Here is a 1074132-nt window from a genome sequence, read left to right as displayed (position 1 = left end):
CGTATACGCGGCGGCGAGAACCTGCGCGCGCGCGCGACTTTTTTCTTTTTCTCTCAACTATCGTGGCTTTGTATAGGGGAAGGGGGATATACAATTTGTAATCTCTTCGGACGAGGCATTCTCATATAATTAGGATCGAACATCACTTACAGGTAAGTTCGTTTGATCCATAAATTATCGTGTTGTGTTAGTAGGTGGGTCGATATTTTATACTTGTGTTTTTGTATGTAAAGGTAATTTAAGCTCGTACGAGCTCGTTTCTATAGCTTTAGTTTTGACACATGATGGCAAACTGCACATTTTTATATTTGATTAAACAAAATTTATTAGTCAGTATCTGAGCTCGGTAATTGGGGATTGTTTCAACAAATATTATTCTATTTTCTAAATACACAATTATAAAAATGGAACAGTAAGGAGGATACATATGCGGTATACATATGGATAATCTACATAGAAAATCCACATGGGTAATCCATACAGAAAATCCATTAAAAAAATCTATGTGGTTAATCCATATAGAAAATCCATCAAAAAATTTATATGGATAATACATGTGTGCATCAACTTAAGAAGTCGTAAGAAGTCGTAATAAATTTTTTTATAAGGACGAGCATGCATCCTAATATTGTGGCAGTTGACACTATAGAACGGGAGAGTAAAAAGAAAATATGAGATGGAGAAAGGAAGAAATGGTGTATTATCTGAGTCCTGACTAGATATCTACACAGAAACACTCAGTGTTGGGTGTGGAGAGGAATCCTGCAGTGAAAATTACGGTCGGTAAGATGAAAGTTGCTGTCACGAACATAACAATCTATAGAGTGTTAAAGAAGCAAAGAGGCAGGAGAAGGAGGTGGCATTCCAGAAGTTCTCATCAGTGCTCCCAAATGTGACTGGCAAACATGTGGAAAATAACACAAGCACCATATCACCACATTGTGCACAACCCAGGGCGCTTACTGGTCGATTACTTAATTTATAACAAATAAAATAATAAGGCAAACGCCAATCTCCAGGCAACTCGAGGTGCTTACTGGTCGCTTTAATTTTTTAAAATAAATGAAATAAAAATATGAGTGCCAATCCCCACACAACTCAGGGCGCTTACTGGTTACTTACTTAAATTACAATAAAAAAAATAATAACGTAAGCGCCAATCTCCAGGCAACTCAGGGATTTACTAGTCGCTTACTTAATTTACAATAGTCAAATAATCAGGCAAGCGACAATCTCCATACAACTCGGGGGACGCTTATACTGGTCGCTGTGATAGTTAAAAAATTTATTAAGTAAAAACGCGAGTGCTCATCTCCTGACTATCCAGGGCACTTACTGCTCACTACTAGTTGCGATTAATTTGCGCTTGAATTTTTATGGAATGCTTTTTAATAATAAAAAATGCTACCAGTAGGTTTCACGAGTTTCCTGGTGATTTTCGCTTGCCTTATTATTGTATTTATTGTATAATAAGTAAGCAACCAGTTAGCGCCCCAAGTTGTGGGGGGATTGGCGCTTGACTTATTATTTTATTTATTGTAAAATAAGTAAGCAACTAGTAAGCGCTCCGGGTTGTGTGTAGATTAGTGCGTGTCTTGGTATTTCATTTATTTTAAATTAAGTAAGCGACCAGTAAGGGCCTTAAGTTGCCTGGGGATTGTTGCTTTCCTTATTATTTTTTTTTGTTATAAATAATTAAAATGACCAGTAAGCGCCCTGAGTTGCCTGTTGACTGTCGCTTGCCTTATAATTTCATCTATTGTAAATCAAGTAAGCGACCAGTAAGCGTTCCGAGTGGCCTGGTGATTGTCGCTTGCCTTATTATTTTATGTACTGTTAAATAAGTTATCGACCAGTAAGCGCCCCGGGTTGTGTGGGGTTTGGCGCTTTTTTATTATTAAGTGCCCTGGGTTGCCTGGTGATTGGCACTTGCCTCATCATTTTAAATGTTGTAAATTAAGTAAGCGACCAGTAAGCACCCCAAGTTGTAAGGAGATCGGCGCTTGATTTATTATTTTATTTATTGTCAAATAAGTAAGCGATCAGTTGGCACCCTATGTTGTTTAAGGATTGGCGCTTGACTTATCATTTTATCTATTGTAAAACAAGTAATCCACTAGTAAGCGCCCAAAAGTGTGTGGGGATCGGCGCTTGATCTATTATTTTATCTATTGTAAAATAAGTAAGTGGCTAGAAAGTGGCCTGGATTTTGTGATGATTGGCGCTTGTGTTGTTTCCTACATGTGTGCAGTCACACTTGGGAGAAATGATGAGAACCTCTGGAATGCCCTCTTCTTTTTTGCCTTTTTGCTTCTCTAACACTTTATAGATTGGTGAGTTAGTGATAGTAACTTTCATGTTTGCTGACAGTAGTATTTACTGCGGGAATCCTCCTTCATCCCTAACACTGCAAACACCGAATCTTTTTCCTGCACACCTCCCATTCACATTGCCAAAAAAAAAAACTGCTGTGCAATCAAAAAGTTTCTAAAGATGGCAATCAATGCACCTTCAAACAGTAACTTATTGAAGTACTAACCACACTTGATGTTGCCTAACTTTGCTGATCGATAAAAGTATAACACTGCCGCAAAACATTGCTGTGACGGTAGTAAAAGATACGTTATAGTTAAATACTAGATTAATACATTTAAGATACACATTGAAAATTAGTATATTAATGTTCAAAACATTTATTTGCTACACAATAAGTAATGAAAACGGAAAATCCATATGAACAATCTATATAGGTGTCCACATGGATTTTGTTTTAAAACGCCATATGGAAATTCACATGGATTTTTCGTACGGATTTCCATGTGAATTTTTTAAGAGGGTTATTGTACAATATAAATATATATTATACAATATAAAGTAATGAGTAACCAAAAATCAATTTGCAAAATTATGTCGAGACAGTAAAAAAAAATTTGTTTTATGATTATTGTCCTTCAATAATAGCAATGAAAAAAAGCATTTCTTCGACCACGGCCACGTCCTCGTGCGCGACCTCATTTCCCTGCATTCCCTACTAAACCCCTAGCACTTGCTTATTATCTTCTTCATTGTTTTCTGATGTAATAATAAAAAAATTAAAAATAAGAAATAAATTTTACGGTTTTTAAATCATATCATGGTAATAATAAAAAATATGGCACTGACCGGCGCACCTGCGTCTGATTGCACGTACTCGTTCTCTCCCGCAAACTCGTCCATGACCTCAGCACCTGCCCCTGAATTGCTGATCTCCTACAATGTCTGTGAGTACGATATCACTATCCCCATCGCCTTCTTTGGCCGGTATCTACAAAGCGGCCCTTAAGTTGTCCAGAGCGTTTAGACGTTGCGTTCCTCTATTTTTAAACTCTCCACCTAAGCATTTATTTATAACATGTAGCTTTTAATGGCATAAAAGTCATGACGTGTAGTCAATCTAGTTTAAAAATATAAATTACATTTGCAAATTCTGAAAAGTCTAGTGTTTGCCCCTACTATTGATGGTAAATAAGAGAACAAAAATAAAATAAAATTCTCTGCTTTTGCGACAACTTTTTTTATGGTTTTCCAACATATGTTAGTATAATTAACGAAAACCAAAAAATTTTAGTTCCAAAATCCAATGGAAAAAAACTGCTTTTTTTAACGATGACATTTTTAAACTCATATTTAACTAGCCCCGGGATCTCGTACGTAGACGCGCTGCATTTCCTGCACCAGTTGGCGAGCTTCCGCACCTTCCACTTGATTGTTAAGGCACTGAAAAGCGAATCGCTGCACTTGAAAAGACACTGCGAAAAAATAGAAAGTTAGACTTTAATTCTTTTTTCTTTATTAAACGTAATCACACGTCAAATCAGAAATTAGTAGGGAGATTGCTGAATCCGATGTTACGGAGTGTGTCCACTTTTTTTCACTGGTTTGAGGGCCCCGTCGCGGCCTAGCCCCGAACCAGGTGCACATTTTTTATTTTATTTAAGAAGCACGAAAGGAGTATGTGCCTACGGGGAGAAGAGTAGATTCGCGTGGAAATGTCCGTATAGGCGCACATTTTTGAGACGCGGGGAAGGGATCTACCGAATGTGCGCCTACGAGGTGAGAAGTGGAAATGTCGGTTATACAACTGTATAGCTGAGAGCACAGCCAAAGCAAGCGATGACATTGGTTTTTCTCTTTTGACTGCAACCGTGTATATGCTATATATATTTAAGGGACTTGTTCTCGCTCTTGTTTCCATGTTATCTATCAATCTTATTTAATTAAATCGTGAAACTAAATGCTCGTAACTATGTGCACAGACTTATGCACTGTCTACTGGTTTTTTAATTTAATTTATTATTTTGTTTTCATTTCGTTTATTTATGTGTTGCGTAGGATTTTATGGTCTTGGGGTGCGCACGAAGTGAATAGTCTGGGAACTAGTGTCAACGTCTTTTTTTATGCAGAAACGAGAGAAGAGCGCGTCGCGTGAGTACGACCTTCGTCCTTTGCCGGTTTCAGCCAGCGCGCTCTCTCCAGCATTCTGTCTGCTTAAGCCTCCACTCTCTTCCACTACAATCGTCTTTAGTAGGCTCCAAAAAGAGGGGGTGCATGTACGTGTAGCTATGATATCGTACGTGACACGTCCGAGGCCGTGCCGCTATTTCTTCTTTAATTTGTATGTTTGTATTAGAGTAATGTTCGTGTAATACTGTTTGTGTTGTAAGTGAGATTTCTAACGTAGGAGTAAAAAGGTGGAAAAAAAAATCCTGTCCTTGTTCCTCCTTTACATAAATTCGCTAAATTGTTTTTTGTTTGTGTAACCATTTATTGTTTTTGTTCACGCTCTTTTCCTTTCATAACATAGTGCATTATTGCAAAATTCTTATTTATAATTTCATAGAGTGTAATAATCATGAAGTTATTTTTACTAGTAATTAACTAATTGTTTAATCCTACTGTAAGTTATTGATGTTCAATTGGTAAAATATGCCATTACAGTATGTTATAATAAATTGTATAATATTACTTATTCTCCTACTGTTAGTTCGATCATCATTTTAATGTTTTTATTAGTGTTATTGCTACAATTTGCTGCGCTGAGAGCCTATTATTTTTACATAATGCGTTTTTTGTTTGTTAATATGGTAACTAAATTTTAATAAGCGAACGTAACTTAGATTTATGTATGTATACACAATCTAATTTCATGTAAGCATTCTTCTGTAAGCATTCTGTACAAATTTAGTATTAAGGGGCCCTCCATCTTTAACAATTCGAACTATCCTGCAGCTGCTCCTAAAAATAATTCTACCGCGTCCACGCGTAATCATTCCAGTCTGACAGTTCTTCCTTTTATTAGCACTACCTCGTATTCGTATACTTGGTGATTCACGCCACCGTAATGTTTTCTTATTTCGTATACCTTTTTTTGTTCCCCCGGGTATATTTTTGTTTTTGGAATCTTTTAAGAACCGCAGTGGAGAGAGTGAGAGGTGAGAAAAAAGAGCGGTTGGCCGTATGGCTATGCATCGTCTTCCTTAACGTTCTATCTATGTTTTTCTTTTTCTATATTTATGATTATGTACATATGTGTATCTGCTAGGTGGTTTACTCGAATATGACGCGACCCAATGCAATATACTATTCAAAAACCGTGTGCTTATTTTCAGCTGCGAGTATGCCCCTCTCATTACAGATATCTATTTCCTCATATGCTATACAGTATACATATATCTATTTCTCATTCTCCTTAGTAATTCAATAAGTACACTTCATCAATATATTTAATTATTATTATACTCCAACATAGGTGAGTCCAGAAAGATTGTCAATCTTATGCCAGAGGCTCAATTGGCTTATATTAGTCCGTCCGATTATCGGTTCGTAAAATTTTCCCTTCCTTCCGTTTTTGTGTGTCATAAATGGAAAGAGAATTATGATGGAGCCTTATTGATTTTATGCCCATTCACTGCAATTATTGTTTTCCACTTTCTTCTTTCCCTTTTCGCTCGTAATATCTCTGGGTCTTTGGTGTGTTCCACGCCCTGAGGTGCTGGGCGGATTTATTTCAGCAGATTTTGTTGGTGTTGTTTTCAGCAGCATTGCTGATTATTTCTTTAACGTCACCCTAGCGTTCGAGTAATCCGTTACGTTGATTTTTTTTGTGGATTTCAATGCGTTGCTTGTTTTGTATTTTCCCGGATACTAGCGTCAGCTAAGGGAGTTCACTGCGCAGTATGTGACAGAGATGGTTAAATACATTGATTTTCGGATTCATACGGTATAAAACATTTCCAACATTTCCGACAACCGATTCATAGTGAGCTATATATATGTACACATTAAGTTTCGATGAGTCCTATCACCCGATGACCCGGGGTGCTAACTGGTGACTATATTAAATACATAATTATGAATCACACAAGCGCTTATCACCCGATGACCCGGGGTGCTTACTGGCCTCTCTATTAAATAATAAAGTATTAATTATTAACTCAAGCGCCTATCACCCAATGACCCGGGGCGCTAACTGGCCTCCCTATTAAATAATAAAGTATTAATTAATAACACAGCACCTATCACCCGATGTCCTGGGGCGCTTACTGGCCTCTCTATTAAATAATAAAATATTAATTAACAGCACAAGCACCTATCACCTGATGACCGTTGTGCTATTAATTAATAATATATATCGTTTAATAAAGCTACCAGTAAGCGCCCCAGGTCATCGGGTGATAGGCGGTCATGTTAATAATTAATACTTTATTATTTAATAGAGAGGCCAGTAAGCGCCCTGGGTCACTAGGTGATAGGTGCTTGTGTTAATAATTAATACTTTATTATTTAATAGATTGGCCAGTAAGCGCCCTGGGTCACTAGGTGATAGGCGCTTGTGGTTATAATTAGTACTTTATTATTTAACAGAGAGGCCAGTAAGCGCCCTGGGTCATCGGGTGATAGACGCTTGTGTTAATAATTAATACTTTATCATTCAATAGATAGGCCAGTTAGCACCCTGGGTCATCGGGTGATAGGAGTCCTTAGAGAATATATACATTGAGGAAGCATTGTATGCTCCGGCCGCGAGACGAGATGAGAGAGACAAAAGACAAATAGCAGTACAACCTTTCTCTCTCTTACACGCCTCTGATTGGTTGGCCCCCTTCCGTATATATAGGTGTAGTCGTATCCACGAGTGGCGGTCGTGGGGGAACAGAGCAGATATACGTAACCTAAGCTCTGATGAAAAAGAACTTATACATTACCAGAGAATATAGAATATATCCTCTTTAAGTATAGAAGGCCAAAGCGGAATTCCAAGCAATACACACTAAAACAATAATCTTCCATTACAACATAATTAAAACAACAAAATTTAAATAAAAATTTCAAATTTTAATTAAAGCCCTCATACCTGGTTAAACAGTTCATGTATGGCTAATGACTCAGTTGGAATGTTTGTCTTCGATAGCTGAGCGGTCAAGAATGCTCGATTGGCTTATACGCTCAGGGCTTCGAATCTGACCTACGGTTTTTTTTTTTTTTTTTTTTCAGGTAAACATTTTCATAATGCTTGTTTTATTACGTTTCGTTTGTTTATAATTTTTATGTATTTTTATAAACAAATTTATTTTATAAGATTTCACACTTTAATAGTAAGATTTAAAAAACTACTCTTGGCTAATGCCAGTAAAATACTAATGCAAAAATGTGTAAATACTTTTTGTATATTATTATTATTACAAGTGTAAATATTATTTGTTTAATTATTTACTGCATTGATCGATACGGATTTATTGGGGTTCTAATATCTATTATGCCCTTTATCCTGCATGTATCCTATCCTAATGAAAAATACTGCCACCTTCCCGTCGGTTTCCATTGAGTAATGCCAATAAAAAATAAATTATACGACGTATTGTAATAGTATAATATTGAATTTATGCTCGCATTAGTATTTTGTTGGCATTAGCCAAGAGTAGTTTTTTAAATCTTATTATTTAAGTGTGAAATCTAATAGAATAAATTTATTTATAAAAATATATAAAAATTATAAACAAACGAAACGTAATAAAACAAGCATTATGAAAATGTTTACCTGAAAAAAAACAAAAAAAAAACCGTAGGTCAGATTCGAAGCCCAGAGCGTAAAAGCCAATCGAGCATTCTTGACCGCTCAGCTATCGAAGACAAACATTCCAACTGAGTCATTAGCCATACATGAACTGTTTAACCAGGTATGAGGGCTTTAATCAAAATTGGAAATTTTTATTTAAATTTTGTTGTTTTAATTATGTTGTAATGGAAGATTATTGTTTTAGTGTGTATTGCTTGGAATTCCGCTTTGGCCTTCTATACTTAAAGAGGATATAAGGAGACCGGGGGAATCGTGGCCACCTGGGTAAACAGGCCACTGGATATATTCAACCATTTAATTGAGATAAAAATGTTAAATATTTTTTTTTTTATTGAAATATATCTCTACTTACATGCCGTCAATAAAATAAAACCATAGAATTACTTTTTGTTAAATTTTTAAATAATTAAATTTGATAGTTAAAAAATTTGGAGGAACAGCTACATTATTAAACTTGCCTGAAGCGGAAAATACATCAAATCGATTCAAAATTGATACAAATTGAAAGTTTGAACCTCAATCTACAATCTGCTTTTTTTTATTTTACCAAATATTATTTAGAAATATAATTATAAGTAATTTAAAATAGTCCTATTTTGGGGTGTGGCCATCTCTCCGGGGTACAGTGGCCATCGAGTTTGTTGTTTACGCCAATACTGAGAGTCAGTCTGCTAATCTGCGGATCCTAACCTAAACTTTTTAATCGTACTTATAGCCAAAATAAAACAAACAGTGTCAGGTGAAAGTTATGTAGTACTTAAGTAATTAGTCATATTTTAAGTCAATTCGGTATTAAAGGTGCAATAAAAATAAGTCATGGTGCGTAAGTATAAGAGAAAAACTGTGGATAAAGGCTGGAATGAATTCCAATTGCAGTTACGACATACCGAAAAATATATATTTCTCTTTATTCTATGTGTATACTGACAGAAAAATATTTATGTCGATATACATATTTATTTATCAATCTGTTATGTAAGTAATTATTAATTTAGATAAATTTTCAATTTTTAGACGTAAGTTTAGTAGCAACATTTAAAATAACAACCTTTTAAATCGATGGCCACTGTACCCCGGGGTATGGCCACCTCTACCCCGGCCCTGGGTAAAATGGCCAGTTTGAGACGCATTCACTTTTTCATATTTAAACTACATCTATTATAAATAAATAACTCAACAAATTGGATACTATTTCTACACATCCGGCCCCTTTTATTTGCGTTTTTTAAATTATTCTACAATCAAGTAGTCGTTCATAACAACGTGATAAAGTTAGGGTGGCCAGACTACCCCGGTCTCCCTTATTCTATATTCTCTGGTAATGTATAAGACGTATAAGTTCTTTTTCATCAGAGCTTAGGTTACATATATCTGCTCTGTTCCCCCACGACCGCCACTTGTGGATACGACTATACCTATATATACGGAAGGGGGCCAACCAATCAGAGGCGTGTAAGAGAGAGAAAGGTTGTACTGCTATTTGTCTTTTGTCTCTCTCATCTCGTCTCGCGGCCGGAGCATACAATGCTTCCTCCATGTATATATTCTCTAAGTAGGAGTCATTGGACCTTAATATGTACGTATATATAGCTCACTGTGAATCGGTTGTCGGCATAGAGGTATAAGAATAGAGGGGAAAAGCGCTATACTAGCCCATTAGCGGCAGCGACAGCATAACTAAGTGTAACGGGGCATCTGTCCTTGTTGCCAAAGCCACGTTATTGGCTACTTCTTCGTCCTGAATCCTACAGTTGATTCAATCTTATGTATGACTCGACCAATAACATAACTGCCAGACAAAGACAGATGCCTCGTTACGTAGCGAATTCTGCTGTCGCATATCACGCCCCCTTTTCTCCTCTATTCTTATACCTCTATGGTTGTCGGAAACGTTGGAAATGTTGAACCGGTATGAATGCGAAAATCAATGTATTTAACCAACTCTGGTCTGTGAGCCTCCATTGAGTCAGAGAATTGCTTTCGATTGCTCCAGGTCTGTGCCGGAAGGATCTTTAAGGAATTTCTGGGGATAGTGGGGTGTTTTTAGGTTGTTTTCAAGAAAGGAAGGGGTGGTCCTGGAATGCCGCGAATGTGATTGCTTTAGGGAACCACAGTGTCCAGCAATAAGAATAATTTTGCGTTACCTTAAATCTGACCGATATCCTTTTCGAATTTCTCCCTGTCTTTCGATTAATTTTTTTTTTCTTGTCTATTCAACCTTGCATGTTAAATATGTCAGCTCAATGGTTCTCGGAATACCTCGTCTCTTATTTTGAGTAGCTTCGTTATAGCAATTTATAAGAGAATTAGAATAACAATACATACATTGTTTTATATTTATAGAAAATGTTTTGTATACATAACCTCATTGTAATACGTTATGTGATAATTAAAGTAATGCCTTGTAGTCAACTTTATAAGCCCAGCCTGAGCTTTAACCATTGAATAAAGAATGGAAGGTTGTACCAGTAAGTGATATTTGTGGCAAGATTAAAATTCATCTCATAAATGGAAAGAGACCATAGATCCACTTTTTTTAAAGATTAAATTTCGAGTTTTTATTTATTTAATAAGCAAACAAAATCCCAAGCCACTAATCCTTAATCATAATCAAAAACTTCAATGCTGAATCAATGCTGAATCAACGTTGATTCCATGAATGACGGAACACTGAAATCAGTCGTAATTTACATTGTTGATTCAACAATGATTAAACGTTGATTGAACACTGATTCAACGTTGAATCAGCGTTGATATAAACATTAATACAATAAAAAAAAATATAATGTGTACTCAATACAGTTTAACATCAAATAACTGAACCCCCCTGTTTTGGTGTTACCATACGGATAGTACCTCCACAACCGTCAATATATCTACTCCAAATGTTATTATACTACTTTGTAATTTTTTAAAATTTAATTTTAACGTTTCTATCAACGCTGAATCAACGCTGATTCAACGTTAAATCAGTGTAGAATCTACAATGTAAATTATGACTGATTTTAGTGTTCCGTCATTCATGGAATCAACGTTGGTTCAGCGTTGATTCAACGCTAAAATCAACGTTGATTCTGCATTGATTCTGCATTGATTCAGCATTGAAGTTTTTGATAGCTAACGCGCTCGCTTGTCCGTGCTGTTGTTTACTACCTAAGTAAACGAAATTCCAAGCAGCTGATACTTAGTTACCCAATTAGATCACATACCCAAATTCGTTATTAGTTTCAACATAAACAAAACCTAAACAAGCTAATTTCTATAGAGTCCTGCCGCACTTGCTGGTCTATGCATAAAAGCTTTTCTTCAAAAATTAAGGAAAAGTAAAATATCCAAGTAAGTACAACTTATGTAAAATGAGAATTCAAATTTAATTAACGGAAGCACATACAAGTAAAGGTTAAGCTTTAGTACATACCATGAACATACGTAAATTCCTAGGACATTTTACGTCATACCGTATGTTAGCTCAGTTGGTTACGCACTCTGTTTTTGACCAAAAGATTTTTAATTCACGAGCCACGTTCTCAGTTTTTTTAAAAATTTTTTTTATTCAACGTTTAAGAATATTTAAATATTTATAGATAGATTTTTAACTACAGAAATGCGTGCATTAATAAAAACCTTACTTTAGTAGTCCAATTTGCTCGGTCTGCACATTTTTAAATATACTTATTGTTGTTATTATAAATTTATATATATATATTTGCTGATTGATGTATTCTGGGACTTTTTTTCTGGGATCCTAGGAATATATATTGCATTATCAATGGATCCTAGAAATGTATTTCTGGGATCCTAGATATTTTCTTTAACATTTTCCGGGATCCAAGATAGTTTGTGGTGCGTTTTCTGGGATCCTAGATATTTTATTTACTATTTTCTCGGATCTCAAATAGTTTGAAACGCATTTTGTGGGATTGTAAGTTGTAACTTACCTATAATCCTCAGATATATATAGAATGAAATTGTTGGGTGGGAAAAATAAACGAAACAATGTGTTTACTTTCAACATATGAATGTTAAGAGTAGCGAGTCAACAAATTATTTAGAATACACCACTAGGGACACTCAGGGTTACGTAAAATGAATCAAAGTTAATATCATAGCAGATTTTAACGTTTATCTGAAAATATGCTAAAGATTAAGATTTTCTCAGCAATAAAAAAATGATTGTATGTCAAAAATCTTTTTTTCATGCAATAGATAGCCATGGACAATACCGTTTGCTGTCAAATATTTTTCCCTTATACAACTGAGGTTGTTAATTATGTTATGCTTAAGATATACTATTAAGTATACAGTGATCTATAATGATTGAGATAAATAATGTTTTATCCCTTTTTCCTGTATAATTTACTTCTTTATTGAATAGTGTGGATTGAATCTGTTATCGCATACGGATTCAAAAAAAAAATTAACCTCGTAAGTACGTATATAATATAAGAACTTTTATAATAGTGCAATTATACATAATTAGACAATTTTTATAACCATATACGAATTTATTTCTGATCCTTTATACAGTTTTATAAATTTTAATTTTGAAATGTAAATTGTTCTGATCGCTTCAGAAATAACTTTTTCTATGGAACTAAATAACTTATAATAATGTAATGTGTTTTTAATTTTTAGTAGCAAAATTAATGTCTTACAAACGAACAATAGCAAAACATTATTTACTAATGAGCTGCTTAACATTCTGCTTACTTATAAATAAAAAAAAGTGCGTTTAAGTAAGCCCACTGGGTCACTGGGGATAAGCTGTTTGGAATTTGGCATACTAATGAATAAAAAAAAATGCAGCTATGTAAGCACACTGGGTCGTTGGGATTCAGCCGCTTGAGGATTTGTTTACCAATAAATAAAGGAAAAGTGCAGCCAAGTAAGCGCACAGGGTCGTTGGCGATCAGCCGCTTAAGATTTTGCTTAGCAATAAATAGAAAAAGGGCGCAGCCAAGTAAAGCAACCGTGTCATTAGGGATTAGCCGCTTGAGATTTTGCTGACCAATAAATAAAAATAAGTGCGGCTAAGTAAATGCACTTAATCGTTGGGGATAAGCTGCTTGAGATACAGCTTCCCAATGAATAAAGAAAAATGCGGCCAAGTAAGCTTACAGGGTCGTTGGGGATTAGCCGCTCGAGATTTCGCTTACCAATAAATAAAAAAAATGTGCGGCCAAGTAAGGGCACTTGGTTGCTGGAGATTAGCTGCTTGAGATTTTGCTTACTAATAAATAAAGAAAAATGCGGCCAAGTAAGCGCACAGGGTCGTTGAGGATGAGTTGCTTAAAATGTTTCTAACCAATAAATAAAATTAAGTTTGGCCAAGAAAGCGCACTGGGTTCCTGGGGATTAGCTACTTAGAATTTTGCTCTTTAGAAAAAAAACAAAGTGCGGCCAAGAAAGCGCACGGGGTCGGTGGGGATCAGCCGCTGGAGATTTTGCTTACTAATAAGTAGAAAAAAAGTGCCGCCTAGTGAGCGCACTCGGTTGCTGGGGATTAGCTGCTTGAGATTTTGCTTACTAATAAATAAAGAAAAATACGGCCAAGTAAGCGCACAGGTTTGTTAAGGATGAGCTGCTTGAAATTTCGCTCACCAATTAATGAAAATAAGTTCGGCCAAGAAAGCGCACTAGGTTCCTGGGGATTAGCTACTTAGAATTTTGCTTTTTAGAAAAAAAACAAAGTGCGGCTAAGAAAGCGCACTCGGTCGTTGGGGATTAGCTGCTTGAGATTCTGCTTACTAATCAATAGAAAAAAAGTGCAGCCGAGTAAAGGCACTGTGTCATTAGAAATAAGCCGCTTCAGATTTTAATTACCAATAAATAAAGAGAAATGCGGCCAGTTAAGCGCACAGGGTCGTTGAGGAGGAGCTGCTTAAAATTCTGCTTACTAATAAATGAAAAAAAGTGCGTTTAAGTAAGCGCACTGGGTTGTTTGGGATTACCTGCTTGAGGATTTGCTTACTAATAAATAGAGAAGAAGCGCAGCCAAGTAATCGCACAGGGTCGTTGGAGATTAGCCGCTTGAGATTCTGCTAACCAATCAATAGAAAAAAAGTGCAGCTAAGTAAAGGCACTGTGTCATTACAGATAAGCCGCTTAGGATTTTGCTTACTAATAAATAAAGAAAAATGTGGCCAGTTAAGCGTACAGGGTCATTGGGGATGAGCTGCTTAAAATTCTGCTTACTTATAATTAAAGAAAAGTGCGTTTAAGTAAGCGCACTGGGTCGCTGGGGATAAGTTGCTTGAGATTTTGCTTACCAATAAACAAACAAAAATGCGGCCAAGTAAATGCACAGGACCGTTGAGGATGAGCTGCTTTAAATTTTGCTTACTAATAAATGAAAATAAGTGCGGCCAAGTAAGCGCTTTGGGTTGTTGGGGATTAGCTGCTTGAGATTTTGCTTACCAAGAAAGAAAAGTGTTGCCAAAAAAAACGCACTAGGACAAGAAGGATGAGTTGCTTGAGATTTTGCTTACCAATAAATAAAAATAAGTGCAGCCAAGTAAGCGCACTGGGTTGTTAAAAATTAGCTGCTTGAGATATTGCTTACCAATAAGTAACATAAAATGCTGCTAAACAGCGCTATGGGTCGTTAGGAATTAGCCACTCGAGATTTTTCTTCTCAATAAATAAAAAACTAACGCGGCCAAGTAAAGGCACTGTGTCATTGGGAATTAGCCTTTTAAAATTTTGCTGACTTATGAATATAAAAAAGTGCAGCCAAGTAAGCGCGTTGGGTCGTTGGGGATCAGCCGCTTGAGATTCTGCTTACTGATAAATAAAATAAATTTTGCCCAAGTAAGCGCACTATGTCGTTGGAAATAAGCCACTTCAAAATTTAGTTTACCAAAAAAAAAAAGTATGGCTAAATAAGCGCACTAGGACAATGAAGATTAGTTGCTTGAGATTTTGCTTACCAATAAACAAACAAAAATGCGGCCAAGTAAGCGCACTTGGTCATTGGGAATAAGCTGCTTGAGATTTGGTATACAAATGAATAAAGGAAAATGCGGCTATGTAAGCGCACTGGGTCGTTGGAGATCAGCCGCTTGAGAATTTGCTTACCAATAAATAGAGAAAAAGTGCAGCCAAGTAAGCGCACAGGGTCGTTGGGGATTTGTCTCTTGAAATTTTGCTCTTAAAAAAAAAAGTGCGTTTAAGTAAGCGCACTGGGTTGCTAAAGATTAGTTGCTCAAAATTCTGCTTACTAATAAATAAAAAAAAGTGCGTTTGAGTAAGCGCACTGGGTCGCTAGAGATGAGCAACTTAAAATTTTGCTTATAAAAAAATGAATATAAGTGCGGCCAAGTAAGCGCACTTGGTTGTTGGGGATTATTTGCTTGAGGATTCGCTTACTAATGAATAGAGAAAAGGTGCAGCCAAGTAATCGCACAGGGTCGTTGAAGATTAGCCGCTTAAGATTCTGCTTACAAATCAATAGAAAAAAAGTGCAGCTAAGTAAAGGCACTGTGTCATTAGGGATGAGCTATTTAAGATTTTGCTTACTAATGAATAGAGAAAAATGCGGCCAGTTAAGTGCACAGCGTCGTTGGGGATGAGCTGCTTAAAATTCTGCATACTTATAATTTAAAAAAAAAGCATTTGAGTGAGCGCACTGGGTCGCTGGGGAAAAGTTGCTTGAGATTTCGCTTACCAATAAATAGAAAACTATTGCGGCCAAGTAAAAGCACTGTGTCATTGGGAATTAGCCTCTTGAAATTTTGCTGACCAATAAATAAAAATGAGTGCAGCCAAGTAAGCGCGTTGGGTCGTTAGGGATTAGCCACTGGCAATTTTGCTTACCAATAAATATAAAAAAAGTGCGGCCAAGTAAGCGCACTCGGTCATTGGGGATAAGCTGCTTGAAATTTGGCATACTAATGAATTAGGAAAATCGCGGCTATGTAAGCGCACTGGGTCGTTGGAAATGAGCTGCTTAAAATTCTGCATACTTATAATTAAAAAAAAGTGCGTTCAAGTGAGCGCACTGGGTTGCTGAGGATAAGTTGCTTGAGATTTTGCTTACCAATAAATAACATAGAATGCTGCTAGAAAAGCGCTATGGGTCGTTGGGAATTAGCCACTCGAGATTTTTTTTACCAATAAATAAAAAACTAGTGCGGCCAAGTAAGACACTGTGTCATTGAGAATTAGCCTCTTAAATTTTTGGTGAACAATAGATAAAAATAAGTGCAGCCAAGTAATCGCGTTGGGTCGTTAGGGATTAGCTACTAGCAATTTTGCTTACCAATAAATAGAAAAAAAGCGCAGCCAAGTAAAGGCACTGTGTCATTAGGGATTAGCCTCTGGAGATACAGCTTTCTAATAAATAAAGAAAAATGCGGCTATGTAAGCGCACTGGGTCGTTGGGGATCAGCCGCTTAAGGATTTGCTCACCAATAAATAGAAAAAAAGTGCCGCCGAGTAAGCGCACTTGGTTGCTGGGGATAAGCTGCTTAAAATTTGGCATACCAATGAATAACGAAAAATGCGGCTATGTAAGCGCACTGGGTCGTTGGAGATCAGCCGCTTAAAGATTTGCTTACCAATATATAGAGAAAAAGTGCAGCCAAGTAAGCGCACAGGATCCTTGGGGATTTGCCTCTTGAAATTTTGCTCTTTAGAAAAAAAAAGGTGCGTATAAGGGAGCGCACTGGGTCGCTAGAGATTAGTTGCTTAAAATTCTGCTTACCAATAAATGAAGAAAAATGCCGCCAGTTAAGCGCACAGGGTCGTTAAGGATGAGCTGCTCAAAATTCTGCTTACTAATAAATAAAAAAAAGTGCGTTTAAGTAACAGCACTGGGTCGCTGGAGATGAGCTGCTTAAAATTTTGCTTACCAAAAAATGAATAAAAGTGCGTTTAAGTAAGCGCACTGGGTCGTTGGAGATCAGCCGCTTAAGGATTTGCTAACCATTCTGCATACTCATAATTAAAAAAAAGTGTGTTTAAGTAATCGCACTGGGTCGCTGGGGAAAAGTTGCTTAAGATTTTGCTTACCAATAAACAAACAAAAATGCGGCCAACTAAGCGCACAGGACCGTTAGAGATAAGCTGCTGAAAATTATGCTCACCAATGAATGAAGATAAGTACAGCCAAGTAAGCGCACTGGGTTGTTAAGAATTAGCTGCTTAAGATTTTGCATACCAATAAATAACATTAAATGCTGCTAAAAAAGCGCTATAAGTCGTTGGGAATTAGCCACTCGAGATTTTTCTTACCAATAAATAGAAAACTAGTGCGGCCAAGTAATGGCACTGTGTCATTGGGAATTAGCCTCTTGAAATTTCGCCGACCAATAAATAAAAATAAGTGAAGCCAAGTAAGCGCGTTGGGTCGTTAGGGATTAGCCACTTGCAATTTTGCTTACCAATAACTAGAAAAAAAGTGCGGCCAAGTAAGCGCACTCGGTCATTCGGGATAAGCTGCTTGAAATTTGGCATACCAATGAATAAAGAAAAGTGCAGCCAAGTAATCGCACAGGGTCGTTGGAGATTAGCCGCTTGAGATTCTGGATACTGATAAATAAAATAAATTTCGCCTAAGTAAGCGCACTATGTCGTTAGAAATAAGCCACTTAAAATTTAGTTTATCAAAAAAAAAAGTGTGGCCAAATAAGCGCCCTAGGACAATGGAGATTAGTTGCTTAAAATTCTGCTTACCAATAAATAAAGAAAAATGCGGCCAGTTAAGCGCACAGGGTCGTTAAGGATGAGCTGCTTGAAATTCTGCTTACTAATAAATAAAAAAAAGTGCGTTTAAGTAACAGCACTGGGTCGCTGGAGATGAGCTGCTTAAAATTTTGCTTACCAAAAAATGAATAAAAGTGCGTTTAAGTAAGCGCACTGTGTCGTTGGAGATTAGCCGCTAAAGATTTTGCTTACTAATAAATAGAAAAAAAGCGCAGCCAAGTATGCGCACTGGGTCGTTGGGGATCAGCCGCTTGAGATTTTGCTTACCAATAAAAAGAAAAAAAGTGCGGCCGAGTAAAAGCACTTGGTCGTTGGGAATTAGCTGCTTGAGATTTTGCTTATCAATAGTTACATAAAAATGCGGCCAAGTAAGCGCACTGGGTTATTGGGGATCAGCCGCTTGAGATTTTGCTTACTGATAAATAAAATAAATTTTGCTTGAGTAAGCGCACTATGTCGTTAAGAATGAGCCACTTAAAATTTAGTTTACCAAAAAAAAAAGTGTGGCCGAGTAAGCGCACTCGGTTGCTAGGGATTAGCTGCTTGAGATTTTGCTTACTAATAAATAAAGAAAAATACGGCCGAGTAAGCGCTGAGTGTTGTGAGGGATGAGATGCTTTAAATTTTGCTCTCCAATAAAAGAAAAGAAGTTTAGCCAAGAAAGCGGACTGGGTTGTTGGGGATTAGCCACTTGAAATTTTGCTTTTCAGAAAAAAAAAAAAATGCGGCCAAGTAAGCGCACTCGGTCGTTGGAAATTAGATGCTTAAGATTCTGCTCACCAAAAAAAAAAGTGTGGCCAAGTAAGCGCACTAGGACAATTGGGATAAGTTGCTTTAGATTTTGCTTACCAATCAACAAACAAAAATGCGGCCAAGTCAGCGCACAGGATTGTTGGAGATAAGCTGCTTAAAATTTTGATCACCAATAATTGAAAATAAGTGCGGCCAAGTAAGCGCACTGGGTTGTTGGGGATTAGCTGCTTGAGATTTTGCTTACCAATAAATACAAAAAAATGCGGCCAAGTAAGCGCACAGAATCAATGGGGATAAGCTGCTTGAAATTTTGATCACCAATAAATGAAAATAAGTTCGGCCAAGAAAGCGCACAGGATCGTTGGAGATAAGCTGCTTAAAATTTTGATCACCAATAATTGAAAATAAGTGCGGCCAAGTAAGCGCACTGGGTCGTTGGAAATTAGCTGCTTGAGATTTTGCTTACCAATAAATAAAGAAAAATGCGGCCAGTTGAGCGCACAGGGTCGTTGGGGATAAGCTGCTTAAAATTGTGCTTACTAATGAATAAAAAAAGTGCGTTTAAGTAAGCGCACTGGGTCGCTGAGGATTAGCTGCTTGAGATTTAGTTTACCAATGAATAAAGAAAAATGCAGCAAAGTAAGCGCACAGGGTCGGTTGGGATAGGCTGCTTAAAAGTTTGCTCACCAATAAATAAGAATAAGCGCGGCAAAGAGAGCACACTAAGTCGTTGGGGATAAGCTAATTAAAATTTTGCTTACCAAAAAAAAAAAGTGCTGCCAAGTAAGCGCACGGGGTCGTTGGGGATCAGCTGCTCGAGATTTTGCTTACCGATAAATAGAAATAAAGTGCGGACAAGAAAGCGCACTCTGGCGTTGGGGACTAGCTGCTTAAGATTTTGCTTTCCAAAGAATAAAGAAAAATGCGGCCAAGTAAGCGCACGGGGTCGTTGGGGATCAGCCGCTCGAGATTTTGCTTACCAATAAATAAGAAAAAAGTTTGGCTAAGTAAGCGAACACGGTCGTTGGGGATTAGCTGCTTAAGATTTTGCTTACCAATAAATAAAGAAAAATGCGGCCGAGTTAGCACATAGGGTCGTTGGGGATAAGCTAATTGAAATTTTTTTCACCAATGAATAAAAATAAGTGCGCCCAAGAAAGCGCACTAGGTCGTTGGGGATTAGCTGCTTCAGATTTTGCTTACCAATAAATAGAAAAAAAGTGCGGCCAAGTAAGTGCACTGCGTCAATGGGGATCAGCTGCTTGAGATTTTGCTTACCAATAAATAAATAAAAGTGCGGCTAAGTAAGCGCACACGGTCGTTGGGGATTAGCTGCTTTAGATTTTGCTTACCAATGAAAAAAGAAAAATGCGGCCAAGTAAGCGCACAGGGTCGTTGGGGATAAGCTAATTGAAATTTTGCTTACCAACAAATGAAATTAAGTGCAGCGAAGATAGCTTACTGCGTCAATGGGGATCAGCTGCTTGAGATTCTGCTTACCAATGAATAGAGAAAAATGCGGCCAAGTAATTCACAGGGTCATCAGGGAAGAGCTGCTCGAAATTTTGCTCACCAATATATAAAAATAAGTGCGGCCAAGTAAGCGGTTTGGGTCGTTGGGGATAAGCTGCTTGAGATTTTGCTTACCAAAAAAAAACATAAAATGCTGATGAAAAAGCGTTATTGGTCGTTGAAAATAAGCCGCTTGAGATTTTGCTTACCAATAAATAGAAAAAAATTGCGACCAAGTAAGCGCACTCGGTCATTGGAAATTAGCTGCTTGAGATTTTGCATACCAATAAATAAAGAAAAAGTGCCGCAAAGTAAGCGCACACGGTCGTTGGGAATTAGCTGCTTGAGATTTTGCTTACAAATAAATAAAGAAAAATGCGGCCAAGTAAGCGCAGAGGGTCGTTAGGAATTAGCTGCTTGAGATTTTGCTTACAAATAAATAAAGAAAAATGCGGCCAAGTAAGCGCACAGGGTCGCACGAGAATAGCTCCTTGAGATTTTGCTTACCAATAAAAGAAAAGGAATGCGGCCAAGTAAGCGCACAGGGTTGTTTAGGATGAGCTGCTTAAAATTTTGCTCACCAATAAACAAAAATAAGTGTGGCCAAGAAAGCGCACTAAGTTGTTAGAAATTAACTGCTTAAGATCTTGCTCACCAAAAAAAAAAAGTGCGGCCAATTAGGCACACTTTGTCGTTGGAGATTAGCTGCTTAAGATTTTGCTTACCAATAAACATAAGAAAAGTGCGGCCAAGTAAGTGCACTAAGTCGTTAGGGATTAGCTGCTTTAAATTTTATTCACCAATAAATAATGAAAAATGTGGCCAAGTAAGGGCACAGGGTTGTTGGGAATAAGCTGCTTGAAATTTTGTTCATCAATAATTAAAAATTAGTGTGGCCAAGAAAGCGCGCTGGGTCGTTCGGGATTAGACGCTTGAATTTTGCTTACCAAAAAAAAAAAAAAATGAGGCCAAGTTAGCGCACTGGGTTGCTGGGGATCAGCTGCTAAGATTTAGTTTACCAATGAATAAGAAAAAAGTGCGGCTAAGTAAGCGAACACGGTCGTTAGATATTAGCTGCTTGAGATTTCGCTTACCAATAAATAAAGAAAAATGCAGCCGAGTAAGCACGCAGGGTCGTTGGGGATAAGCTGCTTAAAATTTTTCTTACTAATAAATAAAAATAAGTGCGCCCAAGAAAGCACACTAGGTCGTTGAGAATTAGCTGCTTCAGATTTTGCTTACCAATAAATAGAAAAAAAGTGCGGCCAAGTAAGTGCACTGCGTCAATGGGGATCAGCTGCTTGAGATTTTGCTTACCAATAAATAAATAAAAGTGCGGCTAAGTAAGCGCACATGGTCGTTATGGATTAGCTGCTTTAGATTTTGCTTACAAATGAAAAAAGAAAAATGCGGCCAAGTAAGCGCACAAGGTCGTTGGGGATAAGCTTATTGAAATTTTGCTCACCAATAAATAAAAATAAGTGCGACCAAAAAAGCGCACTAGGTCGTTGGGGATTAGCTGCTTGAGATTTTGCTTACTAATAAATAGAAAAAAAGCGCAGCCAAGTATGCGCACTGGGTCGTTGGGGATCAGCTGCTTGAAATTTGGCATACCAATAAATGAGGAAATACATGGCTATGTCAGCGCACTGGGTGGTTGGGGATCAGCCGTTTGAAATTTTGCTTACCAATAAAAAAAAAAAAAGGGCGGCCGAGTAAAAGCACTTGGTCGTTAGGGATTAGCTGCTTGAGATTTTGCTTACTATCGAATAAAGAAAAATGTGGCTCAGTAAGCGCACAGGGTCGTTAGGGATAAGCCGCTTGAGATTTCGCTGACAAATAAATAGAAATAAGTGCGGCTAAGTAAGCGCACTGGGGCGTTGGGGATTAGCTGCTTGAGATTTTGCTTACCAATAAATAAATGAAAATGCGGCCAAGTAAGCACACTCGGTCGTTGTGGATTAGCCGCTTGAAATTTTGCTTACCAATACATAGATAAGAAGTGCAGCCAAGTAAAGGCACTGTGTCATTAAGGATAAGCCGCTTGAGATTTCGCTAATCAATAAATAGAAATAAGTGCGGCTATGTAAGCGCACTGGGGCGTTGGGAATTAGCTGCTTGAGATTTAGCTTATCAATGAATAAAAAAAAATGCGGCTAAGTAAGCGCACTTGGTCGTTGGAGATCAGGTGCTTGAGATTTTGCTAACTAATAAACATAAAAAAGTGCGCCCAAGTATGCTTACTGGGTCGTTAGGGATAAGCCGCTCAAAATTTGCTCACCAAAAAGAAAAAAAAGCGGCCAAGTAATTGCACTCGGTCATTGGAGATAAGCTGCTTGAGATTTTGCTTACCAATAAATAAATGAAAATGCGGCCAAGTAAGCGCACTTGGTCGTTGGGATTTAGCCGCTTAAGATTTTGCTTATCAATAGTTACATAAAAATGCGGCCAAGTAAGCGCACTGGGTCATTAGGGATCAGCCGCTTGAGATTTTGCTTACTGATAAATAAAATAAATTTCGCCTAAGTAAGCGCATCATCTCGTTGGAAATGAGCCACTTAAAATTTAGTTTACCAAAAAAAAAAAGTGTGGCCAAGTAAGCGCACTCGGTTATTGGGGATAAGCTGCTTGAGATTTGGCATACCAATAAATAAGGAAATACATGGCTATGTCAGCGCACTGGGTGGTTGGGGATCAGCCGTTTGAGGATTTGCTTACCAATAAAAAGAAAAAAAGTGCGGCCGAGTAAAAGCACTTGGTCGTTGGGGATTAGCTGCTTGAGATTTTGCTTACTATCAAATAAAGAAAAATGCGGCTCAGTTAGCGCACAGGGTCGTTAGAGATAAGCCGCTTGAGATTTTGCTTACCAATAAATAAAAATAAGTGTGGCCAAGTAAGTGCACTAGGGCGTTGGGGATGAGCTGCTTGAAATTTGGCATACTAATGAATAAAGAACAATGCGGCTATGTAAGCGCACTGGGTCGTTGAAGATCAGTTGCTTAAGGATTTGCTTACCAATAAATAGAGAAAAAGTGCGGCCAAATAAGCGTTCAGGGTCGTTGGAGATTAGCCGCTTGGAATTTTGCTTAAACAAAAAAAAAAAAAGGTGCTGCCAAGTATGCGCACTGGGTCGTTGGGGATCAGCCGCTTGAGATTTTGCTTACCAATAAAAAGAAAAAAAGTGCGGCCGAGTAAAAGCACTTGGTCGTTGGGGATTAGCTGCTTGAGATTTTGCTTACTATCGGATAAAGAAAAATGCGGCTCAGTAAGCGCACAGGGTCGTTAGGGATAAGCCGCTTGAGATTTTGCTTACCAATAAATAAAAATAAGTGTGGCCAAGTAAGCGCACTGGGTCGTTGTGGATAAGCCGCTTGAGATTTTGCTTACCAATACATAGATGAAACGTGCAGCCAAGTAAAGGCACTGTGTCATTAAGGATAAGCCGCTTGAGATTTCGCTGACAAATAAATAAAAATAAGTGCGGCTAAGTAAGCGCACTGGAGCGTTGGGAATGAGCTGCTTGAGATTTAGCTTATCAATAAATAAAAAAAAATGCGGCTAAGTAAGCGCACTTGGCCGTTGGGGATCAGGTGCTTGAGATTTTGCTAACCAATAAACATAAAAAAGTGCGCCCAAGTAAGCTTACTGGGTCGTTAGGGATAAGCCGTTCAAAATTTGCTCACCAAAGAGAAAAAAAAGCGGCCAAGTGATTGCACTCGGTCATTGGAGATAAGCTGCTTGAGATTTTGCTTACCAATAAATAAATAAAAATGCGGCCAAGTAAGCGCACTGGGTCGTTGGGATTTAGCCGCTTAAGATTTTGCTTATCACTAGTTACATAAAAATGCGGCCAAGTAAGCGCACTGGGTCATTGGGGATCAGCCGCTTGAGATTTTGCTTACTGATAAATAAAATAAATTTTGCTTGAATAAGCGCACTATGTCGTTGGAAATGAGCCACTTAAAATTTAGTTTACCAAAAAAAAAAAGTGTGGCCGAGTAAGCGCACTCGGTTGCTAGGGATTAGCTGCTTGAAATTTTGCTTACTAATAAATAAAGAAAAATACGGCCGAGTAAGCGCTGAGTGTTGTGAGGGATGAGATGCTTTAAATTTTGCTCTCCAATAAAAGAAAAGAAGTTTAGCCAAGAAAGCGGACTGGGTTGTTGGGAATTAGCCACTTGAAATTTTGCTTTTTAGAAAAAAAAAAAAATGCGGCCAAGTAAGCGCACTCGGTCGTTGGAAATTAGATGCTTGAGATTCTGCTTACCAAAAAAAAAAGTGTGGCCAAGTAAGCGCACTAGGACAATTGGGATGAGTTGCTTTAGATTTTGCTTACCAATCAACAAACAAAAATGCGGCCAAGTCAGCGCACAGGATCGTTGGAGATGAGCTGCTTAAAATTTTGATCACCAATAAATGAGAATAAGTGCGGCCAAGTAAGCGCACTGGGTTATTGGGGATTAGCTGCTTGAGATTTTGCTTACCAATAAATACAAAAAAATGCGGCCAAGTAAGCGCACAGAATCAATGGGGATAAGCTGCTTGAAATTTTAATCACCAATAAATGAAAATAAGTTCGGCCAAGAAAGCGCACAGCGTCATTGGGGATAAGCTGCTTAAAATTTTGATCACCAATAAATGTAATTAAGTTCGGCCAAGAAAGCGCACATCGTCATTGGGGATAAGCCACTCAAAATTTTGCTTTTTAGAAAAAAAAAAAAAAAGTGCGGCCAAGTAAGCGCACTCGGTCGTTGGAAATTAGCTGCTTGAGATTTTGCTTACCAATAAATAAAGAAAAATGCGGCCAGTTGAGCGCACAGGGTCGTTGGGGATGAGCTGCTTAAAATTGTGCTTACTAATGAATAAAAAAAGTACGTTTAAGTAAGCGCACTGGGTCGCTGAGGATTAGCTGCTTGAGATTTAGTTTACCAATGAATAAATAAAAATGCAGCAAAGTAAGCGCACAGGGTCGGTAGAGATAGGCTGCTTAAAAGTTTGCTCACCAATAAATAAGAATAAGCGCGGCAAAGAGAGCACACTAAGTCGTTGGGGATAAGCTAATTAAAATTTTGCTTACCAAAAAAAAAAAAGTGCTGCCAAGTAAGCGCACGGGGTCGTTGGGGATCAGCCGCTCGAGATTTTGCTTACCGATAAATAGAAATAAAGTGCGGACAAGAAAGCGCACTTTGGCGTCGGGGACTAGCTGCTTAAGATTTTGCTTTTCAAAGAATAAAGAAAAATGCGGCCAAGTAAGCGCACGGGGTCGTTGGGGATCAGCCACTCGAGATTTTGCTTACCAATAAATAAGAAAAAAGTTCGGCTAAGTAAGCGAACACGGTCATTGGGGATTAGCTGCTTAAGATTTTGCTTACCAATAAATAAAGAAAAATGCGGCCGAGTAAGCACATAGGGTCGTTGGGGATAAGCTAATTGAAATTTTTCTCATCAATGAATAAAAATAAGTGCGCCTAAGAAAGCGCACTAGGTCGTTGGGGATTAGCTGCTTTAGATTTTGCTTACCAATAAATAGAAAAAAAGTGCGGCTAAGTAAGTGCACTGCGTCAATGGGGATCAGCTGCTTGAGATTTTGCTTACCAATAAATAAATAAAAGTGCGGCGAAGTAAGCGCACACGGTCGTTGGGGATTAGCTGCTTTAGATTTTGCTTACCAATGAAAAAAAAAAAATGCGGCCAAGTAAGCGCACAGGGTCGTTGGGGATAAGCTAATTGAAATTTTGCTTACCAATAAATAAAATTGAGTGCAGCCAAGATAGCTCACTGCGTCAATGGGGATCAGCTGCTTGAGATTCTGCTTACCAATGAATAGAGAAAAATGCGGCCAAGTAACCCACAGGGTCATTAGGGAAGAGCTGCTCGAAATTTTGCTCACTAATATATGAAAATAAGTGCGGCCAAGTAAGCGGTTTGGGTCGTTGGGGATAAGCTGCTTGAGATTTTGCTTACCAAAAAAAAACATAAAATGCTGATGAAAAAGCGTTATTGGTCGTTGGAAATAAGCCGCTTGAGATTTTGCTTACCAATAAATAGAAAAAAATTGCGACCAAGTAAGCGCACTCGGTCATTGAAAATTAGCTGCTTGAGATTTTGCATACCAATAAATAAAGAAAAAGTGCGGCCAAGTAAGCGCACACGGTCGTTGGGAATTAGCTGCTTGAAATTTTGCTTACAAATAAATAAAGAAAAATGCGGCCAAGTAAGCGCAGAGGGTCGTTGGGGATAAGCTGCTTAAAATTTTGCTTACTATTAAAAAAAAAAGGTCGTTTAAGTAAGCGCACAGGGTCGCACGAGAATAGCTGCTTGAGATTTTGCTTACCAATAAAAGAAAAGGAATGCGGCCAAGTAAGCGCACAGGGTTGTTTAAGATGAGCTGCTTAAAATTTTGCTCACCAATAAACAAAAATAAGTGTGGCCACGAAAGCGCACTAAGTTGTTAGAAATTAACTGCTTAAGATCTTGCTCACCAAAAAAAAAAAGTGCGGCCAATTGGGTACACTTTGTCGTTGGAGATTACCTGCTTAAAATTTTGCTTACCATAAGCAAAGAAAAATGCGGCCAAGTAAGCGCACAGTGTCGTTAGGAAAAAGCTGCTCGAAATTTTGCTCACTAATAAATGAAAATAAGTGCGGCCGAATAAGCGCACTGGGTCGTTGGGGATTAGCTGCTTGAGATTTTTCTTACCAATGAATGAAAATAAGTGCAATCAAGAAAGTGCACTAGGTCGTTGGGGATTAGCTGCTTGAGATTTTGCTTACCAATAAACATAAGAAAAGTGCGGCCAAGTAAGTGCACTAGGTCGTTAGGGATTAGCTGCTTTAAATTTTATTCACCAATAAATAATGAAAAATGTGGCCAAGTAAGGGCACAGGGTTGTTGGGAATAAGCTACTTGAAATTTCGTTCATCAATAAACAAAAATTAGTGTGGCCAAGAAAGCGCGCTGGGTCGTTCGGGATTAGACGCTTGAATTTTGCTTACCAAAAAAAAAAAAAAAATGAGGCCAAGTTAGCGCACTGGGTCGTTGGGGATTAGCGACTTGAAATTTTGCTTACCAAAAAAAAAAAAAAAGTACGGCCAAATTATGCTAACCAATGAATAAAGAAAAATTCGGCCAAGTAAGCGAACAGGGTCATTAGGAAAGAGCTGCTCGAAATTCTGCTCACCAATATATGAAAATAAGAACGGCAAAGTAAGTGCACTGCGTCAATGGGGATCAGCTGCCTAAGATTTTGCTTCTTAATAAATAAAAAATAAATGCGGCCAAGTAAGCGCACACGGACGTTGGGAATCAGCTGCTTGAGATTTTGCTTACCAATAAATAAAGAAAATGCGGCCAAGTAAGCGCACAGGGTCCTTGGGGATAAGCTGCTTGAAATTTTGCTTACCACTAAATAAAAATAAGTGCGACCAAGAAAGTGCACTAGGTCGTTGGGGATGAGCTTCTTAAAATTCTGCTTACTAATGAATAAAAAAAGGTCGCTTAAGTAAGCGCACTGGGTTGCTGGGGATCAGCTGCTAAGATTTAGTTTACCAATGAATAAGAAAAAAGTGCGGCTAAGTAAGCGAACACGGTCGTTAGATATTAGCTGCTTGAGATTTCGCTTACCAATAAATAAAGAAAAATGCAGCCGAGTAAGCACGCAGGGTCGTTGGGGATAAGCTGCTTAAAATTTTTCTTACTAATAAATAAAAATAAGTGCGCCCAAGAAAGCACACTAGGTCGTTGAGAATTAGCTGCTTCAGATTTTGCTTACCAATAAATAGAAAAAAAGTGCGGCCAAGTAAGTGCACTGCGTCAATGGGGATCAGCTGCTTGAGATTTTGCTTACCAATAAATAAATAAAAGTGCGGCTAAGTAAGCGCACATGGTCGTTATGGATTAGCTGCTTTAGATTTTGCTTACAAATGAAAAAAGAAAAATGCGGCCAAGTAAGCGCACAAGGTCGTTGGGGATAAGCTTATTGAAATTTTGCTCACCAATAAATAAAAATAAGTGCGACCAAAAAAGCGCACTAGGTCGTTGGGGATTAGCTGCTTGAGATTTTGCTTACTAATAAATAGAAAAAAAGCGCAGCCAAGTATGCGCACTGGGTCGTTGGGGATCAGCTGCTTGAAATTTGGCATACCAATAAATGAGGAAATACATGGCTATGTCAGCGCACTGGGTGGTTGGGGATCAGCCGTTTGAAATTTTGCTTACCAATAAAAAAAAAAAAGGGCGGCCGAGTAAAAGCACTTGGTCGTTAGGGATTAGCTGCTTGAGATTTTGCTTACTATCGAATAAAGAAAAATGTGGCTCAGTAAGCGCACAGGGTCGTTAGGGATAAGCCGCTTGAGATTTCGCTGACAAATAAATAGAAATAAGTGCGGCTAAGTAAGCGCACTGGGGCGTTGGGGATTAGCTGCTTGAGATTTTGCTTACCAATAAATAAATGAAAATGCGGCCAAGTAAGCACACTCGGTCGTTGTGGATTAGCCGCTTGAAATTTTGCTTACCAATACATAGATAAGAAGTGCAGCCAAGTAAAGGCACTGTGTCATTAAGGATAAGCCGCTTGAGATTTCGCTAATCAATAAATAGAAATAAGTGCGGCTATGTAAGCGCACTGGGGCGTTGGGAATTAGCTGCTTGAGATTAAGCTTATCAATGAATAGAAAAAAATGCGGCTAAGTAAGCGCACTTGGTCGTTGGGGATCAGGTGCTTGAGATTTTGCTAACTAATAAACATAAAAAAGTGCGCCCAAGTATGCTTACTGGGTCGTTAGGGATAAGCCGCTCAAAATTTGCTCACCAAAAAGAAAAAAAAGCGGCCAAGTAATTGCACTCGGTCATTGGAGATAAGCTGCTTGAGATTTTGCTTACCAATAAATAAATGAAAATGCGGCCAAGTAAGCGCACTTGGTCGTTGGGATTTAGCCGCTTAAGATTTTGCTTATCAATAGTTACATAAAAATGCGGCCAAGTAAGCGCACTGGGTCATTGGGGATCAGCCGCTTAAGATTTTGCTTACTGATAAATAAAATAAATTTCGCCTAAGTAAGCGCATCATCTCGTTGGAAATGAGCCACTTAAAATTTAGTTTACCAAAAAAAAAAAGTGTGGCCAAGTAAGCGCACTCGGTTATTGGGGATAAGCTGCTTGAGATTTGGCATACCAATAAATGAGGAAATACATGGCTATGTCAGCGCACTGGGTGGTTGGGGATCAGCCGTTTGAGGATTTGCTTACCAATAAAAAAAAAAAAAGTGCGGCCGAGTAAAAGCACTTGGTCGTTGGGGATTAGCTGCTTGAGATTTTGCTTACTATCAAATAAAGAAAAATGCGGCTCAGTTAGCGCACAGGGTCGTTAGAGATAAGCCGCTTGAGATTTTGCTTACCAATAAATAAAAATAAGTGTGGCCAAGTAAGCGCACTAGGGCGTTGGGGATGAGCTGCTTGAAATTTGGCATACTAATGAATAAAGAACAATGCGGCTATGTAAGCGCACTGGGTCGTTGAAGATCAGTTGCTTAAGGATTTGCTTACCAATAAATAGAGAAAAAGTGCGGCCAAGTAAGCGTTCAGGGTCGTTGGAGATTAGCCGCTTGGAATTTTGCTTAAACAAAAAAAAAAAAAGGTGCTGCCAAGTATGCGCACTGGGTCGTTGGGGATCAGCCGCTTGAGATTTTGCTTACCAATAAAAAGAAAAAAAGTGCGGCCGAGTAAAAGCACTTGGTCGTTGGGGATTAGCTGCTTTAGATTTTGCTTACTATCGGATAAAAAAAAATGCGGCTCAGTAAGCGCACAGGGTCGTTAGGGATAAGCCGCTTGAGATTTTGCTTACCAATAAATAAAAATAAGTGTGGCCAAGTAAGCGCACTGGGTCGTTGTGGATAAGCCGCTTGAGATTTTGCCTACCAATACATAGATAAAACGTGCAGCCAAGTAAAGGCACTGTGTCATTAAGGATAAGCCGCTTGAGATTTCGCTGACAAATAAATAAAAATAAGTGCGGCTAAGTAAGCGCACTGGAGCGTTGGGAATGAGCTGCTTGAGATTTAGCTTATCAATAAATAAAAAAAAATGCGGCTAAGTAAGCGCACTTGGCCGTTGGGGATCAGGTGCTTGAGATTTTGCTAACCAATAAACATAAAAAAGTGCGCCCAAGTAAGCTTACTGGGTCGTTAGGGATAAGCCGTTCAAAATTTGCTCACCAAAGAGAAAAAAAAGCGGCCAAGTGATTGCACTCGGTCATTGGAGATAAGCTGCTTGAGATTTTGCTTACCAATAAATAAATAAAAATGCGGCCAAGTAAGCGCACTGGGTCGTTGGGATTTAGCCGCTTAAGATTTTGCTTATCAATAGTTACATAAAAATGCGGCCAAGTAAGCGCACTGGGTCATTGGGGATCAGCCGCTTAAGATTTTGCTTACTGATAAATAAAATAAATTTTGCTTGAGTAAGCGCACTATGTCGTTGGAAATGAGCCACTTAAAATTTAGTTTACCAAAAAAAAAAAGTGTGGCCGAGTAAGCGCACTCGGTTGCTAGGGATTAGCTGCTTGAAATTTTGCTTACTAATAAATAAAGAAAAATACGGCCGAGTAAGCGCTGAGTGTTGTGAGGGATGAGATGCTTTAAATTTTGCTCTTCAATAAAAGAAAAGAAGTTTAGCCAAGAAAGCGGACTGGGTTGTTGGGAATTAGCCACTTGAAATTTTGCTTTTTAGAAAAAAAAAAAAATGCGGCGAAGTAAGCGCACTCGGTCGTTGGAAATTAGATGCTTAAGATTCTGCTAACCAAAAAAAAAAGTGTGGCCAAGTAAGCGCACTAGGACAATTGGGATGAGTTGCTTTAGATTTTGCTTACCAATCAACAAACAAAAATGCGGCCAAGTCAGCGCACAGGATCGTTGGAGATGAGCTGCTTAAAATTTTGATCACCAATAAATGAGAATAAGTGCGGCCAAGTAAGCGCACTGGGTTATTGGGGATTAGCTGCTTGAGATTTTGCTTACCAATAAATACAAAAAAATGCGGCCAAGTAAGCGCACAGAATCAATGGGGATAAGCTGCTTGAAATTTTAATCACCAATAAATGAAAATAAGTTCGGCCAAGAAAGCGCACAGCGTCATTGGGGATAAGCTGCTTAAAATTTTGATCACCAATAAATGTAATTAAGTTCGGCCAAGAAAGCGCACATCGTCATTGGGGATAAGCCACTCAAAATTTTGCTTTTTAGAAAAAAAAAAAAAAAGTGCGGCCAAGTAAGCGCACTCGGTCGTTGGAAATTAGCTGCTTGAGATTTTGCTTACCAATAAATAAAGAAAAATGCGGCCAGTTGAGCGCACAGGGTCGTTGGGGATAAGCTGCTTAAAATTGTGCTTACTAATGAATAAAAAAAGTACGTTTAAGTAAGCGCACTGGGTCGCTGAGGATTAGCTGCTTGAGATTTAGTTTACCAATGAATAAATAAAAATGCAGCAAAGTAAGCGCACAGGGTCGGTAGAGATAGGCTGCTTAAAAGTTTGCTCACCAATAAATAAGAATAAGCGCGGCAAAGAGAGCACACTAAGTCGTTGGGGATAAGCTAATTAAAATTTTGCTTACCAAAAAAAAAAAAGTGCTGCCAAGTAAGCGCACGGGGTCGTTGGGGATCAGCCGCTCGAGATTTTGCTTACCGATAAATAGAAATAAAGTGCGGACAAGAAAGCGCACTTTGGCGTCGGGGACTAGCTGCTTAAGATTTTGCTTTTCAAAGAATAAAGAAAAATGCGGCCAAGTAAGCGCACGGGGTCGTTGGGGATCAGCCGCTCGAGATTTTGCTTACCAATAAATAAGAAAAAAGTTCGGCTAAGTAAGCGAACACGGTCATTGGGGATTAGCTGCTTAAGATTTTGCTTACCAATAAATAAAGAAAAATGCGGCCGAGTAAGCACATAGGGTCGTTGGGGATAAGCTAATTGAAATTTTTCTCATCAATGAATGAAAATAAGTGCGCCTAAGAAAGCGCACTAGGTCGTTGGGGATTAGCTGCTTTAGATTTTGCTTACCAATAAATAGAAAAAAAGTGCGGCTAAGTAAGTGCACTGCGTCAATGGGGATCAGCTGCTTGAGATTTTGCTTACCTATAAATAAATAAAAGTGCGGCGAAGTAAGCGCACACGGTCGTTGGGGATTAGCTGCTTTAGATTTTGCTTACCAATGAAAAAAAAAAAATGCGGCCAAGTAAGCGCACAGGGTCGTTGGGGATAAGCTAATTGAAATTTTGCTTACCAATAAATAAAATTAAGTGCAGCCAAGATAGCTCACTGCGTCAATGGGGATCAGCTGCTTGAGATTCTGCTTACCAATGAATAGAGAAAAATGCGGCCAAGTAACCCACAGGGTCATTAGGGAAGAGCTGCTCGAAATTTTGCTCACTAATATATGAAAATAAGTGCGGCCAAGTAAGCGGTTTGGGTCGTTGGGGATAAGCTGCTTGAGATTTTGCTTACCAAAAAAAAACATAAAATGCTGATGAAAAAGCGTTATTGGTCGTTGGAAATAAGCCGCTTGAGAATTTGCTTACCAATAAATAGAAAAAAATTGCGACCAAGTAAGCGCACTCGGTCATTGAAAATTAGCTGCTTGAGATTTTGCATACCAATAAATAAAGAAAAAGTGCGGCCAAGTAAGCGCACACGGTCGTTGGGAATTAGCTGCTTGAAATTTTGCTTACAAATAAATAAAGAAAAATGCGGCCAAGTAAGCGCAGAGGGTCGTTGGGGATAAGCTGCTTAAAATTTTGCTTACTATTAAAAAAAAAAGGTCGTTTAAGTAAGCGCACAGGGTCGCACGAGAATAGCTGCTTGAGATTTTGCTTACCAATAAAAGAAAAGGAATGCGGCCAAGTAAGCGCACAGGGTTGTTTAAGATGAGCTGCTTAAAATTTTGCTCACCAATAAACAAAAATAAGTGTGGCCACGAAAGCGCACTAAGTTGTTAGAAATTAACTGCTTAAGATCTTGCTCACCAAAAAAAAAAAGTGCGGCCAATTGGGTACACTTTGTCGTTGGAGATTACCTGCTTAAAATTTTGCTTACCATAAGCAAAGAAAAATGCGGCCAAGTAAGCGCACAGTGTCGTTAGGAAAAAGCTGCTCGAAATTTTGCTCACTAATAAATGAAAATAAGTGCGGCCGAATAAGCGCACTGGGTCGTTGGGGATTAGCTGCTTGAGATTTTTCTTACCAATGAATGAAAATAAGTGCAATCAAGAAAGTGCACTAGGTCGTTGGGGATTAGCTGCTTGAGATTTTGCTTACCAATAAACATAAGAAAAGTGCGGCCAAGTAAGTGCACTAGGTCGTTAGGGATTAGCTGCTTTAAATTTTATTCACCAATAAATAATGAAAAATGTGGCCAAGTAAGGGCACAGGGTTGTTGGGAATAAGCTACTTGAAATTTCGTTCATCAATAAACAAAAATTAGTGTGGCCAAGAAAGCGCGCTGGGTCGTTCGGGATTAGACGCTTGAATTTTGCTTACCAAAAAAAAAAAAAAAATGAGGCCAAGTTAGCGCACTGGGTCGTTGGGGATTAGCGACTTGAAATTTTGCTTACCAAAAAAAAAAAAAAAGTACGGCCAAATTATGCTAACCAATGAATAAAGAAAAATTCGGCCAAGTAAGCGAACAGGGTCATTAGGAATGAGCTGCTCGAAATTCTAATCACCAATATATGAAAATAAGAACGGCAAAGTAAGTGCACTGCGTCAAAGGGGATCAGCTGCCTAAGATTTTGCTTCTTAATAAATAAAAAATAAATGCGGCCAAGTAAGCGCACACGGACGTTGGGAATCAGCTGCTTGAGATTTTGCTTACCAATAAATAAAGAAAATGCGGCCAAGTAAGCGCACAGGGTCCTTGGGGATAAGCTGCTTGAAATTTTGCTCACCACTAAATAAAAATAAGTGCGACCAAGAAAGAGCACTAGGTCGTTGGGGATGAGCTTCTTAAAATTCTGCTTACTAATGAATAAAAAAAGTGCGCTTAAGTAAGCGCACTGGGTTGCTGGAGATTAGCTGCTGAGATTTAGTTTACCAATGAATAAGAAAAAAGTGCGGCTAAGTAAGCGAACACGGTCGTTGGGGATTAGCTGCTTGAGATTTCGCTAACCAATAAATAAAGAAAAATGCAGCCGAGTAAGCACACAGGGTCGTTGGGGATAAGCTGCTTAAAATTTTTCTCACTAATGAATAAAATAAGTGCGCCTAAGAAAGCACACTAGGTCGTTGGGAATTAGCTGCTTCAGATTTTGCTTACCAATAAATAGAAAAAAAGTGCGGCCAAGTAAGTGCACTGCGTCAATGGGGATCAGCTGCTTGAGATTTTGCTTACCAATAAATAAATAAAAGTGCGGCTAAGTAAGCGCACATGGTCGTTGGGGATTAGCTGCTTTAGATTTTGCTTACCAATGAAAAAAGAAAAATGCGGCCAAGTAAGCGCACAGGGTCGTTGGGGATAAGCTAATTGAAATTTTGCTCACCAATAAATAAAAATAAGTGCGACCAAGAAAGCGCACTAGGTCGTTGGGGCTTAGCTGCTTAAGATTTTGCTTAATAATAAATAGAAAAATAGCGCAGCCAAGTATGCGCACTGGGTCGTTGGGGATCAGCTGCTTGAAATTTTGCATACTGATGAATAAAGAACAATGCGGCTATGTAAGCGCACTGGGTCGTTGGGGATCAGCCGCTTAAGGATTTGCTTACCAATAAATAGAGAAAAAGTGCGGCCAAGTAAGCGTTCAAGGTCGTTGGGGATTAGCCGCTTAAAATTTTGCTTGCCCAAAAAAAAAAAAAAAAGTGCGGCCAAGTATGCGCACTGGGTCGTTGGGGATCAGCCGCTTGAAATTTTGCTTACCAATGAAAAAAAAAAAAGGGCGGCCGAGTAAAAGCACTTGGTCGTGAGGGATTAGCTGCTTGAGATTTTGCTTACTATCGAATAAAAAAAAATGTGGCTCAGTAAGCGCACAGGGTCGTTAGGGATAAGCCGCTTGAGATTTCGCTGACAAATAAATAGAAATAAGTGCGGCTAAGTAAGCGCACTGGGGCGTTGGGGATTAGCTGCTTGAGATTGAGCTTATCAATGAATAACGAAAAATGCGGCTAAGTAAGCGCACTTGGTCGTTGGGGATCAGGTGCTTGAGATTTTGCTAACCAATAAACATAAAAAAGTGCGCTTAAGTACGCTTACTGGGTCGTTAGGGATAAGCCGCTCAAAATTTGCTCACCAAAAAGAAAAAAAAGCGGCCAAGTAATTGCACTCGGTCATTGGAGATAAGCTGCTTGAGATTTTGCTTACCAATAAATAAATGAAAATGCGGCCAAGTAAGCGCACTGGGTCGTTGGGATTTAGCCGCTTAAGATTTTGCTTATCAATAGTTACATAAAAATGCGGCCAAGTAAGCGCACTGGGTCATTGGGGATCAGCCGCTTAAGATTTTGCTTACTGATAAATAAAATAAATTTCGCCTAAGTAAGCACACTATCTCGTTGGAAATGAGCCACTTAAAATTTAGTTTACCAAAAAAAAAAGTGTGGCCAAGTAAGCGCACTCGGTTATTAGGGATAAGCTGCTTGAGATTTGGCATACCAATAAATGAGTAAATACATGGCTATGTAAGCGCACTGGGTGGTTGGGGATCAGCCGTTTGAGGATTTGCTTACCAATAAATAGAGAAAAAGTGCAGCCAACTAAGCGCAAAGGGTCGTTGGGGATTAGCCGCTTAAGATTTTGCTTACCAATAAATAGAAAAAAGTGCCGCCAAGTAAGCGTACTCGGTTGCTAGGGATTAGCTGCTTAAGATTTTGCTTACTAATAAATAAAGAAAAATACGGCCGAGTAAGTGCAGAGTGTTGTGAGGGATGAGCTGCTTGAAATTTTGCTCTCCAATAAAAGAAAAAAAGTTTAGCCAAGAAAGCGAACTGAGTTGTTGAAGATTAGCCACTTGAAATTTTGCTTTTTAGAAAAAAAAAAAATGCGGCCAAGTAAGCGCACTCGGTCGTTGAGGATTAGATGCTTAAGATTCTGCTTACCTATAAACAAACAAAAACGCGGCCAAGTAGGCGCACAGGATCGTTGGGAATGAGCTGCTTAAAATTCTGCTTACTAATAAATAAAGAAAAGTGCGTTTAAGTAAGCGCACTGGGTCGCTGGGGATAAGTTGCTTGAGATTTTGCTTACCAAAAAAAAAAGTGTAGCCAAGTAAGCGCACTAGGACAATTGAAATAAGTTGCTTGAGATTTTGCTTACCAATCAACAAACAAAAATGCGGCCAAGTCAGCGCACAGAATCGTTGGGTATAAGCTGCTTAAAATTTTGATCACCAATAAATGAAAAAAAGTGCGGCCAAGTAAGCGCACTGGGTTGTTGAGGATTAGCTGCTTGAGATTTAGTTTACCAATGAATAAAGAAAAATGCAGCCAAGTAAGCGCACAGGGTCGGCAGGGATAAGCTGCTTAAAAGTTTGCTCACCAATAAATAAGAATAAGCGCGGCAAAGAGAGCACACTAAGTTGTTGGAAATAAGCTAATTAAAATTTTGCTCACCAAAAAAAAAAAAGTGCTGCCAAGTAAGCGTACGGGGTCGTTGGGGATCAGCCGCTCATGATTTTGCTTACCAATAAATAGACAAAAAGTGCCGCCAAGTAAGCGTACTCGGTTGCTAGGGATTAGCTGCTTGAGATTTTGCTTACTAATATATAAAGAAAAGTGCGTTTAAGTAAGCGCACTGGGTTGCTAAGGATTAGTTGCTTGAGATTTTGCTTACCAAAAAAAAAAGTGTGGCCAAGTAAGCGCACTAGGACAATTGGAATGAGTTGCTTGAGATTTTGCTTACCAATCAACAAACAAAAATGCGGCCAAGTCAGCGCACAGGATCGTTAGGGATAAGCTGCTTAAAATTTTGATCACCAATAAATAAAAATAAGTGCGGCAAAGAAAGCACACTAAGTCTTTGGGGATAAGCTAATTAAAATCTTGCTTACCAAAAAAAAAAAAGTGCTGCCAAGTAAGCGGACGGGGTCGCTGGGGATTAGCTGCTTGAGATTTCGTTTACCAATGAATAAAGAAAAATGCAGCCAAGTAAGCGCACAGGGTCGTTAGGGACAAATTGCTTAAAAATTTGCTCACCAATGAATAAAATAAGCGCGGCAAAGAAAGCACACTAAGTCGTTGGGGATTAGCCACTTAAAATTTTGCTTACCAAAAAAAAAAAGTGCTGCCAAGTAAGCGCACGGGGTCGTTGGGGATCAGCCGCTCGAGATTTCGCTTACCGATAAATAGAAAAAAGGTGCGGACAAGAAAGCGCACTCTGGCGTTGGGGACTAGCTGCTTAAGATTTTACTTTCCAAAGCATAAAGAAAAATGCGGCCAAGTAAGCGCACGGGGTCGTTGGGGATCAGCCGCTCGAGATTTTGCTTACCAATAAATAAGAAAAAAGTGCGGCTAAGTAAGCGATTACGGTCGTTGGGGATTAGCTGCTTAGGATTTTGCTTACCAATAAATAAAAAAAAAGTGCGGCCAAGTTAGTGCACTGCGTCAATGGAGATCAGCTGCTTGAGATTTTGCTTACCAATGAATAAATAAAAGTGCGGCTAAGTAAGCGCACACGGTCGTCGGGGATTAGCTGCTTTAGATTTTGCTTACTAATGTTAAAAGAAAAATGCGGCCAAGTAATTGCACTCGGTCATTGGAGATAAGCTGCTTGAGATTTTGCTTACCAATAAATAAATGAAAATGCGGCCAAGTGAGCGCACTTGGTCGTTGGGGATCAGCCGCTTGAGATTTTGCTTACTATCGAATAAAGAAAAATGCGGCTCAGTAAGCGCACAGGGTCGTTAGAGATAAGCCGCTTGAGATTTTGCTTACCAATAAATAAAAATAAGTGTGGCCAAGTAAGCGCACTGGGTCGTTGTGGATAAGCCGCTTGAGATTTTGCTTACCAATACATAGATAAAACGTGCAGCCAAGTAAAGGCACTGTGTCATTAAGGATAAGCCGCTTGAGATTTCGCTGACAAATAAATAAAAATAAGTGCGGCTAAGTAAGCGCACTAGGGCGTTGGGAATGAGCTGCTTGAAATTTGGCATACTAATGAATAAAGAACAATGCGGCTATGTAAGCGCACTGGGTCGTTGAAGATAAGTTGCTTAAGGATTTGCTTACCAATAAATAGAGAAAAAGTGCGGCCAAGTAAGCGTTCAGGGTCGTTGGAGATTAGCCGCTTGAAATTTTGCTTAAACAAAAAAAAAAAAAGGTGCTGCCAAGTATGCGAACTGGGTCGTTGGGGTTTAGCCGCTTGAGATTTTGCTTACCAATAAAAAGAAAAAAAGTGCGGCCGAGTAAAAGCACTTGGTCGTTGGGGATTAGCTGCTTGAGATTTTGCTTACTATCGGATAAAGAAAAATGCGGCTCAGTAAGCGCACAGGGTCGTTAGGGATAAGCCGCTTGAGATTTTGCTTACCAATAAATAAAAATAAGTGTGGCCAAGTAAGCGCACTGGGTCGTTGTGGATAAGCCGCTTGAGATTTTGCTTACCAATACATAGATAAAACGTGCAGCCAAGTAAAGGCACTGTGTCATTAAGGATAAGCCGCTTGAGATTTCGCTGACAAATAAATAAAAATAAGTGCGGCTAAGTAAGCGCACTAAGGCGTTGGGGATGAGCTGCTTGAGATTTAGCTTATCAATGAATAAAAAAAAATGCGGCTAAGTAAGCGCACTTGGCCGTTGGGGATCAGGTGCTTGAGATTTTGCTAACCAATAAACATAAAAAAGTGCGCCCAAGTAAGCTTACTGGGTCGTTAGGGATAAGCCGTTCAAAATTTGCTCACCAAAGAGAAAAAAAAGCGGCCAAGTGATTGCACTCGGTCATTGGAGATAAGCTGCTTGAGATTTTGCTTACCAATAAATAAATAAAAATGCGGCCAAGTAAGCGCACTGGGTCGTTGGGATTTAGCCGCTTAAGATTTTGCTTATCAATAGTTACATAAAAATGCGGCCAAGTAAGCGCACTGGGTCATTGGGGATCAGCCGCTTGAGATTTTGCTTACTGATAAATAAAATAAATTTTGTTTGAGTAAGCGCACTATGTCGTTGGAAATGAGCCACTTAAAATTTAGTTTACCAAAAAAAAAAGTGTGGCCGAGTAAGCGCACTCGGTTGCTAGGGATTAGCTGCTTGAGATTTTGCTTACTAATAAATAAAGAAAAATACGGCCGAGTAAGCGCTGAGTGTTGTGAGGGATGAGATGCTTTAAATTTTGCTCTCCAATAAAAGAAAAGAAGTTTAGCCAAGAAAGCGGACTGGGTTGTTGGGGATTAGCCACTTGAAATTTTGCTTTTTAGAAAAAAAAAAAAAATGCGGCCAAGTAAGCGCACTCGGTCGTTGGAAATTAGATGCTTAAGATTCTGCTTACCAAAAAAAAAAAAAAGTGTGGCCAAGTAAGCGCACTAGGACAATTGGGATGAGTTGCTTTAGATTTTGCTTACCAATCAACAAACAAAAATGCGGCCAAGTCAGCGCACAGGATCGTTGGAGATAAGCTGCTTAAAATTTTGATCACCAATAAATGAGAATAAGTGCGGCCAAGTAAGCGCACTGGGTTATTGGGGATTAGCTGCTTGAGATCTTGCTTACCAATAAATACAAAAAAATGCGGCCAAGTAAGCGCACAGAATCAATGGGGATAAGCTGCTTGAAATTTTAATCACCAATAAATGAAAATAAGTTCGGCCAAGAAAGCGCACAGCGTCATTGGGGATAAGCTGCTTAAAATTTTGATCACCCATAAATGTAATTAAGTTCGGGCAAGAAAGCGCACATCGTCATTGGGGATAAGCCACTCAAAATTTTGCTTTTTAGAAAAAAAAAAAAAAAGTGCGGCCAAGTAAGCGCACTCGGTCGTTGGAAATTAGCTGCTTGAGATTTTGCTTACCAATAAATAAAGAAAAATGCGGCCAGTTGAGCGCACAGGGTCGTTGGTGATAAGCTGCTTAAAATTGTGCTTACTAATGAATAAAAAAAGTACGTTTAAGTAAGCGCACTGGGTCGCTAAGGATTAGCTGCTTGAGATTTAGTTTACCAATGAATAAAGAAAAATGCAGCAAAGTAAGCGCTTAGGGTCGGTAGAGATAGGCTGCTTAAAAGTTTGCTCACCAATAAATAAGAATAAGCGCGGCAAAGAGAGCACACTAAGTCGTTGGGGATAAGCTAATTAAAATTTTGCTTACCAAAAAAAAAAAATTGCTGCCAAGTAAGCGTACGGGGTCGTTGGGGATCAGCCGCTCGAGATTTTGCTTACCGATAAATAGAAATAAAGTGCGGACAAGAAAGCGCACTTTGGCGTCGGGGACTAGCTGCTTAAGATTTTGCTTTCCAAAGAATAAAGAAAAATGCGGCCAAGTAAGCGCACGGGGTCGTTGGGGATCAGCCGCTCGAGATTTTGGTTACCAATAAATAAGAAAAAAGTTCGGCTAAGTAAGCGAACACGGTCATTGGGGATTAGCTGCTTAAGATTTTGCTTACCAATAAATAAAGAAAAATGCGGCCAAGTAAGCACATAGGGTCGTTGGGGATAAGCTAATTGAAATTTTTCTCACCAATGAATAAAAATAAGTGCGCCCAAGAAAGCGCACTAGGTCGTTGGGGATTAGCTGCTTTAGATTTTGCTTACCAATAAATAGAAAAAAAGTGCGGCCAAGTAAGTGCACTGCGTCAATGGGGATCAGCTGCTTGAGATTTTGCTTACCAATAAATAAATAAAAGTGCGGCTAAGTAAGCGCACACGGTCGTTGGGGATTAGCTGCTTTAGATTTTGCTTACCAATGAAAAAAGAAAAATGCGGCCAAGTAAGCGCACAGGGTCGTTGGGGATAAGCTAATTGAAATTTTGCTTACCAATAAATAAAATTAAGTGCAGCCAAGATAGCTCACTGCGTCAATGGGGATCAGCTGCTTGAGATTCTGCTTACCAATGAATAGAGAAAAATGCGGCCAAGTAACCCACAGGGTCATTAGGGAAGAGCTGCTCGAAATTTTGCTCACCAATATATGAAAATAAGTGCGGCCAAGTAAGCGGTTTGGGTCGTTGGGGATAAGCTGCTTGAGATTTAGCTTACCAAAAAAAAACATAAAATGCTGATGAAAAAGCGTTATTGGTCGTTGGAAATAAGCTGCTTAAGATTCTGCTTACCAATAAAGAGAAAAAAATTGCGACCAAGTAAGCGCACTCGGTCATTGAAAATAAGCTGCTTGAGATTTTGCATACCAATAAATAAAGAAAAAGTGCGGCCAAGTAAGCGCACACGGTCGTTGGGAATTAGCTGCTTGAAATTTTGCTTACAAATAAATAAAGAAAAATGCGGCCAAGTAAGCGCACTCGGTCGTTGGAAATAAGCTGCTTGAGATTTTGCTTACAAATAAATAAAGAAAAATGCGGCCAAGTAAGCGCAGAGGGTCGTTAGGGATTAGCTGCTTGAGATTTTGCTTAAGAATAATTAAAGAAAAATGCGGCCAAGTAAGCGCAGAGGGTCGTTGGGGATAAGCTGCTTAAAATTTTGCTTACTATTAAAAAAAAAAGGTCGTTTAAGTAAGCGCACAGGGTCGCACGAGAATAGCTGCTTGAGATTTTGCTTACCAATAAAAGAAAAGGAATGCGGCCAAGTAAGCGCACAGGGTTGTTTAAGATGAGCTGCTTAAAATTTTGCTCACCAATAAACAAAAATAAGTGTGGCCAAAAAAGCGCACTAAGTTGTTAGAAATTAACTGCTTAGGATCTTGCTCACCAAAAAAAAAAAAGTGCGGCCAATTAGGTACACTTTGTCGTTAGAGATTACCTGCTTAAAATTTTGCTTACCATAAGCAAAGAAAAATGCGGCCAAGTAAGCGCACAGTGTCGTTAGGAAAAAGCTGCTCGAAATTTTGCTCACTAATAAATGAAAATAAGTGCGGCCGAATAAGCGCACTGGGTCGTTGGGGATTAGCTGCTTGAGATTTAGCTTACCAAAAAAAAACATAAAATGCTGATGAAAAAGCGTTATTGGTCGTTGGAAATAAGCCGCTTAAGATTCTGCTTACCAATAAAGAGAAAAAAATTGCGACCAAGTAAGCGCACTCGGTCATTGAAAATAAGCTGCTTGAGATTTTGCATACCAATAAATAAAGAAAAAGTGCGGCCAAGTAAGCGCACACGGTCGTTGGGAATTAGCTGCTTGAAATTTTGCTTACAAATAAATAAAGAAAAATGCGGCCAAGTAAGCGCACTCGGTCGTTGGGAATAAGCTGCTTGAGATTTTGCTTACAAATAAATAAAGAAAAATGCGGCCAAGTAAGCGCAGAGGGTCGTTAGGGATTAGCTGCTTGAGATTTTGCTTAAGAATAATTAAAGAAAAATGCGGCCAAGTAAGCGCAGAGGGTCGTTGGGGATAAGCTGCTTAAAATTTTGCTTACTATTAAAAAAAAAAGGTCGTTTAAGTAAGCGCACAGGGTCGCACGAGAATAGCTGCTTGAGATTTTGCTTACCAATAAAAGAAAAGGAATGCGGCTATGTAAGCGCACAGGGTTGTTTAAGATGAGCTGCTTAAAATTTTGCTCACCAATAAACAAAAATAAGTGTGGCCAAGAAAGCGCACTAAGTTGTTAGAAATTAACTGCTTAAGATCTTGCTCACCAAAAAAAAAAAGTGCGGCCAATTAGGTACACTTTGTCGTTGGAGATTACCTGCTTTAAATTTTGCTTACCATAAGCAAAGAAAAATGCGGCCAAGTAAGCGCACAGTGTCGTTAGGAAAAAGCTGCTCGAAATTTTGCTCACTAATAAATGAAAATAAGTGCGGCCGAATAAGCGCACTGGGTCGTTGGGGATTAGCTGCTTGAGATTTTTCTTACCAATAAATGAAAATAAGTGCAATCAAGAAAGTGCACTAGGTCGTTGGGGATTAGCTTCTTAAGATTTTGCTTACCAATAAACATAAGAAAAGTGCGGCCAAGTAAGTGCACTAGGTCGTTAGGGATTAGCTGCTTTAAATTTTATTCACCAATAAATAATGAAAAATGTGGCCAAGTAAGGGCACAGGGTTGTTGGGAATAAGCTGCTTGAAATTTCGTTCATCAATAAACAAAAATTAGTGTGGCCAAGAAAGCGCGCTGGGTCGTTCAGGATTAGACGCTTGAATTTTGCTTACCAAAAAAAAAAAAAAATGAGGCCAAGTTAGCGCACTGGGTCGTTGGGGATTAGCGACTTGAAATTTTGCTTACCAAAAAAAAAAAAAAAGTACGGCCAAATTATGCTAACCAATGAATAAAGAAAAATTCGGCCAAGTAAGCGAACAGGGTCATTAGGAAAGAGCTGCTCGAAATTCTAATCACCAATATATGAAAATAAGAACGGCAAAGTAAGTGCACTGCGTCAATGGGGATCAGCTGCCTAAGATTTTGCTTCTTAATAAATAAAAAATAAATGCGGCCAAGTAAGCGCACACGGACGTTGGGAATCAGCTGCTTGAGATTTTGCTTACCAATAAATAAAGAAAATGCGGCCAAGTAAGCGCACAGGGTCCTTGGGGATAAGCTGCTTGAAATTTTGCTCACCACTAAATAAAAATAAGTGCGACCAAGAAAGTGCACTAGGTCGTTGGGGATGAGCTTCTTAGAATTCTGCTTACTAATGAATAAAAAAAGTGCGCTTAAGTAAGCGCACTGGGTTGCTGGAGATTATTTGCTGAGATTTAGTTTACCAATAAATAAGAAAAAAGTGCGGCTAAGTAAGTGAACACGGTCGTTGGGGATTAGCTGCTTGAGATTTCGCTTACCAATAAATAAAGAAAAATGCAGCCGAGTAAGCACACAGGGTCGTTGGGGATAAGCTGCTTAAAATTTTTCTCACTAATGAATAAAAATAAGTGCGCCCAAGAAAGCACACTAGGTCGTTGGGAATAAGCTGCTTCAGATTTTGCTTACCAATAAATAGAAAAAAAGTGCGGCCAAGTAAGTGCACTGCGTCAATGGGGATCAGCTGCTTGAGATTTTGCTTACCAATAAATAAATAAAAGTGCGGCTAAGTAAGCGCACATGGTCGTTGGGGATTAGCTGCTTTAGATTTTGCTTACCAATGAAAAAAGAAAATTTTGGCCAAGTAAGCGCACAGGGTCGTTGGGGATAAGCTAATTGAAATTTTGCTCACCAATAAATAAAAATAAGTGCGACCAAGAAAGCGCCTTAGGTCGTTGGGGCTAAGCTGCTTGAGATTTTGCTTACTAATAAATAGAAAAATAGCGCAGCCAAGTATGCGCACTGGGTCGTTGGGGATTAGCCGCTTAAAATTTTGCTTGCCCAAAAAAAAAAAAAAAAGTGCGGCCAAGTATGCGCACTGGGTCGTTGGGGATCAGCCGCTTGAAATTTTGCTTACCAATAAAAAAAAAAAGGGCGGCCGAGTAAAAGCACTTGGTCGTGAGGGATTAGCTGCTTGAGATTTTGCTTACTATCGAATAAAGAAAAATGTGGCTCAGTAAGCGCACAGGGTCGTTAGGGATAAGCCGCTTGAGATTTCGCTGACAAATAAATAGAAATAAGTGCGGCTATGTAAGCGCACTGTGGCGTTAGGGATTAGCTGCTTGAGATTTAGCTTATCAATTAATAAAGAAAAATGCGGCTAAGTAAGCGCACTTGGTCGTTGGGGATCAGGTGCTTGAGATTTTGCTAACCAATAAACATAAAAAAGTGCGCCTAAGTATGCTTACTGGGTCGTTAGGGATAAGCCGCTCAAAATTTGCTCACCAAAAAGAAAAAAAAGCGGCCAAGTAATTGCACTCGGTCATTGGAGATAAGCTGCTTGAGATTTTGCTTACCAATAAATAAATGAAAATGCGGCCAAGTAAGCGCACTGGGTCGTTGGGATTTAGCCGCTTAAGATTTTGCTTATCAATAGTTACATAAAAATGCGGCCAAGTAAGCGCACTGGGTCATTGGGGATCAGCCGCTTGAGATTTTGCTTACTGATAAATAAAATAAATTTCGCCTAAGTAAGCGCACTATCTCGTTGGAAATGAGCCACTTAAAATTTAGTTTACCAAAAAAAAAAAGTGTGGCTAAGTAAGCGCACTCGGTTATTGGGCATAAGCTGCTTGAGATTTGGCATACCAATAAATGAGGAAATACATGGCTATGTAAGCGCACTGGGTGGTTGGGGATCAGCCGTTTGAGGATTTGCTTACCAATAAATAGAGAAAAAGTGCAGCCAACTAAGCGCAAAGGGTCGTTGGGGATTAGCCGCTTAAGATTTTGCTTACCAATAAATGGAAAAAAGTGCCGCCAAGTAAGCGTACTCGGTTGCTAGGGATTAGCTGCTTAAGATTTTGCTTACTAATAAATAAAGAAAAATACGGCCGAGTAAGTGCAGAGTGTTGTGAGGGATGAGCTGCTTGAAATTTTGCTCTCCAATAAAAGAAAAAAAGTTTAGCCAAGAAAGCGAACTGAGTTGTTGGGGATTAGCCACTTGAAATTTTGCTTTTCAGAAAAAAAAAAAATGCGGCCAAGTAAGCGCACTCGGTCGTTGAGGATTAGATGCTTAAGATTCTGCTTACCTATAAACAAACAAAAACGCGGCCAAGTAGGCGCACAGGATCGTTGGGAATGAGCTGCTTAAAATTCTGCTTACTAATAAATAAAGAAAAGTGCATTTAAGTAAGCGCACTGGGTCGCTGGGGATTAGTTGCTTGAGATTTTGCTTACCAAAAAAAAAGTGTAGCCAAGTAAGCGCACTAGGACAATTGAGATGAGTTGCTTGAGATTTTGCTTACCAATCAACAAACAAAAATGCAGCCAAGTAAGCGCACAGGGTCGGCAGGGATAAGCTGCTTAAAAGTTTGCTCACCAATAAATAAGAATAAGCGCGGCAAAGAGAGCACACTAAGTCGTTGAAGATAAGCTAATTAAAATTTTGCTCACCAAAAAAAAAAAAGTGCTGCCAAGTAAGCGCACGGGGTCGTTAGGGATCAGCCGCTCAAGATTTTGCTTACCAATAAATAGAAAAAAAGTGCGGACAAGTAAAAGCACTTTGGCGTTGGGGACAAGATGCTTAAGATTTTGCTTACTAATGAATAGAAAAAAGTGCCGCCAAGTAAGCGTACTCGGTTGCTAGGGATTAGCTGCTTGAGATTTTGCTTACTAATATATAAAGAAAAGTGCGTTTAAGTAAGCGCACTGGGTCGCTAAGGATTAGTTGCTTGAGATTTTGCTTACCAAAAAAAAAAGTGTGGCCAAGTAAGCGCACTAGGACAATTGGAATGAGTTGCTTGAGATTTTGCTTACCAATCAACAAACAAAAATGCGGCCAAGTCAGCGCACAGGATCGTTAGGGATAAGCTGCTTAAAATTTTGATCACCAATAAATAAAAATAAGTGCGGCAAAGAAAGCACACTAAGTCGTTGGGGATAAGCTAATTAAAATCTTGCTTACCAAAAAAAAAAAAGTGCTGCCAAGTAAGCGGACGGGGTCGCTGGGGATCAGCCGCTCGAGATTTCGCTTACCGATAAATAGAAAAAAGGTGCGGACAAGAAAGCGCACTCTGGCGTTGGGGACTAGCTGCTTAAGATTTTGCTTTCCAAAGCATAAAGAAAAATGCGGCCAAGTAAGCGCACGGGGTCGTTGGGGATCAGCCGCTCGAGATTTTGCTTACCAATAAATAAGAAAAAAGTGCGGCTAAGTAAGCGAACACGGTCGTTGGGGATTAGCTGCTTAGGATTTTGCTTACCAATAAATAAAAAAAAAGTGCGGCCAAGTTAGTGCACTGCGTCAATGGAGATCAGCTGCTTGAGATTTTGCTTACCAATGAATAAATAAAAGTGCGGCTAAGTAAGCGCACACGGTCGTCGGGGATTAGCTGCTTTAGATTTTGCTTACCAATGAAAAAAGAAAAATGCGGCCAAGTAAGCGCACAGGGTCGTTGGAGATAAGCTAATTGAAATTTTGCTTACCAATAAATGAAATTAAGTTCAGCCAAGATAGCTCACTGCGTCAATGGGGATCAGCTGCTTGAGATTCTGCTTACCAATAAATAGAGAAAAATGCGGCTAAGTAAGCCACAGGGTCATTAGGAAAGAGCTGCTCGAAATTCTGCTCACCAATATATGAAAATAAGTGCGGCCAAGTAAGCGGTTTGGGTCATTGGGGATAAGCTGCTTAAGATTTTGCTTACTAAAAAAAAACATAAAATGCTGCCGAAAAAGCGCTATAGGTCGTTGGAAATAAGCCGCTTAAGATTTTGCTTACCAATAAATAGAAAAAAATTGCGACCAAGTAAGCTTACTCGGTCATCGAAAATTAGCTGCTTGAGATTTTGCATACCAATAAATAAAGAGAAAGTGCGGCCAAGTAAGCGCAATCGGTCGTTGGGGATTAGCTGCTTGAGATTTTGCTTACGAATAAATAAAAAAAAATGCGGCTAAGTAAGCGCAGAGGGTCGTTGGGGATAAGCTGCTTAAAATTTTGCTCACTATTAAAAAAAAAAGGTCGTTTAAATAAGCGCACAGGGTCGCACGAAAATAGCTGCTTAAGATTTTGCTTACCAATAAAAGAAAAGCAATGCGGCCAAGTAAGCGCACAGGGTTGTTGAAGATGAGCTGCTTAAAATTTTGCTTACCAATGAACAAAAATAAGTGTGGCCAAGAAAGCGCACTAAGTCGTTGGGGATTAGATGCTTAAGATTCTGCTTTCCAATAAACAAACAAAAACGCGGCCAAGTAGTTGCACAGGATCGTTGGGAATGAGCTGCTTCAAATTCTGCTTACTAACAAATAAAGAAAAGTGCGTTTAAGTAAGCGCACTGGGTCGTTGTGGATTAGCCGCTTGAGATTTTGCTTACCAATACATAGATAAAAAGTGCAGCCAAGTAAAGGCACTGTGTCATTAAGGATAAGCCGCTTGAGATTTCGCTGACAAATAAATAAAAATAAGTGCGGCTAAGTAAGCGCACTAAGGCGTTCGGGATTAGCTGCTTGAGATTTAGCTTATCAATGAATAAAGAAAAATGCGGCTAAGTAAGCGCACTTGGTCGTTAGGGATCAGGTGCTTGAGATTTTGCTAACCAATAAACATAAAAAAGTGCGCCTAAGTACGCCTACTGCGTCGTTAGGAATAAGCCGCTCAAAATTTGCTCATCAAAAAGAAAAAAAAGCGGCCAAGTAATTGCACTTGGTCATTGGAGATAAGCTGCTTGAGATTTTGCTTACCAATAAATAAATGAAAATGCGGCCAAGTAAGCGTACTGGGTCGTTGGGATTTAGCCACTTAAGATTTTGCTTATCAATAGTTACATAAAAATGCGGCAAGTAAGCGCACTGGGTCATTGGGGATCAGCCTCTTGAGATTTTGCTTACTGATAAATAAAATAAATTTCGTCTAAGTAAGCGCACTATCTCGTTGGAAATGAGCCACTTAAAATTTAGTTTACCAAAAAAAAAAAGTGTGGCGAAGTAAGCGCACTCAGTTATTGAGGATAAGCTGCTTGAGATTTGGCATACCAATAAATGAGGAAATATATGGCTATGTAAGCGCACTGGGTGGTTGGGGATCAGCCGTTTGAGGATTTGCTTACTATTAAATAGAGAAAAAGTGCAGCCAACTAAGCGCAAAGGGTCGTTGGGGATTAGGCGCTTAAGATTTTGCTTCCAATAAATAGAAAAAAGTGCCGCCAAGTAAGCGTACTCGGTTGCTAGGGATTAGCTGCTTGAGATTTTGCTTACTAATAAATAAAGAAAAATACGGCCGAGTAAGCGCAGAGTGTTGTGAGGGATGAGCTGCTTGAAATTTTGCCCTCCAATAAAAGAAAAAAAGTTTAGCCAAGAAAGCGCACTGGGTTGTTGGGGATTAGCCACTTGAAATTTTGCTTTATAGAAAAAAAAAAAAATGCGGCCAAGTAAGCGCACTCGGTCGTTGGGGATTAGATGCTTAAGATTCTGCTTACCAATAAACAAACAAAAACGCGGCCAAGAAGGCGCACAGGATCGTTGGGAATGAGCTGCTTAAAATTCTGCTTACTAATAAATAAAGAAAAGTGCGTTTAAGTAAGCGCACTGGGGCGCTGGGGATTAGTTGCTTGAGATTTTGCTTACCAAAAAAAAAAGTGTGGCCAAGTAAGCGCACTAGGACAATTGGGATGAGTTGATTGAGATTTTGCTTACCAATCAACAAACAAAAATGCGGCCAAGTCAGCGCACAGGATCGTTGGGGATAAGCTGCTTTAGATTTTGCTCACCAATGAATAAAGAAAAATGCGACCAGTTAAGCGCACACGGTCGTTGGGGATTAGCTGCTTTAGATTTTGCTTACCAATGAAAAAAGAAAAATGAGGCCAAGTAAGCGCACAGGGTCGTTGAGGATAAGCTAATTTAAATTTTGTTTACCAATAAATGAAATAAAGTGCAGCCAAGATAGCCCACTGCGTCAATGAGGATCAGTTGCTTGAGATTCTGCTCACCAATATATGAAAATAAGTGCGGCCAAGTAAGCGGTTTGGGTCGTTGGGGATGAGCTGCTTGAGATTTTGCTAACCAAAAAAAAACATAAAATGCTGTCGAAAAAGTGCTATAGGTCGTTGGAAATAGGCCGCTTGAGATTTTGCTTACCAATAAATAGAAAAAAATTGCGACCAAGTAAGCGCACTCGGTCATCGAAAATTAGCTGCTTGAGATTTTGCATACCAATAAATAAAGAAAAAGTGCGGCCAAGTAAGCGCACACGGTCGTTGGAGATTAGCTGCTTGAGATTTTGCTTACGAATAAATAAAAAAAAATGCGGCCAAGTAAGCGCAGAGGGTCGTTAAGGATAAGCTGCTTAAAATTTTGCTCACTATTAAAAAAAAAAAGTCGTTTAAGTAAGCGCACAGGATCGCACGAGAATAGCTGCTTGAGATTTTGCTTACCAATAAAAAAAAAGCAATGCGGCCAAGTAAGCGCACGGAGTTGTTGAAGAAGAGCTGCTTAAAATTTTGCTCACCAATAAACAAAAATAAGTGTGGCCAAGAAAGCGCACTAAGTCGTTAGAAATTAACTGCTTAAGATTTTGCTCACCAAAAAAAAAGTGCGGCCAATTAGGCACACTTTGTCGTTAAAGATAAGCTGCTTAAAATTTTGCTTACCAATAAACAAAGAAAAATGCGGCCAAGTAACTGCACAGGGTCGTTAGGAAAAAGCTGCTCGAAATTTTGCTCACTAATAAATGAAAATAAGTGCGGCCGAATAAGCGCACTGGGTCGTTGGGGATTAGCTGCTTGAGATTTTGCTTACCAATAAATGAAAATAAGTGCGATCAAGAAAGTGCACTAGGTCGTTAGGGATTAGCTGCTTAAGATTTTGCTTACCAATAAATAGAAGAAAAGTGCGGCCAAGTAAGTGCACTAGGTCGTTAGGGATTAGCTGCTTTAAATTTTATTCACCAATAAATAATGGAAAATGTGGCCAAGTAAGGGCACAGGGTTGTTGGGAATAAGCTGCTTGAAATTTTGTTCATCAATAAACAAAAATGAGTGTGGCCAAAAAAGCGCGCTGGGTCGTTTGGGATTAGACGCTTGAATTTTGCTTACCAAAAAAAAAAAAATGAGGCCAAGTTAGCGCACTGGGTCGTTAGGGATAAGCTGCTTAAGATTTTGCTTACCAATAAATAGAGAAAATGCGGCCAAGGAAGCGCACAGGGTCCTTGGGGATAAGCTGCTTGAAATTTTGCTCACCAATGAATAAAAATAAGTGCGACCAAGAAAGCGTACTAGGTCGTTGGGGAATAGCTGCTTGAGATTTTGCTTACTAATGAATAAAGAAAAATGCGACCAAGTAAGCGCACAGGGTCGTTGGGGATAAGCTGCTTGGAATTTTGCTTACCAATAAATAATAATAAGTGCGGCCAATAAAGCGTACTAGGTCGTTGGGGATTAGTTTCTTGAGATTTTGCTTACCAATAAATAAAAAAAAATGCGGCCAAGTAAGTCTTCAGGGTCATTAGGAAAGAGCTGCTCGAAATTCTGCTCACCAATATATGAAAATAAGTGCGGCCAAGTAAGCGCTTTTGATCGTTAAGGATAAGCTGCTTGAGATTTTGCTTACCAAAAAAAAACATAAAATGCTGCCGAAAAAGCGCTATAGGTCGTTGGGGATTAGCCACTCGAGATTTTTTTAATAATAAATAGAAAACAAGTGCGGCCAAGTAAAAGCACTGTGTCATTGGGAATTAGCCGCTTGAGATTTTGCTTACTAATAAATAGGAAAAAGATGCGACCAAGTAAGCGGACTCGGTCATTAAGGATTAGCTGCTTGAGATTTTGCATACCAATAAATACAGAAAAATGCGGCTAAGTGAGCGCACAGGGTCATAGGGGATAAGCTGCTTGAAATTTTGCTTACGAATAAATTAAAATAAGTGCGGCCAAGAAAGCTCACTGCGTCAATGAATATCAGCTGCTTGAGATTCTGCTCACTAATAAATAAAAAGAAGTGCGGCCAAGTAAGTACACTGCGTCAATGGGGATCAGCTGCTTGAGATTTTGCTTACCAGTAAATAAAAAAAAAGTGCGGCCAAGTAAGCGCACACGGTCGTTGGGGATTAGCTGCTTGAGATTTTGCTTATCAATAAATAAAGAAAAATGCGGCCAAGTAAGCGCACAGGGTCGTTGGGGATAAGCTGCTTAACATTTTGCTAACCAATTAATAAAAATAAGTGCGACCAAGAAAGTGCACTAGGGTGTTAAGAATTAGCTTCTTGAGATTTTGCTCACCAATAAATAGATAAATAATGCGGCCAAGTAAGTGCATTGCGTCAATGGGGATCAGCTGCTTGAGATTCTGCTTAACAAGAAAAAAAAGTGTTGCCAAGAAAACGCACTAAGACGAGAAGAATGAGTTGCTTAAGATTTTGCTTACTAATAAACAAACAAATATGCGGCCGAGTAAGCGCACAGGATCGTTAGAGATAAGCTGCTTAAAATTTTGCTCACCAATAAATAAAAATAAGTGCAGCCAAGTAAGCGCACTAGGGTGTTAAGAATTAGCTTCTTGAGATTTTGCTTACCAATAAATAACATAAAATGCTGCTAATAATGACGCTATGGGTAGTTGAGAATTAGCTACTCGAGATTCTTCTTACCAATAAATAGAAAACTAGTGCGGCCACGTAAAGGCACTGTGTTATTGGAAATTAGCCTTTTGAAATTTCGCTGACCAATAAATAAAAATAAGTTCAGCCAAGTTAGCGCGTTGGGTCGTTAGGGATTAGCCACTGGCAATTTTGCTTACCAATGAATATAAAAAAAGTGCGGCCAAGTAAGCGCACTCGGTCATTGAGGATAAGCTGCTTGAAATTTGGCATACTAATGAATTAAGAAAAATGCGGCCAAGTAAGCTTACAGGGTTGTTAAGGATTAGCCGCTCAAAATTCCGCTTACCAATAAATAAAAAAAATGTGCGGCCAAGTAAGGGCACTTGGTTGCTGGGAAGTAGCTGCTTGAGATTTTGCTTACTAATAAATAAAGAAAAATGCGACCAAATAAGCGCACAGGGTCGTTAAACATGAGCTGCTTAAAATTTTGCTTACCAATAAATAAAAATAAGTTTGGCCAAGAAAGCGCACTGGGTCATTGGGGATTAGCCGCTTTAAATTTTGCTTTTTAGAAAAAATACAAAGTGCGACTGAGGAAGCGCACTCGGTCGTTAGGGATTAGCTGCTTGAGATTCTGCTTACCAATCCATAGAAAAAAAGTGCAGCCAAGTAAAAGCACAGTGTCATTAGGGATTAGCCACTTGAGATACAGCTTCCTAATGAATAAAAAAAAATGCGGCCAAGTAAGCTTACAGGGTCGTTGGGGATGAGCTGCTTAAAATCTTGCTTACCAATGAATAAAAATAAGTTCGACCAAGATAGCGCACTGGGTCATTGGGGATAAGCCACTTTAAATTTTGCTTTTTAGAAAAAAAAAAAAAAGTGCGGCCAAGTAAGCGCACTCGGTCGTTGGAGATTAGCTGCTTGAGATTTTGCTTACCAATAAATAAAGAAAAATGCGGCCAGTTGAGCGCACAGGGTCGTTGGGGATAAGCTGCTTAAGATTGTGCTTACTAATAAATAAAAAAAGTGCGTTTAAGTAAGCGCACTGGGTTGCTGGGGATTAGCTGCTTGAGATTTAGTTTACCAATGAATGAAGAAAAACGCAGCCAAGTAAGTGCACAGGGTCGTTAGGAATAAGCTGCTTAAAAGTTTGCTCATCAATAAATAAGAACAAGCGCGGCAAAGAAAGCACACTAAGTCGTTGGGGATAAGCTAATTAAAATTTTGCTTACCAAAAAAAAAAAAAGTGCTGCCAAGTAAGCGCACGGGGTCGTTGGAGACAAGCTGCTTAAAATTTTAATCACTAATAAATGAAAATAAGTGCGGCAAAGTAAGCGCACTGGGTTGTTAGGGATTAGCTGTTGAGATTTTGCTTACAAATAAATAAAGAAAAATGCGGCCAAGTAAGCGCAGAGGGTCGTTGGAGATAAGCTGCTTAAAATTTTGCTCAATATTAAAAAAAAAAAGGTCGTTTAAGTTAGCGCACAGGGTCGCACGAGAATAGCTGCTTGAGATTTTGCTTACCAATAAAAGAAAAGAAATGCGGCCAAGTAAGCGCACAGGGTCGTTAGGAAAAAGGTGCTCGAAATTTTGCTCACTAATAAATGAAAATAAGTGCGGCCAAAAAAGTGCACTAGGTCGTTAGGGATCAGCTGCTTGAGATTTTGCTCACCAATAAATAAAAAAATAATGCGGCCAAGTAAGTGCACTGCGTCAATGGAGATCAGCTGCTTGAGATTTTGCTTACCAATAAATAAATGATAATGCGGCCAAGTAAGCGCACAGGGTCGTTTGGAATAAGCTGCTTGAAATTTTGCTCACCAATTAATAAAAATAAGTGCGACCAAGAAAGTGCACTAGGTCGTTAGGGATCAGCTGCTTGAGATTTTGCTCACCAATAAATAAAAAAATAATGCGGCCAAGTAAGTGCACTGCGTCAATGGAGATCAGCTGCTTGAGATTTTGCTTACCAATAAATAAAAAAAAAGTGCGGCCAATTAAGTGCACAGGGTCGTTAAGGATAAGTTGCTTGAGATTTTGCTTACCAAAAAAAAACATAAAATGCTGCCTAAAAAGCGCTATAGGTCGTTGAGGATTAGTTACTCGAGATTTTTCTACCGATAAATAGAAAACAAGTTCGTCCAAGTAAAAGCACTGTGTCATTGGGAATTAGCCGCTTGAGATTTTGCTTACCAATAAATAGAAAAAAATTGCGACCAAGTAAGCCCTTGGTCATTAAGGATTAGCTGCTTGAGATTTTGCATACCAATAAATAAAGATAAATTCGGCTAAGTCAGCGCACAGGGTCATAGGGGATAAGCTGCTTGAAATTTTGCTTACCAATGAATAAAAATAAGTGCGGCCAAGAAAGAACACTGCGTCAATGGAGATTAGCTGCTTAAGAATTTGCTCACTAATAAATGAAAAGAAGTGCGGCCAAGTAAGAACACTGCGTCAATATGGATCAGCTGCTTGAGATTTTGCTTACTAATAAATAGAAAAACAATGAGTCCAAATAAGCGCACTGAATCGTTGGGGATCAGCCGCTTGAGGATTTACTTACCAATAAATAAGGAAAAAGTGCGGCCAAGTAATAGCACTCAGTCGTTGGGAATTAGCTGCTTGAGATTTTGCTCACCAAAAAAAAAAGTGCGGCCAAGTAAGCGCACTCGGTCGTTAGAGATCAGTTGCTTGAGATTAAGCTTACTAATGAATATAAAAAAATGCGCCCAAGGAAGCTAACTGGGTTGTTGGGAATAAGCCGCTCAAAATTATGCTCACCAGAAAAAAAAAAAAAACGGCCAAGTAATTTCACTCGGTCGTCGAAGCTTAGCTGCTTGAGAGTTTGCTTACCAATAAAGAAAAATAAGTGCGACCGAGGAAGCGCACTAGGTCGTTGGGGATTAGCTGCTCAAGATTTTGCTTACGAATAAATAGAAAAAAAGTGCGTTCAAGTAAGTGCACTACGTCAATAGAAATCAGCTGCTTGAGATTTTGCTTACCAATAAATAAAAAAAAAAGTGCGGCCAAGTAAGCGCACACGGTCGTTGGGGATTAGCTGCTTGAGATTTTGCTCACCAATGAATAAAGAAAAATGCGGCCAAGTAAGTGCACAGGGTGGTTGGGGATAAGCTAATTTGACTTTTGCTTACCAATGAATGAAAATAAGTGCGGCCAAGTAAGGGCACAGGGTCGTTGGGGATAAGCTTATTTAAATTTTGCTGACCAATTCATAAAAATAAGTGTGGCCAAGTAAGAGCACAGGGTTGTTGGGGATGAGCTGCTTGAGATTTTGCTCATCAATAAACAAAAATAAGTGCGGCCAAAAAAGAGCACTATGTCGTTAAGGATTAGCCGCTTAAAATTTTACTTACTAAAAGAATAAACCTGCGGCCAAGTAAGCGCACTGGGTCGTTCAAGATTAGCTGCGTAAGATTTTGCTTACTCATAAATACAGAGAAGGTCATTAAATTAAGCGTACAGTGTCGCTGGAGAATAGCTGCTTAAGATTTTGCTTACCAATGAATAAAGAAAAATGCGGCCAAGTAAGCCCACAGGATCATCAGGAAAGAGCTGCTCGAAATTCTGCTCACCAATATATGAAAATGAGTGCGGCCAAGTAGGCGCTTTGGGTCGTTGGGGATCAGTTGCTTGAGATTTTGCTTACTAATAAATATAAAAAAATGCGCCCAAGAAAGCTTACTGGGTCGTGAGGAATAAGCCGCTCAAAATTATGCTCACCAGAAAAAAAAAAAAACGGCCAAGTAATTGCACTCGGTCGTTGGGGCTTAGCTGCTCGAGATTTTGCTTACCAATAAATAAATAAAAATGCGGCCAAGTAAGCGCACTGGGTCGTTAGGATTAAGACGCTTGAGATTTTGCTGACCAATAAATAAAAATAAGTGCGGTCAAGTAAGCGCACTCGGTCACTGGGGATTAGCTGCTCGAGATTTGGCACACCAATGAATAAAGAAAAATAAAGCCCAGTAAGCGCACAGGGTCGTTGGGAATAAGCTGCTTGAAATTTTGCTTACCAATAAATAAAAATAAGTGAGGCCAAGAAAGCTCACTGCGTCAACGGGGATCAGCTGCTTGAGATTTTGCTTATCAATGAATAAATAAAAATGCGGCCAAGTAAGCGCACTGGGTCGTTAGGATTTAGACGCTTGAGATTTTGCTGACCAATAAATAAAAATAAGTGCGGTCAAGTAAGCGCACTCGGTCACTGGGGATTAGCTGCTCGAGATTTGGCACACCAATGAATAAAGAAAAATAAAGCCCAGTAAGCGCACAGGGTCGTTGGGGATAAGCTGTTTGAGATTTTGCTTACCAAAAAAGAACAAAAAATGCTGCCGAAAAAGCGCTATAGGTCGTTGTGGATTAGCCACTCAAGATTTTTTTTACCAATAAATAGAAAACAAGTGCGGCCAAGTGAAAGCACTGTGTCATTGAAAATGAGCCGCTTGAGATTTTGCTTACAAATAAATAGGAAAAAATTGCGACCAAGTAAGCGCACTCGGTCATTATGGATTAGCTGCTTAAGATTTTGCATACCAATAAATGAAGAAAAATGAGGCTAAGTGAGCGCACAGGGTTATAGGGGATAAGCTGCTTAAAATTTTGCTTACCAATGAATAAAAATAAGTGCGGCCGAAAAAGCTCACTGCGTCAATGGGGATCAAATGCTTGAAATTCTGCTTACCAATGAATAAAGATAAATGCGGCCAAGTAAGCGCACAGGGTCGTTAGGGATAAGCTGCTTGAAATTTTGCTCACTATGAAAAAAAAAGGTAGTTCAAGTATGCGCACAGGGTCGCACGAAAATAGCTGCTTGAGTTTTTGCTTACCAATGAATGAAGAGAAATGCGGCCAAGTAAGGGCACAGGGTTGTTGGGGATGAGCTTCTTGAGATTTTGCTCATCAATTAACAAAAATAAGTGTGGACAACAAGGGCACTAGGTCGTTTGGGATTAGACGCTTGAATTATGCTTACCAAAAAAAAAAAAAAAAAAATGAGGCCAAGTAAGCGCATTGGGTCGTTGGGGATGAATTGCTTAAAATTTTGCTTACCAACAAAAAAACATTAGTGCGGCAAAGAAAAAACACTATGTCGTTGGCGATTAGCCGCTAGAAGTTTTACTTACCAAAAAAATAAACGTTCGGCCAAGTAAGCGCACTCGGTCACTAAAAATTAGCTGCTTGAGATTTGGCATACCAAGTATAAAGAAAATCGCGGCTATGTAAGCGCACAGGGTCATTGGAGATAAGCTGCTTAAAATTTTTTTTACCATTAAATAATTATAAGTGTGGCCAAGAAAGCGCTCTGGGTCGTTGGTGATAAGCCACTTAAAATTTAGTTTACCAAAAAAAAAAGTGTGGCCAAGTAAGCGCACTAGGACAATGGGGATTAGTTGCTTGAGATTTTGCTTACGAATAAACAAAAAAAAGTGCGGCCTAGTAAAAGCACTGGGTCGTATGGGATTAGCTGCTTGAAATTTTGCTTACTCAAAAAAAAAAAAAAGTGCGGCCAAGTAGAAGCACTGGGTCGTTGGGGATTTGCTGCTTGAGATTTAGCTTAACAATGAATAAAGAAAAATGCGGCTAAGTAAGCGCCATTGGTCGTTAGGGATTAGTTGCTCGAGATTTTGCTAACTAATAAATATAAAAAAATGCGCCCAAAGAAGCTTACTGGGTCGTTGGGGATGAACCGCTCAAAATTTTGCTCACCAGAAAAAAAAAGCGGCCAAGTAATTGCACTCGGTCGTTGGGGAGTAGCTGCTTGAGATTTTGCTCACCAATAAATAAAGAAAAATGCAGCCCAGTAAGCACACAGGGTCGTTGGTGATGTGCTGCTTGAAATTCTGCTTACTTATTAAATAAAAAAGGTCGTTTAAGTAAGCGCACGAAAATAGCAGCTTGAGATTTTGCTTACCAATGAATAAAAAAAAATGCGGCCGATTGAGCGAATAGGGTCATTAAAAAAGAACAGCTCGAAATTCTGCTCACCAATATATGAAAATAAGTACGGCTAAGTAAGTGCACTGCGTCAATGGGGATCAGCTGCTTAAGATTTTGCTTCCCAATAAATATAAAAAAAGTGCGGCCAAATAAGTGCACTGGGTCGTTGGGGATCAGCCGGTTTAGGATTTGCTTACTAATAAATAGAGAAAAAGTGCGGCCAAGTAAAAGCACTCAGTCATTGGGGATTAGCTGCTTGAGATTTTGCTTACCAATAAATAAAGAAAGATGCGGCCAAGTGAGCCCACAGGGTCATTTGGATTGAGACGCTTGAGATTTTGCTGACCAATAAATGAAAATAAGTGCGGTCAAGTAAGCGCACTTGGTCACTGGGGATTAGCTGCTTGAGATATGGCATACCAATGAATAAAGAAAATTGCGGCCAAGTAAGCGCACAGGGTTGTTGGGGATAAGCTGCTTGGAATTTTGCTTACCAATAAATAAAAATAAGTGCGGCCAAGAAAGCTCACTGCGTCAATGGTAATCAGCTGCTTGAGTTTTTGCTTACCAATGAATAAAGAAAAATGCGGCCAAGTAAGCCCACAGGGTCATTAGAAAAGAGCTGCTCGAAATTCTGCTCACCAATATATGAAAATAAGTGCGGCCAAGTAAGCGCTTTGGGTCGTTATAAATAAGCTGCTTAAGATTTTGCTTACCAAAAAAAAACATAAAATACTGCCGAAGAAGCGCTATAGGTCGTTAGGGATAAGCCACTCGAGATTTTTTTTACCAATAAATAGAAAACAAGTGCGGCCAAGTAAAAGCACTGTGTCATTGAAAATTAGCCGCTTGAGATTTTGCTTACCAATGAATAGGAAAAAATTGCGACCAAGTAAGCGCACTCGGTCATTATGGATTAGATGCTTAAGATTTTGCATACCAATAAATGAAAAAAAAAGCGGCTAAGTGAGCGCACAGGGTCATAGGGGATAAGCTGCTTGATATTTTGCTTACCAATGAATAAAAATAAGTGCGGCCAAGAAAGCTCACTGCGTCAATGGAGATCAGCTGCTTGAGATTTCGCTCACTAATAAATAAAAAGAAGTACGGCCAAGTAAGAACACTGCGTCAATGGGGATCAGCTGCTTGAGATTTTGCTTACTAATGAATAAAGATAAATGCGGCCAAGTAAGCGCACAGGGTCGTTGGGGATAAGCTGCTTGAGATTTTGCTTATCAATAAACAAAAATAAGTGTGGACAAGAAGGGCACTGGGTCGTTTGGGATTAGACGCTTGAATTTTGCTTACACAAAATAAAAAAAAAATGAGGCCAAGTAAGTGCACTGGGTCGTTAAGGATGAATTGCTAAAAATTTTGCTTACTAATAAATAAACATTAGTGCGGCGAAGGAAGAACACTATGTCGTTGGCGATTAGATGCTAAAAATTTTACTTACCAAAAAAATAAACGTGCGGCCAAGTAAGCGCACTAGGTCGTTCGAGATTAGCTGCTTAAGATTTTGCTTACTCATAAATACAGAGAAGGTCGTTAAAGTAAGCGCACAGGGTCGCACGAAAATAGCTGCTTGAGTTTTTGCTTACCAATGAATAAAGAGAAATGCGGCCAAGTAAGGGCACAGGGTTGTTGGAGATAAGCTGCTTAAAATTATGCTTACCAATAAATAAAAATAAGTGCGACCAACAAAGCGCACTAGGTCGTTGGGGATAAGCTGCTTGAGATTTTGCTTACCAATAAATAGAAAAAAAGTGCGGCCTAGTAAGCACACTCGGTCGTTGGAGATCAGTTGCTTGAGATTTTGCTCACCAATAAATAAAGAAAAATGTGGCCGAGTAAGCGCACAGGGTAGTTAAGGATGAGCTGCTTTAAATTTTGCTCACCAATAAATAAAAATAAGTGCGACCAACAAAGCCCACTAGGTCGTTGAGGAGTAGCTGCTTAAGATTTTGCTTACCAATAAATAAAGAAAAATGGGGCCAAGTAAGTGCACAGAGTCGTTAGGAATGAGCTGCTTTAAATTTTTCTTACTAATAAATAAAATAAAGTGCGCTTAAGAAAGCGCACTGGGTCGTTGGAAATTAGCCGCTTGAAATTTTGCTTACAAAAAAAAAAAGTGCGGCCAAGTAAGCACACTTTGTCGTTGGAGATTAGCTGCTTAAAAATTTGCTTACCAATTAACAAAGAAAAATGCGGCTAAGTAGGCGCACAGGGTCGTTAGGAAAAAGCTGCTCGAAATTTTGCTTACCAATAAATGAAAATAAGTGCGGCCAAGTAAGTGCACTGGGTCGTTTGGGATCAGCCGCTTAAGATTCTGCTTACCAATAAATAAAATAAAGTGGGGCCAAGGAAGCGCACTAAGTCGTTGGGGATTAGCGACTTGAAATTTTGCTCACCAAAAAAAAAAAAAGGTTTGGCCAAGTAAGCGCACTAAGTCGTTACGGATAAGCCACTTGAGATTTTGCTTACTAATAAATAAAGAAAAATGCGGCCAAGTAAGCGAACAGGGTCATTAGGAAAGAGCTGCTCGGAATTCTGCTTACCAATATATGAAAAAAGTGCGGCCAAGTAAGTGCACTGCGTCAATGGGGATCAGCTGTTTAAGATTTTGCTTGCCAATAAATATAAAAAAAGTGCGGCCAAGTAAGCGCACATGGTCATTGGGGAATAGCTGCTTGAGATTTGCTTACTAATAAATGAAGAAAAATGCGGCCCAGTAAGCACACAGAATTGTTAGGGATGAGCTGCTTGAAATTTTGCTCACTTATAAAAAAAAAAAGGTCGTTCAAGTAAGCGCACAGGGTCGCACGAAAATAGCTGCTTGAGATTTTGCTTACCAATAAATAAAAAAAAATGCGCCTAAGGAAGTTTACGGGGTCGTTAGAATAAGCCGCTCAAATTTATGCTCACCAGAAAAAAAAAAAAACGGCCAAGTAATTGCACTCGGTCGTTGGGGCTTAGCTGCTCGAGATTTTGCTTACCAATAAATAAATAAAAATGCGGCCAAGTAAGCGCACTGGGTCGTTAGGATTTAGACGCTTGAGATTTTGCTGACCAATAAATAAAAATAAGTGCGGTCAAGTAAGCGCACTCGGTCACTGGGGATTAGCTGCTCGAGATTTGGCACACCAATGAATAAAGAAAAATAAAGCCCAGTAAGCGCACAGGGTCGTTGGGAATAAGCTGCTTAAAATTTTGCTTACCAATAAATAAAAATAAGTGAGGCCAAGAAAGCTCACTGCGTCAACGGGGATCAGCTGCTTGAGATTTTGCTTATCAATGAATAAATAAAAATGCGGCCAAGTAAGCGCACTGGGTCGTTAGGATTTAGACGCTTGAGATTTTGCTGACCAATAAATAAAAATAAGTGCTGTCAAGTAAGCGCACTCGGTCACTGGGGATTAGCTGCTCGAGATTTGGCACACCAATGAATAAAGAAAAATAAAGCCCAGTAAGCGCACAGGGTCGTTGGGGATAAGCTGTTTGAGATTTTGCTTACCAAAAAAGAACAAAAAATGCTGCCGAAAAAGCGCTATAGGTCGTTGTGGATTAGCCACTCAAGATTTTTTTTACCAATAAATAGAAAACAAGTGCGGCCAAGTGAAAGCACTGTGTCATTGAAAATGAGCCGCTTGAGATTTTGCTTACAAATAAATAGGAAAAAATTGCGACCAAGTAAGCGCACTCGGTCATTATGGATTAGCTGCTTAAGATTTTGCATACCAATAAATGAAGAAAAATGAGGCTAAGTGAGCGCACAGGGTTATAGGGGATAAGCTGCTTAAAATTTTGCTTACCAATGAATAAAAATAAGTGCGGCCGAAAAAGCTCACTGCGTCAATGGGGATCAAATGCTTGAAATTCTGCTTACCAATAAATAAAGATAAATGCGGCCAAGTAAGCGCACAGGGTCGTTAGGGATAAGCTGCTTGAAATTTTGCTCACTATGAAAAAAAAAGGTAGTTCAAGTATGCGCACAGGGTCGCACGAAAATAGCTGCTTGAGTTTTTGCTTACCAATGAATGAAGAGAAATGCGGCCAAGTAAGGGCACAGGGTTGTTGGGGATGAGCTTCTTGAGATTTTGCTCATCAATTAACAAAAATAAGTGTGGACAACAAGGGCACTAGGTCGTTTGGGATTAGACGCTTGAATTATGCTTACCAAAAAAAAAAAAAAAAAAATGAGGCCAAGTAAGCGCATTGGGTCGTTGGGGATGAATTGCTTAAAATTTTGCTTACCAACAAAAAAACATTAGTGCGGCAAAGAAAAAACACTATGTCGTTAGCGATTAGCCGCTAGAAGTTTTACTTACCAAAAAAATAAACGTTCGGCCAAGTAAGCGCACTCGGTCACTAAAAATTAGCTGCTTGAGATTTGGCATACCAAGTATAAAGAAAATCGCGGCTATGTAAGCGCACAGGGTCATTGGAGATAAGCTGCTTAAAATTTTTTTTACCAATAAATAATTATAAGTGTGGCCAAGAAAGCGCTCTGGGTCGTTGGTGATAAGCCACTTAAAATTTAGTTTACCAAAAAAAAAAGTGTGGCCAAGTAAGCGCACTAGGACAATGGGGATTAGTTGCTTGAGATTTTGCTTACGAATAAACAAAAAAAAGTGCGGCCTAGTAAAAGCACTGGGTCGTATGGGATTAGCTGCTTGAAATTTTGCTTACTCAAAAAAAAAAAAAAGTGCGGCCAAGTAGAAGCACTGGGTCGTTGGGGATTTGCTGCTTGAGATTTAGCTTAACAATGAATAAAGAAAAATGCGGCTAAGTAAGCGCCATTGGTCGTTAGGGATTAGTTGCTCGAGATTTTGCTAACTAATAAATATAAAAAAATGCGCCTAAAGAAGCTTACTGGGTCGTTGGGGATGAACCGCTCAAAATTTTGCTCACCAGAAAAAAAAAGCGGCCAAGTAATTGCACTCGGTCGTTGGGGAGTAGCTGCTTGAGATTTTGCTCACCAATAAATAAAGAAAAATGCAGCCCAGTAAGCACACAGGGTCGTTGGTGATGTGCTGCTTGAAATTCTGCTTACTTATTAAATAAAAAAGGTCGTTTAAGTAAGCGCACGAAAATAGCAGCTTGAGATTTTGCTTACCAATGAATAAAAAAAAATGCGGCCGAATGAGCGAATAGGGTCATTAAAAAAGAACAGCTCGAAATTCTGCTCACCAATATATGAAAATAAGTACGGCTAAGTAAGTGCACTGCGTCAATGGGGATCAGCTGCTTAAGATTTTGCTTCCCAATAAATCTAAAAAAAGTGCGGCCAAATAAGTGCACTGGGTCGTTGGGGATCAGCCGGTTTAGGATTTGCTTACTAATAAATAGAGAAAAAGTGCGGCCAAGTAAAAGCACTCAGTCATTGGGGATTAGCTGCTTGAGATTTTGCTTACCAATAAATAAAGAAAGATGCGGCCAAGTGAGCCCACAGGGTCATTTGGATTGAGACGCTTGAGATTTTGCTGACCAATAAATGAAAATAAGTGCGGTCAAGTAAGCGCACTTGGTCACTGGGGATTAGCTGCTTGAGATATGGCATACCAATGAATAAAGAAAATTGCGGCCAAGTAAGCGCACAGGGTTGTTGGGGATAAGCTGCTTGGAATTTTGCTTACCAATAAATAAAAATAAGTGCGGCCAAGAAAGCTCACTGCGTCAATGGTAATCAGCTGCTTGAGTTTTTGCTTACCAATGAATAAAGAAAAATGCGGCCAAGTAAGCCCACAGGGTCATTAGAAAAGAGCTGCTCGAAATTCTGCTCACCAATATATGAAAATAAGTGCGGCCAAGTAAGCGCTTTGGGTCGTTATAAATAAGCTGCTTAAGATTTTGCTTACCAAAAAAAAACATAAAATACTGCCGAAGAAGCGCTATAGGTCGTTAGGGATAAGCCACTCGAGATTTTTTTTACCAATAAATAGAAAACAAGTGCGGCCAAGTAAAAGCACTGTGTCATTGAAAATTAGCCGCTTGAGATTTTGCTTACCAATGAATAGGAAAAAATTGGGACCAAGTAAGCGCACTCGGTCATTATGGATTAGATGCTTAAGATTTTGCATACCAATAAATGAAAAAAAAAGCGGCTAAGTGAGCGCACAGGGTCATAGGGGATAAGCTGCTTGATATTTTGCTTACCAATGAATAAAAATAAGTGCGGCCAAGAAAGCTCACTGCGTCAATGGAGATCAGCTGCTTGAGATTTCGCTCACTAATAAATAAAAAGAAGTACGGCCAAGTAAGAACACTGCGTCAATGGGGATCAGCTGCTTGAGATTTTGCTTACTAATGAATAAAGATAAATGCGGCCAAGTAAGCGCACAGGGTCGTTGGGGATAAGCTGCTTGAGATTTTGCTTATCAATAAACAAAAATAAGTGTGGACAAGAAGGGCACTGGGTCGTTTGGGATTAGACGCTTGAATTTTGCTTACACAAAATGAAAAAAAAATGAGGCCAAGTAAGTGCACTGGGTCGTTAAGGATGAATTGCTAAAAATTTTGCTTACTAATAAATAAACATTAGTGCGGCGAAGGAAGAACACTATGTCGTTGGCGATTAGATGCTAAAAATTTTACTTACCAAAAAAATAAACGTGCGGCCAAGTAAGCGCACTAGGTCGTTCAAGATTAGCTGCTTAAGATTTTGCTTACTCATAAATACAGAGAAGGTCGTTAAAGTAAGCGCACAGGGTCGCACGAAAATAGCTGCTTAAGTTTTTGCTTACCAATAAATAAAGAGAAATGCGGCCAAGTAAGGGCACAGGGTTGTTGGAGATAAGCTGCTTAAAATTATGCTTACCAATAAATAAAAATAAGTGCGACCAACAAAGCGCACTAGGTCGTTGGGGATAAGCTGCTTGAGATTTTGCTTATCAATAAATAGAAAAAAAGTGCGGCCTAGTAAGCACACTCGGTCGTTGGAGATCAGTTGCTTGAGATTTTGCTCACCAATAAATAAAGAAAAATGTGGCCGAGTAAGCGCACAGGGTAGTTAAGGATGAGCTGCTTAAAATTTTGCTCACCAATAAATAAAAATAAGTGCGACCAACAAAGCCCACAAGGTCGTTGAGGAGTAGCTGCTTAAGATTTTGCTTACCAATAAATAAAGAAAAATGGGGCCAAGTAAGTGCACAGAGTCGTTAGGAATGAGCTGCTTTAAATTTTTCTTACTAATAAATAAAATAAAGTGCGCTTAAGAAAGCGCACTGGGTCGTTGGAAATTAGCCGCTTGAAATTTTGCTTACAAAAAAAAAAAGTGCGGCCAAGTAAGCACACTTTGTCGTTGGAGATTAGCTGCTTAAAAATTTGCTTACCAATTAACAAAGAAAAATGCGGCTAAGTAGGCGCACAGGGTCGTTAGGAAAAAGCTGCTCGAAATTTTGCTTACCAATAAATGAAAATAAGTGCGGCCAAGTAAGTGCACTGGGTCGTTTAGGATCAGCCGCTTAAGATTCTGCTTACCAATAAATAAAATAAAGTGGGGCCAAGGAAGCGCACTAAGTCGTTGGGGATTAGCGACTTGAAATTTTGCTCACCAAAAAAAAAAAAAGGTTTGGCCAAGTAAGCGCACTAAGTCGTTACGGATAAGCCACTTGAGATTTTGCTTACTAATAAATAAAGAAAAATGCGGCCAAGTAAGCGAACAGGGTCATTAGGAAAGAGCTGCTCGGAATTCTGCTTACCAATATATGAAAAAAGTGCGGCCAAGTAAGTGCACTGCGTCAATGGGGATCAGCTGTTTAAGATTTTGCTTGCCAATAAATATAAAAAAAGTGCGGCCAAGTAAGCGCACATGGTCATTGGGGAATAGCTGCTTGAGATTTGCTTACTAATAAATGAAGAAAAATGCGGCCCAGTAAGCACACAGAATTGTTAGGGATGAGCTGCTTGAAATTTTGCTCACTTATAAAAAAAAAAGGTCGTTCAAGTAAGCGCACAGGGTCGCACGAAAATAGCTGCTTGAGATTTTGCTTACCAATAAATAAAAAAAAATGCGCCTAAGGAAGTTTACGGGGTCGTTAGAATAAGCCGCTCAAATTTATGCTCACCAGAAAAAAAAAAAAACATCCAAGTAATTGCACTCGGTCGTTGGAGATTAGCTGCTTAAGATTTTGTTTACCAATGAATAAATGAAAATGCGGCCAAGAAAGCGCACTGGGTCGTTGGGATTTAGCCGCTTGAGATTTTGCTGACCAATAAATAAAAATAAGTGCGGCCAAGTAAGCGCTTTCGGTCACTGGGGACTAGCTGCTTGAGATTTGGCATACCAATAAATAAAGAAAAATGCGGCTATGTAAGTGCACAAGGTCATTGGAGATAAGCTGCTTGAAATTTTTCTTACTATTAAATAAAAATAATTGCGGCCAAGAAAGCGCAATAGGTTGTTGGGGATTAGCCGCTTTGTATTTTGCTAACAAAAAAAAAAAAAAAGTGAGTTAAGTAAGCGCACTGGATCGTTAAGAAACAGCCACTTAAAAATTTGCTTACCAATAAATAGAAAAAAAGGGCGGCCAAGTGATTGCACTCGGTCGTTAAGGATTCGCTGCTTGAAATTTAGCATACCAATGAATAAAGAAAAATGCGGCCAAGTAAGCCCACAGGGTCATTAGGAAAGAGCTGCTCGAAATTCTGCTCACCAATATATGAAAATAAGTGCGGCCAAGTAAGCGCTTTAATTCGTTGGGAATAAGCTGCTTGAGATTTTGCTTACCAAAAAAAAACATAAAATACTGCCGAAAAAGCGCTAAAGGTTGTTAGGGATAAGCCACTCGAGATTTTTCTTACCAATAAATAAAAAACAAGTGCGGCCAAGTAAAAGCACTGTGTCATTGAAAATTAGCCGCTTGAGATTTTGCTTACCAATGAATAGGAAAAAATTGCGACCAAGTAAGCGCACGCGGTCATTATGGATTAGCTGCTTAAGATTTTGCATACCAATAAATGAAAAAAAAAGCGGCTAAGTGAGCGCACAGGGTCATAGGGAATAAGCTGCTTAAAATTTTGCTGACCAATTAATAAAAATAAGTCCGGCCAAGAAAGCTCACTGCGTCAATGGAGATCAGCTGCTTGAGATTTTGCTCACTAATAAATAAAAAGAAGTGCGGCCAAGTAAGTACACTGCGTCAATAGGGATCAGCTGCTTGAGATTTTGCTTACCAATAAATAAAGATAAATGCGGCCAAGTAAGCGCACAGGGTCGTTGGGGATAAGCTGTTTGAAATTTTGCTCACTATTAAAAAATAAGGTCGTTCAAGTAAGCGCAAAGGGTCGCACGAAAACAGCTGCTTGAGTTTTTGCTTACCAATAAAAAAAGAAAAATGCGGCCAAGTAAGGGCACAGGGTTGTTGGGGATAAGCTGCTTGAGATTTTGCTTATCAATAAACAAAAATAAGTGTGGACAAAAAGGGCACTAGGTCGTTTGGGATTAGACGCTTGAATTTTACTTACCAAAAAAAAAAAAAAATGAGGCCAAGTAAGCGCACTGGGTCGTTGAGGATGAATTGCTCAAAATTTTGCTTACCAATAAATAAACATTAGTGCGGCAAAGAAAGAACACTATGTCGTTAGCGATTAGCCGCTAAAAATTTTACTTACCAAAAAAATAATCGTGCGGCTAAGTAAGCGCACTGGGTCGTTCGAGATTAGCTGCTTAAGATTTTGCTTACTCATAAATACAGAGAAGGTCGTTAAAGTAAGCGCGCAGGGTCGCTGCAAAATAGCTGCTTGAGATTTTACTCGATAATAAATAAAGAAAAATGCGGCCAAGTGAGCGCACTCGGTCACTGGGGATTAGCTGCTTGAGATTTGGCATACCAATAAATAAAGAAAGATGCGGCTATGTAAGCGCACACGGTTATTGGAGATAAGCTGCTTGAGATTTTGCTTACGAATGAATAAAAAAAAGTGCGGCCTAGTAAGCACACTCGGTCGTTGAAGATCAGTTGCTTGAGATTTTGCTTACCAATAAAAAGAAGAAAGTGCGGCCAAGTAAAAGCACTGGGTCGTTCGGGATTAGCTGCTTGAAATTTTGCTTGATTAAGAAAAAAAAAAAAAAAGTGCGGCCAAGTATGCGCACCAGGTCGTTGGGAATCAGCCTCTTGAGATTTTGCTTACCAATAGAAAGAAAAAAAGTGCGGCCAAGTAGAAGCACTGGGTCGTTGGGGATTTGCTGCTTGAGATTTAGCTTAACAATGAATAAAGAAAAATGCGGCCAAGTAAGCGCCATCGGTCGTTGGGGATCAGTTGCTTAAAATTTTGCTTACTTATAAAATAAAAAAGGTCGTTTGAATAAGCGCACAGGGTCGCACGAAAATAGCTGCTTGAGATTTTGCTTACCAATGAATAAAAAAAAATGCGGCCAAATAAGCGCACTGGGTCGTTGGAAATCAGCCGCTTGAGATTCTGCTTACCAATAAATAAAATGAAGAGGGGCCAAGGAAGCGCACTAAGTCGTTGGGGATTAGCGACTTGAAATTTTGCTCACCAAAAAAAAAAAAAAGGTTTGGCCAAGTAAGCGCACTAAGTCGTTACGGATAAGCCACTTGAGATTTTGCTTACTAATGAATAAAGAAAAATGCGGCCAAGTAAGCGAACAGGGTCATTAGGAAAGAGCTGCTCGGAATTCTGCTCACCAATATATGAAAATAAGTGCGGCCAAGTAAGCGCTTTAATTCGTTGGGAATAAGCTGCTTGAGATTTTGCTTACCAAAAAAAACATAAAATACTGCCGAAAGAGCGCTAAAGGTTGTTAGGGATAAGCCACTCGAGATTTTTTTTACCAATAAATAAAAAACAAGTGCGGCCAAGTAAAAGCACTGTGTCATTGAAAATTAGCCGCTTGAGATTTTGCTTACCAATAAATAGGAAAAAATTGCGACCAAGTAAGCGCACGCGGTCATTATGGATTAGCTGCTTAAGATTTTGCATACCAATAAATGAAAGAAAAAGCGGCTAAGTGAGCGCACAGGGTCATAGGGGATAAGCTGCTTAAAATTTTGCTGACCAATTAATAAAAATAAGTTCGGCCAAGAAAGCTCACTGCGTCAATGGAGATCAGCTGCTTGAGATTTTGCTTACTAATAAATAAAAAGAAGTGCGGCCAAGTAAGTACACTGCGTCAATAGGGATCAGCTGCTTGAGATTTTGCTTACCAATGAATAAAGATAAATGCGGCCAAGTAAGCGCACAGGGTTGTTGGGGATAAGCTGCTTGAAATTTTGCTTACTATTAAAAAATAAGGTCGTTCAAGTAAGCGCAAAGGGTCGCACGAAAATAGCTGCTTGAGTTTTTGCTTACTAATGAATAAAAAGAAACTCGGCCAAGTAAGGGCACAGGGTTGTTGGGGATAAGCTGCTTGAGATTTTGCTTATCAATAAACAAAAATAAGTGTGGACAAAAAGGGCACTGGGTCGTTTGGGATTAGACGCTTGAATTTTACTTACCAAAAAAAAAAAAAAAAAAAAGGCCAAGTAAGCGCACTGGGTCGTTGAGGATGAATTGCTTAAAATTTTGCTTACCAATAAATAAACATTAGTGCGGCAAAGAAAGAACACTATGTCGTTAGCGATTAGCCGCTAAAAATTTTACTTACCAAAAAAATAAACGTGCGGCTAAGTAAGCGCACTGGGTCGTTCGAGATTAGCAGCTTAAGATTTTGCTTACTCATAAATACAGAGAAGGTGGTTAAAGTAAGCGCACAGGGTCGCTGGAAAATAGCTGCTTAAGATTTTACTCGATAATAAATAAAGAAAAATGCGGCCAAGTAAGCGCACCTGGTTGTTGGGATTTAGCCGCTTGAGATTTTGCTGACCAATAAATAAAAATAAGTGCGGCCAAGTGAGCGCACTCGGTCACTGGGGATTAGCTGCTTTAGATTTGGCATACCAATAAATAAAGAAAGATGCGGCTATGTAAGCGCACAGGGTCATTGGAGATAAGCTGCTTGAGATTTTGCTTACGAATGAATAAAAAAAAGTGCGGCCTAGTAAGCACACTCGGTCGATGAAGATCAGTTGCTTAAGATTTTGCTTACCAATAAAAAGAAAAAAGTGCGGCCAAGTAAAAGCACTGGGTCGTTTGGGATTAGCTGCTTGAAATTTTGCTTAGTTAAAAAAAAAAAAAAAAAAGTGCGGCCAAGTATTCGCACCAGGTCGTTGGGGATCAGCCGCTTGAGATTTTGCTTACCAATAGAAAGAAAAAAAACGCGGCCAAGTAAAAGCACTGGGTCGTTGGGGATTTGCTGCTTGAGATTTAGCTTAACAATGAATAAAGAAAAATGCGGCCAAGTAAGCGCCATCGGTCGTTGGGGATCAGTTGCTTGAGATTTTGCTAACTAATAAATATAAAAAAATGCGCCCAAGGAAGCTTACTGAATCGTTGGGGATAAACCGCTCAAAATTTTGCTCACCAAAAAAAAAAAGCGGCCAAGTAATTGCATTTAGTCGTTGGGGATTAGCTGCTTGAAATTTTGCTCACCAATAAATAAAGAAAAATGCAGCCTAGTAAGCACACAGGGTCGTTTGTGATGAGCTGCTTAAAATTTTGCTTACTTATAAAATAAAAAAGGTCGTTTGAATAAGCGCACAGGGTCGCACGAAAATAGCTGCTTGAGATTTTGCTTACCAATGAATAAAGAAAAATGCGGCCAAATAAGCGCACTGGGTCGTTGGAAATCAGCCGCTTGAGATTCTGCTTACCAATAAATAAAATGAAGAGGGGCCAAGGAAGCGCACTAAGTCGTTGGGGATTAGCGACTTGAAATTTTGCTCACCAAAAAAAAAAAAAAGGTTTGGCCAAGTAAGCGCACTAAGTCGTTACGGATAAGCCACTTGAGATTTTGCTTACTAAGGAATAAAGAAAAATGCGGCCAAGTAAGCGAACAGGGTCATTAGAAAAGAGCTGCTCGGAATTCTGCTCACCAATATATGAAAATAAGTGCGGCCAAGTAAGCGCTTTAATTCGTTGGGAATAAGCTGCTTGAGATTTTGCTTACCAAAAAAAAACATAAAATACTGCCGAAAAAGTGCTAAAGGTTGTTAGGGATAAGCCACTCGAGATTTTTTTTACCAATAAATAAAAAACAAGTGCGGCCAAGTAAAAGCACTGTGTCATTGAAAATTAGCCGCTTGAGATTTTGCTTACCAATGAATAGGAAAAAATTGCGACCAAGTAAGCGCACGCGGTCATTATGGATTAGCTGCTTAAGATTTTGCATACCAATAAATGAAAGAAAAAGCGGCTAAGTGAGCGCACAGGGTCATAGGGGATAAGCTGCTTAAAATTTTGCTGACCAATTAATAAAAATAAGTTCGGCCAAGAAAGCTCACTGCGTCAATGGAGATCAGCTGCTTGAGATTTTGCTTACTAATAAATAAAAAGAAGTGCGGCCAAGTAAGTACACTGCGTCAATAGGGATCAGCTGCTTGAGATTTTGCTTACCAATGAATAAAGATAAATGCGGCCAAGTAAGCGCACAGGGTTGTTGGGGATAAGCTGCTTGAAATTTTGCTTACTATTAAAAAATAAGGTCGTTCAAGTAAGCGCAAAGGGTCGCACGAAAATAGCTGCTTGAGTTTTTGCTTACTAATGAATAAAAAGAAATGCGGCCAAGTAAGGGCACAGGGTTGTTGGGGATAAGCTGCTTGAGATTTTGCTTATCAATAAACAAAAATAAGTGTGGACAAAAAGGGCACTGGGTCGTTTGGGATTAGACGCTTGAATTTTACTTACCAAAAAAATAAACGTGCGGCTAAGTAAGCGCACTGGGTCGTTCGAGATTAGCAGCTTAAGATTTTGCTTACTCATAAATACAGAGAAGGTGGTTAAAGTAAGCGCACAGGGTCACTGGAAAATAGCTGCTTGAGATTTTACTCGATAATAAATAAAGAAAAATGCGGCCAAGTAAGCGCACCTGGTTGTTGGGATTTAGCCGCTTGAGATTTTGCTGACCAATAAATAAAAATAAGTGCGGCCTAGTAAGCACACTCGGTCGTTGAAGATCAGTTGCTTAAGATTTTGCTTACCAATAAAAAGAAAAAAGTGCGGCCAAGTTAAAGCACTGGGTCGTTTGGGATTAGCTGCTTGAAATTTTGCTTAGTTAAAAAAAAAAAAAAAAAAGTGCGGCCAAGTATTCGCACCAGGTCGTTGGGGATCAGCCGCTTGAGATTTTGCTTACCAATAGAAAGAAAAAAAACGCGGCCAAGTAGAAGCACTGGGTCGTTGGGGATTTGCTGCTTGAGATTTAGCTTAACAATGAATAAAGAAAAATGCGGCCAAGTAAGCGCCATCGGTCGTTGGGGATCAGTTGCTTGAGATTTTGCTAACTAATAAATATAAAAAAATGCGCCCAAGGAAGCTTACTGGGTCGTTGGGGATAAACCGCTCAAAATTTTGCTCACAAAAATAAAAAAGCGGCCAAGTAATTGCATTTGGTCGTTGGGGATTAGCTGCTTGAGATTTTGCTCACCAATAAATAAAGAAAAATGCAGCCTAGTAAGCACACAGGGTCGTTGGTGATGAGCTGCTTAAAATTTTGCTTACTTATAAAATAAAAAAGGTCGTTTGAATAAGCGCACAGGGTCGCACGAAAATAGCTGCTTGAGATTTTGCTTACCAATGAATAAAAAAAAATGCGGCCAAATAAGCGCACTGGGTCGTTGGAAATCAGCCACTTGAGATTCTGCTTACCAATAAATAAAATGAAGAGGGGCCAAGAAAACGCACTAAGTCGTTGGGGATTAGCGACTTGAAATTTTGCTCACCAAAAAAAAAAAAAGGTTTGGCCAAGTAAGCGCACTAAGTCGTTACGGATAAGCCACTTGAGATTTTGCTGACCAATGAATAAAAATAAGTGCGGCCAAGTGAGCGCACTCGGTCACTGGGGATAAGCTGCTTGAGATTTGGCATACCAATAAATAAAGAAAGATGCGGCTATGTAAGCGCACAGGGTCATTGGAGATAAGCTGCTTGAGATTTTGCTTACGAATGAATAAAAAAAAGTGCGGCCTAGTAAGCACACTCGGTCGTTAAAGATCAGTTGCTTGAGATTTTGCTTACCAATAAAAAGAAAAAAGGGCGGCCAAGTAAAAGCACTGGGTCGTATGGGATTCGCTGCTTGAAATTTTGCTTATTTAAAAAAAAAAAAAAAAAAAGTGCGGCCAAGTATCCGCAAAAGATCGTTGGGGATCAGCCGCTTGAGATTTTGCTTACCAATAGAAAGAAAAAAAGTGCGGCCAAGTAGAAGCACTGTGTCATTAAAAATTAGCCGCTTGAGATTTTGCTTACCAATGAATAGGAAAAAATTGCGACCAAGTAAGCGCACTCGGTCATTATGGATTAGATGCTTAAGATTTTGCATACTAATAAATGATAAAAAAAGCGGCTAAGTGAGCGCACAGGGTCATAGGGGATAAGCTGCTTGAAATTTTGCTTACCAATGAATAAAAATAAGTGCGGCCAAGAAAGCTCACTGCGTCAATGGAGATCAGCTGCTTTAGATTTCGCTCACTAATAAATAAAAAGAAGTACGGCCAAGTAAGAACACTTCGTCAATGGGGATCAGCTGCTTGAGATTTTGCTTACCAATGAATAAAGATAAATGCGGCCAAGTAAGCGCACAGGGTCGTTGGGGATAAGCTGCTTGAGATTTTGCTTATCAATAAACAAAAATAAGTGTGGACAAAAAGGGCACTGGGTCGTTTGGGATTAGACGCTTGAATTTTGCTTACACAAAATTAAAAAAAAATGAGGCCAAGTAAGTGCACTGGGTCGTTAAGGATGAATTGCTGAAAATTTTGCTTACTAATAAATAAACATTAGTGCGGCAAAGGAAGAACACTATGTCGTTGGCGATAAGATGCTAAAAATTTTACTTACCAAAAAAATGAACGTGCGGCCAAGTAAGCGCACTAGGTCGTTCGAGATTAGCTGCTTAAGATTTTGCTTACTTATAAATACAGAGAAGGTCGTTAAAGTAAGCGCACAGGGTCGCACGAAAATAGCTGCTTGAGTTTTTGCTTACCAATGAATAAAGAGAAATGCGGCCAAGCAAGGGCAAAGGGTTGTTGGAGATAAGCTGCTTAAAATTATGCTTACCAATAAATAAAAATTAGTGCGACCAACAAAGCGCACTAGGTCATTGGGGATAAGCTGCTTGAAATTATGCTTACCAATAAATAGAAAAAAAGTGCGGCCTAGTGAGCACACTCGGTCGTTGGAGATCAGTTGCTTGAGATTTTGCTCACCAATAAATAAAGAAAAATGTGGCCGAGTAAGCGCACAGGGTAGTTAAGGATGAGCTGCTTAAAATTTTGCTCACCAATAAATAAAAATAAGTGCGACCAACAAAGCCCACTAGGTCGTTGAGGAGTAGCTGCTTAAGATTTTGCTTACCAATAAATAGAAAAAAAGTGTGGCCAAGTAAGTGAACTAGGTCGTTGGGGATTAGCTGTTCGAGATTTCGCTCACCAATAAATAAAGAAAAATGGGGCCAAGTAAGCACACTTTGTCGTTGGAGATTAGCTGCTTAAAAATTTGCTTATCAATTAACAAAAAAAAATGCGGCTAAGTAGGCGCACAGGGTCATTAGGAAAGAGCTGCTCGGAATTCTGCTTACCAATATATGAAAAAAGTGCGGCCAAGTAAGTGCTTTGCGTCAATGGAAATCAGCTTTTTAAGATTTTGCTTGCCAATAAATATAAAAAAAGTGCGGCCAAGTAAGCGCACTGGGTCGTTTGGGATCAGCCGCTTGAGATTCTGCTTACCAATAAATAAAATGAAGTGGGGCCAAGAAAGCGCACTAAGTCGTTGGGGATTAGCGACTTGAAATTTTGCTCACCAAAAAAAAAAAAAGGTTTGGCCAAGTAAGCGCACTAAGTCGTTACGGACAAGCCACTTAAGATTTTGCTTACTAATGAATAAAGAAAAATGCGGCCAAGTAAGCGAACAGGGTCATTAGGAAAGAGCTGCTCGGAATTCTGCTTACCAATATATGAAAAAAAGGCGGCCAAGTAAGTGCACTGCGTCAATGGAAATCAGCTGTTAAAGATTTTGCTTGCCAATAAATATAAAAAAAGTGCGGCCAAGTAAGCGCACATGGTCATTGGGGAATAGCTGCTTGAGATTTGCTTACTAATAAATAAAGAAAAATGCGGCCCAGTAAGCACACAGAATCGTTAGGGATGAGCTGCTTGAAATTTTGCTCACTTATAAAAAAAAAAGGTCGTTCAAGTAAGCGCACAGGGTCGCACGAAAATAGCTGCTTGAGATTTTGCTTACCAATAAATAAAAAAAAATGCGCCTAAGGAAGCTTATTGGGTCGTTAGAATAAGCCGCTCGAATTTATGCTCACCAGAAAAAAAAAAAAACGGCCAAGTAATTGCACTCGGTCGTTGGAGATTAGCTGCTTAAAATTTTGTTTATCAATGAATAAATAAAAATGCGGCCAAGAAAGCGCACTGGGTCGTTGGGATATAGCCGCTTTGTATTTTGCTGACAAAAAAAAAAAAGAAAAGTGCGTTAAGTAAGCGCACTGGATCATTAAGAAACAGCTACTTGAGATTTTGCTGACCAATAAATAAAAATAAGTGCGGCCACGTGAGCGCACTCGGTCACTGGGGATTAGCTGCTTGAGATTTGGCATACCAATAAATAAAGAAAGATGCGGCTATGTAAGCGCACAGGGTCATTGGAGATAAGCTGCTTGAGATTTTGCTGACGAATGAATAAAAAAAAGTGCGGCCTAGTAAGCACACTCGGTCGTTGAAGATCAGTTGCTTGAGATTTTGCTTACCAATAAAAAGAAAAAAGTGCGGCCAAGTAAAAGCACTGGGTCGTTTGGGATAAGCTGCTTGAGATTTAGCTTAACAATGAATAAAGAAAAATGCGGCCAAGTAAGCGCCATCGGTCGTTGGGGATCAGTTGCTTGAGATTTTGCTAACTAATAAATATAAAAAAATGCGCCCAAGGAAGCTTACTGGGTCGTTGGGGATAAACCAATAAAAATTTTGCTCACCAAAAAAAAAAGCGGCCAAGTAATTGCATTTGGTCGTTGGGGATTAGCTGCTTGAGATTTTGCTTACCAATGAATAAAAAAAAATGCTGCCAAATAAGCGCACTGGGTCGTTGGAAATCAGCCGCTTGAGGATTTGCTTACCAATAAATGTCATAAAATGCTGCCAAAAAAGCGCTATGGGTCGTTGGGGATTTCTTACTCGAGATTTTCCTCACCAATAAATATATAACAAGTGCGGCCAAGTAAAGGCACTGTGTCATTGGGAATTAGCCGCTAAAAATTTTGCTGACCAATAAATAAAAATAAGTGCAGCAAAGTAAGCGCGCTAGAGCATTGGGGATTAGCTGCTTAAGATTTGACATACCAATAAATGAAGAAAAATGCAGCTATGTAAGTGCTTAGGGTCGTTGGGGGTAAGCTGCTTAAAATTTTGCTCACCAATTAATAAAGATGAGTGCGGTCAAGTAAGCGCTCTCGGTCGTTGGGGATTAGCTGATTGAGATTTTGCTTACCAATGAATGAAGAAAAATACGGCCTAGTAAGCGCACTTGGTCGTTAAGGATCAGTTGCTTGAGATTTTGGTCACGAATAAATAAAAAAAGTGCGGCCTAGTGAGCATACTCGGTCGTTAAAGATTAGCTGCTAGAAATTTTTTTTACCAATAAACAAAGAAAAATGCGATTAAGTAAGCGCACAGGGTCGTTAGGAATGAGCTGCTCTAAATTTTGCTTACAAATGAATAAAAATAAGTGCGGCCAAGTAAGCGCACTGAGTCGTTGGGGATTAGCCGCTTAAGATTTTGCTTACCAATAAATGAAAAAAAAATTGCAGCCAAGTCAAGTCACTGTGTCATTAAGAATAAGCTGCTTAAGATTTTGCTGACCAATAAATAAAAATGAGTGTGGCTAAGTAAGCGCACTGAGTCGTTGGGGATGAGCTGATCAGGATTTAGCTTACCAATGAATAAAGAAAAATTGCGGCCAAGTAAGCGCACTCGGTCGTTGGGGATCAGTTGCTTAAGATTTTGCTTACTAATAAATATAAAAAAATGCGCCCAAGAAAGCTTACTTGGTCGTTGGGAATAAGCCGCTCAAAATTATGCTCACCAGAAAAAAAAAAACGGCAAAGTAATTGCACTCGGTCGTTGGAGATTAGCTGCTTAAGATTTTGCGTACCAATAAATAAATAAAAATGCGGCCAAGTAAGCACACTGGGTCGTTAAGGATCAGCCGCTTGAGAATTTGCTTCTTGATAAATAAAAAGCAAGTGCGGCCAAGTAAGCGCACTCGGTCGTTAGGGATTAGCTGCTTGAGATTTTGCTTACCAATAAATAAAGAAAAATGCGGCCAAGTAAGCTCACTGGGTTGTTGGGGATCAGCCGCTTGAGAATTTGCTTACCGATAAATAAAGAGAAAGTGCGGCCAAGTAAGTGCACAGGGTCGTTGGGAATTAGCCGCTTGAAATTTTGCTTACAAATAATTAAAAAAAAGTGTGCCCAAGGAAGCTTACTGTGTCGTTTGGGATGAGCCGCTTAAAATTTTGTTTACCAAAAAAAAAATGCGGCCAAGTAATTGCACAAGGTAATTCAAAATTAGCTGCTTGGGATTTTGCTTACCAATGAATAAATAAAAATGCAGCCAAGTAAGCGTACTGGGTCACTGGGGATCAGCCGCTTAAGATTTTGCTTACCAATGAATAAAATAAATTTTGCCTAAGTAAGCCCACTATGTCGTTGGGAATAAGCCACTTAGAATTTAGTTTACTAAAAAAAAAAAGTGTGGCCAAGTAAGCGCACTAGGACAATGGGGATTAGTTGCTTCAGATTTTGCTCACGAATGAAAAAAAAAAATGCGGCCTAGTAAGCACACTCGGTCGTTGGAGATTAGCTGCTGGAAATTTTGCTTACCAATGAATGAAGAAAAATGCGGCCCAGTAAGCGCACAGGGTTGTTGGGGATGAGCTGCTTGAAATTTTGCTCACCAATAAATTAAAATGAAAGCAGCCAAGATAGCGCACATGGTCGTTAGGAATGAGCTGCTCTAAATTTTGCTTACGAATGAATAAAAATAAGTGCGGCTAAGTAAGCGAACAGGGTCGTTAGGTGTTAGCCACTTGAAATTTTGCTTACTCAAAAAAAAAAAAAAATTGCGGCCAAGTAGGCGCACCAGGTCGTTGGGGATCAGCCGCTTAAGATTTTGCTTACCAATAAAAAGGAAAAAAGTGCGGCCGAGTAAAAGCACTCGGTCGTTTGGAATTAGCTGCTTTAGATTTTGCTTACGATTAAATAAAGAAAGATGCGGCCTAGTAAGCGCACAGGGTCGATGGGGATGAGCTGCTTGGAATTTTGCTAACCAATAAATAAATGAAAACGCGGCCAAGTAAGCGCACTGGGTCGTTGAGATTTAGCCGCTTGAGATTTTGCTAACCAATAAATAAAAATAAGTGCGGTAAAGTAAAAGCACTCAGTTGTTGATAATAAGCCGCTAAAAATTTTGCTGACCAATAATTTAGTATAAGTGCAGCCAAGTACGCGCACTAAGTCGTTGGAGATTAGCTGCTCGAAATTTGGCATACCAATAAATGAAGAAAAATGCGGCCTTGTAAGCGCACAGGGTCGTTAGGGGTAAGCTGCTTAAAATTTTGCTAACCAATTAATAAAGATAAGTGCGGCCAAGTAAGCGCACTCGCTCGTTGGGGATTTACTGCTTGAGATTTTGCTTACCAATGAATAAAGAAAAATGCGGCCTAGTAAGCGCAATGGGTCGTTAAGGATCAGTTGCTTGAGATTTTGCTTACGAATAAACAAATAAAAGTGCGGCCTAGTAAGCACACTCGGTCGTTGGAGATTAGCTGCTGGAAGTTTTGCTTACCAATGAATGAAGAAAAATTCGGCCCATTAAGCGCACAGGGTTGTTGGGGAAGAGCTGCTTGAAATTTCGCTCACCAATAAATAAAAATGAAAGCAGCTAAGATAGCGCACTTGGTCGTTGGAAATTAGCCGCTTGAGATTTTGCATACCAATGAATAAATAAAAATGCGGCCCAGTAAGCGCACAGGGTCGTTGGGGATAAGCTGCTTGAAATTTTGCTACCCAATCAATAAAAATAAGTGCGGCTAAGTAAGCGCACTGGGTTGTTGGGATTAAGCTGCTTGAGATTTTGCTCACAAATAAATAACAATAAGTGCGGATAAGTAAGCGCACTCGGTTACTGGGGATTAGCTGCTTGAGATTTGGCATACCAATGAATAAAGAAAAATGCGGCTATGTAAGCGCACAGGGTCATTGGAGATGAGCTGCTTAAAATTTTTTTTACTATTAGATAAAAATAAGTGCGGCTAAGAAAGCGCACTGGGTCGTTTGGGATGAGCCGCTTAAAATTTTGTTTACCAAAAAAGAAAAAGTGCGGCCAAGTAAGCGCACAGGGTTGTTAAGGATTAGCCGCTTTAAATTTTGCTTACTTAAAAAGAAAAAAAGTGCGGCAAAGTAAAAGCACTCGGTCGTTTAGGATTAGCTGCTTTAGATTTTGCTTACCATTAAATAAAGAAAAATGCGGCCCAGTAAGCGCACAGGGTCGTTGGGGAAGAGCTTCTTGGAATTTTGCTAACCAATAAATAAATGAAAATGCGGCCAAGTAAGCGCACTGGGTCTTTGGGATTTAGCCGCTTGGGATTTTGCTAACCAATAAATAAAAATAAGTGCGGTAAAGTAGAAGCACTCAGTCGTTGATAATTAGCCGCTAAAAATTTTGCTGACCAATAAATAAAAATAAGTGCAGCCAAGTACGCGCACTAAGTCGTTGGAGATTAGCTGCTTGAAATTTGGCATACCAATAAATGAAGAAAAATACGATCAAGTAAGCGCACAGGGTCGTTAGGAATAAGCTGCTCTAAATTTTGCTTTTGAATGAATGAAAATAAGTGCGGCCAAGTAAGCGAACAGGGTCGTTAGGAATAAGCCGCTTGAAATTGTGCTTACTCAAAAAAAAAAAAAAAGTGCGGCCAAGTATGCGCACCAGGTCGTTGAAGATCAGCCGCTTGAGATTTTGCTTACCAATGAAAAGAAAAAAAATGCGGTCAAGTTAAAGCACTCTGTCGTTGGGGATAAGCTGCTTGAGATTTAGCTTACCAATTAATAAAGAAAAATGCGGCCAAGTAAGCGCACTTGGTCGTTGAGGATTAGTTGCTTGAGATTTTTCTTACCAACAAACGAAATAAATTTTGCCTAAGTAAGCACACTATGTTGTAGGGAATAAGCCACTTAAAATTTAGTTTACAAAAAAAAAAATGCGGCCTAGTAAGCACACTCGGTCGTTGGAGATTAGCTGCTGGAAATTTTGCTCACCAAAAAAAAAAAAAAGTGGCCAAGTAATTGCACTTGGTCGTTGGTGATTAGCTGTTAAAAATTTTGCATACCAATGACTAAATGAAAATGCGGCCAAGTAAGCGCACTGGGTCGTTGGGATTTAGCCGCTTGAGATTTTGCTCACAAATAAATAAAAATAAGTGCGGATAAGTAAGCGCACTCGGTCATTGGAGATGAGCTGCTTAAAATTTTTCTTACTATTAGATAAAAATAAGTGTGGCTAAGAAAGCGCACTGGGTCGTTGGGGATTAGCCGCTTGAGATTTTGCTTACTAATAAATAGAAGAAAAGGGCAGCCAAGTAAGCGCACTCGGTTGTTGGGGATTAGCCGCTATAAATTTTGCCTACCAAAAAAAAAGAGGGGGGCCAAGTAGGCGCACTGGGTCGTTGGGGATCAGTTGCTTAGAATTTTGCTTACTAATAATTCAAAAAATGTCTGCCCAAGAAAGCTTACTGTGTCGTTGGGGATGAGCCGCTTGAAAATTTGCTCACCAAGAAAAAAAGTGCGGCCAAGTAATTGCACTAAGTCGTTGGAGATTAGCTGCTTGAGATTTTGCTTACCAATAAATAAATGAAAATGCGGCCAAGTAAGCGCACTGGGTCATTGGATTTCAGCTGCTTGAGATTTTGCTTACCAATAAATAAAAAAAAAGGGCGGCCAAGTAAGCGTACTGGGTCATTGATGATTAGCCGCTTGAGATTTTGCTAACCAATAAATAAAATAAATTTTGCCTAAGTAAGCACATTATGTCGTTGGAGATAAGCCACTTAAAATTCAGTTTACCAAAAAAAAAGTGTAGCCAAGTAAGCGCACTAGGACAATGGGGATTAGTTACTTCAGATTTTGCTTACGAATGAATAAAAAAAAGTTAGGCCTAGTAAGCAAACTCGGTCGTTAGAGATTAGCTGCTGGAAATTTTGCTTACCAATAAATGAAGAAAAATGCGGCTATGTAAGCGCAAAAAGTCATTGGAGACGAGCTGCTTAAAATTTTTTTTACCATTAAATAAAAATAAGTGCGGCTAAGAAAGCGCACTCGGTCGTTGGGGATCAGTTGCTCGAGATTTTGCTTACTAATGAATATAAAAAATGTGCCCAAGGAAGCTTACTGGGTCGTTGGGGATAAGCCGCTCAAAATTTTGCTCACCAAAAAAAAAAAAAGTGGCCAAGTAATTGCACTTGGTCGTTGGTGATTAGCTGCTTGAAATTTTGCATACCAATGAATAAATGGAAATGCGGCCAAGTAAGCGCACTGGGTCGTTGGGATTTAGCCGCTTGAGATTTTGCTCACAAATAAATAAAAATAAGTGCGGATAAGTAAGCGCACTCTGTCACTGGGGATTAGCTGCTTGAGATTTAGCATACCAATAAATACAGAAAAATGCAGCTATGTAAGCGCACAGGGTCATTGGAGATGAGCTGCTTGAAATTTTTCTTATCATTAGATAAAAATAAGTGCGGCTAAGAAAGCGCACTAAGTTGTTGGGGATTAGCCGCTTAAGATTTTGCTTACCAATAAATAGAAAAAAAGGGCAGCCAAGTAAGCGCACTCGGTTGTTGGGGATTAGCCACTATAAATTTTGCTTACCAAAAAAAAAAGAAGGGGGGCCAAGTAAGCGCACTCGGTCGTTGGATTTCAGCCGCTTGAGATTTTTCTTACCAATAAATAAAAAAAAAGGGCGGCCAATTAAGCGCACTGGGTTGTTGGGGATTAGCTGCTTGAGATTTTGCTTACCAATAAATAAAAAAAAAGGGCAGCTAAGTAAGCGCTCTCGGTTGTTGGGGATGAGCCGTTTAAAATTTTGCTCACCAAAAAAAAAAGAGTGCGGCCAAGTAATTGCACTAGGTAATTGAAGTTTAGCTGCTTGAAATTTTGCTTACCAATAAATAAGTAAAAATGCAGCTAAGTAAGCGTACTGAGTCATTGGGGATCAGCCGCTTGAGATTTTGCTTACCAATAACAAAAATAAATTTTGCCTAAGTAAGCACATTATGTCGTTGGAGATAAGCCACTTAAAATTCAGTTTATAAAAAAAAAAGTGTAGCCAAGTGAACGCACTAGGACAATGGGGATTAGTTGCTTCAGATTTTGCTTACGAAAGAATAAAAAAAAGTTAGGCCTAGTAAGCACACTCGGTCGTTGGAGATTAGCTGCTGGAAATTTTGCTTACCAATGAATGAAGAAAAATGCGGCCCAGTAAGCGCACAGAGTCGTTGGGGATGAGCTTTTTAAAATTTTGCCCACCAATCAATAAAATTCAAAGCAGCCAAGATAGCGCACTAGGTCGTTTGGGGATTAGCTGCTTGAGATTTTGCTTTTTAATAAATAGAAAAAAAGTGCAGCTAAGTAAAGGCACTGTGTCATTAGGAATTAGCCGCTTCAGATTTTGCTGACCAATAAATAAAAATAAGTGCAGCCAAGTAAGCGCACTTGGTCACTGGGGATTAGCTGCTTAAGATTTGGCAAACCAATAAATAAAGTGAAATGTGGCTATGTAAGCGCAAAGGGTCATTGGAGACGAGCTGCTTGAAATTTTTCTTACCATTAAATAAAAATAAGTGTGGCTAAGAAAGCGCACTTGGTCGTTGGGAATTAGCTGCTTGAGATTTTGCTTACCAATAAATAAAATAAATTTCGCCTACGTAGGCGTACTATGTCTTTGGAAATAAGTCACTCAAAATTTAGTTTAAAAAAAAAAAAAGTGTGGCCAAGTAAGCGCACTAGTACAATGGGAATTAGTTGCTTGAGATTTTGCTGACAAAAAAAAAAAAAAGGGCGGCCAAGTAAGCGCACTCGGTCGTTGGGAATTAGCTGCTTGAGATTTTGCTTGCCAATAAACAAAATAAATTTCGCCTACGTAGGCGTACTATGTCTTTGGGAATAAGCCACTTAAAATTTAGTTTACCAAAAAAAAAAGTGTGGCCAAGTAAGCGCACTTGGTCGTTGGAGATAAGCTGCTGGAAATTTTTTTTACCAATAAAAAAAAAAAAGTACTAGCAAGTAAGCGCACAGGGTCGTTATAAATGAGCTGCTCGAAATTTTTCTCACGAAAAAATAAAAATAAGTGCGGCCAAGTAAGCATTCAGGGTCGTTGGGAATTAGCCGCTTGGAATTCTGCTTACCCAAAAAAAACAAAAAAAGTGCGGCCAAGCATGCGCATTGGGTCGTTGGGAAACAGCTGCTTTAGATTTTGCTTACCAATGAAAAGAAAAAAAGTGCAGCTGAGCAAAAGCACTCGGTCGTTGGGGATTAACTGCTTGAGATTTTGCTTACCAATGAATAAAGAAAAATGCGGCTATGTAAGCGCACAGGGTCGTTAGGGGTAAGCTGCTTAAAATTTTGCTTACCAATTAATAAAGATAAGTGCGGCCAAGTAAGCGCACTCGGTCGTTAAGGATTTACTGCTTGAGATTTTTCTTACTAATAAACAGAAAAAAATGCGATCAAGTAAGTGCACAGGGTCGTTTGGAATAAGCTGCTCTAAATTTTGCTTTCGAATGAATGAAAATAAGTGCGGCCAAGTAAGCGAACAGGGTCGTTGGGGATAAGCCGCTTGAAATTGTGCTCACTCAAAAAAAAAAAAAAGTGCTGCCAAATACGCGCACCAGGTCGTTGGGGATCAGCCGTTTGAGATTTTGCTTACCAATAAAAAAAAAAAAAGTGCGGTCAAGTTAAAGCACTCGGTCGTTTGGGATAAGCTGCTTGAGATTTTGCTTACTCAATGAATATAAAAAAATGCGCCCAAGGAAGCTTACTGAGTCGTTGGGGATAAGCCGCTCAAAGTTTTGCTAACCAAAAAAAAAAAAATGCGGCCAAGTAATTGCACTTGGTCGTTGGTGATTAGCTGCTTGAAATTTTGCATACCAATGGAGAAATAAAAATGCGGCCAAGTAAGCGCACTGGGTCGTTGGGATTTAGCCGCTTGGAATTTTGCTTGCCAATAAACAAAATAAATTTCGCCTACGTAGGCGTACTATGTCTTTGGGAATAAGTCACTCAAAATTTAGTTTACCAAAAAAAAAAGTGTGGCCAAGTAAGCGCACTTGGTCGTTGGGAATTAGTTGCTTGAGATTTTGCTTACCAAGAAAAAAAAAAAGGGGCGGCTAAGAAAGCGCGCTCGGTCGTTGGGAATTGGCTGCTTGAGATTTTGCTTGCCAATAAACAAAATAAATTTCGCCTACGTAAAAGTACTATGTCTTTGGGAATAAGCCACTTAAAATTTAGTTTACAAAAAAAAAAAGTGTTGCTAAGTAAGCGCACTAGGTCACTGGGGATTAGCTGCTTAAGATTTGGCATACCAATAAATAAAGTAAAATGCGGCTATGTAAGCGCAAAGGGTCATTGGAGACGAGCTGCTTGAAATTTTTCTTACCATTAAATAAAAATAAGTGCGGCTAAGAAAGCGCACTTGGTCGTTGGGAATTAGCTGCTTGAGATTTTGCTTACCAATAAATAAAATAAATTTCGCTTACGTAGGCGTACTATGTCTTTGGGAATAAGTCACTCAAAATTTAGTTTAAAAAAAAAAAAGTGTGGCCAAGTAAGCGCACTAGTACAATGGGAATTAGTTGCTTGAGATTTTGCTTACCAAGAAAAAAAAAAAAAAAAGGGCGGCCAAGTAAGCGCACTCGGTCGTTGGGAATTAGCTGCTTGAGATTTTGCTTGCCAATAAATAAAATAAATTTCGCCTACGTAGGCGTACTATGTCTTTAGGAATAAGTCACTCAAAATTTAGTTTAAAAAAAAAAAAGTGTGGCCAAGTGAGCGCACTAGGACAATGGGGATTAGTTGCTTGAGATTTTGCTTACTAATAAATATAAAAAAGTGCGGCCTAGTAAGCACACTTGGTCGTTGGAGATAAGCTGCTGGAAATTTTTCTTACCAATAAACAAAGAAAAATACTAGCAAGTAAGCGCACAGGGTCGTTATAAATAAGCTGCTCGAAATTTTTCTTACGAAAAAATAAAAATAAGTGCGGCCAAGTGAGCGTTCAGGGTCGTTGGGAATTAGCCGCTTGGAATTCTGCTAAAAAAAAAAAACAATGAAAGTGCGGCCAAGCATGCGCACTGGGTCGTTGGGAATCAGCTGCTTTAGATTTTGCTTACCAATGAAAAGAAAAAAAGTGCAGCTGAGTAAAAGCACTCGGTCGTTGGGGATTAACTGCTTGAGATTTTGCTTAGCAATGAATAAAGAAAAATGCGGCTATGTAAGCGCACAGGGTCGTTAGGGGTAAGCTGCTTAAAATTTTGCTTACCAATTAATAAAGATTAGTGCGGCCAAGTAAGCGCACTCGGTCGTTAAGGATTTACTGCTTGAGATTTTTCTTACTAATAAACAGAAAAAAATGCGATCAAGTAAGCGCACAGGGTCGTTAGGAATAAGCTGCTTTAAATTTTGCTTTCGAATGAATGAAAATAAGTGCGGCCAAGTAAGCGAACAGGGTCGTTGGGGATAAGCCGCTTGAAATTGTGCTCACTCAAAAAAAAAAAAAAGTGCTGCCAAATATGCGCACCAGGTCGTTGGGGATCAGCCGCTTGAGATTTTGCTTACCAATAAAAAGAAAAAAAGTGCGGTCAAGTTAAAGCACTCGGTCGTTGGGGATAAGCTGCTTGAGATTTTGCTTGCTCAATGAATATAAAAAAATGCGCTAAAGGAAGCTTACTGAGTCGTTGGAAATAAGCCGCTCAAAGTTTTGCTTACCAAAAAAAAAAAAAGTGGCCAAGTAATTGCACTTGGTCGTTGGAGATTAGCTGCTTGAAATTTTGCATACCAATGGAGAAATAAAAATGCGGCCAAGTAAGCGCACTGGGTCGTTGGGATTTAGCCGCTTGGAATTTTGCTTGCCAATTAACAAAATAAATTTTGCCTACGTAGGCGTACTATGTCTTTAGGAATAAGTCACTCAAAATTTAGTTTACCAAAAAAAAAAGTGTGGCCAAGTAAGCGCACTAGTACAATGGGAATTAGTTGCTTAAGATTTTGCTTACCAAGAAAAAAAAAAAGGGGCGGCTAAGAAAGCGCACTTGGTCGGTGGGAATTAGCTGCTTGAGATTTTGCTTGCCAATAAACAAAATAAATTTCGCCTACGTAGGCGTACTATGTCTTTGGGAATAAGCCACTTAAAATTTAGTTTACCAATAAAAAAAGTGTGGCCAAGTAAGCGCACTAGGACAATGGGGATTAGTTGCTTGAGATTTTGCTTACGAATAAATATAAAAAAGTGCGGCCTAGTAAGCACACTTGGTCGTTGGAGATAAGCTGCTGGAAATTTTTCTTACCAATAAACAAAGAAAAATACTAGCAAGTAAGCGCACAGGGTTGTTAAGGATTAGCCGCTTTAAATTTTGCTTACTTAAAAAGAAAAAAAGTGCGGCCAAGTAAAAGCACTCGGTCGTTTAGGATTAGCTGCTTTAGATTTTGCTTACCATTAAATAAAGAAAAATGCGGCCCAGTAAGCGCACAGGGTCGTTGGGGATAAGCTGCTTGAAATTTTGCTACCCAATAAATAAAAATGAGTGCGGCCAAGTGAGCGCACTGAGTCGTTGGGGATAAGCCGCTTAAGATTTTGCTCACCAATAAATAGAAAAAAAGTGCAGCCAAGTAAAAGCACTGTGTCATGAAAAATAAGCCGCTAGAAATTTTGCTGACTAATAAATAAAAATAAGTGCGGCTAAGTAAGCGCACTGGGTTGTTAGGGATTAGCTGCTTGAGATTGGGCTTAACAATAAATAAAGAAAAATGCGGCCAAGTAAGCGCACTCGGTTGTTAGGGATCGGTTGCTCGAGATTTTGCTTACTAATTAATATAAAAAAATGTGCCCAAGGAAGCTTACTGGGTCGTTGGGGATGAGCCGCTCAAAGTTTTGCTCACCAAAAAAAAAAAAGTGGCCAAGTAATTGCACTTGGTCGTTGGTGATTAGCTGCTTGAAATTTTGCATACCAATGAATAAATAAAAATGCGGCCCAGTAAGCGCACAGGGTCGTTGGGGATAAGCTGCTTGAAATTTTGCTACCCAATAAATAAAAATAAGTGCGGCTAAGTAAGCGCACTGGGTTGTTGGGATTTAGCTGCTTGAGATTTTGCTCACAAATAAATAACAATAAGTGCGGATAAGTAAGCGCAATCGGTCACTGGGGATTAACTGCTTGAGATTTGGCATACCAATGAATAAAGAAAAATGCGGCTATGTAAGCGCACAGGGTCATTGGAGATGAGCTGTTTAAAATTTTTCTCACTATTAGATAAAAATAAGTGCGGCTAAGAAAGCGCACTGGGTCGTTGGGGATTAGCCGCTTAAGATTTTGCTTCCAAATAAATAGAAAAAAAAGGCAGCCAAGTAAGCGCACTCGGTTGTTGGGGATTAGCCGCTATAAATATTGCTTACCAAAAAAAAAGAAGGGGGGCCAAGTAGGCGCACTGGGTCGTTGGGGATCAGTTGCTTGGAATTTTGCTTACAAAAAATTCAAAAAAAGAGTGCCCAAGGAAGCTTACTGTGTCGTTTTGGATGAGCCGCTTGAAATTTTGTTTACCAAAAAAAAAAAAGTGCGGCCAAGTAAGCGCACAGGGTTGTTAAGGATTAGCCGCTTTAAATTTTGCTTACTTAAAAAGAAAAAAAGTGCGGCCAAGTAAAAGCACTCGGTCGTTCAGGATTAGCTGCTTTAGATTTTGCTTACCATTAAATAAAGAAAAATGCGGCCCAGTAAGCGCACAGGGTCGTTGGGGATGAGCTTCTTGGAATTTTGCTAACCAATAAATAAATGAAAATGCGGCCAAAGAAGCGCACTGGGTCGTTGGGATTGAGCCGCTTGGGATTTTGCTAACCAATAAATAAAAATAAGTGCGGTAAAGTAAAAGCACTCAGTCGTTGATAATTAGCCGCTAAAAATTTTGCTGACCAATAAATAAAAATAAGTGCAGCCAAGTACGCGCACTAAGTCGTTGGAGATTAGCTGCTTGAAATTTGGCATACCAATAAATGAAGAAAAATACGATCAAGTAAGCGCACAGGGTCGTTAGGAATAAGCTGCTCTAAATTTTGCTTTCGAATAAATGAAAATAAGTGCGGCCAAGTAAGCGAACAGGGTCGTTAGGGATAAGCCGCTTGAAATTGTGCTCACTCAAAAAAAAAAAAAAAGCGGCCAAATATGCGCACCAGGTCGTTGAAGATCAGCCGCTTGAGATTTTGCTTACCAATGAAAAGAAAAAAAATGCGGTCAAGTTGAAGCACTGGGTCGTTGGGGATAAGCTGCTTGAGATTTAGCTTACCAATTAATAAAGAAAAATGCGGCCAAGTAAGCGCACTTGGTCGTTGAGGATTAGTTGCTTGAGATTTTTCTTACTAACAAACAAAATAAATTTTGCCTAAGTAAGCACACTATGTTGTTGGGGATAAGCCACTTAAAATTTAGTTTCCAAAAAAAAAAAAAAGTGTGGCCAAGTAAGCGCACTAGGACAATGGGGATTTGTTGCTTCAAATTTTGCTCACGAATGAACAAAAAAAATGCGGCCTAGTAAGCACACTCGGTCGTTGGAGATTAGCTGCTGGAAATTTTGCTCACCAAAAAAAAAAAAAAGTGGCCAAGTAATTGCACTTGGTCGTTGGTGATTAGCTGCTTGAAATTTTGCATACCAATGAATAAATGAAAATGCGGCCAAGTAAGCGCACTGGGTCGTTGGGATTTAGCCGCTTGAGATTTTGCTTACAAATAAATAAAAATAAGTGCGGATAAGTGAGCGCACTGGGTCGTTGGGGATTAGCTGCTTAAGATTTTGCTTACTAATAAATAGAAGCAAAGGGCAGCCAAGTAAGCGCACTCGATTGTTGGGGATTAGCCGCTATAAATTTTGCTTACCAAAAAAAAAGAGGGGGGCCAAGTAGGCGCACTGGGTCGTTGAAGATTAGTTGCTTGGAATTTTGCTTACTAATAATTCAAAAAATGTCTGCCCAAGAAAGCTTACTGTGTCGTTAAGGATGAGCCGCTTGAAAATTTGCTCACCAAGAAAAAAAGTAAGGCCAAGTAATTGCACTAAGTCGTTAGAGATTAGCTGCTTGAGATTTTGCTTACCAATAAATAAATGAAAATGCGGCCAAGTAAGCGCACTGGGTCATTGGATTTCAGCCGCTTGAGATTTTGCTTACCAATAAATAAAAAAAAAGGGCGGCCAAGTAAGCGTACTGGGTCATTGATGATCAGCCGCTTGAGATTTTGCTTACCAATAAATAAAATAAATTTTGCCTAAGTAAGCACATTATGTCGTTGGAGATAAGCCACTTAAAATTCAGTTGACTAAAAAAAAAGTGTAGCCAAGTAAGCACACTAGGACAATGGGGATTAGTTGCTTCAGATTTTGCTTACCAATGAATGAAAAAAAGTTAGGCCTAGTAAGCACACTCGGTCGTTGGAGATTAGCTGCTGGAAATTTTGCTTACCAATAAAAAGAAAAAAAATGCGGTCAAGTTAAAGCACTCGGTTGTTGGTGATAAGCTGCTTGAGATTTAGCTTACCAATTAATAAAGAAAAATGCGGCCAAGTAAGCGCACTTGGTCGTTGAGGATTAGTTGCTTGAGATTTTTCTTACCAACAAACGAAATAAATTTTGCCTAGGTAAGCACACTATGTTGTTGGGGATAAGCCACTTAAAATTTAGTTAAAAAAAAAAAAAAAAAGTGTGGCCAAGTAAGCGCACTAGGACAATGGGGATTTGTTGCTTCAAATTTTGCTCACGAATGAAAAAAAAAAATGCGGCTCAGTAAGCACACTCGGTCGTTGGAGATTAGCTGCTGGAAATTTTGCTCACCAAGAAAAAAAGTGCGGCCAAGTAATTGCACTAAGTCGTTGGAGATTAGCTGCTTGAGATTTTGCTTACCAATAAATAAATGAAAATGCGGCCAAGTAAGCGCACTGAGTCATTGGATTTCAGCCGCTTGAGATTTTGCTTACCAATAAATAAAAAAAAAAGGGTGGCCAAGTAAGCGTACTGGGTCATTGATGATCAGCCGCTTGAGATTTTGCTTACCAATAAATAAAATAAATTTTGCCTAAGTAAGCACATTATGTCGTTGGAGATAAGCCACTTAAAATTCAGTTTACCAAAAAAAAAGTGTAGCCAAGTAAGCGCACTAGGACAATGGGGATTAGTTGCTTCAGATTTTGCTTACGAATAAATAAAAAAAAGTTAGGCCTAGTAAGCACACTCGGTCGTTGGAGATTAGCTGCTGGAAATTTTGCTTACCAATGAATGAAGAAAAATGCGGCCAAGTAAGCGCACTTGGCCACTGGGGATTAGCTGCTTAAGATTTGGCATACCAATAAATAAAGGAAAATGCGGCTATGTAAGCGCAAAAAGTCATTGGAGACGAGCTGCTTGGAATTTTTTTTACCATTAAATAAAAATAAGTGCGGCTAAGAAAGCGCACTCGGTCGTTGGGGATCAGTTGCTCGAGATTTTGCTTACTAATAAATATAAAAAAATGTGCCCGAAGAAGCTTACTGGGTCGTTGGGGATAAGCCGCTCAATATTTTGCTCACCAAAAAAAAAAAAAGTGGCCAAGTAATTGCAATTGGTCGTTGGTGATTAGCTGCTTGAAATTTTGCATACTAATGAATAAATGGAAATGCGGCCAAGTGAGCGCACTGGGTCGTTGGGATTTAGCCGCTTAAGATTTTGCTCACAAATAAATGAAAATAAGTGCGGATAAGTAAGCGCACTTGGTCACTGGGGATTAGCTGCTTGAGATTTGGCATACCAATAAATAAAGAAAAATGCGGCTATGTAAGCGCACAGGGTCATTGGAGATGAGCTGCTTGAAATTTTTCTTATCATTAGATGAAAATAAGTGCGGCTAAAAAAGCGCACTTAGTTGTTGGGGATTAGCCGCTTAAGATTTTGCTTACCAATAAATAGAATAAAAGGGCAGCCAAGTGAGCGCACTCGGTTGTTAGGGATTAGCCGCTATAAATTTTGCTTACCAAAAAAAAAAAGAAGGGGGGCCAAGTAAGCGCACTCGGTCGTTGGATTTCAGCCGCTTGAGATTTTGCTTACCAATAAATAAAAAAAAAGGGCGGCCAAGTAAGCGCACTGGGTTGTTGGGGATTAGCTGCTTGAGATTTTGCTTACCAATAAATAAAATAAATTTTGCCTAAGTAAGCACATTATGTCGTTGGAGATAAGCCACTTAAAATTCAGTTTACCAAAAAAAAAGTGTAGCCAAGTAAACGCACTAGGACAATGGGGATTAGTTGCTTCAGATTTTGCTTACGAATGAATAAAAAAAAGTTAGGCCTAGTAAGCACACTCGGTCGTTGGAGATTAGCTGCTGGAAATTTTGCTTACCAATGAATGAAGAAAAATGCGGCCCAGTAAGCGCACAGGGTCGTTAGGGATGAGCTTCTTAAAATTTTGCTCACCAATCAATAAAATTCAAAGCAGCCAAGATAGCGCACTGGGTCGTTTAGGGATTAGCTGCTTGAGATTTTGCTTCTTAATAAATAGAAAAAAAGTGCAGCTAAGTAAAGGCACTGTGTCATTGAGAATTAGCCGCTTCAGATTTTGCTGACCAATAAATAAAAATAAGTGCGGCCAAGTAAGCGCACTTGGTCACTGGGAATTAGATGCTTAAGATTTGGCATACCAATAAATAAAGTAAAATGCGGCTATGTGAGCGCAAAGGGTCATTGGAGACGAGCTGCTTGAAATTTTTCTTACCATTAAATAAAAATTAGTGCGGCTAAGAAAGTGCACTTGGTCGTTGGGAATTAGCTGCTTGAGATTTCGCTTACCAATAAATAAAATAAATTTCGCCTACGTAGGCGTACTATGTCTTTGGGAATAAGTCACTTAAAATTTAGTTTAAAAGCATAAAAGTGTGGCCAAGTAAGCGCATTAGTACAATAAGAATTAGTTGCTTGAGATTTTGCTTACCAAGAAAAAAAAAAAAAGGGCGGCCAAGTAAGCGCACTCGGTCGTTGGGAATCAGCTGCTTGAGATTTTGCTTGCCAATAAACAAAATAAATTTCGCCTACGTAGGCGTACTATGTCTTTGGGAATAAGCCACTTAAAATTTAGTTTACAAAAAAAAAAGTGTAGCCAAGTAAGCGCACTAGGACAATGGGGATTAGTTGCTTGAGATTTTGCTTACTAATAAATATAAAAAAGTGCGGCCTAGTAAGCACACTTGGTCGTTGGAGATAAGCTGCTGGAAATTTTTCTTACCAATAAACAAAGAAAAATACTAGCAAGTAAGCGGACAGGGTCGTTATAAATGAGCTGCTTAAAATTTTTCTCACGAAAAAATAAAAATAAGTGCGGCCAAGTAAGCGTTCAGGGTCGTTGGAAATTAGCCGCTTGGAATTCTGCTTACCCAAAAAAAACAAAAAAAATGCGGCCAAGCATGCGCACTGGGTCGTTGGGAATCAGCGGCTTTAGATTTTGCTTACCAATAAAAAGAAAAAAAGTGCAGCTAAGTGAAAGCACTCGGTCGTTGGGGATTAACTGCTTAAGATTTTGCTTACCAATGAATAAAGAAAAATGCGGCTATGTAAGCGCACAGGGTCGTTAGGGGTAAGCTGCTTAAAATTTTGCTTACCAATTAATAAAGATAAGTGCGGCCAAGTAAGTGCACTCGGTCGTTAAGTATTTACTGCTTGAGATTTTTCTTACTAATAAACAGAAAAAAATGCAATCAAGTAAGCGTACAGGGTCGTTAGGAATAAGCTGCTTTAAATTTTGCTTTTGAATGAATGAAAATAAGTGCGGCCAAGTAAGCGAACAGGGTCGTTGGGGATAAGCCGCTTGAAATTGTGCTCACTCAAAAAAAAAAAAAAGTGCTGCCAAATATGCGCACCAGGTCGTTGGGGATCAGCCGCTTGAGATTTTGCTTACCAATAAAAAGAAAAAAAGTGCGGTCAAGTTAAAGCACTCGGTCGTTGGGGATAAGCTGCTTGAGATTTTGCTTCTTAATAAATAGAAAAAAAGTGCAGCTAAGTAAAGGCACTGTGTCATTGAGAATTAGCCGCTTCAGATTTTGCTGACCAATAAATAAAAATAAGTGCGGCCAAGTAAGCGCACTTGGTCACTGGGGATTAGATGCTTAAGATTTGGCATACCAATAAATAAAGTAAAATGCGGCTATGTAAGCGCAAAGGGTCATTGGAGACGAGCTGCTTGAAATTTTTCTTACCATTGAATAAAAATAAGTGCGGCTAAGAAAGTGCACTTGGTCGTTGGGAATTAGCTGCTTGAGATTTCGCTTACCAATAAATAAAATAAATTTCGCCTACGTAGGCGTACTATGTCTTTGGGAATAAGTCACTCAAAATTTAGTTTAAAAGCATAAAAGTGTGGCCAAGTAAGCGCACTAGTACAATAAGAATTAGTTGCTTGAGATTTTGCTTACCAAGAAAAAAAAAAAAGGGCGGCCAAGTAAGCGCACTCGGTCGTTGGGAATTAGCTGCTCGAGATTTTGCTTGCCAATAAACAAAATAAATTTCGCCTACGTAAGCGTACTATGTCTTTGGGAATAAGCCACTTAAAATTTAGTTTACAAAAAAAAAAGTGTGGCCAAGTAAGCGCACTAGGACAATGGGGATTAGTTGCTTGAGATTTTGCTTACTAATAAATATAAAAAAGTGCGGCCTAGTAAGCACACTTGGTCGTTGGAGATAAGCTGCTGGAAATTTTTCTTACCAATAAACAAAGAAAAATACTAGCAAGTAAGCGCACAGGGTCGTTATGAATGAGCTGCTTGAAATTTTTCTCACGAAAAAATAAAAATAAGTGCGGCCAAGTAAGCGTTCAGGGTCGTTGGAAATTAGCCGCTTGGAATTCTGCTTACCCAAAAAAAACAAAAAAAGTGCGGCCAAGCATGCGCACTGGGTCGTTGGGAATCAGCGGCTTTAGATTTTGCTTACCAATGAAAAGAAAAAAAGTGCAGCTAAGTAAAAGCACTCGGTCGTTGGGGATTAACTGCTTGAGATTTTGCTTACCAATGAATAAAGAAAAATGCGGCTATGTAAGCGCACAGGGTCGTTAGGGGTAAGCTGCTTAAAATTTTGCTTACCAATTAATAAAGATAAGTGCGGCCAAGTAAGCGCACTCGGTCGTTAAGTATTTACTGCTTGAGATTTTTCTTACTAATAAACAGAAAAAAATGCGATCAAGTAAGCGTACGGGGTCGTTAGGAATAAGCTGCTTTAAATTTTGCTTTTGAATGAATGAAAATAAGTGCGGCCAAGTAAGCGAACAGGGTCGTTGGGGATAAGCCGCTTGAAATTGTGCTCACTCAAAAAAAAAAAAAGTGCTGCCAAATATGCGCACCAGGTCGTTGGGGATCAGCCGCTTAAGATTTTGCTTACCAATAAAAAGAAAAAAAGTGCGGTCAAGTTAAAGCACTCGGTCGTTGGGGATAAGCTGCTTAAGATTTTGCTTACTCAATGACTATAAAAAAATGCGCCCAAGGAAGCTTACTGAGTCGTTGGGGATAAGCCGCTCAAAGTTTTGCTAACCAAAAAAAAAAAATGCGGCCAAGTAAGCGCACTGGGTCGTTAGGAATAAGCTGCTTTAAATTTTGCTTTCGAATGAATGAAAATAAGTGCGGCCAAGTAAGCGAACAGGGTCGTTGGGGATAAGCCGCTTGAAATTGTGCTCACTCAAAAAAAAAAAAAAGTGCTGCCAAATATGCGCACCAGGTCGTTGGAGAACAGCCACTTGAGATTTTGCTTACCAATGAAAAGAAAAAAAGTGCGGTCAAGTTAATGCACTCGGTCGTTGGGGCTCAGTTGCTTGTGATTTTGCTTACTTAATGAATATAAAAAAATGCGCTAAAGGAAGCTTACTGAGTCGTTAGGGATAAGCCGCTCAAAGTTTTGCTTACCAAAAAAAAAAAAGTGGCCAAGTAATTGCACTTGGTCGTTGGAGATTAGCTGCTTGAAATTTTGCATACCAATGGATAAATGAAAATGCGGCCAAGTAAGCGCACTGGGTCGTTGGGATTTAGCCGCTTGAAATTTCGCTTGCCAATAAACAAAATAAATTTCGCCTACGTAGGCGTACTATGTCTTTGGAAATAAGTCAATCATAATTTAGTTTACCAAAAAAAAAAGTGTGGCCAAGTAAGCGTACTAGTACAATGGGAATTAGTTGCTTGAGATTTTGCTTACCAAGAAAAAAAAAAAGGGGCGGCTAAGAAAGCGCACTCGGTCGTTGGGAATCGGCTGCTTGAGATTTTGCTTGCCAATAAACAAAATAAATTTCGCCTACGTAGGCGTACTATGTCTTTGGGAATAAGCCACTTAAAATTTAGTTTACCAAAAAAAAAAGTGTTGCCAAGTAAGCGCACTAGGACAATGGGGATTAGTTGCTTCAGATTTTGCTTACGAATGAATAAAAAAAAGTTAGGCCTAGTAAGCACACTCGGTCGTTGGAGATTAGCTGCTGGAAATTTTGCTTACCAATGAAAAGAAAAAAAATGCGGTCAAGTTAAAGCACTCGGTCGTTGGTGATAAGCTGCTTGAGATTTAGCTTACCAATTAATAAAGAAAAATGCGGCCAAGTAAGCGCACTTGGTCGTTGAGGATTAGTTGCTTGAGATTTTTCTTACCAACAAACGAAATAAATTTTGCCTAGGTAAGCACACTATGTTGTTGGGGATAAGCCACTTAAAATTTAGTTAAAAAAAAAAAAAAAAAGTGTGGCCAAGTAAGCGCACTAGGACAATGGGGATTTGTTGCTTCAAATTTTGCTCACGAATGGAAAAAAAAAATGCGGCTCAGTAAGCACACTCGGTCGTTAGAGATTAGCTGCTGGAAATTTTGCTCACCAAAAAAAAAAAAAAGTGGCCAAGTAATTGCACTTGGTCGTTGGTGATTAGCTGCTTGAAATTTTGCATACCAATGAATAAATGAAAATGCGGCCAAGTAAGCGCACTGGGTCGTTGGAGATAAGCTGCTGAAAATTTTTCTTACCAATAAACAAAAAAAAATACTAGCAAGTAAGCGGACAGGGTCGTTATAAATGAGCTGCTTGAAATTTTTCTCACGAAAAAATAAAAATAAGTGCGGCCAAGTGAGCGTTCAGGGTCGTTGGAAATTAGCCGCTTGGAATTCTGCTTACCCAAAAAAAACAAAAAAAGTGCGGCCAAGCATGCGCACTCGGTCGTTGGGAATTAGCTGCTTGAGATTTTGCTTGCCAATAAACAAAATAAATTTCGCCTACGTAGGCGTACTATGTCTTTGGGAATAAGTCACTCAAAATTTAGTTTAAAAGCATAAAAGTGTGGCCAAGTAAGCGCATTAGTACAATAAGAATTAGTTGCTTGAAATTTTGCTTACCAAGAAAAAAAAAAAAAGGGCGGCCAAGTAAGCGCACTCGGTCGTTGGGAATTAGCTGCTTGAGATTTTGCTTGCCAATAAACAAAATAAATTTCGCCTACGTAGGCGTACTATGTCTTTGGGAATAAGCCACTTAAAATTTAGTTTACAAAAAAAAAAGTGTGGCCAAGTAAGCGCACTAGGACAATAGGGATTAGTTGCTTGAGATTTTGCTTACTAATAAATATAAAAATGTGCGGCCTAGTAAGCACACTTGGTCGTTGGAGATAAGCTGCTGAAAATTTTTCTTACCAATAAACAAAAAAAAATACTAGCAAGTAAGCGGACAGGGTCGTTATAAATGAGCTGCTTGAAATTTTTCTCACGAAAAAATAAAAATAAGTGCGGCCAAGTAAGCGTTCAGGGTCGTTGGAAATTAGCCGCTTGGAATTCTGCTTACCCAAAAAAAACAAAAAAAGTGCGGCCAAGCATGCGCACTGGGTCGTTGGGAATCAGCGGCTTTAGATTCTGCTTACCAATGAAAAGAAAAAAAGTTCAGCTAAGTGAAAGCACTCGGTCGTTGGGGATTAACTGCTTAAGATTTTGCTTACCAATGAATAAAGAAAAATGCGGCTATGTAAGCGCACAGGGTCGTTAGGGGTAAGCTGCTTAAAATTTTGCTTACCAATTAATAAAGATAAGTGCGGCCAAGTAAGTGCACTCGGTCGTTAAGTATTTACTGCTTGAGATTTTTCTTACTAATAAACAGAAAAAAATGCAATCAAGTAAGCGTACAGGGTCGTTAGGAATAAGCTGCTTTAAATTTTGCTTTTGAATGAATGAAAATAAGTGCGGCCAAGTAAGCGAACAGGGTCGTTGGGGATAAGCCGCTTGAAATTGTGCTCACTCAAAAAAAAAAAAAAGTGCTGCCAAATATGCGCACCAGGTCGTTGGGGATCAGCCGCTTGAGATTTTGCTTACCAATAAAAAGAAAAAAAGTGCGGTCAAGTTAAAGCACTCGGTCGTTGGGGATAAGCTGCTTGAGATTTTGCTTCTTAATAAATAGAAAAAAAGTGCAGCTAAGTAAAGGCACTGTGTCATTGAGAATTAGCCGCTTCAGATTTTGCTGACCAATAAATAAAAATAAGTGCGGCCAAGTAAGCGCACTTGGTCACTGGGGATTAGATGCTTAAGATTTGGCATACCAATAAATAAAGTAAAATGCGGCTATGTAAGCGCAAAGGGTCATTGGAGACGAGCTGCTTGAAATTTTTCTTACCATTAAATAAAAATAAGTGCGGCTAAGAAAGTGCACTTGGTCGTTGGGAATTAGCTGCTTGAGATTTCGCTTACCAATAAATAAAATAAATTTCGCCTACGTAGGCGTACTATGTCTTTGGGAATAAGTCACTCAAAATTTAGTTTAAAAGCATAAAAGTGTGGCAAAGTAAGCGCACTAGTACAATAAGAATTAGTTGCTTGAGATTTTGCTTACCAAGAAAAAAAAAAAAAGGGCGGCCAAGTAAGCGCACTCGGTCGTTGGGAATTAGCTGCTTGAGATTTTGCTTGCCAATAAACAAAATAAATTTCGCCTACGTAGGCGTACTATGTCTTTGGGAATAAGCCACTTAAAATTTAGTTTACAAAAAAAAAAGTGTGGCCAAGTAAGCGCACTAGGACAATGGGGATTAGTTGCTTGAGATTTTGCTTACTAATAAATATAAAAAAGTGCGGCCTAGTAAGCACACTTGGTCGTTGGAGATAAGCTGCTGGAAATTTTTCTTACCAATAAACAAAGAAAAATACTAGCAAGTAAGCGGACAGGGTCGTTATAAATGAGCTGCTTAAAATTTTTCTCACGAAAAAATAAAAATAAGTGCGGCCAAGTAAGCGTTTAGGGTCGTTGGAAATTAGCCGCTTGGAATTCTGCTTACCCAAAAAAAACAAAAAAAGTGCGGCCAAGCATGCGCACTGGGTCGTTGGGAATCAGCGGCTTTAGATTTTGCTTACCAATGAAAAGAAAAAAAGTGCAGCTAAGTGAAAGCACTCGGTCGTTGGGGATTAACTGCTTAAGATTTTGCTTACCAATGAATAAAGAAAAATGCGGCTATGTAAGCGCACAGGGTCGTTAGGGGTAAGCTGCTTAAAATTTTGCTTACCAATTAATAAAGATAAATGCGGCCAAGTAAGTGCACTCGGTCGTTAAGTATTTACTGCTTGAGATTTTTCTTACTAATAAACAGAAAAAAATGCAATCAAGTAAGCGTACAGGGTCGTTAGGAATAAGCTGCTTTAAATTTTGCTTTTGAATGAATGAAAATAAGTGCGGCCAAGTAAGCGAACAGGGTCGTTGGGGATAAGCCGCTTGAAATTGTGCTCACTCAAAAAAAAAAAAAAGTGCTGCCAAATATGCGCACCAGGTCGTTGGGGATCAGCCGCTTGAGATTTTGCTTACCAATAAAAAGAAAAAAAGTGCGGTCAAGTTAAAGCACTCGGTCGTTGGGGATAAGCTGCTTGAGATTTTGCTTCTTAATAAATAGAAAAAAAGTGCAGCTAAGTAAAGGCACTGTGTCATTGAGAATTAGCCGCTTCAGATTTTGCTGACCAATAAATAAAAATAAGTGCGGCCAAGTAAGCGCACTTGGTCACTGGGGATTAGATGCTTAAGATTTGGCATACCAATAAATAAAGTAAAATGCGGCTATGTAAGCGCAAAGGGTCATTGGAGACGAGCTGCTTGAAATTTTTCTTACCATTGAATAAAAATAAGTGCGGCTAAGAAAGTGCACTTGGTCGTTGGGAATTAGCTGCTTGAGATTTCGCTTACCAATAAATAAAATAAATTTCGCCTACGTAGGCGTACTATGTCTTTGGGAATAAGTCACTCAAAATTTAGTTTAAAAGCATAAAAGTGTGGCCAAGTAAGCGCACTAGTACAATAAGAATTAGTTGCTTGAGATTTTGCTTACCAAGAAAAAAAAAAAAGGGCGGCCAAGTAAGCGCACTGGGTTGTTGGGAATCAGCGGCTTTAGATTTTGCTTACCAATGAAAAGAAAAAAAGTGCAGCTAAGTAAAAGCACTCGGTCGTTGGGGATTAACTGCTTGAGATTTTGCTTACCAATGAATAAAGAAAAATGCGGCTATGTAAGCGCACAGGGTCGTTAGGGGTAAGCTGCTTAAAATTTTGCTTACCAATTAATAAAGATAAGTGCGGCCAAGTAAGCGCACTCGGTCGTTAAGTATTTACTGCTTGAGATTTTTCTTACTAATAAACAGAAAAAAATGCGATCAAGTAAGCGTACAGGGTCGTTAGGAATAAGCTGCTTTAAATTTTGCTTTTGAATGAATGAAAATAAGTGCGGCCAAGTAAGCGAACAGGGTCGTTGGGGATAAGCCGCTTGAAATTGTGCTCACTCAAAAAAAAAAAAAGTGCTGCCAAATATGCGCACCAGGTCGTTGGGGATCAGCCGCTTAAGATTTTGCTTACCAATAAAAAGAAAAAAAGTGCGGTCAAGTTAAAGCACTCGGTCGTTGGGGATAAGCTGCTTAAGATTTTGCTTACTCAATGACTATAAAAAAATGCGCCCAAGGAAGCTTACTGAGTCGTTGGGGATAAGCCGCTCAAAGTTTTGCTAACCAAAAAAAAAAAATGCGGCCAAGTAAGCGCACTGGGTCGTTAGGAATAAGCTGCTTTAAATTTTGCTTCCGAATGAATGAAAATAAGTGCGGCCAAGTAAGCGAACAGGGTCGTTGGGGATAAGCCGCTTGAAATTGTGCTCACTCAAAAAAAAAAAAAAGTGCTGCCAAATATGCGCACCAGGTCGTTGGAGAACAGCCACTTGAGATTTTGCTTACCAATAAAAAGAAAAAAAGTGCGGTCAAGTTAATGCACTCGGTCGTTGGGGCTCAGTTGCTTGTGATTTTGCTTACTTAATGAATATAAAAAAATGCGCTAAAGGAAGCTTACTGAGTCGTTAGGGATAAGCCGCTCAAAGTTTTGCTTACCAAAAAAAAAAAAGTGGCCAAGTAATTGCACTTGGTCGTTGGAGATTAGCTGCTTGAAATTTTGCATACCAATGGATAAATGAAAATGCGGCCAAGTAAGCGCACTGGGTCGTTGGGATTTAGCCGCTTGAAATTTCGCTTGCCAATAAACAAAATAAATTTCGCCTACGTAGGCGTACTATGTCTTTGGAAATAAGTCAATCATAATTTAGTTTACCAAAAAAAAAAGTGTGGCCAAGTAAGCGTACTAGTACAATGGGAATTAGTTGCTTGAGATTTTGCTTACCAAGAAAAAAAAAAAGGGGCGGCTAAGAAAGCGCACTCGGTCGTTGGGAATCGGCTGCTTGAGATTTTGCTTGCCAATAAACAAAATAAATTTCGCCTACGTAGGCGTACTATGTCTTTGGGAATAAGCCACTTAAAATTTAGTTTACCAAAAAAAAAAGTGTTGCCAAGTAAGCGCACTAGGACAATGGGGATTAGTTGCTTCAGATTTTGCTTACGAATGAATAAAAAAAAGTTAGGCCTAGTAAGCACACTCGGTCGTTGGAGATTAGCTGCTGGAAATTTTGCTTACCAATGAAAAGAAAAAAAATGCGGTCAAGTTAAAGCACTCGGTCGTTGGTGATAAGCTGCTTGAGATTTAGCTTACCAATTAATAAAGAAAAATGCGGCCAAGTAAGCGCGCTTGGTCGTTGAGGATTAGTTGCTTGAGATTTTTCTTACCAACAAACGAAATAAATTTTGCCTAGGTAAGCACACTATGTTGTTGGGGATAAGCCACTTAAAATTTAGTTAAAAAAAAAAAAAAAAAGTGTGGCCAAGTAAGCGCACTAGGACAATGGGGATTTGTTGCTTCAAATTTTGCTCACGAATGAAAAAAAAAAATGCGGCTCAGTAAGCACACTCGGTCGTTAGAGATTAGCTGCTGGAAATTTTGCTCACCAAAAAAAAAAAAAAGTGGCCAAGTAATTGCACTTGGTCGTTGGTGATTAGCTGCTTGAAATTTTGCATACCAATGAATAAATGAAAATGCGGCCAAGTAAGCGCACTGGGTCGTTGGAGATAAGCTGCTGAAAATTTTTCTTACCAATAAACAAAAAAAAATACTAGCAAGTAAGCGGACAGGGTCGTTATAAATGAGCTGCTTGAAATTTTTCTCACGAAAAAATAAAAATAAGTGCGGCCAAGTAAGCGTTCAGGGTCGTTGGAAATTAGCAGCTTGGAATTCTGCTTACCCAAAAAAAACAAAAAAAGTGCGGCCAAGCATGCGCACTCGGTCGTTGGGAATTAGCTGCTTGAGATTTTGCTTGCCAATAAACAAAATAAATTTCGCCTACGTAGGCGTACTATGTCTTTGGGAATAAGTCACTCAAAATTTAGTTTAAAAGCATAAAAGTGTGGCCAAGTAAGCGCATTAGTACAATAAGAATTAGTTGCTTGAGATTTTGCTTACCAAGAAAAAAAAAAAAAGGGCGGCCAAGTAAGCGCACTCGGTCGTTGGGAATTAGCTGCTTGAGATTTTGCTTGCCAATAAACAAAATAAATTTCGCCTACGTAGGCGTACTATGTCTTTGGGAATAAGCCACTTAAAATTTAGTTTACAAAAAAAAAAGTGTGGCCAAGTAAGCGCACTAGGACAATAGGGATTAGTTGCTTGAGATTTTGCTTACTAATAAATATAAAAATGTGCGGCCTAGTAAGCACACTTGGTCGTTGGAGATAAATTGCTGAAAATTTTTCTTACCAATAAACAAAAAAAAATACTAGCAAGTAAGCGGACAGGGTCGTTATAAATGAGCTGCTTGAAATTTTTCTCACGAAAAAATAAAAATAAGTGCGGCCAAGTAAGCGTTCAGGGTCGTTTGAAATTAGCCGCTTGGAATTCTGCTTACCCAAAAAAAACAAAAAAAGTGCGGCCAAGCATGCGCACTGGGTCGTTGGGAATCAGCGGCTTTAGATTTTGCTTACCAATGAAAAGAAAAAAAGTGCAGCTAAGTGAAAGCACTCGGTCGTTGGGGATTAACTGCTTAAGATTTTGCTTACCAATGAATAAAGAAAAATGCGGCTATGTAAGCGCACAGGGTCGTTAGGGGTAAGCTGCTTAAAATTTTGCTTACCAATTAATAAAGATAAGTGCGGCCAAGTAAGTGCACTCGGTCGTTAAGTATTTACTGCTTGAGATTTTTCTTACTAATAAACAGAAAAAAATGCAATCAAGTAAGCGTACAGGGTCGTTAGGAATAAGCTGCTTTAAATTTTGCTTTTGAATGAATGAAAATAAGTGCGGCCAAGTAAGCGAACAGGGTCGTTGAGGATAAGCCGCTTGAAATTGTGCTCACTCAAAAAAAAAAAAAAGTGCTGCCAAATATGCGCACCAGGTCGTTGGGGATCAGCCGCTTGAGATTTTGCTTACCAATAAAAAAAAAAAAAGTGCGGTCAAGTTAAAGCACTCGGTCGTTGGGGATAAGCTGCTTGAGATTTTGCTTCTTAATAAATAGAAAAAAAGTGCAGCTAAGTAAAGGCACTGTGTCATTGAGAATTAGCCGCTTCAGATTTTGCTGACCAATAAATAAAAATAAGTGCGGCCAAGTAAGCGCACTTGGTCACTGGGAATTAGATGCTTAAGATTTGGCATACCAATAAATAAAGTAAAATGCGGCTATGTAAGCGCAAAGGGTCATTGGAGACGAGCTGCTTGAAATTTTTCTTACCATTAAATAAAAATAAGTGCGGCTAAGAAAGTGCACTTGGTCGTTGGGAATTAGCTGCTTGAGATTTCGCTTACCAATAAATAAAATAAATTTCGCCTACGTAGGCGTACTATGTCTTTGGGAATAAGTCACTCAAAATTTAGTTTAAAAGCATAAAAGTGTGGCAAAGTAAGCGCACTAGTACAATAAGAATTAGTTGCTTGAGATTTTGCTTACCAAGAAAAAAAAAAAAAGGGCGGCCAAGTAAGCGCACTCGGTCGTTGGGAATTAGCTGCTTGAGATTTTGCTTGCCAATAAACAAAATAAATTTCGCCTACGTAGGCGTACTATGTCTTTGTGAATAAGCCACTTAAAATTTAGTTTACAAAAAAAAAAGTGTGGCCAAGTAAGCGCACTAGGACAATGGGGATTAGTTGCTTGAGATTTTGCTTACTAATAAATATAAAAAAGTGCGGCCTAGTAAGCACACTTGGTCGTTGGAGATAAGCTGCTGGAAATTTTTCTTACCAATAAACAAAGAAAAATACTAGCAAGTAAGCGCACAGGGTCGTTATAAATGAGCTGCTTGAAATTTTTCTCACGAAAAAATAAAAATAAGTGCGGCCAAGTAAGCGTTCAGGGTCGTTGGAAATTAGCCGCTTGGAATTCTGCTTACCCAAAAAAAACAAAAAAAGTGCGGCCAAGCATGCGCACTGGGTCGTTGGGAATCAACGGCTTTAGATTTTGCTTACCAATAAAAAGAAAAAAAGTGCGGTCAAGTTAAAGCACTCGGTCGTTGGGGATAAGCTGCTTAAGATTTTGCTTACTCAATGACTATAAAAAAATGCGCCCAAGGAAGCTTACTGAGTCGTTGGGGATAAGCCGCTCAAAGTTTTGCTAACCAAAAAAAAAAAATGCGGCCAAGTAAGCGCACTGGGTCGTTGGGATTTAGCCTTTTGAAATTTTGCTTGCCAATAAACAAAATAAATTTCGCCTACGTAGGCGTACTATGTCTTTGAAAATAAGTCACTCAAAATTTAGTTTACCAAAAAAAAAAGTGTGGCCAAGTAAGCGTACTAGTACAATGGGAATTAGTTGCTTGAGATTTTGCTTACCAAGAAAAAAAAAAAGGGGCGGCTAAGAAAGCGCACTCGGTCGTTGGGAATTAGCTGCTTGAGATTTTGCTTGCCAATAAACAAAATAAATTTCGCCTACGTAGGCGTACTATGTCTTTGGGAATAAGCCACTTAAAATTTAGTTTACCAAAAAAAAAAGTGTTGCCAAGTAAGCGCACTAGGACAATGGGGATTAGTTGCTTGAGATTTTGCTTACGAATAAATATAAAGAAGTGCGGCCTAGTGAGCACACTTGGTCGTTGGAGATAAGCTGCTGGAAATTTTTCTTACCAATAAACAAAGAAAAATACTAGCAAGTAAGCGCACAGGGTCGTTATAAATGAGCTGCTCGAAATTTTTCTCACGAAAAAATAATAATAAGTGCGGCCTAGTAAGCGTTTAGGGTCGTTGGGGATTTACTGCTTGAGATTTTTCTTACTAATAAACAAAAAAAAATGCGATCAAGTAAGCGCACAGGGTCGTTAGGAATAAGCTGCTTTAAATTTTGCTTTCGAATGAATGAAAATAAGTGCGGCCAAGTAAGCGAACAGGGTCGTTGGGGATAAGCCGCTTGAAATTGTGCTCACTCAAAAAAAAAAAAAAGTGCTGCCAAATATGCGCACCAGGTCGTTGGAGAACAGCCACTTGAGATTTTGCTTACCAATAAAAAGAAAAAAAGTGCGGTCAAGTTAATGCACTCGGTCGTTGGGGCTCAGTTGCTTGTGATTTTGCTTACTTAATGAATATAAAAAAATGCGCTAAAGGAAGCTTACTGAGTCGTTAGGGATAAGCCACTCAAAGTTTTGCTTACCAAAAAAAAAAAAGTGGCCAAGTAATTGCACTTGGTCGTTGGAGATTAGCTGCTTGAAATTTTGCATACCAATGGATAAATGAAAATGCGGCCAAGTAAGCGCACTGGGTCGTTGGGATTTAGCCGCTTGAAATTTCGCTTGCCAATAAACAAAATAAATTTCGCCTACGTAGGCGTACTATGTCTTTGGAAATAAGTCACTCATAATTTAGTTTACCAAAAAAAAAAGTGTGGCCAAGTAAGCGTACTAGTACAATGGGAATTAGTTGCTTGAGATTTTGCTTACCAAGAAAAAAAAAAAGGGGCGGCTAAGAAAGCGCACTCGGTCGTTGGAGATTAGCTGCTGGAAATTTTGCTTACCAATGAAAAGAAAAAAAATGCGGTCAAGTTAAAGCACTCGGTCGTTGGTGATAAGCTGCTTGAGATTTAGCTTACCAATTAATAAAGAAAAATGCGGCCAAGTAAGCGCACTTGGTCGTTGAGGATTAGTTGCTTGAGATTTTTCTTATCAACAAACGAAATAAATTTTGCCTAGGTAAGCACACTATGTTGTTGGGGATAAGCCACTTAAAATTTAGTTAAAAAAAAAAAAAAAAAGTGTGGCCAAGTAAGCGCACTAGGACAATGGGGATTTGTTGCTTCAAATTTTGCTCACGAATGAAAAAAAAAAATGCGGCTCAGTAAGCACACTCGGTCGTTAGAGATTAGCTGCTGGAAATTTTGCTCACCAAAAAAAAAAAAAAGTGGCCAAGTAATTGCACTTGGTCGTTGGTGATTAGCTGCTTGAAATTTTGCATACCAATGAATAAATGAAAATGCGGCCAAGTAAGCGCACTGGGTCGTTGGGATTTAGCCGCTTGAGATTTTGCTCACAAATAAATAAAAATAAGTGCGGATAAGTGAGCGCACTCGGTCACTGGGAATTAGCTGCTTGAGATTTGGCATACCAATGAATAAAGATAAATGCGGCTATGTAAGCGCACAGGGTCATTGGAGATGAGCTGCTTAAAATTTTTCTTACTATTAGATAAAAATAAGTGCGGCTAAGAAAGCGCACTGGGTCGTTGGGGATCAGCCGCTTGAGATTTTGCTTACTAATAAATAGAAGCAAAGGGCAGCCAAGTAAGCGCACTGGATTGTTGGGGATTAGCCGCTATAAATTTTGCTTACCAAAAAAAAAGAGGGGGCCAAGTAGGCGCACTGGGTCGTTGGGGATCAGTTGCTTGGAATTTTGCTTACTAATGATTTAAAAAATGTCTGCCCAAGAAAGCTTACTGTGTCGTTGGGAATGAGCCGCTTGAAAATTTGCTCACCAAGAAAAAAAGTGCGGCCAAGTAATTGCACTAAGTCGTTGGAGATTAGCTGCTTGAGATTTTGCTTACCAATAAATAAATGAAAATGCGGCCAAGTAAGCGCACTGGGTCATTGGATTTCAGCCGCTTGAGATTTTGCTTACCAATAAATGAAAAAAAAAGGGTGGCCAAGTAAGCGTACTGGGTCATTGATGATCAGCCGCTTGAGATTTTGCCTACCAATAAATAAAATAAATTTTGCCTTAGTAAGCACATTATGTCGTTGGAGATAAGCCACTTAAAATTCAGTTTACCAAAAAAAAAGTGTAGCCAAGTAAGCGCACTAGGACAATGGGGATTAGTTGCTTTAGATTTTGCTTACGAATGAATAAAAAAAAGTTAGGCCTAGTAAGCACACTCGGTCGTTGGAGATTAGCTGCTGGAAATTTTGCTTACCAATGAATGAAGAAAAATGCGGCCAAGTAAGCGCACTTGGTCACTGGGGATTAGCTGCTTAAGATTTGGCATACCAATAAATAGAAGAAAATGCGGCTATGTAAGCGCAAAAAGTCATTGGAGACGAGCTGCTTGGAATTTTTTTTACCATTAAATAAAAATAAGTGCGGCTAAGAAAGCGCACTCGGTCGTTGGGGATCAGTTGCTCGAGATTTTGCTTACTAATAAATATAAAAAAATGTGCCCGAAGAAGCTTACTGGGTCGTTGGGGATAAGCCGCTCAAAATTTTGCTCACCAAAAAAAAAAAAAAGTGGCCAAGTAATTGCAATTAGTCGTTGGTGATTAGCTTCTTGAAATTTTGCATACCAATGAATAAATGGAAATGCGGCCAAGTAAGCGCACTGGGTCGTTGGGATTTAGCCGCTTGAGATTTTGCTCACAAATAAATGAAAATAAGTGCGGATAAGTAAGCGCACTCGGTCACTGGGGATTAGCTGCTTGAGATTTGGCATACCAATAAATAAAGAAAAATGCGGCTATGTAAGCGCACAGGGTCATTGAAGATGAGCTGCTTGAAATTTTTCTTATCATTAGATAAAAATAAGTGCGGCTAAAAAAGCGCACTTAGTTGTTGGGGATTAGCCGCTTAAGATTTTGCTTACCAATAAATAGAAAAAAAGGGCAGCCAAGTGAGCGCACTCGGTTGTTAGGGATTAGCCGCTATAAATTTTGCTTACCAAAAAAAAAAGAAGGGGGGCCAAGTAAGCGCACTCGGTCGTTGGATTTCAGCCGCTTGAGATTTTGCTTACCAATAAATAAAAAAAAAGGGCGGCCAAGTAAGCGCACTCGGTCGTTGGATTTCAGCCGCTTGAGATTTTGCTTACCAATAAATAAAAAAAAAGGGCAGCCAAGTAAGCGCTCTCGGTTGTTGGGGATGAGCCGTTTAAAATTTTGCTCACAAAAAAAAAAAGAGTGCGGCCAAGTAATTGCACTAGGTAATTGAAGTTTAGCTGCTTAAAATTTTGCTTACCAATAAATAAGTAAAAATGCAGCTAAGTAAGCGTACTGGGTCATTGGGGATCAGGCGCTTGAGATTTTGCTCACCAATAAATAAAATAAATTTTGCCTAAGTAAGCACATTATGTCGTTGGAGATAAGCCACTTAAAATTCAGTTTACCAAAAAAAAAGTGTAGCCAAGTAAACGCACTAGGACAATGGGGATTAGTTGCTTCAGATTTTGCTTACGAATGAATAAAAAAAAGTTAGGCCTAGTAAGCACACTCGGTCGTTGGAGATTAGCTGCTGGAAATTTTGCTTACCAATGAATGAAGAAAAATGCGGCCCAGTAAGCGCACAGGGTCGTTGGGGATGAGCTTCTTAAAATTTTGCTCACCAATCAATAAAATTCAAAGCAGCCAAGATAGCGCACTGGGTCGTTCAGGGATTAGCTGCTTGAGATTTTGCTTCTTAATAAATAGAAAAAAAGTGCAGCTAAGTAAAGGCACTGTGTCATTGAGAATTAGCAGCTTCAGATTTTGCTGACCAATAAATAAAAATAAGTGCGGCCAAGTAAGCGCACTTGGTCACTGGGGATTAGATGCTTAAGATTAGGCATACCAATAAATAAAGTAAAATGCGGCTATGTAAGCGCAAAGGGTCATTGGAGACGAGCTGCTTGAAATTTTTCTTACCATTAAATAAAAATAAGTGCGGCTAAGAAAGTGCACTTGGTCGTTGGGAATTAGCTGCTTGAGATTTCGCTTACCAATAAATAAAATAAATTTCGCCTACGTAGGCGTACTATGTCTTTGGGAATAAGTCACTCAAAATTTAGTTTAAAAGCATAAAAGTGTGGCCAAGTAAGCGCACTAGTACAATAAGAATTAGTTGCTTGAGATTTTGCTTACCAAGAAAAAAAAAAAAAGGGCGGCCAAGTAAGCGCACTCGGTCGTTGGGAATTAGCTGCTTGAGATTTTGCTTGCCAATAAACAAAATAAATTTCGCCTACGTAGGCGTACTATGTCTTTGGGAATAAGGCACTTAAAATTTAGTTTACCAAAAAAAAAAGTGTGGCCAAGTAAGCGCACTAGGACAATGGGGATTAGTTGCTTGAGATTTTGCTTACTAATAAATATAAAAAAGTGCGGCCTAGTAAGCACACTTGGTCGTTGGAGATAAGCTGCTGGAAATTTTTCTTACCAATAAACAAAGAAAAATACTAGCAAGTAAGCGCACAGGGTCGTTATAAATGAGCTGCTTGAAATTTTTCTCACGAAAAAATAAAAATAAGTGCGGCCAAGTAAGCGTTCAGGGTCGTTGGAAATTAGCCGCTTGGAATTCTGCTTACCCAAAAAAAACAAAAAAAGTGCGGCCAAGCATGCGCACTGGGTCGTTGGGAATCAGCGGCTTTAGATTTTGCTTACCAATGAAAAGAAAAAAAGTGCAGCTAAGTAAAAGCACTCGGTCGTTAGGGATTAACTGCTTGAGATTTTGCTTACCAATGAATAAAGAAAAATGCGGCTATGTAAGCGCACAGGGTCGTTAGGGGTAAGCTGCTTAAAATTTTGCTTACCAATTAATAAAGATAAGTGCGGCCAAGTAAGCGCACTCGGTCGTTAAGTATTTACTGCTTGAGATTTTTCTTACTAATAAACAGAAAAAAATGCGATCAAGTAAGCGTACAGGGTCGTTAGGAATAAGCTGCTTTAAATTTTGCTTTTGAATGAATGAAAATAAGTGCGGCCAAGTAAGCGAACAGGGTCGTTGGGGATAAGCCGCTTGAAATTGTGCTCACTCAAAAAAAAAAAAAGTGCTGCCAAATATGCGCACCAGGTCGTTGGGGATCAGCCGCTTGAGATTTTGCTTACCAATAAAAAGAAAAAAAGTGCGGTCAAGTTAAAGCACTCGGTCGTTTGGGATAAGCTGCTAGAGATTTTGCTTACTCAATGACTATAAAAAAATGCGCCCAAGGAAGCTTACTGAGTCGTTGGGGATAAGCCGCTCAAAGTTTTGCTAACCAAAAAAAAAAAAATGCGGCCAAGTAAGCGCACTTGGTCGTTGGGGATCAGTTGCTTGTGATTTTGCTTACTTAATAAAAAAAAATGCGCTAAAGGAAGCTTACTGAGTCGTTGGGAATAAGCCGCTCAAAGTTTTGCTTACCAAAAAAAAAAAAAGTGGCCAAGTAATTGCACTTGGTCGTTGGAGATTAGCTGCTTGAAATTTTGCATACCAATGGATAAATGAAAATGCGGCCAAGTAAGCGCACTGGGTCGTTAGGATTTAGCCGCTTGAAATTTTGCTTGCCAATAAACAAAATAAATTTCGCCTACGTAGGCGTACTATGTCTTTGGAAATAAGTCACTCAAAATTTAGTTTACCAAAAAAAAAAGTGTGGCCAAGTAAGCGTACTAGTACAATGGGAATTAGTTGCTTGAGATTTTGCTTACCAAGAAAAAAAAAAAGGGGCGGCTAAGAAAGCGCACTCGGTCGTTGGGAATTAGCTGCTTGAGATTTTGCTTGCCAATAAACAAAATAAATTTCGCCTACGTAGGCGTACTATGTCTTTGGGAATAAGCCACTTAAAATTTAGTTTACCAAAAAAAAAAGTGTTGCCAAGTAAGCGCACTAGGACAATGGGGATTAGTTGCTTGAGATTTTGCTTACGAATAAATATAAAAAAGTGCGGCCTAGTAAGCACACTTGGTCGTTGGAGATAAGCTGCTGGAAATTTTTTTTACCAATAAACAAAGAAAAATACTAGCAAGTAAGCGCACAGGGTCGTTATAAATGAGCTGCTCGAAATTTTTCTCACGAAAAAATAATAATAAGTGCGGCCAAGTAAGCGTTTAGGGTCGTTGGGGATTTACTGCTTGAGATTTTTCTTACTAATAAACAAAAAAAAATGCGATCAAGTAAGCGCACAGGGTCGTTAGGAATAAGCTGCTTTAAATTTTGCTTTCGAATAAATGAAAATAAGTGCGGCCAAGTAAGCGAACAGGGTCGTTAGGGATAAGCCGCTTGAAATTGTGCTCACTCAAAAAAAAAAAAAAGTGCTGCCAAATATGCGCACCAGGTCGTTGGGGATCAGCCACTTGAGATTTTGCTTACCAATAAAAAGAAAAAAAGTGCGGTCAAGTTAATGCACTCGGTCGTTGGGGCTCAGTTGCTTGTGATTTTGCTTACTTAATGAATATAAAAAAATGCGCTAAAGGAAGCTTACTGAGTCGTTGGGGATAAGCCGCTCAAAGTTTTGCTTACCAAAAAAAAAAAAAGTGGCCAAGTAATTGCACTTGGTCGTTGGAGATTAGCTGCTTGAAATTTTGCATACCAATGGATAAATGAAAATGCGGCCAAGTAAGCGCACTGGGTCGTTGGGATTTAGCCACTTGAAATTTCGCTTGCCAATAAACAAAATAAATTTCGCCTACGTAGGCGTACTATGTCTTTGGAGATAAGTCACTTATAATTTAGTTTACCAAAAAAAAAAGTGTGGCCAAGTAAGCGTACTAGTACAATGGGAATTAGTTGCTTGAGATTTTGCTTACCAAGAAAAAAAAAAAAGGGCGGCTAAGAAAGCGCACTCGGTCGTTGGGAATCGGCTGCTTGAGATTTTGCTTGCCAATAAACAAAATGAATTTCGCCTACGTAGGCGTACTATGTCTTTGGGAATAAGCCACTTAAAATTTAGTTTACCAAAAAAAAAAGTGTTGCCAAGTAAGCGCACTAGGACAATGGGGATTAGTTGCTTGAGATTTTGCTTACGAATAAATATAAAAAAGTGCGGCCTAGTAAGCACACTTGTTTGATGGAGATAAGCTGCTGGAAATTTTTCTTACCAATAAACAAAGAAAAATACTAGCAAGTAAGCGCACAGGGTCGTTATGAATGAGCTGCTCGAAATTTTTCTCACGAAAAAATAAAAATAAGTGCGGCCAAGTAAGCGTTTAGGGTCGTTGGGGATTTACTGCTTGAGATTTTTCTTACTAATAAACAAAAAAAAATGCGATCAAGTAAGCGCACAGGGTCGTTAGGAATAAGCTGCTTTAAATTTTGCTTTCTAATTAATGAAAATAAGTGCGGTCAAGTAAGCGAACAGGGTCGTTGGGGATAAGCCGCTTGAAATTGTGCTCACTCAAAAAAAAAAAAAAGTGCTGCAAAATATGCGCACCAGGTCGTTGGGGATCAGCCACTTGAGATTTTGCTTACCAATAAAAAGAAAAAAAGTGCGGTCAAGTTAAAGCACTCGGTCGTTGGGGATAAGCTGCTTGAGATTTAGCTTACCAATTAATAAAGAAAAATGCGGCCAAGTAAGCGCACTTGGTCGTTGGGGATAAGCTACTTAAAATTTAGTTTACCAAAAAAAAAAAAGTGTGGCCAAGTAAGCGCACTAGGACAATGGGGATAAGTTGCTTCAGATTTTGCTTACAAATGAATGAAGAAAAGTGCGGCCAAGTAAAAGCACTTGGTCGTTGGGGATTAGCTGCTTTAGATTTTGCTTACTATTGAATAAAGAAAAATGCGGCCCAGTAAGCGCACAGGGTCGTTGGGGACAAGCTGCTTATAATTTTGCTTACCAATAAATAAAAATAAGTGCGGCCAAGTAAGCGCACTGAGTCGTTGAGGATTAGCCGCTTAAGATTTTGTTCACCAATAAATCGAAAAAAAGTGCAGCCAAGTAAAGGCACTGTGTCATTAAGGATAAGCCGCTAGAGATTTTGCTGACTAATAAATAAAATTAAGTGCTGCTAAGTAAGCGCTCTGGGTCGTTGGGGATTAGCTGCTTGAGATTAAGCTCAACAATAAATAAAGACAAATGCGGCCAAGTAAGCGCACTCGGTCGTTGGGGATTAGTTGCTTGAGATTTTGCTTACTTAATGAATATAAAAAAATGCGCCCAAGGAAGCTTACTGGGTCGTTGGGGATAAGCCGCTTAAAAATTTGCTCACCAAAAAAAAGTGCAGCCAAGTAATTGCACTACGTCGTTGGAGATAAGCTGCTTGAAATTTCGCATACCAATGAATAAATAAAAATGCGGCCAAGTAAGCGCACTCGGTCACTGGGAATTAGCCGCTAAAAATTTCGCTTAAAAAAATAAAAAGAAGAGGGGCCAAGTATGCGCACTGGGTCGTTGGGAATCAGTTGCTTGAGATTTTGCTTACTTAATGAATATAAAAAAATGCGCCCAAGGAAGCTTACTGTGTCGTTGGTGATGAGCCGCTTAAAAATTTGCTCACCAAAAAAAAGTGCAGCCAAGTAATTGCACTAAGTCGTTGGAGATTAGCTGCTCGAGATTTTGCTTACCAATAAATAAATGAAAATGCGGCCAAGTAAGCGCTTTGGGTCATTATATTTTAGCCGCTTAAGATTTTGCTTACCAATAAATAAGAAAAAAAAGCGGCCAAGTAAGCGCACTCGGTCGTCGGGGATCAGTTGCTTGAGATTTTGGTCACTAATAAATAAAAAAAATCGCGCCTAAGAAAGCTTACTGTGTCGTTGGGGATGAGCCGTTTAAAATTTTGTTAACCAAAAAAAAAAAGAGTGCGGCCAAGTAATTGCACTAGGTAATTGGAGTTTAGCTGCTTGAGATTTTGCTTACCAATAAATAAGTAAAAATGCATTCAAGTAAGCGTACTGGGTCATTGGGAATCAGCCGCTTGAGATTTTGCTTACCAATAAATACAATAAATTTTGCTTAAGTAAGCACATTATGTCATTAGAGATAAGCCACTTAAAATTCAGTTTACAAAAAGAAAAAAGTGTAGCCATGTAAGCGCACTAGGACAATGGGGATTAGTTGCTTCAGATTTTGCTTACAAATGAATAAAAATAAGTGCGTCTAAGTAAGCGCACTGAGTCGTTGGGGATTATCTAATTAAGATTTAGCTTACCAATGAATAAAGAAAAATTGCGGCCAAGTAAGCACACTCGGTCGTTGGGGATCAGTTGCTTGAGATTTTGCTTACTAATAAATATAAAAAAATGCGCCCAAATAAGCTTACTTGGTCGTTGGGAGTGAGCCGCTCAAAATTATGCTCACCAGAAAAAAAAAAACGGCAAAGTAATTGCAATCGGTCGTTGGAGATTAGCTGTTTAAGATTTTGCAAACCAATGAATAAATGAAAATGCGGCTAAGTAAGCACACTGGGTCGTTGAGATTTAGCCGCTTGAGATTTTGCTGACTAATAAATAAAAAAAAGTGCTGCTAAGTAAGCGCACTGGGTCGTTGGGGATTAGCTGCTTGAGATTAAGCTTAACAATAAATAAAGAAAAATGCGGCTAAGTAAGCGCACAGGGTCGTTAGAAATGAGCTGCTCGAAATTTTTTTTACGAAAAAATAAAAATAAGTGCGGCCAAGTAAGCGTTCAGGTTCGTTGGGGATAAGCCGCTAGAAATTCTGCTTACCCAAAAAAAAAAAAAAAAGTGCGGCCAAGCATGCGCACTGGGTCGTTGGGGATCAGCTGCTTTAGATTTTGCTTACCAATGAAAAGAAAAAAAATGCAGCCTAGTAAGCGCAATAGGTCGTTGGAGATTAGCTGCTGAAAATTTTTTTTACTAATAAACAAAGAAAAATGCGATCAAGTAAGCGCACAGGGTCGTTAGGAATGAGCTGCTCTAAATTTTGCTTACAAATAAATGAAAATAAGTGCGGCCAAGTAAGCGCACAGGGTCGTTGTGGATTAGCCGCTTGAAATTGTGCTCACTCAAAAAAAAAAAAAAAAGTGCAGCCAAATATGCCCACCAGGTCGTTGGGGATCAGCCGCTTGAGATTTTGCTTGACAATAAAAAGAAAAAAAGTGCGGTCAAGTTAAAGCACTCGATCGTTGGGAATAAGCTGCTTGAGATTTCGCTTACCATTTAATAAATAAAAATGCGGCCCAGTAAGCGCACAGGGTCGTTGGGGATGAGCTGCTTTAAATTTTGCTTATTTATAAATAAAAATAAGTGCGGCCAAGTAAGCACACTGAGTCGTTGGGGATAAGCCGCTTAAGATTTTGCTCACCAATAAATCGAAAAAAAGTGCAGCCAAGTAAAGGCACTGTGTCATTAAGGATAAGCCGCTAGAAATTTTGCTGACTAATAAATAAAAATAAGTGCTGCTAAGTAAGCGCACTGGGTCGTTGGGGATTAGCTGCTTGAGATTAAGCTTAACAATAAATAAAGAAAAATGCGGCCAAGTAAGCGCACTCGGTCGTTGGGGATTAGCTGCTTTAGATTTTGCTTACTATTGAATAAAGAAAAATGCGGCCCAGTAAGCGCACAGGGTCGTTGGGGACAAGCTGCTTAAAATTTTGCTAACCAATAAATAAAAATAAGTGCGGCCAAGTAAGCGCACTGAGTCGTTGGGGATAAGCCGCTTAAGATTTTGCTCACCAATAAATCGAAAAAAAGTGCAGCCAAGTAAAGGCACTGTGTCATTAAGGATAAGCCGCTTGAAATTTTGCTGACTAATAAATAAAAATAAGTGCTGCTAAGTAAGCGCACTGGGTCGTTGGGGATTAGCTGCTTGAGATAAAGCTTAACAATAAATAAAGAAAAATGCGGCCAAGTAAGCGCACTCGGTCGTTGGGGATCAGTTGCTTGAGGTTTTGCTTACTTAATGAATATAAAAGAATGCGCCCAAGGAAACTTACTGGGTCGTTGGGGATAAGCCGCTCAAAGTTTTGCTTACCAAAAAAAAAAAAAGTGGCTAAGTAATTGCACTTGGTCGTTGGAGATTAGCTGCTTGAAATTTTGCATACCAATGAATAAATGAAAATGCGGCCAAGTAAGCGCACTGGGTCGTTGGGATTTAGCCGCTTGAGATTTTTGCTCACAAATAAATAAAAATAAGTGCGGCTAAGTAAGCGCACTCGGTCACTGAGGATTAGCCGCTAAAAATTTCGCTTAAAAAAAAAAAAAGAAGAGGGGCCAAGTATGCGCACTGGGTCGTTGGGAATCAGTTGCTTGGAATTTTGCTTACTAATGATTTAAAAAATGTCTTCCTAAGGAAGCTTACTGTGTCGTTGGTGATGAGCCGCTTAAAAATTTGCTCACCAAAAAAACGTGCAGCCAAGTAATTGCACTAAGTCGTTGGAGATTAGCTGCTCGAGATTTTGCTTACCAATAAATAAATGAAAATGCGGATAAGTAAGCGCACTGGGTCATTGGATTTTAGCCGCTTAAGATTTTGCTTACCTATAAATAAGAAAAAAGGGCGGCCAAGTAAGCGCACTTGGTCGTTGGGGATCAGTTGCTTGAGATTTTGCTTACTAATAAATAAAAAAAATCGCGCCTAAGAAAGCTTACTGTGTCGTTGGGGATGAGCCGTTTAAAATTTCGCTAACCAAAAAAAAAAGAGTGCGGCCAAGTAATTGCACTAGGTAATTGGAGTTTAGCTGCTTGAGATTTTGCTTACCAATAAATAAGTAAAAATGCATTAAAGTAAGCGTACTGGGTCATTGGGAATTAGCCGCTTGAGATTTTGCTTACCAATAAATACAATAAATTTTGCTTAAGTAAGCACATTATGTCATTAGAGATAAGCCACTTAAAATTCAGTTTGCAAAAAAAAAAAAGTGTAGCCATGTAAGCGCACTAGGACAATGGGGATTAGTTGCTTCAGATTTTGCTTACGAATAAATAAAAAAAAGTGCGGCCTAGTAAGCACACTCGGTCGTTGGAGATTAGCTGCTGGAAATTTTGCTTACCAATGAATGAAGAAAAATGCGGCCAAGAAAGCACACAGGGTCGTTGGGAATGAGCTTCTTGAAATTTTGCTTACCAATCAATAAAATTCAAAGCAGCCAAGATAGCGCACTGGGTTGTTTGGGGATTAGCTGCTTGAGATTTTGCTTTTTATTGAATAGAAAAAAAGTGCAGCTTTGTAAAGGCACTGTGTCATTAGGAATTAGCCGCTTTAGATTTTGCTGACCAATAAATAAAAATAAGTGCGGCCAAGGAAGCGCACTTGGTCACTGGGGATTAGCTGCTTAAGATTTGGCATACCAATAATTAAAAAAAAATGCGGCTATGAAAGCGCAAAGGGTCATTGGAGACGAGCTGCTTGAAATTTTTTTTACCATTAAATAAAAATAAGTGCGGCTAAGAAAGCGCACTCGGTCGTTGGGGATCAGTTACTCGAGATTTTGCTTACTAATGAATATAAAAAAATGTGCCCAAGAAAGCTTACTGGGTCGTTGGGGATGAGCCGCTCAAAATTTTGCTCACCAAAAAAAAAAAAAGTGGCCAGGTAATTGCACTTGGTCGTTGGTGATTAGCTGCTTGAAATTTTGCATACCAATTAATAAATGGAAATGCGGCCAAGTAAGCGCACTGGGTTGTTCGGATTTAGCCGCTTGAGATTTTGCTCACAAATAAATAAAAATTAGTGCGGATAAGTAAGCGCACTCGGTCACTGGGGATCAGCTGCTTGAGATTTGGCATACCAATAAATAAAGAAAAATGCGGCTATGTAAGCGCACAGGGTCATTGGAGATGAGCTGCTTGAAATTTTTCTTATCATTAGATAAAAATAAGTGCGGCTAAGAAAGCGCACTGGGTCGTTGGGGACTAGCCGCTTGAGATTTTGCTTACCAATAAATGAAATTCAAAGCAGCCAAGATAGCGCACTAGGTCGTTTGGGGATTAACCGCTTGAAATTTTGCTTTTTAATATATAGAAAAAAAGTGCAGCTGAGTAAAGGCACTGTGTCATTAGAAATTAGCCGCTTCAGATTTTGCTGACCAATAAATAAAAATAAGTGCGGATAAGTAAGCGCACTCGGTCACTGGGGATTAGCTGCTTAAGATTTAGCATACCAATGAATAAAGAAAAATGCGGCTATGTAAGCGCACAGGGTCATTGGAGATGAGCTGCTTAAAATTTTTTTTACTATTAGATAAAAATAAGTGCGGCTAAGAAAGCGCACTGGGTTGTTGAGGATTAGCCGCTTGAGATTTTGCTTACCAATAAATAGTAAAAAAGGGCAGCCAAGTAAGCGCTTTCGGTTGTTGGGGATTAGCCGCTATAAATTTTGCTAACCAAAAAAAAAGAAGGGGGGCCAAGTAGGTGCACTGGGTCGTTGGGGATCAGTTGCTTGGAATTTTGCTTACTAATAATTCAAAAAATGTCTGCCCATAAAAGCTTACTGTGTCGTTGGGGATGAGCCGCTTGAAAATTTGCTCACCAAAAAAAAAGTGCGGCCAAGTAATTGCACTAAGTCGTTGGAGATTAGCTGCTTGAGATTTTGCTTACCAATTAATAAATCAAAATGCGGCCAAGTAAGCGCACTGGTTCATTGAATTTCAGCCGCTTAAGATTTTGCTTACCAATAAATAAAAAAAAAGGGCGGCCAAGTAAGCGCACTCGGTCGTTGGAGATTAGCTGCTGGAAATTTTGCTTACCAATGAATGAAGAAAAATGCGGCCAAGAAAGCACACAGGGTCGTTGGGAATGAGCGTCTTAAACTTTTGCTCACCAATCAATAAAATTCAAAGCAGCCAAGATAGCGCACTGGGTTGTTTGGGGATTAGCTGCTTGAGATTTTGCTTTTTATTGAATAGAAAAAAAGTGCAGCTTAGTAAAGGCACTGTGTCATTAGGAATTAGCCGCTTTAGATTTTGCTGACCAATAAATAAAAATAAGTGCGGCCAAGGAAGCGCACTTGGTCACTGGGGATTAGCTGCTTAAGATTTGGCATACCAATAATTAAAAAAAAATGCGGCTATGAAAGCGCAATGGGTCATTGGAAACGAGCTGCTTGAAATTTTTTTTACCATTAAATAAAAATAAGTGCGGCTAAGAAAGCGCACTGGGTCGTTGGGGACTAGCCGCTTGAGATTTTGCTTACCAATCAATGAAATTCAAAGCAGCCAAGATAGCGCACTAGGTCGTTTGGGGATTAGCCGCTTGAGATTTTGCTTTTTAATAAATAGAAAAAAAGTGCAGCTGAGTAAAGGCACTGTGTCATTAGAAATTAGCCGCTTCAGATTTTGCTGACCAATAAATAAAAATAAGCGCGGATAAGTAAGCGCACTCGGTCACTGGGGATTAGCTGCTTAAGATTTAGCATACCAATGAATAAAGAAAAATGCGGCTATGTAAGCGCACAATGTCATTGGAGATGAGCTGCTCTAAATTTTTTTTACTATTAGATAAAAATAAGTGCGGCTAAGAAAGCGCACTGGGTTGTTGAGGATTAGCCGCTTGAGATTTTGCTTACCAATAAATAAAAAAAAAGGGCGGCCAAGTAAGCGCACTCGGTCGTTGGGGATCAGTTGCTTGAGATTTTGCTTACTAATAATTAAAAAAATGTCTGCCCAAAAAAGCTTACTGTGTCGTTGGGGATGAGCCGCTTGAAAATTTGCTTACCAAGAAAAAAAGTGCAGCCAAGTAATTGCACTTAGTCGTTGGAGATTAGCTGCGTTAAATTTTGCTTACCAATTAATAAATGAAAATGCGGCCAAGTAAGCGCTTCGGGTCATTGAATTTCAGCCGCTCGAGATTTTGCTTACCAATAAATAAAAAAAAAAGGCGGCCAAGTAAGCGCACTCGGTCGTTGGGGATCAGTTGCTTGAGATTTTGCTTACTAATAAATAAAAAAAATCGCGCCTAAGAAAGCTTACTGTGTCATTGGGGATGAGCCGTTTAAAATTTTGCTTACCAAAAAAAAAAGAGTGCGGCCAAGTAATTGCACTAGGTAATTGGAGTTCAGCTGCTTGAAATTTTGCTTACCAATAAATAAGTAAAAATGCAGCTAAGTAAGCGTACTGGGTCATTGGGGATCAGCCGCTTGAGATTTTGCTTACCAATAAATAAAATAAATTTTGCCTAAGTAAGCACATTATGTCGTTGGAGATAAGCCACTTAAAATTCAGTTAACCAAAAAAAAAGTGTAGCTAAGTGAGCGCACTAGGACAATGGGGATTAGTTGCGTCAGATTTTGCTTACGAATGAATAAAAAAAAGTTAGGCCTAGTAAGCACACTCGGTCGTTGTAGATTAGCTGCTGGAAATTTTGCTTACCAATCAATAAAATTCAAAGCAGCCAAGATAGCGCACTGGGTCGTTTGGGGATTAGCCTCTTGAAATTTTGCTTTTTAATAAATAGAAAAAAAGTGCAGCTAAGTAAAGGCACTGTGTCATTAGGAATTAGCCGCTTCAGATTTTGCTAACCAATAAATAAAAATAAGTGCGGCCAAGTAAGCGCACTTGGTCACTGGGGATTAGCTGCTTAAGATTTGGCATACCAATAAATAAAGAAAAATGCGGCTTTGAGAGCGCAAAGGGTCATTGGAGACGAGCTGCTTGAAATTTTTTTTACCATTAAATAAAAATAAGTGCGGCTAAGAAAGCGCACTCGGTCGTTGGGGATCAGTTACTCGAGATTTTGCTTACTAATGAATATAAAAAAATGTGTTCAAGGAAGCTTACTGGGTCGTTGGGGATAAGCCGCTTAAAATTTTGCTCACCAAAAAAAAAAAAGTGGCCAAGTAATTGCACTTGGTCGTTGGTGATTAGCTGCTTGAAATTTTGCATACCAATGAATAAATGAAAATGCGGCCAAGTAAGCGCACTGGGTCGTTGGGATTTAGCCGCTTGAGATTTTGCTCACAAATAAATAAAAATAAGTGCGGCTAAGTAAGCGCACTCGGTCACTGAGGATTAGCCGCTAAAAATTTCGCTTAAAAAAAAAAAAAGAAGAGGGGCCAAGTATGCGTACTGGGTCGTTGGGAATCAGTTGCTTGGAATTTTGATTACTAATGATTCAAAAAATGTCTCCCTAAGGAAGCTTACTGTGTCGTTGGTGATGAGCCGCATAAAAATTTGCTCACCAAAAAAACGTGCAGCCAAGTAATTGCACTAAGTCGTTGGAGATTAGCTGCTCGAGATTTTGCTTACCAATAAATAAATGAAAATGCGGATAAGTAAGCGCACTGGGTCATTGGATTTTAGCCGCTTAAGATTTTGCTTACCTATAAATAAGAAAAAAGGGCGGCCAAGTAAGCGTACTTGGTCGTTGGGGATCAGTTGCTTGAGATTTTGCTTACTAATGAATAAAAAAAATCGCGCCTAAGAAAGCTTACTGTGTCGTTGGGGATGAGCCGTTTAAAATTTTGCTAACCAAAAAAAAAAGAGTGCGGCCAAGTAATTGCACTAAGTCGTTGGAGATTAGCTGCTCAAGATTTTGCTTACCAATAAATAAATGAAAATGCGGATAAGTAAGCGCACTGGGTCATTGGATTTTAGCCGCTTAAGATTTTGCTTACCTATAAATAAGAAAAAAGGGCGGCCAATTAAGCGCACTTGGTCGTTGGGGATCAGTTGCTCGAGATTTTGCTTACCAATAAATAAATGAAAATGCGGATAAGTAAGCGCACTGGGTCATTGGATTTTAGCCGCTTAAGATTTTGCTTACCTATAAATAAGAAAAAAGGGCGGCCAAGTAAGCGCACTCGGTCGTTGGAGATTAGCTGCTGGAAATTTTGCTTACCAATGAATGAAGAAAAATGCGGCCAAGAAAGCACACAGGGTCGTTGGGAATGAGCTTCTTGAAATTTTGCTCACCAATCAATAAAATTCAAAGCAGCCAAGATAGCGCACTGGGTTGTTTGGGGATTAGCTGCTTGAGATTTTGCTTTTTATTGAATAGAAAAAAAGTGCAGCTTAGTAAAGGCACTGTGTCATTAGGAATTAGCCGCTTTAGATTTTGCTGACCAATAAATAAAAATAAGTGCGGCCAAGGAAGCGCACTTGGTCACTGGGGATTAGCTGCTTAAGATTTGGCATACCAATAATTAAAAAAAAATGCGGCTATGAAAGCGCAAAGGGTCATTGGAGACGAGCTGCTTGAAATTTTTTTTACCATTAAATAAAAATAAGTGCGGCTAAGAAAGCGCACTCGGTCGTTGGGGATCAGTTACTCGAGATTTTGCTTACTAATGAATATAAAAAAATGTGTCCAAGGAAGCTTACTGGGTCGTTGGGGATAAGCCGCTTAAAATTTTGCTCACCAAAAAAAAAAAAGTGGCCAAGTAATTGCACTTGGTCGTTGGTGATTAGCTGCTTGAAATTTTGCATACCAATGAATAAATGAAAATGCGGCCAAGTAAGCGCACTGGGTCGTTGGGATTTAGCCGCTTGAGATTTTGCTCACAAATAAATAAAAATAAGTGCGGCTAAGTAAGCGCACTCGGTCACTGAGGATTAGCCGCTAAAAATTTCGCTTAAAAAAAAAAAAAGAAGAGGGGCCAAGTATGCGTACTGGGTCGTTGGGAATCAGTTGCTTGGAATTTTGATTACTAATGATTCAAAAAATGTCTCCCTAAGGAAGCTTACTGTGTCGTTGGTGATGAGCCGCATAAAAATTTGCTCACCAAAAAAACGTGCAGCCAAGTAATTGCACTAAGTCGTTGGAGATTAGCTGCTCGAGATTTTGCTTACCAATAAATAAATGAAAATGCGGATAAGTAAGCGCACTGGGTCATTGGATTTTAGCCGCTTAAGAATTTGCTTACCTATAAATAAGAAAAAAGGGCGGCCAAGTAAGCGTACTTGGTCGTTGGGGATCAGTTGCTTGAGATTTTGCTTACTAATGAATAAAAAAAATCGCGCCTAAGAAAGCTTACTGTGTCGTTGGGGATGAGCCGTTTAAAATTTTGCTAACCAAAAAAAAAAGAGTGCGGCCAAGTAATTGCACTAAGTCGTTGGAGATTAGCTGCTCAAGATTTTGCTTACCAATAAATAAATGAAAATGCGGATAAGTAAGCGCACTGGGTCATTGGATTTTAGCCGCTTAAGATTTTGCTTACCTATAAATAAGAAAAAAGGGCGGCCAATTAAGCGCACTTGGTCGTTGGGGATCAGTTGCTCGAGATTTTGCTTACCAATAAATAAATGAAAATGCGGATAAGTAAGCGCACTGGGTCATTGGATTTTAGCCGCTTAAGATTTTGCTTACCTATAAATAAGAAAAAAGGGCGGCCAAGTAAGCGCACTCGGTCGTTGGAGATTAGCTGCTGGAAATTTTGCTTACCAATGAATGAAGAAAAATGCGGCCAAGAAAGCACACAGGGTCGTTGGGAATGAGCTTCTTGAAATTTTGCTCACCAATCAATAAAATTCAAAGCAGCCAAGATAGCGCACTGGGTTGTTTGGGGATTAGCTGCTTGAGATTTTGCTTTTTATTGAATAGAAAAAAAGTGCAGCTTAGTAAAGGCACTGTGTCATTAGGAATTAGCCGCTTTAGATTTTGCTGACCAATAAATAAAAATAAGTGCGGCCAAGGAAGCGCACTTGGTCACTGGGGATTAGCTGCTTAAGATTTGGCATACCAATAATTAAAAAAAAATGCGGCTATGAAAGCGCAAAGGGTCATTGGAGACGAGCTGCTTGAAATTTTTTTTACCATTAAATAAAAATAAGTGCGGCTAAGAAAGCGCACTCAGTCGTTGGGGATCAGTTACTCGAGATTTTGCTTACTAATGAATATAAAAAAATGTGTCCAAGGAAGCTTACTGGGTCGTTGGGGATAAGCCGCTTAAAATTTTGCTCACCAAAAAAAAAAAAGTGGCCAAGTAATTGCACTTGGTCGTTGGTGATTAGCTGCTTGAAATTTTGCATACCAATGAATAAATGAAAATGCGGCCAAGTAAGCGCACTGGGTCGTTGGGATTTAGCCGCTTGAGATTTTGCTCACAAATAAATAAAAATAAGTGCGGCTAAGTAAGCGCACTCGGTCACTGAGGATTAGCCGCTAAAAATTTCGCTTAAAAAAAAAAAAAGAAGAGGGGCCAAGTATGCGTACTGGGTCGTTGGGAATCAGTTGCTTGGAATTTTGATTACTAATGATTCAAAAAATGTCTCCCTAAGGAAGCTTACTGTGTCGTTGGTGATGAGCCGCATAAAAATTTGCTCACCAAAAAAAACGTGCAGCCAAGTAATTGCACTAAGTCGTTGGAGATTAGCTGCTCGAGATTTTGCTTACCAATAAATAAATGAAAATGCGGATAAGTAAGCGCACTGGGTCATTGGATTTTAGCCGCTTAAGATTTTGCTTACCTATAAATAAGAAAAAAGGGCGGCCAAGTAAGCGTACTTGGTCGTTGGGGATCAGTTGCTTGAGATTTTGCTTACTAATGAATAAAAAAAATCGCGCCTAAGAAAGCTTACTGTGTCGTTGGGGATGATTCGTTTAAAATTTTGCTAACCAAAAAAAAAAGAGTGCGGCCAAGTAATTGCACTAAGTCGTTGGAGATTAGCTGCTCAAGATTTTGCTTACCAATAAATAAATGAAAATGCGGATAAGTAAGCGAACTGGGTCATTGGATTTTAGCCGCTTAAGATTTTGCTTACCTATAAATAAGAAAAAAGGGCGGCCAATTAAGCGCACTTGGTCGTTGGGGATCAGTTGCTCGAGATTTTGCTTACCAATAAATAAATGAAAATGCGGATAAGTAAGCGCACTGGGTCATTGGATTTTAGCCGCTTAAGATTTTGCTTACCTATAAATAAGAAAAAAGGGCGGCCAAGTAAGCGCACTCGGTCGTTGGAGATTAGCTGCTGGAAATTTTGCTTACCAATGAATGAAGAAAAATGCGGCCAAGAAAGCACACAGGGTCGTTGGGAATGAGCTTCTTGAAATTTTGCTCACCAATCAATAAAATTCAAAGCAGCCAAGATAGCGCACTGGGTTGTTTGGGGATTAGCTGCTTGAGATTTTGCTTTTTATTGAAAAGAAAAAAATTGCAGCTTAGTAAAGGCACTGTGTCATTAGGAATTAGCCGCTTTAGATTTTGCTGACCAATAAATAAAAATAAGTGCGGCCAAGGAAGCGCACTTGGTCACTGGGGATTAGCTGCTTAAGATTTGGCATACCAATAATTAAAAAAAAATGCGGCTATGAAAGCGCAAAGGGTCATTGGAGACGAGCTGCTTGAAATTTTTTTTACCATTAAATAAAAATAAGTGCGGCTAAGAAAGCGCACTCGGTCGTTGGGGATCAGTTGCTTGAAATTTTGCTTACCAATAAATAAGTAAAAATGCAGCTAAGTAAGCGTACTGGGTTATTGGGGATCAGCCGCTTGAGATTTTGCTTACCAATAAATAAAATAAATTTTGCCTAAGTAAGCACATTATGTCGTTGGAGATAAGCCACTTAAAATTCAGTTTACCAAAAAAAAGTGTAGCCAAGTGATTGCACTAGAACAATGGGGATTAGTTGCTTCAGATTTTGCTTACGAATGAATAAAAAAAAGTTAGGCCTAGTAAGCACACTCGGTCGTTGTAGATTAGCTGCTGGAAATTTTGCTTACCAATTAATGAAGAAAAATGCGGCCCGGTAAGCGCACAAGGTCGTTGGGGATGAGCTTCTTAAAATTTTGCTCACCAATCAATAAAATTCAAAGCAGCCAAGATAGTGCACTGGGTCGTTTGGGGATTAGCCGCTTGAGATTTTGCTTTTTAATAAATAGAAAAAAAGTGCAGCTAAGTAAAGGCACTGTGTCATAAGGGATTAGCCGCTTTAGATTTTGCTAACCATTAAATAAAACTAAGTGCGGCGAAGTAAGCGCACTTGGTCGCTGGGGATTAGCTGCTTAAGATTTAGCATACCAATAAATAAAGAAAAATGCGGCTATGTAAGTGCACAGGGTCATTGGAGACGAGCTGCTTGAAATTTTTTTTACCATTAAATAAAAATAAGTGCGGCTAAGAAAGCGCACTCGGTCGTTGGGGATCAGTTACTCGAGATTTTGCTTACTAATGAATATAAAAAAATGTGCCCAAGGAAGCTTACTGGGTCGTTGGGGATGAGCCGCTCAAAATTTTGCTCACCAAAAAAAAAAAAAGTGGCCAGGTAATTGCACTTGGTCGTTGGTGATTAGCTGCTTGAAATTTTGCATACCAATTAATAAATGGAAATGTGGCCAAGTAAGCGCACTGGGTTGTTGGGATTTAGCCGCTTGAGATTTTGCTCACAAATAAATAAAAATTAGTGCGGATAAGTAAGCGCACTCGGTCACTGGGGATCAGCTGCTTGAGATTTGGCATACCAATGAATAAAGAAAAATGCGGCTATGTAAGCGCACAGGGTCATTGGAGATGAGCTGCTTGAAATTTTTCTTATCATTAGATAAAAATAAGTGCGGCTTAGAAAGCGCACTGGGTCGTTGGGGACTAGCCGCTTGAGATTTTGCTTACCAATCAATGAAATTCAAAGCAGCCAAGATAGCGCACTAGGTCGTTTGGGGATTAGCCGCTTGAGATTTTGCTTTTTAATAAATAGAAAAAAAGTGCAGCTGAGTAAAGGCACTGTGTCATTAGAAATTAGCCGCTTCAGATTTTGCTGACCAATAAATAAAAATAAGTGCGGATAAGTAAGCGCACTCGATCACTGGGGATTAGCTGCTTAAGATTTAGCATACCAATGAATAAAGAAAAATGCGGCTATGTAAGCGCACAGGGTCATTGGAGATGAGCTGCTTAAAATTTTTTTTACTATTAGATAAAAATAAGTGCGGCTAAGAAAGCGCACTCGGTTGTTGAGGATTAGCCGCTTGAGATTTTGCTTACCAATAAATAGTAAAAAAGGGCAGCCAAGTAAGCGCACTCGGTTGTTGGGGATTAGCCGCTATAAATTTTGCTAACCAAAAAAAAAGAAGGGGGGCCAAGTAGGTGCACTGGGTCGTTGGGGATCAGTTGCTTGAAATTTTGCTTACCAATAAATAAGTAAAAATGCAGCTAAGTAAGCGTACTGGGTCATTGGGGATCAGCCGCTTGAGATTTTGCTTACCAATAAATAAAATAAATTTTGCCTAAGTAAGCACATTATGTCGTTGGAGATAAGCCACTTAAAATTCAGTTTACCAAAAAAAAGTGTAGCCAAGTGATTGCACTAGAACAATGGGGATTAGTTGCTTCAGATTTTGCTTACGAATGAATAAAAAAAAGTTAGGCCTAGTAAGCACACTCGGTCGTTGTAGATTAGCTGCTGGAAATTTTGCTTACCAATTAATAAAGAAAAATGCGGCCTGGTAAGCGCACAAGGTCGTTGGGGATGAGCTTCTTAAAATTTTGCTCACCAATCAATAAAATTCAAAGCAGCCAAGATAGTGCACTGGGTCGTTTGGGGATTAGCCGCTTGAGATTTTGCTTTTTAATAAATAGAAAAAAAGTGCAGCTAAGTAAAGGCACTGTGTCATAAGGGATTAGCCGCTTTAGATTTTGCTAACCATTAAATAAAACTAAGTGCGGCGAAGTAAGCGCACTTGGTCGCTGGGGATTAGCTGCTTAAGATTTAGCATACCAATAAATAAAGAAAAATGCGGCTATGTAAGTGCACAGGGTCATTGGAGATGAGCTGCTTAAAATTTTTCTTACTATTAGATAAAAATAAGTGCGGCTAAGAAAGCGCACTGGGTCGTTGGGGATTAGTCGCTTGAGATTTTGCTTACCAATAAATAGAAAAAAAGGGCAGCCAAGTTAGCGCACTCGGTTGTTGAGAATTATTCGCTATAAATTTTGCTTACTAAAAAAAAAAGAAGGGGGGCCAAGTAGGCGCACTGGGTCGTTGGAAATCAGTTGCTTGGAATTTTGCTTACTAATAATTCAAAAAATGTCTGCCCAAGAAAGCTTACTGTGTCGTTGGGGATGAGCCGCTTAAAAATTTGCTCACCAAGAAAAAAAGTGCGGCCAAGTAATTGCACTAAGTCGTCGGAGATTAGCTGCTTGAAATTTTGCTTACCAATAAATAAACTAAAATGCTGCCAAGTAAGCGCACTGGGTCATTGGATTTCAGCCGCTTGAGATTTTGCTTACCAAAAAATAAAAAAAAAGGGCGGCCAAGTAAGCGCACTCGGTCGTTGGGGATCAGTTGCTTGAGATTTTGCTTACTAATAAATAAAAAAAATCGCGCCTAAGAAAGCTTACTGTGTCATTGGGGATGAGCCGTTTAAAATTTTGCTTACCAAAAAAAAAAGAGTGCGGCCAAGTAATTGCACTAGGTAATTGGAGTTTAGCTGCTTGAAATTTTGCTTACCAATAAATAATTAAAAATGCAGCTAAGTAAGCGTACTGGGTCATTGGGGATCAGCCGCTTGAGATTTTGCTTACCAATAAATAAAATAAATTTTGCCTAAGTAAGCACATTATGTCGTTGGAGATAAGCCACTTAAAATTCAGTTTACCAAAAAAAAAGTGTAGCCAAGTGAGCGCACTAGGACAATGGGGATTAGTTGCTTCAGATTTTGCTTACGAATGAATAAAAAAAAGTTAGGTCTAGTAAGCACACTCGGTCGTTGTAGATTAGCTGCTGGAAATTTTGCTTACCAATGAATGAAGAATAATGCGGCCCAGTAAGCGCACAAGGTCGTTGGGGATCAGTTACTCGAGATTTTGCTAACTAATGAATATAAAAAAATGTGCCCAAGAAATCTTACTGGGTCGTTGGGGATAAGCCGCTTAAAATTTTGCTCACCAAAAAAAAAAAAGCGGCCAAGTAATTGCACTTGGTCGTTGGTGATTAGCTGCTTGAAATTTTGCATACCAATTAATAAATGGAAATGCGGCCAAGTAAGCGCACTGGGTCGTTGGGATTTAGCCGCTTGAGATTTTGCTCACAATAAATAAAAATTAGTGCAGATAAGTAAGCGCACTCGGTCACTGGGGATCAGCTGCTTGAGATTTGGCATACCAATGAATAAAGAAAAATGCGGCTATGTAAGCGCACAGGGTCATTGGAGATGAGCTGCTTGAAATTTTTCTTATCATTAGATAAAAATAAGTGCGGCTAAGAAAGCGCACTGGGTCGTTGGGGATTAGCCGCTTGAGATTTTGCTTACCAATTAATGAAATTCAAAGGAGCCAAGATAGCGCACTGGGTCGTTTGGGGATTAGCCGCTTGAGATTTTGCTTCTTAATAAATAGAAAAAAAGTGCAGCTAAGTAAAGGCACTGTGTCATTAGAAATTAGCCGCTTCAGATTTTGCTGACCAATAAATAAAAATAAGTGCGGATAAGTAAGCGCACTCGGTCACTGGGGATTAGCTGCTTGAGATTTGGCATACCAATGAATAAAGGAAAATGCGGCTATGTAAGCGCACAGGGTCATTGGAGATGAGCTGCTTAAAATTTTTGTTACTATTAGATAAAAATAAGTGCGGCTAAGAAAGCGCACTGGGTTGTTGAGGATTAGCCGCTAGAGATTTTGCTTACTAATAAATAGTAAAAAAGGGCAGCTAAGTAAGCGCACTCGGTTGTTGGGGATTAGCCGCTATAAATTTTGCTTACCAAAAAAAAAGAAGGGGGGCCAAGTAGGTGCACTGGGTCGTTGGGGATCAGGTGCTTGAGATTTTGCATACTAATAAATAAAAAAAATCGCGCCTAAGAAAGCTTACTGTGTCATTGGGGATGAGCCGTTTAAAATTTTGCTTACCAAAAAAAAAAGAGTGCGGCCAAGTAATTGCACTAGGTAATTGGAGTTTAGCTGCTTGAATTTTTGCTTACCAATAAATAAGTAAAAATGCAGCTAAGTAAGCGTACTGGGTCATTGGGGATCAGCCGCTTGAGATTTTGCTTACCAATAAATAAAATAAATTTTGCCTAAGTAAGCACATTATGTCGTTGGAGATAAGCCACTTAAAATTCAGTTAACCAAAAAAAAAGCGTAGCTAAGTGAGCGCACTAGGACAATAGGGATTAGTCGCTTCAGATTTTGCTTACGAATGAATAAAAAAAAGTTAGGCCTAGTAAGCACACTTGGTCGTTGTAGATTAGCTGCTGGAAATTTTGCTTACCAATCAATAAAATTCAAAGCAGCCAAGATAGCGCCCTGGGTCGTTCGGGGATTAGCCACTTGAGATTTTGCTTTTTAATAAATAGAAAAAAAGTGCAGCTAAGTAAAGGCACTGTGTCATTAGGAATTAGCCGCTTCAGATTTTGCTAACCAATAAATAAAAATAAGTGCGGCCAAGTAAGCGCACTTGGTCACTGGGGATTAGCTGCTTAAGATTTGGCATACCAATAAATAAAGAAAAATGCGGCTATGAGAGCGCAAAGGGTCATTGGAGACGAGCTGCTTGAAATTTTTTTTACCATTAAATAAAAATAAGTGCTGCTAAGAAAGCGTACTCGGTCGTTGAGAATCAGTTACTCGAGATTTTGCTTACTAATGAATATAAAATAATGTGCCCAAGGAAGCTTACTGGGTCGTTGGGGATAAGCCGCTTAAAATTTTGCTCACCAAAAAAAAAAAGTGGCCAAGTAATTGCACTAAGTCGTTGGAGATTAGCTGCTTGAGATTTTGCTTACCAATTAATAAATGAAAATGCGGCCAAGTAAGCGCACTGGGTCATTGAATTTCAGCCGCTTGAGATTTTGCTTACCAATAAATAAAAAAAAAGGGCGGCCAAGTAAGCGCACTCGGTCGTTGGGGATCAGGTGCTTGAGATTTTGCTTAATAATAATTAAAAAAAATCGCGCCTAAGAAAGCTTACTGTGTCATTGGGGATGAGCCGTTTAAAATTTTGCTTACCAAAAAAAAAAGAGTGCGGCTAAGTAATTGCACTAGGTAATTGGAGTTTAGCTGCTTGAAATTTTGCTTACCAATAAATAAGTAAAAATGCAGCTAAGTAAGCGTACTGGGTCATTGGGGATCAGCCGCTTGAGATTTTGCTCACCAATAAATAAAATAAATTTTGCTTAAGTAAGCACATTATGTCATTAGAGATAAGCCACTTAAAATTAAGTTTACAAAAAAAAAAAGTGTAGCCAAGTGAGCGCACTAGGACAATGGGAATTAGTTGCTTCAGATTTTGCTGACCAATAAATAAAAATAAGTTCGGATAAGTAAGCGCACTCGGTCACTGGGGATTAGCTGCTTGAGATTTGGCATACCAATAAATAAAGAAAAATGCGGCTATGTAAGCGCACAGGGTCATTGGAGATGAGCTGCTTAAAATTTTTTTTACTATGAGATAAAAATAAGTGCGGCTAAGAAAGCGCACTGGGTTGTTGGGGATTAGCCGCTTGAGATTTTGCTTACCAATAAATAGTAAAAAAGGGCAGCCAAGTAAGCGCACTCGGTTGTTGGGGATTAGCCGCTATAAATTTTGCTTACCAAAAAAAATAGAAAAAGGGCCAAGTAGGTCCACTGGGTCGTTAAGGATCAGTTGCTTAGAATTTTGCTTACTAATAATTCAGAAAATGTCTTCCCAAGAAAGCTTACTGTGTTGTTGGGGATGAGCCGCATGAAAATTTGCTCACCAAGAAAAAAAGTGCGGCCAAGTAATTGCACTAAGTCGTTGGAGATTAGCTGCTTGAGATTTTGCTTACCAATTAATAAATAAAAATGCGGCCAAGTAAGCGCACTGGGTCATTGGATTTCAGCCGCTTGAGATTTTGCTTACCAATAAAAAAAATAAATTTTGCCTAAGTAAGCACATTATGTCGTTGGAGATAAGCCACTTAAAATTCAGTTTACCAGAAAAAAAGTGTAGCCAAGTGAGCGCACTAGGACAATGGGGATCAGTTGCTTCAGATTTTGCTTACGAATGAATAAAAAAAAGTTAGGCCTAGTAAGCACACTCGGTCGTTGTCGATTAGCTGCTGGAAATTTTGCTTACCAATGAATGAAGAAAAATGCGGCCCAGTAAGCGCACAAGGTCGTTGGGGATGAGCTTCTTAAAATTTTGCTCATCAATCAATAAAATTCAAAGCAGCCAAGATAGCGCACTGGGTCGTTTGGGGATTAGCCGCTTGAGATTTTGCTTATTCATAAATAAAAAAAAAGTGCAGCTAAGTAAAGGCACTGTGTCATTAGAAATTAGCCGCTTTAGATTTTGCTGACCAATAAATAAAAATAAGTGCGGATAAGTAAGCGCACTCGGTCACTGGGGATTAGCTGCTTGAGATTTGGCATACCAATGAATAAAGAAAAATGCGGCTATGTAAGCGCACAGGGTCATTAGAGATGAGCTGCTTAAAATTTTTTTACTATTAGATAAAAATAAGTGCGGCTAAGAAAGCGCACTGGGTCGTTGGGGATTAGTCGCTTGAGATTTTGCTTACCAATAAATAGAAAAAAAGGGCAGCCAAGTTAGCGCACTCGGTTGTTGAGAATTATTCGCTATAAATTTTGCTTACTAAAAAAAAAAGAAGGGGGGCCAAGTAGGCGCACTGGGTCGTTGGGGATCAGTTGCTTGGAATTTTGCTTACTAATAATTCAAAAAATGTCTGCCCAAGAAAGCTTACTGTGTCGTTGGGGATGAGCCGCTTAAAAATTTGCTCACCAAGAAAAAAAGTGCGGCCAAGTAATTGCACTAAGTCGTCGGAGATTAGCTGCTTGAAATTTTGCTTACCAATAAATAAACTAAAATGCTGCTAAGTAAGCGCACTGGGTCATTGGATTTCAGCCGCTTGAGATTTTGCTTACCAAAAAATAAAAAAAAAGGGCGGCCAAGTAAGCGCACTCGGTCGTTGGGGATCAGTTGCTTGAGATTTTGCTTACTAATAAATAAAAAAAATCGCGCCTAAGAAAGCTTACTGTGTCATTGGGGATGAGCCGTTTAAAATTTTGCTTACCAAAAAAAAAAGAGTGCGGCCAAGTAATTGCACTAGGTAATTGGAGTTTAGCTGCTTGAAATTTTGCTTACCAATAAATAATTAAAAATGCAGCTAAGTAAGCGTACTGGGTCATTGGGGATCAGCCGCTTGAGATTTTGCTTACCAATAAATAAAATAAATTTTGCCTAAGTAAGCACATTATGTCGTTGGAGATAAGCCACTTAAAATTCAGTTTACCAAAAAAAAAGTGTAGCCAAGTGAGCGCACTAGGACAATGGGGATTAGTTGCTTCAGATTTTGCTTACGAATGAATAAAAAAAAGTTAGGTCTAGTAAGCACACTCGGTCGTTGTAGATTAGCTGCTGGAAATTTTGCTTACCAATGAATGAAGAATAATGCGGCCCAGTAAGCGCACAAGGTCGTTGGGGATCAGTTACTCGAGATTTTGCTAACTAATGAATATAAAAAAATGTGCCCAAGAAATCTTACTGGGTCGTTGGGGATAAGCCGCTTAAAATTTTGCTCACCAAAAAAAAAAAAGCGGCCAAGTAATTGCACTTGGTCGTTGGTGATTAGCTGCTTGAAATTTTGCATACCAATTAATAAATGGAAATGCGGCCAAGTAAGCGCACTGGGTCGTTGGGATTTAGCCGCTTGAGATTTTGCTCACAATAAATAAAAATTAGTGCAGATAAGTAAGCGCACTCGGTCACTGGGGATCAGCTGCTTGAGATTTGGCATACCAATGAATAAAGAAAAATGCGGCTATGTAAGCGCACAGGGTCATTGGAGATGAGCTGCTTGAAATTTTTCTTATCATTAGATAAAAATAAGTGCGGCTAAGAAAGCGCACTGGGTCGTTGGGGATTAGCCGCTTGAGATTTTGCTTACCAATTAATGAAATTCAAAGGAGCCAAGATAGCGCACTGGGTCGTTTGGGGATTAGCCGCTTGAGATTTTGCTTCTTAATAAATAGAAAAAAAGTGCAGCTAAGTAAAGGCACTGTGTCATTAGAAATTAGCCGCTTCAGATTTTGCTGACCAATAAATAAAAATAAGTGCGGATAAGTAAGCGCACTCGGTCACTGGGGATTAGCTGCTTGAGATTTGGCATACCAATGAATAAAGGAAAATGCGGCTATGTAAGCGCACAGGGTCATTGGAGATGAGCTGCTTAAAATTTTTGTTACTATTAGATAAAAATAAGTGCGGCTAAGAAAGCGCACTGGGTTGTTGAGGATTAGCCGCTAGAGATTTTGCTTACTAATAAATAGTAAAAAAGGGCAGCTAAGTAAGCGCACTCGGTTGTTGGGGATTAGCCGCTATAAATTTTGCTTACCAAAAAAAAAGAAGGGGGGCCAAGTAGGTGCACTGGGTCGTTGGGGATCAGGTGCTTGAGATTTTGCATACTAATAAATAAAAAAAATCGCGCCTAAGAAAGCTTACTGTGTCATTGGGGATGAGCCGTTTAAAATTTTGCTTACCAAAAAAAAAAGAGTGCGGCCAAGTAATTGCACTAGGTAATTGGAGTTTAGCTGCTTGAATTTTTGCTTACCAATAAATAAGTAAAAATGCAGCTAAGTAAGCGTACTGGGTCATTGGGGATCAGCCGCTTGAGATTTTGCTTACCAATAAATAAAATAAATTTTGCCTAAGTAAGCACATTATGTCGTTGGAGATAAGCCACTTAAAATTCAGTTAACCAAAAAAAAAGCGTAGCTAAGTGAGCGCACTAGGACAATAGGGATTAGTCGCTTCAGATTTTGCTTACGAATGAATAAAAAAAAGTTAGGCCTAGTAAGCACACTTGGTCGTTGTAGATTAGCTGCTGGAAATTTTGCTTACCAATCAATAAAATTCAAAGCAGCCAAGATAGCGCCCTGGGTCGTTCGGGGATTAGCCACTTGAGATTTTGCTTTTTAATAAATAGAAAAAAAGTGCAGCTAAGTAAAGGCACTGTGTCATTAGGAATTAGCCGCTTCAGATTTTGCTAACCAATAAATAAAAATAAGTGCGGCCAAGTAAGCGCACTTGGTCACTGGGGATTAGCTGCTTAAGATTTGGCATACCAATAAATAAAGAAAAATGCGGCTATGAGAGCGCAAAGGGTCATTGGAGACGAGCTGCTTGAAATTTTTTTTACCATTAAATAAAAATAAGTGCTGCTAAGAAAGCGTACTCGGTCGTTGAGAATCAGTTACTCGAGATTTTGCTTACTAATGAATATAAAATAATGTGCCCAAGGAAGCTTACTGGGTCGTTGGGGATAAGCCGCTTAAAATTTTGCTCACCAAAAAAAAAAAGTGGCCAAGTAATTGCACTAAGTCGTTGGAGATTAGCTGCTTGAGATTTTGCTTACCAATTAATAAATGAAAATGCGGCCAAGTAAGCGCACTGGGTCATTGAATTTCAGCCGCTTGAGATTTTGCTTACCAATAAATAAAAAAAAAGGGCGGCCAAGTAAGCGCACTCGGTCGTTGGGGATCAGGTGCTTGAGATTTTGCTTAATAATAATTAAAAAAAATCGCGCCTAAGAAAGCTTACTGTGTCATTGGGGATGAGCCGTTTAAAATTTTGCTTACCAAAAAAAAAAGAGTGCGGCTAAGTAATTGCACTAGGTAATTGGAGTTTAGCTGCTTGAAATTTTGCTTACCAATAAATAAGTAAAAATGCAGCTAAGTAAGCGTACTGGGTCATTGGGGATCAGCCGCTTGAGATTTTGCTCACCAATAAATAAAATAAATTTTGCTTAAGTAAGCACATTATGTCATTAGAGATAAGCCACTTAAAATTAAGTTTACAAAAAAAAAAAGTGTAGCCAAGTGAGCGCACTAGGACAATGGGAATTAGTTGCTTCAGATTTTGCTGACCAATAAATAAAAATAAGTTCGGATAAGTAAGCGCACTCGGTCACTGGGGATTAGCTGCTTGAGATTTGGCATACCAATAAATAAAGAAAAATGCGGCTATGTAAGCGCACAGGGTCATTGGAGATGAGCTGCTTAAAATTTTTTTTACTATGAGATAAAAATAAGTGCGGCTAAGAAAGCGCACTGGGTTGTTGGGGATTAGCCGCTTGAGATTTTGCTTACCAATAAATAGTAAAAAAGGGCAGCCAAGTAAGCGCACTCGGTTGTTGGGGATTAGCCGCTATAAATTTTGCTTACCAAAAAAAATAGAAAAAGGGCCAAGTAGGTCCACTGGGTCGTTAAGGATCAGTTGCTTAGAATTTTGCTTACTAATAATTCAGAAAATGTCTTCCCAAGAAAGCTTACTGTGTTGTTGGGGATGAGCCGCATGAAAATTTGCTCACCAAGAAAAAAAGTGCGGCCAAGTAATTGCACTAAGTCGTTGGAGATTAGCTGCTTGAGATTTTGCTTACCAATTAATAAATAAAAATGCGGCCAAGTAAGCGCACTGGGTCATTGGATTTCAGCCGCTTGAGATTTTGCTTACCAATAAAAAAAATAAATTTTGCCTAAGTAAGCACATTATGTCGTTGGAGATAAGCCACTTAAAATTCAGTTTACCAGAAAAAAAGTGTAGCCAAGTGAGCGCACTAGGACAATGGGGATCAGTTGCTTCAGATTTTGCTTACGAATGAATAAAAAAAAGTTAGGCCTAGTAAGCACACTCGGTCGTTGTCGATTAGCTGCTGGAAATTTTGCTTACCAATGAATGAAGAAAAATGCGGCCCAGTAAGCGCACAAGGTCGTTGGGGATGAGCTTCTTAAAATTTTGCTCATCAATCAATAAAATTCAAAGCAGCCAAGATAGCGCACTGGGTCGTTTGGGGATTAGCCGCTTGAGATTTTGCTTATTCATAAATAAAAAAAAAGTGCAGCTAAGTAAAGGCACTGTGTCATTAGAAATTAGCCGCTTTAGATTTTGCTGACCAATAAATAAAAATAAGTGCGGATAAGTAAGCGCACTCGGTCACTGGGGATTAGCTGCTTGAGATTTGGCATACCAATGAATAAAGAAAAATGCGGCTATGTAAGCGCACAGGGTCATTAGAGATGAGCTGCTTAAAATTTTTTTACTATTAGATAAAAATAAGTGCGGCTAAGAAAGCGCACTGGGTTGTTGAGGATTAGCCGCTTAAAATTTTGCTTACCAATAAATAGTAAAAAAGGGCAGCCAAGTAAGCGCACTCTGTTGTTGGGGATTAGCCGCTATAAATTTTGCTTACCAAAAAAAAAGAAGGGGGGCCAAGTAGGTGCACTGGGTCGTTGGGGATCAGTTGCTTGGAATTTTGCTTACTAATAATTCAAAAAATGTCTGCCCAAGAAAGCTTACTGTGTCGTTGGGGATGAGCCGCTTGGAAATTTGCTTACCAAGAAAAAAAGTGCGGCCAAGTAATTGCACTAAGTCGTTGGAGATTAGCTGCGTGAGATTTTGCTTACCAATTATTAAATGAAAATGCGGCCAAGTAAGCGCACTGGGTCATTAAATTTCAGCCGCTTGAGATTTTGCTTACCAATAAATAAAAAAAAAAGGCGGCTAAGTAAGCGCACTCGGTCGTTGGGGATCAGTTGCTTGAGATTTTGCTTACTAATAAATAAAAAAAATTGCGCCTAGAAAAGCTTACTGTGTCATTGGGGATGAGCCGTTTAAAATTTTGCTTACCAAAAAAAAAAGAGTGCGGCCAAGTAATTGCACTAGGTAATTGGAGTTTAGCTGCTTGAAATTTTGCTTACTAATAAATAAGTAAAAATGCAGCTAAGTAAGCGTTCTGGGTCATTGGGGATCAGCCGCTTGAGATTTTGCTTACCAATAAATAAAATAAATTTCGCCTAAGTAAGCACATTATGTCGTTGGAGATAAGCCACTTAAAATTCAGTTTACCAAAAAAAAAGTGTAGCCAAGTGAGCGCACTAGGACAATGGGGATTAGTTGCTTCAGATTTTGCTGACCAATAAATAAAAATAAGTTCGGATAAGTAAGCGCAATCGGTCACTGGGGATTAGCTGCTTGAGATTTGGCATACCAATAAATAAAGGAAAATGCGGCTATGTAAGCGCACAGGGTCATTGGAGATGAGCTGCTTAAAATTTTTTTTACTATGAGATAAAAATAAGTGCGGCTAAGAAAGCGCACTGGGTTGTTGGGGATTAGCCGCTTGAGATTTTGCTTACCAATAAATAGTAAAAAAGGGCAGCCCAGTAAGCGCACTCGGTTGTTGGGGATTAGCCGCTATAAATTTTGCTTACCAAAAAAAAAGAAAAGGGGCCAAGTAGGTCCACTGGGTCGTTGAGGATCAGTTGCTTAGAATTTTGCTTACTAATAATTCAGAAAATGTCTTTCCAAGAAAGCTTACTGTGTCGTTGGGGATGAGCCGCATAAAAATTTGCTCACCAAGAAAAAAAGTGCGGCCAAGTAATTGCAGTAAGTCGTTGGAGATTAGCTGCTTGAGATTTTGCTTACCAATTAATAAATGAAAATGCGGCCAAGTAAGCGCACTGGGTCATTGGATTTCAGCCGCTTGAGATTTTGCTTACCAATAAATAAAATAAATTTTGCCTAAGTAAGCACACTATGTCGTTGGAGATAAGCCACTTAAAATTCAGTTTACCAAAAAAAAAGTGTAGCCAAGTGAGCGCACTAGGACAATGGGGATTAGTTGCTTCAGATTTTGCTCACGAATGAATAAAAAAAAGTTAGGCCTAGTAAGCACACTCGGTCGTTGTCGATTAGCTGCTGGAAATTTTGCTTACCAATAAATGAAGAAAAATGCGGCCCAGTAAGCGCACAAGGTCGTTGGTGATGAGCTTCTTAAAATTTTGCTCACCAATCAATAAAATTCAAAGCAGCCAAGATAGCGCACTGGGTCGTTTGGGGATTAGCCGCTTGAGATATTGCTTATTAATAAATAAAAAAAAAGTGTAGCTAAGTAAAGGCACTGTGTCATTAGAAATTAGCCGCTTCAGATTTTGCTGACCAATAAGTAAAAAAAAGTGCGGATAAGTAAGCGCACTCGGTCACTGGGGATTAGCTGCTTGAGATTTGGCATACCAATGAATAAAGAAAAATGCGGCTATGTAAGCGTACAGGGTCATTGGAGATGAGCTGCTTAAAATTTTTTTTACTATTAGATAAAAATAAGTGCGGCTAAGAAAGCGCACTGGGTTGTTGAGGATTAGCTGCTTGAGATTTTGCTTACCAATAAATAGTAAAAAAGGGCAGCCAAGTAAGCACACTCGGTTGTTGGGGATTAGCCGCTATAAATTTTGCTTACCAAAAAAAAAGAAGGGGGGCCAAGTAGGTGCACTGGGTCGTTGGGGATCAGTTGCTTGGAATTTTGCTTACTAATAATTCAAAAAATGTCTGCCCAAGAAAGCTTACTGTGTCGTTGGGGATGAGCCGCTTGAAAATTTGCTTACCAAGAAAAAAAGTGCGGCCAAGTAATTGCACTAAGTCGTTGGAGATTAGCTGCGTGAGATTTTGCTTACCAATTAATAAATGAAAATGCGGCCAAGTAAGCGCACTGGGTCATTGAATTTCAGCCGCTTGAGATTTTGCTTACTAATAAATAAAAAAAAAAGGCGGCTAAGTAAGCGCACTCGGTCGTTGGGGATCAGTTGCTTGAGATTTTGCTTACTAATAAATAAAAAAAATTGCGCCTAAGAAAGCTTACTGTGTCATTGGGGATGAGCCGTTTAAAATTTTGCTTACCAAAAAAAAAAGAGTGCGGCCAAGTAATTGCACTAGGTAATTGGAGTTTAGCTGCTTGAAATTTTGCTTACCAATAAATAAGTAAAAATGCAGCTAAGTAAGCGTACTGGGTCATTGGGGATCAGCCGCTTGAAATTTTGCTTACCAATAAATAAAATAAATTTCGCCTAAGTAAGCACATTATGTCGTTGGAGATAAGCCACTTAAAATTCAGTTTACCAAAAAAAAAGTGTAGCCAAGTGAGCGCACTAGGACAATGGGGATTAGTTGCTTCAGATTTTGCTGACCAATAAATAAAAATAAGTTCGGATAAGTAAGCGCACTCGGTCACTGGGGATTAGCTGCTTGAGATTTGGCATACCAATAAATAAAGGAAAATGCGGCTATGTAAGCGCACAGGGTCATTGGAGATGAGCTGCTTAAAATTTTTTTTACTATGAGATAAAAATAAGTGCGGCTAAGAAAGCGCACTGGGTTGTTGGGGATTAGCCGCTTGAGATTTTGCTTACCAATAAATAGTAAAAAAGGGCAGCCAAGTAAGCGCACTCGGTTGTTGGGGATTAGCCGCTATAAATTTTGCTTACCAAAAAAAAAGAAAAGGGGCCAAGTAGGTCCACTGGGTCGTTGAGGATCAGTTGCTTAGAATTTTGCTTACTAATAATTCAGAAAATGTCTTCCCAAGAAAGCTTACTGTGTCGTTGGGGATGAGCCGCATGAAAATTTGCTCACCAAGAAAAAAAGTGCGGCCAAGTAATTGCAGTAAGTCGTTGGAGATTAGCTGCTTGAGATTTTGCTTACCAATTAATAAATGAAAATGCGGCCAAGTAAGCGCACTGGGTCATTGGATTTCAGCCGCTTGAGATTTTGCTTACCAATAAATAAAATAAATTTTGCCTAAGTAAGCACACTATGTCGTTGGAGATAAGCCACTTAAAATTCAGTTTACCAAAAAAAAAGTGTAGCCAAGTGAGCGCACTAGGACAATGGGGATTAGTTGCTTCAGATTTTGCTTACGAATGAATAAAAAAAAGTTAGGCCTAGTAAGCACACTCGGTCGTTGTCGATTAGCTGCTGGAAATTTTGCTTACCAATAAATGAAGAAAAATGCGGCCCAGTAAGCGCACAAGGTCGTTGGTGATGAGCTTCTTAAAATTTTGCTCACCAATCAATAAAATTTAAAGCAGCCAAGATAGCGCACTGGGTCGTTTGGGGATTAGCCGCTTGAGATTTTGCTTATTAATAAATAAAAAAAAAGTGTAGCTAAGTAAAGGCACTGTGTCATTAGAAATTAGCCGCTTCAGATTTTGCTGACCAATAAGTAAAAATAAGTGCGGATAAGTAAGCGCACTCGGTCACTGGGGATTAGCTGCTTGAGATTTGGCATACCAATGAATAAAGAAAAATGCGGCTATGTAAGCGCACAGGGTCATTGGAGATGAGCTGCTTAAAATTTTTTTCACTATTAGATAAAAATAAGTGCGGCTAAGGAAGCGCACTGGGTTGTTGAGGATTAGCTGCTTGAGATTTTGCTTACCAATAAATAGTAAAAAAGGGCAGCCAAGTAAGCACACTCGGTTGTTGGGGATTAGCCGCTATAAATTTTGCTTACCAAAAAAAAAGAAGGGGGGCCAAGTAGGTGCACTGGGTCGTTGGGGATCAGTTGCTTGAAATTTTGCTTACTAATAATTCAAAAAATGTCTGCCCAAGAAAGCTCACTGTGTCGTTGGGGATGAGCCGCTTGAAAATTTGCTTACCAAGAAAAAAAGTGCGGCCAAGTAATTGCACTAAGTCGTTGGAGATTAGCTGCGTGAGATTTTGCTTACCAATTAATAAATGAAAATGCGGCCAAGTAAGCGCACTGGGTGATTGAATTTCAGCCGCTTGAGATTTTGCTTACCAATAAATAAAAAAAAAAGGCGGCCAAGTAAGCGCACTCGGTCGTTGGGGATCAGTTGCTTGAGATTTTGCTTACTAATAAATAAAAAAAATCGCGCCTAAGAAAGCTTACTGTGTTATTGGGGATGAGCCGTTTAAAATTTTGCTTACCAAAAAAAAAAGAGTGCGGCCAAGTAATTGCACTAGGTAATTGGAGTTTAGCTGCTTGAAATTTTGCTTACCAATAAATAAGTAAAAATGCAGCTAAGTAAGCGTACTGGGTCATTGGGGATCAGCCGCTTGAGATTTTGCTTACCAATAAGTAAAATAAATTTTGCCTGAGTAAGCACAATATGTCGTTGAAGATAAGCCACTTAAAATTCAGTTAACCAAAAAAAAAGTGTAGCCAAGTAAGCGCACTAGGACAATGGGGATTAGTTGCTTCAGATTTTGCTTACGAATGAATAAAAAAAAGTTAGGCCTAGTAAGCACACTCGGTCGTTGTAGATTAGCTGCTGGAAATTTTGCTTACCAATCAATAAAATTCAAAGCAGCCAAAATAGCGCACTGGGTCGTTTGGGGTTAGCCGCTTGAGATTTTGCTTTTTAATAAATAGAAAAAAAGTGCAGCTAAGTAAAGGCACTGTGTCATTAGGAATTAGCCGCTTCAGATTTTGCTAACCAATAAATAAAAATAAGTGCGGCCAAGTAAGCGCACTTGGTCACTGGGGATTAGCTGCTTAAGATTTGGCATACCAATAAATAAAGAAAAATGCGGCTAAGAGAGCGCAAAGGGTCATTGGAGACGAGCTGCTTGAAATTTTTTTTACCATTAAATAAAAATAAGGGCGGCTTAGAAAGCGTACTCGGTCGTTGGGGATCAGTTACTCGAGATTTTGCTTACTAATAAATATAAAAAAATGTGCCCAAGGAGGCTTACTGGGTCGTTGGGGATAAGCCGCTCAAAATTTTGCTCACCAAAAAAAAAAAAAGTGGCCAAGTAATTGCACTTGGTCGTTGGTGATTAGCTGCTTGAAATTTTGCTCTTTAATAAATAGAAAAAAAGTGCAGCTAAGTAAAGGCACTGTGTCATTAGGAATTAGCCGCTTCAGATTTTGCTAACCAATAAATAAAAGTAAGTGCGGATAAGTAAGCTCACTCGGTCACTGGGGATCAGCTGCTTGAGATTTGGCATACCAATGAATAAAGAAAAATGCGGCTATGTAAGCGCACAGGGTCATTGGAGATGAGCTGCTTGAAATTTTTCTTATCATTAGATAAAAATAAGTGCGGCTAAGAAAGCGCACTGGGTCGTTGGGGATTAGCCGCTTGAGATTTTGCTTACCAATCAATGAAATTCAAAGCAGCCAAGATAGCGCACTGGGTCGTTTGGGGATTAGCTGCTTGAGATTTTGCTCTTTAATAAATTGAAAAAAAGTGCAGCTAAGTAAAGGCACTGTGTCATTAGGAATTAGCCGCTTGAGATTTTGCTAACCAATAAATAAAAATAAGTGCGGATAAGTAAGCGCACTCGGTCACTGGGGATTAGCTGCTTGAGATTTGGCGTACCAATAAATAAAGAAAAATGCGGCTATGTAAGCGCACAGGGTCATTGGAGATGAGCTGCTTAAAATTTTTTTTACTATTAGATAAAAATAAGTGCGGCTAAGAAAGCGCACTGGGTTGTTGGGGATTAGCCGCTTGAGATTTTGCTTACCAATAAATAGTAAAAAAGGGCAGCCAAGTAAGCGCACTCGGTTGTTGGGGATTAGCCGCTATAAATTTTGATTACCAAAAAAAAAGAAAAGGGGCCAAGTAGGTGCACTGGGTCGTTAAGGATCAGTTGCTTAGAATTTTGCTTACTAATAATTCAAAAAATGTCTGCCCAAGAAAGCTTACTGTGTCGTTGGGGATGAGCCGCATGAAAATTTGCTCACCAAGAAAAAAAGTGCGGCCAAGTAATTGCACTAAGTCGTTGGAGATTAGCCGCTTGAGATTTTGCTTACCAATAAATAAAAAAAAAGGGCGGCCAAGTAAGCGCACTCGGTCGTTGGGGATCAGTTGCTTAGAATTTTGCTTACTAATAAATAAAAAAAATCGCGCCTAAGAAAGCTTACTGTGTCATTGAAGATGAGCCGTTTAAAATTTTGCTTACCAAAAAAAAAAGAGTGCGGCCAAGTAATTGCACTAGGTAATTGGAGTTAAGCTGCTTGAAAATTTGCTTACAAATAAATAAGTAAAAATGCAGCTAAATAAGCGTACTGGGTCATTGGAAATCAGCCGCTTGAGATTTTGCTTACCAATAAATAAAATAAATTTTGCCTAAGTAAGCACATTATGTCGTTGGAAATAAGCCACTTAAAATTCAGTTTACCAAAAAAAAAGTGTAGCCAAGTGAGCGCACTAGGACAATGGGGATTAGTTGCTTCAGATTTTGCTTACGAATGAATAAAAAAAAGTTAGGCCTAGTAAGCACACTCGGTCGTTGTAGATTAGCTGCTGGAAATTTTGCTTACCAATAAATAAAGAAAACTGCGGCCCAGTAAGCGCACAAGGTTGTTAGGGATGAGCTGCTTAAAATTTTGCTCACCAATCAATAAAATTCAAAGCAGCCAAGATAGCCCACTGGGTCGTTTGGGGATTAGCCGCTTCAGATTTTGCTTTTTAATAAATAGAAAAAAAGTGCAGCTAAGTAAAGGCACTGTGTCATTAGGAATTAGCCGCTTGAGATTTTGCTAACCAATAAATAAAAATAAGTGCGGCCAAGTAAGCGCACTTGGTCACTGGGGATTAGCTGCTTAAGATTTGGCATACCAATACTTAAAAAAAAAAAAATGCGGCTATGAAAGCGCAAAGGGTCATTGGAGACGAGCTGCTTGAAATTTTTTTAACCATTAAATAAAAATAAGTGCGGCTAAGAAAGCGTACTCGGTCGTTGGGGATCAGTTACTCGAGATTTTGCTTACTAATGAATATAAAAAAATGTGCCCAAGGAGGCTTACTGGGTCGTTGGGGATAAGCTGCTCAAAATTTTGCTCACCAAAAAAAAAAAAGTGGCCAAGTAATTGCACTTGGTCGTTGGTGATTAGCTGCTTGAAATTTTGCATACCAATTAATAAATGGAAATGTAGCCAAGTAAGCGCACTGGGTCGTTGGAGATGAGCTGCTTAAAATTTTTTTTACTATTAGATAAAAATAAGTGCGTCTAAGAAAGCGCACTGGGTTGTTGAGGATTAGCTGCTTGAGATTTTGCTTACCAATAAATAGTAAAAAAGGGCAGCCAAGTAAGCACACTCGGTTGTTGGGGATTAGCCGCTATAAATTTTGCTTACCAAAAAAAAAGAAGGGGGGCCAAGTAGGTGCACTGGGTCGTTGGGGATCAGTTGCTTGAGATTTTGCTTACTAATAAATAAAAAAAATTGCGCCTAGGAAAGCTTACTGTGTCATTGGGGATGAGCCGTTTAAAATTTTGCTTACCAAAAAAAAAAGAGTGCGGCCAAGTAATTGCACTAGGTAATTGGAGTTTAGCTGCTTGAAATTTTGCTTACCAATAAATAAGTAAAAATGCAGCTAAGTAAGCGTACTGGGTCATTGGGGATCAGCCGCTTGAGATTTTGCTTACCAATAAATAAAATAAATTTCGCCTAAGTAAGCACATTATGTCGTTGGAGATAAGCCACTTAAAATTCAGTTTACCAAAAAAAAAGTGTAGCCAAGTGAGCGCACTAGGACAATGGGGATTAGTTGCTTCAGATTTTGCTGACCAATAAATAAAAATAAGTTCGGATAAGTAAGCGCAATCGGTCACTGGGGATTAGCTGCTTGAGATTTGGCATACCAATAAATAAAGGAAAATGCGGCTATGTAAGCGCACAGGGTCATTGGAGATAAGCTGCTTAAAATTTTTTTTACTATGAGATAAAAATAAGTGCGGCTAAGAAAGCGCACTGGGTTGTTGGGGATTAGCCGCTTGAGATTTTGCTTACCAATAAATAGTAAAAAAGGGCAGCCCAGTAAGCGCACTCGGTTGTTGGGGATTAGCCGCTATAAATTTTGCTTACCAAAAAAAAAGAAAAGGGGCCAAGTAGGTCCACTGGGTCGTTGAGGATCAGTTGCTTAGAATTTTGCTTACTAATAATTCAGAAAATGTCTTTCCAAGAAAGCTTACTGTGTCGTTGGGGATGAGCCGCATGAAAATTTGCTCACCAAGAAAAAAAGTGCGGCCAAGTAATTGCAGTAAGTCGTTGGAGATTAGCTGCTTGAGATTTTGCTTACCAATTAATAAATGAAAATGCGGCCAAGTAAGCGCACTGGGTCATTGGATTTCAGCCGCTTGAGATTTTGCTTACCAATAAATAAAATAAATTTTGCCTAAGTAAGCACACTATGTCGTTGGAGATAAGCCACTTAAAATTCAGTTTACCAAAAAAAAAGTGTAGCCAAGTGAGCGCACCAGGACAATGGGGATTAGTTGCTTCAGATTTTGCTTACGAATGAATAAAAAAAAGTTAGGCCTAGTAAGCACACTCGGTCGTTGTCGATTAGCTGCTGGAAATTTTGCTTACCAATAAATGAAGAAAAATGCGGCCCAGTAAGCGCACAAGGTCGTTGGTGATGAGCTTCTTAAAATTTTGCTCACCAATCAATAAAATTCAAAGCAGCCAAGATAGCGCACTGGGTCGTTTGGGGATTAGCCGCTTGAGATTTTGCTTATTAATAAATAAAAAAAAAGTGTAGCTAAGTAAAGGCACTGTGTCATTAGAAATTAGCCGCTTCAGATTTTGCTGACCAATAAGTAAAAATAAGTGCGGATAAGTAAGCGCACTCGGTCACTGGGGATTAGCTGCTTGAGATTTGGCATACCAATGAATAAAGAAAAATGCGGCTATGTAAGCGCACAGGGTCATTGGAGATGAGCTGCTTAAAATTTTTTTTACTATTAGATAAAAATAAGTGCGGCTAAGAAAGCGCACTGGGTTGTTGAGGATTAGCTGCTTGAGATTTTGCTTACCAATAAATAGTAAAAAAGGGCAGCCAAGTAAGCACACTCGGTTGTTGGGGATTAGCCACTATAAATTTTGCTTACCAAAAAAAAAGAAGGGGGGCCAAGTAGGTGCACTGGGTCGTTGGGGATCAGTTGCTTGGAATTTTGCTTACTAATAATTCAAAAAATGTCTGCCCAAGAAAGCTTACTGTGTCGTTGGGGATGAGCCGCTTGAAAATTTGCTTACCAAGAAAAAAAGTGCGGCCAAGTAATTGCACTAAGTCGTTGGAGATTAGCTGCGTGAGATTTTGCTTACCAATTAATAAATGAAAATGCGGCCAAGTAAGCGCACTGGGTCATTGAATTTCAGCCGCTTGAGATTTTGCTTACTAATAAATAAAAAAAAAGGCGGCTAAGTAAGCGCACTCGGTCGTTGGGGATCAGTTGCTTGAGATTTTGCTTACTAATAAATAAAAAAAATTGCGCCTAAGAAAGCTTACTGTGTCATTGGGGATGAGCCGTTTAAAATTTTGCTTACCAAAAAAAAAGAGTGCGGCCAAGTAATTGCACTAGGTAATTGGAGTTTAGCTGCTTGAAATTTTGCTTACCAATAAATAAGTAAAAATGCAGCTAAGTTAGCGTACTGGGTCATTGGGGATCAGCCGCTTGAGATTTTGCTTACCAATAAATAAAATAAATTTCGCCTAAGTAAGCACATTATGTCGTTGGAGATAAGCCACTTAAAATTCAGTTTACCAAAAAAAAAGTGTAGCCAAGTGAGCGCACTAGGACAATGGGGATTAGTTGCTTCAGATTTTGCTGTCCAATAAATAAAAATAAGTTCGGATAAGTAAGCGCACTCGGTCACTGGGGATTAGCTGCTTGAGATTTGGCATACCAATAAATAAAGGAAAATGCGGCTATGTAAGCGCACAGGGTCATTGGAGATGAGCTGCTTAAAATTTTTTTTACTATGAGATAAAAATAAGTGCGGCTAAGAAAGCGCACTGGGTTGTTGGGGATTAGCCGCTTGAGATTTTGCTTACCAATAAATAAGTAAAAATGCAGCTTAGTAAGCGTACTGGGTCATTGGGGATCAGCCGCTTGAGATTTTGCTTACCAATAAGTAAAATAAATTTTGCCTGAGTAAGCACATTATGTCGTTGAAGATAAGCCACTTAAAATTCAGTTAACCAAAAAAAAAGTGTAGCCAAGTGAGCGCACTAGGACAATGGGGATTAGTTGCTTCAGATTTTGCTTACGAATGAATAAAAAAAAGTTAGGCCTAGTAAGCACACTCGGTCGTTGTAGATTAGCTGCTGGAAATTTTGCTTACCAATCAATAAAATTCAAAGCAGCCAAGATAGCGCACTGGGTCGTTTGGGGATTAGCCGCTTGAGATTTTGCTTTTTAATAAATAGAAAAAAAGTGCAGCTAAGTAAAGGCACTGTGTCATTAGGAATTAGCCGCTTCAGATTTTGCTAACCAATAAATAAAAATAAGTGCGGCCAAGTAAGCGCACTTGGTCACTGGGGATTAGCTGCTTAAGATTTGGCATACCAATAAATAAAGAAAAATGCGGCTAAGAGAGCGCAAAGGGTCATTGGAGACGAGCTGCTTGAAATTTTTTTTACCATTAAATAAAAATAAGTGCGGCTTAGAAAGCGTACTCGGTCGTTGGGGATCAGTTACTCGAGATTTTGCTTACTAATAAATATAAAAAAATGTGCCCAAGGAGGCTTACTGGGTCGTTGGGGATAAGCCGCTCAAAATTTTGCTCACCAAAAAAAAAAAAAGTGGCCAAGTAATTGCACTTGGTCGTTGGTGATTAGCTGCTTGAAATTTTGCATACCAATTAATAAATGGAAATGTGGCCAAGTAAGCGCACTGGGTCGTTGGGATTTAGCCGCTTGAGATTTTGCTCACAAATAAATAAAAGTAAGTGCGGATAAGTAAGCTCACTCGGTCACTGGGGATCAGCTGCTTGAGATTTGGCATACCAATGAATAAAGAAAAATGCGGCTATGTAAGCGCACAGGGTCATTGGAGATGAGCTGCTTGAAATTTTTCTTATCATTAGATAAAAATAAGTGCGGCTAAGAAAGCGCACTGGGTCGTTGGGGATTAGCCGCTTGAGATTTTGCTTACCAATCAATGAAATTCAAAGCAGCCAAGATAGCGCACTGGGTCGTTTGGGGATTAGCCGCTTGAGATTTTGCTCTTTAATAAATAGAAAAAAAGTGCAGCTAAGTAAAGGCACTGTGTCATTAGGAATTAGCCGCTTGAGATTTTGCTAACCAATAAATAAAAATAAGTAGGGATAAGTAAGCGCACTCGGTCACTGGGGATTAGCTGCTTGAGATTTGGCGTACCAATAAATAAAGAAAAATGCGGCTATGTAAGCGCACAGGGTCATTGGAGATGAGCTGCTTAAAATTTTTTTTACCATTAGATAAAAATAAGTGCGGCTAAGAAAGCGCACTGGGTTGTTGGGGATTAGCCGCTTGAGATTTTGCTTACCAATAAATAGTAAAAAAGGGCAGCCAAGTAAGCGCACTCGGTTGTTGGGGATTAGCCGCTATAAATTTTGATTACCAAAAAAAAAGAAAAGGGGCCAAGTAGGTGCACTGGGTCGTTAAGGATCAGTTGCTTAGAATTTTGCTTACTAATAATTCAAAAAATGTCTGCCCTAGAAAGCTTACTGTGTCGTTGGGGATGAGCCGCATGAAAATTTGCTCACCAAGAAAAAAAGTGCGGCCAAGTAATTGCGCTAAGTCGTTGGAGATTAGCCGCTTGAGATTTTGCTTACCAATAAATAAAAAAAAAGGGCGGCCAAGTAAGCGCACTCGGTCGTTGGGGATCAGTTGCTTGAGATTTTGCTTACTAATAAATAAAAAAAATCGCGCCTAAGAAAGCTTACTGTGTCATTGAAGATGAGCCGTTTAAAATTTTGCTTACCAAAAAAAAAAGAGTGCGGCCAAGTAATTGCACTAGGTAATTGGAGTTAAGCTGCTTGAAAATTTGCTTACAAATAAATAAGTAAAAATGCAGCTAAATAAGCGTACTGGGTCATTGGAAATCAGCCGCTTGAGATTTTGCTTACCAATAAATAAAATAAATTTTGCCTAAGTAAGCACATTATGTCGTTGGAAATAAGCCACTTTAAATTCAGTTTACCAAAAAAAAAGTGTAGCCAAGTGAGCGCACTAGGACAATGGGGATTAGTTGCTTCAGATTTTGCTTACGAATGAATAAAAAAAAGTTAGGCCTAGTAAGCACACTCGGTCGTTGTAGATTAGCTGCTGGAAATTTTGCTTACCAATAAATAAAGAAAACTGCGGCCCAGTAAGCGCACAAGGTCGTTAGGGATGAGCTTCTTAAAATTTTGCTCACCAATCAATAAAATTCAAAGCAGCCAAGATAGCCCACTGGGTCGTTTGGGGATTAGCCGCTTGAGATTTTGCTTTTTAATAAATAGAAAAAAAGTGCAGCTAAGTAAAGGCACTGTGTCATTAGGAATTAGCCGCTTGAGATTTTGCTAACCAATAAATAAAAATAAGTGCGGCCAAGTAAGCGCACTTGGTCACTGGGGATTAGCTGCTTAAGATTTGGCATACCAATACTTAAAAAAAAAAAAATGCGGCTATGAAAGCGCAAAGGGTCATTGGAGACGAGCTGCTTGAAATTTTTTTAACCATTAAATAAAAATAAGTGCGGCTAAGAAAGCGTACTCGGTCGTTGGGGATCAGTTACTCGAGATTTTGCTTACTAATGAATATAAAAAAATGTGCCCAAGGAGGCTTACTGGGTCGTTGGGGATAAGCTGCTCAAAATTTTGCTCACCAAAAAAAAAAAAGTGGCCAAGTAATTGCACTTGGTCGTTGGTGATTAGCTGCTTGAAATTTTGCATACCAATTAATAAATGGAAATGTAGCCAAGTAAGCGCACTGGGTCGTTGGAGATGAGCTGCTTAAAATTTTTTTTACTATTAGATAAAAATAAGTGCGGCTAAGAAAGCGCACTGGGTTGTTGAGGATTAGCTGCTTGAGATTTTGCTTACCAATAAATAGTAAAAAAGGGCAGCCAAGTAAGCACACTCGGTTGTTGGGGATTAGCCGCTATAAATTTTGCTTACCAAAAAAAAAGAAGGGGGGCCAAGTAGGTGCACTGGGTCGTTGGGGATCAGTTGCTTGGAATTTTGCTTACTAATAATTCAAAAAATGTCTGCCCAAGAAAGCTTACTGTGTCGTTGGGGATGAGCCGCTTGAAAATTTGCTTACCAAGAAAAAAAGTGCGGCCAAGTAATTGCACTAAGTCGTTGGAGATTAGCTGCGTGAGATTTTGCTTACCAATTAATAAATGAAAATGCGGCCAAGTAAGCGCACTGGGTCATTGAATTTCAGCCGCTTGAGATTTTGCTTACCAATAAATAAAAAAAAAAGGCGGCTAAGTAAGCGCACTCGGTCGTTGGGGATCAGTTGCTTGAGATTTTGCTTACTAATAAATAAAAAAAATTGCGCCTAGGAAAGCTTACTGTGTCATTGCGGATGAGCCGTTTAAAATTTTGCTTACCAAAAAAAAAAGAGTGCGGCCAAGTAATTGCACTAGGTAATTGGAGTTTAGCTGCTTGAAATTTTGCTTACCAATAAATAAGTAAAAATGCAGCTAAGTAAGCGTACTGGGTCATTGGGGATCAGCCGCTTGAGATTTTGCTTACCAATAAATAAAATAAATTTCGCCTAAGTAAGCACATTATGTCGTTGGAGATAAGCCACTTAAAATTCAGTTTACCAAAAAAAAAGTGTAGCCAAGTGAGCGCACTAGGACAATGGGGATAAGTTGCTTCAGATTTTGCTGACCAATTAATAAAAATAAGTTCGGATAAGTAAGCGCAATTGGTCACTGGGGATTAGCTGCTTGAGATTTGGCATACCAATAAATAAAGGAAAATGCGGCTATGTAAGCGCACAGGGTCATTGGAGATAAGCTGCTTAAAATTTTTTTTACTTTGAGATAAAAATAAGTGCGGCTAAGAAAGCGCACTGGGTTGTTGGGGATTAGCCGCTTGAGATTTTGCTTACCAATAAATAGTAAAAAAGGGCAGCCCAGTAAGCGCACTCGGTTGTTGGGGATTAGCCGCTATAAATTTTGCTTACCAAAAAAAAAGAAAAGGGGCCAAGTAGGTCCACTGGGTCGTTGAGGATCAGTTGCTTAGAATTTTGCTTACTAATAATTCAGAAAATGTCTTCCCAAGAAAGCTTACTGTGTCGTTGGGGATGAGCCGCATGAAAATTTGCTCACCAAGAAAAAAAGTGCGGCCAAGTAATTGCAGTAAGTCGTTGGAGATTAGCTGCTTGAGATTTTGCTTACCAATTAATAAATGAAAATGCGGCCAAGTAAGCGCACTGGGTCATTGGATTTCAGCCGCTTGAGATTTTGCTTACCAATAAATAAAATAAATTTTGCCTAAGTAAGCACACTATGTCGTTGGAGATAAGCCACTTAAAATTCAGTTTACCAAAAAAAAAGTGTAGCCAAGTGAGCGCACTAGGACAATGGGGATTAGTTGCTTCAGATTTTGCTTACGAATGAATAAAAAAAAGTTAGGCCTAGTAAGCACACTCGGTCGTTGTCGATTAGCTGCTGGAAATTTTGCTTACCAATAAATGAAGAAAAATGCGGCCCAGTAAGCGCACAAGGTCGTTGGTGATGAGCTTCTTAAAATTTTGCTCACCAATCAATAAAATTCAAAGCAGCCAAGATAGCGCACTGGGTCGTTTGGGGATTAGCCGCTTGAGATTTTGCTTATTATTAAATAAAAAAAAAGTGTAGCTAAGTAAAGGCACTGTGTCATTAGAAATTAGCCGCTTCAGATTTTGCTGACCAATAAGTAAAAATAAGTGCGGATAAGTAAGCGCACTCGGTCACTGGGGATTAGCTGCTTGAGATTTGGCATACCAATGAATAAAGAAAAATGCGGCTATGTAAGCGCAAAGGGTCATTGGAGATGAGCTGCTTAAAATTTTTTTTACTATTAGATAAAAATAAGAGCGGCTAAGAAAGCGCACTGGGTTGTTGAGGATTAGCTGCTTGAGATTTTGCTTACCAATAAATAGTAAAAAAGGGCAGATAAGTAAGCACACTCGGTTGTTGGGGATTAGCCGCTATAAATTTTGCTTACCAAAAAAAAAGAAGGGGGGCCAAGTAGGGGCACTGGGTCGTTGGGGATCAGTTGCTTGGAATTTTGCTTACTAATAATTCAAAAAATGTCTGCCCAAGAAAGCTTACTGTGTCGTTGGGGATGAGCCGCTTGAAAATTTGCTTACCAAGAAAAAAAGTGCGGCCAAGTAATTGCACTAAGTCGTTGGAGATTAGCTGCGTGAGATTTTGCTTACCAATTAATAAATGAAAATGCGGCAAAGTAAGCGCACTGGGTCATTGAATTTCAGCCGCTTGAGATTTTGCTTACCAATAAATAAAAAAAAAAGGCGGCTAAGTAAGCGCACTCGGTCGTTGGGGATCAGTTGCTTGAGATTTTGCTTACTAATAAATAAAAAAAATTGCGCCTAAGAAAGCTTACTGTGTCATTGGGGATGAGCCGTTTAAAATTTTGCTTACCAAAAAAAAAAGAGTGCGGCCAAGTAATTGCACTAGGTAATTGGAGTTTAGCTGCTTGAAATTTTGCTTACCAATAAATAAGTAAAAATGCAGCTAAGTAAGCGTACTGGGTCATTGGGGATCAGCCGCTTGAGATTTTGCTTACCAATAAATAAAATAAATTTCGCCTAAGTAAGCACATTATGTCGTTGGAGATAAGCCACTTAAAATTCAGTTTACCAAAAAAAAAGTGTAGCCAAGTGAGCGCACTAGGACAATGGGGATTAGTTGCTTCAGATTTTGCTGACCAATAAATAAAAATAAGTTCGGATAAGTAAGCGCACTCGGTCACTGGGGATTAGCTGCTTGAGATTTGGCATACCAATAAATAAAGGAAAATGCGGCTATGTAAGCGCACAGGGTCATTGGAGATGAGCTGCTTAAAATTTTTTTTACTATGAGATAAAAATAAGTGCGGCTAAGAAAGCGCACTGGGTTGTTGGGGATTAGCCGCTTGAGATTTTGCTTACCAATAAATAGTAAAAAAGGGCAGCCAAGTAAGCGCACTCGGTTGTTGGGGATTAGCCGCTATAAATTTTGCTTACCAAAAAAAAAGAAAAGGGGCCAAGTAGGTCCACTGGGTCGTTGAGGATCAGTTGCTTAGAATTTTGCTTACTAATAATTCAGAAAATGTCTTCCCAAGAAAGCTTACTGTGTCGTTGGGGATGAGCCGCATGAAAATTTGCTCACCAAGAAAAAAAGTGCGGCCAAGTAATTGCAGTAAGTCGTTGGAGATTAGCTGCTTGAGATTTTGCTTACCAATTAATAAATGAAAATGCGGCCAAGTAAGCGCACTGGGTCATTGGATTTCAGCCGCTTGAGATTTTGCTTACCAATAAATAAAATAAATTTTGCCTAAGTAAGCACACTATGTCGTTGGAGATAAGCCACTTAAAATTCAGTTTACCAAAAAAAAAGTGTAGCCAAGTGAGCGCACTAGGACAATGGGGATTAGTTGCTTCAGATTTTGCTTACGAATGAATAAAAAAAAGTTAGGCCTAGTAAGCACACTCGGTCGTTGTTGATTAGCTGCTGGAAATTTTGCTTACCAATAAATGAAGAAAAATGCGGCCCAGTAAGCGCACAAGGTCGTTGGTGATGAGCTTCTTAAAATTTTGCTCACCAATCAATAAAATTTAAAGCAGCCAAGATAGCGGACTGGGTCGTTTGGGGATTAGCCGCTTGAGATTTTGCTTATTAATAAATAAAAAAAAAGTGTAGCTAAGTAAAGGCACTGTGTCATTAGAAATTAGCCGCTTCAGATTTTGCTGACCAATAAGTAAAAATAAGTACGGATAAGTAAGCGCACTCGGTCACTGGGGATTAGCTGCTTGAGATTTGGCATACCAATGAATAAAGAAAAATGCGGCTATGTAAGCGCACAGGGTCATTGGAGATGAGCTGCTTAAAATTTTTTTCACTATTAGATAAAAATAAGTGCGGCTAAGGAAGCGCACTGGGTTGTTGAGGATTAGCTGCTTGAGATTTTGCTTACCAATAAATAGTAAAAAAGGGCAGCCAAGTAAGCACACTCGGTTGTTGGGGATAAGCCGCTATAAATTTTGCTTACCAAAAAAAAAGAAGGGGGGCCAAGTAGGTGCACTGGGTCGTTGGGGATCAGTTGCTTGAAATTTTGCTTACTAATAATTCAAAAAATGTCTGCCCAAGAAAGCTCACTGTGTCGTTGGGGATGAGCCGCTTGAAAATTTGCTTACCAAGAAAAAAAGTGCGGCCAAGTAATTGCACTAAGTCGTTGGAGATTAGCTGCGTGAGATTTTGCTTACCAATTAATAAATGAAAATGCGGCCAAGTAAGCGCACTGGGTGATTGAATTTCAGCCGCTTGAGATTTTGCTTACCAATAAATAAAAAAAAAAAGCGGCCAAGTAAGCGCACTCGGTCCTTGGGGATCAGTTGCTTGAGATTTTGCTTACTAATAAATAAAAAAAATCGCGCCTAAGAAAGCTTACTGTGTTATTGGGGATGAGCCGTTTAAAATTTTGCTTACCAAAAAAAAAAGAGTGCGGCCAAGTAATTGCACTAGGTAATTGGAGTTTAGCTGCTTGAAATTTTGCTTACCAATAAATAAGTAAAAATGCAGCTAAGTAAGCGTACTGGGTCATTGGGGATCAGCCGCTTGAGATTTTGCTTACCAATAAGTAAAATAAATTTTGCCTGAGTAAGCACATTATGTCGTTGAAGATAAGCCACTTAAAATTCAGTTTACCAAAAAAAAAGTGTAGCCAAGTGAGCGCACTTGGACAATGGGGATTAGTTGCTTCAGATTTTGCTTACGAATGAATAAAAAAAAGTTAGGCCTAGTAAGCACACTCGGTCGTTGTAGATTAGCTGCTGGAAATTTTGCTTACCAATAAATAAAGAAAACTGCGGCCCAGTAAGCGCACAAGGTCGTTAGGGATGAGCTTCTTAAAATTTTGCTCACCAATCAATAAAATTCAAAGCAGCCAAGATAGCCCACTGGGTCGTTTGGGGATTAGCCGCTTGAGATTTTGCTTTTTAATAAATAGAAAAAAAGTGCAGCTAAGTAAAGGCACTGTGTCATTAGGAATTAGCCGCTTGAGATTTTGCTAACCAATAAATAAAAATAAGTGCGGCCAAGTAAGCGCACTTTGTCACTGGGGCTTAGCTGCTTAAGATTTGGCATACCAATACTTAAAAAAAAAAAAATGCGGCTATGAAAGCGCAAAGGGTCATTGGAGACGAGCTGCTTGAAATTTTTTTAACCATTAAATAAAAATAAGTTCGGCTAAGAAAGCGTACTCGGTCGTTGGGGATCAGTTACTCGAGATTTTGCTTACTAATGAATATAAAAAAATGTGCCCAAGGAGGCTTACTGGGTCGTTGGGGATAAGCTGCTCAAAATTTTGCTCACCAAAAAAAAAAAAGTGGCCAAGTAATTGCACTTGGTCGTTGGTGATTAGCTGCTTGAAATTTTGCATACCAATTAATAAATGGAAATGTAGCCAAGTAAGCGCACTGGGTCGTTGGAGATGAGCTGCTTAAAATTTTTTTTACTATTAGATAAAAATAAGTGCGGCTAAGAAAGCGCACTGGGTTGTTGAGGATTAGCTGCTTGAGATTTTGCTTACCAATAAATAGTAAAAAAGGGCAGCCAAGTAAGCACACTCGGTTGTTGGGGATTAGCCGCTATAAATTTTGCTTACCAAAAAAAAAAGAGTGCGGCCAAGTAATTGCACTAGGTAATTGGAGTTTAGCTGCTTGAAATTTTGCTTACCAATAAATAAGTAAAAATGCAGCTAAGTAAGCGTACTGGGTCATTGGGGATCAGCCGCTTGAGATTTTGCTTACCAATAAATAAAATAAATTTCGCCTAAGTAAGCACATTATGTCGTTGGAGATAAGCCACTTAAAATTCAGTTTACCAAAAAAAAAGTGTAGCCAAGTGAGCGCACTAGGACAATGGGGATTAGTTGCTTCAGATTTTGCTGACCAATAAATAAAAATAAGTTCGGATAAGTAAGCGCACTCGGTCACTGGGGATTAGCTGCTTGAGATTTGGCATACCAATGAATAAAGAAAAATGCGGCTATGTAAGCGCACATGGTCATTGGAGATGAGCTGCTTAAAATTTTTTTCACTATTAGATAAAAATAAGTGCGGCTAAGGAAGCGCACTGGGTTGTTGAGGATTAGCTGCTTGAGATTTTGCTTACCAATAAATAGTAAAAAAGGGCAGCCAAGTAAGCACACTCGGTTGTTGGGAATTAGCCGCTATAAATTTTGCTTACCAAAAAAAAAGAAGGGGGGCCAAGTAGGTGCACTGGGTCGTTGGGGATCAGTTGCTTGAAATTTTGCTTACTAATAATTCAAAAAATGTCTGCCCAAGAAAGCTCACTGTGTCGTTGGGGATGAGCCGCTTGAAAATTTGCTTACCAAGAAAAAAAGTGCGGCCAAGTAATTGCACTAAGTCGTTGGAGATTAGCTGCGTGAGATTTTGCTTACCAATTAATAAATGAAAATGCGGCCAAGTAAGCGCACTGGGTGATTGAATTTCAGCCGCTTGAGATTTTGCCTACCAATAAATAAAAAAAAAAGGCGGCCAAGTAAGCGCACTCGGTCGTTGGGGATCAGTTGCTTGAGATTTTGCTTACTAATAAATAAAAAAAATCGCGCCTAAGAAAGCTTACTGTGTTATTGGGGATGAGCCGTTTAAAATTTTGCTTACCAAAAAAAAAAGAGTGCGGCCAAGTAATTGCACTAGGTAATTGGAGTTTAGCTGCTTGAAATTTTGCTTACCAATAAATAAGTAGAAATGCAGCTAAGTAAGCGTACTGGGTCATTGGGGATCAGCCGCTTGAGATTTTGCTTACCAATAAATAAAATAAATTTTGCCTGAGTAAGCACATTATGTCGTTGAAGATAAGCCACTTAAAATTCAGTTAACCAAAAAAAAAGTGTAGCCAAGTGAGCGCACTAGGACAATGGGGATTAGTTGCTTCAGATTTTGCTAACCAATAAATAAAAATAAGTGCGGCCAAGTAAGCGCACTTGGTCACTGGGGATTAGCTGCTTAAGATTTGGCATACCAATAAATAAAGAAAAATGCGGCTATGAGAGCGCAAAGGGTCATTGGAGACGAGCTGCTTGAAATTTTTTTTACCATTAAATAAAAATAAGTGCGGCTTAGAAAGCGTACTCGGTCGTTGGGGATCAGTTACTCGAGATTTTGCTTACTAATAAATATAAAAAAATGTGCCCAAGGAGGCTTACTGGGTCGTTGGGGATAAGCCGCTCAAAATTTTGCTCACCAAAAAAAAAAAAAGTGGCCAAGTAATTGCACTTGGTCGTTGGTGATTAGCTGCTTGAAATTTTGCATACCAATTAATAAATGGAAATGTGGCCAAGTAAGCCCACTGGGTCGTTGGGATTTAGCCGCTTGAGATTTTGCTCACAAATAAATAAAAGTAAGTGCGGATAAGTAAGCTCACTCGGTCACTGAGGATCAGCTGCTTGAGATTTGGCATACCAATGAATAAAGAAAAATGCGGCTATGTAAGCGCACAGGGTCATTGGAGATGAGCTGCTTGAAATTTTTCTTATCATTAGATAAAAATAAGTGCGGCTAAGAAAGCGCACTGGGTCGTTGGGGATTAGCCGCTTGAGATTTTGCTTACCAATCAATGAAATTCAAAGCAGCCAAGATAGCGCACTGGGTCGTTTGGGGATTAGCCGCTTGAGATTTTGCTCTTTAATAAATAGAAAAAAAGTGCAGCTAAGTAAAGGCACTGTGTCATTAGAAATTAGCCGCTTGAGATTTTGCTAACCAATAAATAAAAATAAGTGCGGATAAGTAAGCGCACTCGGTCACTGGGGATTAGCTGCTTGAGATTTGGCGTACCAATAAATAAAGAAAGATGCGGCTATGTAAGTGCACAGGGTCATTGGAGATGAGCTGCTTAAAATTTTTTTTACTATTAGATAAAAATAAGTGCGGCTAAGAAAGCGCACTGGGTTGTTGGGGATTAGCCGCTTGAGATTTTGCTTACCAATAAATAGTAAAAAAGGGCAGCCAAGTAAGCGCACTCGGTTGTTGGGGATTAGCCGCTATAAATTTTGATTACCAAAAAAAAAGAAAAGGGGCCAAGTAGGTGCACTGGGTCGTTAAGGATCAGTTGCTTAGAATTTTGCTTACAAATAATTCAAAAAATGTCTGCCCAAGAAAGCTTACTGTGTCGTTGGGGATGAGCCGCATGAAAATTTGCTCACCAAGAAAAAAAGTGCGGCCAAGTAATTGCACTAAGTCGTTGGAGATTAGCCGCTTGAGATTTTGCTTACCAATAAATAAAAAAAAAGGGCGGCCAAGTAAGCGCACTCGGTCGTTGGGGATCAGTTGCTTGAGATTTTGCTTACTAATAAATAAAAAAAATCGCGCCTAAGAAAGCTTACTGTGTCATTGAAGATGAGCCGTTTAAAATTTTGCTTACCAAAAAAAAAAGAGTGCGGCCAAGTAATTGCACTAGGTAATTAGAGTTAAGCTGCTTGAAAATTTGCTTACAAATAAATAAGTAAAAATGCAGCTAAGTAAGCGTACTGGGTCATTGGAAATCAGCCGCTTGAGATTTTGCTTACCAATAAATAAAATAAATTTTGCCTAAGTAAGCACATTATGTCGTTGGAAATAAGCCACTTAAAATTGAGTTTACCAAAAAAAAAGTGTAGCCAAGTGAGCGCACTAGGACAATGGGGATTAGTTGCTTCAGATTTTGCTTACGAATGAATAAAAAAAAGTTAGGCCTAGTAAGCACACTCGGTCGTTGTAGATTAGCTGCTGGAAATTTTGCTTACCAATAAATAAAGAAAACTGCGGCCCAGTAAGCGCACAAGGTCGTTAGGGATGAGCTTCTTAAAATTTTGCTCACCAATCAATAAAATTCAAAGCAGCCAAGATAGCCCACTGGGTCGTTTGGGGATTAGCCGCTTGAGATTTTGCTTTTTAATAAATAGAAAAAAAGTGCAGCTAAGTAAAGGCACTGTGTCATTAGGAATTAGCCGCTTGAGATTTTGCTAACCAATAAATAAAAATAAGTGCGGCCAAGTAAGCGCACTTGGTCACTGGGGATTAGCTGCTTAAGATTTGGCATACCAATAATTAAAAAAAAAAAAATGCGGCTATGAAAGCGCAAAGGGTCATTGGAGACGAGCTGCTTGAAATTTTTTTAACCATTAAATAAAAATAAGTGCGGCTAAGAAAGCGTACTCGGTCGTTGGGGATCAGTTACTCGAGATTTTGCTTACTAATGAATATAAAAAAATGTGCCCAAGGAGGCTTACTGGGTCGTTGGGAATAAGATGCTCAAAATTTTGCTCACCAAAAAAAAAAAAGTGGCCAAGTAATTGCACTTGGTCGTTGGTGATTAGCTGCTTGAAATTTTGCATACCAATTAATAAATGAAAATGTAGCCAAGTAAGCGCACTGGGTCGTTGGGATTTAGCCGCTTGAGATTTTGCTCACAAATAAATAAAAATAAGTGCGGATAAGTAAGCGCACTCGGTCACTGGGGATCAGCTGCTTGAGATTTGGCATACCAATAAATAAAGAAAAATGCGGCTATGTAAGCGCACAGGGTCATTAGAGATGAGCTGCTTGAAATTTTTCTTATTATTAGATAAAAATAAGTGCGGCTAAGAAAGCGCACTGGGTCGCTGGGGATTAGCCGCTTGAGATTTTGCTTACCAATCAATGAAATTCAAAGCAGCCAAGATAGCGCACTGGGTCGTTTGGGGATTAGCCGCTTGAGATTTTGCTTTTTAATAAATAGAAAAAAAGTGCAGCTAAGTAAAGGCACTGTGTCATTAGAAATTAGCCGCTTCAGATTTTGCTGACCAATAAATAAAAATAAGTGCGGATAAGTAAGCGCACTCGGTCACTGGGGATTAGCTGCTTGAGATTTGGCATACCAATGAATAAAGAAAAATGCGGCTATGTAAGCGCACAGGGTCATTGGAAATGAGCTGCTTAAGATTTTTTTTACTATTAGATAAAAATAAGTGCGGCTAAGAAAGCGCACTGGGTTGTTGAGGATCAGCCGCTTGAGATTTTGCTTACCAATAAATAGTAAAAAAGGGTAGCCAAGTAAGCGCACTCAGTTGTTGGGGATTAACCGCTATAAATTTTGCTTACCAAAAAAAAAAAAGGGGGGCCAAGTAGGTGCACTGGGTCGTTGGGGATCAGTTGCTTAGAATTTTGCTTACTAATGATTCAAAAATGTCTGCCCAAGAAAGCTTACTGTGTCGTTGGGGATGAGCCGCATGAAAATTTGCTCACCAAGAAAAAAAGTGCGGCCAAGTAATTGCACTAAGTCGTTGGAGATTAGCTGCTTGAGATTTTGCTTACCAATTGATAAATAAAAATGCGGCCAAGTAAGCGCACTGGGTCATTGGATTTCAGCCGCTTGAGATTTTGCTTACCAATAAATAAAAAAAAAGGGCGGCCAAGTAAGCGCACTCGGTCGTTGGGGATCAGTTGCTTGAGATTTTGCTTACTAATAAATAAAAAAAATCGCGCCTCAGAAAGCTTACTGTGTCATTGGGGATGAGCCGTTTAAAATTTTGCTTACCAAAAAAAAAAGAGTGCGGCCAAGTAATCGCACTAGGAAATTGGAGTTAAGCTGCTTGAAATTTTGCTTACAAATTAATGAGTAAAAATGCAGCTAAGTAAGCGTACTGGGTCATTGGGAATTAGCCGCTTGAGATTTTGCTTACCAATAAATAAAATAAATTTTGCCTAAGTAAGCACATTATGTCGTTGGAAATAAGCCACTTAAAATTCAGTTTACCAAAAAAAAAGTGTAGCCAAGTGAGCGCACTAGGACAATGGGAATTAGTTGCTTCAGATTTTGCTTACGAATGAATATAAAAAAGGTAGGCCTAGTAAGCACACTCAGTCGTTGTAGATTAGCTGCTGGAAATTTTGCTTACCAATAAATGAAGAAAAATGCGGCCCAGTAAGCGCACAGGGTCGTTGGGGATGAGCTTCTTAAAATTTTGCTCACCAATCAATAAAATTCAAAGCAGCCAAGATAGCGCACTAGGTCGTTTGGAGATTAGCCACTTGAGATTTTGCATACCAATGAATAAATGGAAATGCGGCCAAGTAAGCGCACTGGGTCGTTGGGATTTAGCCGCTTGAGATTTTGCTCACAAATAAATAAAAATAAGTGCGGATAAGTAAGCGCACTCGGTCACTGGGGATTAGCTGCTTAAGATTCGGCATACCAATAAAAAAAAAAAAATGCGGCTATGAGAGCGCAAAGGGTCATTGGAGACGAGCTGCTTGAAATTTTCCTTACCATTAAATAAAAATAAGTGCGGCTGAGAAAGCGCACTTGGTCGTTGGGGATCAGTTGCTCGAGATTTTGCTTACTAATGAATATAAAAAAATGTGCCCAAAGAAGCTCACTGGGTCGTTGGGGATAAGCCGCTCAAAATTTTGCTCACCAAAAAAAAAAAGTGGCCAAGCAATTGCACTTGGTCGTTGGTGATTAGCTGCTTGAAATTTTGCATACCAATGAATAAATGGAAATGCGGCCAAGTAAGCGCACTGGGTCGTTGGGATTTAGCCGCTTGAGATTTTGCTCACAAATAAATAAAAATAAGTGCGGATAAGTAAGCGCACTCGGTCACTGGGGATTAGCTGCTTGAGATTTGGCATACTAATAAATAAAAAAAAAATGCGGCTATGTAAGCGCACAGGGTCATTGGAGATGAGCTGCTTGAAATTTTTCTTATCATTAGATAAAAATAAGTGCGGCTAAGAAAGCGCACTGGGTCGTTGGGGATAAGCCGCTTGAGATTTTGCTTACCAATAAATAGAAAAAAAGGGCAGCCAAGTAAGCGCACTCGGTTGTTGGGGATTAGCCGCTATAAATTTTGCTTACCAAAGAAAAAAGAGGGGGGGCCAAGTAGGCGCACTGGGTCGTTGGGGATTAGTTGCTTAAGATTTGGCATACCAATAAATAAAAGAAAATGTGGCTATGTAAGCGCAAAGGGTCATTGGAGACGAGCTGCTCGAATTTTTTCTTACCATTAAATAAAAATAAGTGCGGCTAAGAAAGCGCACTTGATCGTTGGGAATAAGCTGCTTGAGATTTTGCTTACCAATAAATAAAATAAATTTCGCCTACGTAGGCGTACTATGTCTTTGGGGATAAGTCACTCAAAATTTAGTTTACCAAAAAAAAATGTGTTGCCAAGTAAGCGCACTAGTACAATGGGGATTAGTTGCTTGAGATTTTGCTTACCAAGAAAAAAAAAAAAGGGGCGGCCAAGTAAGCACACTCAGTCGTTGGGAATTAGCTGCTTGAAATTCTGCTTACCCAAAAAAAAAAAAAAAAGTGCGGCCAAGCATGCGCACTAAATCGTTGGGGATCAGCTGCTTTAGATTTTCCTTACCAATGAAAAGAAAAAAAGTGCAGCCGAGTAAAAGCACTCGGTCGTTTGGGATTAACTGCTTGAGATTTTGCTTACCAATGAATTACGAAAAATGCAGCCTAGTAAGCGCAATGGGTCGTTAAGGATCAGTTGCTAAAGATTTTGCTTACGCATAAACAAAAAAAAGTGCGGCCTAGTAAGCACACTCGGTCGTTGGAGATTAGCTGCTGGAAATTTTTTTTACTAATAAACAAAGAAAAATGCGATCAAGTAAGCGCACAGGGTCGTTAGGAATGAGCCGCTCTAAATTTTGCTTACGAATGAATGAAAATAAGTGCGGCCAAGTAAGCGCACAGGGTCGTTGTGGATTAGCCGCTTAAAATTGTGCTCACTCAAAAAAAAAAAAAAGTGCAGCCAAATATGCGCACCAGGTCGTTGGGGATCAGCCGCTTGAGATTTTGCTTTACAATAAAAAGAAAAAAAGTGCGGTGAAGTTAAAGCACTCGGTCGTTGGGGATAAGCTGCTTGAGATTTCGCTTACCATTTAATAAAGAAAAATGCGGCCCAGTAAGCGCACAGGGTCGTTGGGGATGAGCTGCTTGGAATTTTGCTTATTTATTAATAAAAATAAGTGCGGCCAAGTAAGCACACTAAGTCGTTGAGGATCAGCCGCTTAAGATTTCGCTTACTAATAAATAGAAGAAAAGTGCAGCCAAGTAAAGGCACTGTGTCATTAAGGATAAGCCGCTTGAGATTTTGCTGAGCAATAAATAAAAATAAGTGCGGCTAAGTAAGCGCACTAGTTCGTTGAGGATTAGCTGCTTGAGATTTTGCTTACTATTGAATAAAGAAAAATGCGGCCCAGTAAGCGCACAGGGTCGTTGGGGACAAGCTGCTTAAAATTTTGCTAACCAATAAATAAAAATAAGTGCGGCCAAGTAAGCGTACTGAGTCGTTGGGGATTAGCCGCTTAAGATTTTGCTCACCAATAAATCGAAAAAAAGTGCAGCCAAGTAAAGGCACTGTGTCATTAAGGATAAGCCGCTAGAGATTTTGCTGACTAATAAATAAAAATAAGTGCTGCTAAGTAAGCGCACTGGGTCGTTGGGGACTAGCTGCTTGAGATTAAGCTTAACAATAAATAAAGAAAAATGCGGCCAAGTAAGCGCACTCAGTCGTTGGGGATCAGTTTTTTGAGATTTTGCTTACTTAATGAATATAAAAAAATGCGCCCAAGGAAGCTTACTGGGTCGTTGGGGATAAGCCGCTCAAAGTTTTGCTTACCAAAAAAAAAAAAAGTGGCCAAGTAATTGCACTTGGTCGTTGGAGATTAGTTGCTTTAAATTTTGCATACCAATGAATAATTAAAAATGCGGCCAAGTAAGCGCACTGGGTCGTTGGTATTTAGCCGCTTGAGATTTTGCTCACAAATAAATAAAAATAAGTGCGGCTAAGTAACCGCACTCGGTCACTGGAGATTAGCCGCTAAAAATTTCGTTAAAAAAAAAAAAAAGAAGAGGGGCCAAGTAATTGCACTTGGTCGTTGGAGATTAGCTGCTTGAAATTTTGCATACCAATGAATAAATGAAAATGCGGCCAAGTAAGTGCACTGGGTCATTAAATTTTAGCCGCTTGAGATTTTGCTTACCAATAAATAAGGAAAAAGGGCGGCCAAGTAAGCGCACTCGGTCGTTGGGGATCAGTTGCTTGAGATTTTGCTTACTAATAAATAAAAAAAATCGCGCCTAAGAAAGCTTACTGTGTCGTTGGGGATGAGCCGTTTAAAATTTTGCTAACCAAAAAAAAAAAGAGTGCGGCCAAGTAATTGCCTTAGGTAATTAGAGTTTAGCTGCTTGAGATTTTGCTTACCAATAAATAAGTAAAAATGCATTCAAGTAAGCGTACTGGGTCATTGGGAATCAGCCGCTTGAGATTTTGCTTACCAATAAATACAATAAATTTTGCTTAAGTAAGCACATTATGTCATTAGAGATAAGCCACTTAAAATTCAGTTTACAAAAAAAAAAAAGTGTAGCCATGTAAGCGCACTAGGACAATGGGGATTAGTTGCTTTAGATTTTGCTTACGAATGAATAAAAAAAAGTGCGGCCTAGTAAGCACACTCGGTCGTTGGAGATTAGCTGCTTGAAATTTTGCTTACCAATGAATGAAGAAAAATGCGGCCCAGTAAGCACACAGGGTCGTTGGGGATGAGCTTCTTAAAATTTTGTTCACCAATCAATAAAATTCAAAGCAGCCAAGATAGCGCACTGGGTCGTTTGGGGATTAGCCGCTTGAGATTTTGCTTTTTAATAAATAGAAAAAGAGTGTAGCTTAGTAAAGGAACTGTGTCATTAGGGATTAGCCGCTTTAGATTTTGCTGACCAATAAATAAAACTAAGTGCGACCAAGTAAGCGCACTTAATCACTGGGGATTAGCTGCTTAAGATTTGGCATACTAATAAATAAAGAAAAATGCGGCTATGTAAGCGCAAAGGGTCATTGGAGACGAGCTGCTTGAAATTTTTCTTACCAATGAATAAAAATAAGTGCGTCTAAGTAAGCGCACTGAGTCGTTGGGGATTAGCTAATTAAGATTTAGCTTACCAATGAATAAAGAAAAATTGCGGCCAAGTAAGCACACTCGGTCGTTGGGGATCAGTTGCTTGAGATTTTGCTTACTAATAAATATAAAAAAATGCGCCTAAGAAGGCTCACTGGGTCGTTGGGAGTAAGCCGCTCAAAATTATGCTCACCAGAAAAAAAAAAAAAACGGCAAAGTAATTGCACTCGGTCGTTGGAGATTAGCTGTTTAAAATTTTGCGTACCAATGAATAAATGAAAATGCGGCCAAGTAAGCGCTTTGGGTCGTTAAAGAACAGCCGCTTGAGATTTCGCTTACCAATAAATAGAAAAAAAGGGCGGCCAAGTAAGCGCACTCGGTCGTTGGGGATTAGCTGCTTGAGATTTTGCTTACCAATAAATAGAAAAAAAAGGCGGCCAAGTAAGCGCACTGGGTCGTTAGGGATCAGCCGCTTGAGAATTTGCTTACCAATAAATAAAGAAAAATGCGGCCAAGTAAGCGCACTGGGTCGTTAGGGATCAGCCGCTTGAGAATTTGCTTACCAATAAATAAAGAAAAATGCGGCCAAGTAAGCGCACTGGGTCGTTAGGGATCAGCCGCTTGAGAATTTGCTTACCAATAAATAAAGAAAAATGCGGCCAAGTAAGCGCACTGGGTCGTTAGGGATCAGCCGCTTGAGAATTTGCTTACCAATAAATAAATGAAAATTCAGCCAAGTAAGCGTACTGGGTTACTGGGGATCAGCCGCTTGAGATTTTGCTTACCAATAAATAAAATAAATTTTGCCTAATTAAGCACACTATGTCGTTGGGGATAAGCCAATTAAAATTTAGTTTACTAAAAAAAAAAAGTGTGGCCAAGTAAGCGCACTAAGACAATGGGGATTAGTTGCTTCAGATTTTGCTTACAAATAAATAAAAAAAAGTTAGGCCTAGTAAGCACACTCGGTCGTTGGAGATTAGCTGCTGGAAATTTTGCTTACCAATGAATAAAGAAAAATGCGGCTCAGTAAGCGCACAGGGTCGTTGGGGATGAGCTTCTTAAAATTTTGCTCACCAATCAATAGAATTCAAAGCAGCCAAGATAGCACACTGGGTCGTTTGGGGATTAGCCGCTTAAAATTTTGCTTTTTAATAAATAGAAAAAAAGTGCAGCTAAGTAAAGACACTGTGTCATTAGGAATTAGGGGCTTCAGATTTTGCTGACCAATAAATAAAAATAAGTGCAGCCAAGTAAGCGCACTTAGTCACTGGGGATTAGCTGCTTAAGATTTGGCATACCAATAAATAAAGGAAAATGCGGCTATGTAAGCGCAAAGGATCATTGGAGACGAGCTGCTTGAAATTTTTCTTACCATTAAATAAAAATAAGTGCGGCTAAGAAAGCGCACTTGGTCGTTGGGAATTAGCTGCTTGAGATTTTACTTACCAATAAATAAAATAAATTTCGCCTACGTAGGCGTACTATGTCTTTGGTGATAAGTCACTTAAAATTTAGTTTACCAAAAAAAAAAGTGTGGCCAAGTAAGCGCACGAGTACAATGGGGATTAGTTGCTTGAGATTTTGCTTACCAAGAAAAAAAAAAAGGGGCGGCTAAGTAAGCGCACTCGGTCGTTGGGAATTAGCTGCTTGAGATTTTGCTTACCAATAAACAAAATAAATTTCGCCTACGTAGGCGTACTATGTCTTTGGGTATAAGCCACTTAAAATTTAGTTTACAAAAAAAAAAGTGCGGCCTAGTAAGCACACTTGGTCGTTGGAGATAAGCTGCTGGAAATTTTTCTTACCAATAAACAAAGAAAAATACTAGCAAGTAAGCGCACAGGGTCGTTAGAAATGAGCTGCTCGAAATTTTTTTTACAAAAAAATAAAAATAAGTGCGGCCAAGTAAGTGTTCAGGGTCGTTGAAGATTAGCCGCTTGAAATTCTGCTTACCCAAAAAAAAAAAAAGTGCTGCCAAGCATGCGCACTGGGTCGTTGGGGATCAGCTGCTTTAGATTTTGCTTACCAATGAAAAGAAAAAAAGTGCAGCCGAGTAAAAGCACTCGGTCGTTGGGGATTAACTGCTTGAGATTTTGCTTACCAATAAATTACGAAATATGCAGCCTAGTAAGCGCAATGGGTCGTTAAGGATCAGTTGCTTGAGATTTTGCTTACGAATAAACAAAAAAAAGTGCGGCCTAGTAAGCACACTCGGTCGTTGGAGATTAGCTGCTGGAAATTTTTTTTACTAATAAACAAAGAAAAATGCGATCAAGTAAGCGCACAGGGTCGTTGGGAATGAGCTGCTTGAAATTTTGCTTATTTATAAATAAAAATAAGTGCGGCTAAGTAAGCACACTAAGTCGTTGGGGATCAGCCGCTTAAGATTTCGCTTACTAATAAATAGAAAAAAAGTGCAGCCAAGTAAAGGCACTGTGTCATTAAGGATAAGCCGCTTGAGATTTTGCTGAGCAATAAATAAAAATAAGTGCGGCTAAGTAAGCGCACTGGTTCGTTAAGGATTAGCTGCTTGAGATTAAGCTTACCAATTAATAAAGAAAAATGCGGCCAAGTAAGCGCACTTGGTCGTTGGGGATAAGCTACTTAAAATTTAGTTTACCGAAAAAAAAAAAGTGTGGCCAAGTAAGCGCACTAGGACAATGGGGATTAGTTGCTTCAGATTTTGCTTACGAATGAATAAAAAAAAGTGCGGCCAAGTAAAAGCACTTGGTCGTTGGGGATTAGCTGCTTTAGATTTTGCTTACTATTGAATAAAGAAAAATGCGGCCCAGTAAGCGCACAGGGTCGTTGGGGACAAGCTGCTTAAAATTTTGCTAACCAATAAATAAAAATAAGTGCGGCCAAGTAAGCGCACTGAGTCGTTAGGGATTAGCCGCTTAAGATTTTGCTCACCAATCAATCGAAAAAAAGTGCAGCCAAGTAAAGGCACTGTGTCATTAAGAATAAGCCGCTAGAGATTTTGCTGACTAATAAATAAAAATAAGTGCTGCTAAGTAAGCGCACTGGGTCGTTGGGGATTAGCTGCTTGAGATTAAGCTTAACAATAAATAAAGAAAAATGCGGCCAAGTAAGCGCACTCGGTCGTTGGGGATCATTTGCTTGAGATTTTGCTTACTTAATGAATATAAAAAAATGCGCCCAAGGAAGCTTACTGGGTCGTTGGGGATAAGCCGCTTAAAGTTTTGCTTACCAAAAAAAAAAAAAATGGCCAAGTAATTGCACTTGGTCGTTGGAGATAAGCTGCTTGAAATTTTGCATACCAATGAATAAATGAAAATGCGGCCAAGTAAGCGCACTCGGTCGTTGGGATTTAGCCGCTTGAGATTTTGCTCACAAATAAATAAAAATAAGTGCGGCTAAGTAAGCACACTCGGTCACTGGGGATTAGCCGCTAAAAATTTCGCTTAAAAAAAAAAAAAGAAGAGGGGTCAAGTATGCGCACTGGGTCGTTGGGAATCAGTTGCTTGGAATTTTGCTTACTAATGATTCAAAAAATGTCTGCCCAAGGAAGCTCACTGTGTCGTTGGTGATGAGCCGCTTGAAAATTTGCTCACCAAAAAAAAGTGCAGCCAAGTAATTGCACTAAGTCGTTCGAGATTAGCTGCTCGAGATTTTGCTTACCAATAAATAAATGAAAATGCGGCCAAGTTAGCGCACTGGGTCATTGGATTCTAGCTGCTTGAGATTTTGCTTACCAATAAACAAGAAAAAAGGGCGGCCAAGTAAGCGCACTCGGTCGTTGGGGATCAGTTGCTTGAGATTTTGCTTACTAATAAATAAAAAAAATCGCGCCTAAGAGAGCTTACTGTGTCGTTGGGGATAAGCCGTTTAAAATTTTGCTAACCAAAAAAAAAAAGAGTGCGGCCAAGTAATTGCACTAGGTAATTGGAGTTTAGCTGCTTAAGATTTTGCTTACCAATAAATAAGTAAAAATGCATTCGAGTAAGCGTACTGGGTCATTGGGAATCAGCTGCTTGAGATTTTGCTTACCAATAAATACAATAAATTTTGCTTAAGTAAGCACATTATGTCATTAGAGATAAGCCACTTAAAATTAAGTTTACAAAAAAAAAAAGTGTAGCCATGTAAGCACACTAGGACAATGGGAATTAGTTGCTTCAGATTTTGCTTACGAATGAATAAAAAAAAGTGCGGCCTAGTAAGCACACTCGGTCAATGGAGATTAGCTGCTGGAAATTTTGCTTACCAATGAATGAAGATAAATGCGGCCCAGTAAGCACACAGGGTCGTTGGGATTTCGCCGCTTAAGATTTTGCTGATCAATAAATAAAAATAAGTGCAGCCAAGTAAGTGCACTCGGTCGTTGGGGATTAGCTGCTTGAGATTAAGCTTAACAATAAATAAAGAAAAATGCGGCCAAGTAAGCGCACTCGGTCGTTGGGGATCATTTGCTTGAGATTTTGCTTACTTAATGAATATAAAAAAATGCGCCCAAGAAAGCTTACTGGGTCGTTGGGGATAAGCCGCTTAAAGTTTTGCTTACCAAAAAAAAAAAAAATAGCCAAGTAATTGCACTTGGTCGTTGGAGATAAGCTGCTTGAAATTTTGCATACCAATGAATAAATGAAAATGCGGCCAAGTAAGCGCACTCGGTCGTTGGGATTTAGCCGCTTGAGATTTTGCTCACAAATAAATAAAAATAAGTGCGGCTAAGTAAGCACACTCGGTCACTGGGGATTAGCCGCTAAAAATTTTGCTTAAAAAAAAAAAAAGAAGAGGGGTCAAGTATGCGCACTGGGTCGTTGGGAATCAGTTGCTTGGAATTTTGCTTACTAATGATTCAAAAAATGTCTGCCCAAGGAAGCTTACTGTGTCGTTGGTGATGAGCCGCTTGAAAATTTGCTCACCAAAAAAAAGTGCAGCCAAGTAATTGCACTAAGTCGTTGGAGATTAGCTGCTCGAGATTTTGCTTACCAATAAATAAATGAAAATGCGGCCAAGTTAGCGCACTGGGTCATTGGATTCTAGCTGCTTGAGATTTTGCTTACCAATAAACAAGAAAAAAGGGCGGCCAAGTAAGCGCACTCGGTCGTTGGGGATCAGTTGCTTGAGATTTTGCTTACTAATAAATAAAAAAAATCGCGCCTAAGAGAGCTTACTGTGTCGTTGGGGATAAGCCGTTTAAAATTTTGCTAACCAAAAAAAAAAAGAGTGCGGCCAAGTAATTGCACTAGGTAATTGGAGTTTAGCTGCTTAAGATTTTGCTTACCAATAAATAAGTAAAAATGCATTCGAGTAAGCGTACTGGGTCATTTGGAATCAGCTGCTTGAGATTTTGCTTACCAATAAATACAATAAATTTTGCTTAAGTAAGCACATTATGTCATTAGAGATAAGCCACTTAAAATTAAGTTTACAAAAAAAAAAAGTGTAGCCATGTAAGCACACTAGGACAATGGGAATTAGTTGCTTCAGATTTTGCTTACGAATGAATAAAAAAAAGTGCGGCCTAGTAAGCACACTCAGTCAATGGAGATTAGCTGCTGGAAATTTTGCTTACCAATGAATGAAGATAAATGCGGCCCAGTAAGCACACAGGGTCGTTGGGATTCAGCCGCTTAAGATTTTGCTGATCAATAAATAAAAATAAGTGCAGCCAAGTAAGCGCACTCGGTCGTTGGGGATTAGCTGCTTGAGATTTTGCTTACCAATAAATAAAGAGAAATGCGGCAAAGTAAGCGCACTGGGTCGTTGAAGAACAGCCAATTGAGATTTCGCTTACCAATAAATAAAAAAAAAGGGCGGCCAAGTAAGCGCACTCGGTCGTTGGGGATTAGCTGCTTGAGATTTCGCTTACCAATAAATAGAAAAAAAGGGCGGCCAAGTAAGCGCACTCGGTCGTTGGGGATTAGCTGCTTGAGATTTTGCTTACCAATAAATGAAGAAAAATGCGGCCAAGTAAGCGCAGAGGGTCGTTGGGGATAAGCTGCTTAAAATTTTGCTCACCAATGAACAAAAATAAGTGTGGCCAAGAAAGCGCACTAAGTCGTTGGGGATTAGATGCTTAAGATTCTGCTTTCCAATAAACAAACAAAAACGCGGCCAAGTAGGGGCACAGGATCGTTGGAAATGAGCTGCTTAAAATTCTGCTTACTAATAAATAAAGAAAAGTGCGTTTAAGTAAGCGCACTGGGTCGTTGGGGATTAGCTGCTTGAGATTTTGCTTACTAATAAATAAAGAAAAATGCGGCTAAGTAAGCGCACTGGGTCGTTGAAGAACAGCCACTTGAGATTTCGCTTACCAATAAATAGAAAAAAAGGGCGCCCAAGTAGGCGCACAGGATCGTTAGGAATGAGCTGCTTAAAATTCTGCTTACTAATGAATAAAGAAAAGTGCGTTTGAGTAAGCGCACTGGGTCGCTGGGGATTAGTTGCTTGAGATTTTGCTTAAAAAAAAAAAAAGTGTGGCCAAGTAAGCGCACTGGGACAATTGAGATGAGTTGCTTGAGATTTTGCTTACCAATCAACAAACAAAAATGCGGCCAAGTCAGCGCACAGGATCGTTGGGGATAAGCTGCTTAAAATTTTGATCACCAATAAATGAAAATAAGTGCGGCCAAGTAAGCGCACTGGGTTGTTGGGGATTAGCTGCTTGCGATTTAGTTTACCAATGAATAAAGAAAAATGCAGCCAAGTAAGCGCACAGGGTCGGTAGGGATAAGCTGCTTAAAAGTTTGCTCACCAATAAATAAGAATAAGTGCGGCAAAGAAAGCACACTAAGTCGTTGGGAATTAGATGTTTAAGATTCTGCTTTCCAATAAACAAACAAAAACGCGGCCAAGTAGGCGCACAGGATCGTTGAAAATGAGCTGCTTAAAATTCTGCTTACTAATAAATGAAGAAAAGTGCGTTTAAGTAAGCGCACTGGGTCGTTGGGGATTAGCTGCTTGAGATTTTGCTTACTAATAAATAAAGAAAAATGCGGCTAAGTAAGCGCACTGGGTCGTTGAAGAACAGCCACTTGAGATTTCGCTTACCAATAAATAGAAAAAAAGGGCGGCCAAGTAGGCGCACAGGATCGTTGGGAATGAGCTGCTTAAAATTCTGCTTACTAATGAATAAAGAAAAGTGCGTTTGAGTAAGCGCACTGGGTCGCTGGGGATTAGTTGCTTGAGATTTTGCTTAAAAAAAAAAAAAATGTGGCCAAGTAAGCGCACTAGGACAATTGAGATGAGTTGCTTGAGATTTTGCTTACCAATCAACAAACAAAAATGCGGCCAAGTCAGCGCACAGGATCGTTGGGGATAAGCTGCTTAAAATTTTGATCACCAATAAATGAAAATAAGTGCGGCCAAGTAAGCGCACTAAGTCGTTGGGGATTAGCCACTTGAAATTTTGCTTACCAAAAAAAAAAAGTGCTGCTAAGTAAGCGCACGGGGTCGTTGGGGATCAGCTGCTCGAGATTTTGCTTACCAATAAATAAGAAAAAAGTGCGGCTAAGTAAGCGAACACGGTCGTTGGGGATTAGCTGCTTAGGATTTTGCTCACCAATAAATAGAAAAAAAGTGCAGCCAAGTAAACGCACTGCGTCAATGGGGATCAGCTGCTTGAGATTTTGCTTACCAATAAATAAATAAAAGTGCGGCTAAGTAAGCGCACACGGTCGTCGGGGATTAGCTGCTTGAGATTTTGCTTACGAATAAATAAATAAAAATGCGGCCAAGTAAGCGCACAGGGTCGTTGGGATTAAGCTGCTTAAGATTTTGCTTACCAAAAAAAAACATAAAATGCTGCCGAAAAAGCGCTATAGGTCGTTGGAAATAAGCCGCTTGAGATTTTGCTTACCAATAAATAGAAGAAAATTGCGACCAAGTAAGCGCACTCGGTCATCGAAAATTAGCTGCTTGGGATTTTGCATACCAATAAATAAAGAAAAAGTGCGGCCAAGTAAGCGCAACCGGTCGTTGGGGATTAGCTGCTTGAGATTTTGCTTACGAATAAATAAATGAAAATGCGGCCAAGTAAGCGCACAGGGTCGGTAGGGATAAGCTGCTTAAAAGTTTGCTCACCAATAAATAAGAATAAGTGCGGCAAAGAAAGCACACTAAGTTGTTGGGGATTAGCTGCTTGAGATTAAGCTTATCAATAAATAAAGAAAAATGCGGCTAAGTAAGCGCATTCGGTCGTTATGGATCAGGTGCTTGAAATTTTGCTAACCAATAAACATAAAAAAGTGCGCCCAAGTACGCTTACTGGGTCGTTAGGGATAAGCCGCTCAAAATTTGCTTACCAAAAAGAAAAAAAAGTGGCCAAGTAATTGCTCTTGGTCATTGGAGATAAGCTGCTTGAGATTTTGCTTACCAATAAATAAATGAAAATGCGGCCAAGTAAGCGCACTGGGTCGTTGGGATTTAGCCACTTAAGATTTTGCTTATCAATAGTTACATAAAAATGCGGTTAAATAAGCGCACTGGGTCATTGGGGATCAGCCGCTTGAGATTTTGCTTACTGATGAATAAAATAAAAATCGCCTAAGTGAGCGCACTATCTCGTTGGAAATGAGCCACTTAAAATTTAGTTTACCAAAAAAAAAAAGTGTGGCCTAGTAAGCGCACTCGGTTATTGGGGATAAGCTGCTTGAGATTTGGCATACAAATAAATGAGAAAATATATGGCTATGTAAGCGCACTGGGTGGTTGGGGATCAGCCGTTTGAGGATTTGCTTAAAAAAAAATAGAGAAAAAGTGCAGCCAACTAAGCGCAAGGGGTCGTTGGGGATTAGCCGCTTAAGATTTTGCTTACCAATAAATAGAAAAAAGTGCCGCCAAGTAAGCGTACTCGGTTGCTAGGGATTAGCTGCTTGAGATTTTGCTCACTAATAAATAAAGAAAAATACGGCCGAGTAAGCGCAGAGTGTTGTAAGGGATAAGGTGCTTAAAATTTTGCTCTCCAATGAAAGAAAAGAAGTTTAGCCAAGAAAGCGCACTGGGTTGTTGGGGATTAGCCACTTGAAATTTTGCTTTTCAGAAAAAAAAAAAATGCGGCCAAGTAAGCGCACTCGGTCGTTGGGGATTAGATGCTTAAGATTCTGCTTACCAATAAACAAACAAAAACGCGGCCAAGAAGGCGCACAGGATCGTTGGGAATGAGCTGCTTAAAATTCTGCTTACTAATAAATAAAGAAAAGTGCGTTTAAGTAAGCGATCTGGGTCGCTGGGGATTAGTTGCTTGAGATTTTTCTTACCAAAAAAAAAAGTGTGGCCAAGTAAGCGCACTAGGACAATTGGGATGAGTTGCTTGAGATTTTGCTTACCAATCAACAAACAAAAATGCGGCTAAGTCAGCGCTTAGGATCGTTAGGGATGAGCTGCTTAAAATTTTGATCACCAATAAATGAAAATAAGAGCGGCCAAGTAAGCGCAGTGGGTTGTTGGGGATTAGCTGCTTGAGATTTAGTTTACCAATGAATAAAGAAAAATGTAGCCAAGTAAGCGCACAGGGTCGGTAGAAATAAGCTGCTTAAAAGTTTGCTCACCAATGAATAAGAATAAGCGCGGCAAAGAAAGCACACTAAGTCGTTGGAAATAAGCTAATTAAAATTTTGCTTACCAAAAAAAAAAAAATGCTGCCAAGTAAGCGCACGGGGTCGTTGGGGATCAGCCGCTCAAGATTTTGCTTACTAATAAATAGAAAAAAAGTGCGGACAAGTAAGCGCACTTTGGCGTTGGGGACAAGATGCTTAAGATTTTGCTGACCAATGAATGAAGAAAAATGCGACCAGTTAAGCGCATAGGGTCGTTGGGGATCAGCCGCTCGAGATTTTGCTTACCAATAAATAAGAAAAAAGTGCGGCTAAGTAAGCAAACACGGTCGTTGGGGACTAGCTGCTTGAGATTTGGCTTACTAATAAATAGAAAAAAAGTGCGGCCAAGTAAGTGCACTGCATCAATGGGGATCAGCTGCTTGAGATTTTGCTTACCAATAAAAGAAAAGCAATGCAGCCAAGTAAGCGCACAGGGTTGTTGAAGATGAGCTGCTTAAAATTTTGCTCACCAATAAACAAAAATAAGTGTGGCCAATAAAGCGCACTAAGTCGTTAGAAATTAACTGCTTCAGATTTTGCTCACCAAAAAAAAAAGTGCGGCCAATTAGGCACACTTTGTCGATGAAGATTAGCTGCTTAAAATTTTGCTTACCAATAAACAAAGAAAAATGCGGCCAAGTAAGCGCACAGGGTCGTTAGGAAAAAGCTGCTCGAAATTTTGCTCACTAATAAATGAAAATAAGTGCGGCCGAATAAGCGCACTGGGTCGTTGGGGATTAGCTGCTTGAGATTTTGCTTACCAATTAATGAAAATAAGTGCGATCAAGAAAGTGCACTAGGTCGTTAGGGATTAGCTGCTTAAGATTTTGCTTACCAATAAATGGAAGAAAAGTGCGGCCAAGTAAGTGCACTAGGTCGTTAGGGATTAGCTGCTTTAAATTTTATTTACCAATGAATAAAGGAAAATGTGGCCAAGTAAGGGCACAGGGTTGTTGGGAATAAGCTGCTTGAAATTTTGTTCATCAATAAACAAAAATTAGTGTGGCCAAGAAAGCGCGCTGGGTCGTTTGGGATGAGACGCTTGAGATTTTGCTTACCAATAAATAAAGAAAATGCGGCCAAGTAAGCGCACAGGGTCCTTGAGGATAAGCTGCTTGAAATTTTGCTCACCAATGAATAAAAATAAGTGCGGCCAAGAAAGCTCACTGCGTGCATGGGAATCAGCTTCTTGAGATTCTGCTTACCAATGAATAAAAAAAAATGCGGCCAAGTAAGCCTACAGGGTCATTAGGAAAGAGCTGCTCGAAATTCTGCTCACCAATATATGAAAATGAGTGTGGCCAAGTAAGCGCTTTTGATCGTTGGGGATAAGCTGCTTGGGATTTTGCTTACCAAAAAAAAACATAAAATGCTGCCGAAAAAGCGCTATAGGTCGTTGGGGATTAGCCACTCGAGTTTTTTTTATTAATAAATAAAAAACAAGTGCGGCCAAGTAAAAGCACTGTGTCATTGGGAATTAGCCGCTTGAGATTTTGCTTACTAATAAATAGGAAAAAGATGCGACCAAGTAAGCGGACTCGGTCATTAAGGATTAGCTGCTTGAGATTTTGCATACCAATAAATGAAGAAAAATGCGGCTAAGTGAGCGCACAGGGTCATAGGGGATAAGCTGCTTGAAATTTTGCTTACGAATAAATTAAAATAAGTGCGGCCAAGAAAGCTCACTGCGTCAATGAATATCAGCTGCTTGAGATTTTGCTCACTAATAAATAAAAAGAAGTGCGGCCAAGTAAGTACACTGCGTCAATGGAGATCAGCTGCTTGAGATTTTGCTTACCAATAAATAAAAAAAAAGTGTGGCCAAGTAAGCGCACACGGTCGTTGGGGATGAGCTGCTTGAGATTTTGCTTACGAATGAATAAAGAAAAATGCAGCCAAGTAAGCGCACAGTGTTGTTGAAAATAAGCTGCTTGAAATTTCGCTCATCAATAAACAAAAATTAGTTAGGCCAAGAAAGCGCACTGGGTCGTTTGAAATTAGACGCTTAAATTTTGCTTACCAAAAAAAAAAAAAAACAGACCAAGTAAGCGCTCTAGGTCGTTAGGGATTAGCGACTTCAAATTTTGCTTTTCAAAAAGTAAAAAGGTGCGGCCAAGTAAGCGCACTGAGTCGTTACGGATTAGATACTTGATATTTTGCTTACCAATGAATAAAGCAAAATGCGGCCAAGTAAGCAAACAGGGTCATTAAAAAAAAGCTGCTCGAAATTCTGCTCACCAATGTATAAAAATAAGTGCGGCCAAGTAAGTGCACTGCGTCAATGGGGATCAGCTGCTCAAAATTTTGCTTCCTAATTAATAAATAAAAAGTGCGGCCAAGTAAGCGCACACGGTCGTTGGGGATTAGCTGCTTGAGATTTTGCTTACCAATAAATAAAGAAAAATGCGGCCAAGTAAGCGCACAGGGTCGTTGGGGATAAGCTGCTTAAAATTTTGCTCACCAATTAATAAAAATAAGTGCGACCAAGAAAGTGCACTAGGTTGTTAGGGATTAGCTGCTTGAGATTTTGCTTACCAATAAATAGAAAAATAATGCGGCCAAGTAAGTGCACTGCGTTAATGGGGATCAGCTGCTTGAGATTCTGGTTACCAATAAATAAAAAAAAAGTGCGGCGAAGTATGCGCACACGGTTGTTGAGAATTAGCTGCTTGATATTTTGCTTACCAATAAACAAACAAAAATGCCGCCAAGTAAGCGCACAGGACCGTTGTGGATGAGCTGCTTTAAATTTTGTTCACTAATAAATGAAAATAAGTGCGGCCAAGTAAGCGCTTTGGGTTGTTGGGGATTAGCTGCTTGAGAATTTGCTTACCAAGAAAGAAAAGTGTTGCCAAGAAAACGCACTAGGACGAGAAGAATGGGTTGCTTAAGATTTTGCTTACTAATAAACAAACAAATATGCGGCCGAGTAAGCGCACAGGATTGTTAGAGATAAGCTGCTTAAAATTTTGATCACCAATAAATGAAAATAAGTGCGGCCAAGTAAGCGCACTGGGTTGTTGGGGATTAGCTGCTTGAGATTTAGTTTACCAATGAATAAAGAAAAATGCAGCCAAGTAAGCGCGCAGGGTCAGTAGAGATAAGCTGCTTAAAAGTTTGCTCACCAATAAACAAGAATAAGCGCGGCAAAGAAAGCACACTAAGTCGTTGGGAATAAGCTAGATAAAATTTTGCTTACCAAAAAAAAAAAATGCTGCCAAGTAAGCGCACGGGAACGTTGGGGATCAGCCGCTCAAGATTTTGCTTACTAATGAATAGAAAAAAAGTGCGGACAAGTAAGCGCACTTTGGCGTTGGGGACAAGATGCTTAAGATTTTGCTCACCAATGAATGAAGAAAAATGCGACCAGTTAAGCGCACAGGGTCGTTGGGATGAGCTTCTTAATATTCTGCTTACTAATGGATAAATAAAGTGCTTTTAAGTAAGCGCACTGGGTCGCTGGGGATTTGCTGCTTGAGATTTAGTTTACCAACGAATAAAGAAAAATGCAGCCAAGTAAGCGCACAGGGTCGTTAGGGACGAGCTGCTTAAAAATTTGCTTACCAATGAATAAAATAAGCGCGGCAAAGAAAGCACACTAAGTCGTTGGGGATTAGCCACTTGAAATTTTGCTTACCAAAAAAAATAAAGTGCTGCCAAGTAAGCGCACGGGGTCGTTGGGGATCAGCCGCTCGAGATTTTGCTTACCGATAAATAGAAAAAAAGTGCGGACAAGAAAGCGCACTCTGGCGTTAGGGACTAGCTGCTTAAGATTTTGCTTTCCAAAGAATAAAGAAAAATGCGGCCAAGTAAGCGCACGGGGTTGTTAAGGATCAGCCGCTCGAGATTTTGCTTACCAATAAATAAGAAAAAAGGGCGGCTAAGTAAGCAAACACGGTCGTTGGGGATTAGCTGCTTGAGATTTTGCTTACTAATAAATAGAAAAAAAGTGCGGCCAAGTAAGTGCACTGCGTCAATAAGGATCAGCTGCTTGAGATTTTGCTTACCAATAAATAAATAAAAGTGCGGCTAAGTAAGCGCACACGGTCGTTTAGGATTAGCTGCTTTAGATTTTGCTTACCAATAAAAAAAGAAAAATGCGGCCAAGTAAGCGCACAGGGTCATAGGGGATAAGCTAATTGAAATTTTGCTTACCAATAAATGAAATTAAGTGCAGCCAAGATAGCTCACTGCGTCAATGGGGATCAGCTGCTTGAGATTCTGCTTACCAATAAATAGAGAAAAATGCGGCCAAGTAACCCACAGGGTCATTAGGGAAGAGCTGCTCGAAATTCTGCTCACCAATATATGAAAATAAGTGCGGCCAAGTAAGCGCTTTTGATCGTTGGGGATAAGCTGCTTAAAATTTTGCTTACCAAAAAAAAAACATAAAATGCTGCCGAAAAAGCGCTATAGTTCGTCTGGGTTTAGCCACTCGAGATTTTTTTATTAATAAAGAGAAAACAAATGCGGTCAAGTAAAAGCACTGTGTCATTGGGAATTAGCCGCTTGAGATTTTGCTTACTAATAAATAGGAAAAAGATGCGACCAAGTAAGCGGACTCGGTCATCAAAAATTAGCTGCTTGAGATTTTGCATACTAATAAATGAAGAAAAAGTGCGGCCAAGTAAGCGCACACGGTCGTTGGAGATTAGCTGCTTGAGATTTTGCTTACAAATAAATAAAGAAAAATGCGGCCAAGTAAGCGCAGAGGGTCGTTAGGGATAAGCTGCTTAAAGATTTGCTTACTATTAAAAAAAAAAAGTCGTTTAAGTAAGCGCACAGGGTCGCACGAGAATAGCTGCTTGAGATTTTGCTTACCAATAAAAGAAAAGCAATGCGGCCAAGTAAGCGCACAGGGTTGTTGAAGATGAGCTGCTTAAAATTTTGCTTACTAATAAACAAAAATAAGTGTGGCCAAAAAAGCGCACTAAGTCGTTAGAAATTAACTGCTTAAGATTTTGCTCACCAAAAAAAAAAGTGCGGCCAATTAGGCACACTTTGTCGATGAAGATTAGCTGCTTAAAATTTTGCTTACCAATAAACATAGAAAAATGCGGCTAAGTAAGCGCACTAGGTCGTTAGGGAATAGCTGCTTTAAATTTTATTCACCAATAAATAATGAAAAATGTGGCCAAGTAAGGGCACAGGGTTGTTGGGAATGAGCTGCTTGAAATTTTGTTCATCAATACACAAACATTAGTGTGGCCAAGAAAGCACGCTGGGTCGTTTGGGATGAGACGCTTGAATTTTGCTTACCAAAAAAAAAAAATGAGGCCAAGTAAGCGCACTGGGTCGTTAGGGATAAGCTTCTTGAGTCTTTGCTTACCAATAAATAAAGAAAAAGCTGCCAAGTAAGCGCACAGGGTCCTTGGGGATGAGCTGCTTGAAATTTTGCTCACCAATAAATAAAAATAAGTGCGACCAAGAAAGCGTACTAGGTCGTTGGGGATTAGCTGCTTAAGATTTTGCTTACTAATGAATAAAGAAAAATGCGACCAAAAAAGCGCACAGGTTCGTTGGGGATAAGCTGCTTGGAATTTTGCTTACCAATGAATAATAATAAGTGCGGCCAAGAAAGCTCACTGCGTGCATGGGAATCAGCTTCTTGAGATTTTGCTTACCAATGAATAAAAAAAAATGCGGCCAAGTAAGCCTACAGGGTCATTAGGAAAGAGCTGCTCAAAATTCTGCTCACCAATATATGAAAATATGTGCGGCCAAGTAAGCGCTTTTGATCGTTGGGAATAAGCTGCTTGAGATTTTGCTTACCAAAAAAAAACATAAAATGCTGCCGAAAAAGCGCTATAGGTCGTTGGGGATAAGCCACTCGAGATTTTTTTATTAATATATAGAAAACAAGTGCGGCCAAGTAAAAGCACTGTGTCATTGGGAATTAGCTGCTTGAGATTTTATTTACTAATAAATAGGAAAAAGATGCGACCAAGTAAGCGGACTCGCTCATTAAGGATTAGCTGCTTGAGATTTTGCATACCAATAAATGAAGAAAAATGCGGCTAAGTGAGCGCACAGGGTTATAGGGGATAAGCTGCTTGAAATTTTGCTTACGAATGAATTAAAATACGTGCGGCCAAGAAAGCTTACTGCGTCAATGAATATCAGCTGCTTGAGATTTTGCTTACTAATAAATAAAAAGAAGTGCGGCCAAGTAAGTACACTGCGTCAATGGGGATCAGCTGCTTGAGATTCTGCTTACCAATAAATAAAAAAAAAGAGCGGCGAAGTAAGCGCACACGGTTGTTGAGAATTAGCTGCTTGATATTTTGCTAACCAATAAACAAACAAAAATGCGGCCAAGTAAGCGCACAGGGCCGTTGAGGATGAGCTGCTTTAAATTTTGTTGACTAATAAATAAAAATAAGTGCGGCCAAGTAAGCGCTTTGGGTTGTTGGGGATTAGCTGCTTGAGATTTTGCTTACCAAGAAAGAACAGTGTTGCCAAGAAAACGCACTAGGACGAGAAGAATGAGTTGCTTAAGATTTTGCTTACTAATAAACAAACAAATATGCGGCCAAGTAAGCGCACAGGACCGTTAGAGATAAGCTGCTTAAAATTTTGCTCACCAATAAATAAAAATAAGTGCAGCCAAGTAAGCGCACTAGGTTGTTATGAATTAGCTTCTTGAGATTTTGCTTACCAATAAATAACATAAAATGCTGCTAAAAAAGACGCTATGGGTAGTTGAGAATTAGCTACTTGAGATTTTTCTTACCAATAAATAGAAAACTAGTGCGGCCAAGTAAAGGCACTGTGTTATTAAAAATTAGCCTTTTGAAATTCCGCTGACCAATAAATAAAAATAAGTTCAGCCAAGTTAGCGCGTTGGGTCGTTAGGGATTAGCCACTGGCAATTTTGCTGACCAATAAATATAAAAAAAGTGCGGCCAAGTAAGCGCACTCGGTCATTGAGGATAAGCTGCTTGAAATTTGGCATACTAATGAATTAAGAAAAATGCGGCTAAGTAAGCTTACAGGATCGTTAAGGATTAGCCGCTCGGAATTCCGCTTACCAATAAATAAAAAAAATGTGTGGCCAAGTAAGGGCACTTGGTTGCTGGAAATGAGCTGCTTGAGATTTTGCTTACTAATAAATGAAGAAAAATGCGACCAAATAAGCGCACAGGGTCGTTAAACATAAGCTGCTTGAAATTTTGCTTACCAATAAATAAAAATAAGTTTGGCCAAGAAAGCACACTGGGTCATTGGGGATTAGCCGCTTTAAATTTTGCTTTTTAGAAAAAATACAAAGTGCGACTGAGGAAGCGCACTCGGTCGTTGGGGATTAGCTGCTTGAGATTCTGCTTACCAATCCATAGGAAAAGAGTGCAGCCAAGTAAAGGCACTGTGTCATTAGGGATTAGCCACTTGAGATACAGCTTCCTAATGAATAAAAAAAAATGCGGCCAAGTAAGCTTACAGGGTCATTGGGGATAAGCTGCTTAAAATTTTGCATACCAATAAATAAAAATAAGTTCGGCCAAGAAAGCGCACTGGGTCATTGGGGATTAGCCACTTCAAATTTTGCTTTTTAGAAAAAAAAAAAAAGTGCGGCCAAGTAAGCGCACTCAGTCGTTGGAGATTAGCTGCTTGAGATTTTGCTTACCAATAAATAAAAAAAAATGCGGCCAGTTGAGCGCACAGGGTCGTTAGGGATAAGCTGCTTAAGATTGAGCTCACTAATAAATAAAAAAAGTGCTGCCAAGTAAGCGCACGGGGTCGTTGGAGACAAGCTGCTTAAAATTTTGATCACTAATAAATGAAAATAAGTGCGGCCAAGTAAGCGCACTGGGTTGTTGGGGATTAGCTGCTTGAGATTTTGCTTACAAATAAATAAAGAAAAATGCGGCCAAGTAAGCACAGAGGGTCGTTGGAGATAAGCTGCTTAAAATTTTGCTCACTATTAAAAAAAAAAAAGGTCGTTTAAGTAAACGCACAGGGTCGCACGAGAATAGCTGCTCGAGATTTTGCTTACCAATAAAAGAAAAGAAATGCGGCCAAGTAAGCGCACAGGGTCGTTAGAAAAAAGGTGCTCAAAATTTTGCTCACTAATAAATGAAAATAAGTGCGGCCAAATAAGCGCACTGGGTCGTTGAAGATTAGCTGCTCTAAATTTTATTTACCAATAAATAATGAAAAATGTGGCCGAGTAAGCGCACAGAGTCGTTGGGAATGAACTGCTTGTAATTTTGCTCACTAATGAATAAAATAAAGTGCGGCCAAGGAAGCGCACTGGGTCGTTAGGGATCAGCCACTTGAAATTTTGCTTACCAAAAAAAAAAAGGTGCGGCCAAGTAAGCACACTGGGTCGTTACGGATCAGCCACTTAAGATTTTGCGTACCAACAAATAAAAAAAAAATGCGGCCAAGTAAGCCCACAGGGTCACTAGGGAAGAGCTGCTCGAAATTTTGCTCACTAATATATGAAAATAAGTGCGGCCAAGTAAGCACACAGGGTCGTTAAGAATAAGCTAATTAAAATTTTGCTTACCAATGAATAAATATAAGTGCGGCCAAGAAAGCTTACTGCGTCGATGGTGATCAGCTGATTGAGATTTTGCTTACCAATGAATAAATGATAATGCGGCCAAGTAAGCAAACAGGGTCGTTGGGGATAAGCTGCTTGAAATTTTGCTCACCAATTGATAAAAAAAAGTGCGACCAAGAAAGTGCACTAGGTCGTTAGGGATCAGCTGCTTGAGATTTTGCTCAACAATAAATAAAAAAATAATGCGGCCAAGTAAGTGCACTGCGTCAATGGAGATCAGCTGCTTGAGATTTTGCTTACCAATAAATAAAAAAAAAGTGCGGCCAATTAAGTGCACAGGGTCGTTAAGGATAAGTTGCTTGAGATTTTGCTTACCAAAAAAAAACATAAAATGCTGCCTTAAAAGCGCTATAAGTTGTTGAGGATTAGTTACTCGAGATTTTTTTACCAATAAATAGAAAACAAGTGCGGCCAAGTAAAAGCACTGTGTCATTGGGAATTAGCCGCTTAAGATTTTGCTTACCAATAAATAGAAAAAAATTGCGACCAAGTAAGCGCACTTGGTCATTAAGGATTAGCTGCTTAAGATTTTGCATACCAATGAATAAAAATAAGTGCGGCCAAGAAAGAACACTGCGTCAATGGAGATTAGCTGCTTGAGAATTTGCTCACTAATAAATGAAGAGAAGTGCGGCCAAGTAAAAACACTGCGTCAATATGGATCAGCTGCTTGAGATTTTGCTTACTAATAAATAGAAAAACAATGCGTCCAAATAAGCGCACTGAATTGTTGGGGATCAGCCGCTTGAGGATTTGCTTACCAATAAATAAGGAAAAAGTGCGGCCAAGTAATAGCACTCAGTCGTTGGGGATTAGCTGCTTGAGATTTTGCTCACCAAAAAAAAAAGTGCGGCCAAGTAAGCGCACTCGGTCGTTAGAGATCAGTTGCTTGAGATTAAGCTTACTAATGAATATAAAAAAATGCGCCCAAGGAAGCTTACTGGGTCGTTGGGAATAAGCCGCTCAAAATTATGCTCACCAGAAAAAAAAAAACGGCCAAGTAATTGCACTTGGTCGTCGAAGCTTAGCTGCTTGAGATTTTGCTTACCAATAAATAAAAATAAGTGCGACCAAGGAAGCGCACTAGGTCGTTGGGGATTAGCTGCTTAAGATTTTGCTTACGAATATATAGAAAAAAAGTGCGTCCTAGTAAGTGAACTACGTCAATGGGAATCAGCTGCTTGAGATTTTGCTTACCAATAAATAAAAAAAAAAGTGCGGCCAAGTAAGCGCACACGGTCGTTGGGGATTAGCTGCTTGAGATTTTGCTCACCAATAAATAAAGAAAAATGCGGCCAAGTAAGTGCACAGGGTCGTTAGGGATAAGCTAATTGAAATTTTGCTCACCAATGAATAAAAATAAGTGCGGCCAAGTAAGGGCACAGGGTTGTTGGGGATGAGCTGCTTGAGATTTTGCTCATCAATAAACAGAAATAAGTGCGGCCAAAAAAGAGCACTAAGTCGTTGGGGATTAGCCGCTTAAAATTTTACTTAATAAAAGAATAAACCTGCGACCAAGTAAGCGCACTGGGTCGTTCGAGATTATCTGCTTAAGATTTTGCTTACTCATAAATACAGAGAAGGTCATTAAAGTAAGCGTACAGTGTCGCTGGAGAATAGCTGCTTAAGATTTTGCTTACCAATAAATAAAGAAGAATGTGGCCAAGTAAGCCCACAGGATCATCAGAAAAGAGCTGCTCAAAATTCTGCTCACCAATATATGAAAATGAGTGCGGCCAAGTAGGCGCTTTGGGTCGTTGGGGATCAGTTGCTTGAGATTTTGCTTACTAATAAATATAAAAAAATGCGCCCAAGAAAGCATACTTAGTCGTGAGGGATAAGCCGCTCAAAATTATGCTCACCAGAAAAAAAAAAAACGGCCAAGTCATTGCACTCGGTCGTTGGGGCTTAGCTGCTCGAGATTTTGCTTACCAATAAATAAATAAAAATGCGGCCAAGTAAGCGCACTGGGTCGTTAGGATTTAGACGCTTGAGATTTTGCTAACCAATAAATAAAAATAAGTGCGGTCAAGTAAGCGCACTTGGTCACTGGGGATTAGCTGCTTGAGATTTGGCATACCAATGAATAAAGAAAAATGCAGCCAAGTAAGCGCACAGGGTCGTTGGGGATCAGCTGCTTGAAATTTTGCTTACCAATGAATAAAAATAAGTGCGGCCAAGAAAGCTCACTGCGTCAATGGCGATCAGCTGCTTAAGATTTTGCTTACCAATGAATAATGAAAAATGCGGCCAAGTAAGCCCACAGGATCATTAGGAAAGAGCTGCTCGAAATTCTGCTCACCAATATATGAAAATGAGTGTGGCCAAGAAATCGCTTTGGATCGTTGGGGATAAGCTGTTTGAGATTTTGTTTACCAAAAAAAAACAAAAAATGCTGCCGAAAAAGCACTATAGGTCGTTGTGGATTAGCCACTCAAGATTTTTTTTACCAATAAATAGAAAACAAGTGCGGCCAAGTAAAAGCACTGTGTCTTAAAAAATAAGCCGCTTGAGATTTTGCTTACAAATAAATAGGAAAAAATTGCGACCAAGTAAGCGCACTCGGTCATTATGGATAAGCTGCTTAAGATTTTGCATACCAATGAATGAAGAAAAATGAGGCTTAGTGAGCGCACAGGGTTATAGGGGATAAGCTGCTTAAAATTTTGCTTACCAATGAATAAAAATAAGTGCGGCCGAAAAAGCTCACTGCGTCAATAGGGATCAAATGCTTGAGATTTTGCTTACCAATGAATAAAGATAAATGCGGCCAAGTAAGCGCACAGGGTCGTTAGGGATAAGCTGCTTGAAATTTTGCTCACTATGAAAAAAAAAAGGTAGTTTAAGTATGCGCACAGGGGCGCACGAAAATAGCTGCTTGAGTTTTGGCTTACCAATGAATAAAGAGAAATGCGGCCAAGTAAGGGCACAGAATTGTTGGGGATGAGGTTCTTGAGATTTTGCTCATCAATTAACGAAAATAAGTGTGGACAAAAAGGGCACTAGGTCGTTTGGGATTAGACGCTTGAATTATGCTTACCAAAAAACAAAAAAAAAAATGAGGCCAAGTAAGCGCACTAGGACAATGGGGATTAGTTGCTTGAGATTTTGCTTACGAATAATTAAAAAAAGTGCGGCCTAGTAAGCACACTCGGTCGTTGGAGATTAGTTGCTTGAGATTTTGCTTATCAATAAAAAGAAAAAAAGTGCGGCCAAGTAAAAGCACTGGGTCGTTTGTGATTAGCTGCTTGAAATTTTGCTCATTAAAAAAAAAAAAAAAAAAGTGCGGCCAAGTATGCGCACCAGGTCGTTAAGGATCAGCCGCCTAAGATTTTGCTTACCAATAAAAGAAAAGCAATGCGGCCAAGTAAGCGCACAGGGTTGTTGAAGATGAGCTGCTTAAAATTTTGCTTACTTATAAACAAAAATAAGTGTGGCCAAGAAAGCGCACTAAGTCGTTAGAAATTAACTGCTTAAGATTTTGCTCACCAAAAAAAAAAAGTGCGGCCAATTAGGCACACTTTGTCGATGAAGATTAGCTGCTTAAAATTTTGCTTACCAATAAACATAGAAAAATGCGGCCAAGTAAGCGCACTAGGTCGTTAGGGAATAGCTGCTTTAAATTTTATTCACCAATAAATAATGAAAAATGTGGCCAAGTAAGGGCACAGGGTTGTTGGGAATAAGCTGCTTGAAATTTTGTTCATCAATACACAAACATTAGTGTGGCCAAGAAAGCGCGCTGGGTCGTTTGGGATGAGACGCTTGAATTTTGCTTACCAAAAAAAAAAAATGAGGCCAAGTAAGCGCACTGGGTCGTTAGGGATAAGCTTCTTGAGTCTTTGCTTACCAATAAATAAAGAAAATGCTGCCAAGTAAGCGCACAGGGTCCTTGGGGATGAGCTGCTTGAAATTTTGCTCACCAATAAATAAAAATAAGTGCGACCAAGAAAGCGTACTAGGTCGTTGGGGATTAGCTGCTTGAGATTTTGCTTACTAATGAATAAAGAAAAATGCGACCAAAAAAGCGCACAGGTTCGTTGGGGATAAGCTGCTTGGAATTTTGCTTACCAATGAATAATAATAAGTGCGGCCAAGAAAGCTCACTGCGTGCATGGGAATCAGCTTCTTGAGATTTTGCTTACCAATGAATAAAAAAAATGCGGCCAAGTAAGCCTACAGGGTCATTAGGAAAGAGCTGCTCAAAATTCTGCTCACCAATATATGAAAATAAGTGCGGCCAAGTAAGCGCTTTTGATCGTTGGGGATAAGCTGCTTGAGATTTTGCTTACCAAAAAAAACATAAAATGCTGCCGAAAAAGCGCTATAGGTCGTTGGGGATAAGCCACTCGAGATTTTTTTATTAATAAATAGAAAACAAGTGCGGCCAAGTAAAAGCACTGTGTCATTGGGAATTAGCTGCTTGAGATTTTATTTACTAATAAATAGAAAAAAGATGCGACCAAGTAAGCGGACTCGCTCATTAAGGATTAGCTGCTTGAGATTTTGCATACCAATAAATGAAGAAAAATGCGGCTAAGTGAGCGCACAGGGTCATAGGGGATAAGCTGCTTGAAATTTTGCTTACGAATGAATTAAAATAAGTGCGGCCAAGAAAGCTTACTGCGTCAATGAATATCAGCTGCTTGAGATTTTGCTTACTAATAAATAAAAAGAAGTGCGGCCAAGTAAGTACACTGCGTCAATGGGGATCAGCTGCTTGAGATTCTGCTTACCAATAAATAAAAAAAAAGAGCGGCGAAGTAAGCGCACACGGTTGTTGAGAATTAGCTGCTTGATATTTTGCTAACCAATAAACAAACAAAAATGCGGCCAAGTAAGCGCACAGGGCCGTTGAGGATGAGCCGCTTTAAATTTTGTTCACTAATAAATAAAAATAAGTGCGGCCAAGTAAGCGCTTTGGGTTGTTGGGGATTAGCTGCTTGAGATTTTGCTTACCAAGAAAGAACAGTGTTGCCAAGAAAACGCACTAGGACGAGAAGAATGAGTTGCTTAAGATTTTGCTTACTAATAAACAAACAAATATGCGGCCGAGTAAGCGCACAGGACCGTTAGAGATAAGCTGCTTAAAATTTTGCTCACCAATAAATAAAAATAAGTGCAGCTAAGTAAGCGCACTAGGTTGTTATGAATTAGCTTCTTGAGATTTTGCTTACCAATAAATAACATAAAATGCTGCTAAAAAAGACGCTATGGGTAGTTGAGAATTAGCTACTTGAGATTTTTCTTACCAATAAATAGAAAACTAGTGCGGCCAAGTAAAGGCACTGTGTTATTGAAAATTAGCCTTTTGAAATTCCGCTGACCAATAAATAAAAATAAGTTCAGCCAAGTTAGCGCGTTGGGTCGTTAGGGATTAGCCACTGGCAATTTTGCTTACCAATAAATATAAAAAAAGTGCGGCCAAGTAAGCGCACTCGGTCATTGAGGATAAGCTGCTTGAAATTTGGCATACTAATGAATTAAGAAAAATGCGGCCAAGTAAGCTTACAGGATCGTTAAGGATTAGCCGCTCGAAATTCCGCTTACCAATAAATAAAAAAAATGTGCGGCCAAGTGAGGGCACTTGGTTGCTGGGAATGAGCTGCTTGAGATTTTGCTTACTAATAAATGAAAAAAAATGCGACCAAATAAGCGCACAAGGTCGTTAAACATGAGCTGCTTGAAATTTTGCTTACCAATAAATAAAAATAAGTTTGGCCAAGAAAGCGCACTGGGTCATTGGGGATTAGCCGCTTTAAATTTTGCTTTTTAGAAAAAATACAAAGTGCGACTGAGGAAGCGCACTCGGTCGTTGGGGATTAGCTGCTTGAGATTCTGCTTACCAATCCATAGGAAAAGAGTGCAGCCAAGTAAAGGCACTGTGTCATTAGGGATTAGCCACTTGAGATACAGCTTCCTAATGAATAAAAAAAAATGCGGCCAAGTAAGCTTACAGGGTCATTGGGGATAAGCTGCTTAAAATTTTGCTTACCAATAAATAAAAATAAGTTCGGCCAAGAAAGCGCACTAGGTCATTGGGAATTAGCCGCTTTAAATTTAGCTTTTTAGAAAAAATACAAAGTGCGACTGAGGAAGCGCACTCGGTCGTTGGGGATTAGCTGCTTGAGATTCTGCTTACCAATCCATAGGAAAAGAGTGCAGCCAAGTAAAGGCACTGTGTCATTAGGGATTAGCCACTTGAGATACAGCTTCCTAATGAATAAAAAAAAATGCGGCCAAGTAAGCTTACAGGGTCATTGGGGATAAGCTGCTTAAAATTTTGCTTACCAATAAATAAAAATAAGTGCGGCCAAGTAAGCGCACTCAGTCGTTGGAGATTAGCTGCTTGAGATTTTGCTTACCAATAAATAAAAAAAAATGCGGCCAGTTGAGCGCACAGGGTCGTTAGGGATAAGCTGCTTAAGATTGAGCTCACTAATAAATAAAAAAAGTGCTGCCAAGTAAGCGCACGGGGTCGTTGGAGACAAGCTGCTTAAAATTTTGATCACTAATGAATGAAAATAAGTGCGGCCAAGTAAGCGCACTGGGTTGTTGGGGATTAGCTGCTTGAGATTTTGCTTACAAATAAATAAAGAAAAATGCGGCCAAGTAAGCGCAGAGGGTCGTTGGAGATAAGCTGCTTAAAATTTTGCTCACTATTAAAAAAAAAAAAGGTCGTTTAAGTAAGCGCACAGGGTCGCACGAGAATAGCTGCTCGAGATTTTGCTTACCAATAAAAGAAAAGAAATGCGGCCAAGTAAGCGCACAGGGTCGTTAGGAAAAAGGTGCTCAAAATTTTGCTCACTAATAAATGAAAATAAGTGCGGCCAAATAAGCGCACTGGGTCGTTAAAGATTAGCTGCTTTAAATTTTATTTACCAATAAATAATGAAAAATGTGGCCGAGTAAGCGCACAGAGTCGTTGGGAATGAACTGCTTGTAATTTTGCTCACTAATGAATAAAATAAAGCGCGGCCAAGGAAGCGCACTGGGTCGTTAGGGATCAGCCACTTGAAATTTTGCTTACCAAAAAAAAAAAGGTGCGGCCAAGTAAGCACACTGGGTCGTTACGGATCAGCCACTTAAGATTTTGCGTACCAACAAATAAAAAAAAATGCGGCCAAGTAAGCCTACAGGGTCACTAGGGAAGAGCTGCTCGAAATTTTGCTCACTAATATATGAAAATAAGTGCGGCCAAGTAAGCACACAGGGTCGTTGGGAATAAGCTAATTAAAATTTTGCTTACCAATGAATAAATATAAGTGCGGCCAAGAAAGCTTACTGCGTCGATGGTGATCAGCTGATTGAGATTTTGCTTACCAATGAATAAATGATAATGCGGCCAAGTAAGCGCACAGGGTCGTTGGGGATAAGCTGCTTGAAATTTTGCTCACCAATTGATAAAAATAAGTGCGACCAAGAAAGTGCACTAGGTCGTTAGGGATCAGCTGCTTGAGATTTTGCTCAACAATAAATAAAAAAATAATGCGGCCAAGTAAGTGCACTGCGTCAATGGAGATCAGCTGCTTGAGATTTTGCTTACCAATAAATAAAAAAAAAGTGCGGCCAATTAAGTGCACAGGGTCGTTAAGGATAAGTTGCTTGAGATTTTGCTTACCAAAAAAAAACATAAAATGCTGCCTAAAAAGCGCTATAAGTTGTTGAGGATTAGTTACTCGAGATTTTTCTACCAATAAATAGAAAACAAGTGCGGCCAAGTAAAAGCACTGTGTCATTGGGAATTAGCCGCTTGAGATTTTGCTCAACAATAAATAGAAAAAAATTGCGACCAAGTAAGCGCACTTGGTCATTAAGGATTAGCCGCTTAAGGATTTGCTTACCAATAAATAAGGAAAAAGTGCGGCCAAGTAATAGCACTCAGTCGTTGGGATTAGCTGCTTGAGATTTTGCTCACCAAAAAAAAAAGTGCGGCCAAGTAAGCGCACTCGGTCGTTAGAGATCAGTTGCTTGAGATTAAGCTTACTAATAAATATGAAAAAATGCGCCCAAGGAAGCTTACTGGGTCGTTGGGAATAAGCCGCTCAAAATTATGCTCACCAGAAAAAAAAAAAAACGGCCAAGTAATTGCACTCGGTCGTCGAAGCTTAGCTGCTTGAGATTTTGCTTACCAATAAATAAAAATAAGTGCGACCAAGGAAGCGCACTAGGTCGTTGGGGATTAGCTGCTTAAGATTTTGCTTACCAATAAATAGAAAAAAAGTGCGTCCTAGTAAGTGCACTACGTCAATAGGAATCAGCTGCTTGAGATTTTGCTTACCAATAAATAAAAAAAAAAGTGCGGCCAAGTAAGCGCACACGGTCGTTGAGGATTAGCTGCTTGAGATTTTGCTCACCAATGAATAAAGAAAAATGCGGCCAAGTAAGTGCACAGGGTCGTTAGGGATAAGCTAATTGAAATTTTGCTTACCAATGAATAAAAATAAGTGCGGCCAAGTAAGGGCACAGGGTCGTTGGGGATAAGCTTATTTAAATTTTGCTTACCAATTAATAAAAATAAGTGCGGCCAAGTAAGGGCACAGGGTTGTTGGGGATGAGCTGCTTGAGATTTTGCTCATCAATAAACAGAAATAAGTGCGGCCAAAAAAGAGCACTATGTCGTTGGGGATTAGCCGCTTAAAATTTTACTTAATAAAAGAATAAACCTGCGACCAAGTAAGCGCACTGGGTCGTTCGAGATTATCTGCTTAAGATTTTGCTTACTCATAAATACAGAGAAGGTCATTAAAGTAAGCGTACAGTGTCGCTGGAGAATAGCTGCTTAAGATTTTGCTTACCAATAAATAAAGAAGAATGTGGCCAAGTAAGCCCACAGGATCATCAGGAAAGAGCTGCTCAAAATTCTGCTCACCAATATATGAAAATGAGTGCGGCCAAGTAGGCGCTTTGGGTCGTTGGGGATCAGTTGCTTGAGATTTTGCTTACTAATAAATATAAAAAAATGGGCCCAAGAAAGCATTATTAGTCGTGAGGGATAAGCCGCTCAAAATTATGCTCACCAGAAAAAAAAAAAACGGCCAAGTCATTGCATTCGGTCGTTGGGGCTTAGCTGCTCGAGATTTTGCTTACCAATAAATAAATAAAAATGCGGCCAAGTAAGCGCACTGGGTCGTTAGGATTTAGACGCTTGAGATTTTGCTGACCAATAAATAAAAATAAGTGCGGTCAAGTAAGCGCACTTGGTCACTGGAGATTAGCTGCTTGAGATTTGGCATACCAATGAATAAAGAAAAATGCAGCCAAGTAAGCGCACAGGGTCGTTGGGGATAAGCTGCTTGAAATTTTGCTTACCAATGAATAAAAATAAGTGCGGCCAAGAAAGCTCACTGCGTCAATGGGGATCAGCTGCTTGAGATTTTGCTTACCAATGAATAATGAAAAATGCGGCCAAGTAAGCCCACAGGGTCATTAGGAAAGAGCTGCTCAAAATTCTGCTCACCAATATATGAAAATAAGTGCGGCCAAGTAAGCGCTTTTGATCGTTGGGGATAAGCTGCTTGAGATTTTGCTTACCAAAAAAAACATAAAATGCTGCCGAAAAAGCGCTATAGGTCGTTGGGGATAAGCCACTCGAGATTTTTTTATTAATAAATAGAAAACAAGTGCGGCCAAGTAAAAGCACTGTGTCATTGGGAATTAGCTGCTTGAGATTTTATTTACTAATAAATAGAAAAAAGATGCGACCAAGTAAGCGGACTCGCTCATTAAGGATTAGCTGCTTGAGATTTTGCATACCAATAAATGAAGAAAAATGCGGCTAAGTGAGCGCACAGGGTCATAGGGGATAAGCTGCTTGAAATTTTGCTTACGAATGAATTAAAATAAGTGCGGCCAAGAAAGCTTACTGCGTCAATGAATATCAGCTGCTTGAGATTTTGCTTACTAATAAATAAAAAGAAGTGCGGCCAAGTAAGTACACTGCGTCAATGGGGATCAGCTGCTTGAGATTCTGCTTACCAATAAATAAAAAAAAAGAGCGGCGAAGTAAGCGCACACGGTTGTTGAGAATTAGCTGCTTGATATTTTGCTAACCAATAAACAAACAAAAATGCGGCCAAGTAAGCGCACAGGGCCGTTGAGGATGAGCCGCTTTAAATTTTGTTCACTAATAAATAAAAATAAGTGCGGCCAAGTAAGCGCTTTGGGTTGTTGGGGATTAGCTGCTTGAGATTTTGCTTACCAAGAAAGAACAGTGTTGCCAAGAAAACGCACTAGGACGAGAAGAATGAGTTGCTTAAGATTTTGCTTACTAATAAACAAACAAATATGCGGCCGAGTAAGCGCACAGGACCGTTAGAGATAAGCTGCTTAAAATTTTGCTCACCAATAAATAAAAATAAGTGCAGCTAAGTAAGCGCACTAGGTTGTTATGAATTAGCTTCTTGAGATTTTGCTTACCAATAAATAACATAAAATGCTGCTAAAAAAGACGCTATGGGTAGTTGAGAATTAGCTACTTGAGATTTTTCTTACCAATAAATAGAAAACTAGTGCGGCCAAGTAAAGGCACTGTGTTATTGAAAATTAGCCTTTTGAAATTCCGCTGACCAATAAATAAAAATAAGTTCAGCCAAGTTAGCGCGTTGGGTCGTTAGGGATTAGCCACTGGCAATTTTGCTTACCAATAAATATAAAAAAAGTGCGGCCAAGTAAGCGCACTCGGTCATTGAGGATAAGCTGCTTGAAATTTGGCATACTAATGAATTAAGAAAAATGCGGCCAAGTAAGCTTACAGGATCGTTAAGGATTAGCCGCTCGAAATTCCGCTTACCAATAAATAAAAAAAATGTGCGACCAAGTGAGGGCACTTGGTTGCTGGGAATGAGCTGCTTGAGATTTTGCTTACTAATAAATGAAAAAAAATGCGACCAAATAAGCGCACAAGGTCGTTAAACATGAGCTGCTTGAAATTTTGCTTACCAATAAATAAAAATAAGTTTGGCCAAGAAAGCGCACTGGGTCATTGGGGATTAGCCGCTTTAAATTTTGCTTTTTAGAAAAAATACAAAGTGCGACTGAGGAAGCGCACTCGGTCGTTGGGGATTAGCTGCTTGAGATTCTGCTTACCAATCCATAGGAAAAGAGTGCAGCCAAGTAAAGGCACTGTGTCATTAGGGATTAGCCACTTGAGATACAGCTTCCTAATGAATAAAAAAAAATGCGGCCAAGTAAGCTTACAGGGTCATTGGGGATAAGCTGCTTAAAATTTTGCTTACCAATAAATAAAAATAAGTTCGGCCAAGAAAGCGCACTAGGTCATTGGGAATTAGCCGCTTTAAATTTAGCTTTTTAGAAAAAATACAAAGTGCGACTGAGGAAGCGCACTCGGTCGTTGGGGATTAGCTGCTTGAGATTCTGCTTACCAATCCATAGGAAAAGAGTGCAGCCAAGTAAAGGCACTGTGTCATTAGGGATTAGCCACTTGAGATACAGCTTCCTAATGAATAAAAAAAAATGCGGCCAAGTAAGCTTACAGGGTCATTGGGGATAAGCTGCTTAAAATTTTGCTTACCAATAAATAAAAATAAGTGCGGCCAAGTAAGCGCACTCAGTCGTTGGAGATTAGCTGCTTGAGATTTTGCTTACCAATAAATAAAAAAAAATGCGGCCAGTTGAGCGCACAGGGTCGTTAGGGATAAGCTGCTTAAGATTGAGCTCACTAATAAATAAAAAAAGTGCTGCCAAGTAAGCGCACGGGGTCGTTGGAGACAAGCTGCTTAAAATTTTGATCACTAATGAATGAAAATAAGTGCGGCCAAGTAAGCGCACTGGGTTGTTGGGGATTAGCTGCTTGAGATTTTGCTTACAAATAAATAAAGAAAAATGCGGCCAAGTAAGCGCAGAGGGTCGTTGGAGATAAGCTGCTTAAAATTTTGCTCACTATTAAAAAAAAAAAAGGTCGTTTAAGTAAGCGCACAGGGTCGCACGAGAATAGCTGCTCGAGATTTTGCTTACCAATAAAAGAAAAGAAATGCGGCCAAGTAAGCGCACAGGGTCGTTAGGAAAAAGGTGCTCAAAATTTTGCTCACTAATAAATGAAAATAAGTGCGGCCAAATAAGCGCACTGGGTCGTTAAAGATTAGCTGCTTTAAATTTTATTTACCAATAAATAATGAAAAATGTGGCCGAGTAAGCGCACAGAGTCGTTGGGAATGAACTGCTTGTAATTTTGCTCACTAATGAATAAAATAAAGCGCGGCCAAGGAAGCGCACTGGGTCGTTAGGGATCAGCCACTTGAAATTTTGCTTACCAAAAAAAAAAAGGTGCGGCCAAGTAAGCACACTGGGTCGTTACGGATCAGCCACTTAAGATTTTGCGTACCAACAAATAAAAAAAAATGCGGCCAAGTAAGCCTACAGGGTCACTAGGGAAGAGCTGCTCGAAATTTTGCTCACTAATATATGAAAATAAGTGCGGCCAAGTAAGCACACAGGGTCGTTGGGAATAAGCTAATTAAAATTTTGCTTACCAATGAATAAATATAAGTGCGGCCAAGAAAGCTTACTGCGTCGATGGTGATCAGCTGATTGAGATTTTGCTTACCAATGAATAAATGATAATGCGGCCAAGTAAGCGCACAGGGTCGTTGGGGATAAGCTGCTTGAAATTTTGCTCACCAATTGATAAAAATAAGTGCGACCAAGAAAGTGCACTAGGTCGTTAGGGATCAGCTGCTTGAGATTTTGCTCAACAATAAATAAAAAAATAATGCGGCCAAGTAAGTGCACTGCGTCAATGGAGATCAGCTGCTTGAGATTTTGCTTACCAATAAATAAAAAAAAAGTGCGGCCAATTAAGTGCACAGGGTCGTTAAGGATAAGTTGCTTGAGATTTTGCTTACCAAAAAAAAACATAAAATGCTGCCTAAAAAGCGCTATAAGTTGTTGAGGATTAGTTACTCGAGATTTTTCTACCAATAAATAGAAAACAAGTGCGGCCAAGTAAAAGCACTGTGTCATTGGGAATTAGCCGCTTGAGATTTTGCTCAACAATAAATAGAAAAAAATTGCGACCAAGTAAGCGCACTTGGTCATTAAGGATTAGCCGCTTAAGGATTTGCTTACCAATAAATAAGGAAAAAGTGCGGCCAAGTAATAGCACTCAGTCGTTGGGATTAGCTGCTTGAGATTTTGCTCACCAAAAAAAAAAGTGCGGCCAAGTAAGCGCACTCGGTCGTTAGAGATCAGTTGCTTGAGATTAAGCTTACTAATAAATATGAAAAAATGCGCCCAAGGAAGCTTACTGGGTCGTTGGGAATAAGCCGCTCAAAATTATGCTCACCAGAAAAAAAAAAAAACGGCCAAGTAATTGCACTCGGTCGTCGAAGCTTAGCTGCTTGAGATTTTGCTTACCAATAAATAAAAATAAGTGCGACCAAGGAAGCGCACTAGGTCGTTGGGGATTAGCTGCTTAAGATTTTGCTTACCAATAAATAGAAAAAAAGTGCGTCCTAGTAAGTGCACTACGTCAATAGGAATCAGCTGCTTGAGATTTTGCTTACCAATAAATAAAAAAAAAAGTGCGGCCAAGTAAGCGCACACGGTCGTTGAGGATTAGCTGCTTGAGATTTTGCTCACCAATGAATAAAGAAAAATGCGGCCAAGTAAGTGCACAGGGTCGTTAGGGATAAGCTAATTGAAATTTTGCTTACCAATGAATAAAAATAAGTGCGGCCAAGTAAGGGCACAGGGTCGTTGGGGATAAGCTTATTTAAATTTTGCTTACCAATTAATAAAAATAAGTGCGGCCAAGTAAGGGCACAGGGTTGTTGGGGATGAGCTGCTTGAGATTTTGCTCATCAATAAACAGAAATAAGTGCGGCCAAAAAAGAGCACTATGTCGTTGGGGATTAGCCGCTTAAAATTTTACTTAATAAAAGAATAAACCTGCGACCAAGTAAGCGCACTGGGTCGTTCGAGATTATCTGCTTAAGATTTTGCTTACTCATAAATACAGAGAAGGTCATTAAAGTAAGCGTACAGTGTCGCTGGAGAATAGCTGCTTAAGATTTTGCTTACCAATAAATAAAGAAGAATGTGGCCAAGTAAGCCCACAGGATCATCAGGAAAGAGCTGCTCAAAATTCTGCTCACCAATATATGAAAATGAGTGCGGCCAAGTAGGCGCTTTGGGTCGTTGGGGATCAGTTGCTTGAGATTTTGCTTACTAATAAATATAAAAAAATGGGCCCAAGAAAGCATTATTAGTCGTGAGGGATAAGCCGCTCAAAATTATGCTCACCAGAAAAAAAAAAAACGGCCAAGTCATTGCATTCGGTCGTTGGGGCTTAGCTGCTCGAGATTTTGCTTACCAATAAATAAATAAAAATGCGGCCAAGTAAGCGCACTGGGTCGTTAGGATTTAGACGCTTGAGATTTTGCTGACCAATAAATAAAAATAAGTGCGGTCAAGTAAGCGCACTTGGTCACTGGAGATTAGCTGCTTGAGATTTGGCATACCAATGAATAAAGAAAAATGCAGCCAAGTAAGCGCACAGGGTCGTTGGGGATAAGCTGCTTGAAATTTTGCTTACCAATGAATAAAAATAAGTGCGGCCAAGAAAGCTCACTGCGTCAATGGGGATCAGCTGCTTGAGATTTTGCTTACCAATGAATAATGAAAAATGCGGCCAAGTAAGCCCACAGGATCATTAGGAAAGAGCTGCTCGAAATTCTGCTCACCAATATATGAAAATGAGTGTGGCCAAGAAATCGCTTTGGGTCGTTGTGGATTAGCCACTCAAGATTTTTTTTACCAATAAATAGAAAACAAGTGCGGCCAAGTAAAAGCACTGTGTCATTAAAAATAAGCCGCTTGAGATTTTGCTTACAAATAAATAGGAAAAAATTGCGACCAAGTAAGCGCACTCGGTCATTATGGATTAGCTGCTTAAGATTTTGCATACCAATGAATGAAGAAAAATGAGGCTTAGTGAGCGCACAGGGTTATAGGGGATAAGCTGCTTAAAATTTTGCTTACCAATGAATAAAAATAAGTGCGGCCGAAAAAGCTCACTGCGTCAATGGGGATCAAATGCTTGAGATTTTGCTTACCAATGAATAAAGATAAATGCGGCCAAGTAAGCGCACAGGGTCGTTAGGGATAAGCTGCTTAAAATTTTGCTCACTATGAAAAAAAAAAGGTAGTTCAAGTATGCGCACAGGGGCGCACGAAAATAGCTGCTTGAGTTTTGGCTTACCAATGAATAAAGAGAAATGCGGCCAAGTAAGGGCACAGGGTTGTTGGGGATGAGCTTCTTGAGATTTTGCTCATCAATTAACGAAAATAAGTGTGGACAAAAAGGGCACTAGGTCGTTTGGGATTAGACGCTTGAATTATGCTTACCAAAAAACAAAAAAAAAATGAGGCCAAGTAAGCGCACTGGGTCGTTGGGGATGAATTGCTTAAAATTTTGCTTACCAACAAAAAAACATTAGTGCGGCAAAGAAAAAACACTATGTCGTTGGCGATTAGCCGCTAGAAGTTTTACTTACCAAAAAAATAAACGTGCGGCCAAGTAAGCGCACTCGGTCACTAAAAATTGGCTGCTTGAGATTTGGCATACCAAGTATAAAGAAAATCGCGGCTATGTAAGCGCACAGGGTCATTGGAGATAAGCTGCTTAAAATTTTTTCTACCATTAAATAAAAATAAGTGCGGCCAAGAAAGCGCTCTGGGTCGTTGGGAATAAGCCACTTAAAATTTAGTTTACCAAAAAAAAAAAGTGTGGCCAAGTAAGCGCACTAGGACAATGGGGATTAGTTGCTTCAGATTTTGCTTACGAATAAATAAAAAAAGTGCGGCCTAGTAAGCACACTCGGTCGTTGGAGATTAGTTGCTTGAGATTTTGCTTACCAATAAAAAGGAAAAAAAGTGCGGCCAAGTAAAAGCACTGGGTCGTTTGTGATTAGCTGCTTGAAATTTTGCTTATTAAAAAAAAAAAAAAAAAAGTGCGGCCAAGTATGCGCACCAGGTCGTTAAGGATCAGCCGCCTAAGATTTTGCTTACCAATAGAAGAAAAAAAGCGCGGCCAAGTAGAAGCACTGGGTCGTTGGGGATTTGCTGCTTGAGATTTAGCTTAACAATGAATAAAGAAAAATGCGGCTAAGTAAGCGCCATTGGTCGTTAGGGAGCAGTTGCTCGAGATTTTGCTAACTAATAAATATAAAAAAATGCGCCCAAAGAAGCTTACTGGGTCGTTGGGGATGAACCGCTCAAAATTTTGCTCACCAGAAAAAAAAAAGCGGCCAAGTAATTGCACTCGGTCGTTAGGGAGTAGCTGCTTGAGATTTTGCTCACCAATAAATGAAGAAAAATGCAGCCCAGTAAGCACACAGGGTCGTTGGTGATGAGCTGCTTGAAATTCTGCTTACTTATAAAATAAAAAAGTTCGTTTAAGTAAGCGCACGAAAATAGCTGCTTGAGATATGGCATACCAATGAATAAAGAAAAATGCGGCCAAGTAAGCGTACAGGGTCGTTGGGGATAAGCTGCTTGGAATTTTGCTTACCAATAAATAAAAATAAGGGCGGCCAAGAAAGATCACTGCGTCAATGGGTATCAGCTGCTTGAGTTTTTGCTTACCAATGAATAAAGAAAAATGCGGCCAAGTAAGCCCACAAAGTCATTAGGAAAAAGCTGCTCGAAATCCTGCTCACCAATATATGAAAATAAGTGCGGCCAAGTAAGCGCTTTGGGTCGTTATGAATAAGCTGCTTATGATTTTGCTTACCAGAAAAAAACATAAAATACTGCCGAAGAAGCGCTATAGGTCGTTAGGGATTAGCCACTCGAGATTTTTATTACCAATAAATAGAAAACAAGTGCGGCCAAGTAAAAGCACTGTGTCATTGAAAATTAGACGCTTAAGATTTTGCTTACCAATGAATAGAAAAAAATTGCGACCAAGTAAGCGCACTCGGTCATTATGGATTAGATGCTCAAGATTTTGCATCCCAATAAATGAAAAAAAAAGCGGCTAAGTGAGCGCACAGGGTCATAGGGGATAAGCTGCTTGAAATTTTGCTTACCAATAAATAAAAATAAGTGCGGCCAAGAAAGCTCACTGCGTCAATGGAGATCAGCTGCTTGAGATTTCGCTCACTAATAAATAAAAAGAAGTACGGCCAAGTAAGAACACTGCGTCAATGGGGATCAGCTGCTTGAGATTATGCTTACCAATGAATAAAGATAAATGCGGCTAAGTAAGCGCACAGGGTCGTTGGGGATAAGCTGCTTAAAATTTTGCTGACCAATAAATGAAAATAAGTGCGACCAACAAAGCCCACTAGGTCGTTGAGGAGTAGCTGCTTAAGATTTTGCTTACCAATAAATAGAAAAAAAGTGCGGCCAAGTAAGTAAACTAGGTCGTTGGGAATTAGCTGTTCGAGATTTTGCTCACCAATAAATAAAGAAAAATAGGGCCAAGTAAGTGCACAGAGTCGTTAGGAATGAGCTGCTTTAAATTTTTCTCACTGATAAATAAAATAAAGTGCGCTTAAGAAAGCGCACTGGGTCGTTGGAAATTAGCCGCTTGAAATTTTGCTTACAAAAAAAAAAAGTGCGGCCAAGTAAGCACACTTTGTCGTTGGAGATTAGCTGCTTAAAAATTTGCTTACCAATTAACAAAGAAAAATGCGGCTAAGTAGGCGCAGAGGGTCGTTAGAAAAAAGCTGCTCGAAATTTTGCTTACCAATAAATGAAAATAAGTGCGGCCAAGTAAGTGCACTGGGTCGTTTGGGATCAGCCGCTTGAGATTCTGCTTACCAACAAATAAAATAAAGTGGGGCCAAGGAAGTGCACTTAGTCGTTGGGGATTAGCGACTTAAAATTTTGCTCACCAAAAAAAAAAAAAGGTGTGGCCAAGTAAGCGCACTAAGTCGTTACGGATAAGCCACTTGAGATTTTGTTTACTAATAAATAAAGAAAAATGCGGTCAAGTAAGCGAACAGGGTCATTAGGAAAGAGCTGCTCGGAATTCTGCTTACCAATATATGAAAAAAGTGCGGCCAAGTAAGTGCACTGCGTCAATGGGGATCAGCTTTTTAAGATTTTGCTTGCCAATAAATATAAAAAAAGTGCGGCCAAGTAAGCGCACATGGTCATTGGGGAATAGCTGCTTGTGATTTGCTTACTAATAAATAAAGAAAAATGCGGCCCAGTAAGCACACAGAATCGTTAGGGATGAGCTGCTTGAAATTTTGCTCACTTATAAAAAAAAAAAGGTCGTTCAAGTAAGCGCACAGGGTCGCACGGAAATAGCTGCTTAAGATTTTGCTTACCAATAAATGAATAAAAATGCGCCCAAGGAAGCTTACGGGGTCGTTAGAATAAGCCGCTCAAAATTATGCTCACCAGAAAAAAAAAAAAAACGGCCAAGTAATTGCACTCGGTCGTTGGAGATTACCTGCTTAAGATTTTGTTTACCAATGAATAAATAGAAATGCGGCCAAGAAAGCGCACTAGGTCACGGGGATTTAGCCGCTTGAGATTTTGCTGACCAATAAATAAAAATAAGTGCGGCCAAGTAAGCGCTTTCGGTCACAGGGGATTAGCTGCTTGAGATTTTGCTTACCAAAAAAAAACATAAAATACTGCCGAAAAAGCGCTAAAGGTTGTTAGGGATTAGCCACTCGAGATTTTTTTTACCAATAAATAGAAAACAAGTGCGGCCAAGTAAACGCACTGTGTCATTAAAAATTAGCCGCTTGAGATTTTGCTTACCAATGAATAAAAAAAAATTGCGACCAAGTAAGCGCACTCGGTCATTATGGATTAGCTGCTTAAGATTTTCCATACCAATAAATGAAAAAAAAAGCGGCTAAGTGAGCGCACAGGGTCATAGGGGATAAGCTGCTTGAGATTTTGCTCACTAATAAATAAAAAGAAGTGCGGCCAAGTAAGTACACTGCGTCAATAGGGATCAGCTGCTTGAGATTTTGCTTACCAATGAATAAAGATAAATGCGGCCAAGTAAGCGCACAGGGTCGTTGGGGATAAGCTGCTTGAAATTTTGCTCACTATTAAAAAAATAAGGTCGTTCAAGTAAGCGCAAAGGGTTGCACAAAAATAGCTGCTTGAGTTTTTGCTTACCAATAAATAAAGAGAAATGCGGCCAAGTAAGGGCACAGGGTTGTTGGGGATAAGCTGCTTGAGATTTTGCTTATCAATAAACAAAAATAAGTGTGGACAAAATGGGCACTGGGTCGTTTGAGATTAGACGCTTGAATTTTACTTACCAAAAAAAAAAAAAATGAGGCCAAGTAAGCGCACTGGGTCGTTGAGGATGAATTGCTCAAAATTTTGCTTCCCAATAAATAAACATTAGTGCGGCAAAGAAAGAACACTATGTCGTTAGCGATTAGCCGCTAAAAATTTTACTTACCAAAAAAATAAACGTGCGGCTAAGTAAGTGCACTGGGTCGTTCGAGATTAGCTGCTTAAGATTTTGCTTACTCATAAATACAGAGAAGGTCGTTAAAGTAAGCGCACAGGGTCGCTGAAAAATAGCTGCTAAAGATTTTACTCGATAATAAATAAAGAGAAATGCGGCCAAGTAAGCGCACTGGGTTGTTGGGATTTAGCCGCTTGAGATTTTGCTGACCAATAAATAAAAATAAGTGCGGCAAAGTGAGCGCACTCGGTCACTGGGGATTAGCTGCTTGAGATTTGGCATACCAATAAATAAAAAAAGATGCAGCTATGTAAGCGCACAGGGTCATTGGAGATAAGCTGCTTGAGATTTTGCTTACGAATAAATAAAAAAAAGTGCGGCCTAGTAAGCACACTCGGTCGTTGAGGATGAGTTGCTCGAGATTTTGCTTACCAATAAAAAGAAAAAAGTGCGGCCAAGTAAAAGCACTGCGTCGTTTGGGATTAGCTGCTTGAAATTTTGCTTAGTTAAAAAAAAAAAAAAAAAAGGGCGGCCAAGTATGCGCACCAGGTCGTTGGGGATCAGCCGCTTGAGGATTTGCTTACCAATAGAAAGAAAAAAAGTGCGGCCAAGTAGAAGCACTGGGTCGTTGGGGATTTGCTGCTTGAGATTTATTTTAACAATGAATAAAGAAAAATTCGGCCAAGTAAGCGCCATCGGTCGTTGAAGATCAGTTGCTTGAGATTTTGCTAACTAATAAATATAAAAAAATGCGCCCAAGGATGCTTACTGGGTCGTTGGGGATAAACCGCGCAAAATTTTGCTCAACAAAAAAAAAAAGCGGCCAAGTAATTGCATTTGGTCGTTGGGGATAAGCTGCTTGAGATTTTGCTCACCAATAAATAAAAAAAAATGCAGCCTAGTAAGCACACAGGGTCGTTGGTGATGAGCTGCTTTAAATTTTGCTTACTTATAAAATAAAAAAGGTCGTTTGAATAAGCGCACAGGGTCGCACGAAAATAGCTGCTTGAGATTTTGCTTACCAATGAATAAAAAAAAATGCGGCCAAATAAGCGCACTGGGTCGTTGGAAATCAGCCGCTTGAGAATTTGCTTACCAATAAATGTCATAAAATGCTGCCAAAAAAGCGCTATGGGTCGTTGGGGATTCCTTACTCGAGATTTTTCTCACCAATAAATATATAACAAGTGCGGCCAAGTTAAGGCACTGTGTCATTGGGAATTAGCCGCTAAAAATTTTGCTGACCAATAAATGAAAATAAGTGCAGCAAAGTAAGCGCACTAGAGCATTGGGGATTAGCTGCTTAAGATTTGACATACCAATAAATGAAGAAAAATGCGGCTATGTAAGTGCTTAGGGTCGTTGGGGGTAAGCTGCTTAAAATTTTGCTCACCAATTAATAAAGATGAGTGCGGTCAAGTAAGCGCTCTCGGTCGTTGGGGATTAGCTGCTTGAGATTTTGCTTACCAATGAATAAAGAAAAATGCGGCCTAGTAAGCGCACTTGGTCGTTAAGGATCAGTTGCTTGAGATTTTGCTTACGAATAAATGAAAAAAGTGCGGCCTAGTGAGCACACTTGGTCGTTAAAGATTAGCTGCTAGAAATTTTTTTTACCAATAAACAAAGAAAAATGCGATTAAGTAAGCGCACAGGGTCGTTAGGAATGAGCTGCTCTAAATTTTGCTTACAAATGAATAAAAATAAGTGCGGCAAAGTAAGCGCACTTTGTCGTTAGGGATTAGTTGCTTAAGATTTTGCTTACCAATAAATAGAAAAAAAAATGCAGCCAATTTAAGTCACTGTGTCATTAAGGATAAGCTGCTTAAGATTTTGCGTACCAATAAATAAATAAAAATGCGGCCAAGTAAGCACACTGGGTCGTTAAAGATCAGCCGCTTGAGAATTTGCTTACCGATAAATAAAGAGAAAGTGCGGCCAAGTGAGTGCACAGGGTCGTTGGAAATTAGCCGCTTAAAATTTTGCTTACAAATAATTAAAAAAAAGTGTGCCCAAGGAAGCTTACTGTGTCGTTTAAGATGAGCCGCTTAAAATTTTGTTTACCAAAAAAAAAATGCGGCCAAGTAATTGCACTAGGTAATTCAAAATTAGCTGCTTGGGATTTTGCTTACCAATGAATAAATGAAAATGCAGCCAAGTAAGCGTACTGGGTCACTGGGGATCAGCCGCTTAAGATTTTGCTTACCAATGAATAAAATAAATTTTGCCTAAGTAAGCACACTATGTCGTTGAGGATAAGCCACTTAACATTTAGTTTACTAAAAAAAAAAAGTGTGGCCAAGTAAGCGCACCAGGTCGTTGGGGATCAGCCGCTTTAGATTATGCTCACCAATAAAAAGAAAAAAAGTGCCGCCAAGTAAAAGCACTCGGTCGTTTGGAATTAGCTGCTTTAGATTTTGCTTACGATTGAATAAAGAAAGATGCGGCCTAGTAAGCGCACGGGGTCGATGGGGATGAGCTGCTTGGAATTTTGCTAACCAATAAATAAATGAAAATGCGGCCAAGTAAGCGCACTGGGTCGTTGGGATTTAGCCGCTTGGGATTTTGCTAACCAATAAATAAAAATAAGTTCGGTAAAGTTAAAGCACTCAGTTGTTGATAATTAGCCGCTGAAAATTTTGCTGACCAATAATTAAAAATAAGTGCAGCCAAGTACGCGCACTAAGTCGTTGGAGATTAGCTGCTTGAAATTTGGCATACCAATAAATGAAGAAAAATGCGGCTATGTAAGCGCACAGGGTCGTTAGGGGTAAGCTGCTTAAAATTTTGCTTACCAATTAATAAAGATAAGTGCGGCCAAGTAAGCGCACTCAGTCGTTGGGGATTTACTGCTTGAGATTTTCCTTACCAATGAATAAAGAAAAATGCGGCCTAGTAAGCGCAATGGGTCGTTAAGGATCAGTTGCTTGAGATTTTGCTTACGAATAAACAAATAAAAGTGCGGCCTAGTAAGCACACTCGGTCGTTAGAGATTAGCCGCTTAAAATTGTGCTCACTCAAAAAAAAAAAAAAAGTGCGGCCAAATATGCGCACCAGGTCGTTGGGGATCAGCCGCTTAAGATTTTGCTCACCAATAAAAAGAAAAAAAGTGCGATCAAGTTGAAGCACTCGGTCGTTGGGGATAAGCTGCTTGAGATTTAGCTTACCAATAAATAAAGAAAAATGCGGCCAAGTAAGCGCACTTGGTCATTGGGGATTAGTTGCTTGAGATTTTTCTTACCAACAAACGAAATAAATTTTGCCTAAGAAAGCACACTATGTTGTTGGGGATAAGCCACTTAAAATTTAGTTAACCAAAAGAAAAAAAAAGTGTGGCCAAGTAAGCGCACTAGGACAATGGGGATTAGTTGCTTCAGATTTTGCTCACGAATAAAAAAAAAAAATGCGGCCTAGTAAGCACACTCGGTCGTTGGAGATTAGCTGCTGGAAATTTTGCTTACCAATGAATGAAGAAAAATTCGGCCCAGTAAGCGCACAGGGTTGTTGGGGAAGAGCTGCTTGAAATTTCGCTCACCAATAAATAAAAATGAAAGCAGCTAAGATAGCGCACTTGGTCGTTGGAAATTAGCCGCTTGAGATTTTGCTTTTTAAAAAATAGAAAAAAGTGCAGCTAAGTAGAGGCACTGTGTCATTAGGGATAAGCCGCTTGAGATTTGGCATACCAATAAATAAAGGAAAATGCGGCTATGTAAGTGCACAGGGTCATTGAAGATGAGCTGCTTGAAATTTTTCTTACCATTAAATAAAAATAAGTGCGGCAAAGAAAGCGCACTGGGTCGTTGGGGATAAGCCACTTGAAATTTAGTTTACCAAAAAAAAAAAAGTGTGGCCAAGTAAGCGCACAGGGTTGTTAAGAATTAGCCGCTTTAAATTTTGCTTACTTAAAAAGAAAAAAAGTGCGGCTAAGTAAAAGCACTCGGTCGTTTAGGATTAGCTGCTTAAGATTTTGCTTACCATTGAATAAAGAAAAATGCGGCCCAGTAAGCGCACAGAGTCGTTGGGGATAAGATGCTTGAAATTTAGCTACCCAATAAATAAAAATAAGTGCGGCCAAGTAAGCGCACTGATTCGTTGGGAATAAGCCGCTTAAGATTTTGCTTACCAATAAATAGAAAAATGTGCAGCCAAGTAAAAGCACTGTGTCATTAAGGATAAGCCGCTAGAGATTTTGCTGACTAATAAATAAAAATAAGTGCGGCTAAGTAAGCGCACTGGGTTGTTGGGGATTAGCTGCTTGAGATTGGGCTTAACAATAAATAAAGAAAAATGCGGCCAAGTAAGCGCACTCGGTTGTTGGGGATCGGTTGCTCGAGATTTTGCTTACTAATGAATATAAAAAAATGTGCCCAAGGAAGCTTACTGGGTCGTTGGGGATAAGCCGATCAAAATTTTGCTCACCAAAAAAAAAAAAGTAGCCAAGTAATTGCACTTGATCGTTGGTGATTAGCTGCTTGAAATTTTGCATATTAATGAATAAATAAAAATGCAGCCAAGTAAGCGCACTGGGTCGTTGGGATTTATCTGCTTTAGATTTTGCTCACAAATAAATAACAATAAGTGCGGATAAGTAAGCGCACTCGGTCACTGGGGATTAGCTGCTTGAGATTTGGCATACCAATGAATAAAGAAAAATGCGGCTATGTAATCGCACAGGGTCATTGGAGATGAGCTGCTTGAAATTTTTCTTACTATTAGATAAAAATAAGTGCGGCTAAAAAAGCGCACTGGGTCGTTGGGGATTAGTCGCTTGAGTATTTGCTTCCAAATAAATAGAAAAAAAGGGCAGCCAAGTAAGCGCACTCGGTTGTTGGGGATTAGCCGCTATAAATTTTGCTTACCAAAATAAAAGAAGGGGGGCCAAGTAGGCGCACTGGGTCGTTGGGGATCAGTTGCTTGGAATTTTGCTTACTAATAATTCAGAATATGTCTGCCCAAGAAAGCTTACTGTGTCGTTGGGGATGAGCCGCTTAAAAATTTGCTCACCAAGAAAAAAAGTGCGGCCAAGTAATTGCACTAAGTCGTTGGAGATTAGCCGCTTGAGATTTTGCTTATCAATAAATAAAATAAATTTTGCCTTAGTAAGCACATTATGTCGTTGGAGATAAGCCGCTTAAAATTCAGTTTACCAAAAAAAAAGTGTAGCCAAGTAAGCGCACTAGGACAATGGGGATTAGTTGCTTCAGATTTTGCTTACGAATGAATAAAAAAATGTTAGGACTAGTGAGCACACTCGGTCGTTGGAGATTAGCTGCTGGAAATTTCGCTTACCAATGATTGAAGAAAAATGCAGCCCAGTAAGCGCACAGGGTTGTTGGGGATGAGCTTCTTAAAATTTTGCTTACCAATCAATAAAATTCAAAGCAGCCAAGATAGCGCACTGGGTCGTTTGGGGATTAGCCGCTTAAGATTTTGCTTTTTAATAAATAGAAAAAAAGTGCAGCTAAGTAAAGGCACCGTGTCATTAGGAATTAGCCGCTTCAGATTTTGCTGACCAATAAATAAAAATAAGTGCGGCCAAGTAAGCGCACTTGGTCACTGGGAATTAGCTGCTTAAGATTTGGCATACCAATAAATAAAGAAAAATGCGGCTATGTAAGCGCAAAGGATTATTGGAGACGAGCTGCTTGAAATTTTTCTTACCATTAAATAAAAATAAGTGCGGCTAAGGAAGCGCACTCGGTCGTTGGGGATCAGTTGCTCGAGATTTTGCTTACTAATGAATATAAAAAAATGTGCCCAAGGAAGCTTACTGGGTCGTTGGAGATAAGCCGCTTAAAATTTTGCTCACCAAAAAAATAAAAAGTGGCCAAGTAATTGCACTTGGTCGTTGGTAATTAGCTGTTGAAATTTTGCATACTTATGAATAAATGAAAATGCGGCCAAGTAAGCGCACTGGGTCGTTGGGATTTAGCCGCTTGAGATTTTGCTCACAAATAAATAAAAATAAGTGCGGATAAGTAAGCGCACTCGGTCACTGGGGATTAGCTGCTTGAGATTTGGCATACCAATGAATAAAAGAAAATGCGGCTATGTAAGCGCACAGGGTCATTGGAGATGAGCTGCTTGAAATTTTTCTTATCATTAGATAAAAATAAGTGCGGCTAAGAAAGCGCACAGGGTTGTTAAGGATTAGCCGCTTTAAATTTTGCTTACTTAAAAAGAAAAAAAGTGCGGCCAAGTAAAAGCACTCGGTCGTTTAGGATTAGCTGCTTTAGATTTTGCTTACCATTAAATAAGAAAAATGCGGCCCAGTAAGCGCACAGGGTCGTTGGGGATGAGCTTCTTGGAATTTTGCTAACCAATAAATAAATGAAAATGCGGCCAAGTAAGAGCACTGGGTCGTTGGGATTTAGCCGCTTGAGATTTTGCTCACAAATAAATAAAAATAAGTGCGGATAAGTAAGCGCACTCGGTCACTAGGGATTAGCTGCTTGAGATTAAGCATACCAATAAATAAAGAAAAATGCGGCTATGTAAGCGCACAGGGTCATTGGAGATGAGCTGCTTGAAATTTTTCTTATCTTTAGATAAAAATAAGTGCGGCTAAGAAAGCGCACTGGGTTGTTGGGGATTAGCCGCTTGAGATTTTGCTTTTTATTAAATAGAAAAAAAGTGCAGCTTAGTAAAGGCACTTTGTCATAAGGGATTAGCAGCTTCAGATTTTGCTAACCAATAAATAAAACTAAGTGCGGCAAAGTAAGCGCACTTGGTCACTGGGGATTAGCTGCTTAAGATTTGGCATACCAATAAATAAAGAAAAATGCGGCTATGTAAGCGCACAGGGTCATTGGAGATGAGCTGCTTGAAATTTTTCTTATCTTTAGATAAAAATAAGTGCGGCTAAGAAAGCGCACTGGGTTGTTGGGGATTAGCCGCTTGAGATTTTGCTTACCAATAAATAGAAAAAAAGGGCAGCCAAGTAAGCGCATTCGTTTGTTGGGGATTAGCCGCTATAAATTTTTCTTACCAAAAAAAAAAGAAGGGGGGCCAAGTAAGCGCACTCGGTCGTTGGATTTCAGCCGCTTGAAATTTTGCTTACCTTACCAATAAATAAAAAAAAAGGGCGGCCAAGTAAGCGCACTGGGTTGTTGGGGATTAGCCGCCTGAGATTTTGCTTACCAATAAATAGAAAAAAAGGGCAGCCAAGTAAGCGCACTCGGTTGTTTGGGATGAGCCGTTTAAAATTTTGCTCACCAAAAAAAAAAAAATGCGGCCAAGTAATTGCACTAGGTAATTGAAGTTTAGCTGCTTGAAATTTTGCTTACCAATAAATAAGTAAAAATGCAGCTAAGTAAGCGTACTGGGTCATTGGGGATCAGCCGCTTGAGATTTTGCTTACCAATAAATAAAATAAATTTTGCCTAAGTAAGCACATTATGTCGTTGGAAATAAGCCACTTAAAATTTAGTTTACCAAAAAAAAAGTATAGCCAAGTGAACGCACTAGGACAATGGGGATTAGTTGCTTCAGATTTTGCTTACGAATGAATAAAAAAAAGTTAGGCCTAGAAAGCACACTCGGTCGTTGGAGATTAGCTGCTGGAAATTTTGCTTACCAATGAATGAAGAAAAATGCGGCCCAGTAAGCGCACAGGGTCGTTGGGGATGAGCTTCTTAAAATTTTGCTCACCAATCAATCAAATTCAAAGCAGCCAATATAGCGCACTGGGTCGTTTAGGGATTAGCTGCTTGAGATTTTGCTTTTTAATAAATAGAAAAATAGTGCAGCTAAGTAAAGGCACTGTGTCTATAGGAGTTAGCCGCTTCAGATTTTGCTGACCAATAAATAAAAATAAGTGCGGCCAAGTAAGCGCACTTGGTCACTGGGAATTAGCTGCTTAAGATTTGGCATACCAATAAATAAAGTAAAATGCTGCTATGTAAGCGCAAAAAGTCATTGGAGACGAGCCGCTTGAAATTTTTCTTACCATTAAATAAAAATAAGTGCGGCTAAGTAAGCGCACTTGGTCGTTGGAAATTAGCTGCTTGAGATTTTGCTTACCAATAAATAAAATAAATTTCGCCTACGTAGGCGTACTATGTCTTTGGGGATAAAACACTCAAAATTTAGTTTACCAAAAAAAAAAGTGTGGCCAAGTAAGCGCACTAGTACAATGGGAATTAGTTGCTTGAGATTTTGCTTACCAAGAAAAAAAAAAAAAGGGCGGCCAAGTAAGCGCACTCGGTCGTTGGGGATAAGCTGCTTGAGATTTAGCTTACCAATTAATAAAGAAAAATGCGGCCAAGTAAGCGCACTTGGTCGTTGGGGATAAGCTACTTAAAATTTAGTTTACCAAAAAAAAAAAAGTGTGGCCAAGTAAGCGCACTAGGACAATGGGGATAAGTTGCTTCAGATTTTGCTTACGAATGAATGAAAAAAAGTGCGGCCAAGTAAAAGCACTTGGTCGTTGAGGATTAGCTGCTTTAGATTTTGCTTACTATTGAATAAAGAAAAATGCGGCCCAGTAAGCGCAAAGGGTCGTTGGGGACAAGCTGCTTATAATTTTGCTAACCAATAAATAAAAATAAGTGCGGCCAAGTAAGCGCACTGGGTCGTTGGGATTTAGCCGCTTGAGATTTTGCTCACAAATAAATAAAAATAAGTGCGGCTAAGTAAGCGCACTCGGTCACTGGGAATTAGCCGCTAAAAATTTCGCTTCAAAAAAAAAAAAGAAGAGGGGCCAAGTATGCGCACTGGGTCGTTAGATTTTAGCCGCTTAAGATTTTGCTTATTAATAAATAAGAAAAAAGGGCGGCCAAGTAAGCGCACTCCGTCGTCGGGGATCAGTTGCTTGAGATTTTGCTTACTAATAAATAGAAAAAATCGCGCCTAAGAAAGCTTACTGTGTCGTTGGGGATGAGCCGTTTAAAATTTTGCTAACCAAAAAAAAAAAGAGTGCGGCCAAGTTATTGCACTAGGTAATTGGAGTTTAGCTGCTTGAGATTTTGCTTACCAATAAATAAGTAAAAATGTATTTAAGTAAACGTACTGGGTCATTGGGAATCAGCCGCTTGAGATTTTGCTTACCAATAAATACAATAAATTTTGCTTAAGTAAGCACATTATGTCTTTAGAGATAAGCCACTTAAAATTCAGTTTACAAAAAAAAAAAAGTGTAGCCATGTTAGCGCACTAGGACAATGGGGATTAGTTGCTTCAGATTTTGCTTACGAATAAATAAAAAAAAGTGTGGCCTAGTTAGCACACTCGGTCGTTGGAGATTAGCTGCTGGAAATTTTGTTTACCAATAAATAATGAAAAATGCGGCTATGTAAGCGCAAAGGGTCATTGGAGACGAGCTGCTTGAAATTTTTCTTACCAATGAATAAAAATAAGTGCGTCTAAGTAAGCGCACTGAGTCGTTGGGGATTATCTAATTCAGATTTAGCTTACCAATGAATAAAGAAAAATTGCGGCCAAGTAAGCACACTCGGTCGTTGGGGATCAAATGCTTGAGATTTTGCTTACTAATAAATATAAAAAAATGCGCCCAAAAAAGCTTACTTGGTCGTTGGGAGTGAGCCGCTCAAAATTATGCTCACCAGATAAAAAAAAAAACGGCAAAGTAATTGCACTCGGTCGTTGGAGATTAGCTGTTTAAGATTTTGCGTACCAATGAATAAATGAAAATGCGGCCAAGTAAGCACACTGGGTTGTTGGGATTTAGCCGCTTAAGATTTTGCTGATCAATAAGTAAAAATAAGTGCGGCCAAGTAAGCGCACTCGGTCGTTGGGGATTAGCTGCTTGAGATTTTGCTTACCAATAAATAAAGAAAAATGCGGCTAAGTTAGTGCACTGGGATGTTAAAGAACAGCCACTTGAGATTTCGCTTACCAATAAATAGAAAAAAAAGGCGGCCAAGTAAGCGCACTCGGTCGTTGGGGATTAGCTGCTTAAGATTTCGCTTATCAATAAATAGAAAAAAAGGGCGGCCAAGTAAGCGCACTCGGTCGTTGGGGATTAGCTGCTTGAGATTTTTCTTACCAATGAATAAAAAAAAATGCGGCCAAGTAAGCGCACTGGGTCGTTAGGGATCGGCCGCTTGAGAATTTGCTTACCAATAAATAAAGAAAAATTCGGCTAAGTAATCGCACAGGGTCATTTGGGATGAGCTGCTTAAAATTTTGCTGACCAAAAAAAAATGCAGCCAAGTAATTGCACTAGGTAATTCAAGATTAGCTGCTTAAGATTTTGCTTACCAATAAATAAAATAAATTTTGCCCAAGTGAGCACACTATGTCGTTGGGAATAAGCCAATTAAAATTTAGTTTACTAAAAAAAAAAGGTGTGGCCAAGTAAGCGCACTAGGACAATGGGGATTAGTTGCTTCAGATTTTGCTTACGAATGAATAAAAAAAAGTTAGGCCTAGTAAGCACACTCGGTCGTTGGAGATTAGCTGCTGGAAATTTTGCTTACCAATGAATGAAGAAAAATGCGGCCCAGTAAGCGCACAGGGTCGTTGGGGATGAGCTTCTTAAAATTTTGCTCACCAATCAATAAAATTTAAAGCAGCCAAGATAGCGCACTGGGTCGTTTGGGGATTAGCCGCTTGAAATTTTGCTTTTTAATAAATAGAAAAAAAGTGCAGCTAAGTAAAGGAACTGTGTCATTAGGAATTAGCCGCTTCAGATTTTGCTGACCAATAAATAAAAATAAGTGCAGCCAAGTAAGCGCACTGGGTCGTTGGAGATAAGCTGCTGGAAATTTTTCTTACCAATAAACAAAGAAAAATACTAGCAAGTAAGCGCACAGGGTCGTTAGAAATGAGCTGCTCGAAATTTTTTTTACGAAAAAATAAAAATAAGTGCGGCCAAGTAAGCGTTCAGGTTCGTTGGGGATTAGCCGCTTGAAATTCTGCTTACCCAAAAAAAAAAAAAAAAAGTGCGGCCAAGCATGCGCACTGGGTCGTTGGGGATCAGCTGCTTTAGATTTTGCTTACCAATGAAAAGAAAAAAAGTGCAGCCGAGTAAAAGCACTCGGTCGATGGGGATTAACTGCTTGAGATTTTGCTTACCAATAAAAGAAAATAAGTTCAGGCAAGAAAGCGCACTAGGACAAGAAGGATGAGTTGCTTGATATTTTGCTCACCAATAAACAAACAAAAATGCGGCCGAGTAAGCGCACAGGATCGTTAGGGATAAGCTGCTTGAAATTTTGCTTACCAATGAATAAAAATAAGTGCGTTCAAGTAAGCGCACTCGGTCGTTGGGGATTAGCTGCTTTAGATTCTGCTTACCAATCAATAGAAAAAAAGTGCAGCTAAGTAAGCGCAAGGGGTCTTTAGGGATCAGCCGCTCGAGATTTTGCTTACCAATAAATGGAAATAAAGTGCGGACAAGAAAGCGCACTCTGGCGTTAGGGATAAGCTGCTTAAAAATTTGCTCACCAATGAATAAGAATAAGCGCGGCAAAGAAAGCACACTAAGTCGTTGGGGATTAGCCAATTAAAATTTTGCTTACAAAAAGAAAAGTGCTGCCAAGTAAGCGCAAGAGGTCGTTGGGGATCAGACGCTCGAGATTTTGCTTACCAATCAATAGAAATAAAGTGCGGACAAGAAAGCGCACTCTGGCGTTGGGGACTAGCTGCTTAAGATTTTGCTTATCAATGAATAAGAAAAAATGCGGCCAGTTAAGCGCACAGGGTCGTTGGGGATGAGCTGCTTCAAATTCTGCTTACTAATAAATAGAAAAAGTGCGTTTAAGTAAGCGCACGGGGTCGTTGGGAATTAGCTGCTTGAGACTTTGCTTACTAATAAATATTATAAAATGCTGCTAAAAAAGCGCTATGGGTCATTGGTAATCAGCCACTTGAGGTTTTCTTACCAATAAATAGAAAACTAGTGCGGCCAAGTAAAGGCACTGTGTCATTGGAAATTAGCCTCTTGAATTTTTGCTGACCAATAAATAAAAATTAGTGCGGCTAAGTTAGCGCACTGAGTTGTTAAGGATTAGCCGCTGGCAATTTCACTTACCAATAAATAGAAAAAAAGTGCGGCCAAGTAAGCGCACTTGGTCATTGGGGATAAGCTGCTTGAAATTTTGCTGACCAATAAATGAAAATAAGTGCGGCTAAGTAAATGCACTTGGTCGTTAGGGATTAGCTGCTTAAGATACAGCTTTCCAATAAATTAAGGAAAATTCGACCAAGTAAGCTTACAGGGTCGTTGGAGATGAGCTGCTTAAAGTTTTGCTCACCAATAAAAGACAATAAGTTCAGCCAAGAAAGCGCATTGAATTTTTGGGGATTAGCCACTTGGAATTTTGCTTTTTAAAAAAAAAAAAAGTGCGTGTAATTAAGCGCACTAGGTCACTGGAGAAAAGCTGTTTAGAATTTGGCATACTAATAAATAAAAAAAAATGCGGCTATGTAAGCGCACTGGGTCGTTTGGGTTCAGCCGCTTAAGGATTTGCTCACCAATAAATAACAAAAAATGCAGCCAGTTAAGCGCACAGGGTCGTTGGGAATGAGCATATTAACATTTTGCTTACTAATAAATAAAAAAAAGTGCGTTTAAGTAAGCGCACTGGGTCACTAGGGATAAGCTGTTTGGAATTTGGCATACTCATGAATAAAAAAGCATGCGGCTATGTAAGCGCACTGGGTCGTTGCGGTTCAGCCGCTTGAGGATTTGCTTAACAATAAATAAAAAAAAAGTGCAGCCAAGTAAGCGCACAGGGTCGTTGGCGATCAGCCGATTCAGATTTTGCTTAGCAATAAATAAAAAAAGAGCGCAGCCAAGTAAAGGCACTGTGTCATTAGATATTAGCTACTTGAGATACAGCTTCCCAATGAATAAAGAAAAATGCGGCCAAATAAGCTTACAGGGTCGTTGAGGATGAGCTGCTTAAAATTCTGCTTACTAATGAATAAAAAAAGTGCGTTTAAGTTAGCGCACTGGGTCGCTCGGGATTAGCTGCTTGAGATTTAGTTTACCAATAAATAAAGAAAAATGCAGCCAAGTATGCGTACAGGATCGTTGGGGATAAGCTGCTCTTAATTTTGCTCACTAATAAGTAAAAAAAGTGCGTTTAAGTAAGCGCACTCGGTCGTTGGGGATAAGCTGCTTGAGATTCTGCATACCAATTAATAGGACAAAAGAGCAGCCGAGTAAAGGCAATGTGTCATTAGGGATAAGCCGCTTGAGATTTAATTTACTAAAAAATGAAGAAAATTGCGGCCAGTTAAGCGCACAGGGTCGTTAATGATGAACTGCTTGAAATTCTGCTTACTAATAAATAAAAATAAGTGCGTTCAAGTAAGCGCACTCGGTCGTTGGGGATTAGCTGCTTTAGATTCTGCTTACCAATTAATAGAAAAAAAAGTGCAGCTAAGTAAGCGCAAGGGGTCTTTAGGGATCAGCCGCTCGAGATTTTGCTTACCAATAAATGGAAATAAAGTGCGGACAAGAAAGCGCACTCTGGCGTTAGGGATAAGCTGCTTAAAAATTTGCTCACCAATGAATAAGAATAAGCGCGGCAAAGAAAGCACACTAAGTCGTTGGGGATTAGCCAATTAAAATTTTGCTTACAAAAAGAAAAGTGCTGCCAAGTAAGCGCAAGAGGTCGTTGGGGATCAGACGCTCGAGATTTTGCTTACCAATCAATAGAAATAAAGTGCGGACAAGAAAGCGCACTCTGGCGTTGGGGACTAGCTGCTTAAGATTTTGCTTATCAATGAATAAGAAAAAATGCGGCCAGTTAAGCGCACAGGGTCGTTGGGGATGAGCTGCTTCAAATTCTGCTTACTAATAAATAGAAAAAGTGCGTTTAAGTAAGCGCACGGGGTCGTTGGGAATTAGCTGCTTGAGACTTTGCTTACTAATAAATATTATAAAATGCTGCTAAAAAAGCGCTATGGGTCATTGGTAATCAGCCACTTGAGGTTTTCTTACCAATAAATAGAAAACTAGTGCGGCCAAGTAAAGGCACTGTGTCATTGGAAATTAGCCTCTTGAATTTTTGCTGACCAATAAATAAAAATTAGTGCGGCTAAGTTAGCGCACTGAGTTGTTAAGGATTAGCCGCTGGCAATTTCACTTACCAATAAATAGAAAAAAAGTGCGGCCAAGTAAGCGCACTTGGTCATTGGGGATAAGCTGCTTGAAATTTTGCTGACCAATACATGAAAATAAGTGCGGCTAAGTAAATGCACTTGGTCGTTAGGGATTAGCTGCTTAAGATACAGCTTTCCAATAAATTAAGGAAAATTCGACCAAGTAAGCTTACAGGGTCGTTGGAGATGAGCTGCTTAAAGTTTTGCTCACCAATAAAAGACAATAAGTTCAGCCAAGAAAGCGCATTGAATTTTTGGGGATTAGCCACTTGGAATTTTGCTTTTTAAAAAAAAAAAAAGTGCGTGTAATTAAGCGCACTAGGTCACTGGAGAAAAGCTGTTTAGAATTTGGCATACTAATAAATAAAAAAAAATGCGGCTATGTAAGCGCACTGGGTCGTTTGGGTTCAGCCGCTTAAGGATTTGCTCACCAATAAATAACAAAAAATGCAGCCAGTTAAGCGCACAGGGTCGTTGGGAATGAGCATATTAACATTTTGCTTACTAATAAATAAAAAAAAGTGCGTTTAAGTAAGCGCACTGGGTCACTAGGGATAAGCTGTTTGGAATTTGGCATACTCATGAATAAAAAAGCATGCGGCTATGTAAGCGCACTGGGTCGTTGCGGTTCAGCCGCTTGAGGATTTGCTTAACAATAAATAAAAAAAAAGTGCAGCCAAGTAAGCGCACAGGGTCGTTGGCGATCAGCCGATTCAGATTTTGCTTAGCAATAAATAAAAAAAGAGCGCAGCCAAGTAAAGGCACTGTGTCATTAGATATTAGCTACTTGAGATACAGCTTCCCAATGAATAAAGAAAAATGCGGCCAAATAAGCTTACAGGGTCGTTGAGGATGAGCTGCTTAAAATTCTGCTTACTAATGAATAAAAAAAGTGCGTTTAAGTTAGCGCACTGGGTCGCTCGGGATTAGCTGCTTGAGATTTAGTTTACCAATAAATAAAGAAAAATGCAGCCAAGTATGCGTACAGGATCGTTGGGGATAAGCTGCTCTTAATTTTGCTCACTAATAAGTAAAAAAAGTGCGTTTAAGTAAGCGCACTCGGTCGTTGGGGATAAGCTGCTTGAGATTCTGCATACCAATTAATAGGACAAAAGAGCAGCCGAGTAAAGGCAATGTGTCATTAGGGATAAGCCGCTTGAGATTTAATTTACTAAAAAATGAAGAAAATTGCGGCCAGTTAAGCGCACAGGGTCGTTAATGATGAACTGCTTGAAATTCTGCTTACTAATAAATAAAAATAAGTGCGTTCAAGTAAGCGCACTCGGTCGTTGGGGATTAGCTGCTTTAGATTCTGCTTACCAATTAATAGAAAAAAAAGTGCAGCTAAGTAAGCGCAAGGGGTCTTTAGGGATCAGCCGCTCGAGATTTTGCTTACCAATAAATGGAAATAAAGTGCGGACAAGAAAGCGCACTCTGGCGTTAGGGATAAGCTGCTTAAAAATTTGCTCACCAATGAATAAGAATAAGCGCGGCAAAGAAAGCACACTAAGTCGTTGGGGATTAGCCAATTAAAATTTTGCTTACAAAAAGAAAAGTGCTGCCAAGTAAGCGCAAGAGGTCGTTGGGGATCAGACGCTCGAGATTTTGCTTACCAATCAATAGAAATAAAGTGCGGACAAGAAAGCGCACTCTGGCGTTGGGGACTAGCTGCTTAAGATTTTGCTTATCAATGAATAAGAAAAAATGCGGCCAGTTAAGCGCACAGGGTCGTTGGGGATGAGCTGCTTCAAATTCTGCTTACTAATAAATAGAAAAAGTGCGTTTAAGTAAGCGCACGGGGTCGTTGGGAATTAGCTGCTTGAGACTTTGCTTACTAATAAATATTATAAAATGCTGCTAAAAAAGCGCTATGGGTCATTGGTAATCAGCCACTTGAGGTTTTCTTACCAATAAATAGAAAACTAGTGCGGCCAAGTAAAGGCACTGTGTCATTGGAAATTAGCCTCTTGAATTTTTGCTGACCAATAAATAAAAATTAGTGCGGCTAAGTTAGCGCACTGAGTTGTTAAGGATTAGCCGCTGGCAATTTCACTTACCAATAAATAGAAAAAAAGTGCGGCCAAGTAAGCGCACTTGGTCATTGGGGATAAGCTGCTTGAAATTTTGCTGACCAATACATGAAAATAAGTGCGGCTAAGTAAATGCACTTGGTCGTTAGGGATTAGCTGCTTAAGATACAGCTTTCCAATAAATTAAGGAAAATTCGACCAAGTAAGCTTACAGGGTCGTTGGAGATGAGCTGCTTAAAGTTTTGCTCACCAATAAAAGACAATAAGTTCAGCCAAGAAAGCGCATTGAATTTTTGGGGATTAGCCACTTGGAATTTTGCTTTTTAAAAAAAAAAAAAGTGCGTGTAATTAAGCGCACTAGGTCACTGGAGATAAGCTGTTTAGAATTTGGCATACTAATAAATAAAAAAAAATGCGGCTATGTAAGCGCACTGGGTCGTTTGGGTTCAGCCGCTTAAGGATTTGCTCACCAATAAATAACAAAAAATGCAGCCAGTTAAGCGCACAGGGTCGTTAGGAATGAGCATATTAACATTTTGCTTACTAATAAATAAAAAAAAGTGCGTTTAAGTAAGCGCACTGGGTCACTAGGGATAAGCTGTTTGGAATTTGGCATACTCATGAATAAAAAAGCATGCGGCTATGTAAGCGCACTGGGTCGTTGCGGTTCAGCCGCTTGAGGATTTGCTTAACAATAAATAAAAAAAAAGTGCAGCCAAGTAAGCGCACAGGGTCGTTGGCGATCAGCCGATTCAGATTTTGCTTAGCAATAAATAAAAAAAGAGCGCAGCCAAGTAAAGGCACTGTGTCATTAGATATTAGCTACTTGAGATACAGCTTCCCAATGAATAAAGAAAAATGCGGCCAAATAAGCTTACAGGGTCGTTGAGGATGAGCTGCTTAAAATTCTGCTTACTAATGAATAAAAAAAGTGCGTTTAAGTTAGCGCACTGGGTCGCTCGGGATTAGCTGCTTGAGATTTAGTTTACCAATAAATAAAGAAAAATGCAGCCAAGTATGCGTACAGGATCGTTGGGGATAAGCTGCTCTTAATTTTGCTCACTAATAAGTAAAAAAAGTGCGTTTAAGTAAGCGCACTCGGTCGTTGGGGATAAGCTGCTTGAGATTCTGCATACCAATTAATAGGACAAAAGAGCAGCCGAGTAAAGGCAATGTGTCATTAGGGATAAGCCGCTTGAGATTTATGTTACTAAAAAATGAAGAAAATTGCGGCCAGTTAAGCGCACAGGGTCGTTAATGATGAACTGCTTGAAATTCTGCTTACTAATAAATAAAAAAAAGTGCGTTTAAGTAAGCGCACTCGGTCGTTGGGGATTAGCTGCTTGAGATTCTGCTTACCAATCAATAGAAAAAAAGTGCAGCTAAGTAAGCGCAAGGGGTCTTTAGGGATCAGCCGCTCGAGATTTTGCTTACCAATAAATAGAAATAAAGTGCGGACAAGAAAGCGCACTCTTGCGTTAGGGATAAGCTGCTTAAAAATTTGCTTACCAATGAATAAGAATAAGTGCGGCAAAAAAGCACACTAAGTCGTTGGGGATTAGCCAATTAAAATTTTGCTTACCAAAAAAAAAAGTGCTGTCAAGTAAGCGCAAGGGGTCGTTGGGGATCAGACGCTCGAGATTTTGCTTACCAATTAATAGTAATAAAGTGCGGACAAGAAAGCGCACTCTGGCGTTGGGGACTAGCTGCTTGAGATTTTGCTTATCAATGAATAAAGAAAAATGCGGCCAGTTAAGCGCACAGGGTCGTTGGGGATGAGCTGCTTAAAATTCTGCTTATTAATGAATAAAAAAAGTGCGTTTTAGTAAGCGCACGGGGTCGTTGGGAATTAGCTGCTTGAGACTTTGCTTACTAATAAATAACATAAAATGCTGCTAAAAAAGCGCTATGGGTCGTTGGTAATTAGCCACTTGAGGTTTTCTTACCAATAAATAGAAAACTAGTGCGGCCAAGTAAAGGCACTGTGTCATTGGGAATTAGCCTCTTGAAATTTTGCTGACCAATAAATAAAAATAAGTGCGGCTAAGTTAGCGCACTGAGTTGTTAAGGATTAGCCGCTGGCAATTTGACTTACCAATAAATAAAAATAAGTTCGGCCAAGAAAGCGCACTGCGTCATTGGGGATTAGACACTTAAAATTTTGCTTTATAGAAAAAAAAAAAAAGTGCGGCCAAGTAAGCGCACTCGGTCGATGGAGATTAGCTGCTTGAGATTTTGCTTACCAATGAATGAAGAAAAATGCGGCCCAGTAAGCGCACAGGGTCGTTGGGGATGAGCTTCTTAAAATTTTGCTCACCAATCAATAAAATTCAAAGCAGCCACGATAGCGCACTGGGTCGTTTGTGGATTAGCCGCTTGAAATTTTGCTTTTTGATAAATAGAAAAAAAGTGCAGCTAAGTAAAGGCACTGTGTCATTAGGGATTAGCCGCTTCAGATTTTGCTGACCAATAAATAAAAATAAGTGCGGCCAAGTAAGCGCACTTGGTCACTTGGGATTAGCTGCTTAAGATTTGGCATATCAATGAATAAAGAAATATGCGGCTATGTAAGCGCAAAGGGTCATTGAAGACAAGCTGCTTAAAATTTTTCTTACCATTAAATAAAAATAAGTGCGGCTAAGAAAGCGCACCTGGTCGTTGGGGATGAGCCGCTTAACATTTTGCTTACCAAAAAAAAAAAGTGCGGTCAAGTAAGCGCACTGGATCGTTAAGGAACAGCCACTTAAGATTTTGCTTACCAAGAAAAAAAAAAAAAACGGCCAAGTAAGCGCACTCGGTCGTTGGGGATTATCTAATTCAGATTTTGCTTACCAATAAATAAAATAAATTTCGCCTACGTAGGCTTACTATGTCTTTGGGGATAAGCCACTTAAAATTTAGTTTACCAAAAAAAAGGGTGGCCAAGTAAGCGCACTAGAAAAATGAGGATCAGTTGCTTGAGATTTTGCTGACGAATAAATAAAAAAAAGTGCGGCCTAGTAAGCGCACTCGGTCGTTGGGGATCAGATGCTTGAGATTTTGCTTACTAATAAATATAAAGAAGTGCGCCCCAGGAAGCTTACAGGGTCGTTGGAAATAAGCCGCTCATAATTTTGCCCACCAAAAAAAAGAATAAGCGGCCAAGTAATTGCACTCGGTCGTTGGAATTTAGCCGCTTGAGATTTAACTTATCAATAAATAAAATAATGTGCGCCCAAGAAAGCGCTCTTGGTCGTTGAGGATAAGACGCTTGGAATTTTGTTTACCAAAAAAAAAAAGCGTGGCAAAGTAAGCGCACTGGAACGCTGGGGATTAGTTGCTTGAGATTTTGCTTACCAATAAACAAACGAAAATGTGGCTAAGGAAGCGCACAGGATCGTTAGGGATAAGCTGCTTGAAATTTAGCTCATGAATAAATTATAATAAGTGCGGCCAAGAAAGAGCACTGGGTCGTTGAGGATTAGCTGCTTGAGATTTTGCTTACTAATAATTAGAATAAAAGGGCGGCCAAGTAGGCGCACCCGGTCGTTGGTAATTAGCTGCTTGAGATTTTGCTTACCAATAAAAAAAAAAGTGTGGTCAAGTAAAAGCACTGGGTCATTGGGGATTAGCTGCTTGAGATTTTGCTTACAAATAAATAGATGAAAAAGGGCGGCCAAGTAAGCGCATCCGGTCGTTGGTAATTAGCTGCTTGAGATTTTGCTTACCAATAAATAAAGAAAAATGCGGCCAAATAAGCGCTCTGGGTCGTTGGGGATCAGCCGCTTGGGGATTTGCTTACCAATAAATAAGAAAATTGTGCGGCCAAGTAAGTGCACAGGGTTGTTGAGAATTAGCCGCTAAAAATTTTGCTAACCAAAAAAAAAAAAGGGCGGCCAAGTATGCGCACTGGGTTGTTGGGGATCAGTTGCTTGGAATTTTGCTTACTAATAATTAAAAAAAAGTGTGCCCAAGGAAGCTTACTGTGTCGTTGGGGATGAGCCGCTTAAAATTTTGCTCACCAGAAAAAAAAGTGCGGCCAAGTAAGCGCACTTAGTCATTGGGGATAAGCTGCTTAAGATTTGGTATACAAATAAATAAAGAAAAATGCGGCTATGTAAGCACACTGGCTTGTTGGAGATCAGTCGCTTGAGGATTTGCTTACCAATAAATAGAGAAAAAGTGCAGCCAAGTAAGCGCACAGGGTCATTTAGGATTTGCCTCTTGAAATTTTGCCCTTTAGAAAAAAAAAAGTGCGTTTAAGTAAGCGCTATGGGTCGCTAGAGATTAGTTGCTTAAAAGTTTGCTCACCAATAAAGAAACAAAAATGCGGTCATGTAAGCGCACAGGATCGTTAGGGATAAGCTGCTTAAAATTTTTCTCACCAACAAATAAAAATAAGTGTGGCCAAGTAAGCGCACTGGGTTGTTGGAAATTAGCTGCTTAAAACTTTGCTTACCAATACCTAACATAAAATGCTGCTTAAAAAGCGCTATGGGTCGTTGGGAATAAGCCACTCGAGATTTTTTTTACCAATAAATAGACAACACGTGCGGCCAAGTAAGGGCACTGTTTTATTGGGAATTAGCCGCTTGAGATTTTGCTGACCAATAAATAAAAACAAGTGCGGCCGAATAGGCGCACTGGGTCGTTGGCGATTAGCCGCTTGAAATTTTGCTCACCAATGAATAGAAAAAAAGTGCGGCCAAGAAAGCGCACTCGGTCATTGGAAATAAGCTGCTTGAGATTGGGCATACCAATAAATGAGGGAAAATGCGGCTATGTAAGCGCACTGGGTGGTTGGGGATCAGCCGCTTGAGAATTTGTTTACCAATAAATAGAGAGAAAGTGCAGCCAACTGAGCGCAAAGGGTCGTTGGGGATTAGCCGCTTAAGATTTTGCTTAATAATTAATAGAAAAAAAGTGCCGCCAAGTAAGCGCACTCGGTTGCCAGGGATTAGCTGCTTAAGATTTTGCTTACTAATAGATAAAGAAAAATACGGCCGAGTAAGCGCACAGTGTTGTGAGGGATTAGCCGCTGAAGATGTCGCTTACTAATAAATAGAAAAAAAGCGCTGCCAAGTAAAGGCTTTGTGTCATTAGATATTAGCTACTTGAGATACAGCTTCCCAATGAATAACGAAAAATGCGGCCAATTAAGCTTACAGGTTCGTTGAGGATGAGCTGCTTAAAATTTTGCTTACCAATAAATAAAAATGAGTTCGGCCAAGAAAGCGCACTGGGTTATTGGAGATTAGCTGCTTGAAATTTTGCTTTTTAGAAAAAAAAAAAAAGTTCGGCCAAGTAAGCGACCTCGGTCGTTGGGGATTAGCTGCTTGAGATTCTGTTTACCAATAAACAAACAAAAACGCGGCCAAGTAGGCGCACAGGATCGTTGGGGATGAGCTACTTGAAATTCTGCTTACTAATAAATAATAAAAAGTGCGTTTAAGTAAGCGCACTGGGTCGCTGGGGATCAGTTGCTTGAGATTTTGCTACCAAAAAAAAAAAGTGTTGCCAAGTAAGCGCACTAGGACGATGGGGATAAGTTGCTTGAGATTTTGCTTACCAATCAACAAACAAATATGCGGCCTAGTAAGCGCACAGGATCGTTGGGGATAAGCTGCTTAAAATTTTAATCACCAATAAATAAAAATAAGTGCGGCCAAGTAAGTGCACTGGGTTGTTGGGGATTAGCTGCTTAAGATTTTGCTTACCAATAAATAAAAATAAGTGCGGCTAAGTTAGCGCACTGGGTTGTTGTGGATTAGCAGCTGGCAATCTCACTTACCAATGAATAGAAAAAAAGTGCGGCCAAGTAAGCGCACTTCGTCATTGGGGATAAGCTGCTTGAAATTTGGCATACTAATGAATAAAGAAAAATGCGGCTATGTAAGCACACTGAGTCGTTGGGGATCAGCCGCTTGAGGACTTGCTTAGCAATAAATAGGAAAAAAGTGCAGCCAAGTAAGCGCACAGTGTTGTAAGGGATGAGCTGCTTGAAATTTTGCTCACCAATAAAAGAAAATAAGTTCAGCCAAGAAAGCGCACAAGGACAAGAAGGATGAGTTGCTTGATATTTTGCTCACCAATAAACAAACAAAAATGCAGCCGAGTAAGCGCACAGGATCGTTAGGGATAAGCTGCTTGAAATTTCGCTCACCAATAAATAAAAATAAGTTTGGTTAAGAAAGCGCACTAGGTTCCTGGGGATTAGCTACTTAGAATTTTGCTTTTTAGAAAAAAAACAAAGTGTGGCTAAGAAAGCGCACTCGGTCGTTGGGGACTAGCTGTTTGAGATTCTGCCTACCAATTAATAGGACAAAAGAGCAGCCGAGTAAAGGCAATGTGTCATTAGGGATAAGCCGCTTGAGATTTAAATTACTAATAAATAAAGAAAAATGCGGCCAGTTAAGCGCACAGGGTCGTTAATGATGAACTGCTTAAAATCCTGCTTACTAATAAATAAAAAAAAGTGCGTTCAAGTAAGCGCACTCGGTCGTTGGGGATTAGCTGCTTGAGATTCTACTTACCAATCAATAGAAAAAAAGTGCAGCTAAGTAAGCGCATGGGGTCTTTAGGGATCAGCCGCTCGAGATTTTGCTTACCAATAAATAGAAATAAAAAGCGGACAAGAAAGTGCACTCTGGCGTTAGGGATAAGCTGCTTAAAAATTTGCTCACCAATGAATAAGAATAAGCGCGGCAAAGAAAGCACACTAAGTCGTTGGGGATTAGCCAATTAAAATTTTGCTTACCAAAAAAAAAAGTGCTGCCAAGTAAGCGCAAGGGATCGTTGGGGATCAGACGCTCGAGATTTTGCTTACCAATCAATAGAAATAAAGTGCGGACAAGAAAGCGCACTCTGGCGTTGGGGACTAGCTGCTTAAGATTTTGCTTATCAATGAATAAAGAAAAATGCGGCCAGTTAAGCGCACAGGGTCGTTGGGAATGAGCTGCTTAAAATTCTGCTTACTAATGAATAAAAAAAGTGCGTTTAAGTAAGCGCACGGGGTCGTTGGGAATTAGCTGCTTGAGACTTTGCTTACTAATAAATAACATAAAATGCTGCTAAAAAAGCGCTATGGGTCGTTGGTAATTAGCCACTTAAGGTTATCTTACCAATAAATAGAAAACTAGTGCGGCCAAGTAAAGGCACTGTGTCATTGTGAATTAGCCTCTTGAAATTTTGCTGACCAATAAATAAAAATAAGTGCAGCCAAGTTAGTGCACTGAGTTGTTAAGGATTAGCCGATGGCAATTTCACTTACCAATAAATAGAAAAAAAGTGCGGCCAAGTAAGCGCACTTGGTCATTGGGGATAAGCTGCTTGAAATTTGGCATACTAATAAATAAAGAAAAATGCGGCTATGTAAGCACACTGGGTCGTTGGGGATTAGATGCTTGAGGATTTGCTTACCAATAAATAGAGAAAAAGTGCAGCCAAGTAAGCGCACAGGGTCGTTGGGGATAAGCCGCTTAAGATTTTGCTTTCTAATAAATAGAAAAAAGCGCAGTTAAGTGAAGCCATTGTGTCATTAGGGATATGCCGCTTGAGATTTTGCTGACCAATAAATAAAAATAAGTGCGGCCAAGTAAGCGCACTTGGTCACTTGGGATTAGCTGCTTAAGATTTGGCATACCAATGAATAAAGAAATATGCGGCTATGTAAGCGCAAAGGGTCATTGGAGACAAGCTGCTTAAAATTTTTCTTACCATTAAATAAAAATAAGTGTGGCTAAGAAAGCGCACCTGGTCGTTGGGGATGAGCCGCTTAACATTTTGCTTACCAAAAAAAAAAAGTGCGGTCAAGTAAGCGCACTGGATCGTTAAGGAACAGCCACTTGAGATTTTGCTTACCAAGAAAAAAAAAAAAGAGCGGCCAAGTAAGCGCACTCGGTCGTTGGGGATTATCTGCTTCAGATTTTGCTTACCAATAAATTAAATAAATTTCGCCTACGTAGGCGTACTATGTCTTTGGGGATAAGCCACTTGAAATTTAGTTTACCAAAAAAAAAGGGTGGCCAAGTAAGCGCACTAGGAAAATGAGGATCAGTTGCTTGAGATTTTGCTGACGAATAAATAAAAAAAAGTGCGGCCTAGTAAGCACACTTGGTCGTTGGAGATTAGCTGCTTGAGATTCAGCTTATCAATAAATAAAGAAAAATGCGGCTAAGTAAGCGCACACGGTCGTTGGGGATCAGATGCTTGAGATTTTGCTGACGAATAATTAAAAAAAAATAAGCGGCCAAGTAATTGCACTCGGTCGTTGGAATTTAGCCGCTTGAGATTTAACTTATCAATAAATAAAATAATGTGCCCCCAAGAAAGCGCACTTGGTCGTTGAGGATAAGACGCTTGGAATTTTGTTTACCAAAAAAAAAAGCGTGGCAAAGTAAGCGCACTGGAACGCTGGGGATTAGTTGCTTGAGATTTTGCTTACCAATAAACAAACGAAAATGTGGCTAAGGAAGCGCAGAGGATCGTTAGGGATAAGCTGCTTGAAATTTAGCTCATGAATAAATTATAATAAGTGCGGTCAAGAAAGAGCACTGGGTCGTTGAGGATTAGCTGCTTGAGATTTTGCTTACCAATAAATAGAAGAAAAAGGGCGGCCAAGTAAGCGCATTCGGTCGTTGGTGATTAGCTGCTTGAGATTTTGCTTATCAATAAAAAAAAAAGTGTGGCCAAGTAAAAGCACTGGGTCATTGGGGATTAGCTGCTTGAGATTTTGCTTACCAATAAATAGAAGAAAAAGGGCGGCCAAGTAAGCGCACCCGGTCGTTGGTGATTAGCTGCTTGAGATTTTGCTTATCAATAAATAAAGAAAAATGCGGCCAAATAAGCGCACTGGGTCGTTGGGGATCAGCCGCTTGGGGATTTGCTTACCAATAAATAGAAAAATTGTGCGGCCAAGTAAGTGCACAGGGTTGTTGAGGATTAGCCGCTAAAAATTTTGCAAACCAAAAAAAAAAAAGGGCGGCCAAGTATGCGCACTGGGTTGTTGGGAATCAGTTGCTTGGAATTTTGCTTACTAATAATTAAAAAAAAGTGTGCCCAAGGAAGCTTACTGTGTCGTTGGGGATGAGCCGCTTGAAATTTTGCTCACCAGAAAAAAAAGTGCGGCCAAGTAAGCGCACTTAGTCATTGGGAATAAGCTGCTTAAGATTTGGTATACAAATAAATAAAGAAAAATGCGGCTATGTAAGCACACTGGGTCGTTGGAGATCAGCCGCTTGAGGATTTGCTTACCAATAAATAGAGAAAAAGTGCAGCCAAGTAAGCGCACAGGGTCGTTGAGGATTTGCCTCTTGAAATTTTGCTCTTTAGAAAAAAAAAAGTGCGTTTAAGTAAGCGCACTGGGGCGCTAGAGATTAGTTGCTTCAAAGTTTGCTCACCAATAAAGAAACAAAAATGCGGTCATGTAAGCGCACAGGATCGTTAGGGATAAGCTGCTTAAAATTTTGCTCACCAATAAATAAAAATAAGTGTGGCCAAGTAAGCGCACTGGGTTGTTGGGAATTAGCTGCTTAAAACTTTGCTTACCAATACCTAACATAAAATGCTGCTAAAAAAGCGCTATGGGTCGTTGGGGATAAGCCACTCGAGATTTTTTTTACCAATAAATAGACAACACGTGCGGCCAAGTAAGGGCACTTTTTCATTGGGAATTAGCCGCTTGAGATTTTGCTGACCAATAAATAAAAACAAGTGCGGCCGAATAGGCGCACTGGGTCGTTGGCGATTAGCCGCTTGAAATTTTGCTCACCAATAAATAGAAAAAAAGTGCCGCCAAGTAAGCGCACTCGGTTGCCAGGGATTAGCTGCTTGAGATTTTGCTTACTAATAAATAAAGAAAAATACGGCCGAGTGAGCGCACAGTGTTGTGAGGGATTAGCCGCTGAAGATGTCGCTTACTAATAAATAGAAAAAAAGCGCTGCCAAGTAAAGGTACTGTGTCATTAGATATTAGCTACTTGAGATACAGCTTCCCAATGAATAGAGAAAAATGCGGCCAAATAAGCTTACAGGGTCGTTGAGGATGAGCTGCTTTAAATTTTGCTTACCAATAAATAAAAATGAGTTCGGCCAAGAAAGCGCACTGGGTTATTGGAGATTAGCTGCTAGAAATTTTGCTTTTTAGAAAAAAAAAAAAAATTCGGCCAAGTAAGCGACCTCGGTCGTTGGGGATTAGCTGCTTGAGATTCTGTTTACCAATAAACAAACAGAAACGCGGCCAAGTAGGCGCACAGGATCGTTAGGGATGAGCTACTTAAAATTCTGCTTACTAATAAATAATAAAAAGTGCGTTTAAGTAAGCGCACTGGGTCGCTGGGGATCAGTTGCTTGAGATTTTGCTAACCAAAAAAAAAAGTGTGGCCAAGTAAGCGCACAAGGACGATGGGGATGAATTGCTTAAGATTTTGCTTACCAATCAACAAACAAATATGCGGCCTAGTGAGCGCACAGGATCGTTGGGGATAAGCTGCTTAAAATTTTAATCACCAATTAATAAAAATAAGTGCGGCCAAGTAGGTGCACTGGGTTGTTGGGGATTAGCTGCTTAAGATTTTGCTTACTAATAAATAAAACTAAGTGCGGCTAAGTTAGCGCACTGGGTTGTTGGGGATTAGCCGCTGGCAATTTCACTTACCAATGAATATAAAAAAAGTGCGGCCAAGTAAGCGCACTTCGTCATTGGGGATAAGCTGCTTAAAATTTGGCATACTAATGAATAAGGAAAAATGCGGCTATGTAAGCACACTGAGTCGTTGGGGATCAGCCGCTTGAGGACTTGCTTACCAATAAATAGAAAAAAAGTGCAGCCAAGTAAGCGCACAGTGTTGTGAGGGATGAGCTGCTTGAAATTTTGCTCACCAATAAAAGTAAATAAGTTCAGCCAAGAAAGCGCACTAGGACAAGAAGGATGAGTTGCTTGATATTTTGCTCACCAATAAATAAAAATAAGTTTGGTTAAGAAAGCGCACTAGATTCCTGGGGATTAGCTACTTAGAATTTTGCTTTTTAGAAAAAAAGCAAAGTGTGGCTAAGAAAGCGCACTCGGTCGTTGGGGACTAGCTGCTTGACATTCTGCCTACTAATTAATAGGACAAAAGAGCAGCCGGGTAAAGGCAATGTGTCATTAGGGATAAGCCGCTTGAGATTTAAATTACTAATAAATAAAGAAAAATGCGGCCAGTTAAGCGCACAGGGTCGTTAATGATGAACTGCTTAAAATTCTGCTTACTCATAAATAAAAAAAAGTGCTTTCAAGTAAGCGCACTCGGTCGTTGGGGATTAGCTGCTTGAGATTCTGCTTACCAATCAAAAGAAAAAAAGTGCAGCTAAGTAAGCGCAAGGGGTCTTTAGGGATCAGCCGCTCGAGATTTTGCTTACCAATAAATAAAAATTAAGTGCGGACAAGAAAGCGCACTCTGGCGTTAGGGATAAGCTGCTCAAAAATTTGCTCACCAATGAATAAGAATAAGCGCGGCAAAGAAAGCACACTAAGTCGTTGGGGATTAGCCAATTAAAATTTTGCTTACCAAAAAAAAAGTGCTGCCAAGTAAGCGCAAGGGGTCGTTGGGGATCAGACGCTCGAGATTTTGCTTACAAATCAATAGAAATAAAGTGCGGACAAGAAAGCGCACTCTGGCGTTGGGGACTTGCTGCTTAAGATTTTGCTTATCAATGAATGAAGAAAAATGCGGCCAGTTAAGCGCACAGGGTCGTTGGGGATGAGCTGCTCAAAATTCTGCTTACTAATGAATAAAAAAAGTGCGTTTAAGTAAGCGCACGGGGTCGTTGGGAATTAGCTGCTTGAGACTTTGCTTACTAATAAATAACATGAAATGCTGCTAAAAAAGCGCTATGGGTCGTTGGTAATTAGCCACTTGAGGTTTTCTTACCAATAAATAGAAAAAACTAGTGCGGCCAAGTAAAGGCACTGTGTCATTAGGAATTAGCCTCTTGAAATTTTGCTGACCAATAAATAAAAATAAGTGCGGCTAAGTTAGCGCACTGAGTTGTTAAGGATTAGCCGCTGGCAATTTCACTTACCAATAAATAGAAAAAAAGTGCGGCCAAGTAAGCGCACTTGGTCATTGGGGATAAGCTGCTTCAAATTTTGCTGACCAATAAATGAAAATAAGTGCGGCTAAGTAAATGCACTTGGTCGTTAGGGATTAGCTGCTTAAGATACAGCTTTCCAATAAATTAAGGAAAATTCGACCAAGTAAGCTTACAGGGTCGTTGGAGATGAGCTGCTTAAAGTTTTGCTCACCAATAAAAGAAAATAAGTTCAGCCAAGAAAGCGCACTGAATTTTTGGGGATTAGCCACTTGGAATTTTGCTTTTTTAAAAAAAAAAGTGCGTGTAATTAAGCGCACTAGGTCACTGGAGATAAGCTGTTTAGAATTTGGCATACTAATAAATAAAAAAAAATGCGGCTATGTAAGCGCACTGGGTCGTTGAGGATGAGCTGCTTCAAATGTTTTTCACAAATAAATAAAAACAAGTTCGGCCAAGTAAGCGCACAGGGTCGTTGGCGATCAGCCGCTTAAGATTTTGCTTAGCAATAAAAAGAAAAAGAGCGCAGCCAAGTAAAGGCACTGTGTCATTAGGGATTAGCTGCTTAAGATTATGCTGACCAATAAATAAAAATAAGTGCGGCTAAGTAAATGCACTTGGTTGTTGGGGATAAGCTGCTTGAGATACAGCTTTTCAATGAATAAAGAAAAATGCGGCCAACTAAGCTCACAGGGTCGTTGGGGATGAGCTGCTTGAAATTTTGCTTACCAATTAATGAAAATAAGTTTGGCCAAGAAAGCGCACGGGGTCGGTGGAGATCAGCCGCTGGAATATTTTGCTTAATAATGAGTAGAAAAAAAATGCCGCCGAGTAAGCGCACAGGTTTGTTAGAGATTAGCCGCTGAAGATTTCGCTTACTAATAAATAGAAAAAAAGCGCTGCCAAGTAAAGGCACTGTGTCATTAGGGATTAGCTACTTGAGATACAGCTTCCAAATGAATAAAGAAAAATTCGGCCAAATAAGCTTACAGGGTCGTTGAGGATGAGCTGCTTAAAATTCTACTTACTAATGAATAAAAAAAGTGCGTTTAAGTTAGCGCACTGGGTCGCTCGGGATTAGCTGCTTGAGATTTAGTTTACCAATGAATAAAAAAAAATGCAGCCAAGTATGCGTACAGGATCGTTGGGGATAAGCTGCTCGTAATTTTGCTCACTAATAAGTAAAAAAAGTGCGTTTAAGTAAGCGCACTCGGTCGTTGGGGATTAGCTGCTTGAGATTTTGCTTTTCAATAAATATATAAAAATAGAGCCAAGTAGGCGCACAGGATCGTCGAGAATGAGCTGCTTTGAATTTTGCTCACTAATAAATGAAAATAAGTACGGCCAAGTAAGCGCTTTGGGATGTAAGGGATTAGCTGCTTGAGATTTTGCTTACCAAGAAAGAAAAGTGTTGCCAAGAAAATGCACTAGGACAAGAAGGATGAGTTGCTTGAGATTTTGCTCACCAATAAACAAACAAAAATGCGGCTGAGTAAGCGCACAGGATCGTTAGGGATAAGCTGCTTGAAATTTCGCTCACCAATAAATAAAAATAAGTTTGGTTAAGAAAGCGCACTAGGTTCCTGGGGATTAGCTACTTAGAATTTTGCTTTTTAGAAAAAAAACAAAGTGTGGCTAAGAAAGCGCACTCGGTCGTTGGGGACTAGCTGCTTGACATTCTGCCTACTAATTAATAGGACAAAAGAGCAGCCGGGTAAAGGCAATGTGTCATTAGGGATAAGCCGCTTGAGATTTAAATTACTAATAAATAAAGAAAAATGCGGCCAGTTAAGCGCACAGGGTCGTTAATGATGAACTGCTTGAAATTCTGCTTACTAATAAATAAAAAAAAGTGCGATTAAGTAAGCGCACTCGGTCGTTGGGGATTAGCTGCTTGAGATTCTGCTTTTCAATCAATAGAAAAAAAGTGCAGCTAAGTAAGCGCAAGGGGTCTTTAGGGATCAGCCGCTCGAGATTCTGCTTACCAATAAATAGAAATAAAGTGCGGACAAAAAAGCGCACTCTTGCGTTAGGGATAAGCTGCTTAAAAATTTGCTCACTAATGAATAAGAATAAGCGCGGCAAAGAAAGCACACTAAGTCGTTGGGGATTAGCCAATTAAAATTTTGCTTACCAAAAAAAAAAGTGCTGCCAAGTAAGCGCAAGGGGTCGTTAGGGATCAGACGCTCGAGATTTTGCTTACCAATCAATAGAAATAAAGTGCGGACAAGAAAGCGCACTCTGGCGTTGGGGACTAGCTGCTTAAGATTTTGCTTATCAATGAATAAAGAAAAATGCGGCCAGTTAAGCGCACAGGGTCGTTGGGGATGAGCTGCTTAAAATTCTGCTTACTAATGAATAAAAAAAGTGCGTTTAAGTAAGCGCACGGGGTCGTTGGGAATTAGCTGCTTGAGACTTTGCTTACTAATAAATAACATAAAATGCTGCTAAAAAAGCGCTATGGGTCGTTGGTAATTAGCCACTTGAGGTTTTCTTACCAATAAATAGAAAACTAGTGCGGCCAAGTAAAGGCACTGTGTCATTGGGAATAAGCCTCTTGAAATTTTGCTGACCAATAAATAAAAATTAGTGCGGCTAAGTAAGCGCACTGAGTTGTTAAGGATTAGCCGCTGGCAATTTCACTTACCAATAAATAGAAAAAAGTGCGGCCAAGTGAGCGCACTCGGTCGATGGAGATTAGCTGCTTGAGATTTTGCTTACGAATGAATAAAGAAAAATGCGGCCCAGTAAGCGCACGGGGTCGTTGGAGATGAGCTTCTTGAAATTTTGCTCACCAATCAATAAAATTCAAAGCAGCCACGATAGCGCACTGGGTCGTTTGTGGATTAGCTGCTTGAAATTTTGCTTTTTGATAAATAGAAAAAAAGTGCAGCTAAGTAAAGGCACTGTGTCATTAGGGATTAGCCGCTTTAGATTTTGCTGACCAATAAATAAAAATAAGTGCGGCCAAGTAAGCGCACTTGGTCACTTGGGATTAGCTGCTTAAGATTTAGCATATCAATGAATAAAGAATTATGCGGCTATGTAAGCGCAAAGGGTCATTAAAGACAAGCTGCTTAGAATTTTTCTTACCATTAAATAAAAATAAGTGCGGCTAAGAAAGCGCACCTGGTCGTTGGGGATGAACCGCTTAACATTTTGCTTACCAAAAAAAAAGGGTGGCCAAGTAAGCGCACTAGGAAAATGAGGATCAGTTGCTTGAAATTTTGCTGACGAATAAATAAAAAAAAGTGCGGCCTAGTAAGCACACTTGGTCGTTGGAGATTAGCTGCTTGAGATTCAGCTTATCAATGAATGAAGAAAAATGCGGCTAAGTAAGCGCACTCGGTCGTTGGGGATCAGATGCTTAAGATTTTGCTTACTAATAAATATAAAGAAGTGCGCCCCAGGAAGCTTACAGGGTCGTTGGGGATAAGCCGCTCATAATTTTGCCCACCAAAAAAAAAAATAAGCGGCCAAGTAATTGCACTCGGTCGTTGGAATTTAGCCGCTTGAGATTGAACTTATCAATAAATAAAATAATGTGCGCCCAAAAAAGCGCACTTGGTCGTTGAGGATAAGACGCTTTGAATTTTGTTTACCAAAAAAAAAAAGCGTGGCAAAGTAAGCGCACTGGAACGCTGGGGATTAGTTGCTTGAGATTTTGCTTACCAATAAACAAACGAAAATGTGGCTAAGGAAGCGCACAGGATCGTTAGGGATAAGCTGCTTGAAATTTAGCTCATGAATAAATTATAATAAGTGAGGCCAAGAAAGAGCACTGGGTCGTTGAGGATTAGCTGCTTGAGATTTTGCTCACTAATAATTAGAATAAAAGGGCGGCCAAGTAGGCGCACCCGGTCGTTGGTAATTAGCTGCTTGAGATTTTGCTTACCAATAAAAAAAAAAGTGTGGCCAAGTAAAAGCACTGGGTCATTGGGGATTAGCTGCTTGAGATTTTGCTTACCAATAAATAGAAGAAAAAGGGCGGCCAAGTAAGCGCACCCGGTCGTTGGTGATTAGCTGCTTGAGATTTTGCTTACCAATAAATAAAGAAAAATGCGGCCAAATAAGCGCACTGGGTCGTTGGGGATCAGCCGCTTGGGGATTTGCTTACCAATAAATAAAAAAATTGTGCGGCCAAGTAAGTGCACAGGGTTGTTGAGGATTAGCCGCTGAAAATTTTGCTAACCAAAAAAAAAAAAGGGCGGCCAAGTATGCGCACTGGGTTGTTGGGGATCAGTTGCTTGGAATTTTGCTTACTAATAATTAAAAAAAAGTGTGCCCAAGGAAGCTTACTGTGTCGTTGGGGATGAGCCGCTTAAAATTTTGCTCACCAGAAAAAAAAGTGCGGCCAAGTAAGCGCACTTAGTCATTGGGGATAAGCTGCTTAAGATTTGGTATACAAATAAAAAAAGGAAAATGCGGCTATGTAGGCACACTGGGTCGTTGGAGATCAGCCGCTTGAGGATTTGCTTACCAATAAATAGAGAAAAAGTGCAGCCAAGTAAGCGCACAGGGTCGTTAAGGATTTGCCTCTTGAAATTTTGCTCTTTAGAAAAAAAAAAGTGCGTTTAAATGAGCGCACTGGGTCGCTAAAGATTAGTTGCTTAAAAGTTTGCTCACCAATAAAGAAACAAAAATGCAGTCATGTAAGCGCACAGGATCGTTAGGGATAAGCTGCTTAAAATTTTGCTCACCAATAGATAAAAATAAGTGTGGCCAAGTAAGCGCACTGGGTTGTTGGGAATTAGCTGCTTAAAACTTTGCTTACTAATACCTAACATAAAATGCTGCTAAAAAAGCGCTATGGGTCGTTGGGGATAAGCCACTCGAGATTTTTTTCACCAATAAATAGACAACACGTGCGGCCAAGTAAGGGCACTATTTTATTTGGAATTAGCCGCTTGAGATTTTGCTGACCAATAAATAAAAACAAGTGCGGCCGAATAGGCGCACTGGGTCGTTGGCGATTAGCCGCTTGAAATTTTGCTCACCAATAAATAGGAAAAAAGTGCGGCCAAGTAAGCGCACTCGGTCATTGGAAATAAGCTGCTTGAGATTTGGCATACCAATAAATGAGGAAAAATGCGGCTATGTAAGCGCACTGGATGGTTGGGGATCAGCCGCTTGAGAATTTGCTTACCAATAAATAGAAAAAAAGTGCAGCCAACTAAGCGCAAAGGGTCGTTGGCAATTAGCCGCTTAAGATTTTGCTTAATAATTAATAGAAAAAAAGTGCCGCCAAGTAAGCGCACTCGGTTGCCAGGGATTAGCTGCTTGAGATTTTGCTTACTAATAAATAAAGAAAAATACGGCCGAGTAAGCGCACAGTGTTGTGAGGGATTAGCCGCTGAAGATGTCGCTTACTAATAAATAGAAAAAAAGCGCTGCCAAGTAAAGGCTTTGTGTCATTAGGGATTAGCCGCTTAAGATTTTGCTGACCAATAAATAAAAATAAGTGCGGCTAAGTAAATGAACTTAGTCGTTTGGGATAAGCTGCTTGAGATACAGCTTTCCAATGAATAAAGTAAAATGCGGACAAGTAAGCTTACAGGGTCGTTGATGATGAGCCGCTTTAGATTTCGCTTACCAATAAATAGAAAAAATGTGCGGCCAAGTAAGGGCACTTGGTTGCTGGGGATTAGCTGCTTAAGATTTTGCTTACTAATAAATAAAAAAAAATGCGGCCAAGTAAGCGCACAGGGTCGTTGAGGATGAGCTGCTTGAAATGTTTTTCACAAATAAATAAAAACAAGTTCGGCCAAGTAAGCGCACAGGGTCGTTGGCGATCAGTCGCTTAAGATTTTGCTCAGCAATATATAGAAAAAGAGCGCAGCCAAGTAAAGGCACTGTGTCATTAGGGATTAGCTGCTTGAGATTATGCTGACCAATAAATAAAAATAAGTGCGGCTAAGTAAATGCACTTGGTCGTTGGGGATAAGCTGCTTGAGATACAGCTTTTCAATGAATAAAGAAAAATGCGGCCAACTAAGCTTACAGGGTCGTTGGGAATTAGCCGCTTAAGATTTCGCTTACCAATAAATAGAAAAAATGTGCTACCAAGTAAGGGCACTTGGTTGCTGGGGAATAGCTGCTTGAAATTTTGCTTACCAATATATAAAAAAAAATGCGGCCAGGTAAGCGCACATGGACGTTGGGTATGAGCTGCTTGAAATTTTGCTTAATAATGAATAAAAAAAACTGTGTTTACGTAAGCGCACTGGGTCGCTGGGTATAAGTTGCTTGAAATTTCGCTCACCAAAAAATGAATATAAGTGCGGCCAAGTAAGCGCACTTAGTCGTAAGGAATTAGCTGCTTGAGATACAGCTCACCAATAAATAAAAAAAAAAGCGGCCAAGTAAGCTTACAGGGTCGTTGGGGATGAGCTGCTCGTAATTTTGCTCACTAATAAGTAAAAAAAGTGCGTTTAAGTAAGCGCACTCGGTCGTTGGGGATTAGCTGCTTGAGATTTTGCTTTTCAATAAATATATTAAAATAGGGCCAAGTAGGCGCACAGGATCGTCGAGAATGAGCTGCTTTGAATTTTGCTCACTAATAAATGAAAATAAGTACGGCCAAGTAAGCGCTTTGGGATGTAAGGGATTAGCTGCTTGAGATTTTGCTTACCAAGAAAGAAAAGTGTTGCCAAGAAAATGCACTAGGACAAGAAGGATGAGTTGCTTGAGATTTTGCTCACCAATAAACAAACAAAAATGCGGCTGAGTAAGCGCACAGGATCGTTAGGGATTAGCCGCTGAAGATTTCGCTTACTTATAAATAGAAAAAAAGCACTGCCAAGTAAAGGCACTGTGTCATTGGGGATTAGCTACTTGAGATACAGCTTCCAAATGAATAAAGAAAAATGCGGCCAAATAAGCTTACAGGGTCGTTGAGGATGAGCTGCTTAAAATTCTACTTACTAATGAATAAAAAAAGTGCGTTTAAGTTAGCGCACTGGGTCGCTCGGGATTAGCTGCTTGAGATTTAGTTTACCAATGAATAAAGAAAAATGCAGCCAAGTATGCGTACAGGATCGTTGGGGATAAGCTGCTCGTAATTTTGCTCACTAATAAGTAAAAAAAGTGCGTTCAAGTAAGCGCACTCGGTCGTTGGGGATTAGCTGCTTGAGATTTTGCTTTTCAATAAATATATAAAAATAGGGCCAAGTAGGCGCACAGGATCGTCGAGAATGAGCTGCTTTGAATTTTGCTCACTAATAAATGAAAATAAGTACGGCCAAGTAAGCGCTTTGGGATGTAAGGGATTAGCTGCTTGAGATTTTGCTTACCAAGAAAGAAAAGTGTTGCCAAGAAAATGCACTAGGACAAGAAGGATGAGTTGCTTGAGATTTTGCTCACCAATAAACAAACAAAAATGCGGCTGAGTAAGCGCACAGGATCGTTAGGGATAAGCTGCTTAAAATTTCGCTCACCAATAAATAAAAATAAGTTTGGTTAAGAAAGCGCACTAGGTTCCTGGGGATTAGCTACTTAGAATTTTGCTTTTTAGAAAAAAAACAAAGTGTGGCTAAGAAAGCGCACTTGGTCGTTGGGGACTAGCTGCTTGAGATTCTGCCTACCAATTAATAGGACAAAAGAGCAGCCGAGTAAAGGCAATGTGTCATTAGGGATAAGCCGCTTGAGATTTAAATTACTAATAAATAAAGAAAAATGCGGCCAGTTAAGCGCACAGGGTCGGTAATGATGAACTGCTTGAAATTCTGCTTACTAATAAATAAAAAAAAGTGCGTTTAAGTAAGCGCACTCGGTTGTTGGGGATTAGCTGCTTGAGATTCTGCTTACCAATCAATAGAAAAAAAGTGCAGCTAAGTAAGCGCAAGGGGTCTTTAGGGATCAGCCGCTCGAGATTTTGCTTACCAATCAATAGAAATAAAGTGCGGACAAGAAAGCGCACTCTTGCGTTAGGGATAAGCTGCTTAAAAATTTGCTCACAAATGAATAAGAATAAGCGCGGCAAAGAAAGCACACTAAGTTGTTGGGGATTAGCCAATTAAAATTTTGCTTACCAAAAAAAAAAGTGTTGCCAAGTGAGCGCAAGGGGTCGTTGGGGATCAGACGCTCAAGATTTTGCTTACCAATCAATAGAAATAAAGTGCGAACAAGAAAGCGCACTCTGGCGTTGGGGACTAGCTGCTTAAGATTTTGCTTATCAATAAATAAAGAAAAATGCGGCCAGTTAAGCGCACAGGGTCGTTGGGGATGAGCTGCTTAAAATTCTGCTTACTAATGAATAAAAAAAGTGCGTTTAAGTTAGCGCACTAAGTCGCTCGAGATTAGCTGCTTGAGATTTAGTTTACCAATAAATAAAGAAAAATGCAGCCAAGTATGCGTACAGGATCGTTGGGGATAAGCTGCTCGTAATTTTGCTTACTCATAAGTAAAAAAAGTGCGTTTAAGTAAGCGCACTCGGTCGTTGGGGATTAGCTGCTTGAGATTCTGCTTACCAATCAATAGAAAAAAAGTGCAGCTAAGTAAGCGCAAGGAGTCTTTAGGGATCAGCCGCTTGAGATTTTGCTTACCAATAAATAGAAATAAAGTGCGGACAAGAAAGCGCACTCTTGCGTTAGGGATAAGCTGCTTAAAAATTTGCTCACCAATGAATAAGAATCAGCGCGGCAAAGAAAGCACACTAAGTCGTTGGGGATTAGCCAATTAAAATTTTGCTTACCAAAAAAAAAAGTGCTGTCAAGTAAGCGCAAGGGGTCGTTGGAGATCAGACGCTCGAGATTTTGCTTACCAATCAATAGAAATAAAGTGCGGACAAGAAAGCGCACTCTGGCGTTGGGGACTAGCTGCTTAAGATTTTGCTTATCAATAAATAAAGAAAAATGCGGCCAGTTAAGCGCACAGGGTCGTTGGGGATGAGCTGCTTAAAATTCTGCTTACTAATGAATAAAAAAAGTGCTTTTAAGTAAGCGCACGGGGTCGTTGGTAATTAGCCACTTGAGGTTTTCTTACCAATAAATAGAAAACTAGTGCAGCCAAGTAAAGGCACTGTGTCATTGGTAATTAGCCTCTTAAAATTTTGCTGACCAATGAATAAAAATAAGTGCGGCTAAGTTAGTGCACTAAGTTGTTAAGGATTAGCCGCTGGCAATTTCACTTACCAATAAATAGAAAAAAAGTGCGGCCAAGTAAGCGCACTTGGTCATTGGGGATAAGCTGCTTGAAATTTGGCATACTAATAAATAATGAAAAATGCGGCTATGTAAGCACACTGGGTCGTTGGGGATCAGATGCTTGAGGATTTGCTTACCAATAAATAGAGAAAAAGTGCAGCCAAGTGAGCTTACAGGGTCGTTGGGGATGAGCTGCTTAAATTTTCGCTCACCAATAAATAAAAATAAGTTCGGCCAAGAAAGCGCACTGCGTCATTGGGGATTAGACACTTAAAATTTTGCTTTTTAGAAAAAAAAAAAGTGCGGCCGAGTAAGCGCACTCGGTCGATGGAGATTAGCTGCTTGAGATTTTGCTTACCAATAAATAAAGTGTTCACCTTAGAAGTAGCAGGTGCTAGTATTCTGACGAGGCGAGCGTTATCATATTCCTTTTATATGCTTTGAAGGAAACTTACACACTTACATTAATTTCTTTGTGTCTCAAAGCAACGGCTAATAAATGTGTAGCCCTTTAAGTGTCAGTTTCCCCACTGCCTACTTTTCCACCAGCTTAAGCCTACGAGCCGAGTGCTCTGCTCGAGCTCGGCCTACTCCTTGCTCGGCCGCGAACTAGTACGTAGCTCTTCGCAGCACCAATTCCACGACGCGTCGACGTCGACAAGTAGCACATCTCAAGGCCCTTTCGCCATTTTCTTCTCGCCTCGTCAAAGTCCACCTGCGACTTCTGTTTCTCCAACAGTCAGGTTTTACTTTTGTATAAGTTTCATTTAATTTAAATTCTTTCTTTTGTTTATTTTCGACAGTCATTATTCAGTTTTAGTAGTCAGATTCAAAGTTTATAATAATTATATCCTTTCAAAGCAATTCTTCAATAGTCTTATTCGCACATTACATATTGTTCACGTGGTTTTACTTTCCTCGTTTAAATATTAAACTCTGCATTACTGTTATTTTACCGTTTTATTTAATAAAATACTCAAGTCTGTTTAAGCACTATTATTACTCGTTTTGTTTTAATTAATTAACTCCTAGAAATCGTTTATCAAATATTATTGTTTATGTATGCACAACAATTTAATATTTGTTATATGACTAATTTGGCATTCTAAACATCATACAAATTTATATCCACGTAATAATATAAGTTTTATTTTTTTTTAAACTCTACGTAAACTCGAGGCTCGAAATTGAAAATAATTACAATTTTTTGAGCGAGTTAAGTAGAAATAAACATTGGTAGCAGAGCGTGGTTTAGAAAGCCAAGAGGTCGTTGAAAGGGCAACGTGTCATTGGTGACGTCACAGTCAGCGATTGCCGATCAGCATTGAGGAAGGGAGAGAGATAATCGCCGAGCAAGGAAGCTATCGGTCTCTTCTTGGTGCGGTGCTTCGCAACAAGGAGCCGAGCCGTAGGCTGGGCCCTTCTTCTCTTTCTTAGCCCCGCGGAACTCGTAACACAAGCCATTGTCTTCGGCTAAAATTACATCGATAGCGGGAGGAGAGACAGGTATTCTCAGATCTACTGGTAAGCTAACATACATCACTCTCTCTCCTTTTTCTTTTTCTCACATTTGCTTACGAGCTCGCTGGGTGACACGCACGTTGATAGCCGTTTCGTTAATTTTGCTGCGCATCAATATAGTAATTGATTTCATACTTGGATTTTCTTTTCTTCTCTTTTTTTTTCTTTTCTTCTTTGAATTTATTGCTATTTGTATCCATTTCGCATCTATATAATTTAAATATTTCAATATGGATAAATTACTGAAATCTCAGATTAAATTATCGCAAATGGTGACAAATTTTTATATTAATTCCACCGATAAGGTTAATGTAGAAAGTCAAACATTATTACATTTTAAGACGAGATTAGAGTTACTCGAACAATATTGGAAATCTTTTAACCAACGTCATGATGAGTTGCTTGAATTTGAGGACGATTTAAAGGAATATGACTACTTTAAAAACGATGCTTATACGAGAATTGAGGCTGAGTATGTTAAAACAAAGGTGCTTATCATAACAAGAATTCAAACTTTACAAGGCCCGGCCCCCCCTCCCCGCGATGATCCGCGTCCCATACCTATTATTCAAGATAGCCAAGCTTCTCTTCCCCCTCTGTCATTGCCAACATTTTCGGGCAAACAGGACGAGTGGGAGAGCTTTAAACAGCGTTTCACTTCGCTTATAATAAATAAGCCTTTTATTCCCTGTATCACAAAAATGCAGCATTTATTGAGTGCAGTTCAAGGTGTTGCAGCACAACGGCTACAAGGTTTGGAATTAAGGGAGGATAATTTTGATGTCGCGTGGGATAAATTGGTAAGACGTTATGATAATAAAAGGATAAGATTAAACAACGCTTTAGATAACCTTTTAAATCTTCCGGTAGTTCGCGCTCGCAACGTACAAGACTTTAATGATATTCTTGATCGCGCTGAAGCTTCAGTCCGCACACTTGAAGATCTTGAATGCCCCATTGATCAAACTAATTATCTTATAGTTTTTCACGTTGTACGTAAGCTCGATGCAGCTACTCGGGAAGCTTGGGAGATTGCAGAAGAAAATACGGAGGGATTTTCCACGTATAAAAACTTAGTTAGATTCCTTGAGCGTCGCATACACTCTTTACAGCAAGCGCGAACGTCGGGAGATTCGAGTGACCATCGCTCAAAACCTCAATCTACCCAAAATTCACGCTTGAATACTAAAGTAGTTTCAGTTAATACTACTCAAGCCAGGGGCGACCCAATATCTCCAACTATTTGCATACTTTGCAACGGTAAGCATCCACTTAACCGTTGCTATAAATTTAAAAGGATGAGCCAAGCTCAATGCTGGGAGTTATGTAAGCGTGAAAAGATCTGCGTGAATTGCCTAAAAAATACACATTTTGCAGATAAATGCCCTTCGACTAATCGATGTTTTACGTGTCAAGGTAAGCACCATACACGTTTACACTATGATAGTGCTCGACCTAAAACTCCTCAAAATAATTCAACTAAGCCACAATTGATCCTAGACGCTAACGTTGGTTCAGCTGTCAGTAGTCATTCGCAAACCCATCCTCAGGAGATAATACATTCACACTGTGCTTCGGTAGGCTCTTCGATCTTATTAGCGACAGCTTTGATTAAAATATATAACGATCATGGTGATTCTCTGATTATAAGAGCCTTAATCGATCCAGCTTCAGAGAGATCGTTTATATCTCAACGCGTCGTATCACAGTTGAGTCTTGTTACAAGGAGGGTTGATTTATTGGTCACGGGAGTAGGAGGTGCAGTAGGATCGAAGGCTCGTAGCGAGGCTAGTTTCATTATTGGGTCGAATAAACTAGATAACTTTCAACATGCAATTTCCGCTTTGGTTTTATCGGAGCTTAGCCAATTTTTGCCGAAAAATAAAGTTACCAATACTAATTGGCCCCATATAAAAGATATTGATTTGGCTGATCCTCGCTTCTCTGAGCCAACACGAGTAGATTGCATATTGGGGGCTGATGTGTATCCTTTGATCATACTCAGTGGATTAATTAATGGCCCAGCCGGCACTCCGTTAGCACAACACTCAGTTTTCGGTTGGTTGTTGACAGGCCCTATTGCAGTTACTCAATGTTCCAATAGTAATTTTATTCAAACTTTCCATACTTATACTGAACATTCGGTCGAGGATCCTTTATTGAAATTTTGGGAAATTGAGGAAGTTCCCCGCAAGTCTCTTTTTAATCAGGATGAACAATTTTGCGAGGATCACTTCCGTCAAACACACTCTCGAAACTCAGAAGGCAGATTCGTTGTTCGTTTACCTATGAAAGATAACCCAAATTTTAAAAACACTCGTGAAATATCTGCTGCTTGCTTATTGCGCTCCGAGAGAAGGCTAAAACGCAACCCGGACCTTGCAGCAGCTTATGATAATTTTATGCGAGAATATGTTGATTTAGGTCATATGCAACTTGTACCTTCTGATCAGTTACATCGATCTGCATATTATATGCCGCATCATGCTGTCACGAGACCCGATAATCCTAGAAAGGTGCGCGTAGTCTTCAACGCGTCGCAAAGGGACTCTAATGATATTTCTTTGAATGATTCGCTGTTGCCAGGACCCAAACTGCATTCTGATATTCTGATGGTCTTGACTAGGTGGCGATTTAATAAATATGTATTTACCACAGATGTGAAAAAAATGTTTAGACAGATACTTGTAAGCCTTGAAGACTGTGACTGGCAGAGGATCCTATGGCGCTACAGTGACGATCAACTAATCATGGATTACAAGTGCCTTACCGTGACCTACGGTACAGCAGCTGCTCCTTTCCTGGCGCTTCGTGTTATGCAGCAGCTGGCAACAGACGGCGCGGCTTCATATCCACTCGCTGCAGAGATAGTAAATAATCAGCTTTACGTTGATGATTTTTTCTCTGGAGGGGATACCATCGAGCTCGCTTTGGAGCGCCGAAATCAGCTGATCAGCCTGCTAGCTACAGCTGGAATGTCATTGGGAAAGTGGGCAGCTAACGCGACCGAGCTTTTGGAAGGTATAGGGCTGTCGGGCTCCGACGAGTTTGAATTAAGATTAAACGAGGTAGTATCAACTCTAGGCATCAAGTGGCTCCCTGCTGACGATATATTTATTTTTAAGTTTTTAAATAAAGAGTCAGAAATTGACTATACGAAAAGATCAGTCCTTTCAGAAATTGCTCGGTTGTTTGACCCGCTCGGCTGGATTGTCCCTGTCATTATTACTGCAAAAATTATATTACAGGACATCTGGCTTCTCGACTTGGGTTGGGACTCAACGTTACCAACTGAGCTGTCACAACGCTGGTCGCAGTTTCGACATGACATGAAAGATATCTCGATACTTCGAATTCCAAGGTGGATTGGCCCTAAAGAGCATGATGATTGGTACCTGCACGGGTTCTCTGACGCCTCAAAAAGGGCATACGCTGCGGCTGTCTACGTGGTAAAACCAGGTACCTCAGTGTCTCTCATATTGTCCAAATCGAAACTCTCTCCGACGAAAGTGCAAACGCTACCCAGGCTGGAGCTTTGTGGCGCAACATTATTGGTTCGATTAATTAAGCACGTCGTCGAGAGCATAGGACACCAACCTGCCACGATCAACTGCTGGACTGACTCCAACGTGGTGCTTGAGTGGCTGAAAAGTCATCCATCGCGATGGCAAACTTTCATCGCCAATCGGACGAGTGAGATCATGTCTACAGTTCCTACGGCAAAGTGGCGACATGTTCGATCCGCTGATAATTCAGCCGACTGCGCTACGAGGGGATTGTCACCGTCGGAGCTGTCTAAACATGACCTGTGGTGGCATGGACCTCCCTGGTTGATGTTAGAAGAGCAAAATTGGCCTTCAAATTCTTTGCTCAAATCCACAGAGGAGCAACAAGTACAAGCCTTTGCCTGTCAGGAGGAGCGAGCATCAATTGGCAAGGATAAGGCATCTCGATCTAGTTGCCTTCCAGCTCTAGAAAAACATTCAAGTTACGCTAAGATTCTCCGAATATTGGGTTACTGTTATCGGTGGCGTTTATTAGTTTCAAATAAGACCATGGAAAGAAAAGGTAACTCTTTAAATATTCTAGAATGGAGAATGTCGCGAATTGTATGTTTCAGAGCAATTCAGAGTTATCATTTTGTAATGGAGATGAGGAACTTGCTTGATGGCAGTGCTATACAAGCTTGCAGTCCACTCAAGCGTCTCAACCCGTTCATTGACGATCAGGGACTTTTACGTGTGGGTGGTAGACTCGAGCATTCATACCTGCCATATAACGAACGTCATCCAATAATCCTCCCCGGTCGCTGCATATTCGTTAAACGTTTATTGGAAGAAACGCACAAGCTTACAATGCACGGGGGAGTGCAGCTCATGCTTTCGCACCTACGTCGATATGCTTGGATTATACGGGAACAAAGAGTAGCTTCAAGTGTCTTTCATCGCTGCGTAACTTGTCAGAGATTCAATTCAAAGGGTTCAACTCAGTTGATGGGACAGCTGCCAGCTATCAGGTTAAATCCAACTCGTCCTTTTACGCATACAGGTCTGGACTACGCTGGCCCTGTACCTATTTTATTTTCAAAGGGCCGTGGTGCAAAAACCACAAAAGGATATATAGTTATATTTATTTGTATGGTCGTTAAAGCCGTACATATTGAAATTGCGTCAGATTTAAGTACTGAGGTTTTTTTGGCTGCTTTTGCTCGATTTTCAGCTCGACGGGGACTACCTGCCGTGATGTATTCTGATAACGCGACTAACTTCAAAGGCGCCGCCACTGAGCTGAAAGGGCTGTTCAATCAAACATCAAAATCCGCAAAAACCATCGCTGACACTATTGCTATGCAGGGAGTAGAATGGTCATTTATTCCCCCGCGAGCCCCTCACTTTGGAGGGCTCTGGGAGTCAGCTGTTCGTTGCTTTAAATATCATTTTTACAGAGTCATCGGACAGGCTAAGCTCACCTACGAGGAAATGTCAACTCTCGCAGCAAAGATTGAGGCCTGTCTAAACTCTAGACCTCTTTGCCCTATCACCAATGAGGCGAGTGGAGACTTGGTGTTGACACCAGCGCACTTTCTGGTGGGATCGTCGCTATTAACGCATCCTGAACCGTACGACGAAACCAAGCAGACGGTTAACTTGAGCAACCGCTGGAGGCTACTCACAGGTCTACGCAACTCTTTCTGGTCCAGGTGGAGAAAAGAAGTCCTACACCATCATTTACAACTCAATAAATGGTTAAAGCCTCAATCAAATTTACAAAAGGGTGACGTAGTTTTGCTGAAGGACGAAGCAACTCCGCCAGCTACCTGGCCTCTCGGATTAATCGTTGACACGCATCCGGGTTCCGATGGGCTGGTAAGAGTTGTGTCCGTCAAGACTGCCACCTCCACATTTAAGAGACCCATTGTAAAGGTTATTAAGTTGCTCACTGAACCCGAGCTCGAACAGTGTTATAAGAATCAGTGTAAAAAGGACTCGAATTAATCCGATGTAATAGTGGAAGGCAATTAGTGGTTTATTGACATTTATTTTATTGCAAATTTTATCTTTTGTTAATTCAATTTTATTGTTCTAAGTTTATTAATTATTATGTTACTAATTAAAGACATTATACTTATGTTCAGATTTCGGTTTAGATACCGCGAGTAAAAAAAAAAAAAAAAAAGTTATGGAATTAGTTTGTTTGTAAAAGGATAAGCGATCCTTCTAGACTATAAGTGTAATACAGTCTCAAGTTAAAGAACTGTAAGGATAGACTCTAATCGAAGTTAGGCTTTTCTATCTTTTGATTTTGATGCCGTTGCATCAAAGTGGGCGGTATGTTCACCTTAGAAGTAGCAGGTGCTAGTATTCTGACGAGGCGAGCGTTATCATATTCCTTTTATATGCTTTGAAGGAAACTTACACACTTACATTAATTTCTTTGTGTCTCAAAGCAACGGCTAATAAATGTGTAGCCCTTTAAGTGTCAGTTTCCCCACTGCCTACTTTTCCACCAGCTTAAGCCTACGAGCCGAGTGCTCTGCTCGAGCTCGGCCTACTCCTTGCTCGGCCGCGAACTAGTACGTAGCTCTTCGCAGCACCAATTCCACGACGCGTCGACGTCGACAAGTAGCACATCTCAAGGCCCTTTCGCCATTTTCTTCTCGCCTCGTCAAAGTCCACCTGCGACTTCTGTTTCTCCAACAGTCAGGTTTTACTTTTGTATAAGTTTCATTTAATTTAAATTCTTTCTTTTGTTTATTTTCGACAGTCATTATTCAGTTTTAGTAGTCAGATTCAAAGTTTATAATAATTATATCCTTTCAAAGCAATTCTTCAATAGTCTTATTCGCACATTACATATTGTTCACGTGGTTTTACTTTCCTCGTTTAAATATTAAACTCTGCATTACTGTTATTTTACCGTTTTATTTAATAAAATACTCAAGTCTGTTTAAGCACTATTATTACTCGTTTTGTTTTAATTAATTAACTCCTAGTAATCGTTTATCAAATATTATTGTTTATGTATGCACAACAATTTAATATTTGTTATATGACTAATTTGGCATTCTAAACATCATACAAATTTATATCCACGTAACAATATAAGTTTTATTTTTTTTTAAACTCTACGTAAACTCGAGGCTTGAAATTGAAAATAATTACAATTTTTTGAGCGAGTTAAGTAGAAATAAAAAAAAGAAAAATGCCGCCAGTTAAGAGCACAGGCTCGTTGGGGATGAGCTGCTTAAAATACTGCTTACTAATGAATAAAAAAAGTGCGTTTTAATAAGCGCACAGGGTCGTTAGGGATAAGTTGCTTGAAAATTTGCTCACCAATAAATAAGAATAAGCGCGGCAAAGAAAGCACACTAAGTCGTTAAGGATTAGCCAATTGAAATTTTGCTTACCAAAAGAAAAAGTGCTGCCAAGTAAGCGCAAGGGGTCGTTGGGGATCAGACGCTCGAGATTTTGCATACAATCAATAGAAATAAAGTGCGGACAAGAAAGCGCACTCTGGCGTTGGGGACTAGCTGCTTAAGATTTTGCTTATAAATGAATAAAGAAAAATGAGCTCAGTTAAGCGCACAGGGTCGTTGGAGATGAGCTGCTTAAAATTCTGCTTACTAATGAATAAAAAAAGTGCGTTTAAGTAAGCGCACGGGGTCGTTGGGGATCAGCCGCTTAGGGATTTGCTTACCAATATATAAAGAAAAAGTGCTGCCAAGTTAGTACACAGGGTCGTTGGGGATTAGCCGCTTGAGATTTTGCTTACCAATAAAAAAAAAAAAAGTGCGGCCGGGTAAAAGCACTTGGTCGTTAGGGATTCGCTGCTTAAGATTTTGCTTACTATTAAATAAAGAAAAATGCGGCTCAGTAAGCGCACAGGGTCGTAAGGGATAAGCCGCTTGAGATTTTGCTTACCAATAAATAAAAATAAGTGTGGCCAAGTAAGCGCACTGGTCGTTGTGGATTAGCCGCTTAAAAATTTGCTTACCAATACATAGGAAAAAAGTGCAGCCGAGTAAAGGCACTGTGTCATTAAGTATAAGATGCTTGAGATTTTGCTGACCAATAAATAAAAATAATTGCGGCTAAGTAAGCGCTCTGGGTCGTTAGCGATTTGCTGCTTGAGATTTAGCTTATCAATGAATAAAGAAAAATGCAGCTAAGTAAGCGCATTCGGTCGTTAGGGATCAGTTGCTTGAGATTCTGCTAACTTATAAACATAAAAAAATGCGCCCAAGAAAGCGCACCGGGTCGTTAAGAAGAAGCCGCTTAAAATTTTCTTTACCAAAAAAAAAAGCGTGGCCAAGTAAGCGCACTAGGACGCTGGGGATTAGTTGCTTGAGATTCTGCTTACCAATAAACAAACGAAAATGCGGCTAAGTAAGCGCACAGGATCGTTGGGGATAAGCTGCTTGGAATTTAGCTCATGAATAAATTATCATAAGTGCGGCCAAAAAAGCGCACTGGGTCGTTGTAGATAAGACGCTTAAAACTTTGCTCACCAGAAGAAAAAAAAAAGTGCAGCTAAGTATGCGTTTGGGTCGTTGGGGATCTGCCGCTTGAGATTTTGCTTACCAATGAATAAATGAAAACGCGGGGAATTAAGTGCACTGGGTAATTAAGGATCAGTTGCTTGAGATTTTGCTTAATAATAAATAAAAAAAAAGGGCAGCCAAGTGAGCGCACTCGGTCGTTTAAGATTAGTTGCTTGAGATTTTGCTTACTAATAAATAAAAAAAATTGCGCTTAAGGAAGCTCACTGGGTCGTTGGGGATAAGCTGCTTAAAATTTTGCTCTCAAAAAAAAAAAAATGCGGCCAAGTAATTGCACTAGGTAATTGGAGATCAGATGCTTGAGATTTTGCTTACCAATGAATAAATAAAAATGCGGCCCAGTAAGCGCACAGGGTCGTTGGGGATGAGCTGCTTGAAATTTTGCTGATTAATAAATAAAAATAAAAGCGGCCAAGTAAGCGCACTGAGTCGTTGGGGATTAGCCGTTAAGATTTTGCTTACTAATTAATAGAAAAAAAGTGCAGCCAAAAAAAGGCATTGTGTCATTAAGGATAAGCCGCTAGAGATTTTGCTGACTAATAAATAAAAATAAGTGCGGCTAAGTAAGCGCACTGGGTCGTTAGGGATTAGCTGCTTGAGATTAAGCTTAACAATAAATAAAGAAAAATGTGGCCAAGTAAGCGAACTCGGTCGTTGGGGATCAGTTGCTTGAGATTTTGCTTACTAATGAATATAAAAAAATGCGCCCAAGGAAGCTTACTAAGTCGTTGGGGATAAGCCGCTTAAAATTTTGCTCACCAAAAAAAAAAAGTGGCCAAGTAATTGCACTTGGTGTTGGAGATTAGCTGCTTGAAATTTTGCATACCAATAAATAAATGAAATTGCGTCTAAGTAAGCGCACTGGAACGTTGGGATTTAGCCGCTTGAGATTTTGCTAACAAATAAATAAAAATAAGTGCGGCTAAGAAAGCGCACTCGGTTACTGGGGATTAGCTGCTTGAGATTTAGCATACCAATAAATAAAGAAAAATGCGGCTATGTAAGCGCACAGGGTCATTGAAGATGAGCTGATGAAATTTTTCTTACTATTAAATAAAAATAAGTGCGGCCAAGAAAGCACACTGGGTCGTTGGGGATAAGCCGCTTGAGATTTTGCTCACCAATAAATAGGAAAAAAGGGCGGCCAAGTTAGCGCACTCGGTTGTTCGGGATTAGCCGCTAAAAATTTTGCTTACCAAAAAAAAAGAAGAAAGGCCAAGTATGCGCACTGGGTCGTTGGGTATCAGTTGCTTAGAATTTTGCTTACTAATAAATAAAATAAATTTTGCCTAAGTAAGCACATTATGTCGTTGGAGATAAGCCACTTAAAATTAAGTTTACCAAAAAAAAAAAGTGTAGCCAAGTAAGCGCACTAGGACAATAAGGATTAGTTGCATCAGATTTTCCTTACCAATAAATGAAGAAAAATGCGGCCCAGTAAGCGCACAGGGTCGTTGGGGATGAGCTTCTTGAAATTTTGCTCACCAATCAATAAAATTCAAAGCAGCCACGATAGCGCACTGGGTCGTTTGTGGATTAGCCGCTTGAAATTTTGCTTTTTGATAAATAGAAAAAAAGTGCAGCTAAGTAAAGGCACTGTTTCATTAGGGATTAGCCGCTTTAGATTTTGCTGACCAATAAATATAAATAAGTGCGGCCAAGTAAGCGCACTTGCTCACTTGGGATTAGCTGCTTAAGATTTGGCATATCAATGAATAAAGAAATATGCGGCTATGTAAGCGCAAAGGGTCATTGAAGACAAGCTGCTTAAAATTTTTCTTACCATTAAATAAAAAAAAGTGCAGCTAAGAAAGCGAACTTGGTCGTTAAGGATGAGCCGCTTAACATTTTGCTTACCAAAAAAAAAAAGTGCGGTCAAGTAAGCGCACTGGATCGTTAAGGAACAGCCACTTAAGATTTTGCTTACCAAGAAAAAAAAAAAAGGGCGGCCAAGTAAGCGCACTCGGTCGTTGGGGATTATCTGCTTTAGATTTTGCTTACCAATAAATAAAATAAATTTCGCCTACGTAGGCGTACTATGTCTTTGGGGATAAGCCACTTAAAATTTAGTTTACCAAAAAAAAAGGGTGGCCAAGTAAGCGCACTAGGAAAATGAGGATCAGCTGCTTGAGATTTTGCTTACGAATAAATAAAAAAAAGTGCGGCCTAGTAAGCACACTTGGTCGTTGGGGATCAGATGCTTGAGATTTTGCTCACCAAAAAAAAAAAATGCGGCCAAGTAATTGCACTAGGTAATTAGAGATTAGCTGCTTGAGATTTTGCTTATTAATGAATAAATAAAAATGCGGCCAAGTAAGCGCACTGGGTCGTTGGAGTTTAGCCGCTTGAGATTTTGCTTATCAATAAATGAAGAAAAAGTGCGGCCAAGTAAAAGCACTGGGTCATTGGGGATTCGCCGCTTGAGATTTTGCTTTTTAATAAATAGAAAAAAAGTGCAGCTTAGTAAAGGCTCTGTGTCATTAGGGATTTGCCGCTTGAGATTTTGCTGACCAGTGAATAAAAATAAGTGCAGCCAAGTGAGCGTTCAGGGTCGTTGGGGATTAGCTGCTTGAAATTTTGCTTACCAAAAAAAAAAAAAAAAGTGCGGTCGAGTAAGCGCACTGGATCGTTGGGGAACAGCCACTTAAGATTTTGCTTACCAATAAACAAAATATAAGGGCGGCCAAGTAAGCGCACTCGGTCGTTGGGAATTAGCTGCTTGAGATTTTGCTTACCAATAAATAAAGAAAAATGCGCCCAAGTAAGCGCACTGGGTCGTTGGGGATCAGCCGCTTGGGGATTTGCTTTCTAATATATGAAGAAAAAGGGCGGCCAAGTAAGCGCACTCGGTCGTTGGGAATTTTCTGCTTCAGATTTTGCTTACCAATAAATGAAGAAAAATGCGGCCCAGTAAGCGCACAGGGTCGTCGGGGATGAGCTTCTTGAAATTTTGCTCACCAATCAATAAAATTCAAAGCAGCCACGATAGCGCACTGGGTCGTTTGTGGATTAGCCGCTTGAAATTTTGCTTTTTGATAAATAGAAAAAAAGTGCAGCTAAGTAAAGGCACTGTTTCATTAGGGATTAGCCGCTTTAGATTTTGCTGACCAATAAATAAAAATAAGTGCGGCCAAGTAAGCGCACTTGGTCACTTGGGATTAGCTGCTTAAGATTTGGCATATCAATGAATAAAGAAATATGCGGCTATGTAAGCGCAAAGGGTCATTGAAGACAAGCTGCTTAAAATTTTTCTTACCATTAAATAAAAATAAGTGCGGCTAAGAAAGCGCACTTGGTCGTTGGGGATGAGCCGCTTAACATTTTGCTTACCAAAAAAAAAAAGTGCGGTCAAGTAAGCGCACTGGATCGTTAAGGAACAGCCACTTAAGATTTTGCTTACCAAGAAAAAAAAAAAAGGGCGGCCAAGTAAGCGCACTCGGTCGTTGGGGATTATCTGCTTCAGATTTTGCTTACCAATAAATAAAATAAATTTCGCCTACGTAGGCGTACTATGTCTTTGGGGATAAGCCACTTAAAATTTAGTTTACCAAAAAAAAAGGGTGGCCAAGTAAGCGCACTAGGAAAATGAGGATCAGTTGCCTGAGATTTTGCTTACGAATAAATAAAAAAAAGTGCGGCCTAGTAAGCACACTTGGTCGTTGGGGATCAGATGCTTGAGATTTTGCTTACTAATAAATATAAAGAAGTGCGCCCCAGAAAGCTTACAGGGTCGTTGGGGATAAGCCGCTCATAATTTTGCCCACCAAAAAAAAAAATAAGCGGCCAAGTAATTGCACTCGGTCGTTGGAATTTAGCCGCTTTAGATTTAACTCATCAATAAATAAAATAATGTGCACCCAAGAAAGCGCACTTGGTCGTTGAGGATAAGACGCTTGGATTTTTGTTTACCAGAAAAAGAAAGCGTGGCAAAGTAAGCGCACTGGAACGCTGGGGATTAGTTGCTTGAGATTTTGCTTACCAATAAACAAACGAAAATGTGGCTAAGGAAGCGCACAGGATAGTTAGGGATAAGCTGCTTGAAATTTAGCTCATGAATAAATTATAATAAGTGCGGCCAAGAAAGAGCACTGGGTCGTTGAGGATTAGCTGCTTGAGATTTTGCTCACTAATAATTAGAATAATAGGGCGGCCAAGTAGGCGCACCCGGTCGTTGGTAATTAGCTGCTTGAGATTTTGCTTACCAATAAAAAAAAAAGTGTGGCCAAGTAAAAGCACTGGGTCATTGGGGATTAGCTGCTTGAGATTTTGCTTACCAATAAATAGAAGTATGAGGGCGGCCAAGTAAGCGCACCCGGTCGTTGGTAATTAGCTGCTTGAGATTTTGCTTACCAATAAATAAAGAAAAATGCGGCCAAATAAGCGCACTGGGTCGTTGGGGATCAGCCGCTTGGGGATTTGCTTACCAATAAATAAAAAAATTGTGCGGCCAAGTAAGTGCACAGGGTTGTTGAGGATTAGCCGCTAAAAATTTTGCTAACCAAAAAAAAAAAAGGGCGGCCAAGTATGCGCACTGGGTTGTTGGGGATCAGTTGCTTGAAATTTTGCTTACTAATAATTAAAAAAAAGTGTGCCCAAGAAAGCTTACTGTGTCGTTGGAGATGAGCCGCTTAAAATTTTGCTCACCTGAAAAAAAAGTGCGGCCAAGTAATTGCACTAAATCGTTGGAGATTAGCTGTTCGAGATTTTGCTTACCAATAAATAAATGAAAATGCGCCCAAGGAAGCTTACTGGGTCGTTGGGGATAAGCGGCTTAAAATATTGCTCACCAAAAAAAAAAAATGCGGCCAAGTAATTGCACTAGGTAATTGGAGATTAGCTGCTTGAGATTTTGCTTATTAATGAATAAATAAAAATGCGGCCAAGTAAGCGCACTGGGTCGTTAGAGTTTAGCCGCTTGAGATTTTGCTTATCAATAAATGAAGAAAAAGTGCGGCCAAGTAAAAGCACTGGGTCATTGGGGATTCGCCGCTTGAGATTTTGCTTTTCAATAAATAGAAAAAAAGTGCAGCTTAGTAAAGGCTCTGTGTCATTAGGGATTTGCCGCTTGAGATTTTGCCGACCAGTGAATAAAAATAAGTGCAGCCAAGTGAGCGTTCAGGGTCGTTGGGGATTAGCTGCTTGAAATTTTGCTTACCAAAAAAAAAAAAAAAAGTGCGGTCAAGTAAGCGCACTGGATCGTTGGGGAACAGCCACTTAAGATTTTGCTTACCAATAAACAAAATATAAGAGCGGCCAAGTAAGCGCACTCGGTCGTTGGGAATTAGCTGCTTGAGATTTTGCTTACCAATAAATAAAGAAAAATGCGCCCAAGTAAGCGCACTGGGTCGTTGGGGATCAGCCGCTTGGGGATTTGCTTACTAATATATGAAGAAAAAGGGCGGCCAAGTAAGCGCACTCGGTCGTTGGGAATTTTCTGCTTCAGATTTTGCTTACCAATAAATAAAAAAAATTTTGCCTACGTAGGCGTACTTTGTCTTTGGGGATAAGCCACTTAAAATTTAGTTTACCAAAAAAAAAAGGTGGCCAAGTAAGCGCACTAGGAAAATGAGGATCAGTTGCTTGAGATTTTGCTTACGAATAAATAAAAAAAAGTGCGGCCTAGTAAGCACACTTGGTCGTTGGGGATCAGATGCTTGAGATTTTGCTTACTAATAAATATAAAAAAGTGCGTCCCAGGAAGCTTACAGGGTCGTTGGGGATAAGCCGCTCATTATTTTGCTCACCAAAAAAAAAAATAAGCGGCCAAGTAATTGCACTCGGTCGTTGGAATTTAGCCGCTTGAGATTTAACTTATCAATAAATAAAATAATGTGCACCCAAGAAAGAGCACTGGGTCGTTGAGGATTAGCTGCTTGAGATTTTGCTCACTAATAATTAGAATAAAAGGGCGGCCAAGTAGGCGCACCCGGTCGTTGGTAATTAGCTGCTTGAGATTTTGCTTACCAATAAATAAAGAAAAATGCGGCCAAATAAGCGCACTGGGTCGTTGGGGATCAGCCGCTTGGGGATTTGCTTACCAATAAATAAAAAAATTGTGCGGCCAAGTAAGTGCACAGGGTTGTTGAGGATTAGCCGCTAAAAATTTTGCTAACCAAAAAAAAAAAAGGGCGGCCAAGCATGCGCACTGGGTTGTTGGGGATCAGTTGCTTGGAATTTTGCTTACTAATAATTAAAAAAAAGTGTGCCCAAGGAAGCTTACTGTGTCGTTGGGGATGAGCCGCTTAAAATTTTGCTCACCAGAAAAAAAAGTGCGGCCAAGTAATTGCACTAAATCGTTGGAGATAAGCTGTTCGAGATTTTGCTTACCAATAAATAAATTAAAATGCGCCCAAGGAAGCTTACTGGGTCGTTGGGGATAAGCTGCTTAAAATTTTGCTCACCAAAAAAAAAAAATGCGGCCAAGTAATTGCACTAGGTAATTGGAGATTAGCTGCTTGAGATTTTGCTTATTAATGAATAAATAAAAATGCGGCCAAGTAAGCGCACTGGGTCGTTGGAGTTTAGCCGCTTGAGATTTTGCTTATCAATGAATGAAGAAAAAGTGCGGCCAAGTAAAAGCACTGGGTCATTGGGGATTCGCCGCTTGAGATTTTGCTTTTCAATAAATAGAAAAAAAGTGCAGCTTAGTAAAGGCTCTGTGTCATTAAGAATTTGCCGCTTGAGATTTTGCCGACCAGTGAATAAAAATAAGTGTAGCCAAGTGAGCGTTCAGGGTCGTTGGGGATTAGCTGCTTGAAATTTTGCTTACCAAAAAAAAAAAAAAAGTGCGGTCAAGTAAGCGCACTGGATCGTTGGGGAACAGCCACTTAAGATTTTGCTTACCAATAAACAAAATAAAAGAGCGGCCAAGTAAGCGCACTCGGTCGTTGGGAATTAGCTGCTTGAGATTTTGCTTACCAATAAATAAAGGAAAATGCGGCCAAGTAAGCGCCCTGGGTCGTTGGGGATTAGCCGCTTGGGGATTTGCTTACTAATATAGGAAGAAAAAGTGCTGCCAAGTAAGTTCACAGGGTCGTTGGGGATTAGCCACTTAAAATTTTGCTCACCAAAAAAAAAAAAGGGCGGCCAAGTATGCGTACTGAGTCGTTAAAGATCAGTTGCTTGGAATTTTGCTTACTAATAATTAAAAAAAATTGCGCCCAGAAAAGCTTACTGTGTCGTTAGGGATAAGCCGCTTGAAATTTTGCTCACCAAAAAAATAAGTGCGGCCAAGTAATTGCTTTATGTCGTTGGAGATTAGCTGCTCGAGAGTTTGCTTCTCAATAGTTGAATAAAAATGCGGCTAAGTAAGCGCACTGGGTCATTGAGGATCAGCCGCTTGAGATTCTGCTTACTAATAAATAAAATAAATTTCGCCTTAGTAAGCGCACTATGTTGTTGGGGATAAGCCACTTAAAATTTAGTTTACCAAAAAAAAAAAGTGTGGCCAAGTAAGCGCACTAGGACAATGGGGATTAGTTGCTTGAGATTCTGCTCACTAATAAACAAACAAAAACGCGGACAAGTAAGCGCAAAAGATCGTTGGAGATGAGCTGCTTAAAATTTTGCTCACCCAAAAAATAATTGCGGCCAAGTAATTGCTTAATGTCGTTGGAGATTAGCTGCTCGAGAGTTTGCTTCTCAATAGTTAAATAAAAATGCGGCTAAGTAAGCGCACTGGGTCATTGGGGATCAGCCGCTTGAGATTCTGCTTACTAATAAATAAAATAAATTTCGCCTAAGTAAGCGCACTATGTCGTTGGGGATAAGCCACTTGAGGATTTGCTTACCAATAAATAGAGAAAAAAAGCAGCCAAGTAAGCGCACTAGGACAATGGGGATTAGTTGCTTGAGATTTTGCTTACCAATAAACAAACAAAAATGCGGCCAAGTAAGCGCACTTGGTCATTGGGAATAAGCTGCTTAAGATGTGGTATACAAATAAATAAAGAAAAATTCGGCTATGTAAGCACACTGGGTCGTTGGAGATCAGCCGCTTGAGGATTTGCTTACCAATAAATAGAGAAAAAAAGCAGCCAAGTAAGCGCACAGGGTCGTTGAGGATTTGCCTCTTGAAATTTTGCTCTTTAGAAAAAAAAAGTGCGTTTAAGTAAGCGCACTGGGTCGCTGGAGATTAGTTGCTTAAAATTTTGCTCACCAATAAACAAACAAAAATGCGGCCATGTGAGCGCACAGGATCGTTAGGGATAAGCTGCTTAAAATTTTGCTCACCAATAAATAAAAATAAGTGTGGCCAAGTAAGCGCACTGGGTTGTTGGGGATTAGCTGCTTAAAATTTTGCTTACCAATACCTACCATAAAATGCTGCTAAAAAAGCGCTATGGGTCGTTGGGGATAAGCCACTCGAGATTTTTCTTACCAATAAATAGACAACACGTGCGGCCAAGTAAGGGCACTGTTTCATTGGGAATTAGCCGCTTGAGATTTTGCTGACCAATAAATAAAAACAAGTGCGGCCGAATAAGCGCACTGGGTCGTTGGCGATTAGCCGCTTGAAATTTTGCTTACCAATAAATAGAAAAAAAGTGCGGCCAAGTAAGCGCACTCGGTCATTGGAAATAAGCTGCTTGAGATTTGGCATACCAATAAATAAGGAAAAATGCGGCTATGTAAGCGCACTGGGTGGTTGAGGATCAGCCGCTTGAGAATTTGCTTACCAATAAGTAGAGAAAAAGTGCAGCCAACTAATCGCAAAGGGTCGTTATGGATTAGCCGCTTAAGATTTTGCTTAATAATTAATAGAAAAAAAGTGCCGCCAAGTAAGCGCACTCGGTTGCCAGGGATTAGCTGCTTGAGATTTTGCTTATTAATAAATAAAGAAAAATACGGCCAAGTAAGCGCACAGTGTTGTGAGGGATGAGCTGCTTGAAATTTTGCTCACCAATAAAAGAGAATAAGTTCAGCCAAGAAAGCGCACTGGGTTTTTGGGGATTAGCTACTTGGAATTTTGCTTTATTAAAAAAAAAAAGTGCGTGTAATTAAGCGCACTAGGTCACTGGAGATAAGCTGTTTGGAATTTGGCATACTAATAAATAAAAAAAAATGCGGCTATGTAAGCGCACTGGGTCGTTGGGGTTCAGCCGCTTAAGGATTTGCTCACCAGTAAATAGAGAAAAATGCAGCCAGTTAAGCGCACAGGGTCGTTGGGAATGAGCATCTTAACATTCTGCTTACTAATAAATAAAAAAAAGTGCGTTCAAGTAAGCGCACTGGGTCACTAGGGATAAGCTGTTTGGAATTTGGCATACTCATTAATAAAAAAAAAATGCGGCTATGTAAGCGCACTGGGTCATTGCGGTTCAGCCGCTTGAGGATTTGCTTAACAATAAATGAAAAAAAAGTGCAGTCAAGTAAGCGCACAGGGTCGTTGGCGATCAGTTGATTCAGATTTTGCTAAGCAATAAATAGAAAAAGAGCGCAGCCAAGAAAAGGCACTGTGTCATTAGGGATTAGCCGCTTCAGATTTTGCTGACCAATAAATAAAAAAAAGTGCGTTTAAGTAAGCGCACTCGGTCGTTGGGGATTAGCTGCTTGAGATTCTGCTTACCAATCAATAGAAACAAAGTGCAGCTAAGTAAGCGCAAGGGGTCGTTGGGTATTAGCCGCTCGAGATTTTGCTTACCAATAAATAGAAATAAAGTGCGGACAAGAAAGCGCACTCTGGCGTTAGGGATAAGCTGCTTAAAAATTTGCTCACCAATAAATAAGAATAAGCGCGGCAAAGAAAGCACACTAAGTCGTTGGGGATTAGCCAATTGAAATTTTGCTTACCAAAAAAAAAAAGTGCTGCCAAGTCAGCGCAAGGGGTCGTTGGGGATCAGCCGCTCGGGATTTTGCTTACCAATAAATAGAAATAAAGTGCGGACAAGAAAGCGCACTTTGGCGTTGGGGACTAGCTGCTCAAGATTTTGCTTATCAATGAATAAAGAATAATGCGGCCAGTTAAGCGCGCAGGGTCGTTTGAGATGAGCTGCTTAAAATTCTGCTTACTAATAAATAAGAAAAGTGCGTTTAAGTAAGCGCACGGGGTCGTTGGGAATGAGCTGCTTGAGACTTTGCTTATTAATAAATAACATAAAATGCTGCTAAAAAAGCGCTATGGGTCGTTGGTAATTAGCCACTTGAGGTTTACTTACCAATAAATAGAAACCCAGTGCGGCCAAGTAAAGGCACTGTGTCATTGGGAATTAGCCTCTTAAAATTTTGCTGACCAATAAATAAAAATAAGTGCGGCTAAGTTAGCGCACTGAGTTGTTAAGGATAAGCTGCTGGCAATTTCACTTACCAATAAATAGAAAAAAAGTGCGGCCAAGTAAGCGCCCTTATTCATTGGGGATAAGCTGCTTGAAATTTGGCATACTAATAAATAAAGAAAAATGCGGCTATGTAAGCACACTGGGTTGTTGGGGATTAGATGCTTGAGGATTTGCTTACCAATAAATACAGAAAAAGTGCAGCTAAGTAAGCGCACAGGGTCGTTGGGGATAAGCCGCTTAAGATTTTGCTTTCTAATAAATAGAAAAAAGCGCAGTTAAGTGAAGGCATTGTGTCATTAGGGATATGCCGCTTGAGATTTTGCTGACCAATAAATGAAAATAAGTGTGGCTAAGTAAATGCACTTGGTCGTTAGGGATTAGCTGCTTGAGATACAGCTTTCCAATAAATTAAGAAAAATGCGGCCAAGTAAGCTTACAGGGTCGTTGGGGATGAGCTACTTGAATTCTTGCTCACCAATCAATAGAAATAAAGTGCGGACAAGAAAGCGCACTCTGGCGTTGGGGACTAGCTGCTTAAGATTTTGCTTATCAATGAATAAAGAAAAATGAGGCCAGTTAAGCGCACAGGGTCGTTGGGGATGAGCTGCTTAAAATTCTGCTTACTAATAAATAAAAAAAGTGCGTTTGAGTAAGCGCACGGGGTCGTTGGGAATTATTTGCTTGAGATTTCGCTTACCAATGAATAAAGAAAAATGCGGCCAAGTAAGCGCACTGGGTCGTTGGGAATTAGCCGCTTAGGGATTTGCTTACCAATATATAAAGAAAAAGTGCTGCCAAGTTAGTACACAGGGTCGTTGAGGATTAGCCGCTTGAGATTTTGCTTACCAATAAAAAGAAAAAAAGTGCGGCCGGGTAAAAGCACTTGGTCGTTAGGGATTAGCTGCTTGAGATTTTGCTTACTATCGAATAAAGAAAAATGCGGCTCAGTAAGCGCACAGGGTCGTCAGGGATAAGCCGCTTGAGATTTTGCTTACCAATAAATAAAAATAAGTGTGGCCAAGTAAGCGCACTGGTCGTTGTGGATTAGCCGCTTGAGATTTTGCTTACCAATACATAGAAAAAAAGTGCAGCCATGTAAAGGCACTGTGTCATTAAGGATAAGCCGCTTTAGATTTTGCTGACCAATAAATAGAAATAATTGCGGCTAAGTAAGCGCACTGGGTCGTTGGGGATTCGCTGCTTGAGATTCAGCTTATTAATGAATAAAGAAAAATGCAGCTAAGTAAGCGCACTCGGTCGTTAGGGATCAGTTGCTTGAGATTTTGCTAACTTATGAACATAAAAAAATGCGCCCAAGAAAGCGCACCGGGTCAATGAGGAGAAGCCGCTTGAAATTTTGTTTACCAAAAAAAAAAGCGTGGCCAAGTAAGCGCACTAGGACGCTGGGGATTAGTTGCTTGAGATTTTGCTCATGAATGAATTATAATAAGTGCGGCCAAAAAAGCGCACTGGGTCGTTGGAGATAAGACGCTTAAAACTTTGCTCACCAGAAGAAAAAAAAAAGTGCGGCTAAGTATGCGCTTTGGGTCGTTGGGGATCTGCCGCTTTAGATTTTGCTTACCAATAAAAAAAAGAAAAGTGCGGCCAAGTCAAAGCACTGGGTCATTGGGGATTAGCTGCTTGAGATTTTGCTTACCAATAAATGGAGAAAAATGGTTCCCAGTAAGCGCACAAGGTCGTTGATGATGAGCTGCTTAAAATTTTGCTCACCAATACATAAAAATAAAAGCAGCCAAGATAGCGCACTGGGTCGTTGGGAATTAGCCGCTTGAGATTTTGCTTATCAATAAACAAACGAAAATGCGGCTAAGTAAGCGTTCAGGGTCGTTGGGGATTATTCGCTTGAAATTTTGCTTACCCAAAAAAAAAAAAAAGTGCGGTCAAGTAAGCGCACTGGATCGTTGAGAAACAGCCAGTTGAGATTTTGCTTACCAATAAATAAAATAAAAAAGAGGCCAAGTAAGCGCACTTCGTCGTTGGAAATTAGCTGCTTGAGATTTTGCTTATTAATATATAAAGAAAAAGTGCTGCCAAGTAAGTACACAGGGTCGTTGGGGATTAGCCGCTTAAAATTTTGCTTACCAGAAAAAAAAAGGGCGGCCAAGTATGTGCACTGGGTCGTCTGAGATAATTTGCTTAGAATTTTGCTTACTAATAATTTAAAAAAAGTGCGCCCAAGAAAGCTTACTGTGTCGTTGGGGATGAGCCGCTTAAAATTTTGCTCACCAAAAAAAAAAGTGCGGCCAAGTAATTGCTTTATGTCGTTGGAGATTAGCTGCTTGAGATTTTGCTTACCAATAGTTAAATAAAAATGCGGCCAAGTAAGTGCACTGGGTCATTGGGGATCAGCCGCTTGAGGATTTGCTTACCAATAAATAGAGAAAAAGTGCAGCCAAGTAAGCGCTCGTGGTCGTTTTGGATTTGCCTCTTAAAATTTTGCTCTTTAGAAAAAAAAAAATGCGTTTAAGTAAGCGCACTAGGTCGCTGGAGAATAGTTGCTTAAAATTTTGCTTACCAATAAACAAACAAAAATGCGGCCATGTAAGCGCACAGGATCGTTGGGGATAAGCTGCTTAAAATTTTGCTCACCAATAAATAAAAATAAGTGTAGCCAAGTAAGCGCACTTGGTTGCTAGGGATTAGCTGCTTGAGATTTTGCTTACTAATAAATAAAGAAAATCACGGCCGAGTAAGCGCACAGTGTTGTGAGGGATGAGCTGCTTAAAATTTTGCTCACTAATAAAAGAAAATAAGTTCAGCCAAGAAAGTGCACTGGGTTTTTGGGGATTAGCCACTTGAAATTTTGCTTTTTAAAAAAAAAAAACGTGAGGCCAATTAATCGCACTCGGTCGTTGGGGAGTTGGGGATTAGCTGCTTAAGATTTCGCTAACTAATAAATAAAAAAAAAAGCGTTTAATTAAGCGCACTGGGTCACTGGGGATAAGCTGTTTGGAATTTGGCATACTAATGAATAAAATAAAATGCGGCTATGTAAGCGCACTGGGTCGTTGGGGTTCAGCCGCCTGAGGATTTGCTTACTAATAAATAAAGAAAAAGTGCAGCCAAGTAAGTGCACAGGGTCGTTGGCGGTCAGCCGCTTAAGATTTTGCTTAGCAATAAATAGAAAAAGAGCGCAGCTAAGTAAAGGCACTGTGTCATTAGGGATTAGCCGCTTGAGATTTTGCTTACCAATGAATAGTAAAAATGTGCGGCCAAGTAAGGGCTTTTGGTTGCTAAGAATTAGCTGCGTGAGATTTTGCTTACTAATAAATAAAAAAAAATGCGGCTCAGTAAGCGCACAGGGTCGTTAGGGATAAGCCGCTTGAGATTTTGCTTACCAATAAATAAAAATAAGTGTGGCCAAGTAAGCGCACTAGTCGTTGTGGATCAGCTGCTTGAGATTTTGCTTACCAATACGTAGAAAAAAAGTGCAGCCATGTAAAGGCACTGTGTCATTAAGGATAAGCCGCTTGAGATTTTGCTGACCAATAAATAAAAATAATTGCGGCTAAGTAAGCGCACTGGGTCGTTGGGAATTTGCTGCTTGAGATTCAGCTTATCAATGAATAAAGAAAAATGCAGCTAAGTAAGCGCACTCGGTCGTTAGGGATCAGTTGCTTGAGATTTTGCTAACTTATGAACATAAAAAAATGCGCCTAAAAAAGCGCACCGGGTCGTTGAGGAGAAGCCGCTTGAAATTTTGTTTACCAAAAAAAAAAAGCGTGGCCAAGTAAGCGCACTAGGACGCTGGGGATTAGTTGCTTGAGATTTTGCTTATCAATAAACAAACGAAAATGCGGCTAAGTAAGCGCACAGGATCGTTGGTGATAAGCTGCTTGGAATTCAGCTCATGAATAAATTATTATAAGTGCGGCCAAAAAAGCGCACTGGGTCGTTGGAGATAAGACGCTTAAAACTTTGCTCACCAGAAGAAAAAAAAAGTGCGGCTAAGTATGCGCTTTGGGTCGTTGGGGATCTGCCGCTTTAGATTTTGCTTACCAATAAAAAAAAGAAAAGTGCGGCCAAGTCAAAGCACTGGGTCATTGGGGATTAGCTGCTTGAGATTTTGCTTACCAATAAATAGAGAAAAATGCGGCTATGGGTGCGCACTGGGTCATTGGGGATAAGCGGCTTAAAATTTTTCTCACCATTAAATAAAAATAAGTGCGGCCAAGTAAGCGTTCAGGGTCGTTGGGGATTATTCGCTTGAAATTTTGCTTACCCAAAAAAAAAAAAAAAGTGCGGTCAAATAAGCGCACTGGATCGTTGAGGAACAGCCAGTTGAGATTTTGCTTACCAATAAATAAAATAAAAGAGCGGCCAAGTAAGCGCACTTGGTCGTTGGGGAGTTGGGGATTAGCTGCTTGAGATTTTGCTAACTAATAAATAAAAAAAAGTGCTTTTAATTAAGCGCACTGGGTCACTGGGGATAAGCTGTTTGGAATTTGGCATACTAATGAATAAAAAAAAATGCGGCTATGTAAGCGCACTGGGTCGTTGGGGTTCAGCCGCTTAAGGATTTGCTTACCAATAAATAAAGAAAAATGCGGCCAGTTAAGCGCACAGGGTCGTTAAGGATGAGCTGCTTAACATTCTGCTTTTTAATAAATAAAAAAAAGTGCGTTTAAGTGAGCGCACTGGGTCACTGGGGATAAGCTGTTTAGAATTTGGCATACTAATGAATAAAAAAAAATGCGGCTATGTGAGCGCACAGGGTCGTTGGGGTTCAGCCGCTTGAGGATTTGCTTACTAATAAATAAAGAAAAAGTGCAGCTAAGTAAGTGCACAGGGTTGTTGGCGATCAGCCGCTTAAGATTTTGCTTAGCAATAAATAGAAAAAGAGCGCAGCCAAGTAAAGGCACTGTGTCATTAGAAATTAGCCGCTTGAGATTTCGCTGACCAATAAATAAAAATAAATGCGGCTAAGTAAATGCACTTGGTCGTTGAAGACAAGCTGCTTGAGATACAGCTTCCCATTGAATATAGAAAAATGCGGCCAAGTAAGCTTACAGGGTCTTTGGGGATTAGCCGCTTAAGATTTCGCTTACCAATAAATAGTAAAAATGTGCGGCCAAGTAAGGGCTTTTAATTGCCAAGAATTAGCTGCGTGAGATTTTGCTTACTAATAAATAAAAAAAAATGCGGCCAAGTAAGCGCACAGGGTCGTTTAGGATAAGCTGCTTGAAATGTTTCTCACCAATTAATAAAAACAAGTTTGGCCAAGTAAGCGCACAGGGTCGTTGGCGATCAGCCGCTTAAGATTTTGCTTAGCAATATTTAGAAAAAGAGCGCAGCCAAGTAAAGGCACTGTGTCATTAGGGATTAGCCGCTTGAAATTTTGCTGACCAATAAATAAAAATAAGTGCAGCTAAGTAAATGCACTTGGTCGTTGGGGATAAGCTGCTTGAGATACAGCTTTTCAATGAATAAAGAAAAATGCGGCCAAGTAAGCTTACAGGGTCGTTAAGGATTAGCCGCTCGAAATTTCGCTTACCAATAAATAGACAAAATGTGCGGCCAAGTAAGGGCACTTAATTGCTGGGGATTAGCTGCTTTAGATTTCGCTTACCAATAAATAAAGAAAAATGCGGCCAGTTAAGCGCACATAGACGTTGGGGATGAGCTGCTTAAAATTCTGCTCAATAATAAATAAAAAAAAGTGTGTTTAAGTGAGCGCACTGAGGCGCTGGGTATAAGTTGCTTGAGATTCTGCTCACCAATAAACAAACAAAAACGCGGACAAGTAAGTGCACAAAATCGTTGGAGATGAGCTGCTTAAAATTTTGCTCACCAAAAAATAAATATAAGTGCGGCTAAGTAAGCGCATTGGGTTGTTGGGGATTAGCTGCTTGAGGATTTGCTTACTAATAAAAAGATAAAAAGTGCAGCCAAGTAAGCTCACAGGGTTGTTGGGGATGAGCTGCTTGAAGTTTTGTTCACCAATTAATGAAAATAAGTTCGGCCAAGAAAGCGCACGGGGTCGGTAGGGATCAGCCGCTGGAGATTTTGCTTAATAATAAGTAGAAAAGAAGTGCCGCCGAGTAAGCGCACTCGGTTGCTGGGGATTAGCTGCTTGAGATTTTGCTTACTAATAAATAAAGTAAAATACGGCCAAATAAGCGCACAGGTTTGTTAAGAATGAGCTGCTTGAAATTTCGCTTACCAATAAATGAAAATAAGTTCGGCCAAAAAAGCGAACTGGGTTCCTGGGGATTAGCTTTATAGAATTTTGAATTATAAAAAAAAAAAAAAGAGTGGCTATGAAAGCGCACTCGGTCGTTGGGGATTAGCTGCTTCGAATTCTTCTTACCAATCAATAGAAAAAAAGTGCAACTAAGTAAAGGCACTGTGTCATTAGGGATAAGCCACTTGAGATACAGCTTCCCGATAAATAAAGAGAAATGCGACCAAGTAAGCTTACGGGGTCGTTGGGGATGAGCTGCTTAAAATTTTGCTCACCAATAAATAAAAATAAGTTCGGCCAAGAAAGCGCACTGGGTCATTGGAGATTAGCTGCTTAAAATTTTGCTTTTTAGAAAAAAAAAAAAAAAGTTCGGCAAACTAAGCGGACTTGGTCGTTGGGAATTAGCTGCTTGAGATTCTGCTTACCAATAAACAAACAAAAACGCGGCCAAGTAGGCGCACAGGATCGTTGGGGATGAGCTGCTTAAAATTTTGCTCAATAATAAATAAAAAAAAAGTGTGTTTAAGTGAGCGCACTGGGGCGCTAGGTATAAGTTGCTTGAGATTTTGCTTACTAAACAACAAACAAAAATGCTGACAAGTAATCGCACAGGGTCGTTGAAGATAAGCCGCTTAAGATTCTGCTTACTAATCATTAAAAAAAAAGTGCAGCTAAGAAAAGGCACTGTGTCATTAGGGATAAGCCGCTTGAGATTTTGCTTACCAATAAATAGAAAAAAATGCGGCCAGTTAAGCGCACAGGGTCGTTTGGGATAAGCTGCTCAAAATTCTGCTTACTTATGATTAAAAAAAAGTGCGTTTAAGTAAGCGCACTGAGTCGCTGGGGATAAGTTGCTTGAGATTTTGCTTACCAATAAACAAACAAAAATGCGGCCATGTAAGCGCACAGGGTTGTTGATAATGAGCTGCTTTAAATTTTGCTCACTAATAAATGAAAATAAGTGCGGCCAAGTAAGCGCTTTGGGTTGTTGGGGATTAGCTGCTTGAGATTTTGCTTACCAAGAAAGAAAAGTGTTGATATGAAAACGCACTAGGACAAAAAGGATGAGTTGCTTGAAATTTTGCTTACCAATAAACAAACAAAAATGCGGCCGAGTGAGCGCACAGGATCGTTAGGGATAAGCTGCTTAATATTTTGCTCACTTAAAATAACAATAAGTGCAGCCAAGTAAGCGCTCTAGGTTGTTAAGAATAACCTGCTTGAGATTTTGCTTACCAATAAATAACATAAAATGCTGCTGAAAAAGCGCTATGGGTCGTTAAGAATTAGTCACTCGAGATTTTTCTTACCAATAAATAGAAAACTAGTGCGGCCGAGTAAAGGCACTGTGTCATTGAGAATTAGCCTCTTGAAATTTTGCTGACCAATAAATAAAAATAAGCGCAGCCAAGTAAGCGCGTTGGGTCGTTAGGGATAAGCCATTGGCAATTTTGCTTACCAATAAATAGAAAAAAAATGCGGCCAAGTAAACGCACTCGGTCATTGGGGATAAGCTGCTTGAAGTTTGGCATACTAATAAATAAAGAAAAATACGGCCATGTAAGCGCGCTAAGCCGTTGGGGATCAGCCGCTTAAGAATTTGCTTACCAATAAATAGAGAAAAAGTGCAGCCAAGTAAGCGCACAGGGTGGTTGGGGATTAGCTGCTGAAGATTTTGCTTACTAATAAATAGAAAAAAAGCGCAGCCAAGTAAAGGCACTGTGTCTTTAGGAATTAGCCACTTGAGATACAGCTTCCCGATTAATAAAGAAAAATGCGGCCAAGTAAGCTTACAGGGTCGTTGACGATGAGCTGCTTGAAATTTTGCTCACCAATAAATAAAAATAAGTTCAGCTAAGAAAGCGCACTGGGTCATTGGAGATTAGCTGCTTGAAATTTTGCTTTTTAGAAAAAAAAAAAAAGTTCGGCTAAGTTAGCGACCTCGGTCGTTGGAGATAAGCTGCTTGAGATTCTGCTTACCAATAAACGAACAAAAACGCGGCCAAGTAGGCGCAAAGGATCGTTGGGGATGAGCTGCTTAAAATTTTACTTACTAATAAATAAAAAAAAGTGCGTTTAAGTAAGCGCACTGGGTCGCTGAGGATTAGTTGCTTGAGATTTTGCTTTCCAATAAAAAAAAGTGTGGCCAAGTAAGCGCACTAGGACAATGGGGATGAGTTGCTTGAGATTTTGCTTACCAATCAACAAACAAAAATGTGGCTGAGTAAGCGCACAGGATCGTTATGGATAAGCTGCTCAAAATTTTGATTACCAACAAATGAAAATAAGTGCGGCCAAGTAAGCGCACTGGATTGTTGGGGATTAGCTGCTTCAAATTTTGTTCACCAATAAATAGAAAAAAAGTGCGGAAAAAAAAGCGCACTTTGGCGTTGGAGACTAGCTGCTTAAGATTTTGCTTTTCAAAGAATAAAGAAAAATCTGGCCAAGTATGCGCACAGGATCGTTGGGAATAAGCTGCTTAAAATTTCGCTCACCAATGAATAAAAATTAGTTTGGCCAAGAAAGCGCACTAGGTTCCTGGGGATTAGCTACTTAGAATTTTGCTTTTCAGAAAAAAAAGTGTGGCTAAGAAAGCGCTCTAAGTCGTTGGGAATAAGTCATTCAAGATTTTTTTACCAACAAATAGAAAACTAGTGCGGCCAAGTAAAGGCAGTGTGTCATTGGGAATTAGCCTCTTGAGATTTTGCTGACCAATTAATAGGACAAAAGTGTAGCCAAGTAAAGGCACTGTGTCATTAGAAATAAGCCGCTTGAGATTTTAATTACCAATGAATAAAGAATAATGCGGCCAGTTAAGCGCACGGGGTCGTTAAGGATGAACTGCTTAAAATTCTGCTTACTAATAAATAAAAAAAAGTGCGTTTAAGTAAGCACACTGGGTTGTTGGGAATAAGCTGCTTAAGATTTTGCTCACCAATAAATAAAAATAAGTGCGGCCAAGTAAGTGCACTGGGTTGTTGGGGATTAGCTGCTTAAGATTTTGCTTACCAATAAATAACATAAAATGCTGCTCAAAAAGCGCTCTAAGTCGTTGGGAATAAGTCATTCGAGATTTTTTCACCAACAAATAGAAAACTAGTGCGGCCAAGTAAAGGCAGTGTGTCATTGGGAATTAGCTACTTGAGATTCTGCTTACCAATTAATAGGACAAAAGTGCAGCCAAGTAAAGGCACTGTGTCATTAGAAATAAGCCGCTTGAGATTTTAATTACAAATGAATAAAGAAAAATGCAGCCAGTTAAGCGCACAGGGTCGTTAAGGATTAACTGCTTAAAATTCTGCTTACTAATAAATAAAAAAAAGTGCGTTTAAGTAAGCGCACTGGGTTGTTGGAAATAAGCTGCTTAAGATTTTGCTCACCAATAAATAAAAATAAGTGCGGCCAAGTAAGTGCACTGGGTTGTTGGGGATTAGCTGTTTAAGATTTTGCTTACCAATAAATAACATAAAACGCTGCTAAAAAAGCAGAGATTTTGCTTATTAATAAAAAAAAAAAAATGTGGCCAAGTAAGCGCAAAGGGTCGTAATGAATGAGCTGCTTGAAATTTTGCTCATCAATAAATGAAAATAAGTGCGGCCAAGTAAGCGCACTGGGTCGTTGAGGATCAGCCGCTTAAGATTTTGCTTACTAATAAATAAAATAAAGTGCGGCCAAGGAAGCACACTGAGTCGTTCGGGATTAGCCACTTGAAATTTTGCTTACCAAAAAAAAACAAAAAATGCGGCCAAGTAGGCGCACAGGATCGTTGAGGATGAGCTGCTTTAAATTTTGCTCACTAATACATGAAAATAAGTATGGCCAAGTAAGCGCTTTGGGTTGTTGGGGATTAGCTGCTTGAGATTTTGCTAATCAAAAAAGAAAAGTGTTGCCAAGAAAACGCACTAGGACAAGAAGGATGAGTTGCTTGAAATTTTGCTCACCAATGAACAAACACAAATGCGGCCGAGTAAGCGCACAGAATCGTGAGGGATAAGCTGCTTGAAATTTCGCTCACCAATAAAAAAAAATAAGTTCGGCCAAGAAAGCGCACTAGGTTCCTAGGGATTAGCTACTTAGAATTTTGCTTTTTAAAAAAAAAACAAAGTGTGGCTAAGAAAGCGCACTCGGTTGTAGGGGATTAGCTGCTTAAGATTCTGCTTACCAATCAATAGGACAAAAGTGCAGCCAAGTAGAGGCACTGTGTCATTAGGGATAAGCCGCTTGAGATTTTAATTACCAATAAATAAAGAAAAATGCGGCCAGTTAAGCGCACAGGGTCGTTAAGGATGAACTGCTTAAAATTCTGCTTACTAATAAATAAAAAAAAGTGCGTTTAAGTAAGCGCACTGATTCGCTGAGGATAAGTTGCTTTAGATTTAGCTTACCAATAAACAAACAAAAACGCGGACTAGTAAGCGCACAGGATCGTTGGAGATGAGCTGCTTAAAATTTTGCTCACCAAAAAATGAATATAAGTGCGGTCAAGTTAGCGCACTGGGTTGTTGGGGATTATCTGCTTGAGGATTTGCTTACTAATAAATAGAGATAAAGTGCAGCCAAGTAATCTCACAGGGTCGTTGGAGATTAGCCATTGAGATTCTGCTTACCAATCAATAGAAAAAAAGTGCAGCTAAGTAAAGGCACTGTGTCATTAGGGATAAGCTACTTGAGATTATGCTTACTAATGAATAGAGAAAAATGCGGCCAGTTAAGCGCACAGGGTCGTTGGAGATGAGCTGCTTAAAATTCTGCTTACTTATAATTAAAAAAAAGTGCGTTTAAGTAAGCGCACTGGGTCGCTAGGGATAAGTTGCTTGAGATTTTGCTTACCAATAAACAAACGAAAATGCGGCCAAGTAAGCGCACAGGACCGTTGAGGATGAGCTGCTTTAGATTTTGCTCACTAATAAATGAAAATAAGTGCGGCCAAGTAAGCACTTTGGGTTGTTGGGGATTAGCTGCTTGAGATTTTGCTTACCAAAAAAAAAAAGTGTTGCCAAAAAAACGCACTAGGACAAAAAGGATTAGTTGCTTGAGATTTTGCTTACCAATAAACAAACAAAAATGCGGCCGAGTAAGCGGACAGGATCGTTAGGGATAAGCTGCTTGAAATTTTGCTCACCAATAAATAAAAATAAGTCCAGCCAAGTAAGCGCACTGGGTTGTTAAAAATTAGCTGCTTGAGATTTCGCTTACCAACAAATAACATAAAATGCTGCTAAAAAAACGCTGTAGGTCTTTGGGAATTAGCCACTTGAGATTTTTCTTACCAATAAATAGAAAACTAGTGCGGCCTTGTAAAGGCACTGTGTCATTGGGAATTAGCCTTTTGAAATTTTGCTGACCAATAAATAAAAATAAGTGCAGCCAAGTAAGCGCGTTAGGTCGTTAGGGATTAGCCGATGGCAATTTTGCTTACCAATAAATAGAAAAAAAGTGCGGCCAAGTAAGCGCACTGGGTCATTGGGTATAAGCTGCTTGAAATTTGGCATACTAATGAATAAAGAAAAATGCGGCTATGTAAGCGCACTGGGTCGTTGGGGATTAGCCGCTTAAAATTTTGCTTACTATTAAATGAAAAAAGAGCGCAGCCAAGTAAAGGCACTGTGTCATTAGAGATTAGCCACTTGAGATACAGCTTCCTAGTGAATAAAGAAAAATGCGGCCAAGTAAGCCTACAGGGTCGTTGAAGATGAGCTGTTTGAAATTTTGCTTACTATTAAATAAAAATAAAAGCGGCTAAGAAAGCGCACTAGGTCGTTGGAGATTCGCCGCTTGAAATTTTGCTCACCAAAAAAAAAAAAAAGTGCGGCCGAATAAGCGCACTGGGTCGTTGGGGAACAGCCGCTTGAGATTTTGCTTACCAATGAATAGAAAAAAAGTTCGGCAAACTAAGCGGACTTGGTCGTTGGGAATTAGCTGCTTGAAATTTTGCTTATTAATAAAAAAAAAAAAATGTGGCCAAGTAAGCGCAAAGGGTCGTAATGAATGAGCTGCTTGAAATTTTGCTCATCAATAAATGAAAATAAGTGCGGCCAAGTAAGCGCACTGGGTCGTTGAGGATCAGCCGCTTGAGATTTTGCTTACTAATAAATAAAATAAAGTGCGGCCAAGGAAGCACACTGAGTCGTTCAAGATTAGCCACTTGAAATTTTGCTTACCAAAAAAAAACAAAAAATGCGGCCAAGTAGGCGCACAGGATCGTTGAGGATGAGCTGCTTTAAATTTTGCTCACTAATAAATGAATATAAGTATGGCCAAGTAAGCGCTTTGGGTTGTTGGGGATTAGCTGCTTGAGATTTTGCTAATCAAAAAAGAAAAGTGTTGCCAAGAAAACGCACTAGGACAAGAAGGATGAGTTGCTTGAAATTTTGCTCACCAATGAACAAACACAAATGCGGCCGAGTAAGCGCACAGAATCGTAAGGGATAAGCTGCTTGAAATTTCGCTCACCAATAAAAAAAAATAAGTTCGGCCAAGAAAGCGCACTAGGTTCCTCGGGATTAGCTACTTAGAATTTTGCTTTTTAAAAAAAAAACCAGGTGTGGCTAAGAAAGCGCACTCGGTTGTAGGGGATTAGCTGCTTAAGATTCTGCTCACCAATCAATAGGACAAAAGTGCAGCCAAGTAGAGGCACTGTGTCATTAGGGATAAGCCGCTTGAGATTTTAATTACCAATAAAAAAAGAAAAATGCGGCCAGTTAAGCGCACAGGGTCGTTAAGGATGAACTGCTTAAAATTCTGCTTACTAATAAATAAAAAAAAGTGCGTTTAAGTAAGCGCACTGATTCGCTAAGGATAAGTTGCTTTAGATTTTGCTTACCAATAAACAAACAAAAACGCGGACTAGTAAGCGCACAGGATCGTTGGAGATGAGCTGCTTAAAATTTTGCTCACCAAAAAATGAATATAAGTGCGGTCAAGTTAGCGCACTGGGTTGTTGGGAATTAGCTGCTTGAGGATTTGCTTACTAATAAATAGAGATAAATTGCAGCCAAGTAATCTCACAGGGTCGTTGGAGATTAGCCATTGAGATTCTGCTTACCAATCAATAGAAAAAAAGTGCAGCTAAGTAAAGGCACTGTGTCATTTGGGATAAGCCACTTGAGATAATGCTTACTAATGAATAGAGAAAAATGCGGCCAGTTAAGCGCACAGGGTCGTTGGAGATGAGCTGCTTAAAATTCTGCTTACTTATAATTAAAAAAAAGTGCGTTTAAGTAAGCGCACTGGGTCGCTAGGGATAAGTTGCTTGAGATTTTGCTTACCAATAAACAAACGAAAATGCGGCCAAGTAAGCGCACAGGACCGTTGAGGATGAGCTGCTTTAGATTTTGCTCACTAATAAATGAAAATAAGTGCGGCCAAGTAAGCACTTTGGGTTGTTGGGGATTAGCTGCTTGAGATTTTGCTTACCAAAAAAAAAAAGTGTTGCCAAAAAAACGCACTAGGACAAAAAGGATTAGTTGCTTGAGATTTTGCTTACCAATAAACAAACAAAAATGCGGCCGAGTAAGCGGACAGGATCGTTAGGGATAAGCTGCTTGAAATTTTGCTCACCAATAAATAAAAATAATTCCAGCCAAGTAAGCGCACTGGGTTGTTAAAAATTAGCTGCTTGAGATTTTGCTTACCAACAAATAACATAAAATGCTGCTAAAAAAACGCTGTAGGTCTTTGGGAATTAGCCACTTGAGATTTTTCTTACCAATAAATGTAAAACTAGTGCGGCCTAGTAAAGGCACTGTGTCATTGGGAATTAGCCTCTTGAAATTTTGCTGACCAATAAATAAAAATAAGTGCAGCCAAGTAAGCGCGTTAGGTCGTTAGGGATTAGCCGATGGCAATTTTGCTTACCAATAAATAGAAAAAAAGTGCGGCCAAGTAAGCGCACTGGGTCATTGGGTATAAGCTGCTTGAAATTTGGCATACTAATGAATAAAGAAAAATGCGGCTATGTAAGCGCACTGGGTCGTTGGGGATTAGCCGCTTAAGATTTTGCTTACTATTAAATAAAAAAAGAGCGCAGCAAAGTAGAGGCACTGTGTCATTAGGGATTAGCCACTTGAGATACAGCTTCCTAGTGAATAAAGAAAAATGCGGCCAAGTAAGCTTACAGGGTCGTTGGGGATGAGCTGCTTGAAATTTCGCTCACCAATAAATAAAAATAAGTTCGGCCAAGAAAGCGCACTGGGTCATTGGAGATTAGCCGCTTGAAATTTTGCTTTTAAGAAAAAAGAAAAAAGGCGGCCAAGTAAGCGACCTCGGTCGTTGGAGATTAGCTGCTTTAGATTCTGCTTACCGATAAACAAACAAAAACGCGGCCAAGAAGGCGCACAGGATCTTTGGGGATGAGCTGCTTAAAATTCTGCTTACTAATAAATAAAAAAAAGTCCGTTTAAGTAAGCGCACTGGGTCGCTGGGGATTAGTTGCTTGAGATTTTGCTTACCAAAAAAAAAAAGTGTGGCCAAGTAAGCGCACTAGGACAATGGGGATACGTTGCTTAATATTTTGCTTACCAATCAACAAACAAAAATGCGGCCAAATAAGCACACAGGATCGTTTGGGATAAGCTGCTTAAAATTTTAATCACCAATAAATGAAAGTAAGTGCTGCCAAGTAGGCGCACCGGGTTGTTGGGGATAAGCTGCTTGAGATTTTGCTTACCAATATATAAAGAAAAATGCGGCCAGTTAAGCGCACAGGGTCGTTGGGAATAAGCTGCTTAAAATTCTGCTTACGTATGAATAAAAAAAAGTGCGTTTAAGTAAGCGCACTGGATCAATGGAAATGAGCTGCTTCAAATTTTGTTCACCAATAAATAGAAAAAAAGTGCAGAAAAAAAAGCAAACTCAGTCGTTGGGGACTAGCTGGTGGAGATTTTGCCTACAATAAAAAAAGAAAAATGCGGCCAAGTAAGCGCACAGAATCGTTGGGGATAAGCTGCTTGAAATTTTGCTCACTAATAAATAAAAATAAGTGCTGCTAAGTAAGTGCACTGGGTTGTTGGGGATTAGCTGCTTAAGATTTTGCTTACCAATAAATAACTTAAAATGCTGCTTAAAAAGCGCTATGGGTCGTTGGGAATTAGTCACTCGAGATTTGTCTAACCAACAAATAGAAAACTAGTGCGGCCAAGTAAAGGCACTGCTTAATTGGGAATTAGCCTCTTGAGATTTTGCTGACCAATAAATAAAAATAAGCGCGGCTAAGTAAATACAGTTGGTCGTTAGGGATTAGCTGCTTGAGATACAGCTTCCCAATAAATTAAAAAAAATGCGGCCAAGTAAGCTTACAGGGTCGTTGGGGATGAGCTGCTTGAATTTTTGCTCACCAATAAATAAAAATAAGTTTGGACAAGAAAGCGCACTGCGTCATTGGGGATTAGCTACTTAAAATTTGGCTTTTTAGAAAAAAAAAAAAAGTGCGGCCAAGTGAGCGCACTCGGTTGTTGTAGATTAGCTGCTTGAGATTTTGCTCACCAATAAATGAAGAAAAATGCAGTCAGTTAAGCGCACAGGGTTGTTGGGGATGAGCTTTTTAAAATTCTGCTTACTAATGAATAAAAAAAGTGCGTTTTAGTAAGCGCACTGGGTCGCTGGGAATTAGCTGCTTGAGATTTTGTTTACTAATGATTAAAGAAAAATGCAGCCAAGTAAGCGCAAGGGGTCGTTGGGGATCAGCCGCTCGAAATTTTGCTTACCAATAAATAATAAAGTGCGGACAAGAAAGCGCACTCTGGCGTTGGGGACTAGCTGCTTAAGATTTTGCTTATCAATGAATAAAGAAAAATGCGGCCAGTTAAGCGCACAGGGTCGTTGGAGATGAGCTGCTTAAAATTCTGCTTACTAATGAAAAAAAACAGTGCGTTTAAGTAAGCGCACTGGGTCGCTGGGGATTAGCTGCTTGAGATTTAGTTTACCAATGAATAAAGAAAAATGCAGCCAATTAAGCGCACAGGGTCGTTAGGGATAAGCTGCTTAAAAATTTGCTCACCAATAAATAAGAATAAGCGCGGCAAAGAAAGCACACTAAGTCGTTGGGGATTAGCCACTCGAAATTTTGCTTACCAAAAAAAAAAAAGTGCTGCCAAGGAAGCGCACGGGGTCGTTGGAAAACAGCCGCTCGAGATTTTGCTTACCAATAAATAGAAAAAAAGTGCGGACAAGAAAGCGCACTGGGTCGTTGGGGAACAGCCGCTTGAGATTTTGCTTACCAATAAATAGAAAAAAAGTTCGGCAAACTAAGCGCACTTGGTCATTGGGAATTAGCTGCTTGAGATTTTGCTTATTAATAAAAAAAAAAAATGTGGCCAATTAAGCGCGAAGGGTCATTGAAGATGAGATTTTTGATATTTTGCTCACTAATAAATAAAAAAAAGTGCGTTTAAGTAAACGCACTGTGTTGCTGGGGATTTGCTGCTTGAGATTTTGGTTACCAATAAATAAAGAAAAATAAGGCCAAGTTACTGCACAGGTTCGTTGGGGATAAGCTGCCTAAAATTTTGTTTACCAAAAAAAAAAAAAGTTTGGCTAAGTAAGCGCACTGGGTCGTTGGGGATCAGCCGCTTAAGTATTTGCTTACTAATAAATAAAATAAAGCGTGCCCAAGGAACCGCACTGTGTCGTTGGGGATTAGCCGCTTGAAATTTTGCTTTCCAAAAAAAAAAAAGTGCGGCCAAGTAATTGCACTGGGTCGTTGGGTATCAGCCGCTCGAGATTTTACTCATCAATAAATAGAAAAAAATGCGGCCAAGTTAGCGCACCGGGTTTTTGGGGATGAGCTGCTTAAAATTTTGCTTACTAATTAATAAAAATAAGTGCGGCCAAGTAAGCGCACTGAGTCGTTGGGGATTAGCCGCTTAAGATTTTGCTCACCAATAAATCGAAAAAAAGTGCAGCCAAGTAAAGGCACTGTGTCATTAAGGATAAGCCGCTAGAAATTTTGCTGACTAATAAATAAAAATAAGTGCTGCTAAGTAAGTGCACTCGGTCGTTGGGGATTAGCTGCTTGAGATTTTGCTTTCCAATGAATATAGAAAAATGTGGCCAAGTAGGCGCACAGGATCGTTGGGAATGATGTGCTTGAAATTTTGCTTACCAATAAATAAAAATGAGTGTCGTTAAGTAAGCGCACTGGGTTGTTGGGAACAACTGCTTGAGATTTTGCTTGCCAATAAATAAAATAAAGTGCTGCTAAAAAAGTGCACCGGGTCGTTGGGGATTAGCCGCTTGAGATTTTGCTTACCAATTAATAGAAAAAAAGTTCGGCTAAGTAATTAAGTCGTGTTGTGATCGTGTAAATTCAACATTTACAAATTGTCAAATTTTCGATGCTATTCTACTCTTTAACCGTTGTTGTCATCTCTGAAGCACATTGAGGTACTCGATATGGGATTTTCTCCAGAAATCTTGCCAAGCTTTCGTGACCAAATTCCATACTGATAGCCCATTCTCTAAATCAGAAGTGTAATCGTGTTCAGGAACCATCGGAATTGGTCGTTAAATTATGAAATGGACTGGCATCAAAGAAAAATGATTATTTCGATTATAATAAATCGTGTAAATTGGTCAAGAATTTAAAATAGCTAATATTTCTTCTGCAAGTAGATGTAACTACCCATAAGTAAAAAGTTTTCTGCCCACTAAACGTTCAAAACGGTGCCTAAATGATTTTACAGTTGCTGTCCATAACTCGCTGAAATGAGAATCAGGGGTCGATTAAAATGCCACTCAATGCTCTTAAATAACGGGTAATCGAAGACTTGCTCTTGGTATTGCTCTGTCTTGTGCAATTCGAATAATTTGCGTTGTTTTTCATTCGCATTTTTGTGCCGTGTTATTTATTCGAAATTTGTGCCGTTGTCAAAACACACATGAGAGGTCACCTTGTGCGACTTATACATCTTCGAAAGCAAGCTTATAAAGTATTAGTAGATAGATCGGTAGCAATTTTAATATGCACGGCTTTTGTTACCATACAAATAAAAATACAACCATAAGCTTCAAGCACAACCCGATTTCTTACAACCATAAGCTTCAAGCACAACCTAGATATTCATGTTATTACTTGATGGGTAAGTATTATGTGTAATCAGTCAAATTTTTATATATTGATCTCCTCCATCTAAATTGCACTATCTATATCTCTTTTTTTGTTAAATTTATAGAAACGTCGCTCTTTTTTTATAGTGAAAATCGCTGCTTTTTAATTTTCTTTTAATTGACAAAGTTTTTTGCACTCCAGTGATTTTTACTATAAAAAAAAGGCAACGTTTTTATGAATTAAAAAAAAAAGAAATATAGATAGCACAATTAAGATGGAGGAGGTCAATATATAAAAACTTGACTAATTAGACATAATACTTACCCATCGAATAATAACATCAATATCTATAATATCGGCGTTTGACCCAAGACACGCCTAAGCGAAACAGTGGAGAGGGGTGTCTGCCAAGGCTTTGGTGGCGAAGTTAGTTAACGAGCCTTCCCGGCAAGAAGAAAGCCCAGGTTAGACTCCTGGCCGAAGCGGGTACCTTTTTTCACTGTCTTGTAATTTTGATTGACAAAGTTTTTTGCCCTCCAGCGATTTTCACTATAAAAATAAAAATATACATATACAGATAGCGCAATTTAGATAGAGGAGATCAATATATAAAAATTTGAGTGATCACACATGATACTTATCCATCAAGTAATAGCATTAATATTTACAAAAAAACTTATTTTATTAATTAACAATACTAAAATCTATTGAATTTTTAATCATCGATGCTTACTCGTCTTATATACCTTATAGTATAAGTCATTTATAAGTTAAACGAAAATATGTTAGGGCTGTAATCACCGATGCTAGCTACCCTAATACAATACTGAACTCATTAATGGTACATTACGTCACTACAGAACAATGTACACACATGAGCGCTCATAGGATACGATTATTAAATATTGGCGCCCGAATCACAAATAATGTTTGTCTTACTTCGGGCACGAAGTGCAACTTTGCCCCTAGGCACACTTTGTGCACAGAAAATCACTTAATGTCCCAGAGCAGACAAAAACTTTGAGCCTTGAGAGCGCAAACAAGTTTTCTGCCCCTGTGAGCAGAGAAATAACATGGGCGCAACGTGTGGGCCAAGGGTGCGAAGCGGATGTTGCACTTTGAGCCCATGGTAAGAAATAGTACTAATATACATTGGGTTTCTAATAACTGACTCGTACTTGCCTGGGATCGTAGTTAATATGTTAATAATACTTAAAAAACATTATAGTTTCTAATCACTGATGCTTACTTACTTGGCACATTTTGTAATTTGTTTACGCTAAAATGTAATAATAATACTTAAATCTGTTGGGTCTTAAATCGCTGACGCTTATTCGACTAAAATCATATTTTATTTATCAATAGTACTAAAAAACGTTAGGTGTCTAATCACTGATGTGTACTTACTTAAAGCACATTTTATTTATTACTTACTGTTGGTATGCGAGGAGGATAGGTATGAGAGACTTGAGGCAGACCAAATAAATATATGTTAAGTATATTTATTATATAAAATGTATTAGTGTACAAAAGAAAAAGGCGGGCGAGACGCTCACAGGTTGAGCGCTGCAACGGATCTGTAGGTATTAGTATAGGTACCGCAATAGCGCAGCATGACACGCGCGGGCTTGTAGGTGCCCCACTCCTATATGTATGATACTACTATTGATCGGAGTGTAACGTTGGTAATACAAAAAAACGCAAAAATATACCTATACCATAATCCCCACTATTTGAGTGTTTTTGATGCGCCTACAAGGAAGATACATTCAATTTCGATCGAAATAGATTAAATTTTTCTTAACTTAACGCTTTCGTAAATATATCAGCACACTGATCATTCGTTCCAATACAAACAGGATCAATCTTATCTTCGCTTATTTTTTCGCATATAAATTTGTATCGAACATCGATGTGCTTAGTCTTTTGACGAATGAAATTCGGGATTTCTTAATTGCACTTTGATTATCAATAAATAATGTAGTAGGTTCAGCACACCCATGCTCGATATCGCTTAACAATTTACGAAGCGAGATCACATTTAACATAAACGTATATCCGCTGGTTGATCTGCGTGTCTCGAGATCGCCGGCATAGTCTGCATCGGAAAAACCAATCATTGAGCTTTTGCCTTGTACTTTACGATATAATAATCCGAACGACCACGTTCCTTTTAAGTACCTCAAGACACGTTAAGCTGCTCGCCAATGCGGTTCGTCGTAATTATCAAGATATCTACTTAAAACTCCAACTGCATATGCAATGTCCGGGCGCGAAATAGTTGTGATATATAACAGTGATCCCATAAACTCGCGATATGGAACTTTCAAATTACTCGGAACGATCGGACTTACTAATTTTTCATTTGTATCAGCTGGGGTTTTTACGGTGTTTGCATCAAGCATATGAAATTTAGTTAAAACTTTGTTTATATAATTTTCTTGATTAATGAAAATTAAATTAGGTTTGCGAGTGATTTGCATGCCGATAAAGAAATTTAAATGACAAATTGTGATTTCGAAACTTTGTTTAGAAATCTTAACAAGCTTATTCAAAACATTTTGCTCGCGACATAGTAACAAACCGTCGTCTACGTAGAGCGCTAGATAAACTTTCGATCCATCGCAATACCCGGTATATACGCATTTATCAGCGTTGCTTTGAATGAAATTATATTTCTTTCGGCAATTGTTGAACTTATCGTTCTAACAGCGACCAGCTTGTTTCAAACCGTATATAGCTTTATTTAACTTTAATACGCAATTTTTCGATGAAACATTAAGACCTTCCGGAATACGCATAGACATAGTTTCGCTCAGTTCGCTGTTAAGGTATGCTGTGCTTACGTCAAATTGTAAAGAAGACAAATCTTCTTGAACTGCGATTGACAGTAGTGTTCGCACCGATTCGTAACGCACAACAGGTGAAAAAACTTCACTATAATCGAAGCCTGATTCTTGAGAGAAGCCTTGAGCGCAAAGACGCGCTTTGTATAGTTTATCGTTGGGCTTCGCATCTTTGATTTTAAATACCCATTTGTAACCTATTGGTTTTCTTCCTTGCGGTAATTTCACGATATCCCACGAACGATTTTTTGCGTGTGCATCTAACTCTTTATCGATCGCCTGTTTCCACAATTCAGAATCTTTACCGTTTACAGCTTGTTTGTATGTACTGGGCGTATCGAGGTGCTCACCGCGCGCTATGACGCAATCGTATCGTTTGGGATGGCGCAAGTTTCCTCGGGGTCGCAGACTGTATCCAGTCGGATCGTCGTTTTCAGGCTCAGAGAGCTCATCGCTTACATCGTTTATGTGCTTGTCGACCGCGGGATCGTCATTCGCGTTCGCGTTCGCGTTCTCATCGTCACTCTCCCCCGGGTCGTTTTCGGGTGGGACGTCAACATCTTTGTTATCTATATGTTGTTCTGGAGGAGCATCAACATTGGCGTTCCCTCCGACAACGAGCTGTTCTGATTCAGTGTCAAAAAAATTTTCGACCAAGAACGAATTTTTAGCGCCTTCAGAAAAATTTTCATTAAAAATAACATTGTACGAAACAGTTATTTTACTGGTACTCGAATCAAATAATCTATAATTGGCAGACTCGTTTTCATGACCAACCAAAATTAATTTTTCTGATTTCGCGTCCCATTTCTTGCGAGAAGCAGCGGGAACAAGAACGTGCGCGTCACAACCAAAAACTCGTAAATGCGATAAATTAGGCTTTTTATTTGTCCACATTTCAAAAAGTGTTTGTGTTCGCGATCTAGCACCAAGCGTTCTGTTCAAAATATACACGGCTGTGTTTACAGCTTCTCCCCAGAGTCGATTAGGTAGATCGCGCGCCAATAACATCGTGCGAGCGCATTCAACAACGGTTCTCATCTCTCGCTCTGCTCGTCCGTTTTGCTCTGGGGTGTACGGAGACAAAGTGTAATGCTTAATACCTCTTTTGACCAAAAAATTCTTAACGTCGTCATTTACATATTCTGTACTGTTATCCGACCGAATAATTTTTATGTCTTTATCAAAATGATTTTTAACATGCATTACTTCGTTTTTAAGAGCTTCGGACGTATCGCTTTTATGCTTTAAAAGATCAACGCTGCGAAAGCCAGTAGCTTCGTCTTAAAATAATACAAAGAATTTAGCACCGCCGACGGACGCACAGTGGACCTTTTTCGAATTTTTTTTTTCAAAATCTAATATCTCATGAACGAAATAAGATATTGACACGATTCAAAATGGAAATTGAAGCTTTTGGGCATAGAAATAAAGGAAAAATATTAAGAAGTTATGAGAATTACATGTTACAGTGTACCGTCTATTTAAAGTTGGTGCTCTGATGGAAAAGTCCTAATATTATGATACTAATTAGCTTGTAAGAATAGCAGACGATACATACAAACATACGAAGCATATATTTTTTTGTATTTTTTGCTGCCCTATCTTAATTTCACCCTTACAGCGTTATATAAATCAAACATAACCTCAAAATTTTTATTTTACTTCAAAAAATCGATTTCTTAGTATTAAAACTTGTGTTTATTGTGTTCACACTAATAGTATGATAAAAAAAGTACTGTTCAAGACTTTCAATATAATAATCTAGTGCATACATTAGAAATGACTTCAAATTACGCTGTCTTGGAAAAATTGGACATCGACATAACCTCAAAATTCTAATTTTACTTCGAAATATCGATTTTTTAGTATTAAAATTTATGTTTATCATTAGTTTCATAGAAAAAGTACTGGTCAAGACTCTTACTGTAGTAATCTAGTGCATACATTAGAAATGACTTCAAATTACGCTGTCTTAGAAAAATAAGACATCGACATAACCTAAAAAAAAAAAAAAAAAAAAAGAGAAAATCGACTTTTAGTTTTGATTCTTACCTATGGTGTCAGTTTGATGTAACAAAATTGCTATTTACTAATACAATGCATAGAATACTGTACAATGATTGTTACAAACTTTAAATGAGGATGTTCAAAAAACGTAATACCCAAATATAATCTTGAAAAGATAAGTTTAATTGAAAATAATTTGTTTTGTAGTTTTAAAACCATCACTAAGGAATAAACTGTGCCGTTTTGTGCGGATTCTGTGAAATCCTTAGCAATCCAAATTTTTACAAACAATTTTGATCGTAACGTACTCACGTAGAATATTATTTTTTAGATCTCAAGGGTTGTCAGTCATTTTGAGAGTGACATTAAAAATGTGCGTAAAACACTAAGAACTTTATGTATTTTATTTTTGATGACTACTTTTTTCTACTAACCTACGTTATACTTATATACATATAGTTTGAATTAAAAACAAGCTTGATGTAATTAAAATCATATTTTCGATGTTATTTTAGCGTTCTTAATCATTTACCAAAATTAATAATCTCACATCAGTCATAAATTGTGCGTGAGATTATATAAATTTAATAAGAAAACAGCAAAGGTTTCCTCTGAGGTGATAGTAATAATATGCAGCAACACTGTACAATAGATTGTTTCAACTTGAGTTGTATTCTTATAATTAAATCGGGTTTTTTTTATTGTCACGATCAAAATTGTTTGTCAAAATTTGTATTGCATATGATTTCACAGATAGCGTAGTTTGAAGTCACAATAAACACAAGTTTTAATACTAAGAAATCGATTTTTTGAAGTAAAATAAAAATTTTGAGGTTATGTTTGATTTATATAACGCTGTAAGGGTGAAATTAAGATAGGGCAGCAAAAAATACAAAAAAATATATGCTTCGTATGTTTGTATGTATCGTCTGCTATTCTTACAAGCTAATTAGTATCATAATATTAGGACTTTTCCATCAGAGCACCAACTTTAAATAGACGGTACACTGTAACATGTAATTCTCATAACTTCTTAATATTTTCCCTTTATTTCTATGCCCAAAAGCTTTAATTTACATTTTGAATCGTGTCAATACCTTATTTCGTTCATGAGATATTAGATTTTGAAAAAAAAAATTCGAAAAAGGTCCACTGTGGGACGGTGGTGTCAGCGGACCACAAACGTCGGTAAAAATGATATCTCCCGGCGCAATATTGACATTTTTATCGTCTTTTTTAAAAGGTAATTTCGATTGTTTGCTGCGTGGGCAGTCCTCACAAAGAAAATTTGCTCTTACCTTTTATTGCGACACCGGAAACCGCGTTGTTTTTAATCATAGGGCCAATTGAATTTACGTTTACGTGTCCCAAGCGTTCATGCCATAACTTTATTGATGCCGTACAAGCGTAATTTATTTCAACTGTTTTCGACTTAATCCACATTTTAATAAGATTATTGCGTTGAACCGAACCTTTCGCGACAACTTCTTTTTCTTTAGAAAAAATTTTAGCTTGTTGGCCACTGAGTACAATGGAATGGCCATTTGCCGTGCATACTCCCGTCGAGAGCAAATTTTTCTTTAAGGATGGAGTATACAGAACATTACTTATCTCGCCGTCGAGCCATTCACCGCTAACTAGACGCGATATAAAAATTTTACCATGACCTTCCACTGGAAGCTTAGTATCGTCGCCGAGGTAAACAAACTCATTTTGTAAAGGCGTAAATTCGGAGAACCACTCGCGCTGGCAAGAATAGTGTCAAGAAGCTCCACTATCAAGAAGCCAAAGGTAATCGTCGTCGGTTTCATGGAACCAACTCGCGTCACGACTTGTATAACAAACTGTAACTTCGGACTTTTTCGACGAAACAACAAACGCGCTATAGCTTTTCGAATTCTTGCCTTCCGTGGAATCTTTTCTCTCCTTTTTGTTTTCACAGTTATTATCGCTAGGCTCTTTCGAATTCTCTTCTTTTTTGTTTAATTTATTACAATTTCTCGCGATATGGCTACGCTTTTTATAATAATTACAAATTATATTACTCTTACGTTTTTTAGCTTCTTCGCCGTTGCTTGGCTGGCTCTTCTTACCGCTGTCCTTGGAAATGCTGGTTGTAGCCAGTGCACTACTCACATCGTCCATGTTGCTTAAACGGGCTTACTCTCGAAGAACCCTTCCTCGTAGCTTAGCCAAAATCTTCTCAGCTTCAGATACGCTATCCAACGCCGAAATGAACGGGCTGTACTTAGATGGTAGGGTTCCGAGAATCTTGGCCATGATCATAGCGTCGGATACATTTTCTCCGATTTCCTTGAGTTGACAGGCTAATTTATTTACATTCGCCATATGTAGGGCAGCAGAATCACTTGGCGTCGTCCTGTACTCGTGAAATTTCGTTAACAAAATCAACTTATTTGCAGCACTTTTCTGCTCGTGAATTGCAGAAAATTTCACCCACATCTCGTTTGACGAAGTACACGTGATGAGGTAACCGAGCTGCGTATGATTGATGGCGGTTGAAATAAAATACATTGCCTTCGCATCCTTCTTTGTCCATTCTGCTATCTTCTCAGCATTGAATGTTGTATTATCCTGTGCTGGCTTGGTTTCCTTGCCAGTCACTATCTCGAGAAGACCTTGAGCTACGAAGATTGTCTTCATTTGAAATTTCCAAAGTTGGAAATTTTGACCGTTAAATTTGGTCACTTGAAATAAGTTAGAAAAACTAGATACGTTGTCAGTCATGTTTAACCTTTCCTTGCACTTGGCAAGAGACGCGATAGGAAAAAAAATACTAGAAGAACAAAACTTATGGTATGCGGCTTGCTCGAATAAATGAGACAGAGCAATCGAGACAAGAAAAAAAAACGCTTGCTCACGACACGAAAACACGATGCACTCACTATCTCACACCATGGAGAAAAAACAAAACCTTCCTCGGGCTAAAACGTAATCTGGGCCCATAACCTGTTGGTATGCGAGGAGGATAGGTATGAGAGACTTGAGGCAGACCAAATAAATATATGTTAAGTATATTTATTATATAAAATGTATTAGTGTACAAAAGAAAAAGGTGGGCGAGATGCTCACAGGTCAAGCGCCGCAACGGATCTGTAGGTATTAGTATAGGTACCGCAATAGCGCAGCATGACACGCGCGGGCTTGTAGGTGCCCCACTCCTATATGTATGATACTACTATAGATCGGAGTGTAACGTTGGTAATACAAAAAAACGCAAAAATATACCTATACCAACACTTACTATTAAATAACTATTAGATTTTAGTAGGTAAGCTATGGGGATGCTAATCCACTAACATGGATTAAAATCCTCACTGGATTAAACTCCTCATAGGGGTTTTCAACCTGGTAGACGTACTGCTACTGCGTTTATAGTGCTACTGTGTTCAGTCCCATTACCCTACTACCCCTCTCGTAACTGCGCACGTTACTGCGCAGTGGGAGACCTTACCATCTCTTACCAGGGCACTTTAATACCTTCACTTTTTTCTGTGCACATTACTGCGCAGTAGTAGTAAACAGCACGTATGTGCTGTTGTTGCACACTACTTCTACTGCTGATCTCGAGTACTCGACTGTTTGCTCTTGCCCCTTATTTTGGTGCTGCCATTAAGTGAGTGCGTTTTTGTACTACAGCTAGTGTCTCGATGCCGTTCGTCGACGTCACTCTCGCGTGTTGATTTCATGCTGCCATTAAGTGTTCGTGGTTGTTGCGCATTCTTATTATAATGTAGCTGGTCTGTCGAAACCGTTAAGGTTCGTTGGCGTTGCTCTCGCGTGTTGTTTCCTTGCTACCATTAAATATGTTTTGTTGTCGTACTGCAGCTGGTGCCATCCATATTTCTCTTACGTATAGACCTTGTGCTGCCATTAAGTGGATGCATTGTTATACTGCAGCTAGTGCAGTCGATACCGCTCTCAGATATAATCGACGTCGCTCTTACGTATTGTTTTCGTCCTGCCCTTAAGTGTTCATTTTTGCTGCGCATTGTTGATGTACTGCAGCTGGTACTGTCGATGCCCCATTGACTTCGCTCTTACGAAATTGTTTTCGTGCTATCGTTTAGTGTGCGTATTGTTGTTGTACTGCAACTGGTGCCATCGATGCAACTTTAGGATGTTCTCGGTACTACTCTTGATTGCTGTTACTCGTAATACGTACGTTTATTATTCTCTCTCTCTCTCCTTCTATATTCTCATGATGATTTGGTAATAAAGTTGTGCTCTTTCCGCTGCAGCGAGTGACGTTGCTCTCTACTCTTGGTGATGACGTGGTTCTGTCTTTGTGGGGTTTGCGATGATGATGTGGTGCTCTCTGCTCTCGATGATGACGCTGCTATCTGCTCTCGATGATAACTTGGCGCTCTTTCTCTGTTCCTAGCGATAATGAGGTATTTTACAGCAGCGTTCCGTTAACGGGTGGTTTATACTTTCACTATTTTGCTGCATATATTTCAGAAAATTTTGGTTAGGAAATATTCATTAGCAGCTTATAACATCACTATTTTGCTACTTTTATTATGAACAGAATCAGAATGCTAACCATACAAAACTTTTTAGATGAGTTATGCCGGTCTATACAAGATGAAGAAGGAGCTAATCAAGATATGATGGAGTATAATGATACAGACGTGACACCATTAAAGAATTATAAAAATTTTCAGAAAATTGGATTTCTTGAATGAGTGGTGTGAATCAGATCCAACAGGATTGGTAAAATATTTTTTTTTTATTCAAAATTTTTGCTCAAGTTCTTCTTCAAGTTTCTCTTTAAGTTCGTATACAAGTTCCACATCTTAAACTTTTTCTCTATTACAGGTCTTTTCTAATTTATCAACAGAAAAGAATATTAGAGGTTGGTGTTTTATACATTTTTGTTAATTGTAAACTAAACAACGTTAAGTATATCATGCTTATCTTTGTATAAGACATTTGCTCTATTATAGCTCATCATTTATCATAGTAACTACACATCTCTGAAATGTGTCCAACTTCTTCTTTTTTACAAGAGATTTTAAGTTATACGTTTTTACAAGCAGGTAATAAATATAAACATTTTAGATTGCAAAATAAATCATCTTCCTGTACTAAAATAGCTTTCTTCAGTGGAAGAACGGTGCTGTGGGATAGAAAAATGGCAGGTGTGAAATGGATCTGGAAACGACAGCCCACTCGACGACACTCTACCTTACCCAATTCCTAAACCAGTGAAACATAAAAAGAAAAAAATATAAAATAAATAAATTGTATGTTTCATACGATGTATGACATTTTTTACAATTTTGTAATTTTAATAAAAAAGGATAAAGAAAAAGAAGTTAAGTGGAAAAGAAATGAGTGGTTGTTCTTCATAAGTAAGGGCATTGGTCAGAGCCTTTACTACGTCTTTTTCTTTTTATCGTAACCTTAAAAAATTTTTTTACCAACTATTAACCACAAATAATAAGAAAAAAAAGATAACATCAAAGAAGACGTAATAGATAGTTTAATGAAATGGTATTCTAGAGAGCTAAGTATGTATAAATGTATTATAAAGTTATATAAAAGTATTGAAAAGGAAGAGAAGTAGTAAGGGCTCCATCCAACACCCTTACTTATGAAAAACAACGTCGTATCATTTTTCCCCCATAACTTCTCTTTCTTTTATAAAGTTATCAACTTATTAAAAATAAATTAGAAAATCTTTCATAAAAATCAGTTATTAATATTTCCTCCTTCCATTTAAGAAAATGGTAGTGATTGGTAGTACACAAGCAAGTTTATCAGTGCCTATACATTTCTTTCCGCACAAACTGTATTTTTTTTAAATAAATGATTTGAACAAAAATTTTTTTTCATCGTCGTTCTAGCTCTTTAATAAGGGACATTTCATCTTATTTCTATTGTAGATTGCTCTGAAATATAAAATATAATGTAAAAAAGGTTAAAAGTATCATAAATGTTTTGTACTTACTTATCATACAAAATTTCTTTAATCTACTTTTTCTTCTTCAATCCCTTTACAAATATTTTCCTAGCGTTTTTCACAGAGTTTTGTGGGGTTAAGATTACTTTATTATAAGATTTAGAACCGGATGCCCATGGAATTACATAATAACGGGATTCTAACCCTTGTTTAGTTCGGCGCTCACCAAGTGACAGCTTTGACCAATTGCAAGGCGCTTGAAATTGATAAATTACAGGTGTAGCACCTTCTCGAAGTGTCATGATTGCTGCTTCCTTTAAAATAAAGATATTTAAATACCTTTTGAAGCCCTGCAAGTTAACAACTTAGTCCATCTAGCTTGGAATGTTCCTCGTCATGGTAAATAGTTGTTGTTTAGCGCTTAAGCTGTTCTTCATCCAGGAGACCTTTTTGATTCAACGACTTACCAATAAATGACCTCTCTGCAGCTTGCAACATCCTTTTTTAGAGATTCTGAGTAATTTCCACCTCTCTTACTCACATGTGCATGCACACTTTACTTCAACTCCAGTCCAGTCATACGAGGACATGAGGTAGTGCTGAGCATTGAAGCAGTCATTCTTTGTTTTGGGTCAGTCGAAGGCACATCGGCAGCAGCAGAGACTTCAAACTTCAATACGCCTGTACAGAGAATCTTCGTGGTTTCCCACTCCAACTGAATAGGGATGTAAGATAGCGTCATGCTCATAGCATTCATTCTTCGCTTGGTGTTCATTGGGAGAACATCAAGAGCAGCAGAGAGAACGAGATTCAATACGCCTACACAGTGGGTCTTTCCAGTTTTCCGCGTCAGCGAGAGCAGATATCTACGGCTTCTCCACTTTAGCGAGACCGATATTACACGCAGACATACACACCATCAAACACGTACATTTTGATTGAAGTTCAACTCAAACGGAAGTGTCTGAGTTTATTTGAGAAATTCAATACCTTTCAAAAAACAACAAGAAAATTAATGCGCGCGCGCGTACACACGCACACATACAAAACTACATTTTACAGAGATTTTTTTAATGTTAATCAAGTGCTTGCTTAAACTTGTTATGATAATATTACTCCTCGTATCACTCAAACTTACTCACTTCCAATGTACGAAAATTATTGCGTGTATGTGGGCATATAATGCACTGCGCTATTGAGTACGCAGGAGTATGAAAAAAGCGTAGAGTAAGACAAACTGACGTCACCAAAAGCTGTAGCAGTCTTAATTTAAAGGAGACGCTCTCCTTTCACCACAAAGAAGATTATGTACACTGGAAAAAAGTTGGGCGCCCTGCGCCACCGAATACAGTCACGCCGTGCACTCACTTTCTTGGTCGCGCCGCATGCCTGTTTTGGGCGCGCGGCGCACCCAAAGTACCTGGCGCGCGGGACAACTAAAATTTAGATGCGCGGCAGCACCAGCTACACGTTCGGCAGTACGCCCAATGTTTAGGACTGCTGTCTGCCTGTTTTATGAATATATAATGCTATTAGCTTGTGTAGCTTAGCATTGTGAAAAATCACTTGCGTGATTAGTAATAATGTTAATAAAATTAATTTCTAGCATTAAGCACTTTTTCAATTCGTACAGTAAATTATTAAACAATTTTTTTTTTATTAGTAAGACGTATATTTAATTATGTAATACGGTTTTGTATTACAATAATCATATAATGATTGCAGTTTGCTCGCCATTTGAAATGTGTTTTTAATGTTTTATTAATTACAAATGACGTAACGTATAGTTAAGTAAAATGTTTTCTCGGGAGTAGGTATGCTTCGATGAAATGAGAAATTTACTTTGAATAATAAGTGTAAAGTAAGTAGAGTATTAGTAATATTCTTTAATTATGTAAATTACAATCATATAAATTTAATTATAATCTAACGTAATTACAAATAATATGGAGCGACAACTAACAAGTCTCCGTTAGATCTAGTATTTAAAGTACAAGGCGATATGTAAGGTATCTCTGACTGTTTAATTAATCTATATTTATTTTTTTTGTAAATTAAAAAAGCATGAAAATGTTCACAAAATGTAATTTCTTCATAAGTTTCCACAAAAAAGTAAACATTGTCGGAGTATACAAAAATATTCAAGATCTTACTAAATTCTTTTTCACTACACGACATGTCTAATACAATAATGTCTCCTGTTATATATTTGATACCATTTACATCAATATACTTGTATGCTACTGATTGACTTTCAAAATCTTTTAACTGAGTTCTAATTGCTATTTTTGGCACAGAATTATCAACAGGACCAACATTTTCAACATTGTTACATTGAACGTTATTAAAAATTTGACACATTTTAAGTACTTGTTTTGTGGCGACAGTAACTAATAAATTTTTACTTCCACTTGTAGAACAAGCATTAGCTTTAATTCTTCGATTGTACGATTCAAGTCTCATTGTCCAGTAATGTATACAAGGGCCAAGTTTTTCTAAAATGCGTGGATAATGGGTAAGTATATGAAACTTTGGCTTAAGAGGCCCAATAAGAGCAATGTATTTACTGTTTAATTCTGTTATCAGTTCCTTTAAGGCTGAGCAGTCGAATAAAACGATTCGTGGAGACAGAAGAATATCAGTAATTTTACGAAGAACTTTGTACATCTCCCAATACTCATTATCTTCGGGAACTATTTCACCTAAAATTAATCCGAGAAAACGCACAAGATTAAGCATCTCGGCCGATGACATTTTTAAGTTTAATTTTCCTTTTAGCCTATTGACGGTTATAGGTGGGGGCTTGTTAGTACTACTGCCAAAATTAAACGTTTGAATTTTTGTATTTAATGTGTCTAATGAGTAAATTTTTTGTTCAAATACATGTTTAAAAAAAATGCTCTAAGTACATACTTACAAACCCCCTCCAAAAAATCATGCATCATATCAATGCTCAAATTCTCGAAAATGTTATAGTCAATAACGTGATGAAATACACATCTTTCTTTAACTCCAGTTTCAGATGAATTATTAATTTTTAAGTCTTTCCGATAATTAGTGTTATTTCGTAATTTTGTCTCATCCTCAACCGTTAGCTTGGCAGCTTCCTCAGAGGTAGCTTTACAAATGCGACAAAATGATTTTGATTTAAAAGACTCTGAAAAACCCAGTATGCTATTCAATGCCAAAGTATCGCCAAGTATTAAAATTAATTGGAATTTTATGCATTTTTTCAGCCCATCAACAATAATTTCTATACCTGTTGATCGTAAATAATTCAGTTCTTCAATTACTTTCTTAAATATATTCGGATTTGTACACTTTTTTTTATCTTCAACTAAAAATAAACCCGCAAATAAGATGCTGTTCAAGCAAGATGCAATGTGAGGTGGAAGACATGCTATTAAAGCATAAATAACACCGAATTTGTTAGTGCCAGCATGCGATCCTAACGGGTTACCCACTTCCAAGTCATCATGATAAATGTATAAAGGCAAAACCGTCTCATTTTGGAATTTATTTGCGTACTGTGTAGTCCATAATTTACTTTGTATTACGTTTGATATTACGAAAGGCTCATTCTTTAATTTGTTCATGTAATTTTCAATTTTACTCATAATGTTTGGCATTTGTAAGAAACATTTGAGAGAATCTCGGAGCGGAACGTGAACTGCTTGTAAATTTTGTTGTAAACATTTTGTGCAATTATCAATGCACGTTTCTTTAAATGTTTTTCCGATGGTGAATAATTCGAAGTTCAACAAGCCATAACTTTTTAAAATTTTAAATCGTTTTTGTTCAGTACATACGTCATCGAAAACATTTTCGTGACGTGCTATACACGTCGTTATTTCTTCTAATACATTCATTTGCACATTGTGCTTTTTTAAAATATTGATAACCTCTAAACTAATGGAGGGCAAAAAAACCTTTCTGATAAAACCGTCAATTTGTTCAATAACCTGTTGCACGAGTTTTCTGGGGTAATTAGAATCACCATATAATTCAAGAATAAATGTGATTATATATCGCAAAATAAGTTCCTTATTTCTCATGTTGTACAACATTTATTATAAAATGACTCACACTAATGACAACTTAATTACTAAGAAATTTTTTGTACTTGTTTGGTATTAAAATAATAGTTTTGATTTTACAGCTACTTGATGTTTGACTTTAAAGTTATTACAGCTGAAAAACTTTTAAAAGGCTTTTCGATCTTATATATGACTGTTTGGATAAAAGAATACACATAGTCGCACAAAGTTGGCCAAGTTCGTAGTGCTGTTCAACACTTGTATGTAAATTCTACGGCCTCCACTATATTTTTTTTTGTAAATTTTTCCCCGTTGACCACAACGTAAATCTCACTAATATTGTCAAGGGTACCGCAAATCACAGTATATGGAAGTACTGGAAGCTGAAGATTTTTCAAAAATTCATGAAAACGTGCTTGTTCTCTATCTTTGTCTGCTATGTTCTAAAATAATAAGAAAATTTTCATCAACCACTTATTATTTCGGCTTATTCTCATTAAAATTCTTTTTAAACATTAGTCTTTACATTGTATCTTACCTCAATATGTAGAATAAAGCTTTTACTCAGCTCGCTTTTCCAAATCCCTTCTCCATTTACTTTTTTTGAAACTGTCATACACAGTGGTAACAATAATAGCGCTAAAATTTCATTGTAAGTACCTAGGTGAATAAACAATAATGCATAAAAAATAGGTGGATACTTAACTATACTGCACCGGTTCTATGTAACAGGGTATGAAATTACATTAAAATATAATACCTGCTGTGAGAAGAATCTTATATTTTTCCATAAAAGATTGTACCTCTGGTATACGAGATTTTTTTAAAAAATTTAAAATTTTTGGTGTGATAAGCGTCCACGTCGTACTGAATAATGACGGGTATAGCTTAGCAAGATCAGCATCGATGATGCTATTTTGTTGCAATAAAGCTGTGTGAGCGTCGAAATCTAGTTGAAACTGAGAAAATTTTGTTTGTCATTGAATTACTTTTACATGATAATTCATTTAAAAAGTAGAAGTATACCAGCGTAGTTCCAAGCGATGTAGTTAAACACGGAAAACTTAGAAAGTACGTTTCTAATGAATTAATTAGATTCTTTTTATTTACTAGAAGACTGGAGCGCTCAACAAAACTATTTTTCCACTGCAAAATTACATTACATGGATTTACCAGGCACTTGTTTACATCCGATAAACAGTCATCCAACTGCACTGGACAGTCTGTAATTTTTTAAAATAAATTTAAAATCATTTATAACAAGGTAACGAGTGATAAGCACAAAAATCAATAAAATAGCATTTGATAAAACAATCTAACAATAAAGGCTACTCCATCCGATGGCAACTGAGTTCGAGCCGATTAAATTTTTACTGTTAATAAATTTTCACGGGCTTTTTATTAACAATGGCTAATGTAATATTGTTGATCGGTCATAAGACCCAATATATTTGTTAATGTTTTTTTATATATTTTTACCGTTTTTTTGAAGTCCAGAATCTTCATCATCGTATTGCAGTAAGCTACCCTCAAGTAAATATTTTCGCCAATATTTGTAGCCAGAATAAAGTAGACCTCGCGCACAAATCGTTTGTTGTTGATCATTAGTATAATAAGGCTCGTAAAAATATTCCTTGCTCTTGCCCTCCGGAAACAAATCAATAACTTGATCTCTCCAACTAATGAAGTCAGATGCCTTTAATCTAAAAGACAAAATGAAAACAAGGATTGTTATACCTAACACAGTGTTTGAGCTTCTTTTTTCTCAAAAATCCATAGACTGAATTTTGTATTCTTCTTTAATAATTAAATTAATATTAACAAAATTATAAATAAAAGTATCTTGATAAAGTAACACGCATAAAATAATTAATTCATTGCAGATACAATAATTTTGACGTACGTAGTACTAAGAGTATTTAATGCCATTGAAACTGTAAATTTGTAAATGTTATACCATAATCAATAAATTTTTCTTACTTAAAACATTTTTTTTCTTCAAATTTAAAAATAATGCACTGATCCTTCAGACGAGCCTCATCAATTTTTTAAGTATGTTTATACCTTTGTAATAGGGCATTGCCTATAAAATTACCTGGTGCACTTAGATATTTATATAAATCATTTGATACAAATGAATTGTTACCTAAAGAAAATAATTAAATAATTTATCTACGTGTGGTTTCAAAACCAAATGTATTTGCTCATCTAAATTCATTTTAAATCTAAAATAAACTAGTAAGAACTACGTACTATTTGTCATCATTACTGCAGTCTCTCAAATAAAAGAATAACTATAAAAAATTTGCTTACTCGTCTGTTCATGTGAAAGAGTATAATTAAACCTATTAGGAGAGGCAGTAGAGCAAGGGTCTGGAGCTACTGTATGCAGAGATGAGTGATCATGATTGCTGGATGATTGAGTGGACATTGCTGTGGTAGTGTCAATAGGGAGTATATCTGATTTTTCGTGTAAAACGTCAAGTGCAAAGTTATCTACAAATTCCATGGGAATATCTGTATCCATCTGATAATTTTTTTCAAAACTTGCAACAACCTCATTTTTGCCACGCATATTTTCATGAGTATTCCCTTCGCTTTCATAATCAGAGAGATTTACTACCATACTATCACTCAACTTTTTACCCTTCTTAAAATTATAATGACTTATGAATTCTAATACATCTCCAATCTCAAACTCCGTAGTTAAAACATTAATTAATTGAGTATTATCAATAGCATAAAAATTATTGTCTGATATACCACCTATTCAAATCAATCAACATAATACCAACTGTAACAGTGTATACATATACTTAAAAATGAAAATTTATTTTTGGTTAGGTATACTCACGCTGTATAAACGACTTCCGTACATCGTCATGCTGATAATTTTGGAAAAACTCTTCCATTGCGCTCTGGTGAATACCAGTTTCAATACTCGAAGTTAAAAAATGATAGATGTAAACACAAGTGCCGTCCCCAGCTTTTCAAGATGTACACATGCACTCCTGCAAGAGAGTTGATAAGGCTAACTGGGAAATTTTCGTTACGACGCATGCATGTAAGCGCGTATACGTAAGGTACACTGGTATATTACCTGGGAGATATACACATACACTTACAACAAAAACACTGCCACTAATTTTTACAACTATACATTAAATTATAAACAAAAGTTAACTGCACAGCGTTTAAGCCACATCACCTCTTTTAAAACAAAACAGGCAGACAGCAGTCCTAAACATTGGGCGTACTGCCGAACGTGTAGCTGGTGCTGCCGCGCATCTAAATTTTAGTTATCCTGCGCGCCAGGTACTTTGGGTGCGCCGCGCGCCCAAAACAGGCATGCGGCGCGACCAAGAAAGTGAGTGCACGGCGTGACTGTATTCGGTGGCGCAGGGCGCCCAACTTTTTTCCAGTGTAGCAAGCCTCTTAGATTCTATCTAATATTACGAGCCTCACCTTATCACCACGACTACAATAATGACTCGAAACTCTTAGTTCTCTCCAATACTCCGTGGTTCACTTTGGTAATAAGAGTGTAAGTATACATTTATTGTTTCTTTCTCTTGCAACTTGCTTTTGTTAATTCACATGCAGTCCAGCTCTTGAAAAATTAGTATGGATATGATATCGAATGCATAAATTACCATTTTAATTTAGCTCATGGTGCTGTAAAGAATGCGCCAGCTTTAAAAAAACGGATTTAAAAAAAGAGTAGCAACGACAAAACGATATTTTTTACTCAATGTACCCCTAATATACAATACCTTTGTAGTAAATTAGTTTTTTTTTTAATCTATGTCAATTTTTTGACTTCTCGTTTCCTTATTACTCCACCGATTAAAATTACTTTACTGCATTAGATGACTCTATTCGTTGGCGAGTTACTATGGCAAAGGCGAGTTAGCCAAGGAATGTTGGGATACACTTTCGGTAATGAAATGGTATATATGTTCTCTTTGGCAACTCTCGTATCACTTGATACGCCCGCTCTTGCTAAGAAAAAAAATATTCTGCTGGTACATTATTTGCCTTCCCTATTGTTGCGGTCCAATAAAAACCAATAAAAAATTAATTGATTTTACCATAGGATTTTTCTATTGGTTTGTTATCGGTATTTGCACCCGTAAATCCAAATAAAATCCGAAATGGTCAAAAATAGATTTTCTATATCATTTATTATAACTAGGACATGATTGAACAAAAATAAATTGACAAATTTATGTCATACCATCCGGATGGTAACACCAAAACGGGGGGACTAAAGTATTTTTTACAAAATTCTAATAAAAATTAATAACTAACTTTTCTTTCAATTTACATATAAAATACTCTAATCCCCCCGTTTTGATGTTACCATCCGGATGGTATGACATAAATTTGTCAATTTATTTTTGTTCAATCATATCCTAGTTATAATAAATGATATAGAAAATCTATTTTTAACCATTTCGGATTTTATTTGGATTTACGGGTGCAAATACCGATAAGAAACTAATAGAAAAATCCCATTGTGAAATTTTATTGGTTTTTATTGGACCGCAACAACAGGGTTAGTAAGAAGCGGTGAATAATCAGTCACGGCTAATGCATGCATGCATGCATATAGATAAGAAATGATAGATGTATTCTTTGGCAAAGTACTGTGCCAAAAATGAGTGGACCAGTTTTGGGGCAGTTCAAAGAAATGCGTGATCTGCTTTTGGTATTAAAACAGTATATATTCTTTCTTTAACAACTCGATAAGTACACAAGCTCTTGAGAAGAAAAAATTTGATGCTGGTGTATTATACCCCCAAATTATGAGAGAAAAAGTCATCAGCTACGACTGATGGCGCACGCGCGCCCGTGTATGAGTGTGTGTGTGTGTGGATAAGAAACTCTCACTGTACTCGTTGGTGAGTTATTGTGTTAAAGATAAGTAAGCCCACGTGTTGGGATACGCTTTCGGTAATGAAATAGTGTACACGTTTTTTCCAGCAACTCGCATCACTTGATGTGTCCACTCTCAATAATAAACAAATATTACGCTGGTATACTATATGCCTAAGTGAAAAGCGGCGAATCATCAGTTACGCCTAATGCATGAATGTAGACTAGAAATGAAAGCTTTATTTATTGGCAAGATACTGCGTGAAAAATGAGTGTGCAAGCATTGAGCAATTAAAAGGGGTACGCGATCTACTTTTGGTCATAAAATACTTAGTATACATATTTTCTCTGACATCGCGCGTTACTCGATACGCCTGCTATGAAAAAAAAAAAGATGACGCTGGTACGTTATATGCCTAAATAAAAAGCGAAAAGTCATCGGTCATGGCTAACACGTCCGTGTGGATAAGAAATAATAGCTTTACTACTTGGCAAGGTCCTGCGTTGAGTAAGCCAACGCTGGTTGCAGTTAAAAAGGGAAACGCTGTCTGATTTTCGTAGTGAAATAGCATATATTTTCTCTCCAACAACTCGATACGTCTGTTCTTGAAAAAAAAGATTGCGCTGAGATGCCTAAAATAATGAGCGGAAGAGAAATAGCATCCTCTGATAAGAAATCCTCGTTCATTCTTGATCATATGCCTCTCGCTGTACGTTGGGCTTGTCGTTATAGCCTACACCTTCCGAACTATTCTGATGATGTTAGAGCTCGATTCGTAGCTGGAAAGGAAGAGAGTCATCAGTACCATCCGACGTCGCAGCTACCAGCATCCGGAGCACTAGGCCCCCTGATGTTACCGCCTGAGTGGTCCTCGCGGCCCAATATCGCATGATCGTGCAATAGCTTGAATCTCTCCCCCACCACTCAACAGCTCACGTAAATAAAATTCAAGAAACAAAACAAGCTAAAGTCCTTTGAAGTGGTTTTGTATAGAGAAGTATTGCTTACATTTGTGGGGTCCAATTTGTGATAACAGAGTGCTTTACTATAACATCCATAGGGCTTCGCGGTAACGTGCATGATTCAACTAAACGCTTACTCATTCTATATGATTACTCAAAAAATATTAGCACGCGCGCACATGTGCATGTGTACATTTTCATGCATGCGTGTAGTGGTCGATAAGCTCGTGCAATAGCTCGACTGACCCAACACATGTACACATACGTTACACAGGGGCCTCCTTACAAGTGTCCGTCTGCCCCCCTCCACTTGAAGCCGCAACAGCTCAGAGCCACCCACTTAGAGGGGGGGAACCCTATACACTCGCCCTACAGCTCCCCCCTGCCACCCTAGGGGGGAGGTGAGCCAGAACCCTCACAATATACCTACTCATGGTTTATCTGTTAATCATACTAAAAATTGTGTGGTTTAGAATCGCTGATGCTCACTCGTCTAAGATTGTATTTGATTTATTAATAAAACCAAGAACATTTTAGCTATTAATGACTAATGCTTATCTTCTAAAAAACAAGTTTTATTCATTTTTAGAACTAAAAAACTTTTAGACTTCTCATCACTGACGCTTGCTTGCCTCAAAGTTTATTATATTTATAAATAATACCTAAACTCGAAATGTAATAAAATCAATATGTATACAAGTCAAGTTGATACATCTTTATTATTGTATCAAGAGGCGCGTATGTATAGAGAGCGCCTCTTTTTATACAAGCACTCTGTATCGCCCATAGATGCCGTCTTCTCAATATCCAATATGCTGAAGATTCATAATACTAAACCATATAATTTCTTTTTTAAGAAATTTTCTGAAGAAGTAAATAAAAATAAGAAAAATATTCTCCCCGAGTGTGAATCGAACACACAACTTTCTGATTACTAGATAGTTGCTCTACCACTTGAGCTTCCGAAGGGCCGTATATTCACTCGCACCGTAAGTTTAAATAAGTTTTCATTCTTAATTTTTAAAGCTGTGTTTCCCCTAAGCTCGATGTAGCAGGTATACGACTCTAATGCTTGTAGTTAAACTACAAATTTAATACGACAAATATGTATACAAGCGAATGTTGATACACCGTAATCGTTGTATTAAGAGGCGCATATGTATAGACTAGCAGCCCCCCGTCTCGGCTTCGCCCAAGACTTACTAAATAGAACACTGTAGTGTGTTGACACGTAATGTGAAACGTTTTCAGTTGAAATTTTACATTTATTCCTGACACTTCTCAGAACAAAAATCTTCTTACTAAAAATATATTTGTTCGCAATCCATACAGTTTATTTGGTCAAATAATAAGCTGTAAAAATTAAAAAAAATATAATTATGCTGGAAAGTATCGTGCGTTCCTTATGCCATAAAATAATCGTTGGACATAAGGAGCGGTTGATTATCAGTTTCTCTTGTGTAATTTTCGAAAAGGGCTATTTTTTAAAGATGTTAATATTTTAAACTCCCAAAAATATATATTAGAAAAAAAAAATTTTTTCTCTTATCTCACAACTTTATTACCAGAGCAACAAAGTCCTGGAGCTTAATCTCTACATTTTTTACTGTCACAAAAATACAAATATATTTTCTTCCTATTTAAAAACCTGAATTAAGATCTTTAAAGATTTAAGAGATTACTGTGAGGGTAAAATGAAAAGCTGATCTCTCACGTAATGGATTCTTTATTTGTAGATTTTGAGGCTGCTGTTCCAATCTCGATAAATTTTCTGCGTCAGTTTCTTGACACCTAAAATTGTATTCATTAGATCCAATTCACCCTCTTGCGACTTTTGTGACCCCTAAAAGCTATTTTCTGTAAATTTTATTAAGTTCTAATATATTTGTTGGCAAGGTAGTTCGACGTCCGATTGCCCTAAAAAAGACCGGTGAGTTTTTTAAGTAAACTCTTTCTTGACTAAAGTTTACAGCAAATGTGACTGCCTGGATACCTCAGGGTGATTTTCTCTGGCCTGCTGTTGAAGACCCAGACTGATCGGGAGAAAAATTACAAAGTCCGAAGCATTAGGGCTAGTTGCAGTGCTCTTTCCCAACGTCTCCTGGCAAAACGTCGAAGACGTTGGTGTCTGAAGCACCTTTTTTGCAGACTCAGTTGTTTTGATGATCGAAGGTGGAGATATTAGTAGAGATTAGTTCGTGATGCTTGCCCCGGATGATGGAGCCGGCTTGTCGCTGGGGGGGACAAAAGAAAAAAAACAATTTATATAAAATCGGGGGGTTCCCGTTGGAGACTCTTGTTGACTCAAGGTTTTTTTTCCTTCATAGCTGTTAGGTACGCCCAGCGCAGACCTTGGAGAGGATTGGTGATTCCTGGTTGATGCTTAGAGTCGAGAGGGTAATATAGGGTCGTTGGTCACCGGGGTTCCCAGCCTTGCGACGAATAACTCCGCTTGTGACAACTGCCAGTGAATGACTTACTTGGTTTAATAGTGGCCGGCTTTACGTGGTCTTTTAGTCGACGAATAATGTTTCCGGAAATGGTAGTAAGAATGTATTTGTTGGCACGGTAGTTTAAACTTAGGGGGCCCTTAAAACAATCGATGAGATTAAAGGTTTAGTAATGAACGTAAATACTAATACCGGCCCTGAAAAAGGCCAGTGATAAAATTTCTGGTTATTCAGTATTATTATGCTTGATGATGGAGAGCCAGCTGTGGGTAGCTTGACTCTTACCCTCGAAGTCTCTGTGTACGGAGACTGTATATGAGGGAGATACGCCGCTGATCAAAATATATCTCGTCTTCAGGTCGTTGCCCCAATGACCACCGCTCATCATTAGTCGGGAAAGTGGGCCTGGAGAATACCTTCTCTGTAGGTATGCCGTTGGAACAACCACTAAGAAGTTGGCAGTTGTGGCTGCCCGTACTTATTAGAGCTGTCTTTTCTGGCTTATATTTGTAGTAAATAATTCTCTGAACGGCACCAGGCCAGATTGTGATACGGCCACATAACTCTAAAGTGTCGGAGCAGGATGTGACCTGGCTAGACATGTCGCTTGGTATTCCGCCGCAGACGTTATCGGTTAGAATTACTTTTTTATTAGTGGCACTCATCAATTCTGAAGGTTCCAGGTGGAAGTGAAGACCCAGATCACTTCCCCTTCGGAGAAAAGCGTCATCAGTAACCGGGATATGAAGCTGCATGACTCCAGCTATGTTCTCAATGCAGCTCGATGAACTGCCAGACGACGATTGCAGAAAAATTTGCGACGCTCCGGCCTATTATAACCACACTTATTTCATTCTGTTGCAGGTAGCTTTGATTTTATGTCGACGCCACCGAGCGGATCCTACTGAACTAAAGTGAAAAGCTGGCGTATTTTTTCAAAACTTTGAGCTTCTTTATTGCTATTGTTATCAAATTTTTCAAGATAAAAATCATACTAAAACCATCTAGCAAGTGTCAAGAATCGGTATGCAAAATTTCAGCAAAATCGGTTCAGTAGTTTTCGCAGTTCGTGATTACAACGGTTTTAGCGACTTTGCTTTATATATTCGTAAGATAGTGGCACTTTCTAGACAAGCAATTTGTATCCTTGATACATGCCCTTTTCTTAATATCCAATATACTAAAGATTTATAATACTAAGCAAAATAACTTCTTCTTCAAGAAAATTTTCTTAAGAAATAAATACGAATGAAAAATTAAATTTCTAGTTTACCTACAAGCATTAGAGTTATATTTCTACTATATAGAGCTTGGGTAAAAAACAGCTCTAAAAATCAAGAATGAGAACCTATATATACGTACAGTGCGAGTGAACGTACGGCTTCTCGGTAGCTCAAGTGGTAGAGCAACTATCTAGTAAACAAGAGGTTGTGTGTTCAGTCTGCACCCGGGGAGAATATTTTTCTCGTTCTTATTTATTCCATAAGAAAATTTCTTGAAAAATAAATTATGTGGCTTAGTGTTATAAATCTTCAGTATATTGAATATTGAAAAAAGGGCACCTATCGAGGATACAGAGTGCTGGTATAAAAAGTGCCGCCATTTATACATATGTGCCTCTTGATACAATGATTAAGATGTAATAACATTTGCTTGTATACCTATTGGTCGTATTGAATTTCTAGTTTACCTATAAGTATTAAAGTCATATACCTAATACTTAAATTTTTTGGGTTTTTTAATTGTCAACGCTTACTTGCCTAAGATCGTTCTTTACGGATCAATAATACTAAAAAACTGTTAGATTTCTAAACATCTGTTCTTTTTTACGTAGGCGTATATTTTATATATTACTTTTTGTTAAAATCTTTTAGGTTTACTATTGTTGCTGCTTACTTGCGTTGTAGTATATTATATGTATAAATAATACTTACATTTGTTGAATTTATAATCGTCGATACTTACTCGCATAAGATCGTTTCTTACGTATAAATAATACTTACAAACTGTTGGGTTTTTAAACACCTGTGCTTTTTTATTCAGGAGCAAATATTTTGATGTAAGACATCTATTGGCACGTTTGGGGGTTCGACTGACGTGAGGAAGCGACCTTGGCGATGATACGATCTCTCGTTAAACTCGACTTGGCTTGGCTCAGCTCAGCTCTCTGTTTCTTTCTTCGGGCACTTACTACCGCCTCTCTCATTTGTAAAGTGTGCTATCCATAAATATAACTACATAAAAGTGAGCGCACGGTGGCTTGGTCGGCTAGGTCGTGGATTGGCACGCGAGAGACCGTGGTTCGATTCTTGGCCAGTGCGACTTTTCGGGCAAGTACCTCTGTGATCTTTTACATGTGCTTTTTCACCACGTAATGCTCCTCGATGAGGGTTTAGGCGACCTTATTGCAGCAAAAGTTGTCTAATTTCCCCCTACCCCCTCCTTTAATGGGAGGCCTCCCATCCCTTTCCTTGTCCCTTTCCCAAGTGCTAAGTGCCTTTAGTGCCCATATTAAAGGAGCCAGACGAAGAGCACTATAACATAAAAAAAAGCTATATAGAAGAGCATATAATAATTATATATCATGGTCGCGGTGGCGCAACGGTAGAGTTGCAGTACCGTCAATCTCCGAGGTTAAGCTGCGTTCGGTGCGGTTAGTACTTGGATGGGTGACCATCTGGTGACCATTTAAGTCTCACCGTTTCACCTGTGCTCTTGATCCTCGAGAGTCGATTAACTGTTTCTCTTTTGTTTCGACATCGTGATCATAGGTGTGACTATAAGTTGGTGCAGATGTTTATATGCGTATAAACATCTGGTCATGACTCAGGTGTACCGATGGCTGAAAAACACTATTCTTGTGTAAAAAAAGCCATATGTGAGACTACGGGCGATGATAAACAATAAAAAAATACATACATATATATATATCATTTATGCATTGTATATATAGCATATACATACGTACCCATATATGTTATGTATTGAATGTACATGTGTAAATAAAACTTTCAAATGTTACTGACTCCAAGAATCGAGCTACATCTTTAGGATTGTTAGTTGGGGACCTTATTGATTGTGCCCTGCAGCACGTAAATGCAATCTTTGTTCTTATTATTTATGGACACCAACCGAGAAACTTCTGTACTGAAAAATTAATCTATAATTGGGCAGTTTTTATATTATATATAATTGAGCCCACCGACTTCAAAAGAAATAGTTATCATTATTTCTAAGTGGTCTATTAAAGTCAAAATTGTGTAAAATTGTATTTCAAAGTTCGCTTTGCTTATATCTTTTAACGGTTTGATATACAGAAAAAAATAAAAATACCAACGGTTGGCTTGGCTATCGGAAGTTCGCACCAACCTTACATATACACTCATACACCCAGACACACCATGTAACAATCACCATTCTCGAGCACGTCACTAATCTGAAAAATCTCACTTACATTCACGCGTTTCTAACATCCACTTTTTCTCTGCATGTATTCCCACACTCGTTCGCTGGGATCACCCGGATACTTCTATTATCGTACCTGACTCTAGTATACTATCCCCAGTACCTTTATAATATCCTCACGATCACGCTGCGCTACCTGGGGCTCGTCCTCGTCTCGCGGTGGCTCAGTTACTCCACTTGCTTTAAGTGATTCCTTTCATGGCAGTTATCCTCTCTTTCAGTTGGATTTTCTCCTCCTCTGGTTCTCTCTCTCTCTCTCTATCTCTTTCTCTCTCTCTCTCTCTCTCTATTCCCTTGTATGTATCACCTGTCACCTTTCCTGTAATTCTCAACTCTAATTTCTACGCTCTGCTCTCTCTAATGCCTCGTACCATACTGACTGCGCTATGCAGTAAGTCTGCATAGGTGCGCACACCCCTCCCTTTGAATCTCACAACCTTCAACTTTCCTAAAAACTGGTAAATCATTGGAGGTTTCCAAAACTTAGTCCTCGAAGCGACAAACTGGCCATTAGTTTGTTCCCAACGCATCACGAGCTTATCCAACTACTTACTTATAATCCTATGATTCTTATTTATTTTTTTCATTTTGTTTACTACTCTCCCTCTCTAATTCATTACATAATTCATCATCACTACCAATATAAATCTCATCACTTTTTTCTTTTAAATTCTTTTCGACCCGCCATGCCCAGGGAACAAGGTTTAGAGCCATCTAATGTGGCTTTAAAGACTTCGACTTACACACGCAACTTGCAGCTCGTGCGACACATTCGTGTGAGTGCATGTGTAAGTCGAGGTCTTTGTAGAGCCACATAAGATGGCTCTAAATCCTGCTCCCTCCGCACGTTGTGTCGAAAAGTTGTATACACCATACATGCGAGAGATTATGTGACTGACTTGCTGGTGCTCGTGTGCGATCTGACACGCGTGTGTCAATCGCGTTCTCCGCACAGTTGTGTCGTAATATACTATTTCAATATATTTAAACTCTTTTTCCTTCATATTCTTTATTTTACTAATTCTTATTACATAAATAATAATAACAATATCCTCTTTGTCTTTAGTTAGCAATAACCTACCGACTGAGCCAGCCTTAAACACCATCAAATTATTTGGAATTATCTTACCTTTTAAATTCAATTTCAACAAATTATAGTCAATTACTTAAGTACTGTTTCAATTCCAGTCGTTTCCTATATAATTTCATTTGAGAAAAAAGGAACAATCAAGAAAATATATGCATTTGTGTATTTTCTAATGTTATTTCAAGCATTATTTGTTTTTTGACCGTAGTATTTCTTTTCTCAATCACAGTTGATAGTGTGACGTTTTGTACTAAAAATTCAAGAAGCTCATTTTTTATTTTTACTTTATCGTACCACTCCTCTGAAATCGCAGTTATTTGGCTACCCGTATCTACCAGTAACCAATATTCCATACCCTATATTTTAAGTAGAATGTGAGGAGGTCACGCTATTACAGTGCCTTTTAAATTGTTGGTCTGGTCCATCTTTGTTTTTATATTTTTCTCATGATCTGTAATTAAACTATGGATTTGTAGACGCACTAACAGACCAGTACTTAACGCACCTCTTAAAATTCTAAATTTCTATTTTGATTTTCAGGTAGAGTTTGTGCTACCAGAGGGGCAGCCATAGATAAAGAAAAAATCGTCTCAGGTATCCTCGCATGACCACTCTGAACATTATACTCATGATTATTACAAAAATTGTGAGAATTTAAGGATTGGTGAAAATTACGTAGGTTTGGCTTGTAATATAATCTATTTTTCTTGAAATTCAGTTGACTATTATCACATTAATAGTTTTTATTAAAGTCGTTTTGATCCAAGAAAACGTTATCTCTATTACTTTGTTGATTGTACTAAGAACCTCGAGGATCGCGAGTCACGAGTATCAACTTTTACTTGATTAACCTCTAGAGCTTTATTATTTTGATTATTAAATTTATATTAACTTTTAGCAATACGCCTTTACTTTTATTTTACAGCATCAAGCTGGGCCAATATTTGTTCGATAGCGTTTGTATTTTGCAGGTTAACCAAGGCCAACATTTCTTTCACAACCGATGGAAACTGCTATAGTTTCTTTTGTAATTTATTAGTTTGAGTGAAATGTAATTTGAGGCCTTAAACTGTTTACAAAAATATGTCTGCAAGTTTCCATCCTGTTCTCGATATTGGCAGCTAGCATAATTTTTTTTAACGTAACAGTAAAGCTTTCCCCTTTTATGCAATTTCAAACATCGTCAATCTCTTATCATCACGAGCATTTTTGATTTTAACAAATTTTTCTACTTCTTCCAGAAATTTCAATAGATTTAATGCGTTTTTGTCACTAAATTTCGGTAAATTTAAATCAATTTGCGCCACAGTTAAGTTATTAAACAGATTGCCTACATTATCGTTACTTACACTATTTAAGTTTGCAATCTGCCCTGGAAATGGCAGCAAATTTTCGGCAGCAAGACGCGCAGTAGCAAGCTCCTGCTGTAATCTGTTAATTATCATCTGCTGTTGATTTCCTCTTTCAATATTTCGTCTGGCTTCCTCAAACTGTGGTTTTTGTTCTCCAACTTTGTGCAAAACTTCTCGATTTCTGCTGGGTACTGTCTCAACTGCTCCTTGCGATGTTATAATAAATTTTCCATGGTTGCAGGTCTTGAATCAAACTTATACAAAGATGACTCTTTTTTAATAGTTAGGTATTTTTGTTCACTATCCTACTGACTACATCCACTAAAATTGTCATCTTGTGCGTTACAAGTATAACTTGGATTCTGTATCTCATGACACAGGTTGGAACAATCATTATTCAATTTGCTTGGATTAAAATCTTTATTATTTTTATCTTCTGAGGGAGCATTAACAGCTATGGTATCTTTTCTGCCTGTAAAACTATTGTTTGAGATTAAACTAGAGTAAAATATATGATTTAAAAAAGGCTTCGATTTTATTTTGCCGGATGCTGGCAGAGTGAGTAGGAGTTTGAGGTCAAGGCAAAACATGACACAACACTTTTACTTAAGTTAAACAAAAGATGTGTATATTAAACAGTAAATGAAAGGGAGTGGATTTACTCTAATACTTGACAAAATGGATGGTGTCCTTATACAAAACTATGAATAACGCTAGTGACACCAAGTCTAATAACAAATAAAGCTGGATATTAATTATTGTATAAACAATTGTAGAAAACTGTGGACAACTTTGATTAAACTAAAATAAATAAAGTCAAGTAGGCAAGAGCGTTAGGTGCGTAGTGGTTGGTGGTCACACAGAGTCGTAGTTTGCGCACTATTGGATACAATAAACAATAATCACTTGTGCATGTGCACACAAATAAAAAAGGTATTGAGTAGCTTATATTTAAATGTATTCATCACATAGCTTTGCTGTTATTAAATTATAGAGTATGCCTGTATTAAAATTTTAACGTGATATAGCTACATTGGATCTCAACATCTTGTAATTTTTTATTCGATGTTTTTTTGATGTGAAAACATTTTATACGAGGTTTGGACTCTCCACTTGGGCAGTAAAAATTTTCAAAGCATAACACTTTTTCTGTCAGAGAGGTGTTAATGTATCGTGCGCTTAGTTAGCAATGACCTACTGTTTAAATTTATATCTAATATAATGCAGCAAAAGCGTATTTTATTAATCTCTATATCTTACGTCCTTGTAAAAGTATTTATCATACGTTATCTATTTAATTTCTCCTTGGTATTTAATAAACTCGTCAAAGTTAAAATTATATTTCTATAAATAAAGATTTTGAGTCCTAAAATGTTTGAATCAAGAAAATAGATTTAATAAATAACTAAGTTACAACTTATCTAATGATTTAACAAATGTGGTAAGGTCGGAAATAATTGGTTTTTACAAATAATATAAATTATAGAGTTTCAAGTTCGTATTTACAGAATTTAAACAATTTTTAGTTTTTCTTAACTTATCTCACTTCTATGATTGTTGGTTAGCCACTGCTTGCACGCACGTAGTTGCAAGATCTTACAAGGTTGACCACAACGATTATTCTAATCCTACAGGAGAGTACTCGTGGAAATAATGTTAATTAGGCTGCAGCTTTTAATGTCGAAACCCAAGTCAATGGTTCTTTGTTTTCTCTTTCTCTTTGATTCATTTTTTAGGCAAGTCGATAGTAGTATGGTAAGCTCAAGCTTTTGTCATACAACTCAGTCACCGAACTAAGTCTTACATTTGCTCGAAATGCACGATTCTAACAGGTAGCATTGTCACCGAATTAAGTCTTACATTCACTTAAAAGACGAAACAGAATTTATTTTCCAACATTCATAGTTATTTTAGATCATTTGATGAAACACAGAAGGCTAATATTGGTACGTGCAAGAAGTTTTTATACTGTTGCCTTTGAGGAGGATGTCAGGTCGGGGGTCCAAACAACCAATCACAGCTTAGCCTAATTACTCCCGATTGGCTCGAGCACAGTCGTGGCGGAGTAACTATAATCATACAGTAATTTACGGTCAAAAAAGCTGGTCTCTCTCTTTATACATTAAGTACAAGGTTACAGGGAAAATATACATCGATAAAGGAACTATCGTTACTCACGAACTGGCTTATTTTGCTACACTGCTATAGTTATAATCTGTTAAAAATTTTGTAAGAAATCACTTGTGACTAAAGATGTAAAGTAAGATCGTATTGATTGCAAACCATTTTATTTATACTGGTCACAAACAATTAATCAAGCTTTTCAATGTATGTGTCTTATCTTCAACGTAACGTTAAATTAATTTCTCTTTGCAAGAACACATGTTTGAACTAAGATTTTTCTGAATTAAGATTGCAAAAAGTTAAAATTCAGGTAGGATTTATTATTGCATCAAGAACATTACAATCAAGAAAATTAAAAAATTTAAAAGCAAACTCATTCTTAAAAAATTATTTCACAAACTTTTAACTTTCAACAGCACACTGTGACTAAAAAATTACTACTCCTACGTAATGAAGAAAAATAACTGATTTTCAAATCTTTTACCACAAGTTAAAGGCATCATTTATTGAAGATTGTTATTTTAAACACATGTTATGGAAGTCATATATTTTTATTACTATAACAATAAATACTAAGTTTGAAAATACATGTCATAGTTTACAGCATTCCTACGTTATTAAAACGTTTCAATTTATCTGGAAAGTAATCTTTGAATAGCACAGGATCTGCACGAAATTCTACTGATTTCAAAGGCATTTCATCAAATATTTCTGTAAAATAATTTATGCATTGAGTTCTTTCAATCATATGTGTTAAATCAGCTGACAACATTTCTGTATTAACACACTCTGGACACCGAAATTTCTTTTTTGCTGTAACCTAAAAGAGCAAATATATAACTTAAATTAGAAAAACTTTTATCATTGAACAATTAAAATTGTGAGAAAGTTTTAACAATATGTATTTATAAAAAAAGTGTGCATCATTAACTGATGTCTCAACGCATGCCTATTGAAACAAGTTTACTAATAAACAGTTAGCTTCCACTGTAACAGTGTCGCAGCAGTTCTATGCTAAAAATATATAGCGTTCATCTGTTTTACAATTTACTGATCATGCATTAAATTTGCAATTTTCGTTTTTTATAAGTAACTTTATTTTTTTATGATAATTCAATGCATCAATTTTAAATAGCCGTATCACACTATTTAATAAGGCACATAATGGGAGTTTAAATAAATTATTTCCTACTTGTGGAAGAAAAGATTTTTTTTGTAAAAATAATATTTGGTGACGTGAGAATATAGTTGTAACACCAAGCCAATGGCGAGCCCAAGCCACAGCACTATTCCATTTTTCCGTTCGTGGAGCGGCGGTGGGGAACTCTCGTGGGTGTTACGAATGTAGTGGTTTCCTTACTACAGTAATACAGTTTCTTCGCTTTCTATACTCTCTAAGCTCCACAGCATACACACACATGCACTCACGAGGGTATCCCCACCCCGGCTCCTCGAGTGCTCAGGCTCCTCAACGTGATGATGTCCCGCGCTCGCTCTCTCCTACAGACCGGTGTGCGAGTAACAGCTGCGAAAGAAAGCCTGTCGGTGGCTGCTTCGATGCGATAGCTTCCATGCACATCGTGCTATTCAATATGTGCTATCCATCTACTTTTTTCTGCTTAGGATGTATCTCTTCTCGTCCTCGGCTCGGTGAGCCTAGTTTTTCTATTCAAAAAAATTATTATTCTCATTATAGTAAAACTTCAGAGTTGTACTAGTTGCTCTTATAAATAGAAAATGATTTGTTGATCTAAAGATAAAGATGCAACTATAGTATATTTGTTTGTGTCACTATAGTAATACAATCGTAATCCTGCTCCCGCTCTCTACTCGAGATTTGATTCAATAAGTCTCGAGCGATCTACGCAGTGCATTGAACATTTTGGTAGTAGAGCTGCAAATACACGGCCTTCTGGAATATCGTGGCTCCGCATCCATTTTCGACGATACGGAACGACACGTCGGCCATCTTTTCTTCGGCATTCGGGTCGGTGGAGCGGAGGGAGGAAAGGAGAGAGGCGGGTCTCATCTATAGTAAGCAGCTCTTCATCGTGCTGTCCTTCTCTACTACAACAAGTCTGCACCTTCTCTTTCATCGCCCCATCGTCGGCTTCGCAGTGGTAAGCGCCTATACTTCGGCATTCGAGCGAGATCGAGCGAGCGGGGGAAGAAGCTCGCTGCAGAAAGGTACAGTAAGTAGACACACGTTCTCTCTCTCTTTCGCTCTCATATTCCAGTCGTACTTTTTCTTTTATTTTTATTCGAAATCCTATATGCCTTCAGTCTTGTTATTACGTCTTTGCATGTTGCCTCGTTAAACAGTTGTTTTGTTTTCCTTTTCATGGTTATCGTGTTTTCAGAGTAAATACTGTTCAGTTGTTTTAGTTAACTTGGTTGTTTTTAAGTTGTTCGTTATGGCCAAAGTAATAAAGAAGCAGATAAAGCTTTTTAATAACATAAATAACTGTCTAGAAAACTCCATTACTAAAGTAGGTGTTGAGAGACAAACTTTAGAACATTTTGAAACCTGTTTAGATATGCTTGAAAAATACTGGTCTGAGTTTTATGACTCTCACGACAATTTAGACGAGGTTAGCCTAGCAGGACACGACTATTTCTAAATAGATTGCTATGCAATGGTGGAGGATAGGTATACCGAGGCAAAATCCGCCATTCGCAAACGAATTAAAGAGCTCACACCTGTCCCCCAGCCTACTGTTGACCCTACGCCTATTCCTGCGGTAGTTGATCAAGTCCCTCTTCCTGCACTCTCTTTATCTACTTTCTCCGGTAATCACGAGGAGTAGGAATCCTTTAAACAACGCTTTACATCGTTCGTTCATAACAAAACTAACCTTTCAAATGTCTCGAAACTATCACATCTGTTAGCTTCAGTTCAGGTAAAAGCCGCGCACAGATTGAGGGATTTAGAAATCACTGATACGAATTATACTGTTGCTTGGGAAAAGCTTACTCGTCGATACGACAGTATAAGACTCAGGCATTATAACAATATGGAAAAACTTATCCAGCTTTCTAACGTTCGTGCACGAAACGCACAAGATCTGAACGATCTCTTAGATCAGGTCGAGGAAATAGTACGAGCTTTTTTAGATTTAAAGTGTGAGCTGACTCAGGCTTATTCTTTCGTCGCTCATTGTATTATTCGAAAGTTGGATTCTATCTCACGAGAGAACTAGGAGATTTCACAAGAGGAAAAACAGGGATTCTCTCCATATAAAGATCTAACTAAATTCCTCAAACGTAGAATTCAAAGCTTCGAGCAGTCGCGTACAACTTCGGAAAAATCCGATGCTCGTTCAGGGCCTCAGTCAGTTGGTAAAGAAAAGTGGCTGTTCATACAGTCCAAACTGTTGATTCTACACCAAACAAGACAAACCCATCTTGCGTGTTGTGCACTGGTACGCACTGGCTTTTTGGGTGTAAAAAGTTTAAAGACATGACGATTCAACAAAGGGTTCAGTTTTGCAAAAGGGAGAAGCTCTGTCTAAATTGTCTTCAGGTTTCTCATTTTACCGAAAAATGTCCTTCAGCCAAACGGTGTTTTATATGTCAAGGAAAACATCATACTAGGCTTCACCCAGAAAACTCAGGTGCTAACATCACAAAACCAGGTTGCACGTATTCTACAAATCCCGTGATAGGTAGCACGTCTTCTTCAGAACATTGCGAATCGACACAGCAAGTTACGACGTCGTGTTCTGTCATGGCCTCATCCGTCGTAGCTAACTCAACTTCTGTAGGGAGCATGGTTTTACTAGCCACTGCTTAAGTGACGCTAGTTGATTCCAAGGGGAATTCAGTTTCCGTTCGTGCCTTGATTGATCCTGGCTCACAGCGATCGTTCGTTTCAAAACGAGTTGTTGAGCAACTTTCATTAAAACCTACCAGGGTGGCTATTTCAGTTATGGGGCTTGGTGGCGCTGTCACGTCAAAGTTACAAGCTGAAGTGCACCCAACGGTCAACTCCAAAGTCAATTTACAGTTTAGCCTAAAGGTCACGGCTCTAGTCTTGGATGAGTTGACCAAACTCATCCCTTCAAGAAGACTTGCGGTTCAACCCTGACCTCACATCTGTGGACTTTCTTTGACTGACCCTTGATTTTCTAAACCAGACAGGGTTGATTGTGTCTTAAGCGCGGACATTTACGCATCAATCATTAGGGACGGTCTAAAAGTAGGTCCGATTGGTACTCCCGTTGCGCAACAATCAGTCTTTGGGTGGCTGCTTACTGGGCAGGCCCATTCGGAGGTCTTATCTGAAAGACATAGTTCGATTCAGGTTTTCCATACCTTCACGGAGTAGTCGATCTCAAACCTTCTTTCAAAATTCTGGGAGATAGAAGACATTCGGTGCCAAAAGTTTCTGTCTCCAGAGGAAGAATCCTGTGAGCGACATTTCGTTGATACGCACTATCGTGATGAGCAGGGTAGGTTTGTAGTGCGTCTTCCGTTCTCGCAAATACCCAGATTTACCGGCTCTCGAGAAATCGCTCACGCTTGTCTTCTGCGTTTCGAGAAACGGTTAGCTCACAATGAGACCCTTAGGGACGCCTACAAGGCCTTCATGTTCGATTATTTGGATTCTAACCAAATTCCAGATTCCATGAGGGTTATTTCATGCCTAACAATGCTATCTTCAAGCAAAACGATTAAAAAAAAGATCGTATGGTGTTTAACGCGTTCCAGAAGGATTCAACTGGGCTCTTGTTGAATGATGTCTTATTGCCAGGTCCCAAGTTACAAACTGAAATCTCGGCTGTCTTAATTCAATGGCGTTTTTTTAGATATGCCTTTACTACGGACGTAGTCCAAATGTTTTAACAGATCAAGGTCCATCCAGATGACACCAAGTGGCAGTCTATGCTCTGGCGAGCTGAAGATTCACAGCCAGTCCAGGAGTTCAGGACTACGACAGTGACGTATGGGACTGCATCTGCTCCTTTTCTAGCTCTGTGGGTCATGAGGCAGCTTGCACTTGAAGGAGATGAGACGCACCCAGAGGCAGCATCCATTCTTCAGCATCAAATTCTATGTGGATGATATAGCGTGACTTTTTAGTCTTTGTCACTTTGTCGATCACCTTCACTTTAGGGATGAGAAGGGAGACGTCTTGCGAGAAGTGGTGCATGGATACGGTAAAGTAGGTAGCAGTCCTCTAGTAGACAAGATGTGCTGTAGAGAAGCAGGGGACGCAAAGAAAGAACCACGAAAGATTTCTAATAAATCACGAAGCTCATCGAAGTTATCGTTATTTTAACTATAACTTTTCTTAGCTGTATGCGCCTCACAAAACGTAATTAATCTTGTGAGCAGGCTCAAAAGGCAGAATAGGAAGTCATAAAAGTAGAGACCAACTTAAATAGTATGTTATGAATGTTTGTTTAGAAGCCGTTGAATGTCAATAAAACATGAATCTCTCAGTCATTTCAGGGATATTGAGCCATGTATTTTTTTATTGTGGTCAGCGAAGGTGGGAACTAGGATCTTCTCGTCAAGAAGATTTCTAGTGTACGTGGCGAAAAATGAGATAAGACGCGTGTTCAGAGCTTATGATATTTCAGCTTAATTGAATTCAAATTATCTCGCGTATTGTTAGTTTCGAGTGGTTATGAGTCAATCCCAAAGCGACACATTGTATTCCGACGTCCAATCAGGCTTTTTTAATGTAAAGTGAGCAGCGAGGCTCACTGTGAGAGAGAGAGAGAGATAGAGAGAGAGAGTTAGTCAGAGCCTGATCGTCGAGCTCTTAGCACTTGTATTTGGCGTAGTAATAGATTTGCTTACAAGTTTTGTAAGTATCTAGCTCCACTTGTAATGATTAGTTATTGACTAGGATTAAAGTGCTGATTTCTATTAAAGTGTCTTTTTTTCAATTCAAGACTACTCTGACAATTTTATTCCTCACGAATCCTTCAGATTCGTACCTTTATCAAATGATTTGGCACTCGAACAGGGACACGCGAAACAAGTAGTGAGAACAAGACCGCATGGTTCTCCATTAAGCAAGTGATTTTTACCAGAGCGGCCATATTGACAGGCCCTGCTAAGCTCGAGAATCAGACGGACGCCAACACGAGCTTAGAGCTGGTCTTATAATGGTGTAGTGGTGAGTCAAGATTAAATATCTTGTTTATTTAAGGAATCACATTATTTGTACCTGCACGACTCACACATCTACGTTCATCGTTGGCATGGTTGCTGAGCTGTTGCGAGTCGAGAGCAAACTCGACACGCGCACTTACCCACGCATAAAGGAAGAACGCCATTATGCTGCTGCTGCAAGCTGGAAGGGTCTTGGTGAGCATAATCTTCGTTGACACTACTGCTGTGTTGTTGCGAGCTGAGAGCAAGCTTGAAGGGTCTTGGTGAGCATAATCTTTGTCGACGCTACTGCTGTTTTGTTGCGAGCTGAGAGCGAGCTCGACACACGCGCTCACACACACATCAAAGGAGAGCGCTACTTTGCTGCTGTTGCTGGAGGCCGGAAGGGTCTCGGTGAGCATAATCTTCGTCAGCTCTGCTGCTGTGCTGTTGTGAGTCGAGACTGAGCTCGACGCGTGTGCTCACACACAGATTAAGGGAAAGTGCCACTTTGCTGCTGTTGCTGGAGGCTGGAAAGGTCTTGATACGCGCACTTTTCATCTGCGCTGCTGCTGTGCCGCTGCGGGTCAGGAGAAATAGCTCGACACACGCACCACACACACACACACAAAAACACACACGCACACACCAAAAGAGAGCGTCTTTTTGCCGTTGCTGTTACAGACCGCGAGACTCGCGACGTACATGCACAACGAAAGTATTGCTGTTACTACTGCTAATAGCCAAATATGCCTCAACGCACTCCACTACTTATGAAGACACCTACTACTGTTGTCCTAGAAGAAGCTCGAAGCACAAGTATCCTACGTGTAGCTTCTCTAAAGCCTACATTTCAGCACGTGGCTCTCTGAAATCCTACAACTACTCTCAATACAGAAGACCGTTTAATTTTTTTTTGTTAAGAGTGTCAAAAAAACTGAGGTTCACCGCAAGCTTCGACAGATATGTCTGCTTTTTGCGCAGGCCACCAACTCGTTTCACCCTCAGACAACGGCATTGACACCTCTACATATGTTCACAGCTGCCTGTGCAACCCACCTTCTGCTTCTCTGTGGGTCCCAGCAACGGGTCGTCGACAATTTGTGGACCATATTCGACGAAGCCGCAACTCCTGAAGGTTAAAATTTCATTACACTTTGCTGTCAAGTACATTTTAGCAAAAATAAAAACATTAAGTGTCTTAGAAAATAGTTAAGTTTAGCTTAATTGTAGGTTTAATTGCGTAATCGTGTATAGATCTCTATTGGCCTTTCTGCTATTTTTTAATTTTTTGCTGTTACTTTTAAAAGCACAATGAAGGTCTGAAACCAAAATCAAAGTAAGTTTCATTCTAAAGTTAGTAATTGTTACGAGGATTTCAGAAAATTAGAAATTGTTTATACAGTTGGTAGAGTTACATAGCTTCGCTTAAAATCTGCTTATGCTGCAGTAATATATACTCGAGTAGTTCATGGATGTGAAGTTTATGTAACTCTTTAGTTATCAAAAACAAAGGTATCCCCTATTATAACCTTAAGTATGCCTAAATTTAAGCTCTGCGCAGCCCATCTATTGTCCAAACTATCTCACCACTTTACTAAAGATATTGGTCAACGTGTTGATGCCTTACATTTGTGGTCTGATTTTAACGATGTGTTATACTGGCTCAGATCCCATCCCTCTAGATGGCCCACTTTTGTCACGAATCACTATAGCAATATTTATCAGCTAGTTTAAAATCAGATACTTATTTATCATTTATTATTTCTTTTATTGTATTACAAATAAACTTGCATTTACAATGATTAAATTGTAAACATGCGATCCCTTTTGGAATTAGGGAAACAATTTTCTATAATCACAGGTGTTGTATCAAAATCTGAATGGTTAAACTTAATTAGAATAGTAATTTTTTTCTTGTTATATAGTAACCTTTATTATTTAACTTATTTCTTTAACAAAATTAAACGCTTATAATTAGATAAAAACTGGTAAATATAGGTTTACTTGCGATAAACAAATAATAAATTTTGACTTATTATCTAATTATACCCTATTTGAAGTAAAAACATATAAAATGACGTCAAAAATGTCTCAGAGACGTCTTGAGGTATGTCTTACATGACGTCACCAAAAAAATTTGAGAATTACTACTTTTCTAATGAAAATATTTTACTTAAAATATTGACAAATTATGTGCCTATTTTGTTTCACAATATTATAACAAACAGCCAATTTGGATGTAAAAAGGGGAGCAGTACAGATGCCGCAATACGAAAATTTTTTTATAAATAATTAAGAGGCAAAGCATTTGAGTTGATAGACAATTATGCTAAGAAAAAGTTGTAATAACATTATTTAAATGAGACCATGAGCAGTGACTGTGTTGTTACACTGGGTGTCTCTTACGGTACAATATTGGGACCAATCATTTGTTCTTACTTATGTAAATGATCCATACTTTTTCCTTCTCATATTTATGTATGTATATATATATATATATATATATATATACATATTACAGCAATTTCTGAGAACTGTGCCCAGTATGCTCTTCAACGTTGTGTAACTGTGCATATGTATGCTATCATTATTGGCATAGTGAAAAACCGCCTCAGATTTAATTGTGATATCAATTACTTACACAGCAAAGAGTACCTTATTTTGCATGGCTTCCGAACCATCACACCACAGTTGGAATACGCACATGAGAAAGAAGATTCTTACAGGTACGACTCAAGTTAGTAAAAGCTGGATCTCGAACTTGTGAGCATGAGTTACCAAGCCCCCTAAGTTATGAGAAACGTATCCTAAACCACTGTGCCATTGTGACTGTTTTAGAAAATGATAAATACGGTGCACTCCCAAGTAAAATCATTGTATTTTATGATAACTACATTGTGATAACGACCTCATGCAGTGGGTACAGTGATATATAACACAACAAGAGTAATTTACTAAAAATAGTTTTGAATAATTTACTAAAAATACTTAATATTGAGAAATCTACTAATAACTGCTTCAAATTATGTTGACAAAATACAGAATAAGATCAAATTGTACATCTTAAATAAATTTCTAAAATCAGTCAAAACCACAACTTTCCTAGGTGTTAATATCGATTAATACCTTAGGTAAGACATTTTTGCAGAAAAATGGGTAAATATTCGTTCATGTCCCATTATTATTTTTTGAAAAATAAAGAAATTTTATGTAGTAGGTCGATCCTATGCATCATTTGTGGGCTATTTTTAACTAGAATAACTAACATAATTACTACCTAAGTTATGAAGAAGTATTTAGATTTATCAAATCTCTGCAGAAGAGAATTCTAACATCTAATCATGCCACAACGGACGTATGAATGTCAAACACTTAGAAGTTCATGCAATGCATCAGTGCTTGGATTGTCATTTTCCCAATTAGTCTCCAAAAATGGTGGAGCCAATCAGTGAATTTCAGACACTTCACCCACACTTTCCTTATAATCACTTCATTAATTAACGGAACCAGAGCGCTCATGGCTGAGACACAGTTTTTCGCTGCAGTGGCTAATCAACTTTATTTTTCGAACCGATTATCTTAGCACTGACTCTCTAAAAGCAATCACGAATTTTTATTAATGCACGGAGTACTAAAGTATACTAATTAGTCGTATGACTTGCCACCACGCCGTTAAGCTAGCTTTTTTCCAAAAGGTTCACAGTCACCCGAGTTGCGTGTGGATCGCCGAAACAAATCGATCAAGTGTACGAGCTGCTTCTCTGTATACTACTTAGCTTGCCCAAAACAATCGTGATCTCACGAACAGTGTGCGGAAAGTCAACTACAGACGTTCAGTTCAATAATTGGACTACCTCAAGTCAGCACATTCTTGAAAGTGTTACGATCGACTTGTAGCTGTGATGATGAAAAAGCTAGATATGAAAATAATCATATATAGCAATATAGTGCACTATAGATATGAGATCAGAGGTAGATCGCGTGACCAATATAGCACATCAGCACTCTATGAGCATAAGTCAGCACATTCCTGAAAGTAAGACGTCAAATACCCACTATGTAATATAAGGTAACGATTGTCTTATAATTGCTTTTCTCAAATTCTTTAAAAATCAAGGTGATGCATACTCTATACAAAATAATCAGCGAATTCCTAACAAAATAAAGAGACAACTGATTATTATGTAATATAGGACAGCGGTTGTCTTATAATTTTGAAAACGAAGTGTTTGATTTATTATATACAAAAGTCAGCACATTCCTTAAAGTAAAGCAACGATTTTTTTGATGATTAATAAAATGAGATGTCTTCCGACTCACGGGGGAGAAAATGGACCAGTAATAATTTCTTGCAAAAATATTATATAAATAGCACAAGGAAGGCGTTCAGCCCTCAGTATCGTTTCAAAATAAATAATGGAACCTATTATAAAAGCTCATTTGATAAGCGTGTTTGCTACGCGTTGCACTCGTTCATGAACCACAAATTCGTACTATGTGTGGTAGCGCCTGGAGTAGTAATTTTCAATCATTATCAATCAATAAATTACTCAAAAAATTATATTTCATTGTTTTGCATTGTCGAATAAAAGCCAACAGTGACATGTTTAAACGTGTTTTTTAAATAATACAGTCATTCATAAAACTGTTGTAAGAAGTGTTCAACAATTTGTCAATCGTAATCACCCATTGGCAAAAAATATCGTGTGCTGTTACCGTAAGTATACCTTAAAATTATTGCTTTTGTTTACTTTCAGTCATTAAAAATTTAGTTATTCCAAGTGATAAGGTAAATGCATGATGATACACTTGGGAACGAATTACTTAGTACAACCACGAAATGTACACAGATGTATTGTTATATTAATTAATAAGGTATAATTTTTACATTTTTACTAGCAGAGGAAAATCCACAACCATAGACTAGCGATTTATATTGATCGATATACGAAGATATTAGTGGTGATGATGAAAAACATTCAGATGCAGAAGAAGCAAGCGAAAAAGAAGATTGTGATGACATTAAATACAGTAGTAGTTTTTTTTTTTTTTTTTTTTTTTTGTGGAGGGAGGGAAAATGCATTGAGGCACACCGCAGCGACAGCGGTAGTGTGGGACTTGGTGGATTTTTTTTATTAGACCACCCATACCCACTAAAACCTCCCCCTTGCCGCGTGGCTTTTAATCCACCCTGGAACCGCGTTAGCATTACTTCAGGGTGGAGCCACCAGGAAGACCATCGCGTCTCACAGTATTAACGAGCTAGCTTGCCACCATTTGCTAGAGGTGCTAATGCTCTCGAGTCCTGAAAAGGACTCGGGGTCCCTGAGTACCAGTACCTTGTCTAGCTCTTCATAGTAGGCCGCCTACTTAGCCAGCACCACTATAAGCTTAATGTTTTCCCTTGCTGATAGGTAAGAAGTTTCCAGTGCAGCGTGGGTCCACATAAGCCTGTCTTTCAACTTAAGGCCTTTCTGCCTTATTATGATCCTGCTTGGGCTTTATCCCTGGCCTCTTTTAGGGCTCTTCTAAATAAAGGGCAGCTTCCACTGCCTGCTTCGTGCTTGTTGTCCGTTGTTAGGCAAAGGAAGTACCGTGCTAGACCTAGACACTCTTTCTTCCGGTGGTTTCTGCTTCCACACCGGAAGCAAAGCTTAGATCTGTTTTCTTCCTTACAGTTGCCCGAGATGTGTCCATATCCCAGGCATTTAAAACATCTTGTTACTTCGATTCTTTTTCGAATTCGGCAGCTTACAAAGCCAACTCGTAACCTGCCTTCCTTTTCTATTTGTCTGGCAGTTGTTTCGTCCACCTTGATTAAAGCCAGCTTCTGTCCTCTGGCATTTGGCTTTAAGAGATCAACTTCTGGCTCCTGGCTATAATGTCCAAAAGTCCTAGCGAAAGCCTCTTTGACCTCATGTTCCTCTACAATGGCATCCAGGTCTCGGACCTCTAATGTCACTTTTCTGTCGCTCATTTTCACGGTACCCTGTCCGGCTACCGACTTTTGAATTTGCTGTGAGAATGCAGTAGCATTCTCTACACCTTTGGCTTTAATAAGTATGTCTCCTTTTTTTGTAGTGACAACACTTTGGACTGCCACTTTAGCCTTATCGGGGTCAAAGTTCGCCTTCATAGTCTTCAGCACCGTTGCAAAGGTCTGTCCTTCAGCCATCTTCACTACTACTGTTGTTGTGGCGTCCACTTTTTTCTTCTGGCTTGTTTTGTCATTCAGGGGAATTTCTTCTTGTTTGCCACTACCTGTCTTCTTTTCCTTTAAAGAATAGTATGCTGGCGTTCTTCAGGGCTGTCCAATGGGCTCCTGTTTCTCTTGCTTCGTTCTATTTTCTTTAAGGCAGTGTTCAGGGTTCGTTTCTGTACATGCCGTCGGAAATTATCTCGCCATTTTTCTCTCCACTGCAGGGATTCAAATGATGACTTCCGAGCGTTGGTGTACAAATCTTCTTCAGTAAGACAGCGTTTTCTTAGAACTTCTGCCTCTTAAAGATGCTTAAGCGCCGCTTTGAGCCCATTTTTAACAGCGTTCACTGTGTTGCCGTACTTATCGTTAATCAGTTGTAGCGTCTCTGTAATGTCATTCGTTGCTGATTGGACTTTATCAGCAACTTGCTGTCGCTTTACTCCGAGCCTAGTGGCACTTTCTTCTAAAGAGGCAAGCTCTTCCTGGGTCTGGTTGCTAAATACCGACACCTTGCTAACCTCGGTGTCGTTAGTGCCTATACTCGACAGGCTTCCTCGTCGTCCTTTGTCTGAAAAGAAAGGCCACGGAACATTTAGCAGTCCCTGTTGGCCATGAGACACGTCTTTGTGGCCCCCCCCCCCCCCAGAATATGTGGGGCCTGCGTCAGTCACCTGGGCTTTCACCGGATCAGAACTGACGGCGGATTTCCTCAGAGAGGTTACCCAGACATACCCGGGCCTCATCATCCGGCTTCACCCGCGGCCGGGCCCCCAACGCAAGCCCGGAAAAGGACCCGCTACACGCAACCAAGAACAATCCGTAAGTGTCCCTGTGTTTGTTTAGTAAGAGTGTGTGATGCATGTATCTGAGAAGAATGTTTTAACCGCCGCTTACTTCTATACACGACGGGTGCTAGTTTTTGTTGGCCCGCATCAAGCAATGGAGTGCCACCCACGGAAGCAGCAAAAAGCAAAGAACAAGGAGCACAAGCAGAGCCGGCCCATACATCCACACCGATGGAGGCATGGGGCACTAGTCCCCCGCCCACACCGCCGCAGATACACACGCCAGCGCCACACACGCCCCCCGACCACCACCATAGAGAGCCACCCCAGCTGCCCATCGTCACCTCTTATTTCAAGAGGATGCCCCTATCCGCCACCCGGGGAAGCGCCCGGTATGGAGAAACTAGCGAAAACCCCACCCGGTAGTAGTAGTAGTAGTAGTAGTAGTAGTAGTAGTAGCAGTAGCAGTAGCAGTAGCAGTAGCAGTAGCAGTAGCAGTAGCAGTAGCAGTAGCAGTAGCAGTAGCAGTAGCAGTAGCAGTAGCAGTAGCAGTAGCAGTAGCAGTAGCAGTAGCAGTAGCAGTAGCAGTAGCAGTAGCAGTAGCAGTAGCAGTAGCAGTAGCAGTAGCAGTAGCAGTAGCAGTAGCAGTAGCAGTAGCAGTAGCAGTAGCAGTAGCAGTAGCAGTAGCAGTAGCAGTAGCAGTAGCAGTAGCAGTAGCAGTAGCAGTAGCAGTAGCAGTAGCAGTAGCAGTAGCAGTAGCAGTAGCAGTAGCAGTAGCAGTAGCAGTAGCAGTAGCAGTAGCAGTAGCAGTAGCAGTAGCAGTAGCAGTAGCAGTAGCAGTAGCAGTAGCAGTAGCAGTAGCAGTAGCAGTAGCAGTAGCAGTAGCAGTAGCAGTAGTAGTAGTAGTAGTAGTAGTAGTAGTAGTAGTAGTAATAGTAATAGTAGTTTTTTTTATGGAGGGAGGGAAAATGCATAGAGGCACACCACAGGGACAGCGGTAGTGTGGGACTCGGTGGATTTTTTTTATTAGACCACCTATACCCTCTAAACCCCCCCATCCCATGCCGCGTAGCTTTTATTCCACCCCGGAACCGCGTTGGCATTACTTCAGGGTGGAGCCACCAGGGAGACCATCGCGTCTCACAGCATTAACGAGCTAACTCGCCACCATTTGCTAGAGGTACTGATATAAAGGACTCGGGGTCCCTGAGGACCAGCACCCTGTCTAGCGCTTCACAGTAGGCCGCTGACCTAGCAGGCACCAATATAACATTGTCGCTTTCCCTTGCTGATGGGTAAAAGTACCCAGCGCAGCGTGGGTCCACATTAGCTTGCCTTTCAAGCTCCTTGGCCAATAGATGATACCTCTACCTGCTACGTAAACTACAACATCAAGAGCATTCGCAGTGACAGGATTGAACTACGCAGGGCCAATATCTGTGCTGTTTTCCAGAGGATGGGGCGCGAGGTCAACAAAAGGTTACATTGCTATTTTTATTTGTTTGGTCATGAGAGCTTTGCACGTAGAAACTGTCTCTGACCTTTCGACTAATGTCTTCCTTTCAGCTCACGCTCGGTTTTGTGCATTCCGAGGAGTATGCGAGAAAATATACTCTGACAATGCTACCACCTTCAAGAGCACCGCTAAAGAGTTGTAGGCTCTATTCGGAAAGGCGTCACCCTTCATGGACAGCGTAGTTTTAAGGTTAGCGGCTCAAGGAACAGACTGGTCATTTAATCCACCACGTGCACCTCACTTTGGTGGCCTCTGGGAGGCTTCCGTGCGCAGCTGCTTTAAGCATCACTTCCGCAGAGTGGTTGGAAACCACACACTCTCCTTCGAGGAGCTGTCAACGTTAGCGGCAAAAATTGAGTCCTGCCTCAATTCCAGGCCACTCTGTCCACTCAGTCCCAGAGCCACTGATGCTGTGGTACTAACTCCAGCTCATTTTTTGGTTAGCTCGTTGCTACTGGCGTATCCAGAACCGTTCGACCAAGCAAACCAGCCGAATTTGCTCAACAATCTTTGGAGACTACTCAGCAACCTTCGAGACTTCTTTTGGTCCCGTTGGAGAAAAGAAGTACTACATCACATGCAGATTCGTAATAAATGGCTAAGCCCACAGCAAAACTCGAAGGAAGGTGATGTCGTTTTACTGGCGGTCGAACTCTCGCCTCCAAGTCAGTGGCGTCTTGGTTTAGTTATTACGATTCATCCAGGCACCAACGGTCTAGTACGTGTTGTTACCGTTAAAACGTCAACTTTGTCTTTCACTCATCCTGTGGTGAAACTAGTTAAGTTACCAACGGAACCAGAACTAGCTGATTGGTATAATCGTGTGAACATCGCATCCATGCCACCCACGGTGTTAAAAGTACGTAACAAGAAATCCAAAGAAGTAGGAGAGCTTTCGCGATTAGTTTAGATAATTGTGAATCAAATTGTTTACAGCATGAAATTTTGAATCCTTCAATAAATTTATTTTGTCAAATATTTGTTAACTTGACAATTAACGTAAATCATCGGGTTCTTTTTTTAATGTGAACTTATGTTAAGATTCGAATAGCTAAGGGAGAGAGAGGATTCTTTGTTCAGTTGCTGCGCGCAGTTTGCTCGAGAGCTAAGAAGGGACTGTACTTGAGGTAGGGGCTTACACACCTTAAGGTGGGCATAATTGACTCTCTTGCATGTGAGTGCGGCCCCCACCTATTGTCTAATTCTTAATTGCGAGATATCAGCACCAGTTCGTCTACCATGAACGGCGCTCTCGCTCTTTAGTCTTCCAGACTACGAACAGTCAAGACGCGTTGAAAAGCAGCTCCTTCTTCACTTCGAGTCCTAGTTGGCAATTTTTAATTCAAGCTACAGTCGTGCAGTTAGCAGCAGTAGCAGCAACCTTTTGAAGAGAATCAGCTCTTCACTTGGTGTTGTGAAATCGCTCGTTTTTTCATTGTTTCGATTCTTTTTTTCAAAAGACTGTTTATTTTGTAGATTTTGAGTAATAAAAGAAAAGCTTATTTGTTGATGCGCTCTGAACACGAACGACTCGAACTCGTCGTTTCGTTGCGGTCCATTTTTTAACAGAATAAAACGGTTAACACCAGCCTTTTGAACGGCAAGTCATCTTTTATAGATTATTATTTTGTAGTTATTTTTCTTTGGTAAATATGCTCTTTATAAAATTTAAAACTCTTTGATGTTATCTTGTTGAATCAACCCGTTCCTGGTAATTTATAATCAAAGTCACACCATCCAGGCAAATTATGCCGTTTAATTAAAAACTAGAAGTTTAATACCTGGGAGTTTTTCAACTCGTTGCTTTCGAAATTGGAGTCACGAGAAAAAACGCTCGCATCAAAAGAATATTCGATTGGATTTTTCTTAGAAGCTCTAAGCCATCCACTGGCTACGAAGTAAACTCTACTCAGTTTTTATCTCTAACCGTTGATCAACAATTATCTGCCACATTACGAAAATTCTGGGAGGTTGAAGAACCTTTTGACGCTGATTATAAAATCCCAGATGATAAAAAATCATATACGCATTTCCGTAAAAACGTGCAACGAGATAGTTGAGGCCGTTTTCTTATTCCATTTTTTAATACGCCGTCTCGTTCAGGTACTTGAGAAGCAGCCCTGTGTTCCTTCAGGTGCATGAAGCATCGGTTGGCGGGTAACCCTGCCTTTTGACAGACCTTTAATGTATTTATTAAGGGTCAAGGAGCCTTGGTCAAATGTTATCCGTCCCCATTGGCCGACTGAAATTAGAGCAGGTAACCTACATTTCGCAGCAAACATTGGTTCATGACAATTCCTAACAAAATTAAGTATAGCCTTCAATGCGTCAAGCAAGGATTGTTACGATTTTTTAATCAAAAGCTTAATGCTCTCAGGCACTTACCTCTTCGAGGCCATTTGCGCCATTCTTATTAGATGGAGATTCAAGCGTTTCGCAGTTTCATGTGCCATAGTAAGGATGTTTCGTCAATTTATGGTAGATTGCCACGACTACGAATGGCCACGAGTTCTGTGGCGTGAGTCCCCAGACCTTTTAATAACCGCCTATCAGCTAAACACTGTCACTTATGGCTCTGTTTCAGCTCTATTTCTTGCAAACGCTTGCATGCTTGAACTAGCTGTGCAGAAATCCTTACGTTTTCCTTTTAGAGCTTCGATAGTTCATTCAAACGAAACGATATGCAAACGATTTTTTTATTAGAGCTGTGACGAAACAAGATCCTTGCAAAAAGGCTGAAGAGCTGAAGAGCGTATTGTTGTCAGCTAGCATGAAATTAGATAAATGTGCATTTAACTCGCACATACTGCTAAGCTAATCCAGCCACAAAATCCTCCAGTCTTATAAGCTTGCTTTGCCTGCGGATACACTTGCATTAACTTTAGATATACTCTGAACCCCCGAGGTGGACATTTTGCAGTTTGAAGTCACAGTTTGTGATGGCAAGAAGCCTATCACTGAGCGTCAGGTGCTATTAAATGTGGCTAGGCTCTAGGATCCTCTCAGATTTCTAGCTCCATTTGTCATCAGGGCAAAAATTCTGTTGCAGAGTCCATGTCTCAAAAGCCTAAACTGGAAATAGCCACTACCGCCGTCTATCACGCTGCTCTGTCAAGAGTTCAAGTCAGACTTTTCGAGACGCATCTCATGATGGTCCGTATCTGACTTTTCATCTCAGTGAGATTTAAATGGATTTAGCAATGCTTCTGAAAAGATATACGCAGCGGCAGTTTATGCGATTGGGCACAAGTCCTCCTTCCACTCAACTAATAATCACAAAGTCATACCCCTCAAAACTCTGAGTATGCTACCTCAAGGGGCTGGGATCACCGTGTATATAGTCCTGTCACTGTACCAACCTTAACCTAATAACGTGCGGAACGGCTTATTTGTAAAAAGCAAGTCCACATCTTTGGTACAGGAGAACTGGTCCAGCAAATCATGTGCAAGCACGGTTCTATCAAGGTTTGCCTGCAGGATTAGCACCATCTCCACCAAGCTGCCCCTGCAGATGCCTGAAGTGCTCGATACCTGTCAGTCCCAGCAATGTGGTTGGTGTCCAGCCTCCGGACTCCGCTCTTCTATAACAGCTTCTTCAGATAACAGCTTACGTCTTTTTTAGAGAAACCTTGTGCTACCTGGCTCTTTGAGCTACACTACCAGCACGCCTTAGAGATATTGGGCTCGCAATACTGCTTCGCAATGTAACTGAAGCCTATGTACTTGAAGCAGTGCTTTAGATTTGTGCTGCATTCCGCAGCTCACCCAGCCCAGCCTTACGTGGTCCCTCTTGTGTAGGATCGTAAGCGCCGTAGCAGGTGTCTCAATGTAGGTTATGCAGTTTCCCATGAAGTACTAGAAGACGGCCATACTTCTATGCTCTGCTTTGTCCCAGTAAAATCAACGTTCCTATTCCTCTAAGTCGGGCACCGGGTGGAAGTCCTGACGTAACCAGTAACTCACATGTTTTAGTATGTAATTAAAAAAAAAATTTTAAATCATACATTTTGTGTCAGTTTTACATCTTTTCAGTTTTAACGAACAGCCCTTTTCATTTGTTATGACGTGAGATCAATCGTGTGCAAATCAATGGCTCTTATGGCCAACAAATATTTTATGGCATAAGCAATGCACGATATTTTTTGGTTTCAGTACATTTTTTAAACTTTCTTACAGCTAATTGTTTGACCAAAACTGCAGGGATTTCGAACCAAATTTTTTTGTAATAAGAATTACATGTGAACACACTATGGTACTCTACTCAAATCTCAGGTGAAGCCAATATGGGGGGCTACTAGTGATGAATTGAGCAAAAAAAGTCAAAATAGTAATGATAGAGTATCAGTGTGATTGGCTATGAAGTCTTGGACTAACCAGGAAAGCTTGGAGCTATAGAAACAATGAAAATAAACAAGAAAAAAAAGAACTTAAACAGATAATTGTGGTACAAAAAACATAGACAAAGAAGAAATAAAACAAAATTTAATTAAGGTAAAAAAGTTAAGAAGTTCTCAAAACCAAAAGATTTAGAAAATACAAAAAAAAAAAAAAAATGAGAAAGATCTATGTAAAAACACAAAATGTAATAAAAAAAAGAAGATAGCAGTTTTAAGTAACATACTATTAAATTAAAATTATATTTAACAATCCCTACAAGCAAGTCATTTCTTGTACTTGTGATAAACTGTTGAGCAAAGTTGAGGTGTTAACTTGTTAAAAACTTAAAATTTTTATCGAAAAATTAATCTGAACAATTTGTAATCTATTGCATAATTATTTGAATAGTTGCATTGAGTATAATGAATCGTTAGTAAACTCATTTTATACGTCAATTTTACAATGTTATTTAGTAACGAACATGATAAATCAATCACTGTTAAAATTAGTCAGCCATTGTACCGATTAGGGCAATCAGTACAAGATTAGCTGGGATTATTGTTTGTTATTTATTTTTTTATCAAGAGAATATACTTTACGCATACAATTTTTCTTTTCATAAAAAATTTCTTGAACCATTTAAAAAAAAAGTATAACACCAATGAAAAAAATACTTTGTTAGTTTGCTTATTCTTTGAACATACATGTATAATTTCTACAAAGGCCCATCATTATATTTCTAACAAATTAGCTACAGCTAAATAGGAAACGTCATGCACCATAATATTACATAATAGATAAAAAAAAATACTTGAGTTTAAATTTTTAAATTTATGTACCCACTGTAAAGCTTATTCTCCTCTACTAGAGGGTAAATTATTGTTTAGATATTTAATTAATTTACTTTTATTCTTCTAGATTCGTATGAGCTAGAGAACACTTTTTAATTATTGAAATATACAACTGCAGATGACAAAATTTTGTAGTAGAATGTTATTTTGTCACCTTAGTGGAATAGTGATTCCAATTAAATATTAATCGATAAGCAATAATAATCTATAAGTAGGGAGGAGTACATAATGATTGGGTGCTAGAGAAACAAATAAGTGTAGAATCGCAACTCCAATGTCTATTTTACATGTCCAATTTGATGAGAAGGTAAGCGTCTTGAAGCGTGAATAAATAGAACCATCCAGACGGCTACAAATTCGCTCTTTTAATGTAAGAAATTGTCTGAAATTTTTCCATTGCAACTAAGCTGGTCCAAGATTTTCATGGATTTATTGTTTGGCTTGCTCGATCCTTTTACCAGTGTAGTGGTGCATATAAGAGGGATATAATGTTGTCTTAAGTAGATGTATATGCATACTTCTTTTACTACTTTCTGCCTAATAATAAGAGTCGAGTTTGTTAGATAAGTAAAAGTGTGTGCATATATTATATGCAAACTGTTGTGCAAAAGGAAATGTGTTGTCCCCTATCCTAAATTTGTTATCAAACTTCAAAATGTCCTTGATTTCATGGGAAACTGACACTAATCCAAGTACGGTGAGCTTAGCAGCTCCGTTCTTAATTATCTAGCCATTAATTTTAATTTGAACTTGATTGTTAGGGAGAAGAATAATAATTAATGTCTGCGCCGCAATTGTACTAATCGGGACGTAGTTGAAACTTTATAAAGGTTGACTATAGTTATTTGCTTCTATGCTTATGATTTTGGTCAGTTTCAATAATATTGTCCCTCTTGTGCGTCGAATTTGTGTAAACTGTTGTCCTCAGATAGAATTGGTGCCTACCGTGACTTTGTTTATCTTTTTAAGATCTAATACTATGTACCATTTCTCGGCTTAGGCCGTTTCTCGAAAGTAGGCCTAGTTTTTTTTTTAAGTATGCACGTATTACAGTTGTCTAAAGGATTTGAAAGCTAAATAATGTTTTGATCAAGTATTTTCTTTTTACATCTGCTGTTATTTGGTCTTTTCATCTTGAAAGATACCTGTAACTTTTTGCGTGAATTAGTGTTTCACAAAATTTGCAAAGCCTTGCATACACTTTCCGTTGAGTCATGCACTTCAAATATTTCGCTTGTATCTATTTTCACCTCCACGCTCAAACAATATTCTTTAGTTATTTATTAAATATCTACCCTTGCGTTAATGGAAAATGATGTTGTTTCATTTGATGTTTCACTTTTTATGCTTTTAGTCTGAATTCGACCACTGGCAGTAATCTTTGTCATTGCGTAAAGTTAATTTTTACGATGCTAAGCTTTTTGGTCACTGGCTTCGTTTTCACTGGTTGCTCAGTGCCTGAGAATTGGGCTGAGCACCCAGCATGTTTAAATTATTTTTCTGATACTCTCAGCCTTGCTCGTTCTGTGCTTCCTCCTTTTCCCCTATCTACCCTTTTTTTCTTTTCGGCCTATAATTTTTTAGTTTTCTTGAGTCATCCAAACTTTATACTATACATCAGATTTTTACATACTAATACCATGTGGTTTTTTATTTCACAGTAAGGTCAGCCTCTTTATATGTTTGGTTTGGGGGTATTACTGTTTTCCATTCATTATCAGGCATTATTGCTGAGTTTTGTTACAAAGTTCGAATATAAATGGCTTCCCTACAATTGCAAAATTTATCTGAAACAATGGCAAAGATATTGACTGAAATAACGCCTTAGTATGGAATCGGATACGAGTGGATGGTCTGGAGTAAGGTTCGCAGCTGTAGGGTGGTTTAGCCCAACGGTTGAAAATGTGCTTATTTTGTGTCTACTACAGGCAGTCATCAGGTTGCCATTGGTTTATTCATCGTGAGTAAGATTAGGAATGTTGGTTTCTTGCATTTTTATTTGCTTCTAATACTCTCTGTGTCTATAATAATTATAAATCTGAGACTGAGGTACACTTTACACTGATTAGATATTAGCAATAAGGAAAATTTTCTTTCAAAGCAAATCAATAATGTTTACAATTAGTTTACTTCATGAAAACTAAAAAAACGGTACGATTAACACTTTTAGATTATATAAGAGCTTTCAAAAGGCGATAAATGTACTTCAAGACATGATTCAAAAATTTTTTTGTTTTAAGTTAAGTTGTCATCAGATAGAAGTAGACAATCAGTATTTGATACAGTTAGAAGTCGGTATTTAATAGAGTTGAAATAATCTGAGATACTCTATTTTTAATTTTTCCTAATCAATGCACTTGCTTACATTACTTAAAATACATTATCTAAGGTATTATATCTTCCATATGAAAAATTAAATACCATTATATTTTAAATCCTTTGGTGTTTTGATACAAACAGCATTTATAATAATGTATAAAAATAAGTATTCAAAATATTTTATTTCAAACATTATTATATATTATTTTAAATACAATTGTGTTTCAATAAAATAATTTCAATACGTTGTTGAAATAAATTTATATTTCACTAAACTGTTATAAATATTTTTATCATGCATAATAGTATTCAAAATCATATTTGAAATAACGTTTTTCGTCGATAAATGTGTCAGATTAAGGCATCACAGTACAGCATTTCATGTTTTAAATCGTATGTACAACATCTATCTTGTGACGTACTCTGAAAAAGTATCAAGACTTTCATTCACATGTCGCTAAATAGAGTTCCTACTACATACTCAAGTGATAACAAAAACTGGTAATTCTTACTTTATCAAAACAATGGTAACTAAAACCAGATGGCTTTTGGATAGTAACAACAGTTTTATGCTACGATGAACAAACATTCTTAACAAAATCTTGCCATTTTGTTAAAAAGAAAAATAATAATAATACAAAATATATCAATACTAAAACAATTTGTAACTTTTAGTACAATTTCCAGTTATTCCCATAAGTTAAGTAGGGGGAACCTTTTTTTGATACAATCTGCAAAATCCGCAGCTCTATTCTACATATAATAGAATCATGGTCTTAAGACAATACAGAATTATTGCGCCCACCAAGAGGGCGTTAGAGAGAAGGTTGAAGGTTGAAGGTTTTTATTTATGACCTTAGGGTAAAACCCCATCTGGCCTATCAGGATTGTACAAATGTTAACGAAAAGCATGATGCAGTAAAAAATCGCTCTCTTAACATATGATGCAGTCACTATAGGTGAAAATTAACAAATATATAAATACAAGTTCAGCAAATCAAACAAAGGTAAGGTCAAAAAAGCGGGTAATATAGACTAAACTGTAAAAATAAACAAGAAATAAAGTAATACTAAGTTCACAAGATATCGTATAAGCAGCTTACAGGTACCCACACGGTAACAGCGGTGCTAAGGCTAAGTCAGGTTTGAGAGGCGGGTAAATATTATCATAATCATATCGAGTTTGCCACGGGAAAGGGTATATGGTGAGGGAAGAGAAAAACATGATAACTCTGAAACAGTAGGCAGACCCTCCTCCACGACTCGGACCTCCCAGTCGTGTATATCGAACTCCAACAGCCTATCAAAAAGCAAAGTCCTGAAAGCAGTGAGCGACAAATCAAAGGAAAAGGGCGCAAGCGAATTCAGCAGGTATGATGCCTGTACATGAAATGAATCTCTGAGTGCCTGTGTGCGCTAGTTCGGTATTTGCAAGGGGGGCAAAGCTCGATGGGTAGGCACTCGGGCTAACGGACGATACTCAGTTAGCGAAAAAAGTGAGAACAGGTAGTCAGGGCATTGATGTTTGATGGTTTTGAACGCAAGTAGGCCCATAAAAAGTTGTCGCCTTCTAGCCACCGATAGCCATTGAAGTTTGAGCCTATGCGGGGTAATGTGCGCTCTTCTAGGGAGACCACCAACAACAAAGCGCACACAGGCATTAAGCGCTCTCTGGAGCTTTAAGTTCTTCGTTGCGTCTAGAACTGTATACACCACGCAGGTATAATCAAGGTGAGGAAACACCAGGCTTTTAACCAACAGCTTACGAACGGGAGGGGTCAATGCATGCCTATAGAATTTGAGGGACCTAAGGGCAAAGTGAACGCGCTGTACAACTCCATTAACATGTGCTGTCTAGTTCAAAGTGGGAGAGATAAGTATCCCAAGGTTTTTGACACTTTCAGAAAACGGGACAAGTGCAGGGCCAATTCTAACCCGTGGAAGGTCAGCCAGATCAAACCGCGACGTATATATCTGGCTACCCAGCAGCATAACTTTGGTCTTCCTAGTATTAAGGACAAGGCCATTCTCCTCCGACCAGTTGACAACCGCAGACCCATCCTCCGACGACAGTGCAACACCCCCCTCCAGGTCAGCCGGAAAACAGTGTAGATAGATTTGGATGTCGTCCGCGTAAATCATGTGGGAGCAGTGTTTGAGCACACGTGGCAGATCATTAATAAAAAGCGCAAACAACAGAGGTCCCAACACACTCCTTTGCGGAACACCAGCCTCAACCGGTCTAAATTCAGATAAAGCACGACCCTCGGCACCGACCGCCTGAACCCGGCCTGACAGATAGGACCTAATAAGCGCAATTGCAAGATCATCAAAGCCCAATCTGTAAAGTTTTTGCAGCAATTTGTCATGAGGCACAAGTTCGAAGGCCATCGAGAAGTCAAACAGGACTAACAGGGTCACTTTACGTTGACCAATGGCTATCCTTATATCGTCCGTGACCCTAAGCAAAGCAGTCTGTGTACTGTGTCTGCTTCTAAACCCAGCTTGTCGTGGGTCCAAAAGACCATGTCTGTGCAAGTGCCGGACAATCTGCTGGTGGAGGATCCGTTCGAAAACCTTTGACAGCGCTGGAAGAAGGGCAATCGGTCTGGTGTCCGCCGGCGAAATAGGAGCTCTAATCTTGGCCAACGGAGAAAGTAGAGCACGTCTCCAAGGCAACGGAAAATGGCAAGCATCGATACATGCATTGAAGAACCTAGCAAGGGTAACAGAAAGCACGGGAGCAGCAAGTTTAACCATCCTGGGCGACAAACCATAGAGATCAAGAGCAGAAGAAGAAGAGCGCAACAGTGCAGTACGCACCTCAAAAGCCGTCGTGTGACTAAATGAGAATCTACTCCCTGGAGGTTGGGGCAGCGGAAGAAAAGGTACCGGTGTGATGGGCCTATCAGACGCGGGGGTGATGATCGCTCTGGTGCGGGCAGCGTAGGCATCATTGAGCTCATCGGGGTTGAACAGGTCGAGCGGGGACGGCAACTGCTGAGATGAAAGACCAAGTCCTCTAAATGCACGCCACTTTACTCTCGCGTCCGGTGCACGATCAATCACCAGCGCAATGTGCCTATTCTTGGCTGTGCAGATTGCATTGGAAGCACGTGCCCGCAACCTCCTCAATTCTGCCACATCCTCAGGGCGTCTTATCCGGCGGGCCCTTCTATAAGCCCGGTCACGATCACGGAACAAGCGTCTTATTTCACTCGTCATCCAAGGTTTCCTTTTAGTGGAGAGATGTAACTCAGTGAGCGGTGAGATCTCATCGAAGGCACAGAGTATTTGCGAGGAGAGCCGCGACGCAAAAGTGTCAATATCGTCTGCCTGACAAGCGCTGCCATCCACGGGACAAAGGACGCTAAGCGAACGTTCAAGAGCGCTACACAGCACGGTTGGATTGATACGCCCCAGGTCCCTAATTCTAATGGTCTTTGTAGCCCGCCTACCGCCAACCTTGAGCACCAATTTTATCCAGTCGTGTCCCGTAATAAATGGTGAAACTGACTTGTTATAGGAGACTATGTGCGAAGAATCAGCAACCACGAATACGTCAAGCCATGTGTGGGACGGTGGGTCTCTCCATAGTACATGATGAGTAGGCTCCGAAGGTACCAGGCACAATGCAAGCTCGGATAATCTGTCACGAAAGAATTTGGACGCGTCGGTAACAGTACAGAAATCAATATTGAAGTCCCTGGTTATGATCACTTGGTCAAAAGAAGGGGCATGCTCAGCGAGGGTGTCAAAAAAAAGCAGCAGAAAGGAGGCCGCGGGTCTCCGGTAGACCACAGCAAGAAGTATTGAGTAATTCTGTATCTGAAGCGAGAGCAAAATGAATTCCGGAGTATTATCAAAGAGAGGATCGGACTGTGCAACCAATGTGAACATGTATTGTTTTTTAATATAAGCACTGACCCCACCCCCACCGCCACCCTCTTTGATGCGGTCCAACCTGATGAAGTTATAGCCTTGTACTGCGATAATGGAGTCAGCATCGGTAGGTAGAAGGAATGTCTCAGTCACCGCAAGCACATCAACATTTTCATCTATTGCGAGGGCTTCTACCAGATGAAAGTGAGTTTTGAGGCGTTCGACGTTGGAATGAAGAATAACAAGGTTGGAAGTGCCAGCGGAGACAGGGGGGGCAATAGAGGAGGAGGGGCAAGCCCGATAGCACGCCAAATGGGGTGAGATTTCCTATAGAGGCGCAGTGTCCCGGTTCAAAGCTGCCAGCTCTTGAAGAGAGCGGACAGGTACCGGCGCAGCACCCTGAGTTGGTCTAAGATAAACTGTGCAGTTCTTAACATATGGTGGCCGCAGTTTGAGGGCGTGTTGCTCAGCTCTTGCACGTGAAAGCAGTTGATGAATTTCCTTAGGCCAGAGAGCACGGCAGTACAATTTGGTGAGCCCACCCACACCGAAGATACTCTGAGCAGAAAGGTCTTTCAACTTCATTGAATGCTGCACGGCCACATCACGAGCTGAAGCTGAACTCAGCTCAACAACCATGCCTTTTGATGCGACAGCAGCCGCAGGCCGAGAGGACCCGGTACGATCAGATGTGGTCCATGGGCGTGTACGATGAACAAATCTACTGTAGTTTACGAGACCCATGGCTGTAAAAACTTTATCGGTAGCCTCAAGGTCTGTTAGCTCGACTTGAGTGGGTATGCCCAACAGTAAGACCTCATGCGAATCACTCGAAGCGATGTTGAGCCTATGTTCGAATGTATTCAAGGAGGCGTTAAACTTGGACATTAATATCTAGATGTGTTACCAGGTGGGCAGCTGCACAGCCTAAAAAAAAAGAAAAAGAAAGCAAGCAATAGCAGTGAACCATAAGACAATTAACTAAGTTGATGCAAAAATACTAAAAGACCTCACCAGTGTGTACAGTGTAGTAATATGTAAGCAAATAAATAAAGAAAGCCAACAAGAAATTAGTGTAAAGCAGTAACAGCAAAGCAAGCATGTGTTTTCTCCCGTGGAACCCACAGTTGGCGGTTTGTAAACACTCCAGCAGACGGATACTGTAGGCTGCGTAAATAGGAGTGTGTCGTGGCCGAAAGCAAGTACAGCTGTAGCAGAAGATTTTGTGCTCATGCGCTCATGCCATCATGCGCAGCGAGGAGGCATGGTAATTCAGGAAGAAGCTGTTGAAATTTAACAAGATGGCCGCTACGATGGAAGTTAGCCAACCATCCAGGACAGCAGGAGGAAATGGAATTCCCTGGCTTGAATAATACGTCAAGCCCGCTGCTAACACTCTTACGCCTGAGCCAGCAGGAACCCCACTCTCCTGCAGCAAAAAAAAGTGCACAACGAGTAGTATTACCGTCACTAAATGTTAATAACTCAAGAGCAAGAAAAGTACACGACTGCACAGTAACTCACCAAGAGAGAGAGAGAGAGAGAGAGAGAGAGAGAGAGAGAAAGAGAGAGAGAGAGAGAGAAAGAGAGAGAGAGAGACATACCTTTTCTTCACTCTCATGGTTCTGCATTGTGCAGTCCGTTTCCATGCCCCTATTCATCGTGCAATTAAGGGAGTTGGATCGCTTCCACGGGAAGGTGAAGGGGATCACGTGTATGTGCATAAGGCACCGTAATAAAGTCTAATCTACTAACCTAGCCCTAAAAACGTCCGCTCTCTCGATTACGGAAAATGCATTAATATTAAACTCGCCAGGACTCGATAATGTATTAATAATGTGCTTCAAAAAAATTTCAGAATTTTTTTCAAGGTACCTTGTTTCTTATAGTGTAAATCAAACAGCATAAATACTTTTTTCATGAAAGATAACAAATAAGGAGAAAATGGTATAGTCAATCTGATCTTCTTTTGATAAAAGTGTGCTATAAATTTTTGAAATTAGAGAGTTTAATGGTATATAAGGTCTCATTAAGGCCTGTACCAAGTTTGAGATCATAATTTTAAGTAAAACGGCTTGTAGAAGTGATTTTGTGAAAAGCCATCGTGTCACGTAAAAAGTCGAGCTAACAGCAGATAGTGTACTCAGTGCGCTCTTGTCTGCTGCATGAATGTAACATACAAGCTGGAAATCAATTTGTTTACGTTTGTGCAAATATCTTCATAACTGCAGACGCAATTTTGTTGAAACTTTGCACGTATACGAATGAAGTTGTCATTAATAACATATCAGTTTTTCAAAACATTCTCATCGCTGTGTCAAGAGTAATAGGTATTTTTTTACAATTTTTTCGATAACTTACATTTGAGCCCATGTTAAAGACGACGAAAAATGGAAACTTAATGAATTTTTTTCTCGAAATCTGTAGACGCGATTGTGTTCTGATTTGGTGACTACATCCATGCAATGCTTCTTTGCAACATAAATATTTTTTTCTAATTTTCATCGTTAAATGAATTGCAACTCAACTCCCTTAAGTTCTTAGTTCAGAGACGTTGATAAATCGTGTTCGTATTTGATTATAGAACTTAAAAAACTTTGATGAGATACAAATACAATTATATTTGATTTAATATTTAAATACAAAGTTAAAAATACAATTGTATTTGCATAAACTAACTAAAATACATTTTTTTTTGAGCGAACCACATAAAGTATTTTCTTTAACTGCATTTGTATTTCAAATACATTATTTAAATGCATCGGTAAAATGTACTCGTAGCTAAAGTTTTTTGTACTTAAAATACTATGTTTTGAATATTGTCTTTAAAAAAAAGTATTTGGATTGACAAACTTTATTTCTTTATATTCAAAATATCTTAATAAACGATAATCTTATACTAAAATAATCATAAATACTCGTAAAGACGATTTAACATAGTTGTTATAATATATAAAATATAATTAAAGTATAATTGTATTAAGCTATTAAAACTTTTGTGTTTTTTGTGTGTGTGTGTTTTTTTTATTCATAAAATCGTATCTGAATTAAAGAAAAAAAAATACGACTTTGCCCAAATTTGTCTATAGTGAAATAGACTAGGTAATCAATAGTATATTTGTCCCTTGAGCACATAGCTGTGCGTCCTTAAATAACTTTGAGCTCATGGGCAGAAATAAGCAATTTATCCTTCTGCACAAGTTCATATTAACTCTAGGACTACAAATGTGCCGTTGTAAAATACCTTGCCCTTTTATTATATATTTCAATGGGAATAGTTCACGTACCTGTTAATGCGTGTCACCAGGGACAGCAGCTGGCTCAAGCAAACCTTTGTACTTGCCTAGCTGGAAAAACATCTGATGCTATTATAAATTTTTCTACTGAGTAAATGTCTACTTATGAAACAAAAGACCAAAATAAGAAAAAAACTATCTCTAAAGGTGTCTGCTTCCAGGAAAGTCTGAATATTGTTAAATTTTCCTGCCTTATCGATAATGTTACTTTGGTTGTATCCGCTTATAACACTATTTGTTGAATAGCTGACTATTTTATCGTAAAAAAAAGACGAGGCGTACATTCTTGACACTTCAAAGAATAAGCCTAGCGCAAACTTTAAAAAATTGGTAGTCAAAGAAAAGAGTGAAAAATAAGATGACTCATAAAATGTTATCTACTTTCTCATTTTTCTTCCCAATATATAAATGTATTTCACTAAAATCAAGTGATATTAATTCCTTGTAAATGCAAAGTAACCTTATGGATAAGATAGGAAACTTAAATTTTCTCTGGACTCCCCTTAACTATTTTGTTTTCTTAAATTTAATCAGGTTAAGGAGTATTTTTCCAAGGAGAGAGGGGCAAGAAAGAATCCGAACTGTAGCATACAAGTAAATAGGTAATGCCAATGTTCAGAGCTAGAAACAATAATAATATTCATAAACAAAATAAAATGATAAATTTGTGTCATGTATTAATTTTGTAATAAGTTTTAGATGTGACTACTGACAACGTTGACGCATACTGTTGCCACTATAATCTTTTAATAGCTTCAAAAGATTAAGAAATGAAAGAACTTTAAACTTTGACTTTTAATAACTTTTTAGAATGATCTTTTAGCTGTAGCTATTTAAATACCATATTATTCTGATACCTGCAACAATACTCTGCATATTTGTTGTGCGTATGATAGGAGAGAAATTGAGTTTTTGCATCCCCCATAAAAACCTGCATTAACTTAACAATTTCTTACATGCATAATTTTTTGAATTTGATAACACATACAATAAGACTCATGCAAGTTACAGGTATACTATAGAAGCGAGAAATGTTTATACTATTGTGTTCTTTACATTTTGTTATTTCTTATAAACCTCCTTTATACAGGATATCGATGACAGTAAGTGTAACACCCATAGATATGTAGACCTAATAATGTTTTGAATTAAACAGGATTTTTATCAAAGAGAAAGTACTATTACTGAGCTTTTAACAAATAAGTCATACGCTATTATTACTGTTATATAAACTAAGCAAAACGTTGATAACGATATGTATTATTTAAATTAGCTAATATTTTTGTACTTTATTTGACCTTTCAATCATCCGAAGTTAGACCTGTTTTGATTCTTTCAAGGATCTTTCCAAGAAGTATAATAAATTTTTTTGACTTCCTTACAATACAATACTACTTAATTTTTAAACTTTTAACTAATAAATATTTAGAATAAAATCGTGGAAAACTTGGCTGGGAGCTATACAATACTCACCGGAGTCCCTTACGTGTCTATGACTACGTCCAACCAATCATTTTTTAAGGAAAAAAATCTTTGATTATTCTGTTAGAATGAGATATAACAAAGCTACTCTATTCATCAAACTTCAATCAAACTATCTTCAATTTTTATTTGAAAGTAGACGGTTACATAAGCTCATGTTGACTTTTTCAAGGAAAGTTTTGTAAACCACTGATTAAAGTAACATTAATAAAAAAAATGCAATTGTATTATGAAGATATAATGTGTAAGCATCTTCTAACGTACACTAAGTATACTGTCTTTCCAAAAAATGCAAACTCAAATATTAGTATATTGAATGGTATTTAAAAACTCAATTATTTTTTCTAAACAGTGCACTAATACTTTTATATTTTCCAACTTTTTTTTTTTTTTCATGAAAATTCCTGATTTGTATCTCAATCGTTTACATACTGTATAAGTTATAAAATGTTAATGTTATTTTATTTTTTTTACGTTGAAAATATTTTTTTTACGTTGGGCGTTGTTTTATCATCGAACGTCAACTGCATTCTTAGTTGGAATAATGAGGCTTCCACCTGGTGCTCACACAATTATGATAAGCACAATAAAATAATAATAGATGGAATACTTTTTGTCATCATATATATCATGTCCAAAAGACGTAAAGAAAATAATCAATGGCCAATATACTCTTATTGTAACTATCATAATCGTAGTTTCATAAGATGGTGTTCATGGGTGTATAACGTTATTTATTAATTTTTTTTCCTTTTCATGAACATGCAAAGAAAAATAAGCTGTAAATACATAATAAACTACTTCCTTTTTTTAACTGTATTAATAAAATGCTTTGTATATAGGCAAGAGTTTTCAGATATTAGTATTGTTCTGATAAGCTTAAACAGCGTACTCAAGTTTTCACTATGAAATTCGTTGACCTCTGCAGCTATTAACATAGTATGTTATTGACTTAGTTGATACTATTTTTATTTAATGCTTAATACATTTTTACTCTTATTTTATAATTAATGCAAGACTGTAAACCACACACATTGAATACAGAAATAATGAATTTGGTCATCTGAAAAACAACAGTCGAACTTAAATTAGGAATAATTTTTTTTCTAAGCAAGTGGTAGTGATCAAAATACAGTAAATTTGTTAAAAAATAGGACACAACCACACAAAAAAGTTTTTTAAAACCTAGGAAAGTAAGGATTAAATTTCATTTCTTCAGTAATCATAATGTTTCAAACTTTTTATTTTAAACCTAAAAACAGTAATATTTGTAGAAATACTTCAAGTTAAATTTTTTAAATCTAATCAATAAATTTGTTTGACTCAAATACAATACAGAGTTGTATAATCTTCTGAAACCACTTGCTCATTTATCTATGGAAATAAAATTAATCTAGGCACTATACTCGATGTTTTCAGCAGAATTATTTATTTGCATGTGTGTGTATGCAAATTATATTGCACCTCTACATGCATACACATTTTTCTCTATACCAACCAACTTTAACCTACTCTTAAAATTCATACTTGGGGCGTCTATTACACAGCACGAAATGCATTAAAAAGACAAACAAGGAATAGTAGGAAAAAAGGAGGGAATCGTTTCATCCTCGATCGCTAGCTGAAACTCGTCAGTGTGGTGTGCTAGCGATCTAGCCACTGATAAACACAACTAACACTAAAACTTATACGTATTATTATAACGAAGGCCAGATTTACATAGTAAGTTGGAAAACAGGCATATATGTGTAATTGTATGCCTATAAAAAATCAATTAATATTCATTAATTAATTTATCATCGACAAACGATTGCAAATACATGCCAGTTTCCCAACCTACAATGTCAATCTTGCCTTTGTTATAATATTTTCTTGACAGGAAGAAAAATATGTGTTCATGTTTGAGTGTAATGTAATTTGCACACATACACATGTAAATAAATAATTCTGCTCAGAACATCGAGTATCGTGTCTTGATTAATGTTATAATACGAAGTACTTTATACAACTATTTAAAAATCAGGTTGGGTATACTTCCTTTTTTCCATATACATATCAATGGGTTTTCCAATCAGCCAATAAATAAATAATACTTTATAGTATTGTTACGTCCGAACTTCTATAAGTGAAGGGTGGAACTTGTAGATGCGTTCTACGAACAACTAAATTTTATTTTCGTTCGTCAGAAACCAGCCGTCACACAGTGGTCTCAAAAGCTGAGAAATGCTCAAAATTCGTGCTTTCCCTGGATTTTGACTCAAAAAATTGATGTTGGGCTTATTTTGTTCGTAAGAGGAATCTCTATGAGGATGCATTTCTCTCGGATGTGTAACGACTTCGTATATATATGATTTTTAGCTATATATAGAGCAATTTTTGATTGTCAAAATACTCTAGACACATAATACGTTATTAAAGTTTACTGATTCGTACAAAATTTCGTATGCAGGGGTTTTTGGGGTCACTGATCACGAATCTGAGGTAGGATTGGTCAATTTCAAGATAGCGGATCCAAGATGGTAGACGAAATTTTCAAAAATTAACCGAATCGTACCAAACTTGGTATACGGGGGTTTTCGGGGTTGCTGATCACGAATCTAAAGTTAAATTTGCTAAACTCAAAATGGCGGATCCAAGATGGTGGACGCAATTTTCAAAAATCAACCGATTCGAGCCAAACTTGATATACGTTAGATTTCGGGGACGCTTATCACGAATCTAAAGTTAAATTTTCCAAAGTAAAAATAGCGGATCCAAGACGGCTTAGTAAAATTTTGAAATTAACGAATATACGTTTTAAAAAATACCATCGCATACTCCACAAAATTATGAATAAGAAATTTTTCTTGCTATGTTTGGAATGATATTGCCATTTTCGAAAAAAAAATTTGTGAATTTTTAAGTTTCTTAAAGCTTGATACCACCACATATTTTGGTCTGAAAAGCATAAGAAATGCTCAAAATCGTGGTTCTCCTGGATTTTGACTCATAAAAATTGATTTTGGGCTTACATTGTTTGTCAGATAATGTCCTACGAGAATCCGTTTCCGTTGACCCGATCGCAGTTATATATGTTGCTTCAGGTTTCTGCGAAATACCGAATTTTGTTGTTTTTTTTAATCATCAGAGATTAAACACTATAACTTAGTAGCATATTGACTGTTGATGCATTTCATTATTTGTAAAATGTACCTATGTCAATTTTATAATTAATATGTATATACACATATATGTATACATACATATAAGCTGGTGTGTCTTATAATAAATGCAAAAATTCAAAAACACTGAATTGTGAATAACAAATTCCATCATTGGCCTCGAGCACAACTCTGGATCAGTGCCACTAAACAGGAGAGCCAAGAAAGTTTGGGCTGGACGACCATACTGTAATTATACCTATTTATTCAGAACGACATATATATGCAACAATGTATATATATCGTTCTGAATATATAGGTATAATAATAGTATGGTCGTCCAGCCCAAACGTTCTTGGCTCTTCCGTTTGGTGGCACTGATCCGGAGTTGCGCTCGAGGCCAATGATGGAATTTGTTATTCACAATTCGGTGTTTTTAAATTTTCGCATTTATTATAAGACACACGACCTTGTATGTATATATATATATATATAGACGTATGAATTATAAAATTGACATAGGTACATTTTACAAATAACAAATAGCATCAACAGTCAATATCCTACTAAGTTATAGTGTTTAATCTCTGATAATTAAAAAAAACAACAAAATTAGGTATTTCGCAGAAACCTGAAGCAACATATATAACTGCGATCGGGTGAACGGAAACAGATTCTTGTAGGACATTATCTGACAAACAATGTAAGCCCAAAATCAATTTTTATGAGTCAAATCCAGAGGAACCACGATTTTGAGCATTTTTCATGCTTTTTAGACCAAAATATGCGGTAGTATCAAGCTTTAAGAAACTTAAAAATTCATAAATTTTTTTTTTCGAAAATGGCAATTTCATTCCAAAAATAGCATGAAAAATTTCTTATTCATAATTTTGTGTAGTATACGATGGTATTTTTTAAAATGTATATTCGTTAATTTCAAAATTTTACTAAGCCATCTTGGATCCACTATTTTCACTTTGGAAAATTTAACTTTAGATTCGTGATTAGCGTCCCCGAAATTTAACGTATATTAAGTTTGGTTCGAATCGGTTGATTTTTGAAAATTTCGTCCACCATCTTGGATTCGCCATTTTAAGTTTGGCAAATTTAACTTTAGATTCGTGATCAGCAACCCCGAAAACCCCCGTATACCAAGTTTGGTACGATTCGGTTGATTTTTGAAAATTTCGTCTACCATCTTGGATCCGCCATCTTGAAATTGACCAATCCGACCTCAGATTCGTGATCAGCAACCCCAAAAACCCCTTTGCCTAAAATTTTGTACGAATCAGTAAACTTGAACAACGTATTATGTGTCCAGAGTATTTTGATAATCAAAAATTGCTCTATATGTAGCTAAAAAACATATGCATACGAAGTCGTTACACATCTGAGGAAAACGGATCCTTATACAGAATTCTCCTTCGAACAAAATAAGCCCAAAATCAATTTTTTTGAGTCAAAATTCAGGGGAAGCACGAATTTTGAGAGTTTTTTCAGCTTTTGAGACCACTCTGCGTCGGCCGAAAGGCCTTATTTGCTTTTACTTACGGTATACTTTTCTTTGGAATCGTTGACTCGGCGTTGTGGTGTTAGGTTTCATCAAGCGATATGTATGGAGTGGTGTACGCTGTGCTGGCGTTGACCTACTGTTAGAGTTCATGTCTAATGTCATACAGTAGTAGCGTATCTTATTCGTCTTAATGTCTTACGTCCTTGTAAAAATCTTTGTCATACAGTGTCTATTTTATTTTTCCTTGATATTCAATTTATTCATTAGGGTAAGAATTATGTGTCGATTAATTATAATTATTAGATCTTGAAATGTTTTATATAACTTAGTAATTGTAATATTTCCAATTAAGAAAATTAATTTATTCAACTACCAAGTTACGTCTTATCTGATGATTTAATAAATTTAGAAAAGCCAGAAATAGTTAATTTTACAAATAGTATAAATAAAAAAGTTTTAGATTTGCATTTACAATGCTATACAATTTATAGTTTCCTTCATTTAACTTACTTCTATGATCGTTGGTTAGCCACTGCTTGCGCGCACGCAGTGGCAAGATCTTACAAGGTTGAAGACAAGAACCCTAGTCAACGGTCCTTTCTTTCTTGATCCTCCTTGATTTACTTTTTAGGTGAGTTTATAGTGGCCTGATTTGCTGGAGCTTTTCTCTGACAGCTTAGTCACCGAACTAAGTCTTACATTTGCTTGAAATGCACGCTTTTAACACGTAGCTTAATCACCGAACTAAGTCTTACATCCGCTTAAAAGACGCAACAGAACTCACTTTCCAACCTTTATACTTACTTTGAAGCACTTGATAAAAGAGAAAAGGCAAATATTGTTATGTGCAAGGAGTTCTTATACTCTTACATTTAAGGAGGACACGTCAGGTTGGGGATCCGAACGACGAATCAGAGCTTAACCTAATTACCTTTGACTGACGCGAGTACAGTTGTGGTGCAATAATTTCACAGTAATCGACAGTTAAAACTGCTGATCTCTTGAAGTTTACATAAAGTACAAGTTGCCGTCAAAATTGTATATGATGTTTCTTGCGGACCTACGCAGTAAAGAATATTGAAATTATTGAGTATTCACATTTTTGGATATACCACTGCGAATTGATGTTGTAAAATAAGCGTTTTACAACATTGTTTGAGATTGCACGCGTAGTTGGAGTTTTGCGACGGTAGCTTGTTTCAAAAGAAGTAAGGTATATGTCACGCGATTGCAGAAGCAGGTAGGCTCGATGGCTCGAGATCGCTGAGTTTTTGCATTTTATAATTTCAAAACGAAACTCTGTGTTTTGAAGTAATAAGTATTAAGTACATGACATGGGATGTCACAGGATCCAAAGGTTTCCATTTTGACTGTAACCATTAAATAATAAGATAATAACAGATAAATTATCTAACAAATAGTACTCGTAAGTAAAATATATATCAGTGAAATTATTGACGATAATGTGCACAAAAAAGTTATTTATGTAGTAGTAGCACTGTGCACATTCTATTTCCTTTAAAACGAATGCCATTATTAAGGAAAGTTATTTTTATCAAACCAGTTCCAGTAAAGTAAAAACGAGACTGTTCTTTATACAGCCGGTCAAGTGATGATAGATTAATCAAAAGGAAATTCAAATAAAAAATTTTGCGTGGAAATGAGGCGAGCGTGGTGCCACAATCTCCTATGTTTTTATTGAGATTTTAATCCACTGCGTGAGGCCTTCAGGATTCGGGAAATAAGCCAGGAAGGATAACAAGAAGGGAAAAGCACTAAACACTTTGTAGAGAAATCAGAATTATTATTATTTAGAATAAACCGTCGTAATACCGTCTTTACAAACTGTTCTTACGATTAAGTCTTAACTGGCTAGAGACTAGTGATCAACTGAACTGGCCTGATGCGCAGCATCGAGGCTCGCGTATGCACAGTACATATATAATAGCAGAGATGGCGCTTTATACAAACTCTTATTCTAACACTCCCTTCAGTTTAATGGAGCGCCTATCTCTGAACAGTTATAAAAAATAAGTAATGTAAAAGTAATAAATAAAATGTATCAATGGGTCAGCCTTAATCTCGCTGTTTTTCGGGTCTTTGAAGTCTGCTCACTGATTGTTGTTACCTAAAACAGAATTCAAACCATAAGGATTAGATTCTTTTGATTAAACGAGATTCACTGTCATGTAGTTCTAACAGTCATTTAGTAATTTTGCAGCCATTTTCTCATGCAATTCAATCGGTAAAGCTTTAGTAAAAATGTCGGCAATCTGTTCTTTAGAGGCAATCCACTCGATTTCTATGAACCCATATTTAGCACATTCTTTTACATAATGTTCTCACACTGATGACATGTGTCTGAGTTTAGTTCCTCCATAAGACTTGGCGCTGGCTTCGGCTGCTTTATTGTCACACCACACAGTCATAGGATAGAGTGCGATATTTAGCACTGCTGTCAAGGTGCTTCTTAGAGCCATGAGTTCTTGACATGCCTCACTCATAGCTATATATTCAGCTTGGCAGGTTGACAACGAGACGTAAGTTTGTTTATGCGTTCTCCAAGATACAGAGTCGCCAAATAGTTTTATGACGTATCCACTCGTCGTATGCGAATCTTTGCAGTCTGCGAAACTTGCGTCCGAATAAGCCGTCATGATTTCTGTGCTTCCTTTAAAAGTCAGTCCTTTCTTTCTAGTTCCATTGAGGTAACGGAAAACTCTCTTGACCATTTGTCTATCTTCTTCTGTGGGATTGATCTGATGTCTACTTAATACGTTCACTGCATAAGATATATCAGGTCGAACAGTGTTTGCTAAGTACAGCAAACTGCCGACTGCTTCTCGATATGGGAAATCTTCTGGCCTATTCACACTTTGCTCTTCTTCGTTTCCAGATTCTTCTCTGTCTCTTCGTTGCTGATTTATGACTTGTCTCGTCACCATAGGTGTCCTGCACTGTCGTGCATTGTCGAAACCAAACCTCTGCAGTATTTTGTTCGTATATTTGTCCTGTGTTAAACGAATGATTTGATTTCTTCTGTCTCTGTCGATTTGTATTCCCAGGAAATTATTTGCTTCCCCTAGATCTGTCATTTCGAATTCGGCTTTAAGCTTATCACTCACTTCTGTAAGTTTATCGACATCGTTGCTTGCCATCAGCATATCATCCACATACAAAATCAAAAATAGAAATTTGCTTTCACATCTCCATATGAAAAGACAGGGCTCACTTGGGTGTTCCTGGAGTCCTATTTTTGTAGCAGTCTCTGAAAACCTCTCATACCAGCGTTTGGGACTAATTTTAAGACCGTACAGGGATCTTTCTAACTTGCACACTTTGGTTTTCTGCCTTTGCTATCACTCATTGGTTTATTTACAATTTTCCAAACAAAGTTGTCATTCATCGACTTCAGTTCCTCTTCTATTGCTTTCCGCCATTCTGTGCTGTTTTTGCTCTTCAGAGCATCTTGGTAGTTGGTTGGATCTTTGTAAATTTCTGCTAACAATGCATGATATACTTCATCCTGATTTAGATCCACAGAGCAGTCTTCTTCGTTAAAATTTTCCTGTCCAAATCTGATTTGATTATTTGAGTCATGGGGCACCTGCAGTCCTGTGAAACTAGTGTCATATATTAGCTTCTGTCGTTTCGCTGGTAAGAGCTCTTCCGTATTTCCTGAACCAGATGTTTTCGGCGGTCGTCCTCTCTTTCGTTTGACGATTTCTCCCTTCGTTTTTGTGCTTTCTTCCGTCTCTTCGTCGAACTTCAGGAGCCAGCAGTCGTTATCAACTGTCGTTGTAACTAATTCCCAATTCACTATATCGTTTTTCAGGTATCTGTCTTTGTATACCAGTCGTTCATGGAATCTCACGTCTTTGCTTTCATAAAATTTTCCGTCTTTAGGTTTCATCAGGATAAATCCTGTGATTGTGTATCCCACTAGAACAATTCGTTGAGCTAACGGACTGAACTTCGGGCCGGAATTTCTTTGAATCTTCATGTATCCCAAGCACCCAAACTGTTTCAGTTGTTCGATATTGAGATTCTTATGCGGCGCAAATTTTACCAACGGAGTTTCCATTTCATTCGACCTGTGAGGTGTTCAGTTGTAAGCATAAACTGCTGCACTCAGAGCCAAGTCCCACATGTTCTCTGGGAGACCGGAGTCGAACATGTAGACTCTTGTCTTCTTTGCGATTGTTTGGTTGAATCGTTCTGCCGTCCCGTTGTGCTCCGGTGTATCCGGGCTAGCTAGCTGCAGTTCGGCCCCCAGTTCCTTTAAGACCTCTCGGGTATGGCCACCAGTGAATTCCGTACCTTGGTCAGACCTAAGATAACAGAACTTGGCGTCATACCCCAAGATGTTTCTGGCGCTCCGGACAAAATTTTCCAGGCAAATCCCTGTATCACTTTTAGCTTTCATTGGATATGCCATGGCCATTCTTGAGTAATCATCCACAAACACTGACACAAACTTATAGCGTTTGGGGTATGAAGTTGGACTTATGGGACCCATGGTATCCGAATGAATAATTTGGAGGGGAGCGGTGGATCTCACTCTAACTGTCTTAGCCGGAAGTTTGTTGAATTTTGCCTTGGAGCATACATCACAATTAGCTATACTGTCATCAAATATAACTTTCTTCAGATCTTTGCAATTTGGAAATTTCTTCTGAAATGCCTTTAGATAAGCGAGGGAAGCATGCCCTAATCTCACGTGCCATAGGATGGCCTCGTTAATGGGGCTTGTTTTTTCAAGAGTTCTATAGCTGTCATTAATGGGTGTGTTGTACACGCTTATTTTATTAGAATTCAGAAGCTTACGGTCATTGACTGAGTTATCAAAGCAAGATCCTATGGGATGTAGTGCCAACGGATTTCCAATAGCTTCCTCTTGCTCGACATTTTTACTTAAGTCTCTGTCTTGTTCACTGTCTTTTGTTATAGCTTTGCTTCGTGTATTATACCGAGGTTCACCCGAGCCATTCGTCACTAGATATGCATATTTCCTGTCAAATTTGTTTTTATCTTTATTGTGAACATTTAATTCAACAAGCCAGTATGGCTGTCGATAGACTCCTGTGACGAATGACTCGTTCGAAGTCGGGTCAAATATATCAATTTTGTTACTATCGAGATATATGGCCAGGCCTGAATCCACAAATTTTCTCAAAGAAAGTAAGTTTTCCGACAAGGATTCAGAGCAGATCACATTATTTAATGTCAGATCATGGTTATTATTTTTACCGACGATGGTGCCTTCTCCCTCCGTTTTCAAGTCTGCCAGAGGATTACTATTCGCGCACTTAATTTTGCTTGTTTTATTACAATTTAAGCTCTTAAATACTAGCCGAGAGTTGACCAAGTGGTCGGTCGCTCCTGAGTCAGCGATGAATTTAACTAGATTGTAGTTGTCGGTCTTTAATTTATTTGCAGAACTTGAAAACAGCGAAGAGGCAATGTCGCTTTGCTTCGAAACAGTCTTACCTTTCTTGTCATTTGTGTTTCCACTCTGTCTTTTTGTTTTACTTTCATTTTTACTAGTTTTATGACTGTCCCTTTTCTGTCTTTTGTTTTGGTTGTTATTTTCACTGTCATGCTCCCTTTTTCCCCTTTTATTTGTCGAATTTTTAGATCCTTGTCCGTCTTTGTTTTCCCGTCTTTTGAAGTCCCAATTTAAATTTTTCTTCTCACTTGATTTGGCAGCCCTGCAATTTTTCTTATGCTCCATGAGGTTCCGTTGAAGCCTTCCGCAGGAGTAGCACTTTCTCATTCCTGCGTCGACCGGGCAGTTATAGGAGTGGTGCCCGTAGTCATCGCACCGATAACACCGTTTGTTATCGTGGGTTGAGTTGGGCTGGTGCACCCGTAGCGCTGTTGCAGGCGCAGTTCCCCCAGCAGCTCCGGTCCTCTGTCGTCTCGACTCTGTCTTTAAAAAGAAAGATTTCAAACGGTCATAAGTCATCCTTTTTCCTTGCGCATCTTCAATCACAGCGTCGAGGGTTTCAATCTGCGCTACGTTATTAACGACGGCATTATAGAATGCGTCACGTATTTCTTCTTCTGACAAGGGTTGTTTTCCCTGTAAATTTTCGTAGCTTCTGAGAAGCTCTTCAAATTTATCAACGAAATCAGACCCTGTCATTTTATTTGGGAAATACCGAAAAGTATACAGTTTTCGTCTGATTTCATTTGACGATAAGTTTGACTCGTTTCTTTTGATTTCTTTCAATTTATTTAGCAGTTCTTTGGGATTGGAATAATGAGCAGTCTTTAGATGGTAAAAGTCATCAATGTGATTGATTATAACATGTCGTACCCTTTCTTTGTGATCATCTAATTCTTTGGCAGACAGAAATGTGGGAAGCTCAACGGTATCATCCAAGACGTACAGTAGTTTTTTAATTTTTAATTCTGAAAATAATTTATCGAGAAACAATTCTATCTTTGTTTTAGGGGTTAATTTATAATCATAACGGGACGGTGAGTCCGTTTAACAGTTCGAGTTGGAACCTTTCACTCCGATCAAGATCAGTCGTTCTGTCATGCAGTACTCGATTTAGGGTTCTTTCCGAGAGTGGATCAATTTTGTGTTTACGATTTTGATTTGGTTAAGGTATTGCAGTAGAGTTTAACGCGTCTACTCCAAAATTTGATTGACCTACCTCTTGAGCTGTCATAAAGTGTTCCAGTCGTTCGGACAACCTGGACATTGTCGCCACTGCCTCTTCTAAGGCCCTTATACGGGCAACGGCCTCAGTCGTGGTCTGTACAGCACTCTGGTGCTTCGCCCTCTGCCGTTCTTCAAGCCAGCCAATCCGACGTCTCAGGCTGTCCCTTTCTTCCGCGGCCCCACTCCTTCTAACTAAAAGTTCATTTTTATCAATTGCCTGTCGTGAGTAGTTATTGATAACTTGTCTTTGAGTGACCAGTTTATCTTTTTCTCTGTCGTATTTAAAATTAACGTTTTCATTCTTTATTATTTTCGGCTTTCCCGAGATAGTTGAACTCGTTGATTTCTCTTTTGGAACTCTGTCACGATAATTTCCGAAATGCATTTCGTCAAAACTCTCATCGTCCGTCCTTTTATCAGTCAGAAGTTCAGTCTTTTGCAGTTCCGTCGTTTTAAACAGTGCTTTCTTTGAATACCCGGGCGAGAAATCAAGCGCGTCCAAAAATTTTGGGACTTGCAAATTTTCAGTCCTTTTTGCAGACAGGGATACAACGCCGCCAGAGTTTCTAATTGTTCGCGATATTTTGTCAAACTCTGAGGGCTTAAAGTTACCCTTTGAGATGGCTGCGATCGATTCTTTCTTATTTGCAAATAGAATTAATCCGTCTTCTAATCTCACAGATAAATCTCTTACGAGATCTTCTCCGCAAATATCCACACCGAGTTGGAAAAGTCGCATATACGCGTCGATCACATCTTCATCTAAAATAAAGTCGTCATTACGTAAGTTTACCTGTTTATTTCTAAGAAGGGATACAACTGGAAATGTACAAGCGTGCGTAAACAACGAGACACAGTTGTTCATGCACACTGCACACGTTACCACTTTGCGCGCGAAGAACAGGCAGGTTGGGCCGCCCCTTCCCCACGCACACGTAAACCGTAGAACACATACAGTCCGGCACGCCGGGATGTAATTAAAGGAAGAAAAGATGGCGCATGAGCTGCTCGTACATGCACACCCATATGTGAACACAACATATGCGCGCGCACTACGGGGCTACAAAGAGGAAAGAAACGAGCCGACCGCCATGATTGCGCCGCGGTGACGGCGTTCTGGCACACAGGTGTGACCAGGCGTCCCCAGCCCCAAATCGGCGCCTCGGCCGCCCGCGACAGCAACCACGGACAGCGCCGCCAATCCGTCCGTGCGCTCGCTCACCTCCTCTTCCAGGGCTAGGCCCAGCCAAAAGGCAACGAATTTTAAGCACGAAAAATGACTGCCCCCTTAACACAATTACAACACAGGACTCACTAATACCTTGGCATGCTGCGTCCTTCATGATCCTTCCTCTTCCCTCCTGTCCTTGTATCCTCGTCTCCGGTGACACAGCTCGTGCCTCCTCCACGCCTTCCGCCGCACCTTCTAACCCAGTTGGGGCCACCTCGCTGTCGTTGGCCGACGTCTCGCCGTCATTCACTCGCACCTCTACCTCGATCCCGATCTCATTTACTGGCACTTCTGCTTCGAGCCCAATCTCATTTACTGGCACTTCTGCCTCGAACCCAATCTCATTTACTGGCACGCCGCTTTCTTCACTTTCACTCATTTTAGTAGTTGCTAGATGGAAAAGAGAAAAACGCGTCAATCCCGGCGCAAGTCCCTTATCACAAAGAAAAGCCCCGCGCAGTGGAAGCGTGCCTGGGCCCATAACCTATTGAGATTTTAATCCACTGCGTGAGGCCTTCAGGATTCGGGAAATAAGCCAGGAAGGATAACAAGAAGGGAAAAGCACTAAACACTTTGTAGAGAAATCAGAATTATTATTATTTAGAATAAACCGTCGTAATACCGTCTTTACAAACTGTTCTTACGATTAAGTCTTAACTGGCTAGAGACTAGCGATCAACTGAACTGGCCTGATGCGCAGCATCGGGGCTCGCGTATGCACAGTACATATGTAATAGCAGAGATGGCGCTTTATACAAACTCTTATTCTAACAGTTTTCAACTCCACTTGTTATGAGATAAATACTGTTAAGTTACGACTTGCGTAAATAAATGAATTTTATATTTTTATTCCGTTTTATATTATATTTATTCCCATGATAAAATTTTGAGACTCTTAAAAGAGTCATACTTTACGAAAGTCGTCACCTAACAAAGCTGACCGTGTATTTCGAGGCTCTCAGGAGTGTCAAGTGACAACCGAAGCGAGGAGCCACTAAGCCTAAACACATGAAGTCAGCAAGTACCGGCCCCATAGCAAGTAAGACAAAGGTCACTAAACTAAAACTTCGTGCAAAGTACATTTCTTAGCACGGCGTTTTAGTTAGTAGCCCGCTGCCGCTTATCAAGTGTAGTACTTCATTAAATAGGTAGATTGCTAAACATTTTTGTTAAAAAGTGACTGACTGTTTTTTTTCCCTCATCACTTTGTATGATCAATTTGTATCTAAATTAAATAGAGATAAATTAATTAACAACAAACCGAATAAAGTAAAAGCGATTTTAATTATAAAACTGATTTACCTGAAGTGGCTATTAATAAATAGAGAAAAGAGTCAGACGACGGATTGACAGCTACGAAGTATAAAACAACCAAGGAGAATAAAACTAGGTATTTGATCTTCGATTATTCTAATACACATACATTAATATAAATAAATTAAAAATCACATTATACTAAGGAAAGTTAACAACCGAATAGTTGAACATACTGCTGGTTCCACGGCCCGTCAAGAAGCGTGAGACTCAAGTCCACAAACATCCAGCTTTCATTAGATGATAAAGTTAAAGAATTACGATTCATGATTTAACAAATACCTTGAAAATGTGCTGAAATCTGACTATGCCTGAATAGTGTGTAGACTCTTAAAATGACACTATTTTGGAAGTAGATAAATGTAGAGAAAAATGCTTTGCATGAACAAAACAAAAGAGCGCAATAAAATTTATAAGAAAAAATCGTCTGCTCAATTTTAATAAGGTTAAATTTTGAGAAAAACAGATAATGGCACATCAAACTACAGTTTACAGTTGTACGTAGCACTATCTGTGAGACATTTTACTTCTGTCAGTGGTATAGAAATATGTATACACAGTATTTGATTGAGTGTTGAAGAAGTTTTAAAAAATGTAAAAAAATATAAACGACATCTCTTTTGTCCTTTGAAAAAAATTTTAAAACGTATACTAGTTAATACCAATTCAACAGGTAAAATAAATAGTATTGTGTTTGTTTCTCTGAGTACATAATTTTTTAAATAATCACTATGACAATCACCTTATCGTATTTAGTATTTCTAGGCAAATTACTTAAACATTAATAAAATTTACTTTTTTTTCAAATCTAAAGATCATAGCAAGAGATTTAACTTACAGCACATCGCATGTTATGTGTTTACGTTCTATGAAGAAATCTCTGAAAAAAGTAAGGAAATTAAATTTTACTTCAATGTATAGGATTTTAGAAATTAAAGAAACTAATCAAAATAGCTGTATTTTAAGTAAATACTTCAATCAACTCTTACATCTCAAATTATTTCTTTACTTACAAGTTCAGAAGACGAAGAATTTAGTATGACTGTGGTTTAATTAGTAGCTTTAAATCTCTTAATACCTTCTATCTTAGCACCATTGGTTACGTAACATGAGGCAGTATAATGATGGTATGCAGATGTATGGTCTACTGCTTAGGCTATCTCCCTAGAATATACGTCCTCCTCCATAGTGTGCGTTACCTTGTTGAAGATCGTACTACTTCTAGCCTAGATCGAGTAAGGGAGTTTTAGACTGACGGCATACCATCCTTTCTTACATTGCTCTTAAATTCTCTATCCTTCCACATAATCCTGGAAACTCTCATGTGTATAAATACTGTCACACTTCTGTGCTTTGGACGACCTTTGTTATTGGCAGAGGTCTGGCGATACCTCCAGACTTTTGGCAAAAACGAAATTAGGATGTCAGACTAAATGCATGATTTGAGAGACCTGGGTATCTCTATCGCTAAAAAAATTTTACAGCTAAGAATAAAAAAGATGTGATAAACTTATTTATTTGAGATCCTAGACATTAATATATTATATAGGGGGCATCTTTCTTACGCACCAGCAGGTACTCTTTTGCCCAGCTAGAGTTTGAGGAATGGTGGTTGTCCACTCCTGGCCTGTATCTGGGGGTGATACGATACGGGAGATCTCTACTCATACTCACTAACATTTGTTCCCAGAAGAATTAATTGTTCCCAGAAGAAAGTAGATGGCTTGCCATGTTTACCGTGCAGTGCGACCCGTGAGTGCTCAAAGAAAGGTCCTGAGCAGTTAGACGATACCTAGGCAACGTGCCAAAGTATCCCGAGTAGTCTTCAGCTCCTGCTGACTGCAAGGTGGCAGCGAATGTACAAGGAGTCCATGAGGAAAACAAAAACAGGAAGTACTCTCGTCGAGCTAAAAAACACCTCGTCCAAGCACCACGATGTGTTCACTAAGGCACTAAAAATGACATGGCGGACGCTGATGGCATCAGGACTCTCACCTTGCACCTGACCTAGAAGATTGGGGCTGTTCCCTCCTGACAAATCTCACCTGAGATTTTATCTGATTTCTCATGTGATTTCTCACCTGAGATCTCATGCCAAATTCCCATCTGAGATCTCAGGTGAGATTTTGGAAAGAAAAATAAATAAAAAAATTTTGTGCAACAAACATAATTTATACATCAATAGAATGATTACCTAAAATATCAAGAGTTACAGGAAAAAAAAAAAAAATTCGGCTTATATGGGACACGAACTCGAGCCCCCAGTTTATCGGGCAAGCATCTTACCGCTTGGCCAGAGAGGATGAGATACCAGACCGACAATTTACGTCTATATAAAGTGTAAGTGCCATGTGTTATTGTTTTTCTTATTCACAACTGAATCATACAATAATTAATAGATATAATTTTTTCCAATCTTAATTCCGATAGTTAACCAATTAAATAATATTCAGGAACATTATTTTCTTCACAAAAAATATTTTCTCTCTTAAAATTACTCTTAAAAAAGCTTTACATTCAAGTAGGGCATAAGTTTTTAATAATAATTATAAAAGTTTATTTAAATGTAATAATAAAGAAAAACTACAATAAAAAACAGGGGGACTTAATATGTCGTGAATAAATTATTTAAAAAAAAATCCAAATTGCTTGCGTGTGTTATGTGGGATTCCAAAGGTTCGGGGTGCTTAATAACAACGCGGCAGTTAAACTCAATCAATCACTTTATTGCTATATTCCTTGAGGGAAGGCGCTTTGCTGTCCCGAGTGACTTATTGTGACTATCCTCCTTCTAGTTCCGACGTTCAAGAGCCCTGTGGCCACTGCTGCGGGCTTTTTTATGCTCTTTCTTCCCCCACTTGTGCTCCTTCCTAATACTTATAGCTGAGGCCCATCCCACGTAGTATGTTCCATACTGTACGTGACACGTCCGAGGCCGCTTCGTTTTCGCCCTCGACAACGTTCTTTTCTGTACCACCTCGGAAATGATTGTTTAAGGGAGTTCTATCCTTGAAGAGCGAGACGGAGATAGAGGGCATTATCTGTCTCTTTTCTTTTTTTTCTTTCTCGCTTTTCCGATGTTGGTAGCTCTGTCAATCAACGTTACATATATATATATATCGACTCGGCCGCTACTGTGCAGTGTGCAGACGACGAAGCAGAATCAAATGTAAATATAACCTTTTTAGTCATACACAAAGTATAATGTCGCCGAAAAAAGAACAAAGATATTTTTGGAAAGGAAAACGTGTGACGAAGCAAGTGCATGACAATCGATCGAAACAAAGTTTAATAGGTAAAAATATTAGAAATATCTATGGATGCAGGACTGGTGTTTCTTCCACGACGATTCCCAAAAAATCAAACTCTGTTGCCATAGAGGGTCGACGAATATTTCATCTGCAAACGTTTACAGACAGTATGATTTGCAAAAATTGCAGATCAAACTTATCTTTATCCAATACACTGTCTGAAAAACGTCATGGTTTGGTTTCAACATTTTCAGTAAGATGTGAAAAGTGTAAAAAAGTACAACTGGTCCCAACAGACAAAAAACATATCACATCAGAGAAAAGAAAACATTTTGACACCAACACAAAGGCTGTAGTAGGTACTTATATCATCAATTTTTATTCTGTAAATATTGATTAAGTAACATAAGTATGGTGCATAACAAAATTACTTTTTCACAGGAACTATCAATTCAGGCATGGGTAACACTCATTTAAATAAGTTGCTCTCTTCGATGAATATTCCTGTATTCAATTGGAATACTTTTAAAAAGCATGAAAAAGAAATTGGAAAACCCATTGAGGAACTGGCTTGTGATAGTTACATTGAAGCTTCGAGCAAAGAAAGAGAATATACTATACAAAACAGTCTTGAAATTGAAAATTTTTTGTAGGCTATATAAATATTTTATCCTTAAAAAAACTTGCATGATGAATATGAAAATTTTTTATTTTTACACTTTTCTAATGGTGAATATTTTTATTTTTTTTTTTTATAAATCTAGTGCAATTGTTTTTATCAATGGATTATATTTTGTAATATTTTTCATTTATACATGATTTATTTATTTTGAGAAATTTTTTCACATTTCTTACATTTTAAAATTACTGTGTTTTTATTGTAAGATCTTGATTTACTTGTGATGATCTGAATATTTTTAATATTTTTAAATTGTAAAAAGTACAGCTAGTATAATTGAGCCATCATAACATTTTATTGTCATCTTTGATATCGTTGAACCACTATCATCGTATAATAGTACAATGTGTATAAATTACCCACAAATAAAGCTTAGGTTTTTTTTTATTTTATAATTTATTTTCATTTTTTTCAGACCCTCACACTTAGATAGATCCTTCATTTTTCCCAATACCGATAGTAAAAACCAAGTTTCTTCAACAGATACAGTTAGAGTCGCTGCTTCATTCGACATGGGCTGGACGACTAGAGGGACAGGACGGACTTATGATAGTCTATCCGGGACAGGAACGTTGATAGGACACTTTTCAAAAAAAGTTTTGTCATACGTTTCCCTTCACCGGCAGTGCAAAAAATGCAGTATTGGCCATAGCGCAATCGATCACAATTGTCGCTTGAATTTTGAAGGCTCGGCTAAATCAATGGAGCCGAAAGCAGCAGTCTTACTTACGGATGCAAATGAAATATTTAAAAAATGCAATCTTCAAGTAGGCATCTTCGTGGCGGATAGTGATAGCTGTGCCATTTCCGCTGTTAGTAATGCTTGCTCACATGAAGTTGTAAAATTATCCGATAAAAACCACACTAGTAAAGGTGTAGTCAATAAATTATACAAGATAAAAAAAGATCACAAAGAATTGACACCTGATTCTATTCGATACATAAAAAAATGTTTCAATTACTACGTTTCACAGAATATAGGTAATTCTAAAAGTATGGCTGCAGCTATAATAAATATTCCGAATCATTTTTTCGATAAGCATGATTAATGTGGGGATTGGTGTAACTATCAGATTGAAAAAGAAAGTTATAAACATAAAGTAATTGGAAATGGGTTCAGAGATGAAAGTTTATTTAAAAATTTGACGAGAATTTTTACTACATTGGCTAATAAGGTGAAATCGTTTGCGTCTGGTGCAAGCAGTAACGGTAATGAAAGTACAAACGCGATGATAGTTAGTAAAGCGCCAAAAAAAAAAATGTATGGTTTATCTTCTGCTGCCGATATTCGTGTTGCCAGTGCAATAAATAAAAAAAATTATGGAGAGCAATATATTGATAAACTGTATAAGAAATTGAATTTATCACCAGGAACGTACACGAAAAAATTTAATGAAATATATGATGTAAAAGCGGACGAAAGATATAAAAGATCATTAACTCGTAATTTTAAAAAACAACGATTATTTTTAAAAAAAAGAAAAACTGAATAAAGAACTAAAAAAGAACTGTCAGAAGGCGTTTCTTATCAGGCAGATGTAGGACTTCTTGAACAAAGTATTTCACTTGATACTGCTCAAGTCGACGAAAGTTTAAATAAGATTATTGTTATATTCGATCTAGAGACAGGGGGTTTGAGTGCAAATTCTGACATTTTGCAGATAGCATGTAAATATGATAATTTTGTGTTTTCTGTATACATAAAACCCACCCAAAAGCTTGAAGAAAAATCTAGTCAAATCACTGGTCTCACAAGTATCGACGGATATTTATGTTTGCATGGACAACGTGTTGAAACTATTTCACTCTTAGAGGCGATGATAAGTTTGTATCAATTTTTATGTTTGTTGCGAAGAAAATGCGTTATGACTGCGCACAACTGCCGATTCGATTACCCGAGATTAGTGAGAACTATTGAAAAAACTTATATGAATAAACATTTTAAGTCGGTTATACACGGATTTTCCGACACGCTTCCTGTGATAAAAAAGTACACTGGGAAAACTGGAAAAGGTGAAAATAAATTAGAAAATGTTGCTAAAAGTTTGAATATTGACACTAGTGGTGCACACAATGCCCTTGATGATGTGATCATCTTAGACAAAGTTTTAAAAAAAATTGGAGATAATTGTCAAACATTCATAGAATCTGCATGGACGTGGGAGTTTTTAGATGAAAAAAGCAATTTTGATAAGTTATTATCAAATGAATTACCTAAACTTAGTGCCTTCCATGAGTGTACCTCCCTTAGTACCAGAAAAAAAATCATAGCAGCAAGAATAAGTTTTGAAAATATTATTGAAGCGTTAAAAAAAAATAAATTACAAGGTTTACAAGAGCTTTTAGGAAGAGATAAAAATGACGTAATTAAAGTAACGTGCAATGTGGCTGTTATCACAAAAATTTGTGATTTCTTAGAAATATGTAGTATTTAATAACAGACAAAACTAAAATTTAAATATTTTTAAGCATCTTGTACAATAATAATTGAAAATAACTTTTCTGTGATTATGATAAAAAAGTGCGTTGAAGTTTACATTTACGTCACGAATTGTATTTAAATAAAGTTTGCAGTCCACGTGGACAAATCAATCTGAGTAATTATTTTATTTAACTTTCTTTTCATACAAACATATTACTTAATATGACGGTATTCATTTATTTATGTATCAAAGATCAATACTATTTACGCCCATGCATTCAAATTTTTATTTAACGCGCTTTATAACCTCATCCACCTAGTGTATTACTACCAACCTTGCAGCCGACTTGCCGTGAGCCAAACGTATGATGTCTATCTGCATTAATTTATTTCTTATTTAATAAGCACCCTTGCTAAATTTTCAAAATCGATAAACAATTTTTAGATATTCTTTTATCACTCACAATTTTTTCGTTCCAATCGCAATGTTAATCAGTACGTTATAAGTTATGCAAGTCAGAAAAACAGATATTTCCCGTAAGGTTACGTGTTAAAGTGCGTCAATACACAAATATTTATTTCTCGCTTCTCAAGCACCCTCATGTCTTGTAAATGGAACTGGGTCATTTGTAGGCTATTTTTTATCCGTACTTAAAATTTCAGCTCGATTGCAATGTTAATGTCATTTGGTGTAGAACTCCCTTAATTAGTGCCTGTATCATGTTGTTCGTGTTGTAATGTATATTAATCATATAAGAAAAATTAATGAGGTGTTCTTATAAACACCCTCGTTTCTTTTTCTTTTACAGGCTTTGATTAGTTTTCCGCAAGTTTATAACTGTGTTATTACACATATTGTTCGTATTTGAGCTCTTCCCTCTTACATAATAAATTGATAAATATGCCCTTGTGGGACTTATTTTCATTGATGATTATTCAATTACCATTTATTGCTTATTATTTAATTTAATATTTACTTATTTACTTACATATTTTTTTTTTTTGAGTTGTTTCATACATAATCATTCTCATCATCATGATTATTATTTTCCTTCTTTCGGTTTTATTTTACTTACAACTTTTGTTTTGTATGTTCATTTTCTTTTTTTTCCTTATTTCTTTTTTTGTTTTATACTATATACATGACATTTCACGCAGCGTCTTCCACGCAACGTGACAAAAATCTTTTTTTATTTTTTTAATTTTATTATTATCATCATTACATACGTATTCTTTTTTTTGTATTCATCCACTTAACGCATCATTGAAATAAAGGTATATCAACCGTTCTTATTTACTTATCTTATTACTATTTTCTTTGTCTATTTATTTACTTATATTTTTTCTTACTTGAAGATTTTTTTTTTCTTTTTTTTTTTCTTAACTAGACATCGTCAAGGCTTAGGTATTAAGGCTCTACCTTTAACTTAGCTAAAGTTTGTTTGTTTCTTATGGTAACTGTTTGTTACTGCCCGTCGGTTGATCTTCTTGTCGCCACTCACCCCATACTTGAATAAGTATTGGCTGTAGTGCCATAGAATTCCTCGGATTTTCATTTCTTGCGACATTGTTTCTGGTTTTTCTTCCTGCAAACATTCTATATAAATTTAGTATAAGTGGGGCCCCCTATTTTAAAATTCCGACCGATCCTGCAGCCGCCCCCAACGCTATTTCACCCCTAAAACATGAAATAGTTATCCTTTTTTCCCGTTCTCACTCCCATTTATCGAAAGCTCCTAGGTCCCTAGGTTACCCTTGATTAAGGAAAGAGAGAACAACTACGAGAGAGAGAGAAAAAATTCTACCTTCCTTCTTATTTTATTTTTATTTCTTTATTTTTATTTTGTTTTGACGTTCTGTGTTAATACAAATGCCCATGCCATACAATTCATTACACATATTTTCTTAATAATCATTAAATGCAATCTAGTATAAGGGCTTGACTGGTTATTACGGTAAATAGTAAGTGTAGCTCCGTCTTTACATTCAGGGTATATCGTTGCATATAATAATAATGTTATACTTATGTACATCTATATTTGTTACACCATGTATGTGTATGCTATAAACATAAGGTACATAATAGTCTTATTCCTTAGGAGTTTCTTTTTTCGCTCAAAATTTTGTTTTCTTTCCCACGTCGCGTGTTAGATACATGCGTGCCTGTATGTTTACAGCGTTGTTTTCGCCGATTCTCGCGACATCTGTGTATGTATTCGTTTATTGTACCTTTGGAAGGTACCGCATTGTATTACAGTTTGTCCCTATTTGGGTTGGGATGAGCTTGGAGGAGTAGATGATTTTATGATCGCACCTTTCCGTAGTGAGCAGTATGTCACGTCGGGACCAATACTTCACTCATTTCCCCTTACTTATACATTATCTCCTTTCATCGTCTCCTTCAATCGTGTTCCGACGTATTGTAAGCAAGCATACACAACGGCAATAGTTCGTCCCACTTTTCGGTCTCGCTATTGTAGGCTTTTAAGTATTCTGTAAGAACGTGGTGCATGCGTTCAATTGCCCCGTTGCTCTGAGGATGAAATGCCGTGCTCCCAAGTTTTTCAATTTTGAATAATCGCGTAAGCTTGTCCATCGTTTTTTTCATAAAATGCGTTCCTCAGTCTGATAATAATTTTTCTGGCGCTCCAAAGTATGCTAAAAATTTATTCGTTAAGGCTCTTACCGTTTCTTCAGCTGTTGCTCTATGTACCAGTATTAATACAATAAACTTGGTTAGCCAATCCTGTATTGACAGGACATGTGTATAGCCGTTTGTTGAAGGCTTATTAATTGGTTCGTAATAGTCAATCGAGATTTTTTTCAAACGGTCTGCTGGGCGTATCTGTAACGAGCATAGCTTGCTTTGTTTTTACGCGCACAACTTCTTAGTCTGGCATGACCTGCATCCAAGTATAAATTACCTTACATCGGCCCTCATGTTCCTCCAATAATAGTCCCTTGCTATCTTATTGTAGGTTTTATTCATTCCTTTATGACCCCCGATTGTTGATTCGTGAAACTCCTTAATAACCTTATATCTTTGATCCACTGGTGGTATAACTAAGGTGCTTATGTAAAAGGTCGCTGTGACCTTGAGGTTCTTGAAAGATTCCTCAAATTGTTCTACGAAGTAGATCGATTGGCTCATGTTAAGTATTGCTAAGTCACGTATCACGCCTATAGACTTTATTTTATTTATCATTACTAGTGCCTTGAGTGACGTAATGCATTTCTTGATGTCCGATTTTAGCGCCGTATCTTCAAAATGCGATTTAATATACATTCGCATCACCGAGACCTCTCTCACATTTGCTCTCATGAAGTCACCAACCATCTTTTTTTAATTATTTAGGGCTATTGGATCAATGTATCTGCGCTCATATAGGGCGTCTATTGTTTCCGTATCAGGCACGCTTTCTGTTACTGTCGCGAATACTAGGTTATCTAGATAATGAAATGGGTGATCCTTTGCCCAATGCATTCTTTGGAATGGCTGTACGTCTGTTTCTTTCCCGGTAGCCACGGTAGTTTTTCATGTGGTAACCGTGTCCTGCATACTTTGTACTTTTTTAGCTGTGGGAGGTTTGATAATACTTTTTTTTGAAGGTCTGCTTCCTCTGGTTCCCTTTCCAACTCCAGTCTGGCCTTGTTTAAACCAGCCCCTTCTTCACTCTCATTGTTTAGTAAGTCTGAATTACTTGAAGAGTCGGGGGGTGGTGGTGGATCAGGTGGGGGTGTGTCCTCATATTCATAAACGTCCTTATTCATGGAGTCACTTTTATTACGCTCTATTTCTTTGACTCCTTCCTCTTTTTCTTTCCATGATTCGTTTACTTCACTTTTCCAATTTATATTGGCGCCCGATTTGTCACTAACCCGCGATTCCCTTTCCACCGGGCTTTGTTCCTCCTCGCTATGCCAGGTTGCGGCAACGAGTGGCCTAAAGTGGTTGTTGAGGAGATGCAAGTGTACATATTCCTCATTGGCATTAATCGTGAAACTTTCGAAAATTTCACACTATGTTCCCCTCTTAGTTCCCTGTAGATGTATACAAATATTCTTCCTGAACTCTTGTGCGAACAAAAATATGCAATCATCATTACATATTCTGTATTGGACTGCAGGATTCTTTTTACCTCCTCTGGGTCAACACATATATTTTTCTACTTCAAACATTGCAGTACATCGTGGAGTTCTCGCGCCGTCAATTGCAAGTCACAGGAAAAAATAAGAGAGTCGAATAAGCAATTACCTGGTATTTCTACTGGAAGTTCTTCGATAAGTTTTAAATTTTTATTCGACTCCATGCAGTTTTGTTCTAAATTCCGTTTGGCTACATTTCCGCCTCCTGTTTTACTTTCAAGCTTATTACCTTCATCGGTATAATCGTCCGTTACCCCTCTTATTCTTTCGTTCCCCGATGGGTTTTCATTTATCTGTGGTGATCCACGCGGGGTATCTTATTCGCTAAAGAATTTCTCTCTATCCCCTGAGCCCGTTCTCTCCTTCGAAGGCTGTTGAGATATGTTTGTATCATTATCTGTACTTTCCGTCGGATCGCTCAGAAGTCGATCGGTGATGGTATCGGATTCCCAAGCATCTATTCTGATTTCCGGCTTGCCTTTAAAGTCTCGGCGCTTAACATCTAGTCTAACTTTCGCTTGGAAGTTATCTATTGAGTCATTAAGTAACGCTCTGATCTTTTTGTTTACTTTTGTCCCTTTTTCTGGATTTTAATTTGTCTGTGTACCCCGTCGTGATTCTTTCATTTGCTTTTCGCTTACACTCTCACTAGACGGTCTGCTTTGTGCCCCTTCCTTCGGTGTCGGTCGGTCCCCTTCGACCCTACTCGGTATTTTCTGTTGCTGCTTGTTACTCTCTTGGAGCACACTTTGTGCGTGAGCTTGGGCCCATTGGTCATTCTCCTTTTCTCCTTTATTCGCATTTCTGCTTGACATACCTGCGTCCGAACTCATTACCTCTATGGTATCTAGAGGGTCAAGCATTTTTTCTCTCTTTCCGATCAACTCTGTAACCAGGCCTTCCTGTGCCTGCTGGTATCCCTCGTGCTTATCATTATTCGCATTTATGACTATGATCTCTGTACCTACAGTTTTTTCTTCCTCTTTACCTACCTCATTCGCTAGGCTAGCTGCGGCTAATTGGAGTCCCCAATGTTTTACCGGCTCGGATTTTCCTTTTAAAGTCACCGGTGAGTCACAGTTCGCTATGAAAATCTCCTTCGACACAGTTTCTATTTGCGGTGTTACTGAAAAATTTGGCGGGTGCCTATGCAGCGTATCCAGTTGTCTTTTGCGATTTTTTCGTTGCATCTTCGGTTGTATTTCTAGTTCTAAATACGGTGTGCTTGTTATTCCCACCCCTTTTTTCAAATTTTTTTCTTTGCACATGTAAGCTAATTTATCCTCAGGACCCCGTGATAGGATTTGTTCTTTACCATTGTTTAAGGATCCCATTTGAATATTTTTCCCCTTATTCTCTTCTGCGATCTGTACTATTTGTTTACGCGGCCTGCCTCTTTTCCCTTGTTTCTTACGTGGTTCTGCTCCTTTATTCTCTATATTTTCACTCGCCACCGGCCACTTTGATTCTGAATCTGCGTCGCTGTGTTCATTGACCGTTAACTTATCTGAGTTGTTCGTCTTGCGAGGCTTTTTCCTTTCTACCTTTTTGTTTGACTCGTCTGAATCGGATATTTCTATCTGCCATTTCTTATCCTTTCTTATTATATTTCTCTCTCTTCTTGTCCGCATTTTGAATATTCGTGCGGGTGGCGCATTTATGTCACCATGACCATCTCTCTCCTGCTCTTCAGCAAGTTCATATAACTCTCGTCGCGGTAGTTCAGGATTTTTCTCTCCATTCTCTATAATCGGATTTCGGGACAGTTCATCCGGTGCCTTATTGGCTATTCCTGATCTATAATCAACGTCAAATTCATAGCCCCTTAATTCAGCTTTAAGCCTATTAAATCTTATATCTGGCTTCTTTGATGAGTGAAAATGTTTAAGAGGCTCATGGTCCGTAACCACTGTTAACTTTCTGCCAAATAGATAGGGTCGAAACTGCTCTTTTGCATATACTATAGCGAGCAATTCTTTATCATACGTAGGGTATCGAATTTCGCTGCCTTTCAGGCATCTAGAGGCATACTTGCACGGATTGTCTTTTCCTATTTCTCCCTGACTCAATATTGCCCCAATGGCATAGTCAGATGCATCCGATGTCACCACAATTGGTTTTTTTAGATCGGGTGCTTTAAGTACAGGCTCGCTGCAAAGTGCATCTACGAGCGTTTTGAATGCTTGTTCATGCTGCTCTTCCCATTTAAACTCTGTACCTTTCTTCAGAAGCTTCGACAGCAGTTGAGCAATTTCAGCGTATCCTTTAATAAATCTTCTATAATATCCAACAAATTAAAGAAATTGTTTGATTTTTTTTGCATTTGTAGGCCTTGGATATTTTCTTGCAGCCTCGATTTTCTCTAAATCCGTTTTTATTTCACCATTTCCTACAATATGGTCTAACACTTTTGCTTCACGTTTTAGGAATTGGCACTTCTTTGGCTCAATTGTAAGATTTGCCTTCGACAATCGCTCTAACATACTTATAAAGCGTTTACGATGTTCTTTAAGATGCGACGCGAACACCATTATATCGTCTAAATATACCTCTACCTCATGGCCCTGCAGCCCTACCAGTGCAAGCGTTATTGCTCTTAGAAACGTGTTCGGAGAATCCGTGCAACCCATTGGCATTCTTTTGTACTGGTAATGCCCATCCGGTCCCGAAAACGCTGTTTAATGAGCATCGTCTTCATGTATTTCGACATGAAAAAATCCCTGCTTTAAGTCTACCACTGTAATATCGCGTGCTGTCGCCAGATGTTCCAGCATATCACTCTGGAAGAGAAGTGGATGACAACTGCCCATTGTTATCTCGTTGAGTTGCCTGAAATCCATTTCTACCCGCCAGCGTTTTTCGCCATCTGGTCCTGCGTTTTTAGGTACGATCCACATGATTGAGCTGTACGGTGACTCTAAAGGCTCTATTATGCCTTGTTCGAGTGATTTCTTAATTTCAACTTTTATTTGCTCTCTCACAGCTGGCAAATATCTATACCAATTCGTTACTATCGGTTTATCCGTAGTCGTGTTTATTTTATAGCAGTTTCGACCCTATCTATTTGGCAGAAAGTTAACAGTGGTTACGGACCATGAGCCTCTTTAACATTTTCACTCATCAAAGAAGCCAGATATAAGATTTAATAGGCTTAAAGCTGAATTAAGGGGCTATGAATTTGACGTTGATTATAGATCAGGAATAGCCAATAAGGCACCGGATGAACTGTCCCGAAATCCGATTATAGAGAATGGAGAGAAAAATCCTGAACTACCGCGACGAGAGTTATATGAACTTGCTGAAGAGCAGGAGAGAGATGGTCATGGTGACATAAATGCGCCACCCGCACGAATATTCAAAATGCGGACAAGAAGAGAGAGAAATATAATAAGAAAGGATAAGAAATGGCAGATAGAAATATCCGATTCAGACGAGTCAAACAAAAAGGTAGAAAGGAAAAAGCCTCGCAAGACGAACAACTCAGATAAGTTAACGGTCAATGAACACAGCGACGCAGATTCAGAATCAAAGTGGCCGGTGGCGAGTGAAAATATAGAGAATAAAGGAGCAGAACCACGTAAGAAACAAGGGAAAAGAGGCAGGCCGCGTAAACAAATAGTACAGATCGCAGAAGAGAATAAGGGGAAAAATATTCAAATGGGATCCTTAAACAATGGTAAAGAACAAATCCTATCACGGGGTCCTGAGGATAAATTAGCTTACATGTGCAAAGAAAAAAATTTGAAAAAAGGGGTGGGAATAACAAGCACACCGTATTTAGAACTAGAAATACAACCGAAGATGCAACGAAAAAATCGCAAAAGACAACTGGATACGCTGCATAGGCACCCGCCAAATTTTTCAGTAACACCGCAAATAGAAACTGTGTCGAAGGAGATTTTCATAGCGAACTGTGACTCACCGGTGACTTTAAAAGGAAAATCCGAGCCGGTAAAACATTGGGGACTCCAATTAGCCGCAGCTAGCCTAGCGAATGAGGTAGGTAAAGAGGAAGAAAAAACTGTAGGTACAGAGATCATAGTCATAAATGCGAATAATGATAAGCACGAGGGATACCAGCAGGCACAGGAAGGCCTGGTTACAGAGTTGATCGGAAAGAGAGAAAAAATGCTTGACCCTCTAGATACCATAGAGGTAATGAGTTCGGACGCAGGTATGTCAAGCAGAAATGCGAATAAAGGAGAAAAGGAGAATGACCAATGGGCCCAAGCTCACGCACAAAGTGTGCTCCAAGAGAGTAACAAGCAGCAACAGAAAATACCGAGTAGGGTCGAAGGGGACCGACCGACACCGAAGGAAGGGGCACAAAGCAGACCGTCTAGTGAGAGTGTAAGCGAAAAGCAAATGAAAGAATCACGACGGGGTACACAGACAAATTAAAATCCAGAAAAAGGGACAAAAGTAAACAAAAAGATCAGAGCGTTACTTAATGACTCAATAGATAACTTCCAAGCGAAAGTTAGACTAGATGTTAAGCGCCGAGACTTTAAAGGCAAGCCGGAAATCAGAATAGATGCTTGGGAATCCGATACCATCACCGATCGACTTCTGAGCGATCCGACGGAAAGTACAGATAATGATACAAACATATCTCAACAGCCTTCGAAGGAGAGAACGGGCTCAGGGGATAGAGAGAAATTCTTTAGCGAATAAGATACCCCGCGTGGATCACCACAGATAAATGAAAACCCATCGGGGAACGAAAGAATAAGAGGGGTAACGGACGATTATACCGATGAAGGTAATAAGCTTGAAAGTAAAACAGGAGGCGGAAATGTAGCCAAACGGAATTTAGAACAAAACTGCATGGAGTCGAATAAAAATTTAAAACTTATCGAAGAACTTCCAGTAGAAATACCAGGTAATTGCTTATTCGACTCTCTTATTTTTTCCTGTGACTTGCAATTGACGGCGCGAGAACTCCACGATGTACTGCAATGTTTGAAGTAGAAAAATATATGTGTTGACCCAGAGGAGGTAAAAAGAATCCTGCAGTCCAATACAGAATATGTAATGATGATTGCATATTTTTGTTCGCACAAGAGTTCAGGAAGAATATTTGTATACATCTACAGGGAACTAAGAGGGGAACATAGTGTGAAATTTTCGAAAGTTTCACGATTAATGCCAATGAGGAATATGTACACTTGCATCTCCTCAACAACCACTTTAGGCCACTCGTTGCCGCAACCTGGCATAGCGAGGAGGAACAAAGCCCGGTGGAAAGGGAATCGCGGGTTAGTGACAAATCGGGCGCCAATATAAATTGGAAAAGTGAAGTAAACGAATCATGGAAAGAAAAAGAGGAAGGAGTCAAAGAAATAGAGCGTAATAAAAGTGACTCCATGAATAAGGACGTTTATGAATATGAGGACACACCCCCACCTGATCCACCACCACCCCCCGACTCTTAAAGTAATTCAGACTTACTAAACAATGAGAGTGAAGAAGGGGCTGGTTTAAACAAGGCCAGACTGGAGTTGGAAAGGGAACCAGAGGAAGCAGACCTTCAAAAAAAAGTATTATCAAACCTCCCACAGCTAAAAAAGTACAAAGTATGCAGGACACGGTTACCACATGAAAAACTACCGTGGCTACCGGGAAAGAAACAGACGTACAGCCATTCCAAAGAATGCATTGGGCAAAGGATCACCCATTTCATTATCTAGATAACCTAGTATTCGCGACAGTAACAGAAAGCGTGCCTGATACGGAAACAATAGACGCCCTATATGAGCGCAGATACATTGATCCAATAGCCCTAAATAATTAAAAAAAGATGGTTGGTGACTTCATGAGAGCAAATGTGAGAGAGGTCTCGGTGATGCGAATGTATATTAAATCGCATTTTGAAGATACGGCGCTAAAATCGGACATCAAGAAATGCATTACGTCACTCAAGGCACTAGTAATGATAAATAAAATAAAGTCTATAGGCGTGATACGTGACTTAGCAATACTTAACATGAGCCAATCGATCTACTCCGATATTGTAACCCTGAAACTGCGTTAGCATAACTTAAGGATAAAGCCATCATAGAGATCATCGTATCCTACAGCATAAGTTAAACTGGCAATCTTGCCAATAAGGATCGAAGCGATGGTAGGACTAGGGAGAAAGTGGTTTGTCCATGTCCAAAAGGATGACTTTTTGAATCTTCTAGCGATCACTGAAAAATCCAATGCGTAGGCTCGTATTTAAAATAGCTAGAAAATTGTATAGCTTCTTCATAGCTATGAACTTGAGGATTTCGTCCGGATCAAGGGCCTTACAACCTGACGTCTTCAAGACAACCTACCTTAGTTTATCAAGGGTCACAAAAGGCACCTGACTTAAACTAATTTCCTCTCATCTCCTTTGGGATACTCTAGAAAGAGGCAAGGGACTACTCTCTTTAAAATAAAAGAGCTTTATCGGCCACCAGGTCTGATCCATGGAATTTTTTTAGCGTGATCCGGTACCCCAAGTCCCACGTGTCCCTATCTACCTGAGCGATGAGTTTGTGCTAGCATCGGTTCTTGCTTATCTTGCTCATCCTCACTAAAGTTTTCTTCGTTTCCCTGTACGCGTGACTTTTATTTCCAATACTTAAATTTTACCAACTGTGATAGTCTGATTTTAATTTTTCAGAGGCTGTAAGTTAAATCTTACGAAGAGAGCGGACAAAGGAAGTTTTTTGGTGTTTCTTTAACTACGTAGGTAAGAAATTCTGAAGACTGTTCATAAAAAATTTTTTTTCTAACCTTGAAAATTTACCATGCTGAAATTGAAATGACTTCCATAAACTGGAAAAAAAAATTTTCTGTTTGATAAAAAAGATTTTTGAGATGGCTGACTAAGAAATAACCTCCACATCTCATGATCAATGGCTTAAATATCTTAAGTGAGCACTTTTAATTATTTACTGTTTAGATGTAAATTTATATAATTTTATAAGAATTCAGTTCTTACAAGAAGGGGGGGGGGGGCAAAATAACGACAGTCTACTTAAATTTTACTCCAGTGACGTGTATTTTGATGACAGCGATAGCTCAGTGCAACGACTGTTCATTATTTTGAAAGCCAATCTCAGAGTAGCATAAATAGAAAGTCAAAGTGAACTACCTTGAGATTGGCTGTCAAACATGATATGTATGACATTAACATATTACCGTTTTGATACTTTATCGAGCAGAATTTAATGCTGATTCTTGTGAGAAATATTATCTTGTTTTAATATACTACCCTACTCAAATTTATAGTTAATTACAAATCGTCTTTGGAACTTAGGTTAATTTTGTAGAATATTTTTCTATGTGTAACAACCCTACTATTTAGTTACAAGTAACCTTTTTTATTTAGGTTAGGAAGATTTACGAGGTCTTAGCTTACAGTTATAATATTGAAAATATTGTTATTTTTAATTTAAGATTATTACAATTTTTGAATTCAAACTTCACTTGCTCATAAGATTTAATGAAATAAATCGATCATAAAATTGTAATAATTTTGCCTACCATTAAACTTTATAAGCATCGTACTATTTAGGTATGTCAACTGGTACTTATGGCTAAAGTACATGTAAGTAGTACCTCAGTAGTATCTAATTTTTTTTGCATACGTATCTACAAGTAAAGTTTTTCTTTTATAAATATAAGATTTTTTCACAACAAAAGTTAAGTTTATTGAAACTGAACATAACAGTCTATTTTTCTAGACTAGGTGGTTTAATGCTTTGCTATATAAACGTCTGCAAATTTTATCCTGACTTTTTTCATATTATATAAGTCATATCCTGAATTGGTTAGTTTTATACTCCAACAGTACGATGTTTATACAGTTTAGTGGTGAGTCGTATAATTACAATAATTACAATAGTGAGTAAGCTTATTACAATTTTATCATCGATTGATTTTATTAATATTCATCAACAAGTACAGTTTTAATGCACTGAATGTCAAAAAACCAAATCTTAAGTAAAAATACATTTTTAATAAAAGTGCTCACTTAAGATATTTAAGCCATTGATCATGAGATGTGGAGGTTATTTCTTAGTCAGCCATCTCAAAAATCTTTTTTATCAAACAGAAAATTTTTTTTTCCAGTTTATGGAAGTCATTTCAATTTCAGCATGGTAAATTTTCAAGGTTAGAAAAAAAATTTTTTATGAACAGTCTTCAGAATTTCTTACCTACGTAGTTAAAGAAACACCAAAAAACTTCCTTTGTCCGCTCTCTTCGTAAGATTTAACTTACAGCCTCTGAAAAATTAAAATCAGACTATCACAGTTGGTAAAATTTAAGTATTGGAAATAAAAGTCACGCGTACAGGGAAACGAAGAAAACTTTAGTGAGGATGAGCAAGATAAGCAAGAACCGATGCTAGCACAAACTCATCGCTCAGGTAGATAGGGACACGTGGGACTTGGGGTACCGGATCACGCTAAAAAAATTCCATGGATCAGACCTGGTGGCCGATAAAGCTCTTTTATTTTAAAGAGAGTAGTCCCTTGCCTCTTTCTAGAGTATCCCAAAGGAGATGAGAGGAAATTAGTTTAAGTCAGGTGCCTTTTGTGACCCTTGATAAACTAAGGTAGGTTGTCTTGAAGACGTCAGGTTGTAAGGCCCTTGATCCGGACGAAATCCTCAAGTTCATAGCTATGAAGAAGCTATACAATTTTCTAGCTATTTTAAATACGAGCCTACGCATTGGATTTTTCAGTGATCGCTAGAAGATTCAAAAAGTCATCCTTTTGGACATGGACAAACCACTTTCTCCCTAGTCCTACCATCGCTTCGATCCTTATTGGCAAGATTGCTAGTTTAACTTATGCTGTAAGATACGATGATCTCTATGATGGCTTTATCCTGAAGTTATGCTAACGCAGTTTCAGGGTTGATCAAAAGCTACGTGGCAAACAGGGGCTCAGTAGATGTAGGTCATCTAATAAAAAAAAATTTATAGAGTACCACTTTACCGTAGTATCTGCGGTGTGTGTCAATGCATTTCCCCTTCATCTACAAAAAAACTGTTTGGGGTGCGTAATCTTTAATAAAAAAAGAGCGATATTGCATTCTCTACAGCTGTTTATACTCCTATTTCATATTTTATAGCACAAAATATCATAATTTCTTAACGTGGTAGACCCACTGATTCTTTATAAAACTTAACAGTAAATTTATTTAAAAATGTCAGTCAAGCTTTTTATTATTTAGTAACTTAGTATCGATGTTCTTATGCTTGACCTAATAATATTTTACTTGTTTAAAAAACAGAGCTAATGGAGTAGCATCAGCTGAACTGAAAAATTATAAATTCAGTACTTTGATCGAGTAACAAGTGAGGGCAAAAGATAAGGAACTAGCAGTTGTACTAGTAAAACAACCGCCAAATGATTTTTACTATTCTAAGTTACAGGCACTTCTGCGTACAAATTTATTTACAGGATATGGCGTACCTTGAAGCTTTAGTGAGCCCCAGTAAATTAGACAAATTTACAAAAAATGGCTTTTTTACTCTTCATCGGTCTAAGGAATTATTATCTGCTATAGTGTCAGATACGACGATTGACCCCACACTTACTAGATACTTGGCAGTTGTCTTCAGCGTTGATTTTACATACCTCCTACGGTTGTAGCTCACGGCTGCTCATATACAGCGACATATTGCAGTTTCATGGGGAAGCTACAAGGCGGTTATTTCAATTGAATTAGTATTATTAATACTTATATATAACAGCTAGTATAATAGATATAACGTAGTTAAATAACACACAAGTAAAAATAAAGCAATAAAATAAATATTCATAAGCAAATATAATAAGTTATGTATCAATTTTGTTAAAACTAATCGAATATTTCGATAAATAAATTTTTTACAACAAAAAAAGTTTTTACAACAAAAACATAAAAATCAATTGCCACGTATCACTTTTTTAGCTTATTTTTATTACATGCAGAATTCATATCATTTTGTACGTATAACCTGTAAATTAAGCTTTGAGCAGAAATTACTCAATACCACTCATAAAAACGTTGATACTATTAAACATTAAATCGAACAACTCAAAATTTTTTGAAATCAAATAATTGCAAGCTTACAGATAAAGAGGCAAAAAAAGTAAGTTATACAAAGATGATTATTGTAATTAAACAGAAGTTGTAAGATGAGACAAATCGTGACGATTTACCGTGATAATTGAAGCATTTGGCTGTACAGGCACCTGGGAAAAGAGGTAGTTGGAGGTTATTTTGACGCAATGGTTTCAAAAATTTATATAAGTATAAAAAATAACATGTAAATGCATATTGGTGAACAGGCGTTCATACGAATTTCAAGAGGCCCTATGTTACTTAAAAAGCTCATAATAGGTTGAAAAATAGTTGGTGTAAGAAACACTTTCACGTACAACATCAGTAATACAAAAAAATCCATTGCTTCCGCATGAATCTGCAACACGTCACTGCATGCGAACACTCATGAGCTATAGTCATAGGAGATTTGTAAAACAAACGCTGGTAATCTTACGTACGTAGTAAGGGTAACACCGAGTGTTGTCACCAGATACCGAATGTATTTAATATCATGCAATGTTCACAGAAGTATTGTGGAATAAAATCTATTTTGTATGAAAAACACGTTAATGTACCAAACATCTGACTGCAAAAACACAATTTATACTTACAGAAATTTTATGGATTGTCTCTCTTAGCATCATTTGTTTGAAATAAAAGATATTCTAATGTCACCCTCAATAGATATTTTCAGGCAAGATTTGATTAATTTTTATTTGGCAATCGGAAAAGAGAAGTTAAAAACCATAATGTTTTTAACTCATTTTTAAGGAAATAAGTGACGATGCAAGCTCGTATCAGAAAAAAAAAAAAAAAACTAAATATGAGGTTAAGTGTGACTTTTAAGTTTAAAAATTTCGCAATTAATTCTTTTAGAAATTCTGCAATCAATTTTAAATATAATGAAACAAATTGGTTATTACACTTTTTTTTTATTATTAGAAATTTACAATCAACGCACAAAGAGTCTATGTAGTAATACACACAAAACAATACATATATATACACTATTTCAACACACACATGTATTCTTACAACAAGGCTAGCCGCATCATATGTCAGCATGTAACGTGACGTATAGGCTCTACTTGCCATATGAGCTTGTCTATTTTTATATAACATCTTGTATAAATTTGGCAAATGAATTGCGTTTGTACTCAGAGTATAATTCTTTCGTATCAACCCGTGATGTAACAATGTTAAAGAAACATAACGCACTGTTTTTTTTTAAATTACAGAGTAGTTTTCTATATGGCATTTGTAACTTTGAGAGATCAGTCTGTAAAATTAGTTTTTTATATAGAAAATGTATCCAACTATCATGGAACTCTAATAATGCGGGATTGACCTTACTTAATCAAAAGTAATAAAAAATACTATTATTCCACGTTTTTCACTATAATCTTACTATTTTAACACAAAAACTTTTTAATAATCAAGTTCACTATATTAATATCATAAATCTAATTACTACTACCTGATATTTTTTTCATGAAAGTAGCATGGACTTGGATTATTTTTTAAAGTGAGGACATTGCTGAAAATATTTTAAATTAAAGATTTTAAAAAGATATTTTTCTTTTTTTGTTCAAAATTTATTGGAAAACTCTATGAAACAATGTGATGCACAAAGGGCCAGCCCAAGGTAGGAATTTCCCGCAGGTAAATAAGCCAAAGCTCTTTTCCTTCTTTATTTCTCTCTCATCATCTTGATCTTTCACTTGGTGGTAATGTCTCCCACTCGGTGGCCATGCGGAGAGGTAGAGATTAGTGATGTCTTATCGTCTCCCTGGTAGCACATCACACACTGATCCCAAGCATCAAAAAATTTTTCATAATTCTTGCTGATCTTGAATTTTTACGTAAAGTTCTTAATTTAGGCTTATTTTATTTCTTATGTCATGTCCTATAGCCCTATGAATATTAGGTTCTCTCATACGTATGAGGAATCGTTGTCCTTTGTAACACGTTAGCCTGGGATTATAACTAACGTATGTGTTTTACTTTTTTTTGCAAAAACCTCACTGTAACAGTATTCGGAAGGGGATTAGGTTATTTACAGATGTGTGTAATGCCAACTGCAGCAACCTGCAGTCGAGTGTAGATAATAAAATGGAATAGCTTTTAAATACTTATATACACAATCCAGGTCCCGTCCACTGGTAGCTTCACTTGGCGTCACCCGCACCAAGCGAATATTCTAACACCACCTTCTTAGTTCGATTAAGTATTTTTATTTCTAATTATAAATTCCAATAATCCAATAAATAATACATAAATTCCATAAACAGCCATTTAAATTACAACGATGACGCAGCACACCACAAAGGCGACGGCCCAGCGTCGTGCTTGCTGTAACATGTAAACTTCGTTATAATTGGAATTTTATGTGTATTTACACTCATGATAGAGAACTCGGGTAGACTCGAATAATTATTAGGGCTGGGGAATACGGGACGACTGCTTTCACACTCCACAACACATACCACCAACACTACGCACAGTCATCTACCAGAAAATCACCGGTGACAATCTTCTCGATCCTCTCGATGATGCTATCTGTATCAGTGGGCACCAGGGAACCTGGGTGGCCGTGAAAGAGTTCGCTGGTGTGTGTGTGTGGCATTGGGTCTCGGCACTATTTTTGCACTATAAATCGGCAGGCGAGAGTTTGCTGATGCCGCACTGCACTACTCTGATGCTAGTCTTGCAGCGAGATCAAGTATCTCCCTTGTCTCACCGCGTAGACGCACCATATGCTATGCGGCCCACAACACACTATTAGCCAATGCAGCACTACACAGTGGCCACAAATACTGTGATTGCTCCCAGGACACCGACACACTGACAGCTGTCGTTCACAGATCAACTCTCTCAATATCGCGCGCGCACACACACACAAACACACACACACACACACACATCTCCCCAGAATACAGGTAGGAAGCACAGGAGGGAAGTCAGACTGAAGCTGTGGCCTCCAGGCTTTACACTGGGATTTTATACATTACAGCAAGCCATATGTAGGAGAGAGAGATAGAGCGCTACCTACGAGACTCTCTCCATTTGTTGTCAGTGACAAAGGCTCTGTGACGTGTTTGGATTTATATCCGATTCGCCACGTCACACTTTATGTATATGAGGTATGTATACAATGTGTAGGTGTGTTCCAATAGAAGTCTTTAAATAATTCGTTTTTATATAAAATTATGTAAACTTACTTTGATTGGAGCTTTCCTTGTTGTGTTACTAATGAGAAAATTCATTGCAATATCTTCACAATTCATGTGCTCATCAACCCATTTCCTTATGTGTTTTGGTAGTTTTGTTGTGAACACGTAATTCCAGTACTGAAATCAAATGCAAGAACTTTTCAATAAAATTAAATACCAGACCAAATTTTAATGCCTGTTAAATAAGTTTTATAAAGCTTAACTAATAGGGCTTAAATATTAGGACACTCAAGCCTACAAATATAAAAAAGAATAAAATTAAGTTGACATTAAAAATGAAATACTTAATTTTTTTAAGTTTGATCAAGATTTAAACACCAAATTCGTAATTATACTTATTCGAAGAATATTTTAATAACACTGTGAATAACACTATTACTTTCTGCAAGTTAGCTTTTTCACTTTCAAACACATGAGTCACATTTTTAAATTCCAGTTAAAATATGAAAAAAATTATTGAGCACCACATAATATTCTTTTCATTTAAAATTTATGTAGAGTCGTAAATATGTCGAAGTTATTTAGTGCAGGGCTTACCTAGTACTTAATTTGTTCAACGAAGAAATCAACCTAGTTTTTTCATTTATAAAGAGTTTTAAGATAAATTTTTGGCTCTTACTCATAAGTTTTATTTTTTAAATGATATTAGTAAAGTATTAATGCTAATACATTTGCATATCTTGTTTATTACAAAGCCAATTTTTGTCAGCCAAAAGCAGTACCCCCCCCCCGCTTTCAGATAGCACTAACTCTTCATAAAATAAAAAATGCTTACTTTTTCAGCTTTTTAGGTATTACCTTCATACGCTGCCCAACCCACCATATTTTTCATTTGATTCTAACAGATCCCTTACCACCCCCATATCACGCTACTGCCACCCCCTTAGCATAATCTTGTGGTTTCTTCGTTCTTTTGAATTCCCTGCCCAATGGCCTACCAAAAATCCATTAACCTCATTAGCACGATCACTATTTATTTACAACACCCAAGCCCTGCCTCAGTTTCACTTAGACTACCAGAGCCCCTATATTTTTTTGACTTCCTGATAATCCCTGTCCTTGATTCTATATACAGATAAATTTTATTTTTATTATTTATTATTACCAACCAATTACATTTTGTGAGTGTTGTGTGAAAGGCAGATGTTTGTTATTTTTTTAAATTAAAATTTTTGTTATTATTTAAAGGTGGGGTATTTTCTAAAAGATATCTTTTACAATATGCCATGATAGTTTTGCAGCTCGCACATCGTATAAAAGCTCTTCACTGCCTGAATGCTAATAAGCATCGTAGATAAATTTCCTTTTTACTATTTTTTATGTAGTTCTGCTTAAATCAATTAAAAGTGCAATTCTATGTGTTAAAATTATCAAGAAGTATAACTTTACCATCAATTTTCTACTTTTAAGTTGAAAGTTTTAATGATACGTGGAATTCTTATAGTTTTAATAGGTTTGCAAAAATCTGTATGATTGGAAAGAGAATTAATGTTGAACAAGAAATTAAGTGTTTGAATCATTAAATATTAAAATAATTAACAAAATGCATATCATGTTGTATTATTTTGAATATTAAAACGTTTTTTTATCTTTATAAATTGCTTGATGCTGCCATTATTCGAAAAAAAAGCCAAATTACGTTATGTTAGTCAATACTACTTAAAAGTCCACTATTTTCGATACTTCTACTTGTAAAAAATTGCTTGAAGTATGCTTTGAATTTAATCATGTTGCTAAGGCAGTATATATCTCACTATGAATAGCATAAATTAATGTAGAGATGTTATTTATAAAAATTTAAATGTTATAACTTATAAATAGTTACAGGAAATGCTAATTGGAAAAATGTTGTTTTTTATAGAATATGGAAGACGATGCAATAACAGTATTTCCAGTTTTTTGGGAATAAACGCCCGGTTTTTTATTTTTTTCTAAGAGTAATAATTTCAGCTTAAATGTAGTACTTTAAGTACTTAATTTATCATTCGAAGTCTTATTCCGTTACACAATCCATTACAAGTATGTAACTTTCCAATCAACATAACAATATCATTTATTTTCAAGCTTAGTTTCTTGTGTGAAATTTAAATATTCTGTCTAAGAATGTATGTATTCATCGACATCAATCTTACAAGTTTTATAAACATTTCAATAAGTTGCATTCTTAACACTGCAATGGAATATGACTGTTTTTAGCAGTTTAGCAAAAAAAAACAATCTTTGTTGAATATGTAAATTTATCGTTGAAAATCGAAAGGTGTTGGTTATTGATGAATTATTAATACTATTCAAAAGATCTGTACACATATTATGGAATTTTAATTATTTAGGAATTGAAAAAAAATTGACTTTACTTACTAAAGTTTTCAACAGAAATAATAGAAATTTGGCATTTTTAAATAATAGTTTTTAACTTTTAAATTTTCAACAAAATCTGTAGATAACATACTCGAATGATTTCTTGAACCATTCTGATTTTTTACGTATTTCTTGCTATAGGAGAAAATTTATAAAAGTTTTTGCCCAGATCTATTAGTGTCCCATAAAATTTATTAAATTAAAAAATATTTTATTTGCATTTTCTAAGGCTTTTTTAAGTAATACTAATGTGTCTTATGTGTCATTCCAAATCATAACAATATCAGCCCCAGATTATTTATTTTGTCCAATTGTGGTTTAAATAATATCTTTAACTACACTCAAGCTTAAGGAAATCTAGAAGTCCTGTGTAATATTCTTCTAGGAACTGAGATAGTAGAAATGATAGTCCAGGCAATCCGTGAAACATTTTGGTTCTACGGTATAAAATAATTAATAAAGATCTTGTACCAAAATATCTCACCACAAAATCCTCCTGAATCCTAAACTAATGCAGTTGAAAGAATTGCTTTTTATTAATCATTATTAAATCATACTGAAAAAAAATTTTTGTAAGAAAACGTTTTAGGCCTAGGTAATCAAAAATCATTACTAAAAAAATAATCGCTAATGAGAAATTTTTTTGAGGTATCATAAAGCTTTATAATAATTCCGTAATAAATGTACATCTTTTTCGTTCCCTATTAGTTTTTATATTTTTACGTCCCTTTTACTGGGTTGAGTATTTGTTTCCCTCCTCAGCCATCTCAACCCCCCTTAAAATTTATAAGAACCCCCTCACCCTTTCATAAATAACGAAAAATTCTGTTGTTTCTTACGCCATTTATATAAAGTTAAATTTTAAGTTGTTAAAACAAAAAATTATGTATTATACTAAATTTAAAATTTAAGGAACCTTATATGTATATATATATATATCTTCCTACATAATATAGTTAACTCAGTGGGAAATTCCACACAACCCCCCCACCGACCCCATTTGCCCCCCACAACCCCCCATCAACCCCCCACAAAATAGGGTAAAAATCCGTTATTTTCTTGCTTATTTTGACATATCGTAGTTTTTCTCAAAACCCCCCACAGTCCCCCACCAACCCCCCACAGCCCACCCACCAACCCCCCACATATTTTTCATGGCCCCCCACCGACCCCCCACAAAATATTATATGAATAGTATAGAAGTATGGTATGAGTCTTTATTCAAGCCAGAGGGCTCAACCACGTATGGCTTGATGGAATAATAACAATGTATGTTTCAATATTTAAACAAATATTTACAGATTACTGCACAATACTATAATCAGCTAAACTAAAATACAATCAATTGTATTTCGATTAACTGGATCCCTTGGTTTCTTTGTAAGCATAAAGTTTTTGGTGGGCTGACTTTTTTTGTTAGCATTTTGTAATGTTGCATTTTGCCAGCCCTGTAAATGTGTTGAAGTCTATCACCACATTCCTACCAAATCACATAGAAATATTGTATAGTATTTTTTTTTAAAACATCCCACGTTCCCCCACCTACCCCCTATGGCCCTCCCACTGACCCCCACGAATTTTTTCATGGCCCCTACCGCCTCCCCACACCACTTTTTTGGAACCTGACCGTGATCATACCGTCTTTACCTATCTTTGGACAAAACTGTCTTATTGCCATGATTTATTTCATCGTCAAGAAAAAATTAAAAGTCATAAATTGATTCATAGGAGGTTGTTGCGCAAAACATCATTATTTATACAACTGAGTACGTTTAAAAACCAATTTATATGGAGTTAACAATATTTTAAAACCAAATCATGTATACACATATATTGGTGCGCGTAATTATTATATCATCATCACTTATATAGTCCTTTATTACACAATTCTTCTTTTTACGTACATAAACTTAAGTTATATTTAGACTATCATTAATATAAACAATGAAAGTTTCGCATCACTTTATAAGTCATCTTATAAAGTCTGATTAAACCACGAAGACTTACGTCCATTTCTATTTGGTTTCAAATTAATGCTGAAATTGGTACAATACATGAACACGATATACATTAATAATATGTATTATTAAGTAATAAATTTCATCTATACATGAAAAAAATAATAATTAAATCATGTTATAAATATTAGATACATTATTATGTTCAAAAATTTCTTTCCAAACTATATTTTTAATCTCTTAACTGTTTTCTCTATCGACATGAACAAAAATTTCATTTTTATTTTTGCATCTTGATAAAGCCACGTATAATTGACCATGAGAAAATAAAGGTTTTTTTAAGTATAATCCCACATTATCGAAACTTTGACCTTGAGACTTATATATAGTCATAGCAAATGCTATAACTAATGGGAATTGTTTTCTATATTAAATACAAGGTAATAATAAAGTATTTCCAGTATTTAATGTAATTCTTGGAATGAAAACTTTATTACCAATTTTTTCTCCCATTACTATTTCGCATTTTACGTTACACTTCAGTAATTTAGTAATTCGCAATCGTGTACCGTTACATAATCTGTCTAATATACTCAAATTTCGAATTAACATTACTGTTGTACCTATTTTTAATTTAGGTTCATGAGGTAGCAAGCCTTCACGAATGTTGTTTAACATTTCTACGGGAAAATTTATATAAATATTATCATCTGATTTATCAACACCTTTATATATTGCAGTATCAATGCTGTAATAAGTTTTAGTTTCCCCATGTAATGTACTTAAAATCTTATTGTTTAAAAAAAAAGTATATTCATTATGTGAAGTTAGTATCACGTTATTGTCAAAACAGTTGCTGTAATTACCAAATATTTTGGTACAGACATCATCTGTTATCCAGGATTTAGAAATGGTAAATGTTTTTATGTCCCCTTCTCCAATTCTTAACAATAATTTTGAAAATTCGTTATGACTAGAACGGATATTATTTTGTAATCTTAAAATTTTAAAGAAGTTCCATAAAAATAATGATTTAATAGTTTCTTCTATTATTATAGTTTTATTACTGTTTCTTATAACTGGACGGATTTGTCGAAAATCTCCTCCTAATACTATTAATTTATCACAAAAGCAAAGTTTTGTATAACACAAGTCTCTCAACGTTCTATCAACGATTTCTAGAGCTTTTCTCGAAATCACAGAAGCCTCGTCCCATATTATTAAATCAACTTACCTTATTTTTTTTTTTTTAATTTCAAATTCTAAAAATACTCTTTCAATATTATCTAATTCTAGAGGTAAACGAAAAGTTCTATGACTGGTCATATCTTTTGGTAGTAATACAGATGCAATTCCTGTCCAAGCCATTGGCAAAATATTTTAACCTCTAGAAATAAAGTAATAAATGAGTGTCTTTTATAAGTAGGTTTCTCCAGATCCACCAGGACCATCTATGAAGTATACTCTTTCATCTTGTTCACAAATAGTTTTAAAAATTTTTATTTGATCTTGATTGTAATTCGTGTACATTACATCGAACATTTTTCCACTGAAAGATATTTCCTTAATATTGCAATCATTTATATAGTTGCTAATGGTTGGTGTCGGTAAACTAAAAGACTCACATGATTTACCTCTCGATTCCAAAATTTGATTAATATGTAGAAGAGCACAATTATTTTTATTATTATCGAAGTCTTCCGTAAAATATTATTTATATTTATTCCTTATTTTATCTCCTTGAATATTTTCTGAAATCAAAAACTAAGCAAAAAATTGTCTTAACTGGTATGGAAACATAATTGTAATGGCTTCTTTAAAACTATTGTTGATTTCAGAATCATGTTCTATTAAACCCATTGCAATTGCAGTATCCCTAAAAGTTTTATATGTTATTTTATTATGTTTTTTAACGTCTTCAAACGATGTAGCCCCATGTAATTTATTTAAAATAAGTTTTAAGAAAAAGCCTCCATGATCTTTTGGAGATACTATGTTTAATCTACCTATAGCAATATTTTTCAGGGTAACTTTCCTTTTTTCCAAATTTTAAGTTAATTGTTAAAAATGTAATGTTCTGGAATTTTAACATATTTTAGTGATTTTGCAAAATCATCTACTTTATTTTATTTAATTTAAGCTGTAAGGGGTGTTTAATAATTTTTTGTTACATTTTTGATATTATTTTCTTCAAATATGAGTTTTTGTTTATTTTCAAGATGAACAGCTAGATTTAAAACTGTATGACTTCTACCACAAATTAAATATTCTTGAAGTCTCCAAGCTGCTTCCATTGGACTTAAATATCTAGCATCTACATAACTACTAATTTCATCTACTATTTCTTCATTTAATTCGTTTGATTTGCCTATTTTAATGTATGTTTAATATCAGTAATTAACATAAATAAAATATTGGATTTCATTAAAAATTTACGTGTTTTTTTATTTTAGACAATAACTTAAATGTTTCAAAATAACTTGAGGTATCAGGAATCACAAATTCCGACTAAAAATTTGACGTGGTGACTTCAAATTTATCGTATTCCAACAGATTTCATTTTCCAACAATTACTTTACTGTGTAACTGAAAAAGTTAAGAATAAATAAGAATACATACACACGAATTGTAAAAATGTATTTCTTATAAAATATTCGGAAGTTGGGGGGTCGGCGCGCAGTGCGCGCAGGGGCACGTGAGCCCCACTAGTATATATATATATATATATATATGTGTGTGTGTGTGTGTGTGTGTGTGTGTATATACTAGTGGGGCTCTGCCCCCTGCGCGCTCCACGCGCCAACCCATCCTTTTATTATGTTATAAGTGTAATTTTTTTAAAATAAGGTTTGTATTAATATTTTTTAAGGCCTTAAAAAATGATAAAATTAATTGTTAGTATAAAAATAATATGTTGAAGTATATTTTACAGAATTCGGAAGACTATGGCATTTTTCGAAAATACTCGGAAATAAATTTGCTACCCTGGGGTATGATTACTGGTCTGTTTTTAAAGAAATATGAAGAACAAGTTGCTAATTTTAAATAAAAGTGGTAAAGTTTATATAGACAGAGAGATGTGCCCTTAAATTTTTGTTGGTGAGCTTTACTATTTCTTCTTGTGGCTCCCTTTTTTAAATGAACTGTCTATCCTGTACGTGTATGTAGATATTTCTAAGCTCTTATAACTTTATATGCCCACTGCGTGCTCTGCGCACCAACCCCCGTAATTACAAATTAGATTTACGAAGTATGGAAAAATACCCGAATTATATTAATTGTTACTTAAAATTTATATATGTAATAATTGTATATTGATCATAGTTAATTACATGAATTTTTAACAATCACTTTTTATTTTCCCTCACTAATAACAGCTATTTCTATGGGATTAGTAGAACACGATTTTCAAAACAATATAATTTTTGAAGAAGCATGTAACGTTATGCTGCCTTTTCAACTATGAAAATTTTTCGCATAGTTTATTATGTCTAAAAATTTTTTTGGTAATATTATTTGGAACAAATACAAGAAATTTTTCATTGAAAATTGTAAAGATAATCAAAATAAAGCTCTTTTACATTTAAACAAAATTTTTAATTCTGAAAATATGTCTTGTAAAGATTTCAGTTTACCAGAACCGACAGAAACGATGAAAAAAAGTATTGATACTGACAATAATGAAAGAATATTTTGTAAACATACATTCCATGAAATGTTTTTACAACTCAATCATGATCAATGTCGAATTTTACAAGAAATAATAAAGTAAAAAAAAATAAAAAAAAAAAATTTTTTTCATCGATAGTCCTGGTGGATCTGGAAAAACTTTTCTATTCAAAAGATTAATTTATTATTACATATCAATTGAAAAAAACTTCTTACCATGGCTTGGGCAGGTATTGCTTCTATTCTGCTTCCAAAGGGAATGACCACTTACAGAACTTCCAGACTTCCTTTGGAATTAAGCACTATAGAAAGTGCATTCTTCCAGTATGAGCCAGATAAACAAAAATTACGTAATGTAAAAGTAATTATTTGGAATGAAGCTTCTATGGTACCGAAAAAAGCGTTAGAAATCGTTCATAGGACCTTAAAAGATTTATCTAGTGGTAATAAGCCTTTTGGAAATAAAATAATAATTTTAGGTGGAGCCTTTCGTCAAATTCTCCCAGTAGTAAAAAACAGAAGCAAAATTACTATTGTTCAAGAAACTATAAAATTTTCCAATTTTTGGCCTTTATTTGATATTTTGTATTTAAAAAATAATATACGTTCAATTGATAAAAAATTGTCTTTATTGCTACTGGATATAGGAGAAGGCAAAATTAAAACTTTTATAATTCCTCAGACATGGAAAACAAATGATGTATATTCTAAAATTTTTAATAATGATGATGATTCTTTTATAAGTAAAGCCATATTAACATCTCACAACAAATACACTCACTTTTTGAACAAAAAAATTTAAAATAATATGGTAGGAATATTAGTAACGTACTATAGTATTGATAAAGCTACTCACAAAGGAGTAGATAAATTAGACGATAATATTTATACTTATTTCTCTACAGAATATTTAAATAGTAGTAAAGAAAGTCTTTTTTCACACGAATTAGATTTAAAAATCAACGATATTGTTATGTTGATACGAATTTTAAAATATCTGAAGTACTTTGCAATGGTACAAGATTATGAATTACTAAATTATTTAAATACAACATCGAAGCTAGAATAATCTCAGGTAAAAAAAAAAAAAAAAAGGAAATAAAGTTTTTAGTCTAAGTGTAACACTTAATACAAACAATTCTTCTTCACTACCATTTATATTGTACAGAAAACGATTTCCATTTATCTTAACTCTTCCTATGGCTATCAATAAATCTTAAGGTCAAAGTTTTGATACCTTAGGGTTGTACTTTAGAAAACCATTATTTTCTAATAGGCAATTATATGTTGCACTGTCTAGATGTTGAAACCAAAAAAAATTTTTATCCAAATTGAATCAGAAAACAAATTTGAAATTTAAAATATAGTTTGGAATGAAATTTTAGAGTAACAAAAAAACTATTCTATAGTTCATTACTATTTTTATACTCTCTTGCAAATTTTATCTTTCATTAAAAAAGAAAATTTCAGTACCGTCTAGTACCCAGATTTATGTAATCATAAACAATCCGTTTTTTGTTACATGTTTTCAGATACGCCATCATGGATGCAAAATTTTATCAGTGTGATAAATGTAACTCAAAATTTTCAAATCAAGAGTGTCTATCATCGCACGAAAAAATTCACAAAAAAAAATTTTTTGTATGTGATCTGTGTAGCATTATAATATTAAACAAGAAAAACTATTTGCGTCACACAAAGGAATGCCAAAACATTAAGAAAATTTTGAAGAGTATTAAATGCGAAAAAAGTTTAAAAAGAAATCATCACTTACAGAGACATTTGAAAAGTCATGAAAAAAACGTTCAAAAAAATATTTGTCAAAATTGTGGAAAAGGTTACGTAGGGTTAACTTAATTTTTTATTTTTATTATAAAATCATTTTAACACACTCTAACACCTTAAAAAAAATTTCGGTTTTCTCTTGACATACTAAATAACAATTTAAAATTTACTGAGTCAATATTTAGTATCAAACTGTCTTACAATCATGGTAACAAAATAAAGTGAATTTACGGGTGTACGGTAAATGGTGCGTTTACCTCTAAAAGCAGAGCACCCAAAAAGACATTTCAGAGTATGTAATCAAAATAAACATCGTAAGTAAGATAATTGTAACAAAATTTGTTGTTATGGTCAAATAAAATTATATGTGAAAATTAGACCACTTGTAACAGTTAATATGCAAGGCTTTACTAATATATTTACATTATATATGGGGAGAATGGGGGGGAGCTGAGGGGGAGCGGGGAAGAGGTGGGGGGAGTGGGGGGAGTTTTAAAAAAAGTAGGATTATTCGAAAAATGCAAGAAAATGAAAGAATAATTACCTTATTTGGGGGGGAGCTGGGGGGGATCGGGGGGGGGAGATGGGAGGAGCAAAACCTCGCTCTAACTCTTAGGACTATATAATATAGGAAGATATAAATATATGTGTGTGTGTGTGTCTTTCTGTACCGTATCTTAACTTTAGAAGGTCATTCCACCCAGCCCCCCAACCCCCTTCAGAACGCCTCTGAACAAGTTGAAATTCTTTTAGTGTTTACATGATTTTTATTGGGTTAAATTTTTTTTGCCCTAAGCAAACTTATGATTTTTAAGTAACTCTTTAGCTTTCTACACCTTCTTAGCTTTTTCTCACACCCAATTTTTATCAGTATTTTTTCTAATTATTGCATTATTAAAAATGTATTAAAACGTTACATAATATTATTATACTTAGTCAAAGGACAACAAAGTAGCTCGTAGAATATTCAAGATATTGACCTGCTTGTAGCCCAATTTACCACAGAAAGACATAAATTCCCTTGTCGAATATTTTAATAAAATTTTCTCTTCTGTCTAGAGCCTAGACCATGTGCAACCTTAATTGAAAAAAAAATTTTATTTAATAAAAACTTCACATTATTGAAAAACTTTAACGTAGATATCATTTTAATCTATCTTTCTTTATGTTGTGATGACATGCTGCCATATTTAAAATGAAACGTTTAAAAGTGAATTGATAAATTAGAAAAAAAATTTAATTAAGGATATTTAATAAAACTAAAAAAAAGACGTAAAAAAGTTTCTTACGTTTAAAATCTCGTATAATTGTTGTTTCAGTGATTGTAAAAATAATTGTATTAACTTTAAAATATTTACAAAAAATTATTTTATTATTTTAAAAAATAATATTTGAAAACTAATTTAATGAATCGTATACATTGACGTTTTATCCAAATCATCTGCGCAATGAAGTATTAAATCACGTACAATTCTTTGTCTTTGCAAATGAAAAATGTATGAAAATTGAATTATTTTATTTATTTTTACGTTAGCATTGCCGTTAGCAAGGTACCTCGGTACTGGCAGCATAAACGGAATACAACCTTTTAGTAGCAAACAAAGTCCACTCATAGTCTACTGCTACAAATCCTATAAACCTAGCCATAGGCATTTATTAGTTTCTGTCTTTAACGTTTGCGGCGCGTATTTACAATTTTACTGATATTCGCCGTAAAGATGAGCTAGAATCATGACTCACTTTGCATAAATCTTGATTAATTTTTATTGTCAATACTTGAGAAAAACTCACACAGATTTATCTCCTACTGTAAATTTCGATTTGAGTAATTCAGTAGAAGTAAAGAGAAACAATTTTTTTACAATTTGAAAATTTGATTTAATGGCACTTTGTTTATTTGGCATTTCGTTAAATTAACCAAAATTTTATACAAGAACTTCTAATTATTTAGTAATATTTCTGGTAAGTAAAAATTTTAAGGTCAAATAAATGTTATGATGTTTTTTTTCGATAAAAAAATTGTTCACTTTATGACTTCTAAACCTAATTTTATAGATTATGATGAAAAATTGTGGTTACACGATAAAAATACAGGTTTCATACATTATTACTTGAATAATTTAGTATTTTAAACTAAAAATTATAATGGGTAAACAATGACTGATTTAAATAAGGCATGTGTACAAATTCTGAATTGTAAATAGCTGTTCTCTGTCCTTTTTTAATTCACAAGAAAATAGAGGAAAATTGAGTGAAGAAAAGTTTAAAATATTGACAGTGGAGAGGAAATACGTCAATACATAATCAAAATGTATTACATGTATGACACATAGTAAAATGTAGTTAATTTTTATTTTCTAAGAGTAAGACGTATCTGTGCACGTATGTTATTTATATTTCAATCAGAGTAATACTTTTTCAGATTTACTGATCTGCAACTATTTCTGTACATAATATACTAATTTAAATAGAAGTAGTGTACAGTAAAAAAAAGTGAAAATTTTTAAACAACAAAATTAAAATGGAGGTTGGCATCCAAAGCACGAAAGGGGTAGAGCTCCATTAATGTATATTTATACTAGTAGAGCTACGCTTCCTACGAGCTCCGCGCACAAACCTACCATTTCTAGTTTAAAATTTAGTAAAAATAATATCGCATTAAATTTTAAGATACAATTTTAAAGCATAGTTATTTTCGTTATTTTAGCCATACTTTAGATAAGATAATTATTTATTATAAACTGGTTTTTGCACGCTCTGCATGCCATCACCATTACAAAAGAGTTATGTGAAGTAGATTAAAAATACCATATGTACTATATCAAAGGATTTAAACGTTTTTTAATTCGATATACTATTAAGACTTTTCACCTCATTAGCTACCTTTGTTTGAAAAGTTTTTACTCACAATCAAATTTATTGTTATTTTGACAGAAACTGATAAGATAGAAGAAACACAAATAAAAGTGATTGTACAGTGGCAGTAAGGTGTCTGTAAGTATAAAAAATAACAGTATCTAAGAAAAAATCTCACTTGTTCCTATCGTAAAGTCATCTTGCAAAAAATTAGTTAAATTCAGAGGCGGCTGTTGGGATAAGTTTACCATAACCATCCTATGATAAATAATGTTTATCATTTTTACCTTTCTTTAACATATTTTCATTAAAATAGAATAACCATAACTGTTGGCATGTACGACTTTTCAATAGGCAGTATATATAGTGTGAAAGACAGCGCCGCAGGCAAGGTGATACTTGCGGGCCCTGTAGTCAGTACAGTGTAAGCCACCGTGCCTTCTACACCTCTCGTCGGTTCTAGCTTTATTGTCTTTGTCGGATAAGTCGGTTGTAAGTCTGTAAAGTCTGTAAATTGTATCTGTTGTGTTCTACGTTGGTCGGCAGTTTTATTAAATAAACTTTTTGTCTAACTTATAATACTTGTTTTATTATTTCGCGCACCCCCTTTACTCACACCTCTTTAGGTTACGGGCCCCAGACACGCTTTCACCGCGCGTGATATTTGTTTGTGTGGGTGAGAGTGATAAAAGGGAGGATGGCGGAAAGGGCTGAAACAGCAAAGGATGGACAAGAGAGTCCGATCGAGGAAGCGGCCGAGAGCGTGACCCCTGGTGACCAGGCCGAGTCCGTTGTCGACTAGGCGTTGTCGACGCCGGTCGAGGAAAGGGGAGCAAATCTGGACGCCGAAACCGAGATCAGTGGTAGGTCAACACTTTGTTTTTTTTTTTTTGAGTGATGCCTAGGTTGGACGCTACGACGTCAGGTAAAAAGGGGTTTTCTTGTGCATTCTAAGAAATGCGCGGGATTCCAAGAAATACGTGGCGTCGGTAGCGCGATACGCACATGCAGGAGCGGGGCGGATCGAGAGGGGGACAACATATTGCGGCTGAAGAGAGAGTTCGGTCTCTCCCTCTCCCTCTCGTGATGACGCGAGGCTTTTTGACTGAAAACATATTACGAGGCCGTTTGTGTTTTGTTTTCGTGCTTTCTCGCGTCTCTTGTTCTTGTCGCCTCGACTGTTGTGTGCGCGTTACAATATAAATGTCTGAACTGGGAAAGTTTGAACGTGTGTCGGCAGAAAATTATATATGTCCTTTCCCGGTGCTTTTAATTGATTGAGCTCTAGGCAATTAATATTCAAGGCGGTTTTCAGATTTATTCAGAAATGGCTGATATTTTAAAAGCTTACATTTTCTTTTAGACGAGCAAACTATCGATTCTCTGTCGAGAATATGTCGGGGAATTTCATCTTAAGTCAAGTCAGAGGGGCGACAACAAGCTGCTATATTGTTGGTGGATAAAAGGGGAATAATGGCATGTGTCGGGCAAAGGGATATTCCCGCCAAAGGTGTGTAAACGAAATTATTTTCCATGTGACTCGCACAGTCACGTTAGACTTGTGTTCGGTCGCGCACGGCTGTGTGAGTGCCCAGCGTGCAATCGTGCTTTGCGTTCGAGCACGAGAACTCGCTTCGGGCCACGTTGACTAGATTCGGCTTGCGTTCGGTCGATTTCTAGTTGACTCCCTGAAAACAATGTCCGTCTTTTGTTTTAGATTACCTGATCGGTGACGATTACAAATACATCGTTGAATTTCTTTGTAAAAAGGGAGGCAAAGTGACGTTGTCAGAAAATCTATTCAGGGAAGACGGGGAAAGCGAGGAACCTGCTCGTGATAAACTCGGGTTATTTGAAAAGTCGGTCGATGTGTTTAAAATGTCAGATGAGAAAAAGTCCGAAATGTCAGAAGTCCGAAACCTTGATGAGATAAATGTAGACAGTGAAAATCTTTGGCAAAAATTAGGCGGAAATGAGTCTGTACTCGAAGCAGCCCCCTCTTCCCCGTCGCGCACACTGGAAAATACCCAACTTAAAATAAAGAAAGTGCAAACCATTGAAAACAAATATAAATGGATAAACGTCAGCAAAACGAAGTTGCATATGGCAGATAAACAGAAAAATGAAAATTTTTCAGAAAACATCATGCTGGCCAGGTTTGACTCAATGATGGCCGCGATTAGTCAGATGATCGAAAGGCAGGAGAAAGCAAACGAGGAGGCAAGGAAGGCAGAGGAAGAACGGGCAAGAAAAGCAGAGGAGGAAAGGCAGGAAGCTGAGAGAACAAGGGAGGAGATAACACACTGACAAGTGTCCGAAGGCAGGTACCGGACTCAAGAAGTGTTACACGTGTGGCACGTTCGTGTATGACATCCCAGCTCACAAGAGATGCAGCCCGAGATGTGGTGAGCAAAATAAGTCTGATTCATGGGATTTTAAAAGGCAGGGCCGTGGAAGTCGAGGGAATCAAGGTGGCCGCGCCGGTGGCCGTGGCAGTGGCCGAGGCCGCTCCAATTCCCGAAACTTTGGGCAGAAAAGGGACTCTAGCAACGTCAGGGACGAAAAAGATCCCAAAAGGCAAAAAGTTTCTGACCAGGGTCGGGAGACAAAGGGAAAACAAGATGCTTCAGGGTCAAATAAAGGTGAGTCTCTGACGTTGATCGAGCCCCCCAATACTCTGTTTTCAAACTCTGCAGGTTGGGTAAATAATTCAGAATCGGATGGAGAAAATAAAATTAAATTTGTCGCTGATTCGGGAGCAACTGATCACTTTGCAAAGTCAGAAAAATTATTTACAAATATTGACAGAAACAAAATTGGTAAAATAAAATGTGCAAACTCAGACTCATCTGCAGACTTGAAAATGGAGGGAGTGGGAAATTTACTGCTTAAAAATTGCAATAACGACGTTGAGTTGCAGGGAGTGGTGTGTGCTCGCGACTTGATCGGGAATTTACTGTCGCTGCGGAAATTTGCTGATATGGGCTTGTAAATCTATTTAGATGACAAGGAGATTAGTATTTTTGATCCTAATACTGAAAATGTATGGATATTGGGAATATATGAAAAACCCTATTGGATGGTTGAATTTGTTAAGTCGGACAACAAAAAAATGAAAGTCTTGACGGCTGAGTCAAAAGCACACACTATTCCTGAAAATTCAACTACAGATATAAAATTAAATTATAAGTCGGAAAATTCAGAGAGCTCGGTCGGTTAGTTAAATAATGACAGTTTTGAAAATGTATTTTTAATAAATGACAGAAAATTTCATGAAGTCGGAAAAGTCCTGACCGAAGAAATACAAGACATTCAAAGTCCGTTTAGCGAAAATTATAAAAAATTCAAAGATAACAACGGGGCCATGTTGTGGCATGTCAGACTGGGCCATGCTTCGTTGGGGTATCTAAGGGAACTGCAGAAAAACTATCCGTAAGTAAAAAGTCTGAAAGAAGCCGTATTCGATGATGTGATTAAGACTTGTGATGTGTGTTTAAGAACAAAATTCCAAAAACTGCCTTTCCCTTCGGTACGCGAACGAGCATCCCAACCTCTGCAAATAATTCATTCAGATACAATGGGAATTATTAATCCACCCTCTTACCCAAAAAGATACAGATTTATTTCGGTATTTATTGATGATTATTCCAAATTTGCAATTGCTTACCCGATGAAAAACAAAAGTGATACGGGTGAATGTTTAGATAATTTTGTTAAAGGGTGTAGAAATATTCTCGGGTTTGAAGCTAAAGTGTGTTATCTGAGGTCTGATCAGGGTACCAAGTACACGGGAGGCTCCGTGCGAAAAATATTAAATGACCTTGGAGCTAAACTCCAACTGAGTTGTCCGGATACCCCTGAACATAATGGCACGTCAGAAAGGCTGAACAAAACAATTCAAATGAAAGTTCAAGCTCTGATATGTGATTCGGGACTCCCGGAAAACATGTGGGACTTGGCACTAAACGCAGCTGTACTTGCGTACAATCGTACTCCGCATCGCTCAAATAACATGGAAATCCCTTTAATGAAGCTGGCTCCAAATAAAAGGACAGACCTAAGTCAGATGAAAAGATTCGGCTGCATCGCGTATTTGAGAGTTCAGAGAAACACTGAAACTAAATTCCATGCAAAAGGGAAATGAGCAGTTATGGTAGGATACACGCTGACAGGGTATCGTCTGCTTTGTCCGGACAAAGGAAAGTTTTATGAAAGTCGGGACGTCAGATTCAACGAGCGTTTTGTGTATGGAGACGTTTTTGGTAAAAATTTAATTAAAAACTGGGAAAATGTGACTGTAGATAATAAATTAGACGAGTAATTTTTAAAATTCGAAAAGGAAAGAGAAGAGACAGTGTCATCGGAGGAAGCGCCCCCGGTGGTACAACGGAAAAGAGGAAGGCCGAAAAGACTGATAGAAACAATGGAGGCCAACTTGGTCCAAGAAAGTCGTGTAAAGGACGTCAGCTTTGCGGGCTTAGCTCTCGGGGAAGAATAAACAAAAGACCTAATTTTTAAGAACGGTGATACTGAAACGTCAGAAAATAATGCCATTTATGCGGAAGATCTAGTTTACCACTCTTTGCTGGCAGAAATAAATAAAGATCCAGCTTCATATAAAGAAGCAATGAAGACTGTGGATAAAGAAGGCTGGAATCAAGCCATCCAAGAAGAACTTGACTCAATGGCAAAGAATCAAGTCTGGAAGTTGGTAAACAGACCTGCAGGACTGGTAAATGGTAAACGTCCGAATATCATCGATTCCCGATGGGTTCTTAAGAAAAAGGTTGATGCTCAAGGATGTGAGAAACACAAAGCACGGCTGGTAATACGAGGCTTTAAAGATAAAAATGAGTATGATCTTACGGAGACTTACACCCCGGTGTCAAGACTGACTTTAATAAGGACTGATTTGGCTGTGATCAATAAATTAAATTTAGATACATGTCAGCTTGACGTTAAAACGGCATTTTTAAATGGTACCCTTGACGACGAGATATATATGGAGTTACCAGAAATTTTGGTCTGTTCCGATCTGGAAAAACAAAGCAAGGTATGCAAGCTTCAGAGAGCCCTCTACGGCCTTAAAGTCAGTCCGAAAAAATGACATGAAAGATTCTCTGAGGCAGCAACAAAAATAGGTCTAAGATCTCACATCTTGGAACCTTGCCTATTTACTTGGCATGAGGCAGATAAAATCCTGATATTGGTTCTCTATGTTAATGACATGCTTATAGCAAGTAATAATACTGGCAAATTAAAGTCTGTGAAGGAAAGACTGCAAAGTGAGTTTAAAATGACTAACCTAGGAGAAGTTAAATCGTTTTTAGGCATTAAAGTCAGAAGAGACAGAGAAAACCAAGTTCTAACTTTAACTCAGACCAATTACATAAATAAAATACTTAAAAAGTTTGGTTTTGATGATTCTGAGCCAGTGAAAACTCCTATGGTCACAGGTCACGTGTTAAATCAACAAAGAAAACAAAGATAGCAATCAGAAAGGCAGATTGACTTAAATGAGTCCAGATCGACTGAAAGTGTTCCCTACCAGGAGGCTGTTGGGAGCTTATTATATGCTGCCAATACTGTACGTCCGGATATAAGTTATGCAGTGAATGTGCTGAGCAGGCATCAAATAAGTCCGACTAACGAAGACTGGAATATGGTTAAAAGAGTGTTTCGGTATCTGGCAGGGACCAAATCTTATGGTCTAAGATATTGTGAAAGGCAGCAAGGGCTGGAAGCATTCTCCGATGCCAGTTTTGGCGACTGCAAAGGGTCTCTAACCACAAGCGGTTACGTAATTAAAATCTTTGGAGACTCAGTGGCATGGAGAACTCACAAACAAACGTATGTGTCTTTGTCAACATGTCAGGCAGAGTATGTGTCACTGAGTGAAGCATGTAGAGAACTGATGGCAGTTGATAATTCGATTAAAATCATACTGAATAATACTTTGTGTCCAGCAGATCTATGGTGTGACAATGAGGCAGCTGAGCAAAATGCTATAATTATAGGTAGTGGTAAATTAAGACATATGACAGAAATTCATGAGCATTATGTTAGAAAATGTGTAAATTATGGTAGAGTAAACGTCAGATGGCTGAACACAAAAGATCAGATGGCCGATATATTCACAAAACCTCTACCGATCGAGCTCCATGGAAAATTTGCTAGCAGAATCGCGAACAGCTTTTGCGACTCTGACTGGTAACTAATAAGTTGTCTCTGTTTCAGATAGGCGATAAAAAAGCCATGGACCAACTCATGGACTACTTGGGTGCATTCCCAGAGCCGTGGAGCCGATTCAAGAACACACATTTATTTATCTATTTATCTATTTTAAATTATAATTTTTGTCTAATATACTTAGCTATCTTAAGTCGGGAGGAAGTGTTGGCATGTGAGACTTTTCAATAGGCAGTATATATAATGTGAAAGACAGCGCCACAGGCAAGGTGATACTTGTGGGCCCTGTAGTCAGTACAGTGTAAGCCACCGTGCCTTCTACACCTCTCGTCAGTTCTAGCTTTATTGTCTTTGTCTAATAAGTCGGTTGTAAGTCTGCAAAGTCTGTAAATTGTATCTGTTGTGTTCTACGTTGGCCGGCAGTTTTATTTAATAAACTTTTTGTCTTACTTGTAATACTCGTTTTATTATTTCGCGCACCCCCTTTACTCACACCTCTTCAATAACATTATCTTAAAATATTCAAAGTTTTGAAACTCGGGTAGGGGCTGTAAATTGGAAGTAGGGGCGTGGGGGGGGGGATTTACACAAATTATATTGGGTTACAGAGAAATAAAAATAAATTTCCCTTGTATTGTGGGGGAGTTGAAGGAAGGTTGTGCAGGGGCTGTGAACCCTTACTCAATATATGTCTATATGTCTCTGAAGTACCATTATTTGTTTAACTCAATTAAACTTTTACATTTCAAATCTCTTTCTGGTCAATGTGTACTTTACCCAAATATAAAATTCTTGATTACATGAGGACTTTATAAAGCAAAAGACAGAATTTAGAAGGGGGTATAGTTTAATAGACAAATACAATTAAGCTTTTAAAACAATAATTCATTCTGTTAATTCAATATTGTGTTATTTCATGTGTCGTTTTAACCCATATGTTCGTTTATAACCCTTTCCACATTTTTCACATTTTTTTTTTCATGGTATATACGAATTAACATATGCCTGTTGAAATGTGACGATCTTTAAAGTAACATATTTTTGAATTACTGAAAAATTTCTTGCTAAGCAATATTTTCCATTTCTGATTTATTCTCAGATTCAATTTGAATGAAAATTCTTTTTGTATTCTTACATCTTGATAAAGCAACGTATAATTGTCCGTAAGAGAATAGAGGTTTTTTAATGTACAATCCTAAAAAATTAAAACTCTGTTTTTCTGATTTGTTGATAAACATAGAACATGCTAATAAAAAGGAAAACTGTTTCCCATAAAAGACAAAAGGTAATGATGATGAGGTGCTAGTATTCAATGTTATTCTAGAAATATAAACTTTGTTTTTTTTTTCTCCCGTTATAACTTCTGCTTCTGTATTATATTAAAATAGTTTTGTTATTTTTAATCTTGTCCCATTTCAAAAACCGTCTGATTTATTTAAATTTCTTATCAAAAGTACTATAGCATATATTTTTAATTTTAATTCGTGTGGTAGAAGACCTTGTCTGAAATAATTTAAAAATTCTATTAAAAAATTATTAGTTATGTTATCATCTGTTTTATCAACTCCTTTGTGAGTCACGTATTCTGCTGTTGTGAACTCATTTTCAGTCTGCACTGATAATTACACGAGTAATGTTGTTATTTTGTCTACTCAATCTGTTAGTGGGGGGTTGGCGCTCGGAGCACGCAGGGGGGCGCTAGTATATATATATATATATATATATATATATATATATATATATATATATATATATATATATATCTATATATATGTATAGTTAACTCAGTGGGGCATTCCACACAAACCTCCCACAGCCCCCCATTTGCCCCCTACCAACCCCCCACAAAAAAAGGTAAAAATCCGTTATTTTCTTGCTTATTTTGACATAACGTCGTTTTTCTCAAAACCCCCCACAGTCCCCCACCGACCCCCCACAGCCCACCCACCAACCCCCCACATATTTTTTAATGGCCATCCACCGACCCCCCACAAAATATTATATGAATAGTATGGACGTATGGTATAAGTCTTTATTCAAGCCAGGGGGTTCAACAACGTATGGCTTCATGGGATAATAACAATGTATGTTTTAATATTTAATCAAATAGTTACAGATTACTGCACAATACTATAATCAGCTAAACTTAAATACAATTAATTGTATTTTGATTTACTGGATCCCTTGGTATCTTTGTAAGCATAAAGTTTTTGGTGGGCCGATTTTTTTTGTTAACATTTTGTAACGTTGCATTTTGCCAGCCCTGTCAATGTGTTAAAGTCTATTATCACATTCCTACCAAATCACATAGAAATATTGTATAGTATTTTTTCTCAAAACATCCCACATTTCCCCACCTACCCCCTATGGCCCTCTCACTGACCCCCACGAATTTTTTCATGGCCCCCACTGCCTCCCCACACCACTTTTTTGGAACGTGACCGTGATCATACCGTCTTTACCTATCTTTGGACAAAACTGTCTTATTGCCATGATTTATTTCATCGTCAGGAAGAAATTAAAAGTCATAAATTAATGTATAGGGGGTTATTGCACAAAAAATCATTATTTATACAACTACGTACGTTAAAAAACCAATTTATATGGAGTTAACAATATTTTGAAACCAAATAATATATACACATATATTGGTGCGCATTATTATAATATCATCATCATTTATATAGTCCTTTATTACACAATTTTTTTTTTACGTACATAATTTAAGTTAAATTTAGAGTATGATTAATATAAACAATAAAAGTTTCGTATCACTCTATGAATCATCTTACAAAGCTTGATGAAACCAAGAAGGCTTACGTCCATTTCTATTTTGTTTTAAATTAATGCTACAATGCTGAAATTGGTACAATAGATGAACACGATATACATTCATGGTATGTATTATTAATTAATAAATTTTACCTATACATAAAAAAAAAATAATAATATCATGTTATGAATATTAGATACATTGTTATATTTAAAAATTTTTTTCCAAACTATATTTTCAATCTCTAAACTGTTTTCTCTATCGACATGAACTAAAATTTCTTTTTTATTTTTGCATCTTGATAAAGCCTCGTATAATTGACCATGAGAAAATAAAGGTTTTTTTTAATATAATCCCACATTATCAAAACTTTGACCTTGAGACTTATATATAGTCATAGCAAATGCTACAACTAATGTGAATTGTTTTCTATATAAAATAAAAGGCAATAATAAAGTATTTCCAGTATTTATTGTAATTCTTGATATGAAAACTTTATTACCAATTTTTTCTCCCGTTACTATTTCGCATTCTACGTTACACTTCAGTAATTTAGTAATTTGCAATCGTGTACCGTTACATAATCCGTCTTATATACTCAAATTTCAAATTAACATTACGATTGTACCTATTTTTAATTTAAGTTCATGCGGTGGCAAGCCCTCACGAATGTTGATTAACATTTCTACGGGAAAATTTATATGAATATTATCATCTGATTTATCAACACCTTTATATGTTGCAGTATCGATACTGTAATAAGTTTAAGTTTCCCCATGTAATTTACTTAAAATCTTATTGTTTTAAAAAAAGTTTATTCATTATGTGAAGTGAGTATCACGTTATTGTCAAAACAGTTGCTGTAGTTACCAAAAATTTTGGTACAGACATCATTTGTTATCCAGAATTTAGGAATGTTAAATGTTGCTATGTCCGCTTCTCCAATTATTAACAACAATTTTGAAAATTTGTTATTACTAGAACGGATATTATTTTGTAATCTTAAAATTTTGAAGAAGTTCCATAAAAATGATGATTAAATAGTTTCTTCTATTATTATAGTTTTATTACCGTTTTTTAAAACTGGAAGGATGTGTCAAAAATCTCCTCCTAATACTCTTTATTTATCACCAAAGCAAAGTTTTGTATTACACAAGTCTCTTAACGTTCAATCAACGATTTTTAGATCTTTTTTCGGAATAATAGAAGCCTCGTCCCATATTATTAAATCAACTTTCCGTAATTTTTTTTTTTTTTCAGTTTCAAATTCTAAAAATACACTTTCAATATTATCTAAGTCTAGAGGTAAACGAAAAGTTCTATGACTGGTCATACCTTCTGGTAGTAATACAGATGCAATTCCTGTCCAAGCCATTGACAAAATATTTTTACCTCTAGAAATAAAGTAATAAATGAGTGTCTTTTATAAGTAGGTTTCTCCAGATCCACCAGGACCATTTATGAAATATACTCTTTTATCTTGTTCACAAATAGTTTTAAAAATTTTTCTTTGATCTTTATTTTAATTTGTGTACATCATATCAAACATTTTTTTACTGAAAGATATTTCCTCAATATTGCAATTATTTAAATAGTTGCTAATGGTTGGTGTTCGTAAACTAAATGACTCACATGATTTACCTTCCGATACCAAAATTTGATTAATATGTAGAAGAGCACAATTATTATTATCATTATCGAAGTCTTCCGTAAAATATTTTTTATATTCATTCCATATTTTATGTCCTTGAATGTTTTCTGAAATCAAAAACCAAGCAAAAAATTGTCCTAACTGGTATGGAAACATAATTGTTATGGCTTCTTTGAAAATATTGTCGATTTCAGAATTGTGTTCTATTAAACCCATTGCAATTGCAGTATCCCTAAAATTTTTATATGTTATTCCATTATGTTTTTTAACGTCTTTAAACGATGTAGCCCCATGTAATTTATTTAAAATAAGTTTAAAAAAAAAAGAGTTTATGACCTTTTGGAAATACTATGTTTCATCTACCTATAGCAATATTTTTCAGTGTAACTTTTTTTTTTTCAAATTTTAAGTTTATTGTCAAAAATGTAATGTTCTGCAATGTTAACATATTTTAGCGATTTTGCAAAATCATCTACTTTATTTAATTCAAACCAAGCTGTAAGGGGTGTTTGATAATTTTTTATTACATTTTTGATATTATTTTCTTTAAATATGAGTTTTTGTTTATTTTTAAGATGAACAGCTAGACTTACAACTGTATGACTTGTACCACAAATTGTATATTCTTGAAGTCTCCAAGCTGCTTCCATTGGACTTACATATCTAGCATCTACGTAACTACCAATTGTACTTTGTCTTGATACTGCTTTGTATTGATGCACAATATTCGGAAGTTTGGGGGTTGGCGCGCAGTGCGCGCAGGGGGGCGTGAGCCCTACTAGTACTAAATATGTATATCCTTTATAGTTAGACACAAAGAAATGTCCTTATCCCCTTCTACATCCTAGCTACCTCCTTTGGCTACCCAGCTACTTCTCAAAATCGGTCAAAATTTGTTTCATTTCTTCTTAAAATTAACCTAGCACTAAATGAATTAAAGATAGCCCTCTAAAACTCTTCTCATTCCCCAACTACTCCTCTTATATCATATTCATGCCCCTCGTACTTCTTAAAAAAAATTATCTATCTACTATCTTTACATTAAAAAAAAAAAATTGTAACAACGTTCACAAAAAAAATGAATGATTTGAAAATGCTAATGATTGATGACTGTTATTAAATGATTTTTAAGAATTAACCAGTTTAATCTAATTTTTGAGTTATTAAAATAACTGATAGACTCCTCAGACAAAATAATAGCGAGGATCCTTCATGTATTAACAATACTGAAATCATGCTAATATTTTATTAAAATTTATTTCTAGAGAGCGTTTTATAAGTATTTTATAAGTACTGTCAACAGTAATGTTTTAGAGTTTTAATATCACCAAATCCCAGCTACAATTCGTGAGTATCATTACCAGCACTCTTGATAAAGAAACTTCCTGCTGGGCCCACTTTCAATTATCAAAATCGAAACTAGAATTAGCACTTAAAAAAATAAATAAATAAAACACCAGACAGTCAAAACATTATGTATACTTTTTCATCCTGAAATATAAAAGACAAAACGCAGTGTTAAAATAAGTATTAAAACATCGATGTATACACTTTACTAAATTTTACTTTTTTGTACTACATGTAGTAAGGTAGCATTTACTTAAATATATTGTAACTTAATTTGATCCGTTCGCAGAATATCTTTTCCCCACAATACTTATTTTGTTTTGTTTGACGGACTCAGTACCTTTTTTTTATTTGAAATATCAAATTGAAATGTTACTCATACTTGCACTTCTTTAATAACTGTACATTTTTTTTGTTAATTTCTTATAATTTTAGTGTGAAACGTTATAACTTTATTTTGTGTACAATTTATTTGCAAATTTTTGAACCATTATTGATGTATTTCTATAAAACGTTGATTTCTTTTTTGTTCTTATTAATTGATTGATTGCTTTAGTCAACATAGATAAGGATATTATATGGCCAAGTCGAACTCATTTAAAAAGCAATAAATAAACTTACAAAATCATTTTTGGTGGACCTTACCAGTATCCCTATTTACTACTTGAAGACAAAAATTCTCTTTCTCTTTTTATTGAAAAATATAGGTTACTTTAATTAAGTTTAATCCGATGTCTTTAACTTCAGATTTTTTAGGTATCATAGAAGACGCTAAGACTAAGGAAAATTGTTTTCTGTATAAAATTATTACAATTAAATGGTTATGAAAATGCATCTTCTGTAATTATAGTACTTATGATTTAAAAACTTTTGTTCTTATTTTTTCTCTGCTTATAAAATTTAATAAATTGAAAATTTTGTATAACAAGGGAAAAATATTTCATTAAAAAAAAGTTGTTGGAACTGAAAATTACAGGACAAGAAAAAAACAAGTTCTTTTTTAAGTTAATTTTTATAAAAATAGATTACCTAACGTTTTGTCTTATATTTTTAAAGCTTTTTTTGTAAAATCGTACAAGCCTCATCAACATAATTAAATCCACTTATTCCTACTTTTTTCTATTATAATCCTATAAACCAGTAGTATTAAATGTGAAACCTATAACCAAACCAAAGTTCGCTTGTTGTAAGATTTTTCTAAAGTTAAAAGAATGTAATGCTGGTCCAAGCGATTGATACATTATTTTCTTAAAAAATAAAAAAATAACTTTAGATTTTTGTAAAATTTTTTTTTTTATCATCCAGGACCGTCTATGATAAAAGTTTCGACATTCTGTTCATATATCATTTTGAAAACATTTTTTATCTAATGATTTATTAAATAATTAATACATAAAATATTCACGTGTAAAAACTCATTTTTAAAGTGTTCTTATATTGCTATAATAAGTGTATTTTGGGTAATATTATTTAGAATTTCGTTTACACAAAAAAAGTTGAAAGCTTTTTTTATGTATAGCTAAATCCTCTGGCCAGCAGTTTATATAATCTTATCAACTTTAAACAGACAAAAAATTATACTAACTATAAAGTAAGCGATACGGCACCAGCCTCCTGAAAAATATTTTGAAACTAAGGAATCATTTTACTGAAATCCGCAGGAATCTTACTTTTTTGAAGTCTCGCAAATGATATTGCTGTGCGTTCTTAAACTTCTAAATGATGTTGTTCTTCGTTCTAAGTTTAATATACATTTAAAAAAAACAGTTGTCATTGTTGAAAAAAAAAACTATTTTTCTTGTTTTTTTCACTTATATTAAAACCAATTTATAATTTTTTATTTATAAAGAATTTACTTATTATTTATAATAATGAACAATGAAAACTTTTCTTTATTTAGAATTTTTAAATTTTAAAGTTTATTTACCTTTTTTCATGAAATTATAAAAACTGTATGATTTAATGAAGCTACTGTAATTTGAATGTAATATTATTTAACATATTTAATTATCATCTTATAGTTAAACATTATATTTCATCTTTATTTGATAGTAGGAGTTAACGCACTAAGCGAGTAGGGGGCTAAGTCCGACTAGTATAAATGTGTTTTGATAAAATGATTTCTTAGTTTAATAATATTTCTCAAAGAGCTAGTGACAAAGTTCTTCATGTTCAGTTAAAGTAATTTTATGTCCCTTTTTATTTCATAAAGTTGTACTGTGTAACTGTTTTACACAAGATTTGATGTAAATAATAAAAGTCATATACTTTTTGTATAGAAAAAATACTTTAGTTAGAAGATCAACTTTCTTAATTATTAAACATATTAAAAATCCAAAATACATGCCTCATAGCCAATATAAAAATAATTTGTACTTACATTTTTTATATATTGTTTATTTTAATGAGACATTAGCTAATAAATATTTTTGAAATCATTTGTAGACAAAATGAAATTGTCGTAGACGATCCTGGATGATCAGACAAACATACAATCATAAATGATTATTATGATAATTATAAAAATGTATTCATGAAAACCGAAAATTATTTTCTTATTTTTCAAGAAAAAAACTGCATTCATGGCTTGGACTACCATTACATTCTTTTAAGTTTCAAAAACTGTAACGAGAATGAAACTTTTTGTCAAGCTTTAAATTTAACGAATACTTTAACCGTTTTTAAAGGATAAGAATAGAAAACAAAAAGTAAGATTAAGTGCATTTAATTATATAAAGGAGATTTGTATGATTATTTTAAAAACAGAATGTATTTATAAATTTTTCATTGTACTTTGATTATTTTTCTTAATTCTTAATTGAAGTTCAAATCTTAGTATTTTAAAATGTGCCTAACAGTGAGATTATTTTTCAAGAGTGTTAGTAATGCCACTCACGAATTGTAGCTAAATTTTACTTCTGTTAGAAAGCAGACAAAAGTAACAGAAATGCTTGTCTTATAATTAATACAGTGTAAGAATACATTTACATTAGTAACGTTAAGTAACAATTAATAGGTGGTTATATCAGCGATCCCAACTCTGAAATTTAATGATGGTAGTATTTTTTAGATACCAACAAAACTCTTCAAGGAATTAAATTATACAGGAATTTAGTATAATTTCAGTATTATTAATAGATTAGGAGTCCTTACCATTTAGTAATATATTAAGGATCTCCACTTGAATATGAATTGGCTCTCCTGCAGACTCTGCGCATCAACACCTCTCCCTGTTACTTGACCATATCCTTAGGTTAAAAAAAAAGTTGAAGAAGTATTTTAGTAAGCTGATAATAACATAAAATTAGTTAATGCTCAAAAAGAATTAAATAACACTTATCGATGAACAGCATTTTTGATATGAGTAATTTTTTTTGTACGTTATTGCAATGTCTTTTTTTCTTAATCTAAGGATGGCAGATACAAAATTTTTTTAAGGCAGGGAAAGAGAAAAGCACATAAAATTTAAGAACGTTCAAGGGGTGGCCAGGGGGTGAAGGGGCTATCGAAAATTTTATTAGGTTAATTTTATAGCGACTTAAAACAAATTTTTCCCTTTTTCAAAAACGGCTAAGAGGGGGGGGGGGCAATTAAAAATGTGAGAGGGTACTAAGGGTAATAAAGGGAGGCTAAAGTAACATACATTCAGCTACTCTTCAAAGAAATATAAGTAACTTTGCCTCATTTTGTAAGAGGACTAAGGGGGTGACAAGGGTAGGCGTATATGATGAAGGGGTGGGCTGCTTTATATAAAAAATTATATAGTATAGAAAAAAAAGTTATATATATATACTTCTTCTTCGATTGCATTGTAATTTTGAAGGGTCATTCAACACCTCCCCTTTCATCAACCTCAGCCCCCCTCGGCCTTCTTCAAATGAAGTGAGCATTTATCAAATTTTACGTTATGTCTATCGGGTTCAATTTTTGTTGTCCCACCCTCAACCACCCCCCCCCCTCCAACCCTTAGCCCACCACTTGATTTTAAACAGTACTCCCTCATATTTTCTAGAGTCTGAGCTATAATTACAGAAATATTAATAAGAAGTAAATGTATACGCATACACTGCTTTCTCTTCTATAAATTTATCAAATAATATATAGCCTACGAACCTCTCAAAGTTCATATTACTGACGGTTTAATGTAAGTAAAACGTAAAAAGTAAGGTTGCATCATAAGACTACAGTATTCGTATGATATCTTTTCAAAAATCATAAGGAAATGCATACATCACTATCTTTTAAGAAATCACTGCCTTCATTACGTACATTATATGAATGTAACGGCAATATGATGATATTTTTCACTATCTAATGACAAATTTTTTTTAAATTGTTCTTTTCTTTATTTTTTATTGACAAAAAAGTCAATAATATAGGGCTTGGGGCTTGGTAATAGAGCAAAATAGAAAGTTTATTATTTGATCGATGAAAAATACTCATCGTTAATTCCTCAATTTGAAAAACTGTACACATAAAATAACTTAGTATAATTACTTGAGGGTCAGTGCATAAGCACGTGATCAGTTAAGAGCAAATCCAGAATCAGTTCAACGAATAATAATGCATTTTTCATAGAACCTTTTTGCTATCGTGAAATTAATTACAAATGTAAGAAATGTTCAGCAATGTTCCGGAAATGAAGAACGTAAGAAATATAATATTTGTTGTCACAACGAAAAAATTCGTTTAAGTTCTCCGAGTAAATATTACAAAAAATTAAAAAAAATTCTTTAGCTTAAAAAAAACCCTATAGCTAAAAATTATAATATGCTAACGTACAAAAAATTTCCAATTATAAAATGGTTTTTTTAAGACAAAGTAAAAAAGAAAGACATGCGTATGATAAAATATCAGCTGCAGAATGTGGAACAATCATTGTTTTCAACACAGGAATACCAGAAAATTTTGATGTGTGTGTATGTTAAGGATTTGCTCAAAAATCATACGAAAGAAACATATGTACATAAACTCTCTCATTTCGTTGATCCAATGGTATTTCCATTGATGTTTCATCAGGTGATTTAGAATAGAGTACTAATTATTTTAAAAATTGTTTCAATAATTGTAATGATAATAATAATAATCCAACTGTATTGCGATTCTATTCATATAGATTATCGTACAGACCAAATGTAAAAAATCTTAGTCTTCTATTATATGACGATTAGCCCAGCAATTTTTTATACATGCATTCATTGTAATTGAAGATAATAGAATAAACTGTTTAAGAGATGATAAAAAAATTAAGAATTAAATGTTATAATGGTTCATTGGATGCGGTAAGAACTAGCGCGTCAAATATATTAGAAAATTTTGAGAATAAAGATAAAATCGGAAACCTATATCTATTACCATCGACTATGTTGAACGACGACGTTACATACAACGTTATATTAGTTGAAGTATGATCTTCTTACTTCAATTTATTATTCCAAATAAAAAAGTCTAAAATAATTTGCAGCCCTTAAAAAATGCGCTAATGTAATGCTGTCGACATCATGTGTGTAAATAAAATATAATACATGTAATAAATATTTACTTGATTGAACGATTTCTTGCTTTTATGTTGCTTTTTTGCTCAGTCAAGAGTACCTAAGACACTAAGTAGTAACGCAATGTGGCACTTGTGTGGTTTACAATTGAGCTCTAGAATGTACCTAAGTATATACTTAATAATGATATCTATCATAGATGTATGCACTTACAGAGAAGCTGATAAGCAGAAACTCCCAGCTCCGAATGCAAATATCTACGAGATCCATTGAAATAAGTATTTTTTTCGGCAATTTAAATATTTGATTGAGGCTGCGTTTAGATGGAGACTCTCCCAGACAGATTCTGTGGTATCGACTGGGCGGGACCCTTGAAATGTTTTCGTACCTACTAAAACAGTGAAAAATGTTTCAATTTTTTGCTTTCCAGTGGTCAAGATGAAACCAAGCAAAACAATGCACATGTAGCCCCGACGCACAATATAAGGCGTATAAGGCGCACTAAATAAGCCCAAGTCGCTCGTATGTTGGCGCGATGTGCTCGTGCTTTCTCAGACTCGTAAAAAACCTAATAGCAGCATTCATGCTTCGCCGCATCTTAACACACAACTCAGATGACAGGCTAACAAATCGGCCAGCACAATAATCATAGTATGAAAATACAAGCCACTTGATAAGCATGAGACGGACTTCTGGCACCAGGGAGTTGCCACATCTGCGAAGCCGAGAGAGAGCAGGGTAGCTTTTTCTTGAGGTCTCGATTGTTTGCTGCGACCAACTAAGAGTGCAGTCCAAGGTTACACCAAGAATCTTGACAGTGTCAGCGCAGACCAAGCTATCACCATCGATATCCATTAATCCTGGTCACTACATCAGTAACGCCATTGAGTGTCAACAGTAGCTCCGGTAGTGGGGGAGAGGGATTCGTCTCTTCGCCATCCTTTCCATCGTCTTCCTTGCATAACCGCTTTGATGCGCGTGACATCTCGCACGACCCCCGGCAACCGCGGCACCAATGAAGTTGCCGATTAGTTCACTTGATAATAAGAGTTACCGATTTCAAGTTATGATTCCACGAAAAATGCTGCGCATACGCTGGGGACACACAGTTGCCGTCAACGAAGTAAGCGAAAAAATCACAACACAACACAAGATGGCGAGGGACAACGGGCACTCTAACAACTGGAACAGAGTCGATCAATGCATGCAAAGCAGCAATCACTCAAAAATACGAACACGATTCTCAACGGCCACAAGCAAATTACTCGCGGAAACAACCTATACAGGGCACAAGACATGAAGTAAGAACAGTAACTAGTCACAAAACATAGAGCAGCACCAAACACATCTTCGTGTCTTTTCGCACCCTTAAAAAGGTAGACACGTAAGTCTAATGGAAACTGCCTGGAAACTACAAAAATTCCCAATTTATAGTAGAAGTCACAAAGTAATTAATTTGGCAATTCATTCAAAATACAAACAAAACTTATTTTTGAAGAAAATAAAATTGAAAATACAATAGAAAAATGTCAAACCGCACTAACAGCATGGTTTAAATAAAATAAAATAGATAACTTCGCGAAATTGATTAAATACTCTAATATTCCAAAGTATTATATTTTCAATAACCAACTCAAAATTTGGTGAAAATAAAAAAATACTAAATTAAGTACACCAATAGGAAGATTAAACATAGTATCTTATAAGGATCATACGAGTTTTTTAAAAAATTGGTACTAAATAAAGTAAACAAACCAAAATAATTTCAGGACTTAAAAATATTTCATAACATAATATGTCCACCAACATTTAAAGATACTATAATAGCAATGGATTTAATAGAACACGATAGCAAAATAAATGATAATTATAAAGAAGCCAGAATTGTTATGTCACCATATCAGTTATGACAATTTTTTACCTGGTTTCGAATTGCAGAAAACATCCACATCATATCTGTGATCGTTGTTTAGTATTCTGAAACTTGATATCAATATTCGTTCAATTTACAAAACATTTTCAAAATTATTATTTGATATTTGAGAAAAAAAATTGAATCGTTTAAAGTGACAAGTAAATGGAAAACAACTCATGTTCGTTTCAATACTTTTGGTAAAGATATTAACTTTTCAATAAATAGCGTTATACTCACTTCTCATAACAAATATACTTAATTTTTGAATAATAAAATTCTAAATTATGTAAAAGAAGAAATGTAAACACATTACAGCATAAATCATGCCACTAACAAGGGTGTTGATTAGCTTGATAATGATGTTAATATAAATTCTTCAATTAAATTCTTAAACAATATTTGTAAAGGCGTACCATCGTATGAGCTGAATTTAAAAATCGAAGCAATTGTTTAGTTGATACGAAATTTAAGCAGAGTTGATGGCTCATGTATCGGTACAAGATAACAAATTACAAAATGACTTATATACTATATAGAAGCAAAAATTATAACTGGAGAAAGAATGGAAAAGAAATTTTTTATCCCAAAATTAACTCTTAATACAGAAAAATTAGACATCATTACCTTTTACTTTATACAGCAAAAATTTCCTTTAAGCTTTGCGTTTTCAATGACTTTTAATAAATCTCGAGGTCAAAGCATTGATAATATTGGATTATATTTAAAAAAAACGACTGTTTTTGCGTAGTCAATTGTACGTCACGTTATCAAGATGCAAAAATGAAAATGGAATTTATATTTAAGTAGAATGTTAATATAATTTACAATTAAAAAATATCGGTTGGAAGAAAATTTTTGACTTTCACTAATCTTAAGCAGATAAAAAAAATTTATTTCTTCACATTTGCAAAAGTATGAAATCGTCTAAAATAATCTTGCACAGTTTATTTAAATAATTAATAAATGTATTAAATTAATGAAATTATTATTTAAATTTTGTTTTATGACGATGCGCATTATTTAACATATTTCAATGAATATGATTTCTATCTTTTTGTGGTTAATAGGGCTACAAGCAATGTCGATGGTTAAAATTTTCTTTAAGTGTATTTGTTGTTATTGATTAAGTATAAGAATATAATGTCATGTTCTTATAAATATTTAATAATGCAATTAATATGCTTTTAGAAAATTTAAGAAGAAAAAAAACTAGTGCACTATAGCACTACCTCAACGGCGCGAGCAGTAGTGTAAAATCAAGCTAATGTGCTAAAAATCAGGGGCTTTTTTAAAACTGTAAGGAGGGCTAAGACAGAAGGTGCAAATAGTCATATCACTTGAAATGACATGAAAACCGATATAATTTTACCTCACTTAGAGATGTGGCTGAAGTGTGACGGAAATGAGTTATTTTAAATTGCGCTGGATAATCCGGTTATTGGATTATACAGTTATGAGAAGGGGGGGGGAACTGAACTTAACAGAAATTCCACCAAATAGAAACAACGTAAAAACTGACAGTATACGTAGAGCTAAAGAGTGGTAAGAAGTGGCTGACCAGAAATTGTAACAGGTATGATAGGTTTGCTTGGTAAGTGTGAGGAGAGCTGAGAGTGGGGGTGTAAAAAGTAATTAAACTAAAAATGACATGATTATTGATATAATTTAACTTTATTTATAGATGCCACTGATGAAAGGCTAAAGGTAGTTCTTTTAAATTTTAGAGGAGGCTTATTGGGTTATCTGATTATTGGGTTATAAAGTCATGAGGAGAGGCTGAAGAGAGCTAAACAAAAACTAAACCCAACAAAAATATAGTTAAGACTTAGAGAAATTTACCTCATTTGAATCAGGGCTAAGAAGGGGTGGAGGAGTTGCTGAGAGAAGTCCTATTAAAACCGAACGAAGGGGCTGAAGAAGGCTAACTAAAAATGTTACGTAATAAGAAAACTAATAAGAATACTGTAAGAATTTCCCTTATTGAGAGGGGGGGCTAATGGATGGAGGGGAAAGTCTTGTGTGGAACGACTAACCAAAATCACTATATAATATATATCTCTCTATATTATAGAGTTGTATTGACGAAAGTAAGTCTCAGCCCCCTCGCTTCCCCCCGCTCCCCCTTAGCTCTCCTTCGATTCACGTAGTTATTTTCTTGTTTTTACGTCATTTTTGATCAAATTACATTTGAGAAAGCTCCCCCCTGCTCCCCCTCAGCTCCCCTTTCACGTCCCCCTCAAAAAATACTTACTTATAGAATATTTAACCATCTGAAATGTTAAAAAGTATATGTAATTTAGTACCCCAGTTATAACTCGTTTTCAGGATTTTTTAAGTCACTGATCATAGGTCCCCCTCTGTCTTTTTTTGCCCCTTACTTACTATATGTCTTTAAAGTATCATAACTTGTTTAACTTGATTGAACTTATACATTTGCGATCTCTTTTTGGTCCATGTGTACTTTATCCAAATATAAAATTTTTTTTGTCCACTCAATCTGTAAGTGGGGGGTTGGCACACAGAGCGCGCAGGGGGGTAGTATATATGTATGTATATATTTTTCTTTACTATAAAGTAATCTTTAAGGGTCATTCCACACAATCCCTATTCCACTTCTCTTTACACCTTTATAGCCCCTTCTCAGCCTCTCTGCCAAATATGGTAAAGTTCTAATAGTTTTAACGTTATTTTGATTGGGTTAAATTATCAAAATATTCTTATATATTCGACGCGCTATTTTTCCTGCATCTAAGAAACCATCTTAATATTTAATTTTTTTTTTTTTTTAATATTTTTAAAACAGTTTTGTCAGTTTTTTTTATTCGTAAGGTATACATGTAAAAAACTTTTGAGTTAATCTTTTGACTTAGAATAAAGAGGTGAGATTTTTTATATCTATGCTGTACGATAATCTAGATGAGTAAAAACATACCACAGTGAGATTATAGTCATTATTATTATAACTGATATTATTATTTTTATTATTACTGTTATCATTATTATTATTATTATTGTTTTAATTACTATTATTATAATAATTACTACCAAAACATTGTTTAGAGTAATCAGTACTCCATCCTACATCAGCCGACGGAAATATTAATGGAAATACCATTGGATCAGCAAAATAGGAAAGTTTGGTTGGATTATTTCTTTAAGATATTTTCTTGTTAAATCCTTAGGATAAACATACAGTTCAAAATTTTCTGGTAATCCTGAGTCTGAAACAATGATTGCTCTTCATTCAACAGTTAATATTTTATTTTAGGTATGTTTTTTCTACTTTGTCTTAAAACCACCATTTTATATTTATAATTTGGAATTTTTTTCACATTAGCAATTTACTTTAAATATATATGCTTTATATATTTGTGTACGTGAAAGGTATAGAAGCAACTAAACTTGAAACTCTGACTACATTACGACTTTACATCCCTTTCGTAAGAGTCAGAGGTATGTTCTACACTTCATTTAATTTGCATTTATTGTATTTACCAAAATTTGTATTGTAAAAAATTTCTTTTTACTCATAAATTTTTGTTCCTGATGAGGGCCGGGACATTGTCCAAACGGAAACGTTGTGTTGTTTTTTGATTAATACAAAATTTGACTGTACCACAATTAGACGTTGTTTTAAATTATTTACAAACTGTCATTGGACATCTTATTTTATTAAATATATATAGTTTTTACCATTCTGACCCATGTCCACAACTCAATTTCACTCATAAAAACTTTCACCGGTGCAAAACAAGGCTAATCTGCCACTTGGATGTGTGAACATTAGATACTTTAACTATTGTAGATAGAATTTGTACCTTAGCCCCACCAAAAATTGACAAAGATGAGTGAGTTTTCACTGCATAAATTTTGTCTGCATATTTACACCATAACAAGGATTTTAACAAAAATCAGTTCAAACTAGTAACTTTTTGGATAAGAAATGCTAACCAATGATTACTTTTCAAAGTATAGGACTAAAATTAACAAATTCTCACGACAGTAGTACCAGAAGTTGTTACGTCTCGAATAGCCAAGCTGTTCTATTTGCGTGTTTCGTGCGTAAAAACGTTTATTCCATTCTAACCCCACATGGAACAACCACTCGGTGTAAGTATTTAAATACACAAACTACATTTTTTTTATTGCATTTGAGGCTAGTAAATTGAGTGTGGGTGGTTAAGTCATTGTAATACGTCTATGAGTCATACGAGCACCATAAACTTTAAAAATTCCATTCTGAACTTTTCCATTCCAACCGTACCTCACCTCAAAGTGCCGTTTTTTTTTTCTTTTTTAGAGCAGTTAATCCTAGACAAACTTTTTTTTCATCACTGTTGGGCTAACAAAAGAGACATGTGTCTCAGGGTTTCTACCAATTGACCTCTTTTAGCCACATAAATGCAAAAACGGTGGTGCTACTTCCAACGGTGGTAGCTAAGTGGTACACTCCATTAGGTGGCCTCATCTGGGCTTAAATAAAAGTAAAAACATAGTCGTAATAATTAAAAAACAAATCTTTGAATTTTATGCCCCGAAGAAAAAGTTATAGTTATTTTATAAAAAATACTGAATTTTAGCAAAAATCACATTATAAGCGAAATTCACGCTCTAATTGAAACAACTGCAACTTTCGAATGGAGGCCCAAAACCGAACAAATTTTTTTTTTTAATCGATAGGTCTTGATCCCAGCTTTTATTGAAGCCCAGTAAGAAAACACGAACTGTTGAAGGAGCTTAGCTACATGTGTTAGAAAGAGATACAATTATTCAAAAATCGATAAAAACTGACTTTTATGAAATTTCGTATAACTTTTGACTAGTTAATCTTGTAGTTGGATACCTTTAGATATTTGTTACTGATATTGTGTACAATACAAATACCATGAAAAAATTTTTTTGTAATCAACTTCTTTTTGAACAATTTTTTAAGTTGATCTGAGCAAGTTACGACAGAATTACCTATATATATATATACATATATATATACTAGTGGGGCTCCGCCCTCCTGCGCGCTCCGCGCGCCAACCCCCCCTTTTATTTTGTGATAAGTGTAATTTTTTTATTTAATATTTATCATAATAAATAACATGAATTTTTACAATCACTTTTTATTTTCCCTGACTTATGCCTAATTTTTATATATTTAAAACGACAACGTATTGAAAGATTTCAAAAATCGTTAAAAATTACAAAATTTAAAACAAAATCAATTTGTAATTCTAACAATATCATAAGTTGATTGTTTTTTTTTTTTTTAATTTTTTACAACCAAAATTTTGGCCCATTGGTAAATTTTTACAACCAAAATTTTGGCACATTGGTATTTTTTTCTTCGTTTACTTCTACTTCGTAAATTTGTTTTAAAAAGTTACAAAATGTCTAAGCGAAAATTTGACAGCGAATTAGACTCTCAAAGTGCAACGAAAAAAAGAATTCTTCCTTTTACATCTACAGAGAACTTGAAGTCTAAATTTAAAGTTGGAGATAGATCTGTGTAAGAAAATTATAAATTACTACTACTACTACTTTCTACTATTATAACTATTAATACTACTATTAATACTATTACTACTACAACTATCCTGCTTTTATTATTAATATTTTTTTTAAATGTTATTTTTTTTACTACTTTTGTTATTAGTTCATGAAATATATTTATATTTTTATCCAAACTCAAAAAAATCGAAAAAACAATTTATAAAGTAAAAAATATTTATTTTGTAATAATATAACATTTTATCACAGTTTTTTATTCACATTGCATTTATGTATATGACGATTATAATTGCTCTTGTTTGAAAAACTCTTATTACATGTAAAACATACGTACACTTTCGAATTATCATGAGAGTAGGAATGATTTTTAAATAATCTTTCCTTTTAAATGATTTTTGACATATACTACATACAAATTTGAATTTATCAAAATGACTTAATTTATGATTGTCTAAATGACTTTTTCTAGTAAAGACTTTGTCACATATTTTACGTATATTGTGCCTCTCCTCTGTATGCACCTTCAAATGAGATTTAAGTTGAGAGTTTGTAATGAATTCTTGCTAACAAACAGTGCAAATATATTCTTTCTCATTTTTATGGATCTTCATGTGAACATTCAAGTTACTTCTTTGATTAAATCTTTGGGCACAAAGTTCACACTTAAAATTTTTCACTTTGTTGTGAACAAAATAATGTTTGATTAAAAGACTTCTTTTGGAAAAAGTCTTGTCACATGATGCACATTCGTAAACTTTAACTAATTTATCACGGTTTTGATCCATCTTCAGATTGAACTGTAAAAAATACACAATACGTATTAGCATCAACCTTATATATTAATCACTTATTTAATGGAACAAAAAATTTTACTTACAACAGTCTCGTATATTCAAAGCTTTTAGTAACTCCGCCAAATTACGGTGATTTAAACTTGTTTCCACTCGCGCTGTTACTATATTAATTCTAATATTATTTAAGGATATCAGTTTAACACATTCACTTATAATAACAAACTATTTTAAAGACTTTAATTAACACATGGGAGGTTTACGTTTTGTGAGCTTGTATATAACCAAAGAAACTTGTACGCTATAGCTAATCAAAACAGTGAGCGATGACCAGAAGAGTCAATCACCTGCGCAAATAACATGCGCTGTGACAATAAAAAAATTTTTTTTGGCTAGTTTCAAGTTTGTGTGTACATATGATGTTTATTAAACATTTTATATCATGTTAACATTTTCAAATTATTGATAAACGTTTTTTCTTGCAAGATTCTTAAATACTATTGTTACAAATTTGATAGAACCTCTTTCTTAATAGTTTTTATTTCACGTAATTTAGCAACAATCAACAGTTTTATAATGAATACTTCTTTAACAGACATTGAGTAACAACAAATAGAGGGTAAAACAATACATATTTAATATAGTACAGCAATGATAGTATAATTTTAGGAGTTAAAAAAATGGAGATAAAAAAAATTCTATTTATCATATTATTTACAGTATGAGGAGAAATTTTTAGAGTGTTTGATAAGTCTCGAGACAAAAGATGACGAAGTAGATTAAATCACAAAAAATTTACGGACACTTGATTTAAAATCTAAAACTATTTGGAAAAAAAAAACTACATCAAAAACAAAAGATTACGTTAAAAAAGTAATTAAAATTTCTGTAAATCAGAATCCAAATTTTAAGTGCAAGGCAAGTTTATTTAATTTGTTTATCCAAATATTTAGTTACTACTACTACTACTACTTCTACTACTACTACTACTACTACTACTACTACTACTACTACTACTACTACTACTACTCCCGGGTGGGGTTTTCGCTAGTTTCTCCATACCGGGCGCTTCCCCGGGTGGCGGATAGGGGCATCCTCTTGAAATAAGAGGTGACGATGGGCAGCTGGGGTGGCTCTCTATAGTGGTGGTCGGGGGCGTGGATCGGGGGGCGTGTGTGGCGCTGGCGTGTGTATCTGCAGCGGTGTGGACGGGGGACTAGTGCCCCATGCCTCCATCGGTGTGGATGTATGGGCCGGCTCTGCTTGTGCTCCTTGTTCTTCGCTTTTTGCTGCTTCCGTGAGTGGCACTCCATTGCTTGATGCGGGCCAACAAAAACTAGCACCCGTCGTGTATAGAAGTAAGCGGCGGTTAAAACATTCTTCTCAGATACATGCATCACACACTCTTACTAAACAAACACAGGGACACTTACGGATTGTTCTGGGTTGCGTGTGGCGGGTCCTTTTCCGGGCTTGCGTTGGGGGCCCGGCCATGGGTGAAGCCGGATGATGAGGCCCAGGTAAGTCTGGGTAAACACATCTGATATGGCTGAACGCCTCATGAACAAAAAAGACGTGGTGGGCCGACTAATCTAGGCTTACTACCACTGAGGAGGCTATATGGCGGCACCTTAGTGCCTTACGCCAGCCCATTTTGTCGGGTTGTCTGCGTGGTCTCGGGACTGTACGCCTGCCGCTCGTCTCGCTGGGATGACCGTTGTGTACCAACAAATACATACATTACACACGAACACCCTTCTTACACTTGTTACTCAACGCCAGGGCAGTCTCCGCGGGTGGGACTGAGGGAGAGTGGCGACTCCCGGCCGGCCCGAGCAAGTAGCATCTCTCTCTGGTAACAGAGAGGGTTGCTGCCCTGGTTTTAACCCTTTCCAAATGCTTATTTCTAGGAAAAAAAGGGTAGTGCTGGCCTTCTCGGGTCAGTACGAAACTAAAAAGATGCCAAAATGAAAAACGTCGATGTAAAACAGGTACCCCAGGCGGTAACCTCTCTGAGGGAATCCGCCGTCAGTTCCGATCCGGTGAAAGCCCGGGTGACTGACGCAGGCCCCACGGATTCTGGGGGGGGCCACAAAGACGTGTCTCATGGCCAACAGGGACTGCTAAATGTTCCATGGCCTTTCTTTTCAGACAAAGGACGACGAGGAAGCCTGTCGAGTATAGGCACTAACGACACCGAGGTTAGCAAGGTGTCGGTATTTAGCAACCAGACCCAGGAAGAGCTTGCCTCTTTAGAAGAAAGTGCCACTAGGCTCGGAGTTAAGCGACAGCAAGTTGCTGATAAAGTCCAATCAGCAACGAATGACATTACAGAGACGCTAAAACTGATTAATGATAAGTACGGCAACACAGCGAACGCTGTTAAAAATGGGCTCAAAGCGGCGCTTAAGCATCTTCAAGAGGCAGAGGTGCTAAGAGAACGCTGTCTTACTGAAGAAGATTTGTACATGAACGCTTGGAAGTCGTCATTTGAATCCCTGCAGTGGAGGGAAAAAAGGCGAGATAATTTCCGTCGGCATGTACAGAAACGAACCCTGAACACTGCCTTAAAGGAATTAGAACGAAGTAAGAGAAACAGGAGCCCATCGGACAGCCCTGAAAAACGCTAGCATACTATGTCTTTAAAGAAAAAGAAGACAGGTAGTGGCAAACAAGAGGAAATTCCCCTGAATGACAAAACGAGCCAGAAGAAAAAAGTGGACCCCACAACAACAGTAGTAGTAAAGATGGCTGAAGGGCAGACCTTTGCAACGGTGCTGAAGACTATGAAGGCGAACTTTGACCCCGATAAGGCTAAAGTGGCAGTCCAAAGTGTTGTCACTACAAAAAAAGGAAACATACTTATTAAAGCCAAAGGTGTAGAGAATGCTACTGCATTCTCACAGCAAATTGAAAAGTCGGTAGCCGGACAGGGTACCGTGAAAATGAGCGACAGAAAAGTGACATTAGAGGTCCGAGACCTGGATGCCATTGTAGAGGAAGATGAGGTCAAAGAGGCTTTCGCTAGGACTTTTGGACATCAGAGCCAGGAGCTAGAAGTTGCTCTCTTAAAGCCAAATGCCAGAGGACAGAGGCTGGCTTTAATCAAGGTGGACGAAACAACTGCCAGACAAGTAGAAAAGGAAGGCAGGTTACGAGTTGGCTTTGTAAGCTGCCGAATTCGAAGAAAAATCGAAGTAACGAGATGTTTTAAATGCCTGGGATATGGACACGTCTCGGGCAACTGTAAGGAAGAAAACAGATCCAAGCTTTGCTTCCGGTGTGGAAGCTCAAACCACCGGAAGAAAGAGTGCCTAGGTCCAGCACGGTGCTTCCTTTGCCCAACAACGGACAACAAGCACGAAGCAGGCAGCGGAAGCTGCCCTTTATTCAGAAGAGCCCTGAAAGAGGCCAGGGATAAGGCCCAAGCAGGGTCAAAATAAGGCAGAAAGGCCTTCAGTGGAAAGACAGGCTTATGTGGACCCACGCTGCGCTGGGTACTTTTTACCTATCAGCAAGGGAAAGCATTAAGCTTATAGTGGTGCTGGCTGAGTAGGCGGCCTACTATGAAGCGCTAGACAAGGTGCTGGTCCTCAGGGACCCCGAGTCCTTTTCAGGACTCGAGAGCATCAGCACCTCTAGCAAATGGTGGCGAGTTAGCTCGTTAATGCTGTGAGACGCGATGGTCTCCCTGGTGGCTTCACCCTGAAGTAATGCTAACGCGGTTCCGGGGTGGATCAAAAGCCACGCGGCATGGGTGGGGTTTTAGTGGGTATGGGTGGTCTAATAAAAAAAATCCACCGAGTCCCACACTACCGCTGTCCCTGCGGTGTGCCTTAATGCATTTCCCCTCCCTCCACAAAAAAAAAAAAAAAAAAACTACTACTACTACTACTACTACTACTACTACTTTTACTACTACTACTACTACTGATTTATTTACAGCTTTTTATGTATTTACAGCATTTTAGTTCTTTTTATAGAAGAAATCTTTAAGGCTCAAACATTTGTCAATAGAGAAAAGAATAATGATTTAAGAATTAAATAATAATTTTAAATAATAACAAAGGATGCAGAATTCAGTGCAACATGTATGATGAAAACATTGAAGTATTTACAAAAACAATAATATTAAATGAAGTAAGTATGATTATCTCTAGTTGTAAAACGATTTTCATTTTAATTTAAAATAAATATAAAATATATCATTACTTTTCCACAGAAAGTTCTTATTCGCGATGCAACAGTTGTTCTGGCCAAAAAATACACAAAGGGTAATATGCCTTTCGAAATTAATTTACAGGCATATTCAAAAATTACGAGCCTCAGAGAACTTGATTTGAAAAAAACAAAAATTTCTAAAATTAATAAAAAAAAATTTCTAAACTCACTCTTCGACCTTTATAGTTACTTTGGAGCACTTGATGAAAGAGAAAAGGCGAATATTGTTATGTGCGAGCAGTTTTTATACTCTTGCGTTTAAGGAGTACACGTCAAGTTGGGTATCCGAAGGAACAATTAGAGCTTAATCTAATTACCTACGACTGACACGAGCACAATAATGGTGCAACAATTTCACAGTAATTGATGGTTAAAACTGCTGATCTCTCGGATTTTACATTAGGTACAAGTTGCTGTTGAAATTGTGTATGATATTTCTTGTGTACATCCGCAGTAAAGAATGTTGAAATTATTGATGAATCACATTATTTGGTGTACTTGTGCAAATTGATTTTGTAAGATAAGCTTTCTATAAGATTGTTTGAGGTTGCACGCTAGTTCGAGTTTTGCGACGGTAGCTTATTTCAATAGAAGTAAGTTATTCGTCACACCATTGCAGAAGCAAACGTCTCACTCGATGTTTGAATATCGCTGAGCTTTTGATTTTAATAATTTTAAAACGAAACTCTGATTTTTCAACTAACAAATATTAAGTACATGACATGGGATGTGACATAGGTAAATTAAAACCTTACATGGTTTATCTTCTTATTTTAAAATTTATTGAACATGTAAAAGAGCTAAGTTTTTGTTTTATCCGGTAAATCGTCCGTAAAAAATTCCTTATAATTATTCCATGATTTACCACCTTGATTGTTTCTGAAATTAAAAACCAAGTAAAAAGTTTTCTTAATTGATATAGAAGAATAACAGCATTGGCTTTTCCAAAAATGTCATCTATTTTTTCATTATTGTCCATTAAACCCATTTCAACTGCAGGATCTTTGCAAATTTTGTATGTTATTCCTTTATCTGTTCTTATATCTTTTAGCGATGTTAAACCAGTTACTTTATTTGATACAAGTTTCAAAAAAAATGATCTTTCATGATCTTTCGGAAAAACAATGTTTAATTACCTCATAGTGATATTTTTTATTACATTTTTTTTTCGCCAAATTTTTAATTTATTAATAAGAACGTAGTACTCTGGTATGTTTACATACTTTATGGATTTTACAAAGTCATCATGTTTATTTGATTTGAACCAATCTGTTAACTGTGTTTCGTAGTTTTTTATAACAGTTCTAATATTATTTTCTTCGAACACAAGTTGTTGTTTGTTTTCAAGGTGAACAGCTAAATTTACAACTGTGTGACTTCTACCACAAATTGGAAATTTTTGCAATCTCCAATCTGCTTTTATTGGACCTACATATCTAGCATCAACGCAACTATTCATTTTAAAAAATTTTTCTTCGTCTCGGTCTTTTAATTTTTGAATTTTGACGTATGGTCTGTCACTACCCTTATTTATGTAGTAGTAAATATTTTTCTTTTTTTAAATGCATGCACATAATTGGATGTTTATATGACATTTATATTTCATCAACAAAAATTTATTATATGGTACAACCATTGAATTATCTACTAAGATTTCATCTTTTCTCTAAAGTTCATGAATATTTTGTTCAAATGTATTAATTTTTCTTCTATATTCAGGGTGATCATTCGTTTGAAATGAAGTTACCTTTGTAAAAGATTTTGGAAAATTTTTTGTACGTTTTTATCAATTATACAAAGACTTTGTTCTGTATGAGACTCGTAAAACATGTGTTTAATCACTAATTTTTTAAGTTTTGTACAATCAGAAGTAATGTTAGCTGAAGTAATTGCATCCATTTGTTTAAATGTCATAACTTTTTTATCAGTATACGAAGTTGTAAAAATATGTGTATAAGGTAGATCACTTTTTTTGGATTTGATGGTATAGACTTATGCTAATACTTTACTAAACATGTTGTTTTTAATGATATCATCGAAAACTGACATTAATTTCAAGTAAAATAGTTTAACAGATATGTTTCAAATATCATTTGATGTCGTATTCTTAGAAAATTTTGATAAAATTAACTTTTATTTTTACATTTAGGACTTCATGTAACTGTTACAAATAAATCTTGTCCACCACATTTTCTTCCTATAGACATTGCATCCCGATAATGTTTCTGCATAAATCTTAGACTTCTAATGTATGTATTTGTAAGTATAAAAAGACTTCTAATTTTTTCTTTTGTCTTAAAATTTTGAGAAACGTTGGATGCACTATTAACAATTGCGTCTAATAAACCTAAATAACATTCAGTTCTTGAATTTTTTTGATCATATCGCAAATAATTTAATCTGTTACATTAAATCACAATGTAAGAATGAATAAAAAATTGTTGTGTCAGCCGTGACCCATAAAATAATGAATTAAAATGTATTTTAATCGGTCTGTAAGACAGTCTGTAGGAATAATGTAATAGTTAGTTTATTAGTTATATTTGAGTAGTTTTTAAAATGACCAGTACTTCATCCTAATCCTCTTAAAGAAAAAAATAACAAGAATACTATGGGATCGATAAAATAAGACAGTTTAATTAAAAATGCTTCCTTAGAATAATTATCAGGTAATTATTTTGGGTATACACAAAGATCGAGGCTTTCTGGAAGTCCAGAGTTTGACACTGTAATAGCACCGAATTCTGTGGTCAATGGTTTGTAGTATGTCTTTTTTTGCTAAATGGTTTTTCTTAAAAAAATCATTGTACAATTTGGTAGTTTTTCTACATTTGCGATTTGATATGAATGTTTGTACTTTATTGCTATTGGATTTCTTTTCATAATTTTTGTCAAAGTTTCAATATGTTTTTAGAGAATCTTACTATTATTTATAGATTTCAACCTTAGATCAATAGCAATTTCATTATCATCATCATCATCATCATCATCATCATCATCATCATCATCATCATCATCATCATCATCATCATCATTATCATCATCATTATCATCATCATCATCATCATCATCATCATCATCATCATCATCATCATCATCATCATCATCATCATCATCATCATCATCATCATTATCATCATCATCATCATCATTATCATAATCATCGTATATTTATGACTATTTCTTTGATTTTTCATTAGGATCAGAATTAAATATTTTTCGCGCAACATAAAAAACTCGTTCTTAAGTTTTAATATTTTTTATACCTTTTCATTTTTTGTTCTATTTCTCTACTAATGAAAGATGCAAAACTGAACTTATTATTGAGTATGTGATAAGTATTCTGAAATTTTCATCGTGGAGTAGAAGTTCTTTCAATTCTAAATTATATTCAGTTAACAGACTAAAACAAACTTTTCCCTTATGACAACACGTTGAATTTTTTCTTTCTTCTGGCCAAACTACTGCTGAACAATACATACACTTATAACTCATTCCACCACAAAACGCAGGATTTACTAAAAACTCACTATTTTCATTTAGAGTACTATTCAAAATTTGATTTAAATTTTTTATTATTGAATAAATTATCCATTTTTTATTCTTAGATTTTTTTCTCATTTTAGACTTAATATATATAAGATTTCGTAGTTTTCTTTCAGTACCACTATTTTGATAGTACAATAACTTAAATATACCTGAATCCACAGTTTTTGAGAATTGAATACTTAATGTAAAACCATTTGAACAGTCACCAAAATATAACACGTTCGTAGAATTTTGAACAACAATTGTAATGTGTAGATTTTTTGATTTACGAAACTTTGTATTTTAATCGAGGTACCATATGTTTCTCAGTTAATCTTCATTTCAAAATAATTTTTAGAATTATTACATTTTTGAAATACTCCTTTCCAACAATGTAACTGACATGAAAGTTTCATTTTTCACGATGTTTTAAACTATTACCAATCTTGTTTTAGAATGAAAATAGTCTTTCAGGTACAAAAAAAAGAAAAAATTTTTAATAATCCATTCCCATCTCTTTAACATTAATTATTGTCTAATAAGTTTTAGACTTGTTTAGGTTTAGTATGATTTACTATTGAGTTATCGTAAGATAAATTTTAAAAATTCAACATTTTAAATATCCATGAAAATATAATAATATAGTAGTTTGATAATATTAATTTTATTACTGTTTTTATGAATAAAAGAGTTTGAAAAAAATTTCCTTCTAAAAACATTAATTTGATTCCAAAATATATTTTCGTATTACATATATCCTGTAAATTTCTGCCAACTATTTTTAAGGTTTTTTTCAGAATCATTTAATCTTTATCCTAATTTAAGAAATCAAATCATCTTTCTCGTAAATTTTTGTTATATAAGTAAAACATTTTTTTACTAAGAGATATTTCTCTGTCCATAAGATTTTGTTCATCTTGAATTCATTATAGGTAGATTTAAACATTTCCATGATTTATCTACTAATTCTTAAATTTAGTTGATATATAGATACATTTATAGAAGAGAGCGACTATTTCTATTATTAACAAAATATGTTGAATTTTTTCAATACTTATTATGTATTTTACCACTTTGAATATTTTAAATATTAAAAACCACGCAAAAAATTGTCTTAATTGATTAGAAAACCTGAAAGTAGTACCGATTTAAAAATCATGATGAAGTAAGCCCATTGCAGTTGCAGTATTTTGAAACTTCTGGTCTTTAATTTTATTGTATGTTTTAATGTCTTTAAAGGATGCTGCCCTATTCATTCTATTTTCAATAAGTTAAGGGAAACCCTTTATTACACTTTGAAGATATACTGTTTAATATACCTATTGAAATGATTTTTATTACCTTTACTATTTTTTCCGAAATTGTTAGTTTGTTACTAAAAATGTTTAATGATAAAATGCTCTCATACTTGATTGATTTTACAAATTAATTATGTTTATCGGATTACGTTTAAGCTGCTGCTTGCGTTTAATGGTTTTATACTGTTTTTTAAATTATTTTTATTGAATATCAGATTTTGTTTGTTTTAAAAGTGGACAACTAAATTCACAACTGTATGACTGCAGAAATTAGAAATTCTTCCAGCCCACTAGCTGCTTTCATTAGACCCACGTGTTACGCATTTGTATCCGCATTTGTACTCCGTTTGTTCATTTTCGAATTTGAATCCATGTTCTGTCACTACCTCTATGAGTGTGGTCATAAATACATATATATAAATATATAATACTTTAAATTGATGCATAAGATTTAACGTTAGTAAAACATTAACATTTTATAGATTAAAATATATTATATGGTAAAAGTAATTAAATATCTACTGAGGTTTTCTCTTTTGTCCAGGTTTTGTACATATGTTCATCAGATACGTGGTTTTTTTTGTGGATAACCGTTTGCTTGAAATGTATTTTGAAATGTAGCTTCTTTGTAAGAAATTTTAGGAAATTTATTCATACTTTTAATTAGAATAAGCAATACGAGGTCTGTTTTTTGTATGAGGACCGTGAAGCACTTGTTTCATGACTAATTTTGTAAGTTCCACATTACCCGAAGAAATTTCAGCATAAATAAGTGTATTAATTTGTTAATGTAAAATGTTTTTTTCATCAGGATAAAATTATTGAAATGTGTGCACAAGGTAGACCATGTTCCTGAAATTTAGTTGTATAGACGTATGACAACACTATACAAAAATTACAATTTTTAATATTATCTCAAATCAATAGTAATTAGAAATGGAGTAATCTAACTGTAATATTTAAAATACTATTTGCTATCATGTTCTTGGAAATTAGTATGAAACTTATTTTTATTTCTTTCCATTTGTGATAACATGTTACTATTACAAATAATTGTGGTTTACCACATTTTTTAAATATAGTTACTATATCCGAATAGTGCTTCTGCATGTATTTTGGAGTCTGATAGATTTAGATAGCAGTATCAAGAGATTTTCAAGTTTTACCATTTGTTTTAAAATTTTTAGAAATAGTAGTATTAGTGAGTGCATCTAAAGCTCAGTTTTAAAACTTGTTTTAATATATTTCAAATGACAAAAATTGATGTATTTAATTACAATATAAGAAATTATGAAAAACTGTTAACTCAATATTCTTCACATCATAATCACTACAATTCTCGTAATCTGATCTGCAAGACAGTTTTTATTGATTATATTAAAACATAGTAAGCTTTTCATTTTTCGTTAAGCGATTTTTATTGTAAGCAGTACTCCAGTTCAAACTTCATAGAGAAAAAGAAAATGGACTTAGTATGTCATCAATAAAATAAGAGACTTTACTTAAAATTTTTTTTTCGCAATAGTGTGCGGAAAAACTTGTACGCAACATGTGCGGAACGATTCCCCGCACTCGTGTAATAGACTCGCACTCGTGGCCGGTGACGATAACTCGTGCCGTGCGATCACACTCGTGCTACGCTCTCGTGTGCTCAACTGGCACTCGTTACCATCAACTCCGGCCACTCGTGCGAGTCAATCATGACTCGTGCGGGAAATCGTCTTTTCCGCACTTGTTACGTAAATAACTATTTTTAGATAGTTATCTGGTCATTTCTTAGGGTATACACATAAATTAAAATTTTTCGAAAGCCCCGAATTGAAACTGGAATAGTAACACATGCTGTGAACAGTATTTTGTGACGATTTTTTCTTAAACAAATCATTTTATAATTTGGTAGTTTTGTCAACGTAAGGAATTTAATGTCAATGTTTACACTTTTTGGCTATTTGATTCTTCTTTTTAATTTCTGTCAAATTTCTGATATGCTGTTCAATAAGATTATAGTTCTTTTAAAAATCAATCTACTTCATGTATCTCATAATGGGGTTGTGTTAGGTTTTGGGAGCTCGTGTAGAATGCCTTACACAAATAACTACATAATATAGGTAGATTCTATTGAGAGACGTATAGAGTACATCTACGAATTGAAAATAAAAAAAATTTTACACATGCAAATAAAATTTATACATATACATGTATACATATATATATATATATATATTTACGATACACAGACGTGGCCACGGGGTCCATGAAAATTGGTAGAGTCTCCGTCAGTTTCTTTAAAAATGGTGTTGAGGGCTGTAGAAAAAGAGGGGGGAGGGATTTGACAAAAACCAGTACTGATCGATTATAAGATTATATTCATTTAGCTTATTTATTTTCAAAATTTGTTAATAAATTTGATGTAATAAATCAAATACGATTTAGAAATAAGAAAGTTTTTTGTTATGTAGAAGTTAGATACTGTATAAGATTAAAAAGATATAAAATGTACCCATATGTCAATACAATAGTATACACAAATATGTATACATTCATGTACAAAATGCCCACCTATGTATAAATATTATGGTCCGTGAAAAACGGTAGGGTTTTCGTCAGATTGTCTAAAAGTGTTGCAGGAGGGGGAAGGGTTAGGGAGTCAAGAAAAATGTGTGGGTTACAGTGGAGGATCTGCGGGGGGTCTGTGGAAGACGGGGGGGGGGATTGAGACGAAAATCGTAATGGGTAAAAATACGGCAGATAATGACCAAATTTTTCCTTATTGTATGGGGGGTCCTTAGGGGTCGGCGGGGGTGATTAGGAATATGTGAGGGTATGTAGAGGGGCTGTGGGAAGTTGTATAAAATGTCCTACCACGTTAAATATATACTATGGGTTGATACACATGTACATAGTATAATTTCATAACGTATCAATAATGTATTATACAAATACATTATATATACTATAAATATTTTTGTTCCTTTGTCTTTCAATGTATAAATTTTACTGTATTCTCTGTTACTACCATTGTAGATGTAATTATAAATATATTTTACGCTTTGCTATTTATATGCGAAAGTCTAAAAAATAATATGGTGTTCTGATGTTAGTCTACCTTGTAGTACTATTTCATCTTCAATAGAAAAGTGTCGCTTCAGAACGTTCATCACACATAGGTTTTTAATAAATATTATTAAAATATCTAACTTATTTTCATTGTGGCATAAAAAATACCTACAAAAAATCGTAGATTGTTTAACTGTATCTTTTGTTAGTCATTTAGTTTAAAAAATCTTAATTTTACATGTAACCTTATGAAAAAATTTCATAAAGTGGCATATGTAAGGAAATGATCTGTAAAAATTTTTCAATTTTTTTCTATTACATAGATTACGAAATTACTATGAGAAAGTAACTGCCAGCGTTGCCACATGTTTGCCCTCCTCTCATCCTTCTGGACGATCATCCTGTTAACTGTAATGAACATCTTTAAGTAAACAAATCACGTTAGTCCTGACTGAAAGGTTATGAAAGAGTAGAATGAAATAAAAGTTGATTAATGTATTCTTAGAACATTGTATTAATAAACTATTACTAGAAAAAAGATGAAAAGAATTATACACTACTTCCATACTTCAGTTTATTACACAGCTTAACAAAAAAAAAAGATACCACAAAGGGCAACAAAAAAGGCATGCACAAATTACCGGGATTCGCAGAACAAATCAAGCAATAAATGTAACTGTATAGTTTTATTTTCACGATCAAAAATTTTACAGTTTTATCGAATAACAAAGAAAAAAAACAACAAGCAAAATTAAATAATGGGTATCTCTTAGATGTACGACGAAAAAACGCTTAATATGCCTCAAAGGAGCTACATGGTGAAGTGAAGGTACCAAAAGAAAAAGAGTGAACGTTTATCACCCTCACTAAGCAGGAGATTAAAGAGGTTCAGAAAAAATACGGAAACAACTCTGTACTTTCGATCTTCTTCTTTTTACATACATTTCGTCGAACGATAAAAAGCTCTGTTCACTGAAAACTCAAGGACGACTCCACTAATACCTAAATTTTGCGAAGAAACAAAAAAAGCATACAGAAATCACCAGAATTCACAGAATAAATTAAGCAACAAATATAACAGTATAGTTTTATGTCCATGATTAAAAGTATTACAGGAGTTTATACGAACAACAAAGAAAAAAAAAACTAAATCAAACAATGCGCATCTTTTAGATGTGTGACAATAATTAACATATAAGTAAAATTAAAATTAAAATATTAACAAATGAGCACTTAAGAAAAGTGAACTCAGAAAAAGCACTTAAGCAAACATGATCGTGCAATAAAGCAATAATTAACAGTGCAGTTAAGCAAATACAATTGTGCGTTTAAGCAATAAGAGTAGTGCATTTAAGCAAATGCAAGTCGTGCGTTTAAGCAATTATCGAAGTTATGCCAAAATGGCTCGCGATGACGTACCCACCCCAGCGGATCTTAAGCCAAAGAATCAGAAAAACTGAGAAACCTAGTTTAGCCAGAGCTGAACCTAGAATCTCCAAGCCAGTGTTTCTCCAGACCTCAAAGATGATGTAGAGATCTTAGCAGTAGGCGCTGCTTTCTTTGTTAGGCCAGAGGCGAAGGTTCAGGGAGCCATATACCTATCTAAACTGCGTAGTAATGTTGGTGTCGTGTGACGGAGCATGTGTCTGGTTATGTCACCATCATCATTAATTATTCTTCTTCATGCGTTCGCCTATTAAAAAGGCAAAATTGAGGTGATTCGTTTTTTAAAATAAACGAGAAATAAAATATAGTGGGTCACATCAGTCCCCTTATTGAAAATGAAACTTTTTCCACTAAAAGAGAATTTTCAAATTTTAAAAAACAAAGCAAAATTATCGTCACGGCAATTGCAAAAATTTTGATTTACACTTAAGCCCCCTTAATATTCCGATAAACGATACATCTTGCATATGCTCGATTTCAATGCACCGAAACAACAAGAACCGAATCACGTAACAGAAAGATAGCATCATACCAAGAGTCTGAATAGCATTTAGCCAGAATTGAAAGTTCTGAATGTTTAAACTAAAGATGTCGTCTCGATCTGCGCTCATGCCTGGCATGAAATGATTAGTTTAAATGAGTTCTCGACCTTTCCATTATTTTCCCGCTTGATACCTATCGCTTGTTGTAATGACAATGTGTCGCTTTCGAATGTTGTCAAAATCGACATCACAGCTGCTTACGTCTTCATTTGCATACCTAAGGAAATATTTGGACAACGCTCTTCAGCAAAATGTGCTTCTTGTACAATGAGCTGCAGGATCTCTAGTTGCTCAATTTTCTGGCCTTCGATATTGTGTGACACTTCACTTTGTATCGACTCTACAAGATCTTATACGTTAAACCCAACACGTGGTTTATTAATTACTGCATTTTTTTGCTTAACAGCTTTCAATCTCTGCTTGCCGTTGGGTTCAACTGCCGATACATAATTATATCGCCTTCCAAACGTACATGGTGTCTCAAAAGAACTGCCAAAATAGAAAGCCGAGGCCTCCATCAAGATCATCCGTGGATTAACCTTCACCTGCGTGTCACAATACTTAACGTTATACACTATTGCGGTTTATTCTTCCATCACAGCTGATGTCCCACTCATCAGTTCTCAATTAACAACCTAATGGACTGTGTCGCTTAAGTAAACATTCAGCCGAGTCATACGCGTATGTAGCACATCCACCAACCCTATATTAACCATGATATGGCTTAAGCTGTGTTAAATGACATTTTCTACGAATTTTATTTTCCCGTCCATCGTACAATTGGTAGGTATCATTGAAAACATTAACCACCTTGCACGAACCTTCATATGCGAACAAATAATTCGCAACTTGTAACACAGGTAGACTACCGTCTATTTTTCTAATTTTTGTAATTCGATCTTTGGCCCGTTGGCCATAATAATTGAAAAAATAATTGGATAATTAATAATTAACTAACGCAAACAGTAGAAAATTTATCGAAATTAAGTAAATATTCATTATAATATGGAAAAGCAGCTTCTAAAAAGTATTTACTTCTGGCTTTTGGAGAAAATCATTCATTTCTATGAAATTCATTATTTTATCAAATAAATAATTTATTAATTATTATAATGTGTAACCAAACAATGATCTGTTACAATCGTTTATTTAAACAGTAATTTATATTTAACAACTTATATAATTTTTTTGGTTGTTCAGTATACTTTTGAACCGAAAAATACCTATTTTATAGGACTTCAATAAGCAAAAAAGTTTTTTCTCCTTTTATGGTTGCATTTCCTTAGATTGTATTGTGATTTTTCTTGAATATTAATTTATTTCGTAGAGTAGTTTTGAGTCTGCACATTAAAAAACAACATTTGTTATGCTCACTCGTACATTACATCCATTTCATACGATAAATTTACTTTTTTTTCATGAAATTAAAAAAAAAAGTATTATTTGTTATTAACATGCTACTTGTGACGGAAAAAACTTATATTAGTAATTGAATATTTATTATTGTAGAAAAAAACACTTTTAATCCATCATTGTCTATCAGATGCTGTGTATTCTTGTTAGTTAGCATCGACATTTTATCCCCTGCAGGTGGCGTTGTTTTAAATTAATGCACGAAACGAATACGTTTAGGTAGTTTAATGTAGTGCAGTAGAATCAGCAAGATAAAATGAATAATTCACTTCCGTTACAAATTTTCTTTAACTCATTAATCTAAAATGGTAAATTTAAAAAATCTAAAATTACAATTTAACATATGTTTCTATTTCATATATTAAATAAAAAAGACATTTCTTTTGAGTGACAGTAGTAGAGGGTTGGTGCGCAGGGGGGACCAGGAAGCAGAGCCCAACTAGTATACACAAATACACACATATCTTCGTATTTTAGAGGGTCATTTCATATATTTCCCTCCACCCCCTTCAGCCCACTCCTCTAAAGAAAATGAAATTCTATCAGTTTTTACGTTATTTTTATTAGGTTCAACTTGTGTTTAGTTCTCTTACACCTATTTTAACCATTCTATTTAATATTAGAAAGGCTCCCTTAAGCTTCCCTCTAAACAGTGTTTTATTCGAGTAAATGATAAAGAAATTGTAATTACTTTGAAATTATTATAAAAATTTTGGTTGTTGTGTAATAAGATTTAAAAAATAATTTTATCAATTACATTGATGTATTTCCATGGAAATATACTGGGTAATCATAACACAAATATTTTGGAACTTTTGCAATAGAAAATGCATAAAAATTAAATCTTTTTTTTTCTTCGCATAAATTAGTGTTGAAAATTGTTTTACAAACAATGTTTTTTATTTTCAAATTATTATCACGTCCTATGGGAATATATATTGTCCAATTTTAATAAAAGTTTGACCTTAAAATTTATTAACAGTTATTGAAAACGCTGAGACCAAACAAAATTGTTTTCTGTACGCAATGAAAGGTAGTGAAAATAGATTTTTTGTATTCAAAGTTATTTTTAGTATGAAAACCTTATTTACAGTTTTTTTCGGTTACATTTTTCGCTTTTCTATTGTATTTAAGTATTTTTGTTATTTGTAATCTTACATAGTTACATAAGCGATCAGCTATCTTTATATTTTGTATCAACAGAACGATTGATCCAATGTTCAAATTAGGGTCATGTAGAGGTAAATCTTTCGAATACTGTTTAGCATTTTAATGAAAACATTCATATGTATTTTTTTATCAGATTTTTCAACAATCTTGTAAAAAAGTATGGTACACGAATCATGCTGAGTTATGCTATTACATATCTTTATTTCTCCTTTGTAAATGATTTAAAATTTAGGTATACAAAAAGCAAGTATATTCGTTACAAAAAGTAAGTATAACGTTACTTACTAAAAGTTTCAAAGCAAATATCCGTAGTTTTCTATTTATTTGGTGTTTAAATAGTTTGATTATCCCTTTTTCAGTTTTAAATCATCGTTTTTGAAATTTTTTAACAGATTAAAAAAAATTAATATTTATTTCTAGAATACGAAAAAATGGCCAAAAATGAGATTCAATACTTTCTAGTATAATCAAACTTTTATTACTAACTCTCAAAACTAGAGAAATCTGTCTAAAATCTCTTTCTCCAACCATGAATTTATTACCAAAATGGATATTGACATCTCATAAATCATGCAATATTGTTTTAGATATTACGAAGGCTTTTTTCGGAATCCTAAACGCCTTATTCAATATCGTTAAATCTATTCCTCTCAATTTTTTTTTTTCAGATTTAAATGCCAAGAAAAAATTTTCAGCAATGTTCATGTCTAATGGTGAACAAAATGTTCTGTGACTTGTTCTTCTATTCAGTAATAATATTGATGCTATGCCAGTCTATAACATCGTTAATGGTATTTTTTTTTTTTTAATTTTGTTAATTGTGATTCAATCGTTACTCAATTTTAAATAAATCGAACTAACCGTTTAAGTATAAAAGCAGTTTCTAATGGTTATAGTTTTCTGTTACAGTAGTCGTTGCAGTATTAAGATAAGATTCCATGTATATTGAAAGGTTTTTACGTATCTTACGTCTTTAATTTCTACCTTTCTTATTTTTTTCTGTAATCACCCTCCGTTTCCCAAAGTATACGAGTTTTTCAAGCGGCTTCTTTGCTAAGTTCCCCTCAGACGACTTGGTCATCTATCCTACTGAGATCTATTCATAGAGGATACAGCAATTTTCTTAAACAGCTATTATTAAGTCTAAAGTAAAGATAATGTTCCTGACACCTCCACCAAAAGTTTGTTACATCTGACTATATTTTGAGCTAGAAAAAGCCTTATATCAGTCGTGCCATATGTGCGCAAAACGAAGTGCGCATATATATATATATACATATATATATATATATATATATATATATATATATATATATATATATATATATATAGTTATATACTTAGCGAATAGGTGTAGCAGCAGCAGCAGCAGCAGCAGCAGTTATACTTTCAACATAATATACATGTGGCTAACGGACGTATAACCTTTATAGTTTATATAACTCAGAAAATAATTAGATACATTTATTTATATGAATTATTGGCTATATACAAGAAATAGTTTTTTGTTATGCAGTGTATAAATAAAGTGAGGTTAAGTACACATTCCCACGTGTGCACACACACACACACACACTCACACACGCAATAACTAATGTATGTCAGAAACATTAAACTATTTTTTATATTTTATCAATGGTACGACTGATAAAAAACCACCAAGCTTTTGCGTACACTCTTGCTTTTAATTGTGCCATCTAAGCCCAAACATGCTACACACTGACATTGCTCCTTTAATTTTCGTGAATATGCATCGGCGTATTCACAAAACTTTTATGATCTTCACATCTCTTTTGATGTGTTTAAATTCCCACGTTTACTTACATTATTAATTGATGTGTAAAAAAACATACGCAGATACATTAAAAAAAACGGGATATGGATCAGCAACGAAAATTCTTCAATGTCAACAAAAGAAACTGATTTCTCGGGTTTCTGTTCCTCTTGCTTTGACAGCACGTCCAACCTACACGCCGATTCAAGTGTAAAATATGCTCGCGCAATTCACTACTCAGGTATGTTACTCTATGTACAAGTGCTATAGATAGGTGTTCCTATAGACATGTTTACTTGTCTACGTGTAATTAAGTAGCATTGTTAGAGCAACTGATCGATTAACAATAATACTTTATAAACTGACTCATTGAATGATTATTTTTAATAAAACAGAACCATGGTGAGAAACTTTTGGCGAAGATGTAAGGAAAAAAAAGTATCCGTAACACAGCCAGAAACTAGAGCTACTATTGACTGCGCATTACTATTACACATTACTCATTATGACAATACAGCACGGTCAGTAATGACCCCATTTTTTGCCTAGGTACGTAATATACTATTAATTTAAGCTATCTAACTCGCTGTACTGATCGTTGTGAAATCTATTTTAACTTTACCCAATGAGTGCTGCCTTACATCACCAGAAAAAATTAACTATTTGTTTCTTAAATTTGGATAAGTGATTTTCAGTACTCTGGGTACTTATCTCATCGAAAAAGCTCAAAAAAATGTCTCGATAATTTTCAATGGGACTTGTACCCATGACCCCTTAAGTTTCTTCGGCTAGAAGGTTAGTACATTAACTACTAAGCTATTAAAGCTTTTATAATTTTCTCCCACACACATTTTTGTTGGTGTGTATAAATAAAAATTCCCGCATTATTTGTCTCCAAATTTCAGACGTTTTAAAATATTTAAAATAGTAAAGATAGTATCTAAATATAGCAAATTACTTTCAGAGATCAAATTAAAAAATTTATAGTTCATAAGCATCGAAAAATTGCCTTGTACATTTTTAATAGCTATTAAATTTTTATTACTGTTATTCTAACTTTAATCTACCTTACAAATACTTTTGTATTTCTTTAACTTTCAAACGCATACTAAAAAAATCAAATATTCAACTAAATTAAAAAAGTGGAGGGTTAAGAAAGATATATACGAGCGATTTTGCCAGAACTTGCTCAGATTGTGTCTGGTACTCGTACTCGCGTGCTGTAATGAAATCCAAAACTTTAAAAACTTTAAATTGTGTTAAATGTTGCCGACTTCACTTGATATATTGTCTTATACTGCTATATTTACCCCTTGATTAAGATAATCGATCATTTAGAGTCAAATTTTCCATTCCGACCCATGTCTGCAACTAAATTTCACTTATGAAAGCTTTTACTGGTAAAAAATAAGGCTTGTCTGCCACTTAAGCGTGTAAGCATTATATACTCTGGCTGATGGGAATTAGATTTGTACCTTAGTCACACAGAAACTTGACAAAGACGAATGAGTTTTCACTGCATACATTTTGTCCACATATTTGCACCTTAATCACGGTTTTAACAAAAATCAGTTTAATCGAGTAACTTTGGGATTGGAAATGCTAACCAATGATCACTTTTCAAAGTATAGGACTAAAATGAACAAATATTTACGACAATAGTGCCAGAATTTGTTACCTCTCAAATAGCCAAGCTTTTCTTTTTGCGTATTTCGCGTGTACAAACATTTTATTCCTCTCCGACCCTCATGAAACAGCCACTCAGCGTGTGTGTGCAGACATGCACAATACAGTTCCTTATTGAATTTCAAGCTAGTTAATAAAATATACAAGTCAGTGTCATACGTCTATAAGTCGTACAAGCACTACAAACTTTCAAAATTCCATTCCAACCCTACCTCACCTTAAAGTGCCGTTTTTCTCGTTTTAAAGCAATCAATTTGAGCCAAACTTTTTTTGTATTACTGTTGAGCTAAAAGACAAGAAACATGTCCCGCGGTTCCTTCCAAATGGCCCTTTTTCGCTACACAAATGCAAAAACGGTGGTGCTGCTTCCAACGTTGGTAGTCAAGTGGTGCACTCTATTAGGTGGCTTCATCTGAGCTTTAATAAAAGGAAAAAACATAGTCTGAATAGTTAAATAAAAAATCTTTTGAATTTTATGCCCCTAATGAAAAGATATAGCGATTTTATAAAAAATAATAAACTTTGGCCAAAATCACATTATTAGCTATATTTACGCTCCATTAGAAACAGCTGTAACTTTTGAATGGAGGCACCAAATTGAGCAAAATTTTTTTTTTAATCGATAGACCTTGATCCCAGCTTTCATTTTAAGTCAGTAAGAACGCTCAAACTGTTGAAGGGACTTAGCTATACGTATTAGAAAGAGATACAACTTTTCGAAAATCGATGATAACTGACTTTTATAAAATTTCGTATAATTTTTGACCAGCAAATTTTGTAGTTTGTATCACATAAGATATTTGTTACTGATGTTATATACAGTAGAAATACCATGAAAAAAAGTTGTTTTAACCATCTTATCGTTAAGCAATTTTTTAAGTCAATCTGAGCAAGTTACGCCATAATTACCGTGATTTAATTGGGGTTCACCACAATTTTTTCCCCCAGCCCCTCCACGAACCCCACAGCCCTCTAAAGATCCCCCCCCACAGCTTTCAAAGACCCCTCACAATTAAAGGAAAAACTCGCTTGTTTTTTGCTTTATTTCAGTGAATTTAGTTTTTTGTAAAGACCCCTCAGAGACTTCCCCCTATGCTTATTCCACTAAATTTTCACTGTCCTATCACATCATTTCCATTGAGTTTATTGACTTTGTAAGCTGTTTTGGATATTAGTTTTAAGCCATTTTTCATCATAAGCTTTTGAGTGCTTTGACTTTTTGAAACTTATTACATACATACTAGTGGAGCTTCGCACCCTGTACGCTTCGTTTACCAATGCCTTAATATTCTGTCTCAAAATAAAATATGCATATTTTAATATAGCTATTTTCTTTTTAGTCCTAAATTATGAATTGCGCGATTGTATACTTTAAAAAATAACGTTTACTAAACATAAATATTTCGTACCACAATATACTATGTAAAGCAACATATTTATTGTAAAAAATAAGATAATATTGCTTAAATATCTGTGTGTTTATCCGTATACTTGATCCATCTCGGATCTGATACACTGAGCAAAGACCCGATGCTATACTGATGATTCTTTTTATTTAGGGTAGCATAAAGAACTAACACCGCTGCCTTACGTAATAATTAAATTAAATTACTTTATTGTTCATCAAATGCAATACAAAAAAATAATCAAAAATTTCAATTTACAGTAATTAACAGTATCTTTACTATAATTAACTAAAAAAATGAGTTTCAGCTCTTTGGAAAACTAAGACACTTTTCTCTCCCACTTTACAAATTAGAAATTATTTATCATTACATTTACAAAAGAAAAGATAGAGCATTTTCTAAAATAGCAAAAACAGACATTAACACTAATAAGAATGTTGAAATATTTGACGAAATATCAAAGTATGTAGGTGGTCGTTATTCAAGCCTTATGGGGCAGCATGGCGGTTGCAAGAATTTTCTCTTTGTGCACGAAATCATTCGGTACTTAACGTACCAGTACCAGTTGCAAATAAACGAAGAATAATATTCGAAGAAAATAATATTTTTAAAACCGCATAAAACTAAGAGACAGGTTTTGTGGCTTGGTTCGAATTGATAAATAATAATTTTAAAAAATATGTTAATTTTCCAGAATACTTCTGTTTTAATTTAGTATCAAAAACTTGAGTGAAACTCAAGAGAGTTTAAAATAATTGAACAATTGATCGACTTCACATAGTTTCCTCTAAGAACACAAAGCATTTTTTAAAAACTAATATTAAATAACACGCATGGAGCAGAATCTTCCAAAATGTGTTAAAAAGTTGACGAAATACTTTCTGGTTATTTGAAGATGCTGCTATTGCTTTAGGTTTAGTCAAACACGATTCCCAAATTCAGAATGTTTTTAAAGAAGCATGAAAAGTTATGCTGCCTTGATAATTAAGGAAATTTTTTTGCGTTATTTTCAATGTCCGAAGATATTTGTGGCAAAAATTTTTAAGAAAAATTTAACAATTTGTTGTTAAAGGCTAAATAAAACTTTTAAATTTAAATAAAAATCATGCTACGATTATGGACTAAGATAACTCTCTTTATCAGTAATGTCTACAGATGATAAAGAAAAAGATACAACTATAAATTCAAAAACATATTTAAGAAATCATTTCCTTCAGAATTTCCAACGAAATTATATTTTATTGATTGTTCAGAAGGTTCTGAAAAAACCATTTTCGTACATAACAATAATTTATTATTTTTTGTTAATAAAAAAATAGTTTTCGTACCTGGTGGCGCATGTCTCGAGAAACCTTTTTTTCCTACTGAGGGCACACCATACCCTCAAAAACGTCTGGAGTAGGAAAAAGCTCTTTTTATAGCATGTACTGAAATAGCTTCGATTTTACTGTCAGAAGGAATGACAAGTCATAGAACGTATTGATTACAATGAGATATGATGAACACTGAAAGTTTGAATCTGATAAAAAAAATTACGTAAAGTAAACGTAGTTATTTGGTATAAAGCTTTAATAGACGTTAAAAATCGTTGACAAACCATTACAAAAACTAAGTGATCATGACTAGCCGTTTGGTGATAAATTATTTATCTTAAAAGGCAATTTCAGCCGAATACTTCTAGTAGCCTAGCATGAGTGTGAAGCATCAATAACTAACGATTCTATAAAATACTCATTTTTATGGAAATATTTTAGAATTATTTAATTGAAAAATAACATGCGATGCATAAATAAAACATTTACTCTCTTGTTAATAAATATTAAACATTAAGCAATAAAATCATTTTATATTTCTGAAAATAAAAAAATTGATAAAATTTGTAAATAAATTTATAAAGAACAGTATAGTATAAATCATGACCTGAACAAGGTTATTTAAACAACTCACTATAAATTATTTCACATCTTAAACAAGAAAATTCTAAGGTTTATTATAGGAATCAGAAAAAAAGTATAACATTATCAATTATGCTAAACATAGAGTAGTGATCGTGCAGTAGATAATTTACACATAAGTTTTCCAATTAAAACTCTCAATAGTATACGTGAAGGCTTACTACCACATGTTTTAAATTTAAAAGTGGGTGCAGTTACTTTGCCAATAAGAAACTAATGTATATTTCATAATTTGTGCAATGGAACAGAAATTTTTATAACTAAATTATTTAGTATAGTTGGAGAAATCAAGTAATAACGTTTTCATACCATTGAATACGAATAAGAATTTCTCTTTACCGTCTATATTATACAGAAAAAAATTTTCTTTAGATCTAGATTTTTTATGACAATTAATAAATCACAGGGTCCCATGTATTATATCCCAGATGTTAAAATCCTAATAGTAAATTTATATACAATTTTACGAAAATAAATTGACCATCAAAAATATAGGATAGAAAAGAGCTTTTTATCCTTATTGGTTAAAAAATTATTTTTTTCTAATAAACAGTCACAGACAACTCTTATACAAATCAAACTGCTCTCAACGCTCGATCTAATAAAATTTTTTTTTCTCTTTCATTTTAATCTCTTCAAGGTATTCTTTACACCAAGTGTATCTATTACAAATCTCACTTTTGTCTGAAATATGTCATTATTCACAAAAATAGTAAAAATAGTATTAACACTAATGTTAGTTTCTAGAATTAACATTAATGTATCATGTTTATAAAGTGATCACTTAAGTAATATTTTTCCGTGTATTGTTTTGGTGTTTTCATCATGCAGTTATAAATAATGATTTATAACTTAATTTGTACGAACAGGTGAAAGAGCGATTAATAACAACTTTTGGTAGCTCTTCAGAGGAGCGCCTTCGCCAGCTAATAAAAGGACAAGTCTGTCTTTTAGGCAAACCCTCTCTAATTTTAAACAGGCTACGCGGCCTTGATACTCAATGTGGACATGAGGTCCTTCGTACTGTTTTCTTTGATCAGGTTCCCCAAACTTATTGCGCGATGTTGAGCGTGTCCCAGGCCACCATCCTGAATGAACTTACTACAATGGCAGAATCTGACGTCGAATCAATGGCTTCGAGCCCCATTCCTGTCACTGCGATCTGTTCTCCACAAATTTTACTTCAAAGTTTGCAGTACGACATCGCTCGCCTGACAGCTGAAATTTGTAAGATCAGTGTTGCAAGTTCTCGCGTAAGTCACAGTTGTTCCCGAGGTCATGGTAAATCTTTGGGCAAGCTTACGGAGAAAGGCGATGATCTTTACCACACTCATAGTAAATTCGGCATCCAAACTAGGTATTGCTACAAGCCGTGCTCTTGGGAAAATCTGGAAAAATAAATGGCGAGAAGCGCAAATCAAAACGCCTCCACATTCATGATTTCTCATAGATCCGGGATCCAAGATTTTGCTTATCCCGGGAAATCCCAACTCCGTTTATGCCCCCACGCACCTGTAGCTCATCATAATGAACGGCTCGTCGATTAAGACTTTTGGTCAACTTGAATTAAGCCTTGACCTGCGTCCCAAAAATCTAATTAAATGGAGTTTCTGTGCTGCAGAGGTACCTTATTCTATAATAGGAGCCGATCTTTGGAATTCAGAAGTCATAGAGTTTCTAACCCTTTGACTGGCACGTATACCCATGGTTTTGTAAAGGACGCAGTAGTCTTTTCCGTCCATGTTGCTACGTCTTCTGAAATTAGCCATATCCTTGCTGAGTTTTCGGAGGTTATAGGCGAGAAACCTGCAAAACATATTAGTGCTCGTGATGTATTCCATGACACATCCACCAAGGGTCGTTCTCGTGCGGAGCGCCTTCATCGACTCAACCCAGAGAAATATGAAGCAGTCAAAGAGAAGTTCGAAAAATAAGTTTGAGAAGGCTACTGTCATCATTTCAGCAGCACCTGTGCTAGTCCTCTCTATGTTAGTAAAAAAAAGACGGTTTGTGACGCATCAGCGGAGATTACCGTTTGCTCAAAAGTGTCACAATCCTCGATGTATACCCACTACCGTACATTCACGATTTTTCCATCGCGCTTCATGGGAAAACCATTTTTTCAAAACTGGATATATATAAAGCTTACCACCAGATTCCAGTGGAGCCTGCAGACGTCCACAAGACTGCTGTGGTTACCTCTTTCGGACTATTTGAGTATTAAGTCATGCCATTTGACTTAAGGAATGCATGTCGGTCATTCCAAAGGTGCGTTAATCGCGCATTGACGGGACTTGATTTTGTTTTTGTTTATGTTAATGAAATCCTGATCTTCTTCTCTAGTCCAGAGGAACATCTTCATCATCTGCGTGCAGTTCTCGACCGGTTGCGCCAATTTGGCCTTCACCTGCATTCACGTAAATGCAAATTCTTAAAAACAGAGCTCAATTTTCTTAGTTATCTTATCAGCAAAGAAAGTTCTTGCACCACACAAGAAAAAGTCCAGGCTATATCAAGTTTTCTCAAGCCCAAGACTGTAGCGATCTTCACCGTTTTTAGGGCTTATAAATACTTACTGTTGAAGCGTACCTCACGCAGCAATCACACAAGCTCTGCTTAATGTTTTCACGTGCAACTTCCGCAAAAATGATAAGCGTGAGATTGTCTGGATGCCCGAGTCAGAGGTGGCTTTCGAAAAGACCAAAGCTAATTTGGCTAAAGCCACTCTCTTTTCTCACCCTTCTCCAGAGGTTGTGATTCGTTTGTTCGCTGACGCATCAGACTCTGCGATAGGCGCCACTTTTGAGCAATTTTGGAAGAATCAGAGGAAACCATTAGGATTTTTCCCGTAAATTTTCACCCACACAGACGAGGTATAGCGCTTATGATCGCGAACTTACCGCTGTCTTCGAGGCCGTTAAGTATTTTAGGTTCCCCCTCGAGGGTAGGGATTTTGTTAATCTTACCGATCACACACCTTTAATTTATGCTTTTAATCAAAAAGCTAAAAAAGTCTCACTTCATCAGTGTTGCCAACTTTCGTTCATATCGAAATTTTCCACTCGTATCGAACATGTAGCTGGTTCTTCTAATTTAGTCGCTGACGCTTTATCGCGAGTCAACCTTATTCACCTTCCCATAGATTTCAATATCATGTAACTGATCAATCTGCAGAAAGCAGATGCTGAGCTTCAAGAACTTCTGAAGAAACCAGAGAATCATTCTCTTGATTTTCGAAGCATCGAGTGGGGCCAAGAACATCACCACGTATTCTGCGATGTCACTGGCAACGTTATTTGTCCATATATTCCTGCTTCTCTCCGTAGAGCTGTATTCGATGTCTTTCACAACCCAGCTTACCCGAGCGCCAAAGAAACCGATGCCACCATCAAGCAGAGGTGTTTTTGGCCTCGAATGCACAAAGATATCAGCATCTGGTGCAAATGTTGCTTGGACTGCCAAGCGTCCAAGGTCACTCGTCACGTTAAGAACAATCCTAGCCATTTTGATACACCAGATGCTCGGTTTAAGCATGTCCACATAGATATCGTCAGCCCACTGTCTAATAGCCTGGGCCATGCCGATGTGCTGACCATTATGGATAGATTTTCGCATTCGCCTGAAGCTATTCTGCTGAAGGATATTACGGCCACAACAGTTTCTCGAGCTTTCTTTGATCACTAGATCTCCAAATATGGTGTTTCCAAGTACCCGACAACCGATCAGGGATCGCAGTTTGAGTCACAAGTTTTTGAGGCTCTTGTGAAACTCATCGGAATTAAACGCAATCGAACCTCAGCTTACCATCCAGCCGCCAATGGTTTTGTCGAGCGTTGGCATAGCGTATTTGAGGCCACAATCATGTGTCATAGCAACAGCTCGAATTAGTCTCACCATTTATCAACTGTTCTTCTTGGTTTGAGAACCCATATACGTTTAGATACAGGGACCTCTCTAGCCGAATTTTTGTACGGTTCGGTCCTACGCGTTTCAGGTAAATTTTGTCTTGAGGATGAGTTCACCCTGGATTCTAATTTTTTCTTAGAAACATACCGTGAGCACATGCAGAACGTCAAACCCACCCCTGTGACCCATCGCCATAAGCAATGTATAGAAAAGTCAGTGTAATGTCACGTAAACTTAACAATTTCTCATTTACATAATAAAAATGACGACTCAACACCAGCCGACTTTGCGAGATACTGCATATCATGATAAGCTTCCAGGATCAAACACGTAATAAATAATGATAATCTATTAAAAAGTTGGTGAGTTATTATTTCGATTGTTCATAACCTGGATAATTCAAGACGAATTGAGATCTAATTTGCTGGAATTGGTGGGTGTTAACTTTGCATAAAAATATTTAAAAATTTGTTTTCATAAACGTGTAGCTTAAGATCGTAGTTTTTTGATTCACAACTTAAAAGTTTGCAGAAAATGACAGTTGATAATGCTTTTTTTTATGAATGTATAAAAAAAAACTCATTATAATCTTTGCACTTATCAACTTATATGATTAGGCATTTGGTGAAGCCGTACGGTAAACTCTTATATCCACACAGTTATTTGCGTTGACGCAGCTCATACTCTGATTTGTATGCAAGTGTGAATTTTTTTTTTCCTCGAAAAATCATGTTCTGCTTCACATGCAAGTCGGAATGCTAACCACTCCTATTTGACGAGCTGTGCAGCGAATAGTCCCTCAGTGCCATAAATCGCATACGATAAATCGCTGTACTGTGAAATAAAGTGTAGTATACAGTAAGTAACGGACTGGTTTTCAAAATAGATTTAAGCCTATGAACTTATTGTTTAAGGTCAGTCCTAGATACGTGGCGTCATTTTTTATATTAATTTTGTGATCATTTACAATTATGTCAAAATTACGTGGTATTGAATCATTAAATTTGTCGAAAGTCATTATAGATGTTTTATCAATATTATGAGCTAGTTTATTAATGTAAAACCCATAACATATATTATCTAATTCATCTGTTAAAACTTCTCTTACATAAACCTAAGAGTCTAAACTAGAAAACACCGCAGTGTCATCAGCAAAGAAAGGGACTTCCTCAATCTCTATGAGTAATGAGTTAATGTATACAAGAAATAACACTGGATGAAGTATAGTACCCTGTGGGAAATAAATATTAATGATTTCATAATGACTAGTAGTATTATTGACAATTGTTCTGATAAGTCTATTATATAGATAGCGCCGAAATACAAAAACAGACCATTCTTAACTGAACAATAGTACTATATGACCTTTTTCGATGATATTGTTTTGAACGAATGAGCTCAGATCATGTAAGAATTCTGAGTCTTCGTAATCAAAACATCTATACACTTCAGTCACCTTTATTCTGTGTTGGCTGTTCCAGACTGTTACTGACAAGGCTATCACCTTATTTCTACTTTCCATTTTAATATTATGCTTGATCTAATTATTTACGTAGATAATCATACTGTCAGCCTTTTTCACACAACTGTCACTTGTATACCCCTTGTAATTGTCTATATTTATGAAGTTACTGTTTTTGATAGACAGCCATGCTTCTCTATAAATAATAATATCCGGTTTCACTGTAAAATCATCTTCACAATCAACTTAAGTTCAAGTTTGTTGGAACTGATATTTCTAATATTAACTAGAACTATTTGGAGGCCATAAAAAGTTATTGTTTTAGAGTATTTTGTCGCAGTTTTATCTATGTTTTTTTTTAAAGTAATTTTTTAGTAGTCAGCAACAACTAATTTTCTACATTTTGTGATAAAATTTGTATTTGGTTCTATTTGATAACCTGTCTAAGTAACCTCTTCACTGTAGCACATTTTTTTACTCTACTAGCTTTATGATTTTCACCCTCCAAATTTAATATTTGCTTCACTACATAGAATACATTTAATTTTATTATAGTCCTTTATTTTACTTGCAACTGTTTCATTATCAGCAGCACATACTGCACATTAAGCTTGATTTTGGCATTTTATTTTACTGTGAAAGTATCACTTTTTACATCTTGATAAATTGTATTCGTCATAAATTTTACGATTTTGTCAACCAGTATACACAGAACCTTTAGATATTATTGACATACATGCAGCACTTTTCACTTTAATGATTACATTCGCCAATCCATCTTTAATTGGTTTAAACATTTGCAAAATTTTTACATCTTCATTTGTTAAATAATTCTTTACATATAGTTCACTACATAGTTCTTCATTGATCATACCACCATTTATATTAATTTCTATGTTATTTATTAACGAATTTCTAAGTTTTTTAAATTCTGCTTTTGCATTCTTAATAATGGATAACTCTTTACTTAAAAGATTAATATTTTTGTTTGTTTCACATTGTAAGGCAATCCTTTCCTTATTTACTTTTTTCAGCATGTTATCACTCTTTGTTATTATTTCAGTCATTTTACCTTTCAGTATAAAGTTTGCCCTGTAATTATGGTTCAATATACGTACTATTAACACTTGTTCAGGCAGTGGCATAAGAGTTTCTGTGTTTCATAAGGTCAATGCGCTGATCCCAATGAGTCATTTTTGCTCTTTAGTTCTTTATTCAATTTTTTAACAAAAAATTTTTCCTCTGATAAATTACCTATTTCGATTTGGTAATTCACACTGGTTTCACTAAGAACATTTTGTGTTGAGTTACTAGATGTAAGTCTGTTTCTATCAGTTCTCATTCGTTACTTATCTTTCGTGTAATATTCTTTTCTTTCCTATGATATCATTAGCTCCTTTTGACAATTTTTCAGTTCATTCATTAGTTTACCTACACTATTCTTTTCTCCCTGATTCCACTTAATATGATTTTCCAGTTTGGAGGTTGACTCATTATCACAATTGCATATCAAAAATATTCCACCAATTCCTTTTATTTTTTTTTCTGCACAACTAATATGGTGAATATCACTACACAAGATTTTTCTCTACAGCACATAAAAGAGGCGGTAGCAGGCAGAGGGCCCAGTTCTATATCTACCGCCAATAAACATAAAAATGTTTTTAATGTTAGTACTTATATTTTTTTCAATATCAGAATTTAAAAATACAGTGTCGTGATACATGAGATATTTTTTTAAATATTTTTACGTATGCAAGTCTAATCCTTAAAATGACTTTCATACATTGAAAAACTCATTTTTTAGACAAAAAAAATTTAGAAGGAATATACTTTGACAATAAAATTATAAATTTCATCATTAATCAAAAATTTCCTAAAATACAAATTTTTAATGTTTGATTGATTTTCGAATTATTCTGTATGAACGACTTTTACATGTTGACACCAATGCGTACAGTTTATAATAAAAAAACAAGGATTTTTGGAGTAAAAATCTCATTTATTCAAATATTGACCTTGCGATTTATTGATTGTCATGTAAAAAGCTTAAACTACTAGAAACTGTTTTCTGTATATAGTAAGCGCGAAGATAAACTATTACCAGTATTAAAAATAATTCTTTGTATGAAAACTTTGTTTCCAGATTTATCACCAGTTATTATTTTTGCTTCTGAATTATACTTAAATAATTTCTATTGTACGTATTCTAGTGTCATTTTATAAGCCATCGAATATACTAAAATTTCTTATCAACATAAAAATATCATTTACTTTTTAATTCAAAACATTTGGCGGCCATCCATTATGTACATCATTTAGAGTTTCTATTCGAAAATGAATGTTTATATTATGATCAGTACGATCACTTCTTGTGTGTTTTGCATAATCTATACTTTATAAGGTATGTTCTGTCCCTTTAATGCAATTCAAAATTTTATTATTTAAAATATACGAAAAATCGTTATAAAATTTTAGAATTACATTGTGTAGAACGCCATTTATACCATTCCCATAAATTTGGTTACGAATGTTATCAGATTTCCATCCCTGAGAAATTTTAAAGACTTAATGGTTTTATTTCTTAATGTCTATTAACAATAATAAAAATTGTAAATCCGTACACTGCATATTATTTTTAGTTTTAAAATTTTAAAGCATTTTCATAGAAATGAATACTTTATATATAAGTAATTAAATTTATCGACATTTCCCATCCAACACATGATTGTCAAGGCAACTCGAATTTTTTAGTTGAAACTACAGTTTATAGAAGCATTGTCATACGTAGCAATTGAAAAAAAGTGCTACCTTAACGCGGACTTGAACCTGGAACTTTCTTTCTTTCTTGCCAGAAAAGTGCGTTACCAATTCCGCCATCAAGAGCTCGGTGACTCCTCTTCTCAATTGCTACACTTTATACCTTTTTGGCGACTTTTTCAGTCTTATGCCTTACTCATATGGTATGTAAGAATATTAGAATTTACTCTAATTTATCGATGGGTAAGTATTAACTGCAAGTAATTTAATTTATCGACATTCCCAATCCAACACGCGATTGCCAAGGCAACTCGAATTTTTTACTTAAAACTACAGTTTGTAGAAAAATTGTCATACGTAGCAATTGAAAAAAAGTGCCACCTCAACCAGGATTTAAACCTAGAACTCTTCTCTTGCCTTGGCATTCGAGTTGCCTTGGCCATCGTGTGTTGGATGAGAAATGTCGATAAAATCAATTACTCGCATTTAATACTAACCTATTTATAAATTAGAGTAAATTCTAATATTCTTACATACCATATAAGCAAGGCGTCGGACTGAAAAAATCGTCAAAAAAGTATAAAGTGTAGGAATTGAGAAGAGGAGTCGCCAAGAGCTCGATGGCGTAATTGGTAACGCACTTTCCTGGCAACAAAAGAGTTCCAGATTCAAGTCCTGGTCAAGGTGGCCCTTTTTTTCAATTGCTACGTATTACAATGTTTCTACAAACTGTAGTTTTGAGTAAAAAATTTGAGTTGCCTTGGCAATCGCATGTTGGATGGGAAATGTTGATAAATTCAATTACTCGCATTTAATTCTCACATATCGATAAGTTAGAGTAAATTTTAATATTCTTAACATACCACATTAATACTTTATTGTTTCGCTAATTACAAAGTTTTTATACTCATACTTTATTTTAAGATTTCGATGTTACTGTCCCCGAAGGCATTGTAATCTACGGGGAACGAGCATAGTGTAAGCGTTTAGAGTAGGCAGCGAGGGTTGAAAAACTCCCGCAAGTATTGTCGACATCCGTCTATTATTCCTTTGCAAGAGTAACCACCTTGTGTGGGGTGGGAGATTGGCCTAAGGCGCATCAATATTGTGTACTCCACTAGGGTCTGGGGTAAAGATAAGCGTTGATGAACACGGTACGCTTGGGCGGCACATTCAAGGGTTGCTCGGCTTGTTTGGAAAAGGGAACCAGTGCTGGCGAACGTGGCTCGCTTATCCTTAATGTGCTAAAGTGGTGGGGGCTGTCATCGAAACAGCTCTTTTACTGGCTTCAGTCTTCACTTCCGCCTTAGGTACCTAGGCAACAAAAACACATTCGTAAAATTGGCACATATATCATCATCAGCAGCGTCTAACCTAATTTACTTACTCCTTCTAATGCGATTTAACGCTGGATTTTTGACACATGTATGGCAAGTTTTGTATCTCCTTCATTTAATGATTTTTAAGCTATTATCTTGTAGGTTTCTTTGAATTTTGAGACTAACTTAGCCAAAAAATTCTTTACAGCATCTACTTGGTAATGAATTCGCCGCAAAACTTGAGTCCCTTCTTAATGCATTTAACTTATTAACTCGATTCCTTCTCAGTTATGGTCTCATTTTATTTATTGACTTTCTAGCTGTCATCTTTCGGTGCAAACTCTTCACGAACATCGAGTGCCAGCCGTAGTTAAGGAATGCAGGCGAGACTTCAAGTGTCGAGTAGATTGCCATACTTATAGCATGGTGAAATTCATGCACGTGTAAATTCAAATAACGGTGATCGGCACCGGCGTCTATAGCAACCATGTTCTTAAGCGTACGATTCGTCCTTTTCACCAGACCGGCTTGTGCGTGAGCAGACGACGTAAAAACGCGTTCAATCCCATACTCGTGCAGTACTTTAGTAATCAGCTTATCATCGAACTCCTTGCCATTGTTAGTCAGAAAATAGTCCGGTGTTTTCCTTCTTAATAAAATTAAGTATTTACGTCAGCTTTTAATTGGTAGGAATTCCTTTAAGGATGTTCATTACAGTTAGAAGGGAAATGCAGAGAGTGCAGTAAGGATGGAGCGAGCATGCGGCAGCGCCGACAACTGTTTTGCATGCATTTGTACACTTGTATACAGGAGTCTGACACTGTTTTTTACTCAATTACAAAAATAATTTGTTGATCTCTCTGAAAATAGATCATAATACCAGTTTTATAGTATTGCGTCATGCAAAAAAAAACTGGAAAAATTCTGCATACTATTTTCTATTAAATTCCATTTGTATGTGACTCCCCATAAGGTTACATGTTAAATTGAACTTTTTTTAACGTTCCATATCTAAAAAACAGTGTTGTGAAAAGGTCTCAAATTTTATGTGTGACTTTCGAACATCATTACGAGCATCCTGTTAAATTTAAGGAAGATTGTCCCGAAAACGCTATGTGTGATGAACGTCCTAAAATTGACAGAAACTACGGCCCACGGTCTCTAAACGATCCTTTCTTTCATAAGCTTCTTGAGCTGTATGTGGCACCTTATACCTTTTGCATGGTTCGCATACTTTAACAAAAAGTTTTACGTCACAGTTTTTACCAATAATATTTGTACGCTACTTAATCGTACGTCTTTTTGATACCTAGGTATCCACACAACGGTAGACAGTGAGAATCTGTCATGTCGCACTCCTTATATTTCTCTGGTATAACTAACCTTAAGTTTTCTTCCTGGTGTACTATAGGGTCTAAAAAAGATCCATATAAAACTGATATAATTTACCGTCCTTTACATACCAGTCTTACAACTTGACTAAATTTTCCGTTACTTCTTTGAGCAATTTTTATCATACTGCTCATCTACGATTCTGTAAAAAGCTGCATTTTTATTCTCTTTTCCCTGTAATCAAGACAGCGCATCTGGTACGTAGTTTGGCATCCTAATGTGAGTATGGCAGTAGTATGGCATCCTAACGATGTCCGATCTAAAAATATCACTGTGACATCTTTAACCTCTATCTCGCTGTTTTATTGGTCAGCTCAAGTAAATCTTTTATTTATTTTAATAAGGTGTAATCGGTAATCGCAGTAAAACAGTGACCCTCTAAATATGGTCACAGCTTCTTGACCACCCAGATTATTGCGAGACATTCCTTTTCAGTGACGCTCTAACTTTTCTCAACAAGAGTGAAAACACGACTAACATAAATAATCGAGTGCTCACCATATCTCTCTTCTGGGCTAATACAGCTCCACATGCATAGTTTCTCGCATTAGTCCATATGGTAAAGAGCTTGTCAAAATCAGGACTCGCCAATACCAGCGCTTCTGTCAACGCTCGCTTTAGTTCCTCGAATGACTCCTGCTGTTCTTTGCCCCATTCTCCTGCCTGTTTTTTCCTTAGTAATTTAATCAAGAGGATTTTGAGTTCCAAATCGTGATTTATGAATCGACTACACTAGCCTACCATCCCAAGAAAATGGCATAATTGCTTAACATTTCGTGGTAACGGATAACTTAACATAAGCCTAACTTTGTCTGGATTTAGCCTCAGCCCCTCTTTGTCTAAGACAAATCCCAGGTTCGTTAGCTGGGGCATACAAAATTCATATTCCATCCTCTAAATTGCTAACGCAGCATTTGTAACCCATCGTAGGACTAACTCTAGATACTGCAAGTGTTCTTTAAAATCGTTGGTCACTATTATAATGTCATCCAAGTATCCTACGTATCCTAACATCTTATGCTGTAAGTCTAGCCCAAAGAGGGCATCAACTAAATGCTGAAAAGTCATCAGTGCCTTCAAGATTTCAAAAGGCATGCGTAGGAAGTGCCACAGTCTGGATACTGGCATTAAAATCGCGGTGTAGCTCCTACTCGTGTCCTCTATTGAGACTTTTAAATACTCCTTCTTCAAGATTTCTTTTAACATATACCACCCGTTTTTGAGTAGATCTAGAATCGCATTTATGCTTGGAAGAAGGTACGCATTACGATGGACTACTTTATTGAGATCTCAAAAATCGATACAAAACCGTTGCATCTCATCCTATTTCCAAATCATCACTCGTGCACTTCTGTTATAACTCGCAGATTTTTCTATGATAACCTAATTTTTTTCCTAGTTTCTAATCTCAGAAAATATCTAAGGATAAATTAAATAGTGTTTTATGATCTAATAATGTTAATTTTAATAATTATTGTATACTGTTTACTTTTATGAAAAAATAAAATGATACTGTACTATTTTACGTAAACATCGTTTTTATGTATACTGTTTGGTTTTATTTATTACCTTTAATTTGAGTAAAAGTTTTTCCAAATCACTGATTCATTTAAAAAAATTGTATTAGTAATATTAGATCTCAAAATAATAACGTGAATACATACGTATTAAATTATTGTGTACATCATGTTGTTAAATAGTATGTAGTGCTCATAGGATATAATTTTTTTTTCTTGTACGTTGCGTATTTTCTACGTTGAAGACAAAAAGGTGAATTTTATTGAAATATTTGACTTACTTCACAAAACGAAAAGATGATTTGTATTTTTTTGTGACACATAGGGCTACGAGCAAGGTTCATGGTTCAAATATTCTACTTTATTAGGTTTTTTTTGATGCAATATGAAAATCTTGTGCCATGTTCTTATACATATTTAATAATGCAATTAAAAAATTTATAGAGAATTTAAGAAAAAAAAGTAAGCACACCATAGGACTATCTCAAAGATGGTGTAGAAATGTGCTAACAAATCATATGGAGAAACTAATTATAATGGGAGTGGTGAAAAGCGACTAAAGAAGACTAGAACATATAGTGGAGCAATTCTAAGACAATGTGTTTAAAAATTGAGGGAGACTGAGGAGGTTTTTTTAAACGTTCTAGAAGAGCTGAGGAGGGGGGGTGCAAAAAGCAATTTAACTTAAAATAACCGATATAATTTTACTTTATTTATAAATGCGGCTGAAGGGTGGCTGAAGGGAGTTTCTTTATATTTTGAGAGTTACGTGTTAGGTCATCTGGTTATTAAATTATAAAATTTTTGGGGGAGGTTCCGAGGGGTGGAGGGGAAATGTGTGAAATGACCTTCTTAAATCACTATATAATATTGGAAAATTTATGAATGTACATGCACACATTTATTTTCTAGCCAAAGGTGACTTACATTATCATCATAACATGTATTCTCTCTGTACTATCTAAAAGCCAATAGAATAACTTCATAGTTATACATTAAAATGCAGAAGTATTTTTTAAATAAATGTACGAAGTGTATCAACTATGAAAAACGTTTAAAAAATTCGTTTCAACACTGTTGGTAAGCAAAAGATTTTAGTGCGTAGATTTTTTTGAAATTTACATTGTTACATAATACGCTTATTTGGTACATACGTATTTTAATTATATGTAATGTTAAAATTTTTATATTTTTATAAAATAATAATAAGCGTTGTAATCAACACCAGAATTCCTTCAAAAATACAAAGAAATTTAGCTTTTCTGTACTTAACTTTCAACTAAATAATAAAAATGGATACTTTAATGATTGGTTTTTTGATCAATTTGTTTTGTAGTTTCTATATTAAACTTTAACTAACTAGAAATTTTTTTTACTTACATTTTTATTAAAGATTTCTAGCCTTAAAGAAATTCTGCATTGATACAATGGTACAAGTGTTCATTAGCAAATAAAGGCTTTTCTACATAAGTGCTGTCAAAATTTAATTATTGTGATCGATGTATTCATTCATTTATTTATCAACATGGCAATGGCCATGACTGGAACTGAAAAGAATTGCTTTTTGTAGGATGTAGTTAAGGTTTTTTTGGATTTCTAAATAGTATCCAAAAAATTAACATACATATAAATTTTTTCACGTATATATATTCCATGTATGTACATATGGTGTGCTTCACGCGAAACGTCCCAGGCCCTCCGCGCGAACGCTAAAAAACACTGTTTTCAGCTCGTTTTCTCGGCCTTATTCCTATCCTAAAAAAATGTTGCAAATAACATCTATGAGCTCTGAGCATCAACTTTTTCCAAAACAAAATAATAAAACCAAAAAGTCTACACCTCGAACTTCATCTAAAACTAAAAAATAATAGAAAATATTTGTTAAGAAAGTATTTCTAAATTAATAATATTTATAGTTAACTTGAGCACGGCACTTCGGCACGCATTCAGACGGCCGAACATCTACTCTTTGATATTATTTTACTAAAATTTTTCAGTGAGAGCACACTGTGCAGAAAGACATTCTTAATGTAAAAAACCTCAGCTTTCCATCTAGCCTATCAAAAAAAAATATTAAAAATGCCTTTTTCGAGATATAGCATATTTTATATTTTTTTCTGTGAAAATCAAATTTTTTCAGAAAACTAACTACACCATCGGAAAGCTGACTGAAAAATATATCGATAATGCTATTTAAAACATATTTTTAGGATAGGAATAAGGCCGAGAAAATGAGCTGAAAACAGTGACTTTAAGCACTCGCGTGGCGAACGTGGGACGTTTTGCATGACACGCCTCATATATAGAGTTAGTTACATACATGGATATCAAAGTAACTATTAGTAATACCATCACCTTTGTCAGTTGCACGATCTATCTCGTAGTCAGTTAATATATTCCTGTTCAATTAATTTAAGACTTAGATATCTAAGAAATACGAGTGTTTATCATGAGAAATCATATTTATTCTTGTCTAAATATTTTTAATAATTTTCTCGTGTCTGATTATAAATATTTAAATTTTTCCTTTGATATTTAACGACCATTTACAAAAATTTATATCTATCAATCAAATGATCATACTTAATTTAAAAATGTCCAAAAATGTCCATAAAAATTATAACTCAATAGTCCCAGCTGTCACTATACTCCTAATGCTGTTCTACATGACAGGGAAAGTCTGACGAAAATCTTTACCTCAAACAATTAATTTGTTTCCAAGATGTATGTTTGTACATATTACATAGATCATAAAGTCTTATCTACTATTGCTAAGGTTTTTGTTGTAATAGCAAACGAATTATTAGATTAACTTCTTTAGTATTATTTATCATTTAAGTTTGAGTTAGATTTATTCAATATGAGTATATATTAAATGATGAGCATGATCTACCTTCAGATTCCAAAACTTAATTTAAGTTTAGAAAAGGGCACCTTTTTTATTATAAGCAATATTATGTGTAGAATAACTTTTGTATTTTTCCTATACCTTACCACCATGTATATTTTCTGACATTACATATCACGTACAAAATTTTTCTCATTTGAAAGGTAAGGTCATGCAAAATTTTATCGATTTCAGTACTATTATCAATTAAACTTACAGCAATCTCAGTATCCCTAAATGTTTCATATTTCCTACAGCTGCATGTTTTTGAAATCTTCAATTTACATTTTTTTTATTAATTAACGCTATTTGTTTTATAAAACCTTAAAAAAGTTGTTTTTGATCCTTAGGAGATGTTATGTACACTTCGCAACTTAAAAAATTACATATTCTCTTATAGTTACTATTTAAAATGTAGTTTTCTGAAACATGCTCGTACTTAAATCATTTTGAAAATGATCAGTCTTATGTGAATTAAATCAAGCTGTTTAGCATATTTACCATTTAATAATTTTTGCATATTTTCAACATATACAGCTAGATCTACTAATTTCAGATTGTTTAGTTTTCGTTGTTTTTGATAGATCTCGTAATTAATTTTAACAAACAGAACAATTTATTCGTTTTTTAACAACAATTTTACCAATGTATTAGGCAAAGTTCTAAAAAATGTTGTAATCACTAACCGCAAAAACTACTCATCCAGTTTTTCTAAGATATTGCATACTGATTTTTGACACTTTCTAGATGCTTTCTCTTGGTTTTTTTTTCAAAGACATCTATATTAATAGTAATAAATAAGCTTAGAATCTTGCATACAACGCTTCCTTGATGATTTAGTTCAGTAGGATCCACTTCGTGACCCCGAAGTAAAATCGAAAAAATCGAAGCCACCTGCAGTTGAAATCAGTGAGTCTGGTAATAATATTCTCAAGCAGGATGTCAGTTACCATAGTCACTTACTGCCAATACGTAAAGAACAGGGCTGTACGCCGTACTGCTTAGTATTCCAGCTACCGATGACACTCTGACAACATAACCAAGTGTCACGAAAAAAGGTGTCTGAACGCTAGCGTTCCTGGCGTTATACCTGGAAACGTCTGGCCAGAGCACAACCAGCTCTAACGCTGGTGTCCAAAGGGTGTCGTGGCCATTTTTTCAACCAATTAGATGCTGTCAAAGCATCTCTTGCTACAGCAGTGGGCCAGGGAGAACAACCCTGAGGATTTTGGACAGCCATGTCTGCTGGAAATATCATTAGCCTCTGACCAAAAGTATCATTACTGGCCCCTCTTTCAAAAATCTATAAGCTCACTAAGCCACCAGTACTTTTAGGGCCGTTGAAAATCGAACTACCATGCCAATAATACATTACAATTTTACAAAGTTGCCAAAAATCAGCCTTTTTGGGTTTACAAAAAACTTTACCAATGCCCAGAGTAGCAAGAGGGTAAATGGGAAGGAAAACTTCAAAAGATTAAATGTACACAATTTTAGGCGTCAAAAAATTAACGCAGAAAATTTATTGAGATTGAAACAGCAGCGATAAAATTGACAAATAAGTAATTCATTACGTAACAGATTAGCCTTCCTATCGATTACTAAAATCTTCCAGCTGTGCCAATTAGTAAAATGATGCGTAATTGTATTCATTGTAGTGCTAAGAAAAATATGAGGCTCTAGGAGTTTGCTGCTATGGTTGTTAAGTTTTGTAATTGAAAAAAAAAATTTTAAATTACATTTTTTACGAGTTTTATATTATTTCAGTTTAAATTTATAGCCCTGTTTATATAATATAATATGAGAAACTGCAAATCATCGACTTTTTTTAGAACCAACAACTATTTTATAGCGTAAGGAGCGCACGGTACTTCTCAGAATCATTACATTTTTTAACACTTTTTTACAGCTTATTATTTGACGAAAACGGCATAGATTCCACACAAAATTTCTTCAGTTAGAATTATCCTATTCCGATAAGTATCAAGAATAGACGAAAAATTTTAAAGTATTAATAAACTTCAAATATTTTATATAACGTGTCAAAATACTGCCTTAGCAAGCTGTTAACAATGCTCAGTCCTAAACAAATCACACCTTGAAGTGAGCATTTCAAAATCCACCTGTACATAGCCCTACTGAAGCAATGCACACATATTATACAATTGTTGCAGTTTAAAAAAAAATTTATAAAAATATTAACATGTAAAAAAGAAATAATAATAACCTAGTTAGATACAATGAAACGTTTAAACACTTTCAACAATTGATATCAATCCTGATATTCTAAAAACTTACGTTCTAAATACGTTAAGTATAAAAAAATCTTCTTAAAATACAATTATACTGATATTTGCAATATTTGCAATTAGCATCATTAAAATAATATTTATTTGCACGCTCAATTAATATACTCTATAGGAACGGTCTTATCTTAAAGAGCGATTGGTAAAACACAAGTTCAGATATAGGATGCATACGTATAGGGATGCCGCAGCTTTAACATTTAATACTTTGACCTAACTATTTAAACCCAGATAGTACTCTACAATGCGTGCCAAACTACACCATGTAAGAGGCATATAAGGCTGCCTCAAAATCACCTTCTAATAGACGCAAACATTGACAACGGGAAGTTGCCATTTCATGCGATGTTGAAACGATTAAAAATGATCTCGTGTTAAGGGCCACCAAAATGCTTTAAGAGTATGCTGAATTTAAGCCCAGTGATTCAATTTATTCGGATTAGTTTCTACTATCAAGCATTGTGGCAAAACTTTCATAGGTCCCCTTATGAGAAAATGCCCGGGGTCAGAGGGTTAACGTCATCGATATGGTCAGTCAAAGTTCGTGCCCACACGGCCAGTTCCAACGGCCGTACGACTAGACTGTTGTGCTGAGCCATGTATAAATGCACACTCCGCAGGAACATACTCACGTAATGTACGGAGAAACGGCCAGCTTGTAACAGACACACTGAAAAAAAAGAACTGCTAGTGCGACCGCGGACAAATGCTAAAACAGCAGTGGCGCCACATGCAGGTAGGTGCACAGCTATTAACACTGTAGTCCACAGCTAGCACAACTGCAGACGACCCATGCTGTTTCTGCATTGCTCGCCAACAGTCATTTGTACTGTCGTGCCCAGTAGAGCTAGTATATAAATTGTGTAACAATGACTAGTCTAAAATAAACGAAGCAAAATCATTAAAATTTTCATTTTCATTATTTCTATTATATAAACCAAAAGACTGTAAAAGTAGAAAGACAATACATTAAAATAGACGTAATAGTACAATTTTTTCCATACATTTTTTTTTTATATGTAAGGTTCTTACCTCATAAGAGGTAAATAAGCATACATTTGAAAAAATTTCAAATTACATTACAATATGTATCTTGGAACAACAAAAAATGATCCTTTTTTTTTTTATTAATATACATTTGTGAATAAGCGGAATATTACTGCTGTTTTTTAATTCAATTGAATCTATTTTTTTTACTTTATAAGCAAAGTAGTGCTCGTAAAAAGACTTATTCAGTAACGGTTTGAGTGCTAAAAATACATTGTTGTCGTAAACATAGATCTTATCAACATTTCCAAAAAAAAATTTTTTCGTCACCATTATTTTCAACTTAAAGTACCATACCTACCTTATAATTCAATCCATAATATTGAAATTCATTAACATAAAACACTTTTTCCGCCTTCTAAAAAGGCTTCTTTACGTAATATACTATTTTGTCGTGTATGTTGGAAAACAATTTTTTTTTTCTTTTCATAAATGTCGATTTCAACTGCTTTCTCAAAACATACACCGTCAGAAGAAATGGTTTTTGTAAGTCGCAGATAGGCTAATTGTAATAAGCTCCTAATACTTATTTTCGATTAAATAAAATAAACCCCAGAGTGACAGCAAATCAGAAACAAATTTGTCCATGGCACAATTCTATACAAAGACATGAAAATCTTTCAGGGCACAACGGTGCAAATGACTATTGGCGAGCAATGCAGAAACAGCATGGGTCGTCTGCAGTTGTGCTAGCTGTGGACTACAGTGATAATAGCTGTGTATCTATCTGCATGTGGCACCATTGCTGTTTTAGCATTTATCCGCGGTCGTACTAGCAGTTCTTTTTTTTTCAGTGCACGGAAAGAATATCAGAGGTACATAATAGCGCAAGAAATCAGCACCTCAGACTAAATAATACAACTGCTAATACTCACGGACTGTCCCTAAGCAATCAACTTAATGCCATACCGATATTTGACGGCAGCGCGGGAACGCTTTCGCTTTTCAGCGCTTTGGTCAGGTGCATAGTGCGACGGTTTCCAGACAATCAGGATGATATATTATTTGCACTCGCTACAAAAATTGAAAGGGGGGGGGCGCCGCGGTAACTGGGCCACGCATAGCATATTACGAGTCAGTTGAGGAGCTTTTATCGGATCTTGATACGCAATATAACAATGCTAGGGCCACCAAAAACTTCCAACCTCAAATAAAAAAGGTCCATCAAAACCCAAGTTAATTAGTCAGAGATTAACGACACAGGGTACAAAAGATTTGTAATAGGCTGATGTCCATTTACGACGAGGCTTTAGACCTTAACCTAGCGACAAAAATGTACTTGAAGGACACAGCAGCGAAAGACGCTTTACAACACTTCATGTTGGGGCTGACAGCACCATTGGACATGCAAGTTCGATTTGAGAGACCGGAGAACCTCAGAAAAGCTGTCAGGCTAGCTAAAGAGTGTGGAGCGAGACTGCATACGCGCCGACAAATGGGACCGAATGCTTCAATGCATAATACAGTTATCTCAAATATTAAACCAGTTTGGGTGGCGGGCCCAAAATACTCACAGATTGAGCCCCCACCCCTTACAGTCCACAAAATCCAAGTCAGCAAAGTATCAATTCGGCCAGCATTTTCACTATAGACACGGCTAGACGCTTCAACTGCGGGGAGCCAGGCCATCTACGGTGGAATTGCAGGAAATCCCAAGCCAACACTATGAGCAGAGTAGAGACCGGCTATACCTCTAAATGAGACTCACAAAAAGATTGCGGTTGCTGCAGGATAAGATACCTTGCGGTATCCAGGTGCAGAAAATTAGCCTACGATATTAAGTTCAAAGGACTTATAAGACCAAGAGAATTTTGGGACGAGGAGAAGGAAAGAATAGAAAAAAGGAGCAGCGAGGAATCCTGCAAAAATCAAGATCCGGAACAGAAGGACTAACACTTAAGCGCGAAGGGTGCTCGGGTCAGTCTCTAAACGCCGGGCAGCCAGTAAAAACAAAGCAAGAAGCCAAAAAATCTTGGGTAGTGAAAATTAATTTTACAGTCACGCAGATTACCATTAGTAGTTAAATTTTGGAGTAATGAAATAAAAAATGGAGCAGCATTATTCCTTGGAGACACAGAAGCGGATATCTCAATAATAAAGAAAGACTGTTTGAGCACGGGATCAGAAATAAACACAAATGAAATACTAGAATTAAATGGCATAATAGAAGGCGCATGCAAAACTTTGGGAAGCACTTGTATGATACTTGATAACCTTCTTTGCAAACTGCATATTGTCCCACGGAATTTTCCATAAGTAGAGATGGACTTATGGATTGGGACATGTTAGATAAAACCAGTAATACACGAAATAATTAGCACACGAAAAAGTAAGGATAACGTAGGATAGATTTCGAGACAGAATTCAGGGAAAGGCACTTCTTTTGCATATTTCATAGCAAAGCGTGACAGTGACAGGACGTGTGGCATATGCTTCAATACTACTGATTGTATGGTCATAATAAAAATACCTGAGGTGGAGTTCTTAAATTACGGAACCACCTAAAGTTACACGCGAGCAACAGCCCATGGGGACAACGAAGCCGAACAAAATGAGTAGGCAAGAAGGCGAGTGACAACGGTACCCACGTGAAGTTAAAGGAAATGAACACTGATTCAAAAGAAGAACGAGTAAATAGTATCATTGAACCTTTAAAATCACCGTACAACTTCAATATGTGGATAGTACCAAAGAAATAGGGACCTGATGGCGAGAAGCACTGGCGACTAATATCAGATTTTAGGCAATTGAACGAAGCCACGGTGGTACCAACCACCCACTACCATTACAGGTCGATGAACTCGACCATCTAGCTTCCGCCACATACGTCATGGTAATAGACTTAAGACAAGGATTTTTCCAATCTAAGATTGACAAGAGGGACGCAAATAAAACAGCGTTCTTAGGGCTGGACGGCCATTATGAATACAAACGCATGCCAATGGGCTGCTGCAGAGTTCTTCACATGTTCATGGCAGCCGTGGAACTAGCTCTTGCTGGATTAATAGGCCACGAGCTGGATGTATATCTTGATGATATAATGGTGCATGCCCCGACCTTAGAAGAGTACGGTACACGATTTGAAAGATTGTTAAAAAGTTTGTCTGACGCTAACCTATAAATCGAACCAAAAAAATGCCAGTTTTTAAAGAAACAGGTTAAAGTACTGGGACACAATGTAGGTAATGGTACATTAAAAATGGACTTAAACAAGGTTAAAGCAGTCAAGGACTACTCAGCACAAGTGAATGCAAATAAAGTGAAACAATCCTGCAGATTTATAAAACATTATCATGCAAAAATTGCTCAGCCTCTATCTAAGCTGCTCAAGAAAAATACAGAGTTTAAATGGACACTAGATGAACAGAAAACCTTAGACAAACTAAAAGAAAAATTATGCAAAGTGTCAGTGCTAGCAGCTTCAGACCTTGAAAAACCGTTTATCGTAACAACAAATGCATCACAATATGTGTTAGGCGCTGTACTCAGTCAAGGTAAAATCGGTAACGATCGCCCCTGCGAGTACGCTTCATGCACCTTATAAGTTGCCGAGTTGAGATATCCCATTTACAACAAGAAGCTCCTGGCGAGTCTTTGCAAAAGAACAATTTTGCTCTTATTTATACGGGCGTTGATTTACGGTGATAACAGATCACGAACCGCTGAAACACTTCCACACCACCAATAAGGTTGATTTAAGATTCAATATGCTAAGGGCTTAGCTATTAGGATATGAATTTGACGTAATATATAGACGGCAATAAGATTATTACGTAGACGCCCTCTCCAGGAACCTAGTAATCGCAGAAGGTGAAATTAATCCGGAATCGTTTGTAGTTAGGGAAAAAAGTGTACGGAATGGTAAATGAGACGATGGAAAAATAAAAAGAAACGAAGTCAGTTCACAGAAATACGGTAGTGATTTTTTCTCAGAAAACTATAACAGCACGGAGGCCAACGATAAACCTAAAATTGCACATTAGCACAGAAAATTATTCCAAAAACGAGTGAGACGTTTAACCTATGAGTGAAAATAGAAGAAACAAAAATACCAGAAGGCAAGCAAGGTGCGAGGATAGACATATGGTAGGAACAAGTAGTTATGCACAGGGACAGCCTTAAGAAGTTTCCCTTTCATAACGAACTATCAGTACACGGAAACAAACCGAATCAAAGCCATACACGAATTGAAACAAAGAAAGTACCATGTTATACAAATTACAAGTGGGAATATTTGGACGATAGACAGCCAACGGTAGGAATCCAAAGGGAGCTGTCTTAGAGCAAATGCATTAACAGGCGCTCTTCAACATTTTCACACGGTACAAACCCAAAACAAACGCAGGGCGCAACTAAGACAAAATTAACAGCATTACCTAAGATCATAAATTCAGAAGCAAACACCTGCGGTTCAATCGGGGTCTTCGATGTATCGAGAGTGAGATAAAATCTGATGTTATCATAACTTATTTTCAATGCACTTTAAGGTGATTGACGTCTTGAGACCACTACACTTTTCCGATACATTGCGATGCATTGCACACCCCGATTGAACCTCTGTAGTGAACCCTATTTAGAACTCAGATTACGACCCAACCTTACTACAACAGACGGCAACTGCTTGTTCCACTCCTTAGTCAACCCATGTCAACTCAAGCTAACAGCCAGTGAATCGAGGGCAGAGTTGCTTAAATCATCATGCTTAAGCAAATGTCAATTCGCCAACGAAGTCAAGGAAATTTTGAGTTCGAATAGAAAATTTGGAAACGGGGATAGTATTTTTCCCTTCTCACAACATTTTGAATGGAATGTATGTGTGCACGTGCGCCTGTCTAACAAAACAGGATGGTTGCATGAATATCTACACTCTCACTTCAAAAGGGAAAGTAACAGGAAGTGTGTACACATTTACCTGCAGGGGCAGCATTATTTTCCTCTGATGAGCATCGCCTCCTTCCCTTATAAAGACCAAGGCAAACCACTCAGTTCCTTGGCTAGAGGCTCAACACGACATAACGACTGTGAGAACATTACCGACAAAAGGATATATTGGAAAAATGAATTCGTGGTCGTAAGAAATGATAAAGAAAAATACTGATTGTGCCAACTTAAGCAAGACGTAGTTGATAACGAAGAAAACATAAAAACAACATGGCTTACACAATTTGAAGTAAATGACTTTGTTTACAAAAAGGATTATGAGGGCACACTTGACATTAGAACGATACTGGTAGATGTCCAGCTCAAAAGAAAAGGAAATAAATATATTTTACCTTGAGAAAAGGCTGCAACAATTACGAAAGTACTAACTGAAGCATGTACTGGGTAACGAAGGGGAGAAGGAGAGCACGATAATAGTGACACACATTCAGGAAGAACAAATGCTGAAGTTTTAAACAGAGGGAACGATATCGATTTGCCAGGAGTTGAAGGATCGGAAAGTTTCAACCAAAAAATAGCTTCAGAGGATAATACTGCACAATCTAGGGCCAAAGAGTTAGGATTAGGTCGCTTCATTATGGCTAGAGCCCGCCCACCCCAAGAAAAACCACTATGGCCTTAGGGCAACAAAACATTTCATAAGGTCCAAAAAATCACGGAACACCCGTTGCGATACACAGAAAACCTTGAAGTATTGTGCACCTCATCAGGCATTCCCGAGACAGAGATAACGTAAGCCCTGCTCTTAAGAGGTCTAATTAAACCACCAAGGACTTCTATTGGACAAACATGAAATCCGACATCATCTTAAGATGTTACGTATGCCAAAAAAAAAAAATTTATAATTTTATACCAGTGAGGTAAGCGAATGCTATAAAAACAGCCGAAAACTTCCTAGACAAAGTTTTTTGCGTTTTTGGACCGTCTGATGAACTACTGTCGGATAATGGGACACACTTTAGGAATAAGCTGCTAGAAGAATTTGCGCGTTTTTTCAGAATTAATTAATACTACACAACCACATACAGATCACAATCCAATGGTAGCATTGAACGAATGCACCATACAGTAACCAAGTACCTGAAGGCATATTGCAAAGATCAAAAGAACTGGGACAACTAGTTAGGCCTTTGCATGCATATACACTACATGAACTAATATTTGGCAGAGAAGCACAAACTCCTACGAGACTGGTATCACGATCATAAGTTACAAAAACAAATTAATACATGAGAAACTCAGAAAGACACCGCAAGAATTACAGACAGTTGCAGCTACGAATCTGGCATACTCAAAATTGAGCACCAAATATTCCTACGACAGAAAAATAAATTCTGAACATCTTAGAGTACGGAAAGCAACATTTTTGTTAAAAGAGCCACACAAAAACAAATTCGACGAATGATATGTAGGCCCATATTAAATCATAGGTTTTGATTATGGCTCACACAGTGTCCAACTGCGAAAAAAAAACGAATTAAAAGTGTCGCACATCGACAAAATCAGACGTACGGCTACCCTTTTGTCACCAATAATCGACTGATAGACACAAACACACATATTCTTCGCCACACAGACACACTGACATCACCACCATTTTCGGTTCGGTACCGTATTACCAATACGTATGGTAAGATCATAAATCCAGCCAAGCACGAGGCACAATTTGCAAACAATATTCTATACAAAGCAACTTTTTTGCGGCCCTCGGACGCAAAAAAAAGAGATTAGCTCAATCAATTAGTCAATTACAATTTTTTTTTTTATATATAAAAAAAGAAGGAGGGAAGAGATCAGCTAAAACAACAGACCATGTTGTAGTTACATGGCATAGATGATCATGAGGGAAAAATCATGGAAGATCAATAAAATACAGGGAAACACAGGACTTGTAATTGAATGTACATCACATCTGGCGACGTCTAGCACGTCGTGGAAGGTTATCGAAAGAATTGTCATAGCAAACTTCATGACTAAAGGTGAGAACCTACTTCAGGCATGGAGGAATCTAGCAGAAAGATCAGAGTTATCAGAGATCCAGTCATATATATATATATATACGAGCATTAGCTATTAGACATAGAGAATACAATAAAATTAGGCATACAACAAGCTAACAGAGTGTCAGAGATGCTCTCTGGACAGAATAGGAACAGCAACAAACGTAAGTGCCGATCAATCCTACCCACCGTGGGGACTGGATTAAAATGGTTTGTCGGTACCATGAACGAGGAAGACAGAATACAATTAGAGTATACATATGAGGAAAATTTCAACATATCAAGTAAAATAGTCAACCTGATTCAGAAACAAACGTTGACAATCGATAAATCTGTTGAGGATCTGGATAGTTAGTTCAACCTAATAAAATTAGAAAATGACTTGGCTATAGTTAACACTAGATATTTACTCAATGTTTTTTAAATCAACACATAATGCTAATATTAACCATCCAATATCATTTTTCCTCTTAAATACACGAAATCCATTATAGAACTTTTAGAAATATCCAAAATCACCATTTTCTTTAGGTATCCTCACTTGATCTATCACATTTCGATACCCCTATTAGCCCTCCTTATGTTCGACCTTTATAAGGCAACACTCCTACCCATTAATCAAGACCTAGGGAATGCCATCAACAACTTCGCATACGTATGGCCAGAAAATCGCTACCTGGCATTCAACAACGCGTCCCACATTTACATACCCGCAGAGGTGCGGTATTAATCATAAACAAAACTATCGACAAGGCCGGGTTACAACAAGCAGTTCGGGAACTACTACTAAGGGAGAGAGTAACGACGATAAAAAGCCAAGGTTAGATCTTGGAAGAGGAGTTGAGTAAGGGCCTAACTCTACATGAAATTATTTTACAAGCCCAAGTTCTTCAAGAATGTAAAAGATTGAAGGTAGATATAATAAGGGTAGAAAACAGCATAGGAAAATATGTCATGGGGCTAGCCGGCGTTCTGTTAGGTGGATTTCCAGTTTAAAAAATACTCATTCTAGGGGGAACATCCCTACTACTAACTGTGTTAAGAATCACAGGTAATCAGGAGCAGCAACATAAAGAGAAACCTAGATCACAACACGTTTCAGACGACAACCATCGTCCTGGGTAGACACAAGTCGGCTCACATGAACAGTAACCCAGGAGGCAAAAGCGGACAGTCTGAGAAGCAATTGTGCAACGAGGTCAACGATATTAGCCGAAAGTGCCTACTGAAAGAAGACTACTTACACAACGAACAAAGAGGATACTATTAATTAAATAATACTTAATATAATACAAAATCGCAGTAGCACCTCCTAAACACATTCCAAGATGAAAAGGGACCTCCCGTACAGGTTCCACATACTTTAAGCCCAAAGGAGAATCCCTGGCTAAGCAAAAACAAATGACTAAAAAAACAAAAACAAAAAATATAATAGCAAAAAAAAAATACATTAGTAGCAAGTAGTTTGTGGAAGCTATAATAAGCAATGAATGTTGTAAATGCGGATTATTTTAATATGTAATGTAAAAATTGCAAAGACGGTCTAATGAAGGCAGCGAATTCATTATTGAAATAAAATTAAGACTGCTGGGAACAATTCTAGGCAAATAACTGCAACTCTCGTGATATGCAGTAAAACCAATAGCTGTATATAGTAGTAATTTTTATAATAATATCTACACTACATTTGTCTTTAATTATACGTAGTATCTATTTGCACCGTATATTCACGTAATTAGACTCAGCAATAATTATACGGCAGCAGCATAATCTCAGCACTCCTCAGTAAAGAGAGAGAGAACGGAATTAACACATCTATACAGGCGTGAAAAAGCGTTACGCTTCGAAAATTTACACTACCCAAAGCGGAAAGTCTAAACCTCGTAAAAATTGTTTTCACATCAAAAGAAAAGAGGATATAGAATGAACCACAATGTTGGTGGATTATAGGGCGCTTTTCAAGCGGGAGGAGGCTTAGTAGGGAGAAGCAATGTGGAAAAAAATATACATATATATCTGTATAAAGATAAAATATTAATACTTACAACTATGAACACTACACTACTTCACTTACACACTAACCTTAACACACCGGGCACAGGTGTAAACTTGTTTTTAAACGTCTTCGTTACTTAGAGAAAACGGCAGGGCAGAATCACCGCCTATAAAGGAGAAGGGTTCACACCTCCGAGCCCCTACGGTTTGACTAAAGTGCAGAAACGCCCGTCTTCGTTGATAATCCTGCGGGCTATATCTTGACATTTTCGCTTGGCAACCTCAATGTAACTGTCGTCTGCAATTTCTTAACGGGGCCCAAGAGCAGGACGAAGTAAAGAAAAAAAAAATAATAAGAAATAAATAAATAAATAGATAAATAAAAAAAGCAAGTGGACAGTGGGTGCTTAGGTATCCAAGTAAGAAGTTATACTTCTATAAAATTATATGGCAGATGATATAGTGATTAATATAAATTTACATTCTATGAAACGATACTGTGTACGGAGATGGTGCAATTATCGTTGGAATGAGTATATATACCTACGTTAGTTGGGTGTGGTTTCAATAAATATTTTAATATTTAATAAATAAACATTTATAAACAATATCTTACGGCACAATACAATATGAGCAATACATAGGCTGGCCGGTATAAAACTATGCAGTTTCATCGAATCTTCCGATGATTTCAGAACAACTTCCTACTGCCTACACTGATTACATCAATCACCATAGTATTCCACACTTATTCCTCGTCAATATTCAATACCCAAAATATAATTTTATATAGAAAATTAAGAAAAATCATCCTGTAGTATGGCTTTCTTCGATAGGGTAGTACTACGTGCCAGTGAATGTCCCTTCAGGACGTTCATCACACATAGGTTTTTTTGACAGATATTATTCAAACGGCAAACGTATATTGGAATAGCATAAAAAATACTCACAAAAATTGCAGCTCGTTTGACTGTGCCATTATTTTTATACGTTACATTTAAAAAAATCGATACTTAACATGTAACCTTATGAAAAAATAGCGCATATGGCATTGATACGATTTGTTGGAATCCCTCAATTTTTTTTGTGTACAAAAGATTACTTTTGGATAAACCTATCGAATTTTTAAATAGACCCTGGGAAGAGCAGTTGGGCCACGACGGTGGACGACAGTCGGATTTTGCATGAGCTTTAGAGTGATTGTAGTGCTTTCTCGTGATCGGTTAAAATAAAGGAGTTTCAACCCAACTAGTGCCTTTGCCAGCCTTGGTCTGAATCCGTCCATAACATTAGGTAATGCAAAAAAATGTACTTTCAATAAAAGTGCATTTTTTAAGCGACATTTTTAACGGTCATACAAAAAAAATGACTATGCCCTTTTAATCATCATAAAAGAAAGGTCTCAAGAAAAGTTCATCAAGGTAAAATAAAAGTAAACTGAGATCGTGGTCGATCATTTTTATCTATTTGTATTGACTCAAACCCAACAAACATTTATTGCTTCTTTCATAAACAATTGCGATTTCTCGTAAAAAAATCAATATTATTTCATAAAAACTTACTGGTATGTTGAAGACCATAAAGAGATGTTTCCGAAAACTCTTAAGTACGTAGAAACTTTATTATTTTAATTAAAAATAAATTAAAAATTCGCAATTTATAACACTAATTTGTTAATATGTTTATAAATCACTAACCAAATCTTACTAATCAAGTCTGAATTTTTTTGGTTTTTACCACTAAAAAAATAACGAAAGTATGAATGTTGTATTCATAATGCGTTTACAGTAAATTATAAACAAATCTATTTATTGCTATTGATGCACATTCCATCATTAATTCAACAATACACTGAACCTTCGATTCAGGATGAAGAAAAATTAGCTATTTCCCATCCCGTGCGTAAAAAAGTACAAAAATAGCCCTCTTTTCTCTAATTCTTCTGACCTAACAATGCGATCGAGTTAACGAAGAATGCTAAAGCCTGTGCTTACGGGCCTATATGTATCGTATTTGTATATGTATCTCACGACGGCTATTCTACAGTTTGGTACTCTTTGGGATTTGGTTATATTTTACAGAGCATGCAAGAGAGCTGTTGTATACCTTACAACAAGCGTGGTACATATAAAAGGGGTCAGTCATTCTTCTCTATACTTAGAAGGATTTGGTTATTTATCAGATACGATTAAGCGAGCGAAGCTAATTATAAAAGCTACTTTTTCAAGTAGAGACTAGGACATATATGTTTATGCAAAGGTGACTTAAGCGGGCCATTACATCTATTTTAATGTACTTTGACCTACTCACCTTGCTATGAGAAGCAGAGCTCAACACTTCATTCACAACTAGTAGGAAACTGCAGGGATAAGGATAATAATTGACACGGCAAAATGCATGACTGGAAAACACCAATATCTTAACATGTAAATGCCAATAGTGGGAATAAATATGTATACACAGGCATAGGGCAGCGTAAAGCTAGATAGCACCCTGCCGCCTCTCTTCTCATATGTTATGAAAGTATCATAACCGTGACATTGATTTGTCACGCCACAAACCCTCCTTTGCAAACTAAAATTCAAATATCACTCTTTTAAAAAGAGAAAGTTTTAAAAACTGCTATTTATAAAGAATAATTCTGCGGTTTTACTACTTTGAAAAGAGTAATATCCAGGAATTACTCTTTCTACCGTCTTTTTGTACTGTTTTGGGCTTATAGAGTAGTTTTTTTTCTACTGGGTTACCACGACAGCCTATTGGCCTAGTCGCCAGGGCCACCCACTCACCACCTATGTGTGGGGGTGTATTGCCACACCCATTTTCAAGCCTTTTACTGATATCATACCTGAATCCATGAGCACAGTGTGAGTATCTCCGGTGAAACACCTTGCCAGTTAAGCTGATACTCTCTGCATCTATGGTGCATCGGGTCTACTCGCCACTGTGTAGCTTTTCCCCAGAGAGGATTCCATACTCCAGGCCGTCCACTTCTCACCGGTTAAGCCAGCGCTCTCTGCCGAAGCATCGGATCCAGGCTAATTAGCATCCCCGGAGAAGCCCCATGATTTAGGGACCACTCCTCATCGGTAAGGCCGGCGATCCCTGCCCGACGCCTGGCATCGGATCCGCTAATTTCTACCTATAGCCCTAACACTGTTTCGAATTTACCCAGGCCCGAAGACCTATGGGGCAAGGAAAAAACCCTGGAATTACTCTGAAGGAAAATTCCGCGGAAAAACCCGCCCCAAAATAGCCGGGGTTACATAGGAACTTTTCTCGATGAAAACAGTTTTTGAAAAAATCTGTATTCACCGGGAATCGAACCCAATTTAAAAAAATTGTCTAAGAATTAGTTGTATAAATTTGGCCAGACAGCATTCGAAAGTAGAGGTTCCAAGCTTTCATTTGCACTGCTGGACAATATTTTGAAGACTAACAAATTCTGGAGAGGATGGGCTGTCCGGTTGATAAAGAATGCCCTATGTACAGGTTGATACGTAACTGGGATATTTTTGGAATGTAGCGTTAAGAGTGATTTTTTTTTTTTTAACTCTGTTGAATATAATTTTTTAGGGCAAACAGTTTTTTAAATGGGTAGCAACTAAAAACACGTTCGCTATTCTAGTTTGCAGGCATAGCAAAACTGTGGAACTCACGGTGATGCCATATTGTTATTAAAATGAGTCAATAAGTTACAATACCTTGTGAGCAGCTATAGCTATTCCATGCGCACAGGCAAGTGCGTCTGTTATGACTGCTGTGAGTATGATGACGAAAAAATTGGGCGTATAACATTGTCTGCTCACAAAGCTGTCATCTATTCAAGGGCCATTTTGCATTATCAGTTGTAAATTATATACATAAGTCACGATTTTTTAAGTCTACATAGTGAAAATTTTTTTCCACTACTGTTGGTTTAAGATATCAGACAAATGTCTTAGCATTGGTACAAAGAAGCCTTCTTCCGCAAGATACATAAATTTACGGGTGTGCTCCCTCTGATCTTGGAAACACTACTTTGGCAAAGTCTATACTATTTTAAAAAGTTCTGACTTGGCTCAAATAAAAGCCGGGATCAATTCCTATCAAGAAAAAAAAATTCTGTACTATCATGTACCGCGAATTGAATGTTAAAGCTGTTTAACTAGAAGTAACGTATTTTCAGTAAATATATACACTATCCTATTAGAAGCAAATTTTAATGCTCTTTTTTAACCTTTGATTAGTAGCTCCAAATAAAACTAAATTTTTTTTTAAAGGCTTGGCCCAAACTTTTATTTAGGCCATGTAGAAACAAACACTCTAATTGTTTTAGTAGTTAAGCTATACATACTGGAAATAAACGTAGTTCTTTCGAAAAATTGGCTACAATTCACTTTTACAAAATGTTTGGTATCATTTGATCAAATGACTTTGTCAGAAAGTCACTTTGAAGACTTATCGATAGTATTGAAAATATGAATATTAGAAGATCATTTTATCAACAACTTTTCTTTTAGTCCATCCATTTTAAAAATTTTTTTAGTTCAGTTACGGCAGGATTATCAATTTGTCACAAAAAAAATCCCCTTCAAGTGCTTCTCCTAAAAATGTATTTTCTGCAAACTAAAGATAGATGAGAAAAAGTTTACTTCTGCAAACTAAAGATAGATGAGAAAAAGTTTAGACAGTTTTTTCTGATTTTTTTCTTTTTTTTCCCCATTTAAATTACTTTTGTTCACGGTTGTTATATTCTGAGTTGATACAGACGAATAATAGTATAAGTAAAAACGTAATTTATCCGTAAAATTCATACATAAAGTATTGTGTATATACAGTAAGCTCGTATGACAAGTGGAGCTTATACGTCACTTATATGCGTGTGTTTGTGTATGTTAGTTTTAAGATAAATGCTTCATAATATGCTGACATATAATACCGCCAACTTTGTTGTAAGAAAGCATGTATGTATTGAAATAGTATGTAACATGTATGAATGCATAAATCATATTGTATGTATGAATGAATAGTTCACTTGCGCATTGATTGTTTATTTCTAATAATGTATACAAATTTAAAAATTGTAATAGACACGTTGTTTCGTTGTACTTAAAATTAATTGTAAGACCCCTTAAAGAATTAATTGCCAAATTTGTAAACTTATTTGTCACACTCCAACTTGTATTTGGTGTTCCTTTATTGCTGATGCGAGCTTTCATCATCACTAATACAAAAAAAAACTCAATTGCACTTGTCAGAAAAATGCGATTGGTACTGTTGTATTGTTATTTCTTCATACATGAAATCGTAACATGTAACATCATCGGGAAAGCCTACTGTTTTGCTGTCAACGCAATCTGAAAGAACATCGCTCATTGGTTGACCTAGTTGAATCAAAGGCTTTTTTCACTCGCTCTGACGCTATAAAAACACACCATCAAGCAAAAATTGTTCTTTTTACTTCTGTCGCCCATCCTTTTTAGTTTTAGTCTACTCTTGACCCCCGCAATTCGTAAGTACCTTTTACACGTAAGGCATAACGTGTTGGCTGAGGCAATTTGGGCCCATTTTGAGAACATCAATAGTATCGAACTACGCTAAGGAGCGAGGTACAACGAAGGAAGCCCGCCAAAAGTGGTTCCGGCGTAAGCAGAGAAAGCAAAAACCGCAACATCTTGTCAGCCACGAACTAATTCGTGTAGTTTAATGAACCACTGAAAATTACTGCACGAAGCATTAGGGAGCTTCGAAGCAATAGTAACAACAATCAGTGATAGATGTAAGTTATTTATTAGTAATATAATTAACACCTAACCTTGTTGAAGGGACTTAAGTAAATTGTGTTTGAAAGAAGGAATTATTTTTAATCGTTTTAATAAAGGAATACAGTAACTAAAATCATGCATATTATTTAAATAAATATCCAGAGACTTGCAAGCTGGAGACGGGCGCAACTAAAGTACAGCTTGAACAAGTCTTTACCCGAGTTCCCCTACTTCTACTTTTTCTCTCCATGTGATGTATGTAAAGTTAACCCAAGCCTGCTTCACAGATTATACATGACAATCATACTTTAGGAGGGGTAATACTCCATAGCCAGACAGACTACATCATTTACTTTTTTGCTGGTCATATCTCCGACTTGCATCTACGTTTTTATTAATTTTTTTTTTTTATAAATACCGTCTTATAATATTTATTCAAATAAATAAATGCTAACAAAAATTGAACTAATAATAAATTTTAAATGTTTAATTGTTATTTACGTTTCATAAATCGAAAGTGTGATCCGTGATTGTGGGAGGGGTTCATCAACTACATTGCCAGTTATGCTTGAAGGCATGCACTGAAAAGGCACTTGCGAAGGCAAGCCTTGGTCTTGCGTTGGCTCTCAATGATTCAGGCACGCTGAGCTACTTACGCAGTAGTGACTCAAAAATCACCTCTTCAACTTCTCATTAAAAGTCTGCTTTTGGCTTAAACGGACACAGGTAATGAATAAATCGTCCCGCTTGGTCGCAGTCAGTGGAGGAAGAACGTGGCGAACAGGGCCTTTACAGCGACACTGCCCAACACCAAAAGCGAACAAAACATCGCAAGAGAAACTGGAAGTCTAAAAATTGCTTAAGCAAGTTGAAGTTAAGCTGTTAAAAGGCACAAAATTTCTTAGAAGCTAGTTAAAACGGCTCTGGCACTGTCTAAGGCCAAGTGTCTACGATGGCCGATTACTTATATGACCCGTGCCACTAAGACTGCTGGAGAGAGAGAGAGAGAGAGAGAGAGAGAGAGAGATCTTTTACGTCAAGTGCGTTGGCACATACCGTAAGATGCTAGATGGCAGCAGCTTCTGGATGTGGGTGACGTAATTGTCTACCAAAGCGTTGTTCGTGGGAATCTTGGAACAGAACGACCACAAGACAGTTTAAAAATTGCTTCAAGCATTATATCTCGGCACAAGAACGCCTTGTTTGCCCAAAGTCAGTTTTAAGAGCTTAACAGTGATCAAAGCGGCTTTAAGCTCTAGGCAAGGTATTGTCATACGCGCCTGCAGAGCGGTTGTCGAATTAAGGCTGCGAATCGGCACAAGCTTTGTTTTGGCCAACAAAATATGGCAGTAAGTTTTGCCAAGTGAATCTATGAGCCAAGAGTAAACGATGGTGGCTATGAAATGGCTGTTATCAGAGAAGTCGTGGAGGTGTAAATCCAATCCTGAAGACAAACCAATCTAGTATGTTATCGACACTCTACTGACCAACTAGAGCTCGGTGACAAAACTCGTCTGTCGGCAAACCATAGATGGAGGTGCGATTCATCTTGTTTTAGACCAGCGTGTCAGAGATCTTGTAGCAAAAGCTTGGTATTCAATATAATTGGTGCGATACAACAACAAGGATCACAGAGGCGAGAAATGGCTGAAAGTAAGGTATATCTGGTGTCCTGGACCTGTGTTAGGGGAGGGGGGGGTAGTAAAGCGAAAACTCGAGAGCTCGCTCATATATCCACTCACACTAAGTACGTGCCAAGTTGGGTAAAGACGAGCCTCTTTAAGACGATCAGCCAGAAGCTCAGCAGAGTTAGCAACCCACTTTCTCAGCAGAAACCCACCAGCCTGCATGAGTGAGACGAACTGATCGAGAAACCGACACGATCGGTCGAGGTTGTTAGTGTCAGAGAAAATGTCATCCACGTGCCAATCGTTCATGATAGTAGGCACAGCTTTAGCCCATTTAGATCCTTCATCCTCGTGTAGCTAGTAAATGGCACGCAGTGACAGATATGGCAATCAATAGGCGTCGTATCTTACGGTAAAGAGTTGGTAGTTAGTGAGCGGCATACTTGGATCAGAGCTCCAAGCGATGCGCTGCAGGTCTGCGTCTCACTGATCAACCCAAATCTGATGAAATATCATCTTGACATCATTACAAAGTACGGTGCAGTACCGTCCCCAACGTAACAAAACGATTGGAATGTGACTTAGAGACTTGGCTCAGAATGCACGACGTTGTTGAGATTGTAGCCACTTAAGGTTTGGCAAGAGAGATTGAATACAATGCACAGCTTTTGCCTTAAGCAACCATTCTGTCAGCTATCATGTTGTGGGATACAGTACACAGGTCCATTCATCACAGTCATTTGATAGTCGATCAGTGGTCTTATATGGCAGAGAGTGAGGTACTCGTCCATGAATTTCTTATACTCGGACGCCGCTTCTCATTTTTAAAGAAGGCGGAGAATATAACATCTGCTTCTGTGTCTTTGATGGTCTAAAAATATCCGCTCACACTCGAAATCGTCAGAGGCATAGTGGAGAACTTCCAGGATATCTTCAAGCACCCACAACTACTGCATCAGTGAGATCAGCTCGTGATGCTTGACATGCTCCGTGCTGGAATCAAGTCTTCCCACTGGGTGGAACAAGTTAGGGCCTTACTAGGAAATCGTTTAGATACACGTTAAGGAGGCTTGGGCGTTTGGTGTCGTATCTATTGAAGGGCCCCTGTGGGGTACTTGTCATACAAATGATTCTTTGTAATATTTTTTTTATAATCATTTTGATTATACACATGTGTGTACAAAATAGCAATAATACGCGGAAAAGTCATTGGGAAAATCGATAATAAAAAATTTATTAGTTTTCCCGAGGTACCTTGTGTAAAGACGACGGCCCTGCCACGATAAAGCTGACAACACTGTACTCTCTTGCTCTCATCTGCTATTATATACCTATACTTGTGTTAGACTTAAATTTTCATGCTTGTATGTTTATGAATGTACAGCGCATGCGCACTTACAGTATCTGAACAAAACAATTCTCATGTTCGATGTTTTCCTCGCTATTTTCTCAAAATTTAACGTGTTGATCCTATTCTTTTTTTTAAATAATAGATTCTTTATACTTTCAAGTACATGTACCAATTTAATGTGTGGGCCCACAGCTTTTTATTGCGGTACGGTAGTCTATTGAATTTCGGGTTCCGTAAGGTTGCGTGTTAAAATGACGAATTTTCACAAGCGATTTTCTCGAAAATAAATGTGTTGACCTACCTATTTTATTTTCCTAAAAAAATCTAGCAAACTTTATCTATATAATCTCTGAATTTCAGACCTAGCCAACATTTAATTCAAAATCGCCCAAGCCTCCTTAAATGAGGATCCAGCCAACGATAGTATGCTGCCCGATGATCTCGGGATGCTGAGCCTATCCCAGGCAAAGAGGACATCTACTACAAGAAAACCAGGTGTAGGTCTGGAGATCACCGACAGAAGTAAAACTTCTATCTAAAATGTTATTAAACTCAGTATAATAGAAACTGAGAAAACTAGAGTACACCTTATTTCAATAGGTCTTCAAGAATCTAATTTTTAAATAGAAGAAATTGTATTTTTATTACTTATTTAAGCACGGGCATAAATAAAATACATAAACTGTTTATATACTACTTATCTTACATTTGATTCGCGCATTTTAAGTTCTTACTTGCATGTTTGCCATAATATAAGTATAAATACATGTACGAAAAGTTGGTCGTGTAATGATTATAAAATTTTCACCGTAAGGACTGCACCGAAAGAAGGCTCTTTTGTCCTGTCATGCATTTGATATAAATGTACAATTAATTCTGTTGGAATCTTTGTACCCGATGAATAAATATTTTTTTGAATTTTGACCACAATAAAAGTTAAACAATCCACTCTATCTGATTAAAATTAATAATTACAATAGACATATAGCTATTTTCCATTGTAAAGTTGTGATTTTTCATTCAATCCATTCTTTACATAACTATTTATAATTTCATGTTAAAACTAAACCGTGCTTAACGCATTTCTACTAATTTTAAAATTAATAATAAGAACATAAGGTTTATTTACGTGACAACTAGTCTTCTAACACATAATAGAGAATAAGAAATAAATCAATTTATAGGTAGAATATGTAGGATGTAACTTTGCTTTTGAGATATACTTTGATTATTTTTAGAATCATTACGATTGTTAGTATTAATTTGTGTAACATATATTTTTGCACTTTGTTAATTACTTTCTAAACGTGAAATTATTTTTGGCCTATCTGGCTCAAATACAACTATTTTTCTAATTTTAAGAGGTTATGTTGTTAAAAAAAAATTTTTCGAAGATTTAATCAACATCCGTATTAATTTTTCAAGCATGTCATACTAAATAATAAATTTTTTTTATTTGTTCTGTTGAAGATAATGTCAAAAACAAGAAAATTGAGGTTATGTTTGTGCATAGTCCAACCCCCCTTTATTTGTGCGCATCGATCATGTAGTTTGTCTTTAGGAAGCTCGTAAAAATGGTTATTCTAGGTCTATCTAGCTTTCTTTTCGAGATATGACTGTTTTTTAAATTTTCAGAGGTTAAGTAGTGACAAAAATTGTTTAAGATCTTACAAATGTCAATATTAATTTTTTAAACATGGCGTATGAGAGTGAAAATTTTTTTACACGTTTTTTTCAAGAACAAAGTCAAAAAAAAAAAAAGTTGAGGTTACATTTGTACATAGTCCAACTCCTCTCTGTTTGTGCGCCACGATCATATAGTTTATCATCAGGACACCCGTCAAAATTGTTATTTTTAGCCAATTTTGCTTCCTTTTCGAGATACACCGTTTTTTCTTGTTTTCAAAGGTTAGGTTGTTATATTATACGTATTAATAGTTTATACACATTTTTTTACATATATATATGTACGTATGAAAGAAGAAGTAAGATAAAAGAATGATTTTTACTATGTTATTTTGAGGACTTTGAAGAGAGGTCGAGCGACTTTCTGAGTCAGGCATTATTTACCTGATAGTACCTCAGCTGCAACAGAAGCCCAGCTTATTCCATATTAAAGCCACGTTACGATTTCAGCCATACAGTAGGTATAAAGTACTATATAGAGAGGCTATATTATATATATAGATAGAGTAACTGTGGCGCACCATTGTGCGCATGCAAGAGGGAGGGAGAGAAAAGAAGAGAGATAGACAAACAGATATTGTATGCTGCAGTTACCGCTGGCTAGTACGTAGAGATTATATCTATAGATATGTACACGGCAGTGTTAGCTCGCTCACTCATTTCACGGGTTAACTTCCCATATAAGGCGCGCTTAAAGAAGTTTCATTTTGAAAAGGTCAACCTCGTGAGTCTGGTTAAGCTCAGGATGAGCGAGATCCTTCTGCTGAGCCCAGTTTTGTCTAGTCGTCGGGTCCAACGGGCCCACCGAAGTGTAGAGACGTTGCAGGTGCAGCGCTGATAGAGGAGTCATGGAAATATCATCTCTCGGCATAAGGTACACTAGAGTTGCCTGGCGGTGCTGACAGACTGACGTAGAGGGGCAGACCTTGGCCATGTGCCTTGGCTTCAAGCAGTTGAGGTACTTTTTCAAGAATCTTGACATGTTTTTTTTGCCACTGTACTTAAATCCTGAAACTTGCTGCAGCATCCTAAGTAGTGAGCACCATGGCAAGCAGCGCAGACTATTCAGGCATCCCCCTTAACATCAAAAAGCTGAGTTCACTATACACGAGAGCCTAGAAAAGGTCGCGAAAGGCTTCCCAGTCCTCCCACCGACTTAAAAATAAGGGTATGCTGATTTTTGACAATCTTGACTCTCTGTGCTAAGCAGGGTCAGCCTGTAGGTCCAAATTACTGCCTGTTGGCCACAGAGCAAGCCAGCTCCACGCATCATAGATGCGTAATCTTGTTAAAATGCAGTTCGCTTCTGTCATCACGTACACGTAAGATAGTAGCGGTTGTAATTTCAGCTGGAGCCGCGAGTAAGTTATGACGGTTCAGTTGAAAATCCTGCCAATAGCCATTGAGCATCTCAAGCCATGCTTCTACAAATCCCATGCTCCATTGCTCCTCCCTAATGTCCAATACTGCGCGCGTGTATCAAGCGATGACGTTGCTAAGAGCTCGTCGTGTCATGAGCACGGTTCTCAAGCCGTTGTCTTTCCTGTAAATAACAGTAAATAAGTCGTCTTTTTAGTGAATTCAATAAAACAAGTGTCAATTAGAGCGAAATCACATTGACTGACTCGCATGGTTGGACTCACAACCAATTCTAACCTAAGCATGCGCGGAAAACGGAAAAAAGAGCGCACGGCCCTATTTTGTACAAACTAGATGCCTCCCTAGACATCCTTGTTTATCCAGCGACATCGGTGCATATCAGATGACACAATCAATATGGCCAACAAGTTCGAGTGCAGCACACAGCGTGTGCAAATTGTAGTCACGTCAGCGTGACGATCAACAGCATATGCACAGTATGCAAGGCTCCCAGCTCAGTGACAATGACATTTCCTCAAATTTATTGTGGCAGACTACAAGGCTGTCGTTTTTAATAACAGTACAAGCAAAGTATGCATGACAGCTAGCTTAGTGACAACATCAGTCTCCTTGAGCTTGCCAATGGGTGACACAGTGACATGGCGGTCACGACGCTCGCCCACGCCCTCTCATGCAACGTATCGCACAGACTATACGACTCATGGTGGCCACAATCTCTTGCTTATTACAAATATAGTACGTAAAAGGCTACTTGACCTCACAATAGAATGATACTTGTATCTGTCGACAGTGGAGGTGACCACCTGGGCGCATAGGTTTTACTTACATAATTATTCCGGATGATAAGGTCTTCAAGAACTGACACTAGATACATAATTCGCTGAATACATAAGAAATACATAAGATCTAGCTCGAAGAAACAAATGTGGAAATTTGCTTAATTTAACTGAATTACAACAGTTTGGGGACTAATTTACTGTCAATATATGTGTTTAAATAAAAGACAAAGGGACGACTGGACGTGGCGGAAGGTTGGTACCAAAGCGTTGCTGCAGCTGTAGGCTGCTGCTGTCGGACTGCTTACAAGCACTAGCACATGTATGTATTAGACGTAGGCTCTTAGCTTGATGCAGGCTCGTAAAAAGCAGAAAAGGTGAGGGCGCTTGTGGCGGTTACCGACAAAGCGTCACGAGGGGATGACTAAAGAATTGCTAATGAATTTTAGAATATGTTGTATAAAGATAAATTTTTAAAATATATTTCATTTGACTGTGCAGAATATAAAAATAAGTATAAGCGTATACTTACCTTGGTAACAATAGAAGATTAAAAAAAAATTTTCGAGTAGCACTTGATTTAATGAGTATACCTTCAGCTGTGCTACTTCCAGTATTTTTTTAATAATTTCCAATTTTTGCTACTGTGACCGAACAATCTTTTTTAGGATGAATACAAACTATTGGATTACCTTTTGTTAACTCAGTTTTTAAAACGAAGCTAGAGGTTGCCTACAGAGAAGTTTTTAAAATCGTTATTTAAGTAGCGCAGGAACTATCCTTAGACATCATAAGCCTAGGGTGGTCATAAGAAATTCAAGATAGAAATAATTAACTCTGCAAACGTTTTGTTACAGCTAAAAAGGTTTACGGTTGCTACTTTCACCTCAGTCAGTATAGGTAGTGACAAATACAAAACCACCAACAACTTTAAAATGGGTACCACAGATCATATTCTATGAAATGGCTCACATAGGATGATAGTTTTGGCTTTAACTTTTCTTTATAAGGTCAAAGATTACATTTTTTAAATAAATACAGAGATTCTAGTCAAATTTTTACTAGTTTAAAAATACTTCGAGATTCATATTGTGCTAGAAAAACCATCCCAAAAACGAAAACAATGACATTCTTACCACTTCAGTACTATTTAATGAAACCGACATAATTCAGTTTCAAAGCACACAGCTACAGTGAACAATATCTTCAGAGGTAGGACCCGATTGTCAGCTGATCTTTATTCAAAAATCGCATCTGTTACGTCTAAAATTTTAAATGAAGGGTGGAACTCAGAGGTTCATTCTACAAACAAATAAATTTAATTTCTATACATCAGGAACCAGCCACCGACCCCAAGGCATTATTTATTCTTACTTACAGTATACTTCCATTGTACATTTTTTTTTAATTTCTGACTCAGCGTTGTGGTGCTAGGTTTCACCAAGAGGTGTGTATGAAGTGGTGGTAATGAATCGTACGCCAAGCTGACGTTGATCTACTGTATAATTTATATCTTATGTAATGCACTTGTATTGCTTGCGTATATTATTCGTTTCTTTATCTCACGTCCTTCTATAAGTCTTTATTAAACGTTAGCTGTTTATTTTTGCTTGGTATTCCATTAATTTTTTAAAGCTTACATTTTGTTTCTATTAGTTGAGATTTTGTATCTATAAGTATTTAAATTAAAAGAATAAATTAATTTAGCAACCATGTTATGCCTTATCTTATGATACAATAAATTTGCAAAAGCCGGAAGTAATCGATGGCCTAAAGTTAAAGGTTAGGCAAGATTAGAGTGTTGTATACTTATCCAACAAAAAGTCATAACTACGAAAATAATATTGTGATATAGAGTTATACCTATTTAAAAAGATTTATGACTCAAAATCTAATAACGTAACATAGTGGTATGTAATACACTAACATTTATAGCGGTAGCTCCATAACTTCTTATGCCTTATGAAGCATGTTTAATGTGTTAAATGCTTAATGTTTTCACATAAAAGAATTATAATTGACAAAAACAGATCAAATAATAATAGTTGCACTAATTAAAATATTTAAGGCAATAATAAGTAAAAAAAGTTATCAGATAAACAAAAAATAGTCAAGTTTTTTACTACCACCCTGAATCTAAAATTATTGCAATACTTGCCCAGCACAACCCGCATGACAGCAAAATCGACATAACATTGCACGTTCCTGAAATGTTTCATCTACGAAGCCAGAAACGTTTCTAAAACGCTTTCAAAACCTTGGAATATCCACTTTTAAGTCACAGTCAAGCTTCATTTAAAATGTTTCACAATCGTTAGATTTATTTACCTAAAAAGTGTATCTGCTGTGTTTGTTACGTTTCGGAAACGATTCTTAAAAGCATTATAGGTTACATACATCATATCAAAAGGAGTTAGTGGTGGGTTATTTAGAATATACTATAATAATTAAGCTAATTAAAAAGTGTGTACTTAATACAAATGGATCTTCTTATTAAATAGTTAGTTCTATTTTAATTACGATTACAACTTACTCATTCTACAATATTATACATTTTAACAATGTCACAAATTTACAAGTAATTATCTTCAAAAATAATGGTACGAATAATGCAATACAATAATAAGAAATAATTTTTACATTGACTACAAGAAGTTAAATTATTTCATAAAAACAGCTATAATGTAAGACATAGGATGCTCATAACTTGGAAACTAATTTTGTACCTTTTGACGTTTTTATAAGATAAGTTTTTATAATTTATTTACAACAATTAAAAACATCGTAGCTGATTTGCTGATCTAAACGTAGGGACACGTACATATGAAATGTAAAAAAAAAAAAAAATGTAAGGTGAAAGCGTCTGTAAACACAAAATGTCAATATTTGAAGTCTTATTCAAAACGAAAAACCAAGATCATGAACAAGCTCTAAAAGTATTCCTAATAAACTTTAATTGAAAAACAAAGGAAGGAATTGAAGTGTTACTGAATATAATTTTCTTTCTGTGGTTTTATGAAAGTAAATCTTCCTTGTTACTTGCTTGAATCACGTACAAATAAAATTATTAACTTGTTTTTTTATATAGCCAAAGTGCAATTTACATGAAATATTAACAGCAATTTTTCAAAGTTCATATAGAAAATTCATAATTTTAAAAGCATTATGTTTATTCAACTGTCAATCAGAGATCTTATTTTTGCGCTATTTTGTCACCTTAAATTGTACAGGGCATTGTAGCAGACGTTACTGACATTAATAATTATTATTGTTATTATTATTGTTATCATTTTTTTAAAGTGAAACTTTTTATATTAGGCCGTGAAAAGCCGCGTGAGGGGAAGGCGAAACAAAAAAACGTAGCCATCCCTCCTGCGGTCCAAGCCCTTTCTTACATGCTCCCCCTCGCTATGCCCCTCTCTCTCGCAGGGCGCCTCATCTACTGTCTATCACTTCGTCTTTCTCTCTCTCTCTTGCATGTATGCGCCACACGCTTCCTTTTCCTCACGCTGCAACCATACCTTTTAACATTACATTATTATTTATGACTACGAAACACCCAGCTCAGTTCTACAATTGTAAAAAGCTTATGCCCACTGATTCTTATGTCTACTTTTGAAATCATGGGAAGTGTAACCTATTCCATTTAAAAAGAACTATTGTCGTAAAGTTAAGACTAAACATATAACTTTTAAACAATCGTATCAAGTTATTATTTTATATCATTTGTTAACACTATTACGTTCAAGAATGTGAACAATCCAAAATTTCATCATTTATTACTGCGTATGATCTACAATTTATATCGCACACAATTCCGACAACAACTTGTACCTTATATAAAATCTGATAGATCAGCAGTTTTAACCATCAATTGCTGTATAATTATTGCACCGTGATTGTGCTTGTGCCAATCGAGAATAATTAGGTTAAGGTGAGATTGGTCATTTAAATCTTCAACCTGACGTATTCTCCTTAAACACAAGAGAATAAAAACTCCTTGCTTATACTAATATTTCCTTTTTTTTTATCGAATGCTCTAAAGTAACTATAAAGGTTGGAGACTGAGTTCATTTGCGTCTTGTGAGCGAGTGTAACACTTAATTCGGTGACTTAGCTGCGTGAGAAAAGACAAACAAAATACACTACAACTGTATCACATTAGAGAGGTCAACGTCAGTGCGGCGTATGACACACTAACACGACTCCATATAAGAAAATCGGAAAAAAGGCATTTTTTGTAATTTTGGGAGTTTTTTACTCGAAGACTCCGGGGTTTAGGTCTATACATCCTATTGATTTTTGGTTCCAAACGTGCCAAAACATCTGAAAATATTTTTCTTAAACATAAGAAAAAAACTATGATAAAATTGTTCATAAAAAGATAGTTTAAACAATTATTTTCCTGGTTACAAACTAGCAATCTCCACTTTTACATTGAAGAACCTGTTCCAAAAGTACTCCTGCAAAATAATTTAGGGTAAAAATTTTTTCCCCACAATGACGGATTTTGACAGGTCTATAAGCTGGGCGTCTGTTACAGCTCAGGGCATCAGTCTGGTACTATCAGGTGAATAATGTCTGACACGTCGGTTAATCTTTTCGAAGTCTTAAAAAAAATACAGTAAAAATCGTTCTGCTTTTCTGTTTATCCTATCATTTAAATACCTATATGGAAAAAAACGTGCGTAAAGTATTACATATGTATAATAAGACAACCTAACGCTTGAAAACAAAAAAAAACACTGTATCTCAAAAGGGAAGCAAAATAGGCTGATTTTGATGGGTTTGCTAATAGAGAAATATATGATCAAGGTGCACAAATAAAAACATGTTAGACTATGCACAAACATAACCATGATTCTCTCGTTTTTCGACTGTATCTTAAAAAGAACAAGTCAAAAATTCGTTTTATTCAGAATGGCATGTTTGGAACATTAATACGGATGTTGAAAAAAACTTAAAAGAATTTTTTTTTACAACATAACCTTTAAAAATGAGAGAAACAGTCATTTAAAGAGCTTCGTTTAAATGTCGATTTTTATTGGAAAAAAAAACATGAAAATTTGGATTTTTTTGAAATAACTTCAAGGCAACGAGTGAAAGATTTTTGTATTGATGCTTATTCATACGTATTTTAGAGCCAGTTTTTTGGAGTTGTTACATCCCGAGTTTATACAAATTATATTATAACTAAAAGATATCCGTCCGTCAAATTCAGATGAGACGTATTGTGAATATAAAGCAAGCTCATACAAAAAGAGGAGCTCATACGTCATTTATATGCGTGTGTGTAATAGCTTTAAGGTGAATGTTCAATAATATGCTGACATTTGATACAGCCAGCCACTATGTAAAAATGAACGTATGTATTGAAATCGTATTGTATGTATGAATGAACAATTTACTTGCGCATTTATTGTCCACTTCTAATAACACCGATTTTAAAATTTTTAATTAGCACACTCTTTCATTATATTCAAAATTGATAGTCAAATCCCCAGAAGAATTAATTTCAAAATTTGTAAGCTTACTGTCACAATTAAACTTGTATTTGGCGTTCTTATATTGCTGATGCGAGCTTTCATCATCACTGACCCAAAAAAAATCTCAATCGCACTTGTCAGAAAAATGCGATTAGTACTGTTGTATTATTTCCTAATACATGGAATCATAACATGTAACATCATCGTGCCAGCTTACTGTTCTGCTGTCAACGCAATCTGCAATAAACATCGCTCATTGGTTGACCTAATTCAACCAAAGGTCTCTTTTACTCGCTCTGACGCTATAAAAACTCACCGTCAAGAGGAAAAATTGCTCTTTTCACGTCTATCACCTGTCCTCTAAAGTTTTAGTCTACTTTTAACTCCCACGACTCGCAAGTACCTTATACCCGTAAGACATAACATGCAAATTGGGTGCAGTTCGAGAGTATCAATAATATCAGACTACGCTAAGGAGCGAGGTACAACGAGAGAGGCCTGCCGAAAGAGGTTCCGGCGATAGCAGAGAAGGCAGAAATCGCAACATCTTATAGACCACGAACTCATTCGTGTAGTTTAAATAATCACTGGGAATTACTGCACGAAGCATTGGGGAACTCTGAAGCAGCAGCAACAGCAGTCAGTGATAGATGTAAGTTTTTTATCAGTAATATAATTAATATCAAAATCTGTTAAGTGATCTGAATGGACTATATCTAAGAGAATACCTGTTTTAAATTATTTTAATGAAAGAATTAAAAATTAAACATTGATTAAATCATCCATATTACTTAAATAATTATTTTTACTCGACTAAAAAGAACAAATAAAGCTCACGAGCTGAATCCTGAGAGACCCACGAATAACATTAAAATAAAACGGTTAATACCATACTGTAAACAAGTCGTGTTATAACAGAGAGTCCCAGTGAATTAAATTTTATTAATTGTTTATTTAAATAATCGGAAAAAATCTGTCAAAATTTTCAAAAATTCCAGTAATTTTTTACTTTGAAAGTAAAAATGTAAGAGTCTTCAAAATTTTGAGTAACATATATTTTATCATCCCAAATTACAAAAAAAAGTTTTATCAAGAAATATTCATAGCATTTCGAGATATTCTATTATTTTTAAAAGAAAGTCTATGATATAACATTAAAAATCAGCTTATTGCCATATTTAAAGAATTGTGCATCTGAAGCTCTAAACAAGTGTAAGCATATACCCATATACTTTTACTTACACATACTGTGTTGATACGGTTGCACTCCATTATTTTATATATTGCAGTCTTGTAGTATTGTTTCACATAAAATTTATTTCTGCACGCCAGCATTATACACCCATCTGAAAAATTCATAATTGAACACCTTATGGAAAAGGAAGACTAAATTTTACAAGAATTTTGTTAAATTCTTCTTTACACCTCAGAAAATCAACGAAACTTGTAAATGTTATACAATAAATCACCTTTACTCGAAGCAAAGGCATTTTATTCTTTTATTGAATAAACTATGCAACTTACAAGAAAACCTTTGGAATCAGGATAATGAATAATAATGGCTTTACATGAGTCCCTTATGATATATTTGTTTACACTGGATGCGCCGAAGGATGTCATGATTATTTTTTTTGGCATTAAGTCACTATTTTGCAATACTTGTAGTAAAAAGTTAATAATTATGACAGCATAAGTATGGCCAAGAGAAAATGTTTGCAGCTGGCAGCACAATATTTTATTTAAATTATTTGACCACTATTTTATGATAATATGGAGCTCTTTTACCCCTTTTCCATTGGTTGTTTCGTCAACATAAAGACTATAATAATACTGTCCTTATTTCTCTTCTATTTTTTTTACAAAAGTATGCACAAAAACAGAAAGTATGCAGAAAACTCATGCACATTTTTTATACTCAATCTAACTGTAAAAGTATCTCGTAGATCTCCACACAACAGTGCTGATTGGCTATTTATGACAGCCTTCATTATACTCAGTAGTTAATTTTTCAAAGCTTTAATTTTTACTGGACAAGGACTTGACCAACATATTATTGAGAAAAGATTATGGTTGTTTATTGTCAGTGATCCATCATGTTATAAGTGCAAGATAGTGTTGAGCTTGATCCAACTGCTGTTTTACATTTTTCTTGTACTTCGCACAGCTTGTATGCTGCTCAAGAGGTTAAAATTCTTTGAATCCACATTTATATATACTACAGAAACAATTACAAAATATTAAAGGGTGTGTCTTGATTCTTGCATATTTTTTGTGCACATGTCCGTTAGGATCAGTTTTCAAAAGCCAGTCCACGTGTATGAACATTTTGCTTTTTTTCCCGACCTCCAGCATTTTAGGGATTAGTTGAGATTCAACTGCAAACACACACCCACTCATATACACTGTTAACACCTACACAAAGTTTTATGGAAACCTTATGTAACCTTAAAAATGTTGATTCAAATAAAATAACAATGGCAACTAGTTTCACTAAGTTAAAGATGAGCAAATTGAACGATATTCAACACCTTGCAGTAAAACGCCTTGAATGAGAGAAAATAAAAATGTTATAGTAGAGGAGTTTTTCTGCTTAACGAGCTATTGCTATATCACTCTAAGGTCTTCTTTATTTGTTCCGAGAAATAAATTGATGGAGATGCAGTAACATGTAGCAAAAGTATGCCAGCCCCAAGTAGAAAAAGCCTCCTATTTTTTATGTTAAGACAGTTCTTTAGGCTCTACAAAGCCAGCTGCTCTTTTGGACAGAGCAGTTAGCATGCACCTGCCAGCTGCATGTGTAAAGAAGTGTATACTCAGCTCAAAGTATCTTTTTCCCTCTTACTCGGTAAATAATCCATTGATCTCAGAAGTTGAACGTTATCGTCTCATTTAAAATCATTTATACTGGCATTGACCAAGCAGAAAAAAAATAATTATTTTGGTCTGGGATACATGTTTGGCAGATAATGCTTAAGCGCATTGATACGGCTACAGGTCAGACTAATTTACTCTTAACTATTTGCGATGAAAATTTAAACCATACTTACATTAACCATAGAAAGAAAAGTCCGTAAGGGCTTTAGTTAGGTGTTTTTTTGTTTCACAATAAAGATACATAAAATATTAATTTTTCTACAAAAAAAAAATGATTTTTTCCCAAAAATTAAAAAAAAGTTTTCGAATTTTAGGATCCAAGTTGGTCTACGGTGGAATCTGTATGGTGAAAAAGATAAAAATATCCAAAAAAACGAATAAAATGCTTTTTCTAAACAAAACAAAGTTAATTTTATATCATAAACTATAAGACGTAAGTATTTTATGTTTTAAAAAAATCAACTTAAATAAACCTCATTAGCGAAAAATTGTGTTTTAAATAGTACTTGATCGTACTGGTGTACTTTGAATGTATGAACAAGCGAAGTTATTTAGAAAGTTGCTATCGGATTAACCTTAAATTTGATTTGTGTTTTCGTTTTTATATCACAATTAAATAATCCAATAATTCATCCAGTTATAAAAATTTATGTACCTGTGAGTGTTTGAAGACATTTTAACCGATCATCATCAAAAGTTTTCAACTGATTAAACAAGTTTGTTTTTATAACTAAAACAATACCTTAGATATCCCTTATGTATTGTTAAGTAGTAACAACAGACAGGCAGAGGAGCAGACGGCTGAGCCAGAAAAAACCCGTAGCTGTAGCTCAGTCGATAATGTATAATGTTTTGTGATTTACTAATTAACTTATGCCTTGCTTTTTACTGATCAGCTTCCTATTTAGCAAATCGCAATATAAGTATTTACAATATCTAGAGTAATAACGAAAATTCGTTAATACCTTACATCAGAACATACTCAAATTATGATATGATAATTCACCTGACTAAGCTATTAAGCATGAAAAAAACCCTTCGTAGTTTTTTTATTTCAAACTCTTTTTTTAATTATAAAGTATTTCTATGAACTCTAATAAAAGAAAAAATTATCAGAATTTAGGCACTTCTTAGGATCCAGATTAACTATATTAATTGCTGAAAGCAATTGCTATTAATTAAAAATAAATAAATCGTCAGCTATAACATAGAATAATAGCATGGCTGTTATACTCTTGCTGTTCGAGAAAAGTAAAAAAAAAGGTTAACATTAGAGGAGGGTGAATAGCAGACAAAAGTAGAAGCAGAAGAAGGTAGGCTCACTTGATTGAGTCTGTGAACGCATATGAAATATTTATTTATGAAAGGTATGCGCTTCTTTCGTTGTTTTGGTTATTGAAGGGAACATCGTGGTAAGTCAGGAGAAAAACCGAAGCTAGGGTGCATACGTCGAAATTAGGGACAGGAGCGTTCTTAACTCCTTGACTCGATAACGTAAGAAAACTAGGCTAGAAAACTATAAGACTACAGAGCAAAGGTTTTGACTAGTAGTAACGCCTACCAGTTATCGGGCCTCTGTAAGTCGTAAGCGCATCAGGCTGTATCGTGAAAACTTCAATACGTTGTACTCAAAAAACCAAATACTGTCAGTACATCACTAAGTTTACGTTCGTTTAATTTGATTTGTAGTTCACATAGTCTGCCTGTCATGTCAGTATGTAGATTATCTTTGGCTAGTATTTTTTCACATACATAAACTTGACCTCGTAAGTTTTAGTACTGAATATGAGTTTATATTTCAATAATGTATTGCTAAGTAAGTCACCTGTGTATGAATATTCCAAATATTGTTGTCGCATGTGCCCTCTTCACATTTCTATAGTTACAAGCAGCTGCAGCAGGTATCAAAAGAGTACATGACTCCAAGCTAAGAGTTTGCAGAGCATGAGTGTCCACTAGGGTGTCCGTTGTTTCCTAAATGAAAAACTTTTTTACTTGCACACCTCAAATAACTTTGTTATGTCCTTAAACTAAGATATTAACCATCAATAGTTACAATATTAAAAATTTATCTGAAGTTTTTAGATTCTTAAACTTTTCGATTTGAGTTCTCATGCACCTACTGTGTCACATGTTTGATGCCCTATAATTATTGTCTGATCAACCAATCCTTAATTAATAAATCAATTAATGTGGTAGATAACTTTACGTTATTTAAAAAAAAAAATATTATTTGAGAGTTTTGATTCGAGCAGCAATCATGCACTTGCAGTATCATAAGATTGTTGGAATTGTTAAATAAGGGCAAAAATGTCAATTTTAGTCAATTTATTCACATGCATTAGCTGTCAAAATTTTTTTTCTAAGTTTTTCGAGCTACATGATTTTTTTAAACACAGTTCTGATGATACATAAAACAACTTTGTGACTTACAAATGCTAACAAAACATTTAAGACGCTAAAAAAATTGATACTAATTAACATTAAAAAACTTGCATGCTAGTTAGATAAAAAATCGATTTGCGTTTGAGCACGATTCAATTTTTAATGTTTTTACTATTTATTGTTGATATTTTAGTTTCAAGATATAACAAAGTGATTTGAGGTGTGACTGTGAAAAAATGTTTAGTTCACTAAATGACGGACACCTTAGTGTCCACACATGGCTAGAGTCTGTATAAGTAGGATCAGCAGATCATATTTATTTTCTAAGTAGCCTTAACCTTAGAAATAATAGTTATGATTGAATAATATTTACTCTTACCTTATGATAAAATGCTGCTCCAGTCAAAACCAAGGATATATGATTCGTCCACTCACTTTCATATTTCCAGCAAAGTGTTTTATTATCCCATGCATGAGTTCTAGAAGGAAACCCAACTATTCTATCTGGAAACTCTCGCCATACCTAAGGAAAGAATCAGAGATTTAAAAAAAAAATTTGCAAATACTTATTTTAAAAAAGTTATTTATTATGGCTTAATCACTTGAATCTATTGGGTAGAAGTAACTGCCAAGCACTCAACATATCGAGGAAGTTTTCTTATTAAAACTACTACGTGATAAAATTAAGAAAGCTCAAGTGAAGTCAATTTTATTCAAGTGAACTCAGCAACTATGGACTAATAACTAAAAGGAAATTATATCAACATTGATTTTAATAAAACTTTCTTAATTTAAAGTTCATGTAGTGTCTAGGTGGATTAAAATTTTCTGAGGCATTAAGATAAGTAAAACTTTTAAAATTTATATAAGAAAGCTTAAGCTTTTCAAACAGTCACTTAATAAGTTTATACAGCTATAAGAATTAAATCATCAATTTAGTGTACTTGATACTTTGTTCCTATATTTTTTATTTGATCCAGCATAGCCACACTCCAAAAAAATGGAAGTGTCAGACTTCTAACTTGTGGTACTCTCATCTTACGATAACTATTGAACACTCTCACTACCACATTTGACTGTACCTCGTTCAATATTAGAAACGTAGTCGCTCAATAATGTTGGTGGTGCTTCGCTTTCAAGTTAGAAGTTAGGTATGACCAACTTGGAGTGCCCAGCGCTCAAACAATATTGAACGCTATGAGTACCACGCAGTGTGCCGAGATCGTGCTGAGAACTCGCGCACACTTGTGCGCAGCCGGCTTCCAATTGGCCCGAGCGACTGCGCGTCGTTTAAACATCCAAAACTCAAAGACACAGCGCTCAAAGCCCGACCATATGAAACCCAAATGCCTAAACCCCAACGACCCAGTGCGCTTACTTGGCCGCACTTTTTTTTATTTATTGGTAAGAAAAATCTCAAGCGGCTAATCCCCAACGACTCAGTACGATTACTTGGCCCCACTTTTTTTATTTATTGGTAAGAAAAATCTCAAGCGGCTAATCCCCAACAACCCAGTGCGCTTACTTGGCCGCACTTTTATTTTATTCATTGGTAAGCAAAATCTCAAGCGGCTAATCCCCAACGACCCAGTGCGCTTACTTGACCGCACTTTTTTTTATTTTTTGGTAAGAAAAATTTCAAGCGGCTAATCCCCAACGACCCAGTGCGCTTACTTGGCCGCACTTTTTTTCATTCATTAATAAGGAAAATCTCAAGCGGCTAATCCTCAACGACCCAGTGAGACTAGGAGAGTGTTCAGGTTACTTAGGAATAGGCGTTCATATTATTAAATTTTGTGTTAATAGCTTACAAAGTGGCTAGTAAAAGCTCTGGGTCACTTTGAAATAGGCACTAACGCTATTATACAGTTTTATTAATTAACTACTAGCTAGCAAGCGTTCCAGGTGACCGGGTGATAGGTGCTTATGTCATTAGACAATGTTTTATTCATTAACAAAAGGGCCAGTTAACGCGCTGGGTTACCTAGGGATAGGCGTTCATGTTAATTATTTTTGTTTTATTAATTGATAAAGTAGCCAATATAGGCCCTAAGTGACCTGAAATGAAGCATTATTGATTTAAAGAAGTGGGTAGTAAGCAATCCAGAATAAGTGGTGATTGACACTTATATTATTAAGGAAAACTTTGTTCTAGAAAAGATGCCAGTAAGGACCGTAAAATACATCATGATTGGGGCTTCTGATGAAAATTGAAGTTTTTTTAATTAAAAGAGCATTCCGTAAGCTCTCTAGGTTACTTAGTAATTGGTGTTTATGGAAAAGAATCAAGCTTTATCAAGTAATGAAGCTATAAGAAATCACAGAGGTACCTGGTAATAACGGCTTGGGTTTTTTAGTTTGTTTCTTTTTCATTTCAAAAGTAGCTGGCAAGCACTCTTAGTCACCTATCAATAAACGCTAGCCATATTCGTTGACATTTTATTGATTCATCAAGTAGACAGTACGTGATCCAGGTCACCTAGTGATAGTGACTTGTGTTATTAATTTGTGTTTTATAAATTTTAAAGAGTAGCCAGTAAACGCTCTAGGTCACTTTGTTATATACCCTTGTGTTTTAAGAAAGTGGTATTACAGAATGTTTCAGCAACCAATGATTTATCTGCACCCCCAATGTTAATTGTTCTTTACAAGAATATGCTAGAGCGACACTGACAACAGGTGATGCTGATGAGATCGTGAACAGATTGACTCAAGCGATATGAATAAAGTTTCAGGCTTTGAGAAAAGAGGCCCAACAGCAAAGTTATGACCGCAGTACTTTAAATGTGTCATGACTGTCGATAGTTTATAAAAGCAGAGCGTCTAGGTCACTTTAAACTGTATTTCCAAAGCCTTCGAGAAATTTTGCCACTAATTCACGCCACAGGCCATTTTACATACGCAAAATGTGGTCAAATATAACTACAGGATTCAAAGGAGCTAGAGAAAAAAATGCTCGATGTCGAGTTTCAAACATACACCAGCCGCGGTTATTTCACTATTCGTAGATCAGGCAAATAATGATCAGGAGTTTGGTCTGACATTAGCATCGAAACAACACTAAACTGATTTTTCGGGACCAACTTGACGGTTACTGTCTGCAAGTTATTGTCATGTAGTCGTATGAAAGGTTGTGCTAATTTGTTTTCTGATATGTATGATTTAATCGTTATGTAATAACATATTTTATTGTTTTTTAGATATCAGTGCAAAAAAAAACAGCAGCTGTAGTTGAGATCAAGGAGACAAGTTTAGCAGTCATGAGTCAGCAGAAGTTTTTATTAAACATCACGAATAAATATAAATTTGTAGCTCATTTATCTCAACTTTTGGAGAAGAACCATGTGAAAACAAAGATTGCAGTCGAGGATGCCAATATTCTGATAGTATAGACAGCACGTGATTTGGTAATTTTCGGAAAAAAATGTGTGGCAGTTATTGGAAATGACATTGATTTTCTGGTTCTCATGATTGCCTTAATCTCATAGAAAGCAAATGCACATTTCCACAAAGTTATCCTGGGGACAAAGGATAACGTATTGTATTTTACCTGAGATAATGCTTATCTACGACAGTACGTGCTTTTTGCTCATGCGTTTAGCGATTCAGATACCACAATTTTTAGCAAGGGTAAAAAGAAAGTGTTTGCACTGTTTCAAAGAAATACAATAGTAATAGAAACCAGCGCAGTTTTCTGTAAATCATTTAAAGATTTTGTCAAGGAAGAAATGAGTACAGGTTTTTCAATAAGTAAAGATGAATTGAGGGGAAAGTTTATACAATTTCTGTTGAAGGAGTCAGAAAAAATAATTTTTTATCTATACGAATCTCAGTATGAACTTGGTAGCAATGTCAATAAATTAAGGTACAGACTGTTTTGTAAATCGACTGACACTTTAAAAAAACACATTTCATTAGCAATACTTCCGCCAACGAGGGAGGCTCTCAAACAGCACGTAGAAATAGTTAATTTGCAAGTTCAAGCATGACTAGGAAAGTCGATGGAGAACCAATCGGGTCAAAAAAATACGAAAAACATTTCATTCCCTGTAATGACAACACAAACGGCTGCTCCTGATGAACTCTTGCGTCTGGTGAGCATTGCAATGGTATGTTCATTCTTTATTCATTATACGTGACTAAATAAATAAAATGCTACTTTACTTCACAGATTTCCTGCGCTTGTCGTTAAAATTGTAGGTTGAAACTATGCACGTATAAAAAAGCAGATTTGCTATGTACACGAATGTGCAAAATTTATAACGGAGATAGTTGCGAGAATACTTTCACCATTATTCAACAAATCTATGAAGACGACTTATTTAATGATATGATTAATAAAGTTGTTACCAATCAAGAGCAAAGTACCGACAAAATGTAGAGTGTTATACACATTCCTTTTATTCTAGCAACATGATTATAAGGAAAGTACACATTAACATTTTATGGAAAGGAAAAAATAAATTAAAATCATACGTATAAAAAATCATGCGTACAAAAATCCGAAACTGAAAAATTATTTAAAAGAATTATTTCTTGCAGAATAACCTCTTTGCATATAGCAAGGTGGCCATTACTTATAGTGTTTTTTAATTGTTCTTCCAAGTTCATGCTTGCTTAGGGGTTATTTTATTAAAACAAGTTTTTTTTTAAATCACGCAGGCAGGGTTCACTATCTGTTTTATAACCCAAGTCTAGTTGATTTTCAGACCTTCTGAAACAATTTTACTGAGGTGTACGTAGAAATTTACCACGGAAAATACGTAAGGGCTAATGCTATAAATAAATGGCTCCTAGCTACAGATGACATGAAAGGTGTCAGTAGACCATAGCCTCTGTTGAGATTTCACTGCTGATGTGTAAAAAAAAGGGAAGAAAGTGCGTGTGATAGCTAAAGTCAGCTTTTATGTCAATACGTATTTACTTGACTTAATGCGTGCTACTACTCCCGATAACGAAAGAAAAAAAAAGTGACCATCATATAGTGCTGCCGTCAAAGCTGACGCTCTGTGGCTAGAGTTGGCTTGCACAATTTGATATACTATATCTAAGTCTCTAGCTATTTACTCTAATGACATTGTACACCAGTGATGCCAGACGGTACTGCGAAGTCGCACATGCGCAGAAGAGCTTAATGCTCATTCGCGAGTACAGCAGCGCGCTGCTTAAAGTAGGCCCCGCCTGAGCTCTCTCTCTAGCTTCCCCACTCCAGCCTCCCCCCAGATGGTTAACCCAAGCCTTCCCTAACAACTTATATACTGCTTCAGTATCACGTAGGAGAAAGTTATCGGTAGCTGAGTGGGCTAGCGCACATGATGATTTTGCTTACTTAATCTTCGAATCTCAGCAGCGCAATTTTTTTTTTTTTTTTTTTTTTTTAAACTACGCATTAAATTTAAACACGTACATCATATATAATAATTTAAATAAATATAACTCTACTGATTAATATGATAAAGTGATTATTAATCAGGTGAAATTTATATTTTCAGTTTATTCTACTGATTGAAAGTATTAATTTTTTTTTTCATTAAGTACGAAATTTAGAAATAGTTATTTTTCATGTTTAATACGCAAGATGTACTTTTATATACTTATTTTAGAAAATAAATAAATAAATGCAACGAAGTACCTGGATAAAAAAATTTAATAAGTAATCATGCGTCAAATTGGGCAGTTTCCACACTACCCTTGAGGTACTGCCTGTAGTACGTTAGGTTGTTTCGATTACACGTACATCACTGTTTTACTTAAATACTGATATATTATGCTTAAGCGTGAAAAATTTCGCAATCATTACAAGACTACAGTTTCCTTTATTTATTCTTGATTACCGTGTAATGTTGGTACCTTCGCCAATAGCCATATTATAACCATATTTGTTAGTTTAATTAGTACGAATTAAAGCCATGCATTATGCGCGTGAAATAAAACTAATGAGATCAATGGATAAATACATTTTGACTAGTCCTAATACAAATTTGCCGAATTAAAAAGATTAAAGTGTTGTTCCTTTGGTTCAAAATCTAGGTTTGTGATATGTCGCGCTTTACAAATTGATCGCAAAAAACACCGTGCATTAAGTAATTTTATACCAGTCTTATTAGCTTTCTCATCTTAAAGCTCAGTAACGTCAGAAAAAACTCTTTCTGCTTCCGCATTGGAATGTGGAAGAAAAAAAACTGCTGTCACTAGTGATTTTAATGATAGGAAGCTTAAGACATCGCCGTTTTTAATTGTAAATATTTTTTTCCCGAAATCTTCAACGTCACATTTTAATAAGCTTTCGTGCTCTGAAGGTTCATAAGAAGAGGGTAATGTTCTCCATTCATAAGCTATCGATAAGGTACCAACATTACACGTATATCAAGAATTAATAAAGGAAACTGTAGTCTTGTAATCATGGCGAAATTTTTTTACGCTTAAGCGTAATATGTCAGTATTAAAGTAAAACAGTGATGTACGTGTAATCGAAACAACCTAACGCACTACAGGCAGTACCTCAAGGGCAGTGTGGAAACTGCCCAATTTGACGCATGATTACTTATTAAATTTTTTTATGGAGGTACTTCGTTGCATTTATTTATTTATTTTCTAAAATAAGTATATAAAAGTACATCTTGCGTATAAAACATGAAAAATAACTATTTCTAAATTTCGTACTTAATGAAAAAAAAAAATTAATACTTTCAGTCAGTAGAATAAACTGAAAATATAAATTTCACCTGATTAATAATCACTTTATCATATTAATCAGTAGAGTTATATTTATTTAAATTATTATATATGATGTACGTGTTTAAATTTAATGCGTAGTTTAAAAAAAAAAAAAAAAAAAAAAAATTGCGCTGCTGAGATTCGAAGATTAAGTAAGCAAAATCATCATGTGCGCTAGCCCACTCAGCTACCGATAACTTTCTCCTACGTGATACTGAAGCAGTATATAAGTTGTTAGGGAAGGCTTGGGTTAACCATCTGGGGGGAGGCTGGAGTGGGGAAGCTAGAGAGAGAGCTCAGGCGGGGCCTACTTTAAGCAGCGCGCTGCTGTACTCGCGAATGAGCATTAAGCTCTTCTGCGCATGTGCGACTTCGCAGTACCGTCTGGCATCACTGGTGTACAATGTCATTAGAGTAAATAGCTAGAGACTTAGATATAGTATATCAAATTGTGCAAGCCAACTCTAGCCACAGAGCGTCAGCTTTGACGGCAGCACTATATGATGGTCACTTTTTTTTTCTTTCGTTATCGGGAGTAGTAGCACGCATTAAGTCAAGTAAATACGTATTGACATAAAAGCTGACTTTAGCTATCACACGCACTTTCTTCCCTTTTTTTTACACATCAGCAGTGAAATCTCAACAGAGGCTATGGTCTACTGACACCTTTCATGTCATCTGTAGCTAGGAGCCATTTATTTATAGCATTAGCCCTTACGTATTTTCCGTGGTAAATTTCTACGTACACCTCAGTAAAATTGTTTCAGAAGGTCTGAAAATCAACTAGACTTGGGTTATAAAACAGATAGTGAACCCTGCCTGCGTGATTTAAAAAAAAACTTGTTTTAATAAAATAACCCCTAAGCAAGCATGAACTTGGAAGAACAATTAAAAAACACTATAAGTAATGGCCACCTTGCTATATGCAAAGAGGTTATTCTGCAAGAAATAATTCTTTTAAATAATTTTTCAGTTTCGGATTTTTGTACGCATGATTTTTTATACGTATGATTTTAATTTATTTTTTCCTTTCCATAAAATGTTAATGTGTACTTTCCTTATAATCATGTTGCTAGAATAAAAGGAATGTGTATAACACTCTACATTTTGTCGGTACTTTGCTCTTGATTGGTAACAACTTTATTAATCATATCATTAAATAAGTCGTCTTCATAGATTTGTTGAATAATGGTGAAAGTATTCTCGCAACTATCTCCGTTATAAATTTTGCACATTCGTGTACATAGCAAATCTGCTTTTTTATACGTGCATAGTTTCAACCTACAATTTTAACGACAAGCGCAGGAAATCTGTGAAGTAAAGTAGCATTTTATTTATTTAGTCACGTATAATGAATAAAGAATGAACATACCATTGCAATGCTCACCAGACGCAAGAGTTCATCAGGAGCAGCCGTTTGTGTTGTCATTACAGGGAATGAAATGTTTTTCGTATTTTTTTGACCCGATTGGTTCTCCATCGACTTTCCTAGTCATGCTTGAACTTGCAAATTAACTATTTCTACGTGCTGTTTGAGAGCCTCCCTCGTTGGCGGAAGTATTGCTAATGAAATGTGTTTTTTTAAAGTGTCAGTCGATTTACAAAACAGTCTGTACCTTAATTTATTGACATTGCTACCAAGTTCATACTGAGATTCGTATAGATAAAAAATTATTTTTTCTGACTCCTTCAACAGAAATTGTATAAACTTTCCCCTCAATTCATCTTTACTTATTGAAAAACCTGTACTCATTTCTTCCTTGACAAAATCTTTAAATGATTTACAGAAAACTGCGCTGGTTTCTATTACTATTGTATTTCTTTGAAACAGTGCAAACACTTTCTTTTTACCCTTGCTAAAAATTGTGGTATCTGAATCGCTAAACGCATGAGCAAAAAGCACGTACTGTCGTAGATAAGCATTATCTCAGGTAAAATACAATACGTTATCCTTTGTCCCCAGGATAACTTTGTGGAAATGTGCATTTGCTTTCTATGAGATTAAGGCAATCATGAGAACCAGAAAATCAATGTCATTTCCAATAACTGCCACACATTTTTTTCCGAAAATTACCAAATCACGTGCTGTCTATACTATCAGAATATTGGCATCCTCGACTGCAATCTTTGTTTTCACATGGTTCTTCTCCAAAAGTTGAGATAAATGAGCTACAAATTTATATTTATTCGTGATGTTTAATAAAAACTTCTGCTGACTCATGACTGCTAAACTTGTCTCCTTGATCTCAACTACAGCTGCTGTTTTTTTTTGCACTGATATCTAAAAAACAATAAAATATGTTATTACATAACGATTAAATCATACATATCAGAAAACAAATTAGCACAACCTTTCATACGACTACATGACAATAACTTGCAGACAGTAACCGTCAAGTTGGTCCCGAAAAATCAGTTTAGTGTTGTTTCGATGCTAATGTCAGACCAAACTCCTGATCATTATTTGCCTGATCTACGAATAGTGAAATAACCGCGGCTGGTGTATGTTTGAAACTCGACATCGAGCATTTTTTTCTCTAGCTCCTTTGAATCCTGTAGTTATATTTGACCACATTTTGCGTATGTAAAATGGCCTGTGGCGTGAATTAGTGGCAAAATTTCTCGAAGGCTTTGGAAATACAGTTTAAAGTGACCTAGACGCTCTGCTTTTATAAACTATCGACAGTCATGACACATTTAAAGTACTGCGGTCATAACTTTGCTGTTGGGCCTCTTTTCTCAAAGCCTGAAACTTTATTCATATCGCTTGAGTCAATCTGTTCACGATCTCATCAGCATCACCTGTTGTCAGTGTCGCTCTAGCATATTCTTGTAAAGAACAATTAACATTGGGGGTGCAGATAAATCATTGGTTGCTGAAACATTCTGTAATACCACTTTCTTAAAACACAAGGGTATATAACAAAGTGACCTAGAGCGTTTACTGGCTACTCTTTAAAATTTATAAAACACAAATTAATAACACAAGTCACTATCACTAGGTGACCTGGATCACGTACTGTCTACTTGATGAATCAATAAAATGTCAACGAATATGGCTAGCGTTTATTGATAGGTGACTAAGAGTGCTTGCCAGCTACTTTTGAAATGAAAAAGAAACAAACTAAAAAACCCAAGCCGTTATTACCAGGTACCTCTGTGATTTCTTATAGCTTCATTACTTGATAAAGCTTGATTCTTTTCCATAAACACCAATTACTAAGTAACCTAGAGAGCTTACGGAATGCTCTTTTAATTAAAAAAACTTCAATTTTCATCAGAAGCCCCAATCATGATGTATTTTACGGTCCTTACTGGCATCTTTTCTAGAACAAAGTTTTCCTTAATAATATAAGTGTCAATCACCACTTATTCTGGATTGCTTACTACCCACTTCTTTAAATCAATAATGCTTCATTTCAGGTCACTTAGGGCCTATATTGGCTACTTTATCAATTAATAAAACAAAAATAATTAACATGAACGCCTATCCCTAGGTAACCCAGCGCGTTAACTGGCCCTTTTGTTAATGAATAAAACATTGTCTAATGACATAAGCACCTATCACCCGGTCACCTGGAACGCTTGCTAGCTAGTAGTTAATTAATAAAACTGTATAATAGCGTTAGTGCCTATTTCAAAGTGACCCAGAGCTTTTACTAGCCACTTTGTAAGCTATTAACACAAAATTTAATATTATGAACGCCTATTCCTAAGTAACCTGAAACGTTAACTAGTTACTTTGTTAATTAATAAAACGTTAAGTTATAACATAAGCACCTATCTTTAGACATCCAACTACCCTTACTGGCGAATTTGTTAATTAATAAATGATTGATTTACAATACAATCACCTATGCTGAGATGACCTGGGGCGTTTACCAGCCACTTTGTTAATTAATAAAACGTTTCATTACATAAATGCTTATTACCAGTTAATCAAGCGCACTAAGTAGCAACTATAAAAATTAATGAAAAAAAAATTAATAATATAAGCTTGAATAATTTATATATATATTGTGACGTGACGAGTCACCGTCACAGTCAGAATACCGGTTTTGTGATAGCAGACAGGAGGAGAGGTGGTAAAGTGCGCACTACCCCTACCTTATCCCAAACCCATACATAGGTATCCATCCCTACTATGGGCAACACAACCGATTCCCGACTGTGGGTAACACCTGGTGTGTGTGTGTGTGTGTAACAACGCAACACACACCTGTGTAAGTGGCTGAGGTGCCAAGGCAGCACGGATCAACGGGCCGGGAGGAGAGACACTCTCACTCTTGTCTGCTTGCCGTAGAGTCGTACTTTCATATACGTCGGTTGCGTTTTGCGTAAACGAGTGAGGCGAGCTCCGTATCAGGCGATAACAGGAGACGCAGCCACGGCTACCTATTGCTGACCCGACCGGTTGCAGGCGTTTACACGCGGCTTCTGCTGGGACTCGTGCCATCCGAGTGCTGACGCCTGCCAGACGGATCTCCCAGTGCCCGTGGTCAAGTTGCGGTGTACCTCGCCATAGGAGTGCTAACGGTAGGCCTGTTTCCCGTAATCCTGTCTCTACCACGAAAGCACTGTGCCGAACAGCAACTGCCGGACCCACAGGGCCGAGTTGTTAGTTGATAGGTCTTGTCGGATGGCTGGACGTTGACATTCTCCTGTACGTCATGCATAGTCATTGTCAGAATAAACACATTATCTTTATATATAAATAGATGTGTTTTTCTTAATTGTAGGTGTTTGAATGCAAGCTATCCGCTTCTCCTAATGGCCCTTAAGAATAATTGTTACTAAATATTAGATGTACCGTGTCTTGCTGCTGACGGCTAGGCCAGCAAGGCACGACACATCACATGGCGCTCGACTAGTTGTTTAGGCAATTGTCCGGCACGGTGCTTTTATACGGCCGTTTTGTGTGCACGCTGTATTGAATATAATTTTCATGCTAAATTTGTTTTTTTTTGCACATTTTAATGGTCATGTTGTAAATTAGTTGCTGGCGCATTATTTGTGCTGTTGGTGCGTGCTAGTCCTTTAATGAAGTTTAAATTTTAACAGTACTCATTACTTGATAATAATTTGTGTATATATCAAATTAAAATTTGATCGTTTATTTTTTCCTACCGTTTACCTTTGCTAGCGTGTAGTGAAATAAAAACAAGGTGTTTTCTTTTATTTTTCAAGTGCGACCTAGTACAGGATTAACTACTGTGTAGTGTAGATTGTATATGATATACGAATCGAAAATTTAATAACAAGGGAAAGTTGAAGACGGTAGTGTTTACATTTAGTTAGCAGCGTACCAACACCAATATATTATGTTGTAAAGAATTTGTTCGGGATAATCCCTACAGTAGCTTAATAATTTCAAGCTACTTGTAAATACACAGCATAACATCAACCCATACAAGCGATATAATACGACCTTATCGTGTATACTCGACTATTCGGCTTTGTTTATTTCGTGACCCCTAGCGTTCTACACACAAAGTATGACAGTCTCACTAGAGGATTTGGAGTTCTCCTTCAGCGCGAGCGTAACAGGGGGGAACGAACTTCAAGCGCTGAGCCATGAGACAATAAATAAAGTAATCGAGGACACAATTAAACGATACACGGACGGGGAAATATTCCAGTATTTAATATTGCTAGGGTTAAAAAGTAATGGAACCACGCCGGAAGCTAGAGATAGATTACAACGTTTCTTGAACAGAAAATATATAGGACCAACAGCTGCAACATGGACTAAGGAAATAGATGAAGTCACACGGGTAGAGAAAAATAGTTTGACTATAGACTTTTCAGACATGGAGTATAGGCCGGAACGCCGCGAAACACAATTCAGATACGACGAATCGTCGGAGGCAGACGCAAGTGTCACACGAGAGGATCGAGCCACCACATCGTCACCTGCAACTCAACAATTCCGTGAAGTTGTAAGCGGGCAAGTACGTCGCGATCTTAATAATATGAGGGAGCAAAGTGATCAATTAAATATGGAATCGGTAGTACGAGATAAATAAAACGTACCATCACATACACACAGAGCATCACAACCCTACAGAGGGTCGTATGAGTGGCCCCCACAAGAGATACTTCGGGAACCTACGAGTAGACCGTCACGAGTATTAGCAGCAGGTCCTGTACATAACTTGGGGTCAAATGGAGCTGCCGGAGAAAACATAGGGACTGTGCACAAGGAACAAAGGACAGGTCTAAGGATGGACAAAAATACACTTAGGGCACTCAGTGGTAATTATCATCAAGCAGCTTTGGTATCTGAGGATAGAGAGTGTAGTGCTGCAAACGAACGTCGGGTAAAGAGGTCAGACGGACACCCTACCGACCATAACTATGAAGGCTTGGCATCTCGAGATCACAACACAAGCGCACAAAGGGGGAACGCGGAAGCAATGCGTAAAACGAATAGCCACACACAACAACACGTACCCCACGATATGTCAAACGTGCCCCAAGCGCACTCAACGGTACACTCGCTGCCACCGCAGACTCGAATACCCACAGCCCAAACGCAAAATGTACCTTTACACTCGTTCCTTAATTACGCGAGTATGCAGTTATCGACAACTGACAGCATCAGTCATCCACGCGTAGAGATACAAAGTCATAGCCCAAATAATTTTCCTCACGAACATCGATTTACCACGGGGCCTCAAGATCACTGCAATTCGACCTCAGCCAACCAAGGTGGACAAAGCAGAGGCATTTATGGAGATATTCCCAGCACGAACGCAGGGTATAGTCAACATAATTTAACTTTAGCAGGCGTGGGAATATCAGCACAACAGCGCGAATCACAAATTAGGTGCGAAAGGTACACGCTAGATTTGTTGACCCGCTGGAATGTTGAATTTCGTGGACGTGCTAAAGATGATCCTGAGGATTTTTTGACCCGACTATGGGAATGCGTGACGACGTACAACTTGTCACTAGAGGAATTATTAAGGGTGTTACCGGCAGTGTTTGACGCAGAAACAAACAACTGGTTCCGACGGGAAAAATACAACTGGCGTTCTATAGGTGAATTCATAACCGCTTTCTAACTACAATATGGGATATATGATTTACAGGGTAGGGTGAATAAAGTAGCTGAAAGACGCACACAGGCGCCGCATGAGGATATAGCAAGTTACCTATCCAATCTGCGAACCCTATTAGATAAAATTTACCCACCCCTACGGCTCTACAAACAAATTAATCGGGCATACAGGAATCTTCATCCTTATTATCGCGGTAGAATTTCAAGGGCACGGATAAACAACTTTAACGATTTTTTGCTTTCGGGCAAAAATGTTGAATTAACCCAGCAACAGGATAAAGAATACCGCCCACCCCCGAGGATAGTTTGTTCTCGGCAACATCTTTCATTCCCCGAAAATAGACTACACCAAAGAAGATAGCGGCAGTACCAAGTACCCTCACCCCTAACGTCGAGGATATATAAACGTCGACGGCAACAACCAATACCCCACTGAGCGGGGAGGATAAGACAGAGAAGCAGCATAAAACTGTGCAACAGCAGTTTGAAGAAATGCTAGCTCCGTTGAAGGGTATGATGCTAGAAAGACAAGAGGTAGCTGAACGGCGCCAGAATGCGCAGGCTTCAGCTTTTAAAGAGAAGAAGTCAACTGGAAATAACGCGAAAACCCCTGGTGAAGATACCACTACAGATAACAGGGACCGATCGTGCTTTATTTGCCGAAATGTGGGACACTGGCGTAATGATTGCCCCTACCAAGAATATTGTACCAAATGCAGCAAGATAGGGGACAAGTGCTACAAGTGCCCCAAATGTAACACGGAAAGGACGGGAAACGCCAGAGGAGGGGGGCAGTAGGAGTCGGTGCCGCCCCACCGGAACAATACGCGACTCCAAATGAACCAGAAATAGTAGTAATTAAGGCAGCTAACCATACAGACCAACAGGAGACTTCAAAAATTTCTTCAGCAATAGGACTTGCGGTACTGACATTTATGACATGGCTAGTAGGGAAACTAGGCGATGTACAGAGGTGTAGTAATCGGTAGATATATCGACTGGGAGAATTTTTCCAAATGGCTCTGTTGGGTTTCATGAGTTACGGGGCCAAAGTTATAACAACGATAATATACTGGACAAACGAAGCGATGAATAGAATTAGTTTCATAGCTAACAGTATGTACAAATGGGGCCTAGGAAGTTGGAAGTTTAAAAAGAACACCCATCTCCGAAGCAAAGGACGTAAGGAGCGGCAATGGCCGAGCTTCCTATCGTCGACCGTAGAAGTTTTGGCACTTGCTGAGGACCCTCGTTACTATTTACCGCTTGATGTCGCAGGTATTAAAATGCAAGCCCTCGTGGATGGTGGCGCAGTGCACTGTTCCCTGGGAAAAGGAATCACTAGGCGAGTGAGGAATTTTCAACCCTGTCGTGCAACAATTTCTGTTGCAAACGGCAAAGTACTGGCTGTTCAAGGCACTGTAAGCGTTCCGTTAACCATCGGGCGAACTACCGAGACGTTAACGTTGGGGTTAGTGGAAGAATTAGAGTACGAAGCCATTTTTGGGATAAATTTCCTACGAACTTTCGAAGTTACCATCGATTATGGTAAGGATGTATGGCGTATCCCCACAAGTCCCTGGCAAGAATTTAAGGGTAAGGATGGTGATCAAATACGTTCAGCAGCGATTGCTGCTGTGGGGGGATTAGTAACGATGACCTCTACTGAGGAGCACGAGCTAGAGAAAATCCTAGATGAATTGATAATCCCTCGACCAGACAAGCTCGGCATAACTACCGTAGCTAAACATAGCATTGACATACAAGGTCACCCCCCAATTAAACAACGTCCCCGACGGTATGCGCCTAAAGTCCTGCAGATTGCGTACGATGAGATAGACCGTTTGTTGCATGAAAACATCATCGAGGAATCGGAAAGCGCGTGGTACAGCTGTCCGCTTTTGGCGCCAAAAGCCAACGGAAAGTTTCGGTTTTGTATAGATTACCGGAAACTTAATGAAATTACGCGAAAAAACGCGTACCCCATTCGACTTATGGATGATATTCTGGACAAATTGCACCGGGCAAGGTATATATCAAAAATCGACCTCAGTGAGGCCTATCATCAAATCCTCTTGGATGAGAACAGCAAGGAATACACAGCCTTTGCTGTACCCGGTAGAGGGTTATATCAATACGTGCGCATGCCCTACGGACTGACCAATGCCCCAGCTACATTCCAGACCATCATGGACCAAATTATTAAACCGGAGTGGGAACCATACGTGTACACATACATGGACGACATTATCATCGTCACAGAAACGTTCAAAGAGCATGTCAAGTGGCTGAGAATTGTATTAAAGGCATTAAAGGAGGCGAATCTCGTGATAAACCGAGAAAAATCAGAATTCGGGTGTGGAGAGGTTAAGTACCTTGGATACGTGGTGGACGGGAAGGGACTTAGGACAGATGTTGACAAAGTCCGGCCAATCTTAGAATATCCCGCACCTACCAACCTCAAACAACTTAAGAGATTTATAGGAACGATTGGATGGTATTCCAGGTTTATCCCCGATCTCGCCAAAAAGAAATTGCCCCTAACGAAGCTAATGTCCAAAGACATGAAATGGCAATGGGCTGAGGAGTAGCAGTCAGCATTTGAGAGCCTCAAACCAGCCCTAACCGAAGACCCTGTCCTATCGAGGCCCGACTTTACGCAACCGTTCGTCCTACAAACTGACGCCAGTGACTATGCTGTGGCCGCAGTGTTAACCCAAACCTTTGAAGGTGAAGAACACCCGATATGTTATGTCAGCCGCACACTAAGCAAACCAGAACGTAATTACACCGTAACTGAGAAGGAATGTTTGGCTGTGCTGTGGGCTGTAGATCGATTAAGGGGATATTTGCAGGGGGAACGGGTGACAGTAATTACTGACCACAGCAGCCTGTTATGGCTCAAAAGATTGAAGGACCCAGTAGGGAGATTAACTCGATGGAACACTGCATTGCAGGCATACGACTTGGAGTTTGTCCATAGGAAAGGTAAACTACATCAAGTTCCAGATGCCCTATCCCGTGCCCAAGAAAATTCAGTCGCAGTAATTACGCCCGATGCTGAGCAAGTACGCGATGAATGGTTCTTGAAGCAAGTCAAGGGGGTGCAGGCTGCTCCACAGAAATTTAAAAACTGGAAATATGAGAACAGAGCCCTATTCTTCCACAAACCAAACCCTATCGTTAGTTCAACGATGGAGGACCTCGACGAATGGAAAATCGTCCTACCAAAGGAACACCATGTCCAGACCCTATACGATGCCCATGATGCTCCCCAGGCAGGTCACCTAGTAGTGGAGAAGACCTATGCTCGTCTCGCCAACTATTATTATTGGCCGGGTTATTTCCAAGATGTGGTTCAGTATGTCTGGGAATGTCAAGAGTGTCAACAGCAAAAAGTCCTACAGAAAGCTCCTGTCAGATTCATGGGGGAAAGAATCACTGAGCAACCATGGATGGTTATAGCTATGGATATTTCAGGACCAAAACCTCCATCGAAGAATGGGCACCGATATATCTTGATCATCCAGGACCTATTAACGAAATATGTAGAGTTAAAAGCACTCCGGAAGGCAGACGGAAAAAGCATCAGGAAAGCGGTAGAGGAGCTAGTATTGAACAGGTGGGGAGAACCGAAATACATCTTAATAGATAACGGCACCGAATTTGTCAACCGGGAACTGAAAGAAATGTGTAAAAATTATGGCATTGAACACTCAACCATCCCACCACACCACGCACAGGTCAACCCGGCAGAGCGTGTAATTCGCACCTTGAACCCGATGATAAACTCGTTTTTGGATAAGGATCACCGACTGTGGGATATACACCTGCAAGAGTTTGCATTTGCAATGAATACGATGAAGCAAGCGTCCACGAAACTCACCCCGGCGTTCCTGAACTTTGGCCGAAATCCTCCTCCTGTAGCCCTTCCGAAACGCGACACACCAACTGCACCATTAAACCTAACAAATACCTCCTTATGGGCCGATAGGGTAAGCCACTTAGAAATGATTAGGGATTTGGTAGGGAAGCACCTTGAGTTAGCGCGAGAGAAGCAGGCGAAATATTATAATCGGGGGCGAAGGGCAGAATCATTTGCATTGGAAGACAGTGTGATGCGGAGAAATCACGTACTATCCTCAGGAACCCAGGGATTTTCCGCGAAACTCGCACCCAAATTTGTGGGTCCCTGTATAATAACTCAATTGCTCTCGGACGTAGTAGTGGAAGTGAGGGACATCAAGACAGGAAAATTAGTAAAAACTCATATTAATGACCTCAAACGGTACACACCCCCACGCCATTCATTGGACAATGAATCTAAAGTGAGCTATATCCCTACAGACCCCAATCATGAGAGGACAACGAATCCGGCGCGACCCAACTGGGCGCAAGGCATGGGCAGACGCATCGAGGCGAGGACGGGATCCCCGACTCGACGACCTGTACCGCGAGCCAAGCGGAGAGGAGTTGAGACAACCAGGCAGAGTCATCCACCAAACATGATTGGTCATCCAATCAAGGCCACCTACGGGAAGGAGACCACAGCCCAGGGCACCGATCCAGACCGACGGCCAGTTACCAGGTCCCAGAGCCGAGGGGCCACCCACACCAAGGGAGGCAGATGTGGTTCTTCCCCCCCCCCCCCAGGGTATGACTTGCCACCACCGATCCTGACTCCGGCGCCCACAAGAATCACTGCACGCCAGATCCGCCCCAACCCGGAGCCGGTAGGCAGACTGAGCCCCAAGATACTGGAGCAGCTCTTGGAGATCGCCAACACCCCGGCGGAGGGACCTCGGCCAGTAGAGGACATGGAGATGATCCAGTCGGTGCTCAGACAGATCCACCTAGCACAGCTAGGATACGTGCCCCTGACAGCATCGGCGCCAGCCTGCCCACCCCAACGAGCAGTACCGCCATCCTTGCAGGTGATTCCGGAAACGGCAGGGATTCCACGACTCATGGACATGCGGGTAACTTGGCCTAGGGGAATGCCTGGACCCCCACCGTTCATGTCAGAAGCGGACCTCCTGGGAGAGGAGACGGTGCAGACTCCGGAGGCCACATCGGTTCCGAATCTGGGATGTTGGAATTGCGGGGATCTGGGGCTTCGTTACGTACAGTGTACGACGCACGACCCAGCGAAAAAGTTTTGCCACAAATGTGGAAAAAAAGATGTGAGCATCACAAACTGTCCACATTGTCGTGACCTCTAGGCAGCAGAAAGGCGAGCCTATTTAGCAAGGCAGGTGGGCACCAACATGCCACGCTGAGGAGCGTACAATGACTACCCCTACAGAGAATTTTTTTTTTCTTTTTGTATCTTCTTCTTATTCTTTTTGCTTTCCGATTCCAATCTCAAATGGAGGATTCATTTTATATTACTTCTACGAATTGCTATCATTTTTTTTATTATTATTCTGTATTTTTCTTTAAATATAGTCCTTTAACTTAAAGATAAAGGCTTCAAAATTTATTTATCCACACGAAAGTAAATGAACGAACAATAAGACCTTATTTTATGTAGATTTTAATATTATTTTTTAAGCGCACTGAGTAGCACGGTACTACGCAACGAATTTATGTCTAATTATTTTAATTGGAACAGACAGCGGCATACAACATTGGCTTCCTTACCTAGTATAGCAAGAAATCTTTCTGTTCCCTTACGTTTGCCTACCTGTTTTTTTACTTTCCTGCCACTGCCAGTTGAAAATTTTTTTTTTCTCCTCTCTTTCCCCGTTTTTTATGTTACCAGCCAAGGTATTGGCTGAGTTTGGGCACGGGGAGATACCGAAGGGCAGGTAAGTGAAATTGTAAAGTGCGAATAGCACTAGAGCACTGACGGTGGGAGCAGGAAAGAGCCCTTACGGCTCTGTCCAATCAGAAAGGACGAGGTCATTTTTTTTTTAAGTTATGGATTCGTAAAAATAAAAAAAAAGAGTAAAGTTCTTACTAATTTAATTTTTGTAACACATCTACATGATGAGATGAACAGACAATCCTGACATACCGGATAGGCACTTAGTTTTTTTGTTGATTATAATATCGCGCAATTTTCACTGCATTCTTAATTTCCTGTTTCAAAAAAAGTTTTTTTTTGTTGTTTGATTTATAATTTGGTTGAGGTTAGGCACTGTTATCTATTGCTGCAGTCAGTTTCTTTTATTTGTTTTTATATCCAACAGCCAGGAATATATCGATACTGGTTGTCGTAAACTACTTTTAAGTTCAATTGTAAGCACAGGCGAGTGCACCTGCACCTTGCTATCCGACAGTAGGGAATGCTAATAACTAGTATTTACACTGAAACCACACACAATACCGTGACAGTGCACCGCTCGTAACACCAACAAGGCCGCTAATTTAGGCCGACCAGTATTTTCTGCTGAATCCTGAAGAAGTAGACGATCTGCTACACTACACGCAAACAAATACTCTACATCATCCTACACATCCGTATGGATAGGGCATTTAGCTAGATTCGAACGCACACCCTATAGGACATAAAAATCAGGGTGAAACCAGGGTTTGCGAAGGGGGATTTGTGACGTGACAAGTCACCGTCACAGTCAGAATACCGGTTTTGTGATAGCAGACAGGAGGAGAGGCGGTACAGTGCGCACTACCTCTACCTTATCCCAAACCCATACATAGGTATCCATCCCTACTATGGGCAACACAACCGATTCCTGACTGTGGGTAACACCTGGTGTGTGTGTGTGTGTAACAACGCAACACACACCTGTGTAAGTGGCTGAGGTGCCAAGGCAGCACGAATCAGTGGGCCGGGAGGAGAGACACTCTCACTCTTGTCTGCTTGCCGTAGAGTCGTACTTTCATATGCGTCGGTTGCGTTTTGCGTAAGCGAGAGAGGCGAGCTCCGTATCAGGTGACAACAGGAACCGCAGCCACGGCTACCTGTTGCTGACCCCACCGGTTGCAGGCGTATACACGCGGCTTCTGCTGGGACTCGTGCCATCCGAGTGCTAACGCCTGCTAGGCAAATCTCTCAGTGCCCGTGGTCAAGTTGCGGTGTACCTTGCCATAGAAGTGTTGACAGCAGGCCTGTTTCCCGTAATCCTGTCCCTACCTCGAAAGCACTGTGCCAAACAGCAACTGCCGGACCCACACGGCCCAGGACCCCCACTTATAAAGCCTGATAAAACCACGAAGACTTACGTCCATTTCTATTTTGTTTTAAATTAATGCTGAAATTGGTACAATAGATGAACACGATATACATTCATGACATGTATTATTAATTAATAAATTTTACCTATACATAAAAAAATAATAATTAAATCATGTTATGGATATTAGATACATTATTATATTCAAAAATTTCTTTCCAAACTCTATTTTCAATCTCTTAACTGTTTTCTCTATCGACTTGAACAAAAACTCCATTTTTATATTTGCATCTTGATAAAGCCACGTATAATTGACCATGAGGAAATAAAGGTTTTTTTAAGTACAATCCCACATTATCAAAACTTTGACCTTGTGACTTATTTATAGTCATAGCAAATGCTACAACTGATAGGAATTGTTTTCTATATAAATAAAAGGTAATGATAAAGTATTTCCCGTATTTAAAGTAATTCTTGAAAGGAAAACTTTATTACCAATTTTTTCTCCTGTTACTATTTCGCCTTTTACGTTATACTTCAGTAATTTAGTAATTTGCAATCGTGTACCATTACATAATCTGTCTGATATACTCAAATTTCGAATCAACATTACTATTATACCTATTTTTTATTTAAGTTCATGAGGTGGCCAGCCTTCACGAATGTTGTTTAACATTTCTACGGGAAAATTTATATAAATATTATCATCTGATTTATCAACACCTTTATATGTTGCAGTATCGATGCTGTAATAAGTTTAAGTTTTCCCATGTAATTTACATAAAATCTTATTGTTAAAAAAAAAAGTATATTCATTATGTGAAGTTAGTATCACGTTATTGTCAAAACAGTTGCTGTAATTACCAAAAATTTTGGTGCAGACATCATCTGTTATCCAGGATTTAAGAATGTTAAATGTTTCTATGTCCCCTTCTCTAATTCTTAACAATGTATTTAAAAATTCGTTATTACTAGAACGGATATTATTTTGTAATCTTAAAATTTTGAAGAAGTTCCATAAAAATGATGATTTAATAGTTTCTTCTATTATTATAGTTTTATTACCGTTTCTTATAACTGAAAGGATGTGTGGAAAATCTCCTCCTAATACTATTAATTTATCACCAAAGCAAAGTTTTGTATTACACAAGTCTCTCAATGTTCTATCAACGATTTCTAGAGCTTTTTTTGGAATCATAGAAGCCTCGTCCCATATTATTAAATCAACTTCCCTTAATTTTTTTTTTTCATTTTTAAATTCTCAAAATACACTTTCAATATTATCTAAGTCTAGAGGTAAACGAAAAGTTCTATGACTGGTCATACCTTTTGGTAGTAATACAGATGCAATTCCTGTCCAAGCCATTGACAAAATATTTTTACCTCTAAAAATAAAGTAATAAATGAGTGTCTTATATAAGTAGGTTTTTCCGGATCTACCAGGACCATCTATGAAATATACTTTTTCATCTTGTTCACAAATAGTTTTGAAAAATTTTTCCTTGATCTTCATTTAAATTTGTGTAAATTATATCAAACATTTTTTACTGAAAGATATTTCCTCAATATTGCAATTATTTATATAGTTGCTATTGGTTGGTGTCGGTAAACTAAAAGACTCACATGATTTACCTTTCGATACCAAAATTTGATTAATATGTAGAAGAGCACAATTATTATTTTTATTATGGAAGTCTTCCGTAAAATATTTTTTATATTCATTTCATATTTTATCTCCTTGAATGTTTTCTAAAATCAAAAACCAAGCAAAAAATTGTCTTAACTGGTATGGAAACATCATTGTTATGGCTTCTTTAAAAATATTATCGATTTCAGAATCATGTTCTATTAAACCCATTGTAATTGCAGTATCCCTGAAATTTTCATATGTTATTTCATCATGTTTTTTAACGTCTTTAAACGATATAGCCTCATGTAATTTATTTAAAATAAGTTTTAAAAAAAAGCGTTCATGATCTTTTGGAGATACTATGTTTAATCTACCTATGGCAATATTTTTCAGTGTCACTTTCCTTTTTTTCCAAATTTTAAGTTTACTGTCGAAAATGTAATGTTCTGGAATGTTAACAGATTTTAGCGATTTTGCAAAATCATGTACTTTATTTAATTTAAACCAAGCTGTAAGGGGTGTTTGATAATTTTTTATTACATTTTTGATATTATCTTCTTCAAATATGAGTTTTTGTTTATTTTCAAGATGAAGAGCTGGATTTACAACTGTATGACTTCTACCACTAATTGGATATTCTTGAAGTCTCCAAGTTGCTTCCATTGGACTTACATATCTAGCATCTACGTAACTACTAATTGTACTTTGTATTTATACTGCTTCGTATTGATGCACAATATTTGAAAGTTGGGGGTTGGCGCGCAGTGCGTGCAGGGGGGCGTGAGCCCCACTTGTGTGTATATATATATATATATATATATATATATATATATATATATATATATATATATATATATATATATATATATATATAACTAGAGAGTTAGCTTGTCACTTTATGCATTAATAAACCTAAAATTAATATTGAAAGCCACTATCTCCAGATAATCTGGGATGTTTACTGGACAATGCGTTAGATAACAAGTCAATGATTGATAACATAAGCACATATTCCTACAAGCCTACAGTGCTTGCTGGCAACTCATTCAATCAATAAAACAAGAATTGATAACAAAAGTGCCTATCCCTAGGCGATGTGAGGCCACTGTGATAATCAAATAAAACATAGAATATTTGCACAAGCACTTATTACCAGATAACGCAGGACCCTTACTGGCAGCTTTATTACTCAATGAAACGTTAACTTACAACATAAGAGCTTATTTATTTGGTTTCCCAAGGCATTTAGTGGCCATCTTATAAATTGATAAAACAAACATTATTCTGTTCAGCCACTATTACCCAGTGACACGACCACTTTTCGACAGCTAACTTAATAAATAAAGCTTGAATTTAAATATTAGCGCCAATTACTACAAAACCTTGGGCACTTGCAGCTAACTTATTTAATTGCTGAAGCTTGCATTTGTAACAGAAGTGATAATTATTTTCCGCAACAGTGTGCGGTAAATAGGTGTTTTCCACACTGATATTAGTGTGAAAAATCGATTTTCCCATATAGTGTGCGTAAAAGGTGTGCGGATAACATTTTCTGCACAGTGTGCGAAAAAGGTGAGTGGCAAAGGTTTTTCCAAACAGTATGCGGAAAATGTGTGCGACAAAAACCTTTTCCACACAGTATGTGGAAAAATCGATTTTCCACACTAATATCAGTGCGGAAATTACCTATTTTTCGCACACTTATTACGAAATAGTAGTTTTTCTACGAGTTTGAAAAGTCTTTGTTGGCGAACCGAGAGGTTTGCGGCCCGAGCCGAAGGCGAGGTCTGTAACGAGGTTCGTAAAGGACACTTTTCGAACGAGTATCAGAAAACTGCTTTTTTGCCCGAGGAAGTACCAGCCTCCCAAAACCACCCGAAGGCGGAAAAAACTTGTACGCAACTCGTGTGGGACGATTTCCCGCACTCGTGTGATAGACTCGCACTTGTGGCCGGTGACGGTAACTCGTGCCGTGCGATCACACTCGTGCTACGCACTCATGTGCTCAACTGGCACTCGTTCCCGTTGCTCAGGCCACTCGTGCGAGTCAATTACGACTCGTGCGAGAAATCATCTTTTCCGCACTTGTTACGTAAATAACTATTGTATTCTAGGGCACTTATTGGCATTTTTCTAGCATTTATTCTGATTTGCTTACTGACTCTTTCGTCCATTAATAAAGTTTCCATCCAGCTGACTCAGGGTACTTACGAGCCCTTTCGTAAAGTAATGGAATTAAAATGAAACTGACTATTTTTAGGTGACCCAGGGAGTTTACTGGCTGCTATGTAATTTAATAAGTTATGGACTGATAACGTAAGCCTTTATTACCAGGTGACTCAAAGCACTTAATGACTACTTTGTGGAATAAGAAAATATTCATTAATGACATAAATGTATATAGCTATATTACCAGGGGAGCTTACTGGTCACTTTATAAATTAATAAAACAATAAAGCGCCGATTAACGTAACCTGAGGTGTGTACTCGCCACTTTGTCAATTAGTAGAGCTTTAATTAATATTCAATTAAGATTAAACACCAGGTTACCCAAGGCACTTACTGACCACGTAGTAAAGAATAAAAAAGAAACAAGAAATAACACAAGCAGTGATATTACTGGGTAACTTAGATGATTTCCTAGCCAATGTTCTAATTAATAATTCATCATTTAATAACACGAACGCTAACCACCAGCAAACCTGGGACTTCTCTGACTGTATCCTAGACGAATAAGGCTTTAATTAATAACATACAAGCATATCTGTATGCAATGCAGAGCACGTTTAAACTTTTTTATTTATTAATAAAGCATCAGTCAATAACACAGGTATCAATTATCAGGTAACTTGAGACGCGTACATACTATTTTCTCAAATAATTAAATTTTAAGACGTTACGTATTTGCCAATAAGCAGGTAACTCGGAGCGTCTTGTAGTTATGTGAATAATTAATAAGAAATCTTCAATTTAAAAATCACTATCTTACCCGTCGTGCATTGCTGCGATTTTGAGAACAATATAATTTTGAGTAAACTCGATATGAAAAACCATAATTAAATTAGTTTCATTGACAATATACTTCTTTCAATTATGTTTTCAATTTTTTTTATTCATAAGTGCTTGTGGTTAAACAATATTTCTTATTTTTACTTTTGGTACTTTCACGAACAAATCAGACGATTTTCCAACGCGTGAGCAGGCTACGTATAGTTGTATACCCATGTGAGAAGCAAGAATTTTCTAGCTCCACTCTACACAATTGCAGGGATTGTCCTTTCGCTTTCTTGATGGTCATTGCAAATGTGAGTCGTACTGGAAACTGTAACTACTTGAATTTGAATAGCATATTTGTTGGAATCAATGGAATCCATGGTAACAGCACATCTTTATCTTTGAGTTTTCTATTCAAAATTATGGCTTCGATAATATTATTCACTAACTTCTTGACTGAAAATTGAGTATCGATTGCAAAGTCACGGAGGATTTCTGTAACGAAGAATTATTAGTCGGCCAATTTTCAGTTTTTACATGTGCGGTGGCATGCCTGGCAAATCAAGTGAGTTTAAGAATTCCGTTGGATAATTGACAACTTTGTCAGGATTTATGATAGTATCAGGAAACATGTAAGTTATCACTTTACCTGGTATTTCATTTTGAATAGTAAAATTGTGATCATTTACATCGATGTTCTAAGCTGCTAGAATAGCACATTTACTGAACCAACGATGATTTTTATAATTCCACGCGATAGTTAGAAAGACTTTCTTAATCAATTCATCATTGTTTGATGACAACTTGTAGAAGTCGGTTGGCATTTTACAATTCAACACGCATGTCTGTTTGGAATGTGAACTTCTTAATATATTGCCATAGAACTGAAGATTTAATACATGCATTGAGTTCATCAGCAGGTGTTAAGCTGGTAAAGTTTGTTAAAAATCGCCCAACAGTAAAATTAGTGCGCCACCAAAGAGCTGAGTGTTTTTTCTGAAGTTCGTCATTGTTCGATCTAGCGCTTCCAATAACTTTTTGTATGCCATAGTAACTTGACCTCATGTGATGATTTGTGATGCTTGTAGAACTTTACGTATTCTAGAATTATGTTTGAAATTTCATGTTAAAGTATCCGTGGTTTGCATGTTCAATGGCAGTTTAAGTGACGAATGGCCTGTTCGAACACCATCCAGAAAAGTTGCCGCAATTCCATATGATGCAATTGCCAATGCGATTTTATTTTGTAATCTAATAGTTACTAGAACGAGTGAAATTAAAAATGTTTTTCTGGTGCCACCAATCTCATCTAGAAAGTATAATCCACCGTGTTGACTTGCAATTATTTGAAATATTGTGTCATACACGATGCGCTGTTCAGCAGACAATTTTGGAAGATTTGTTTCAATGATATTATATTGCATTCAAATCATAAATATCAAATTCAATTTAACGTTGCAAATCCCAATCGAAATTGTCATTTGCAGGACGATTTGGTACCCACATACCCAATTGAATCAATCTCTTGTTAACAATTGCCAAACATATGTCTTCAACCAATACCAATGCTCTATAATATACGTTTCGTGTAAATTCCGTCTCTAGATAATGATGAGTTACTTGCAAAAATCCTAAAATATCTTCGCTCATATAGTCGTTGTAATTTTCTGAAAGATCTTCTAGGAAACATGTTAACAAAATGATTGCATATAATGTGCGTATTTGCTGTGAATAAGCAGTATTTAATGCATCAGCAAGGGATCTGTCCCCATAAGCATCAATCTCAACATGATTTAATTCTTGAAAAACTTGTCAGAAAGTGGCGTATATTTCAAAATTAACAGTTTTGAATTGTTGAAACAAAGTCGGTTCATGCACGTTGACTTACAACAATCATAGGTACAAACGTTTTTGATTATTTGCATGAACAGTTTACAAACGTCCCCAAGCATTAATTAAAAATAAGTTCCGTTGTGTTTCCACTAGCTTACTTTGCTTGCAACGTTTGAGCTTTTCAGCAGATACAGTCCATCGTATAATATCGTGGCACTTCTAAATAAAGTAATGTTCTTGCGAACAGATCTTCTGCGCACAAGGAACAGAACGCAGTTAAAGTTGTTGCTGGAGGTAATGTGGCTCTTTCACGTACATTTGCCGCTGTGAAATACACGCACTGTCCATTTTCAAAATGTATTGATACAGCGTCAAAAAAAAACAAAAAACAGTACATATATGTTAGAAACCTTCGCTGATGTTTACACAACATATTTCCTAAGGTTCATTTCGATCAGTTAAGTAGTTTAAAAATGCGTAAACAACACACACACGCATTAGTTTATACTTCGCTCCCAGCCCGCTCCACGCGCCAACACTCTGATTTCTTAATCAGTTAAATACTTGATTTTTTTAGCTTACTTTTTAGAGTTAGAAAAATCAAAAAATCTGTGTAAAGTAGTTTGAAACTCAAAACAGAAATAATGTAAATTTAATAAATACTTTTTTATAAATTTATAAGACAATTTTTTGTCGTTTCTAATCGCAGAAAATATCCAAGGAGATAAAATTTAAAAACCATTTTAAATCATTCTATTGATTATTTAGCGTTTCTAGAAAAAAGGTCTAATAGGTTCTTTTTACTTTACTCTAACATCCTAATATAGGATTCTAATTAGGCCTTATATTAAATACAAACAAGAATATTCAAAGAAGTAATAAAAATGAACAATGGTGGTTATACTCCCTGGCCGTAATTAATCTCTCTAATCGTAAATCACGAATTTCAAAATTATATGTGAACAAACAGATAAAACTTTTTTATGTTGATGGCCTCGGTGGTTCGGGAAAAATATATATATATCAAACGTTAATTTATTACTTTATTTCTCGTAGGAAAAAATTTTTATCTATGGCATAAACTGGTATAGCATCAACATTATTTCTGAAAGGAATGACCAATCATAGACAGATTCTTCCAGTTTTAAAAAATAGTCATAGAAGCACGATTATGCAAAAAAATATTAAATCATTATATCTTTCGTCGTTGCTTCGGGTTCTTAGACTTAATATCAATCTTCGTTAGACCAACAAAACATTTTCAAAATAATTATTAGATATTGGAAAACAAAATTTGAATCATTTCAAGTATCAACTAAATGAAAAACAGCTGAAAGTTGTTTCGACAGTTTTGGTAAAGATATTAACTTTTTTTAAAAATAGCGCTACACTTACTTCTTAAGACAAATGTACTTACTTCTTAAATAATAAAATTCTCAATTATGTAAGAGGAGAAATGAAAACATATTACAGCATAGATTATGCTTGTTATAATGGTGTTGATGAATCTGATAATGATATTTGTATAAATTTTCCATTACATTTCTAAACAATATTCGTGAAGGCTTACAACCACATTACCTTAAATTAAAAATTGGAGCAATTGTTTTGTCGATACGAAGTTTAAGTATAGTTGATGGCTTATATGTAACGGTACAAGATTACAAATTACAAAATTACTAACCTACAATATTGAAGCAAAAATTTTAACTGGAGAAGAAATTCAAAAAAAAGTTTTTATACCAAAAAAACTAATACAGGAAATTCATCATCATTGCCTTTTATTTTATACAGAAAACAATTTCCTTTAATCGTAGCGTTTTCAAAGACTATCAATAAATTTCAAGGTCCAAGTAATAATAATATTGGATTATATTTTAAAAAACCACTGTTTTCACATAGTCAATGATACGTCACGTTATCAAGATGCAAAAATAAAAATAAAATTTCCATTCAAAAAGAATGTGATAATAATTAAGAAATAGGAAATATTGTTTAGAAAGAAATTTTTGACGTTAACTAATCGAAAGTAGATAAAAAAAATTAAACTCCTTTAAGTAAAGAGTAAGTGGCCAGTAAGTACCCAGGGTCACTTAGTTCTTAGGGTAGTTAAGAATAGGTTCTTAAAATAATAATAATCAATGTTTAATAAAATAAGAAAGTGGTCAGTTAGTAGCCAGAGTCACCTGATGAAAGGCGTTTATGTTATTAATTGATGTTTCATCAATGAACAAAGTGGCCAGTAAATGCATTGGGTCACCTTGTGATACGTGTTTGTGTTGTATTTTTATTTTATCTTACTAATCTATAAAGCAAAGTCCTAAGAACCATTGTAACCGCTAGTCACGAAAACTGCTGAACCGATTTTGCTGAAATTATGCATCCCAATGCTTTACACTTCCTAGCTGATTTACGTATAGTTTTATCTTGAGAAAGTTAATGACAATAGCAATAAACATCTCAAAGTTTTGATAAAACATGCTAGCTTTTCACTTTAGTTCAGTAGGATCTGGTAGGTGGCGTAGAAGTAAAATCGAAGTTACCTGCAATAGAGGTAAGTGGATCTGGTGCTAAAATCTCCAAGCAAATTGCCTATTACACGTTCACCAGCAGTGCATTAAAAATAAAGTTATGAGTCATGTTGCTGAATATCTCGGATACCGGCTACACTCTCCTTCTATGGACGAGCAACTTACGTCGAATTCCATCATGAACCACCAAGATTAACAAATTTCACGAAAAAATAGGTGTTCTGATCGCCAACGTCTTCAACGTAGTACCAAAGACGTCTAGTCAGAGCTCATTCTTCCAACTAACCTAATGTTACCAGAGCAGACTTTGCTACAATACCAAGCTAGGAAAAATAACCCTAAAGAGTTCAAGCAGCCACATCGGCGGGTAAGTTTATCAGCCACCTCCTCAGTGGTTCGTCCCAAAGGCATACCCACAGAGGAGGTACTCTCCAGGCCTACTCCCTTGACCAACTGTTCACGGTTAGTTATCCGGGAAACGACCCAAAGATTAAATATTCCTTAGTTAGCGGCGTACCTCCCTCCAGCACGGTCACCGTACGCAGAGACTCCGAGAGTCAAGCTACCTGCAACCAGCTTTCGATCATCAAGAATAATCATAAGAAATGTCTGGAAGTACTACCACTGGTCCTTTTCAGGGCAATCATCAATATTAACGTTCCTTTATTAACCATTAATCTCATCGGTTTTCTTGAGGACTATGTAACGTTAAATTACCTTGCCAACAAATATATTTTTTAAAACATTTCTGGCCACTATTACATCAAGTCGGTCATTTACTGGCAGACGTCACAAGCCAAGTTTTTCGCCACTAGGATGAATACCTCGACTCTCAACATTCCTTAATTACCCTCTACAGTCTAAGCATTTAAATAGAATATCCGATCCTCTCCGAGATCTACCCTGAACGAACCTAACAGTAAAGCTACAAAAGAAAAATAAACTTAAGAAAAGAGGACAATCTCTAGTAGAATTCACTGTTTCAGATTGCTACATGGAGCAAATGTATACTGTATTCATGCAGCAAGAACAGAGTGGTGCTGTAGCATAGTGGACTAGGCATCTGATTGACACGCGGAAGTCCTGGATTGAAATCTCAGACGATATGCTAAAATATTTTTCTTAGGATAACCAATATTATCGTTTCTTAATTATTAGTAGATAATAGTACGTGATCCATATAAGACATAAAACAAAATTATAAATCGAGTGACGTCACTTAACGGGCGCAAAAATTTGAAAGTGAAATTAGACTCAAGAAACTTTAAAATCAAACAAGTTAAGTAGAAACCTTCAAGATCCAAGACCAAAAAAATTTGTCACCATGTCAACATAATGTTACGGAGCGAAAAAACAGCCCCTTAAGCAATGAGGTCACTGAAGACTATTTTTGTTAATTCACTAAGATCCCATCTAACTATCACTAGTCCGAACGAAGTTTAGCTTCACGAATAGGTCAGATAATTTCTACTAACCTTGCAATGCTAATTTTTTTACGAATGATTAAATTTTTTATTTTTTTATTTTTTTCTTTTTTTTTGTCTCGTTGCAAGCTTGTAATACTACTTGTATACCAAAATAGTATAGGCCAGTTTTATCCCAAATTTGGCTGTGTTATCTCATTTTTTTCTTGCTTTTACCTCTAACGTAGTGCCTGGAAGGGGCTCACGCTGACACACATATCGAATCTACTTGGTTTCAGATTCAGTTCTTGTCCGTTGTGCATGTACGCACTAGTATTGTCGTGTACGTGGCCCCCTTTTTTCGGCACTTTAACGTTTACGAAAGCTCAAGTTTACGTCAAGCGCTGATCTCTGCCCACTCCTTGGGCAGCAGTAGGCCACGCCGGCTCGTATCTTTTGAAGCATGGCAAGCTTCGCCAGAGTAAGAGACTTTCTTGTAGCAACGAGTATCAACATCGCTCCAAGGGTCAAGCCATTTTATCCCACCTCGTCCAAATTCACCTGTGTCTATCTAGCCCCACAGAAAGTTTCTAAGTATCATTTCCATTACAATTTTTTTAATTTGAGAAGTCCACTCGTCAAGCAAATCGAGTTGTATATTCTGCAGTGCAAAAGATTACCACATCGTGTTTAGTTAAAGTTTTTTTAAATTTGTTTTGGTCTCGCCAATTGAATATCGTGTCACGATTCTTCCTTGCGGTAGCGACTTAATTCATTGTACGATTCTTCAACTGAATAAATCATTTGTTTTTCTGATCAGAGTAGTAATTCAAATGTTGTTTTATTTCGTAATTATTACCTGAAAATCATTCAAATAAATTTTGTTAAATTTTCATGATGTCGATGGATGACGAAAAAAGGGTATACACATTTGCAAACGTGATTCAAGGCTCGGTTAGCTCCAGAGTCTCAGCTGACCGAGCGAATCATAGCAATATCAACAATAGTAGTAAGCGGGAATTTTAATGTTAACTTTACTTCCAAAAATGCTGTACCATTCATTGAATTTTTGTAAAAAAAATTTCACTGAAATATAATTAATAAACCATTGAAATCGACGATCAGATATGAAATAATCATCGATGCTGTCTTTGATCGTTATTAGGATGAAGTCAAATCATTAATTTAGATTTTGTATATTTTTGATCACAAGCCTATAGTTACTACTGTTAAAGGCTAAAATGAGTTTTTACTGTCAATGACAAATCGTAATAATAAATAAGAAGTATTAAATTTTGTATTTTTTTAAGAAAATAAGGTTTACAAGTTATTACCAAAAAATTATACAATCTAAAGAACGAGTTTTCTTTATAAAAATCTCAATGAAACTTTGCTTCGTTCATGGGTCTCACGACCCAAAGTTTTTTTTAATTAGTAGTTTTTTATTGCAAGAAGTCGCATTAGTAGACAAAAAATTTTAAGCAAAAGCATTTTTCATTACATGTAAACACACTAAGGTGCTGTATTTAGATAGTCTCGGGTAAAGTCGAGAGGCAAGGCCACTAGTTAATTTATAAAGCTGCTGGTAAGCGCCCCAGGTTACCTGTTAATAGATGCTTCGGATATTTATTATATTGTCATTAATCAATAAATTGGGCATTACAGAGGTTTAGGAGTATTATTCAGAGCGGCGAGGAATAGAGAGTTCTCCGGCCCATGCAGATGAATCCCGTTCACCGCGTATATTCTCTCGCACTCGACAAACTTGACACTGTACGACTGTAATTAATTACATTTTTTAGAAATGTCTAGCAAGGCTTAGGTGTTGTATGTCGAGCATTTTGTACTAGGATATCTATAGAAATATTTTTTTTAATTCTAAAACATTAATAATATACCCTCATTTCAATTGAAAGGCAACCTAACCTTGTTTTTTTATAAGAAAGCATGTTTAACTTATTTTTTTTTAATTTTATTGACAACCACAGTATACACAACATACAGAGCAATAAAAACATACAAATTATCTTGCAGGTACATTCAAATACCTGTTCCCAGGCTGATTTACCTTAACTTTAGTAACACTGTATTAAAAAACCAGGGGGGATAAATGAGTCATGGGACCCACAGTAAGAACGTACTGTATTTATGCACGACGTTCTCACGAAGTTCAACCATCGTGAGTACTAAACTATTTTTTTTTTTTTTTTAATTTTATTTGTTTTTCAAGTTTTTGTTTAGTGAACTACATGAATGCAGTACTAACATTTGTAGAACTTCGTTCTTCCTATGGATCTGGTAACCCCCTTGTTACCTGAGAATTTGTGTTTTTATACTCATGTCATGTTTAAAGAACTTTGTTTTTACCGCGGGTCCCATGACCCATTTATCCCCCCTGCTTTGTTGTTTTAATTCCCTTTATATTTTATTCATTTATTTAATTTTTTGTTTTCACTTCTTTTTTAATAATATTTCGTTTATTTCCTTTTTTTTCATTTTTTTTTTTCATAATTAATTTTATTACTTTTTTTTTTTCATTCCTTTGTATTTCCTTTATTTCATTTTTTTTTATTTTCTATTTATTTTTATTTTTTTTTATTTCCTTTACTTAATTCTTTTGTTTATTTTTCTATTTAATCTTATATTTTTCATTACCTTTTTTTGTTTTTGTCATTTCTCGTTTTTTTTTCATATTTCATCTCATTATTTTTTAATATTACATTTTATTTGTTCATATTTCATTTCATTTCATTATTATTTTTTTTCATATTTCGTTTTTTCATATTTCATTTCTTTTTTTTCATATTTAATTTTATTACTCATTTTTTAATTTTTTTTAATTTTTTTTTTTAGATGTATTATTTAGAAAACAAATACATAATTTATCATGAATTGAATGTATTATAAGTGAATGTATACAAAAATGGAATATTATAGTTACGAACTATACGATAAGTACAAGAAACCGAGTTGCTATAGTCGGCAGCGCTCGTAGCAGAGTGGGTAAGGTACTGGACTCATATGCAGGAAGTGGAAGGTTCAAATCTCTGAAGTGGAAAGTGTTTTTTTTTTTTTTTTTTTTTTTTAAAGAATTGTAAAAAAAAAAATTTCTAAGTTAACGAAAACTTATTGTGAGAAAATAAAATTAAAATTTGTTTCAAAATTAATTGCTTGGGAGTGTGAGGGGGAATAGTGGGCAAAGGTGTGCAGAAGAGTAACACGGCACGGTTGGCAGATATACATATATAGTGGGGGGAGGGGAAGTGTGTAGAGAGCAGTAGGTGAAGGGGACGGGGTAAGGGGTGAAACTTGAGAGGAAAAGACTTCGGGTAAACCACTTCCGTTTCAAAAAACCTGTCGGTTTTAAAATTCCAGCCCCCCGAGTACGCGACATAAAGAACTTCGTTCTAAAAATAATAAAATAAAAATCTTATAACCTATTAACTTTAAAATAAGGAGCCAATTAGGCTAACATTAATAAATCAAAATAATATGATGTTCTTCAGAAGAGTTTGATATAGTATAATTAGTGATCTCATTACTGTTAAGATAAAATTTTTATATTCATAAGAGCTTATTAGTGCAAATCTCTTTTTTATTTTATCTAGACAATGTTTTTTGTAGTATTTAATAGTTTGAGATCATTTTTCACCTTATTAAATAAGCTTACTGCAAGTATGTAACGGTATTCATAACTTACAGTTTTTGTTATCTTTAGTAATTGTATTAGTTTATTTCTAGTTATACTATCCGAAGTCTTATATTGTTTCTGTAATACACTGTGATGAAATTGAATGAATTCAAAATCAAAAAGTTGTTTCACAGATAAAAGTTTATCTATTATATGTATATTCTTACTTACAATTTTGACAAGTCTGTTTTGTATTTTCTGTACAACACTATTATGGGTAATATACGCACCACCCCAACACTTACACAATAGCTTATTATGCTGTGAAAGAGAGAAAAATATATTCTTTTTATTGTATCGCAATTCATGCATTTAGAGATTTTCTGGAATACAAATACTAAATACTTAATTTTTTTAAAAATATTTTTAATGTGTTTGTCTTAATTAAAATCAAAGATTAACCCCAAATACTTTCAATATTCAATCCTTTTGTCCATTTTGCAAGTATTATGTCGTATATAGATAAAGTATATAATGAAGTATTATATCATATATAAATTGTCAATACTTATTAATTGTTATCTCAAAAAATTCCCTGTTAAAAAATCTTGAAAATTCATGCACTTTTAATACACTCTAATACAACATACATTTTTTGTTGCTCGATAATATATTTTTGACTTTTCTCCTAAACTTCTTTTACCGTTTCTTGTTACTTTGTTATTGTTGCTTATGTTATAAAAAGCTGTACAAATAATTTCTTTTTCCCATAAATGGTTTCCCAGGTAAATGCTTTACTATGAATTATTTATTAAAAATTAAACATATATTTAAAGTATCATTTGTAAAACTTATTTCAAGTTTAAGGTTATGTGATTTAAGTTGTTACGTATACCGGGATGAGATTTACAGCTTGAGATTTTGTTATTCAGTTTTACTACTCTTAAAGTAGCCACTAAGCACACGCTTACTTTGGCCACTAAGCGTTAGTTCTGACAGTGATCTGTATGTTGAAATGGTCAAATTTTTTCAAAATTAAGCCTCTCCCAAACAGCATATCCAATTGACGTTTTTTTTTTTTTTTTTTTTATTTTATAGCACAATCCATTAAATATACTAAAGTTTCTTATTAATATAACAATAGCATATACTTTTAAATTTAAAACATGTGGCAGTAATCCTCCATGTACATTATTTAGAGTTCTTATAGGAAAAATTGAGTTTATATATTCATCAGTGCGATCATTACCTTTATTTTTTGTATAATCTATGCTGTAGTAAGTTTGTTCTTTTCCTTTAATAAAATTCAAAACTATAAAAATCAAATTATTTGTAATAAGTTGTTAGAATTACTTTGTTTAGGCAGCTATTTATTTAAAAACGTTATCAGTTTTGCCCCTGTAAAATTTAAAAAGATTTTATGGTTCCATTTGCAATGTTCATTAACGATAATGAAAATTAAAAATCTGTACGCATATTATTTCTCATCATAATCTTTACATGATTATTCAACAAATTTGAAGATTTTATTTAAATGTAATAAAGTATTATTTGGTTTATCGTCTTTTGAATCTTCAATAAAAAATTTTTGCAATGGTTCCCAAATAGTCTTAACGCAAACGTTTTTAGATATTAAAAACCATGCAAGAAATTTTTTCAGTTGATATGGCAGCATAACGTTTTATATATTTGAGAGTTGTGTTCAAGTAAACCTAAAAAAAACGCAATATCTTTAAACTTACTGTAATGAATGTTGTCAACTGTTTTCAAACTTTCAAAAGATTCAGCTCCACTCACGCGATTTAAAATTAATTTTTTGAAAACGCTCAGAGTCCTTAGGTGACTCAAAAGTTAGTTGCTCTATTGTTTAATTACGTCTAACCCTTTTTCTTTTAACTTAAGTTCTTACCGTTGAATTGAAACAGTTATATTCTGGAATATTTACGTGTGTAATTTTTTTTGCGAAACTATCTACATTATTTAATTCAAATGAAGCCATTAATGCTGTTTTAGAGTTTTATATAGCTTTAAACATATTGTTTTCTTGTTTTTGAACGTTTTTTCGTTTATTTTCAATGTGTACTGGTAAGTTTAATACAGAATTACTACGTCCACATAGAGGAAACTCTTGCAGTCACCGTGCTGCTTTCATAGGGCTTAAATAGCGGCCATCTACATACTCTGATATTTCATAAAAAATTTCTGTATCGTTTTTTTTATCACTCGTATCTGTTTTCGTTGTTTTACACAATGCTCTATTTTCTCCCTTATGAATATAATTAAAAATATACTTTATAGTTTGAATAGCTCCACAATACTTAAAACTAATGTAACAATTATATTTGATCAACAAAATGTATTGTATGGTACTACCATTGAATTATCAACCAAAAACTTTTTATTACTATTTTTTTATTCTGTACATGTGATTATTACATCTATTGTCACTTCTTTTAAGGTTTGGGTATCCATTTTTTTTTAAAACAGTATATTTAGTAAACTGTTTTGGAAACTTGTTTGAACTAAAGACTGTACGTTACTGTCATTGATTTTCAAACAAAAATTTTTTATTACTATTTTAACTATTTTCTTGTTATTATCACGTCTTTTGTAACTTATTAAATATGTAAATTATATATGTATCAAAGTAAATTAATACAATTTAATGTAAACATAAGGTTTTTTAGCTATAATTAAATCATAGTGGGTAGCCTGAGACAGGAACCGGAGAGGGGCCAAAAAATTATGAAGGGGCAAAGGAGAATCTGGAGAGAATAGAATTTTTTTTATTGGCTTGAAATAAGAGAAAAAAATTACGATTTTTACATTACTTTAAGAGGGGCTCGAAAGATATTCCTCAATTTTGAGGGGTGGCAAAGAGGGGTGAGGGGGGCGAGGGAAAGTGGAGACTGAATTTATTCTGACAACTGTATAATACTAGCAGCCCCCCATCTCGGCTTCGCCCGAAACTTACTAAATAAAACACCGTAGTGTGTTGACACGTAATGTGAAACGTTTTCAGTTAGAAATTTAATAAATATTCCTGACACTTCTTAGAACGAAAATCTTATTACTAAAAACATATTTGTTCGCAATCCATACAGTTTATTTGATCAAATAATAAGCAGTAAAAATTAAAAAAAATATAATCATGCAGAAAAGTATCGTGCGTTCCTTATGCCATAAAATAATCGTTGGACATAAGGAGCGGTTGATTATCAGTTTGTCCCGTGTAATTTTCGAAAAGGGCTATTTTTTAAGGCTGTTAAGATTTTGAACTCCTAAAAAATAAATATTGAAAAAAAATTTTTTTTTCTTATCTCAAAACCTTATAACCACAGCAACAAAGTCCTGGAGTTTAATCTCTACATTTTTTGTTGCCACAAAAATACAAATATATTTTCTACTTACTTAAAAATCTGAATTGAGATCTTTGAAGATTTAAGAGACTACTGTGAGGGTAAAATGAAAAGCTGATCTCTCACGTAATGGATTCTTTATTTGTCGATTTTAACGCTGCTGTTCCAATCTCGATAAATTTTCTGCGTCAGTTGCTTGACGCCTAAAATTGTATTAATAAGATACATTTAAAGTTTTCCTTTCAATTCACCCTCTTGCGACTTTTGGCATGCTTAAGATTTTTATGACCCCAAAAGGCTGTTTTCTGTCAACTTTGTTAAGTTCTAATATATGAGTTGGCAAGGTAGTTAAACATCCGATGGCCCTAAAAAAACGGTGAGCCTCTTAAGTAAACTCTTTCTTGACAGAAGTTGACAGCAATTAGGACTGCCTGGATACCTTTGGGTGATCTTCTCTGGCCTGCTGTTAAAGCCTCAGACTGATCGGGAGAAAAATTACAAAGTCCGAAGCTTTGGAGCTAGTTGTAAAGGTCTTTCCCAATGTCTCCTGGTATAACGTCAAAAACGTTGGTGTCTAAAGCACCTTTTTTTCCAGACTCAGTTGTGTTGGTGATCTGAGATGAGGAGATTGGTTCGTGATACTTACCCGTTGGAGACTGTCCCGTTGGCTCAACTTTTTTTTCCCTTCATAGCTGTTAGGTTCGCCCAGCGCAGACCTTGGAGAGGATCAGTGATTCTTGGTTAAATGCTTAGAGTCGAAAGGGTAATATAGGGTCGACGGTCACCAGGGTTTCCAGCCTTGCGACGAACAACTCTGCTCGTGACGTCTGCCAGTGAATGACTGACTTGGTTTAATAGTGGCCAGCTTTACATAGTCTTTTAGTCGACGAATAATGTTTCCGGAAATGGTAGTAAAAATGTATTTGTTGGCAAGGTAGTTGAAACTTTGGTGGCCTTTGAAAGAAACGATGAGATTGAAGGTTAAGTAGTGAACTTAAATGCCTATATTGGCCCTGAAAAAGGCCAGTGATGAAATTTCTAGTTATTCCTTATTATTATGCTTGATGATGGAGAGCCAGCTGTGGGTAGCTTGACTCTTACCCTCGGAGTCTCTCTGTACGGAGACCGTTTATGAGAGAGATATACGCCGCTGATCAAAATATATCTCGTCTTCAGGTCATTGCCCGGATAATCACCGCTCGTCGTTAGTCAGGAAAGTAGGCCTGGAGAATACCTTCTCTGTAGGTATACCGTTGGAACGATCACTAAGAAGTTGGGCGTTGTGGCTGCCCATACTCTTCAGGGCTGTCTTCCCTGGCTTACATTTGTAGTAAGAAATTTTCTGACACCACCAGTCCAGATAGTGGTATGGCCACATAACTCTGAAGTGTTGGAGCAGGATGTGCTCTGGCTAAACACGTCTCCTGGTAGTCCGTCGGAGACTTCATTGGTTAGAATAAATTTTTTATTGGTGGTACTTGTCAATCCTGCAGGTTCAGGGTGAAAGTAGACCTAGATCACTTGCCTATTAGAGAAGAGCGTCATTGGTAACCGGGATACCCAGCTGCACGACTATCATTTACATTTTAGATGCAGCTCGATGAACTGCCAGTAGACTGTAGCAGAAATTTTTGCGACGCGCTGGCTTACTATAACCACACTTATTTAATTCTGTTGCAGGTAGCTTCGATTTTGTGTCAACGCCACCTAGTGGATCCTACTGAACTAAAGTAAAAAGCTGGCGTATTTTTTTTAAACTTTGAGCTCATTTATTGCTATTGTTATTAAATTTTTTAAGATAAAAACCATACTAAAACTATCTAGGAAGTGTCAAGAATCAGTACGTAAAATTTCAGCCAAATCGGTTTCGTAGTTTTTGCGGTTAGCAATTACAACGGTTTTAGCGACTTTGCTTGACATGTTAGTAAGACAAGACATATCTTACAATGTTTAAATCTATTAATAATGCAAAAAGTCAAGGTCAAGTTTGTCATATGACACCTAAATCTGTTGTAAGCAATTCTGATGATAAAATCATTCTTTTAGTCATTTAGATATGAGATGATGACTTCATTTCTGTAGAAAAGCGTTTAAAATCGAACCCAATTTTATCCAAGCCACATATTGAAATAGTAACACAAATAATGAAACAAAATTCATGTGCAGAAAAATACAAATATCAAAATTAAATTGCAAGTATAGAACCTCTTCAAAACTATAAAATTAACTTTTTAAAAAAAACATTACAATATAAATTATCAGTACAATAAACTTGTAACAGGAGAATGTGGAGCTGTAATCGTTTTAAAATCAGAAAATATTGAATTTTATGCCTCAAAAATACATCCAATCATTGACTAAATAGTGTACTAATCCACACATATTTATATAAATTATCACAGCATGTCCATCCCATGATTTTTCCTTTACTTTACTCACAAGTAAATGTAGAACAGAGCGCTTGCTATACGCAAAGAAAATTGTATAAAAGCGCAACATCTCACGTTGTCTTAATAATATTTAAATAGAACTTTTTATCGACTAAGCAATTCGATTTTCAGTCCTATACTTTATGCTGAAAGATTAACGCAACTATTTTTTTACATGCATATATTATGGTAGAAAGCAAAAGAATGAATTTTTATTTTTATATTTAAAATGGCTCTAATAGGTATGAAACAATATTGATACATTTGTCATCGTATCAATAGGCACATATATATATATATATATATACATAGATGGTGGCACTTTTATATAAGCAATCTCAAAATCATCCTTACATGCCCTCTCACGATATCAAATATACTGATGATTCATAATACAAATTCACATAATTTCTTTTTCAAGAAATTTTCGTAGAAAATAAATTAGAGTAAGAAAAACATTATTCCCGTAGTATGAATTTTCAGTACATTTGATATCGAGAAAGTGCATGTATGAATGATTTTAAAAGTGCTGGTATGAAAGTTCCGCCATCTACATAAATGCGTCTATTTATACGATGATAAATAGATCAATGCTGCTTGTCTACCTATAAGAGCCATATTAAATTTTTAACTTATCCACAAGCATTAAAGTCGTATACCTATTCATAATAATCGAAAAATATTAAGGCTTAAATGATGCCAAGGTGTAATAGATCATATGATGCGTAGTGCATCAAATCCCTAAAAAAAAATTTTAAAGAATAAAGTAAGAAATATTTTGATTTTACATCCAACATTCATTAAGGGTGCAAGGTATATACAAAGATGTTACCAAGATGCCATAACAATAATGCGAAAAATCAGAAAACCCGATTTATTTTTTCTTGTTACATACAATCAAAAATGGAAAGACATAAGGAATGTTTTGAAAAATTTTCTTAAAGATACCACTCCTAATAATAAATCAAAAATTACTCTCGGATTATGTCATACAAAATTAAAATTCATGTAAGATTATATAAGCAAGCAAAATAGTTTTGGTAAAGTGATTTCGTACCTAAACACACTTGAATTTCGAAAAAGAGGCCTGCCAGACTTCCGTTATTGGTAAATTGCACCCTAACAATAAATAATTTACTACTACAGATATTGAGAACAATATTTCAGCAGAAATTTCACTTGATACAAAAGTATCAACTGTTAATCATACTTTCGTATAAAATACGCCATTATTTACGAAAACAGTAAAAAATTATTATTACCAATGTAAACTTCTAGAATTAGCACAGATGTATTATGTTAGTAAAATTGTCACCTGAATGATAATTTCATTATATACTGTTGAGTAGGATTCTATGGTCTTGGGGTGCGCACGAAGTAAATAGTCGAGGAACTAGTATCAACGTCTTTATTTATGCAAAAACGAGAGAAAAGCGCCTCACGTGTGTACGACCTTCGTCTTCGCCGGTTCCAGCCAGAGATACCTCCTTTCAGCATCCTATCTGCTTATCGCTTTACTCTCTCCGACTACGATCATCTGTAGTAGGCCCCAAAAGAGGGGGCGCACGTAAGTGTAGCTATGATATCCGCACCGCTATCGTCCCCGATGGCGATTTTCTTTTTAATTTGTATCTTTGTGTTAGAGTCATGTTCGTGTAATGTTGTTTATATTGTATGTGAGATTTCTAACATAGGAGTAAAAAGGTGGAGAGAAAAAAAATTGTCCTTGTTTCTCCTTTACACAAATTCGCTAAATTGTTTTTTTTTTGTGTTAACATTTATTGTTTTTGTTTACGCTCTTCTCTCTTTATAATATAGTGCATTATTGCAAAATTCTTATTTATAAATTCATAGAGTGTAATAATCTTGAAGTTACTTCTACTAGTTATTAACTAATTATTTAATCCCACTGTAAGTTTTTCATGTTAAACTTTTAAAATATGGCATTACAGTATGTTATAATGTATTGTATAATATTACTTATTCTCTTACTGTTGATTCGATCATTCTTTTAATGTTTTTATTTGTGTTATTGTTACAGTTGGCTGCGCTACGAGCCTGTTAGATATTTTACATCATGCATTTTTTTGTTTGTAAATATGGTAACTAAATTAAAATACACAAATATAACCTAGATTTATGTATGTATGCAAAATTTAATTAAAAAATTTTTTTTTTTATTTTTACATGTATGTCCTCTTATGCGCGAGGACGTTTCATATTGTCAGCTGCCAGAGGTGCACTTCTGACCGCTACGCGTACTTGGTTTTGCGACGCAACTGGTCTTTGTATGGTCTGTACTATTATTGGTTGCGCTGTCACTGCACCCGCCGCTTCATCTTCGCTTCCGGAACGGTTTCTTCTACCTGTAAGCATTCTAGCCAAATTTAGTATTAAAGGGCCCCACATTTTAGAAACCCGAACGACCCCGCTGCCATGCCTAAAGCTATTTCTGAAGCCATCCACCCGTACTCTTCCCAGTTGAAAAATTTTTCTTCCGTTTGACCTACTTCACATACCCTTTGAACTATGTCCTCTAGTTTAGTACCGATCGTTAATTTATCTTCGGGACCGTGATCTTGGCTACCAAGCTCCTGCAGTGCGTCTCTTTCTATTACTATTTTTATTAGGTTCAGCAACTCGTCTCCTTTTGTTCCTTTCATCTCTTGTATAATCTTTTTCAAGTTCAGAGTCGGGCCCTTCAGATTAACGACGTGACTCTCACCTTCCTCCTGACCCGGTTCAAGTCTGGTTTCTGACGCTTGGGCAGTACAGTCTTTTGCCAAGTCTATTACTCCAGCGTGGGACACCTTTATCGTCCCATGTTTGGTGTGCTCGCATTGAACATGTACCTTTTCTTCCCTTCTAGTACTAAACGCATGCTGATTTTTTGCGTGGAGTCGAGTCCAGTACGCCCTGTTTAATTTTGCTAAGACGATCAGACACTCCTCCGGGTTGTTTATTGTTTTTCCTAAGATAAGTCGTATCTCGCATGGGTGATCTTTCTCCACCTCTTGCGTCGGTTCTATTTGTGCGCATACGTTTATCTGGCCTGATTTTTTTCATTGGTCGACCGCTTGTCGGGATATCGGAGCGAACCTTTTTCCGCTCTTGCTACTTACTATATATTCGTACGTCGGTTGTAGGTATGCTACCATGTTTGTTATGTTAAGCCCTTCTTGCTCTACTGGTATCGGCGTTATTCTAAGCAGGTCTAATTCTTCCTGCGTTACCATCGGTATTTCAACGTGATATATTACTTTCCTATTAAGTGCTACTGTCGCTATTTCTGCTATTTTCTATACTCTTTCCTCTGTCGGTGTGCCCTCATCTCCCGGAATCCTGAGATCCAGCCTGAACTAACTTACTAGTATTTCTGCCCCCGATATCGTTTTTAAGGCTGCTTCCGGTAGATGTGATACTCCTTAACTTGCCAAATAAATTATATCCGTTGCTGTTTCAAATTTCGCTGCTAGTTTATCGGCCAGCTGCTTGAATTCTTAAATTATCTCTGGCATTCTATCATATCCGCTTACCCAATCTGCAAACATTTTAAGCCCTTCTTCTTTAACATCTCCTGCTTTATCCTCAAATTTTTTTATTATTTGCAGTCTTTGTTCAGGATCACCGAACGCTGTGACTTTTATTTGTTCTTTGAGATATTTCGTTATATCGGTTGTACTTGTCAAATTTGATTCCCTTAACTCCCGTATCTTATTCTTGTTAGATTCCGATATCTGCCCCTGGAGTACCTGTACTGTCTCTACTTGGCTGCGAACTTCCTGCCCTACTACAGCTCTGTACGCTGTTTCGACACCTTGCAGCGCTTTTATGGTCTTGTGAGTAGCCATTCTTATGCAATTTCTGCAGGCGTCTTCTTTGCTTATTGTTACTCTGCATTTCCATTCCACCTGCTTGCTTGCTCTCACAAATGCATCCGTTTCTCTGATTCTTTGATCCCAATCTACATACCCTATGATTTTCCAAGTAGACGCAACTGATTGGGCCTGCCCCAGATTTTCCACTAATATCCCCGGATTCTTCTCGAATAGCTCTACTTCTCCCGGTTGCTTTCCTATCGGAGTGGCTTCCCCCCTAAAACATAGAATATATACTTTCTTTTATGATACCTACATTTCCCTTTTTGTAAATTAACTCCTAGATTATTTGAGAAAAAAGGAGAAATAAAGTAGAAAAAAAAAAACAAATTCCTCGGAATGTCGCTATTGTACGGCTCCGGATTACCCCCTCTGAATCCTAATATTTCGTACCCGCAATGTCAATCTCTGAAACAATGATTCTTAAGGACGGGTAAGATCGAACTTTTGCAAGTCAAGTTGGGAATGTGGCTCTACTTGTACATGTTTTTTTTTCCTTTATTTTTGGATTCTTTTATTCTCTACATTTAACTTATATTTAAGGTGTGCTTGACCGAGGTGTATGTATGCGTATATGTGTGTATGTATATATACAACAACCTATCCTATGCGACAAAATTATCGTATTCTGTCTGTCTATCGGCACGTTCGGCGCTGTGAGTCATTTACAATAGGAAGACGCATGTGGTACTGCGGATCGGCAATTGTCACACATGCTTTCCCTGTAAGTTTTCCTCGTTTTATTATTCCCATGCTAATTTTCCCCTTTTCTATTTTCTCGAGAGGAGCGGGTAGTAAGGATTGTTGGATAGTTTGGCTTTTATTTCGTCAGTGCTTACTTTGACTTTGTCGTGTCAACTTCTCTACTTGGTTTCCAGTGACTCTTGCCTTTTCCCTTGTGTTCTCAGTACGTGTTGGATTTGGCGTTATTTTCTCTACTTTCCTCATTACGTTGTTATTTTTGTACTACCCCGCGAAAATGGCGTTTTCTTCTGTGAATCCGGTTGATTTTGTGTGCTGGCTGCGTGATTTCGCAAACCTACCGTACGATAACACTCGTATTACCGGGTTTGCGGCGGTCGACGATAGTGTATGCTCCATCCTCGAAGGTTCTGTGATGGAAGATCTTCTGAGGTGCAGCAACTGCTCACATGTGAGTATTATCCTTTTTTTTTTTTTTTTTTTTTTTAGTAAGTTTTCCTGCACCTAGATATATATGTATATATCCATTTAATTTGCTTTCTCTTACAGTACATCTTATTGTTTATTTGCCGGCGAGTGCCCTCCATCAGACGTACCCATGGGGCTCAAGTCGCGATGCTTGAGGGGCCTACAGTTCTGGCCCCTATTACTTGTCCGACCCACGCCAGTGGGCCAAAAAGCGAAAGAAATGCTCAAAATTCGTGCGTTCAATGAATTTTCAACCGAAAAAATTGATTTAGGGCTTATTTTGTTCGTAAGATGATTACCTTCAAGAACCCGAGTCCCTCCAACAGTTGTCGATAACACATATATATGTATATACACGATCAATTCCACAATAATTTCAACTTTTTTAATGAAAAACTAATAACTGAAATGAAATTGATGTTACTTCAATAAAAATCACGCCGTATACTTCCTTATATATTAAATTAATAGAAAAAAACTCGTATCACTTATATCTTTTATTTACTATTTTTTTAAACAAGTTGAAAAAAAAAATTTTTTTTATTTTGTTATTAAAAAAATCCTATTGTATTCCTGCACTTATTTACGGCTAAGAATAATTAAATAAGTTTTATTGTAAGGTTCTTCGTTTTTGTGTAAAAAATTAAATAAGTTAAAAAACACACAATCACAGATAAAACTGTACTCGGCTCATTTCATGCACTATGTTTGATTGATTGCAACTTTCAAACAAACTCAGAAAAAATATATATGTATGCACACACGCATACACACAGTAATATATGTATAAATTTTTTTTTTTTTTTTATTCATCATCGCCCGTAGACTCAGACATGGCATTTTATTACACAAGCATAGTGTTAATTAGCCACTGGTGCACCTGAGTTATGACCATATGTTTATATACATATACATACATAAACAACTGGACCAACTCAGTCACACCTATGATCACGTAGACGAAGCGTCAGAGAAACAGTTAATCGACCTTCGAGAATCAAGAGCACAGGCAAAATGGCGAGACTCGAATGGTGACCAAGCGGTCACCCATCCAAGTACTAACCGCGCCGAATGCAGCTTAACCTCGGAGATCGACGGAACTGCAACTTTACCGTTGCGCCACCGCGACCACACAATATGTATAAATATATATATATATATATATATATATATATATATATATATATATATATATATATATATATATATATATATGTATATATATATATATATATATATATATATAAGCTCTCATATACACACACAAAAATTTATATACATATTCTGAGTACATGCCTTTAATAGCTAAGAAAAATAAATCGATAATGAGTGTTTACATAGATATCTTGTACCTGGTATCCTATAAGGTATCACAGCACAATAGAGTTTGCTTCAGGTATGTTCACAACCCTGCATTTTGCATCGTGTCGTGTATGGTTAGTTGATTTACAAATCCTGTGTATAAGCCTTAAAGTTGTTTTCGTTTCGCATGAGTTAGTTATGTAACGTAACCAAAGCAATCACTTGTTATTGTCGTTACAATAACACAATGATTATTGTTAGGTGACGACTTGCATAAATTAATAAATTTTTATTTTTATTCTATTTTAGCCTGTTATATTTCATTCCCAATGATAAAATTTTAAGACTCTTTACAGAGTCATACTTAACGAGAGTCGTCGCCTAACAAAGCTGACTGTGTACTTCGTGGCTCTTGGAAGTGTCAAGTGACAACCGAAGCGAGCCATGAAGCCTAAACACATGAAGCCAGCAAGTACCGGCCCCATAGCAAGTAAGACGAAGAAGTTTTAACTAAAACTTCGTGCAAGATACATTTCTTTGCGCGGCGTTTTAGTTATGTAGCCCGCTGCCGCTCATCAAGTGCAGACGTAATAACTAATTTTATAAGATTAACCAGACGTTCCGTCTATTTTTTTCTTTTCTGTTTTCTTTTATATGTATACTAGTTACATAAAATAAAGTGACATAAAACTAATTCGAAAAGGAATTTAAATTATTATAAAATAATAAATATCAAATAAATAAATATTAAAATAAATAATTATAAATCGACGGAAAGAGGAAGTGCAGGTCATCCGAATTAATAATTAGCGGAAAGAAAGGTAAGTTAATCTGGATATTATATTCAACACTCTACTTCTTCCTTCCTTTTGATTTTTCTTAAACAAACAAATAGTTGGACTATCTGCTGTCCCACAGCCTGTGAAAGAGCGTGAGACTGTAGTCCACAGTTTTTAGTTTTTGATTTGAAGCTGAAAACAAACTTAAATGACATTAAACGTTATTTAACAATTATTTTAAGTGCTTTAAATTAAAATATACTGTTAGTATTGCATCGTAACTGCAGTTCGTCATGGGAAGAAAGAAAACGCTTGGTCATAAATTACTGACTAAGCGAATGGGAACTTGTCGACAGCGAAATTTTGAGAAAATCGATTGACAATGAACTTCGCCGAAAATTTTACAATAACATAAAGAGGAGATGGGACAAGATTCCCAAAAACAAAAAAAACTATTTGGATGTTATCAAAGTCTTATTAATTGATTTCTCGCTTGGGCGTTGGTGAAACATTTCGAATCAAAATGTATATTAATAAGTAAAAACTCAAAAGTTGGCTTTGTTTCACAATGTTTTATTATTCGCAGACAGCTGTTTCAGCAGTTACGCCATTGTCAGATGCTCGACATACACTGAATATCAAAGTCCATAAGACTTGGGCTAGCAAATGTTTTAGTTTTGATGTTGACAATAGCGGACAAGAAAGGGTAATTCTACAATCAGGTAAGAAAGTGTCAAAATGAGCTCCAGTTTATCATTACATATAGAGTATGTCTATTCGCACTAAAGCTAGGTAATTACGTGTATATATGGTGAAGAACTATCCACTTGTCAGTTTGAGTAGCAGACGACATAGCTGCCGTGACATTTTATACAGCTAAATTGGCCTTTAAAATTTTCAAAATAAAAATATTATATGTCAATATGTCCGACAATAGTGATTTCTATTTTTTTTTGTAATAAATTTTTAACAAAAATTTTTAATATTAAATAAGAAAATTTAAACTTTTTCCTTCCGAAAAATCTCATTAGATTCTCTAGCATATCTCATACGAAACAGTTCTTTCGCTAAATAATACATAATTTTTTTGTAATGTACGTATTTCAGAGCCATTAAAAATTTCCTCTCAAACAGTTGATACATCAGGTATAATTTTTTACTAGTATATTGCAATCTCTACTTATTACTGTAAACAATGGCAACTGTGAAAAAATCCTATTACGCTTAGATCATGGTGAGCTATTAAATCCAATTCTATGTAACTGAGTACATGTACAGTATGAAGTAATCCTGTACTATATATATGTGTGTGTTTGTATTTACTGCTATTTTTATCCCCTGAGGATGTTGGAAGTAATGTTACTATACTGTAATACAGAAAAAGTGAGCTCAAACTATTTTTTTGCACATTTCATGCAATGAACTTTACCTATTAAAAAAAATAAAATTTACTTGTGAATTGTTAAAATGGTGAGCTGTCCTTACTTGATTGGTTAAAAATTATGTTTGATGACATGTTTATACGTAAAAACCAAAATTTATCAAAAATGAAAGTGTAAAACTGTATTATTAAAGTTTTGAACGCATTCTGTTGATATTATTGTATAAAAATATTTTTTCCGACCAAAAACGTTCACATAGATAGCGGGTTTAACTCTTGATATTCAACTAAATAAAGACTAATGAGCTGGTACACATTGCTGTTTTAGTTGTAGTGGACATATATTTAATTGATGTATACATATATTTCAGTGTGTCTGTGTGTTAAATCAATATAGAGGTGTTTCAACTTATCACACTTTAAGGTCGTTGGAAAATAATAATTTTGTTATCGTAGTTCGTATGTACATAGGCAGAGGTTGAAAAGTTTTTATAATTAGCTATGGTACAGCTGTGTAAAAGTATATATAGCAGCTGTGTATATAAGTTAGGGGACTAATGCACGAATTTTATAACTTAAATCTATTTAATCAAAAAGTTATCACTTTTGAAATTGTTGACAGTATCTCGATTTTGTCAACTCGTTAATTAAACAATTAAAATTATTTATTTACATGTTTTCTTCTTAAAAAACGGAACAAAATATACATAAAACGATGATTTAACAACACAGAGATAACATTCAATTACAAAGATTATAAATTGTAGGTTAAATGAAGAATACGGATCTTAACGCATTTGATCTTCTAATAAAAATTAATATCATTCTAATCAAGCAATTCCTTATTTATTATTAGAAAAACATCCATCGTGTAAATAAGAAAATATAAATTATAAAATAGTATATGAATAAATTTCTTTGAATCAAATATAATTTGCTTTTTTCCAAAGCCATTTCGTAATGTAGACACAACTCTTAGTCATAGTAGTAGTAAAGAAAAACTCCAATCTTTGTAAAAAATTTACAAATAATGTTCATGAGAACAATTATATTATACAGATTCCAAGATCGGTCGCCCAAGCACATCCTTTGATGGTTTATCAACGAAAAGTCGCGATAGAAAGGTATTGGCTCTAAATGAAGTTGTCGTTGATGAAGAGTGCTATGCACTGGCAAAAAAGAAGTTAAAAATTGACAATAACCTTAGTGGTGCCAAAATATTTGATAGAATTCGTAACGTAGAAACTGCCAATGAAATTTATGAAATAATTGAGAAACCTAAAAGCAGAGACATGTCACCGGAAAAAGCTGTTTTATTAATACTCGAAGCAAATTTAACCAAAAATGCATATAAAAAGATGATATCATCTGCGAAAAAAATTGGTTACGATATATACCCGTTTTACCACAAGGTACTCATTGAAAAACCTCCCCTTTTATCGTGTAAATTGTTAATTACATTTGAAGTACAAACAATGGTTTTCAGTTTTTAACGCGGATAAATTCAATTATTGTAAAAAATTATTTATTTTTGTAAGATTACACTAACAAAGAAAGAAGCTTACCCTGAGAATATGTTCATTAGTGATAATAAATGTGAGATACCACTGCAGAGTTTATTACAGCACACAATTCAGAGACTGTTCAAATTTTTGAATATTGAGTCATGTGACAATGAAGAGGTAGTTTTACAGCTGAAATATGGGTTTGATGGCAGTAACGTCAATGGATACAGACAAAAAGGTGAGACGGGGACTGAGGTCACAAATCACGTTTTTAGCGTGTCCCTTGTTCCATTGCAGCTTCTAAATAGAACAAACAATACAGTGTATTGGAAAAACCCAAAACCGTCATCGTCCAGATTTTGTAGGCCAATCATAATATCGTACGAAAAAGAAACGACAGAACTATGTAAAGAAACGGAAAAACACATCACACGACAAATAAACGAATTCACAACTGTTTCCATCTGTGGGTTTTCAGTTGGTATAGAAATGATCCTGACCATGGTGGATGGCAAGATTAGTAACATAAATTAAAAATAAATACATGTAAAGGTGTAGTTTGATGTAGGTGATTTTTCGATTTATTTGTTAAAATTCTCTTCGTTACATTATCTACGATTCGTACGCATTGACCTTCGTTGAATAATTGAATCTATCAATTATTACTTTACACTTTAAATTGAACTTATGTAATTCTTGTTCATGCAGTCTTGAAGGCTTTAAAATACATAAATATATTTGTATATGTTTAGATATAAATGTGTATGTCAAAATTTTCACTTTAAATTTACATGTAAGTAATACTTGAGTTTTCTGCAGAAATATTAAATATTATTCATATTTGTCGGTAATTTTGAGTAAACGTAAGCTCAAGTCTGAAAATAAATTTTATAAATATAACAGAAAGAACATTCAATCATCAATAAACATCGAATAACACTTTCTTGTGTTAAACAATTAAGTGTTCAAGTAATATGTTAAACAAAGAAATATTTTTTGGATATAAAAAATTAGTGGTAAACCGATTTCTAAGTTGTTAGGACTGCAACTGTTTGGGTGTAGAGTATCAATATAGCTGTAAAGTGCATATTATATTTGTAATGTAATGATACTAATCGATGTATCTGTGTGATGCAAATTGTTAAATAAAAACGACGCATGCTGATAAGACATATTATCTTACATTTTTTGTTAACAAGGTGTGCAATGCATTAAAGGATTCATCGAGTCAAAGATGTTTTATCTGCAGAGAGACTATATCCAAATTCAACAATGTACAAAAAATTACAAGGTAGATGTTGATGAAAATGCTCTGAATTATGGATTTTTTATTCTTCATTTAATTATTCGACTAATGGAATATGTTTTTCATATCTCTCACAAACTAGAAGAACAAGTTTGGGTGGTAAGTACATAAATACATCATCAAGTTATTGTCGGTTTACTAAGCTTTGAAAAAAGTGAATGATGCATACGTATTAGAAGCAAAATTCTTACATTAACAAATTAACGTATTTAAGAGATTTCATTAAAAATGATTGAATATGCTTTAAATTCCACGTACCAGCAAGCACAATGAAAAACAGTTATATTATAAATGAATTTTATGTTAAAATGATACTTATGACAAATTTGAGTTTACATTAAACAAGTAACCTTTGTAATTATAAAAAGTACTCTGGATCAATTGCAATCGTTTGTCAAAATAAGTTTTGTAAATACTACGAAATCGTTCAATTAATACCTATGAAATTACTTTTAAGGAAACTTCTTGAAATTGTACAAAAATATGTTATTAAATTACTAATTAGAATTTAGTCCAATAATTATTCATTGCGATTTTAAGTCATATATTTTACACATGACAATCATAAAAAGTCGTGTAAAAGTCAATTATGATATTTAAACAATTCTAAGGATGACTCTAATTGCAGTTTTGTAATAAAACCAATTTTTTCAATTATTAATGTTAGACCATGATAAAATGAATGAACGCGTTGATTGTAACAGTAAAAATTTTATCTTTCAGTGGTATTCATTAGTTAAATGGCATGTTCAAGTTAGCTGCTACTTATAGCAATTTGAATACAATGTTGTCAAGTGTCATAATTATAAATTTTTAAAGAATTCATATTTTTCGAAAAATTTTTTTCCAATACACGGATGATAAGTAAAACACGTTATCAACGTAAGTATTAATTTCATAAAGTGAGAAAAACCGATAATACAGATGTGCTGAAAAGAAAGAAAATAATACAAGACGCTCTGAGAAAAGACTTAGGAATATTAGTTGATGCTTCCACTCAAGGTGCAGGAAATAGAAACAGTGGGAATAAGGCCCGAAAATTTTTTAACAACGTTGATACCGTAGCAAAAGTAACAGGTACGTAAATGTGATTAAAGCCATTGTATTATTTTAAAATGTAATAGTTAATTGTGATTATACGTTTTTACAAATCTCTACGTAAACAACAAGTATATATAATATATAAATTGAAGAAAAATTCTGTTCTTAAGCATGATTGCTCTGAATCGAGGAGACAAAATTATTACTTATGAAGTAACAATTTGAACTCCAGTACAGTTGTCCAAGTAAAGGTTTTGAATTTTAATAACGTGCAGTGCTTATCTTTTTAATTTATATATGTAACCTTTCTACACATTGTTGAATTTGAACAAGACCTTGAAAAATTGAAAATCCTTATTTTTGCCATAACTTTCGCAGCTTACATTTAAACTCTAATATAGTGAAGAATAGCTGTAGCATATCGTAAATAAAATCTTTTGTTATACGTTTGTATTTTAAATCTAATCCGTATGGTCTGTAAATCACAACTATAGCGAATTACGAGACCCCATTTTATGTATTGTAGATATAGTTTATTGTTCAATTGTAGCACTAGTACCTTTTATGCAAATATATCATTTTTATAAAGGAATAAAGACCGATACCAACGATTTTCAGCCAAATTTTTTTTTAGTAATGGAAATTGAAAAATTTTTCTAAAATCTTTTGCAACAATAATAAGTTGACTCAAATCAAAACAGATCATTTTTACCCCTTCCTAGTTCCTATAAGAAAAATTAAAAAGAGTAATTTCATTATTTAGTCGTTGGTGGTGCATATAAAAGCTGATGAAATTATTTACAAAATATAAAAAAATCAAGTTCTTCCGTTTATGGTGGAAATGACGTACTAATTGTGATTCAAAGTAAAAAAAATCTAAAATTTGAATTATCTATTACTTACAAATAATTTTGGCCTGAAACCAATAATCGACCCTTCTACTTTACAAAAAATCATCTATATTATATTTGTACCATTCTTAATTTCCTAATGATATTTAGTACGGAATAAAAAAAAATTTTAGGTTTTAGCTTGGAACTATTGAAACGTTTTAAAACTATTCTTGCTGTTGCATCCTCTGGACATGCTGTAAATACCAAGTTATTTGGAAAGTACTGTTTAGAAACTGCTAAATTATACGTCACACTGTACTCATGGTATAAAATGCCGACATCTCTACATGTAGTATTAATTCATGGTCGCAAGGTTATGGACCACTTATTGCTACCAATCGGAACATTATCTCAGGAGGCCTAGGAGTCCAACCACAAAAATTTAAAAACTTTTCGTGAAAAATTTTCAAGGAAGTGTTCCAAGTAGGATATTTTTTTAAATTAAAATTGTTAAGTAACTATCTCAAATCTGTAGTTGACTCAGATATAATAGTTTGATTACATAATTATTAGACAAGAACTACAAATGCAATATAAACTGTGTAACTTTTAATGAGATGATATTCAATAGAATAAATTAATTTTGTATGTGTGGCCAGTTATACCAGGAGTAGTATAAATTATAATTATTGTACCACAAGAATCATCTTTTCAAGAAAAGCAAAATAGTGCCATGCCAAACGTTTATCTAATTCAGATATTAGTAGAAATTGTGTCAATAATCACTTAATTTTTATAGTACGAAGTGCTCCATGTGCCTTCTATTTATGTTTTTTTAAAAAATAATTTACTTTTTAATAATAGAAATATCAAACTGTTTTCCTACATCATCTCGATTACGAATAATTGTGGTATTAAAACGTTGTTGGAAAACTGTGAATCATTTATTAGTTTATTCTTTGCATACATAATTTAAAATATCGTAAAACAAATTTATTTAGTAAATGTATATATACGCAACAAAGTTACAGGCTGTATTTGTGATAAAAAAGTCCTAAGAACATGTTTTTTTAGAAAATTTATTTATATGAATCTTTTTAAATATCAGTTACTCAAAGTAATTAATTTATTGAATATTTTTTTAAGGTCTAAAACAAACACTGATATAGTGAACAGACTGCTGCTTAACTCTGATCCGTTTCTTTCTTTATCACGGGGCATCCCGAAAAAAAACATACCACGCTAACGAAAGAGATGAAATCACTGCTATCACTAGATCATGAAAATAGTGACGTATGTATACAGGAAATCGACGATGATGAACATACAAAACAAAGCGATACCGGTACTTCAGATGAAGAAGATGTGGGTGATGGTTGATCGATAGAATAAAAGTTGTGACGCAATAGAATCACATGTTTAAGTGGTTTTTACGTTTGTTTCATTTATTATTTTAAATATGTCGATTATTATTTTTCTAAAAATACATATAGTACATAAGTAGTAATAATTTTTATGCAATAAAGATACTTCAATGTATCCATCCCAAACAGACTGTCCATGGAGATAATTTTAAAGCTCGCTAATAAGTCCATATTATCTAACATTAAAAATAAATGAGTTAGTATGTGTAAGTTGTATAATGAATCACTTATATGAGTGTTTTTAAAAATTTTTTGTACGTACTGTAGCATGTATCTATGTTTATGTTAGATTATTTCAAAAGTAATATTTGTATACATAAATTTTTATAAATAACAAATACCGCTCTTATAATGAAAGATGATTTAAGAAATCATATGCATTCTTTCTGTTAAGTTTATGTATGAGGTAGTAAATACCAAAAACGGAAGCAGGGAGGATTGGTAACAAAAACTTATTAAATTATATGAATTCTAAATTAACAGTTAAGTTTGTCGTAAGTAAATTATGCAGATACTTAATTTTACTGTTATTTAACAAGTTTGATCGAGGTACTTTTTTCCTAAGATATAAGTATACATAAAACCACTTGTATTCTTCAGTCAAACATCATTAAATCAGTGTTATAGTTATGTGTTACACTATTTGATACATCAAACATATTGTAGATTTTTTAACAGTTCTTCAAAATTAATTTATCCATTTATCAAGCACGTAAAAAATAACTTTGTATCACAATTCTTAATGATAATCTGATTAAAATAAGCAAAATCTAGTTTTCTACTCCGACTAAATTCCTATAAATTCACCATCTAAGATTTGCTGGAAAACATGGCATTTACAGTTAAAATGCATTTGCTTATAACATTTTACCACAGTTATCTGTACACATGCATTTTTAGCAATTGATGCAACTTTTACAAAATTTTATGATAAATTTTATGATTAAAAGCACAAATTGAAATGGCTATATCTGTTAAAAATGTTATTATAGATAGACTTTGTTTAGCTGTAATAAAATCGGGAATTGTTATCTGTAAATCAGATTTTTATTATTATCACAAAGTTTATTGAAATGTTCCAATCTATCAAACATAGTGCTTGAAATGAGCCGAGTACAGTTTTATCTGTGATTGTGTGTTTTTTAACTTATTTAATTTTGTACACAAAAACGAAGAACCTTAAAATAAAACTTATATAATTATTTTATGCCTTAAATAAGTGCAGGAATGCAATAGGATCTTTTTTATAACAAAATAAAAATTTTTTTTTTTCAACTTGTTTAAAAAAATAATAAATAAAAAATAAAAGTAATACGAGTTTTTTTTCTATTAATTTAAGATATAAGGAAGTATATAACGTGATTTTTATTAAAGTCACATCAATTTTATTTCAGTACTAGTTTTTCATTAAAAAAGTTGAAATTTTTGTGGAATTGATCGTGTATTTACATATATATATATATATTATCGACAACTGTCGGAGGGACTCGGATTCTTGAAGGTAATCATCTTACGAACAAAATAAGCCCTAAATCAATTTTTTCGGTTGAAAATTCTTCGAACGCACTAATTTTTAGCATTTATTTCGCTCTTTGGCCCACTGTCCACGGTGCAGTACGTATTACGTTAATTTCTAACTTTTGACATTGCTTTTGAGTTTCTTAGTTAAAAATTCTCCTCTTTTTTTTCTAGCTGGGAACAAAATTGGTCGTGAACCCTCACGGGTTCTTCTCTCTTCCTCTTCCTCTTTGCGAGCCGGACTGGCCCCCAGGCGCTGTGCCTCTACCTGTGCAAAGGTATAAGTACCGGGGTGGCGTTGCATGCTGCGATGTCTACTGCCCTTCTGGACGGTCGTTCACTGTCCTGTTCCAGGACTGCCGCTGAACTGCTCCTTTTCCGTCATCAGGTTCCGTACTGCGAACCCACTGCAACGTTTCGGAGCCCGGGGCCTCGTACGTCGCGCGTCGTAGCCGTCGGTCGTACGTGCCACAGTACGTTCGTCGTGGTGGTGGTTGAGATATCAGTCTCCGACCAAGACGGTTTTTCGCTGGAAGGGCGGCCTGTTATACGTATAAGGCCTCTCTTATTCGTTAGACTTGTAAGAAAACTTTGATGATCCGTATTAATTTTTCTTTTTTCTTTTGCAGGTCAAACGGGGGAGCAACGGACTGTTTACCATCGCAACGCATAATCCGCCCGCGGTTTGCACAAGCTGTAATTGTACTTCCAGCTATCGGCCCGCACCGCCTAGTCCGAATGTGTCCTCGCTGGTGGATGGGTTCCAGGACTTGGCTGTTGATCGTCTCCCTCGGGGACGAGGACGGGGACGCAGGAGGGAGCGTACTTAAGGCGTGATTCACGAAAGACAGAGAACGAGAAAAAAAATTGTAAAAAAAATTACCCCAATAATAAAAATAATGCTTGTTTTCACACATGTAAAAATAAAATAAAATTGTAGTAAAGTAAACGACTCGCAAATATTGTTTTACCTTTCTGAAGGCCCCGCGTCTTCCTGTATATATATATATATATATATATATATATATATATACATATATGAGTTTTTTTTTTACAAATTTAAGACTTAAGACAATGTACTGAACGTTGGCCATCTTAGTAGACCAATTTTGAAAGTACTCTATAAATATAGAAAAAGTAACATTTCAAGTCCTAATAGGTACTATTTTGTAGTTATAACACAATTTTAAGCTGTACAAAAATAGTAGTTTTGCTACGAGTTTGAAAAGTCTTTGTATGCGAACCGAGAGGTTTGCGGCCCGAGCCGAAGGCAAGGTCCGTAACAAGGTTCGTAAATGAGACTTTTCGAACAAGTATCGGAAAACTGCTTTTTTGCCCGAGGAAGTACCAGCCTCCCAAAACCACCCGAGGGCGGAAAATAATTTTTTTTGCATGCACAGAAAAAAAGCTTTTATTTATTATTGAACATGATGAAATGTCCCAATTTTTGGCCACTGTCGAAAAACTTGTCCCTGTGGCCGAAACTTCAAGTCCCAATAACTGGCCAGTCGATCAAAATCACTTTCCGGGAACACACTTTTTTTCTAATTTCGTGATTAAAGTATCATTGATATAACTATTAACAATAAAATTTATATAATTTTTAAGCGTGAATATAAATAAAAAAGTTTTTTTTTATACAGCTACAAAAATTCGTGCAAATCGTAAAATTGTGATTGTGGCCAGTCTTTGGGACCAATTTTTTGGTGACCAAGTATTGGTACATTTACCTTAATATCTAAAAAAAAATTTTTTTTTTTTTCTTTTTTTATTTATAACTATATGAAATAGCGCCACATTCAACTCTTGTGTTTGCTTAGGCAATGAAAAAAATAGTGGTCAACATTCTCTTGTTCTCCATTTCTCATTGTATTTTCGCGGTGCGTCTGGGGGCCGCAAAAATTTAAGCGAATCTAGTAGTTTAATTTTGTACTCCCGTATTTCTTTTTATATTCGCATTTTCTATTGGGGCTTTTACTACGCAAGCTTTTTTTATTTCATTCATATGGGATATTCTCACCTCGCCCTTCCTCTGAAGTTTGACATTCTTTTTCGCATAATCGATGCCAGTTATTTCGTAAGGGCCCTCATATTGGGCGTTGAATTTTCAATTCGACGGCTCTTTTAACACATAAACCATTTCTCCCTCAAGGTAGTATCTCGTATTCAATTTGCGGTCGTAGTAATACTTTGAGCGGTATTTCGCTTGCACTTGATTCATTGCGGCGATGGTTCTCATCTCTGTCAGTGTCGTTGCCAGCTTATTAAAATATTCGTTCGACGTCTGGAAATTGGATGATGTCTTAAAGCTAGTAGGTGTTCTCGCTCTTTGCCCGAAAACAAGCTCATTCGGTGAGTACCCTGTACTCTCACGGTCCGTAGTATTATATAAGTGCTTGCACAATGGTAAGTGCGCGTCCCACTGATCTTCTTTCTCTACGTAGGCTTTTATATATTCGGTGAGCGTATGATGCATTCGTTCGATGGCCCCATTTGTTTGAGGGTAAAATGCCGTACTACCCATTTTGTCTATTTTAAATAATTTTGCTAGTTCATCCATGCTTTTATTCATGAAATGGATCCCTCGGTCAGATAGTAGATGTTCCGGGGGTCTGAAATATGCTATAAATTTATCGGTTATTGCCCTCACCGTCTTCTCAGCTGTTGCTCTCTTTACTGGTACAATAACAATAAACTTTATTAGCCAGTCTTGCATGGACAAAATATGTGTGTAGTTATTCGTCGATGGCTTACTGATTGGCCCGTAGTAGTCTATTGAAATTTTTTCAAAAGGTCTGCTCGGTGTGTCCGTAATGAGCAAGGCTTGTTTTGTTTTTACCCTAAGTTTTTTCATCTGACATGAAAGGCATCCCAAAACGACTTGCCTTATGTCTGGGCGCATGTTTCTCGAATAGTAGTCCATCGTGATCCTACTATATGTCTTGTTCATGCCTCTGTGCCCGCCTATTGCTGCTTCGTAGTACTCTTTAATTATTTTCAATCTTTGACTCGTTGGTGGAATTATTAATGTATTGGTGTAGAGCACCGCCGCGTCGCTAATCTAATATCTTTGAATATTTCCTCAAAAATATCGGCAAAGTACCCCCATTGGGTAAGATTAAGAATCGCTAGATCCCTGACAATTCCAATTGTTTCAATATTGTTTGCAATTATTACGTCTCTAAGAGCTTTAACACACTTCTTAATATTCAATTTGAGCGCCGCTTCCTTAAAATGCTCCTTTACGTACATGTATATAACTGTTACCTTTCCCTCTTTAGTACTTTTAGCTTCACCTACGACTTTCTCCTCGTTGTTCATGCGCGTCAGATTTATGTACCATCTTTCATGTAAAGCATCTATCATTTCCGTATTGCGTACCACTTCCGTTACCGTCATAAACGCCAAGTTTTCGAAATACCTAAAGGAATGGTTTTTAATTTTGCTTGGTTTTTGGCACAGGGGTGGGTCTTCCCCCTCTTTTGGTGCCCATGGCGGTCTCTCATTTGGCAGGCGTATTCTGCACACCGTGTATATTTCCATCAATGGAGAATGTGTGACTGTGTGAGTTTCGTTCTCACTCTCTGTTTCACATAATGCGTTATTCAATTCATTAAGCTGCCCTACCTCTCCTTCCATCGTACTTTCAGAGCTTTCGTCATCGCTGTTAGTGGGATGGTTGTCTCCTTACCCTTTTTCTACACACATATTCGTGTTCATCTCTCCGTCAGTGGAGTTTTGCTCTATTCCTGATTGACTTTCGTTATCCCTTCCCCACTCACGTTGGTTTGTTTCTCCATCTCTTTCTGGCTCACTCGCGTGTTTTTCCCGCCTTTCACAACTAATACCGTCATCGTTATGTGAATCATTTTTCGACTCGGTAATAGAATTTTGTACTAAGAGCACGTAATGGGCATTCTCGCCGTTACCTTCCAGATGCAAGTGGTCGACCCCTTCCTTCTCTGTCGCAATATAGTGCGCATAAATATAATTTTCCCGATTTAACTTAAGGTTTACACACACGTTCTTTTTGAATTCTTGCGAAAATATGTATATACATTCCCCATTTCCATATTCTGTACGTGACATTAGTATATTTTCTGTTTCTTCTGGCTCTCTACACTTTTGTAGGTATTCTGAATTTTTTAATATCATTCTCAGCTCGTCAGTCGAGAGATTAAGATTAAATAAGAATATTAGACTACAAACTAGGCAATTTTCCGGCAGGTCGTGCGGTAGTCCTGGCACTTTGAAAAGTATTTTATGAGGTTGAATGCATTCATTCGTTTCCCTTCATGTATTATCGTTCAGATTTGCCAGCCACTTATCTGTCAGCGCCGTTATGTCTGACGGTAAGTTGGGTTCCTTTACTGTTTGATTCCCCGATTCTTCAAACTGGACTCGCCTATCAATTTTTCGCAACGTTAGATCTGTTTTTTCCCTTTCCTCTGGTGGCGCTTCTTCCCCAGGTATTTTTTCATTGGGCTCCCACACGTCAATCCTCATTCCCGGCCTTCCCTCTACATCTCGCCTTCTTACGTCGATCATAACTTGCGCCCACAGTTCTTCCGTGTTTTGTGCCGTTGTACTATGTGACGTTTGTAGCGTATCACAATTAGCTATTATTATTTCCTTCGAAGGGCTCATTATTGTCGGCGTAATTGAAAAATTCGGCTTTTGTCTGTTTAATGTATCCAGTTGTCTCTTGCACAATTTTCGTTTTCTCTCCTCGATTAGTACTGCTGCTGGTGCACTCGTCGTTTTTACTCCCCTTCGAAACCCCAGTTCTTTCATACTATAACCTTATTTTCCGTCCGTCATTCCTTGGGAAAAAGGATCATCCCCTGCCGTAGCAATTAGTCTCATCACGTTTTCCACTTCATCATCTGATGTATCTGAACCTGTGTCTTCTATTTCCATATCGAGCTTATTTTCATTCTGTCCCTCATATAATTGTTTTTTTTTCCTCCCTTTTATTACATTCATAAGTACCGTCAGTGAGCGGCTCATTTGCTGTATGCTTGTACTGTGGAGTCTCTCCTTCACTTTCTTCTTCCTTCAATCTTTCTCGTGCTTGATCGGCTCTCTCCGACACTTTAATACCTCTGCCTTCGAAAACACCTTTCCTAAATGTTTCGATGCTTCCAGCTACCTCGTTTGCTTCCGTTAACTTTAGGGTGCCTTTCACTCTTCTCAACGCAATCTCGTTGCGTTGCGTTGCGTTTCGTATCTGTTTCTGTTTTTAAATTGCTAACTATAATATTCTTTCTTGGGCGACCTCTTTTTCTCACTGTTTTCTTTATTTTCCTGCTTAATTTTTCGTTTATTCCTACTTCTTCCTCAGATTCGGAATCTCCCTCACCATCAGCTTGACCATCTATTTTCGTTTCATATTTATTTCCTTTCTGTCCATCAAAATTTTGTTTTTTTCTCTGTATTTCCCTGAATACACTGTTTACGGGTCGCTCGTGTTTTAAAAATGCGCGCTGGAGGCCCATCACTATCGGCTAGTCCTTCCTTCTCCTGTTCGTCCGCCAGCTGATACAGTTCCTGGCGTGGCCACTCAGTGTTTATTTCTCCCTCTCCTATTACTGGATTTCGAGAGAGTGCGTCAGGTGCTTTGTTTGAAATGCCTGGCCGATATACTACGTCAAACTTGTAGCCTTGTAGTTCCGCTTCTAGCCTATTAAATCTTATGTCAGGCTTCTTTGACGTATGATGATATTTAAGTGGCTCATGATCTGTGACCACTGTAAATTTGCGCCCAAATAAGTACGGCTGAAACTGTTCTTTTGCAAACACGATCGCCAACAGTTCTTGATCATACGTCGGGTAGCGTAATTTGCTCCCTCTAAGGCATCGTGAAGCATATTTACACGGCCTGTCTTTCCCCAATTCGCCTGGGCTTAATATTGCTCCTATTGCGTAGTCTGACGCATCCGTTGTAACTATAAAAGGCTTATCTAGATCAGGTGCAATAAGTACCGGCTCACTACATAATGCATCAACTAGTGTTTTGAAAGCTGGCTCCTGCTGCTCTTCCCATTTGAACTCTGTTCCTTTTCTCAAGAGTTTGGACAGCTGCGCAATTTTTTCATGATTCTGGATAAATCGTCTATAATATCCGACAAATCCAAGAAATTAACTGATTTTTTTTGCATTCGTACGTCATGGGTATTTTTTGCTGCTTCGATTTTTTTGGATCTGTTTTTATTTGTCCATTTCCTAATTAATACAACGTGTCCCAGTACTTTCGCCTCACGTTTTAAAAATTGGCATTTTTTCGACTCAATTGTTAAGTTTGTTTCCGAAAGCCACTTTAAAAGTCTAATAAAACGCCTTCCGTGCTCTTCGAGATTCGAAGCAAAAACCATGATGTCATCCAAATACACTTCGATTTCATGCCTTTGGAGACCCGCCAAAGCGAGTGACATCGCTCTTAAAAATGTATTCGGAGAGTCCGTACATCCCATTGGCACTCTTTTCTACTGATAATGACCGTCTGGCCCAGAAAATGCTGTTTTGTGGGCGTCATCCTCATGAATTTCTATTTAGAAAAATTGTTGTTTTAAATCGACTACTGTAATGTATCGAGCTGACGCTAAATGTTCAAGTATATCGCTTTAGAATGGTAAGGGATGGCAACTTCCTGCAGTAATAACCTTGAGCTGCCTAAAATCAGTGACCACGTGCCAACGCTTCTCCCCGTTCGGCCCCGCATGCTTGAGTACAATCCACATGTTAGAATTGTACAGCAATTTTGAAGGCTCGACGATTCCTTACTCGAGCGATTTCTCCATCTCTTTTTTTATCTTTTCCCTTAGCGCTGGTGGATACTTACAGCGCTTTGCCGTCACGGGCTTGTCCGTCGTAGTTATGTTTCAATATATGAGTTGCTTTCAATGGTTCTCCTTCTAGGCCAAATACAAATGGATTATACTCTATGAGTTTCCAGACGTGTGATTTTTCTTCCTCGTTGCTGCTTGAAACATCAATAAGCTGAATCATTTTATCGATTCTCGCTATTTTTTCCTAATCCGACAAACGACCTAAATTGTCAGTGTTCTTGAAATCACTATTGTTTCCACCACTTGTATGATTATTTGTAACGCTTTTTCTTCTTTCTCGGCCGTTTGCCTCAAAAATTCTTATCATTACCTCATTAATGCCCTGAGCATCGTCCCCTTCGACGCTAAGTGGATCGGCCTCTCGCATCACTTCGCATTCTAATAACTCTATTTCCGGTACAGGTATGCTTATTGTTTCTTTTAGTGTGTTTACACACTCAGCATAAACTTTTCCACCATTATTTGTGGCTATAAAATTTTCGAATATAACTCCTTCTCTCATTCTTTGCAAAGGCACCCAACCTACTTTTATTTTTTCACTATTTACCCCGACGCAGGTGTATATAACTTGCCTTGACCTAGCAAGAATCTCGAGCATCTCTGGCTCGATTAAATTAATTTTCATTCCTCCTAATTCAGAAATATTTTCTGCCACGCTTATGCGACCTTGATATAACTTAAAAATATCCCATCCAATAATACCTTCCCCATCTATCGGGAAGTCGCGTGGGACCACATGCAACCTACACATAAGGCCATTCAGTGGTATTTCAACCACACCTAAAGTGCTACGCTCTCCGTGCGTAACACCCACAATTCTTACTCGGTTCCTCATGTCAAAGAATGCATTTGGAAGAATGCTATCTTCCTTTATAATCGAAATTTCAATTCCTGTGTCCGCGTAGAACTTTGCTTTCCCACCTCTTAGTTGAGTGCTTGTCATAAATACCAAAGGGGGTCTCCTACCTGCTAGAAATATATTTATTTTTGCTTCACACTGATGCCCGCTTCCGTTATTGTTTCGTCCTACTTTCATTTGAGGGCTGTTTCGAGGCAAATTATCTCTTCTTGTCATCATATCAACTCTCACACTCGCAGCTAGCGACTCTCTTACCTCTACGCTTGCCGTCTTTCTGCTGTCGAGTGTTTTTGTTATCTTCCTATCTACTGGGGGATGCCCAACGCTTGGGTAGCGCATCGAGCATCCTGGGAGTTTAAATTTTCCACGCGTGACCCGTCTGTTCTCGTATCTTCCTCATTGTTGTATTGACTATTTTGATTTCCTCTCTGATTGTAGAGATTGTAATTGTTGTCCCTGGCTCCATAATTATTATAATTATTTTCCCGTCGCTGATTATAATTGTAATAGTTGTTATTGTCAGGCGCGTAATTGTTATAATTGTTTTCTCGTTGCTGATTATAACTGTTATAGTTGTTATTACCAGGCGTGTAATTATTATAATTATTTTCTCGTCGCTGATTATTATTATTATAATTATTATTGGGTGCATAATTATTATAATTATTTTCCTATCTCTGATTATTATTATTATAGTTATTATTGTGTGCATAATTATTTCCCCTATTTTGACCATTTAAATTCCTATTCTCTTCGAATGGCCTACTATTGTTCCTGTTATTGTTTGCCGGAGGGCGACTATTGTTGCTATTGAAGTTTCTATTATTATTATTATTATAACTATTATAATTGGATGTGTAGCTATTAGGTTTGTCATGGTAACTTCCAGGGTCAGGGTTACTGTACTGCACATTAGGTGCCTGATCATCGTACGCAGGACTTCCTTCATTTTTGTCTCTCATCTCCGTTAGTCTCTTGGGTGGTTCTGTTTCAGGCCTATGGGGGTCTTTTATTCTTCCATGTTTTGCGTCTCCCCATAGCTTTTCGCACCCGCTCGTAGAGTGCAGACAGTGCTCCTGACAATATGAGCACCACTTAACATCTTTGATGCCATCCTATTCGTCCGTATCGCTCTTTCCCTCCAGCGCATCGCTGATTACCATGCCTATCCTTGGATTTCTCTTACCAAAACAACTCTCCCGTGTTGCATATGTGCTAAAATTAGTAGGTGCAATTTGACGTGAAGTGACTCACTATCTACGTCTATAGCCGCTTCAATGGCCTCCTCCAGTGTAACAGGTTTTATCCTGGCCACGTTCCAATTGTATGGCGCTTTCAACCCATATATAAACTGCCTCACTGACTCTCTATCCACGGATGTCTTAGGTCAGTTTTCTGAATCTGGGACAGCTGTGGGTTGGCGTCATGAGTCATCATTTTTCTATTATGCAACCGTTGCACCCGGCTGCAGTACTGAATAACTGACTCGCTGTTCAGTTGAGTCAGTGACTTAAGTTCGGCTAGCTGTGTATCTATGCCTCCCATGCTCCCGTATCGCCGTGACAGCGCGAGTAAAAATGCGTCTACGGTATGAAACAGTGATAACCTTGTGCAAAATTGATCTGCCGCCATCCCCCTAAGTTTACCGCCTAATGTACCTCTAAGGTATTTTTCATATTGCGGCGGAACTGCTAGATTTGCTGTCCTCACTATCTATTCAAAAAGCGGAAAGTTTATTGGATCTCCATTGAATATAGGGATGCTACTCGCCGCGCTGTTGACATGGGACAGTGCACTATAGTGCATGCTAACAGGGTACGTGTTTTCCGCTCGCTGTTGACTCATGATAGGGTTTATGTAAGTCGGATTTGGCTGCGCTTGATGTTGCTGCTCTCGCGTAATGTATTCCTTGTGCATGTTATTATCCCGAAACGGCCAGTCAGATGACGGTGCTATCGGTTGGCCCCTCAACCTTTCATTTATTGGGCCTGTGGGTTCGTAGCTGGGTCCAGCGTCATGCATCTTTGCGCCCGAAAAATTTAGGATTCCTGTTTGCTGCCCCCCATACATTCTTATCTTTTTCAACGTCCTTGACGGTAAGTTCCAATTGTTTTTATGACCAAATACTAATTCCCTAAAATTTTGTGTAAGTGCTCCCTCCGAAAACTGTGTCGCACATTGCTGTGCTGTTTGCTACGCCGCTTGTTTTTCTCCTCGTTTAAACGCATGTTGAAGCGTATCCTGTGTATCCTTACTGTTGAACCTATCTTTCGAGTGCGAGTTTACGTCCCTCGAAACTTCGCTCATCCCGTTTCCGGCTGTATAATCTGCATTCTTCAAGGGTGACGTATTCGCGGCGTCATTTCTTACAGTGTTTGAGTATTCTGCACCCGCCCCCATTATGCATGACGTTGTTTGTGAAACTTTCTCCCTAATCACCCCTGATTCCATTTTTTTTAAAACTTCAACATAAGCATAAGCTGTTTCTTACCCATTTTTTCCCATTTCATTTGAGTTTCGGGGCTGTGCTCTTAAAATACGGTCAGTATTTCTGACTCCGACTCGTTTTCCGGACACGAGGGAATTTCGTCCTCCCTAACACTTACTACATCACTGTGCGCTTCATCGAAGTTTTCCATCGTAGATTCTTTATCATTCTTTTTTTTTGGATTTCTTTATTTCCTGTCTGTATAAGAGCCCTTAAACACTTATAAGTAAATTTCTGTACGATCCTTTGCGTTCCTATCTCACGATGACAAAACCGCTTTACTTTAACTCTTACCGTGTGTCTAATTTATTATTTATTTATTCATTATTTCCTCGCTTTCAATCTGACCAAATTATTTTCACGGTCCGAAATCTTTCTGACTCACGATAAATTACCCTAATGACGCACCACCGATACTATGAGGACGATACCGAACGCAAAACCGATATAGCAAGAAAATTAATTTATAACGCACTAAGAAATTTTAACAGAACCCCTGGGACAGTTTAGTATATTTGTTTATTTATAAATCTCAAGTACTTACCATATTCTTCTGGCTAGAATAATGGCGACCAAGATCTTTATCATCCTTGTTTGCTTGATTTCTATCATAGTCCCGGGTATCCTCCACCTTGGTCCTTGATTAAAGCTGCTTTTTTTCGTACTTCAGCAACTCCTTGCTCTCCTAATTCCTTTCGTAGCAGTTCCTAGTTCACTTCGTGGCACGGCACTATGTGTATTTCCCAAGAATCGCGAAAGTCGATACTTTACCGTCGACAAAAACCGAGAAAAAAAAATTTATTTTTATTTAATCGCGATGATTATCCTACTTCTGACACCAAAACTGTTGCGTAGGATTCTATGGTCTTGGGGTGCACACGAAGTGAATAGTCGAGGAACTAGTATCAACGTCTTTATTCATGCAAAAACGAGAGAAGAGCGCGTCGCGTGTGTACGACCTTCGTCCTTGCCGGTTCCAGCCAGAGAGAGCTCCTTTCAGCATCCTATCTGCTTATCGCTTTACTCTCTCCCACTACAATTATCTGTAGTAGGCCCCAAAAGAGGGAGCGCACGTACGTGTAGCTATGACATCGTACGTGACAATACTGTTTTGTATTTTTATCATGTGGTCATAAGTTATGATTAATAATTTGATTTGAACAAGTACCATGAAGGGTATTAAAGGGCAGGTTGGAGAGGCGCTGGAGGAGGGTCATTTCAAATGTGAGGGGGGTGGGGAGAGGGAAAGAGGTTCTTATTTTCGTAGAATATTTGTTATTAAATTACTTTGAGGAAGAAATTTTGGGTTTTCTCCCTTACTTTGAGAGGGGCACACAGAAACATTTAAAAGTATGAGGAGGAACGAAGAGGAGATTGGTGATTAAATTTATTCTTACAACTATGTGATATAAAATGTATATTCCTATGTCATTTAAACATTATTAGTGATTTTAGAGAGTCCTTTCACATGACCCCCCACCACCTCCCTCCACGATTTTAGAGAGTCCTTTCACATGACCCCCCACCACCTCCCTCCACTCCATCCTCTTAACCACCCTCGACCACCAGTAAATAAAGAAAAATTCTAATGTTTTTTGTCTTACTATTATTGGGTTGAGCTTTTGTTTAAGCCTCTTCAACTCTCCACCTCTTCAGCCCCACAGATCAATTTTGAAAAGCTCCCTCTTAATCCCCTTGCCACCCCATCAGCCCCCTCTTAATAAAGTAAGATTCTATCAGGTTTAACCTTATATTTATTGGATCATTTATTTTGTTTAGACACTGTTCACCCCATTCTGCCCCTCTTAGCATCCATACGCTGTTATATATCCCTTTTACTGGATAACCCAATAAGCTTTCTTCATTGTTTTAAAAAACTCCCTGCAGCCACCATTCAGTAGCACTTCTAAATGAGGTGAAATTATGTGGATTATTATGTCATTTTTAATCGAACTACATTCCCTTCCACCTTAGCTTTCCTTACATTTGTTAAGAAATTCACTTTAGCCTCCTCACAATTTATAAGCACATTGTTGGAGCAACGCTTCAATATTTGTTCTAGCTCTTTTCAGACCATTTTAACCAGTTCCTCAATTCCGGAGCCGTCAATTTTTTGTAGTTAATTACACATGGGAGCCAATGATTCTTGGGAGCCAACTTAACATGGGAGACGTAGATTTTGGGAGCTAGTTACACATGGGAGCCAATGGATTTACTAAATATTTAATTAATTAAAAAATAAGCATATTTCTTACGAGAAGTAAGTTAAACGTTATTCATCGAAAAGTTAATTTTTTGACTAAAAATATCAGAAGAAACATCAGTTGTTCTCTATTTATTGGGGACTTACAATGCAAATAATTTTAAAAATGTTTTGTCAATCATACAGCTACATACAGTTTGAGAATAACTTATATTTTTTTTCTCTTTTTTGAAAACTTCAACAAAAATTATTTCTATTTTTTCCATAAACTTTTGCTTCAAACATCTTCGGAAGTTAGGAATCACGTCGAAAAATTTTTTAATTGGCATGGCAGCATAACGTTACATGCTTTTTCAAAAATATTATTTAAAGGTCGCTTTCACTAAACCTCAATAAATAACAGCATCTTTGAATGCACTTTAAAGTATCCCGTCAACTGTTCTCAACATTTCAAAAAAATTTTCTCCATTAATGCGATTCAAAATTAGTTTAAATAAAAGACGCTAAGAGTTCTTAGAAAGCGCTATAATAAGTAGACCTATTGTTAAATCATTTCGAACTTTTGTCTGATTTACCCAAGTTTTTGTGACTGAATTGAAATAGTGGTATTCTAAAATATTAACATAACGAATCTTGTTGTGCAAAATTTTGGCAAAAGTTTCTGAATGACACAAATTTAATTGTTGTCAACGGAAAAGAATATTTTTACCTGCTTTACGTCCGTATGATAAAAGATTAAAGCAACTATTAAAACGATGATATTAGATATTTTATTTGATACTACAATAATTTTTTCTCTTCTGCATCATTTAGTACCAATGTCGTGAGTGAAGAAAAAAAGCTATTTATTATTAAAAAATTTAGGGTCAAGTTTGTCACATGACACCTAAATTTCTTATTAACAATTCTGATAATAGTTTTCCCAGTAAATTATACATGCATATAATTCTGCAGAAGAACGTTAACCGTAATTGCTGATTTTTGTAATTTCTTGTTTTTGGTATATAACGTTTTTATTTGTTGACTAATTTTTTCCCCAAAATATTATTTTTTGATTCTACTTAACTATTTGTAACGCTAAAAAACTTTCTGTTTTTTGCCAGTTATTTTAATTTTTATATAATCTTGCAGCTTTCTTTTTTTTTTAATCATAATATTTTTTGTTTATTATTCCCTTTAGTTTTTCCATATTCCTGGCATTATTATTGTGTAATAAGTCATAATGCCTGCTATCATTATAACCAAAAAAAGGGTTCAATTTAAATTTCTTAGATAAGGTTATTTACATTGAGTAGACGATAAGTGAAATTTTAATTTTTATATTTAACCGTAACAAAATGTTATAAATTTCAACAAAACCTTTTAATTAAACTTTTGTACCGAAAGTTCCATTTCTTTTCATGAAAATGTAATAAATAAGACTTGTATATTAAATTAAAAAAACAACGAATAATATTATAGAATATTTAAACCGTAGACCTTGCTAGCAGCCCTATTACCCACAAAAAAATAAAAATCCTCTGTTTCTCTTTGTAAAAATATGTTTAATACTTCAAAAAACTTTACCATTTTGTCTCCAACCTAGATCATGCGCACCTCTCAATAGGAACAAATTTATGTGCAATAAAAACTTCATATTATATAAAAACTTTACGTACATACTACTTTATTATATTTGTATTCATGTTATAATTTAATCTTTTAATGTTACGAATTTAATTTTTGAAAATAAATCAGTTATTTAAGAGATTTTTTTTTAAATTGAAGATATTTAAGGAAAGTAAACAGCGTATGTAAAAATGGTATTTATGTATAACGACATGGTAAAACTTTTTTTTCATTAAAGTCAATCGTATGAAATAATTATTACAATTCACCTTATTATGTTATAAAAAATATTAAAATAATAATTTCATTGATGCTATGTATTCATTTATTATATAAATGAACTGTGCCGTAGTATAACGTACAATTTTTTACTTTTTTTCATCTACTTAAAATTAATTAACATAAAAAATTTCTTTTGAAACAATTTTATTTATCTCTAAATTATTATCTCGTTCTATTTAAATATAAACTGTATTTTCATTTTTGCATCTTAAAAACGCGACGTATAATTAACTATGCAAAAACAGTGGTTTTCTCAAACATTATATAATATTATTAAAACTTTCACCTTGAGATTTATTTAAAGTCAGGAAAAACGCTAAGACTAAAGAAAAATTGTTTTTTATACAAAATAAGAGGTTATGATGATGAACAAAAAAATGTTTTGACAATGAAACGAATATTGACATTACATTTAAGAATACAAAGCAATGTTTAAAAAGATGATGATTCGATATTTTCTTGTACAATCAAGTGCTTATGACTATTTTTCAAAACAAGAAGAATCCTTATAAAATCTCCTGCTACAGCCATTTATTTATCACCAAAATCGATGTTTACATTATGTAAATTGCGTAATGTTCTTTCAACCATTTCAAAGGCTTTTTTGGGATCATCGAAGCCTCGCCTCATATAATCAAATCTACTTCTCTCAATTTTTATTTTCAGATACCTATTTCAAGAACGAACTTTTTATATAAATCTAATCGTAAACAAAATTTTTCATGACTGGTCATTCTTTTTGGAAGTAATGTTGATGCTGTACCAGTCCATGCCAGAGATAAAATATTTTTTCAACGAGAAATAAAATAATAAGTTAACGTTATCAATAAAAATGTTTTTCCTGAACCTCCTTAGCCATTAATAAAAAACAATTGTATCCTTTCTATTATATGTGATTGTAAAAATCGTGACTAATGTTTTTTTAATTTATCATACATCGAATCAAACATTTGAGTACAAAAAAATATTCTTTTACGGTACTCTTTACTTTGTATGTAAATTTTTGTTGGTGTGGGTAAATTTAAATTCTTACATGTTTTGTCTTTCAATTGTAAAATATCATTTTTATGTGAAAGAGCACGATTTTTGTACTTATTAAGTTTTAAAATGAAAACTGACAAAAATTAAGTATTTAACTGACATTTAAAAATTGGGGGGGGGGGCACGTAGAGCTCGCAGGGGGCAAAGCCCTGTACATACACTTATGCACCTGTCTCACGCTTTTAAAACGTGTTCATCATTTGGATCAGATACATCCCACTTATGGCTCACATTACATGTGCTCCAGTAGCGAGACTATCCTGAGAGCTGGGAAGTCTAAAGTCAGGTTTTAGCCAGCTCTAGCTCAGTCCTCAATTTCCAAGTAGGATGAATAGTATCTATATTTAGAAGTTACTTGTGGTCTATTTTATTTATAAAATAACGTACAAAAGTATTCTTCAATGCATTGAGATCTTATACTTCTTACGATGTAAATTATCAGCTGACAAATCTAATCAGACCACTTTTTTATTACTACAGACTTAGATTATTTAAAACAAATGAGACTCATAAAATAAGGAATTTAAAATTTTGGACAATGTCCTTTATTCAAAGGTTAAGAATCTTATGTTATTTTTATTCCCTGTATTACAGAAGAAACGTACATAAATCTAAAAAAGATTATATAACTTCTATGTGCTGATGGTTTAAAATAAGCTTGAAATTACTACAAATGCAAGTGACGTAGCAATAACAATCTCACTTAAAACATTTCAGCAGCCAATATTAATTGTGCACTGATGACGTTAAAGTTTACAATTAAGCACTTATATTTTATATCTGATGCTGTGCTAAAGACAATAATCTTATTATTAGTAATGTAAAAGACAAGGAAATTCGAGATTAGATTCCTATATTCAGATTTTAACAGTAATTTTATTAGTCTTATACAGTTTATTTTTGAATTGACAAGAAATAAAATTAACAATATAAGTAGATATATGAATATCAGTCAGAAAAAATGTTAAGGAGATATTTTAATTCGTAAGGATTTTATTGTTTGGAAACACAATGCAGCGACATTATCACGGTCACGTCTTTGGTTTCCTGCCGCATTTAAAAGCATCAGCACGCATTAAGTACGGTATACACATATTTATATATAAGCCAACTCTTGCTATGACACTCATTTGTTTCCTCTTCTTTTTACACAGCAGCAGTCAAATTCTATTAGAGGTGTTGAATATTGAAAGTCTTCTTTCTTGAAAGGATTTCAGTTCTCATCAACGACATAAAGTTGTGTTGGAAGCAGTTAACGCTGTGCTGGTATATTGTGGATGAAGAGGGGAGGGTCGGATAACACGGAATTGACTTGAAGTAACTCCAAGTAATAACTGAAGAATGTTGTGTTATATGTAAAAAGTAGTTGTACATAAACTCTTTACTAAGTTTAGGATATATGAACGCTTTGTTTATACAGTTATGATGTAACGGGTGATTGAGAAGCAATGCAACTTGATTTTTTAAGCTGATATTTACTCAGTACACGGCAAGTAAGACTAGCGAGCCTCTTGACAGAACAACGTCAGTGAACTGCACTCAAAGCTTGAACAGAGAGGGCCAGTCAATTTTAGTGTTTCCAGGCTGAAGTTTGCTAGGCTAAGACGTGCAGTTTTCACATATACTTAAGGCAAAATCAATGTCACTTAGCTTCTATCAATGCCAAACAAGAGGCTATTGTCCCAAATACACTACCGCATTGCGTTTTATCCGTAGCTAGGTGCCATGCATTTATAAAATTAGCAATTATATATTTCAAGCATATTGCTGGGATTTTTGTATATCTTACCATACGTTTACTCCGTGGCAATTTGCCTTATACTAGACGCGCACTTTTTATGTATTTAAGGCATACGACTAATACTAGAAAATAAAGGCAGAGACTACGTATTTTTTGTGTAGCCATGCATTAAGGGCATAGTTTTTCTCTTCGTGTAGACATTAACCCTTTCGTTCTTAGTGAGGTTTTGCATACCGCGTTTCCGATCTCCAAATCTTTGCATCCTCAATTTTGTCCCTCATACCTAGTGCATTGTCACTTTCTCGTACATCGATCCTAATGCACTTTTTCCTCCTTGTGTGTTTTTTCCAACTTTTATCTAAACTTTATCTATAAAATAAGTCTTGATTTCATGTAAGTAATTGGGTATTTGTTAGTAATACTGCTATTATTTTCATTGCCAAATTTTTGTATGCTTGGTGGTCGTTTAGTAATGTGCCTATTCAGTGCTGTTCGTTTAGCCTCGCAGTTCCCGTCCTCCAATTCGAGTTGAACGTTTTATTGGACATAGGTTTCGTATTTAAAATGTAACCCTTTTCTCATCATTTTTTCCTGATGCTACTGCATTCATAGTCATTGCGAGACTGCTGATGACGATCTGTCTATTCTGTACTTCTCTCATCTTAAGAAAAAGACCTTCTTTTTTGGTTGACCTTCATTTTTTTACTATGATTTCAGCTTCTTCCAGCTTGAAATCTGATCTCATTTTCTTATAGATCTTAGTGAAGCTTGCTTTGCCTTTCCTTGATGTCAACAACGATTTTCTTTTTTTTTTGTCTGGCATGTTTCCTTTTTTTGCTATTACTACTGTCAACAATAATCTAAGTAATAAGCTCTTGGTTCTTTCTGATCTTTTTTTTAGAAAATGAGTCAAGTGTATCTTTCGAAGCTTTCAAACTCCTATTTTGCTTACGTACCAGCATATTTTTCACAAACTAGGATTAAATTGAACATGTTATTTTCTTACCTTTATCCAATGTATACGTCTTTCTCTCAAATTATCGTTGGCTTGTTCCGGGAGATTCTTAATTTACTTTTCTGTCACTTCATAGCTGTCCTTGAGATTATCAAGTATGTCATTGCTGCTTACACCATGTCTCTCATCTATTTTTTAGACCTAATAAAATCACAATTATCTTTGTTCTGCTTAAAAATTGGCTGTCTCCATCCTGTTTGTTGATTTGACATCGATCTCAGGGTTGTTGCTAAAGAAGCTGCTAGCACTGCCATCGATTGCTTGACTTCCAGTGCTTGACAGTTTATCATGTCCATGTTTGGGAATGAATGTGAAGCCATTTTGCGAATTTTTCTTATCCGAGGTTGTCACTTCTAATCATCTGGTAGCAGTACCACAATCAAGTAGCGTAGTCTACCACTACCTCTATATAATCGTGTAATACCGACACCTGAACTTCTGCTGACACTCTTACCGGAACTAAGGGTTCTGATGCACCTCAGAATCTTGTATTTTATCTTGTGTGTGACCATATTCATTTCTGCCTGACAAAAGCCAGCGGTACCTATTTTGTATCAAAAACTAGAAAGGGTATAAACGAGCGCAACAGTCTTCCTCTTACCAAAAAAGTTATTTCTGGCCTGGGCCAGCCAGGAATCGCCTCGCCCCCTAAGTCCCGCTATGGAAAACTGACTTAAAGTTGTGTAGAACACTATTTAGTATTACATACTGCAGAGGTGCATGATTGTTTTTGTTATTGTTTTTAATGTAATTATCATGATTAGAATAATTTCTAGTATTAATATTATGATGAAAAAAATGCAGTAAATAATTCAGCAATTACTTAATAAATCTGAGGAAAAACTTAGAGCATGGTCAGCAGCAGTTATTTCTATGTGCTAATGAGACTAGACAACAAGGGCAACTCAGACCCTGTACAACTAATGGAAACCCATTACAAAGTAAAAGATAAGCCATCATCTATGAACTAAACTTTATAGTCCCAGAGAAAAAAATTGATACGAAAACTATAGAGATAAGCACACATCAAATAACTTTTTTCGACAACACATTAGACTCCCACTTTTTAAAGTAAATTTCAAATTTTTTTTTAAATGCTTAAGGAGGTTCGGCCGGTTTTTTCGGGGGGTGACCAGGTGTGCGGGGGCTTCCATAAGACACCCTGTTAAAGTAAATTGTACTAACCATGCATGAAAACGTCCGCCTACTGCATCACGGTTAATTTAACTATGTTTAACTCGTCAGTGCTCAAAAGTTAAACCATAAAATGTTATGAACAAGTTACGGTAAATACTTTAAAGCAGCTTGTTTCCGATAGTTTGAGTAAAAAAACTTTAAAACATGTTAGTTGCATTATACAAAATAACGTAAAAAAAGTAAGAGGAGACTCAACTTTCGTCAACTAAAGTGTGTTATGAATTTTCGAAAAACAAACTTTTTTCGCACAGTATTATAGTTTGAAGCCTTAAGAAAGGCTGGACTAAGTTTCAGAGCATGATTTCCAGTTTAAGAAATTCTAGAAGCAATTTCGTAAAGACGTCTCACTCCGTGTGAAAAGACCAGCTGACAGCAGATGATGCTTGGTTCTCTCCCATACACTTAGCATAAGACCTGCTTGCGAATTTGTTTATGTTTGCATAGATTTTTCTTTTAATTGCCTGATAAGGTGCACATTTTTTGATACGAGAGTCTTTCTTAGAAGTTAAGCTATCCATTTAAACCTTTTTTCTCATCATAAATAAATCTCTAAATTCGTGCCTCGAAATTCGTACAAAAAAGGATGAATAATCGCTCTCGCCCATAAAAGCAATGTTAAATCATGAAATTTCGGAAATTGTTTTCTTGAAAATTCGGCTGATAAAAAATATTGACAAAGTTCATATGTACTTTCAGCATGTTAAGGTATTACATTTTTTTTTTTTCAGTGAGTGAATAAGTCTCCTCAAAAACGACCGAACCTCCTTAACCGAATACGTTCATATTTATTTATACAGATGTACACACAAGTAGATTTGCACTTGCCCGCTCTTCGCCCCTCCACCCTCTCTAACCAATAATTTTTTAAGGCTTAGTAAAGTAGCTTAGTTATGCATTATCATATTCAGACGTACTGAAGTTTTTAGTGAGTGTTGGTCTTTAAGTTTTAATAGTATATGCAGGTAACGCGTAATGTCTTTCTTTGTTGTTTCTCTTTTTTTATTTCAAGCAAAAGTTTTGTACATATTTTTACGTAGGTTTACAATTTATTCATTTTTGACCAATCACGTATAGGAAAAGTAATTGTTTCGGATGTCAAAAATTGATGAAAGAATGGACATATTTATTAAAATAAGCGAAGCCATCTTGATTATCCATGTAAAATTTTTAGTACATGTGGTAAACATTTTCTGAGATTCCACCACTTACTTATGTAAACATGGTAAATGCTTTAATACATACAAAAAATTAAAATGCGTTCGTTTTCTTATGTGTCACAAACAAGTGTGTCACAAATCATCGTCCTTGTAAAAAAAAGGGTGTTAATTAGTGCAAAGTCACAAAAGACTAAGGAAAAGACTGAAGATGGATGGCAGGCGGGGAAAGTCTGGACAAAATTTTTCTAGGTTAAATATAGAAAAATCAAAGAATAAAATCTACGTTTGCAGAAGCTTCAAGAGGACAAGCTAAAAAAAAACCAGGTGAGGGGGGCATTGAAGGGAGGTTGAGCAAATGGCTAAAGTGTACTTGAAAGATGCAAAAATTTTTTGTTCATGTATTTTCGAGGATTAAATAAATAGTAATACAGTGACGTACAACAGGTAGAACAAGTTTGATGTTAAGTATTAAATTTTGAGGTAGAAGAATTATCCCAAAGATAACGTTTGATATCACAGATAATAGCAATGAAATACAAATTTTTGACCAATATTGCATAAGTGCGATGGATAGTAAAGTTTACCATAGTTAAAAGAAAAAACTTATGTAAGGTTAAGAATACATTTGAATGTAAAAATAAATAACTTTTTTGCAGACTTATCAGAAGATTATTTCCCTTTTCAGTAAGTAGCGATTTTTCTTCTTCAAGCATTTTTAACCAGTTTCACATCTAGTTCATTAAACCGTAAATGCTATGTTTTGTATAATATAAGAAATGAAATCGAGTACATGGAAGGAACTAACAATAAAGCTGTTAGTTACATAAGTAAAAGCCTCATAAAAGGACTTTAATGACTTTTTTTTAACAATGATATGTCTACAAACAAAATAATACAACTGTATAATCACTTACACTATACAAAAAAATCTATTTTATACCAAGTTACAACTTTACAAGACCTTGTATTCAGCGTTGATCAACCTGACAACAGGCAGTAAGTCTGTTTTCTAACATCAATAGCGTTTGCAGTTCAAAGTTATACCAAAAAAGGTTGCATCTTAATGACACCAACGAGAAATAACATGAGTCTATGGTTACTTATCAGTCATAAACAACTTTAACGTGTTAACTTTCATAAAGAACCTTGACTATTTTTTTTAATTTAAGGTTAAATCTATTCGTAAAGCTACTAAGGAATGTTAAAAATACTATCAGTTTTTTTAATCGTTAGATCTATAGTTAATAATGCTTGAACTAAATGCAAATAAGAAACTACTTATTCTAGTCTGATGTTTGTGAACTGGAAGGAAGCAAGCAGCACCACTAGAGCGCGGGTAAAACAATAGTAGTACTACTTATCCGAAGCGAAAAATATACTTTTTTTTCCTTAAACAACTTTTTATAATTAATTTAATGAAAGCAATTATTTTAATATTTAGCTGTCAATATCCATTATTAAAAAATATAAAAAACGTTGGCTATTTACTTTTTTGGTCACACTGGATCATCAAAAATCAGATATAATGTGCCCCGTATGTTCGCCTTGATTATAATTTTTACTACACCCTAATAAAATCTTCAACGTTTCCTGCTTGACAAGGGAAGTTCATTACACTTTCAAAACTTTGCAATTTCGTAGATAAATTACCAGCTCGAAAAAGTCCAGTATGATCACTGATTTTGTTCACTTACCAACCTTACATCCTTCAATCTGCATACATCGAGTCGCTTGTGATAGCAATATTCTTATATATTTAGTTTCACATTTGTGTAGTACTTCTGTGCCTAAAATATTTTTTGACTACAAATTTTAAGTTAAGTGAAACTGGTTGGTTTGTCTACAGAATTTTTGTAAGAATACATAAAAAACTAGCAACCATAAAAAAATGAATAATAGGTTGTACAAACATATTTTACTTTAAAAATGAAAGCCGACCTGCTATAGACCTCATGGAGATTATCATCCATATAACAAAGTCCTTACCAAGTACCAAAATACCAAAAAAAACAGCGCCAAACGGAAATTAATAATTGAATTATAATAGACTTTCAAAAACTTTCATCAATCAAGCATAACACATAACAATCTTGAAAATATTCTAGCACTCTTGACTTAAAAAAAATAACGGTATTAATTTATTTCATGACATACAGAAATAAAGAAGCATTATCATGTTTGCTTCTATTTTTCCTTTGCTTTTATTAAGATAACTATAATCTTTAGAATCATTAAATTTCTTAACACAATTTTCCCATGGATGCACACTACAAATCATTTACGGGTGGTCAATTCAAATTTTAAGAGCTATCTGAAACTTACATGCGAACCTGCAAAAACTAAGGCAACGAACAGAATGTGACTGTAACAGTACATCATTACATACATACAACATCACATTAGCAGCAAATACCAGTAAAACAACTCACTTAACAATAAACATAAACACTCTTTAAGCAGGAGCACCTCCAAAAATCGATACATTTTATCCTTTTCTATCCGTACTAAGAACACAGAAGTACAAGTTTCAAAACTTCTTTTTAGGAATATGAAAAGTAAAATGTTGAAATCCTCTACAATAGCACAAAAATTACATTTTCTCAATTACTTTATTAATATTCACGACGCAATAATTTGATTAAAACAAGACAAAAATGATTTTATAACGACTTACTTTAAAAAAAAATAGTCACATGCTACAGTTTTACATTAAAGCTAATAAAATAACACAATACAGCAATAAAACCAACCCCCCAGGACCTCAAAAAATCAACAATAGTCTGCATCATAAAAGGGCTAAAAATCTCAGTAGGTAAATATATGTGCCTACTCGTACACAATCTAACTCTTTAACAGTGCTGTCAACATGCTGAAAAAAGCGGTAATCACTTACAAGATCTTAAAAATCCCCAGTTGCAATAATATTTAGACATAACAATGTATCACAGACCCAAACAAACCAAAAGTAAAAATCACCTCTTTTTTGGCTCTCTCTCTCTCTCTCTATTTTCTAATTTTAAATATTTTTATTTCAGATATCAAATATGTTTTTTAGAAATATTATATTTACAATCGTTATAATTAGGACTGGCTGCATAAGTAAAGCAAAAATACTCAAAATTAATCTGATGTAACCCAGGAATCGCTCTGGTAAAGATACATACAAAATACAAAAATAATAAGCGAATGTTTGTCTGCAACATTAAACATCAATACAAAGCAACTTAAAATATCTTACTACAACCTGACAGGTATATAATTTAATGTTAAACTACAAACACAACCGTACGTGAGGGGAACATCCATTATAGCACCTTGTTTTAGATAATGAAAGGATTAGTAATGAAAATTAAAAAACAAGGTTATTGAACTTTGTATTCAACACACCACTAATACCATACAAAATTTAAAATGAAACAACAAATTCTGAAACAATCAAAATTTTCCAACATGTGTATGGGACTAGACAACAAACCATCACTAAACCCAAAGAATACACTTGTTACATGAACAAGAAAATAAATCGAAGTGAGAAAGTAGCAAAGGAACGGTTAAAAAACTTACAACCCAATCTTGCAGTGTTAAGAAATGTAGCATATTAATATAAAATTACAAAAGCTAAGTTGGAAGTGCGATCTGATGCCTTACTAACAGAAACTTAATACATCTTTTATTCGTGGTGTCGTGGTGTCAAGCGACAAGTAGCACCAACCTCATGATTAAAAGCTGAACTAAGTATACTACTAAGAATATAGTTCAAACTATAGACGCGCAAATATAGTCAAAACATGGGTTAGGTATTTCAAAAATAAGTTTATTGAATTTACTTAATCATTTAGACGAAGGTTGCCATAAATAGGTTGAAGGAAAAAATGTAGCAAATGCAAAAGATATCTCCGAGCGTGCCACAAAATCAAAAACGTCATACCAAACAGATGTGGTCTGTTAATGTTTGAAATCGAATAATTTGTTTGGAAGACCACATATGAGCTGGAGATAAAAATAAGCCATATAAGCTCTGGGAAAAAATAATTATATTATTGTATCTGTTCTTGCCCAACTGGCTCTAGAGGAAAGTGTAAGTATAGTGTAGGTATTTTAATGTATTTGTCAAGGTACACAGGTTATAAAATATGATTGATATCAGATACGGGAAAACATTAATTTTCACATACAATTTATCATGTATTATAATCAAATAAGTTTAAAAGTAATTGTCCTTCATAAAATGTTTATTGCAAACAAAAGTAGTGACTTTTTTGGTTATGTTACACGCCTTAACCTATTGTCTTTTATACTGTTATTATTCAGAACACTATGAAACATAAAATTGTTTACTCTTAAATTATTACTACAACAAGGAAAGCGCTGGAAATTTTGCTTATTCATTTTTTAACCAAAAAAATTTGTGTTTTTGTTTACTACGTTTTGCCACCAATACCGTTTAAACTACATACTAAGTAAAAAATCGGTTTAGTTTCCAACCGTCAGGGCCTTGCTATTTGTCGCTTAACACCGCAAATACCCTCAAAAATCTAATGGCAAAAATCATCATGTCAATGCAACAAAATCAATTTTGTTTTCAGTAGTACTGATTCAGCATGTTAGTAGTTAGTAGATGTGATAAATACCATGTATAAATATAGTAAAGTAAAATTCCACTAAATTAAAAATTAAAACAACGAGCAATTAATATTTCTACTCGAACAAATAAGAACTTGTAACTGTTCAAGCGTATACCATAGACAGTACAAAAAAAACAAGTAACCGTAATAGCACCATCACGGCTCGCATAATACCCACAGTGGATTACTTAGCGCTATCAGATAATATCCTCGAACACTGTTTTACAAATCAATCAGAACTATATAAATATCTTTTTATCGACGTGTATTTGTGCCAATCACTACCACGTGATATAAAACCAAATTCTTGCAAAATAGAAATATTCCGAAATCCTTAAAATATTGATCTTGACAATTGTAAGAAACAGTGACTGAATGCTAAGTCATCATGTATCACTTAAACCATCAGCTCCTCTTATTGGCTTTTATCATTAAAAAGTAAGTCCAGTATCGTAGCCATCTGCAGAAAAGATGAATACCAACCGCTGCGCCATCCGTTGGATATGGTATCATATAGGCAGATATTAAATACACCATAAAAGACGCCAAAAATACTTAGATTCAGGGACTAATCGATATGTAAATAAGAATAGTCACACCCACAAATATATCACCCCACTTTTTGCCCCTACGATGTTAAAACCAGAAAAATTTTTAAACTATGCTTGCACGTATTCACTCTAACAATAATCATCCGTTTCAGTTGATTCAAAAATTTAGAGAAAAAATATCACTACAATAGTAATTACTTAATAGGTATAAAACTATCCCTCTTAGCCCACATCATATGCTCTGTTATATTTATCAAAAGAGCTTTTAAGCAGTTTACAATAAGACTAAATAAAACTGGTATTAGCTATACACCTACCAGTAACGTCAACCTAAATTTTTACCGTAAACTCAGAAGCCTAACACACACCCCAGTGAACAATGCAAGACCTGCAGCAAAACTTATGGATCAAATTTATGATATTCCCAATATTCTCTTCGTGAGAGTAGCTCGTGACATAGGATATATGTATAGCGGTAAAACACAAGTTACCATTACAGAAGCAGATACAACAAAGGTCACGTATTATTCAAACATTTGCAAATACAATCTACTAACTCTGTAACGATAACATTAATGTTTCTCACAATAATATTCAACTCAGCTCTCAAAATCCACCAAGAACATCACAATAAAAAAGGAGTGGTTCAAAATGCGCACCAAAGCTTATCAAAAGTTCTAACTATTCAACGTGTGGGTCCCAAGTTTACTAAGCTAGAGACTGTTTTCGTCATAACTTCAATTAAAAAAGAGAGCGTAACTAGGTTGTAATTTTAGACAAAAATAAATATCATAATCGTATTCAGCACCCTTAAAAATTTCTCAGATTAAGTATTTTTAGCAGCTAGAACCAGGTTGGTTGGTTTTCATTTTCTCAGCCACTTGTAGATGGTAGGGGTGATCTACTACTCTACAGCTCGGAACACAGCAACATGGTTATTGTACCTCTGAAAGTGGAAGACTTAAAACAAAAATATTCATTTTTTCAAAATCAAAATTCAATAACATATGATTGAAACTTAATAATAAAATATAAATAAATACATAAAACAATCTAACAAAAGCACAAATAAAAAAATATAAAAAACAAGCAGCTGAATTTATGCAAAAACCAAAGGTAGGACTCATATAAGGGTGTAAATTACTATTATTTGTACGGTGCAACGACCTTATTATTATTAACTAGTACATTTAGTTTTTTAAGCAGAATTGTATCTAGTTTTTTGACTCTACTAGTTCTATGATAGCTGGATTTGTTTTGTTTTCCGGAGATTTTCCGAATGAAATTCATTCATGTATCCAACTTTTCCATAAATATTACATGGTGCGGGCTTTTGTTTCTGTTCATTTATTTTTGACTCTGATTTTCTCGCATTAGAGCTTGTGTTTACTGCTAGTTCAAGTTTTTTGAATGTGATCTGATGAACCTTGGGAGAGTAAGTACAATAAATTTGATTTAAGAATTTACGCTTAGTTTTGGATCGATATTAAATAAAAAATTTCTCTTTCGTAAAGAAAATTCCAAGAAAGAAATACCGAACTAACAAAAAAAGTGAGCTTTTGCGGTTCCATCCCAGGATATTTTACCAAATGTATCCAGAAAAGATTTCTCCCAATAACTCCAAGGATTTATCAAAGCACTAGTTTTAAATAAACCTGAAAATTAATCCAAAAGAGATCTCTTCAAAAATACTCTAAACACTTCTGGGAACTATTTTTCTTTTGCATTTAATCTTTGGCATTCAAAAATAAACAAATCTACCCACAGTTTCGATTTTGGTTTTTACTTTCACATTTTACTAATATACTTTTCACGATAAATTTGATTAGATTATCATACATAGGAAAAGGTTTTGGGCTGCCACTAGTAGAGCTTATAGAATAACCACTTCTAAATAATGACCATCAAACACCATATTACCTTCTTCATCCAAGTAAGACTTCTTCAACTCTTTTATCGACGTAATCAGAATTGTTATTACTGTGATCTCGGTAAATTAAAAATTACCAATAATTTTTTCCCCGCTCATTCGTAAGGAAATCTCCATGTAGATTTGAAAGCGATTCGAGCAAGGACCCACGTGCATCCGAAAAGAGGCATGAATCACCTGCAAGTTACTCGTAGCTGCAACACGATGACCAACTATGATTCATACACATGCACGAGGGCCTATGCTGACCGGAGACAACGAGCAAAGTAAAATCGAAATGATTATGAAAATCAATTGATGCAATAGTTCAACTGGGAACAGCTGCGCTGAAGTTTAATATTAGATATTAGTATATATAGATTGAGTTTAAGAGATACGGTGTTAAAAACTAGGATAACTTAGAGTTAAGACCCATAGACTGAGTGAGAATATTAGCAAATGCTAGAATTATTACATATGGCTAATACAACTTGTACACCATTAGCCAGCAACAATATTACTTAAACCTATGAAAGCAATCTTATTGACTTTCAAAGAATTATCCGATTTTTACCATTCATGTTCGCAGACTCATGGTTTACTGTGCAACCCTTTTGAATCGCGTTAACAATTTCATAAACATACTGCAATAGCCTAAATTGTAATCTTGTTAAAAACTGTCACTGTTTCAAATGTAAAGGAAATCGGAAAAGTCATGGCACGTCCCTCTTTTCCTGATACAGAGATGTCGAGAGAGAGTCCGCACTCTTGCCCCCAACACGGGTAACGGAATTTTTTGATTCCCCAGGGCACCCTGAGCTGACTTCCTCTCCTACGACAAGCAGAGAAAACCATAGTTGACCAAATGCTACTAACATTTTCAAATACATTTACAACTAACAATGAATGGAAACTATCGGTAAATCTAAGTAAGTTAACAATATAATAGTTTACGACGAGCACCCCACTACTGTTTCTAAATATGTACGTGTTTTAACTACAGAAACCGCTGTTGTTAATTAATCATTCATGATTATTTATTAGTCCGATCAATGCTTACGTGTACAGGTGTAACTAGCAGAAAATCTAGCAATTATTATAGTTATTAATATCTAAAATTAACTACTACTAAGACTATTATTAATACCACGAGGTACTGAACATCTATTCAATCAAACCTAAATATTAAGCGATGTTCACCGCTCTTTTTGCGTTGGGCTCGATTGAATGGGTGAACAATGTTTATTATTTGTTAAGAATGATAATACCACATCTTAACATTGATATTAAGGTATGATAAAATCTTGTAACTTTTTGATGTCAAAGAGGAAGGAAGGGCATGAGTAAGTAAATCACCTTCCCTTCTCTTGACGCACAGAGGAGAACAAGCCGGATGTGGGATGTGCCAATTTCTGAGTGGCTAAACTAGAGCAGCTCTAGCCAATTAGATTTTCGGCTATTGTCTTTTCTCCAAAATTTTCCCCCTGCAAGTTTTCCTGCGTTTTTCGAGCCAGCGCGTGACTGAGGTCTGCTTCTCGCAATAAAAAGGCCTGGAGGCCCAGAGGAGGTTCAGTTCAGTTCAGCACACGACATTCGACGATACCCTTCCAAGTAGACTAAGTAGTGAGAGTCTGACTCTGCTACAACCTAGTCTACTACAAAGCGAGGACACAGTCGAATTTTGTTTGTCACCCACGAACGATCAACTGGTAACCAGAGTCCGCCTCTACTGCCACTCGATCTTCTTCGAGCGCGGTTTCCGTTCTACGCTGGTTCAACGCCTGTACCGAGTTTTCCTTTTTAAATAAAAGTAAGTGGCAAGTTATCAAATTTCTAAAGTTTCTTTCTTCCTATCAAGTGTTTTTGTGCGAACGCCATTACTTGCCATAATATTAGTACCCGCGGATCTAGGGAAAATATCAAGTGTTTTTGCGGGAACGCCATTACTCGCCATAGTATTGGTATCCGCGGATCACCGGGAAATATCAAGTGTTTTTGCGCGAACGCCATTACTCGCCATAGTATTGGTACCCGCCGATCACCGGGAATATTAATTTAGCCACGCGCATACCATTGCTCTTCGTGGTAGCAATACCATCCGAATAACAAGGACCGATTGAATTAAAGCAAATACTCATAATGATATTAATGCATCAAAGTCAGATCATGAGTTAATCCATCTCTTTCCCACGTAAAGCCGATAAACGGTACCCTTACTCGTGATGGTGCTGACAGTTTTTAGATCGCAAACGGAATACCCTTCGATACGCCGCTCCGGGTAAAATCGACCAACCTTAAACGAGCCACGAGCAAGTGCATCAGAATATTGCACAGCAGTCTTTCTTGGTCACGTAAAAGCAGTCGTAGCCCCTTTGCGAGTACCGCGTCGTTAAGTTGAACTATCCCTTTAGCCCCGCGTCCCACCTACGCGCCCAGTGCAAGTCCCGAGTTATTAAGCGAAAGCTTAGACTTAAATCATACGTCACTCCGACGTAACATTATCTTCCCGCTGGTAGTTAGGCTCTTTACTGCTTTTATAAGCATGGACAGCTTCACCAGTTCCAAATGCTAAAAGGTGTGCAGACTTTCTGCTGAAAGAAAAAACTTTTTTCTTGTCCCAAGATATGAGTAGTCTTTGATTTTACCTCAGTGATTTTACTGTCAGCTTCTGACGATAAAAAAAATTTTGCCTTGACTTTACCCACCATAATTGTTTATTTTTAAGTTTCAAGTTTTCTTCTAACTTGAAACTTCTGATGTTTAGGAGTTGTCTTAAATAACTTAAAAATCAGACACAAATGGATGCAGAACAAATAACTGTAGTTTTAATAACAATGATAATTGTAAATAACAAAACAAAATCTTTAAACTAAAAAATATTTAAGTGTGGAGTACCTAAATCAATAATTATGTAACTCTAGGTATTCAAAGCTTACAACAACAGTTTAATATTATAACTTATGTAGTAAGAACATCTTGAATACTTGTAGCAAATTGACTAGAATACGTGAACAAAACGAGACAAGAGTGGCAAGAGTAATGATGGTCTAGCTGTGTTCTATCGTAATGACTTGTGGAGGTTATGAGTCACACCATCAGTTAAGTTTGTGTGTTAAATTTAACAAATTCACATATCAGTGAGACAAACAAGTTGAATGTTAAATAAAATTATATTTTATAATTCAAAGTATAAAACAAATAAGGTAGATATGAAAAAACTGTATTTTTATAATTTTTGTACACTTTTTGGCTCATAGAACATTTAGGTTACATCCTCGACAAAAATGTAAAATGCAAAAAAAGTTGTATTTTAATGCTATCTCTAACTTTCTTACATACAGCAAACTTCAAAAATATCATATAACAAAGTTATAGCCAAAAAAATTTTTTTTTTATTGAAACTTTTATGTTAAAATGAATGCCATTTTTTTCTCAAACGGGAAACCTTGCAAATTTTGAAGCATCACCTTAGACGTTCAATATAAAGCTCTGTGTTAAATTTCATCCCAATCCAACAAAAAGAGCATGAGTTAGTTGAACCAGTGGACAGTGGGTGCTTCAGAACCCAAGTATAAAATTGTACTTCTATCAAGTTATATGGCAGATAATATAATTGTCACTATAAACATACCTTCTACAAATATATTTAGTCCATGTTTAATACCCAAAATATATTTTTATCTAAAAAATTTGAAAAAACCATTCTGTAGTACCACATTATTTAGTATGGTAGTATTATATGCCAGTGAATTTCCCTTAATAACGATTATCTCACAGGTTTTTTTGACAAATATTAAATTGTCAAACGTATATTTATAATAGCATACAAAATACCCACAAAACATTGTAAATCACTTAACTGTAGCCTTTTAAAAAATGTTCCTATCCTATGCTTCGTTTAAAAAATTGTGATTTAACATGGAACCTTATGAAACAATCCCGTAAAATTGCATTTTTATGATCTTCAGAAATCTTCCCATGTCTGTTTGTACGGAAGATTGCTTCTAGATAAATTTATAAAATTTTCAACTAGATCCGCAATTTTTTTTTTTTAATAATAATAATAATAATAATAATAAAATAATAATAGTTATAATAATAATAATAATAATAATAATAATAATAATAATGATAATACAAGACAAAAAGGTCAAGTATGCGTAAAAGCATGTATGTAAGTACATCCATATGAGAACAATAATTTCCGCCGTTGCTGCATCTATTTGCACCCTCTTACCTCTTTGAACTTTTCCCCCAATAACTATATGATGAACATCCCTAAATTAAAAAAAACACTTTACTTACAAATAAAGTAATTGTAAAAGAACACAACGCAACATAAAATAATTATTGTTTTTAAACAGTTCAAAAAAAATTTTTTTTAATGTTGGAAAATTAAAAAAAAAAATGAAAAAATTGCATAAAAAATTGTTTATTCATTGTAAGAGTAATTAATCAATAATTGGTAAATAAATATTTTTTAATCCACAGAAAAGCTGCTCTGCTAAAATATACTAATTTCTGAGTTAAAAAAAAAAAAATATTTAAGGTGGTTCTTTCATGACTCCTGAGTCAAAGGTGCGACTGTCAAGTTGATATTCATGAATGCTGCTTAAATTTTAAACGATTATTTGTTAATATTGTTTATTGAGGCAAATTAAGTACCAATTTAAAATTTGAGATCATAATATACGATATAAGAGTCGGCAGGAATGATTATCTAAAACTTGAGCTTAACCTCTAAATACTAGCAGTGGATGCTTACCTATGCTTTCAAAATAGGAAACGAATATGTATGCTATCATTTTTTTGCGTTACTATTTGTCAGCCTACTCTGAAATTGTGAAGGGTAGTATATTGTAACTCAATAAATGATTCCTAAAGATTTCATGCCATTCTGTTCATAATCATTTCATGAAAGAGCCATCTTCACTGAAAAAATTAGTTCATGGAATAATTTGTTTAATAATGTTATTTATAATCGAACCAAATGAATCAATAAGAAGTAAAAAAAGTTTCCATTAAAAATTAATTGAAGAAAAAGTAACAAAATACTTAAGAATTGAATAAAAGTAAAAATCTGTGCTGTGCTGTGGTGGTGTGGCAACGTGTGTTGTGGTGTGAAAGGGAAAAAGCAGAGCTCAGTACGGTGAGGGGGTGGGTGATGGGAAAGTTACATCCAAAATCCGCTTCTGTTACACTTTTTCTGAAGGTTACGAATCTAAAATCGTTGATTTATTCTCAAGCATAACGCCCCTTTAGAAGTATAACTTTGAGAACTTTATTACGCCTATATATACATACATACATACATTCATACATATACATATACATACATGCATACATACATACATGTATACATACACACATACATACATACATACATATATACATACATACATACATACATATATACATACACACATACATACATACATACATATATACATCTATACATACATACATACATACATACACTCCTCATGCTAAGGACTGCCATAGCAATTTTTTACCATAATTTTTGTTCTACAAAAACAATAAGTTCCAAAGATACTAACACTTTTTTCACTATCGAAACTATAAGGCACTTCTGAGTATTATCCATGCCTGTTAATACAACCACAACACAGCAAATCCTAAAGCACACTATAACGAAAAAATTTCTATTAAAAAAAGTAAGAACTAAGAAAAACAGAAAAAATACTACAAAAAAAAAAAAAAGAAAAAAAAAAGAACAAAAACAAAAGATCACAAAATACTAAAAAAAAAAAAAAAAAAAAACTAAGTAAAACGAAAGTAACTAAAAACGAAACAAAAAATTAGCTGAACCACTAAAACCAAACCCCCCCCCTCCAAAAAAAAAACAACGACAGAAAGGTGGGAAGAGGGATCTGTATAACACTTACTAGTCAACACTTTTGACATACATCTCGCTACACAATACAATTATCAAATATGCCCTTACATTTATACTTCTCATAAAAAGGCTGTATTAAAATGCCCTTAGAAAACATAAAAAAGCAAGCCTTGAATATTAGCACAAATGCACACCAGCTAAACAGTACCTACGAGGCCGCTTTAGCATAGATTTAACGTTAATCATTGACGGTATACGATGTCTACGTGAAACCTTAGGGAACGCTGCAGTATACAAAAAATTTTGGTCTATAAAATAAAAGCTCAACATGGAGGATTCCAAAAATATAGCACTTATAAATATTTTCTATGAAAACTGGAAACTAATTCCTTATACAGCTGTACGTATGGCATACTTTTATAATCAATAACTACAGAGGTACTAACTTTAAAAGACAGACTATGTTAAATCATTGTACATCCTGTTATTAACTAATACCTATAAGAAGAAGCTGCACGAATTACTTTATTGAAAATTGAGAATTATATACTTTTTCTAGATGCCTAGTAAAATATAACAATGCCAAGCACAACTAAACTATAACTAAAAAAGCATGGTACTTTTGTTATGGATAAAATCACCCAAATCAAACCAAATCACCCTTAAAAACAATCAGACTTTGTAAAAAAATTGTTATAACTTTTAGACGATGAGCATGCTGATATATACTACAAAGTTGGAGAATGCTAAAATACATACCACTAATAATTTACGTGATCTATTTTCCTACCACAAAAAGCTCCCTTATACTACAAAAATGTAACCACCACTTCATAAACCTTACCATTCGCCTATCAACTGCCAAAGTTAATGTTTTTTTTTTGATCCACCTAGTATCGTATCAATAGAACCTTAAACCATAATAGATATTTACTAGGATAATACCCCTTAACAATCGTTAAAACGATGTGAAAAGTCAGGACGACTCTCTCAATTACAGAAGGTGGTTTATTATTACTCTTCGCACATAATCTCGTACGCAACCAACTTTACACGTTCGCGATCAGCAAACCAACAATAGCACAAAAACTAAAAACAGCGAGGATCTCATTTGAATTAGCTATTTTAAAAATATTGTAAATGATCAAAGTTAAAAATAAATATTAACTTTTTACAAGAGTTCGTAAATAATAAAGAATCTAATTCAGTCATTTGAGCGTGTTCTCGTCGAGTCTAAATTCAATGCATAAAAATTTTATTTGCTTACACCTTTAAATAATAGTGAAGAATCAAATAATCATACAGATAATATTTCTAATAGAAGATAGATCAAAATTTCTCCTCATAAGGATTTACAAGTAATACGAAAATTATATATTAGAAGCTTTGTGTGGCTTTATAACTGGTGTAACAAGCAATGTTTGTGACGCACATGATTCCTTAAATTTGTAGGGACAGGCATGGATGGAGGTAAACACTTTTAACATCTTATTTATTTACGAGCAAAAAATTATCTTCCAAAATTATACCGTATTGAGAAACTGAATCTGAACCATGATTGAGAAACAGCTAAAAACTAAAAATAAAATCTGTTAGAACCTATAGTGTGTGCGAGTATCTTTGGTAGCTTAAGTGGCAGAGCAGTTGTATTAAAAACAGAAGGTTGTACATCTGATCTATACCTGGGAAAGATTTTTTAAATAGTGTAAAATTTCTTTAAACCTAGTTTGAATTAGAAAGTTATTTGTGATCGTAAAGGAGCGTGGATGAACTGAGGGGGCTCTGAATAGTACCTCCATCTACATGTGTTCCTATAAATTAAATGATATATATGTATCACAAATATTGCTTGCCATCCACTAATACAATCACACAAATCTTCCAATGCGTAGTTCATTCATAAGCGAAAAATTATACTTTAAAATCGTACCTTACAAAAATAATAAAAAAAACTATTGCACTGATTTAGGCATGGTCTTTAAGGAAAAAAAATAGTTATAAAAATTTTATTGTTATAATAAAAAAAAAGATATGTTATAAATATAAGTGTGGTGAACATTGGACGGCAAGTCCGATCACGAAATCTAAATACTCCTCGACCTATTACAAAAGTGTTACTTGAAAATTTTGTTTCCTCATACAATAAGGACACCGCAAGAATAGAGATTTGCTTTGTTGGAATGGGTCGGTACCAATAATATCTTTGATCTCTCAAAAATTTGTATTTTTAAATAAACAAACAAAAAGTTATTCGGTAAAAATTTGTAACAGAGGACCATCTTTTCTGCAATAATTTTGTTTTTATCTGTAACTCATGGCATTTGATTGCAACTATTGTATAATAAATTACACAAAAATGTTTTTAGTAGGGTCACTGGAAGCTGAGATACGATGATTTTACTTTCTCCCTCGTAGAAACCGCCTAAAACAATTTTTCGACTTCGGACCTAGAATGATCAGGTCGTCAATGTTTAATCTCACTGTTGCCTATTTCAACATAACTTTTCATTAGCTTTTCAGTAGTTCTGTCTATTTTTTCTCATCATTAACGCAATTAACCGTTAAATGCATTTTTAAGTGTATGATACATTGACGCCTTCGACGAAGAAATGTACAGGACGGTCAGTCACCATTTACATTAACATTGTAACATAACATCCTGTAAATTTTTTTGTCGGAGGCGTCGACATATAGGCAGCATCAGGAGTTTTTTGATATCCAAACATTACGTTTGTGTTACAATTTATTGTTTTTGTAATAAATCTTGACTGCTAACAGCGAAACTGACTATTCGTATTATGAGATTGTACAAAAGACATTGTAGTTGACAAAATTAGCTTCGAGCAAAAAAAAATATTTTTATAAAATTATCAAATAAGGAAAAAATTAATTTGGAACAAACAAAATGTGACTCTTAATTAGTTATCGTAGTTCATCGCAAACTGAACTTTTTTTTGAAAACAAATCAACATCTTTTTAACATGACAACGCTCGTCATTTACATTCGAATGCATTTTTCTTATTTTACTACACACAAAAAACAGAAAACATTCTTATATTTTACTTTAAATAATATACTTGATTGATCTAGAACATCCCCCCCCCCCTGGATTAATTTAAGATTTGTACTATACAATACAGATAAATAAGGAGGCAAGCGTATGAGTATCTCCATGGAGCCGAACAATTCAAACTTATAAAGGAGTATTTATTTAATTTAAACTTACAATTATGATGAATTAAATAGTCGTTATTTAATGAGTGAGCTCATTAAATTAAAAGAAAACAAGTTGACTTTAAAAAATAAAAGTCTCTGATTTAAAAATTTAAAATACGTAAAGACAACTGCTTCACAGCTAACCGTCTGCAATAAGCCTCTATGTTTGTTACCACGTGCCCCTAGGATTCACAGAGGATATGCTCCCAATAACTCTCAAAGAGTCTTCGTAACACTAAAACTTATGCAAACGACGCAACGCCTTTCAATCGCGAGTATTGAAGTGACTGTCTTCAGAAACTCTTTTAAATTCTTTAAATAAAATTGAAGTTTCTAATTTCAAGTTAGGATGTCAACAGCCATCAATTCTTTTCAATAATATTTACCTTAAATTATAATCTATTTAAAATCAGAGATTTCTTGATAAGTATCACTGATAAACAATCCAAAGATTAATCTTGCTTTTAATCTCTCTGTCTCAAGTGGCAACTCAAAAACTTTAAAGAAACTCTTCGACAACTTTAGCTTTCATGAGCAACTTTTAAATGATTCTGACAATGATTCGTCAAAGCCACAAAAATTAAAAATAAATGTTCTTTGGTTACTACTAAATGTACTACAATTATATCATATTCATACTACAAAAACACGCATTCAAACCTTATGTTCATTCAAATACTTATCTAATGTCCTAATCAATCTCCACCTTATGACGAATTTTTTATTTAAACTATACTTAATTGAAAACAAGAAATAGTAAATTAAAACACAGGTAATTATAAAGTTCTCGATAATATCAATAATTGCTACGCTAAACCTCCAAGAGAAGACTTTGCGCACATGAGGTCTATTAATACGGCTTTTCACCAAGGAAATCTCAACCTCCCTTATAAGAGGCTCCATCCTATCAGTACTCTCAGACCTTCACTGTTTGAGAAGCGCATATCTGCTATCAGGATCTGGATTGGTCCCAGAATAGATTTCCGGGTCCCTTACTGCTCAGGGTGCGCACCCCTTTCATCGTAAGCTCAATATCCAGTTTGACGTAATCACTAACTGACTTGGCCTTTCTTGCCATGTGTTTTTCAACAATACTCTCGGTGGGTCACCTGTAAGTGACACGGCTGACGAGACTATCATAATTATCCAATTCAAGCTCTATACTCATGGACAAATCAATTTCAATTTACACTTCCATTTGTATCTTGTCTCGTAGATACCTGTTTAAAATAAATTCTCCCATTTAAGAAAACAATATGTGGGGTTAGTTTTATTCTATCATTATCATTATTATTATTATTATTATTATTATTATTATTATTATTATTATTATTATTATTATTTAAAACGCCAATGGTAACAACAAAATTTTACAAAAAATTGCATGAATAAACAGTTATTCTGTTACTGGTATTCAACTTAAAGATGTAGGAGATGTAATACAATACATTATTACTTTACATATCCGGGTAAGAATGTAATTTGCGAGCTTGTCCAACTATTATACTTTTATGGAATAAAGAGAAATAACGTAGTGTGTTCGACCTTAATGCAGCCACAGGTATATGGCTCGTGGAAAGAGGAAAACGCAGCATATACAAATGCACAGTTGCTCTGAAAAATCATAAAAATGACAAGATAGACGACGAGGATATGGCGTGTGCGAACGCACTGTCCCTTAGCAAAATCAGAAAGTTTAGGATAAGGCATACACGTACACATTGCCGGTTAGCAGGACCAGGAAGTCAAGATTGTGGCGTGCACAACTGCCCTGCTACTTAATAGGGCCAGGGAGTTAAGGAGACGACATGAACGAATGCACTGTCGCTTAGCAGGACCAGGAAGATTAAGAAGTGGCGTGCACTAAAGCACTGCCCCTCAGCAGGACCAGAATTCAATAAAACGACGTGTACGTATGCACTGCTGCTTAGCAAGATCAGGAAGTCAAGGAGACAGCCATCCAGCTTGTAGCACGAGGTCACGTTGGAGTTAGAGTTGGTGGTTGCGATGGTGGCAACAAGTCAACATCGTCAACTGCGAGTAATAGTTATCACAGCTGTCCATGAGGTTAGAATCATCGGCGATGTCTGAGTCGTTTGTCCTGGCCACAACAGATCAGTTCATCTGGATGCAGATGTCGCTACTGCTACTGCCACTGCTATCGCTGTGGCTGGGACTCTTGCTGTCCTTTCGTTGGAATATTCTGTAGTGCCATTTGCTTTTTTTAAGGTTTCCTTTAACGCAAATTTCTAATGTAATAACAATTCCTAGCCAATGCACTAAAATGTAGCTGACGAAATCAGCTTCGCGCAAAGGAAAAGACATCATTAGAAAATCATCAAATAAAGAGAAAATTCATTGTTAATAAACAAAATGTAACTTTTAGTCATCGTAGTTCATCGCAAAGTTAACCTCTTTTTTTTAAACAAATTAATAAAATCTTCTCAATATGACAGCTATCATCATTTAGATTCGAACACATTTTTCTTACTTTACTAGACATACAAGACAAAAAACTTTCAGATAGTTCACTTCAAATATATTTTCAATTGATCCAGAACAGGCATTTTGCGATAAGTCGTACCAACAATACGGCAAAATAGACAGTACTATTGGAGAGTTGATGAGAAATAACGTTTGGTTTTTCTACATAGAAAAACTACAAGGTTTTTTTTAATAGAGTTGTTTCAAAGAACTTTAAGCACCTCAGATTTTGTTTGTATTGTATAAGAAATAAAAGATGTATAAAATACCAAAAATATGTCTATGTATTTATATCTGAGTGTTAAAATGTACTCACTACTTGTGCTGAATTCTTACTACATGGTGCATCATAAATTTTGGATCCTGTCAAAGTTCAATTATCAATGATTCATTGAAGATTTCCATTGATTAAACGTGGTTGCATTGTTGTTGTAAATGTTAGTTTACTAAAAATATTAAATTTTATACATCCAACTTATAAATTGTTTTCGATGGTAATATTAATGAAATCATCTATAAATTTCATTGGTATTCATGGAATTAGGACCGGATGCCTAGGTGTATGAATAAAGAGACTAATTTTTAAGACAGCAAACTCTTCGATTACGTTGCTAAGGCGTAAGTCAAATCGTTGATTTAGTTTTTAAATGTATACAAAATAAAAAATAACACTTTTTGCCGTACAAGTTGTGACTAAGAGATAAGCTAGCGCCACAAGTCACTTTAATCCGTATAGACTAAAATCTGACGGGTAGAGGTAGTTACAAAAAAATTTTATTATGACCATTGGATTAGGTAACGGCAAGTATACAATACGGACCCTATGGTGATTTTAAATACTATTACTCCTTATCATAACAAGCTGATAAACTGATATCACAAAAAAAAATTGGATCTCTCTGAATCGTAAGATTGTTTTAATATTCGTAATGGGTTCATAGTAGATATCCATAAATTGAACGTAAATTCATGGTTTTTATGAATGTTAATTTATTAGGATCTATAAGTGGCTTAGTTGTGACACTCAACTTATATTTTATATTAATTAGATATTGCTAAAATGATGTAGGAAAGTTGTAGGTATTGTTGGAGTTCTGTCATGCTGTCTATATTTTTTGACATTATGTTCATGTATTTATCACTACTTTTTATATTTTTAAAATGATTGTTTACTACTATAAATTCAAAATAATTTTGCCATTTGTTCACAACATTACTTATTACCAGATAACGAGCTCTCATGTGGAAATCTTCGTCGCTATACAGAAAATAAGAAGAAGTTCTGAATAAACAATTTACGTCCCCTTTTACGCTAACTTTTATATTGTTCATTTTCAAAAATTTTAGAAATATTAAGTTTGATTTTAAATTAAATTTTAATAGTACAAAGTACTAACGATTTTTCCAATTTACAGTGTGGAACACTGTGAAGAAATTATTTCCGTATTCGTCATTGAATCTGAAAATGAAAAATTCTTTCTAACCACTTATATCAATTGATAAAATATAGAAAGCATATTAGTTACAAAAATAATATTAGGTATACGTTAAATATTTAAAAAATAATGTATACCTTCTTTCTCTAAACATAACGGAGAGTTCTATGAAAAACTCTCAACGTACCTTAATAGTAACTTTTGGGTGGTGTGGAAATTTACTGACAAATATATAACTAATGCTTAACGATGTAGATTAAAAACTCTTTTTCCTTACAAAATTCTGGGCACCAACTTCTTCTGACTAACAGATGAAATTTAAAGACTCTCCTTTTAAGTTAGAACAGTAGGGCGTTGGCGCGCGGAGCGCGCATGGGGGCGAAACCCTACTATTATATATATATATATATATATATATATACATACCCGAACAGAAATGAAAGTCGATTGCCTCTCTAGTTCATGAGGCCCTACTTAGGCAGCCTACTGAGGGCACAAGTAGGCGCGTCAGTGGGCGTGCGTGAGGTATCATTAGGCAACCCACATAACCTACCTTTATCTTACTTCTCGAATAGTATATACAGTTATATCAGCTACAGTGGCAGTGTAAAGTGTAGCGTAAAATTACACACAGGTACACAAGTTACAAGAGTCCTTCATTAAGTCCTATACAAATGATTAATGAGTATTCTTATACATATATGAGACTGACAAAATTAATCGACATTAACTTTGTTGTCAACTAAACAAAATTTCTTAAAGTACTGAATTAGAAATAATAATTGGTGTTTCAAAAAATTTCATAAAAACCATTTAAGAACCGTACTAAGATTATGAAATTTAACACTTAACAGCTTGTACACTGTCATTCAGATGTCCACCGTCAAATCAAGTTGATCTATCATTCAATTAAATCAATATGCTTTTGTATGAAAAAAAAGTAAACTGTAGTGTAAGCATGTAATTTGTATTAATTTCTTAGTGATTATTTAAAAGTTCCTTAGAATTAACTCACGAATCACATGTTCATATTGTAAGCTTGATATCAATTGTGAATGAGAGATATTTTAAAGGTGACATTTATATCTTTATTTATGTAAAATTTCTATTTATCTTGGAATTATATTTTTGTTACTACACGTGATTAACAATGCCGTGATAAAAAATTCTCATTGAAAAATTAAATATAATTTGTTAGAAATGAAGCATGACTTTTATTCAATTATAATACAATGTAAATTCTCATATGTACATATCTATATTTATCGAAGGAAAGGTGGTTATATTATGTCAATGGAGGCAGCCTACTTAGGGCCTACTAAATGCCAGCTGACGCTGCCAACGTAGGACCTCAGTTGGCAAGTAAAGCAGCCTAAGTAGGCCCTACTGATGGCCTACTCACAATTTCCGTCCGGATATATATATATATATATATATCTTCCTATATTATATAGTTAACTTAGTGGGAAATTCCACGAAAACCCCCCACCGCTCTTCACCAACCCCCCATAAAATAAGGTAAGAATACATTATTTTCTTGCTTATTTTGACATATTGTAGTTTTTCTGAAAACCCCCACAGCCCCTCATAGACCCCCACACATTTTTACATTTCTTCCGTAAAATATTTTTTATATTCATTCCATATTTTATCTACTTGAATGTTTTCTGAAATCAAAAACCAAGCAAAAAATTGTCCTAACTAGTATGAAAACATCATTGTTATGGCTTTTTTTTTAATTTTGTCGATTTCAGAATCATGTTATATTAAACCCATTGCAATTGCAGTATTCCTAAAATTTTTATATTTTATTTCATTATGTTTTTTAACGTCTTCAAACGATGTAGCCCCATGTAATTTATTTAAAATAAGTTTTAAAAAAAAGCGTTGATGATCTTTTGAAAATATTCTGTTAATCCACCTATAGCAATATTTTTCAGTGTAACTTTCCTTTTTTTCCAAATTTTAAGTTTATTGTCAAAAATGTAATGTTCTGGAATGTTAACATATTTAAGCGATTTTGCAAAATCATCTACTTTATTTAATTTAAACCAAGCTGTAAGGGGTACTTGATAATTTTTTATTACAATTTTGATTTTATTTTCTTTAAATATGAGTTTTTGTTTATTTTCAAGATGAACAGCTAGATTTACAACTGTATGACTCTGACCACAAATTGGATATTCTTGAAGTCTCCAAGCTGCTTCCACTGGACTTACATATCTAGCATCTACGTAACTACTAATTGTACTTTGTATTGATACTGCTTTGTATTGATGCACAATAGTCGGGAGTTGGGGGGTTGGCGCGCAGTGCGCGCAGGGGGGCGTGAGCCCCACTACTATATATATATATATATATATATATATATATATATATATATATATATATATATACTAATAGGGCTCAAGCCACCTTGCGCACCAACACCCCAATTTTTTAATATTCTATGAGAAATACATTTTTACAATTTTTGTGTATTTATTCTTATTTATTCTTAACTTTTTTATTTTTCAAATTTGAAAAACTTATTTTTAATAAATTACATGAGGCTACATCGTTCGAAGACGTTAAAAAAAATAATGGAATAACATATAAAAATTTCAGGAATACTGCAATTGCAATAGGTTTAATGGAACATGATTCTAAAATTGATAATATTTTTGAAGAAGCCATAACAATTAAGATTCCATACCAGTTAAGACAATTTTTTGCTTGGTTTTTAATTTCAGAAAAAATTCAAGGAAATAAAATGTGGAATGAATATAAAAAATATTTTACGGAAGACTTTCATAATGAAAATAATAATTGTGTTCTTTTACACATTAATTAAATTTTGGTATCGAAAGGTAAATTATGTGAGTCTTTTAGTTTACCGACACCAACTAATAGCAACTATATAAATAATTGCAATATTGAGGAAATAGCTTTCAGTAAAAAAATGTTCGATATAATTTACACAAATTTAAATGAAGATCAAAGAAAAATTTTTAAAACTATTTGTGAACAAGATGAAAAAGTATATTTCATAGATGATCCTGGTAGATCCGGAAAAACCTACTTATATAAGACACTCATTTATTACTTTATTTCTAGAGGTAATAAAATTTTGTCAATGGCTTAGACAGGAATTGCATCTGTATTACTACTAAAAGGTATGGCCAGTCATAGAAGTTTTCATTTAAGTCTAGACTTAGATAATATTGAAAGTGTAATTTTAGAATTTGAAACTGAAAAAATAAAAATAAGGGAAGTTAATTTAATAATATAAGACGAGGCTTCTATGATTTTGAAAAAAGCCCTAGAAATCGTTGATAGAACGTTGAGAGACTTGTGTAATACAAAACTCTGCTTTGGTGATAAATTAATAGTACTTGGAGGAGATTTTCGACAAATCCTTCTAGTTATAAAAAACGGTTATAAAACTATAATAATAAAAGAAAGTATTAAATTATCATTATTATGGATCTTCTTAAAAATTTTAAAATTACAAAATAATATCCGTTCTAGTAATAACGAATTTTCAAAATTATTGTTAAGAATTGGAAAAGGGGACATAAAAACATGTAACATTCCTAAATCCTGGATAACAGAGAATGTCTGTACCAAAATATTTAGTAATTACAGCAACTGTTTTGACAATAACGTGATACTCACTTCACATACTGAATATACTTTTTTTTTAAACAAATAGATTTTAAGTAAATTACATGGGGAAACCTAAACTTATAACAGTATCGATACTGCAACATATAAAGGTGTTGATGAATCAGATGATAATATTTATATAAATTTTTCTGTAGAAATGTTAAACAACATTCGTGAGGGCTTGCTACCTCATGAACTTAAATTAAAAATAGGTATAATAGTAATGTGAATTCGAAATTTTAGTATATCAGACGGATTATGTAATGGTACACGATTGCGAATTACTAAATTACTGAAGTGTAACGTAGAATGCGAAATAGTAACGGGAGAAAAAATTGGTAATAAAGTTTACATTCCAAGAATTACATTCAATACTGGAAATACTTTATCATTACCTTTCATTTATATAAAAAACAATTCCTATCAGTTGTAGCATTTGCTATAACTATAAATAAGTCTCAAGGTCAAAGTTCTGATAATGTGGGATTATACTTAAAAAAACCTTTATTTACACATGGTTAATTATACGTGGCGTTATTAAGATGCAAAAATAAAAATGGAATTTTTGTTCAAGTCGATAGAGAAAACAGCTTAGAGATTGAAAATATAGTTTGGAAAAATTTTTTTGAGTATAATAATGTATCTTATAATTATAACATGGTTTAATTATTATTTTTTTATGTATAGGTGAAATTTATTAATTAATAATACATATCATAAATGTATATCGTGTTTATCTATTGTACTAATTTAAGCATTAATTTAAAACAGAATAGAAATGGACGTAAGTCTTCGTGGTTTAATCAGGCTTTATAAGATGACTCATAAAGTGATGCGAAACTTTCATTGTTTGTATTAATGATACTCTTAATTTAACTTAAGTTTATGTAAGTAAAAAGAAGAATTGTGTATTAAAGGACTATATAAGTGATGATGATATAATAATTATGCCGTGAAAAAATTCTTGGGGGTCGGTGAGGGGGCCGTAGGGGGTAGGCGGGGGATGTGGGATGTTCTGGGAAAAATACTGTCTAATATTTCCATGTGATTTGGTAGGAATGTGGTAATAGACTTTAACACATTGACAGGGCTGGCAAAATGCAACGTTACAAAATGCTAACAGAAAAAGTCAGCCCACTAAAAACTTCATGCTTACAAGGAAACTAAGAAATCCAATGAATTGAAATACAATTAATTGTATTTAAGCTTAGCTGATTATAGTATTGTGCACTAATCTGTAATTATTTGATTAAATATTAAAACATACATTGTTATTATTCCATGAAGCCATACGTGGTTGAACCCCCTGGCTTGAATACAGACTTATACTATACTTCTATACTATACATGGAATATTTTGTGGAGGGTCAGTGGTGGGGTGTTGGGGGGCCATGGGAAAATTTGTGGGGGGGCTGTGGGGGGTCGATGAGGGGCTGTGGGGAGTTTTGAGAAAAACTACGATTTGTCAAAATAAGAAAGAAAATAACGGATTTTTACCTTATTTTGTGGGGGGTTGGTGGGGGGGAAAATGGGGGTGGTGGGAGGTTTGTGTGGAATGCCCCACTGAGTTAACTACATAATATAGGAAGATGTACATACATATATATTTATATAAGGACTGATTCTTAGGATAGTATATCTCTAGATTAAGTTGCTAAAACTAAAATGAAACTGTTAATATGATTGTAAAAAAAATATCAATATCCTATAATGTACAGACTGAAATCTACATCTCAAGGGTGGTGAAAAAATTCTATTCGCTCTATAATGTATCTGGTTAACAATATTTTACATATCAAGCTAACTCGTCATTAAGAAACGATATCTTAAAACAACTTTAAGTCCATAAAAATCATCAGTTCTCTTAGGTTCATGCTTCATTTTTTTTATGATTAGTTTTGGTTGAAGTTTCATTAAAAACTGTCGTAGAGAGCAAGGGGGAATAAAGGATCAAGAAAAGCATATATTTTTAAAACTAAAAGAGTCTCAGGTCTGTGCAAGAGTTGGAGGTGGCAAATTGAAGTAGTTCACAGGAAATAATGATACTTTACCTCTTATTTTGTGGAGGAAAAGTCGGGAGATTTGAATGAATCGAGGAGGGCAGTCACGGAGTTTGATTAGAAAGTGTGAATAGCAGGGAGAAGCTTGGGGGTATGAGAGATGAGGTTGGTCACTTAAACTAAAGATCAACACAAAACAATCAACACAATTTTAACTAATTTTTAGATAAAACAACACTTATAATACAAATTATGTGACGGGCAAGGGAGGCCATCACTCTCATTTAACACTAGTAAACTCTTTCATACAGGAATATAATATACTCATTAGATTCTGCCACCCTGTAAGTTTTGCATGCCAACCCAAACAATAACTTGTTATTTCATGATTTTTCAGGTGATAACAAACATATTTCTCAGTTCACTTGAGTTTCACTCTTTTTTGCGGGGGGGTCAAGGGGGGTCTGAAAGATGTATGTGGGGTGCTGTAAAGGATTAGTGTGAAATGTCCCAAACAAACAACTATATAATAAGGCAAGAGAGAGAGCTATGTTTCTTTATACTAGGATGGCTTTGATCCCTTGCACGATTTGAGCGCTAACCCCCATAATTGTTTGTTATTCATTATTTTAAATTAATTGTTTATTACTCTTTTTAATAAAAATATATATTTACATAGAAAATGTGTTTGTGCAACTTAAGATAGTTCTTACTCTTATAAGGAGCTAGAGGAAGATACTATAAGGAGCATCCTTTTATCCCATTTTTCTCTTACATTTAATGATAAACATACAAAGGAGAATCATGCAGGGGGTATGTGGAGGCACCAAAGAGCTGTGGGGGTGCAGGGGCCTGTGGGGGTGGTGAGAGGTTTGAACATAAAGGAAGGTAAGCTAAAATAAGGAAGTAAAAATTGATTTTTGTTTTTTTTTGTGGAGGTAGTAGGGGATCTATGGTCCTTCTATTATTGTTATTATCAAGAGACTTAGAATGCAGTTCAACTTATCTGTAAAATAAATAAAATACTAATAATAAACAAATGACTCTTTTACAATAATATTCATGCAAACTATCACACAGACTTGACGAACGAAATTTCAGTCCTTAAATATCAGTTGAATTCTAGAATTAGTAGATAAATGCTGTGATTAATTTAATTTACCAACACCGAAAAATAATTTGCAGCAGAAAGATAATAATGAGGAAATTGCATCCTATAAACACATGTTTCAATCTATTTAATTTTCATTGAATGACGACCTAACAGATATTTTCAGAACTATTTGTAAAAACAAGGATAAAATTTACTTCTTATAATATATACTATTTAATTACTTACCGTTTCTTACATCTTATTTTCGTATTCTAAAATTAAGCGTTAATATTTGATCACAAAATAAGTAATATTCAAAATAACTATTGAAAACTGGAAAAGGAAGAATCAAGACATTTAATGGCCCTGTAAAAACAAGAACAAAAAATGTTTGTGAAAAATTTTCATTGAAAATTATGGTTGTTTAATAAACAGTGTTATACTAACGCATGATTATCGATATACTCAATTACTAAACAATAAAATTCTGAATTAAGTAAAGGGATCTGCAGAAACGTATTTTAGCATAGATTACGCAACGTATAAGGGTGTTGATGAATCAAATTGTAATATCTACATTAACTTTCCAACAGAAATATTCAATAGTATTTAGAAAAGCCTTACACCCTATAAACTTGATTTAAAAATTGGAGCAATAGTTCCGTTAAACAGAAATTTGAGTATAGCTGACGGCTTATGTAATGGTAAGCAGTTAAAAATTACCTAACTATTAGAGTATAATATTGAAGCAGAAGCAGTAACTAGAAATAAAATTGGTAAGACAGTTTTTATACCAAAAATAATATTAAATAATGGGAATACATCTTTAGTGCCATGGATTTTGTAAAAAAGCAATTTCCTTCAGTCTTAGAATTTGCTATTACAATCAATAAGTCTCAAGGTTAAAGTTTTAGCAGTCTATGTTTTTACTTTAAAAAACCTGTATTTTCACACGAACAGTTATATGTTGTAATGACAAGATGCAAAAATAAAAATAGAATTTGTATAAAAATTGAACGTGAATACAATTCGGACATAGAATATATTGTTTAGGAAAAAATTTTCGATGACAAATTAATTAAAATTCAACAAACAGATGGAGAACTAAAAGATTAAATTTTAATGTTAATTTTAAGTAGAAATGATTCATTATGAAAAATATTCTTTGTGAACAAAATTTTAAATTTGAAAAAATTATAAATACGGCTCAATTTTTTAGTGCACTAAAATCATTCAAATCAAAATCACAATTCACTGCATAAAAGTCTTGAAATAATTATGTATGCTATGTATAAATATAACTTTATAACACGATACAATTATACATTGTGATGTTCCAGATTTATTAGGAAATTTTTTTTGAAAAACGTTACATTATTATATATATATATATATATATATTTACATTGCATGATGTATTTCTGTTTCTGTACTATTAAGTTTATTCAGACAAGTTTTTTTTTAATTATACGTATGTTAAAATTGATGTTCAATCAATATGTTACAAAAATTTTTCACGTAAATTTTCATAATAATACTGATTTTTATTTATTTTTTTATACGTATGGAAAAACCGTTACATAAATTTATGTATTAAATTTAAGCTTGTTATCCATATACTTGTACTCCTAATAATTTGGGGATTATAACTTAAATATTTATTTATTAAACAGTTTTATTTTTATACGAATAGGATAACAGATGAACGTTCACTCTTTAAAATAATATAATAGTGTTTATATAATAATACTAAAACTTTTTTTTAAATTAAGAATAAGGATACTCGTCACTTCATAGATTTGTAGGGCTTCTGGCGATGACTGTAGAAGTTGTCATTTTTTTGTTTTACTGTTAAATTGAGATTTTCAAGTGTACCCTTATATGCCATGCTATTTCATTTATTCATCTAATAAAATTGTCATTTAAATAAACATAATACTAACAAAAAAAATATGCCAACACGAACTTCATACTTATAAAATATAAATGAAAATAATAAGAATAGTGTATCAATTTAATCCTACGTCATGACTATGAAGTAGATCTATTTGCCTCCACGGCGGCGTGGAATAATTGTTAAAAATTATATTGCTATACAACTAAAAAAATGTATTTTAGATTTGAAAGTAAACTTAGACCTAAATTGAAGTCATCTAAGCAAAAATTTTAAAATACTGTATGTAAGGTGTAGATTGCAGAGAAGTAGAAAGAATTTTTAATGAATACGAATTCATCACGACAGAGGGAGCGTAGAGCAGCGAAAAAAGTTCAAAAGGTCCATAAATCTTAGCAGGGAGGAATCGATGGAGCTTAAGAACAAATAAAGTCTTTAAAAATGTGGAAGAAAACAAAAAAATTTACCCATATTTTGCGGGGGGCTAGAAAGAGGTAAAAAACATGGTAGAACAGCCCCACCACAAGATTTATAAAATTAAAAATGACATATATCTACCTATATTAAATAAATGTTTATGTGAGGCATGCCACATAAACGCCCCACGACTTCCACAGCTCCTAAAATCCCCTCACAGACATCAGTTGACCCCCCACCACCACCCTTACAGCCCCCCTACAAAATTTATGTGAAATTTTACGTTTTCTCCGTTATTTTAGCAGAAATGTAACCTTGTCCAGACCCCCCACTGCCCTCACAACTACGTCATAGCGCCCCGAGTGACCACTTCACATACGCTTTCACTCCACGCAGAACTTCTTTAAACCCCCACGCCCCTCACATCCCACACACCATTTTTGTAAAATATATCTGAAACTGTATTAACCATCATGGACCCGGACACTAACCCACTTACTCATCGTAGTTTACTAGTAAAAAAATTTTAAATAAAATAATATACATACACATATGTGTGTACGTACTAAGTTGATTAATGCATGCTAACGTCACTTCTTTTTTCTCTCAATTCTTCCCACGGAACTTGACCGGCATCATTAGCATGAATAAAATATTGGCTTTATAGTACTTATTTTTATCCCATTTTCCACACTGCCGCGCCGTGGAGGCAAATAGATGTACTTCATAGAGACGAGTAATGACTTATAATGTAATTAAGAGAAATATTATGAATTAATTTATATTAATATGTGTAGGTTGTCTACATTTATAAACAATCATTTTAACATATATATATATATATATATATTAAATTTTTGACACAAACTCACTGTTGGACAGCAAAGATACTACTACATAATTCTCACTCAGCCAGACTGCGTAAAGTCTGGTTTTGGTGTATTATGCCAAAGCTACAAGCAGTTTTATTACCTATAGGTCATGGCATGGTCTAATAGAACTATAGTCAACCGAGATGTACTGCCGATAGGTTCCGTATCTGATCAATGTAAGGCCGTTATCACACGTCTGCAGAGAAGAGCTGCGGATTTCAAATAAAAAGTTCCTCCACCCTTATCCAAACTATCTTAGGCTATACACTAAGATTTCCGTAACACACAATGCACAGCGCTGCAGCATCATATGTGGAACACACCAATGACTAAGTAGTACATCGTCTAAAACGTCTATTGCAGAGCACTACTCGTCAAGCTTATACTTCTAGAGAAAGTATAGAAATATATACACTTACAGACTGACAAGGCAGCCTAAGTTTTAGTAGTACAGTAGGTCGAGGAACAGTATGGAAAAGGTCTAAGTTTTCTCTGGTTGGTTCCTCTATATTTAGGAGCCACACTTCTGAACAGAACTAGTGTGTCAATGGCCACCTCACAAATCCCTACCAACCTCCGCAGAATTTTTTTGGGTTTGAACTAAATATAAAAATCCCTCCATTACTTTCCAACGCCACCCCCCCCCCCACATGTAAAGTAGAATTCGAATGTTTTTAACATTGATTAAACATTTCTATTGTTTCTAAGAAGCTCCCACAGCCCCGCATAACCTCTTAACAGCTCATTATTTCTCTTGTCTCCGTTATTTCTCTTGTTCCTAGACAACGGTCCATCCCCCATCATACTTAATATTAATAACTTATGCTTCATTTAAAAGATTATTTTTTTCATCAATTTTTCTACACAGCTAAAAAAAAAGCAAATAGGTGGACCTTACTTTTTAATTAAATATGTAAAATATTTGTACATGTAGTTGTATCATGTCATATAAATACATGTGATGAATAATTAGTAATAGTAGTAGAAAAAAAAAAAGAATTCAATACACCGAGAACTTTAAGCTTATAAATAAATTATTTATCCTAATTTAAAGAACACACCTGCCTCTAACCTATTTTTCCGACTTGTACGTGTTTTAAAACAGTTATTAATCTACATTTATTAAAAAAAAAAAAAAAAAAATTTAAATGTATTCGTATAACTGAAATTCAAAATATAAAGAAAATTAATAACATCAAACAAATGTTTAAAAAAAAATGATATATTAAGTCTTTTATCACACGTATACCAAAGTAATATATTATATTACAAGGATTTTGATGAAAAAATTATAGTTTTTATTCTAAAAAACTGAAAATCAGATTTTTTTAACCAAAAATTAGTATCATACAAGAAACAAATTATGTTATATGTTGTTTTTTAAATATGAAATAATAATGAATATTATAACTTTCATATTACAACCTTCAACGTTGTTAATTTATTTTTAACAATTAACAAGTAAAAACAATTTATTATGTGAAAATTTCTATTCAAATAACATTTTCTACGACCATGATACTTTTGTTTCTACTTAAATAAATAAATAACCGTTATTTTTCATCTAAATAAAGCTACACATAATTTACAGTAAGAAAATTTGGATTTTTATAAATATTAACCTACATTACCGAAATTTTGACATAGAAATTTGTTTATTGTTATAGCACATGCCATGATGATTAGAAATTACTAACAATACGAAATACAAGAAAAAGTTAAAATGCTCCATGTGTTTCCACTTATTTCTGGAATAAAGACTATATTTTAAGTTTTTTCTTTAGTAATTGCTTCTCTTTCTGTACAATACTGTTTATAATCGTGTTCCATTATACAGTTCATATTAGGGTGATTGAAAAAAAATAACAAATCAAACTCGTTGGAGCTATTTAAAAAATTTGATTTACCCGCTAATTTCGTAAAAGAAGACATTTCTACATGGCCCAATGATGACAGCTTCAAAATTTGTGTAGAATTATTAAAAACTTTGAAAGTAACGTACGACGCTGCTAAATAGGGAATATCACTGATTAAAGAATGTAACTGTTGCCCAACTAATAATGAAGAACAGTTGTAGTATTTATTACAGGCTGTTCGTGGCCATCGACAACGTTTTTCTAGTTGTAATAAAAAATCTCCTCAATGCTCAAATTGCTTATACTTTGGTTTGTTGCGAAGAAATTTCTTAAAACCATTATATTTGTCTGATTGAATGAAAAAATATCATTGGTCAACATTTATCTAAAGTCCAATTTATGTTTGACAAAAAATTCGATCCTCACTTTGACACTAAAACCAATAGTTTCAGCGTGATTTACCAACTTTAATCAAATGTTAAAAAAATTGCACTTTGATCTTGGATAAATTTTAAGCACGTGGACTAATAAAAAAATGTTATCAGACCTTTTTTGTAGAGCGTTCAATTTTCTATCAAGATTTAAACAGCGATTTATGAGTTAATCAGTTTTTTGAACGGTATAAAAATTAGAAGAAGCAAAAATAGTTTTTTCCATGTTATTCTTATGAGAATTGAAGAAATGTGGCTCATATTTGCACAGTAATTGTTTTACATTTAAAAAAAAACTTTTTAGCCGGTTTGGAAGAAAAAATTTTTTTTTTTTTTAATCACTCTAGTCCATATAATACTTAAATAATTATGTTTACAGATAAATCAATACAATTTATAGTGCTATTGAGTCTTATTCCTGGAGGTTTTTCAGTTGGAAAGTATTCGTATTAAATTTATTGTAGACGATGTTGTGCTACAGTAGTAAGTGTAAAATAGTTTACAAGTTAGAAGTAACGACTGAACAGTCACGATGTATGTTATAGCGTAGTCACGCCATATTCACACAATATATACATTTATACATACATAAATACATGCACACATTCATACATGTATACATACACACACACCCACGCACACATCTCTATTTACTTTCCTACATTATATAGTTGTTTGTGTGGGGCATACCGTACAGGTCAAGAAAAATTCTAGGATGGGGAGTATATAAGGGGTAACCGAGTGGACGGAGGGTCGTGGAGGTCTGTACAAAAACGGAATTAAGCCGAAAGGAAGGAGAAAACGACAGTACTTCAACATATTTTGTTAGAAGATTGCTGTGGGAGTGGTGGTAGATCAACAAGGGCCTGTGGGGGTTCGTGTAGATTTCCCTATGCAAACAACTGTGTAATATAGGTAGACATTGTTTTCGTATATAAAGAAGTTATAAAAAGGCAGCATAATTTGCAGACTTCATTAAAAACTTGAAAAGTTTGGAAGTTGTGCTTAATTAATCATATGTTAATTGCTATATCTTTACTGTTGTGATACAAAATTTTTGTAAGGTCCAAAAAATTTTCGAATGATGTTAAATTTTTAACACAATTTTAAATTGATGATCTTCTAGAGATACAATATTCAGTTTTTTTAAAACAAATTTTTTTATACTATTTTTACGTGTTTTCCATGATTTACCTCTGGTTCAATTGCCCCTTGCTGATAGGCTGAAGTTACAGGTACAACAGAGCCAATAAAAGATGCATAAGCTTAAGGGACACTCCAAAATGAACAAAATGAGACAGAGATTTAAGAAATCATTCCAAATAACTTAAAAAAACCGAAGACTTGCAGTGGAAGGGTTATACAACCCTTATAACTATAGAATAATTTATTAGTATAACTTAGTTTTAAGTGATTTTTCTCTGCTTATATGATGGATGGAAAAATGTAGCAGAATACCTTTGAATATTTCCTATTTAATGTTTTTTTTTTTTTTTTTTTTTTTTTTTTATAACTTTAAGTTTTATTGTATTTCTTAATGATCGATAGTACTACACCGTAGAAAAGCAAAATATCGAAAGGAAATCGATTGGTGCGCCCTTGTGCGTCATGCGGTTCAATTATCTTTTCATGTTGATTGGTATCCAACCCTTATAGCGAGGGCATTTTTTGATGTAAATAAAGTTCCGTCAGTTATAAAATGACTTCTTTTTATTCATCCCAACATCCTGTATTACGGTCCCGATCCTTACTACAACATCGTTTTTTTCAATGGTTTTTTTTTGTTAATTATCAGTGTGAACCACCACACGTAATACAGTATGCTTCTCGCTAGTAAGTAGAGACTCTTGAGTTCACCATATTACTTCCGTTAGACCTAAATATCTACCATCTAGAAATTGTTAAATTTCATCAAAAATTATGATGTATGTACCGTTCTTTCACAAACCGTCCAACTTTTTATAAAAATTGACCTTTGACTGAAATTTTTTCTACATTTTCTGTATCGAAAAAAAAATACGTATTATTTTTTTTTCATCCAATTTTATAAAAAATAGAAACGATCTATTAATTGACACTATTAAGTACAAACTGTGGGTGATGACAGAAAGAATTTAATTGCAAACCTTAATATCTAGCGTTGATAAATTTTTAGAACTTTTAATCAACGGTTTAAATAAACTACTGATACATTATTTTTTAGTCAATGAACAAAGAGAGTTCTAAATAAAGAAAACTCAGTTAATATAAAATTAATGCATTGTGATTTATGATTTTTCTTAAAATTATGCCTTTATAATTTAAAATTCTGTGTAAAGTATCTATTGGAATAATGATCAGGTATTAATACTTCCTTTTTCAATTTTTCATCATGATGACAAAGAGGAGTTAAAAATCAAAAGTTCTGCTCCCATTTCTAAATATTTACGTCACGATACAACTGCTGTTTGTCTTTTTCAAAGACAACTCGTGGAATTTATCAAAACAAATGTAAAAGTTATGAATAAAATAAAATACTTTTCTGATGGTGCAAGTGGACAATATTGAAACAAAAAGTTTTTTATAAATCTTACTCATTACATGGATGATTTTAAAATAGCAGCTGAGTAGCATTTTTTTCTAATTTTATATGGTAAAGGAGTGAAATGACTTGCTGCTAAAGCTAGCTTTCAAAGAATAATAATCTTATCAACACACCAGAAGAGTTCTTTAACTGGGCGTCTGAAGCTCTAGCAAATATAACATATCGCTGTTCGACTAACAATGGTTATGAAAAAGAAGGAAAAAGTTTTTAACGTATTGTCAGAAAGCTATAACAATAAATGGCACTTTAATGTATCATTCCATTGTTCCAGTTTTTCCTGAAGAATTGGAGGTAGCATGATTCTCATTGCATAAAAAGAAAATTCATGTAAAAATTTTTTAATAAACAAAAACCATACACGTATAGTATAGTATATAGTATGAGAGTGACTGTAAGTATTTAACAATGTAATTTAGAACAAAGTACTTATTCACTAATACTATTGTACTGAAATCCTAATAAAGAAGAGTATTTATTTCCTACAATAGCGTTTTTTATTTTTTAATTATTTCCGTTTATTCATGCATTAATTTTATTTGCTAACCAATATTATTTAATTGGAAATGTGGAATGATAATTTATATAACATAAAAAAACGATACGGAGCAAAAAATAAGGCATGCTATAGAATCCGCACTCCTATAAAACGTACCGCAGTAAATAAGTTTATTTATTTCTAACAGTGATAATGATTTTCCAAGTTAACAAAAATACGTGTTTTATAGAAAATTTGACATCAAATACGATAGTGACATTAAAAACAAGCTACAAGAGTAGAGCAGTTGTTAAAAATTAATTTAAACATTTCAATTTATTGTAACAATATAAATTTGCTTATAATTTTTTGTGAAACAATTTTTTAAATTAAAATTTGCTTTCTTACCTTTACAAAAAAAAGATTCTAGCTTAGATAGAACCAAAGTCAATTTTTGGAAGTTAGTCTGTAAGCCAAAAATCTTCGAATTCTAAAATATTCTAAAATATTATAAAAATTATCTAATTAATTATAAAAAAAAAAACTTATCCCTTTTTTTATACAGAGCATATAAAATAAATTTTAACCGAATTAACATTCTGAAGGTCAGAAAGGTGTTCGGTTTGTAAAAGAAGGTCCCATATTGTTAATAGATATGTTACCAGCAAATCATGCTCACTAAAATTTATAAAAGTTTGTACTAGCTCAAATTTTAAGTTTATCCCTCATCGTAATTTGTTCATAAAATAATATATATATAGACACACACATATATATATATACATAAATATATACATACGTATGTGTGTAGGGAAATATTTTAATTCGTAAAAATTAGATAAGTATTAGTAAGATTCCGCAAAAATAGTATAGGGGATGGATGAATTGGAATGTAGGAGAGGGTTGTGGAGGGTCAAGAAACATTCTGCGAAAGGTTCTGACTCAGATGGAATATGAAACAACTAGCGGCTTTGCCCAAGACTCACTAAATGGAACTCTGTAGTATGTTGACACGTAATATAAAATGTTTTTAATAGAAAATTTTACATCTGTTCTTGACATTTCTGAAAATGAAAAAATTAGAACAAAAAAAATTTTGTTTGAAATCCATGTAGTTTTGTTCGAATCAAAAGCTGCAGGGATATAAAAAAAATATGATGATGCTAAAAAGTATCGTGCGTTCCTTACATCATAAAATAGATATCAGCCCTAAAAGGGCCATTGATTCGTACTTTTTCACGTTATAAGACAAAAAGGATTATTTGTTCTGTAAAAATTCAATACTGATGAAAAATATAAATTAAAATTATCCATTCCATCATAAAATTTCAATATATTATAACATTTTAAGTTTTATTCCCAAAAGAAATTAAAATAATCTGATGATGTAAATCACGAGTTCTTGAAAGCTCAACATGCAATTGTAGATAAATAAATCAGTTTGATCTCAAATCTACACCTACAAAATTGTAAGTCTGTCCTTGTGACTTGTTAATCATCATGGCAAAAGAAACTTCGACCAAAAACTGTAAACGCTTGAACTGAAACGGTAAATCAATGAAAATCATCCTAATTCTAGAAATAAAAGCTATTTTTCCTCATGCTGGACCTGTTAAAATAGAAGCTTCTATAACATTATTTCACAAAGTTTTGATTTTAAGTTAAGTCCTGTTACACAAGTTTAGAAGTTGAATATTACGTAGTAGCGTAATAAGAAATCTAACTTTCCAACTTAACTTATGGAGTGGAAATTCTGAAGGAGTTAGAGAGTTTTAAAATTTTTGAGAATAATTAATAACATCTTCAGTTGCGATGACTAAATCAATAGAGAGGTACTCTCGATAATCAGCTACAAACTTTTGAAGAATATTGTTGTTAATTTCTTCTGCTGTTGAATTTCTCAGTAAAATTATCGCTCTCTCACACAATTAATGGTACCATTTATTAGCAAACTTTTCAATATCCCGGTAAACTTAAGAAATTAAATCATCGAAAGTTCTAACCAATTTCCCAATTGGTTGTCCTGCAGTGATTAAATCATTTTCATTTCTATCGTACCATTGCCAATTTTTAACAATTGTGTTGGAAATTCTGTGTTTTCTCCACTGAGATGTGCTCTCATATTAGTACGCAAACGAAGAGACTCCACATAATGCCAGAGAAATGATGATTTTAAATAGGCATGAATGACATCAGCTCTAGTTCCTCTTGGAATTACTGGTAATGTATGCCTAAAATCACCAGCAAAAACAAATGTAATGCCACCCATTTATTTCTGGTTTGATCTTATATCTTGTAATGCCCTAATAATTGCTTTAGTATGAGCTTTCTGGTTTATTGTACACTCATCCCTTTCGATAAATATTGTATCATGAAGAATTTTTCCAAGAGGTTCATTTTTGCGTATTAGGCACTTATAATTTTCTCTAGAAAAAATACATAATGGAAGTTTAGAAGTGAAGTGAGCTGTTCTACTTTCACTCAAGAGAGTAGCAGCAATGCTAGAAGATGCGACAGCAAGGAACCGTTTTCCAGCTGATGTTGCTTGGGCCAACATAAGATTGATTAGGGATGTTTTTCCAGTGCCTCCAAGAGTATCCAAGAAGAAGACTTTTCCATTATTATGCAAAACACTATCAATTATACAATCAAAAGCTTGTCGTTGAACTGGAACCAACTTCGAAAGATTTTGCTCAATGAAATAATTTAAATAGTTATAATGGTAACTACATCTAACGGAATGCTCAAAAGGATTATAAATACTATGTTCACCTCGAAATGGTAAATTTAGCCCAAATTCAGCCAAATTTTTTTTGAAACAGAGATGATCTTGTTTTCAATTTCAATTAAACCTCTGTTGAATATTTCTTCAGAGAACTCAAGTTCAAAATCGTCAGATTGAATTCGTCGAGAGTGAAGAATATCTTCGCATAATTGTTGTATGAACATATTTTACAAAACTTGAGGTTGCGATGGCTCACAAAAAACTCAATTAATTGCCAACAAGTCACGTAATTTAGATTAATTTTCAGACAAAGCCTCATCTGCGAGTGTTTTTTTTTCCATTGATCGTCATTTTCCAATAAACCAAGTGCGTAGCAGGCAGCTTTGAAAGTTGCGTAAGTAACACCATCAGCGGTTTTCAAGTACTCAAATAAAGTTAGGCCTCAAACATATTGTATCAACATTTGAAGATGGAAGCACTCCGATTTATTCTTTTCGCAATTTATTATCGTACCATCAGTAATAGGTGGCAACTTCGGAACACAAAAGAGTTATTTAGGAAAATCATTCATTACGCAAAGTTCAAAAAACGCAATCAACGTTGTTTTTCTCGAGTTAGGAGAATTTGTTGAATGTTTTGCCAATTGATGTAAACTTTTAAATGATTGCCAAGGTGGACATCTAAATACAAGACTGTAGGATACCGTGCGTGAATCTTTATCACAAATTGTAACTATGAAACTATGATCTCTATCTGCAGGAGATCTTCTACGGTAGGTAGGATAACAATCATCTGCAGTTTAAGTTTCTTGTAAAAAATTTCGAGAATACTGTTTAGTACATCTTCCGTTATCCATGGTGAAGTCATGTTGAATTCGCCGCCAGGCCCATGAATCATACTTTTTGAAGTAATGTTAAACAGCAAGAGATCTTGTTGAGGATTTGGTAATTCAGCTAAAATTATATTGTCTTTTTTATCTGGCTGAATTTTTGTTTTTAGCCATAAAAGTATGTGCAAGTGAGGTAGGCCTCATTTTTGCCATTCGACACTGTAGATCCAAGCATTAACTTTTCCGTTTATTGCTTTCTTAGTGAGAACATCTATAAGCTTTCTTAGTTTCAAGTAAAAAACTTTTGAAACAATATCATGTCTGCCTGAAAGTTTTTGATTATTGTGTAATTCGTTTTTTCTTTCCGACCACTCAGGGTTGCATGTGAAGGTAATGAATAAACATGGACGTCCAAACGCACGTACGGACGTCATTGCATCTTGAGTTTTTTCATGCATGTATCATGGCGAGCCAGTAAATGAAGAAGGAAAATAACTGGCTGCCCAATACTGGTGAGTTCAATGTTACTATCAATATTGACTGGATCTCGTAAATAAATGTAATTTTCGGCACACAATTGTTTTTGATGTGTTCGCAAGTAGAGCAAACGCTCTGTGATAATTTCTGCCATCATATCAACCACAAATTGATTTAGTTAGTTCTTATAATATAGCAGATAGTTCATACTGTCAATTCACAACATAAATCTGTAAGAGTAGAATTACATGCATGCATGGTGGAGTTCAGAAACTTGCTCAAACCGCCCGTATCGACCATGTAGAACAATATCTCTGGTACCTTTTTCTTCGTAAACTATGAGTGAAGCAACGTCATTAACCCTCGGTGCGTTGTATTGTACCCGATTTTCACCAACAGGAGTACAGTCAGCATGAATAAGCAATCTTAAGTTTTCAAGTTCATCGACTGTTCAAGATTTATAATTAAATTTAAAAGTTCTTGTAAGGAAATTGAAATCATGCATAATTTTTTGCAATGGTTCTATCAAAGTTTTTTTAAGAGTACTGTCAGACCAAATGTAAATTTTTTCTGCTTGAGACATGAAATAAATTTGCAAGCGGTGCGGAATTTTGTCCTTTTCAGGAACTAAGCTGCCAATCGAGTGGTACACTTGACCTTGAATCTTGAAAGTTGGCATTAAGATTATTTTGCCACTAAAAAAAGTCATTTGAAATTGGGTATTATAACGTCTTATATTGTCAACAAAATGCTTTGACACAGGATGTTTATACATCAACAAACACTTTACCAATTTAGAAGGGCTTTCCAACGCATCAGGAGTAACTTTACCACCAGAGCAACTAAGTCCTGGGACCTCATCTATCCATTTTTAGTATCACAATGAGTACAAATATATACCATTCCAGCTATTTGAATTTCTGAAATTTCTGATTTAAGTAACCAATATCAGGGTTATAATGAAAAGCTGATCTGTCACTTATATAAACATTAATTCATCGATTTTGATGCCACTGTTTCAATCTCAATAATGTTATGCGTCAGTTTCTCGACGCCTGAAATTGTAAACGTTTGAAGCATTTGGAGTTCTCCTTCCTACTCGCCCTCTTGCAATTCTAGACATCGTTAAAAAATGTTAACATTAGATGGCCCTTAAAGGGAGCGGTCAGCAAGACTCAGTTAGCTGAGCGCAGACTAGAGGACCAATAAATCCTGGTTAAATGCTTACAGTCGAGAGAATGATGCAAGGTTATCGGTGGCCGGGATTCCTAGCCTCACAACGAACAGCTCCACTCTCGATGTCTGTCAGTGAGTAACTGACTTGGTTAAACGTTGGCTGGCTTTATATAGCCCTACCATTAGTGTACAAACCATTGTAAGTAGTTTAAAGGTTTTTCTCTCAATTAATAAAAAAAAAAAAGATTTATTGGCGAAGTAGTTTAACGTTAGATGGTCCTAAAAAGGACCGGTCAGTGAGACTCAGTAAGCTGAGCGTAGACTGGAGGACCAGTACTTCCTGGTTGAATACTAGTAGTCAAGAGAACAATGCAAGGTTGTCGTTGGCCTAGATTTCCATCCTCACAACGAACAGCTCCACTCTCGACGTTTGTCAGAGAATGATTGACTTGATTCAATGTCAGCTGGACTTTATATAGTGGACAAATTATTGACTTACATCGCTTCAAGGTTTTAATCTGAAATAGTTCTTAAAAATATTGTTGGCAAAGTAGTTCAACGTTGGGATTAATGATTACGTAGTAAACGTTAATATAACTGATAGCCCTGACAAGGGCCGGTAGTTATGTTTTCGGTTATTCTCAGTCGTTGATAGGTGGCTGGAGGTCGATGATATGACACACTAGATCTGGCGTTCTGTTAGCGGCACATATCTGCCATTTGACTTGGCTCAACCAACGGGGATCGCATATCTCGGGTATCCGGACCCGCGATAGCTTGACTCTTGACCTCGGAGTCTCTGCATATGGAGAGCGTACTGGAGGAAGGTACGCCACTGGCTGAAGAATACCTCGTCTTTGAGTTGTTCTCTGTATTACCAATAGCTCACTGTTGGTAGGAGAAATGAGCCTGGAAAATACCTCTTCTGTGCGTATGCTGTTAGGACGAACCACTGAAGAAGAGGCCGATATTTTCAGCCAATGTAGCTGCCCACATCCCTCAGAGCTGTCTTCCCTAGCTCGCTGTTATAGTAAAAAATTCTCTGATGACACCAGGCTGGATAGTTAAACGGCCTCTAAACCCTGAAGTGTTGGAGCGGGTTGTACTCTGGCCGGACGTGTCCTGGTATTACGCCGGAGACGTTGCCGTTCAGAACGCTTATTTTTTCGAGGCATTCGATGACCTTGCTGGTTCAGGGTGGAATTAGACGAAGATCACTGACCCATTGGAGAAGAGTGTCGTTGGTAGCTGGAATACCCAGATGCACGACTAACAACCGTATTCTTGACGTACTACCGGTGAACGACTATGGTAATCGCGGAGAAGCTCCGGCCTATGATAACCACACTTATTTAATTCTATTGCAGGTAGTTTCAATTTAATATCAATGCCACCTAGCAAAATCTACTGAACTAATGTGAAAAGCTAGCGTATTTTTTCAAAACTTTAAGCTTACTTATTGCTGTTATTATTATTTTTTCGAGATAAAAACTATACTAAAACCATCTAAGAAGTGTAAAGAATTAGTATGCAAAATTTCAGCAAGATCAGTTGTGTAATTTTCACGCTTAGTGATTACATCGGTTTTAGCGACTTTGTTTTATAAAAAAGTAAGATAAATAGTGTTTCACTCATATTTTTAAGCTCATTTATCGTTACGCACATAAAAAGTGATGATCATTTATCATCGCAAAAGGCTATAGAGCTATAAACACACTTATCAACAAACTGCCTGTAGAACTGCACGTACCAGGATGGCAATTTTACGGACTGGATACTAAATTAGGCAAGAGATTAGCTCGCGGAGATCCAAGTATTAACCCATGAAATTAAACTTGTAAACAACACGACATAGCCTACTCTCAGAATTAAGAGAAAATTGCGGTAAAAACACAGATAGCAAGAGTCTCGCTTTAAAAACGTGGCAAAGATTTAAAGCCAATGACGCTAATTTAGGGGGAAAAGTTGCTGCTTCAACCATCATCAACGCCATAAAATTTAAATTTAAACTTAGTATGGGATTGTTTCGTAGTACGAGTTCCAGTAAATAGAATTAGAATGAAATGGAAAAGAACAAGAAATCTCTTCAAAAAGCTTGCTTTGGAGTGAATCGAAGTCTATCGTTTTAAGTAGTTGTGCTCGGAAATTTATAAGTTTGGTATATGAGTGAGCGTAGGAGGCTATAAAAAAAGCTAGTTGCAAGAAAAACATTGTAATTTTTCGAGTATTCCTTATACCACTAAAAATTGGTAAATTTTTACCGTATTTTATTTTTGCAATTGCTGGCTTAATTGCTTCAGGTGCTTTTACTAATGATGTAATTAGAGTTGTCGAGGCTATTAACGATGCTAAAGTCGCTCAAAAATAGCTAGAGGAGAGTAATAGGCATTTTAAAGAAATAAAAGCACTTTAACAAAGAAAGGGCTCTTTTCAAAACCGTTTAAGAACGTTTAAGGTCCATATATAAGGCGCGGGAGAAGCTGAAACAATTTTAAAAAAAAATTTTCTGTGCAAAACTGTCTACCAAGCTCTCACAGATCATAACCTGATCAAATTTGCTCAAGTTTTGAAAATTTAGCCATCTGTTGGAAAAAATACGACATAACTTAAATGATATGGAAGTCGACAAATATTAAATAGTTGGATTAACAAGTTTCATAAAAAAAAAAAAAAAAAAATTGTCTCTCCTAGTCACAGTTTAATGCTTGAAAATGCTAGTTAGATTAACATTGAAGACAAAATATCTATTATCAATGATCATTTTAGTTTGTAAGTGTTAATACCTTTCAGTATGATTTTGCTAAAGATTATTGCAAAATTGTGGTGAATGCAAAACATAAATTAATTCATACCAGATCAAGCAATTACGTTGATGCAATGATATAAGTACCTAACAATCAAAATTTTGAAAAGTACAAGCTGATATTGACTTAGATTGAGTGGTTTGTGACTCATATAACTAAATTAGACAGGCGAGAAATTCGTTTGCTCGATATTACTGTAGAAAACAAGCCTCTTTCTATGAGTTCTTGCAACTGGAAGTTGTATAAAAATCCTCTATTACTAAAAACTTCTAGGTTTGTTTGGACAGTCAAAACATCTAATCAGTTGGCAAAATCTCGTTATATTATTTTGGACTTTCAGAAAAAAACAAAAAAATAAGCCTACTTCTAATATCAGTCTCTTCGATTATAACAATATTAGCAATGTAAAATTTCTTTTAACCCACACTAATATTTTCATGAAAATGTTAGTCTTGATATTCATAAATGTTAGTTTTCAACAATATGTATAAGAATTTTTAAGCAAAAGAATCGAAACCAATGCTGAATAAATCAGATTTTTACATGATCGTATCACAGAGTACAATCCTATCAGTAGTGACGTAAGAAAAGTTGTTTAATCACGTCCATGGAATTGCAAAATATTCGAGTCTTCAACATAATGGAGTACGTGGTGAATATCCAGGGCTTTAAAGACATGGCAATAATTATGTGCTTGAAGAGTTGACGATGCTTTTACTTCATGGAGATGATGAGCCACTAGTATTCTTCTTTTAGCCACCAAATTCTTGCGTAGACCAAATGATAAATATAAACGCGTAAATGTGTTTTCAGCTGACCTATCATGAATAATGTATACACTAAGGTGATATTAACTATACAGAAATTGATAATGTGCTTCATGAAAATCTTAAAGATGCTTAAAAAATTTTTGTAATTCGAGAACTGAAAAAAGTGGCTTTAAAGCTTTAATTTTCAAGTTATTAGTATGACTGATTATACACCATTTGAGCTCCCAACATTGGCTACTGCATGCCCCCACTATTATGCTACATATAGAACTTGACAGTCGCATCTTTGACTCAGGGGTAATGAAAAAACCACCTTAAAGAAATGAATTGAATTTTACGTTACAATCATTATTCGAGTAAGCTTTTCTCATACTATCCTAACGATTGAGACCTAATAATTAATTGTTATTATCCACAGAAGATTTCTTAAATTAATTAATTAATACATGGCACATAATTCATAGTGAACAGCTATTTATCATATCAACAGTTTTAACTCATTCCAAATCGTAGGACATTTGGAGATCATAATATCACTGTATCTTCTTTACTGCAAATAGAGACGTAAAGGGGAGAGAGTGCAGCACGACAGCCAGAGTATTGAGACCGATCTGGAGCCGCTTTGATAGAGAGCATAACACATCCAGCACAAGAGCCACACTACAGCACTATTAGGTATGCCTGTGATTCCACAGCCCCCTACGACTACGAGATCAATATATAAGTTAGATAGCTCCGTATCTCTATAGAGCCAAGTGACCCCGTATCCTCTTAGCTATAGTACATCAATCTTTGATTACAATATAATCCCCATCACAGCTTTTGCTTCCACACCTTAATTCTAATTTTAGTGAAATGGTCAAAATAATTAAATACATTTCTGACACTCTCTTTTCTGTAGTTACTCGTCCTAAAACTATGTTTTGATTTTGTGGATGTATGCATCTAACTGTAATAAAAATTTCTCGTATTTTGCGACGGTGAAAAAATAGTTTTCTGTTTTATTGTTTCTGTTAAAATTGTTATTAAAAGTACTCATTAACTTTTATTCTTTGTGATAAGATTTATTCAATATAAACCGTTTTAAAACTATTTTAAAAGGTGTAAAAAATAGTTTTGTTGTCTACTCCTGCAATAACTTGGAAAAAAGTAACTTTTTGAAATACTTTGTATGAGCATTAATTAAATGAAACATTATTTGCACAGCAATGTGCTCCAATTTTTTGGTTGCCACCATCGGTATAGTTATATTCATGAAAAAAAGTACTTTGCAGAAGAAGCTTAAAGGTTATTCCTCCAAGCATAAGAATGAAAACTTGAAGCTGTTTAAAAGTTACAGAAAATAATCCTTAATAAGAAAATAACATTCTTATAATACTCTGAAAAACAATGTATATTTCAAAATATCAATTATATGTTGTACTTACCTCGAACGCAAATTCGATTTCATCTTCAGTTAACATGATAATATCATCATCTATTGCAAAAATTGCTTCAGTTTCTATGTCATCAAAAGGATAAAAACGATTGGATAACAAATTTTCATCTGTTAAAATAACTTTCACTGTCTTATGAGTTTTAGGCCACCTTGAAACTAAAAAATTTGATGAAGTATTGAATAATATCTTATATTTTATATTTCTTTGGCTACTTACTTCTTGGAGGACTTTTGTATTTATTGTTCCAAATAACAACAATTTTCGTAAGACTTTTTACTCTTGACAGTTTGTTAATAAGTAAAAATAGTAAATCTAATCTATCATAAGTAAGAATAACAGCTGTAAATCCTTCAGTTCTTGAAATAGTTAACGGAATGAGTACTGGAGACACGATTTCCTAAGAATATTAATTTTTTTAGAGCATTTATAAGTTAAAAGCAAACGTGATGAAAAAAATCAGGTTCTGTAAGAAAAAAGCTGGACTAAATATATTGTAATGCATTATTGTAACCTAAAATTCTTAGAAACAACATCATATGAACATCCTCTTTAATAAAAGAACAATTCGAAATAGAAGACCATTAATTATATAATTATTAATTTATCTTGATAATCAATTTTTTTCCTACAAGTAAACTTTTTTCAGCCATATGTTAACCTGTTTTGTTGACTTATCTTTCACAATAATGTATAGTGTAATCAAGCTTACGTAATATTATTGCCTTAAGCTTAACAGGAATTCTCCTTTTGCATTAACTAAGAAGTTATATACAAGAATTAGATTGTATCATTGATATGTAAGTTTTTCCAGACCTAAATATTTATTAATTAACCACTACTTGCATTTATACAAGATAAATAACTGTGACGAGGATTTTTCTAGCCGATCAACAGCCATCCCGGATCCCCTCACAAAACTCTCACTCATTTTCTTACCCTATCCCTACACTCTGGATATCTCTCCTCCGGGAGGTCTGCCACAGGTGTCTGGCTCGAGAACACCAAACACTCCTGAAAAGAAAATAGAAGGGGGTAAATGGGGGCACTACTTCTTAATAAACACTCGCGGATATAAATTCTCACAGCGCTCTCGCGCTATTTATTCACCTTAAGGCACACTCTCCACAACTTCGCGTCTCTCTCTCTCTCTCCCTTTTCATATATTTATATACTGGCACACTAATCTCGCGGTAAATATCTTCGTGCTGTCACCTCAGGTCGTCCTCTTTGCCAAACTCCTCCCTGGCTCGACTGTTGGTGGCCAGCACCTAGGCTACACACACACACATATACACAACCTCAAGCATACTTTCCGCTCAATTATATCTTTCCTATCCCTATATAACTCCTACACCCATTTATCCTGACTCACTCGGATCGTCCCTAAACCTTTACCTCGAAATAACACCTAGTGCACCATCCTCCGTGAAGTGACCTTCTTTCTGTCCTCGCCGTCACCCAGTGCTACCTGGAGTTCGTCTCAATCGTCGTGTAGACTCGGCGGCACGATTGACTCTCGGGCAGTATTGTTCGGTGCTCTCCTATGCTCTCTTTTTAGATCCCTTTCCTCACTCTCTGCACTACCAGTCACTTCTTCCTTTATCCAATCACTTTCTCTTTCCTATCTGCTTTCTATGTCGCTCCACGCAATACTGACTGCATTATGGCAGTACACTTCAACAGATGCGCGCGCCTCTCCCGTGTATCCGAAAAATCTCCAACACGCCTAAAAACGGGTATATTATTGAAGGTTTCAAAAACTAGGGAATCGACGTGGCCCCTCGGTGCTCACACCTCTCCAACGTGTCGCGAGCCCTCGCCTATCTCCTTCTCTATCTTACACACATGCTCACCCAATCATACCTCACACACTTTCAATCCCTTTTATGGTCTTCGGTCCTTCTCTCTCCTTTGGCTTGTAGTCCGCGGCACCGAGAACACACATTAAGTAATGTGTTATAGATGTACATATAGAAAATATATATGTTATTGTAGGACTCGGTAGCCACCGATGACTTGCCCCGAAATATAGGTATACAGTGACGTGATAGCTTTAGCTACCACATCACATAACGTTTTACACAAATTTCCGTGTTAATCATAAAAACAATAGTGAAAGACTTTCTAATGGTAGAATTTTTATTCAACTTATTTTAAAAAATTAACGAAAATATTCCTTCTCGAAATATTTGTGGATTAACGTCTTAAAATCGTATTCTAGTACTCATTTTATAAAGAAAGGATAATATGAGATTGGCATGTGCGTACACGAAGAGGATTGAGCGCAAACGTCTAGTTTCATTAATTGAGATACACGCTTGTCGTGCAAATTGAGTTATATATTCAGCTGTAGAAAAAAAACACTAGCCTTAGTTCTTAGTTAAAGTTTGGTTTTTTCTCTTTGTTATCGCCAATTCAATTATTATCGTGTCGCGATTCTTCCTCGCAGTTGCAACTAAATTCATTGTACGAATGTTTGTTTAAACAAATAAGTTGCTTTTTTTTCAAGAATAATAACTCAAATGCTGTTTCATTTCGTTATTATTACCTGCAGAATATTATATGAAGTTATATGAGTCTCTGCTGATCGAGCGAATTATAGCAATATTAACATTTGGTAGCAGAGCAAAGGTTTGGGGAATTTCAGAAAATAAAATTCTCATTTTTATTATATTTTCGTCTCTTTCAAAACAACGCACTCATACACTTGCATTTGTCCACTGGACGTTGCATAAAAGGAAGAGAAGAGAGCACAAGTTATCAGTTTCCTCTTTCTGTGGATTTTTGCATTTTGCGCCCACACAGCCGAGCTCATTGTCTTCTTCAGGTTGCGTGTCCTTGGCTGTAAGTTATAGAGTCTGCAGGGAGGGAAGGTATCTTCGGTGAGGTATACACAATGCTTTATTTATGATTTTCTCTCTTTTTCTTACTCTTCACTGCTGTTCTTTTTAAGCTTGTATACATCTCGATACGTTCGACTTCTGACTTGTCAATACTGCAAATAGATTACATGAATTATTAACTTTGTAACCTTATTTGAAGCTAGTTTTGGTATTTCTTATCACTTTCGTGATGGATAAGATATTCAAGGCTCAGTTTAAATTATGTTTCAGAATTACAAATTTTTACGTGAATTCTACTAGCAAGGTCAAGATTAAAAGTGAGACACAACATCATTTGGAAATGCGATTAAATATCCTAATTAATTATTGGAAAATGCTTACTAGCTGTCATGATGATCTCCCGAAGTATGAGGATAAGCTCAAGAACGAGGATTATTTCAAAAATGATGTTTGTACTTTTATCGTGACTGTTAATTTAGAAGCTAGATCACTGATAGTCGGTAAAATCGAGGCTCTTAAAGCAAATTTACTACTATCGTCAAATCCCCTACCTATTAGTAATTCAACCGCAGAAGTTCAAATAACCCTACCTTCTTTACATCTTCCAACCTTTTCTCATAAGCAGTTTTCCTCGATTGTTAAGAATAAGGCAACTATTTCTAACGTTGCAAAGTTGTAACACCTTATGAGCACTTTATCAGGTTCAGCCACGCAGCGCCTAAAGGAATTAGAACTGACCGACGCGAACGTTCAAATCTTATGGGATAAGTTGATAAGGCGGTATGATCATGTTCGAATTCACCTATTTAACAGTATTGAAAATCTCATTCAAGTACGGCTGCTAAAAAAACGTAAACGTTCCTAAATGTAGTGTTCTACATTGATTTAGTCCTTTCTTGGACGAACAGGGGCTACTACAAGTCGGAGGACGACTTGACCGTTCGTCATTATTGATATATGATAAAGTAATTGTATCAACAGAGGCAGGTGACTCTCGCAACGAAGCAAACTTATACCTCTAACATAGCGCCTAGAAAGGGCTCACGCTAACACATACATTAAGTCTATCTAGTTTCAGGTATAGTTCTAGCCCGTTGTGCCTGTACGCACTAGTATGGTCGTGTGCGTGGCCCCCTTCTTTCAACGATTTTTACTGAGACAAGAGCTTGTGTTCACGTCGAGCTCTCGCCTCTACTCACTCCTCGGTTAACAGAAGGCCAGCGCGAATCCTCTGAAGCACAGCCAGCTGCGCCAAAGTCAGCAACTTTCTCGTAGCAACAAGTATTTATCGTTTCAAGAGCCTTTTGCAGCCATCTATCTCGCCTCGTCTGAGATCACTTATATCTTTCCTGCCTTGCAGAAAGTTTTCAAATATCGTTTCAATTATATTTTTTGTTGATTGAGCAATACGCTCGTCAAAGAAATCGACTTGTATATTCAGCTATACAAGAAAACTCTAGCCTTAATTCTTAGTTGAAGTTTGATTTTTTCTCTTTGCTATTGCCAATTGAATTTGTATCCTGTCACGATTCTTTCACGCGTTTGCGACTCAATTTATTTTACAAATTTTTATTTAGATAAATAAGTTGTTCTGTATCTCAGAGTTATAGTTCGAATGGTGTTTAATTTCATAATTATTACCTGCAGAATATTATATGAAGTTTTGTTGAATTTCCAAGACGTCGATGTACGACAAGAAAAGGGAGTATACATGTATTTGAAAAGGTGATTCATGGCTTGATTAGCTTTAGAGTCTCTAATAATTGAGCGAATCATAGCAAACATTGACAAATAGTTAACGTCGATTCGGTCTGGTCAATCTGATTATCTGATTAGAACCTTTCTTCATCTATTATCGCTTCCGGCTTGGTCACGCCCTCGTACACGGATTTTGTCAAAAAACACACATACATCGAAAATAATCAATAAAAGTGCTTACATCTCCTGTAAAAAGAGCCAGGCATCGTTTCGATACCATAAGCCGAAAAAGTATAACAAAATTAACCTTTGTGTGTGGTTATGGTAGTTAACACTTGTGATGCGGCATCAAACTCTATTTGTTGATACGCTTTGTTTGAATCTAATTATGACGGTAGTGCATGACCTTGTACGGTCGCTAGAACATCTAATTGTGCCAAGCTGTCCTGGTACAACATCACACTCTGTGTAAATCGAAAAATTTAATCGTATCATTCTCAACATTTAAGTTCACAGTAAATAAATTAATATGACTATTAATGCTCTTTCTAAATTTGATGTTGTTACCATCTATTTTACACATGCAAGCCAAGTGTTTCGTTTGGTTACATATACGACGCACATACCCACAGAATCTTCAATTCAACCCTATACGGTTTGTGTATCATCAAGAAAAATACTCGATGCCTGATTCTGGTTAGTTTTTCTCACTGGAACTTGACTTCTCTTCTGACCCTTGTCATTTTGAATCTCTTTGGTCTTTGTTAGATTACTTCTGCGTCTTCCTTAACTTTACCTTTACAAAGTTCACAAAATTTTTCACCAGCAGAATGTGGGCTGCGTCATGAGTCACTGTTTTTATAGTCAAAACCTTTTTAAATTGCCAAATTCAAGGTCAAATTTTTCTAATATAAAAGCATTTTCTTAGTGTTATCATCAATATAACCATAAAAATTGATTACGCCGATGACTATTTAACTTTTTTGCAGAATTAAAGTACTGTGATAAAAACTCCAAATTTGAACCAAATTTACCAATTCCACCTCTTTCTATTAGCGAATTTTTCTTAAGCTTGAAGCGCTTAGTGCTTTTATTAGGTACTGGCTGTACATGTTTTTCTGTAATATCAATTAAGGCCTTATAATCCTTTAAAGCCTTGCTGTCTAGCATGCACAGATTTCTTTTCAAGGCGTAATTTTACTTACTAAGTAAGGTTAAGAACAAGGCTACCTTCTAAGCTTTGTTTATTAAATTAGCTTCAAAATAGAGCTCCAATCACCGAAACCACAGCTCTTATCTGTTTTCTTTATTGTAAAACGGTTTCATGGTTCTAACTATGCCTTGTCTAACCATTGCACTAAGTTTTTCTGTTAACTCGTTAATTTTACCGTTCGATTTTGAATTGATTGCTATTACACCCTATAATTCTTGTAAATGCTCAAGAAAGAAACTTTTGCTCAATGTACACTTAGTATACTCGTTACCTCTGACCGTTATGATACAAACACCTAACATGGCAAGCACTTGCCCTTTAAAGGTGTATACTTTACTTGTAGACTTGCAATATGCTCTACGTAGTCTCAGCGCGAACTACGTAGCAACATTAAAGAAACAAAAAAAAACCTCACCATTAATCCTCATTGGCAATGTTACATATTGAGGTAAAGAAATAAGCACAGTAGTTTGAGGCACACATTTATTGTTACTTATAAAGGAAAATATATGTAGGTTTAGAGAGACAGTAAGACGACTACGCTTTGCATATAGTCGTACTTGTAATGTAATGCACTTGCTTGCTCGTTACAGTGTAGATGCTTGCTATAGATGCTGCATGGCGCTACTTACATATACTACAATATAGTTATTCTTTGTAATCTATGAGCTTTCAGATTTTATGAAATTTAGCTGGTTGTTGAACTCAATTGTTAGTAATTATTATAATCATTTTATTTATTTCTATGATTTAAATAATTAACAAGGGAATTCACATGAAGAGACCCAATATTATACCCAATATCACACATTACATATTTTATTGAAGTCTTCCGTTTTACAGTGTCATATGCTACAACTTTTTCGTACATACTCTGCACATCGTTGTCATTCTAATTACTTACAATATTTTTTACAATGTTTGGTATGTAGTGATCAATTTATGCTTAATACATGTCATCATATAATCGGATACTTTTCTGAATGCACGCAAATTACACTCGACGCAATGTATAATAAATTTGTATAAATGATCAAACGTTACTTTTTTAACACTAAATTTTGATGATACTTATTTGCAGCTCATTTTGTTTCTTTGATCTCGGCATTTTTTCATCATAGCTCATCATAAGCTTCAAGGATCAGTTGGACCCAAAAATCTTGATGTTTTGCACGTTACTATTGTCCGTCAGCAAATAATTTTCTATGTTGGAAAAAATCGATTTAACCTCGCTCTAACTAGAAACTTTTAAAGGAATTTCTTCGAAATCTACGCACTTCTTTGTATTCAAGTCTACTATATATTTTTTCACCAAACTATTGGTTCAATTCGTAAAGTTTGCAAATAATCTAAGGAAGCAATTATTGTTGATGCTGCTTTGAGATTATCAGTTCCCAAGTAGGTCAGTTTTACTATTTCAAGCCCCATTTTAATTATCAGTTTCCAAGATTCAGAAATCAAAAATATACAAAAAATCGGAAATTTTCCGTAGAGTTAGATGCACTGTAACTTAAACAACTAACATAATGGGGGCTGATAGAAAATTGAGGCTGCAGTTGGAAAAAAATGTTTCTTTTGTATAAAAAAAAGGAAAGGTTCGTATTAAAAAAAGTTTCATACAAAAGTTTTGGTAATAAAAATTTAGTTGGGACTGAAGGTGTTAAAAAACAAATTTATTTTTAAAAAACCGTTCACATCCCTTTTTTTTAATGCTTGTATCTCGGTGAAACACTTGTATTTTTTAACTTAATTTGGTGAAAGTGTAGCTATTGGCTTAAGGAAGAAGAAAGTTTTTTTTAAACTTAAACATGTTGAAAAGTTTTTGCAAAATCGATTTTTTGTAAACTAAGACTATTTTTTGAAACCTGTATAGCTCATAGACCCTTCGATTTTCCCCAGCTATTTGGGGCTTAAGAATTTCTCTTAAGTTTGCTCTAACGTTTGTCAGTATTGCGCGCTTTTTAAATTGACCAATAATATGCAGAAAGTCAGTCCAAAATTTTTTTTTTTTGTTTCATAATCAAAAACACCATTTTTTTATTAAAAAATTGTTTTCTGTTTATCGTTGCTCATACTATTGGATAGCTGGTATTTTTTAATGAATTAACAAAAAAAATTTTTTATGTATGACCTTCTAGAGCCAAGATATTTTTTTTTTTTTTTTTTTTTTTATTCGGGAGGACGCTTTATACGCCGTACCGCAATCAGATTTGGACATATTTAAGTTACTTTTAAAAAAAATATGTTGCATCTACATCGCATAATGTTCAAAATAAAAGCTGTCAAAGTTAACCGTGCGAAAGCTACTCACTATCCCTAAACGCTTACATCTATATGTGTGGTGTACAACATTAACTTTGCGTAGAGCAGCCATAACGTATACATTTTATTTTTATGTGAATGTACAAACTTTAAGGTAATCGATAAGGTAGGCTTGAAATTCATGCCACAGCTGTCAAGAAATATGAATATGGTTTGAAACTGTAAAAAATGCAGTTATTCAAATTAGAAGAATTTTTTACTCCAAGTCTATGAGTTTCACGTATGTACAGTAAAATGGTGCAGGTAAATAATAAGTAATGATTATGTATTATAAAAAAATAATACTTTTATCATAGAATATTATCTCACGCATACAGTATGTAATAAGGTTTTTAACAGAAAATTTTTACAATCTTCTTTTTTTAATACATCGCTTATCCTTATTGTCACTACCACTATCGTCACTATTTTCAGCGATTATTGACAAGTCAGCTTAACTGATGACATCATCATTACAAATGTTATCCACAGCCGATTCTTCGACATCGGTCTCATTTAGAATCACTTAAATATCATAATCAAGATCATCTGTGACAATGGCAATTCGTTCCATGTTAGCGCAACTTTCAGTATTACAGGTTAATGACATGTTGGAACACTTTAATCTATTTTTTTTGCAACTACAAATCTTGCATTAACAGCCGGTTTCGCATCTGCATGCTATCGTCTAGAACCATTGGATATGAGCTATAATTCGGAAGCAGATTATGACTGTCAGTAGTCCAACCCCATTGTCCAGGGTCTAGTAAGTTGCCGAGCCATGATTGTAGTTACAAACAAGTTCGGTAGGCATTTTGAACGGCTAAGCCCTCGGTCGGTAAAAGACTTGCTAAATTGAATGACGACCTTGATGTTGATTTTTTTTTTAACAGAAATCTTAAATCATGAAGTGTACCTTCGTATTTTGTGGTAGAGTACAAATATGTTATGTTTTTGCATCCAGCTCGAGCAATGTCGGTGTCTAAAGAATTTTTGTCATAAAAAACCTCGAAATTTGGTAGCTGCAACTTTCGTTTATCAAATGCTTTGCAGATTTAATTTTTGCCTTGTTTAAATAAACAAGAGGTTGTGTCATAACCTTATATAATATATGGATACAAACACTGCACTAATGTTAAATGAAATATGCATTACGATACATGTGAACGTCACTAAATACCATTCAAAAGTAAGCAGACGAAAAAAAATAGAACAAAGTGGAGTGGCCAAGGACTTCAAAATATCTCCCCCTCTCCCCCCCTACATACTCAGTGCAAACGTTTGCACGATGCAAACGTTGAGCCCAAATTATAGTGGTTTTAAAAAATGTCAGTAATGTTTTGTCAAGTCAAAACTTTTTTAATTAAAATTATAAGTATTAAACTCACGTATGTCTATATCTAATTACTGTACGACGAATGATGCGTCCTCACGAATTCAAACAAAAAAATAACTATCTTGGCTCCAGAAGGTCGTACATGAAAAAAATTTTTTTTAAATTTATTTTAAAATACCAGCTATCGAATGGTATAAGCGAAGATAATCAGAAAAAAATCTTTTTAGAAAAAATGCTGTTTTTGATTACAAAAAAAAAAAAAATAATAATTTTTGGACCAACATTTTATGTGTTAGCGGTCAATTTAAAAAGCGCGCAATACTAGCAAATGTTAGAGCAAATTTTAGAGAAAGTTTTAAATCCCAAATCACTCAGAAAAATCAAAGGGTCTATCAAAAACTTTTCAATACTTTCAAAATTTCCAAAAAAATTTTTCCTTACGACAAGAGCTACACTTTCACTAAATTTATTTAAAAATATAAATTTTTTACCGAGATACAAGCATTTTAAAAAAATGGGATTTTAAAAGTTTTTTTTAAAATAAACAATTTGTTTTCTTATACTTTAAGGTCCAACTAGCCCAGATTGATCCGTAATTTATATTTCTACAACTTTTGTGTAAAACTTTTCTTACTACGAACCTTTCCTTTTTTTTAAACAAAAGAAACAGCTTTTTACCAACTTGGGCCTTAATATTCTATGGGCCCCCATAATGTCAGTTGTTTACATTTTAGTGCATCGAATTCTACGGAAAAATTTCGATTTTTTTGCTTATTTTTGATTGCTAGATCGCGACTTAGGACCACTAATCACACACCAACTAGCCTAATCTTCTGTTTCCAGAACTCCATTTTTGACAGGCCTAACTTTTTCCTACAGTTATCTGTTAACTGTCAGATGAATGTCTTAAGTCTGACAGTTGCTTTTTGATTAAGCACAAATGTATGATACTCATTGTACGAAAAAACGGGGTATAAAAGACGTTAAAAGGTGGTACATCACATTTGAACTTGTCAAAACTACGCAACCAAGCATTATGTATGGTATTACTTGGAAAGCAAGTATAAAGGCGAGACTACAAAAACGTTAAATGTAACGTCTTTTACAAAATACTTAAAAGTATGGTCAAAAACGCCAATATTTTTTTTATTTCTTGGAAGTTATAACAGTCAGTTACTTTACTATAAGGAATACGCAGACTACAAACTTTAAGCACATACAGTTATAAATAATAAAAGCTCAGAATGAAATTTCATATCAATGATATTTTACTACAACTATTTTCTATGCAGTATATTGGACATCCACCGCTATCTTATACATGGTTTATATATTTTTTTGTTGCATCTTAATGAAAGAGAACGTTTGACGATTTCGTCATTATTTTTCAAGTCATCAGAAGAATGATAATGAAATTTTCTGAATTCAAATCCGTGACTTATGCAAAACGAAAACATTAAACAAAATTAACTGCGTAAATTTGAGGGTAGGCTTCGTAGCTGTTTAACATAACAGTGCAGTTTTTACAATTTTTTCGGACACGATTAATGTTATCCAGTTTATGCGGTTGTGAATCACAGCTACCGTTTATCAGCATTTATAGCAACCCAATGCACACCTATTTTTGTACCATTGTTAGTGTTTATGACAAGTGCTATCGGTTTTGTCGACACCCATGGAATCTTATCGGACGAAAATACACTCACAGTTCGCCAAGGAACTCACGAAAGTAGCTGTAGTATCAGCAGACTGCACAAAGCTAATTTTGTGTTATTTTTAATAATCTCTTGTCGATATTGCGTTTGCAGAGCGAAGATTTAAGTTTGTGAGCATTATCCCAGGCACATTAATGTGTTCGTTAATCTGGCTTTAATGCTTGATGCATTCAATGATTCACTACTAATAAGGCTTTTGAAGGTGGGCCGTCAATTTTATATTTCAAATACATCACTTAACAATTTGTGATTTTGTGCAATTTATACCACTTTTTACAACCTCTGACGTGAGCTTGAAGTGTGTTCTTTGCAATATTATTCAAAGTTTTAAAAACTGCTTTCAAGGGCACTTTACCCTCAAAGAAATCAAGTCCATGATAATATAATGTCGGGACACAAAAAATTTTGTCGTTGCGCCTTCTTACTCAATTTTCATACGCAAAAAGGAGGTGTTGCTACCCAATTTTTGAAAGAACCATTGTTCAAATTAACGACGGCAACTCCTTTCGGCACTGTCATTTTTTTAAAACTTGAAATACGAAATGTTTACAATGAGGCCCATTGATTTTTATAAATAGTTGAGCGTATTAACAAAAGCTGAGATGAGAGACAGTTGACGTGCCCTAGCAGTGAGTGTAAGTACACGTATTTAGTGGCGTTATCTACCATTTAACTTTAACTATGATTTGATGTGGTGGATCTAGTTCGAGAATATTCTCGTACTCAGCATGCACTTCAAAGTAAACATTCAGAGTTGGGACGTCAGAAAATCAAACGTCCAATCTAGCGGTGCCGTGTTTAATAAAGTTCTAATGAGAATATTCGTTGGCTGACAAATCTGGTGTTAAATCAAAAGCACAGAGGCAGTAACTATTGTCTGACACTTATGATTTCAAACTATCTTTCTAAGTTTTTTATTAATCTCAATTATATTCTGAAAATTTAACACACGTGTTCTAATACGTCATGGCTCTATCTATCTCTCTTTATCGTCATTACTAGATTGTAACTCGATGTTAAAACTAAAACTTTACTATGAGTGATGCGCTGCAGCTTAGAATGAAGAAAATATATTTTCCTTACGTCTTCCCACCAGGGTGAAAATCTAGACCGGCTTCGGTCTAATATAAGTTTGTCTAATCAACATCTTCATCATCCACTGTGTTCTCTACTTTTGTTACAGAAATTAATTTTGTCACATGAAATAAAGTTAATCCAGCTTTCTTTTTTCGTATTTATTTTGAACATTGAATTTGCAATCTTATTTATTATCTCGAATGGGCCAATGTATAATTCATCTTATTTCTTTCTGTTTAATTTGTAGCCATTTTCTATGTATACGGTATCTTCAACAATGAATTCATAATATTTTATGTTTTTATCAAATAATTGTTCACTGTAATTGTGTGACTTAACAATCTTTTTATAGGCCAATTTTCTATCTTTTATCCAATCATCTGTATCATTTTTTCAACTTTTGGGGTAAAGTAGTTGCATTAGTGCCATCTATGAGGTACTTTGGTGAAAAACACGTAACTGTGTGTTCTGTTTCATTACATCTATCTACACATTCTCTGGCGACTGTCATCCAGGCTTCTGTTTCGTCTAGATTTTTCATTGCACGCCTAATTTTGTTCACTAATTTCTGATTCAGTCTTTCGTTGAAACCGTTTCAAAAATATGTATTCAGCGATGTAAAAATCAGTCTTGTTTTATGTTTTTCTAGGAACTCTCTAAATTATTTAGAATTTATACCCAGGTACTAATTCGTGAGGGTTATTCTGATTTGGTCCGTTTTCAGTACTTCTTTGACTAACTTAACAAAACCACATGCAGTTTGTGTTTTTGAAGTATCAGTAAACGCATACCTTGTAGAATGGCCCACTAATAGATGGAGATATTTTTTTGTAGATCTAGATCCACCAAACCCTTCAATGGTATCGATAGACATAATTCCAAAAGGTTTTTATGCAGGTTGTAAGTGTGATAGTAATCCATATTTCTTTTGATCTCTTGACTCACATTTTTTACAAATTTTACAATTACTACAAATTTCTTTTTTATTTTTTGTCAACTTTTTTGATGTGTACAAAAGGCTAATTTTTTTTGCATCTGTGTTACACCTAAGTGACAGCATTTTTCATGTACATCTTTCAGTAAACGTCTACTTAACTTTTGTGACAGAAGTATTTTCTCTTGGTTATTTGCTTTCTTATAAAATATATTCCTTTTTTTCATTAGTGTTTCGTTGTTGTTTTTTATTGCTTTATCATTTCTTTGATCTGTCTTGATGTCTTCTATCTTTAATAAGTTTATTCTTCTTAAAGCTTCTCCTTTAATTTCTTCTGGCTGTAATATTAAATTTCTACTCAAGCAGTCTACTTCTATATTTTGATTTCCTAGCATATATTTTATTTTAAAGTCGTATTATCACAGGTAATAAGTTAAGTCTCCTAATTCTTTATGTGTTCTATTTTTTTTATTAATTTGCTCCAAAGGCTTGTGATTCAAATATACTGTAAATTTTTTTTTGATGAGCCAATGTTGCCGATAGCTGACAGTTTTTTTTAACCCTAAGCATTCCAGATGTACTGCCTTCTTTTTTTTTAGTTCGTTTAATTTTTTGAGAAGTACCCCACTGTTTTTTCTTTTTCATTAGGCTGTCTTTGTTTTAATACTGTACCAATACCTTCTTATGATGCATCACTAGAAATTATTGGCAAATTTTTATTAAATATCTCTAATACTGGTTGGAAGAATAAAAGATTCTTTATTCTATTAGATAAATCTTGACATTTCTTAGACCAACCAAGTTCCTCGTTTTTTTTAAGCACTTAATGTAATGGATCTAAAATTAATAAAATTTCTGCTAAGTATTCATGATAAGAACTTATTTTTCCTAAGAACTATCTTATACTCTTTGAGTTTCTGGAGTAGGAAAATCTCTGATAGAAACTAAATTATCTTTAACTAGACTGACTGAATTTTTTTGTATTATATGACACAGATATTTAACTGAATCAGAAGCGAACGTGCATTTTTGAATTTGAACCTTAATTCTTCTTCTATTATTGCTTTTAACACTTTTTCTATATGTTTTATATAATTTTCATAAGTTGAAGAGTGTATGAGTATATCATCTCTATAGTTTACCGAAAACCCTGTAAGTTTATTTTTCCTTAAAATACTACTTAAAATTGGTTGGAAAATTGCTGGTGGCGTCTTTAAACTAAGTGATGGACATGCTAATAAAAAATTTCCATCTTGTGTGATAAATCCAGTCTTGTTTATGTCTTTAATACGTAGGAAAATCGACCAAAAAGCTGAATTTGTGTCCAATGTTGTAAAATATTTACAATTTCTGGTTTTTATAATTAAATCATTTATTAATGAAAATGGTTGAGTTTGGTTACTCTGTAAAAAAAGATAGAAAGTTTTATTTACCATATTACAATTCGACTGTACAATATTAACAATCTTACTTATTGCAAAAGAAATGACAATTAGTGTTTATTTATTCCTTCTGCTACACTTATACTTTTACGCTATCTTTATAAGCTTTTCATTAATCTCAGTTACATTGTGAAAATTAAACACACGTGTGTTTATACAAAATGTCTTTATCTATCTTTCCTTATCAGTATTACTAGATTGTAACGCGATGTTACAATAAGACTTTTATCATACGTGATGCGTGGCAGATTTAACTAAAGAAAAAAAAATTTTGTTACATATATCATGCAGTTATCTTCCTCTTTCTCTTCTTCGAAAATGCAACACTCTTATTTTTTTGTTTCCTTGTTCTCGTCTTTTTTTTGGTTTGTTTGCGCATTTTTAAATCTTTTTCTTTTTGCCTTTACTTTTATGACATCAACGCCTCAACTACACAGTTTTATAAAACTATTGAAACTGAAATGGCTCATCGTCAAATTAACTAATTTTGTATCCTAAGCCTTGCGTAAGTTTGGCCAATTTCTTCTAGGCATTTTTCTTAAGCGTACTACTTAATTCTATTACGCAAAATTAAATGCCTCTTTGAATAACGTCTACACCAGCTTAAACAGCTTTTATCAACACGTCTGGTAATACGTTTAATGAGTGGTAAAATTCGTCAAAATACGACGGCAAGAAGAAATCTGAGACCTCTATGTGTCCATGTCCTTCACTCCGTGTCCTCGTTGGTAAAACGTTGTCAAAATTTGCTAAATAAACAGATCGAATTTCATTTCAAAATTAAGCGATGCGTTTATTCACTGCGCACTATTTGGAACAAACTAACTTAGCAACTACGTATTCTTGTATCATTTCTTCCATATTCGTGTATAGATAGGGGTGTATATATTATTTTACTTGAATTACAGGACATTACATGTGCTCATCATTGTATAGCTATAATGTGCTTTTTACGGTAATACTTCTCTCACAACCACTTACTACGTGTTGGAATGTCAGTGGTAATTGAATCTTTGTTATACTAACACTCTATTGGCGTTGCAAACGAATTTGCTGAGGTAATTCAATGACGTAATGCGTAGCAGTATTATCAGCGTAATATTGCATACTACTGTGGCTAGGTAACAAAACGTTCAACTCGTTCTCCATTTCATATCTTTTAAATGATGAAACCTCACCCAGGAATTCAATTTTTCAGGATACCCCTCTCAACTGACAAAATATTTTTTGGAACGTTCTTTACCTCGACCTTTCAATATTCTCTCAACCTCGACGAAATTCTCGTTCAGTTTTTTCCTTACTTTGCTCAATCTGTTAATGTCTTCGTTAGCCATTTCTGAGAAAACACATAGGGGGGCTACCACGTGTAAAAGATATGTACAATTCTGAGTAACTTTAAACTCTAACCACTTTTTTAGACACAGCCTTAAGCAAACACAGTTCTCCTCTTACTGATGCAAACTAAATCTCCAACATTGTGCTTTAAGGTTTCATTACTATGTTTGCCGTAAAGTTGTTTTATGACTTCGTAAATTTGTGCAACATTATGACAAATCATGCAGATTGTTTGTACGTGTTAAGCATTGCCGTATTATTCCTTTTATACTTATTATGAAACGTTTAGCTGTTGCAGCTTTCGTCTATGAATTACGTGCTATTCTGTACTTAATCTCATTTCTTGTAAAGTGATTTGCATTTTGTGTTCTACGAATTCTTCACCTTTGTCTGTTTTGAGTGACATTGGTCTAAAATTGCCACTTTTTGATGAAATATAATGAAATGATTTTGGTAATGTAATTCAATATTTTGTCCTCTATCAGTTCTATCCAAATATTTGCAGACGATATAATGTACGTTTTAAAAGCTCTCAAGTCCGTTAAATCGGCTTCCCACATCTCATTGTGCACGTTGCAGCTTCGTCTAAGACAACGATTTTATGTTAGTCTATGTAAGTTTTAGGCATTATGACTGTTTAACCACCTAATTACGTTGGATCAAAAAAATTTGTTTTGCACAATACTTGCAAGTGTGTTACTACCAGCGTATGCAGGTCGTTGCGCCACTTTAAAGCATTATTCGACCCATCCAGCCAAGGCCATCGAGGTAATTGGGTATGCGGTGGCCTTTTGCTCTCTTCTCAACAAATTTGACATATTTGCACTATCTCAGTCATTATTCGGCCACCATACATGTAACCGTGCCGTCATTTTTATTTTTACCATGCCGGAGTGCAACTTGTGTAATACTTTTAAAATAACTGAGTAAAATAAAGCTGGGATTAAGAGCGGCGTTGGCTCAGTGGTAAGCGTGCTTGCTACTGATACAACGCTGTTCTAGGGGTCGTGGGTTCAATTCCCGGTGAGTACAGATTTTTTCAAAAACTGTTTTCACCGGAAAAAGTTTCTATGTAACCTCGGCTGCTGCGGGGCGGGTTTTTCCGTGGAATTTTCCTTCAGAGTAATTCCAGGGTTTTTTCCTTGCTCCACAGATCTTCGGGCCTGGGTGAATGTGAAACAGTGTTAGGGCCTAATAGGTAGGGATTAGCGGGCCCAATGCCAGGCAGGGATCGCCGGCCTTACCGGCGAGGAGTGGCCCCTGAAACATGGGGCTTCTCCGGGGATGCTAATTAGCCTGGATCCGATGCTTTGGACCCAGGCTACACAGTGGCGAGTTGACCCAATGCACTTTCCCCCGGTGCAGAGAGTGTCAGCTATCGGCGACTGGGCCAATAGGCTGTCGCGGTAACCCGACATAAAAAAAAAAAAAAATAATAAAGCTGGGATTACTACTTGGTAACCCCGTAACAAACAATCTTCCTCAAAAGTGAAGTTTAATCTCTTTTCAAAATGTTTAGTTTCTTTATGACTCTGAAGTTTGCAACGTTGCGTGCAACGAAAATTAAAAAAATTTTTTTTTTTTTTTTTAAATGCTTTAAACGCTTTAAAAAAAAGTAAAAGAGGCTCCCATCAATTTTTAGATCATAAAAATGTACCCTTCTTGAGATATAAAAGTTTAAAGATTGATTCAAAAGTGTAGGCGTAAAAAATGCATTTAGGCCTTTCAAACTATTCAAGTGAGATTCATATAGTGTATATAAATCAAGGTTAGTCTCTGTCTACATAATAACTCATAAAAACTATCAAAAAAAGAGCTCCTTGCTATGATACCATCAGGATAAAGCAATGACCCATATATCCCAATAACCCAAAAAAGTTATAATAGAATGTATACGCAAATACAAATGACTTGAAAAATAAAAAATCATCCATACCGACACTACATTTTTAGTGCTAGTAAAATAAAATAACTGAAAATGTATATTTCCCATCCTCGGAACCTTAGTATATTAAATATTTAATTGTAAAAATATCCGTAATGAACCAAAATTTCGAGACATTTTAATTATAAAGGGTATACGACACTGGAGATAGCAGGAAAAACAGTAAATTTAATGAAAACGTTCAACAGTTAAAGCACTTTTCGTCTTTCAAAACTTGTTACTTCTTCCATAGTTACAGTTTCTAAATTTGTAAGCCACCCTTGAAGTATATTTTTCTTTACGTTAAACAAAGTAGTATCTTTTTTTTGTTTTAAATGCTATTGCATTAAAATCCAAAACGACTGACTTCAGAAATATGATTTATTGGTGTAAAATCAGTATCAATAATGTTTGTGATATTGTTTAGGAGCAATCAAGATAACGCATCAGTTTTTATTTTGTTCTCATTTTATATATTCTATATGAAACTTAAAATATGATAAGAAATGTGCCCAGCGTTGCAAACAACTGGCGGCTATTAATAGAATTCCAGTTTCTGGGTAAAAAAAATAAACTGCAGGGGCTTGTGGTTTGTCTGCAACGTGATTTTTTTTCTAAAAAAATAATCAAAAAAACGCTTCAGCCCAAAAACAATTTTTCCTAACTTTTCATTAATGATAGCACGTTGCGATTCTTTTGGAGATATATTTTCTGACGCTTATGCAATCAGTCACTTTGTATCATCCTTGTAAATATGCGAAAGCACTGCTAACAGACCATAAGCCGATGCATCACAGGATAGTACTAATAGTAGATTAGTATCATAGTGGGCTTCAAAACGTGGTAAAATTAGTTCGCCCTTTACCCATATAAAAGCCTATTTACGATCATTGGTCCATTTCAAAGTTTTCTTATTTGCACAATTGTACGAAACATTTAATTTATCAGCTAAACGCTGCAAAAGACGAGTATAAAAATTTATTAGACCTAAGAAAGACTGTAGTTGTTTCTTATTTGTGGGAAGAGATACTTCCACCATCGCTGTGACCTTTGTTCTTGACTTATGCAGGCCTATTTTATCAATAACGAATCAACGTCAGTCTAGTTTCTTCTGCATGATTTTACACTTTTTTTTTACATGAAAATTACAGTCCTGGAATCCTTCAAAAACTGCTCTAAGGATTCTTAAATGTTTCTCATCATCGTGCCCCGTTACATATGTAATATCTAGATAAATAAAGGTTCCTTTTATCATACTTTTCATTATTGATTCAAACTCGCCCGGACAACTCTGTATCCCCTCTGGAATTTTCGTACATCTAAATAGACCTTTATATGTATTAATTGTTGAATGTTTTCTACAGCATTCCTCGACAGCAATTTGCGTACATGCATGAGGTATCTAACTCCGTTAGTTTTTTACCATTTTGCAAATTTGCGAAAACTTCTTCTATATATAAGGTAGTGCATTTCTGTTGGTCACTATATTTTGATTCAAAGTAAGCTTAAGATCCCCATAAATCCGAAAATTTCCGTCGCTCTTAATTATAGATACGATTGAAGTTGCCCATTCACTTACACTATCAAAATCAAATGCCTACAGTCAATTAACCGCTCCAGTTCATGCCTACTAGCGACGACCCTGAGCCAGGCAAAACAAAAAATTGAACAAGATAACATTCGTGACTCATTGCCCAGTTACCCACTGAGATTTTCTAGCATTCCTATAGGCATTCCTATATATGAATGTCATACATTTATACTATACCTATATAATTTACAATGTGTTTCACTTAATCAAAAATTTCTGAATACTAAATTTTTTGTTTCCTCTAAAATTACCGTAGCACATGTATCAGTATCCCCTTCTAATTTTACTTTTAATGAAGTAATTTAAAATTCTAAATACATGTGATCCGCTCTCAATTTAATTGCGCCACTTACTTTTAAGACTTTGGTTTCATTAAAGTTACGTAAAACATTTACTTCTCTTTTAGTTTTTATAGAAAATAAATTATTGATCGAATACAAATTGCTTTGTAGTTCGTATTGTTGATTCTCTTTTTTTTCGCTATCCTCCTCGATAAAATTCATAGCTGGAGCTAATTTCTTCTTCTGCAAACACGCTGATTCAAAATTACTTTTTCTCTTAAAAAATTATCCGCTTTAAAACGATGCTTACAAGACGACGCTCGGTGATTGGATGAATGCCACGGTGATGATCGGAGTGCCACAACACTAACAACAACTTAACTCTTCGTTATCTCATAAGTCCAACGATTTACCCCCTCTTCTTACAATAAAATGGGTCTCTTGGAATTCATTAGTGCTTTGCCTTGGTGTATTAAATTTGCTTGGATTCTTGTAGTTTTTACCTTTTAATTTGATAATTTCTTAATATCTGTGATATCCAATCAGCAAATTTCAAGCTCCCCTGGCGTTTATTTCAGCACATTCTGTAACGGTTGCTTCTTTTAAAGTCCTTTTGAACGTAGTTTTTTTTAAATTATTCTCTTTTATTATCATGACTTTTTATACCACGTACAAGTTGATCTCTTAACACTGTATCGAGATCCGCAAAATTATAATGTAGAGGCAGTTTTATCAATTTTACCACAAAATCTGCTATTGTCTCGGTGTGCCTTGCTTAGCTAGATAAAATTTACAGCGTTCTATTCCTATGGGACTTCAGGACGTTTACGAGCTATATCAAAATATTTAAGATTTAGCTGAATTTTGGAAATGTTCTAGTTTACTAAAAAAAATAGAAATATAAATTTTCTAGATTGTTTTACAACGTTGTTTAGTACAAATAAAATGCGCTAGTTAAAGCTGTAATATAGGCTCTTAAGATAATTTTTAAAAAGTTTATATCTTTCGACCCAGATATACGATTTTTAGTTTTTTGGGCTTAAATTGTTAGTATTTTAATACAAAATAAACGTTACTTAAATATAAGCAACCACTCTCTTCTATCTCTCTTGTGTATGTATTATGAATAATAATACATACCCCGCAACGAAGGTTGGGAACATCCTTAAATAATCACCCAATAATTTTCTTAGTATAGCAAACGACTTTTGCAGTAATTTTGTAGGTGCACACAAGTTTCTTACGAACTTATAAGTCTCTTTCTCTATAGTAGTGAGTATGACTGCTGTTTCTTTTTCTTTCTTGAAATTCTTCGCTTCAAAATGTATTTCCAATCTCTCAATAAAAGTTTTTCAATCACTTTTATTGAGACAAAATTCTAGTTTTATCTTTGACGTCAAATTCATTTTGTTTGTAGATTCTATGTAGTCACTATTTTTACTTTCTTCTGAATTCTTATCACTCTGTTTTTCTTTTTCTGCGATACCTTCGAGCACTGTCTCGTCTATCAATTCTATATTATCTTTACTTTCAATTACTGCCCACAACGCACTTTTTAGTAATTTTCTCAAATCGTCTAAAGTTTGATTTTTATTAAAACCTATATTGCGATTACTTAGTTCCTCTATTACTTGCTCTTTTCTTAACTCATATATTCAAGTTATTTGCTGATTTCCGCTCATTAGCCGTGAGAAAAAAAAAATTCCATTCTTGTCACCAGTGTGAAGTAATTGTCATATAAGGTTTAATTATTAATAAGGTTTAAGTAAATAACGTAGATATCTTCATTCCAATTATATATTTTAATATGAGTGAGTATATATTAAACGTAGTACATAGAGAGCCTAGTATAACACACAGTGCAGGTAAAAGCTCATTACTCTCTGAGTGCTATTACGATATATTGATAGTTAAATTGGCCTCCAATCACGTGACCGAGTAAAATGCCCCCTCTATTGCGTGTTGCATTACAGACAGCACTTTTTTCCTTCTCCTTCGGTTTAACATCTGTTTCTTCACCTTTAGGCCAATTAATCTACGAAGGCTCAATGTTAAATTTGACGTTAGTGTTAGCAGAAAACAAAAAATACGTTGACAAGGTTATATTTACAAGACTTGACGTCCCTAAGCAGCATTGTCCGAGCGCCCGAGTAAGAGCAACCAGCCAGACACAACACCAGCGGGCAGTCGATGAGCGACGCGCAAAAAAACTCAACGGTAACGTTATCATACTCATCGTTCCGCTAAAGTTAACGATTGCGAATGATTTTTTTAATGCAAAATGGGTATTTGTTAGTAAAGTGTGCAAGTTTTAGGGTTTTACGCGTTTCACCGACGCAAAGGGATTTAAAAAAAAAAAACCTAACTTGGCTCCACATAACCGTATCATGAAATTTTTTTTTTTTTAATTCGTAAAAAAATAACTACAATGCATTGCAGTTAGTTATATACGTGCAATTATCAAAATACGTAAAAAATTGAAAAAAACCGATAGAAAAAAAAGAACTTTTTTCGGAGTCCGATTTCGGCATCAAAAATTAAAAAATTTTACTTACTCCAAACATTGCATGATAAAATAAGTATAGACGAAGAGATAAAGCCTTGAAAAGTCGCTCCAGCATGATTTTCTGACGTCTATTAAAGTTTTTACGAAAGGTGTTTTTTTCGAAAAAATGCGATATTTCAAAAATTTTTAAAATTTTTCGCTAAAAAAAAAAAAAAAATTAAGGTTTGTGAACCAAAAACTTATAATTTAACCAAACACCAACTTTAAAATCTCAAAAGAAAAAAGTTATTAACAAATTAAAAAAAGACGATTTCTGATGATTTTTTCAAGTTTCCTCAGCAACTACACATTCAAATTATATCCAACGCGCGTCAATCGATAGATTTTTTTAAGATCTACAACATTGTCATTCAACTTTTCGGCATTGGAGGTCAACTTTTTTTTCAAACGCGAAAAAAGTGATTTTCGGACTTTCACGAATTTTTTCGGTTAACTCAGCCACTGAATAACCGAAAAAAAACGCTATGTTTCTTGAATCATTTTCTTTTATATCAACGTATTAGTTGTTTTCTGCTAACACTAATGTCATCCGTTACGTAGATTAATTGGCCTACTTTGTCTTTTTTTCACTTGACCAATTCCATCCTCGTACTTGATCCGTCGAAAGCATGATTCTTTTCTAACTGTTTTATTTTTCAGTCACGAGGCTCATTTAATTTTACTTTATTAAAAAACAACTTCTTTTATTGAACGTATGTATTAAATTTTTATTTGGCGATTTTGATTAATCGTTGGCGTCGTTGTCATCGATCAGTAACTTTAGCATTTGGGCTTTTCTAATACACTCTTGTAGCATTTTTGCCATGCAAAGTGCCATGGCAAACTGATCACGCAACATTAGTGCACGTTTTTTCCTGTCCATGAAGACATCGCTCACAAGATCGACAATGCTTGATTGAGGTATGCAAATGCTAGCTATGATGATGGTATACTTATTGTACACTTTTGTTGGCTCCACTCGTGCATGGTTTTTGTTTATCTTCTAAAAAAGTTACCAAATTGACGATCATATCATTTGAATACAAAACGTCGCATTTTTCATTTACCCTCCTTAAGCTGATTTCCATCCTTCGTAACTGCATTTCATTATTACTTTATCTCCAGATGAGTCGTTAAGCGAAATGATTCATAAGGATCAGAATAACTATTTAATAGCAATGTCGTATTAAATCTCTTACCAGCAGGTCCTTGTTGTCAACTTTTTATTAGACTGTTTTCACAACTGTTTCAAATTTTTCGTATAATGTTAAAAAGTCCGTGTTGAAACGCATTGCTAACCGATCTTATCTAACAGTGTAGCACAAGAAGGTACAACTTTTCAAACTGTTTATCCGTTGATAATGACCGTAAATTATGACTTAACTGATCTCGCTTCGTTAACATTCACATGACGTAACAAACATCTAATGACGCTATTTAAATGCGTTTTGGTAATGCCCTCCATAACGATCCCATTTAACGAAGAGAAATAAAATACTGTCCGAGGAACTCACTTTTTACATGCTAAGTATATTACTTTTTACATGTGACTCATCGTCGTTTAATCTGACAAAAAAAAATATGTCGTAAAAAAAGTAAAAAGTATATCACATGGAAACAAATACATCCGTATCTCGCAACTGAATTGTTCTGCGCAAGAATCTTTAAATTATCATTTATTAATACGATCTATACCACCAAGTCAGTTGGCAATATGCTCCCGAAGAATAAAGAGCCTTCGGAAGCTGAGACTATTTCAGATGGTGCTGTTGTTTTATTCAACAGTTTGCGCAAACCACAGCGTGATCCAATTTTTTTGTAAAATTTTTCTGGCAAGTCGTAAACAACCTTATAAGTTCATTGAGTTTTCAGGGAATTTATGTAAGAAGTTAAGTTTTAGTACATCATTCATGTTTATATCATAAGTGTTAGGAGTTTATGAGACAAATTTAGTAAATTGGGAGATAATGACAAGAGATTTTAGACTCGTAGAATTCACAATAGCTTTCCCGATGAACATCCTTTAGGGCTTGAAATATTAACGAGTGGGTGCATGTAGTGGTTTATTTTAATCAAATTACTTATACATTAACAAATCATTGTTCAATGTAAATCAGAGGTTAGTTAAACGTTGATTTATCATTAAAAACCATGTAACTTTATTAAATAATATAAGACGTCCAATGACAGTTGGTTAATAATTAAAATAACGTCCAATGGTGGTACCATCAACTTTTGTATTTATTAAAAAACAAAAAAACGTTTCGGCCGTTTGGACAATGTCCCGGTCCTTATCAGGTACAAAAATCTATGAGTAATAAAAATTCTTTACAATACAAATTTGGATAAATACAATAAGCGCAAATAAAGTAAAGTATATAATATACCTCTGACTCTTACGAAGGGGATGTAAAATCGTAATGCAGTCAGAGTTTCAAGTTTTGTTGCTTTTATACCCAGCACATATACAAATGACACAATTTACGCTCACAAACCATCAAATAAGAATCGCAAGCAGTTCCTTGTAAGACATACGTAAACAGATCATGTTTCCCTAATACCATAAATGAAAGGGTCCTTTAAATCATGTACATCGAGTAAGCCTCCTTTCTTAATTGACTTAACGGGAGACTTGTAACAATTTTTCAATTATTTGTATCTTGTTGTCTATTAATATTATTATTAAAATAATGTATATTTAACATTTCCAAAAACAGGCGCTTTTTATAATTTTGTTCCATGTTAAAATTTTTGTTTTATTAAAATTGAAGTTGTGTGTAATTTCAATGCTATGTTGTGATAGTATCGATGTATCCTTTTTTTTCTCTATGTCTCTTTTATGCTCTACCATTCTTAATTTCAAAGCTCTCGATGTTTGATCGACATAACAGCAGTTGCAATTCGCACATGGTATGTGGTAAACGACATTATTTTTATCGAGTGGCTCGGTTACATCTTTTCCAAGTGAAAAGATCGAATTTAACTTATTGTTTGAACTGTATACAAGACCAATGTGAAGCTTCTTACAGAAATATTTAATAGGACCGTGCAAGTGGGGAATATACGGTAATGATAAGATTAGTTTATAATTACTATTTTTTCTATTGCAAATGTCAATCATGTTCATCCTTTTTAAGGTATTTATTCTTTTGTTTAAAAATTTATAAATAAATCCTTGAGGATAGTTGTTAGCTAGTTAAAATTTATTCATTGATTTTAAATTATCATTATGAAATTGAGTATCTGCTAACTTAATGGAAAAGTCTACTAATGTGTAAATAATACCTATTTTATGTTGTATTGGATGGTGAGAGAGAAAATTCAAGTATCGGGCTGAATGTGTGGGGTTTTGGTACCAATCAGTTAGCATTGTGTTATTTTGTTGAATAATAATTTTTAAATCTAAGAAACTAATGCTGTTGTTGTTGCATGTCTCAACAGTGAATTGTAATTTCGGACAATAGCTATTAAAAATGTTTTTAATACAGTTAATATATTTAGTAGGCACACATATGAGAATATCATCCACGTACCGCACACACAGTGGAACATCAAAACATAACTTCTCTAAGCATGAAATTTCAAGCAAACGCATTACAAGATCACACAGTACTGGACTACAGGGACTCTTCATTGGAGAGCCAAAAACTTCTTTATTAAATTTGTTGTTGACATAGAAAAAAGTTGATTTCAAAATTAAAGATACACCTGTGCAAAATTCCTTAAAAGAAACATTGATTTTACCATTCAAGAATTTCCAAAAATGTCTTATTGCATTTATGATTAAGGTTTCAGAAGTATTAATAAATAAACTAACGACATCTAGACTAATGAGAGTGTCACCAGGTGAAAGGATAATATCTTTTAATTTATTTTTCAACTCGTCACTATTTTTTACGTGTGATTTCGACAGCGTAATATTCTGAATCAAAAAATTAGAAAGAAATTTTGAAAAAATGTAAGTAAATGAATTTAGTGTCGAGACAATGAAACGGATAGAAAAGTCGTTTTTGTGTATTTTTATTAGTCCGTAGCATTTAGATAAGTTTTTTTCATATATATCTTTATCAAACTTATTTAATTTATTAAAAATACCGTATTGATCCCACTTGCTTACAAAATTTTTTGTATTTTTAATTAATTGCTTTAAAAGATTATTTTCTAGCTGTTAATAATATTTATCATCACTTAATAATTCTTCTACTTTATTAATGTAAGTTTATTTGTCAATGACAACAGTGATTAGCTTTGCAGTATTACCTTTGTCTGCTTTAGTGATTAAAACGTGTTTATTATTTTTAAGAATACTCGTGTTCACTTTCAATTGTCTTAGAAAACTCCATCATTTAAAGAAAGACGAGTAGATACATTATGTTTATTGTTACCAATAATGTTAAGTAGTTATTTTCTGACAGTCTCAAATTTTTCCGAATACTTTAATAAATGTTTAACATTCTTAAAAAGTTGAAAATAATCACATTTATTAACATAAGAAACAAAATTAAATTTATCACCAAGTTCTAATTCTGCTTGAAACACAATCCGGTAGCTGTGTGTTAGAAAAGTTACATAGCCAGTTTTCTTTTATTTCACTTATGCCTTCATTGTTGACAAATGCAGGACACCAAACCGGGCCAGAGTCACTGACACTTGTAGCTGAAAGTGTATCGTATACACCTTTTCCGAAATGTTAAATATACATTATTTTAATAATAATATTAATAGACAACAAGATACAAAAAATTGAAAAATTGTTACAAGTCTCCCGCTAAGTCAATTAAGAAAGGAGGCTAACTCGATGTACATGATTTGAGGGCCCCTTTTATTTATGGTATTAGGGAAACATGATCTGTTTACGTATGTCTTACAAGGAACTGCTTGCGATTCTTATTTGATTGTATTGTGAGCGTATATTGTGTCATTTGTATATGTGCTGGGTATAAAAGTTTTATTTACTCATAGATTTTTGTACCTGATAAGGACCGAGACATTGTCTAAACGACCAAAACGTCGTTTTGTTTTTTAATAAATAAAAAATTTGACAGTACCACCATTGGACGTTATTTTAATAAATATTTAATAAAGTTGTATGCACAGAAATACGTCTCAGCTCCACTGCCCATCCATTTACGGGTTGTCTTAGGTACTAAGGTAATTGTATATGAGCAAACTCTCCCGCTCCTCTCACTGTACACAGCTACCACACACTTTCCCGCAGCTATCCCTCTGCCACCCCCTCGACCTCCTTACCAATACACCTCACTTTTTATGTTTCTGTCAAATCACGTATGTTTTTTATGTGATCTAACTCAATAACATGTAGATGATACCTTTCTGATTTATATCTTTCCTCGAAATATAACATTTTTTATTCATTCAAGACTTGACAGAGTTTAGAAAAAGGGGTTACTTAATGAACACACACAATCAAAATTTTAGAGCAAGAATTTGTTATGTAAGTCAAAAATTGTGACACTTCCTGTGCCGTTTCAACCCATCTCTTCTTTTAAACCTCTCTCACGTTCATCACACGATTAAAAAGAAAAATTTTTTTTTTCAAGGTTTTTTATAAACTATGGTATTCAAGCTTGCATCTGTGTAAATGTATATCAACGGCTTGGTAAAAGACATATTCAACTTTTAAAACTAGTAAAAAAGGAATGAGCTTGAATTTGTGGAACAGGAAGTAACACAAATTTGGGTTAAAAAGTTAGTCAACCAAGATTTGGGTGAATTAATTCTTATTCATCATGTTTTGTTAAGGCAACACTGATATTTACCATAAAGGTACACCTATCTAAGGAAATAGAGATTTTTTATCTACCAAATATAAATAATTCATGTTGTAGTAATAGAGCACTATACTCATTTAAATATATTTGATTTGAATTATGTCACGGTCCTCCAAAGAATTTCGAAATTAAAAGTGGTCAGAGATCCGTTGGGAGTGAGATATAAGAAATGAATAGATATGAAGGGTGTTTATTTTTTTTCTAATGCCAGTTTATTGTTATAACGTTTTACTAACCATTTGTGTCAGCCTCATCAGGCTACAAATTTTGAACACAATAATGAAACACATACACACAACAATTAAATTGTATGGAATACAAATTATAACCACTGGTATGCGAAAATTCGTAAATGTTTTGACTCACTCGTTATAGGTCAAACGACAGACTAATAATAAATTACATAACATAACAGCGCTTACAGAGGCGAAGCAACAAAGGTAGATGGTTGATGGCGTTGAACTTGATCAGGACATTTAAGCTTTAGTAGGAAAAGAAAATACGCTCGATTAAAGGAAAGTATATATTTTTTCTACTTAATGTTGTTCTTAACCAGTTTTGTGTAAAGAATTTCAGAAATAATTCTTTTGTTTCAATTAGGTTATATGTCAAGGATTTTGATGTTGTCCTAATCGAATTCATGGTTAAAAGTATTTTGATGTGTGCAAACAACGGAATCAGAATTTTTGTTCCTTATGTGTTCGTTGATGTGGACTTCTGCAACTCGTTTTGTCTCACGCCTATATAACGCAATACAGTTTTTACAATGGTTTTAAATACAACACAGAAGGAACGAGAATATGCAAAGAATTTAAAAGCAACCAAAAATTTTTTACATAAAAATCCAGACATTTTTTTAACTCCTGCTGATAAAGGTAATGCTACGGTATGTCTGAAAAAAAGTGATTATGGGGAGGAAATGCATAATTTGTTATCAGACACATCGACTTATAAAATTATCTCATGGTTAAAAGTATTTTGATGTGCGCAAAAAACGGAATCAGAATTTTTTTTCCTTATGTGTTCGTTGATGCGGACTTCTGCAGCTCGTTGTGTCTCACGCCTACATGAAGCAATATAGTTTTAACAATGAAATTTTTGTTTAACATTTGTCTCTTTAAGTTTATCTGTTTTATCTTTTCCTAAACTGACGACGTCTTTCAGTTTCTGGTTGATAGGGGGGTAAGTGTGAATCTTGTAAGGTTTTAATACGGTTAATATTTTTTCAACATTACTATATACATATATACATGGTATACTAATTTTTCAAACAGGATGAGTATTTATAGTAGTTTTATTGTGATCAATATTTTTATGTCTTTTAAATCTCACGTATAAATTTTTTTAATGAAGCTCGTAGGATGACTATTATTTATCAAAAGGTTTGTGACTCTAGTTACATTCATACCGTGAAAACGTGTACTTAGAAGTTAGATTGCTCTATTATCTAAATTAAAAACAGTATTACTTTTGTAACTACTTGGATGACCCGAAAAATCATTTAAGATACATCCGAAAAAAGGAGATTTTTCAAACTAGTCATGAGTAAAAAGATTTAAATTTCCAATTATGGTCAAGTCTAAAAAGTTAAGTTTATTGTCAATCTCTATTTCATGCGTAAACTGTAGATTGGGATAATATGAGTTAAAAATTTTCAATATTTGGTCAATGTGATCCTCGTAAACAAAAAAAGATGGGTTAATATCATAATTATTTTTTAAAATGGAGAGACTGTCATTTTTCAGGTCATCCATTGTAAGGTCAGTGAGCAGTGGTGAAATGGGAGACCCCATTGGCGTGCCGAAAATTTGTTGGTAAAACTTATTGTCAAAACTTAAAAAAAAGTGATATTGAACAAAAATTTTGTGCATTGTTGAATTTTGCTAATAAGGATTCGACATTTGTTAATTATATTTGATGCACGTCGATCGATGGTCTTTAATACTAAATCTACAGAGATGTTTGTAAACAGAAAACTGACATTTAAATACATTAACCTGGAATTACTAGTAAATTATGTATTTTTTAGTTTATTTTTTAATTCAAAACTATTATTAATGTGTAGTTTTGGAACATTAAGAGAATCATTGAGTTCATTATAAATTGTTTCCAACAGAAAATATGTAGCGCTATTGACAAAAGAAACGATAGGACGTATAGAAGCATCGACCTTATGAATTTTTGGCAAGCCACAATATGTAGCTGAAGTCGTGTCTATGAGTGACATAGCGTTGGTATGGTAAGTTCTCGAAAGGAAAGTGTTAAGGTCCAGATTATTTAAAACAGATTTTCTTTTGTAGAGAATTTACAGGATTTTTAAAAATAATTTTATAATTCGATGAATCTGATAACAAATTATGCATTTTCTCCACATAATCACTTTTTGTCAGACATACCGTAGCATTACCTTTATCAGCAGGGGTTTAAAAAATGTCTGGATTTTTATGTAAAAAATTTTTAGTTGCTTTTAAATTCTTTGCATAGTCTCGGTCCTTTTGTGTTGTACATAAAACCTTTATAAAAACTGTATTGCGTCATATAGGCGTGAGACAAAACGAAATGCAGAAGTCCACATCAACGAACACATAAGGAACAAAAATTCTGATTCCGTTGTTTGCACACATCAAAATACTTTTAACCATGAATTCGATTGGGACAACATCAAAATCCTTGACATATAACCTAATTAAAACAAAAGAATTATTTCTGAAATTCTTCACACAAAACTGGTTAAGAAAAACATTAAATAGAAAAAATATGTACTTTCCTTTAATCGAGCGTTTCTTCTTTTCCTACTAAAGCTTAAATGTCCTGATCAATTTCAACGCCATCAACCATCTACCTTTGTTGCTTCGCCTCTGTAAGCGCTGTTATATTATGTAATTTATTTTTAGTCTGTCATTTGACCTGTAACGAGTGAGTCAAAACACTTACGAATTCTCGTATACCAGTGGTTATAATTTGTATTCCATACAATTTAATTGTTGTTTGTACGTGTTTCATTAGTGTGTTCCAAATTTGTAGCCTGATGAGGCTGACACAAATGGTTAGCAAAACGTTGTAACAATATGCCGAAAAAAAAAAGGAAGTACTCCTTGTATTTATTTATTTTTTATACCTTGCCCCCCTCAAATAACTGATCACTTTCAATTTTCATTCAAATGTGTGTTCTACTTCACAGTCGGCTGCGATCATAGGAAAGAGAGAAAATTTTAGGTACGTACATGAGCAGGCATGCAATCGTGATACACAATAAAAAGTGTCTTTGTCAATATTCTTTGTTTTTTTTAAATAGGGTAAGATAAATACAACCAATAATCAAGACGCAATTTATTTCGAGTTTTATTTGAAATATTTAGAACTGATTTTTTTATTTTTAAACGTCGTGTCAAATGAAAAACTTATTTAAACTGCAGAAGATATTTTTTATGAACTTTAATATAAACAGTCATTTTAGTCTTTGAATTTTCCCGTCTGTTAAATAGATTACCTAAATATCAATGCGGCATATTTTTTTCTGGTACCACTTTCTGGGGTGCAGATGTTAAACTTAGCCCCTTGTTCGGTCGGTTCTGGGATGCCATCGTTAAAGCATGCAAGCATCACATTAAGCGTGTATTTGAAGAGACTGTTCTTACATAAGAAGAGCTTGCTACGCTTATGGCCAATACTTAAGTGAATTCTTAATCGTAATATTCTTCCTACTTTTTTTTAAGAAACTGAAATAATTGGCAAGGAATGTAGACTATAACACAATTCCATGAGTCCTGCAATGTTGAGTTCTTTTATTTGTGTTACTATTTTTAACTTGCTCGGAAAGGACTATTTGTATAGTTTTTGTGCATTGTGTTCGCATTCAATTAATTTTGTGATGGCTTCAAAAATTTTAACCACTTTTACATCAAATTTTTCTTACGCAAATAACAGATCAGATTTCATTTATACATTCTTTAAATTATTTATTTTAATTTTATTAACAAACGTTTCTGCTATAATCTATTTGACTTTTATATTTATATAGCCATTTTTGATCGTGTATTTTACTATACTTTGTACAAATATTAATTTTTGCTCGATTTTAAAGTGTACCGTTAAAATCTCTTCGTTGAGACATTCACCAGCAAAATACAGTATACGTTAATTAATAAAAATTCATTTATTAGCGTTCATAAATTAATAACCATTTAGTTACTTAATTTGTTTATTAACATATTTTGACCAGAGTATAAAATACAAAACAATAGCAATTATTGTACAATTTTGATCCTGCAGAGGTAATTCTCTTACTTGTTCACTGACCACTCCAATATTCGCTATGCGCCTATGTCAGGTGATGCCGTCGAGTGAGAGAAATGGTCCCTCGCTAAAATCGCCAGAATGCATGGAGCCTTATAGGAAAACTTTTTAATAAGTTAAAAAAAAGTTTATTAAGAATGGGTTGACCAAATGAATCAGTGATTTAAGTGTGTATTATGTTAATGTACAGTAATAAGTTATGGTTGGTGTTGTCATATTTACTACAAGATTGGGAAAAATATAAACATGGATTGCGACTGTGCTAATACAACATATATATGTGTATACACATGCTTGCACTTGTATGGAGCTTGAGAAACACAAGTACTGCTCACATTAAGCTATTTCTCACAACACAGTATTGAATAAAAATTAATACTAATGACAGGTTAGGTTAACTTTTACACATTTGTAATATGTTTTCATGGATTACTTGTGTTTTTTTAGCTTTACACAAGTGTAAGCATGTATATGCACTCAAATATGCTGTGTTCTCATAGTCGCAATCCATATTTTCATTTTTTCCAATCTTGTAGTACACATGGCAACACCAAACAAAATTTATTACTGTACACTAACACAAGACACACTTAAATCACTGATTCATTTGGTCCACTTACTCTTAATGACCTTCTTTTTAATTTATTTAAAAATTTTCCTATAAGACTCCATGCATTCTTGCGACCTTAGCGAGGGACAATTTCTCTCACTCAATGGCACCACCTGACACAGGCGCATAGCAAATAGGAACTAAAAACAAATTTAAATTTACTTACTAATTTCCATGCACTTACCTTAATACTAATATAAAATTTCTTTTTTTTTCGTATCCATTATTTTTGCAGATAAATACTTTATCTATCATCCATTTCACGTTGTTTTATATATTTCTTTACTTGTTTTTTGTCTTTTTCTTCTTATTTATTGATTGATTTTTTTTTTTTTTTTTTTGATAAAATTTGTATTTTTATGCGTGTAATTATTATTATTTAATTATTTTATTTACATTACTTATAAGGTAATAGTTTTTTGTATCCACTTTTTGAGTGCATCATTAGTTGTATGGTTTTGTTTGTCAATTAATTTAAGATTCATAGGCAACTCATTGTAAAAGTTGATGGCTGTAATGTAACTGCTATGACGAATATTTCTACTTTCCCAAGGTGACTTTCCAATGGAGAGGAAATACCGTGATAATTCACTATCGTACGTCTCTACTCGATGATTCGCGCTCTCGACTCTCCCTTCACTGGATCTATCTGAAAAGGAGATTCGCGTAAAGGTCAAATGAACAACCTAGACTGACTATTACTTTACTTTACGTATTCATTATAATAAATGAAATACCTCTCTTTGGTCCCAATCACACTTACGTAATCCCTCGATCGCAACCACGACGCCAGTGGTGCGTTCAGACAGACACGATGTCCACTTATGCAGACACACACACGCACCCGTACTCGAACTATTAAATCACCTGATCTGATCTCTACCACGGCCCGGTAGAATCTCAAATACTCTCCTCATTACGTGTCACGACATTCTTTTACGATTAACCCCACGCTTGCACCCGTACTACTTGTCCCTCTCTGTCGTCTACTCGTCTCAACCTCTACTTATCCCCAAACACTTTTGTTATCACCTTCCACCTTATTCTCACAATCATACCTTATCTCTCGGTCTCTTTCTCTCCTTCACACACTTCACCCAACACTTCAGTCCCCACGTCTCGACAAAGGCCTGATCGGCGCGCGCACAATCACTTTTCTCGCTCTTAGTCTCTCGGCACTCACTCTTGCTCTTCTCATCGTCCCTACCAGCCCCCACGCCGCATACCTGCACACGTTATTCAGACACCAGCGTCAGCACACGAGTCCTCTCTTAGAATAACGCTATACCTGACTGACTACTCTAGAGCGGCTCCCTGCTACACAGGGCGTCATCAGCGGGGAATATGTCTATATTTGGATTACGGGTTGTTCGCAGTCTCTCTCTCTTTCTTTCCCTCTCACTCTCGTCCAGGCACCCAGAGTCCCTCGTCCTCGACGACGCGTCGTTGAACAGGGCGGCTCGTCCATCCGTTAGACGGCTGCTCGTCCTGGTTGGTTGAGGCCTCGGGTATCCTTCTCTCTCTCTCTCGCACTTAATATTCATTTATTCTCTGCTCTCTATTTCTGCATTCTTTTTCCTACACCTCGCGCTCGGTGGTCTCACACCCACTGCCCTCTTATCGATCGCGTCAGTCCTCAACTCGTCACTCAGTAGGTCAATTAATTATCTTTTGATCCACCGATCCTGTTCCTATCTTATCCACCAATCTCTTTCATTTGTGCCGCCACCACGACACTTACAAAAATCTCCATACGCGCTCTTCAGACTACCTCAATCCATTGGCACTTCGCGCCTCGTCCTTTCTTCTCCTTGGAGAATGTTCGCTACAACAGAGCATACGGAAAAGATTACGGATATACATCAGTGTGATTATTTAGCTTCAGAGCAGGGGCGTCGACTGTGGCGTGGCAAACAAAATTGTGAAGCAAATTTTGCCACGTCACACTGCTTGAAGGTGGTTCTTTCATGAAATGATTATGAACACAACAATATAAAACCTTGAGAAATCATTTTCTAAAATAAATTTCTCCTCAGAATTTGAGAGTAGGCTGATGAATATAAGCGCAAGAAAATGACAAGTGAACAGTAAATTTTAAGCATGCGATCTTATGGCATCTAAGCAATCCTTTACTGAAAGTTTAGCCAAGTTATTCACTTTCTAAACAAAATCAAGTAAAAAACTGACACAATTACTGACACGTAATACAAAACATACTGCCATCTCGAAACACATGTGATCACGGACCTAATCAAAAGATATTTAAATAAACACAGTCATACATTTTCCTGTCTTATGTTAAAAGTATAGGCAAGCATCAACTGCTGGTATTTTGAGGTTAAGTGCAAATTTTACAAAATCATTCCTACGAACTTTTATATCAGATATCAAGATCTAAAATTTTGAATCAGTACTTAATTTGACTCAATAAACAATACTTACAATTGGTCGTTTGAAATGAAAGCAGTATTAATAAATATCAACTTGATAGTCAAACCTTGGACTTGGGAGTCATAAAAGAACCACATGAAGTACTGCTTTCAACCTTTTTGCTAACTACGTAAGTTTTCTTCTGGTTATGCTTTTGAAATTCATATACTGCTTTTTTAGCTCTTGGTAGTACGTTCATAAGGATTCATAAGCAAAGTTTTATCTTATAGTCAGCGGAATATTTAATATAAAATTATTTTTAGTAATTTTTTTAGTAATCTATTTCGTATTATTTGTACTATTTCTATAGTGTTATTGTAAGCTTTTTTCTGTGCTATTATTTCATGATTTACTACGGTACAAAAAGATTTCGTAAATTTTGTTTATGTATCATGATCAAGGTATTTAGAAATTTTATAAAAAATATAAATCAAATATTTAGTTTTTTTTTCATATTTAACGTGTTTGCCCATCTCAAGTTATAATCGAAAATTAATACTAAATACTTGTCATGTTCTACTTATCGTGTCTTATCTTTTTTAGTTGTCTTAGTATTTCTCGGGACACTATCATAGCAGTTTCCAAAAGTCATACATACTGTTTTTCCTATGCCTTAACATAGTTTGTTTAATGTTAGCCAATTATCATTAAGATAAAAGCACTGATTCACTTTGTTTTTAACTATATCTCAAGGGCCTTCTGTAAAAATAATAGGCGTGTCATCAGCGTGAATACAAAATAAAGCCACAGTGCATGAAGATTAAAAAGTCATTGATGTAAATTATAAATAGCAGTAAATCTAAAATAGTTCCTTGTAGAACCCCAATGTGTAAGGTGCTGACTTTTTGTTCCCGTTGCTAAAATAGCTTCTTATCAGTTTGTAGGCTGTATCTCTGATACAACAGCAATGTAAATTTTCTAGTAGTACGTTCTAATTAACCGTATCGGAAGCCTTAAGAAAATCTATAAAAGATATTACTACTGGCTTACTTTGGTCTTACTTATTGTAAATTTTTGTACCAATGATTGAAATGCATCTTTGGTTCCTTTAGTTTTGTTAATTTCAATTGGTTTCTAGATAATATTTAGTTTTTAATTTAAAAAGTAAAAAGTCTATAATAGAATAATTTTTCAAATATCTTTGGGGAGTCTGATATTAGGAAAATTTGTTTGTAATTTGTAAAGTCTTGCTTGATTTCAGATTTGTGAATCAAGCACGATGAGGTAAGTTTGAGAAAGCAGACGAAGCTTTGGCGATCACACTAATCCACAGCTTTACCAAAAATTTGAGGTCAGAAAGTCGTTATAACAACGAAAACAACGCATGTGTATCTCAAAACGTTCAAAACAACAATTTTTTTAGGCTCAGTGTTCAAAAAATAGTCTTATTGTTAAGTTAGCTGCCAGCCAAATTTTTCCTTTGTATAATTGGTAAACGTTAGGAGATATTTTGAACTTGTACAACACCAGTGTTTATACAGTACGAATTCGATACATTAAAGGTAGCTCGAAAAGCATTAATTTTACAACTAAGAATCCAGGTGCAACGCCAAAAGGCTCTACTAAGGCGCTTCTCGAGCAACTGCGCATCCGTGACACATTGTTGGCTGCAGCTGCTCAAGTACCGCGGGTCATGCGCTATTTTTTACTATTTTAATTAGTCGTTACATGCAAAAAGATTGACCAAATCTATAGAAAAAAAATTGTATGTGGAACAATCAGCCTTTAGAAAAAAATCATGCCAGTCCAAAGTCTAAAAATTAAATATAACGGCCAGAATGCATAAAAAAATGAAAGTATCGTATCTCGGCTTCTATTGGTCCTATAGAAATTTTTTTTTTTAATTCAGGTAAAAATAAGCGTAATCAATTGCATTTAGTTGTTTTTGTCAAAGTTAAAAATTACAGAAAATACGGCCTTGTACTTAAGATTTTTTGTTCATAACTTTTTTATTTGTTTATTTAAAGAGTCCAGTTTTTTAGGTAGTAAAGATAATTTTATTTCTCACTAATTCTAAAAAGTTAGATATCAATGCCATGCCCACGACACATTCTATATCGAATTGAAATATTTAATTAATATTTCGAAATTTCGTGTTCAGACTTAGCGTACAATAAAAAACGTACTAATGTTTATAAAATACTCGATTTTTATTCAGTTTCAAATATTGCAACGTGTATTTTCATGCATTCTCATTTTTTTGTATTTTTCAGTCTTCTCACTTGTTTAAACAATAGAAAAAAATTTCTTATTATTTTCGATACTTATACCTCACGTAAAATCATCAGATTGACAACTTTTGTATTTAACATTTTGCTCCAAAACCAAAAGTTTCCGAGATCTTACTAATATATATAGCAAAGTCGTTGTAATCGCTAACCGCGAATAAGTGTGGTTATAATAAGCCGGAGCGTCACAAACATTCCTGCATTCGTCTACTGGCGGTTCATCGATCTGCATCGAGAATGCAGATGGTAGTCGTGCATCTGGATATCCTGGTTACCGATGAGGCTCTTCTTTCTAAAATGGGCAAATGACCTAGGTTTACTTTTACCCCTGACCCTTTCAGGATTGACGAGTGCCACCAATAAAAAATTTAAGCTAAGCGATAACGTCTCCGGCAGAATACCAGGAGACGTATATAGCCAGAGCACATCCTGCTCCAACACTTCAGAGTTTTGTGGCCGTACCACTACATAACCTAGCTTGGTGCTGTCAGAGAATTTTATTACTACAAATGTAAGCCAGGAAAGATAGCCCTGAAGAGTACGGGCAGCCACAACTGCCAACTTCTTAGTGGTCGTTCCAACGGCATACCTACAGAGAAGGTATCCTCCAGGCTCACTTTCCCAACTAACTATGAGTGGTTGGTTATCCGGGTAACGACCTGAAGACGATATATTCTTTGGTCAGTGGCGTACCTCCCTCATGTACGGTCTCTGTACACAGAGACTCTGAGGGTAAGAGTCAAGCTACCCGCAGCTGGCTCTCCATCATCAAGAATAATAATAAGGGAATAAATGGAAATTCCACCACTGGCCCTTTTCAGGGCCAGTATAAGTATTTACGTTCCCTACTTAACCATCAATCTCATCGGTTTTTTTAAGGACCACCTCAGTTAAAACTACCTTGCCAATAAATACATTTTTACAACCATTTCCGGAAACATTATTCGTCAACTAAAAGACTATGTTAACTAAAGACGGCCACTATTAAACCAAATCAGTCATTCACTGGCAGTCGTCACGAGCGGAGTTATTCTTCGCAAGGCTGGGAACCCCAGTGACCGACGACCCTATATTACCCTCTTAACTCTAAACATTCAACCAGAAATCACCGATCCTCTCCAAAGTCTGCGCTAGGCGAACCTCACAGCTATGAAGGAAAAAAAAACTTGAGCCAACTGGCAAGCATCACGAACCAATCTCTACTAATCTCTCCACCTTAGATCATCAATACAACTGAGTCTGCAAAAAAAAAGGAGTTGTAGATATCAACGTCTTCGACGTTATACCAGGAGACGTTGGGAAAGAGCACTACAACTAGCTCCAAAGCTTTGGACTTTGTAATTTTTCTCCCGATCAGTCTGGGGCTTCAACACCAGACCAGAGAAGATCCCCGTGAGGTATTCAGGTAGTCACAATTGCTGTAAACTTTAGTCAAGAAAGAGTTTACTTAAGAAGCTCACCGATCTTTTTTAAGGCAATCGGACGTCAAACTACCTTGCCAACAAATATGTTGGAACTTAACAAAGTTGACAGAAAATAGCCTTTAGGGGTCACAAAAGTCGCAAGAGGATGAATTGGAAGGAAAACTTTAAATGTATCTAATGAATACAATACTAGGCATCAAGAAACTAACGCACAAAATTTATGGAGATTGGAACAGCAGCCTCAAAATCGACAAATTAAGAATCCATTACGTGAGAGATCAGCTTTTCATTTTATCCTCACAGTAATTTCTTAAATGTTGAAAGATCTTAATTTAGGTTTTTAAATAAGAAAAAAAAATATTTGTATTTTTGTGGCAATAAAAAATGGAGAGATTAAGCTCCAGGACTTTGTTGCTGTGGTAATATAGTTGTGAGATAAAAGAACAAAAGTTTTTTTTCAATGTATACTTTTTAGGAGTTCAAAATCTTAACAGCTTTAAATATATGAGCCCTTTTCGTAAATTATATGAGAGAAACTGCAAATCAACGGCTTCTGATAGCCAACGATTGTTTTATGGTATAAGGAACTCACGGTACATTTCAGCATGATTATATTTTTTTAATTTTTACAGCTTATAATTTGACCAATTAAACTGTATGGATTGCCAACAACTACGTTTTTAGTAAGAAGATTTTTGTTCTGAGAAGTGTCAAGAATAAATGTAAAATTTCTAACTGAAAACGTTTTACATTACATGTCAACACACTACAGTGTTCCATTTAGTAAGTTTTGGGCGAAGCCGAGACGGGGGGCCGCTAGTATTTAATGAAAATAAAAAAAAGCCTCTTATCAAGTTTTTTTGCGGAGTCAACGATTTGCAGTATTGTTTAACGTACTTTTTTTCAAATATTTAGCTAAATATCGTATTGTTATGAAAGACCACCTTCCTCTAATGCTCTGGCGCTTTGAAGGAAAAATGATAAAAGATAGTTAAATAAATGACAAATTTCGGATTTTTGATGCGTATAATTATTTAGTATTTTATATTAAAATTTGTTATAACGAGTTATTTCAATTATGTCATTAGCTTGAAGAATTAATTGTTAAGAACTATATAACATAGTAGTTTGACAAAAAAAAGAAAAAGAAAAAAGTATCATAGATGAAAATCATGAAACAATATTTTTTAAGAAAATTTATTTCATTCAATGAATTTATGAACTATTCGTACAAATTTACCTCTGCACACATTTATTTATTCAAAACATCTTGATTTAAGCAAATTCAAGCATGAATTCAGTAAAATCATTTTATAGATTACCAGCTATGTAGTACAGTCTTCGTTTCTATCCAGTACTTTGTATTGTAAGCAATATCTAGTGTTATGAAATTTTTTTTAAATCAACATTCAAAAACTGGTATTTTCCTGAAAAGTTATGATATCACCAAAATAATAGCTTTTAACAAAACTAAAAGCTCAGCTAAGACTCATGTGTTGAGTTTATATTTTGTTAGGAATTCTTGAAGCCTCTATACACCGGCAATAAATAGTACTCTTTCTAATGAATCTGTAGCCTGGAAAAGTTCTGAAATCCAAATATAAAAACGGTAAAGTTTTTTTTTGTGCAACATACAATATATTTTGTATGACACTCATAGTCAAATACTGTTTAGTACTCGTACTTTAACAAAATCAAACTAAGTATATTCACTTTTGCCCTAACATTATTATGTACTTTCGATATAGCAACGCATTCATGTATTTGATGTAAGGTTTGCATGATATTACTGGTCACATTGCCAGTGTATGAAGACTTCAGAAATTTCCTACAAAATATGTACTTAACACATCCAACTTATCTAAGCTTTTAGTTTTGTTGAAAGTTTTCATGGGGTAGGTATTGCTTCAGTTTCTTTCAAGTCATAAGGTCATCATGGTTATGTAATGCATAAATTAAGAATATGAGTCAAAGATTTCCACACGTTATTAGACAGTAGTTTCAGCACCTTAGAGTTTGGTCCTTTTATTCTATTATTTTTATTTTTCAGTTCGTACATTGTAGCTTGTGCTTGACGTGTATGATTAGTATGAAGTATGAAAATTAGTTCTTTATTTACTGGAGGTAGACGTCTTATTAATAGATTTGTGTTTTCATCATAAGTACTAATTATAACACTATTGTTGTCTGGTGATTTTTTGCTGACTTTTGAGTTTATGATTCTCCTCAGTTGCTTTACATTGTCACAATTTTTGTTGATAATATTATTTATATGATTTATTTTGGTGACTTTTATTGTTTTGTTCCAGACTTTCATGCAGTTTTTGCACTTTATTTGTGAGTGTATATTGTACTCATTATTTGTTTACTTTATTGTATACGATTTTTTTTCTTTTGCAAGGCGTAGTTTTCGCTAAAGTCATCCATGATTTTCTTGGTATCATACTGTGTTTCTTCTTATTTGTGTTAGTCATATACACTTTATGTTATCTATACAATATTTAACGTGTTTAATTAGAGTATTCATTGCTTTGTTTGGCTCATTCATTGATAGTACTTTATTCCAATTAACCATTTTAGCTATTGAATTAAGTTCGTTATAATTAAAATGAGATGGATAGTTTTTAATGTAAAATTTTAGGCTTTGTTTATTTTAACTAACAATAGAAAATAATCTGGTACTGGCATTTCTTATTAAAAAAATATTGCTTTTACAATGTCAGTTTTTATAAAAATATTATCAATGCACGAGCCAGTTCCATTATTATTTGATGGCCTGATTATACCAGTAAAATCCGTATAATCTTCATTTTTTAACAAGCTGTTTAGACAATCTTTTGTCGGTGTATCAAATTTTTTAAATTTTTGTATGAAAATCTCTATTAATAAAGATTTTTTTAACATCTTTTGTCTGTGTATTTTTTAAAATTTAGTGAAAACTCAGTAGTTGGAAAATTATGACATCAGAATATTGCGGAAATTTTAATTTTACTTTTATAATTAAATTTTAAGCATGTGTATAACGCATTAAGTTTGTCTATTTTAATTGTTGTGGTATGATACTGTATACTGTATTTGATGTTTACAATCACACTATCAGCCTTATTTATTTTGCTTGATTTATTTAGTGTAGATATTACAGGTGGTATTCAATGATCCGTTATGTTGACAAGTTTTTTTTTTTTTTTTTTTTTTCGTAGTATTTTACATTTTTTGGAATCGTTTTTTTCAATAATTTGTATTGTATGATATATTACAAATATAGTTACTATGACTACAATTAAGACATTTAAAGGATCTCAGAGTTCTGGTGGTCAAGCTCAGGGGAGCCTGGAATTTTCCCATGAGCATGCGGGGTATCGATCAGCAAACGGTATTCCACCAGACGAATTGTTCTTTGCTTTCTGACCAGCCGTATGTACTCATGATGGCTCCTAGGCATTAAGATACTATAAGATAGAGTAGGGAAACCAGACTGAGCAGTGTCTACTGGAGTAGAGAGAGAGAAAAGATTTTCTTCGCTGATTAGTTTCTTGAAAGGGGAAGTGATCCCACCGTGATCTTCAACTTAAGCCCCGCCCACTCTGCACAGTTTAAGTACAAGAAACTGCTAACATAGATACTTTCATCAATGGCCGAGTTGGACAAATATTTTGCTCTTTAGCGCATCATTTCTTGGAAGGGGAAGTGATCTCACCGTGATCTTCAACTTAAGCCCCGCCCACTCTGCACAGTTTAAGTACAAGAATCTGCTAACATAGATACTTTCATCTATGGCCGAGTTGGCCAAATATTTTGCTCTTTAGCGCATCGTTAAGTTTCTTCGATTCCTGGATGCGTAAATTTTTTTTTTTTTTTTTTATAAATAATGTAAAAAAACGTGATGATGTACATGAAATTTAATTTTTCAAAGTAAATTTAAATTTTGTTGTTAAAATTCATCAAGTTAAGAAATAAAATTTTTCAAGTAAGTATGGTTAATGTGAAAAATGTTAAAAAATGTTACTTTATTGGCCTTTAAATATGGTTAACTTATTATAATGCGTACGAATTCTTAATTTTACATCGTTCAATTTGTCGCTTTCATGTCTTAATCGCTTATCGATGTAGTTTTGAATAATAATAAAAATTATTTGTTGACGATGATCGTGAAGAGTTTCCTGATCGAAGCAATGATTCGAATCTTGTAATACGGACGGTGGTATTATTTTCAACGTTTCCGTCATGACTTTAGTATAGATTTTTTTCGATAAAAGTAAATTTTTATTTTGTCACAATATTTTTTCTGCAGAATGACATATAAAAATAACATCATCGTTTGCAAACTGTAGCCCTTTATTTCTTAATGCTATTAGTCGAGAACCATTTTTGTTTTTAAGTTAAACTAGTTATACAAGGAGAACAATGAATTTTCTGTTTTCAAGAATGAATTACAGATCCTGCCATATATTTTATTATTTTATCCAAATAATCTGTTTCGACCCATCCATCTTTTTTGCTGTAATCGCGCTCAGCTAGATTGTAATTGGAATGCAGGAGATCATCAACGATTAAAGATGTATTCATATGGGTGAAAGAATTTTTTTTGCTATTAATTTTTCAGTATTTAATGAAACTTGAAATACAGTTGATTCCTCCTGTGATTCAGTAGTATGTGATACACTATCAGTGCTCGCGATATCACCAACTAACAACGTATTATCTTGGGGTGAAATATTTTCAGATGTCGAAACCGTGACATTAATATTATTCAAAAGAAACTTTCTGTAGGCTGATTTTAACTGGACAGTCGTAGGATTACTTGTGAATCCATTCATACGTCTAATTAGGGCAAACAGCATTTCTACATGGTCCTGAGACAGTTTATAAGATAAAATAAAACAGACGCACTTTTTCATAAATAGATTCTGACACAGTGCAGATAAATTTTTTAAACAAATTATGAAACCAACGAAGCCGGTTTTTATGCTACGAGGTTGTAAAGCAAACTTTCTAGGAACATCTATCACATCATTTCGCTCATTTTTTTCTAAATTACCTTTATCTTTAACAGGAACATCAACTTTCAGTTTTTGAATGTATTCCACCCACGTATCGATTTTTTTATTCAACTGGCTTAAATTATCTGCAGTAATAACACATCTTCCAAGAATCTTACAAAATTTATTTTTAGTATTTAAAGTATCAAAAATATCGTTAAAAATTTGATAAAAATGAGAAGTTTCGGACGCACCAGCAAAATTATTATCCTTTATTTCATACTCAAGAAATTGCAGCGCTGAAGATGTACTTCTACTTGGTGTTTGAGAGGCTAAAAAAACTTTCATTTTGTAATTATAAAAATGAACGTGTCTGTTGCACATGTTTTTCATGCACAATGCAGTCCTTTATTGTACTACTTGTCATTTAATTTTTGTATGTAACTCCAATCAATGTAAAGTAAATCATAATATATTATAGGCCCTTTCATAGCAAAATAATTTCGTTCAAGCTTAAGCATATGACAGGGATCAAAAAAAACGTGTACAGGTGATAAAGTTACTGGATGATAAAAGAAAGGTTTGAAATGTCTTTACAAGTATATTTGAAATTTGCTCCAAGAATTTTTCAGGTCTTCTGATTGGATTCTTAACCATCAAATGTAACACTGACAACCTCAATTTTATTCTCGCTTAATTTCATTAATAAATCAGACAAAAGAATACTTTCCTCTTCTCCAGATAAAGAATGAGTTAAATAATAAGCGACCAAGCGTTTGAAATTTCCGTTTATGCACACAAGCATAAAAACTGAAGCTTTTTTAGATTTTTCTAGATTTCCTTCTCTATCTATATTCTCCAGCTGCCCGCCAAAATCAACTAAACCATTCCATTAATGTGTTTTCTTACAATAGTTTACCCACTCCTCAATGTTCATTTTATCGAACGTAACATTAAATACTAAGTGTTGATTATTTTCTAAATTTTTTGCAACCATAGAAGAAACATGCTTTAAAATCTCTTCGCTGATACCAGGCTTATAGTTTTTCGATGACTCCCAAACGTTTAGTGTTTCAACGCACGGCAAACACTTAAGAAAACTGTTTCTTACCATCTGATACGCCGCAGGTGAATGAAAGTGCAGACCTCTTGCAAAATTTTTTAAACTGGCAGGAAATGGTGCAACTTTTTTCTTGTCTTTTACTCTTGTCAATAATTGTTTAATGTGCTCAGGTAAGCCCTGCATTAAAAAGAAATTTAAATAATGAGATAAGCGGGTACAAGTCAACAAGGTTTCTACTATTTTTATGACAGCTTGAAAATAAATATACATATTTGAATTTATTGGTATAATACTAAATAATCATAAAAAATGAAGAAAAATCTATCTTTCACTTTCTTGTACCCTAAAAAGGCATATTAACAAAAAAGTACATTTGAATCTATGACTTCATACACTAAAAAATATTGTTGAGAGTTGTGGACAACAGTTACTTACATACGAATTTCGGTGCACACTGCATGACAAAGTAAAAAGTAAGAATCATTCACTTATCAACTATTTCACAGAATAAGCTTTAAAAAAGTATCATTTAAATGTAAGAAATAAAAAAAAAAACATCGAAGTTATACATGTAATTATTACAGTAAGTAATAACTAACTTAATTCATTAAATAAAAGCAGTAAAAATCGTTCATTGAAATTAAAAAAGAATATTATGTACAAAAATTGATCAAAAATATATTTTTTTTTTTTAAATCAGAGAAAAATCAGAATATTGGTTACTGCAATTTTAATTGTCAACTCATAAATTTTTCAAAGTGGAGCTGATGTCTGATAATATCACGTATTATATTGTTGTCAATAAATAAAAGCTATAAATGTTAGAAAATTGTGATGAGTAAACTTTTTAGCAAACAACAGTTTTACAACCTCCAGATAATCTGCAACAACCAACGACTTCTCATCCTTCAAATTCTTCACTAGCTCTTCAAAATTTCCGATTTTCTGTTGTTGTCTCTGGATTTTTTTAGTAGAAGCAACTATTTTCTTTTTTTTAAACGCAACAAATTTTAAAAAATCAGTCCACGCTTCATCAGATACAAAATGCTCCCTAGTGATGTAGCTGATTTTTCAACCGTCCATGTAACGAAACTTTTTCAACACTGTTAGTTTCATCATCTTCTGTTCACTTCCTGAAAATGATAAATAATGTTTATTTATCTTATTTTATGAAACCAATAAATTTCACCAATTCACAAATACTTTGGCATTCTTGAATGTATTTGTCGTATGAATTGTAAATCAATCCATGTACGAACCTTTTCATGTTCGAGGAAATATTTTTTTTGTCACACAAAACTGGAGAATCTGCTTTCGATGGAGCTGCTTTACATTTACTTTCACAGCTTTGGGATGAAAGAATGTCATCATTGTGGTTAATACTGCTACTGAAGTTGCACATGATATTTGTATTACTAATTTAGGAATAAATTAAATTTTTTTAGAAATATACATCTATTAGAACAAACATTTATATAAGAATATTAGTTTTCATTTTTTGTTTCAATTTATTTTTTTAAATTAATAAGTATGAAAACCCCTTACATAGCCTCGGTTTCTCCTCGTTTATTGTAGTATTATGAACACCACTAGTATTGAGAGCATTCATTGACATCAAACTCAGCGTTTGTAACTTGTGCTGTTCAGCCGTTACTTGACAGGAACTGTTAAACTAATAATGAAACTTACTTTGGTATACATCGATAAAAAAAAAAAAAAAAAAAAAAATTAACTGTTCTTACACTTGTTAATTTCTCCTGATACCTTATATGTAGCTTCAAATAACATGAATATTCCTCTTTTTGGGATTGCACTTAATAATCTTCTGATTGAAGTATATCCAGACGTGTCATGAAATGACGAAGCTTCAAAGTGATCACTACAAACAGTAGAAGTTTTCGTAATTTTACAATTATCTATCACCTCTATCCAATTTATTTTCATTTCAGAATCGTCAGGAAATCTAAAAATTATTTAAGACTAATACTTGATATAAGATTGCTAAGCTTACTACAATATCAAGTTTTTAATTCACTTTATAATTAAGTAAAAAAATTTTACATTTGTACATACTTATTATTTTCATAAACATTTTAAAAACATACGTACTTGTGGAAGCTTCGGCATTTATCATAAGGCTTTTATTATAATCTTCTTACTTGCAAATAACACAAGTTTTTGTCATTTTTATCACTTTTACAGAACTAATTCACAATTTTTCTGTAATATTAGTGATGGTGCACACACAATGAGGTTACATGTATTGTTTACGTTTACTTAGCAGACAGCTCTCAGTGAGGTTGAGGCGGCGTGAGTAAAGATATAGGTATATTTAAAACTGTTGGAAACTACAACCAATCAGCGAAGAGGGTAAAGAGAGATGAACAGGTACCGAAATTGTTCATCTCTTTCTTTTCTAGAGGACAGTTCCACTGACATGACACCTTAAAGCTTCCCTACTCTATCTTATAATATCTCTATGCTCCTTGGATGAGCAAAAAAGGTATAGACATCAAATGATGAGCAGAGACGACTTGACAATAAATGTTGCTAAAGACGGAGGGTACGGCGCACCAAGTGGTAAAGAAGTTTCTGTCTAAATGCAGAAACCTTTCTCTGACTACTGTACTTCCGCAACGTATTTTAAAATACAGCAATTTGTGGGCTGCATAACTACAATATAGGTAAAAAATAAGGTACGTAAAAGTACACAACTATGTTCTACTTCCAAAGGCTGACGCTGCTCCCACGACCCTGGCACTTACCTCACGGATGAGGCATTGTACTTAGGATGGTTAAGGAACTTTAGAGAAATTTGGTCCATCAGCAAGCAAGCTAAACTTGAAAATATACCCAACATGGAAGTTTATAACCACAAAGAAATACAACTGACACTAGCTACTTGTGTGTTTTGTGTTTATTTAATGTTGATACAGCATGTTATAGGTATTGTAAAAGAGGAAAACACAAAGTTAAAAATTAATAAGTAGCAGCTTTATTTGTGTATGGTTTAGATCACTTGCACACCACCATATGATAAATTCAACTTGTGATTAAGAGCAGAATAAAATCTGTTGCCATCTTTTTTCCTATACCTTTCGTTTTGAGCATTTCCGTAGCATCAAAAATGTTATAATACATTTTCGTTACACAAAGATATTAAATCATCAAATTCAGTGCTTTATCAGAAACATTGAACCACAAGTAATAAAACCTATTTATATCATTTGTTTTTAATGAAAATGTACTAAAAATAGAAAGTAACATTAAGCTTTTTAAGTCAGATATTCTGAGAACAGAATTACAGTAGACTTAAAAAAGATCGATTAAAATTACTAGCCACGTTAAACACAAAGGACAAAGGATATCATGTAGTTTATAGCAGCAGGAATTTATAGAATTTTTAGAAAGATTAATCATCACCTGTATTCTTATCTAAGTAAGAAAAACCGCAAGTGCAAATAATTTATTGACAAATTAGAAGTAATTTTTAATTCATAAAATTAAACTAAGAAATTTGAGCAAACCATGAGAGATGGAGTAATAATGATGTTTTAAAATAAAATCAGAGAGGAATAATACCAATTATTAACCCTATTAAAAGAAGAGTAGTACAAAAATAGAAGCTTATGAGAAAGTCAGTATTCATGCGGTAGAAAAAATGGGTTGATTGTGACGAGAAGCAACAACAATTTTTAATTGTTCAAGCTATCAAAAAACGAGAAAGTGAAAGTTCTGAGAGAGTTACTCTTTTTAACAATTTTTAATGTTGTAGAATCTGTCGGATGACAATGAATACAATGTAATAAAAAAGGCGTCTAATTATAGTACGATCAAATTTCTTGACTCAAACAAAAAAACGACGTTTTAGTTGTTTGGATAAACTATTCTGACCTTCATCAGGTACAAACAACTTAGACGTCAATTTTTGTTGTAATAAAGAAATTTGACAGAACTACCATTCAACACCTTTTTTACACAAATTTTATTTTAAGTGGTCCAGAATAATGTATCCAACAATACTTAAGGGATACACACAGATTGTATGAAAACCAATTTTAGTAGTGATCTGATAACTAATCAATTTAACAAAAAATCACTTTAATAATATTAAGACTCTAACTTGGTAGTTTGGAGCATGACTATTTATTAATATTCACATTAATCAATACTTCGCCTTCTTGCTGACAGCCTTTTCAGGATTAAAAATCATGTAGGTGCTAAGATAACACGCATTATGAACCTATGGCACTTATAATTTATTCCACATGTTGACAAACTCTAGTTAGTTCTAATAAAAGTCATGTTCTTAAAAATTTAATACTATCATAAACACTTGGTACATTACGTCACTAGGGCACAAAGTACAAATATGAGGGCCCGAGGGGCACGCTTTTTGTAGGTTGGTGCCCGAGTCGCGTATAATGTTTTTCTTACCAAGGGCGCAAAGTGCAATTTTGCGCCCGTGGGCACACTTTGCGCCCAGTAAATTACTTTGGGCCCTAGGGCAGAAAAGTACTTTCAGCCTGGGGGGCGCAAAAAACTTTTCTGCCCGTGGGCCCAAAATGATTTACTGGGCGCGAAGCGGCAGTTGCACTTTGGGCCCATAGTAAAAAAATTAGTAGTTTTCCTATGAGTTTGAAAAGTCTCTGTTTGCGAACCGAACCGAAGGCGAGGGACGTAACGAGGTTCGTAAAGGAGACTTTTCGAACGAGTTCCAGAAAACTGCTTTTTCGCCCGAGGAAGTACATACCAGCCTCCCAAAACCATCCGAGGGCGGAAATAGTAGTTTTCCTACGAGTTTGAAAAGTCTCCGTTTGCGAACCGAGAGGTTTGCGGCCCGAGCCGAAGGCGAGGGACGTAACGAGGTTCGTAAAGGAGACTTTTCGAACGAGTTCCGGAAAACTGCTTTTTCGCCCGAGGAAGTACCTACCAGCCTCCCAAAACCACCCGAGGGCGGAAAAAATTTTTTCTTCTAAAAAGTCATATTAAGGTGGCGCTGATATGTAGAGAGTAAGAAAAATAATTCAAATTCAAATCAAACTTTTTACGGAAGTAGGAAGCTATGAAACAAATATTTAAAGACTTATTGAGCTTCAATTGTATTATTATTTTTTTTTTTATTTATTTATTAGTTTTCAGCCATTATTTAGGCCTAGAAAACGGACTCTCATACATATCTGTGTAATAATTACAATTACAATATTATTTTTACAAAATCATATTCAGATTACAAAAACTACATTGTTACACTTAATCCTATTCTCCATACTTTTACATTACATCTCTTTTAGTATTAATAACACTTAACTCTATAAGCTTTGGTAACTTTTACATCTCATATTGACATGCACACGCATAACCTTATGTTCTTATGCTCATAGTTAGACTTATTCCTGAACCTACCCCTTATACTTATATGACATATCATACACTTTTGCTCGCCGCCTTTCGATGTTTACATACTTGATTTTATTCATCTTTCTCCCCCCCTCCTCCCTCTTTACCCCTCTTTTCTGAATCGAATGCTTTAGTTATTGCTTTTAAAATCTTAAACGCCGCATTGTTTATATTTTCATTTAATAGCCAGTAAATTTTTTCTTGCAAATTCATATCTTTAGGTACCTCTTCTACATTTAAGTTTTCGCATTTTTCCAACACATGTTCCCAATTTCCCTCCCCTTTCTTACATAATACACAAGTTTTCTCCTCTTCTTTTAACCAATACTTATTCCCTGTTTCTAGATTGCCACATCGTGCCCTTGTAATTACACTAATACATGTTTGTTTTTGGTATCTCTTTAAATATAACGGTAATCCCACTGGCTCAACTTTTTTATAGAACTTATTGTACTTGGAAGCATATATTTTACTGTCAATCATCTGCATTTCGATATCCTTTTGTCTTTAAAATACTATCCTATTGACATTCTCCCCTTTATCTCTTAATCTTTCTATCTCCACCCCGCTTAGTCCCAAGCTATTCAAGAACTGTTCCCTTTCCATACTCGTTTTTAATTTTGTATCCTTTTTCAACCCCTCTACCATGCACGATTTTGTAAGTCTGTCTTCACTCTGATTGAAAATCTTTTCTTCATAATTTAAAGCTCTCATGCTCCACTGCAAACCCATTGAATTCCTGTCCAGTTCCCTCATTATTATGTACCTTGAAGTGCAGAAGTCTAGTTTAAGAACCCACCTAAAATAATCCATCTGTACCTTTTCTAATTCTTTTGCCCCTTTCCATCCAAAAATTTCTGCCCCGTAACTCATAGTACTTTTTACTAAATATTCATAAAGCATTGCCCTTCTCCCATAATCCTCCTTGCATTTTCTTTCCCCCAAACTCCATGTTCTCTTTGCAGCCACCATCCCTTTTCTTTTTAATTCATTTATATGATCTTTATAATTTCCTGCTCTATTAAAGTTAAACCCCAGGTTCTTAAACTTTTTTACTTCTTTCAGTTCCCCTTTGTCCCATTTCCACACTTCTTTCTTGCCATTATTAGCTTTATTAAATACTAATATTTTTGATTTTTCCTCGCTTACGATCAACTTCCTTTTCTTTGCGAACCTTTTCAATGTACCCATCATGTCAATCATAGCCTCTCTGTTAGTTGCAAGTAATACCTTATCATCTGCGTACGCTAATGACCATATTCTATTCCTCCCAATCGTTACACCCCCCACGTACCTATCCCTGAAATCATCTTCCAAATCCGCAATGTATATACAAAATAAAATAGGACTCAATAAACACCCCTGTCTTAAACCTTTTGTCACCCAGAATTCGTCCGTTAGTTCTTCCCCTACTCTGATCCTGACCTTCGTTTCTTCATACAGGTTTTTTATTCGGCTGACTATATACTTGCTAATCCCTTTTTTTTCCATGATTTCCCACAGTTTATCCCTATCTACAGTGTCAAAGGCTGCTTTGTAATCAACGAACAGGGCGTATACTTTTCCTTTACCCTCTTTGGCTTTCTGTATCACATAATTTAAAATAAATATATTGTCAATAGTCGACCTATATTTTCTAAATCCAGCCTGTCCATCCGGTAAAATCCGTTTTTTATTTATTTCCCTCTCCAATATTCCCCTCAACACCTCAGTATACACCTTGTATGCAGTCGGCAAAAGCGAAATTCCTCTGTAGTTTTCCGGTTTGTCTTTGTCTCTTTTCTTAAACAGGGGTACAATAATCGCCGTCTTCCAATCTTCCGATATTTCGTCCCCCTCCCATACCTTAAATAAAACTGCACACAAAGCGTCCCTCACCTCTTTACCCGCATGTACCCAGGCTTCATTTGGGATCTTGTCTATTCCTGCCGCCTTCTTTTTTTTCAGCTTCCCTATTGCTTTATTAATTTCCATTTCATTGATACCCACTACTTCGTTCTCATTGTCCATTAAAATATCCTTAACCCCCAAAACCCTTTTTTCTTCACCCTCTAACAGTACTCTAAAGTGACTTTTCCACCCTTTCAAGCTTATATTATTTTCTACGGCCTCTCTTTTATTCCTGAATTTATTTAAGAACTTCCATACTTCACTTACATTTTTAATGCTTCTCAGCTCCAATTCTTCCCGTTCTCTATCTTCCTTTTCTTTTCCAATGCATAGATTTCTCCATTCTTTTCTTATATTTAAGTAACTGTCCTTATTGTTTTCCTCCCTCCTCCATGCAATCAAGGCTTTTTTGACCTCTCTTTTCTTTTTTCCACACTCTCTGTCCCACCAACGTTTCTCCCCTAATCTCTTATTTTTTTATCCTCATTTCTTTTTTAATCATAGCTCCACACACTTTGTTTTTTATTAACTCCCAAATATCTTTAGCCTTTAAATCTATCCCAGCAGTGTTTTAGAATTTTTCTGTATTCTTTTTATATTCCAATATACTTTTATCATTCCACAAATAAATATTTTTCTTTACTTCCTCTCGTTTGCGAACCTTCTTTGTCTCTATAACATTACCCACCAAATTTAACCTGAGTGGCAAGTGATCAGAATCTATTCTACTCTCTATCCAAAACTTTTCTATTTCATCAGTCCAGAAACACCCTACCAATACGTAGTCAATGACGGAGTTGCCCCTTGCTCCTATATAAGTGTATTCTCCCTCTTCGTCACCCTCCCATTTCCCGTTCAACAGATACCATCCCTTGTTGTTTATTAAATCTACTAACTTATGCCCTTCTCTGCTAATTACTTTATCTTTGCTTTTTCTACCTGTGTCGTCTCCATCATCCTCCCCCCTGCCCCCGCATCTTAGTCGCCTATTCTAATATTAAAATCCCCTCAAATTATTAAATTTTCATCTAAAAAATCCGTGCTTTCTAGTGCCTCAATAAGCTCAGCCAAATTACCAGTATTGTAAACTGAAAGAATATTAATATTTTTTCTCCCATTTATTGTTGTAGACTTCACCAGCCCCTCTTTTACAATCTCCACAATTTTGCTTCCTGCACTTAAACACCTATTCCTAACTCCAATTAAGAAGCCCCCTTTAGCCCTCCCTTTTTTCTTTTCTCTGATAGCATGAACTGCTTCCCATGTAAACTCTGCAGAGAGCCTATGTTTTACAATTTCCCAGTCCTTCTTTTCCAACCAAGTTTCGGACAGACTCACAAAATCGACCCCCTCTATAAAGTTCCAGAAGTCTTTATCTTTATTATGAAAACCGGCAATATTCCAGAACAATACCGAATTTAAATCAACACAGCCTCTATCCCCTACACAAATCTTACATCCGCTTCCCCGCCTCTGCCCTACTCTAAAAAATTCTTATTTTTATTTTTATTTAGATTTAAAATCGTTTTATCGCTAGAAAGCTCAGAGCCTCGTTGATCAGTCAATTTATTATTCTTATTGAGATCCCGTGCCTCTCTATTGTTAACCTCCAATCCGCTACTTTCAACTATCTCAATGTTCGGCGCGTTTACAAAATGATTTTTCTCTCCTGGTCTGCTGTGCGCTTTCGCTTTATCACCTCCTTCCCCCTGTGTAACACCAATATTATTGATATTTTCAGCATTTGTGGCTTCTGACTTTACAACATCCTCCCACCTGTTCCATACCCCCCCAACAAGTACCCTACCCTGCCCTACTTTTACTTCCCAGCCTTTGTCTTTTTTATCTTTTGCCCATTTTACAATCATTTCCTGTTTCTTTCTGTCGTCGTATGACATATCATTTTCTATGTATATACTAGTTCCCTTTAAGCTGGACTTATTTTTCATAACAATCATTTTCTCTTCCACACTGTCAAGCTTAACAACAATAACTGAACCACTCATACGTACACTCACAACTTTTTGTACACGTCCATTCGTTACTTTTGACAAAAAATTTTCTACCCCGCTTTTTACATCATGCCCTAACCCCGCTGCCCCTTTAACAATAATATTATTTCTTCTATCTGCCCGTTCCCTTTTGTATACAAGTTTTTTCATTTTAAATACCTCTCTATCAGACAAGCTGACGCCACTCATACCCGTTGTTATGCTCCACGTTGAACCACCTTTGTAGCTGCCCCCGCATGACTGCAAACCCGCCGACCGCTTCATGCTCGAACCGTTCGACGTGCCATCTTCGCTGTTTGCCACTTTGATGTTCTCCCAATGTTCTATCCTCTTCTCACAGTCCTCCAGCCGCTTGTTTACCTGTATCTCCAGCTCTTTTAGATCGATTATTGCTCTCTCTATCTTTATCCTCTCTTGTCGTACTTTGTCCAGCTCCTCTCTGTATGCATCTCTTACTTTCTCGCTCTCCAATCTCACGGCGCGGCACAAACATGCCTCCTCTCTCCAATCAAACTCGAAATCCACGTTCTTTGCTCTTCTATCCGTTGTGACTTGGTTATCGAGAGTAGACTGCCTTAACACGCTTTTCCCCGCCATTTTCTCTGTACCAGACTGTCTTATCGTTACCTTTGCCTCCTTTTTTTCAGAGTTCTTCACTTCTGTTAGCCCTTTGTTTCTCGTATTGCGGGTCTCAAGAGCACTCTCTCCCTGTTTGCCGCTCATTTTTCACAGTACAATGTGTAGACTCACACCAGCGCCGCGTGCACCTTTCTAACCTCCAATTACCTATATTACTTTGAGCGACACTTTTTGCAGATCCTTGGACCCTTCTCGCCTCCTTTCTACAAATTACACTTCGCCGGTCTCCCTTTTATAGTCTCCAACTCAGTAAGTTATCTTTTAGTTTCAGCAACCACAAAAACCCCGGCCCTTAGCACGGACACTGTAGACGTGACGTCCGTACGCTAAGGCGGTCCACACGCGAGTCCTTCAATTGTATTATTAAAACCAAAGTTATGTATGTTTAAAGTTATTCAACGACTTTTGCTAATATAATGACAGTAGAAAATAAGAAAAATTGCTTGTGTACGTCCATACCTACTTTATAGGTTTGATACTTGCAGAACGGTGTGCTGGCGATGTATTGTATAAATAAAGTTGGTAACTTACGAAAGTATCATTTTTGCATAGAGTTGCGATGATCAGCTCCAGACAGAGAGCCCGAGTGAAAAATCGTCTCACTCGCTTTAAATCGGACATGGCAGAAAAAAATATAGTTCCTCAGCTTCCATTGCATGTATCATTCTTTTTTTTCTTATTTGGAATTGCAATATCTGAGATGACCAATGAAAATGATGAAAATATGAAAAAAATTATACCCAACAATACTCGTTCAATACATAAGGAGTTGAAACAAGCGGATGCCCTATCTCCATTATTGTTAGTCTTAAAGTTGCTACTTATTTAAAAAAATATAAAAAAAACATATTTATTCAACAATATGATTTATTTTTTATTATAACCAGTGCTGTTGTACGAAAGTAAGGCGTGAGCTGTTACAAAAAGTAAAGGATAAAAAATTGAAGGAATTCGAGAGAGAAAAATTCACAATAACATTCAGGTTAAAAAAAGACGAAGTTTATGGAAAACGAAGAATTTTGTATAACATAGAGATTGAGAAATTCTATGGGGATCTATGCATTGGCCAGAAGGTAAAAGGGTGTGGACTAAGATTGGCTGGACACGTAGCTAGAGTGAGAATAAAAAGAGCTGAGTATACTGCGTATAAAATTATGATTAAAAACCAGAGGAAACTAAATCACTAGGTAGACCAAAACAAAGATGGAAAGATGAAGTTTTGAAAATCCTTAAGAAAATCGACCAGCTAGATGATAGGTCGTGAGCAGATATACCACAGGATAGAAAACAATAATGGGAGATAGCACACTCGGCAACGAATTTCTAAATTCTAAATGCCACTGACTAATAGTTGTAATATTGATTATAGTAATAATAGTTATAGTAATAATAATTATAGTAATAATTTTAACAATAAAAATAATAATAATAGTAATACTAAAAATAATTACAATGGTAATAATAACAATGGTAATAATAATAAGTGTTTGGATAAGTTTTTAAAAATTTCATAAATTGCCGCCAAAGTTTTTTCTTGTTATTTAGTACGTCTTAAAAAAAATATGCTACAGTTTTTTATTTTTTTATAACTTAAAAAATCTTAGTTAAAGTTACACTTTTTTAGTAATGCAAACCATTTTCAGAAGGCTTACGTAAATTTTCTTACAAGTACAGAGCCATAAAAAAATTATATTCTAAAACGAATACGTCATAAAGTCGCCTCGTCAAATTTAAGGCAAACGAGACGATTTTTGGCTTAGGCTTTCTGCCTAGAACTGGTCATTGCAACTCTATACAAAAATGATACTTTTGTAAGTTATCCATTCAATTTAAATAATTGACAGCTAGCACATTAATATGCAAGTAGCAGGCCTATGTATGGCAGGTATTGATATATACGAACAATTTTTTTCCTATTGTCACCATTCAAGCAGTGATCGTTAAATATCTTTAAACATCTATAACTTTGGTTACAGTAACATATCTCAAGCTCACCAAGCCTCAAATTCTCTATTTAATAGCCCTCTACTTAAAAAAAAAAAATTTGTTAAAATTGATTCCAAAACGACCAAGTTATTTTATTTTAAAATTAAAGCTTTTTTTTAAAGTAAAAAAAAGTGTTAAAACAATGATAAAACATAATTCTAAATGCGAGTAATTCAATTCATTGATATTTCCTACACTATACAAGGTTGCCAAGGCAACTTATTTTTTAGTTGGAACTAGTTATTAGTAGAATACCTGTCATGCGTAGCAATTAAATGTTTGCCTAGTCAAACTCGTATTAAGTGAGAAATATCAATAAACTCAATTACCCATATTTGTACTTATTAATCGATAAAACTAGATTACGTTCTAAAATGGTGAGTATCATATTATTCTTTAATGCTTATTTTAATTAAAGTTTCGGACTGTTGTAAAAAGTTAGGACTTATGTAAGGTCGATGTAGTGCTGGCATTATATCTGATTTATTTTTAATACTCACTTGCAAATTACAATGTGTAAAAACTACCATACCAATTGTAACGAAATTTTATGTAAATATTATGTATACCTTATACTATAACATTTTTAAATTATAATACTCATAAATAATTTTCTCTCGGTTTTGTAGCACGATAAAGTAAAAGTATGTTTTTTAACAGAATTTGTTGATTTGCTGAAAAACAATTCAAATTTTTTTTATTATAAAAACCTTATCTTGTAGAAATTTTAACAAGGAACAAAAAAGGTCAAGTAACATTTTTGTTTGGAGGCTTTGCTTTTGAGTTTTACAAAAAATACACTCAGAAACAGTGATTTTTCGTTAAACTGTTCACTTATTGGGTCACCACTAAAAATTTCCTTTATAAAATCACTGCACACCTTTTAGTTATTCTTTTGTACATTATTTTAGACCACCTACAATAAAAATCATGATTTTTTAGATAAGTACGACATTAGACCACCAAAGAAATAGATTAACCAAGACCAAAAGCTTTTAATAGTGACCTAAGCACTTTATATATCTTACTTATACATAAAGCAAAATTGCTAAAACCGTTGTAATCGTTAACCGACAAAATTACTGAAACGATTTTGCTGAGATTTTTCATACTGATTCTTGATAATTCCGAGATGGTTTTCGCATAGTTTAAGGTAAGTTTAAGGTTTAGCTAAAAGAAGCTAGCTTTGCGCTTTAGTTGAGTAGAATCCACTAGGTGGCGTCGAGGCAAAATTAAAGATACCTGCAATCAAAGATAGCGAAGAGTGGTTATAATATGCTCTAGCGAGTTGTCGTTTACCGTAGTCGTTCATCGGCAGTACACCAATAACAGAGTTGTTAATCGTGCAGCTGGGCATCCTGGTTACCGATAACACTCTTCTTTCATGGGCAAGCGACATTCATCGATTTCTACCCTGGATCGACAGTATAACCAAGTGCCATGGAAAAATAGGACTTAAGAACGTCAACGTCTCCGGCGTAATACCAGGAGACATCCAGCCAGAGCTAAATCTGCTCCTCGAATACTACAGGATTTTGAGGCCATTCTTCCAACTGATCCGGTGCTGTCACAGCACTTATTACTACAACAGCAAGCCAGGGAGAACAACCCTGAGGATTTTAAGCAGCCACATCGGCTGGAAATTGTATCAGCCTCCTTCTCAGTGGTTTATCCCAACAGCATTCCCGCGGAGGAGGTATTCTCCAGTCCCACTTCTCTAACTAACAGTCAGAAGTTGGTAATCCGGGGAACGACCCAAAGATGAAATATTCTCTGTCCAGCCACGTACTTTTCTCCAGCACGTTCTCCATACGCAGAGACTCCGAGGGAAAAATTCAAGGAATCCCGGGTCTAAATACACGAGCTCCGAGATCTGCATCCAACCATAGTCAAGTGACAGATATTTGCCGTTTACAGAACGCCAGATCCAGATTGTCAGATTATTGATCCACGGCCAGCTCTCCATAATTAAGGATAAAAAAAACAATAAGAATCCTACCGGCCTTTTTTCAGGCCACTAGTGAATTCTGCCTTGATTGAACTACCATCAATCTCATCGGTTTTTTAAGGGTCATTAAACGTTAAAGGACTTTGCCAAAAACAATATTTTTATTAGCACTGCTATTTCAGACTAATGTCTTGTAGCAAATTGCAACGGTTCGTCTACAAAGGATCTATATAAAGCCAGCCGATTTGTAAAGAAAGTCAGTCATTTACCGGCAGACATCGAGAGCAGAGCTGTTCGTCGTGAGTATGGGAGCCCTAGCCATCGACGACCCTCTACACTCTGAGCGCTCAAACCAGAAATTTACCTTTCCTCCAAAATTCGGGCTTAGCCAACTTGGTCAATCTCATCGGCCTTTGTAAGGACAATTAAAAGTTGAACAACTTTGCCAAAATATATATCACAATTTAACAAAGTTTGCAAAAAACAGTCCTTTTCAGGGCTCGCAAAAATGTTTAACAATGTCTCAAATTGCACACATGCGAATCGGTAGGAGAAGTCGTAATGTTTCAAATGTTTACAATTTTAGGCGTCGAGAAACTAACGCAGAACATTCATCAAGATAAGAACAGCAGTGGCAAAATCAATGAATAAGTAATTATTTAAGTGACAGATCCACTTTTTATTATAACCCTGACATTGATTACTTGAATCTTTCAGCAATTCAAATTGGTGGAATGGTTTGTATTAATACTTATTGTGGGACTAAAAAATGTAAAGATGAAGCTCTAGGGCTCTGTTGTTCTGGTGGTAAAGTTTATCTTGATCCATTTATGTTAAAAAATGATCGTATAAGTGACCTGACTTATCATTAGAACTTTTTCAATCAATTTAATGATGATATGATGGCAAAAATGATCACAGAGCGTTTGCTTTACTTGCGAACACATCAAAAACAACTCCGTGCTGAAAATTACATTCATCCACGAGATGCAATAAATAATGATAGTAACATTGAACTCTTCAGTACCGGACAGCCTGAAGTTTTACCTTCCTCATTCAGTGGCTCACCACGGTACATACATGAAAAAACTCAAGATGAAATAGATAATATCATTTTAGCTGAATTATCAGATCCTTAACAATATCTCTTGCTATTTGATATCATTTTAAAAAGTATGATTGATGGACCTTGCGGCAAATTCAACATGGCCTCACCATGTATAGATGTTGGAAAATGTACAAAACAGTATCCTCAATATTTTGTAAGAGAAACCTGAATTGCAGATGACGGCTACCTAACCTATCGTAGAAAAGCTTCTGCAGGTGGAGGTCATAGTTCTGTTGTTACAATTGGTGGTGAAGATGTACAAATTGATAACCGTTGAGTTGTGCTGTACCTACCCGTCTTATCTCGATGTTTCAATGGACGTTATATTTGTTCCTCTAGGATTTTTGCGTTTTTTTGATGTTGAGATTCACGCATGGTATCGTACAGTCTTGTATTTAGATATCCACCTTAAAAATTATCTACAAGTTTACATTAATCAGCAAAACATTCAACAAATTTAGCTCAATCAATCAATCAACAAAATGTTGAATAAGTTCTCGAAAATCCGAGAAAAACGACATTGACTGCTTTTTTCCGAAGTTGCTACCTATTACTGATGAGACAATAAAAAATTCATGAAAATAAAAAAAGGATAAAATGTTCCAGACTGGCCAGGAGTAGAAAAAGATTCAGCTGTAGGTAGAGTTTATGTGATTCTTCCTACCGAATTGGAGTGCTTCCATCTTCGAATGTTACTCTAATATGTTCAGGGCCCAACTTCGTTTGAGTACTTGGACACCGTTGATGGCGTTACTTATCCAACTTTCAAAGTTTTCTGCCAAGCACTTAGTTTATCGGAAGGGTATCAGTAGGCTGTCGCGGTAACCCGGTAAAAACAAAAAAAAATAGTAGTTGAGAAGACTGCTTACTGGATACTCATGGAGGCACTGAAAAAACATTCCTAATTAATGTTATATTAGCCAGAGCAACACTGGCTGGAAAACGGTCCCTTGCTGTCACATCTTTTAGCATTGCTGCTGGTAGTAGTGGTAGTAGAACAGCTCACTTCACTTTGAAACTTCCGTTTTATGTTTTTTCTAGAGAAGATTATACGTGCCTGATACGCAAAATGGCTTTCTTGGAAAAATTCGTTAAGATACATTATTTATTGTATGGGATGAGTGCACAATAAGTCACAGAGCACACATTCAAGCAATCAATAGAACATTACAAGATTTAAGATCAAACCAGAAATTAATAGGTGGCATTACTTTTGTTTTTGCTGGTGATTTTAGGCAGATGTTACCAGTAGTTCTGAGAGAGACTAGAGCTAATATTTTTTTTGCCTGTTTAAAATCATCATTTTTCTGGCATTATGTAGAGTTTCTTCGTTTACGCACTAATATAAAAGCGCATCTCTGAGGAAGAAGCACGGAATTTCCAACACAGCTGTTAAAAATTGACAATGAAACGAAGGAAAATAAAAATGGTTTTATCACCATCGATCAATCCATTGGAAAACTGGTTGCAACTGTTGATAATCTTATTTCTGAAGTTCACCACTTAAGTTGGACATTGAAATTTTATTAAACAAATTATAGTAATGATTATGTGAGACAGCGATAATTTTACCGAGAAATTCTACACCAGTTGAGTTTGAAAGTTGGATCTCTGATTATGCTACCACGTGATTTTCAACCCCCAAACCTGTGTAATGGAACCAGACTGCAAATCAAAGCTCTGCAATATAATTTTATAAAAGCTTATATTTTAACAGGTCCACCGTCAGGATAAATAGCTTTTATTCCAAGAATTTGCATGATACCAACTGATTTACCTTTTTAGTTCAAGCGTCCACATTTTTCTGTCAAAATTTCTTTTGCCATGACAATTAACAAGTGAAAAAGACAGACTTATAATTTTGTGGGTGTAAATTTAAGATCAAACTGCTTTTTATATCGACAACTGTATGTCGAGCTTTCGAAAACTGGTGATCCATATCATCAGATTGTTTTAGTCTCTTCTGGAATAAAACTAAAAATGTTTAATATATTAAAATTTTGTGATTCAGCAGATTATTTTAAATTATATTTTTTATTACTACTGAATCTTTACAGTCTTAACAGACAACTCTTTTTATATTATAAAGTGAAAAAGTACAAACAAATGGCGCTTTTTCGGGCCAATACCAATTTTATGACGCAACAAATGCACGGTACTTTTCGGTATCATTATATTTTTTTTACTTTTTACAGTACTATTAATAAGAAGTTTTTTGTTCCAAAAAGTGTCAAAAATAGATGTAAAACTTTTTACTAAAAACGGCTTTATATTATGTGTTAACACACTACAGTGTTCCATTCAGCGAGTCTTGGGCAAAGCCGGGGGGGCACTAGTACTTACATAAGTAAACTTGTGTGTGTCAGTGAACACTGTAATTCTTAGATAAAGAAAAATAAATTTATTAAAAATGGAGTCAACAAAAAAAAATGGTAGACAGCTGTTAGAGGCTTGGAAAAGTTTTGCTTATTGAACAATAAGTGAAACTTTTAGAACAAATATTTAGTGGCATATAAAGAATATAAGAAAAGTCAATGCTTTCTTGAAAAATAGTATGCATATCTATAAGATATATCTAACAACTTTTAATTTTTTCGGAAAACTAAGAAAGTAGAAGGATAAACATACAATAATACAATTATTCTCACTGAGGTACATGTAATTGATGTGATTTTCAACCTATTGTAATTAATTAAGAAAATAAGTAATATGAAATAGCTTATGTTAAAGTTTGCATTTTTATTATAAAACATTAATTTACTAATTCTTTACTGCTCTCCTGCAACTACTTTAATGACTAAATATTTGAATTACTTAATGCTTGATAGTGAGTATGATTTTACGCTGTGTCTATTCACACGTTATATCTACGCAACTTGGACCCTATAAGTACCAGATGGTAGAATTGCTGTTCACACATGCGTATTCACTGTATCTACGTAATTACGTAGACATAAGGTGCCAATAGACACTGCAATTATTTCATTAAAACACATTAACTTGCAAACAGTAAGGTCAATATAAGATCATGATATCTGGGTTTGAAATTTTTGGTATTACAGATTTGGTTGAAAAACTTATTTAAAAAGAAAAATTATAAAGCACACTTTGTACGAATAAGTCAGATATACAAAATGAAAAGAGAAAAAAAGAATTTATTAATTGATTACTTTTGCATGTACAAAATATTTTCATCTTTCATCTAATAACAAGATTTTGAACAGTAGTTTACTAAATGTTTGTCAACTCTTACGATAAAAACATAGTAATGGAAAGATTTTTCAAAATGGAGATATCATAAGTCACCACAGCGCTGACCTCATTTTTTTATGGAAAGGCGTATTGAGCACCGATTTTAGTAACAGAGTCTTACTTAAGGGGGTGACACTTTCGGCATCCAACAATACCCGGGTATAAAAGAAAATCTACAGAGATTAGTATTTTAGGTTATTCGACACTCAATTATTTAAGTACTTAGTTATCAACCTATTGTTTTTTTGATAGGTAAGTTTTTAGTTGCATTAACAAGGATCAAACTCTATTATGTAAATAAATATCATATAACTATTTATACTACCTTGCAGCAATTACCCAAAAATGTTTTTTAAGTGATATGACCCACAGTCTTATTTTACTTGCGACAACTTTTTAAAAATAACTAGATAAGTTTTTACATCATTAATGTCAGTTCTCTTAAAAAATGTAAAGGAAAAAAGGTTGATGTTTTTTTGTTTACATTAAATTTTTTGTGATTTTTTTATAAAAATTTCCAATCTTGCAACTTTGAATATTTTTTGCAAGTAACAATCATGCAACAAGTTTTTTTTCTGATTGTATACTATTGTAGCAGAGGCTTGTCTACGATTTTTTAGAAGTTATAAATTATGTTCAATCAAACTTATACTACTCACAATTTCCTGAAAATTTTTGGATTTTACACCATAATTTTATTACATTTTTAGAAGAAGTGTAACTTTTTTTGACATAATATTAATTCATTTAAAGGCTTTTTTATTTTTAAGAAGAACATTCAACGTATTTTTTATAAGATTTTTTATTGAACGTCGTTTTTTTTCAGCGTTCCGTTATGAATATGTTTTTCATATTTTAAATGCCTAGCAAAATTATCCACCTTGTTCAACAAGTACTATTCTGTGAATTTTGTTACACAGTTTCACGGACGTGCTTTTGTGCGAGTGATACTCACTACAATCATTCAACTACATTCACCCATTTATTAAATATACCAGAAATATCTGCTTCCCACGTACACAACAATCTCCGAAACTTCTTCCATAATAATAGTTATTTATGAATTGCTTAATACTGCCTTAATCAAAAATTTTCTTTCGTTGATTTTCCAATTTATGGGAACTCTACTTCAGAATTGTTCCTAACGCAAATTGGATGTGCATGTAATCTCCATGCAGCTCACATTGGACTTAGATAAATGACACACATGAATAACTCTGGGAAAAGTTTACATAGAAAAAGTGTTTGAACAAAGATTGTGTAACTGTTAGAGGGAGGGGGGATAACTGTTGATTGAATTTGACCTTGAAATCTATTTAAAATCAAATCTAGATTAAGAGAGAACGAAAAATCCTACATTAAGATATAATTTATTATGCAGAAAAATCATAACAGTTAAATGTTATTTTACAATTAAAATATTAGTAACGTGATAGTTCTACTGTTCTTTCAAATTGTAAGTTCTAGGTATATCGATTTTGTATGTAATTTGAAGATAATAACACGAATAATTAAGTTTTGATCTTATTTTTTTTTACGTCGGAACCCACTTAATTGGTCTTGCTTTGCCTGAATAGATGATTATTCGTAGTAAAGATAAATTTCTTTTTTTATTAAGATCTTAAGCTTCAATCATCGTAGCGTCAGTATGAAAAAAAAAATTACATTTTTATTGCTGTTTATTAGCTTTAAGGACATAGCAGGATCAAAACTTGATGATTTGTGCCATTGTCTTTTAAACAAAACTTTACCAAAAATGTAAAATTACGGAAAAACAGTAGGATTTCTACTTAAGTGACATTTCTATCGGAAAATAACTCTAAACTATGTTTATTTTTCACTATACTTAACTCAACCTAGAATTTTTTACTGTTTCTATACCCAGAGTAAGAAATTAGAGTTTCTATTAAAAAAATGAACTTAACCTTGAAATAACTTTAAAAGTCCTCAAAGCCAAAGTTATACAAGTTTTGGCCACTAACTTTTTCGATATAGGCCTTTCCCACAGAGTTATTCCGGTGGTTATTTCAACACAGATCACTCTATATAATTGTATTCTTGTACACTAAAAGAAATTCAGAAAATACTTTCTAGAGTAATTCCAAGTGAATATTCTCTTGAAATAAGGTAACACATTTTCAAGATTTTATTACATTCAAAGTTTTGTTATCAATAATTGCTTTTTTGAAGGAAAAAAATACAATATTATTTGAAAATTTATTTTCTTGGAACGATTCTAGAAAATTTATTTCAATTTTATAGTTTTCATCAGTGTACTTTTTAAATAAGTACTGTGAATGTAAGTAATTTTTCAAGCATACCACAACATTATTTTTCAATACACTTTTTTGTAATAGTGTGCAAAAAATGGGTGATCTTCAAATAGTTTTTAGTTCGAAAAATCCAATTTTTCTACACTGTACAAACAAAAAGAGTATGGAACACATTTTTCCATGTGTGGCAAAAAAATCTTACCAAAATAATTTACTTTGTGTATTTACAAACATTTTTTAATGCTTGAAAAAATCTTATAATACATTGTTTGAAGCAACTATTTAAATGTCAGTAGCAAAAATAAGTAGTATACAACGATACATATAGAATTTAACAAAAATAATTCGTGCAATCCTTTTACTTTGTCAGTTAGAGCTAATGATATTATAATCAGTTTTTATTATAGTGTAATCAGACCGTTGAAAAACAAAATTTACAAATTCATAAAAGTGAAATATAGTAGCATCAGTTATTAAAATATGTAGAATCGTATAAAATAGTAAATTTTTTAAATTATATACATAGTTTCGTAAGTTTTTCAATCAAAATCATAAAATTCGGACAAAATAGAGCTTATTTGGAGTTTTCTAACAGTGGAAATAATTTTATTTAAAAAAATATTAAGTTATCCTTTCATTGTGGGGGAGGGGGCTTTTTTCCTGGACCCCGCAAAACCTTTTCGGCAAATTTATTCACTTTCCTTTGAGTACATCCACCATTAAATAATGGGAAAAAATTCATGATAATTATTTTTTACTATGTGTGGTTGGTATACATTTAAATGATGCAAAGTGCATAGGTCTTAAGTGCACTTTTTTAGTTGATTTCTTTAAAATTTATAGCAATTTTTCTCACACATCTCACGAAACATGTTGTACGTAACAATTTACGTACACGATTTCCCGCACTTAATGGATTCTTAACACTGCTGTTGCAACTAAAAAAAAGGGTCACCAACACAGAGTTGACAATTCTCACTCTCGTACGTCACCTTTGTCTCTCATACACCTTGGGTTTCTTCTTCTAAAAAAGGATATTCGAACAAGAGTTCTATGTGGAAAACTATCTACTTATTTTAATAGTTGACTATCAAATATTCCATTGACGACTGTGTATAGTCCCTTCAAAATACTTTAATTCGAACCTTCGTGAATGAAAGAGTATGGCAGCGTTGCTTACGACAACGAAAAATTTGATGCCAGTAGTGAACTTAAGAGCGTACTTTGCCGAAGCCTCTGATTCAAGCCCCACCACCGATGAAACTATAAATAAGTTAGCAGTGTTACTAAATACTAGCAGTGACGTCAGAACCCTGTCGAGTCCCATTCTAAAGTTTACTACTGGCATTAAATTATACACTGTCGTGGCTAACACTAACGAATCAAAAAATGAGCCACAAGGGGGCAGTTTGACCATCAGTTGGTTTTTTGGCTATTAAACATAACTATACATACTTTATGACATACATAAAAAGTAAGTATAATACTTACTCACTAAAATTTACATAGTGAATCCGTATGCAGTGATACTTGACAGCCATTGAGGCAAGCCGACTGTCATATTGCCCTATGGCAAATTAGATTCTAATACTTTCTTACTACGCAAATGTCGAGATTGTTGTACATTAAAGATTTGCAAGCTATATTTTATTATGGAAGTGCTGTTAATAACTAATATTATTCGAGAAAATAAGTTAAAACAAACCAACTCTCCTGACAAGTAAGAAAACCAATCTTCATTGAAAAAAAAAATAATTATTAAGCCTTGAAAAAAAATTAATCCAGTGCGTAACTTTGACATGTGGGATTTATTTTATATTTCATAATTATGTATTATTTGTAACTTTGTTTTTTAACATTTATAATAATTTCTTGAATGGTTTTTGGTTTACATTGATTTTTTAATTTTTTTACATTTATTTAAATTTCGCGGGGAATCCGCCTGAAGTGAGATCCGTAATCCATAGTGATCTACACGCCACACGCGCATATTCACCAAACTTTAAGTTCGTTGGCTGTTGGATCAGCTCTGCGCTGATTTTCGTCTGCTGGCAAAGCATTTCCTTTCTCATGTTAAAGTTTAAAGTAATGGAGTTCTTTTTTTTACAACTCTCTGCTTCGTTTCAAATGTCAGTATGAAAAATGTCACGTAAAGAAGCACGATCATTGCAAGATACTAATATTTGATCTGATAGACGTTTTAATCCCTTTAAATTGACATATTATGCTTAAAGTGCTTCTAAACTAAGAAAAGTGAACGAAAATCAACTCAACGTGTTTCATTTAAAAGTTTCTTCCGAGTTATTGCAACAAAAAATTTGTACTTCATGCTGCATGCGAATTGCAAAGTTCAAAAATGCAGACGAACAAAAGAATGAAAATGAACAACTTGAATTGGTACGTGTAATACTTGAAAAAATTATTGTTTCATTTATTTTCAGTAAGTAAACAAAGGGATTTTTTGACTGACAAAAAAAGTAAACAAATGAAAATGAGTGCATCGTAATTTGCAATTTCTCAGAAAATTATGCCTTCGTATTTCAAAATTCTGTTCAGAGCATACACTGGAATAATACTCAAGCCTCAGTACACTCATTTTCAATTGATTATAAAAATGATCAAGATAAATTGAAAATAATAAGTTTTGTTTGCATTTCTAAATATTTAAATCATAATACCGTTGCCATTCATCTCTACTGAAGACAACTTATTGAATTCATCAAAAGTAATTTTCCAGATACAAGTGTATATATATATATATGTGTGTGTGTGTGTCTGAAGGAACAAGTGGACAATATAAAAATAAAAAGAACTTTATTAATCTTACGTATCACATAAAAAACTTCAAAATAGCTGCAGAGTGACACTTTTTTCCTACTTCACATGGGAAAGAACCCTTTGACGGGATAGCTGTAACTTAAAAACGACGAGCCTCCAGAGCAAGTCCTTGGAGAATTAACAATCTCATTCAAACGCCACGAAAACTATTTAATAAGGCAACAGAATCACTGTCAAACATAACTTGACACTATTCTACGAATGATTTGTATAAAGAAGAAAAAAAATTACTATTAGAACGATTTACAAAAGCTAAAACAATAAAGAAAACTTTAAAATACTATCGCATGATTTCAATATCTTGTCAAGAATTAAAAGCTAAAATAGTTTCATTGCATGAAAGAAAAATGTTAGAGAAAATTTTCAAGTAAAGAGTCTTATAAAACGAAAGTGTTAAGTCTACTAGACAAATTTGGTTATTACAATAAGGTACATATTTTTTCGAAGCTTAATAACAACTATTTTCAATCAAGATTGGTTTTCTAGTATTTCAACCGTATCTTTGTCCGTTACGTTCTACAAAAATTAATATTTCAACAATAATAAAATTATGAAGGAAGGAGCAGCGTTGAATCGGTGGTAAGCGTGTTTTTTACTGAAATAATGTCGTTCTAGGGGTCATAGGTTCAATTCTTGGTAAGTGCACATTTTTTTCAAAAACTGTTATCACTGGGAAAAGTTCCTATGCAACCCCGGCTGTTTCAGGTCGGGGTTTTCCGTGAAATTTTCCTTCAGTGCAATACAGGGTTTTTAATTACCCCATAAGTCTTCGGGCCTGGATGAATGCGAAACAGTGTTAGAGCCATAGATAGGGATTAGCAGATCCGATGCGCCAGGCAGGGATCACCGTGCTAACCGGCGAAGAGTGATCCCTGAAACATGGGGCTTCTCTGGGGATGCTAATTAGCCTTGATCCGATGCTTTGGCAGAGAAGGCTGGCTTAACCGGTGAGGAGTGGATGTCCTGAAATATAAGTCTTCTTTGGGGAAAGGCTACATAGTGGCAAGTGGACCCGATGCACCATTAGTGCAGAGAGTGCTAGTTTAACTGGCACGGTGTTTTACCAGAGATACCCCACTGTGCCCATGGCATGACATACGTGTGGCATCAGGGATTGGTAAACGGGTGCGGCAACACACCCCCGTACATAGGTGGTGAATCAGTGGCCCTGGCGACTAGACCAATAGGCTGTCGCGGTGACCTGGAGTCAAAAAAAAAAAAAAAAAAAAAAAAAAAAAAAAAAAAAAAAAAAAATTGAAAATGTACCATATTTTAAAAACATGTTTTCGACGCAAAATTCGACAGAAAATACGATAAAAATACCAACAATCCAATTCGTTTTGGGAGAGTTTGTTAAGAATTAATTTAAGCAATGAAATTGTTAATAACGGTATAAATTTGTTAATATTTTCTATACAAACCTTTAAAGATTCGGGATAATGAATTTATGAAAACGAGTCTCCAAGCCAAAAAAACTTGCTATTCTCAAATGTTCTATCACTTGTATTATCGAAAATTTAATTTAATTTCCATGAAAATCCGTTCGGTTTATAACAGAATTAACCATTTATTAAGATCAACAGACTAACTTATTTCAACTTTCATAAATCTGATTGTATTTGAGAGTGAAAAAAGACTAAATAAGACAAAGTAAAGCTTAAAGTTAGAGATCCAAGTCACAAGAAAAGAAAAAAATATCAAATACAGGAAATGAAGAAAAAACTAGAAATAGCACACTTTAGTAGTGCTGTATAACGTAAAGTGAAAAAGAATGTAAAAAGTAATGAAAAAACGAATATGAGACATTAAAGATAGAATTAAAAAAAAGTACAGAAGCCATGAAACGAATAAACTAACTTAAACATGTTCTTGCTATTCAAGATGTTAATAGAGCAAGAATGTACAAATAGACAGTTAACGAGTCGAAATTTTAACTTAAAGAAATTTTGCAATTGAAAAATACACCAGATAGCTAGAGTGTCTGAAAGAAAAAGTAGCAAAATAATGAAAAAAAAACATAGTGATTAAAAGTATGCAATATTGTAAGATAAAAGTAATAACGAATGTGGAATTCTGACTTAAAAAAACTTAAAAGTAACAATGACATAAGAAGTTTAATATGAACTTATGACTGGTATTAGAAGTAATTTTTGTTGCGTATGTGTCGTCATACAAATATGCTCATATATAGATGAAGCTATTGTTTAAAATACCGTAAGCCCATCCATGTCGTTTTTTAATAACAAATATCAATTTTATTAAATTGAATTTGAAAAAGTCAAAAGTTATACGTTTGATTAAATGTCAAACTATTCTCTAGAATGAAAAAAAAGGTTCAGGTGTGGATCCAATATACAATCCCTCGCTTACTAGACACTTGGTCTACCAGTTGAGCTACCGAAAGGCCGCACATTCGCACTCATCGTAAGTTTTGATACTTTTGGGCTAAGGGTGCTTTAACCAATTCGTTTATCTATATATGTACCAATTGATTTATATATAAACCAATTGATTTGATGATACATATCTTTCAAAAAATTGTTTGTTACGCCAGTACTAAAGTTACACCAAACTTCTAACGTACAATTTATCGGCAAGCGGGAAATTTTTTTCTCATTATACCTTAAGATGTTACAGTGATTTTAGCAAAACAGGTCATCAAGAAGAAAAACAGAGAAGACGAGGGCGTAGTTGTAAAGCTACTAAAAAAAAAAAAAAAATCCTTATAAAAAAAGAGGGTGATCGAGAAAAGAGGATTCATAAATAATTATATGACAGCTGAATAGGAAAATCTATAAAAAAGGTGGTCTAATTTACCAGGAAAAAGCAAGACAAAGGTACATTTATAAGAATCGAATAAAAAAAGTTCCGTATCAACGATCTATATTAGAAGTAGGTTTGCAAGACCAACGATTCTATCTTGACATAACACGAATGAAATGAAACAAAGGACTCATTCTAACCAAGCACAGAGGATTAATACCAAGCAAGAAATGTTAGATGTTTTAATATTATTAAAAATGGAAAAAGCATATAAAACTTAAAGACACAAAGAATTTAAATTAAATATTATTAGCACTGAAAAAGTTGTGGTTATAAAATTTAAATAAATTTATGCCATTTCTGTGTTCAAATTGAAGAATTTTTTAAATTACGAAGTACTGGTAGTGCCGTCAATATATACTACTGCTTGCCTCCTGAGAATAGAGTGACAGTTTTAATGATATTGCTTTTGTCTATAATTTATGAGTTTGTACTATATTAGTCATTGCACTCATTTCATTTTGTTGCAGTAATTGCTATAGTTTGAGCATTTGTGTCGGCAAGTAATTGGTGTAAGGTAACTACTATATCGTTCAAGATTGGGTTGCTTGGCAATACGCTGTTGTCTTGTAAACACTGTAACAAAAGGTTTGTGGCTAGGTCACTGATCGTTGTGTGTAACTCTTGTAATTGTCTCTGACACAGTTCTTGTGCTTAAAAAGAAAAAATCCATGACGCTCTATCAATTAATAAATTTACAGTGGTAATGAAAATCCAAGCCTTTTTAAGTTTATCATGTCACTTCACGACTCGGGTGATGGGGTCAATTAACCAGTAAAGGTCATAAGAGAGATATAAGATAATGTTGTAGAAATGATAAAGGTATTTACATATTGAGGGTGAATGTCGACCAAATCGAATCAGTTGGTAAGAAAATAAACAACTGGTAGCGTGGATTCAAGTATTTGAACAAAGAAATTTAACTTCCAACACATGGTTCCCCTGCTTCTGGTAACAGTTTTGAGCCTTCTTATTCACTATGGAAGTTATCAGAAAACCAGAATATGATAAGAGAAAGTAATGAATAATCTTAACACAATATTGTTTGATGTATCTGAAGACTTAGCTAAAGATAGTGCTAAGGAATAAGCTAAAATGATTTTTTAGTCCCTTCAAATATCAACTCAAGTGAAGGCCAGCAATGTGTATAGAATTGATAAACCGTCCAATACCAAAGTTAGACCAGTCGTGGTGAATATGAAGACTAGATCAGATATGAATTTTATTTTTGTAAAAAATGAAAACTGTGTTCATAAAAAGCTAGCAATAGATAAGCTTATTTCTGCTGATGTTTACCTTTCTCCAGCTTGCTTTAAAGTTTCCTTATGTATGTTAATGCCTCTATAGTGATATTGAATCTGTATACTATGTCTTTGGCTTGGCTGATATTCAGGGTTGAGTTCATTCAGGATGTAGACAGGACTTTAATACTGAGTGATGGTGATGTTGATGAAATTGTATCTAAAGTTTACAAAGTAATAAATAAATTTATTGACTTTAAAGTGCCAAAAAATTTATTTAAGTCTAACACGTTATCTGTTTGGTACTCGACAGATTTGAAGCGTCTTATAAAGTGACGTTATTAAAGAAAAGCGTATTAGAACTGAGTGTATTAAGCTTCCGTATGAAGGTTATAATATGTATCTAAATGAATGCAATAATATATTAATCAAAACACAAAATGCTTGTGGATATGTATAAACAATCTTTAAGATAATTACAGGTTATCTGTGACAATTAATTATAGAAGACACACTGCCACGGCTCTAGTTAAGAAGGGTAATTTTTTTTTAATTATTCTGATTTAATTTACCACGGTAGAACCAATAGTTCGTCTTCTGCAGACAATAATGCCTTGCAGGAGTTGGGATAGTTTGGTTCCTTGTCATTGACGATTGATGATATTCACAAGTTAATAAATGCTTTAAAAGTTAATGGCATTTTGAGCCCAGATCTTTCTCCACTTTTTTGGATTGTCGTCGCAAATATTTTTTTTATTACCAGTATGATTTTAGGCTAAGACGACTTTGTCTTTTATCAGTAAAGTAGCAATTCGCATGAACATTTTCAGGCACCAGGGTAAATTATATTATAAAGATGCTTAAATTATTTTCTTTAAAATTATGTTAGGCTTATTTTCATGCAAAGCTTACTGTACAAAGGCAATGCAGTTTTCTGAAATTATTTCAGAGTACATTCTTTAATAATTAAATTAAAATAATAATTTTAATGTATTTGTAGGTAATAAACTGTTTTGATACGCATTTTTGAAGAAAAAATTAATATCCACAACATGTTTTTTTTATTATTTAAATTTTGTTACAGATAAAACTTGTGTAAGCAGACTAAAAAATTTTTAATTCAAGTAAATAGAAAGACGCAGAGAAAACTGTTTTGCAATTTAAATTTAGTAAAAAAATTTTGAAATTACTTATGTGCCTTACATAGTTATTTAGATTAGTTAAATTAATAAGAAATACTTAAGATTATATGTGCCTTACCTTAAAGTTTTGCTCATTCCAATAATTGTAACTTTTTGATGAATATGGAAAAATTCTATCTGACATAATTTCTAGAACTGTTTCAGTTATAATTTTTGTTGACGAAAAATATCTTTTGTACAGCCAAGTACCATGTTCCTGATATTCCTTGATTTTCTGTGGTGAATTATTATTAAGAATATTAATAAGAGACAAAAACTTGTCCTCCTTGATAAATACTGCAGCTCTGCAATAAGAATCATTTCATACTAAGAATACGTTTTGATATATGAGAGCAACTATGAATAAATATGACTGAAAACTTTGAGGGTAAAAAATGTAATAAACTAAATTCATTACATGAATAGCTCTTCCTCGAATTGAGAGAAATGTATTCTTTATTCTCACTATCTAAGCCCAATTAAATATATTCTTACACAAATTTACAATCCACCTTGAGACCTCTAAAAGTATCGTAATACTGTGGTCACTTTTACCCGTCACATCCTTTGCAATTTATTGTATCCTTTTTCATCAGGTTTTTTGAATAAAATTAGAAATATCTATCAGGTATAACATGATACAAGTACAGGCTATAAAAAACTGAAAAATAAAGACGAAAACTGTATGATAACAGTCAGTACAAAAAAAACAAACAAACGAAACAAATATAGTTTGTGTTCGCAATATATAATACCATAAGGTTATATTTAACATCAGAACGATTTTTATTCTGTCAATAATTCCCATCGGCGAGTTCGGATAGGCAACTTATTAAACAAATCTTCTCAACTTAGTTTGTAAAAACAATTTTACTTCATTTTTCCAGAAAGAAGCGGATCCAGGTTTAAGACCTGCTCGAAGTGGCAATTTTTTTCATTGCTGCGTGAAAAAAGTTTTCAATACATCAAATACTAAGCAACAAAAATATGTTGCAACGTCTACTTGACTTTGATGAATGTTGACAAAACTAAAATAATATGCATAAAACTACGAAATAGAGCAAATAATAGCTATTTATGAGATTATCTGGGCAGAAGACAACAAATTACATTTTAATGAATTTTTACAAAATCATTTTCACAGCAACACTGAAAAGTTTTTATTAAAATCCAGAAGAAAATATTTAAAAATACTAAAGCAATTTTTATAGTAAATACTTTTATTCATAGGATAAGTATTATATTGTAAGTGTATTGTAGTATTATAAGTAAACTAATTTTTAATAACATGAAAATCTTGTTCCTGTAATTGTGTACGTTTATTACCTTGGGTATGCATTCTTTTGGTATTTGTCAGCTGCATTAGTACTTATTTTTATGTTACTAGGTCATATCACGGATGTTTATTATGTGGCAGAGATGTGGTGATGAGAAACTTTCATGTACAATTTTGTTGGGTTGAAACAACGAAAAGTCCAAGAAAATTTTTCTTTATTTGGCGGGGGGATTGTGGGAGCAGTCAAAGGTATACAAGGAGCCGTGAGAAGAAGTTTGAAATATCCTACCCAAATCACAACATAATAAAGAAATATATTAAAATACTAGAGAAGCTCTACCTGTGGGCCTTATGCACCAACCCTTAATAAATAGATTATGACCTTAAATTATTTACAATTTTTTAAAAGTCCTTTTTTTGGTGCTCGATTGACTTAATTATAGTTAACTAACGTACGGAAACCTTGCCGAAAAATTAAAAAAAAAACCTAGGTTAGTAGGAAACTCAAGTACATGCGACGGTTTGTTGAATGATACACAATTACAAATTCCAAAAGTAATGAAGATTCATATAGTAAAAATCATAACTAACGGAAATGTGTTATATGATATTTTTATACCAAAAACTACTTTAAATACAGAAAATTCATCATCCTTACCTTTAATACTGTAGATAAAGTAATTTCTTATTGTTTTAGCATTTGCTGTGATAATTTATAAATCGCAAGGCCAAAGTTTTGACAGCGTTAGTTTGTGTTTGGAAGAACTTTGATTTTCTCACGGACAATTTTATGTATTTATATCGCGATACAAAACTAAATGTGGTATACATATATGAATAGCAGGTGATAATAATCATGAAACAGAAAATGTTGCGTGGAAAAACATTTCTAATTAAAACGTAAGTGAAAAATATTTACTATAAATAAATGTTTCGTTCGTAAATCATTTAACAAATTTATCATCAAAAGATACAATAACTAAAATAAAATCATTCTTGTTGTTCAATTAAAATTAAGATTCAGGAAAGTAAAATTTCTTTGTGGTTCTGTACGGCTACTGGTAACGACTGACACTATAAAATTGATCTATTTGTCTTATGTACAGTGCGAAAATACTTGATGGCATTTTGGCAGGGGTGGAGGCTATAGGGAGCGTGGGAGATTACAAACTATAAGGCCTATTAAAATAAAGGAGAAAACAAACAAATATTTTTTCTATTTTGTGGGGGGATGTGAGGCGACTGTGGAGGGATATTTGGGGTATTGAGAGAGGCAGTGGGGGGAATTGTGGTAAGCCCTACATTAATCACTACACAACATAGTAAGTTATGACAAAGAATTATAAACAACAGCAAACGGCTAGTGCGTAACTGTGACTATAGTGGTTGAATTGGCATGAATATTAGATCAAACGACTTTGTTTGTTGTTCTCGGGTGCCATAGGGTAGCATCTTCCTTTCCACATATTTTTTTTAGAAGTAGCTTATTTTCCCAAGCATGCTGCTTATATCGGACTTTCCTCGAAAAAATGAGTCCAAGTAGAAGAGAGAAGAGTCAGTAAGGTAGGATTTTTTTTGTTTATTAGCTAATTAAAAGTCTTGAAAGTTTATGTCAAACTACTAAACTTAAAAAAGTTTTAAGAAATAATATTGTGTTATTTATAGTTTGTACATGATTGAATGATGATGATACAAACTTTTTATATGATCGTAATTTAATCTGAAAGTGTAATTTTTTAAAGAATAGTAACAACAGATACGAAATGTTAACTTGTTCTTTTTATCATCATCTATGCGTTTAGTAAGGGACCGTCAGGTTTTATTTAACGTTTGTTTATTATTAGCATAACAAACTTAAAAAAAAACAGACACTTAAAGTAACAGTTTAGACAATGTGATTAAATTGGTGCTGCGAAATGGCCATCTTTCTGAAAATTAGTCAGGCCAGTGCACTTTCTGACCGTCCATTGACAATCAGTGAAAAAAAGTAGTTTTCTGTTGCAAAATAACGATAATTCGTATTTTGGACCGGTCAACTTGACCAACGCCATGGTGCCATGGTCGGTAGACCATCTCTTCGCAACTATATAGATAAGAAGGTTATTTTTGTCTTAGAGTCATAATATTTAATAAAGGACTAAATTACAATTTAAAAGATACATATTTGTTTTTAAGCTTTTATTACGTACATAGAAAGAACATCAGAATCTTAAACTTTGAAAATGAATATTGCTATGTATAATAGTAATTTAGATACCCAGATTTCATGTTTCTATCATCATCATCCTTAGTTGAGATTTTTGATACTTACCGTTAGTTGTAAAATGGTGTGTGTACGACTTATGCGACATATTGATTTAAGTATAACTTATAAACAAATTAATTTTTCAAACAAATTTACAGTCTTTATCTTTCCATTGTCCGACAAATATTGTTTTTTCAACCTTTACATCTTTCTTTTCGTTTCTCTTCATAAATTTTTCCCATTCTTTTGGTCGTCGTTTATTGTCTGCTTCTTCTTTACTCTGGCTGTTGCTTCAACTCTTATCCATGATGGTGAAAATAAACTGGTGCTAGCAAACCCATAAATCGGCTTATGTATTACCTTACGCGAACTTTTCGACATCCCCACTCATTGGACCATGCTGAACGATACAATCATGCAAAACTAAGCAAAAAGCGAATGTATTAGCAGGAAAATTGGTATGTGACTTAAACTCTAGCCTCACTTCTACAGGAGCATTTTTTAATATTTCGTTTTATTTGGAACAATCAAGAACGATTGAAGATATTCGAATAAGAAAGTGATGTTTGCCTAATGAAGGCGCGCATTCTTTAACATAATATAAATTTTGAAAATTAGCGTACATATTATATAGTAATGCATACTGATTACGCGCTATATTAAGATTAAGATCTCTATAAGGATATAATTGTGAGTTTAAAGAGAGTTTCACATTTCCTATGTTGCAGTGATAAAACATACTAGCGCTTACATCTTTCTTCGAATTTTATGAGAATCTGACATTACCACCTAGGGCATAAGTCACTCAAACGTTAATATTAATATATCAAAGTCTTTCCAAGTTTCTACGGCCACGAGATCAGCAGCATTGGCATTAACTGGAGCTTGCAACAGGACACTTACATTGTTTTTTGCTCTTGTAAGTACAACCTCATACTTTACAGTAACAACTATCGTACGATAGTCTTCAGCAAACCCTAAAATCATATTTAATGGAAGCATGATGTCAAAGTATAAATTAGTATTAAAAAGATCATCATCTTCTTCGCCAACACCAAGCCAACCTGCATTTATCACAGATTTTTGATCAAGACGAAGCTATAACCAATTTTTCATAAGGGTTTTTAATCCAACATTTTTGCAATTGTCTACCTCTAAAGCAATCATCTCATATCTTATTTCTTCAAAGAAGTGGCAAATGGCATCGTTTATCAATGCAGTATTTGTTACTGCTGTATTTTAATCTGCTTTGACGAATCTTCCATGTACATGTAAGGAACTTCTGGATGGTAAAAGACACAAATCTTAATGTTGAATTGAAATACGAACTCCATTACTGTTTCTACATGTTAACGATGCATACGGCTTATGAGCATGAATCTCATAGTGCGCAGAAGATTTATCAAATGCGACTGGAGACTGAATACTAAGAATCTCGTCCATTTTGTATACAACAAAAAGATATCTAATTTATTTTCCACCAGGGTTTCTTATTATTAGACCGATAATTTCTATAAAATGTGTGTCAAGTTAGTTTTTGACGTGTTAGATGTTTTCTCAGGTGTCTTGATACTTTGATAAACTGTTTTCTCCTATGTCTCAACGCTTTGAAAGATCGTTGTTGACTGAAAGCTGGAGTTCATATTGAGCTGCACGGTTATGACTTCTCCACGAAAATGAACTAAATCCTTGTCTTGAACTACTATACGCAGCTGTAGATGATCAATGAAATGCCTACTAATTAGTAAATAAATTAATGGTGAAGGAACTTCAATAATTTTATATTCGGGTGGTACAGCCGGAAAAAATTCATGAATCCTGTGCACTTTGTTGCTATTTATGTCAGCTCCACTCGTAATGATACATTTAACTCTTAATGCGTTTATCGTTAGAATAGCTACAGGTAAATCTCAAATATGAGTAGTATTATTATATTAGACACTCAAACCAGCAAACAAGGGAATTAGAGGTAGAGCTCCGACAATTTAAGTAAAAAGATGTAAGATGCAGAGAATTCTAATATACTTTTTACCATCAGATTTTCCAACTGCACTACGAGGACCTTTTAAAGCACTACTAATAATACCTCAAGCTTTTTTGCTTTTGGTATTTAGGTCTTGTGAGACAGCTTTAATAATTGCACTTAAAGCACTACCTTGTTTTTTCTTGAAGCTACACTTTTTTTCTCGTTTTATTAATATCTTGTTTCTTTTTATTCTTGAGCCCCATACAAAATTTACTTCTAAGCTTCATAGTGTCTGTAACCAGGGTAGCTGCTGCTTTTTAACCAATACTTAAATATAAAGCATTAACTCTTTTCCAAGCTTTCTCAGCTAAAATTTTATCTGCTTTGTGTCTGGCTTTTAAATCTTGCTGATTTTTTTGATATGCTATATCATGCTCTTTGCACACTGCGTCTAACGGATTAACTCCTGAATCTCCTCTAGCAAGACGCTAAGCAAAATTAGTATTTGGACCGAAATACTAATAGCCTGGCAAATGAAGCTCTACTGGTAAAGAATGTATGATTTTATTTACAAGACCTCGTCCTTTCTTACAATGCAGGGTGATGCATGATCATGATTAGTCTTTAGAGATTAGATCATGACTAAGCGTTCGAGAAAATAAATAATGCATTTATAGTAGACAAATTTATTTTAAAAAAGAGCTGAAACTATATTAGCATTATACTATTTAATTAAAAAATTAGTTGTAACTGATTCATCATACAGTATAGACATAAAGTTCAAAGAGCAATCCATAAAATTACAAGTTCTAAATTTTGACGCTATTGTAAAACAAGGAAAGCGTTCGAACCGACACGGTAAACTACTCTCCGACAGTATTCGCGCCATATTTTGCACTCCATCTAATTGTGGTAAAACTAATAGCTTATTAGCTTTAATTGTGCATACCAATGGAGTCAAGTTTGGAAATGTGTATGTGTATTACAAATCACTGCATCAACCAAAGTACAACTTTTTAAAAGATTTATTGGAACCTACAGAGAGTGTGAAATACTTATCTTTCAGCGAACACGAAACTGTAGTCTCACCAAATGATGCTTTACCAAATTTTATAATGATTTTTGATGATATAGCTTGTGATAAATGAGATAATATATGGGGCTATTTCTGCATGGGTAGGCACAAAAATGTGGACTACTTCCATCGTTTCCAGTCATATGCTAAAGTACTAAAACATATCGTTAGAGATAACGCTAATTTTTAAGTTTTATTTCTTCAAGATGAAGTTAACTTGCAGCATGTGTACAATGATCACGTAAACTCAGACATGCCGTGCACTTAGTTTAAAAATTTATGCTCTAGTTTTCTGGAATAACGATAATCATAAATTTGTTGTCTTAAACAAGGATAGAAAGATAAATAATGGTCATAACAAAAAAGATTTTAATGAATTTGCTATACATTTAGGACATATCTAGTTCAATTATTACAGTCTGTTGCAAGACATTGAAGCATCATAATGTATTAACAAAAGAAACACGTTTTACGTCACGTAGTAAAGACGAAAAATTCAGTAAAAAAAAATGTAGAGAGTTTAAGTTGGGGAAAAATGGGGCTGAAAAAGTGCTTAGTGAAACTTTTAAATCAATTATAAAGCCTTTAACGGAAAGGACCCCGCATAAATGCTATGGGTTGCGGGTCCAAATGAAATCTTTTAAAATTTTAATATGTTGCGGTTCGTGATTTACTAAGCAAATGTTGTTATAGGTTCATGTCTCAATAATGGCCAGATTTTAAGTGATAAAATATTTAAATTGTCTATTTCAGTCACAGTTAGTTTGACATGAGACGCTGTACAGTCAACATACGCGTCTGATTCCATATATAGACAGATAAGATACGAAGGTTGTGTCGTTCACGTGCACTACCCATGGCTGTGATGAAGCATACATTAAATTGATATCAAAGAATGTGCATGCTCAACTAAATCATTTGTTGTTGTGTTCAAATAATGGTAGTCACTATTGTATTATTGTAACCTCACCTGGAATGCTACATGATTTTTTCAAAAGAGACTTACTGTAACGACTGCAGAGATTGGTTATTAATGTTTAATTCTGAAGGTATATTTTAAGAACATAAAGCAGATGCCTTCTACCGACAACGTGAAGAATGCATGGGGGTGCCGTTTATTTTTACATGTTTCTGTACATTTTTTAATATCTGTTTTAAGCCATACGTTTGAAATCTATTTTAAGATCGGTTTTAAGATCCATTCTGATTCACGATTCGAGACTTCGGACATCTGCTCTAATGCCTCTTATGTTATCTTGTTTATACTTTATACTTTTGAGTTTTGTTTTTAAATATATTTTTATTTTTTTTTTTTGTTTAATCTACTCGACTTATACTTTTTGATCGATTATTTAAAGACACTTTGTGACATGCACCAAGGCCTCTTTCAAAATCTGTATACACACATGCTTCAAAATCTGCTTTACAACTGTATTAATATTTGATTCAGGATCCATTAAGAACTAAAAAATTTCTAATTGTTTTCAATACTCATTATAGAACTCCTTTGACACACATTTTAGTTTTATTTTAATAAATAGCTTAATTAAACAAAAATTTACACAGAGTTTGAGACTTATTTTCAAACCATTTTTTTCACGCATTTTAAGACCTATTACCTGTTTTGAGACTTACTCCGAGATTCGTTTGGAGACTTATGTTTGGAATTTATATCTTAAAACTAGTTACAAAACGAGTCTTTAAGTTTGTCTCACGACGGGTTTTAAAGTAAGTCACAGAGTATACGTAAGAAACTGGTCTCCAAAATGTTAGCACGTACAATAACAGGTCATTGAATAGATCTCCACGCATGTATCAACAGTGGTTCTAAAATACAATCCAAAGCTTGTCTCAATTCTGGTCTCGAAGTTCGCCCTAAAACCAGGTATTAAGCTTGTGTAAGAACTGATTTCAAAATAGATTTTAGAGATTCCTTAAGATAACTTGTTCCAAAATAAGTCATCAATTAAATCAAAAAGCAAATCTTACAGTTATCATTGTACAAAATCGACAAACTGATTATAAATACATATACGTAGATTGAAAAAAGGATTTATCACAGATAAGAAGATTGATATTTTAAAATAGTGTAAAGCTTGCTAAAAAAATGATCCTGACAGAGTTCTTAATAACTGGAGCTAGCGAATGCCTACTCTGTTGAGCATCTGAGCATCATGTATGTGGCTGCTCAACATGAAAACTGGCCCTGACGATAGACGCTGCATTAGTCTCGCTCACAACCATATGGTTGTTAGCAAGAGCGTGGGATAGAGGTGGTGGCTCTTTAGTAGAACTTGTTAAGTAGACAGGAGATAAAGCAAGAACCGGTTTGTCTAACAAAATTATTAAAACAAAGTGACGCACCTCTACTTTACTCATTATTTAGGTCATAAATAATTGTACTCATCTGATTAGGTGCATTGTCAAATCGATAACTGCTATAAAGGATCCAGTAGGGACTCAAGGACTTCAACTGCTTTTGGTTTAGAGCTGGGAATAGGACTTAAAGCGGCATTAAAAAGAGGACTTTAGGAAAGACTTGTGTTTGTGCCTGAAAGGATAGACAGTATATTAATTGTGGTAAGTAAGTTTTATAGTTCAAGAAAACTTATAATGCATTGATTTTATTAAAAAATTAAACGTAAGATTTAGAAACAAGTCTCAAAATACATCTATAAATAGATTTCAAAATAAGTATGAGCAATTTATTAAAATATAACTAAAATGTGTGTCAAAGGGGTTCTATTATGAGTATTGAAAACAATTTAAAAATTTTTAGTTCTTAATGGATTCTGAATCAAATATTAATACAGTTGTAAAGCAGATTTTGAAGCATGTGTGTATACAGATTTTAAAAGAGGCCTTGGTGCATGTCACAAAGTGTCTTTAAATAATCGATCAAAAAGTATAAGTCGAGTAGATTAAACAAAAAAAAAAAATAAAAATATATTTAAAAACAAAACTCAAAAGTTTAAAGTATAAACAAGATAACATAAGAGGCATTAGAGCAGATGTCCGAAGTCTCGAATCGTGAATCAGAATGGATCTTAAAACCAATCTTAAAATAGATTTCAAACGTATGGCTTAAAACAGATATTAAAAAATGTACAGAAACATGTAAAAATAAACGGCACCCCCATGCATTATTCACGTTGTCGGTAGAAGGAATCTGCCACTGAGACATGGATAAAACAGTCAAGGAGAAATGTGGATACAGATTAAAGATATTGACTCTGGAAAGATAAATTATGCTCCTTAAAATGACAGAAACCAGAAAAAATCAACGGATGTTACTTAAAGATGATCAATAAAAGATTTTCTTGTTAAATAAGTATTAATATTAGTATATGTTATTAAGGGCATGAAATATCTTATAAGGTGAATCTCTCAGGAATGGGATCGTTGTGATCACTCTTGATAGATGCTCATATGGCATATGCAATACTCAGTACGGTGGGCACAGCAAGCACTCAAAAACTACCGAGGTAGAAAAAGATTATTAAGGAACAAAGGAGCTTGTAGTTGTTTAATAAGTTCTTGAAATAACCTTATAATTAAAAATATCATTAGAATTCTTATGTACTTAAAATATACCTTTAGAATTAAACATTAATAACTAATCTCTGCAGTCGTTAAAGTTATTTTTATCTGAAAGAATCATGTAGCACCCCAGGCGAGGTTACAATAATACAACAGTGACTACCATTGTTTGAACACAACAACAAATCATTCAGTTAAGCATGCACATTCTTTGATATCAATTTAATGTATGCTTCATCACAGCCATGGGTAGTGCACGTGAACGACATAATCCTAGTATCTTATCTGTCTATATATCGAATAAGACGCGTATGTTGACTATACACCGTCTCATGTCCAACTAACTGTGACTAAAATAGACAACTTAAATATTCAATTACTTAAAATCTGCCCATTATTGAGACATGAACCTATAACAACATTTGCTTAGTAAATCACGAACCACAACACATTAAAATTTCAAAAGATTTTATTGGGATTCACAACCCATAGGGTTCGTGTGGGGTCCTTTTTGCCAGAATAATAAAACAAAAAAATAATAGTAATAATTATGTGACTTAAAGTTACTTTTATCGTCAAAATGATGAGAAAATAACAAAAATGATAATGTGAATCAACAACAAAATGGGGAAAAATTTAGTGACAGTGATATAACATTTAAAATCTGCTATTAGTGAAAGTGATGACGCTTATGATACTAATTTAAATGATACTTTTCAAAATCAATCTGTTAAAACAGTTTAAGTTAGTAAAAATTCATCAAATAACGTTTATTCAGAAATACTTGATCAGAATCAGAAGAATTTATTAGATTTCAAGTGTGAAGTACGAAAAGAAAAAAAAGTGTACAAGTATGGTGATTGATGAATAAAATTTAAAAATAATCGGGAAAAAATGAACAACATAAATTATCCAATAAATGTTAGATTAATGGAGCTACTCATCAAAAAACATCTTAATGAATCTTTGATAACTCGTGATGATTAAAAATAATACTGCACAATATTACAAACTTTAAATTTTCATAGAAAAGAGTGTAAAAAACAAAGCTTTACGAATCAGTTCAATGGAATTATTGCTTTAATGTTCGATATCATAGGAAAAAAATGGGCTCGTTGATACCTCATTATAAAACTGCTCAAATAACGCATTAAGTAAATTATATACATTGGGACGATCCTAATAAATAAGAAGGTAGTTTACGCTTATTAACAGTTGAAAAGTCAGCAGGAAATACAAGTCATAACAATAAAATTATATCAATTATCGAAGAGCTTCACGAGGGAGGAAATATACATGTATATATAAATACTAGTGGAGCTATCACCTCCCTGCGGGCTCCACACACCAACCGCCCACTAACAGATTGAGTAGACAAAATAACGACATTACTCGTGTATTTATCAATGCAGGTTGATAATTAGTTTACAACAGCAGAATACTTGACTCACAAAGAAGTTGATAAAACATATGATAACATAAATATTGAATTTCTAATAGAATTTTGAAATAATATTAGAGAAGGTCTTCCATCACACAAATTAAAATTAAAAATAAATGCTATAGTAGTGTTAATAAGAACTTTAAGTATATCAGACGGTCTCTGTAGAGGCACAATATTAAAAATAACAAAATTATTTTAATATAATATAGAAGCAGAAATAATAACGGGAGAAAAAAAAGCAAAGTTTATATCCCTAGAATAACATTGAATCCTGGCACCTCATCATCATTACCTTTTGTTTTTTATAGGAAACAATTTCCCTTCTTATTAGCATGTTCTATGTTTATCAACAAATCAGAAAAACAGAGTTTCGATTTCTTAGGATTGTACATTAAAAAACCTTTATTCTCTTACGGACAATTATACGTTGCTTTATCAAGATGTAAGAATACAAAAAGAATTTTTATTCAAATTAAATCCGAGAATAAATCAGAAACTAAAAATATTGTGTAGCAAGAAATTTTTCAGTAATTTAAAAATATGTTACTTTAAAGATTGTCACATTTAAACAGACGTATGTTAATTCATAAAAACCATGAAAAACAAATATGTGAAAAATGTGGACAAGGTTTGAAAAGAACAGATGGGTTAAAACGAGACATGAAATGTCACAACATTAAGCTAACAGAATGAATTATTGTTTCAAAAGCTTAATTGTGTTTGTCTATTTAATTATACCTCCTCCTGAATTCTGTCTTTTTGTTAATAAAGTCCTCTGGTAATCAAGAATTTTATATTTGGGTAAAGTAAACATGGACCAGAAAGAGATTTGAAATGTAAAATTTCAATGAAGTCTAACAAATAATGGTACTTTAGAGCCATATAGTGAGTGGGGGGGAGAGAATAGACAGAGCGGGACCTATGATCAGTGACTTGAAAAACCTTAAAAACGAGGTATGACTTGGGTATTAAATGACGTACATTTTTAACATTTCAGATGGTAAAATTTTCTATAAATAAGTATTTTTTGAGGGGGGAGGTAGAGGGGGAGCGAGAGGGAGTTAAGGAGGAGCGGGGAGGAGTGGGGGGGAGGTTACTTAAATGTAATTTAATATAAATGACGTAAAAAAAAGCAGATTACTATGTGAATCGAGGGGGAGCTTGGGGGAAGCTGAGGGGGAGTGGGGGGACTGAGACTCACTTTCGTCAATACAACTATATAATATAGGGGGTTATATATACATATTAATGTATGTAATTTCTGCTTCAGAATTAAAATGAGTGTCGATGTATTCGATCGAAAGCCAGGTAGAACCGAAGGCATTAGCCGAGGTCCTGGTATTGGATACTAACTTACTATGGAAGGACAGTATGACTTAGATAATAAAAGACTGTGTAATGCTGGAACAATAAAACAGCTTTAAAATGCCATGAATTATGTTTCATTAATTTAAGTAGTTAAAAAGCTTGAAAAAAAAACAGAAAGCTCTGAAATTTTTTGGTACAACTTACAAAAAAAATTTCCATTCATTTGAGCTGATTCAGGTAACGTAAGCCTAGACAATTAATATATGGAGAAAATTGTTGAGGAACTCCATAAGACAGCAAAGCGTAATTATCCTTGCCAAAACTTCAACAAACGTGGTTTGGATGAGACTTGGCAAGCAGACCTTGTAGAGATGCAGCCTGACTCTCGTGAAAACAAAGGGTACTGATATACGCTCACTGTAATCGATGTTTTCTCTACGTAGGTATGGGCTGTATGTGTCAAGAAAAAAACTGGCGAAAAAGTAACTGCGGCAATGCATTCGATATTGAAAAAAGTACGGGTACCAATAGACATGCAAACTGACCGTGGCAAATAATTTTACTATGCGAAATTTCAAAATCTAATGCAAAAACATAAAACAAATTTATACTTAACTGATAGTAATCTCAAGGCTTCTATATGCGAGAGATATAATCGTACTTTGAAAAATTGAATGTGGAAAAAACTTAATTTGCATGGCAACTATAAATGGATATATTTGTTGCAAACATTAATTGAATTTTATAATAATAGAAAACATCAAACAATTTGTTTGAAACCAAAAAATGTTGTTGCTGAAAATGAAGTTTCAGTCATGAGAAAGTTTTAAAAATTTGTGAAAATAGCATAAAGTCTGCCTAGATTCGAAATCAGTGATAAAGTACGACTGAGCAAAAGTAAACAAGCATTCGAAAAAAGGGTATACGCCAAATTGGTCAACGGAAGTATTAATAATCACGCAAGTGGCAGCAACAAATCCAACGACGTATTAACTGAAAGATTATCAAGATCAACCCATTTCCAGAGGATTTTATGATCAAGAACTGCAGAAAAAAAAGTATCCTGATACATACCTTGTGGAGAAGATACTTCGAAGACACAGAAATCAAAGTTTTGTAAAATTGTTGGGTTTTGACGCTGTTCATAATAGCTAGATCCATAAGAATAAATTATTAAAATATCTGTTTAGCAAAAAGTTTTTATTTTTTTTATTACATGCTTATAGTACATAAGTGTGTATGAAAATAGATATAATATTGACTTATTGCAATGTAAAATGTCTCTTTTTTTGTAATTAAGAAAAAAAATTTAAATATAATAAAATAAACATTATTTCAAAGTGCTACTATTCTTTCAAATATACTATTCAACACCTATATTTGATACCATATTTTGATACCATACCGCTTTCAAGTTAAGTCTAAAAATACTTCTCTTACACAATTAATCAATTAATCAGAAATATGAACAGTTAGCCTAAGTGATAAACATATTGTTAAAAATACAAAAGACAAATCAGCGTACAAACCTCAAGAAAGTTATTTTGGTCTCTAATTTGCTTGATCTTCTGCTTCTTGATGTGCTCTCTTACTAGCTTGCTGCCATGGTTGTCCAACAGTACTCGTTTGCTGACTGTGATACTCAACTTGCTGTTGATCTGGGATACTTTCTCTTTATGATTCCATTGCGAGGCTGAGTACTTGCTAGTGGTGGTGGCAGGTGAGGCTTGTTGTCGTCAATGAATCTAGTAGAATAAGCTTAAAGCTCTTAAGCAGCTCCTGATGTGGAGATGTTGCCCCCACTCCTAGGTCCTGGGTCCACCCCCTGATCGAAGATGCTGCCTCCAATCTTGAGTCATTAAGCCGCTTCTGGTGTGAAAACGGTCCACACCCTCCATTGGTCCACTCCTGATGCGTAGATGCTGCCACCGCTTTTAGATCACCTGCCGTCTCTCTCATATTATCTACTGATGTCTCTATTTCTCTCTCCAATTGCATTGGTGTAGGCTTAGTACTACCTGTCTCATTCTTTCTCAAGGTATCTATATGATAATGACTCCAAGGAAGAGTATCCATTATTTTTGGACGAATATACCGTTAGTCGTTATGTGCACTAAGTGCAATTTTAAATTCTTTTTCAGTAAGAATTTCATATTTGCAAGATGTAATATTTTGCAGTTCACGAGATATGCTAGTATTTTCTCGTAAACATGTAATCATCAAAAATTAATGTTGCTTTCAGTACTAAACTCTTGACGTCTTTTGCTTTTTTTGGAGGCTTGTGGTCCTGTATTCTTATACTACATATTTAACTACAGAGTCTCACAAATTCTAGCATCTTCATTGATTCTATTATTTTTTAATTATCTCAAAACATGTCAAACTCATTCTTAGTCTTATAATGTCATGTATCAAATTCTTGAATGTTATCACGCAATACATTTTATATGTATATATATATATATATATATATATATATATGTCACTTCGTATCGTATTAGACTATCTGTACCCGTGTACGAAAGTTTGCTCTGATCTTCAAAACGACTTTGCATAAAATCATAGTGAAATTTGTAGACTAATGTCTTAGATAAGTCCAAGACACTAAGATCTAGTTATCTTGGCTTTCTAATATAAATTTTATTACGCAATAACCGTATGGCTACTAGTTCGTTGTTAAAAATATTGCAGCTATGGAAATTGGGTCAGGACATTAGCGCTTCTGCACCGTAACAACCTTTCTATTTACTTACAAGCTCCACATCAACACGTTTGCGCTCATTCTTCATGGTATATCCGTACATGGCATTAATGAATAGTTTAAATGACATTTTTTCAAAGTTTTTTTTAGAATTTTGTCAACTAATAGTATTTAAGTCTATATACTTTTTTAACGATCGACTATGATTAACTTGTAAGATACGATGCACTTTCGTTACACCGAGGCAATGACTTATTGCTTACTTTAAAGCACGATAGTGAATTATACATCTGTTTTTATCATAAAGCGTGATCATTAATTTGGCCTGTTTTGAGTTCGATGGTAATATGTGTGCGGCACCAACAGGTAAGTCCTTCTAAACATTATGGAGGTTTTTAGGATATTGGATGTCCTCTTTAAAAATGTAACCGATTTCAGAGTCGTCAGCTTCTGTTAAAGTATTCAACTGTTAAATGTTCTCAACCTATTGAAAGCAACTCTGTGATAAACATTGATTCGTTAACCAACCGTATAAATTAGTAACATCATAATACATGAGATATTTTTTGGGGACACTGGAGTTAAAACCTTCTTTGATATACTAATTGGTAGCTTGAGCATATCTAGTGCAGCACTGACTGATACCAATACGTATACCTTTTTCAATAAATAATATGTCAATTATGGAATATAGTTTAAACTGTATCTGTAACATGATAAAACATTAAACTAGATTATTTTTTTATGCACATTAAATGTATGGTTGGATGTGTATGTATGCGCAGGTGTGTGTGTAAAGTACATATATGTTCATAGAAAATGACTTATGCAGACTTCACGAGCTTTTGAAATATATATCCTTAACATTGTAGAATTACGTAAACGTCGGCATAATTCCACTTTTGTCTTCATAATTACCCGTAAATACATGTGATTGTCCGCATAAGTCACCTCTGAACACTCTCTCTCTCTCTCTCTCTGTGAGTGTATGTATGTTAGTGGGGCTCCGCCCCCCTGCGCGCTTCGCGCACCAACCCCAGGCATAAAAATTTGAAAGTTTTTTCCGTAAATCTTTAATTACTTGAAATTTATCTGTATTATTTTTATTTTATTTTTTTAAGAATATTGAAAAACCACAAATGTAAAAATTAATTTATTTCAGTATTTCTTACCATGTACAGAAATGAATATTTGAAATTTTTATGCACATATTACATTATTATTTATAAATTTCAAAAAGTATTGTGAAATCTGCTCGTGGTTTCATTTTTCTTCAAAAAACGGTTTCGTCAAATAATTGAATTAATGATAGTTTACGAAAGTCATTCGGAAAATAAAAATAAATCTGTCGTACTAATTATAAAAGTATTGATAAAAAAAGGAATTTCAACCAACTTCTAAACAATAAATACATCCCCAAAAAACGAGTTTAATGGAAAAACTACTGATAAATCATGTAATATAATAAATGATTATTATTATTGATAAAAAAATTTTTCTAAAAATAAGAAATTAAAATCCTTGCAGGATAAAGATAATATTTAAACAAAAGTTGACAATTCAATTAGTAATGCGTTCAACATAAAACAAAAAAGTTTTATGATAACTTAATAGTTAATCATACTAAGCCTGAACAATTCAAAAACTCACTGGAAAATAGTTTATGTCAAACAGATGGGAGTGGATTGTTCAAAATTTTTTCTCTTTATTTGTATAATAAAGAATATTTTTATTTTAAGACAAGATTAATGATAGTTAATAATGTCATGAAAAAATGGAATTTTTATGCTAATTTATTTGTTTTGAAAAAATTATTTGAAAAAATCAATATTTCTAAGTGTAAAGCATTCAGGAAATTATTTTAAAATAATAAATAACTCAGGGACTTATGGTACGATGATTGAAATACAAAGTTTTGTGGATATAACAAATCTACACATTACAATTGTTATTCAGAACTCTATGAATGTGTTATATTTAAGTAATTGTTCAAATGATTTGAAATTGAACACTTATTTCTCATAAAGTGTGGATTCAGGTACATTTAAGTAATTGTGTTATCAAAATACTGGTATCAAAAGAAAACTATGAAATCTTACATTTGTTGAATCAAAAAAAAAAAAAAAAAAAAAAAAAAGAAATCTGAATACAAAAAAAGTAACAATACATTTAATAATGAAAATTTATATCAGTTTTTGAGTGGTGCTCTTAATAAAATCGATGATTTATTAGTAACTCCTGCGTTTTATGGTAAAATGAGTTATAAGTGCATATATTGTTCAGCAGTATTTTGGATAGAAAAAGAAAAAAAATCAACGTGTTGTCATAAGCGAGATGTGCGTCTCAGTCCGTTGAGTAAACATAATTTAAAATTAAAAGATCTCTTACTTCATGATGATAATTTTAGAATACTTATCAGGTACTATAATAGTATGTTTAGTCTTGCATCTTTCATTAGTAGAGAAATAGAACACAAAGGAAAAGGTACATATTACATTAAAATTCAAGGAAAAATTTTTTATGTTGCGCAAAACACATTGAATTCTGATCTTAATGAAAAACCAAAAAATAGTAATTAAGCATATAAAGAAATAACTTAAAAAACTTTTATAGATACTGCAATTGCAATGGGTTTAATAGACAAAAATCGATGATATTCTTAAAGAAGCAATTGCTGTTATGTTTCCATATCAATTAAGACAATTTTTTGCTTGGTTTTTAATTTTAGAAAACGTTTGAGGTGATTAAATATGGAATAAATACAAATAATTTTTTACGAAGAGTTTGCCTAATAACGAAGACAGTTTAGCTCTTTTACATATCAAGCACATTTTAGAATCGAAAGATAAAATAAATCAATGCTTTTTTAAATTCGAGTCAAATGAAAAAAGATTAGGAAAAGTTGATTTAATTATTTGGGATGAGGTTTCAATGATTTCAAAAAAAACATTGGAAATTGTAAACATAATGTAAAGAGATTTATGTAATACTGAAAAATATTTTGGAAATGAATTACTTATTTTAGGAGGTGATTTTTGTCAGATTCTCCCAGTAATAAGAAACGGTAGTAGAAAAATTATAATTGAACAAACTCAAATGATGTATGTTCTCAAATATTTTCTAATATCTACGATTGATCAAAAAGTAGTGTTATACTTACATCGCATAATGAGTACACCTCTTATTTAAATAATAAAATTCTTAAAAAATTAACTGGAGAAATTAGAACTTACTATATAGATAATAGTGTAGATAACGCAATGTATCTTATAGTATAGATAACGCAACTTATAAAGGGGTTGATAAATTGGACAATAATATTTGTTTCAATTTTCCGGTGGAAATGTTGAACAATATTCGTATAGGATTACCACCTCCTAAACTAAATCTCAAAATTGGTAAAATAGTAATGTTTTTGAGAAATTTAAGTATATCAGATGGACTCTGTAATGGAACACATTTACGAATCACAAAATTATTACAGTATAATATAGAAGGAAAAATAATAACTGGAAGAAAAAATAGAAATAGAGTCTTTATTTCAAGAATAACTTTAGACATAAAAAACTCCTTAACATTACCTTTAATTTCGTATCGTAAGCAATTTCCAATCGTTGTGGCATTTGCTATGACAATAAACAAATCCCAAGGTCAAAGTTTCGATAATGTAGGTTTGTATTTTAAAAAATCCTTATTTCCTAATGGTCAATTATATGTGGCTTCATCAAGATGTAAAGATAAAAAAAATTTATTTATTTAAGTTGAAAGGCAAAGGCAAAAAAAAACAGAAATGGAAAGTATGGTTTGGGAAGAGATTTTTTTATTATTCATCGACTTTACTTGATTATTTTAATAGATAAATCAACAATATTTATGGCAATAAATTGAGAGTTATTTATAAATACTTTATTATTTAACAAGTGTACATGACATGATGTAAGTTTTTTTTATGACGTTAGTTTTTGTTAAAAAAATTTAATTTTGAATTTTTCGGCATAAAAAATCTCTAATTTTTTAAACAAAAATTATGAAAATATAAAAGCTTAGTATACATGTTACAAGAAAATTATCATAGCTGTTTTCCAAACATTGATTTAATTTTATTATCTTTAATATTTTAAATGGCAGTTATAATGTTAAATTTTGATTTATTGATGCACAAAATTGAAATACAACAATAATTATTTTATAACATGTTTACGTTAAAGCAACAGGCAAGAGACAGTCGGGTTCTTTAAATTGAGATAATATGTAGAAATATATAAATAAAATATTGATACATTTAAAACATGTATACATTTATGATATACATAAAACAAGTATACATGTGTATCATTATAAATATTATCCGAATTTACGATTGGATGCGGGGAGTTCTGTCTCTTCGTGGTAATGATAGAGGTAAATTTAATAAGTTGTTCACTTAACCTTCTCATATGAGGCGATACTTCCACGGTTATTATTATTTAATAATTATGTAACGTTCTAATTTGTATATGTAGTTGTATCATGTCATATATATACATATGTGAAGTGATGAATGTTACATTGATTTAAAATAATAGTAACACTAAAAAAGTTAAGAGCACCGAGAACTTGATACTTATCAACGAATTTAAAAAATTTGATAATCATCATATTACAATTTTTAATTAATTTTTTATTAACATTATTACATAATTGAACATGGATTTTATGTTTCATCTATATGTATGAAGTTTATCTACTTGCCTCCTTGGGGGTGTGGAAAAATTGATGAAAATAATTATTTTTCAAACTAGGTAAAATTGATATTTATTGTTAATAGGGGTAATTTATACTTAATAGGAAACGTTGTAAGGGGACAAGAAAAATGGCGTGAAAAGGCTTCGGGAGACAAGAAAAATAGTGTATGGGGCTGTGGGGGGTTTCAAGAAAAAATGAGAAATCTCGACTTAAAGGTAAAAACTGTCGAAGTTTTAGCTTATTTGTGGGGGATATGTGGAGGGGCTGTGGGGGTTATGTGGAGTGCCTTACACAAATAATTGTATAATATAGGGAGATATATATATATATGGCTGTGGGTGTGAGTATGTATGTGTGTATATATGTGTATGTAATTATGTGTGTATGTATACATGTTAAGTACTGCAACATTTCCAAAACGAAATTTTTTCAACATATTTAGAATAATATGTCATACCTTTGTGTACTTAAGCATTGTGTCCTATATTAACCCAGGAGTTGTATAATAATATAATGGGCGGAATCTATACGCTGTAATACTGTTTTTTTCTTAAGTTTTCAAATACTCCAGCTAGGAGTAAAACATCTGTCTTTAAGTATAAGTCTGAGTACTGTCTTAGAGTTTTGATTTTAAATGTCATCCAAACGCTTTTGGCGTGCTTATGTTATTCATCATTTTAAGAGCCTGATACAAACTGCTATAGAAGCAGTCTTTTGGAGGAAGAATATCTTTGAGTTTTTTATAATAAGCGATGTAATCATAAGGAAGCACTCCCTTTCTTTTTAATAATTCAATCTGTTCCATAGAAAATCCATCAGCTTCCATAAACACTTCTCTAGCATATCATGCTTTTCTAAACATGATGATAATTTATCCAAGGACGATGCCATGATTTAAAGAAATCGATGAATTAAAGATTGATGTCTGTTTCTTCAATATATTTCGTAAATGAAATATATTTCTCTTTAATTTGAGGCAAAAGCTGTACACGGCCGGGAAAACATGTTGCTAGTTTTTTTTCAAATAAATGTGAACCATATTCGATTAAATTGTGAAAAACGACTGGAACCATTCTCGAGTCTTGTTAATTTATGTAACATTTACTGTGTGCAGCACCACAATATCTAGAAAAGATTAACGATATGTATTTTACTTAAAAAAAAACAGAATCAAATAAACTATTAAAATACTCACTTTTTAATCATTTAGACTAATTATTTTATTGCAAATATGACAAACTACTGCTTTTTTATATTTTGATTGATCTTCAATGGTTAAATTTATTATTTCAAGTGTGTTTTTTTATAATTCTTCTAGTTTTAATGCAATAGAAAGAAGTTTTTTTCCAAACCACACAGGTTTTTTATGTTCTTCATTATTTTTCCTATGCTAGCTATTGTACATTGATAGACTGCCATTATTACTACATTTTATATAATATCTAATACTAAAGGTCTTATGGTGTTTCTTTACACGTTTGTTTTTAATAGTTTCTAGCAAATATTCAAAATCAGCATGTACAACGAATGGTACTCGATTTTTGTACAAAGAGTTTTTAAATTCAAGTATATAATTTTTTTTTTTTATTTAGGAGTATTATTTTGCATTTGCCGATATTTTTACAATCAACTCTATGAGCTTCCAACTTTTGAACCATCAAAAAGTAGTAAAGGCATTGGTCACGTATGTTGTATGTTCATGATGTGACAGCTGATTACTTACTAAGCGGGAAAGACTTCTTATCCAGACGTAATAGTACTTACATTCTTCATTAGAATAAAATAATTTTTATTCATTTTCATCTGCATGAAAACTTTTAACAAGCAAAAGATTACCATGGTTTTTTTTTCATCAGTTAAATAGTTAGGAAGCACCTTATATACTTGTCCTTTTTTCTCAAAAGAATATACATTTATCGAAATATCGTTTTGCTCTTAAATTTTTTTATTTTCTTAGGATCTACTGGAAAGTCTATACCATCAAATTTATATTCATTAAAATATTGAATATAATTGGAGACACGATGTGCTTTATGTTTTACGGGATGCTGATAAAATAGCATATTTAAAACATTGTACATCATTATTTATCACATTAGTGCATGCCTTTTTATTTTTTATGTATTTTGGTAAATAAATAAAAGAGCTACATCTCATAGGAATCAATTTATTTACATTGACAACTAAGTTAATTATTGAAAGTAAAGACCATCCTGATTCCTTGTCTTAAAAATCTTCCATATCTCTCTTAATTGGTTGTTGCACATGTGTTTCAAACCACTCACTTATATCAATTGTTTGATAAATGGTTCCCGATTTTGTATTGAAATATTTAATGTCTATATTTTTAAGATTATCACTAACTTTTTTATACTAAAATGATAAGACTACATTCACTTTCAAACTTTCATACTCTTTAAGCATTTGCAGTATTCGTTCGTTAAAAAAAACTTTGCAATCTTTTAAAAATTTTCTCTGATCAAAATGTTTTAGATTCGAAATTACCGCTGTCCTGATACGGCTTTCAAACGCACTGTTTACATCATCATAGCTAAGAGATGCAGTCTGATTCTCTGCTGATATATTTTGACTGCTATCAGAAACTCCTGCTGCTGTTAGTATTATTTCAGCACCCGATGTTATTCTAAAAGTAGGTGATTTATTTTCGAAGGTTTCCATTGCAGCAGCAACTTCTTTATGCACATTTAATTCGGCTTTCTCAAATTTAACTGCATCATTTTTGAGTGTTTTTACAGATAGTGTAACTTCTAAATGATCGTGAAGTAAACGCATATAAGTCTTCAACAAAGCTGTTGAAGCTAGAGATTTTTGTCTTTTAGAAGTTGATATATCTGAACGTTTGCTAAATATTTCAGCCTCATGTAAAATTACACTTCAATATTTCATTATTTCCTATATATATGCAGCATCGGTGCTTCGCCTTAAAATTCGTCTTTGCAGCTGCCATATATCATGAGCAGAGTCTTTAAAATACTGCGCAGTATTCATGATTATTTAATTTTTATTCGTTTTCTTTGGCAATAAAAAACTTAGTTTAATCTTACGGCCAAAAAAAAAAAAAAAAAATAGAACACAAACTAAGAATTTGCGACTTTACCTGTGACGTGCTGAAAGTGTTATGAAATTTTTAGGATACGAAATAACACCAGTGCCTACGTGCAGAATCCCACTATATTTGAAGGGGGAGATATAGAGGGGGAGAAGTTTGTATAAGGTCAGTAGCACATAAAAATTAACTGGTACATAGAAGGCTAGATTAATCGCTGCGTCTATTCACACCTTATATCTACGTACACGCATGTGTACTCGCTTCGCTCGCTCGGAAAAAAACTTGGACCCTATAAGTATCGGACAGTAGAGTTGCCCACTGCGCATGCGTATCTACTATATCTACGTAATAACGTGGATATACGGTGCGTTTTGGTGCGAATAGATACTACGTAGATTAATACTGTGGGAAGCTGACAATTTTTCATTTCAGGAATGTGAGCAAGTCCTAAGATTTTCTTAGAAGAAAAACGATGCATGTACGTACCTGAAAAAATCAACTACATTTGAGAGCAGTTATGTCTTGAGCCCCGTTGTAAATCAAACGTTTCCCAGAAACTTAATAAAATACCAGTGTGAAAGTTAAAAATAAAGTGATGGGAACCTTATAAAATTTCTGGAAGTGAAACTCCTTATACGCCTACATTATGCGTACGTGCAAATATAAGACGTATTTATGAGAATTTTTGGTTCAAAAAATGCACTCTTGACACTTGACTGAGAGTCGTGCGAAGTGTAAAAGCTTACATATAAAAAAATATAGTTTAATTTTATTTAACGAAATAATTTTTCTAGCAGCAGAGTCTATGATGCCTTTAGATTCACCAGCATCGCCAACGCCGTCATTTACAGCTGAATTTGAAAACGAGCCACAGTTGGCTATTCAAACATCAGGTAAGAGATGATTTTATGCAATATATATATGAGTATAATAAGATTATATTTAACTTAATAACTGTTGACGTCTCCACTAATCGATTTATTAGCAAGCGAGACGGAGCAACGACGAATAACTTTGGTTGCATGTAGGGATGAATAAAACAAAGAATCATAAAGTATAATGAACTGACTGTAACAATTTATTGATAACTTGAACAATTAATACTTTCTTTTCTCTTGAATTGACCATACACTTGATACATTGAGCGAAACCCATACGCACACATACATCCTCACCTCTCCCCGCAACACAGCATGGACACAAACTAATCGAGATAAACATCACACACATCCCAACAATAACTTTTTTTGAGCAGCAGAGTCTATGGCATCATCAGAAGAATAAGAGTCCACCGCTGTTGACAAAGTTAGAAGAGAAACATCAACTCTCGCTACGGACAACTTATCTGAGACAACCTTTTTCTCAGACGCAGAGGCTTTGGCATTACCGTCGGCGCAATTATTTACGCACGCCATGTTCGAGCCGTGGGAGTCACCTGAATGGATGGATCAACAATCAAGTAAGATACTGCTAGTTACATTTATATGTGTATGATTAAATGCAATTTCTTTTATTTATTGGTTTCACTTTTCTTTTTTCTTTTTTTTTTTTCTTAGCAGCTGTAACAACAGCAGCAGCAGTGACACTAACAACAGCAGCAGCAGACGCCACAGCTACAGGTCAACCTATTCAAATGATTGTTGACTTGACAATATCCCCAGTCAAAACAGTGCCTGCTAGACAAACTAAGGTTATAAAAAAAGAAAAATCTATCACGAAAAAATAATGTGGATTACGTAAGATTGTAAAAAAAAATACATGATAAACCATATTGTTAATTGTAAATTGTAAATTGTAACATGAATTAAGATATTTATTGATAAAAAAAATTTTTATACAGCATTTATGTTTTTTGAAAATAAATTGTTTATTTAGTGACCTTGTATTCTTCTCAAAAAAAAAAAAAAAATATGAAGATGTTGCTACCTAGGATGACACGAGGTTATAAATACAAGTCCTATAATATTTTTTTATCAGTTCTTTACAAAGTGGAGAAGTGTTGCAAGCGCAAGCGAAGAAGAAAAAAAGCCTTTTGGTATCATCGCAGACTACAAAAAGAATTCTTGTTTTCATCTTTTAAATTAAAACGCAACTCATAATTTCTTAACGAAACAAAAATTTTTTTTTCTAAAAATAACTCTTATAAAAAAGGTGCAGTGATTAAAACAACATGGATTATATAATAAGTATCTAAGGCTTTTACGATGCTGATGGGAAATTCTCACCAAAAGAAGTTGGAGTAGTATCACTGCAAAAAAACGTTGTGGGGCATTGGTTAATAAAACCTCCTTGCGCTTTTAATGATTTTCCTTATGATGTGAGGAAATACAATATATATATTAGACACTAGAAGGTCATGGGTAAGAAAGTGACATCACCATGGAAAATTTAAAATATTATTTTGTTACCCTTGCAAAGCATCTTAGAAGAATACATGTGCATTGTATTAAGAAAGCTAAGTTTGTTAGCTTGATACTAAAACGTGAAGCTCACAATTTGTTTCGAGTGTGTCCTTCCTTGAAAAAACTTGAAAATCAAGACTCTTGCCTCGTGTGTCTTACGCATGCACAAATGCATTTAAAAAAAAAAAAAGTAAACCACGATTTTGTGATCTGCAGAAAAGCTGCTTGCTGAAAAAATGGTTTACTAAAATCTTATCTTCAAAAAGCTTAGGACAAGACAGTAATATGTATTATTGTATATATGAACAACTTAAATTTGGAATATCGTGCTCACAATTAAATATTTCTAACGATGTTGTCGATAGTACAGGACCTAATAAAATATAATGTACAAAATTCCACTATATAGTTATAGAGAAAATTCATTATGAATAAATATTGTCAACTAAAACATTATGTTTATTTTGATTAAAATGTAGCAAGAGTGTTGCTGCCCTGTTGGCTGCGTGTATTTTGACGAAGTCAACAAATTTATTCATAATAAGTTTACGAGGGATCACAGCACAAAAAAAGTACTTAATTGACAAATAATAAACTACAACCCACACAAGAAAACAAAAATTTTAATAAATTTATCTGAACGGAGGATGGGAATGAACTGGGTAAAATAAATAAAAAGTGCAGTGATTATGAGCCACAAACGAAGATATATTTCGTGATACGCAATCACGTCAACTAACTTTGAATATGAGGAAAATCGCCAAAAAATTGGTACCCCTGAATTTACTAAAAGACACGTTTTGCTCTTAAGACTTGGTAATTCGTTTGGTGACGTTAACGCCATTCTTGGCCACTCGCTTTTGAATTTTTTCAACCACTCGGGTCCATTCAGCCACATTCGATTTTTTTTAAACTTGGTTGGTAATTGACCTCGGGATAGTGCATCAATCGGATTATCTTTCGTCCGCACATGCATCCATTCGTGAACGACGTCCAGCGCTTGCATCTTATTAACTCTGTTTGCTTAATGCAATACGATCATAGAATCCGACTGGAGTACTACTTTATTAATTTCAAATTCCAGCGATGGACGCATTTCATTGTACAATCTCACGAAGAGCAGAGCACTTAACAGCTCTAGTTGCAGGATCATTCTCGACTTTACCAGAGCTACTGAAGACTTTGCACACACCAGAAGCACAATGCAATTTCTATACCGATTTACTGAGCGCAAATAAAAACATGCACTATAACCTAACAGACTCGCATCGCAAGATCCGTATAACTCAATTTTCGTAGGCCCATCAATAAGGATTTTTCTCTCTATTGCAAAATTGCATATGAAAGACAGCTAGTTTGCAAACTCCACCCATCTTGAATGCAACTCTTGCGGTACCGATTCATCCTAGTCACATTTTTGTTTCGAACACTCCTAAATAATTATTTTTGAGTACAGAACTACCAGCCTCAATAAACACGGCGGATCAAAAATCTTCGCGATCTTGAAAAGTATATGGCATTTCATGATTTTATTCGGAATTTTAATTTCTTTGACGGTGTAAATAAACGTATCCGCTCACAAATCTCAAGTTACCCCGAGGGTTTTCAAAACTGCCTCCGTCTTTACCGCACAATCACTCTAAAAAATTTTTCATTCTAGCGTATTTAATGCGTGTTGATGGTTGGATGCCCATTGTCGAATATTAAATTTCCCACGCTCCAAGATACCGATAATTTCGTCGCGAATTATCGCACGCTCTTTAACTGAATTTGCACCTGTTAACAGGTCGTCAACATATAAGTCACCTTTAAAAATTTTTGCTGCTCGTGGAAAATAGCGCCCCTCATTGTCAGCTAACCAGTGAAGCGTTCGTATTGCGAGATAAGGAGCGGAGGCGACTCCGAACGTGATTGTGTTCAGCTCATAAACCGCGATCTCTTTCCCATGGTTCCAAAAAATACGCTGATATCACCTGTCGTCAGGATGCACTAAGACCTGTCAATATATTTTTTCTATATCTGCCGTTAAAACGAAGGCATAAGATCGAAATCGCATCAAGTGTTAGAAAAGTTTCGGTTGAATAGTGGGGCCTACAAGTAGTTTTTGATTAAGCGAGACGCCTCAGTCAGTTTTCGTGGACGCGTCGAATACTACACGCACCTTTGTCGTACTGCTCGATGATTTTATGACCGCATGATGTGGCATGTAATATCCGTCAAGTCTTTCGTTCTGCAAAAACGTCATATGTCCGAGTGCTATGTATTCGTCAAGTACCTTCGTATATTCGTGATTGAGTTCATCGTCCGCTTGTTATTTTCGGCACATCGCATGAAACCGACGAAGGGCTTGCACGTGAGCACGTACTCCAGTAGTTCGTCATTGAATGGAAGACACAATATACCACCCCGTTTGATCATGTATCGTATTTTTTACGTAATGTCGCTCGCATAGAGATTTCTGATTTGATACACTCATTACGTTTCTTACCTCTTCGATTTCCCAAAATTCCAGTAGTTCGGTTAAGGCACTCAAGTTATACGTCACTACTGATTTTTGGAGCTTGTCATTTGAAATACCGCCAGCGATCACCCAACATAACTGTGTTTTTTGCAGCGTTAAATTGCTCCCGTTCGAAACGCGTATTTGACCAACCGATAGAAGTGATAACTTGGCTCCGGAGCATATCTACTGGATGTAGAACATGAAAACGTGGATCGGCAAGTTTTACATTTGGTAGTGTAGCTATTGACGAGCGCGGAAATGGCTCATCGGGTACAAAATCGGCAATCTTAGGGATCGTGAGAAAAGTTAAAGTTTTTGTGAAATAGCTTGTGCATGACCTGAAATTAATCTCAACTCGATACTTAGTAGTCGTATTTAATGCATTGATGGCACCCATGGGGATCTAACACGGAAGTTTTAGTTCACGCGCAAATTTCTCGGTTATAAAATGGATCGTAGCACATGTGTTAAAGAGCGCGCGTGCTTCGACGAAATTACCCTGTGCATTTTCGACTCGAATAACTGCGCTCATCATTAGCTGTGACTGTGCAGCTTGGGTGATCGTCTCTAGCACGTCCACTCCAAGTCACGCGCTCGGCTTCGTATTCTTTGAGTCGCGATGGAGAGATGTGTGTTGCCACTCACCACATGTTTTACAAGACCCCGCCCTGCAATTCCCTGTGTGAACTCCTACGCAGTTTTAGCACAATTTTTTTAGTTGAATGAATTTTCATCGCTCCTCGACGCCTAGCTTATTGTACTCCGTGCAAGAGTAAATGCAGTGCGTCTCTCCACAGCTCGAACATTCAAACGCATTCGTACTAGTGACCATCGCGCGCGCCCTTCCAGTATTCTTTGCTTTTTTCGCGGCTGTCTCGAATTCTCGGTCCCTTTGACGCTTAGTCCCCTTTCCCTTATTCACCCACCTGATTTCGTCCTCCATCGTAGACAAATGGAAAGTCGTCGTGTGAATGAATTTGAAAAATTGGTCAAGTGACGGAAGTACATTTAAATTAAAAATGTGTCTGATCAAGATTGGAATGGCCCGCTCCAAAAAACGCAAGATCATTGATTCATCCAGTTTTATGCCTAACGAATGTAAAACATTCAGATGCTGGGTGTCATCAACTAATCTTGACAACGCCTGTGCGTTGACATCCTCTAACGGTTTGATAATGACATTCATCAGAGCATCTAAATGCTTTGATGCGAGAATCTTTTTCTGGTTATACGAATCGACGAGAACTTTTCACGCGTTTTTGTAATTTTCTGCGGTCGCATCGAAAATTGAAATCTTGTTTAGAGCCTCTCCCTTTAACGCGTTTTGCCAATAGAAAAATTTAAGAAGGTCATCGATATCCGTCTGTGCGTCTACCATGGTTTCGAACGGGTTTTTGAATGTGATCTACTATTCGTGCTGACCGTCGAACTTAGAGAGTTCGGCAACTGGAAGTTTTAGAAGCTTTTGCTTGTCGAAAAAGGCTGACGAGCCGAGGGGTTGCGTGCCGTTCATGGGACTGTTTAAAGCCTTGCCTGGCATGGATGTCATACGAGCTGCAAGAGCACAATAGCGATCTCTAATATCCTATATTGTGATATAATTTTCATCATTGGGATCTGGCTCGGCAGGCTCTTCGAATGTTTCGCAGTGCAACTCTTCGTACGCGATGAAACTAGTTTTTAAACGCTTGAGTTGCAGAATCGCATTGGTTTTTTCAATTGCTTTTTGTTCGAGGGCATTCACGATCGACGTAAGCTACCCCTTCAAGGCAGCGCGTTTTAAAAGGACGGCTCTATTTTGCGCCATCTTTACTTTACGGGCGATACCCTGTCAAAAGTAGAACTAAACTTCCTACGGTTACGAGAATTTTCAGAGAAAAAACTTGAGAAAAAAATACAAACTTGAAAGAAGAGAGAGAAAAGAAGAAAAAAAACTGGATAAAAAATAAACTTGAAAAAAAACCAAAAACTTGATAAAAAAAATAAACTTGAAAAAAATTCAAAACTTGTTACAAAAAATAAAAACAAAAAAATCGACTTATATTGAATTTTATAAATATTTAATTGAATTAAACAAAAAAAATACGAAAGAAGTTAATTAATTTAGCTTGCATGTAAGATTACTGAGCTCGCAATTAAATGTAATAACGTAATACCAAAGGGAACGAAAAACCGAATTGAATATCTTTAACAAATCAATTGTATTTATTGCTAACTGAACAATGTTATAAAATGTTATAGAATCAAAAGGTTAGAATGCTAAGAAATCCTGTGCGACCAGGTATGTAAAAGCCACGCGACCGCAGCCCTTGGCATGTGAGATCAAGCGCATATCATGAACACGACACTCACGCACTTCTTACTGACTATAATTGCTTATCGACAAAATGAACTTGTAGTATAAAAAATTCTTAATGAGACCGGGATACCGATATGCAAAAACGTTAAATTACGTGGGGCAAAATGCAAAATTAATGCTATTTTTCGAAAAATAAGAAATTTACTTTAAGGACTAGAAAAAATTTAATAAACAGGAAAAAATTAAAAAGGAAATTTGTAATTAATTTATATTTACATTCAGACAACCAAAAAAATTAAAAAAGCTAAAAAAAAACAGAAATATTGTTTACATAGTAAATGCACAAATAAGGGAAAAATTTAAAAAATGGAAAACAAAAAGTAAATATTTAAAATAACGGCTAATGGGAAATATCGACTCTAGGAGTTATTTTTTTCGAAGTAGATGCACTTGACGGCTGGCGGTGAGATCCCCTGTCAAAGGCGACAATGGCAACGGCTTCGTTGAATTTTCGTGATCTACCTGACGTTCTCCAACTCCTCGTGGTCCTCGTGGCGATGTCCCAATCCTCAGAAACACGACCAACAATCCGATGATGACACGCCAGAAAATCGAATACTCGAAACCACGTGAAATGGCAACGAAAAGTTCAATCTCACAGGAGGCACCATGAAATGTAACAAGAGTGTTGTTGCCCTGTTGGCTGCGTCTATTTTGATGAAGTCAACTAGTTTATTAATTATAAGTTTACGATGGATCACGGCACAAAAAAAATACTCAATCGACAAATAATAAACTATAACCCACACAAAAAAAACAACAATTTTAATAAATTTATCTGAACGGAGGATGGAAATAAACTGGGTAAAATAAATAAAAAATTGTGAGCCACGAACGAAGGTGTATTTCGTGGCTCAAGGAAAAAACTTCAAAGAGAAAAACCCAAGAGAAGAAATATCAACGAAAAAACAAACAAGTGAGGTTAAACTATAATTTCGAGATAAAATTTCCTGGAATTAAGAGTGTGTACGTGTGTATATGTGTAGAAAATGTATATGTGCCCGTACGTATCTCGATAAACTCACGAATCAACAAACGTCGCACGGTCCGTGAAGTAGATTCCCACCGTGCTCTACTCACAGCACGCCGAGCTCCTCAAAGATGATGCAGATAACGATTAAGTGAAGAAAAGTATGAGAGAAGTAATTTCAAAAAGGTGACACCCAGATGCCCGTGTGCGTGATGATGATGAGAAAAGATGTAGAAGCCAATAGGACGAATATAATACCCGACTATGCCAGATACTTGAGACCGCAGTTGACAACTATAGTAGTAACAAAGTAGTCGCAAGACCCCCCTTCCCTTTTAGTTCTCCCACCCGCTGCAGTCATCAGGACCCGTCAATCCCTTACACCTTACGCGGAAAGCCATGAAGGAGAAAGAGAGAATGATGTAAGCAATTAAGAGAGGGGGAGAGACCTATGACCCGAGGAAACTTAATAAGAGCAAAAGAGTTGGAGACGTAGGTGCATGATAAAGAAGGAGAAAAATGTCTAGCTAATGAGAGAATAGAGAGACAGAGACATAATAAGAGTTGGTGCGAGAGCAATTAAATGTACCGACTGAAACAAAAGGAGAAAAAGGATGAAGGTAAGAAATAAATTGATTGGCGCTCGCATGTGTGAATATGTAATGAATTTTCCATGAACTTGGTGTGCTGCCACTTTTGGCGTGCTGCGAGGTTGATCCTCCACCGCTCAAGAGGTGGCCTACGAATTTGAGTCGTTTCGACTAAACATTCATTATCCTTTTAATGCCTTACCTTAAAACTCATTTACAATTTATGTTAACAGAAGTATGAAAACATTTGATCAAAAAAATAAATAGCATCATTAAGTTCCAATAAAAACACTATCATTTTTATCAATGAAAATTAAAAAAATATTTCAAGTGCAAGCCTTCAACAATTTAAGAAGAAGCCAACTAATTTATGTCAGAGAAATAGTCAGTTGCCAATTGAGCTATTAAAGACTCACATACAACAAAGTTTATCTTAGACTCAAGAAGTAAAAGGACTTGAGAAATTTAAGATCACTTCAAGCAGCTTGAGCCACCTTTAAGTTGAGAACGCGAGCAAAAGCATGAGCCCCCACTAAACTAAGAGCACTGAATGAAGTATTGCCAGCTAGCACTAAAACACCTAGCGAGGGGGAGCAAGCAAAGAACGTCAGCGGTAGGCGGGCTAGCTGTTGTACAATCAGTGCCAGTTTTAGAACAGCCAGTCTTAGAACAGGCAACTTTAGAATGCCAAAGAGGAGAGGCTAGCTATACCAAAATCGGCACTGGAACTGGAACAGCTGTTCCAGAACCGGCATAGCCTATCTACTGTCATAAACAGTCATCCTCCAAAATACCAAGTTTTTAGTCCTCGATCATCATTCTTCTGCATGTTGTAAAAAAGAATTAAATTTCAGAATCATGTTATAGCAATCACAATTTAAGTTGTAGAACATCTTTTTTTACAACATCGAGAAGACTTTTACTGGCTAAAAATAACATTTTTTTAGTTACCAGATCACTTAAAAGGACACATTTCAAACATTGTATTACAAACCAAATTCTTATTCGATATAACACTTAACTTTTTATTATCTGACATGGAATTTTAAATTCCACTTATTTTTTATCACAGCTACGAATCTTTGTTTTATCATTCTTTGGATCAAAGTTATCTAACGTTGGTAACAGTCGGTTGGTCAAAAAAATTTCCTTCCATCCATGGACGGTCAGTAGGACTCGATTAAATCATTGATGCAACGATATTCTATTATGTATTAAATATAACATTACATTATAGTAGGTAAGCTATGCGGGTACGAACACAGCCTGTACTCGTTTCTGCGTAAGTATGAGTATTAATTGTGAGTATTAATGTCTGTAAGATAACTTGAAGAAGACTTAAGTATTATTTGACATTGCCTTAAAGATGACTCAAAGATAACCAAAAGTGCCTTCAAAGTGACTTAAAATGACTTCAAGATGACTCTGTTTATACCCATAAGGTGATCTAATTTTTGATGGAATTTTTCACGTTAATTGAGTAGCACGCTTGATAAGAGACCCAACCAAACGCTCTTATCCATGAAGTACAATCATAGAATCTTACCCCTCCAAAACAATCGTAGCCTAACAAAATTGATTAAGTTCACCAATTGACTGATGGATTGCGTATTAAAATTTACGTAAAAGTAAAATATTTACATCTATTCTATGGCCAATCCTGGAGAAACTTTTTGTACAGTCTAACGTTGATGGGCACAGTTGGCTTTGTACGCCCCATAACGATGGGGGCAAACAGTGGCCAGTTTTATTTTATTAGTTTAAAGGCTAGCCCGAATCTGCAATATTCTAAACTTTGAATTGAAACCTCTCCAACCATTGTTTTTAATTTTTAATCGGTTAGCCAAACACATATTCTTTTCTTACATTGTGTGGGTGTTCTCGAAGAATTGTCTGAGAGTCGTTGCCATGGAAATGGCTCTTTGAAGAGAAATACTATAGGTTCACTATCAAAATGGAGTGGTAGTATAGCTGATTCCTTGAGAACTCAATCGTTGACAGGATGTTTAAGGCCTTGCATATCAAGTATGTAATCCATTAATTGCTTATAACTTTCTCACTATCATATTTTTAGATACTTTCCTCCCATTATAGATCGCTATTTTTTATTATTGTTTTCTGACTCCTCTTTCTTGTATTCAGTCCACTTGACATACCTGCCAATTAACTTCTCACGCTCTTTGTATCTTCTATCGTACTCTGTCTTCTCTGAGCTCTCAGCTTTTTCCAGGATTGTTAATGGATAAATGATGTTAGCACAGTTCTGCATCAGCCTTTACAGCTTTACCCCTCATTACCGTAATATTAACTATGTAACTCATTAATTGCAATCGTTTATAACCTTCACGTTAAAGGAACAATGAATAATTGGTTCAAAATTTTTCTGTTTAATTTTTCAACTAAGATTTTTCTCATCACTATCCTTGGTAGAAAGTTTTTGATACTTCCAGTTGCTGGCGAATTTGCTTTTAGTTGGTGCATGCGACATAAAAATTAAAAGTGCTGAAGCGCATGTTGAACTATTGTGTATTAGTGTTAGGTTTAATATCAAAAGTTATATTGTTAATCTGCAATATGACCACTAAGAATGACTTAATATCTCGAATTTTGTAGCTACCTGTTGGAAAAATAACTACTTGATCAGCCACGTAAAATTTATTATTACCTTCGTCAACATTTGGAATTGAGTTAAATGTTAAGAATTCCACTAAGCTAAGAACGTACTTATGTTTCAATTATAAGTAGACAGGTGGAAAATAATGTGCTTCCTATACAAACGAAGTTCCAGCCAAGCTTAGTGTCAATACTTCTCCTAAGACTGCTCAAAAGCTAATTTATAATTTTTTACTATGATATTACCTTATATACTTTTTAAAAGAAATTTTAAGCATAAACGGCACTAATTAAGAAAGTTATAATCTTAATATTTTGCATGGTTATACTTTATATTTGACAACTCCTAAGTATATCATTTAATTGATGGGTGGTTGAAGATAACCAAAACTGTCAAAATAGACAACATCATTACCACGCCTTTGATACGTCACTCAGTGTGTTCTAGGATAATCTTTATTATTAAGATTAACTATAGCAGTCTTATGATAACAAGGTTCATCAACTGGGTAGTCCTTTTGCATGCATGCCCCTTGAAAATCGGAGATTTTTAATTTTTTAGCAAATTTTAACAAATCAATATTCGTTAGAGCTCTCGTAGATAACTTTACTTTGAACTTTTTTTTCTGAAAATTTCTCTGCATGCGGCTTCAAGTAGACATCTAGTCCAGTATTATACGGTTGGAGTTTTAGACCTTTCCCAAGTGCAATAGCTTTCATAGTTTTAGTGTGTCTCTTGCTTTCTTGTAGTTGCTTTTTAGAAGCCTCACTTTCACCTATACTTTTTATTATTCCAGCTACGGCATTAGCTAGTGCACCGGTTGCTCTTAAGCCAATAAATAAGCGTATTACAACTACACCACCGCCAGTTCAAGCAGGGAGAGGTAAGATATGTGGTATTTTTACACTTTTCTTACCAATTGTTTTCTTAACTTCATAACGTGCCCTGCTCAAAGCCGGAGTAATAACTTAGTGTGTCTTTACTATTTATTTTCCGTGATGCAACTTTAATGATTGTACTTAAAGCAATGTTTGATTTTTTCTTATTTTTTACACTCATACCCAATTTAACTTTTAAGTCTTATAGTACTCGCAATAGCTAGAGCAGCTGCTTTTTCCCTTGTATTTAAAACTCTGGCTTTGACTCTGTGCCAAGCTTTCTCAGCTAAGACTCTATCATTTTAGTTTCTAGTCTCGATATTTTCTTTTTTCTAAAAATAATAGGCTATATCGTGTTCCTCGCACACTGCATCTACTGGATTTATTTCCTTATCACCTCTAGTAAGATGTTTGACAAGTTTAGTACTAGGACCGCAGTACTGGTAGCCTGGTAGGTGTAATTCTACAGGTAAAGTATTTAGAACCATATTCAAAATTTCATGCCTTCTTGCTTGATGAATGATTATATCACTCCTCAATGGTCGAATCACGACTGGGTACCTTCGTCTGGAAGCATTGTATTCATAGGATATAAAAGCACTGCCCATCATATTATCTCATTAGTCGTTATGCAGCCATCTTACCGCTCTGACATGCAGTTCAAAAAGCAAACTGTAAAATTGCAAGTTCCAAACTTTGACGCTGTTATGAAACAGAAACAGCGTTCAAATCTACATGGTAAATTATTCCCAGATAGTATAAGAGCCGTATTCTATGGCTCATCCAACTGTTAATCAAAAAAAGTTGTCTGCTAGCACTAACTGAAGACCCCAATGGACTAAGGTTCGAAAAAGTTTATTTGTACTCCAAGTCCCTTAATCACTAAGAGTACAAATTTTTACTAGTATGACATAAATGACATACAATTTTTTACATCCAGTGAAGCCAAAGCCACAGAATCTGAAGATGATGCACTATCCAATTCTATCATGATTTTTGATGACACAGCTTGTGAAAAGCAGGATAATGGAAGAACTTTCTAGTACATAGAAACACTTACGAATTTGGCCTGTTTCTATCTATTCCCGTCATACGTACATGTACCAAAGCACCTTGCAAGAGACAGTGTCAATCTTTTAGCTCCATTTTGTCAAGATAAGCTGTATTTCAAACATGTGTATGATGATAACGTCAACTGAGACATATCATACACCCAGTTTGAAGATCTCTGCACAAACTGTTGGAATGATGATAAATTTGGGTTCGTTGTCATCGATATAAAAAAAAAAATGAACAGTGGTCGATATTGCAAAGGTTTTGACACTTTTTCAACCAATATAGATCACGCATATTGCACTAGTTAGTCCACTCTCAGATGTTGAAGCATCAACATGTACAAAGGAGAAAAAGACATACTTCATCAATAATTGTAAGCTAGAGAATCCGTCAAAAAGAAATATTAATTATTGAAATTTGGAAAAAACAAGATTAAAAATGTTCTGAATAAGACTTATAAATGTATAATTAATCCTCTTCGGCAAATCATTACTGAAACGAGGACAATAAAAAATAATTCTGTAATTCATCTTGAGCCACTACCCATCGAACAAATAAAAAAAGAGAAATACAGCGATGATGATGTTATGTTTGAGTCTGCTGTAAGTAAAAGTGATGATGATGAAATAAATGTAACCATTAAACTAACCTTATGACAATCTGTATTGACAGATAATTAATAAAAATCGAAGAGATTTATTGAATTTGGTTTATGAAATGAGAAAAAAAACGGAATATACAAGCTTAGTAATTCATCGATAGATTTTGAAAATAATCAAATTAAGATATAAGGGTTGAGCTTTCCAATGAGTGATAGGTTGATGCAGATACTTGAGAAAAAACATTCTGATCGATCTCGTATGACTAAAGATGAGTTGAAAAAACATTACATGCTTTTAAATTCTTTAAGTGCCCACAGAAAAGACTAAAACAAAAATATACCTATCAGAAGGCACAATAGTAATAAATTTAATGAAATCATGGCTCCAATGTTTGATTTCATTGCCGTCAATCAGTATAAATCGTAATTAAGAAGTGGTTATAGAAGAGCTTTAGAAGCAACCTCGTCGTAACTATCCATGTCAAAAATATGATATTCGAGGTTTGGATGAGTCATGGCACGCTGGCCTTGTAGAAATAATACCCTATGTTCGTAATAACAAAGGTCATAGGTACACGCTAACTGTAATAGATGTTTTTTAAGTTATGCATAAGCCGTACCTGTAAAGAGAAGAACTGGAAAAAATGTTACAGCAGCAATAAAGTTTGTATTAAGAGATGGTCGAGTACCGAAAAATTTGCATACAGACAGAGGAAAAGAATTCTTTAATAAATGTTTACAAGACCTCACGCAGAAACATAACATTAATCTTTATTGCAAGCACCAAACAATCGATATGAAGAATGCAGATGTCACTGCCGCCAATAAAGCCTAAGTTTTGTAAAAATTTATGACTTTTAATGAAATGATAAAAAGGTCGAAATTGAAAGTTAATGATAGAGTGCGGGCTAGTAAAGCTAAAAATCTACCTCCAATATGTAGTCATAACGGTTATTACCCTTGCAAACATCGCTATCACCTGGTATATCAGAGAACTTTAATTCTGCGATGCGGTTGACCCATTGGAAATCTCCTCTCGTTAATGCCTATGCCATTGCCCATCCATACAAATGATTTGCATCAAAGTAATGAGGTATTTATCTTTGACCTCTGGATTATAATTTTCTTCCGTGTACTTGTTGTTCGTCTTAGTATTGCAGCACTGGCTCACACCTCCTCTGATGCCTGTTTCCACAAACAAAAGCATATCTGAATCTGTGAGCAGCTCTAATTAACCTTGGGTGAGCTTTAGCATGGCATTCCACGTTAGACCAGGCATGGTGTTATAATGTGCAAAATCCAACAGGTATACTGCCATGCAAGTTGAGCGAAAGCTCTCGAAGACGTCTGCCAGCAGCAAAACGTCAGTCATCAAGTATAAAATAGAATACTCTTTAAACGTTTGAACTTGGAATGTTCTCCATATGTTCTGTGTATGCTCGTAATCTGCATCAGAAATTCCCGTATCGTTCAACTTGCTCTGAAATTCTGTTTAGACGGAAGCTCTTTTTTCTCTCAACTTCTCTAAAGAACTAACATTATCGTAAGGGAATACGTCCTGGGAATCATAAGGGAAGAGTGAATATAAGGAGCTAGCGAAAACTAGAGAGCTCAGTTGAGAACTAACTAGACAAGAGATCAGACCTCTTTGATCATGGACTATGTCCTTGATGTTCAGGGCTTCAGAAGGTTGACCAATATTTTCATTCATAAAGAATTTGTGATTTTACTTTTAAAGGTAAATGCTTGAACACTATTATTCCACTTCAGTACCCCTTTTAAATGGTTCAAGCTTTTACATAAGGAATGCAGGATTAATACTTAGTTTGAGAAGAATTTCCACGGTATAATTTGGATTTCGGGGAGCACATCTTATTCTAGAGTAATTTTCATCATACAGCATTTTTTTAAAAAGGCCAATATCATTTACGTTAAAGGTTTGGAATGAAAGAACAGGCTGAAAGAAGAACTATGTAAATAGTAAGTATTATTAATACAAATAATTAATTTATAAACAAAATTAATTTATACATTACTTTTGATGTTTCAGTCACATTTGCAATGCTAAAGACTTAGAATGTCACGCCATTAGTAAGATAAACGATACGTATGGGTTATAATTTTTACATATATTAAGTGCAAAACCTGTTTGTGCCGGTAAAAATGCTTCTGCTATAATGGACTGGCTACTTACCACAAGAAATACACTAGATGTAGTCGATGAAGATATACTTGATTTTAATGATGATTTGTGAAATAAGTGTATTAAAATGAATGAACTATGAAAGAAAGAAAGAAAGTGGTAGAAGGAGAGAATGTATAGTTGTTCTCCACTGGTGGGGGTGGAAAGGGGCCCTTAAAATTTTATAGTAACACATACATCCAATTGAGTGTATATAATATTTCAGGTAAGTTTTGTTATTTAAGGTAGTGTAACGAGTGTGCAGCGTTTCATTTGCCATTTTTACAGTATTTGTCAAAATATGTTATTTTAAACTAGTTGTAGCACTTGTTTCTCGGAAAGTTTTAATATAAAAAGTGTGTACAACATACTTCAAATTCAATAAAGAGTTTTTTTTTACTACATAACCTATGTAAACAGTATCAGCGAATCATACAATGAATAAACAATCATTATTGTGTGATTTGATCTTATTTAACAAAAAAAATGGATAACGAAGATCTCATTTTTAAAACAATGGAGTTAAATTTTGAGAATTTTTTCTTCTGTAAAAGAATACAGCTGTGTGATATATACTATACAAAATACTATGATGATAATAATGAAAAAGCTACGAAGTCAAAGCGCATCAGTACATACGTGAACTGCGAGCAACAACAAAGGCGAGTACTGAGATCGTACGAGGCTGTCCCGTGATGCGTACAACAGGACACACGTTTGAGTTACTGCAACTTGAACAGGATGTTCGATTACTTAACCAACCTGTCATAGACTAGGCTCTCCAATGCATACTCCTTCCATTCTCTGTTTTCCTTATCCCCACCATTGTCACGGCGGAACGAGCACACAGGCAGATATGGCAGCCATAGGGCTACGAGCACAGAGTCTGGAGAAGTAGAGAGAAGGGCGATATGAGCACAGGGCTGATTCACGCACTGACGTGCCTCGAGTACAGAGTCTTCAAATTCAAAGTCCACGATATCACAGATTTGAGCTTCTCTCCGACTGATAAAATAAAACTGGCATTTCGGATCGCACGCTTATTCAAATGGTTTCGGGTACTCACCCAGGCACAAAAGCGGGACTAGTACACGGGCGGATACTGCAGTCATGGGTACTACGGGCACAGAGAGTACTCATACCCACGCAGGAACGAGCACATTTATTTATACTTTCAATTGATTGTTGTAACATTTTATGATTACTACCAATAAATGAGATACAAACACAATATACATACACGTATCAGAACAGCTTTAATATACCAATTTTTTTTTGCCCGTGCCACCCCTCACAAACTTTCTTCAACAAAAAAAACAAGACTCTTATTATTTATTTCCCTATCCCTTTGAGCTTTCAAATCTAGTATTTTTTATATAGAATTCAAAGTAGAATCAGCATTTCAATTCATTTTGATCTATACTTTGCGGAGAAGGGGTCAAAAATCAAGTTTTATACAATTTTTAGCTGATTATTGCAAACTTAACGTTCTGTCTGACTTCTACGTTTGTAATACAGTTAAATACAACATTCTCTATAAAAAATGCAACGGAAAATCCATACTTTAATATAATTCGATTAATACTCTATGTATTGAGTGTAAAAGATACAGCTATACGTCATTTTTGGGTAGTTTGTCTGCATTAAGTGTAGTTTTTATCCTCTACAGATATTTAATAATGTTGTAAAGTACACTGTTTTTTACGTAAAACTAAACACAAAATGCGAATTTTAAGTCTATGTGAACAATATCTTATACTCATTAAACTACAATCTGGTCAACACTATAACAATTTGATTCAAGCAAAATTATATATATTATCATTATTTTAATACATAATTATTAACACAAAATAAATTGTACAATTTTTTTATTCAGTCAGATGTTTCGGAATGGTTAATTTTTTTACAATCATAAGCTTTGTTTTAAATTCACTTACATATTAAATCAAATATTGTTTTTATTCTTTATCTCTTGTTCCATTTATGTATTTTTCTGCACGTTTCACCGCTCTTTTGGCAGTATCGTCAGTAACTTGTTATTGTTTGAAAATAGCATTGCCGTTCAAACAATCATTATTGCTTCATCATTTTTTACAAGAAGTTCACAAGAAATCTTTATTTATATCGAATCTATCAAAGACTAAGAGTGTTTGTGAATCAGTGTTGCGATGTACCCAAGACTTCTCTTGGGTGCTCTCGGCTAGTAGCGCAAGCGCAGAAGAACCATGCTCTCTCTCTCACCAGACAGGTAGGAGTAGGGGAGCCCCCTACCTAGTCTTCAACTTAAGCTCCACCCACTTCTCACGACTTAAATATTACTTTTGACTCCAGGTCCGTATGTCTCTCGATGTTCGAGTGGGTTAACTGTTTTGCCAACGCATGACTTGTAGTCGGGTAATCTTCGATTCCCGACTATGGCACTTTTTTTTTCTTTTTTAATATTATTATTATTATTATTATTATTATGATTATTATTATTATTTTATTAATATTATTAGTATGAAACATCAGGAATATAATTAAATGTGCAATAAAAATACTAAAATTAGGAGATACTATTTCCTCACCACCTTGCGGTAAGTATCGGGGCGCGTTTTTTTTTTTGAAAGAAAAAATTAAGAAATAATTTCATTACTAAGAAAGGAGTGATGAGGCTACGACTCAAACGAGAAATACGTTGAAAAAATTTAGTAATTATAAAAAAGATTTATTAATTTATGAGCAATTTTTTTGAGTAAACTAATTATACGAAAAAAATAAAATACGTTAAATAAACTGGACTAATAAAAAAAATATCAATTATAACTGTAATTTTTTCTTTTAGTGGTATCCCCTGTAGGCCTATTTCACTAATGATGATGTCTGAATCGATATCTTAAAAAAGCAATTAATTTAAAAAAAACGAGAACAGAATAATGAAACTTGATTTTAAAATTAAAAAGTTATAACCTACTTCAAAGCAATCATCGATTCAGAAATCTACTTGGATACTGTAAATAAATATCAAATTAATAAAATTATTAAATAAATAAATTACTACATTACTAAGCATTTTTTTTGTGACTATCAACGTTACTCTTATAAGCATCAACTATTTCGTACGAACACTAATAATACATTATTTAATGAAACATCACTTTAGTAAACTTCTTTGGATGAAAAAAAAAGACTTAGATTTTTAATTAATACTGTAAAGTGATTTAAATCTAATGACTAATTTAAATTTTTCACAATACACTTATAGTGTGAAACTAAGTAAATAAATAAATTAATGAAATTTTTTACATTATAATTTAAATAAAAGTAATTTCTTATCTAAATATGACTTTTTGAATTTAATTTGCAATCAACACAAAACAAAGCAGTAATTTCACCACTTCTAACTATTTAACATTATAGCTTTAAAAATAAACAAAAAAATATAAAATCTTCCACGTTATCATGAAAACAGCTAAGAATTAATTTTGCATGAAATACATAAATTATTGAACACATTTGAAACTAAATTATTTAGAAGTTAATAAAAATTTAAAAACACTGAACTGATTACAAGTTGCCTTGAATTTTGATTTCTGGATCGACTGCAGAATCGCGTTTATACATTTTTGAGTTGAATAATTCAAGATGTTCTTTTGAGATTTTGAAATTGATTGCATTAATACTTCGAATTGGAAAATAAGATCGAATAAAACAAATCTCGTTAAGTAAACTAATTTTCATTTTGTTCCGTTTTTTAGGTTTTGTATCTGTAACAATCGAAAAAATTATTTCCGCTTCGGCGTTAGAATGTGGAAAAGATAAAATCGCTTCAAAAAAAATTTTTAAATTTGGGAACTCTAAGTTTTTGTCTTCTAAGCGTGAATCAATAATTTTCTTCTAAAACTCATCTATTTCAACATTGCAAAAAGTTGAATGATTTAAATCAAAACGTGATGGCAGCTGCAAAATTTCTCTCTTTAATAATTTAAAATCAATATCTGAAAACGGAAAGTAAGTCTGAAAGTCGTCAATTAAATTAGGATTCTGACTCCAAAATTCACTATACAAGGCATTTGTAGGTTCAAGAAAATCAAGTGTTCGAAGCATACCGTCATTTTTCAAATAGTTTTTTAGAATTTCGTTGAAAGCAGTCACATAAAAATTCAAGCAATTTTTTCGAACATCCACAGCATCCTGTTCTGGAAAACATTTAAAAATATTGTTACAATTATCACCAACAGTCACATCCTCTATGGGTTTGAAGTCTTCATCTGCGTTTACCTTGTTATTAAAATTTTGTGTTAGTTTTTTTAGTGCTGCAGCGGTGAGGAAATGAGAGCCCATTGCTACTAAAACTTTTAAACATTTATTTCTTAATTTATAAATGACTTGTTTTTTAGTTTGAAAAAATGCATTAAATTTATTAAAATCAAGTAAAGTATAGTGTAAAAAATACAAATATGCTATCACTCAGTTATCACTTAATAAATTATATATATAGTTTGGTGAGCTTTTTTTTTCCTCATCGTTACTTTCAGCATACTTCTCATGAGATTCGAGTAATAAAAAGGCTTTTAAAACTAATAAATTACAAAGTACCCAGTCAATACAATTATAAAGCGAAAGCCATCTTGTGCTGGCTAATTATAAAATTTTTCTAGTCGAAGTTTCTTCAAAAATTTGAAATTCTTTTAAATTCTCGCATCTCTTAGAACTATTAGAGAAGTATTTAGCAATCGATTGTAGCAAAGTCTGGCTCTACGATGGAATTTTGGCACAACTTTTTTTCGCAACCAAAGCTGAAGTATGGCAAATACAAGGAAGCAAAATTACATCAGGGACTTTATTTTTTAAAAAGGTAAAAAAAGAATTTTTTGAGCCGGTCATTATACTGGCATTGTCGCATGTCAAACTTTCTATATTGCTGAAAGGAATTCAATGTTCAATAAAAAATGTTTCAAACGCTTTAAACAGTTCTTTTGCCCCACACAATTTTGCATCCAATTGAATTAAATGTAATGAATGAGAAACTACTTTACCCGTTTCATCATTAAAATATTGAATCGCAACGCAAAAAATTTTTTTTAATGTAATATCTGTTGATTCATCAACAAAAATTGAAAACCTTTGATTTTTAAGAGTATTAACAGTTTTTTTTAATTCACAAGCGCTTAAAACATTTTTTATCAAATTTGCACATTTGTCCCTTTTCATGCCCATTTGCTCTACAATTTTTGGTTTTTTGCAGAGCTCCTGTATAGAAGGTATCAAGTTATTTACAAGATGAATTGGCAAGTTATGTTCTGCTATAAAGAGAGCTACTTTTAATTCAAACTCTTTAATTTGAGTAATTATATCATTAAAAGGAGAATCATTAGGTGGATTAACTTTTTGTTTTTCAATATTCGCCCTAGTTTGATGTTTTTCTGTTGCAACGTGCTTGACTAAATCTTGCCTGTTATAGCAGGTGAGGTTAATACTACAAAAAGAACAACGAGCAGGTTTCTCCACTTTTAAAACATCATGTAAAAGCCAATCTCGAAACAAAGGATCTACTAACCACGCTAAAACAAAAATGCAACTACTCTTATCTTTTTTTGATGCACCAACATCACCGCTCTTTTTTGATTTTCGCTTGGAATTTTTATTCGCACTGGAAGAAATGATTTTAGCTTTAATATCACAATATTCTTTAATAAGTACAATAATAAATGCAAGCGCGAATTAAGTGAACGAAAATTTTACTCAACAGTCTAATCAAAAAGTGAAATAAACTACTTTACGAACTCGCAAGATTATACTGGGCCAACAGTTGATTACCCACGTATCACGCCCAATAGACAGTAGTAAGCACTTACTTAATTAAAAGTACACTAAACTACGTTACTAATGTAATATATCAAAAATACGTACGTATTACTTAACTTCCTTGTGATATCCGGACCTGCTTCCTCCAAAAGCAGACGCTAAAAGAAAGAAAACATAGTTCTCCACGCTGCAGTAGAGTATCGCATATACATATGTATACTTGAAAAACAACGCATGTAGCGAAATCAAAACAAACAACCTTCACGAAGGCTTCGAGAAAGCCGCGATTTTCACGCGCAGCTTTTGTTTTTACGCTGCCTGTTGGCGCGCTTCTTTTTCTCATGCCCTGTAGTAGTTGATGATGACTGCTCTGCTTTTGAGGATTCTTAACTCTTGACAGATATACAGAGTGACCATTATAACTTTACCCCCCTTCTTAAACCTAACCTGGTGGTCGTAGGTAGATGAAATTTATACCCTACGGGTAAAATTGGCTGCTAAATCTTATAGTGCTACTTAAATTAGTGTAAGATCAACCGTCTTCAAGATAGAAAAATTATTTCCACTGAAAAAATTTGTTGGTTGGATACGATGCAATATTCGGCTTGTCCGATGATTTTTACATAGATTGGCACTCTTTTGGGTTATTTATTACTTGAATGTGTATTAAAAAAGTTAAATCATCGAGGTCCATTATTTAAACTATTACCTCGTACCGTGACTTTTCGTTCTCGAAGTAGTTCGAGTCACTAATGCTAACTTTGGTCGTGACGGCAGCATGATGTTTACATCGTGTTGAAAATCTGACAGACGAATTTAATGGTTAAGAGAGTAACTGTGTTGAGTTTCAGAGAACTACTTTACTTAAAGTAGTAGCTGTGGATAACAGCCCACGCACATGCGTAAGTCATTATGAGCAAAAAGTACAGTTTGAGGTTTTATTTTCTTAAAACAATATTTATATCTACACTGATAGGTGAGGGAAACATTTGGTAGTATTATTTAATGAGCGATTAACTGATTGATAATTGGTGAGGAATGATGATGATTATTATTCATTGCAATTTTCATTTAAAAAATTTAGTAATATATTTCTGTATCCATTTTTTAATCTTTAATTTATTTTCATTCCCCAGATTTGATCTTTTATCCTCACCCTAATTCCGTGGCAGTTGTGGAACGAATGCGGCCATCCCCAGACCTGACCACTTTTTGGCAGTGCAGGAGCATACGCATCTTCTTCTTTACCCTGTTCCGGAGCACATCTGGAAAGTGTAGGGATACTCGCCACCCCCCACCCTGATTCTGATACAATGATAAAACCACGTTGCCGTGGTGCAGAAACGCATGCCATCCCCTTTTCGACATCGTGGTCCTAACCACGTCAGACTTGTGCATAATTTTATGAACTGTTTTTTCAATTTTTTACCCACTATTCAATTATATTTTACAACGCAATAAGCTATATTCACTGAAAAGTTTTTCTTTCACCTTTCCATGTCATACCTCCAGCTCTAGACCTGTCGTGGCTATGTGAAAGTGTACGCTGCTCTTCCTTATCGGCCTAAGTTCCTCGCAGCAGTACAGCCATGCATGCCATCACCTTTAGCTTTCGATCCGTCGTGGCAGCGCAGAAGTATACGTTAACTGCCCCCCCCCATCTCTAAAACTAAGCCTGAAAGTCAAAGGTAATTAAAATTAGTACGTCTTCACAAGACTTCCTAGTACTCTGACGAAACTTGCGAGAGTCTTTTATAAAACCTTCCACGAGACTCTCGAGAAACCTTAATAATTTTCCTGAACTTTTGTCACATTTTTCACTACGTGAGACATTCCCGCGACTTTAACGAGTCATTTCTAATACTTATACAGAAAATTTACAAGACATTTAAACGACTTTGACAAGACTTTTCTGAGACTTTCACACAACTTTTGTTGGATGTTTGTGAGACTTTCGTGAGACATTCACTCAACTCTCACGCGACTTCTCTAAAATTTTTGCATAACATTTTGGTTAAAATTTGTGAGACGTGACAATTACACGTGACTAATAAATTTTAAGATATACCAAAAATTCACAGACATTAAAGCGAGACTTTGACGAGACTTGAGACTTTCGCAGAACTTGTGAGAAAATCATGCGATTTTCACGCGACTTTTCAGAGACTTGAGTCTCACTTGCCATGACATTCGAAAGACTTACGTGAGACATTTACGCGACTTTCATGAGACTTTCCAGAAACTTTCGCAGAACTTTTGTTTGAAGTTTGTGAGACTGAGAAGCTCAAGTCTCTTTAATAAATTTTTTTTAAACATACAAAAAAATGACAAGACATTCAAGCGAGACTTTGACGAGACTCATCCAAGACTTTCACAGAACTTTGTGAGAGTTTTGTGAGACAATCATGTGATTTTTACGCGACTTTTCTGAGACTTTGGTCTCACTATTTGCAAAAAAACTATTTGGTCTCACAAATTTAAAAAAAATTTTCTGCGAAAGTTTTAGAAAAGTCTTGTAAAAGTCACGTAAATGTCTCACGTATGTCTTCCAAATGTCATGGCAAAAGGTGAGACCAAAGTCTCAGAAAAGTCATAAAGTCAAAAAGTCAAAGTCTCAGGGCTCAAAACTAATCCCGAATTGGGTTTCCAAACTAGTATCCACATTAATCTAAAAACTGGTCAAAAAGTACGTTTCATTACCGGTCCAAACTAAAACTTATCTCAAATTAAGTCTTAAAACTGGTCTTAAAACAAATTTAAAATCTGATCTCAAAACAGATCTTCATAGCCAAGTCATGATTTATTAATAATAACTGGTTAAAAAATAAATCTTAGAACTGTTCTCAAAGTACGTCTCAAGTCGGGCCTAAAAGCAAGTCCCACTACAAATTTTTAAATACATCTAAAAAGATATCCTTAATCAATACTCAGGACCAAAACGAGCGGTGGAAATTCTTGCGCTGCCGTGACGTAAGGGTGCCAATTTTAGTCACCTACGATCTCCAGACTTTGTTGCAAGGGGGCGGGGTGGGGCAATTAGCTGGCACTTCTGCGCTGACACGACTGGTCCAGAGCTAAAGTTGGTGACAAGCAGGGTAGCAATACTGCGAGGAGTTTTGGCCGAGGAGGACGAGTATCAGCGTACACTTTGGCTTAGCCGTAATAGGACTAGAGCTGGAGGTGTAAACATGGAACGGTAAAATAAAAAAAATCTATTTAAAAAAAAACTCATTGCAATTAAAAAAACATTTAATAATGAGTTTAAAAATAAAACACCAATTTATAAAATTATGCCCAAGCCTAACTTCTACAACATGGTTACAACCACGGTGTTGAAAAGAGGATGGCGTGCATTCCTGCACCACTACAACATGGTAAAAAACAGGGAGGGTGGCAGACATTCCTGTACTCTAGCATCGTAATCAGTATCAGGTAGAAGGTGGCGAGTATCCCTACACTATCCTCACATGCTCCGGAACAGTGTGAGGAAGGAGCGGCATACGTTCCTGCACGAAAAAATCAAGATTAATGAAATATTAGAAAAAAGGTTATGATAATAAATTAATTAAATAAATATTTCTTGTGTTGTACTGCAGGAGAGAAATATAAATTTCTCGTTAAAAAAATGTAAATTCTACTTATTTAACATCACATTGAAATGAATTGTTTTATTGATTTTCATAATAATATTTTGGATGTTAAAAAAATGATAAAAAAAAATTATTTTATTAATACACAGAAAACAGAAATATCATGTTTTGCTACTAGGGTATAAATTAAAATTAGCGCAATCGAAGGACGTGGACGCGGTTATGATACGTTGGTGCCCGAGTAGAGAGCGAAATTTTTCACGCCAAGGGAGCAAAGTGCAAGCTTCCACTAGACAGAGCAAAGGTACCTTTCAATCCCCACAGCGGCACAAAAAATATCATACGCTCAAAAGAAGAAAATAATAACTGTTCAGATCGCCCATTTGGCACCCTCTGCTCTCGATAACTATACTGTAACTTTCTGAGGGACTTTTATACGTAGCCACTACTTAAGGTAGGACAGTTCTCCGGATTGTTGCACAGTTACTCTTTTAACAATTAAACAACAGTTTTTGACACAATGTTATCTACATGCTGCCATTGCGAGTGAAGTTAACATTAGTGACTCGAACTACTTCGAGAACGAAAAGTCACGGTACGAGGTAATAGTTTAAATAATGGACCTCGATGATTTAACATTTTTAATACACATTCAAGTAATAAATAACCCAAAAGAGTGCCAATCTATGTAAAAATCATCGGACAAGCCGAATATTGCATCGAATCCAACCAACAAATTTTTGCAGTGGAAATAATTTTTCTATCTTGAAGACGGTTGATCTTACACTAATTTAAGTAGCACTATAAGATTTAGCAGCCAATTTTACCCGTAGGGTATAAATTTCATCTACCTACGACCACCAGGTTAGGTTTAAGAAGGGGGGTAAAGTTATAATGGTCACTCTGTATATTATTGTCGATGAACATATAAATCTTGCCAAGAATTGTAATGCACCAGAGCATAAATTGCCCATGACTGAATCAGAGTTACTCAAAATTTTATTGAAAAAAAAACTGCTCATTAATTAATAAATCTTTTTATAATTACTGAATTTTTTCAACGTATTTTTCATTGAAGTCGTAACCTCATCACTCCTTTCTTAGTAATGAAATAATTTCTTAATTGCGCTACTAGCCGAGAGCACCCAAGAGAAGTCTTGGGTACATCGCAACACTGTTGTGAATCAATGAAAAAGTTAATTTTTTGGCTTTAAAGTTGCTCAAATCAGTCGTTTGTATTTTTTTTTTGTACGAAGTGTTCAAATGTACGTAGTATATTTGCCATGAAACAGTTGACGTCTTAGACAATCAGCAGACGTCTGGAGGCATTGCAAAGAGTAAGAAGACGTTTTTACAACGAGAAATGTATTTCCCAGATAATAATCGATCATTCAATAATGAATAAAAAAATTACTCTGAGACGTACATCAATTGATAAAAATTGTGTGCTATTTCGACAACTAATTGATTTGTTTAGTATTACTTACCCTTAACTTAAACGTCTGAGAACAGGATAAATACTATTTCTACATCATAAAGTTTTGATACCGTGTTGTATTAAAAGTTAATAACTAGTCATCCAAAATGATCAGTATTGGTTACACGATCGAAAACGTCAAAAAAATGAAAAAAATTCAAAGTACATGTTTGGGAGATTGCTTATGTAACTAAAAAAATAAAATATTACCTGTAAAGTCCTCACCAGGCGTGAATCGATTGTTTCTAATAACCGACTTCTTAAATATTTATAGGTGCCCACTCTCACACTTCGTACGCCTGCTACACGTCTAGGACTGCTTTCTGATATGTTTTTTGTTCTCAATGTTAAATAATTTTGAATCCCAGACGTGAACTAATAAAAAATAGTGATTCTTTGCTTTATAAATTAAAAAATTAATTCATTATTTTGCTTCAGTGGCAACCATAAAAATTATTCTCACCTATATTTCTTACTCATAAGCAAAAGTCTACACATTTCCCAGACATTAACTAACTGTTCACAGCTACCCATGCTACTAGTCTATAACTCGGAGCTCAAAATGAAAGGTGACCTGGGTCACAGGCCCCAATAACTGTTTAGGCTTCAGAATGCCCAAAAACAGCGTTTTTCGTGTTTTATGTTTTCCTCCTTTGGTAATGAACGAAAAAATCTGAAAAAATGAGTACACTTGGGATAACTCCTTTTATGCAGAATTTTTTCAGCAATCATTTAGCGTGAACATAACCATGGTGGCAGATTAGGTGTATGGTTATAAGTAAAAAAAAAAAAAAAATTATCTCTATGAATTTAATTCATGCATATTGGTATGCCCTGATCAATGTGCATAAAAAAGTAAAAAAGAAGAACCTCTTAATATTTTATCTCTTTTTATTATTTTTTCTTTATGCATTAAGATAAAAAGTTAAAGCTGAATAAAGGAATTAATAACTGCTTTTTTATTATGCAGGCAACATTACCACATCTTAATATATGTTAGAACATTAATAAATAGATGTAGTTTCTTCTTCGGTTGCAGATGAAACATTCTTTGCAAAAATTAAATATTGCATGTCGATCAAAACCTATTGACTTATCTATTATCATGAATAACATAACAAGAATAGGACATAGAGGAGCTCTTAAAAATAGTTACAGCTTTTTAATTATTTTGTCGCGATTTGCGTAAGGCACGGTAGTAAATTAAAAATGTGTCTTTAAACCAATAATTATGGCAAATAATATACATGTATAATAAGCAGAACACAAACTTCGCAGTAATAGAGTTAATCATATATTCTTAATAAAAATTTTAACAGCCAAAACAATGAGTAATATTTTATTTTTAATAACAGTCAATGTACTCTCCTTCAGTTTTTGTCTCTGAATCGGTCATATCATAATTATATCATTTATTAAAGATATATTAATAAAACTTTAACTTACCAATATTTAGTGCAGAGCTTTATTTATATTATTTGATTTACTTCTTACTCTAAAATTATCTTTCTTACTCTACTTAGATTACTTGGGCTACAAGCATATGATGGTTTATGAATTCAAAATTTAATAAAATTCTGCTAGCGTGGTGGCAGTTAAAGTATATATTCATATGATTGTTGAAGTTACTGTTTTTTTCTGAATAAATTTATTTTATAAATTACATAAGTTTTTTCTTTTTAATTTTTTATGCACATTGATTAGGAGATACCAACATGCACAGATAAAATCTATAAGAATAATTTTTTTTTTTTCTTAGAACCATATATTTAAACTGCATGTAAAAATAACTAATTACGTACTTTTTTCAATGGGAAGAATTAATTTTTTTTGTAGTATCAAAAATTATTGATTCCGTCGGCCGTATTGAATCGACAATTTTATAAATTACGAGTCTTACCTTAAATTTGTTGTAAGAAACTTAAACAATGGCAACTACAATAATTAAGATCAAATCGTTTCAAAATTCTTAATTTTCGTGTACCATATCGGATCGGCCAGTTTGAATTTACGAAAACTAACCTCATATTCGTAATCAGCGACCCTGAAAAAGCTCTCCATGCAGAGATTCAAGGAAGTTATATTGAAAACTTATAAGGAATTTTATTTTTTTTGGTAATTTTTCCAATGTTCATATCAAATTATAATTGCTTATAACAATATAACGCCACTTTCTCTAGTTTTCCTGTGTCCTTCATCCCATTATTTATAAGATTAAAAAAATCAAAAAATCATAGTGATATCTCTATCCTGACTTAAGATTTACAATTTTAATAAAAAAAAAGCAAATTCGACAACTATGCGGCCACGGCTGCTACTAAAGCCATACTGCTACAACAGTAATATTTATAGGGCAATAAAAGCATTAATTCAGCTAGTAAGCTATGAAAAACAAATCGTAATGACCTTACAATTTGCTTACATCCAAATTTACAAATCATTAATTATTAAAATAAAAGAAAAAAAACTGAAGTTTGCGTTTTTAATTTCTTTTAGAGGCAAAATAACGATTTGTTTGACACGTTCCTTTCTGAAAAATCTAAAAAATATGAAAAAATGTACAAAATTCTTTTTTTTCGCGTTCTACAAGTTAAAAAACAAAATTTTATGTACTTTTTCTCTTCGCATCATGGTCAAAATTCTGATTTAAAGTTGAAATAATTATCTTTTGGTTATGCTGGCTCTCAATAAATATCCGAAAAATTTCACTGAAAAATAGTCATCCAAAGTATACTTATCAATTTTTTCAGATTTTTTTCGTTGCTTACAACGCGAGAAACCAAATAAAACAAAAAAACGATGTGTCCGGCATTATTACTGGGGCCTGTAACCTGGTTCACCCTTCATTTTGAGACCCAAGTTATGATTTGTCACGACTGAAAAAAAAATTAAGGTCATTCTACCCCAATTATCGGGGATACCCTTTCATTATTTTTACTATGCATAATAATAACAATAAAATAATCAGTAGTAATTATTTAATTATAATACTTACAGCTAATAATAAGTTTGCTGGTATTACTATTCTTACTATTATATTATTATTATTTTTACTTCTATTGTCAATACATTTAATTTTAACTGGGGACCGCGATCTCACGAAATCTCTCTTACCAGGCCAGTGCTGCTTGCATAACCTAGGTAAAAACCCGTTGTAATTTGGAGACTTTTGCTCGATCTTTTGAGTACGTGTTTGTAACCGTCAGTACGTCAACCTGCAAAGTTTGATGATATTAACTGGATAAGCAGGGGCATTGTTTGAATAAAAAAACGAGTGCACATGTATTGTTAATTCATTGTGCTTGAAACGAACAACATACAAAGCGTGTGTAAATGCGTAAGTTACAGCAGCCACGGATGGGGAGATGCTTCCCTTGCAGGGTTGAACGCTAAAAAAACAAATCTTGACGCTTGGAGAGTGCGAGCAAAACTAGTTTATGTAAACACTAGTGTGACTCTTTCCTAGTTTTTCGGGAGCTACGGGTGCAAGATGTTGTGGATCAGAGAACCACCAGACATTGTGGTGTAGATTTCTTATCAGCTAAGTATTCCACGGTGGTTTCCATAGATCTCTGAAGCAGGAAAACGTGAGTCACTGACACGTAAATGTCGTAGCTGTGAGTTAGCATACCGTATTTGCTTCAGAACAACGGACTCAAAGCGTGCACTCATTAAGAAGCCTTATGCTTATTTGCTTCTCTGAGTAGATGATACGGCGTAGATAGCTTTAGTATATGCCGATAACGTTATACACGACAGTACTTGTACCTTTCTACCTCTCAGACTCTCTAACATATGTGCCACGCTCGTTACTGCCGTTTCTAAGTTGCTAGTCCCTATCATAATCTCTCTCTCTCTCTCTCTCTCTCTCTCTCTCTCTCTCTCTCTCTCTCTGTCATTCATAGACTTTGTAACCGTGTGTCTACGGTAAAGTCGTGCCTTGTTATTTGCTGATGATTTGCAGATAAGCATGTCATGTGCCTTATGCGATCTCCCAGCGACGATCGGCCTCATGAATCAGGATGTGGTTGCTTCGTGATTGCTGCGTAGTAAGACAAAGCCGATCATTTTTGTATCAACCCAGCGCCATATGCGCCTTGATAAATAAGCCTCACACCCCAAATTATAGTTGATGGTGAACCCGTCCCTTTTGTGTCCTCGGTGAAAAGCCTTAGTGTCATTTTATCTGAGGACCTATCATGGAATGGTCAGGTATCGCAGATCTGCTTTCGCATCCATGGGGTGCTTCATAGACTGCGCTTTTGGGCGGTGCTCTTCCGGTTGGACTCCGACGTGTGTTGGCCTCGTACTTGCTATTTCCGCATCTAGATTATGCGTGTTTGGTATATCTGGATCTTTCAGGCTATTTAGAGATTAAACTTCATCGTCTCTGTAGTAGAGTGGTGAGATATATTTTTAGGCTGAGGCAGGATGCGGCAGATGGTACCGTATTCTGATAGGCTGGGTTGGTTGGTGATATGTGTACGCAGAAAATATTTTCTCGCACTACAGACATATCGAGTATTACAGACTAGTAGACCAAGCTATTTAGCCGAAATTGTCTTATTATCAGTCCTTTGTGCTCTCTGCGTAACGCTTCTGGGACGAGATTCCTCGCTACATACGTCAGATCGACTCACTGCCTAGTTTTAAAGAGGCTATTTGTAACTATTTATTTTCATGTGACTGACTACTTATTTAACTGCAGTATATTAGTATTTCTGTATTGTATGTATTTTTTAGAATTTTTAAATTTGTATGTACTGTTTAACAACACAAATGTACTGATGATTCGCGCTGATGCCATGCTGTAAACTGTTATAAACATCTGACGTAGATATACTGATCTGTCTCATGCTTATGCTAATATATGTATATTAAGGATCGAAATTTGTTAGCTTGTTTTTATTTTATTTTTATTTTATTTGATTTGATTGAGCATCAGACCGATGAGCGCTGCGAGCGTTGAAGGCTTTAAGAGCATTTTAAAACTTGTAAGCGGAAATGCATTTAATTTATTTATTGTATTTCAAATTGTATATTTTTACATTAATGTTAAATTGTTTGTTGTATGACTTGAATTCGCCATTTGGACTCTTAGTCCTTGGCGTGAAATAAACCAATATCAATCAATTAATCTCTGTCAAATCGAATAAGAAATTTCTTAGTGAGAGCATACATTTATGTATTTTTTTTACTTATTTAATTTAAAAAAATTGAAATTAATAACTGAAAAATGGTTTTCAAAAACGCTTTCATTAGGTTAACAAGAAATAGAAAGTATTAAAGTTAAAAAAAGCGTGAGTTGTAGATGCAATATATTAATAAGAAATATTAAATAGTACTTTTGGCAACCTATGCTTTTTTAAAATTTGATGCCCTTCATTTTTTATTTTTTACTTCAAACAAGCGTATCAAAAAATTAAAAAAAAATTTTTTTTTCTATGTTTGACTTTTGAGTAAGAAGTAGCGATTAAAAAAATATTACTAGTACAGTTTACAATAATACAAATGATTAAAAACGTATACAAAATATGGTCTCTAATAAATTTTTATGAAATTACATACAGGCAGAAAAATGTGAGTTGTACATGGCAAACAATATATGGTATTAGGCGATAATTCGATTTGAAATTCTGTTACGGTCACCTAATTAACTCTGATTGGCCAATAAACTTCCACTTATTTATTCAAAATTCTGCAGTTTTTTATTAATAAATACTAAGAATAAAAAAAATTTTGTATAACATATTTGTTGAACATTGTATTCTCATAAAACAAGTACTGCTGTGAAAAAAGTTATATTTTTTATTTGTGACAAAGTGCATTAAAAATTGATCAGAAAATTCTACCCATCCACACACTGGCAGACATATTTAGATTAAAAGACAGACACAACAAGTTAGATAAAAGTGTTTAAAAAGAACATGAACTACAATAGTGTATTTGACTTCATTAAAACCCTTTAGAAGACAGACAGAACCCTAAATTTATACGAATCAACCAAAAATGGCTTAAAACTTGCTTTTTGACCCCTGAAACGTAATGTATAAAATAAATAAAATTAAAATGGGGATTTTACACAGAATTTCAAATGAAAAATACTAGATCCAGAAGCTCAAGGGGATAGGGAATTAAAAAAAACACATTTACATATGATTTTTACCTGTTTGTATTCTAAAAACTTGTTATATTTAGTTGGCAAAGTTTAAAAAACTTTTTTCACTGTTAATCCAGTAAGAACCTAATTTTTTTTTTGTTAAACGAAGTTCTTAGGAGGCAGCACGAGCGAAAAAAAATATTGGCAATAAGGAATGCCCTAATACATACGTTGAATATATCGTTTTTATAAAGAAAGCTGACAAAACTTTGGAAAATAAGATGATTTTTCGTATGTTATTGGTTTTCCTGTACTCCTTTACCAATCAGCTAAAAATGAAATTAACCTTACTAATTTTATTATCTTACTTCAACTTTATATTAAAAAAAACACTAATAATATCATATAACAAAAATACGGCATAATATTCTATTTCCATTGCACAAGTTCCTATCCTATCAATCAACAGCTACTTGAACTAGTCTACAATTATCAAGTAATTTGACATATTTACATGTCACAAAAACAACTGTCACACATTTTTTAACTTCTACAGAATGAATCAAGCTTGATAGAGGCTAAAGTAATTGTATATTGCAAAAAAACAACTAAAATATTAGATTACATCCTACATCTCCAATATCTAATTTTTTGTCTTTCTCTTTCAATAAAGTTGCGGATCGAAAAACCAGCTCGACTATCGGAGGACTCAAAAAGTGCTACCTGATGATCAAGATTGGGAAATTTACCGAATCAACTAAAGAAATATATTTGTTTTTATTTCCATTTTAAAATCTATTTTGAATCCATAAGCTGAGTGTGTTATTTCCAAGATCAAAAATGAAAAGTTAAAAAATGAAATCACATTGAATTCATCATCATCGTATATATTTACATCGTATACACACAAACATATAAGCTATAATCTATGTATCTCTGTTAAGTACGTACAGGTATGAAATTAAAAATTTACTAGAAGTAAGTGACGAAAATACTTTAAGTTTTATCATAATCTCAAGAAGTTTGACTACAATTGTGTCTGTATCTTTGATATTAAATGTGATGCCAGTTAAAACCTAAGCAAACTTTTAATATATTAATAATCATATTTAGAGGCACCTGCACGGTATCACCATCTATATAAGGCGTTTCACATCAAATGCTTTAGCGCAGCGCACGAGAGCCAAAACATGCAGCAGCATAATAATACACTAGAAAAATGCATTAACACGTAGTATCAATATATTTTTTTATCCTTAGCTTTCTGATGCTAATCTCAGTTTTCTTAAAAAAACCTTAATTTCACAAAAAAAAACATAAAATGCATGTTAACTCAAAGAAGGGCATTTTTAAAATTTATTTCAATGCGAAAGAACAAGATTTTTCACGTGTAGACCTAACCTGACGCTGCACGCTTATCTTTGCTTAAAAACTATTTTCAACGTTGGATGTATAATCTATTTTCACATTAATTGTTTTGAATGAAAAAAACGTAAATCTCATCTTTTTCCTACTTCCAAATGTAAAAAAGTAAAAGTAAAATGCAGCAATAAGTACCACCGAGCTAAAGTTGCCATTTTGAAACAAATAAAAAAAAATTTTGGAATCAGATTCAAAACAAGGTAGGACTTTTTCACTCATACGTGATCCACACTTCTGATCATGGAACTATTGGATTAAAGAGTTTTCTTGTACTGAACGAAAAGCTTTTACAGTAAAAGAACTCGTGTCTAATTAAGATATACTTTCAGTTCCCCCCAAAAAAGGTAATGTAATTCCCGAAGAAATTGAAACTGCAGTGAAAAACTTTTATGAAAATGATCCAATAAGCTGACTCATACCTAGCATGAAATTTACGTGACTGTGAAACGAGGTGATGGCACAAAGAAACAAATTTGAAAACGATTGATTTTTGGCAATTGAACCGACTTGACAATTTCAATGACTTAGCAAACAATACGGAACTACATCTTCAAAATTATCGCGACTGTAAAAAGTCCATAGTATGTAATGCGCTACAAGATCGATGTTTTTGGGACGATTGTTTAGATTAATCAATCTGAAAACTCCCGAAAATAACTTGCTCATTCATTCATAGAATAAACAACAATCGAACTCCATCATGTAACTTGATGATTTGAGCATAATTACTTTTTTGCGTGTATGTGTGTGTGCAAAATTATATTGCACCCACACATAAGCACACAGTTTTCTCCATACCAAGCAAGTTTAACCTTCTGTTAAAATTCATACTTGGTGGCCCTATTATAGAGTGCGTCCTGCTCAAATCTTCGAGTTGCATGATGAAGTTCGATTGTTGTTAATTCTATGAATAAAAGAGCAAGTTAGTTTCAAGAGTTTTTAGATTAATTGATTTATTATAGGCATACGATTAAAAATTCATGCCCGTTTCCCAACCTTCTATGTCAATCTTGCCAGCGTTATAGTATTATATATCAGTGCAAGTGTTAGTCGTATTCGTTTGTGGCTAGATCGCTAGAACGCCACACTGATGAGTTCCAGCTAGCGATCGAGGACGAAACGATTCCTTTCCTTTTTTTATTATTTCTTGATTTTCTTTAAATGCACTACACCCTCTATAATAGGGTCACCAAGTATGTGTAATGTACGGTAAAGCGTGACGTAAGCATTGTGAGCAGCGACAGAGAGTCAAGTGCTAGTGTATGATTGGCAACACAGTTAGTTGATAAGCCGCATGCCTACGAGCAGTACTCCTTAACCATTAAAACAGAGGATGGATTATTTAGGTATACTAAGATACTGAAGGCGTTGCATCCAGTCCCACTGAATGCCAGGATATATTGGAAGAGATACTTAAGGGAATACCTCACACGGAAATTTATATTGATAACATATATTCTACCAGAAAAACCATAGAAGAGCATGTAAATATATTGTGTGCAATATTCCGCAGACTAGAAAATGCTGGGTTAAGGGTAATTATATCAAAATGCGATTTTCTGAGAGATCAAGTTGGAATACTTGGGTTTATTATTAACAAAAAGGGTTTACAGCCGTTTCCAAATAAAATTTTAGCCATCAATAATGCACCTATGCCAACTTGTAAAAAAGAATTAGAAACTCTTATAGGTCTGGTAAATTTTTATGAAAGATTCTTGCCCAACAGAGCTGATAATATAAAACCGTTATATGATTTAAAAAATAAAAATGTATGGCAATGGAACGTCAAATGCCAAAAGGCATTCGATTGGTGTAAGACTCAAATTACGTCTGTAAAAGTTTTGACCTTGTACGATCCAAACAAATAATTAGTGTTAGGGTGCGACGCTAGTCAATACGGATTGTCAGCAATACTATCACATCGCTTCGAAGATGGTTCGGGAAGGCCAATCGCATTTGCCTCAAAAAAATACCAAAAAATGAACTTCACAGAGCGATCCTAGATAAAGAAGCCAGAGCAATAGTCTTTGGATTTAAGAAATTCTATCAATATTTAGTAGGAAATCACGTTATTTTAAAAACGAATCATGAGCCTTTAAAGTTCATTTTTGAGTCAAACAAAAACTTGTCTGTTTTAATTCAGAGTCGCTCGCAAAGATGGGCGCATTTTTTTTCGAGATTTCAATACGATGTAGAAGTAGTGAGGTCTAAGTCGAATGGCAATTACGACGTATTATCGAGATTACCGATACAAGACGATACGTACGTATTTGAATCCGAATTTACAAGTATGAATTATATTCCAGACGGTTTATCAAGTTTGGATTTTAAACAACTAGCGAGAGAAACAGCTATAGATCTATTACTAAGGAAAATAATAACGTATGTAAAATACGGCTAGCCTTCAAAAGTAACTTCATTAAGTGACTTAGAGAAAATTTTTTTTCACAAACTTTCGGAATTCGGCTTTGAAAACAATTGCCTAGTGAGAGGCTATAAAGTAATAGTACCAGATTCGTTGCAAAATATTATGCTTGAGAACTTACATGCTACACATTTAGGCGTACTTTAAACGAAAAAAATCGCTCGAAATTACTTTTGGTGGCCTGAATTAGACGATAATATTAATGTTATAACAGGCATATGGAAAATATGTTTAGAGTCACGGCCAAATACTCCAAAAGTCATGCTTAGTCCTTGGCAATAACCGGGTACGCCTTGGTCTCGGTTGTATATAGACTTTTTAGGTCCTTTTTTTGATAATATGTTTTTAGTCATTATAGATGCTCACTCAAAATGTCCAGAAATTATTAATATGAAAAAAAATACACAACCGAGTAAATTAATTTCAGTTTTTAAAAATCTTTTTAGTCGGTTTGGATTACCAGAACATATAGTAAGTGATAATGGTCCTTAATTCAGAAGCATTGAACTCAGAAATTTTTTAAAGAGTAATAGTGTAAAACAATCATTTTCACCACCTTACCATTCGGCTACTAACGGCGCGGCCGAAAATTTTATAAAAACTTTTAAAGACAAAGTGAGCAAAATTGTACGAGATAATAAATCAGTAGAGGAGGCCATAAACTTATGTTTATCCGATTATAGATCAACCGAACATTGTACTACAGAAAAATCACCTGCGTACCTCAAGTACAAAAGAGAATTACGTAACCGGTTTGACTTGCTGAAGCCTGGCTTGCAACTATCAGTTGAGTAAAAACAGTAGTCTCAAATAGCTTACAAGTCTAATAAACGTAATAGTTTTTTTTCGGTGGGAGAAACTGTTTTTGCAAGAGATTATACGCGTCACTCTAAGGGTAGTTTAAAAAATATAGTTTTAAAGCGGATTACACCGGTTACATACGAGGTTGAAATGAGTAACGGTACAATCTGTAAGAGACACGTGAATCATCGAAATAAGAGCAGATTAAATGAGAATTTAAAAGGAGAGGAAAGTAAGGAGTCTTCCAAGGTGACTTACTTACGACGCTCAGACAGATTGAAATACAAACAAATGGAATGATTATTAGATTTTGCGTTTCAAATTTTACATTGTATTGATTTTATTAATTAATTGCTTGTATGGTATTTTTGGTAAAGAGTATTTTTTAAAAGGAGAGGAATTGTAATGCACGGTAAAGCGTGACGTCAGCATTGTGAGCAGCGACAGAGAGTCAAGTGCTAGTGTACGATCGGCAACACAGTTAGTTGATGAGCTGCATGCCTACGAGCAGTACTCCTTCATGTATCATTTTTGTATACCTTTTTTTCAGTATATTTTAGAGTATTAAAGTTAAGTTTGATTTAATATAATGAAGTGTTATCATTTTGAGTACCCATCCTCACCTACTCAAGATATAACAGTATGGATTTTAATAGAAGGTTAAATTTGCTTCGCATAGAGATAACTGCGTGTTCATGTATGGGTGCAATATAATTTTGCACACAATAATAATTCTGCTCAAATCATCGAGTTGCATGATGGAGTTCGATGATTGTTTAGATTGTCCAAATATGTCAAATTGACGCTAATATTTACTATTTCGATAAAAATAATATCTTGCAAATCACTTACGATATACGGTTTTAATATCATCGCTGCACTATCCATTCAAACAGTATCAATAATTACGAATGGTTAAACTTGCTCGTGAAAAGCTAATGAAATTGAAAACACACGATTGTTTTATTAAGAAATTATGTATAGTTGTAAATAGTTTTAAAAAAAATGAAAAACAGGAGAATTCATATTAAGATTTTATTTTGTGGAGAATTATCCATTTGTTACACAAAATTAATTCTACTTGTTCGTTCCATTTAAATAGTAACCAAACGACGGTTTTCACTTGCGTAGTGTATTTTATAAGAAAACGGTTAAGTTGAACATCTAACTATTGCAATAATTTCAAACAACCTTATCCACGATACAGTTTCAGTGTACGAGTATCGAGAAATTATTATCAAGTTCTTGCAAATAATATTTGAAATAAAAAAAACGTACTATTTATCGGATGGTTTGGCTCAATACTTTTTAAATACAAGCAATTTTCAAAATCTCTTATTTTATGAAAAAAATTTTGGAATTTAGGCTGAATGGAATTTGTTCCACCTTGCACGGTAAGAACACATGTGATGCCATGCGAATTCGAAGCGAAAAGTACAAAAAGTAACTCTGCGGTTTTCCTCTAATACTAGAATCTCGGCAGCACTACATCTTTACAATGGGGCAAAGAGTTATTGTTAAGCGACTGAAGTATTTTATAGTAGTGAGGAGTCGTACAATAAAACAGCTTGAGAGTTAAAACCAACAATGGGAATTGCCGAAGCAATCCCAAGAATACTGAATCATACAATTATTCTATTAAATGAGTCTAGAATGAAGTTGAAGAAAAATCTTCAAATTTTGAATACAAATTTTCCATAAGATAAGAGTTAGACAACTAAATAAAGATAAAATTATATCAAAAGTTGTAAGTACTTTAAAAGCTTCAAAAGCAAAAAAAAGCGAAGAATAAAATAAAACTGTTATGCTCAATGCTAATGTGAATATGTAAACGTGTAAAGAATAAAAAATTTGTTTTAGTTAAATACACGTGTAATGTAAATCATTCACAAGTAACTGTAATGAAAAGTGCTGTGTCCGGTAAGGGCAGGCCAAATAGCTTTTTATTTTAGTCTTGACAATATTTGTTAAAGAACAGGATGAGGGTGGGCGAAAAATACTTGCATGAAAATACATGTATATTACGTCTATCTATGTGTCCTTATGTGTGTGGTGATCAATATATCACAAGTTTGTTTTACTTTTTTAAGAGTAATAATAAATATCTAAAAATAATTTTAATAAAAAAATGTACTTGCTTTAATGATACGATTTTCAAAATTTATCAACAAAAATTTTGCAAATCTCTAGCTAGAAAGTTCTTCCTTTATTTTGAGAGAATTTGTTCACTAAGTATCGATGTGACTAAAACAATATTAAAGTTAAAACTATTTTTAGTTAAGAAAAATTAGTATTCTGCAAGTTGGAGCAAAAGAGCAGTACAGATAATGCAAATAATAGCTGTTACCTAGCAATGTAAATATAGGTGTTAATATGCTGTCTCATTGCTCAACGATTTTTAGCATCTGCAAGCGCATCAGTGATGGTTTTCTTTGTTAACCAGCAGCTGTTATACATACACGAGTATCGTAGATATGTAAGGACCATGAAAGGGGATTCAAACCGAGCTATACATCATGCGTATTAGCATATCTGCGCCTCACAGAAAATCGCGATGAAAGAGGCCCCCTTGCCCTAGTGTCACCAAATGAAATGTATGTCACTTAATAGTTCCGATTACGCCAAATCTAACGGTACCCTCATTTATACTCTTTATCGAACAAATCTGGAGAAATTAATGATTGAAGTTTGTACTTTTAACAAGAGCGTTTATGGCAGACATACTAAAAATAATGATTTGGAACTTCAATCGAAAGTGTCGGGTATCACAAGCAGTGTTTCTAACTACCCAAGCGTTTTCGCGCACACTTGTGCGCAGGTTTACTCTCTCTCTCACACACTGACCAGGAGTAGGGGAGCGCCTTCTCCTCAACTTTAACTTAAGCCCCACCTCTTGCTAACAGCTTAAATATAACATTTCATGATTAGATTCCAAGTCCACGATGGGGCAATTGGATGAGCATTTTGCCCACACGAGACTCTGCACAGTCAAGTCTTCGATTCCTGGCCAATACAACTTTTTTTTTTTTTTTTTTTTTTTTTTGTAAATATAAATAAATGATAAAATGGAGAAACATTATGGCATTCAAAAACACGCTGGATAAATTTCTGCTTTATTTTATAAGAAAAATTATTTATCATAAGATCACATTAAATTATTCATTTAAAAGCGCCTGACAAAAAATAATGAATAAGCAGAGTACGATGTGTTAATTATCCTGCTTTTTATCAAACAACTACTAAAATTTTAAGTATGAATACTGTATTTTTTGTGCATGACATGCGTAAATTCGAAATATCGCAAACCAGACCAGCTTGATATAAATGTACATAATAAGCAATAACATACAAATTAACAAAAGGTATAATGCGCGCTTTTTTCTATTAATGAGTGAACTGTGTAAGGAGAAAATTATGTAGTCAATTTTATGTATTAAGTGATGGGGCGTGACAAGCCGGTTAGCGGACGATAATGCGCTTTCGGCGCGGAGATGTTTGTTTTGATTCAGCGGCTTCTGCACGCCGTTTTTTTTGGGAAGACGCATAAAAATAAGACAAAACGATACTGTTTCCACACTACCTAGTGGTAAGTATCTCGGCGCGTTTTTTTTTAAGAAAAAATTAAAAAATGTTGATATAAGTATGGCGAAAAATCTCGTTACGTAAGAAGTTCAATTTACAGTGAATTTATATTTAGCTAAAGAATTAAAAATGAAGTTTTAATTTTTTCTTTGAGTGGTTTTCCTCATAGGTCTAGTCCACTCTTGATCAGATATTAAAATAATATTTTAATTGATGAATTGAAGCGGCAAAAAATAATTTATCTTTGAAGTACTAAATGAAATAGATAATTATATACATTACACAAATTCCGATATTTTTATACAAGCAAATAAATTTCTAACTCATTCAATAACAGTAAGAACCAACACCATCCCCAGTTATTAATTACTAAACGAATAGATAATATACTAATCGCAAAATGACTAGGTAAATAAGGTACACGTTTACAACATACAATACTATATTACAGAAATGTACATAATACTGTTGGTTACTAAAGTAGAAAGTAAATAATTGTATTAAAATTTAAATTATTATTAATTATGAACGTCTTATTTTTGAGTGACTTTCGTTTTGTGCTTATACATTTTTGCATTAAATAAATTAAGGTGACTACTGGAAATTTTAAAATTTATTGAATTAATACCGGCGAGTGGAAAATAAGATCTTATAAAACATATTGCATTTAATACATCAACATCCATTTTATTTCGTTTTTTAGTTTTAACATCAGTAACCATGGAAAAAATTCTTTCAGCCTCGGCATTAGAATGTGGCAAAGTTAAAACACTATCAATTAAAATTTTTAAATTTTTAAACAATAAATTTTCTTTTTTGCAACGCGTATCAACTACTTTTTTCCAAAATTCGTCAATATTTAAATTACATAATTCATCCTCAATATGGCCAAAACATTTTGGTAATAACTCGAATTCGTCTTTTAATACATCAAAATTAATATCAGTGTATGGAAAGAATTTTTGAAGATCATTTACTATATTAGGATATTCGTTCCAAAACTCTTCACTCAAAGCATTTACAGGTTCTAAAAAATTAAGCGTAATCAAAACGTCGTCATTCTTAAAAAAAGTTTTTTGAATTTCTTGTAATGCTGTCACATAAAATTTTAAACAGTTTCTTCGAACTTCTAACTCATCTTCTTTTGGAATACCTTTTAAAATTGAAGCGCACACTGTACCAACATTGATATCTTCCAAGGATTTGAAGTCTTCATCATTTACTTTACTACTTTTGTCTTTAACAATTCTTTTCACTGCATTTTCATTCAGAAAATTAGAGCAAACCGTGTGTAAAATTTCTGAACATGAACTACTTAATTTACGAATAATTGTACTTTTTGTTTGAAATTTTGCGTTAAATGTATTAAAGTGAATCAGACTATAATGCAAAAAATGTAAGTAAGCTAAGACCTTTTGATTAGTTAATAATCTGTAAATATTTTTCGGTGAGCTCGATTTTTCTTCATCATTTTTGCAGGGTTGATTTTCGTGACACTCGAGCATAAAAAAATACTCTAAAGCTGGTAAATTTTCGACAACACGGTCGGTGCAATTAAAAAGGGAGAGCCATCTAGTACTAGCTAATTTGAGAATTTTTTTTGTTGAAACTTCATAAAAAATTTGAAAATCTTTAAAATTTTTTGACCTTTTAGAACTATTCGAAAAATACTTTGAAATTGCCTTAAGCAATGATTGGCACTCCGCAGGAATATTCGCGCAACTCTTTTTCGCAACTAAAGCAGAACTGTGACAAATACACGGTAGCAAAATTAAGTTTGGAGATTTTTGTTTAAGCAAAGTGTAAAAAGAATTCTTAGAACCGGTCATTATACTCGCATTGTCGCAGCCTAAACTAGTAATATTACTAAGAGGAATTTCATTATCATTAAAAAATTTTTCAAACGAATTAAAAACTTCCTTTGCGCCGCACTCTCTTGCATCTAATTCAATCAAAGTTAAAAGATGTGACATAACTTTACCGTTGTCTGGACTAACGTAATTTACTACTATACATAAAATTTTTTTTAAAGAAATTTCCGTGGATTCATCAACCAAAACCGAGAACCGTTGTTTTCTCAATATATCGAGAATTTTTGTAAGCTCGTGTGCACTCAAAACATTATTAATTATGCTTGTGCATTTATCTTTTTTCATTCCCATTTTTTCAACTATGTGAGGTTTTTTGCACATTTTTTGAATAAAGGGAATGAAATCGTCAACAAGTTGAATCGGTACGTTGTGTTCTGCCAAAAAAAGAGCAGTCATTAACTCAAACTCTTTGACTTGTGTGTCGATATCTACATACTCTTTATCTTTAAGAGTTCCATTTTCCCTTGCAACAATAAGATTACCTCTGTGAGTTTGAGTCCCAGCGTGCCTAATCAAATCTTGTCGGTTATAACAGGTAATGTTAACACAACAAACAAAGCAACGAGCAGGTTTATCAATATTTGAAGGATCTTTGCAAAGCCAATTGAATTCATTTTCTTGTAGCCATGCATCTACAAAAATACAAATTTTTTTTCGTTTTTTTGCTGTGTCATCATTACTAGAACTTTCGGGCTTTCGCTTTGAAGTCTTTTTTTCAACTGAAGACATTTTTTAAATATTATAAGTACATCAAAAATACTCAGAAAAATTATATTTGAATAATTTGAAAAAAAAAACTACGTTAAAAAATGATCAGTACAAACTAACAGAATTTATAATGTAAAAATTTTTGTTTAAAAAAATTTAAAAAAAATTAAAAGAACGCCATTAACAAGACTCTTGAGCTCCAACCAAAACTTTAAAAGTATGAATAACAGGTAAAATAAAAAAATCACGTTGATTTTCTGGGAAATTTTCATAAAGCTATTTGCATTATATTGAATACTTAAAATAAAATCAGTTTTCTTTTTAATTTGATAACAGTATGTTATAAAAAAAAATTTTTTTTACGTAATTTAATATCACTTATAGTATCACAGAAAGTTTTATCAACATAAGCTTATATTAATTAATTTATATTTATGTCTACAAAAAAAGGTCTAATTTCAAAAATATTCTTAAAAATATATTACTTTCTTGCTCAATTAATAACATGAAAAATAAATCTCTTACCTGCAAAAAGTTAAAATTATAAAAGTACACTAATAAAATAGAATCAATATATCTTCAGGTAAGACCAAACGAAGTGCGTTGAAGGTAAAAGTAACTTAAAATAATTTTTTGTATTAATAAAAGATAGAAAATTTACCAGACATCAATTCAATTGCACATGAATGTACCCCAGAATCCTTGTATGCACTGCATGCTATTATCAAGGTGTCCAAGCATTACCTTACATATTTTTATTACATGCACCAACACGTTCACAAGTTACAAAATACACATTATGTTAAAATTCAGCCGATGCAAGCACTACGTTTTACTATATATAATTTCACTTCTTAATAATATTCATAAAGCGAGAAAATACACGTTATTTATAAAGCACATGCACTTAGATACTTATAAACAATAATAATCACGTAATACAGCGACAGTACATGCACTACACAATGCACCGTGTACGCTGCATTAACAATCTTAAAAAAGTATTTAGGTTGAACGTCACAAATAAAACATCACCATGCACCAACTATATACCTACAATATTGCAGCCAACACAATACTTAAACAATTTACTTAAGAACTGCTATTTTTCCAGCTCGAAGCAACTATCAACACAATTCTATGATAAATATCAAGCTATAAACATTAAAAAACCGTTGAACTACCCAAGCAATCTAAACCAAGAAAACATGCTTTCTTGAGAGCTACACGACAACTGACGAACTGACGTAATAAAAACAAAAAACAACAGTCTGCATGCACGAGCGCGTCTTCCCAAAAAAAACGGCGTGCAGAAACCGCGGAATCAAAATAAACATCTCCGCGCCGAAAGCGCATTATCGTCCGCTAACTGACTTGTCACGCCCTATCACTTAATACATAAATTTGACTACATAATTTTCTCCTTACACAGTTCACTCATTGATAGAAAAAAGCGCGCATTATACCTTTTGTTAATTTGTATGTTATTGCTTATTATGTACATTTATATCAAGCTGGTCTGGTTTGCGATATTTCGAATTTACGCATGTCATGCACGAAAAATACAGTATTCATACTTACAATTTTAGTAGTTGTTTGATAAAAAGCAGGATAATTAACACATCGTACTCTGCTTATTCATTATTTTTTGTCAGGCGCTTTTAAATGAATAATTAATGTAATCTTATGATAAATAATTTTTCTTATAAAATATAGCAGAAATTTATCCAGCGTGTTTTTGAATGCCATAATGTTCTTCCATTTTATCATTTATTTATATTTTCAAAAAAAAAAAAAAAAAAAAAAAAGTTGTATTGGCCAGGAATCGAAGACTTTGCTGTGCAGAGTCTCGTGTGGGCAAAATGCTTATCCAATTGCCCCATCGTGGACTTGGAATCTAATCATAAAATGTTATATTTAAGCTGTTAGAAAGAGGTGGGGCTTAAGTTAAAGTTGAGGAGAAGGCGCTCCCCTACTCCTGGTCAGTGTGTGAGAGAGAGAGTAAACCTGCGCACAAGTGTGCGCGAAAACGCTTGGGTAGTTAGAAACACTGATCACAAGTATACACGTATTGTAAATTTTACCTTCATCTTTGAAATGTCGTCGTGAGAAATATGAATAAACGGACTAGAAATTAAAATGATTGCAAAAAAGCATGGGTCAGCTTATTTTTTCTGCTACGAGAAAGTCAGTGAAGCCGCCATATTGCTTTGCAGGAGCAGGCGCAATTCAAGTTCAAATGTTATTTAAGTTAAATAATGGCTTATATTATCAACGTTATTAACACCTTTATAATTATATATTATGGAAACATTTAGGAGATATTCAATGACTATAAAAAAAAATAATACTCAAGTGAACAAGGTCAGCTGTATTAAATTTCAAAAATTGTCACATTTTAGAATAAGAATAAATATAACATATATACTTGTGTTGGTATCTCTACCGACTACTTCAGATTTTTATCTATCTCAATTTGGGTTAGCACCCCTACACTAGAGAGCGTCCTTAAGATAGCAAGTCATGTGAGAAGGACCATAAAAGATTGGTATTCTGTGACATGTCAGGCTTTACTATTAAATTGTGCCGGCACATGTCATGTAATAGCACTCATTAGGACCTACAAGCGTGGAGCCGATTTTTTAATCGAGATTCTGAGATTCTACTTGATTTTTTGATAACACGGGTAGATCTTAAATGAATGAGTTATAAAATCAAAGTAATATGATCCACAAAATTAAAGACTTCAATTATTCACCAGACAGCCCTTAGGGTCTTTGAAAAGTTAATGTTTTTATTCTAAAGTAAGAAAATGAAATTTGTTTTGTTTGTTAGCTCAGAAGAAATAATAGAGAAATTAAAATGTAATTTTTTTCCTTTTAAGTTAAGCTTTCTTCTTGACAGCACCTATACTATCCAGTGTAAACGTTGTAGACCTAAGTGAAATAGAATTTGAATGAAGTACGACATACGCTTAAACGAATTTTATGCAATTCACTCACAAAATTTTAACCAATAGTATTTTCATATGAATATTCTTACTAAAATAATCATATAATTAAAGACAACATAAAATTAGTTGAATAAAGCTACTCCTTCTGTGGAAACAAAAAAAAATACATGCTGAAAATGGCAATATTCTTTTACTTTTAAGGTTTCTAAATTTATAAAATGTTGATTGCCATATCGAATTAGAACAAGTTTTGCACTGAGAAAATGTAGATAAATATTAAATAATAATTTTCTTTTTTTTTTGATCCAACAGTTTTAAAATTTCATGGTTTTTTTCTTAGAGATAGCTCTATTTTTAATTTATGGAACCTAACTAATCCCTTGTACCTAAGTATCCAAGATACTTAAATTAAATTTTACTTTCAGCATCTTTTTGTATTTGTGCACTATTTTTTCTAAATTTTCGGCTTTGCGTAGAGATTACATTAAGTCAAGGAGTTTTTTGATATTTTACTAAAATTCCAAATATTCTTATAAAAACAGTATTGTTTAAGATTTTTTATGGTCTGCTTATATAGTGACCATATTCGAATACAGAAAATGCCATTTTAGCATAGTAAAACACGGGATATAAAAAAGTTTCTTTCGCTTTTTGGTAGACGTTTGATATACAATCATAATTTATGTCTTAGAAAACTCACGTGGTAAATACATATGTGTTTGTTCAGTATCGTTTATGGCATCCTTTTACAGTTTGACGGTGGTTTACGGCATTAGGATTCCATACATTTGTATGTAAAAAGGGTTAATGGTATCTGGATGCCATAAAAAACTTACTTAAAAGTTGTACGCATTATTTCTGGCATTCATGTACAATAATGTAAATAGCACGAATTACATCGTCCAAAATAATTAAAATTGAAAAAGTTTTAGATGTACACAGCTAGGATTACAGAATTTTATTTTATCAAGTAGTTTTGGTGAACATAGATGTATAACTTAAAATTTTTCGCGTAGCAAAAAGTGCTTTTATAAAACGGATAACAACAAAACATGATGGATTTGTCGTATAGTATATAATTTCTTATTTTAGTGTAACTATATTCATTAAATAATAAAATTTGTTTAATTTAATGTTATAATTTTCAAAATTACCTAAATCATATATCATTAAATTTGTCACTTCTTGCTGAAAATATATTTTTGATCGTTTAAGGGTAACACTGTTTTAAATTAAAACTAAACTAACTACACAGACGTTGAAAACTGGTACGTAGCACGGTAAGAAGGTTACAATAGGATAAAAAGGAATTTAGGCGAAGACAGACAGCCATGGAAAGCTCAAAAAAAGAAAAGTTCTAAAAAACAGGAAGAGAGGTAAGTTGGTAAGAACATCAGCTATAGACACGCTAGAAATTTTTGAGTACTACTCTGAATTCTAGTATGGCAGTTATATCCAGATGTTATTAGCTCTTTTTTTTAAATGCTCTTTATAAGCTATGGGCAATAGCTTGACCTTCCAAATAACTAACCTCTATCGTCTGCAATAAATTACTTGTACGTGTATTCACCTTTGCTACGGTTGACAATCTCAATAACTTCAACACACTTGAAAACTCGAGTATTTGAAAGATTTTCACCACAGCGCAAAAAGAAACTGTAGACAAAAAATATACTGTTTTACACTAACTAAGAATTCATAGTCATCTTTTAAACAAATTTATTGTTAATTAGCCCTAAAAAAATTACAGGAAAAAATTATGGCTGAGATTCACAATAATCAACGGACTTAAAACTTGGTAACATAACAGGTGATTTATCCAAAAAACAATTGTCTTGTTATTCGTTGTTTTCTTATCAAACTGACTTCGGATTTTCTAAATTAAAAAATAAACTTTCTACTTTGTTTAACGTATGGCTATAACATAAAGGAATAATAAACGAATTCTTAAATTTATTAATTTATAATATAAGACGTCCGATGACAGTTGGTTTATAATTAAAATAACGTCCAATGGTGGTACTGTCAAATTTTGTATTTATTGAAAAACAAAACGATGTTTCAGCCGTTTGGACAATATCCCAGCCCTCATCAGGTACCAAAATCTATGAGTAATAAAAAATTCTTTACAATAAAAATTTTGATAAATACAATAAACGCAAATTAAGTCAAGTGTATTATATACCTCTGACTTACGATTTTTTTGGCCCACCAATAGGCAGTCCCTGTAGTCCAGTTCTGTGTGATCTTGTAATGCGTTTACTTAAAATTTCATGCTTAGAGAAAATATGTTTTAATGTTACACTGTATGTGCGGTATGTGGATGATTTTCTCATTTGTGTGCCTACTAAATATATTAACTATACTTAAAACATTTAACATTTTTAATAGCTATTGTCTAGAATAATAATTCACCGTTGAGACATGAAACAACAGCATTAGTTTTTTAGATTTAAAAATTATTATTCAACAAAACAACACAGTGCTAACTAATTGGTACCAAAAACACACACATTCAGGCCGATACTTAAATTTTCTCTCGAATCGATGAATTTTTAAATAAAAAAAAAAATACCTTAAAAAACATGAGCATAATTCACATTTGCAATAAAAACAATAATAATTATATTCACATTGGTGTTTTATACAGTTTAAACAATAAATTGAATTCGATCTTTTCACTTGCAAAAGATGTAACCGAGCTACTTGATAAAAATAATGTCGTTTACCACATCCCATGAGCGAATTGCAACTACTGTTATGTCGGTCAAATATCAAGAGCTTTGAAATTAAGAATGGCAGAACATAAAAGAGACATAGAGAAAAAAAAGGATACATCGGTACTATCACAACATAGCATTGAAATTGCACACAACTCCAATTTTGATAAAATAAAAATTTTAGACAGGAACACAATTATAAAAAGCGCCTGTTTTCGGAAATGTTAAATATACATTGTTTTAATAATAATATTAATAGACGACAAGATACAGAAGAATTAAAAAATTGTTACAAGTCTCTCGTTAAGTCAATTCAGAAAGGAGGCTAACTCTATGAACATGATTTGAGTGCCCCTTTCATTTGTGGTATTAGAAAAACATGATCTGTTTACGTATGTCTCACAAGGAACTGCTTGCGATTCTCATTTTATTGTATTGTGTGCGTATATTGTGTCATTTGTATATGTGCAGGGTATAAAAGCAACAAAACTTGAAACTCTGACTACATTACGATTTTACATCCCCTTCATGAGAGTCAGAGGTATATTATATACTTTACTTAATTTGCGTTTATTGTATTTATCCAAATTTGTATTGTAAAGAATTTTTAATACTCATAGATTTTTGTACCTGATAAGGACCGGGACATTATCCAAACGGCCGAAACGTTTTTTTGTTTTTTAATAAATACAAAATTTTGCAGTACCACCATTGGACGTTGTTTTAATAATTTATTATTTTATGTTAAATATATAGAAAATAATTGAATACAAACTTAAGTCGTTTAGTGTTTAGTTACATTTTTTTATTACATCCGTTGCTTAGAACATTGATCGTAGCAAAGTTGTACACACATACAAGTAATTGCAAGCGGTATAGGTTAAGAAGGATCAAAGTCAAGCTATTGTTTATGTCATAAAAAGGACATAAAACTAAAAATTAACAGCAAGAAGAAGATAGTGAGCTTTTGAGGATAATCATCTTCATAAAAAACTACAAGATAACAAAAAACCACCATACAACCAGGTTGAACAAAGAAAAGAGAGGTGAAACAAAAGTAAATTAAAACATACTCGTTTGAGGTACAAAATAAAGTCAAAAACATCTGATAATTAAAGTGCAGTGATTTAGAATGGAGTATTTCTAAATATAAGATACAAGGCTTTTATCATGATGAGGCAAGAAAGACAAATAAATAACATTGCTGTCTTGTAAAAGTAGCACTTTAAATAAACAACTAGAAAAGTAATACACAAAAATCTGCTACCATACAATTTTTTTCTTTTTTTGTATTTTCAAAATGTTACATATGAAAATCATTTAATTGTTTAGCATAGAAACCTTAACTTGGTTTTTTTTTTTATTAATGCAATAAATAAAAATTTTTTCTAAAATTTTTGCATACTTTACAATGGAATTCAAACAGTAAACAAGTAAGACTTATAAGATTCATGAAAAGTATTTTCCGCATAATTTTTGGTTATTTTATTTTAAATCGGGTTTTAAATGAAAAATGGATACTTAAATGTTTTGAAAACCTCTATAATGTCATTCCAAGATACAATTTATTCTGATTTTTAGTATTTACAGTATCAAATTCATACTTAAGGTAATTAAGGTATAACTACAGTATAAAAATTTCTTCAATTGTAAAAAAAAATACAATAATGAATTTTATTTAATAAAAAAGCATCGCAAATTCCAATAATCTATTAACGATAAGATAAAACATAAATATCAAAACATAATAAAAGTTAAATTTTAACCATAGCGCACGGTTAAAAAACAAAAAAAAAAGTCGTTCTTCTTTAGCTCCGATGGAGCATTCAGTTTTTATTGAGCACAGTGTGTTTGCACGTTTAAATTAAAACAAATAATACCATAATCATTTTAAATCAAGTTTGAAACTTCCTGAATTGTAATAGAGTATTTGTTTTTGCTTAACGTATGGCCGTCACACAGTCGGCAAAAACGTGTTTTTTTTTTAATCAATAAAATAGCGGCTGCTGCATTGAACCGATCAAGATGATTTTTTTTGGAGCATCAAGGTAAGATTGCGTAGAATAACAAAAAATTGGTCCAAATAAAAAAAAAAATACTTACGGGGGTGGAAACCACCCCTAAAGTCGCCCTCTAGCAATGGTATTCGACTAAATTATTGTCTAGCATGCCAGCAGATTATTATTTTTATCTAAAAATTGTTATACTTATGTTTTTCTAGTCGCTAAATTGGAATTTGACATAAAAATTTTAAAATTCAAAATGGCTGATTCAATATGGCGGCCGAAAAAATAAAAATTGGTAAAAGTCCACGAGTATACGTACATGGGGTTTTTTTGGGGTGCTGAATACGAATCATTAAAAATGACGGATCCAAGATCTTTTAGATTGAAACAATAAGAATTTGTTCACTGTAGGAAAGGATACTTTTTATGCTAGTTGTAATTAAATAAATTTTCTAATTAATACTCAGCATACTTGTGAACTACAATGTCAAGAAAGAGTACACGTTATTCATTTACAATTCTCAAATGAAGCTTTTTGTTTCAAGTACGAGTGTGTCAACCTTAAATTACAGAAGTCGGTCTACAAATCACAACATGAATTCGCATTATAAATGAGTCTATAAATTTTTTTTATTTATTACGTATGATGATTTCATCTGGTCTCATCTGCTTTCGTACATACTCATTCCTCTTCACTTTTATCTTCAATATTCTCTAACTCGTCACTCATCTCATAGTAGTTGTCATTTTCTCTATAACATTATATTAATATTATGTTTTAATATAATGTGTAAAATAAAATTGATTAAATAAATTTTAATGTTAATCTACTACTATTTAAAATAAATCTTGGCAGAATAAGACTTAAAGATATTTCTTATTGTAATATTTAATAACATGATAGAGTTATAAATAAATAAGAAATATACTACACATGTAAGATTGAGTACGGTTAAAAAAACATACTAAAAGAAAAGTAACTCGAATTATTGCATGCAGATTTACCAACAGTATTCTACATAAGAGTTTTTCGTACTTTTTTGTGTCCATTCATAGGTTTCTTGAAATTATTAATTATCGGATGATCTAAATATATATTCAAATACTACATAGTACATTAGTTCAAAAATTACACATATGGCTTACTTATATAAAACTATAAAATTATCGAGACTAACATTGAAAACGAATAAGATTGCCACATTAATATTTCGTGATAAATTATTGGCTAATGTTAATCATAACTGACTAAACAAACATTTGTAATTCGTAAGATCAGGACTTAAGCGAGAATTGAGGGGATTTCCGAAATTATTTCAGTTCACTTTTATTGCAATTAATTAAAAATAACTTTTAACAATATTTCAAAAAGTATACATGTTCTGTCACAGAATTCATACACTTAGAATGCTCAATTGTTCACACGTATATGCACATTGTAGTATTGGACTATATAAAATTTTGCATAAGTTCTACATTCTTTAAATCACTAAAACTACAATATTTTGGAATCCAAGCTAAAAAAATTTATGTTCGTATAATAAACTTACGTTTGCATTATATATTTTTTTGCTTCCGTTGTCAACTCAAGTGTTTCCTTTGCTTCTATGCGCTTTTGAAGATTTATCATCGATATCATCGGATCACTCATGCAGATTGCTCTATCAAATGTATCCTGCAGTCGAGCTTTTCTGCTTACTTGTGGAGAATGCATAATCAGATTTCTTCAATAATATCTATGCCATGATTCTTGAGCATCTTCTGCGTAGAAGGACATAGGTAGAGGAAATTTTGCAGCGATCTGGCAACCGTGTTCCAGCAGTTTGTGCACGGTTGGACTCATCCTGGCCCATGGAAATTCTCGGTTATATATTTTGTATATGTGTCTGCAGTACTTCTCTAGATCTTCCAAATTGAGTTTTTTTTTCGACTTGAATAATGTCAGAACAGTTGATATTCCAACTACGAGTTCAAGGTTTATATCTTAAGTATTTGCAAACTTCTCGGGATCACAGAAGCATTTACGAGCAAGATTGCCCGTGTTTGTGGTCCCATGACCCTGAAGTACCTGATCCACCCGTACAGAAAATGCTTTAAAAATCTCCTGTTGAACAATTTTCTTATGTTGTTCATAAACACCTGAAATTACAAAATCCAACGTTATCACGAAGTTACTGCAAATTTTCCAATTTTTTAATAGCAATATTGACTTTTGTTTTGTTTTTATTCATGAATGTCCACTATTTACTGTATTTATTATTATACATAAAGTATTAAGTATGCGTTGCAAGGCCACTCAGTTTTAAGTTTTTTTTCAGAAAATATAGTTGTATTTTATAACGCAGAAAATTGAATCGTATTATTGTTCGGCTGAGAAAACTATTGACTCATAAGCACTCTCTCAACAAATTTTAATAAAATAATACACGTAATTGTATTACCTTTGTTAATTTTTGTTATCTCCCATTCTGGTGGTTTCATCTTTTTTTTGTAAGACGTATGAAGTAGCAGCTCAAAAGCCTTGATTTCACAATCTAGTAAGCCGAGTCCACAAAATAAGGACGAGTCTATTGGTGTGGAATCGCTTTCTATTTTACTAAATTCGTGAGTAGTGCATAGGCACATCGGACATCGGCAGGTAGCTTTGTTTCCAACTATTGCATTGACGCACTTGCCGTCTAGCATTGTTATTGTCACACAAAAGTCAACGGTGACTACTTTATTGTTCGACATTGTAAATGTGTGCGCTTTCAGACAGCGAATTTCGTTGTTCAATCTTTCATATTCTTTCAGTATTGTTTCTTTCGTTTCTTTTCCCACGAGTATTCGAACTGGTCGACAAAATCTAACACTTTGACCAGTGGGATTTAGCCAGATCAAATTTTCTAGAAAGGTATTTTAATAATTAAAATAACTTTAAACACTTTTTTTAACACTCAAACAAATAGTACAATAACATACACAAAAGCACTTGAACTCAATAATTCCAAAAACAAAACTTATTTCAAAAGTTAAATTAAATATATTAGCACTTCACTGAAATTTCTAGTATAATAACGTTTATTGACGGGAAAATAATGTAATTATTTACCAACACAAACCCTCCATAGGTTTCATTTAAATATTTACTTTTAAGTTGCATCACTACTTTTCTACTAAATCCTTTTTTTAATAAATCAATAATATAACTTTCCAGGAATTTTTCACAGTAAATCTTAAGATCTGGCAGATTAAACGTTTGGGCACTTATACAACCCCAAAAGTTTTTACTTATGCTTATCGAAGTAACATTTTATTGAAAAAATTACGCTAACCTCTACAATTTTCATGAAAACTATTACAAAACCAAAGAATGATTATTTATTTAAAAAAAATCACTTGTTACGAAAATTATTATAAACAATAATTTTTTCACATAAACAAACAATACTTCACAATCAAAAAAAGGTACGATTGTAGATAATTGATTTCTCAACAGAATAAGAGGTTTTGGATCAAAATCGGATAACATTCAAAAAGTTAACAAGGGCAAAGTAGATTTTCTTCAAATGGCTATATTGTTATAAATATTTGAGCGTTTTGTTTAAACAAAATTTAGTCTAGGTTTAACAAAACTATACCTTTATGATTTATTAACACTGTTATAGTCAAGTAGTTAGAAGACTTGATAAAAAATTTTGTTTCAAACATGCACATTAGCGTAAAAAGGATGTGCTATACAACCTTTAAGCAAGATAACGACCGAAAAAACAAAATAATGACAGTTAAACAAAGTTAAATTTTATAACAAAATATACTTTGAATGTTTTACCATTTGATCTGCAGCGTAATTCGATAATCAGAATATTTGTCACCATCAATGACAGCTCACTATTTTGCATTTCGTTTTCAGACTGCTCACATTTTTGATGCGCATTAACATGACCAGCAGAACTGTCGAACCCATCAGTAACAGTAAGTTTCAGATTGCGTAGATGATCTCGGGTCCATTGTATACATACGGTCTCACAAAGTCGATCTGCAGATTTGTTTAGTAAACATTGCAGAGATACTACAGCTTCCACTTCAGACACAGAATAATTACTAGGTTTGCAATCAGCCATAGCTTTTAGGAGGTAAGTGTAGGATGGGTAAATGTTAACATTTTTCGATAGGGCGTCTTTCACATGAGCTACGTATGTTCTTTTACTAAAATCAGATTCCAAGTAATATGCTAAGCCAGACTCGTTGGTGTGTTTGATTTGGACTTACGCTTCATTAATAACGTCATCTGGATTTTGTTGATTAATTTTTTTTTTACATAATGTCAGAGCTAGCTCCAATAGTGCAACATTGTTATCAGTACTTTCAAGTATGTCGTGTGCTCTATTATATAAAACACGCTGACACGCTTTTTCAGTTTCCACTCTCTTTCTGCCACCTTTCCTGCTATGTGGTCTTTTCAATTTTTTAGGATGGCCAGCACCTGGTAACACCTCAGTGCTCTTTCTTTTACATCATGGATTCCTAGGCATGTTTTTAAATAAACCTCCTTTACAACATATTTTATTTTTTCAGGAGTGATCAAAAAGTATGCATGTGTGATAATTATAACAAGCACACAGGTAGTATTATTTTTGGCTGATATCAAACTATTATTTTATTGTTATTACTGCCATTGATTTGTTAAACGTAGCAGAAAGCAATAATGATGAATATTATTTCACGAAAAACCCTTAACAACAGGCACGCACTACAAACTTCACCCAACCAATACTGTAGACTAAGTGAACTATACGGTCTCAGGTATAAGATCGTTTAGCTGGATTAATTACTACTAGCATGGTGTCAGTTTAGGTGTATGGTTACTAAACACGAAATTTTTTTTTCTAATTTGGGGAGTATTACAAAGTCTACACTAAAAAATGATTATTATGAATGGATTTTAGATCAAGTCCTACTGATTTTTAATAAATATTCGTTTTAATTATTTATTAATTAAAAACGTATTGAGTAAATATTGTAGAATCTAATAAGAGGAAACTAGCACTTCCAATTAAATTAATAAATAGTACTTTGATTTTAAAGGCAGTATAATCATATTGCAAAACTAAATTTTCACATAAATTGAGCATTATTTATTACAAGTTAAAATAAACATTGTAAACATTTTTTATTCGAACGAACTTTACACTACAGTACTTGTACAAAAAGATCTTGCAGGAAAACTCACAGGATCTTTTGAGTACGAAACTGTGACATTTATTAAGAATAATATGTTTATGTTTTTTATTAAAATTATATCTAAACAGTAAATTCGAAACAAAAAATTGGTAATTAGGGTATTTATTTACAATGTTTTTCCGATTTTACATATTGCGTATTGAGATACTGTCAAATACAAAATGCATACAATATACTGAAGAAATCTTGACAAGTATGTAAAACGGGGCTTCAGCGAGAACAGCATAATGGCTACCTGTGATATTTTGAAAATTGTTGAGGACTTGCTGATTTCAAAGATATTATTGTTTACCTCTCCAACCGTCGAAAATTGTAAGAGATTTCATCTCAAAGTTATTATAACATAAAAACCTTTATTCGCTTGTGTTTATTCTTAAAAATGAACGATTTATCGAGGAGTTACCTCATAAACTAATACGTAGTACTACACCGTGTGCATTTTTGGAAAGAGTCACACTTTGTATACCAAGGTAGCGGTAGATTTTTTTAAATTATAAACGACCCCAAAAAACCCCCATGTACGTATACTCATGGACTTTCAGAAATTTTTCATTTTTTCGGCCGCCGTATTGAATCCGCCATTTTAAGTTCTACATTTTTGTTAAAAGATTCGTAATCAGCACCCCAACAAACCCCCATGTACGTATTTTCATGGACTTTTACCAATTTTTTATTTTTTCGGCCACCATATTGGATCCGCCATTTTGAATTTTAAAATTTTTATGTTAAATTCCAATTCAGCGACTAGAAAAACATAAGTATACTAATTTTCAGAAAAAAATAATAATCTGCTGGCATGCTAGACAATAGTTTAGTCGATTACCAGTGCTGGAGGGTGACTTTAGGGGTGGTTTCCACCCCTGTAAGTATTTTTTTTTATTCGGACCAATTTTCTGTTATTCTACGCAATCTTACCTTGATGCTCCAAAAAAAATCATTTTGATCGGTTTAATACAGCAGCCGCTATTTTATTGATAAAAAAAAAAACACGTTTTTGCCCACTGTGCGTCGTGTAAAATAATGAATAAAAATTTTATTAATTTATAATTCAATTTTTGCTGTGTAGAAAACATTCCTGGTATAAAAGAAACTTTGCTACTACTCACAGCTAACTTCAGTTTGCGAGAATTTAAAAAGAAGAGTTTCCATTCAATGTATAATTTTAAATTTCTTATGAAAGTAAGGCTTTTCTAAGCAATACTTTATATTTCATACCTACATTTCATGTCATTATAATTTAAAAATAAGAGATGATATGTTGGAAAGTATCTATAGGAACGTAAAAAACAGATTAGAGCTTAGAGTTATTGATTCGCAATAACAACAAAAAATCAGTAAATTTATGAAAAAAAAGTATTTTGTTATACCCTAAGCTTTCAATTACTGTGGTTTAATGAATTTGTATTGCTTTTTTAAATTACATTTAATACATTGTAGCTAAAAGTACAATTAGAAAATGACAAGACCACTGATTTATGCATGAATTACCTATCGTTTAATTTGGTTTTTGATACGTTTGTTTTTGTGAATCTTAAACATAATTTAGTTTTTTTAGCTTTTTCAGAGCCAACAAACAAAAAATTTATTAAAATTATAGCCATTACCATAAAAAATTTATTCGTTCTTTAACATTACATAAAGTATAATAGTAATTCAAAACCTTAGCCATAAATAAGTTGTGTCGTTTGTTTCAGAGTAAAGTACAAAAAAGTTTTCTTTTTAATAGTCATGAATGCTATAAATATTTTCTTAATCTAACGTTTTCACCTGTGCTATAGTAACAACATATCATTAACTTAAGTGATTAATTGTATGGTTTGATTTTTCCGTTACATCCGTTGTTAAAACCTGGATAGTAGCGAAGATGTACACATTTAATTGCAAGTAGTGTGGGCTTATGAGTAGAAAAATTAAGGTATTGTTTGAATAACCAAACGAAAATAAAAAAGGTAGTACTGAGCGATAGAAGAATAATCAACACATACAACAGTTTGACTAGTTAAAAAAAATCAAAAAACAAGACATCTAAGTAAAACGAGAAAAAGATAGCGTTCTTATCATCACATACTTGTTACAAGTTGTAACGGATCTTACTCGATGACTCTGGCCCTGGCAAATGGCTTGTAATCAGAAAGGGAAAAAGCCGGGCGTGGGGAGCGACTCTCTCGGCGTAAAGATAAATATAAGGCTACGTCTAAAAGAGAGATAGGAAAATCCACTGGAACAATTTACAAAGTCACTCCACTCGTCCAAGAAAGAAAAGTATGAAAGAATTGGACTGGTCGAAGAGAAGAGATAACCTGCTCCTGCCCAAAACTAAGCCTGAGCTGAGATCTCGAGGGCGGATCCTGTTGTTTTAGACCCACTGAATTCCTAGGAGAAGGCAGAGAAAAAGCAACAAGGCCACCATTGACTCGCTGGGCCCTCCCAAATCATCAATACCGGAGGTTAGGTGTCCCTCAACCGGTGTTAATCTCCAGGGCTGATTCGGCAGGTTAACTCCTCTGGGAGATACTGAAACCGTCTTTACTAGTGTTAACGTCAGGATCAAAGTAACTTCTTGCGTACGTGCAGAGATAAATACGTTCTTGAGCGGACTTTCGAAATAATAATTAAATTGATGTTGTGGTTCAAGTTACTTACCGAAAGGATAAAAATAATGTACAAAGAATGATGTATTCAAAAAGGGTTAACTCTCAATTGTTATACAAGTGCATAAAAAAAGCAAGAATATTAATGTTAAAATAAAGTACCCAATTTACTTGACGCTTTGATTGTGGTCTCATTTATTAATAATATTAAAGATACCTCACCGCATAGGTAATATCCCATCTATGCTTTCATAATACGCAGGACTTATCATAAAGAATGATGTCTTTTTTGTGATGAAGTTTTTTAATTACTATGAGTGACAAACATGCAACTATTAAGCGTACAAATCTATTACACGTCTTTTCATTCATGTTATGAATAAAAGTTTATTTAAAAATTTTCTCACCAGTTTTCAATAGAGTTTAAACAGTAAACAAGGATGGTAAAAAGAAAGTTAAAGCGACTCTTGAAGGCAAAAAAATATTACAAATCAAAGAAGTAACAGCAACAAGAAAACAGTAAACATTTATTAATTATTAAACAGATAGAAATACTATTTAAAAAATGAAGAATGTGATTAGAGCACAGAAAACACTACGAGAAAACATTGTGAGCGTAAGGAGCAAAATAAAACACAACGTTAAAAAAATATGGTTTAAAATGAAAAAAAGCGTAAGCCATTTCAAAAAAGCCAATCACAAGTTAAAGAACAAAAAAAAATTTGTATAATAGGAGTACGAACCGGAAAGCAAATAGAAAAGTTAGAAAAGGTATAAATAATAACGCAAATAAAGCATGACAGTGCTAAAAAAACAATCGACACAGAGAAAAGACGAATACTTGAAGAGAACGAAAAAACTAGACAACGAGGACAAAACGAGTAGAAGAGAGCGTTTTTGCTACAAAAGAGTGCTTGGAGGTAAAAAGACGAGGCTAAGAGATTGTATAATTGTAATGACCGGACTTGTTTAGAGTATGGTCTTAACTGTATAATATAAGTGTCATTCGTGGGTCTCTTGGGATTCAGCTCGTGAGCTTTATTTATTCTTTTTGTATTGAATAATAATCTTTATTTAAATAATATGGGTGATTTTAATTAATGTATTTCTTTATTAAAGCAATTTAATAAGAATTTGTTCTTTCAAATACAATTTAATCGGATCACTTTAACAAGGTTCAGCGTTGATTTTATTACTGATGAATAACTTACATCTATCACTAATTGTTTCTACTGCTGCTCTGGAGTTCCCTAATGCTTTGTGCGATAACCTTTAGTGTTTCCTTAAAATACACGAATGAGTTCGTGGCCAGTAGGATGTTGCGATTTTTGCTTTCTCTGCTATTGCTGGAACCACTTTCGGTGGGCCTCCTTTGCTGTACCTCGCTCCTTAGCGTAGTCCGATACTATTGATGTTCTCGATACGCACTCGAGTTGCCTCAGCCAACACGTTATGCCTTACGTGTATAAGGTACTCACGAGTTGCGAGAGGTTAACTTTTTTTTAATTTATGCCACTAAAGAAACGGGAAAAATTATTGTTTCTTATCTCATATAATATAATGGAGTAAAAACAAATTTAAGCATTCGTATTGCACATGCCATGAATTGCAAATATAATCAAAGACAATGATTGAACAAAGTATCTAAAGGCGCTATTTATCATTTGATTCTTACGGTTCAACTAACATAATAAAAATAAAATGGAATGATTGATATGATAAGTATTGTTATATTAAATAATATAACTTGTACTTAGTAATTTAGACAAAGTAAATAAAAAAAATAGATCTATCAAATTCTTGAAGTCGTGGAATGACTTTTGCTCAACATATAACATAAAGTAACTACACAAAATATAATAGAATAGCTTTTTCACAATTTCATGTGTGCCACAAACTTTTTTATTACATAGTCAAAGGAAAATAAAGGAAAACAAAAAAATATCGTGCTTTACAAGCTACTGTTTCGGATAATGACTAATTGTTCGATTGAACGAATTTAAAACGAAAATTATCAAATACAACGCTAATGACGTCTCTCATGTGTTCAATTTGAGAAAGAGATGGGCGGCAAAATATCACCGTCATGACGGAAACCCCAACATATACGCCTGGAAATACAACCACCAGAATCACAAAGGGCAAATATGTAAATCATAAATAATTATAAAACAAAGCTAAGCACCATCGATTGAGTTAAGGGACGCCCCGTTGAGATGACCACTAGGGTTTTGATGTCTCGGTGCACGAGGAGCTGCCTTTTCAAGCAACCAGCGAGCCAAAATCTCAACATCCGATGCGACGAATTTGTATTACTTACAACCAGCCAGAAACCCTGCAGCAAGAAAAGAAGATGCTACGCCGACTCTACCACGTCGATTTTTAGTTACGTAATGCAGGAGCAGGTTAAGTGTGAGCCCCTCGATCTTCGATTACTCTCACCGTAATCGTCCGAGAAAAAACTAAGCTTTTTTCTGGCTTCCTTTCAGTACCTCTCCCTCTTAATACTGTTCCATGGCACTTTTTCTCAACGGCGCAATCCCCCCTCCAAGTAACCTCACATTTCCTTGATGCATTCGGCAGCTCTGCATCTACCCCGCAGATTGTAACTTTTCAAAGAACATAGCCTCACATACATAAAGACAGCACCGATAGTTGTAAATACAGAAGCAACTCTGAGGAACGTAACTAAAACGGACAAATACAGTTCGTTAATGGGTAATTCTACTCAAAATTGCATGTTTCATGTCCCAGTCGATTACAAAGTCGTTTAAAGAGATATCGATCTGAAAACTTTTTTAAATATCCAAAGGATGTTTACTGCTGAAGGTACAACATAATTCAGACCATAAAAGAGTATTTCTTCAGTTTGAGATACAAAAAAGGGGCCAAATCAGCATTACGGGCTCATGTCTCATTCGAAAAGTTGCAGTTTTAACGACTCCTGGAACCAAAACACAAAGTTTTTCATTTTTTTACGGTATAGGATCATAAAGTTACTAGCACTAACAATATTTTTACGCATTTTAGACAGCTAAAAAAAATTGTATCCAAGAGTTGCATACCGTTTAAGTTGCGGGACTGAAATCTTGTGGATTAAAAATTTCAACGGAAAATACTGTCACATCCGCACACAATTGAATATGGGCACACAAATGAGGGCGTATTATATTTTACAACTGTTAAGGATGTTGCAAGAATTTTTTCCGATTGTTCCATTCCAGTAAGCCAGTTTTACGGGCTCGTGAATTTAAAGATTCTGTCTCCCCAAAATAAAAACTAAGAGCCTGTAACGCTAAGTAATGTTATGTATCTTTTTTAAGCATCACAATATTGACTCGGAAGGTGGCGGGTTAAAATTTAGCTGTTTTATATATGGTATGAGTGCAGTGGCAAAGCCTTATTTTTGTTTGGTGCGTTACAATCTCGATTTTTTAATGATTTTATAAGAGCCCATACCACTCCTTTTTTTTCTAAGAGCCCGTAACGCTATTTCGTAACGATACAAAACACATTGTATCTTCACTGCTTTAGCACTATTTTTTTAACAAATAGTGTAGTATACAACTAGGATAGTGTAGTATACAATAGAAAGAGCTCAGTACATCGTACAATTGCAAGGATACGGTTAAATGTTCACTGTGAATGGTACAATCATGATCTTAAGACAATTTTTCTAACCCATTTCGTTCCTTTCTTCTAAAATAAAATAAGAAAATCATCGTAAAAAAATTTCTGGTGTAGATCCAGCAGGGCCCAAGTAATTTCAGCTTAGTTTGGTTATGGGCAATATAAAAAAACTTAAATTTTACGTATTTGTTCATTCCAGCCCTCGAAATATGCCGTTTTCAGACTGGCAACGAAAATTTGGATCGGGACTTTAACATGGTAAATACATATAATCTAAAAAAAAATTGCAAAATGATAGTACAGATTGATATAAAATAATCGTTTTACCCGTTTTACGTAAAATTGTTTGTTAATAACATACATATGAGCATGAAAGTAGACACAGCTAGCTACGTTACACCAATGTCAAAAAAAAATAAATTAATGCATATTCCAAATGCTACTATTAAAAAATCTCATTTTTCTTTAAGGGGGCTCAACACAACATATATAGCCAACAACATATATAGGTATAGTCATGACCTTAGCCATATATATTATCACTTCCACTGCAGAGCAGAACAAAAACTTCGTCTGCTCCATGTAGTAGTTAATGTTTCCGTTGATGTAACCTTCTATTATACAGAAGGATAGTTAATATCAGTCGCTAAACAATGTCCACGAAATGTCTATTATAAGTTAATAAATACTTTGAATACAAGTTTACGCATTACGCATAACTATTTGAATTCCAAATCATATGGTTTTTTTATCAAACTGCACTACTTTGTTCTGAAATAAAGAAATATATTTATTCAATTCATTTACAATAAATTTTCGAATACATTTCTGCTTGGCGCGTTTTTTACAGACGACATTCTAACCAACATTTTTCTAATCGTGTCTATTAGTGTACTTCGGAAGGAAATATTTCAATAAACTCAGCAGCAACCTATTATATTTCTTATGGTTAATTGAAAGAGTGACAGTTAAACTATATGTCTCTAGTTTTTTGTTTATGTAGGAAGTGATTTGAGGGAGTTATTATAAGATTTTCGGTGAAAAAAGTGTCGTCTCCATAAGAGGTCATGTGTAAGACGCTCACTTGTAATGCGTTTGACTAAAAATTTTACGGAGCAACCTATGCTGAAATTTTGCACAGATATAAAAAAGATACTCATTGACCGTGGATTTCAATTTCATCCATTTCACAAGTACTTCGATAGGTGTGTTGAGCCTCCTTAACAAGTTATGGAGGGTCTGTAGAAAATTGTCCAACTTAAAAATCGTATTTAATATCAAGGATAATTTTTTACACATGTACATAATGAAAGGCACAACGACGGTATTGTTGGGTAGACAGTGGCTTAAAACTTTCGACATGTGGCCTCTGTCTCTTCAAGCAACAGATAATAAGCACTCGAATAACATTTCCAATATCGACACCAATTCAATGAAGTGACAAATTTTAGATAAATTTCCTAGTTTATTTTCAGATTTGCAGGATTGTTACAAAGGAAGAAGAAATCACTAGGTATTTAAAGATCATACAAAACCTGTACAATTCAAACCTTGTCAGTTATCTTTTACTTTAACTGATAAAATAAGTCAAGAAAAACAGCGTTTGATACAATTAGGAATTCTAGAACCAGTTACTCGCAGTAATGGGCTACACTCATAATATCACTGTTAAAAAAATGGTCAAGTAAAAATTTGCGGTAATTTTAAATTGACAGGGAATTCTAACTTAATCATTACAAAAAATCCAACTACCTTTAAAAAAAAAAAAGGTTTTATACATTACAAGTAATTTAGTTTTTTTCGCGGATTGATTTAAAAAATGCGTTTATGCGATTTAAACTTGATGATGTATCAAAAAACGCACTAACGATTATTGCACAAGACGGCTTGTTAAGGTACACTGAGCTTGAAGAAGATGTAGCATCTAGCCTCTGAGAATTCCAAGACATTTTATAGACGACGACGACAACGACGACGACGATGACGACGATGATGATGATGATCAGATAGAAAGCGAAGCCGACTCTTTCGTACAAACTTCATACAGCAAAGACCGCACCAACGATGAAGGAGGGTGGGGGTGGAACGGCCTGCGAGTAAAAAACTGCGGATCAATTAAGTACCGTACACTAGTAAATTAACTAACTAACCTTTTTTTTACCGTAATATCTCAAACAAATATTTATTTTTTACCAAAAAAAGCAATGCTCAACAATTATTATCTACCTGACGATTCTTTAAAACTTTATTTGAACTATTTCTTTAAAACACATTATAACACTTAAGACATGTTCATTTAAAGGCTTCATGTGCAGTTAAAGCTACGACACGGTATGTATAATAAGAGCATATTTTAACACATCTATGCACATGAATAGCGTCCTCACACCAGTCCCTCTACTCCCACATCCCGGTACTCCTAGTGAAGGAGTGGGCCCCAAGTATACTTTACTTGCCTTTAAGTTTTTAAATAATAGGAACCGGATATGTTGTACTAGTATTTTTTTATAAACAGTACACATATTAAACTAAAAGTTCTAAAAATTTTAGCCCTTAATATGCAAAGATGAGGGCACTAGATTAAAAAAAAAAAAAAAATTGTTTCGGCTCCAAAAAGTCATGCATAAAATTTTTGTTCTGTCAAATAAAAAATTTTAGCTATTTGATACTGTTGTCAAACATAAAAAAAAATTTTTATGAAGAAAAATCATTTCTTAGATTTTCTCAAAATACCCAATTTTTTAACCGATGTTTTGCCAATTACCGATTAGTTAAAAAATCGCACAATAATAAACAACATAACAACAACATTTCAAAAAAATTTTAAGCTTAAAAAAAATAAAAATGCAAGTGTCTATGAGATATAGAGCTTTAAAAAAAACGTGCTTTTTTCAAAAAATTTAGTTTTTTTAAAAAGCTTAAAAAATTTTTAAATTTTTTAAAAACGTAACTGTTAAGCCAGGTAAGAGCTGCTCTTTTTTCAAGTTTCCTAGAAAAAAAATTTTTTTTTGCAAATACAAGGGCTTTTTACAAGAATGCTTTTTTTTTGGTTTTTTGTGAATTACAAATTTATTTTTTAATTTATTAATATTAGATTTGCACTGATCGATCCATAATCAAGAGTTCTACAACTTTTTTGTATTTTTGTTTACTGTATCTCTCCTGAAGGGTAACAATCTGTAAACACACAGCACTAATAGTGCAACCCCGGTTGGATAGCGCTTGCGCGTTGAACACAATTTTTTGAGGCTAAGGTATGAAAAGTAACTGCCATGAGGTATAAAGAATAGTATTCGATACTTTTCTTTCCGTATTCAAGGTCATAATCCTCATAATCATTCGGGCTTGTCCTCCTCACCCCACACACGTCTACGTCTGTCACATCGCCCCCTTGCTCATTACATATCTCTCTTCCTCGCGCATCCTCGTGTGGAATCTACGTTTAGCCCCCTCACGTCCACTAACTCTCATCATCGTCCGCACCTCATCGTTCACGACCTTGCACATCCATCATCACTGTGGTTAAATTCTCTCCATCCATCTACATTCAATCACACCACTACATACACCAATCTTACGTCTATTACACCAATCACACGTCTGTTACACTATACTCAGTGCATATCGTCATCTCGCTGTCATCACGCCACGTCTCACCCGTTCAATCCCGTTTCTCGTTCCGGTATCAGGATCCCCACCCGAATTCGTCACTCAAAACAACTATTGTCGCTGAGCTGCCGCAAGTGGTAGCTAATTTCGTCTTCCGGGCGTCGGCCCGCTTTCACCAGCCTTGCGCTGACTCGTGCGACCGCGCAGGGCCCACCGGTTTGCAAATCATTCGTCCATCGTTTCTCAACCTTAAACTCGTGAGCGTTGGGAGCTGTCACCATCAGGTCCTCCCCCTCACACACTCACACACCATCACACACTACAATTCAAACAATTAATGTATGATCTGTTCTTCAATTGTAATCTCGATTCGTGCCAATAAATCTGGGTTTTTTATGCCACAGGCTTTTTCCCATTATTTCGTGGTTATTAATTGTGTTAACCTTCCTTTCCCTTTAATTCTATTTATTTTTTAATCACTATTTGTTTTTGTATTATTTTTTTGTATTTTAATTTAAACCAACCCTCTATACCGTAGTAAGTCCCCTATATTTTTATCGATTAAGTTATGAATTTAAACCAGGTAATCCATGTATCCATGTTGGATCGGCTGCGCTTACACGCAACATAAGGTATGAAATAAACGCAATCTACCATAACGCAGATGATATATTATAATATTTTCCAATACTAAAAATATCACTGAGACCAGAACTGGTAATTTTTTATAGTAAAAGCTAAATTGTTCGTAGTACATTTAAATTAAAAATCATCATTTTGAATGCATCTGTTAACTTGCAATTATTTAATAATTCATTTTATAATCCTTTACAAAACATTTATCGGAAAAAGTATTAATTTTATTCTTCATCGTAAACGCATGCATGTTATGTTCTACTATTAATGCACGTAATGTATGCTGTTTTTATCTGTTGCAAGCAGAAAATCAATGATTCATAAATATTGTATCTATTTACTCTAAAAGCGTTTCGATTATAACTATTGCTTTCTAGAACGTTGAATAAAAAAAGTTTTCAGTTTTTAATGTATCATACTCTTATATCCCAAAATAATTTTAAAAAATTTTAATCGATATTGTGCATTATAAATGAATTATAATTTCGACAAAATTAGTCAATCATTAATAAAGTGCAACTGGACAAAATTTACGAACCAAAATTATACAATTGGGAAAGAGCATTTTTGCAGCTAAGACAAATGTTAAAAAAAAAAAAAAAACGCACCTCCGACTAAGCTGCTAAAGATGGAAATGAAGAACAAAGCTGTAAAATCATTGTCAATGTAGATTATACAAAAGTGGACTCTATAATATCTTAATACTGCACTGGTGAAAAATCAGAAAGTATGTACTATTGTTGTTTGAAAAGTAAACAGTATAGATCATTGTTTTTTTTTTTTTTTTTTTTTTTAAGTAACACTTCTATAGGAGCGTTCTGCTCTACGAAGTAAATCAACGATTTCAGATTGGTGACCTTGAGAAAAAGTGTAACAGAAGAGGATTTTGCTTGATTCTTCCCCTTCGCCTTGACCCTCCTTGACGTACTCCCGGTCCTCAGTACACCACACAACGTTATAGCACCACACCAAGCCACATAACATCATCCCACCAAACCACACCACACATTTTAAATTCAACTTATTTTTCCTTTTAACCAATTTCTGAAAAAAAAAAAAAAAAAAAAAAAAACAGTTCCTAAACAGATTTGAACCTCCAACCTCTTGCACACTGGGTAAGCCCCCTACTCACTCTGCTATGAGTGGGCCCAATTAAAAACTGATTACTGCATTTTATTTTACAGTTCGTCACTTATTTTTAATGTAAATTTGGTTCCATTTGACATTAAATAAATAGGTTTTTTAATAAAATAAATTGTTTGGTTTATGTTTTTTACTAAAATAAAAAAAAATGTATACATATTAGCTAAGCAGCTTTTATATGAAATAATAAACATTTATTTGTTTATCACGAATTTTTTACTTTAAAAATTAATTAATTAATAATTATAAATTTTTGCATTTTTCGAAATTTTCATGATTAAAAAAAAAAAAAACTTCTGTACTGTATAAATACAAGCATTGATTCTTATTGCATTTTCTTCTTTCACAATTTTTCCTTTGTGATGAAGAACAAAATTCAGAGAGGTAGGAGGAGCGCAAACATATGCAGCAACGCTGGAAATTGTTTTTCTCATTTTGTGTTTTTAAAAAAAAAATTATAGATCTATTTAAAAATAAAACAGGTTTATCTGAAAGTAATCTTTCCTACAAAAAAATATTGGGGGGCTTATACAGATCTTATAAATGCAAGTTAAAGTGATTTTTCCATAAGGTTACATGTTAAATTGCAAATTCCTAAAATCATACATGTCAAAGAGGGTACAGTTAAACGATCTGCAATTTGTTTTTAGTATTTATAGAGGTATTTTTAGTATACTTTTGATACTTCAATTATATCTGTCAAAAAAATCTATGTAAAGAACGTCCTGAAGGGACAATCACTGGCATGTACTACTATGCTATCGAAAAAAGCGGTACTACAGGATGGTTTGTCTCAATTTTTTAAATACAATTATATTTTGGATATTAAAAATGGACTAGGAATAAGTGTAAGAGCGTATGTGATAAATGTAAGCGTGACATTACAGATGTAATCAGCGTATATAAATTTAAAGAAGTATAACTTTTTACTTGGGTACCCAAAATATCATCCTTAAAGCAACGCTAAAGTAGCTTGGAAGTCAAATTTCAAAGAAGTCATAAAATCGTACGTGTGTAATATAAAGGTAAATTATTATCTGAAACATAGTTTGATGCCTGAAATTAAAAATTTTTATACAACATTTTTTCAATCTGACGTAAGAATGATAATGTTACAAGCTGATTTTTTTAAACACAAAAAGTACAGTCACATAAAAAAAATCATACTAATATATCAAACGGTTTTTATTCACAGTTACAAAAGTTTTTTATTTTTCAGGATCACAGTAACTAAGATCAATTGCTTGAAAATAGAAAACCTTCCTTAAGAAAATTGATATTATATACTAGCTGTATATTTTTTTTAAAGAGCATTTTGAATTATATACAGAGATAAATTAAATTATATTATACCTACTAATCAGATTATAGCTATTAATAAGATAATTATTGTAGGCTCATCTGACGTAATTTACTGTATTTTATCGTTACATAAAAATTATACTTATACGTTAAATGAATTTCCCCATAACGAATAACCCATGTAAATAATGTATGTCATATTATCTACTGCTTTACGCAGGATTAAATTTTTTTACGTATAATTAGTTGGCAAGTAAATTATGTGTTTGTATTATTTTAAAAATAATGATATACAATAAAAATGTATTTGTATCAAAAAAACCATTTGAAATAATTAAATAAAAAAGCGTACGAAAGAATGAAAGCACAGATTTGGACTGCAGGGTATATTTACAGACATGATGATTTTCTACTCATTTTCTGGAAAATTACAATTGATTTTTAAAATAATTACCAGCATTTTTTTGGTTATGAGCTTTTTTTTAATTTGTTAGAATACCGAGACAATATAGTTTTTATCTGCAAAAATTAAAACGCAATAGTAACATTTAAATTGGTTAAAAGTCTGTTATGACCTTTAACAAATACATTTTTTACGTATCATCATGTAATTTTTGGGAAGCGATAAATTAGTAGTACTTAAAATTATAAAACTTGTATTAATAAAAACAACAATCCTAGTAAAACTAATAGGCATATTAATCCTAATACAATTAATGTAATAGTGTATGGAATAGTGCGTTATCTGTGACGGTAATTAATTTGATGTAATTGGATTGATTGGATTAGATATGTAACACATTCCAATTTTAGTATTGGCCAGGTGCAAGTGATGGGAGGGGATAGTTGAGTTGGCGCCAGCGTGCGTAGTGGCGAAAACAGTAAACGTGGGATACCAAATTACTGTAATTTTTGCTTAATTAAGGAGAGAATAACAGTATTTCGTCAAATTTACAGATGTTATCACGTATGCATAAATAGTATCAATATTATGAAATTTCAGTTACACAAATGTAAAAAAAAAAGCTATGTGGTGCCAAGAACGGTTGTAAAATGTTTGAATGTAATAATATATTAATGAAGCCTCGTTAGTTTTCGATCCAGAGCACAATCTCAGAAGCAGACAGCAAAAAAAAAATAAATACGCGAAATAAGACAAGATCATTGTGATTTCTATTATTCAAACGTTTATGAAATATGGGTGTAAGAAAGTGCTGTGTTGTTCAGTGTAACAGTAGCGCAAAGACAGATGGAGTAATATTACATAAATTTCGATGATTATTTAACTGTAAATAGAGGTAATTTTCATGTGCAGTGCAACTTAAAAAATTTTCAAAATAATCTGAATAAAATGTACATGCAGGTCAACTTTGTAGGAAGCTGAAGTTACCGAGGTCTACCTTATTACGATAGCACTTGTCAAACTGCTAACTCCATCACTTTGAAATTCTGTAACATCGCACACATGACTACTTTCAACCAACTGTTAACCTTTCTTTAAGGCTTCAGAGTTAAAACAAATCGAGAGTGTGATATTTCTAAAGCCTGTTTTTATGATAACATCCATTATCAGATGAATGAATATAGTAATTTTTTGCTGATTAATTGATTACTACTAAAAGTGTGCATAGGTGTATGCTGTTGACGTATAATGTAAGTACCCACGGTTGCATGCTTTTGACACCAAGATTGGCGCTGCATGACATGCACCTGGCCAGTAATAATTTTCAATCGTTTTTTTTAACGTAAACATGCAATTTAGTACTTTTTCATTTTTTTATAAAAATCGTGAGATTAATTAACAATAGGCAGTATAAGAAAGAATCAAGAACCCAGTATCGACCTATACACTGAGAGGTTTTACGTTAACGTGTATGTTAAAACGAAGTTTTTACGTGCCCACAGCTTGGAGCACCAATATTCTGAGTTTAAGCGTTTCATGCAACAACTTCTGGAGTGCTCGTAATTTTGTGCACTGGATTTTCCAGTGCATGCAGGGCGAATCAACGTTGTCAAGCACCTAGCTTTACCATTCTCAAGCTACACTGAAAATCTCTGTGTATTTAAGAAACTTGTATAGTTACTGCACCTTACTTATGGATGATGGCTATTGTAATAACGTCGGTTAACATTTGAGTCAAAGTAATAACAATACCGCAACTCGCCTTTAAATTTGAATTTTGTAACATGAGATCACATAGTTACAATTAAAACATCTTAACCAATTTTATTAATTAGGTCTTTATAACAAATTTTTAAATTATTCGTATCTAGCATTCTGTTGATGTTGTTAGAGTTAGCACGGGTGTGTAACGTTTGAGAGAAAAGTCGTTTGAATCTATTACCTTCTGTATCTTATATTTTAATTTTATCAAAATTGAATGAGTGGTTGGTTGTTTGAGTATGATATGATTATACTGACATATTTCTCAAATGTTAACAATCGCTTTTATGTTCACTTATTCAAGGTTTCAAGTGTCGCGTGAAATAAATCCTGCAATTATCACATTCAATTTTGTACACAATATTGCATTTGTCATTATTGACTACTTGATCCTTTCTCAGTTTAACAAACGCAGAAAAATAGAACCAAAAGAATGAAAGAATGAAAAATGTTTAGTATTGCTTGTTCTTAGAACGTACATGTTTCACAATATGATAAATATTGGGAGATATTTGTTTTAAATTTATGTACCGTACAAAAAGTTACTAACTATCTATATTATAACTAACATACATCAACAAGAAATACCCTGCACTAGTGAAAAAAAAACATTTTTTTGAAGTCAAAACAGCAGTTAGTATTCAAACAATCAAAGTAAACATTACATTGTTAATAACTATTGGTAAAGAACACGACATAGCAATTTTTTATCTCTTAAAAATATACTGAATAAAATCCATTTTTTAAATTTGATCTTGCCATCCTGTCGGATTCCGTACAGCAAAAAAGATTTGTAATTAATTACCGTCTTGTAACGTTATTTGCCATGTAAGATAAGAATTTTTGTGCATCGTTACAGATTCTCATCAAAGCAATTACATATCAAACTTTAACGAATTTTCAGTGGACAATGTAAAAGTTCATAATACTTCAAAGTTGAAATTTTAAATCGCGATTTTCACACTTTTTTGCTCTGTAACTTTGCAAAAAGTAGGTTTCAGATAATTTAACCAGCATTCATTGATAAATATTCAAGTAACGAACTTATTATCGTTAGCTGTTTTAACAATACAACGTCCCAAAGAAATCAAAATTCGAAGAAAAAATTTGGTTAATTTAAAAAATTTATTTAATATCAAAAAAGCTGGCACGATTATGCCCTAACCGTCTCTACGATCAGCTAGTAAAATCTTACTTGAGATCTAAGATAACTATCTGATGCCAAAAACTTACCTAAGATCTTAGCTCAAATTTGTTAAAAAGTTTCCTTCCTTAGAAAAAAAAAAAATAGAAAATTAATTTTATAGTATTTATGGTTAGCCAGATGGTATTACCAATTGTATTATACATTAAAAATCACATCTTTAAAAGTGATTTACGTCAAATTTTTTAAATTCAAATTTTTTTCTCTGGTAAAGTCATAGATGCTTTTTAAGATGAGGTATAATATCTGATTTTACATGAGAATTTGAGAAATTTAATTCGTCTTGAAAAAACAGAAATAAAACACTATTACCGATATGTTTTTTAATTTACTATCTAAATAACTGTATGATTTAAATGGTTAGATTTCACCTCATGATCGTAGACAGAGAAAACAATTTTCTATGTATTCTGATTACAATGCGAAGCGATTCCAATAATTTTCGTCGTGGTTGCAGAAAATTTTTTAATGACTATTTTTTGGCTTTATTGACCTGCCAATAAGTTTTGTAAACGTTATTGAATTTATAAGCGAAATTCAAACAAAAATTAAGTTTATTTTTGCTATTTGTTTAATAACAAAATAGTACGTCACTATTATGCCTCTAAACTATTTTTCCATATATTCTGGAGCGTAGTCAAAGCAAATTTTGTAGTATGTCCTTCAGTTGTCAGAACCTCGCAGTTCGCGTAACTAGTAGGAGTAACAAACCAAGCTGACCGCACATTAGAGTTTCAAGATGATGTTATCGCCAAATTGTTTTAGGCCCACGTCTTCACCGTGCCTTGATGACCTGCAGAATGTTGATTCTACTTATGCAGAAATCCAGTAGGTGTTTGGCATGCATGGTAAACTTTGATAGTGATCGACGAGTAGTTTCACCCTTAACTCTTTTTCTCCCAGTAATTAAAATCCATGTTAGTACTTATTATAATTGTTGTAGACTTCATTGCCGTATTGCAATTCATGCAAGATATAGTAGTGTAGCTCAGATGGTGTGCTCGACTTAATTAGTGTAATTTACAAGTACACATAGATTAAAGTAAAAGACTTTCAGTGATAAACTTAGAACACTTGTGTTTATTTAATAACGTTAGTGGACGTAAGTCAAAGCGTTATTTAAGAAGCCTTTTCGTTAACATTCAAGTAATGTTTCTACATTACACTGTAACACAATACGCTTATTATAAAAAAGTGTATAAATCGCTCGAATTGCTGCAACGAACACCTCTTCTATGCCCCTAACGTACACAATTACAAATAATTACCAATACCTCCTTTCCTTCTCCACCGCTACTATAATCTCCAGCAATGGTGTGAAAGTGGTACTGGAATACTTTTTTTCTTTTTTGTACAAGAATTAAGCAAAGAAAGCGAGCCAATTGCTCATTGATACTTCAAGTCCATCTTAACGCTACAGCGATTACTTTTTCTCGTGCGTACTAGGATGGTGCTTGTGCGCAGCATTTTGTTACGTCCAAGCTTTAAAGTGAAGAATGGATTTCGTAGATCCGTTCTAAAAACAAATAAATTTAATTTTTGTTTGTCAGAAACCAGTCATCAGCCCAATGGCCTTATTTGCTCTTACTAACAGTATTTTTTCTTTTCAAACAACTGACCCGGCGTTGTTGTGTTAGGTTTCACCGAGTAATATGTATAGAGTGGTGTTGGTGTGTCATATGCCAAACTGATGTTGACGTACTGTATGAATTTCTGTCTATGTAATGCAGTAGTTACGTATAACAATTATTTTTTTCATCTCAAGAATTTATAAAAGTATTTATCATACGTTAGTCTGTTTATTTTTGCTTGGTATTAAATTTTTTGATTAAAGCTAAGATTTGGAATTTTTAATGTTAAAATATATTTATTCAGAAAAGAAATTTGATCGACAACCGAGTTATGTCTTATCTGATGATTTAATGAATTTGGTAGAGCCAGAAATAATCGAGTTTTAGAAGAATCTTAATTATAACTTTTCAGCTTTTATTTGTCTTAACTTAACTTACTTCTATGATCGTTGGTTAGCTGCTGCTTGCGCGTACACAGTCACAAGATTTTACAACGTTGATCACGATGGTTCAAATTCTACACGAGAGAACTTGTGGCAATGATGATAATTAGGCTGCTGCTTTTGACGTTTGCACCCAACTTAACATTCTTTTCTTTCTTATTCCTCCTTGAATTACTTTGAGGCGAGTCTACAGTGGCCTGATTTATTCAAGCAACGTTTTACTGGTTCGTCTGCTGGTTTCTTGTTCAATAAGAAATTTCTAGAGCAAACTCAATAGCGTTAGGCTGTCTTCTACTTCTTTAGCATCCACGGCACCAATTTTCAGGGTGGATTTCTTTGTCACTGGTACTGTTTTCGGACAGGCCCATTTTGACATTACAAAATACTCTGTCACTTGAGGTTCTAGGACACGGTTTCATTTTTATTGACCTTTAAGAGTTGTTCGGACTCTATGGCTTGAGTTGTTAGGTCCTACAAGCCACGCACCTCCTACCGTTTGATACATAGCTGTAGTTCTGGCCTAATAACAACAATGAGCAGATCGAATTCTGCTTCTGCATTGATTGTCGGGTCTAACCAATGCGTACTGGATCACCGTCGTATTGTCAGTGCGTTATTGTATCTTGTTCCAGCGTATGCTGTGAGCCCTTGCCAATATCAAACTGATGATTTAATGTACATAACTTATTGTTTTTTTTTTTTTTCGAATAAGTGGTATTTCATTGTAATTTTTTAATGAATTAGAAAAAAAAAATTTATGTAGGGTTGAGAGCAGCTAAGATGCAAGGCTTTTACTCTTTTGCTCGTAGCAGCTGCCTAAAATTTTTCTACTTCGAACCTAGCTTGACCACTTCGTTAGTGTTTACTGTACATTCATAATTTTTTCCATTTTAGTTGGTTTAATAGTTTTGGCTCCATCGACTTGATTAAGTTAGCAAAACATTTTACACGTTGCTTGGTAATTCAGCAAGCGATACCAGTAGCAGGCCACGTATGTGCCGATGCTTAAAAATTACGTTTAACTGCAGCCCCTTGTAATTTAATACTTTTAGCCAGAATAATAGTTATACAGTTAATTACTTACAAATAAAATCATTCACAAGGATGCATTTCTGTCCATTATTACGTAATTTCTTATGAGCTTGGCAATGGCGCTATCTATTTTGCCGTATCTTCAGTGTAATTTACCTTACAATGCATTTCGCCGTTTCTACACTTATATATCATATATTGAAATAAATACATTTTGCAGTAATCTGTACTCAAGGTCAAAATAGACTGCATGATTAGACAGCTGAGAAAGAACTAAGCAGAAATAAGCAAAAGCGCATTCTCATACATGGTTTTATTCTTGCGTAATTAATTGTGCAACTGAAGTTTCAGCTAGGAGCCTGAAAATCCAACATTTTTTGTAATAAGTACTAAAAAATTCATTGCATTCATGTCCAATTGAAAAAAATCGCAAGATCACTGTGTTTACTAAAGACAACCTAAGTTTTTTTTACTGAGACGTACCGCAAAGTATTGGTTTTTCACAAGTATATCATTGTATACATGAAAAGTTATATATCCTCAAGACACAAAAGCTGGTGTTTTATTTATTGAATAAAAGCATAACACTGGTTAAAAAACTATTTAATTCTATTTTCATTGAATAAATCTTATAGGAAAAATTCTTTTTTTATCGTAGAGTACTACAGTCACACTTAAGTTTGATGATTTCTATGTAAGGGTGTGCAAATTCGGCTAAATTTCCATGAAACGTTGGCAAATTTCTTTCCGACCCTCTTCTGCGCTAGCTGTACTCTTATTCTCCTCCCCACTGAGGCCTTTCCCAACCTACCTACTTAGCCAGCCTACTTACTGCTACAGTGGCCAACTGATAGCTATCAAAAAAGAGGCAAGGAGAGAAGAAAGAGCAGTCCACGCAGCATATCACTATGTGTGGAGCCCGTTCCTTGGCATAGGTCTTGGCAACCTAAGCAGCAGCAAGTTGGTACTCAAGGACGTAAACAATACAGTACGTATACCCTTTTTGGTCTTCGACGAAAACTACGTATTTCGACATTCCAGGTGACTATAATGCCCTTTTCTTGAGTCCAGACGAGGGCTATTTCTTTTTTTGGAGTACAGACGAAGACTATGATCTTTTTTCCAAGTTAGAGCTAAAACAATGCTCCTTTCTCACGTCCGGACGAAGATTATACTCTTTTACTTAGCCTGGATGAAATCTATATCTTTTTGTGTACCAGTATACAGTGTTCTTTTCTGTTCTAAAATAAAGGCTAGATTATTTTGCTATACTTTAAAATATCAGATCAGCTATTTTTCTGAAAATTTAAACTGTATTAATAAGACAATCATGACTAAATGTACGTTAATAGCCTATAAAAACATTTTTTTCAAATCTCTGAAAAGCAGAAATACATAACAACAAACAGAAATGCAATTACAAGCTTACATGAATTGTACTTATTGCTATATTAACGATTCCCTACTGGCATTTTTAGGTACATACTAAAATCGTTCTCTCAAATAATGATAGTAGTATGATTATTTAACTCCCAAAATCGAAAAAATTTTATCTGCTTCGAGTGTTAAATATTCTCAATATAATATAAAAATTTGTAAAGAGTCGTTCGTGTTAGCTCAGTGATTACCATGATTGGCACTGATACAATATCGTTCTAAGAGTAATGAATTCGATTTCCGGTAAAACTATTTTTGTAAACTTTGTGCAAACTAGACAATAACCTTTTTTCATACAGGCCTTTTTTGATTCCTTCACCATAAATTGGATAACTTGTAACTGTTTCTAGTTATTTAAAGGTATTTTAGAATTCGGTTTTATCATTGGGTCGTTCGTAGAATTACTGGACTGGTAAAATAAGCATTATTCAACTTTAGTACTAAATAATACCTCAACTATTCTTACCATAATAACTATTTAAGATTCACAAAAAAATAATTACAAACAATCACTTACTCAAGTAAGTGTTAAAGTATACGTGTATTTTTGAAACTTAAAAAATATTTACAAGATGAAGATTACTAAGATTTGAACTTGACAAAACACATTCATTTCAAAGGCATTCTACTTTGATGTTCCCTTTTAGCGAGGGTCTTGAGAACCATAGTTTTTTAAATCATGAGTGTAAGATATACAGTTTCAAATAATTTGTGTTACATGACAGACGTGTATTGATCAAGCGATAGAAGCTGTTAAAGGTTGAAAATCATAATTTGCGTTGAATCGTATTCATTCCAACGAAAGTAAGAGTTTCAGAATGGTTTTAGGGACAATAAGTGTCATTAATTCCAAATTTATTTCTAATTAACAATAATGTCAAACTTAGTATGACAGACAAATAACAAATTTTGTATTATGTCATGATTGAAAAAATAGTATAGTCACATCCTACCTTTTATTGAGGCACAGCCTCTTCTAACTATTATTCTGTTATATCAGATTCTTGCGTTCTAATTTAATATCTCCAGGAATGACTCTATAAGACAATATTTTTTCGATGGTACGTAAGCCTGGCGTTAGAATAAGCTAATTGTTACGAATGAGCACTGTTTGTAAAAGTTAAACGATGACTACTCGTCTGTCCATCTGCAAGGGAAGCAGCTGGTGATGTATGCAATACACATATATATTCGATTCATTTCAATTGCTGTTTAGTGATTAAAATTATAATTTATATATTATGTTAGTTTTCGTATGTTAAGATGCAAACATTCTATTACTTGTAATAGTTTATGACGAAAATTCTTGTAAGGAGCGAGCAGAATAAGGGCTTATTATTTATGATTTCAGTAATGAATTTTTTACACATGATTGAAGTAAGCCGGAGCGAGCCTCATCTGGCGCAAGTAAGCTTGCGGTCATCAAGCCAAATTTGTGTTCATGGATCTCATACGGAGTTTTACTCTTAGTAGGAAAGTCAAATAGCGTGCACGAGGTACATGTATGTACTCGGGGCTAACAGGCTGAGAGGTCCTGCTCCGTGGTATCTGTGACTGAATTTTATTAATACATCTGAAAAGTTTATACTATAGTTCTAACAGCCCTCTGCTCCTTGTGTGTTTAAGTTTGCAAAAATAAGTTAATTCTACATGTTATTCAAAAAGAGAATTTGATACTTTCAGTACATATATGTACGCGAATTACAACGGTAGAAAAAAAAGAAGGTCGAAACTGCGACGCGGCAACATCAGGTTTGTAAGAGCAGCGGCTCACGGCTAGAGCTAAAAGTTCAGACGCTCTAAAACGGCAAAGCATTAAGATGTGTGTCAAGTGTGTTGACCATATTGTGAATAAAACAATATAAGACTTTTTTGTTAATGTTGTGACTTCTTTTTATTTTTTTGCCTTTGCCCTTTGGTCCTCCCTCATCTTGACGCGTTTACAAGACTATCTAAAAGAAATCTTATATTTAAATTCCTAATTGCTCTGAAACTGTAGTTATGAAAATTTTTTTATTTAAAACAAGAAATACTTTCATAGTTTAAAAAGCAAATTTCTAAAAGGATTAAGTCTCACTCTTGACTAAGATTGGAGATTTAACTTTGTACACGTTAAGAAGACTCCGGTGACTACTACTGAGTTCAAATACAAACAAAAAATTTAGTTTTGTTCTTAAACAAACATATGGTTTTACTTTTTATGAGAAATAAAGTTCTTTTTCAATCAGTCCAGTGTAGACAATTATACCAATTTGTTGGTCGGTATAGCAGTGACTATATATCTTGTTTGTACATCGCCTTTCTGATGTACTGATTATAATACACTATAGTGTCTAGTACCTGTATGTTATAAAAATCTCATGAAACAAAGAGTGAATATAATAGTATCTATCTGATTACATACTCGTTTATAACAAATAATAATATGTACAAACTTCAACCTGTACAAATTGTTACTTTTCCATATCTCGCACGACAAAGTATGCCAGTATATCTGCTACTCACGTAACCTCAGGAACTTATGGCCACAACTGTTCATTTATTTCTATCACAAATTTGTCATTAAATGTATAATCTCATTCTCCTGGAACAGTTTATTTGGCTTATTAGTAATGTAAAACTCGTTTCTCACGCAACCCTGTAATAATATTTGCTAATAGTTACAACTTTGAGTTCAAATATCTCAAAATTTTAACCTATATGGGGTATGAATAAGGCTAGCATTGGATTCGGCTAATTTTTTTCTATTAGAAATAGTATATCTTTTTTTGGAGACTTTTGTCAAGGAGCCCTCTTAAGGAATGAAGTCAGTATGATTCAAAAGACACTTCACTTCTCGAGCAGAATATGTAATAGTTGTATTTGAATTTAAATTAACTCACTAATTTTTTATAAAAAATGTATTTTTACTAATTTAATATTACAGGAATGTGTAATATATAAAATAAAAGAATGTTACCTTGTCCAGTCAATTTTTTCATCAAATGGCAGAATCAAATTATCAAAAACTACAACTGGAATGCAACGAGTAGCTAATGCTTCTAGTAAAATTGATAGACCCAAGATATTTCCTTTCAGAACTAAACAAAATTTGGAATGCTGAAAAAAATTTGAAGTGTCATTTAACTGCGTAAATTCACTTTAGTTTTTGTGAGCGGGTAAACACAAAAAAGAATAACATTTAGAAAAAAAGTTTCTAAGTAAAAATAAAAGAGCTATGGTGGAGTTTTTTGATCATCAAGGGAGTATGAAATATGCAATCATACTTTATGTAAGGATATACAGTATATATCACACTCGCACATAGATATGCGATTCAAAATGGTGAGAAGAGCTTGGTAACGCTGCTAGAAAAAAAAACTATATCTAATCATACTTTATCTATGTGTATGGATTGCACCTATGCATGCATATGCACTCCATACGAAGTAAGTTAAACTTTTTGAGTTGAATATTCCACTTGGCAACTTTCGATAATTTCAAATGATTCAAATAAAAAACTTCGGTAGTAAATTTACGTAGTTACTCTTTAACATTAAAAAGTTAATAATTGTTCTTTCTACACGTTTTGGTTACAGAGGATTAATATGATGTAATGTTTTAATCTCAAAAAACGTCTAGGCATGTTTATTGACGCCTCCACTCACAGGATTATATTCAACTGTACGATCGTATAAAATTAGATAATAGGTAGCTATTCCTTGTAGAAAATTAGCTTTCGACTTAAATTCCAAGCTTACATAAGCTAAGACGCTGTTAAAAGCTCCATTTTATTTCAAGCAGTCAATAACGATGAGAGGCATGTTATATGTGGCATGTTATAATGTGTATAATACATTTTTTTTTATAAAGCGTGGATTCTGTTTCTTTATTCTGATTTTTGTTAATATTCAAATTAAGGTTGCTGGGAAGATAATACAGTGAATTGAGGAATAACTTAGCTTTTCTAATACCATAACGATCAAAGCGGCTAGTATTTACAGAGTTTGTACCTTTAAGATTTGTCTAAAATTACAAAATGATGAAGCATGGTTTTTCAAGCTGATTTTGTGTTTTGACAGTCCGAATGTTATTTGAAGTGGACAAAAGGAGAATAATCATACAGCTCACATCGAGCAGTCAAATTTTTTACCTGTCTGACTCACTTTCATAAAGCATGCGCTACTCTATGCGAATCAATGAAATTTTACAAACCTCGTAAGCAACATCAGCGGCTGTTTGTATGACTGTATTTGAGTCATTTTTCAATCTCATGAGAATCAACTTATGCTTTATGTTTACAACAGCCTTACGATTGTCTTAAGCAAAGCCAAGCATCATGCTTAAGGTCATAAGAACATCATAATAACCAGAATTAATAAACAGTCTGCTTGTCTCTACAATATCTAACCAACCTGCATTTTTCAGCACGACTTCTTGAACTTTGAGTGGGATAATGTGACACCCGACCCTTTATTAATGTTCTTATGCCAACATTTTTGCACTTATCTATTTCTATGCCGTTAAGTTCTTAGCGTATTTCTTCAAACAAATGACAAATAGTTTTATTAACTAATAGAGTTCATCTAACTAGAGCGTTATTGATCAATGTGATCCAACCACGAATATGTAAAGCACTGTGCGAAGGTAACAGACATAAATCTTGATGTAGAATCAAGATACACATTTAATAACTATTATGACTTTTAACTTCTCAAAAATTCACCAAATTTTCAGCCTGATCAACAATACATTTTAAGATAATCTACAGTCATTACCACAAAAGGTAAATCAATTATCTATGATGGGACTTCAATCATTTTGTAGACTGGTGGAACTGCTGGAAAAAATTTATGAATCGCATGAACTTTATATTAAGATGTTTAGTGAGGCACAGGTGACTAGAGTTATTTGTATTAAACTATTGATATCTTTCGTAATTTTACCTAACATAATCAATTTTGAGGTACAAAATGTTAATAAAAGGGGGTTGAAGATCACCAAAACTATTGAAATATGTGAAACCGTTTCCCAATTTTCTGTTGGCAATCGAAATGATGCCAGGGCCATCTTTATCATCTAGATTAATAACAGCTAGCTCATTTTTAAATGGGCCACTAGATAGCATATATACAGTTCCTCATGTATGTAACTCCTTAAAAATCTGGGAGTTTTAAATGCATACTTTTTCAAATGATCTCGAGCTATTGGATATTACAAAAAAATGAAATCTAGATAAAATAAAAAAATAGATATGCACTAATAAGCTTTTATAAATATTCTAATTTTATCTTAAACAGGAATGTGATCACTAATAATAATGGAAATTCAAAGTGATCAGTGATCCGTTGGGGGCGAAATGTAAGAAAATAAATAAATACAAGTAAAGTGTATTTAAATTTTCTGCGTTGATTTATTGATGCGCAACGTTTCGCTGACAATATGCGTCAGCCTCATCAGGCTACAAAATTAAAATTAAAAACACACAATGAGTGATCTGGAAGGCTCAAACACAAAAATACAATAAATTTTTTTGTAAATTGTTACCGCAGGTACGCGAGAATTCGTAAGTTTGGTTGACTTACTCGTCACCTGTCGTGCTGTCGACTGACAATAAATTACAACCACAAGCCAGCGCTTATATAGGCGGAGCCGCAAAGGTAGACGGTAAAGGGCGATGAACTCGATCGGGACATTTAAACTTTCGTAGTAAAGGAAGGTATGCTCTATTAAAGGAAAGCACATCCTCCTTTCTATTGATGTTGTGTTTATCGAGTTTTATATAAAGCATTTCGGAAATAATTCTTTTTTTATAATTGGATTCCTTGTCAAGGATTTTAAAGTTATCCCAATCGAATTCATGGTCAAAATTGATTTGGTGTGCACAAACAACAGAATCGGAGTTTTTACTTTTCATATGTTCACTGATGCGGACCTCCGCCGCTCGCTTTGTTTCACCCACATATGACGCAGGACAATTTTTACAATGAAACTTATATACTACATTTGTCTGTTTATGTTTATTCGTTGTATCTTTTCCTAAGCGGACGATATGCTGCAGTTTATTGTTAATAAGAGGGTAAGTGTGAATATTGTAGGGTTTTAACATGGTTGAAATTTTTTCAAAATTATTGTGAATATATGGTATGCCAATTTTGCAGAGAGGGTAGGTGTTTGTAGTGCTTCTGTTATGATTACTATATTTGTGTCTTTTTAATCTATAAATATAAAAAAAGAATTATTTCCGAAATGCTTATTTTTGCATTATTTTTAACATAAAAAAAGAATTATTTCCGAAATGCTTTATATAAAACTCGATAAACACAACATCAATAGAAAGGAGGATGTGCTTTCCTTTAATAGAGCATACCTTCCTTTACTACGAAAGTTTAAATGTCCCGATCGAGTTCATCGCCCTTTACCGTCTACCTTTGCGGCTCCGCCTATATAAGCGCTGGCTTGTGGTTGTAATTTATTGTCAGTCGACAGCACGACAGGTGACGAGTAAGTCAACCAAACTTACGAATTCTCGCGTACCTGTGGTTACAATTTACAAAAAAATTTATTGTATTTTTGTGTTTGAGCCTTCCAGATCACTCATTGTGTGTTTTTAATTTTAATTTTGTAGCCTGATGAGGCTGACGCATATTGTCAGCGAAACGTTGCGCATCAATAAATCAACGCAGAAAATTTAAATACACTTTATTTGTATTTATTTATTTTCTTACATTTCGCCCCCAACGGATCACTGATCACTTTGAATTTCCAAATTCACCGGAGGGCACTGATATATACTAGCAAATCACTAATAATAATGTTGTATAAAACTTGTTGTTAATTCTTACAAAGAGCATTGTATTATTTTGCTGTTTGTATGTTATCCAAACTGGCACTTTAGTTCATAGTAATTAGGTTATAAGATTCTTATTATTTTTCCTTTGTATACATTGTGATTAAAGTTGAGGTTCTAATTTAATCTTAAACAGAAATGTGATCACTAATAATAACGTTACATGAAATTTTTTGTTAACTCTTACGAAGAGCATTGTATTATTTTGCTATTTGTATGTTATCCAAACTGGCACTTTAGTTCATAGTAATTAGGTTAGAAGATTTTTATTATTTTTTCTTCATATACATTGTGATTAAAGTTGAGGTAAACCAGCCTGCGAACAGGTATTTGCATGTACCTCTTCAGGGTTGCAAGGAAATTCATGTGTCCATTGCTCTGTATGCTTTGTATACTCTGATTACGAATAAATAAATAAAAAAAGTTTGTATAATACCCTGATGTGTCAGCACTTAATTGGATAGTTTCAGTTAAAAATTTTTTTTAACTCATGTCCTGGTTTTGAATACGGGCCCAACTTTTTTCTTAGCAATTTTTTTGTCCTATTCTTTGAAAAGCCCTGTCTAAGTTTTAATTTTGCATTCATTACACAAGTTACATCAAAAGCAGTAGCCTTCTCACTAGTATTTTAATCTTTCGCTGTAAAGCACCGCCAAGCATTTTATGCAAGAATCTTATCTGCTACATTTCTAGCTAGAATATCCTCAAGATTATGAGAATACAATATATCATGCTGCTTATAAGTTTCATTTAGAAAAAAGATATCCAGATCATGACGAGAAAGTCTTTTAGACAATTGGGTTCTTGGTCCACAATACCAATAAACTGTTATGTGTTTTTTACAGGTGATATGATCAGTCTATTAATCACTCCACAACCTTTTACTGTATGAATGATCATTACTGTTCAAAAGCTAAACTACGAAAAATGAAATTATCTCAGTAGATAAGAATATCGATGTTTAAAAAGGTAGATATAGAAAAGACTTTGACTATTTTGTTTTAAACATAACACACATATCTGAAATTTTTTTTAGTCTTGTGGCCTTAAGGAGGTTCGGTAGTGATAATTTTTTATGATGAAAATTTTTGAAATTTCGATATGTTGTTTGGGATAATAGTATCAAATTACAGCTAAATTTTTGAAGGGTTTAACCACACCGTTTTCAAGATATATTTACCTGAAAAAACAATATTTTAACATGTAGGCTTATAGAGAAATCACTTAAATTTCACATTTAAAAAAACGGCTGAATGAACTTGCTTTTTTTTTTTTAAATGAAAGAATATTGACAAAATAATATTTTTTCAAAGTTTGAGAGAGCCCTACCACGAATTTCTATTAAAAAACAGCAAAAAATGTGCTCGCAGCGACGACTTGGCAACGCTGCTTTTGGAGCGCGCTTTGAAAAGTAATGAATAGTAAAAACTCCTTTTGTAATTGAAAATTTAATTATAAAAAATTCAACCGAATAAATAAGTACACTGTCATCAGTAGACGACAACAGCAGTAGACGACAACAACAGTAGACGACGTGCCAGCAGCTGAAAAAATTCACAACGTTGCCAGACGCTCTCCCTCCCCTTGCCTCTCTGAGATTTCCCCCCCACTAACACTACCAAACCTCCTTAAGCGAATAGTCAGCATATCTAAATTGAACCGAAAGAGAGAAGTTTTTTGACATGTTGTGTTTGCACCACCATACTTAAAAAAGAGCACTAAGAAAATGTTCAAAGAAGCCCGCCAGTCATGAGATCTAAAGTAAACTGCGAAAAGGTGTTTCTTTCTCTTTTCCACGGCTCGAACGACTAGCAGTAGTGTTTTTGTTCCAGTCTTCTACAGACGATCAAACAGCCAAAGCTGAGTAGAGCCATCAGATTTTTTGCACCTGTGCCATGCGTATTTAGTGATACTTTAATTGCATTCATTGAGGTCGTAAGTTTTTTATATACATTCTTCTTTAATACCTTCATTACCTGGGGTTTTTAGTTAATAAACCACATTCATTCAAGTTAAATCAGGCGAGTTTTGATATGGTCTACCTACGTCTTTCTTTTCCTGTGCTCGTCAATCGAGCTGAGCACCAGCGTGCTTCACGTCAAAGAGAACATGATTTTTTTTCATTCATTTAACTATAAGAGCGGGAGTGCTCACGTATTGAAAAGCCGAGTGAAGCTATAAGGCATACACGTAGATTTAAAAATGATAAGAGATCAAATTTCAACAAATATTTTAGTGAAACGGTCAAACCAATCACTGATCCAATTAAAAAAATCATTAAAGAAAGCAAAAACAATCTAAGTCATCCATTATTTATCATAGTGACGTTAAAGTTTCCTGAGATGGTACTACTAAGCTAGTCAAGCATGCGTTCCAAGCTCAAATGTCTCAAACACTTATTAGTCATACCACTGACGACCTCAATGTTTTTTTAAATAGTACGTTAAGAGGCTATGACACTACAGTCGAGTGTGATAAGCATGAACACGATTTATCTTATAACATTAATATGTATCATTAAATATGGAACAAAATGAGTTATACCAAACAGACTAAATTTATAATGTATGAAAAGAGAAAAAAAGGGTTTATATGCATAGTAATTCAAAAATAAGTCCTAATAATAATCAAATTAAAATGATTGGGAAAAAATATTCTGCAACAGCTAGAAAATAAGCTCCTTTTAACAAAAATTTTGATAAACAAATCATAACAAATTAGGATTTAAGAGTAAAGTAATTCCAAGAAAACTTTTGAAATAGGACACACAGCTAATTACTTAACTTAGATATTTACTGTTATGATAGTGGAACGTACTGAACCATCATTTACCCTATAAAATATTAAGAACAGCAGCCAACTTCAAGAGGCTTTTATGAGCAAGAACTGCAAAAAAGCCAAGCATCCAAATACTTACAATATTTGGATTGATAAAATACAATTTGTAATAATAAATGTATGTACAAAGAATTGTATCGACTACTTTTAAATATACAAAAACTAATATTATATGGATGATAATTTATTTTTTTAGTGTTTGTATTTATCAATAATAATATTAATATAATAATAGTAATATTTATTAATATTAAATATTTATACTATTATATTTTCCTCATAACTGTACTTTACTTACGAAAATCCTTTACAATGTATGCAATAATATATGGGTTCAGTAACGCGTCTGAACATCTGCATAGAAATAAGTTACGCTAGTACTGCAAATATATAGTAGAAACCAGAACAGGAAGCGTTCACAGAGCTAGTTGTGCGTGAACAAGATAATAATATCAATAAAGCTGCCACGCAGGGTGGATAAGCGGAGGTCAATGTTTATTCAGGGTAATCAAAAAGTACTTCAAAAGAGAAATACAGTGTATTGAGCAAATTACCTAAAATTAACCGTTATTTTTTGCATAATTTTAAATGCAGTAGTTGATAAACTACAAGATGTACAAATTAAAGAACGTTCGACCCCTTTCGAACGCTTTTTTATCTTGGCGCTGGTCATCATAAGCAGCAGCCTTGCCACGCAGCAGAAAAATCCAGTCGATAAGCAGACTGACAACTACTTACAATTATACCGATCGATGTCACGCACGCATGTTTTGTTATGCAGCGAAGGGTCTGCTAGTACTGCTTTAAGAGTGCAGTTCCACGACACGTCATGAAATGTGCAAGATAAAATTATCCCCATAAATTTATGTATTAAGTCTATCCGGCTGCTACGGGGACCATCTCTAAAACGTTCAGCGGCAAATGTTGCCTATGACATAACCCAGAAATTACAAGATAACTCATTGTCTTGTATCAACATGGTTATTCGACATTATAAACAATGTCAAACTTAAAAACTTGAAAACACTTTCATTTCTGCTACAGAAGCTTATACAATTCTGACCTAATAATTTATAACTTGGCTAGTACTTAGCAGGCACTCACCAAGTACTTGCCAGAAACTTGGCGGAAACTTGCTAAGCACTCGTCAAATACTTGCTGGGCATTTTGCAAGTACTTGCCAGGCACTTAGCAACTACTTCCCAGGCAGTTGACGGGTACTTACCCAAGCCAAGCATATGGTAGGCATTCAACGACTACTTAGCGAGCACTTAGCGGGCATATAAGATACTAAATACTCCGCAAATAACTGGCAAGTGCTAAGCAAGTACCCGCCAAGTTCCCGAAAAGTACCCACCAAGTGCCCGCCAAGCGCCTGCCGGATGACCATCAAGTACCCAAAAAGTACCCAGCAAGTACACCAAATGCCCAAGAAGTGCCCTGCAAGTACCCACCTAGAGTCTGAAAAGTGCCAGAGAAGTACCAGCCATATTTAATGTTTTGGCTATTAGGAATCTTGAATCCTTAGCAACTGAAGTAAAGATATCCAAGCTAATCTAATATTATTGCCAAGAGCTTGTCAAGTATCTGCTAAGAACCCAGCAAGTTCCCACCCAATGCCCAGAAAGTCACTGGCAAGTGCCCGCCAAGTTCCCGAAAAGTACCCACCAAGTGCCCGCCAACCATCGGCTAGATGCCGAAATAGTACCACGCTAGTTCCAATCAAGTGCCCTGCAAGCACCCGAGAAGTGCCTTGCAAGTACCCACTAAGTACCCAAGAAGTGCCCGCCAAGTTCCCAAAAAGTACCCGCCAAGTGTCCACCAAGCGTCTGCCAGATGCCCATCGAGAGCCCAAAAAGTATCCAGCAAGTACTAATCAAGTGTCCAAGAAGTGCCCTGCTAGGTCCCACTAAGTGTCCGAGAAGTACTGGCCAAAAATAATGTTTTGGCTATTAGGAATTTCGAGTCCTGAGCCACTAAATTAAAGATACCTAATTAAATCTAATATTCTTACCAAGTGCCCCTCAACAACACGCTAAGTGCCCGGCAAGTCCCCGCCAAGTGCCCAGCTAGTCAATGGCACGTGCCCACCAAAAACCCACCAAGTTCCCAAAAAGTACCCACCAAGCGCCTACCAGATGCTCATAACGTGCCTAAAAAGTACCCGGCAAGTACTAACCAGTGCCCGAGAAAAGCCCGTCAAGTGCACGGGAAATACCAGCCATATATAATGTTTTGGCTATTAGGAATCTTGAGTCCTCAGCCACTGAAGTAAAGATATCTAATCTAATTTAATATTTCCGCCAGTTGACTGTCAAGCAACCGCTAAGTGCCCACCGAGTGCCCATCAATTGCCTGAGAAGTGCCTGGCAAGTACTTGCCAAGTACCCACTGTTTCCGAGAAGTACCTGCCAAGTGACCGTCAAGTGCCCGCCAAGTGCCCGCAACGCACTCGGCAAGTACCCACCAAGTGCCCGTTAAGTACCCAGTAAGTTCCCAGCAAGTACCTGCTAAGTACCTGCTAAGTGTCCACTAAGTACCCGGCAATTATCTGAGTACCTGCTCAGTGCCGGCTAAGTACTAGCCAAGTTGAAAATTATGAAGACAGAAACGTGAAAGCTTTTGTAGCAGAAAAGAAAGTGTTTTCAAGTTTTTAAGTTTGACATAATTTATAATAATTTTCTTGTAGATGTGCAGTAACCATGTTGAAACAAGACAATAAGTTATCTTGTAATTGCTTGGTTATTTCATGGTCAACATTTGCAGCTGAACGTTCTAGAGATGGTCTATGCAGCAACAGGATTGACTAAATACATAAACTTATGGGAATGCTTTCATCTTGCACATTTTGCAAAGTGTCGTTGGACTGCACCCTTATAGCAGTCCTAGCTGACGCTGCGCTGCATGACAAAACATGCGTGCGCGACATTTACCAGTGTAATTGTAAGTAGTAGTCAATCTGTTTATCGACTGGGCTTTTCTACAGCGTGGCAAGGCCGCTGCTTATAATTACCTATCTATCTCTTTTTAACTAGTTATTTTTTTATGATTTCAATATCCTTTTTGCTCTTCCTTTTTTTCATAATTTATTCATCAAATTGCAGTGCTTCCTAGATGATAATAAGTCAATCATTTAAATTAATTCCCTTCGACTTACGGTTACCACTTTGTCTCTGTTCTGGTCACGTCAGCATTTAACTTGCAGCTGTAGGTTTTTTTTACCGCCAATTAAATTGTTATCGTGTCACGATTCTTTCTCGCGGTTGTGACTCAATTCGTTGTATGAATTTTTATTCGAATGAATAAGTTATTTTGTTTTTCAGAGTAATAATTTGGATCTTTTTTTATTTAGTAATTATTACGGTGTACGGCAAGAAGAGGGAATATACATATATTTGCAAAGGTTATTTAAGGCTCGATTAGGTTTAATCTGCTGATGAAACAAATCATAGCTAGAGGCAGCGGATGAGGTCGTGGGCCTATCTAAAATTTCTCCAGACTTAGGAGGGGGGAGGGAGTTTCTAATGTGCCCATCAATAAAAAAAAAAAAAAAAAAAAACGTTCCAATTTCAGATGCAACCCCAAGCTCCTGAAACCCATATGAACTAAGTTGACTTTAGTTCTAAAACCACGAAATTTAAATTTAAATTCTCATGCATTTCTTATGGGAAGAGATTTAAAAATACTTGCAGGATTAATGTCTACTTACTTCATCCCGCTTGTTCTACTTTTTTAAATAATGAACGGTGGAACAGACAAGCAGGCTGGAATAAACCCTAAGCTTCTGAAACCCACATATTACCTTTTTTGAATCTATAAATAATACAATCTGTAAGGACGAGGAGTAAAATTTTACCACAGTTTGCAAGGGATTATTTTAGAATTTGAGTAGACTAGAATAGGTGCTTATAACACAAGTTTTCAATCTCATGAAACTAATACGTATTTACTGGTACAATAATACTTAAATTTCGCGGTGGTAAGTTTTGCTACAACACCATAGTCAGGAGGTTGTCAGTCGGCAAAGTACATGAACCATAAGAGACGATTTATGGCAGTCATTTTATGACGATAAATATCAACAGGTTTGTTTGGTGTATCGTGTCGGAGCTGGTGACTACATGTATTACTTTTAGTAGTATATCTATATACGTACGTTTGGAGCTCTCCGAGATACTTCTATACGATACACAGAACAAACCTAATGTAGAAACTAGTGAGCTTACGGCATCAGACATTTTCCTCAATTAGCTACAGTAGTCGGAACTCAATGTTATAGATGCGTATAAAAAAAACGCGGTAAAAAGTAGTTTCAATAGCTCGTGGGATAAGGAATTTGAACATTCGTGGTAAAAATCGGTGGATCAAATTTTTGATTCTGGCGTTGACGAACCTAAGCTTCCATGTAAAAAACAAATTCCCAAACGTCTAGATGGTAATTAAGCTGTTCAAATTCATAATTTTAAAAATCCAAAGGAATTTTACAGGAACTTTTTTTTGGTAATTCAGGACCAAGTACTCCGATAGTGAAACAAAAAATTCGAAAACGAGTCTGCTACATGTTTAAGGTCACTTAAACATTTCTGTGATAGAAAACTGAAAGAGGCTGATAAAATTCATAAAATAATTGATTTTTATACAGATGACTTCGAAGCAGATTCGTTAATAAGAGATCAAAATTGGTTTTTTCATATTACCACTAAGGAAGAAAAGGAAATATCTTGCATACAAGATGTAGTCAGGTTTTTACAAGCCAATGATTGGTATGTAGGACTAGTACCCGAATTCGCAAGATTTATTCAATTGTTAAAAACAATACTTAGTACTTCATGAACAAATGAAAGAAGTTTCTCAGTCTTAAAGAAATTGAGAACTTATGTGCGATCAACAATGCTTCAAAATAGATCAAATAGTATAGTAATATTACACATATAGGAAGAAATTGTTGAGCAACTTGACCTCGACTCATTAATTAATTATTTTATACAACGCAATTCTAGCAGAATTAGCGTTTTTACTTTATTCTCCGATCAATGTTCTGGTTAAAATAATGCTTACCAAAGATAAAATTTTATCTCTAATCCCCGTGCTGCAGGGCTTCTCACAGCTCTAGATCGGCTCGATGGAAGCAGGCTGCGTTGTGCTCCAGAGCTCGGTTAGCCGACCACATCGGCTTTAAATCGGGTAACTGCCGTCAGGAATGACGCTGCGGAAAGGTCGCCAACCAATTCCAGATATATGGCCTTTTTAGGCAGACAAATGAAGACGGCTACATAGCCCTTGGTAGTCGAATTTATCGTTCCTTGGCAGCCAAGATATTGAAGGGGCCAGCGTAGTCAATGCCACTGTGGCTAAATGCACGGGAAGGTGTAACCCGTGATCGTGGGAGGAGTGTCATCAGCTGAGTTGCCAGTCACGCTTGCAAGCGTGCACAGAGAAGGCACTGGTGAAGGAAAGCCTTGGTTTTACGCTGGTCACCGATGATTCAGACATACTGAGCTACGCATCTGCTGGTGGCTCAAAACCCACCATGTAGAGAGCTCGAGAAAAATCAAATGAGATAACTAAACAGGCAAGGGCACAGCTGCCGTTGAGGACTGGTAGATGTTGCTCACTGTAGAGTAAAATAGAGTGATAGAGCCACCCACCAACTTGAAAAATTTCGTCAGCATCGATGAAGGCATCAAGCGATGTAAGCGGATGCCGCTTGTCCAGATTTCCGTTCCAAAGCTGTGTCGACTTCTCAGTAAAAGTCAGCTTCTGACTCAAGCAGAAACAGGCGCGAAATGAGTTGTCCAGCTTAGTCGCAGTCAATGGAGAAAGGACGGATCGAGCAGAGCCATTACGGATAGGGCTGCCACAAAACAAGACAATACGATATTTTTCATATCTCGTTGTCGTTGTTGATAAATACTCACAAATTGAGTCTTGCCTTGTTCTTGAGTTTTTCTTGTGCATGTGATCTTGATACTGTCTTGTCTTTTTAAAGATCTTGTTCAAGAAATCTTGATCTTGTCTTAAAGTATCCAGTTTTAATATTTTTTAAATTAAAATAATCATAGATGAAAAAAGTATGCTACATTAAGATAAATAAAAGGTATTGGATAAATAAATAGATAAATAATGTAGTTCTTACATAAATTCAAACATATATTTATTTTCATAAATATTTTAAATGCGACTTATATACATTAAAACATCGATTCTTATGAATCTAGTAACATCTTATTTTTATAATATCTTATATCTTAAACATTTTTGCTTTATATTAAATGTTTAGATGACTTGATTATTTGTGAGACCAAATTAAATATTATTACACCTAATAATTTATTGCAATTTTTAAAGTAATGACAAAAAATTTTTTTGTATTGGAGAAATTTTAGTTTTGCTATTACTTTCTTACAATGGTACTTTGCAACTTTTTCGTTTTAGCTCACTTTTTATCCAGAAGCTTACACACAGCATGACTCGAATAAAAACATAGCTTAAAGAACATCGTTTTATTGTAACAAGATCAGAGGCTGCAAAAAACAGCTGCCTAACGGGAATGGAACTTGGCATGATGACAAGAAAGTTTCTGGCCATCAGTGATAAAATAGGAAAATCACTCTCGTTTTCTTCCCACCATTGTAAAATAGGCTTTTCCGCGGGAGCCCTAAGTCTGTCACGGTAGTTATTAATTTTTGTTTTCCAATTTTGATATTTACTTGTTTTAACAGAGTACACTGACCTCAAATCTAAGAAATCGTCTTTTGGTTCGGTTGTTGCAGTATAATTTTGAGTAAAATTTTTTGCATACACATTATAACAGTCTTTTTTATAAATAGTTTCAAATTTTTGTGTACCTTCTTTTTTGAGCTTTTTACCCCACTCAGTTTCATCGAAACCTTTGTATTTATGGCGTGAGTCCAAAATCAAATAAACGATATACATCCAGTTACATTTGCGATAATGCTTAGCTAACTTATCCAAACCAGATTGGAAAGCTTTTAAAAGATTTTGATTAATAGAATCCGAATCAGATTCTTTTTGAACTTTTTCTGCTAGTTTAAAAATGATTTACTCAATTCTATCTAGCAGCAAACTAAAGATGACGACAGGTGGCATCGACGGTTCTTTTTCAGTAGAAATTATCGCAGTTGCCTGCTTAAAGTATTTTAAATGAAATACTAATTTCTGTAAGAAATCTCAATCACAATCGCTGAAGTGATACATCTAAAGTTCTACAACATTCATACAAAGCATACTTATAGCTAATTTTAGGTGTAGCCCGGGTTCGATGAGATCGCTTGTGCTCTTTCACTTTGCATATTTAACGTCTGAAGTCAAATAATGCAAAATAGTTTTGCGTTGCATCGTCATCAAAAAAGCTAAAAGCTAAATTCTTGTAAGCCAGCCAGCACATTGTGGCTCTATCCATATAGGTTTCCTCTTTAACCTGTAAATAATTTTAAGAAAATGTGTTTTTAAAAATTTTTTTAAATCAATGTCTTCCTTATATTTTTATACATATATTTATTTTTTTATTAATTTATAAATATATATTCGTTACAATAATTCAATGAAACCTAATTAAAGATCAAGTTATTTTTTATAAAATAATTTTTTTTCAATAACGGACTTAAAACTTATTTCTTGACAACTAAGATGATAATAATTTTACAGGAAAAAAAGTAGGAAAAACAAATGTTAAAGAATGAAAGTTTGTGTTATTTAATGTTAAGTGGCTCGTAAAAAATCGACTTAGCCGTTCAGTCTTTCACTTTTTTTAACGAATAATAAGCGTTCAGAAATAAAAAAAATTGAAAACCGAATTTTCCTCATAAGGGAAAAGTTAAGTTTTAGGGAGATGATTATATATATCGTGAGGAGTCACGTGACGTTTCATGATCCCAATATAGTGCCGTATTGTCTGAGAGCGGACTCGATTATTGGACGGAATGAATGCGACACCCCATTTCCCCTTTAACGCATGCCTATGCGGTCTGTCCAGGTTTATGCATTACTCTGATCGAAACAGAGTGCAAGGAGAGTTTAATGTACCATACAGAGCTGTACAAAGAAATGCTTACAATATACGCATACTGTATGGTGTACACTGCTAACAGGGCAGCAGTGGAGCAATGCGACGCGGCCTGCAATAAATTAGTGCGCATATAGACGACGCACGTATATTAAATTTATGTATATTACACTTGTGGTATCTTTACAGGCACGCACGGCGACAACTACACATTGTAGTATTCTTCCCCGTTTGAAACGATTTCCAAAAGTCGGCTTCTCCCCTCTTGCGCCCACGCGCACCTTAATATTCACACACATGCATGCCCATGCACGAGCGATCGGCCGTGGCTTTTCAAGCGTAGAGTGTTTATACATATACACATGACTCTTTACTCCTCCTTTGCCACCTTTTTTTTGCCAGCGAGCGCCGAACATGCACATGACCCATAAGGAGGAAGAAAGAAAGAGAGGCACTCAGCATAGGTTCTATATTTATATAATTCGCGTTCGGTAGGCGACCACGTAGCGGAGCGCGAATATGCTTGAAGTGATACTCCATTTTTATTTATGCTTAGTAACTTGTAAGGTATTACACTTACGAGATATGTATGTTGTAATATCACATTATTGGGTAAAAATAAAATAGATACTCTAACTTCGAACTAAAGATTTAAACTTGAATTTTGCATAGTAAATTTTTACAAAAAAAAATCTAAATGTGGTAGCTTATGTACTTACTGCTGGAAACATGCACTCTTCCAAAATTTTCTATTTTTTTATTCTTCCGAAAACATCTGTGTAAATATATCCTTGTGGGTTGAACGTAAATGATTTTTCATTCTTGTAGTATTGCTGTTCGCACTTTGCACCTTTTTTCTCGCATTTGATGCAGATGCTAGTTTTATCATCTTTACCATTGACAGCCTTCCAAAACACTTGATTGTACTTCCTTTTTTCTCCTGCTGTTTTGGTATTTACGAGGTCGCGTGCAACATTAATATTTCTATCATCGGAATTATTTTTTGAACTGCCCATGTTCGTTTAATGTTCGTTTCACATTCTTCTCGTTATCAAGAGCTATTTTTTTGGGTGTACTCGACGGCTGATCCAAAATTTTTCTTTTTGACATGGTGATACTTATTGGCAAACACAACTTACGAGAAACTTAATATTGAATTATGTCCAATACAAAATCATACATACGTTTTCACTTTTATAAAAACTAGGTTACATCGTTACATGTTCATAATAACAGTTACACTCAGTACACAAATCTACAGGAAAATATAATGAATACTTAAACGTTGGAGTACTCGCAATGATAAAAAGTTGGGAGCCAGGTACAGAGACTAGAGAACGAATCGGTTTTGACTATTGCTGCAGTCCCAAGAGAACTAATAAGTATAACGCACGTAAATAGATCAGCACGTATTCGTGCACATGCTTGTTTTGGCGAGGCAGCACGACAACTGATCTCAAAGTACTGAAGTATCCCGCTGTTAGCTGAAGTCAGCTTTAAGAGCTTCACAGCGACTTATGCTGCTCAGAGCTTCAGATGAGATATTGTCATACGCACCTGCAGTGCGGTTGTCAGCTAGAGTAAGAGTAAGAGTAATTGATTATTAGGAGAGGGACCATAGGTCCATAATAGCCTTGGATTAGTGTACATAGCTGTTGAATAGCCTATATATATATATATATATATATATATATATATATATATATATGTATACCGCGTTTATAAGGACTAATTTGTCCTATAATATATTTAGGATGAGACATATGCAACTTGAAATACAAAAGATAAATAAAAAAGTCAATAAAAGAATAGTAATAAAAATTAAATAAAAGTAAAAGTAAATAAAAGAATCGTAATAAAAATGAAAAAAAGGAAGTAAATAAGTTTAATGAGGATTAAGTCTGAAGCTAGCTAAGGCCGAGAAAGTTAAAATTAAGAGTTTAGACGTTTATTTCATGCCTAGATGACTTTGAGGAGCCAATCCAGTTAGAGGCTCCGAATCGGCACGAACTTTGTTTTGGCCATCAGGATATAGCAATGAGTTTTGCCCAAGGAACTCGTGAGCCGGAAGTAAACGACGGCGGGTATAATATGACGGCTGACATCAGAGAAAGCATGGAAGTGCAAGTCCGATCCTGGAGATGAGTCAGTCCAGCGCGGGATCGATACTTTACTGATCGCCTGGAGTTCGGTGACAAAACTTGTTTATCGTCGAACCATGGAGGTAGGTACGACTTCGTCCCATTCTAGACCAGCGCGTCAGAAATCCTGTAGCAGGAGCTTGGCATTCAGGATAACGGGTGCAAGCCAACCAAAGTGATTGAATAGATGAGCCATGGCTAAGAGTATGGTCCGTTTAGTATTCTAAGCCTGTGGGGGGGGGGGTGAGCCAAAAACTGTTCGAAGTCAAGTCTCAGCTAACTCCGGATTTGCTCATGAGCCCGTCCGCACAAAGTTGATGCCAGGTTTTGCAAAAGCGAGTCTCTTCAGAAAGATCTGCCAAAAGCTCAGCAGAGTTGGCCACCCACTTCCGAAACGGAAGCCCACCAGCCTGCATAAGTGAAATAAGCTGGTCGCAAAGCCAACGTGCTGTGTCGAGGTCGTGGGCACCGGATAGGATGTCATGCACGTACCGATCGTTCATGTCTCTCTCGCACATTTCCACCTTTGGCAATGTAAGAGAAAGACAAACACCCACGTTCGATATTGTGTCTCCTTCTACTTGTGCTATAGCGCCGTACATAAGAACGAGCAGTATATATTTTTTATATGTCTATGCTTTAACCTCGTTTTAAATGAAATAAATTACAGCAGCTTAAGTACAAAGGCCTATATCTATGTATTAAGGTAAAGACATAGGGACGATTAGACGTAATAGATACTCGGAGGGTTGCTGCCAAAGTATTGCTGCAAACTGCTGCTATCGGACTGCCACCAAGCTCTTGCTCATGCATCAACCGAGGCTCTCTCAGCTTGACGGAGACACTCAGTGAGGAGCAGGAGAAGGACGGACGCCTGAGACAATTTACCAGCAGAAGATCACAAGGTGATGACCAAACATTCCTTAAGCCAAGTACTTTACTAAAATTTCAAAACACGATAAATTCTTATCCTTTTTAATCCAAGGTGTGCAGCTGGTTTAATTACTTTGTAATGAAGCACACATTCATTTTCATCATTCAAAGTTGTCATTGACTTGGTTTGCATTGATCCTGAAACTGGTATATGATTGAAAACAAAATGACAAATCCTTATGAAAATCGTGGAAGTTCTGCGGATGTTCTTTATCTACCTTTAGAATGTAACTACAAGTAATATATTCTTAAACTTCATAAAAGTAATGTGATTGCTGTTCTACATTTTCAACACATTTCAAACCACCGCACGGTAGTGAAAAGATCATAGTCCAACCATACAAATTGTTTGGATTAAAGTATATAAAATAGATACCAAAATTTTGTTCTCATGGTTCCCATAATTTTGTATGTAGAGGTTATTTACCTTTAAATATCTATGACTGCATAGCGAAATTCCACCTGGTATACATTTTTCGATAGATATTAATAAATAAAGTATCAATGTCCCTTACAAAATCTGGTGAAATCTATAAGAAAAAACGTGAATCTATTTCATGCATTAAAAAAATCATTTATTATTTTTCGATACTGTAAGATTTACGTTTTTTTTTTTTTTTTGTATAACATACCATCTAAAGCCAGGAGAAGTAAAATAGTAAGTTGGATCCAACTTGTAAACCTTTAAGCAATTATTTCTAAATATTAATGTAGTTTGACTAGGTTATAACAAGAAATTATTGAAACGTTTATAATCATATTAATTGGCGCATAATGATGACGGTACTCTTTAAAATAAGCACTCTTAGACCCACTTATGTCCTTTCCGATGACAATTATTCGCAAGATAAAATTTAAATATTTATATTTTAATACCTTTTTGAAAAAATAAGTAGGAATAATAAAAAAATCTTTCCCGGGTGTGGACTAAATTCCCAACCTTTTTTTAACTAGACAGTTGCTCTACCAATTGAACTACCAAGGAATCGTGCATCCTTCCACAAAGTAAGTTCAGATAGATTCCCGTTCTTAGTTTTTTAGCTCTTTTTCACCTAAGATTTATGTTAACATATGTTCGTCAGTTTATGTACGCAAACGTAGAAGCTATTACACTAAGTAGTAAAATACGGAAGCACACATAGAGAGCAAGAGGTAAAATAAGGAAGAGGACAATTTGTATATCGACGGTCCCAAAGAAAAGTAGCACCACTTAAATTTCTTAATGTTATTTTAAACAAAAAATGATGAATGATACTACTTTTTGGTGGAACCCTCAGATATTGTCCTATAATGTAGACCTTCACAACATCGGTACCATACAGTGAGAGCTAAAAAAAAGAAAGGGGGAGAAAGAAAGCTCATACACATTGTTTTTCCATACGTTAATCTGACGTAAGAGCAGTGTGCCGAGATCGTGCTAAGAATTCACGCACACTTGTGCGAAACCAGGTTCTGATTGGTCAAGCACTTGCGCGTCGTTTGAATATCCGAAACTCGAACACACAGCGCGCAAAGCCCGACAACATGAAATTCAAATACCGAATTTCCGATAATCCATCCACTAAAAGTTTTTAATGCTTTTTATTATAAGATACGAACTGTAGCTAATCCAAAGTAAATAATCTTAATGAACCGAATAAGGTTACTGGTATTTAAATAATATTCTAACTATGATTGTTTGAATCCCAAGCAGCCTGTGCACAGTAATTCACTGCGCTTGATTCTCTGCAGTTTCATTTCTTTAATAAACAAACAAAATTCCGAACCACTAATAATTAACACACTTGCAGGCCTACGCTTAAAATCCTTTTTTAAGAATTAAGGAAAAGTAAAATATCCAACACATTAGATGGCTCATAATCTCGTTCCCCACGCACGCTGTGTCGAAAAGTTGTATACACCACATGTACGAGAGGTTATGTGACTGACATAGACGTGTCTCCGCACACTCACTGGCGATTGAGTGCGAACTGACACGCGTGCGTCAATCACCTTCCCCGCGCACTAGTATCGTAACGTACTATAAAGCGCTTGATTGTGTGCACTTTTACTTATCTACTAAGTGTTTCAAAATGTTTTGAAGTGCTTGCTAGTGTGCGCTTTTATTTATTCGTTGTGGATTTATTACTTTACGAGCCTAATTACAAGTAACTGAAAGAGCCCGCTTCGTTTATTAACAAAGTATATTACAATTATGGCTAATTAAGCGTTTCAAATGTCTTAAAATTAGGCTCTGATGCATCAGAATATTTAATAAATAAGTACAAGCACACACAAGCGATTGCTTTAAAACATTCTAGATCAGGCTCTTAAAATTAAAATACTTAGTAGATGAATAAAAGCTGGCCGAGCAAGTGCTTAAATTAACATGGTACGAGAATCTTGAAATTTATAATACTTATTAAATAAAAAAGCGCACACAAATGAGCGCTTTAAATTATTAAAGATGAAATTACTTTCAAAGTTACAACTTGTTTAGTTCATAAATAATAGCGTGGCCAAATGAATGCTTCGGCTTGTATGACATTAAAATATGTTCTTGAGCTGTAGAAAATTTTATTAATAAATAGAAGCTGGGCCAAATTAGCGCTTCGATTTATTTAAAATAAGAATACGCTCTTGCAATGAACATTACTAAGTAAATAAATAAAAGGGCATGGAAGCGTGTTCTTTGGATTTCTGGTTGTTACATTCTTGACGTGTTGTTTATTTACCTAATAAAAAAATGTGTGGACAAACAAGTGCATTGGGTTACTGAGTATGAGCTGTATGAAATTTTTTTTATTTGTTAAACAGACAAAAGTGCTAGTAGTAGAGCACATGAAGTAGCTAGCAATAAATTGTTTTAAATTTAGATTAATAAGATTATTCGAAAACGTGCTGACTGTGTGTATTGGGTTACTGCAATGAGGTTTTTATTCATGCTTACTTTGCTGTTGTTAATAGTTTATAAAAAAACGAATATCTAAATATTTTGAAACATGAAGCACAAGCAAAAAAAAAGGACGACAATGAGTCTTGAACCCATAATCTTCGAATCCAAAACACGATACGCAATCAACTTAGCTAGCACACGGCATGACTTATTCTACTAAGAACCTACATATACTATGTAACCTACATATAATATGTTCATACTATGTACCAGAACTTAACTTTCACTTGTATGTGCTTCCATTGGTTAAATTTTAACTTTAATTTTACATAAGCTGTACTTACTAGGCCTGCAAGTGCGGCAGGACTCCAGAAATCAGCTTGTTGAAATTTTGTTTATCTTTAAATTAATAATAAATTCAGCTAGGTGATCGCAATGGGTAACTGAGGATCAGCTGTTTGGGATTTTGTTTACTTAGGTAATACACAAAAGCACGGACGAGCGAGTAGGTAAACCATGTAGGTTATGGCACCCCCCAAGCTTCTTCTTGGGATGATGGTGGGAGAAAGGCTGATCAGGCGGCTGGAGAGGTTCGAGCTATATAGCACGTCCGGATCGCGGAGAGAGGCGATGGGTAGGACGCGATTGGGTCACTTGGGGAAGATTGAACAATCAGGTGGTAAGGATTACTCGGGCAGTAATGTAGGGTCTTATGATCCGGATGTTGCTAACTGTGACGTTGGATGGTACCGAGGACTTTACGTACATCTGGTTGCGAATCGACCTCTGGCATCAGGATGGTTCGAGAGGTGTAGTCTAGTAAGAAACTCAGTGCACAGCGAGAGGAAGATGATCAAGCCTTAACCAGTATTTCTTATCAGCAGATGTTTTTTTTTCTTCCACTCATTATTTAAGGCGTCTCAGCGAAATCTTTTCTTCTCGAGAGTAGGCGTATCGAGTACTTGGAGAGAAAATGTATACTCTTTCATTGGGAAAAGCGAACGCCCTTTTAACTGACCAAGGCTGGCTCGCTCGTCAAAGTACCTCAGAAGCTATTATTTCTCATCGACAAGGATGTGTTAGCCGTGACTGATAGCCTTTTCGCTTCTTATTCAGGCGGACAATATATTAGCGTAATATTTTTTTGAAGTGAAAACTTCTTATGGCGCGTTGGGCACTTTTGTGGGTGAGCATTTTCAGCCGTTCTCGCGACAGACGAGATTTTACACAGATATACTCCGCGTGTATTCTTATAATATATGTATACTATACGCGCTCTTTGCATGGGCATTCGTTCGTGCTCTCGCGACAGACGAGATTACATACCTATTTGTATACTCAGAGTGTATAGGTATGCGAGAGCGCTGCATGCTATACGCAGCAGCGTTGGTCTAAGCATTATTCCACGCTCACAGTTCATGCTTGATCGCACATAGCGCCGCTGCCTGGATCTCACCACGAACTACTTGGCGCGAGAATTGAAATTCAAAATCGTATGACTTTTTTAGCAGACAGTAGGCGCAGAAATTTAAATTTGAAAGAAATCTTTGTATGTATTGGCTAATTAATGCCTAAAAATATTGGATAATGTTGTATGATTACATACATAAATAGTATACCAAGAATTCTTTTGAATTTAAATTTCCGCGCCTACTGTCTGTTGAAAAAATCATACGATTTTGAATTCGAATTCTCGCGCGAAGTAGTTCTAGGTGGGATCCAGTCAGCGGCGCTATATGCGATCAAGCATGAACTGTGAGCGTGGAATAATGCTCAGACCAACGCTGATACGCAGTCTTTGCATGGGCATTCGTTTGTGCCCTCGCGACAGACGAGATTGAGAGTTTTTTATATTTATTTTATAAATGAATATTAAACGGAAAATTTATTTATTTAAATATTTCATTTGACTGGTATTGCTGCTATGGTATTGTGTTAAAAAAATTGATAAATTTTGTATTTACTATTTACTAATATTAACTCATTTAAATAAAACCACTTCCTTCGAATATAGTTTCTATATTATTATACTTCATGTGCATTCAAAAAGTGCCCACGTTGCTTTGATAAACTTGATTTTTTATGTACAATTTCTCATGTCGCGAGCGCACCTAAAAATGCTCACCCAAAAAAGTGCCCAACGCGCCATAAGTTCAAGTTTTCACTTCTGCCTGCACTCCCGGAGCGCTACTTGTACTTGGTATTCTAGATAGCAGGCGTATCAGGTGATGCAAGATGTCAGAGAGAACATGTATACTATTCTATTACCAAAGCAGATCGCGTATCCCTTTCAATTGCTCACGCTTGCTCACTCATTTTTGACGCAGTTCCTTGCCAACGAATGTAGCTATGGTTTTTTCTCTACATGCATGCATTAGTAGTGACCGATGATTCACCGCTTCTTACTCAGGAATATAATGTAGCAGCGTAATTTCTTTTTTTTCGAGAGCAGGCACATCGAGTGATGCGAGTTGCCAGCGAAAACATGTATGTATTTCTTTATCAAAAGCGTATCCCAACGTTGGCTTACTCGTCTTTAACTCAGTACCTTACCACTAAATAGTTAAGTTAATGCGAAAAAATAATTTTAAAGGGTGCAATAATAAAGAGGCGTAAAGTCAAGATTGACATAGATTTATGAAGAACTTATTTATTACATAAGTATTGTGTATCAAGTGTACATTGAGTAAATAATATCGTTTTCTTGTTGCAGCTCGTTCAAAATCCATTTTTTTAAAGCTGTAGCATTCTTCACAGCACAATGAGCTGAATTGAAGGGCCGGATGCAATAACATGCTTAGTGCTCGAAACGAAATAAAAGTTCACAACCTAGGGGACGATTTTCTAAGGTCTATGAATTGGTGAAAAAAAGTACACGCTATTAAAGAATGACAATCCACATCTTTTTTGTATTTACAACTTTTAAAAACAAGTCATACTTTTTGAGACAAAAAAATAAAATCTTTTTTTTTAAATACCTAGATTCAATGGTTCTTTAAAACATAAATCACCGTATCTTAGTTATTTATGCTCAAAACCATTCGAAATTTGGCATGGAATCGTAGAATACTTTAGCGCTTCTGATGAACTGATCAGAGTTTGGGAAACTGATCACAATAAATAAATAAATATTTAATAAAAAATAGTCAGTGCACTATATGCCGAACTTGAAAACTTCAACGAAAAAAAGTGTGCGGGAAAGTTTCAGCTTGGCAAAACGTTCAGCTACAAAGTCCTTCCTGGAAGAAGTTTTGTACAAATTTTTAGATCAATCTGTTCAGAATTAGTCGAGATACAGTCATTTTAATATAGACGCAATATATAAACAATGCCAGCGCTGCGCCGTCCCAGTTGCCACGCACCCTGACCTACTAACTCTTTTATCGATATGTAATCTCTTCGTATACAACTGCTAGTCACCGCTAGTTATCACTCGTATCGCTTTCATTGAGGAAAATCAGTACATATAAAAAGTTTAAGCTGCGTGACATTCCTTTGCGTGCGTTAAAGCAAGCTATAAGCATGATGGAGCAACTCCGTGAGAATTTTGCTAACTTCGATGCCATGGATCGTTACGTGATTTTCTGTGAAACAGCGCGAATAGAATACCAACGCTTGTCGCATAGTGATGATATGACTGAGATATGAGATTTTATTAATAATAGTGAAATAGTGCTTTAAAGTACTTCCAACTATAAGCTGTCTCAAAAATTGTCATCACCAATGGAAAAAAGTGACTGAATATTGAGTGTGTTTTATGAACGTTTTTGGCGGCATTTTATAAAATGCTAGAAGTGCAAGGGTCAGGACTCGATAAAAAATGAGACCCTCAATGATAATGAGTTCGTGACATAAAAAGATCTTGCTAGTGCTTTTAAAAATCGCATAAGAACGGCTGTTATAACAAATAGTAGGCATTTAGATATTAAAAAATTCTTTAAGTCTGAGAAAAAAATATTCATTTCAAAAGTGTAAGAAATTCTCGACGAGCAAAATGCCTTAAAAATTAATACTGTATTAGCAGCAGAGTTTTTGATGGTGAAAAATGACACAGTGACTGTCGAAAGTAAATATTTTAACAATAAGTCAGAAAGTATTTTTCATACAACAAACCTACACGAATGGTTTGAAACAAATATCAAAAAGCCCAATTCTACAGACATAGAAGAATTTTAGGAGCGTGATTCTGGGTGGACTCTACGGTCAATTTTAAATTTAGTAATAAATGTCAATAAGTACAATGCAATGAGTAGTAGTTCTTACATAGAACTTCCTACTACTATCGAGAAAAAAAAGCAAACGTGAATGTGCAGAATGCAGATCAGCAATGCTTTCAATGGGCCATTTTATGAGCTTTATATCCAGTGAATAAAAATGCACAACGAATGTCAAATCATACACAATACAGAAACAGTTACTATTTCGAGGGGATCACTTTTCCAGTGCAGCCTAAGCAAGTTACAAAATTTGAAAAACAGTATGACGTCTGTTAACGTATATTTTTGGAGAAAAGTAAAAACAGTTATAAAACATTACGCTTTCATTTGACATCAGAAAAAAGGAAGAAACATATCAATTTGCTGCTTATACAAAATTTTTATATCGATACGCATAGTGATGGATAATCAAAAAAAGCAACAAAAAAAATATTAACAATGAACATGGTGATTTTTTAAATGCTGAGGCAGTGGATGAAAATGAGGTAGAGAAAGATGGAGAAGAGTATTTAGAAGAAAACCAAGATGGTCGTAATAGTGCTTATAATGATATAAAATATCTCTACGTATGGATTAAAGACTTATTTAAGCTGGTAAGAAGTTCTTTAACAAGACATAAAAATAAAATAGATATTTGGGACCACTGCCTTCTTTACTTCTCAGATGATAAAAAGTTAAAGTTACATACTGTGGAGTGCGTTGAAGTAAATATGTGTAAAATAAGCTTGCCAAGATAGGTTAACAAAATTAAAAAATTTGAAAATCACATGAATAAAAATCGTATACCATTCATAGTGTATGCTGACTTCAAGTGCTAACTTAAACCTATGCATAATTGTGAGCATGCAATACAGCACCATAAAGCATTAAGCGTTGGATATTATGTAAAGTGTAGTTTTGATAACGCAAAATCACGATACGTTTGCTACAGAAAAAAAACTGAAAGCAGTGAAAATCCGGATACTTGGTTTGTGAAAGAAATGCAAAATCTCGCCTTACATTTACAGAGCATACACAACAATCTAGTGCCAATGAGATCATTAACTTAAGAAGTGGACCTTGATTTTTTCAATGCTAATATATGTCACATATGTGAGAAGTCTATTAAAAATGATGAAAAAGTTCATGACCATTGTAGTTTTACTGGAAAGTAAGTATTACATTTATTATTTCTTAATTAAGGAAATTTTTTTCTTCAACTAATATTCGCTTTTTTACGCAGATATCGAGACTCAGCTCACAATGTATGTAATCTCAAATATCAAGACTCACGAGCAGTACCAATAGTTTTCCATAATCTCAGCATTTATGATGCCCAAAGTACAAGTTATACCTCAAACGAAAGAAAAATAAATTTCTTTCACGAAATACGTTAAAAAGACAAGTATAAACTTACGCTTCGTTGAGTCGTATGGATTTTTGCCATCGTCACTTGATAAGTTGAGATCTTACTTAGAGCAGTATGATACTGTAGAAAAGGTTTTTGGTGAAGACGATAAATACTCTTTCGAGCAAATTAATATGCTAAAGAGGAAGGGTGTATTTCCATACGATTATATAGCATTATTCAAAAAACTTGAGAAAAGAAACATCGCTTCCATGTAAAGATGATTTTTACAGTAAATCATATGATGCATATATAAGTAGTGAAGATTATGCACATACTCAATTAGTGTGGAAAACTTTTGATATTATAACTCTTGGGCATTGTATGTGTATGTTCATTAAAAAAGGCATACGAGGTAGAATAAGCCAGTGCTGTAACAGATATGCAGAAGCTGATAATCACTATATGGAAAAATATAAAAAAGATAAAACTGAAAGATATATAGCATAACTTAATGTAAATGATTTGTATGTTTGGGCAATGACTCAAAAACTTCCTTATAGAGGATTCCAGTAAGTCAAAAAAGTTGAGCAACAGCCTTATAATTGTTTTAATATTGGAAATGAAACTGTTTACAGACATATTTTAGAAGTTGATTTGGAGTCTCCAGAGGAGCTCCACGATTCTCATAAGGATTTGCCATTTGCCTCCAAACACAGTGCAGCTCCAGGTTTAAAGCAGCCTAAATTAATGGCAACACTAAATTACATGCATAAATGTGTACTTCATTATGAAGCCCTAAAGCAAGCCATAAATCATAGATTACGACTGACAAAAATTTATCAAGCCTTAAAATTCTGGCAAAGTACATGGCTTAAAGAATATATCAATCTTAATAGCGATGAGAGAAAAAAGCCTTAAAATACGTTTAAAAGTATGCTTTTCAAACTATTTAATAATGCTACTTTCAGAAAAACAATGGTAAACAAGAGAAAGCGTATCGATGTCAAACATCTTAATCATTGAGATGGACGCTATAGTGCGGCAGCATACATTGCAAACCCGAATTTTCACAGCTGTGATATTTTTGATGAGAATTTTGTGGCCATACAGCTGCAACGTACAGACGTGATGATGAAAAAGCCAATATACATTAGGCTTAGTATTTTAGACTTCTCAAACTTAATAATAATTGTAAACTCTCATACACTGATACAGAAATTCTAATATATGAGACAACGAACCATGATATTTATAAAATGATGAAATCTGATATTAATGAACTCGACACATTACATTATTCAGAAAATAATAAGTTTATGATGCCGTTAAAAAATAAGAAAATCGTTGGGCTCATGAAAGACGAGTGCAATGGTGATATTATACTGAAATTTTTTAGGCTCAGAAGTAAGATGTATAGTATTCTCGTTAAAAATAAAAATGTGATTAAGAAAGTGTAGGGTGTTAAGAGTAACGTTGTAAAAGCAACTATCGATTTCAGCGACTACACTGAATGTTTGCGTGACCAAATTATAAACATCAATCGAGAGCAAATTAATATAAGATCACGTCATCATAAGTTCTACACTGAGAGGCAAAATAAAAATTGCTCTCAGTTTCCGAGATGATAAACAATATATTTTATCAAAAACTACAGATAAATTGCCTTGGGGCTATTATAGAATTAAAATAATAGAAAACAAAGAGCTGGAGAGTGTGTGGAAAAACATAGCAAACCAGCAATCAATGAAAAGCAGCCAATGTAGAGGGAGAGATTTCTCCAGTAATGGAAAAAAACCTATATCTTGAGCACAATTGAATTGTCACCAGCACATAAATACGTTCTTGGTCTAGTAGAACTCCTAACTTTTAATTTAATTCCAAATATCGATGAAGGTTATAATAAATTTTACATAGGCGATCAAGTAGTTGTTTTTCCAACCAGCAGCTACGAACTTCTAGATATTGAGTCATTTTTGATCGACGTATTACAATCTGACGTATAGCTATTAGCATCAAATCAAACAATAATATGCTTAGCAGTGTGATAACGTGTAGTCATACTATTGACTTCAGACCAAAAGATTCTATAGGCCGTCTTTTGGGTTTTACTGAACAGATTCTTAGAGATAACGGTACTCACAATTCAAATTTACCGGTTGCTATTCTCAAGGTTAACACATTGAGAGTTGAATGTAATATTACTAGTGGAGCCTATGTAAACGGAAAAAAAGTTCACACCATTAACGAATTTTTTCCTGCTGTACCACCAGGATACAAGATTGTCAAAGTTCCGTCACAAATAATTTATTTACCTGTTACTATTAAAATTATGGATCATTTTCAAGTGCGCATTATTGATCAGAAAGGTAACTTGATTAATTTTTGTTGAGACGTTATAAATATACGGCTACACTTAACTAAAATGGGCAGAGAGTACACCAATATTAAAGTTGGACAAGGCTATGAAAGAAAATTAGCAAAGGTTAGGACGATTACTCATCCGCGAGGCAACAAAATTGGACAACGCTATAAGAATAAACCAAAATGGATGAGACGGATCAGTTGTCAACTAACGCCCAGAGCGTTAACACGTCAAAACGTGCAGTTTTTAAAAAAGTTAGGCCTGAAAGTAAGAGCTCTTGGTGACAAATATTGTGTGCTTTCTTTTGCTACCTGCAAACGAGAAAAAGTCGTGATAAAAGAAGTTCTTGGGATTCAGTCAGGCGTCGTATTCCACGAGTCGGTTGCGCACCACGAAATTCATGCACATCGACCTAACATTGTATCAGCATCTAATAGCAACGATCAAATTCACATTTTAGTTTAACATCAAGATTTATGTCTCTTAGCCTCTCAAAGTTCTCTACGTATTTCTGGACGTATAACAACTTAAGATGATGGTTCTGTTGAGATAACAAAACTAGTTAATAATGCTGTCTGTCATCTGTTTAAGGAAGTAGGATATGAACTCAATAGTACAGAAATCGACAAGTGCAAAAATTTTGGATTGACAACTTTGATGAAAAGATGGAAATCTTTCTTTCCCAGTCAAAGTTTCATGCTTAAAAATGCTGGTTGGTTGCAGAGTTTAATGCTTCAAAAATTCGTGTACTCGATGTTATTGCAAAAGACAAGCCTATTTCTATCAGTTTCCGCAATTGGGAGTTGTATGATTATCCTTTTTTGCCAAAAACTTCTAGGCATGTGTCGACTGTCAAAGGTTTCAATCAGTTGGAAAAGCCTTGTTTTGTTATTTTGGGCTTTCAGAAAAAGCGGCAAAATGAGCCTGCTTCTAACGCCACTCTCTTTGATTATTGTATTATCAGAAATGTGAAGCTTTTCTGAAACTCACACTACTACCCTTATGAAAATCTTAATCTTGATATTAATAAAAATCAGTGTTCAATGTTACATGATATGTATAAGAATTTCCAAGCAGCCTATTACGGGAAAAAATCAGAACCCATGTTGAATAAAAAAGATTTGATCACACACATGCCTCTCATTGTAATTGACTGCTCCAAGCTAAATGAGACTTTGAAAACCACGCCAGTAGACGTACTTTTGGAGTTTGGAGCACGAGAAAATTTTCCGGAAAATGTATCTGCTTAGTGTCTCATTCCACATGATCGCATCGTAGAGTACAATTCTATCAGCGGTGGCGTGACAAAACTCGTTAAAGCACGTACGTGACATTAAAAATAAATACTAGCAGTGAAGTCAGTCTTTATCTTCATTGAGTACATGGTGAACATGTAGGGCTTTAACAAGCCTGGTAACGAAAAAATTATACTTTCATATGGAAGGGGAATTCGCCGTTGATTCTGAAGAATATGTATGATAAAAAATTAATACAACTATGTTTTTTGAAACTATGTTATCGAAAAATGTATTATTGTTATTATTATTATTATTATTATTATTATTATTATTATTAATATTGTTATTATTATCATTGTTATTATTAGTATTGTTATTAATATTATTGTTATTATTATTATTATTATTATTATTATTATTATTATTATTGTTATTATTAGTCTTAGTATTATGATTATAATTATTTATGTAGCCTTTTCCTCAAAACTAGCTTAAGATTAAAACATTAAGAATTAATAATTTATTCTAATAAAACACACACCCTCTTGCACAGTGTAGGACGTATATAAACGAACTTCAGCGTAAAGTGCTGCTTAGTTTATCACGCAGCATCAACCGTGACGGATTTTCGTTTATGTTATAGTTAGTACAATGTTTGTAATTTACCACATAAAAAAAAAAAAAAATGGATATATACACGGATTATGTTATAGAGATTGAAGGTTTTTTTGACTCTTCTCAACAGTTTTCACCCAAAGAAGTGGGTATTGTGTCTCTTATAACACCAGCGATCGGTCACTGGATTGTGCGACCCCCGTGCAATTTTTCTACTTTACCCGTGGGTGTGCGTCGAAACAACGATTATCATTTGAAGAAATTGCATGGACTTCGTTGGTTCGAGGATGATGGTTTGATTAGAAAATAACAGGAGCACTCGTACGATGTAGCAAAAGATGCTAACCAAATTTACGTTTATGTAGATAATACAGCTGCATGTTTGGAATCAACTATAGATTGTGCTGTTGTTAACATTTAACAATACATGATGCCGTCACGTCACATTCTTAGTATGGGATATTCAACAAAGACGTTAATGTATGGTTCTCATGAGGCACATAAAAGTCTACGTAGAAAGAAATTTTGCGCACTTAGTAAAGCTCATCAAATTAAATTATTTCTGTGCTCTTTGGTTGAAATCGACATTGAACCAGACACGGAATGTTTTATAGACGCACTTAACAGTTATAAGAAGAAAATTTATAAAATGCCTCCCAGTTGTGACATCGTTGATGAACCTAATACTGCTAATACTGATAGTGACTCTGAAACTGCCCGATCAGAAAGCTTAAGAGGGCTTCATGTTGGGCCTACATTGGTTACCCAGTTACCTATGTACGTCCAACCAGGGCAAATACATAGAGGTAGATGGCACAGTGTAATGGAGGATTATGTGGGGCCAATATTGGCATCCTAATTAACCTATAAAGGACAGGGTTGGAAAAATGAAGAGAGATTTGAAAATAAAATTTAATAATTAATGTAGGCAACGCACATAAGTCTAATTCGTAATGAAATTTATTAGCATAATTTATTTGCAAATCACTCTCATTGTTAAATATTCCCACTTCATTGATTATTCCACGCCTCAAAATTTTATATCCTCACGAACTCTTTTCAAATTCAACAACAATAAACGCTATTCGTCACCCGTAGTAATTTGTTAAAATAATGAAACTTTAGTTAATCTTCGTATTTAATACTTAATATGAGTAATTACTGATTTACTTTTTAACACACACATACGATCTGCAATACATACAGTTATATAGCTGTCCCCAAATATGTATATGTATATATATATAAATATGTGTGTGTGTGTACGTATGTATTTATATACCTCTACACTATCGAATTTTTCGATGCGTACAAGAAAAAGCTAGGTAGACGATGACTTTCTTGTCCCCAGTTAGCGCCCACATAGAGCCCCATTACAATCCTAGCTCGGTACCACGTAGGCAACTTACATAGGCCCTAGCTAACTAGCTTGGGAGCCTTTCTAACTTTCCGATCAGGTGATAATAATGTTGATATTAAAAGCGATGACTGTGTGTAGTACAAAGAAATTACTGCCTTCTTATAAGCTAATGAAAATTCGCGTATAGCTTCAGTAATCCTGTAACGATTGAGCAGTCAACACAAAAAAACATGGGTCCGTACTTGAGCAAACGAAAATACGAGAGCCTCACGTAGTAGAGAGGAGATAGTGAAGAAGAGGAGGAAGATAAAAAAAGCCCAAAATCTCTTATAGAAATGAACGTTGAGGCATCTCAACCGAAAGTCAAGGGAAATTATTGTTTCAAAAATATTCGCTCTTATCCAAACAAAGATGGATATGATATTATAAAAAAAAAATTAATAATCAGTCCTTGCTAGGACTTTCAAAAAATTTTTGTATTTTCTGAAGCTACTACACATACATGTATACAATTAAAATTTCTGCTATCATTCAAATTTTTCACATACTATCCTAATAAACTCAAACTTAAAATTATAAGCTGTCTGTATTTCTTAGTAGAATACTGCATCGAGTAAGTTAGCGTTAGTCAGTTGGAAGGGCGTCCACTTTTCCCAATGAAAGAGTATACATTTTCTCCCGAACACCTCGATACGCTCGCTTTCGAGAACAAAAGATTTCGCTTAGACGCCTTAACTAATGAGCAAAAGAAAGAAAAAAAAACATCCGCTGATAAGAAATACTCGTTCAGGCTTGATCATCTTCCTCTTGCTATACGCTGAGATTCTTAGTAGCCTACATCTCTCGAACCATCCTGGTGCCAGAGGTCAATTCGCAATGAGAAACGAAGATAGTCCTCGGTTCCAACGTCACAGCTAGCAGCATCCGGTTCACAAGGCCCTACATTACGGCTCAAGTAATCCTCACCACCCAATTGCTCAGTCTCCCCCTCCACCAAGTGGCCCAATCACGCTTCACCCACCGCCTCTCCCCGCTTCTCGGTCGTGCTATAGCTTGAACCTCTCCAGCCGCCCGATCAGCCTCTCCCTCCATCTACAGCCCGAGCCTCTCCTCCACCCACAGCCCGAACCTCTCCTCCACCCACAGTATCCCCCCCACCTACAGCATCTCTCCCACACCCACAGAATTTCCCCCCACCACTATTTCAGGAGGAAGCTTGGGGGGTGCTAGAACCCTCATGGTTTACCTACTTAAGCAAGTGCGTTGGATCGTTAAGGATTAGTGGTTTGGAATTTTGTTTATTCGTCAAATAAATAATATTGCAGAGAAGCAAGCGCAGTAACAAAAACAACAAAATTAACTATAATTATGAATATTTGTACTTTTTACATTCTGACTACGGAATTACTTATATTTTGAGGATTCTTACAGCAATTAATTCTTTACATAATATACTGTTTAATTAAACGATAATTTGTTGTGCTCAAATAAGTGCTTTTAATAATATGTTTCTGAAAATTTTTAAAAAATATCAAAAATATTTTTCATTGCAAAATAACATATAACATCTTACACAAGTTTATCTAAAGCTGTGACTCATTTCTTTTAGGCAAATGCCTCGTACTCCTAAGGCTGTTTTTCTTGTCCAATATTGTTTTTTTAAAAATTGATTAAAATTTACTGTACTGTCACACAATATCTAGCTTCTTAAAGATAATTAAGATATTTTTTTTAAAGGTCAAGATCCTAATCAGAAAGGTTTTTGTGATCTTTGGTGATTAATAATTTTGATTGCATAGATTCGTTGGAAATTTTTGGCCTCTGATTTTTTTCTTTCTTTTAACTGATGATCACGCGTGTTACAGATAGTACCATTTCCAAGAATAATATCTAATCTACCACTTATTTTCTTTTTTAAATAATTGATAAGCGTCTTTTGGATTCTTTTCAGCAGGATAATATGGACATCACATAAATCGATAAATAGAACTGATTTTTAACCCTACTCTATAATTCAAATACTGCTTCCTTGCAACTGTGGTCTAGTTCAAGTTTATTGCAGGGATTCAAAAGGCTATCCTTTTTCAGCTTACGTTCTCCATTGGCTGGGAAGTATTTGTACTAGAAAAGAGTTTCTATTAGAGCACTTTATATTTTTCCCATTTCATGCCTTTCACTAATTTCTGCTAACTGTCAAAACTACAAAATAATCATCCTGACAAGACAGCAGAGACTCAACAGTATGCTTGCAAGGCGAAGATAACTTTTATGCAAGACAATTATTGGTGACCAAGTAAAGTAGGAATAAATACACACTCCCTTATCTATTGCCTTTTACCACGCAGAGAGTGGAGAGGAGAGTCAGCAGAGCTCCTAATTTTGGATAAGCTGTTTTTTAAAATTTTGCTAGTGATGCAGTTATTGATGGAAAGTCATTATTTGTGTTAAATATACTTTTTTGGGCCAGAATCAAACTCTCATTCTTCGCTGCAAGAAGCTGCATTGCTAACACCTGAATGATGGCTTTGGCGTCTTTTCTTGAAAATTCTTCACAAAAAAGATGATAAGCAATAAAATAATAATAAAAATAATCTTTTTTCAATGATAAATCATACTTTTAATTGTTCATAAAATTTTATTTTCAGTACCTGGTAAGTGCTTCCATTTATTTTCATCTGTACTATATTTGAATTTTGCCAAAACAAGGTTCCAAATATTACTGTCATCTCAAACATCGACTAACGTGACGAAAATTTCTTTCAGTCAAATGAAACAATATAAATAGTTTTTTTTTCTAAGCCAAATTTAGAAGCCAGAACCAAAAATATCGTTTATTGTAAACATGTTGAAATGATGGTAAATAGTTTAAATAGTTACAATAGCTCGTATCAAGAACAAATTTTATCCCATAACACCTGCTGCAATAATTTTCTGTTGCAGTCCAAGGTTAAGAAGTGTAATTTTTTTTCACGTACGAAGCTCGCTGACAAGCAAACGACATTTGAACAAAATCAAGTTGTAAGGCTATACGAGGGAAATATCAGCTAGTAGACAAACACTAGTTTATATGGCTGTAGTTAGAGCTGGCTGTCATCAGTTACTTTAATACATTGTATAAAAATAAAATTTTGGTTGAGCTGTACATTCACGTCATAATTATTCTTTGGGTAAGTTTAATTTATTAATACTTATTTTAACAAAAGTAATAAGTGCTTCCCTTTCTAAATCAGTAAGAACGTTTTTCCAAGCTTCCAATACATACTTTTTATCAGAGTGCTTCGATGGCTCAGTGGTTACTGTGCTAGCCTCCTAGCCGGAGAAACTCAAGAGATCGTGAGTGCAAATCTCATAAAAAATTATCGAGGTTTTTTTCTCGGGTTTTTTCGATAGTAAAAAAAAAAAAAAAAAAAAACAGTGGATTTTTTCCGGGGATCTCTGGACATATATGACCGAGTCATCTGAGATAAACTTCGCAAGAGACCTGCACGAAAGACTCGCATATTGAGGGAAAAAAGGTTAATTACGAAATAATAGTAAGAAAAGCAGAGATTAAAGGATATATAGGATAAGTAAAAACACTGCATTTGGTATACGTGGAATCTTAATACTACTACATATTTCTTATTACTCACAAAGAGATAAAAACTACGAAGGATGTCCTGCTGGGGTCACTTTTTCAACTATTTATATTGCTTACATATAAAGGTGATAAGATAGTTGTTCCAATTTTCAGTCACTTAAAAATCTGTGCCTGATCCACCTTTAAACAATTTTCCACCAAAAATGACAAAATAGTTCATATAAAAATGTAGCTATAAATCGGATAATATTTCAATAAAAAGCAACATAATTCAATTTAACAAAAAAAGAGTGTAAGTGTAGTATACTACAAAATAAGAAAATGAGCAGAAACTGGTACATTTATACCATATCGTTTAGTATACTATTAACAACAAAACTTAACACAAAACTATATTTTATCTTCAGATTTAGGATCAATACTCCTGTAACAATAAAGATTTTTTTCAGTTATTAAACAAATTCTTACACTGCACATAATATCGTATTTAAACTCAAATTTTAGACGTTTACAAACCCTTAACTTTCTCGTGTATGCTTCAACAAAAAAATAATTTTATATTGAAATGCTATACATATGTATAGACTCATTATTTTTCACCATATTTACTTAGTTAACATGTTTAAATATAAACTGTTATATCATAACAACCAAATGTAAAGGTTTAGTGGATAGTACTAAGACGTTACAACTATACACTAGGAATGAGATGAAAACTGGAATTCCTATTCAGATACAGCAACAATCTTAAAAGAGGATTTTATTCTTTTCAATGAAATATGTAGTGGTAAGGAACGTACAAATAAAATTAAGGAGTCATGGCCTTACAGAAGAAGCTTCCTTTCCCTTTAAATGTCACATTAAAAAAGGACATATACTCTTTTAAAACTATTGCTGCCTCTCTTTATGTGATTCAACTTTATTACATACTTAGTTTATACGATGTGACTTTAGTTCTAGATTCCTAGTCAAAGGAAATTAAAAAAAGATCGGTTGTCAGTTCTGTTAAGAACAAAGTAAATACAAAATTATGCGTGCGATACAACAACACTCAGTCGTATGAATCTTGGATTGTATGTGTGCTCGTTCATTCTCAATAGCAAGTTAAATGAAAAACTATCTTTAAATAGTAAAAGTGACTGTATTAAAAAAAAAAAAAAAAAAGTATTGGCAGAATCATTTAGTTTGGCACAAAACGAAACATTGATATATTACGCATAAAAATTAAGTAAAAACTGATCAATATACTGAGTAATTAGAAATAACTCATGCAATCTGCACGTAAGTGCAAGAAAAATTTGACAAGGTGTTATACAAAAATTTTAAGTTAAGTAAGTAATAACGGAACAACTAAAAGTGAAGATATGAATAAATCATTTATAGTAATAAGTACTGAAAATAAGAGCTGCGATGGCTTAGTGGTTAGCATGCTAGCCTTCTAGCCGGAGATACTCGAAGGGTCGTGGGTTCGAAACCTGTCAAAAATTTCCAAGATATCTTTTCTCAGGCTTTTTTGATGAGATGAGTATACTTATAATCGATTTGTCCAGTAACGTCTGGACCTCTAGAGGCTTCCGTTTCAAAGGAAAGCCAACACCTGGCCATCTCACCGGGTACAGTCTCTGTTGGTTATAAAAATATCAATACAGCGACTCAGATGGTTTGTGGAAAATATCTTTCTATTAAGGCTTGGAAGATTTTGAATAAAATGCTGGCTAGCTTTGTAATTTAGAGATTATGTAAGTAAATAATGCTAGATTTTTTTTGAAAAAAAAATTAGGTAGGCTAACACATTTATTTTCGAGAAAATTAATTGCAAAAATTCGTCATTTTAACACGTAACCTTACGAAATCTGAAATTAAATTGACTGCCATATCGCAATAAAAAGCTGTGGCACATGTAGTTTACATTATAAAGATACAAGCCTTAGAAATTTTTGTTTTCATAGCTGGTTTTATGTTCATTGAATCTGTCATCAAGTTTTTAGTCTCTACAATTTTTTGTAATCTAGCTTTTGTATTTAATATAAATTCAATACTTTTTGTACTCTTCACAATTTCAGATGTGTCAACACAAATCTTATGAATAAGTTTTGATAAAACTAAAACACCATTTAACGCATTATGTGCTTCATAACATAACTTTTATCTAAAAAGTCATTGGCTAAATCGACAGATTCTAGTCCAGCACAAGTGTAGATAAAAAACAGCAGAATAGACAAGGTTGGTGCAGTGTTGTCAGTTTTATAGTGGCAGGGCCGTCAACTATACACTCGAAACCTCGAAAAAACTAAAACATTTTTTAGTATCGATTTTTCCAATGACTTTTTCGTGTATTATTGCTATTTCGTTGACACATATGTATAATCAATATTATTGTGAAAAAAATGATACAAAGAATTATTTGTATGACAAGCACCCTACAGGAGCCCCTCAATAGCTACGACACTAAACGCCCACACCTCCTTAAACTTGAGTATATCTGGGGTGTGCTTGAGACAATCGCTGCACCCTGTAAATAGTACCCAGTAGAATGGATAACCGAGTAGTCTGAAGGGAACTTTGCAAGGGGGGCGAAAAACTCGTACACCGTGTAGTTGGGGCAAAAAGGTGGAAGAAAAAAAAAGGTCTTTTACATGGGCAAAAGCTGAAGAAAGTCCTAGAAATCAAAATACCAACACCAAATACAGAAAATTTGGATTTGCAAAAGAAACACAGAAATTATTAAAGAAAAGCCTGTTCGAAAAATTTGAAAAACATTCTTTGTATATACAAAGAAGTTAAAAGTCGAAGTGAAAACAAGGTGATGGATGATATTAAATTCGTACTTCTAGTGTTTGAAAGCACAGATTACGGTTTGTGGGAGAATAGTTTATCTATTTTTTCAAAGTTAATGAAATACAAAGATGTCACTTACCAATAATTTTTCGTTAATAAGTACCTTTTATTCAACAATTGAAAGTAAAAAATAATTCGGTTCGTTTTAAAAAAATGGCTCTGGCTGTTATGAATGCTTCGTTGTGACAGTTGATTTCAGTGGTTTCAGAGAGGTTAGACATCTGTCAATAACATTTGTAACGAAGCAAAATGGCCTCCATATTCCAAAATGCTCTCGCTGATGCAACGTATATACAAAGACCAGACAGTCAAAGCTTCGCCGAATTTGTTTGTTTTTCGGGAGCTGTATATACGCTGAAAGAAGAAGGAGAGGTGACCATTGCTCGAGCGTGAAATCACGAGTGAGTCTGGAGGAGAGCCTCGAGCTGTACGCTTAAGTGCGAACAGCGAGAGCTTTAGTGATTTGTGTGGGCTTTCACGTCGAAAGTTGAGAGGAAGAGAGAGAGAGAGACAGCTGTCGAGAAGGTGCGTAGAGTATTGAGAGAATAAAGGTGTATGAACGGAAGTCTAGCAACTGCTGTGTTCTCCCAGGACGACGAAGTCTCCAGATTAAGGACCACGGAAGTCGCTGAGACAAGAAGAAGAGCGTAAAAGAAAGAAAGAAGAGAAAGAGTGAAGCCGTAGGACGAACGACCCGCTCGAAGACCCCGGACGACATCACGCTGGGTTGGACTCGCAGACGTTTGACCAGGAGGTAAAGCTAGAGAGACAGAGACAGGGAAAGAGTATAGCGAAGACAGTGAAAGAGACAGAGAGAAAGAGTAGAGTGAGGAGTCACGAGACGTTGTGTACGAGAGACCGCGAGGTGCATGCTTGAAAGTGCCGCCATTGTTCGCGCGTTTTGTTGTGTGTGAGGGTAGCTAGCAGAGTTAAAAGAGAGAGAGAGAGAGAGTATAGTAGTGTGGGTCTAAGACGAACAGAAGCCACTCTTGGTTCAAGGACGAGCAGGACGTGCGCTCGCGGCTCGCGTGGTACGAGGCAGAGTCGCTGCAGCGCAGTCCAGAGAACGATGTGAAGCGTTGTGTTGTGTATTGAGTAAAGAGATACTGTGTATTCGAGTAACTGACAAAATAAAATAGTAGTTAAGGTTATTTATTTGTGTTGATTTAAGGTGGCTCCAGTGGCCTCAATGTTAAAATTATAAATAATCCAACCGAGGTTAATGAAATTTAATTATATTCTTTGAATTCCCATCTTTCTATTCGTATAAAAAAATTAAGGTTGACGATGAAAATTGTAAGAAATCATGCTTACAAAATCGTAGTTTTAAGACGGGTTAGATAGGAAATGCAAGCTTACGCGATATACAAACTACTGCTGCACTTATATAAATAACCCGTGAGGTGTAAAAAACATACTATCTTGTATATATTATTACGCAGTTTTCAATGACATGAGAAAAGTGTCTTGTTAACGAACAAAATCTTTAAATAATCGGAGACTAAGTATACAGTTGCGAGTGCAAGTCAGCTCTCAGCTGTCTGCATTCTGCAGAGTACATATATATAGGTATAACTACTCTTGAACTTAGGAGCGTACCGTAACAGTTCATCAATTAGGGCACCATAAAACTTTTTTGTTTTTTTATATTAACTCACTAAAGTAACTATTAAAATGTAGAATATGGCTTACAACAGTCTCTACGATAATTTTATACCATATTTCAAAGAAAATAATGATTAATTTTTAGTCTCCCCATTTTGATACGGCACTAGGCGCTGGAGCCACCTTAATAGTTCCCTTCGTAGAACGGGAGAACTCCCGCGCCAATCCCCCTTTTTAAGAGAAGAAACCCGAGGTGTGACAGGGACAAAAGTGACAAATGTGATCGAGATTTGGCAACGCTGCGTCGGTGCCTCTTTTATTTTTAGGTGAAGAAGCAGTGTTAGATATTTAGCTTTCATCACTTTGAATTTCGTAAAAAAACTTTTTTTAATTTTTTTGAATATGTCAAATTTTGTGTTAACTAAGCAGCATGTGGGGAAGGTTTTAATTTTTTGCTTTAATTGGAAGAAAAGTGCAGCAAAAGTGCAGCGGATACTTGTGAAACTTAGCGCTGTTTTCTTTAAAATATTTTTTAAATAAAAATTTTTCTTTCATCACCTACTTGGCCACCAAAATCTGGATTGAAGGGCACACAATAGTGGGTTTTACACAAAAAAAAATATGGGAATGCATAAGAATTAACTTTGAAAATAATATTACTTACTTTTATTACCATTAAAACCAGGCGTACAAAAGTGGCTCTCAAGGCAAGATCCAGGTGGCCAGATATAATTTAAGTTGAAACGATGGACCGGATTCTCCAGGTCACCTATAGATCCCAACCAGGTTTTCCAGGTCGTGTGTACTAGTCTGGCTACTCCTCTAAGTATATTACCAAGCGTTTAGAAAAGAAAGTGGTAGAAGTGTAGCATGCCGTTTTCCACTGGCCAATGTGTGAAACAAACATCCTGGCTCGAGGGTGGGCTTGTTTATCATTGGTTAAGGCAGAGAATAAAAAGGATATAAAATGATTATTGAGTTTCATCGAACGATGTAGATAAATCTGTCAAAGCATGAGCAGAAAAGAAGATGTAGACTAGTTCTTGGGTCTTTATCTTACTCATCTCTTGTTTAAACAATTGTTTATATTTTTTCAAACTTTTCAATTAAAAAAAAAATTTTTTGGTACTGTACACATACAATCATTAATTTTGACTAGAGATTAGTAAAGGGATTGCTAAGTGCAATGCTACAGCGCAAGTTCACTTTCCACCAGCGTGGAAGGGGTATACCGAGTGTGTGCCTACGAATTTGTGTGGAAATGAGCATGTAGGCACATACTTTGGAGATCAGTGTTGGTTTCAAGATGGCAAAAAAGGGTCCCCCCACCACTCTGCTGCCTTAAGAGAGTGGTAGGGAGACATCTTTTCAGTCGCGGCTGCGCGACCGCGGCGAAGTGTCGTCTGCTGAGACAGTGGGTCTCACTCCTCACATAATTTATTATGAGCCCCATGGAAACACACAAATATATGAACACCTACATAAGCTGATCACGATGCCCGGATGCCGGATTGTCACCGAGCTCTAACCCAAAACGTAAATGTAAAAACGATTGTGTCTGCAAACACGACCCTTGTCAGGATGCTAACCCGAGATCGAGATAGCTGCTCCAGCTTCCTGACTCGATTTGTTTCGGTTTCTGCTGTAGCTGCATATTTTTCTGGAGAAGTAGTATGATTTGGAATGTACGCTATACGCATTGGAGACAGCTGGAAAAACTCTACTGTGTTTGTGTACTTTTATGCTGTATGGTGCATATTATTTGCAAAGTTGAAAAGTTATGGCCTCTTTCACTTATTCAAAGTGTCACTAATAAAATCTAGATGATTCATAGGTACTTTAAAAATTTTTTTAAGTACACGTCTTTAAAGTTAATTTTATTAATTTCAATTATTCGTACTTCTGTTGCACAGCCAGTGAAAACTAGTTTTCAATTCATCATACCACACGGATGAATTGCAGTGATAATCAGTTTGTCAATAAGTTCTGGTACCCAGTACGTAACCATACATTTTTAATTGAAACTGTCAGTCAGGATAAAATTGTATTCGGATGGCTGATGAATGAACTCTGTCAATTAAGTACGTAGCCATACATATTTGTGTCAAGCCTGCAGTGATAATGAGATTGCATTTGGATGACAGATTAAGAAGTAACGATATCCTGGACTTGTTTAGTGTGTTATTAACACAGTTCGCAGAATCATCAGGTACTTTAACGTGTCATTACTTGTCACTTATCAAATGTACATGATTCATGGGTAATTTTTGAATTCTTTCAAGTACATGGTGCAAGTACATGGTGCATGCAAAGATTTTCTGTAAAGCTTTCTAAAGTGATGGTTGCAAGTACTTGTTCAGTGTGTCGCTAATAAAGTTTGCTGAATAATCAGTATCTAGATCACCAGTGATTAATTAAAGATGTTGATTAGGCCAATTAATTTCATACATCACCTTTAAAAAGAAAAACGTGAAACTCTCAGGCAATGAGCACTGCAGGACTCAAAACAACGCTCATGTCATTCGACGTACATCAGCTGTGACAATGCTTACATCCACAAGTTTTTAATCAAAGCACATGATGACGATAACTTTCAATTAGAATAACTTATATCGAGTGTCACTTGATTCGTGTTAATGTAAGCGTACCCTTAGATTTTTACTTCATGCCTGTACGGTGAAATAGTATATTACGCACCTAGTGAGCGAGGTTAAGAATGTCGCTGATTTCACGTGAATAAACGCCCGAGGCGAAGCCGAGGGTGGATAACGTGAAATCTAGGGCATTTCTTAACCTCTGAACGTGGTGCGTATACTATTTTTCTGCATACCCTCGTCGAAAGAGCTGATTATCTGTTTTGGAGCAGGGCAGATATGAAGCACTTTCGATGGGGGTATACAGAAAATTAAATTTATCAATCGTAAATTATAAATTATTGCAGGTGTTTATTGAGTTTTTCAAATTAGCTGGATATTCCATTCTTCCTGAAAATATTTTTTGTTTCATTCGTTTATTCTCAAGTTACAGTGAAAGTACATACGTACAAAAAGTTTTAGATTCATCGTAAAGCAGTGATTAATTGTAATAATTATTTATGTACAGTAGATGATTGAAACGTGCAATTACATATGTATAATGTTGGATTTATTATAATACAGGAGTATACTACAGTAACAATACAAAAACTCATCGATTATAATTGTCACTTGATTTGATTCTTAAAATTACTTGTATTGTCAAGAAAGTTTAATAAATTTTCGATACAATATTTGCATTCATATCATAATATAAATGTCCTTGTCTACTAACTTGGTGTATATAATACATTTATCAAAAAATGTGGGTTATTTGGTAGCCCACACTATATTTACTCATTAAGACAGTGCACTTTCGTCCTAAACATTTAATTTGACAGCCTTGACACAGGAAAGTTATATCCCTTCTTCATTCAGATCTAATTTTTTTTTATTTTCATTTATGTATGTCATTCTATAAAGTCAAATATTTACATTTCAGGTTAAGTACAAAAGTAAAGTAACAATAACTTTTGTACCTACCAAAAATTAAAAATTTTATTTTTAAGCTACATAATTTAGAATAACAAAAAAAATATCATGCAATATTTGATTACTTGTTGACATGTTTATATTTTTCAGTTTAATCCATAATTTTCATTTTCATGGATGAGATGATGTGCAATAAATCATCATGAGAATGTCAATAAATATTTGCGTTCATAGCTTCGAAACACACATATTGAAAGTTTTGGATTGAATATGGATCTACTGTATTAACATTAAAATTACATCGATTAAAAATCTGTTTTTCCATACGTTAGTTGCTACGATTCATGATTTTCTCCACTGTCAACGTATTTAATTATTATGTATTATTGATACATTTACAAATTTTACGAAATATTCCAGTTTTTGTTATAGAACAGAAAAAATGATGATTTATACGTGGACACAAAAATGATAGTTCTTGTACAAGCTAAAACAAACAGAGCATAGTTTTAGCCCAGACGCGGAAAAAAGGGCGTAGTCTTTGTCCGGGCTGTGAAGAAGCCATATAGTCTTTGTCCGGACTCGAGAACAGAGCATAGTTTTCGTTCTGTTGTTCAAATATTGTTTATTTTCTTACTTCATGTATTTATTACGGAAAAATTTTTCTCAGCAGTAAGTGGTGAAAAAATTACTTTTCGATCTAAACTTGTCCACAACACTGAAAATACTCAACTTCATTACAATAGATTCGTTGATTCGTTTCAAAAAATGATTGAGGGGTCATGGCCAATAATACTAAAATAGGGTATGCTATGAGTTAGTACTGCCATTTTTACTCATGCAAGGCAGCACTTTTTCAGAGTGCTGCACGGAGCGAATATCAAACTGAAAGATTCCTGTCTTTTATGAGTATGATTCTACAATGAAGGATGGTACCATATAATAAATTTTATGTGACGATTTTTTTTAGTCTTATTAATTACCCTTTTTCCATACTACATTATCTCTTTATCATTACATTTAATTAGTCAATTTTATAAATTCATATAATCCGAATGCTGTATAGTGGTAGAGAGACGTCTTAATCAGCACTGTCTAGCATTCTATTTTTTTTTGCCATGTCATGGTTGTCATATCAAGTTCATAATTTGTCACATTAACATACTTTCTCTCTGCATTATTCGGGCTTGAGACCAACGCATTACGCAAATTGGCGAATGCAGCTGTTTTAAAAATTTTTCTAAAGTGACATTCATTGCACGTATTAATCATAACAGAACTGCAAATTGTATAGATGATTGATTAATATCATTTGACCTTAATAACGAACGCAAGCTGGTTTATTCTTTTTAAATAAAAACATGCAACATTAACTGTACAGCGTAAAAAATTTTTCTAGTGTCTGTTACGTTTGTATATCTAATATTAAAACAAAAATTCTATTATACATCGTGATACCAGTACAAGTACTTATTCGGTAGTACTCGATGTGTTGCGGCATCTCTCACAAGATATTCAACAATTACCACAAAATTACCTGTTATGAAATTCAAGTCAATTTGTTAATAAGGAATATTCGTTGTTCCATAACTTACGCTATTGCAGTAAGGATATTTTCACTTATACTTTTAATAGAATTTCTTTATTATAATTAATACGACGTATTTTATATTTTATTTATGTATCAGATATAAATATGGTGCCAGCTTAGGTTTGATATATACGTTACCTGTTTTCATTAAGGCATGTGCATGCCCCTATTTTTGTGGTGCATAGGTGCATTCATCTGTATGGATAACTTGCTCTGTAATACAGAACTATTAATATTAAATTTATTAATCTGTAATAAAAAATTACTAAATCTACAGATGTGTTTTAATTTTTTGTGCATTATGTGGTAGTAGCAGCGCACGTACCGTTTCTAGCTAATAAGAATAGTTTTGAAGTACAAACTTTTCAAAAGACTGTTTTTGGAAACTACTGCATTTAGTGAATATTTGCAATGTGTAATGTTTGTCAAGTACATGAGGTACGGGTACTAGGATAAAAGGTTGTATCCATCGTACAAGTTTATACTGCAGAATTACTCGCAGAAGCTAGAAAATTAATGCTCCAGGATTCTTAATAAGCACACACCTCGCTGAAGTTCCATTCGCTGCAACTCTGTAATTAAATTATTATTATTCTAGTTACGTATATATACCTTTTACGTATTTCTGAGTAGTCATTGATATATTTTCTTGAAACATATTCATGCATTTCTTTCTTATTTTCATTTTCTTTTTTTATGGTTCTGTACGTATATTTGTACATGTCATCTGATGATCTTATTCAATTTATATTCGTGCCGTTAATGAAAGTCTTACATATTAATATTTGTATATGTACTTGTTATTGTCAATATTATTATTTTTTTTTTTCTTAATTTGTAATCGTTTTTCAGTATCTTGTTACTGCCATTTAATAAATCAAGCGTTGCCTAGGTGCGTAAGTAACTCTTAACTCCTCTCATTCCTTTGAGAGCGAGCTGGCTTCTGAATATCTTCGTTATTTTCTATTTTTCTTCTTTTATTAGGTTCCTTTCGTCTACTAGGAAAGTGATCCTAAGCAACCACCCCCATTTGGAGAGGTTACTTTTGAGTATGTAGGCACACCGGGTGAATCAGACACTGTTACTGAAATATCCGGGATATCGTCTGAAGATTTAACCCTCTTTGCTTTATCAAAAAAAAATTCTATATTGAAGCTTGTAGCCTATTATTACAGTTTTAACAATAAGCCAAGCTGTTTAAAGTACCACACAGTTTGCTTGAATACTCTAGAAAAAATGTTAATGTTGAAAAAATGTGTTAGTATATTTCGCTAATTGAGTAGCGTGGTTGTGTACATAGTGCTGCACGCGCTCCTGCATGAAAAGTTATTTATTATTAAAATTTTATGTGTTTAAATTTAACACTATGTGTAGGGTGTGTCAATTGAATTGACAATACAAGCTTCCACTGCATCTACTACGATACTACAAAACGCGTGTTATACTACGTATTCGTCACATCGAATGATTAGATATATTTGTATCTAAATGAAATTTTACAAATGCATTATTAATATTACGTTCGTGGCTTTTTTCATCGTCATTTAGCGTTTTGATCGTTTCCGATTTTACTTAAACAATTGTTTGATGTAAACATGTCATATGATTATAAACACAGATCAAAATCAAGGTAATTATCGTGTTACATCACATTAAGGTACTACTAGTGTTCGTCTGGTTGATGTACCCATTCGGTATTACTTATGGTAAAAAGCACATTGTATCAAAAGACATACCCAAAGCAAAACAAAATCTTATTTTCTAAGCTAAAATTAATGGTTTTTTTCGAGGACTATGAACTTTGAAGGTTAATACAACTGGCAAGGTACATTGTAATTGTAACTAAAAGTAATGTTTTTATATCTTTTACTTTACAATTGTAAAAAAAATTATGTAGAGAATGAATTCAGATAAAATCTCGAAAGTATTTTATAAACTGATATCTTACTGCTTTTTTTCCTTTAGTTACATTACATTTATTTTAGTTTCACTGTAGTAACAATAACATTATACCTTTATATAATGTTTGCAAGTATTTTTCCTTCTAATGATACTATTGCAATTGTTCAATCGCCTTAGGGATGAACTTCATATAACACTCGCTTTTTATTCTTAAAAAAGTAAAGGTGACATAATACACAAACGTTCTCTTTTGTTGTGCAATGTTAATTACTTAAACATGAAACATGGGAGTATCTGTTGAAAAGATGACATGAAATAATCTCGTTTTCTCTTTGTCTGAAACAAAACAGACCTATATATTTCATATTAGTGGATTCTTTTAGCAATAACTTTGCCGTTGTACTTCTATAATCATCTGGATTGAAGGAGACACCCAATGCCTGATTCCTACCAATGCCATCCATAAAATACATTATTATTAGGCCACAGTTGTAGCCATCTTTTTAATACAGTCGTAAGGTTGTAAACCAATCAATAGTCCACTGATTTTCAGTGAAAACATTTACAACATTCAATTGTTTACAAATATTAATATACACAACGAATTTCTGAAATAATATTGTAGATTGAGAAATCAAATAATCATCAGTACGATCAATAGGATCGATAAATGTTACGATTTTTTTATCAACTTTGACTTTGAAAATTTCCCAATGTGATCTTCGAAGAACAGGCATTAAAATTTTTCCGCTTCTAGCAAAATCTGTAGTTAGCATTATCCAATTAAGGCATATCGAATCCACAGTTAATTTTTTATTAAAAAGTAGGTGAGTTTTCTGTGTCGGAACAAAGATAGTATTTTTCCATTATTTTTCATTTATTACGCAAAAGGCATCAATTACATCGTCTGCTGTACTTTGCAATGTTCTAAATTCAGAGGAAAATGGCAAATGTCTGTTGTTAAATAATTTCTTTCTGAAATAGTGTCCTACGAAGAAAAATGCTTCTCGGTTCTTATTATTACTGTCAGCATAGATTAATTTTGAAAAGTAATACACATGATTATCAATTAACTCATTTTCAAACGATTTGTAAGTTTGACAAATATAATCTGACAATTGCACGCCTTTTTTTGCGCATGAAATTTTTTTGACAACTTTGTGTTGTACACTAGAAAAAATTTCTGCAATACTGTATTCATTTGCTGAATCAGCTAAGTGCAAACGGGATCTTTTTGAAGTTTTATTCCCAGTATACATGCTCCAAATTCGTTCGGGTGGTGCGTTTGAATTAGTTAATATATATTAAAATAAAATATTAAAACTCTTTTAGCAAACCTAGAAATATTTTTAAATAGCTTCTTATTGTCACCATCGACAATTTTTCTTAGTTCAAACCAAAATTTCTCTGGATTTTCTTCCCGTAGGTAGTCGAGATTCAGTTCAAAACATAAAATTCTGCTCCACTCGTAGTTTGATATTGACATATAATCTGAATCATGCATGTTTGTCTGCCGTGGAAGATGTTCAAATAACTTATCTAAGTTATTGTAGCTGTTATGAAACTGTAAACTTAAACGCATTTTTCGGTTAAAAGCATTGAAGATGTGCAGAGAAATCCCTTTAAAATCTGTGTCTATCACTTAACTTTTGACACATCTAAATTAGAAAATTTTGACAATCTCTTACGAACTGTTGCTTCAGGAAGACATCTGTTACCTTCATGAGAGCATCATAAGCAAACTCATGGACTACTACATCATTATTATGCATGTAATGTGTCATATCGTTAGGATTTATCATGTTTATGTCAGTATTTTTCACATATTCACTATTCATGTACATTTTTAATAAATCTTTATAGATAACTGTTGTAACACAAGCAACGATTGGTATCTCACATTGCAATTTATTTATTACTGCTTGCAATTTAGAAAACACTGTTAATATAAACGAATGATATGCCTTATTAATGCTACTACTGAAGTAATTCACTATTTGTAGAATTACGGGGTCTACTTTATTGTCCGTATAAAGTTTCGGTTCTTCTTTGAAAAAAAGGCTGAGACAGGACCAAAATCGATATAAACGAACTATACAGTAGAAATATATTAACCATCTAGATGGGCATGGCTTCATTAATGCTACATCACTTACTCCTGACTTTATCTTAGAAGCTTCAAATCGATTAAGACGAGCCGAACCATTAATATACTTATAAGCCAAATGTGGGATATCCTAAAAAATTTTTGGAAGTTGCATCATGGCATTTTGAGCGCATAAATGTTGGATATGACATCCGCACTTTACTGCAACTAATCCAGGAATAAATTTTAATAATTTTTGTGCTACAGAATTACGAATAATTACCATAACGCTTGCAGTATCAGAACAAAACGCATCAATATTCAAAATTGGGATGTCTTGAGATGTTACAAAATCCAATAATTTTTACGTTAAAGTCTCAGCATCAGCTTTTACAGTTTCATCTCCATTATAAATAGGTACTATGTCCCATAAAGTATCTCGCACGCGGCCTACAGTTTCATCAAAATATCGTACAACAATACAAAATGATTTGCATTGAGTAATATCTGTACTTTCGTCCATCATCAAAGTGAATGAGGTCGTTTTCAATATTTCCGATAATTTTTCTTGCTGACTAGGTGCAATAACGTTTCGTATTACAGTAACTATTTGTTTTCGGTCAAAGTTTTTTAATTTCTGTAACTTACGAGAATTATCGATTATATGCAAAAGAAGAGGCAACATACTATTACTTAGTAAAAATGCAAATTTTTTGTCTGCATAGAAAGCACTCCATTGAATTTCTAAAGTTGCCTTTTCTATATCAAAATCCTGTGTACAAACATCTGCTATGCTTGATGAATGCATTTCACTTGTCGATTGACGACTTTCTACAACTTCTTCTACAACTTCTGGTTGAATCACTGGAACGAGAACGTTGTTTTCAAGAAGGTAAGCCTGAAATTTTTTTTTATTATCGTCGCTTTGACGTGCATGCCTTGTTAAATTTCGTAGGTCCGGTCCTAAAGGGATTTTACAAGCTTTGCAATACGCTTTTTTACTGAGAGGATCTTTTGATATAAACCCCTTCAGTACTGGATGTTTTTCCCACTTTGGATTATACATTTTAGGAAAGTTAGCCATTGTAGCGTCAGCTTTTCAAGGTTATATTTAGGATACTCGTATTTATAAAAAAAAGTAGTGTATTATTTTACGCAAAAATTAAATACTCTGAGGGTTTCAATTTCGTAATTTATCGATTTAAAGTGTTGCATTTCTTAATAACTAATCTGACTTTCTAAAAAAAAATTGCATCATAGCCATAATACACCTTGGATGAAAACAGGAAAAAAGTCTGTGAAAATAACCGAGGTATGAGACATATTTATTTTAAAATCATAGCATAGATATTATTTGGAAAGGAGTGATTTACAAAAAAGAGTATTTTTTGCTGGGTTACTTATTGTGAGTCAAAGCATTGCATTGGATCTGAAAATTTAAATGTAAAATTCATATTTTTATTGCTCTTACAATTATCGTCTTCATATTTTTTAATAAAAACAAAAATTCCCAGAGTGCAGAAATCTTTGTTACAATTATTCTGTTATCTTTGATGTTCTTTACTATTGTATTAAACTTGTCATACAAAACGTAGTAATAGGTATTAACACATTTTTGGTAACTGTAATATTAAATCTAATGTAAGAGATCTATAGTTGGGCAAAAATCTACATGGTACTAGAGGCATAAAAAGAGTTTCATATAGAGGAAACTTAGAATTTGAAATATATGTCTTTAGGAACAGCTGAGATTTCTAGGAGAATCGTACAAAATATTTTTAATCATATCGAAAGTTATAACTTTTACGAGCTACCGCTAATACACATAAAAAGTCGCTGTACGGCCTGTAGGCTCTACAAACAATGATATTGTTTTATTTACTGCTAGTATAATATTGAAGCAGCCAGAATGAAATCTGCTTGCCGCAATACAGTAGTCGTGAAGTCATAACTAACGAGTCTAGTGCTATTAGTCGAAAACAATTACTTTTTTAAGAGTGATAATTAAGAAAAAAAATGGTCTTAGCTCCTTAATGACTGAGAGCTTTTTTTTCAACAGTAAAATAGTTATTTCATTTATTTATTACGTTGGAATGCCCCTGTTTTTTGACTGCATATTTAAGTAATAGGATTTGGAAAAATCGTAAAAATAAACAGTGTACTTAATTAAGTAACTTCTTGTAAAAAAAAGGAATTGTAAGTATTATTGTGAGGTACCGTATACAGCAGCACAATGATTTTATGATAGAAACTTCCTAATAAATAAATAACTTTTAGCGAAAACTATTTGTTTAATCTATTAGAAGTTAAATGCTGTATCTATATTATAAAGATGCCTAATTCGTACGTATTTCAAAGCTAAATAGTCAATTTGATTATTAGTTGTTTAAAAAACGGAAAATAAGTTATTTCGATTAGTTTTTCAATTTTGTAGATAAAATAATTTTTTTTCAAAATTTAATATGGGTTTTGCAATTCTTTGTACGAGCTGTAATTTTTTATGAACAAATTTTTCACACGATCTTTAGTTTCTCCGCTATGATAAAAAAATCAAATTTTTGGAACTTTGCGAATTTTTCCAACAACGTTTTAAGAACTTTCAGCTGTTTTTAAAGACGGATACTCCACACTTATGATTTCAACCTACAACTGGTTGTGTTGCGGGAATACATTCAAGAGTCATAAATTATTTTCAAAATGACCCTTGGTTATACCTTGCAGTTTTTTGATGAGGGTCCGAATCAGGTATGTGTTGTAAACACTACTATATTATAGAATTGGTTTTTTTTAAGTGAAAGATGTACTGTTTAGGAAGTTCAATAATTTTGTCAAGATGCAGAAAAAACAGTCAACCTTTCAACACTATATTTTTAGAGTGTCAGGAAACTGTGTGAATTGTTTCAAAAATTGTAATAACGAATTTTTAAACAACAAAGAATGGAGACTCGTTTTTCATTAGTAAAAAAATTGATAGTTTAAAAGTTTTGAAAAAAATTCACACTGTTTTATGACACTCTGAAAATATGTTGTTGAAAGTTTCACCATTTTCTCTGCATGTCGAGAAAATCATTGATCCTACAGACAAAACTGATGTAATTTTTGGTGTTTTGCAATTTTGGAACTCATACAACTTTCTTCATAGGTATAAAGCTTACTGGTTTAAAAATCAAAAGGTTGTGGTATGATAAGGAAGGTACATACAAACCAAGCCAAATTTAATATTAACTTGATATAGTACTTTACAGATGTATTCATACACATACACACTTTTTACACGGTAATACTCTGACAACGTCACTGATATCTGCATATTTGGTGAAAAGAAAAAGAAAAATTTGATTCACACAAAAAAATGTTAAATACAATAACTGTGATTGTAAAAATATTTATCGTAAAATATTGTTAGTTACGTCACAACTAATACAACCCGTAACTACTCCATGTAATGTACTTAAGATACAAAATATTAACAGAAGTATGTATAAAATGTATAACGATCATATACTATACATTGATAATATAATTCTTAAACGAATAAATGATTCAAAATTTTATCAGGAAGCTTGTAATGACAATTTTTCATTATTATTCATGATTTTTTTTGCCAATTTCCGACCTCAGGCGTTTGTGAGGGTCGGGTATGTCCTCGGTAGGAAAAATAGGATTCGCCACATAAGCGCCATCACTCCACGACTTCCTTACGTCCCTCGAGCCCTGCTTCGCAGGTCTCTTGGGCCGCAAAATAGCCCTAGAGACGGTGGCACATATCCGACGAAAACTACTATTTTTCCGTATACGTGTATACGCGCATCTGCGGAAACATCATTTTCAATGCCTGCCGGCCTACCACCGCTTAAAGAACTCAAAGATATTATGAATCAATGTAATAGAAATATATTCTATTTATTTTTATCGCAGCGCAAGAGCCTAAAAAAAAGGTATGATTTTTTTTCTAATTTTTTCCATATACGCGTATCTGCGTAAAACTCTTCATTTTTAAAGCCTGGCGGCATTCCATGGTTCAAAAACCCAAAAAGATTATGAGTAAATACAATAAAAATATATTTCATTTATTTTTATCGTGGCACAAGAGCTTAAAATAAAGGTATTATTTTTTCCGTATACGCGTATATGCGTATCCGCGGAAAACTCTTTATTTTCCAAGCCTGATGGTCTTTTACGGCTTGGAAGACGTATAGAAGTCGTGTTAGCAAAAAGTGCAATGATATGCATTATTTTTTAGCTGAAATAAACTAATAAAAGTAAATCGAAGCCATAGGGCCCCTCCAGGCCCGATTCGTCCCTAGTGAGGCTAGTTTCCCCTACCTTTAAACATCAGCTGAGATGTCACAAGAGAATTTTTGAAAAAAGGTCTTACAGAGACTAGTTATTTTTTCCTTTCTAATGATTTCCAGTCGTTTGGTACACTAAAGTAGAGAACAAATTTTTTTTATATTTTTCACTCACTTTACATCATGACTTAAAGAAAAAAAATTTTTTTCTCACGAATAATGACATCATTACCGTTACCTTAATATATATATAGGTTTCAGCAAAACCTATTCATCAGATAGGAAGCTATAAGTGACATTTTGTGGATCTTATATGGAAACCACTATAGAATGGTTAAGTTTTATTTGACATTTATCAGTATGAAAGTCACAAAGAAGTGCTTGAGGAGTTAAGTATAATAAGCTATGTACGATACTACAATACATTAAGCTGCGCCACATTTTTTATTAAAAATGGCTACGACCACAATACACGCGCTTCTATGTGGATAAGAATGTGCATCATAAAAGGATTTCACGAGGTATAATACGAAGGTAAGTGAGATATAAGTAGTGTTATAAGAATCTGATCGAGAGTAAATCAAATGTACATGTTTACATGTAAAATAATTATTTGCGCAACAATTATTAGTAAGCATGTGTGGGTGTAATATCATTTAAACAGCTAAGATTATCGAGTTAAGTTCGATTAATCTTAATTATTAGTGAGCTAAAAATATGTCAGGTATTGCCAAGGAATATTAATCCATCAGAAGTGTTCGAGGGCTTCAAATTATACTTAAATGTAATACATAATTAATAACATTTTTTTTTTATTTTAGAATAAAAGTATTGACTATCTTTCAATATTAATTTTAGAAAATTAGTTTTGTAAGACTGCAGTTGTAGCTAGCGCCTGCAGTGTCTGCTTACTTCCTTATTTACTTCTCTTCATTTATCTCGTATATATACAGATAAATTTTCAGTGGCCCTCTTGACCATATACAATCTATCGTCTCGGGTTTTTGTTATACTAAAAGTATAATGTAATTATTTCTTAAACTTGATATATTTTATTAAGTTTATAAACTGCTGATATTATTTTTTTGTGATTATTTTAATACAATACTCTTGTCAAAGCCCAATATCAGTAAAAGTAAATTTTGACATGTACTTGAAAGAATTCGGAAATTGCCCATGAACCATGTACATTTGATAAGTGACACTTTAAGTACCTTAAAGTAATGACACTTTAAAGTACCTCATGATTCTGCGAACTGTGTTAATAACACACTAAACAAGTCCAGGACATCTTTACTTCTTTATCTGCCATCCAAATGCAATCTCATTTTCACTGCAGGCTTGGCACAAATATGTATGGCTACGAGCTGATTGACAGAGTTCTCTGATCAGCCATCCGAATACAATTTTATCCTGACTGACAGTTTCAATTAAAAATGTATGGCTACGTACTGGGTATCAGAACTTATTGACATACTGGCTATCACTGCAATTCATCCGTGTGGTATGATGAATTGAAAACTAGTTTTCACTGGCTGTGCAATAGAAGTACGAATAATTGAAATTAATAAAATTAACTTTGAAGACGTATCTAGGTACTTTAATTTGTTTACGCTAACAGAAGAAATTATGTTAGTTTAAAAAAGTTTTTTGTATGCACGTACGTGTGTTACGCATTTATATGATAATCAGGTACGTCACTTTGGTAGCCGTGGTAGCTAATGCTTTCGAATCCACATATATTACATTTTTGTCCTCGATTCGATTCCTAAAACTTTTATTTCTTTTTTTTTCTGTTATGCAACAGATGTATGTTGCATTGTTATGAAATCGCTTTTTTTACGAATGATTTTCCAGATACGTAATAATGAACCAACGTTTAATACTTATTACAATAAAATTCTTTATATGCTATTTTATAAGAGGTAAGTAAATAGAAATTTTCATCTAGGTACTTTCATTTGCTTACGCTTACAGATAAAAAGTTTTTTGTATGCACGTACGTGTGTTATGTATTCGTATGATAATCAGCCATACCTTTAGGTTCCATCAGCCAAATGTTATGATCTAGTACGTAAGCTTTTCACTTTTTAATTATTTTAGAGCGATAAAACATTTTAAATTATCTGTAAATTTACAACCCTTTCTGATATCGCTCAATGATTTGTAAGGCTTATGAAATATTACATTTATTATAGTTTGTTGCGAGATCTTGAAATGTTTGAAACAAGAATTAAAGACAACGCAATATTAAGTTACATGAAAATATTGGTGTACAAAACAGTAATAGATAAAATGTTAATTGATTGCAAAACCGGTATAAGTGCCCTATATGAGCCGCTTCATTCTGCAACATTTTTTTGTCTCATTCATGAAGAGTATGACCTTATAAACAAAGTAGTAGTCATTTTTTAGAAACTTGCTACTATGTAGTGCAATAAAAAACTTGATGAGAATAATTAAGCAACCTTTTGTGACTTTTGTTGGTACGCTAGCACTTGATCTCTCAATATTATAATCGATAAATTAAAAGTAAAAATGTCAGGCCAAGTCATGATAGTAATAGGAAGCACTCTTGTTACGAAAGCTATACAATTTATTTATTTATTTATTTATAGAATTTACGGGCTGTGGGCCCAGTTACAGTGTATGTACAGTACAGTGGGTTGGTACGTTACTTCGGTAGCCGAAGTAGCTAATGCTTTCAAATCTTTATGGATTACATTTTTGTCCACGATTGGATTCTTAAAACTTTTTTTTTTTTTTTTTCTGCAATCCAACAGATGTACGTTATATTGTTATTAAATCGATTTTTTTACGGTTGATTTTTCAGGTACGTTAAAATTAATTAACGTTTAACACTTATTACCATAAAATTCCTTATATGCTATTTTATAAAAGGTAAGTAAATAGAAATTTTTATCTAGGTACTTTAATTTGTTTACGCTTACAGAAGAAATTATGTTAGTTTAAAAAAGTTTTTTGTATGCACGCATGCGTGTTCTGTATTCATATAATAATTAGCCATACTTTGAGATTCCATACAAATGATTTAAAGATCGTCCCTTACCTTCTAGACTGATTTCTGCGTTAAGACGGACGACTGTCTTTTGTCTTGTAGCTCAACGGCCTACCGCCCCGCACCCGCGCCGTGTCGTGAGCTGCAATCACGCGTTGTTGTGACAGTCTGCAGCTAACATACTTCCTCATTGTTTTTGTTTTACACACGCATTAACCGTTAGTACGCCAAGTACCAAGGTTTAATATTCCTGTGATTAAATATTTTTCTGATCTGTACTGCTCGTGTGTACACGTGGTGCATATGACACTTAGTGTGCGAAGAAGTGCGTGACTGAATAAAGTGCAACAACATAAATAGAGAGGTCTTTTGCTCAGAGGTTAAATTAGGGAGTTAAGATTTTCTGTTGTTGCAGTTGCCTGTTGCAGATTTTTTATACACGTGATTAAAGTGATTGTGTATAATCTTATAAGTGCAATGACAATATAAACAAAGTGGTTTTGGTAAGAATTTTTGCTTTCTCGTCATTGATAAGTTTACTTTTGGCTATTTTACGGTTGTGTGTTACACGGGCTACGATGTTTTTTCAGCAATTAAGTAAAAATGGCAATAAAACCGGACGACTTTTGTCAATACAGGGACTGCAAAAAATCGAAGCTATCCAGTGATAAGCCCTACAGATTCCCAGATACCACTAATCAAAAATATCGCCTCGATACATAGATTTAAAACACAGGTCTGCGTTAATCCATTTATATTTACTTGAACGTTGGTTTGAAAATTCGGAAAATTTGTTGAAAAAAATAGGGTTTTTTTCACATTTTGCTATATATTACCTCTCTTGTGCATTTTTTGCAGTATATACCCATAGAATTTTTTTTTTCTTACTTAATTAACTAAAATATAAGCCCAAGTAGAGGTCGATATGTATTTTTTTAACGGTAAATAGCGTTTAAAGTTGAATAATGTGCTTTTTTACATATTTAATATCTCAAGAACAATAACTAGAAGTTTGAGATTTTCGGAATTTATTGATAATAATAATATTAACAATCGCACCAAATCTTATCAAAATGGATTGTAAACTTTTCTAGCATTTGACGATTTTTTTATTTTTGTATTAGTTGCAAAATGTCCCTACACTTGTACAAACCAGTTAAATCTTTTAAACCAATCCAGAAAATTTAAAGAACTATCAAAGTTTTTTATATCGTTGGGATTGTTTAAGAAATATTCGTTTCGACAGATTTTCTGACGATTTTGTAGCGACACTACTTTTAGGCACATGTAAAAAACTGTATAACTTTTAAAATTAAACGTCTTGAAGATTTGCTTTTGTACTGTTGAAAAGTTTCTATTTTTAAATAAATTAAGACAAAAAAAAAAAAAAAACGTCCTAGCATTTTCAAGAGCCAAGATAATTTTTTTTTTTCTTACAATTCCTCAGCCGTTAATTATTAACTAATCCCGCTGAAACTCACACATGTTGATGTTCAATACTTATACTGTCATAAAAAAATAGGATCGATATGTATGCAGCCAGACAATAATAAAGTCCCGGTAAAACAATCACTACTGTCTTCGCAGTGCACGCCAGATTCCTAATTTCGGTGGAGGGGGGAGATGCACTGCAGCGGCGGCGGCTCTATGAGCGCAGCTTGATGGAAAGAGAGCAAGTGGTTTTAAAGCTTGCTAAAATATCATTTTCTCCGCTTTCTCTGCATACAAAAAAATTCTTTTGGAATCGATTTCGGGTAGCTTGACAAAATATAATCGAAAGTCATTACTGTTACTATGTAACGATATGCGGGTAACGATAATCGTATTCTTAAACAAAAAATGTCTAAGAATCAATCAAAACATTGCTTCCGCCCGGAAAATGCACAATTTTATATTATTTTGTCCCTGGTGTCTTTTCTAATTGTGTATTATTGTATAAACAATAAATAAAATTTAAAATTTTTGAATTAAAACGAAGGAACTGGTCATTTTACAACGATTTCCCACCAATCCCTTGAGGCGAAAACACCCAAGTTCAGACTTGTAGCTTGTATAGCTAATTTTTTGGTTGTAACATGCCATGCGAAGTAGACCATTGCACATGTCGATATTTTAATCAAAAAATAGTGCTCCTAAACGGTACAGTACAACTAAACATGGTTTAGTTTTTGGCAAATTAATTTTCGTAAGTAAGGCTCTGAGATTTTATTGTAATAGTAATGGTTATAATTCGGCTCCAGTAAACGTATTTTATGTACTTGTAGGTACATCCTTGTGAAAAAAAATGTTAGTTTTACGTTTTAAACGTTTTTTCATGACAACGAACAACATTGTACATCTTAAACAATTTTAAATAGCTTAACCAATTTTGAATACGTTAATTTGAATAACAGGTATTGACATTGTCATAAAAAATTGCAAATTAAATAATTACTCTAGGTTGCTCACAAGTAGAGATACAAGAAATTTACATTTTTTTGACTGCAGCCGAAAAAACTAGTTAAACAAGCTTTAAAAAATTTAGATACATTTTGTGGTTATCCCACAATCACGTAACTAAGTTTTTTTACAACCTTGTTCATACATTAATCAAAATAACTTTCAAAGGTTGCATGTTTTGAGCTCACACTGGCTTAACGCATTTGGTTCCCCCCTCTACTGCCGCTACCGCCTTGAGATATGAAAAGGGTTCAGCTTGTTTTATTAATGCTACCTTCGGCATTACCTTAATCAAATTTATTGCTCATATAACTATCTATGAAATGACATATTAAAATGAAAAGAAATCTTTGTCATACATTTATTATCTTGAATGCAAAAGCAAAAAAGTAGATTGTTGGAAAACTTTTTGAGAATAAATTGACAGCAGTTTCACACATTTTACTTGTTTTTTGTACGAAAGCAACGGAAAATCTTTACTTAGGTTACAACAATCTTTTATGTTGGGTGGCATCTTCATTACGATCTGCTGGGTTGTGAGCAAATAATTTTTCAAAGGATGATTTCGTACAAAATATCAAAGGAAAAATTCGCTTGGGTGTCACAGCTGTTCTAACTAATTGGCAATCGGCAGAACCTCAGATTATTCCACAAATATCGGATTCTACAACAAACAAGGAACCACAAAAAAGCCAACTCCAATAAAAACCAATTGAAGCCAACGGACAAGAGCAACCAATGGAAATTGATTATGGAGGACAGCAATGAATCGTTTGGTGAAACGAAACATTTTAATGATTCATTATACCCTTTTGGAAAAGGTGTATTTTTAAAAATTGATGAAAGTGAATCAAGTAAGGTTTATTTGAATTGTGGAATGGTGGATGTCAGTAAAAGTATGAATAATGTAATGCCCAATGGAGTTGCACCTCAAAAAAAAATCCCAGCGTCTGAGCGAAATAAAAATGATTTACAAAAAAAAGATGTTATGAATCGAACATTTTGTTCAGTCAAGTGTGAGCAGTATACGCGGTTTCTACAGCGTCGGATGAAATTATTAGAAGAAAACGTAAAGTCTTCGAAAAAAATTCGAAAAGATGTTAAAGATCAAAACTTTCGACTGAAACGGCGCATATGTATAGAAAAAGTAAAACAAGCTCCATATGTAAACGATTTTATTAAAGACACAGATTTCAGTAAATCACGGAAAACTTTGATAGCCATGAAATCTAAGCCGATAATAGACAAAAGTTCACACTTGAAGGACAAAATTTATGCAAAACCATGTACTATGATTCAGCTGCTATTTACAACCACTTAGTAAAATTAGGGATTGGGTTAGCTGGAGAATCCATTGCAAGAAATTGGATAGCCCAATTAGATGTTAAATCCAGTTTAAATGAAAATGTTTTGAGTAAAATTGAGCAAAAGTTGTGTAAGCTACCAGTAAATGAACGGATGTGTGCATTAAAATTTGATGAGATGAGCATCAAAAGTATAGAAAAATATTTTACAAAATACGACGAGATTGAAGGTCTTGAAGATTTGGGTGGTAATTTTAGAAATTCAAACATTTCTAAGCATGCCCTATTGTTTTTTTTTAGGTAGCATCAATGCTAAAAATCCTTGGCGTCAACTTTTATGTTTCGGATTCAATGAAAATGGTACTAGTGCTAAACAACTGCTAATACTTTTGCGGGAAATATTGACAGCGTTATTCAAAATAGGAGCAATTGTAGTAAAATTATTGTTTGTGACCAAGGTCCAAATAACCAAACACTTTATAATAAATTGTTGAAACTTTAGTATTGATGAACCTTTTTTGAACATGAGGGTAAAAAAATTTTTGCTGCTTTTGATTAACCACATCTCATCAAACGTTTGCTGTATCAGTTGATATAGAGTGCATAAATATGTTTTCATACAAGACAAAGTTATAATGTCTTAAAATGACTAGGTTAAAACTTATGAAGTACACAATACAAACAATACCTCGAATTTATTAGCATTTTTAAGTGATTCTCATTCCAACCCAAATAACTTTTACTGTATGAAAGTAAAATTAGCTTTTTAAATTTTGAGTGGGCGAATGGCTGCAGCGATAAGAACTGCTGGCGAAGCTGCCAGAAAAGGCGATGTGAATCAATTGGTGTCTAATACGTGGGAGCAATTGGCTGAGTTGGTGAAAAAAATGAATGTTGTAATTGATGCCTATAATTCCTATGGATTGCGTAATGTTGAGAAGCAAAAGCGACCGCTGTCACATCGTAACCCAGAGATTGAAGAATGTTCGATAAATTTTGTTGAATGGTCTAGACAACGGAGGACACACACAATTCGTGCGAGTTCACGCGGAAAATTCGAGCAAGTGAGTAAGCCACTTTTTTTATTAGCTTGTCCTTAACTAACAACTGTTTGTTGCAGCTGTTTGATGATATAAATAAAGAATTAAACGATCTGGACTTCGAGTTAGCGACTGATCTTTGTAACTAAGATAGCGTACAGCATGCTAATTTGAGATGTCGAGGAAGGGGTAGTTTTAATCCAAATTTAATTAATTTTAGGCATATTCTTTCTACCAATTTAATAGATACTCGTCAACAAGGTAACGTTAAAATTTTAGAAACTCATTCCTTGGGAAATTCGAATAAGAATGAGTTAGGTAATGACACTGTGAATTCACTGGCAGCTGTTGCAAATAATTAACCTGATGAATAAGAAGTAGCAGACGTGCAAGAAATGGAAGAACTTTTGCAAGCAGCTGAAATGATGGAAACATTTTCACCTATAGTTTCAGAAGGAATAGTAGACTTTAAAACCAAAGGCTTGTATGACAAAAATGCCGTTACTTACTTAAGCGGATATGCAGCCAAAAGTGCTTTAAAAAAAAGTAAATGTTTTAATTGTAAGGATATATTTATGAAAAGTTCTGAGCAACGAGTCACTGATGACGAGTTTTATACAAAATGTAGGGAATATAAGCATACTGATGAAACACTATCAAAAATAGCGTATTTGTGGGACCCAGTAAATTTTTTCTAAAATCATTTCTTGTAAGTTGCAAGGTTTTCAAAAACATCATACAAGTCTTTGGTATAAAAAAAAACTAATTACTTCTTTAACAGATGTAGTGGAAAAAAAAACGATCACTTTCCTCAGTGATGTAATAAGAATAATGCGTGTTATAAACATCGAGTAGAAGCCTTAAAAATTTTGTTAAAAGTGAAAGGTTTCAAAACTACTCGGAAAAATAATTAAAAACGGATAGCAAAGGCGAAAAAATACGTGAAAACTAACAACCATAAAATGCTTATGGTAAGGAACGTTTTAATAACTATTTTTGGAAGTTATTTAAATGTATAAAGTTAAATCTATCCCTGGTAAGGTTACTTCAGCACAAAGCTAGTTTTAGATGTATTATATGTATATTTGTAAGAGCGCACGGTGGCTCAGTCGGCAAGGTCGCGGATTGGCACGCAGGAGACCGTGGTTCTCGATTCCTGACCAGTGCAACTTTTCGAGCAAGTACCTCTATGATTTTTCACATGTGCTTTTTTATAACGCAATGCTCCTCGAGGAGGGTTTGGGCGACCTTCTCGCAGCAAAAATTGCCTAATTTCCCCCTACTCCCCTCCTTTAATGGGAGGCCTCCTATCCCTTTCCTTATTCCTTTCCCCAGTGCTAAGTGCCCATAGTAGTGTCCTTATTGAAGGAGCCGGACGTAGAGCACTATAATAAGAAAAGAAAAAAAAAAAAAAAAATGTATATTTGTAGGGGTAGATAGTCCTCTTTTCAAGTCTGTCTCTATCACGACCATTCAAGTTATAATATTAATATTTAAGATGCAGTTTGTAAGCACCAATTTTTTTAATCATTAATATAAGTTAATCATCTATAACATGTATCTTCATACATATAACTTATATTTTCAGATAATAATTAAGAATTCTTAGCTCTTAAATGTGCCAAAATTATTACAGAAATTTTTTAACACTATGCACTCTTTTTGTTCACCACATATTACTTGTATATAATAAAAATCAAAAAGATTTTTTTAAATACAATTTTTACAATGTAGGAAAATAATTAAGAATCAATGTGTATATGTATGCATGTATAATATTGTATACATAATGTAAATATGTGAAGTGTACATAAATTTAAGTTACTGTATTAGTATTTTAATAAAGTGAGTTTTTTTGCGTCCTTGGCTTTTTTCTTACGTAAATCTTATTGTTATTTTTTTTCATAAATTACATTTTGACCCCCCGATCTCTAACAGGCTAGTATCTTCATAGTTTTTAAAAAAATAGAAAAACATAAATGAAAAAGAAAAGTTATTAATAAAGTAGCATCATACATACATATTTTGAAAATAATCTCCGTTAAATCTTATTATCAAATCAATAGCTCGTTTCATCCTACATCATCACTCTTAAGCCTTCTTAATTATTTATTCGCTGGTACTGAGTTCATAATAATTTATTTTATTTACTATCTTCTTTATAAACATTCTTGTAAACTAGCAAGCTTATTCAATGAAGATTGCACTACTTAATATTAAATTTTTAATATTTAATATTTGATATCATTAACATTCGCTTGATTTCAATACTATATGTAACTTTCAATTACTAAGCATGTACACACACACTACATTTATTTAAGTTACTTAGTAACATAAAATTCTTTATAACTTACAACTTAGTCATTTTTATAACTATAACTATTGTACTACGCTGTTGTAAATTTGTTTATGCTGCGTTCAGCAGCACACTGTTATTTAATTGTAACTGGGCCCACAGCCCGTAGATTCTATAAATAAATAAATAAATAAATTGTATGGATTTCGTAACAAGAGTGCTCCCTATTACTATCATGACTTGGCCTGACATTATTACTTTTAATTAATCGATTATAATATTGAGAGATCAAGTGCTAGCGTACCAACAAAAGTCACAAAAGGTTGCTTAATTATTCTCATTAAGTTTTTTACTGCACTACATAGTAGCCAATTTCTAAAAAATAACTGCTACTTTGTTTATAAGGTCATACTCTTTATGAATGAGACAAAAAAATGTTGCAGAATGAAGCGGCTAATATAGGGCACTTATACCGGTTTTGCAATCACTTAACATTTTATCTATTACTGTTTTGTACACCAATATTTTCATGTAACTTAATATTGCGTTGTCTTTAATTCTTGCTTAAACCATTTCGAGATCTCGCAACAAACTATAATAAATTTAATATTTCATAAGCCTTATAAATCATTGAGCGATATCAGAAAGGGTTGTAAATTTACAGATAATTTAAAATGTTTTATCGCTCTAAAATAATTAAAAAGTGAAAAGCTTACGTACTAGATCATAACATTTGGCTGATGGAACCTAAAGGTATGGCTGATTATCATACGAATACATAACACACGTACGTGCATACAAAAAACTTTTTATCTGTAAGCGTAAGCAAATGAAAGTACCTAGATGAAAATTTCTATTTACTTACCTCTTATAAAATAGCATATAAAGAATTTTATTGTAATAAGTATTAAACGTTGGTTCATTATTACGTATCTGGAAAATCATTCGTAAAAAAAGCGATTTCATAACAATGCAACATACATCTGTTGCATAACAGAAAAAAAAAGAAATAAAAGTTTTAGGAATCGAATCGAGGACAAAAATGTAATATATGTGGATTCGAAAGCATTAGCTACCACGGCTACCAAAGTGACGTACCTAACCATGTTTAGAAGTTGCATATATTCATTGAGAACCTCAAAAGCTTACGCTATAGTTAATGGCTATTAAGACGTGAAAACATAAAAATCTGAAAAGAAAAAAGTCATACATTTTTATCATATGAGGTTGAAGCGTATCAGTGTACTAGAATACGATACCATCATAAAAATATACGCATCGCCTCGCTCATCGCTTATATTCACTCTGCTCAGCTGCATTATACATATATACTTATAAATAGTAACAATCAGAAGCAGAGAAGCTCACAGGCCAACTATCGGCATACTCATTTTATCTTCAAAATGTGTGCCTACAAGCACATTTCCACGCATATCGGCAAGTGCACACTCATCATGCATCTCCATAGTATGTATCTACATGCCCATTTCCACACGAATCCGTAAGCACACACTTAGTGTACCCTTTCCACGCTTCTCAAATAGAAAAAAAAAAATATGTGCACAAGGTTTGACCGCTTGGTCGTGACGAGGCACTCGAAAAAGCGGTAGAAAGTGAACTCGCACCGTAGCATTGCAGTTAGCAATCTCTCTACTGATCTCTCATTTTTAGTGTGTTTTATTCTTTAACAATATTTCATTCGTGAATTAAGTGATTTTTTGACTCAAAGAAGTTCTTCACATAGTTAGTAAGGGGAAACTTCAGAAAAGTGAGAGGAACGGTAATGTTGGCAGTAAAGCTAGTAACTGTTTTTTTCCTGTGGAAGCACTCACATACATGCATTTACGCACACTTCATCTTCTTTTTTTAAATTTATTTGAAAACCAACTTGTTAGTCTATTTGAAAATTTGATAGATTTATTTACAAGTAATCTTTCGTACTTAAAAAATTGAAAGATTTCTATTAGTTATAGAAATTTCATTTAAAGTAATTTTTATATAAGGTTCTATGTTAATCATCGATTTTTTTAAATTAAACATACATAAAATAATGGTATAGCCACTCAAGCTGCAATTTTTTGGGTATTTTTTATGCTATTTTAATATATGTTTGAAATTTGAATAATATCTGTCAAAAAAACCTGTGTCATGAACGTCCTGAAGGGACATTCACTGGCATGTTATACTACCCTATTAAAGAAAGTGATACTACAGGATGGTTTTTTCAATTTTCTAGATAAAATTATATTTTAGGTAATAAAGATGGACTAGAAATAAGTGTAAAAGCGTATATAAAACCATGGGAAGATTCGATGAAAGCGCAGTCTTGTACTGTCCAGCCTATGTGTTGCTTTTGTTGTATTGTGCCGTGATATATGGTTCGTAATCGTATACTTATAAGATATTAATTGAAAGCATTCCCAATTACCGTAGGTATACTCATTCACATGATAATTGCACCACCTTCGATCGCAATATTGTTTCATAGAACGTATTTTTATACTCATACTTGTATTATTAGCCATATAATTTTATAGAAGTATAACTTCATACTTGGGTACCCAAGCACCCACTGCCCACAAGTTTTGTTTTAGGGAAAGTATAACACAAGAGGGGTCAGTACATAATACTTGGATGTTTTTGACTTAGTTGTTGTCCGGACGCGGGCATAGTTTGAGTTCAGACTGGGATAAAATGGTATGGTTTTTGTCTGAACTAGAAAAAAGGGCATAGTTTTCGCCCAGACGCCAGGAAAGTCATAGTCTTTATCCGGGACCACAAAAAGGCATAGTTTTCTTTCGGACTAGTAAAAAAGGCATAGTTTTCGTCAGAACACTGATACTTGGAAAATGACACAGTCTTCGTCCAGACTATAAAAAAATGCATTGTCTTTGTCTGGAACCAAAAAAAAGGCATAGTTTCGTCCAGATTAGAAAAAAGGGCATAGTCTTCGCCCGGGACGTCGAAAGAGCATAGTTTTTGTCCAGGGCCAATCAGAGAATAGTCTTCGTCCAGAGCGTCTTTTTCAAGAAAATTTTTTTAAAAATAATAAGGCTGATAATAATATTCTCTTCGGGTGCGCACCGAACACACAACCTCCTGTTTACTAGACAGTTGCTCTACTACTTAAGCTACCGAGAAGATTTACATTCACTCACTGTTCACTTATAAGTGAATATTTGTAGGGGACTTACTGCTCGGTGCACGAACTGTATTACATTATACTAGAGACTGGCTGGTAAACGTGGAAGGGGCTCGCGCACACAAGTAAGGTAGTGTAAACTGCTCCGTCTGAGCTTGTGTTGGTGTGCTCGTCCCCCGCCCCTATTAATTCCCAATCTTCGGGGCTCTCTGGCGATCGCTCCGCTGAGTTTCGCCGGGTTAAGAGTCGGCTTTCGTGGGCCCTCGAGGAAGGTCGGGAAGCTCCCCCGTGGCAGCCAGGCTCTCGTAGTTCAGTTGAAAAGTCGGCCATCGAACACAGAAAGAACAAAACTAGATCTTTCCACGCAGACAGCAGTTTGTCAACAGTTTCCGTTCCCCGCTGGATCAAGGAAGCTTGTTAATCAAACTCGTCACCGAGCAGTGAATTCTCTCTCCCACTAGAGTGACTTCAGTAAGATCTTTCAATTGTCCTCTTTGTTTGAGGTAGTATTTTGTTATTTGTTATTAAAAGCTTAGACTCCTCGGACAACGCTTTCAATCGTTGTTTCGTGGCAGCTAGCTGTTTATTAATCTCATTCGCATACGCGTCTCAAATTTCCTCGAGACATTCTCTTGGTGATTGTATGTTATATTTAGACTAATAAACAATTTTGGTTAGTTTAAATATTGTCGTTGATATTTTGTTTCAATCTCCTTTGCAAAAAACAAAGGGAAATTTATAATTTTCGAAAGAGAAACATTTCTGATGTGAGTAAAAGATCCTCAAAGGATAAACAAAAAAAAACTGGTGATTTCGATTCGTGACTTAGAAAGTTAGAGCCACGAGAAAAAGCCAGAGCAACTTTTAAAAGTTTTTCATGGTAGCAGAGCGTGGTTTCTCATCATCAGAAACAGTTTTCCTTTTGAAAAATATTTTCAGAGAGTGAAATCAAGTGAATTCATGATTTCAAACACAACATCAGCCGCCCGGTGATACGAGAGTGAGGAAGAGGGAACGATCGAGTGTGGAAGGGAGTGTTGACAATAACAACGGTGGTCTCTTCAGTTATCGCCTCAGTTATCGCCGCTTCTTCCTTGTGCGGTTCTTCGAAGGGCAGAGAGGCTTCAATCCCTACCACCTACGCGTTGTTATCACCCGTTCGACTCAACTTGTACACATGCAGGCCAGTTCTTCGGCGTTCGCACGAGGTAGATGAGTACGGGGACAAAGGTGTGACGGGGACGGTAAGTCGTCTTCTCCTTCTCGCACAACGTAGATACGATATAGTAACATTGGTCGTCTCTCTTCTACTCCCGTAAAGCCGGTTGTAAGCGTAGCGCTCTCGCTGTTTTGTTTACTTCGTTGGCTCATCAACGGTACTTTCTTACTGTATTTAGCTGTCGTCTACTACTTTCATTATGAACGACTTGTTGAAAGCGCAACTGAAGTTATATGGATTTCTATCCAACTTTTACGTAAACACGGTCAGCAAAACTCCAGTAGAAAATCGGAATGCTACGTATTATAAGGCTCGTCTTGATTTGCTCAAGTCGTATTGGACAAAATTCGAATCGAATAACGAAAAGCTGATGACGATAGAAGACGAAAACCCAAATATTCCTTACTTTGAAGAGGAAATTTATATAACGGGAGAGACTGAATACATCAGCGCATTAAGTCGTATTCGCGATTTAATTTACCAACTCGAGCCGCCCGCGACGGCCACCGGTCCGAACCCTATCGTTCAAAATTTTACGGCCGCTGCGCCTAATCTTATGCTTCCTGCTATTTCGCTTCCAACTTTCTCTGGAAATCAAGCTGAGTGGGAGAGTTTTAAGCAGCGTTTTTGCTCCCTTATTAAAGATAAGGCCAATATATCTCGCATAGAGAAGTTACAACACTTACTTACCGCAGTACAGGGTCCGGCCGCACAACGATTAAAGGGACTTGACGTGACCGAGACCAACTTCGACGTCGCGTGGGGAAAGCTCTTACGCCGGTACGATAATCCGCGTATCCGTCTCTCTTCCACGCTGGAGAATTTAATGAAACTCCCGGAGGTTAAATCTCGTAATATACAGGATCTTAACGAGATCATAGACCGAACCGAGGAAGCTGTTCGCGCGTTGCGTGATTTGAATTGTCCTATCGATCACTATGACAATTGGATAGTGCATTGCATAGTCCGCAAGCTAGACGTTAACACACGCGAGGCTTGGGAGATATCCCAGGGAGCCACCGAAGGGTTTTCGACTTATGATTCAATTTTAAAATTTTTAGAAAAACGGATTCAAACCTTAGAGCAGGCTTATTCTTCAAACGACAATCAGGGGTCGCAGAATAAGCGGGGTTCGTCGTCTCGTTCTTCTAATCGTGTCACGGCTCATAACACGCAAACTGTTGATTCATCGAGTTCAAAAGCTACGCCGTCGTGTGACCTTTGTCAAGGTAATCATTGGTTGAATCGTTGCCGTCAATTCAACGCAAAAACCCCAGCACAGAGGTGTGAATTATGTAAAAGCTTGAAGCTCTGTTTGAATTGTTTGAGGAAGGGGCATTTTTCAAGTAAATGTTCTTCGCCTAACCGCTGTTTTACGTGCCATGCCGCGCACCATTCAAAATTGCACATCGATGGCAGCTCATCGAATAAATCGTCAAGCAACCGCGAAAATAAACCCGGAGATAATAGTCCGAACAATCCCGGTCTTGATGTTAATTTAGACGGTGAAGGTTCTCAGGTAGCTTCGCATAGTGTTTCTGTCGGTGCTTCAGTCTTATTAGCGACTGCTCGCATAAAAATTTCTAATTCATTTGGAAAATCGCTAACGGTTCGTGCTTTGATTGATCCTTGTGCAGAGAGATGTTTCATCACGCGACGTACCGTGCAGCATTTAAGTTTAGATACTGAAAAAACCTCACTTTCAGTGATTGGCGTGGGAACTGAGGCACCTGCCAGATGCAACACGGTTGCGCAGGGTATTTTGCAATCTAGTTCAGATCAGAATTTCGCGATGGGATTTTCCGCTCTAGTCCTGAATGAGCTTACGGGTTGTTTACCTAAGGAGAAAGTTCCTCAAGGGCATTGGCCTCATATTAATGGTCTGACTTTAGCCGATCCCCAATTCGCAGTGCCCGCGAGAGTAGATTGTATTTTAGGAGCCGACGTATATTCCACTTTGATTCTGGATGGCATAAAAAGGGGTCCGATCGGGTCACCACTAGCTCAACAGTCTGTCTTCGGCTGGTTATTGACTGGACCCGTATCGCCTTTGCCTGCGAAAGATACGTCCAAGTTGGTTCGCTCATTTCATGTGGTTGCGGAACCATCGCTTTCACAGCAGCTTGCGACGTTTTGGGAGATTGAAGAGGTGCCTCGCAAGGTTCCTTTAACTCCAGACGAGGACTTTTGCGAGATGCATTTTTCGAGCACGCATTTTCGCGATGAGAACGGGCGTTTTGTGGTCCGTTTGCCATTTGCCAAGCGCCCTAATTTGGTTGGTTCCCGCGACCTAGCTGCAGCCTGTTTGCGTCATTCTGAGCGACGATTGCAGAAGAATCCTCAACTCGCTGCTCGTTATCAAGCATTTATGCTCGAGTACATCGAGTTAGGGCACATGGAGTTAGTTCCTCCTCAGCAAGTTCCGAACCCTTCATATTACCTGCCCCATCATGCAGTTGTTAAGCCAGACAATCTTGAAAAATTACGTGTCGTTTTCAACGCTTCTCAGAAGGCTAAAAATGGTCTCTGCTTGAATGATGTACTCCTGCCTGGACCGAAATTGCAGGCTAATATTTTAATCGTATTAACACTTTGGCGACGGTTCAAGTTTGTGTTTACAGCAGACGTGATCAAGATGTTTCGACAGATAGGGATTCATCCAGCTGATTCCGATTGGCAAAGAGTTCTGTGGAGGCAGGATGAATCGCAACCAATTCAAGATTATCGGTGTGTCACGGTGACCTACGGCACTGCTTCAGCCCCATATCTCTCGCTTCGGGTCATGAAGCAGCTTTCGCTCGATGGTGCCCATGAATATCCTGAGGCAACTGTCATCCTTCAACAGATGCTGTATGTTGATGACATTTTCGCCGGCGCAGACTCTGTGGACGATGCTCTTCGTAAGCGAGATCAGCTGGTGGCGTTACTCGGAACGGCTGGTATGGCACTCAGCAAGTGGGCGGCTAACGAGAATCAATTATTGTCAGGCTTACAATCCACTGCTTACAAGACGGAGGTAACGGTAAAAAACACCGAGGTAATCTCAACTTTGGGTCTTAAATGGTTGCCAGGCGAGGATACCTTTACTTTTTCAGTTCACACTGCATCTCAAGCTCTACAAGTCACTAAGCGTTCGATTTTATCTGAAATAGCCAGATTATTTGACCCACTTGGCTGGCTGGCACCTATAATTATTGTAGCTAAAGTTTTAATGCAAGACTTATGGCTTGATAACCTCGATTGGAACACGCCAGTGCCGGAATCTTTACAGGATAGGTGGCTGCAGTTCAGGGCTGAGCTTCCAAATATCTCAATCATTCGGATTCCAAGGTGGCTTAACACAACTGAGAAGGAAGAGTGGCATCTCCATGGGTTTGCTGACGCATCGCAGAGAGCATACGCAGCTGCTCTTTACTCTGTCGTACCAGGTCGTCAGCCTATGCTTCTGTTGGCGAAGACTAAGGTTGCACCAACGAAGGTTCAGTCACTGCCGAGGTTGGAGCTCTGCGCTGCTACCCTGCTGGCACGACTTATCAATCATCTGCTTGAATCGCCGCTAAAACCGCCAGTTAACATCCACGCCTGGTCGGACTCTAGGGTTGTCTTGGAATGGCTAAAGAGTCATCCATCAAAGTGGCAGACCTTCGTGGCCAACCGGACTAGCGAAATAAAAACTCGGTTGCCAACTGCGACTTGGAGGCACGTGAGGTCCGCCGATAATGCAGCAGACTGCGCGACTAGAGGCCTCACACCATCCGTACTCGCCGATTATCAGTTGTGGTGGCATGGACCAGCTTGGCTGCCACTGCCAGAGTCTGCTTGGCCGACTTCAGGCCCCTTTAAACCCCAGATAGATGAAGAGGTTCATGTTCTTGCAGCCACGGAAGTGAAAATCGACGATGACAGAACAACTTCTGGATGTAACTGCTTACCATCCCTTCAGCAGTTCTCAAATTTTAGCAAGATAATTCGTATTTTAGCTTACTGCTGTGCTTGGCGTTTTAAAGCCACTGCAAAAACCCAAGACTCAAATCGAATCTTGTCTCAAAGAGACTGGGCCATGGCTCGTATCTACTGTTTCAGAGCCATTCAACTCCAACATTTCAAAGAAGAGCACGCTCAGTTACTCTCTGGGAAGCCGCTCTCCAAGCGAAGCCTGCTCGCACGTCTCAGCCCGTTTGTATGCAGTCAAGGTCTCATTCGGGTTGGAGGACGTTTACACCTCTCAGCACTTCCTTACAACGAGAAGCACCCTGTGATTCTACCTGGTGCGTGTATCTTCGTGAAACGCCTAGTAGAAGAGACCCATGAATTGACACTCCACGGCGGCACCCAACTCATGCTGTCGCACTTGTACCGATCCCTGTGGATAACAAGAGGATCTGCTGTGGCCACAGGAGTTTATCGACACTGCGTACGATGTGTTCGTTTCAACGTTCCACGCCTGACCCAGCAGATGGGACCGTTGCCGATTACACGCACAACGCCTTCTCGTGCCTTCACGGTTACTGAGTTGGACTATACCGGTCCGTTTCCTGTGCTGTTCTCAAGAGGCAGAGGAGCAAAAACGACGAAGGGCTACATCGCTATATTTATTTGTCTTGTTACTCGAGCAGTACATATTGAAGTGGTGTCTGACCTTTCCACCGATTGTTTCATTGCAGCTTTTACTCGTTTCACAGCTCGTCGAGGTGTGTGCCACACCATTTATTCAGACAACGCCACCACGTTCACGAAAGCAGCGAAGGAGCTAAAAGCTCTGTTCAACTCGGCGTCGCCTTTCTTCGACTGCATTGCCTCTACACTGGCTAGTCGTGGCACCGAGTGGTCCTTTATACCTCCACGAGCTCCTCACTTTGGTGGTCTGTGGGAGGCTGCCGTTCGGAGCTTTAAACATCATTTCCGTAGAGTGATTGGAGAGCTCAAGCTCACCTTCGAAGAGCTTACTACATTGGCCACTAAGATCGAGGCCTGCCTGAATTCTAGGCCACTTTGTCCACTCAGCACCGATGCCAACGAAGCAGTTGCACTGACGCCGTCGCACTTCCTGGTGGGCACCTCATTGCTCGCCCATCCCGAGCCCTACGATGATACCAAACAACCAGCATCCTTCAACAGTCGCTGGAGGTTGCTCAGCCTTCTGCGGGATTCATTCTGGGCCCGCTGGAGGAAAGAAGTGCTTCATCATCTACAACGTCGCAACAAATGGCTAAACCCAAGGCCTAATTTGCGGCAAGGTGACGTAGTACTGCTGACTGATGAACTCTCCCCCCCGACCCAGTGGCGACTTGGTCTGGTGACTGAGACCCATCCAGGTGATGACGGACTCGTACGGGTTGTCACGGTGAAAACTGCGAATTCGTCATTCAAGCGCCCCATCGTGAAGTTGATTAAACTCCCTACCGAGCCGGAATTGGAGCAGCTCTATCAGCAACTAAAAGTCTAGTTGCCTAAAATGAACCGCTGTAAAATTTTGTTAAAGAAAATCCAAGAGTTCGGTAGCTTCGATAGGGTAGCTTAAAGTACATTTTTTTTTCATTCTAATTAATGTTAATTTAGTTTTGAAAATTTATGATTCAATTTATTTTCTTTGAAACCAAGTGCCTGTTATTCAATTATACAGAATTTTAATATTGTTGTAAAACTACCTAAGAAGCGTTGGTAGTCTAGGGACAGTTTCTATTAGCTTATTAGGCTTTCCTATTCTTTAGTAGTGTATAATTGTTTTGTTGACGCAAGTGCGTCAAAGTGGGCGGAATGTTCACTTATAAGTGAATATTTGTAGGGGACTTACTGCTCGGTGCACGAACTGTATTACATTATACTAGAGACTGGCTGGTAAACGTGGAAGGGGCTCGCGCACACAAGTAAGGTAGTGTAAACTGCTCCGTCTGAGCTTGTGTTGGTGTGCTCGTCCCCCGCCCCTATTAATTCCCAATCTTCGGGGCTCTCTGGCGATCGCTCCGCTGAGTTTCGCCGGGTTAAGAGTCGGCTTTCGTGGGCCCTCGAGGAAGGTCGGGGAGCTCCCCCGTGGCAGCCAGGCTCTCGTAGTTCAGTTGAAAAGTCGGCCATCGAACACAGAAAGAACAAAACTAGATCTTTCCACGCAGACAGCAGTTTGTCAACAGTTTCCGTTCCCCGCTGGATCAAGGAAGCTTGTTAATCAAACTCGTCACCGAGCAGTGAATTCTCTCTCCCACTAGAGTGACTTCAGTAAGATCTTTCAATTGTCCTCTTTGTTTGAGGTAGTATTTTGTTATTTGTTATTAAAAGCTTAGACTCCTCGGACAACGCTTTCAATCGTTGTTTCGTGGCAGCTAGCTGTTTATTAATCTCATTCGCATACGCGTCTCAAATTTCCTCGAGACATTCTCTTGGTGATTGTATGTTATATTTAGACTAATAAACAATTTTGGTTAGTTTAAATATTGTCGTTGATATTTTGTTTCAATCTCCTTTGCAAAAAACAAAGGGAAATTTATAATTTTCGAAAGAGAAACATTTCTGATGTGAGTAGAAGATCCTCAAAGGATAAACAAAAAAACTGGTGATTTCGATTCGTGACTTAGAAAGTTAGAGCCACGAGAAAAAGCCAGAGCAACTTTTAAAAGTTTTTCACTCACCTCGTAGGTTTAGATAAGTTCTCGTTCTTAATTTTTAAGCTGTCTTTTACCTAAGCTTGATATAGTGGGTATATGACTTTAATGCTTGTAGGTGGATTTGTATTATAAATCTTTAGTATATTGGATACTAGCGCCCCCCCCCCGTCTCGGCTTCACCCGAGACTCACTAAATGGAACAACGTAGTGTATTGACATGTAATGGTAACGTTTTTGGTTAAAAATTTTACATTTATTTCTGACACTTCTCAGAACAAAGCTCTTTTTATTAAAAACATATTTGTTCGGAGTCCATATAGTTTATTTGGTCCAGTAAAAAGCTATAAAAAGTGAAAAAATATAATTATGCTAAAAAGTACCGTGCATTTCTTTTGTCATAAAATAATCATTGGCCATAAAAGGCCGTGTATTTGCAGTTTCTCCCGTATAATCTATGAACAGGGCTATTTTTTAAATAGTTTTTTTTTGGCTGTTAAGATCCAAAGCTCACAAAAAAAAAATAATTAAAAGTTTTTTTCTCTTATCTCACAACTTTAAACCAGAGCAACAAAGTTCTGGAGCTTAATCTCTACCTTTTTTATCGAAACAAAAATACAAATTCTACCTATTTAAAAATCTGGAAAATTCAAAAGGTTAATATGAGGGTTATAGTGAAAAAATGATCTCTCACTTGATAAATTCTTTCGTCATTTTATTGACGCCTGAATTTGTAATTCAACTTCTTGTCACTTTTGGCATAGTTAAGACTCTTGTAAGTCCTCAAGGCTATTTTTTTCAACTTTATAAGGTTGTAATATATTTGTTGGCAAGGTAGTTTGACGTCCGATGACCCTGAAAACGACCGGTGAGCTTCTAAAGTAAACTTTTTCTTGACTGAAGTTTCCAGCAAACGTGATTGCCTCTAAACCTCAGGATACTTTTCTTTGGCCTGTTATTGCAGCACCATACTGATCCGGAAGAAAACTACAACGTTTGAAGCTTTGGAGCTAGTTGTAGAGCTCTTTCCCAACGTCTCCTAGTATAACATCGAAGACGTTGGTGTCTAAAGCACTTTTATTTGCAGACTCAGTAATTTTTGTGATCTAAGGTGGAGAGGTTGGTTGGTGATGCTTGCCCGTTAAAAACTGTCCCGTTGGCTCACGTTTATTATTTTTTCTTCATAGCTGTTAGGTTCTTCCAGCGCATACCTTGAAGAAGATAGGTGATTCCTGGTTGAATGCTTAAAGTCAAGAGAATAATATGGGGTCGTCAGTCACCGGGGTTCCCAGCCTTGCGACGAACAACTCCGTTCGTGACGTCTGCCAGTGAATGACTGATTTTGTTTAATAGTGGCAAGCTTTACATAGTCTTTTAGTTGACAAATCGTCTCCAGATATCGTAGTAAAAATGTATTTCTTAGCAAAGTAATTTAAACTTAGGTGACCCTTAAAAAAACCGATGAGAGTGTTGGTTAAGTAGGGAACGTAAATACTTAGCTTGGCCCTAAAGGGCCAGTGGTAAAACTTGTAGCTATTCCTTATTATTATTCTTGATGATGGAGAGACAGCTGCGGGTAGCTTGACACTTATCCTTTGAGTCTCTGTGTACGGAGACCGTACATGATGGAGGTAAGCCGCTGACCAAAGAATATTTCGTCTTTAGGTCGTTCCCCGGTTAACCAATCGTTCATCGTTGGTCAGAAAAGTGATCCTGGAGAATACCTTCTCTGTAGGTATGCCGTTGGGACAACCACTAAGAAGGACGCCATTGTGGCTGTCGGTACTCTGCAGGGCTGTCTTCCTTGGCTGGCATTTGAAGTAGAAAATTCTCTTACAGCGCCAGGTCAAATAGTTAAACGGCCAAAGTGTTGGAGCAAGTTGTTTTCTGGCTTTACACGTCTCCTGGTAAGATTCCACCGAAGACGTTGACGTCCCAAACACCCATTTTTCCGTGACAGTCGGTTATTTTGGCGATCTGGGATTACACCCGATTTATTTTGCTTGCCCATGAAAGAAGAGTGTCATCGGTAGCCGGAGTGCCCAGCTGCACGACGGACCACTCTGTTCTTGGTGTAGTAACAATGATCGACTAAGATTATCGTTGACTCGATCGGGCATGTTATAACCACTCTTTACTATCTTTGATTGCGAGTGGCTTCAATTTTACCTCGACGCCACCTAGCGGTTCCCACCGAACTAAAGCGTAAAGCTAGCTTATTTAAGCAAAACTTTGAGCTTATTTACAGCAACTGTTATTAACTTTTTCAAAAAAAAAACTATGCAAAAACCATCTCGAAATCATCAAGAATCAGTATGCGAAATTTCAGCAAAATCGGGTCAGTAGTTTTCACTGTTAGCAATTACAATGGTTTTAGCGACTTTGCTAAATATATTAGCAAGATTGAGGAAGGGCATGTAAAGTACAAGGCATTTTTTTCGTTCAGACTTAGGAAAAGGGCATAGTTTTCGTTCTGGCTTCGAAGCAGGGCATAGTCTTCGTCCGGAGAGTCGATTTGATATTAAAAAAGTGCATGTATGAGTAATATTAAGAGTGCTATTATAAAAAAAGCCGCTATCTATACGTAAACGCCTTTTGATACGATCATAAAAATATATCAATATTTGCTTCCATACCTATTAGACGTATTAAATTTCTAACTTACCAACAAGCACTAGAGTAACATACCTTCAAAAGATAAAATTTAATTGTGTGTTAAAAATAATTAATTATAAGGAAATAATTGTAGAATATAATACAATAGCTATAAGTTTATACTTATCTGTGGCTAAAATTGAAACTTTAAGAATATTATTATCGTCTTAGTTACAACATAGTTTAATTTTAAAAGTAAATATATATAGAATCATAATTTTTGTATGGGAGTGCAGAATTTGAAGTGTATAATGAATAATCAAAATGTTATAATGATGAAACTAATTAAGTATGTAAGTTGAAGAAAATCTGTTATGGTAAAAAAAATCCACGAGTGTGGTAGGAATGTTTATATATAATATATCCAAAAGGTTTTAATTGAGAGAAGCGAGCATGACTATTGTTTGTACTTTATACACGATAACAATGATTCCATATCTTGAATTATGTTTATAGACAACTTAGTGCTATGTGAAAAGAATCAAAGTACAATTATTAGATTTAAAAATTAATCATCAAATGAATCCAATACATACTATTATTGATAAAATAAGTACAAGCTTAATAAAAAAAAAAATACATACAATCTTTGTCTGAAGTTAAAAATATAATAGATGCAAAATTATATCACACTCCAATAAAGCCAAATTAAAAATATGAATTTACGCAGCCAGCATTAGAATTTGAAAACTACGAAATTGTGACGGAAATACTTTTATACATAAGCTTAGGAGTAAGAGCAGACGTTAGTTATATTCTAAATTATTTAACTAGATTTCAAAATTTTTAAGCCGAACACACCATAAATACGCGTTGAGAAGTTTAAAATGTTTACATTTTATGCATTATATCAAATTAACCTATAAAAGAAATTGTAATCTAACATAAAGGTTTGTTGTGTATATGGAGACTAGACCGACGATTTAGTTTTGAATCTAGTTTTAGTTTTATAGATAATATCTACGTTAGAATACGTTATAAGAATGGTTGATGATACTACATTTTGGAGATCAAAAAAACAAAATAGCATAACTAATAATTATTTACAAACCTATAAAAATATAGGAATATAATAGAGAACTTGCATGCGGTAGGTTTCAGTCAACTAATACTTTATTTTGCTACCGCAATGTCAATTGAACATGGCTAAGTTATAATATCACCAATAAATAGTGCATAGATCAAGAAATTAAATATTTTCCGAGCACGTTACTCAAGCTCTCATTCAAATCCATATTACGTGACAGTGACGTAAAAACTTCTGAATTTTCAAGGTTTACTCGACTTGCAATTAATGATGTCAGATTTTGCTTTGAGACGTCATTGTTCTTCATTGAAATACGCTTCATTCGAAGCAGACAGCAGACTGTCTTTGTTTATTTAGAGAATTGTTGACACTTGGCGCATCAGTACTAAAGTTACCATGAATTTTACTGTAACTAAGGATAATCAGAAAGTAAAAAAAAACTTTCAAAATACTTGTGCTTGCATACATACTTCAAAGTAATTCTCACAACAGTGACTAATTTTTCTCAAATTTTTTTTCTGGATGACTTACAACATGGCACCGAAGTTTTATTTTTAACGGGTTGGTTACAACGACTAAAAAAATCTTTGATTGATTATTCGCTGTAGTATTTGTACATCCTGGCACAAAATAGTACTTGTACCAGTTAGAATTAGAATTAACTTCTTTTTCGCTCATTTTCTAATCATTTGTTAGTTGACAGTTGTATATATAACCTTATTTACAACCCGCATCAAATCAGCCAGATAAACAAGCAGACGACACAGCTGGTGTCTGCTTTCTATAGTAGTTAATTCGATTTCAAAGATCATCATTATATAACGAAGGAACCTACATAATTCAAAAGTTCCTGCGTCATGATTACGTGACATCGATTAAAGTTAGGTAAGGAATTTAAATAAATTGTTGTGTATATTTCAAAGCCTTGGAAAAAAAAACTGTCTGGCAAATTTACTCGGGGCATTTTCAGCTATTGAAAAAAAATTAAATCGGAGAACATGCAAGTTCTCTATTTAAATGTACTTAGGATTAAAAAATTTGTCAATGATACAAAAAAATTAAAGTATATTGAAATTCATTCCCACTTTGTAAAAGGAAACCATCATCAAGGAGTAACAAATATTATAAAGATGAACTCAGCAAATCATGTAGCCAATACTCTTACAAAAGCATGTGAAGACTAGTTTAATTATTTGTTTTATAGCAACATTTATAAATGAAAAGAGGACTAATTATGAAAATGTAAGAACTATACCGAGTGTATATTTTACGGACTCCATTTGACTTAATACGAGCACTACTTTTCTTATCTTACGTATTATACAAAAAAAGCAAAAGTCACAGATTACAAAGCTTGTGGCTTTAAAGTCGAGATTCCTCGTACTCTGAATTGACTTTGTATGCCCAAGACACATATACGCACGCACACACACGCACACACACACACGCGCACGCGTACTCTCTCGAAATTTCTTTATTTTATCATGGATGGCATGATGCACCCAATTTTCTAATGAGCTACGTCGGCGTGTTCAGAAATCTAACGAAGCCTTGGCTCTTATCACATTCAATTAAGTATGCTATTTGGCATGGGAAATTTCAATGTTGTCAGTATTTACACACTTTTTTATGATGATTTCAAATACCTGGTATAAGTATACTAGGTATGACACATGTTCTCGCTATTACTGTAGCTAGGGGTACTAGGTCTCGCAGCACTACTCTTCAGAAAAAAACAACATTTATTTGGATTCTCGATAAGTTTAACGCTTTATACGTAGCTCTTTGGGACCAAGTTTTTTTTCTTATGTTTATCGGCTCTCAGATTATAGTACCAATTAGCAGGATGATGATGCTAAACGTTAAAAATGGCAAAAATTTGTCGCTAGCCTCATCTTTCAAACTCACACGTTTATTTTACAATAATCACATTCATCGACCGACGCCTTTGCTATCACAGTAAGTGATCCTACTAAGCAACTTATCGTGCCGATATCACATAAAAAAGTGTCCACTTAACCCGAAACTTAAACACCGATAACCCTCTCTATCCATCAGCGCACACTACCGTTCTCTTTATTTCAAGCTGCCAAATTTAAATGAGAGCACTACTCGAGATAAGCACTAGGTAGGATTAGGTTTGAAAAATTTAGAAGAAACGAGATTGTAGAGAAAATAAAAATTATGATATGGTATGAATTTCAAACTTAAGTAGGTGTTTTAAGAATGCAGTGAATAAGAAATTACAGGGGCGATACTACAGCGTCAGTATAAATTTGAATGCACTAATGTACGAGTGATGGAGTGCTCAAATAGCGCGACCATGTAAATTAGATGCGTCATATAAATGTTAACTTTTTTTTATTATTAAACTAATTATTATTAAGTGTACCATAATTGTTTAATTTATTCTTCCTAATTAACCTAATTACATAAAAGTTAAAGCATCAAGATTTGTTCTTTGAGCTTTTTCAGTTCAAGCAAAACCACATTTCTAGTTTTTTTAGACTAAGACACATCTTTAACTTTTTTAATCAAAAAATTTTTTTGCGTAAGGTATTAAAACATCAGACAATTTCTTCACCAAAAAAGCCAACATCTGGTTAACCGATCGATAAATTTATCATTCGTTTTAAGAAGTGTAACAAATTAGGTGAATTTAAATGATTGTTACAACATACTGTATCTTTCAATATATAAACATTGAATAATAGTATGAAATCCTTGTTAACAATTCTTATTTTTTATAATAAAAAAACAATAAACCAGTTTAGTTAACACGATAAACCAGAATAAAAAACAAACATCCATGATTATATCTCAAACCTACAGTCATCTATTTTCTAGACAGTATCTCTATAAGTAAAGCTATGGAAGGGACAGAAATCAACTACACAATTAGTTACTTTGAATTACTTCTACATTTGAGGCTACCTTGTATAAAATTTACATGTAACTTTAATGTTATTTAAAATACAGATAATTATGCAGGATTCTAATTTGGATAACGACTATACTGGGAACATAGGCCAGAAAATTGTATGTATTTTATCATTTAAGCTATTTTACTCACACCTTAGTTCTTATTACTAACTGTTTAATTATTATGATTATCATTTAATCCTGCCTTTAATTTAAAACAAGAGGTTGTAGACTATAGTCTCACGGTCTGTTCACGAGAACGCGTTTTTAAAATGTAAACAAAGACTCTGAAGCTGCTGTTGCTGGTTGCGAGAGAGTACGGCCGAACTCAAACACATTCTTAAACGTCACATCCATGAACTAGCTTTACACTTACATGTAAATTTACCAGCAAGTAAAATTTCGGCTATACTGGCTTTTCTCGCTCGCAGGCACGAGCAGTTAGGCTTTGTCTCTCGAGCAGATCAATCGCTCAGCAAAGCATAGTTGCGTCGTTAACGACCTTTTGCGACTTTTAACGTCGAACTTACCGAGTCTCGCTTAGCTCAAAGATTGTTCTGTTTTATTGTTTTTTTCTTCTAATCTAATCTTGTTAATACTTTCAGTTGTTTCTTTATTCCGTTTTTCAAACAAGCAAGCAAGCACACATATTTTTGTTATATTATTAAGTTTATATTTATTGTTACCTGTTTGTTAATAAATCTGATTTTAAAAGTTAAACGAAACGAGTGCGTGATTTAATTATATTCTCGAGTTTCTTGCGAGATTTTGTCAAACCCTCGAAGAAACGCTTTTGACGCTGTAAAGGCAATACTTTGATCCGGCGGCATAAAAGTCGATATCGCGATACGCCGTTGGCTATTTAATTAAAAATTTATAGTTGGCATTGTCACGAAAATAAACACGGTCCTTTACAGATTGCGGGACTAGCAGACAGTCTAACTATTTACTTGTTTATAGAAAAGAAAAGAAGAAAAAATTTTTTTAAATATGCGTGTTAATGTACCTTTCTTATTTCTAGCAGCTTCTTATGTATTAAATTAATAATTTTAATAATTGCCTGTTTGTCCATCGGTGTGAACAGTTAACCTACAGTTTATAATTTAAAAAGTTCTCTCTTTTATTTATAAATTGCTTTGTGTATAAAATAAAACTGTTGGTCTATAGTGCGTGAGGTTTTTGCGTAAAAAAATGAGATTCTTGAAAAAGTCTCTATAATGAAAACAATATTAAATTAGTAGTTTAAATGTTTTCACTTTCTTTAACTCGTTTCAAATTAATTTATTTTTAATTACTTGTACAAAAAGGCAGAGGAAATATATCTTAGAATCTTTCTTGCGTTCTTTTAGTGGTTCCATACCTAAGTCTATACAAAAATATACTGTTGTATCACATTGATTCAATGTAACTTCGTTTAATCGTAAATAAAAACTATGGTCTGTTGCTGCTGCTAAGTAAGGGTATGATGGTTTCATGCAAGCAGATCCATTTTGTCCAGGTTGAAGTATCATGACTGGATGTAGTCTGTAAAGATTACAAGGGGTTCGATCTAAGAGTGGCAAAAGTAATATCACCATGGTTTTATTATCTTGATGTACAACATCTAATTTGCTTAGAGTGCTTGTTCCGTCAGCATTAAGATTCCCTATTAGTGCTACAAGTTCTAGGTTCCGTGCTAGATTTTTTACATCTTGGGCTATGGTTCTGAATATTTTTGGAGAAAATAATTTTGATGAGTTGATAAATGTATCAGATATATGTCGAGAGTGAAATCTTGTCCTAAAGTCTATATGTATTTGCTTCACAATTTTTGCACGCCTCTGTCAACGCACCTGCTCTGACCGATGAGCATGATCTACTAACAACCGAAACCTTTGTGTTATATTTTAGTAGCGACCAAGAGAAAGCAGAAAAGTGATCAATACATAGGCTAGATGACGAGTAGAAAGTACAAATGATCAAATGAAATGTAATTGTCAATTCGTTGACACTTATTAGAGATGCTGACACATAAGGTAGAAACCAGATAAGCAGTTCGAAGTTCAGGACGTAACCAACCAAGGGATGATGATGATGAAATGGGTTTATTAATGCCAAGGTTTAAAAAACCAAATATCAACAAAAAAAAGAAAATACATACAAGTGTTAATGTATATAGATAATATAGCAATCTTTAAAAAGAAATAATACGCTTAATTATTCAAACTAATTCAATGAGACGCAATTCAACAAAAATAATATGTCGTTCTGTAGGTAATAAGTAAATACAAATCATAGGGAACTCATTTCAAAATACCATAATAATATCAACCAGCTACAAACAAATAATCAAAAACCGCAACTTTAAAACATTCAACAGTTTTTCGATCTCACAGTCACAGGTATCTCTCCCCATAATTTCAAAATTCTCAAAACAAAAAAGAGCTCATATGTGACTGTTCATGCAAAATGAAAAAAACAGCCATCTGTGACACGACTAGCACCGTGGACAGTAATCAGTGGCACACTTGAATAGTCGATCCTCCAAAGTGACTGAGGCGTTGCTAATAAATGTACCTTAATCTTCGAGAAGTTAAATGGGAGCCCACAATCCACGGCCCCACAATCAACAGCACTGATGTCCTCGTTGAAATTCCTGATGGTGTCTGAAATATCAGCAGGCAAACACTGAATACACATCAGATGGTTATCCGTGAAGATATATCTTATAGCTTTTCTGTATTTAAGACACGATATGATCGAGTTGATATGAATAAGAAGCAACACGGGTTCAGGCAACGATCCTTGGGGAACTCCTAAAGTAACATATCAAGGCTCAATCACACCTCCGTTTCCATCTATCATGGATAAAGAGCGTTGAGATAAAAAAGATTGTATAAAACAAATTGAATGGCCCAAGAAATTCAGTTGTTTGAGTTATTAACAAAAGTCTTCGATGATTTAAGGTATCACAAGCTTTGTTGAAATCAGAATAAACAGTAAAGGTAATCATCCCGCTGTCCATACACCATCGAATATCGTCAGACACCCTCACAAGAGCCATCTGAGTGCTGAACCCTCATCGAAAGCCTGATTGAAAAGGTGCGGAAGCGAGGCACTTTCCATATAGTTAAAAATTTAATCAGCGATCAAATAGTTTATTACCCTCCCAAAACAAGGCAAGTTAACGACGGGACAAGTTTGCGAGGAGCATGTGGGATTCTTAACCTTTGATAACGGCACGATACTAGAAATCTTTCATAAGTATGGGTATGAATGAGTGACCAATAAAATATTAAATGTATGTACAACAAAGGGTACTACAAAAAAAAAGTCTTTAAAATAACGCAGCGATAGACCATCGTTACTCAGACTTCTAGCTCTTGAAAGATAATGTACCATCGCTTGGCGCACCTCAGCCACAGTAAACAGGCAAAGCAAAAAGCTGTAGCAAGAGGCACCACTAACTATTTGCTCGAGATCTTCCATAGAACACGAGGCATGAGCACACGCAATTGAAGAGCAAAGATTAGTCAGTAAATCAAGTGAAAAGATGTTAGCCTGCGAAGAGAGCCCACTGGCTACAAGGCTAAAGCAGCGCAAAACTTGCCATGAGGACTGCAGAGAAACAGCCCTCAACAGCACCTGGCTAAGAAAACCCTCACGAGTACAGCAAATTTCGGCCTTTACAGGTTACGAAGAGTTCTGTATTCTCACATCAAATCAACATCACCAGTACGCCTCGCTTTCTTGTACATGCGATCACGGGTGTTGCAACAATCCCTAAGATCGTTCGTAAACCAGGGCGCTGGAGGCTTACGATAGTGACACTCGCGAAATGGAGCCTTAGCATCCAGGAGCTGCAATCCCCCTAAATCTAGCAAGGAAGTCATTTACATCGTTACTATAAAAGACGTTCGACGCTCGACCCACAGCCGCAGAAAGCTGAGTTGAGATTGACTCAGCCAAAAAATGTCTGAAATCCTGTTACTTTCTACGCGCCCGGGTTTTGTGCACCACCGCAATTTTTCACTCTACATAGATTTAATCGTGCTCACATGTAAATGATGCCAATGAATGGCCGGTTATAACAATTTTATCTAGAGAATCAACTAAAAAATGATCTATACAGGTGTTTGCGGTGTTTGCGGTCTCCCGATGATGTACCACAAACTCCACCAAACCTAATAAGCGATCCAAAAAAAGCCAACGAAAATGAGACGAATGAAAATCTGTACTTAAAAAATCGGTATTTAAGTCGCCTGTAATGACCAAATTAGAATAACGCGTGAAACATCTACCAGAAGCCTCAAAAAATTTGAGAGTATCTCACCCTTAGGATGCCTATACACAACTGTAATCTAGTACCTTACAGCGAATTCTGCCTCTCACATAGCAGGCCACACCACCGCCCTGAACGTATTCTCTCTTACCGGTATTTGATTTCAGACAACGATTATTACGCAGAAGGTGATAAGACGGAATCGAATATAATGAGGAATCACGTGACGGAGTAAGCCACGTTTCTGATACAGACAATATGTCGAGATGAAGTCTACTGTGCGATCAAATTATAGGAACGTACTTCTTTCTTTACTCACACGTACTCTCTTGGTTTAATATTTAAAGGCGTTTTTTCTCATTATATCCTGTTTTTTCTTGTATTTTGATTTTTATTTGTTGATTTAGTACTTCAATTAAAATTTTTTAAGTCGTTTAATAGGATCTTATAAATATGAAGGATAGGTTCAACACCTTTTATTTTCAGGTATCTTCAAAGGTAATCTAGCTATTTTCCCAAATACTGGTTCAAAGGGCGTAAAATTTGTTGCTACATATACACTCGCGTTATATGTTAATGCTGCCAATTTGGCAAAACTGTTCCAGTCATCATAAGTATCAGAGTAAGTTCTAATATAAAGTTAGCTAAGGCGTCATGACTTCGCTCTACTGATCCGTTCGTTTGTAGATGGTACGCTATTGTAGTTAGATGACTGGATCTTAGGGGTCATATAAGTTGTTCAAATGAATTAGACATAAATGTAGCATGTCTGTCTGATAAAATTACCTTAAGCGCACCGTAAACAAATATCAGATTTTTTAGGAGTGCATCGGCAAGCGTGCTTGACCTTGAATTCATTACAGGGACTAATATGATATACTTAGTTGAATAATACTGTATTGTTAGCAAGTAGCAATTACCATTCGGTATCGTTTTTAATTTTCCGACGGTATCAATGGAAACTGTATCAAAACCATCAATGAGTGTATCTGTAAGTACTAGGGGTTCTCTTGTTTTTATCCGTTCGATCTTCTTTTCTTGATATTGACTGCATTGTCGGACGCCATTAAAAATAGAATGTCTGGTCATTCAAATCATTCTCTCATTTTCCGATAAGTTTGGTTTATCTCCTTATATCTTCCAACAGGGCTGTCATGTAGCATTTGTATTACTTCGTTGCGTTCTTGAATTTTTGGAAACTCCACCTTTCCGTACTAGAGAGTAAAATATGTAGGAGGTTTATTCAATGTTCTTAATAACATTTCTATTATTAATTCAAATTTTAGTTTGTCTATAAGATCTACCCTTCTTGAAATTTAAGAAGCTTTCAATTGCTGTTTCAATAACATTTTTCTGAGCAACTTAAAAGCTTCTGTACGACTTTCTAAAGTTATTCAATCGGTAGGTGTTTCATTAATAACTAGTAGGAATATTATGTTTTCCATAAGAAGTTATTAATTTTTGACATAGATTTGTTTTTTTGGTTTAAAATAATTAAAGTCCAGTGCACCTATCGATCCAGCGAACTGGAAATGGATGTGACTGGCTGACAGCTGAGTCCTATTTACGTTCTTATAATCGTCAGTACTACTGTTACTATCACTAACATACACTTTTACTAACGAACACATTTCCGTACTGTCGTTTGTATCATTTGATTGGTTAGATAGGGTATCAGTCTGATGGTAGCATGAAATTAGGTGTGATTTTCTGATTCATTGATTTATTTTCATTACAGTTTGTTTGTTTGATGCTGTTTTTATTACAGTTATCAGGAGTTTTTTCTGCGATTTATTTTAAGTCAGGTTCTTAATATTGTCTGTTTATTGCAGTTGTACTCGTTTTCGTCGGTATACTAGAACTTAAGGGTGAATCTTTCTGAATACATGGAGTTTTTGATAATTTTTTTCTAGTCAAATACTTTCTTAAAATTTTACCTTCATCAAATAGGGGTTCAAAATCTGTTGTACATTTTGATGTAACTGCAATTTTTTCATCTTATGCAGAATCATCAAAATTATCGGAGTTATAAGTGTCCATTTTGGTTAATACGCCTTAAGTTTTAAGATCTGGCTTATCTCCTTCGAAAAATCTAGTTATTAATAAAAAGTCTGTATCAGCTTGTTCGGGTTTATTGTTATTGTTGGTCTTGTTTAAATATTCTTGACAAATTTGATGAATTTTCTTTGATAACTTTTGTTTTCATTGATAAGTAACCTTATGAATGTTACTTGTCGTAGCTTTAAGTTGGTTTTCCAAAACGTCGTCATTTATATCTTCAGTAAGCGAAATAGATGTAACGGAGGTTTCAGTATTTCTAATGTCTCAGTCTGAATCAGTACTAGAATGGTCCTACTGGATTTCTAAATAATCCATTAGCGTTGGTATTGAGTTTTCCTGGCTTAAGTTTTAAAGTATATTCATAATTAGTGAATTTAAACATCCTGCGCATTAAACGCGGTCTTGAATCTTTTCTAGCGTGCATCCAATTTAATGGCTCATGGTCAGCTACAAGAATAAATTTATTTCCTAATAAGTAAGAACAGAAATGATGCATTGCGTATAGAGCAGCCAGGCATCCTTCTTTAGTCGTGGAATAATTCATTTCGGCAATATTTGAAGTTCTTAGAAGATAGATGGCAGGGAGGTCAAACCCATCTTTTTTTGACTCACTACCACTATAATAGCGTAGTAAAATGTATCAGCTGTTAACTTAAATGATTTACTAAAGTCGGAAAATTTTAATGTAGGCTCTAAACATAGATGATCTTTTAGTATTTAAAAACTCTTTTCTGACAGTGGCTTCACTATTTTTGAAAAATCTTCATTAAAACATCTGTAGTACACTGCTAATCCTATGAATTATCTAATATTTTCCATAGTATTAAAATGGGGAAATTCCCTAACGGTTTGTATCCTTTTGGAGTATGGTTGAATTCCTCGTTGATTCACAATGTACCCAAGGAATCTACTAGATATTTTGCGTAAACAATAATATCTTCTACATACACTAACAATGAAACATTGGATAAACCTCTTAATATGGGATCGATTAGTCGTTGGAACGTAGTAGTTGCATTTTTCAAGCCTTCGGGCATTCATCTACATTGGTAATGTCCATGAGGTGTCGTAAACGCTGTTTTATACTTATCATGCTTAGCCATAGGAATTTAATGGAATATACTTGCCAAATCGAAAACTAAAATATATATAGATCTTTTCAAGCGCTTTATAATATATGCGATGTTAGGCAATGGATATGCATCACCCCTAATTTTTTCATTAAGTTGTCGGAAATAAATAACTACCCTCCATCTTGGATTTCCGTGGCTATGAAATTTTCTAGGAACACTCTACAGAGGTGAATTATACGTTGATGACAAATGTTTAATTATTTCGTCGTTAAGATTTTTTCTACGTGTTCTTCTAAAACTTCTTTATGTACTGAAGGGTGACGATACTGTTGACAGTAAATGGGGATATTATTTTTCGGCCGAGTTTCATGTGCAGCAATATCAGTACAGGGTAAAGTAACTGGTAACTAGAAAATATCTGGAAATTCGGACATCAGTTCATAAATTTGGTCTCGTTTTTCTAGATTTAAATGACCAGTATGCATAAATCCTTAGAGCTTTCTTATTCTATCTTGGTTTTTTTTTATAATTAGTCTCTCATATTCGCTATTAGTTTCGAGGTAAAATTCAGGTGCAATTTATTTCTCTCGGCTCTACTTAAACCATTAAATTGTCCTCATTAGTGTTTATTACCATAACATAACATTGGCTGTTCTAATTTCTTACTATTCCTTCCCTTAGATACACATCATTATATCTTACGTCAACGCGTGTTAAGTATCTTTTAGTTAAATTCATATTAATTGAATTAATTATTACAATTAGACATGCTCAAGCCTTAATCGTATATTGAGTTAGATTGTTAGTGTATTTTTCCTTAGTAAGGCAAAGTTGTTCCACACTAGAAGTATTTCTACTCTGTTCAATGCTATAGGGTTAGAGTGTATCTTTGCCGTCCAGTTCATAATTTTTGCTGTGTATACCGCTTTAATTATTTTTATCATAAGTGGGTTTCATAAAATTATCATAATGTGATAAAACTAATTTGTCACATTTATCTCACAAATGCATATCAGTTCTTACATCTCCTAATTTTTTATATTTAGATATATTTGACTTCTCAGGTTGGGCTACGATGTATTCGTCAAAAAATTTTTGTAGGTCAATTTTAATTCTATGACACTGTTTCTTTGTTAGGATTGAAGGTAGTAGCTAAGGTTATATTTTTTGCACTTGTTTCTGTAGTTTTATTCCCATCCGTCCGTTTTCATCGCTTTCGAATTACCCTATTTCTTAAAGTGTTTTTAAGAAAGGAATAAAATTCATTACATCATTATTTAATACTATAGCATCATGATGATAGGATTACGAGGCTCGTTGTTTTTTTACAAAAGTTTTGACCTAGCCGACCACGATCAATAATAGAAAAATCGTTAGGGGTGTCATAAGAAATTGTTGGCTTTTCTTGTATAGTTATACAGGTAATTTTTTTAGATAAAACTGGGTAAGGTGTACTTTCGGTCAGATTAACAATTTTACTAATCTCAACACATTAATATGGGTGAAACTGGTCTAATTTAATTAAACTTGCGGCAGCGCCATTATCAAGCATAAGCGTGCTAAGCCGATTTTTCCATTCCGGGACAGATAACCTTATGCTTGTGGGTTCGTCGTCTACATCAAGTCCCTGGCTTGTACCGACGTAGATGGTTTTAAACCTGTTGCTATATTTATTACTTACGCTGAATCATTCGGTGTAGGAGTTGAATTTTGTCTTTGGGTGCCCACATCTGAACGACAACTGAGGTGAGACGCGTGAGAGTTTAAATGATGTAGCAAACGGTCATCTTCTAGTTGGTATAAATTTTGAAAATTCTGATTTCGATAATCAGGCTTACCACTTTTATTCAGTTTAATGTAAGCTTACGTTGAAATGTGCCGTAAAATTTTTTATTTTTCTAACGGCTATGCAAAATTGCTGAGATAATTAAATAACTACTGCTTACTGAATTTGACATGCTTATCTTCCATACATTACGTTACTTGGATTAAAACAATACTCTGGAGGCTGTGATACCTTCATACACTCAAAGGAGGCTTATACCTTATAATATATTTAAGAGTTGTTACCTGCAGAGACTAAATGTACTATTCTTATCTTACATAATACTACTTAAAAGTAAATCTTCTCGAGAATTCACATAAAAGTCCATATATGGACCGTACTCTGCATAGCACAGTCATTCTGATCAAGCACGGCTGCTAAGCTGAACGCTTCACTTAGTCAGCAAATGTACGTATACCAACTGATTTTGAATAAATGACACTTTTAATTTGAATTTTCAAATATCTTGTTTCTCCTTTCGAAAAATCTGCTTTTGACAAGGGCTAGGCTTAGATCACGACGAAAATAGCCCTTTCAGGAATACTTTTGGAAGCAGAGCAGGTGGTTCCATAGAACAGAAAAGTCGAGGCAGTTTCAGAATTGGAGGCAGGAAAATTCCTGTATTGCCAGAGTGAGTGCTGTGCGTGTGAGTGTCGATCAAGCTAAAGAGTCTTGAGTTTTTGTTAAGTGTTTTTCGGCTGCGAGTATAAGCAGTTGACCCACTTCTAGGATTCTCACACACACATTGCTGCACAGAGCTTAGGCATGTCCCTAACGCGAGATCAATGAGTACCTGCAGAATCACTTCCATATTCCAGCGCTGTGCACGGGAAATACAGCAGAGCTCGAGTACTTCAAGTCAGATTGCTGTGGCCTTGTGGAGAAAGGTTACTAGAAATCAGCTTCAGATATGTCTATATAGCTACAAAAGCCACCTTTAGAGCCAGGGTGACAACCTCCTCCAACTGTCGTTCCTGTAGTGCCAAGAACTTAGGCTGCCGTACCGGTGTCAACATTTTCAGGCAACTTCTACGACTGGCTCAAATTTAAAGATTAATTTTTGGCTATGATGTTACGCGAGTCTCACATAAGCAATGTTGAGAAATTGCGACAGCTGAAAATTTACGTACAGGCTCAGGCTGGCGGCTAAGGAGAGGCTGTGAATCGTGCAAGTAATCAATGCCAATTTCGAGGTCGTATGGAGGACGCTTAAGGATTATTACACTAACACGAGATGCCTGGTAGCAGCAATAACTCGTAATCTTCTCTCAGTGCCAGCTGTAACTTCGGAATCAGTACACGAGCGTAAGGTACTGCTCAGTGGCACTGTAAATGCCTCAGCCACGCCTAATCCGCTTAATAAACCCACAGCTTAATGAGACGACCAGGCGGTTGCTCTCACTATCCAGAAGCTTGATGCTCGAGCTTTCAGAGAGTGAGAATCTTTGCTCAGCAACACCACCAAGCCACCAATATTTGCTACGCTTAAGATCTTCATTGAGCAACGTATCTTGATGCTGGAGATTGTCACATCTCCGACAGATAATTATAACCACAAGAACGACAAGAAAGCTAGCAACTCAACCTTCACGTATACTACGGTAACAGAAAAGTGCCGCTTATATCAAGACGAACACTTCATCTTGTACTGTTTCGCATTGAAGGCTAAATGGTCGCAAGAACGTAAACAGACTGTTAAAGCAAAAGGGCCTTTACTACAATTGCATCAGGACGCACAAGCTCGATAACTGCAAATTGCTCAAGCGTTGCCAAACTTGCAATAAGAAACATCATTCAATGCTACATGAAAATCTTTCAAGTGCAACGCACTTTGCAACTTAAGCTTGACCTGCAGCCTTCGCTACAGGTAATCGTTTATCCTGCAACTGGAGTGCATGGTCAGGTAATACTACACCTTCACCTACTGCTCTGGTAAAAATGCAAAGTCTTCGTGGACGGTCCACGTACTATGCTTGATAATCGCTCACAGCAATCTTTCGTTGCAAAAAGCTTATTCAAAAGGGTTGAAATTTTCGCTAGCCATGCGTCGCACAGTGGGACGAAACAGGTTTTTTTCCGGAAGTAAAATATCTCCAAGACGAATTAACCAATCTTGATGATCTTTTTTTTTTATCTAACAGCTTATTTAACACAGAATATGGAAAAAGTTGTCCAGATTCCAAACATCTTCTTCAAGAGGGTGAAAACAACCCTCAAAGTTGACAAAATACCAAAAAAATTATTTAAAGTTAACATTTTTTACCATAATGGTTACAGATCGCCTGAAATTCATTAAAGAGACAATAAATGTTATACGGGATACACAACAGGTAGTGCAGTATGATGTAGTATGTTGAAACAATCCTTAAAATGAATAAAATAAAAAAAATTATTCAAAATTGACATTTTTTACTATAATTGTTATAAATCTCCAGAAATTTATTAAAGAAAAACAAGTGTGGTACAGGACACACAATGGATAGTGTAGGTATATTTTAGGGGGTAAAACAAGCCTTAGAGTCGATGAAATTAAAAATATTTCATTCAAAATTGACATTTCAGAGAAAAATTTGGAATTGAATCAGGCGAATTCCACACTTCGAGTCGAAATTTGGACTTTACATTTTACTAATTCCGAGACCGGCAACCTTGAGATGCACCGATCATACATATAAAATTGTTAAATGAGAAATGCTATTGTAAACCCTTTCTTTCGGTGATATAGAATTTTTGATAAGTACATATCTACACTTTGGGATTAGTAGTTTAATGAAATGCTTTTACTGCTAAGATTTTAAAATGCACGTTCTAGCTGAAAAATTAATTAAATTATATCCCATGAATTTTGATTTATATAAATCTTTTTTTTTGTGTGTGTGAAGCTCTACTAACTATTCACAAACTTCAGAGTTTATTTTATGTATATTCTTCGAAGACACAGTATTAACTATATGTTAAGTATAAAGTAGTTAGTTAAATAGGAGTATTATAAATCATACATTTATGTTTATGTGAATTGTCTATACAACTTAAGTTTTTTAGAGGTCAGGCATCAGTTGATAACAAGGGCTTCTGTTAATGAGTAAACTATAATGTTATCGATTGCGGATAAGGCTCAATAGCACAGTGTACATCTCACATACTTGGAAATTGTGTGTATGTATATACATATATACATACTTGTTCAGGGTTTGTACAGTGTGTAAACATAGATCTTACAAGTACACGTTGTCTGAAAGCGTATGTACCTAGGTAAGTACACCATCAGGTATAAGTGTTATTGTAGTATACCTTTTCAAAGTGCATTGCCATCCCTGTGTATAGGCCGTAGTAGTGTGCAGACTGAAAAGGCTTATAATGGCCCTTATGTCTACAAGGCGAGAAATGAGAATGGAATTGTCGTTTCTTACTTCCGAAGCACCTTTATCCTCACATTGATTTCAAGATTCGTACATCCGCTCTGATTGGACGTACAAGAAGTAAATTTCAAGTGAATTTTAATTATAAGTAAGTACATTTTTTACTTTGTGCATGTAAGTCTGCGTAACAAAAGGTAAAACAAGGAGAGCTAGCTTTTTAGTTAAACACTAACATAGACCCGTTAGAATCATTCGGATTGTGCTGATTCCTCAACAAAAAAGTTATCAAATTAGTTGGCTACCAAGTGCACCCTTTGACACTTTTATGGTGTATACATTATATACACTTGTTTGTAGAGTCTCTTCATGAGAATAATATTTTCGCACAGCTATGATATGTTTCTGAAACGAAGTCATCTGGTGATATCGTTACTGTTGCTCAATTATGATTGCTTACTCCTCACCACTTGCTTTACCGTAGTCCCCAGAAACCTTCTCTTTGATCCTTAGAATGTTTTTTTTATATAGATACACTTTTTACCTTTATGTCTGCACCCACATCGGGTAACATCAGAATAATCGACTCACATAAAAATGAGACAAAATACACATTGATACTCGTTGGCTTAGACAAGGACAACTTTTGAGGCTTGACCATTGCGTACAAGGAGGCATCATTGCTAGTCATATATAATTCTATACCGATCGTTTTTTAATTGACTAATGAGAGCACTGATAATAATTTGATTCTTAGGTCGGCAATGGATAAAACATGAGTTTTGTTAAAAAGAGACACATTTTGTTAAAAAATAGTTTAATTTATAATGTTACGAATAATTTTTCCCGTCAAGACTGTTGCAATTTTCACAACTGTATTTTTAATGTGTTTAAACTTATAGAATGCCCAGGACTCCAAGGAAAAAATAAGGGGGGTTTCAGAAGTACGAAGTGGTCGACCCAAAAAATTGAAAAAGCTGCACAGCACCAAAGGTGGCAGAAAACGTATTGCAGTATCTAATGACTCTAAAGCAGTTTTATGAGTGGCAAAAAGTGATATTAATTTATTGAAACTATCTTTACAATTACGTGAAAAGCGGAGTAACTTGCAAGAAACAGTTAGCCTAAGTAATAATGTTCCACAAAATTTTCTTGTAAAACATTCAAATAAATCTGCCTCATCATTTTACCTTGAGAACGATCACAGTAAAAAAAAAATATCAGAATTTACGTTAAGATACAACATCACGAAACGTTCCCATTTATCCGCCATACGTTGAAATCCGTGAAGAGATGCTTAAATGTTTGCCTGTAGATAACGCTGTGTCTGAAAATGAAGATATAGTTCCTTTGCAAAGTTTGCTTAACAAGACTGTTGAGCATCTGTGTGAGGTTGTTGCACTTGATTATGAGGAAAAGGATCTGGACAAATTAGTGCTATTTGTAACCGGAGGATTTGACAGCTCTGCTAACCATACTAATGCACATCAGAAGTGCGATAACCCTGAAAATGAAATATACAACAGCGAATTGTCATCATTTGTAACAAATATACTACTTTTAAAGCTAGACTGTGGTTCCATTGGTAAAATTCATTTTTATTTTATAATATTCTTTATTCAGTATATCTTGATATTATAAGATTCAAAAAATCGTTTGTTGATCGGTTAATACTGATGGCTTCATGTAGTATACTTTATGCAGATTAATAAATTAATCAAACCATGTGTACTTTATTTTGGTTTTTTTTTTTTAAATGACTAAGGGTAGATAAGATTTACAATTCTTTCAAAAAAAAAAACAAATGTAAATAAAAGTTAAGTCCGCACGCATTTTGTAGTAACAGTGATCTAATAACTTAAACAATCGTAACAAGAAATGTCGTGTAGCTAAAAAAAATTTTTTTCAAGCAAAACAAATATAAATATAACTGCTAATGCTAATCAAACTTTTAACACTGGCTTTTAAGTATTAAAAAGTTATCGTTTAATTTTATGCTTGAAAGACTATGTTGATCAATACTTTCGCAGATAGAAATTTGTGGCTGAATCCCACACAACAAAGTGTTAGATTTTGTCGGCCGCTTCGAATTGCCATAGAAAAAGAAAATGAAGAGACAATTACCAAAGAATTTCAAAGATTAAAAAACGAAATTTCAAATCTTCAAACACACTCCCTTACTCTATTGAACAAGAAAAAGGTCTCAGTAAAGTTCGAAGTATTTTTGACAATGTTTGATGGAAAATGCCTTAATGCGATCGTTGGAAATCCAGCAACAAGTGGATGTCCCATTTGTTTGTGCTGAAGCCATTGGTTTGGAGATAGAACAAATAAGTTTCTACCAAATACCGTAGCATCGGAGTTTGGCTTGCTGCATTGTAAGATCAAATGTTTTGAATATTTAGTAAATATAGCCTACAGAAGTACGATTACACCACCTACGTGGGATATTAGATCATCTAATAAAGGTTTGTATAATTGTACGGTGTATATTGTTAGAATCAGCATTTTGTGTTCATAGTACAGTTGTTAAAAAGCAAACTATTCAGTGAGAGATTGAAAAAATATTTCATTAAAATTTAATTTAGTACAACTAACCAAAGCATTTTCTGATAGCACACATGGAAGATTTTATAAAAAGTTTTTTTCATTAAAAAACAGAATGGTTTCCAAGGTAAACATGTAGGTACGAATGTTTTATCAGATAAATAAAAGAAACTATTTCAAACTTAAGTTTGTTGTTACAACGGTCATTGTTCACTACACTAAAAGTTGCTCTTTGAATTAAAATGAGGATAAAAAATTGTTTCATATTACTATGGCTTATAACAAATTCACATGGATTGACTACAATTGAAAACACCTTTTTTAAGTTAAGTCGTAGTTTTTTGTCTGAAATGGAAGAACGAGATATCCTGCCACGGTATATTATATCTAATAAATCTATTTTTTCTCTGTGCTATTAGAAATGGAAAAATGATACTTCAATCATTAAAGTGTACTATGGAAATTTGTATATAGTATTCATTTTTATTCTCGTAAATTGACTAGGAAATACATGAAACTAATAACATTCTGTAATTCTACTTAGCTATAACCGCAATACGATATAAAAGTATGATTTCGTTAAATTATTAAATGGCCGGCTTAGAATCATGTCCAGTATAACTATTAAATATTCAAGTAGTATACATACGTACATAGAAAAAAAAAAGATAAATAATTTCATTAATATAAATTTCTGTATTATAATAATTGCTTTTTTATACAAGAATTTTTAAAAAGGAAAAAGGTGATTCAAGAACGAATATACAAACGCTTTGGTGTTAGCGTTGATTAAGTGAAGCAGGATTCTCGAACCACTTATACTGAAAATTCAGCACGAACATGTTTCGATGACCCAAAGAATTTCGCAAAGTCACTAGAGATAGACGAACAATAAGTTGAAAATATTACACTAATTTTATCGTTGTTTGATTCGAAAAATAAAGTAGATCTAGAAAAGTGAAAGAAGCTGTGCCAAGATACATACAAATTTCATAACGATAAATATGAATGGGTTTGTATGAGCCCAAGTGTTCATAAGTTATTAGTGCACGGCCGTGGAGTTGCAAAAAAATTACCTTTGCGATTACTTTATTTTTCTAAGGATGCCTAGGAAGGATGGCACAAAATTTATCAAAAAAACTTTATACTACACGCTATACAGAATAGCCGAAAGGCGAAGCTGCAGAATACATTTAATAGAGTACTAAATATGAGTGGCCCCAAATTATCTTTGTACTATATAAGCGATCGTATCAAGCAGCATAAGACCAAACAATTGAGCAAAGATGCTGAAAATTACTTGAAAAATAAGTAAGTACGGCTGAAAAATACCCTTCTTCATTATCATTATGACATCAACAAATTTATGTTCAATGACAGTGTATAGGTTTTTGCTATACTAAGTGAAAATGGTCTCAGCGACGAGACTCCGGTAGCTCGTGCGTACTCGGCAGCGGCCGCTTCAGGTAGGTAGGAGTAGGAAAGCTATTCTAGCCCAGCGGCTTCAAGCGCGCTGCGTTGCGTCGTCGGCTCGAGCTCGCTCTCTCGCGCAGCTACCTCCGAGCGAACAAGTTGTGCTTCGCACGCGCGCATACACTTTGTAACCAATTGTAGCTTTTTTTATTATTTTCATTAAACTCTTTTTAAGAGAAAATCTCTCTGTTCCTACCTTATTTTCTTTCACCTGCTATTCAAGTTTATTAATTTCGAGAGGAAGCCAATCCAGCAATACCTTAATCTTGCGGAGGCCAAATCTCAAACAGACAGTTTTTGATAAGTTGTTTTAATAATTTATTTTTCTATTAAAACTTATCGAACAAAATATAATCGCCTACAAAAGCATCGTCATTAGTATCTGCAACAGTATTTATAATTTGAATAAACTTTATCATACCCAAATACAACTACATCATTTTTTTTTTATTGCTTTACTATTAATGATTGTTGGACGTACATTGTGAAAGGATTATGAAGTAACTACTCTAAATTTTTATACCACGCAATCTAACATTCACATAACATATATTTTTTACTTAATAAAAAAGGTATCAAGTTTGATAATAAGGCAGTTTTAACCAACAGACATTATGGTTAATCTGTCGCCACATTAAGTTTGATAGATCTTACAATTTGCTATAAGAGACACAAGTGATTAAAGTATCAAATACAATTTTTTTTTTTTTATTATACATTCAGTTAAAGCATTGGTAAAACAGATGGTTATTTACGAATGTATCTTTTTAATTTCTTTACTTATGATTTTTCCTGTATTGGTTAAATCTGCTTGGATGTACTGAATGAATATTCTGTGTACAAGAATATAATATCTACTTTTTTCGTAGAAAATACTAATTCCTTGTGATTAAAACGATATATTTAAGTATAGATTCAAAATTCGATCCTTTAAGAACCTTCAATGATTATTATCTTTCCTCATGTCTTTGCTTTATAATAAATTCTGCATATTATGTAATAATATGGATATATGGCTAACTTAGACCAACAAATAAATTTTTGCTCCCGATTCTTCAGAATCATAGAAATAATATTTAAATGAAAAAAAAGTGTTCTCACTTTTATCAATGTAAGGGATTGTTTGCATCCCGCCATCATATTTTAAATACTCTAAAGGTAATTTAAAAATATTTACGTTGACTTCACATGTATAACCAAACAAAACTTTTCGAATTATATTTTTGATATTTGTCAATAAGAGCTATACTTAAAAATTACAAATTATTATTCTAATTTCATATTTAAATATTCTTAAAGGATTGTTTCTACCCTCTTACGTCATTTTTACTCTCAACGAGTGCACATGATGCAAACAAACAGACGCTTGGTTCACTTAGTTAAATAATTAATTTTTCATACAATTCCCTTAATTTTAGCCCGTTCAAGGATTGTTACAACACCTCACACCATACTTACTTTATGCATTGTGTGTACTGTGACGCACTTTCAGACTTCTTAAAAAATTTCAATAGATTTTTAACGATTATAGCAAAAAATGTAATTTTTAAATGGAATATTTCGAATTTTATTAACACTAAAGATTTTTTTAACCCCTTACGACATACCTACACTATCCATTTAGTGTACCGTGATACACTTCTTGTCACTTTAATAAACTTCTATAGATTTTCAACGATTGCAGTTAAAAACGTCAATTTTAAATAAAATATTTCAAATTTTATAAACTCTAAGGGTTGTTTTAACCCCCTAAAATATACTTACACTATCCATTGTGTATCCCGTACCACACTTTTTTCTCTTTAATAAATTTCTGGAGATTTATAACAATTATAGTAAAAAATGTCAACTTTAAATAATTTTTTGGTATTTTGTCAACTTGGAGGGTTGTTTTCTTCCTCTTGAAGGGGATGTTTGGAATCCGGACAACTTTTTCCATATTCTGTATTAAATAAGCTGTTGATGAAAAAAAAATCATCAAGATTGGGTAATTCATCTTGGAGATATTTTATTTCCGGAAAAAAAATCGTTTCGCCCCACTGTGGACCGTGGAAGGATATGTGGAATGCCCCACACAAATAACTATATAACATTGGGGTACATATATACATAAACATTTACATATGTACCTATACTATATAGTTATCTCGGTGGGGCATACCACACAATCTTTACAGACCTCCGTTAACCCCCCCACCCTATTGCCACTCCACAAAATGAGCTAAAAATCCATAATTTTCTCCCTTATTTTGACACATCACAGTTTTTTCCGAAACCGCAACAACAGCCCCCTCACATAATTTTCGTTACTCCCCACCGTTCTCCACTCTACTTTTTGGAAAAAATCTGACAGGGACAAAACTTTCTTATCGCTATGATTCATCCCATCGTCAAGAAAAAATTTTAAGTCATAATTGATTTAAAAAGGGCCGTTGCGCAAAGTGTAAATTACATTTAGTTTATCATTAGTACAAACCGTGGAAGTTTCGCATGAAGATGACTCATTTTATGAGTCAACTTATAAAACTCTACTTAACCACGAAGACTTAGGTCTATTCCTAATCCATTTTAAATTAATGCTGAAATTGGTACAATAGATGAACACAATATACATTCATGAAATGTATTATGAGGTAATAAATTTTGTCTATACATATTAGAATATTCAAATTATGTTGTTATTGTTAGAAACATTATTACTCATAATCAAAAATTTCTTTCCAAACTATTCTTTCAATATTAAAAAATGTTTTCTCTATTAATTTGAACGAAAATTCCATTTTTGTTTTTGCATCTTGATATAGTCGCGTACAATTGACCATGAAAAAATAAATTTTTTTTTAAATATAATCCCATATTATCAAAACTTGGACCGTGAAACTTGTTCATAGTGATAGCAAATGCTAAAACTAATTGAAATTGTTTTCTATATAAAATGAAAGGTTATGATGAAGTAATTCCGGTATTTAATGTAACTCTTGAGATGAAAACTTCATTACCAATTTTTTCTCCCGCAGCTATTTCGCCTTTTACGTTATACTTCAACAATTTAGTAATTCGCAATCGTGTACCGTTATGTAAGCCGTCTAATATACTTAAATTATAAATTAAAATAACTATTGTACCTATTTTTAATTTAAGTTCATGAGGTGGCAAGCCTTTACGAATACTGTATAACAACTTCACGAGAAAATTTATATAAATATTATCATCTGATTTGTCAACACCTTTATTGGTTGCATTATCGATGCTGTATGCTGGATACAGCATGTTAATCCTCTGGTATATCCTTTATTATTTCTAGTAGGAGATGTAAGATGGAGTACGTGTGATGGACAAAATTTTTAACAAAAGCAATAAATGTTACGTTGCTTCAATATTACTTATATCGAACTTCCTTACGACAAAATAGTAAAATTTTTAGTCCTGTACTCTATGCTGCAAGATCAACGCAAAAATTTTTTTGCATGTATATATTATGATAGTAAGCAATAGAATAACATTATCAAGATGCAATGGTAATAATGCGAAAGTTTGGACGACCTGATTTTTTTATTACCGTTACATGGAACCCTAAATGGTTGGAAGTAAAACAAATTTAACAATACTTTCCTGAATGTACAACTCCGAATAATATACCGAATATAACTGTAAGATTATTTTATACAAATTTGAGATTAATTTTAGACGATATAACTAAACACAATATTTTTAAAAAAGTTGTTCCTTATGTTCATACCGTTGAATTTCAAAAAAGAGAATTACCTCATTCACATATTATTGTAAAATTGCATAAAAACAATAAATTATTTACTACTATAGACATAGATAAAAATATTTCAACGAAAATTCATCTTGATTCACAAATACAATGATTAGTAACCAAACACATGGTTCAGGGACCTTATGGTAAAGATAGTACATGTTTTACCGGTCATTGAAAAATTTGTACAATAAAAGATCTATTTTTGTTAACCAAATATAATTGCCACATCAATGTTAAGGATTATGCATGTATTTAGTATAAGTAGAAAGTATATTTTTGATTATATTCATAAAGGAGAAGGTACAGCATGACGTAAAATAACGAAAACAGATACGAGTAATAAAAAAGACGATATAGAAATTTTTGATAAATTATCAGATTATGTAGATGGCCGCTATTTAAGCGCCGTAGAAGCAGCACGGCGATTGCAAGATTTTCCTCTGTGTACACGTAGTCATTCTGTATTTAATTTACCAGTAATATTGAAAATAAACAAAAATAGTTTTTCAAGAAAATAATGTAATTAAAGCTATAAAAAAATCTGAAACAGCATTCATGGGTTGGTTTAAATTAAATAAAACAGAGTTTCGCAAAAAATTAGATACGTGGATATTACAGAATATGACTGTTTCAATTCGACAGTTAAATCTTGGGTTAGAAGAGAAAGAGTTAGACGTTTTCTAACAATAGGGCGACGAAAAATAGTGTCACCTTAGTGGAGAACTCTCAGTTTTTTTTTTTTTTTTTTTTATTAATTTGAAATCGGGTGACAGGAGCTAAGCCTTTCGAAAGTTTGAAAACAGTTGATAACATACAATACAGTACGTTTAGAGATACTGCTATTGCTTTGGTAAAGTTGGACATGACTCTTAAATATATAATATATTTAAAGAAGCTTATAACGCTATGCTGCTAAATCAACTAAGAAAATTTTTTAGATAGTTTTTGATATCTGAAGACGTTTGTGGTAAGTCTATTTGGGAATCACTCCAACAAATTTTTAACTGAAGATTTAAAAGACGATAAGCAAAACAATGCCTTATAACATTTAAATGAAATATTTAAATTTGAAAAAAAATCATGTAAAGATTGTAGACTACCAAAACAAAATAAAACAATAAGATCTGAAAATATTTAGGACAATAAAACAAAATTAATTTAGAAACAAATTTTAAGGATTTATTTGTAACCTAAATAGTGATCAAAAAATAATTTTTAATGAAATTCTTAATAGTGATACAAAATTGTATTTTACTGATGGTTCAGAGGGTCCTGTAAAAGCATTTTCATACAAAACATTACTTTTTTTTTTATTTAAAAAAAAAAAGGTTATATCTATGGCTTGAACAGAAACTGCTTTAATTTTATTACCGTAAGGAATGACAAGTCACAGAACATTTTATTTATTATTAGATTTAGATAACATTAAAGTTCTTATTCAGAATACGAAACTAATGAAAAAAAAGTTACGAGAAGTTAATGTAATTATTTGGGATCAAGCTTTAATGATCTCTAAAAAATCTTTGAAAATAGTGGCTAAAACTTTAAAAGATTCATGTGATAACACTATTCCATTTATTGGAAAATTATTTTATTAAGTAGGCAATTTTCTACAAATAGGTCCAGTGATGAAGCATAAGTGTAAAAGTTTTATAATTAGTGAAACTATTAAGTATTCATTTCAATAAAATTACTTCAATATTATGAAATTAGAAAGTAATATGCAATATATAAATTAAAAATTTTTATTATTATTCATAGATATTAAAAATGGAATAATAAACACTTTCAAAATTCCACAGAGATGGAGAACCGATTATGTTTGAAAACAAATAGATGGAGATTGTATAAATAGCTGCCTAAACAAAGTAAGTCTAACAACTCATAACGAAGTTTTGTACAGTTTAAATAATAAAATTTACATTATATTAAAGGAAAAACTTATTACAGGATGGATTATGCAAATAGAAGGGTAGTGATCGCACTGATGAGAACATAAACATAAATTTTTCTATGAAAACTCTAGAAAATATGTATGAAGGTTAACCACCAATTGTTATAAATCTTAAAGTAGATGGTGTTGTTATGTTAATTAGAAACTTGAGTATATTTCACAGGTTGTGCAATGACACTAGACAACGTACAACAAAATAACTTAAATATAATTTAAAAGCAAAATAATAACTAGTGAAAGTCTAGAGATTAAGTTTTTATTCCAAGAATCACGTTAAATACTGGTAATAATTCATCTATACCGTTTATTATATACAGAAAACAGCTTTTGATAGTTCTAGATTTTTAAAGTTCTAGATGCTAGCTCAAAGTAAGTTCTCTTTTTAGCCATAGGCTTCGGAAGATGATTACAATAATGCGACAGCTAATGCGGACATCGCGCTGGCATTACTCTCCTTTACCTCAGCTCCCACACTGTGTCCAGCGATGTAATATAGTTCCGGCCAGATTTAAAAATTCTCAAGGACCTAACCCCTCTGACGTGGAAAATCACTAGATAAAAAAAAAATTGTACCGGAGGTGACGCGCAAAGTTCAAATAAGGTCCAATAGCACAAGCATGCATTACCTAGAGGCCCGGTGTACTTACTGGCTACTCTGTCCAATAAATAATTATTATTAACACAAGCACCTATCACCTAATGACCCAGGGCGCTTACTGGCCACTCTGTTAAATAAATAATTATCAATTATACGCGCGCTTATCACCTTATGACCCAAGGTAATTACTGGCTACTATTAAATAATAAATAATCAAGTCATTACCAAAGCGCCAATAAAAAAGATCTTTGTCGTACTAGATAAACAATCAAAGTCGTGATATGTTTACATTTGTTATCGATCAACTAATTAATATTTATTTGTGTTGCAAATAAGTGTCCTGTACCATCAGGAAAAAGGTGCTTGACATATGTATTTTTAATACTTTGTTTACTAGTTTTGCAATTAGCACCCCAGGTTATACAATGATAGGTGATAGTGTCATTAATAATTATTTATTTAACAGAGTGGCCAACCAGCGCCCTGGGTCGTTGAGTGATAGGTGCTTGTGTAATTTCAATAATTATTTATTTAGAAAAGTGGCCAGTAAGCACCCCAGGTCATTAGGTGATAGGCACTTGTGTTAATTATTAATAATTATTTATTTAAAAGAGTAGCCAGAAAGCGCCCTAAGTCATGAGAAGATAGGTGCTTGAGTTAATTTAATAATTATTTATATAACAGAGTAGCCAGTAAAAGCCCTGGGTCATTGGGTAATAGTCACTTGTGTTATTTGATAATAATTATTTTTTTAACAGAGTGGCCAGTAAGCACCCTGGGTCTTTAGGTGATAGGCCCAGTTATTGTCTAATAACACAAGCATCCATCGCCTAATGACCCGGTGTGCTCACTGGCTACTCTGTTGAATAAATAATTATTAAAATAACACAAGCGGCTATTACTCAGTGACTTTAAGCGATCACAGGCCACTCTTTTAAATAAATAATTATGAATAACGTAAGCACCTATCACCTAATGACCCAGGGCTCGTACTGGCAACTCTGTTAAATAAATAATTATTAATAACACAAGTGCCTATCACCTAATGACCTGGGGAGCTTACTGGCCACACTGTTAAACAAATAATTATTAAAATAACACAAGCGCCTGCCACTCAGTGACTCAAGGCGCTTACAGGCTACTCTTTTAAATACATAATTATTAATAACACAAGCAACTATCACCTAATGACCCAGGGCACTTACTGGCCACTCTGTTTAACAAATAATTATTGAAAGAACACAAGCACCTATCACTAAGTGACTTAGGGCAATAACTGACCACTCTGTTCAATGAATAATTAACAATAACACAAGCGCTCATCACCTTATGACCCAAGATACTTACTGGCTACTATTAAATAATGAATTATCAAGTCATAACAAGAGCACCGATTAAAAAGATCTTTATTGTACTAGATAAGCAATCAAAATCGTGATATGTTTACATATGTTATTGATCAACTAATTATTATTTATTTGAGCTGCAAATACGTGTTCTGGATCTATAGGAAAAGGGTGCTTGACATATGTATTTATGATTCTTTATTTACTAGATTCGCAATTAGCTTCCTAGGTTATACGGTAATAGGTGCTAGTGTTATTGATAATTATTTATTTAACAAAGAGGCCCGTAAGCACACAACATTGTTAGGAGATAGGCGCTTATGTTAAACATTAATAATTATTTATTTAACAGAGTGGCCAGTAAGCGCCCCGTGTCATCAGGTGATAGGCGCTTGTGTTTTTTCAATAATTATTTATTTAAAAGAGTAGACAGTAAGCACCCAGGGTCATGAGGTCAAAGGCGCTTGTGATATTCAATTATGATTATTTATTAAACAGAGTGGCCAGTCAGCACACTAGGTCATTAGTTAATAGGCGCTTGTTTTTTTTTGTAATAATTTTTGTTTTTTAAAAGTGTCCCGTAAGCGCACCGGGTCATTAGGTGATAGGTGCTTGTGTTATTTATTAATTATTATTTATTAAAAAAAATTACCAGTAAGTGACCCGGGTCATAAGGAAATAGTCGATTGTGTTATTTAATAATAATTATTTATTTAACAGAGTGACCAGTAAAAGCCCCGGGTCATTAGGTAAAAGGCGCTTGTGTTATATAATAACAATTATTTATTTAACAAAGTGGCCAGTAAGCAACCTGGGTCATTAGGTAATAGGCTCAGTTATCGTCCAATAACACAAGCATCCATAACCTAATGACCCGGTGTGCTTACTGGCCACTCTGTTAAATGAAAAATTAATAATGACACAAGCGCCTATCACCTAATTACTCAGGGCGCTTACTGACCACTCTATTAAATAAATATTTATTAAAATAACACAAGCGCCTATCAATCAGTGATTTAGGGCGCTTACTGGCCACTCCGGTAAACTAATGACTATTAATAACACAAGCGCCTATCACCTATATACCCGGGGCGCTTACTGGCTTCTCTGTTAAATAAATAATTATTATCGAATAACACAAGCGCTTATCACCACAAGACCCAAGGCTTTTACTAGCCACTCTGTTAGATAAATAATGAATAATAACACCAGCACCTTTGACCTTAAGACCTGTGGCACTTACTAGCCACTCTGTTGGATAAATAATTATTGATAACACAAGTGCCTATCACCCAATGACAAAGGGCTCTCACTGGCTACTCTGTTAAATAAATAATTATTAAAATAACTTAAGCACCTATCTTCCAGTGACCCAGGGCACTTACTGGCATTTTTATTAAATAAATAATTATTAATAAAACAAGCGCCTATAACCTTATGACCCGGGGCACGTACTGACAACTCTGTTACATCAGTAATTATTAATAACACAAGTGCCTATCACCTAGTGATCCAAGGCGCTTACTGGCCACTCTCGAAAATAAATAATCATTAATAAATCACACAAGTGCCTATCACTTAGTGACTTGGGGCGTTTAAGGGCCACTTTTTTTTAATAATAATTATGAATAACACAACCACCTGTCACCTAATGACCCGGGACACTTACGGGCTACACCGGTAAACAAATAAATATTATCAACACAAGCGCTTATCACTTTATAAATCAAGGCGCTTACTAGACACTCTGTTAAACAAATGATTATTAAAATAGCACAAGCGGCGATCACTTAGTGACTTGGGGCGCTTACAAGCCACTCTTTTGAATAAATAATTATTAATAACAAAAGCACCTATCACCTAATGACCCGGAACGCGTACTAGCAACTCTGTTAAACAAATAATTATTAAAATAACACAAGCGCCTGTCACTCAGTGACTTGGGGCGCTCACAGGCCACTCATTTTGATCAATAATAATTAATAACACAAGCGACTATCACCTCATGACCCAGTGCGCTTACTGGCCACTCTGTTTAACAAAGAATTATTAAAAGAACAAAAGCACCTATCAGTTAGTGACTTAGGGCAATAACTGACCACTCTGTTAAATAAATAATTAACAATAACACGAGCGCTTATCACCTAATGACCCCAGATACTTACTGGCTACTTTTAAATAATGAATTATCAAGTCATTACAAGAGCACCGATTAAAAAGATCTTTATTGTACTAGATAAGCAATCAAAATCGTAATATGTTTACATATGTTATTGATCAACTAATTATTATTTATTTGTGCTGCAAATACGTGTTCTGGATTAATAGGAAAAGGGTGCTTGACATATGAATTTATCATTCTTTATTAACTAGATTTGCAATTGGCGCCCTAGGTTATACGGTGGTAGGTGCTAGTGTTATTGAAGATTATTTATTAAACAAAGAGGCCCGTAAGCACACAACATTGTTAGAAGATAGGCACTTATGTTATTTATTAATAATTATTTATTTAGCAGAGACGCCAGTAAGCGCCTCGGGTCATCAGGTAATAGGCGCTCGTGTTATTTTAATGATTATTTATTTAAAAGAGTAGACAGTAAGCGCCCCGGGTCATTAGGTCAAAGGCGCTTGTGATATTTAATAATGATTAACTATTTAACAGAGTGGCCAGTCAGCACACCAGGTCATTAGTTGATAGGCGCTTGTGTTATTTATTAATAATTTTTTTTTTTCAAAAGTTGCCAGTAAGCGCACCGGGTCATTAAGTGATAGGTGCTTGTGTTATTTATCAATAATTATTTATTAAAAAAAATTACCAGTAAGCGACCCGGGTCATGAGGAGATAGTCGACTGTGTTATTTAATAATAAATATTTATTTAACAGAGTGACCAGTAAAAGCCTCAGGTCATTAGGTAAAAGGCGCTTGTGTTATTTAATAACAATTATTTATTTAACAAAGTGGCCAGTAAGCGCCCTGGGTTATTAGGTGATAGGCTCAGTTATCGTCCAATAACACAAGCATCCATCATCTAATGACCCGATGTGCTTACTGGCCACTCTGTTAAATAAATAATTAATAATGACACAAGCGCCAATCACCTAATGACTCGGGGCGCTTACTGGGTACTCTATTCAATGAATATTTATTAAAATAACACAAGCGCCTATCAATCAGTGATTTAGGGAGCTTACTGGCCACTCTGGTGAACTAATGATTATTAATAACACAAGCGCCTATCACCTACATACCCGGGGATCTTACTGGCTACTCTGTTAAATAAATAATTATTATCGAATAACACAAGTGCAAATCACCTCAGGACCCAAGGCTTTTACTGGCAACTCTGTTAGATAAACAATGAACAATAACACCAGCACCTTTGACCTTAAGACCTGGCGCACTTACTGGCCACTCTGTTAAATGAATAATTATTAATAACACAAGTGCCTATCACCCAGTGACCCAAGGCCCTTACTGGCCACTCTTAAAAATAAATCATCATTAATAAATCACACAAGTGCCTATCACCTAATGACCCGGGAAGCTTACTGGCCACTCTGTTGAACAAATAATTATTCAAATAACATAAGCGCCTATCACTCAGTGACTTGGGGCGCTCACAGGCCACTTTTTTAAATTGATAATTATGAATAACACAACCACTTGTCACCTAATGACCCAGGACACTTACTGGCTTCACCGGTAAATCAATAAATATTATTAACACAAGCGCTTATCACTTTATGAATCAAGGCGCTTACTGGCCACTCTGTTAAACAAATAATTCTTAAAATAACACAAGCGCCTATCACTCAGTGACTTGGGGCGCTTACAGGCCACTAATTAAAAAAAATAGTTATCAATAACAAAAGCACCTATTACCTAATGACCCGGGGCGCGTACTAGCAACTCTGTTGAACAAATAATTATTAAAATAACACAAGCGACTGTCAATAAGTTACTTAAGGCGCTTACAGGCCACTCATATTAATAAATAATGATTAATAACACAAGCGAATATTACCTAATGACATAGGGCGTTTACTGGCCACTCTTTTAAATAAATAATTATTAATAATCAACACAATTGCCAATCACCTAATGACCCGCGGAGCTAACTGGCTACTCTGTTAAACAAATAATTATAAAAATAACACACGCACCTATCACTTAGTGACTAAGGGCAATAACTGGCCACTGTTTTAAATAAATAATAAACAATAACTCAAGCGCCTATCACCTTATGACCCAGGATTCTTACTGGCTGCTATAAAAAAATAAATTATCAAGTCATTACAAGAGCGCCAAGTAAAAAGATCTTTATTGTACTAGATAAGCAATAAAAATCGTGATATGATTACATATGTTATCCATCAACTAATTATTATGTATAGGTGTTGCAAATAAGTGTCCTGAATCATCAGAAAAAAAATGCTTGACATATGTATTTATAATTCTTTGTTCACTAGATTGGCAATTAGTACCCAAGGTTATACGGTGATAGGTGCTAGTGTTATTAATAATTATTTATTTAACAGAGAGGACGGTAAGCACATCACATCATTAGGAGATAGGTGCTTGTGTTATTTGTCAATAATAATATATTTAACAGAGTGGCCAGTAAGCACACCGGGTCTTTAGGAGATAGGCGCTTGTGTTATAAATGATTATTTATTTAACAGAGTGGCCAGTAAGCGTTCCGGGTCATTAGGTGATAGGCGCTTGTGTTATTTATTAATAATTATTTATTTAAAAAAGTGGCTAGTAAGCACACTGAGTGATTGGGTATTAGATGGTTAAGTTATTTTAATAATTATTTATTTAAAAGAGTAGACAGTAAGCTTCCTGGGTCATTAGGTGATAAGCACTTGTGTTATTAATAATTATTTATTTAAAAGTGGGGCCAGTAAGCACTCCGGATTATGACGTGATAGGCGCTTGTGTTATTAATAATTTTTTATTTAACAGAGAAGCCAATAAGCTCACTAGATCATTAGGAGATAGGCACTTGTGTTATTTATCAATAATGATATATTTAACAGAGTGGCCAGTGAGCACACCGGGTTATAGGTTATAGGCGCTTGTGTTATTTAATAATAATTATTTATTTAACAGTAAGGCCAGTAAAAGCCCTGGGTCATCAGGTAAAAGAAGCTTGTATTATTTAATCATAATTATTTATTTAACAGAATAGCCAGTAAGTGCCCTGGGTGATTAGGTAATAGGCTCAGTTATCGTCCAATAACACAAGCATCCATCACCTAATGACCTGGTGTGCTTTCTGGCCACTCTGTTAAATAAATAATTAATAATGACACAAGCGCCTATAACCTAATGACCCAGTGTAATTACTGGCCACTCTTTTAAAAAAATATTTATTTAAATAACACAAACGCCTATCAATCAGTGGTTTGGGGCGCTTACTAGCCACTCTGGTGAATAAATGATTATAAATAACACAAGCGCCTATCACCTAATGACCCAGGGCGCTAACTGGCAGTTCTGTTAAATGAATATATCTTTCAATAACACAAAAGTCTATAACTTAGTAACTTGGGGCGCTTATTGGCCACTTTGTTAAATAAAAATTTATTGATATAACACAAGCTCCTATCGCCTAATAACCAAGGGTACTCACTGGCTACTAATAAATCATAAATTATCAAGTTATTACAAAAGCGCTTATTTAAAAGGTCTTTGTCATACTAGATAAGCAATCAAAATCGTGATATGTTTACATATGTTATTGACCAACTAATTATTATGTATAGGTGTTTCAAATAAGTGTCCTGGATCATCAGAAAAAAGGTGCTTGACATATGTACTTATAATTTTTTATTTACTAGATTTGCAATTAGCGCCCCAGGTTATACGGTAATAGGTGATAGTGTTATAAATAATTATTTATTTAACAGAGTTGCTAATCAGCGCCCTGAGTCATTGGGTGTTAGATGCTTGTGTTATTTTATTAAATATTTATCCAAAAGAGTGGCCAGTAAGCACTTCGGGTAATTAGGTCATAGGCACTTTTGTTATTAATAATTATCTATTTAAAAGAGTGGCCAGTAAGCACTCCGGGTCATTAGGTGATAGGCGCTTCTGTTACTAATAATTATTTATTTAACAGAGAGGCTACTAAGAACACCAGATAATTAGGTTGTAGGCGCATGTGTTATTTATTATTAATTATGTATTTAACAGAGTGGCCAGTAAGCGCCCCGGGTGTTAAGGTCATAGGTGCTTCTGTTATTAATTATTATTCATTTAAAGAAGTGGCCAGTAAAAACTCCGGTTTATTAGGTGATAGGCGCTTGTGTTATTCAATAATAATTATTTATTTAACAGAGTGGCCGGTAAATGCTCTGGGTCATTAGGTGATAGGCCCAGTTATTGTCCAATAACACGAGCATCTATTATTCAATGATCCCAGGTGCTTACTGGCCACTCTGTTTGATGAATAATTATTAATGAGACAAGCGCCTATCACCTCATGACTCGGTGTGCTTACTGGCACTCTGTTGAATAAATATTTAGTAATATAAAACAAGCGCCAATTACTCAGTGACTTGGGGCACTTACTGGCCACTCTGGTAAATTAATAATTATTAATAACACAAGCGCCTATTACCTCATGACTCGGGGCGCTTACTGGCCACTCTGTTAAATAAATGATTATTACAATAACTCAATAGCCAAACACTCAGTAACTTGGGGCGCTTACTATCCACTCTGTTAAATAAAAAATTAGTGAAATAACAGAAGCGCCTATTTTCTCATGACCCGGGGCGCTAACTGGCAGCTCTGTTGAATGAATAATTATCAATAACATAAGTGCCCATCACCCAATGACCTGGGGCGCTTACTGGCCACTCTCTTAAATAAATAATCATTTATAAATCACACAAGTGTTTAATACCTAATGACCCTGGGAGCTTACTGGCCACTCTGTTTAACAAATAATTATTAAAATAACACAAGCGCCTATCACTCAGTGGCTTGGGGGGCTTACAGGCCACTCTTTTATATAAATAATTATTAATAACACAAGCGCCTATCACCTCATGACATGGGAGGCTTTCTGGCCAAACTGTTAAATAACTTACTATTATTGACACAAGCGCCTATCACTTTATGCCCCAGGGCGCTTACTAGCCACTCTGTTGAATAAATAATTTTTAAAATAACACAAGCGCCTATTACTTAGTGACTTGGAGCGATAACTGGCCACTCTGTTTAAGAAATAATTATCAATAACACAAGCACCTATCACCTAATGACCCAGGATACTTACTAGCTACTATTTAATAATAAATTATCAAGTCATTACAAGAGCGCAAATTAAAAAGATCTTTGTCGTACTAGATAAGGAATCAAAATTGTGATATGTTCACATATGTTATCGATCAACTAATTATTATTTATATGTATTGCAAATAAGTATCCTGGATCATCAGGAAAAAAATGCTTGACATATGTATTTATAATTCTTTATTTACTAGATTTGCAATTAGCGCCTTAGGTTATACGGTGATAGGTGCTAGTGTTATAAATAATTATTAATTTAAAAGAGTGGCCAGTAAGCGCCCCGGGTCATGAGGTAATAGGCGCTTGTGTTATTCATTCATAATCATTTATTTAACTTAATGGCCAGTAAGCACCCTGGGTCATTAGGTGATAGGCGCTTGTGTTTTTAATAATTATTTATTTAAAAGAGTGGCCAGTAAGCACACCGGGTCATTAAGTGATAGGCGCTTGTGTTATTTATTAATTATTATTTATTTAAATGAGTGGCCAGTAAGCGCCCCGGGTCATGAGATGATAGGTGCTTGTGTAATTTATTAATAATTATTTATTTAAAAGAGTGGCCAGTAAGCACACCGGGTCATCAGGTGATGGATGCTTGTGTTATTGGGCCTTATTTGAATGTCACGAGTCACCTTCGTAACTTTTTTTTTTTTTTGATTGTGATTTACCACGTCAGAGAGGTTGGGTCCTAGAGAATTTTTAAATCTGGCCGGAACTATATCATATCACTGACTGTGTGGAAGAACACGCATTATGATTTTGACGTGCAAGTGTGTTTGTGAAGGAGCTGTATACCCACAATATTTTTTGGGGACACCTTTATAAGTTGCCACTGTTACTACACTTACAAGGGCGTTCTTTGTGAGATCACGATTTTAGCATCTGCTCACATCTACAGCCTGGTCGCCTGTAGCACACTATAGCTATCTGTGAGCTAGTCAAGATTTTGATCTACGTTGAACAGCTCATCCACGATCGTGATAGGTCATTGATTTCGAACACAGCGTACGGTATACAGGTGGTCTCATGTAGGCATAATTTTTGTGACGTATTTGTGCTGTTTTATTAAAAATCCAACAGATAGCGAGTGAGAGTTGAATACTATGTATAGTTGTACTACCAGTGTTGGTAAACACTATCATATATTATTATACTACTAGTGTTGGCGAACATCAGATAATACTAGAAAAAGAAATAGTGTGTTGTTTGCTTCAAACAAAATTTATCTACATCCCATGCCACTTAAATAACCTGGCCTCATGTTTTATACAGACTTTAGTCATTCTTTGGTGCACTTAATTATTTTAAGCCACTTTTACAGTTCTTTACAACAAAGTTTTTTGCTTATTTTCATTAATTTATAGTTAAATCAAGCGATACGAGTTTTAATATAATTTTACAACTACATTTGTTATTTTAATTTTTTCCTTTGAAAGTGTTTGCTGGCTCCAGGTGCTCGTCTATTTAGTGTTTGTTTCCTATGCGACAACTGGGTCGAGAAAGTGGAAACAACGCAAAATTTTCACAAAAATTTACTGTAGGTAAAATAGACAATGGGACCACATGTATATCTTAGACCGTGGTCTCTAGTTTTTTTTAATATCTAGAAAGGGGCCGATTTAGAACAGTGGTTTGGATGGTGACAGACGTGTGTAGGACGAGTGATCAATACTGGTGATTATGGCAGGTATCAGAGTAGACGTAGGTGGCGACGGCAGCGTTGTGGTATGTTTTTTAATGTGCATCCAAACTATCTGGATATTTACAAGCTCTCGAGAAATTAGCCGAGGCTCGAGACCGAGCCCGACTTAAATGAACTATAATACTTGATCTACTAACCAACTCTATAGGTAGATACCTGGCGCCTCTCGCACTGTTCATACTACCTCGTAATTCGCCGCAACTTGCGTGCTTATTCAGTTATTCCTCACACACTTACGCACGCCTGGAGATCTGCCGCAAGTTGCGCGCTTTCTCGTGTGCACTCGCACTTGCTAGACAGTTCCCTCGTACCTGCTTACAACGTATTCTCCATACACATTAACTATGCAGATAATTGTTGAGTTCCACTGCAAAATGAAGATATTCTGCTGATTGTTTTAAATTTAAGCAAAATGCCCTTATTCTTTCTCCTTTCTTTTAGGTCCTGTTCTTAAACTTGAAGCGCTTGGTTATTCTACTGAGAGCTCGCTGTAAATGTTTTTGCATCAAATCAAGTAATGCCTTATACTCCTTCGAAGCCGGTTTGTCTGGCATGCAGAGTTTCTTAACAAGGCGTATCCTTATTTACTAAACAATGTTGAGAATAGGGCTACCTTCTTAGTTTCGTTTATCAAATAAGCTTCAAAATAGAGTTCAAGTCACTTAATTCACAGCTCTCAGCTACCGTTTTGCACTTGTGAGCTTTACTCGTACACTGCGATATTTTCTACTAAGTCTTAGCAAGAATTATAAAGAAACATTAAAGTAACAAAAAAATCTTACTATTAATCCTCGTTGCCAATGTAACGTATTAAGGTTAAGGAGTAAACACGCTAGTTTAAGGCACACGTTTATTGTTACTAATAATGTCAAGTATATTCATGCTCACAGTAACGGCGAGACAACTACGCCTAGCTTTGCGTATAGTCGTACTCGGAATGTGTAGAGATTTGCTGGTGCTTGCTCGTTACAGTGCCGACGTTCACTATGGTCACTACATATCGCTAGTTATATATACTATACTTAATACCTTACTTGGCAAAGAATACGAAAGAAAAGGACTAACTAGATATTTGCCCTCAAATTCTATTCCTCATTTATTGAGCTTTAGTGCCAGGGGCCCTTGCTTATAGTAATGATTCTAATAATAATACATGTTTGACATGTCTAGGGTTACTTCTGCAATCAGTTTATGAAGTGAGATTTTCTTTTAACCACGGTTTCGAGCTATATACAGCTGAAGCTATGTTTTAATCACGATGTAATAAGAGCAGATATACTGAAGGCATACCTATTTACACAGTACAGCTGAGAAACAATTGTGCAGTAGTGTATCTGTTGACCTATAGAATGATCCGCGTCAAAAAGTTTTATATGCTTACAGGTTAGAAGGTTTGAAGGTTATATGTGTATTTGCAGCTCAAATTCATCTTATTATTATAAAAAGCTAAGTCACAAAACTGATCTTGCTGAAATTTTGCCCACTGACCTTTGACACATTTTAAATGGTTTTTATATAGTTTTTTTTATTAAAAAAACTAATAAAAATAGCAATACTTGAGTTCAGAGTTTTAAAAAACTACATTAGCTCTTCACTTTAGTTAAGAAGGATTAGCTAGCTGGCGTCGAAGTAAAATTCTAGACGATCCACATTTACTGATGACACTCTTCTTCAATGAACAAGCAACTCACGCTAAATTTCGCCCTGAACTGCCAAGATTACCAAGTTCCACAAAAACTAGGCGTTCTAAACGCCAACATTTCCAGTGTAGTACCTGGAGACGTTCAGCCAGAGCAAAATCTACTCCAACACTGTAGGGTTTCATGGCCATTCTTCCAACTGACCTGGTGCTACGAGAACATACCACAGTTAAATTTCACGGGTGAAGTAGAGAAAAATCACAAGCTGAGTTTTTCGCTATGAGGTGAGTACTTCAACCACCAACGATCCTACATTACTTTGTCGACTCCATTCAAATAAATATCACTGATCCTTTCCAAATTTATACGTTTAGCGATTCTAATAGTAAAGCAATATAATTAAGCAAACGGAACAGTCTTTAACAGGCAAGCGACACCATCGCATTACCACCTTGGATCCCTAAAACGACTAAATTCTACGATCAATAGAAAATTCTTTGGATCCCAGCGTCTTCGACATAACACCAGAAGGCGTACGAAAAAAGCAATACAACAAGTAGCTCTAATGCTTCAAAACATTGTGGTTGCTGTCGTAAGCAATCTGATGCTACAACAGCAGGCCAGAGAAGATCACCCTGAGGTATCTAGGTTATCACATTTGTGAACAACTTTAGTCAAGAATGAGTTTAGCTCATCAGTCATTTTTAGGGTCGCCTAACATTCAACTACTTTGCTATGAAATATACATTACCCTTTAATAAAGTCAGCAAAAAAAAAGCCCTCAGGGCTTACAAAATTTTTTAACAATGATAAGAGATACAAAGGGGCAAATTGAAATGAAGACTTAAAATGCTTTAAGAAAGTTGGTGTGAATGTACATATGAATACCTTTTCAAATTAACGTTTATTAAGTAATTCATAAACTATCAATAATTTACATAATTTCTCATCAAAACAGCATAAAAAACATATAAGTCACATAGATCTCGGAAAATATTTTAAAATTCTGATAATGTTCAAAAAGGTCAGGAAAAATTCAACACTACATAGATATACTGAAAGCATTACAAGACATTGATCTTATTCTGGAGGTCAGGAACATAGTAAATTTACGATATAATGTGCAAAAATCGTAAAAACTGGAGTTTTTGTTACTTCCTTTAAAAATATTTTAATACAACAATCAGAATGTTTTTATCATGTAGGTATTGGAAATTCGGAAAATCTGAGACCTGATCATTAAGTTTGAAAAATAATTTATGGACATATGATCAAATTCATTTTAAAAACTACAAAAATGAACATCTTATTAGATTGTACTCCGTAGAAAGAACCTAGTATTAACATTTAAATTTTGACTTGTGATCTTATACGATAGTCTCGATACTTACAAAGTCATACTTTGAAATGTAAATAAGATGTACTTAACGATTTTCATTAAGGATTTTTGTAAGCTCCTGGTAAAGTAATTTTTACAGCTGTAAAAATGAGCACTTTTAATGTAAAAGAACATTAATTTAAAATAACAAACCATAATAGATCTAATTAAACTGGAATTATAAGTACTGCTAAAAAATAAATAAGTTACAGTAACTGTCATAAGATACTTTTGTACTCTCTTATGATTTTATTTTTATAAGATTTTCAAAAAATGTAACTGTACTCAATGACTTACATTTATAACTTTTCTGTCGACTAAAAAAAAATTTTAATATCTAAAATCTTTACAAGCATAGTCTACCCTGTCAGTTGTAACATCGGTGTATCTAAATTAATTTTTTCCCCGTTCTTCAAAAATTTCCGTGCCGATTTTAGAACATTAAACGCAGGGGCCAATATGCATCTGAAAAGAGGTGAATCACCTATAAGACTGCTCGTAGCTAAGGTACTACGGCCATGCATGACTCACATACATGTATGCTGGCCCATGCTGACCGGAAAATAAATCAAACGAAATACTTCTCAAAGCATAAAATAATAAAATAACTTTAAAGAACTAACAGATGCAAAAGGTTAGCTAGGAATAGTTGCGCCGGTAGATGGGAACTAAGACAAGTAGACTAAGATAGAGTTAATGTGAAGTTGATAAGCAACCACAATATGAGTAATAATATTAACTACTGTAAACCTAATAAAGCGACATTACTAGTTTTTCGCTCGTTTTTGACACATGAGTTGCCAAGCTACCCTCTTACACCATAGAATTTTTATACCATTCGCAAAAACCTAATTTTTGTAATCCGGATCAATGTTGCTACTTTTCAATATGTAAAGGAAAGCAGGAAAGTTGAGCCAACAGTGAACAATAGCTCTTTCCCCTTTTTCTGACTCAGATATGCCGAGAGAGAGAGAGAGTTTGTACGACCGAGCCATCATAAGTAACGGAATTTTCAGATCCCCAGGGCACCACGTGCCAACGTCCTCTCCGACGAGTAAACATTTCGAAATACACCCGTAGCTAACAATAACCGACAAGCTTGGTTAAGTTAGCAACCAATGGGTCGTGATAAACACCTGATAAGTGTTTGGACCACAACTACAGCTGCTTCAGAGATAAATGGTTGGACCGCTGTTAAGAATTACTCTTTCCGACTATAAACTTGTTTGATTAACGTATCTGGCAACTCTAGCAACTATTATAGTTATAAATGTGTAAATATTACTATTAATAACCCTATTATTATTATAGCAACGCAGTGAACGATTATTCAATCAACACCTACATGAAATATTGGGCGATTTTCACCGCTCTTGTTGCAATAAATTTGATTGAATAAACGAACAATGCTTAGTCTAAGTAAATTTTAGCAATATGTCATCAGAATGTTGATATTAAATAACATGGAAAATTTGTAAAATCTTGATGTAAAAGAGAAAGGAAAGGTGCAAGTGAGTGAATCACCTTCCCCTCTCTTGACGCATGTCAAGGAAAGCTAGTCAGAGGTGGGAAGTGCAAATTTTGAGTGGCTAAACTAGAGCAACTCCAGCCAATTAGATCTTCAGCTATTGTCTTTTCCCTTAAAATTTTCGGCGGCAAGCTTTCCTGCGCCGTTTTCCAGCCAGCGCGTGGTCGAGGTCCGCTAGTCCTCATGAAAAGAGCCTGGAGGCACAGTGAGGAGCAATTACAGTTTAATTTCACCCTCGAACGGTTAACTAGATACTTAGAGTCCACCTCTGCTATCTCACGGTTCCCCACGAGTGCGGTTTTAAATCTTCGATCTCGGACACTTCACGCTGGTTCGGCACGTGTACGTTTTATACCGAAAATGAAAGTAAATCAAGTTTAAAAACTAAAGTGACAAATCTGTTTTTCCTCTCAGTTTCAACGCGGATGTGTTTTTTAGAGTTCGAAATACGGTTTCGGTAAAATACCACACTACAAGATTAAATAAAGGAATTATTCCTCACGTAAAGTCTAGGGCAATCATATTTACTCCGGATGGTACTGGTGGCCCCTAGACCCGTCGCGAACTTAAACCATTTTACCCCCTTGCGTAACCTCTAGAGTGTAACTACCTTTACTCGTTACGGTACTGGTAACCTCTAGATCGCGAACGGGATACTATTCGACACACCGCACCGGGTATTCTCGATAAATCCAAGGCGTGCCGCGAAAGAGTGCATCGCACTGTTGCTCGACAACCACGTCAATTTAATCAAAACGGCCGCCCTCACCCCCTTTCGAATACTCAGACAAGGAATATAACTACCTTTTGGCCCCACGTCCCACCTACGCGCCCAGTGCGAATCCCAACTTATTAAGCGAAAGCTCAGACTCGAATAATACGTTGCGCCGACGTAACACAGTCAAAAAAATCAAATGATAATATGTGTGTTAAAAATGACAGTTATAATTCTATGGTTTTTATAAAACTTTTAAAATCTGTGGTGTACATTATATCGGTACAAAAAAACTCTCTGGTTGCTGATATAATATATTAATAATAAAGCATCGCCCAACACAATATTTATCTTTTTTTTGGATGCTGCGTAGGTAAAAAGTATTATAGCAATATCATTTGAAGAGTTGAAAAAATCACAATCTCGAGTACCACTAAAAAATATAACAAATTCGAATAACTAAATATATATATTATTAGCTATACAACAAACAGTTGGATATAAAGATTGTTTATAGACTAATTTTTTTCGATGGATACTAATATTATTGTTTAATAAACTATTTCTAACTTCTTTTATAACTCATAATTCTCCTAACGCTTTAGAAGTAGTTTTGCTGCTTTTTGCAATAGAAAGAAGTAAAGAATTAATTCAACGATTTGTAACATATTTATGCAACGCATTTGAAGTTTTTATGACAATCACTGTAACAGTATAATCAAATAAATTGTAAGTTTCAGACTCTTAAAAGAGTGATACAAACAGATTTTGATGCAGCTTTCAAAACGAACACATAACATATATATATATATATATATATATATATATATATATATATATATATATATATATATGTATAAAAGACCAGGAGTTTAAAATTAATATGAAAAATAAATTTTAAAGGAGCCTACGGATAAAATGTTGAGAATTATAAATACATAAAGTACTTCGACGAGAATTGATTTAAAATTCTAAGAAATCGTTAAAATAGTAATTGTTAACTAAGAAACTCTCAAATTACTAACATCCTAATTTTCAAACGTATAACTTTGTTTAAGAATTTTAAGTGGTTTGCATTCCTATGCAAAGAATACATCAATTTTTTTCTGTTGAAGCATAAGAGTAAACTGAACAGCAAATAAAACTTGAGGCATTAAAAGTTTTATTTATGTTCTTTTAAAGTAAAAATGATATAAGTTTTATGTTAAGAATCATAATTCAGATACCATATTTGTTTCTGTCGATACAGCAAGCCATAGATGTTATGTAAAATTATGCTGTAGACAAAACATATTTAATTCTACAAAACCAAGCATATCTTTGAGTATTGCAGCAAGAGTTACTTAAAAAGCCCTTATAAATTTTTATTAAAGAGGTAGTCAGAAATTGTACTGGATCATTTTTATAAAATTCATAAAAAAAGCTATTCTGTATTATGTATTCTGCAAAATGAGGACAATAACACATTTTTTATACCAAAAATAAAAATTTAACACACAAAAATTTAAGTTATAACTCAATACACTCTAAAACTATTTTTTTTCTTCACTACAATATCGCTCAGTCACGGCCCCTAGTCTTAGCTTTGACAACACAGTGAGTTGACACATAATTCTAATTTTAAAAAATTTTGTTCGGAATTTATGCAGTTTTGGTCGAATAAAAAGTTGTTAAGTTAAAAAAAAATATGATGAAATTGAAAAGCACCACACGTTCTTTGTGCCGTCAAACATATCTCACATTATAATAAACTAGCAGCCCCCGTCTCGGCTTCGTCCAAGACTTACTAAATGGAACACCGTAGTGTGTTGACATGTAATGTGAAACGTTTTCATTTAGAAATTTTACATTTATTCCTAACACATCTCAGAACAAAAATCTTCTTACTGAAAACATATTTGTTCGCAATCCACACAGTTTATTTGGTCAAATAATAAGCAGTAAAAATTAAAAAAAATATATTTATGCTGAAAAGTATCGTGCGTTCCCTTATGCCATAAAATAATCGTTGGACATAAGAAGCGGTTGATTATTAGTTTTTCCCGTGTAATTTTCGAGAAGGGCTATTTTTTAAAGATGTTAAGATTTTAAACTCCCAAAAATATGTATTAAAAAAATTTTTTTTTCTCTTATCTCACAACTGTATTACGAGAGCAAAAAAGTCCTGGAGCTTAATCTCTACATTTTTTATTGCCACAAAAATACAAATACATTTTCTTCTTATTTAAAAACCTGAATTCAGATCTTTAAAGATTAAAGTTCTAATATATTTGTTAGTAAGGTAGTTCGACGTCTGATTGCCCTAAAAAAGACCGGTGAATTTTTGAAGTAAACTCTCTCTTGACTAAAGTTAACAGCAAATGTGACCGCTTGGATAACTCAGGGTGATCTTCTCTGGCCTGCTGTTGAAGACCCAGACTGATCGGGAGAAAAATTACAAAGCCCGAAGCATTGGGGCTAGTTGCAGTGCTCTTTCCCAACGTCTCCTGGCATAACGTCGATGACGTTGGTGTCTGAAGCACCTTTTTTTGCAGACTCAGTTGTTTTAATGATCTAAGGTGGAGAGATTAGTAGAGATTGGTTCGTGATGCTTGCCCGTTGGAGACTCTCGTTGGCTTAAGTTTTTTTTTTCCTTCATAGCTGTTAGGTACGCCCAGCGCAGACCTTGGAGAGGATCGGTGATTCCTGGTTACATGCTTAGAGTCGAGGGGGTAATATAGGGTCGTCGGTCACCGGGATTCTCAGCCTTGCGACGACCAAGTCTGCTCATGACGTCGGCCAGTGAATTACTGACTTGGTTTAATAGTGGCCGGCTTTACGTAGTCTCTTAGTCGACGAATAATGTTTTCGGAAATGCTAGTAAGAATGTATTTGTTGGCACGGTAGTTTAAACTCAGGGGGCCCTTAAAACAACCGATGAGATTGAAGGTTAAGTAATGAACGTAAATACTTATATTGGCCCTGAAAAAGGCCAGTGATGAAATTTCTAGTTATTCCTTATTATTATGCTTGATGATAGAGAGCCAGCTGTGGGTAACTCGACTCTTACCCTTGGAGTCTCTGTGTACTAAGACCGTACATGAGGGAGATATACGCCGCTGATCAAAATATATCTCGTCTTCAGGTCGTTGCCCGAATAACCACCGCTCGTCGTTAGTCAGGAAAGTGGGCCTGGAGAATACCTCCTTTGTAGGTATGCCATTGAAACGACCACTAAGAAGTTGGCAGTTGTGGCTGCCTGTACTCTTTAGGGCTGTTTTTCCTGACTTATATTTGTAGTAAAAATTCTCTGACGGCACCAGGCCAGATTGTGGTACGGCCACATAAATTTGAAGTGTCGGAGCAGGATGTGATCTGGTTTGACACGTCGCCTGGTATTCCGCCAGAGACGTTATCAGTTAGAATAAATTTTTCATTAGTGGCACTAATCAATCCTGAAGGTTCCAGGTGAAAGTGAAGACCTAGATCACTTCCCCTTCGGAGAAAAGCGTCATTGGTAACCGGGATACCAAGCTGCACGTCTCCACCTACATTGTCGATGAACTGCCAGTCGATGATTGCAGAAAAAACTACGACGCTCCGGCCTATTATAACCTTTTTTATTTCATTCTGTTGCAGGTAGCTTCAATTTTACGTCGATGCCACCTAGCGGATCATACTGAACTAAAGTGAAAAGCTGGCGTATTTTTGCAAAACTTTGAGCTTATATATTGCTATTGTTATTAAATTTTTCAAGATAAAAACCATACTAAAACCATCTAGGAAGTGTCAAGAATCGGTATGCAAAATCTCAGCAAAATCGGTTCTGTAGTTTTCGCGGTTAGTGATTACAACGGTTTTAGCGACTTTGCTTTATATATTAGTAAGATGAAAAGGGCTGTTTGTTAAAACTATTAGTGCTCAAAACCAACCAAACCAAAAAGAACTAAAAATTTTTCATTTAATTACAATTCCTTATCACTACAGCAATAAAGTCCTGGATATCCATCGCTCGCTACACTAAATACAAATACATATTATTTTATCTACTTAAATAGCTAGAAGATTTGAGTAATTAATGTCAGGAGTATAATGAGAAGCTTATCTCTCACTTAATATATTCTTTATTCGTCGATTGACAATACTGTTTTCATCTCGATACATATTTAGCACCAGTTTCGAGATACCTAAAATACAGCGCTAAATTTTTGTTGCTCTGGGTTAGTTAGTTAAAGAGAAAAATTGAACATATACTCTTATGGAAAAAGTAGAGGTTACGAACATTTTTATAAATATCTTGATAGTTACTGAACAGATCTTAATGAAAATTAGGGAGGATATAAATAAACATACGAGGTAAAGTATGGTAAAGAAATTAGGCAATGAGCTCACTTATGAATTCAATGATCAATCAATTATTAAAGATACTCACGGGACTTGGTTACATTTGATGACTTGTTGCGTTGGCACTGTTGGCATGAAATGTGAACGTTACTCCAAAAAATTCGGCTTGGCAAAACAAAAATTTTTTTTTCGTCATAGCTTATAACTAAGTAACACTCGAATAATTTAATAATTTAATAACCTTTCAATAATTTTGGTTGCATAAAAAATACTTTTGAACAAAAAATGACAGACTATTCAAGACTTAAGGAGGTTCGGTAGTGATAATTTTTTATGATGAAAATTTTTGAAATTTCGATATGTTGTTTGGGATAATAGTATCAAATTACAGCTAAATTTTTGAAGGGTGTAACCACACCGTTTTCAAGATATATTGACCTGAAAAAATAATATTTTAACATGTACGCTTATGGAGAAATCACTTAGATTTCACATAAAAAAAAAACGGCTAAATAAACTTGCTTTTTTTTTTTTAAATGAAAGAATATTGTCAAAATAATATTTTGTCAAAGTTTGAGAGAGCCCTACCACAAGTTTCTATTAAAAAACAGCAAAAAATGTGCTCGCAGCAGACAACTTGGCAACGCTGCTTTTGGCGCGCGATTTGAAATGTAATGAATAGTAAAAACTCTTTTTGTAATCGAAAATTCAATTATAAAAAATTCAACCGAATAAATAAGTACACTGTCATCAGTAGACGACGACAACAGCAGTAGACGACAACAACAGTAGATGACGTGCCAGCAGCCGAAAAAATTCACAACGTTGCCAGACGCTTTTCCTCCCCTTGCCTCTCTAAGATTTCCCCCCACTATTACTACCGAACCTCTTTAAGTGTTGATACTACTTCCTTATTATAGTCACGCTTCATAGGTGAATAGAGACAGACGTGTCTATTTCTGCTTCTGATATTAAGCCCTTTTAGTTAACAAGCTTACTCACACTGGTTTTTTGCAACCTCTTGGAGGCATTGCATCTGTTGTAGGTACTCTGACTCCTGTTAGCTTTGGCTGCGCGAAAGATAAACCACATGCTCTCCTTTTCAGTCAGGGAGTTAGCAGTTGCCTGCTTTTAAGTTTGTTACATCAGTGCTGACTGTTTCAGTGCGACCGAGGATTCTCCTGTGATGCTGCTCCTGAGAATGACCATCTAAGTCATCGCCCCTTGGTTCGTCTTCTAAATATTGTTCCTTGGAGCGGCTCCATTGTGCCAGGGCATACCTCTCACAGTGAGTGCAGTCATATTGCAAAAAGAAATTGATCCCGGCTGATTAATTTTTTGCTGTTATTTTTGAAAACCAATCTAGTCTCATCACCCAGGATACCATACCGGTAATTTTTGTTTTGTGTGTAACTACACTGTTCAAGTAAAAGACTGTTAAATTTTAAATTAAAAATAGATCATTAAAACAGAAATATGATTCGAGAAGTTTCCATCATAGTTTACTATTTTTTGTAATCTGTTTCTTACTTGGTTTCATGTACATTGTTTTTGTTGTGCGCGCTTTGTGTCTTATCGCTGTCTCAACCGTCTAATACACGTATCCTGTATATAGCTGAATTTACTGATGTGTATGTGTCTTTCTTACTTATTTTAGTTGTGTGTATTTTAACTTGCCTTCGTTGTATCCAAGGGCACTTACTATTTATCCCGTTGTCGTTTTTGGCTTTGTACTCTCGTCCTGTCTCATGTGTCTATATATGTTTGTGTTGGTCTAGTGTGTTTGTTGGTGTAGAGCTAGCATATTGGCTGCGTGACGTATAAATCGAAAATCTTGTATTACTTGTAGACGGACTGACTATCTTAATTCTTCGGCATGCTCTAGGCCGTTTTATCTTAAATGCACTAATTCACGTTGGTTCACGGATATTAACGCGCTCAGATTTTTTTGTTGTTCCCCAACGATTTTTGCTTGCCTTCCTATTGCACGCACATCTGTCACTATTTTTTCTGAGTCTTCTCGGAACCCTTGCAAGCGCTCTTTTCTGCTCATCGACTCTGGAGGTGTACACGGTTGTAAGGTTCCGCTCCTTGACACTTATTTTGAGCATAGCTCATATCAGGCGTGTAACATGGCATCAAATGATTGCGGGCCGGCCCCTCTATGTTTTAAAAAATTTATCGACGATTTTGCCTTGTCTCAGGATATATTAAAAGCAGAAATTGCAGAAATTAAGTCGTCTCAGGATGTTTTTAAGGCTAATTTTTTGGATACGCAGAGTAAAATTCGTCGCGACGTTAAGAGAATTGACTCCATCATCTCTGCTTTATCTGAGTCATTGGGTGAGCGCATGAATCTGTTAGACACTGCTGTTAGAACACAAACTGAAATTGTGTCGGGGCAGATTGGTGCCATGCAATCTCGATCTTTCATGCATGACACAGGCGAACTGCTTATTACTAACATTCCCATATCTGCTGCCCTATCCAACTCAGATAAATTCAAAGGCATCTTTAACTTTTTGAGTAGCCCTGAGCTTGCAACATACATATTTTCCTTGCGTGATTGAAACGTCTCGGGGAGGAGCTTGAATGCACCGGTTGATCGATTGGCTACCCGGGCTATCGTTGCGCGCCTTGTATCCCCGAATGTACGTGACGAAATACTGAATAGATCGAAGAAGCTTGCGCAAGTAAAAATTGATGACATCATTGGCACTGGCAGAAACTCATCTATTTACTTGCATCCGGTTTAACCACCTGCTGTTTATCAGATATGGCGCAAAGCTATCAGGGTCCACAAGTCCATTAACTCCTCGTTCCCGATACTTAAAAATTGAACTGTTTATACACACAAATCACGTGACACTGAACTTGTCCCAATTTTTACTGAGGCAGAACTAAATAACGCAGTTTCAGAGAATCGGCAATTGAACACCTGACACATTGTCACTTCTGGCCCTCCTAAACAGACATCGTATGATAATTTTTTGCTTCCTCCTCAGCTCAAGACTTGCTCTTCAAACTCTACCCCTTCATTAAATTCACCCCCCGCACACTTTACACCAAATTCATTGTAACCCCATCACTCCGATATACACTCCTCAGGCTCTTTCCGTTTAATTAAAATAGGTCATATCAATGTTAATCGGTTAAAATCACATTTTCATGAAATTAAGGTTGAGTGCTTGGATGACGACTTTAATCTACTGGCCATTACTGAAACATTTCTTAATTCCTCACATGAACACTCTGTGCTAAAAATAAATGGTTTTAATTTTATTCGTCATGATCGAGTTGGTAGAGAGGGCAGGGATATTGGATTGTATTTTCGTGATTATTTTAGTGTCATAATACTGTGCCATTTAGATCCTAACTTCGATAATTCTCAAGAACATATAATTGTAGAGCTCTAGTAGGATAATCATAGACTCTTATTTGCCGTCTTATACTGGCGCCTAAAAGCTGCTTACCCTGCTAATTTCTTTGCTGACCTTGCAATTCATGCGGAGCGCTATAGATATATAGTCATTACTGGGGACTTTAATATTAATATCCATGGTCAAGGACATAATGTAACATTTTTGCACTCCTCCCTTGAGGCCCATGCACTGCAACTTATTCAATCACGCGCCACGCAAAATGCCGTCTATCTTGAGTACCTTTCACACACTTGGATTGATCTTTTCTTAATAAACGATTTGTCATTCGTCTCCGGCTACAATGAGACTGACTCTCCATTCATAGCAGGGCATGACTCTATTTCACTAGATCTCCACCTACATGGGCCTTGTACACTACATAAAACTGCGATTTCTCGTAATTTTCGAAACTTGAATATAGATCACTTGAACGCAGTAACATCAACTGCTCTCAATGTTTTTTTTTGGGTCAAATTCGTGAGGCTCTCTTGATGCTCTGGCTGAGGGCTTCTCCTGGGTACTGCTTTCTACCTTCAACAGGTTGACTCCTCTTCGGAAAGTGCGCCTTCAGTCAATTAGTAAGCCATGGGTGTCACCTGAGATCAGAGCTGGGATGACGCTCAGGGACGCTGCATACAGATGTGCTAGGCGCTCGTCTTTACCTGCCGAATTTGAAAAATATCGGTAACTTTGTTCGTAGTGCATTAGACACTGCTAAAAATAAATACACGGCTAATGTGCTTGACACGGCAGGTTGTCCGAATGCCGTTTGGGCCTCTATCCGTGGGATGGGGCTTACTGGATCTTCTCTTCCGTCTCCCTTAAATACGTTTTTGCCCAAACTTACTTATATACAAAGCAAAGTAGCTAAGACCGTTGTAATCGCTAACCGCGAAAACTACTAAACCGATTTTTCTGAAATTTCGCATACCGATTCTTGACACTTCCTAGATGATTTTAGTATAGTTTTTATTGTGAAAAATTTGAAAGCAATAGCAATAAATAAGCTCAAGGTTTTGCAAAAATACTTCAGCTTTTCACTTTAGTTCAGTAGGATCCACTAGGTGGCATTGAAATGGAATCGAGGCTACCTGCAACACAATTAAATAGGCCGAAGAGTCTTGGTAATTTCTGTATTCGTTAACCGGCAGTTCATCTAGCTGCATCGAAGATGTAAGTGATAGTCGTGCAGCTGGGTATCCCAGATACCGAAAAAACTCTTCTCTAATGGAGAAGTGACCTATGTCTACATCTACCCTGAATCTTTAGGATTGACGAGTGCCACCAATAAATAATTATTATAACCGATAACGTCTCCAGCGGATTACTAGGAGACGTATCTAGCCAGAGCACAAACGGCTCCAATACTTCAGAGTTATGTGGCCATACCACCATCCCGCCAGGTACCGTCAGAGAATTTTTGGCTACAAATGTAAGCCAGGAAGACATCCCTGAAAAGCACGAGCAGCTACAACGGCTTCCTTGTCAGTGGTCGTATCACCAACGGCATACCCACATTTTCCCGACTTACGATGAGCGGTTGGTTATCTGGGGAACGACCCAACGACGAGATATTCTTTGGTCAGCGGCGTACCTCCCTCCATCACAGTCTCCATACATAAAGACTTCAAGGGTAAGAGTCAAGCTACCCACAGCCAGCTCTTCATCATCAGGAATAATAATAAGGAATAGCGGGAAGTTTCACAATTGGCCCTTCTTAGGGCCATTATAAGTATTTACGTTTCCTACTTGACCATCAATCTCATCGGTTTTGTTCAGGGCCACCTAAGTTTGAAGTACCTTGCCAACAAATACATTTTTACTACCATTTCCGAAAGCGATTTGTCGACTAAAAGATTACGTTAATTAAAAACGACCACTATTAAACCAAGCCAGTCATTCACTGGCAGTCGTCACGAGCGGAGTTGTTCTTCGCAAGGCTGGGAACCCCGGTGACTGACGACCCTATATTACCCTCTTAACTCTAAGCATTCAACCAGGAATCACCGATCTTCTCCAAGGTCTACGCTGGGCAAACCTAACAGCTATGAAGGGAAAAAAAACTTGATCCAACGGAACAGTCTCCAACGGGAAAGCATCACGAACCAATCTCTCCATCTGACATCACCAACACAACTGAGTCTGCAAAAAAAAGGTGCTTTCAACACCAACGTCTTCGACGTTGTACCAGGAGACGTTAGGAAAGATCTTTACAACTAGCTCCAAAGCTTCGGACTTAGTAATTTTTCTAACGATCAGTCTGAGGCTTCAACAGCAGGCCAGAGAAGATGACACTAAGGTATCCAGGCAGTCATAATTGCTGTTAACTTGAGTCAAGAAAGAGTTTACTCAAGATGCTCACCGTTTTTTTTCAGGGCCATCGGATGTCGATCTACCTTGCCAACTTATATATTAGAACTTAACAAAGTTGACCGAAATTTAGGGGTCACAAAAGTCTTAAGCATGCCAAAAGTCGCAAGAGGGTAAGTTGGAAGAAAAATGTATCTAATAAATACACTTTCAGGCGTCAAGAAACTGACGCAGAAAATTCATCGAAATTGGAACAGCAGCAACCAAATCGACAAATAAAGAATCCATTACGTGAGAGATTAGCTTTTCATTGTACCCTCTCAGTAATATCTTAAATCTTTTAGTTTTTTAAATAAGTAGAAAATGTATTAGTATTTTTGTGGCGATAAAAAATGCAGTGATTAAGCTCCAGGACTTTGTTACTTTGGTAATCAAGTTGTGAGATAAGAGAAAAAAAAATTTTTTTAGTATGTATCTTTTGGGGGTCTTAAATCTTAACAGCTTTCAAAAATAGCCCTTTTCATACAATTTAAATTTATTAAAACAAGGGAGAAACTGGAAATCAACGGCCCCTTATGGCAAACGATTATTTTGTGGCATAAGGAATGTACGGTACTTTTCAGCATAATTATATTTTTTTTAATTTCTACAGCTTATTACTTGACCAAATAAACTGTATGGATTCCGAGCCAATGTGTTTTTAATTACAAGATTTTTGTTCTGAGAAGTGTCAGGAATATACGTAAAATTTCTAACTGAAAATGTCTAACATTACATGCCAACACACTACGGCGTTCCAATTAGTGAGTCTCGGGCGAAGCCGAGACAGGGGGCCGCTAGTGAACTTACAAGACACTACACCGACACTTTAAGTGCTACTGCGCTCCTGACTAGTGCGACGTACATGCCGCATTCTCTGTGTCAATTGACTCTCTCAGGCCTGTTTTTAGTTTTCGCCCTGTTACAGCACGTGAGGTGAAGGGCTTCCTTCTTAGTGTAAACTCCGGGTCCTATGGGATTGATGGTTTGTCGGGCCGTATGTTGAAGATGACTGGTGATGCCATTGTATCTCCAATTGTCTCGTTAGTCAAGTAATCTCTCGAGAATTCCGCATTCCCGTCTAGTTGGAAAAAAGCCCTTATCACCCCATTAGCCAAGACTAGAGTCATAGCATCTACGGTGGATACTAAACCTATCTCTAAATTACCTAAAGTTTCTAAGATTATTGAGCGCCTGGCACACGGACAAATTAGCAGTTTTCTTGAGGGGAATTCTGTTCTCGACCAGAGGCAGTCTGGTTTTCGCCGTGGACATAGCACACAAACCGCTATCATCGGTGTTTTCAATGATGCTCGAGCGGCTATTGACTCTGGTCGGCTTACTATCCTGGTTTTTTTGGACTTCTCGAAGGCTTTCGACACCATTTCACATGCACTCCTATTAAAAGTTATGTGAGTTGAACTTTGACGACGCGACGGTAGTATTGCGTGGGTGTTTAAATATCTTCATGGGCGATCACAGGCCATCTCCCGGGATGGTCAGGCGATTTCTGATTTGCTCTACCCTTCGGCTGGTGTGCCTCAGGGCAGCGTATTTGGACCACTCCTTTTCTTGATTTTTGTAATTGATTTTCGTTTGGTTTTGCGGCACTGTTCTCATGTGGCCTATGCCGATGATTTTTAGTTGTACCATACTTGTCATTACAATGACTTGCATGAAGAAGTGCAGAGAGTTGCTTGTGATATGGAGAAAATCTTTCGCTGGGCGACTGAGAACTTCTCATTTCTTAACCTTATCAAAACTTAAGTTATGATTCTGGACAGCCATAGATTTATTTGTCGTTTAAATTTGTCTCAGTTACCTCGTATTACAATAAACAATACACCATTGGATTCTGTTACTGAGTTTGAAAGCCTTGGCCAGTGGTTAACGCCCACATTGAGTTGAGAGAAACATGCACGGCATATATCAGGCAGAGTTTTCAGAGCTCTTTATTCCTTGCAATACTGCTGCCATGCTCTTTCCCTCTCCTTGAGAAAGCGCCTTACCGAATCTCTTGTTTTCCCGCATCTTGATTATGTGGCTGCAGCTTACCACTTGATTGATGGTGCCTTCAATCTTAAACTTTACCGTGCCTTGAACGCTTGCGTTCGTTTTGTCTATGGCACCATCAGCCATCAAGACAGAGTGACCCCCTATCGTCTGGCTTTGGGCTGATTATTGGTTGTCAAGCGGCGAGAATTTCTTTTATATTCGCCTGCTTACTCTATCTACTGCCGTGACTGCCCTCAGTACCTCTTTGCTCAGTTTCAATTACTCCGTGATTATGACACTGTCAATCGTTATTCAACTCGACTTCCGGCTCGGCTGTTTTATCCCCCTCGTGCCCGCACTGAAGCTTACTAACGTTTTTTTTTGATACAGGCCATCAATTTCCTGAATTCTTGTGAGTCCAATGATTTGAATGAGTACTCTCCACTAAGATTTAAAAAGGCTCTCTTTAGGAGACTGCTCAATAGTAAGCTGGCTGATTAAAAATGTGATAATCCTACCCAACTTCCCGACCCATTTTTATGACGCTATGACTCCTGCCACTCTTGAATTTTAAACTTAGAGCCAGACGTAGTTTGCCACAAGGATTAAGTAAAGTTAATTCTAATTCTAATTCTAATTCTATCAATCTAGTATTCGGTAAAACAATTCTTTTATACAAGTATTCACTCTTGCTTATCTCATATCGTGATTTGATTATACAAATCAGTCCTTTGGAATTTTCTTCAAACAAATCTTCAATACCTTTTAAATAATTATTATTAATATATCAATGTATAACACTTTCAACAGTAGATATTGTTGAAACTTTTGTGACTACTGAGAATTATTTGTCAACTTTGTTAAGTTGTAATATATTTGTTGGCGAGGTAGTTTAACGTTCGAAAGCCCTAAAAAGGACGATTGAGCTAAGCACTTTTTTGACAGAAGTTCCCACCAAATGTGACTGCCTGTATACCTCAGGGTGGTCTTCTCTGGTCTGCTGTTGTAGCACCCGACTGATTGGAAGGAAAACCACAACGATCTAAAGAGTTGAAGCTGATTTTTAGCAGCGGAGATACCCAACTGCACGACTAATAACTATGTTTTTGACGTATGGCCAGCAAACGTCTATGGTAATCAACTGTTTTCTCAAATATGTTGTAATTATAATCATTAACTTTAATTGCAGGTAGATTTGATTTAACTCCAATGCCACCTAGTGGATTTTATTGAAGTAAAGTGAAGAGATTGCGTATTTTTTTTTTTAATTTGAGCTTCAATGTTGCTACTGCTAATAATTTTTTAAATATAAAACCATACGAAAACTATCTAGAAAGTGTCAAGACTAAGTATGCAATATTTCAGCAAAATCGGTTGAGTAATTCTTACAATTAGCAATTACGGCGGTTTCTGGAACTTTACTTTATATATTAGTAAGATAAGCACTTAAACAACATTTATCCTTTTTTTTGTATGGTGTGCAGTTGGAAAGTAGAATTATGATATTATTCAGCTTAAGACTTAATAGAACGGCAATTTTAAGTACTTCCTGCGCTATCAATGAATCTATAAGTTTTCGTCAACTCACGGTCTTCCTGAAGCATTACAAAGAGGTTTGCTGCTTTCTGTTAAAGAAAAAATTAAAATAAATAGTCTGATAGTTTAGGACTTATTTATGTTAGGCTTTTCAAGTCCTAAAGATAGTCTTTTTAATAGTGCAATTGAGATAATTGTTGGTTTTAGGTTGTGATAAGTAATATTCATATTTTTTTTGGCAAGTTTCAAAAATGAACACACAACGCATAGACAGCCAAAAGTTTTTATTAATAATATAAATACTATTAGATGCAACCATTCAGTTAGTAAGAAATCTCATTTCATGTGAACAACTTTGTTTAATGTTTCTAAGTAGTTTGAATTATGTCATAAAGAGTGTTACACATTTCCCTAGTTTAAGACAAGCTGCAAACTAAATGACAATTAAATCTAAAGGCACTAAGGATTTTATGTTATGTTCTATTGTATGCCAAATGATATTACCTTCAAATAAAGTAAAACGATGGAGAAATAATAAAGTATAAAATGTAATCATACTTCAAACAAAGCAACTAAAATTCCAATTAACTAAAACTATCTGTGAGTGTTACAATAAACATTTATGAAACTAACAGAAGTACGCTGATTTTTCTTAGATAATCATGTAATAAGTGAACTACTCTTAATCTTGTCTGCTGCAAAATTAAAGCAAAAAAAAATTTCTGAAATACATGATAAAAATGGTACATAAAATATTTTAAGATGTATCTCAACGAAACGATTAACTAAGAATTTAGGAATATCCATACGAAAACTGTAAGAGTTTCTACAAAACTATATTTAAGTAATTTATTTAATAGTTATAAATGTCTATGCTACAGTGATCACAATAAGACTTTTTTCAAATTTTTTTTTGCCTTATGTTTACGAGATGTTTAAAAAATGTTCAAAAGAGATTTTACTAATACTTTTTACAAAGCTACATTCCATTCGTGGACACAATGAAAGTAAAAGTATAGTATAGCCTGCAACCCTAAATACAACACTTTTATTTGTATGCTACATAGATCAGAAACATTATTGTAGTTTTATTTAGGTTATATATAAATAAAATATTGGTTTAAAGTCTTATTAAAAAAAAAAATGTTAATGACTAACACCCCACCATTTCCATCCCACAAACGAATTGTCCTATACTCTGGTTATAGGTTTACATTTTGGATAAAAAAATAAAGGCGTCAATGTTTTTTACACAAAAAGACTAATCTAATATCTGGGTCTTGTTTAACTCAACAATTTTCTAGAGCATTATTTGCATGTTTTCTGTTCTACTCGAAAAGTATTAATTGTGTAACTAAGAATCCAGGCACAACGCTGAAAGGCTCTGCTAAAGCACTTTTCGAGCTACTGCGCATGCACGACGCATCGCTGGCTGAAGCTTCTTTAGTACTGCGGCTCACGCACTATTTTCCATTGTTTTAATAAGTCGTTACGTGCAACAAAGTTGACTAAATCTATAGGGAAAAAAATTTATAAGGAGTATAATATTACCTTTAGAAAAAAAAATCGTACTGGTCCGAAGTCCAAAAATCAAATATAACGGCCAGAATACGTAAAAAAGTATCGTACCTCGGCTTTTATTGGTCCTAAAGCAACTTTTTTTAAAATTCATGTAAAAATAAGCGTATTGAATTACACTTAGTTGTTTTTGTCAAAGTTGAAAATTACAAAACATACGGCTTTGTACTTAAGAATTTTTGTTAATAAATTTTTACTTGTTTATTTAAAAAGTCCAGTTTTTAAGGTAGTTAAGATAATGTTATTCCTCACTGATTCCAAAAAGTTTGATATCGATGCCATGTCTGTGACACGTTTAATTGTATTAATCAAAGTTTTTAATTAACAATTGTCCAATAGGCCGCTATTTCAAAATTTCATGTTCGGACTTGGCGTACAATAAAAAACATACTAATTTCTATTAAATATCTAATTTTTATTTAGTTTTGAATATTGCAACATGTATTTTCAAGCATTTTTATTTTCTCACGTTTTTCGGCTTTTTCAATTGTTTAAACAATAGAAAAAATTTTCTAATTTTTTTAAAACACTTACTTCTTATGTAAAATTATTAGTTAAACAACTTCTGTATTCAACATTTTGTTCCCAAACCAAAACTTCCTAAAACATTTAATAAAAATTGAAAAAAAGCATTTTTTCAGGTTATTTTGCAATAAAAAACAGTGACGCGTATCTCCAACGAAATCAACGATTTACGATGTTATTCAACATATTTTTCTTGAAATTTTAGGCTGATTATCGTATTGTTATAAGGGATTGCCACTTTTCTCGAGTTTTTTCGCTCTAGCGCCCAGCCCTGACTCTAATTCAACTCTCTACTTTCAACTAATGCGATTACAGCAGGATATGAAAACATAACGGCTAGAATCAATCAGTCGGAAAGGCATTGTCTTTTATCACGACAACGTTAGACCACACATATTTTTAGTGACTCAGCAAAAATTGAGAGAGTTTGGCTGAGAAATTTTATTGCATCCACCGTATAGCCAGGATCGTGACCCTTCTGATTACCATTTGTTTCGGTCTCTGCAAAGTTCTTTAAGTAGTATAAAGTTGGCTTTAAAAGAGGCTAGCGAATTAGAATAATTATTAATAAAGGCTGTTATAGTAATCATAATAAGATGCTATTGTATTCCGTCTTTGTTTTTTTTTTTCGAAGATTTCTTGCTCAAATGCTAATATTTTGTTAGTAAGTATTGCAATTTTTCGCGAATAATTTATTCCTTGGAATACATTTAAGTCAGCACATAAAAAAGTAATATTTATTACTCTCAGTTATATATTATATGCATTTTATGCGAGAAATTACTCTTTAAAAAAGGCTTTTTGCTACTAACATGGTACTTGAGACTAAAAAAACTAATAATTGTTGTTAAAAATATATTATTGTCGAAATAAATACTTGCAATAGATCAATGTTCATAAGCAGCTGTAAATTCTTGTAACTTAGTATCGATATCTATTTTCCTGCACGAAACGTCATTTCAAGTTGCTGCACGGAGCAAATATTTTACTGGATGATATGGTTATAAGTTCACTACTATGTACCCTGTCAAAAAAATTGAAATCAAGATCCAAGAAAATTGTAAATACAAATAGTAAACGTGTATTAAAAAAAAATTTTAGATAAATTTACAGTAGCTACAACTGCAATTTCAGTAATATTTACAACACAAGTGTCTTATCTGTTTCGAAACGGTGTGTTAAGACTTTTTTCAATGGTCATTTATTACCGCGTTACATTTATCGCAAAAAGATGCTTGTATAAAAAATGTAACACAAAAAAGTAGAAGATGTATCTTAACGAAATTTTCAACTATATTTACTGCAATGTTCATACCACAAACGTAGGATCTGTTACAAAACAAGATTTCTGACTTGTTCTAATAATCATTAACGAGCATGTTACAGTGATTGGAATAAGATACTTTTATTCTTCGTTGCTGCTTATAATTCAATTAGTTTTTAGCAAAGCCATTGCTTACCGTCAAAATTCCAATAAGTCTAGTAATAAATGTCTTACTAAATAATTTTTTTGTCGAATAAAATTTTTAGTATTTTATATACTGATAAGCACAATTTACCGTTTAAGTGTAAGTACATAATAGCTAAAAAAAACGAATAAAAAAAGATTCGTAAGAAATTAAAGTTCTAATTATAAGGTTTTTTAATACTTAATCAACTTGTATTACATGTTGTAACGATACACGACAACTCTTTGGTCTCATATTCATTATGTAAATAATAGAGCATAGCCTATTACCAATACAACACTTATCTTTGAATTTGTATGCTGCCTAGATCAAAAGTATCATTTAAATATAATCCATTCAAGCATTAACAAAACTGACATTACTAGTCCTGGTAAAAGATAAAAGGGAAAAGGAACACTATAATGACTGCATCTTCTACTGCTTGATGTAGCTGGCTGCATCCAGCAACGTTACTAAAATCTGAACAGTAATAAAAAACAATAAATCAACATTGTTTCTCTATTTCTCTATTTGAGTAATGAGCTTTTCTTTCTTACTATAATATATAAGAGCTACTTAGCAACACTTCAATGATTACCAATACTTTTTATTGGTCGTTGATAGAATCCAATCATCAGAAACCGTCCGCTGCAAATTGATGAACATTTAAGGTTTCCTTCGTAATAAAATTTAATAAACAAAACAAGAAACAGTTAAGTTAACGTTACAAAATCGTTTTTAAATCCTTAATGAGGTATATAACTACGTTTAAATTTCAGACCACAAAAATAATTTTGAATCAGAACTCTTTATTATAACAATATTTGTTGTTAAACAAGGGTTTTAAATCAGTGTGAGCGACACATTTGTTTTATTTCGCCAAAAACTAAGAGAGCTTGCAATATTCCCGCAACAAATAAATTAACTGCAAGATCTTAATAATTAAAATAGATTTATTTTTTAATTACAAAGAGTCCAAGTTTAATATCTTACAGCTGTTATTAGATTAAAGTAGGAAAAAAGTTAATATACTTTACTTTTTAAGAAAAGAAAACTATTTTAAGTGATTTTCTATAAATTCTGATCAATTAGAGAAAATTATTTAAGTAATTACTAACTCTTACAAAACTTTGTGTGTGGATTTGTAGGTGTTTTTTTGAGTGTCTTATCAGTGAGATTCAGAAAATTTTTTAACTGGTTTCAATGACTTAGGGCTTGAAAGCTTATTTTTTTAAATCACAGTGACTTGGGAAAAAATTGTCATACCTAATTTAGGTTGTTATGACAATTTCTTACTTTTTAAGCAGTCTTATTGTTGTAATAAGGTAAAAAAAACCATTACCTATTTTATAAATTAGCTTTATTTTTTGGATAATTAGGATTTCTATTTTTTTTTAATATCTTGATACGTTACGTAGTTTCTTTTTTATTAATGAAGCACTAACCATTTGGTAACACTTAGTCATATAAACAATTTCGTTAATAGTTTCAATGAAGCAATATTCTAAGTTTTTGTTTTATTTATCTTACAGTAGCTTTGATTAATAGATTTAAGTTTTATATTTGATTATAATGAATACCGTACTATAATTTTAAATTGTAATTTTTTTCTCAGCAGAGAAAGTAGTCAAACATTGAATAATAGCTGTATTCTGAGTGTGAAAAACTGTGGATTATTAAATACTTCAAACGATTGATGGTTTTTAAATAAAATTTTTATTCTCATCACAAGGTCAATCGAAAAAATATTCCAAGAACAGCGATAAGTATTATGATTGAATACACTGGTATAAAAGGCAAACAATGAATAAAATAGAATCACCCTTGACGCCAGAATATTATGATACTAAATCTAGCCACGTTATCCTAACCATTACACGTCAGATACCAAATTCTGCATTGTGTACCCTAAAAACTAGACCTAGGAAAAACTAAACCTTTAAAATTTAGTGAACTCTAAGGGTACATAATCTAGTTTTAGGAGTTCATAAGAAAGAATTCGTTATTCAACAATTTAGCATATAGTTTTAATCAGCTAGATTAAGGTTCATCAAAATATTTGTTTTAAATGCGGACTCTTATAAACAAAAATACAAAAATACATCAGTTTTTTGCGGTTAGATTTAGTTTCATCAAAATATTAGTTTCCAATAAAAACTCTTGGAGACAAAAATAAATTAAGGCTTTTATTTTATAGATAAATAAAATTGAAGTGAAAAAACTAACATTGATTCTCACAATTTTCTGATGCTTTAAATAGTTATAAAAAATAGTATAACTGCTTTCACTGCCTTTTAAGAAAACCATTCAATTTCTTCAATGAATTGCAGCATTAAAATATCATTACCATTCTTAATAACCCTTGTGAGGAAAACATTTTCCTTTTATTATCAACACAACTATAAGATATTTGAGAAAATCCATTTGTCTCAGCAACTTGCCAAATGATTTTAATTACTTATTGAATAAAACGCTATTATAATATTATTTTTTCAGTCTGAAATTTAAACGTAGATTTATACCTTATTAAGAATTTAAAAACCATTTTGCAATTTTTGTTAACCCATTTTCTGTTTTATTTATTGAATTTTATTACAAATAAAAATTTTAACTGTCATTAACTTGCAGTAGACGGTCACTGATGGTTAGACTCTGATTAAGACCAATGAGAAGGGTTGATAATCTTTGAATTGCAGTTGAATAGCTCTTATCTATAAGAGTGAGAAAGAAAAGAGCATGACTTTAGCTGCGGAATGGAGAATCAATCTCGATTTATTGTTCTGTATTACCGTTCAGATTTTTAATGCTTAACTTTTAAAGCTACTTGATATTCATAGGTACACTAATTAAAAAATTGTTCCAAAATGAACATTTTATAATTAAAATCCAAATTTTATATTCAACTAATGTAGTAAGTATCACTGCTATATCTAAAAATTTTTTACAACAAACGGCAGAAAATAAATATTTTGAGGGTTTTGTGCTAATTTACTGGGAGTGGTGTTTTTTGTTAATAAGTCGTTTGAACGATTATTATGTATAACTCAACCATGTGGTTTTAAACCAAAAGAGTATTATTACTGTACGCTTCAGCAGACATTTCCTTGTTCACACCAGATTATTAACTGTAAAAAAAATCACTTAATAAGTTAATAAAAATTATTTCTGAGCTTACGAATAATTTGTTAAACATGTTTTCACCTCTATGCAGTTCATATGCTGTAAAACTACTTTAGAAACTATTTCAATAAAAAAAATTACAATAATAATGTATCGTAAGTAAAAAGATTTATTGTTTGTACATAAAACTTCTTTTTTTTAATGCATACTTCAAATGACAAGGGGTTAAAACTACCATGCATTAAATAAAAAAAGTTTTATCCAGCCTCTGGAAGAATATTTAATCTAAAACTAACACTATTTATGAAGACTAGAGAGGGTGGGTTAATTTTTGTATAAGTGCACGGAAAGAGCTCTCATGCTATGGTAGTATGCGTATCTATGTACTACCAGAGTACAATGCGTCACATACTACAGTAGCGCCCGTGGAACGCAACAGTAGTGTCGAGAGTCTGCTACGGTAGTATAAATACCTACATACAACTGTAGATCGTGAAATGCACTACGATAGCTTCTGCTTTATACTGCAGTAGCACCTGTGAGGCGCTGCAGAAGTATCGAATCTCACGTACTAAGTTAGTTCGGGACTCATACCAAATTGGTATGGCTCACGAGCAAACGTAGTATACGTCATCTGTACTACGCCACTATACCGTTGTTTGGCAGCATAACCTTTAAGACCGAATTGCAAATGCAACCGTAGTTGCACAAGTACTGCTTTTTCAAGATCTTCATTTGTATTTTTATATCAGATTTTTTGTTAAGAGACGTTGTAATGTTGAATCTGTAAGCTTAAATATTTTGTTGTGAACGAAGTAAGTGAAAGAAAAAATTCAGACCTCCGGTATGCTAAGATTATCCAAAAGAAGAAGCATTGTAAGACTGTATATTTTTACTTTTTTAGACAAATATGTTAAAACTGATTGAAAAGTCATTTGTTGTCTAGTATTATTTCTTTTACCATAAAAAACTCTTATGGACCCCATAGAAAAATGATAATTACGCTAATTGTGATTTTTTGTTTGCATACTTTAAGATCTTAAAAATTTTGTAAGGTACATTAACATAAACATTTCGGTGGAATAGTGGCGATAGGTATCGGTACAAAAATATGTAATAGTTTTTAAAGTAGACGTGCTGTGCTATGGTAACAAACTTACTAAATATCTTGATCCGAGATAAGATTCGTGCGTAATAGTTTACTCAAGAAAAAAAAATACAATGATACGAGTCTATTACTTTTAGTATAGGTTAATTTTGCTAACAAAAAGAACATTTTCTAATACGTTCCATTGAATAAACCTCATCAGCATGGGTATTGTTTTAATGATCCTAAAGTTATAACAATAACTTGCAAACCTACTATTTACGGTATAGTGGCGTAGTATAGACGATGTATACTACGTTTGCTCGTGAGCCATTCCAATTTGGTATGAGTCCCGAACTAACTTAGTATGTGAGATTCGATACTTCTGCAGCACCTCACAGGTGCTATTGTAGTATAAAGCAGAAGCTATCATAGTGCGTTTCACGATCTACAGTTGTATGTAGGTCTTTATACTACCGTAGCAGACTCTCGATACTACCGTTGCGTTCCACGGGCGCTACTGTTGTATGTGACGCATTGTACTCTGGTAGTATATAGATATGCATACTACCATAGCATCAGAGCTCTCTCCATGTATGTAGTATATTGTCAATGTAATAACCGCCAGGTATTAATCAGAAATGTAAATATAAAACTAAAAATATAATATATGTATGTAGACAAATATTGACGTATAATGGAATATGGGTCATACTTTGCTGTTAATAGTCATATTTAATCTTATTATTATAAAAGTATAAGTTTTCTTCTGCCTCTGGCTTTTTTCTTTTGTAAATAGGGTATTCAAAATTTCATAGGCATTTGAAAATGTATGAATTATGTTAATATACTTAAAAGTTATTTTAGTATCATAAAATTATGGAATGGCCTTTCTGACGAAAAGTATCAAAAAAACAAGTTAATTCATAGTATTGGTTGCGTGTCACTATTTCTTTGGGCGGAGGGGGGGGGGAAGTTTTCGTTCATTTTAGCAGGATACGTACTTATTTATTACAAAGGAACACATAGGATTAAAACAAGGAATATACTATGCAAACAAAACGAAAAAATAATTATAAAACAATTTGAACGTATATTTCACTTGTAATATCGTATGAAAATATGAAGGATTCGAAATGATATATTTATAAAACTTTAAACTGAATAATAAGAAATATGCTAGTTAGAGAGTTTCATTCAAACCCGATCAAAAGAGATACTAAATAGAATACTAAACTAAGACTTTGTTATTATAATTCATTACTCATTGACTAATATACAAGTATTATGACCACACTTGCTGAGAGAATGGTCTTAATCATTTTATTTTAGTGTCATTCGTGGGTTTCTTAGGATTCAGCTAGTGAGCTTTATTTGTTATTTTTTAGTTGGGTAAAAATATTTATTTAAATCATATGGATAATTTTAATTAATTTTAAGTGTTTAATTCTTTTATTAAAACAATTTAAAACAGTTATTCTTTTCGATACAACCCATTAAGATCACTTTAACAAGATTTTGATTTTAATTATATCACTGATAAATAACTTACACCTATCGCTGATTGCTTTTACTGCTACTTCGGAGTTCCCTAATGCTTCCTGCAGTAATTTTCAGTGGTTCCTTGAACTACACGGATTAGTTCGTGGCCAGCAATACATTGCAGTTTCTACTCATTCTGTTATCGTCGAACCACTTTCAGAGGGCCTCCTTCGTTGTATCTCGCTCCTTAGCGAAGTCTGATACTATTGATACTCTCGAACTGTACCCAAGTTGCCTCAGTCAACACGTTATGCCTTACTTGTATAAGGTACTCGCGAGTCACTGGAGTCAAGAGTAGACTTAAACCTTAGAGGACAGGTGACAGACGTAAGAAGGTAAACTTTTCCTCTTAATGGTGAGTTTTTATAGCGTCAGAGCAAGTAAAAGAGGCCTTTGATTGAATTAGGTCAACCAATGAGCGATGTTCTTGCAGAGTGCATTGACAGCAAAACAGTAGGCTTGCACGATGATGTTACATGTTATGATTTCATAAATTAGGAAATAACAATACAACAGTACCAATCGTATTTATTTGACAAGTGCGATTGAGTTTTTTGATCAGTGATGATGAATGCTTGCATCAGCTATAGAAGAACGCCATATACAAGTTGAAGTGTGACAATAAGTTTACAAATTTCGCACTTAATCCTTTTGGAGATCTTACAATCAATTTTTAATATAATAAAATAATGTGTTAATTACAATTTTTAAATTGGTATACATTATTAGAAATGAACAATCAGTGCGCAACTAAACTACTCATTCATACATACAATACGATTTATGCATTCATACATGTTACGTACAATTTCAATACATACATGCATTTTTACAACGAGGCTGGCCACATTATATGTTAGCATATTATGAAACGTTTACCTTAAAGCTAGCACACACACACATACACACAAGCATAGAAGTAACGTATTATCTCCACTTGTCATATGAGCTTACTGTACATACACAATACGTCTTGTATGAATTTTACGCATGAATTGCGTTTTTACTTATAATATGATTCGTCTGTATTAACTTGGGATGTAATATAAGCATCATTTTTTCAAATAAAACATAGTAAATGAAGTATTTAAATTCATATTGAACGCTAACACAACTATTACTGCTTCTGTATTAATAAAAACATAAATCATAATAAAATATCCATTCTTATATGGATCTCATCTAAAATAAAGAAAATTAACATAGTTTCGCCTACGAACCAACAAATCCAAACTGTGGTTATTTCAGTAAAACGTATAACAAGTCCAATAACCCTATCTTTGTCTTAACAGTACTAAGTGCGCAAAATAAAAGTAAATATATCTAAATGCACGATCTTTTTGTTCAGTTTCTCCTGTGTGCCAACTACTAACGATTGAACATTGAAATTAAACTCATTACTACATACATCCTATGGGACTTCTTAATCTCTTGGATTCAATACTTGTAGTACATAAAAATAAAAAAGGAATGCAATTGTTGACGCGTCGTAGAATCAACGGAGTGTATTAGCTAAATGGCACGGTAAGACGATAGAAAAAAAAAGATACGTCCAGACTTATTGAATCCGCTCCAAAAGGAACTTCTCCTCAGATTACAACTCCCGTGTTCGCTCTCTAGCCTCTGCCCCGTTTTTATTTTCCCTTTTTCATGCCACTTAAACTGCTGCTTGTTTTCGGGCGTCTTCACGCTTTTTTATACCAGGTCCTGGCCCTAAGCGTCTAGTCCTCGCATAGTATTGAAAATATATTTATTATGACGTATCCGTAAAACGTTGACGACACATATATTTTTAAACGAAAATAGAAGTAAAAAAAATGAAAACAAAATGATAGACTGCATCCCGCGCCAGTGCTTATAGTTATGGGGGTACGAGCATAGCCCCCGTCCTGAAAAGATCCTCACCTTCACCGGTGCTTGTTCCCGTGCGGCTACGATCACAGGATTGGCTACGACTACGGCTATCCTTCACGGTATCTAGAGACTGACTGAACTACTGTTATTCAAAGTGAGAATAATGATGAAATTAATGTTACCATTTAGCCTCATGATCTTGGCAATATTAATTTACAAATAGTTAATTAAAATCAAAGAGATTAATCAGATTTGGTGTATGGATTGCGAAAAGAAGGTTGATTAAACAAGTTTGGTAATTCATACATAAACTTTAAAAAATAATCAAATCAAAAGTTGGGTTTTTCAATGAGTGATGGATTGATGGAGCTGCTGGTGAAAAAATATGTTAATAAATCTCACATGACTGAAGATGATTTGGAAAAATGTTACACGTTTTTGAATTCTTCAAGTGTCCATAAAAGGGATTACAACAAGAATAGACCTATCAGGACGCACAATTGTAATAAATTCAATATAATTATAAATCCAATCTTTGATCGCATTACTAGCGAAAATAATGGATCATTTTTACTTGACTTCAAGATTACTAGAACAATGCAGCAGCAGCAGGAGCAAGTGGGTTGTGTGCACTAGGACGATCCAAATGAGCTGGTTGATCGCCTTTGATTACTTATAGCAAAAAGATCTGCAGGCAACACTACCCACGACAATCAGATAATATCGATTATTGAAGAGTTGCATGAGCTAGGCATATATACTGTAGCTAGCAAGCATTTACATTATTAACAAAACAAGCATAGACGTGTTTGGATGTAAGAATGAAGGCGACAACCAAGGTCTTCCTGGTTCTGCAGATGTTAGCTATAAACTCACTACAGATGTATAATATGATATTAAATACTGCGATAGATGTAATTTTAAAGTATGCATGGGCTTTATGTGTAACGAAAAAAACTGCTGAAGATGTTACAACAGTAATGAAAATTGTATTATAATATGTTTGAGTACCGACAAATTTGCATACTAGCAGAGTAAAAGACTTTTATAATAAAAGTTTTCAAGACCTTATGTGACAATTTAACATCAATCTCTATTCAACGTATAGTAATTTTAAAGCATCAATATGTGAGCGATTCAATCGCACTTTGAAAAACAAAATATGGACTAAGTTCAGTCTTCGTGGGAATTAAAAGTAGCTTAACATCTCATTAGTTATGAATGTATAAAAATTCATGGTGAATGAAAAAACGATAAAAAAGCTGAAATTCCGACTAAAAGAGAAAATGCACGTAAATGAAGCTAAAAATGCTTTTGAAAAAGGCTACATGCCAAACTGATAAACTGAAGTATTAGCCATTTATAAATTATAAAAATCCACTCAAATTTCTTATTATTTAAAAAATGACAAGGATCAGCCTATCTCTGGCGGCTTTTACAAATAAAAGCTACTTAAATCTAATTATCGAGACATGTATCTTATAAAAAAAGTATTGAAAAAATATGGTAGTACGGTTTATGTTAAATGGCCGAGATTTAATAAGTCTTATGATAGTTAGATTCATAAGTCAGATATTCAAGAAAGAGAGAAAGTGAAGGAAACCCTGTCTAACGCTGCATCTTGTGATGAACAGCCACTTATGCATTTCCACCTCCATAACACTTCCTCTTGTATTTATTTATTTACAAATTTACAAATTAAAACTTATCATTACCATGATATACAATAAATAAAGGACATTTTCAAACTTTTTTTCTTGACTTATTGTATAAATCATTATTGACTTCTACTGCTTTTGAAACACGCTTTGAAATAAAGACTTAAAATTCATCATTTATAATGATGACCAGTCTCAACTGAAAGCGGGTATTGAATTGTATTTCTGCTCCAACCTTATTATTCGGAGGGAGTTATTGTTGGCGATACAATTTGATACAGCAAAGTTCATTTTATTGAAACAGAAACAAAAAAATTAACACACAGCACATCAGGCTAAAAAAAGTGATTTACCTCGAAGAATTGAATTCCTGCTCCTGGAAGTAAGTAAACTCTCTAGCTCATCAAGCGACAGAATATGCTTGGCTGGATGATGCAACTCTATTTGTGGCTCTTCTCTCTCCTTAACCTCAACCCCTTCCATTTCTTTTCCTACGTCATCATCTAGATGAACAAGCATATCCAGTAGCTGAAGATCTTCATTGTCCAAAGTGATGAGTCCTATGGTAGAGTTTCTATGCTGTCCGGGATTAACTGTCATTTGTCATTTTGTGCACTGAGAGCTATTTTCTGCTTTTTTTTTTGTATAAACGATGTGTAGCCTAGACCGTTGTATCATGTTGCTTACACATGAGTATTGTTGAAAAGACAGTTCCAGTAGCCTTCCAAGTCAGTTCTGGTCTTCACAACAGCTGTTTCGACACCCTTAGCTTTCTTAATCAGCTTTTTATTTTGCACGTGGATGCAATACATCTCACTCCGCAGCTAAATAAAGTTTGTTATAATAATACCACAGCATGCATCCTTCATCCACCCAATGACTTTCTTATTCATCAGAAATAGATTAAATTGATTGTTTAATGGGTAATCCGATGTGTCAAATCTCTCAATATCTTTTTCCATAATTTCATAACATTTTGACTGCAAATTTTATACATCAAGTTGTCTGTATTGGTATACAGAAATTTACACTTGCTAAATCGCTTCTTTATGTGTGGAAATCATATTTAAGGGTCTTTGTTATGCGTAGTACACTCAAACCAACATATATTGGTTTCTTACACGTATGTATATATATATTTTCGTACGTATGAAACTGTATAGCCACTAGATTGTTTTTAAATACGGAGTGACTGTGGAAATTCAGTCAGGATATGAGTGTTTCAGCAGTATAGCACCCATTTGTTCACGAGCTTGACCTCCCCTTATTTTCACTTATCCTCCATGGTCTTATAATACACAACGTTGATCGTAAGTTCGAATAAGAGTTTTTCAAACTCATTTATACTCTGCTTCTACTTTTTCGTATTAAGATGAATGCATGAGTTGAGCCATGGACTTTCTCTAAAACGTAGAACTCTATGAACTTTCTTGAGCACTAGCCCATAAATGAGAGCCTGCTTCAGGGCCTTGTAATTTATGACGTATCGCTTTTTATCATACAAAGTTGTTGTGAGCTTCTGCTGCTTGGAATGAGGTAAAGCCATATGTTATGGGCAGAGAGGTAAATCCTTTTAATCATCATGAATAGCTGTTTTAGTAATACCTGTGCCATCGCCCATTCATACAAATATTTTGCATCAAAGTACATAAGGTTTTTGTTTTCTTCCGCGCGATTATAGTCTTCATCCATGTACTTATTGCTGGCTTTGGTATCGCGGTTACAGCACTTACTAACACCTCCTCTGCTGCCATTCTTTACAAATAAACAAAAGCATGTTTATGTCGATGAGAAATTCTAATTACTCCAGTAAACTTGAGCACGGCCTCTCACGTTCAACCAGGTGTGGTGTAGTAATGTACTGGGTCTAGTTCATACGCAGCCATTAATATTGAGCGACAGTTTTCAAAGCTGTCTGCCAAGAGTACAACGTCAGTCTTCCAGTCTAGATCACAGTAGTCTCTCAGAGTTAAAATCTGGAATGTTCTCCAAACATTCTGCGTATGCTCATAGTTCTTGCAGGAAATATCACATTCGTTTAACTTACTGTAAAATTCTGCATTAAGAGAAGGAGGGCATGAATTAAAAACAAATCGATAAATCAAAAATTGATATCGTTTATATGCTTCGTGAATGAAATGTACCTACCCTTGTTCTCAGCTGTAAGATTGACATGTCCCTTGAAGTCTTTACTGATGGCCAACTCTTTGATGATTAAGAGTGAGTCATAGCCTGTTAGGTTGTAAAATATTATTAAAACAAATATTGAATTATTATAATTGATGTTGCAGCTTTCGTACGCAGCACGTCTAAATTTTCTTATTAAATGGCAATGATCTCGCACTTTCTTTTGATTTTTTTCAAACAAGTCAACGCAAATGTAACAAACTTTAGCTGATCCGAACTGATCATCTTCTGCTTGAGTCAAGTTCATAAGTCCCAGATTCTCATATCATTCTTACAGGTTACTTACAATGGTTTTCAGCTTTTGAATGAACCACTATGCTGGTGTATCCGCACCGTTTTCTCTTCGATAACTAGCATAGGATGATTTGATGTTGTCGAAGCTACATGCACGCACATCATCCTCTACAGGGTCAAGTAAAAACACAAAGTCCTCATAAATGATGTAAGGGACTTGTTTAGTAGAATTACAGTTTTTAAACTTAAGAATCTTGTTTCCTTTATTTGGTAACTTCATCCGACACTTGTTTACGTTTACATAATTAAGTTCATGGTTTTTTAACGTATCTCCAGAATGGAAAAAATCGAAAAATTCATCACAAACCCAACATTTTTGATTTCTCGTCAATATATCTGATCCATTACCAGTCTTGACAGATTTTAAATCCATTTATAATGGTCTTCTAGTTCTGGAGCGTTCTGATCTTCTTCTTTGTCATCTTCGTCAATCGAAAATATTGTAGAAGAAGCAAATTTACACGAATAATTTTTTTTACAGTTGATGTGACAAGGTGGAACTGTGTGCTTATAACCATATTCGTTTAGTACTTATACCAATTTCCTTTGAAAAAGTGGAAACTCTATTCTATGAAAGTTAAGTTCTATTTCATAGGGCTTCTAATGATTTACTCTATACAAATATGCAGTGGCTGGGTGTAGAGTAGATAAAATGTCCCATATAAACCATTTATGATCATAGTTTAACACATTCATGAATGATTTTCTTACCAGTACATCTTTTGGTACTTCAACATATGAACTTGCCTTCATTGGATTGAATTTATTTATATTTACTGTCAAACTGATTATCCGCTACAGGGTTGAACCAAAACTTCTTTCTTCGAACTTCTCTATCTCATGTATAATAGACTGTTTCATGTTTAAATCAAACCAATCGTCATCCATGTTTGTTGATTTCAAGACTTTACCATTCTCAGCATTTAAATGTTTTTGATCAATGACTTCAACATCATTACCATGTATCATGTACTCTGCGGCAAGCTCAAAATTAATGATAAAAGCATTGCGCTGTTCTATTGAGCACTCATGACTTTAGACACAGTAAGAACTAAAGCATTATCTAGGAAGGAAGCAATATTATTTGTCTATGATTGATTATCACACCAGTTTCTATACAATTCTTCAATGCTGAGGGCAAATCTATCCACTGCTTACTGGGACTATCTACACTTTTTTGCCCATCAACAGTATTTGGTACACTAGGATCATCTGTGCTATCAGTGTTTTGCACATTGATATGCACATCAAAATTGGTTGGTGCACTAGAATCATCACCACACTAAAATGCTCTGCACTGTAACAATATCTATATTTTGTTCACTACACTGCTACTCTGTAAGGTACCACTGTATTTTTCCTGTGGTTTTCTTCAGTAAACTGGTCAACTTGTTTTGGACGCAGCTCAAAGTAGCCGAGATGGATTGGCAGGATTACATTTTTTATCTAGATGATGACGTCAAAACATACTTTTTCAACGTTTCAAGAGCTTGATTTGTCAAATCCAACGCTGTTCGTAGATTGTCATCATCTGCTTCAGCAATCTGCCTTAAGGCCTTTTGCAGCAAAACTGTAGTGTATTAAAAGTACTGAATATTCATGATATCTACGAATAAAACGGAATATTATTAGAAGACAGAAGATAGTGGCGGTGGAGAAATCCATTATCCATCTACCAAATTTTGTAAATAATATGTTTTATAAAAAAATCTCCTAAGCATATGATAAATACTCAGCTCTAGAAAGGATAAATATAATTCTACTTATAGCTCTGACTCCCACTCTACTACTTAAAATGACAAAGTAAAATAAACATCGTTTGACAGTGCTAATAGCTCTGCTCACATTACCTCTTTGCACAGATTGAGCATCTTTGCATTTTCTCCTGACATTTTATGCTCACTACTCATCTCCACTCTTTAAAGTGTTGGTGAGAGTGTGGTATAAGCAGCCTTGACTCAACTTCTGAATTAAATCTATATAGTGGGGTTAAGGAGTAGGGATAATAGAGAGAAGGAATAACTAGGAGATGAAGAGTCCAGTCAGTTGCTAGATACTACTGAGGATGAAAGTGTCAAGCTACGACTCCGAGCACCAAACCTCCTAGTTCTCTTACCACTTCACTGTGCTGAGAAGTGGTGGGGATACAGAGTGGGGGAGAGTTAATGTAAAAAGCTGGCTAAAGCTAGAGAGCTAAGTTGTCAACAAACCAGCCAAGAGATAAGACCTCTTTGATAATGGACTACATCGTTGATGCTCAGGGCTTTAGAAGATCCTCCAATAATTTCATTTCCAAGGACCTCGTTGTTTTATCTTTAAAAAAAAATGCTCAACCAACAGTTTTTTTATTTTAATGCTCCATGTAAATAGTCAATTCTTTTGCATAAGAAATACATGGTAAATGGTTGGCATGGGAGAAATTTCAATAGTATACCCTGGGATTCGGAAAGTACATCTTTCTCCAGAGTGATTTTTGTCATTCAATATTTGTTAAGGAATGCCAAATTAAAGGGTTGGAGAAAAAGAACTGGCTGAAAAAGATACTACCTAAACAGTAAGTACTCTAATACACATCATTCATGAACTTCAAACTTAACATTGCTCTTTATGTTTCAGTCACATTTGCAATGCTGAAGATTTAGGATGCTTTGCTATTAGCAAAACCAATACAAAGTATAAAGCATGCTTTGCACATCAATTATACGCAAAACTAATTTGAGATTCTAAAAAGGCCACTGTACTAAAAGACGGGCTACTTAGCTCCAGAGATACAGTGAATACAATAAATCATGATACACTTGACTCTAATGATGATTTAATGAACCTTATAATATAATTTTTTTAAAAGATTAAAGAGAAGAAAAAACACAGTTCTTTATTGGTGGGGGAAGTGATAGGCCCTTATTACTTTTTTTTAACTAAAAAAACAATAGTAGTAAAGTCATGTTAAAGTTATTTTCAAGTAATTTGCAAGTTAACATTAAGTCACTCTTAGTTATCTGTTAGGGATTTTTCAGTTATCTTTGATCAATCTTTCAGTTTTTTAACAACATGGTCGGATAAGCCTAAATTTATTATTAAGACCGTATCTCATCGTAAGTCATCCTTAAGTTATCCTCAAGACATTTTGTGTCACACTTACTGCTATAAATAAATATTTAATTACGCTTTCGCACTTTGTTATCAATAGTAAGTTTTACATTAAACGAGACAGTACAACACAGATATGCTTAAATATTATTAAACGATGATATATTTACTAATATTTCGTCCGGACTGTAACTCAAGCCAGTAGCTGGGTAGTTGATCTTATTGCTTAGTTTCCTCTGTAACACTTAGAAAGGATGAAGTTTTCGAAATTTATCAACGGTTAATTTGTTTTCCTTGCTAGATTCACTCACCATTTTTAGGATTTAAGAAGCGTTTTACAAACACGCTCTTTATCACCAGATTCCCTTCTTTTGTTTTCTTAACAAAGAGTAGCAAACTTACTTATAATGATTTAGAAAGATTTTAGGCCAACAAAGCTCTAGGTAATAGTTCCTAGGTAATGTTAGAATATAGATAATATACAAAATAGATAAATGTTATGTTAGCGGTATAAGACTACAACTTATTATTCTTATAATGTATGTGTAACAAGGAACTTGTTTTGTACCACTACACTTTATAATAAAGGTTTAAAGAGTATTATTAGTACAGTAGAATAGAAACTATTATTTGTAGAAAAAATTTTATCATTTCATTTTATGACCTTTTTTGTGCGTAGAATAAAAGCATAAAGTAAGCTAATCACTAACGCTATCTATAGAAAAAATACCAGAGTAGGGTTTCGTTGTTTAGAAAACCTTATTAACTCTACCTATTAAAAATAAACCTTGACACCAAGATAAACTATACAAATACTGAATTTGGTTGTAGTCCTGACAGAATATTAGTAAATATATCATCGTCAAGTAATATTCAAGCATATCTAGTTAGTACTATTTCGCTTAATATAAAACTCACTTTTCATAACAAAGTACAAAAGGATATTTTAATTTTGTTTGTAGCGATTTAAGTTGTTGCTGTGAAGGTTACTTTACTTTACTTTGAAAAAAAGCCATATATATTTGTAGTATGGGCATTGCTTTAATTTTTAGCAGCATTACTGTATAGATGTTTCTGTGCATCCTTCTACAGTGATATTAATCTCTTAATTGACAGGCTACAGCGTTATCAAAACTTATTCATTCATTTGTGACGCCATCCATTATATAATAAAAGGTGTTCCGTAAGTCAAAAATAAATCATTACTCTGTGTAACGTTCCATCACATAATAAAAAAAATTAATTTAACAACAAAACGCAGGCCTAAATGTCTAAAACACTGTGTATATTATTAACAAGAACACAAGCACAACGACGAATTTATTTGCATGTATAAATTGACTATCAATAAGACTTCACAAGTATTATTCAAATATGTTTCTCATTTTTAGCTTCTACATTTCTTCTGTAAACAAAAATCAGCAAATCTTCTGAGAGTAATCCAGAAGGGTTTTGAGTTAACGAAAACCCTGGGAGTGGTATATTTGTTGCAAAAACATTCACGTTTTCATCTCTTAAAAAAAAATTTTAGTGATAGACGGGCTATGCGACCATATTTTGGTTGCATGAAAATAATGTAGAACCACTTAATTGCCTTTATTATCATCTCCTAGTATTGCGATGAATTACACTTTCACTAATGCTTCAACAACTTAATATCATTAAAATGCTCCTGAAGTATGCGGCATACAAATAAAAGAAAAATATTGTGTTGGTGGTGTAAGATTATGCCCCTGTCATATATAATGTATGTGCAACCAGAAAGTGATTTTTTATTCTAACAATGTGTAATACAGGTCCAATAAGTAGTGTAAAAACTTTATAACGAGCGCTGCAATTTTTTAAAAATCATGAATCAATCGAATTTTCAGCTACCTTGCGGGTGTATAAAAAAAGATAAACTATGCTTGTCAGGATATTTAATGCTGTTGGTCTCTAACAAACAAAAAGAAAATAGACTCTTTTTATTTTTTAGATAAGCAGTTTTATTTCATAGAAATCGTAACAAAATTCATCCATAATAGATTACAAAAGCATTTCTTCGCGATTACTCTAAAATGGTCGATAACAATTAAAAAAAAATAAATAAAAAATAAAAAAAATAAATAAAAAAATAAAGTACCGTTTTTGTACCGGACAACACAATTTTTGTTCAAGATATTTGTCCAAAATTGCAAGATTTTACTTTATATGGAGGTTATATCATTTGGACTACAAAAAGTCATAAAATGGATCCTCAAATGATTTAAGTATTATGAGTTATTTCATTGGCCGCTTGGCTTATCTTAAAAAATTTTGTAACACTCTTGATGCCGATATGCATATAACTTAGTATTCTTCAACAGTTATTTGTATGAAATGTAAAATGATAGTGATTCAACATGTTTAAGCTACGCAATAACTATTTAAACAATTTCTTCTAAATTGGCATGAGTTTTATGTCAAAAAGCAACGTACAATTTTTTTTTATATAATTTTTTTTCTTTTGTAGTTAATACAGAACATATCAAAATTACGAGTTTTTATTTATAGCCTTTGATAAGTTGTGTTTACTTCTAAAGCTTTTATTTGCGAAGATATTTACATGATTTTATTTTTCAATATGAACTCCTACTTCATCAAATATACTTACCTTAAGACATAGTGCGTAAAAAGTAACCTGAAATAAGAGTCTACTTAGGCAGCCAATAAAACGAAAGTCGGTCAAATGTTGAAGTACTTGCATATGAGAGTGGTCAACATACATTTTGTATAAACAATTTGTTTATTTACGTGTATTCTGAAGTAGACATATGCGGAAATTGACCGTCAAAATATGTCAGGTTACAAATAATTTTCACTGTTATGCTGACAATCAACACAAACCTAGTTCATTTACACAAAGGTCAAAATAATCGTGTTGACGTCAACATAACTCTTTCTACGTTAACATAAGTACTGTTATGATTTCTAAGTGTCTGCATAATGCCTTATTTACACACACGTACACGCGCGCGCGAGCGCACGCATATATATATATAAATATATATATATATTATGTTACGGGGTGCAGCCGATGCGGATATACAAGGCAGAATGATCGACCTCGACCAGGCCTGTGTTGCCCAGATACCCTCAGCGACACTCCCTGTACATAGTCTACGCGGGTCTCGTTCTTCGAGACTCTGCCGGGGCCAACTATCGCGGCAACCTTGATTGTCGTAGCCTCTCACAACTATCGTAAACACGGTACACGGAAAATCAGACACACTATGAAATCGCGAGTAATATTTTAAAATGAAAGAAATGTGTTCAATAAAATAGAATAAAATACAATAGTTACTCACGGGTGCGTGTGCGTGTGTGCACGCATGTCGAGCGCAAACTGGCGAGCCAGACAGATCTATGCGGGCTACTCGAGGGCCACTGCCCTTGACAAAAGACTATAGTCTATAAAGACTGTAGGTATACCTGCTGGCAGGTACTTACGGTGACGCTATTACGACTTCGCTGCCGCTGGGACGCTTTCATGGTGTGATGCGGCGTCATCGAGGAGCACCAGTTCAAGTCAGCAGGCGTCCCTGCTGATCAAGATGTAACGCCACTGTTCGTAGCTCGTCGCCTCGCTGCCTTCAGCCTATCGTCAACATCTCTCCCAATGCGCTCACGAAAACCAGGGGCACTACACCAACACTCCACTAGGACGTCGCGTCCAGAACAAACGCCGAGGACCATCTATCACCACCATCCATCGCAAAACAAAGAAAAATGCTTTTCGTGCAAAAGCCAAAACAATCGCTTCCGCGGAAAATGCCTCACGCACGCAACAAGACCCAAGCTAATCTGATATTTTTCCCCTTTTTCCTTGCTTTTCTCCCTCCCTGACCTACCTATACTCTATACTTCTCTTTTTTCTCTTTCTTGTTTTATGTCTGGTTAAAATAATTAGATTGTAACATATAGTTTTTTTCCATTGTTAACAAATATTTGCTCTATGTGTTTTATTTACTAATGATGCTTAATTACATGTTGGTGTATACATTTGTGCTGCAAAGGACATTAAATATTGATTCAGGCAATAGTTCTGGTGCCTGTATAGGACCAGTACACAGCCTGAGCTCAGATACATATCAAACTTTCAACCTTGCCTGTACAGAACCTACGCAGGCAAGCGCAGGAAAATTTCTATACGGGTGACGTGTCTTGGAATTGTAAAGTAGGTCATTAAATATTTAACGTTGTAATGGAAAAGGCATTTTTTGAATTTCACCAAAAAAAATGAAAATTAGGATATTCATGATGAAATTACAACAGAATTTCCTACATGAGGGAGAAGTTATAGAGTTATTATTATATCAGTCTATCTTGAAAACACAGAAACATGATTTTTGAAGTAATGAATTTAGATGAACCACTAAGTAAGTGGGAAATTTCTTTAGCAGGTTGGTTTCAATTAATTAAAGTCATAAAGTCAACGATTTTGCAAAAAATATTAAATATATTACGTAGTATTTCTTGGACAAAGAGAGGTACAGGTCAATTAACTTGATCTCGTGTCTACGTGTTTTCAAACAACTTTAATGCGCAATCTTAGAATTTTGTTACAAAAATATTTTATGTTGTGTCTCTACTAACAATTAGAAAATGAGTCACTTAAGTGAAAAAAAGACAAAACGTCGGGAGCAAAATGTTCCTAATTACAAAATAAAAAAATAAAGGATCTCACAACACAATTCTTCGCGTGATAATTTTTTATAATTTTTAATACCCTGTGATATTAGTTCACCAATATCTTAAAATAAAACAATAAAATGAAACTTAACTTACATCGGATTAATAAGCGCTTATTGAAACAAGAATATAAGAAAACAAAGTTAATTTTGCATTTCTAAATCCGTCTGTTCGGGAATGACCAGCGATTCCAAGAAATCGCCCGAACGTTAATCGTGAGTAGGGAAATTCTAATAAATCTAATAATGGATTTGTGATCACAAAACAATCTGTAAGGTACAAATTGTTTTTATTTAATATCTTTGAACTAAATTAACCTATTTATTAACAATTAACTAATAACTTTGCACAATCCAGCACGTATACTATAATATCAAATTATACAACATGTTTTTTAAACACAAGTCAATTCAAATAGGTAACTTATAAACAAAATAAGAGTACAACACAATATCTAACGGGATCTTGAAACCTCAACTACACGGTATTACAAAAGAACTATTCAAGTTAAATCGAAATTTCCTGGCATGAGATGAGGCACATCTGCGAGGCCACCACTAAGGGTTTTACTACTTCTACGATGAGGAATCGTCGTACATAAAAGATTCACGAACGACATTCCACCATTCGATTGCGATCTTTATTACTCACGGTTACCAGCCAGGACATAACGGGATGGTTTAGACTGGATCACCCACGAGACACACGATAACGACCTAGGATCGTTCTGCCAAAGGCTAGAACGATCGCTTGAGCTTGGCGAGCTCGTCGATGAAAAAGCTCCCGCTTTTTCTCGTACTCGCTTTTTTATTACGCCATCCCTCTTTATTATTCAAAGCCACCAACACCGCTAACTGTCTTCAACCATCCTCGCGTTTCCTCGCTTCTGGTCGTGGCCCTACGCGTACTTTTCGTATCCCTTCCCTATATCGGGACCCCGCAATATATTAATATGTCAGAATGTTCAGTTTTTGACAGTCAAATAATTAGGTAGGAAAGACAGCAACAAGTAAGAAAAAATATGACTACAGGTAGATTTAATCTTGCTTCTTCTAAAGACCTGGAGCATTTTTTAAAAATTAATATTGAATTTACAAAAAGGTGATTCCAGAAGGCTCTTGTGACCTACTAATAGTTATTCTGAAAACTTTGGGTTAAAACTTTCAAGTAGCACACGACAGCGCATTTTATTAACATGCATTTAACATACAGACTCTTACAGCTACACACTTCTAACGCAAATATCTCAACTTGTTTAACAATAATCAATGTTTTACTAGAGAAACTTTGTGAGATAAATGATTTTTTTCAAAATATTTATATTTTTTTAAAGAAAACAGGTTATTACAGTTGGACCACAACCAATATAATATAACGTTTCGAAGCTCAGCTTCATGAGAGTAATGTTGCGTTGAGTGAGCTTTGCAATCAAATATCTCAAATTTTTTCACGATAACGAACTAAAATGCGGATGCTGTTACATTAATCATATTATTTCAGTGAGGGTTGAATACATCACGATTCTTAAACTGGTGAAATTTTTGAGGAAGCGGTTACTAGTATGAGATCATTTAAAATCCAAAAATTTTTCATGTGATTTTTACTTTCGGAAAATATTGTTTAGTTATAACAAAAAAATTGTACTCATTCAGCTGAGCAACATTTTTAAGTCTGAAAAAAAGACATCTGAAAATTTTAATTTATCCATCCCTGTCAATAATTCTAAAGGAACAAATAATGACGCAGATAACATAACGTATCAATTCATTTTGTGAAGTACTTTTAAATCAGCACATTAAAAAGAAATATTTGTAATGCTCACTTATGCGTTATATCCGTAAGGATATGCTACAAATTTACTTTTTTTTCATAAAATTAAATCTATCATTGTCCATCAAATGCTGTGTATTCTGCATTACTACTGCACTCACTTTTATCTGATGAACTTAACTCAACATTTGTAAATTCATAAAAAGCTAAGAGAAAAATATAGCTATAAACATATGATGTATCAACTTGCCTTCTTGTCCCATAACTGCGCATGTGTGCGCAAGTTTAATACGCAGTTTTACAGAGACGCAAGCCAAAAATACCTCTGGGGCCACATTACATTTTGAGCCATCTCAGCTCTAGATACCAGAGCTGGTACAGCCGAGTACGAAGCCTGACGAGCATTTCCGGGCGGGTTACTTGGAAGATTCTCCTCTCTATGCTTTTGGGAGACTTCATGATATAAATAGCTTAAACCATAAATTCCATAACAATCAATTGACTTAAACTAATACACAACAAGCCAGATGTTATGGACTGCCAAAAATTTATAAGCCCACTTTTTCTTCTGAGACCCATTGTCTCATCTATAAATTTTTTCAATCCCTCTCCAGCTTCCATTATACGCGACTTTCTATATAATTATTTTAAAAAACTATCTTCCCATGTATACAATAGTTTTGATTTTATAAGAACAACGAACCATATAAATATTCCAGATAATTTTGTTTTTACATCCTCAGACGTTGTTTTACTTTTTACAAACATTTCACTTGGATCTGTTGTTAATAGTCTAAAGATAAGAGTCTTAAAAATCAACCAAATTTCCAAATTTTTCTTCCATGAAATAACATAATGCACGAAATTCCTGTTCAATAATACCTTCTTCCAATACAATGACAAATATTATAGCCAAATTTTTGGCAGTCCATTGGGCTCTCCACACTGACAGAAGAATTTATTAGTAATTATCATATGTTAACTATCAACTTAGGTATAATATGTATCCCACGTGATGCCATCTGACGAGGCACGGGTTCAACGTCAATGTGACGTTAGAATTTAAAAAATTATGAAGAAAATGTAACCTAATTTTCTGTTAATATATTTGTAAGTTGATAGTGAACAAATCCTTCTCTCAGTGCAGTATTACCACTATTTGCAGACATTGTTATGGAGGATCTTGAGGTAGAGGCTTTACGTACTCTTAAAGAGAAACATATTTGTGTACTCCTTATTTATAAACTTTATGTGAATGAGACAATTTTGAATATACAGAGACGAAGTAGACTTAGTTTAAAAGACTTTTAATACATTTGAAAAAAACATTCAATTCACGTGTAAGATTGAGTCCAACATTGCCATAAACTTTTTGGATACAACATTAAATAAATTCAATAGTAAAATTATTACTGACTGGTATATGAAACCTATGGCCTGAAATAGACTAATAAATTTTCAGTTTAACTATCATTTAGTTTTCAAAATTAATTTAGTATTTAATATAGTCGATCGTGCAATATTAATGTCTGACAAACTGTTTCATCGAAAAACAGTTATAAAGGTAAAAAGTATTTTAAGTAAAAATGACTAGACACAAACATTTTTTATAAAATTTAATAAAATCAGACTTCGACAAATTCAAAATAAATCTCTCGAACATTACACACACCACGTGCACAATACGATCAAAATAGCTATTCCATAAAATCCCTGGTTTTACAAAACCTATTCCAAAATTTTAAGAGAAACGAATTGTACGATCATATCCAAGAAATAAAAATAAACTTGACAAGGGAATAGTTTTAGGTAAAGATAAAATAAAAAAAAAATGGCATAGACAAATGTTGTGCATAACTTTACTTGTAAATTTTGTTCTGCTACATATGTGGGAGAAGCGAAAAGATCTCAAAAGAAGAGACTAACTAGTTAAGCATCAAAGTAATTTTGGAAGCTCTAAGTTTGTTGATGCTTTACACATAAAAGGATTCAATTATACCTTTGATTTCAGGAATTCAAAAATTTCAGATATTGAATCTAACAAAAAAAAAAATTATTTCAGAAATGTTATCACTCAACATCACTCAAATCATGTATATCAAATTAGCCTCTTTTCCTAATTGACTTAACAAGAGACTTGAAACAATTTTTTCAATTTTTTTGTATCTTGTTGTCTATTAATATTATTATTAAAATAATGTATATTTAAAATTTCGGAAAACAGGCGCTTTTTATAATTTTGTTTTGTGTCTAAAATTTTTATTTTATCAAAATTGAAGTTGTGTGTAGATTCAATGCTATGTTGTAATAGTACGGATGTATCCTTTTTTTTTCTCTATGTCTCTTTTATGCTCTGCCATTCTTAATTTTACAGCTCTCGATGTTTGACCGACATAATAGCAGTTGCAATTCACACGTGGTATGTCGTTAACGACATAATTTTTATCGAGTGGCTCGGTTACATCTTTTCCAAGTGAAAAGGTCGAATTATTTGTAGATTTGTTGATCGAATTAAATTTAGGACTTATGACGTTTTTCCAAGACATATCGAACTATGTACTAACAAACTTGATAATGTTACATTTTTAGTTTCTAATAGAACTTAAAAAGTGAATTAGCTATTTCTAAATTAGCTTTTTCTGAAAACATACTAAACATTAGTTTAGTCGTTAATACACTAGAAAATTTAAGTATGATGCATTCCTATATGTTCAATATTAAGGTCCTAAGATTTAAGTTTACGCGCTTGATTAAATCTACCAATCAGTCACTAGTACACCGAGTTTCAAGACAACAAATCGCAGTGCGCCGCGTTTCTTTAGTTAGTCAATAGCTGTGTAAAGTAAGCAGCGGCTTGCTCTTTAGATGTAGCTGCGCGATGTAATAGCCAGTTCGGACTCGGTCGTTGAGCAAGGTGCACGCACCTTTGCATGAGCACACACACACACATACACCTCTTTTCAAAGTTTTACACGCGCACTTTAACGATCAATTTACTGCCGTTCTTTATAACTCGATTACTCCTATTACTTTTCGTTTCGATTGTTCCGAATCTTTACCTCAGAAAAGTAAAGTGTTTGTATCAAAATTATTAATTTGGTGTTTCTATTCAATAAATACGTTTAATAGTGTTAAATACAAAATCAGTGTTATTTACTTAACATAGAAAGACATTCCCGCTCTGATACTCAACACTATAAATAATTTTTTATTATAATTTTTAAATAATTTAAACAAACAAACAACTAGATACGACTACTGTCTGGTTCTTGAAAAGTTTTTCAAATCTAAAATTATAATAAAAATTCAAGCTTCCTTACAACCATCTCAATCATCATACAAATCACGCTGTTCATCAAGTGTTTAAGTCAAAACATACACTGTAGGTAAAAAAACTACTTCAATACGCACAAATATACGATTTCAAAAACTGGATCCAAAATAATTATTTTCCAAGACAATTATCTTAAATTACAATTGTCTTGAAACAGTTGAAATGATTAATAAATAACTGAACTCATTTTATTCTTGGCACTTAGTAATTTAGATTTTACACCTAAAATGATATTTCGATATCTAATGTATACACATTTACGGAAATAATAGTTTTTTGCTCGAACAATTATATGTATTTAGAAAATTTTATAAACAATGATGATACAATAAATCATGGAAGAAATATTATAAGGTAGTAGAATGAAATTAAAACATCCTTAAAAAGGTGAGACCTTAACAGGTAGTAATTTTTTTAACGGCTTCCGGTTGTGTTACTTGTAAAACGTGGTTGTAGAAACAGTATTTTAGAAATTTTCTATACATAAAAACAACTAAAAAATCTGATTCATTACATCTAGTAGTGCCAGATCGCTACGAGATAAATTCGAGAAACAGACGTAGCCTCCACAGCGAAGCTTATATTTACTTCAGATTCGCATACTTGAATTTTCAACCAACAAAATATAATTATTTTTTTCAGTATGACTCATATAATTTAGATAAATTTAGCATTTGCAATCTTCATTTACAGCTTTACCAATATATATGGTTGAAAAAGTCGTTAGAAAAACTAAAATGAGACACGTGTATCTCAAAATTCTAAAAACAAGATTTTATTAGGCTCAATGTTTGCAAAATGGTTATATTATCAAGTTAGTTGCGGGCCACATTTTTCTAGTATAATGTAGATATGTGTGTTTTTTTAAAACAGTAGTTCTGCCAACAGTATGTGACGTTGGTCAAGGGTACTTTACAAGCTGACAATGTTTACAGCAAACAGAACTCAGCGTCATCTCTTAAAAAAATTGAATTTGTCATCCACAATACATTAGATAGTTGTTTATTAATATTGGAAGTCCCTTGTACCATTTCTATGGTCTTTGGAGGCGGTAAATACGTATCACCTACTTATTAAATAAATACATATTTTATTAAAAAAAAGAGTTTTGCCGCTTAATTGTACTATCTTCAATAGTTAATCAAGCCTCGTTCATTGACATAATTTGAAGCTCAAAGAGACAAAATGAAAAATGAGATGACAGACTGTTAAAATAACCATATTTTCTATTTTTCCTACCATATGTCACAAGGAAGAGCCACAATTATTATACTTAGTGATTAACATAATCATAAATAAAACAACTATTTACTTGATAAGTCATGCTACCTATAGTACAACACAGTATATAAATAATTACACAATAGATAAACAATTTTTTTTGTAGAGGTTGAGTTAAAAAAGGAGTTGAATGAGAATAAGACTTACTTTTACTAATTTCATTTAGATTTTTTGTAGGTAATAAATACTAATAAACTGTAGAAATTACGTAGTTATTTGATTTATTATGGTATACTGTAATTTGGAATATTTCGACTTTGTTCCTTTTTAAACAGTTGTTACAGTAAATCTATTAAAATGAATAATACTGAGGGTACTCGAACGTGTTTGGTTACAGAATGTTTTTTCCAAGAGTTATGTTAAAAATAAATTAACTCCATTCCTGTTATGAAAGTTAAAAAAATACTCAGAATTATTTAATAAAGTTATTAGTTTAAAAAAAAATCAAGCTAAACTTCTTCAAGCAAGTTTTAAATAGTTCTGTTGAATTTACTGCATTAAAAAATCAGTGATTCATAAGATTTTCTACTACATACGTTTGCGCAAGAACTTAGTTTATGCTGCAGCTAAAAGCACAAAGTGATGTCAACTTCATAAGACGCGATGTAATTAAAATAGGTTTCTTTTGCATAGTCAACCACTAGAAGTTAGCTTACTGGGCTGCTACCTACTCACAACCAGTATTCAGACACAAAGACTGGATGAAGATCCAAAAGAGATTCAAACCTTTGGAGCGCTTCTTATGCCTATCAAGATAGCTAAGAGTTTTCTTTCAACAAGACACCAAAATTTTTTAATGACATGGAAGGACTGATAATCAAAAGACCATAAATGATTAAATAAAACCCATCATGCTAGATTAGTAGTACTATTTCACTTAACTAGTGATTGATTAAGCACAATACTCTTCGTCGTTTACTTGTATCTTTAGTGTAGGGACTGTCTAAAATAAATTGGTAGGAATGCAATATCAAGAAGTGTAGCCAAAAATGTTTTGTCTAAGCTATATAATTAGCTTCTGAAATTACTTACAAAGTGCCACATAAACTATTTACTGGTTCTAATTTTGTGCGCAACGGACCCAGCTGCAATATTTATAAAGGCATGTTGACTCTTATATTCCACGCTACCACGAAAAACCAAAGGACAGATAGAACGGCAGCACTACAAATGATTATAAATAACATTATGAAATCTTCAGAGTGATAGATAAGGTGAAGTAGAATTAGATAAAGTAGCAAATAAATTTGTCAAGGAAAAAGTTAATTCATACTGAATTACATTCTCTACCTCTCACCTTATTTATTCGTGAGAAGCAGATAATACTTATGTCAAAGTGATTCGTATGAAATCTACAGGTGAAGAATACACAATTGATCGTTTAGCTCAAAAAACGGTAATAAAGTCACTAAGAATGCTCAGACTGGCTCTAAATAGGCACCTTATGGTAGTCGATAACTAAAGAAAAATCATGTCATTACAGAAAATAAGTAGGACAGTAGTTCGGATTGTTGTGCACGAACTTGAAACGCTGTCTAAGGAGACAAGTGATACTTTATTAAGTAACATCGAGTATAATAAAAGGAACCAGTCACATAAAATGTGTCCAAGAAGGAGCCACATCATCTTAAAAACTCCAGTTTCTACCCTCATTTACCGAATATTGCAAGCCTTATTTCTCTCTCTTGTCTTTTTATACAAGCATATAGTCTTGGAAAGTGTACAGTCCTGCATCGTGTCATTATTAATTAAAAAGTTTGAAACATCAGACTCAAATAATTGTGTGAATAGCATTATTCCCTAGATCTAGTGGTTGTGTGAATAAATTTTTGTAGCTCAGAACATGTTTCACAAGACTAAAGTTTTCGTTAAAGTTTTTGTCTTTTACTAAATGAAAAACGCTAGGATTCTAAAAATCAACTAGCAGTTCATCACAAAAGAGAGAGAGAGAATGAAGAAGAGAGAAAGAGAGCAGTGATCATTTGAGAAACATGGAATACAGAATCGACTCGGTCAATCCTAACTTACTCATTTTCTTTTCTCCTAGGGGACGTCATACATTATTAAGGCATTGGAGTACGAAGCATGAGATAATACAAAAAAAAAATTGTTATGATAAAGTTTTTAAGCAAACTGCAAATGATATTAAAGGAATGCACACAATAATTTCAGTCTACTTAAGTAACGTTACCGTAGATAATTAAATACATTTGTACTACATCATTTTTTCAGTAAAATAAGTTCTGTTTTATACATTCTACATACTATTTGATTATGAGAAAATATAACTTACTTGCAAAATTGAGGGATATTCGTAGGTATTATTGTTCATGCACCTGAAGTATAAGTCGGTGGTGTTGCATTCTTTACATGAACTAAGTATTAGTAACTGATCTGGAAACAATTCTTTTATATTTATGAGCTGCCTCTTGATATTAGAATCAATATTTAATTGCGCTGACAAAGCCACCCATTCGCTGAAAAATAGAAGTAAACAATTCAGTAATGCATAAAAGTTCTTGGAATCTAGCAGTCTAAGTCATAAATAAGCACCAGAAGAAACCGTCATATACAAAACTTCTGTATGGGTTACACCCTATGCTAATTAACAAACATTTTATAATAGTGTTGCATTGTTTTAAAAGTACCACAAAATATCTGAAAAATATTGTCAACCAACGATTATAACAAGACTTAAAACATGTTTTCTCCTTAATTCCAAACAGCTGCTTTAGGCTTGGCAACGAATTAGAAACGTATTTTCAATGATAAGCGACAATAACATTATGGTTACAGGAGCCGTGTTGGTTTAGTGTTAAGCATGCTTGGTACTGATACAACACCATTCTTAGAGATCATGGTTGAAATCCCAGTGAATGCAGATGCTTTTAAAAACTGTTTTCATCGGAGGGGGACTTTCTATGAAACCCTGTCTGTCCTTCAGAGTGATTCCAGGGGTTTTTCCTCGCCACCCCACAGGTCTTCAGGCGTAGATAAATGGGAAACAGTATTACGGCTATAGGTAAGGATCAGTGGATCCGATGCTAGACGCCGGGCAGGGAGCACCGGCCTTACCAGTAGAGAGTTGTCCCTGGAACATGGAACTTTTTCGGCGATGCTAATTTGCCTTGATCTGAATCTTGTTTAACCGGCAAGGAGTGTAAGATCCTCAGTTGCGAATTCTTCTCTAAGGTAAGCCTTATAGGCTCACTCATATTACAGCGTATACTCAGTAGCGAGTAGACCAAATATGCCCTTGCTGCAGAGAGTGCCAGTTTAACCGGCAAAGGATTTCACCGGAGGCAATCTCTTTGTGCCCATGGTATGATAGGTTATAGACTTACTAAAAGTTAAGGGGTTAGCGTCTAGCGCTTTTGCATAAACTAATATAGCTTTTTCTGTGCATAATGGCAAGTTTAAGGCTCTACACCCTTGTCAGAGTTAGCCCGTGGTGATCGCTCTGGAAGCTGATTGCATGAGTTAGTCATAAAGTTTCCGCAGCTTTTTAAGCTTAAGTTATAACAGCTCAGCTCACATAGGACTCCTGCAGAGGGCGTCAGAGGGTGCCAGCTGAAAGTTTGTTTTTTTCCCAGCAACAGGCTTCGGATGACGATTACGATAATGCGGCAGCTGATACGGACGTTGCGCTGGCATTATTCACCTTCACCTCAGCTCCCACACTGTGTGGAAGAGCACGCATCATGATTTCGACGTGCAAGTGTATTTGTGAAGGAGCTGTATACCCACAATATTTTTTGGGACGCCTCTATAAGTTGCCACTGTTACCACTGCCACAAAGGCGTCCTTCGTGAGATCATGATTTTAGCGTATGCTGATATGCACAGCCTGATTACATCCAGCACACTCTAGTTATCTGCGGACTAGTCAAGATTTTTATCTACCTTCAGCAGCTTGTCCACGATCGTGATAGGTCATTGGTCTTGATCAGAGTGTAAGATATACAAGTGGTCCCATGTAGGCATAATTTTTGTGAAGTATTTGTGCTGTTTCATTGAAAATCCAGCAGATAGTGCATGAGAGTCGAATTCTATACATAGTTATACTACCAATGTTAGCGAGCACCACCATATATAGTTATACTACTAGTGTCGACGAACACCAAATAATACTAGCGAAAGAAATACTGTGTCGTTTGCTACAAAAAAGATTCATTTACATGACAAGCCACTTAAATGACCTTGTTCCATAACGTATACAGACTTTCGTCATTGTTTGGCACACTAAATAATGTTGAGCCACTTTTATAGTATTCGACAACAATTTTTGTGCCCATTTTAATTAATTTATATTCAAATTAAGCCATACAAGTTTTATTATAATTTTACAATTATATTTATTATTTTTATTTTTCCCTTTGAAAGTGTTTATTGGCTCCAGGTGCTCGTTTGCTCAGGGTTCGTTTCCCATTCAACAACTGGTGCGAGAAAGTGGAAACGACACAAAATCGTTACAAAAATTTACCGTAGGTAATGTAAAAAATGGGACCACATGTATATCTTACACCGTGGTCTTCATTGTATTTTTAATATCTAAAAAGTGGCGAACTTTTTTGGTAGGTGGCAACAGCAGTATCATGGAATACCCTCTTATGTGCATCCCAACTATTCGAATATTCAGAGGCTCTCGAGAAATTAGCTGAGGCTCAAGACCGAGCTCAAATTGAATAAACTATGATACTCAATCGGCTAACCAAACACCTAGGTAGATACCTCGCGCCCTCTCGTGGTGTTTCATATTACCTAGTGATTCGTTGCGATTTTCGTCCTCATCTAATTATACCTAATGCACACGCACACGCCTGGAGATCTACTGCGACTCACGCCCTTCCTCGTGTGCACTCACACATGATAAGCAGTTCCCTCGTACCTGCTCGACCATCCGAACACCCCTGGCGATTCCGTCGTGCATTCGAGGATTCAAGCGCACTTCACGAGATACCACGCTGTACCTCGAACTGTCCCGTGCTATCTTACATTTTCTCGTACGCCGTCATGCTTGCTCGCGATACCCAGTGATACCGCAGCTTCTCTTGCACCACTTTTTGCTGCCTTTTCTGTGCTAGACACGTGCATGATAAAAATGCTTTTTTTACTGTTAAAAGCGTGGGACGAAATGGCACTTAACCCAGGCAAAGTTAGTGAATATTTGTACATTGTGCTGTATTCAACAACGTTCGTCAAAGTCTCCTTTAAGGGTAAGGACTCAAGTTGATACCCATCTTACAGTATTAGCATCTCTGATGATTGATGAGTCATCTGAATACAACTAGGGTACGCTTTTATTTTATACTTTCTTAACTTGGCATTTTTTAATGCTATGGAGCTCATTTATTGATATAAATGCGTGGAAATACCTGTTTTTGTATGCTTGAACTCAATATTATTATTTTTTCTTTATTTTGTGTACACAGAAACAACATGTAGAAACACGTGGAAGGCTCTTAGACTGCAGTTTTCGAAAGAGCTACAAAAGCAGCCTATCACAAAGTCAGGAGCTGTAGGGTCTAATTATCGATCATCATGGCCTCTGTACGAGAACATGGCATTTGTTAAATCATCTGTTGAAGCAGCTGCAAACTTTGGGAATATACCTGAAGATTTTTCGACACAGTCAAGTCAACTGTCCCAAAAGGCACAGTAGCAACTCCAAGGGTCATCTGAATCGTTCTTTGCCTAACATGTTCGACGATAAAGAAGGTATATTACCTTTTTCAAATCACCTCTTCTTCACACTGCTTTCGTCAATGACTTGAAGAGAATCCAGTTGTAGATAGAGATGGCTACTCTTGTAAAAAGTTATGCTTTTACAAGCGATGAAGATGATAATGGTGCGCTTATGACAAGTTTCTTTTTTATTTTTTTATTCTTTGCACTACATGTAATTAATTGTTGGATGTTATTCTTGTGGATTTGAAGATAAGACGTGGAACTTCTCGTCATAGTACACTAGAGGTTAAGTCTGAGTACCCTGCTCCATTCAAATGTTACTAATACAATGACTCGCAAAAGATTAAATCTAAACAGTATTTTCCACCAGATTGTCATTCTTACACTCCTTAGCAAAATGAAAAATTGAACACCATACTGTACACGATTATACCTCTGACCATAGCATATCTTAACTAAAATCAGAATATCGAACTCCATTCAGCATCCCCTGCAAATGCTCTTGTGCAAAGCCAGTGTCACAACAACCATCACGTACTCTCTCTACTGGAGGTTATTAATTTCATAAATTGTAAGACAGTTTAGATTTGTTGTCTGTCTGAGTATTGTTTTAGTGTATAAAAATTTTTTTTCTATTATGCATCACACGGCTGCAACCGTAATTCTGAAGGTAAAGGATGACATTTAAATGTTAGCAGGATCGATGATAATTACGGTGTTATCGTCATCTACGATAATGATGGTAACTTACCTGTCGTCACAAATAATTGCAAGAAAGAATAAAATTGATACCTTCTACGTGCATGCTTCATTTATTTTAAACTTACATTAACAAGCTGTGTCATATTAATCAGTTACTTACATTTTTATATTTTATTTAAGTCATATTTGTTAAAAGAATGGTACAAAGATGGCTAACTTATAATCCAAAGCTCCTATCAAGCAAAAATTTAAATTACGATTCCTTGGTTTCAGGTTTTTTTCAGTTGAACATAAACAGGGCCTTTGCTCTAAAGTTCTTTGCTTCATTGACTAAATTTAATTATTCAAAATATTTTTTTTTTTAATAACGAGATTTTTTTTTTTTTAATTAACTGAAAGTATAAACATTACTACTCAGTTGTATACAGACGTCTTAACCTAAAATTACTCTGTATATAATCATGTATTATGCTAAATACCAAAAGATCAGTCATAATATTCATGGGCAGTCTAATTATAAATAAATATTTTTTCATTACAACATGTTAATTTATATTTAATATTCCTAAACTTTCTATGCAAAACTAATTACGAAAAAAATGTAGGAATAGGGAATTTGAGCCTTTGAATGATCAATTACTTGATGTTGTGGCAATTTGCTGTTACTCGACGAATTGTTTTTTGATTATCATTGTCGTCAGAGCAGTATTCTTCATTTAACAAACAAAGAAACGTAATATTCGATTCCATCACCACTAAATGATGTTTGACATAATTTGTATCGTATAAATCAACAAAGAATAAAATTTGCGGTCTAATCTTGTGCTGATTACATTCAGTAACATAAGTTTTTAGCAAATCATTAAATCTACCAATATTAAAACTACTAAATGTTTGTCTAAATACGCACTTTACTTAATTATATTCGCAGCATCTTAGCTCATGTAAATTTTAAATGCCAGCTTCCTAACAAGGCACTAACCCTTCCAAAACCAACAAACAAAACTTCTTTAAAGCTCAATTAAATCTGCACATATATACGTCTCTAGCACAGAGAAGGCAGAAAAAAGAAGTGCGAGAGAAGCTGCGGCATAACTGGATATTGCAAACAAGCATGAGGGCATACGAGAAAACGTAAGATAGCACAGGAAAATACGAGGTACAACACAATATATCACGAAGTCCACTTGAATCCTTGAATGAATGAGGGAATCGCCAGGGGTGCACGAAGGCTCGAGCAGGTACAAAGAAATTGCCTATCACGTGATAGTGCACACAAAGGACCACGCAAGTCGCAGCAGATCTCCAGGCATGCGCGTGTGCACGAGGGATAATTAGATGAGTACGAAAATCGCAGAAAATTGCAAGGTAATATAAAACAGCACGAGAGGGTGTGAGGTATCTACCTATATGGTCGGTTAGCAGATCGAGTATTATAGTTCATTCAAGTCAGGCATGGTCTCAAGCCTTGGCTAATTTCTTAAGATCCTTTAAATGTTCGGATAGTCGGGATGCACATGCAAGTTGAGTTATTAAAACTTTTGCTTAAAAAGCTGCGACAATTTTAAGACTATCACATGCAATTAGCCTCAAGAGCAATCACAACGAGCCCACTCTGACAGGGGTGTCGAACCGCAAATTCGCTATTATGTGCAGCAAGAACTATTAGTTCATGAGAACGCACTACACGCTAACCCCTTCAACTTTTAGTAAGTCTTACTACTGTGAACGCAGCCTAAGGCGATTGGTTATTGGTAAATGGCTGCAGCAACATGCCCACACACATAGGTGGTGAGTGGGTGGCTCTGGCAACTAGGCCAGTAGACTATCGTAGTAACCAAGTAGAAGATATCAAAAAAAAAATAATAATTTTTTTTTTTAATGAAGAAAACACAACGGTTACAAGTGTTAATTGTATTTTGTAACATACATTTCGATTGTTTCTCTAATCCAAATGTAAAATATACCTTTATAGTACAAAAAATATCGTAAGTCAGAAATATATTTTTAAAGTCAGAATTTTATTTGGTTAGGTACCGATTTCGTTAAACATACGTCTGTACTTTAGAGCAGAACTCAAGGAAAAACAGCGCAGCGGGAAAAAGAAAGTAGGGTCGATAGGCGCGAGCATACAGCCACTGCCTCTCTCGCTCTCTTCTGCTCCTACTTTCTCTTACTTTCTTTACGCGTCTGAAATTGTGCGTGTCGCTGGCACTCGAGTCTCATCGTTTGCCTTCGGATTCGGCTACATATGTATAGTACGTATGTGGTGTTATGTACACTAGTATTGCCGTGTCGTAGTGTGTTACTGTGTGCAATCTGCACGTATACATGCACGTATGTATAGGTGTATAAGTGGTGTACAAATAGAATTACAGATTTAACCATGAAAGTGTGCATGTATGATAAGAGTGTGTTTACTCGCTACTTCTACTGTGAAAGTGAGTACATATTTTCCTGCACGCATTTGTACAAAATATAGCAAATAATATTAATACTATATAATCTATTTAATGTTTTATTTTAATAAAGTACATTTACAGATAATTTTTCTATGTATGTCTGGTCGATGCATATAGCCAGTATTGATTAAGCGGGTTTTTATGATGTGATATAACCTTTAGATGTTAAAAAATTTTTCATTTCTTTACCTTGCTTCCTTTAAAAAATGTGGCGTATTTTCAAGGTTTTCTAAGCGATATATAATTATTGTGGCGCAAAAAAAATCGGTTTTAAATTATGTAAAAACATAACCTTAAATTTAGATGCTTTCCATGTACCTTCATAAAAGATAGTGGAAAACTATAGGAAAAATTATATTACGTTTAGCAGAAAAACTCTAATAATGCAGGAATAATTTTTTATGGTCATGCAAACACATAACCTTCAAATATTAGAAAATACGCTGTATCTTGAAAAAAAGGTAAATATACTAAAAATAACGATTTTTACAGGCATACAGGCATTCTAAAAGGGACAAAGAACATCGTGGCCCACAAATAGGGAAGTGTTTAGTTATTAGACAACATAACCTCAAGGGACCCCGCACCAATCAGATGAGATTTTGGGTTCCGATTAAATTGGCTGAAGTTAATATATGTTGCAGATTATGATCTTCTAAACAAAAGTTTCTACAGGCGCAAGTCCCGAAAATGAACAGTTTTTAAGTAAATAATTATTCAAGTTACCGATTCTGCAAAGGTTAGTTTAACAGGCAACGCAGTACAGCAAATAAATATAGCTCGTTCAATGTACAGATAAGTGATTGAAAACGGTTATGTCACATGCATCTACCATTCTTGACTATTCTAAAGCGCAATATAAAATAGTTCTAGTTCAATCAAAAGTTGCGTAGATCATTGGCATTATTGTCTTGTACAAGAAATTGATAGGCTTTAGTATGAGAAATCACTTATCGTAGTTAACTCATAAATAAGTAGTATTATTATTATTTAACAATAAAAAGCCTAGAAATACTCAATCAAAATCGTTAATATAAATTGTCACAACTATTCTTATACAAATAGATATGCTGGCCCTACTTTTTTACATATAAATTCTTTAACGACTGTTAACAATATTATTATAAGCAAAATCTATTTTGTAATTAATTATAACTAAATTGATCATTTACTAGTAATGAAAATTTTTTTAATTTTATGTCTTAGTTATTATATTTGCGCTATTGCTTACAGGTATTGTGAGCTCGGATCTCGACTCCACTACCTCTTCCTCGTCCAGTTTCCAAAACCTACTACTCGTAGATCCCACGATATCCTGGACCTTTTCTTATGGCAATGAATACTGACTCCCGTACACGAGATCAAGTTTTTCGAAGACAAATAACCAGTTTTTGCGATACATAGAAGTACTTTTGTTCATACAACTTATCTTTTAAAGAAAAATAACAACATGTTTTTCAAAGAAATTATAGAAACTTTGTTAATATGCATTAGTACTAAAATTAAAGTAATGTATTAAAAAATTATTAAACTTTATAAAAATTTCTGAAACCAATGAAACTATTCTCATTTATTTTCGTTGTTCGTGGTTCAACTTTATTTAAATAACTGTTTTACTGTTGTAAGCATATCAAATGATGCATAAAGCATAATGAGTATGTGATTAAGTGTCAGCCCAAAGTGTATGGAAGCATCGCCGGATTTTAAGTGGGAATTCTGTTGCGAAATACTTGACCAAAGATTGACAATATTCCTAAGTTTTTACGAGTACCCGCAGCTAGGATATACAAACTCAGTGTTCAGGGAGCAGAGGTCAAAGGATAAAAATATTGAAAGGCGTCACTGGATGAAAACAACTTTGAACTTTGGCTTTCATTATTTAAATTATTCGCACCACTACAGACCGTTTATTACTACATTTCAGCTATGTACAAGTATCTATCTGTACTCGAGGCTTTTTTTAAGTCCATCACGATGAAATCACCCATACTCATATGTGCGTACTTACGTCACCAACGTTCATTCATTATTTACGTACAAAAAAAACCTCATCTTTTATGTACAATATTCACCTTTCAATGCCTAACAACATTTGTTAATAAGCAGGGCCAAATCGTCTTGGCTACGAAAAATAATTGTTTCCACATGACTTATAGTTTGACTGTGTTCGTAACCTGTACAAAAAAAACAAATGACAAAGTTTGAGGTCCAAGGTCCAGCATTGTGTTTAATAATGAAATTCTTACTATCAAAGGAATACAATTATTTTTTAAAAGCACTGTGTTTATTAAGTCTAAAGAAAAGATCATACGATTCTTTATTGTCACAGTAAAACTCCAGACATTTAGCCAGGCACTATGCCAGTTATGTAGCAAGATATAAGGCTAAACTTTTAGCCATACTTTTAACCATACATACAGCCGTAAATGCGGCCACACATTAATCCATACATTGAGCCATAATTTAAGCTGTACATCGTGCCATACATTGAGCCATACCTCAAACCATACGTTTAGCCGTTTTTTAGCCATACTTTGAGCCATACATTAAGCTACACATTGAGCCATACTTTTAGCCATACTTCGAGCTGAACCTGCAGCTACACGTTTAGTCAAACTTTCATTCATACTTCAAGTTACGTCTGGTGCACAACATTCAGCCACACATTGTGCTATACTTGGAGCTGTACTTACCTTTCGCCATACTTATAATTTTACTTTTATAGCCATACTTTGAGCCATATTTGAAGCCATACTTTTACCCTCCTATTAGGCCATACTTTAATCCATAAGTTTAGCCATACTTTAAGCCGTACATTAGGCTATACTTTTAGCCATACTTTGAGCCAAACCTTGAGCCATACTTCAAGCCATACTTAAAGCTATACTCTGAGCCATACTTTGAGCCATACAGTGAGTCATACTTTTAGCTACCCTTTCAGCCATACAATTATTTTTGTCAGCGAAGCACGATTATCAATGATGGATTGAGATTTGGATGGACAATGATGAACGGAGTAGTTCTTAAACATTGAAAAAAAACTTTAAATGGTTCTTGACCATCAAAAGTACTTCCAAGCGGTTCTAGACCATCAAGAGTACCTCTAAGCGGACCTTGATACTTGAAAATACCTCAAGGGGGTTCTTGATCGTCATAATTGCCTATGAACAGTCTGCAACCGTTAGAAACACATCTAAACTGTTTTCAACCGTAGTTGTTTGGTAAAACACTTTATTTGATATTGTACAAGAGGGTTAATTACAGCGTGAGAGGCGTCGTGAGTGTGAGCAGGACAAGCGTCCGGTCGTCTCAAAGAGCAGTGCTCAAGTGCCCGAACGCAGAGGCGGCTCCCTGTAAGGCGGAAGCCCATGAGCATGGCGGAAGTGCACGCAGCGCCTCGCTCGGCTGTCGCGCTCGGGCACAAAACCAAACAATCCGCCCGCCTCGATCCTGGATCAAAGAACTACGTGCCGCCCGCCAAACCGGGGTCGGTCGGGGAGTCTTCTGGAGGCAGCGGAGCCGCGGAAGGCGCTGACACAGGCAGCAAGACCATCTTGGTGATGGGTCGCTCGTACACGCCAGTCGCCGTCTTGAGGGTAGCAGCGTGGACAAAGCCGTCGGCTTCCGGGTGGACGCTGATGACACGGCCGATCGGCCATCGGCCGCTGGACTGCAGAAGTGTAACGTCGAGGAGGACGACCACATCGCCGACGATGAAGTTCCGGCGAGGAGTAGTCTATTTTGACCGCTGTTAGAGTGTGTTGAGGTATTCTCGGCTCCAGCGGGACCAAAACTGGGCGCGGACCCTCCGAACGAGCTCCCAGTGGGCGAGCGCATCCAAGCTCTCCGCAGGGGGGCCGGGCAGAACGATGGAGTTAAGAGGGCCACCGACGAGGAAGTGCCCTGGGGTGAGAATATCGAGGTCTCCAGTGTCTCCAGATAGCGGTGTCAGTGGTCGGCTATTTAAGACCATCTCGATGCCAACGAGCACCGTGGAAAATTCCTCGTAGGTGAGATGGCGTGACCCCATGACGCACCGGAGGTGACTTTTGGTTGACTTGACGGCGGCCTCCCACAAGCCACCGAAGTGAGGAGCACCCGGTGGAATGAACTTCCAAGCAATTCCTTGATCGGCGAGAGAGCCCGCGACCAATCCCCAGTCCAGCTCGGCTGTCAGCGAGGCATCGCGCAGCTCTACATCAGCGCGGCGGAAGCAAGTCGCGTTGTCGCTCCATATCTCGCCGGGCCGACCGCGGCGTCCAGCGAATCGGTGGAGGGCGCCTAAGAAGGACGCAGCTGAGAGATCGCCGACCAGCTCCAGGTGCAGGGTCTTGGTGGCGAGGCACACAAAAACGGCGATGTAGCCTTTCGTGGTCTGGACTCCTCGTCTTCTGGCGGAGAGTACATGGAAAGGGCCGGCGTAGTCCACTCCGGTGCAGGCAAAGGCACGAGAAAGGGAGACTCGAGACGACGGCAGTGGGGCCATGAGTTGAGTCGCCGGTCGCGCTCGCAGCCGGATGCAGACGACGCACCTGCGGAGGTGAGCCTTGATCCGCCGGGGCCCACCGAGGAGCCAAGCGCGCTTACAGACGTAGGCACTGGTGACACGGTATCCACCGTGCAGCGCCCGAGAGTGCGCCCAGGCGATGACCATGGAAGCGAGGGAAGAGGCGCCGCTGAGGATCGGCGGGTGCCGCTCCTCGTAGGTAAGCGGCGAATGCTCGAGCCACCCGCCGACGCGCAGAATTCCGTCGTCATCGAGGAAGGCTGCTAGCGGTACCAAGGGGTTCGTCTTCCGCAGACGTTCGCCCCGTCGAAGACACTGGAGGTCGTCCGAGAATGATCTCTCCTGGCTGAGGCGTACACACGCGAGAAAAGCGTCGTGGAGTTCGGTCGGCGTAAGAGGTAAAGCGACCGAAAGCACGGGGCCCCTGCTTAAGCGGCTCCAGACAAATCGACGAATGCGTACGAGGAAGCTTAGTAGCATGCGTAAGTTGGAGAATTTCTCGAGGTAGCTGGCGTCGAGCTGCTGCTCTACGCAGCAGATGGATGAATGCTGGTTCGGTGGGGGAAGCGGGTATAGGGGCCACGAGTCGACGTCCTCGGCGAGCCAAGCGGGGCCCTCCCACCAAGTGCGCTGCGAGCGAAGGCCGGTCATGTCGGCACCTCTGGTCGCGAGATCGGCTGGATTTGACTGGGTCGGCACATATCGCCAGACGCTCGAAGGCAGGATTTCCTGGATTTGGGCGACATAGTTGTCGATTAGCACGTTGTTGGTTGGCCTGTCTGAACGCAGCCAGTGCAGAACGATCTGTGAGTCGCATCATGCGTGACAGCGGTCGACAGGTACGCGTAGCTCGTCGGCAGCGGCCCGCAGGAGCTTGGCGGCAATCAGTGCGGCGCGGAGCTCGAAGCGCGGAATCGTCATGCGCGCGGATGTCTCTGGCGCCGGCTTGAGCGAGCGAATCAGCGAGAGCTTCGTCCAAGCCAGAAGAATGTGGCAGAGCGCCAGCCCAGCCCCGGGCGCGAGGCGAGAGTAGATGACGGCTGCCATCGCGCGGCGACTGGCGTCCGAAAAGCCGTGTAGGTGAAGCTCGGAAGAAGGCCCGACTCCGATCCAGCGCGGTAAGGTGAAGGTGGAGATGGCCAGGAGCTCGGCGGTAAATTCCGCCCATCGGCGAGTCATTGAGATTGGCACAGGCTCGTCCCAGCCCAGTCTGGAGCGCCAGAGATCCTGAAGCAAGAGCTTGGCATTCAACACGATCGGCGCGAGCCAGCCACATGGGTCAAACAGACCCGCGAGCGCCGCGAGCATCGTCCGCTTTATGCTCTGCGGCTGGAGTGGTGAAGGCGTCAACTGAAAGCAGTCCAACGGTGGATCCCACTTGACCCCGAGCTCGCTGACGAGGCCTTCAGCGCTGAGCTGCTCCCAGGTCGAACGTAAGCGGACGTCCTCAGGCAGATCGTCTAGCAGCTCGCGGACATTGGCCACCCACTTCCGCAGGGGAAAGCCGCCGGCCTTCATGAGCCCGCTCAGCTGGTTGCGAAGGCGCCGAGCTGCGGTGACGTCGTCGGCCCCAGAGAGAAGGTCGTCGTCACATCAGACAATACTAACTATATGATTTAAGGTTGCTGAATCCGAATTTAAGGTCTATTTATTCAATAAGCTCTATCACATTTAGGTTTTAAATAACCTGTGACGTTGCGTTTTCACGCCCTGAGACACTAAAGGTGTCACGGCCAAAGGGGTTCCTAAACAACACCCAAAGAAAGTTATCGCAACTCGTCGGTGCCAACACTGTCTTGAAACAGGAAATTATTTCCTACGATCACGGCGCTCATTGCTTAGCTCCTAGAGACTTTTTTCCACAGGAGGTCCCGCCGGGGTTAGCATGTCGGGAATCAGGCTGCTCTCCTAGAGAGAAACGATTCACGCTATCTGAAAACGGCACTACCCAGAGAAGAGCATGTACAAAAACAACGAAGGCTAAATTATTTCAGCAAGACAAATCACTTTATTGACCAACTAGAACAATTACGCGGACGTCTAGGCCTGGAACTTTCAGCACAATTTGGCGCTACGCACGTGGCACGAAACGTGACAATCACTCTCTTTTTTTCGCTCTCTTTGCTTCGCGAATCCCTGAGTCCATCTCGTCCAGCTCACCCTGACACGCATGCTTGACACACACGCACAAGACTATGTACAATTTCCACGACGACACTACACAACTACCTTACCTCTGAGTTTAGCGTAACTCTTCAACACCTCAACGCTACCTTTCAGCGAAGCCACGGTGATGATGACCTTGTAGTAAGCTTTCCCTTGTCGTCGTCATCATCGTCATTCCGCGGCAGAGTGGCAGGCTGGTCAGCGTCCTGGCCCTGGCTGACAGAGGTGATTGCCTGGAACGTGACGGCAGGCCCGAGGTAGAAGACGGCCTAACAAAGTAAGTCAGCTTTTTTTATCTTCTCTCATTCTCTCACGCCTCCTCTTTCACCACAATTTTACACGCGCATCATCGATGTATATACTTCCGATATCCTTAACTATTTAACTCACACATACACACTGGAACGCAGCGCAGTTTATGCAGTGGTTAGTACATGAATAGGTACACTCAACGTATCGTAATAGGCGTGAAAGTTTGAAATAGATCACTTTAATTATAATCACATGCGTATTTCTATACATAGCAGTTTCACAATACACACATTTCTGCATATTTCCGTCCTTTTTCCTCTCTTCAGCACTACATCTCCTCTTCGATTACTCACTTGAATAAACTCACTTTTCATTAAACAGATAGCATGTAGACTCGGGCCTTAATTAATTTTTATAATAAATTATGATATTTCTCCTTTAAAACGCGTTTTAGTGCTTACGGCTGGGATGGAGACAACTAAATTCGTCATAAACCAACATATTTTATTGCAAAAACCATAAGAAACCCTTCAAATTTTAATCCATTTATTGTTTTGAAGAAAAAACTAGTGACTACTTTAGTTTTTTTCACTGAAACCTACAAATCTCATTATCTGAAATCTAAATTACTTATCAACCCTAAAACTGTGCAATCCAACGGTTATATGCTGCGTACGCCTGTATTTCTGAAAATTTGCGCTGTATCATCAGATCGCACAGTGAAACAAAATGGCCTTTTTTGGACAAAAATATTGTCCCAAGCGAAATGTGTACCGAAAAAAAAGTGCCTTGATACATCTAAGAGTGTACACTTTAATGTGTCACTATTTCATTGTTTATACAACCTAACCAAAAAAAATGGTGTATCATAAATGTCAAGTAAAATGTTGAATGAAAATTCAATAGGGTCACGGATTACGAAACTGGTGTCAAAGTGGGAAAATAGTGAATAATGGCTTATTTGAATTGGTGAGCATGAAAATAGAAAATTAACTTACACTATTTGAAAAAATACGTATGAGGGTTCGCTGATTACCAATCTAGTGTTGAAATTGGAGTTTTTAAAATGGCTGGAAAATTTTCATTCAATATTTCACTTGACATTTATGATCCATCATTTTTTTAGGTTAGTTTGTATAAAAAATGAAATAGTGACACATTAAAGTCTACACTCTTAGAAGTATCAAGGAAAATTTTTTTTCGGTATAAATTTCGCTCGGGGCAAGATTTTTGTCCAAAAAAAAGCCATTTTAAGTGTGTTCCCCTCATCTTACACTAACACTTTTCGGGGTGTTTTATTTGAGTATGTTCCACATGCCTCACACAAACTAAAAATTTAGTACTAAATTGAATAATTAAATTAATGAATAATATTACTAATAATAAAATAAAGTATACATCTATTATTTTCTTGCAATCGTTTATAAGACCAGACTTTTCACTCTCTAATGACTGTCAGATTGATCTACGATTAAGTTTTTTGCTACCGTATCTCTCTTAAAATTCCAAGAATAGTCATTCATCGAATTCACGGCATTGTTTGTTGGTATATTTTTTTCATATCTCTCATGTCCCAGTGGCAACTCTCTCCATGTTCTTTACTGTTGGTGCTAAGCTTTTTCGGAAAGTAATCCAGATGATGAAAGTAATCAAAAAAATGTAGTTTTATACTTATGTTGCAACTAAAATTGTGGTAATTGTTAACCATATTACTTACGATCTCCTTGTCGTCTAGAGTTTTATGGTTATCAAAAAAGTGTTTGGAGACTTGTTTGAAACAATTCCATGCAGCTTTCTGAACAGTTATTATGTGGGAGGTCAAATAAGTTTTATTATGCAGCAATATTATTTGTGGATCATCGAAAATTTCTGCTGCTAACTTGGCTTAGCTAAATTAAGACAGTTTTTAAGTTATTTACATGAAACACTTTTGCGTTTTGTCCAAGGGCTTGACTGTTTTATAAATCCAAGTTTGAAATGCAATGGAGAGATCGAAATCGTTGTTTCCTCAATAAAAGGTTGTTGAATAACGTTTGAGGATCCAGATTTCAGTACTGAAGGTTTGGCCAATTTTTTTTAACGTAATGGTTAGGCTTTATTTCTGCTATCAAAATGGCACAAAAAAAATGAGGATACTTAACATATTCACTCTGTATACCTAGTAGTGTGACGTACAGTATCTAGAACCTTTGTAAGTTCGCGCCCAAGACTCACCTCTCACGGCGCATGAGCAGCGGATACAGAGTATGATGATCACTTTTTGGCGGCGGGCCAGAGCGTTATCAGCTCTCCCGCTCTCTCTCTCTCTCTCCAATCAGCCTCCAAACCTAACGCCACGCACGCGACTGCTCTCGCCTTGAGACTCTAATAAACGAACATATACTTTCTTCCACGTGTATTCAATCCCCTTACACCCCGAAACTCCACAATTCCCACGTAACAGGAGGTTGTAGATAACCCGACCCCCAATTTTTGGCGCTCGACGTGTGGCGACTTGTGTACGACAAAGTAATAGAAAATTTTTTTTGGTTTTCTTTCGTCGTCGGGAAGCACCCACAGTGCAGTGTAAGTGGAAATAAAAAGAATTATCGTGAAAAGAAAAGTGAAATAAAAAAAAAAAGAATTTAAAGAAGAAACAGTGAATAATAACAAGAAAAGAAAAAGAATACAGTGTTAAGAAGACACACGCGGCGAGACACGTGAGAAACGGGCAGGTGTCAAGTACCAGCGTGGGCGCTCAGCAGCCATCCAGGAGGCCGGCACCGTCAGGAAATAAAACAAGGGAGAGCCAAAACACGAAACTACATCACACCACGCACCCTCTGGTAACAATATTTTTCTTTGGACACTTTGTTTACGAACACGGAAATGCTTTGGATCATACTGCTTACAATACTGTCCAGGTAGATAAAATTTATATAAATGGTAAATTATATTACTGCTGGGCGATAAGTTTTATCAAATTGGCCCATAACAAACAAATACAACCAAACAAACAAAAAAAAATAACCAAGCGAATAAAACAAAATGCAGTCGGGAAAAATTGATAACGTTGTAGGTGGGGCGGTGGACCGCTTAGCAGACGCGAAGGTCGTAACAGACGACAGTTTATGGTTACAATTTTGCCACAATCCCGAGGCAGTCAAAGAGTAAGAAAAGTCGAACAAAAATACAAAAGACTTGATTGGAAAAATTTTTAAGGGCATGAAGACGGTCGTACTAAGAGATAAAAAAAAAAGAGGGCCCTAAGCAAATAATTGGAGGAAACGAAGCCTCAGAATCATATATAGAGCCCCTGCGTAGTGATGATAGTGGAGAGGAAGGGGATGAGTCAGATAGGGGGCCCGCTAGAAATCAGCTTGGCAATTGGAGAAGGGAGACAGAGTTGCTCCAGAGATGGCCAGAAAGGGAGGGGGGAGAAAATGAAAGAGAATTCCACAATAGAGATAGAAGGAAAGCTAGACCGATGCGGGAGTTCGAAAATTTTAAAAATAACCAGGAGAGGTGGGAGCAAACAACAGGTGGGTCTACACACAGATCGCCGCATCACCGGGAGTATGAAAGGAATATAAATTACTCAATTAAAGAATTGAGCACAATAATCCCAACAATACCAATATTTACAGGGGACCCAATAAATTTGTCGGCGTTCACAAGGGTAGTAAGGGCAATAGGCCGACAGATGGACGACAGAGACGTCCTATATTTTTTGGCAACACTATCCAGCAGGCTAAAAGGTCGAGCGGCAGCACATTTAAATGATAGAATCACACAGTTTGAGTCTATTGAAGAATTTCTCGAGGAGGTTACGGAAAGGTACGGGGCCATCAGTAGCACAGAGACAGTTATGGCAAAAATTAGGTCGGAACGACAAAGGGATAGGGAATCTGTAGAAGAATACTCAGATCGCATGCAAAAGTTGTTTAACAGGGCTATGGGGCTTCAAGAAGCAAACCTTGAAGTTTCTGAAATGTTAAGGCAGGAATTTAAGAAAAATATTCAAAAAGAAGTAGTGACCCAAAATATATTAGGCGTTAATCCCCCGTACAACCACGAAGTTTCTATGCATAGGCCCATAACGCTAACAAAGGCCATTACATTGGCATTGAAAGTCGAGGATATGATGGCTATGAAATAACCTCGAGTAGACAGCAATAAATATGAGAGATGGGAAAAAGAATTTAACAAAAAGGAAGATGAGGTAAACAAGTGTAACTATTGTGGCCGAATTGGGCACAAAGCAGAAGAGTGTCGTTCATTGTGGCACGACATAGAAAAGGGGCTGCTAGTGAAGAAAGGTCGCGGTGAGGAGACCAGAACACCGTACTATACAAGGTACCAGGATAGGGGTGAAGAAAGAAGAGGTGGAAGATCATATAATGATAGTGGAAGAAGACCCGGAATGGCAGAAATTACGGCCAAAGAGAAAGTGTCAGGGATGATAGCCAAAATAATTATGATTGGAAAAGTAACGAGCGTTATGAGCCTAGACACACAAACGGGACACAAGACGCAAGGGAGGCTGAACCTAGACGGGGTGATATCTCTAGTAAACAGAAGCCGAATTTTTAGAACGATGCTCGAAGTACTCCCCCAACATCGAGCATCGGGAAAAAGTGGCTACGTATTTTAAAGGACCAAAAGTAAACGATGTAAAAATTGGAGAAAAAGAAGAAAAACCCATACAGTCGGAGGTGTGGGGAAAGGAAATAAACGAAAACAAAATTAATACTCGTCAACAAATCGAACCAAATTTTTAAAAAAATCTAAAAGATAAAAATATATCGATGGGAAAAGAGGACAAGAAAGAAGTCACGACGGTACTAATTAACTATGCAGCAGTAGGACGCAGACCGCCAACAGTAACGCTGGAAAGTGAAGATTTCCGAAATTAAAGATCAGATTTCTATGCTGACATGGGTGCTGAGATCTCGATACTAAAAGAAGATTATATAAAAGAAAATTCGCCATTGGATAAGAATGTAAAAGTAAAAATAATTGGAGTAACTCATGGAGAACGTGAAACAAAGGGCACGGTGGACACAATGATTCATGGTATGAAGTGCACTTTCCATGTAGTCCCACAGGATTTTCCGATCGAAGTAGACGGAATCCTTGGATGGGATATGTTTAAAAAATACAATGGCGAGGTGAGCGCAAAAACAAATACACTTAGCCTAGGTGGTGTAGAAACCCCACTGAAGACGGCAGAATATTTCGAGATAGCAGCGAGATCCAGGCAGGTTATATGTGCAAGAGTCAAAAAAGAATTCGGAAAGATTCAAGTGGGATTTGTGCCACTTCAAGATGTGGGAGAACATGTGCATTTTGGAGACTTTTACGGCACTAATAATAAAGGTAAAATAGATGCGGAATGCGTGAATTTTTCAAACAAAAAAAGGAGAATTACAGTACCGGAAGTGGATCTGATAGAGTGCGAAGGAGTGAAGGAAATGGAAATATCTGGCAACGGGGGGGACGGCGCCAGAGAAGAAGAGACTGCATTTGTAGGCTTGCTCGAGGAAGTCAAATTGGAAGGAAAAGAAATAGAAAAAAAATACAGATTGAGATATAAAAGCGTAGATGGAGATAAAGAAATCGACACGTACGCGGAAAAAGACCGTGATATAAAAAGTGTCGAAGAAAGAATTGAAAAAATTATGACACTGATCGACACTGAGGGCTGTAACGAAGAAGAGTTACAACACGTAAGAAAATTAATATCGATGAACCCGTTTGTGTTTGGGTTGGACGGAGAACCGTCAAAAACAACTCATTTAATTAAACACAAAATAGAGACTACAACAAATAAGCCAGTAGTGGTCAGAAGATATAGATACCCGCCCGCGGTGAAGGAAAACATCAGGAGAGAAATTCAAAAATTGATGGATTTGGATATAATAGAACCGTCAACGTCCCCATATAACTCAAATATATGGATAGTGCCTAAACCGCCAGGACAAAACGGCGAGAAAAGGTGGCGACTGGTCACAGATTTCAAACAGCTGAACGAAATAACTGTTGGAAGCTGTTACCCACTACCCTTTCAAAGCGACATATTGGAGCACTTAGCGGCTGCTAAGTACATCACAGTAGTTGATTTGAAGAGTGGATTTCACCAGATTAAAATTCAAGAAGAGGACGCGCATAAAACTGCATTTTCGGGACCCGACGGGCACTATCAATATAAACGTATGCCAATGGGGTGCTCAGAGTCACCAAATACATTCCTGAGGGCGATAACGTTAGCTCTAGCCGATCTACAAGGGCGAGAAATTGAAGTATACATGGATGACATCATGGTGTTCGCAGCAACTCTCGAAGAACATGAAAAACGCTTCAAAAAATTGATAGAAAGACTGGCAAAAGCAAACATGACCATAGAGCCAAAAAAATGTCAATTTTTGAAGAAGGAAGCAAAAGTCCTTGGTCACGTGGTTGGAAATGGTAAGATAAAGATGGACTCGAAGAAGATCGAAGCCGCAAAAGAATATCCAAGACCGACAAATTCAAGGAAAATTAAGCAGTTTCTTGAATTCGCGGGATATTACAGGAAATTCATAAAAGATTATGCAAAGATAGCACGACCACTCTCTACAATGACCAAGAAGAATACGGAGTTTAAATGGGGCGAAAAAGAGGAAGAGGCTTTTAAAAAACTAGTGGATGCGCTATGTTCGGAACCTGTATTAACAGCACCGGACTTAAGTAAACCGTTCATTGTTACAATAGATGCGTCGGATTATGCCATCGGAGCAATCCTTAGTCAGGGAGAGATAGGTAAGGATAGACCATGTGAATATGCGTCACGGTGCCTCAAGGGTAGTGAACTTAGATACCCAACGTATGATAAGGAGTTGCTAGCAGTAGTTTTTGCAAAGGAACAGTTTAGACCTTATCTGTATGGCAGGAAGTTCACGGTGGTTACGGATCACGAGCCGTTGAAACATTTTAACACGTCCAAAAAACCCGACATTCGGTTCAACAGATTAAAGGCAGAGTTGCGAGGTTACGATTTCGATATAATTTATCGCCCAGGTATCTCAAACAACGCACCAGATGCTCTTTCAAAAAACCCAGTCGTAAAAGAGGGCGAAAAGAACCCAGAACTACCACGAATAGAACTGTATCAAATGGCAGATGAACAAGAGAAGGAAGAGGGTGTAGTAAGTGATGGCCCACCAGCGCGTATGTTCAAAATTAGGGCAAAATCAAAAATACGGATCGACGGTAAGTTAAAGAAGGTAGTAGTGGAATCAGACTCAGATTTATCACATAAAAAAGCCAGGAAGAAAAAGACTGAAGTGGAATTGTGTTCGGAAGAAGAAGTTGAGGAAAACCAACAAACTGAAGAGAAAATCTTATCGCAGGGGCCACTAAAGAATAAATTAGAGCACATGAAGAAAGAGAAGGGCTGGATAAAAGGGGTACAAAAAACGAGCACACCTTATGTCGTCATAGACCACCAAACAAGGCAAAAGCAAAGGAAGAAAAGACAAAGGCAGCTCGACACTCTAAACAGAATTAGACAGAATTTTTCTGTCACTCTTGTAAAAAACACACACACTGAAGAAAATATAATAGTGAATTGGGAAGAAAGACCAGAAATTAAACACAATAATTTGGAGGAAATTGAAATAGGCTTGAACGGATCAGAGCATGGGAAAGAGAGAGACGACAGTAGGGAGAGAAGCTCAAAAAGTCGTAGCACTTCGGAGGATCGAACGTCCGGGGAAGAAAAAAAATCAGAAAATCCACGACGAGAAAGGCAAAAAGAGTCTAACTATTTTGCTAAAAAGGATCCAAAAAAACTTAACGACCTTACCAGCATGTTACAAAAAAAGACAGATAGACTCAAAAAAAAAGTTTTTGTCGACATCAGAGAAAGAAAGGTAGAGGGAAAACCAGGAGTCAGAATAGATGTATGGGAGGTAGAAGATAGCAGCAGGGATTCAAGTAAAAAAGGTGATCGAAACAAAGAAAAAGAGGGAACCGTAAGTACGGAGGATAAAAGTGAGGAAGAGAAAAGTGAAGGCAAGACCAGCAGCGAAGGAGCAAATCTTTCGTGGGATAATCAGGGAGAAAGGCTATCCTTAAATCATGGTGAGAAGTCTGGGGCGTTCGATAATTTGAATGATGAAGAATCAAGCAAAAACAACCAATTGATTTCAAACGATGCACTTAATGAGCAAAAACGTGGATCAGACGGAAATTGTGCAGAGCCATGGAAAGAGTGGGATTTATTAGATGTAAAGGGCGATGGTAATTGCTTGTTTTATAGTCTTATTGTACTGTTCGATCTGGACTTAACAGCAAAGCAGCTAAGAAAAATCTTACTGCATTCTGAACATATTAAAAACTGCGTCGACCCGGAAAACACTAAGAGAATTTTGAGGAAGGATTACGAGTTTGGGGATGGAGAGTGCATTTTTGTCTTTTCTCAGGAGTTCAAAAAGAACATATGTGTGCACTACGTAAATGGAGATGGACCTCTAATGTGTCATCACTACACAGGAATAAAAGGAGATGAATATGAGCACATGCGGTATGAGCCGAAGCACTATCAGGCGCTCTGCGAAAAAGGACAAAAACGCTGTAAATCAATGGATGAATTATACAAAAATTCAAGTGATGAAGACAGTAAGATAGTACGAGGGGCGAGACGAGCAACATTGAGGAAAAGGAATGAAAACAAGTTCCCATATACGAGACAGAAAATCAAGGGTAGAGTTAATAAGAAAACAAAGGAAGACAACAAAACAGATCACGAGACGAGTGATGAGTCAGATTCTGGATCAAAAGAAAAACGAATACCAAAGAAGCGCGATCCGCCACCACCTCCACCGGAACCACCGGATGAGCCTAGCCCCATAGCGGAACAAGAAACACCAAAAATATCAGATTACGACGTAAACAATGAAAGTCACGAAAAAGAAGTTAGCGATAATGAAAATGGAAAGGAGTTACTTAATGCGAACATGGTGGCAGGTGATAATGCCAAAAGCACAGATGATGGCGAAATCGATATAAGTATACCAGGTTTAGATAGGTACAGAGCTTGCCGGACACGACTACCAGTACAAAAACCACCCTGGAAGCCAGAGGAAGATATGGATATACCACCATTCCAAAGGCTTAAGAAAATAAACGAACACCCATTTAGATACATTGACAACTTAGCCTTCTGTACAATAACAGGAAATATACCGGACACAGAAGCCATAGACGCGCTTCACGAGAGAGGTTATATAAATCCAACAGCCATGAATAAAAAAAATAGGAGGGTTGGAGAGGTCTTCCTCTCTAGAGCAAGAAAAGTATCAGTAATGCAGTTATACGTGAAAGAGCACTTTGACAGTGCGGGATTAAAATCGGATATTAAGAAATGCATATCGTCTTTAAAACAGCTCATGTTGTTTAACAAGTTGACGTCAGTAGGTATTATACGAGATCTAGCAATACTAAGCGTATCACAGTGGGACTATTTCGCAGAGCAATTTGAAAACACCTTCGAAAACACAAAAATATCGGCAGTGTTATACTTGAATAATTTAGTAGTACCACCTGTGGAGCAACGATTTGATGTACTCAAAGAATACCACGAGTCATCGGTAGGAGGCCACAGAGGTATGAACCAGACTTACAACAAAATTGCGAAAGACTATTACTGGCGAAATATGCGAACGGACGTACGTCAGTTCGTGTTAGGTTGTGAATCATGCCAATCTAAAAAACTTGTTAGAGTAAGAACAAAACAGGCTCTAGTCGTAACAGATACACCAGCTAGGCCATTTGAAAAAATATCAATTGATTTTTATGGCCCCATAAACAAACCATCGGCTCATGGCAATAGTCACATATTGTTAATTCAGGACTGGCTCACGAAATATATAATTCTTGTACCAGTAAAGAGAGCGACGGCGTTAGAAACAGCAAAAGCACTTTTAAACAGAGTAATTGCATACTTTGGCGCCCCAGAGAAAATGCTGTCAGACAGAGGGGCACATTTCCAAAACAAACTGTTGGAAGAGTTCACAAGGGTATTTAAAATAGACAAAATGGGAACAACAGCCTTCCATCCACAGAGTAACGGCGCAATAGAACGAATGCATCATACATTAACGGAATATTTAAAGGCGTACGTAAATGAAGATGACTTTTGGGACGATCATTTGGGCATGTGCATGTGCGCTTACAATTCGACAAAACACTCAGCAACGGGGATAGCGCCTCGAGAAGTATTGCTGGGCTACCCAGCCAGAATTCCATCTAGCTTCAAGAAAACAATGAATGAACAAACGTATTATGAATATGTAGAAGACGTAATAAAAACAATGACGCGGCTAAGGACAATAGCAGCCATGAATCAAGTTCAAGCGAAGTACAGGTCCAAATATTATTACGACAAAAAATTGAACACAAGATATTCCATGGAAGGGGAAATGGTCTATGTTCTTAAAGAGCCGAGAAAGAAATACGAGGATCACTACGAAGGACCATACGAAATCGTAGGAATAAATTACAAAAACCACAACATAAAACTGAAACGTGGCAATGAAACAAGAATTACACACGTGGACAAAATCAAGAAAGCATGCGTTATAAAAACCCAATTATTAGATAATAGGGAACTCGGGGAATAAAGCAGGATAACAAAAACAAATCGCATAAGAGTAAGAAGCAAAAAAAAAAAAAAAAAAAAAAACGAGATATCAGAAACAACAAGACCAAAATAGTATACTTCTCTCGTAAGCGTGGCCTTCGGACGACTTACGAGATCAGCAATCAAAACGGTATGGACAAAAAAAATACAAATCTTATGTTTTAGGGCTGGAACCATGCCGGTGACACAGCAACCTGGAGAGATAGAGGAAATTGAAAGAAACCCTGGAATATTGGAGGAGAGCTTGGGCCCAGTCCAAGCAGTCGCATCAACTTGAAAAATGATATGGTATGTAGATTGGAATGACGTTGTCGAGGAGGTAAATTCGTTTTTAGACGCAAAAAAGCAAGCAAAATGGATGTGCAGGGTGACGATAAAAAAGGAACACGAATGTATAGAACAAGTAGAGTACACGGCAGGAAAAGTCCTAACGGCCTTGGATAGGGTAAAAGAGGCATATAGAACAGTAGTAGGCCAAAAGATCGATGATCAAAGCAAGACGGTGCAGGCACTGCAGGGGAGTGTGACTGACGCGGAAAAAGAGAAAATACAAAAGCTAGTAGAGGCGATTCCGACTAACACAATGGAAACAACTAAGTATTTAACGGAACAAATAAGAGTCATAACATATGGAAACCATGAAAGATACCTTCAAGATATAAAAACGTTTAAAGATAAAGCTGGAAGAATAACGGAGGAAGGTTTAAAAATTTTTGCAGAGTACTTCGGCAATTATGACAGGGTTACAGAAATGGTGGGCGAATTTGAACACTTAGCTGAGCAACTCTTAACAAAATTTGGAACAACGGTGGACATAATATACTTGGCGAGTCGGGGAACGACACATTTACCAGATGCGGCATTGAGAGCGATTTTGGAAGCAAAAATTTTGGCACAGCAGCTGAGACCAGATCTACAGTTCCCAGTAAGCGAAAATATAACTACAGAAGAAGAAATTGGAGAAATTTCAGAAATAACGACCATGGCATTTAACGGCAGAATAATATATTACATACGGATACCACTGGTTACGAAAGAAAAATTGGACCTTCTTAGGATATCATCATTGCCAGTGGAACAAAAAGGCTTAAATACTACGGATTTAGTGGCATATTTGCAGCCAACATACGAATACATAGCGAGCAGTGTTAGTGAGAAAAGATTTACGCCAATCCCGCAAGAGGTGATAAGACTATGTAAAAGACTAGGAAAAACACGAATATGCACACAAATGGAGCCAACACAGGAAGTCGAAGAGGTCCACCCCTGTGAGATACGTATCATATTGGGGATCGCAGTGAAGAAACCAGAAGAATGTCCGATAATATTAGCCAAGTTAAAGGGCACATTTTTGAAACGTCTCCATGCTAAAAACCAACATGCCTTTACCACCACGAGAAAGGACAAAGTCCACATACAGTGTGAACACACCGAACACAAGACACTGAAGGTGGTGGATTCTGGGGTAGTCAGCTTAGCAAGGGACTGTTTAGCTCAAGCATCGGATACAAGACTGGATCCAGGACAAGAGGAGAGTGAAAATCGCATAATGAAGCTTGAAAGTGCAAGTCTTAACTTGAAGGATATACTACAAAAGGTGAAAGGGACTAAAGGAGGTATGTTATTGGAATTAATGAAAGCAGTGATAAAAAGAGACGGACTACAGGAACTCGATAACCAGGAGCACGGACTTGACGATAGGATAAAAACAGGTACTAAGCTAGCGGATATACTCCAACGGGCACACGAGTTAGTACAAACAAAGGAGGAATTCTCAAATTGGAAGGAATACGCATTGTTGGCAACGGAAATAGCACTAGGAGTGGCAGCCGGATCTTTTGGATTTTTAAAATGGGGGGGTCCAATAATACTTAAAGGTTTGAGAATGATTACAGGCAGACGGGAGAGGAACCGCGGAAACACCAACTCAGTACTACAAGACTTGTCAACCCAGAGGGCCATGGTTAATGCACGAGAGGTACAAGTGCTACTGGGCGAGCGGGTAGGATCAGAAGGCAGAAGACTACCAGCTCAGTTAACAACCAATCCGCGATGATCATTGAGACTGACGATGTAATAAAAAAGGTTATACATAAGATGTGTACAAAAAAAATAATAAATAAATAAATAAATAAATAAATAAATAAAAAATAGTAAGAATAATTAAATAAATAGTAAATATACAAAGAATATAATTATACAAAAATAATGTAAAGAGAGCAGCGCAAACAAGAACAATTATGTATACACAAATAATTCACAGACAACATAACACAAATATACTCGCACACACAAACCAGTATAGCCATCGAGGACGATGACCACGTGGCCTCGGACGTGTGACGTACAGTATCTAGAACCTTTGTAAGTTCGCGCCCAAGACTCACCTCTCACGGCACATGAGCAGCGGATACAGAGTATGATGATCACCTTTCGGCGGCGGGCCAGAGCGTTGTCAGCTCTCCCGCTCTCTCTCTCTCTCCGATCAGCCTCCGAACCTAACGCCACGCACGCGACTGCTCTCGCCTTGAGACTCTAATAAACGAATATATACTTTCTTCCACGTGTATTCAATCCCCTTAAACCCCGAAACTCCACAATTCCCACGTAACAGTAGAATAAAAATTATTTTGAGATCCCCACAAACTTTCCACTTAGAAGAATATTTAATTTTTTTTTCAATTATTTTAACTTTCTTTAAGTAACGCTTTAGAACTGTAGAGTATACTATCATAATTGGAGCTAAAATATTTGTGTTATAAAATGTATGCCCTACTGGTCGGGTATTTGTAATAGGGTCTGGAAGTAGATGATGTTTGTCAGGTGACATTGCAAACTTTGCTGGAGGATTTGGCTCTATTTTTAGCTATTCTTTCTCCTCCTCTTTTCTTCTAACTATTTTTTCATCTCCATGTCTTGTCTAACCTCGCAATCGAGATAAAAATAATTTCTACCAGCTGGAGATTTTCATCGTCCGAAGTTATGTAGCATCGAGGTAGCGTATCTGTGTTTTCTAAGACTAACTAGCATTCTGGATTAATAAATTATTTTGCGTTGTTACTCTGTATGGATGATGTGTAGCCTGAAGCAGATATTATTTTGCTGACATGTCTTGTTATAGACATTTTGACAGTAAATTTCATCAACTAAGCTAGTGGTGCAAGTTGCAAGTGTAAAACAACTTGCATTTATTGAAACGCTGACTCACACATGAAAGTGATATATGAGAGTCTTTACATCGCGTACACTCAAACTTACATAAATTGATTTCTTCTCGTTGATCTCCGTGCGTGCGAGCCGAATAAATAGAAGGTTTTCCGGAAAGATTAAGCAACTCGAGAAGTTTGTTCAATTAAAGTATATTTCTGCACTATAGCGCCCTTTCTACATGTTCACTATTTTAATTTCCACTCCTTTACACTAATTTTCCATAGTCTTACCATACACGGTGTCAGTTTTAAGTTTAAAAAATAACTTTTCAAAATTCATTTCTACTCTATGTCCTCTTTTCCACATTAGGATCTACCGTACAGTTTGAGCCATAGAATTTCTCAAAAATGTAGAACTCTATAAATTTTCTCAAGCACTATTCAACGAGTAAAAGACTGCTGTGATTCCTCGTATGCCTCGTATACAAAGTCATCATGAGCTTTTGCTGCTCAGAGTAAGGTAGAGTTATAAGTTGTTGGCAGAGAGATAAATCTTTATGATTGTTCCAAGTAGCTGTTGGATACCCTAGATTAACTCCCAGAATGTAGCCACAATAATCATCTGGTATATCGACAAAGTTCGCCTCTGTGATGTGATCGACCTGACAAAAGTGTCCTCTGGGTAATTCATAGGTTATTGCCCATCCATACAAGTTGTATGCATTAAAGTGCATGAGATATTTATCCTCTTGCTTTGCTCAGAATTGTAACTTTCCCTCATTTACTTGTTGTTAGCTCTGGCATTTGGTTACAACATTGACTTACACTATCTTTGATGCCTTTCTTTCCGAATAGTAGTATATTTATGCCAGTGAGCAGTTCTATTCCAACTTGGATGAGCTTTAGCTTGACATTCCACGTAAGACCTGGTATGGCATAGTAATGTGCAGGGTCTAACTCCAATTGTTTTATGCTAGTTAAGCAAAAATTTTCAAAGACGTCTACCGACATGAAAATATTTGTCTTTAAATTAAGATCAGAGTACCCTCCCAACGTTTGAAGTTCAAATGTTCTTTGAAGAGTTTGCACATTCTCGTGGTATGCATCGGAAATTTCACTGTAGTTTAACTTGCTAAAAAAAAAAAAAAATCAGATGGCACTCTTTCCCTCAGCTGATCCAAAGAACTAACGTAGTCAAAGATAATTCACACTTTCTCAGTAAGAGTTTTATCTGCTCCAAAACGAAGTTCTGTCTCCCACTAATTCGCACCAACTAGTCATATGATAAAAATTTGCTAAGGACAAGGGGATAAATCAGAACAAATCGACAAATCAAAAATTGATGTCGCTACCCTTTATATGTTTCGTGAATGAAATGTACTTCTTGTTTTAGCTATAAGGTTGACTCATCCCTCAAAGTCTTTACTGGTAGACAGCTCTTTGATGCATGATGGGCTATTTCATACATAAATTTAACCAATTATTATCGTTTATGTAGTGGATCTCAAGATTTACACACTTCAAGTGTTAAAATGCATTCGATCGATGTATCCACATCGTTTTTTTTGTATCACGTGCTTCATGCCAAGCTCAAAATTAACTATCCAAGTATCATGCTGGTCTGAAACACTTGTAACTTAGCTAATAATCTCAACTATGGCATCGTCTACGAAGGACGCGATGTTAATGTGTTTACGATTGATTACCAGACTAGTAGCTATACGACTTTTAAATGCTGATGGTAAAATTATCCACTCTACACTACTCCCTGTCATTTTTTTGCGTCATGAATTTCTTATTTTATGCTTTTTTCCTTGCTTCTCATCCTCTTTTTCCCTCGGCTCGTACAGCAGCGTCATACGGGATCGAGTCCTGGGGATACTTCCTGAGAGATGGATGGTAGGACCACAATTGGATAGAGATAATAATTCAGTGAAAATAGCTGCTAGTAGACTAGAGGTTGCGTATACAAAAAAAGCGCACGTACGTGCTAATGGAGAACTGACGCTGCGGATCCATTGGCTTACATAAATTTTAGCTGATTGCATCTGTGTCACTGTCGCTCATGTAGTTCTTGCGTATTGACAAAATTTTTCGATACCTTTATACATTTCCTGCATACTTTCCGACGTTAGAATTTCATGCTAGTTACATTGGCACATTTCTTAGAAACTAAGTTGGATACAATATTACTAATACAAATTAATTATTGGCGTTTACCAACCGCAGTCGTGTCACCTTTCATTTTCTATATTATGTATACAAATTTATTTAACAATTGTAATTTAACACGACTCTTTGCCTGTGCTTAATATATCAATATTTATTTTTTTTATACTTTCGACTACCGGCGTCATCTGATGCTTAGTCACTGAGCCAGCACGCATCATTATAAGGCTAGTAACGTTGGAGAGTCAGCTTTTTGCTTAATCACTAAGTACTGCCTCGTCTTCTCAGCTTATCGCAACCATCTTTCTCGTCTAAGTGTTAGAGGTTTCTGTCCACGTCTTGCATAGTACCTACTACAGGATTTTTAAGTGTCGCTTCAAGTTGTTTTTTTCTATTTAAGATTACAACTTTGCCAATTAAGTCCAAGTCGTATCTCTTAGTTTTTAAAGCAAATTTATATATTTCTCGTTAGTTAGTTAATAATCTAAATTATTAGCAAATCACGGTTTTTTGTTCTTCACTATATTAACCTAATTCTTTGTACGATTATTTGATTCATTAAATACACTTATTTCGTGCATTATTCAGAGAAATGTTCAACATCAAACATAACACACAAAAAATTAAAAATCAAATTCACGTAGCCCGAGGATATTCAAAAGCCGCAATACTTTTTGACAGACCATGCTTGAATATCCCAATATTATAGGCAGTGAGTAGAGTATAGTCGTATAGGCAAAAGTGAGTCTCAGATCCACCCGCTTCTACTGAATTCGAATAGTTATTTGCTTATTTTCACGTGATTTTCGATCCAATAATATTTAAGCAAGCTTTCCCATACTCTCTTCAGCTGTTTTCGTTGTCGTCTTCGTCATCATCATCATCATTATTATGATTGTTCTCGTTATGAGTATCATTATTATTTTATGATTATTACTACTGTTATCACTAAATACTATTAGTAGATACTTGATTAGATGTTTATTAACAATTTGTATTTGACTTTAAGGTTGTTATTCAAAGTTTATTGTGTGTGTTTGTATAATTTAAGACTTGTATCGTTCTAGAGAGAAAGATGCTTCAAATTTTCTATCCTGTTAATACTCAAAAAATGAAATAATATTCGAAAAATGTAAGAATTATTGCCAACTCTTAACGAAGACCCAATAACCCTTATTGAGCCTCCCGTATACCCTCTAACTTTTCTGTCTACCACTACCCAAATTGTCAATTCGTTGGTGGTGGCGATAGCAGCAGCGAAATAATTTTGTAATGTATACAAAATAAGAAGTTTGAAGCGTATTTTTGATACGGTAGTAAAAGTTTGAAGGTTTTATAGAAGTTTGAGAAGTATCCTTAAACTTTATCTGTATGAACATGGATAATTAAGGGTTATTTGTAAATTCTAAGGAAACTCCTTAAACTTTATTCAAAACCTTTAGGGAATCACCTCAAGCTTACTATCGGTATGCTTTTTTTCATTAATACAAGAAAAATAAATCAATCTTTGGTATTAAATAACAGTTTTTACACTAGCTAGAAATAAAATTAACACTTATTTAATAAGAAATTACTAAACTTAAATCTTAAAAATTTTCAAATATATTGTAATCCGATAAATTTGTTTTAATGGGCTACTAAGTACGAGTCTCTAGTACATTAAAGTTTCTTGCCTTTGAGATGATTACACAAACACAATTCATCAAGGAAGTACACAAAAAACATAGAAATTGCTACAATAAAAAAAAGCGTCAATACCATCGAAATCTTCTACTGACAATGATAGAATATTTAAATGTAACAAAAAATATTTTCAAACCTATATGCTAACACTGGAAAAAAATCATAATATCCTGAAACATTAGTTCTTATATTTCATCTCTTTAAAAGTTGCTCTTGGCACAGTTGAAAACTAAAAATATGTATAGGTAAGCTGGTCACCGTATTATCTTGTTTTTTATCCAAGGTCGTCCAGAATGCCTTGACGCACGATAAAAGAAGGCACGAATCCCTTATTTGTGTGGAACTCACAGTCTGCTTTAAGGTGTTGTTTTCCTATATGATGTTCTTAGTGATGCAGACTGAATACCCACTAAACTCGCAAGACCTATCTCCCGAGACACCTAGCTCGGAATCCACTTTCGTATTTAAACTTCAAGCCACAGCCATGAAGTGTTGACCATTGACGTGGCCTTCCATCGGAGTGTCGTCACCATCTTAATAATGCCTTCTCTTTATTACATCTGGTCATTAGATGTTTTGCGGTAGCATTAATTCCCATTGCTTCTTATTTCTAAAGGCTTGGATAAGTCAGGGCAGCTTTGACCTCCAATGGTAATCCCGCTTTCGTCCTCTTTAATTCTATCTGCGCCTTGTAGGCACCTTACTTCTAGCCTCTTCTAGAGCCTTTTTAGGCTGGGCAGCTACCACTTTCTGATCCGTATCTGCCACCTTGTGTTCTGCAAGCGAAACAGTGAGCCCCCTTCTTGCAATCTTTCTTGCAGTGATTGCAGCTGCCACATCGGGAGCATAGCTTCGACCGGTCCTCCTTATTGTAATTTCGGGATATGTGCCTGCATCCCAGATACTGGTAGTATCTGAAGACTCCCGTCTGCTCACTTGGTAGCTTGTTAAGCCTATAAACAAGCTCCTCATTTCTTCTACAGTTCTGGCACCGGTCTTTCCGATGTTCACTAGAGCTACTTTCTGCCTTCTCTTATTTGCTTCCAGCAGCGTCACTGTTCTCATCTGTGGTGAGCAACCAGGGATCTTATTTAATGCAAGTTCGATGTCAACGTTATTCCACTTATCACCAAAGTTCTATACTTCGCTAATTTGAATATCAAACACTCATTCAGGGTTCACAGAAGAACTTCTAATTTTTTACTTCTGAATTATTCAGCGTATATAAGATGTTAACGTTAAATACTCATTACAATCTTATACATAAATTACTTTACTCTCCATTAAATTATATTAATTAATAATAGAATTATTGAAGCTAATTGTCTTCTATACTTAATCTTCGAGTACAAATCTTCAATTTGCATCTTTTTTCCGCCATTTCTTGTTTGAATAGACTGCCTCTCTTGGAACTTCTCTCTCCTGCCAGGTCATGTTATGTTTTATAAGTACTGTTAAGTGACAACTTGCGTAAATAAATAAATTTTTTATTTTTGTTCTATTTTATATTACATTTATACTCAATGATGAAATTTTAAGACTTAAAAGAATCGTACTTAACAAAAGTCGTCACTTAACAAAGCTGACTGTGTACTTCGTGACTCTCGGAAGTGTCAAGTGACAACCGAAACGAGCCGCTAAGCTTAAACACATGAAGTCAGCAAGTACCAGCCCCGTAGCAAGTAAGACAAAGATATTTAAACTAAAACTTCGTGCAAGGTGCATTTCTTTGCGCGGCGTTTTAATCAGTAGCTTTCCACCGCTCATCGAGGGTGATTCCTAACTATTAGTTCAATATTTAAATCTAACTTGTTTTATTGCTCGATAAGTTCATAGTTATATTGCTTGACAAATTTATAGTTATTATTGTAATTTACTGTGAAAGTAAATAAAATTAAAAGAAAAAGCATACCTGACTGTGCAGAATATTTCATCTGTTGAAATTCTATAAAGTTAACAATATCAAAAGAAGCAGAACTGAGAAATCATATAAAATTAAATAAAAAAGGAAGTAAAGGTATATGGACATTTATATTTTACAGAGCTTAACACTCTTTCTATTCATTTATATATTTTCTGATTTTCCTTTCCCCGATATACGAACGAACAAATAGTTGGACTATCTGCTGTCCCACAGCCTGTGAAGAAGCATGAGACTGTAGTCCACAATCTTTGATTTTAAACCAAAGGCAAAATTAAATTATATTAATTCTCATTTAACAAGTACTCCTCTTTCAAGCGTCCTCTTTTTTTTTACCACTTAGTTTGTATTCAGGTAGCAACCTTACAGCTATCGCCTTGCCACTTCAGTTACCTTTAGATCGACCAGTCTTGCTGAAACAACAGTCGTATCAACTTTAAAATTTTTTTTCAGATAACCTTCTACTTTTTTCGTTACATTTCTTTCACAAAACTGTTCACCTTTAATCACCACATTTTTTTTCTATTCGCTATTTCTTCTTTTTTTTGGGCCATTTCCCTGTTTTTGACATGCCTTTCTAGTTTTTCTACTTTTTTATAATATTGTCTTGGATTATGGAATCTATCGCTTTGAGATTATCATTACAATTTTCTCGATCCTTAGACAGCTGTTAAATTAGTTCTTCTTCCAGCTTATTAACTTTTTTTTTACTATATTTTGCACCTCAAGATTCTTTTTGTTTGTTTCTTCTTTAAGTGTTCAAATATAATCTTCTATAAACTTTTTATAATTTTGTTGCTTACCGTGATGCTGCACTGCTTTAACTTCCTGTTTCCAGTATTCACTTTATTTCTGGTGTCTGTCATCTTTTTTTTCTTGCAATAAGGTCACCTAACCTCAAATTTCGTCTTGACTTTTTAACTTAAATAAAGTTAAAAAGTTACTTCTTTTTAAATTTTACACGACCTACTTATTGTAATTATTGTAGATTTTACTAAACATTTTCTTCTCTGAGGTTTTTGTTTTTCATTTACGACTTGCTTCTATTTCTTAGCACTTTCAGATACTCATACCATGTACTATTATTCCTCCCTGTCTTCAGATGATTAGGTGAGACCTCAGGTGAAATCTCATGACAAAAACTCATTTGAGAAATAACCTGAGATGTTGCTTAAGATTTTTAAAAGAAGTTCTTCCAGAAACTTGTTATTTTTTATTTCAAACAACTTTTGGTCGCTTAAGCTATGCATCTTAAGAAATTATTTTTTCAATTTCTTAGATTTGTATGCATTGGGAATTTAAAAATTAAAAAAAAAAAAACTATCAATTAATTTGATTTGTTGTTTTTCCAAAAATGTTATTTAGTTCTTCACAACAACCCTTTTATAGATATAACCTAGGGCTGCTTTATTCCTACAGTAAAATGTGTGACGTCATGGGAAATGTACGGTGGTTGGCACAATATGGCGAATCAGCTTTTTCTTCACTCACCTTCTAAATATATGTTAAAGGAAAGGGTTTAATATATAATGTTCCATTATAATAAGTGAATCGCCATTTCTTTCTTGATATGGTGGACAATAAAAAAGCCGATTACGTTTGTTTTTATGAGGCTCAAAAATTGTGTGGAGTACTCTTAACTAAGTGGCTTTGCACTTCATCGTATATGGTGGCCACTATAACAGCATTATAAGGCAGCAGATCTTTTACAACTTTTAGTAAATATTACCATCGTAAAAATATACTAATCGAGGTTACATTAGTTATTGCATGTTTCAAGAATCAAGAGACCATTATCGTATGATTAACATTCTATCTTAAATATATGTTTAATAACATTAAGAAAATTTTTTGGCATGTTGGAAGAGGGGCTTGCAAATACAGTTAAATATCACAGATTACTTATCGACAAACTTATGACTTCATTTTTAAATACATAACAGTGGATGGTCTCATGTCTCGTACACTGATTTTTTCTGACATACTGTGTATTATACATAATTTTTACGATTGATATCGATTTTCATGGTAAACGAGTTCAGTGATAAATCGTCATTTTATCTCATAAAATATAGGACTCTGTCTCAAGTTACTATGTGGTTTTTCAAACTTCGCTGTTCCACAAATTACATTTTCAAAACCATGTGACTTATTTAAAATGGTGTGTTTGAAGGAAAACATGGGAATTTGAGTCGAATTTACGTAGTTTATTATGTAAGGCCTTATGTTTTTGCCGAAGTAAACACTATCCGGAGTTCTGTTGATGTTTTGTTCACGTAGTAAAAATATCATTGCAAAAAATTACAATAGCATTTATACATGTGGCCAGACATAATTTTCTATCGACAGCAAGCTATAACTAACATTCAGTAACCTAACTAACAACTTATTGTGTAACCCCTTTGTAACCCTAAATGGTCGTAGAAGATTTTTCAAAGGTCGATTGCATAAATCAGCAGAAAAAAAAGAATGGAATAAGTTTGACAATATTATAATACTACCAAAAATTATGCTATTTAATTTCGTTTCTGTCTAATAATTTTTATCAACTGAAAAAAAAACATCTTTAATTAAAGGAAAGAAAAAAGCTAATGCAAAATTAAATTTAAAATTATGCACGGAATACAAAGTAAGCCAATAAGTTTTCTTTGTAGTGGTGTGGTGTATTTATGACATGATAAAAATAACAAAAGTAGTTATGTAGTGACCATTCATTATTATTTATTTTTTTTTTAAGTTATAAATTTATTGATAAGTAATTCGTAACATTAAACCATACTTGCAAGCCCCTCTTATAACATTTCTATTCGATTTTATACGATTGAAATGGTAATCATACAACAATGCTCTCTTGATCTTTAAAACTCACATTAACAAACGAAATCTTGATTTATATTCTTTCACTATAGTAACAGTTACAATAAGTTTTAAGACAACAGTTAATGTTATGTTTCAGTTGTGGCAGATGCCACAGAAGAATAAGCGTGGATCCTCTTAGTTATGTGAACTCCATAAAATTTTTAAGGCCTTTTATTTGAAATTTATGTCATGTACATCTTATGAAGGTCGCAAAAACATACATACTGAGCTTTTTTGTATTGACCACCATATCAAAGGAGAAATGGTGTTTCGCTTATGATTATGAAACATTATATATTAAACCCTTTTATTTAACATTCATTTCTAGGGTAAGTAAAAAAGAAGATTCTTTTTAATAGTGCACCGACCACCGTGTAACTTTTTTAATGACGTCAATCATTTCATTATCGAAATAAAGCAGCTCTAGGGCATATTTATAAAAAGGCTGCCTCCTTGCGTCTTTGTACATGACATAATACGGCTAATTTACATGTGGTTTCGTACTTAAAATTTAAATATTGAATTTCAAGAAACTATAAATTAATACTAAAATGATTTCAATATGAGTTCACTTTTACAACGTATACTTTAAAAGAATGGTTAAGGCTCTCTAGCCAGGGTCATCTGATTGGAGTTATTTATGTGTAATGTCCTTACTGCGGGTGTGCTGACGTACGTGGGCAGTGTAGACAAAAGGGGATATAATATAGCCCCACTAAAAGCATTTATATAATATAGACCACCCACCACGTGCAAACAAAAAACCAGCGTTAGGGGTCTCGGGACCCCTGACGGAAGCAAAGCTGCTTCATATATGTGGCAGCGAAACATTATCTGATATCTATTGTACTAATAATGTCTGTATATACAGACATACATATACATGCCAAAGAATACGCGCGCATCCGAACACCCACCCATCCATACACTCTCACAAACGCATATTTCTGGGACAAGTATCCAACAATTTATTGTAAAATATGTAAAAATATTGTAAGTATATATTGTTTAATGAAAACAAAGAAAATAATAATAATAAAAATTTTTTAAAAAATGAACAGCTAATAAGAGGTACACGGAGAGAAATCTGTATAGCAGATGTTCCGTAAATGTCCCTATTATGGCCACAAATTTCGTCATACAACAAGTCTTTGATTTTTTTTGCTAACTGTGAGCGTTGATGGTAGAAATTTTGGTTCTTACAGGTGCGCTATTAATTTATCATTACAATTATAATTTTCAAATATGGTTCTTAATTATTGAATTACTTTGTTTATAAAAAGATTATAAAAACAAAATGTACATATTTATAAAACATTGTACCTATTGTTTCATAATTATGGTCTTATTTATAAAATATTTTTTAAAAACATAAATTTAGTATGACAATCTAAGATAATTAAAGTTTTTCCACTTGTATAACACTATTGTATCTAACAGAAATAATTATAATGTTTATTTCTTCATTAAGATTGTATAAAGTACTCGTTGAAGTTTGGTACCATAATATGTACAGTTCTAAAGATAGATTATGTTTAACTTTATCTATACTAATAGAATTATCTTTAAAATAGGTCATTTATCGTTTGAACAATAAGACTTTTCTAGGGAATTTATAAAGATAAATAAAATATACATCTACCACAATCTCTTTATCAAACATGTTGCGTAACAGGTACAGGAATTTTCATGTCCCATAACTAGGGACACGATCCTCGAATAGGGTCATTTACCTTATGTGCAGTGAGAAGTAACTGCTGTAGGTATAAATAGTAGTATAGATAAGGCGAGCTCTGTCTGCTCCCGCACGGTCCACCAGACCCTGCACGGCGACACATACTATTCATTCAGAGCAATGACGCGTAATTTTAGTGTCAAGAAAGAAGCCGAATGACGCTTGATGTATAAATTCTAGAAGCAGTTTAGAAACTTTTTTGTGATTGCACCAAAACCCCAAATGGGTGGCATCGGAGACAGAGAAGAAGTGTTCAAACGTGAAAAAAATAACCAAGTAACTGAATAAAAACACGGTAGAATTTTAGTACACCTACCAACTAAGGTTCCAAAAAATCATCATCCGAAATTGATGGGTGGTTAAGCGTACCGATTTTTTTTAAATCTAAAAAAAAAAACGTGACGAAACTGATCGGAAGTAAATGGAAAATTCTTTGTTATTTTTTTACATAACACTAAAAATACTGTCATCCGTTTCTGCTCGGCAGTATATGACAAATTTGAGCTCAAAGTCTAATTTTTCACATTTTCAATAGAAATTGTTAAATTGTTAACATTATTTATAACGAATGACCTTTTTTTAACTAGCTGCTTTTTGACAGATAAATGTTATTGTTTTCAATAATTTTATTTAAACTCACTGTACTTTTTTTTAATAAGTTTATTTTTAGTTCTGTGACTCCATTAGTCTGCAAGCCAATAAAATCGAGAGAAAAAAAAAGCCCATAAGCCTATGTATAACCAGTTCAGTTTTCAAGTCAGGATAGCATGTACATTATTATTATGTGTAATAAAATTTAATTTTATTTCTGCATACCCCCCGCCGAAGGTGCTTCATATCTGACCTGCTCCAAAACAGATAATCAGCTCTTTCGGCAACGGTATGCAGAAAAATAGTATACGCACCACGTTCGGAGGTAAAGAAATGTCCTAGATTTCATGATATCCGCCCTCGGCTTCGCCTCGGGCGTTTATTCACGTCAACATTTTTATTCACCTGCAACATTCTTGACCTCGCTCACTAGGTGCGTAATATACAATAAAAAACAAGTTTTTGAGTTAATGACATGATTTCTACATGATTTCTATATATTTGTTCGAAGAATGAGATAAACTAATAACGTCTCCAAAAATATATATATTTGATAAATTAGCTACTGTAAAAGAATTTTAATTGCATAGTTTTTTTAAATTTACCAAGTACCTCTATGCAGCAAAAAAATATTGTATTTTTAACCGTCGAATGCACGTAATGTAATACAGAAAAAGAATGACAGCAATAGAGTGTAGCATTTCGAAACATTATAAATATAAACCCCAAAAATAAAGGACAGCACAAGAAACTGAATCTTGCAATTAGCCTTAAATATCTACCAATACATGCAAACTTACAATTTTAACTGTGTAACTGACATATTTTCGTGTAATATTAAGAGTAAAAACGAGGTTACAAGCGGTTCTAAAAGGATATGACAGGTGTTCAATAATGTCACCCCTATGGGCTGAAAAATGGGGTTAAACATAATAAAAACGGATGAAGTTGATACATGTGAAAGTTGGACCTTCATACAATCCATTCAAATCACTTTCACAAGATTTTGATGTTAATTCTACCACTGATAAATAACTAACATCTATCACTGATTGCTGTTACTGCTGCTTCGAAGTTCCCTAATGCTTCGTGCAGTAATTTGCAGTGGTTCCTTGAACTACACGGATTAGTTCGTGGCCAGTAAGACGTTGCAGTTTCTGCTCATTCTTCTATCGTCGGAACCACTTTCAGCGGGCCTCCTTCGTTTTATCTCACTCCTTAGCGTAGTCTGATACTATTGATACTCTTAAACTGCACCCGAGTTGCCTCAGCCAACACGATATGCCTTACTTGTATAAGGTACTCGCGAGTTACTTGAGTTAAGAGTAGACTTAAACCTTAGAGGACAGGTGACAGACGTAAGAAGGTCAATTTTTCCTCTTAATTGTGAGTTTTTATAGCGTCAGAGCAAGTAAAAGAGGCCTTTGATTGAATTAGGTCAACCAATGAGCGATGTTCTTGCAGACTGCATTGACAGCAAAACAGTAGGCTTGCACGATGATGTTACATGTTATGATTTCATAAATTAGGAAATAACAATACAACAGTACCAATCGTATCTGTTTGACAAGTGCAATTCAGGTTTTGGATCAGTGATGATGAATGTTTGCATCAGCTATAGAAGAACACCATTTACAAGTTGAAGTGTGACAGTAAGTTTACAAATTTCGCACTTAATCCTTTTGGAGATTTCACAATCAATTTTAAATATATTAAAATAATGTGTTGATAACAAATTTTAAATTGGTATACATTATTAGAAATGATCAATTAGTGCGCAACTAAACTACTTATTCATACAAACAATACGATTTATGCATTTATACATATTACGTACAATTTCAATACATACATGCATTTTTACAACGAGGCTGGCCATGTTATATGTTAGCCCATTATGAAACATTTACATTAAAGCTAACACACACACAAGCATACAAGTAACGTATTAGCTCCACTTGTCACATGAGCTAACTGTACATACACAATACGTCTTGTGTGAATTTTATGGATGAATTGCATTTTCACTTACATGATTCGTTTGTATCAACTCGGGTTGTAACACAGGTTCTATGGATACATTTACATATGACTGTCCGTGCAAGCATGCGTTTGACGACGCATCAGGATATTTTATTTCGGTAATTAATTTTGCTACGGATTTCTCTCCATGTAGGTATAGACTTCTAACTAGTCACTATAAGCAATAGCCGCAGTATAGGGGTCCAGTTATAGTAGTGTGCGTATCACATAAATCTTACCAATATATAAAGTAAGGTCGCTAAAACCGTTGTAATCGCTAACGACCAAAACTACTGAACCAATTTTGCTAAGACTTTGCATACCGATTCTTGACACTTCTTAGATGGATAGTTTCTATCTATATTTTTATTATCTTTTAAAAAAGATAATAAGAAAAGCAATAAATAAGCTCAAAGATTGCCAGTTTTTCATGTCAGTTCAGTAAAATCCGATAAGTGCCGTCGACATAAAATCGAAACTACCTGCAAGAGAATTAAATAAGTGTGGTTATAATAGGCGGGAGTGTCGCGACAGTTACCGCATTTTTTTACTGGCCGTTTATCGAGCTGCATCGAGAATATACATGAAATTCTAGCATCTGGGAATCCCGGATACCGACGAAACTCTTCTCTAATGGAGAAGTGACCTAGGTCTACTTCCATCCTCAACCTCTAGGATTGACGAACGCCTCCACTTAAAACTTATTCTAACCGATAACGTCTCCGGCAGAATACCAGGAGACGTGTCTAGCCACAGCACAACCTGCTCCAACACTTCACAGCTATGTGGGTGTTCCACCATCTAGCCTAGTGCCATCAGAGAATTTTTTACTGCAAATGAAAGTCAGGGAAGACAGCCCTAAAGAGTACGAGCAGCCCCAATGGACTCCTTCTTAGTGATCGTCCCAACGGCATACCTTCAGAGAAGGTACTCTCTAGGCCCACTTCCCCGACTAACGATGAGCAGTTGGTTATCCGGGGAATGACCTGAAGATGAGATATTCTTTGGTCAGCGGTGTATCTTCCTCACGTACGGTCTCCGTATACAGAGACTCCGAGGGTAAGAGTCAAGCTACCCACAGCCAGCTCTTCATCATTAGGAATAATAAAAAGAAATAGCTGGAAGTTTTACCACTGGACCTATTCAGGGCTATTATAAGTATTTACGTTTCCTACTTAACCATCAATCTCATCGCTTTTGTTAAAAGGCCAACTAAGTTTAAAGTACCTTGCCAACAAATACATTTTTACTATCATTTCTGGAAGCAATTCGTCAACTAAAAGACTGTGATTACTAAAGACGGCCACTATAAAACCAAGCCAGTCATTTACTAGCAGTCGTCACGAACGGAGTTGTTCTTCGCAAAGCTGGGAGCCCCAGCGACCGACGACCCTACATTACCCTCTCGACTCTAAGCATTCGACCAGAAATCACCGATCCTCTCCAAGGTCTGCGCTGGGCGAATCTATAACAGTTATGGAGGAAAAAAAACTTGAGCCAACGGGCAAGTATCACAAACCAATCTCCCCATTTTAGATTACCAAAACAACTGAGTCTGCAAAAAAAAGAAGGTGCTTAAGACACCAACGTTTTCGACGTTATACCAGGAGACGTTGGGAAAGATCTCTACAACTAGCTCCAAAGCTTCGGACTTCGTAATTTTTCTCCTGATCAGTCTGAGTCTTCAACAGCAGGCCAGAAAAGATTACCCTGAGGTATCCAGGCAGTCACGATTGCTGTAAACTTCAGTCGAGAAAGAGTTTAGCTCAGTGTAGAAGCTCACCGGTCCTTTTTAGGGCCATTGGACGTTGGACTACCTTGCCAACAAATATATTAGAACTTACCAAAGTTGACAGAAAACAGCCTTTACGGGTCACAAAAGTTTTAACCATGCCAAAAGTCAAAAGGGTGAATTGGAAGAAATACTTTAAATGTCTCTCATGAATAAAATTTTAGGCGTCAAAAACTGACGCAGAAAATTTATCGAGGTAGGAACAGCATCGTCAAAATTGACAAAAAAGAATCCATCACATGAGAGATCAGCTTTTCATTGTACCCTCACAGCAATCTTTTAAATCTTTCAGTTTTTTCAACAAGTGGAAAGTGTATTTGTATTTTTTTAGCATAATCAAATTATTTTTAATTTTTACAGCTTATTATTTGACCAAATAAACTGTATGGATTCCGAATAAATATGTTTTTAATAAGAAGATTTTTGTCCTGAGAATTGTCAGGAATATGTGGAAAATTTCTAACTGAAAACGTTTCACATTACATGTCAATACACTACGGTGTTCCATTAAGTAAGTCTCGGGCGAAGTCGAGACGGGGGGCCGTATATAGGCAAGCTCGGCAAGCTGCTCGTCATTCAGCAGCAGCAGCGCTGTTAGTGTAGTAGAATTAGCTACAAATCATAACGATATCCCCAAAATTCTGACTGGCTTGAAAAAAATATGATAGTAATTTTAATGTATTATAACAAATTGAAACATAATTTAACAAGTAGAAATGTCAGCAAGAGCCCCCAAAAAATGGCAAAAATGGCCAAAACACATTTTTCGCGTCTAGAAGGAAATTAAAGGATCGTACATAAAAAAGTGTTGCGTAAACAAGACTGGCAATTTTGAGACGAAAAAAATAAGCCACGTTGGGTTGAGATCGGTTCAGCCGTTTTTTCGCAAATCGCAAAAAACTGCCATTTTTAGCCATTTTCATGAAACCTAATAATAAGCACTATATAGAATATTTAGAGCTGAAATATGGTCACCAGTTAGATATAATCGGCCTTAACGAACAAACAAAATTTCAGATTTAGTAATTCTAAGATTTCTGCGGACCGCAGCAAAAACTGAAATAAAGTTTTCTCGAAAAGTGACCATAAAAAAGTTGTTAGCTATCATAGGTACATTATTCAAACATATTTTGCTTCTTCTATATCTACTTTACAACTACGTAAGACGCCATCCATTTGAACTAACTAGGAGTATCTTAAAAACTGATTGCAAAAAAAGCACATTTCGTTTTGAACGCGCTTGAGGAAAAATGCATGCGGAAAGTGGGCGAGATCTCCAGAGGCGGCTAGTCAAGCGGCTGATTCCACCGACCAGAGAGCAAAAAGCCGTTTTTTGTAATCAATTTTAAAGATTTTTTTAATTGGTTAAAATGAATAACGTTTCAGGTAGATGTAAAGTAAATATAGACAAAGCGAAATAAGTTTAAAAAATGTACATACGTTGGCTAATAACTTTTTATGGACACTTTTCGAGAGGACTTTTTTTTGTGGTTCGCAAAAAGTTTAGAACCGATTAAGCTGAAATTTTGTGTGTATGTTAAGGGCTATTATATCTGACTGGCGACCAAATTTTAGCGGTAAATATTGTATAGAACACGAATTATTAGGTTTCAAAAAATTGGCTCAAAATAGCAGATTTTTGCTATTTGCGAAAAAACGGCAGAACCGATCTCAAACCAACACGGCTAATTTTGTTCGTCTTAAAATTGCACATCTTTTCAACCCAACGCTTTCTTATGTACGATCCTTCGGGTTTTTTTTTTTTTGGACGGGAAAAACATGTTTTGATCATTTTTGCCTTTTTTTTGGAGCTCTTGCTAACATTTCTACTTGTTAAATTTTTATTTTTATTTGTTATAATACATTGAAACTACCACCCAATTTTTTTGAGCTAGATAGAATTTTCTGGGCCAAAAAACTAATTTTACCATACTATGTACTGCATGTATATATATATGGGTACAAGTCACAGCCGCTGGAGAAGAGAGAGACCACGTGATAATGTCGCAAAACTATGTACGTTTTTAGAAAGTCACTTCGCAAGCCGAGATACTGAACGTCCTATAAAAAGCTTCGAGTCAATAAAAAATTTGTGAAAAATAAGCATGTACTATAAAAATATTGCTCTTACAATTCATTTATGGTAAACTAAAAAACAATGCTTTCGATACTATTTTCTATAACTATTTCTTCATTCAAAAAATAAAGGCTTTATCGTAAATAATTAAATTACCTTTGCACCGTTTTTTCAAATTCGATCTCTAAAAATGCACACATTACATTATTCAAGCTCAAAGGTACCTCAGGTTTAAAGGTTCTATGAATGATGATTCTTTTTAAAAGCGATACCAAAAACATGTCAGTCCAAGCTATCGATAAAAACTTTTCATCTTAAGAAGTAAAGTAATAAGCTGATGTTTTCTACAAAAAAGTTTTTTACTGATCCTTTAAGACAATACAACGAATTTTATTTGTTTACTTCCATGACCTGTCTTCTGATTCAAAAGTTTGATGCATGTACAGAAGAGCAAGGTTTTCTTAATTAGAAACAAAATTACGTTAAATAGTTTTTAAATTCTTCGACATTCCATCATCATAAATGCTTTCTGAAACTAAAAACTACGCAAGGAATTTTCGTAATCGAAAAAGAATCACGATTGACCAACTTTTTTAAAAATTATATCGATTTGAGTATACCAATCAATAACACTCATAGCAATTGCAGCATCTTCAAATGTTTGATAATTATTCTTGTTATGAGTTCTTAAATTTTCAATGAGATAAATTTTCCTATTTGTGAAACATGTTCCTATTCATGAAATATCATAATTTATGTCTTTGTCGTGCAATTTCGTTCTTATAAAGATTGCGATGGTTGTATTTTATTTATCTTTATGGATTCATAGAAAAGTCTTATTGAAATTAAAATAAACCATTCATTTATAAACGATATTATGTATAGAGATAAAATCTATCTTTTAAACCGGTGGTACCTGACTTCAATAAGTAGTTTATATAATATTAAGGTAGAAATTAACGTTATAATATTGATTTTTGCATCCTAATTATGCTTAAAAAGATTGACTGTCAGGAAATAAGAGTTTTTGAAAGTTCTACCTCACGTTCTTAGAACTTTCACCATGAGGTATGTTTTGTTATAGCAAATGCTCAAGTCAGCAAAAATTGCTTTAACATTATTTGGTATTGACTACAGTGGACTGTAACACGGGGGTGGCGTGATTAAGCTTTAAGGTAGTTGTTTGATTATTAGGTGCTGATGTTAGTGCACTTGATGATCTCAGCATGCAACACAAATGAATAAAAAAATGAATATAATTCGAATAAACACTGCTGCTTTCAAGATTCTGAACAGTGGTTCTTTCATAAAATGATTCTGAACATAATGACATAATATCTTGAGAAATCATTTGTTAAGTCACAATACACTTCCTCTCAAAATTTTAGAGTAGGCTGATAAATATAAGCACAAGAAAATGACAAATAAAAATTAAATTCTAAGCATGTACCCTTACGGCAACTAAGCATTCCTTTCCTAAAAGTCGTAGCCTAGTTATTTATTTACTGAATATAATTAAGTAAAAAATTGACACAACAAAGCTTACGCAATACTTAACATACTGCCATCTTGAAATGTATGTGTTTACAGGCTTAACCAAAAAATATTAAAACAAACACAGACATAAATTTTTGTGTCCTATAGGACTGTAAAAAATGCTGTAGTAAAATCACTATGCTCAGCATAGGTAAAGTGAAGACATATGCTCAGCATAGAAATTTTACTATCGGTTTGTAAAATGTTTTTCCTAGATAGTAAAATTAAATGTTAAGATAGTAATTTTCAGCGAAGCCAAAATCATCAGAAATTTTTTGCGATCGCGTAGTAATTTTACTATTCCAAGTGTAAAAGTCATATCTTGGATATGAGAAGCACTATCGTACTGTTCATAGTTCCATTTTCACTAAAAGGGTTATGTTATTATTTCTTTACATTACAGACACATCTTCACACACAATTAAGAAACGTGATCATTTGTAGAGATCCAAAATATTTAGCTATTGGTCTACTAAGGTGTATGCCCACGATGTCATGAAATGATATATAACCTGAAAAGTGTTTACTTTCCAGAATGCTTTCGCTATATAAACAATATACCTAATACTTACTGATTACGAATTTGTAAGAGGACTGATGATAAATTTACTTTTAATCCTTATCATAATTATTGATTATAGTGCGAGAGCGCGAAACACGAACCGTAAATTACGTAGAAATATACATGTACATTAATGTAGTCAATGCGAGATTCCCTTACCCCCAACAAGAGTAATAGCTGCATGTAACTTTAATACTAGATATTACTTTTACTATCTCGTGTAATTTGGATCACTGTACTTTTACCATCGGAGCGCAATATTACTATTATCTCGTATTTTTCCGAGGGATGTTAAACGTATTTTCACTATCGGAACGTAGAATCTCCATTGTCTTGTAATTTTAATAGCCGACTGTATTCATCATGCAGCTAGTAAAATTGATATGCTGAGCATAGGTCTCACTGTTACCTATGCTGAGCATATTAATTTTAATAGCGGATAGTAATATCAATAGATTGCTAGTGAAATTACGATGCTCAAGACATAGTTTTCGCTATCAGATATCATAATCACTGTGCTCAAGATAGTAAAAAAAAGTTACTATCCGCTAGTGATTTTACTACAGCATTTTTTACAGTGTAGGTTGCATGCAAGCATAGGAAAGCATCAACTGCTAGTATTTTGAGGTTGAGCACAAATTTTACATAACCATTCCTACGATCTTTCACATCGGATATCGTGATCTAAAATTTTGAATTGGTACTTAACTTGACTCAATAAACAATATTTATAAAAAGTCGTTTGAAATTTCAATGTAATATTCGCACCTTTGACTCGGAAGTCATGACAGAACCACCTTAACCGATCAGGACAGTGATTTAGAAACGGTCAGTAAATAATTACTCTTCGGGCACCTAACAGTGCTCGAAGCAACAGTTATAAAAGAATACGAACTTATATTTAGATAAGAAAGTCACAAACTATTTATTTACAGACTATTATAAAAATGTTCAGGTGGGCCTCAATATAAAGGGCTTCGAGCATCGAGTCCCCTTACATATGACTGTGATAGTATACAACGAGTTCTTCTAGCTGTACGAATTGTAGGCAGACTGATTCAAAATTATTTCGAAGGGCAGTGCACATCTTTATGTGTGTATGTGTATGAAGAAAGATAAAAACGTATGTAAAGTTAATACAAAACAATATAAGAAATACAAAGACAACTTAAAAAAAGACATACATTGCTTTTAAGGTTGGAGAAGGTCTTTGTTTACATTCATTACAGTAGTGTTTGCAGAATGTGTGACTAAAATAAAGACACAAATGTAACAATGTGTCGATCACCCGTGTGAATTTGAAAGTGTATAGCTAAATTAATAAATGCGTTTAAGACTTACTTAAATAGTAAGCAAAAATAGAATAGAAAGCATTGAAAATAAGTTCCTAGTACTTGCAGATAAAATTATTGGTTAAATTTACATTGAACAATGGTAAGTTTCGTTTCCTAATGGAAGAACCTTACAAATACTGTAAAACGAAATACTCTTAATTTCAGAGTTTATATTTTACTTAAAAGTGGAAGCTCATAAAAATTATATCAAATTATTGGTGATCTAATCGTATTAATAAAAGTATGCCAACGGAAAGCATATAAGAAAATAAAAATTGAGCTGTACTTATATTCATGTAAATATTTTTTTATTCTCAAAAATATGAAACGTCGAAACTTACCGTCGACTATAGCTATGAAACTTGATAGACTTGAGCAATAAACTCATCATAGGAAAACTGATATCAAAATTTTTTCTATAAATTGGCTTAGTCAACCCTACACCAGCAAACATTGCTCGACTTGTGAGATCTTCATCATAAATGTGATCATATTTTTTTATGTCATCCAGCTCAAAGTTAAATATCAAATGATTTTCACCTGATCTTGATCTGAAAGTTATAAGGCAATTATCATAATACTGATAACAATATTTAAATATGTGTAAAATTAAGCATTACTCCTCATCAGCTCAACGTTTATTTATACAGGTAAATTTATAAAAATGAATTTAAATTAATTATTTTTTCTACCTTGGGTGTTTTAAAGGACGAATGCGCCCTCGGTAGGAAAAATAGGGTTCGCACCTTGTGCGCATCCAACCACGGCAAACACAAAGAGTCCTGGTGCTTGCCCTGGTAGCGTATACCACCAGGGACGAAAACTACCATAACATGTCTGTAGATCTAAATACTGCTGTGAGAATAATCCTGAACTAATTTTACTAAGTCTAGTACGAACTCAATGAAGCAAGTAAATGTACATTAAGTCGAAGCCAAGAGAGTTAACTTTTATAATAACCACTTGCTGCAAAGGTAATGAAGTTCTTATCATATTGGATTCACTAGGCTTTAAAAATATCGTACAAATACTTATATAAAAGACATTATTCTGTATTAATTTTATATGACTGTTCATATTTAAGGCTTTACATAATACACCAGACTAAATGGTATTCAATTCTGATAGTTATTGGGATGAAAAAACAGACGTAAGCTAAACAGTAAAATATAATTATTTGTAATTGTAAAAGTTGTGATTAACGCAAAGAGATTTATTGATTTAAATATACTTATGAAGAAACTTTAGGTAAATAAATAAATAAATTGTTTTATTAATAAACAGTCTCCTTAATTCTAACTGATTGTAACCTGCAGCTTATTTATGTTTACACTAACAAGTACATTATTTATTCATTTAATAATGCATACAAAAACAGAGTCAATGATTTGCTTGTTTCTTTATAAGTATCAAAACTTATGCTATACAAGCTTTTTGACACAGATTTTGTAAATTTATTAGATTAATACTTTTTTAGCCTTTTACATTTTCTTTTTTTTAGCAATAACAAAAGTCTAACATATGTGCCATTACATAATGTTGCCTCCCTTTTATTCAACTAAACTCGATATTTTTTAGTGTACGTTTAATTTCCACAGTAATTTTTTTATTAGGCATACTATGCATTTTAATGATTGCATTAATCGCACACAATTAGTCATGAATACTTGTGATATTTAAAAAAAAAAAATTGAAAATTATAACAAGGAGTCGAGTTGTACCATATTTTTTTTACGTTAGCTTGACTTGCAGATTTCCTTTTATAGTTCTTCTCAACGAGATTTTTAATTTATTTGCTGAGGATTTTTGTTAGTTTGATTGTCAATTAAAATTTGAATTAGGTTTCCTAAGTTTAATTTTTCCAATATGTATGTGACCTTCAATGTTACTTTCAATATTACCTGCATACCTGCCTTCAAAGTGCCTTTTTTTAAGTGTACTACTTTTAAACAAGAGGGCATGTTAATGATGTTCAAGACAAATAGATAAATATTTTATTTGTCATGTGATATGACTAGGTATTTATATGAATAGCGGAGTAACAGTAAATATTAAGAGAATAAAGTTTTTAACAAAAATTGACTTTTAAGACTCGAAAAATTAATGGTACATTACGTTACTAGGGCACAAAGTACAAACATGAGCACCCAAATCGCGCGATTGTTGTATGTTGGTGCCCAAGTCACGTATAATGTTTTTCTTACCAAGGGCACAAAGTGCAATTTTGTGCTCGTGGGCATACTTTGCGCCCGGTAAATGACTTTGGACTATAGGGCAGAAAAGTACTTGGGGCCCGAAGGGAGCAAACAAATTTTTTGCCCGTGGACCTAAAGTAATTCCAAGGGCACGAAGTATGACCCAAGGGCGCAAAACGGTAGTTGCACTTTGGGCCCATGGTAAGAAAAGTATAAAAAAGTATAGAGACTTAAGCTCAATTTTTGTCCTTGATAAAAATAAGAATTAAAAGATATCGGTCAAAGAATTTATGAGATGTCAGTATTAGTATGCTTAAGCACAAACATACATCCGCACAAAATTTTTATTTCTTAATAAATTATGTCACAAGAGTAATCTGGCACTTCTGGCTTAAAGTTTTTTTTATGATTATTAAACGATAACGCAAGCTTATATTGGTTAAGAGTGTATAAAAGCAGTATTTTTAAATTTCTTTGTTCCTAGAGGCTTAAAAGCTTCCAACTTAATAAAAAATCATCTGAAAATTTGAGCTTTTAATGCTGAATCTAAGATAATCTGCATTTCAACCTAAGCTTCTTCTGGATACAGCACGAGAAATTTTTTTTTCGTTTTATAGAATTATCACTCGGGGGCATTAATGTTATAAAGTATATTAAATATGTCTTCTACGCTTTTTGAATTTTAAAATAATTCATGTAATTGTAGGAACCTAAATGCAAATATAATTAATAAAAATTTAACAATACATTTTTCAATACAAGAGTTTATTTAAACCATATACATGATAATATAGATACTTACATGGAAATAAAGCTTTAAGCTCTATAACCTTTAAACCAATAGACTTACTTTAAAAAAAAATCCTATAAGACGTAAAGAAGTGTAGGGAAGCAGTACGTACTCTCTTTTAACGTGTCTTAACCAGGAAGAGGGGATAGGGCTATACCTGGCTATACCTGGTTTGACTTTCCCATTTTTCTTTACATATTAAAAAAAAGCAAAATTCATCAAGATTACAATATTAGGCCACTACAAATAGTTTACGAAATTCATAGTGCAAAAACAGGAGATAACTCGGTAAATAATGCATCTACAAAAATGAGCGGTGAATATCAGATAACTATTTGAAAAAGTTATAATGTTTCATCACATTTACCGCAGTTAACACCTTTATGTTTAGCTGTTGCCAAGAGTACGTCTTATGAATTTAGTATGTATGTGTTTGCTTTATCACTCAACTTAACAACTTTTTGATTTTATTTTAGCGGGTGTGTTTTGAGTGTACATTATTTGACGATTTAATTCTATTTATCAGTGTGGCCAGCGTTGGGAAGTTCCAAAGAAATAAAGTTAGAAGTTGTATCAAAGACAGTTTACCAATATTATAAGTGTAAAAGTGCCTATATGTATACATCCTCATAGACGAAGCTTTGTATCAGTAAAAAATCATATTTCAAAATCTGAACGACTAATTTTGATGTTCTAGGGCTTAAAATTTTTCTTTTCCAATCCTTCATGGCTACTCGAAAAAAAAAACAAGTATATACCGTATTAAGGTAGTTAAAACAGTTTTTGATGGTCAAGAACTGTTTTTGTTTTCCATTAACCTGTGTCAAAAATAGATTATGAGAAATTAACAACAATATTATTCTACAGTGCAAAAATACCTTTATTTCTTATTTTTGAGGGCCTTGGTGAGTAATATTAATGATGTTTTACATAAAAAATAATAAAATTTTCTGGAAAAAAAATTCATCTCTAAAATGAATTGACATACTCCAGAAATTAAGGGCTAAAAATTTTGTTTTCTGTATTTTTCTACTGTTCCTAGAAAATCTTTAAAATATATACTATGTTAAGGTAGGTATAAAAACACCTTACTTATCTTACACAGTCTTAATAAGTTACTTTGTTTAGTTTTTACTTAATGAATTACTGAGGCGTATGTAATAAAACTACTGGTACTGGGTAAAAACAGTGTAACTTCATTTTAACTGCAAAAGTATGTTTCAATTTTTGTTCATACGAATTAGTTTGCACTAGTTCATGACAATGTTTCGCAAGAAACTTACGAAAAATATTGTTTCTTACTAAATTATGATTACGATAAGAAAATAAACAGATCATGTAAGAGTTTAATAAATATAAGTAAATAAAGAGATCAAACAAATACTTTTTTTTTTTAAGAACAAGAATGTTACAAATAAAAAATAAAAATTTCTTTTTCTTTAACGATTCCATTCAACTTTAAAAAAAGTTAATTAAAAATGATGAATATAAGTTTATTTCTTTCTACTCTTTTTATCAAAACTTTATCAAACTAAGAGTAGATATTACAGAATTTCGCTGCAATCAAAATTAAAAACAACTATATAAAATAAAGTATTAAATTCATGGAAAATTATGAATTCAACTTCCAGATCATGAAATAACTATGGTGAAAAATAGCATTAAAGAGTGAACGTTGTAGAACTTTCAAAATTTCTGAGATTTTTTAAGCAATTTCACGAAAAAAAATTTCAATTTATGAATAATACAGCCTTAGAAAGTTTCATACGAATTTGTCGGCAGAGTTTTTTTAATTGTTTTATTTAAATATTTGACTTTCTCGATAATTTGGACTTGACGATGCGTACAATTTTTTTCAAAAAATTTAAGAATTTAGACTTATTAGTCACAGTGATGCTTTTACTTTAGTAATTCGAAGTAACAAGTCACTTTAACATTTATAATGACATTACAGAGATTCAAAAAAACCTTTAAACAAAAAAATAATTAAAAATCACGTTAATATTTTAAAATACAGATAAAAAAATATCAAATAGCAAAATATTGTAAACAATTGTTACAAATTCCAAAAATATATAAACCAACAAAATGAAAGATGTATTTTCTGCGTGGAGAAACACAAAAAAAATAAATAAAGAAATGGCAGATAAATGAAGCGCAACAATAATATCAAAATCTGTTTTTTTTTTTAATTTAATTGTACAAGAATTATTGGACCGTGCAAAGGAAATTATTGTACACATACTAAAATTTCAGACAATTTAAATCACAACTAAAAGAGAAACAGCGATTTACACTTTGTTATAAGCTAAAGCACGGGGGTCAGTGCACCAAGCTTGTAGGGGGGAGCATCACTATACATATATTTACCTAAGCCTATTCGGCCCAGATGAAGAATTTGGTTAACAGTTAAATTTGCAGTTATCCAACCTCACACATACTATTATTTCCTTTTGCTATAAATACAACCATACATAGTACTCACATCCCACCCTCGTTACCGGTTTGTTTTGTTACGTTTCTTTTCCACTTATTTTATTTTAAAATTTATTTCCATCTAACTTTAGTCTTGTGTTTACAATAATAATATCATACCACGTCATCTCACTAACATACAGTAAAGAAAACAACTGAATATAGATACACACAATTCAATACTATCCAATAAACAGATGTCTTTTTTAAATATAACATGCATTTTTTTCTTTTAAGAGTCTTTACAAAAAATACATACATATTTTAACAATTTTTTAATTTCTTGTATCCTTTATCATACCTTTTAAACAGACTTAAGACTTTCCTCATACCCAATTCACTTGTCACATAATTATTAATTACTCTCTTTCACTCATACCTATTTTCATGCCATTTAGCGCTTACTTTACACCTAGTTATAAAATGCTCTAGCGTTCCAATATTCTTTTTACATAACATACATAAGTTTTTTTCTGCACTCCTCCAGTATTTGTTCCTAGGATCGCAATTACCACATCTGATCTTTGCAATCACTTTGATATCAGTCCAATCTCTTTCTACTCCTATTTAGGAATGTTAGCAAAGATTCCGTCATAATACTTTTATGTCTTTTGTTGTATCTCGCCTCATTTAACGTACTGTCCAATCTCTGTTTATCAATATTGCTTAAACACTATTTAATTTTCTCCTTTATATTTACGTTTCGTTGTCTCTACATTAGTGAGTATATAGGGCTCCTACCAACAAAAAAAGCTATTTCTACGCTAAATACACCCTTACCTCACAGACTTTTTTTTTTTTTGTTTTTTTTACATCATAACACATTTTTACGAGTCTTTTCTCTCCTATCCCCTCGATTTTCTCCTCATACTTTAAGAATCTCACACATTCTTTCGGTACACGTCTCTTTCCGCACGATGTTTCTTAGTGTACTAAAGTGAAGCTTCAAAACCCACTAATAATGATTCAGTTGTATTTATTCCAGCTCCTATCTTTCAATCCAGCCCTATATTTTCGCCCCAAACGACATTAAACTTTTTTAACAGATACTCGTACAAAATTTTTTTTTTCCAGAAGTCATTTTTAAATTTCCTTTGCCCCAACCCCTCAATTCTCTTAGCCGCTACCAAATCTTTCGTCAAAAGCAGTGATATGCCTTTAAAATTTTAACCTTTTTTACGTCACCTATATAATACAGAGGTACCACGACTGCCATATTCCAGTCCTCCAGTATACCCTCTTCTTTCCATATCTTCTTCAAAAGTACCATGGATCTATCGAATAGCCTATGGCCACTGAATTTCCATACCTTGTGGGGACACCTTCCACCCTAGATGCCTTGTTCATCTTGAGCCCTTTTTTAACCTCTAATACTTCTCCGGCTCCTAGAGCCTCGTCTCCTCCAATTTTCACGTATTGTCTCTTCACTCTTAACTTTTATTTATCACGGCCTTTGATAATCTGCCGAAAGTATTATATATCCCCGTGCCTCTTTAGTGATACAATTGTTAGCCAGAGATTAGTAGGGAGATTGCTGACTGCCATGCTACGGAGTGTGCCCACTTTTTTCCAGTGGTTCGAGCGCCCCGCCGCGGCCAAGCGGCCGAACCAGGCGCACATTTTTTTTTTTATTTGAGAAGCACGGTAGGGGTATGAGAAGAGTGGATTCGCGTGGAAATGTCCATATAGGCGCACATTTTGGAGACGCGTGGAAGGGGTATACCGAATGTGCGCCTACGAGGAGAGGAGTGGAAATATCGGCTATATAGCTGTATATATCTGAACGTACAGCCAAAGCAAGCGACGACACGAGTTTTGCTTTTTTGAGAGTCTTTGGACTCTGCAACTGAGTACATGCTATGTATAATATGTATATATTTAACTGACTTGCTCTCGCTCTGGCTTCAATGTTATCCATAAATCTTATTTAATTAAATCGTGGAACTAAATGCTCATTAATTATATACACATAATTTTGATTTCAATACATTATGTTTTAACTCTCCCGTACTCTTAAAATTCCCAAATCCATTTATGTTTTCAAAAAATTAACCACTAATTTATTAATTTCACACATCCTAACTTCTGTAAACTGTAGGACAAGCTCCGGAGGATATCCATGAACATATGTGACTTCGAAAGAGTTACATCCCGTCCTTCGGATAGCTAAGATGGATAAGGTTTATGCCCCTCCATAGATTTTTTTGCACTTAAGGGTTCAAATCCACTTTATGGTAGATATTTTTTTTTATTTTTTTTTATTCAATGTATCATTTTGTCTTCATTTCTTTTATTTATGTTTCGTTAATATATATATATATATATATATATATATATATATATATATATATATATATATATATATGTAGTCAACATTTTTTTTCAGATACATCAAAACAAATTAAATTAATATTGATACTTTGATACAAGGCAATTCTATAATTTTATAATACAAAAATAACTTTTAAGGATTTCAATATAATTTGTGTATTTTAAAACTCCTGAGAAATTGTGAACATCCTATTTGCGACAAAAAAAAGCCGCCCGTTTACTGCTATTTATTTAATGTTGAAATTTTAATCAGTAAATGATTTTGATGAACACAATATAAAATAGTTTTGTAAATATTTTAAAATTGTTTGCAAATCTTTAAAAAGGTGTGCTACTTTTATTTATTTTTAGACAGCCAGAAGAAGAATAATGAATGAAACAGTTCGATAAATAAGTAATGAAATTTATTCGGCAAGATTCTGAGACTAAACATTTTTTATAATACCGCAGTATTTTGTTAAAAACAAAAAAAAAAGTGAATTACCTTTAAGGGTGATGATTGTAATAAACATATTTTTAGGCTGTAGATTATAAAGGAACTTTAATCATTTATATTGAATGCAGGAAAAGCATCGTAATATTTTTAACAATGATACAATCGGGTGAGTGCAAGAAAAAGTCTTTTTAGAGTAAAAGTCAAGAAAGAGCCTTTTTAAATTTTCGGGCAGAATAAAGTCCTCTTAAACTAAAAGAAAAAGCCTTTTTATACAGAGGTACACTCGCACTGAGGTGTTGGCGTCGATTGGTATGATTGAGCCCAACGAATCATCGCTCAAGATTATTCTTCGACATTTTTGAGTTCTTATTTGCTCCTCACCCAGCTTTCGGTTGGTCTCGTACCCCTGTACGAATCCACACATTTATTCTACACTTGAGAGCAAAACGAGGAGTTTAACAAAAAGATATCAATGCCTTTTTAACTAATTTGTTTACTTCTATTTTAAGGTAGTAATGTATACATTTTTATAGATCAATTATATACATACACACATAAATGTAGTACCAACTTAAAATCGGAGAAATAAAAATTAAAGGCTCTTTCTTATATTCAGTTTGAAAAGGCTCTTTTACGCCTATTACTCTGAGAAGACTCTTTATTATGCTAACGTGATAAATTATTTAGAATCAGGAATTGTGAGAACTAACAAAATTTTTTAACTACGAATTTCTATATTAGTAAAAACTGAGTCTGGGTCTATTTCTGCTAGCAAAAACTTCGATTAAGTTACGGGGATGTTGTGATATTTCATTGTTTTAAGAAATTTCTGAAAAAATTTGTATAGGTATGTTTCAGTATTATAAATAACATGTTATAATTTCAAAGAGCCTAGTTTCACCGTTTTAGAGGAATAAAATCGCGAAGTTGGCCACTTTAACACATGCTTTTAGATGGACTTGTCGGAAAATGCACGTTTTTACTCATAACTTTTGAAATTTTCTTAAGAATCTTTTAAAAAATTAATATGTTAGGGTTTATTATACTTGAAATAAGTATACTAAAATTGAGGAAGCCTAGCTTCACTGTTTTTAAAATATAACAGTTTAAAGTTCAGTTACAACGTTACTAGAATACCTATATAGTGATACAGTCCGAGGCGAAAGTTAGGTTAATTTGTTGTTTTAACGTTTGTGTTTACTTTCCTGGGCATTTTTCTGTTCCATGCACCTAATTTTTAAATTATTTACCTGTTTTGTTAAGAATAATCACAACAAAAACATTTCTAACACGAAAATTCAATTTTGAAATTGACTGTACCACGACAACCCCCTCAAAATAGTATCAACATATATGTAAATGTTTGTAGTGCAAAATCTTTCAAAAATCTGCAGTTTACTGAAAAAATTGACCAATTATTTATTCTAGTTTTCCATTTTATTCTTAAAATCGTGAAGTGTTCAAACTATTATTGTTTATTGTAGTTAAGTGCATACTTCTTTATGATAAATTAATTCAGCTATGATTATCAATAATTAATGTGTAGAGCTATGTAGAGTTTTAAAATACACAAATTATATTAAAATCCTTAAAAGTTATTTTAGTATTATAAAATTATAGAATTGCCTTGTATCAAAGTATCAATATTAATTTAATTTGTTTTGATGTATCCAAAAAAAAATGTTGACTACATATATGTATTTTAACGAAACATAAATAAAAGAAATGAAGACAAAATGATACATTGAATAAAAAAAAATAAAAAAAAATATCTACCATAAAGTGGATTTGAACCCTTAAGTGCAAAAAAATCTATGGAGGGGCATAAACCTTATCCATCTTAGCTATCCGAAGGACGGGATGTAACTCTTTCGAAGTCACATATGTTCATGGATATCCTCCGGAGCTTGTCCTACAGTTTACAGAAGTTAGGATGTGTGAAATTAATAAATTAGTGGTTAATTTTTTGAAAACATAAATGGATTTGGGAATTTTAAGAGTACGGGAGAGTTAAAACATAATGTATTGAAATCAAAATTATGTGTATATAATTAATGAGCATTTAGTTCCACGATTTAATTAAATAAGATTTATGGATAACATTGAAGCCAGAGCGAGAGCAAGTCAGTTAAATATATACATATTATACATAGCATGTACTCAGTTGCAGAGTCCAAAGACTCTCAAAAAAGCAAAACTCGTGTCGTCGCTTGCTTTGGCTGTACGTTCAGATATATACAGCTATATAGCCGATATTTCCACTCCTCTCCTCGTAGGCGCACATTCGGTATACCCCTTCCACGCGTCTCCAAAATGTGCGCCTATATGGACATTTCCACGCGAATCCACTCTTCTCATACCCCTACCGTGCTTCTCAAATAAAAAAAAAAATGTGCGCCTGGTTCGGCCGCTTGGCCGCGGCGGGGCGCTCGAACCACTGGAAAAAAGTGGGCACACTCCGTAGCATGGCAGTCAGCAATCTCCCTACTAATCTCTGTGTTAGCTATACTTTTCTCCTGACCACTTGCAAGAAATTTTTATACGTCCGTCTTATTTTTTAATTTCCTTTAGCTTCTTCTCTTTATTGTTTCGGTAATCTAGTTCTCTAGTATTATACAGCTCTCTCTACTCCTTTCTTTTTTTTGAATATTTGTCCTTGAAACTAACCGTCACCTCCCCTCCAATTTCTGTATGTTGCTTCCACCTTGCGGTTTTTCATTTTATATCATCTATAACACAACTTTTTCTCACCTAACTTATATTTTTTCATTATCACCTTTGTTTTCATTACTAAATAAATCATCAACTCTCTCATCTCTTCCCAGAAGTTCTCTACCGTTCCCTCCTTGTTACCCTTACATGCCTAGCATATATCTTCTTCGTTGTGTTTCAACACTGCCTTGTTCTTTTCGGGCCACGAAAATATTGTCTTAGTCACTTTTTCACTTTTTTTCATCCTGCTATTGAGGTCCATCCACTTTTTCTCTGACTGCATTTGGAAATTAAACTAGCTGCTTTGCAGTAAATGTAACTGCAAAAGAGGCTAAGGGTTTGGTTGATTTGGAATTGTATGACAAAAATGGCAATTCCAACGATCTAGCACACGAAACAGGGATAATCATCGTTAAAGAGGTTTTAAATCTGACGTATATACCATTATTATATTACACTAGATCAAACTCTGAGTCGTTCACCGGTTTTGTTTTACCCACATACGTATTCAAATAAAAAAAATATTTGGAATTACGCAACGTAACTGAATAACTTACCAAAAACACTAAGATAAATGATTGATCAAGTAAAAGGGCTTGTATTCTTGGGACGTACTAGGACGTATCTTCAACTTTCAATGAACCAAAGACTAATCAATGTGGCAATACTGCACGTATATAGAAAGAGACGTTGACTTCAGATTCTATAACATTATTTGTTAATTCGTTTCAAAAACGCTTAAAAGGCACAATGTATTTAGAGATAATTAAATCTTTCAAGTTTCTCATACTGAACAGTGAGTGTACCTTGTAAAGCTCCTGTGAGAGTTAACAAACATATCTTTATTTTTAACGTAAGTAACTGTTCATTCTAACTTTTAACTGCAGTAAATAAAAAAAAGAAGTAGAGAGAGACAGTAAGAAGATTACTAACCATTGAAGTTTGTCCTCCCCAACTCAGACTACTTCTGCAATCGCAGCGCAAACAATTGTATGCACGACACTTAAGATCCTCGCACCAACTTATTTCATAAAGATCAAGAAAAAATTCTGACTAAAATTTTTTTTCAATACTAACCTAGAGTATTATAACACTCCCTGCAGTCTTTTTATTTGATGATTTTATCCTGTTTTGGTATTTGTATAAACGTAAAAACAATGCGTGTATACTTACGCAAAAAACTTAGACCCAGTCTACATAGATTTTTCTGACATATCCAGTGTATTTACGGTAAATCCTGCCATTACATCAACATTTAACGCTTATTTTTCACTAAATATACAAGTATATTTTTAGTTCTACTTCTAGGCATCTACTCAGGTGGATCATCCATGAATTTTCAGGTGTCCCCAGTAAAATCCATTTGATTATTTTAGCTAGTTCAGGGAGATTTTCAAGCTAATTTAGATAAATTTTCTACCCTACTTTGGTGATTTTCAGGACAATGTAGAAATATGTAGTCTAAATCTACCAAGTAGATTGCTACTTGATCCTGCGTAATAGATTCAGGTTAATTTCCAACTTGGAATTTGGGTGGATTTTCAGGTTTACATCCTCTGTCTATCAAGGTAGAGAAATGCGTAGATCGAATAAATCTACATATTTGTGCATCATCCTGGAAATCTACTGAAATTGGGTGGTAAATCAAGCAAAATTGTCTGGAAAATCCACCTAAATTAGCTTAAATGTTTGCATGAATTCACCTGATAATAGCTAGATTTCCAGGATGTACCAGGATGTTCACCTGACTAGCCACCTGGATGTCTACTTGAAAATGCACTTGGATTTTGGGCAGAAAATCCACCTGAATTTTTATGCAGGAATTGTGTACAAATCTATTTGAAATGTCAGGGGAATCCATGCAGATTTAGTCTGCGTATTACTTTACCGTCCCGTAAATTCACAAACGTTGCGTAGAATATCCACCTGAATTGACTGAAAAATCAACAAGAACTGATTACAACATTGACATAGATTTGCCTAAAAACAGCTGAAAATCCAAGATCCACTCATGCATCTACCTGGATAGGCACCTAGGAATTCACCTGGTTTTTTAGTTGAAAAGTGACCTGGAATTTTTATATATGGTGAAAGCACAGTTTTATGCAACTATTGGTTACACAAGCATTACACAAAGCAAACAAGCGCCAATGGCTGGTAGGCTCAGTACTTGGCACCAATAATGAGCACACATAGACTAGCACTGAGTACTAAGCGATGCACTTTCTCCAACCAATAATTATACCGCAGGCACAGGTGTGTAGGTCTAAGCAAACGAAAATCACTAACAAAAAATCTCAACCAATTTGTTGTTGCAAATTTATGTTCTAATATCCATACTAAGTACAAAAGCTAAGAGACGTAAAGATAGAGATGGCAAAAGAGGGAAAAAAAGAGCTGGCTCCATTGCAGCGATCAAAACTCATACCCACCATCTTGCTACTCGATAGAAAAAAAGTGTGTGGCTTCAAAACTTTTACGAGACACAAAGAACTTACCTATGTACCTTTCCATCCAATAAAAAAAGACTTTGATAATTATAGTCTGAGGTCATGCTGTAGATTAATAAAAACAGTGACATTAAAATAGTCCTTAGTCATTAGTTCCTGGTGGTCCTTCATAGAATTCGTTTATACCCCTTATTACGTGTTCCTGAGTTTTGGAGGAATAGTGTTAAGAAAAATTCAAATTCAAAAACTGTGCGACAATGATTTTTAAAATTAACATCAATAACACAATTAAAATGTTGGTCAAAAGCTTTAAATGAGAGTGAAACTTATTAGGAAAAATTAGCTAGACTTTTTTTATTTGTGTTTGAAAATTATAAAGCTGCTCTTGATGCTAAACTTATTATCTATGATAGAGATTTACAGAAATGGGCCCTCCAACCTTAAAAGGATATAGGTCACGAAAATTTTAATTTCAAAGCGTCGAAAATTTTCTCAAAAATTTCAATTGAGCCTACAGTATTATTTTATACAACGTGAATTCGAAAAATTATTATATTATTTTTGATCTAGAAGGTATCTAATGTTATTATGAATAATTATTTTTTTGTTTCGAGTTGTGTTTTTTTTTTAAATTACTGGGATTTACAATTCGCCTGATTTTAAAACATTTTGAAACATGGCTTACAGAATTTTTTCCAAATAGTAGTTTATGAAGGTTACTTTTAGTAGACTCATGAAGTGGGCACAGTTCTTTAGTCGTAGAAGAAGTAAACTCTACTTATGACGATATAACTTTAAACAATAATTCTAATAAAAATTACAGGCAAAACACAACCACTAGATGTTTTTGGGTTCAGGGTCTTGAAAAAATTATGTAAAATACTTTGCGGACAGCGTGATATTGATACGTGCAAAATTAAATCTTTGTTTAAGGAACAATGTTATTAAACTTCAATCTTTAGTACCGTTTAGTATTAACTATCTTTTCCAAGATACATGAATCTGTTTAAATATTCATGGTGGAAATGTAGGTACACGGATGTTTTTCGTAGAAAGGTTAAATTATATTTTGCTTCTAGATCACAATCTTATCTAAGCTTTAAAATTGCAGGATACTCTAACGTCACAATCATTCGATGTTCGTAGTGTAAAAGGTCTTTATATTATTTTTTTGTTTATTTCATACTCCGTCTTTTTCGGGTTTGGAGGGGTTCCATTATAATTTATATATATTTTACTTACATAATTATTATATTTAATTTCAGTTATTTTTACATACATACACTGTAAATTTTTACTTTTGCCTTTATATTATATAAAACAGTAAAAACGAAAATAAAACAAAAAAAACGCAATTACTAAAATTTCAAATATTAAACAAGTCTTTTCTTTAATTTATCCTTTTATTTTCTTTCATTCTTCTCTCTTTCCTACATTTTTTTTGTTCTTTTCCTTCCTATCCTACAATTCATTTTTTTTTTTCACTACTATAACTTTTCTTCGTCTTCTCCTTTGCCTTTTAACCCTTTCCTGCTTTCTTTCTTTTTCTGATTACTCGTCTTAGCTATTCTATCTTTTTAGCACCATGACTTAATATTTTTTTCCATTTCTTCCTCATTTCTCGTAGCTCTGCATGTCTCTAATATGTGTCTATAATATTTTTCCTCTTATTTGCATAATCTACACTTCTTATCCTCAACTCCTTCCCAATATCTCTACTTATAAATTTATTTCCGTACTTTGACCTTGCTCCTAACTTTCTACCGTTTAATGGGTTATCTTTTTTTCGAATATTCTGATTCGTTTTCTATTCTTGTATCTTAATATACCTTGTTGTACCGTGAATTCTCTATTTTTTCCTTTCTCTTCTCTTTTTCTTTATTTTCTTTGTTCTTTAATATTTTTTCTCTTACTTCTTCTTTAAATTCCACCCCTTTCATAAATTTTGTTTCTTTTATATTTAGTTCACGTAGCATTTTAACTCTCTGTTTCAATTCTTTTCCTATTTTCTCTTTCTCTCTTTCTTTGTCCTTATCTTTTTTTCTTATGCATTCAACAACATCACTTTATTTCGACACACAAGAATAGGTTTATTTCATTACAAGAGGATCTTTTTTAAGCTAAATTACTTACACAGTACAAAGGAAAGACGAGGAGATTCGTGATCACAAGAAAAAAAAAAAAAAAAAAAAACAGATTAGGCAAAAACAACGTAAAAAACTCTTTTTTGTCGACGACACTCTGCTCACTCCTGACTCTTCTTCTTCCCTCTCTGTAGCTTCTTTGATTCGTTCGCCATCTTTTCTTCCGGCGCTGCTATCGCCGTTTCTCCGCGCCTAATTTGACAACATTTCCGGCTGCTGACGGAACATACCGCCCGCCTCGTCCCTGGGACGAATTTTTTGTAGACAATTTCCCCTAGTTAAGCTTCGGCCGCCCGCCGTGAAATCGATGTTTCGCCACCCGCCATGAGAGCAGTGTCAAACTGCTTATAAACGCCAGAGGCTTCGACTGGCCCCTCGCCTGTGGTGAGATCACCGACTAGCTGCAAGTGAATGGCTTTCGTGCAGAGGCAGACGAAAATGGCGACATAGCCCTTTGAAGAGGAAATGCCTCGCCCCTTCGATCGGAGAATCTGATACGGTCCAGCGCAGTCAACACCAGTCTTACTGAATGGCCGAGGCGGTGGCGTCACGCGAGCAGCCGGCAAAGAGCCCATAAATTGACTCATGGGTCGAGCCATGGATCTGGCACACAGGATGTATTTGCGGACGCGGTTCTTTATCATGGCGTCGCCACGAATGATCCACGCTCGGCGCATGACGTGACCATAGGTAGAACGAAAGCCGCCATGTAGCGCTTGGAGATGAGCCCATTCCACGACAAGGTGCGAGAGATGACATGCGCGGTCAAGTATCGGAGGGTGCTTCTCGTCAAAGGGCAAAGGAGAGTGTCGGAGACGGCCACCGACACGTAACACATCGTTGTCGTCAAGAAATGCGTCCAGACGATTAAGAGGGCTTGACGATAGAATCGGTTTCCTCTTCTTCAGGGTGTCGATCTCGGCGGCAAAGTAGTGAGCTTGGCTCGCTCTCACACAGTCCACCAAGAATGCATTCTGCAACTCGTGAGCTCTAATCGGAGCCCGATAGGCCAGCAGATACTTGTCCCGTTCCTTTGAGCAAAGGGGTTTCGGAGATTTTACTCGGCTCTTGACTAAGAGCGCAAAGCGACGGCGTCTAACGAGAACCCGCAGAAGGCGGCACAAGCTCGAAAACTTCTCAAAAGGCGCGTGGTGCGCTTCCAATACAGTTGAACAAACGGTTACTTGATGAGCTTCTTCGTAGTCAGTTGAGACAGTGGAAGGTCTTCATTAATCGAGCGGAGCCGGCCACGAATCAGGGGGGAACGCCAGCCAGGGCGGACCATGCCACCAGAGCAAGTTCCGCTGAAGCTCAATAGGTGAAGCGCCTCTGGTTGCGATGTCGGCTGGATTCTCGCCAGTGGGCATGTAACGCCACGCCTTACAGGAAGTAAGCTCTTGAATGTGTTCGATGTAGTTGTCGACTAGACTGTTACCGACCGGTTCGTCTGAGCCCAGCCAGTCCACCACGGTGCTGGAGTCACTCCATAGAAAATGCCGATCGCTTGGCACGTCTAAGCCGGTAGCTACCGTCCCAAGCAATTTCGCGGGTAGTAAAGCGGCTCTCAGCTCCAAGCGTGGGATGGTCATCCTCGCCCTCGAATGTTCGGCTGGAAGCAAGCTCTTGATGGGAGTAAGCTTGGTTTTGGCGCTGATAAGGCTCACGATGAAACTCTCATTAGCCCGCTCAACTCTGAGGTAAACTACCGCAGCTATGGCCCGTCGACTTGCATTCGCAAATGCGTGTAACTGCAAGCCACTGTTCGGGGCCGACTGGAACCATCTCGGCAAAGTGAGTGAGGTAATGTCGGCCAGATTTGATCGAAATTTCACCTAGCAGGTTGCGTATGAGGTCGGTAAAAGTTCATCCCAAGATAGCTTTGCTCTCCACAAGTCTTGAATTATCATCTTTCCCAAGACGGCGACAGGGGCTAGCCAGCCCACCGGATCCCACAAGCCGGCCATCTCTGCAAGAGCGCGTCGTTTGGTTGGAATCTTAGACTCGCCTGGTTTGGGAGCAGCAAATAGAAATGAATCCACCTCAGGATCCCAAGCGATACCCAGCTCACTGACGGGCCCGTCGGTAGTAAAATGCATCCAGTCAGGGCGGAGAAGGTCGTCCGGAGGCAAATCTTCCAGCAAACGTCGATCATTTGATACGTACTTCTTCAGCGGAAAACCGCCCGCCATGAGCAGCTGAATTATCTGATCTCTGCGAATTCGAGCTGCCTCCACACTATCACTGCCGGTAAGAAAGTCGTCTACGTACAAATCTCAACGTATAGCGTCGATGGCCTCGGGAAAGCCTGCGCCCTCGTCCTTACACAGTTGCATGATAGTTCTCAAAGCTAAATATGGGGCGCTAGACTCACCATACGTCACGGTGAAGAGGACATAGTGAGACTCCGGTTCGTCTTCTGTGGCGCTCCACAATACCCGCTGCAAGTGCACATCTTCTTCCCGTACGCAGATCTGACGAAACATCATTTTGATGTCCGCACAAAATGCAATCCTGTGCCGTCTCCATCGGGTGATGACGCTTGAGATGTCATTTTGCAGTTTTGGGCCAGAATAGAGAGCATCATGAAGGCTAAATCCCGTTGATGTAGGGCTAGAGGCGTTGAACACCACGCGCAGTCGCTTTCCGTTGTCACCTCACTGCCAGATGGCATGATGAGGTACATAATTGACCTTGCGAGAGCACGAACTGATTTCCTCGACTGATGCAAGACGCATGTGCCCTAGCTCGAGATATTCTGACATGAAATCGATGTAGTGGCTGCGAAGCGTTGCGTCGTTTCTCATTCGTCTGTGAGCAGAGGCCAAGGCTCTTCGGGCTTGAATCAAGCTGCCACCGATGAGATTGAGTCCACCACTCTTAATGGGCAGTGGGACGACGTACCGGCCACTATCAGACCTGGTGTGATGCTGGGCATAACATCCCTCGCACTCAGCATCCGCAGGAGAGACTCGCAATGTTTGAGAGACTTCCTCCATAGCCCAGTAGCGCTGCATGAGCCGAACGAGTTGCTCGCAACACGTATCTCGGTCCCCGAGTAACGTCGTCAAACTCGTGGTCGCTGAGGTGGAAGACTGACCATGTGCTCCGGTAATAGTCCAACCAAAAACGGTTCTCCGTGCCATGAGACTACCTCGGAAAACGAGGCCAGGAAGGAGGATCTTGGCGTAAACGTCTGCTCCAAGCACGAGCTCCACCCTTTGTGGTGTCGAGAAAGTTGGGTCAGCCAGTTTGAATCCCATTAAGCGTGAATGGAGATCGATGCCTAGCTCCTGAGATGGTGTGGTCAGATCGATCTGCTGTAATGCATGGGCGGACACATTGATGCAGCAACTATCGTCGTCAGCAATTATTTTAAGGCGAGTGCGGGTGACAGAGCAACTTATTGCACCTTCAGACACTCCCACGACGCCGATAGAAGATCTATCCAGAGTGTGCCCGTACTTGCGAGTCATGGACAAGCTGGTGAATTTCGACTCCAAGCATGGATCAAGCAGAGCTCGAGCCCTTCCTCGTCGTCCACTCGGGTTGTAGAGCGTGACCACAGCTGTGGGCAAGAGGCCTAGTCATGTTGACTCCGCCTCAGTCAGGCCGGGGGAGGCCGAGTTCTGCGGATCCTGCTTCGGTCGCTTGGTCCGCACGTCGGAGTCGAGTGAGGAGCCAGGGCGCTTGACCGAAGCGTCGTGGATTGAAGTGTGGTGTTGTGCCCCACATGCTTGGCACGTCATCGGAGAGGGGCAGCGGCTAACTGGATGTCCCTCTCGAAGGCAGGTGAAGCACAGCTGTCTTTGTGAAACGAGGCGTTGTCGATCCTTTGGCATCATCTGCTTGTACGTAAAGCAGCGACCAATGTAGTGATAGGCCTCACATGCTGCACATCGAGCCGCTTCGATAGTGGTGGCGGCCACCGTACGAAATGAGCGAGAATTCACATTTGGACCGCTATTGCTTCTCTGTGGAGCCACTGGCAGCTTGGGTGCTTTGTTTGGAGCCAAGGAGGAGAGCATTCGACATCGCCGTCGTAGAAAGTCGGTCAATGTCTTAAAAGTGGGGTGTGCATGCCCGGTCGTTTGCGACTCCTTATCAAGAGCCTCCAGCTCTGCTTCCCAATCCCGTCTGGTGATTCCATCCATCACATCAGCCGAGAGAGAGACGAACCAATCGTCCCATTGATCGACGGGATGTTCAAGGGCTCTCAACTGGTCATGATGTCGCTCTAGGTCGTCGAGTAAAGTTTGGAGTCCTGTGGCCGACTCCTCTCTGAGTGGCCGCATTGGCCTTAATGCTTTAAGATGCTCTTGGGTCAACTGACGTCGGTGGTCATAGCGTGACTCCAAAGTTGACCAAGCAATTCCATAATTCGGGCCAGTTATTTGTAGGCTGTCGAGAGCTGACTTGGCCTCTCCAAGAACGCTTGTTTTGAGATAGTATAGCTTGTCGACGGGTGACAGTGACTCATTACCGTGAATGAGGGATTTGAATAACTCTCTGAATGCCTCCCAATTCTCTCGTCGTCCGTCGAAGGTAGGTAGCGTGATTTTTGGTAGCCTAGAGATATCACGCGTTGGATTTACTTCAGGTGCTGGCTGGTGTTCGTGCATACGGATGAATCTCGTGCGTTCATTATACAATCACCCCCTTCATTCGACATAAATCATTTCCACGGCGAAATACTTGTTGTCAGCGAAGTAAGGTTCGTTTTGAACTGTTTTATCTGACAGCAGTTTGAGATGATTCTCCGTAAAGCTAGCCCAGTAACCTTCAACAAGCTCAAGTCGGCTAGAGACGAGACCCTCAATCCATTGATCAGGTAGAGTGTTCTGGATCACTCTTGACGAGTTTTTGATTACTTGGCTCAGGGCAAGTTGAGTACTCAGTGACTCCATGTCTCTGCAAGGCAAAAGTTCGGTCGTGTAAGCCACGAGGAGGAGAATATATCATTTGATTGCTACAGAGAAGTAGCAAGATATGGCGAGATGCGCCGCACAAAGAAAGGCGAGCCAGACGTGCATGAAATTTGAGTATTTGATGGGTAAATGCGGTACAACAAAACCGTTGTTGGTTGGTTGTTGCGTAGCATTCTATCTTGAGCGTTGTTGCTCGTCAATTCGTGTTGGAGGTATCGTTACTTCGAGCATAGAACAGGCGAGATATTGTGATTGTTGTTAAACACTATCACCTGCAAGGAAAATTCATTCGAGCAGCCTAAGGGGGCTCTCTCTCGGTCGATGCGAACAGCCGTCGTTGACTGTCGCTTCTATTGCAGTGGTCTCATATTATAGTTAGAGTGTTCTTACTGGGCTAAAATGAAAACTGAGATCAAGACCTATTGATTAAAAAAAATTTTTTTCGGTTTTGTGCCTTCATTTGAAAGTTACAGCTGTTTCAATAAGAGCGTAAAAATCGCTGATAATGTGATTTTGGCTGAAATTCAGTATTTTTCATAAAATCACTATAACTTTTCATTCGGGGCATAAAATTCAAAGATTTTTGTTTTCATCATTAGGACTATATTTTCACTTTCATTTTATCCCAGATAAAGCCACCTAATGGAGTGCACCACTTGGCTACCAACGTTGGAAGTAGCACCACCGTTTTTACATTTGTGTAGCGAAAAGAGGCCAACCATCTTACACTAAGAAACGAGACGTTTTCCCTCCGAAAAAGAGAAAAGTGATTGAACAGAGTGGAACATCATCCAAACTATTTAGTGACAGTATCTGTCGAACGGAGAATTCGACTTACGAGGATTTGAAAGATAACGCAGAAGCAGTTGACGACATTCACAAAAAAGAGAGCTTTAACTTCAAGAACAACTGTTTCATTAGTTCAAAGCCTGCCTACGGCAATAAATACTCTGTACACAGCGTTATCAACGATTAACTCACGTATTACTTAGGTTAACTTAAATTGTTTCAAAGAGGCTGGAGGACAAATACGGCTTGTAGAAGTAACACGTGTGCGCAGACCACTCTGTCTTCTATTGAAATCTAAGACTAAACTATGTTGTATATGTATATAATAACTGGTGTATGTTTTAAACGTTAAATTTTTCTGAACGCGTAAATTAAGAAAATCCTTCAACAAGTGCGGTGTTATATGACTGAGTATTAAAGTGTAAAAATATAAACGTAAAAAAGAGGTTAAGGTAGCTGTACTAAAGACTTTAGAAAATGGTAGCTGTAGTTTACTGTGTGTAAAGCATAGAGGTATAATAATAGAGTGCGTGACTGCTATACTGGCCTGGAAGTTGCAGCGTCAGAAGGTGCGAGAGAGAACGCATTCTATGCCACCACTCCTGATTAGCTATTCCGATGAGTCCCCCGACAATGTATATGTATGTGTGTGAGTATAGCAGTGCATCTGCATCAGAGTGGTCAGTGGTGGCATAGAATGCGTTCTCTCTCGCACCTTCTGACGTCCCCTCTGCCTTGGTCGCGCACTCTATTATTATACCTCTATGGTGTAAAGGCGGTATATGCAAAAAGCCATGTCTATGAGTTCGGGAATAACCACCAGGAGCGACAAAAGTAAAAATGGGATTGGTGACTTCTTCAGAAAGCCAGGCAAACAGCCCCCGAAGGGAGTTTCGCCGCCACCCGAGAATGGCAACTCAGAGATACTTCGGGAGATACTCGCCAAAATTAATTATTTGACAAATGATGTGTCTGTCCTAAAATCAGATTTTAAAGATGTAAGAAAGCTGATTAAGGAAACGGTAGCAGAGGAGTTAGAAGAGCGCGAAAGAAAGTGGAAAAACTAACTTACCTCAATTCAGCATAGGCTTAAGACCGTGGAAAATAAGACCTTCGCGTCTTTAGAGAAGCTCGACTCAAGGTTGGCTAGACTTGAAATGGCCAAGGAGTCTCTAGAAAAACGCAACAGAAAGAATAACATAGTAATTACCGGCCTCCCCGCTGAGTCGAACTACCTAGAAGAAGAGGTTAGTCATTTGTTCCAAGAAAAGCTAAAAGTCGATGCCACGGTTGAAAGAGTCGCACGCATCAAAGGAAAGAAGAAGGACCTTTTGATCGTTACTCTATTCAAACAGGAAGATAAGCTATCGATTATGAAGAACAAGCACAACCTCAGAGGCTCAGATACATTTATTTCCAATGATCTCACGAAGAAAGAGAGAATTCTACAGAGCAAGTTGATAAAAATCGCAGCTGACATGAGGAGTGAGGGCAAGAGAGTGCGAGTTGGTTATTGAAAAGTTATCGTGGACGGTATTACCCAGATCTGGAAAGATGGTGTGGGACTTGTAACTGAGGACGGCCTGACTGACAACATCTCCGGCGCTCGCCCTTCCTCCCTACACCACTCACCTCGCACTTTTCAACCATAAATCTCAGTCGCAAGACCTGCTGCAGCCGGCGGTTACTACTCTATCGACGGTCGAGCTGCGCTAATCTCGCACGCGATCGGATGACATAAATTTCAGAAATAAATACAAGTTTCTGTTTTGCAATTTGCAAGGCTATAAACATTTAGCAGAAGCTACCAACGAAGAGTTTAACGAGCACCTCACTGATTGCGTCATTATGGGCTTCTCTGAGACGTGAACAAGTGATAAGATCAAAGGTCTTCCCCCAGTTTTCGCTGACTTTACCTAGCATGAGAGCCTGGCTATCAGGGCTGGACCAGTAGGCAGAGCAAGTGAAGGCCTGGCCCTGCTTATTAAAAAAAAACTGGTGCAGTCTCCACGGCTATTAGAATGCAACGAGGTTTTTATGGCACTGAGTGACGTGGTCTGTAAGACAGATTTTCTCCTCGTCAACATTTATCTAAGACCAGATAGCATTTGCTGCTTCGAGGAGAGATTAGATAAAGTAGTGCTTTTTTTATAGTCAACAACTCAGAGATTCAAGGGTACCTTAATAGTGGGAGGTGATTTCAACGCCAGAATTGGTGAAGGAAATCAGTTAGATGAAGAGTTGCTTACTGGAACCAATTTCTCACACTCACATAGGTCAATGGATCGAACTGTGACTAATGGACAAGGACGTAGGCTTGAAGAGGCGATGGAGATCTTGGGCTTGACCGTGCTAAATGGCAGGAGAGTCTCAGACCCTCAGGAAGGATTCACTTTCTTGGGTAATGCAGGTTTAAGTGTTATTGACTATATATAGACAAATGTCACTGGTTTGAATGTCTTCAGCGACTTTACTGTGACCGACTTGGGCAACTCGGATCATCTACCTCTTGTTTTGACGATTGAGCCCACTGTACTTTTAGGTTCGGACAAAGTAGGGGACAGGAAACGCGGACCTTTAAGGACCAACAGGATAAAATGGTCTTCCACGGCGACGGACAGATTTTTTGAGGAGTTCTCCAAAGTAGATATACTGGCCTTGGAAGGCGCGTCTGCAAAGAGTGACTTTCTTGTTAGAACTATAAAAGAAGTGGCATATAAAACAGAAATGACGCAAGAAGTTAATTTCAGAGATGGTCCTGCACTTCCTAGAGATAACCCCTGGTACGATGAAGACTGTCGCGTGGCAAAAAAATTTCAACGGACTGCCTATCGACGCTGGATAAAGCCCAGGGATCGGATGCATTGTAAGGGCTTCCTGATGGCAAGCAAAAGCTACAACCATCTATATAAAGAAAAGAAAAAATGCTTCATAAGCCAGCAACAAGCTGAGTTGGCTGCAGCGAAAACTCCTCATTTATTCTGGAATACTGTCAGAAAGCTTAGAGTTCGTGGGTCCACTTGCTGTCCTATACCCAAAGAAGAAATTGAAAATTTTTACAAAAAGATCTTCCTTCCCCGAGATGGTTCACCAAGTACCTTCCTTGACGCTCGTCACTCTCTCTTAGATATTGAGATCTCTGCCCTAGAGGTGCTTTCCGTAATCAAAGAAATGAAGCGAGGAAAAGCTCCTGGCCCAGACGAAATCAACAATGAATTCTTCAAACCTTTACCAATAAGCTGGATAGTCTTTCTAACGAGTATATTTAATGACATCTTAGAGTCAGGGAAGATACCGGAGAGCTGGTGTATTTCTGAAGTAAGTCTTCTTTACAAGAAGGGAGACCGGCAAGACCCAGGTAACTACAGAGGGATCGCCTTGATGAATGTCACGCTTAAGATTCTTACTTTAGTCATTTCAAACCGTGTCTCTGAATGGAGTGAATTTATCGGTCTGCTTCCAGAATGCCAAGCGGGCTTTAGGCGTACCAGATCCTGTGCCGACAACATATTTACCCTCCAAGCTAAGGTAGCAGTGGCGATCACCAAACCAAGAGTGAAGCTATTCGTTACATTCGTAGATTTTTGAAGGGCTTTTGACTCTGTAAACCATAGCACTCTGTGGAATACGATCTATGATGCTGGAGTCTCCTCGAGAATAATCTCAGTACTGCAGAGTATATACCAGACGTCTAAGATGAGAGTAAAATTAACACCAGTCACACGCACTGACACAATCGAGGTGACCCGAGGTGTTCTCCAGGGTGATTCTTTGAACCCTCTCCTGTTCTCTATCCTGATTCACGACATTTTGTCGTTCTTTGAAAGTGGAGGCCACATAAATGTCGATAAGCAAATCTTAATATTGCTCTTTGCGGATGATATGACTCTCCTAAAAATGCAGTCGACATGCAAAGTAAACTAGACACTCTTGCTAAATACTGCAAAATTAAAAAACTAGAAGTTAATCTAGGGAAGACTGTCGTGATGTTATTCAGTGGGGGAAGCAGATCGAAGATAAAGAAAGTAATCAAATGTAACAACCAGCCATTAGAAACTGTAAAGGAATTTACATACTTAGGCGTTAAGCTTACGTCGTCAGGATCGTTTAGGCCTGCTCTGGAAACAGCGTTGTCTAAAGGCAGAGTTGCACTAGGAGAGCTTGAAAAAATCAATACCTTCTTTTACAAATGGCTACTTCGTTTACCTAATAGCACCCCTGGCTTACATCATTAGACTCGAGACAGGTGCCACGAATTTACAGCCTTGCATCGTAAAAAGTGTTTTGACTTATTGGATAAAAATCATTAAAATGGATGCATCTCATTACCCGAAGACAATGCTTGATCAGCTAAAGATCCAGGAAAACTCAAGCTTAAATTCTAAATACAATTGGTACTCTCAATTGAAACAAACTTTTAAAAAAGCTGGACACGAGTATTTACTTGAAACGGAAGACCCTGAATCAATCGAGTTAGCCATCCCTGTAATCGAGGGTGCGCTACAAAATTTGTGCTTTTTAAATGATACAAATTGAGCAAGGAACTCAGTGTTCTGCCCTGTCTATAAGATTCTAAAAAACTTAGACTGCTTGGAATTGGAGCCATATCTCGCGCAAGGGCTACCCTGGCAAATCACCCGATGTATCGCCAACTGCAGACTCTCTAATAAATTAGTTTTTAACATCTTTACGAAAAACCACTCTAGTAAAATCAGGCCTACTGAAAAGTGCACCCTATGTAACCTAGAGACAATAGAATCCTTAAGCCATATTCTATTGGAATGCCCTGTCTACAACCATCCAAGAATAAAATACTTACCTGGTCACTCAATGGAATTCATTCTCAGAGGTGGAAGGAAAGAAGACATCTACAGACTGTTTGATTTCTTTGTCAAAGTTAAAAAACTTAGGTATATCACCCTTGGAGATTAAAATCATCGCTTTAATTTTGTTTATTTTATCTTGGAATACTGTAATATGTATATCACTGTGCTTACTTTAAACTCAGCTTTCACTACAAGCCTAAACTAGCATATATAATTCAATCTATTATAATTTCAGTATGTATAATTATTAAGTTTTTATATTGCTTTAAGGATTGTCCCCTACCATTTGAAAAATCATTGTAATACTTCATCATTGTAAAAGGTCTTAACCCCAAACAATTCATTAATAAATAAATAAAATAAAAAATACTACTTAGATTTGCGCAGCTTAAATGATAATGACAAAGATAAAATTATCTTGGATCGATTAAGTACTCGTGACGTCTATTAAGAGTACGTTTATCACGACAAGAGCGCACATAACTCGTCGTCATTGAGAATCCGACTTGGTCCATCGAAAATTCGTTTTGACTCGGCAAAAATTCGTTTTTTATTATTCTAGCTTTGTTTATAAGATTTATCAATTATAAATAAAATTTCGACAAAGCAATATTCATTATACATTGAAAACATAAAATTATGCAATAAATAGTAGTAATTCCAGTCGTTTGTGAGTATTATTCACTACTGCTCCATGAGTCGAAAATCATACCCAGTAGTCGATAGTCAATTTATACTAATTATACGTGATGTAACGTGAAAAGACTTCTTTTATCTTGCTTACTTTAACAAAATCCCGGTAATTAATACTATTTGAGCCTCAAAACGTAGAGAAAAATTGTTTTACTTGCGTTACAATGATAGCTGACTTCTTAGCGGCGACGATAAGAAAGACAAGACTGGACACGTACTATCAAACACCTGTCTCAGTTAAAAATTTATAGCTATAATTATACCTATAAATTATAGCTATAATTGTAACTATAACTACCTATAAAACAGCTATAATAATGTATAAAATTCAGCTATAAATATAGCTATAAATTACAGCTGTAATCTTTTCACAAATTTTGAATAAAAATTAGTTTAAAATCAGATTTTTTCAACATATATCGATCAGTGTAGACGGTATCATCCGTGTGATAACAGTAAAACTGGGGTCCTAAAGTATTTTTAAACAATTTTTAAAAAACTTGAAATTGTATATGATTTTTTGTTTTTTTTTTTCTACTTATTCAAAAATACTTCAGGCCCCCAGTTTTACTGTTATCATACGGATGATACCATTTGTACTGATAGATATATGTTGAAAAAATCTGATTTTAAACTAATTTTTATTCATTATTTGTGAAAAATTTACAGCTGTAGTTTATAGCTATATTTATAGCTGAATTTTATACATTATTGTAGCTGTTTTATAGGTAGTTATAGTTATAATTATAGCTATAAATTATAGGCGGATTAATAGCTATAAATTGTTGACTGAGGTACTTAAGTTTTTTTTTATACATGAAACTTCATAGACATAAGCGTCTCTCCTTGAAATAGTTGTTCTATAATTCTTGATTAATAAATTTTTTCCTAGTCTCAAATGTATTTGACAATCTTGTATTATCATACTTTATAATAATTAGCGACTACTGCATCAGTAGCGACTAATGGGTCAACTACCTTACTTTGTATTTTGTAAAAAAATGCCTCATTTCAAGAATTTTACTTGTTTTATACAAGTTGCGTGGATTTTTAAAAAAAAATTAATCACTCAAGTATTCAAATAAGAATCTTTTCGTATTTTTATACACCAAATATTGCATTTTATTCATAGGTTATCCCACATGCATATGAAAATAAGAATACATGTTGTGTTAATAGTTTTTTTATAGTGCAGTATATAGATCGTGAGTAATAGTGCTTATGTTTAATACGTTTATTCTTTAGGAAATATATTAATAATTTTTTAATATAACGCAGAAGTTGACTCACTATTACAAAAATATTGAAGGAATAAGAAAATAATTTTGCTCTCGCCTCTCTCGCAATGTAAATGTACTAATTGTTATGATTATAACTGCAAAGCGATGAATCTAGGAACGCTGTAAATATAATAAGATGTTCAGAACATTATTCTTAAAGATGTATTTTTCAAGTTAAGCGAATTCTTTCATGTTATCTAGCCATTATCAGTAAAAAAACTCTCTTTCCCGTAAGGGTACGTTTTAAATTAATAGTTAATTATTCCAAAACGGTGCAGCTAAGCTGTCCAAAATTTTGATATGTTATTCATAACAGAAGCGCTAGTTGATAAACATATTATTAAGGGATTCTTAGATAATTTTTTTGCGTGATACAAGCAACAGTACGTACACTAATGAGTTTTATAGAACTGAAGGCTTCAAGTACTTGTAAAGGATGTGGAAATAAATTTTTTAATTTAATTTTAAGTTTAAAAAAATTATTTAGAAATTCTTGAAGCACTTAAATTTTGTTTTATCATACGGATGATTACACCTATTATGGCTGGTACATCTTTGTCAAAAGTCAGATTCGAAAACTATACTTTTTCGAAACTTGCGAGACAATTACAGCTGATTTAAACCCATTTTAATATCTACATCGTAGGTCGTGCAAAAGACTAGGGATCATTGCACCACGCAAGTGATTTGTTGGTATCGACGAAATCTTTTTTATAACATCCAGCATTTGAATATGGGCACAATTAAGAAAAATTGGTTCGTGCCACGTATAATAATGTCAAAGACCATAATTATTTATTTATTATCATTCTGACTGAACTACCTGAGTATGATACTGTCGGTCATTACGTAACATTATAAAATTGATTTACGAAAAATGTACTTACTTTGCAGAAAATTTTGGAGTGAATTTTTTTTTTCCGCAGTTCATATATGATGAATAATGTTCAGTACATGGTAAGAAAATAAACTATTTCACCTGATTTCATTGATAAAAGAGAAAAAAAAAAAAAAAAAAAAAAACCCAAATTGGGATGGGATCATGTCCAATTGGTAGAAAATCTTGAAAAAAGAAAAAAAAAATTGTCCCTTGGAGAATTTTTTTTACCTGTAAAAGTTTTTTGTGGACTTGATGTTTGAGTGTTGATCATAAAATCATGAGCACTGCCCGTAAGATGAAAAACAAAAATCCGACCCTGTCTGGTTGCATCCTCTCTACTTGCCTCTCTCTCCGCACCATTACATAATATATATGGTCTGCTCTGATCACGCGCTCTGCCTTTCTCACTTTCGTGGCATCTTACACAAATAACTATAATTTTCATTTCAAAATATTAGTGAGGCCGAAAAAAAGTTAAAAACCTAATTGATCAGAAATTTTCCACTCTACACGCTGGTATTTTTATTTTCATCCTATCTTCTATCTTTTTTGAGATGTTAGCGAAACAAGGTTTAAGCGCTATTCGTCGACGTTAATAATTTTTCATATTTTGTCAGGGCAAATGTGTACTTTACGACTACTTTCAAGAAGTTAGCTCCAGAATCCCCAGTGTTTAACAACGCAGAAAATTTAAATATAAATATGCGGTCGGTAATTCTTCTGCCAGTACTTAACAGGATATGTTTTAATAACACTGCTCTCGAGCGAGGGAGAAATCTATTGCTGTGAATGCATAAGAAGAACAATTTTTAATATTCGTTGTGAGAGAGAAGACAGCCAGCAATCTGGTCGGCAATTTTTCGAAACGCTGGCTGAATAGTGAACGACTCTCGTGATGTCAAGTCTAGAAATAATATTTGTAACAATATAATTTTGTATGGTTGAGCCAGTGCTATTAAAAGATGATGTAAGCAATCTTCTTGACTACAAAAAATACGTAAAGTAATTATAGTGGGTGTATATCTCATACGTCTACTGTAACAAAGTCGATCAAAATAGCATCGATGCTGGTACCAGAAGAAAACATGACGTCAAATTTTATGTATACGATTGTCAAAACACATAAAAAGGTTAATTTGTTTGACTTTTTGTATGGCATACGATATATAAAGGCATTAAGGTGGTTCTTTAATGAAATTATTGGAAACAGAATGGCATGAAATCTTGAGGAATCATGTATTGAGTTACAATTCACTACCCCACGAAATTTCAAAGTAGGCTGACAAATATAAACGCAAGAAAATGATAAATGAAAATTAAATTCTAAACATGTACTTTTATGGCAACTAAGCATTTTTTTACTTTAAGTTGTAGCCTAGTTATTTATTTACTGAACGTAATAAAGTAAAAAACTCACACAATAAAGTTTACGAAATTCCGAATATACTGCTATCTTGAAATACACGGACTTAATCAAAAGATATTAAAAGAAACACAGGTAAGGTACAGTACCCTGTATTCGGACAAAAGTGTTGTTCGGACCTATATCCGGACAGCAGCGATAATTACATGATTTTTTTACAATTTCTGAATGAAAAAAATTTATTTGTAATCTACAGTATCGAATTGATTTAGGATAGTTACAACATACGTCGAATTAATTTGATAATTCATTAAAAAAAATGTTTTTTCTTGCAAATCGAGGTTTTTTGTGTTTGGCTGCTGTCCGGAAATTAGATACTACGGTTCAAACTGTACCCCATATTCGGACACACATAATCCAGCAATTCACTTGCTTACAAGTGCAAAGAAATGGTTATACTATGTAGTAAAATGAAATAATAATTTGTTTTTTGCATTTGTTTAACAAATTAAAGCCATTAAAGTAAAATATAACTGTACATAAAGATCTGCCATAACCTCATTTTCTCAATGTTCACAACTGTCCGGATTATGGTCCCTACGTCGTAACGGGACCTATATTCGGACTATTTAGAAATGCATTGTCCGAATATAGGGGTTTTGAGACTGAATCTTTATAATTATTTTAAACAATGATCACATGGTCACAAAGAACTTTTTTTTTTTTAAGTGACAGAAAAATTACTTTATTATCTATATGTCAACCGTCTTTTTCGCAAAAACAGCTAATTTCTTTGTGAACTTAGAAATAGTGGATTACCTAAAATTATGTGTCCGAATAGAGGGTACTTTACCTTATACATTTTCGTTTTCTATGTTGAAAGCATATAGGTGCATCCACTGCTGGTATTTTAATATTAAGCGCGAATTTTAGATAATCATTCCTACGAACTTTGATATCGTATATTCTGATCCAAAATTTTGAGTCCGTACTTATTTGCCTCAATAAACAATATTAACAAATAATCGTTTAAAATTTATGCAGCATTAATAAATTTCAACTTGACAGTCGTACTTTTGAATGAAGACTCAGCTAAAAATTTGTCACAAGTTCTTATGTAATTTCTTACATATGTTATTATGTAAGTTCTTGTATGAGTTCTTTAAATAGAACGTATGTCAGAACTTGTACACGATCTTATATTTTCTTATCAACGGAAAACTTACATAAGATCTTATGTAATTTCTTATGTAAGTTCTTATTTAAGTTTTTATAAGAGTTCATGTATCAGTCGTTTAAACGTATTTAATTACTGTCTACATACATACACAAGGAATTTTAAAATTTTACCTGCACAAAAGCAGTTAGAATAGCTAATATGAATGAGTAAATACAAAAAAAAGCTTCTCTTACCTCCACTAAGGGGATTCGAAGCTGGTCCGGGGAATTTCTAGTCAAGTGTCGTTCCCACTTGGCCAGAGCAGATTTGATACGAAGGAAATAATTGACGTCTTCATAAGGTAATTCTAAAAGTAATGTTTATTTTTTTATTTTATGGATAACATTTACCACCTTGGTTACCTCATTGGTTAATAAACATCTTATAAATGTACACATAACATTGTTTTGAGTCTGATAATGCGTTTCTCGACAATAAATCTAGTAATTGATTTCACAACTACTTTTCGGTCACGGATTTTATTATAACTTTACTTATACTTTGTATTCTAAGGGAAAAACAATCTATTTCAAAAAGTGTAATCAATTTATCGTAATTGCTACAACAAAGTTTCGGATCAACTTTTTCTCTTTGATAGTTTAATGCCGGTATCGAAAACCAGCAGCAAACATAATTTCTTATTTATACATAACTCAAAAAATTAAATAAATTCATAAAATGTAAGTTTACACATGAAATAAAGTTTTGAAAAAAAGTATTTTATATTAATAAAAAGTGGAAAAATGTTTCTTAACTAGTATCAGAGATGGTAAAAAGCAATAACTTGAGGACTTAATAACATCGATGTTAGTATCAGATGTATCTTATGAGGATGTCAATTCTTTCTCATATATCACATCCACTCTGGCCAAGTGGGTAAGACGCTTGACCGGAAATTTGCCGGACCAGGTTCAAATCCACTTTAAGGAGGTAAGAGATGCTTTTTTATAGAGAACATATGTAAGAAATTGTTATTGTTGAAATTAAAAAATTACGTAAGAACTTGTGTAAAAAATTATGACAAATTTTTAGCCAGGGAGTCATGAAAGAACCACCTTAAAATCACTTCACATATTTTTTGTAGTTAAGAAGATTGCGCACATCATTTTTTAATACTTCCTTTAATTTATGTATGCTTGCTGAACCATACAGAAATAATATTAATTGTAAACAAATTTTTTTTCTAGATTTGGCATCGAGGAAGTCATCCGATATCCAGCAAGCGTTGCAAAAAATCGTCAAATAGAGCGCTGGCTGTCTTCACTCTCACAGCGAATGCTACTGTAAATACCTGATTAATGATTTTTCTGTGTGTACTTGATAGGATTTTTTATTTGTGATACCGCTCTCGAGCAAGCGAAGCGAGCAAGAGAGAAATTATTATAAATATATTGTGTGTGAAGTACAAATTTAAATCTCCCGCTTGTTAGCAGGTTTATACTACAGATTTCCCTTGGCGCTGTTATAATTACCGATAGAATTTCTCTTTAGTTAGTCTTTTAAATTCAAACTCTTGCTATGGTAATTTTAAATTACCCACGCAATGTTATGTTGGCAGTACTGCGAGTTCTAAAGCTAACTTCTTAATGGGAGTCGTAACCTCCACTCTTACCTTTTTCCGTAATCAGAAACAAAAATGCCCGCATCACTAGCAATTTTGAGACTCAGCAACTTTTTTTACATGTAAATATCGAGACACCCTAGCTGAAACGAGCTGAAAGCTACAGTATTTACCCTGTCTTTCTTAATTGAATTTGTAAGTTTGAAGTAAATTTAAGTTTACATAAATTAAAACTTTAAGAACAACAGTTTTATCTATTTTTCTTCACATGTAAAATTTATTCTTGTATTGCTTATGCTAAATAAAGTCATGTTTTAAAAATTTGTCAGCTAATGGTGAAATCCTTGTAATAAAAGAATTAAGTTGTTATGGTACATTTAAAAAATCTGTTTAAATAACTTAAAAAATATTATATTCAACATATTATATAAATGTTTATGTATACAACCATAAATAGTTGTTTATATCACCAACTTCAATAGAACCACTAATGAGAGGTGTACTAAATAAAAACCATTTAATTTTATAACAGTTGAGATGACAAAGTCAACATCATCCAAACCATACCAAGTAATTGTAAACGAAAATTTACTTACAGCCACAGTAAATCTAAATTTTGTACCATAAACTTACTCCTTTGTTCAGGGCTTATCATCTCCATTGAAGGAACCAACACACAAGCTTCATGTGGATTTGAAGTATAATATTTACTTGTCATGATAGTTTTTAAAATAATATAAAACTCTCTTGAAAAATAACCATTCCTTAGATCTTTAAAACTTTTCAGTGGATAGACATAAACCGACAGTCGCTTGCCTTGATTTCCACATTTGTTTACATTGAAACAAGTAAAAAAATTACATTCAGGGTTGAATAACCTGTATTTTTTTGTACTTTTTTTGTCCGAGATGTACGAATCAAGTTTATTTTTAATGGCTAAGTCTCTTGTAAAAATGTGGGATTTTATTTCCTTGCAATAATAAAAATAAATAGCTGTCAAAATTACTGTTGCAGAGAACAGAAACTTAATTATAACAGGCCCCAACATTTGCTTTCTTACATGAAATCATACAATTGAAATATACCTATCAATTTAAAAATGAAGCTTCTAAGAAATTATCATACAGATGCGATATGAACTGAGAGCTTCTAATAGCGTGTTTCGATGTACACAATGCGGTTCGAGACTTAGGGTGAGATTACATGGAGTCTGGCAGTCTGCAGACTGGCAGAATCGCGCCAAGTTTAAAATATGTTTCAATATTAATATTTAAAACCTGTTACGTAAGCAAAGAAATAATTATCGTAATACATTTGCAATTCTGTATTAACTAATATTTATGAAAAAAAAGGCGACGAAAAACGTTTTGTCACAGTTATATATTGTTTTACATACCAGGTTACATCAGTGACCCTACTGACCGACTGTGCGATGTTAACATAAATCTATGAAAAAAGTTATAAAATAATATTTGACACGTTTTATTGTAAATGAAATTGATTGTAACGAAGCCTTTATTCTGTTATGAAAATAATTACAATTTTTTTCTTTATTTTACTAAATTATTCTGAGATGTTATAATTTAAACATAATTTAAACTTAGCGCGATTCTGCCAGTCTGCAGACTGCCAGACTCCATGTAATCTCACCCTTACCGTCACACCACCAACCTTATGACGGAAACGTAACAGAAAGTTAACTTTCTGATGGTCAAAGGTATATCAGTACAGGCTCTGTTCGGAAATGATACTTTGGTTAAGTATTAAGTTGGTACCTACCTTCACCCTGGCTTAACTAACTGACCATGCGTTCGCACATGTAAACAATAGTTAATCAGCTGGTCACGTTTTGGCGCACTTTGAGGCTTTCAAGTCCTCTCTTTAACCTTAAAAGCGCTTAAACTGCGCCAAAACGTGACCAGCTGATTAACTATTGTTTACATGTGCGAACGCACGGTCAGTTAGTTAAGCCAGGGTGGGGGTAGGTACCAACCAAAAACTTAACCAACGCATCATTTCCGAACAGAGCCACAGTGGAGGCCGTTTAATATTCGTTGAGCGGGAAATACAAACATTTAATTTCCATTGGCTGATTCGATCACATAACCTCTTTCATTAGTCAATTTTACATTTCCCGCTCAATGAATTAAACGGCCTCCACTGTACATCTTGAAAGCTATTGATTATATCGAAGAACTCAATCGGACCCCTGAGCCCCTGGGTCCGTACCATTTAACTTTTTTTTGCTTTGCAGGCCTATGTTATGGCTGATGTACTGAAAAATAGTTACATGATACGACCCCTGAGCTCCAAATGTGTAATAGAGCAATGATGCGTAATTGTAGCATCAGCAAAATAACCGGATGACCCTTGGTAACATTGCAGCAGAAGAGATTTCCAACCTTTCGTCAATGTGAACCAATGCTCCCCATTCATCGAGAATCGAGATATGGGGCGATTAATAAAATTTTTTTTTGCTTGTTAACCGAACCAAACTACAGTTAACAGAAAGGTTATGTGTACAATATGTGTAACCTCTCTGTTAACTGTAGTTTGGTTCGGTTAACAAGCAAAAAAAAATTTTATTAATCGCCCCATATCTCGATTCTCGATGAATGGGGAGCATTGGTTCACATGGACGAAAGGTTGGAAATCGTTTCTACTACAATGTTACCAAGTGTCATCCGATTATTTTTCTGATGCTATGATTATGCATCATTGCTCTAACTATAAAAAAAATACCTGCCACCTGCTACAAAATTTATAAAAGTTGACATACGTCATTGTTCGAAGCTCCAACGTAATCTCGTAATGTTTCTTTTGATCACGAGTCATATTGTAATACTTTAAGTGCAAGTAGATCATATACCATATACCAACCGCAACCGAGTCCACCCTAACCAATGTTTCATTAAAACTTTTTGGTGTACAAGCTATTTGCGATACGATTAAAAAACTTTTCTTCTACCCGAAAGTGGGCCTCAAAAAAATATGTCTTCCCCTGCAGTGAAAAATTACTGCCAAAACTTTGCCAATCTTTTTTGTTTAGTAATGTATGCATTGATAAATGTCACGACAATTTTTTGACTCTCTAAAGGTAAAAAATTATTTTTTTTGGCATACCCCCACCGAAAGAGCTACATATCTGTCCTCCCCATCTCAAGGATCCATGTAGATTTCCACGTGGAATATCGGGTGTAATTCGCAATCGCCGCCAGCAGTTACATATGTAAGACGTGACAACGTTGCGTGGTTGGGGGCGCTACTGTCGATTTACTGGTGATGTGATCCGCAATCCCGCCAGCAGTAAAGCAGACAACGTCGGTCTACTTGCTCTTTTTCGTGACATTTTTGCTGTGATCCCGCGCAATCCCGCTAGCAGTAAAGCTGTTATTTCCATTTTTCTTTTTGACACTTGAAACTATTTTTTTTGGTCTGCGTGTTTGTTTACGTCTAGTCCAATATGCTTTGTTTACAATCAGAAAATGTCACGAAAAAGAGAGCAAGTAGACTGACGTCGTCTGCTGTACTGCTGGCGGGATTGCGGATCACATCACCAGTAAATCGACAGTAGCGCCCCCAACCACGAAACGTTGTCACGTCTTACAAATGTAACTGCTGACGGCGATTGCGGATTGCACCCATCCACGTAGACTTCCATGTGGATTCTTCATGGATCTATATGCATTCTACGTGGAAATCTGTGTGGATCTTCTACTTGTAGTTGAATGTGAATTGTCCTCATGGAAATCTACGTGGATTTTCTACGTAGTAATTTTAACGAATTTTTTGTAAGAAAAGTCAGTGATTCTTATTTGTTTAGTATTGCACAAATTTTTCATGTATAAATATACATGTATGGTTTACAAGGCCACCTAAATGGATTTTCCATTGAAAATACCACATGCATTTTATATATGGGACTATACATCAATTTTAATATGCGTGGATTGCTCACTTACAGTTATGTTAGAAATCTACACCTTTTATCTATGTGGATATTTTATTTTTTTGGAGATTCGAGACAAAAAATCATATAAAAACTGATTAAAATCTTACCGTTCACCATAGACAACCCACATTAAAGTATGCAGGTTTTTCATATGGTTTTCTGACATAGTTTTTTTTAACAGAGTATCAAGACATGGATAATTAAAAGTAATCTTCCGTATGAACCATATTCAAAAACGATATTTCAGTCAGCTTTTAGGTTCATATCCATTCCCATCTTTGCGTAACTAACCAACCATGTATTCAGACATGCATACACCGTTTGGTTAATCAGCTGATTCGAGAAAGTTTTGAAGCATTTTGTTGCGGTTTTGAGGGTTTCAGGCCTTTACCACAAGCATTAATCATGAGCCCGGTTGAGAGTAACTCATAAAATCTTATGAACTCCTATTAAATAAAATCAAATTTAATAAGCCATGAAAATGACAAGTACAATAATTAATTTGTTTGTATATGGAAATCCAAGACATCAATTTATTTAACTTTTTTTTATGTGAAATACAAATAGAAGGTTTTTTAATCAGTGTTATAAAGAGAAATTACAATAGAACTTTTATAGTATTTAATGTGATTTTGATTAATGGCAATTTATGTTGTAAAGTCTGATATATTGTTACGTCGGTGCAACGTATTATTTGAGCCTAAGCTTTCGCTCAATAGCTCGGGATTCACACTGGGCGCGTAGGTGGGACGCGGATTAAAAGGGTAATTCAGCTTAAAGACGCGTTACTCAAAAAGGGGTACAATTGCTTTCACGCAACTAAGACTGACTGCTGTGCAATATTCCGATGCACTTGCTCGCGGTTTTCTTTTTTCAAGAGCGGTGTATACCTCATTCACGATCCAAAAACAGTTAACACCGTCACGAGTAAGGATATCGTATGTAATTTGACCTTGACACACTAATATCACGGTAGGCATTTGCCTTAACTCGATCGTTCGTTGTTATTCTAATAGTATTATTACCACGGAGGGCAACGGATTGTCCGTGGCAAATTTGATATTACCGGTGACCGAAGGATGCCAATACTGTGGCGAGTAATGGCGTTCGCGAAGAACACTTTATACTGGAGATTAATTTGTTACTACCGGTGACCGAAGGGTGCCAATACTGTGGCGAGTAGTGGCGTTCGCGGAAAACACTTTATACTTCCCGGTGATCCACGGGTGTTAATATGGCATTCGCGCAAACAAACACTTTATACTTCCCGGTGATCCACGGGTATTAATATGGTATTCGCGCAAACAAAACACTTTATACTTCCCGGTGATCCACGGGTGCCAATACTATGGCGAGTAATGGCGTTCGCGCAAACAAAAACACTTTATACTTCCCGGTGATCCGCGGGTATTAATATGGCGTTCGCGCAAACGAAAACACTTTACACTTCCCGGTGATCCACGGGTACCAATACTAGGGCGAGTAATGGTATTCGCGCAAAAGGAAGCACTTGGTAAAAAGAAAGAATATGATATGTTGTCACTTACTTTTATTTAAACGTGAAAGTTGCTATACAGACGTTGAACCAGCGTGAAATGTAAGTCGCTCTCGAAGAAGATCAAAGGGCAGTAGAGACGGACTCTGGCAACCAGTTGATCGTTCGAGGGTGGTAGCGAAATTCGACAGTGTCCTCGCTTCGCAGAAGACTGGGTTGTAGCAGAGTCGGGCTCTCACTACTCAGTCTACTTCGAAGGGTATCGTTGAATTTCGCGTGCCAAACTGAATTGCTTTACCTCGCTTCGCAGTAGACTGGGTTGTAGCAGAGGCCGACTCTTACTACTCAGTCCACTTTGAAGGGCTATCTTCGAGCCGAGTCGAGTCGAGTCAACCTCTGAACTACGAACTGCAAACTGATTTTCCTCTGGGCCTACGGGCCTTTTTATTGCGAGAAGCGGACCTTGGTCACGCGCTGGCTCAAAAACGCAGGAAAACTTGCCGGGGGAAAATTTTGAAGAAAAGACAATAGCCGAAAATCTAATTGGCTAGAACTGCTCTAGTTTAGCCACTCAGAAATTGGCACATCCCACATCCGGCTTGTTCTCTTCTGTGCGTCAAGAGAAGGGAAGGTGATTCACTTACTCATGCCCTTCCTTTCTCTTTTACATCAAAAGTTGACAGAATTTCAATATATTTTAATCTTAACATTACGACCAGATATTGTTAATAGTTACTAATGCTACACATTGGTTGTTCGTTCAGCTAAGTTCATTGCAAAAAGAGCGGTGAAAATCGCTTAACAATTCGGTTAATGCTAGGGTGAACAAACGTTTGGTGAGTTGTTAGTTAATACTACTACTTAAGCGCCAAAACGGTGGCTGCGGCCGTACTAACTTATAATTAGCGGTGGTATTTATAATAATAGTAGTAACAATAATAATAATAATAATAATAATAATAATAATAATAATAATAATAACAATAATGATAATCATAATAATGATAATAAGAATAGCAGTTGTTAGAATACTAGTGCTTTGCTTGTTGTGAGTTAACATAATTTGTTTTACCGGTAGTTTGAATGTTTATAATGTTACGAAAATAATGCGGAATTTTGGTATAATTTTGGTAAACATGTTTTTCTGTTGCTAGTAGTTGGAGAGGGAGTCGTCTCGTGGTACCCTGGGGAATCAGGACTCTATTACCCCTATTGGAGGCAGGCATACGGACTCTCTCTCCGAGTCAAGAAAAAGGGAAGGGTTATTTTCCGTTTTTCCTTTACATTCGGGAAAAGGTGTTAGCAATCAACTAGATTACAAATAAGACTATTGCAGTATGTTTATAAAATTATTAATTCGATGAAAAAAATGGTTACTCTGTAAATTATGGGTTTGCTAACTTGAATGGTAAAAATCGGATAGTTCTCTGAAGGTTACTAAAGTTGTGTACCAAATTTGTTATAGTTAATATGTAATGTAGTTGTTTGCTAGTGGTGTAGTACGTACTGGTTGTTTGTGATGATTCTGGCTTGTAATAATATTTTCGCTTATTTCTATGCATTAATTCTAAGCTATCCTAATGTTCAACCTTATGTTTATCTAACATTATATCTGAATTTAATATTTCAGTTTAACTGTTCCCAGTTAAACTTTTGTATCTATGGTTGTAGAAAAATATTTTATTTTGCATTTCCGGTCAGTGTGGGCCAGCGTGCATGTAAGTGAGTCATGCATGGTCGTAGTACCTTAGCTACGAGCATTCTTGTAGGTGATTCACCTCTTTGCAGATGCACATTTGCCCCTGAGTTTTATATTTTAAAATCGGCACGGAAAGATTTGAAGCAAGAGGAAAAAAAATTAATGTGGATACACCGATGTTACAATATTTTTTCCTATATTTAATATGTTTAATTACACAATAATAAATATCGATTATAAATTTGGTTTTATTGTGTTGTATGTAGTAATGCCACAATATCCATTATCTTTTTTACTAACATTGTAATGGAATGCCTCATTTAAATGTGTAACTTGTTTAAATAAGAACAAATGCAGTTTTAATCTCATAAACATTTACTTGGATAACCACTTATACAAAAGTAATAGTTTTTATTTATGCACTTTCTGGAGCAAATACACACTATGCATGATTCAAGTTCATCAACTTGGAATTCCAGTTAAAACTTCCCAACATTGAAAAATGTTTCTAATGGGTTAATACCAATGATTTATACAACAAGTTTATAATTGAAAAAACAGTATTACAACACAAAATTTGGAACTGCATTGTTAATAATGTTTTAATGGGTGTTGCCAGGCACATTTGTATTGTCTTAATAATGTAAATAGAGTTGGTCGCGTACTTGTACATTTAAGTAAGTGCGAGAGAAAAAGATATTGTTATCTTACTTTAACTCATGAATTTTAATGTACAATTTTGGAAACGCGTTTACACTCGACTCTCGAACTCTCAAGACTCACGAGACGCTCGACTGGTTAACTGCTCTATCTATAGTGTACACTACACAGTACGCAGAGTACACTGAGTACACACACTACACAGCAGTTCTAGTTGGCACGCCGCGCGGACCACATGCATAGACATAAGTATTATGTCCATCCTGGGTATGAATTTCCACCCAAGTCGAAGGTGAGGTTAGCAAACACCCGGGCGTGTATCCTATACTATCTCAATACACGGATATACTTGTGTTTACCATCCTCTGCCAAAAATACAAATTGAAGGTGAGCTACCATGGAAACCACGTGGAGGGGTGGAGGACGGTCAAATACTTTCATACGAGCAGTAAATGCGATTACTTAGTAGAGAGAGAATGTGGCACTTTCGCCATTGCAACCAAGTAAAATATGGAGTGGACGGTGAAGGTGTGGCAAAAAAAATTTTAAATAATATGGACTTCCATGAAAACATATGGATAATAAACCGAATGACAAACGTATACAATCTTTTTTATGAATATAATTACTATAAATCTATGTTGGTATCATGAAAATTTTTTCTCGTGAAATTTAGCTAATGCAACTTCTACTGTCGTATTTTCATACACATACCACTAAAATATGATTAAAAATATGTTCTTGAAGTGTCTGATACATCCACATTAACTATTGTCTGGTTTAAATACCTATAAACCTCTGATTACAAATCTAACAATTTGAGAAAATAGATTGACATATAAAACACTTATTGACAAAGCCTATTAAAAACATGTAAGTTATCGAATCGAAATTTTGTTGTTACATACTATTTTACTTCCATAACGATACATGGAGAGTATTTCCTGGAAAAATCCTATACAGAGTTTATAATTGTGGATCTACATATAAAAACTAATTGCGTAACACAAATTTTTTGTTGAATGTGTTAGTGCCTATACAAAACCTTAATCAATTTGCTTCGAACTTGGTTTTATCGGTCAATATTTATAGAATTCCGGTGTCTTATGCGACTCTTCTTATAAAATATCCTCAAGTTTTTAACAAGTCTTTATTCAGTTATCCAGGAGCAAATACACATGAATCTCATTAAATATTTTTTTTATGAGGTTTTATCAGTCCGTCCCAACCGGGAGGGATGACTTTCATCCATTGGAATGTAAAAAAATGTAAAATCAACATAAGTAAATGTTCAGTAATATGAGCTGAGCTCTCAATTTTCTTAATAGTACAAACTTATACACAATTTAAATTGTACATGTTATTTATGTAGGCTAATTAAAAGTTTGTTCACGTATGCAGCTGATTCTACGTTAAATTGATATTGATGATATATCGCAGAAAACTTTTACACAATTATCATATAGATTGGTGCTTAACTTAACTGTTCGCATTAAAAATATACGCTTAAAATCTACGTACAGAACATACCGGTCTATTTCTTTGGGCGGAAAAACACTTGCAGATACTAATAAAAAAACCTTTGTCAAATTTAATGTATGAAGAACTTGCAAATTTTGAAGTGCAAAAAACTATGTACAGTTCATCTAAATAATTGATTGAGATTTTTAAATAAAAAGTACCTGTAAATATCCACGTAAATAATATACGACGATTTCCAAAAAAAATGAATTTAGGTATAGGTATGTTAACAATCCACACGTATTAACACGTACGTAACAAACGTGGTAAATTTATGTAAAGTCTGGCGTAAAATATACATATGAAGTTCCAAGTAGAAAATCCATGTAGGTGGCCTAGTCAAAAATCCATGTAGATTTCCACGTCGGAAATTCGTGCAATAATAAACGAATAAGAATCGACTTTTCTTACAAAAAATTCGTCAAAATTACTTCGTGGAAAATTCACGTAGATTTCCACGTAGAATCCATATAGATCCATGAAGAATCCACATCGAATCCACATGGAAGGATGAAAGTCCACGCGCAATATTCACGTGAAAATCTACATGGATCCTCGAAATAGGGAGCTGCTCCAAAACAGATAATCAGCTCTTTTGACGAGGGTGTGCAGGAATAGCAATTTACGCACCTAGTGAGTAACGTTAAGAATGTCGCAAATTTCACATGAATAAACGCCTGAGGCGAACCGGAGGGCGGTTAATGTGAAGTCTAGGGTATTTCTTAACCTTCGAACGTGGTGTGTATACAACATTACGTCTCCTAGTGCTTAGGAAGTAAAAAATCCGGCGGCAATTTTCACTTACGGAGGACTATAGTGACGTAAAATAGTATATACGCACCACGTTCGGAGATAATAAAATATCCACGTTTAATCTGCGACATTCTTAACCTCACTCACTAGTGCGTAATGTACTACCACGTGCCTGGAAAGTGTGCATCCCTGTCTGACATCGCAATGTTGACTTTCTGGACACCAGGACACGTAAAATCGTATACGCAACGCGTTCGGAGATTGAGAAACGTCCTATAAGCTTCACATTCGTCGACATTTACGCGGAATCTGTGACATTCTCAACCTCGCTCACTACACTGAAAAACTATGGTGCGTCGAAGCAAAGAAGCACTCATAAATTCAGCGAGGACAAACACGCTTCCGTGTGTGTTGTGGGGCGTAGGCAATACACGCAGCTGACCGTACGAACCACTAGATAAGTGGTGATACGTTTTAATATCCGTGGAGCCAGATCCGACAAGAAATGACCACTATGACGGCCGTAGCTGAACACCAGGCCCTGGCCAGTATTGTAATGAAGTTATCGAAATGGCCAGGCCCTGAATGCCCTGATGATGGAATACGTATATAGGTATAATATATTATCTTCGACCTTCGAGACGTAACACTCACATACACATACACATGTGTATGTGCACACACACACACACACACTTCCATTAATTGATTGTATGTTTGTTTATGTGTGTTCATTCGTTTCTATCTATAAGTACAAACATTAAACGAAAGTTGAATGACTAAAAGGGAAAATTGGAAAAGTGCATAAATTTTAAGAAAAAAGAATTAAGCTTCACATTCTTAGTATGATCACTACGAGTACGGATACAAGAGAAACAAATAACCAACGTTAGACTGCTGTTCAAGTGAATCCGGAAGCATCGTTGGCCGCGATGGTCAAAAGTTTGCTGCCAACCACAACCTTCAGAGCGCTTCTTTATCGCAGCGCCACCAAGGGCCAAGCTGTTTCGGCAGTGTTTGCATTACCCCCCCCCCCCGGTTCGACGACTCATTGATTCTCTGCAGTCGATAAAGCTACACTCTGCGTACCAACCTTCTTTTCCCCTAGGCACCTCCCCACCACCACACCCTCCATCAAGAGTCGATTACACTACCGGCACTGAAAGCCCCCCCCCCCCGATGCTAAGCGCTCTGTGATTGGCCGAAATTATTAATGTTAATTTGTCAATACCTCGGAGAATGCGCATCAAATCAAAATTTTGTAAAAAGCTTTTCTATTAGTCTTTACGAGCTTTATCGCGTAGTATAGTTTTCCTCACTCATTTTCGATACACGGTGTATAGCTCAGCGCACAGCTAAAGCAAGCGACGATAACCAGTTCTTCTCTTTTGACTGCAACCAAGTACATGCTATATACATTTTTAACTGACTTGCTCTCGCTATTGCTTGAATGTTATCAATCAATCTTATTTGATTAAATCGTGGAAGTAAATGTTCATAATTATATTCACATACCTTTGATTTCAAAACATCTTTTTTTCATTTTTCCCGTACCTTAATACTTATTATGAAATACTATTATTTTGAGAAACTATTCAGCTACTTTTTTAAGGATGGCAGTTCAGCTATAACCACTAATTTATTATTTTTCTTCATCATAATTGTTATGAACTGTAAGACAAGCTCTGGAGGTTGTCAATGAACATGTGCGACTTCAAGAGCTATCTTACCCGAAGTTCCAATAGCTAAGATGGTTAAGGTTTATACCACTGCTCGTATTGTTTTGCTATCGAAGGATCGATTACAACTGTCGGCAGATTTTTTTCTATTATGCCAAGGGTGTTACATCCGAATGGCAACTGCTGATATACAAAGACTTTACAATTTTTACAATATCTACAACTATAAGCAACTATTACTATTTTTAAATAATTTCACAAACTTAATTTTTACATGGCTAACGGTTTAACATAATTATTTACAACTTGCGGAGAGCAGACTGTGTACTGTAACCCCTCCGGGAACCTGACTACATAGGCAAGAGCAATCTTCGACTCTCTATAGATAAGCCACCACCTGTCGCAATACAAGGACGTCCTAGACCTTTGCGAAGTGAGCCATATTTGCGATTGGACGTGCATCAGAAGGGCCGACGGGCTGCGATACTTTGAAAAGCGGTACGATTATGGACTGTCGTCACAGTGCCGGATACCTGCGGGACACAAACGAACGATTGATGAGGCCAATCAGGAACTACACAATTATCGCGAGAGAGCCACGAAAAATACGACAAACACAACCCATCAAATCTTCTACCTCGCGAACGGATCGTGCAATGCGCAATCGCCTGGGAAACCTCCATGCACGACACCGGAGCAAGGGTGAAACCATCATTCCAGGCAACCGCATCTTTCAAGCAACACATCTACTTTCTTGCAGCCGTTTACATCGACCTCAGACGATCCTGACGCCACCTCCGCGCCGAAAACCTGTCAACCAAGAAGTGGCGAAACTCGCGAATCCGCGGCAAAATCCTTGATAATTATTTGATAATGCGTTATATATGTACAGATAGTCATGCCCGTTGATACATTGTTTGTAATCGCTAACTCATTAAATATTTATTAAAATCACACCTAATTAACGTAGGTATATTCATGCTCCCGATAATTTCAGCACCTTCGTACACAACATTGTTTCATAGAAGGTATTTTTTGTACTCAAAATTATATTGTTTGCCATATATTTTTATACAACTGTAACTTCATACTTGGGTACTCAAGCACCCACTGTCCACTAGTTTCTTTCGTAGAAAAAAGTCACGCACCGGTATTGACTTAAGCCAAATAGCAAATGAGCCGAACCCACCCTCTCTTCCATGACCCGCCTCCAAGGACGCTTATTAACCAACCTCAATGATGTCTGATATGAAGGACTGCAAACTCAAAACCATCATAATTCTGTTAGCAACCTCGGACAAGTCGTACTTCTTGTTAAGAGGCAAGCCCGTTACTCTCAGCTCGTCAGAAGAATTGTCTGGGTACTCTCTCACTCCATCCAGGTAATTAAGTCTTGTTCTCAATGCCACGTTGGATGCCTCCAACTCCACGATACGGCGATCGTGATCATCGAAACGACGCTCAACACGCTTGATCGACTCTTGGACCACGCGACTGGAACTTCTCATCTCCTTAAAAAGAGCAGCAAGCTGTTCCGAGGGTATAAAGGATTCCCACCCACTATGCAGATCGCCACATGTACGTCCCCCTGCAAACCCCCCCCCCCCCCCCCGATCCAGCCGCTGATACAATCGCGTTCAGGGCCACCCCTTTACTAAAACTATCAAGACTTTTACCCTCATTTAACTTTAATTCAAAGTCAGAATTTAACATCTCTGGCTGATGAGCAGATGGCACGACTACTCCCTGAGCAGCGTCAAATTTACGAGAACGCGGGTCAACTTGAGACTGAAACAGGGCGCGAGAAGATGCAGGTCTAGTACGACGCACCGACTCCGACAGCGCACGAGCACAACAATTGTTGGTTCCATTATTTAGGGGTATTTTAGACAAATACGATGTTTGATAAGATCGATTGCACGATTGGTAGACCGGTTCTACCGCTACCTGATACCTTACCCAAACTTCCAGAGCACAAGGCAGCCTCGTCAGGTGTCTATCCAACGGAACTGCCAATATCAACAAAAATAATCTACACGCTACAAAATGTTACAGTATAGTAGGCACTGGGAAATGTGGACAATTTAAACAGTTTAATAAACAAGTTGATTAGGTACGTGAACAACAAAATACAATAAAATACATTGCTTTGGTATGATCACTTGCACAATATACTAAATTAGCTAATAGTTTTGCGGAATCGCGGTAAAAAGACAGAGAGACAGAGAAAGTAATACAGACAAACGTTTGTTAAACTAAAGTATATACTTATGTGTAGGCAGGTACTATATACTGCACCGTGTATTATTGGTCTTTCTCGTTCTCTTTTGTTTATGTGTAAATGAACAAAAAAAATATAAACATAATATGCTTTCTCATATTCTGTGTAATGTTCACTTATAAAAACACATATTCATAAATGAACTGCCTTTTTAATATAAAAATAAGAAATGAAGATTATTTAGAGTAAAAAAATAAATACTTATTCTATCTTGCGCGTTTTTGAGAGGCTGGTGTGCACTCGGTAGAAAAAATAGGATTCTCTACATAAGCGCCATTGCTCCGTGGCTGCCTTACGTCCCTCAGGCCTTATTTGCAGGTCCCTTGGACCGCAAAATAACCTTGGAGACGATGGCATTAATCTGACGAAAACTACTATTTTCATCATAGACGATCAAATACTACCGAGTTCAATAACGTATTCTTTAATGTTTCACATCTGTCGCGGGTCTCGATACTCATACCTGTTTTTTTTTTTTTTTTAACATGTTAATAAGATATTTTGAAAAATCCTTATGCCTAAGAAAATTGCCGAATGATAAAAGTTATATGCCTGATTGGGGATTAAAAACAATTTTAAAATTTTACAAAAATGTTTTCTATTGTGTTTGTTAAATGTTGTTACTGATAAAAATTTGAGCATACATGGACGCTGCATGATGATTTACCTTAATAATTTAGACCAATAATGAAGTTTAGCTCTTATTCATAATAGTACGCAAGAAAAAAGCTTCAACTACTGCTAACTAAAGAATCAATTGATTAAGCTTAAGCTTCGCATCTAGATGCCATAGCTATAAAAACTGTTTTTATTCATTACTGTTTAGATTTTTGTTGCATAATTTTCAAAAGTTTTAAGTTTTGATATCTACATACGCTAATTAAAACTTTGGTCTAGAATCAACATTTTCTAATTAAAATTGAAATTATTTATTTATAATCAATACAACAAGTATACTTAGCTGCTATACCTAAAAATTTTGTTACAAACAACGGAAAATAAATGTTTAAAGAGTTTTGTGTAAGTTTTCTTGTGGCTTCGGATTTTTCTCTCTTACAATCAATGTTTTGCTCTTAATAACTTCTTGGGAGTTTTAAAATGTAAGAATTATGCTTGTATCCTAAGAAATTTTTTTATTATTAAATGAAATTAAGAAATGGCCTTGCCAATGAGAAGTACTACTAACTTACCAAATCACTTAATAGAATTTCTCTATCTCGAGTTATAACGTCATTTCTGACATCGTAAAATACGTCATTCATGACGTCACATTAACGTTATTTACGACGTCGCAAAAGACGTATTTCACGATGTCTCAAAAGACGTCATTTACATGAGTTGTTGTTTACCAAAGGGCTGGTTGAAAGCATTTTATGGCCTCACAAGTGCTACCTTTACGATGGAAACACCAAAACAGGGAACTACGAAAAGTTTTTGAATTAAGAAATTTATTTCCCAATTTAAGGAAAAAAAAATTATTTATATTATTATACAAAATACTTGAACCCCCCGGTTTCAGTGTTACCATTTTAATGGTAGCACCTATGTAGCCAATATATGCTTTTGAACAGTCCTTTGTTAAATTACAACCAATGGAAGTGCCGTCTTTTGAGACGTCGTAAAATACATCTTTAGCGAGGTCGTAAATGACGTCACATTGATGTCAATGTGACATCGTTTATGACGTCATAAATGACGTCATGATTGACGTCTTAACTTAAGATAGGGTAGTGTTAAAAATATATTTATTTCGACTCATAGGAAAAAAAGAGTTTGTAACATTATTTATAAAGTTAAATAACACGTGAATAAAAAGAAATTAACCCAGAACAATAAATCGTATTGAAAAAAAAAAAAATCTGCTGGCAATTGGAATCGATCTTTCGACAGCAAAACAATACGAGCAGCGGCATAAACCTTTACCATCTTATAGCTTTTGGAACTTCGTGAAAGCTAGATCGATCTTGAAGTTGCATATGTTGATTGCGACAACCTCCAGATGAGCTTGTATGTCTTACAGCTTATAACAATTATGATGAAGAAAAATAATAAACTAGTGGTTATATAACTGAACTGCCATCCTTAAAAAAGTAGCTGAATAGTTTTTCAAAACAATACTGGAGCCCAAAATAAGTATTAACGTATGGGAAAAATGAAAAAAAAAATGTTTTGAAATCAAAAGTCGGTGTATATAATTATAAGCATTTAGTTCCACGATTTTATTAAATAAGATTGATAGATATCAAGAAGCAAAAGCGAGAGCAAGCCAGTTAAATATATATAGCATACACTCGGTTGCAGTCAGAAAAAAAACTCGTTTCGTCACTTGCTTTGGCTGTGCGCTCAGCTGTATAGCTATAGTCAACATTTCAACTGAATTCGGCCCCCGTACACACGCACCTGGTAACACCATGGCAACACTATCTATGACGGCCATGTCAATTAGCTTAAGGTTGCAGGAGACGGCTCTGATGGAAGCTTAAGGTGGCTCCTCACTATTAATCCCACAAGAAGAGTAAGCATACTGCAACACAGCTTTTCATTGGCTGTGGAGGTTCTTGACTAAAAATGGATAGGTACCTATAGTCCCTTCAAAAAAAGTTTAGTCACATCTACACCGTTGACCTATATCGTACAATACAGTGACCCGAGCAGACGTATGTATACAAATCTGACAACATAACCCTTGAATGTAAATAATAATAAGCTGACGATAAGTACCTAATAATAAGCCACGGGTGACCAAAGACAAAAAAACTTTAGGAAAAATCTACAAGTTATTTATTAGTGACGAGTAAATATAACCGTGTCCTAACTTTATCGTGTCATATTCTATTAATTTTATCTATTAGTCAAAAAAGTACATAAGTCAGCCCCGCATTAAATTATTTTCTTAGTTCAGCGTCTCATTTATTTTTATTATAATTACGATTCCCCACAACTCCTATTCATTTAACGTACAACTTTCTGACCAATTCAAACTACGCGGGCTACCGCTTTTCGGTGTAGCAGACGCCCCACACTTTTCATCTGTTCCGTGACTTGCACAGTTATCTACTATTTTCACAAAATATCCTATAAAACCCATGGTAATGTCCAAGTACCTGAATGTCGTTGGAAAGATTCTGATTTCTTCTATCTGCTACATAGTTTTCTATTAAGAACTACAGTATCTTTGCTGAGATATCATACAACCTGCGCCACCAATTTGACGACCCTCTATAAGAGGCCATGTTACAGAGTTTATTTTCCAGTTAGTTTTTTTCAACAATTTTGGTGGTGACGAGGTCTAAAATTTTGGGAAAAGACTCCTTGCACCTTCAAGAATCATCCTTTAAAATATCATTTAATACTCCAGTGTTTTGATTTAGTGAGGAGCCACCTTAAGGGAAATGGAGACTAATTTTAATCGGGGGTTACACCAGGGAATTGAGAACCCACCTGAAAAAAAATGTCGGAATTCTATGAAGAATTACTTCTGTGATACTTTCAGGAAAGCCATATGGCATTACACATGGTTTTACATATGGCATTACATAAAGGGTTTTAGCTTGGTGATGCCATTTGTAATTGCATATGACAAAACACATGGAATTACTAATTGGAAAAAGAAAAAATTTCGATTATTTAGAAATAACTGCAAAATACCATAATAAGTTATTTGCAGTTAGCAATTTGTCTTGCCATCGGGATGGTGACTCCAAAACAAGGGGGTTCAGCTGATTTTACTTCTATAGAAAAAAATTTAATTTTTCTTTTTTTTTTTTTTATTCCTAAAATATAACTTGAATCCCCTTGTTTTAGAGTTATCATCCTGATAGTAACACAAATAATTCACAGTAAATGACGCATTACAGTATTCTGCAGTTATTTCTAGATGACAAAATTTTTTTCCTTCTTCCAATTTGTAATACTATGTTTTTTTCAAATGGAATTACATATGGCATCACCAAGCTAAAACCCTTTATGTAATACCACGTGGCTTTCCTGAAAGTATTACAGAAGTAATCACACATGGAATTCCGTCTTTCTTTTTCAGGTGGGAATATATCTCCTTACACATTCTATATTCTCTGGTTACACCCATAGAGATATAAGCAAAGACGTTATATAGGATAGACCAGGCACGCCTATGGAGGCGGCTAATTCACACACTGAGATAGACAGCAATAGGGTTGGGAGAGTATCTTTCTCTCTCTAGGGAGACATGGAGAGGAAGGTACCTTCCTTTACCTCTCTGACCTTTTCCCTGATCGCCTTCCTCCTCCATGTCTCCCTAGAGAGAGAAAGATACTCTTTCAACCCATGATGTAAGTAGATAAGGTGTGTGATGGCGCAAATTTCCGATGAATCCGAGTTTCTCCAATAGCGTGCCTCATCCGCACATCGTCCATATTGGGATTTGAGAGCCAATCCGAATGAAGCGGTATTTTAAAAATATGATTGTCAATGGTTTCAAAAAGGTTTTAGCTTACATTACAATGTTAAAAGTTATGCTAAAAAATTGTTGCTGAAAATGAGAAAACATCATTAAACAGTTATTTCGAATAGTGATGAGACAATAAAAATTAATTATTGCCGGATTTAAGAAAGAAATTATTTGAAGTAAGTCATGTACGTATTTATGGTAAAAAAATAATCTACAAGTGTATTGTAATTTTTTTTGAATTAATGAATGAATTTTGGTTAATTGTGATTGTTCTTATCCAGTTATAAAAATATAAACTGCCCGTAATGCAATGACAAAAATAAATAACAATTAAAAAATTTATAACAAATTAACTCTACTATTAGATAATATTTTTAAAGGGGTCATTATACTTATGTACAACAATAGTTAAAAAACCACAGAGCTGTCAATGTTTTAAAGGCTGCTGTATTCAGTGAGGCTTCAAGCTGTACTTTTCTTTTAGTCGCACATCTGAAATTAGTACATGAGATTAAATTATTTCCTAGGTAAATAAAAATCCTGTAAAAAAATACAGCGTCGCCTGTACGAATATGGAATCTAATTTTATTGTTGGAACAGCTGATGTGGATAAAATAAATATATTTGTATCACCAGGGACGATTTGGTGTTCTGGCTTTTTCTCGTCACTATCTTGAGTGAAATGTACAGAGCATATTATATACCCTACCTACAATAGAAAAATGTTTGACTGTTTATTCATTCGTGTAAAAATATTTATACATCAGCGACCACGATGGCATATTGTACATATTAATTTATTACACCACTCAAGTTCTCAAGTAAGTGTCATGAGTGCATGTATATCTTAAAGTCAATAATGTAGACTACACAATTCCAACATAGCGACATTACGGATGTGCGCAGGAACAGTCTCAATTTGAATCGGTTGGGTCACACACCTTATTTACTGACATCATGTTTCAACCCTATTGCTGTCTCTCTCAGTCTAAGCTCTCAGTGTGCGATTCAGCCGCCTCCATAAGCGTGCCTGGTCTATCCTATATAACGTCTTTGGATATAAGAATACCTAGAGAGCGCTCACTCTACATAACCCTGTCTGGTGATGTTTGCATTGGTGCGAGAGAAAACGCTGCACAGTTACCATAGGGTCCATGTTGTCCCTAATGTCCCTATGATAATTATGTTAAGTTTTGTATTTTGCTATCTTCAACAACACTAGGGGAGGGATGGTAGGCGCTTTCAATTAAAAAAAAGAATACTCTTGGATAACACAAACGCAAAGGACGAATCGTTTATTCAATCAAATTAATAAAATAAAAGAAAGTTTACATCACTTCAAGTCAATGACAATTAATCAAGTCACCCGCTCGACAACGATCGTACCAGCCGCATACGACCCTAAGATGCTTGCACATGCAACCGCTGGCTGCAGTGTCTTAAGCCAATCTGACTCAGCATCGCTATCTCGCTTCTTGCTTATCGTGGCGCCGGCGCATCGCCGTGTCGTCGTACAAAACAACAAAACTCTTGTATCTTGTATCTAGGTTTAGACACACACACACACACGCGCGCACAAATATGTATATATATGTATATATGTATATATGAACGCTCGTGAGGACACATAACAATTATGCAGCGGTGTTTCTCACACCGTGGAACACAACTTACTACGCAGAAAGTATAGTCTGTATACAGTACAGGGTCATGTGGGTTTGGAGAACTCTATTCTTATTTGTCTTTGGGGTGTGATCCACAATCGCCGCCAGCAGTTACATATGTACGACGTGACAACGTTGCGTGGTTGGGGGCGCTACTGTCGATTTACTGGTGATGTGATCCGCAATCTCACCAGCAGTAAAGCAGACGACGTCCGTCTACTTGCTCTTTTTCGTGACATTTACCGACATTCTGTCGTCTGCTTTGCTTTGTTTACAATCAGAAAATGTCACGAAAAAGAGCTAGTAGACCGACGTCATCTGCTTTACTGCTGGTGAGATTGCGGATCACATCACCAGTAAATCGACAGTAGCGCCCCCAACCACGCAACGTTGTCACGTCGTACATATGTAACTGCTGGCGGCGATTGCGGATTACACCCTTGGTTACACCTTCTTCTTAGGGCCATTGTACGCAATCGCGATATGGGGTAGGAATAAGAAGACATGCGGAATGAGAGTAATAAAGAAGAATAAGTGCAATAACGTTTTAAAGTAAATGCATACTATACTTCCTCTAAAACGTTTGGCCAACCGTTACAACTGATATTTTTTAAAAGGTACAGTACATCACTACAGTCTTGCGTCAAATCTTTAAGGTTGTACATCACCTATACATGCAATCCACGTTCGAATTTCCAACGTCAGAGTCAGGCCCATAGACATATAAAGAATAGACCACTTATATGCAGCTGGGGTGGGGCAGTGAGGCTTACCTAGAAAGAGAAAGAAGTCAAGGGCTGTGAGCATAGAGGTATAAGAATAGAGGGGAAAAGCGCTATACTAGCCCATTAGCGGCAGCGACAGCATAACTAAGTGTAACGGGGCATCTGTCCTTGTTGCCAAAGCCACGTTATTGGCTACTTCTTCGTCCTGAATCCTACAGTTGATTCAATCTCATGTATGACTCGACCAATAACATAACTGCCAGACAAAGACAGATGCCTCGTTACGTAGCGAATTCTGCTGTCGCATATCACGCCCCCTTTTCTCCTCTATTCTTATACCTCTATGGCTGTGAGTCTTTTTTTTCACACACTTACGGTAGGTGGGTAGGGGCACAGGCTGAAGGACGAAACAGAGGAACTGGTGCATACTCCTGACTGTGCTAGACTTGTGAAGTTGGCGCCCGTAAATATTAAATATTAATATTTTGCACCCATTCAGGGCTTAAACGATTCCTCCTTACTTGCGGATTTATCCTCCACTTGAATTTTTATTTGCGGATCAATAGTTTGCGAGATATTTGCAAAATAAAAAGTCGAAAATGGGCGCGGCGCTGAAGTATAAAAAACTTTGTTGTAAGTGCCAAATTGGGTTGAAATCCAATTCTACCTGTACGATTCGATTCCTCCTCATTTGCGGATTACGTAGGTATATAAATTAATGTAATTAAATGTCACAAAGTTTGTAAATAATGAATTTAATTATAGAGTGAGAGAATCTAGTAACTTTTGTCTAGTGACTTTTGGTCCAGTGCTCCGTTCCTGTTGTTCGGTACATGTCGTTGACTCCGTACCGCGGGTTCTACAAAATATTTATCTGGAGCCGTACCATACAAGTTTTTTTAGCTTCGCGGGCCTATATTATAACATAGGCCGATGTACAGAAAAATAGTTATATGGTATGGCCCCAGAATAGAAAACTTTAGTAGGTATTAATCTATTAATTATTAGTTATAAGTTGTTCAGCTTTTGGATCAATACACACACACACACACATTTTTCGATGACTATGCAATCTAGTGTAAGCCCATTTAATATACATTTTTTTAAATTAAGTACTTGTAAATTTATTACTGGGGCTGTGTTTATATAGGCTCCATTTGTAGTCTGTTAAGGTCACGTGATCATTTATGATAAGTGCGAGTGAGACGGTGACATCATGCTGTCTCCCTCGCACTTATGATAAATGATCACGTGACCTTAACAGACTTAATAATAGAGCCTTAGGCGAACACAGCCTGTGTCACTTTTATCCGTTTCCACTGGTCGGTAACTTGATCTTTAATTCGCCTGATTAATCATTTAAGGGCGAAATTTGAATGCTTGAGCTGTTTTCTAAAACTTGCCCAAACAAAATTATTACTCGTGTGCTTAGCTGTGGCTTGTCTTGTAATGATTGTAGCTGTAAGGCTACTTTTTAGTTGTGTTGTTATTTGTTTCTTGAATAACAACAAATATTAAAATTTTGCGCGTAATGAATAAATATCAGTCCACAGTGTTTGCCACAATAGATTCCAGATATTAGATTCTTAAGATGAAAAATCTGTGCCTATTGACAAATAAATTTTTCCTTTAGTTTGAAGTATGCAATGTATGTGTGTGTGGATTGACCCAAAAGCTGAATAACTTATAGCTAATAATTAATAGATTAATACCTACTAAAGTTTTCTATTCTGATAAATATTTTGTAGAACCCGCGGTACGGAGTAAACGACATGTACCGAACAACAGGAGCGGAGCACTGGACCAAAAGTCACTAGACAAAAGTTACTAGATTCTCTCACTCTATAATTAAATTCATTATTTACAAACTTTGTGACATTTAATTACATTAATTTATATACCTACGTAATCCGCAAATGAGGAGGAATCGAATCGTACAGGTAAAATTGGATTTTAACCCAATTTAGCACTTACAACAAAGTTTTTTATACTTCAGCGCCGCGCCCATTTTCGACTTTTTATTTTGCAAATATGTCGCAAACTATTGATCCGCAGATAAAAATTCAAGTGAAGGATAAATCTGCAAGTAAGGAGGAATCGTTTAAGCCCTGAATGGGTGCAAAATATTAATATTTAATATTTACGGGCGCCAACTTCACAAGTCTGACTGTGCTCCTACATCCACACTCCGTGATAGTTTGAAAGAGAAAGACTCACTGCCCTCGTATTCCTTCTCTTTCTACGCGAGCAGAGATGAGTAGAGAGATTGCTAACGCCAATGCTACGGCGTGAGAAAACTTTTTTCCGCTGATCGTGGCGACCCGCCACGGCCAGCCATCGAACCAAGGCACACATTTTTCGAGAGTGCGAGACTCGTATTGAAGAGCGTGAAGCGTGCTGCGCCTACGAGCGAGTTTTTCTCTTTTGACTGCAACCGAGTATACGCTATATATATATTTAACTTACTCTTGCTCTCTCACTCTTGCTTGAATGTTATCTATCAATCTTACATTAGATTGAATCGTAAAACTAAATGCTTATAATTATATGCACAGAATTTGATATCAAAACATTTTTTTTATTTTTTCCGTACGTAAATACTTAATTTGAAATCTAGTATTATTTTGAAAAAATGTTCAGCTAATTTTTTTAAGGATGTCAGTTCAGCTATATAACCACTGGTTAATTATTTTTCCTCATCATAATTGTTATGAACTGTAGTGAAAGCCCCGGAGGTTATCGATGAACATATGTGACTTTAAGATCTCCTTCCCTCGAAGTTTCGATGGCTATAAAGTAGTAAGGGCTTATGCCACTACTAGTCTTGTTTTGCTATCTGAGGATCGATTTAAACTGTCGGCAAATTTTTTTTTTTAACGTTATTCATCATTCTAGTTTATTTTCTTTTTATTTATGTTTTATTAAAATTTATAAATAATATTAAAAAATCCTTTTCTCCCTATACATCTAAATACATTTTTTTAATACAAATTATATTAAATAATTTCATAAGCTGATACCTATCGTTAGCATGGCCATTTCGGAATTTCATAATAATAAAATAATTTCTTAGGATATGAATATAATTCTTACATTTAAAACTCCCAAGAAATTATTAACACAACTTATAATATAAATTATTAACACTTACAAATTTTAACAATTTAAAAACAGATTTTATAAATTATCGAAAATTGTGTTCAAGCTTTAAACTTTTACTTTTTTTAAATTCATAATATAAGTGACAGTTGGAATCGATCTTTAGATAGCAAAACAAGACTAGTAGTGGTATAAGCCCTTACTACCTTAGCCATCGAAACTTCGAGGGAAGGAGATCTTAAAGTCACATATGTTCATCGATAACCTCCGGGGCTTTCACTACAGTTCATAACAATTATGATGAGGAAAAATAATTAACCAGTGGTTATATAGCTGAACTGACATCCTTAAAAAAATTAGCTGAACATTTTTCAAAATAATACTAGATTTTAAATTAAGTATTAACGTACGAAAAAAATTAAAAAAATGTTTTGATATCAAATTGTGTGCATATAATTATGAGCATTTAGTTTTACGATTTAATCGAATGTAAGATTTATAGATAACATTCAAGCAAGAGCGAGAGAGCAAGAGTCAGTTAAATATGTATAGCACATACTCGGTTGCAGTCAAAAGAGAAAAACTCATGTCGTCGCTTGCTTAGACTGTGCGTTCAGATATATAGCTATAGTCAACATTTCCACTCCTCTCCTCGTAGGCACACATTCAGTATACCCCTTCTACGTGTCGCCAAAATGTGCGCCTATATGCTCATTTCCACGCAAATCCACTTCTCTTTTTGTAGGCGCACGCTCTTCGATACGAGTCTCGCACTCTCGAAAAATGTGCGCCTTGGTTCGATGGCTGGCCGTGGCGGGTCGCCCCGATCAGCGGAAAAAAGTTGTCTCACGCCATAGCATTGGCGTTAGCAATCTTTTCACTTATCTCTGACGCAAGCCTCACTGAGTCACTGCCCAAGATGCTGGTCTTTTTTTTAAATGTCTACAACCTGACCATGCTCTTTTCATAAACTCATCACAATACTGGCCGGGCCAGGGCCTGTCCAGGGTCTGGTGTCAAGCTACGGCCGTCTAGTGGTCATTTTTTGTCAAGATAGGCAATGGGACCACCTATATATCTTACACCGTGATAACAGCAACAACCCGAGTAGAAATTAGAAGTGGGCAGCCCAGCTTACGAGCATGGTCCAAATCAAGCAACCAAGCCTGACCGCAAGTAGGCTAGTAATACGGCGCTGACTTGGGCGCAGTTTGGACTGACTTGGCATGACTTTCGCCCAGTAATGGCCCACTTTCATCTGCACTGATATCTGATATACATGCATGCGTTTGGATATATATATATATATATATATATTGCGGGGTTTTTTCCTTATATGGGATACGGGATACGTTGGAACCAGGAGCACAATGTATTAAATAACAAAAATACGAATGATTATAATTCAATTTCAAAATATATTCAAAGCTCTTGTCTTATAAAATAGTTACAAACTTTGGTCTCGACGCAAAGACTAATTTATTTACTGAATGAAAAAGAAAATGAGAACATCATAAAATATAACGCAGTTTTCAAACACCATTCAACCCTAATTAACCGTGGATTAAAAATAAACTAAATAATATGCTTTTCTTGATTCGCACAACTCACTTTTTAGTATCTTAAGATTATATAACTTTTTGAATAAACTCGCTTCGTAGCACATCAACGCTACTTCTATAACAATGATATTATATTTAACTAACGAGAAAACGCATTTTTTTTATGAGTCTTACACAATATTCACACGGTTGACGTGGCTTTAATATCAATAAATCATAATTTTAATTAGTTTAATGACGCACTTCAGACTTTCGTTTTTATTTTTGGATTAATTACCATTGAACGCTAAATAATAGTTGTGACTTATAATCGAAATCCCTTACACTCTATACTCTATTGGACTCAATAATATCTCGGATATAATATGATAAAAACATAAGGAGTACAATCGTGGGCTCCTTGCAGAATCAACGGGATGTATCGGCTAGACAACACGGTAGCACGGTATATAAAAACAACAGAAGAAATGAACTTCAAAAAGAAGGAGGTAGGCTAGTTAGTCAGCAAAGAGAGATGAGTACGCCTATGAAGCCACCGCAAGGGATTAATGGCTTCTGTGGTGAAGAATTATCGTAATGATAATTCGCGAACTCCTTTCGATTGCCTATTAAATAGCCCCCTTTTACTCATGCAGACCGGGAAAAGAAAACAGGCAGAGGCGAGGGGCTTGGGATGAAGAAGGCCTTGTCCCCGGAAAGGACCCAGAGAAGAAAGCCAGCGGTTGCTGAGCACCCTTCAACCGCTCAACCGATTAGGTCCGGTTCATGAGGAATTCTTCCTCTGAATGTCACTCCCGTCTTTTCTCTCTAGCCTCTCCCTGCTTTTCGCTTTCCCTGTGACGAGCCGCCAAAACCGATGCCTGTATTCGGGCATTTTCGCGTTTCCTCTCCCCCGGTCGGGGCTCCACGCGTCTAGTCCCTGCATTGCCCCCCACAGAGGTTTTTTCGATTAACTGAGTAAAAACCTCTGTCAATTTGCCCTCTTCTTGGATCTCGTCCAAGTGGATGTTTCTCGCATCATCAATATCAACTTCTGCCATTTGTTGATTTCGCTGCTCAGTTTTGGTCGTCTGGGAGATCGTTTGTGGTCGTCGCAACTGCGGTGTTGAGAAGTTGGAGCTGGTGTCCGTCTCCGTAGTTGGGGACCCAGAAGATGTGTGAGACGTGGACCGACGACACCTTCCACCGATCTGATCGTAAGACCTTCGACGGCGTCGGCTGAGATCACGGCGCTCTCGCTCAATCAATCCTTGGGTGATCTCCAGCAAGGCCCATATGAGCTGAGGTCGTGACCAGGGAGTAGGGGACGACATGACACTCTGTAGGCAAATACATAAAATAATTAGCATTGTCATAATTTATCTACCCATTAATCACTAAGTCTTAAATTGTAGCACCAACGGAATATATCGGGTTTGACTTAATTAATAGTCTTCCCGGTCTTCCGATTGTGCTGTCGAAACGTAAAAGATTTGAGCCGTTCTTCCAATCCTTTGACTCTTAAACTTCGTAGTTGCTCTTGTTCGTGAGCCCGTTCCCTTTTCCTCGTACAACGTTCCACCTCTTCCCGCAGATAGGACTCGTCCGTTTGAGTAGATGCGTCTCTTTGGTTTGGATCTCGGACGGTCAGGGTCCTTTGCCCTTGGTACAATTTGCGTAATAACCGTGTCTTACGTTTCCGCCGAGCTTTTCGCTGTTGACGATCTTGAGATTCTAACTCTTGAACTCTTTCAAAGGCTCGCTGCAGACCGCGCTGAATGTGCTCAAGCATTCGAAGAGGGACTTGAACTAGACGGCCCATCTATGAGATAATGGAGGTAAAATTAATTAAAACCTTACTAGATTAATCAATGACGTCATCTAGCTCCTTCCAAGATTCATTGAAGTGAAGGCCAATGGCGTCGTCATCAGGTTGATCAACCGCCTTGTTGGCCAAGCCATCGTATTTTATAAGTCTTTCTTTTTGCTCATTGAGGGTTTGTATTCCCTGTTAAATTTGAGCCAATCGTGCCTTCATGCGCTTTAGCTTTCTATTCAGCCGTTGTCGTCTACGTCGATCGTCCCCCATTTGTCTCTAAAAACGGGCGTAATTGTGTTCCATGAAACGTACCTCGTAATTTATGTGTTTTGTAGTCCAATAGAGTATAGGTGCCACGATTTATCACTCGCGCTATGACATAAGGTCCCTGATAAATGGCCAAAAACTTCGCGGTGATACCGACTGCACCAAAAGAAAAGTAACAAGTTCTTGCCAGCACTTTATCCCCGACCTTATAGGCTCGCAGAATATGAGTTGTATTGTATCGCTCAGCCCTTGCAAACCCTTTTTTACGCATATTTTCGGCCACTAAAATCAACTTCTGGTCGTAGTCCAATTCGTGCCTAACTTGTCCAGGTATATGACGTTCCCAAAAACGGGTAGGCAATTTATTTAAGTGGATTTTAATAGGCGTAAATTCAGTCGTACTATGATGTATTTCGTTTATAATGTCTTGAATAACTTTGACATGCGTGGACCATGCAGAGTGTTTATCTTGGACTAAACCTTTAAAGAAAATACCAAGTTCTTTCATAACCCTTTCTGCCGTATTACTCTGAGGGTGGCGTATAGAAGAAAATATCGTTTTAATGTCATGTTCCGCTAATCTTTTTGACCAATTTTTGGCTGTAAACTGCTTACCCTGATCACTTTGAATCGCCTTCGGTTTTTCGTAATTCGGCACGTAATGGAGTAAGATCCGATTCAAAGTGATCGCGGTTGTTGCTCGCTTAAGTGAGTATAGCGCAACAAATTTGGTAAATACATCAATGGCTGCCAGAACATACTTATAGCCACCCCGCGAGCTCGGTAGCGGGCCGTAAAAATCAATCACTAGCAATTTATGAGGTCCCTTGGGAAGAATCGGTTGCGTTTCAAAATAATTGGAAACTGTGTAGGGTTTGATTCATTGGCATAGGTCACATACAAACTTGGATTTTCTTGGTGATTATTTGTTTCATATTCGCACATACAAAATTTTCATTGAGTAAATGGTAACATTTGCGAACACCGATTTAACCATACTTTTGGTGAATCTCTCGAGTGAGGGCGATGAAAAAATCCTTAGTTATGATAATTTTATATTTAACCCCAATTTGTTTATGTAAGACACCATCAATCATTGCGTAATGCTTTGAATTACAATTAACATTAAAATTATCTCTAACCTTCTTAATTCTTTTGTATTGGGCTTGTATGTTTCTTAAAGTTTTTAATTGATCTATAATATCCTTTCTGAGAGAGACCTTATCAAGCGAATAGATCGCATATCGTTTTGACTCATATTTATCCCGGTCGTCAAATTGCCCACTGAGTGCTTTGGCGGCTTTATTTTCAGATCGCTTAATATGTTTGATCTCGATATCATAGTTATGGAGAATGAGCATCCATCGTTCTAAACGCCCACTAAGGGTTTGACAAGAAAATAGTTATGTTAATGCCCGATGATCGGTTTTGATGATGACTTTAGTCCCAAGAATAAAAGAACGAAACTTCGACAGCACGAAAAGTATCGCCAGTAATTCCAGTTCAGTTGTAAAGTAATTGCGCTCACCGTCTTGAAAAATACGACTTGCAACATACACGACACGTTCTTGCCCATTTTCATCACTCTGACATAAAATCGCTCCTAACCCAGTTTTTGATGCATCAGCGTAAATGACATACGAGACGTTATTTCATTGATGAGCCAGAATTTATTTGGTAGTGAAAAGTTCTTTTAATTTATTAAATGCTTGGTCTTGTTCAGGACCCCAATGCTATCGTATACCGTTCCTGAGTAATTTGAGTAGCGGAATTAAAAGTTCAGTGAGTTAAACCGAAAATTTCTCGCAAAAGTTAATTAAGCCGATGAATGCTTGCAATTGTTTAACATTTGTCGGGGCCGAGAAATTACGAATGGCCGATACCTTATCAGGGTCAATTCGAATACCTTCACGACTGATGATATGTCCTGGATATTTAATGTTTTCCTTAAAAAATTCCAGCTTTCGGAAATTAACCGTAACATCTGCATCGTCCAATGAATTGAATAATTGATTTAGATGGGAAAAATGCTCCTCAAAACTACCTCAAACGTATATCCAGTCATCCACGAAGTCATATACGAAACTTGATACTTTATTTACTATGGGTCGAGCTGTGCGGGCTAGTGCGGCACCACTAACCTTGAGGCCGAACGGTACGCGACAATGTTGGTATGTCTGACCACTATGCAAGAAAGCCGTAAACGGACGTGATTCTTTACTCAATTGCACTTGCCAAAAGGAAGTTGTGAGGTCAATGCTTGTTATATATGCAACATTTTCAAAGTGCCAGAATAAATCATCAACATCTAGGTACCCTTCATGATCATTTTGCAGGCGTTTGTTAAGTTCACGCGCATCAAGACACAAGCGAATGGTCCCGTTTGATTTTACCACCGGTCGCAGGGGGTTAATATATTGGCTACGCAAAGGTTCGATGATCCTCAGTTTTAGCAACCGCTCTACTTCTTCGTAGACGTTTTCACGAAACTGCATGGGCACAGGATAATTTCGTATGCAAAATGGATCGTTATTTTGCAGAATTAATGGGTACTGGAAACCACGAAAACAGCCAGGTTGACTGCTAAAGATTCCACGATGCGACTGGATAAGGCTTTTCAATTTCTCCCGTTGGGACGTACTGATATGATGGACTTCGTCCAGGGAAGCGTTAATTTCTTGATCTGAAATTTCTGAGTTGCACAAGATCTTTACCGAAATTGATGACCACGTTTCATTTCTTTTGGAGATCTACACCTAAGATACATTCCCGAACTAATTTAGGTACGATGAAAAAGTTAATCCGTTTTTTTATCCGCCCAAATTCAACTTCGGCACATACTTGTCGTTTGATCTTTTCAGACCTTTCTCCGGTAAACCTGGTCGCTTCAATACCCACCACCAGAAAGGATTCACATGTTTTAAAAATACCCTGGAGTTGTATAAAAAAGTTTTCTGATAAATAGGTGATTTTACTCACGGTGTCGACTAACACTGACGTCCTAAAATTTTCGATGTTCACATAAATTTCAGGACACGTCGTTGGTGCGACAAATACTTTCTTACAGGGTTGTGAAAAAATCCGCTCGTCAAGCAATTCCTCGGCCGGAGATACAGAAAACGAATTCACTAAATATTGATGATCTTTTAAAATAAAAGGTACTGATATGTCATCTCCGCGTATTGGCGTTGTGTTGGACGGAGATATCAAGGACACAACGCCACTTAATTTTCCGGCTGTTCTGTTTCGGTATTGACATTAATTTTATGCACTTGGTCTCGGTCGCGCCAATTCTCATTTGTGTTTCGGTTATAATTATTTTGGGGGTTCGGATTAGGCTGCTGTCTAGTTTGAAAATTCGTCCGATGGGTAGAGGCGTTATGTGAAGTATCTGGATGGTTAGTGTTACCATTATTAGTACTATTATTTCGATAACGATAATTATCAACAAGAGGGAGAGGGCGGTTCTACCCCAGAAATCCGTTTCGAGCAGGGATTGGTGAATCTCGTGGGTATAAGTTTATTATCATCGTTATTGTTGTTGTCGTCGTCGTCGTCATCAACATCAACCCATTCCATATTAAAGTAAAACTTTTTCATTCGTTTGACATTATAAAGAGCATACATCTATCTGTAGGCATCGTTGTGATGAGCACAAGTAGTAACTAATTTTGGAAGTTCGAACGGTGGACAGTCTGTCATATTAGTGACTTTAAAGCCAAATCTGTTAAGCCACTATTGTTCCAGATCTCCAATAATAAGTATCTTCGTAGCATTTTCAACATTCTCCCGTAAAATATTTCCTATTTCTGTGTATTCTATTTTTCCCGAGTTCTAGCTTAGTCCATGATAGTAAAGTTCAAGGTATAAATTTTTATGTTCATATATGAACTATGTATACTTTAGTGGTAATTATCGCCAGCTAAAGGGTGCTTTAAATCGAAATACTTGTGCTTCTGCATCGGTAGCATCGAGCGGAAAGATAGCCAAATCTTTAAGTACATAATCTTTACCCGGTTTTTTGAAACCTTGCATGTCCACGAAGTACTCTATTTACGAAAACGTATAACCTAACAAGTGCAGGTTTATTCGTTGTTTTCTGTTGATATGACTATAAGACAACCGAAAAAATTAACTCCACACAGTTATTGTACATTCAAGCACTCAAAAACACTTTTTTTTCTCCTGTCAAAGCCTTTTACTTTGTCTTTTTGTTATTTTTAAGTGGTTTGTAATGATGATCTCATTCCTATCACCTATTTATCTTATTACCATACTTGGTCAGTATGTGCTGCTAGGCACACCTAACAAGGCGAATATAGTCTGGAACTCTACGAATCAAAAGGTTTCTGAAATTCAATTAGGTGCGGCTGGTGTATTTATATATATATATACATAAATACACGTCACGATATACATAAATATGTATGGATATAAACATACATGAGGGAGACCAGGGTAATCGTGGCCACCTGGGTAAACAGGCCACTGGATATATTCAACCATTTAATTGAGATAAAAATGTAATATATTTTTTTTTTATTGAAATATATCTCTACTTACATGCCCCCAATAAAATAAAACCATAGAATGACTTTTTGTTAAATTTTTTAATAATTAAAGTTGGTAGTTAAAAAATTTGGAGGAACAGCTACATTATTAAACTTGCCTGAAGCGGAAAATACATCAAATCGATTCAAAATTGACACAAATTGAAAGTTTTGAACCTCAATTTACAATCTGCTTTTTTTTAATTTACCAAACATTATTTACAAATATAATTATAAGTAATTTAAAATAGTCCTATTTTGGGGTGTGGTGGCCATCTCTCCGGGGTACAGTGGCCATCGAGTTTGTTGTTTACGTCAATACTGAGTCAGTCTGCTAATCTGTGGATCCTAACCTAAACTTTTTAATCGTACTTATAGCCAAAACAAAACAAACAGTGTCAGGTGAAAGTTATGTAGTACTTAAGTAATTAGTCATATTTTAAGTCAATGCGGTATTAAAGGTGCAATAAAAATAAGTGATGGTGCGTAAGTATAAGAGAAAAACTGTGGATAAAGGCTGAAATGAATTCCAATTGCAATTACGATATACCGAAAAATATATATCTCATCTTTATTCTATTTGTATACTGACAGAACAATATTTATGTCGATATACATATTTATTTATCGATCTGTTATGTAAGTAATTATTAATTTACATAAATTTTCAATTTTTAGACGTAAGTTTAGTAGCAACATTTAAAATAACATTTTAAGGTGGCTCATCACATTTTTGAAAGTCGAGCCATTGCACCCAAATTGAAATTTATGTTAAAATATGACTAAACGGATGTACAGTTAAAATTTTAGGGCATGTTGCCGGCCAAAATCGAAAAATAATCATATTGAAAGTTTGAAATTTTAGCATTGGTCTTATGGAGCAGTCTGATTTTTTCACCGAAAGTGTTAGATTTCGTAGGCTAAAAGTCGGGCCACAGTCTCCAGAAACTGAGAGCAAGTAGTTTAAATAATCCTCTTTCTAACAAAATCGTGAAAGTCCAAGATTACCGGTAAAAACAAAAAGATATAAAGTCTTGAAAGTTCTAACCGCAGGATAACCTCAATTTTGATTCTTGGCGCTAGCCCGGGAGATTCAAATGTCATATATAAGAATGTGGGTAAAAAAATTGTAAAAATATTGTTTACATCTAAAACTGGAATGTCATGCTCGGTTTTGAACGCATATTATTGCAAAAACTTTGTGTAAAAATATTAAATAACAATAATTTAAATAAATAGGTTGAATAAAAAATAGTTGAATATAAAACTTTTATATTAATTGTTCATTTGATGACAACATAGCAATAACGCCATAAATAATATAAATTCCAATCAAATAAAATATCCTTTACTTTTCATTACAAACAAATATTTGGCTTATTTTGTCTAATACTTTTGTGTTAGTAGTCACCCGTGGCTTTTCTCCAACATTCTCGCTTAGAAAAAGCCTTAGTCCTTTTTCTCCACTTTTCGTAAATACTTCATTTAAAATAGATTTATTTACTTGCGCCTTAGCCATTTTCAGCATCATCCCATTCGAAATATTATTTTTGTACTCTAGTAAAGACGCTTTATTCAAAGAAACAGCTGCTTCTTCGTTTTTCTGTTTCAAAATATAAGAAATACTTTGAGACTTTTCCCTTATAATATCATCACTTATTCCTAATTTAACTAACAAATTTCTAAGAACTCGCACATCTTCCACAGCGTTATGAAGTGATTCTGTGTTTTCGGTTTGTAAAAAATTTTTCCTCTCGTTCGCCTGATATTGTAATTAGCATTCATTTTTTACAAGCATTAATTTAATATTTACTGGTAAAAAAATACACACAAAACAAGTATAAGAAAGTTGACAGGTGCTGGAGCTGAGGCACACGCGCGAGTTCGTCTGCTTGGATAGGGACGTACGCAGCTTTTTCGATACCCTATCAATAGTAACTTTTCTCAATTACGGAATTTTTTCGCATTTTTTTGCTCATAAATCATGAATAAGACATGGCACAAACCACTAACTGTCTTTTTATTGGTTTATATTCAGTAAATTTATAATTTATAGAAAAGCCCCCCCCCCCGGTGCCCATGCTTGATACGGCACCATCGTGATGAGCCACCTTAAGTCGATGGCCACTGTACCTCGGGGTATGGCCACCTCTACCCCGGCCCTGGGTAAAATGGCCAGTTTGAGACACATTCACTTTTTGATATTTAAACTAAATTTATAATAAATAAATAACTCAACAAATTGGATACTATTTCTACACATCCGGCCCCTTTTATTTGTGTTTTTTAAATTATTCTACAATCAAGTAGTCGTTCATAATAACGTGATAAACTTAGGATGGCCAGACTACCCCGGTCTCCCTTACAAGTATATGACTAAAGTCTCCATGAGCCTGAAATAGCGCGGGCGGCTGACTCATCAGCAGCGGTCATAACGGTGTCTTCCAACTCCCTCGAAGCTCACTACCACCGGTGTAAGATAAGACAAGTGGTGAAGTGGTACGAAGTACCACCTCTATGCTTTGTGCGGTTTATTGCAATTTTGTAGCAGTACCAAAATTGACCACTAGAAGGATCCGTATCGAAAAGGTAGTAGCAGACGAGAAACCAATTGTCACGTAAAAGGTGCATCAAAATGTAAATACAAACTTTAACATTTCTCACAATATTGTTAACGATAAGTTGTATTCTTTATTACGTCACAGGCTTTATTTGTCGGAAGCTACAAAAAAAATTTTTAAAATGCACCACATGTCAAATTACTTGAAATAGTAATCTTGGAAACTCTGTTAAACCAGAAGTATTATTAAATAACTTAAAAAATAGGGGAGGACTCATCTATGCAAATACTCATATTTACAAACTCTTTGATAAAATAAAAAATTATTTTAGGGAAGCCATAAATAATAAGCTTTTCAATGTTTACGAATATGTTGTTGAAAATCTTTAGCGCAATTATTCGCTTTGAGTGCAATTCCGAAGTTGCGCCCCCACTGGAGACTTTGAGAACGATTGATCGTGATTAGAAAAGGACAGTATTATGCAGCGTTGGGTTCGGCAGATTCAATATCGAAACTTTTTCCCTAGATCGCATATAAAGCTATACGATCTAGGGAGAATGTTCCGTCGAGCAGACAGTACAGCAGTGAAGGGGCATTGCCAAAGACGCGCAAAAAGAAAAAATTGTAACATTATAACACAAGTGCCTATCACTTAATGACCCGGGGTGCTAACTGGCCTCTCTTTTAAATAATAAAGTGTTAATTATTAACACAAGCGCCTATCACCCGATGACCCGGGGCACTTACTGGTCGCTTTATTAAACGATATATATTATTAATTAATAGCACAACGGTCATTAGGTGATAGGTGCTTGTGCTGTTAATTAATATTTTATTATTTAATGAGGCGACCAGTAAGCGCCCTGGGTCACTAGGTGATAGGCGTTTGTGTTAATAATTGATATTTTATTATTTAATAGAGTGGCCAGTAAGCACCCCAGGTCATTGGGTGACAGGCGCTTGTGTTATTAATGAATAATGTATAACGTTTAATGAAGCGACCAGTGAGCGCCCCGAGTCATCGGGTGATAGGCACTTGTGTTATTTATATTAAAATTTTTAATTTCCGCGTGTCTTTGGCAATGCCCCTTCACTGCTGTGCTGTCTGCTCGACGGAACATTCTCCCTAGATCGTATCGCTATATATACGATCTAGGGAAAAAGTTCCGATATTGAATCCGCCTAACCCAACGCTGGTATTATGCATTGATTTCCACATGCTTGTAGAAAAGCGACATTTAAGAGTTGGCCACTTAGTGACAGACATGTTAACAAACATTGCTTTTCAGATTCAGACAGTATGAAACATTTCAGATATTTCCTACATCTGATTCAAAGTAAGCTATATTAGGAACCCATTACAGTACTCCATTTTAGTGACACATTAAAAGGAACATAGACGTACAAAGGATAGACTGCTTATTGATAAACCCATACTAGTGAAGTATATGTATCTAAGCCTACGGGCAGTGCTCCCGAAAGTGGTATCCCAAGTCCAAAGTAGCGCGAAATTCAAATTGGCTATATGGAGCAAAACGCAAAAACCCACATAACTCAACATAATTTCTAACATAATAAATAAATGAACCCGAAGCTATAAAACCCAATAACCCAATGATGATGAACCCAGTAACACGAAACGCCTACTGGTCACTTTTAAATTTAATGCTTCAAATAATAACAAAAGCATCGATCACCACACAACCCGGAGAACTTACTGGCCGCTTTGTTTATTTATTAAATAAATAAAATAACACAAGCACCGATTACCACACAACCCTGAGTGCTTACCGGACGCTTTGTTTATTAATTAAATAAACAAAATAAAAAAACCCATAATCACCACACAATCGAGGGCGCTTACTGGTTGCTTTTTTAATTAATATGATAAATAAAATAACGCAAGCGCCAATTCCCACACAACCCGGGGCGCTTACTGTTCGCTTTGTTTACTAATAAAATAATCAAAATCCCACAAGCGCAAATCACCACACAACCCGGGGCCCTTACTGTTCGCTTTGTTAATTAATATGATAAATAAAATGATGCAAGCGCCAATCCCCACACAACCCGGAGCGCTTATTAGTCGCTTTATTCATTCATATGATTAATAAAATAATGCAAGCGCCAATCACCACACGACCTAAGGTGCTTACTGGCCGCTTTGTTTACTAATAAAATAATTACAATACCACAAATACCACAATTTATTAATTAACAAAGTCGCCAGTAAGTGCTCTGGGTTATGTGGTGATTGGCGCTTGTTTCATTTTATCTATTTAATTAATAAACAAAGCGGCCAGTAAGGGCCTCGGGTTGTGTGGTGATTTGCGCTTGTGGAATTTTGATTATTTTATTAGTAAACAAAGCAAACAGTAAGCGCCCTGGGTTGTGTGGTGATCGGTGCTTGTGTTATTTTGTTTATTCAATTATTAATCAAAGCGGCCAGTAAGCGTTCCGGGTTGTGTGGTGATCGGTGTTTTTGTTATTATTAAAAGCATTAAATTTAAAAGTGACCAGTAGGCGTTTCGTGTTACTGGGTTCATTATCATTGGGTTATTGGGTTTTATAGCTTTGGGTTCATTTTTTTATTATGTTAGAAATTATGTTGAGTTATGTGGGTTTTTGCGTTTTGCTCTATATAGCTAATTTGAATTTCGCGCTATTTTGGACTTTTGATGCCACTTTCGGGAGCACTGCCCGTAGGCTCAAATACACATACTTCACTTGTTTGGGTTTATTAATAAGCAGTCTATTCTTTGTACGTCTATGTTCCTTCTCATGTGTCACTAAAATGGAGTACTGTAATGTAACCCTAATGACAGTATATAGCTCACTTTGAATCAGATCATTAGATCAAGTGCTCTTCTCCGATCCGATCGTCCGCGATCGTCCCTGACCGTAGGCGATGCGCAGTCGTACACGTTAGGTTAGGTTAA

At 35.8% G+C, this 1074132-nt stretch overlaps 3 protein-coding genes and 1 long non-coding RNA gene across 4 annotated transcripts; 1 reads left to right on the top strand and 3 right to left on the bottom strand.

Moving 5' to 3' along the window:
* The first annotated feature begins 244266 nt into the window (after positions 1 to 244266).
* Positions 244267 to 247287, top strand: LOC149373725 (uncharacterized). Its single transcript, XM_089595771.1, has 4 exons — positions 244267 to 244418; positions 244470 to 244860; positions 245041 to 245860; positions 246512 to 247287. Exons 1-4 carry the CDS (start codon positions 244267 to 244269, stop codon positions 247285 to 247287), a joined length of 2139 nt encoding a protein of 712 aa, XP_089451897.1.
* Positions 247288 to 289829: 42542 nt separating this feature from the next.
* Positions 289830 to 296113, bottom strand: LOC149373724 (uncharacterized). Its single transcript, XM_089595770.1, is given in 8 exon segments — positions 289830 to 289879; positions 291318 to 292049; positions 292052 to 292691; positions 294312 to 294424; positions 294681 to 294904; positions 295547 to 295728; positions 295822 to 295967; positions 296056 to 296113. Coding segments are annotated over 8 exon segments (2145 nt in total).
* A 14005-nt stretch (positions 296114 to 310118) lies between these two features.
* sotv (exostosin glycosyltransferase sotv) lies at positions 310119 to 1037646 on the bottom strand. Its single transcript, XM_089595800.1, has 10 exons — positions 1037095 to 1037646; positions 1003771 to 1003980; positions 955854 to 956037; positions 791061 to 791200; positions 687246 to 687471; positions 613735 to 613915; positions 613507 to 613673; positions 491024 to 491167; positions 378006 to 378134; positions 310119 to 310340 (listed from the first exon to the last, which is right to left on the bottom strand). Exons 1-10 carry the CDS (start codon positions 1037544 to 1037546, stop codon positions 310119 to 310121), a joined length of 2055 nt encoding a protein of 684 aa, XP_089451926.1. The 5' UTR covers positions 1037547 to 1037646.
* Positions 659451 to 660367, bottom strand: LOC149373723 (uncharacterized). The gene is made up of 4 exons (XR_016293311.1): positions 660318 to 660367; positions 660121 to 660247; positions 659835 to 659990; positions 659451 to 659708 (listed from the first exon to the last, which is right to left on the bottom strand). It is a non-coding gene; the product is annotated as an uncharacterized LOC149373723 (long non-coding RNA).
* Positions 1037647 to 1074132: the final 36486 nt, after the last annotated feature.

The sequence above is a fragment of the Copidosoma floridanum genome, unplaced genomic scaffold, assembly GCF_036245765.1.
Source record: "Copidosoma floridanum isolate Cflo_tuat_1 unplaced genomic scaffold, Cflo_Japanese_pri ptg000028l, whole genome shotgun sequence".
In the NCBI taxonomy this organism is placed as follows: Eukaryota; Metazoa; Arthropoda; class Insecta; order Hymenoptera; family Encyrtidae; genus Copidosoma; species Copidosoma floridanum.
The sequence above is the reverse complement of the archived record's forward strand: the minus strand, read 5'-3'. Positions and strand labels throughout refer to the sequence as shown.

What these genes read in the sequence shown, in the direction of transcription:
- LOC149373725 (XM_089595771.1), top strand. Translation starts at nt 244,267, where the DNA reads ATGCCGCATCATGCTGTCACGAGACCCGATAATCCTAGAAAGGTGCGC. An exon ending in ATTCTGATGGTCTTGACTAG is followed by an intron (nt 244,419 to 244,469) that starts GTGGCGATTTAA and finishes AAAAATGTTTAG; the next exon opens with ACAGATACTTGTAAGCCTTG. An exon ending in TTGAATTAAGATTAAACGAG is followed by an intron (nt 244,861 to 245,040) that starts GTAGTATCAACT and finishes ATTATATTACAG; the next exon opens with GACATCTGGCTTCTCGACTT.
- sotv (XM_089595800.1), bottom strand. Translation starts at nt 1,037,546, where the DNA reads ATGTTGGGGCCTGTTATAATTAAGTTTCTGTTCTCTGCAACAGTAATT. An exon ending in AAATCGAATTTGCGTTCGAG is followed by an intron (nt 491,168 to 613,506) that starts GTAAGTACAACA and finishes TTCTTTCCTTAG; the next exon opens with GTATGGCGAGAGTTTCCAGA. An exon ending in CAAGGAAAGCTCCAATCAAA is followed by an intron (nt 310,341 to 378,005) that starts GTAAGTTTACAT and finishes TTGCTCTTTTAG; the next exon opens with GTTACAGCAAAAAAGAAATT.